Source organism: Trachypithecus francoisi, unplaced genomic scaffold (assembly GCF_009764315.1).
Source record: "Trachypithecus francoisi isolate TF-2019V2 unplaced genomic scaffold, Tfra_2.0 Contig01451, whole genome shotgun sequence".
Classification (NCBI taxonomy): Eukaryota; Metazoa; Chordata; class Mammalia; order Primates; family Cercopithecidae; genus Trachypithecus; species Trachypithecus francoisi.
Window position 1 is genome coordinate 980,631 of NW_022681432.1, and position 1,005,886 is coordinate 1,986,516.

The 1,005,886-nt window shown below is 36.6% G+C and overlaps 1 protein-coding gene and 5 pseudogenes across 2 annotated transcripts; 5 read left to right on the forward strand and 1 right to left on the reverse strand.

Moving 5' to 3' along the window:
* Positions 1 to 80,048: 80,048 nt before the first annotated feature.
* Positions 80,049 to 891,766, reverse strand: DACH2 (dachshund family transcription factor 2). The gene is given in 14 exon segments (XM_033233153.1): positions 80,049 to 80,257; positions 188,762 to 188,827; positions 190,033 to 190,179; positions 193,789 to 193,936; positions 194,062 to 194,210; positions 267,818 to 267,901; positions 270,600 to 270,738; positions 296,929 to 297,101; positions 309,258 to 309,416; positions 359,068 to 359,151; positions 359,154 to 359,198; positions 505,222 to 505,334; positions 636,742 to 636,780; positions 891,103 to 891,766. Coding segments are annotated over 14 exon segments (2,064 nt in total). The 5' UTR covers positions 891,612 to 891,766.
* On the forward strand, positions 209,155 to 209,777 carry LOC117096210 (annotated as a pseudogene).
* On the forward strand, positions 719,722 to 720,681 carry LOC117096202 (annotated as a pseudogene).
* Positions 878,861 to 880,009, forward strand: LOC117096215 (annotated as a pseudogene).
* A 25,627-nt stretch (positions 891,767 to 917,393) lies between the features above and the next one.
* Positions 917,394 to 918,082, forward strand: LOC117096106 (annotated as a pseudogene).
* Positions 918,083 to 933,223: 15,141 nt separating this feature from the next.
* Positions 933,224 to 943,199, forward strand: LOC117096159 (annotated as a pseudogene). The gene is made up of 2 exons (XR_004442366.1): positions 933,224 to 933,315; positions 941,442 to 943,199. The product of XR_004442366.1 is annotated as a stress-induced-phosphoprotein 1-like (transcript).
* Positions 943,200 to 1,005,886: the final 62,687 nt, after the last annotated feature.

Genomic DNA, 1,005,886 nt, shown 5'->3' on the forward strand with positions numbered 1-1,005,886 from the left:
TAGGCCTGAGATCAAATATTCTCACAACCACCTAAAAAGAGTATGCAAAGCAATTGCATGAAATATCAGTACCCACCTCACAAACCCCAATCACTCAATGACAGAATACATTGACTTTTCAATATTGTATTAATCCATTTTCATGCTGCTACGAATAAATACCCAAGACTCAGTAATTTATAAAGAAAAAGAGGTTTAATGGACTCACAGATCCACATGACTGGGGAGGCCTCATAATCATAGTGGAAGATGAAGGAGAAGCAAAGGCAAGTCTTACATGGCAGCAGGCAAGAGAGCACGTGCAGGGGAACTGCCCTTTATAACACCAGCAGATCTCATGAGACTTACTCACTATCATGAGAACAGCATGGGAAAAACCCAACCCCACAATTCAATTACCCCCCACCAGGTGCCTCCCATGACACATGGGATTATGGGAGCTGCAATAGAAGATGAGATTCGGGTGGAGACACAGTCAAACCATATCATTTGCCCCTTGTCCCTCCCAAATCTCACGTCCTAACATTTTAAAATACAATCATGCCTTCCCAACAGTCCCCCAAAGTCTTAATTCATTTCATCATTAACTCAAAGTCCATAGTCCAAAGTCTCATCTGAGACAAGGCAAGTTCCTTCAGCCTACGAGCCTGTAAAATCAACAGCAAGTTATTTACTTCCTAGATACAATGGGGGTTAAATTACAGACATTGGGTAAATATACCAGGTTGAAATGAAAGAAATTGGCCAAAACAAAGGGGCCACAGGCTCCAAGGAAGTCCAAAATCCAATGGGGCATTCATTAAACCTTAAAGTTCCAAAATGATATCATTTGACTCCATGTCTCATATCCAGGTCATGCTGATGCGACAGGTGGGCTCCTATGGCCTTGGGCAGCTCTGCCCCTGTGGCTTTGCAGGGTATACCCCCCATACCAGCTGCTTTCACTGTCTGACGTTGAGTAGCTGCAGCTTTTCCAGGTGCATGGTGCAAGCTGCCAGTGGATATACCGTTCTGAGGTCTGGAGGACAGTGGCTCTCTTTTCACAGTTCCATTAAGAGGTGCCCCAGTGAGGACTCTATGTGGGGTCTTCAACCCCACATTTCCCTTCTGCACTGCCCTAGCAGAAGTTCTCCATGAGAGCCTCACCCATGCAGCAGATTTTTGCCTGGACATCCAGGCATTTCCATACATCCTCTGAAATCTAGTCAGAGGTTCCCAAACCTCAATTCTTGATTTTTGTGCAAGTAGAGGCTCAACACCACATGGAAGATGCCAAAGCTTGGGCTTGCATTCTCTGAAGCCACTGCCTGAGGTGTACCTTGGCCCCTTTTAGCCATGGCTGTAGCAGCTAGGATTCAGGGCAATAAGTCCCTAGGCTGCATACAGCAGGGGTCCCTGGATCTGGCTTAGGAAACCATTTTTCCCTCCTAGGCCTGTGGGACTGTAATGGGAGGGGCTGTTGCTAAGGTCTCTGGCATGCCCTAGAGACATTTTCCCCATTGTCTTGGTAATTAACATTCCGTTACTGGTTACTGATGCAAATTTCTGTAGCAGGCTTCAATTTCTCCCCAGAAAATGAGTTTTTATTTTCTATCGCATGGTCAGGTTGCAAATCTTCCAAACTTTTATGCTCTGATTCCTCTTGAATGCTTTGCCACTTAGAAATTTCTGCCCTAAACCTTCTCTCTCAAAGTTTCACAGATCTCTAGGGCAGGAACAAAATGCCACCAGTCTTTCTACTAAAGCATAGCAAGAGTCACTTTTGCTCTAGTTCCCAACAAGTTCCTCATCTCCATCTGAACCACCTCAGACTGGACTTTATTGTCCACATCACTATCAGCATTTTGATCAAAGCCATTCAACAACTGTCTAGGAAGTACCAAACTCTCCCATATCTTCCTGTCTTCTGAGCCCTTCAAGTCACTAGGAAATTCCAAACTTTCCCACATTTTTCTATATTGTCCTGTGCCCTCCAGAGTTTTCCAGCCTCTGCTTGTTACCCAGTTCCAAAATTGTTTCCACATTTTTAGGTATCTTAATAGCAGTACCCTACTCTATCAGTACCAATTTATTGTATTAGTCCATTTTCTTATTGCTATGAATAAATACCCGAGAGTGGGTAATTTATTTTAAAAAAAGGGAGAGATTAATGGACTCACAGTTTCACATGGCTAGAAAGCCTCACAATTACATCGCCCGACTATTTTTTCTATTTTTAGTAGAGACGGGGTTTCACCATGTTAGCTGGGATGGTCTCGAACTCCTGACCTTGTGATCCGCCCACTTTGGCCTCCCAAAGTGCTGGGATTACAGGCGTGAGTCACCGTTCCTGACCTTTTTTTTTTCTTTTTATAGAATGGAAACATTGAAATTGAACACATTGAAACTTAAGTGATTAATTTAGGTATAATTTCCCTCTCTATTCCAAGTTAAATACAACATTTTTTCCACTTTCTGTTGGGACATGATAGTACTGGTAGGCAACTGGCATTTTCCAGATTCTAAATATGTAAGTTTCTGCCAAGATTGAAAGGAGACTGTTTCACTCTCACATTCTGCTTGCCAGCTGTTTGGATCTGGAGACTTTTAAAATGCCAAATACATGTCTGTATGCCAAAGATATTTTCCTTTGTAGAATTGAGAGGAAAGTGCCATGAACTACATATCAAAGTAAAAATAAATAAAGAAACATAAATAAAAAGAGTTAGTGTATTTCTGCATGTGTGTTGGGGTGGGAAGTGTAATGGTAGAAAGTATTCAGGAAGCCATGCTAAAATTCGAATTCAGTGGCTTTGTTTTCTAAAATAATAAATCTGTTGCTGAATTTCCTGTTTCTGACTGATAATTATGAGAAAAAAATTTGTGTGGGATTATTTTCCAATTTAACTATCTTGGCATCATTCCTTCATAGGGAAAGCATCCTCGAGATAAGCATACACACCTGTGATAAAACAATAGCTGTTAATTAATAACTTAAATAAATAGATAAAATGGACATTGGTTCCAGGAAGGCAATTGTCCATCAACTACTTGGTTCCAGCAAAAGCTCTTTGGAATTATCCTGCAATTCTTTGCAGTGAAGGAGAGAGAAAGAATCCCTCTTGCTTGAAATGAAATATTGTATGTGTGTGTGGTGTGAATGTTTGCTATAAAATAATATTAAATAAAACTTCTTTAAAATAGAATTGTAAAGACAGTGACTTCAGGAAACAATTAAACTGCACTAGAAAGTATGAATATCGAAAGCAGATACAGGAATGTTTCGTGAACTAAAACATTTCCTGGCAGCCTAAAAAAATTTTTTTGCTTCAACTTTGTCACTGACCCAGTAATATTAATGTTCTTTTCTGACTGTTCCACATAGTGGACATAATTTATTCTTATCCACCTTACATTGTCCCCTCTTTTGTTAACAGCAGGCTAATGTTTCCATGGCCTTTCATCTATCTCTTTTGCGTAGTGTATTAGTTAAGTGTTAATTTTGTTTCGACACTGCCTGGGTTCAAATCCTTGCTTTACTACTTCACAACTATGTAACTGTAGACAAGTTACTTAATTACTCTGTTTATCGGTTTTCTCCTCCATAAAATAATAATATTTTCTCAACTTCCGTAGGGTTGTAGTAAGGATTAAATTGTTAATATCTGTAAAGCATGTAGAAACGTGTTTCACACATAGTGCCAATTTAACATTAGGTATATTGTTGAATTCATTTTTGTGGTTTGGTGGGGCTAGTCTTACCACTCTAGATCGAAATGTATCACAAGAAATAGATCCAGGCAATACACGTATTTCATCTTTCTGGCACAATGATTGGAACAGGGATAAGCATATGAGTTCACGTTCATGCAATCAGAACAAATTATGTAATGTCTACTTGAATTACTGGGAAGAGAAAATTATCTTTTCGTGGGGTCTCCTGAGCTAGTACAATTTAAGTTTGGAGATTCGGGAGCCACGTTATTCTGTGGAAATAGTATGCTTGAGAGTGAAGCTAGCATAGAGAACAGGACAGACTTGAGCTGGAGCAATAAATTCTTCGTTACATTGTTTGAGAACTTGAGTCTAGTATTTTCTGAAGTCAGATATTACTGACCTTTACCATTGCACAACCAGCTCTATCACTTAGAAGCGAAAAAGTTCTGATTACTATGGATTTTTCAACCTTCACTTATCCAGGATTTTCACTATGTCTGTGGGCAGCAAAAGCCTTAGCTGTCAAGCTCCAATGGCTATGGAAGTATGTGGTGGTCCAGTTCAAAAAACTGAGGACATAAATAGGATTTATGATATTTTCAAGAAATCAATTGGTCAAAATCTGAGCCTGAACTAAATTTTGCTAAGATTCTGAAGTGGATAATATGCATCTTAATATTCATGTATATTTCCATATTTAATTGTAATATGTCAATGAAAAGTTACCCCAGAAGAATTACTCCTGAGTAGAAAAGTATACACAGGGTGGTGGACTTTATTTATTGGGTTGGAATGTTTAAAATGCCAACAATCTTGAGGTAAAGTGATTGCCTACATTTGATATGAGTTTACTCAATCTTTTCTGCTCTTAATAATTTTCTTTATCTATAGGATAAGGAAATGTCCTCCAAGCAGAAAGATATGCCCAGGGAAGGTCTTAGAACAGTCATCCTTAACTCTGACTGTATATTAGAATCATCTGTGTTGCTCTTAGAAATGTGTGTTCCTGAAACCCACTCCTTTAATTTCAATATAACTAAAGTGGCGCCCAAGCAACTACCCTTTAGCAATATTCCCAAGAGATGCTGCTGAAAATTTTTGCTATAAAAAAATGATAAGTCTGAGGGTGGAGCGAGTTATAAGCTCTACTGTTAGGAATAGAAGAGGAAAATAGGAATGTAGTGGTGCATTCTCTGCACTCTAACCACATTTCCTTCATTAACTTCAATTGCATTTGTGCTTTTCTTAGCCAGTTGTTAATTAAAAAGGAGATAGCATACTAATGCTAAACTGTAACTTTGATTAAAAACAAAGTTCTTCTCAGGGTATTTGTCTATTAACACAGAATAGTCCTTTAAAAGTAATGATGCTGATATCAAGCTTTGAGTATATAGTATGAATAAGTGAACTTTCAGGCAGACAGACCTTTTTTGAGCCCTTCAAAATTCTTATATGAGGCTAAGCTTTTCCTCTATATTTTCTCATTCTGTAATTAAATATGTATTTTTTTCCATCTTAAGTGAGACACTTGAAAGATTTTTTTTAATTATAAAAGAAGCTATAGTAATTTAGAAAAGATTCAAGTGTCAAGAACAGAGATAGTTGGCTTTTCTAAATATAGATTTTGGGAAATTTTCCAGATGTTCTTTAACTTTGGTTTTCATTGCATTGATTCAAGTTAAACAACATCTGTTATGGTGCAGTGTATTTCTTAGTCGATGTGTTTCCTGTCCTTTACTTTGAATTCAATTCATTTTCACAGTGGTTTATCTGGTAATATTTTACATGCCTTTATTTAAAACAACCCTAAAAATATCAGATACATTTTTTAGCATAAAATGAAAATTTATAAGTTATAATATCATGATTTTGTTTTATTTGTTTAGTAGGTGAACTATTAAGGAAAAACTCATTTTCAAACATCTAAAACTTTCTAAAATTACATAGTATTCTTACATAAAGGAATACTTCTGAAAAAATATTTGGCATAATCTTATCCTCAGTTTTAACATTAGGCTATATGCTCTATGCCAGGGGTCATTAAAGTAACAGCTATTGCCCTAATCTGGCCTACCACCTATTTTGGTATTTTAATTTTGCATGGACTGCTATCACACCTATCCTATACATATTGTCCATGGCTGGCTTCACCCTCCAACAGCAGAGTTGAGTAATTGTGAGAGAGACTTTACTGCCTGCAATGCCTAAGATATTTACTTTCTGGCTTTTTGCAGGCAAAGTTTACAATGACCCCTGCTCCAAGTAAAGTAACAGAGAATTATGAGGGAAGATTACTCAGGAAAAGTTGAATCAGAATACTGAGTGAATAGTGGTATATTGACTTTATCATCCAAATAATTAATTAACATTCTATTACATTTGTCTCAGTAAACATGGTGTTAAATGTAGTCTTCCTTGTTAAAAAACTGCATTAAAAAAGTATGATTATTGTTTCCTGGTATTATGGAAAAAAACATAGAGATCAAGAGCTCAATCTTCAAGTCACTTAACCATTAAGTAGGAGAATTGGAATTTGACTACAGTCCAATTCATTCAACCACTACAATACACTACATTTAAAGTTCCTTAACTTTATAAGAAGCCCTTTAACTGCAGGCTCAGAGTTTATATAGTTTATCCCTCTCACCAAAGGGCTTCCAAGCCTGAGGTATAACACCAGGAATTTTTCACTATAATATACCAGGGTTAAAGTTCTCACTAATTTTTTGTGATAAGTGGAAGTCAGGTCAAACACTGGAAAAATAGCAGAGAAAAATTAGGCGATATATTTTCTCTAATATAGCTGGTACTTTAGAGAGAATGTACAAACAATAAATTTAAAAATGAATAGAATTTGTAGTAATAAGATGTTAAGGAAGAAATAAATGAAGGAAGAGATAATGTGTGTGTATGAGTGTGTGTGTTTGTAGGGGGTGAAATTATATATAAGGTGGCATAACACTTTCCATTACACGTTTTCGAGTCTTACAATTTCAATACACTCTAGCCTGACTTCCAACTAATAGCATCTGCATCTCTGCGAAATGAATTATCCCTTCCACATAAACACAAAGCAGCTCCTCTCTTGAGTGAGTGAGATAAACTCTGAGGGACATGTTCTATACTGGTGCTAAGAGTTCTCCAGGGGAATTAAGCTTCAATTACCTGTAGTAATAAGTTGCTTAATAAAGAACATGTTTTATTTACTGCTGTCTCCTCTCTGTCTCAGTTCTCTTTTCTACATAAGTTTCCTGAGATCGGCATCCACATAAATTACTTACATTATTTATCTTGTTTCTAAGTCTGCTTCTGGGGAATGTAAGCTAAAAATACTGTACAGAAAAGAGGATGACTTTCCTCTAGAGAGTACTTGTTTAAAATGTGTATAACTTTTATACTTTTTTTTTTTGTTTTCAGCTTTATTGAGATATAATTTACAAATAGGAATTTTACATATTTAACATGTACAACTTGATGTTTTGATATAAGTAATCACAATCAGACCGATTAACATATCTGTAACCTCAAATAGTTACCATTTTCTTTTTTTTTTTTTCATTATGAGGACATTCACCATATACCCGTATACCGTCTTAGCAAATTTCAAGTATATAATATATTATTGTTAACTGTAGTCACCGTGCTGTATATTTGATTTTCAGAACTTATCTTGCCTAACTGAAACTTTGTACCCTTTGACCAATATTTCCCCATTTTTCCCTTTTCCTTCCCCAGCCCTGTTCCTGGCAAATGCTATTCAAGTCTCTGTGTCTGTCAGTTTTATTTTAGATTTCACATATATGTAAGATGCAGTCTTTTCCTTTCTGTGTCTGGCTTATTTTACTTAGCATACCATCTTCTAGATTTATCCATGTGATGTCAAATATTAGCATATATCTACTTTTAAAAATTAATAACAGCGTATTCCGTTCATGGAAATACTCTATATATTTTATCCACTCATCCACTGATGGACATTTGTTTCAGTATCTTGGCTATAGTCAATAATGCTGTAATTAACATGAGATCTGATAAGGGATTGCTACCCAAAATATATAAGGAACTCATACAACTTAATAGCAAGAAACAAAAGCTCAATTTTAAAATGTGCCAAGAACTTGAATACATATTTTTCCAAATGAGACACAAATGACCAAGGTGCTCAACGTCATTAATCACCAGGGAAATACAAATCAAAACCACTATGAAATGTCACCTTACACCTGTTAGAATGGATGTTAGTTTTTAAAAAAAAAAAAAAAACAGAAAAAGTGTGTTAGCAAAGATGTGGAGAAATAGGAATGCTTATACATTGTTGATAGAAATGTAAATTAGTACAGCCATTACTGAAAATAGCATGAAAGTTTCTCAAAAAATTAAACATACAATTGCTATATAATCCAGCAATCCAATTCTAGGTATATATTTTAAAAAATGAAATCAGTATGTCAAAGAGATATCTGTACTCTCATGTTCATTGTAGCATTATTTAAAAATGTATGTAGCTTTTAATTCCCCATATCTAGTTCCAGAAATTTTTTATTTATTTATTTATTTATTTATATTTTGAGACGGAGTCTCGCTCTGTCGCCCAGGCTGGAGTGCAGTGGCCGGATCTCAGCTCACTGCAAGCTCCACCTCCCGGGTTGACGCCATTCTCCTGCCTCAGCCTCCCGAGTAGCTGGGACTACAGGCGCCCGCCACCTTGCCCGGCTAGTTTTTTGTATTTTTTAGCAGAGACAGGGTTTCACCGTGTTAGGCAGGATGGTCTCGATCTCCTGACCTCGTGATCTGCCCGTCTCGGCCTCCCAAAGTGCTGGGATTATAGGCTTGAGCCACTGCGCCCCGCCCCAGAAATTTATTATTTTTTGTACATGCCCAAATATTTTACAGTGTCATCAGTAATGTGTAGAGATAACAAAACTCTCATTTTGACACTGAGTATAAAAAATTTTTAAATATTTTTAAATTTTAGAGAATAAACTTATTTTATAAATTTGTTATAATTTGCATTTATCATATTACCATCAGGACTGAAATTTTTTGTTCTTTTAGCCCCTTGTTTGTCTTTTCTTGTTTCCTCAATCATGTATTTTCTACCTTTTTCTATTGCAGTGATAAAATTTTAGTTTTTAAATTAATTAGTAAAAACTATATGTATACTAAAAGTATTAGGTCTTTGTTATACATGCCACAGATGTTAGAATCACTCTAAATCACCTTTTGTATTTGCGCAACTACTGACTACCTTTGTTGATATCATATCTATCAATCTCTTACTTTGTTTTGACTTGAGCATTAAATTCAAAATGTTCTGCACTAACTAGGATTATGCAAAGTGACATGTCTGTGAGTGTATATATGTTTCCAGTAACTTTTCTATTTTGTCTTTTATACATCTAAAATATAAAGCAGAGATATGACTTGTTTTTTTCCTGAAATATTTGCCAATATACCCAGCATAACATATTCAATAATGTATGGCCTGCATTTGATATCAATTCATTTGAATAATGTTAGAAAGAGTGCTAGTAAGGCCAAACTCAGATTCTGATAATTTATTATCAGGTAACTTCATACCAATTCTTCAGGAATATAGATTAGAGTCTCCAACAGATGTTCACAAATGTTCGCTGTTGAATATGTGGGGGATTGAATATGAGTAGAAGAGAGAATATGGATGAACTTAAATTCATTACCATTATTCTGTCCTACTAGTAACAGAAAAGTAGTCTTATCTGTTTCCTGATAGATTATTTTTCTGTTATTTGCGACATATTCTATCTTTACATTAATAAAGCAAGGATCATGTTAAACATATTTCTTGTGCAAACTAGAAGACAATATTTATTAAATTATCAACAATTTAATCAATTATAATTTTTATTAGGAAAAACTGAGTAATGCCAATTGTCCTAAAATTAATTTTCTTGGGCAATGAATAGCTCAGTGTTCTAATTCCAGCTAAACAAGTTTTTGGTTAGTAAAATTCTGCAATATATTAAGTCAGTAAATATTTCAAGTAGATAACAGCTATTCTGACATTGTTGTACTTTGAAATTATTCTCAACTTTTCTCTTATCCAAATTAAAATAACTTTAATTAGTATGATTTATTATCTAATTTGCTAAGTTAGGATAATCTGCTTTCTCAGTTACTGAGGCACGAAGTCAGTTGGACACAACAGGAGAAATGGCTTTTTAAACAGTTTAAATATTACAGAATTTTGATTGGTATTTCAATATCATTAACAAATTCAGCTATGTCTCAGATAAAATGGTATAATCTTTTGTTTATACTACTTACTAATATTAGAGCATTACAGGTACTATCAAAAGGAGCATAGTGAGAGTTTAAAAATCTGATTTTTAAAATTGTTTCTGTAATTTCTAATTAAGAACTAGAAGGTAAAATTTTTAAATCTGCATTCTATTTCTCTACATATTACAATATATCCGGACAAAAACCAGGATCAATGAGCCTCTTATCTTCATAAGATAGGTTATTTGGCTTTCAAATTCTAATTAAAAAGAAAAATACATTTGGAAACCCAAATGTGTTCATACGTGAAATGATTACAGTTGTCCTCTAATTATTGACAATGTAGTGAATACAAAATCCAAACAATTTTCAATAGTTGAGAGGCGGAGGAGAGGAGACTGGAGATAATTATATATATGTGTATATATATATACATATCTATCTATCTATCTATCTATCTATCTATCTAATCTCTCTCTTTCTCTAAACTCTAGTCCAGTTTAGAAGAAGTACGGCTTTTAACGAAGTTAAATCTGAATTAAGCCATGCCTGCAACTGTTTGCCTGTGGTACAAGGTGAAATTGGTTGCAGACTCTCAAGCTGTGGAGGCTGATTGCTTATTTCACATGTTAGGAAGTCAGACAACAAACAGAGGACAGAAAACAAAAATAGGAAACAGAAGTTCTTCATAATAACTATTAATAATAATAATAATAAACACTGGAGGCTTTCCCAACTACCATACTGATCTTCTTTTGATTTAAAGTGCTTATAAGCAAAGAAGGATGTTGTTTAAATGCAATTTGCAAGTTATCTTTCCTATAATGAAAGGTTTCTTTAATCTTTATTTCACAAATATGACTTTTCTACCTTTATTAGTTTTTTAATTAAATGTTTTTAACAATATCAGAACTGTATCTCTTCAATATTGAAACAGAAAGTAATCAAATACCTGAACAAATCAACAACAATTTCCAATTAAATCAGTAATTAAAAACCTACTAAGCAAAAAAAAAAGCCCTGGACCAGATACATTCAGAGAAAAATTCTAGAAGACATATGAAGAAGACCTGGTAGCAATCCTATCAAAACTCTTCAAAAAAATTGAAGAGTAAAGACTCTTCTCTAATGTATTCTAGGAGGCCAGTATCATTCTGATACCAAAACCTGAGGGAGATACACACACACACACACACACACACACACACACACAAACACTTCAGACTAATACCCCTGTTGAACATAGATGCAAAGATTGTGAGCAAAATACTAGCAAATCAGCCGGGCATGGTGGTCACACCTGTAATCCCAGCACTTTGGGAGGCCGAGATGGGTGGATCCCTTGAGGTCAAGAGTTCAAGACCAGCCTGGCCAACATGGCAAAAAACAACCTCTACAAAAAACACAAAAATTAACCAGATGTAGTTACAGGTTCCTGTAATCCTGGCTACTTGAGAGGCTGAGGCAAGAGAATAGCTTGAACTCAGGAGGTGAAGGTTGCAGTGAGCCGAGATCATGCCATTGCACTCCAGCCTGGGCAATACAGAAAGCCTCTATCTAAACAAAACAAAACAACACAAAACAAAACAAAACTAGCAAATGAAACCCAGCAGCACATCAAAAAGCTTATAATCAAATCAATAAATATGATTCAGCACATAAACAGAACTAAAACAAACAAACAAAAAAAACACATGATGAACTCAACAGATGCCGAAAAGGCTTTCAATAAAATTCAACATCGCTTCATGTTAAAACCCTCAACAGACCAGGCATCATAGGGACATACTGTAAAATAGTAAGAGGTATCTATAAAAACCTCATAGCCAACATCATACTGAAAGGGCAAAAGATGGAAGCATCCCCCTTGAGAATAGGAAGAAGACAAGAATGCCCACTTTCATCACTCCTATTCAACATGGCATTGGAATTCCAAGCCAGAGCAATCAGGCAAGAGAAAGAAGTAAAAGGCAGCCAAATAGGAAGAGAGAAAGTCAACTAATTCTCTTCACAGATGATATGATTCTATACTTAGAAAACCCCTTAGTCTCTGCCCAAAGACTCCTACAACTGATAAACAACTTTGGTAAAATTTCAGGATACAAAATCAAAGTGCAAAATCATTTGCAATTCTGTATAACAACAATGTCCAGGTAGAGTGGGAAATTAAGGACACAATTCCACTCACAGTAGCACCAAAAAGAATAAAATACCTAGGAATACAGCTAACCATGTAGGTGAAGATCTTCACAATAAGAATTACAAAACACCAAAACACTGCTGAAAGAATTAGAGATGATACAATCAAATGGAAAACCATCCCATGCTCATGGATAGGAGAATCAATGTTGTTAAATGGACATATTGTCCAAAGAAATTTACAGATTCAACGGTATTTATAGCAAACTATGAACATCATTCTCTACAGAATTTGAAAAAAAAATCGATTTGAAAATTCATATATAGCCAAAAAGAGCCCACGGGGCCAAAGCAGTCTTAAGTAAAAAGAACAAAGCTAGAAGCATCACATTATCTGACTTGAACTATACTACAATTATGCCATAAACAAAACAGCATGCTACTGGTACAAAAGTAGACATATAGATCAATGGAACAGATGAGAGCTCAGAAATAAAGCTGCATAACTACAACTATCAAATCTCCAACAAAGTTGAAAATAACAAGCATTTGGAAAAGGACTACCTATTTAACAAATGCTGCTGGATAGCCTTATGCAGAAAATTGATACTGCACTTCCTTCCTTTCACCACATACAAAATCAAGAAAGACTTAAGTTTAAAACCTGAAACTATCATATAGAAACCCTAGAGGAAAACCTAGGAAATATCGTTCTGGACATAGGCCTTGGCAAATATATTTTTACAAAGACCAAAAATAAATCAAAAAGTGGGACCTAATTAAACTATACAGCTTCTGCACAGCAAAATAAATTATCAACTCAACAGAGACAAAATAAATTATCAACTTAACAGACAACCTACAGAATGGGGAAAAAATACTTGCAATCTATGCATCCAACAAAGGTCTAATATCCAGAATCTATAAGGAATTTATATAAATCAACAAGAAACAAACAACCAACCCCAGTAAAATGGGCAAAGGATATTAACAGAAACTTCTGAAAAGAAGAAACTCACTTGGCCAGCAAGCATATGAAAAAATACTCAACATCACTAATCTTTAGAGAAATGCAAATCAAAACCACAATGCGATGCCATCTCCTACCCGTCAGAATGGCTATTATTAAAAAGTCAAAAAAAAAACAAAAACATAACAGATGTTGAAAAGATTACAGATAACAGGAAATACTTATACATTGCTGGTGAGGATGTAAATTAGTTTAGCCACCGTGGAAAGCAATTGGAGATTTCTCAAAAACTTAAAACAAAACTGTTTGACTCAGCGATCCAGTTACTGGCCATTTATCTAAAAGAGTATAAATTTTTCTACCATAGAGACACTTGCACACATATGTTAATCTCAGCATTTTTCAGAATAGCAAAGACATGGACTCAACCCAGGTGCCCACAAACAGTAGACTATATAAGGAAAACGTGATACACATATTCTATGGAACACTATGCAGACATAAAAATGAAATTATACCCTTTGCAATGACATGGTTCAATTGGAGGCCATTACCCTAAGTGAATTAATAAAGGAGCAGGAACCCAAATATTTCATGTTCTCACTTATTCGTGGGTGCTAAATATTGAGTACACGTAGATAGAAAGAGGTATACAATAGACACCAGGACTCACCTGATGGTGAAGTAGGGGAGAAAGGTGAGGTTCAAAAAACTGCCTATTGGCTACTATGCTTGTAATTGGGTGATGAAATCATTTGTACACCAAACCCCAATGACATGCAATTTACTCATGTAACAAACTTACACTTGTACCCTCTGAACCTAAAATTAAAGTTTGAATTTAAAATTTTACAACTAACATCATACTCGATGAGAAATTACAGAATTTCCAGCCAGGTGCGGTGGTTCACACCTGTAATCCCAGCAATTTGGGAGGCTGAGGTGGGAGGATCACTTGAAGTCAGAAGTTTGAGACCAGCATGACCAACATGGTGAAACCTCATCACTACTGAAAACAGACACACACAGGCAAAACAGCTGGGTGTGGTGGTGTGCACTTGTAATCCCAGTTACTCAGGAGGCTGAGATAGGAAAATCGCTTGAACCCAGGAGGCGGAGCTTGCAGTGAGCTGAGATCGTGCCACTGCACTCCAGCCTGGACGACAGAGTATGACTCCATCTCAAAAAAAAAAAAGAAAAAATTACATAATTTCCTGCCAAGATTACAAGCAAAACAAAGATATTCCCTTTCACCACCCTTTCTCAACATCATACTGGAATTTCTAGCTAATACAACAAGACAAGGAAATAACATCTATACAGACAAAAAAGAAGAACTGAAACTGTCTTTCTTCACATATACCATAATTATATATGTGGAAATCAGGAAGTATTGCCTAAAAAATTTTTGTAAACTTATGTTTTTTAATTTATGTGTTTTGTATAATTTTCCTCTTAGTCTTTCTTCATAGTTATTTTCTCTAGTAGTATATTCTGATGTCTTGCTTCATATCATTAGAGTATCTATTATAGGTTTTTGCCTTGTGGTTATCCGGAAGCTTGAAAAAAACACTTAATAGTTATAACAAGTTGTTTTCTGTCTGATCACAATGTATCTTTAATTGAAAAAAAACTCTATACTTTAACTCCACTCTCCTTCCATATTTTGAATATGACATGTCATAATTTACTACTTTTTATGTTGCATATTCCTTAGCAATTTATAATGTTATTATTTTAATAGTTTTTATTTTAGCTTTTATAGTAAAGATTTAAGTGATTTACATACCAATATTAAAGTATTAGAATATTCCAAATTTTACTAAATACTCACTTTCAACAGTGAGTTGTATACTTACAAATGTTTTCCTCTTACTTACTAGTGTCCTTTCCTTTCAGCTTGAAGAAATCCTTCTAGTATTTCTTGTGAGACAAGTCAGGTGGTGATAAATTCTCCCAGGTTTTGTTTGCTTGGGAATATCTCGATCCATCCTTCATTTCTGCAGGACTGTTTTGTGGTCAAAATATTTTTGGTTGCAAAGTTCTTTTTTTTTCTCCTTCAGTGATGAAATCATTTGTACACCAAACCGCAATGACATGCAATTTACTCATGTAACAATTGTTACATGAGCAACATGTTCTCTGAATTGTTCTCTGTATTCATTTGAGTTTCTCTGCACTTCCTGAAGTAATTATTTTGAATTCTTTCTCAGACTGTTCATACATGTTTATCTATTTATTGGCAGTTACTGGTACCTTATTTTGTCCATTTGGTGGTGTCATGTTTTTGTTCTCTATCCTTGTGCTCCTGCAGCCATGTGTGTGCATTGAAGAAGTAAGGATTTACTTTAGTCTTTGCAGTCTGGCTTTGTTTGGGAAAGTTCTTCAACACTAAGCCTTTCTAGATATTGTGGGAAAATCATCTGGTGTGATCTCCAAAGCCATAATCACTGTAGCTATTGCAAGCCCAGATCTTAAAAACTTCAGGTCAACACAGCTAGTTTATCTCAGGTTATAATTGTCAGCTAGTTTCTTTAGTTTCTTTAGTGTGTTGCCTTCATTGGCAGAAATGTAGAGCAGCAAGCAAAACCTGAGGTGTAGTTTATGTAAGCTATACTACATTTTTTTGCTTTTAACTAACCCAAGGTGGTCCAACCCTGGTGGCACTCCCACTGTTTCCCATAAGATGAGAAAGGAGTAAGTCTCTAGTGTAGAATCCCAGAATCATGGGGAAGTTAAATGCCTGCCTTCGATTTACTTATAACACTGTAGAAGGGATAGGTAAAGGTGAATTCTCTATGCATGGCCCTGTGCTAGCTTGGGGATGGGGTTTACGGTCAAAGAGAACCATTTGTCTTACCATTTGATCATAGATTTTCTTGGTTCTGTAGTCCAAGGGAGTGTATCAGCCTCAACCCCAAGTTCTGGGATATTCAGGTTAGTATTCTTACCTGTAGACAGTTGCTAGTTGGGTTTCTGTGTAGGTGGGGAGTGAAAGCTATACAATTCCTAATGTGCCATTTTGCTGATGTCACTCTGCATTCTTCTGTAGATTATATTTGCCTAGAATCATGTTGCACATCTTATTTTTCAGCTGTTATCATGTTTTAAATTTTGTTTATTATAATCTACATATTTCCTCTTATGCAAATACAGTATTATTTTCTTTCAATTAAAATCTTTAGTCTGTTTATATTTAATTTTGATAATAAGAAGTTTCCATAATCCATTATATATATATATATATATATCTTTCTAGATCTTACAGCAATATAATTCTATTTACCCTTACCATGTTTTGTGGTATTGTCATAGATTCTGCTTTTGCATATTTTCTAAATCCCATAATACATCAAAGTATTTGTTTAAACAGTAAAATGTTTGTCATTTGCACTTTTGTCAGATTTATAGAGGCATAATTGCACACAGTAAAATTCATCATTTTATGGTGTACTCCTTGATGCTCTGACAAACCTATACAATAATGTAATCACCATAATAATCAGAAAGTACTATTATGTCCATGTTCATTCAGTTCCTCCCACCATTCCCATGCCCCTGAAAACAACTGATCTAATTTTTGTTCCTAGAGTATTACCTTTCCAAGAATATCCAATAAATGCAGCTGCTATGGTCTGAATGTGTTCCCTATAATGTATATGTTGAAATTCCCCTAGTGCAACTGTAATAGAACATTTTAGGTTTCCATTGACAGTTGATTAGGTCATGAGAGCAGAGCCTTATGATTACAATTAGTGCCCTTATAAAAGAGGTCCTGGAGAACTACCCTGGCTTTTTCATCATGTGAAGACACAGGAAGAAGGTGCCATCTCTGATGCAGATGAGGTCTCATCAGACATCAAATCTGTCAGTGCCTTGACCTTGAAATCTCAGCCACCAAAACTGTGATAATAAATTTCTGTTATTTATAAGCCACCTGGCCTGTGGTATCTTGTCATAGAAGCTCAAGTGAACTAAGTTAGCAGCCATACTGTATTAGTCCATTTTCACACTGCTGTAAAGAACTACCTGAGACTGGGTAATTTACAAAGAAAAGAGATTTAGTTGACTCACTGTTCCACATGGCTGGGGAAGTTTCTGGAAACTTACAATCATAGTAGCAGGCAAAGGGGAAGCAAAAAATGCGTTACAAGGTGGCAGATCAAAAGCAAGTTAGTTAGGAAGTAATTAACTCATAAGCATCAGAGACTTGCCTTGTCTCAGATGAGATTTTGGACATGGAGTTTTGGGTTAATGTTGAAATGAGTTAAGACTTTCGGGGTCCTTTGGAAAGGCATGATTGTGTTTTGAAATGTGAGCACATGAGATTTGAGAGGGGCCAGGAACAGAATGATATGGTTTGGCTGTGTGCTGCACCCAAAATCTCATCTTGGATTGTAATCCCCATAATGCTTATATATCAAGGGAGGAATCAGATGGAGGTAATTGAATCATGGGTATGATTTACCTCATACTGTTCTCATGATAGTGAGTGATTTCTCATGAGATCTGATCTTTTTATAAGTGCTTGGTAGTCCCTCCCACATTCATTCTTCTTCTTGCCACCTTGTAAAGAAGGTGCCTTGCTTCCCCTTCACCTTCCACCATGATTGCAAATTTCTTGAGGCCTCCCCAGCCATGTGGAGCTGTGAGTCAATTAAATCTCTTTCTTTATAATTACCCAGTCTTTGACAGTTCTTTAGAGCAGTGTGAAAACAGACTAATACACTAACAAATATTTGCAACTCAGGATATTAAGAGTCCTTCCTGTTTTTACTATAAAATGTTTCATAGCTTTGGGTTTTATATTTATCCTATAATCTGTTTTAGTTAATTATTAATGGTTCCACATAAAAATTAAGGTATTTAAAAACTATGAATAATTATTCCATCACAATTGTTTTATTTAATATTTTTGACACTTTTAAATTTTTTTATTTTATTGGCACATTTCAACTGTTCATATTCATAGGGTAAAATTTCATTATTATAAACACACACACATATAGTATATCAATCTAGTCAGATTACATAGAGTATACCTCATCTTATGCATGTATCATTTCTTTGTGATGAGAATATTCAAAGCCAATTTTCTACCTATGTCAATGTTGACTGTCATTATCCTTTTGTACAGAACAACAGAATTATTTCTACTATTTAATTGTTATTTTGTACGTGTTGACAACTTCTTCCTATTCTCTATCCGTCTCCCCTTTCCTCTCCTGTTTGTGGAAATTAATATTCTACTCTCTGCTTCTATGATAGCTACATTTTTTTAGATTACAGATATGAGTGAAACCACATGGTACTTGTATTTCTGTGTCTGGCTTATTTTACTTAACATGATGTCCTCCAGGTCCATACATGTGGTGACAAATGGCAAAATTTTATTATTTTTCAATGGATGACTATAATTCCATTGTGTATATCTGCCACATTTTCTTTATCTATTAGTACCTTTTTGGAGAAATTCGTTGATTTCACATTTTGGCTATCAGAAATAGTACTGCAATGAATACAGGAGTACAGGTATCTCTTCAAAATACCAATTTTATTTCTTTTGGGTATATACTCAATAGTGGAATTACTTGATCATACAGAAGTTGCACTTACATTTTTTTGAAAAAGATTCATATTTTTTCCTATAGTCACTGTAATAATTTATAATCCTACCAAAAATCTGTAGGCTTTTTTTCCCACATCCTCACCAGCACTTGTTTTCTATTTTCTTTTTAATAATAGCAATTCTAACTAGCCTCCAAAATGGAGAAAATATTTCCAACCTATCAGTCTATCAAAAGATTAATAACCAGAATCTATAAGAAACTCAAATTACTCAAAAGCAAATAATAATATTATTATTAAAAAATTGACATAAGACCTTCAAATGAAGAAGACATACAAATAGCCAGCAATAACAGAAAATAAAAATGCTCAATATCACTAGTTATCAGAGAAATGCAAATTAAAACCACAATGATGTACCATCTTATACCACTCAGAATGGCTATTATTAAAAAGTCCACTTTGGGAGGCCGAGACGGGCGGATCACGAGGTCAGGAGATCGAGACCATCCTGGCTAATACGGTGAAACCCCGTCTCTACTAAAAATACAAAAAAACTAGCCGGGCGAGGTGGCGGGCGCCTGTAGTCCCAGCTACTCCGGAGGCTGAGGCAGGAGAATGGCGGAAACCCGGAGGCGGAGCTTGCAGTGAGCTGAGATCTGGCCACTGCACTCCAGTCCGGGCGACAGAGCGAGACTCCGCCTCAAAAAAAAAAAAAAAAAAAAGTCAAAACAAAAGATATTGTTGAGAATGCAGAGAAAAGGGGTCACTTGCTTAATGTTGCTGACATATAAATTACTCTATAGAAAACAGATTTCTCATAAAACTAAATTTAGAACTGCCTTTTTTTCCCAGAAGTTCCATTGCTGAGTATCTACTCCCCAAAAAGGAGTTATTTTATCAAAATGACACCTGCATTCTAATGTTTATTGCAACACTATTCTCAATAGCAAAGTCATACACTCAACCTAACTGTCCATTAGTGGATGATTGAATGACAAAAGTGTGGGGTGTGTGTGTGTGTGTGTGTGTATATATATATATATATATAGAGAGAGAGAGAGAGAGAGAGAGAGAGAGAGAGAGGGCTAGACAGAGAGAAATATATATATAAATATATACATATATTTATATATATTCCACACATAATGGATTACTACTCAGCCATAACAAGAATACAATCATGTTTTTTGCAACAACATGGATGGAACTATTGGCTATTATCCTAAATAAAATGACTCAGAAGCAGGAAGTCACAAACTTCACATTCTCACTTATACGTGGGAGGTAAACAATGTGTACATGTAGACACACTGAGTAGAATAACAGACATTGGAGACTCCAAAAGTGGGATGGTGGAAGGGAATAAAACACTACCTATTTGGTATTTGGTACAACATACATTCTTTGGTTGATGGGTACACCAAAAGCCCACACTTCATCACTATGCAACATACCAATGTAGCATAACTGCACTTGTATCTCTAAATCTATAAAAAATACAAATAAAAAATATTGGTTAGCCCAGTGCCATAAAGTGTCCCTTAAGTTTTCTTCTACTAGTTTTATAGTGTCAGTTTTGTGTTTAAGTGTTTAAACCATTTTGAGTAGATTTTTATATATGGCGAGATGCCGGAGTATGCTCACATTCTTCTGCATGAGGCTTTTCCATTTTCCCAGCCCCATTTCTTGAAGAGACTGGCTTTTTCCCAATATATGTCCTTAAAACATTTGTCAAATATCAGTTGGCTGTAGGTGTGAATTTATTTATTCACTGTCTATTCTGTTCCATTTGCCTGTGTGTCAATGTTTTGGTTCGAGATTGCTTTGGGTATTTCAGAGTCTTTTAAGGTTCCATGGGAATTTAAGGATTTTTTTCTATTTTTGTTAAGAATGTTACTGGTATTTTGATAGATATTCTATTAAATCTGTAGAATGCTTTGGACAGTATGGCCATTTCTATAATACTAATTCTTTCAATCCATGAGCATAGGAAACCTTAACATTTGTTTATGTCTTCAATTTCTTTCATCAATATTTTAAAGTTTTCAATGTAGAGATCTTTTACCTCCTTGGTTACATTTATTTGGGTGTATCATGTATTTTATATCTACTGGTAATTGAATTGTTCAATTGATTTTTTCATATAGTTTGCCATTAATGTATAGAAATGATACTAATTTTTGTATGTTGGTTTTGTAACCTGCAACTTTACTGAGTTTGTCTATTATTTCAAACAGCTTTTTGGTGCATTCTTTATGATTTTCTATATTATGTATAAGATCTGGTTACCTATGAATAGAGACAACTTAACTTAGACTTTTCTAATTAGGATGTCTTTCGTTTTTTCTCTTGCCTACTCGTTATGGCTAGAACTTTCAATACTCTGTTGAAAAAGAATGATGAAAGGTGGCATCCCTGTCTTGTTCCTGATCTTAGAGAAAAAGTTTTCAGTTGTTCCTAATTCAGTATGTCAGCTTTGGGGCTGTTAAATATGCCCTTTATTATGTTGAGGTACATACCTTCTATACCTACTTTGTTCAGAGTTTTTACTATAAAAAGATTTTGAAAATGTTGTCAGATAATTTCTTCATGTCTGTTGAATTGATCACATGGTTTTTACCTTTCTTTTTGCTAATGTGGTGTATAGCATTTATTTATTTTCATATGTTGAATCATCCTTGCATTCCAAAGATGATGCCCACTTAATTATAGTGGATAATATTTTTAATATGCTATTTAATTCTGCTTGCTAGTATTTAGTTGGGGATTTTACATGTATGTACATCAAAGATATTGGCCTATTTGTTACACTACTGAATGGTTTTGGAATGAGGGTAATGTTGGCCAAATGAATGAGTCTGGAAGTAATTGTTCCTCTTCTGGAATAGTTTGTCTAGAATTGGTATTATATCTTCTCTACATGTTTGCTAAAATTTAGCAGTTAAGCCATGTTGATGTGGGCTATTGTTTAATTAAAGACTTATTATTACTGATTCAATTTTCTCACTCTTCCTCACTCTTCATTTTTAATTTCCATTTTTGTCATAGATACAAGTGGTACATGTATAGCTTTATTACATGAGAATATTGCATGGTGCTTAGATAGGAGTACAGATCTCATCACACAGGTAGTGAACATAGCACTCAATAGGTAGCTTTTCAACTCATTCCCCTCCTTCCCTCTGCTCTCTCCCATACCCTCATAGTGTCTATTGTTCCCATATTATATCCATGTCTGCTCAATATTTAGCTTTCATTTATGAGTGAGAGCATGCAATGTTTGTTTTTCTGTTCCTGTATTAATTAGCTAAGGATTATGTTTCCCACTTCACCAGTGTTGCTGAAAAGAACATGATTTTACTCTTTTTTATGACTCTGCAATATTCCATGCTGTATACTACTTCTTTTTTTTTTTAATCCAATTTACCGTTAATGGGCACCTGGGTGGATTTCATTTATTTGCTATTGTAAATAGTGCAGCAATAAACATATAAGTAAATGTGTCTTTTTGGTAGAAAAATTTATTTTCCTTAGGGTATATACACCCAGTAATTGTCTTGCTGGGTTGGATGGTAGTTCTGCTTTAAGTTCCTTGATAAATCTCCAGACAGCTTTCCATAGTGGCTGAACTAATGTACATTTCCACCAACAGTATATAAGTGTTCCTTTTTCTCTATAGACTCACCAGCATCTGTTGTTGTTTGACTTTTTAATAATAGCTATTCTGTCTGTGAGGTGGTAACTCATTGTGGTTTTGATTCGCATTTTCCTTATGATTAAGGATGCTGAGCATTTTTTCATGGTTGTTGACTACTTGCATGTCTTCTTTTGAGAAGTGTCTGTTCATGTCCTTTGTCCATTCTTAAAGGAGTTATTTGTTTTTCCTTGTTGATTTAAGTTACCTGTAGATTTTGGATATTAGGCTTTTTTTGGATACATGGTTTGCAAATACTTTCTCCCATTCTGTAGTTGCCTGTTTACTCTGTTGATAGTTTAATTTGCTGTGCAGAAGGTCTTTAGCTTAGTTTCTACTTCACTATTTTTGCTTGCATTGCAACAAGCAATGAATGGAAAGTCCCAACTACAACAAATTATGGTGTCTGGGCACCATGGCTGGGCATTAATGATGCTCAATAAACAGAAAATTATTATTATAATTTCAAGCCCTATACAAAGATGACAGGCTTCTATTTTTCTGAGAACTTTTCATTTTTGTATCCTGAAACTTTGCTAAAGTCATTTATCAGTTCTCAGAGCTTTTTGGCACTGACTCTAAGATTTTCTAAGTATAGAGTCATATTATCAACAAAGAGAGGTAGTTTGATTTCTCTTTTTCTTCTATTTGGATGCCCTTCGTTTCTTTATCTTGCCTGATTGCTTTGGTTAGGATTGCCAGTAGTATATTGAAAAGGAATGGTGAGAGTGGTCATCCTTGTCTTGTTCTGGTTCTCAAGGGGAATAGTTTGAACTTTAGCCCATTCACAATGATGTTGGGTGTGACTTTGTCATGAAAGGTTCTTCGTATTTTGCGGTATGATCCTTGGATGCCTAGTTTGCTGATGACTTTTATAATGAATAATTGGTGGATTTTATCAAAACCTTTTACTTTTTCTGCATCCACTGAGATGATCATATAGTTTTTGCATTTAATTATTTTATGGGGCAAATCACATGTATTGATTTGTTTATGTTGAACCAACCTCACATCCTGGGAATAAAATCTCATTAATTATGAATTATTAACTTTTTGACTGTCTCTGGATTTGGTTATCTACTATTTTGTTGAGGAATTTTGCATTTATTTTCAGCAACTATATTGGCCTGAAGTTTTCTTTTTTCATTGTGTCTCTGCCAGATTATTGTATCGGGCAGATGCTGGCTTCACAGAACGAATTAGGAAGGAGCCCCTCTTCCTCAATTTTTCAGAATAGTTTCAGTAGAATTGATATCAGTTATACTTTGTACACCTGATATAATGTGGCTTAAATTCATCTGATTCTGTGCTTTGTTTTGTGTTTGTTTTTGTTTTTTGGGTCATTTCTTTATTACTGATTCAATTTCAGAAGTTGATATTGGCCTATTCAGCGTTTCAAACTCTTTCTAATTCAATCTTGAGAGATTATATCCTTCCAGAAATTTATCCATTTACTCTAAATTTTCTAGTTTGTGAGCATAGAGTTGTTCATAGTAGTTTCTGAGGATCTTTTGTATTTCTATGGGATCAGTTGTAATATTCCCTTTGTCATTTCTGATCATGCTTCTATGAATCTTCTCTTTCTTTTCTTTGTAAATCCAGTTAACATTCTGTCAATCTTATTTTTATAGAAAAGAAATAACTCGGTTTCACTGATCTTTTGTATAATTTTTTGCATCTCAATTTCATTAAGTTATTCTCTAACTTTAGTTATTTATTTTTCTCTATTTTGGTTTTTTAAAATTTCTATTGTTTAGGTGCAAAATTAGAGTGTTAATTTGAGACCTTTCTAACTTTTTGATGAAGGCATTTAGAGCAATAAACTTTTCTGTTAAATTAACACTGCTTTGTCTGCATCCCAGAGATTTTGTTAAGTTGTTTCCCATTTTCACTAATTTCAATGAGTTTTTAAAATTCTGCCTTAATTTTGATGTTCACCAAGTAGTTATGCAGGAGTAAATTATCTACTTTCCAAATAGGTGTACAGTTTTGAGCGATCTCCTTGATATTGCTTTCAGTGTCTCTTGCACAGTGGTCCAAGAATGTGCTTGTTATGATTTCAGATTTTTTAAAATTTATTAAAACTTGCTTTATGACTGAGCATGTAGTCAATATTAGAATATATTATGTGTGCAGATGGAAAAATGTATATTATGTGGTTGTTGGATGGAATGTTCTGTAGATGGCTATTAGGTCCTATGTGTTGAGTTTTGACTTTAGAGTTTTTGGTTAGTTTTCTGCCTTGTTCATCTATCTAGTGCTGCCAGCGGAGTGTTGAAGTGTTCCACCATTTTGTCTGATTGTCTAAGTCTTTTCGTAGGCCTAGAATAACTTGTATTATGAATATGGGTGCTCCAATGTGGAATGCATATGTATTTAGAATAGTTAAGGCTTCTTGTTACATTGTGCCCTGTACCATTATGTACCTCCCTTCATTGTCCTTCTTAATTTTTATTGTTTTAAAGTCGTTTTATCTAAGATAAGAATAGCAGTTCCTTCCCATTTGTGTTTTCCATTTGCATGGTAAATTTTACTCTGCCATTTTACCATGATGCTGTAAGTGTTATTGCATGTGAGGTGGATCTCTTGAAGACAACAGGTGCTTGGGTCTTATCCTTTTGTCCAGTTGGCCACTCTGTGTCTTTTAAGTTGGGTATTTATCCCACTCACATTCAAGGTTAGTATTGCTATGGGTGATTTTGATCCTATCCTCCTATTGTTACCTGTTTGTTAGGTAGATTTGATTGCATACTTGCTTTATAGTGGCTGTGCTTAAGTGCTTAAGTGTGTTATTGCGGTAGCAGGTGGAATTCTTTTGGTTCCTTAAGGACCTCTTATAATGCTGGTCTAGTTGAAATATATTCCCTCAGCATTTGATTCTCTGAGAAAGATTTTATTTATCCTTAAGTTATGAAGTTTATTTCTGTGAGATATAAAATTCTTGGTTACAATTTCTTTTCTTTAAGGATGCTGAAATTAGGCTCTCAATTTCTTCTGACTTTTAAGGTTTCTACTGAGAGTTCTGCTGCTAGCCTGATGGGATTCCCTCTGTAAGTGACCTTCCACTTCTCTCTAGCTGCCTATAAGACTTTTTTTTTTTTTTTGCATTTATCTCTGTGAATGTGATGAGTATGTACCCTGGGGGTAGTCATTTTGTATAGTAGCTGGCTGGGGTTCTCTGTGTTTCTTGTATTTGTGTGTCAACATCTCCAACCATATTAAGAACATTTGGTAAACTATATCCTCAAATATACTTTGCAAGTGGCTTATTGTCTCTCTTTCTCTCTGAGGAATGCCAATCAGTCATGTATTTGGTCTCTATATAATCTCATATTACTTGGAGGTTTTGTTCATTTTTTCTTCATTTTTAAAAAAATTTTTGTCTGACTAAGTTGATTAAAAGAACTGGTGTTTGAGCTCTGAGATTATTTTGTTAGCTTGGTCTATTTTGCTGTTAATACTTCCAATTGTATTATGAAATTCTTATAGTGATTTTTTTTTTATTTCAAGAAGTTCAGTTTGGGTATTTCTTAAAATGACTATTTCATCTGTCAGTTCTTAAATCAGTTCACTGGACTGCTTGGCTTCCTTTGATTGAGTTTCAAGTTTCTCCTGTATCTCAATCACCTTGCTTGTCATCCAGTTCTGATTTACATGTCTGTCATTTCAGACATTTCAGACTGGTTAATCACCATTGCATGGAAGCTGATGGGCTTTTTGGGGGGTAAGGAAACACTGGCTTTTTGAATTGTCAGAGTTCTTGCACTTATTCTCTTTCATATGGGAGGATTTTCTTTATACCTGTGGTGTAAATTGAGTATATTTAGCTGGGTTCATTTCTGGAAGTTTTCAGTGGGTTAAGGCTCTGTACAAGGATTTGTTGTTAAGTTACTGCCCTTGATTTCACAGAGGGAAAGTATTAGCAGTGATTTTTGGTGTTATAGTTTAGGCTGTAATCCACTAGACAACAGTTGATAGCAATGGATGGCCAATAGGCCTTACTCAGCCTTGTAGCTCCTTTGTGTATTCTTTCATTTGCAGCTGTGCTCTGTGGTGCAAGGTGGAGAGATAATCCCCTACACCAGTTTCACTCTTGGGCCTTGGGGGAGCGATCTTCAATCACTGGCACTGTGCTCTCAATTCATTTCTTCATTTTTGGGTAGATGTTTTGGGCCATAGGGCTCCCTCAGGCAAAGGTACAGTAGGGAAATAGGCCACATCCTTACTTACTCTACCAGTCCTGTAGAGGGAGGCATACCTAGATCCCACACCAGCCCACAAACCTGTGTGACTCACCTCTCTCAGTTTTCTGAGAGTGTGGGCTCCTCCCTTTCTTAAGAGGGAGGCACAGATTTTGGCTTAGCACTCTTAAGCCATGGGCCACAGCCCATGGGAGCCAGGACCTGTTCCTCCTTCCCTCCTCTGGACACCTGGGGTGGGGTTCCATGTGTGCTGTGGGATCTGAAGGTCTCTCAGGCTGCTGAAACACACCCAAGTTTAGCAAAACACCCAGGCGGGGCAGTGTGGCTGCACTTTGTACATGCTCCGGTGGAGCAGCCAGGGAGGAGCCCTGGGAGGGAATGGTAGGCCGGCAGGCTCGCAGGGCAGATGTGCCTCAGTCCTGTGGGGAAGCCAGCTCTGCTTTCCTCTTGGTGGTTAGCTGGGGCCAGAGCCTCTCAGAGGGAGGTGAGGAATCCTGGGAAACGAGTACTAACAGCTGGACTCTGCTGGAGTTGTCCCACACATAAAGCCCTCTGGCTGCATGCCTGTTACAACTCCACTTCCATCTAACCTCCAGTGGGATGTACTCACCAGCTCAAATGTCTGTGAGGAGTGCGTGATCCCTTAAAGCTAGGATCACAGAGGTCTATGGTGACAGTCCATAGTCTTCCAGTCTCTACTCACCCTTTCCCCAGGAACTCTTCTGGGCCAGGCACCAGCCCTAGCGTTCAGTCATCACATGCAGGGTTCCCAGCTTCCTCCCTCTTCAGCCTCAGCATCTGCATAGTTTATTCATCCATACTTAGCATGTTTTCTCCAGAGATTTGTTCAAATTATCTTGGTTTAGTGGAAACACTGGTCTCTATGGGAGTAGCACTTCCTAGCTGCATCTAGTTGGTCATCTTGAGCATTGCTCATTATTGGTGTGTTCATATTTTCTATTTATTTATTTATTTACTTTGATCTTGATAGGTTGTAAGTGCCCAGAAATTTATCTATTCTTCTATATTCCTGAATGTCTTCTCATATAGTTGTTCATAGTAGTTTCTTACAATTCTTTGTATTTCTGTGATGTTTGTTGATATGTTTTCTTTTTCATCTCTAGTTTTCTTTGGAATATTTCTCTTTTCTTCCTAGTCTGGCTAAAGCTTTGTTTATTCTATTTATATTTTCAAAAAAGTAACTTTTAGTTTTGTTGATCTTTTTAATTGCTATTTTAGTTCTTATATTGTTCATTTCTGCCCTGAACTTAGCTGCTTCTTTTTCTAGTTCCTTGAGGTTTATGTTTTGGTTATTTATTAGCAATCTTTCTTCTTTTTGTCTTAAGATTTTATTGATATATAGTAGTTGTATGTATTTTCTGTGATACATGTGATATTTTTGACACATGCCTATCATGTGTATTAATAAATCGGGGTAATTGAGCTATCCATCACCTCAAACATTCATCTTTCTTTGGAATTGAAAACATTGAAATTCTTCTCTTTTAGCTATTTTAATATACATAGTAAATTATATTAAGTGTAATTTCTCTACAGTACTGTCAAATACTAGGACTTATTCCTTCTAACTGACTGTATTTTTGTACCCCTTAACCAACAACTTATCTTCATTCCCTCCTCTTTCCTTCTCTTCCCAGCCTCTGGTAAGCACCATTTTATTCTGTATGTCTGTAAGACACACTTTTTAAGCTCTGATATACCACTTAAAACATGGTATTTGCCTTTCTGTGCCTGGTTTATTTCACTCACAATAATGACCTGAAGTCCATTCATGTTGCTGTAAGTGACAGAATTTCATTCTGTTTTATGGTTGAATAAAATTTAATTGTGTAAGTACACCAAATTTTCTTTATTCATTCATCCATTGATGGACACTTAGGTTGATTCCACATCTTGACTATTGTGAGCAAAGATTTATAATAAATATGAAAGCTTGGATATCTCCTTGATATGCTGATTTTTTTTTTCTTTTGGATATACACCTAGCAGTGAGATTACTGGTTCATATGGTTGTTCTATTTTTGTTTTTTTGAGGATCCTTTATATCGTTCTCCATAATGGCTGTACTAATTTATATTCCCTCCAACAATGTATACACATTCTTATTTATCCACATCCTTGCAAGCATTTTATTTATTTTTTATCTTCTTGATAGGAATCATTCCAACTTGGGTGAGATGATATTTCACTGTGGTTTTGATTTGCGTTTTGCTGATGATTAGCGATGTTGAACATTTTTTTCATACAGCTGTTGGCTGTTTATATATTGTCTTTTAGGAAATATCTATTAAAGGATTTTGCCTATTTATTAATGGGATTATTTGTTCTTGTTATTGAGTTATTTGAGTTTCATATATATTCTGGGTATTAATCCCTTGTGAGATAGATAGTTTGCAAATATTTTCTCCTATTCTGTAGGTTGTCTCTTTATTGATTTTTTTTGTTGCTGGATTTCTTCGATCGATGTAATTCTATTTGTCTGGGTTTGCTTTTATTGTCTGTGACTTTGAATTCTTTTTTTTAAATTATTTTATTATTATTATACTTTAAGTTCTAGGGCACTTGTGCATAACGTGCAAGTTTGTTACATATGTATACTTGTGCCATGTTGGTGTGCTGCACCCATCAACTCGTCAGCACCCATCAACTCATCAGCACCCATCAACCCGTCATTTACATCAAGTATAACTCCCAGTGCAATCCCTCCCCCGTCCCCCCTCCCCATGATAGGCCCCAGTGTACGAATTCTTATCCAAAAAAAAAAATCTTTGCTCAGACCAATGTCCTATAACATTTTCCCCAAGATTTCTTTTAGTGGATTTAAAGTTTTACGTCTTACATTTAAGTATGTAATGCTTTTTGAATATATATATACATATGTATATATATATGTATAAAAATGGGGATGTAGTTTCATTTTTCTGCATATGAACAGCTAGTTATCTCAGCACCATTTATTAAAGAGATTGTTCTTTCCTCAATGGAAGTTCTTGGCATTTTTATAGAAAGTGAGGTGGCTGTGAGTGAATTTAATTCTGTTCCATTGGTGAATCTGTTTTTTTCTATACCATGGACATGCTGTTTGGGGTTCTATAGCCCAGTAGTATAATTTGAAATCAGGAGATGTGATGCCTCCAGCTTTGTTGCTGCTGCTTAAGATTGCTGTTTTTATGTGGGATAATTTCTGGTTCTATAGTAAATTGGCCATCTTTCTATTTTTTCTTGTGTCCTCTTAGTTTTTTTCACCAGTAATTTATAGTTTTCCGTATATAAATTTTTAGCTTATGTGGTTAAATGCATTCTTAAGAATTTTTTGGTAACTACTCTAAATAGGATTGCTTTACTGATTTCTTTTTCAGATTTATTGCTACTAGTATATAGGAATGCTACTAATTTTATAAATTGATTTTGTATCCTGCAACTTTAATGAATTTGTTAGTTATTTGTGAGAGTTTTGTAGGGTCTTCAGGTTTTTCTAAAAATAAGATTATGTTGTCTCCAAATAAAAATGATTTGCTTCTTCCTTTTTAATTTGGGTGCCCTTATTACTTTGTCTTGCCTAATTACTCTGGCTAGGACTTTAGTCTTTTTTTTTTTTTTTTTTTTTTTTGAGACGGAGTCTTGCTCTGTCACCCAGGCTGAAGTGCAGTGGCCGGATCTCGGCTCACTGCAAGCTCCGCCTCCCGGGTTCACGCCATTCTCCTGCCTCAGCCTCCTGAGTAGCTGGGACTACAGGCGCCCGCCACCTCGCCCGGCTAGTTTTTTGTACTTTTTAGTAGAGACGGGGTTTCACCGTGTTAGCCAGGATGGTCTCGATCTCCTGACCTTGTGATCCGCCCGCCTCGGCCTCCCAAAGTGCTGGGATTACAGGCTTGAGCCACCGCGCCCGGCCGACTTTAGTCTTTAGTACTGTGTTGAATAGAAGTGAAGAAGGTGGCATTCCTGTCTTGTTCCAGATTCTAATAGAAAGGCTTTTCATTGTTCTCCAGTGTGATATTAGCTGTGCATTTTCATATATGGTTTTTGTAGTGTTTAGGTATTTTCCCTACGTGCCTAACTTGTTCGGAGTTTTTATCATGAAAGAATGTTGAATTTTCTCAAATACTTTTTCCACATCTATTGAAATTGTTATATAATTTTTGTCCTTGATTTTGTTAATATGATGTAACCAGTTTATTAATTTGCATATATTGGACAATCATTGAATCCCTGGGATAAATTCCACTCCATCATGGGGAATAACTTCTAATGAGCTGTTGCATTTGCTTTGCTAGTATTGTTTTGAAGATTTTATATGTACATTCATTAGGGATATTGACCTGTACCTTACCTTTTTTTTTTTTTTTTTTTGTCTTATCTTTCTCTGGTTTTTGTTTCAGAGTAATCCTGGCCTTGCTCAATGAGTTTGGAAGTATTTCCTATATTCAATTTTTAAGGTAGTTTGAGTATACATGGGATTAGTTTTTCTTTACAAGTCTAATAGAATTCAGCAGTGAAACCCCTGTGTCCTGTGCTTTCTTTTTATGAAAAATAATTATTACTGCTTCAATCTCATTACTCTTTGTTTGTTTGCTTAAGTTTTCTATTTTTTTCATGCTTCTATCTTAGTAGGTTACCTGAGTCCAGAAATTTATCAGTTTCTTCCAGCTTTTTCACGTTCATAGTAGTCTCTAATAATCCTTTTATTTTCTGTGGTATTGAAAGGTGAAACCAGCTGGACTTCCCGGGTTGAGTGGGGACTTGGAGAACTTTTCTGCCCAGCTAAAGGACTGTAAACTCACCAATCAGTGCTCTGTGTTTGGCTAAAGGATTGTAAATGCACCCATCAGCACTCTGTAAAAAAGCACCTCTCAGCATTCTGTGCCTAGCTAAAGGATTGTAAATGCACCAATCAACACTCTGTTTTTAGCTAAAGGATTGTAAATGCACCAATCAGCACTCTGTAAAATGGACCAATCAGCACTCTGTAAAATTGACCAATCAGCAGGATGGGGGCGGGGCCAAATGAGGGACTAAAAACTGGCCACCCAGGCCAGCAGGGACAATCCACTGGGGTCCCCTTCCATGCTGTGGAAGTTTGTTCTTTTGCTCTTCACAATAAATCTTGCTGCTGCTCACTCTTTGGGTCCGCACTACTTTTATGAGCTGTAACACTCACTGCAAGAGTCTGCCACTTCATTCCTGAAGTCAGCGAGACCACGAACCCACCAGGAGGAACAAACAACTCTGGACACGCCACCTCTAAAAGCTGTAACACTCACTGTGAAGGTCTGCGGCTTCAGTCCTGAAGTCAGCAAGACCACAAACAAACCAGAAGAAAGAAACCCTGGACACACCTTAATATCTGAAGGAACAAACTCCGGATACACCATCTTTAAGAACTGTAACACTCACTGCGAGGGTCCATGGCTTCATTCTTGAAGTCAGCGAGACCAAGAACCCACTAGAAGGAACCAATTCTGGACACACTATCAGTTGTAATGTTTCCTTTTTATTATCTGATTTTATTTACTTGTGTTTCTCTTTTTTCTTAGCCTAACTGAAGTTTTGTAAGATTTAGCTTATCTGAAATAGACTCTTCATTTTGTTGATATTTTGCATTTTGATTTTATCTCAATTTCATTTATTTTTACTCTGATCTTTATTTTTTATTAATTTATATTTTGGTTTCCTCTTGCTTTGCAAGTTCTTAAGGTGCATCATTAGGTGGTTTATTACAAATCCTTTTATATTTTTGATGTAAGTATTTATTGCTGTGATCTTCCCTCTTAGAACTGCTTTTGCTGTATCACATAGGTTCTGTTATGTTGTGCTTCTTCTTTCGTTTGTTCAATTTTTTTTAAATTTTCATTCTAATTTCTTTATTTACCCATTGGTCATTTGGGAGCATGCTATTCAATTTTTATGTATTTGTACAGTTTATAAAATTCCTCTTATTATTGATTTCTAGTTATATTCCTTCCCACTGAGAAAAGTTATGTGATATAATTTTGACTGTTTTAAAATTGCCAATAGATATTTTTTGACCTTACACATTAGCTATTCTTGAGAATGTTACATGTAGTGATGAGAATAATGTGTATTCTGCAGCAGTTCAATAAAATGTTCTGTAAATGTCTATTAGGACTATTTGTTTGAAAATATAGTTTAACTCTGATGTTTCTTTGTTGATTTTCTGCGTTAATGATCCGTCCAGTTTCCAACTGTTACTGTATTGCAGTCTGTCTATCCCTTTAGAGCTCTTCATCTTTGCTTTATATATTTGGTTGCTCCGGTGTTGGATATATATATATATATATTTACAGTTGTTATATCTTCTTTAATTATCCCTTTATTGTTGTATAATAAACTTTTTGTGGGGTTTGTTTTTGATAGTTTTTGAATTAACATCTATTCTATCTAACATTAGTATTGCTTCTCCTGATCATTTTTGGTTTTTGTTTGTTTGCATGTAGTATCTTTCTCCATTCCTTCACTTTCACTCTGTTTGTCTTTAATAGTGAGGTACATCTCTTGTAGGCAAAATATGGTTGGAGTTTTTGATTCATTCAGCCATTTTATATCCTTTAATTGTAGAATTTAATTTAATTACATTTAAGTTTATTATCGATAGGTAGGATCTTACTCCTGTCATTTGTTTTCTGGTTGTTTGGTAAATCTTTTTTCCCTTCTTGGTCTCTTGTTTATCTGTGGTTTGTAGTTATCTAATGCTAAGTTTTTTTCCCTTCCTGTTTCTCATCTATGTATTTTTGTGGTTACAGTGCTGCTAACATAGAGTCTAGTTATTAGACTATTTTAAGCTGATAGCAACTTAACTTTGGTCACATAAAAATACTTTTGGCCTTTTGCCCTCGCTCCCACAATTTCTATTCTGATCGCTTTAATTTATATCATTATTGTTTGTATATTTCTTCATCATTAATTTTAGCTTTTAATGTTTTTGACGTTTTTTACTTTGAATCTTCATACTACATGATTGAAGGATTTACATAGCAACATTACATCACTAGGGTATCCTGATTATTGTATGGATTTACCTATACTGATAAATTTTGTACTTTCATGTACCTTTACATCAATTATTTTTCTTTTATTTCCCACTGTAGCACTCCTTTAAGCATTTCTTCTAAGTTTACCCCACTGGTGATGAATGTCCACAGTTTTTGCTTGTCTGGGAAGGTCTTTATTTCTCCTTTATTTCTAAATGATAGCTTTGTTCAATGTAGCATTCTTGGATGACTTTTTTTTTTTTTTTAGTTCTTTTGATATGTCATCCCACTGTCTCCTGGCCTGTAAGGTTTTTGCTGAGATATCTGCTGTTGTCAAATAGAAACTATTTTTTTTTTTATGATTTGACATTTATCTCTTGCAGCTATTAGCATTCTCCTTAAGTCTGAATTTTCTCAGTTTGATTATAATGTGTCTCAGAGAAAATATTTATCATTTAAATCTCATTGGAAGCCTTTAAGTTTGCTGAGTCTTTATGTCCCTATATCTCCCAAGACTTTGAACTTTTCAACTACTATTTTATTGTATAAATTTTCTATGCCTTCTGCTATTTCTTCTTTCTCAGGCACCTTTATAATACAAATATTTGTCCACTTAATTGTGTCTCATAAGTCTTCTTGGCTTTTATATTCTTCCTTCTGATGGATCTAGTCTGTTGTTGAAGCTCTCAATTGTTTTTTTTTTGTCATTGAATTCTTTAGCTCCTAGTTTTTTGTTTGGTTCTTTTTATGATCCATTTCTTTGTTGAATTTCTAATTTAGGCTATGAATTGTTTTTTCTAATTTCACTGTATTGTTTGTATTCTCTTATATCTTGCTGAGTTTTCTCAGGATTTTTATTTTGAATTATTTTTCAAGCATTTTACAAACATCATTTTCTTGGAATCCGTTACTAGGGCCTTATATTGTTTCTTTGCATAAGTTACATTTACTTGCTTTTTAAATATTTTTTGTGTCCCTGTGTTGATATCTGTTTATATAGGAAAACAGTGGGGATTTTTTGGTTATTTTTTTCCCAATTTTATGGAGCAACTTTTGTAGCAAGAGATTTTTCCTGTAGAATGGTCCTAGGGTGTTGGTTGGGAATGTTATGTCAGTTTTAGTTCTGAGTAAACTCAGCAACATAGTCTCCATACAAATTCTTTGCTGTAATTCTTCCCTGAGGTGGCTGCAATTTTCTCAATATTCTAGACTACAGTAGTTTGTTACCATGGTTATGTAGTTTTGTTGTTAGTGGGGCACTGGACTGGTTGTCTGTCAGTCATATGTGATTGTGGCATGCAAGCGGGTTGTGTGTAGGTCTCTCCTGAATAGTAAGGCCACTGTTGAGCTGGCTGTTGGGCTGAGGGCATGTATACATGAATTGGGTAGCTGAGAAAGATTTCTATCTTGTTCGGTAAGAAGACTTCCAGATCTTCTTTAAAGCTGGGACACGGAATGCTCAGGCACAGAGGCTATGTGTGATACTCTGGTGGGCTGGGGTTGTCTCTGGTTGGATGTAAAGACAGGAGTAGATGCACACTGACTCAGTGGACGCAAAAGGCATTTCTGTTGTTCAGGTTTGCCTGTTTCTCTGGATGATCAGGTTCCTTGTGAGTTTGGGCATTGACAATCCCGTCATTCATTTGGGCCTAGGCTTTAGGCAGTTGGAGTATTGGTGCTGTAGTCACCTATGTAAACGTAGTGAAACGAAAGTGGTGCCTTAGATAGGGTGGTTTGGTGGCTACTGCCCACCCCCGCATCTCCCTCCCCGCCATGGTAGAATGCACACTAGATATGGGTTCAGTTTCAAGATGATGTCATGTCATAGTCACTTAGGTTTTAAGTGTGGGGGTGTTAAGGAGGTTCCCGGTTTTAAGGAATGCAGCTGCATGGAGTCCCAGCAACTGTTCACACTGGACTTGGGGACTGTGAGGATTGAAGGCCCTTCCTGTAGAAGTGACTACTGGCATCTGTGTTAGTGATAAAGAATGCTGAGGGTCCCCAGCTTACCTTTTTTTCTATAAAAAAGAGGTCCCTACAGCTCGAATACGATCCTATTGGGGAAGACAACGTGGCAAAGGCAGGATGACTTGCTCCCATGCCTATGAAGCTATCCTGAGCTTATGTGCTCCACAAGCATTTTGCTGTTCTCCTGGTGTTCTCTGGCACAATTCTTCTGTCACTCCAGTCAAAATGTACATTGATTACTTACTTTTTGTGGGGGTGGGGGGGACTAGAAACAGAAAACTCTAGTCAGCCATCTTTGCTGATATCATTCCCAACACAAACTATTTGAAAGACTAGTCATTTCCCTTTGAAGAACCTTGCTAACTTTGTTATAAATTAATTCACGGTATATGGAAAAGGTCTACTTCTAGATGTTGTATGTTTATCAATTATCTATATGTCTATACTTATGCTAATGTTATACTTCCTTTATTGTCATACTTTTATATCTTGAAATTATATAGCTTGAGCTACTTTTCACATCTTATTCAAATGATCATGACTATTTAAGATAATTTGTTTTTTACATATGAATTTTTAGAACAATTTTGTCAATTTCTTAAAAAAAATCTCATAATGTTTTTATTGGAGTAGACTTAAATCTATAGATCTACTTAGGGAAGATGTACTTGCTAACATTATTGAGTCTTCTATTACATGAAAGAGCATTTTTCTCCATTTATTTAGTTTTCTTTTAGTTTCTCTCATCAATGTTTAATGGTTTCCATCACACAAATATTGAACTTGTATTGACAGATTTTTTCCTATGTATTCCATGGCATTTCAATATTATTGTGTATTGCAATTTAAAAAGTTTTCATTTCCAGTTATTATTTTCTACTCTATAAAAATCCAATTGATATTCATATATTGATCTTATATTTTTGACCTTGCTAAACTTACTTCTTTGATCTAATAGGAATCAAAGAATTAGTGAAAAGAAGGGAAACAGTCTTATATTTACCGATGTACTTATCATTTCAAGTAATCTTTATTCATACATGTAGATCTTAATTTCAAACAGCTACCTTTGTCTCTTATGTCAGAAGAAGTAGCTTAGAGATTTATTTTAGTACAGGTGTACTAAGGATACATTTTATAAAGATTTCTTTTTCTAAAAATATATATAAACTGTCTTCCTACTTGAAAGGCATTTTCTTTAGATATAGAATTCTAAGTTGACACCTTTTTTTTTAGCATTTGAAATATGGCATTACATTGACTTTTGGTTGTCATTATCTCCACTAAAATTATTAAGAATTATTTATGTAAGAATTACTAAGTCATATTAATTTATATTATTACTTCTTTTTATATACATGATCCCCACTGATATGGTTGGCTATGTCCCGCCCAATTCTCACCTTGAATTTTATTGCTTCTTTCAATATAAATGATCCCCACTGATATGGTTTGGCTGTGTCCTCACCCAACTCTCATCTTGAATTGTTATCCCCATAGCCCTCATGTGTCGTGGGAGGGACCTGGTGGGAGATAATTGAATCATGGGGGCAGTTTCCCTCATGCTGTTCCTGTGATAGTGAGTGAGTTCCCATGAGATCTGATGGTTTTATAAAGGGCTTTTTCTCCTTTGCTCAGCACTTCTCTCTTCTGCCTCCACAGGAAGAAGAATGTGTTTGGTGCCCCTTCTTCCATGATTGTAAGTTTCCTGAGGCCTCCCTAGCCATGTGGAGCTGTGAGTCAATTACCCAGTCTCAGGTATTTCTTCATAGCACTATGAAAATATATTAATAAGGTAAATTGGTACCACAGAGCTTGGGGTGCTTCTACAAAGATACCCCAAAATGTGGAAACAACTTTGGAAATCGGTAACAGGCAGAGGTTGGAACAGTTTGGAGGGCTCAGAAGAAGACAGGAAAATGTGAGAAAGTTTGGAACCTCCTAGAGAGGTCTTCAGGAGAAGACAGAAAGATATGAGAAAGTTTGAAATTTCCTAGAGTCTTGTTGAATGGCTTTGACCAAAATGCTGATAGTGATATGAACAATGAAGTCCAGGCTGAGGTGGTCTCAGATGGAGATGAGGAACTTGTTGGGAACTGGAGTAAAGGTCACTCTTGCTATGCAAAGAGACTGGTAGCATTTTGCCACTGCCCCGAGATCTGTGGAACTTTGCACTTGAGAGAGATGATTTAGGATAACTGTTGGAAGAAATTTCTAAGTAGCAAAGCATTCAAGAAGAAGCAGAGCATCAAAGTTTGGAAAATTTGCAGCCTGACCATGCCATAGAAAAGAAAAGCTCATTTTCTGGGGAGAAATTCAGGCCTGCTGCAGAAATTCGCTTAAGTAACCAGAAGTCTAAGGTTAATCCCCAAGACAATGGGGAAAATGTCTCCATGGCATGTTAGAGACCTTCATGGCTGCCCCTCCCATCACAGGCTCAGAGACCTAGAAAGTACACCTGGTTTCCTGGGGTGGGTCAAGGGCCCCCCTGCTGTGTGCAGCCTAGGGACTTGGTGCCCTGCCTCCCAGCCATTTCAGCCATGGCTGAAAGTGGTCAAGGTACATCTCAGGTCATTGCTTCAGAGGGTATAAGTCCCAAGCCCTGGAAGCTTCTACTTGATGATGGGCCTGTGGGTGTGAAGAAGACAAGAATTAAGGTTTGTGAACCTCTGCCTGGATTTCAGAGGATGTTTGGAAATACCTGGATGTTCAGCCAATTGTCTGCCGCAGGGGTGGGGCCTGCTTGGAGAACCTCTGCTAGGGCAGTGTGGAAGGGAAACATGGGGTTGGAGTCCCCACATACAGTCCCCACTGGGGCACCGCCTAGTGGATCTGTGAGAAGAGGGCCGCCATTCTCCAGATTCCAGAATAGTTGATCCACCAACAGCTTGCACTGTGTGCCTGGAAAAGACACAGACACTCAACGCCATCTATAAAAGCAGCTGAGAAGGGACTGTACCCTGAAAAGCGACAAGGGCAGAGCTGCCCAAGGCTATGAGAGCCCACCTACGGCATCAGCATGACCTGGTTGTGAGACACGGAGTCAAGGAAGATCATTTTGGAACTTTAAGGTTTAATGATTACCCTATTGTATTTTGGACTTGCATGGGGCCTGTAGCCCTTTTGTTTTGGCCAATTTCTCCCATTTGGAACAGGTGTATTTACCCAATGCCTGTGACCCCATTGTATCTGGGAAGTAGCTAACTTGCTTTCAGTTTTACAGGCTCATAGGCAGAAAGGACTCACCTTGCCTGAGATAACACTTTGGACATGGACTTTTAGGTTAATGCTGGAATGAGCAAAGACTTTGGGGAACTGTTGGAAAGGCGTGATTGTGTTTTGAATTGTGAGAACATGAGATTTGGGAAGGGTCAGGGGTGGAATGATATGGTTTGACTGTGTCCTCACCCAAATCTCATCTTGATTTATAGTTCCTATAATCCTCACGTTGTGGGAGGGACTCAGCAGGAGGTAATTAAATCAGGGAGACAGTTTTCCCCATGCTATTCTCATGATAGTGAGTTCTCACAAAATCTGATGGTTTAAAAGAGTGGCATTTCCTCTTCTCTCTCTCTCTCTCATCTGCCACCATGTAATATGTGCCTTTCTTCCCCTTCACCTTCTGCCATGATTGCAAGTTTCCTGAGGCCTTCCCAGCCATATGGAACTGTGAATCAATTAAATCTCTTTTATTTATAAATTATTCAGTCTGAAGTATTTCTTCATAGCAGCAAGATAACAGACTAATACAACTAATACACCCACCATTCCATTAGCAGATTTGAAGATTTCCTTTTATATTTGATTTTCAGAAGTTTCACTAGTACATGTCAAGTTTCACTTTTGGTTCTGCATAGGTGATCTTTTCAGTTTTGAATATATTTTTAAATGTTTTGCAAATATTTACTCAAACGTGTTCTTCTCCATTGTTCTCTTTTCTGTTTTTGGCATTCCAGTAACACACATTTTAGACCACTTGATGACTGGAATCTAGATAACTTTGTTCCACAGGTTACCTAGTTTCATTTATACTTTCTAAGTCTATTTTTAATTGTCCTTCAGCTACATTAGTTTCTATTAGTCACTCTTCATGTTCCTGATTATTTATTATATGGCATCCAATCTTCCTTTAAGTTTATCTAATATATATATATATTTTATTTCGGATGTTGCATCTTTTATTTCTAAGGTTTTCATTTTAAGGTTTATTTTCTTTCCTCAAATTCCCCATGTCTACTCAGTTATATTCACATTGTCCTAGAAATCCCTAAACATAAGTATATCACCTGTTTTAAAGTCTTTGTGTGATAACTCAACATCTGGCTTACATTCAGGTCTGCTCCTATTGTCAATTTATATTAATTATAAGGCACATATTCATGCAGATTAAAATTTTTGGTAAATTATATAATGGACATTATAGATGAATGACTGTAGAGATTTCCAAAAAAGAAAAAAAAGAAAAAAAAAACTACTACCATTTTCCACTAATATGTAGTTTTATAAATCAAATTCATGCATTTTCTATCTAATTCTCCCTCCACTCTAAGGTGAAGGATCCTGTGGGTCACTCATTCCATTTTATAAAACAGCTTACACTTCATGGTTTTACATAATAAGTTCCTATGCAAGATGTTTTCAAGATATTCAATTTCTGAAAAAAAGGCTGAAAGTCAACAGTTTAATCTATTGTGTTCCTTTGTAAATGCAGAAACAGGTTCAGGATAATAAAATTATTGTATATATTTATATGATAGAGAAGTCCTAGAACCTAAGTCTTCTGACTTTCTTACCCTGTAACATATTTCTTTTAGTAAAGAATATTGCCTTCCATTAAAGTAACATATACTCGTGTGAGATATGAGGAAGTGCAGGTCAGTGAAAATCCAAACACTACCATTTCAGCATCCTAGTGTTCAAGTGTTCATTTGTAACTGGCAACAGTTGCTAACAATTAACTACTCCTTCTCCCTTTCTGCCTTCTGAATCATCGCTTTTTAAAATAAGCATCTAAAATGCAGTTACACTGCATTTGAATTATAGCAGCTGTTGGATCATCCACACTGTCTTCTATGAGTATTTGGGAGTCAGTGCCAATTGCAAAGCATATTTGATAAAACAATAACAAACGTTTCCAAGCTCAATTATATACATTTACCTTTCAGAGATATGTGGGTAAAGAAGAACTCTTTAGCACAAGTAAAGAGCAGTTATTTATGTAAAAATTAAAAAGCAGTTGCTTTAATTTAGTAGTTAAGTAGTTGCTTCAATTTAGTGGTTGAAAACTATTTAGATATCTATCAAACTCCTTAAATAATGTGTTTAAAATATTTTTACTTAAATGCTAACTTTACAAATGTAAATTTCCTGCCTATCTGCCTTTCTTTCTCTTGTCTCTTTTTATATGTATATCCACAGTTTCCCAGTAGGTTAAAGCACAGATGGCTGCCTTATTGTAACAGAAGAAAAATGCTACATTAATGTATAACAGGATTAAAAATTATTTCAGCAGCAGTGGCATATGTTACTAGCTAATCCCTGTAGTGGATGCTTCCCTGCTGTTTAAAATCATGAACATATTTTACAGGCTTCCTGCAGAGCAGTATGAAATGTCAGATTTGTTGACATAGTTTTAAATATAGTTTGACAAAAATTAGTCATGAAGACAATTCTTCCACACTATCTGTTTGTGGGCTTAAGTAAAAGTAGATTGCAATATCATTGCTGGTTAAAAAGGAGCTTGTAATTCCTTTGTATTCAGAAAGACTCACGTGAAAATAACAGGGTGCTTCAAAGATGATCAATAATTTTAGCATCTTCTCTACATGATATTACATGACTGACACTTAGACTACAATAGCCAGCTGTGTATTGGAAGAATTTTCAGAATGCAAGACAGAATTATCTAAACCTTACTCTTCTTAACTAATGCTGCAAAAGGCGTCTTTATCATATTCCCAGCAGTAACAATGTAAAATATTGACTGAGGCCATTCTACAATCAAGTCAAGTAATTAACATTGCACTGAGTAGCATTATCTTTCAAAAATTTCTATTCTACTGTTAAATTTTCCTAATGATTGCTAGCTTACAAGTGAGATTTTTTCAACTCAGTAAGATACTACACATGAATAAAACTCAGGGAAAGTTGTAAAAGCTGAAAGTATGCTTTTAATCACTGTGCTTCAATAGTCTGGCTCTTTATTTTTTATTGTTTCACTAACTTCATATTAAATATTTTTAGTTCACATGTTCTTTACCTGAGGTATCCCCTATTCCTTTATTATTGATTATCTTTTTATTACTTTTAATTTTTGGAGGTATATAGTAGCTGTATATATTTATGGCACACATGAGATGTTTTAATATAGGCACGCAATATGTAATAATCACATCCTGGAAAATGGGGTATATATCTGCTCAAGGGTTTATCCTTTGTGTAACAATCAATTAGACTTTTAAAGTTATTTTGAAATGTATAATTAAATTATGTTGACTATAGTGATCCTGTTTTGCTATCAAGTACTATGTATTCATAATCACATCATGGAGAAGGGGGTATCCGTTCCCTCAACCACTTCAATTTTTGAGTTAAAAACAATCCAGTTATATACTTTATGTCATTTTGAAATGTATATTATTATTGACAGTAGTCACACTATTGTGCTGTCAAATAGTAGGTCTCATTCATTCTTCTATTTGTGTACCCATTAACTTCCCCTCCTTCCTCCACCAACACCCCTACACTTCCCAGCATCAGGTAACTATTCCTCTATTCTCTAGATGTTCAATTTTTTTACTTTTAGATCCCACAAGTAAGTATCATCAGTGATAACTTAATTGTGTGTTTTTAAATAACTTAAAGAGTGTAATAGGATTGTTTGTAACTCAAAAGATAAATGTTTGAGAGAATGGATAACTCATTCTCCATGATGTGCTTACTTCATATTGTATGAAAAAATGAACATGCAATGTTTGTCTCTCTGTGTCTGGCTTATTCCACTTAATGATCTCCACTTACATCCATGTTGTTTCAAATAACAGGATATCATTCTTTTGTATGTATAAATAGTACTCCATTGTGTGTATGTGCCACATTTTCTTTATCCATTAATATGCTGATGGACACAAATTGCTTCCAAATCTTGACTATTGTGAACAGATCTGCAACAAACTTGAGAGTGCAGATATGGCTTTGATATACTGATTTCATTTCTTATAGGTATACATCCAACAATGGGCTTGCTGCATCATATGTAGCTCTATTTTTAGTTTCTTGAGGAACCTCCAAACTATTCTCCATAGTAGATATTCTAATTCATATTCCCATCAAGAGTATACCAGGGAGTTTTATGAGCCTCTTGCATATTCTGGTTATTAATCCCTTGTCAGGTGGATAGTTTTCAAATATTTTCTCCCATTTTGTAGGCTTTCTCTTCATTTTGTTGATTATATCTTTTGCTGTGCAGAAGCTTTTAAATTTGATATGACCCAATTTGTCCATTTTTGTTTTGGGTGCCTGTGCTTGTGGTGATATTGCTCAAGAAGTTTTGCCCAGATCAATGTTCTGGAGATTTTACTCAATGTTTTCTTGTATTAGTTTCATAGTTTAAGGTATAAGATTTCAGTCTTTAATCCATGTTGTTTTGATTTTTCTATATGCCGAGATTTGGGGATCTAGTTTTATTCTGCATATGAATATCCAGATTTCCCAGCACCATTTGTTTAAAAGATGGTGTTTTCCCCAGTGGATGTTCATAGGATCTTTGTCAAAAACAGATTCACTGTAAGTGTGTGAATTTGTTACTGGGTTCTCTGTTTTATTTCATTGGTCTGTGTGTCTGTTTTTATGCCAGTAGCATGCTGTTTTTGTTACAATAGCTATGCGGTATAATTTGATGTCAGGTAATTTAATTCATCCAGTTTTGTTAGTTTCGCTTAGTATAGCTTTGGGTTTTTTGGGTCTTTTGGGATTCCATATAAATTTTAGACTTGTTTTTATATTTCAGTGAAGAATGTCATAGGTATTTTGAGAAGGACTGCATTGAATCCATAGATGCTTTGGGTAGAATGGACATTTTAACATTATTGATGCTTCCCATTCATGAACATGGAGGTTTTTTTTCTATTTTTTGGTGTCCTCTTTAATTTCTTTCATCAGTATTTTATAATTGTTATTATGGAGGTCATTTATTTTTTGGTTAATTCCTAGGTATTTAATTTTATGTAGCTACTGTAAATAGGTTTTTTTGAATATCTAATTCACATTGCTCACTGTTGTCATATGTAAATACTACTTATTTTTGTAAGTTGAATCTGTATTCTACAACTTCACTGAATTTGTTTATGAGTTCTAATAAATTTCATGTGGAGTCTTTAGGTCTTTATAAATATAACATCATATTATGTGAAAACAAGAATAGTTGGACTTCTTTCTTTCCAATTTGGATGCCTTTTATGTCCCTCTCTTGTCTGACTACTCTAGTTAGGACTTCCAATACTATATTGAATAACAATGGTGACAGTGAACATCTTTGTCATGTTCCAGATGTTAGAGGAAAGGCTTTTAGATTATACCCATTCAGTAAGATATTAGCTATAGGCCTACTGTATAATTATGTTGAGATATGTTTCTTCTCTTCTCAGTTTTATGAGTTTATTTTGTTTTTTGTTTTGTTTTCCGGGAGGGACTTTTAGTTGCATCAAACCCTTTTCAACATCAATCACCTTCTGTTGATATGATGTATTACGCTGATAGATTTGTTTATGTTGAACCATACTTACACCCCTGGGATAAAGCCCACTTGGTCATGATGAATGATATTTCTAGTGTATTAATGAGTACAGTTTGCTAGTATTTTGTTGAGCATTTTTACATCAATATTTATCAGAAATACTAGCCTATAGTCTTTCATTGATGTGTCATTGTCTGGTTTTGGTATCAGGGTAATATCAGCCTCATAAAATGAGTTTGGATGTATTCCTTCCTCCTCTATCTTTTGGCATAGTTTGAGGAGGATTGCTATTAATTCTTCTTTAAGTGTTTGGTAGAATTTGACAGTGATGCCATCAGGTCCCAGGCTTTTTTTCACTGAGAGACTCTTTACTACAGCTTCTATCTTGTTACTTATTATTGGTCTGTTCAGGTTTTGGATTTCTTCCTGGTTCAATCTTAGTAGGTTGAATATATATAGGAATTTTTTCCATTGCTTGTAGATTTTCCAATTTTGGAGGCGTATAGTTATTCATAGTAGCCACTAATGATCCTTTGAATTTCTGCAGTATCAGCTATAATGTCTCCTTTTGCACTTCTGATTTTATTTATTTGGATCTCTTTTTTTTTTCCTTATTTAGTCTGGGTAGAGATTTGTCATTTTTGTTGAAATTTGCAATAAACCAATTTTAGTTCCATTGTTCTTTGGTATTGTTTTTTATTTCAATTTTATTTATTTCTACTCAGATCTTTATTATTTCTTCTACTAATTTTGAGTTTGGTTTGCTCTTGCTTTTCTAGTTCTTTAATATTCATCATTAGATTGTTTATTTGATTTTTTTCTTTTTTGATGTAGGCATTTATAGATACAAACCTCCCCCTTCATACATCTTTTGCTGTATCCCATAGGTTTTGGTATTGATGTGGTTTAGATTTGTTTCCCCACCTGAATCTCATGTTCAATTGTAATCTTCAGTAATGAAGGGGTCCCATGGGGGTGGATTTTTTTATAAATAGCTGAGAACAGTCTCTTTCGTGATGTTCTCATAATAGAGTACTCATAAGATTTGGTCACTTAAAAGTGTGTGATACCTCCCCACGCTCTCTTTCTTCTGCACCAGCCATGTTAGATGTGCCTGCTTTCCGTATGCCTTCTTCTATTGTAAGTTTACTGACTGTAAGTTTTTTGAAGGCTCCCTGGAATGAAAAGCCATTATGCTTTCTCTACATCCTGAAGAGCCATGAGCCAATTTAACCTCTTTTTTATATAAATTACATAGTCTCAGGTATTTAATTATAGTTACACAAGAACAGATTAATAAAAGTATGTTGTTTTCCATTATCATTTGATACATGACATTTTTAAATTTTCTTCTTAATTTCTTCATTGATCCACTGGTCATTCAGGAGCATATTGTTTAATTTTCATTTACTCGTATAGATTCTAAAATTCCTTTGTTATTAATGTGTAGTTTTATTCCATCATAGTAAAAGAAAATACTTGATGTTATTTCAGTTTTTTGAATGTTTTAAAACTTGTTTGTGATCTAACATATAGTCTATACTTGAGAATAATCAATGTGGTAAGAAATGTATATCCTGTAGATTTTGATAGAAATATTCTATAAATATCAATTAGATCCATTTGGTCTGTATTGAAGATTAAGTCAGACATTTCTCTTGATTTTCTCTGGAAGAGCTACACAATAATAAAAGTGGGGTGTTAAAGTCTTCAGCTATTATTATATTGGGGTTTATCTCTCTCTTTAGCACTAATATTTGCTTTATATATCTTGGTACTTCAGTTTTGGGTGAATATGTATTTGAAATTGTTATTCCTCTTGCTGAATTGACTGCTTTATCATACTGGCACATCAGCTGGGGCAGAGAAGGGAGTGCTGGCATCACCCCTCACCTAACACCAGTTTTCATAGATCCTGTCTCTTAAAAAGGCTCAATTTTTTTTTTTTTTTTTTTTTTTTTTTGCTTAAGGAGAGGAGAGTGAAGACTTCAGCTTGCATCTTGAATACCAGTTCAGCCACAGCATGATAGGGCACCAGTCAGAGTCCTGAGGACCCTGTTTCAGTTTCAAGTATCAATATGACATTTCTAGACATACCCTGGACACAGGAAAAACTCCTGCTTAAAAAAAAAAAAAAAAAAAAAAAAAACGGTCATGGCAGCATTCATAGTCTACTAACTGAAGAGGTCTTGGGCCCTGAATAACCAGCAGTGATACCCAGATACTACATCATAGGCCTTAGTGGGCCTTTGTGACTTGCTGGCTTCAGGTGAGACTCAGCACTTTACCACCTGCGTGGCTTTGGGGCAAAACTGCTTGAAAAAAGCAGGTATCAACACCACCACAGGGGCACAGAGCACCAAGCAGGCTCTTGGGGTCCCTGATTCCAGGGCTTGACCCTTACATGACACTTTTGGACCTGCCTTGGGCCAGGGAGAGGCCAACTGTTCTGAAGGGTGAGTACCAGGCCAGGCAGCATTCACCACAAGCTGACTTAAGAGACCTTGGGCCTAAAGGCAACATAGTTAGTCTGGCCAGTACTCCTCTTGACCAGGGGTGGAAAGAGTCAAGCAGAAGTTCTGGAGCTGAAGAATGCCATTGGTGTACTGAGGAATGCATTGGAGTTCTTCAATAGCAGATTGGATAAAACAGAAGAAATAATTAGTGAGCTTGAGGAAAGGATATTTAAAAATACGCAGTCAGGGGATATCAAAAAGAATTTTAAAAAACCTAAGAATCATGCCTGCATGATCTAGAAAATATTCTGAAAAGGTCAAATCTAAGGGCTATTGACCTTAAAGAAGAGTCAAAGAGATAGGAGTTGAAAGTATATTAAATGGGTTAATAACAGAGAATGTTCCAAACCTAAGGATATCAATATCCAAATAAAAGTAGGTAGCAGAACACCAAGCATATTTAACCCAAAGAAGACTACTTCAAGGCATTTAAAAATCAAACTCCCAAAGGTCAACAATAAAGAAAGGGTTCTAAAAGCAGCAGGAGTAAAGAAACAACAACAACAACAACAACAGCAACAACAAAAACCCAACAACATACAATGGAGTTCCAATACAAATGGCTGCAGAATTTTTTATGAAAAACTTACAGAACAGGAGATAATGACATGACATATTTAAAATGCTGAAGGAAAAAAAAAAGCCTTTCATCCTAGAATAACATATGAGGTGAAAATATCCTTCAAATATGAAGGCGAAATAAAGATTTTCCCAGACAAACAAAAGTTGAGCGATTTCATCAATACCAAACCCATCCTACGAGAAATGCTAAAGGGTGCACACTTCAATCAAAAAGAAGAAAACATTAATGAGCACTAAATAATCACCTGAAGGTAGAAAGTTTACTGGTAATCATAAGTACACAGAAAAACACAGAATACTATGACACTGTAACTGTGCCATGTAAACAACTCTTAAGTACAAAGACCGAATGAAAGAAAATCAAAAATAATACTTTGGGAGGCTGAGGTGAGCGGATCTTGAGGTCAGGGGATCGCAACCATCCTGGCTAACACGGTGAAACCCCGTCTCTACTAAAAATACAAAAAATTAGCCAGGCATGGTGGCGGTGCCTGTAGTCCCAGCTACTCAGGAGGCTAAGGCTGGAGAATGGGGTGAACCCGGAAGGCGGAGCTTGCAGTGAGCCGAGGTTGTGCCTCTTGGCAACAAAGCGAAACTCTGTCTCAAAATAAATAAATAAATAATAGTTACAACTTTTTAAGACATAGTCAGTACAAGAAAATATAAATATAAACAAGAAAAAGGTAAAAAGAGAGGAGACAAAGTTAAGGCAAGTTTATTAGTTTTCTTTTTGAGTGTTTGTTTGTTTGTGTGAATAGTGTTAAGTTGTTATCAGCTTTTGTTTCTCTGGGAGTTTTTATTTCCCCTTCATGTTTGAAGGATATTTTCCCTGGATATACTATTACAGAGTAATATTTTGTTTGTTTGTTTCTTTTTTTTTTTTCCTTCAGCTCTTTAAATACTTCATGCCATTCTCTCCTTCTCTCCTGAACTGTAAGGCTTCCACTAAAAAGTCTGCTGCCAGATGTATTGGAGCTCCATTGTATGTTATTTATTTCTTTTCTCTTGCTGCTTTTAGGACCCTTTCTTTATCTTTGACCTTTGAGAGTTTGATTATTAAATGCTTCAAGGAAGTCTTCTTTGGGTTAAATCTGCTTGGTGTTCTAAAACATTCTTGTACTTGGATATTGATATCATTCTCTAGGTTTGGGAAGTTCTCAGTTATTATTCCTTTGAATAAAATTTCTACCACTATGATTTTTCTACCTACTCTTTAAGGCCAGTAACTCTTAAATTTGCCCTTTGAGGCTATCTTAAATTGTAGGCATGTTTTGTTGGTTTAAGTATTCTTTTTCCTTTTTTCTCCTCTGACTGTATATTTACAAATAGACTCTCTTCAAGTTATTCATTCTACTATTCGATAAATTCTGCTATTGAAAGAGGATGTGGGAGGCTGAGGAGGTTGCAGTGAGCAGAGATTGTGCCATTGCATTCCAGCCTATCTAAAAAAAAAAAAAAAAAAAAAAGAAAAGAAAAGAAAAAAACAAGACGAATGCATTTTTCAGTATGCCAATTGCATTTTAGCTCCAGAATTTCTGCTAATTTATTTTTAATTATTTCAATCTCTTTGTTAAGTTTATCTGATAGCATTCTGAAGTACTTGTGTGGAGGAAATTTCTTTGAGTTTCCTCCACACAAGTACTTTGATTTTTTTTTTTTATTATTATACTTTAAGTTCTAGGGTACATGTGCATAACGTGCAGGTTTGTTACATATGTATACTTGTGCCATGTTGGTGTGCTGCACCATCAACTCGTCAGCACCCACCAACTCGTCATTTACATCAGGTATAACTCCCAATGCAATCCCTCCCCCCTCCACCCTCCCCGTGATAGGCCCCGGTGTGTGATGTTCCCCTTCCCGAGTCCAGGTGATCTCATTGTTCAGTTCCTACCTATGAGTGAGAACATGCGGTGCTTGGTTTTCTGTTCTGCGACAGTTTGCTGAGAATGATGGTTTCCAGTTGCATCCATGTCCCTACAAAGGACACAAACTCATCCTTTTTTATGGCTGCATAGTATTCCATGGTGTATATGTGCCACATTTTCTTTGACTTATCTGTCTGAAAGGTCGCATGACTCTGTTTATCCAGGGTCAGTTCCTGGTGTCTTATTTAGGTCATTTGGTAAGGTGTGTTTTCCTGCAATGTCTGGATATGTGTAGATGTTCTTTGATGCCTGAGCATTTAAGAGTTAGGTATTGCAGTCTTCACTGTCTGAGCTTGTTTGTACCCATCCTCTCTGGGAAAGATTTCCAGATATTCAGAAGTACTTGGATGTTGTGATCTAAGCTTTATCTGCTTTAGGGGGCACCTCAAGCCCAGTAATGTTGTGGCTCTTGCAGACTCCTAGAGGTTTCAACTTAATATTCTAGTATAAGATCTGGGATAATTCTCTAGATTGCCAGGGAAAGACTCTTGTTCTCTTCCCTTACTTTCTCCCAAAGAAAGAGTCTCTCTCTCTCTCTCTCTCTCTCTTTCTATATATATATCTTTCTCTCCTGAGCCACCTAAATCTGGGGGTGGAATGACACAAGCACCCCTGTGGCCATCACTACAATGACTGTGCTGGGTCAGACCTAAGCCAGCATAGCACTGGACCTCATTCAAGGCCTGCTATAACCACTACTTGGCTACTACCTAAGTTTTCTCAAGGCTCTGAGGCTCTACAGTAAGCAGGTTGTAAAGTCAGTCAGGCCTGTGTTCTTTCCTTCAGGACAGGGGTTCCCACGGTCCCAAGGTGGTTCCAGAGGTGCCAAGAACTAGAGTCAAAAACATTGGAAATCTACCTGGTGTTCTATTGTACTATTCCTGAGCTGGCACTCAGTCCAGATGATGCAGTCCTTCTCACTCTTCCCTCTCCTTTCCAAAGAAAGAGGAGTCTTATCCCATAGCCACTGCCACGGTAGGTCCCCAAGGAGTACTGCCAGACTACTACCATGTTTCCTTAAGGCCCAAGTGCTCTGCAGTCAGCTTGTGGTGAATACTGGCTGGCCTATGACTCACCCTTCTGGGCAGTGGACTCCCTTCTGGTCCTAAGCAGGTCCTAAAATGTCCAAGGGCCATGTTCTGGAATCAGAAAACCCACGTGATCACTTGGTGTTCTACCTCTTTGTGGCCAAGTTAGTACCTAAGGTGCAAGACAAAGTCACCTTTACTTTTCCTTCTGCTTTGTCAAGCAGAAGAAGTATCTTGCCACAGTCACCACAGCTGGAAATGTGCTGAGTCTCACCTGAAGCCAGCAAGTCTCAAAGCCTCACACAACGTCCTCAATGTATTAGTATCACTTCTGGTTATTCTGGGCCCAAGGGGTCTTAAGTCAGCCATGATGAATTCTAGCAGACCTAGGTTCTTCCTCTCAAGGCAGCAGAGTGTGTTGTTCCATTTTTACTGCCCAGGGTATCTCTGGAAATGTCATCTGGTTGCTAGGGCCTGGAAAGAGGACCTCATGACTCTCACCATTGCCCTATCCTGCTTTTGATGAACTAGTATCCAAGATGTAAGACAACGTTTCCCCCATTCTTCCCTCTCCTTTTCTCAAGCAGAAGAAAGGAGTCTCTTTGGAGCTGCAAGCTGTGCAACCTGTGTCTCTCCCATTCTTCCCTCTCCTTTTCTCAAGCAGAAGAAAGGAGTCTCTTTTGGAGAGCCAAGCTGTGCAACCTAGGATTTTGGAAATGCCAGCACTCCCTTAGTTGCTCCATCTAGTGTTTCAGTAGGTCATGTTCCCCTGTCTACTGGTTCTTGGCTCAGTTCAGCACTAAGACTCACCTAAACATTGCAGTCCTCTGGCCTCGACTGTCTTTCAAATTTTTTTAGAGTCTAGAGCAGTTTATCCTATGGTGCTAAGGTCTGTGAGAGGCCTGGTTTCCACCTCTGAGATAAGCAATTCCCCTCAGGCTAGGACTGGTTTAAATGCTCCCTCCATTGGTGGGTGGCAGCTGAGTTTGGTCCAGTTTTTATTTCTGGTATAACAGGAAAGCATTGAGCTCAATGTTTCAAATTGCTGCACTTCCCCTCTCCCAGCACACAGAATCATTTTCTGCACCGCACCAAGGATGCCGGTTGGTAGGGGAGGGATGGCATTGGTGATTCAGTACTGGTATTTCTACCTCTTCAGTGTCTCTTTCAGTGATACGAAGTTAAGACCAGGTACTATAAGTGCTCCTCTGATTATTGGTTCTCATGAAGGTGTTTTCTTGTGTATATATTTGTTAAATGGTTGCCCTTGCAGTGGAGATGGTTAATGGAACCTTGTAGTTTGCCGTCTGGCAATGTTTCCATCCCACAAATAAGTTATTTATTATCTTGATAAAGCAGAAGACAGTTTATTAAAATGTGTAGGTCTTCTGCCTCATGTTAAAATGAAGTAACAGGGTAGTTCCACCAATAAGCACTGAAAAACCAGACAAAATAACGGTATGAATGTATGAGATTACTGAATGAAAAAGGTTTTAGTCCATTGCTCTGTACAGGGTGGCAAAGTCAGGCCAAGACTGGTAGTCCATCTGAAATAAAAATAGGAAGATAGGATACTGCCTAAGCCAAGTGGCTAGAGTTCATTGAGTAGATTATTAAGAAGAGAAATATGTCTGAGAGAGAAATCCAAAAATCTTCCAACATTCCCTGTCAAATATCAGGTGAATACAGACCAGTGTATATATGTGAGAAAAATATCCAATCCCAAGAAATAAACTAATTGAAAAGAGTAGAGGAAGCTCTGATTGGAGCTAACTTAGGTCTTAAAATAGTGCCTGTTTCCAAAACTCTGAATGGAACACATAATAATTCAGAAGACAAAAGATAATGTACCTGGGAAGGTTTTTCCCCAGTAGTGGGGAAGATTTAACTCTAGATTAAATGAAACTCTGATTCTGCCTAACCTAGCTTAAAATGTAACAAACCTGCACGTTATGCACATGTACCCTAAAACTTAAAGTATAATAATAAAAATAAAAAAATAAAAAAAATAAAAAAATTATATAAAAAAGCAAGATCTAAAAGAGTAAAACTGTTTCCAAACGATTTAACCATGTCCCACAAAATTATGTATCTATGCACATCACCCAATATATAAAATTAACAATGTGTAAAATTATAAATTGAACTTTTAAAAATAAAAACTATAGTGTGTAAGATTAAAACTAGACTTCCGTTAATAACAGATAAAGCATTGTAAAAAAAATTGTGAAATTCAAAACAGCAAAATAATCTATCCAAAGTGAAACACACGGGTGAAAAAAAAGCGTGGGAAAAAATAAACAGTATATCATGAAACTCTGGAAAAATTTTAAGCGACCAACCATACATGTAATTAGAGCCTTTGAAAGAGAGGAAAGAACGAAATGGATAAGAAAAACAATTTAAAAAAAAAGAGCTGAACATTTTCCAAATAAGATGAACACTATAAACCAACAAATTCAAGATAATAACTGAACCCCAAGAAAAAAGAAACATGAGTAATACTATGCCAAGCTACATCATAATCAACTTGCTAACAACCAGTAAGAAAGGGAAAAATCTTGGAAACAGCTATAGGGAAATGAACTGTTGTGTACAAAGAAATAAAGATAAGATGGCACCAGATTGTTTATCACAAAGAGTGCAAACTAAAAGATATTGGAGAAACATATTTTAAGTTCTGAAATGAAAAAAAAGTCAGTCAGCAATTCTTTGTCCAGTAAAAATGTATTTCAAAAATAATGATAGGATTAAAACTTTTTCAGATATATAATATCTGGAAAAAATGTTTACCAATAAACCTACATTATGAGAAATTTAAAGAAAGTCCCTTAGGCAGAAGAAAATGATGACAGAGAGAATATGGATCTACACAAATGGAGAAAGAGCACTGGAAATAAGAAATACATAATTAAATATATAAAGTTTTTATTATTTATATTTATAGTTTTACAAAGCAATTAACTGTATCAGCAAATTAAAACAGATTATTCCTAGATTTACCATAGGTAGAATTAAAAAGGCAAAAAGCTAAGGGAGAAGTAGAAGTATAATTTTGTAACGTTGTAATGCTAGAAGTGAAGTAGTATAATATCAGTACACAGTAGGTTGTACAGTAAACTCAATGTGAGTAGAAAGGACATGAAGAAAATAAAAGAATAAATCAATAAAACAAACAAGTATTAATAATGAGTATCAATACAGTCAAAATCTAGTTCTTTAAAATTTTAGCCAGACTTATCAGGAAAAAAAGACACAAATTTTCATATCAGAAAGGAAAAAGATGATATCACTACATATTCTACAGATATTAAATATGGTAAAAAGGATAAGAGAAGAATATCAACAAATTCATGCTAATTTGATAATTAAATATAAGAAACATTTTCTTAAAAGACATCAAGTACAAAGCTTACTCAAGAATAAATAGATTACTGGGTGTGTTGGCTCACGCCTGTAATCCCAACTCTTCGGGAAGTGGAGGCAGGCAAATCACTAGAGGTCAGGAATTCGAGACTAGCCTGGCCAACATGTCGAAACCCTGTCTCTGCTGAAAATACAAAGAATTAGCCGGGTGTGGTGGCGGGTGCCTGTAATTCCAGCTACTGAGGAGGCTGAGGCAAGAGAATCACTTGAACCTGGGAGGCGGAGGTTGCAGTGAGCCGAGATCATGCCACTGCACTGCAGTCTCTGTGACAGACAAGACTCCATTTCAAAAAAAAAAAAAAAAGAGGAATAATAGATAACCTGACTAAACTTTTATATATTAAAGAAATTGAATTTTCAGTTACAAAAGTTCCCACAAAGAAAATCACAAGCACAGATGGCTTTACTCATAAATTCTATCAAACACTTAAGAAATAAGTCATGCAAATATATGTGAATTATTCAATAGAGTGAAAGATGATATAATATATTCCAATTCATTCTAGGAGGCCAGCATTCTAAGAGGCGAGTGATACCAAAACTATACAAAGATACTACCAGAAAATTACAGAAAACTACCACTCATAAATAGTTATGCAAAATGTATTAACCGTTAGGAAACCTAATCACTCCATATTAAAAAATAATACAGCATGGCAAAGTTGATTTATCCCAGGATTGCAAGGATTATTTAACAGTCAAAAATAAGTCAATGAAATTAAACATATTAACAGCCTAATGCAGAACATCCATATGATCATCCAAATAGGTGCATAAAGATTCAACATCCATTCCTGATTAAAAGTTGCAACAAACCTACAGATATCACATACTTATAGTTGAAAAACTGTATGCTATTTACAAAAAGTGTAAACCAGAATAATGTGTGCACTTTCACCACTTCTGCTCAACATTGTCCTAGAAGTTTTACCCAAAGCAATATTGCAAGAAATGGGGTGGAAAGGGCTTCCAGATTGTAAAGAAGCATGTAAAGCTTTCTTTATTCACAGATGACATGATCATGTACATAAAAAATTCTATACAATCTACAAAAAGATTGCTAAATCTTCTTAGTGAGTTTAGTACAGTTATAAGATTCAAGATCAATATACAAAATACAAATTGTATTTCTTTATAATATCAATAAACTATTGAAAAAATGAATGAAAATATTATTCATAATAGAATAAAAACATAAGATGACACATCTCACAAAAAATGTGTACACTGAAATCTACAGGTCACTGAAAATTAAAGACACTTCCTTCTTTTATAAGGCTTATTTTATAAACACACACACATCAAATTATCATTATCCATTCCATCTATAGGCAGATACTTAGGTTGTTTTCGCATTTTGGCTATTGTGAATAATGCTGCAACGGACATAGGACTGAATATATCTCTTCAATATAGTGATTTTATTTCCTTTGTATATATACCTAGAGATAGGATTGCTGGATCATATGATAGTTCTATTTTTAATTGTTTGAGCAACCTCCATACAGTTTTCCATAATGGATGTACCAATATACCTTTCTACCAACAGTATATAGAAGTTCTTTTTTCCTTACATTCTAACCAACACTTATTATCTATGAACTTTTAAAATTATAGCCACTCTAACAGGTGTGAGCTGATGTATCATAGTGTTTTTGATTTGCATTTCTCTGATGGGTAGTAATGCTGAATGTATTTTTATATACCTATTAGTCATTTGTATGTCTTAAGAAATATCTATTCATGTCTTTTTCCCTTTTTTAATTATTTGGGATTTTTTGCTTTTGAGTTGTAATTTTATATTTTTGGACATTAACTTCTTATTGAGTAGGTTGTTTACAAACATCTCTGCTTCCATAGGTTGCTTTTCCATTTTGTTGATTGCTTCCTTTGATGTGGAACAACTTTTTAGTTATATGTAGTTCCACTTATTTTTTATTTTCTTGCCTTTAGTTTTGTTACTGGAAAGGGGTCCTGATCCAGACCCCAAGAGAAGGTACTTGGATCTTGTATCTCAGGAGAAAGGAAATACAAACATCTCTGCTTCCATAGGTTGCTTTTCCATTTTGTTGATTGCTTCCTTTGATGTGGAACAACTTTTTAGTTGTAAAAACAACTTTTTACTTCCATCCAGTAAACAAATTAAACATAAATATCTCTCTGTAGTATAGACTATAAATTCATTTGGTTTAATGCATGAAAAACTATAACAAAACACTACTTAAAAAATAGGTACTGAAAAGATACCAACCCCTGAATGTTTATGTACCTAATAAATATATATATATATACCTACACCCTACCCACAAAATTAAAAATTAAAAATATAAATAAATGCATACATACAGCTCCTAAGTTTTTAATGATATTTTTACCTATTATTTAGGGTTCAGAAGTATACGTGCTTGTTTGTTATATAGGTACATTGCATATCATGGAGGTTTGCTGTACAGATTATTTCAACACCGAGTTAGAAAATACAGTACCCAATAGACAGCTTTCTAATCTTCACCCTCTTTCTATCCTCAACTTTCAAGTAGGTCCTATTTGTTATTGTTCCCTTTTTTGTGTCCACGTTCACTCAAGGTTTAGCTCCCGCCTACAAGTGAGAAAATGTGGTATTTGTTTTTTTTGTTCCTGCATTAATTTACTTAGGATAATAGCCTCTGGGTCCATTCATGTTGCTGCAAAAGGCATTATTATGCTGTTTTTTATGGCTGCATATTATTCTATGGTGTATATGTACCACAATCACTTTATTCAGTCTATGGTTGATGAGCATTTAGGTTGATTCCAGGTCTTTGCTATAGTGAAGAGTGCTGCAAGAAACACATGCACATGTTTTCATGGAAGAGTGACTTAAATTCCTATGGGTATATATCAATAATAGGATTTCTGAGTTCAAAGGTAGTTCTAAGTTCATTAAGAAATCACAAAAATGTTTTTCCAGAGTGATTAACCTAATTTTCATTCCTGCCAACAGTGCATAAGCATATTCTTTTCTATGCAACTTCACCAGTATCAGCTATTTTTTGACTTTTTAAGAATAACCATTCTGACTGCTGAGAAAAGATATCTCATTGTAATTTTGATTTGCATTTCTCTAATAATTAGTGATATTGAACTTTTTTCATGTGGATGTTGGTCACATGTATGTCTTCTTTTGAGAAGTGTCAGTTCATGGCCTTTGCCCACTTTTTAATGCAGTTGTTTTTTACTTGTTAATTTGTTTAAGTTATTTATGTATTCTGAACATTAGACCTTTGTCAGATGCATAGTTTGCTAATATGTTCTCCCATTCCGTAAGCTGTTTATTTACTCTATTGATAGTTTTGTCTGCAGCTCAGAAGTTCTTTAGTTTAATTCGGTCCTATTTGTTAATTTCTGCTTTTGTTGCAAATGCTTTTGGTGCCTTTCATAAAATCTTTGCCAGGGCCTATGTCCAGAATGCTATTGCCTATGTTTTCTTATAGTGATGTTATTGTTTTAGGTTTTACATTTAAGTATTTAATCCCCCTAAGCAGATTTTTGTATCTGGTGAAATGAAGGAGGTCCAGTTACAATCTTCTGCATATGACTAGCCAGTTATCCCAGCACCATTTATTTAATGCCATTTTACCATTGTCTTTTGGTTGATTTTGGTGATGATCAGAGGGTTGGAGGTGTGTAGCATTACATCAAGGCTCTCTATTCTGCTCCAAGGATCTATATGTCTGTTTTTGTACCAGTACCATGCTGTTCTAGTCTTGTAGCACAGTTTAAAGTTGGGTAATGTGATACCTTTCACTTTGTTGTTTTGGGTTGTTGTTTGTTGTTTAGGATTACTTTGGCTGTTTAGGTTTTTTTTTTTTTTTTGGTTCCATATGAATTTTAGAAGGTTTTTTTTTTTTCCAATTCAGTAAAAAATGTCATTGGTAGTTTTGATAGATATACGATTGAATATGTAAATTGCTTTAAGCAGTATGGCCATGTTAATATTAATATGTTGATTATTTCTATCCATGAGCATAAAATATTTTCACTTTTGTTTGTGTCATCTCTGATTTCTCTCAGTGATGTTTTATAATTCTCATTGTAAAGATCTTTCACCTCTCTGGTTAGCCATATTTCTAGGTATTTTAGTATTTGTGTGGTTATTGCGGGTGTGATTTCATTAGTCATTTAACTCATAGGTTGGAAATTGACATTGCTAATGATACTTGTACAATAATTTGTATTCTCAGACTTAGATGAAGTTGTTAATCAGATAATGAAAGCTGAGCAGAGACTATGGTGTTTTCTAGGTACAAAATCATGTGATTTGTAAACAGAGATAGTTGGACTTTCTGTCTTACTATTTGGCTGCATTTTCTTTTCTTCTCTTCCTAATTACTTTGGCTAGAATTTCCAATTATTATGATGAATAGGAATGGTGAAAGTAAGCATTCTTGTGTTATTCTGGTGCTCCTGAATTCACTTCAGTAGTATTCACTTGAGGATATTTGCAGCTATGCTCATGAAAAATATTGGCCTGAAGTTTTCTACTTGCTGTTGTGTCTCTGACAGATTTTGGTGTCAGAGTGAAACTGGCCTCAAAAAATGAGTTATGGGGGAGTCTCTCCCGAATTTTTTTGGAATATTTTCTGTAGAAATGTAACCAACACTGCCTTATATATCTGGTAGAATTTGGCTGTGACTCCGTCTATTCTTAGACTTTCTTCAGCTGGTGAACGTTTTATTGTTGATTCAAGTTTGGAACTAGTCATTGCTCTCTGTTCAGGATTTCAATTTCTTTCTGGTTCAATAATGGGAGGTTGTGTTTCTAGGAACTTACCCATTTCTTGTAGGTTTTCTAGTTTGTGTGCATAGAGGTATTTATAATACTATCTGAGAACTTTTTAAATATTTCTGCAAAGTTGATGGTAATGTCCTCTTGGTCATTTCTGATTGTGTTTATTTGGATATTCTCTTCTTTTTCTTTATTAAAGTAATGAGTGATTTATCAATCTTATTTATTCTTTCAAACAACAAACTTTAGTTGTTGATCTTTTTATCATTTTGTTCATCTCAATTTTATTCAATTCAGTTCTGATTTTGGATATTTCTTATCTTCTGCTAGCTTTGGCATTGCTTGGCTCTTGTTTTTTTAATTCCACTAGGTGTGCTTTTGGTTGTTAATTTGAGATATTTTTAACTACTTCATGTGAGCATTTAGTGCTATAAACTTTCCACTGAATACTGCTTTAGCTGTATTCCAGAGATTCTGATATGCTGTATCTTTGCTTTCCTTACTTGCAAAAAATTTCTTGATTTCTGCCTTAATTTTATTGTTCACCCAAAAGTCATTCAGCAGCAGATTGTTTTGTTTCCATGTGATTGTATGGTTTTGAGTAATCTTCTTACTATTGATTTCTATTTTTATTGAACCATAATGTGAGAGTGTAGTTGGTATTATTTTGCCCTTTTAAAATTTTCTGAGACATGTTTTATGGCTGATTATGTGGTTGATTTTGGAGTGTGCACCATGTGCAGATGAGAAGAATATATATTCAATTCTTGTAGGGTGGAGAGTTCTCTAGATGTGTGTTAGGTCCATTTGGTAAGGGTCAAGTTTATGTCCCAAATTTTTTTTTAGTTTTCTGTCCCAATGTTTCATTTAGTACTGTCAGAGTGCTGTTGAAGTCTGTCACTATTATAGTGAAGTTATCTAAGTCTCTTTATAGTTCTCTCAGAACTTGTTTTGTGAATCTGGGTGCTCCTGTGTTTCATGCATATATATTTAAGATAGTTACGGATTTTTTTTAATTGAAGCATTTATGGTTATGTAATGCCCTTCTTTGTCTTTTATAATCATTGTTCATTCAAAGTTTGTTTTGTGTGAAATGAGAATATCACCCCCTATTTTTATTTTGCTTTGTTTTCTATTAGCTTGGTAGATTTGTCTCCAACTCTTTACTTTGAGCTTATGAGCGTCATTCATGTGAGATAGTTCTCTTGAAGACAATACACAGTTGGGTCTTGCTTCTTATCCAACTTCCCACTCTGCGTGTTTTTTTTTTTTTTTTTTTTTTTGAGACGGAGTTGCCCAGGCTGGAGCGCAGTGGCCGGATCTCAGCTCACTGCAAGCTCCACCCCCTGGAGCTTCTCCTGCCTCAGCCTCCTGAGTAGCTGGGACTACAGGCGCCTGCCACCTTGCCCGGCTAGTTTTTTGTATTTTTTAATAGAGACGGGGTTTCACCGTGTTAGCCAGGATGGTCTCGATCTCCTGACCTCGTGATCCGCCCTTCTCGGCCTCCCAAAGTGCTGGGATTACAGGCTTGAGCCACTGCGCCTGGCCTCTGTGTTTTTTAAGTGGGGAACTTAGCTCAATAATGATCAAAGTTAATATTGGTATGTGTGTATTTGATTCTGTCATCATGTTGTTAGCAGTTATTATGAAGACTTAGTTGTGTAGTTGCTTTATAGTGTCATTAGTCCATTAGGTATGTTTTTGTGGTGGTCAGTAATGGTATTTTATTTTCATATCTAGCACTCTCTTAAGGAACTCCTTTTTTCTTTTTTGAGACAGAGTTTTGCTCTTGTTACCCAGGGTGGAGTGCAGTGGTGCAATCTTGGCTCAATGCAACCTCTGCCTCCCAGGTGGTTGGAGCAATTCTCCCACCTCAGCTTCCTGAGTAGCTGGAATTACAGGCACACTCCACCACACTCAGTTAATTTTTGTATTTTTGGTAGAGACAGGGCTTCAGGCTTCACCATGTTGTCCAGACTGGTCTTGAACTGCTGACCTAAGGTTATCTGCCCACCTCGGCCTCCCAAAGTGCTGGGATTATGGATGTGAGCCACCATGCCTGGCCTTAAGGAACTCTTATAAGACACATCAATTGGTAGCAAATTTTCTTAGCATTTGCTTGAAAGAATGGAAAGGAATCTTCTTTCTGTTTTGCTTATAAAGCTTAGTTTGGATGAATGTTAAATTCTTGGCTGGAATTTCTTGTCTTTAGAAATGCTAAATATAGGCCCCCAATCTTTTGTGACTTGTAGGGTTTCTGGCTGCAAGTCCACTGTTACCCTCATGGGGCTCCCTTTGTAGGTGATCTACCCATTCTCTCTAACTACCTTTAATATGTTTCCCTTTCTATTGACCTTGGAGAATCTAATAACTGTGTGTCTTATGTATGATCACCTTTTATAGTATCTTGCAGGTATTCTTTGCTTTTCCTGAATTTGAATGTTGGTCTCTATGACAGGGTTGGTGTAATTTTTATAAAAAAAAATCTCAAACTTGTTTTCCAAGTTTCTTGTTTTCTCTACATCTGTGTCAAGGATGCCAATGAGTCACATATTCAATTGCTTCATATAATCCCATATTTCTCACATGTTTTGTTTGTTATTTTTTATTTATTTTTTCTGCCTGAGTTGATTTGAAGAACAAGTACTTAAACTTTGAGAATCATTCCTCAACTTGGTCTATTCTACTGTTAATAATTGTGATTGTATTATGAGATTGTTATAGTGAGATATTTAGCTCTATCCCATCAGTTTGGTTCTTTCTTAAAATGGCTGTTTCTTTTTTACATATATACTTTAAGTTCTGGGATACATATGCAGAATGTGCAAGTTTGTTACATAGGTATACATATGCCATGGTGGATTGCTGCACCCATCAATCTATCATCTACATTAGGTATTTCTCCTAATACTATCCCTCCCCTAGCCCCCCACCCCCTGACTAGCCCCAGTGTGTGATGTTCCCCTCCCTGTGTCCATGTGTTCTCCTTGTTCATCTCCCACTTATGAGTGAGAATATTCAGTGTTCGTTTTTCTGTCTCTGGGTTAGTTTGCTGAGAGTGATGGTTTATAGCTTCATCCATATCCCTGCAAAGGACATGAACTCATCCTTTTTATGGCTGCATAGTATTCCATGGTGTGTATGTGCCATATTTATCCAGTCTATCATTGATGGGCATTTGGCTTGGTCCTTGTATCTTTCTATTGGATTACTTAGGTTCCTTGGATTGTGTTTCAACTTTCTCGTGAATCTTGATCTTCATTTCTATACAGATTCTGAATTCTATGTCATTTCAGTCTGGTTAATAACCACATCTGGGGAACTAGTGCAGTCATTTGGCAGTAAGAAGACATTCTGGCTTTTTTGAGTTTCCAGAGTTCTTACACTCTGGCTATTTTTTGTATGTGTGAGTTGATGTTTCTTTAATTTTTGCTTTCCTTTCAGTTGGGTTTTTGCTTTTATATTCCTTGATGCCTTAGAAGTTTTCGTTGTGTTATAAGGTGGGTTCAGTTGATTGGCTTCATTTCCAGGAATTTAAGGGAGCAAGACAACTCATTACTCCTGAGATGGGTTGTTTGCTATATTCCTGGAATATTCATGCTGGAGCCCCAGCTTTGTCCTATGGCCCCTTAAGCTTAGGAAGTTGCTGCATTGGAAGGCTCAAATTTTTTCCAGTTTGCAAGTCATACTAGTCCAGTGAAAGTGTCAGTTAAAGTACTTCATGAGGGCAGTGGCAGCAGTGTCTCATCTTCAGGCATGTGCCAGAAGCAGCAGTGCAGTGAGGTGCACAGTTTTCAGTGTGGTAGAGTGCCTAGTTAAGGAGCCAGCAAGGGTGGGGCAGCAGCCTCTGGTCATGTTCCAGTGCCAGAAACTGTATGTTAGTGGAGTGTACCTGTGAGGGAGGGGAGGCAAAGTCTGCTTACACACACGTGCCAGCACTGCAGTGGGGTGGGGCATGTACAGGTGTATGTTGGGAAAGCAGTGGATATAGGCTGTGATGGTGGATGCTGTGGGTGGTTGGGTGTGTATCAGTGGTGTTTGGTGTTCTGGAATTTTCTGATGGTTAGCTATGGTCTGCTGGGGGAGGAACTATGAGGACAGCCCCCAGGAAGCGTGCTGGTTGAGCATCTGAGGCTGCATTGCAAGCAGGTGTGGCCAACCTGGGTCCCAAAAATATTCTGACAGACAGGGAGATGCTGATATTGAAGTTGTCTCAGTCCACATGTAAGACTTCCTTGCTCTGTCCAAGTCCAATAGAGACCAGAGTCCAATGCCACCTAAAACAGCATGGAGAGCCTTGGGGATAGATGTACCTCTCATACTTCTCTGCCACTATTCCCATGTCAAATCCTCTGAGTTTCACACAGGTTGTAGTCCTGCCTTTGGCACCTCTCCAGAAAGCAATCTCTGACATCTCAATTGTCTGGGGGCGGGGGTCGTTGTGTCTCCTAGAGCTAGAATTCCAGAGTGCTGTTGCAAGACTGGGCCATGTCTCATCTTTTTAACTTATCCCTTCCCCAGGAGACACTGGGGGCGAGAAATGAGTCCTGGTGCTTAGTAGCCTTGTGAAGGATTCTAAAGTTTTTCTCCCTTCAGCCCACTGTCTGTGTCCTCCTTCCATGTACTCTCAATGCTTTCCAACTGAACGTAGTCTGTTTTTAGTGAGCCATTCATCCCAATGGCCTGGTCTCTTGGGGAGAGATGTTTTTTCTTACTGCATCAAATTGACCATCTTAACTTTCACTAATTTTTTTCTAAAAAATGAAAACCATATGATCTAAATTACTATATGATCTCTTTTATCTTGTTATTGTCACCCCCAGGGGTGCCCAGATCATTTTATTCTAAGCTATAACAATTAACTAATTTTGAAAATGACAGATTCTCTGTCAGATTATTTTTCAATTAGCCCTCAGTTAAATCATCTAACTGAGTCATGCTGGCAAAATTAGTGCATGCAAATAAAGAGTAACCGTGTATGAAAGCAACAATAAATTAACAGCAAATTTGACAGTTTGAAAAATACACAACAAATTGAAAGTAGATGAAATCTGTAAAGAAACAAGGAAGTACCATCTAAATTCCAAACAGTATAAATAGGAACAGATTTTAAGGAAGCTAGTTCTTCAGAGTCAATATGTGAAATAAATAGAAAAGAGTCCATCAGGAAAATTAAATGGGGAACAGCATTTGGAACAGCAATGTCAGTAACTCTCTGCGTCCTTCCATGTTTACTCTGAAAATACATTATAGCGTATGTGTGTTGTGAAGTGAATTGTGACCCCTCCAAAGCTCATATATTGAAGTGCTCACTGCAGGTGACTGTATTTGGAATTTGGGCTTTGTGGAGGTAATTAATGTTCAATGAGTTTATAAAAATGGGATCTTAATTTAATAGGATTTATGGTCTATAGGATTTATGGTCTTATAAGAAGAGAACATTTCTCTTTCTCCTTCTCTGTCTGTCTCTCTCTCTCCAAGTATATAAACCAGGAAAATACCATGTAAGAACAATGAGAAGACAGCCATTAACAATCCAGTAAGAGAGCACTTATCAGAACTTGCTGGCACTCTAATCTCATATTTTCAGCTTCTAAAATTGTGAGAAAATAAATTTTTATATTTCAGTAACTCCATATATGGTACATTTTATGGCAGACTGAGCTACAACTGTGTGTGTAAGTTTGTGTGTGTGTGCATATGTGTGTTTTCATAGCCAAAAAATAAGTGCATACTTGGAACAGAAATACACAACAATATTCCATAAAACTACTGACTGGAAAGCAGGATCTGTGTCTATATAAACACTGAAGGTAAACTGCAGTTTAAAATAACAGAAAACATAATTAATATACAAGCAAAAAGGAATTGTCAAATACAAATATTTGCACAGAATTAATAACCTCCAATTATTTCTGAAAAACAAACATTATGAGAAAGAGAGATCTTATATTGAATGAGTAAAAAAATTAAGCATCGGAGAGAAAGTAAGTTAATAGACATTTTACAAATAATTATTTTGAACATTCTTAGAGAATCTTGGATTACAAATACATACAAATAATATCTTGAAAGCAAAGGAAATATTCAAAATTATAAGCTTATTGGATGGGGTTAATAGAAGAGACAGCTAAAAAGTGAATTAGTTTGTTCACAATAATATTTTAAATATTCCACGGTAAACTGAGCAAGAAACTGTAAGATGTAATATGTAAGACAAGTTAAGACATGTGTAAGATAAATACAAAAGTTCCAACTGTCATTTGAAGGGAGTTTCTGAAAGTGAAGTTTCTAGAATGAGGGCAATTATTCGTGTTGGGCAGGGTAAAATAAAGGAAACTATTCTAAAAAGTGAACCATTTGAAATCTACAATGATAAACTGAAGATCTTAGCACTTCCAGAGAAAGATACTTTTTTTAAAAATTACCTACAATAAAAATAAACTAGGATTGATGGCCAACTGGATGCATCTATGTGTAACAACAGCTGGCCCTGAGAGATCGTGATGACTGGTGCACTCCTAGCAGATCTTCACAAGGAAAGCACTGAGGTTAGACAGAGGGAAGACACAGAAGCTGGGCTGAAGTGAGAGAAAGCTGGGAATTCTGCACAGGGCTACCAAACACCAGGATTTTTTTCTGACTGCCAATGAATCCAGGGAAATAGGTGAGTTGAACAGACAAAGAGCAAGCCACTCTCACCATAGGCATCTGGAATCCTGGCAAGAGGAAACCCCTCGACCATCAAGGACATGTGAATTGGAAAGGACAGCTGCTTAGAGAAGTGGTAGGGGCAGCATGCCAGCAGATGTGGAACCCAGATAATTTGGCATAGTAGTGTCTGTAGTGAAGCATGGCCAGAGACATCTATCCCGGCTCCCATAATTTAGCCTTAGGAAAACTGTCAGACCTGAACTCTGCAAAGCAGTCTTACCCACCAGACAAGATTAGTCTGACCAGAACACCCAGTGGTCTTCTGGTCTCTTCCAAAAACCCAGCCTGGCTGTGCTCGCTTGAAGTGTCACCTTGGGTGACCTGGGGACCCACATCATAGCTCCTATGCTGGCTTACCGCATGACCAAAAGAGAGCTCCAGGAGGGAAGCCCTCATGGCTACCCACTAGCACCCCCACTCTTTCCCTCTCATTGCAGCTTTCCTGGAGCCCACGGCCACCCCCTATATGGCTTTGCGTGTGTGTGTGTGTGTGTGTGTGTATTTTGCCTTCCCTGCCCAGCCAGGGTATGTGTGTATGTTCATCCTCTCCTGACTTTACTGCTGGCAGGAGCACATTCCACCACCCCTACTTTACTGTACCTCCGCAGAAGCCAGAGCATTGGCTGGTACCAAGCCCACTAGCCCTCCTCCTTCTGGTGAACCGCCCCAGCACCAACAGTGCCCCTAGACTGAAAGCAGGCATGGAGAAAACTGGACTCTTCCCCACCCAGGGCAGCCATGCAGGGCACACACGAACCTGCACCCATCAGCACCCTGTCCCCATGCTAACACCACCACAAGCACAACCACGTACAAAGTTGCCAGTGGGGGGGTCCCCAAGTCTTGCTGTCTCTGTAACTGCTGTGAGTACACACATAAAGGCAAGCACCCCAGCACCTGCTAGTACCTTGCCACAATGAATAAACATGCATCCTACAACACTGCCACTGCTGCTGCTGCTAGTACATGTGAGGAAGAATTGATCTTGCTGCCATCACCCTACAAAATGGTTTGTCTGGCCCTACCCTTCAGAGTGTAGTGACCAGCAATCAGAGAGCACCTTACCTCCCCAACCCCTGCTATCAGTGTAGTAAATTTCTAACATCAAAGAAAAAGAGAACAAAGTTGGGACCTGATGTGAGTCTGCCAGAGTTAGAGTATGTGGTCCAGGAGTTGTGAACTGAGACTTGCCCCCCCACACCAATATCTTCCAGAAATAAAACCAGTCAACTGCAACTGATCTCACCTTATACCACAATCAAACCATCAAGGTCATCAAATAGAATAGAATAAAAAAATAGCAACACCAAAGATTGAAGGAACATGAGCCCAAAAGATGAGAAATAACAAGCATAGGAACTCTAATAACTTAAAAAGCCAGAGTGCCATATGTCCTCCAAATGACTGCACTGCCTCTCCAACAAAGGTTTTGAACTGGGCAGAGATGGCTAAAATGACAGAAATAAAATTCAGAATGTGGTCAAGAATGAAGATCATTGAGATGCAGAAGTACATTGAAACCCAATCTAAGGAAGGTAAGAATCAGGATAAAACAATATAGGAGCTGACAAAGAAAATACTCAGTATTGAGAAGAACATAACCAACATGATAGAGCTGAAAAACACACTAAAAAATCCATAATGAAATCACAAGTATTAATAGCAGAATAGATATAGCTGAAGAAAGAATCTCAGAGCTTGAAGAATTGTTTTCTGAAATAGGATAGTCAGACAAGAATAGAGAAAAAAGAGTGAAAATGAATGAATAAAACCTCTGCAAAATATGGCATTATGTAAAGATCCAAATAAATGATGGTTTGGAGTCCCTGAAAAAGACAAGGAGAATGGAAGCAACTTGGAAAACACATTTAAGAGTATCACCCATGAGAATTTCACCAACCTAGCTAGAGAGGCCAACATTCAAACTCAGGAAATGCAGAGAACCCTAGTAAGATGCTCCACAAGAAGATTACCCCAAAGACCCATAATCATCAGATTCTTCAAGGTTGAAATAAAAAAAAAAAAATTAAAGGCAGCTAGAAAGAAAGGTCAGGTTACGTACAAAAGGAAGTCTATCAGGATAACAGCAGACCTCTCAGCAGAAACCCTATAAGCCAGAAAAGATTGAGGCCTAATATTCAACATTATTTTTTTTAAAATTCCAATCAAGAGTTTTATATCTGGCCCAACTAATATTCATAAACAAAGAAGCCATACAATCCTCTTTAGACAAGCAAATGCTGACGGAATTCATTACCACCAGACCAGTCTTTCAAGAGTTCTTGAAGGAATCACTAAACATGGAAAAGAAAGATCATTCCAGCCACTACAAAGCACACTTAAGTACACAGACCAATGACACTAAAACAGCCACACAAATACATCTGTGCAACATCCCACTAACATAATGATGACAAGATCAAATCCACACATATCAATACTAACCTTGAATGTAAACAGACTAAATGCCCTAATTAAAAGGCATAGAGTGGCAAGATGGATAAAGAACCAAGACCCAATGTTATGCTGTATTCAAAAAACTCATCTCAAATACAATGACACCTACAAGCTCAAAATAAAGGGATAGAGAAAAACCTACCAAGCCAACAGAAAACAGAAAAAAGCAGGGTTTGCAATCTTAATATCAGATGAAACAGACTTTAAACCAACAAGGTTCAAAAAAGACAACAAATGACATTACATAATGGTGAAAGTTTCAATTCAACAAGAAGACCTAACTATCCTAAATATATATGCACCAAACACAAGAGTATGCAGATTTGTAAAGCAAATTCTTAGTGACCTCACAGAAACTTAGGCTACCACACAATAATAGTGGGATACTTCAAAATCCCACTGACAGTATATGACAGATCATCAAGTTAGAAAATAGAAAATTAACAAAAATATTCAGGACCTAAACGCAGTACTGGATCAAATGGATCGGATAGATATCTGCAAAATGTTCCACCAAAACGCAACATAATACTTGCATTTTTCTTATCATTGCATGGCACATACTCTAAATTCAACAACATAATTAAACAAGAAACACTCTTCAGTAAATACAAAATAACTGAAATCATAATAACCACTCTCTAGGACCAATGCTCAATAAATTAGAAATTAAAACTAAGAAATTCACTCAAAATCATATATCATATGGAAGTTGGATAAGCTGCTTTTGAATGGCTCCCAAGTAAATAATGTAACGTAAACAGAAATCAAGAAACTATTTGAACCTAATGTGAAAAAAAATACAATATACCAGAATCTCTGTGACACATCTAAGACAATGTTAAGAGGGAAATTTATAGCACTAAAAGCCCAAATTAAAATGTTACGGCAATTTTAATTTAACAACCTAACATCAATGGTATTCCTATCAAACTGCCAATGACATTCTCCACAGAAGTAAGAAAAATTATTTCAAAATTTATATGGAAACAAAAATGTGCACAAATAGTGAAAGTAATCATAAGCAAAAAAAATAAATAACCTCAGCCGGAGGCATTATGCTACTCAACCTCAAACTGTACTACAGGGCTACAGTAACCAAAACAGCATGGACTGGTACAATAATAGGTACATAGACCAATGGAACAGAGTAGAGAGCACAGAAATAAGGTCATATTCTCATAACCCTCAGATATTTGACAAAGCTCTGACAAAAATAAGCAATGGAGAAAAGACTCCTTATTCAATAAATTGTGCTGGAATAAATGGCTAGCCATAGGCAGAAGATTGAAACTGGATACCTTCCTCATATAATATAAAAAAATCAACTCAAGATGGAGTAAAGACTTAATGTAAAACCTAAAACTATAAAGACCCTGGAAAACAACCTAGAAAACATCATTCTGGACATAAACGCTAGTAAAGATTTCATGATGAAGATGCCAAAAGCAATTGCAACTAAAGCAAAAATTTGCAAATAAGACCTAATTAAACTAAAGAGCTTCTGCACAGCAAAAGAAACTATCAGGCCAGGCACAGTGACTCACGCTTGTAATCCCAGCACTTTGGGAGGCCGAGGTTGGAGGATCATGAGATCAGGAGATTGAGACCATCCTGATCAATATGGTGAATTCCCATCTCTACTAAAAATACAAAAATTAGTTGGGCATGATGGTACCTGCCTGTAATCCCAGCTACTCAGGAGGCTGAGGCAAGAGAATTACTTGATCCTGGGAGTCGGAGGTTGCAGTGAGCCGAGATCGTGCCACTGCACTGTAGCCTGGTGACAGAGTGAGACTTCATCTCAAAAAAAAAAAAAAAAGAAAAGAAAAGGAAAAAAGAAACTACCAGTAGATTAAACAGACAAACTACAAAATGGGAGGAAAGTTTTGCAAATTGCATCTGACAATGGTAGAATATGAAGCATCTATAAGGAACTTAAACAAAATTAAAAAACAAAAATAACCCCATTAAAAAGTGGGCAAAGCATGAACAGACACTTTTCAAAAGAAGGCATAGATTTGGCCAACAAGCATATGAAAAAAGGTCAGCATTTCTGATTTTTAGAGAAATGTATCTCAAGACCACAATGAGATACCATCTAATACCAGTCAGAATGACTGTTATTAAGAAGTCAAAAAATAACAGGTGCTAGTAAGGATAAACAAAAAGGAATGCTTACAGACTGTTGTTGCAAGTGTCAATTAGTTCAACCATTGTGGAAAACAGTGTGGCAATTCCTCAAATACCAAAAAACAGAACTACCATTTGACCCAGCAATTCCATTAATAGGTATTTGCCCACAGGAATATAAATTGTTGTGTCATAAACATGCATATGTAAGTTTATTACAGCATTATTCACAATAACAAAGAGAGGGAATCAACATTAATTCCCACCAATGGTTAGACTAGATAAAGAAAATTTGGTCAGTATATACCATGGAATATAACGCTACCAAAAAAATGAGATATTGTCATTTGCAGGAACATGAATAAAGCTGGATGACATTATCTTTAACAAACTAACACAGGAACAGAAAACCAAATACTGCATGCTCTCACTTACAAGTGGGAGCTAAGTGATGAGAACATGTGGACACATAGTGGGGGACAATGGACACAGAGTTCTGCTGGAGGGTGGAAGGCAGAAGGAGGAAAAGGTTAAGGAAAATAACTAATGGATTCTAGACATAATTCCCGGGTAAAGAAATTATCTGTACAACAAACACCCATTAAAATATTTACCTATATAACAAACCTGCACATGTTCCTCTGAACTTAAAATAAAAGTTGAAAATAAGAAAATGGCCTAGATGAACACGACAAAATTAATTTACATTATTGTATAGTTTCCAAATCTCTATCTACCTGGAATTTTCTTAAAACATATACAATCTATTTTAATATCTGCAATAAATGATCTACTTGGCAAATATTTGAGTGTATAAACAAAGACGTATTAAGAAAAAAACTAAGACAGTTTATAAGAAGTTAGTCAACAAATTCACAAAATCAAACCCAAAGTGAGTAGAAAATAATGAAAATACAAAATCAAAAATTTGGAGATGTTCAATAAAAAACATATTTTTCTGGAAAGTTCAATATGAGACAAAACATGGGCAAATTTGGTCAATATGAAAAATAAACAAAAATAATCTGAAAATAAGATGCCACACAAGAAATATGGCAGAATTACAAATAATATTCTGTACAACTCTATAGCAATAAATTTCAGAATCTGTGCAAAAGTTAGAAGTTTTGTGGAAAATGTAAAGTATGATAATGGTTCAAGAATAGGTAATACATCCAAACATATTAAAAATCATAAAATAAATTGAAAGGTAAGTAAAAGTATGTTTCAAAAATTAGGGAGCACTGCCGGATACAAAGTCAATATACAAAATGACCAATTATGGTTTTGTATAGTATAAGTTAGCAATGATAAAATAAAATTTTAAAAATATTTATCATTTACAATAGCATCAAAAATCTTTAAATATTCAGGGATAATTATAATAAAAATGTGAAAAATATATACTAAACAATACATAATAATTGTGAGAGAAACAGAAAACTAAGTAAATGGAGAGATATATCTTGCTTATATATTGGAAAACTTAATATTTTAAATATGCAAGTTCTCTTTAAGTGAATGTAAACATTCAGTGCAAACCCAACCAATATCCCAGAGTTATTTTGGCCTTTTTTTTCTAGGAAAATAATAAAAACCAAGAAATGCAAAAACAAACCTGAAGAAGAACAAAGCTAGAGGATTTAAACTACTAGATGTCAGGAGAACCATAGTCATTAAGACTGTGTGTCAGTTCAATAATAGAAGCATAAAACTAAGAAAACTTCTGTGAAAAGTCCCACATGAGTATGTTGATGTGATTTACTAAGAATGTGACACTGCACAGTTGTGGAAAAATGGTGTGCTTTTCAATAAATGGTGATGGGTCAATTTGATATTTATGTTGGAAAAAATGAACCGTGACTCCTACCTCATACTGTACACAAAAATCAGTTGCAGAAGAATTGTAACTCTAAATGTGAATGGTAAACTAGTAAAACTTTTATAAGCAATTTTAAGAAAATATCTTTATGACCTGAGGTAAGCAGATGTTTCTTAATCAGGACACAAAACACTTGTATTATAAAGGGAAAATAATAACATAGACAACATGAAAGTTAGAACTCACTAAAATGAAAAAAGGTGAAAAACAGCAAGTATTGAGAAGTATGTTTTGCAACCAAAACTCTGATACACTGCTAGAAGTGTAAACTCGTATCAACATAACTTTGAAAAACTGATAATATATGTTACTGACTCCAAGACTCATAATTTCTATGTCTAAGTATTCACATACTAGAATTGCAGTATCGTACACTCCAGGTAGTAAGTTACCCAGCAAAGCAGGAAGGCCACCTCAAAGACTCAGGTAGAATACATGTGCACTATCCAGTGTCTAGAACTGGCTGCCCAGAACTTGCTGCAGGAAACAACCCTGAACCCTCCAACTGTGGAGCTGCAATACATGGTGCACACCCCTGTGGATTGAGGACCAGTTGCCCAGGAACTGCTGCTTAAGGATCTTCAATGAGTTTCAATTCAAAAAGATTCTCACTGACGTACATTATTTTTTTTTTTTTTTTTTTTTTTGAGACGGAGTCTCGCTCTGTCGCCCAGGCTAGAGTGCTGTGGCCGGATCTCAGCTCACTGCAAGCTCCGCCTCCCGGTTCACGCCATTCTCCTGCCTCAGCCTCCCGAGTAGCTGGGACTACAGGCGCCCGCCACCTCGCCCGGCTAATTTTTTATATTTTTTAGTAGAGACGGGGTTTCACCGTGTTAGCCAGGATGGTCTCGATCTCCTGACCTCGTGATCCGCCCGTCTCGGCCTCCCAAGTGCTGGGATTACAGGCTTGAGCCACCGCGCCCGGCCACTGACGTACATTATAATCAAACTGTCAAAGGTCAAAGACTAAGAGATGATTCTAAAAACAACAACAAAAAAGCATCAATTTGCATATAAGGCAAACACTATTAGGAAATTCACACTTCTCAGCAGAAGCTTTGCAGACCAGGAGAAAATGGGATGACATATTTAAACAGCTCAAAGAAAAGCAAATTGACTGCCAAGAGTATTATGCCCAACAAAGTTGTCCTTTAGAAATGAAGGACAAATAAAGTTTCCTAGAAAAGTAAAGCCTAGGATAATTCATCACCACTAGACTGGCCTTAAAATAAATGCTTGAATCCTACTCCTTGAAGTAAAAAGACAATATTGACCATCATTAAAACATCAGAAAAAAACAGAAGCTATAAAACTGACTGGTAGGACAGAAACATAAACGAGAAAGGAAAAGAAATGAAATATTATTGCTACAGACAACCTCCAAACTGCAAAAATAAACAAGAGAAAGAAATTAACAAGTTATGCAAAATAATTAAAAAAATAAAATGACAGGAGTAAGTCCCAACCTATCAATAATGAAATTGAATGTTAACAAATTACATTTCCAATTAAAATATATAAACTGAGGCTGTGCACAGTGGTTCATGCCTGTAATTCCAGCACTTTGGGAGGCTGCGGCAGGTTGATCACTTGAGGCCAGGAGTTCAACACCAGCCGGGCCAACATGGTGAAATCCCATTTCCACTAAAAATACAAAAATTAGCCAGGCATGGTGGTACATGCCTGTGTTTCCAGCTACTTGGGAGGCTGAGGCAGGAGAATCTCTTGAACCTGGGAGGCAGAGGTTGCAGTGAGCTGAGATCATGCCACTGCACTCCAGCCTGGGCCACAGGGCAACAATCCCTCTCAAAAAAAACGTGTGTGTGTGTGTGTGTGTGTGTGTGTATGTGTGTGTGTATATACTTATATATATATTTATATATATACTTTATGTATATATACATATATATACTTTTATACATATAACTTAACCGTCCATCAACTATATATATATATATATATATATATATATACTATGTGAATAAAAAAGACACCACTGTATTCGGCCTACATGAAACTCAGTAAACCTGTAACAACATACATACACTAAAACCAAAAGGTGTAGAAAAGTTATTTCCCACAAACAGAAACCAAAAATGAATAAGATCAGCCATACATGTATCAGACCAAATAGATTTTAAGCCAAAAGCTGTTCAAATAGACAAAGAAGATGGTTATGTAATAATAAAAACATGAATTCAACAAGAGGATGCAACAACTGTAAATATATATTTACCTAACACTGGACCTCCAAGATATATAAAACAAATATTATTACATCTAAAGAGAGACATTAGACTCCAGTACAATAATAGTTGGAGACATTAACACCTCACTCCCAAGATTGGAGAGATTAACTAGACAGAAAACCAACAAATATTCACTTGAAACTGCAGTATAGACAATATGAAACTAACAGACATTTAGAGAACATTTTATTTACCAGGTGCAGAATATGCATTCTTCTCATTAGCACTTGAAACATTCTCTGGGATAGACCGTAAAATCAGTTAGGACATAAAACAAGTATCACAAGTTTTTAAAATTAAAATAATATCAAGTATCTTTTCTAATAGTAATTGAACAAAACTAGAAATAAATGACAGTAAGTACTTTGGACTGTATAAAACATGTAAATTAAGAAACAAGCTCCTGAATTACCAATGGATCAATGAAAAAATTAAGAAGAAAATTTAAAAGTATTTTGAAACAAAGGACAGTACAAACATGAAAAAGTATAGGACACAGCCCTAGCAGTAGTATTATAAAAGTTTATAGCAATAGACTCCTACATCACAAAAGTATGAAGACTTTTAAATAAGCCATCTAATCCTGCATCTGAAGAAACGAGAAAAGGAATAATTAACCAAACTAAAAATTAGTAAAACGGAAAAAAGTTAAGAAAAGAAATAATAGAGAACAAAGCAGAAATAAAATAAAAACTAAAAATTTTCCAAAAAATGAAAAAAAATTTAAAAGACAAAAGAGACAACAAAGCACTACCTAGACTAACAAAGCAAAAAGAATCAAATAAATAAAATCAGAAACAATAAAAGAGATATTACAAGTGATATCACAGAAATACAAGGGATCATTGAAGACTATTATGAAAAAATTTGAAAACCTAGAAAAAATGGAGAAATTTCTGTTCACAAAAACTTATTAATTTTGAGCAAGAAATAAATAGAAAACTTGAACAGACAAATAACAAGATTGAATCAGTAACATAAAGTTTCCGATATTTCCAAGACCAGATGGCTTCCCAGCTGAATTATAACAAACAATTAAAGATAACCTAACATCAACTCTCAAACTGTTCAAAAAAACTTGAATGGAGGGAATTTTTTGAACTAATTCTACAAGACCAGAGTTACTCTGATACCAAAACCAGACAAGGATACACAAATAATAAAACTAAAGGCCAATATACCTGATAAATATAGATGCAAAAGTCCTCAGCAAAATACTAGCACACAAAATCCAACAGTACATCAAAAACATTATATACCATGATCAAGTGGGATGTATCCTAGGGATAGAAGGATAGGTCAACATATACAACACAATATATGTGATACATCATATCAACAGAATGAAGGACAATAACCATATTATCATCTCAATAGATGCAGAGAAAGTATTTGATGAAATTCAACATCCCTTCTTCATAAAAAATTTAACAAATTTGGTATATAAGAAACATATCTCAACACAATAAAGGCCATGTATAACAAGCCTACAGCTAACATTGTACTAAACAGAAAAAAGCTGTAAACCTTTCTTCTCAGGACTGTAACAAGACAAGGATGCTTACTTTCACCATTCATATTCAACATAGTGATAGAAGTCCTAGCCAAAGCAATTAGACCAGATACAAAAATAAAGAGCATCTTAATAGGAAAGGAAGAAATAAAGTTATCATGATTTGAAGACACTATCATTTCTAAATGTCTGCTCTTGTCACCTTTGTAAAAAATGAAGAAATATTCTATGTTCATAGTTGAGTTGACTGTCACTGTGTATAGTTATTTCTTCGTCCTGTGTTCTCTTACACTGGTCTATGTGTTTGTTTCTATAGCAAGATTTTGCTGTTCTGGTTGCTACAGCATTGTGGGTTGTGTTGAAATCAAATAATGTGATGCGTTGAGCTTTGATTTTTTTGCTCAAGATTGCTTTGGCTATTCTGAGTCTCTTGGGGTTCCATATAAATTTCAGATTTTTTTTTTTATTTCCGTGAAGAATACCATTTGTATCACATAAAATCTGTAGATTATTTAGGTGGTATGACCATTGAAAAAATATTGATACCTGCAATCAATAAACATAGACTATTTTCCCATTTCGCATGTTTTCTTCAACTGCTTTTGTCAATGTTTTATAGTTTCCATTGTAGAGATCTTTCTTTCGTAAAGTGTATTCTGATATATTTTAATTTTACTTATAGATATAATAAATGAGATAAAATATTTTTCTATTGTTTCCTGTTAGCATGTGGAAATTCTACTGACTTTTTATATTGATTTTTATCCTGCAATTTTACGAATTTATTAGTTTTAATTGTTTTTTAATAGTCTTTAAGTTTTTCTAAATATAAAATAGTATAATCTGCAAACAGAATAATTTCACTTCTTTCTTTTCAATTTGTATGTCTTTTATTTATTTCTTTGGTCTAATTGTTCTGGTGAGGACTTCTGGTACTATATTAAATAAAAGTGATAAAAGTGGGGTGTTTCTATATGGAAAAATGTAGCTAGTCATCTATCTCTTGCCATATACACATCAAATCAAAATGGATTATAGGCTTAAATCAAAAATGAAAAACTATGTAACTACTAGAAGAAAACATTGAGGAAACTCTCCAAGACATTGGGATGAGAAAAATTTTTGAGTAATACCTCAAAAAGTACAGGCCACCTAAACAAAAGTGGACAAATGCAGCAACATCAAGCTAAAAGGCATCTACACAACAAAGGAAACAATCAACAAAGTAAAAAGAAAACATACCAAATGAGAGAAAATATTTGCGAGCTACCCATCTGACAGGAAGTTAATAACCAGAATACATAAAGAGCTCAAGCAACTCAATGAGAAAAAAAATTCATTTTTAAAATGAAATTTTAAAAATCCAATTTTAAAATTGGCAAAATATACAAATATTCATTTCTCAAAAGAAGACATATGAATGACCAACAGCATATAAAATATTCTCAACATCACTAATCATCAGATAAATGAAAATTGCAAGTACAATTAGATATCATCTCACTCTAGTTAAATGACTTTTTCCAAAAGACAAAAAGCAAAACAACCATATGCTTCAGAAAATACAGAGAAAGAAGAAACCTCACATATTGTTAGTGAGAATATAAATTAGTAAAGTCACAATAGAGAAGAATATGGAGGTACCTCAAATAACTGAAAATAGAGCTACTATATGATCCAACAGTTCCACCACTGGGTATATATTAAAAAAAAAAGAAAATCAGTGTATTAAAGAGATATATGTACTCTCATGTTTATTATAGCACTATTCACAATAGCCAAGATATGTAATCAACCTAACTGTCCATCAACAAATGAATGGATAAGGAAAATGTGGCATATATACACAATGGAATATTATTCAGCCCTAGAAATGAATAAAATTCTGTCATTTGCAACAACATGAATGAAATTGGAGGACATTATGTGACACGAGGTAAGCCAGGCACAGAAATACAAATATTGCATGTTCTCTTTCATATGTGGGAACTAAAAAATGTTGAGATAGAGAGTAGAATGATGGTTTCCAGAGACTGGTAAGGGTAGTGGGGAGGGGGGATAAGAAGAGAATTGTTAATTGATACAGAAATACAGTTAGATAGTGGGAATAAGATCTAGTGTTTGGTAGCACGATAGGGTGACTATACTAAAAGGTAAATTATGTATTTCAAAATAACTTAAAGAGTGGAATTGGAATGTTTGTAGCACAAAGAAATGCTTGAGGTGATGGTTATTCCAATTACTGTGATTTGATCATTATGCATTGCATGCTTGTATCATAATTTCCCATGTACTCCATAAATATGTACAACTATGATGTATGCACAATTAATAATATAAACAAATAAATGCATATATACATAAGTGTAATAACTTTAAAAAGTCCTTATTTGCAGATGACATGATCTTATAAAAGAAAGTCCTAAAGACTCCACCAAAACACTCTTAGAACTGATAAACAGAATCAGTAAAGTTGCTGGACACAAAATCAACATACAAAAATTGATAAAATTTTTATACACACATAAAGAAGTAGCTGAAAAAGAAATGTCAAGAAAATAATTCCATTTAAAATGGCCAACTGAAAATAATAACATATCTAGGAATAAATTTAACCAATGATATAAAAGATCTACTCAATGAAAATTATACAATTCTCATGAAATAAATTGAAGAGAAAAAATAAATGAAAAAGCATCCCATATTTATGGATTGGATGAATTAATATTGTTAAAATGACTATAATACCCAAAATGACCTACAAATTCAGTGCAATAGCAAAGACTTGGAATCAACCCAAATGTCCATCTGTGACAGACTGGATTAAGAAAATGTGGCACATATACACCATGGAATACTATGCAGCCATCAAAAGGATGAGTTTGCGTCCTTTGTAGGGACATGGATGCAGCTGGAAACCATCATTCTTAGCAAACTATCACAAGAAGAGAAAACCAAACACCGCATGTTCTCACTCATAGGTGGGAACTGAACAATGAGATCACTTGGACTCGGGAAGGGGAACATCACACACTGGGGCCTATCATGGGGAGGGGGGAGGAGGGAGGGATTGCATTGGGGAGTTATACATGATATAAACGTTATGCACATGTACCCTAGAACTTAAAGTATAATAAAAAATAAAAATAAAATAAAATAAAATAAAATAAAAAAAATAAAAAAAAAAAAATACCAATGACATCTTCACAAGTAAAAGCAACCATAAAATTTCCGTGGAACCACAAAAACCCTAAAGCCAATGCCTTCCTGAGCAAATAGAACAAAGCTAGAGGCAATACATTACCTAATTTCAAAATATTCTACAAAGCCATAGTAACCAAACAACATGGTACTGTCATTAAAAATAGACACATACACCAATGGAAGATAATAGAAAACCCAGAAATAAATCCACATATTTGCAACCATCTGATTTTCAACAAGGACACCAAGAACATACACTGAGAAAAGGGCACTGTCTTTCATTAAAACTGCTAGAAAAACTAGATAGCCATAAGCAAAAGATTGAAACTGCGCCCCTTTCTCTTAACATATACAAAAATGAACTCAAAATGGATTAAAAACCTGAATGTAAGGCCCAAGTCTATGAGAGTACTAGAAGAAAACATAGAGGAAATGCTTCAAGACATTGGTCTAGGCAAAGATTTTACAGATAAGACTTCAAAACCATAGGCAACAAATGTAGAAATAGACAAATAGGATTATGTGAGACTAAAAACCTTTTGCACAGCAAAGGAAACAACAGAGTGAAGAGACAACACAAAGAATGGGAGAAAATGTTTACAAACTCTTCATCTGAAATAAAATTAATATCCAGAATACCAAAGAATCTGAAACAACAGTAAAATAATAAAAATCTTATTCTACAATGGGTAAATGATCTAAATAGACATTTATTAAAGGAAGATCTGAAAATGACAAAGGAATAGTTGAAAAATGCTCAGTATCACTAATCACCAGGGAAATGCAAATCAAAACCACAGTGAGATATGATCTCATCCTAGTTGGAATGGTTATTTTCAAAAAGACAAAAAAAAAAAAAAAAATGATGCTGCTGAGGATGTGGGGTAAAGGGAACCCTTATACACTGTTGGTAGAAATGTAAATTAGTACATCCATTACAGGAAACAATATGCAGATTTCTCAAAAACTAAAAAATAGAACTACCATATTATCCATCAATCCCACTGTTGAATATATATCCAAAGAGCGGAAATCAGTATGTCCAAGAGATGTCTACATTGTCATGTTTATTGCAGCACTATTCCCAATAGCCATGTAATCAAACTAAGTGTTCATCAACAGATTAACAAAGTAAAGAAAATATGGAATATATACACAGTGGAATACTATTCAGCCATAAAAATGAAAACCTGCAATTTTTGGCAAAATAGATGTGCCTGGAGGATAATGTTAAGTGAAGTAAGCCAGGCACAGAAAGATAAATACCACGTTTTCACTCATATGTGGAAGCTAAATAAGTTGATCTCACAGAAGTAGAGAACAGAACAGTGGTGACTAGAAGCTGGGAAGAGTAGGGAATGAGGGTGATAGAGATAGGTTGTTTAACAAATAGGAAGTTACAATTAGGTAAAAGGAATAAACGGCGAGGTACGTATCAAGACGATGCCAGCCGCCACATACCGCCTCCTTACAGGCCAGGAGCAGCCCGTGTACCTGTGACCACCATGTCCCTCGCCTGCCACTGTGCCTTCGCCTCCATGGCCCCGGAGCCCCCTCCTGGGCCTGCCTTGGCTGGCCAGGACCCCAGCGGGTCTTGGTCCTGTATGATTCCCTAATATAAAAACAGTAAAAGCTTATGCAAGCGGCAAAGTCTCGGATCAGGGTCTACGAGACCGAGGAAGGTGAGCCCGGGGCTTGGCCCTCTCACCACCTTGTCCTTCCCGGAAGCCACTAGAAGCCGGTGCTGTGAAAATACTCTGTTTATTAAAGACCAGGCGGAGGAAAAAAAAAAAAAAAAAGGAATAAATTCTAGTTATCTAGAGCACTGTATGGTGACTATTTTTTTTTTTTCATTTTTAACGTTTATTTTAGGTTTGGAGGTACATGTGAAGGTTTGTTACATAGGTAAACACAAGTTACAGGAGTTTGTTGTACATATTATTTAATTGCCTAGGTATTAAACTCAGTACCATATAGTTATTTTTTCTGTTCCTCTCCCTCCTCCCACCCTTCCCCTTCAAGTAGACCCCATTGTCTGTTGTTTTCTTATTTGCGTTCATAAGTTCTTATTATTTAGCTCCCATTTATAAGTGAGAATATACAGTATTTGATTTTCTGTTCCTGTGTTAGTCTGCAAAGGATAATAGCCTCCAGCCCCATTCATGTTCCCACAAAAAGGCATAATCTTGTTCTCTTTTATGACTGCATAGCATTCCGTGGTGTATATGTGCCTTGTTTTCTTTATCTAATCTGTCACTGATAGGCATTTAAGTTGATTCCACTATTGTGAATAGTGCTGCAATGAACATTCGTGTGCATGTGTTTATGGTAGAATAATTTATATTTCTCTGGGTGTATACCCAGCAGTGGGATTGCTAGGTCAAATAGTAGTTTTGGTTTTAGCTCTTTGAGGAATTGTCATACTGCTTCCACAGTGGTTGAACTAATTTACACTCCCACCAAGATTGTATAAGTGATCTTTTTTCTCCAAAACCTCACCAGAATCTATCATTATTTGGCTTTTAATAGTAGCCATTCTGACTGGTGTTAGATGGTATCTCATTGTGGTTTTGATTTGCATTTCTGTAATAATCAGTGATATTGGGCATTTTTCATATGCTTGTTTGCTGCATGTATGTCTTCTTTTAAAAAGTGTCTGTTTACATCCTTTGCCCACTTTTTAATGGGGTTGTTTGCTTTTCTCTTATAAATTTAAGCTCCTTATAGATGCTGGATATTAGACCTTTGTCAGATGCACAGTTGGCAAATAATTTCTCCCATTCTGTAGATTGTCTGCTTATTCTGTTGATGGTTATTTTGCTGTGCCAAAGCTGGTAAGTTTAATCAGATCTCCAAAACAGCAATGGTGAAAAGATTCCCTATTCAATAAATGGTGCTGGAATAAATGACTAGACATATGCAGAATACTGAAGCTAGACCCCTTCCTTAAACCAAATACAAAATCAACTCAAAATGAATCAAAGACTTAAATGTAAAACCCAAAGCTATAAAAACCCTGGAAGACAACTAGGCAATACCATCCTGGACATAGGAAGGGCAAAGATTTCATGACAAAGACACAAGTAGCAATTGTAACAAAAGGAAAAGTTGACAAGTGGAGTGACTATGATTAACAATAATTTATTCTATATTTTCTAATAGCTAGAAAAGAGGATTTTGAATGTTCCCAACACAAATAAGTAATAAATGTTTGAGGCGATGTATATGCCAATTACCAGAATTTGATCATGACACATTGTATACAGCTATCAATAAATCACGCTTTATCTTATGGAAAATTATTATGTACCAAATAAAAGTAACTTAAAAACACAAGAATGACCAAAAATACATGAGAACAGTAATCCAGTACTCTTTCATTTTTAATTTTAATCATTATGATAATTTTGTAGTGGTATCTAGTTGTGACATACTCCTGATAACCATTGAAATCATATTCTTCTAATGTTTATTATCCATTTGGCTGTCTACTTTTGTGGAGTGCTTGCTGATACTTTTTGATTATTATTTTTTAAATTTGGATTGTTTGTCTATTTCTTATTGAGTTACGGGCATGGTTTGTGTGTTCTTGATTTTTTTTTTTTTTGCATTACATTGTTTACAACTATCTCCTCTCACTCTGTAATTTAGTTTAGATTTTTTTTTTAAACTCTTGTTGAACAATGCATTTTTACTAGTGGAGTCTAAACTATCTGTTTCTTTTATAGTTATCATTATTTTATCTTGTTTATAAAGTATTTATTTATTTCAAGATAATAAAGATATTCTCCTGTGATACTACGAGAATTTTTCATTGTTTTAACATTGCTGTGTATATATAGTAAACCTAAGATTGCTTTATTGTGTATTGTGTGATAGTCCAATATTCATGTTTTTAAACTACTTTATTTAAATAATATTGACATATATAAGGCTGTAGATATTTAACATATTCAACTTGATGTATTTAGAGATAACTATACACCTTTAAAACCACAACCACAATCAATGCAATAAATTCAACTACCACTTCCAAAAGTTTCCCCCATTTAATTTGTTTTTTTAAAATTTTTCCCCCTTTTGTGATAAGAGCACTCAATATAAGATCTACACTCTCAGCAATTTTTTATGAATACAATATATTTTTATTAATCATAGGCCCTATGTTGCATACTTGATCTTCAGAATTTTTTATTTTGTATAACTGTAACTTCGTCCCCTTTGACCAACTTTTCCTCATTTTCCTTCCCTGCTAGCCCCTGGAAACGACCATTCTACTCTCTGCTTCTCTGGGTTTCACGGTTTCATACACCACACATAGGTGAGATCATGCAGTACTTGTCTTTCTGTGTCTGACATATTTCATTTAGCAAAATGCTCTGCAGTTTCATCCATATTGTCACAAATGTCAATATTTCCTCCTTTTTTAAGGCCAAATTATACTCTGCTTTATATATCAACCACAGTTTCATTATCTATTCATCCATTAATGAATATCTAGGTGTTTTAATTATCTGGGCTATTGCAAATAATGGTGCAATGAACATGGGATTGCAGACATCTTTTTGTGATCCAGGTTTCAAATTTTTTTTTGGCATATATATGCCAAAGAGGAATTACAGCATCAAATGGCAACTCTATTTTTAATTTTTTATGTAATCACCCATATTGTTTTCCACAGAAGCTACATCAGTTTACATTCCCACCAACAGTGTAGATGGGTTCACTTTTCTCCACAGAGTTGTCAACATATTTATTTAAAATATGGTCCTCTATGCACCCTCTTTAGAGCCATCTTTAACATATATCAACTGTCCATATATGTGCTGTCTATTTCACAACTCCAGACTGTTCAAATGATTTATTTAACTGTCTTCACCTCAATCCCACACTCTCATCTTTACTGTAGCTATATAATGAGTCTTGATATCTGTTGGTTCATCCTTCACTTATATTATTTCTGGTTATCTATTTATGTGAATAGATTTGAAAATTATCTTGTTAATTTTCACAAAAACCTAATAGAATTTTGATGGGGATTGGATGAATATGACAGAGAAGTTTAGAAGAACTGACATCTTTAAAATATGTAGTCTTCTAATCTATGAATAGGCTATACTCCTCCATTTATTTTATTTTTAAAACTGTTGCTAGGGTATAAAATGCAATTGATTTTTGTATATTGACCCTGTGGCTAGCAGTCTCACTTAATACATCTGTTAATTCTAATAATCTTTTATGCAGATTTTTGAATACTTTAACATACTCAGCCATGTTGTCTGTGAATAATAACTGTATTATTTCTTTCTGTAATCCTTCTGTTCCAGATACCACCTTTTGTCGGAACTCAAGAGTCATGGCTGGCCCTCATTATACTGATGTTTTCTGACTGAGCTTCTCTACCCTAAATACAAGAGACCCTAATAGTTAGGGAGGAATATCATTGCCCCTATTCCACCTGAAGAAGTTACAGAAGATGGATCTTTGCCCCTCTGCAACCCTTAAGATTAAGGGTTCTTCTATAAAAGGGAGGAGGGAAATGTCAGAGGCATGTGAACCAGAGCAACTCCATCTTAAATAGGTGCTGGGTAAAATGGGGCTGAGACCTACTGGACTGCATTCCCAGGCAGTTGAGGCATTCCAAGTCACAGGATGAGATAGGAGGTCAGCACAAGATACAGGTCGTAAAGACCATGCTGATAAAAGCCAGCCAAAACCCACCTAAACCAAGATGGCCATGAGAGTGACCTCTAGTTGTCCTCACTGCTACACTCCCACCAGTGCCACAGTAGTTTGCAAATGCTATGGCAACACCAGGAAGTTTCTCTATATGGTCTAGAAAGGGAAGGCAGGAAAAATCTACCCCTTGTTTAGCATATCATCAAGAAATAACCATACAAATGGGCAAACAGCAGCCCTCGGGGCTGCTCTGTCTATGGAGTAGCCAGTCTTCTAGTCCTTTACTTTCCACATAAATTTGCTTTCATTTTTTACTCTATGGACTCACCCTAAATTCTTTCTTGTGTGAGCCAAAAGAACCCTCTCTTGGGGTCTGGCTCTGGACTCCTTTCCTGTAACTGTCTTCCAATCTATGAATAGGCTATACTCCTCCATTTGTTTCATCGTTTTAAACTGTTGCCAGTATATAAAATGCAATTGATTTTTGTATATTGACCTTGTGGCCAGCAGTCTCAATTCATCTATTAATTCTAATGATCTTTTATGCAGATTTATTCAGATTTTACATACTCAACCATGTCATCTGTGAATAATAACTATATTATTTATTTTGTCAATCCTTACTTTTCATTTCTCCTTCTCATATTATTACAAAGGTTAAAACATGAAGTACAATGTTTAATAGAAGAGTTTACAGTTTGCCTCTTTGCCTCATGCAAATGCCACAAAAAAATCAATATTTTATCATTAAAAATATTTAAGTTTATGGAGAAACTCTTTTAAACATTAATAAATTGCCATTGAAATTCTAGTTGCTAAGTATTTGGTTCATGAATGAGTGTTGAATTGCATCCCATAAATTTTCTGCATCTATTGAGATTCTCACATTTTTTCCTTACTCTTAACATAATGATTTACATTAATTCTCTGTTAAATCAACTTTTCATTTCCATTATAAACTTAACTTGATTATGATATATTGACCTTTTCATATATCATTTAATATGACTTGCTAATATATTTTGGATTTTGCTTCTGTGTTCCTAAAGGTTATTTGCATGTTCTTTTCTTTTCTTGTAATGTTTTTGTCAGATTTTGGCATCATACTTTAATTAGAAAGTAAGTCCTTCATTTTTTTCTATTCTCATAAAATGTTTAGGTTAATATTGGTGTCATTTTCTTTCCTCAGTGGTCTGTAATAATTCACTGGTGAAGTCTTCTAAGCCTGGAGTTTTGGTGGTAGAAAACTTCAAATTACAGAATTGATTTTTAATAGATATAAAACTATTCAGACATTCTGTGTGCTTGTGTCAGTCATGTACAGTATAATTTTCTAGATATTTATCCATTTTTGTGTGAATGTTTAAATGTATTCCCAATGTTGTTAATATTATCCTCTCATATTTTTAATGTCTGCATGATCAGTCATATTCCTAAAATTGTCATTTTTGTCTTTTTTATTTTGATAATTACTTTATTAATAAAGGTAATTATCAATTATTTTAAAGAAAAAACTTCTGCATTTTTAAACCCCTTAGTGTATGTTTTGTAGTTCAGTAGCTTCTGATCTTAATTTTTATTGTTAATAAAAAGTATAAAATCAAAATAACTCTTATTTTACTGGATTTTGGCTTAATTAACTGTTCTATTTTCCAAATTATTGAGATGACTATTTAGATTATTAAATTCCAATCTTTTTTCTTCTCTAATATATAAATTTAAGGCTATAGGTTTACTTCCAATCATGACTTTAGCTATAGCTCATCATTTTATATATTAAATTTTTATTAATTTCAAAATATTTTCTAATTTTGTTATGATATTTTGAAGCTATTTAAAATAATGCCTGCATATATATCTGGGTATAAGTCCTAAACAATGCAAAGAACTTAGAACACTTAATGCAATTTATACCCTCTTACTATTGATCTTTTTTTATTCATGTGTTTACTTCCCCTATTTCAAAATTCCTTTGTGTATGAGATTTTATTCATTTTATTCATTTCTGAAAGAAGTGACAGTATTTCATGGAGAGACATAGCAAGGTTCCAGACTGAAAACAATAGATGTTAAACAGTGATTAAGCATTTACTTTCAGAACAATGTATGGCCATTTTCCTATTACACTTCCACTCTCATTATCCCATATGCAAAAAATGTTAATGGCAGCATTGTTATTTGTGTCCAGAAAAAACTTGAGATGCCATCTCTAAAGAAAGAAAGTGCCTAATATTTTTGATTTCGTTGTGATACATCAGAAAATAAAAATACACACAGGAACAAAAAGGCAGATGTAAATCTCTTTCTCCACAACAGAAATAGAGAGGAGAAACAGATAGTAACTTTACCCAGGAAGGAAATAAGCCAAAAACTATCAACACTCAAAATCTCTCTGTCTCGCTCCCCATTTTTTTTTTCTTTTTTTCTTTTTTTTTTTTTTTTGCTATTCGAGGATGTTTACACCTATCCAACTGCCACCACATAACCACACATCCTAATGTAAAGCCTGCCTCTGAGAAAAAATATATAAAATATGATGCATATTGCATTTAAATATATATTAATGTATGAAGATTTCTTGAGATACAACTGATTATATAAATGACTTCAATAATATATCCCAAACTATTAGCACTGGTTTATTCTGTAAAGAAAAGTAGGAATTACTGAGAAGTAACACAAAACTTTTTTATTCTACTCTATTTCTTTGTTGCCCAAAACTTTTACAACTAAAATGAACTTAGTAGATCCATATTTTATTTGTGTAGATTAAAAACATAATAGCATGAGAACTTTTAAAAAATTCAGCAACTAGTATTTTGTAGCCATTGTGCTCAGTTCTGGATTAAATATCAGTGTCATATTTTTAGTTGATTGAAATAAAAAGAAAATCTGCCGTATTTTTTCCAACCGATTGAAGCTGATCATTCTTAAGCACAAATGAGGTGTTTCGTGTAATATACATGCTATGTTAACTCTTTCCCTTCAAGATGTTTGAGCAAAATTTTATGTGATCAGTCAGAAGGCTCCATTTGTTAAGGATTCCTTTGATTGCTCTAACAGAAACCCAACTTAAAGTAACTTAAACAAGTTGTGATTAGGTCACTGGAAGATCTTGTCTTAAGGATAACTAGAATTAGCACCTTAAACGGTTTTAGGAATCTCTCTTGCCTGAATGGAAGGGAGAATAATCTTAGGTAGCTTCTAGGCTAACCCCACGACTTTGTAAACACAGAGAAAAACAGTTTAAAAAATTCAGTAAATAAACATTCTCAAACTATTTGGGACTACAGATCCACTTCTGTTGGAGTAAGGGTAATTATTATCAGAACTAGAATTGATACTGGATGTAAAATAACATATACCCACTACATACTTCAGAATGAGTCAAAAAAGCTAGCAACAGAAATCTAGCCCAAACTTTAAAAAAATAAAGTGGAGTTATTAGCTAGAAACCAGTATAATTCACATAATCCAAAAAATGTATTAAAGCCACATGTCCAAAATTTGAACCTGATTCAAACCAGGGAATATAAGGCTTTCAGGATACATTCTCTCTCTTTTGTCTCTAATACTTTTCTACAATGCTTTACCTTTTTTTTTTTTTTTTTTTTTTTACAATGCTTTATATTTTTCCCACAGAGCAGCAGACATATCTGCTGCCAAGTCCAGGCTCTTGTTTTTGAAGCTTTGTGGCCAGACAAAAAAGAGGCCCTTTCTTTTCTTTTTATTTATAAGCTTTTTAATCAATCAGTTTATTTATTTTTCTATTAAATTTTGACATTTTAGCTGCATTGTCAAAACATTTCAGTAAATTACTGATATGATTTGGCTCTGTGTTCCCATGCAAATCTCACATTGAATTGAAATCCTCAGTGTTGGGGGAGGGAGCTGGTGGGAGGTGATCAGATAGTAGGGGTGAATTTTTCCCTTACTGTTCTCATGATAGTGACTGAGATTTTATAAGATCTGGTTGTTTAAAAGTGTGTAGCACTTCCCTCTTTGCTCTCTGTTCCTCTTGCTCCAGCCATATAGGACTTGCTGGCTTCCCTTTTGCCTTCCACCATGATTGTAAGTTTCCTGAGGCCTCCCCAGTCATGCTTCCTATACAGCCTGTAGAACTATGAACAATTAAGCTTCTTTTCTTTATAAATTATCTAGTCTCAGGCAGTTCTTTATAGCAACGTGAGAAGGGACTAATACAATTACACTTAACATTCTGACTTCTTTCATACCTTCATATTTTGAGTCAACCACTTTGGCTAATGTTTTTAGAAGGTCCTATAATTTCTATATTGAGTATCATGACTTCCTGGTGATTAGACAGGGTGAATTGGGTATGTGTAAACAAAAATCAGTAGATGTACACCACAGATATACCAGTAAGCTTTAAGTCTTAAAGTGTGCAATAAATCAATGTAAATATTTTATATATAAAAATAGTGTTAAGGAGATATGAAATAAGTTAAAGACTCTGGCAAAAAAAAAAAAAATTTAGCTATCTTTATTTCATAGATTATTGCCTGCATGTTGGAAATAAATATTTTGAGGTCAAAATTACAATTACATTTTGCATGTTCACTTCACTGTTATAATTTTGTGACTTTTGAGTAGAAGATGTTTATTTTGTTGCTTTAAGACTTATTTCCCTTTGTAAATACTTAAATTATATTTCATGCTTAATTATTGTTTTATGTCCACTTGCCAAAGCACTTTCCATGAGACTATATTTTTGGTTTTATAACTCAAACACTGGTAAAATACTGTCCTCTTGATCTAACTTTGTTTTATGGAACACTGCTACAATTGACCTATTCTCTGAAGTAAGAGCTACCAGTAATTCATTAATAGACTAGTTTTGGATTCATATTCACTCAACTAAGTTTCACATGGCTACCACTAAGTGGCAGTGTAGCAACATTCTTCTGTGTAGTATTGCTCTCACTTATTCCACTTGACATTTTGTTTCCTTTAAGAATGTCAACGTGTTTTATTCATTCTATTTTTTAAATGGATGGGACAATGGTACTTGTATTCTTAATTTCTGTTTTTAACTTTCAATTTTAGTTAAAATTTCTGTAATCATGCAACCTATGTAATATATCAAAGAGAAAGAAACTAGTAAATCTGGTTTGCCAACCTTTTTCCTCTAGCTGAGCATGACAATGGGATAGTTCATTTTAAACTGGCTTTGGTACTGTCTTAGAATCAAAGCCTAAGCTATTGCTCCCGTTAGTAGAACCCATATGTGTGGTAGCCAGAAGAAAATTTGCCTTCACTATTTTAGCCATCACACAATATTACCTCTGGAAAAGCTTGGTGGTACATTTCACTAAGTTGAATTTTCTGTATTAATAATTACCAGATATTATTTCTGATACACTCAGAGTGCCAGAAGACACCCTAAAGATTATCTTGTAGTCTAATCCTCTCATTTTAGGTAAGAGATTTGCTCCAAAAAATGTTCAGATTATTAGCTGTGTTCGCATTTCCAGTTTATGGCAAAATCAAGACTAGGGCTGAGATGCTTTCATTCTCAATCCAGATGTTTTTATGATTGTTATCTCCTTGAAACTTGGGTCATGATATATGATCCCAAATAACTTAAAACTAATAAATGTAGTCCACTATCTGAATTTGCACACATGGTCATGTATTGGTCATATAAACAAAAACTTCAGATTAACTTTCTTCCCACTGGGGTAATCAGTGTTGAGAAGGAATAGACAGAAATATCTAATTTGCCAAATTGAGTGTAATTTTTCTTAAGAGTCTATCATTATGTTCAAGCTTATCATTAGACTTCACAAAGACATATTTGTAAAGTGTTTAAATCTTCCAATTAATATAGATTAACCACAAATAAAGAGTACATATAGAATTGGTTTAAAATTGTATTCCTATTATAATAAAAACAATGTGCTCTCTTCAACACACAGTGGTTGGATACTCTCACTCTTACATGGTAGGGTAAGAGTGTTTGCATTAATTGTGTCACACTGCTGCAGCTCTCCTCTTGTCACAATTTAATCCCAGCAAACCATCTGTGGGTTTAGTTTTCAGTTTTGAGGTTTTAAACTCAGGAAAACAGCAATAGTTTTTTATTAACTAACAGTAAATCATAATAAAACCTAGATTGTTCCCCCGACCTGCATAAGTTGGTGGTGTGACTATAAGTTTAGTTTCTGGAACTCTATGGGAAAAAATTCAAAAAAGGGCTCTTTGCCCTTTGTTAATTGCAAGATAGAACTTCCAACAAAGTGATGAGGAATATGACTGTTTTTATGAATCACTGCAGAGTAGCAATAACAAAATGCCAAGAAGTAAAAAGTACTGCCTCAAAAAATTACAATTGTGTGTTTACTAAATAATAATTCTCACTGAAATTAATGTAGTCTACCAAAATTTGTCATATTGTTATTCATAATATTGAAAGATTTTGGCATGTTACCTAAAGATTTGCATTTAAAAAATTTTAAGAGCATACATAGCTGTCTGTACTCCACCACTGTTTATTTACCTTGAATACAATTTCTGTACTTTTTGAGATTCTTGTTGTCTTACTCAGACCCAAATTGTCAATATATAAAAGTTAAATTGCTTCCAAAAACTGATTGCAAACAGGTTCGGACCAAAAACAAATCAATCAAATAGAAATGAGTCTTAGATTACTAACAGTATATTATTCACTGAACATGATTCAAATTTTAAAAATGTTTCCTGCATTATATTTGCTAATGATTATGTTGTGATTAGTTGTGAACTAAGCAGTGTATGCTATGTCCAAAATGAACAAAGTGGAAAGCAGATGGGTGAAAAGGTTTGCAGATAAATAAGTCACTTTAGTCTGAGGTGGTCAAAGGTATCCTTCAAATGATTTAATCACCTACCCATCTCTTAGCAGTTTGACATCCTCCAAGTTCTAATACAACCCTATCTCCCCCTACTCTACCTGCCCTGTCCAGTACAGTAGTGGCTAGTCACAAGTGTCTATCCCAATTTAAACTGTATTAACTAAAATAAATATAATTACATATTAAATTCCTTAGTCACATTGGCCATATTTTAAGTGCTTAATACCAACATATGACTAATGACTCCTGTATAGCACAAGGCAGATTATAGAATATTTTTACTATTGAAGAAACTGCTACTCGATGGTGCTGTGAGTTTACCAGTTAGCTTAAACAATCTCACCTACATCATGTCTCATCTACCACTGATGATTACTCTCAAATCTCTCTCTATACCTCGATTTCCTCACATGCTAAATGAGAACAATAATAACTACCACATAGCCTCATTGTGAAGATAAAACAAAACAATACATTTCAATATTTTTTAAAGTACTGGACTCACAGTAGACCCCAATTATTTTTAATGAATGAGAAATGTCTTCATTGTTGTTAATAACAACACTCTTGAACTCCAGAACTGTATATTTAACAATCTACTAAATATCTACATTTGAATTTCATACAGGAACCTCAAACTCAATATAGCCAAAGCCTAACTATACAGAACAAGACTGTCTTATGCATAATCACCATTTGAATATCAGAAGACAACCATTATTTCTACCCTTGAATTACTCTATGTTACAATTACTTAGTCCCTTTAATATTTTTGCTGGTGTTTTCTAAACCCCTATCATTTTTAAATGCTCAGCTTAAATGTCACTTCTTTTGTGAAGTTATTCCTGTTTTTTTATGACATCTAGTAATTTGTTAATAACCAACAATTGCGTTCCACATTCTACTTAAAAAGTTTTGCCTTTTTGTTCATTTCCACTATTAGAACACAAGTTACCTGACCAAAAGTGCTGTTTCTTAGCATGACATTCTTAAATGATAGCACAGATACTATCACAGAGTAAGGACTAGCCAAACTTTCTTTGAATGAATATTTCACATATAAGAGGAGCTTTGAAGTGTGGGCTAAAAGATTAGTAGAGTTTAGATGGTGGAATAAAGGGCAAAAATGCCATTAGTGAAGCCATCAGGGTGAGCAAGTGTAAAGTGCTTTGCGGGGGAGGGAGTGAATAGGCCAATTTCATTGGAGAAGATGATTAATTTTGGAGTAAATTGTAAAATGAGTAAGAAAACATTTTCTGAGTTTGAAAGAGAGGTCTACATTATCCTATAAGCAGTGGGGAGTCACTGGTGAATTGGAACGGGGAAAGTAACATTATCAAAGCAAACTTTCAGCAAGATTAATCTGGAGATAATGGGATAGAATGGGTTGGGGGAGACACTACAGATGGTGAGATCAGTTAGAAGACTATTGCAGTGACCCATGCATGAGGTCATAACGTATTGGAATAAGATGAGTGTGATGAGAAAGGTGGGATGAGGGAGAAGTTGATGGAAAAATAAAAAAAAAAATCCAATATAATGAAAATTGAGATATCTAATGGGGAATATGGCTGTAAAATGAAAAAAAAATTTGATTTTAGAAATACTTTGATTGAAGTATCTGATGGTCAGAGCTATGAAGGAAATATCCCACATATTGTGCATATCCCAGACTAAAGCTTAAAAAAAATTTAGCCTGGAGAGATGGATTTGGGAATAGAAAACTTTGTATTACACATTATTAAAACCGTAAGAATATAGGAGATATTTAAAGGTTAGAGAACATAGGAAAATATGATCCTAGTACTGAATCTTGGGAAATGCCCGTATTTAGAATTTGGGCAATGGAAGATGAGGCAATGGAAACTGGGAAGCAACATCAGAGAGATAAGCACCGCTTTGTGCTATGCCTACTGCAGATGTTCCGTTCTCTTAAGGCAATGATTCTCATTCTAACGAAATTGGTGAAAATCTGATATTGTTGGTTTAATTTTTTTTTTTTTTTTTTTTTTTTTACGGATTCTCTGTTGCCCATGCTGGAGTGCAGTGGCACGATCTTGGCTCACTGCAAGCTCCGTCTCCTGGGTTCAGGACATTCTCCTGCCTCAGCCTCCCGAGTAGCTGGGACTACAGGTGTCTGCCATTGCTCCCGGCTACTTTTTGTATTTTTTAGTAGAAACGGGGTTTCACCATGGTCTGGATCTCTTGACCTCATGGTCCGCCCGTCTTGGCCTCCCAAAGTGCTGGGATTACAGGCGTGAGCCACCGCGCCCGGCCAGCTTAATTTTGTAACAATGCCACAACTCTCCACAAAACTAGTTATATTTTCTCTAGTAGGCAGATCAACTATATCTGCTCTGTATTCATTCTTATTTCCACTTCCCTATACTATTATCCATGCTATTATTATTTCTCCTGAAAATTTTTCTACGTTATTATGTTATTTTCTCTCAATACTTCAAATATATCACTCCACTTTCTTCTTGCTTGCATAGCTTCTGAGAAGTTAGGTGTAATTCTTCTCGTTTCCCTTTTTTTCCCCTCTGATTTCTTTCAATATTTTATTCTTTAGCTTTTACTTCTTGAAGTTTGAATATGATATGCCTAGGTAGAGCTCCCCATACCCCCATTCATTCTATTTAATGTTTCCTGAACTTTCTAGATCTGTGGTTGGATATCTAACATTAATTTTGGGAAATTCTCAGTTATTATTGCTTCAAATGTTGCTTCTCTTCCTTTCTTTCTTTTTCTTCTGATTTCTCACTTCACGAATAGTTCACCTTTTGTAGCTGTCCCACAGTTCTTGGATATTTTATTCTGTTTCTTTCATTCTGTTTTCTTTTTGCTTTTCAGTTTTGGAAGTTTCTATTAACATATTCTCAAGTTCACTGATTCTTTCCTCAGGTGTGTCTACTCTACTAATTAGCCCATCAAAGGCGTTCTTCATTTCTGTTACAGTGTTTTGATTTTTGGCATTTCTTTTTTATTTTTTCTTAGAATTTATGTTTCTGTGCTTACATTATCAGTTCTTTCATATTGTCTACTTTTTCACTGGAGCCCTTGGCATGTCAATTATAGTTTTTAAATTTTTAAAACAGAAAAGCATAGAGATTTACTAAAAGGTTACCTGATTCTATCACCCAGAGCAAAATGTTTTCTAAACCCCTACCATTTAAAATTGCTCAGCTTAAGTGTTACTTATTTTGTGAAGTTACTTCTGTTCCTTGTGACATTGTGATTTTTTTCGTAAATCAACAATTGTATTCCTCATGCTACTTAAGAAGTTTGCCTTTTTGTTAATTTCTATCATTAGAACATTAATGTTTTAGTGTATATGGTTATTTTCTTTTAATGCATTTAAAATATAAGTGATATCATAATTTTATACATTTAAAAATATAGGTGTCTAAGTTTTAAACATAAAGATTTTTCTAAGTCTAAAATCAGTATATATTATTTGTAGATGATGTATTATCTACTTAAGCAAAATGATAAAATATAAATCAGCATATCCTTTTTAACCAGGAAAAATATGTGATCCATATTGATGGGTATATGTATCTTTCCAGGTTTGCCTATATCTAAGGTTCTGTGTGTTTACATATTTTGATGTAAATGTATTGCCTATGTTATATAACACACCTTTCCTCATACCATTGTCCTTAATTAATTTTGTAGTACAAGCAATAGAAAAATAGTTCAAAGTGCTGTGGGAGATAACATGAAGAGGGGGTTGGTTATCTATGATCCTGTAAAAGTCAGGATAAAGTTTTAAGATGCCAGAAATAATTATTAATTTGCTTGTCGATAAAATTGATTATCACTTCTTGAGGATAGTGGAATTTATTTTTACTTTTAGAAATTCCACACATGATGTATCTCAAGAATGAAAAAGTTAGCCACTATAAAGCAATTGACAGCCATGTATCAAATTCATTCTCTGAGAACTTCCATTACCCACTTAGAAGAAACAAGCCTTATGGGCATTAAAGCCAAAGCTCAGGGATTTCTCCAATTCAAGAAATTTTTGAAACTAAATTCACCATATCTTTTTTTTTTATCAATGACTAAAGAAAACAATGACACCTCATATTCTTCACATCTCTAATGTCTACTGTGTATTTTCTTATCTCTGCTAATATGCCTCCCCTATCTCTCACCTTCAAAGTATCTGAAATGCTTGCTATGTTCCTGTCTCCATCTTTTCTCAAAAAACATTGTTTATTTGAAGTTCTTTTTAGTGGTGACTGTTTAATGTTTCTCCTGGCATCCTCCTTGGTCATGATTATAGTTTATTCTCTATCTTATTAGAACAAAATTATTTGTGCTTTAAGGCCCATGCAATTTACTCAGACTATTTTCTTCCTCTCACTGTCACTATGTAAACCACCTTGGACAATCAACCTCATTTAGCTTAAGACTCATTCACTTATTCAACAAAAAATTTAACACTATTTTCTAAGTCAATAACCATTCTAGGCACTAGGCATTCTGCAGAAAACAAAACAAATTAAGTTTTATTTTCTGTTTCTTTCCATAACAACACTTTCTCCTGTTTCCTCTCCCTCTCCCCAAATGACATTTTAAAAAATCTGGTTCTAGGCCATCTTTCTCTGCTCAATTTTAACTCTTGTTCTCTGTATGTCCTATAACTCAAGTGCCATGTATGTGCTGATTACTTCCAAATTAAAATAGTTGACTAAAAATTAAGTATACTCAATAAATTTGTGGGCTTAGGTTATGAGTTTGGTGCTTTTCCAAAAACTAATAATGATCGCCTCATTTTAATGTTCATGTCCGTCTTTTTCATAAACAGCATCCATAGGTAATTAGTTTTCCTGGTAAACATCATTCAATATGCTCCCACACACTTCCCTTGTATATATAAGACTACATTGTAGTTCTATGTACCTGATAGAACTAAAATTAACCTGAATGAATACATTTTGTTATATTATTAGCATATTTTAATAATTAATGCTATTGTGTATGCATAAACATTGCTTGTTCCTTAGAACAATTAAAAACACTTAATTTAAGTCAATATTTTCTGGACATTAAAAACATGGTTTGTCTCAGCAGGTGAAACCACCTTGGTAACCACCATTATAAATTGACATAACATTTTACTTACTACTCAATAATTAAATTACCTTTTTAATTTTTTAACAAATTTATGACTTCAGAAGAAAGATTATCATTTCTTATTGTTTTCAATAAAAAGTTACAACTTAAATATCTTAGCCCTAACATAAACCAGTTCATAGAATGAGTGTTTAAGTTCTTACTGTGTGCATAATATTGTATTAAGCATGATCAGGTAATGGTACCCCAACAATACAAGAAGTATCTTCATGAGTTCAATGAGGTGAAGAGTTTGAATTTATCAATATCATTATTTATTTAAATTGTGGATTATTATTTAAGCTACTGAAAACTATGACACAGGATTAATCTTGTGCCAACACTGGAAGTTGGAAATGATATAAATCAAATGTAAATCTCAAAGAATCATTTGAATAACTGATTTTGTGAAAATTCTCAACAGTTTTCTGTCTCTTTTTTTAACTGTACCATAGCTACCAAGATAATACACCTCCTTAATGATTTGGGAGTATGTCCAATGCCTAATAAATTTTATACATGTTTAATGATATTTAATATTTTGAACAGGCTTTATGTTTAGAACTCTTTTTGGCCTACTCGATTAGTCTACTTGTGACAGTTCAGACTCAAGATTTTGCCATTTTTTAATTGTAGATAGGTCAATCAACACATTCATCCTTTGATTAGAGGATAAGATTATTTTATTTTCTGTTCTCTCATCAGTTTTGAGTAAACAAAATTTATGTGAACCTAACAAAATACTCTCAAGCATCCTCAGTGACCCTTCCAATTGCACAATTTTTTTCCTCCAAGGTGTCATCGAACAAGTAACTCATTTTAAGTTGTTTGTTTTTGTTTTTCTACTTAAGAAGGTTACATTTTTGTATTTAAAATGAATAGGATTGTCACATGTGTTTTCATGAATTCAATTGCCATTAATGTTTGCCTTTAACCAAAGAGGATTTTATGGTATAAAAAGAAATTGTTATAAGATTTTGCTAAGTTTTTTAGAATGCCCATAAATTAAAATACATTTGTTGTTTGCACATTTGTTTATTTGAGGCCTTCACTTTTTAAAAAAAAAAATTATTCCCCATAAATATTGTTTTATATCTAATAAATTAACAGATTAAACTGGCAGACTGTGCATATGGGTTGATTAATTAAATATTCACACTTGAATAACTTCCTTAGCCCAATTTAAAACCCAGAACAAAATATAAAAACATTAGTTTAGACATACATCAATATGAAGTTTTAATAAAGTTTAATATTCAAGCAAATCTATTTAAATGGTGACTTTGAATGTTTAATGTTGTGCTGCAAACATGACTCACTCTAGGATGAACAAATATTGTGCACTGACCTCATGCCTTAGCAGGAAATGTTTTAAATGAATTGTCTGTTGATTAAGAAAATCTTTGTTTTCAGATAGTAGAATGGTATTTACTAGGGGCTGAGAATGAGACAGGGCATGTGAATGGAAAGTGTTGGTCAAAGGGTACAAAGTTTCCGTTAGATAGGACAAATAAGGTCTGGAAATCGATTGTACATGTTGACTATAGTTAATAGTAATGTATTGTGCATTTAATAGTGGCTAAGAAAGTATATTTTAAATGTTCTCACTATGAAAAGTGTTAAGTATGTGGGGTGATGTGTATGTTAATTAGCTTGACTTAATCATTCCACAATGTATACATATATCAAAACATCATGTTGTACACATTGTACAACATAGACATATGTTGTACATACATATCAACAAACATATGTTTGTCAATTTAAAAATTTAATTAATTAAAGAAATAACAAATAACTACTGCAAAATAGGAAAGTTTTTCAGAAAAATTAATTTGGGAAGAAGAAGAAACAGAAATGTAAGAAGAAAAGAAGAGGAAAGGCTTAAAAGGAAGAAACTAGAGGAAAGCAGAGAAAAAGCTTCAATCCCCATATTTCCCAGGTGAGAAAATTAAAGCCTGGATGCAGGACACAAAGTAAGATAGTGGCGTTGTTGGAACTAAAACCCACAACAAGATAACGAAATAATATCCCACATGCAGGTGCTCGGAGTGGACCAAGTACCAATCTCTTAGAAGGTAGGAACAATGGGTCCATGAGACAGAGAGACACTGGCCACTGAACGCTGGGTGGAGGTACTTGTCATGGAGACCTATATGAGGCACCAGATCATTTAGCTCTACCTTGTACATCACAGACAACGGATTCAATCGTTTTTTCCTTTAACTGCTTCTCAATTTTTTATTCAAGGTGATCCACTTCCCTGCATAAGCCAGTAACAACGCTGATGGGGGGGTGATGGAAAAAAAACATTTCATTGTGCCGGTGGCTATGGGGTCTGCACTGACGTGTGCAAATCAGCAGTGGCCAAGTGGCAGTGTGGCATAACCTGTTTGCCTATGTGCACCAGCAGCAGTGGAGTTGCAAGGGGGCAGTACTGCACTATGCAACTGGAGATATTCAGCAGTTTGTGAATTATCCCACAGATCAGGACACATGGACACGGTCAAATATAGCCAGAACTACTCCAGAAGGAGCATTTTAAAAACAATGCATTTATATCAGCAATATGAAAACACACTTTTATTTTATAAAAATCAAATCAGAAGAAAGAGCCAAGATGGCCAACCGGATGCAACCAAGAAATCTTTTTCCATAAAGAGACCAGACCATCAAGAAGACCAGCTCACTTCAAGCAGTTCTTTGCAAGGAAGACATTCAGAGTGGATGGAGGGAGGATCCTGTCCCCTGGGCTGAAGGAAGAGGAATCTCGAAACTCAGCACAAGGATGCTGAGCACCAATACTCATTCCTGGTCCCAAGCACCTCCTGGGGAAAGGATGAGTTAAATAGGCATGAAGTAGCACAATCTTGCTGTGTACCTTGGAATTCCAGCTGTGAAAGAGTCTATGACCCCCACAGACATTTGAGCTGGCAGGAAATGAGACCTCAGCCCATGCAGGGACCAGAGGGTTAGAATAGGAATCGCTGCAATGGAGCACAGCAAAGGATGCTTATCCTATAACACTCACCACACCTTTGGACTTTGTTAATTTTGGAATCTATACAGAACCTGATTATCTTGCCCATGGACAGAGCCAGTCTGACCTGACTATTCCTCTGTCTGTTGCCCTTCCCAAGGTCCCTGTATGGTTACACCCACTTGCAGTGCACCCTCACATGCCCAACCAGGGCACTTTAGCCCTGGAAGTGGTGACTACCATTTCCACAGCTCCTTTACAGGGAGGTTTCACCTAATCATCAGAGACCTTCCACAGAAGGGCCCCCACGGGCACTCACCCCCAACATACCCCCACTGCTTTGCTGGTGCAAGCACACACACAGACCTTGCTGCCTAGCTGCCATCAGTGTGCACACACACATGAAACTTGCCACCACACCCACTGGTGTGTGCATGCACATGAACACCAGCCCCATGCCACCACTGATGCACACACGAAAGCAGACCCAGGCAAAGCTGCTGCCACACTGCACCACTGACACTCCACTGCTGCCAGTGTACATGTGCACATGGACTATGCCATGCTGCCACTTAACCACTGCTGACATGCACATGTGAGTACAGACCTCACAGCCACTGACCCAGTGAAATTGTTTTCCTATCACCCCCACATCAGGGTGTTGTTACTGATAGACTGGAAGCACCTTCATCCCTCCTGAACATTAGATACTTAACTTCAAGGAGACAGAGAACAAAGCCATGGGCCTGGTCCCAGCCACCCAAGTGTTAGAGCATGCAGCCCAGGAGTGCTAAGTTTAGCCTTGGCTTCCTGAAATCCTGCAGAATCAAATCCAGTCAACTGAACCCAATTTATACCACAGTGGAACCCTGATGGGGCTGTTTGCTTTTATATCAAACAATATATTAGAGAACAATATATTATTTGCTTATATATTGATATAACAATAATTGTTAAACAATATAAAAGCAAAAAGCCCTATCCAAAGGAGAGCAACTTCAGAGTTTAAAGGAACATCAGCCCACATATATGAGAAACAACCAGCGCAAAAACTCTGGTAACTCAGAAAGCCACCATGACTTTTGACCAAATGATGACACTAGCTCTTCTGAAACGGTTCTTAACCAGGCTGAAATGGCTGACATAGAATTCAGAATCTGAATGGCATCATGGATCATCAAGATTCAGGAGAAAGTTGAAAGACAATCCAAGAAATTAAGGAGCCAAGTAATATAGAAAAGATGAAAGGTGAAATAGCCATTCTAAAAAACAACTAAACTGACCTGACAGAGCTGAAAATTTTCCTGCAAGAATTAATAATTCAATTGGAAGTATTAACATAAAAATAATCAAAGTTGGTTAAAGAATCTCAGAGTTTTCAGATCAGTTCTTCATGTTAACTCAGTCAGACAAAAATTTTAAAAATAATAAAATACAAACAAAACTTTCAAGAAATATGGGTCTATATAGACAGACAAAACCTAAGACTCAAAGGCGTCTCTAAGAGGAAAGACTGCAAGCAACTTGGAAAACATATTTGAGGATATTGTCCACAAAAATTTGACCTACTTTGCTAGAGAGGTCAGCATTAAAATTCAGGAAATGCAGAGAATCCTTGTGAGGTACTAAACAAGGTGTCTATCTGCAAGGCACATAATCATCAGATTCTCCAAGATAAATGCAAAAAAAATGAAAGGCAACTAGAGATAAAGGGAATGTCACCTAAAAAAGCAACCCCGTCAGGATAACAGTGAACCTCTCAGCAGAAAACTTGCAAGGCAGAAGAGATTAGGGGTCTACATTCACCAATTTTTAAAAAAAGAATTTCCAACCAAAAAACATATCCAGACAAACTAAGCTTCATAAGTAAAGTAAGACAAACAAATGCTAAGGGAGTTTATTATCACCAGACCTACCTTAGAAGATGTCCTTAAGGGAGTGAAAAACTTGGAAACAAAAAACCATTACCAGCCGACAAACACCCATACACACACACACACACACACACACACACAAAGGACATAGACTGTTAACACTATAAAGGAACAACACAATCAAATCCACATAACAAACAGTTCACAACATGGTGATAAGGTCAAATCTGCACATAATAACATTAACCTTCAATATAAGGGACTAAATGCCCCCACTTAAAAGGCACAGAGCAGTAAGTTGGATAAAGAGACACGACTCAAATTTATGTTGCCTTCAAGAAAACTACCTCACATGCAATGACACTGATAGACCTAATGTAGATGGATGGAGAAAAATCTATCAAGCAAATAGAAAACAACAAAAAGCAGGAGTTTCTATTCTTATTTCAGATAAAACAGACATTAAACCAACATCAATCAGAAAGAAAACTGAAGGGAATTACATAATAACAAAGTGTTCAATTCAAGAAGAAGACTTAACTATCCTAAATATATATACAATCAACACTGGAACACCTAGATTTATAAAACAGTTTCTTAGAGACCCATGAAGAGACTTAAACAGCCATATAATAATATTGGGAGATGTTAATATGCCACTGACAGTATTAGACAGATCAAGGCAGAAAACTAACAAAGCTATTTGGGACCTAGACCAAATGGACCTAACAGACATCCACAGAGTACTCCATGCAGTAACAACAGAATATACATTTTTCTCATATGCACATAGTACATACTAAAAAATCGACCATGCACTAAGCCAAAAAGTAATTCTTAACAATTTCAAAAGAACCAGAATCATACCAACTGCACTTACATAGAAAGTAACTAATCTGCACCCAAATGACTTTTGGGTAAACAATGAAATTAAGGTAGGAATCAAAAAATTATTTGAAATTAATAAAAATAAAGTTACATCATAGCAGAATCTACAGGAGATTCAGTGTTAAAAGGAAAGTTTACAGCATTAAACACCGAACAGCAAAGTTGGAAATATCTCAAGTTAAAAACCTCACATCATGCCTAGAGGAACTAGAAATACAGAAGAAAACAAACCTGAAAGCTGCAGAAGAAAAGAGATAACCAAAATAAGAACAGAACTTAATTAAATTGAGATGTGAAAAACCATACAAAAGATCAACCAAACAAAAAGCTGATTATTTGAAAGAATAAATAAGATTGATAGACCACCAGTTAGAATAATATGGAAAAATAAGTGAGAATATTCAGATAAACACAATCAGAAATGACCACCAACACCATAGAAATACAAACGACCCTCAGAAATTATCACAAATACTTCTATACATATAAACTAGAAAACACAGCAGAAATGGATACATTCCTGAAAGCATACAATTTCCGAAGATTGAAACAGGCTTAAATTGAAATACTTAACAGACAAATAACAAGTTCCAAAATAGAGTAAGTAATTTTAAAAATCTATCAACTATGAAAAACCTGGAACAGGCAGACTCACAGTCTAATTCTACCACATATATGAAAAAGAGCCAGTTACCAACCTTGCTAAAACTATTCCAAAAAATCAAGGAAGATTCCTCATAAACTTATTATAGGAGGCCAGGAACAGTCTGACACCCAAACCTAGAAGTTTCATACCAAAACTGAGACACAGTTTGATACTAAAACGGACAAAAGAAAACCTTAGGCCAATATTCTAGATGAACATAGATGAAAAAATATTAAAAAATCCTAGGAAACTAAACCAAAAAGTTAATCCACCACAATCAAGTAGGCTTTATCCCTGGGATGCAAGGTTGCTCCAAATCAATGAATATGATTCATTGTATAAATGGAACTAAAACCAATAAGCACATAATCATCTCAATAGATGCAGAGAAGGATTTCAATAAAATAAAATTCAGCATTACTTCATATTAAAAACCCTCAAAAGATTAGGCATCGAAGGAACATGCCTCAAAATAATGAGTTGTCTATGACATACTGACTGCCAATATCATACTGAATTGGCAGAAGATGGAAGTATTCATCTGGAGAACTACAACAAGACAAGGAAGTCCTCTATCGCCACTCCCATTAAATATAGTACTTGAAATCCTAGACAAAGTAGTCAAGCAAGAGAAGAAAACAAAAATCATTCAAATATGAAAATAAGTCAAACTATCTCTCTCCACTGAAGATCTGATTCTACACTTAAAAAGGGCTAAGAACTCAGCCCAAAGGCTTTTAGAACCAATATACAATTCTAGCATGATTTCAGGATATTAAATCTATGTACAAAAATCACTAGCATTTCTATACATCAATGACATTCAAGCTGAGAGCCACATTAAGAATGTAATTTCATTAACAATAGCCACAAAAGAGCAAAATACCTAGGAATACAGCTAATCAGGGAAGCCATCTGCGTGGATAGGAAGAATCAATATTGTTAAAAGGGCCATATTGCCCAAAGGAATTTACCAACCTACAGAATGGGAGAAAATATTTGCTAACTATGCTTCTGACAAATGTCTGATATCCAGAATCTATAAGGAACTTAAGTAAATCAATAAGCAACAAATAAACAATCTCATTATGAATTGGGCAAAGGACATGAACAGACAATTCTAAAAGAAGACATAGACACAGCAAACAAACATATGAAAAAGTGTACTAAATCAATAAGCATCAGGGAATTGCAAATCAAAACCACAGTGAGATACCATCTCACACCAGTCAGAATGGCTATCATTAAAAAGTCAAAAAAAGAAACAAAACAGATTTTGGGGAGGTTGAAGAGAAAAGGGAATGGTTATACACTGCTGGGGAAAATGTAAATTAGTTCAGCCCCTTTGGAAAGTAGTTTGGGGATTTCTCAAAGAACTTAACACAGAAGTACCATTTGACCATTTGACTCAGCAAGAATAGAAAGCCAAACACTGCACATTTTCACTTCTAATTATGAACTAAACATTGAGTAGATGTGAACACAAAGAGGGGAACAATGGACACTGGGGATCTACTAAGGATGGCGGGTGGTAGGAGGGTGAGGATTGAAGCACTACCTGTAGTTTACTATGCTTATTACCTGGGTGATGAAATAATCTGTACCTCAAATCCCCAAGACGTGCGATGTACCACGGTAGCAAATCTGCACACATACTCTCTGAACCTACAATAAAAGTTGGAATTAAAAAAACAATTCCAATCGATACTGTTCATCCTGAAAAGGAAATAATTCTGACATGGCACAACATGAATGAACCTTTGAGAACATTATGCTAGTGGAATAAACTAGACAGAAAAAGGCAAATAATGTGTGATTTTATTTATACCAGTTGAACTCATAGAGTCAGTAAACAGCATGGTGGCTGGAAGAGGTGGGAATGGGGTGATTGTGTTTAATGGGTATAGAGTTTCAACTTGAGAAGATGCAATTTTCCAGAGATGGATTGCTGTGTTGTGATGGTTGCACAAAAATGTGAACATGCTTAATACCACTGAACTGTACACTTAAAACTAGTTAAGACGGGCCAGGTGTGGTGACTCACACTTGTAATCCCAGCACTCTGAGAGGCCGAGGCGAGTGGATCAGGAGGTCAGGAGATCGAGAGCATGGTGAAACCCTGTCTTCACTGAAAAATACAAAAAATTAGCCAGGTGTGGTGGCGGGCACCTGTGTAGTCCCAGCTACTCCAGAGGCTGAGGCAGGAGAATGGCGTGAACCTGGGAGGCGGAGCTTGCAGTGAGCCGAAATTGCACCACTGCACTCCAGCCTGGGCAACAGAGTGAGACTCTGTCTCAAAAAAAAAAAAAAAAGTTAAGATGGTATTTAATGCTAAACAAATTTTACCATGATAAAATAATTCAAATTAAAAAGAATACCTTTATTCCAATGCTACTTGGTCCTTATTCATTTTAACAAGCAAGTCTTCTTTATTTAATGCCTAAATTTATTTTTCCCATGTGTTTAATCGTTACCTCTGATCTGTTTCTCCAACTAGTCCATAACTGTTGGGAGAAAACACTAATTCCATCTATAAAAACAAATCCATAAGTGTTTAGGCGGTTGCAGTATGCATATATTTTTTATTTCTCCAATTAAATTAATTGTTTCCAAAAGATCACTTCCAAAAATGTGTGTGTTCTTTTTATTTTCCTTTTATTACCTTTTTTAGTATTGTAGGCAAACTCCTGCATGTAATAGGCTGGTTTTGACAATCTTGGACTAACTATATACCATTAGTATCTCCTCTTTTTGTTCAAGCTAATCCAACAAACAGCAACCTCAGTCCAGGCAGATATGTAGGAAGGTACTGAGAGCCCCAGAAGCCCTCAGAAGCTTCTGTTTGGTATGAATAGACAAGTTGGTTATGCTTGAGAGACAATTGCAACTGTTTTACTGACACCCTGTAGTTTAAATAAGTATGACTGTGAAGTGTATCTGTGTATCTGAAGTATGTGTCTTCCTGTGTGTATACATTTATCTGAAAAATCCAGAGAATGCTAGGCACTTCCTTTGAAAAGTTGCTCAATTGGTCTTGTTTACAAAAGAATGGCAGAGGAACTGGTCTTTTCACAATGGTTTTCCCTGGCTTCTTTCAAATAAAATAATTGGTGGGGGGTGGAGACCAAAATGGAAACAGGTAAGTATTTTGTACCTAGGTCCTTTTGAAGAGAAATTCAAGAAGGAGAGGAAATGGATTGGTATATTTCTCAAGAATACATTAACCATCTGTCAAATACAAGCTAATGGAGGCATTAGAAAGTATATTTTCTTAGCAAGTGAAAGATAACTGAATTTTTCACCAACTGTAAATTGGAGCGAGAAAAGATGAGTAAATAATTTTGTGTTTTTAATGAAGTCTCTTTTTTAATGAGTTATTTTGAGTAAGCTGGACAATTAGAGAGCCTTATTTGTTTATTTTTTCTTCTCAATTGACAAATAATAATTTTATATGTTATATTTTTATGAGGTACAATGCGATCTTTACATTGTTATAATGTGATGTGTACATTAGGTTTATATTATGGAAATATTAAGTCAAGCTAATTAATAAATCCAGGACCTCAAATACCATGGTAGTTCATTCTCACACTGCTAGAAAGAAATACCCAAGACTGGGTAATTTATAAAGGACAGAGGTTTCATTTATTTACAGTTCTGCATTGCTGGGGAGGCCTCAGGAAACATACAATATAGCAGAAGGCAAAGGGGAAGCAAGCACCTTCTTCATAAGTTGGCAGGATGAAGTGAGTACAAGCAGCGGGAATGCCAGATGCTTATGAAACCGTCAGATCTCGTGAGACTCACTCACTATCATGAGAAAAGCATGGGAGAAACCACCTCATGACCCAATTACCCCTGCCCAGTCCCGCCGTTGACACTTGGGGATTATGGAGATTGCAATTCAAGGTGAGATTTGGGTGGGGACATGGAGCCAAACCATGCAACATACTTATCACATTTTGTGGTGAAAACATTTAAATCTACTCTTCTAGTAATTTTGAAATACACAGTACGTTATTATTATAGTCACCATTCTGTGCAATAGATCACTAAAGCTTATTCCATCTGTCTAACTAAAATTCTGTACCTTTGATCAACATCTTTTCTTTCTCTAACCACTCCCCTCCCTCAGCCTCTGGTAACTACCATCATACTCCCTACTTATATGAGTTCAACTTTTTTGATCCCATTATAAAGGAGATTATGCAGTATTTACATTTTTGGTCCTAGCTTAATTCACTTAATATCATGTCCTCCAGGTTCACTTATGCTGTCACAAAGTTTCAGCATAAAGAAGGACTGTTAGTACAAGAGTCAGTAAACATTTTCTGTAATTGGTTAGATAGCAAATATTTTTAGCATTGTGGGCCACGCAGTCTTGGCTACAATATGACGCTGCCATTGTAGTGCAAAATCACCATAAACAATATAAATACATGGTTATGTTTCAACAAAACTTTATTTACAAATACAGTCAACAGACTGGATTTGGCCCATAGGATATAGTTTGCATAAAAATAATGATGTTTTAATAGGCTGTAAGTACGCTTCTAACTTGAGAAAATATTGTTATAGTTTAATATGATGAGCAAACTAATTTTGCTATTGGTTTCCAGCATTGTCTCTTTGAAATGTTACCTAAGATGTTTCATAAAATATATACCATCACTTGTAAGGGTGTTGTAACATTTCCTTTTCAATGTTGATTAAACCAATCTGATGTGTAATAAAATGTTTTAATTTTATGAACCAAATTAAGTATATGTGTCAAAAGGCAAGTAGATTGCATTAACTTCAGTCCAAAGAAGTGGATTCAACTCTAAACTTCAATGTTAAACTAAAAGATTGATTTACATACAAGAGCTCTACCTTGAGAAAAAATTATCAAGCATAGAGATATCCTTCTTTAAAATATGTTAGATAATAAGAATTCAACATTACGTGAAAATCACAGTTCTCTTTCAAGTTTAATAGGGTGCAATAAGTCTAGGAGCAAGGAAGGAAAAACAAAATCTGTCCTTATCATTATTGTAAGGAATTTGTAAAAATACTGTATATATGTGTTTGGAATTGAGAATCTGCTAAAGGGAGAGGACCGCTATCAGGGACAGACAACTTTGTCATACAAAGATCTCTAGTGTGTTGCTGAAGAGTCGACTCTTGTATAATAGTATGCTATTAGGTTGGTGCTAAAGTAATTGCACTTTTCAACCATTACTTTTAATGGCAAAAACTGCATTACTTTTGCACCAATCTGATAGAAGACCATTCTTCCTGGAGACGCTGCAGAAAAACGGAGAAAGAACCAAGAAAATGTATCGCAGTTATCAATAATGCTTAAGCAGGGAAATGGAGCAGATCAGACAATAGAACTTTTTCTACACGAATGTATTTACCATTATCTCTGTATTTTTTAATTTCAAGATACAATAGAGCCAATTAATTTCTTTTTCATTATAAAAGAAGACATGGACCATGTATATAAAGGCGCAAAAACACAATATGGACGTTTCTGAGTAGTGAGAATATACATAAGACCAGTAACAGTCTCCACATGATATAGAAGCAAATGTTTCTTGAATGTCTTTATACGGAAAGAACTAGGATGGTCCTCTTTTAGGGCACATGGGGAATATTAATGACAGAGAAGAGTAAAGTTGGCACTTTGGACTTTAAATTTTTTGTCAAATGAGCTCACTGGCTTTCTCCACCTGTCAGTCTGCTTTTAGAGTAATTATAGTGATTCTATAGTCCTCAGGAGAAACTCTATATAAATCATAATTATTTTTAGAAAATTTTAATGATGTAAATTGCACCTACTCCCCTTTGTTTCTTATCTGCGTAACACTAGTATTTGTTGAATTTTAACTTTTGAAAGACTTCATAATGTATGTGGGTAATTCTTTAAAATAAACTTGTGTAATAAAATTTGCTATTCTCTCTAGGGACCTTATAAATTCATTTTGAAATTGTCTATTATTTGACCAAGCCCTAAGTTCATACTTCATGCTTTTACTACAGGTGCTCTTCACTGACAGAATTCAGAGAATGGTCCTTTTTCCTTTCTTTTTGTGTGTCACTTATTAAATAATGTTGAGATGAAAAAAAGATTTTGTGGTATATAGCCTCAGGTGTAAAATAAAAAGAGATAAAGAGCTTTGCAAATAAGTCTACATTCTACCAGATGTGCACAATATGCAATAATATAATACTAAAGGAGTTTTTCAAATTTGGGGTTTCTTTTCATCCTTTTATAAAAGAACAAAAAAGAGAGATATCTCTGGCATACATTCATGCAGGCCACAATCTACATGTCAGGTGGTTTGTCTAATATGCAACCATATTGTAGATGGAAGATTAACTGCTACAGTCTACCAACATCTATTTTGATATGTAAGAATCTTAACTAAAAGATTATAATTGCATTATTTGTAACACAAGGGATACATGCTTGAGGAGATGCCTACCCCATTATACATATGATTCTTATACCATGCATACCTGTATCAAAACATTTTCTGTACCCTGTAAAATATATACCTACTATGTACCCACAAATATTAAAAATAAAAAATTGAAAAGAGTCTACTAAAGCACTGTATGTATAGTTCTATTAATTCACATATTAATAACTATGCAATCTTTACTCAAAGAGCAAAGTGTTGGAAATTCTCCTGTTTGCCGTTTTAATTTTTTTTAGCCACTATGAGTATATATACACCATAAACTTCACTTGGAACAATAATATTTATACTTCAGACACCTACAACTCAAGTGGAAAGATATATGATATAAAAGACGGTACAGAAAATGTTGACTGTAGCTTTAAATAAATTTCTGCAAATATTTTTTTCTTTATGAAAGCAACAAGAGCTTAAGCATCTCCCGCTGTCTTGTTCGACACCCACTATTGCCCATCTGCCTATTGATTGGTAGGAAACCCCAAATGGGAATTTTATCTCATTAATCATGTCATATCACAGGGATTAGGACAAAAAAACCATTTATGCTTCACAGCAGACATCTACTGCCAGTAAGAGAAGTGAATAAATAAAAATAGATAGAATATCTTTACACTAATTAAAGGTCATCTGCTATAAAATTTTGCAGAAGAATTGCTTAGATTATGCTCTAATCAGTTCCCAGTCTCTGTACAATGAATAATTTGAAAACACTCTAGCATTTCAATTTTCTTTATTTTCTCATAGCCCGAAATATGATTATTAAAAACCATGCAAAAATTTGTCTATATATACAAATAATATAACATGATCATATTTAATTATACATACAACATAATGAATGAAATAAAATTATGAAATTACATGATACTTTCTTTTGGTATTTGGCTTTACATGAATTTTCATACAAGAAGACATTTATTTATAACCTCTGAAGATGAAAATCAAATTAGAGTGTACCAAAATGAAACTAATGATTATATATATATAATTCTATCAGTGGCACTTAGAATCATATTCATATAAGTTTCATTAATATATAGACTGCAGTTCAAATTCAAGCTATATGAAGAACACTTGTCAACTCATTTTTAATTATCTTGACTATTCAAGGCCAGCAAGACTATGTACAGAGCTCCTATAGTTCTTCCACTGGTGTCCCACAGACATTGTATGTATAAGATATAATTAATGATTTTAGTACTGCTTCATAACTACTTCACAACTACATTCATTTCCTCATACATTCTCAATGTACTATTCAACCAGACTGTGGCCAGAAATCATTGAATATTCTCCCCTTAATCCACTGCTTAACTTTACCAACGAAGTTCAAAGATGAGAAATATTAAGTAGAAAGAGTTATAAAAAAACTTCTAACTATAATGCAAGCCTTATCCTTTAACACCTTCTGGCCTCTAGTGTACCATTAAGTATGCTAAAATGTTTTGGTTATGTGTTCCATTAAGCTGTATATGTGCCAATCAAAAAGGATTCTGTGAGGAAAAATGACAAGTGAAGTGAGAACTACACTGACCATTAAAAACCTCAAAAAAAAAAAAAAATAGGTGCTGTTGCTCACGCCTGTAATCCCAACACTTTGCAAGACCTAGGTGGGCAGATCACTTGAGGCCAGGAGTTTAAGACCAGCCTAGCCAACATGGCAAAACTCGTCTCTATTAAAAATACAAAAATTAGCTGGACTTGGCAGTGCACATCTGTTGTCCCAGCTACTTAGGAGGCCGAGGCATGAGAATCACTTGAAACCTTGAGGCAGAGGTTGCAGTGAGCCAAGAACCCACCACTGCACTCCTGCCTGGGTGACAGAGCAAGACTGTCAGAAAAAACAAACAAATAAACAAACAAAAGAAACACCTCACAATCTGACAAAAACCTGGAATGTTTGCAAAAACGATACAAATATACCCTATAGTTTTACCATTTTCCAAAACCAATTGCCTGTGCATGAGTATGATTGTGCATGCTTGGACACACACACACAAAGAACACACATAGAACACACACACACTGTGGTATGCAGAATTCTAAGATGATCCTCAAGATTCCTTTCCCCAGTGGTACACACACTATGTAGTCACCTTCTTTTAAATGTTGGTGGAAACTATGAACGTAATGGAGTATCACTCCTATGATTGTGTTACTCTGCATGGAAAAGGGGTTTTGAAGATGTTATTAAGCTGTCTAATCAGTTGACTTTCATTAATCAAAAGGGAAATTACACTGGGTGAGCCTTGTGTTACCAAGTGAGCCAGTCAAAGACAGAAGAAGGAGCAGACATTCTTTTGTTGTTCTTGAAGAATAAAACTGCCACGTTGTTGGGAGAGTCACACGGAAGGGAACAATAGGAAGCCCCGAGAAGATAAGAGCCTCAGTCCTACAACCATAAAGAAGTGAATTCTGCAATCAACTAGTGGAAGAGGACACTAAGACTCAGATGAGATCGCAGCCTCAGCTAACATGCTGAATGCACTGTAGTGAGACCCTTAGTAGAGGGACCAGGGAACTCATACTCAGGCATCTAACCCACAGAAGATAATACATTTGTGTTGTATTAAGCTGCTAAGGTTATAGCCATTTGTGATGCAGCAATAGAAGACTAATATACACATTCACATATACACTTTTAATGTAAGGTTTCCATGATTAATTACTAATACACTACTGGGCATATGTGGTTGACAGGTGTTTTAAACCTTAAATAGCTATTTCTGAAGGGGATGATGTATTGTAAATGTTTTGTGTTCTTGTATATCTATAAAATGCTTGCCTTGGCCTGTACAATTTGCTTTGAATCCAAGAAAGGAAGGATCAAAGAGGGAAGCCAATAAACTAACAATTTTATTGTGTTTGTCTGTAAAGGGGAATCTTTCATTTTCTCCAAATATTTAAAATTTGACCTGGAAACCTAAGTTGAACTATTCTGTCAATCACGTATGTGAGAAACTGCGGAACTGCCCTTAAGACAATCTCTGATTTATAGTAAGGTCTCATGGGATTCACCTACTAATGCCTCTGAAAAGATTTTATTCAAATAGCCTCATGATTCCAAATGGCTTCACCAATTATGTTTAGGCAATATTGACAGAGATAACAAACACTGGCAATTGTTTCTTTTCTGCATTTATACTTTTATTTCCCCCTCAAATTAAAATCTCCTGAGACACCTATTTCCCATCGTCCTGTTTACTGGGCATCTCTACGTACATATAGGCCTACGTACCTCCCACCTACATATTCAAAACCTAACTCAGTCAGCTTTTCTCTAAATATTCCAAATTTTGCTGTCCATTTTTTTCTCATTGTTAACGGTATTATCATGCTTGTATGTACATAAGTTCAAAATCACATTGTCATAATTTTATATAGAGTATATCAGAAGTTTTATTCTTTTAAAAAATTTGAATAGCTAATAAATACCCTTGGTTCAAATAAAAAAATGCAAGATACACAATAGAACTCTCCTTGCCACCTTCATCTCATATCTACTCAGTTTCACTCTACCTCCCATTACACACAAATGACAATTTTTATTAATTTATTTTGTATTCTGCCATAAGGTAATTGTACATACAAAAAAATTTAATATATTCTCATTTTTACACAAAAGAGTTTATCCACACATTGATTTGTACATTGTTTTTTCTCTTAATATCTTTTAGTATTATTTTCTAAACAGTATATTTAGAGTGTGTTCATTCTTTTATTACAGATAAATAATATCCATTGTACACACATGCTGTAACATAAAGAGTTCTCTTTGGTGGAAGTGTATATTATTTCTGATATGTTGCTCTTACAAACAAAGCCGCGATGAATCATTCTGCATACATTTCATTTTGCGTGTGTGCTACTGAAATGTGCAAAAATATTCCTGAAGTAGAAAAGCTCTATCAAAGGATACATGAATTGGTACTTTCGATAATTATTGCCAAGTCTTATACGGTTTACATTCCAATCAGCGATATTCAAGCGTCAGTTTCCCCACAGTCTAAGCAACAGAGTGTGTTATCAAACTTTTAGAATATTTTAGTGTCTTATAAGGAAAAACATACTACTTCAATATTGTTTTATTTCTATTTATTTTACCATAAGTTTGGTTGAACAACTATTCTTAAATTTAAGAGTTACCTGTATTTATTTTTTCAGGAATTGTTTTTTCTTGTTCTTTGCCTATTTTCCACTAGGTAATTGTTCTTTTTTATTTTTGATTTTGGAGCTATTGATATATTAGAGAAATTAGTTCTTTATTCTATGAATTGCAAATATTTTTCCTGCCAGGTACCTGTATTTGAAGTCTGGTTAATGGGTTTTTTTAGTCATTACTACATACTTATTTATTTTTAAATTTTAAATTCAATGGGTGTATGTACAGATTTGTTACATGAGTATATTCCAGGATGCTAGGCTTTGGGCTTCTATTGATCTCACATAACTACATTTTAAAAGGACATAAAATGGAATTATGTCATAATAAACCCATTGTAAATGTAAAATAGAGTAAGTAAAAAAATACCTGGCTGAGAGCCACTACTCACTGCCACTACCCAGCATTGCAATAGAGGCAACAGTTTCGACTGAACACATATCACTTTTGCACCAAAATAAGCTCAAAAATTAAGTCAACATCTTAAGTCTGTGATTGTCTGCAGTTTAATTATCAATCTATCATAGCTCTTGGATTTCAAGTCATAACTTGGAAGGTTTTCTCCATTCCGAGGTTTTAGACAAATTATTCCAAGGCTTTCTCTAATAGTATATAATTGTCATTTATTTTATTTTATATTTCAGTTAACAAATAATATCTGTACATATTCATGGGATGCATAGTGATGTTTTGATACCTACAATGTATAGTGAGCAAATCAGGGTAGTTAGCATATGCTTCATCTCAAATATTCATCATTTATTTGTGTGGGAACATTCAATACATTCCTTCTAGCTACTTAATTACACAGTATATTATTGTTAACTATAGTCATGCTACAGTCTTACAGAACACTAGAACTTATTCATTCTACTAGCTGTAATTTTACATCCTTTAACAAATCTCTCTCTATTCCTCCATCCGCTACCCTTTTCTACTATCCTCAGTTCTACTTTTAACTTCTATGAGATGAACACTTTTTAGCTTCCATGTATGTGTGAGAACATGCAGTGTTTATGTTTCTGCTTACTTCATGTAACATAATGTCCATGGATAGGCTTGTATGTGTATTTCCAGTTTTACATTCCCAAACTCCAACCATGCATCCCCCTTCATTGAAACGCTATTTCTGTCATATTGGTCATCTTGCCATTTTAAAAAAATGTTGCTTCTTTTCTGTTTAAATACCTCTGATTTAAAAAGAAAAATCCTTTTTAAGGATATACTATCTTTTTCCCCCTGAACCCATAGCTGTTGTTGAGCATATAAGGTCCGTCTAAACCCCTAAAGCTTCTACAAATCCTCTCAGATAGCCTACTTTCTCCCTTTCCCATTCTCGCTGAATTATTTGCACCTCAATGGTGATACTTACAAAGTCTACCTTTCAGAATATGTTTCGTATTGGTGTCTTTCACTAGAACAAAAGCACTTTATAAGGCAGGGACAGTTACTTTTACATCTTTTAATTATCTATACAGGTGACATAGTGTTTTCCGAATAGTAGTTTCTTAATACATTAAATTGAATTTCATTTTATCGTTACTCCTCCTTTTCTTATTTATGTATGTATTTATTTATTTATTTTTCAATTTATTTTTTGAGACGGAGTCTCGCTGTGTCACCTGGGCTGGAGTGCGGGAGTCCCATCTTGGCTCACTGCAACCTCCGCCTCCCAGGTTCAAGAAATTCTCCTGCCTCAGCCTCCCATGTAGCTGGGATTAAAGGCATGTGCCACCGTGCCCAGCTAATTTTGTATTTTTAGTAGAAATGGGGTTTCACCGTGTTAGCCAGGCTGGTCTCGAGCTCCTGATCTTAAGTCATCCTCCCACCACGACCTCCCAAAGTGCTGCAATTATACATGTGAGCTACCAGACCAGGCGCCTTCTTTTTTATTATACTTTTAATATCTCTTCTTTTTCCTTCTTTTCACTATTCCATTTTCCATTATTCTGTTTAATTCTTCATCTAACAGATATAGGTCTCAAAATCAATGTTCTTATAACAACATTTCCACTAGCAAATATAACACCCTTCAACTTTCCACTATAATTGTTTTCTGTAAATCACTCCTCACTTCCCTGACCTCCTCCCACAAATCAACCATTGGACTCATAGTCTGAAAGTTTTTGCCTATACCCAGTTAATGGGAGAAATTTTAAACTATATTTAGTTTGTAGAATAAGTCACCCATATTTCCCACGTTCTTGTTTGGTTCTATATTTTTACATTTTTATTTCCAAACCACTTAGAGATTTTTTTTTCTTGGGTATAGTGTAAAACATAACATGTTATATCTTAATAAATATTGCCCTTAGTAAACAATGCATAGTTGCAATGCAGATAATATTATGGAGTCTTGGCTGCCTTATGGCTCCCTGTAGCCAGTATTTCCCAAAATACATTTGGGATTTTAATATGTGCATCAGTTAGAATGATTTAGGCTGTAAGCATCAACTAACACAAGTAATTATGACTTAAACAAAAAGCAATTTATCATATGTAACAAGAAGTCGTGAGGTAGGCAACTCCTAAAATGGTTAATTAAGAAGTCAATGACACGAAGGACTCAAATTCTTTCCAATTCTGGTTTCCTGTCTCTCACACATTAATTATGTTTTTCTTCATAAGCACAAAATAATTGCAGAAAGTCCAAATGTCACAGGTAGACAAAAGCATAATCAGTGGAAGGGGGTGTATTTTCTATTATGTGTCAGTATTTGTTAGAGAGAAAATTTCCTTTCCTGAAGCCAACTGCATACTTATCTTCAAACCCTATTTGTCAAAATCAGGCCACGCCCACTGGCCCATGCCGTGCCTTAGTAGAAAAAAAAAAAAAGCTGGAAAGGTAGTAATTAGCATTTTCTACCTTGTTAATGGAAGGTAGCCTTTATTAGCATAGAATAAAGAGGAGGGGAGCACGTATGTTGAGTATGTCCCCATCAATGTTAGCCACAATACATTTTCTGTTAAAAAGTGTTCTATGGAGAGGAATTTGGGGACATGATTGTTCAAAGATAAACAGGTTTCTTTGCTGCAAGATGTCTAAGAAGTCCTATTATCATAATTTATTATAGTAAATTGTGATTCTCAAAAAGGGAGATAATTTGTGTAGCAAGTAACATTTATTTGACCATGAAATTATTTTTCTCTTGGAGATACTATTGATATTTCATCATAATCAAAGACACAAACATAACAAAACACTAGTGCTCTGAAAAAAAAGGAATTTGGGCAATGCTTCTCTAGGCATACTCTGCACATACCATATGTATTTTTGTATAGTAGTCTTCAACTTCCATGAATCCACCATTCAAATATTCTACATGTTCATGTGTAATAAATGATGTCTTTAAGCTGCCTTTCACATATAAGATTCAGACTTTTTTATATCAGTTGTCAGTCAAATATTGTCCCCAGTTTGGGAAGCCTTACTATCTTAGTTGACAATGGGAAATCATTTGAATATTTTATTATGTTTTGAGCTTTTTAGATAAAAATGGGTGGGAAGTGGAAAAACTTAAACTGTTTATACTAATGGAAAAATTTGTAAGTCTCAAAAGTTCCACAGAGTTGGCATAAATATGGAAATATTATATGGCAAAGGATGTGACTCTTTAGTCAGTTGATTAATTGAATAAAAGGGAGAAATACTGTGAAAATACTGTTACAATGTTATTGAACATTGTATATGAAAACTAGGTATAAGTGGATATTTTATCATTGCTTAGCTCTGGGAAATTTGTCCACCCTGTGGTATTAAGTCCTGTCTGTTCTCAGCCCATCCTCAACTAACAATACAGCATGATAATCCAACTCCATATCTCTTCTGTTAACCATTGAATCCCATTCAGGCAGGATATTCATTCTCCTCTGACAGCTCAGTGCATTTGGAGTCATAGTATTATCAGGAATTAGCTTTCTCTCTCTTCCTTGCTTATGAAGAGGTAAATATGCCGAATTGGCTGTTTAAATTTTTGTTCTCTTTCATATTTGGGCTTTTTCTATCTCCTCACAACTCTTGTGCCTGGGAGGAGTCTAGCTATATATTAGGAATATGTTTCTCTCTTTATTTCTGTGAACTCCTTCCCTTGACTTATCTCTGATTCTTATTTCCCTCACTTTGCATCAAACTGCTGCAACTGCTACAGTTGCCTAGCAGCCTAACCTGAACTGAAACTGCTTACCCCTAATCTTGATTACTATTGCTTGCCACACATCCGAAGCCACAAGGTCTAATCCCACACCCAAGCTCAAATATACTGCTCTTTGTTTCCTTTTATTTATTCCTTTCTTCTTTGGATTGAGTATTTATTTAAATTATAATATCACCTACTCTGATTTATTTAAAATGTTCAGCTTAATATAATAGAAATTTAAAATAATGTGATTGCCTCTTACCTTATGTTTATATTTGGAAAAACAAGCAAATGGGCGTAGCAGTGATTCCAAAATTGGTATAGAGAGGTGAAGATACAGAGAAACATATCAGACTCACTTGAGAAGAATGGGGTTTTTCTATTTCCCCCCAAAATCTCGTGCACCTATAGAGGCCCCTGTACTACCATGTCCTCATTCTTTCCCCTTCATGCATGCAAATCACTGCCTACTGAGCGTCTATATTAGTCCATTATCATGCTTTTATGAAGAAATAGCAGATACTGGGTAATTTACCAAAGAGGTTTAATCAATTCACAGTTCTGCATGGCTGGGGAGGCCTCAGGAAACTTACAATTATGGTGACAAGTGAAGCAAACAAGTCCTTTAACTTTCTCATATCATAAGCAAGCTTAGTCACGCTTGGTATAGTTTCTAGTTCTCTGCTTCTTCCCAGGTTTTTAATGTGGTTGATCCAGATATCTGCCTTATGCAAGTGCCTCCTGGTAACCATCTCCCTCTGAAACAGGTACAACCTCATCGACTCATGCCACTGATGCTCCAATCCTACATGAACTGTGTAGATATGCCACAATGACCACTTGTCAGTCACAGTGTGAATACATGGAACTTGTGTCAGCTTGCTCTAAATCCACCAGTTAGAACTTTTCATGGGAACCCTGCCTGGGTAACAGCCTGAACCAACAAAGGCTTTGATCCATATGTTCCTTGCAATTTCTTTCTTGTTCTTCACTCATGGTTGAACATACATGTCCTGAACAGCTCTCCCTTTTCTATTGGCTTTGTGAGGCATGCTACCCTCTTCTTTCTGGGATTTGTAAGTAATACAATGCTTCTGTTGCTTCGTGCATTTTGTTAAGTTGTGTCCTCTATGTTTCACTTTCCCAGCATATCCGAATCTAACTTATTTTCCAGTCAATGCTCTCCTAGAGAGTGGCTATCTTGACAGGAATACATCAAACACAAGTCAGACAACAGACGCAAGTCCGTTTTCCAGTATAAACAAGTTTCCAGTGAAAGGGACATACCCAGTAATTGGCCAGACACTTTAGGCATTAGGCCATGAGCCAGGATGAAGAAGTATCCAGGAACAGCAATGCTGTAACCATCCATGACTAAATCCCCCAGCATCTAGTCAAGACAGAGCTAGAGTTTGTAGCCACTCTCCTGAAAAAGATCTCAAGATCAAATTAGAAGAAAATATAGCAAGAACCATTGGCCAGTAACTTGTAAAAAATTCAGAATGAGTATAGACTTTACAATATATTGAAATTTATATTACTCATTGATATACTGTGAACAATATATGGTAGGTTATTAAAATAAGTAGAATACACCAATTCTTATTTATAATTCACAGTCTAGTTGGAAAGATGAGATAATACAAAGCTTTAAATACTAACTTTTTACCTAAAGAATGTGGAGTTATGCCTTTTTTATCTTTTTTATTTGTAATTAACAATAAAATACAATAAACAATTTATTTAAAGTTCTAATTTTACCTAAACCAGTTTCATGCTAATAATGAGCAAGAAGAAATCAATTAGAAATGTGCTATGATTAAGCAGGTGAGGTGAGGTTTTCTTACAGTGAGGACACCATGGAAGATGAGAAGAGACACACATATCCCTGGAAGAAGGCAAGCTTAGTAATGGAATTTGACCATGCAAAACTTGTTGAAATAAATTCCAATAGGACATCAAATGCCACATTATAATATCTTTACTGAAACCTCTGCCATCTCATTGCTGGATTAACTTTTCCTTCCTTCCTTCCTTTCTTCCTTCTTTCCTTCTCTCATTTCTTCCTTCATTCTTGTCTTGTTTTCTTTTTCTTCCTCCAAATTCCCATCTTAATAAGGACTTGTTTATTTTGAGAAAAAAAGTCTCAAATATTAGGCTGTTTACAAAAATAACCCACGGTATCAACTTTAAAAAGCAAATCTTAAGACTATTACATTAATCATTCGTCTATAGGATGCGTTTGACATGCTAAAACTTATTTACAAAAACACGTTGCTTCATTTGTGTTGAACAACCCCACACAGCACTCTTATGTAGGGTATGACACAAATACCTCTAATTCAGTGATGCTTTCCAGGACTAAACCATACTGAATGCATAACAAGAGATCATTCTGGAGACTGTTGATTAAAATTTAAACTTTACATCCTTTTTATTAAGTTATAAAGAGGTACCAAAAATAAAAGCAAAAATTGCATGTTAAGACAGCATAATTATTAGGAGAATCAAAGGAAGTGAGAATGGGACTAGGCACAAGGAAATATGAACTAATGAACATGGAAAGGATGAGGGTAGGAAGAACAGGTAGCATGTGCTGAAGACACTAGGAGAAAAGATCTGATGGAAAGTTTGATCTTAGACAAGTACCTAGGTAAAGAAATAATGGGATTAGATTTCTAAGTCGTACTATGTGCTTGAGAGTCATCTTCACTATTGATGCTTTCTCTGTCATCCTCTCCTTCCTCAGGCTCTTTTTCATCATATTTGATCAACTCCAGCTGATCATCACCCATCTTCATTATTGTCATCATCCAGTAGTTTCTTCTCTCAGCTCAGTCATCTGCACACCCCTTGTAGTGTAGTTGTTTTACAACAGCCTTTGGTAATGTTAATTCTCTAGCACTTCCAATCCTCACTGAGAGTGGACTGAGCATGAAAGTTTAAGGGAGTCAGAAGGAACAAACTCCAGACACACCATCTTTAAGAACGGTAACACTCACCGCGAATATCCGCGGCTTCATTCTTGAAGTCAGCGAGACCAAGAACCCACCAATTCTGGTCACACAAACACCTCCTACCAGACCCCAACTCCAATATTGAGGATTGCAATTTAACATGAGATTTCGATGGAGACGAATATCCAAACTATTTCATCAACTTTTCAGTGGAGTTGTTTGATTTTTGCTTGTTAATTTACTAAAGTTTTCTATAGATTCTGGATATTAGATTTTTGTTGTATGCACAGTTTGCCAATATTGCCCCCCATTCAGTAAGTTGCCTATTTACTCAGTTGATATATCATTTTGCTGTGCAGAAGCTCTTTGATTTAATTAGTTCACAGCTGTCAAGTTTTGTTTTTGTTATTGCTTTTGGTGTCTTCGTCAATAAATTTTTCCCAGGGTCTATATTCGGAATGATACTTCCTAAGTTATTGTAATGGTTAATACTGTGTCAACTTGATTGGATTTAAGAGTGCAAAGTATTGATCATAGGTGTGTCTGTGAGAGTGTTTCCAAAGGAGATTATCATTTGAGTCGGTGGGCTGGGAGAGGCAGACCTACCCTTAATCTGGGTGGGCACAAATGAATCAGCTGCCAGCACAGCTAGAATATAAAGCAAGCATAAAAACCTGAAAAGAGGAGACTGGCCAGGCCTCCTCTCAGCCTACATCTTTCTCCCATGCTAGATGCTTCCTGCCCTCGAACATTAGACTCCAAGTTCTTCAGATTTGGGACTCGGACTGGCTTTCCTTGTTCCTCAGTTTGGGACCTTGGAATTGTGTGAGTTAGTACTTAACAAACTCATATATATATATATATATATATATATATACACACACACACACACACATCTATCTATCTAGATAGATATATAAAATCTATCTATAGATAGATATATGTGTATGTGTGCCTATATATGTATATATACATATATATGTATATATATACATACACACACACACACCACACACACATATATATATATATATCCTATTAGGTCTGTGCCTCTAGAGAACCCTAATACTGATTTTGGTACCAAGAGCAGTTCTAGAGGAACAGAATATTAAGGATTGAGTTCTTTCATTGGTTTTGAGGTTTCTGGAGTTAGCTGCTTAATATGTAGACCCTCAAATGCTAAGGACTCTACTTCTAATAGTATGGAGAACACAGATAATCCTTGGCATGAACTATTTAGAGTGTTATGAAAAATAGATGCATCTGACACTCCTAATGCACTACTTGGGAGAGGCAAGGAGTTTAGTGACTCTAAACATAATAACTTTGACCATATATGGAGAACCAAGGAATATAATGAATCTGGTTGGTTGCTCCTAAGTTCAGTAGACAAAGTGATAAAAGAAAATGATGAAACCAGGGATGCTATCTCCGAACTTCAGAAGCAGATACTGAGCCTCAAATCTGCTAAGATTGCCCTGAGTGAGAATAGAGAAGGAGCTGAAAGACACAAGCTATTATCAAGCAAGTGGCTGACCTGCAACGAAAGGTACATGAAAGGAATCACCAAGTGTCTACGGTTAAAGTGAAGGTATTGATTGGAAAAGAATGGGACCCTGCATCTTGGAATGGAGACATGTGGGAGGACCCTGATGAAGCTGGAGACACTGAGTTTGTAAGCTCTGCTGAACCTTTGTTGGCAGAAGAAACAGCTTCTCCATCCCCAGTAGTGGCAGCATCCTTTCTCAGACCCATGCTGCAATCAGCCTTTCCACCTTTGTCTGAGGAGATAAACCCTGCACTGCCTGAGGCAACAGTGATGACCTCCTCTTAGGCAGTTGCCAGGCAAGATAATGTTGATTCTCCTCAGCAGCCACCCCCAACAACCCTGTTGCTTCTAGACCTATAACTGGACAAAAGTCCCGGAGAGCCCCTAGATGTGAGATAGAGAGTGTAACACTTGATTCATAAAGCAAGTTTTTAGAGACCTACGAAGAGACTACAACTCCCACACAATAATAGAGGGAGTCTTTAACACCCCACTGTCAATATTAGACAGATCACTGAGACAGAAAATTAACAAGGATATTCAGGATTTGAACTCAGCTCTGGAGCAAGTGGACCTAATAGACATCTACAGAACTCTCCACCCCAAATCAACAGAACACACATTCTTCTCAGAACCTCATCACTCTTATTCTAAAATTGACCACATAATTGAAAGTAAAAGACTCCTCAGCAAATGCAAAAGAATGGAAATCATAACAAAAGTCTTTCAGATCACAGTGCAATCAAATTAGAACTCAGGATTAAGAAACTCACCCAAAACCGCACAACTACATGGAAACTGAACAACTTGCTCCTGAATGACTACTGGTTAAGTAATGAAATGAAGGCAGAAATAAAGATGTTCTTTGAAACCAATGAGAATGAAGACACAACATACCAGAATCTCTGGGACACATTTAAAACAGTGTTTAGAGGAAAATTTATAGCACTAAATACCCACAAGAGAAAGCAGGAAAGACCTAAAATTGACACCCTAACATCAAAATTAAAAAAATAAAATAACTAGAGAAGCAACAGGAAACAAATTCAAAAGCTAGCAGGAGATAAGAAATAACTAAGATGAGAGCAAAAGTGAAGAAGATAGAGACACGAAAAACCCTTCAAAAATCCATGAATCCAGGAGGTGGCTTTTGAAAAGATTAACAAAATAGATAGACTGTCATCTAGACTAATAAACGAGGAAAGAGAAAAGAATCAAGAGACACAATAAAAAATGATATAGGGGATATCACCACTGATTCCACAGAAATACAAACTACAGTCAGAGAATACTATAAACACCTCTACGCAAATAAACTAGAAAACCTAGAAGAAATGGGATAATTTCCTGGACACACATACCCTCCCAAGACAAAACTAGGAAGAAGTCAAATCCTTGAATAGGCCAGTAACAAGTTCTGAAATTGAGGCCATAATTAATAGTCTACCAATCAAAAAAAGTACAGGAACAGATGAATTCACAGCCGTTTTCTACCAGAGGTACAAAGAGGAGCTGGTACCATACCTTCTGAAACTATTCCAAACAATAGAAAAAGGGAATCCTCCCTAACTCATTTTATGAGGCCAGCATCATCCTGATACCCAAACCTGGCAGAGACACAACAAAAAATGAAAATTTCAGGCCAATATCCCTGATGGACATCGATGCAAAAATCCTCGATAAAATACTGGCAAACCAAATCCAGCAGCACATCAAAAAGCTTATCCATCACAATCAAGTTGGTTTCATCCCTGGGATACAAGGCAGGTTCAACATATGCAAATTAATAAATATAATCTATCACATAAACAGAACCAATGACAAAAACAACATGATTATCTCAATAGATACAGAAAAGGCCTTAAACAAAATTCAACACCCCTTCATGTTAAAAACTCTCAATAAACTAGGTATCAATGGAACATATTTCAAAATAATAAGAGCTATTTATGACAAACCCAAAGCCAATATCATACTGAATGGGCAACAACTGGAAGCAGATCCCTTTGATAACTGGCACAAGACAAGGATGTCCTCTCTCACCATGCCTATTCAATGTAGTATTGGAAGTTCTGGCCAGGGCAATCAGGCAAGATAAAGAAACAAAGAGTATTCAAATAGGAAGAGAGGAGGTCAAATTGTCTCTGTATGCAGATGACATGATTGTATATTTAGAAAATCCCACCATCTCAGCCCAAAATCTCCTTAAACTGATAAGAAACATTAGCAAAGTCTCAGCATACAAAATCAATGTGCAAAAATCACAAGCATTCCTATACACCAATAACAGACAAACAGAGAGCCAATCATGAGTGAACTCACATCCACTATTGCTAAAAAGAGAATAAAATACCTAGGAATACAACTTACAAGGGAAGGACCTCTTAAAGGACAACTACAAACCACTGCACAAGGAAATAATAGAGGACAAAACAAGTGGAAAAAGATTCCATGCTCATGAATAGGAAGAATCAATATTGTGAAAATGGCCATACTGTCCAAAGTAATTTACCAATTCAATGCTATCTAAATCAAGCTACCACTGACTTTCTTCACAGAATTGGAAAAAAACTAAAGTTCATATGGACCCAAAAAAGAGTTCGCATAGCCAAGACAATCCTAAGCAAAATGTCAAATTGTCTCTGTTTGCAGATGACATGATTGATATTTAGAAAACCCCAGGGTCTCATCTCAAAATCTCCTTAGGCTGATAAGAAACTTCACCAAAGTCTCAGGATACAAAATCAATGTGCAAAAATCACAAGCATTCCTCTACACCAATAATAAACAGAGAGCCAAATCATGAGTGAACTCCCATTCACAATTGCTACAAAGAGAATAAAATACCTATGAATACAGCTTACAAGACATGTGAAGGACCTCTTCAAGGAGAACTACAAACCACTGCTCAAGGAAATAGGAGAGGACAAAAACAAATGGAAAAGCATTCCAGGCTCATGGATAGAAAGAATCAATATCGTGAAAATGGCTATACTGCCCAAGGTAATTTATAGATTCAATGCTATCCCTTCAAGCTACCACTGAATTTCTTCACAGAATTAGGAAAAAACTACCAGGGCAGTTCTCCTGGATAATATCCTGAAGAGTGCTTTCCAACTTGGTTCCATTCTCCCTCATCACTTTCAGGTACACCAATCAAATGTAGGTTCGGTCTTTTCACATAGTCCCATATTTGTTGGAGGCTTTGTTCATTCCTTTTCATTCTTATTTCTCTAATCTTGTCTTCACACTTTATTTCATTAAGTTGATATTCAATCTCTGATATCCTTTCTTCCACATGATCGATTCGGCTATTGATACTTGTGTATGCTTCACGAAATTCTCATGCTGCATTTTCAGCTCCATCAGGTAATTTATGTTCTTCTCTAAACTGGTTATTCTAGTCAGAAATTTCTCTAACCTTTTTGCAAGGTTCTTAGCTTCTTTGCACTCTAACCTTTTTGCAAGGTTCTTAACTTCCTTGCATTCTGTTAGAACATGCTCCTTTAGCTTGGAGGAGTGTGTTATTACCCACCTTCTGAAACCTACTGTCAATTCATCAAACTCATTCTCCATCCAGTTTTGTTCCCTTGCTGGTGAGGAGTTGTGATCCTTTAGAGGAGAAGAGGCATTCTGGTTTTCTGAATTGTCAGCCTTTTTGTGCTGGTTTTTCCTCATCTTTGTGGATTTATCTACTTTTGGTCTTTAATGTTGGTGACCTTCGGATGGGGTTTCTGTGACAATGTCTTTTTGTTGATGTTGATGCTATTTCTGTTTATTAGTTTTCCTACTAACAGTCAGACCCCTCTGGTGCAGGTCTGCTGGAGTTTGCTGGAGGTTCACTCCAGATCCTGTTTGCCTGGGTATCACCAGTGGAGGCTGACTGCAGAACAACAAAGATTGCTGCCTGTTTCTTCCTCTGGAAGCTTTGTCCCAGCGGGGTACCCACCAGATGCCAGCTGGAACTCTCTTTTACGAGGTGTCAGTTGACCCCTGCTGGGATGCGTCTCCCAATCAGGAGGCATGTGGGTCAGGGACACACTTGAGGAGGCAGTCTGTCCATTAGAAGAGCTCAAGTGCTGCGCTGGGAGATCCACTGCTCTCTTCAGAGCCAGCAGGCAGGAATGTTTAAGTCTGCTGAAGGTGCAACCACAGCCACCCCTTTCCCCAGATCCTCTGTCCCAGGGAGATGGGAGTTTTATCTATAAACGCCTGACTGGGGCTGATGCCTTTCTTTCAGAGATGCCCTGCCCAGAGAGGAGGAATCTAGAGAGGCAGTCTGGCTACAGTGGTTTTGCAGAGCTGTGGTGGGCTCTGCCCAGTTCAAACTTCCTAGTGGCTTTGTTTACACTGTGGGGGTAAGACGGCCTACTCAAGTCTCAGTAATGGCAGACGTCCCTCCACTCACCAATCTCAAGCATTCCAGGTCAACTTCAGACTACTGGGCTGGAAGTGAGAATTTCAAGCCAGTGGATCTTAGCTTGCTGGGCTCCATGGAGATGGATCCACTGAGCTAGACCTCTTGGCTCCCTGGCTTGAGCTCCCTTCCCAGGGAAGTGGACATTTCTGTCTTGCTGGTATTCTAGGCACTGCTGGGGTATGACAAAAACTCCTGCAGCTAGCTCGATGTCTGCCCAAATGGCCACCCATTTTTGTGCTTGAAACCCAGATCCCTGGTGGTGTCAGCGTATTCGGGAATCTCCTGGTCTGGAGGTTGTGAAGACCATGGGAAAAGTGTAGTGTCTGGGTTGAAGTGCATCATTCCTCAAGGCACAGTCCCTCACAGTTCCTCTTGACTAGGGGAGGGTGTTCCCTGACCCCTTGCATTTCCTGGGTGAGGCAACATCCCACCCTGCTTCAGCTCACCCTCCATGGGCTGCACCCACTGTCTAACCAGTCCCAATGTGATAAGCCAGGTACCTCAGTTGGAAATGCAGACATCACCACATTCTGCATTGATCTTACTGGGATCTGCAGACTGGAGCTGTTCCTATTCGGCCATCTCGCCAACCAACACAACACTATAAATTTAATATGTAACTAAAAAAGAGCTCATATAGCCAAGACAATCTTAAGCAAAAAGAACTAATCTGGAGGCATCACACTACCTGACTTCAAATTATACTACAAGGCTATAGTAACCAAAGCAGCATGATACTGTTACCAAGACAGATATATAGACTAATGGAACAGAACAGAGGCCTCAGAAATAATACCAGACATCTACAACCATCTGATATTTGACAAACCTGACAAAAAAAGCAATGGAAAAAGGATTCTCTATTTAATAAATGATGTTGGGAAAACTGGCTAGCCATATGCAGAAAACTGAAACTGGACACCTTCCTTACACCTTATACAAAAATTAACTCAAGACAAGTTATAAACTTAAGCATAAGACCTAAAACCGTAAAAACCCTAGAAGAAAACCTAAGCAATACCATTCAGGACATAGACATGTGCAAAGATTTCATGACTAAAACACAGAAAGCAATTGCAACAAAATCCCAAATTGACAAATGGATCTAATTAAACTAAAGAGTTTCTGCACAGCAAAATAAACTGTCATCAGAGTGGACAGGGAACCTACAGAATGGGAGGAAATTTTGGCAATCTATCCATCAGACAAGCTGAATCTACAAGGAACTTAAACAAATTTACAAGAAAAAAAAAAAAAAAACAACCCCATCAAATGTGGTCGAAGGATATAAACAGACACTTTTCAAAAGAAGACATTTACGCAGCCAACAAACATATGACAAAAAGCTCACCATCACTGGTCATTAGAGAAATGCAAATCAAAACCACAATGAGATACCATCTCATGCCAGTTAGAATGGTGATCATTAAAAAGTCAGGAAACAACAGAAGCTGGAGAGGATGTGGAGAAATAGGAATGCTTTTACACTGTTGGTGGCAGTGTAAACCAGTTGAACCATTGAGGAAGGCAGTGTGGGAATTCCTCAAGGATCTAGAATGAGAAATGCCATTTGACCCAGCAATCCCATTACTGGGTATATACCCAAAGGATTATAAATCATTCTACTATAAAGACACATACACACATATGTTTACTGCAGCTGTATTCACAATAGCAAAAACTTGGAACCAACTCAAAGGCCCATCAATGATAGACTGGATAAAGAAAATGTGGCACATATACACCATGGAATACTCTGCAGCCGTAAAAAAGGATGAGTTCACGCCCTTTGCAGGAACATATTTGAAGCTGGAAACTAACACAAGAACAGAAAAACAAACACCACATGTTCTCAGTCATAACTAGGAGTTGAACAATGAGAACACATGGACACAGGGAGGGGAACATCACACACAGTGGCCTGTCGGGGGTTGAGGGGCAGGGGAGGGATAGCATTAGAAGAAATATCTAATGTAGATGACTGGTTGATAGGTGCAGCAAACCACCAAGGCATGTGTATAACTATGTAAAAACCCTGCATGTTCTGTGCATGTATCCCAGAACTTAAAGTATAATAATAATTTAAAAAATAACAGGCCATCGGGAAATGATGTCCTGTTCAACAAATAATGCTAGGATAACTGGCTAGAAATATGCAGAAGATAGATACTGGACCCTTGCCTTACACCACATACAAAAATCAACTAAGGATGGATTAAAAACTTAAGAAGCCTAAAACTATATAAACCTTGGAAGATAACCTAGGATCCCTGGCAAAGATTTCATGACTAAGAGGCCAAAAACAATTGCAACAACAACAAAAATTGACAAATCGTACCTAATTAAGTTAAAGAACATCTGCACAGCAAAAGAAACTATCAACTGATTAAACAGACAAAGTAGAGAATGGAAGAAAATATTTTCAAACTATGCATCTGACAAAAGCCTAATATCCAGAATCTATAAGGAACTTAAACAACTTTACAAGCAAAACACAAACAACCCCATTAAAAAGTGGGCAAATATCATGAACAGATATTTTTCAAAAGAAGACATACATGTGGTCAAGAAGCACGTGAAAAAGAAAATGATCAACATCACTAATAATTAGATAAATGCCAATTAAAAACTGCTGGAGGAAACTTTAATTAATTCATTCATTGTGGAAAGCCATTTGGGGATTTCTCAAGTAACTTAGAACTGCTATTTGACGCAGCAATCCCATTATTGGTTATATACTCTAAGGAACATAAATTATTCTACCATAAAGACACATGCATGCTTGCTGATGTTCACAATAATGAATCCATGGAACCGAGCTTAATGCCCATCAACATCACACTGGATAAAGAAAATGTGGTACATATACACCATGGATTACTACACAGCCCCCAAAAAGAATGAGATCATCTCCTTTGCTGCAACATCAATGGAGCTGGTGTTCATTATCCTAAGGAAACCAACACAGAAAGAGAAAACCAAATATGGCATGTTCTCATTTGTGAGTGGTATCTAAACATTAAGTGTACATGACGTTTGTAAACATTAAGTATACATGACAAATGACATACTAAACATTAAGTATACATAAACTCAAATAAGATATATATATATATATATATATATATATATATATGGCATATATATACCTTTTGGTATATATCCAAAGGAAATGATAACAGTATGTGGAAGAGACATCTGCACTCACATATTTATCATAGAACTATTCACAGCAGAAAAGATACAGAATCAATGTATGTGTCCACCATAAGGAGAAGATGGCCATATAAAAGCCAAGGAAAGAGGCCTCAGGAAAAAAAAAAAAAAAAAAAGTCTTATTTACATCCTGATCTTGAGCTTACAGTCTTCAGATTTATGGAAAAAAAAGTCTCTGTTGTTTAAGCCAAAAAGGAAAAAACAGTTTCAAAAAATGTAAAGTTATCCTGAAACGGAAAAGGAAGCCTTGTGACAAATTGAGTTATTGGTCATTAAAGATGTTAACACAGATGCTGGATGACAATCTGCAGGTTGCTTAAAACTTTCAAACATCAGTTATGATTCCTCTCAAAGTATTAGGTAAGTATCTATTACCCAATATTGCTGCCAAAAATAAAAGTACCAGATATTAAGGCCTGGAAGATTATGATTTATTTAAATAATGGAACTGCTGCATCATACTTTATCAAATTGGGTTAATTTTGTGATAAAATTAGTGAATTTTTTTTACAATGAAATGCTACATATTATATATAATTTGGGCAATTAAGAAAATGCATAGTAAGGCCAAGCGCGGGGGCTCAAGCCTGTAATCCCAGCACTTTGGGAGGCCGAGGAGGGCGGATCACAAGGTCAGGAGATCGAGACCATCCTGGCTAACATGGTGAAACCCGTCTCTACTAAAAAATACAAAAAACTAGCCGGGCGAGGTGGCGGGCGCCTGTAGTCCCAGCTACTCGGAGGCTGAGGCAGGAGAATGGCGTGAACCCGGGAGGCGGAGCTTGCAGTGAGCTGAGATCTGGCCACTGCACTCCTGCTTGGGCGACAGAGTGAGACTCCGTCTCAAAAAAAAAAAAAAAAGAAAAGAAAATGCATAGTAAAATGCAAAAACTACATTCTATATTGTACCACCACAAATGTTTATACCAGCTGAATATCATTTCAATCAACTAATTACAAGGGTAGGAAGATAGATCGGTCAAAGGACAGATGGATGAATAGATGGATGGATAGATAGATATAGATATGACATATAGATAGATAAATTGACAATAAAAAATGTTTTATAAATATTGGGTCCTAACACATGCCTTATTTTAAAAAATAAGTATTCAATGTAAGTTTACGTGAATTAATAGAACAGGAAACTGTAATGAAACTGAATTAAATATTGTTTCACCTTAATAAATTATTTCCTTTAATTTATTTCTAAATATAAAAATTTTTTAAATATAGATTTTTAAATTATGCACCTTTAACTCCTCTTTTAAACTTTACACACATCAATTGACCCTCTGCTATAAAAGATAAAGACATTAGCAGTCTTTCATGTTGTCCTACCTCCCTTCCTTCCTCTTTCTGATTTGTGATTTATGTTATTAATTTTATTTCACCAAAATTTATTACAGTCTGTTCTGTTACTACAATTTTTATACGTTTATATTTGTATGTATAAGCTTGTTTATTATTTTATGTTTTCACATATTCATTATTTTTGCTTATTTCTTTATTCAGTTTCATCATTAAGTAGTTTTTATTTCCAACAAAGTTTCCAAAATGTTTCTTTTACAATTTTTCTGGGTTTAGGATTCCTAACTCTTTCAAGTTTCAACATTTTCTTTTGGATGAATAATCCTTGCATCACATTTTATTTCTTTCAGGAAAAAAACAAAGCAACTTTGTTTTCAAATTTAATTACTTACACATGGGATATATCTTAACCATTCAGTGTAAATGTTTCCTGGAATCTTTTTTGGCTCTTTCTTCATTTCATGGAAACTTATTTTATTAAATATTTAATAATTCTCCCAATCCATATGTTGAGTTCTTCAGGGAAACCAATAATTCATATAGGAGATTGTCTTTGTCTTGCATATCTATTTTTTTCTGATTACTTGATCTTTCACAGCTGTGTTCTCTGTAATTATTTCAAGCCTTTCCTCTATGTTATCATGTAATTAATTCGCATTTTTGCATATATGCTTTGTTCATTGCACCTTTCAGTTTATTAATTACATTAATATATTTTGACCCTTTATTTTATATTGTAAGTTAATCACCTCAGTTTTTCTCATGTTTTTGCTCTTTATTTTATTTAATCTGAGTCCTTCTGGAATACAAAGCATCATTGGCAAATTTCCTTTTGTTCCTTGGGTTATGTTTTCTTCCATTATCTTTTCTTTCTCTGTTCTTTTTATTGAAAGTATCTCACTTTTTTTTTTTTTTTCTGGTGTTGTGCATAGGCTTAATTTCCATGCCAAACTTTTTCAGCTTGTTCGCACTTTGGAATCTCCTCGGCTCTGTCCAGACTATATTTTAAATCTCTATAATGTAGGTGAAATTAACTTCCTTTCCAATTCTTTTGTGACTTACTTTTCCCAAAAAGCAGTTATTTTCAGCTGCCTTTAAAATATTCAATTCAGTTTTTCTGTCGCCTGCAGTTATGGAAAGAAGAAAGAACAACACTGAACTCACTTTTTCTTTCCCAGATTTCGTTATACCTACTGTATCAAGATGTACCGCACCTCACTGTTAAGTGTATTCAATTCATCTGGGGTATCATTTAACTTAAAATTTACTCCACTAATTATTCTTTATACTTAGAACCTTTATTTTTCTCCGATAAATTCAATCTCATTGTTAATTTTTTCAGTTTTACAGCATCCGTTTCCCCTATTACCTCTTCAGAAGAGAGTCAACACAAAGATATTCAATTAGCTTGCTTTTTCACATTTGGTAATATTAGTTAAAACTCTCAGGCTTTTGTGGAATCACTATTATGGTATCTAAAGGACATGAGTTGGGTGGGTCTTGTCGTGTTACTTTTTAATATCTGCTCTGTCACATTAATAACCGTTTCTATTCTTGGTTGTCCTTTTGGAAGTTAATGATTTTGGGCTCCACCTCTTGCGTTATTTAGTCATTGCTACCTTTTTTTTGATTTTTTAAAATTTTTGCTGTTTTCTAAATTGTTTTGCTGCTGTATCTTATTAATTTTTGCATTGTTAAAAACCATTATTTTTTCACTGGTAGCTATAGGAGAATTGGAGGAGAAATATGCTGTCAGGTACCATTTTTCTCTTCCACTTAAAACTGAAAATTTGAAGATATGCTTTTATGTGTCCCAAGTCTAAAATTATTAGAAAATGATAAAACAAATTTATGTTCCCATGTCTGAGTAATTTTAAGATAGTTTCAATGTAAATAATACCTTACAAACTTTTAAATTACAAAGGTGCATAAGCTAGGAAAGCATGAAAATTTGACTCTCATAGAAATAGTAGAAATCTTGATCAAACAAAATTATATAAAAAGGATAAAATTTTCCCAGTGAATATGTTTTACACATGCAAATAATGACAGAGGTCTTATTTAAAGGCACAGACAAAAAGAACTGAAATATTTTCCTTGGGAATCATTTCTATTTATTTTTCATTGTTATTGTATTTTGGCCTCATCCACTAGATTACCAATAGGAAAGTATTAAAATGTATTCATGTGATATTATTTTTGATCTTTTGACATAGCCTATTATACAATTAATGTGAACAAATGGAAAAGATCGGCCATCTAATTCCATAAATTAGAAATTTAAAGGACATATTAGTCATATTGTTCAGCCTCCATTTTTTCTAAATATGCATTTTATTTTACTAAGAGTCATGGTTTCACTGTAAAAACAGAATACACATTGATTTGGTTTTATGGTGCAGGTTTAATTAAAATTCCACCCCAATGGAATAGTACAAAGTCCTATTTTAAGTTTATGATCTTCAGCTGATTTCATGCATTATTTAAGAACCATTATTTTGGTTTATTAACAGTCATGTGTGCATTTGATCACTTTCTTCAGTGGGAAAGTGCTGTGTATAAGTTACTAGTTATTTCAATATCATCTAAAGCCCAAGTCAGTAACATTTTTATTTCAATTTGAAAGCAAGCACTGTTTATAAACTGAACAGACTAGAAAAATAATTATGATAAACACATTAGTTCATCCTTCTAGTAAGTCTGTTATTCTGGTCTTCCCTGTTGCCAGCATCTTCACCTTCTGCAAAAGGGGTGGTCTTTTTCTTTTATTATTCCACCTCATGGAGAGGATAATTTGAATGGCCACAGGAAATTTTTTGCTTCTTTGAAGCATCTTTCCACCAGTAGAGATCTTATGAATCAGACCCTCCATGCAGACGATGCTATATTTACCAAGCGATGAGCAATCAACGTGTTATCTGTCAAGCCAATGTTCTTCTTGATGATTTTGCCATAATCATGCTTGTAGATTAGTTCAGTTACCAAGTTCAGTATGTGGTTCATACTCCATGCAGTATGTGGTTCTACAATCCACAACATATTAAGTGAAGCGTTTTTGAGCTTAATGAAGGTTCCATTGAAGATCTGACAAAGGCAAAGAAGCTGCAACACCTTTTGGACTTTTGGGCCCACACCATTGATACCTCCGTTCCTGATGACAAATGTCAATTTGGGTTCTGCAGGTGTAATACATAGAAATTGCTAGCTTTTCTTAGCATCTTAGCCATTCGAATTTCAGATCTGTGCATCTGCCTATATTCCTTGTGATAGTACTTTGCTTTTTCACAGATAAGCTTCCTACTTACCTTTTGAAGCATCTTTTGGGCAAAAACTTCTTTCTCAGGCACTTGATTTTCAGCTCTGCTAAATCCTTCACTTTTTCTTAAGCATTACTGGCACAGCAGGAATCTTCTTCTTCTCTTGGACAGCCTCCATGTTTCCAGCCAGAAAGGAGCTTAGTAAAACTCTGATAGGAAGAAAGAGAAACTTAATTGCATTTGGCATGACTCTTTTGCCTAATAACAAATTGGATGTTTGTGTCTTTATCTCTAGAGTACCTATTCCTAGGCAGGATGTTAACAATTAAAAATGTATCATTTTAAAATTTCTCTCCCACATTTTTATTAACTACTATTTTATTTGCACATACCCAGGAAACCAAGAGTGAGTTAACATTGAAGTTTCACTTGGGTAAACTATGAATATATATACGTATATACATAAATATATATTTTCATTACATTTATATATGTATGTCAGAATTAGGAACTTAGATGTTCAAAGTTATATGTGTGTATATTAAATGTAAAAGGAAAAAGAGTCCAGAAATAATTGGTGATGTATAATATCATCTAAGTAGTTAAAATTCAGCAAAAAAATACTCACCAAAGAAGAAATGAATGGAGAACTAGAACAAATGATGTTAAAAAAAAGGGCTGGGCTCTCCTAGAGGTAAAGAAATAGTGGTTATAATAAAAAGTATTACCCTATAGAACTAGATAAAATCTGATGGAAAATTGGTATTCTAAGACTTTTATCTTGAAATGATCTGTGTTTTAGTATAATGATAAAAGGACTATGTTTTAGTTTTATTGAGTAAATTTTTATTCTTCATACATAACAGATGCACAAAGAGCAATGTTTTCTGAACTGGCTTCCTAAATAATAAATAAATTGCTTAGTTTCTTTGTTAAACAAGCCTTAATGTTTCTGTATGCTGTGCACTGAAGAAGTATGGAAACATTTTTATTTGATGGCAAATTCCAATTTTTCTTTAAAAGTTGGCAATATTTTGAGTCAAAAACATGACAAAACATCAAAGTCTATTTCGAAATGCTTTACATCTTAATATAGTTGAAGTTAAAGCAGTAATTTCAGAGATTTTCCCATGAGCTGCATAGTTCTTTTCATATATAATTATGCTCTGAGTGCATTAGATAATGCTATGGTTCCCACAGCTGTATACACATCCATAAATCATTAATGAGGCAGTTAACTGAAACAAAACTGTAAAAGATTTGCATTACCCAGCAGAATCTGGCTTTAATGACATCTAGTTATTTACAATTAATTTTGCCTTTTGGAATAATAATTGAAAGTAATTTAAGATTTTCTTGCACAGAAATTAGATGTTGTCTATTCATCAAAAGTTTTCTCTCTCTCTCTCTTTTTTTACCATGTAACAGAGACTCTGTCAGTGACCAATATGCAGCCTGTGCTAACAATCTTAACTAGATCAAGCCCTCTCCTACTCTCCATCCTAACCTTTCTGTTTTCCTTCCTCCCACCTAAAAAGGAAGGATAATTGAAAAAATTCAGAAAAAAAAGGAAAATGTACTTTATCTAAAATCGAATAGGAAGAATGAGTCCAGTGAAACATATTTTTGGGGTATATTTATCGATTCTTTATGGTTTTGAAGGAATATCTTTTTCATTGTTTCTTAAAAAATGAATGTTAAAAGTGAAAAGCAAATGAAAGTTTTATGAATGTATATGTTGTAAGTATAAATGCATCATAATACTATTTAGTAACTAGGACTCTGTAGAAATACTTTTGAAATATAGTAAACATGCTTTGGCATTTATCAACTCATTTTATATTGCTCTACCTACATGTCATATTTTAATGATATTATTCATTTGCCACAATTTTCTATTATTATTTATTTGCAAGTCATCATCCCTCAAACCACTAATATGCAATAAGCAGTCTAATGATGCCACAATGATTGTTCTTCCCCTATTTAACACCCACCAATGATGGAAACATCATAGAGAATGAGGGTGGGGATTGGCGAGAGACTTTATTATTGCTAAGAAACACCTAAGGAAGTTATCCAAATAATCAAAACTCTTATTGCAGCTTTAATATAAATTATAAGACAAATTATTTCCCCTTTTAAAGTTTGTTTTTTAATGACTATCACTATAAATGAAATCTGGCCCAACAACACCAGATCGCTCCACTGCACTCCAGCCTGGCAACAGAGTGAGACTCCATCTCAAAACAAACAAACAAAAAAGAGTAGAAAGTGCAGAGACTTTCCATATACTCCCTGTCTCTACACATGCATAATCTCCCTAGTATTAACATCTCCTACTCCATGGGTTTAGAGAAATGTGTAAGGGCATATATCCAACACTATGGCATCACGTAGAGTAGTTTTACTGCTCTAAAATTCCTCTGTGCTCTGCCTATTCATTCCTCCCTCCCCTCCAACCTTTGGAAACCACTGATCTTTTTGCCATCTTTATAGTTTTGCCTCTTCCAAAATGTCATATAGTTGAAATAATACAGTATGTAGACTTTTGATATTATCTTCTTTTCACTGGTCAGCGTGTATTTAAATTTCCTTGCTAGTTCATTTCTTTTTAGTGCTGAATAACATTCCATTCTCTGGAAGTACTGCAACATGTACTTTTGCTCCAGGCTCTACTTCATGAAGGACACAAGCTAAGGCAAAAAGTCTAATGATATTAAGATATATTTAAAATACCAACACTTTTAATTTGTTCTTTTACACAATTTAAAATACAAAAAAGTAAAAAAATGGACTCTTTCTTAAAGTTAACCGGAATGGAAACTAAAGTGTACTACCTCAGAATGTTGTATTAATATATATACAAGATATCCAAATACATATTAGATCATCCATAAATGAATAATTATTAACAATTTAGATTTCCAGTTGTTCATCTGTCTGTGATTCATTCATTCACTCTAAAAAATGTTTGAGCCTTTAATATTGCCAGGCACTTTTCCAAGTGATGCTGATTTGGCAGGTTACAAAAACATGCAAAGTTCCTGCCCTTGTGAAGTTAACATTTTTGAAGGGCAGATAGAAAATTTTTTAGATCTTTTTGTTTTTAGTTTTTGTGGGTACATACTATGTGTATACATTTATGGGGTACATCAGATGTATTGATACAGGCATGCAATGTGAAATAATCACATCCTTGAAAATGTGGTATTTATCATCTTAAGCATTTATCCTTTGTGTTACAAAGAATCCTATTCTACTCTTTTATTTTTAAATGTAGAACTAACATTACTGGCTATAGCTACCCTTTTTGCTCTCAAATACTAGGTCTTATTAATTTATTCTATTATTTTTGTATCCATTAACCATCCCCAACTGCCCCCTACCCTTCCACTACATTTCCAGGCTTCTGATAACCATCCTTTTATCTCCATCCCCATGAATTCAGTAGTTTTAATTTTCAGATCCCACAAATATGTAAGAACATGCAATGTTTGTTTTTCTGTGCCTGGCTTATTTCACTTAACATAATAATCTCCATCCAGTTTCAGCCATTTTGTTGCAAATACTTGGATCTAATTTTTTGCGGATGAAAAGTACTCCTGGCCGGGCGCGGTGGCTCAAGCCTATAATCCCAGCACTTTGGGAGGCCGAGACGGGCGGATCACGAGGTCAGGAGATCGAGACCATCCTGGCTAACACGGTGAAACCCCGTCTCTACTAAAAAAAATACAAAAACTAGCCGGGCGAGGTGGCGGGCGCCTGTAGTCCCAGCTACTCGGGAGGCTGAGGCAGGAGAATGGCGTGAACCCGGGAGGCGGAGCTTGCAGTGAGCTGAGATCCGGCCACAGCACTCCAGCCTGGGTGACAGAGCAAGACTCCGTCTCAAAAAAAAAAAAAGGCTCAAGCCTGTAATCCCAGCACTTTGGGAGGCCGAGACGGGCGGATCACGAGGTCAGGAGATCAAGACCATCCTGGCTAACATGGTGAAACCCCGTCTCTACTAAAAATACAAAAACTAGCCGGGCGAGGTGGCGGGCGCCTGTAGTCCCAGCTACTCGGGAGGCTGAGGCAGGAGAATGGCGTAAACCCGGGAGGCGGAGCTTGCAGTGAGCTGAGATCCGGCCACTGCACTCCAGCCTGGGCGGCAGAGCGAGACTCCGTCTCAAAAAAAAAAAAAAAAAAAAAAAGAAAAGTACTCCTGTGTGTATAACTACCACATTTTTTGTATCCCGTCATCTGTTGATGAAGACTTATGTTACTTCCAGATTTTGGCTATTGTGAACAGTGCCGCAAGAAACATGGGAGTGCAGATATCTCTGTAATATACTGATTTACTTTCTTTTGAGTATAGAACCAGTAGTAGGACTGTAGGATCATATGGTAGCTCTATTTTTAGATTTTGAGGAACTTCCAAACTGTTCTCCATAGTTGTTGTACTAATTTACATTCCCAATCAGAACGTACAAGGATTCCCTTTTTTCCACATCATCATCAACATTTGTTATTGCCTGTCATTTAGATGCAAGCCATTTTAACTAGGGTGAAATATCACATTGTAGTTTTGATTTGACTTGACTCTGTGATGGCATTACTTGACCTGCTCTGGGCCAGAGGGGAGCCTACTACCCTGAAGGGTGAGTCCCAGGCCATGCAGCATTCACCACAAACTAACTTACAAGCCCTTAGGTCTTATGAAAACATCACTAGTAGTCTGGCAGTACTCCACATGGACATGTAGTGCTGGCCAGAGGGTAAGGCTCCTCTGCTTTTGCAAAGAGAAGGGAAGAATGAGAAGGGCTGCACTTTGTGGTTTGAGTGCCAGCTCAGCTTCAGTACAGAGAGCAGAAGGTAGTTTACTCTTCTCTATGAATCCTGGCTGTCATCTCTGGGCTCACCTGGGGAATGGGGCATCTTGCTGCCCTGAAGGGAAGGACACAGGACTGGTGGGCTTTACAATCTGCTGATTGTAGAGCCTTAGACCCTTGAATGAACAAAGGCAGTATCCAGGTAGTGGTTACAGAAGACCTTGGGTGAGATCTAGTGCTGTGCTGACCTCAGGTCTGACTCAGCACAGTCATCATAGTGGTGGCCACAGGAGTATATGTGTAACTCGAAGCGCCAGCTTTAGGTGGCTCAGAACAGAAAGAGGACTTCATTTGTCTGCAAGAAAGTAGGGCAAGAACAAGAGTTATCTGCCTCATCCTCCAGAGAATTTGTCTGGATCTTGTCCAAAACCATCAAGGCAGTACTTCTATGAGTCTGCAGGAACCACAAATATATGGGGTATGGTTGCCCCCTAAAGCAAATACAGTTTAGATCCCAATGCCCAAGATTTTTCGAATATCTAGAAAAACTTCACAAAAAGGATAAGTTAAATAAAAAGGCCAGACAATGAAGACTACAATAAATACTCAACTCCTCAGTGTCCAGACATTGAAGAACATTTCTAGCATCAATAACATCCACGAAAACATAACCGCACCAAATGTAGTCAACAAGGCACCAGGGACCAGTCCTGCAGAAACACAGATATGTGACCTTTGAGACAGACAATTATAAATAAGTGTTTTGAGAAAACTTTAAGATAGCATCAAGAAGTAATTTAGAATGGTGTCAGATAAATTTAACAAAGAGATTGAAGTAATTTACAAAAAAACAAACAGAAATTATGCTGCTAAAAAATGCAAGTGATATACTGAAGAAAACATCAGAATTTGAATAGTAGAATTGACCAAGGAGAAGAAAGACTTAGGGACCATGAAGATAAGCTACTTGAAAATACCTAGTTAAGGATTGAATATACATATATATATTATATATATATAATATATACATATCACTAAAGCATACTTACAGGATCTAGAAAATATCTTCAAAAAGGAAGAATCTAACAGTCAGTGATCTTAAAGAACAAATAGAGAAAACAGATATTGGTAGAAAACTTATTCAAAGGGATAATAACAGGGAACTGCTAAAACATAGAGAAAGAAAGCAATATCTAAGTACAAGAAAGTTACAGAATGACAAGCAGTTTTAACAGAAAGAAGACTAGCTCAAGGCATTTAATAATCAAACTCCCAAATATTAAGGATTAAGAAAGGAATCTAAAACCAGCAAGAGAAAAGAAACAAATAATATACTACTGAGCTCCAACATGTCTGAAAGCAGACTTCTCATTGGTAATATTACAAGAAAAAGAAAGTGAAATAACATAAAGTGCTGGAGAAAAAAAATTACCCTAGAATAGTATATCCAGTGAAATATCCTTCAAATGTGAAGTATAAATAATGACTTTCCTAGACAAAAAGCTGAGGGATTTCATCAACACCAGACCTGTCACACAAGAAATGCTAAAGGGAGTATTTCAATCAGAAAGAAAAAGACTTTAGTGAGCAATAAGAATCATCTTAAGGTACAAAACTCACTGGTAATAATAAGTACACAGAAAAACACAGAATATTATAACACTATAACTTTGGTGTGTAATCTACTCTCATCTTAAGTAAAAAAAGACTAAATGATGAACCAAACATAAACAATAAGTACAACTATCTTTTCAAGACATAGCCAATAAAATATGATCTCAGTAGTAACAACAAACAGTTACAAAGTGTGAGAACAAAGTTAAGAAGTAGTATTTATTAGTTTCTTTATGTTCATTTGTTTGTTTATGCAAAGATGGGTAACATGTTATCAGCCAAAAATAATGGGTTATAAGACAGTATTTGCAAGTCTCATGGTAAGCTAAAACAAACAAACAAACAAACAAAAAACATACACTGGGTTAAAAAGCAACAACAACAAGGAAATAAATTATATAACCAGAGAAAATCACCTTGACAAAAAAAGGAGAGAAAAAGGAAGAGAAGACCACCGCACAACAAGAAAATACATAACAAAATGAGAAGAGTATATTATTACTTGTCAATAATAACATTGAATAAAAATGGACTAAACTCTTTGAGCAAAACATGTAAAGTGGCTAAGTAGATTAAATAAAATAAAAAAGAAGACCCTATGATCTGTAACCTACAATAGAGACAATTCATCTATAAAGGCACATATGGACTAAAAATAAATGGTTGGAAAGAGATATTCCATGCCAATGGAAACGAAAAAAGAACAAGAGTAGCTATATTTATATCAGACAAATTAGGATTTCCAGAGAAAAACTGTAAGAAGTGACAAAGATGGTCCAATATAATCATAAAGGGTCAATTCAGCAATAGGATATAACAATTTTAAATTTCTATGCACCCAACACTGGGCCACCCAGAAATATGAAGTAAATATCATTAGAGGTAAAGAGAGTTAGTTCCCAATACAATAACAACTGGAGATTTCAGCACCTTACTTTCAGCACTGGACACATATTCCTGACACAATATCAACAAAGAAACATCAGATTTAATCTACACTGTAGACAAAATGGATCTAAGTGATATTTACAGAACATTTCATCCAATGGTTGCAGAACACACATTCTTTTCCTCAGCAAATGGATTGTTCTCAAGGACAGACCATATGTTAAGTCACAAAACAAACCTTAAAATCTTGAAAAACGGAAATAATATCATGCACCTTCTCTCATCACAATAAAATAAAACTAGAAATCAATAACAAGAGGAATTTTGGAAGCTATTTAAGCATATGGAAATTAAGCAATATGCTCTTGAATTTCCACTGTGTTAGTGAAGAAATTAAGAAGGAAATTAAAAAATTTCTAGAAACAAGTGACAATGGAAACACAATATACACAAAGCTACGGAATACAGCAAAAGCAGAACTACAAAGGAAGTTTATAACAAGTGCCTACATTATAAAAGAAGAAAAAATTCAAATAAATAACCTAATAATGTATCATAAAGATCTAGAGAAAACAAACAAATTAAATAAAAATTAGTAGAATGAAAAAGGTAATAAAGGTTATAGTAGAAATAAATGAATCTAAAATGAAAAAATACAAAAATCAATGAAACAAAAAGTTATTTTCTTGAAAATTTAGAATTGACAAATTTTTAGTAAGGATTATTAGGAACAAAAGGAGAGAAGATCCAAATATAATCAGAGATGAAAAAGGACTCATTAGAACTAATACTGCAGAAATTCAAAAAGTTATTAATGGCTACTGTGAGCAATTATATAACAATAAATTGGAAAGTCTAGAAGAATTGGACAAATTTGTAGACACATATGACATACCAAGATTATCGAGATGGGGACTGTAAATTGTCTATCAGTTAAAAAAAAAAAAAAAGCACAGGGTTCAATGACTTTATTGCTGAATTCTACCAAACATTTAAAGAAGAATACCAATCTTACTCAAACTATTCTAAAAAGTAGAGGATGAGGAAATACTTCCAATCTCATTCTATGAAGATAATACTACCATGACATCATAACCAGACAAGGATACATCAATAGAAAGAAAAGTATAGGGAAATATCTCTGGTGAGTGGTGATACGAAAATTCTCAAGAAAATACTAAGAAACTAAATTCAACAATACATTAAAAGTGGTGTTTGGTTTTCTGAGAATGATGGTTTCCAGCTGCATCCATGTCTCTACAAAGGACACGAACTCATCCTTTTTCATGGCTGCATAGTATTCCATGGTGTATATGTGCCACATTTTCTTAATCCAGTCTGTCACTGATGGACATTTGGGTTGATTCCAAGTCTTTGCTATTGTGAATAGTGCCACAATAAACATACATGTGCATGTGTCTTTATAGCAGCATGATTTATAATCCTTTGGGTATACACCCAGTAATGGGATGGCTCACCTGTATCAAAATATCTATGTATCCCATAAATATATAATCTACTATGTATCCATACAAATTAAAAATTTATAATTTAAAAAAAAAAGAAGAAGATGCACTGAATTGCTAATGCAAGGCCCCAGAGCACACTCTTCCTCCTGCACAGTGATTGTGAATGCACGGAGATGAAGCCTTCTTCAGCCTGGTGCCCCAGGACAATGCAGATCAGAGCCCCTACCAATCCATGAGAGATGTGTAGCATGAGAAGAAATAAACCTTTGTTGTTTTAAGCAAAAAAAAAAAAAAAAAGTGGGATTCATCATGACTAAGTAGGATTTATCTATTTATCTCAACAATGCAAAAATGGTTCAACATATGCAAATCAATCAATGTGACACATCATATTGACAGAATGTATAATTCAAACCATATGATCATTTCAATTGATGCTGAAAAGGCATTTGATAAAATTCAACATTTTTCCATGATAAAAACCCTAAAATAACAGGATAGAAAGAATATGTCTCAGTATAATAAAAGCCATACAAGACAGACCCGCAGCTGGTATCACACTGAATGAGGAGAACCTGTAAGCCTGACCTCTCAGATCTGGCAGATGACAATGCCCACTTCCAAAACTGTTTTTCCACATGGTATGAAATTCCTAGCTAGAGCAATCAGAAAAGAGAAAGAAATGAAGGGCATCCAAATTAGAGTGGAAGAAATTAAATTGCCCTTGTTTGCACATGATATGATCTAATATTTGGAAAAATTTAAAGACTCCATGAAAAAAACTTTAGAAATGGCAAACAAATTCAGTAAAATTGCAGGATAAAAAAATCAACACAAAAAATCAGTGACATCTCTATATGTCAACAGTGAACAATGAGAAAAAGAAATAAAAAGTAATCCCATTTACAGTAACCACATATACATTAAATACCTAGAAAGTAACTTCTACACACCAACAGCAGTCATGTGGACAATTGAATCGGTAACTCACCCTTTTAACAATACCTGCAAAAAATAAAAGTTCTAGTAATATACCTAACCAAGGAGGTGAAAGATCTCTATGAGGAAAACTATAAAACACTGCGAAAGAAATCATAGATGACACAAACAAATGGAAACACACCTCATGCTCATGGATGACTAGAATTAATATTGTGAAGATAACCATACTGTCAAAAGCAATCTACAAATTCAACACAATTCCCATCAAAATACCACAATCATTCTACACAGAATTAGAAAAAACAATTCCAAAATTCATATGGAACCAAAAAGAGCCCGCATAGCCAAAGGAAAACTAAGCAAAAAGAACAAATCTGGAGGCATCACACTACCCAATTTCAAACTATTCTATAAGGCCATAGTCACCAAAACAGCATGGTACTGCTATAAATGAAACAGAATAGAGAGCGCAGAAATAAATCCAAATGCTTGCAGCCAACTAATCTTCTACAAAGCAAGCAAAAACATAAAGTAGGGTAAGGACACCCTATTCAACAAATGGTGCTGGGATAATTGGCTAGTAACATGTATGATAATGAAATTGGATCCTCATCTCATAACTTATACAAAAATCAACACAAGATGGATTAAGGACTTAAATCTAAGACCTGAAACTTTAAAAGCCATGGAAGATAACATTGGAAAAACCCTTCTAGACATTGACTTAGGCAAAGATTTCATGACCAAGAACCTAAAAGCAAATGCAAGAGAAACAAAGATAAATAGTTGGGACTTAATTAAACTAAAGAACTTTTGCATGGCAAAAGGAACAGTCAACAGAGTAAACAAACAACCCACAGAGTGAGAGAAAATCACCACAATCTAAACATCTGACAAAAAACTAATATCCAGAATCTACAATAAGTCAAGAGAGAAAAAACAGTGCCATCAAAAAGAGCGCTAAGGATATGAATAGACAATTCCCAAAAGATATACAAATAGCCAATAAACATATACAAAATCTTCAACATCACTAATGATTGGGGAAATGTAAATCAAAACCACAATGTGATACCACCTTTCTCCTGCAAGTATGGCCATCATCAAAAAATAAAAAAAACACTAGATGTTGGCCAGGATGCAGTGATCAGGAACATGTCTACACTGCTGATGGGAATGTAAACTAGTACAACCACTACGGAAAACAGTGTGGAGATTCCTTAAAGAACTAAAAGTACAACAACGATTTGATCCAGCAATCGCACTACTGGGTATCTATCCAGAGGAAAATAAGTCATTATATGAAAAAGATACTTGCACACACATGTTTATATCAGTACAGTTTGCAATTGCAAAAGTGTGGAACCAACCCAAGTGCTCATCAATCAATGAGTGGATAAAGAAACTGTGGTATCTATATACAATGGAATACCACTTAGCCATTAAAAGGAATGAATTAATGGCATTCACAGTGACCTGGATGAGATTGGAGACTATTATTCTAAGTGAAGTAACTCAGGATTGGAAGACCAAACATTGTATGTTCTCACTGATATGTGGGGGCTAAGCTATGAGACTGCAAAGGCATAAGAATGATGCAATGAACTTTTGGACTTGAAATGAAGGGTGGGAGGGGGATGAGGGATAATAGACCACAAATAGGGTTCAGTGTTTACTGCTCGGTGTATGGGTACACCAAAAGCTCACAGATCACCCCTAAAATATTGACTCATGTAACCAGACATCACCTGCACCCCCAATAACCTATGTAAAAATAAAGAAAAAAATAGGATAGACAGTGTCAAAATAAAAACAAAAATGAAGCAATATCCAATGGTATGTTGTCTACAAGAGATTCCTCTCACATGCAATGACACCTGTAGCTTCAAAGTAAAGAAATGGGGAAAAATCCACCAAGTAACCAGAAACAGAAAAAAAGCAGGGATTGCTATTTTAACTCAGATAAAACAGACTTAAAAGCAAGAGACAAAAAAGGACAAAGAAGGACATTACATAATGGTGAAGGGTTCAATTTAACAAGTAGACCTAAGTATCCTAAATATATAGGCACCCAAAACAGGAGCAGCCGGATTTACTGAGCATGTTCTTGGTGACCTACGAAGAGACTGAGATAACCATAAAATAATAGTGGGTGACTTCAACACTCTACAGACAGTATCAGAGAGATCATTGAGGCAGAAAAATAACAAAGATATTTGGAACCTGAACTTGACACTTGAACAAATGGACCTAATAGGCACATGCTTGAAAATCAACCATATAATTGCACATAAGACAATCCTTTGCAAAATCAAAAAACCCTAAATCATACCAACCCCACTCTTGAGTTACAGTGCAGTAAAAATAGACATCAGTTCTAAGACAATTACTCAAAATCATATGATTACATTGAAATTTAACCACCTGCTCCTGAATGACTTTTGGGAAAATAATGAAATTAAGGCAGAAATCAAAAAAATTCTTTGAAACTAATGAGAACCACGATGCAACATGCCAGAATCTCTGGGACCCAGCTAAGGCAATATTAATAGTGAAGTTAATAGCACTAAATGACCACATCAAAAAGTTAGAAGATGTCGAATTAACAACCTAACATCACAACTAGAGAAACTAGAGAAGCAAGAGCAAACCAACATCAAAGCTAGCAGAAGTCAAGAAATAATCAAAATCAAACCTGAACTGAAAAAGAATTGAGATGCAAACAAAGATTAATGAATTAAGGAGTTTTTTTTAAATAATAAGATAAATGGCTAGACTAATAAAGAAAAAAAAAGAGAGAAAATTCAAATAAACACAATGAGAAATGACAAAGGGACATTACAATTGACCCTAAAGTAGTTAAATAAAACTCTCTCCCCGCCAGGTGTGGGATATAATCTCCTGGTGTGCCGTTTGCTAATACCCTTGGTAAAGCACAGTATTAGGGTGGGCGTTACCTGATTTTCCAGGTGTCGTGTGTCTCGGTTCCCCGACTAAGAACACTTTTACACTGTTGGTGGGATTGTAAACTAGTTCAACCATTGTGGAAAACAGTATGGCGATTCCTCAAGGATCTAGAACTAAAAGTACCATATGACCCAGCCATCCCATTAATGGGTATATACCCAAAGGATTATAAATCATGCTGCTATAAAGACACATGCACACATATGTTTATTGCGGCACTATTCACAATAGCAAAGACTTGGAATCAACCCAAATGTCCATCTGTGACAGACTGGATTAAGAAAATGTGGCACATATACACCATGGAATACTATGCAGCCATAAAAAAGGATGAGCTCGTATCCTTTGTAGGGACATGGATGAAGCTGGAAACCATCATTCTCAGCAAACTATCACAAGAACAGATAACCAAACACTGCATGTTCTCACTCATAGGTGGTAACTGAACAATAAGATCACTTGGACTTGGGAAGGGGAACATCACACACTGGGGCCTATTATGGAGAGGGGGGAGGGGGGAGGGATTGCATTGGTAGTTATACTGGATGTAAATGACGAGTTGATGGGTGCTGACGAGTTGATGGGTGCAGCACACCAACATGGCACAAGTATACATATGTAACAAACCTGCACGTTGTGCACATGTACACTAGAACTTAAAGTATAATAATAATAAAAAAAGATTAGTCACTGCAAAATAAAACTTAAAAAATAAAAATAAAAATAAAACTCTCTGAGACTATTACAGTTACATCTATGCACACAAGGTAGAAAATACAGAAGAAATTGATAAATTCCTGGTCACATGCAACCTCCCAAGACTGACCAGGAATAAAATGAATCCCTTAACAGACCAATAATGAACTCTGAAACTGAAGCATTAGTAAAAACCTGACAAACAAAAACAGCTCAGGACTAGATGGGTTCACTGTTGAATTCTACCTCACATATAAAGAAGAGCTGGTACTATCCCTACTGAAAATATTCCAGAAAACTTAAGAGAGACTCATTTTTAACTCATTGTACGAGGCCAGCAAGATCCTAATACAAACACCTGGCAAGCACATAATCAAAAAAGAAAACTTCAGGCCGATATCCTTGTTAAACATAGATCCAAAAATTCTCCATAAAATACTAGCAAACTGAATCTCACAGAACATCAAAAAGTTAACCCACCATGATGAAGTAAGCTTTATCTATGGGATCTAAGGTTGGTTCAACATACAAAAATTAATAAAAGTGATTGATCACATAAACAGGAATAAAAATAAAAACCACATGGTTATCTCAACAGATGCAGAAAAGGCTGTTGATAAAATTTGCATTCCTGTATGTTAAAAGCCCTCAACAAAGTAGGCAAATTGGCAATCAGAATACTCTGACTCATGCAGAGCTCTGGCACTGGCTAATGAATTACAGTGTTCCTAGAAGTGAAATTGATAGGAAGCCTACTGCATTTCTATGTAAGTTATATAAGCAAATCACTTCTTGGTCGAAAGGACAAAAGAATAATTTGAGTTATAAAAACAGAGAATCATAGCCCCTCAATTGATTTCCAAACTTGAGCCAGTTTACAGACCGAGGATGCCTTGAATGAAGGGGAGGCTGGGTCCCCTTGAGGAAGGACCCCACTACACTACCAACAATTTATGCAGTGAACATTCTCTCATCCTTTCCCAAGGATACCTCCAGCCTTTTACTAGGGTAACTGTGCATTGGGGAAAGGGAAATGATCAGACATTTTGGGGACTACTGAAAACTGGCACTGAGCTGATGTTGATTCCAGGGGACCCAAAATATCATTTTGGTCCTTCAGGTAAAGTAGGGGCTTATGGAGGTCAGGAAATTAATGGAGTTTTAGCTCAGATCTGACTTACAGTGAGTCCGGTGGTTCCCTGGACTCATCCTGTGGTCATTTCCCCAGTGCCAGAATGCATAATTAGCATAGACATACTTAGAAGCTGGAAGAACCCTCACATTGGCTCCCTGACTGGTAGGGTGAGGGCTATTATGGTGCAAAAAGACAAATGGAAGCCATTAGAGCTGCCTCTACCTAAAAAAATAGTAAATTAAGAGCAATATTGCATTCCTGGAGAGATCATGGACATTAGTGCCACCATCAAGGACTTGAAAGACACAGGGATGATTATTCCCACCACATCCTCACTCAACTCTCCCATTTGTCCTGTGCAGGAGGCAAATGAATCTTGGAGAATGACAGTGGATTACTGTAAGCTTAACCAAGTGGTGACTCCAATTGCAGCTGCTGTACCAGATGTGGTTTGATTGCTTGAGCAAAAAAACACATCTCCTGGTACCTGATACACAGCTAGTGAAATGGCAAATGCCTTTTTTCTCCATTTCTGCCCATAAGACCCCCCAGAAACAATTTGTACTTGACTCTTGGACTGAATTTCTTGACCTGCCCTGGGCTAGTGGAAAGCCTATTAGCCTGAAAGGTGAGTTCCGGGTTAGACAACATTCACCACAAGCTGACTTAAGTGACCTTGGGCCTTAAGGGAACATCATTGATAGTCTGGCAGTACTCTTCCTGCCCAAGGGTGGTGGTGGCTTCAGAGTGAGGCTCCTCTGCTTTAGAAAGGGTAAGGGAGAGTGAGCAGGACTGCATCTTGTGGTTTGAGTGCCAGCTCAGCCACAATACAATAGAATACTAGGTAGACTTCTAAGGTTTTTTATTTCAGTCCCTGACTCCAGGAGAGCACTTCTGCACCCACCTGGAACATGGGGGAACCTCTCTACCCTGAAGCGAAGGCCATGAGCCTGGTGACTTTGCCACCTGCTGATTATAGGGCCTCAGAGTCTTGAGCAAACATAGATAGTAGCCAAAAGTGATTAGAACAGGCCTTGGGCGAGACCCAGAGCTGTGCTTGCTTCATTTCACCCATGCATTCATTGTGGTGGTGGCCACAGGGGTGCTTGTTTCACTCCACTTCAACTTTAGATGGCTCAGAACAGAGAGACACATGCTGTATGTTTGGGATAAAGTAAGGAAAGAGAACAAGAATCACTACCTGTTAATCCAGAGAATTCTCTCAAATCTTGTCCACGACCATCAAGGTTGTACCTCTGGGTCTATGATTTCGGTGCCCCCAAATCATAAACAGCTTAGGTTACGACACTCAAGTCCTTTTAAATATCTAGAAGTTCTTCCCAAAGAAGACAGCTGCAAATAATCCCAGAGACTAAAGACTACAATAAATACTTAACTCTTCAGTGCCCAGACACCAAACAACATCTCTTAGCATGAATACCATCCAGGAAAAATATGACATTACTAAATAAACAAAATATGGCACCAGGGACCAAGCCTGGAGAAACAGAAGAAATATGTGACCTTTCAGAGAGAGAATTCAAAATAGTTGTTGAGAAAAGTCAAAGAGATTAAAGATAACATTGAGAAGGAATTCAGAATTCTATCAGATAAATTTAGCAGTGAGATAGAAAGACTCTACATTGATTATATCCCTAGGCTTACAAATCAAAGAACCAATAAAATTGGAAAAATCTTTCAGAATATTCAAATTGTGAGAGAATGCAGAAACCAAATGTATATGGGTATAAGAGAATTGAAAAGTATAATAACAGTAAGCCCTGTGAAGCTCCAAAAATAATATTTTTTCTTGAGAAGATAAATCAACTCTAATCAAAACTGTTTTGCACATGGATAGAACACTGGGAGTAAGAGAAATAAAGTTTATAATATTGGGTAGGTGAAGGATCCCAAAAGAAATACATCACATTAAAGACTTATATTAGTCAAGGTCCTCTAGAGAAGCAAAACCAATAGAAGATGTCTATCTATAGTTTATATAGAGTATTAGCTAACATTATTCTGGAGGCTTACAAGTCCCACAATCTGCTGTATGCAAGCTGAAGACCTTGATGGTGTAGTTCACAGGTCTGATACTGAAGAGCCAATTACAGATTCCAATCTGAGTATGAAGCCAGAGAAACAGGAAGTACCAGGAGAATGAGAAAATTGATGTCTCAGCTCCAACATCCAGGCACAGAGTGAGAGAATTCTCCTTTATTAGTCCATTTTCATACTGCTATGAAGAAATCCCTGAGACTGGGTAATTTATGAAGGAAAAAAAAGGTTTAATGGACTCACAGTTCCACATAGCTGGGGAGGACTCACCATCATGGCAGAAGGTGAAGAAGGAGCAAAGGATCATCTTACATGACAGTAGACAAGAGAGCGTGTGCAGGGGAATTTCCCTTTATAAAACAATTAATTTTTGTGAGACTTACTCACTATCACAAGAACAGCACAAGAAAAACCCACCCTCATGATTCAGTTACTTCCCACCAGGTCCTTCCCATGACATGTGGGGATTATGGGAGCTGCAATTCAAGATGAGATTTGATGGGGACACAGCCAAACCTTATCACCTCCCTTCCTCCACCTTTTCTTAGGATTTAGGTCCTCAATGGACTGGATAAGACCCACTCACGTTGGAAAGGCAATAGGTTTTACATAGTCTAATGATTCCAATGCTCATGTCTTTTGAAAATAACCTCATAAACTGTTTTGTATTGTTTTGTTTGATGGTCAGTCAGGTGCGGCCACAAAAGAAGACACAAGAGAGGCTGAAGAAAACAAAGTTTATTACACTCACAGGTCCTAGAGACAGGAGGCATAGCACACCACATAAAACCACACTGTAAAGACATTAGGGTGGTCAGGAGGCAGAAGACAGGAATGTTAGCCAGAGCCTTTATTGGAGTTTCTGTGGGAAATACAAGGCAGTGGAGGATGAACAGTTTAAGATTGGCTAGTTTGAACAATTTTTGCAGGCATTATCCTATAGACATGATCCCTAGTTGTCTGGTATCTGGTCCTAGGATGCTTAAGGCTGAAGAATATTGCCTCCTGAGGTGTGCAGACCAGATAGAAAAGTTATGGCTCTGGTTAATTTGCATGTCAAAGGGATGCCCCTAGCTGTGACCTTTGCTGTCTCTGAGGATTGTCTATCCCTGAAATAGTCTCTCCCCAGCCAGAAAGGATTTTTATGATGCCAAAACTTCATGATATACAGAAAATAAAAATATACAACACATAGAAACACCCAGAATTAATTTGTTTTACCAGATATCTGGGCACTTCATGATCCAATAAAGTTGACGTATAAAACTAACTATCACAAGTCCACCCCTTTTCATCTTGACAATAATATGCATGTCTATAAAACGTACTTAATTTCCAAATAAAGACAATACTGGATCAAAATATCACCTAACATGATACAGCAATACTGCGTATAACCGAAAACACACTAACCCCTTTCCTAAAGGAAAAGTAATTTTGTCCCAAAGTTCTTAAGTTATTTTTATTCATTTTCTTCATATCCTGTAACTTAAATACTATAAAGTAAAATAATACTTAGATAGTGTGATATGAAGCGAATACATCTTATGTTATGCAATATAGAAATGAGAGGAAAGAAAATAAAGTTATTTGATATATTTTATACACACACACACACAAACATGTTCATAACCAAATAAGGAGGAATACTCATGACAATTATAGTTCTCAGTTTAGTAACTAGTCACCTGATCATGGCTGATAATTTTAATTATTCTCTTCTCTTACCCATTCTATATTTTCTTTGCCTTTATCGAGCACCACAGATGGTCATTATTCTTTACCTGGTGTTGTAATCCAGACCTTCATTACTGAATGTTTTGTGCTAATATGCCTGAATTAGGTTGTTTTAGTTTTCCATTGACTCTAATCACAGGGCATGGTAATAGTAAGAGATGCCCTAAGTAATATCCTGTGTTCCAGACATACTTTTCTTTATCTCCATTGTGGAGTAAGAGTCCAATCTTTTTTTGCTAGTCAAGATCAATCACCACAGCCAGCATAGTACCCTCTTTCTTTGCCTGTTAATTCAGAGACAAAAGAGGAGTTCAAAGTGACTGGATGGCAATCTTAACTTCCAGTACAATGAAATTATTATTGTGTCTCCTGGTGGAAATATTTCTCCTTTTGGAGCTAAGAGCTCTAGGAAAGCAGGGCATAAAGTTGCAGTAACAGAAAGCAAATATTTGCTAATGGATCACTAGGGGTAATGGGGAGTTCTACCACTTTTATTTCTACCTCTTGATTCCTGTACCAATGATCCTGCTATAGAAAAAACAGTACCATATATTGGACACTGATTCAGAGTATATGCAGCCTTTTGGAGAGTATTGTGCCAGACCTGCAAGACATTGCCACCCAACTGGTGCTGTAATTGATCCTTCAGTCGTTCCACTGGTCTATCAAGTCAGCTGCTTCAGAACGGTGAGAAACATGGTAACTAATGGATTCTATAAACATTGGTCCACTGTATATATATATATATATATATATTATATATATATAGCTGTGAAATGTTTTTTATTAGAAGCAATATTGTATGGAATACCATGACAGTGGAAAAGCCATTCTGTGATTTCAAGGATGGTAGTTTTGGCAGAAACATCACATGCAAGGAAAGCAAGTTATATCTAAAATAAGTATCTGTTCTAGTAAGGACAAAATGCTTTCCCCTCCTAATAGAAGCAGTTTATTGCATTTAATATGCCACCAGGTAGCTGGCTGGTCACCCTGAGAAACAGTGCCACATCAGGGCCATATATGGAACTCAATGTTGCTCTCTGCTGTTGGCAAATTGGGCACTCAGCGGTGGCTGTAACTAGGTCAGTCAAGATGAGTGAAGTCCATATTGCTGAGCCCATGCATAATCTTCATCTCTGTTACCCTGGAGATTTAGTTCATGAGTCCATTGGGCAATAACAGAAGTGGCTGGGGAAAGAGTCTGACTAGTATCAACTTGTAACCACTGAATGGTTCTGGTTCATCGTTTTCACTTGATTATTAAAATCGTCCTTTGCTGAGGTCACATTTTGGTGATCATTCGCATATGACACAAATATCTTTACATTTTTGCCCATTCAGAGAAGTCTATCCACTAACCTCTTCCTCAAATTTCTTTGCTATCAATTTTCTAATCATCTCTCTAAGTTCCTGACCATCCGGCCAAACCATTGGCTTTTGTGCATGAATAGGTATATAATCACGTATCTGGCCATTTCTTCTTCCACACAAAGTTCACAGCAGATATGCTGTCCAAAATTCTGCCCACTGAGAGGATTTTCCTTCACCACTGTCCAACAAGTATGTCCCAGGGAGTAGCTATAGTGAAGTTGTCCACTTTTGGGTGGTGCCTACATATCATGTCAAAGCATCTATAAACCAGCCTAAGTATTTTCTTCCCCTGTCACTTGAAGAGGCACTTCCTCTGCCTCCTCATTCCTCATGAGGTTATAGGTGCAGGCCAGGGGAAAAAAGGTAATGTAACAAGAGTGCGGATCATGGGCATTTGGACTGCTTCTTTGCATAATTTACATATGTTGTCAGGGCCTGCTAGGACTGGATCATGTATATATCTCTTCCATTTGATGATGGAATTTTGCTATGTGTGCCCTACTTTATGACATCGCAGGTCAAATTACTACCAATTCAAGAGGGACAACTCATGTTTCATGGTAACTTAGTGACTTCTGGTCAAGCATTCAGTTTCTACTAAGGCTCAGTAGCAGGCCAAAAGCCGTTTCTCAAAACAAGAGTAGTTATCTGTGGAGGATGGCAGAACTTTGCTCCAAAATCCTGCGTCTGTACTATAATCTACCTATAGGGACTTGTCAAACGCTCCAATGAACATCGCTACTTGCCATTGACACTTCTAAAATTACTGGATCAGGTGAACCATACGATGAAAATGTCAGAGTAGCTCTCACAGCAGCCTGGACTTGTGACAGAGCCTTCTCTTTTTCTTAGACCTATTCAAAACTAGCAGCATTTAGGTCACTCTGTAAATGGACCAGAGTAACATACCCAAATGAAGAAATATGTTGCTTCCAAAATCCAGAGGTGTCCTGGTCATAGTGCATTCCTTATGGTTGTAGGAGGGGTCAGATACAACAACTTATTCTTCACCTTAAAAGGAATATCTTAACAGATCCCACACCACTGGACCCCTAGTAATTTCACTGAAGTAGAAGAACCCTGAAGTTTTGTTGGATTTATTTATCTCCGTCTGGAACAATGCCTTACCATAAGTCTGGAGTAGCTACTTCTTACTAAATCCAATCAGAACAATGCCATCAATATAATGGACCAGTGTGATCAGTGTGATATGGAAAGGAAAGGAGATCAAGATTCTTGCAAACTAAATTATGACACAGGGCTGGAGAGTTGATGTACTCTTAAGGTAGTACAGTGAAGCTGTGTTTCTGGCCTTGCCCACTGAAAACAAATTGCTTTTAGTGGGCTTAATAGACAGGAGTGAAGAAAAAGTCCTTTGCCAGAGCAATAGCTGCATACCAGGTGCCAGGGGCTGTGTTACTTTGCACAAACAATGAAATAACATCTGTTATAGTAGATGCAATTGGAGTCACACCTGGTTAGGGTTATAAAAATTCACTGCGATTCTCAAGATTCAACTTTCTTCTGCACAGGGTAAATAAGTGAGTTGAATGAAAATATGGTGATAACCACCATCCCTACATCTTTCAAGTCCTTGATGGTGGCATAATCTCTGCAATAACTCTAGGAATGCAGTATTACTTTTAGTTTACTATTTTCCTAATTAAAGGCAGTTTAAGTGGCTGTCACTTGGCCTTTCCCACCATAATAGCCCTCACTCTATATAAGTCAGGAAACCAAGATGAGTATTCCTCCTGCTGCTGAGTATATCTATTCCAACTATGAATTCTGGAACTGGGAAAATAACCACAGGATGGCTTCTGGAAAACAATGGGCCCACTGTGAGACTGATCTGAGTTAAAACTCCATTGATAACCTGACCTCTATAAATCCCTACTCTTTCTGGCAGGCCACAGTGACTTTTTAGGTCTCTCAAAATTAATGACAATTCATAACTAGTGACCAGTAGTCCCTGAGAGATCTGAATATCTTCTTTCCTCCAGGGCAGTTACCCTAAAAAAGGCTGTAGGCCCTATTGAGTTTGTCTGAGAGAAAAAACAGCAAAAATTTGTGGTTAGATACTTGGGTCCTTCCTCACAGTGACCTGACCTCTCCTTTATTCAAGAGCTTTGGGTCTGTAAACTGGCTCAAGTCTAAGAATTGATTGAGGGATGATAAGTTTCCATTTTTATGATTTAGGTTAGTCTTCTTTTTTAATTTACTTAGAACTTTTCTGTTTATATGGATCAAGTAAGAATTTAGTAGCCTTCATATCTATTTCACTTCTATAAATCCCATAATCAATGAGCCAATGCCAGAGTTCTGGATGAGTCTACTCATAATTGTTGTTTTGACTCTGCTGTCTTTTATAGTAACCATGCCCACCTATTTTTGGCAGTTGAGTGCTGCCACTCCAAAATCCAATTAATCCCATTGCATTTAGAGTTTCCAATTAAGTGGCAGCAGTTTCCATTTTTCTAACAATGGAAACTGCTGTCTACAGAGAAAAGCAATCATGCAGCTCTTTAAAGATACTGGGTCCCCCTTATCGACTTATTTCTTGGAGTATTGGTGAAAGTTATGTATTCTGGACCCTCCTATGGTGGATGAGTAGGTCTTAATGACAAATACACTGTAACATTTCAATCTCCATAAGCCTTTGATTTCCTTTCATTAAAGGAAGTCAGGTCTAGCATTTCCTAATTACTCATTGTGGACACCTTTGGGTCCATGTTTCACCCAACCGAGCAAACTCTTAGAACACTTTCTAACTCTCCTAGCTACAACATTAAATCCAGAATCTCAGCTTAGATATCCCATACCAATACATTAAGCCTGATTCAACTTAGTGTTCCTTTAATTATTTCATACCCTTAGAATTTACTCCCACACATATTCCCCAGATTTCTGCATGTATAAATTAGAAAAATTCAAGTAGCTATTTCGGAGTGTGGCACACCTCTTCACGGGTCATACTATATACCTCACCTTTAGGGACCTGCTGGAACTTGAGTCTAGTTATAGATCTAGAAGCGAAAGACGTAGTGGGGTGGATCCTGAAAGGAAGCAGCATTGTCTTGCATGAAAGTTGCCTCAGCGGAGCCCATTACAGCTTTCTCAGTCAATGCAGAGTTAATTTCCTCAAACCGAGATGGGTGTAAAATCTTATACCACTGGGAATGGAGAGATTTGGGGATATTGCTGCCACTGAGTGGGGAGTCTGCTTCCATTGGAGTCTGAGAGATCTCTTCCACTATCAAAGAAGATGCATCCGTTTTGTAGGAACTCAATGTCTGTTTTCACTCTATGGATTTGCCTATTCTGGACATTTTGTATAAACGGGATCATACTAAATGTGACCACTAGTGTTTGTCTTATTTTACTTGGCATAATGTTTCCAAGGTTTATTCATGTTGCAGCTTGCATCAGTGCTTCATTATTTTTAATGGTCAAATAATTTTTATTTGCATGAATATACTGTATGTTGTTCATCTATTTATTTGTTGATGAACATTTTGGTTTTTTCCATATTTTGGGTACTGTGAATAAAGCGGCGATGAATATTGTCAAACAAGTATCTGTTTGAGTCTCTAGTTTCATTTCTTTTGAGTATATAGATAGGAGTAGAATTGGTAGGTCGTATTGTAAGTCTATGTTTAACCTTCTGAAGAAACTCCAAACCACTTTCCAGTGTGACTGCACCATTTTACATTCCAGTAAGCAACATACAAGGGTAATACTTTCTATACATCCTTGCCAACATTTGTTATTTTCTGTTGTTTATAATTATAGCTATCCTACTGATGTGAAGTGGTATGTCACTGTGGTTTTGACTTGCACTTTCTAAGAAGTGATAATGTTGAACATCATTTCATCTTCCTATCAGTCATTTGTATATGTTTTTGGGATAAATGTCCATCTATGTATTTTGCCCATTTTGTAACTGAAACATTTGTCTTTTGTTGTTGAATTGCAGGAGATCCCTGTATATTCAGGATATTAAACCATAATCAGCTATATGATTTGCAAATATTTTCTCCCATTCTGTAAACAGTCTTTTTACCTTCTTGATAATGTCCCTTGACACACAAAAGTGTTTAATTTTGATAAAGTCACATTTCTATTTTCTCCTGTTTATATGCTTTTGTTGTCTGTTATTGGTTAAAATTCCACATCTCTTCTACCAAATCATATGTTGCAGTCCCAACACCTATTACCTCAGAATATGACTCTTTTTGAAGATAGGTTCTTTAAGAAGGTAATTAAGGTAAAATGAGGTCATTAGTTTGGGCCCTAATCCAATGTAATTGGTGTCCTTATAAGAAGAGGAGATTATGATCTGGACACACACAGTAAAAATACCATGTGAATACACAGGGAGAAGACACTCATTTACATGCCAAGAAGAGAGGCCTCAAAAGAAACCAATCCTGATGGCACTTTGATTTCAGACTTCTATTCTGAAGAATTGTGAAAAATAAATTTATATTATTTAAGCCACCCAATCTGTGGTACTGTTTACAGTTGCACTAGCAACCAATACATTGTCATGCTGAAAAATCCATTGCCAAATCTCAGGTCATAAATATTTTACTCCTAAGTATTCTTATAGGAATTTTATGATTTTAGCTCCTATATTTATGCCTTTATTATACATTTTGAGATAATTTTTGCATATGGTGTGAGGTTGGGGTCAAACTTCATTCCTTTGCATATAGAAATCCTAGCTACTCAGAAGGCTGAGATAGGTGGATCAATTGAGCTCAGGAGTTTGAGACTTCAGTGAGCTATGATTGTATCACTGCACCAGAGCCAAGGCCACAGGATGAGACCCTATATATACAAAAAAAAAAAAAAAAAAAAATCCTCAATTGGGCATAGATTCATGGGTTTATTACATGATTTTCAATTATATTCTGTCGGCTATATGCCTTTTATTTTACCAGGTCTACAATGTTTTATTAATACAGCTTTGTAGTAAGTTTTGAAATTTAAATGAGGAATCATGAAACATGTTCTTCTTTATTGTTTTGGTTATTTGTGGCTCCTTGTAATTACACATAAATTAGAGAATTAGATTTTCTATATTTGCAAAAAAAAAAAAAACTATTGATAAAACTTCAGGGATTGTGTTGAATCTAGAAATTGAGTAGTATTAACATCTCAACAAAATCAAGTATTTCTACTATGAATTTGTGTTTTTCTCCCCATATATTTAGGTCTTACTGAATTTAGTTTAGCGATGTTTTCTAGTGTTCATTGTACTATCTTTCACCTTCTTGCTTAAATGTGTATCTAGGTATTTTTATGTTTTAGAGGTTATTATAAATGAATTGCTTTTTTTTTTTTTACTATTATACTTTAAGTTCTAGGGTACATGTGCATAACGTGCAGGTTTGTTACATATGTAACTTGTGCCATGTTGGTGTGCTGCACCCATCAACTCGTCAGCACCCATCAACTCGTCATTACATCAGGTATAACTCCCAATGCAATCCTTCCCCCCTCCCCCCCCCCCTTCCCCCTCCCCATGATAGGCCCTGGTGTGTGATGTTCCCCTTCCCGAGTCCAAGTGATCTCATTGTTCAGTTCCCACCTATCAGTGAGAGCATGCGGTGTTTGGTTTTCTGTTCTTGAGATAGTTAGCTAAGAATGATGGTTTCCAGCTTCATCCATGTCCCTACAAAGGACACAAACTCATCCTTTTTTATGACTGCATAGTATTCCATGGTGTATATGTGCCACATTTTCTTAATCCAGTCTGTCACAGATGGACATTTGGGTTGATTCCAAGTCTTTGCTATTGTGAATAGTGCCGCAATAAACATATGTGTGCATGTGTCTTTATAGCAGCATGATTTATGATCCTTTGGGTATATACCCAGTAATGGGATGGCTGGGTCATATGGTACTTCTAGTTGTAGATCTTTGAGGAATCGCCATACTGTTTTCCATAATGGTTGAACTAGTTTACAATCCCACAAATAGTGTAAAAGTGTTCCTATTTCTCCACATCCTCTCCAGCACTTGTTGGTTCCTGACTTTTTAATGATTGCCATTCTAACTGGTGTGAGATGGTATCTCATTGTGGTTTTGATTTGCATTTCTCTGATGGCCAGTGATGTTGAGCATTTTTTCATGTGTCTGTTGGCTGTATGTATGTCTTCTTTTGAGAAATGTCTGTTCATATCCTTTGCCCACTTTTTGATGGGGTTGTGTTTTTTTCTTGTAAATTTGTTTGAGTTCTTTGTAGATTCTGGATATTAGCCCTTTGTCAGATGAGTAGGTTGCAAAAATTTTCTCCCATTCTGTAGGTTGCCTGTTCACTCTGATGGTAGTTTCTTTTGCTGTGCAGAAGCTCTTTAGTTTAATGAGATCCCATTTGTCAATTTTGGCTTTTGTTGCCGTTGCTTTTGGTGTTTTAGACATGAAGTCCTTGCCCATGCCTATGTCCTGAATGGTACTACCTAGGTTTTCTTCTAGGTTTTTATGGTATTAGGTCTAACATTTAAGTCTCTAATCCATCTTGAATTAATTTTCATATAAGGAGTAAGGAAAGGATCCAGTTTCAGCTTTCTACTTATGGCTAGTCAATTTTCCCAGCACCATTTATTAAATAGGGAATCCTTTCCCCATTTCTTGTTTCTCTCAGCTTTGTCAAAGATCAGATGGCTGTAGATGTGTGATATTATTTCTGAGGACTCTGTTCTGTTCCATTGTTCTATATCTCTGTTTTGGTACCAGTACCATGCTGTTTTGGTTACTGTAGCCTTGTAGTATAGTTTGAAGTCAGGTAGCGTGATGCCTCCAGCTTTGTTCTTTTGACTTAGGATTGTCTTGGCAATGCGGGCTCTTTTTTGGTTCCATATGAACTTTAAAGCAGTTTTTTCCAATTCTGTGAAGAAACTCATTGGTAGCTTGATGGGGATGACATTGAATCTATAAATAACCTGGGCAGTATGGCCATTTTCACGATATTGATTCTTCCTATCCATGAGCATGGTATGTTCTTCCATTTGTTTGTGTCATCTTTGATTTCACTGAGCAGTGGTTTGTAGTTCTCCTTGAAGAAGTCCTTTCCATCCCTTGTAAGTTGGATTCCTAGGTATTTTATTCTCTTTGAAGCAATTGTGAACGGAAGTTCATTCCTGATTAGTCTCTCTTTTTGTCTGTTACTGGTGTATAAGAATGCTTGTGATTGTTGCACATTAATTTTGTATCCTGAGACTTTGCTGAAGTTGCTTATCAGCTTAAGGAGATTTTGGGCTGAGACCATGGGGTTTTCTAAATATACAGTCATGTCATCTGCAAACAGGGACAATTTGACTTGTTCTTTTCCTAACTGAATACCCTTGATTTCTTTCTCTTGCCTGATTGCCCTAGCCAGAACTTCCAACACTATGTTGAATAGGAGTGGTGAGAGAGGGCATCCCTGTCTTGTGCCAGTTTTCAAAGGGAATTTTTTCAGTTTTTGACCATTCAGTATGATATTGGCTGTGGGTTTGTCATAAATAGCTCTTACTATTTTGAGGTACGTTCCATCAATACCGAATTTATTGAGCGTTTTTAGCATGAAAGGCTGTTGAATTTTGTCAAAAGCCTTTTCTGCATCTATTGAGATAATCATGTGGTTCTTGTCTTTGGTTCTGTTTATATGCTGGATTACGTTTATTGATTTGCGAATGTTGAACCAGCCTTACATCCCGGGGATGAAGCCCACTTGATCATGGTGGATAAGCTTTTTGATGTGCTGTTGGATCCGGTTTGCCAGTATTTTATTGAGGATTTTTGCATCGATGTTCATCAGGTAATAAATGCCCATTTTCATTTGACAGTATCTTATTGGTTAGCAATAACTCTTTATATATTACAATTATTAACTCTTCATCTGTTTATATTGCAAATGGTTTATCTGTTGTTGTCTTTCAATTTTTTTAATAGTGTGTTTTACATACAGATGTGGTTGACTGCTAAGAGCCAAATCCATCAGTCTTTATTTACCTTTATGGCTTCTGCCTCAAAAGTTATGCTTCCAAAGGTCTTTCTCTTTATAACATGATATAGATATTAATCTGTTTTAGTTTAATGACTTTTATGGGTAAGTCTAATATTATCACTACTACAATTTGAAATATCTAATATTATTATTACTATTAGATTTGAAAAATCTAATATTTGAAAGATTTGTCAATTTGAACAATTTATCAGTCATTAAGTTTGCAAATTCCATGTAGACACATTTAAAATATCTTCTAATGAGGAAAATTATTGTCATTCTTAAATAAAATGTTTCATTATTATTTTTTGTAATACTCTACAACCACAAACATAAAATTATGCAGATAGAGGTATGTATGTACATTTATGTATTTAAACCAATCTACTCTTTTTTCTCTCCTTCAGAAGCATATGTTATTGTCTTTGTAGGTATATGTGCATATGCATGTTAACAATGTATGGGTTCATCAAATAATTGATGTTTTAGCCATAAGTTTTCACTGTCATCATGGCTATATATAAAACATTATACAGTGACTGTGTTTCAAAACATTCCTGTATTTGCCCATATAGTATGGCATTATATGCATTTGAAGGCCGATAATATATTATAGTAACATTTTTATGTCTATAGTTATACTGCATAGCAGCCAAAATACATCATGTTATTAGAGAGTGTACTACTTAAATGCCATACATCTTCCATACCAATTATCAACGAAATTTTCCTTTAGTAACTACTTTGGATAATTCATAGTTCAAATATGCTTGTTCTGATGATGATAGTGATGCTCATGACTGCCTTTTAGTTAGAGAAACCTAATATTCAGTATATATATATATTTTGACGGAGTCTTGCTGTGTCACCCAGGCTGGAATGCAGTGGCACGATCTCGGCTCACTGCAAGCTCCTCCTCCTAGGTTCATGCCATTCTCCTGCATCAGCCTCCCGACTAGCTGGGACTACAGGCGCCTGCCACCATACCCGGCTAATTTTTTGTATTTTTAGTAGAGACGGGTTTTCACTGTGTTAACCAGGATGGTCTCTATCTCCTGACCTCATGATCTGCTGGCCTTGGTCTCCCAGAGTGCTGGAATTACAGGTGTGAGCCATCGTGCCCGGCCTGTATTCAGTATACTTTTGTGTTTTAATCAGTACACAGTAACTAGAGCTATTTTAATTTTCAAGGTAGACTAACTTAGTACTGGATAACAGTAATGTGCTTTGTCCTCAGTTTTTTTCACTGAAGATTGTTGTCTGATAAGAAAATTTTCCTTTATAAAAAATAAATCGAAATGCCTTCGGTAGCACTCCATTGCTGCAATTTGTCGTCAGGCACTGTGAGACAGAGATCGTGTTACAAATAAGTATTTTAAATATTTAATTGCATAATAGGTAATGCTGTGGAGATGGCCATCCCTTGGAGTTATAGTTTTATGGCGTGAAAGTTGCTGTGGTGCCTTACAACTTCTGCAAGTGATCTTTCTAGATTGCAATCACACATATATGCTTTACTCTTTTCTATATTCATCACTGGGGGCTCCTTCATATAGCGAGATATTCACCTTGAAAGAAAATCCCATTGAGAGGCATTACTATTCCAGAGCACTTTGGCATTGCTGAAATATAAATATTCATGGTGCAGAGATATTTTCTGGCAGCATGTTTCATGGGAGTTGCAAAGAGACAATGGTTGGATTCATACTAATTAATTTGAATGTCATATTTAGGAATCAATCATTGCCCACAGATAATCCTAATTTGCTCTTATTGAGAGTATGAGAAAATTCAGCAAAAGAAAATATTAGTTACAACTATTTGGTTAAGTAAAGTTGAAATATTTGCGCTTCATACCCTGGCCTATCAATATATATGAGCAGCAAGCTAATAAGAATTTAGCAACAGGTTCTTCTGTGAAACTTATCAATTCCCTAAACCTCATTTGCCAATAGTTTGACATTTTAAATTATTTTTAGAAGGGCAAATTAGAAATCAAGGACATATCAAGCTAATATCAGTGTAGTTTACAAAAATGTAAAGCAGGTTTTGAGGGGAAGTACTATGATTACAATACTTTCCTTCTAAACCTGTTTTACATCCTTCAGAGATGTTAAAGAAAATACAGACACTTAGTTCTCAAAGTTCTCGGTGAAACATTTTCCATTAAACTTTACTTTTATTCCCTAAATTACGCCAGTGTAAATGCACTGGGAGATTAGTCATAAGAGGAAATAGTAGTGTTAATTCTAGCAATCAGCAATAACCGTGAGAACTGATTGACAGACTTGTGCCCCGAGGTTTCATACTAAGAGTTCACAGAAGGATATTAACACAGATGGCCCTGGGCTGATATTCTAGGTGTGTTGAAAAACTGGCTGCTCAGTGACAGAACATCAGATGTAATCCTAGCAGCATTTTCTTTTACTATTCCAGTATAATAGGAACATCGAAAACCTGGAATTTAGAACAGTGCTTTATCCTATCTTTTTATTTTACTATGGAAGTCTGAGAGCTAGTCTTAAAACAATTACAAAACACACACAAAGCCTTCCACAGGCAACTGGCTCTAATATATATATATATATATATTTATATAGATATATATATATATATAATATATATATATATATCATAGCCTAATTCAGAAATCCTTTTAAAAAAAAAAAACAACGCCCTCAAAATGTAAAGTAGAAATCACTGGAAACATTTTATAGAGACTCTCCTCACCTCAATGCTCCCCCCACCTTTTTTTTTAATTGAGACAGAGTCTCGCTCTGTCGCCCAGGATGGAGTGCAGTGGCGCAATCTCAGCTCACTGCAGCCTTCACCTCCTGGGTTCAGGTGTTTCTCTTGCCTCAGTCTCCCAAGTAGCTGGGACTACAGGCGCCTGCCACCATGCCTGGCTAATTTTTTGTATTTTTAGTAGACACGGGGTTTCACCATGTTAGCCAGGATGGTCTGGATCTCCTGACCTCATGATTCACCCACCTTGGCCTCCCAAATCTCATGCTAGGGTTACAGGCATAATCCACCACGCCTGGCCAATGCTTTCCTTTTAAAAATTAGAGAGTGAAGGAATACTTCTGTCTTTTGTTTCTCCCAACTCATCCCTTGCTTCCTAATTTTGGATGCCTTTGAGAATTCTGATTTTAGCAAAATACAGGAGGTAAGTGAATAACCGTTTGTATGAGTTCTAGAAAATTATTTGTTTTGAGCAGAAGGAGACACAATTGGAAGTTGCTGTGCATCTGTAGCAGTCAATATCAACTTCAAGTGAAATGTAAGTCAAGGTGGTGGAAACATTAAACCATCCCTTCATACATAATACAACAAACACTAAAAGAATGAGTACTATGTACCAGATTCTGCCCTAAGTGCTCGATAAAAGCATTAGTTCATTAGTTCATTTTGTATTGGGGGTGCTGCGTGCTATGGTAGATATTAGGAGAGTTGCAGAGTAATAAAGACAATCTTGAGTCCAGTGGGGAGACAAATACAATTGAAAATAATTCTAGTATAATATCACAGGCCAGTAATAAATTAAAAGCTACCATTTAGTAGTTGCTTCCTTTGTACTAGACATTGTTCAAATTATTTAAGTACCTCAACTCCTTTAACCCTATATAAATCCTGTGGGTAGTATTCTCTACATTTCAGACAAGGAAATTAAGGCTCAGGGTGGGTATATATATATTTTTATGTCAGAGACAGAATTGAGATTCAAACCTAAGTTTCCCTGTTTCAAAAGCCTGTGTTCTTTGACAGGGAAAAGTGTATAGGTTACTAAGCAGATTAAAAATAAATGGACCTTTCTTCCACAGAAGGCAAGTGAATGTACTCGGTCTCAAAGGAGTACACAAGATGGGAAAGAAATACTGACAGGGCTGGCTTTGGCATTTAAAACTGGCTTCACACAAAAATAAAATTGAATGACAAATTTGTGGTAAAAATTTATATTTTTCATAGAATGACATTAAATTGCAATTTAAAAAATGTTAGCAAGAAAAAGAGAACATGGCAGAAAGGGAAAACCTTTATACATAAATTTAATGACACTTATTTCTTGCTTTTTAAACAAGGGATTGCACATTTTCCTTTTGCACTCACCCCCAGGAATTATGTAACTCGTCCTGGGTCCTGATCATTTTAGGCAAAGAGAGCACGAGATTTAAGGAAATGGAAGCATTAAATATATGCATTGCATAGGTTGTGGGTGTATGTTTAGCATACAAGGGGATGTAGCAGGAATTGAGATTTAAAAAGTAAGACTGCCTTGTATGCCATCCCCAATTAGGGAGGGGCATTAATGTTTTAGACTAATAATAACATGACCCTAATAAAATCCTAGGAAGAGCCCTCTAGTAGTTTGATTATGATAGCATGCAGTTGAAAAGACTACTACCTAAAAGACAAGTTGGACTGAAATTCTTCAGGTAGGAGATAATAGAGGTTTAAATTAAGATAATAGCAATTTGGAAGGGAAATGATTTTGAAATATATTTCTGAGGTAGGTGTGATAGGATTCGATGACTGGATGTTGGTTATAAGTCAAAGGAAAAATTCAGAATGTCTCTGAGGTTTCTAGCTTGAGAGATTCAGTGATGGTTACGCATTAACTAAGAAAAGGATTATTCCAAAAGGGGCATGTTTGAAAGAGAAGATCAAAAATGTTATTTTGAATATATTTCATGCCCTTCATTATTATATCTGAATGAATATATCCAGCAGACATTTGGAAGTGTAAGGCCAGAAGTGTTCGTGTACCAGTAAGACAATATTTTGTTACTTTGGTAGCAATTTTGAATTGTCTGACTTTCTGATTTCTGGTCATATATATTCAGAACTAGCTTCTAAGTTCAGAAATAAGTAAATCAGCCTGGGAGCCTGAAAGATTGTTCACAAAGTCTCTGGTCTAAAAACGTAGTATGTATGCCTTTTGGCTCTGACATAAAGGCATAAATTTTATACCTATTAAAATTTAATGAGCTTGAGTATCTATCCCTGAGACCTGTGTCACTCATGCCATACTTCGTGGAGAAGAGCTCTTACAAGAATCAAGGTGGTACAATAGGGAAATATATGAAAATAAAGGAAAGTACATTCCCTTAGAAACATGTTGAATAACTGATGTCGAATGAAGTGATTTGTGTGAAGACAATTTATCAAATGCAAATTGCTACAAATGTGTGCTATGGTTTTAGTCACTCTAGGTCAAACTAGTCATTCACAAATACCAAGAGAATAAGACATTTTTTACCTTCACATAGTTGCAGATATTATAAGAACTAAGAATGAGTGGTTAACCTGGGAGAAATATATGGGCAGTTAAAGCACTGCAAGCTTTTAGGGGCTTTAAAATCTAACAAGCCCAATGGGCTATAGAGTGAGAACTTAGTATGTGGAGCCACCTTTATTTTTTTAATTTTATGTTCCTTTAAATGCAAAATAGTAATTGTACATCTTATAGGAAAATGTGATCTTTTCATATATGTATACATAGTGGAATAATTAAATCCAGCTAGTTAACATATCCATCACCTCACTTACTTAATTTTTGCAGTGAGGACATTTAAAATCTACCATTTTAGCAATTTTGAGATAAACAATACATTATTAACTATGGTTACAATGCTGTGAAATTGAACACTAAAACTTATTTCTAATGTACAACTGAAATTTTATATTATTTGACCAACATTTCCCCTTTCCCCATTCACACTCCCAACCCCCAGCATCTGGTAACCACCATTCTACTCTCTACTTCTGTGTGTTCAAACTATTGGATACAGAGGAGAGAAAATTTAAGGGGAAAAAGAAATAAGAGGAGACTTTAGGTTTATTTCTTCCTGGAGCACCAAGATATTAAAGATGAAAGAACTTTAGGGGAATAAAGATGGCATTTTTCTGGAAGTAAATTGTATATTTGCTTGAAGGTGGCCTGACCTCTCTTCCTCTAGTGAACTGTGTTTGTCCTTCAAGTTGCAAGTGAGATGTCTTTTTCTCCAGGAAACATAGAACCATCTGTGCTTCAAACCCCCAACTATCTGTCAAAGCTAATCATTTGTCCATGGGGAAAAAAAAAATCTGCCTCATTCTGAGTTCTGTAATAAACCCCAAAGATAGAGCAACCGGTGCATTCTTAGTAGCAGGACATATAATTATTCTTCCTCATTTCAGTATGCTGGCTGATTGGAGCAAGGACTTTAATGGGACTGTAAATATTGTAGGAGCTCTGACTTTGGGGTTAGCTTGGTCAGGGAAGTACAGGTGGTAAGAAGATTTCAGTGGGACTTTGTCTTCTTAAGGTGGCAAAAAACCTATGTCTAAAAGTAGTAAAAGGAGTGAGACTTTAGAGGGTAGAAATGGAGATGAGGCCTAGCTGATGTCATGGTTCACGTATAAAAGATGTTCGGTTGTAATGACACTTAGAATTCAGGGATGATCTACATTAGTAAAGTTGAAAATATTAGATTGATTGAGACTTCAGATGAAATGTTTTATTTCAAATAAAACTCCATTTCTGGCTTATGATTTTATAGATATCGTGGAAGCTTAAATGCAAATGTTAAACCTTGCCAAGAACATTTTTTTGTTGATTGACCCGTGGAACACCTCACATTCTCATAGTTAGCTAGGATTGTTAAGCATCTGTGAAAATTGATAGCATGTGTACCATCCTTGATTATGCTGAATTCTCCTTTTAAATAAAAACATGTAGAGAAAAACATAAAAGTGCTGTTTTATGCCATGTAATTGTCTCTCTTCCTGAAACTTCTCCAGTCGCTTTATCCCACACTGCTCTCAGATTGATGTTCCAAATGAGTTGCTGTTATATGTTCATTACTACCTACTCACAGTGTTCTATAATATAGCCCCATTTTAACTATCAAATCTTATCTCCCACTAAAGCTGGATAAGAAGTCTGTGCTTTCTTAGAGTGGCTTTCTTTCTGTTCCACAAATAGTACATACCATTTTACTTTCTTACCCTGGGGCTTAGCTGGTACTGAACTCTTACCATTGTCTTCTTCCCACAAATCCTTCTTGTTATTTAGGGCTGTAATCAAGTTTCACAAAACCTACCCATTATTCTTGCCCATAGCATGTGTTTCCTTCTTTATCTCTGTACCATACATACTGGCATTTAATTATCTAACATTTGTAGTGACTTTTAATCGTTTATAATGTGAACTGTTTTCTCATTTCTATTAGAATTTTCTTGCTATATAAAGTATCCTTTTCTATGTCAGACACAAAATTATACCTAAACACTTAATTTTAATGCTCCTGTTTGACTAATTAAGATAGATTTTGAGGTGTGTTAGTGTTGCTCTGGAACTTCTAAGATCTTTACATACTGCTAATCTCATAAATGGCATGACAACCCAAGAGGCATACTCTACCTAATTTTAGCACCAATGTTACACAAAAGATTATGGGTTTCATGTATTTAAAAAAGCACCCAAAAGTGAAGAAATATTCTCCCCATGAGAGCATAATGAGTTATTGTGTAATGCCCTAAAATGTTTATTCGTTGAGTTCAAATGCATTTGTGGTTATTGTAGCTCTCTTGTTTGAATAAGTGAGAGAAGTTGTCCATGAGGCATAGATAATTCCGAAGATGTTAATAAATATGTCTGATAATCAAGGAGCTTTAAAATTAGTGCAATTGCCTATCTGGAGCTTCTGCCTCCCATACTTTGAATGTATTAGAACATAAAACAGGGTTCCAGGGTTGTGTTCTCAGTTGGACTATCGTTCAGTTTAAACCTAGAAACTTTAGGGAAGGATTGCAGGGTAATTGACAGAGGTTTAAAAATGAACTCTTACATGGCCAGTTGGGGTCAGGAGAGAGGACTTTTTGTTCAGAAAACCAAAGAGCTGAGCTTCAGAATTATTATTATAATCTGGGCACTTTATATTCAAAATGACTACTTCCCCTCCCAATGATTGCCTACTATCTTCACATCTCACATTTGCTTTACATCTCATAATTTAGCTACTCATATGCTTTAAGAGAAAGTTGAATCAGGTGAAACTGGACAAATGCCCAGGTTTGATTTCAGTAATTCATTGACAAAGGAAAGCAGGAGTGTTTTGTGCATGTATCCTCTGTGTGTGCACACATGCATGCATACAAATACAAATAGGAATAAAAACTATGCTGATTTCTTTTACTTTACCTGTAATATCTGACAGATTTCTATAATTTTAAAGGAGGGAGTCATTTAGCTATGTTTGTGATTGGGGGTAGTTTTCCTCCAAGTTCAAGCTGAAGTGGTAAATTTTAATTCAATATCACTTTTGATCTTTATAATGCTGACAGCTGTCTAACAAAAGCAGCAGCTCCTTGACATTGTAATTCTTCAAATAGTAATTGTTTGCCTCCTTTTGATATATCAGACATTTGATGGTCTTTATAGGTGCTCCCACTCACTCCCTAATCTCATATTCTATTTTAAATTATTTTTAGAACACCATCCACATCAACATCTATCCCTAAGTAAGAGGGCACAAAGCTAGTGTTTGCTGGGTGAGAGAGGCCTTTATAACCAAATACATAGGGGTTCAGTGATATATAAATAGCAGTATATGTGAATGGCATACGTTGGGAAGAACAAAAACAGCTGTATCTGGCAAAAAGGTTAGATGACTTGTAAGGTATGGGAAGACACTCAGACTAGGATTGTAATTATAGATGGCAGTGTTATGAGTATGTCTGGTGGTGGGAGCAGCTGTAATCCCTCACCCCTACTCCATGATTAGGGAATTTAAGGAAGTCAGAGACCATAGAATTTGCATGAGGCTGATCCAACTCCTACAGCCATATTCCCAGGATGAACATAAACTGTATTTTCTCCAAAGAGAGTGCAAAGGAAAATAACGTAATGTGGATCCTCCCAACCCTAGGAGAAAAGCGTTTACTGAGAAAGAATGATAAACAGTGAAACCACCATCCAGCAATGACGGAATTCTTAGCCTTGACCCAGTTCTTTTTCTTAAGGCTAAGGTTCCTGTGCTTTTGGAGGAGGGAGGTGGTTGTGAAGAGGAGGATGTGGAAGAGTTGTCAAGGGGTAGCAGTGAAATGACAAGCAATCCTATCCCAGTAAACTTGAAGGTACATGGTGGGCCTCACTCCCAATATTTTTCTGTCTCAGTTTCTTCTGATGGGTCAATTAAGTGGGATTTCAAATAACCAGAAGAGTCCTATAACTGCTTTCACTTCCTTAGAAGTCCTAACCATCCATGAGACCCAAAATCAAATTATGCCCATTGATGTTAAGCCGGTGCAAATAATTGCTACCAGGTGAGATAAACCCACAGGCACCATTAGGCACCAGAACACCTGAGAGTAGGGCAGCTACTAGCACATGCTTTCTTTGATTGTTAGATTGACTTTTAAATAGTGCAAGCCTGAATATCATATGTCTGCCTATTGAGGACTTGCTTTGTGTGTTATGGCAGGGGCTATAGTATGCAACCAGAGCAGGCCTGCTTAGCAAACACAAATCTTAGAGATCTTTGTCCTTTACAACACAGAAAGAGCTTGTAGTCCTGTCAGAACTCTCAAGATTGCCATAAACAAGGATGGTGTGGACATGATAGTGAGAAGAAACATCTGTGGATTTACCAACATGGTTCCAAAGTAGAAGACCTAGTCATTGGGTGACCAGCTAGAATACTGTGAGATACAATACATTTCAAAAGACAGGCAAGGAGTGGGAGTGTCGCTGCCACTTCATAGGAAAACCTGAGAGGTTTTATAATCAGCCAGAATTTGAGTGAGCTCCAGTGTTTCACCATAAGTGAACCAAGAGAAAGTAAGAGCATAGATTAAATAAACTGTAGGGCAGGGCTATAACTGTCCTTGGTTTTTCACTGCACTGTGATGGGCACTTGGATATACAAAGAGACTTGATATTTTGGGGGGCCAGAGAAGATATATACCCCTTCGTTTTTGTTTGCTTTTTAGTGTAGGTGGCTCTAGAATAAACTTTTGATGATGACAGATGCTTGGAAAATATTTTCCAGTTCTTGGTGCACCCATTTTTCCTGCTTCCCAGTGTAACCCTTCCTCCTGGAAGCAGGCTCACTAAGCACACATAGCTAGGAAAAGGCAATCCAGTGTGAATCAATATAACAATCGAGGACAGGAATATCAGCCTGCTTAAACAGATGAACTGAAATAAGGACTCTGTTCATATCTGCTTGAAAATAACAAAACTAGAGGAAGATTTGCAAACATCTTGCTAGTTGCTGTATTTTGATTTGCATTGACTCTACTATATGTTTCAATGGCTGCAGTTGGCAGTTTGAAAATAAATACTCAGTGACAATTGACAAAGTCAAAATGTTTTTATTTATGCTGAAGTTTAGCAAGTACATTTTTAACAAAGAAGGTGTACTTTAAGGTTATGTATAGTAGGACAGGGAAACCATACATATAAGTTTCTAGTCTCTAACACACTACTGCATTTTTTTTAATTTAAAAGACAAAAAGCCAAGTTGAAATGAGCATAGAAAAGCATCAGATATGGTCAAGTTACTTTAGCCATTAGGATTTAGCTCATATTTTTAAACTGGTCAATCTAATGCAAGGACAAAGTTTACATCATTGCTTTTAAAATGTACACGTGTTTCTTTCTTTTTTAATGTAACATAGATTAAATAGCTCCTTCAGTAAACAAAGCTTTGCTGATAAACAAAATTGAAATAACTCCATGTTGAATAGTTTCAGAGATAAACTGGAATCACAAGCATCTTCATTTATGTAAAGCCAGCGAGGACCTTTCAGGCTGAATAAAACTGTTGTGCCATTTCTAAACAGTAATAGTTACCTCCTTTAAAAAAAAGAAAACAAGTTAGTTCTTATGAAGAATAATTCTGATACGTGCTTAAAAATACTAAAACTTCTATCTTCAGGAACCTAAAATGATCTGATGTAACAGGCTCAATTTAGTGTTGGTAAAATTTAACATTTCTTAACATTTCTATATTTTCATCTGTCAGTTTTCAAAGATCCTTCAAATTTCATGCTATAGCTTCTGTTCTTCTTTCCACAGCACTGGAGACATTGAAGACTGATAAAGACTCTTCATGAACCATATTATAATATCTGTAATAACCTATATTACTTTTTCTTTTTGTATATAATGGTGCATCTGAAATATAATCCCTATAGTTTATCAAAACAGGGGAAAAGAGTATCTGGTTATGATCTAAGATAATGACAGCTTTGTACATTTAGAATTTCCTCTCCCGGGTTGACCCTGAGACTGTGTATACAGCATGAAGGGAGACTAGTTCCGAATTATCATTTTAGCTACAGTGTTTAGTCAAACCGGTATCCCTCTAAATGATAGTAATTAAAAGAGCCCATGCCATCCTAGAGTTAGATAATATTTAATTTGGGTGGGTAAAAGTTATTATTGGAATTTTTAAAAAAAATTTTATTCTACCTCTTTTTGTCAAACCTTGTGATTTTCCACAGCAATGGCTTACAACCCGAGTCTCTACTTAGATGCGTTACAAAGATTGGCTTTTGGTTACAAACGAAGTCGGAAAAGAAATGTGGATGAATCAGTACAAATCCATTACTTGTGCTTGAGAAATACTTAAAGATAATGTTTCTGAGTCAAGTGCTTTATTTTAACATATAATGGAGAGGACATTATCATTGTTGGACTAATATGTCTAATCTAAAATATTAAGTCAATCTGGTCAAAGCTTATTAGGAGGAAAGTATACCCTTTTTAAACCTTGGGTTTAATATCTTTAAAATCTTTATTCTTTCTGTGTATAAGGTATCATGGTGAGTAGCAGAATTTTCTAGATAATACCTCAGAACCAAAAATAAAGATGTAGTAAGGTAACAGACGAATAAAAGATTTGGGGTTTGGGTTAGTCAGACTCATGGAGGGTTGGACTTCATCAGAGGGCAACCAGACATTTTCCCAAGAAGCCCATGGAATTCACTAAAAGTTTTCCAGGGACCAGAAGAAAACAGAGCTTGAATTTTTGGACACTGGTAATTGTTCCAACTCCTTTGTGGAGTCTGAGAATATTTACTCTGATGAATTGACCAAATATTTTCTTAGTCCTCCAGTCTACCTCATCCTTTGTATACACAGCCTAAATGTCAAAGGAAAGCTCTTCGACATGAAATGACAGTCATTTTACCAGGATTGAAATTTATACAATATAGCTAAAGCTTAAATCATGCAACACAAATTGTGAACATTACAAACTGGATAGCAATGGCATACACTACATCCCCTTAAAAAGGGTACATGAACTCAGCAATGAATAGCTAAAGACAATCATCATCTGTCCTTTAGAAAAATGCAGTTTCTGAAAAATTTCTACTTTTGTTATGATTATTTCTTGCCTTTATTTAGAGACAGAAATATTTGCCCACATCCTTTATGTGTCTGCTTACAAGGCCTATTAGGAATAGTTCCCACAGCTGCTCAAAAATGGAAAGAAAAACTAGGCTAGCAAGAAGAAAACAATATTAAGTGAATCCACTTTTCTACCGGAATACAATAAATTGAGATTTCATGATAGTGAAACTTTTTCTCCCAATTTTGAGGACAGTAGCAAAATAGACCCCATGTGTAGCATGCTGTATAATGTTGACACATATTTGGTTACTGTTTTACATGTGCCATGCTGAATGATCATAAGGAAGATGCCAGTAAGGAACTGCTAACTGACACCGATCCTTGGAGCAATCTCAAAGTTTGCCACATTTCAATTTCAAAATGCATTTCAGCTATAATATGAGTGATTTATCACTTAGTAGTAGCTGTCAAAGTAATCTCCTAGATAAACCAAAAACATCTGGAACCATAAACAGAAAGGAGTAGTAGCTGAATTTTAATCCAGACCCAGTGTGCTCACTTCATTAGGAACAGGAAACAGCTAATTAGCAATGGAATGTTTCGTATTCTTAAAAGGGTTTGTTCTTGAGCTCCAAACAGAGATGATCTGATATGAACTCTGGATGTCAATAAGATTAAAGATTAGGAAGAGAAACTAACAAAGTCTCTCCAAGGGAATGTTATGGAGCTTGGGAACTTAAAAAGAGGGACACACACTGATATTTGAGGGGAGCTGACAGAGTTTATTGCTTTGGGATTTATCAGATAGGTAAAAAGGGGAATTTGATACATACAAATGTGACCATTTTTAAAGTAAAAACAAAGGTCCATGCAGTCCTTCCCTTAGCACAGCACTGCCTGACGTGGGCATAGGCCATGGCACGGAAGGTCAGTGTGGACACTCCATATAGGAGATGAACCTCTCCTAATCAATTGAGTTATCTTTACTGGGCCATAAATAGCTGCTCCAAACTCAAGTAAATGTGAGACTTGCCCTCTGTGGTATATATCCTAAACTTATGAGCCAGGATAGCTAAAATCATGCATCATAAACAAGGCAGATACATGGGAAAAGGCCAGAAAAAATACACATGAGGAGTCCTCATAGTTCAAACAAGGTAAGTTAACACATCTACTTATTTTTTAAAAAGACACTAGTTTATTTTGAAGTGACTTAGTTCATTTGCAAATTCTATTTAATGATGAAACTTTCTTGGATGTTATATTTTTAGTCACCTGTCATTGTTATTTATTTCAGATATTTGATATTAATAAACGTTTTTATTTGACTTGCTTCAATCCTTCTCTGTGACTTATTTCTAATTTGGCATTATTTCACTGAATTGGGCTAAAACAGTACACCTACTCGATATAAGCAGACCTTCTACAGCCCATGAAGAATACCAGAATCCAAATGCTTATGCTTAGAAAACATTCCTTCAGAGCATGGAATTACTGAAATGTCACATTGATATGAATTAATGTAATATTTTTAAGTGTTTAGAGTGGGTGGCCATTCCAGCAGAAATTGCATATACTGCCATGGGGAACCTCTTATTAGAAAATGGATAAAAACTCAGTTGGCCTTTTGCATAAGAAGCTCGGTGCTTCTGTCACACCAGAACTTAATGCTAGGGCAGACGTGAAAACAACACAGTGGATTAGATTTTGTTTAATGTAAGGAGGGCACTTTAGGAGGGGCATTAAATCTTCTTGGTCATTAGAGTACCATATAATACATTGGAATGCTGCTCTATTAGATTTTTAGTAGGCATCAAAATGATGATAACAGGTATCTGCCCCCAGCCAATGGCCAGATCTCCTCTAAGTAAACAGTTAAAAACATCTGAGGCCATTTCCTGGGCAATTCAAACCAAACGACCCATTTGATCCTAATCATTTGAACATATTAGGAATCTGGCTATGTCTAGACCAGAGAGTGAACAGTATAAAATATCCATAATCTCACTGACCCATCTGTCTTTCTCTTTTCTTTTGCCTGTAGATTTTTCATCCTGTTTGCTTATTAATAGCTTAATAAAGAGGAAGCAAGATTGGGGACGGGAAGAGAGAAGAAACCAGTAAAGGAGTATTTTTAGCAGCTTGGGTATCTGTTTTTATCATTGCATTCTTTACAAATCAGGAATGTGCTAGTAGAAAGGGGTTAAAGGACTTGCTCAACCATCAGCAGTTCAAAGGAAAAACTGGGTGCGGTAAAATCTAAAAACTAGAACTCCTTATATTTTCTTAGAGAACACTACAGGCCAAGTGCTTCTTTTAGAAATGAGAGCTCCAAAGCAGTGATAACAAATATCGATCATTTGCACAAATGATTTACCACCTGATCTAATTCCTGTTAAATACCAGGTCAGACAAGAAGTTATTTCACAGTAATTGCAGCTTAAAGTAGGTGTGTCTGCATTTTAATTTGTCTCACACCATTTAGAAATAGCATTTTCTCTGTCTTAAAAATTCTTCCACCTACTTACCCCACTAGGATTCTGTGTGAATTAATGTGATAATGTCTTTGAAGCACTATGAGCTCCTTGAGAGAAAGCGGTTAAAGAAGTGTAAAATGTGTTCAGTCATTATTACGACTATCCCCTAAAAACCTGTGAAGCCCATTCTCTAGGACATTTGTCCTGTGTGTGTAAGGTTCTATTTATCAGTAATGAACAAACAGTAACTAAAGGTTCCATATTTTAAGGATTTGAGTATGAATTCTAAAGAATTTACAACACTAGATAAGCAGGTAACTGCTACAGCACCCTATTCGTGCCTATGATCAGTTGGAGTTCCGGCATCAGTGTTCAGGCTGCACAGAAAAAACAATAAGACCTGGTCAAAATTTCATTCGAACAAAGAAAATTCAAAATCTACTCAATGCACTTCACTGAAAACCACAAACTCACTTTATAGTATTTCGCTGTGCTATGTATTTTCAAGATTTGAATAAATCTCTCTGAAATTAATGTATTATTTTATTAGGTTGATCTCTTAATCAAATATTCATTTATAGGAGTCTCATTTTATCAAAAATGAAATTATACAAAGGTGAGCAAAAGCGTAGATTTACAGAAGTTTAAAGCTTAATCTTATTCTCTAGGGGTGATATTGACAATATAAATATGGTGTAAATGATATTCCTTAACTCTAAAATATGCTTATGAGCCCTTTGTGCATGTTCTTCTTCTTTACAACCTGCAGCAAAATGCATAACTAGCTTAATAAGCAAGGCATTTAGGAATTGTTTTTTTCTCCACCGTCTAAAACATGAGTAAAGGCCGATACTGGTTTTTGTGAGTCAAAATCTTTGCTAATGACTGCAATATTCCCTCAGTATGACATTTCCTTCCCTGACAGGATGGTTATTTGAAAGTAATTGCTCACTTTTTATTTTTCAAGAAACTACCAAGAACTGTATCTATAATGTGTTTAGAGGATTATATTTACAATAAAATGCATTGGTGATTTTTCTTACCCAAAATTCGTGTTTGCTTCCAAATGTCTCCTCACCGCTTGTTTACCTCTATAAACAATGGGACTGCAGCACAAACTAATAGAATTCACACAAGTATACTTTAGGCTATCAAACCTTTCTTTCGAGGTAGCTAAGCTATTCTTGAACTATTGGCAATATTTTGTAATGAGTTCTCCAGCTAAGAAGTAAGTTCTATGTTTTCTTTGTGTTGGTTAATCAGTGCTGTGCTTCTGATTTACAAATGGGCACTATATTATTTAGGAGCAAGTAAGATCATCTCTTGAAGGTCATGATTTCCTGACCTGAATAAGAGAGAAATAAAATAATGTGCTAGTTAATGCTCCACTTGTTTTCCACTTCAGTCTTAGATTCAGTCCTAATTAAATGTAGAATTAATTGTAGAAACTCAACTTTAGTTGTGGAAATATGTTCAGAATATGATATTCTCAAATCAAAGAAGTGACAGTAGTGAGGTTAGTTTGGGGTCCAGTCGGTTATTATTGGAGTAGTATAAATATGAGTTACTAATTTGAAAGTAGGAAAAGCAGACAATTGCAAGCAAGGGGAAGATATAGTGTTTGATTACTCTTTGTCTAGAGAAGAGCACTATTTTGGAGTCATTTTTTCAGAAGGTTCTGTTGCTTATGTTTAGAACATGACATGTTTTTTAAAAACAGAGGTTTCTTGAAAAGAATAACCATTTGGGCTCATCAGCCTTACAAATATCTGACTTACAAGTTAATCAAAATGAAGACCAGGATAGGTCAATAGGTCATCTTTTTTTTTGTGCAAATGGTATCATAAAGGAGTATCAAACTATCTTACTCACTTGTAACACACCCTAGTTTTGTGAAATATTATTAATACATCTCTTTCTCCTTTTTTGAATCTCTAGTTCTTAGAAAACAGTCCCTTAAAATGGAAGCATGAATGCCCTTCTGCTCACACATGGGGATAAAATGCAAAGATATCGCTAACCATAACTATCCATGGGAGAGCACATTCTTTAGTGGAAGCTTTACACGTCACTTATAGGCCAAATAGTTCACTCTTACTGAAATCAATATTTTAGAAAACACAAAATCAAATATGTGTGTATTTTATAGGGCACCATAATAATGATATCTTGTACTTGTCATACTTATCAGATAGTATGTATCTAACTTATTGATGAGGAAGAATAGGCAAATATTATGATACCTATTTTACTAAAGTTAAGGCAGAGAGAAGGTAAATGACTTCTCAAGGTTAGTAACTGAGTTAGCGAGTTAGTAACTGAGAAATTCTGACTACTAGATCAGAGCTCCTTCTGCCACTTCATTGTGCCTCTCACATACTGGTTATAAAACAGCAATAGAAGTACACGTGTCAGTACAGAGATCTCCAACTGTTGAGTCACATTAAGAGCTTTAGAAATACTGAAATTCTATTTTTCATCTTAGAAGAGAGAGGAAGGGAGAGGAGAATAAATGAAAGCTAATGTGTATGGAACACTATGTCAGGAGCCACTCCACACATACATATGGCATACATGGAATGCATCTTCCTTCATTATTTTCTTGTTGTGGATAATGCTACAGTGAAAAGTGTGAATTATGTTTCTATGCCATTTCTCTAAATAATCTGAGACCAAGTCCCCCACTTTCCATAAGCATATAAGTTACAAAATGTTTTTTCTTCTTCTTTTTTCTTTCTTTTTCTGAGACAGAGTCTTGCTGTGGTGCCCAGGCTGGAGTGCAGTGGCAGGATCTCAGCTCACTGCAACCTCCGTCTCCCGGGTTCAAGTGATTCTCCTGCCTCAGCCTCCCAGGTAGCTGGGACTACAGTTGTGTACCATCACACCTGGCCATGTTTTGTGTTTTTAGTAGAGATGGGGTTTCTCCATGTTAGCCAGGCTGGTCTCTAACTCTGGACCTCAGGCAATCTGCCTGCCTTGGTCTCCCAAAGTGCTGGAATTATAGACGTGGCCACCACGCCTGGCCACAAAACGTTTCTTAAGGTTCTAATTGATTTGAGTTTTGTACAGGATGCAGATTGGAATATTTTAGGCAATATTTTAAAGTATAGTTAAGTTCTATTTTAAAATGATTTTAACTATTACTTTTGTCTGCAAAACTTATAGAAGAACACTATAATACTCGATTTTAAACAAATCAAAATATGGAGGAAAGTGAAAAATGAAAGTAATGGATAAACAAATGTTAACTTGTACAATGTTAAAAATGATGACATCCAACATTTCCCATAGAAGGTTGAAATGCGGTTACCAGGAAATTGTAAGATCTGAGGGTTTATTAGTCCTATTGAGAGTTTTTCCTCACACGTTATTAAATGGTTGCTCACAGATGCTGAGATCAACATTACGTTTATTCATTTTTATTATTTTAATGAAAACGAGAGCACTTAGACATTTGTGAAATGTTGCAGGAAGTCAGGGATCCCGAATGGAGGGACCGGCTGGAGCCGTGGCAGAGGAACATAAATTGTGAAGATTTCATGGACATTTACCAGTTCCCAAATAATACTTTCATAATTTCTTATGCCTGTCTTACTTTAATCTCTTAACCCTGTTATCTTCATAAGCTGAGGATGTACATCACCTCAGGATCACTGTGATAATTGTGTTAACTGTATAAATTGATCGCAAAACATGTGTGTTTGAAAAATATGAAATCAGAGTACCTTGGAAAAGGAACAGAATAACAGCAGTTTTCGGGGAACAAGGGAAGACAATCATAAGGTCTGACTGCCTGCAGGGTCGGGCAAAATAAAGCCATATTTTTCTTCTTGCAGAGAGCCTATAAATGGACATGCAAGTTTGGAAGATATCGCTACATTCTTTTCCTAGCAAGGAATATTAACAACTAATACCCTGGGGAAGGAATGCATTCCTGTGGGGAGGTCTATAAATGGCTGCTCTGGGAGTGTCTGTCTTATGCAGTTGAGATAAGGACTGAAATATGCCCTGGTCTCCTGCAGTACCCTCAGGCTTACTAGGGTGGGGAAAACTCACCCTGGTAAATTTGAGGTCAGACTGATTCTTTGCTCTTGAGCCCTGTTTTCTGTTGTTTAAGGTGTTTATCAAGCCAATATGTGCACTGCTGAACATAGACCCTTATCAGTAATTCTGCTTTTGCCCTTTGCCTTATGATCTTTGGTTTTGCCCTTTGCCTAGTGATCTTTGTTGGACCCTTATCAGGAGTTTCTGATTTTACCCTTGTCCTGTTTCCTCAGAAGCATGTGATCTTTGTTCTCCTTTTTGTCCTTTGAAGCATGTGATCTTGTGACCTACTCCCTGTTCTTGCACTCCCTCCCCTTTTGAAATCCTTAATAATAGATGTTTCTGGCTTTAAGGCTCAGGTGGGCATCACAGTCCTACTGATATGTGATGTCACCACTGGTGACCCAGCTATAAAATTCGTCTTTGTACTCTTTCTCCTTATTTCTCAGCTGGCCGACACTTACGGAAAATAGAAAGAACCAACTTTGAAATATTGGGGGCAGGTTCCCCCGATAGTGAAAAAACAGGAAGATGGGAAAGAAATGTTTGTAAAATAATGATGCTGTCTTGAAAGCTAATAAAGTAATTGTTGGAAATGTTGCTCCAAAAATCGTTTGCATTACTGACAAAAAGTAGATTCCAGCTGAAGTATGTGGATCATTACCATTGTTAATTTTCAAATATTAAAAAAGTAAAATGTAAACTTGAAAGGGTCAAGAGGTTAGGGGCCTTAAAGGAGTTGTGTATAAAATCCAAAAGAAGGTTTTTCTTTAAATTCATTTTAATTCCCAAAAGGTAATGTTACATGTCTATTATAAATGAAAAGTAAGTTCCCTAGAGTAAATAAATGAAACTTTATGCTAATGCTGCATACGGAATTCCAGTCTAAAATTGGTTAAGTGGTTGAGAGTAGGGGCTCATGTCTGTAATCTCAGCATTTTGAAAGGCCAAGGCAGGTGGATCACCTGAGGTCAGGAGCCTGAGACCAGCCTGAACAACTTGGTGAAAATTCAAAGTTAGCCAAGTGTGGTGGCCCACGCCTGTAATCCCAGCTACTTGTGAGGCTGAGGCAGTAGAATTGCTTGAACTCGAGAGGCAGAGGTTACAGTGAGCCAAGATCATGCCACTGCACTCCAGCCTGGGTAACAAGTATGAAACTCCATCTCAACAAATATAAAATAAAATAAAATAAAATATAATATAATAAAATAAAAATGTAAAATTAGACAGCAAGGCTCTGTTGAAATCTAGTTCTGACAGACAGAGTGAAGTGAGTGTAGTCAAGAATAAAAAGGTTATTTCTGTTACTATTTCAGCTGCTCCACACAGTTTTAAATAGAAAAGAGAGTTGTATGGTATTTGTCTAAATTTTATGAAGATTACCCCAATCTTTACAAACTTTTAAAAGCAGAGGTGATTATTACATTACACCTAGTTTTAGACTATTTTAATTAATGAACTATGAAGCAGAGAAGCCTCTGCCCTTTCCCTGAACCCTATGCACTGTTTTGCATTGGATAATACTATAGTCTTGTTACGTACCCTAACTAGCTAACTAACTATGTGAGATTTTTACAAGAACGGATTGATAGTGATGTACAGTGAGATAAATGAATGAGAGTTAAGACTGTGTTTTAGTTCCCACTGTCAATGGCAAGCAAATTAACTTAGGTTATTTTCATACTTACAAAACAGAGGTTAATCACATCTTTCCAAACTACCTCCCAGAAATAATCCTCCTAGAGGATATGATGTAAAGGATGACACAAAGTACACCATGCTATACACATAATAGGTCCTGCCTTTCTTTTTTCACTATTCCAATTTTAGGCTATGAATTCCTCATTCTCAGAATGATAAGTATCTTGGAACAGAACCTCCACAGATTCATGTGGTAGCAATATCATAATTTTAATTTTTAAAGTACTTCGAAAATAATGGCATATGATTACAGTCTTCTATGAAAATGCTGTTTGTTTTATTTATTAAAACACAAATGTGGAAGTAAAAAAGTGAAACTTGACTTAATCTTTTAATCAGGAAAATGTTTTTCCTTTTGCATGTCCTTCAGGTATACCTGGGTTGGGGTTGGCGTATGGTGAATCCCAAGCTTAAAAAATTGTATTGTATATGTAAAGAGGATGGGGCATAAAGTAACTGGTCAAACAGTTATCAGAGTTAAGTTAAACAGCCCTTCCTAGATTATAGTAAAAAACACCTGTTAATTAGTGACTTACTCCTGTAGACTCAACATGCTGAATAGCAGAACAACTTATCATGGCCTGCAAGTCTCACTATTTGCTATAACTGCAATTTGATCTGTTATATAATTAAGATATAGCTAGAACTGCAAGTCTTTGATCTGTACATGAGATTGTATGTTACCATCATAATTACCATGACAGTCTTGTGGTCACTGAAAATAATTTTGTTAACAATGCATGTGTGTGGTGCAAGCCACTCCATGACAACCAGGCCCTAAATGATTAAATAATTAATGCAGGCTCTTCCCATCCTCCTAAGAAAAAAACTAGAAGTATAAATTGTACTATGGTCTGCCAGGTATTTCACAGCAGAGAGGTACCACCAGTCAGGATAAAAATCCTGTGGAGGATGAAGAAAATTAGGGGAAATACTTTCCGAGGAAGAAAATAAAAAGATTCAGGCCATTTAATAAACTGTACAGAAAAACATTTTTGCTGCTTTAGAGAAAGATGCTGGGATCCTCTCTGTGGGGTGTGTGCTAGAGTCTTTTCCCATTGTATGATGGTCACTGAAATAAAGTCTTTCTAGGAAATAAAAGGATCCTACTCTTCAAGGAAGCATTTAAAAGAAAAATTGTAAGACCTACTTCCCACAATTCCTCTGGTCTCTGACTTGCTATATACCTCCACTTTATAAGAAAATATTTTCACTTTACAATGGGAACATCAGAGTACCTGTGTATATCTTCCAACACAGTACAAGGCATCAATGGGAGGGAAATCAATAATTAATGGTTGATGAGTTTAGGTAGGAAGCAGTCAGTGGAAACCCTAGCGATAGAGAAGATGGAGAACACACTGTGATGGAGGAAATTAGAAAAGCATATAATAAAATTCCATCTGTTTTCCTTTATTTTTTCTTGTCATATCACATACATGCCAATAAATCATACGTGATTTATTTTTTCTGACTCCCTTTCACGCTCTTACTATCACTTTTCTTACTATTCTTCCTAATTCTACAGTGATAATCCTATCCCAAGGGTAGTTGTTTTTAGGAAATATTGGCATGGCATCTTAAGTTCTTTAGAGGAATGTTGTTTTAGGTTAGTAAGCAAGAACCAAAGAGAAAAGATAATAAGGAGGTCTAAGGGGTCAAGGAAGGATATACACTGTTCAAATTGATTTTGAGAGAATTGATAAAAATAGATATATTCACATATATTTCATATTATGAATATATATTAAATGTTCTAGGCCATAAGCTATGCATATTAAATTATTCCCTAAACTATAATTTTTAATATAATAGATGTTAAAATGATATTTGCTGCTTTTGCAGTCAAATGACACTTTTTTTGCTTTTAATTCTTCAGTGGCACCTTCGCCAGGTACTGCATAGATGAGATCATGACTTTTGTATCTTTGAATGGCCAGTCTGTACTCTTTATAAGATCCCTTTTTTTCTGAGCAAAAATGGTTCAGAAAAAAAAATGGTCTAGTAGTTTTACTTTTACATCAAATTTTGGTTTCCTTTCACATGTAGATTTGACTTAATATCTACTTCTAGTGTGTCAGTAGCAAAAGGAATAAAAAATTTATTTAGGATGCTACTACATTATGGAAAAAATATCAGAGAAAAATATATTCCAGTGCTAAATTATCTTGTGTCTTTGTCAAACATGTATACATAAAAGAAACTGTAAAAATTATTCACAGAGATTGACATTCTATGGGCAAAACACAGTTAAACATTTTGTGGTTTATTTCTTTTTCCTCAAGCAAATGCAGTGGCAGATACAGGGTCAGTATGTCACTGTGCCCTTGTACTTTATGATGTTATCTCCCCTGAAATTTATTATTTTATTTTATTACTATAAAGTCAGTTCATGGTGACAGTTGTCTATTTTCTAAAATGTAGGAGCTTCATATTCTGTTTTCGTTTTACCTATTGTTATTAAGATGTTAACTTCAATTTTTTTAAATTTAGGAAACATGCACTGTCAACTATACCACTAGCCACTAACAATGAAATATAGTCATACAAAAGTTAACTAAGGTATAAACATGCAAAAGGAGAAGTCTCCCTGAGATCATAAAATGATGTTATTTTCTGTTCAGCAGTTCATGTTACTGCTGTTCATGCTAATTAATTAAAGGAGCTGTTGCAGTAATGTGCAAACAGGGAATCTGAGAAACTGAGAGGGCTTTTAGGTCTCCAAGTGAAGTTAAGTCAATCTGGGCGCAGGCAATCAAATGTAATGAAATCACTTGTCAGTGCTAAGCTTGCAAAAACTGTGAAGTTTGACTAGGGAGTAAAAGGATTATAATTAGATTTCCAATAGGATAATAACTAAATGGCAGAACGCAGTAAAAGAAATATTACTTTGTTAGCTAATGGTACTGCTGTTCAGTTTTAGTTTTTATCAGCACACTTGTAGTTGTGCTAATTTAATTTGCTTTTATCAGCAAAAATGCACTACGCAAATGGCACTTGAATGTCATTTGCAAAAAAATCATTGATCTGAAGGTGCACTTAATGACACCCGGTATGTTTATTTTATGTGAAACAGGGATTGGTTGATAAGATGGTTGATGTTCTATCTTGCAGGCCCTCAACTGAGTTATAGGAATTTGGATGGAATGACATTAGCACAAGTTCTCCACCAAATACTTCATCTCTAGAGATAGCAGACATAACCACTGGAGTAGTGTATAAACATTGTGTGATCACCAGAAAACATTCTGCAGGAGTTGCTATGGTAGACCCCCAAAATATAAAAGATACAGATATCCTTTCATGGAAACTTGGTCTATGCATATTGTCTTCTCTGTCAAACAACATTCAAAGCATAAAAGACATGAAATAACTAAGCTGAAGAGATGTATTATATACATATAATGTATTCCATGGAATACATTATATATAATACATAATATATATACACTATATATAGTATATATATAAAATCTTATATATGTAAGATTTCTGGTACACGTGCAGTTTGTTTGCACTAAAACTCACGTGGAAATTACCATAAAACTGGATATGACTTTTTTGCTTCCGGGGTGGTCATGTAACGTTTTTCTAAGTGCCTTTTAAATTCTTAAGAAGATGTCACAGTGGAATCAATTGAATTTCAAAGGGAGAGTACTAGGTGAATGACAGATGTCTATCTAGCAGAGCTATTGACAATGGGAAGAGAAAGAACTTTCCTGATGCTGGAATTTTTCCTGTGATGGAGATGAATTTTGGAAATGGTATTGTATTGGCATACATGAACTGACCCTCACAAACAATGATAGGAAATGATCTTTCAAGTTAAAAAATAGGTTTCAAGGGAGATGGAAAAGATTGAAACAGTATCAAAATAAGTCACAAAAAAGAACTGTGACTCACAAAACCAAAATTAATAGGAAGAACAGAAAAATAATGGCTAAGCTTGCTTTTCACGTTTTCTGAGCATTATACATTTTCTAAATTTCATAGATACATTCAAAAGTAATGTTTTTATTACTTTTTATTATTTTACAAATAATAGGCAAAATGTTTGGGATTTTTAGGTGATTATTTGACCTGATTGATTTGGTAAACTCTATTTAAAATTATTTCTGATAATATTTTTAGGCACCTATTTTCCTGGCTAAAAGAATAAAATTTGCTATTTTTTAAAATTAAATTGTGATTCTACTGTCATATTAACATAAGACATTAACTCTAATTTTTCACAAAGGGACGATAGGGGTTTTATCATTTACAGTGCTTAAATGTTGTGCTAAGAGAAGAGATAATGTGTATTTTTCCATTTGTATCACTTTTATATAGAATCTTATTTAATATAATGTAAAAGACAGACAGCCAATAAAGAATTATTAACCTACCATATTTTACCATATATAGACAATATTAAACATAAATACTAGACAATGTAATTTTTAATTTGGAAAAAAATACAAATCAGCTTCTTTGCTTTAAAATAAATTCCATCTCAATCCTTTTAAGATGAATTTGTCTCATATTTAGCAAGTAAAAACTTGTAGAACTTATTAAAAGTATGCACAGTGAAAACAAGTATTAAATCTGTCCTTCCCTAAGTACAACTAAATATGCAAAAGCGATTCTTAGTAGATTTCATAAAAAAATTGGAAACGAAGAGTGGATCCACCTTTTGCTTATATCTCCTAATTGCCCACGAATAAAATATCACTATTTGCTACATGAAAATGAAATAATTTTAGGAAAGTTCAAAAGCTTGCATTTCTCTCAGAGTTAAGAAAGATGTTACTACTATGAACTAAAAGTATAATATAAATTAAATGAACCGCAATAAATCAGAGGTACAGGTTAAAAGATAATAAAGATAAAACTCACTAGTGGTGTATTCGGATTACCCTCTCCAGTTTCAAAGCTGACCTTAAACCCACTCAAAGCAGGGCACAATCAAGTTCAACGTTCCTTAAGACTATGTCTATATTTTCGTGTCACTGATTCAGAAGGGATCAATTGCTTCAGGCTATTCATCTCTACCATGGAGCTGGTATGTGATGGTAACCTCAAAAACCCGGCCCACAACTAGTGGGGCACTTCTTAATGAATTTTGCTGTGATGAATTGGTTAGACAATTGAATTCCATTTGAATTGGTTTTGCTCATGTAGACACAGCCTTTAAGCTGAGGGAATAAGCAGGCAAGCAAAAAAGGGATAAGAAACAGCAAAAGCTTCATTGAATGAGGTAAGCATGCATGCTTTTACACCTAACATAGTTAATGCATTAGTTAGGTCTACCCAGCTGCAACAGAGTCATGCATCACTAGAGTATCCATGAGAGCTAACGTTTCTGGTTTTATAAAGATGACTCATAAAACTACATGTAAAACAACTTATGAAGCTACCACGTAAAATGGTGACCCTCAGATGAACCAAAATGGATATTTTGGTCACACCCAGTTCTGTTGCCTTTATGTAGATCCACTCATCACACAGTAGAAAGGCACTGATTAATTCCAGCAAGCAACATATTCATAGTTGTCTTCATTTTTCAAAGTTAGGAAATAGTTTTCTCATTAAAATGTTCTTTATTTTTTATTAGAGTGAGGCATTTTATCACAATAAATGTGAAAATAAATGTAATCTGCATGCAAAGGTCTAGAAGTGCATTAGAATCAACCGGGAACATTTTCAGTGGTCACATTTAACTCATATTTTTATGTGCTTTTGCACTCCAGTGAGACTCTATATTGATTTGTGTCATGTTTTCTTACTACTAAATATTGTCAAATATTTTTAAAGATGTAAGCATTTGTGATAATCATGGAAATCACGAATTATAAGTCATGTCCTGATTTTCATACTTAAGTGGTCTCTAAGATTAACATCAAAATTTAAAGGATGAAAAAATGTTGTCTGGAACACCTTTAAATCTTTGATAAGTTATACTTATTGTACCTGTGGCTTTTACAAAGGGTAAAGTGGTGAAATTACAAAAATACCTTATGGTATTGTACACTTTGAAAAGGTAAATTACATTCACATTTATGCATTTTTAGAATACGCCTGACATACAAATGTGTATTCTTTTAGAGCTAAACGTATTTGCTCACATTGTATATGTAAAATTATTAGTCCCTATATAACCATAGTTATTGGGTTTTCAAAGCCATGTTAAGTATTTTTTTCCTCAAAAAAACTGCAAATTGTTTCCTGTGTCATAAAGTAAGAAGGGTTAAAACTTATTTATTTTATTTATAAGAAGAGTATCATCATAGGAGCTCATCCCCACCTCATCCCCAGGGGTCACATAATAAGCAGTCTAGAAACAAGTTTGCAGTTGACTGTACCTTGCATAGCAGCACTGTCATGAGGAGTCCCATTGTTTTCTATTTCAATATCTGGAACTCCAGTATCTGAAATAAGTGACATGCAAGATTAAGGTACAATTAGGTGGTTCCTGATTTCATTTAAAGGGAAAACTCCGGTAAGCCAGTACTTTGGTCCTATAGATAACATAAGACCTTGGGTGGCATTTTCGTTTTTGCATGTCTGTTTTTAATGGTAAGAGGGAGGATTATAAACTGCAGCTGAATTTTACAATTGAGCATATATTTCTAGGTATATTGTAAATACCTCTATTTTTTTCATTATCTAAAAATAAATCTTAGAAAAATAGTCTGTCCATTAAAACCGCCTAAGACTGTCAGGTTAACTCGCCCCCATCCTCATGCTATATTTTCCCTTTGTAAGATGTGAGTCATGATATTATTTATGATAATATATATATATATATACACACACACACACATTGTGGGTATATATATATATGTGTAATATATATATATCCACATATATGTGTGTGTGTGTGTGTATATATATAGTAATACAAGTGAATACCAAAATATTCATTACAGTTTGTGGTCTTCATGTATTACTGGCTCTAGAGGCAAATGTTTTATGATTGTGCTGTTCAGGTAAAAGCTAGTAATTTTGATGTAAAAAGGTTCTGTTTGTGTGTGTACATATTTATTTGAACATTTACTTGAAATTGGGTCTCAGTGAGATGAAACAATGTTATGAGGCCTCAGAATTAAAAATAGAATCAAAAAAGTTTGGAATTAAGATCTTTCATAATACAAGCATCTCCGTTTACAGGATCTGCAGGGATTTACTCAGAACACGTTTTTTCAACCCGGTACTCCTTAGCATGGCAACACTGATGGAATCTGCATTAAAGGAACAAGCATTGCATAGCTAATCAAAATACAGTTCACCAAACATCAGCATATTCTAACATGAGTAGACCTAATGCACCTACATTTTAGGTGCAGGGTGGTTATCAGTGTTATTGCTTCTACTGCAGAAGTCAGTAGGATTTCCTATTATTCCAAGGCTATTTGTATCTCCTGAACAGTGGTTATTTTGACTGGGTTTAATTCATGCTCTAAAATACTTGGTCTCAAATTGATTTTTTAATCATTCCTGGACAAAATATATCCGTTTCCCTCTCTCCCTTCCTTTCTTCCTGCTTTCCTCTCTTTTTTTTTCCTTCTTCTATTTTTCTTAAGTCAGTTTTGCTTTGTTTACCTTGAGAGTGAAAGTCCAAATCAGACATTACCTTTTAACATCCTCAGGCCACTGTCACTAGTGGTGGCTTGCTTAAGTGCCTGCTCCACTTGCTCTCGGCGCTTTGATTCAAATTCCAAGGCTTCCTGCAATTTTCTCTTGGTTTTTTTCTCCTTTTTCAGGCGCTTTTGCATGGTAGCTGAAATGTAAAAATGTAGCTTGCAAAGACTTGAGCAATGAAGTAGGGATGCCAGTTTTGATGAATTATAAGCCACAGATATAGACACAGAGAGATATAGAAATGTTTCAGTTGACATATGGTTAGCGTTCTTTTGGTACAATTCTCATTAGGGTCATCTAAAGAATGCTTTATATACTGTATTTCAATCACACAACTGACTTCTTTCTATTTTCACATTTCCAGAGTGTATGTTCTGTAATACACATGCATTTGTATGATGGTGGCAGTGGTGGTGGAGAATTGTCTTCTACTTTGACTCTCTATATGCATTTAATGATTCATTAAACATTTTATAATTCTCTCAAGAAAAATATTCTTTTTATTCATCAGGTTACTGATTACTATTCATATTTCAAAATGCAAAAAAATCCTGAAAATATCTATTAGCTTGCAAATATAGTCCTTAAAATTGAAAATGGTAAGTGTCCATTCCTCTGAAATTTTACCAGTTGTAAAGGCAAATACTGCCTGTTTAATGTATATATCATCAATCTCTCTCTCTCTGCCTCTCTCTCGCTCTTTCTCTGTATGTGTATATACAGTCATAGGCTGCATAATGAGATTTCAGTCAATGATGGACCGCATATACAATAGTGGTTCCATAAGATTACAATGGAGCTAGAAATCCCTATCACCTAGTGACATTGTAGTCATCCTAATGTCCTAGTGCAATGCATTACTAGTGGGTATGTGGTGATGATGGTGCAAATAAATCTACTGTACTGCCAGTCATAAAAATAAGAAACTTTCAAGTAAGAAAAACACTTTTATCTCAGTTTTACAGATGAAGAACCTGAGTCCTTGACAGGTCAAGAAATTTACCCAGAAAACATAGTTAATAGTTTTCAAAGCCTGAAGACCAAAGATCACATAGGTAGTTGTTCAAAGCCTAAAGACCATATAATTGGCCAGGGGACCAAGGTGGGTGACCTCCAAGGTTTCATGTAGCTATATTATTCTATGGATTTAAGTGTTTAATCTGCAAAGAATATTTATATAAGTGTTTTTAATCCAAGTAACACACTATGACTAGTAACCAAAAGAGAATTAGGTAGAAATTGTTTCTGAGTGTGGAACATTGCTTTCTTCAATTAGAAAAAAAAAGTTTTGTAAACTATTTTAATACACACATAGTTTTATATATAGTTATCTATATTTTTATGTATGTAGTACATACATTCTTCATACATTATATATACACACATACATATCACACGCACACAGACAGACATAGTATGTTTACTATATCTTTGGAGAGATGTTACTTTATGATCATAATATCAATTTCCCTCTGTCTTTCCCATCACGTGACTTTAGGTAAAGAGTAATTCTTTGTCATTAAAAGTGGGGTATACTGGGTGTGGGATCTTTAACAAAGTAAAAGAAATTTTAATGATTATCTAGAACAACTATTGTAATAGGTGAGGATACTGGGATTCAGAGAGATGAAGTATATATATAGTTTCTATAAATCAACCAAGATGACAAAGCAGTTTCCTATAATTATGGTAGTCATTACATACAAATGCTAAAAAAAGTGCTTAGCTACGTATGAGACACTTGATAAACATTAACCCTAGTAATATTAGTAGTCATGATAATGGCAGTAGTAGTAAATGAAAGCAATAGTATTAGTGGTATTATTATTATTATATTGTGATAAATGCTAATTTATTAAATACAATACTTCACAGAAATTTGATAATAGATACAATATTATACCTACCATGTCTAAGGACTTTTTCAAAAACAGTAGATATGAATTATAAATACAGACCTGATGAGTCTATAAAAAGTCAGTGAACAGAATCAAAATAAATAGATCCCTAAAAGTTAGAAGCCAATTTACCATATGTAGTGGATTTTCATAAGCCAATTTAAGAGTCTTATTATTTAACATACAATTTTTTGGATGTTTGGTATTAAGGAACTCTCTACTAAAGAAATGTGAGTTATGATTGTTAATCATAATATTATATTTTGTATACCAAATATCAGAAATATATCAATTTCTCCAAACTTTAAAAGATGGTTTAGTCTTTGATTTTTAGTATTTCATGAATTTGACAAGATAAGCAAAACGGGCTTAATTCTTTTTAAGTGCAAAGACTAAATTTCTATTTTGAATGAAATCAATGATTCCTAGGCCCTAAGGAAAAATATAGTATGTCTTCTATTTTATAAAATAAATTTCAGAGTATAATATGCTACTTTCCATCAGTATAAAGTTAGGAGATTTCATGCAACTGTAGTCATCTTTCTTTGTTCAGGTAGTTATATTTGGATTATAGATTTTCACACCTTTTCTTTGCCTGTCTTTTCCACTCTCTTTGCTAATTTTAGGCTTTGTGACCCCCTACACAGAAGAGTAAACAGGGAAGGGAAAGAAGTTGAAATTCATAAATGTCATGTTTATGGCTGTTTAGTATTTTATGATAAATACAGGGAAGATGTGGAAATTATTGACTAAAGTGAAGTTTTTAATTCTCTGTGGTTTTGATATGAACTATTCTCGTTTATTCATTAGTCAAGTGGCTACTCACAGTTGGAAAGTTAATCCTATTTGTGAACAATTCTAAATATCTCCATTCCTTCCCTTTTGTCTCCATCCCTATTTCCGCTACTCTAATTCAGTCCTCCTTACCACTGCCTGGATGACAGCAATCTCCTTTTGCATAGTTTTCTTTTTTTCTAGTTTTATATGCACTCCCCCAATCTATTCCCAACATGGTGGTGATTGATCCAATTGAAATCAAATCAGATCATTCCACTGCATATCTTTTAATATTTCACATCACCTACAGGATAAAGTCCAAGCTTTCACATGATTAAAATTGTCCTTCATAATGCAGCTTCTACTCCCAACTTTCTCCATCATCTCCCACTATTCACTTCAAAAACCTCAACGACATTATAATAAATTGTATTTAGTTATCCATGTATGAAGTTTCTTGTCTCCAAGCCTTTGCTAACTGATACCTCTGTCTAGATTGCCCAAATCACTTAAGTTTTCTTTCTTTCTTTTTTTTTTTCCTCCTGATCTTTCAAGATTCAGATTCAGGTGTCAGCATCAGGAAGTGTTCCTTAACCACTGTCAACAAACTAAGCTAACTACTCACTCTCTGTAAAATCATATTGACTAGACATGGCTGCTTTTGCCACTTTGTGTTAAAAGTAAACGATTGCACTAGCTCTCTAAAACAAAAATCCTTCCAAAACAGAGACTGCTTTTATTCGTGTTATAATCCCATAATCTAACACTGTGCCTGGCAAAGGGTATGCATTTCATATATAAGGAATTGTTAGATTATTTATATTCAGGTGAACTTTATGAAATTGTGAGATAACAATAAATATTCACGTTTCCAAATCTGCAGCTGGCCCAAAGTGCAGACATAATTCATTTTCTTTTAGTATAAAGAGCAATGTTTTAGTATAAAGAGTGATGTGTTGGTTTATACACAGTACTTAATTCTTAGCTTATCATTTTATCTCGGACAATATTCTATTAGTATTGAAAATACCTCCAACATAATATTCCTCTGTAATTGAACTTATAAAACTTACTTCTGCTTTGAAGCTCAACTGCAAGTTGTCTTTCAAGGTTTTCTCTAATTTCTCTCTCTCTATAAAGCTCCAGTCGTAGTTCCTTCTTTTCTTGTTGAATCTGCTTCTCCTGGATGCGAGCATTATCCAAAGCCACTTTCAGTAGACCCTGTCAAGGTACAGGAAATGACATGCAGTTCATCTTATCCGTTTTAATTTATCAAATATAAAATAATATATGTAGGTGCTAATGTCTTGTATTACATTTATTTTGTTTATAGAAATATTGTTGACCTGAATGTTGGTCAACAGAGTCTCCACGGAGGACAGACTATCAGCAAAAATGAATGGTCCAGGGAATCCAGCGGGCAATGCCTGCCCAGGAGTCAGCTGTATCTTGTCCAAGGGTGACTTCATTATTGGAATTTGTACTGGTACCTCTTCTGCAAAAACAAAATTAATATCAGAAGGTTCACAGATTAAGAGCTCAAAAGTCACACTATGCCACCTCTACCAAGCATCTATAAAGATTTTATTTCTAAAACTAAATGACTGACACTCTCATAATTAGAAGTCGTATTTATTCTCCAGCTGCCTCTAATTTCAAAAAATAAATATTTCAGTAAAGAACTTGTGAAACTGAAACAATGCTTATGGCTAAAGAGGTATAAAATCTGCAGAAAAAAAATTTAAGATACATACAATTGACATATGTGTTTATGATATCTATAAGTTAAATACTCAGATCACTTCCTGGAAAAACATAAGCAACATTTTATTTTTTCTTCTCTAAATCTATTAATCTATCAATCAATTTTATCTTGATTATCTTAACAGCTTTATTGAAGCATAATTTACATAAAAAAATTCACCTACTTTAAGTATACACTTCATTTTTAGTAAATTTCTAGAGTTGTCTAATCATTACCACAAATCTATTTTAGAACATCTTAATTTCCCCTATAAAGACTCCTCATGTCCATTTACAATTAATCTTCCTTCCCACCTCAGCCCCTAGAAACCATTAATCTGCTTTATCTCCAAAGGTTTGCCTTTTCTGAATGTTTCATGTAAATAGAATCCTACAATACATGTTTTTTCGTGTCTGACTTCTTTCTCTTAGCATGTTTTTTAAGCTTATCCATGTTGTGGCAGGTATCGGTGGTTTATTTTTATTGCTGAATAATATTTCACTTCATGAACGTACTAGCTTGCGTTTAAACATTTTCTAGTTGATGATTATTTGGACTGTTTCCAGTGTTACTTTTTTATATATATATACTTTAAGTTCTAGGGTACACGTGCATAACATACAGGTTTGTTACATATGTATACATGTGCCATGTTGGTGTGCTGCACCCATTAACTCGTCATTTACATTAGGTATGTCTCCTAATGCTATCCCTCCCCACTCCCCCTTCCCCACAATAGCCCCGATGTTGATGTTCCCCTTCCTGTGTCCAAGTGATCTCATTGTTCGGTTCCCACCTATGAGTGAGAACATGTGGTGTTTGGTTTTCTGAGAATGATGGTTTCCAGCTGCATCCACGTCCCAACAAAGGACACAAACTCACCCTTTTTCATGGCTGCATAGTATTCCATGGTGTATATGTGCCACATTTTCTTAATCCAGTCTGTCACAGATGGACATTTGGGTTGATTCCAAGTCTTTGCTATTGCGAATAGTGCCACAATAAACATACGTGTGCATATGTCTTTATAGCAGCATGATTTATAATCCTTTGGGTATATACCCAGTAATGGGATGGCTGGGTCAAATGGTATTCCTAGTTCTAGATCCTTGAGGAATCGCCACACTGTTTTCCACAATGGTTGAACTAGTTTACAGTCCCACCAATAGTGTAAGAGTGTTCCTCTCCAGCACCTGTTGTCCAGTGTTACTTTTTATTTCATGGAATATCCCTTATCAGAAAATAACACGTATGACATAAAATCACAAGTTACACCTATATTCCTCTTTTATTTTTATGTTGTATTCTTCAATATTCTCATTACTCAATAAAGAGCTAGGAATATAATTTTTGTTTATAAATATGTTTTATATTTGCTTCAAACAGATATACCTAATTATAAAGGGAATCCCCTCCTACTTTGAGAACCCTGAGTACTTGGTTATTCTGGCTGACATCTTTCATATGACCTGTATGAATTAGATAAATTTTCTTCTGTAAATGCATATGTAAAAAGAAACTGCCACTGAAAGGTAATCTTGGGATGTTAATGAAACAAATTCAGTTACTCTTTTTATTTTTATTTTTATTTTATTATACTTTAAGTTCTAGGGTACATGTGCATAACGTGCAGGTTTGTTACATATGTATACTTGTGCCATGTTGGTGTGCTGCACCCACCAACTCGTCAGCACCCATCAAGTCACAAATTCAGTTACTCTTAATTGGGTTCATCAGCAGTGCACGACGGGGTGAATCATAGCACCTCACACAGTTACGCTGCTCACTGGAGTATCTTAATTTCATCAAGAGAGCACAGGCAAAGTTTAAAAATACGCATCTCTCTGGTCAGAAAAAAAATTCAGTGACTCCATATATTCTAATGAGACTCGCTCAACAAAAAAGACTTGGCTTAAATCTAGACATAACCAATTTCACACAATTTGGAAACAACAACAAAAAAAGGTCTCTTGGTTCTGGTTCCTGTAGGTTTGGAATATGGATTTGTCATATATTAAGACTCCATTTTGCAATTGCAAGCAGCCTACGTATGCAGTGTGCAGAGTCTTGAGCCCCATTAATTTAACAGTTACCGTTTGCTGTGGAATTTCTTGTGTGGGAAGTTGTGCCATTCATTTGTGGGAAACTTCAGTGAGATTACTTAGTACTATCTCTGAATAAAAGGCTCTTAGTATATATCACCTTTACATTTTTTATTTTTCCAAAGCAACAGCAATTTAAAAAATGCTATATGATTATATTAGGGTCAACAGTTTCACACTGTTTGAATCCAAATATTAAAAAGAGCATTTATTTATTGACCTTAAATAATTCAATAAAATGCATGAACTATATCATTAATTTTCTTTTTTTTTAAATTTATAAAGAACATCAATTTATTCTCTCACAATTCTTGAGGCTTGGAAGTCAAATATCAAGGCACTAGAGTATGATGAGGACCTTCTCACTGCATTCTCATGTGGCACAAGTCAGACACACAAGAGAGAGTGAACTCACTCTTGCGAGCTCTTTTTATAGCTTATTAATCCCTTCGTGAAGATGGAGCTCTCCTGACCTAAACACCTTTCATGAAGTCACAACTCTCAACATTGTTGCATTGGAGATAGTTTCCAATACCATACCTGGTACAGTGGCTCACGCCTATAATCCCAGCACTTTGGGAGGCCAAGGCAGGCAGATCACCTGAGGTCAGGAGTTCGAGACCAAGCTGGCCAACATGGAGAAACCCCATCTCTATTAATTTTCTTTAGCACAGAAAGCTATGAGAATAAGTTCCCAGAATTGTTTTTTAGTAAAGCTTTAAAAACAGTATTTTGTTCACAGATGCAAATGTTTTCTACAATTCACTTGTAGTTTATTTTCATACTCTAGTTACGTAACTCTGACTATTTAAAATTAACCTTAAACTCTTACAAGACATTTGCCTCTCTACTTTTCTTTTGGTAAGTCAGTGGTAGGTTTAGAAAAGTTAAACTATTCCAGAGAGAATCAGCACATTATGACAAATTCTGTGACCTTATTCAGCTACATGGTTTCATTTGAAGTATCATCTCATAAAAACACTATTAAAACATGTCTTAGGCAGCAGCTCTAAGGTTTCTAAGGTACACTTCTCAACAACCACAGTGTTATGCTTCAATTGCATTATTTGATGTCTATATTTAAGTATTATTTTTTTCCTTCTCCACATGAATGCATTAAGTGGATGGAATTACTTTATCATGACGATATATCAATATTTATAACAGCTGGAAAGGTTCTGTACTTTTATACTGATGTTTATAAATCTTCGAGTATTATTTATGTATCCTGGAAAAGCTACTATTACAAAATGAAGTGCTACAAGTTATAACATTAACTTCCTGCTGATTCAGAGACAACATAATCATTTCCCTGAATAAATATTTTGTGTCAAGGACAGAGTTCTTAAAATAATGGATTCATTGTTACATATCACCTACACATATGTATAACCTCAGTGGTGAGACTCCGAGGGTTACTTTACAAACAAGATAGCTGAAAAGGAAAGCAATGCATTTAGTATGCACAAAACAAAATTATAACTACATTAAATTTGTTAGAAGTCTTCTATTTGAAGATGAAAAAATGCCATTAAATTGGCTGAAAGGAAAATTACTATTGACGATGAACACAGGTTGCATGGTCTATGGTTTATAATGTTGCTGTACAATAAATTGGAGTTTCAAAATAGTATTACTCTTCTTTAAAGAGATAGACACAGCTGAATTAGGTGTTGCTTGCTGCAGTGAGGATCAAACACAGAAAGAATCATATTTCATCAGACCTAGTCAACACCAGGAAAATAAATAGAAATATAAGAGTATGCAGGCAATGATTCATTTTGATAATCTGGCCCAAGAGAGACACATAGAGACAGCACACGGATCTAAGCTTCTATCAAAAGACAAATAGGACACAGAGGGTGGGAACGGGGATGACAGTGTAGCAGAGGTCACATCGATTTTCAGCAGCAGTTTTAACATGGATGAGATAACCCTGGACTCTATTTGGCCCATTGTTCATATCCTACCTGTCCCACAAGCAATAAATTTCCTAGTCCTAGAAAAAGGGTCATAAAGAAGAAGGATTCTACTTATGACTTCTTATGATTAAGTTTCTGTGCTAACCAAACATGCTTTTCAGACCAAGGTCACATTGCATGTTAAGGTCCATAATAGCCCAAAAGTAGTGGAAGTGTATTATGTTTTAGTGTATGCAAGAGGAAACTGTCAAACGATTCATCAGATTTTTTTTTCCTATTTAACTCATTTGCTACAAAAATGAATGGTAAATGAATTGGAAATCAATTTCAATCTTGTAATATATTTTTACATCTGAACAGCATCTGAATTCTGCTCAGAATTTAAATAGGTGCACTGTCATGCAGGAATTTAGTAGATGGGGTTGAAAAATCCTAATTGGCAATTAAATTTTAAATGGGCAAGTACTAGAAGCATAGGCTATTGGTTAAATAAGAGCATCTCTTACTAAACACAGGAAAAAGGATTTTGAATTTTTTGATTTAAAAAGCTGGTATTCAAAATGTAAATAGTAAAAGCTTTATCAGTACATAGAACATAATAGTATAAACTACAAAGTAAAGATAGGAGAACTGCTATTAGTCAAGGACATGAGCGACCTCTCCAGTTATTAAGCAAGGTGGAAACCACTTTTATTAAGCCTGTTTGTTAAACCTGCCATACTTTGTAATAGCGATTGGGCATCCACTTAGAGAATAAGTTCTTCATTTTAATGTATTTCTTAGAGTCCAGATGAATGGATAAAAAGTTGATGAGAACTTTTGTAGGAAAAAAAGATAAACGTATAGTGATACTCAAAATAGAAAAATCACCCAGAAAATTAAGTCCAGGCTGCTAGAGGCTCTCTACATGACTCTAGTGCTTATTTTCCCATTTTTCATGGAGTCTCTCTCCTCTGAGCTTTAAGGATTGTGATACAGGAATATAAACTTAACACAGCTGACTATGCCAGCCATAGAAAAATGTAGCTCCCTACCAGGTCATCAGTTTTATTCGTTATCAAGTAAATTATACTTTATTTTTTTTTTGAGAACTTTTCCCTAAATACAGCTGTCCCAAGTGACTCTTTTTTTTTTTTTTTTTTGTCAATGTCATTATTATTACACTCAGGACAAGTGAGACACCTGTTTCCCTCTCACAAACTGAGGAACAATTACAATAAAATGGCCAACTGCTGTATAATGTGACCTGCATGAATATAAGGAAGTGTACATAGCTTCAATGACTCCTCAAGTATTGCCATCATCAAATGTGGAAAAGAAAAGCTTGATCCCCAAATTGTTGTATTTCTTAAGGAGATGAAATAAAAATAATACAGATAATGAAAACAGAAAGCTAATAGCAAGGAATGAAGATGTATCAGCCTGAGAAAGTGACACAGATACTCTACAACTAATTATGCCCATTTGCTGTGGATCCTTAGATTAGCAATTTCACATAACACTCCTTTATAAATCGTGTATTAGAATTCAATCATCTTTCAGACAAAATACTATTCCATAACAAATATTATGTTCAGTGAAAGGTTTGGAAGAAGTATGATACCCAGTTCTTGTCATTAAAGAGTGGATATGTTAGTTAGGAAAACAGTGGACCCTTAAGCTTGAATCATGTTCATGTGGCATAGATTGTTATTTGTCTCTAGGAGTTCAAAGGAGAGATCACTGTAGTTTGGAATGAACACTTAATAATCTATTCACTCTCTAGCTGAAAGGCATTCCCACTGTCCTTAGACTAAAGCCCCACAGAACTTCCACGTGATATTAGTTGTTCTAACAAGAAAAGCTTCCTTACTCAAATTAGTGTTGAGAAAACTGGCCTAAACAATATTTAACAATTTTCCTTAAAGCTAGGATTGCTAGATCCATTACAGGGTGCACAGTGGAATTTGAATTTCAGATAAACAGCAAATCATTCTTTAATATAAATATGTCCAAAATATTCCATGGGATATCTTTAGACTAAAAATTGATTTCTCATTTATCTGAAACTCATATTCCACAGGGCACAGTTTTCCTTTATTTTTAACTTGCTAAATATTTTAAAGCAGAACATCTCAGACTCCATTTCACAAATCACCGCTAAAGAATATACTCTTGTAACCAAATACCGTGTCCCAAAATCCTATGAAAATAATTTTTTTAATAAATAAAATGCTAATACTAAATATTAACAAATGTTATATGTCAAGATAGGAAGCAGGAGCATAATGAAGAGCAAAATACACTGGAGCCTGATTGCTTGGGTTTGAATCCCTGCTATATGATTTGTAGGACCCTGGGAAAGTTGCTTACCTTTCAATGCCTCAGTTTCTTTATCTGTAAAGTTAGGATAATACACCTACCTCTTAGGGCTGTTATAAATATTAATGAACTACTATTAGCAAAATTGATAGAATAATTTCTGACCTAAAGTAAATCCAATATAATGTTTATTAAATAACTTAAATGGTAGTTGAAAATTTACAGAAGTGGAAGGGGGAATATAGTCATATATTTGACAAACTAAGCATCTATTAACACCTCATGAAACACAATGTTTGGAAATATCCTTCTCTAGGTAAAATTGGATGAGCCCAGCTTCACCTTAAATTAGCCCACTTTTACTTTCCAAGTCATTGAAGGCCTGAAGACACAGGTCAGTGGTTTTCAACCAGGAGCAATTTTGTTGCCCAGAGCACATATGGCAATATCTAGAGAAATGTTTGATTGCCAAGACTACGTACTGCTGACATCTAGTGGTAGAGGACGGTGATGCTGCAAAACGCCCCATAAAGCCTAGGAAAGGCCTTCACCCCCGACTTCCGCTGGATTCCCAACAAAGAATTATCTGGCCAAATGTCAATACTGGTTGGGAAGCACTGTTCTTTCCTATTTTTCATATAGGAAAATCTCAAAGGACAGCTAACTAGATTTCCCCTTCTACAGGTTGAGGATCCCTTATTGGAAAATCTAAAGTCTGAAATGCTTCAAATTCAACAATTTTTGAGCTCAGACATTAAGCCACAAGTGGAGTAATACACACCTGACATAATGTGACAGATCACAGTCAAAATACAATAAAAACTTTGTTTCATGCACAAAGTTATTAAAAACATTTTATAAAACTACCCTCAGGCTAAGTTTATAAGGTGTATATGAAAAGTAAATTAAGTTCATCTTTAGACCTGAGTCCCATCCCCAACGTATTTAATTATGTATATGCAAATATTGCAAAATCTGAAATACCCAAAATTAAAAATGATATGACTTGGACCTGTGTTAACACACAAATCTCATGTCAAAAATCCTCAGTGTTGGAGATGAGGGCTGGTGTGAGGTGATTGGATCGTGGGAGTGGAGTTCTCATGAATGAGAACTATGGTGCTGTTCTCAAGGTAGTGAGTGAGTGACGTCTCATGAGATCTGGTTATTTAAAAGTGTACGACACCTCCCCATCTATCTCTTCCTCCTGCTCTGGTCATATAAGACATGCTTACTTCCCCTTTGCCTTCTACCATGATTGAAAGTTCCCTGAGGCCTCCCCAGAAGTCAAGAAGATAGCAGCATCCTGATTCCTGTACAGCCTGTGAAACTGTGAGCCAATTAAACCTGTTTTCTTCATAAGTTACCCAGTCTCAAGTATTTCTTCACAGCAGTGCAAGAACAGACTAATACAGAAAATTGGTACCAGAAGTGGGATATTGCTATAAAGATACCTAAAAATGTGGAAGCAGCTTTGGAACTGGATAACAGGAAGAGATTGGAGGAATGCAGAGGGTCAGAAGAAGACAGGAAGATGAGGGAAGGTTTGGAACTTCCTAGAGACTTTTTAAGTTGTTGTGACGAAAATGCTTATAGATACACAGACAAGGAAGCCCAGACTGAGGAGGTCTCAGATGGAAATGACGAATTTATGGGAAACTGGAGTAAAGGTCACTTGTGCTATGCTTTAGCAAAGAGCCTTGCTATATTGTGCCCCTGCTCTAGGGATCTGTGGAACTTTGAACTTGAGACTGATGATTTAGGGTATTTGCCAGAAGAAATTTCTAAGAAGCAAAGTGTTCAAGATGTAGCCTGGCTGCTTCTAACAGTGTATGCTTTTATGTGTGAGCAAACAAATGACTGATACTGGAACTTATGTTTAAAAGGGAAGCAGGGCATAAAAGTTTGGAAAATTTGCAGCCTGGTCATGTGGTAGGAAAAAGAAGCCCATTTTCTGGTGAGGAATTCAAGTGGGCTGAAGAAATTTGCATAAGTAAAGAGGAGCTAAATGTTAATAGCCAAGACAATAGGGAAAATGACTCAAAGGCATTTCAGGGACCTTCCTGGCAACCCCTTCCATCACAGGCCTTGAGGCCTAGGAGGGAAAAAATGATTTCATGGGCCAGGCCCAGGGCCACACAGCCCTGTGTAGTCTCAGAACCCTGCTCCCTGCATCCCAGCCATTCCAGCTTCAGCCATGGCTAAAAGTGAACCAGGTACAGCTTGGACTGATACTTCAGAGGAAGAAGGCATAAGCCTTGGCTGCTTTCATGTGGTGTTAAGCCTGCAGGAGCACAGAGTGCAAGAGGTGAGGCTTGGGAGCCTGTGCCTAAATTTTAGAGAATGTATGGAAAAGCCTGGTTCCCCAGGCAGAAGCCTATGGCAGGGGTGGAGCCCTCATGGAGAACCTCTATGAGTGCAGAATAGAGGGGAATATGGAGTTGTAGCCCCCACGTAGAGTTCCATTGGGGCACTGCCTAGTAGTGTATCTGTGAGAGAGGGCCACCATCCTCCAGACCCCAGAATTATGGATCTACCAACAGCCTGCACTGTGAACCCAGAAAAGCCAAGACAATCAACACTAGCCCTTGAGAGCAACTGTGGGGGTTGAACCCTGCAAAGCCACAGGGGCAGATCTGCCCAAGGCCTTGGGAACCTATCTGTTGTATCAGTATGCCCTTGATCTGAGACATGAAGTCAAAGGATACTCTTTTGGAGCTTTAAGATTTAATGACTGCACTGCTAGGCTTCAGACTTGCATGGGGCCTGTAGCCCATTTCTTCTGGACAATTTCTCCCTTTTGGAATGGGAGTATTTACCCAATGCCTATACCCTCATTGTTTTTTGGAAGTAACTAACTTGTTTTTGTTTTGTAGGGTCATAGGCAGAAGGGACTACCTTGTCTCAGATGAGACTTTGGACTGCAGACTTTTAGGTTACTGATGGAATTAGTTAAAACTTTGTGGTACTGTTGGGAAGGCATGATTTCATTTTGAAATGTGAGAAGGGCATGTGATTTGGCAGGGGTCAGGGCAGAATGATATGGTTTGGATCTGTGTCCTTACTTACATCTCATGTCAAATTGTCATCCCCAATGTTGGAGATGCAGCCTGGTGGGAGGTGATTGGATCATTGAGATAAAGTTCTCATGAATGGTCTAGCACCATCTCCTGATGCTGTTCTCATGATAGTGAGTGAGTCAGTTCTCATGAGATGTGGTTATTTAAACGTGTGCCAAGACAGGCTTGCTTCTCCTTTGCTTTCTTCCATGATTGAAAGTTTCCTGAGGCTACCTCAGAAGCTGAGCAGATACCAGTATCATATTTCCTGTACAGCCTGAAGAACCATTATCCAATTAAACCTCTTTGCTTTATAAATTATCCAGTTTCTGGTGTTTCATTATAGCAATGTAAGAATGGACCAATAATGGAAACCTGTCTGGTCTGAAGCATTCCAGATAAGGAATATTCAAACTATAGAGAATGTAAGAAGCTTAATAAGAAAAAAAAAGTCAAATAAAAATTTAGAACTAACAAAATGCTTTACAAGGTGTGTTTTAGAGTTTTTATGGATTTCATTTGAGATTGCTACCTGCATGATTTGCTCAAATAGTATCTTCTTTGTGAAATCTATACGGACCATCCTATTTAACACTGCAACTTGCACCCCTATTTCAACCCCCATTGAGATGATTTCTTTTGTTCTGTAAAATTTAGCACCATTTAATATACAGCATAATATAATTATTTATTATTTTATTAAATATTTATTCCAGTACAATTTAATCTTTTTGAGGGCAGGGACTTTTGTCTGATTTTTATTTGCTCACTGCTATCTCCTCAGTATCTAGAATAGTCACTATTATGTGTCTATCTATAACCTATGCAATGAATTGGATATATAGACTGGTAATCTTAAAGCCCTGTAAGATTCTAATCATCAAATTAATTCCACTATTTTTTTATTCAAAAAGACAAGATTGTACATGAATATATTACTTATTTATTTATTTATTTATTTATTTATTTATGTGTGTATTTATTTACAAATATGTAGTAGAATGAAGGAAGAATGGGGATAGAGGTAAAGAGTTTCTGGTCAACTCTTAGTCTTTCCAATAAAATAAATGATTACTATAATCTACAAGTATTGTGACAAATTGAAATTTTACAATTTTGAAAAATAGCTTGTATAGTTGTCACAGAATGTCTAGTGTAAATTTATTGAAATTGTCTACAGAGCATAGTCAGCATAGTCCTCTGAGCAAAAATATTTAAAACATAAAGCTTTCTGTCCCACACACATAGTTTCCCATCATCTCTGAGATGATCTATTAATATATCAGAGATAAAGCATAGCTGACTGGTTTTTTGGAGTAACTATATATTTTATAGAACCTAGAAATACAAAACTGCTGAGGGTCCAGAAAGAGACTAGAATTTGATCTAAAATCTGCAAAGAAAAACAACAACTTCTGATATAAACAACTGAAAAGCACCAAAGTCATGTATGTACAAGTCCCTTCTCCAGGAAACCAGCCTGGCTACCTCCGTGTAAAAGGCTGCACACAAAAAAATAACATTTTATCAGTGCCGAGTAATATTGTAACATTCTGCATCATAAACTGGCAAACAAGAGGCAGGATTGGGAATGAGTATGGTAGAAAGAAAGTTGCTGTTTTTTTTTTTTTTTTTTTTTTTTAGTAGAGACAGGGTTTCACCGTGTTAGCCAGGATGGTCTCGATCTCCTGACCTCGTGATCCGCCCGCCTCGGCCTCCCAAAATGCTGAAAGTTGCTGTTTTAAAGAGATGTGTTTGGGATAGATGGAGGAGGAGGGTACCCATTTCCATAAATTAGATGACCCTTCCAGGTGATAATGTTTTGTCACGCTGGCTCATTTGTAAAATGAGTTTGTACCTTCCCTCTGAAATCTGAGTATGCCAGCCATCGTGGTCCCTCAGTGGCAGCTTTCAACCTGACTGTGTCAAGTCAGACATGTTGCCCATATTCCCCAGGATTCTAACATAGGTTTGCTTTTAGTCTTACTGGGGGCTCAGGCATCTGGCTGGCTGAAGAGGCTGCCAAGCAGATTTCTCACTTTGCTTCCCTGCCTGGAGACATCCAGTCTTTTTTTTTCAACCAAGAAAGAAACTTCTTTTCTTAACCTGGCACAGATCAGGAAGAGAAATTTACTGTTCTGATCTGGCAATTCAGGTGTCAAATTAAAAATCATTGTTTCATATTTGGTTAGTTAACTTATCTGAGTAGAGAGAGTCAATGAAAGGTAGAAGAGAGCAGGTTATTCCTCCAGCACTTTAGAGCATAGTTCTCAAACTTTATCGTGAATAAGAATGCACTGAAAGTCTTTTAAATACACATTCCTTGCTTCCAGAGTTTCTTACTCAGTAGGTATAGAGTAAAACTTGGCAATTTGAATTTTTAATAAGTGCCCGATTAATGCTAAAGTTGCTGATGTGGGAATCACAATTCAAAAAACCACTGGGCTACATAAAGGTTAATTTTTGCTACATTTACAAGATTATAATATGATTTCCTATCACAATATATTTTTTAACTAGTTATTTTTCACATTTCAAAAAAGATACCTAATTTTAAGTACGTATCGCCAAAGCTTCAAGAAACTGAATAAAAGTAAAGACATATATCAACCAGTCGGTTTTATAGATATAGAGGTTCTGAAATCATTTACACTACAGAAAAATATGCATGAGGGGTCATTTGTAGCATAGATTCAGGAAACAAATAGTAAAAAACATGAGCCTATATAAATAAAAGGAAAATATTTTTCCAAGAATGAATTCTATGGATTATAATTAAATTGTATCCAAGAAAGGTATAAAGACTATATTTTAGAGGATTAACATTAAAAATTAAAGATAATTCAAAATCAGAATGACACTACCACGTAAAACTTGGGAAAACAGCCTATATAACAAAGAATTCAGTTTGTCACCTCCTGTAAACTCTTTCATGAGGAACGTGCCCTTAATTACACAGATTTGACATTTTTATCAATATGCTCACTCATAACTGTGCAATTATACCTGTTTGTAATCTATGCATATTCATATTTTCATGTTACCACAGTACTAATGATAGAAAATTCTGTTTTCATTAGCCATTTCCTTCCCTTGCTCATGCATACACACATGTATGTGCACATACCACCACAATCACTGAGAATATATACTGAGATTTCAGTCTTAGCTAAAATATGGAGGCACTGGGTTTGGTACAGTGGCACGAATCTGTAGTTCCAGCTACTCAGGATGCTGAGGTAGGAGGATCACTTGAGCCCAGGAGTTCAAGGCTGCAATGCACTATGAGCATGCCTGCGAATAGCCACTGCACTCCAGCTTTGGCAATGTAGTGAGACTCCACCTCTTAAAAAACTTTAAAAAAAAATTGAGGCACTGAGACATCACATGTTTTATACAAAAAATAAGGTTTTCCTAATAGATGAGTTTGATACCACAACTGCAACACTGCTATAAACCTAGCTAACTCAAAATGTCCCTAATTTTTATTTTAGAAAGTTGAATTTAATTTAAAATATATATTTAATTAATAAGGCAAAGCACTGCAATTTTCACATTTTTTTTTTCTTATCCTGTATACATAGACATTAAGATAATAAAACTGTTGCGGCCAGGCACCGTGGCTCAAGCCTGTAATCCCAGCACTTTGGGAGACTGAGGTAGGCAGATCACTTGAGGTCAGGAGTTCAAGACCAGCCTGGCCAACATGGTGAAGCCTCATTTCTAATAAAAATACAAAAATTATTCAGGCATGGTGGCAGGTGCCTGTAACCCCAGCTACTCCGGAGGCTGAGGCAGGAGAATCGCTTGAACCCAGACTGTGAAGTTTGCAGTGTGCCAATATCACACCACAGCACTCCAGGATGGGAAACAGAGTGAGACTCCATCTCAAAAAACAAATAAACAAAGCTGTTGCTTCTCGCCTGAAAATTTCTTAAGTTTTATCAAAGAAGTTGGTATCTATTCGTAATGCTTAATTTAACAACCTTTACGAAAAGCACAATCCTAGTTTTAGATGCTGTCTATTGCTATGAAAAATTCATACCATCTTATGGACATTCTTTTTTTGATATAAATAATAATAAAATAATTCATAATCTATATCCAAAGAGGCAAGGATAGGTAAATGCCAGCACTAGAACACATGAATGTGCCATTTTGTTTTGTGTTTTAATGCTGCCTCTTCTTCATCTTCATTTCTAGTTTGTGGAGACTGATTCAACTTTACTTTCTTCTATTTCAATAGTCTCACCTCAATGACTTTTATCAGAAACACTTTTGAGTACCTAGTTGTGCATTGTATTGTGGTATACATTAAAGTGGTATAAATTGAAGAGTGTGGTAGTGATTTTCTCTAATAACTACTAGACAAAGAGTAAATTTTCAAAAAAATTTCAATTAATTAGAACCTTTCAAAATGTGTCATGCAGTTGAATGTAAATGATTATACAATGGGTAATCATCTGATACGTCCCTTTCTGATTTTAACTTATTTCCTATGAGTCTGCCTTCTTCTTATAGCATGGTAAACATTACTGAATATCTCTGTGTGTTGGAATGCTACACAATGACTCTATTTGTAGAATATAAAGATCTACCTCAGTGTGTGTGGGAAGTTTAAAGGAAAAAGCTAAAATGCAAAACACTTAGCATGGTACTGAGCACACAGTTGGCCCTGAAAAAGATGAACTACATCTGAAGCTATGCTAGCCTTCGAGATCTGGAATGTTCAAGAAAAAGAAGTGCACTGAATATACATTGATTCCAGGATTCACCCAATAAATTATTCAAAAAAATTTACTCTGGCATTGAGTGAAGAATTCATGTAGTGTATCAAGAATGAATTAAGGTATTATAGCATTGTATTTTGTCTTCCTAATAACTAGACAAAAGAATAAACTTGTAATTCTGTAAGTGAACTCTCTCAGATTATTTCTAAGGTAGTTTGAGCCTGAAGTCTTCAAACTACCTGAGTAGTCTGAATTGACGCCCCACCCTGCTTCGGCTCTCCCTCCATGGGCAGCACCCACTGTCTAACCAGTCCCAATGATTTTAGCTGGGTACCTCAGTTGGAAATGCAGAAATCACCTGCCTTCTGCATTGATCTCCCTTGGAGCTGCAGACAGGAGCTGTTCCTATTCGACCATCTTGTCAGCCACCGAGTCGCATTTCCCCTCAATTTAAGTTGTAAATTTATTCCCATGGAGGCATGCAAGTTTAAGATAAGTGTACTTTCTACTAAGAATAGGAAAAGGGGGACAGTTTGGGGTCTGGCTGTTGGGAAGGTGTGGCCGCAAGACAGGCTGGGAAGATGCCAGTGGCAACGATGAAGGAAAGTGATTTCAGTTTCAGAAAGTTGTTGGATCAGAGCCAAGAGTTCCAGGCTTTTGGAGGAACTGCTGCACCCCCAGTGTATGGTCAGCTTCTAGCTTTTTATTTGCTCCATAACGACATGAATAGCCCAAGATATCTTTGGTAAAGAATACCACCTGCTATAAAACCTGCAAATTCTGAACTTGGGAGAATTTGCTCAGTAGGAAAAAATTCTGGCATAGAGATTTCCTTGGGATGTATACAACCCTCAGTGCTTACCAGTAGCCTAAGATGTTCCAGTCAATTATGGAAGCACTTAGAGATACAACAAGGAGATGAGCCTTTGCCCTGCCCTCTCAAGTGTATGCCTCAATAATGCCTGATGATTTTGCAGCCTTTGTTGGATGTCCTGTAGAAGAGGCTGTGAAAAGTATATTAAAAGAAGAATGGCAAGCTGACCCCACCATAAGAATGGTTATGCCCAGAAAGCCAATTGCAAGGGCCCTAGATGTTTCTTTTAACAAGTTTATTCCCTTGCCAGAGCCAATTCCAGTTCACCCAATCCCCAGTGAACAGCAGTTATCCAGACGGACGGGTTATGTGGCTTTCCTTGATAACTGATTTATCACCCTGAGTTTAAGATCCACCTTCAGAATCCTGTATATTGACAAATATAGAAATGTAAAGTTTTAATTTTCAATTTGTTGCATAGATGAAGCACCTCAGCATTCCTTACCATGTGATAAAATACACATATAAAGTACAATGTTGTATGTACATTTTGTTCTTAAACATTATGCTGAATAGTTGTTGAAACAGTTCTCATTTCGAAATACTTAACAGTCTGGATGGAGCCTCTCATTGCTACAGCAGTTAGTTTGTTTTTTAGTGACTTGTGCAATAAGATTTCCTGTTTCTTGTGGAACAGTTGTTGTCAACTGTCTCTTGTATGTGCAGAGGCCCCAGCACACACCGCACTCTCATCTGTACCGTTGTTGGATAGTTGTAATGATTCATTTGGAGTTTGAGGGCAGTACCTGTATTGCTAGGGATTATGATTTACCCTCTTGGAGACCATGCCCTCTTTTCTCCCCAAATTCTGAGAGCCACTAATGTAAAATACAGAAATATGTCTGAGAAACAAATAAATCATTTTTATACTAAACCAGTTTGCTAACTTTAGATGTTTTCCAACACTGTACTCACAGTGGTGAGTGGAGGGCTTGCACGGAAATGTGACTCATTTAAGATGTTCATGAGAAGTATTAAGTTGTATTATCTTCTTTTATAAGATGGGAAAAGTTAAGTGTGGAATGCATCATGTGGAGAAAGAAGCAATTAATATATGCGATACACTTTGTACAACTATCCAATGGCCTACTGATTGCTTGTATTTATCCTCTGGGTCAAGTTCTGCCCTTTGCAGAAATACTAAATGAGTCTTTCATTCTCTGTGTGACACCCCTCTGAATATTTGAAGTTGTTGTTTTATATCTACAGGTTAAAACAGCCTTTAGTTCATTTATTCTGCTTTAGTTCAATAAACATTTAAATGAAAAAAAAGACAATATGAAAAATCTATCTTAATTTTTCCTGGCAAATTCAACCTTATTTTACTAATATTAAGATTTCTTTTTATTACTATTATTATTATAATTTAAGTTCTAGAGTACATGCGCACAACATGCAAGTTTGTTACATATGTATACATGTGCCATGAAAACTTCTTTAGTTACTGTTGTTACAAATATTTACGGATCCATATAGAATGGCAAATGTTGAAGCAAAGACACTACAGATATATTTCACTTTTGCTAATAGCCCTAGTACTTGAGATTTTTTTCTCATTTTTCTATCATAAGAACTTTAGTTTGAAAGAAGAATCTTAAGTGTTCACTGAATATAAAATTATGTCTATGCTGAGGCTGAGTTTATGCAGACAGTAAGAGTTTGATGGTTTTATTAGCCTGCAAATATAAATATATATTATATATATACTTATGCATGTAAAATAAATATTTATTAAACATCTTAAAATCTGTCAAAACTTGAAATGTAAAGAGAAACATAGTCAGTTCTCAATTTCCAGTGACATTTTAGATCACTATGATTTTCTCCTCTTTTCTTTCCCAATTGGATTCTATCCTTATACACGCAATAGTCGCCCCTTATCTGTGATTTCATTTTCCAAAGATTTCTGTTACTCCTAGTAAATGGCAATCAGACAACAGGGGAGTACAGTACAATAAAATGTTTTGAGAGCAAGAGAGATCACATTCACATAACGTTTACACAGTATATTGGTATAGTTGTTCTATGTTTCTATCAGTTATTGTTGTCAATTTTTTACTATGCCTTATTTATAAATTAAACTTTAACACAGGTATGCATGTATAGAAAAAAAACAATATGTATAGGGTTCAGTACTCTTCACTGTTATAGGCATCTACCGGGGTAATGGAACGTATCCCCCACAAATAAGATGGGACTACTGTACACAGAGGCAATGATACTTCTTTAGGAGGAAAATATTTTAAGATTTACTTCACATGAAGCCCTACAAAATTCATTGATTAGTATTAAATGCAGTTGTTTAACATTTTCTGTTTTTATCAATGTGTAATATTATGAACTCAATAACCAGAGAAATTCTGGAACATGAAGAAAGGAAAATAAAGATAAAATTAATATGTAAGATCTTTCATTACCAATATGTTGTAATCAGACTTAACAAAGCACCCAAAATTTCTGCCCTAAATTCCAATTCTATGAAATTGGCATGTTTTTGTGAGTCACTTATTTGGATAAAGTGCTTTAAAAATCAACTTTATAACATTTGAGTCCCATGAAATTATTTTCAGTTTGGTATTGAGAGGTGAAGCCAGCTAAACGTCCTGGGTCGAGTGGGGGCTTGGAGAACTTTTCTGTCCAGCTAAAGGATTGCAAACACACCAACCAGCACTCTGTGTCTAGCTAAAGGTTTGTAAATGCACCAATCAGCACTCTGTAAAAATGCATCAATCAGCTCTCTGTGTCTAGTTAAAGGTTTGCAAACACACCAATCAGCATGCTGTAAAAACGGACCAATCAGCAGGATGTAGGCGGAGCCAAATAAGGGAATAAAAGCTGGCCACGGAGCCAGCAGTGACAACCTGCTCAGGTCCTCTTCCATGCTGTGGAAGCTTTGTTCTTTCACTCTTCACAATAAATCTTGCTGATGCTCACTCTTTGGGTCCACACTCCCTTTATGAGCTGTAACACTCACTGCAAAAGTCTGCAGCTTCACTCCTGAAGTCAGCGAGACCACGAACCCACCAGGAGGAACAAACAACTCCAGAGGTGCCACCTTTATCAGCTGTAACACTCACTGCGAAGGGCTGCGGCTTTACCCCTGAAGTCAGCGAGACCACGAACCCACCAGAAGGAAGAAACTCCAGACACATATGAACATCTGAAGGAACAAACTCCAGACACATCATCTTTAAGAACTGTAACACTCACTGTGAGTGTGGCTTCATTCTTGAAGTCAGCGCGACCAAGAATCCACCAGAAGTAATAAATTCTGGACACAGTATCATATGTTAGTCATTTCTGCATTTGTCCTGAATCTACCTTCATGTTTGCTTTGGATAACCTTAAGGAACATGCGGCCAAGTGTGGTGGCTCATGCCTGTAATCTCAGCACTTTGGGAGGCCAAAGCAGGTGAATCACGAGATCAGGAGATTGACACCATCCTGGCTAACATGGTGAAACCCCGTCTCTACTGAAAATACAAAAAATTAGCCGGGCGTGGTGGTGGTGTGCGCCTCTAGTCCTAGTTACTGGGGAGGCTAAGGCAGGAGAATGGCGTGAACCCGGGAGGCGGAGCTTCCATGAGCGGAGATTGTGCCACTGTACTCCAGCCTGGGCGACAGAGCGAAGATTCCATCTCAAAACAAATGAACAAAAACAAACAAACAAACAAAACCAACCAACCAAACAAATAAACAAAAAAAGAACATGCTTCTATCACCTGAACAGCTATATCTATTCACATCACTTTGAGATTTTAACTTTCTTGATTCTATTTGATCACTAGGGAAGATCACTTTGCTCACTGCCTCTGTGTACATTGTCACCTCCCCTCCCTTATTCATTTCCCATTAGGCATTTTTCCAGTGTGAATGGCTAAATACTGTATTTTTAACACGGCATTGAAATTACTTCCTATTCTTGGCTAATGACAAGATATTCTATCTTATCTCTAGTTAAAATACCTATATTAACAGATGGTGAAGTGCGCCATAGACAGCCTGTGATTCTCAATCACCATCAATAGCACAATTTCTCAGCAGAATTTACTAATAATCCATGTAACCATCTAACCTTACTTACCACTGTCTCTGACAGTTGGCGCATTTAAAAAAATTATGAGGGTGAAAAGCAATACAATATGCTATTCAAGTTTGAACACTGATGTGTATTGCTTTATTGCCACTGCTACAAGTTTCCAGAAGATACTTTCTCATCTGGATACTTACAACATGAGTTATCTTCCCCCATTTGCCTAGAAAATTGACTCACTGGTTAGCAAAATTCTATTATTGATACCTTGTAGCTTTTTAAACCTTGTTAACCCAAACTTTTGAAGTATATAGGGGTTGCATTTTCAGGTACCAGGTAATTATTTCTTACTTGCTTTTCAATAGAATAATACAGGTTGTAAAGGAAAATTTTACCATTATGTTTTTCTGTGCTTAGACTTCACAAATGATATATCCCATATCAGCACCAAGGACAAAAACTGTAACACAATACTGGTAGTATCTCCACAGATATAAAATACTCCTACTAAAATTAAGATATAAAATAAGAACAATTACTTAGGTCTACCATAATAAAAGAATGGTCTTAAAACTGTGTTATTCATAATAATACTGACATTCCCATTAGTAGTGTGGCGTACGGTTTCAAAGCTGTATACCCTGTTCAAATGGCATGGTGTCTTTTTGCAATACTGTTTGTGTCCAAGCAGATACAAGGTTTATAGAGAATACATCTAGGGAGCCATAAAACTGGTGGTAAACATATTTCTCCATGGTATTTTAGTACTTGGAAAAATTCAATCACAGGGAAATGTTTTGTTGTAAATATCTTAAAAGGCTTATAAAGGCAATGGCTTCCCATAGCACCTGTTTCAATAATTTTAAGAGTGAGAATAGGTCTTATATACCAAAGCTTAAATTTCTTTTATTTTTACATGTCTTGCTTTTGAAATTTAAAAAAAAAGATTTAAGTACAATGCACTTTGTGTGCTAGGATGACAATGAATAATCAGGCTTCCAACTTGCAGTGTTACCATGTTTTCCAAAATGAATCCAGGAAATACATTTTCGCTTTGGCGTAGTTTTACTCTTTCTGTACAAGGTATCATTCGATGACTATAATTTGGCAAATAAAAATGACATGTTACATGCTCAATGTGCTATATGTGTTTGTGTAAGTTTTGAATGAGCCAGAGTAGAAAAAAAAAAGCCCTCAAAGTAGAGAACATTAGAGTTTAAATTAGAAGCAAAAACAGTTTAATGATAAATTCCAAATTTTTGGAATTGAAATTTGGAAATATTTGTTTTTGTTTTTATGATCTTTCTTGCTATTACACTTTGCCTTGTAGTCAGTCCTCAGAAATTTTATTTATGTTTTTGAATGGGAACCGTGTGTGATGTATGTGTATTCTCTCCCTACCCTTCAAGATAGAGTAAAATGGCACTTCCTACATCCTTCCTTCATCCCAAATAGTGTATTCTCTTATATGTATCTCAATAATCAATTTTATTAACCAGTACCTTTCTTCAGAATGTACTAGCAAACAATCCACAGAGCAAAGACACACTACACCCATTGAATGGGAGAAAATATTTGAAAACTATTCATCCCACAAGGGTCTAACGTTCAGAATATACAAGGAACTCAAACAACTCAATAGCAAAAAAAAAAAAAAGAAAAAAAAAAGAAAAAACCCAAAACCAAAAACCTAATAATCCCATTATAAAGTGGGCAAAGGACATGAATAGACACGTCTCAAAAGAAGACATACAAATGGCCAACAGGTAGATAAAAAAGACTCCACATCACTAATTATCAGGAAAATGCAAATTAAATCCCCAATGAGATCTCATCTTAGAATTGTTATTGTTAAAAAGAAAAAAAACTAACAGATGCTGGAGAAGATCTAGAGAAAAGGGAACTGATACAAAGTTGGTAGGAAAGTAAATTAGTACAGTCACTATGAAAAACAGAATGGATATTTCTTGAAAAACTAAAAATAGAACTACCATATGATCCAAGAGTCCTACTACTGGATATTTTTCTAAAGGAAAAGAAATCAGTATATCAAAGGATATCAGAACTTGCATGGTTTTACAGCATTTTTCACAAAAGCAAAGGTATGGAGTAACCTAAGTGTCCATCAAGGGATGAATGGATAAAGAAAATGTGGTATATATATATATACAATAGAATACTACTTGACCATAAAATAGAATGAAATCCTGTCATTTGCAGCAACATAGATGGAGCAGGAGGTCCTTAAGTTAAGTGAAATAAGCTAGGTACTGAAAGACAAATATTATTTGCTGTCACCCATATGTGGGAGCTAAAAATCGTCTCACGGTGGTAGAGAGTAGAATGATAGTTATCAGAGGCTGGGACAGATACGTGTGTTGGGGGAAGGAGATGAAGAGGTTGGTTAATGGGTGCAATCATATAATTAAGTGGAAAGAATAAGTTCTGTTTGATAGAAGAATAGGATGACTATAGTTAACAACAATATATTATGTATTTCAAAATAGCTAGAAGAGAGCATTTGAAATGTTCCCAACACATAGAAATGGCAAATGCTAGAGGCAATGGATACCCTAAATACACTGACATGATCATTTCACATTCTATGCTTGTGACAAAATGTCACATATCTTACATAAAATATACAATTATTACATATCAATAAATTTCACTGGCAGTTTCCAATTGTTTTGCAAAAAGAATAAAGTTATAATAATGAAATATAAAACCTCCACCTGTTATCTAGCTGCCTCTTTTTAAAATTATGTAACATGCCTGCCAAAATATTGAAGCCTAAACATGAATCATTCCTCCCTGCCTCTCAAAAATGTCCACACTTTTGAAGAAAGCAAAGGTATAGTACAAAAACCTTTCACTTTGAAATCCTACACAGTGTAAATTTTCTGACCACACATATGGAATCTCATACTATCTACTAAAATATGTTCTTCAAATGTTATTTATATGCTGAATCAGTAATTAAATAATCTGTAAAAAAAATCCCCATAATACAAGTTTATCTATGTAACAAACTTTTACTTGTACCCCTGAACTTAATATAAAAGTAAAAAAGTTCACATGTTAATGTCTTAAATCTCTAGTTAGACTTAAACTATTTGAGAGTGAGGACTATGACCTACTTATTCTTTTTCCTCTGCAGAAGCTATCATTTTGCTATATATGGAGTGGACATTCAATAAGTACCTGTTTTCTAAATTACATATGACAGAAAATCATATGAACATTTGTAATAAGTTAGAGCTGCCTAGGAGCACATATTAACACTTAGAACACAAAAGCCTAAAGGTAAATAGATTCCTAGACTGAATTCCTAGAAACTTCCCATGATCCTTAATTTAAGGAAAGAGGACTCAACAGGTTAACACTCATTCTGTTGAATGTGATTGAAGTGGGATTGTTCAGTATTGTAAACATGTCTAGTGGTCAGAAAGTCAGTAATTAGGAGAGGATTTGAGGCATTGATTCACTGCTTATCAAATCCATATTCCCTAAGTTCAAAATGAATGGGTTTCTATAAGTGGAAAAGAAGCGTATGATTCTTCTAGCATCACTGGAGATGATTTCTTTAAGTAGTGTTCCATGCTTAGTGTGAACTAGGTTCTTACTCTCTGAGAGTTAATTACCAATTGTTTTATGTCCTTAGTAACAACATACTACAGCTGACCCTTGAACAATATGGGTTTGAACTGTGCGGGTCCACTTACACAAATTTTCTTTCACCACTGCCACCCCTGAGACAAGACTAACCAGTCCTCTTCCTCCTTCTCAGCCTACTCAGCATGGAGACAGTAAGGTGGAAGACCTTTATGATGATATACTTCCATTTAATAAATAGAAAATATATCCTCTGTTCCTTATAATTTGCTTAATAAGATTTTCTTTTTTCTAGCTTACTGTATTGTAAGAATACAGTATATAATACATGTAACATACAATATATATAAATTGACAATTTACATTATCAATAAAGTTTCCAGTCAACAGCAGGCTATTAGTTTTAAGTTTTTGGAGAGTCAAAAGTTATACATGTGGCCAGGCATAGTGGCTCATGTCTGTAATCCAAGCACCTTGGGAGGCTGAGGCAGGAGGATCACTTTTGGCCATGAGTTCTAGACCAGGCTCGGTAACATAGCAAGACCCTGTCTCTATATTTTTTAAATTATCCAGCCATAGTGGTACACATCTGTAGTCCCAGCTACTTGGGGGGCTAAGGTGGAAGATTCCTTGAGCCCAGAAGGTTGAGGTGGCAGTGAGATATGATTGCATCACTGTACTGCAGCCTGGGCAATAGAGCAAGACACTGTCACTTAAAAAACAAACAAACAAACAAACAAACAGAAGAGTTATATGTGAATTTTTGACTGGAGGCAGGTGGTGGTTTGTGCCCCAACCTCTGCATTGTTCAAGAGTCAATGGTATTTACAATGTAAAGTGGATTTATTCTATTCAAGTTATAATATTTAGAAAAAAAAATTAAATTTGTGGATTCTAATCTCTTGTGTACTTGTTCTTTATTACATACAACAAATATGATTTAATACTGAATGCTGTACTTTCAAAAAAGACTAGCCATAGCGGTATACAACTTGAGTTGTGTTTATGCATACAACTATATTGACCCTTATTGTTGAATCATTTGGGTGTAAAACATTTAGTAAATTCAAACAAAAAGAAACCAAATCAATTATCTTGCAGAGCTGACATCTTTTCAGATTGAATTGATTGTCCAATTCAATTTTAATGACAATCTCTCTGTGTGTGCATACATGTGTATGATAGCCAAGGGCATATAAAACTTAAAGCTACTCTCTCCATTTCTACCAAGAAACACAGTACACATGTGAAATATTTTTCTAGGCAAAATAAAATAATTTCCATAGCACTGAAGTATTATCCAAAATTGAATTACAACCGAGAAATTCAATTATTCATTGTAATTTTCCTTGGTTAATTCCATTCCTCCACCTTTGTCAAAATGTGTATCATTTGGGAAATAGGTGACATCTATTTCTATTGCCTTGACAAAAAGGTGGATTTATAAGTCCTTCTGGAATCATCTTTTATTTGCAAAAATGTTACCTCTATGCTGTAGCATCTCCAAACACAGAAAATGCATTTACACACAATGTATAGTATTTAACTATATTTTGTCTTCTTATCTCCCTTCGGTGTTATTCATATGGCCATATCTTATACTTTGTTCAAATTCATTTAGAAGAACCAAGATAGAGCTACATCCTGTTACCTAGGGCTTAAAAGATGTCAGACTCCTTTTCACATCTTATGAATAAACACAATGATTTAGAACATTTTCACTGAAAATACTTAAAAGACAGGGATATGTTTTATAAATTGTATAGAGCATTTGAAATAGACTCCATCTATTGTTTTTGGAATTTTCTTTTAAAACTATTGATACCAGATGTAACCTTTTGGGTTTTAATGGTTTCAAGAGGTTGTTGCAACCTAAAAGTTAGGGTAAATGTATTTGTCTTAGCCATGCAAACTAAACACTATCCAAATATTCAATCCTCTTTTAATGATCTAACCTACGATTGAATACCTGATGCTGGAAAGATACAAAAAAATTCCATCAGAGACAAGGGCGATTTCCTTCTTTCACAGGAAGATAAAATTACCTCATGGGAGCTGCTGTCCTTTTCCATTACTGAAACCACAGAGAAGGCCTCTACAATTTAACCATTTGTAATAACAAATAACAACTTTGTTCTTATTTCATGAATCAGTAATCATGGTTACACAATTTTTACATTCAAAGTAAAATGATCTAGAGTAATATAAATTGAGGATAAAGATTTGTCCGAGGGGGAAAAAATCTCATAAAATGTAGACATATGGATTTTAAGAATACCTCTTGAAATTCTCAAAAACTGGAAAGCTAACCCTATAATTAAGGATAAATCAGGAGAAAGTGTACTTAGATATACCTTAGGAGTAGAGTCAGCCTATTTAAAACAAATAACTCCTAAATATTCTTAGAGCCCCAATCAACTTTAAATTTAAGTTGGTGTTTTATCAAGGAGGTTAAAAAGAAGAAACTTAAAGTGAGTTTCCAGTGACTTAAATGTGTCTTCTATGTAATGTGAATATAAATAAGGTTTCGTTTCCTGACCGATAGTTTCTGAGCAGTTATTTTCCTCTCTACTCTGCAATTCAGCCACTGGTGTGAGAAAAATCTCAATTCAGTAACAATAAGGGAAAGGGGAAATCCTCATTAGATTGAAGTGTGGATATTATCAGTCAAAATAAAAGAAATCATCATGGAGAAGAAAAAGTGGGAAAGTGATATGATTACAAATAATGTTTTGCATATCATTGCAGTCCAGTGATTGTGAAAAGACATGCAACATGTGGAAGAAAATTCAATTGCATGCACTGGGGTCTCAAATTGGAGTAGTTAGGTGGAAATGAACAGACAAGAGACCCACACCCCACCAAGAATGTCAGGAAACCATAAGGTGGTGGTCAGGTGGTTGTTAAGCTGTCTCTCTAAAATAATAATTGGTTGCAGCTAGCACCAAGGAAAGTCAGTCTCCCAGTAGATAGAAAACGCGTAAAGCTGGTGATCAGCCGCTTCCCAATGAGATCTCAGGGGCTGTGCGAGTAGGCTTAAGCATGTACACTAAGAGGCAAGGAAAATGGCAGAGTTTAACTGGTATATAATCTTCCTATAAGAATACTCGACTGATAAGGAAAAAAACGTCTCAAGTGAGCATGCTCACAACTTCAGTAAACTGCGCAGGCAGCCTCTCCCAAGTGCTAGCAGGCCACTACCTATGTACACAGCCCACCCCAAGGGAACAATAAGACACAGAACCTGGAAGCATGCCAACATATAAAACTCCAAGTCAATAGGTCAAGTAGTGCACTCGAATCTCTCAAGTTGCCCACTTGGCCCTCTTCCAAGTGCACTTTACTTCCTTTCGCTTCTGCTCTAACACTTTTTAATAAATTTTAACTTCTTCTCTAAAACCTGCTTTGATATCTCCTCACTCTCTGCCTTATGCCCCTCAGTACAATTATTTATTTGGGGGAGGAAAGAATTGAGGTTGCTCAGACACATATGGATTTTCTGCAGCTAACAAAATAACATGTTGCATTACAGTGTTGTGCTTTGGAGTAAAAAACCCTATTTATGTTTCACATTCTGGCCAGTGCATTAACCTTTATTTCACACTGTAAAATAAGTGCTGACTCATTTTTTTTTCTTTTTCTTTTTCTTTTTCTTTTTTTTTTTTTTTTTTTTTTTTTGAGACTGAGTTTCACTCTTGTTGCCCAGGCTGGAGTGCAATGGCATGATCTCAGCTCACTGCAACCTTCACCTCCCGGGTTCAAGTGACTCTTTTGCCTCAGCCTTCTGAGTAGCTAGGATTACAGGTGCACGCCACCATGCCTGGCTATTTTTTTTTTTTTTTCTATTTTTTTAGTAGAGATAGCGTTCCGCCATGTTAGCCAGGCTGGTCTCAAACTCCTGACCTCAGGTGATCCACCCTCCTTGGTCTCCCAAAGTGCTGGGATTACAGGCCTGAGCCACCACCCCTGGATGTGCTGTTTCATTTTCTAGCCCTGAGAGAGTAACTAGATCTTTTAATTTTCACTCAAAAGTGTCAGCACAAAATTATTATTTTCCATTTAAAACTCTAGAAACATGTTTCTATGTCATCACTAAATGTTGGTGCTATTTTTTTAAAGATTTATTTTTCACCCCTCGTTAAAGGCAATTGTATTAGTCTGTTTTCATGCTACTGATAAGGACATATCCAAGACTGAGCAATTTACCAAAAAAAGAGGTTTAATGGACTTACAGTTCCACATGACTGGTGAGGCCCCACCATTCTGACAGAAGGCAAGGAGGAGCAAGCCACATCTTACGTGGATGGCAGGAGGCAAAGAGAGAACTTGTGCAGAGAGACTCCCCTTACAAAACCATCAGATCTCATGAGACTTATGCTCTATCATGAGAAAAGCACTAGAAAGACCTGCCCTGATGACTCAATTACCTCCCACCAGGTCACTCCCACAATACATGGGGATTGAAGATGAGATTTGGTGGGGACAGCCAAACCATATCAGCAATGAGGATGAACAAAATTATTTTTGGAGGAAAATGTTTTTTACGGCAGTAATCTTAAATTTGTTCATGGCTCCTGTTCATTAAATTAGAAATATTTTCCCATCCAGCAGCCAAAATATCATGCTGGAATTGGCACATAAAATCTTAACAGAAAAATGTTATGTAGAATTATTTATAAGTACTTTGTAAATAATTAAACCAACACTACTGTGAATGTTTGAGAAGCTACCATTTTCTTATCTTTTATGACAATATCAGTAAGAATTTTCATCAGACCAATTTGGACATGCTGTTTCTCTCCACTTTCTTATTCATCACTTAGAGTAATAGTTTGGCTGTCTCCTTACTGTGATGATAACCATGACACAAAGGCATATGGCTCGTGGCTTGGACTCTGCAGGTTGCAGGTATCAACTGTGATATAATCATTAACAAGCACTGATAATCTAATGGGCAGCAGGTTGCTCTTTAGGTCATAAGTGCATGTGCATCTCCACTCTACTACTTAATATTGCAAGAACTTCTGGTACTGCTCTCAGTGCTCCAGTTTGAAGGGAGAGGAAATAGTGCCAAGATGCATATATTGTTTATTTCAATTCTGTCACACCACTGCAAAATAGTTATCTATCTGTCTTCCACCCTGCCTTCTGTCTCCAACCTTTCTTCAGAGTATATATAGTGGGGGTGGTGTTAGGGGGTCACTATGGTCTATATTTAGTATTATAGAAGAAAGGAGCAGTATTCCAATTTCTTGTCTTCATGGCTTCTCACGTATAATGTTATAGATTCCTGTATATTCCTATTGAGAGTTTCTTCTTGTGATAGGATTGTTGAATTCTGAGATAGGAATCATTGAATCTTGTTTCTGGCCGTGTTTGAGAGCTAGTTTTCTTAGCTTGTCTTTTTGTTGAAACTTATGAGAAGAATATTATTTGAATTGTAATTTGGGGAAGCACAAATGAAGCATACATGGCATATATGTAGCATATAGGAAGTAATGCCTTTAGAATTCTCCATTTTTCAAACTTCATCTCTACAATTCTACCTGTGGTCCTGTTGACTTGATGAATTATGGTCCTAAGATTTTCACATATTAAAAATGGTTTTTCTTGACCATATGCTGCCCGACTACCACACCACTCCTTTTCTTACATTTTGTAGCAAAACTCCCAGAAAGAGTTGCCTATACTTACTTGACTGTCTTGTGAACTTACTTCAATTAAGCTTTTGTCCCATCTGTCCAAAGATCCCATTCTTATTAAGGTGGCCAATTATATATTTGTAAGTCCAACGGTCAACTCTCAGTCCCAATCTTACTTGACTTCTCAATAGCTTTTGACATAGTTGATCATATCCTCCTTAAAATATTTCCTTAATTTGAATTCCAGGGCATCATTTTCTCTTAGTTTTCTTCCTACATCATTTACTCCTCCTCCACAGTTTCCTTTAGAAGTTTCTCTTCATTTGTCAAGCCTACACTGGAATGTCAGAGGGCTAAATCCTTGGGTTTCTTTTCTTTTTTAATCACTCCTTTGGTGATTCTGTCCAATTTCATGACTTTAAACACAATCTATAGGCTTATTATTCCAAATTTTATACCTCCAGCATGTACCTGTCTCCTAGATTTCAGACTGTATATTTCACTGCTTACTCAACATCTTCAGTAGATGTCTTACAAGTACCTCAAAATTTACATGATCATTTCCCCTACCTAAATTCTCCTTCTAGAGACTTTATTTATTTTTGAAAACCTTTTATTTTAGGTTCAGGGGTACAGGTGCAGGTTTGGTATACAGGTAAATTGCATGTCATGGGGGTTTGAAGTGCAGATTATTTCACCCCCAGTTGATAAGGTTAGTACCAGATATACAGTTTTTGTATCATCTCTCTCCTCCCAACCTCCACCTCCACCCTCTAGTAGGCACTGGTGTCTGCTGTTCCCTTCTTTGTGTCCTTGTGTACTCAATGTTTAGCTCCAACTTATTAGTGAAAACATGCAGCATTTGGTTTTACGTTCCTGAATTAGTTTGCTTAGGATAATGGCCTCCAGCTCCATCCATGTTGCTATAAAGAATATGATCTCATTACTTTTGTGGCTGCGAAGTATTCCCTGCTATGTATTTACTACATATTCCTTATCCAGGCTAGCACTGATGAGCATTTCAGTCGATTCTATGCCTTTGCTATTGTGAAAGTGCTGCAAGGAACATATGTACTTATGTGTCTTTATGATAGACTGATTTATAGTCCTTTGGGCATATACCCGATAATGAGATTGTTGGGTTGAATCGTAATTCTGTTTTAGGTTCTTTGAGAAATCACCAAACTGCTTTCCACAATGGCTGAACTAGTTTAAATTCCTACCAGCAGTGTATAAGTGTTCCCTTTTCTCTGCAGCTTCACCAGCATCTGTTATTTTTTATTTTTTATTAATTGCCATTTTGACTGGTATGAGATGGTGTCTCATGATTTTGACTTGCATTTCTCTAATAATTGATGGTGTTGAGCATTTTTTCATATGTATGTTGTCTGTGGGTATGCCTCCTTTTGAAAGATGTCTGTTCAGGTCCTTTGACTACTTTTTATGGGGATGTTTGTTTTTGGTTTCTTAATCTGTTTACATTCCTTATAGATTCTAGATATTAAACCTTTGTCACATGCATACGTTGCAAATATTTTCTCCCATTATGTAGGCCATCTGCTTACTTTGTAGATTGTTTCCTTCTTTGTTTCTTTTTTTATTTTTATTTTTTGTCAGTACATTGTAAGTGTATATATTTGTGCGGTACATTGGATGATTTCATATAAGTATGCAATGTGAAATAAGCACAGCATGGAGAATGAGGTATGCATCCGCTCAAGCACTTATCCTTCAAGTTACAAACCAGTTACTCTCTTTTAGTTACTTCAAAATCTACAATTAAGTTGTTATTGACTATAGTCAACCTGTTGTGCTATCAAATAGTAGGTCTTATTCATTCTTTCTATCTGTACTTTGTACCCACTAACCATCACCAACACCCTCTCCCGACCCTCCCACTACATTTATCACTCTCTGGTAACCTTCTTTCTATTCTATATGTCTATGAGTTCAATTGTTTTGATTTTTAGATCCCCAAAATAAGTGACACTATGCAATGTTTGACTTTCTGTGACTGGTTAATTTCACTTAAGGTAATAATCTCCAATTCGATCCATATTGTTGGAAAGTTTTTTGTTCTGTGCCTGATTTATTTCACTTAAAATAATAAACTCCAGTTCCATCTATGCTGTTGCAAATGACAAGATCTCCTTCCTTAATATAGCTGAATAGTACTTCATTGTGTATATGCCCACATTTTCTTTATCCATTCTTCTGTTGATGGATACTTAGGTTACACACAAATCTTCGCCACTGTAAACAGTGCTGCAACAAACATAGGAGTGAAGCTGTCTCTTCGATTTACTGGTTTCACTTCTTTTGGGTGTATACCCAGCAGTAGGACTGCTGAATGATATGGTAACTCAATTTAGATTTTGAGAAATCTCCAAATTGTTCTCCATAGTGTTTGTACTAATTTACATTCCCACCAACAGTTTATGAGGGGTTCCTTTTCTTCACAGCCGTGCCAGCATTTGTTATTGCCTGCCTTTTGGATATAAGCCCTTTTAATTGGGGTGAAAAGATATCTCATTGTAGTTTTGATTTGCATTTCTCTGATGATCAATGATATTGAGAAGCTTTTCATATGTCTGTTTGCTATTGGTACGTCTTCTTTTGAGAAATGTCTCTTCAAATCTTTTGCCCATTCTTTGATGAGATTATAAGATTATTTCCTATACAGTTGTTGAGTTTATCATATATTCTGGTTATTAATCCCTTGTCAGATAGGTAGTTTGCAGATATTTTCTCCCATTCTGTGGGATGTCTCTTCACTTTTTTGATTGTATCCTTTGCCATGCAGCAGCTTTTTAACTTGATATAATCCCATTTGTCCATCATTTTTCCTCTGATTGCCTGTGGTTGTGGGGTACTGCTCAAGAAATTTTTGCCAAGAACAATGTCCTAAAGATTTTCTCCAAAGCTCCCCTGTAGTAGTTTCAGTTTGAGGTGTTAGATTTCTGTCTTTCAATCCATTTTGATCTGATTTTTGTATATGGTGAGAGACATTGGTCTGATATTTCATTCTTCTGCATATGGATATTCAGTTTTCTCAACACCATTTATTGAAAAGAATGTCTTTTACCCAGTGTATGCTCTTGGTAACTTTGTCAAAAATAAGTTGGCTGTAGGTGTGTGGATTTGTTTCTGAGTTTTCTATTCAGTTCCATTGGTCTATGTGTCTATTTTTATGCCAGTATCATTCTGTTTTGGACACTATAGCTCTGTGGTATTATTGAAAGTCAGGCAGTGTGATTCCACCAGTTCTGTTCTTTTTGCTTAGGATAGCTTTGGCCATTCTGGGTCTTTTGTGTTTCTACATAAATTTGAGGATTGTGTTTTCTAATTCTGTGAAGAACATCATTGGTATTTTAATACAAATTGCACTGAATTTATAGATTGCTTTGGGTAGTATGGATATTTTAACAATATTGATTCTTTCAATCCATGAACATAGAACATTTTCCCACTTTTTAGTGTCCTCTTAAATTTTCTTCATCAGCATTTAATACTTTTCATTATATAAATCTTTCATTTTTATGGTTAATTACTAGGCATTGAATTTTGTGTCACTGTTGTGATATTGATAATGAGATATCTTTTTTGATTTCTTTTTCACATTGTTCACTGTTAGCCTATAGAAATGCTACTGTTTTTTGTTTGTTTATTTTGTATACTGCAACTTTACTGTATTTGTTTATTAGTTCTAATAGTTTTCTTGTGGAGTCTTTAAAATTTTCCAAATATGAGACCATATCATTTGCAAACAAAGATACTTTGACTTATTTATTTCCAATATGGATGCCCTTTATATCTTTCTCTTGTCTGATTTTTCTAGCTAGGACTTCCAGTACCATGTTGAGTAACAATACTGATGTGGGCATCCTTGTCATGTTCCAGATCTTAGAAGAAAAGTTTTCATTTTTTTCCCTTTCAATATGATACTAGCTGTAGGAGGAACAGAACATTAAGGATGGAGTTCTTTCATTGGTTTTGGGGTTTCTGGAGTTGACTGATTAATATGATTAGACCCCCAAACGCTAAAGATTTTACTTCTAATAGTATGGAGAACACTGATAGTTCTTAGGGTGAACTGTTTAGCGAGTTATGCAAAATAAATGCATTTGACACTCCTGATCCACCACTTGTGAGAAGCAAGGAGTTTAGTGACTCTATACATAACACTTTGACCATATGTGGAGAACCAAGGAACATAATGAAGCTGGTTAGTTGCTCCTAAGTGGACAAAGTGATCAAAGAAAATGATGAACTAAGGGATTCTATCTCTTGGCTTCAGAAGGAGATACTGAGTCTCAAATATGCTAAGATCGCCCTTAGTGGGAGTCTTGGCTCCTGTAGAGAGAGTTGAAATTGTGGAAGAACAAACACAAGCTCTTATCATGCAAGTGGCTGATCTGCAATGAAAAGTACATGCACAGCCTTGCCAGGTGTCTACTGATAAAATGAGGCCATTGATTGGAAAATAATAGGACCCTGCAACTTGGAACGGGAATGCGTGGGAGAACCGTGAAGAAGCTGAAACACTGAGTTTTGTAAACTCTGATGAACCTTTCTTGCCAAAAGAAACAGCTTCCCAATCCCCAGTAGAGGCAACATTCCCTCGCGGACCCATACTGCCGTCAGCCTTTCCATCTTTGAGGAGATAAACCCTGCACTGCCTGAGGCAACATTATGGCCTCCCCTGAGGCAGGTGCAAGGTAAGATAAGGTTGATTATCCTCAGGAGCCATCCCCAACAACCCTGCTTGCTTCTAAACCTATAACTAGACTAAAGTCCTGGTGGACACCTAGGGATGAGGTTGAGAGTGTGACCCATAACGAGGTGTGCTACACTCGAAAAGAACTGTCTGGGTTTTCTAATTTATATAAGCAGAAATATGGAGAACAGGCAAGGTAATGAATATTAAGGGTGTGGGATAGTGGGAAGGAATATAGTATTGAATCAGGCTGAATTTATTGATTTGGGCCCAAGAAGTAGGTACTCTACATTTAATGTTGTTAAATGTAACAATGCTATTAAATATTGTTGTAAATTTTTCAGCTCTATTAGATCTGTTTGGTTCCTTCTTAAAATGGCTGTTTTGCACTTCATCTCTTGTATATTTTTATTGTATTCCTTATATTCTTTGGATTGGGTTTTGACTTTCTCCTGAATCTTGATCCCCATCCATATTCTGAATACTATGTCGGTCATTTCGGCCATTTCGGCCTGGTCAGAAACCATTTCTGGGGAACTAGTGTGGTTGTTTTGAGGTAAGCAGACACTCTGGGTTTTTGAGTTACCAGAATTCTTGTGTTGTTTCTTTCTCGTTTGTGTGGTCTGATGTTCCTTCAATATTTGTAGTTGCTGTCCTTTGAATGGGTTTTTTTGTGTGTGCTTATATTCTTTGATGCCCTTGAGAGTTTCATTGTAGCATAAGTGGGGTTCAGCCCACTGGTATCATTTCTGGAAGATTTCAGGGGGTGAGGGCTTGGCTTAATCACTCCTGGGTTGCGTGCTCTAACCCTGCGGGATGGGTATCAGACTCCCAGCTTTGTTTTCTGGCCTCTCAATGTTAGAAAACTGCTGCATTTGGGAGGATGAGATGTTCCCAGTCCATGAGCAGCAACAATCCAAAGGCTGGTGCCAGCCAAAGCGCTTCACTGGGGCAGTGGCAGTGGGATGCATGCTTGCATATACATGCCAGCAGCAGCAGTGGCACAGCCAAAACTTTCCATATTGGTACTAGCAATGAAATGCTGAGAACGAAATAACTTTGGAACCAACCTTGTCTTCTGTTTTCTTCTCACATGAACTAACAAATCCCTCAGTGAACCGTTTTGTCTCTACATTCAAAATACATCCAGAGTCAGGTCACTTTTTACTACTTCCATTGCTGCTACCCCGGTCCAAGGCACTGTAACTCTCACATCACATTACTGCAGTTGTAATTTGACTATTCTTTCTGCCTCAGTTTCTGCTCCCCTCCAGTGTATTATTTACCAATATCCAAAGTGATACTTTGAGACCTAAATCAGGTTATATCTCTTTTCTGTTCAGAATCCTTCAATGGCTTTCCATCTCCAGAGGCTTCCTATCTTCTCAGAAGCTTCAATTTTAAATCCTTAAAATAGCCTATAAAGTCTTACATGATCTGGATCCCTTTAATTCTCTGATTGTGTCTGCTACCGCATTCCCTTTCATTCCCTTTGCCTCAGCCACACTCAATCAAGGTCTTTACATTTACTGTTGTCTCTGGCTATAATAATCTTTCCTCAGATACCAGCATGGTTAGCTCCCTCATCTACTATACAAATATTGCCTTCTATGGTGCTTTTTATGGTCACCTTATTTTAAATAGAATGCCTTTAGTCTCTACTAACACAGACCATCCTCTTGTCTGGTCTATTATTTCCATAACACTTATTATCATGTAACATTAAACAAATAGGTAATAGAAAGACATTAATATGCAAATATAACGTTATATTTGTGTATATACATATTTATTAACCTCATTACCTATTTCTTCCAACTAATATACTCTTCACAAGAGTAGGCAATTTTGTCTCTTTTATTTACTGGTGTATGTTTAGCATCTAGAATACGCCCGGCACATAGTAAGATGTCAATAAATGTTTGTGAAATGGTTGAAATAAAAATGAAAATATTGGCCAGGCACGGTGGCTCACACCTGTAACACTAGCACTTCGGGAGACCAAGGCAGGTGGATCACAAGGTCAGGAGTTCAAGACCAGCCTGGCCAAGATGGTGAAACCCCGTCTCTACTAAAAATACAAAAATTAGTCGGGCATGGTGGCAGAAGCCTGTAAACCCAGCTACTTGGCAGCCTGAGGCAGGAGAATCGCTTGAACCCAGACAGCAGAGGTTGCAGTGAGCTGAGATCATGCCACTTCACTCTCACCTGGGCGACAGAGTGAGACTTTGTCTCAAAAAAAAAAAAAAAAAAGAAAGAAAGAAAGAAAATATTACTAAGGTTCTAGTTTTTCGGGGCATAATGAATGTCTGTGGCATTTACAGAGAATAGTATTCATTTAATAATTCATATATTGGGCTGTGACTTTCTTTTCTATACTCCTAAACTAGTAGTTAGTTGTTTTATTACTACCTAACATTGCATGTGTTTGACTTATTTCTAAACTTACTGAAGAAACCATTCTTCCATTTTTGGCTCAATATCACTAATAATGAGAGAAATGCAGATAAAAACTACAGTGAGATATTACCTCACCCCAGTTAGACTGGCTATTATCAAAAAGACAAAATATTAATAATAAATGCTGGCAAGGATGTGGAGAAAGGGAAACTCTAATACTCTGTTGATGGGAATGTAAATTAGTACAGTCATGGAAAACACTATGGAGGGATCTCAAAAAAATAAATAAATAAAACTACCATATGATCCAGTTATACCATTACTGGGTATATATCCAAAGAAGATGAAGTCAGTATATCAAAGAGACATCTGCACACCCAGTTTTACTGTAGCACTGTTCACAACAGCAAATATATGGAATCAACCGAATTGTCATCTAGAAATGATGAATTATACTTTTGATGTCTTTGTACACCATGCTTAATGACTATTTGATGATGCATGTAAGTTAAAGATTACTCAAATCCATATTTTTCTTATTTTAATTGAAACTTTAAATGAAATCTATATATGTTACCTGGGGCATCTTGATAGACATTGCCTATTTTTATTTATGCCAAAATAGATATTATTGCCATTAAAGTTGCAGATCACAGTTTATCCACTCAAAGGAATGTGGCAAGGGGTGCCAGCAGAAAGTGTCACAAACTATTTCAGAAAGGAAAACTGAAAATTTTCTTAGTAACCTATTTAAATATAACATTTTTATTTAGAGAGAGACAAAAAAAATCTACTAGGCGATTTATTTCAGCTATTTAAATTACATGAATGTTATAAATGCAGAATAAATAATTATAGAAAAATCTATATTTATTTGTATAGTTATTTGTATTTTCATCAAAATAGTGACGTTTAAGGATATAGGACATAATGTGAAACAGAGCCAGAAACTAGAGAATCACTTAATATCAGGAGGTGTGTCTTTCAATAAATTTTCAAAATTTGGTAAGCTTCCTTTCTCCCTGAAACCAATGATAACCGTCTTCTCTAGGGATTTTTTGATGTGCAGGGACAAGTGTGAAGGTATACTCAAGAACTTTCGTCCCAGATATTCTCCTTCACCAATGGGTAAACTCTTAAAGTCTAAAAAATATGCTTGTTCAAGGAAAACCAGAGCTTTCCCATTTGTACACCATTCTCAATTGACTTAAAATATATGTGGTACTATGGAGTAAATATTTGTATTCTCTCAAAATTTATATGTTGAAGCCTTAATCTCTAATGTGATGATATTTGGAGGTGGGGCCTTTGGGAAGTAATTAGGTTCAGATGAGATTGCTGCACTTACAAGTGAGATTTAATCTCTCTCTCTCTCTCCACCAAATGAGCAAACCTGGAAACAGGCTCTCACCAGACATAGAATCTGCCGGCACCTTAATCTTGGACTCTTGAGCCATTAGAACTCTAAGAATTAAAAAGTTTGCTGCTTAAGTCACTCAATTTATGGTATTTTTGTTATAGCAGTCTGAACTGATTCAGACATGCTCTTTTGGAGTTTTTATGAAAGTAGTATATGATTTCCTTTACCTCCTATAGCTAGTGCCTGTGCCAGATAGTCTGGAAAAAAGCATGTTATAGTTATTAAGCAGGCAGGCTCTCAAGTCAGATGGCCTAGGTTCAAATTAAGTTTCCACCACTTACTGAGTGACCTTGGACAAATTCCTTCTCTCTATGCCACAATTTTACCATCTTTAAAATGGGCTTAACAATTGCATCTACCTCATAATGTGGATTTGAAGTTTAAATGAGTTAATAATTGTAAAATCCTTAGAGCCATACCTGGCCTGAGATAACATCTTAATAGATTTTTATTTTTATCATATTTTTAAAAAAATATTTTTGATGTGAGAGAGTACATAAGAACAAAACATAAATGCAAATGCAACGCTTCCCTGGTAGAAACACGGTACTTAAGAAGTTTTATATTTCTATTAAATTTCTATTGTTTTGTTCTGCTTAATAACAATATGAACTGAGCACATTATTATCCTCTGGACATTTATTCATGTCACCTAAAACAGCAGTCCCCAACCTTTTTGGCAAAAGGGACTGGTTTCATGGAAGACAATTTTCCCACTGACAGTGAGGGAAAATAGTTTTGGGATGAAACTATTCCACGTCAGATCATCAGGCATTACTTAGATTCTCATAAGGAACCCACAACCTAGATCCCTTGCATGCTCAGTTTACAACAGGGCTCACACTCCTATGAGAATCTAATGTCACTTCTGATCTGACAGGAGGCGGGGCTTAGGGAGTAATGCTCCTTTGCCGGTAGCTCACCTCCTGTTGTGTAGCCTGGATCCTAACAGGCCACAGACCTGCACTGGTTCAAGGCCCAGAGGTTGGGGACCCATGAAATAAAACATCTCATATCTTCACTCTACTTAAACACAACATATTCTTCCTCCAACACTTAACTCAGGTCCCACCTCTTCCACAAAGCCCTTCGAGACTACACTGTCCATTGGATCTACATTTAAAGCAGCAATTGCCTGTACTAGTCATTTGCAAAGTAATCTTTTTATGCTTTGTGACGTTCACTTTTCTGATGTCTTTATTATTCCTAAATACACTATAAAGTCCCTATAGAGAGGGCCCTGTCTTTAACCTCTTTACTTTCCTGTAGCACCTAGAACACTGCATACATGTAAGATTCACCATAATTATTTGTTGATTATGTTTTACCCTATTCTATTTTGTACATGGTAATAATATAATAAGATTGATTTCTAAAAGGTCCATATACAATAAAAGCCCTGTTGCCTAAGTTGATATTCATCACTGATACATAAGTGTATGGTCAGTTGTGTATATATAAACATGCAGGCACACACAATTATAAATCCTGTCATGAATATAATTGCTTTTCTCAATGAACTTCTGTGAAATAAAACACAGCTAATGCCTCCCACTTACCATTTCCACTGAAATTATAGTTTGCAGCTTGTAGTGGGAAAGCACTATGTAAAGGATCTGAACCATTGTGTTCAGAAATGCCATTGATTGTCTTTATTACTAGAATAACAAACCCTCCAAAATATGATAGCAAGTAATATGATCATTTCCCTTGGCAGCACCATTAAACTTGGCAGTGAACTACTTCAAACAGCTGTGAGTGTTAAACATTAGTTCAGCCTTAAGTAGATTTGGCTATTAAATAGCCAAATGTGCACTGCAGTCTATCTGAACGTTAAAAGTACCTTTCAAACTTAATTTTACAGAAATCTTAATGACCAGAACAAACTATTGAAGGCAAAAAGAAAAGTAATTATTTCAACAGATGAAGGAAACAATAAATGAATGTTAATGTTTTAAAAGGGGGCTGTGACTTCTTTTTTAAAGGAAATGTTCTGAGCTCAAAATATGATGATGATACTTAAGCTACTGTTTACATAGGAATTATTCCTATTTGCATATATAATTATTGGAGGGGAGGGAATTAACAGCTTTTCTAAACTTGAGTTATTAAGTGAAACACCAGAAGAATATTTGTTTTCAAAAGGGAATTTCATTAGTTTCCTTTTTAATCTTTGATTTTTAATTTTTGTGGGTACATAGTCTTTGTATACTGTTGGTGAGAATGTAAATTAGTACAACCACCGTGGAGAAGAGTTTGGAGGTTCCTTAAGAAACAAAAATTAAAGCTACCATACTATTCAGCAATCCCACTACTGGGTACATACCCAAAAGAAGGGAAATCATTAGTTTGTAAATGCTTAATTTAGACATTTTCTACAATGATTAGAACTAGGAATGAATCACAAAGGTAAATGGGCATGACCAGAAATGGAAAAGGAAATGACAAAAGCAGATGCAAAAAGACTTTGATATGTGGTGGTGGTGGTGTGGTGGTAAAGAACGATTGCGAATTTGAAGTCCAACGTATTTCATTGTATTTTCCCAGTGCCGCCAATGGGTAACTCTGAGAATGTGTTGAAATTCTAAACTGATAGACAAAGAACATAACTAGTGAAAAAAGTAATGGTCTTGGAATTGTTCTCATTATTACCTTGTAGATATTTATAAGTTAAAGGTATATATTTAAATTATAAAATTGGCAAAATCATCACATCAGCATAGTAAAAAATACTTTGAAAGAAAATGAACAATTATTTACTAATAAAATATACTTAGCCAAAATCAGATTTGCATGAAACCAAGTTTGAAGTATATGCATTATGTATAAAGTAGTCTTCAACACCATTCTGTCAGAATTTTTTCCTTAAGGAACAATGTAATTTTGCTGCACTAAAACCAGTGACTAAATTTTACTCTCAAAATTCCGTATAGAAATACAAGCAATGAAAACTAAGCTAATACCTAAGTATTCTCCCCCAAGCATTTGTGTCTTTAGCCAAGATTTACAATTTCTTCTTAAACAGGATGAAGAACTCTTTCAGATTCTACTACGTTGCCAGTAACAACAGGAACCTTCTTTTCAGAGCATTAAATAGGTTCTATTGGTGTAAAAAATTAAAATGAGGTGAGCTGACCACAATTTAATCAGGTTCCTTAGGTTAGGAAAATCATCGGTTTAGTTACAAATAATTTAAGGTTGGATTTGTGGAGGAAATTTTAGTTTTCTCAGTCAGATTTTAAGCCCTTGGCAAGCAGGAAATAGATCTGTGTGGTTCATGTACTTCCACGGAAGCACCTGATTGAATGCTCCATTTCTGTGGGCTTACAGGATGTTTTCCTTAAAACAATAATAGCACAACTATGACTGTCTTATATAGTAGGAAAAAACTGTCCTCAAGGGGCTGAGGAATTCTTTAAATGTCTTTTACTGATGATGATGTGACTCCCTTGAGGCAATTCAGCCTCAGATTTCATTTCACACTGTGGGTCTAGTGAAGACATTTTTGAACACTAGTTCTATGCAATGGAAGTAGAAATATAGCCTGTCATATTTCTGGCAATTAAAAAGGGAATAATAACTCTGACAATGTATTTTACCTTTATGTTTCCCACCTTTCCCAAACACAGTATTATTTGTTTTCATTCTTTTTTTTTTTTTTTTGATTTTTACTCTACTTACAAGCTGAATAAATATAGTATTCTATCTCCACTATTCTTAGATAGGAAAAACACTCAAGCATTGCTTTTAATGATTTCACAGTCTCTAAGTTTTCATGGTTTTATCAGTTATATATAATGAAGATGAATGAGTACCTTGCACTTTGTACAGTATAAATACTTCTATAAGGTAAAATTGGGGACAATAAAAAATAAACTAGGTTTGTAAACCCAACAGGAGTAATTGGAACTGGAACTACTTCAAGCTTCTTGCTATTGGGACTGTTAAATGTTCTAAGACAAATAGTTATTTGTTCTGCTAATTCAGTCTCCAAGTATTTTTTGTTGGTTTTGGTGAGCATAATATTATACTAAGCGCAATAATAATAGTAATATTATAAAGGTGCCAAGTCCTGTGCTAAGCACTTTACATCAATTATCTCATTTATTCCTCAAACCAACATCAGAAAATAGGTACTATCATTCCTGCATTTTCTAGCTGAGGAAACTGGCATTGAAAGTTAAAAGATGTTTGCCCAAATTCAGAGCAAAGCTCAGAACTGAATCCAGTTCTGTCTCACTCTAGATTCTGCACTGTTAACAGCTTAACTACACAGCATAATCCCTAGCTTGTAGTACACTGAACTAATATACTAACATTTCACAAACAGAGTTATCTTCTGAAAAAGAACAGATACTAGAATGATGAGGCTTTGGTTTTTGAGTTTTTCTTGAAGTAAAAACTCTCAATAATGTTTGCTAATAGGGACATACCTAAGCTATGTGTGTAAGGAGGTGAATGGAATTCAGGACACCAAGAGATAAAAACAAAAACAAAACAAAACAAAACATGACATTTACTTGTATTCTAGAAGGGTACACACGTATTTAAAAACAATGTAAAATGCAGCCTTCCACAAAAGAAGCAGCGTCATGAGAAAACTTGGGTTTCAAGTTTTGTAAACGCTGCATTTTCAATATTACGGTGTCAGTCTTCATTCACTCTTTGACAAGGTTGTCAATCAAATAGCAATCTAGTTTTGTGAGACATTAAACAAAGATCAAAGCAATGATACTGCTGAGTTAACATTACCTCCCACTTAAACACTTTCATACTTTAGCATCAGTATTAACTTCAAACTCATCTTTCGAAGCAAACAAAATGGTAGAAACTTTAGTATCACTCTTCCCCATGGAAACCATAATTGCTAGCTCTTATTCAAATATTTTTGAAACATTTCTTTCAATTTATATTTTAAGGAAATGCAGAAAGCCTTTTTTAGTGTCTATTTATATATTTGTACATATTTTGTTTTAGCAGTAAAAAGTAATGCAGTTAAACGTGGAATATCATTTTCATTGTCACTTTAGAACAATGGCAAATGAAAGGCATCAATAATCAATTTAATAAGCAAGGAAACTCAGAAAATAAATGCAGTGGAAAAATAACTTCTGTATCCTCCTCAGCAAACTGACTTATAAGCAGAGCTAAACCTAATTCCTGGATATTATGTCAGCACAAGCCTCGCTTTTAAGCAAACCATATGAGATTTCTATGATGCTCATATGAAAAGGTTATGAATATTTTTGTTTACATTTTCAAAACTATGCCCTGGTAAACATCACCAAAAACCTCCAATCTACCACAAAAATAAAGTAGACAAAATATGGGACGTAAACACACATTGATGTGATATATTATCTTTTTCCTGGGAAGTAGGCACTGAATGCTTCACTAAATTCTCTTTCTTACTAGCATTTTGTGAGTACCATTGGGGCATATGGCACTGTATTAGATGTTACCACATTGGCTGAAAATAAGGACATAGTCCTCAAGGAATGTTCTGTATCTTAACTGTGCTTGTTATATACAAAGTCCTCAGAACATGTTAGAATTAAATAATGTTGAATTAATTATTTGGTTATAGATAAAATTTGCCCAAAGTGTGATATTTTCCCCGGAAAAATAAGGAATGTAAATATATTTGGAAGCTCAACCTTGTCACTTTACCAAATAATGATAGAAACTGTCAGGTGAGAAACATACTCTGGCTATCTCTGACTAAAGGAATTGATAGATTTATAAATGCATCTTTTATACACAATTTGGAGGTGAGAGTTGGGCAAGGAGGAAAGGCAGTATTTTGTTTTAGGTTTTCAATTGACTAGGAAAGATGAGCTAATCTGACATGGAGAAACCAGAAGCAAGTCAAGTAAATTGCTGACAACTACCTCAAGTCAAAATCAGCCAAGAGCGCTCCATGATTCCTCAAAGTATGTTCTGAACTAAGGTGCCTAGCACTTGAGTATCCTTTAACAAACTGAAATTAGGATGCTTTCTTGGACTCCACAGGTTTTTTTTAGAGCCAAGTGTAACTCATCACAATAATTTTGCTGTAGAAATATAGCCCATCTACATGAATATGTGGTATATTAGTGCTTGAATGAAAAAAAATGAGTGGCTCTTATTAAGTCATTGATGAATGTCTTTGTGTGCTTTAAAATTTCTGGTGACTTCACTCTGTATTCTCCATATAAAATGAGGACAGTCTAAAGGACCATTGTAATTGCACTTTTCTTTTTGCTGCTTTTTTCTTGTCTTTTCTCTTTTGTATTTTATTTTTTATAGAGATAGGGTTTTGCCATGTTGCCCAGTCTGGTTGTGAACTCTTGGGCTCAGACAATCCTCCTGCCTCAGCCTCCCAAAGTGCTGGGATTACAGGTGTGAGCCACCATGCCTGGCCTATAATTGCACTTTTCTACCATTGATACACCAGAGAAATCTCACAAAACTTCTGTCATCATTTAAGGTTTCAAAATCAGTAACAGCATTTTGTCATTAAAATAAAAAATGTGACTTTTAAGGTGAAATAACTGTATCCCAACGTACTCTGACATTGTGAAGAATATAAAAATGTTTATGTCTTTGATTCCTAGATGATTATATGACTATATGTCTATATGACTACAGATACATGCTCCTAGAATTTAAAAAAATTATAAAGTAATATTATGATGTTCTAAGTCATCTCAAATGAACTAGTCCTATACATACCCCAGCACTTTTCTAAAAATTAGTTCTAGTACAGTTTGAAAAATGGTAATGTGATACCTCCACTTTATTTTTGTTTAAAAGCGCTTTGGTTACTTGGACTCTCTTTTGGTTCTATATGAATTTTAAAATAGCTTTTTCTAATTCTGCATAAAATGACATTGGTAGTTTCACAGAGATTGCAGGGATGTGTAGATTGCTTTAGGCAGTATGGGCATTTTAACCATATTTGTTCAATCCACGAGCATGGAATGCTTTTCTGTTTACTTGTGTCATCCACATTTTCTTTCAGCAGTGTTTTGTAGTTTTCCTTGTAGAGATCCTCTACCTTGTTGGTTAATGTATTACCAGGTATCTATTTTGTTGGTGAATTTGTCATAGATGGCTCTTATTTTTTGAGGTATGTTCCTTTGACGCTTAATTTGTTGAGTATTTTTTATCATGAAAGGATATTGGATTTTATCTAATTCTTCTACTGAGATGATCATCTTTTATGTTTTAAATTCTGTTCATGTAGTGAATCAAATTATTGATTTGCATATGTTGAATCAACCTTGCATCCCAGGAATAAAGCCCACTTTATCATGGCAAATTAACTTTTTGATGTGTTGGTGAATTAAGTGAATTAACACCGAAACAGAAAACCAAATATTGTGTGTTCTCACTTACAAGTGAGAGTTTAGTGAGTTAAACTTTGAATACATACAAACATAAAGATGAAAACCACAGATACTATGGACTCCAAAACAGAGAACGTATAGAGGCGGCGAGGACCAAAAAACTTCCTATTGGGTTCTATGTTCACTATTTGGGTAACGGAATCAATAAAGGCCAAACCACAGGAACATGCAACATACCCTTTTAAGAAACCTGCACGTTTCCCGAATCTAAAATAAAAACTAATAAATAAATAAATATAATTATTTTGGGACACCGACATTACTAATAATGAAATTCTGCTGAACACCCAATCTTTCTCTTTACCATTACAATTATAATAACTGTAAGTGGCCCTACAAGAAATCCATGAATCGCTTTCGAATTATTAAACATGATGAGAAAATTCATAGTTAGGTTTGGTTCGAATCTGCATATGATCTGTAACTTAGAAATACAATTGCATCTACTAACCTACAGGGAAAATATTCATTATGATATATTATAAAGTTGATTCTTAAATATCCACACAAAGGCAAGATACCAAGGAAAAGAAAATCCAATACAGGTAATAATCCACAACAGTAAATTCTTTTGATTGTGAATTATATGATTTTATTTATTTATTTATTTATTTATTTATTTATTTATTTATTCTGAGACTGAGTCTCGCTCTGTTGCCCGGGTTGGAGTGCAGTGGTGCGATCTTGGCTCACTGCAAGCTCCGCCTCCTGGGTTCACGCCATTCTCCTGCCTCAGTCTCCCAAGTAGCTGGGACTACAGGCACCTGCCACCATGCCCGGCTAATTTTCCTTTTGTATTTTTGGTAGAGACGGGGTTCACTGTGTTAGCCAGGATGGTCTCGATCTCCTGACCTCGTGATCTGCCCACCTCAGCCTCCCAAAGTGCTGGGATACAGGCGTGAGTCACCGCGCCCGGCCTATATGATTTGATTTTTAAGAGAATTTTCAATTGTAATTACTTTACTTAAACATGAACTTGCCCCAAATCCCAATTTTCACAGCAAACACAGCTTTAGTTTTTTTCCTCTTCTAATCTATCCTGCAAATGACCAACAGATATACCTTCCAAAAATAGTGTTTTGAGCATAGTACTCTAAGACCTGTGAGATACATTATTAAACCTTACCCTGAACTTGCTAAAACTCAAGTTAGAATCTTGCTAACTCTCTACAGCTGTATCTCCTGGCTTTTCCTGGCATTTCATCTATAAGTCACCAGTGAATGAACCATTTTTTAAGTTAAAAAAAGAAAAAAAAAAAGGCTGATTTATTGTCCATAACATACTTTATGAAGATGGTCAGGCAGTGTGGTAGAGGGGAAAGAACTTGGAACACCCAGGTTCAAATTCTGGTGTTGTGCCTATTAGCTGTGCCAAAGTGGTCAAATTCCATAACCTTTCTCTTCTCCAATTTTCTCATCTAGTTCTTTGAATGGAATTCACCTATGAAGCATTTTACGTGTATTTATTTATTGCCTAATTCGTCCAATATAGTGAAGGGTAGCCTAGGCCAACTGAGATATACTGAAATACAAATTTGCCAAAGAGAATATACGCAGTGGCAAATAACAGAAAATGTCTAAATTAAGTGTTAACATCAGCGTGTCACTCTATAATTCAGTTAATAGTACCTGGAGGAGAAATGTCTAAAAGCATACACACTAATTAATTATGCAAGTATATTCTCAGACCACCTACCAATCCGCATTTCTGGTAGGTACCCTCCTTCCTTGATACTTTATGGGGAAAATGCAAATATCATTTGATATTGAGGACATTTCTTTCTCTGTGACATTATGCTCAAACTAGGAAGGAAAGAGAGGAACATATGTTTAAATAATGTCACAAGTAAAATACAAATTAACAGTAGTATAGGAAACAAATACTGCTTCAGAGGTTCTAGCCAACGAGTTAATCCCCTGTTTACATCTTATGAAGCCTATGAGTAAATAAAGCACAAAGGTTCAAGCCTCAGTGATATTGACTTCCCCATAATAGCAAAATTCTATGGTCAATTAAATCCCTAATATTAAATTATTAAAGACCACTCTTCACTGCCATGAATCACTGGATATAGGTCGGGTATACAAAAGATTAGGCAACTGATTATTTAGGACATGAGTGACAATTTCATAAAAACTTGTTTCTGCTACTTTACAAAATGGGGCAGAAGAAAATGTAAATGCATCACTAGGGTACATCAAACCATGTCGAACAGCTGCAAGTGAGAGGCTAATTTGCTCACCAGCTATCAATTTCTTTCAACTGTGGGTATTAAGGATGTAAGTAAGACTCTGTGAATGCCACTAGGAAAAAGAAAAAAAAAATCCCTGGACTCAAGATGTTTAGAATCTTGTTGGTGGGAAAAACTAGGGAAGTTTGAAATTAATAAGAACAACTCACAGAAGAATATAACATGGAGAAAATATGAATACTAGCAAAACAGTCCAGTAATTGGGCCTTGAAAGCCTGATTGGGATTTCAATAAATAAGGGTTGAATGTAAGACGTTTTCAAGCTTAGTCAATAGCAAGAACAAAATAGCAATGTATAAAACATAAATGTGGTGCACATTCAGCAAACAATTTTTAATCTCGTTTGGTGCAGGAAGAAAAGAAAAGGCTAGAGAGAGAATTTGAAGATGTGGTTAAAGCAGCAATGTGTTGGAACTGGTTCACACCACCTCACAAGAGCTTACTATTAGCATCTCTTGCTATGTCTGCATTCACTGACATCACGCTGTTACCTTGAATTTGGCCATGGTGGGAAAACTTACACCATATAATTCAGCACATGCTGCAAATCAGGGTTTTGTATTTATTTGGGTTGGGAGAGAGTCAGTTAACAAACACTTTTTAGCACACTTCTATTTTAAGAATTTGAATGCAGGGTCAGAAAAATATTTATTTCACAGTACAATTAGGAACTATTTAAGAACTTTTAACAGAGGGATGATTTGATTTAGGAGTCATCTACTGAAATCAGAAAGTTAAAGCCATAGGCATGGACAGAGTTTCCAAGAAAGAAAGTACTTACAAGAGTTCTGAGGAAAGAGTTCTGGGAACATCCAGGCTTGGAGAAGAAAGGAGAGAAGCTTACTGGTGAAATACATAAAAAGAATAGTCAGAACATAAGGGGGAAAATTAGGATTGGTTCAAGTCATAGAGGAAAGAAATAAGTGTCAAGAATGGTGTACTTTAAACAAGGAGGTAAAATATCACTACAAGGAGAATAATGAAACACTGCTGAAAGAAATCAAAGACAACCCAAATAGTAGAAAAATATTCATGCTCACGGTTTGGAAGAATCCATATAGTTAAAATGACCATACTGCTCAAAGCAATTTATGGATTGAACACTGTGATATTTAAAAAAATGCCATTTTTAACAGAATAAGAGAAATGTATTCATTTGGAACCAAAACAAACAAACAAAAAAAGCCCAAATAGACAAAGCATTCCTAAGCAAAAGAATAAAACCAGATGCATCACGTTACCTGACTTTAAACTATAAGGCTACACTAAGCAAAACAGCATGGTATTGGCACAAAATAAACATATAGACCAATGAACAGAATAGATAACCCAGAAATAATGCTTCACATCTCCAAATATCTGATCTTCAACAAAATTGACAAAAGCAAGCAATAGGAAAAATACTCCCTATTCAATAAATGGTGCTGGGGTAACTGGCTAGCCATATGTGGAAGAATGAAATTGGACGCCTACTTTTCACCATATATAAAAGTTAACTCAATAGGGATTAAAAATGTAAGTGTTAAATCCTCAAAATATGAAAATCCTACAAGAAAACCCAGGAAGTACTCTTCCTAAACTAGTCTCTGTTTGGCAAAAAATGTATGGCTAAGTTCCCCCAGAGCAATTGCAACATAAACAAAAATGGACAAGTGGGATCTAATTAAATTGAAGACTTTATGTCCAGTAAAATAAATTACCAATAGAGTAAACAGACAACCTACAAAATGGGAAAAAAATATTCACAAACCATGTATCTGACGAAGGTCCACAATCTACAAGGAACTTAAATCAACAAGCCAAAAACAAGCAAACAAAAAATGCACTTAAAAATGCGGAAAGGACATGAACAGACACTTCTCAAAAGAAGACATACAAGTATCCAACAAATATGAAAAAAGTGCTCAACGTCACTTATTACGAGAAAAAAATGCAAATCAAACCCACAATGGATATCATCTTGCCAGCAAGAATAGTGATTACTAAAAAGTAGAAAAACAGGCCGGGCGCTGTGGCTCACGCCTGTAATCCCAGCACTTTGGGAGCCCGAGGCAGGTGGATCACAAGGTCAGGAGATCGAGACCATCCTGGCTAACATGGTGAAACCCCGTCTCTAATAAAAATACAAAAAAAATTAGCTGGGCATGGTGGTGGGCGCCTGTAGTCCCAGCTACTCGGGAGGCTGAGGCAGGAGAATGGCGTGAACCTGTGAGGCGGAGCTTGCAGTGCACCAAGATCGCTCCAGCCTGGGCGACAGAGCAAGACTCCGTCTCAAAAAAAATAAAAATAAAAATAAAATAAATAAAAATAAAAATAAAAAAATAAAAAGTAGAAAAACAGCATGTTTGTGAGGCTGTAGATAAAAGGAAAAGCTTATATATACTGTTGGTGGGAATGCAAATTAGTTCAGCCACTGTGGAAAGCAGTTCGGAGATTTCACAAAGAACTAAAAATAGAACTATCATTTGAACCAGTAATCTCACTGCTGGGTATATACCCAGAGAAAAATAATCCATTCTATCAAAAAGGCACATGCACCCATTTGTTCACTGCCGCACTATTCACAAGAGCAAAGACATGTAATCAATCTATGTGCCCATCAGCAGTCGACTGGATAAAGAAAATGTGGTACACATACAATATGGAATACCATCTGGCCATAAAAAAGAATAAAATTATGTCCTTTGCAGCAACATGGATAGAGCTGGGAGCAATTATCCTAAGTGATCTAAAGCAAGAACTAAAAAACCAATACTGGATGTTGACACTTGTAAGTTGGAGCCAAACACTGCATGCACATGAATATAAATATGGGAACAATAGACACTGGGGACTACTAGATGGGAGAGGAAGGGAGGAAGGGATGGGCTGAAGGATCACTTGTTGGATATTGTATTTACTGCCTAGGTGATGGGATCATTGGGAGCCCAGGTCTCAGCATCACGCAATTTACCCAAGTAACAAACCTGCACACGTACCCTTTAATCTATAATAAATGTTGAAATGTAAAAACAGGAAAAGAAATTTCAAATATATAATCTCATTCTTGGATGATGTATGGATATAACATTGTGGTAGTTATATCCAAATTTGTTATGATATTTATTCCTCTATATCTAAAATTAGAATGATCATTTATATGCAATTCATTTTTAAGTAGTAATATTTTATTCAGATTTAAATAACAAGACCTGAACATTATTATTAGATTGGAATATATAAGAACAGGTCAAAAAAGTTTCTGAATATCCATGGTCACAGCAACCAGAGATATTTACTCTTAGCATTTTAGTGTATGTCTTTCTAATTTATTTTCTATACCTTTATTGAAACATATTATTTATATTAAAAAGTGCATAAATTATAAGTATATAAGCCAACGAATTTTCACAAATTGGACATATTTGTTGTGTAACGAGCAATAAGTCAACAAACAGAATATTACCAAAAACCAAAAATTCCCCTTACACCTCTTTCCTGTCATTAGAACATCATCTGTCCTAAGAGTAACCATCCACTTTGGGAGGCTGAGGGGGGGCGGATCACGAGGCCAGGAGATCGAGACCATCCTGGCTAACAGGTGAAACTCTGACTCTACTAAAAATACGAAAAACAGCTGGGTGTGGTAGCGGGTGCCTGTAGTCCCTGCTACTCGGGAGGCTGAGGCAGGAGAATGGCCTGAACCTGGGAGGCGAAGCTTGCAGTGAGCCACGATCGCACCACCGCACTCTAGCCTGGGCGACAAAGCGAGACTCTGTCTCAAAAAAAAAAGAGTAAACGTCATCTTAAATTTTAACACAATAAATTAATTTTGCCTAATTTTGAACTCTGTATGATTGGAATCAAAGTATAATTATTTTCATGTCTAGCTTCTTTCAGTCAGTATTACATTTGTGGGATTCAAACACATTATTGTTTGTGGCTGTAAATCATTCCATTTCCTTGCTGAACAGCATTCTATTTTTTGAACATATCTGAATTTTTTTACTCATTCTACAGCTCATGGGCATTTGGGTAATTTCCAGGTTTTGGAAAAACTAGTGCTGTTATGAATATTCTTTTATAAAGCATGATATGCTAGTGGTGAAATACATTAGCTTTCAGGTGCCATTAAGATTTGGAGATCATTATGTTAAGTGAAATAAGCCAGGCACAGAAAGACAAACATCACATATTTTCACTTATTTATGGAATCTGAAAATCAAAACAATTGCACTCATGTACATAGAGAGTCGAAGAATGGTTACCAGAAACTGGGAATGATAGGGAGCTTTGGGGTTGAGGTGGGGATGGTTAATGTGTACGAAAAAATAGAAGGAATATGACCTACTATTTGATAGCACAACAGGATGACTATAGTCGATAATAACTTAATTGTACATTTTAAAATGAAGAGTTTAATTGGATTGTTTGTAATGCAAAGGATAAATGATTGAGGGGATGGATGTCCCATTTTCCATCATGTGCTTATTTCACATTGCATGCCTGTATCAAAACCTCTCATGTACTCATAAATATATATGCCTACTATGTACCCATAAAAATTACAAATAGAAAATTAAATTAAGAAAATTAAAAAGTGGAGTGTTGACATCTTAACAAAGATTGTGCCTCTGTTACTCTGAATTAGCAACATGCAGATGGATCTCTAATCTTTCTACTCATTATCAAGAAAAATACTCAATACCTAATTTTCCCAATTATCTAGGAGCTGGATGCCTAATTCCGGAGACTAGTAAAGTATCTTCCAAATGGAAAGCTCTCAAAGACAGAATATGGAGGGGTGGGGAATAAAATTGCCTTTCTCTCTTCATTTCCATGACCATTAATGAGCAGAAGATTATAAGAATTTATACAAAAAGCCCTAATTATTTGAAAATAACTGCTTGTGGATACCAGTTTAGAGATAATAAGGTCTTTCAGATTTTTTTTTCCACTGGTCTAAGTAATGATTTTTTAGGGAATAACTTGAGAGAGCTTTTGCAGGAAGTTAATGAACTGACCTAGTCACTTCTCCCTTTTGATATATTTACCATTAAATGTCTATGATTGTTTGAATCTTTTTTTTTTATTTGTGTGCTCATCTCTTTTGACCTTTAGCAAGTGTGAGTCCACATAGAAAATCCTTTAAAAGTAATTTATTGAAAGGCTTCAAGATGGCTGACTGGACGCATCTGTTACTTGTCTCTTTCATGGAGAGGAACCAAAATAGTGGGTAGATAATCATCCCTCGAATAGATCATCTAATAGAGAACAATGGTATTTAACAGACAAGTTATAGGAAGCACTGAAATCAAGGAAGTAGAGGGAAGCAAGGCTGTCCACTTGTCCAGGATCAGCTGGGAGCCTGAAGAGGCTCCTCAAGCAGGGAAAGAGTGAGTGAGAGACCTTCAATGGTCCACATTTTTGCCACAGGCTCCTACAATCCTAGCCATGAGAAATCTGCTCAACACTTGCAGGTCCTGATCCTAACGTAGGGATCTACCTGGAGACTACGCAATGTCATTTATCTAGAGAGGGATATCATGCTGAGTCCCACATACCGACCAAGTCCTAAGCAGCTGCAGCATGGCAGCATTTTGAGAGCCCAGCCACAATCATACTGCATCCTGCTATAGGATGCTGTAGCATCTAGACATATCTGGAGCCCCATTGACATTACCTTCCCACAGCTACCACTGCTGGGGACAAAGTGTGAGACACTAGCAGTGAACCTCCTGCCTTATAGGAAGGGCAGTCACACAGTTTCACATGCCCCAAGTGCAAATTACACTTTCTGCAACCTCTGCCTCTTCTGGCATCTGCAGGGCTAAGGCATGAGTGAATCACATGTTCTCCAGCCACCTGCTTATGGATGCTCCCACTGAGAGCATCTTCACTTCCCCTAATAACAGGGCTATGGCACAGCCAGTTCTACTCACACCTGAGCATCCTGCCTACCACATCCAGCAACTGCAGACACCACCAGGGGACCTGAGAGCTGGTCAGCCTTGCCTTTGCCGACCCCATGTCTGCACACTTTCCAGGGGTCTGGGAATCTCCCAGCCCATTTCAACCAGTGTTAGTACCTGTGCACTCCTTCCAGAGTGGAATATAAAACCCACTCAATAGGCCGGGCGCGGTGGCTCACGCCTGTAATCCCAGCTCTCAGGGAGGCAGAGGCGGGAGGATAGCTTGAGCCCAGGAGTTCGAGACCTGCCTGGGTAATACAGTGAGACCCCGTTCTCCACAAAAAAGAAAAAAAAAAAAAAAAAAGACTAAAACCCACTCAATCCGCTACTACCACCACAATTGGTATCCACACATATGCACAATCTGCTGTCTAGAAGACTGGCCTCCAGCCCACCACAGGTGCCACTAACACCAAAATGAACTGCTTGGATCTCAGAGGGTTGTTCCACCATGGCTACTGCCATTGCCCATACAATGCCCACTGCCTAAGGACTAAACAACTGAATTACCCACCCACTGAGCCAACTGGTTCTATTCCTAGCATCTAAGCAAGCCACGTGGAGGCCTAAGAATCAGCCTTTTTAGACCCACTATCATGGTGCCAGTGTATGCCACACTGGAGCCCCAAACAGGCATTCTTGAACCACTCCTGCCAACACTGGGGCTCAGACTTGCTCATTTGGTATCCTACTCTTTAGAAAAATTTTGCCACAGCCCCCACTAACAACCACACTCCAAGCCACCAATGAAATAATAGGTGTTTACATGTCAGATTTTCTTTATCCAGTCTATAATTGATGGGCATTTGGGTTGATTCCAAGTCTTTGCTATTGTACATAGTGTTGTAACAAACATACATGTGCATGTGATTGTATAGTAGAATGGTTTATAATCCTTTGGGTATATAACCACTAATGGGATTGCTGGGTTAAATTGTATCTCTGGTTCTAGATCCTTGAGGAATGGCCACACTGACTTCCACAATGGTTGAACTAATTTACACTCCCACCAAAAGGGTAAAAGCATTCCTATTTCTCTGAATCCTTGCCAGCATCTGTTGTTTCCAGACTTAAAAGAATGAGTTCATGTCTTTTGTAGGGACATGGATGAAGCTGAAAATCATTGTCCTCGGTAAACTAACACAGGAACAAAAAACCAAACATTGCATGATCTTACTCATAAGTAGGAGTTGAACAATGAGAACACATGGGCACAGGGAGGGGGAACATCACACACTGGGGCCTGTCGAGGTGGGGGGAAAAGGGAGGGAGAGCATTAGGACAAATACCTAATGCATGCAGGGTTTAAAACCTAGATGATGGGTTGACAGATGCAGCAAACCACCATAGCACATGTATATCTATGTAACAAACCTGCACATTGAGCACATGTATCCCAGAACTTAAAGTAAAATAAAAACTTAAAAAAAAATAAAAAGAAATAATAGATATTGCTAATGCCATTTAGAGTTGAAAAAAAAAATCACACAAAAACTACACTACTGCATGCATCCAAAATCAGAGCCAAAGTATGCTATCAAACAATCACTAAAAAACATCTTTAGGAAAAAGTCCTCCTTTAAGAAAGCAAATTTAAAGCAAAAAAAAAAAAAAAAAAAAAATGGAAGAAGCAACTTTCACACCAGATGTGCAGATATCAACCTAAGGACACAGGAAACATTAAAAAGCAAAGAAACATGACACCTCCAAAGAAACAAAATAATTCTCAAGCAACAGATACAAATAAAAAAGAAATTTATGAAATCCTGGAAAAATATTTTAAAATATCGATATTAAAGAAGCTCAGTGAGGCCGGGCGCGGTGGCTCAAGCCTGTAATCCCAGCACTTTGGGAGGCCGAGACGGGGGGATCACGAGGTCAGGAGATCGAGACCATCCTGGCTAACATGGTGAAACCCCGTCTCTACTAAAAAATACAAAAAAAAAAAAAAAAAAAAAACTAGCCGGGCGAGGTGGCGGGCGCCTGTAGTCCCAGCTACTCCAGAGGCTGAGGCAGGAGAATAGCGTGAACCCAGGAGGCGGAGCTTGCAGTGAGCTAAGACCGGCCACTGCACTCCAGCCTGGGCGACAGAGCAAGACTCCGTCTCAAAAAAAAAAAAAAAAAAAAAAAAAAAGAAGCTCAGTGAGATACAAGAGAATACTGGAAAAAATACAAAGAAATCAGAAAAGCAATTCAGAATATGAGAGAGAAACTTGCCAAAAATATAGACATGATAAAAAAGAATCTAACGGAAATTTTGGAACTGAATAATTCATTGAATGAAATAGAAAACACATCTGAAAGCTTCAACAATGAACTGACTACAGTAGATAGAACAAAGAATCTCAGCACTTGAAGACAGCATTTTGAAATAACACAGTCAAACAAAAGTCTAGAAAAAAGAATTGAAAAAGTATGAGCAAAGCACATATGGCATATGGGAAATGATAAAATGATCAAATATTCAAATGTTCAATGTCCCAGAAGTCAAAGAGAAAAGCAAAGGTTTAGAAAACCTGTTTTATTAAATAATAGATGAAAACTTCCCAAGTGTAGCAAGAGACTTAGGCACATAGATATAGGAAGCTCAAAGACCTCCAAATATATGCAAGACATAAATGTGTTCTCCATGGCACATTACATCAAACTGTCAAAAGTAATAAACAATTATAAAATTCTAAAAACAGAAGGAGAATAGTGTCTAGTCACTTATAATGGAACCCCAGTGACTTCTTATGAAAAAGCTTACAAGGCAGGATTAAATGAAATGATATATTCAAAGTGCTAAAAGAAAAATAATGCCATTCAAGGACACTATACTCAGCAAAGTTATCATTCATAAATTAAGAAGAAATATTTTCTTCCCAGCTAAACAAGAGTTGAGGGAATTAACTGGCACTATACTGTCCCGACAATAAATACTCAAGGGAGACCTCCACCTACAAGTGAATGAAGACTATCTACCCTCATGAAAACACACAAAAGTACAAAATACACTGGTAGAGCTAGCACAAAAACAAGGAAAACACTCAAATGTTACCACTACAGAAATTCACCAAACCACAATGGTATCTGTAAGAGAAAAATAAAGGAACAAAAAGTATACCATCAACCAGAAATCAATAAATGAAAGACAAGGAATAAGCGTTCACACATCAATAATAACCTTGAATGTAAATGAATTCAACTTTCCACTTAAAAGATACAGACTGGCTGAATGGATTTAAACAACAACAACAACAACAACAACTATATGCTGCCTATGAGAAACTCATCTCACCTGTAAAGACATATACACACTAAAAGTAAAGTGATGGAAAAGATATTCTATGCAGATGAAAACCAAAAGTAAGTAAGAGTAGCTATACTTAGATAAAACAGACTTTAAGTCAAAAGTAACAGAGAACAGAGACAAATAAAGTAAATATATAATGATAAAGTGATAAGTTCAGCAAACACGTCTAAAAATTCTAAGCATATATGTAACCAATACCAGAGAACCAGATATGTAAAGCAAATATTATATCTGAAGACAGAGATAGTCTTCAACACAATAATAGTAGGGGATTTCAGCACCCCACCATCAGCCTTAGACAGATCATCTAGACAGAAAATGAACAAATAAATATTGTATTTAAACAGCACAGTATATTTGTGGTAGGTAAAAATTAAAATAACTGAACTCATGGATACAGAGAGGAAAAAGATATCTACCAGAGTCTGGGCATGGGAATGGGGGAAGTGGGCATGTTTAATAGGTACAATAAAATAGAAAGAATAAGGCCTAGCTTTTGATAGCAGAAAAGGGTGACCATAGTCAATCATAAATTAATTGTACATTTAAAAATAACTAAAAGAGTATGATTGGATTGTTTGTAACACAAAGGATAAATGCTTGAGGTTATGGGTACCCCATACACTACCATGTGATTATTATGAATTTCATGCCTGTATCACATATCTCATGTACCTCATAAATATACTTACCTACTATGTACTCACAAAAATTATAAATTATAAGATAAGCTGCAGGTTAGACCAAATGGACCTAACAGACATTTACAGAACATTTTATTTAACAATTACAGAATACATATTCTTCTCATCAGCACATTAAACATTTCAAAGGACAGATTATATATTGGAAGACAAAATAAGTCTCAACAAATTTTTAAAAATCAAATCTTATAAAGTATCTTCTCAAACCACAATGGATTCAAACTGAAAATAAATAATAAAATGAAATTTTTGGAAACTGAATAAACACAGGGAAATGAAACAACATGCTCCTGAATGTCCATTAGGTCAAGAAAGAAATTAAGGAGGAAATTTTAAAATATATTGAAACAAATGAAAATTGAAACACAACATACAGAAACCTGTGTGATACAGCAAATGTAGTGCTAAGAGAGAAGTTATAGCAATAAACGTATTTATCAAAAGCAGAAAGATTTCGAATAAACAACCGATGCACCTCAAGGAACTACAGAAGGAAGAACAAACCAAACCCCAAATTACCAGAAAAAAATAACAAATATCAGAGGAAAACTAAACCAAATCAACAAAACATAAAGTTGGTTTTCTGAAATGATAAAATTGATAAACCACTTGCTACATTAACTGAGAACAAAAGAGAGAAGACTCAAAGAAACAAAAGTGAGAAATGACATATTAACATTAAGAATGCAGAAATACAAAATATTATCAGAGATGCTTAAGAACAACTACACACTAACAAACTGAAAAACCTAGAGGAAATAGAAAAATTTATAGACACATACAGCCTGCCAAAATTGAATCAGAAAGAAATAGAAAATCTGAACAGATCCATAATGAATAATGAGATTGAATTAGAGTATTAGTCAATTCTCACACTGCCATAAAGAACTACCTGAGACTGGATAACTTATAAAGAAAAGAGATTAAATTGGCTTATGGTTTTGCAGACTGTACAGGAAACATGGCTTGGGCAGGGCTCAGGAAACTTGCTTACTCATGGTGGAAGGCTAAGAGGAAGCAGCACGTCCTACATGGCTGGAGCAGGAGGAGGAGAAAGTGAAGGGGGAAATGCTACACACTTTTCAACAACTAGATCTTGTGAGAACTCATACACTATTATGAGAACAGCAAGGGAGAAGTCCACCCCTATAATTCATTCACCTCCCACCAGGCATCTGCTCCAACACATGGGAATTACAATTCGACATGAGATTTGGGTGGGGACACAGAGCCAAACCATATCAATTAGTAATGAAAAGTATAGCAAGAAAAAAAAGTCCAGGACCAGATGGCTTCATAGCTGAATTCTATTAAACTTTCCAAAGATTAACACCGATTCTTTTCAAATTATTTCAAGACATTAAATTAGAAGAAATTCTCCCTAACTCATTTGACAAAGCCAGCATTAGCCTGATATGAAAACCAGTCAAGTATGCAACGAAAAAAGAAAACTACAGGCCAGTATCCCAGATGAATATAGGCACAAAACTTCTCAATATCATAAGGTGGATTCCATATCTTGGCTCTTATGAATAGTGCTGCAATCAACATAGGGGTGCAGAATGTTTGTGTCAAAACATCATATTTACCTCATATATATGTACAACTATTATATATCCATAACACTTAACAATTAAAAAAATAAAATTCTAAACAAAACACTAGCAAACAGAATCAAACAGAAAATCAAAAAACACATGATCAAGTCAGATTTATTGCAGGTATGTAAGGATAGTTCAACATACACAAATCAGTAAACACAATACATCACATCAATAGAATGAGGATAAAAAAATACGATCATCTCAATAGCAGAAAAAGTATTTGATAAAATTCAGTATCTTTTCATAATAAAAACCTTTAAAATAGGTAGAAAAGTAGCGTAACTCAACATAATAAATGTCATATATGACAAACCCACAACCAACATCATACTGATTGCAAAAGTTGAAAGTCTTTTCTCTATGAGCTGGAATAAGATGAGGATGCCCACTTTCAGCATGTCTATTCAACATGGTACTGGTAGTCCTAGCCAGAGCAATTATATGAAAGAAAGAAATAAAAGTCATCCAAATTAAAAAGGAAGGAGTTAAATTATCCTGTTTGCAGATGACATAATCTTATATCCAGAAAACCTAAAGATTTCACCAAAAAATCTTACATCTAATACATAAAATCAGTAAATTTGCAGGATAAAAAGTAGCATGCAAAAAATAAGTAGCGTTTCTATACAATAAAGAAGTAACTGAGAAAGAAACCAACAAGGCAATCCCATTTGCAATAGCTACAAAAATTAAAAAACAACAACAACAACAACAACAACAACAACAACAAAAAAAAACCTAGGAGTAAATTTAACCTAAGGGGTGAAAGATCTCTAGAAGAAAAACTACAAGACTCTGATGAGAGAAATTGAAGAGGACACAAACAAATGAAAAGACGTCATGTTTTCATGGATCAGAAGAGTTAATATTAAAATTACCATAATGCCCAAAGCAATCTACAGATTCAATGCAATCTCTACTGAAATACCAATATCATTTTTCATGGAAATAGAATAATAATTCTAAAATTCATGTGGAATCAAAAACAGCCCAAATAGCCAAAGGATTCCTGAGCAAAAAGAACGAACCTGGAGGTATCACACTGTCTGTCTTCAAAATATATTGCAAGGCTATAGTAGCCAAAACAGCAAAACAGTATGGTATTTGGTATAAAAATTAGACACAAAGATAACTGGAACAGAATAGAGAGTCCAAAAATAAATCCATCTATTTATAGCCAACTGATTTTTCACAAAGGCACCAAGAATATACATTGGGGTAAGGACATCCTCTGCAATAAATGGTGCTGGGAAAATAGGATGTCCTTATGAAGGAGAATGGAACCAGACCCCAGTCTCTCACCATATAAAAAAGTCAGGCCAAGATGGATTAAAGCCTTTGATGTAAGACCTGAAACTATAAAACTACTAGAAGAAAACATAGGGGAAATGTTTCAGGTATGCTTGATCTAGGCAAAGATTTTATGGCTAAAACCTCAAAAGCACACAAGATAAAAAACAAAACTAGACAAATAGGACTATACTAAACTAAAAGGCTTTTGCACAGCAAAGGAAACTAAACAAAGTAAAGAGACATCCTGTTGAATGAGGGAAAACGCTTGCAAACTCTTCATCCAACAAGAGATTAATATCCAGAATATACAAGGAACTCAAATAAGTCCACAATAAATAATAATAAATATTATGTTAAAAGTGGGCAAAGTGCATGAGTAGACACTTCGCAAAGGAAGACATAAAAATAGCCCACAGATATGTGAAAAAAAGTTCAACATCATTAAGTATGCAAATCAAAACCAAAATGGGATACCTTCTTACCCCAGTTGGAATGGCTATTATTAAATAGATAACAAATAACAGATGCTGGCAAGGATGCAGAGAAAAGGGAACTCATACACTGTTGGTGGGAATATAAATTAGTACAGCTACTATGGAAAACAGTATGGAGATTTCTCACAAAACTAAAAATAGAACTATCATATTATCCAGGAATGCCACTACTAAGTATTTATACAAAAGAAAAAATCAGTATACCAAATGAATACCTACAACTCACATGTTTTTTGCAGCACTATTCAGAATAGCAAAGACTGGGAATCAACCTAAGTGTCCTTCACCAGATAAATGGATACAGAAAATGTGGTATAATACACAATTGAATACTATTTGGCCACAAAGAAAGAATAAAATTATCTTATTTACCACAACATGGATAGAATTGGAGGTAACTATGTTTAGTGAAATTAGCCCAGCAAAGGAAGACAAATATCACATATTCTCACACATATGTGGGAGATATAAAAGTTGATCTCACGGAGGTGGAGAGAAAAATGATGGATACCAGAAGCTGAGAAGGGTGTTAAGGTGGGAGGGGGGTATGAAGAGAGGTTGGTTACAATGAGTACAACCATATATTTAGATAGAAAAATTTAATTCAAATGTTAGATAGCAGAGTAGCAAATATGTAATAAAAACAGTGTATTTATATATTTCAAAACAGCTAAAAGAAAAGACTTGAAATGTTCCCAACACATAGACATGATAACTCAATGTAATGTACACCCCAAATACTCTGACTTTAGAATTTCATACTCTATGCATGTAACAAAACATCACACATACCTCATAAGCATGTAAAATATTATGTATTAATACAAATGTAAAAAAGAAAATAATATTTTTAAATATTTATTTTCCATTTAAGTCCCTTTTAATCTGTAATGCCTGAGGCATGACAAGTAAGTCAAAAAATGATTAGTAGCTTGCATTTATCTTTTAATATGTATGTTTTCATTTATTTTGTTTTGAGGGCAATATATTAGACATGTACATATACACATGGATAGAAATATGTAAGACAACACAGATTTATTATATGTATCTATGAAAATGCACCTATATGAACGTTCTTTTATCATAACATCCTATGTTTTCAAATAGAGTACCTGGTTGAAGCCAATGTTTGAAGCTGTTTATGTGTCTATTAATCTTTTATTTATTAAATTACCAAGTGTTTTCTATGAGAGAAAATGAACTATGTCAAATGAAAATTGATGCTAAAATCTGTATAGACTAAAACAGCAAGATAATAAACAAATACATCGTGTTTTCAAAGCAACATACCTATTACGAATTTGCTCAATGGAGCGCATTAGACATTAAAGTAGTTAAAATAGTAATTGGCACTTTAGCTTCTCTCTTCAGTGGATCTGAATTTCTACATCTCTTTCAGAATAATAAAGATTTTTTTGTCTACTTCCCATTTTGCATCATTCTCTGTATTTGCCTGTTTTGTTACAGTTTCAACAAATAAATAATAAAGAAAAAGAGGTTGTTTAACAACATGTGTTCATAGAAGTAAACCATTGGTCATATCAATGTTAATGAATCCACCCAAGATAAAAATTCTGCATGTAAAGGAGAGTTAACACACTGATGTAAAAACATTGAATTCTTCTTTATTGACCTAATCCAGATAGTCTATTAGGAAATTGTGGGATTACAAGTCTACTTAGGATTTGGAGGCAAATATTTTCTGGGCACAAGTACATTAGCTAGATGCTTTGATAGATACTATTTCTTTACAATGACTTCTAACCCTCAATCAAAAAAATATTGTTTCTCCATTTAAAAAGATGAAAGGTATTCTCTGAAGTTTATTAGTCCCTCCTGACACCTAGATAAATGTTATAACTTATTGCTGTATCCTCATTTATATTTTTTCCTATCCTCATTTATCTTAAAATAGCATTTTTTCTGTCACCTTGTCTGTCTGTACTACATTCTAGATGATTTTTTATATCTATTTTTCAGTTCAGTACTTCTTTCTTTAGTTTTATTCTGTTGATTGACTCATTCGTCTAGTTTTTAATTTCAATGTTTATGTTAATTTATTTCTAACAATTATATTTGGTACTTTAAAAATCTGTTTGGAAATGTTAGTAATATCTAGTTTTTTTTTTTTTGTTGTTGAGACGGAGTCTCGCTGTGTCGCCCAGGCTGGAGTGCAGTGGCCGGATCTCAGCTCACTGCAAGCTCCGCCTCCCGGGTTTACGCCATTCTCTCGCCTCAGCCTCCCGAGTAGCTGGGACTACAGGCGCCCGCCATCTCGCCCGGCTAATTTTTTGTATTTTTTTTAGTAGAGACGGGGTTTCACCGTGTTAGCCAGGATGGTCTCGATCTCCTGACCTCGTGATCCGCCCGTCTCGGCCTCCCAAAGTGCTGGGATTACAGGCTTGAGCCACCGCGCCCGGCCTAGTTTCTTGCTTATTAATTTAATTCCATGTTTTAATTCCCAAGGCAGTTCAGATAAAGTGTAAAATAAATATATGTCTGAATACTTACGGATCTAAATCTATGCTTCACTGTTTCTGTGATGGTATCATGGTGGTTGGATTCCTTGTGTGTTTGAACATTTGTTTTCTTTTTTTATTGTGAGCTCATATTTGGTTCAGTTTAAGGGCCTCAAATACAGGTAGTGAGATCAAAAGATAAACCCTGAGCCCACAGTAAGGTGTGGATGCTGTTAATATAGACAGGACCTTGAGGTCAGTAGTACTCTCTTATCATAAACAAACACAACTTTACTCTGAAGAAAAGCACCTGTATTTTAGATGCATTTTACAATTATTGCTTTCTCTGTGAGCTCCTTGGGGACAGGCATAATATCTCTCATCATTACATTCTCAGTGCCTGAAATAATGTAGGGCACAGAAGACATTATTTATAAAAATAATTAATGGAAATCATAGTAAGAACTGGAATTATGATCCGGATAAAACTGTGCATGTGACAGCTCTTTTTGTTATCCTAACACTGACACATGAAATGCTAATTAGATTTTTTTAACATTTACTCTCATAATGAAATAACAAGATCAGGTCTGATCTATTGTTATCATTGAAACCATCTAAATTCTCTGTTTATGATAATGTAAACAGTAAATACATTTATCTAACTGTAATGCATCATAAGGAATTTTTAATACTTTTTAATTCTTTTTCCCAATGACTTATATAATGCAGTTATCTAAACAAATGCATCCAGAATGAATGAATGAATGTATTTATTCCTGTTTTGGAGAAATTCCTATTTGCACCTGATGTTGAGATTTATTATAGTTCTCAAACATCCTTATTTAGACAGACAGCATGAAAATCAGTAATAACACATACAACAGACTGGAAGTAACTGAAATGTATTTCTCTTCCTTTAACCAAGAGCCATTTTAAAACAATAAATGAACCATGATGTGTGTGTGTCGGAGTGTGTGTGTGTATGAGTGTGTATTTTTAATAAGGCTAAATTCTACAGGCAGCATTGGAGATTATATTGAATTAGAAGATATGAAATATGAGAGCTTAAATAATATAAACATATTGCTAATTCTATATTAATAATCTCTTAGTCATATTTATACAACTGCTCTAATAACTTCATATGATGATATTAGTGTAGTGATAATGTGGTTTATATTCAGGATTAAGCTAATTGAAAATATAGTAATTGAATACAAATGTACAAATATCAGTTTACTTGATTCTTCTCTATCATAAAATAGAATATTTTTACATTACATTTTACTTCTTCTTTTTCCAAGACTTCCATAGTCACCCATCATTCTAGCAGGATTTGTTATGCACGGATATAATCTGCAATTACTATTAAGAAAAAATGCTATGTTCTGATCCAAAACAATCAAATCTATGATTCCTGCAACAAATCAAATAGCCTTAGTTGTATTATTTGTAACATCAGTAATCACAAGGAAATGCAAATAATAACTACAGTGAAATACCACCTTTCACCTGCTAGTATGGTTTCATCAAAAAACAAAAGATAACAAGTATTAGAAAGGATGTTGAGAAATTAGAAATTTGTACAGTATTTTTCTATCGTTTGAAATTTTATTATAGGTTAAAGGGTACATGTATAGGTGTGTTACATGAGTAAATCATGTGATTCTGAGGCTAGACGTCCCAGAGTATTGACACCCAGGCAGTAAGCATAGAACCCAACAGGTAACCACCCCCTGTCCCTCGGTTCCCATCTTTACATTAATATGTATTCAATGCTTAGCTCCAACTTACAAGTGAAAATATGTGGTATTTGGTTTTGTGTTCTTGCATTTGATTGTTTAGGATAATTGGCCTCCAGCTCCATCCATGTTACTGAAAAGGACATGATATTGTTCTTTTTATTTCTATAATATTCCATGGTGTATATGTAGCACCTTTTCTTTATCCAATCCACTGTTGATGGGCAGCTAGGTTGATTCTGTATTTTTGCTTTTGTGAATAGCACTGAAATAAACATATGAGTGCACATGTATTTCTGATAGTTGGCTTTCAATCTTCTGTGTATACTTTCTTTTTTTCCTATTTCCTTCCTTGCTGCCTGCCTGCCTTTACTTCTGTCTTCTTGTTTTTTTGTGTGCTTCACCAATATTTACATATTGTGAGTCCAACAATGCACAAAACACATGTTAGTTTAGCTAGAATTTAATTATATTGTAGCATGAGGTCCCTTCATTGTATCTAATTTGATAGATTAGATAGAATAAAAGCCACCTAAAGCATAGGTGGCTCTTATTATTTGCAGGTATGTTCCCTCAATACCTAGTTTATTGAGAGTTTTTAACATGAAGGGGTGTTGAATTTTATTGAAAGACTTTTCTGCCTCTGTTGAGATAATCATGCGTTGTTGATGTTTTCTTTTCACACTAGCGTCTCACTTAGCAAATCATGTGCTTTTTTGTCTTTAGTTCTGTTTATGTGATGAAACATATTTATTGATTTTCATACGATGAACCAACCTTGTATCCATGGATGATGCCTACTCGATCATGACGGAGTAGGTTTTTGATATACTGCTTGATTCAGTTTGCCAGTATTTTGTTAAGAATGTTTGCATTGTTGTTTATCAAGGATATCGGCTTAAGGTTTTCTCTTTTTGAAAACTCTGCCAGGTTTTGGTATCAGGTTTTGGTGCCAAGTTTTGGTATCATAGAATGAGTTGGGAAATAAGGATTTGGAGAAACTAGAACCTTGTACACTTTTAGTTGCAATATAAAATTGTGCAGTCACTCAATGTGGAAAACAGTATGGTAGTTCCTCAAAATATATTTTTAAAACATAAAATAGCCATATGATCCAGCTTTCCACTTCCATGTATAAAACCAAAAGTATTAAAAGCAGGAACCTGGACTGATATTTGTACACCAACATTGATACCAGTATTATGCACAATAACAAATACATGGAAATAACACAAATGCCAATTTATGGATGAAATGGATAAATAAAATGTGGTACATAATACAATAAAATATTATTCAGCCTTATAAAAGATAGAAATCTTTCCATATGTGACAAGATGGATGAACCTGGTGGACATTTGGCTAAATGAAAAAAGCCAGTCACACAAGGACAAACACTGCATGATTCCACATATATTAGTTATGTAAAATAGTCAAACTCATAGAAACAGAGAGTGAATAGTGGTTGCCAGGGACTGTGGAGAGAGAGAAATGGAGAGTTGCTGTTCAACTGGTATAAAGTTTCAGTTATGCAAAATGAATAAGTTCAAGAGATCTGCTGTACAGCATTGTACCTACAGTGAACAATAGTCTATTGAGCACTTAAAAGTGCATAAGATGGTAGGTCTCATATTAAGCATATTAAGTTTTTACAATGAAGAATAATAATAGAAATAGAATTTACTTAGAAAAAGCAATCTAATAAATTGTACTAATAAAGTACAAAAACCACAGCGTCATCTTGATAGATACAGAAAAAGAATGTGACAAAATACAACGTGTTTTCAAAGTAAATACACAAAACGAACTAAGCATAGATGAAAACTTCCTCAATCTGATAGGAGACATCTATGAAAAGCTCACTAATCACATCATATTTAATGGTAAAAATTGAAAGCTTTCCTCTTAAGATCAGATATAAGACAAGGATATTCACTCTCATCATGTCTACTCAACATTGTTATCATAGTCTCTAGCCACAGAATTAGGCAAGAAATGGAAATAAAAGGCATATAGATTGGAAAAGATAAACTATCTCAATTTGTAGATGGTATGATCTTATGTAGAGAAAATTCTTAAAGAAACTACAGAAAAAAATTGTAAACAATCTATATAAAAACCATTAAAGCTAAAAAATTAATACATTTGAAGAATATAAGAATATAGAAAAAATAATTATATTTCTATACACAGCAGTGAACAATCTGAAATTAAAATGAACAAAACAATTTCACTTATAAATAAATTTGAAAACATTTAAAAACAAAATATAGGCATACCCTGTTCTTTGCACTTTACAAATACTATATTTTTTATCAACAAAAAGTTTGTGGCAACCTTATATTGAACAAGTCTATTGGTGTCATTTTTCCAATAGCACTTGTTCATTTTTTGTCTCTGTGTCACGTATTGGCAATTCCCATGAAATTTCAAACTTTTAATTATTATTATAACTGTTACGGTGGTCTATTATCAGTGATGTTTGATGTTACGATTATAATTGTTTTGGGACTCCATGCACTGTTCCTATACACAATGGCAAACGTAACTGATAAATGCTTTGTATGTTCTGACTGCTTCACTGACCTGTTGTCCCCCCATTTCTCTTCCTCTGCTCAGGTCTTCTATTCCCTGAGATACAACAATATTGAAATTATGTCAACTACGAATCCTCCAATAGCCTCTAAGTGTTCAAGTAAGAGGAATAGTCACCTGTATCTCACTTTAAATCAAATCTAGAAATGATTAAGCTTGGTAAGGAAGGTATGTCAAAAGCCAAGATAGGCTGAAAGCTAGGCCTCTTGCACCAGTTAGCCAAGTTGTGAATGCAAAGGAAAATTTCTTGAAATACATTAAGAGTGCTACTCCAGTGAAAACACAAATGACAAGAAAGTTAGCTAGCCTTATTCTTGATATGGAGAAAGTTGTAGTTATCTGGATGGAAGATCAAACAAGTCACAACATTTCTTTAATCCAAATCCTAATCCAGAGCAAGGCCCTACCTCTCTTTAATTCCTTGTAGAATGAGAAAGGTGAAGAAGCTGCAGAAGAAAAGTTAGAATCTGACAAATGTGAGTTTATGAGGTTTAAGTAAAAGAACAATCTCCTTAACATAAAAGTGCAAGGTGAAGCAGCAAGTGTGGATGTAGAAGCTGCAGCAAGTTATCCAGAAAATCTAGCTAAGATCATTGAGGAAGGTGGCTACACTAAATAATAGGTTTTCAATGTAGACAAAACAGCCTTGTATTGGAAGAAGATGCCATCTAGGACTATCATAGCTAGAGAGAGAAGTCATATCTGGCTTCAAAGCTTCAAAGGACAGGCTAACTCTCCTGTTAGGGGATAATGCAGTTGGTGACTTTAAGTTCAAGCCAATGTACATTTTCCATTACAAAAAAAAAAAAAAAAAAAAAACCAAAAACCTGTAGTTCTTAAGAGTTATGCCAAATTCTACTCTGTCTCTGCTTTATAGATGGAACCATGAAGCCTGGATAATGGCACATCTATTTACAGCATGCTTTGCCGAACATTTTAAGCCCACTATTGAGACCTATGGCTCAAAAAGAAAAGATTCCTTGCAAAATATTACTGCTCACTGCAAATGAATCTAGTTACCTGAGAGCTCTGTAAAAATAAATTCAGTTTTCATGCCTGCTAACACAACATACATTCTGCAGACTATGTAACGTGGAGTCATTGTTTGACTTTCGGGTTTCATTATTTAAGAAAGGCATTTGGCAAAGCTAAAGCCTCCATATATAAAGATTACTCTAATGGATCTAAGCAACATAAATTGAAAACTTTCAGAAAAGGATCCATCGTACTAAATGTTATTACAAACATTTGATTTATGGAAGGAGGTCAAAATGCCAACATCAACAACAGTTTGGAAGAAGTTTATTTCAACCCTTGTGGATGACTTTGAGGGACTCAAGATTTCAGTGGAGGAAATCACTGCACATGTGAAAATAGCAAAAGCACTAGAATTAGAAGTAAAATCTGAATATATGACTGAATTGCTGCAATCTAAAACCTGAATGGATGAAGAGTTTTTTGTTTTTTTATGGATGAACAAAGAACATGATTTATTGAGATGGAATATACTCCTGAAAAAAATGTTGTGAACACTGTTGAAATGACAACAAAGTATTTAGAATATTACATAAACTTAGTTGGTAAAGAAGTGGTAGAGTTTAAGAGAATTGTCTCAAATTTTGAAAAAAAATTACTGTAGGTAAGATGCCTTCAAACAGCATCGCATGCTACAGAGAAATCTTTCATGAAAGGAAAAGTCAGTTGATGTGGCAAACTTCATTGTTGTCTTACATTAAGGGATTTCCACAGCAACCCCAGCCTTCAGTGACCACCACCCTGATCTGTCAGTAGCCTTCAACATCAAGGGAAGGCCCTCCACAGTAAAAAGATTACGACCCGGTGAAGACTTGGATGATCATTACCATTATTTTAGCAATGAAGTATTTTCAAAGTAAGGTACGTATACTGTTTTTTAGAGTTAATGGCATCACACACTTAATAGACTACAGTATTGTGTAAATGTAACTTTTACATGCACTGAGATATCAAACAATTGTGTGACTTGCTTTATTGCAATATATGCTTTATTGTGGTGGTCAGGAACCAAACACGTGATATCTCTGGGGTATGACTGTGCTGAGGAGTAAACTCTAAAGAAGTGCAAAATGTATAGTTTGAAAACGACAAAACATTGCTGGAAGAAATTAAAGAGAACCCAAATAATAGAAAAATATCTTGTTTTCACAGATCAAAATAATTAATACTGCTTATATGGCAATACTAGCCAAATGTATCTACAGTTTCAATATAATCCTTGCAGTAATTCCAGTTGATATTTTATCAGAAACTGATCTAAAAATTCTCATAGAAACACAAAGGATCAAGAAGACCCAAAGCAATTCTGAATAAAATAATAAAAAGACTCATACGTCTTTATTTTAAAACTTATTATAAATCTATAGTAATCAAGATAGTATGGTACTGGCAAAAGAATAGACATGTAGATAATTGAACAGAATTGAGAGTCTAGAAATCAATGCTTAGTTTTACAGAGAAGTGATTTTTGATGAGGGTGCCTACTTAATTCAATGCGGAAATGTTTAAAACAAACAGTGCCAGGATAATCGAATATTCAAATGCAAAATAATGAAGTTGGTCCCCTATCTAACACAACAAAAATTAACTCAAAGAGGAGTACAGATCTAAGTGTAAGAGCAAAGCGTTCTTAGATACAACACCAAAAGCACATGTGTCAAAAAAAAGATAAATTGATCTTTATGAAAATTAATAACCTGTCTGTCAAAGGATACTATGAAAACAGTAAAAAGATAACCCACAAAATGGGATAAAATATTTATAAGTCATATGTCTGATAAAGATATTGTATCCATAATATAAAATGAACTCCTACAACTTAAAAACAAATGAGAAATTAAATTAAGGAATTAAAATGCCCAATTAAAAAATGGACAAAGGACTTAAATAGATATTTGTCCAAAGAAGATATATAAATAGCCAATAAACACAGGAATAGATGCTCAAAATGATTATTCATCAGCGAATACAAATCAAAGCCAAAATGAGATAATACATTGCAAACATTAGTCCAGCTATAATCAAAATCACAGAAAATAGTAAGTGTTGGAGAGAGTGGGGAGAAATTAAAACCTTCATATATTGCTGGTAGGAAATGTAAACGGCTGCATACACTTCAGCAAACAGTGTGGTAGTTCCTCAAGTGGTTATACACAAAATTACCATAAGACACATCAATTTCACTCCTAAGTATGTATACAAGTGAAATGAAAACACAAGTCAACCCAAAACTGTATGCAAATGTTCACAGCAGCATTATTTGTAACAGCCCCAAAGTGGAAGTGTCCCAAATATCCTTCAACTGATGAATGGATAAATAAAATGTGATGTATACATGCAATGAAATAATATTCCACCATAAAAATAAAAGCAAATAACTTCATTAAAAAGTGGACGGAGGACACGAACAGACTTTTCAAAAGAAGGCATACATACAGCCAGCAGCATATAAAAAATATTCAATATAATTGATCATTAGAGAAATGCAAACCAAAACCACTATGAGATACCATCTCACGCCAATCAGAATGGGTATCATTAAAAAGTCAATAAACAACAGATAGTGGCAAGGTTGTGGAGAAAAAGGAATGCTTATACACTGGTGGTGGAAATGTAAACTAGTTCAGCCACTGGGGGAAGGAGTTTGGCGATTTCTCAAAGACTTAAAATAGAACCACCATTTGAGCCAGCAATTCCATTATTGGATATATACCCAAAGGAATACAAATCATTCTAAATAATGCATGCATATGTTCATTGTGGCACTGTTCACAAGACCAAAGACGTTAAATAAACCTAAATGCCCATTAAAAACGTGGTACATATACACCATGGAATATTATGCAGTCATAAAAAAGGACAGGATGATGTCCTTTGCAGCAACATGGATGGGGCTGGAGGCTAAGAGAGAGAACTAATGTAGGAACAGAAAACAAAATACTGCATGCTTTCACTTATAAGTGGAAGATAAATATTGAGAATACATAGAAACAAAGAAGAGAACCAAAGACAATGGGTCCTACTTGAGGGTGGAGGTTGGGAAGAGGGAGAGGATTGAAAAACTACATGTCAGATACGATGCTTATTACCTGGGTGACAAAATAATCTGTACACCAAACCCAAGCGACACACAATTTATGTATACAACAAAACTGCACATGTACCTCTGAACCTAAAAGTTAAAAAAGAAATATGACAATGCTTTTATTCCAAGTGAAATATAATATATATTATTGTGACAAAAGGACGTTAAAACTATTAGCTGTTCATCTGTAGGCTCTGCGTTAACTTAACATGTAACATTTCAATGGGCTAAATTCTTGGGCTGGGTGGTGAAATTATTGTTCAACTATTTCTGAAGCATATCAGACTTGATTAATCAGAGTGTTTGGGGCATTTTACACATAGAGAGTTTTCTATTGAAAACATTTACTTCCCAGCGCAAAATATCACAAAAACCCTATTCCCAATAGTAGTTTGAGAGATAAGTGGCTGCCAGAGGAAGGGGATTTTACTCTGTGCCTTTGTTTCCATGCAGGTAAACTAGAGTGAATAGTCATAATTGCTGTACTCTAAAGAATCCCAGGACTGTTAAAGACCACATAACACAATGTCATAACGTGACTAATTTGATCAATTTATTTGACAAAGTCTGTGAAAAAATAAAATCAAAAGCTTTATTTGACTGATCAGTCAGTTTATTCAAAATGCTTGACTCAAAACTAAAATCACAATAGTGGGCACAGTCAAAATGGATATCAATGCTGTGAAAGCTCAGGTCATACAGACTTTGAGACATGTATTATAATGTCATCCAGTTTTACCAGATACAGTAAGGGTGGGCTACATGAATAGTCTAAACGTAAGTCTTTATGTTCTGAAAATTCCTTCATAATAGCAAAGCTGGCATTTTATGATTTTCAGAGCTATAAATCATTTTTAAAATCATGATGATACTCAAAGCAGATGTGAAAACATATGTTTGCCACAGTTGTATAAACTGCTTACTTGTCACAGTTAATAAATGTTGACACTTCTACTTTAACTCATTCCCTTTTAATAACTAAACTCTATTTCAGGAAAATATATTTTTTTCTTACCATCACAAATATAACTGGAAGGACTTGACTTAGAGAATCCCATTTTTAAAAAAAACCTTTCCACTATAACTGGGGTGCAGTTTAATATGCCACTCTTGCTTATTAACGTCCACATCAGGATATGTGACCAACTTATTTGATTTAAACAAGTAAAATTTTACCATTCCACAGCAAGAAATTCAGAAATACCAGTGCATACTACTATATATTTTATGAAAATCAGTTACTGTGAACCTGTAATAATGCTCCAGCTCATTTTTCATAGGCCACAATAGTGTACACTTACGTGCTGCAGTCCACAGGACAGTCCCAAATGCCGTTTTGACTGATGGGGTTTGCAACTCTGATTGTATCATACGCATCGTGTACATCTTGGGACTTTTCTAGCAAAGTTGCTTTACTACCAAGATGTCCTTTAAATAGTCATGAGATGGTGGGAAAAAAAGTCTCAGGAACAAATTGCTGCTGGTTATAAATGAAGTTTCATCTATAACTAGACTTTCATTACCTGTGCAAGAGTTTGGGTAGTTTAATATCATGAACCTGACTTTCATTCTGACAACTATTCCAAAATCAGTCATTTGCATTTTGGAGCCCCAGAGGGTATAGCCTTACACTGTCAGGCTAAGAAAAGACAAAACATGTGGCTAGGAAATCAACCATAGATCAATGACATTAAAATCATACATTATTTCAAATTCCAACTAAAATGCTCATCTAGGTAATTATGAAGCACATTCAGTTTACAGAAAAGAGAAAATATTCTTCATTAACTCTCCAGTTCATGAAGTATTTTTTTCTATACATTACGGGCACTTTTAGTAGATAGAAAAATTACCCTGTGGTGAAGTACAAATAAACTATCTGATGACCTGAGAAATTATGTTAGCTACTGTCTAACTCATGGTGACAGCAACAATGTATCATCTATGCCATATGATTATATATTTCCCTTTGGTCTTACCCTTTCAGCCTTATAAACAAAGTTGTACTCAGCTTTCATATTAGGAGAGCATCACTTTAAAATTCTTTATCTTCCTTGAACAGCTCTCCTAAGACAAAACTGGATACTATGCCGAGGTGATAAATGTACCTCAGCTGATCAAAAGGCAGGTTGAGATAATATGTACCAGTATTCCAGGTAAATACCTGATGGGCTAACTTGCTAAGCTTTCATCTGAAATGTCCAAATTAGTATATATTTTAAAAATCACTTTCAAGGGTTCACAGAAGCAGCTCCCCTGTGTGACAGCAACTCAGTTTTGTCAAATATAACCGTCAACTATAACCAGCAAATGGCGAATCATTTAAACATAGTTAAAAAAGTAAACATATAATACAAAGGGAGTCAGGTGTCTCTGAGCTGGCATAGTAAGAGGGCTTAAGATAAAGTTTCCAACCACATGCACAGATAAATTTCAGGTGGATATGTAATTTATAACCTTCCAAATAAACAAGCTTCAGATAAACATCATGTTTTCTACTATTAAAATAACTTATCCAAAGTTAGTATGAATCTATTCTTACTAAGGGAATTGTGGATGCAGTATAGAGCACACGGCTGTTAACTGAGCTAGTATCTGATTATTATATGTGTATCAAATAAGCAAAAATCATTTTACCTTTATTATGTTTTTGAAATTTTTTGATGGTTAGTCCATTATCCTGAACAACAGTAAGTTCCTCTCTATTGCTGGGCATCATAACTATAAATAAGAGATGTAACTGAGTAGTTTTCTATGTAAATACCCAGAAAAAAGGCAGAAAACATCACACAAATGACTAATATAATCTAATAACAACTAACATAAGTTTTATATACTTCTATTTCTAAAACAGTAAAAGACTTTTTGTTGGTCTGAAGATCATATAATGAAAAAATCAGTAAGCTGCTTGATCGTGTGAGTTCTCAAGTATAATTAGTATATACTTAATATATACTATATATATTATATAATATATATAAACATATATACATGAGAACTTGTTAAACATAGCAATTAATAGATAACATAACTTTCTGGAAATTATTATGATTCTCTGTAAAACATATTGAAAGAGAAAAAATGTTAATTTTCAGAGTTTATAATTTAATTCTCTTTACTCATATTTTATTCAAACATTATACAGCCCTATTAATAAAATATGGTAACTGTAAATGCAATATGTAAAAATTCTCAAGCCTTTTTATTTATTTATAGACAATCTTGGTATCATTGTTAGACAACTGTGGAATGTGCATATAGAGCCTAATTACTGCCAGTGTAATTAGAAGTAAACTATACTGTCAACATTTTTTTCTAGGATATTACATTGCTTCGGATATGTTTGATTTTACTTCTAAGTATAAGTTGCCCATTCTTTTATGATGTATCTATTACCAAGTATATTTCCCTATGTGCTCTGCTTTTTAGCCAGCACTCAATAAATAATTATCTCTATATATCCCTTTCCCCTTTTTGTCTCCTTCTTCCCACCCTCATCAGTATGAATGGTATCCCAACAGAAGAATGTGTCCTTTTGCTTCTTGATTCATTAGTGGTCACTCATTTGTAGACTCTTATTGTTTCTAAGACTTTCTTGAATCAGTTGTACACAATGTTGTAACAACCAGGTAGTCTATGTCACAGAAAAGAGTAAAGCTAGAAGACGTCTATCAGGTCTTCCAGGAATTAAACTTACTCTCTGAGAGACATTAGCCTCAAGCTCTAATCTATTGGTTCTTAACCATGGCTGAACGTAAGAATCTACGGAAGAAATGCTGAAAAGCAAAACAAAATACTGCTGCCCAGGCTCTATTCCAGACCAAGTGAATCAAACTCTGAGCATGTGGCCTCAGCATCCACATTAATAAAAACTCCATAGGTGATTATATTTGGGAGCCAGATGTGAGAAACACTATGCTCACTATGAAGCTAAAGAGCTCCAAAAAACATGTAATACTGACAAGCTAAGTGAGATTTGGATTAATTTCCCCAAGGGATAGTCTTCATCCTTCTGAAATCTAAAACCTTCCCTAATCTCCCAAATTTCTCTTCCGCAAGAAAATACATTGTTTTGGAAAGGCTGAAAGCAATAGCTATTATGAGCTGTAAACATTCACAGTTGACTTAAAGAACTTCCCCCCTTTGGCCGGCGCGGTGGCTCAAGCCTGTAATCCCAGCACTTTGGGAGGCCGAGACGGGCGGATCACGAGGTCAGGAGATCGAGACCATCCTGGCTAATACGGTGAACCCCGTCTCTACTAAAAATACAAAAACTAGCCGGGCGAGGTGGCGGGCGCCTGTAGTCCCAGCTACTTGGGAGGCTGAGGCAGGAGAATGGCGGAAACCCAGGAGGCGGAGCTTGCAGTGAGCTGAGATCTGGCCACTGCACTCCAGTCCGGGCGACAGAGCGAGACTCCGCCTCAAAAAAAAAAAAAAAAAAAAAAAAAAAAAAAAAAAGAACTTCCCCCCTTAATACTAAACGAATAGCAAAAATCATTTTGCCAAAAGGAAATGGGTACATAGGAGATTGGACTGTGTAGGTACAGAAGATTAACGAAGATTTTACCTAACTCAATTGATCGGTAATTACTATACACTAAATGAGAATTTGTTACAGCTGAATGTACCTGTCGACTTCTATATACCTGAGTAGAATTAGATAGCAGAAAATGATAAGTAATCAAAGTCAAGTCACACAGAGGAGAGTAATTTTTATCACCCACACTTCCTTGGCATTTTTTTCACATAATGTTTCATTTCACCTCTCAATAATCCAGCACATTAGACAGGGTGATAAGTTTTTTTTCCATATAATAAGTAAAGAAACTCATGGTTGTTAAGTGGCATACACAAGATGTTATAGCTAGTTAGTGCCAGACCCATAGCTAGACTAAAGTTTCCAATATGCCACATCACAACCAATTTCTGGAAGAGTGTCTATGGTGTAAGGCTTCTGAAACAACAAAATATATATAAACATAGGGGAAATCATGTTAAATATTTATGATCTAAGTTGTTGAGATTGTGGCAAATCTTATATTGATTCACTTTTTATTCACTCTTAAAAGGGGAACTGCCTAAAGGATATTTTAACTTCCCTTATTCAAAAAGATGTTGTGACTGTTTCAGGTGTATTATATCACCTATAGAACTCACATATACTCTACAAACATTTCATCATATTACTTCCATGAGATTGAATGATACAGCAAAGGAAGATCTTTGCAGAGAATAAATTCTAATAATGTAAGTTTCATTTTGTTGGTCATATTGTTTCAGCAATTACAAATGACCAACTTTCAAAAAGCTATTTATATTAAAGAGGTGGCAGCTTCCCCAGCTTTTCCCTCTCCTCTATTTTTCCTAACAACTAATTTCCTGAAACAATATTTTCAATTACCTGTTTCAGAAAAGTTACTCACCATTCTTTCCAAGTGATGATCCATCTGAGAGGGAGAACTGGACACACTGCTGCTGGAGTGGGAAGAGGTCTGGCTCCCAGGACGATGATTCTCTTCCAGACAAGGAGCAGGAGAAGGACTCTCTGGGATCCGCTCCTGACACAAAAGGAAACACAAAAGGAATGTCATCTATGCGCCAAGTTTTTATGTTGGTTGGATCTATACATTTGAAATGTTGACCCCTCACTTATTGTGAAAGTGTACTCATCTACAATAATTCGTCTTACAAACATATCTCTTTTTTTTTATTATTATTATACTTTAAGTTCTAGGGTACATGTGCACAACGTGTAGGTTTGTTACATATGTATACATGAGCCATGTTGGTGTGATGCACCCATTAACTCGTCATTTACATTAGGTATATATCCTAATGCTATCCCTCCCCCCTCCCCACAATAGGACCCGATGTGTGATGTTCCCCTTCACTTCTCAAAAACCATATCTTTAAACAAAAATATATTTTTGATTCTTGTGAAATTAATAAAATATCATGAGGGCTAAATTATAGAAAAAGACAAAAAAGCACATGGTAAAGGGTCAAGAAAATTTAATTTCCATGTGCTCTCCTAAAAACTTCATAAATGATTACTAGTGTAGGTGTGTTTTGAAGGTTATTGTTATTGTAGCTTCTAGATTGATGTAAAGTTCATAGGAAGGCCTGAAGGGTGATACTCCTATCGCATCAAGAAGGAGAACTCCCATATGTAAAGACTTGAGAGCCCTGGAATAAAACTCACAAATCGTGGCACCGGGTACAAGTTGAGCTTTTCTGTGTGGACAAAATGTATGCAAATAATATACTTGTATATTAGATACCCGTAACCTCTCAGACCTTAATAACTTATGTTGAATTCTGCCAACAAAATATTTTAATAGCCTGGGCACGGTGGCTCATGCATGTAATCTCAGCACTTTGGGAGGCCGAAGCGGGTGGATCACCTGAGGTCAGGAGTTCAAGACCAGTCTGAGCAAAATGGTGAAACCCCGTCTCTACTGAAAATACAAAAATCAGCCAGGCATGGTGGCAGGCACCTGTCATCCCAGATATTCAGGAGGCTGAAGCAGAAGACTCCCTTGAACCCAGGAGGCAGACATTGCAGTGAGCTGAAGTCGCACCACTGCACTCCAGTCTGGGCAAAAAGAGCAAAACTCCATCTCAAAAAAGTATATATATTTTAACAGTCACAGTACACGATTATTGTTTTTTCCAAACTTAACACTACTATCTATCAAGGTCACTTCTTCTAGTATTCCACAGATTTTTGTAGTTTTCAGTAATGAATTTTTTTTTTTTTTTTTTGAGACGGAATCTTGCTCTGCGCCCAGGCGGGAGTGCAGTGGCCGGATCTCAGCTCACTGCAAGCTCCGCCTCCCGGGTTTACGCCATTCTCCTGCCTCAGCCTCCCGAGTAGCTGGGACTACAGGCGCCCGCCACCTCCCCCGGCTCGTTTTTTGTATTTTTTAGTAGAGACGGGGTTTCACCGTGTTAGCCAGGATGGTCTCGATCTCCTGACCTCGTGACCCACCCGTCTCGGCCTCCCAAAGTGCTGGGATTACAGGCTTGAGCCACCGCACCCGGCCAGTAATGAATTTTAATAAAATATTTTTCATACTTTTGCAGTAATTATTATGGCTCTCAAGACTTCTGATTATTAAAATTGCTATAAAACACTGAAGCTATTCACCATGTTTATGCATCACAAATTGATGAATAAATCCAAATCATTAAGTTAATTTGATCAATAAAAGAACCAAATTGCAGTGCTTATGCACATATGCAATAAATGTGACTGGGTGATAGACATGCTGGGACAGAGAATGTTCTATAAAATATTTAATTCATCCATAATAAATTTCTTCAATTAAATGTTGTGTCTAATTATCTGTAATCACATCATTATTCTAATCACCATAACATTAAGAAATAATTTGTCAAATATGTGCTTGTACATTTCGACATTGATTTTGCATGAGAAGCCCAAATAACCCCCCTAAAAACTGTTTGTTTAATGCAAAAGTAATAGCATGAGTTAAAATGTATTATTTCATTAGTAGTAGTTAACATTATCCAATGTCTGGCATTGCAGCAGGCACAATGATGCCACCTCCCCAACTTAAAATCTCCAACCCCCATCTTAATCCCAAGAACCTGTGAATTTGTTACTTCACATGGCCGAAGGGACTTTGCAGATGCAATTGAGAATTGTGGAATAGGGAGATTATACTGGATTATCTTAGTGGACCCAATCTAATCACCAGGATTCTAAACTGTGGAAGACACAGGCAGAAAAGAAGAGTCAGAAGGAGAAATGACTGCAGAGGAATTGTCACAGAGATGCAACATTGCTGGCTTTGAAGATGGAAGAAGGGAGCCATGAGCAAAGAAATGTGAGTGGCCTTTAACAATAAACACTGGGCACTTCTAGAAGGGGTAGAGAGGGAAAGGGGAAGGGCTGAAAAACTACCTATTAGACACTATAGACACTACCTAGGTGATGGGACCATTAGTACCCTAAACCTCACCATCACATAATATATCCGTGTAAAAAACCTGCACATGTATCCCGTATATCAAAATAGAAGTTGAAATTCTTTTAAAAGAAGAAAAGAAAACAGATAACAGATTCTTCTCTGGAGCCTGTAGAAAGAAATGCAGCACACCTTGACCACACCTCGCTTTTAGCCTAGTGAAACTCATGTCCAACTTCTGACCTACAGAACCCCAAGATAATAAATTTGCACTGTGCTAAACCACTAAATTTGTGGCAATTTGTTATAGCAACAATAGAACACTAATACGGTCATCAATGTAGTATGCATATTTTTAAATTTTGCTTTACATTATTGCTTAGCATTTCATTAACATCCAATAACTTTAGTGAAATGAATAGACTTTGAGTATATTAGCTGTAGTATATGCTAATTAAATACCAATAATTCTAAATGTATATTACATGTTAAGGACTTTATAGCTGTTGTCATGCCTCCAAAACAATGTTTCCAAACAGAGTAGAATACTGATATATTTCTCTTATATTTAGTATACAGGAAAATATCTGCTTCTCACATAATGTCTACCAGGAAAAATAAAAAGAAATATAGAAGCAAAGCAGAGGCAAAGAATCAAGTTTTTTCCCCTAATAATTCTATTCACATTTTGGAGGGATGGTACGGGTACTGAAAGCAATATCCATACAGCCCTTCTATCATACGCTTTCAATTTTGAAAAATAAACATGTAGTTTATCAGTTGTGAAATTCAACTTAAACTATAATGCTTTAAAATATATTATTCAAATAGTATGTGTATGCGTGTGTGTACACACCACACACACGCACACACACACACACACCAGTGAAAGGAATTTAATATATGTGGCCTTTTTTTTTGTCTTTCATCATTGTGTCTCACTGATTCCACGCCAAAATATGTGCGAAAACTGCAGAACATTTGCTATTTGTGTTTGAATTCCAACACTGAAAATGTCCTTTAAATATGTGTAATTCAGTGAACTATATTTATCTCTAATGGACCTCTGAATGAATGGAGAGGGACAAAGTGCAGCAGTTATTGTGAAAAAATAAAACTGACAAAAGGAAAATCACTGTGTAATAACAAACTGGCATCACATATACAGCAATGTATGCTGCTGTAATAAAAATAAACAATTTTTGAGTGATCCATGCAGTTTCATGGTTTAATAAACAAGAGAATCCAACTGACAGTGATACTTGGCCTTGTTCACCCTCCCTAATAAAAGCTGAATGCTCATCATGAATACATAAAAATCATAAGAGCACCTATACAAATAGAAATATCACGAATGTTAACAAAAAATGAATTGATATTAACTCATATTAAGGAAAAATAGTGGATTCCTCTAACATATTTAAAATTAGCATAGGATCAAACAATATAAACTCCAATAATTTACACTGAAACTCCTTCTTTGCATTTTCAGTAGCATCTTATGTGAAACAATGAACTAACTTTGAGAACGTAATTTAGAAGGTGACTATTAAGAGTGACAGTAACATTTTGCATGAAGCAAATTTTCTCCTTTAAGATTTTGTAGCCTGTACTTACCAAATTTGATCAAGGTTCAGTCCATTGTTATTTTTCTAAGACAGCACAGAAGTCAGACTTTTTATACCACGCAAACCATGTTATGTGAATGCAGTGTCTCATATTGATTAAGAATTAGGTGTTGTGTTTTTTTCTAATCTCTGTGGAAGTGGAATGTTTAAATTCTCCTAAAATAATGAATAATTTTATGAACAATTTCTTCTTTGCAAGTAAACAGATCCATTTCTTAGCCCTGTAATAAGTATGCATCTATTTAGCTACTTAACTGCAATATGCTTTGGTTCATTAGGTGGCTACTGTTGTGTCTCAGCCTAGTTAAAATTTCACAGCAAGTTAATCTGTTTTACTACAAATGAGAACACAAGTGATAATGTTTTCACCATTTGCCAAATCCAGGGTTAACAGTATTTGCAACAAATCAATAAGTACATTTAAAAAGGAAACTTGCAAATCTAAAACCCCAATCATTTTTACTCATTGATAAGTTCATTTACATGGCATTTATGACTTTTACGACCCTGTTACTTTTCGCGTATTTAATTTATGCTCCATCGAAAACAACTGTAGCTCCTATGAACCACAGAAGTCTTCTCCAAATCCAAAGTAGCAAAGGACAGAGATTTCCAAAATGTATACATTCTCACAATTCCTATTTTTCCCTGTAATTAGTAATACTGTCTTCAATAATAACTCAGATTCTGACGTGTACTTACATAGTTCAAGGACTTTGCTTAAAAAGAATAAGTTTTATAGAAAATGTTATTAATTAGTACATACAATCCCTTCTTCTACTATACCAGTTCCTTTTCTTTAGAGGTATATCACAAATGGTTAAAAATGATGCCCATTATATCAAATTATTTGAAAGTACATTTGAACCTTCATAAAGGATGGGACAATGTTTAGAAAACTGAGTTTTTTATCACAGTCAATTTGGCTTAGGATTCAGTTTATTGGCACTAAAGTATCAACTCTGACCATGTTCATAGAGGCCATTTATTTCATTTCAATATATTGTTTTGCATTCTTGGAAATTTGGAAGTATACACAGAATTTACGAAGTACTAACACATTCGTGTTAAGTATCTCTACCATATGGTAATATGTATGTGCACATGTTCCATTGCCTTTTAAAAACAACTGTGTCGACGTTGAATTGCCTCTGATATTTTATTATATTGATTTCTTTCAAGAATTCAGTAGAATTATGTAATATATGTCTTATTTTTATTTAGTTTGACTTCAACTCTCATTGTAATTACTCTTCCAAATGTTAATCTATTAATGAGTTCCTCAAGGATTTAATGACATTTTGCTGCTGAAGAGTGGCTTTTGGAAGTTTATTTGAATGCTGGATATTTTATTCATGTATTTGTCTTGATATTTCATATTTAATTGATATGCTTCTTCTGTGTTGTCACCAGAGTTCTGCAGAAACAGAACAGATTGTAACTTGAAAGACTTTAATAATAAAACCAGAGACAGTAAAATAAAAATTTGCTCTTTGTTATTACCAACTTGGCTTACCACTAAATAGGGGGAGTAATTTGATGCCCAAAGTTGGTTTATTTAAAAACCTTTGGAAGCATGACACTTTATGGATGTTTATGAAACAATTCAAGAATTGGTCTGTGTTCTACAATCAGCAATTTACCATTGAATTTAAATTAACAATGATAAATATAGCAAAGTTTTCATAAACTTAAAAATGGAAAAGGGCTCTTGAGGTTAAAAAGGAAAAATTATGCAATTTAGTAATTGTTAAACTCCCTATTCCAGGGTAGAAGCTATCACAACATCTGTATTTCATTAGTCTATGAAACAGTGAGTCCACAATACTCTTATCTTGTTTCTCAAGGAGTGTTTAAGAAACTCACCACTCAGAAAAAATATTCTAGATATGGGAGCTTTCACTCTTCAGTGGTTTTGAAGGCATAATTGCAATCCTGAATTAGAAGAGGCAACATAATATTATGCATAAAAAATAATGCCAGATTGGGGGTGCAGCTGGAATACGCAAGCATGAGAGTGGAAAATAATACACACAACCTATGGGTGACCGATGTGGTGTTTGAACAAAGAATCCTCTCCTCTCTTTAATGTGATGAACTTGTCCTGGAAAAGGCTCACAGATTAAGGGAATCAGCCATAATATCTGACCATAGCCTAAAATACCTTCAAGTGGGAGAATGGATAGTTCAGTGGGAAAAATGCATGGTTTCCAAGTTATGTTGTGGACTTGTAACTCTGCCACCCAACTACCTACCCACCCACCCAAACAAACAAACAAACACAAACAAGCCTTAATGCCCACTCAATGCATCTTCATCTCATGCTCTGAGATAGTAATAGCTTTCTCTTTCCACAGAGCACTTAGACTGAGACCCAAGTAGTGATTTTTGTCAGTGAATTTGAATTATCACACAAAAACCTCTCTGTGTTGACTAATTTTAATACCAGATGTTCACATGCTAATGCCACTGCCGTGTGACCATTTCCTATCAATTCATTAATCGCCAGCTGCTCAGCCAAACAAGAAACAGAGCTAATCAGATGGTGTTGGTAAACTGCCAAATAACAGCTTCCAACTTAAATTTCTTAAATGTGTTATCAGAAAAAAGCCATGGCACACTGACATTACACAGTTTCCACAAATAGAGAAAAATGTATTGTAAGACACTTAAATGTCAAACAGGGAATAGAATTCCATACCAGTAAGGTATCTGACCTATTTTTGTCTTCATGATTTTGCCACATTCAATAATATAATTTAAGGATTAATAGTCTTGCAAGCCTAATGATCATAATGCAATTCCAATTCATGTTATAGCTATATTATTTATTAGCAACACATGCTAATAGTTGAGCCAACACCAAAGGGATCTGAGCCAGAACTAAAATTTACCATGTGCCTTGTGTAGCAATATTCCCAAACTATCTACTGACAAAAAACAACAAGAAACATTTATTTGCAACTTGTAACGTCTTTTTCACTTTTGGATTTAAAGTCTGTATTAGTAATAATAATTTATGTTGGAAACACTCCCCAAAGTCTAATATCCAGTGACTCCTTTAGCTTTCATTCACTCATGCAACAAATATTTATTGATTGCCTGATGTACCCCACTGGGGATGAAAGGCAGGCATATGTGTGTTTTCATATGCATTGTAGGTGCCCATGGTGCAAACTATACTAAATAATTCACATGTAAACATTCAAATATTATTCAAAATTAAACACCAACCAGATCAAATTTGATATTTAATGGGGCACCCTTCTCCAGCCCCCATCAGGCTCATAATCTTTATTCTGGGGTATCAAATCAAGGCAACTATCACAGGTAAATCAATGCTGTAGGCCAATAACTGTAGGTGAATTTAAAGGTGGAGGCTCCCTTTGTCCCATTACTGATGAGAGAATATACAGAAGAACCTACATAGAGGAAGCTACCTCTATCTCATGCTAGTTTTTGGCCACAATATGGTTTTCTACTTACTACTATTTCTGCATGGATTCTTGAATATAAAATATTGGTTAATACGTGCTGTGCACTTAGTAGGTGCCAAACATTACTCTAAATGTGTTAACATGCTTTATCTCACTTAGGCTCGTGTTAACACTATAAAGTAGGTACAATTATCATCCCCATTTCATTGGGACCATGAGGCAATCTGAGATACAGGTGGGTTAATAATTTGCCTAAGGTCACATAACAAGGAATGGTAAAACCAGGATTCAAATCCAGGCAGATAGCAACTATACCTTACTACCTCTAATGAAATCTGCTTCTGAATGCATCTTATTTAACTAACAAATTATGACGGCTCTAGCCAGAAGTGGTCCTTTTGGGGGTGGAGCCTATCTGTGTCTGTTTCTTTTCTGTGTTTTGTACAAAGCAATATGACAGAGTCTTTTGCATACATTCAACATTTGCTAAATCAGTGAATTCTGTTTTCTAACAGAAAGTGATGAAGATAATAGTACAATAAACCAAAAGTCAACAGTAGCTGTCCTTTCTGGGTAACCGAAAGTATAATTTCAAGACGCTTGCTGATTTTTAAATCTTTATTATCCTTTTTCGTTCTCAAAATGATGGATGGTTCTAGACCTTCCATTCACCCTATTTAATGGAGTTCTGTTCAATGGAACTTTCTCCAATGATGAAAACATTCTATAAGTGTGCTGTCTAATACAATAGCCACAAATAACATGTGGCTATTGAGCACTTGAAATGTGACTAATTCAGTAACTGAAGTTTGAATTTTATATTTTTATTTAAGTTAAAATACCCACACATGCCTAATGGCTACCATTATGGGCAGTGTTGCTATAGTAGATATATCCTATGCATCTAAGATGCACTGTTAATTATTTAAATCCATGGAGGCAAGGAAATCTACCAGAGTATGTAAGAAATACATATTTTCTTTGGAATATAAGCTTCTAAAAGTTATATCACTTCTGAGACCTAAAATGAAAAAGACTTAGCCAGGTGTATTTTCCATTGTGATAGCTTTCACCATTTGAGGACATGTGCAGGCATCCACACTTCTAATCACCAAACATTTTTTTTTTAACTAATATTTACATGCTGATAAAAAATGATCCAAATGCAATTAAGCTAAACTCCCTTCCAATTTAATACCATTCTCTGTTAAAGTGGTATAAATTAAACTGGTGAACAAACTTTATTCATTCACTTTTATAGAGAATTCTCAAACATCTAGTTAATGTGTTATGCTTTGTTGAAGGTATTGAAAAGTAAACTGGTTGGAAAAGATTTTTTTGCTTGCTTTGCTTAATAGATATAAGAAAAGGTTGCCATGGAGAGTCTGAAGTGATACCCATTTCATATTTAGTATAATATTTTCAAAGGAGGCTGCTGCCTTGGACCTGCTCAAACTGGAGCCAATTGTCAAATATTCATTAATTTTGTGAACCGGTTGTTAAGCTGTTGGTGACCTGAAATTGCCATGATAGAAATATTTACACCAAAAAAATTGGCAAATGTTATAAATAACAGTTATCTTCTTATTTTGATTTGTTTTGTTTTTGGAGAGCTGGTTTTTAGGCATATCAGTGGATGCTGGCCCAAAAATTATAAAATCTGAAACACTGAATGTATAAGTCTATTATAGAAATTAGAAGTTTTTCTTTCATCCTAACATTCAACATTACCTGATTAAGCAAATTTTAAGTTCATGAATAAGTACACAAGTTCTGTGTTCATTGAGCCTCTGAGCATTCAAACAAACAAAACTAGACTTGTAACATTCTGAAAATAAATGTATTTTGTGAGTATGCACTCAATCACAGTTGCATATATCCCATAGCTTTCTTTTAAGGAATGTGAAAAATAAGAGACAAAAATAGCATACTAAGAAATCACCCAGTATTAAAATTTTAAGCAATGTGAAGGTAGATAAGTAGAAATAATTATAGGTAGTTTCACTTCTTTTTATAACTCAAAAACCCTGGTCTCATAGGGCATAAAAGCAAACTCTATCATGTTTTCAAAAGAGAAAATACGGGTTCATTTGTCTATCTAAATACTTAATAGAGAATTATATAATTATTTATTTTTTCATTATTTGTCTCTCCCATTTAAATCATAAACCTTGAGCACTACCTGATACACAATAGTGACTCAATGAATAGAAAACAAAAAATATGAATGAACCAACAAATTTTTTAAACCAGATACCAGTGGCTTCATCTGATTCAATTAATTGTTAACAAATAAGTCTGCCAGCAAATGACAAATTGACTTACTTGAATTAAAATGAAAAGTTAACACAGCTTACAGATTAGCCTAATCAATTTTTAGATGTAAACTATAATTTAAATAAAAACTTTATATGTAAATATAGAAGTAAAGTATAAAGAAAGCAAGATCCATTTTGCAGAAAGGAAAATGAAGTGCAGAAATATTTTAAAGTTGCTCCTAGGACCTTTGTCTAGAAATACTAAATGTTAGAAATAAGTGTGATTTGTATAGCAGTCATTTATTAACTTGATATATTCTATGCAGCATATAACCCTATTATTCAAAGAATATACTAGAAGACTAGCTTCCAGTGGAATTAGTGATCTAAGTGTTATGATCATCAATGACAAGCATTAGCACAGGCATCAGCTTAACATAAACCAAGCTAAAGAAGAGTGGCATGTGTTAGAAGGACACTGAAAACATGTTTCAATATCACAGCTTGCTTTTTTTTTATCCCAGCGATTTTAAAAAATGATATGGCAAAAGGATGTCTTATGCAGTTCTTGCATTCCTACAAATAAATACCTGATACTGGGTAATTTATAAAAAAGAGATGTAATTGGCTCATGGTTCTGCAGGATGCACAGGAAGAATAGCACTTGTATCTGCTTCTCAAGAGGCCTCAGGAAGTATTTACTCATGGCAGTTGAAGCAGGAGCAGGCATATCACATGGCTAGAGCAGGAACAAGGGTGGGGAGGTAGGCGCAACACATTTTTAAATAACCAGATCTCATGTGAACTCAGAGTGAGAGCTCACGTAGCACCAGGGGGATGGCCTGAGATATTCACAAGGGATTTGCCCCCATAATCCAAACACCTCTCATCAGATCCCACCTCCAACATTGGGGATTACATTTCAATAGGAGATTTGAGCAGAAACAAATATCCAAACTATATCATTCCACCCCTAGAATCCCCCAAATCTCTTGTCCTTTTCACATTGCAAAGTACAATCATGCCTTTCCAACAGTCCCCAAAAGTCTTGGTTTGTTTCAGCATTAACTCAAAAGTCCAAAGTCCAAAGTCTCATGTGAGACAAAGCACGTCCTTTCCACCTATGAGCCTATAAAACTAATTGCTTACTTAAAATCAATTAATTCAAATTATTTACTTCCAAGATACAACAGGGGTATAGGCATTGGGTAAACGTTCATGTTCTAAAAGAGAGAAATCAGCCGAAAGAAAGGCCCTGCACAAGTTCAAAACCCTGCAGGGCAGTCATTAAATCTTAAAGCTCCAGAATAATCTCCCTTGACTTCATGTCCCACATCCCACAAAATAACCTCCCTTGACTCCATGTACCAACTGCCCTTAACTCCAGGGAACACTAATGCAAGTGGTGGGCTCCTGAGGCCTTGGGCAGCTCTGTCCCTGTGGCTTTACAGAGTTCAGACCCTGTGCTGCTCTCACAGGTTGTTGTGCATCTGTGGCTTTTCCATACTGAAGTTGTAAACTGCCAGTGGATCTACCATTCTAGGGTCTTGGAACCAGTGGCCCCTTTCTCATCGCTGCACTAGGCAGTGCCCCAGTGGGGACTCTGTGTCAAGGCTCCAATCCCATATTTTCCCTCTGCACTGCCCTAGTAGAGGTTCTCTGTGAGGGCTCTGCCCCTGCAGCAGGCTTCTGCCTGGACACCTAGGCCTTCTCATACGTTTTCTGAAACCCAACAAAGGCTACTAAGTCTCATCCACTCAAGCATTCTGTGTCTGTAGTATTAACACCACACAGAAGCTGCCAAGGGATACGGTGGCTTGTGTCCTCTGGAGTAGTGGCAAGAGCATTATCTGGGGTCCTTTGAGCTGAGGCTGGAGCTAGAGCAGCTGAGATGCAGGCAGCTGTGTCCCAAGGCTGTGCAGGGCAGCAGAGCCCTGGGCCTGGCCCAAGAAATAATTCTTCCCTCCTAGGCCTCTAGGCCTGTGATGAAGGGCTGCATGAAGTTCTATAAAATACCTTTGAGGTCTTTTTCTCATTGTCTTGGATATTAGCACTTAGCTTTCTTTTAGATATGCAAATATGTCTAGCAAATGGTTGCTCCATAGCCTGCTTTTATTTCTCTCCCATAAAAGCTTTTTCCTTTTTTTGCCACACAGCTAAGCTGCACATTTTCCAAACTTTAATGCTCTGTTTCCTGTTTAAATACAAGTTCCAACTTTTCATTATTTCTTTGCTTCCACATAAGAGCATATGTTGTTAGAAGCAGCCAGGCCACATCTTGAACACTTTGATGCTTAGAAGTTTCTTATGCCAGATACCCTAGGTCATCACTCTCAAGTTCAAACTTCCACAGATCCCTAGGGCATGAACAGGATGCAACCAGGATCTTTGTTAAGGTATAACACATGTGAAATTTGCTCCAGTTCCAAATAAATTCTTCATTTCTATCTGAGACCTCAGCAACCTAGACTTTACTGTCCATATCCTAATCAGCATTTTGGTCACCACCATTTAATCAGTCTCTAATAAGTACCAAACTTTTCCTCATTTTTCTGTCTTATTTTGAGCCCTCCAAATTCTTCCAACCTCTGCCCATTACCCAGTTCTAAAGTTGGCTTCACATTTCAAGGTATCTTTACAACAATGTTTTATCCCTCAGTACCAGTTTTCTGTATTAGGCATTTCTTGCATTGCCATAAACAAACACCTGACAAAGGGGAACCTATAAGGAAAAAGGTTTAATTGGCTCATGGTTCTGCAGGTTGTGCAGGAAGCATATCACTGGCACCTGCTTTGGGGAGGCCTCAGGAAACTTTTACTTATGGTGGATGGTGAAGTGGGGGCAGACATATCACATGACCAGAGCAGGAGCAAGAGAATGTGATGGGGCATATGCCACAGCCTTTTAAACAACTAGATCTTGTGTGAACTCAGAGTGAGAGCTCACTTTTCACCACAGAGATGCCCCAAGCCATTCATGGGGGATCCACCCTCATGATCCAAACACCTTCCACCAAGCCCAGGCTCCAACATTGTGGATTACATTTCAACATGAGATTTGGGTGAGGACAAATATCCAAACTATATCAAAAGGTAATTTTGATCTGAAAGAAAAAAATGACAATATGAGTAATGTAAACGTTTCAAAATAATTTGATAGCGCTTTCTGTAAATTTTCACAAGTTTTATATAACTAAACACAAATTTTGGACCCTTTTTATAATGTGCCCTAGTCTCATACTGCATCTTTCAAATTTTGAGTATTGTTTTTCTGTAGGTGTGTTTTAAATCGATTATAGTATACACAGCAAAGAGGTTTTGGGAAAGGCCACTGTGACTTTTCTTAATTCATAGTGGATTTGTCAGAAGGAAATCAAATTTCATAGTGAAGACATTTACTTCTAATAATTAAATGTTAAATATTCTGATAATGCATATTTGGAAAGACAGTTTACCTACATGGTAAAAATGATATAAAAGACCTGGTGAATTCAACTAAGATATTTTGTAAAGTAATGAGTTATACAAATTTAAATATTTGTTTTATTATGTAAAACTGCTAGATTATAAATTTTAAAGACAGTGAGTAGATACTCACATTTCAAACAGACTGTCTAAAAGAGAACAGTAAAATTCAACAGAGACTCATGAGAAACCCCAAGCAAGTAATGAGAGGGTTTGAAGCAGCTTACCAGGATGGGGGCTTGCCGGGGACCAAGAAAAGCTCCTGGACATGGGGAAAAGGTAAGGGAGAAACTCCCCAGGACTCCACACTCCTGCAACAGACTTTAGCAATCTTGGCTTATAGAAGAACCCATCAACCAACACAGGCCTTGAGCCTAACATAGGGAGTTGCCTAGTGATTGCACAGAGGTGTTGCTCCAGAAAGGGAATCCACCCAAAATCCCACAGGCTTCCAATCTCAGAGCAGCTTCAACCTTGAGCCATCTGAGAGACTAGATACCAAGGCTCTAGATCCTGCTCCGAGGCAGCACTGACAAGGCTGTTGCCATTGCCAACACTGGACTGAGGAAGGATCTGGGAAACTGAGTGCTCCCACACACCGTTAGGACAATCTCCACCACCCTACTTGAGGCTGCTGTAAGACTGAGGCATAAGCAGACTTCACTTTCTGCAGCTTCTTATCCATGCTGCTGCTGCAAGGTTGAGGCATAAGCAGACTTCACTTTCCACAGCTTCTTATCCATGCTGCTCACCTGAGAGGTGCACCACTCTGTCTGGTTATGGACCCACACCTGGTGCAATTTTGAGAGTGTAACACTGGGCTGTGCCCCACCACTGGGCAGAGTTTGAGCTGACTCTGCTGCATCTGCCACCTGGCAGACACTCCTGAAACAATTCCCTCTCCCCTGCTACAGCTGCTGTGAGATCAAGATGTGGACAGGCTGTACTTCCCAGAGTTACCTGCCCCTCCAGCTATAAGGAGCCCCACCCTCCCTGATGGCAGGTCTACAGCACAGCCATGACAGTCCATTCCTGAGAATTCCACTAGTGGCATGAGGACAACCCCACTTTTGCTTATCACAGACAGCACCTGAAGTCACTACTTTCAAGGAAATGTCTCCTTGCCTAAACCCATATCCCCAGCACTCAAGCACGCCATGCAGGACCCAGGAAGTTTCCCAGCCTAGTTTATTATTGCTGGCACTTGATTGCTGCTTCCAGAGTCTGAAGTCATACTGACCCAATCTACCAATACCACAACAGATGACACCCACCCACGTGTGCTACCAGCTGGCCAGGGGAACGAGCCTCCACAACCAATTGCAGGCACCAGCAACACGAGCACGAACCACTTGATTTCAAGTGGGTTGCTCCATCTTCACTACTGCATTTAGTCACATCACACCAGCAGTCCAGGGGTCCTGGGAACCTGCCCAAATGCATGGCCCACCACTGTCATTACCGGCATCCAAACAAGCTACCCAGAGGCCGACAAACTGGCCCTTCAGGACTCATGAACACTAGTGCCTGTGTAAGCTGCTCTGGGGACTAAGAACAGGCAGATTCAGCCTATTGATGCCATCATTACTGCCTGAAGAATGATCTGTCTCGCATCCCATTCCTACAGCAAAATTTCAGCACAGCCTTAACACATAACTGTATCGTAACCCATGGAGGAAATCACAGATACCAATGACCCTGTATATTACAGAAAATATTGTATGGATTACACTACCGTGGGCACCCAAAGTCAAAGCCAAAGTATCCGACTCAACCAATAACATATATACACTTTCAGCAAAAATTTTCCTGTATAAAAGCAGTTTCAAAAACTTGGAAAAAGCTACTGTTACACCAGAAAGCATGATAAGCAAGGAAATATGACACAATAAAAGCATAAAAAATTGATCAGGAAAAGAAATGAATCACAAAGAAATTATTGAATGACAGATAAAATATTCAAAATGTTAATTTTAGAGAAGCTCAATGACAGGCAAGAGAAATCTGAAACAATGCAATAATTGGAAAATGAATTCAGGACATAAATGAGAAATTTTCCAAGGAGACAGATACCGTTTTTTTTTTTTTTAAACAAAAACAAACAAACAAAAAACAGAAATTCTAGAATCCAAAAGTTCATTGAAGGAAATATAAAGTACATCTGAATATTTCAGTAATAGACAAGACCAAGCAGAAGGAAAAGTCTCATAACATGAAGACCATCTTTTGAAATAATCCAGTCAGTCAAAAAAAAAAATTAATGAATAAAGACTATAACATATTTTGAAGTACATAAAGCAACCAAACTTAAGAATTATCTGTGTTTCTGAGAAAGAAGAAAGAACCAAAAGTCTAGAAAACCTATATGAGGAAGTAATTTATGGAGATTTTGCATTTCTAGCAAGAGTGTCAGACATCTAAAGGAGACTTAGCAATCTCCAAGAGTATACATTGCAAAAAGGACTTCACCACACCATATTATAGTCAAAATATCTAAAATCAATGGGAAATAAATAATTTTAAAATCAGAAAGAGAAAAACATCTAGTCATCTGTAAAGGAACCCCCATCAGAGAATGGAATTCTCACCTGAAATGTTACAGGCCAAAAGAGAATGGTATGACATTTTCAAAGTGCTAAAGAAGAAAAAACTGCCAGACAAGCATTTTTTATCCACAAGAAGAAGCTTCATAAGTTAGGGAAAAATAAAATATTTCCCAGACAAGCAAACACAGAGAATTCCTCCCCACCATATTGATCATACATTAAATGTTCAAAAGAGTTTTAAACATGGAAACAAAACTTTGTTATTCATCATCATGAAAACACATGGAAGTAGAAAACTCACAAGACTTACAAAACAGTCATACAAATAAGAAAGAGAAATAATCAAATGACAACATGACAGAATTCTATCAAACAATAAAGAAACATAGAGAATAAGGAAAAAGCAAATAATCTGTAATACCAATTAAAAGGAATAAAAAACATGACAGGCACAAAATTTCACATGTCAACACTAACCTGGAATGTAAATGGATTAAATGCTACACTTAAGACATAGATGGGTGAAATAAATTAAAAAACATGATCCAACTATATGCTGATAACAAGAAGCTTTCCTGTAAAAACAAATACAGAATCAAAGAGGTGAAAAACAGATATTTCATGCAAATGAAAATCAAAAGTCAGCAGGAGTAGCTATATTTATATCAGTTACAACAGACTTTAAATCAAAAATAGTAAAAAAAAGACAACCCAATCACTATTGATAAAATGATCAATTCAGCAAGAGGGTATCATGATTCTAAAAATACAAGCACCCAACATGGGAGAACCATTTATAGAATATTCTGTCTGACAACTACAGAATATTCCTTCTCCTCATCAGCACATGGAACAGTCTCCAAGATAGACCATATAGTTGGCCACAGAACAAGTCTCAACAAATTTTTAAAATTCAAATTCATATCCAGCATCTTCTCAGATCACAATGGAATAAAACTAAAAATCATTGAAAAGAAAAACTAAGGAAACTTCAATATACGGAAATTAAACAACATGCTCCTGAGCAATCACTGGCTTAAGGAAGAAATTAAGAAGGAAATCTAGAAATTTCTTAAAACAAATGCAAATGGACCCACTACATATCAAAACCTACGAGAAAGACAAAAATTGTGCTGACAGGCAAGTTTATACCATTAACCGCCTACATCAAACATTTAGAAAGCTTACAAATTATCAGCCTAACATCACACCTCAAGGAGAAAGAAAAGCAACCCCCCCAAAAAAAATTAGCAGAAGAAATAAATATCAGAGCAGAACTAAATGAAATAAAGAATAAAAAAGTATGAAAAATCAACATGAGAAAATAGCTCTTTGAAAACATAAACAAAATTGATAACCCATTAGCTAGACTAACAAAATATACAAATAAAAATCAGAAATTAAAAAAAGAGACATTACAAATGATTCCACAGAAAAATGAAAGATCATCAGAGACTACTATGCAGAAGTAAAAGCTTGCATACTTGAAAACCTAGAGGAAATGGATAAATTCCTAGAAACTCACATTCTCTCAAAATTGAACCAGGAAAAAGATGTAAAACCTGAGCAGAACAATAATGAGTAGCGAGATTGAATCATTAACAAAAATAATCATCAACCAAAATAAAGCCCATGATCAGGTGTATTCACAGCCAAATTCTACTAACACCAATCATCCTGAAATTGTTACAAAAAGTTGAGGAGGAGGAAGGTATCCCTAAATAATTCTGAGGCCAGTAACATCTTGATAACAAAACCAGAGGACAACACAACAATAAAAGGAAACTACAGGCCGGGCGCGGTGGCTCAAGCCTGTAATCCCAGCACTTTGGGAGGCCGAGACGGGCGGATCACGAGGTCAGGAGATCGAGACCTCCTGGCTAACACGGTGAAACCCCGTCTCTACTAAAATACAAAAAAAAAAAAAAAAACTAGCCGGGCGAGATGGCGGGCGCCTGTAGTCCCAGCTACTCCGGGGCTGAGGCAGGAGAATGGCGTAAACCGGGAGGCGGAGCTTGCAGTGAGCTGAGATCCGGCCACTGCATTCCAGCCTGGGCAACAGAGCGAGACTCCGTCTCAACAAAAAAAAAAAAAGGAAACTACAAGCCAATATCCTTGAAAAGCATAGATGCAAATATCCTCAACAAAATATTAATAAATTAAGTCATGATACATCAAAAGGATAATATATAATGGTCAAGTGTGTTTTATGCTAGGAATGTAAGGATGAATCTACATATACAAATGAATAAATGTCATAATCTCAGGATTATGTGGGAAACTACCCCCATGATTCAATTACCTCTACCTGGTCTTGCCCTTGACACTGGGGGATTATTACTATTCATGGTGAGATTTGGGTGGGGACACAGAACCAAACCTTATTACTGGAACTCCACTTTGGGATGCCAAATTGAAATAAGGGCTTGAGGTCAGGAATTCAAGGCCAGCCTAGGCAACATAGTAAGACCCCACCTCTACAAAAATAAAAATACAAAACAAAGAAACACATCAGCCAGGCATGGTGGAAAATGCCAGTAGACCCAGCTACTCCAGAGACTGAGGTAGGAGAATCACTTGAGCCCAGGAGCTTGCAGCTGCAGTGAGCTATAATTGTACCACTGCTCTCTAACTTGAGTGAGAAAGCAAAATGCTGTCTTTAAATAAAGAAATACACAAATAGATAAATAAATACATAAATAAGATATATTACACAATCCAAATTAAAAACAAAAATCATATAATCATCTCAACACATGCAGAAAATGCGTTTAATAAAAATCCAACTTCCCTTCATGATAAAAGACCTCAATGAACTAAGGAGCCATAAAAGGAAAATACTTCAAAACAATAAGAACCATTATGACAAACCCACACCCAATATTATCATCAACCAAAATAAAGCCCATGATCAGGTGTATTCACAGCCAAATTCTACTAACATGGAGAAAAGTTGAAAGTATTCTAAGAACTGGAAAAAGACAAAGATGCCTGTTCTTACCAGTCTGATTCAACATAATACTGGAGTCCCAGTAATAAGGTTTGGCTCTGTTTCCCCACCCAAATCTCACCTTGAATAGTAATAATCTCCAAGTGTCAAGGGTAGGACCAGGTGGAGGTAATTGAATCATGGGGGTAGTTTCCCTCATGCTGTTCTCGTGATAGTGAGTGAGTCTCAGATATCCGAAAGTTTTATAAGCGTTGGATATTCATTTCCACTGCTGGCAGTCTTTCTCTCTCCTCCTGCCTTGTGAAGAGGTGCTTTCTGCCATGACTGTAAGTTTCCTGAGGCCTCCTCAGTCAGGCAGAACTGTGAGTCAATTAAACCTCTTTTCTTTATAAATTACTCAGTCTCATAGCATCATGAGAATGAACTAATACAGTAAATTGTACTGAGATAGTAGGGCACCGCTGTAAACATACCCAAACATGTGGAAGCAACTTTGGAACTAGCTGGGTAACAGACAGAGGTTGGAACAGCTTGGAGGGCTTAGAAGAAGACAGAAAGATGTAATAACGTTTGGAACTTTCTAGAGACTCATTGAATGGGTTTGACCAAAATGCTGACAGTTACATGCACAATGAAGTCCAGGCTGAGGTGGTCTTAGATGGAGATAAAAAACGTGTTGGGAACTGGAATAAAGGTGGCTCTTGCTATGCTTTAGCAAAGAGATTGGCAGCATTTTGCCCCTACCCTAGAGATCTGCGGAACTTTGAACTTGAGAGAGATGATTTAGGGTATCTGGCAGAAGAAATTTCTAAGTAGCAAAGCATTCAAGAGGAAGCAGAGCACACAACTTTGGAAAATTTGAAGGCTGATGATGCAATAGAAAACTCCCATTTTCTGGAGAGGAATTGAAGCCAGCTGCATAAATTTGCATAAGTAATTAGGAGCCAAGTGCTAATCACCAAGACAAAGGGGAAAATGCCTCCAGGCCATGTAAGAGAGCTTCCCATCACAGGCTTGGATGCCTACCAGGGGGAATCGGTTTCCTGGGCAGGGTTCAGGGCCCCCCTGCTGTGTGCAGCCTAGGGACTTGGTGCCCTTTGTCCCAGCTGCTCCAGCTGTGGCTAAAAGGGGCAATATACAGCTCAGGTAATTGTTTCAGGGGGTGCAAACCCCAAGCCCTGGTGGTTTCCGTGTGGTGTTAGGCCTGCAGGTGTGCAGAAGACAAGAATTGAGGTTCAGGGACCTCTGCCTAGATTTCAGAGGATGTATGGAAACCCTTGGATATCCAGCAGAAGTTTGCTGCGGAGACACAGTCCACAAGGAGAACCTCTGCTAGGGCAGTACAGAAGGAAAATGTGGCATGTGAGCCCCCACACAGAGTCCCCACTGGGACACTGCCTAGTGGAACATGAGAAGAGGGCCACTGTCTTCCAGACCATGGAATGTTAGATCCACCAACAGCTTTCATCATGTGCCTGGAAAGGCCACAGACACTCAACTGTGAAGGCAGTCGGGAGGGGGCGGTACCCTGTGAAGCCACAGGGGCAGAGCTGCCCAAGGCCATGGGAGGCCACCTTTTGCATCAGCATGACCTGGATGTGAGACATGGAGTCAAAGAATATTATTAGGGAACTTTAAGGTTTAACGACTGCCCTATTGGACTGCAGACTTGCATAGGGTCTGTGTCTCCTTTGTTTTGGCAGAATTTCTCCCATTTGGAATGGGTGTATTTACCCAATGCCTGTCCCTCATTGTATTTAGGAAGTAACTAACTTGCTTTTGATTTTAGAGACTCATAGGCAAAAGGAAATTGCCTTGAGTCCCTTCTCAGATGAAACTTTGGACTTTGACTTTTGGGTTAATGCTGGGATGCATTAAGATTTGGGGAGACTAGGCCAAGCGCAGTGGCTCACGACTGTAACCCCAGCACTTTGGGAGGCCAAGGCAGGCGGATCACGAGATCAGGAGATCAAGACCATCCTGGATAACAAGGTGAAACCCCGTCTCTACTAAAAATACAAAAAATTAGCTGGGCATGGTGGCGGGCGCCTGTAGTCCTAGCTACTCGGGAGGCTGAGGCAGGAGAATGGCGTGAACTGGGAGGCGGAGCTTGCAGTGAGGCGAGATTGTGCCACTGCACTCCAGTCTGGGCCACAGAGCGAGACTCCATCTCAAAAAAAAAAAAAAAAAAAAAAGATTGTGGGAACTACTGAAAGGGTATGATTGTGTTTGGAAATGTGAGGACATGAGATTTTGGAGGCGGCATAGGTGGAATGATATGATTTGCCTTTGTGTCCCCACCAAAATCTCACCTCGAATTGTTATAATTCCCACATCTTAAGAGCAGAACCAGGTAGAGGTAACTGAATCATGAGGGGTGGTTTCCTCCATGCTGTTATTGTGAAAGAGTGAGTCTCATGAAATCTGATGATTTTATAAATGTCTGGCATTTTCCCTGTTGGCAGTCATTCTTTCTCCTGCTGCCATGTGAAGAGTTGCCTCCTGCCATGGTTGTAAGTTTTCCTGAGGCATCCCCAGCCATGTGGAGCTGTGAGTCAATTAAACATCTTTTTTAAAATAAATTACTCAGTCTCAGGTATTTCTTCATAGCAGCTTGAGAACGAACCAATATACCCCAGCCAGAGCAATCAGGCAAAAGAAACAAATAAAAGGCATCCAAACAGAAAAGGGGAAGTCAAATTTTCCCAGTTCACTGATGACATGACCTACATCTAGAAAGCCTCAGTCTCCACCAAATATCTTTTGAATTTGAGAAATTAATTTAGTACAGTGTGAAGATCCCTTTACAAAAATTGGTAGCATTTCCACTTGCCAATAATGATCCAGCAGATAATCAAATAAAGATGGTAATCCCATTTACAACAGCTAGTAAAAAATAAACTAAGAATAATTTTAGCCAAAGAGGTAAAAGATATCTACAAGGAAAACTACAAAACACTGGTGAAAGTAATTGTAGATGCCAAAAACAAATGGAAAAATATCCCTTGCTCTTGGATTAGAAAACTAACATTATTAAAATGACCATACTGCTCAAAGCAATCTACAGATTTAATGCAATCCCTTAAAAAAATTCATTTTTCACAGAAATAGAAAATACTATCCTCAAAATCATATGGAACTAAAAAAGAGCCCGAATAGCCAAATAAATACGAAGCAAAAAGAATAAGGCTGGAGGCATCTCATTACTGACTTCAAATTATACTATAAGGCTACAGTAACCAAAGCAGCATGGTACTGATATAAAAATAGACACATATATCAAGGGAACAAAATAGGGAACACAGAAATAAAGCCAGGTACTCAGAGCCAACTCTTTTGTGACAAAATCAACAAGAATATACACCGGGGAAATGACATCCTTTTCAACAAATGGTGCTGGGAAAATCTGACTGTCATACACAGAAGAATGAAATTGGACCCTTATCTTTCAGCACATTCAAAAATCAACTCAAGATGGATTAAACCCTTAAATGCAAGACATGAAATTATAAAAGTACTGTAAAAATACCTAAGGAAAATTCTCCTGGACATTGGTCTAGGCAAAATATTTATGAATAAGATGTAAAAAGCACAGGCAATAAAAACAAAAATAGACAAATGGGACTTAATTAAACTAAAAATCTTCTACACAGCAAAAGAAATAATCAAGATTGAACAGGCAACCTACAGAATGGGAGATAATATTTGCAAATAATGCATGTGACAGGGGATTAGTAAACAGAATTTAGAAGGGACTTAAACAACTCAAAATGAAAACTCCAAATAATCCCAGTACAAAGTGGGCAAAGGACATGAATAAACATACAAATGACTAACGGGCATATGAAAATGCTCAACATCACTAGTCATCAGAGAAATGCAAATTAAAACCACAATGGGATATCATTTTACATGAGTCAGAATGGCTATTTTTCAAAAGACAAGAAATAACCAATGTTTGTGAGGATTTTTAAAAAGCTAAAAAATAACAAATGTTTGTGAGGAGAAAACGTAATGCTTATACACTGTTGGTAGAAATGTAAATTAGTACATTCACTATGACAGTAGGGAGATTTCTCAAAGAACTATAAATAAAACTCCCATTCAATCCAACAATCTCACTATTGGGTATCTACCCAAAGGAAAATAACTCACTATATCAAAAAGATATCTGCACTCATATGTTTATTGTAGTACTATTCACAACAGCAATGATATGGGATCAACCTAAGTGTCTGTCAACAGATGATATGATAAAGAAAAACTGCAAGATATATATATATATATATATGCACATATATATCTTGCATATATATATATGAATATGTATCTTGCACTTTTTTAGGATCATAGTATTCCATTATATATATATATATTCTAAATAGTATTCATATATATATAATATATATTATATATAAAATAAGGCACACATCACCGCCACTGCTTCCAGGTTTGCTTTTTAATATAATTTCGCCATTGTTTTTTGTTGTCATATTTTCTTAATAGCCATACAGTTTCAAAATCATGGGAAATTTATCCTAACAGGCATATTTGCCTAACAGGCAAATTTATCCTACATTTCATGGGTAATTTTCTTCTCAAAGACAACTCTAAGTCTAAGTTTACAGTCCGGTCAAATATTTTAATAACAGAGCTCTCATTAGTTGGGATAGACTAACCCATTATCAATTCCTATCTATCCATCAACATAGATAGATAGATAGATAGATAGATAGAGGAATACTATATATATATATATATATATAGATAGATAGATATAGATATAGATATATGGAATACTATTTAGCCATAAGAAAGAATGAAATTTATCTTTTGCAGCAATATGGATGAAAATGGAGGCCATTATCTTAAGCATAACAAGTCAGACACAGAAAGACAAATACCATATGTTCTCACTTATAAGTGGGAACTAAATAATGTGTACACAGGAGTGTAAAGTATGGAATGATAGACAATGGAAAAGTGAGTGCATGATGAGAGATTACTCACTGGGTACAATGTACATTATTTGGGCAATGGATACCCCAAAAGCCCTTCTTCCACCACCATGCAATCTATGCATATGACAAAATATATTTCTCATAGATTTGTACAGAAATAGAAATTTTTATCAGTGCTTTAATTAAATATATCTGTCTTAACTTACTTTAGTCAAAATAACGACATGAAAGTAGATACATTTCTCTTTAGCATAAAATGGTTTCTATGTATTTGTGCATTTGGCAGGACATAAATAAGCATATGATCTAATTTCATCTGTTAAAAAGTTGTATAAAATTGTTTGTGACAATGCCAACTTTCTTTTTTAAAAGGTTGCATATGAAATAGACTAATAAGCCCTAAACAAAATGTCAGTTATATGCTGTAATAGGTAAAAAAAAAAAAAAAAAAAAAAAAAAAAAAAAAAAAAAAACTTGGATTAAGAAGATAATTATCTTTCCCATTTCCAGGACCATAATTATGAACCACATTTCCATGTGCCTCTTGACGCAAATTACTCACAAAGCTAACTGAACATTCAAATGAAATGAACACAAACATTCAAATGAAATACAGCTAATTAAATGTGGTACTTATGAAAACCAACCAATGTACTTTTGAAGAGTCATAAGCATGCCTCTATTAAGAGTACTCTTCCATCATTCCAAAGCCAGTATGATGATACAATTACTTTGAAGTGCTTTTGTTTGTTTGTTTTAGAGAAGGAGCCTCACAATGTTGCCCAGGCTGATCTTGAACCCCTGGTTTCAAGTGATCTTCCTCTCTTTAGGCTCCTAAGTAGCTGGGACTACAGGCACATGTCACTGCCACTGCTCCCAGGTTTGCTTTTTAATATAATTTCACAATTTGTTTGTGTTGTCATATTTTCTTAATAGCCATCCAGTTTCAAAATCATGGGAAATTTATCCCACATTTCATGGGTAATTTTCTTCTCAAAGACAACCCTAAGTCCAAGTTTCCACTCCCGTCAAATATTTTAATAACAGAGCTCCCATTAGTTAGGATAGACTAATCATTATCAACCACAAGCTTTATTTTTACCTTAATTTTTTTTATGATTCAGGGATACAAGTGCAGTTTTGTTGCCAGGGTATTTGTGTAGTGGTGAAGTCTGCCACCAGTCTCTCCAGGAAGCATACTTCCAGTTGGTGTTATAAATATATAGATGAAGCTTTATAAAATAATCAATTTTTCTGTTCCTTTCTTACAAAGGTTATGCTTCAAATTTTCTTCAGTGCTTTAGAAGGCTCCCAAATTACAAGCTAATTTTAAAATGAAACAAGTATGTTCAAAATGTCACATTTCCTCTGCCTTCATTTCTTTCACCTCCATACCTATCTATTACAATCATATCAATATTGCAAGGCTTAGTTGAAATCATTAACTATAATACCTTCCCAGATCCTTGCTCCTCTCTTCTAAAAGGTAGGTATAATCACTCCTTCCTCTAAATTCCTGTAATACTTGGTGGTTCTCTTATGTTATCTATCGTAGTCTGTCTTGTTGGTATAAGTTAAGTGGGTACTTGTTTGTCTCACATTTATGTTTGGGAGCTCCTGAAAGTCAAGGTGTATATTGTACTTATAAATTTCCCATATTGCTCAATACCCTGACATGTAATTATTAAAGGTGTAATATTTGTTGAGTAAGTGGAGGAATAAAGGAGGGAATCAATGGGTTTTTGTGATTAACTAAAATCTTGGGATACTATGTACCCATATATCACCTCTTCACAAGAAGAAAAAGCATTCAAAAGCCTAGTTCATATGATAATTGAAAAGAGAGCAGAAAAGCCATATGCCAAACTAAGAGGAAAAAGAAGCAGTAGCTACAAAATATTCTTTGTGTTTCATTATCCCATGCCCATAAACTTGAAATAAAAGTATTCTAACATCATAATGTTAATGCAATAAGTTATCATACATATTGTTAATATTTTGCAGGTTTTTACATATATTTTACTCATATTATCTCCAGACAGCCCATGAAATAAGCAGCATAGATTATTAACTATGACCTTCATTTTACAGTTGAGGAAACATGTTCAGGAGGGGCTGTCATGCCCAAGTTCATTCAGCTAAGTTGCAAATCAGAATTGGAACCCAAATCTGTCTGACTCTAAGTCCTGTATGGTATATCCTACCTCATAACTGTCCCTCAAACTCCAAAAAGATGCATAGTGTTTACTTTGTTTCACCCCAGCAATGGGAATGGTTTTTGCACACTCTTCTACTCTGTCATTAGTCTGCCCACGCCTCCCACACACTGTGCACATGACTGCAAGACAGGAAATAGAATTAAAAGTGAGATCTGTGACCATGGAATGAAAACAAACAAACAGCAACCAACCTGGCAGGCCTAGTCACAAACTAAGCCCATCAATACTGTATGCTAACTCACTGAGTCAATGAACTGAGTGACTACTGAAGATCCAGTGGTATTGTTAATATTTTATCTAAATTTGCATGTAATTGACACCTTTGTCCTTTTCTAAATCATGATTCTTACCTTTATAACAGAGGTACCAGCTCTGGAGAGTGGACTGTGAATCTGTGCTGCAGCAGCCATGTTGGCAATAGTATTGAGATGGTTCATCTGATTCATTGCCATGGCAACTGATGCAGGAGGTAAGCTGACTGGAAGTAGGGGATGAGGCATCATCATAAATGGCAGATCCAGTCCTAAAAGAGACAGTGCATATTAAATTTGTTACATTATGATTATCTGAAATAGTTTGTCAAAAAGTATCTGAATTCATTCTTAGTTTTCTTATAAAAAACAATTTTTATTATATCCTAGTGTCTCCTTGTGCCATTAATAGCACCTGTGGTATTTTATATTGTTTAATCATTTTAAAAATCTTCCTGTATCCACGTTTAATTATAAATATGCTTTGTTCTTGCTTTCATTCCCCAAATATTGATAAGATGCAAAATTTTTACCCATAAAACAAACACAAATCTTTAAGCCAAGCATCATTGCATTTCAAAAAATAAGAACTTTCTTCTTAATCATTATAACTGTTTTGTAACATCATAACAATAATGCATTGATGTGTTGATAGTTGACAGCTTTATAATTTCTTTAAGAGACTTAACAGAGGTGCTGGTAAGGCAGGATGTAGATTCTCTAAGCTTCAGAACTATAGAAGAAAACAGACTTGGAGTATGTTATACCCTTTTAGATATAAATCTCTAAAATGAATGCTTATATTAATAGCTTTAATTTAAAGTCTTTGTCAATAAATAATAACTCCCTTATCAAAATATCAACCTATTTTCCAGTTTAATAAGAAATACTTAATGACAAATATTGTTGAGTCATTTCAGGAATTTCATTTTTTTTTCTTATGCAACTCGAAATAATTTTCACACATTTGAAATATCTGAAAGAATATATCTCAATTATTATCCACATTCAACTTCTGGTAGCCACCGGTATGCCATCATGTAAAAGGTAACGTTGAAATCATTGTCTACTTATCCCTTAATAGGCTGAAATTTGTAGGAGGAAAGGAGTTTGAGCAGAGTCTACTAAAATTTAGTCTAGCTTTATGGATGTGAACGTGACTGTGAGCAAATCATAGCACTTATTATAAACAATTACCTCTAGAGTAATCTTGCCTGATTTTGGACAGAAGCCCAGAAATCAGTAGTCTTTAACAGATGTTCTAAAACATCCCTGCCTATAATTTTTCTAAATTATCGCAGACTACAGAAACTCTATGGTGGACAGCATTTACGTTGATTCTGCGCACAAGTATTAAGTATTAATAATGTCCTTTTTTTTCTCTTGGTAATTGCTTCACATTTCCTTGCTTCCCTTATCACAACAGAAAAAGAACATCAGCGAATCTATAGAAAGTATATTAAAAAGCTCCCTAAATCTCATTCCTCAAACCAAAGTGGCAGTAATAAAAACACTCAAAACACATCTATTTTTAGGACAAAGATTTTCTTGCATTCTATGGCTTCATTTTCTTAACAGTGTGTTTCACAGAGTAGTTTTTAATTTTAATAAAGTCCAATTTCAATGGGAGCTAGAAGGAAGAAGCAGTGTTAAATTATTTGAGGTCCATCTCCTGATTTCACTTATAATGGTTGATCTAAAACTGTTAACAAGAAAGTACAAAGGCAGCACAAGCAGTGGAATACCTTTCCAGGTAGGTAAGGTCTCATATAACACTCAAGTGATCATAACAATGAAAGCAATTCCTTAATAAAGAAAACATTAGCCACCAGTGTTTCTGATAAAGACAGTCACAAAATGCACTGTTACCAGAATTACACAAGGATAAAACCTAACCTAGAAACTTAAATTCTGTGTGGAACTCGGGAAAGGAAACATTCTCTGTACTCCCTATCTGACTCCATATCCCAGAGTCAGAAACTATTTTAAACTTTTCTCCTATCCGTGTTCACTTATGGCTCACTATCTCTAAATCCTTTTTAGGAACAACCTTCTAAACCAAACTTTCAAGCTCTGACATATTTTTGTTGCCATTATTATTTATCAATGAAGCCTCAAAACAACTCTTACAATATTGAATTCAAAGTGGCCTTTTCCACTCACTTGTGATTATTTTTACTTTTTAATAGTTAAAACTTTTATTATAAATTGACAAATTACAATTGTATATACTTATGGAATACAAAGTGATCCTATTATATATTATATTGTGTACACACACATATATACACATATATATACACACACACAATGTGGGATAACTAAATAAAGCTAATTAATATATCCATCGCCTCAAACACTTGTCATTCTGGAGAACATTATGCTAAGCAAAATAAGCCAGGCACAGAAAGACAAATGCTTTGTAATCTCATTTGTATGTGCAACTCACTCCCTTTAAAACTAGAAGCATATTTTCAGTTAGCCTTCTAAAATTACTTAGGTACATACGCATTTTTATCATATAGTTTATGCTATAATGATATTTTATAATATATATTAACTAATCACTGTTTATCTTTCTCCTGAAACCTTCACATTATGTTCAACATAATAACGACAATCAATGACCTAAGTAGGTTTCTATATAAGGCTATCATTTACCGCAAGCCCAAGGTAATTATACACTTCAGTCCTTCTTTGTGTACACTGCTTCAGTCACAAATTGATCAAACTTAGATGAAAAGTAGCCATCAGTGCTCCTATTTACTATTCAAATGCTCAGATAAGCTTTTGTTCAACTTACAGTTCCCTTAACAGTGTAATAATCTTTCCTCATTCTCCAGAGATTTTCAGTATCACCTAGGCACCATCTGGCGATAATAAGAAATATACCTACTTAAAGTCCAATTGAAATGCAAACTACAAAAAGAATTTAACAGCCCATTGGCAGTTTTAAAATCTAATTCATCAAACACTTCAAATGACCATGAAAGGCTTAAAACTCATATTTTGAAATCATGACCTGCAATAACTGTCAATTGACTGTAATGCCCTAGACTTTACCCCAAGCTAGTACTTACATTACAGGCCAATTTAACAGTGACCACACATGAGTTCTCCATGCAAAGCATATGCAAATACTGAATTATGAAAGTCAAACTTCTTCTGAAACTGAACACATATAATTAAAAACCATCAGTAGTACAGATTGCCACACCTGCAATCTGGCTCACTTAGTCACATGCTAGATATACAGGTAGCCTTTTAATAGCGTGATAATAAAGACAAATCTTTTTTAAAAATCTCCAAAATGGGTTATTTCTTTTCCTATTGACTTCACAGACATTATGCAAGTTACTATAAGAATAATTCTTTTTTTAATTTAAATTATTTATTATTTATTAATTATCTTTTTTAAATATGACAGATTCTCGCTCTGTTATCCAGGCTGGAGTACAGTGGCATGATCTTGGCTCACTGCAACCTCTGCCTCCCGGGCTCAAGCGATTCTCCTGCCTCAGCCTCCCAAGTAGCTGGCATTACAGGCATGTGCCATCACGCCCAGCTAATTTTTATATTTTTAGTACAGATGGAGTTTCACCATGTTGGCCAAGCTGGTCTCGAACTCCTGACCTCAAGTGATCTGCCCACCTCGGTCTCACAAAGTGCTGGGATTACAGCAGTGAGCCACCGAGCCGGGCCTGTAAGAATAATTTCTAATGCATCTTGGTATTTCAGCAACTCCTACAATTCTTATATAAGTGCATAGCACCACCTCCTTCTAGCTATGAAATGTACAAAGTTTAGTAATCCTCTGTCTATCTAAATCTCACATTGATTTGATTTCTAAGTCACGCTGACTTCTGTAATATTTTGTCATTTCTACGGTGACTACCAGGCATTAATCCCTTGATAGAAGTACCCTATCTTCCCAATCTGTCTTCCTGTGGTTTTTCATTTGCCTATCCACTCCCTTTTTAAGACTTCCAGTGACCACTTACTGCTACCAGAATAAAATACAAGCATTTTTATTTAATCCAAAATTACCTTTCTGGTTGTAATGTTTCATTATATTCCTCTCTGTATGCTGTACTCTAGCCCCACTGGACTATCTACATCTACAGTTTGAATTCATGTTAGCCTTCACTCATGTTAATGCTTCTCTCTGGAATCTGCCTTCCTAACCCATTGATTTGCCTATGTAAATACTCCTTCCCTTTAAAAAATAAATAGACTAGTTTTAGAGCAGTCTTAGATTAATAAAACACATTAGCAGAAGTTACAGAGAATTTCCTTATACCTCCACTCTGCCATCACACAGTTGGTCCTCATATTAATATCGTGTAAGAATCTGTTGTATCTCTACATTTGAAAAATCAATATTGATGTATTAACCACAGTCCATAGTTTATAGCAGAGGTCACTTGTTTTATCCCTCCCCCCAACCTCTGGCAATCACTGATCTTTTAGGCTCTATAGATTTGCCTTTACCCGAATGCTATCTAGTTAGAATCACACACTATTTAGCCTTTTCAGACTGATTTGTTTCATTTAGCAATTTGCACTTAAGATTCACCCAAGTCTTTTCAAGGTTTGATAGCTCATTTGTATTTATTGCTAAATATGTTTCCATAGTACATATATACCACAGTTGGTTTATGCATTCACCTATTAAGGCATATCTTGGTTGTTTCTAATTTTTAGCAATTATGAATAAAGTTACTCTAAACTTTGGTGTATAGGTTTTTGTGTGAACTTAAGTTCTTCATTGATTTGTGTAAATATAGGACTATGTTTACTTTAGTTTAAAAATGCCCAAAATGTCTTCCAAAGTCATTATAGTATTTTGCATTTCCAGGAACAACAAACGGAAAGTTCCTGTTGCTCCAAATATTTGTGAGCAATTGAAGTTGACAATTTTGGATGTTAACTATTTCCACAGGTGTTTATGGGTATCTCCTAGTCGTTTTAATTTGCAATTCCCTAGTGACATATTATATTCAACTTGTTTTCATCTGCTTATTATCCATCTGTGTCTTAATTAATGAGATGTGTGTTTAGGTCTTTTGTCCACTTTTTAATTTGGTTGCTTATTTCTTATTGTTGAGATTAAAATTTCTTTGTATATCTATCAGTCCTTTATCATATGAGTTGTTCAAAGACTTTTCCTATTCTTTTGTTTGTCTTTTCATTCTCTTAACAGTGGGCTTCATGGAACGGTTTTTAAGTTTAATGAAATCCAACTTATTAGTTTATTTTAAGGTTTATGGTCTTGATATTGTATCTAAAACCTCATTGCCAAACCCAAGATTACCCAGCTTTTCTCTGATGTTATCTTCTAATAGATTCAGAGTTTTGCAATTGCAATTTACATTTAGGCCTATGATGCTCTTGAGTTAATTTTTGTAAAGAACGATGGCCTGTGTCTAGGTTCATTCTTTGCATGTGATATCCCAGTTGTTCCACTGTAATCTGTAGAAAAATGCTATGATCTTTCTATTGAATTGCCTTTGCTCCTCCATGAAATACCAATTGACTATATTTGTATGGATCTATTTCTAGGCTCTCTATTCTATTCTATTAACATTAATCTATTTGTCAGTTCTTTTGCCAAAATCACACTATCACGATTACTGTAACTTTATAGTAAATAATGAAGTATGGTAGTGTAAGTCCACTATATTTTTTTGTTGTTGTTCAATACTTTCCTGGCTATTTTGGTTCTTTTAATTTCCATATAAATGTTGGAATCACTATGTGAGTATACACAAAACAACTTCCTTGGATTTTTATTGGAATATATTAAATCTATAGATCAAGTTGGAAAGAACTGCTGTTCTAACGATATCAAGTCTTCCTATCCATGAACATAGGATACCTCTCCATTTATTTATATATTCCTGGATTTTTCATCAGAGTTCTGTAGTAGTCATTCTAATAATCACACACACACACCACACATATATATATATGGCTATGTTTATACTTAAGTACTTCAATTATTGCTGCTAATTTAAACAATTTTGTGTTTTTATTTGTATAAATTTAAGAGGTACAAGTGCAGTTTTGTTACATGGATACATTGTATAGTGGTGAAGTCTAGGCTTCCACTTATAAGTTTTTGACTTTCTGTTTCAGAGTTATTTCACTTAAGATGTGTTTTTAACTTCAAATTGCAACTGTTCATTGTTGGTATACAAGAAAGCAGTTGATTTTTCACATTAATTTTGCATCCTGCAACCTTACTGTAATCTCTTATTAGTTCTATGAGACTTTTTTGTAAAATCTTTTTAAATTTTACACAGATAATCATGTCATCTTTGAACCAATACAATTTTTTCTTCCCTAAATTTGTATAAATTTTGTTTCATTTTCTTGTCATTTTTCACTATCTAAGGCCTCCAGTACAATGATGAATAGAAGTGATAAGAGGGAACATCCTTCCCTTATTTTCAATCTTAGGGGAAAAGCTCCTAGTGTCTCACCATTGAGTAAGATGTCAGCAGTAGGTTTTTATAGATGTTCTTTAACAAGTTGAGGAAGTTCCCCCCAATTCCTATTTTTTTCCTAAGAGTTTTTATTATGAATGTGTATTGTATTTTCTCAAAAACTTTTTCCGCATCTACTTTTCGTATCATATTATTTTTATTCTCTAGCCTATTGATGTTACAGATTACATCAATTGATTTTCCAATGTTGAGCTACCTTTACATAGGTGGAATAAATTCCACTTGGTAGTGGTGTGTAATTTTTTGTTTTGTTTTGTTTTGTTTTTTTGAGACGGAGTCTCACTCTGTCACCAGGCTGGAGTGCAGTGGTGCAATCTCAGCTCATTGCAACCTCCATCTCCCTGGTTCAAGCGATTCTCCTGCTTCAACCTCCCTAGTAGCTGAGACTACAGGCACACACCACTGCACATAGCTAATTTTTGTACTTTTAGTAGAGACGGGCTTTCACCATGTTGGCCAGGATGGTCTTGATCTTTTGAACTCGTGATTCGCCCGCCTCAGCCTCCCAAAGTGCTGGGATTACAGGCATTGGCCAACGCGCCTGGCCAGTGTGTAATTTTTCCTACACATCGTTAACTTTAATGTACTATTCTGTTTTCAGGATTTTTGCATTATGTTCATCAGAGACACTGGTCTGTAGTTTCCCTTTCCTACATTGTCTTTCTCTGATATTTTGGTATTTGGTTAATTTTGATCTCATAGAATGAGGTAGAAAGTATTCCCTCTGCTTTTATCTTCTGGAAGGGATTGCAGATAATTGGTATATTTTCTTCTTTAAATGTTTGGTAGACTTTACCTTTGAACCCATTTGAACATGGTGCTTTCTGTTGTGGAAGGGTTTTAATTATAGATTCTATTTCTGTAATAAGTATAGGCCTTTTCAGATTATCTGTTACTTCTTGTGTGAGTATTGGTAGATTGTAGCTTACAAAAACTTGGCTAATTTCTTCCACATTATCAAATTTGTGGGTATAGAGTTGTTGAGTATTGCTATATTATCATTTTAATGTCATAGTATAAATAGTGATGGCCTCTATTTTCTGATAATAGTAATTTGCATCTTCTCTCTTTTTGTTAGTTAGTCTGCCTAGGGGTTATGAATTTCATTTGTCTTGTCAATGAACCAGCTTTTGGTTTCATTGATTTTCTCTGTTGATATTCTGTTTTCAATTTCATTCATTTCTATACTAATAATTATTATTATTTATTTTCTTCTGCTTTAGATTTTTTATCTTTTTATTTGCCTAAAGTGGTAGCTTTGATTACTGATTTTATTTCTTTATCCTTTTTAATACATTAATTAATTCAATGCTATTTATTTTCCTCTAAGCACTGCTTTTGCTACATCCTATGAATTTTGATAAATTATATTTTCATTGTCATTTGCTTTAAAATACTTTTGAATTTTTCTTGGGGGTTCTTTTTTTGACTTGTGTGGTATTTATAACTGTACATGTACAGTTTCTTTCAGTTCAGTTCAGATTTTGATTATTTTTTGTCTTCTGATATGTTTGGGGTTGGTTTGCTCATCTTGAATTGTATTCCCATAATTCCCATGTGTTTTGGGAGGGACCCAGTGGGAGATAACGGAATCATGGGAGTGGTTTCTCCCATACTGTTCTCATGGTAGTGAATAAGTCTCACGAGATCTGATAGTTTCATAAGGGGAAACCCCTTTACTTGGTTCTCATTCTCTCTCTTGCCACTGCCATGTAAGAAGTGCCTTTCACCTTCCACCATGATTGTGAAGCCTCCCTTACCACGTGGAAGTGTAAGTCCATTAAATCTCCTTCTTTTGTAAATTGCCCAGCCTTGGGTATGTCTTTATCAGCAGCGTGAAAATGGACTAATCCATGGTCTATCTTAGAGAATGTGCCACGTGCTGATGAGAAGAATGTAAATTCTGCATTTATTGGATAAAGTGTTCTGTAAATACTTTTAGGTCGGTTTGTTCTAGCATTCAGTTTAAGTCCTTGTTGGCTTTCTGCTTTGATGCTATGTCTAGTTCTGTCAGTGGAGTGTGGAAGACACTCACTATGGTTGTGCTACTGTGTACCTCTTTTCCTAGGTCTAGTAGTAACTGTTTTATTAATCTGGGAGTTTCAGAGTTAGGTGCAGGTATATTTAGGAATGTAATATCTTCTTGTTGGATGTATCCTTTTATCAATATATTAATATAATGACCTTCTTTGTCTTTTCTTCACTGCTTTTGCTTTACAGTCTGTTTTACCTGATATAAGAATTGCTCCTCCTGCTCATGTGGCTTTTATTATTTGAACAGACCATTATGTGTTAGATTAACTAAGAATTTTTATAAATTGGTCTGCCACGGTGGCTCACGCCTGTATTCCCAGCACTCTGGGAGGCCAAGACAGGCAGGTCTCTTGAGCCCAGAAATTCAAGACCAGCCTAGGCAGCGTGGCAAAACCCTGTTTCTACTAAAAAATACAAAGGTTAGTTGGGAGTGGTGGCACATGCCTGTAGTCCCAGCTACTGGGGGGTGGAGGGGGTTAGGAGAGAGGATCTCCTGAGCCTGGGAGGTCAAGGCTGCAGTGAGCCGTAATCGCACCACTGCACTCCAGCCTGGGTGACAGAGTGAGACCCTGTAAAAAAAAAACAAACTAATAAAACAAAAAGAAGAAATTAAAAAAATTAATTTATCTTTCTTTCTTCGTGAAGAGTTTTCAATGTTTCTTGAGATGCAGTTCTACTGGTATGGTAACAAATTACCTCAATTTTTGTTTGAGAAAGTTTTTATTTTTCCTTCACTTTTAAAGGGAAATTTTCCTGGACACAGAACTCTAGGTTTGTGGGGTTTTAAATATATATTTTTAAATTCTTGTGGGTGGATAGTAAGGGTATACATTTATGGTGTTTTCTTTTTCAACACTCTAAATATTTCATTCCACTCTCTTGCTATTTGCCTGGTTTCTAAAGAGAAGTCCAGTGTAATTACCATCTTTGTTTCTGTGTGAAAATAAAGTTTTTTGCTCTGTCTTCTTTCAAGATTTTCTTTTTGTCACTGGCTTTCTGCAGTTGGAATATGATATGGGTGTTTGTAGACTTTGGTATTTATCCTACTTAGTGTTTGCTGAACGATTTGTGATTTGGTGTTTCTCATTAATTTTGGAAAACTCTCAGTCGTTGTTATTTCAAATATGTCCTCTGTTCTTTTATCTTTTTCTTCTCTTTGTCACACAGTTCTTAGATAGTCCATTCTGGTATTTTATTTCTGTCATCATTTCTCTTTTTTCAGCTTGGGAAGTATGTGTTGAAATATCTTCAAGCTTACTGATTCTTTCCTTGACTCTGTGTATTCTATCGATGATTTCATATAAGATATTCTTCATTTTATTGGAGTTCTTTCTTGTATTCCTAGCATTTTCTTTTGATTTTTTCTCAGGGTTTCTGCCTCACTGATTAACTATCCCATGTGTTCTGTATGATGTTCGTGTTTTCCATTCACTTAGTATATTAGTTTTTTTTTTTTTTTAATTCTCAGTCTAATGATTCTAAAATATCAGCTATGTCTGAAGTTAGTTCTGTTGTTTGCTCTGTCTCTTCAGATTGTGTTTTTTGATTTTGTTTATGTTTGCATTTTCTTTTTCGTTTAAAGCCAGAAATGATGTAGTAGGAGAGACTGAAGTAAATGGGCCTTTGGTGATAGGTTTTATGCTGATCTGGCTGGGAGTTAGGCTACCGTAAATTCTTGCTTTACCTGTGACATTAGTGTCTAAATTTTCCTGTAGTCCTGTTTCTGTCCTTCTTAGTTTTGCTTCTCCCTAGAGAACCTGTCATAACTAGGGTCTGAAAATTGCAGTTCTTTAAGCTGTAATCCCCCTTTGTTATACAGGAGCACTACTGTGGGGATACTTAAATGTGAGAAAAGAAACATTCGATAATCTTATGATTAGGTCTTAGTCCCTTAGTGAGGCTGTATCCTTGGGCTGTGACTTTCACAAGTAATTTTTAACTCCCATAAGTCCTTAGGTGAGACAGAAGGCTTAAGACTGCTGGAACTGTACTGTTCTTTTCCCCTCACATAAAAGTTAGAGAGGGTTGGAGGTTAGTATATCCCTTTCCCCAGGTCAGTTAGGCTCTAGCAAAACCAGTAGTTTAAGCTCTGGTAAAATAGTTTTCTTTGAGGACGGGCCTTCAGGAGAACAGAGTACTATGAGCATATTTCAAAGTTGTACTTTTCCTTTCCCCCTGCTAGAAACATGAGGGGAATGTTCTCATATCTTCACCCTGAGAATCTGGTAGGGCTCCTAGAATAAAACTCATGAAAGTGTAGGGGCCTCATAAACCAGGGCCCCCACGAGTTTTTGTCTCTTGAGCTAGATCTACAGCAAGTCTCCTGCAATTACTCAATTATCTTTTAAATGCTTCTACCAGGATCTAGCTGTGGCTTCTTCTCCTTATGAGCTGTGCTGCCTTTCTCTCTAGTTTCCAGCATGGTGGGGCTCTGTGACCTCAATCTCTGATGGCTTTAATAAGAGTTGGTGATTCTCAGATTATTTATCTTTTTTCTAGTTGCAAAGATGGGAATAATGACTTCCAAGCTCTTTATACGTCAGACTAGAGGCCAAAGTCTTCTAAATTACCCTCATTATAACCTGAATCTACCTTAATCAGTCCTTTTTTAACTTTTCATATCATAATATTTATAACTTTTCTGGCATTCATTTCATTTGCTTTTGCTTAACATTTCATTTTGTATGGGACATTTTATGCTTGAGATTATAACCACTTTAAAGTAACACACCATAACCTATTTTTGTATGCTTAATAGCTGACCAATTTCACTAAGATTTGGAACATTATATTAAAATGTCTCAGAATTCCTCTGTTGCCTTAATCCCAAGGTAGAATGGGAGAATAAAAGTGTCAGGGAAGAGAGTAATGAAACCCTATCCTGGATTATCCATTCATAAGAAAAGTAAGATATATACAAAAGTAATATACACAAGATTTGCTTTGCTGCAGAAAGACTTGTGAATCTTTGAAGTCCCTAAAACATCATCTAAACCTGTATTTGTATACATTAGCTATAGTGCGATTGCTAAGTAATAATACTACTTGTGAAATATATAGTACTTACTATATGCAATTCACTGTTAACATATCTTACTTTATTATTCTGAGACCTCACAGCAACCTTAAGTGGGTGTATTTTTATCCACAGTCTATATAGTTGTGGATATTAAGACTTGGAAAGGTTAGGTGACTTCTCCAACATCTAACAATAATGTAGAATTCAAAACATGTGGCCGGGTGTAGGGGCTCAAACCTGTAATCCCAGCACTTTGGGAGGCCAAGGCGGGCGGATCACCTGAGGTCAGGAGTTCAAGACCAGCCTGGCCAGCATGGTGAAACCCCATCTTTACTAAAAATACAAAAAAAAAAAAAAAAAATTAGCTGGCTGTGGTGGCAGGTGCCTGTAATCCCAGCTACTGGGAGGCTGAGGCAGGATAATTGTTTGAACCCAGGAGGCGGAGGTTGCAATGAGCCAAGATCACTCCATTGCACTCCAGCCTGGGCAACAAGAGCAAAACTCCATTATAAAAAAGAAAAAAAAAAAAGAATTCAAAACATGTGGGATTCAAACACAAGTTTATGTGACTTTAGCCAACATTCTTAATGACTATACTACATAGCCTCCCATGTACCTCTACTCTATGTACCTCTACCTTCCACGTACCTCCCATGTGCCTTATATGTACTTAAGATTTAACCATTTAATATCAGAAGGGGAAGTAAAGAGGGAAAATGAGTCTCTCTTTACCTCCCCTTCTGATACTAAATCAGTAAACCTTATTGAAGAAAAATAAGACTAAGCCCTGCCAGCCAAAGTTTTCTAGTAGGTCTTGGATAGTATTTTGCTCAACACACCCAGTTTTGGGAGGACGGTATACATACTATTGGTTAGCAGGTGGTTCTGCTGCAGTGGATTGAGGGTTGGAGCACCCCCAACGCCTGGCTGGCCAGCTAGGGCTGCATGAGCAATTCCATGTTGGGGTCCAGGTGCCGCAAATGGAGACTGCAGCTTATCCTTATCCCAGGAGGATTCACTTCCACCTGAAAAATATTCATATAAACAGATTTCAATTTGACAACTTTCCATAAGAAGGCTTTTTAAAATTCCATTTTAGAGCTGCAATCATGAATACCACCTCTTAGAAAATTGTTATTGAACACAGTTAACTCATTTTTATGACAGTTTCTAAAACTTTCAATAGTCTAGAGATGTAAGCTGCCTTTGGGAAGGCTAAATCATTCTCAATAATAGTATAGGCACTCTTGACTTGCTGGTATTCTCAACAAATCTGGAATCATAATGAATAGCTTTTAGAAGCACTTACATGTTGGGGAACATTAATTGACCACCACTGCCTTGTATTCTAAACCTTTAACATACATATACTATATTTTAAAGGACTGTACTGATCACTGAAAAAGAACGCACTCATTTGTAAGAGCATGATAACATGCAAAAATACATGGTAAGAAACAGAATGATCTTTCCTTCTCAGGTCACTCAAGAGAAGCAAATCTATTCATACACACTAGAGTTTCATATCAAATAAGCTGGACAAAGATAGGAAAAAATTGTTTTGAATTTGAAATTATACTTACCTTGATCCTTCAAGACAGAACGTGAGGTAAAGTGTGTATAAATGTAGATAAATCATGATCTACATTGACATAGCTATTTCATCTGGTATCTAACATACTATGGGGGATAGAATCATTGCTTAAAACCATATGGAAAACAAACACAGAATAATTTCCAGGACATTCTTTCAGGATAATACTTTAAACAGGGGAGTAAAGAGTGGGATTCCAATCACTGCAGAAGCAGATAGTCTGGCTTTAGAAAACAAAATGGTTGTGCAGGCAGCTCCATCTATTTGCTTGATGTGCTTCATTCATTCAGGGGTCAGTGGTTCCTCCTCCATTCCCATGCTGGGACTGCAACATTAGCACTCTACCTGGCTGACACCATCCCACTTACTGCCTAAAACTCTGACCCTGTTTGTGTGGGGTTTGGTCTTGGGACTCTTGGGAGCTCTGTAAAATATGTATATTTAATGATTTTTTTTAAAGGTAGAAAAATCAACATACTCATATCCACAACATTTAATATTGTGATTATTTTCACATCTTTGACTTCCCTCCCACACTTTGTTCATATGGATACCCATTTTTACATTATAAGCAGTCTGTCATGTTGCTTCGGGTATCATATCTACAAAGTGCAATAACTATTAAACATTAGACTTTGTTTCCAATTGTCACTATTATAGTCTACATTATAACAAAAACATTCATTTAAATTATTTCCTCAGAATCAGTTAATTCCCTGAGTGGAATTTGAGTCAAAGGGGACAAAATTTTTATACTTTTATTTCAAACACCACATTTGCAAAAGCAGTTTTGAGAGTTGTAAACTTTTCAGGGAAATGTCTTCAGGCCCAATTGGTATTCCTCCTCAAGATTTAAAATTTATCAAGCAAATTGCCTGCTAGAATCTCTGAAAAGATTGTTTAACCTTCCTCTCCAGTCACCCAGTCTTACCTCAGTTCTGAAGAGGAAGAACCTTATTCTAGTCCTCCTCTTCAGTACTCTTTCAGGCTCTTTTGTGGCCAAAGTTAACCTCTAATCCAAAAGTGAGAGTCTTGACTAGCCTCCAACTAGATGAGCTGAGATAAGGAAACACCAGATTCTAGAGCAGTATATGTAAAGATTGAAGGGTATCTGGCCCTGCTGATGTGGATGCAGATTTTCCAATCAAATGTGGGAAGAAATAAGCAGTTACTTGTTGGGGTCCTGCTATAAGCCATTCAGATAAGATGCATGAAACCTTCGTAGGTAGGAAATTTGGTTGAATTAATAGACTGGTTTAATGGACCAAAAATCATTCCCTTGATCATGTTGAGGTGTGCTATGTTCATTGAAAACATGCAATACTTCTATGATTACCGCTTTTTCTCTCTTTTCATCCAGATGTTGGCTGTTGTACAGCATGTGCTTAAGAGCAGGGAGGTAATTTATGGTTTGGTGCATTGACATATTTTAGTGTTGACAAATTTGAAATTTCAATTAAAATCAATAAGACATCGTTATGCTGTAATGAGAGATGGTGGGGGAAGGGAGTATTTTAATAAGCTATGAAAGTAACCACTGCAACACTGAGAATTCTTTATAGAAACATTAGGCCAATAAACATGATTAACACCAGAAAATGCAAAAATTTGAAAGATCAATTGCTGAACAAAAACAGAAGCACTACATCATTTTAGCACTATGTTCAAGATAGGAATTAGCTTACCATTGCAGAACTGTAATTTATAAAATGAGTAAAATATTGACAAAGGAAGATATATTTAGAAGAAATTAAATTATACCATATGATAATAATATAGTACTGCAGTATCACGGCAGCAACAGCAACACAGCAATATTGGAGTTGAGATTATATCAATATTTATTTTATAAATGTAAAACTGTTTAGTCTACATTTAATATTAAATGGTACATTAGGTAGTATTCTCATGGTTTGTGTATCACATTTTCCAAATAAGCTTGAATAGAAATGTTTTAAAAATCTTATCAAAGGATTTCAATGTGGTTTTATGTATGCTTTGATGAGAACTTTGGATACACTTTGTCCAACAGCTCACACCTTTGTTAACTACTGTGTTAATGACAGAAAAGGTAGTTTCCATCTCTTCCCACCTCCACCAAATTTGGATGTAAGTATTATCCTGCAATGTAATGGCAACTGTATATGAATCAAATGGCTGAGGAGTGTGGAACATTCTAGATATTTGGATTAGGAGGTATTAACTCTCTGAATACATGTTTTGTCTTTTGACCTAAATCTCTTATCGTTTTTAAGTGTAAACATTAATTATGACTTGATCTGGAATGTTCAGTGGCCCCAATATTTGCATTTTTATGCCTCTTTGTCAAGATGCAGTAATACCCATTGCCCTTTAAACTAACAAAGTATTTTGACCAATCTAAGCTACAGTCAGCCTTGTATTAACCATCATTTTGAAGGCTTGGGTATCCACCTTCCTTGTCCTATCTATCTGTCTGTCTGTCTACCTCCAAATGCAGTAGTTAGCTAAGGCTGCCATAACAAATACCACAGACAGGATGGCTTAAACCACAACAATTTAGTTTCTCACGGTTCTGGAGGTCAGAAGTCCAAGATCATGGTTTTGGCAGGTTTAGTAGTTTCTCCTGAGACCTTCCTCTATGGTTTGTAGATGACTATGTTTTCCCTGTGTCCTCACATGCTCTTTCCTCCGTGCAAGTTCATCCTTGGTAACTCTTTTATGCCCAAATTTCCTCTTCTTATAAGAACTCCAAGCAAACTGGATTAGAATCCATTCTAGGCCGGATTTATTTATTTATTTATTTAAATTGTTATTATTTTTTAATTTTTGTGAGTACAGAGTAGGTGTATATATTTATGGAGTACCTGATATGTTTTGCTACAGGCATGCAATGTGAAATAAGTACATCATGGAGAATGAGGTATTCATCCCCTGAAGCATTTATCCTTTGAGTTACAAGCAATACGGTTAGATTCTTTGTTTTAAAATATACTTAATCACCTCCTTAAAGGCCTTAGCTGCAAATACAGTCACATTTCAAAGTAACTGGGGGTTAGGGCTTCAATATCTGAATTTTAGGGGTACATAATTCAGCCCATAACACTAAAGCATGCGCATTTGTTGGAACCAGACCATACTAGCTTTGTGAGGGAATTCCTCCAGTAAAGAGGAGATAAACTGGACAGCATTTTTAACAAGGCATGACTAAGAGGCTGGCAGAGTAGGCAGTGGGTTTGGGAAAATAAAATAACCTCTTTAAGTCTTCATGAAATTTTGTATTAAGTATAAACGTAACCCAACACAGTCCTAAGTATGTAAAGATAATGTAGAAAATGCAGCAAATCCTCATTAACTGAATAATTTATTTGAGCTTTTCCATATCAACTACTTATCACTGTTTTACCACAATATTTAGTAAAACTAAATTGATGACAATAAACAGTGTATCACAATCAACAGTATTACAAGCAACTATTGCTACATTAGTACTAACTAATTTAATCCTAACGTTACCAATAAGAAAGCTAGAGAGAACTACATTTTTATAAGCCCTTACTTCATAGAAACATATATTCTTAGTTAGAATCAGTGTAAGAACAATAAAGTGACTCACTGTGGGGAAACATTAATTTAACAAAGTGTCTGACAAACTTATATTGCTTTAATCAGAAACTCTTTAGTTTGCAATTTAGACCTTTTTAAAAAAATGCCATTTTAAAATGTTAGGGTTCCCAGAAGGTTATTTGTTTTTGTGGCATTTTCTTTGTAGGGTAAGTGGGTAGAGAACAGAGACCTATGAATCACAGAGATCCTACAACAGAAACATGGAATTTAACACATAAAAAGGACCTTTTTATCCATTAGTTAAAAATAATAACTTGAAAAAGGATTGGCTGGGTGCGGTGGCTCAAGCCTGTAATCCCAGCACTTTGGGAGGCCGAGGCGGGTGGATCACAAGGTCAGGAGATCGAGATCATCTTGGCTAACATGGTGAAACCCCGTCTCTACTAAAAATACAAAAAATTAGCCGGATGTGGTGGCAGGCACCGTAAAAGCAGTATTTTAATGTTTTTATTTGCTAAAATTTTGAATTAGCACTTCCGCATTTCCCATTCTAATAACACAATGCTTACTATGGTCAGGTTGTGAAAAGCAATAACAAAGATCATTATGATGTGTTCCAAACAAGTTAGCATAAGCCTACAAGCCAAAACACCAAAACACCAACATGTTTCAAATGGATATAAAGGAAACCCAGCAGTAAGGCTCTAAATAAAAATTCCAAACAATCATTCTTCACCTTAGCACCATGTTGTTAAGAATGAGTAAAGGAAGCTAATAAAATATTCGCTGAAGAGAATCAAGACAATTTAGTAACCAGTCTTCCTCATCCACCCATAGGGGTCAGTGATCCTCTTTATAAATGAATAAGCTATAATTTCTGTAGGTTTGAGTTTCTAAGACTACTAGAATTGTGTGAGTCATAGGCAAGTGTTTCATAATTTAAAGGTGATCTGTCTTATGAATTCAAATTGAGTGCAACTTTTAAAATTTTAGAGGAATACTGTAATAGCAGTTGCTAGTATATTTTGCAAAGTACACATTTAAAAGCCACCTACTAGAAAAAATATATAAGGTAATTATATAAATTCAAAATTATGGCCTTGAATGTGAAAAATGGAAGTGTTTATAACAAGCTGTCCTTACATTGAAACTTTTGTAGCTACAACAAAACATATAAGTCAGATTATTTGAAAATATGTGTCTAAATTGATCATGTTTCCAGTAATCTTATGTACATAGGCAAAGAAAAAGCAGTCAAATAGGACGAGGTCTATGTAGCATATGGCCTAAATCAAGCTTGTTCTCTCAACTATAGAATATTTGTTTAGCTAGAATCTTAGATAAACGCACCTTGTTGGATGAATCTACACAGCATGAAGCATTTTGTAGTAGAAAAATATTTTGAATCATAATTAAACCGTTAAAGACTTCATTTTTTTTCTAAATAATAATATAGTATGTGTTAAGTGTGTGTAGCGGAGAGGTGTACACACACACATATAGACACAAATTCAGGGTTTAGGATATTGTAAAGTGCTAATACATGAATGGAAAACAAGGTGTGTATGTGTAGAGGTGCTATACTCTACAATCTTATCATATTATTCTTTTATTTGCTTTTCCTGTATGCATTCAAAAAACAGAATATTCAGCAGTTTTCCAGATTGGTGACATCAGTAGCACAATCATGCAGTATATCTGAAATTTGAACCAATATGGATAGAAAATAGACAGCAATTATTCATTTTAAAATATTGAGAAGATCTCAACTAGTTTATCTCCTCTTTTACTTTAAAACATTACCTAGGAACAGCCACACTGCCGGGTGATGGTCTAGGAATTTCAAGTTTAATCAGAGGTATAATAGCAGCTAATTGACGAGCCTCTAGGGCTGTACTTGCCAATACTATAACCACTAGTCACCTGTGGCTACTTAAATATAACTTTTAATTAATTAAAATAAAGTAAAAAGAATGAAAATATTCAGCTCCTCAGTTGCACTAATCACATTACCAATGCTCAAAGGTCACATGCAGCTAGGGACTATCATATCGAGAAGTACAGATACTGATAATTTACTTCCTTGCAGAAAGTTATACTAGAAAGCTCTATCCTAGAGTATAAGCAGTTTGTGTAAAACAGTTTAAAACACAGGTATCTACAGCATCTTCATTTCAACATATCTGAAACTAAATTGACCATTATTCAATGAAAGAGATCTTGCTCCTTTATTTCCTATATCTGTTAGTGGCATGATGCAATTGTTTCAATGGGAAATGTTTGAGTTCTTAACATGTGTCAGGTGCTATTTGCAGGTATTGGGAATAGAGAAATAAAAGGCAAATCCCTTGACCTCAAAAATCTCTCAGTGCAATAAGTATCATTGCCATCTCTTAACCATTCACTCTGCGCTTAAGTGACCAAATTATCTGGAATTGACTTTACACTGAGTTACCTTCCATTCCCACTGACACTGCCTTTGTCTGGACCCTCATTCCTCTCTCACATTACAATCATCTCAAGAGACTCTTAACTGACTTTCTTACTACTAGCCTCATCTCCTCCAATTGGCCCTTGACATAGCGACTGAAATAAACATGAAAAACAAAAATAAAGAAGGTGGAGTATTAGAAAGGACAATTTAAAAAGAGGAGAATACAACTGAGCAGAGCAGTATCCAGGAAGAAAGAAAAGAATGCCTTGGTTACATGACCAGAATGTTTATATACAAACCTTCAAAGGGTTCCAAGAAATGTGCTAAGATTCTGTGAGAGAGTGTGATGGGTGGACCAACATGCACTACAACTGTTGTATTAACACATAAGCATTATCTTCTTTCTTTATTATACTTTAGGTTCTGGGTTACATGTGCAGAAAGTGCAGTTTTGCTACATAAATATACACTTGCCCTGGTGGTTTGCTGCACCTATCAACCTGTCACCTACGTTAGGTATTTCTCCTAATGTTATCCCTCCCCTAGCCCTCTAGCCCCTGACAGGCCCCAGTGTGTGATGTTCCTCTCCCTGTGCCCATATGTCCTCATTGTTCAACTCCTACTTCTGAGTGAGAATACAAGGTGTTTGGTTTTCTGATCTTGTGATAGTTTGCTGAGAATGACGGTTTCCAACTTCACCCACATCCCTGCAAAGGACATGAACTCATCCTTTTTTTATGGCTGCATAGTATTCCATGGTGTATATGTACCACATTTTCTTAATCCAGTCTATCATTGATGGACATTTGGACTGGTTCTAAGTCTTTGCTATTGTGAATAGTGCTGCAGTAAACATACGTTTGCATGTGTCTTTATCACAGAATGATTTATAATCCTTTGGGTATATGCCAAGTAATGGGATGGCTGGGTCAAATGGTATTTCCGGTTCTAGATCCTTGAGGAATCGCCACACTGTCTTCTACAATGGTCAAACCAATTTACACTCCCACCAACAGTGTAAAAGTGTTTCTATTTTTCCACAACCTCTCCAGCACCTGTTGTTTACTGACTTTTTAATGATCACCATTCTAACTGGCATGAGATGGTACTCATTGTGGTTTTTATTTGCATTTCTCTAATGACCAGTGATGATGAGCTTTTTTTCATATGTCTGTGGGCTGCATTATCTTTACAGGCAAAACCACCAACCACACAAACAAATGAAAAAAATCAAACAAATGACCCTATACTTTTATCATCACTGTCATTCAAAAAGATTAGGAGTCAAGTTCAAAAGTTTCCAAATTAATAGTGAATAAATTTGTTTCTGGATTTAAAAGGAACTCACGCTTCAAAGTAGACTTGATAATTAAAATATAAGTACTCACTACAGGCTTACTGAAGTCAATTGCACCTAACTCATACATATTTCTAAAAATAAGGTTAATATGTTTCACAAAGTAAATGTAAAATTCAAACAAAGTCCCAATGTATTTGTTTCTAAATTAAAATGTTGCAAGATGTAAGTATTCCCTCAGTGCCACGTTAAAGCACAGTGGCTAAAACTTGAACATCACTTTATCGAGTTTCAAAGATTAGTTTAGTTGTAGAAGGAATTATATCACAGATAATGAAGGCACAGCGCTCTTCCATATGACCTGCCGAGTGTGATGATATGGTTGGAGAAACTCTTGCAAACTATTAGTTTGCATAACTCAAAATATACTCTGGTTCAAAGGTATTTTATCGTAGACATGAAGAAAATGGGGTTTTGCCAGATATTATTTTGCAATTCCAAATGATAATCTTATCTTATTCACTCTCCTATGAACCTCCCACATTTTTAAATTGTCATATTTATCTTGGTATCATGTTATATTGCCTGGAGTAGAAGTTTTTTTAAAAAATACCTTTCAATGGCTGGGTATGGTGGCTCACACCTGTGATCCCAGCACTTTGGGAGGCCGAGGCAGGCAGGTCACAAGGTCAGGAGATCAAGACCATCTTGGCCAACATGGCAAAACCCTATCTCTACTAAAAATACAAAAATTGGTTGGGCATGGCGGTGCGCAACTGTAGTCCCAGCTACTCGGGAGGCTGAGACAGGAGAATTACTTGAACCAAGGAGGCAGAGGTTACAGTGAACCAAGATCACACCACTGAACTCCAGCCTGGTGACAGAGTGAGACTCTGTCTCAAAAAATAAATGAATAAATAATTAAATAAATATAAATAAATAAATAAAATAAAAATACCCTTCAATTCTATATAAGCTGTCTGCTGTGGCAAGTATAGAAAAATGCGTTTGTGTGTGACAAGACACTTTGGAAATTTGATTTCATTTCTTGCTACTGTAAGTATTGCAAGTTAAAACACTCAAAAAATCTAAGTTCAAGACAGTGATAGCATTTTCTCATTTGAATTTGAGCTCCTTCTTTCATTCTTAATAACATGTGGTCTGTCTAAATGACGAACATATTATCAAGTCATTTCACAGTAAATAATCATATAATACCACCAATATAGCTTGGATATTTGTCCCCACCCAAATCTCATGTTGAATTTTAATTTCGAATGCTGGAGGTGGGGCCTGGTAGAAGGTGTTAGGATTGGGGGACGGAACCTTTATGGCTTGGTGCTGTCTTCATGACAGTGAGTGAATTCTTGCAAGATTTAATCATTTAAAAGTGTGTGGAACCTTACCCTCACCCTCTCTCCATTGCTACTACTTTCACCATGTGACATGATTATTCCCCCTTTGAGTTCCGCCGTGAAAAAAGCTCCTTGAGGCTTCACCAGAAACCAAGCAGAACCACCATCTCTCATTTCCCTCTTTCGTCATATTTCTGAAACATTGAACAATTACTGAGAATACAGGCAAATTATTTATTTTAAAGAGCTAGCTCCTAGAATTTATAAGTTGTGATATGTGCTCTTGTAAAATATACCTTAAATTGGAGGTCCTTAAAATGAGGTTATGCATACCGTAGAAAATATAAAAGCTGACCTACAAAGATAGAGCAAGATATTTGAGTTTTAACATTTATTTGATATGTTAACCAAAAAGTAACTACAATATTATATGTCCCTAATATTTAAGATATGAATCATCACTGATGCCTTCACCGCTCAAGTATTAGAGGAACCCAGAGGGGTTGGGGGAAGGAGGAGTTTTCAGCAGGGCACGTGGTTGGCCATTGGCAGCCCTAGACTTTTATTTACTCTGACCTCATTGTGATATGTTCTACATGCCCTCAACTGAGTAGATTCAATAAACTAGCCGTTACAAAGTGAACAACACAGTACAACCTCAGATTGAAGACAAAAATGCAAGCATAGGAGAAGAAATATAAAATAGCAGAGCTGATACTTCTCCTACTCAATGTAGGAACTCTGTCACTTTCATTAAGAAGTAAAATATTGTAAGGTCATCAGATTTGATGTATTAATCACATTGTCCTCACTGATACTAAGAATATATGTTTTAAAGGTTTTATGTAATTAATAAACTTTATTAGTTAAAATCTTGTTTAATCTTGTTCTCATTAATTTCTACTTTGTGTACATGTTAGTACATGTATACAGCTTGAAATGTACTTTATGTATACTAGAAGAGCATACTTTATTATTATTATTATTATTATTATTATTATTTTGTTTTTTTGAGACAGAGTCTCCCTCTGTCTCCCAGGCTGGAATTCTGTGGCACCAGCTCGGCTCACTGCAAGCTCCACCTCCCAGGTTCACGCCATTGTCCTGTCTTAGCCTCCCAAGTAGCTGGGACTACAGGCACCGGACACCATGCCCGACTAATTTTTTGTATTTTGTTTAGTAGAGATGGGGTTTCTCCGTGTTAGCCAGGATGGTGTCGATATCCTGACCTCGTGATCCGCCCGCCTCAGCCTCCCGAAGTGCTGGGATTACAGGCATGAGCTGCCACGCCCTGCCTAAAAGAGCGTACTTATTATTTACCTGATGGAGTGTATGAACATAAGGTTTCAATGACTGCTTTGAATTTATAAAAAAATTAAATGGCACAAATTTACAGTTTTTTTCATAATCAGAAATTTAAGAAAATATGTGTGTAATATTATATTTTTACAACACTCATTTTTCATAGATCAACTAAGAAGATGAAAAATGAATGTTGTAAAAGTGTAATATTATGGATGTATATTTACCTACCCATACATAATTTAAGTATATTTACCTATTTGTAACATAATTTAATATATATACCTACCCATAACATAATTTAAGTATAGATACCTACATAAGTTAAGTATATTTTCCTACCCATAACATAATTTAAGTATATATACTTACACAAAACATAATTAAAGTACTTTTTCTGTTACACTGTTAATTTAACCAAATAAACCATGCTTTAGAAGAGCTAATGAAGTAAACCAAAAAGCAGAGGATAAGACTGGCCACATAGAAGGAGATAGAAAAATTCATCTCTTCTTTTTATCCCTGCACATAAACTAATATCATTTCTGTAAGTATAAATATCTTCCTGTCAGTGCATTTCTTACAGCTATCAAAAAATTGTTTAGGGAAACCATATCGCAGTCTCTAGACAATAGAATTCATTTTGACCAATAAATCGAGACGAAAGCATTATGATCTTTTGCAGCCAATGGTGAGAGTTTATTACTCACACAGCAAGTTTTCTCGTTGAGATTTCAGCCTGTCTGTATGCTTTGCAGTGGTGAGGTTGAAGAGATCTTGCTTGACTAGTAGTGGTCAACTGGCAAAGTTCTATGAAAGTGGCAGATAGGGACCGACACAAAATAGAGAGGGAAGAACTGTATCCTTCAAAAAATCCTAATAGCATAGTGGAAGGAGCATCAGACAGACCTGAGGTTGAATTCTGGTCGCTCTATTTACTATCTATGGGCTTTGCAAATGACATTAAGATTCTTTGAGTCCGAGTTTCCTAATATCTGATAGGGAAATATAATCTACCTGCTCTAGAGTTGTTTTAAGGATTAAATGAGATAGAATATGTAAAACAACACAATAGCTAGACATATCAAACACTAAATGAGTGTAAGCTATTATCATTTAAGTTATTTTAGAATATAAAACCCCATCTCTACTAAAAATACAAAAATTTAGCCAGGCATGGTGACGGGCACCTGTATTCCCAGCTACTCGGGAGGCTGAGGCAGGAGAATGGCATGAAGCCAGGAGGTAGAGCTTGCAGTGAGCCAAGATCACTCCACTGCACTCCAGCCTGGGTGACAGAGCAAGACTCTTGTCTCAAAAAAAAAAAAAAAAAATATATATATATATATATATGACAAAATAGGGTATTAACTTCATTAACCTGTCTATAGAGTGACTACCTTTTCAACTATACTACCAACAAAAGATGATGAAGACCACTAGTGACCCCAAGAATTAAAGAAATAATTTGCAAAGGTAAAACTCTATTATTTTTGCAGTTAACCACATTAATTTTCATGGCCATGTGCATTTTAACTTATTGCTCTTAAAGCAGATTGCATAATAGAATACAGTAAAACATTGAAAATGAGAAGTCCAGAGAAGACTTTACTAGGCTACTTCTAATAATCTATCAAGTGGTTCACCAGTGAGACTAAACAACTATATATAGCCTGTTCTCCTCTTGAGAAAGCAGAAGCAGAAGGCTCTTTGTTTTTTTCTCTCTCTGTACAGAAAAGACTGGGCTTGGCTGGTAAACATTGATTATTAATCCTAGGACTTCTTAAAGAAGAACAATAAGAAAGAAACAAAAAATATTTAATATGAAGAAAGAGGAGAAAGTTGGTAGAAATAATGGAGAATAACTTTTGCCAATAATTTTCATAGTGCTCTAAACTGAACACAAAATAAAACAAAAAACAAGAGGAAAGAGGCAAGCATACAACATGAACATGAAAGACACAAAAAATAAAGAATTTCAGCAAGAAAAAAGTAATCCTTTTGCCCACATAAAGACAAAACCTGCAGACCCAAATTCACAGAAATCTATAAAACTGGGGAAAATATGACAAATTGAAATACATGACAGAACCTGAAATAACAATACAAAGAGAAAGAAACATATTTGTTAAGCTGAGGCATTAGACTGAATAGACCAACAATTCTTCTATACGGAAAAAAGAAAGGATAAGGAATACAGTTTTTTTAATGAAAAATAAAAGAAGAAGAAAATGCAGTAGATGCAAAATAAATCAATAGATAGAATCAATATATAGCAAGTATAGATTTGACAGGGACCATTCACTGGCTCTCAGATCTTAATGCCTGTGTGTGGAATGGATCTTTCACTTGTATTACACTGGGGCTTATGAATTACTGCTGATGATATCAAAGAGATTCATAAATGGATTTTATCACTACATTGAGTAATTATAACTACAATTATCAGTTAAGAGCTGCTAGTTACAAAACAATTACAGCATATATGTCTAATACCTGTGAAAATCACATTCACTGAACACACACTATGTGCCTGAAAAACGTTGAAAGCACACTGGGCACTTGACATGTGCCAGAAAGTATTCACCTAATCCTCAGAACACCATGTCATAGATACTGTAATCAGCCACATTTTATAGAAAAAACTGAAACTCAAAAGATTGATTTTCCCACGCTTGTACCACCAGTAAAGAATCAAACCAGGAAAGGCTCCAGAACACACACACTAAATCAGTATCCTCAACTGTTACTGATACAAGGTATCTTTTAACTGAGACTTTGATTGTGAATGTGCACAGTCTAGAATCTGAGGAACAAAATGAGGCACTTTGGTGAAGAGAACTAAGAAATTGGTAGTTTCAAAGATAGACTTAATAGACTAGGCTGAGACCTGTAGTGGGCAGACCTGGGAATCATGAAGTATTGAAGGCCTTCAGAGAAAATCCCTCAATTCCAAGTGGCATAGGAAAGCTACTTTCTTATTCACGTCCCTCTTTTAAAACGAAGTCTTTTAAATATAAATGATATGAGTCAATTATGGGTAGTGTTTTCTCTGTCTTGAAAACGAAGATAAGGCTACAAAGCATCTGAAGGAAAAGGGCCAAGTTGATGCCTGAAAAGAGTGGAAAAATAATGGTATTTCTTGGAAGCCAATCACTAAAAGAAGGACAGAACATACAAGGTCTAATTCCACAACTGAAAACAATAATTTAAGTGGAAAAGGCATTATTACTACATCCAATGTGATTATTAACACTTCTTTAATGATCAGAAAAAAAATACTAAAAGCCATGGGCTTAAAGTAATGAAAATATATCTAACTCAGAATACAATAAAAATGCCACAAGTAGAGTAAATCTTTTTTTTTTTTTAAGACAGAATCTCACTCTGCCACCCAGGCTGGAGTGCAGTGATGCAATCATGGCTCACTAGAGCTTTGAACTCCTGGGCTCAAGTGATCCTTTCAGCTCAGCCTCCCAAATAGCTGGCAATACAGGTGCACAACACCATGTCTGGCTAATTTTTTATATTTTCTGTAGAGATGGGGTCTCACTGTTTCCCAGGCTGATCTTGAACTCCTGGGCTCAAATGATCCTCATAAAGTGCTGGGATTACAGGCATGAACCACTGCAACTGGCCAAGAAAACTTTTTATACACTGTTTTTCTTAACCTCAATTCCTGAACTTCTCTTTGAGCAGCTAAAATTATTTTTCAAGTAGTGTGCTAGACAAGGATTAGGAATAAGATTGTCTGCTTTTCTTGACCAAAACAAGAGAACACATCCTTTTCAAGTTGCAGGTTTTTTATATGAAATGCTTACCATATCATAAAGAAACAAATTCAAGAAAATTCTATCAAGCAAGATAGAATGGAGTCAGACATAGATATAGATAGATAGGTAGATAGATAGATAGATAGATACATACATACATACATAGATACATAGATACATGGATACATACATACATACATACATACATAGATACATAGATGAATGTGGAAGGCATGGTATGCACTCCCTGTCTACTGATGTTAGAAATGTTCAAGGGCAGCTGGATGCAAGGACTGACACCAGTAATCCTAGCAATGTGGGAGGCTGAGGCAGTAGGATTGCTTAAGCCAGGAGGTCAAGACCAGGCTGGGCAACATAGCATGACCCCATGTTTACACAAAATAAAAATCAGTTTTAAAAATGTAGCCAGGCATGGTGGTGTGCATCCGTAGTCCCAGGTACTTGGAAGTCTGAGGCAGGAGGACAGCTCGAGTCGAGGAGGTCAAGGCTGCAGTGAGCTATGATCTCACCACTGCACTCGAGCCTGGATGACAGAGTGAGACCTTGTCTCAAAAAAAAAAAAAAAAAAGAAAAAGAAAAAAGAAAAGAAATGAGTCATTATGAATTCAATAATTAAAATACATTTACTGGTTGAAAAAAGCCATTAGTTTCTTTTAAAGAAAATAATGATGAGTATAGTTAAAATATGCACAAAATTTGCAAATGATTAAGGAGAAGCACTGACTTCCTTTCCAAATGGTCATTCAACACATGATAAGCAACAGAGCAGTAAAAAATAGTGTCTGGTAATTTGTTTTCATTCCAGATTGTTCATTTGAACACATTTTTCAAAGAAAACTATCAAACATTGGATTAACTTACGCAATTTAATACATTAATAGTTTAGCTGCAGTTTTTACTACCTGCACACAAAAGACGGATGTTTACAAAATATGATTATATATTCTGTGTTAATGGCTGGATGATAATTATCTTTAAGAACTTTTAGTTTCTCCAAAGCAGCTACAATAGTTGGAAAAGTTTTAAAGCATGCAGTTATGTTTCAACATTCCATTTAAAAATTCAGTAAGATTTTGAAGAGAGAGGAGAGAGACTGATCTTAACAACAGTACAATTTGAGATGTCTGGATCTTTTTCAAAAATGGAATATTTTGCCATCATTAAATTATTTGAATTGGCCTCTTCACACTATGTATAGTATGCTCACAAGAGAGGGAGTAGAATATAAACAAATGAGTCTATTTTGCATAAATATAAAAATCTTGTGAATCACTGATAGACTAGATATTCTTTCAAATACAAGCCCAAATTCAGTTGCATGATATAATTTAGTATGAGATTCTCTATTGGCCACAGCCTACCAAATTTCAATACATAACAACCATTAAGCTCAGACCCATTCCTGTAAGGAGGAAAGGTTAAATATGCACCAACACACCACACAGGCTTGGCTTATTAGGGTTGGCAGTGCAGCAAAAGTAGCAGAGACTCATAGCAAAATAATGTGTGATGCTTTTGGCCAATTTACAGACTTGTTTCCAAGGCCGACAACCTGGCATGATAAATGTATTTGGGAATACACACACACACACACACACACACACAGAGAGAGAGAGAGAGAGAGAGAGAGAGAGAGAGAGAGAGAGACATATAAAACCTATGCCTGGCACTGAAAGCAAAGTCTGTATGCTACAGTTTAACTTTTTGGAGTTTTATAAAATAATAGTAACTTCAAAGTTAACAACATTGCAAAATCATAGGCATTTTAAAGTTTGCATGTGTTGAAAATATTTATGCATTGTCAACAGTAGTAATATGTATGTTTTAGAACTCTGTAGAACAGAAAAGAGCACAGATCCAAGTTCAAAGTAAAAAGAAATAGCTCTTCATAGATATGTGTGGGAGTAATTCATACGTACGCATTCACACAAATTTCCTAAGCTCTGCCATCCTAACAATGCACAATATACAGAGTAGCCTAAGAAATTGGATTGCAAATCAAAAGGCCTTAAAAGCAAATTTGGAAAACTGGCTAGAAATTATTACCTTCCAAACTTGATTAATGACTCAATTCATACAGGCTTACCTCAAGCAGTCTAGATAGTTCAGACATATTTTATAAAGTAAGTATAAAAAATTTAAATTATTGTAGAAATGGAGGTGGGAAAGAACATTTGTGGGATGTAACTGGGTACGATTGCGTAGGACAGGAAGGATGGTGGAAGATACAGTTGCCTAGGTGTAGCCAAAGAAGGGGAGGATAAAGGGACATGGAGATCTGGAACCTAAGATACCAAGGGAACAGGCAGGTCCATAGTTTTGTCTACTTTTCACCTTCTCTGTTTCTGACCAAGAAGTTTAATTTGTGGTCATGCAATTGAATTCAGCACCAATATGTAAATGACAAAGATGAAAGGGATACCACTACTTAATGCAATGCTGCCTATTCTAGAAAACGTCAAAGTTAAATCAGCCAACTCTTTTAAAAAGATCTATAACTTGATAATAAAATATCTGAAAGCGGCCTATTTTTTATTTTATGTTTCCTTTTAATGATTGCTCTTATTTATTTATTTATTACTCATTCCATCTATGTGATAACATCTATAGTTCATATGTTTCTGAAAGTCAAATTCATAAAAGCATACATATGTGATTATTTCTGCAAAGTACCAAATCTGTTATTGAATGAAAATAAATTATTTATATTTCTATTACAGTATTGATATTTTTGTAAATGACACAAAACATGAATTCTTATTGTCTTATTTTCACCAAGTGAAAAATAGAATAATTGTAAATGTTTTCAAACATTTTTTTCTCACTAATATGTTTTCTTTTGGCTGTTCAGTTCGTTATCCAATTTGAAACATATTTCCAATTTGGCAATGGACACAATAAATATTGCACAGTCTGTTATTTGGAAGAAAAATAAATAATATTTTCTCTTTGAATACAGAACACGTGTACCCTGCTTGAAATGGAAATAGGCCACTGATTATCATAAAATACAATGGCCTGAAAAAATTTCATGGTTACAGTGCTCAGTGGGAATATACTATCTAAAAATGTATTATTTTAAGTTGATGTGAACACCTGCACCTTTGTATTTTTCTTTAAAATATGGGTTGCATTTTTACCATGTACCACCTTGATTATCTTTAAAAAAATATTAACAGCTTGCAGCCTCATACCAATGCCCAGTTACAAATTCCAAATGTTTTGTCACATTTCTTGTGAGCAATGCCATCTGCCAGAGGTGGCATTCATGGCTGTTTACCCTGACTCCCTCCAAGAATTCATCTGCCACTATCTAATGCTGCCTGAATAAAGAGGATTAAGACTCTGATGCAACAGAGACTATTGATAATTTGGTATAATTGGGAAGAAATGAAGATAAATGAGGTTGAGGATGGAGAGGCAATTAGTTGAGCCGCCTGTACAGCTGTGTTCTCGGCCTAGCTCCCCTGGCCTTTTCTTCAGTGAGGTATGCGCAAATTAACCATAACGACAAACACACACTTCCCAAAGCTCTTGTACTTTGTAAAACCTGAGAATTCACTTTTCACTTCTGATAACTCAGTTAGTTGTTTGGTAAAGTTGTTTCTCACACAGTCTCTTAATGTCCTAATTACTGAGGGCTACCACACCTGTTATACTTCAGGACTAATATCCACCTCCAAATACCCAAATTCCTCGCTTTCGGTTGTTGTCAGGCAAGTGTTTACAAGCTGAGTACAGTGAGAATCCGAAGCCTATTTTACCTTAATTGTGGTCCAGTGTTTAGGACATATTGGCAGTTCTTTCATTTTTACATGATTAGAAGCCAAGAGAACTCTTCGGAGTGAATGAAAAGCAGCTTATCTTTTAATTTTAGGAGAAGAGTGTGCAAATTGCATTCTTTTTGATAGTTTGTGATGAAAAGGCAGGGCCAGCTTTACAAACAAGCTCTAAGGCATCTTTAGAGATTGGCAAAACCAGTATTTATTTTCTAAGGTAAAATTTACATATTCATATTAAGCCTGTTATTTTCATTATTATGCTTCCTAAATGAAAATGGCAACTCTGTCAAAAGTTCACCACAAACATGTGTAGGCAGTGACTAACTCAAAATGTGAGATCTCTTTTTCTAACCACAGAAATGGCTATGTTGGGCATTTAGTTGAGGATGCTATCATAGAAAGTAAATATTTTGAGGTGCAGTATCTCCATTGATATTTTTTCTCTATTTTGCCATATAAAAATTATTCTTATTATCTCATTTGTAAATACCTCTGTGTGCCTTTGAATTGTTACTTCTTGTGAGAAAACAGTAAAACTAAATTAATACATTTAGAATATGTAACTGTACTAATATAGTGTGGGGTGATGGATGCCTTTGCCCACTCTATGGAAAGGAATGTGGCAAGATAAATACTTTTTCAATTTGTAATTTGTTTTGCTCACAAAACCAATAACCTAAAAGTATTTATTTCAAAACAAACGGTATGCTAATTACAAATGTTGATCAATTCAGGCATATACATGCAGTGTGAGGACTGTTTATGGTTACATTCTTATTTCTTGAAAACACAAATTAAATTATTCGTTTTTTATCTGAGCTGTGCAATATAGTAGCCACTGGACACATATGTCTATTTAAAGTTAAATTAATTAAATAAATGAAAAATTCAGTTCCTCAATCACACCAACCCTACTGTGATGGACAGCATGGAAGAACATTTCCATCATCACAGAAAGTTCTATTGGTCAGTGCTAGTCTATATTTCAGAATTACTGCTACCCCATTCATACAAACTAGTGAGGTTGAACTGTAGGCAGACCAGGGATGTAAGAACAGATAAATGAAAGACAGGAGTCTTCAGTTTACAAAGGGATTCAGAATTCCCTCAGTTTTCTCAGGTGGAGTGCTAGAAGCTTCAGTTTCAACAGGCTTAGTTGATAAATATTAGAAAAAACATTATTGGTGTGTTTACAGAGCACTGATCTTTTTAAGACTTTAAGAAACTTTAGCAAAGGTTATTCTTCAGCTAAATCTCTGCTATTTTACCCACAATTTCCCTTACACAGCCAAGGTATGTAGTGTGACAATGGCAAGCCATCAGAAATAAATCTTAGGTTATTACTTATTTAAGGTGATGAACTGTAAAATCAAAGAAATAATATGTTATGATTTCTGGGGAATATTTTGGAAATTAATACTATGCTCAGCTAGTCTGAAAATATTACATACACATATGTATGTGCACACACATGTTCAGCAATACAATTCTAAACAAAATCAGAGCAGATTAATATTTTTATCGGAAATTATTTTTCACTGAAATTATTTTAAAAAGACTACTGCATGTTTTAAATTTTACTACTTTTCAATAGGACTGAGGTTCTTGGTTTATAATATAATTCAGAGACTGATAAATGTAATACATACAAGTTTGATAAGCAGTTTATCTGTAAATATGTTCTCTTACAAATTGTATAGTTTTAAGTAAAAAAAAAAAATCAAAAACAAACAAACAAACAAAAAACTCTAATTTGACACTCATAGCACCAAGTTTTAATGTTAAGCATTTTAATATCAATTTTTTTCAAGACAGTGTTTCACTCTGTCACCCAGGCTGGAGTGCAGGGACACAGTCACCACTCACTGCAGCCTCAACCACCCTGGGCTCAGATGATCCTTCTACCTCAGCCTCCTGTGTAGCTGGGACTATAGGCATGTGCCACCATGTCCAGCAAACTTTTGTGTTTTTCTAGGGACGATCTCTCGCCATGTTGCCCAAGCTGGTCTTGAACTCCTGGGTTCAAGTGATCCACCTGCCTTGACTTCTTAAAGTGCTAGGATTACAGATGCGAGCCACTGCGCCTTGCTGTAATATCAATTTTTATGTTGTAATTATAAATAAATGGATAAACTCATAGAATATTAGTAATTTCCAACCTCTAAACTGATGATTAACTTCCCACTAAAAGGCTAGACATCCTCAGTTTGCCTCCTATAGGTTTCAGTTTCCTTTCTTATACAATTATTAAGTTGAGCTGGATGATTTGAAAGCGGCCTTCTGGCTCTGGCATTCCATGATTCTATAGGTTTTTTCTATAAATAAATATTTATTTAAATATAAGCACCATAAAAATGTGGTGAAATGTTAAATGCAAAATTCTGGAGGGTGCTTATCTTTGGTCGGGAGGCAGAGGGATGGGAAAAGGGATGTGCATATATGTAAATTCAAGTTTTTAATAATCTTTTAGTTCTTGTGTAGTGAGTTCACTAATAATTTATATATATTACTGTTGGGAACAGGTCCCCCAAAATCTGGCCACAAACTGGCCTCAAAACTGGCCATAAATAAAATCTCTGCAGCACTGTGACATGTTCATGATGGCCACAACACCCACGCTGGAAGGTTGTGGGTTTACCGGAATGAGGGCAAGGAACACCTGGCCCACCCAGGGCGGAAAACCACTTAAAGGCATTCTTAAGTCACAAACAATAGCATGAGCGATCTGTGCCTTAAGGACATACTCCTGCTGCAGATAACTAGCCAAACCCATCCCTTTATTTCGGCCCAACCCTTCGTTTCCCATAAGGGATACTTTTATTTTATCTAATATCTATAGAAACAATGCTAATGACTGGCTTGCTGTTAATAAATATGTGGGTAAATCTCTCTTCAAGGCTCTCAGCTCTGAAGGCTATGAGACCCCTGATTTTCCACTTCACACCTCTATATTTCTGTGTGTGTGTCTTTCATTCCTCTAGCGCCACTGGGTTAGGGTCTCCCAGACGGAGCCGGTCTCATCATATTACATATTGTCTTTTTCAATTCCAATGTTTTTAAAAGGTAGCATAAGGAAATTACTGAATGGCTACTCCATTGGTTCTAAGAATCAAGTTATCTGATGTTAGGCTGTGCTACGTAAAAGCACAGGGCAAGACTTCTTTAAAGCAAGTACAGGTACAAGAGGAGTGGATGATGAGCCCAGATTGCTCAGAGATTGTAAAACTGGCTTGAAATACTTGTCACTTTCTTTCTTTTAAAGCAGAAATCCTGTATTTTCATCAGTTTTTGGATATGACAAAGAAAAATGCAGAAGGGTAACAGACTTGCTATTTGTGCAATAAGAGATTCTGGAGCTAGAAAAGATCAACACTAGATACTCAAGATATTTCTATTCACATTGACATTGCTTATTTTAAATAAGTTCAAGATCTTAATGAGTGGGTCCTGAGCTAAAATTTCCATTGAACATGATTCTATTCTGCTCTTTTGGCCATTCAACTGTAAAATATCAAAACCAACTGTATGTACACACTCATAAAAATCACTTCAAGATAGAACAAGCTTGACAATGGAGGCTTAACAGCCTACTTTGCTGGTAGAGCATTAGAATATTTGTAGTTCAAGTTCTAATCACTGCTTATTTCCTGAGTCCAGTGGCTAGTAAAGTCCAATGAATTGTGACTTCTAAAGTTGTCAAATTAAGAGACGGTAGCTACTTGGTGGCAAGTTATTTCTCTTTTGAGAGTCTATTAAAGGCTTACTTCAGACAAGAGTAATAAACAATGTCCTCTGAGTACACATGCAAAAATGTACCAATAATAAATTTTGACACTAACCAAAGAGAATAGAGAAAATCAAAGAGAAGAGCTGAGGGTTACAACAAACTTTTAGGGTTCTGGGGAATTATGTAGGAAACAGAATTATCCAAAGGTTCTGCCTTGTACAAAGGTTCTGTCCATTCATGAATTGCTATGAAGAATTACCTGAGACTAGGTAATTTACAAAGAAAAGAGGTTTAATTAGCTCACACTTTTACAGGCTGTACAGGCTCCCCTAGCTGGGGAGGCCTAAGGAAACTTACAATCGTGATGGAAGCATGAAGGGGAAGCAGGCATGTCCTAAATGGCTGGAGAAGGAGGAAGAGAGTGAAGGGGGAGGTGCTACACACTTTTAAAACACCAGATCTCTTTATAACTCACTCATTGTCATAAGAATAGCAAGGAGGAAATCCTCCCATTATCCAATCACCTCCCAATAGGCCCCACCTCCAACACTGGGAATGACAATTCGACATGAGATTTGGACAGGGCCACAAATCCAAACCATATCATTCTGGCCCCTCCCAAATCTCATGTCCTCACACGACAAAATACAATCACCCCTTCTCAACAGTCCTCCAAGTCTCAACTCATTTCAGCATTAATTCAAAATTCCACAGTCAAAAGTCTCATCTGAGATAAGGCAAGTCTCTTCTGCCCATCAACCTGTAAAATCAAAAACAAGTTAGTTACTCCCAAGATACAATGGGGGTACAGGCATTGGATAAATACTCCTGTTGCAAAAGGAAGAAATAAGCCCAAACAAAGGGGCAACAGGTACCATGCAAGCCTGAAACCCAGCAGGGAAGTCATTAAACCTTAAAGCTCCAAAATATTCTTTGACTCCATGTCTCACATCCAGATCACACTGATGCAAGGAGGCGAGCTCCCAAGACCTTGGGAAGCTCTACCTCTGTGATTCCGCAGGTACAGCCCCCTTGGTTACTTGCACAGGCTGGCATTAAATGTCTGCGGCTTTTCTAGGTGCACAATGCAAGCTGTCAGTGGATCTACTATTCTGGGGTCTGGAGGATGGTGGCCCTCTTCTCACAGCTCCACTAAGCAGTGCCCCAGTGGTGACTCTGTATGGGGGCTTCAATCCTACATTTTCCCCTCACACTGCCCCAGTAGAGGTTCTCCATGAGGGCTCTGCCCCTGTAGCGGGCTTCTGTCTGCATATCTGAGCATTTCCATACACCCTCTGAAATCTAAGCAGAGGCCCCCAAGCCTCAACTCTTGCCCTCTGCACACCTGTAAGCTTAAAACAATGTGGAAGCTGTGAAGGCCAACAGCTTCCACCTTCTGGAGCAGCAGCCTGAGACATATCTGGGGCCCTTTTAGCCATGGCTGGAGCTAGAGCAGCTGGGACTCAGGAAGCAGTGTCCTGAGGTTGAGCAGGGCATTGGGGTCCTGGGTCCAGCCTGCAATACCATTCTTCCCTCCTCAGCCCACAGGCCTATGATATGAGGGGCTGCTGCCATGAATGTCTCTGAAATCCCTTTGAGGCATTTTCCCGCATTGCCTTGGCTATTAACATTTGGCACCTCTTACGCAGATTTCTTCAGCCAGCTTAAATTCCTCCCCAGAAAATCTGTTTTTCTTTTCTACCACATAGCCAGACTGTAAATTTTCTAAAAGTTTATGCTCTGCTTCCCTCTTAAATATAAGTTACAGTTTCATATCATGTTTTTGCTCACACATATGAACATAGACTTATAGAAGCAGCTAGGCTAATTCTTGAATGCTTTACTGCTTAGATATTTCTTCTGCCAGATACTCTAAATCATCTCAAGTTCGAAGTTCCACAGATACCTAGAGCATGGGCACAATGCTGCCAGTCTCTTTACTAAAGCATAGCAAGAGTGACCTTTACCCCAGTTCCCAAAAAGTTCCTCATCTCCATCTAACACCTCATCAGCCTGGCCATATCTGATCATATTACTATCAGCATTTTGGTCAAAACCACTCAACAATGCTCTAGGAAGTTCCAAACTTCCCTCATCTTCCTGTTTTCTTCTGAGCCCTTGCAACTGTTCTAACCTCTGCCCGTTACCCAGTTCCAAAGTTGCTTCCACATTTTCAGGTATCTTTAGAGCAATGCCCCACTCCTCAGTACTAATATTCTGTATTATTCCATTTTCACATTGCTATAAAGAAATACCTGAGACTGGGTAACTTATAAAGAAAAGAACTTTAATTAGCTCACACTTCCACAGGCTGTATAGTAAGTCTGGCTGTGGAGGTCTCAGGAAACTTACAATCATGGAGGAAGGCAAAGGGGAAGGAAGCAGGCATGTTTTACATGGCTGGAACAGGAGGAACAGAGTAAAGGAGGAGATACTGCATGCTTTTCAACAACCGGCTCTCTTGAGAACTCACTCACTATCATGAGAATAGCAAGGGGGAAATCTTCCCATCATTCAATCACCTCTACCATGATGCTCTCCAACACTGGGGATTACAATTCAATATGAGATTCAGACAGGGACACAAATACAAACCATACCAGCTTCTATAACACTTTTGGTATCAAGTCCATGAGCAAAAACTAGTTAAAATGGTATTACCAAATTAATGCCTTTTGTTGCAATATCCTTTATGGATTTTATCATTCAACCTAATGTGGAATATAACTGATCTTAATTGCGTTAGAAGGTATCATGTATATACAATGAAGATCACTGAGAACTATAGTGCTAAAACATAATTGTATTTATTTCTAGCTTTACCAGTCCATTTTATACACATATGGCAGATAAGACATACAGACACATTTGTCACTCAAATGTGATTCAATTGTTATGTTACTAAAACAAAAGAAACAATTCAATGCAAGGAAATACACACAATGAATTTGAATTGTCAATATATCTTATTGAAAACACCCTGTACTGTTTATATGTGTCACTAGCGATTCTATGTGCACCAAACGGCTATGTAGCACCGACTCCTCAGAAAAGACAATAGAGCCTCACTAAGGGGTAAATTAAAATATGCTGGTCAATTTAGTCACTATAACAATGTCCATATACTGTTTCTTCATGCTATAGATTTTAAAAAGAGTCACATACTCTAACTTGTCCTTATGATAACAGAGCATATTTCAGATGAAAGAAACCTTTAAAATGATCATTTTACAGATAGGGAAACCTGAGATTGACACAAATGAAGGCCAAGGTCAACTGCTAATTAGTGGATGAACCATTAGTTTACTGTTAAAAGCTGTTTCTGTTCATCAGTCAAAAAGATAGGCAGAGAGATATAAGTCATCCCTAAGATGCAGGGCCATTATAGGGATGAAGCTTAGGTTGGGAAGAGGGTTAGAATCCACAGGGTTCTACTGAAGGAGGCACCTCTTTTCTGGCCATATGAGAAAAACAATCTCCATTCTAAAAATATGTAAATAATCACCCCACACATATATATGACTGTTAGAATTTAAAAAGTATTTTTCACATCCATAACCTCATTTTATTTTCACAACAAAAATAATGAGACAATGAAAGTAAAATAGCTTTGATAAAAAATTTCTGTATAGCTTATATAACTTAATATATTATTATTTCAATTATAGTGAAAAGCTTGCTAACCACTTCCCCTCTCAAATATATTCTCAGAAAGAGTAAGAAAAAAGATAATTGCATGGTCTAATTCACTCAAATAAACAGTCTGTATATACTATCCAAGTTTATTAAATTATCAAATACATAAATGGACTTTGTAATAAAGATTCCCAGCATTTGTAAGCATTTTAACTTTTGAAAGCACTTTTAAATCCATTATTGCATTTTATTTTCACAACAGTTCTATGAGTACCTCCACGAAAAGGAGTGTGTCTTATTCTTCTTAACATCAATGCCACAGATTAGGCAATAAATAAGGGCTTATTGAGTGAATATATAAATTAAAAGGTAGTGGAATAAGGGGATTGGGCAAATGGGTAAATGAATAGGGAAAAAAGAACAAAGTAGCTCGGTATTTATTTTTTAGAGTATTTTTAGCAATGTGTCTGTAATAATCTGTCTCTACAATTCTGTATTTGTAAAGATATTTTAAATCCCTAAGTGCACAACCTTGCCGTAATTCTTCTTTAGTATTATAGCTTCATGGCAATGTCCTAACTTATATTGCAGTCCTATATTTAGGACTGTTGTAGTTTAGTATAATTTGTATAATTGAATTCAACTCAGATGTGATGAGACTCTCTAAGTAGGTCCACAAATGGGTGAAGAATGTAGGTATGCTTATGCTTGCTGTTGTGCATTTTTTTCCTTGTTTATTTTATTGACCATTGTAATCTAGCCTTTCTGGATTTTATGTTATTTGAACCTCTTTTATATTCAATATTGTGACTTTCAACAGGTTTCCAATTACCCCATTGCAACTATTAGTTGACTTTTGCTTTTGGGATATCAAGGCCCTATTGGTTTAATATAGGTTGTTTCTGTTCCTTCTAGCTTTATATCTACTGACCAAACACCCATCACTGCCCTCTTCCATCTACCCCAACACATGCTATCAGCAACACAACAAAATATCTTTTTTTTTTATTATTATACTTTAAGTTCTAGGGTACATGTGCATAATGTACAGGTTTGTTACATATGTATACTTGTGCCATGTTGGTGTGCTGCATCCATCAACTCGTCAGCACCCATCAATTTACCATTTATATCAGGTATAACTCCCAATGCAATCCCTCCCCCCTCCCCCCCCCCCCTCCCCATGATAGGCCCCGGTGTGTGATGTTCCCTTCCCGAGTCCAAGTGATCTCATTGTTCAGTTCCCACCTATGAGTGAGAACATGCGGTGTTTGGTTCTCTGTTCTTGTGATAGTTTGCTAAGAATGATGGTTCCCAGCTGCATCCATGTCCCTACAAAGGACACAAACTCATCCTTCTTTATGGCTGCATAGTATTCCATGGTGTATATGTGCCACATTTTCTTAATCCAGTCTGTCACAGATGGACATTTGGGTTGAAAAGAAGACATTCATACAGCCAACAGACACATGAAAAAATGCTCATCATCACTCGCCATCAGAGAAATGCAAATCTAAACCACAATGAGATACCATCTCACTCCAGTTAGAATGGCAATCATTAAAAAGTCAGGAAGCAACAGGTGTTGGAGAGGATGTGGAGAAATAGGAACACTTTTACACTGTTGGTGGGATTGTAAACTAGTTCAACCATTATGGAAAACAGTATGGTAATTCCTCAAGGATCTAGAACTAGATGTACCATATGACCCAGCCATCCCACTACTGGGTATATACCCAAAGGATTATAAATCATGCTGCTATAAAGACACATGCACACGTATGTTTATTGCGGCACTATTCACAATAGCAAAGACTTGGAATCAAACCAAAATATCTTATACTCTAGTGCTCTCAGTTGTTTGAACTTGATTCCAAATTCTGTATGATCACCTGTGTATGTTAACTGCCATGCCCAATACCTGAATTCCTCTGTACTAGTGCTTCCTTCACTGAGACAAAGTGTATTGTTCAACTTGGAAGCGACCCAAAATAATGCATTGATAAGAACCGCTGTTACTGACTTTGCAGTAGCAAATCAAATCACAGAAACAAATTTAATGTTTTCCTTCAGAGTTTCTAAGTTGAAACTTATCACAGATTTGTTCATTATAATTATTTCACCTCTGAGTACACTTTCCAGTAGCCTGATTAGAAGAAAAAAATGCTTATTATAAAATTTCTATTTATTATTTATTTATTTATTTTGGACATTGCAGAGAAAGGCAACTCTTGTTTCTATTGACAAAAAGAAAATCTTAGTCTATAATGAAGACAGAGCTAGAAACAGTATGTCCTACAATAGTGTAATCCACAGGACTCTCAGCATAATGTACTGAATACAATGGCACACTACGCAATCAGCATTCATCAAATATTATTACTGAGTGCCTAGTCTCGGCCAGAAACTTGTGTTAAAGGTGAGATAATTGATCTATTCTTGATATATTTATCATCCCAACTTTATGTAAGACACTATTCTAGATTAATGAACATAAAAATGAAGACCAGATAAGTATTACATTGTTGAATAAAGAGTTTTCATAATGAAGCAGCTAGACTCTCTTACAGTTGATTTGTACATTTGGGCTCAAACAGGTTATTTTTATTAGCGTTCATCACTAGCAGATTACATGTACAAAGAACAAATAGATTGATTGTAATAGCTGTCTTCTCCTTTGCAAAAGAAAGAAAAAGATAGAATCCCCTGTGACAGTGTTACATATCATTTAAAACAAAAACACCTAATGCTAGTTATCATAGCAAATAAAAGATGCTGTTCACCATCATCAAACTGAAATCTCCTCTACTGCTTTTCAGTGTGAGCAGTCATGAACCCAGGGTTTAGGAAAATTTCCATTCTAATCACACTGTGTTCTTACCATTATGATGTCACCAAAATCTATTAACCTGTACATTGATGGAACCATATGTGTTCTCAATTTAATTTATTTACAATAAGTTATTTTGCCATGAAAATAATGTAAGCTTTGGAGTTAAAATTCATATATTTGACCATATAATGTCTATTTGAACTTTACTAAATCACTGAGCCTCTTTGGGCCTTGGTTTCTTCTAATACCAAAGAGAAATCATGACACTACTCGCTCTACTTGCCTTATAGAATTTTCATGATAATCAAAGGAAATATGTTGATGTGAAATCACTTTGTGAACTAAATTGCTAAACAAATGTGAGCTTTCAAGTAAATGACCAATATATATATATATTTTTTTGCCAATTCTTGTATCTACTAAGAAGGGTCTAAAACAAGATTGGAAAGCAAACAAATGCAGTAAGACTGAATTTGATAACCATATGCTATTAGATATGTATTATCAGAAACGCCACCAGTAATGTGTTAGTACATCTGATCATTCTTACAATTATCAATGGGCAATAATACATGTGTTTTGAAGGGAAGATGAAACCTATTCATAAAGCATAAATTTCTTTTTAGGCTACTTTCTTTGGCCCTTGGAACCCATCAACATTAAATGAGAAAAAAAAAAAATCTAAGACCTCCAATATTAGTAAGTCTTTAGTGACCAGAATGATTTGTGACTCTAGCATTTACTGACAATGAAGTACATAACATATGGAATAGCTGTTACATTCAGTCTGTCAACTCATTAAATTCTTTGTTTGAATATAAAATTTTTATTTAAAAGATGACATTATTTTGTATAACCATACTAAAATATAATACATGCTTCAATTATATGATATATGTCACTTAATTAAACTTCTCTACCTAGTCTTTGCAATAATATTCAGAGATCATTATCAGGAACAAAGCAACAAATCCAAAACCCTCGTTTCCTAAAATTAAAAACAAGGTGAATGCTCTTTCATTCCCCACCGCAACATATTGAAAATAACACTAAAATATTTGGATTGGAAGTTTTTATTAGATCTTATTTTCTTCCCTTTTAAAATCAATTTCTTTGTTTCTTGTACACATCTCTTGTCAATAAAATGAAAATGATATAGATTTAGGAGGATAGTGGTCTCAGTGTAGCATCTCTCATATTATTATTCCAGTATCATCTGTTACAAAGTAAGACCAATTCCCACATCTAATTACAAACAGGATTTCAGAGTCATTAAACAAAATACATTTCCATTAATGCTGCTGTAAGAAGATAGGGGAAAAATGAAGATTAGTTCATGCTGCACCTCTGCTTTTCAAGCTTTGAAGATTTAGACCTCTGTAGTTAGAGACTATAAATTTGTCAAAGATCAGCAAAGTTATAGACATGTGAAAATGCTTTACTCTACATAGCTTAGGCTGCACTACTTGTATTTTGTCATTAGTTTTTATTGTGTTGCATTTAGTACATGAGGAAATTAACAAGAAACTGAAAAATTCCTTCCCTGTTGCTTGGTAGGTGCCTGGAGGTATCTTCTTGTGCTCTACAAAGACATGTTCCTCATACTTCAAAGTAAATTTACTACAACAAAGCTTACATAAGAAAATAGATTACTTTCAAGTAGGTAATTTTGATTCGATAAGATAAAGTTTTTTTTTACCCTATTAAAACACAGTGCCAATTCTTCAAATACAAGGTGGGTAACAGAATAAATAAACCAAGTAAAGTGGTTCATACAATATCCCTAAATGGATGAAATATAAACTAAGAGGTATATATTTTCCTTCAATGAAGCATGCAGTTCTCGTTAACGTTAATGATCCAGGAAGACATTGCTGAATGTCTGAAGGACATGTTTTTTGCACTTTATTTATTTACAATTTTCTTATGGAAGTTTTTTTTCAAGTAGTCCAAACAGAGCTTTAAAGTGTCCCTGTTCATAGTATTTTAAGCCATATAGCTCATGGAGATCCAAATAATTCTAAACTGAAGAAAGATAAATATGATGACTCTGGTCCTACAGGCAAAGGAGAGAGAAGGCTTCTCATTTGAATTTTAACTCTTTCAAGAATAATGACAAATCTAGTATATTACATTAATCCTTTTACCCTTTTATTGTGGATAGAAAGCGGTTAAGACCAGGGCCTCTCTCTCTCTTTCTCTTTCTCTTTCTTTCTTTCTTTCTTTCTTTCTTTCTTTCTTTCTTTCTTTCTTTCTTTCTTTCTTTCTTCTTTCTTTTTTCTTCTTCCTTCTTTCTTTCTTCTCTTTCTCTCTTTCTTTCTCTCTCTCTTTCTTCTTTCTTTCTCCCTCTCTCTTTCTTCTTTCTTTCCCCTCCCTCCCTCCTTCCTTCCGCCTTCCTGCCTTCCTGCCTTCCTCCTCTCTCTCTTTCTTTCTCTCTCTTTCTTTCTTCTTTTTTTTTTTTCCCGACAGTCTTGCTCTGTCATCCAGAGTGGAGTGCACTGCCGCAATCTCAGCTCACTGTAACCTCTGCCTCCCAGTTCAAGTGATTCTCATGCCTCAGCCTCCCGAGTAGCTGGGACTACAGGTGTGCACCACCATACCAGGCTAATTTTTTTTCCTTTTTTTCTTTTTTTTTTTTTTTTTTTTTTGTAGAAACAGCATTTCTCCATGTTGGCTAGGTTGGTCTAGAACTCCTGGCCTCAAGTGATCCACCCTCCTCAGCCTCCCAAAGTGTTGGGATTACAGGCGAGAGCCACCACATCTGGCCCAGGGCCACATTCTTTACTATACACTGTTGAGATGCATCACATAGCCACTCAGTGTTTTCTAATGTGTATGACGGAAATGTAGTTACTCTAGAATTCTAGAAGAAAATGAAGAATTGGCAGTAAAACAGTATCTGGATTATTAATTTTCTAAAGTTTATTTACAGACAGTTCCTGAACTAAATGGGCATTTTACCTATGTATTGCCACACTTCTCTTTCTCCCTTCTGCAATTAGAGTGACAGCAATAACTCACTACCCTATGTACAAAGAGAGAATTGCCACAGCTAGAATTGTCTTTAACTGTAATCTAATCCCACTTACTATTTTACAAATCAGAAAACTGAGGCTCGGGTACAGAAAGAGACTTGCCTGGATTCACAGCTACTTCTTGGCAGAGGTGGTTCTAGACTCCAGGTCTTTTAACACCTAATGTTAGGTTGCTTCCTCTGCAATTTCCCCACTTAATGTCAAATGCACTCTCTTATTTCATCCTCTTATTTTTCCTCATTCCCAAACCATCATGATAGTTCTTGTTTCTTGCTTGAGAGCAGGGCCATCTTTCCTGGACTATGACTGTGGCGATAGTGATGTTGATGAAGGTGCTTCAGCACTTCAGCATGCATGTGCTCATTCTCTCTCTCTCTCTCATGCACACACACACACACACACACACACACCACACTACTCCAAAAACATTGCTGAAGTATATGAATGCCTTTATTAACTTAATATATCTGGTAGACATAGTAGAGGAGTAAACAGAGGTTGGTGGAGACGAAAAAGAGAGGATAGAGTTGGAAAATATCATCCAGAAGCAAAGGAACCAGGCAAAATGAGAATTCGGACCTCAGACCATTCTACAAGTTGATTCAAAATATTAATTGGCTTCCTGATTTTTCACTTATTGTGATTTTGTCAGTAGAAATAGCATATAATAATAATGATGATGAGTTCTCTGAAAATAAAAAGTGTAAATTAATGCTCCTCCCGAAGAAGTCCTGTACACAATACCAAATCCACAAGAACTTATGAAAAGAAAGTTTAACCATTTATATGTCGAAGTATGCACATCTGTTTCCATAGAAATACTAGTGACACAGAAATCAGGGAATAACATATGTTTTATAAATTTTTGTTATTCATTATTTCCAGTGGAAATTCCATCAAAAGATTTGTAGGGTTTTTTTTTTTTTTTTTAACAAAGTAATACATAATTTAAATTGAACCCTCATCGGCAATTAACTTCCTGAAATCTATTTGGACAGACTTTTCCAAAACATAGATGATACAAAAAATAATACTTTCCAATTCTATGCCATTAATCTGATTGGCCGGTTGTGATTTTTCCTTAATTGGCTATAAATTAGCAGCTAATATGGAATAGAAGATTTTCATTAAGTATTTTCTGGCTTAGAGACAATTAAACACTTATAAATGCAGAGAGACTTACAGAGAAAAGGTGGGATGCAGCAGTAGAGTAGAAAACACATTAGGCTCACTAGACTGAAAACACAAAATCGTGGCTTTGTTACCACTAATTTTCTCTTAGTGTCAAAATATGTCACCTTAAGAGAGGCACTTCATTCTTTTGTGCCTCTCTTTGTCTCTTCTATGATAACAGCCAGAATACTGGCTTCTTACTTGCCTCATAGGAGTAATACAAAGGCATAAGGGTGTCAATAACTATATTTTGGCAAGATGTTACTAGACAATCCTACCCTTGTGTATTCAATAAAATTATATTAAATGCTTACATGTATAGTATCTATAAATTCATTTTTATATTAGTACACTATAGAACTTTCCATGTTTATAAATGGCATGCTCATGTGCTTAAATCACTAAAATAAAGTGTTTCCTTATGTTTATTGAAGGCAAAATGGTTAAGAAAATACTTTGTTCATGAGATAAATGTGTAAAAATATTACCTACTTTAACAACTTCAAAACACTCCTGGGAACCTTGCACAACACTCAAAAACACGAAAAACAATCTTTGGTCTTGTCATCTTTACTCTAACACTAAATAACAGCCCAGGCATGTTGCTTTTTTAGACTAAAAGATGTACCTCTTTTGCCTTTTGAAGCACTTGAAAATTTAAAAAAGAAAAACTCAAAAACGCTGACTGCATAATAGCTGAGTATTCATGGTGGGTGTAGAACATGAAAGGTTACAGTATGGATCTGTGCCTACACATTTCTTTTCAACTCGAGCAGAATCCTCCTGCATCTGCTAACTCGGCAATCATGTGGCTGACAGATTTCTGGGTTTTCTAAATAATGCATGGGCTTTTCTTTTAACATGTCAGTGCAAAGGTATCAATTCTGCCCCAGTGTCTTTCATGATGTTCATTTGCCTTGACAGCATTCCATTAAACCAATGAGTTTCTCCCCTCCTGATGGTTCCTTAAATATTCATCTGAGTGATGTATTTGTTGTTTTTAAACGTATTATGAAGGATGTTTGCATTTATGAGAAAACTCCATGGCAGGTATAGTTGGAAAAAGAGGTAGAACAACAATCAAACTTTACAGCATGATGCTTTTCCTCATTCTTTGATTCCTCCAACTCCCTCCCTCCCCGCAAACACCACCACCCTCTACCCTCCCAAAAGAAGGTCTACACTCAAAACATTTGAACTTCCTAAAGAAATAACAATGAAATATTACTACTACTTGATATATCTCTTGAGAAAGCAAAAATATATTTATTAAACAATGCAGGTTAACTTCAGCATCTACACTAGGAAAACAAATGCTTTGTTTTCTGTTCAGTGTTTTATGGGAGCAGGTACTGTCTCCAGTACAATGCATTGATGTTCCATTGATTATGTCCCAGTAGGAGGAACAAGCCTAAAAGCCAGAAAGTTAAAAGGGAATAGCATTTGTGCTCTATTTTTATAATGAGGTATGTAGTGTTCATAGATGCTGCTGCCCATAAAATACAAACCTTGAGCATCTGCAGAAAATAACTTTTGCCTCCTGGTTAAAAATGATTAGAAGCTTATCAGTCCTAATGGTTTATAGAGGTTTCTTTGCAAATTTCTGCAAGCCATTTAAGATAAACATTAGGATTTTAGGATGATCACCTAGAGGAGGCACTTGTAACCAACCATTTATGATGCAGCTAGAGAGACTTGACAATTTAATTCATATAGAAAAAAGAGAGACCTGGACTGAGAATGCATTAGGTTAAGTGGACATGGTGTCAATTTACACATGGAGAATAATCCTTGTGAAGGAACAACTTTCTCTTTTTGCCAGGAAGAGAAGACAGGCATCTTCAATAAGATTTGGAAATATGTTCATTAGGAAATATTAAAGGTCAGAAAAGAATGAAGTAAACTTTGAAACAGGAAGCGTTTGTGTCTGGGACCCTAACTTTTAGTTATTTTTTCTCTCCTGTTGTTTAAAATCTCTGTCCAGAGAATTACCACCTCTCATCAGCATTAGCTCTCAAACTTGGATTCATACTAACATGCAAACAACTAATAACTGTCAAAAATAGAATACCCTGGGTAGCTTTACAATTAACTTTATGCTTTGCATTAAACACGTCCTAAGAGAGTTGGCAACGGCAGAAACACGACAATTTCTCAGAGTCCATAAAATTACCTTACTTAAAGATAAAGGTAGCTCTGAGGAAGTGTCTTTTGTTACTTCATTAATTATATCTAATTCTGAAAGGAAACATAACTCTTTAGAATCTGTGCCCATCAACTTCCCAATGAATTGATGGGTGCTGACGAGTTGATGGGTGCAGCACACCAACATGGCACAAGTATACATATGTAACAAACCTGCACGTTATGCACATGTACCCTAGAACTTAAAGTATAAAAAAAAAAAACTAAAACTCTCATACATGAGTGAAATGAATATTTCTTACAGCGAGTGCCTACATTGTTTCCATATTGAAGTTTTACTCCGAGAGTCAACGATCTTAATAGTGGTTTCTTGAAAGTTTCTCCAACTATATTCTTCTTTTATTATTAAAAAGCTACTAATTTTCACTGTCTGTAATTGTTTTTTTATTTCACTTTATATTTTACTGTTTTATTATTTATAGTACAATTTTTGATAAATGTTTATCTTATGTGTAATCATTATTCATTTATCATTATCATGACATATTTTTATACCAATAAAGAATATATATATGTGTATGGTGCATAATATAAATCTGTATGTATATAATATTTAGGGTGTTAATCCCTTTGAAAGGGGTCTTATTTAACTGTTGTAAGGTTTAAGATTTAGGCATAATTCTCCATAGTAAGCCAGAAGAGAAGAGAAAAAAATCTAGGAAGATATCACTCCCTTAAGGACTTACCAAAACCTATGAGAGTGTACCTTAAGACAGTTCACCCAGTGGCAACTTCCCCAGAACCTGTTTTTTCTTTTCTCTTTGTACTACTGTTCATGTTATTTCAGTAGAAGAAAACTTACATAACCCCCATCTCCCACCTTTGTTTGTTTGTTTGTTTGTTTTTGCTTTAGTTTGAGACAGAATCTCGCTCTGTCACCCAGGCTGGAGGGCAATGGCGTGATCTCGGCTCACTGCAACCTCTGCCTTCCAGGTTCAAGCTATTCTCCTGCCTCCCGAGTAGCTGGGACTACAGGAGCGTGCCACGAGGCCCAGCTAATTTTTTGTATTTTTAGTATTAGTAGAGTCAGGGTTTCACCATGTTAGCCAGGATGATCTCGATCTCCTGACCTCATGATCTGCCTGCCTCGGCCTCCCAAAGTGCTGGGATTACAGGCGTGAGCCACCTCCCACCTTTTGAAGTAAAATAGACATACCTTTATCCCAACTAGTGATACCTTCCTACTTTACTCTGCATACATTTCCTCCTTCTGAATCTGAACTGTCTTACCCCATATGTGACCAGAAGCCAAGGGTTAGAATACCAGGCTAATTCTAGTAGAGCTGAGTCTATGAGAGCATTGGTCTTGATGACAATACTGCTATGATGACCCCTATGTGGCATATATTATTTTCCTGCTCTATATTGTTTATACTACAAACTTCAGAAAAGTCAGAGGTCAATTCCTCTCTCCATATATCAACCAAACAATCATTTTCGCTTCTTAAACTTTCTTTGAAGTCACAACCTTTGCTTTTATTGTTGAAGGCAATAAACTTTACTTTTTTTGTAAAAAGTAAAGTTTTTTGTAAAAAAAAAAAGAAACTCTAATGCTGCTACTTGGCAGGATCAGCTTGCCTCTAAAAAGGGGAATTACAATGTTGGAATATCAAGAAATTTACATAAGAAAGACCATAGAGTGCGGAGCATCCAGGAACTGCATGGTGTATGAAAATCTATTTTTTGAAACCAATCTGTGAATATGTAATGTACAAAATTCACTTTGGAAATGTAAAATGTTTGGCATTTCTTCAAAGTTAAAAACAGAGTTATCATTGTACCCAGCAATTCTACCCCTTGGTATATATCCTGGAGAAATAAAACCATATGTCTACACATATCTTGCACACAGATGTTTATAGTAATATTATTTATAGTAGCCAGAAAGTAGAAGCAACCCAAATGGCCATGAACAGATAAATGGATAAAGAAAATGTAGTATTTTCATAAAATGGAATCTCATTTAGGCATTAAAATAAATGAATTTCTGATACATGCTACAATATGGAAGAATCTTAAAAACATTATTCCAAGTAAAATAAATCAGACACAAGAGGTCACATATTGTATGATTCCATTTATATGAAATATCCAGAATAGGTAAATCCATACAGAGAGTACAATGTAATAGTAAATTAGTGGTTTCCAGGTTCTTGTGGATGCAGAGAATTGGGCATCCTAATGGGTACAGGATTTCTTCATGGAGTGATAAAATATTTCTGGAATTTGATAATAAGTTATTAAGACTAGAATAGATATGATAGTAGTTGTATAAGTCTGTAAATATACTAAAACTACTGAACTGTACACTTCAAAAGAGTGAATTTTATGGTATGTGAATTTTCCCTCAATAAAACTCATAAAATTTTCACTTTGGATACTACAGAACTTCCAAACCTTTCCATAAGGCACAAGTATTTATTACTTGAGTTCAGTGCATGAACTAGGTTCACTGTATATACTGATCATATCCATGACTGTGATGTTAATATCCAAGTATCATAGAAAAGTAGGATTTAGAAAAAAAATAGTGATTATATCTGAGTCCCTTACACTAATATGTCCAGTGTAAAGTAGAATCCATTAAATGTGGGAGATATTTAATGAGCTTAACTCTATGTGAAACTATATGCTTATTAAACTGCCTTTTAAAAAGTAAATAGAAACAAAATAATAAGAGTATATATGTATATGATGACAGTGCAGAATTACTATTATTTTAATTTTTAGATACATATATACTCTAAAGAGTATCTCAAAATCAATATATGCTGTAAATTAACCTTTGAAATCTGGCATTGTATTAAGCAAATTACTATTGACTATTTTGTCATGCTCCATTTAATTCATGAGGGAATACTTCTTAAATGATAGCATATACCAATAATTACTTATTGTAAACTCCATTTATGAACACAATCTCTCAAGGTAGATATAACAATAATTTGTCAAAGGTTTTAGAAAATAAAATAAAATTATATTACTTTTTGGCCCAGTTTAAGAACCATTGCCTATATTTTCCCATTCTGTTATTTTTCACCTGTTTGTACTTAACCTGTAAGGATAACATGTGTGTCTTGGAAGATACTGCAAATCAACTTGCAAATACCTTGAAGGGAACAGTATGCTGAATAACACCCTGCATGGCTTTCTAGCGATTGAGTCTTGTCAGGCGAATCTAATCGCCTGTGACAGAATGACAGCATGGGAGATAGACGGGAAGCAATAGATATAATTTATTTTGACTTTACTAAGGTTTTGGAGACCATTCTAAACAATTGGCTCATCAATATATTGTGAAAATCCAGTCAGAGCACACACCTGAAGAGAGTTCCCAGCAAGGGCACGAAGAGTGATCACCCATGAATAAATGTTAAGTTGAGGCAATGATACAAAAAAGTATTTTCCAAATCCCAAAAGCAGGAAAAACATTTCTGTGAGTGTACTGAACATGGACAGAGGCACATTCTGATCACATGACACTAACCTCAAACTTCTAAGGAAGGGTTCAGAACCTGAAGTGACACCACTAAGTGAAAGATTCTGTAAGGAATAAATAGTATGGACTATGAGAGCAACAGATTCAGGAGAGTACCCATTAAGTAAAAAAAATACAAACAGAAGATGGGACTAGACTAATGATGCTCAAGAATTATAATAATGAATTCTAAGGCAATATGACTATCCCAGACTCATTCATTATAAGCAAAGCACCAAGAGAGAATACTTGCTTGAAATCACTTGTTTTGAACCACACAAAACTGTAGCAGAGCTAGATATTTAGCATTAATGTACAAAAAACCAGAAACACTAAATGAGAATAACATGTAGGAACCAAGACAATATATTCAACACTGATTACATCTTCTCAAAAGTGAAGTTCTGCCCTTTGATTTGATAATAGCATAGTTGGGGACAGGAGGAAGGTGGAGGACTAGGAAGATCAGAATGATTATGCGTTGGCTAATAGGATTTATAAGGATAGATCACATCATTTCAAATTATTAATTGTGAGGAAGAGATAACACTAGGCCAAACTCTGAGGTGGCTTCATACAAACTGACCTTAATATTACTGACAAAACAAGAAATGCAATTCACTAGATGAGGTATTAGGAAGAGACATAATAAACAAGTCCCCAGAAGTGAGAGCTGCTTACTCCTGGAATGAGTTATAGAAGGGTATTGAAAAAACAATAGGTTCTTCTGGCTTACTTTTTAAGGGGTCATAAGCACAGAAGAAAGATGGGTCATGGGGAGGGGGGAGGAGGGAGGGATTGCATTGGGGAGTTATACATGATATAAACGTCATGCACATGTACCCTAGAACTTAAAGTATAATAAAAAAAAAAAAAAAAAAGAAGATGGGTAAAGTAGTAAAAGTTGAAAATTCTATCAGAAAAACCCTCTGAAAACAGTTCTTGGTATCAGGAGCTAATAAAAACAGCATGCCTCGCTTGATTCCCTAGAAATATCTTGCTCCATATCTAATGAGGTGTTTGGATAACATAAAGAAAGAAGGCAATCTTGGGATTTTCTAATTCAACTTTGCAAGTTAATCAACCATATACACTTTGATTCTCTCCACTAAAACTATATTTTCCAAAAGGTAAAGTACTCAACATCTGCTCCATGGAAGCAAAACTGACACAAAAGTCAGAACAAACAGGGACTTGGAGGATAAAGATTTACATGGTTATAATCGTGGGTTCTCCAGAGAACATCACTGAGCATAGTTCTTCCTGAAATAAGCAATGCAGTTAAAAATACTCCATTTATTTCTACAAGTAAATGGGCAACCCTGGAAGTCTTTGTTATAGTTTAAAAATAGATTCTGCAACTGTATAACTGTATTTCTAATTTGACAGCTACAATTATAATCATTCAAGCATCTATTTCCCACAAACTCTCTACAGCCATAACCTTAGTGATTAATTATAAAGCTCCATGAGAAATAGTACACAGACTAATTTCCTAACAATAAAAAACAGAATTTCTCATTGGAGCTAAATGGAACATGAACAAGTTGTTGTTCATGCTGAAATCTTGATGCAGAGTCATGGTGCAGCCATTATGGAAACTATTAAACCTCAAATCAAAGAAACTATAGGTCTGCCTTCAAAGAGAAAATTCTGGTCTTGCATAAGAATATTCTAACTCCTATATTTGCTTTTTCTTTTAAAGCCTAATGGTATGCACTCTATTTTCATACTCTCCTGCCTCTGCTCTTGTCGAATCACCCAAAAATATCAACTTAAGCAAAATAGAAGATGTAAGAACTCCCAGCAGGAAAACTCTTTTTTTCACACACATTCAAACATCTCAACTAAATACGGCCTTCCAGTATTTTTAGGTCAGTGTGCTGCTTATTTCAGGATGTGTCAATAAATTTGGAAATTTCCTTAGGTCAAGAAATATGTGCTCTCTGACCTTCATGGTTGGTTTTTTTGTGAAGAGCAAAATGCACAATGGTTGATCTCATACCCTCTAGGAAGTTGGTACATTGCTGTACATTTCTCTGTTTAGTTCAATTGTGAAAACATGATCTTTTAGTCTGTATTTTGATAAAGGCTTTCACAAATAAAAGCCAATACCTCCACAATTAAATGGCAAGAATCAAGGGGTAATGGGGGCTAGAATAAAAAGTTACAAGGAATATGCAGATAAAACAAATTTGATCTTTTTTAAAATGACAAGATAGATAAACATATTAACACCAGCAGAAAAATTTAATTGAATACTTGGCATGTTTTTATACCTGTGATATTATGCCTTCAGGGGATTTAGCCACTAATAACAATGATGAAATTAAATAGCAATTCTGCCACAATAAGGGATTTAAAACAGAGCGTGCTCACTCTTAAACTGAAAAACAAACTCATTTTTAAAGTTTTCTGGTTACACAAACCATTGTGAAAATGGCTTATAAGAACCAAAAATTGGCCTCTCAAGAAAAATGTTCATATGACCACAAATACATTCAACAAAGAGAGACCATTCATTTATATTTATAATTGTGTCTTATAAAAACAAATGCCACTCATAAGGGAGAAAACAGGAAAGGTAATATGCACTTAGCTTGATTTCAGAGCAAGGATATAACTCGTTGAGTTTATACTTAAAACAGTATAAAATTCTAAATCATATTAATAATTTATAATATTTGTGGCTCTAACTAGATTTTTTAATTTCAATTTTTAATTTTTGTGGGTACATGGTAAGTATATTTATGGATTACAGGAAATATTTTGATACAGGTATACAAAACATAATAATCACATTAGGGTAAACAGGGTATCTATCACCTCAAGTATTTATCCTTTGTGTTATCCACAAAAAATACAATCCAATTACACTCTTTTAGTTATATTTAAACGTGCAATTAAATTATTTTTGACTATAGTAACCCTGTTGTGCTAGCAAATACTAGGTTTTATTCATTCTTTCTATTTTTGTACCCATTAACCCTCCCCACATCACCTCCTCACCTCACCCCCCACTACCCTCTGAGTCACCTTCTACTCTCTATCTCCATGTATTCACTCATTTTAATTTTTAGCTCCCACAAATAAGTGAGAATATGCAGAGATTGTCTTTCCATGCCTGGCTTACTTCACTTAACATATTAACCTCCAGTTCTATCAATGTTGTTGCAAATGTCAGGATCTTGTGATATTTTTATGGTTGAATACTACTTCTAATATATATATATATAATATATATATATATGTATGTATTACTACATATTAAAATACATGATAAAATACATATATATGTATTTTATGGCTTGATTAATTGGACAGTTTCAGAACTTCAAGTGAAACATTTGTTTTCTATACCTTACTTAATTGAAGAGAAAAAAAGATACTATCAAGAAAGAAAATCTATCAGAGATGTAGTCAAAATAGTAATTCCCAGAGTAGATCTTGAGGTCAGGTCAGGTCTCATCTGAAGTCTGGTAACTATTTTGTAAACAAAATATTATTCAAGCCAAATTAAGGAAAATCTCCTTTATCAGCTACATCTCAATCTCTAGGCTTACTGATTGAGATTCATTATAAAAGAAAGAGATTAGATTATGTAGCTTAAACTATACTAGAAAATTGATTCAAACATTAGAAACATAATGTTATGATGGAAAGATCAAGGAACTATGAATCAGTGTGAGATCTCTCACTACCTAGCTGTGTGATTACTGGCCAATTTCTCATGCTTCATACATCATCTGTAGTATGAGGGGTTGGGATTTAATTATCTGAAGTCACTTAGGACTCTAAATTTTAATTTTAGAGATCTTGGTCAATAAGATTGTAAACAACAGGTGCTTTATAGTTAACCTAAAATGTAATTGATCAAAACTTTATAGTAATCAAACATAAAATTTCCTCAAGCCATGTCCTCAACTCTTACCCAACTCCTAGAAATGTCCTGGCGTCTCTGAGAACCACTATTTGAAAATGATTGTCTAGGGGAATAGTACAGTGTGTTTATTTTTTGAAGGCTTATTTTATTTTAATGATTGATCTATGCAATACCGAGGCCATTATGTACAGATAAGTGAGGGGAGCTTTATTTCTTGGTCTTTTCTGTACTGGACAAAGTCTTGATGATATACTCATTGGTCTGGAGGCACTCAACACAATGAGACAATCTGTTTAATACTTCATTCAAAGCTATGCAATTTTTTTTCTGATGTTCAATTTCACCTTCTTCAAAGAACAGTTCAAATTCTACATCCTACAATTGAATCTCTTTCTGATTATCTTAGAAGTAATTTTTTTTCTCTATATTGTCACAGTTCTTATTGTTGCTTTTATCACATTCCATGTCAGAGTATAGTCATTTATATATTGATTCATTTTTTTTTTTTTTTTTTTTTTTTTTTTTTTTTTTTTTTTTTTTTTTTTGAGACAGAGTCTCGCTCTGTCGCCCAGGCTGGAGTGCAGTGGCCGGATCTCAGCTCACTGCAAGCTCCGCCTCCCGGGTTTATGCCATTCTCCTGCCTCAGCCTCCCGAGTAGCTGGGACTACAGGCGCCCGCCGCTTCGCCCGGCTATTTTGTATTTTTTTAGTAGAGACGGGGTTTCACCATATTAGCCAGGATGGTCTTGATCTCCTGACCTCGTGATCCGCCCGTCTCGGCCTCCCAAAGTGCTGGGATTACAGGCTTGAGCCACCGCGCCCGGCCTATATATTGATTCATTTTTATCTCCTCTCCTACCTAGATCATAAGCATTTGAAATACAGTGATTTGTTTTGTCTTCTCTCCTCAGACTACCAACATATTGCCTTTATAACTGTTGGAATATTGTACATTGTAGAGCCTAATAAATATGAAAATTGAATTTTGTTGAGAATCCTATTCAAGAATTACTCTAATCCCTCATGGAGTGGTTTAGAAATAGTCACTAGCCACACTCCTTATTTCGTTTATGTACTTGCCCTTCATGGAATGTCTATTATTTGCTAGTCACTTCAAATATACAACTGGAATTATTTACAACAAAATTGAAAATAACTGCATTTTATCATAATCTAACACTCACTTCTATGTCACCACATAAATGATGGAAACATTCAATGTTTATCCCTCTGGATACCTCACAACCCACTCAATTTAATATTTACCAAATTGACTGCTTTTCTTTGGCCTGATTAGATCTAGTACTTATCCTGTGAACAAAGTTTGAATGTTTCTCCAAGATCTAGCTTTCCTTTGGATTAAATAGCCAATTTCCCAGTCCTACTTGAAACATAAGCATTCAGAAAGAACATTTCCATAACTAGTAATCAGACCATAAATGCTATGACATTTATGATCTCCTGATCTCCCTTGTTGGAATTAGCTATTTATGTCACTTCTTGGAAGGCACCAAAGTAGATAAAAGTTGGAAACAAAGAGAAATCAAGCCTAGTCTTTGATCTCAGTTTAAATGGTGAGATAGGTGACCCAAAGGGCAACAAGACACACTACGCCCAGATTACCAAAAATTTTCGGTTCTAAAATGCTTGAAATAAATTTTCATTTACAAATGATCATTTAGGAAACTGTAGTAGTTTCACTTTCCAGTAGAGCAGGGATTTCATTTATTCAGACTTTGAAATGCTTCAGAAACTTCATTTAAACCTATACAATAATAATTATTATTATACTTCAAGTCAGCTTCATTACATCAAGATAAGGATAATTAGATTGTAATCTCTGCATGGCCAAGGACAATCACTTCTGTCACTCAAGTTCTATTGCACCAGTATAACATCGTACACAGATGGAAATCTATACTTTATTTTATCACAATGATAGATATTCAGAATTAGGCCAGATTATATCTGGACAGGAAAATTATTAACTATTTAGCAAGTTTAAAATTAGGCACCAGTATAGCTCTCATATATGATAGCTCATTACAAAGGAGACACATTAAAAACATTGTAGAAAATCTTTTTCCAGAAAATGGTATTCCTGAGACAAACATGAAAGAAATTACTGTGTGAACTCTCACTAATTTTTATTGGTAGAAAACACTGCTTTATAACAACATTGGATTATAAGAGGCTTCCTTTAGAATATTGGTTACTTCTGAGTTACTTTAAGTTTTGAAAGCCAGTATGAGTTAACTGGTATTAGGATTAGGAAACTGATCATCAGTTTTCTCACTGTATATTCATTTTAATATTTTTTTAATTCCAGGGTTTTGATAAAGTCAAATTCTCATTACAAACCAAGATTGAAGAGGAAGCATAACGTGGGAAAAGCAAACACTTTGGATTTAACTAGATCCAAGACTCAAACTTAGGTCTGCAATTTACTAGCTTTGTGATTATGGGCAAGGCTGAACCTTTGTGCTTCTGTTTCCTGATCTATAAGATGGGAGTATTGAAAGTACCTTTTTCTCAAGATTTAGGTAAAAATTAAATGAGTTATTATGTGAGATACTTAGTACATAATAACTAGTAACTATTCTTACTGTTGCTATTATTATTGTTTAGTGTTGTTTATTCTTATCTATGGGTTGTTTTCAGTTTCCAAGAACCCAATAAAATACACATTTCCCATTGATTCCCCAGTAAATCGCATCCAGGCTGTGTAGAAAAAAGTCACTGTTAGCACTGGTTGAAGTGCAGTTCTCATCTTGTATTTCACCATGAAAATTGTAATTTTACATGAGTCAATCTACACTGTCTTAAAGTCAGAGGAGTTTCTCATACTGGTTTCATTCAATAATTTTCCTCTTTAATTGCTCTTACCACTTCCCTGAAAAATAAAGCCCCACCATGCTTGAATTTCCAGGAGTCTAGAAAAAGAGATGTAAAGCTGCTGCCAATTTACCTATCACATTATATTGAATTAAATTGCAGAATTAGTTTGGAAATCTTTGGATCCTAAAACCATCTTTAATTGCTTTTTTTTTTTTTCTAAAAATGTTTGGGGGACAGGGCAAAGATGTTGAACTAGAAGCAGTTCATGTGCACTGCTCTTATGGAGAAGAAAGCAAAGGGCTAGAGAACACTGCTGTGCAGGCCAATCAACAGAGAAATCATGTAGGGATCCATCAAGGCAGCAGGCAGAAACAGAGAACAGAAAGGAACAAAGCTGGCCACTAACCTGTTAGATATCAGCATCTTAAAAAATATCGGCCGGGTGTGGTGGCTCACACCTGTAACCCCAGCACTTTGGGAGGCCGAGGCACATGGATCACCTGAGGTCAGGAGTTCGAGACTAGCCTGGCTAACATGGTGAAAACCCTTCTCTACTAAAAGTACAAAAATTAGCCGGGTGTGGTGGTGGGCACCTGTAATCTCAGCTACTTGGGAGGCTGAGGCAGGGAGAATTGCTTGAACCCAGGAGGCAGAGGTTGTAGTGAGCCAAAATTATGCCACTGCACTCCAGCCTGGGTGATAGAATGAGACTCTGTCTCAAAAAAAAAAAAAAAAAAAAAAAAAAAATAGGATTTCATATCCAGCCAAACTAAGCTTCGTAAGCGAAGGAGGAATAAAATCCTTTTCAGACAAGCAAATGCTGAGGGAATTCATTACCAAATGGAAAAACATTTCATGTTCTTCAATAGGAAGAATCAATATTGTTAAAATGGCTAGGAGAACCTCTCAAACATGGAAAGGCTGAGTGAGTGAGAGGCCCCAGGGAGATTCCTGCTCCCCACAGGGACCTGTGCAAGACTGGGAATGGGTGATCACTCTGCTCCCCCACACCCTTCCACCACACTTTTAGACTGAGGCAAAGAGTCACCTGAAGGTTTTGTGGGAGCAACTCCCAAGTCCAAGAGGACCTCCACAAGTCTTGGACCCTGGGACAAACCAGCACAGGTGTCACAGCACCAATAGAGGCCACAGTTGCAATGCCAGGGAGCATTAACATTGTTCCACCACTGCTTTTCAGCCAGGGCTCAGCTCCAGCTTCTGGCCCAGCAGTCCTGCTTTGACCCAAACTTGGCCACCACCACCCAACTCTGCCACTGGTAGCCAATCGGGCAACAATTGCTAGAATCTCCATATGTTCCTCTACTAATAGCATTTTTATCTAACAAAATTTCAGTCTTTTGATCATTTTTTAAAAAGAAAAAAGAATGAAAAGGAACAAAGTATCTGAGAAATGTGGAATTTTGTAAACTCCCACAAGCACTTCACATGAAGATTTTCCCCAAGACACATAATCATCAGATTCTACAAGGCTGACATGTAAGAAAAAATGGTAAAGGCAGCTAGAGAAAAAGGACAGGTCACCTACATAAGGAAGCCCATCAGAATAACAGCAAATCTCTCAGCAGAAACCCCACAAGCCAGAAGAGTTGGGGGCCTATAGTCAACAGTGATACAGAAAGGAAATTCCAACCAAGAATTTCATATACGTGACTGGGCGTGGTATCTCACACCTATAATCCCAGCACTTTGGGACGCCGAGGCAGGTGGATCACCTGAGATCAGGAGTTTGAGACTAGTCTGGCCAATAAGGTGAAACCCCTTCTCTACTAAAAAATACAAAAAATTAGCCATGCGTGGTGGCAGGCCCCTGTAATCTTAGCTACTTGTGAGGCTGAGACAGGGAGAATTGCTTGAACCCAGGAAGCAGAGGTTGTATTGAGCTGAGATCGTGCTACTGCACTCCAACCTGAGTGATAGAGTGAGATTCTGTCTCAAAAAAAAAAAAAAAAAATTCATATTCGGCCAAACTAAGCTTCATAAGTGAAGGAGACATAAGATCCTTCCAGACAAACAAATGCTGAGTCAATTCATTACCAAATGGAAAAAACATTTCATGTTCTTGGATAGGAAAAAATAATATTGCTAAAATGGCCATACTGCCCAAAGCAATTTCCTGATTTAATGCTATTACTATCAAACTATCAATAATATTCTTCACATATTCTAAAATTCATATGGAACCAAAAAAGATCCCAAATACCCAAAGCAATCCTAAGCAAAAAGAACAAAGCTGAAGGCATCACATTACTTGCCTTCAAATTATATTACACGGCTACAGTAAACAAAACTGCATACTACAGGTACAAAACAAACACATAGACCAATGTTACAGAATAGCTAACCCAGAAATAAAGTCACAGACCTGAAACCATCTGATCTTTAATAAAGTTGACAAAACAAGCAATGGAAAAGAACACCCTGTTCAATAAATGGTGCTGGTGTAACAGGCTAGCTGTATGCAGAAGACTGAAATTGGACTCCTTCTTTACAGCATATACAAAAAATCAACTCAAAGTGGATTAAATTCCTAAATATAAAACCTCAAACTGTAAAAACCTTGGGAGATAACCTAGGAAATACCATTTTGGACATAAGAACTAGCAAAGATTTCATGAAGAAGATGCCAAAAGCAATTGCAACAAAAGTAAAATGTGAGAAATGGGACCTAATTAAAGTCAAGAGCTTCTGAATAGCAAAAGAAACTATCAACAGAACAAGAAGGCAACCTAGAGAATGGGAGAAAATATTTTCAGTCTATACATCTGACAAAGGTCTAATATCAAGAATCTTCATGGAACTTAAACAAATGTTTAAGCAAAAAACAACCCTGGGCCGGGCGCGGTGGCTCAAGCCTGTAATCCCAGCACTTTGGGAGGCCGAGACGGGCGGATCACGAGGTCAGGAGATCGAGACCATCCTGGCTAACACGGTGAAACCCCGTCTCTACTAAAAAATACAAAAAAAAACTAGCCGGGCGAGGTGGTGGGCGCCTGTAGTCCCAGCTACTCGGGAGGCTGAGGCAGGAGAATGGCGTAAACCTGGGAGGCGGAGGTTGCAATGAGCTGAGATCCGGCCACTGCACTCCAGCCTGGGCAACGGAGCGAGACTCTGTCTCAAAAAAAAAAAAAAAAAAAAAAAAAACAACCCTGTTCAAATGTGGGCAAAGTACATGAACAGACACTTTTCTAAAGAAGACATACATGTGACCAAGAAGCATATGAAAAAAGCTCAACACCATTGATTATTAGAGAAATGCAAATCAAAACCACAAGGAGACAACATCTCATACCAGTCAGAATGGCTATTACTATAAAGTCAAAAAATAAGAGATGCTGACAAGGTTGTAGAGAAAGGGGAATGTTTATACACTGCTGATGGAAGGGTAAATTAGTTCAACCATTAGGGAAAGCAATGTGGTGATTCCTCAAAGAACTAAAAACAGAAGTACTATTTGATCCAACCATCCCACTACTGGTTATACACCCAAAGGAATATAAATTGTTCTACCATTAAGATACATGCACACATATGTTCATTGCAGCGCTTTTCACAATAGCAAAGACATGGAATCAACCTGAATGTCCATCAATGAGTGGATAAAGAAAATGTGGTAAATGTGCACTATGGAATACTATGCAGCAATAAAAAACAATGAGACCATTTCCTTTGCAGGAACATGGATGGAGTGAGGCCATTATCAATAGCAAACTGATGTAGGAACATAAAATCAAATACTGCATGTTCTCACTCACAAGTGGGAGCTAAATGATGAGAACATATGAACAGAAAAAAAGGGAACAACAGGCACTGGGGCCTATTTGAGGGAGGAGGGGGTAGCAGGGAGAAGTTCAGAAAAGAAATAAAACTGTCAGGGACTATCTTTAGTACCTAAGTGACAAAATAATCACTATGTACACCAAAACCCCAAATCAAATATTTACCTATTTAACAAACCTGCACATGTACTCCTAAATCTAAAATAAAATTGGATACTTCTTAAATCTTTCCTTTATTTATGTGTCCATCCTTCCACTTATCCATCCATCCATCTTTCCATCCGTCCATCCATTCATTCATGTGTGTTGATAGTTATAATCCCACCTACCTTCAAAAGAGATCTGAGGGGTCTTATGATCAAGGCCAAGGTAAAATGATCACAGGTAAAAGAAAGAAACAAGTAACATAAGAGGAGAGGACTTTCCACTCTACAAGTCACCTCTGTTTTCTTTTCCTTTCATCCATCTTTTCTTCTTTGCCTGCTCCCTGTTCTACCTCTTTTCATTAGTCCCTGTTGATAATGCCTGGAATCACCCAGCACTTTCCTTTAGCTAAGGAGGTGGTACTCCAGCTGAAAAGACTTCAGCCCAGCCAACCTGGACTGTCAGCATTGCCTTTCAGTGGTAAATTATTTAGAATAGGATGGAGTAAGAAACCTGGGGTGATGCTGGAGTGCAGCAGTCTTTGTCAGGCAGAGAGCACAATGGCTAGCACTATAGGAATTATAATTCAATTCCACCACAGCAAAACAGTGAAGATAACTAAATGTTTCCAAAACGAGATTAAGACTTGTAACTGTTTTCTAATTTCAGTGTACAAATGTTAGCAATAGGGCTAAGCATCCCTCTTGAGTATCTTCATAACCAAAGTAGACATATTATTCTCTCCTCCATCCTCATCCTGCCTCTCTCCTGCCCCACAATAAAACAGTAAGAGTCACCTGTCTGGAATTCTGGAAGACACTCACCTGTGTTAGAATTAAGATCATCAGGCTCTGATTCAGTCCCATTTTGGCTTCCATTTCCCTGAAGAGTGTTCATAGCCATAAGCTCATCTTCTGCAGTTTCATCGCCTCAGCCATTGCTGCAGCTGTTATACCTAAAATCAGAATTATTCCATTCCATTTACTTATTTATTTATATTAACAATTTCAACTTTTATTTTAGATTTGGGGGTACAAGTGCAGATTTTTCACGTGAAAATATTGCGTGATACTGAGGTTTGGGCTATGGATGTTCCTTTGAAAAATGGGGATGATTTCTTAATGTAATTGAAAGCTGGATAAGTTTATTTTACAGAGCTATGATGCATAGCACAAACCAAAATTAACTTGAATTTGTTAATATTTTTAACAATGTATCTTTCAACTCTTATAATTCCTTCATGCTACAATGAATAGTTTATAAATTTAAAAAATATATATTCAACATATATCTGATCCCCAATTTGAAACACAAATAAAACAAAGATAGTAAAATGCAAATTGTTTAAAACATTCCAAGACTCTTGCTAATGTATTCCTTTGTCTGCTAAGAGTTTTGGATGGTTATTTTGGACAGAACTCACTATGTAGTAAATTCCATCTAAACCACATTGTCAGTGGGAGCACTCTGAAATTCTAAAAGAAACACCTTTTAGTGTATATCCCCATTAGTGCATATCTAAAGGAACACTTTTCTAGTGTATATCCTTGCTAGCACTTTTATAAAGGATAGGGTGCCTCGCCTATGAGGATCAGCTTAGTGGGGGGTGGGAAGAAGAAGGAAAAGACTTCAGATATTCTTTCTACGTTTTTGTCTGCCTCATACTTACACACTGAGGAACCAAATGAATGAAAACATGGCATGCCACCTATATAGACAGCATCTGTAGTATAGTTATAATCTTTTGCATTAATAAAAGTCAGACATTAGAATAAAGCTCTCAGCATAATGGTATAAATAGGTGGGGTGTGGGGGAATGACCATAGATTAAAAAGTGAATATGTAAGTTTGAAATTATTTCTCCTAGGAAGTCTATATCAGACAGAAACACAACCATATATAAGGAAACAAGTACTAAAAGTACCAGAACAATACATACTCAACGATGTCCTCCAAAAAGTCTAGGGAATTCAACTTAATTCTATTTAGATAATGTCCCTAATCATCTACTGGTACACTGCTATCATGGGCCAAAAAAAAAAAAAAAAAATCATCATCATCATCTACTGGTACACTGCTACCATGGGCCAAAAAGGAAAAAGAAAAATCTGGTAGATTTTGAAGCATTATTTCAGAATTGAGTAAAATTCATCCTACCATAAAAATGTGATTCAAGGAAAAGAAGGCAAACATTGGTTGTTCAAAAAACAACAACAAACAACAATAACAACAAAAAACCATAACTGTCATTAGAAGATTCTTATTCTAAGAGGTAAAGTGAATCCTTATCAAACATGTGAGGGGAGGTAAATACAGGCTAAACCATCTGTGTGTTTGGTAGAATAACTAAGGTTCTGTTTTGCCATTCTGTATTCCTATGATGCGTAGAAAACTCGCATTGAAGCAAACTTTTCATTACATTAGATTGTCTCTAAATCATGGCAAAGAAAAAATCTGAAGGGAAATTTCCTTAGTATCTAAACTGATGATATACATTTGTACATTATCTTGACGGTCCAAGAGATTTTCTTGCCACATCTGATTTAGCTTTATAACATTCCAATCCCCCAAATAACCCATTCAGCTCCCAAAGGGTATGTCTAGACAGAAAATATGATGGCAATGATTTAAACAAATGGACCCTGCTTAGGACTACCATGACTGAGTGCCTCATAATCAAAACTGTATCAGTAAGTTTCCAGAATTTACATTGGCTCCTCAGAACTGAATCTGGCTATGGTAATTACTGAATTAACAGGTAATTTATTATTTGTAGGGTAAATAATGGATTTTGGTGAACAATATATGCTTCCTAACTCTGAAAACTAAAGGTATACAAATATCTAAACCCTCTCACAGGTAAAGAAAATTCATGGTAAAATGTTTGTCTCATATGATGATATTAAGATAATTAATTAGTAAGACTCCCCACATATTTTTAATTCATACAAAAAATTAGGAGCTAGTTTAATTCTTCAGTTTGCAGATGAGGAAACTGGGTCGCAGATTGAACTATTATAGGTCAGTTATTTAGGTGAAGATAGGGAGAAGTCCAAGTTCCCTGATGGAACCTAGATGTATTTGTTAAAGTCCTAAAGTAGTTCACACATGATTAAAAAAAAAAAATAAAGTCTCTAAAGGATGAGATCCCCTTACTACATACGGTCATGAATTTTTGTTTTGTCTTATATATAGCTCCTTATACTTGATTCAAAATTTAGAGGTATAGCCTATAATAACATATATTTTGTATTGCCTCATGGTCCAGAAAAAAAATTATTATATGACTTTTTATTTTATTTTTTGAAAATTACTTAGTAGAGGTACGATTGAGATACAAAAATCTGTACATATATATGTATACAACTTGATGAGCTTGGAGCTAAGCATGTACCCACGAGACCATCACCATAATTTATACCATATTTGCAGTGACTTTAAGCTTATGAAACTCTTAAATCCTATTTGTTTAGTCTTCAGTGCAGCACCTGAATATCTGTGTCTTCAGATAATACCACAGTTAAGGATAGGAAAGCAGTGGAAAAGATGTTTTGGTTCATATGAATTTTTCATAGCAATTTGGCCTTTTATTCAACTGTTCAATTAAATTCTTATCCTCAGGAAGCTTCTCAGTGTAACACTGATAGATTTAAAATAGCACTTTATCGCCTGGCCACAAGTTCTCAAAATGCAGGTCTGGAATAATTCGTAAAAAGGGCAATACACAAAGCTGATTCGGGAGTTACTTAGTCACATTTTACTTGGGAATCGAAATTCCAACTTGCACCAGACAACTAGAAAATAGTAAGTTAAATGAAAATGAAAAGATGCCTTTAAAAGTGAAAGTGTTACAATATAGGTAAAAACCCACACATATACCTAGAAGATACCTAGAAGTATAAAAGTTGTCCTTTTCAGTCACTGAATCTGAAAATAACACATTTATATTATGTTCAAATTACATATATTTAAATTATTGAAATTGGTTTGGAAAGGCAGAGATTCAATTTTACTGAGAAAACATTCACATTTTGCACTTACTGATAACTGAGCATTTACTTCTGTAAACTCAATGCCTTCTATTCTTGTTCACTTAATTTTATTATTGCCTCAATGTCTAGTCACTGTAATTATTGACCAAGTCATAATGTATAGCCCTTATGATACTCTATATATTTTATAATTTAAACATATTTATTAAGTTATTTGATTTGGTATTTTCTTTTTTAAAAATACTTTACTGAGGTATGATTCAGATACAAAAAGCTGTAAATATATAATGCATAAACTTGATGAGATTGGACATATATATATCCATGAGACCATCACCATAGTCTATACCATAAACCCACATAAGTTTCTGCCTGTCTACTTTATTATTGTTGTTGTTTGTGTGATAAAAACACATAAAATAAGACCTACCCTCTTAGCAAAGTTTCAAGTATACAATACAGTATTGTTAACTACAGACACTATGCTGTACAGTAGATCTCTAGGACTTATTCATCTTGTACATTCGAAACTTTGCTCATCTCAACTAATAGCACCCTGTTTCCTCCTCTCCCCAGTGCATGGCAACCACCATTCTAATCTCTGCTTCCATGAGATTGACTATTTTAGATTAATCATATAAGTGGTGTCATAGTGTATGTCCGTCTTTCTGGCTTATTTCATTTAGCGTATCATTCTCCAGGTTATTCATGTTGTCACAAATTGCAAGATTTCATTCTTTTTAAAAGCTGAATAATATTCCATTGTATATAATATATAAATACCAGGTTTTTTGAATCCATTCATCCATTGTTGGTCATTTAGGATTTTTCATATATTGGCTATTGTAATAAAGCAGCAATGAACATAAGAGTGCAGGTATTTCTTTGAGATTCTGATTTTACCTCTTATATATATTCAGAAGTGGGATCGTTTGATGGTATGGTAGTTCTATTTTTAATTATTTAAGAAACCAAAATACTGTTTTCCATACTGGCTAAACTGTTTACATTCTCACCAATATTGTGCAAATGTCCTCTTAATCCACATTTTCACTAACATTTCTATATTTTAAAAAAATGATAGTCCTATTAACAAGTGTGAGGTGACACCTCATTATGATTTTGATTTGCATTTCCCTGATGATTAGTGATATTGACATGTTTTTTCAAAAACCTGTTGGTGATTTGTATGTCTTCTTTCAATAAAAAAATGTATTTTCAGCTCCGTTGCCTATTTATTTATTTATTTATTTATTTATTTAAAGATATTTAGGATATACAAGTGTCAGTTTCATACATCCATATATTGCATAGAGATAAGGTCTGGACTTTTAGTGTTTATTTTTTGTTATTGAGTTGCAGGATATCCTTATATATTTTGCATACTAATCCTTTGTTATATATATGATTTGAAAATATATTCTCCCATTCCGTAGGTTGCCCTTTCACTCTGTTGGTTGCTTTCTTTGCTGTGTAGAAGCTTTTTAGTTTGATATAGTACCACTTCATATTTGCTTGTGTTACCCACGCTTTTGGTGTCATATCCAAGAAATCATTGCCAAGACCAATGTCAAGAAATTTTATCCCTGTGTTTTCTTCTATCAGTGTTGTCATGTCAAGTCTTATATTTAACTCCATTTTTTAAATAAAAGTATACATTTAAGGGGTACCAGTGCAGTTTTATGGATATATTATATATTGGTAAACTCTGAATTTTTAGTGTAACAATCATCCGAACAGTTTGTATTGTACCCATTAAGTAATTTCTCAACCCTCACCCCCTACCTGCCCTCCCACCCTTCTGAATCTCCAATGACTATTACTTTACACTCTGTGATCATGTATCCATGTTATTTAGCTCCCACTTATAAGTGAGAATATTCAGTGTTTGAATTTTCATTTCTGAGTTGTTGCACTTAATGGCCTCCAGTTCTACCCATGTTGCTGCAAAAGACAAGTCATTCTTTGTTACAGCTAAATAGTCTCCCGTGGTGTATGTGTATACCACATTTTCTTCGTTTTTTAAATTTTTTATTTCAGGTTTAGGGGTACATGAGAAGGTCTGTTGCATAGATAAACATATGTCACGGGGCTTTGTTGTACATATTATTACATCACCCAGGTATTAATCACAGTACTCAATAGTTTTTTTTGTTTTGTTTTGTTTTGTTTTTTTGCTAATATCCTCCACCATCCTCTCCCCTAAAGTAGACCCCAGTGTCTGTTGTTCCCTTCTTTGTATTCATAAGTTCCTATCATTTAGTTCTCACTTATAAGTGAAAACATGCAGTATTTGGTTTTCTGTTCCTGCCTTAGTTTGTTAAGGATGATAGCCTCCAGTTTCATCCATGTTCTCCAAAAAGGCATGATCTTGTTCTTTTTTATGGCTGCATAATATCCCATAGGGTATATGCACCACATTTTCTTTATCCAGTCCATCATTGATGAACATTTAGGTTGATTCCATGTCTTTAGTATTGTGGACAGTGCTGCAATGAACATTTACATGCATGTGCCTTTCTGATAGAATGCTTTATATTCTTCTAGGTGTATACCCAGTAATAGCATTGCTGGGTCAAATGGTGGTTTTGCTTTTAGCTCTTTGAGGAATCCCCATACTGCTTTCTATAAAGATTGAACTAATTCACACTCCCACCAACAGTGTATAAGTGTTCCCTTTTCTTTGTAACCTTGCCAGCATATGTTAATTTTTTTTCTTTTTCATGATACCCATTTTGATGGAGGTGAGATGGTAGCACCTTGTAATTTTGATTTGCATTTCTATAATCATCAGTGATATAGGGGTTTTTTTCATATGCCTGTTGGATGCATGTATGTCTTCTTTTGAAAAGTGTCTGTTCATGTCCTTTGCCACTTTTTAGAGAAATTGTTTTTATCTTGTAAATTTCTTTAAGTCTCTTATAGATGCTGGATATTAGAATTTTGTCAGATGCATAGTTTGCAAATATTTTCTCCTATTCTGTAGGTTGTCTGTTTACTCTGTTAATAGGTTATTTTGCTGTACAGAGCTTTGAAGTTTAACTAGATCTCATTTGTCAATGTTTGTTTTTGTTGTTCTTGCTTTTGGTGTCCTTCTCATGAAATCTTTGCCCATTCCTAGGTCCAGGATGGTATTGCCTAGGTTGTCTTCCAGGGTTTGTATAGTTTTTGGTTATACGTTTAAGTCATTAATCCATATTGAGTTAATTTTTGTATATGCTTTAAGGAAGGTGTCCAGATTCAATCTGCTCCATATGGCTAGCCAGTTATCCCAGCGCCATTTATTAAATAGGGAGTCTTTTCCCCAATTCTTGTTTTTGTCAGCTATGTCAAAGATCAGAGGGTCATAGATATTCACCATTATTTCTGCACTCTCCATTTTGTTCCATTGGTGTATGTGCCCGTTTTTGTACCAGTGCCACACTGTTTTGGTCACTGTAGCCTTGTAGTATAGTTTGAAGTCAGGTAATGTGATTCCTCCAGCTTTGTTCTTTTTGCTTAGAATTTCCTTGGCTATTCCAGCTCTTTTTTAGTTCCATATAAATTTAATTTTTTCTAGTTCCGTGAAGAATGTTTTTGGTAGTTTGATAGGAATAGCGTTAAATTTGTACCTTGCTTTGGGCAGTCTAGCCATTTTAATTATGTTGATTCTTCCTATCCATGAGCAAGGAATGTTTTTCCAACCATTTGTGTCTTCTTTGGTTTATTTGAGCAGTGTTTTCTAATTATCATTGCAGAGATCTTTCACCTCCCTGGTTAGCTGTATTCCTAGATATTTTAATTTCTTGTGACAATTATGAGTGGGATTGTCTTTCTGATTTGGCTCTCAGTTTGGCTGTTGTTGGTGTATAGGAATGCTAGTAATTTTTGTACCTAGATTTTGCATTCTGCAACTTTGCTGAAGTTACGTGTCAGTTGAAGAGGCTTTGGCGCCAAAACTATGGGGTTTTCTAGATATAGAATCACGTCGGCCACAAACAGAGATAGTTTTACTTCCTCTCTTCCTATTCAGATGCCCTTTGTTCTTTCCTTTGCCTAATTGCTCTGGCTAGGACTTCCCATACTATGTTGAATAGATGTGATGAAAGAGGGCATCCTTGTCTTGTTGCAGTTTGCTTGTTTCAGAATGCTTGTTCCAAGCATTCTCCTTGAGGAGAATGCTTCCAGCTTTTGCACGTTCAGTATAATGTTTACTGTGGGTTTGTCATAGAAGGTTCTTATTATTTCGAGGTATGTTCCTTCAAAACCTATTTCATTGAGAGTTCTTAACATGCAGAGTTGTTGAATTTTATCAAAAGCCTTTTCCGCGTCTACAGAGATAATCATTTGGTTTTTGTCTTTAGTTCTGTTTAGTTCTGTTTATGTGACGAATCACATTTATTGATGTTGATATGTTGAACCAACTGCATCCCAGGGATGAAGCCTACTTGATTATGGTGGATTAGCTTTTTGATGCATTGCAAGATTTGGTTTGCAAATATTTTTTATGGAGGTTTTTTGCATCAATATTCATCAAGGATATTCACCTGAAGTTTTCTTTTTTTGTTGTGTGTCTGCCAGGTTTTGGTTTCAGGGTGATGATGGTCTCTTAGAATAAGTTGGGGAGGAGTCCCTCCTCTTCAATTGTTTGAAATAATTTCTGTAGCAATTGTATGAGCTCTTCTTTGTACATCTGGTAGAATGTGACTGTGATTCCATCAGGTACTGGGCTTTTTTGGTTAGTAGGCTATTCATTACTGATTCAATTTTGGAGCTCGTTATTGGTCTGTTCTGGAATCAGTTTCTTCCAGGCTCAGTCTTGGGAGGATGTATGTGTCCAGGAATTTATCCGTCTCTTCTAGGTTTTCTAGTTTGTGTGTGTAAAAGTGTTTGTAGTAGCTTTTGACGGTTGTTTTGATTTCTGTGGGGTCAGTAGTATCATTCCCTTCATCATTTCTAATTGTGTTTATTTGGATCTTCTCCTTTTCTTTCTTAAGTAGTCTAACTAGTGACCTATTTTATTTTATTAAAAAAAAAAATTCCTGGATTTACTGATCTTTTGAATGGTTTTTATGGGTCTCAGTTTCCTTCAGTTCAGCTCTGATTTTTGTAATTTCTCATTTTCTGTGAGGTTTGGGGTTGATCTGTTCTTGCTTCTCTAATTCATTCAGCTGTGAAATTAGCTTGTTAATTTGAAATCTTCCTAACTTTTTTATGTGGGCATTTAGTGCTATGAATTTCCCTGTTAACGCTGCCTTCCATGTGTCCCAGAGATTCTGGTACATTGCATCTTTGTTCTCATTATTTTTAAAGAACTTACTGATTTCTGCCTTAATTTCATTATTTACCCCAAATCATTCAGGAACATTTTGTCTAATTTTCATATAATTGTATATTTTTTTACATATTTTCATTGTGTTGATTTCTATTTTTATTGAGCTGTGATCTGAAAATGTGTTTGGAATGATTTTGGTTCTTTTCCATTTGTTCAGGATTGTTTTATGTCCAATTATTTAGTTGATTTTAGAGTATCTGCCATGTGGCAGTGAGAAGAATGAATATTCTGTTGTTTTAGGGTGAAGACTTCTTTGAAGGTCTATCAGATCCATTTGGTCCAATGCTGAGTTTATGTCCTCAATATCTTTGTTCATTTTCTTATTCAATGATCTATCTAATACTGTCAGTGGAGTGTTGAAGTCTCTCATTCTTATTTTGTGGGAGTCTATGTCTCTTTGTATGTCTCTAAGAGCTTACTTTCTGAATCTGGATGTTCCTGTGTTGGGTATATTTATGATAGTTAGCTCTTCTTGTTGAATTGAACACTTTACCATTATGTAATGCTCGTCCTTGTCTTTTTTATCTTTATTGGTTGGAAATCTGTTTTTCTGAAATTAGAGTTGCAACTCCTGTTTTTGTTTTCTGTTTTCAATTTGCTTGATAGATTTTTCTACATCCCTTTATTTTGAGTCTATAAGTGTCATGACATGTGAGGTGGATCCCTTGAAGACAGAATACTATGGGTTCTTGCTTTTTTTATCCAGCTTGCCACTATGTACCTTTTAAGTGGGGCATGTAGCCCATTTACATTCAAGGTTCATATTGATATGTGTGGATTTGATATTGTCATTATGCTGTTAGCTGGTAACTGTGTTGGCTTGTTTGTGTGATTGCTTTACAGTGACACTGGTTTATGTGTTTAAGTGTGTTTTTGTATTAGCTGATAGTAATCTTTCCTTTCTATTTTAGTGCTCCTTTCAAGACCCCTTGTAAGACACTTCTAGTGGTAATAAAGTCCCTCAAAATTTGCTTATCTAAGAGGATCTTATTTCTCCTTCACTTAAGAAGCTATGTTTGGCTGGATATGAATTATTGGTTGAAGATATTTTTCTTTAAGAAGATTTATTATTATTAAATAAATATAGGCCCCCAATCTCTTAAGGCTTGTAGGATTTCAGTTGAGAGGTCTGCTGTTAGCCTCATGGGAATCCCTTTGTAGGTGACCCGCCCTTTCTCTCTAGGTGCGTTGAACATTCTTTCCTTTATTTCAATCTTGGAAAATCAGATGGTTATTGTGTCCTCGGGATGATCTTCTTGTGTAGAATCTTGTAGGAGTTCTCTGTATTTGCTGAATTTGACTGTTGGCCTCTCTAGCAAGGTTGGGAAGTTTTCATGGACAATCTTCTAAAATATATTTTCCAAGTTGTTTGCTTCTCCCCTTCCCTTTCAGGGGTGCCAGTGATTTGTAGATTTTGCCTCTTTACATAATCCCATATTTCCTGGAGATTTTGGTCATTCGTTTTTATTTTTTTTTCTTTATTTTTGTCTGACTGTCTCATTTCAGAGACCCAGTCTTCAACTTCCAAGATTCTTTTATCAACTTGGTTTATTCTACTGCTAACACTTGTGACTGCATTGTGAAATTCTTCTGTTGTGTTATTCAGCTCTGCCAGACACGTTAGGTTCTTCTTTACACTGACTGTTTTGTCCTTCAGCTCCTGTATCACTTTATTGTGATTCATATTTTCCTGGGATTGGGTTTTGCCAACCTCCTAAATCTCAGTGATCTTTGTTCCTATCCATATTCTGAATTCTATTTCTGTCATTCCAGGCAGTTTTGTCTGGTTAAGAACTCTTGTTGGAGGACTGGTGTGATCATTTGGAGAATGTATGACACTCTGGCCATTTTAGTTATCAGAGTTCTTACGCTGGTTCTTTCTCATCTCTGTGTGTGGTTATTCCTTTAATTGTAGTGTAAATTAAATACTGTCAATAGAGTTCTTTTTTGGATGTTTTCACCGGGCCAAAGCTTTGTGTAGTGTCTCTATTTGAAGCTGACTTTTTGTCTGTGGTTTCACAGAGGGAAATGTTAGTAAAGTATTGTTGGGGTTGAAGCTTTGGGATGTGATACTTAGCCTTATTGGTCAGTTGGTAGACTCTTGCTTGGTTGTGTGGCTCCCCTATGTTTCCTCACAGTTGCAGCTGTGTTCCCCCTCCTGCTCTGAAAGGGTGGCTTCCTCTCCCCCTTGAGTGCTGGCTGTAGTTCATGACTTGGCCCTCCTTAGCTGCCTACTGCAGTTCCTAGGCGATCTCAGTGTTTATGTTCCTTCCCCAGCTCAGAGGCACTAGATGAAGAGATCTTAGTGGTTGTGGCCAAGGATTATTTTGCTTGACTCTTGGGAGATCTGCCACAGAGAGAGATGCAGGTGTAAGCAATCACTCCATCCAGTCATCCCAAGAGGGAAGGTTTGTGCTTTGGCCCAAGCCAGGGGTTTACTCTCTGGTTATGAACCGTGAGAGGTGTGTGAGGCATGTGGGAGACGAACTGGCCTCCTCTCCTTGTGTCAACTGCAGCTTGTTGGAGATGTGGATAAAGCACTTAGGGTCTTCGCTTCTTCATTAGTCTGGGAGTGGCAAGGACAGTTCCACAGCAGAGGCAGCGGCAGAGAGGCTTTCAGTTGCCCTTGGAGGCTCTGTCCAGGGAGTTGCTGAGTTTGTACTGGCTCAATAGCTCTGGCAGGGGGTGGCTGGAAGCACAGACTGGAGGGCCTGTCCAGTGAGGAGATACGGGAACAGGCACCCGTGTAACAATCTGGCCAGTTTTCCATAGGGTTGCTGCAGTATGCTTGGGGCCCGCTCCAGTCCATGGTCACCTGGGATTTTCCAGAACCCAGAGGTGTCATCAGTGAAGGATGCAAAACAGCAAAGATGGTAGTCTGTCCCTCCCTCTAGGAGCTTTATCCCAGGGAGGTACAAACCTGTTGCTGTTCCAAAAGCACCTGTAGGAAGTTGGTGGAGACTCCAGTTGGGAGGTACCTCTCAGTGAGGAGAAATAGGATCAGGCATCCACTTAAAGCAGCAGTCCGATCATGTTTTGGTAGATCAGCTGTGCTATGCAGGGGAATCCCTTCTGCCCTGGGTCAGCTCAGAATCTTCAAAGCCTGATAGCTGGAACTACTAAGGTGCCCCAGTAGCAAAGATGGTGGCCTGCCCCTCCACCAAGGAGCTCCTTCTTAGGGAGGTGCAATGCCACTACTTGTAGCTGGCTGGAATTCTAAACCAGTGGGTCTTATATTGTGATGTGCATTGGAAGTGGGGCCTGCAGGCTGTTACTGTTCAGCCCCCTGGATTCAGCCTCTTTCCTAGGGATATGTACCATAGTCTAACCTACCACTTTGCAGGAGCTGCAGCTAATTTTGCCAGTAAGCCCAAGTATCTAAGGCTCCAGGGCCTCCAACGCATGCCTGAGCAACTGCTCTGCCATAATTCCATATAGCTCTGTCTGTCAGACTGAAGACTGAAGGCCTTGGTGGACTGGGTTCACAAGGACATCTCCTGACCTGAGGGTTGCAAAGATCTGTGGGAGAAGTGTGGTTTCCCAGAGTCGCTCATTCATTCACCACTTCCCTGGGCAAAGCTCCATGTTGCTCCCAGGTGGGCTGTTTTCCGGTCTTGCTTTTCTTCATTCTCTGTGGGTCAAGTTGTTTCCTGGATCAATTCCAATGTGAGTACCTGGATGTTACAGTTGAAGATGTTGCGTTTACTCTCTCAATTTCTGTTCCTCTCTGTGAGAACCACACACACTAGCTGCTTCTAGTTGGCCATCTTGGTCACTCACCGCTACCATATTTTCTTTATCCAGTCATTCACTGATGGACATTTAGGTTGATTCCATATCTTTGCTATTGTGACTAGTGCTGCAATAAACATATAAGTGCAGGTATATTTCGGATATAATGATTCCTTTTCCTTTTGGTAGATACCCCGTTGTGGGGCTGCTGGATCGAATGGTAGTCCTACTTTTAGTTCATTGAGAAATTTCCATCCTGTTTCCATAGAGGTTGTACTAATTTACATTCCCACTAACAGTGTATAAGCATTTCCTTTCTCCATATCCTCACCAACAGTTGTTATTTTTTTTTTCCTTTTTAAAAATAGCCAGTCTGACTGTTATAAGATAATATCTCATTATGGTATTAATTTGAATTTATCTGATGAATAGTGACATTAAGTATTTTTTCACATGCTTGTTTGTCATCTGTATGTCTTCTTTTCAAAAATATCTATTCATATCCTTTGCCCACTTGTTAATGCAGTCTTTTTTTTAAATTTGTTGTTGAGTTGTTTAAGTTTCTTATAAATTATGACTATCAATCCCCTGTTGGATGCAGAGTTTGCAAATATTTTCTCCCACTCTGTCAGTGGTCTGTTCACTCTGTAGATTATTTCTTTTTCTGTGCCAAAAGTTTTTAGTTTAATTCCCATTTGTCTATTTCTGTTTTTATTGTTTGTGCTTTTGAGGACTTAGTCATGAATTCATTGCTTAGACAATTGTCCAGATGAATTTTTCCTGGGTTTTCCTTGATATTTTTATAATTTCAGGTGTTACATTTAACTCATTAGCTCTGGAGCTAGTTTTTTCATATGGTGAGAGACAGGGATCCAGTTTCATTCTTCTGCATATAGTAATACAATGTTCCCAGCACCATTGAAGAGGGTGGGTGTCCGTTCCCCAGTGTATGTATTGTCAACTTTGTTAAACATCAGTTGGCTGTATGTATATGGCTTTATTTCTGGGATCTCTATTCTGTTCCACTGATCTATGTGTCTGTTTTAACACCAGTTTCTTGTTGTTTTCATGTATTATTTGGGATCAGGTACTGTGTTGTATAATTTGGGATCAGGTACTGTGATGCCTCTGCCCTTGTTCTTTTTGCTTAAGATTGCGTTGGCTATTCAGGCTCTTTTTTGGTTCCATATGAATTTTAGGATTTTTAAAAAAATATTGTGAAAAATGACATTGGTATTTTTTTAAATTTAACTTGTACTTTAGCTTTTGGGGTACAAGTACAGGTTTAGTATGTAGGTAAACTTGTGTCACGAGGGTTTGTTATGCAGATTCTTTCATCACTCAGGTACTATGTCTAGTACCCATTAGTCTGCTCCCTCCTCCCAACCTCCACTCTCTGGTAGGCCCCAGTATATGTAGTTCCCTTCTATGTGTCCATGTGTTCTCATCATTTAGCTCCCACTTAAAAGTGAGGATATGTGGTATTTGCTTTTCTGCTCCTGCATTAGTTTGCTAAGGATAATATTCTGCAATTCCATCCACGTTCATGCAAAGAACATCATTTTGTTCTTTTTTATGGCTGTATAGTATTCCATGGTGTATATATACCACATTTTCTTTAATCAATCTACCACTGGTGGAAATTTAGGTTGATGCCATGTCTCTACCATTGTGAATAGTGCTGCAAATGTCTCTGGGTATAATAATACCATTCAACACAGCAATCCTGTAATGGGAATTGCCGAGTTGAATAGTATTTTTTTAGGACTTTGAGGAATAGCCACACTGTTTTCCATGATGGTTGAATTATCTTACACATCAACCAACAATATATAAGTGTTCCTTTTTCTCTGAAAACTAACAAGCATCCGTTATTTTTTTGGCTTTTTACTAATAGCCATTCTGACTCGTGCTAGATGGTATGTCATTGTGGTTTTGATTTGCATTTCTCTAATAATCAGTGATGTTGAGCTTTTTTTTCATAGACTTCTTGGTCACATGTGTGTCTTCCTTTGAAAAGTGTCTGTTCATGTCCTTTGCCCACTTTTTAGTGGGGTTATTCAGTTTTTTTCTTGTAAGTTTGTTTAAGTTTATTATAGATGCTGTATATTTAAACTTTGTCACAGGAATACATTGAAAAAAATTTCTCCCATTCTGTAGGTTACATGTTTACTCTGTTGATACTCTCTTTTGCTGTATAGAAGCTCTTTAGTTTAATTAAATCTCATTTGTCAATTTTTGTTTTTGCTGCAATTGCTTTCGGTATCTTTGTCATGAAATCTTTGCCCATTCCTATGTCCAGAATGGTATTGCATAGATTATATTCTAGGGTTTTTATAGTTTGGGGTGTTACATTTAAAACTTTAATCCATATTGAGTTAACTTTTGTGTGTGATGTAAGAATGGGGTATTGTGTCAGTCTTCTGCATATGGCTAGCCAGTTATCCCAGTATCATTGATTGAATAGGGAGTTCTTTCCCCATTGCTTGTTTTTGTCAGTGTTGTCCAAGATCAGGTAGTTGTAGTCGTGTGGCCTTATTTCTGGGCTCTCTATTCTGTTTCATTGGTCTACGTGTCTGTTTCTGTACCAGTAGCATGCTGGGTATTTTGTTGTTGTTGTTGTTGTTTGTTTGTTTGTTTGTTTTTGTTAATTTGTTTGTTTTGAGATGGAGTTTCACTCTTGTTGCCCAGGCTGCAATGCAATGGTGCGATCTCAGCTCACTTCAACCTCTGCCTCCTGGGTTCAAGTGATTCTGCTGTCTCAGCCTCTTGAGTAGCTGTGACTGCAGGCTCCTGCCACTACGCCCAGCTCATTTTTGGTATTTTTAGTAGAGATGGAGTTTTACCATGTTGACCAGGCTGGTCTTGAACTCCTGACCTCAGGTGATCTGCCTGTCTTGGCCTCCCAAAGTGTTGAGATTACAGACGTGAGCTACCGCACCCAGCCTAGCATGCTGTTTTTGTGAATGTAGCCATGTAATACAGTTTAAAGTCAGGTAGCATGATCCCTCAAGCTTTGTTCCTTTTACTTAAAATTGCCTTGGGTATTTGGGCTCATTTTGGCTCCATATGAATTTTAAAATAGTTATTTCTGGGTTAGTGAAAAATGTCATTGATAGTTTAATAGCAATAGCACAGAATCTATCAATTGTTTTGGGAAGCATGACCATTTTAAAAATATTAATTATTTCTATCCATGAGTATGGGATATTTTTCTATTTGTTTGTGTCATCTCTGATTTCTTTGGGCAGTGTTCAGTAGTTCTTCTTGAAGGGATCTTGCACTTCCCTGGTTAGCTGTATTCCTAGGTATTTTATACTTTTTGTAGCAATTGTGAATGAGATTGTGTTCATGATTTGATTCTCAATTTGACTGTTGTTGGTGTATAGGAATGCTAGTAATTTTTTTGCATTGATTTTATATTTTGAGATTTCATTGAAGTTGTTTATTAGCTTAAGCAGATTTTGGGCCAATACTATGGGGTTTTCTAGATATAGGATCATGTCATCTGCAAACAGAAATTGCTTGACTTCCTCTCTTTCTATTGACATGCAGTTTATTTCTTTCTCTTGATTGATTGCTCTACCCGGCACTTTCAATATTATGTTGAATAGGAGTGGTGGGAGAAGGCATTCTTGTCTGATGCCAGTTTTCAAGAGGAATGCTTCTGGCTTTTAACCATTAAGTATGATGTTGGTTGTCGGTTTGTCCTAGATGTCTCTTATTATTTTTCTTATTATTTTGAGGTATGCTCCTTCAATACCTAGTTTGAGAGTTTTTTTTTTTTCTTTTTTTTTTACCACCATGAAGCGTTACATTTTATCCAAAACCTTTTCTGCATCTATTGAGATAATCATCTCGTTTTGTCATCGGATCTGTTTATATGACGAGTCACATTTACTGCTTTGTGTATGTTGAAGCAACCTTGCATTCCAGGGACAAAGCTTACTTGATTGTGGTATATAAGCTTTTTGATGTGCTGCAGAATTTATTTTGCCAGTATTTTGTTGAGGATTTTTGCATCTGTTGTTCATGAAGGATATTAGCCTGAAGTTTTCTTCTTTCATTATGTCTCTACCAGGTTTTGGTGTCAGGATAATGCTGGCCTTATAGAATGAGTTAGGGAGGAGTCCCTCCTTCTCAACTTTTTGGGGAATATTTTCAGCAGGCATGGTACCAGCTCTTCTTTTTATATCTAGTATAATTCAGCTGTGAGACTTTGATATTTTGAAAAAGATTGCAGGGAATCTGTAGATTGCTTTGGGCAGTACGGTCATTTTAATTATATTAATTCTTCTAATTCATGAGCATGGTATGTATTTCCATTTGTTTTTGTCCTCTATAATTTCTTTCATTCTTGTTTTGTAGTTTTCTTTTACAGATCTTTCACTTTCTTGGTTAAATATATTCCTAGGTATTTCAATTTTCATAGCTATTACAAATGGGATTAATTTTGTTCTCAGCTTGTTGTTGTTGGCATATACAAATGCCACTGATTTTCGTACCTTGATTTTGTGTCCTGAAAATTACTAAATTCATTTATCAAATCTAAGTATTTTGGTGGAGGCTTTTGGTATTCTAAATATAAGATCATGTCATCTTCAAAGTGGACCAATTTGACTTCCCTGTTTCCACTTTGAATGTCTTTTATTTCTTTCTCTTGTCTAATGGCTCTGGCTAGAATTTTCAGTAATATGTTGAGTAGAAGTGGTGAAAGTGGGCAACCTTGTCTCATTCTAGTTCTTAGGAGGATTGCTTTCATCTTTTCCTCATTCAATATGTTGTTGGCTGTAAGTTTGTTATGTATGGCTTTTATTATTTTGATGTATGTTCTATGTTGATATGCTTCAGATTTGTCTCCTGCCCAAATCTCATGTCAAATTGGAGGAAGCAGTGGTGGGAGGTGATTGGATAATGGGAGTGGATTTTCCACTTGCTGTTCTCCTGATAATGAGTGAGTTCTCATGACATCAGATGGTTTAAAGGTGTGTGGCACTTCCCCCTTCACTTGCTCGCTCTCTCTCATGCTCAGCTATGGTAAGAAATGGTTGTTTCTCCTTCAACTTCCACCATGATTGTAAGTTTCCTATGGCCTCCTAGTAATGCTTCCTGTATGGCCTGTGTAACTGTGAGTCAATTATACCTCTTCTCTTCATAAATTACCCACTCTCAGTTGTTGAAGGTTTTTATTATGAAAGGATGCTGAATTTCATCAAATGCGTTTTTCTGCTTCTGTTGAAATGGTCATGTTGTTTTTGTTTTTAATTCTGTTAATATGGTGAATCACATTTGTTGATTCAGGTGTGTTGAAACATGCTTCCATCCTGTGTAAAAACCACTTGATCATGGAGTATTATCATTTAGTTCTGCTTCTTTTAGCTGTGCTGTTGGATTTGGTTTGCTAGTATTTTATTGAGGGTTTTTGTATCTATATTCATTGGGGATATTGGCCTGTAGTTTTCCTTTTATAGTTGTGTGCTTGTCTGGCTTTGGAATCCAGGAAATATTGGCCTTGTAGAAGGAGTTAGGAAGTATTCCTTCCTTTTAGATACTTTGAAAGAGTTTTAAGAGGATTGGTACCAGTTCTTCTATGCATGTCTGGAAGAATTCATCCGTGAATTTATCTAGTCCTAGGATTTTTGTGTGTGTCCCGAGATTGTTTTTAATTATTACTGATTAAATCTTACAGCTTATTGTTGGTCTGTTCAACATTTCTTCCTTGTTCAATATTGGGAGGTTGTATATTTACAAGAATTTATCCAATTTCTCTGTTTTTTAATTTGTGAGTGTATAGTCCGTCATAGTAGTCTCTAAAGATCTTTTGTATTTCTGTGGTACCATTAGTAATGTCTCTTTTTTCATTTTTAATTATGTTTATTTGCATCTCCTCTCTTCTTAGTTTGTCCAACTAGAGTTTTATCCATTTTGTTTCTCTTTCAAAGAACCAACATTTCATTTCCTTTATCCTTTGTATTTTTTGGTCTTTATTTCATTTAGTTCACTCTAATCTCTGTTTTTGTTTGTTTTTGTTTGTTTATTTGTTTTTTGGCTAGCTTTGGGTCGGGAGTTTCTTTTTCTAGTTTCTTGAGGTGCAACATTTGGTTATTAATTTGTGGTCTATTTTTTCTTGATGTAGGAATTTCACTCTATAAATTTCTCTCAGCACTGCCTTTGCTGTATCCCATAGGTTTTATTATATTGTATCTTCATTTTTGTTTTAGAAAAGTTTTTAATTTCCATCATAATTTTGTCATTGACCCAAAGAACTCTCAGGAGCATTTTGTTTAATTTCCAGGTATATGTATAGCTTCTAGAATTCCTCTTGGTGTTGATTTCTAGTTTTATTTCTCTGAGGTCTGAGAAAATACTTGATATGGTTTTAATTTTAAACAATTTATTGAGAGTATCTTTAATTCATTGTGAGTTGATTTTTGTGCTTGCTGAAGGGTCCAACTTCATCCTCTGAAGTGAATACTAAGTTTTCCCAGCACCATGTATTGGAGGGACTACCTTGTCCCCATTGTGTATTCTTTCTACATCCTCTTCTTAACTTAAAATTCAACATAATATTTTGAAAAATAACCCATATTATGAATGTGTGTGTGTGCACATGTGTATGACTATTATAATTGTTAGCATGTATATTAGGTCCAAATTGAGGCTTAGAATGTTGAGAGAAGTTCTTAAGTGTTACAATAACTTTAATAAACATCTAAACCAAATCCTCCATTTTATAAATGCAAAACTCTAAGTCTAGAGTGGAAAAGTGAAGCAGGGGCTAAAGATAACACAGTCAGTCAGTGGTAGAGCCGTTAAGTCCACACAAAATGGAAAACTTCAAATAATTGGATGGCGTTCCATGTCAAACGGAGGTAATGAAACCTTTTTGCCCTAGTGCTTTATTTACTAATCCCAAAATTCATAATCTTGACTTGAACTTATTTAAAACTCTCTAAAATGGATCCGCAGAGATACCTTATATGTCACTGACCAGAATAAAGGAGAAATTGCGTCATATAACTTTTCTGGACTTCAGTTTATTCATGTGCAAAATGGAGTTCAGCCAGATTGTCCTTGAGATCCTTTATGAGTCTATGATTCCGTCTAGATTTGCTTTGTACTAGAGAGTTTTCTGAAATTCCAGTTTTTAAATCATTCATGCATGCTCTAAAACAAAGTTTTTCTTGTACTCCTTTCTCACTAGTAAACAAGGATTTGATTTACAACTTTATGTCATTTACAGTCCTTAAACTAGCAGTGTGTGAAGAAAAAATGATGGCTTGCAATACAATTTACAAGGAAAAGAAACAAAAATGTTTGGTGACTTTGGGTTCCTCTACTGATGTAAACTATGTCCTTCCAATCATATTAGTTTGAAATATTTTCTGTCAATACTGTGAGCAAGTAAATTAACCAAGGGAGAGCTATGAGTAATCAAACCTTGAGGTTTACAATGAATTAAATATAATGGTGAGTCAGTTCACTGCAATATGGTTTTATATTTTAAAAATAACACAATTAAATTAACAGTCAAGGCATTGCAATTGATAATATTCCTCCAAAAATGAAAAGTAGTTTAGATCTGCCATATTATTTCCATCTATCTGTCAAGTACCATGTGTTAGCTTGTTTGTTGTTGCAATCAAAGCTACTATGGGTCAAATATGATGTATCAAAATATGAATAATAAAACATCTGTTGGTATGAAATGTTAATGTTATATATCACATTGAATGTACTGGAAGCACTTTTGAAATTCTCTACAAATCAACTGGGAAGATGTAAATCTTTCCAAACAGAGGTAGTATCTGGGTTTATTTTCAGTTGATGCCTAGGCTCTGAATTCTCAGAAAAATACTAGAGTCTGAAAAAGCAAAGAAACCACATGAAAGTATTTACAGGCTAATGAAATGAGGAACAAAAATTCCGGTGGTTTTTAAGTGTCACCATTCATGGATAGACACAAGATTAAAATTTAGTTCAATTCTATGACTGTAAGGGAAAAGTTGACAAAATACAGCTTTGGAAGGATCTCAAAACATTCAACAGGAGCTGCATTTTGCTACACATCAGCGAAGTCTTCAAATGATGTGAACACTAGAAGTTGACTATATTTTGCAAATATCTGTTGAGTTACAGATAGATATTAAGAGAGAATACACTCAGTCTGTGCTAAAGTTCCACTTGCTTCACCAAAACAACAGTTGGAGGATGTACAATCAGGCAGTGAATCTGCAGTTACCTTTCTGCAAATGCATAATAGGCACTTCAGTTGCCTGTAATCCAAGCTACTCTGGAGTCTGAGGCAGGAGAATCACTTAAATCCAGGAGGCGGAAGTTGCAGTGAGCTGAGATAGTGCCACTGCACTCCAGCCTGGGCAACAGAGCAAGACTCAGTTTAAAAAAATGTTTAATAAGCTCTTCAGACACCCCTGTTACATCTACTGTTAAAATATTAAAAGCAAAAGAGAAGCACCATACAGAACCTGTCTTATATCAACTTTTTCCAAACTACTTTTCATTTGACTACTTGTTCCACAAAATGTTAAAAGAGCATCTATTTAAAATGGAGAAATTGGGCAAGAAATTTCCCAGGCCAAATTAGTTAACAATGAGTTAATAAAAACCTTACCTAGCACTTGTCATATGCCACAAGCTCTCTCTCGTTCATATATATATATATATATATATACACACACACACATACATATATACATGTATATACAGACACACACACACACACACACACACACAATTCAAAGCAACCTTAAGAGGGTAATAACATTACTATTTCCATTTCTCAGATGAGTAAACCAAGACAGAAACTGAATAATTTGTCTAATTTCATGCAGCTAATAAATCTTGAAATTGGGGTTTAAACCCAGTTACTCCAGGTTTTTTTAATGGCAGTTTTTTTTTAAAGCTTTACACATGTAATATTTTAATGAATTTCCAAAAGAGACATAAAATGGAATACCTATTATTTGATCTAAAGATACAAAAACTCTGTAGAACACAGTTTGAGAAATGCTGCACTAAATCTATTTCTTTTAGCAAAGGATATAAACTCAACTTCATCTGCTTGGATACTATTATTCTCCGAATTGAATTTAAGCTGTATATTGATATCAGGATTTCTTAAAATTTATATAAAGTTCATCTGTTCTCTCATTGAGTAATCATGAGTTATACTTGTCTGTTGGTAGTTTATTTTATTATTTACTTATTTATTTATTTTTGAGACAGGGTCTTGCTCTGTTGCTCAGACTGGAGTGCAGTGGCACAATCCCAGTTCACTGCAGCCTCAACTACCCCAGACTCAATGGATACTCCCACCTCAGCCTCCTGAGACTACGGGCATGTGCCACTAAGCCTGGCTAATTTTTTTTTTTTTTTTATTCTGCAGAGACAGGGTTTCACTATATTGCTCAGGCTGGTCTTGAACTTCTGAGCTCAAGTGATCCAACCACCTGTTTCCCAAAGTGCTAAGATTAGAGGCATGGGCCACCGCACCCAGCCCACTGGTGATATTTTAAATTGTAAATGTTTCCTCTTTTTCTACCTTATAATTAAGAGAATTATTAATTGTCTTTCTTGTACCACTGAATAGATAATCTTCTTGTTAAGAAAATTTGAGCCATAATAACTCTAATATTACATACAAATTCCAGTAAGTTGCACTCTGCCCTAAGGTGACTTATTTGAGCATTTTTATAGAGTATTACTGGATATTTCAAGATCATTTTAAGGAATTTCCAGCCCTGACTTGCCATAGGACTATGATATCTAAATCAGAATATCAGAAGTGGTATGATCAGCAAATGCCATTGTGATTCAAGGAGAGAGTGTACATTAGACATAGACTAGAGGTGACAAAACACTCCTAATTTCTGACACTGGACCAAGAGTGACTCTTTCCATGCCTAGTTAGCCCAGAAATTCAGGAAGACTACCTGAAACGCTGGGAACCCAAGGAAATTAGCAGCAACATATACTCCTGTTTTTTAGAAAGGCAGTTCTGTCTGTAGAAAAGCAGCAATACTTTGCAAAATACAGTACAATAAATTTCCCTTTATAAATAGAATAAATGGGAAAATAACCTCAAATTCAATAATATATTTTAGTCTAAAATTGAATTGTAGTGCTAACTTCTGCATAGCAGCTAATGAAAATTCAAATGTGTTCTGTACTTGTTAAAAGGTATCAAACTGCCAGTAGGAGAATATTAAATTTCAATAATGAACCACCTTCCAGAAAGGTAATTGGCTTCCTAAAGATCACTTCTCTTGTGGCTTTTCAGTAGCCATTCTTCCCTCGGATATACCACATAAATGCCAGAGAATCAACCGTGCAATCAATTCTCCACTCTTCAGAATAGTGATTCTCAACCAGTGTCATGCTCTGTTGCTGCAGAGAGCAACTACTATGATTCTTAGTTGTTTTTATTCAACATTGTGATAGCTTGTGTTTTAAATATGTGTATACTACTTAAATGAAGGACAAAGAATCCAGCAATACATCTAGAAATGTTCATTGATCTAAAAAGCTGCATTTTTAATGTTGCTTGCAACATATTTATGATAGTTAAATATGTAATTCATAACATCAAGAAAACAGCGAGGATAGTGCTTGTCTAGCCCGAATTATGATGTATGTATGTACATCATACATACATATGATGTAAAGAATACTGAATGAGGAATCATAAAGTCTGGACATTAAAATTGGATTTATCTATAGCTACCTGTATGCCTAGCTGAATCACTTTATCTTAAGAATCATGTTCATGTCTTTAAAATGAAGTTCAATCCACTGTTAAAGAGAGTCTAAGCAGAATGAAATACTTCCAAAATAACCATAATGAACTAGTCATTTATTAATTTTATATGTTAACAATATCTCCCTTACCAAGGCTGCAAGTTGCTTACTACCATAAACCAGAAATGTATTATTCTTATCGTTTGTATTCCCTGGTGCCTGACACAGTAGTGAGTCCATGGTGATGCCCAGGAAATGACTGCAGAATAACAAAATGCACCTTCAGAAGGGACAACAGCAGGAGGAAGAAAAAGGACTATTAGCTCAATGCTAGTAGTTAAGGATGCTTCTCTAGAAACAGGTCTATTTTATGTTCTCTTCACAATCGCATTTTCCCTGACTATTCTGTTAAGACATAACAACAAAAGTGAGAAGTGCCCAGGGATGAAGATGGTTCACTCAAACACTGAAAGTGTTTGCTTTTGTTTTACTCTTTGTCTGATGGTTCATTCTTTATCATCAGTTTATGCTTATATTTACTGAAGCCAAATACATCCAGCATCTGTTTTAGAAAGCAAAGCAATATGACATAGTGAATACAATTATGTGAAAACTTTGTGACAGAACTTGTCATTCTCAATTTAATGAGTACATAAAATTAAATATAGATGCATTGATATAAATGTATGAATAGACTTGTAATCACATTTCAGAGGTTTGCATTTGAATAATATGTAAAGAAATGTTCATCCTAATTGTTTTTAATCTACCACTTTGAAGAGACTGATTCTCATCCTCCAGAAAACAAGAGATTTAGATAGTACCTAAATTAAGCTTACTGTAACAATAATATTTAATTACATATCCACATGCTTTAAGATACAAATGTTGAAAACTATGTTTCTATTAACTATCGGAATGTATAATTATTGTACTAGAAGCTACTTGAAACAACCAACAACAACATGAACAATTGTTATGTGACAAGAAATGATAGATATCATATAAATAGATACAATAAAACCTAGGCTAAGGCAGTCACAGAGGGAGATGGGAAACTTGTTAAAAACTAGAATATAGGTGACTCTTGCTATGTTTTAGCAAAGAGACTGGCAGTATTTTGCCACTGCCTTACAGATCTGTGGAACATTGAACTTGAAAGAGATGATTTAGGGTATCTGGAAGAAGAAATTTCCAAGCAGCAAAGTATTCAGGATGTGACTTGGGTGCTCTTAAAGGCATTCAGTTTTATGTATTCACAAAGATGTGTTTTGGAATTGGAACTTATGTTCAAAAGGGAAGCAGAGCATAAAAGTTTAAAAAATTTGCAGCCCAATGATGTGATAGAAAGAAAAAAACACTTTTTGAGAGAAATTCAAGCCAGCTGCAGAAATTTGCATAAATAAGAAGGAGGCAAATGTAAGTCACCAAGACAATGGGAAAAAATGTCTCCAGGACATGTCAGAGGTCTTCCTGGAAGCCCCTCCCATCACAAGCCAGAAGGCCTAGTAGGTTAAAATGGTTTCCTGGGCAGGGCCCAGGGCCTTGCTTCTTTTTGCACTCTTGGGACTTGGTGTCCTGCGTCTCAACTATGACTAAAAGAGACCAATGTACAGCTCAGGCTGTTGCTCCAGAAGGTGCAAACCTCAGGTTTTTGTGGCTTCTACATGATGTTAAGGCTCTGGGTGCCCAGAAGTCAAGAACTGAAATTTGGGAACCTCCACCTAGATTTCAGAGGATGTACAGAAGCTCCTGGATGTCCAGACATAAGCTTGCTGCAAGGGCAGGGCTCTCATGGAGAACCTGTACTACTAGGGCAGTGCAGAAGGGAAATGGGGGGTTGGATCCCCCACACAGAGTCCCCACTGGTGCACTGCCCAGTGGAGCTGTGAGCAGAGAGCCACTGTCTTCCAGTCTCCAGCATAGCAGTTCCACTGACAGCTTGCACCATGTGCCTGGAAAAGTCACAGACACTCAACACCAGCCCATGAAAGTAGCCATGAGGGGGGCTATACCCTGCAAGCCACAAGGGTGCAGCTGCCCAAGACCATGGGAACCCATCTCTTGCATTGGCATGACCTGGATATGAAACATTAAGTCAAAGGAAATCATTTAAGAACTTTAAGATTTGATTGTCCTGCTGGATTTCAGACTTGCAAAAGACTTGTAGCCTCTTTGATTTGACCAATTTCTCCCATTTGGAATGTGTGTTTTACCCAATTCCTGTACCCCCATTGTATGTAGCAAGTAACTAACTTGCTTTTGATTTTACAGGTTCATAGGTGGAAGGGACTGGCCTTGCCTCAGATGAGACCTTGGACTGTGGATTTTTGAGTTAATGTAGAAATGAGTTAAGACTTTGGGGGACTGTTGGTCAGGCATAATTGGCATTGAAATGTGAGGACATGAGATTTGGGAGGGGCTGGGGTGGAATAATATGGTTTGGCTGTGTCCCCACTGAAATCCCATCTTGAATTGTAGCTCCCATAATCCCCACATGTCCGTGGGGAAGACCTGGTGGGAGGTAATTGAATCAATGGGGCAGGGTTTTCCCATGCTGTTCTCGTGACAGTGAATGAGTCTTATGAGATCTGATGGTTTTATAAAGGGGAGCTCCCCTACACAAACTCTCTCTTGCTTGCTGCCATGTAAGAGGTGACTTTGCTCCTAATTTGCCTTCTGCCATAATGGTGAGGCCTCCCTAGCCATGTGGAACTATGAGTCAATTAAACCTCTTTCCTTTACAAATTAACCAGTCTGGGGTATGTCTTCATTAACAGCATCAGGAGAGACTAATACAGTGGACTTAGGGGATTACCTCTAACACTAAGAAAATATATAATGGGAATAATTTTCTCCTAAAATTTCTGTGGAGCATATTACTGTCAGTAAGGACACTCAAATGACATGTTTGAATTGCACACATACAGTATTTCATAATGGCTCAGTAGAAAAATAAGTGCAAAGGAAAATTCTGATACCAACCCATCCTTCTCAAAAGTGTCATTATCTGATATACACAAGGTAGCTCTTGGTTAATAGAAAAATACTTCTCTTTCAGGGTCTCTTGGAAGCCCTAAACATGGATAGGAACAACCGGTACCAGCCATTGCAAAAACATGCCAAAATGTAAAGACCATCGAGGCTAGGAAGAAACTGCATCAACTAATGAGCAAAATAACCAGTTAATATCATAATGACAGGATCAAGTTCACACATAACAATATTAACCTTAAATGTCAATGGACTAAATGCTCCAATTAAAAGACACAGACTGGCAAACTGGATAAAGAGTCAAGACCCATCAGTCTGCTGTATTCAGGAGACCCATCTCACATGCAGAGACATACATAGGCTCAAAATAAAGGGATGGAGAAAGATCTACCAAGCAAATGGAGAACAAAAAAAGCAGGGGTTGCAATCCTAGTCTCTGATAAAACAGACTTTAAACCATCAAAGATCAAAAGAGACAAAGAAGGCCATTACATAATGGTAAAGGGATCAATTCAACAGGAAGACCTAACTCTCCTAAATATATATGCACCCAATACAGGAGCACCCAGATTCATAAAGCAAGTCCTTAGAGACCTACAAAGAGACTTAGACTCCCATACAATAATAATGGGAGATTTCAACACTCCACTGTCAACATTAGACAGATCAACGAGACAGAAAGTAACAAGGATATCCAGGAATTGAACTCATCTCTGCACCAAGCGGACCTAATAGACATCTATAGAACTCTCCACCCCAAATCAACAGAATATACATTCTTCTCAGCACCACATCGCACTTATTCCAAAATTGACCACATAATTGGAAGTAAAGCACTCCTCAGCAAATGTACAAGAACAGAAATTATAACAAACTGTCTCTCAGACCACAGTGCAATCAAACTAGAACTCAGGACTAAGAAACTCAATCAAAACCGCTCAACTACATGGAAACTGAATAACCTGCTCCTGAATGACTACTGGGTACATAACGAAATGAAAGCAGAAATAAAGATGTTCTTTGAAACCAATGAGAACAAAGATACAACATACCAGAATCTCTGGGACACATTTAAAGCAGTGTGTAGAGGGAAATTTATAGCACTAAATGCCCACAAGAGAAAGCAGGAAAGATCTAAAATTGACACTTTAACATCACAATTAAAAGAACTAGAGAGGCAAGAGCAAACACATTCAAAAGCTAGCAGAAGGCAAGAAATAACTAAGATCAGAGCAGAACTGAAGGAGATAGAGTCACAAAAAACCCTCCAAAAAATCAATGAATCCAGGAGTTGGTTTTTTGAAAAGATCAACAAAATTGACAGACCGCTAGCAAGACTAATAAAGAAGAAAAGAGAGAGGAATCAAATAGACGCAATAAAAAATGATAAAGGGGATATCACCACCGACCCCACAGAAATACAAACAACATCAGAGAATACTATAAATGCCTCTACGCAAATCGACTAGAAAATCTAGAAGAAATGGATAATTTCCTGGACACTTACACTCTCCCAAGACTGAACCAGGAAGAAGTTGAATCCCTGAATAGACCAATAACAGGCTCTGAAATTGAGGCAACAATTAATAGCCTACCCACAAAAAAAGTCCAGGACCAGATGGATTCACAGCTGAATTCTACCAGAGGTACAAGGAGGAGCTGGTACCATTCCTTCTGAAACTATTCCAATCAATAGAAAAAGAGGGAATCCTCCCTAACTCATTTTATGAGGCCAACATCATCCTGATACCAAAGCCTGGCAGAGACACAACAAAAAAAGAGAATTTTAGACCAATATCCCTGATGAACATCGATGCAAAAATTCTCAATAAAATACTGGCAAACCGGATTCAGCAGCACATCAAAAAGCTTATCCACCATGATCAAGTGGGCTTCATCCCTGGGATGCAAGGCTGGTTCAACATTCGCAAATCAATAAATGTAATCCAGCATATAAACAGAACCAAAGACAAGAACCACATGATTATCTCAATAGATGCAGAAAAGGCTTTTGACAAAATTCAACAGCCCTTTATGCTAAAAACGCTCAATAAATTCGGTATTGATGGAACGTACCTCAAAATAATAAGAGCTATTTACGACAAACCCACAGCTAATATCATACTGAATGGGCAAAAACTGGAAAAATTCCCTTTGAAAACTGGCACAAGACAGGGATGCCCTCTCTCACCACTCCTATTCAACATAGTGTTGGAAGTTCTGGCTAGGGCAATCAGGCAAGAGAAAGAAATCAAGGGTATCAGTTAGGAAAAGAAGAAGTCAAATTGTCCCTGTTTGCAGATGACATGATTGTATATTTAGAAAAACCCATCGTCTCAGCCCAAAATCTCCTTAAGCTGATAAGCAACTTCAGCAAAGTCTCAGGATACAAAATTAATGTGCAAAAATCACAAGCATTCTTATACACCAGTAACAGACAAGCAGAGAGCCAAGTCAGGAATGAACTTCCATTCACAATTGCTTCAAAGAGAATAAAATACCTAGGAATCCAGCTTACAAGGGATGTAAAGGACCTCTTCAAGGAGAACTACAAACCACTGCTCAGTGAAATCAAAGAGGACACAAACAAATGGAAGAACATACCATGCTCATGGATAGGAAGAATCAATATCGTGAAAATGGCCATACTGCCCAAGGTTATTTATAGATTCAATGCCATCCCCATCAAGCTACCAATGAGTTCTTCACAGAATTGGAAAAAACTGCTTTAAAGTTCATATGGAACCAAAAAAGAGCCCGCATTGCCAAGACAATCCTAGGTCAAAAGGACAAAGCTGGAGGCGTCACGCTACCTGACTTCAAACTATACTACAAGGCTACAGTAACCAAAACAGCATGGTACTGGTACCACAACAGAGAATAGACCAGTGGAACAGAACAGAGTCCTCAGAAATAATACCACACATCTACAGCCATCTGATCTTTGACAAACCTGACAAAAACAAGAAATGGGGAAAGGATTCCCTATTTAATAAATGGTGCTGGGAAAATTGGCTAGCCATAAGTAGAAAGCTGAAACTGGATCCTTTCCTTACCCCTTATACGAAAATTAATTCAAGATGGATTAGAGACTTAAATGTTAGACCTAATACCATAAAAACCCTAGAAGAAAATCTAGGTAGTACCATTCAGGACATAGGCATGGGCAAGGACTTCATGTCTAAAACACCAAAAGCAACGGCAGCAAAAGCCAAAATTGACAAATGGGATCTCATTAAACTAAAGAGCTTTTGCACAGCAAAAGAAACTACCATCAGAGTGAACAGGCTACCTACAGAATGGGAGAAAATTTTTGCAACCTACTCATCTGACAAAGGGCTAATATCCAGAATCTACCAAGAACTCAAACAAATATACAAGAAAAAAGCAAACAACCCCATCAAAAAGTGGGGAAAGGATATGAACAGACATTTCTCAAAAGAAGACATCCATACAGCCAACAGACACATGAAAAAATGCTCATCATCACTCGCCATCAGAGAAATGCAAATCAAAACCACAATGAGATACCATCTCACACCAGTTAGAATGGCAATCATTAAGAAGTCAGGAAACAATAGATGTTGGAGAGGATGTGGAGAAATAGGAACACTTTTACACTGTTGGTGGGATTGTAAACTAGTTCAACCATTATGGAAAACAGTATGGCGATTCCTCAAGGATCTAGAACTAGATGTACCATATGACCAGCCATCCCACTACTGGGTATATACCCAAAGGATTATAAATTACTCTACTACAAAGACACATGCACACGTATGTTTATTGCGGCACTATTCACAATAGCAAAGACTTGGAATCAACCCAAATGTCCATCTGTGACAGACTGGATTAAGAAAATGTGGCACATATACACCATGGAATACTATGCAGCCATCAAAAAGGATGAGTTTGCGTCCTTTGTAGGGACATGGATGCAGCTGGAAACCATCATTCTTAGCAAACTATCACAAGAAGAGAAAACCAAACACCGCATGTTCTCACTCATAGGTGGGAACTGAACAATGAGATCACTTGGACTTGGGAAGGGGAACATCACACACTGGGGCCTATCATGGGGAGGGGGGAGGAGGGAGGGATTGCATTGGGGAGTTATACATGATATAAACGTTATGCACATGTACCCTAGAACTAAAGTATAATAAAAAATAAAAAATAAATAAAAAATAAAAAATAAAAAAAAAAAAAAAAAAAAAAAAAAAAAAAAAAAAAAGAAAAATACTTCTCCATTAAATAATTATGCCAGGTTATTAATGGAGGAAAGAGAAACCCACCCCTAACACACACACACACAAACACACACACGCACGCAAACACACACACACTAAGACGGCTTTTCTACAGAGATATGCGATAGTTGAATGATTTGTAAGTGGAATATTCTTTCTGGTTTCCGGATTCTGTCACAGTCCTATTAACAATAATTCCAAAAGAGATACAAACCATTTTTCTGCTTGGAACCAATATCTTGAGGTTGCTAACGGGCATACTAACTCAAATGGGTCAAATTAAACAGAAGTCATAAAGAAATTTGTCTTTATCCTACCTTTTTTTTCAGTCAGAATTTGAAACATTTTGGCAATAATATGTCTGACCTTAAAACTGCTATGCTAGAGATAAGCAAATATACACAGCTGGGAGGTAGATGAGGATGGGTTGACCCAGCACAATGCTAATAACACTACACCATCTTGGTGATGAGAAAAGGCACTCCATCTTTGGTAGATTTGAGAATTTCCATAGGTATTTTTGCCATGAATATGACTTTGTATGTTCGCAACCAATAAAATGAGAACAGAAACCTCTCCCTAGATAATAGTTTACTAAACTATGTTCTGTTTACTCCCTTTCATTTCAATGATTTCTTCCTTTTTCCATTTTGTCCTCGTAGATCTTGGATATTGTTGGAAAACTGTGTTTCCTGAAAGACTATGGTAACCTGTTAACTTGTTCAAACAAATTGGCATAAATCATGAGCTTTCCAAAGTCAAAGGTGTAATTTCCAGGTGATCTATACCATCATTCCTTCTGTTTGTGATCCTGATAATAAACCCCTTTCAACTTTTTGTCAAATTATACTTTCTCTTAACCAGTTATTACTCTTTTCTTTTTGCTTTTAAGAAACACAGAATCTTAGTATAGTTTATGTGCCATTTTTTTAAAAATTGCCATGTATCTCATGCAAGATAAACACATTTAAAAAAAAAAAACAAAAAGCAATACGATCTGCTTGGTTGCAATTGAATCGGAAGCGTAGGGATGTTAGAAATTTCTACATGAACTAATAGGAATGTATAGATAAAGTACACTTTATTTTTTAGTTTGAAATCCTGCTACTAGTAATTTCAAACATATTTATTTTCCAAAGCAGGTTTAAATAGCATTACTTCAAAGTTATACATTGTAAGTCTAAAGATTTATTGACTATAAAAGAAATATGAACGGCACAGCCACTTTTTAATAGGTCTGTATTCTTTCTCAGCTAGACTACTTGAATAACTTCCTGAGTGATTGCTCTGCCTCTAACTCTTTGCCTTTCCAGTTTTTGTTATATTCTCATATTAGTGACATTCTTGTAAAGAGGAGTATCTTCACATTGCTCATCTACAATAAAGTGTTTTGTGGTTTGATACTTGCTGTAGAATAAAGTTCAAAACTTTTAATATGGGAGTTAACAATCTCCAACAATCTATCCCCACCCATCTTGAGACAGAGCTCCTTTTTTTTTTTTCCATCACAAATCCACTATTCTAGCTAGACTGAACCCTTTGTTACCCAAAAAAATTGGTATTAATATTTGCTTGTGTTCCAAACATTGCCAGTTTCCCCTGAAATGCTTTTATCCCTGTTTTGCCAACTGCAACTTAACCAACCTTTAAGGGACAAATTAAATGCCATCAACACCAATATTTTCTTTAATTTCCACAACTGTTAATAATTATTCTCATCTTTCAATGTCCCTATATCACATAGACATATTTACACAAACATATATATGCTTATAAATACAGGATTTTGCCTTTTATTATAATTATGCCTACAAGTAGGTCTCATTTTCTCAACTCGAACAAAGGTTGTGAAATCTGTTATAGGTCATTGACTATGTCTTACTCATCTTTGTACTCACAGTATGATCTAGAGTGGTGTTTCACAGGTAGGCAGTACTTGATAAATAGCTGCCTAATGAATTTACCATTTAATAAAATAGATTTAGTAAAGGTGATATAAAGATCTTCAATAGTTAGAATGTAGTCATACACATGGGTTAATAGTACTCACAAACATACCTTCACTACCATCAAACACCAGTTTTTTTTTTTCTTTTTAATTCAACTGTAATCATCATGTGTTGTCATGTCTCTTGTGTCTTTAATATATCATGAAAATTTCCCTATAGTTCGATTAATCTATGACAAGAAGAATGAAAAATGCATGATCCTTTTTAAAGCTATTAGACATTTTTAAGCAAAATTTTAAATATTTTAAAAATATCTAGGTTAAAAGAAATATTTTCTCCTATTAATCATAGAGCAACTATGAATGGTAAGGAGAAAATTATATTACTAATGAGCAACTATCTGTTATCAGATTACATGGCATTTTCATCAAAAGACCTACAAAGGCAGAAGACTGACCACTTAACATATTTCCACTGACCAGGGGGATTTTTTTTTTAGCTAATAGCTTGTGAAGAATGCTTCCTTTTGATACTTGTCTCTGACACAAAAATGATTGTCCCATTTAACCAATTTTCTATCACATATATCAGAGAATCTTATTTACTCACACACTATTGGAACATGAAAACACAATAGAGTGATTGTCTCTAAAAGAAAAAAATTCAAGATTGACTTCCTTTTTACTCCAAAAGAAGATTGAGATCAAAAGCTAACTCTAGTAGGTGTTTGACTAAGGTCATATTCCTAGGAAAAGAAATACTGAAAATGAAATAAAGTAAATAAATAGGTTTGACTTTTGATCTCAGCAAAATCCACTTGACATTGTTTAGCTTTTATGATACTTTAGTTTTAGGTGATATTGTGACTGAAATGAATTGTCTTTTTTTTTTTTTTTTCTTGAGGTTTTAATAGCTCTGGATTACTTTGGCATTTAGCAAAGTTCAGTAAAGCAGATCCCTGTTTTCTAAACTGGTATTGCAGTATTAGTTGTAAACAAGTTTTATTCATTCATAAATACCACTATTATATGATATATACACTAGATTTTCCAAAAATATGAAAGGGAGCTGAAAAACTAATTCCTATGAAATGTTCTTGAAAGAAAATCAGCACTGAAGTCACTAAAATTTGTAAATGGCAAAGAGCCTTCTTAAATTAAACTACATTGTTTTGAATGTACATTTTCCATGAACTAGAACAGTTTGTTACTTTAGCTCATCACTGGACAGAGTCAATGCAAGAGAAAAAATGAGACTATTATTGAACACCCACTGCTGTATGTCAAGCACTATTTCAAAACTTCACATACATTATCTTATTTAATCTTCAAAACAACTCTATGAAAATGCAAGAAATATTATGCCAATCATACAGACGAGGAACGCAAAAGCAAGAGAGACTGACTAGCATGGGCAAGATCACATGGTGAATAAGTAATAAGGCAGAGATTTGGACAAAGCTTTAATCTAACTCGAAAGCTCTATTCTTCTTATGATTTTTTTATTATTAAAATTCTGGAACCAAAAAAAGTTCTTTTCATAGTTCCATGAATTAAATCTTTGTCAAAACTGGAGCAATAAATAGTCTTATATAATCCAGTATGGAGGATTGAGATATAGCAGAAGAGTTATACCACTTAATTTATCAAACACTTGTCTAGGTAATTCATGCCTCCCCAAATTATGTTTTGTCTAATGTTTACAAATTACCACTGTGAAAGTTTAGAGTATTGTGTCTTATTTCTTCAATGATCTCAATAACTGTCTCACTGTGCCACTTCTCTTTGCAGTGCAAGCTGTCTCTAAGTATCTACATCTTGTAACGATTTGAAAAAAACTAGAACTAGAGCTCTCTAGAAGACACCTTCCCATACATTATCAAAAGACTTTACTCAATGTATTTTTAAATAAAAATTATCACCACAAAGCTCAGTGATTCTAATGAGAAACTGGAGTTTCCAAATTAATAGATTAACAAATGTTTTTAGAAGAAAATAGAAAAAGCCCAAAGGAATCATTATAAGTAGTAGCCTCTTCTTAACATATTTTAAACTTTTCAACTGTATTAAAAGACAGACCCATAGTTCTTATGTCACACAAGCCTCTAAAAAGAGGGATGTCAATCACAAAGATTAAGGACTCTCTGTACTGAAAAGGGAGAACTTCCCAGAATCAGAGATCCTCTCGAATCTACTTGTCTTTGAAAAACATGGGGTACATTAATACATCCTCTTTCTCTCCTTTCTTTTATTTTACTTGCTTGTCAAAAGATTATTTAGTGGCATTTATTCTCCTCCTGCACTGCTCCACTACTCAGTCTCCAGCCCTCAGCCCTTCCACAGTCTCTCAATCACAAACAAAAGACACAATGGAGAAACTAATAAAAGAACTATGTTACTGTTCTCTGGAATAAATCAAAATTTATATGTCCTAAGGATAGAAGGCTCAGATTAAAATATGTTTGAAACTCAGAGGGTTTACAATATGTTTGGCATTCCAGTTTCAGAGAGAAAACAGATCAATATGTTAAGGGAATACTGAGGATGTTTTAGTAGTTATCGTCTCTTATACTTTTCTTCATGAGTGTCAGTGTGAGAAAGCCAGGGAAAGCTGCTGTCCATGCTACTCACAGAAAAGGAAAAAATATTCCCCATGTTTCAAAACCAATTCCCTGACTCTCGTCCTGAAGTGATGAGGAACTAAGCACAACTGAGAGCCTCAGCTGTTTATTACCTCATATGAAGAGAAGATACCATCCTAGTTCACGGCCTTTTTCTATGTACAACTTAAAGGCAACTAATTTTTCCACTTTAAAAGTTATGACCTAATGCTATACCTAATGTAAATGACGAGTTAATGGCTGCAGCACACCAACATGGCACATGTATACATATGTAACAAACCTGCACGTTGTGCACATGTACCTTAGAACTTAAAGTATAATAATAAAAAAAAAAAGTTATGACCATAAATGACTAGTTAACAGTTCACTGGAACCACCTTGCCTTTACTGCCAAAAGTAACAAAGTATTTCAGTAACTTAAGGACTAAATAGAATGAAAGCCACTTTAAGTAATTCTGTGGATATTTCTAATAGAATAAGTTTGAAGAGGCCTCCTTCAAACAGTCATAGCTGTGTTTCCCTCTCAATCAGGTGTTAAAGTTTGCAATCTAGGTAGAGAAGCCACTGAATTAAAAAGAAATATATTTTAAGTTTGCTGTAATTTTTCCCAGGAAAAATTGGCATCTACCTAACAACTGCATTGTAGTATCTGTGTGTATAATGGTTTTGTAGTGTAAGCATTTAATGTTTGCCTATATAGCATAACTCTAAGCATTTTCATTTCTTAAATGTAATTAAATTATCAGAGTGATTGTAATGCAACATTTCATGGTACAGTAACTAAGATGAAGTGCCATATTACCTTCCCCAAGAACAACTGAGAGTGCCCCTTCCTGTTCATTCAGCAATTCACTTGCGCACTTTGTGTGGGAAAAAGATGATAGGTCAGTATTACGCAGTATCTGTAATTTTAAGGACCATGGTTTAATAGCACTGTCAGTCAAGATCTGTGGCTTGAAGAAATCTCAAGAGTTCATTGTTAATGCCACAGAGTACATAGGAAAATTTTCGGAATAGTTACGTCCTTATGTGGCACATATACACCATGGAATACTATGCAGCCATCAAAAAGAAGAGTTTGCGTCCTTTGTAGGGACATGGATGCAGCTGGAAACCATCATTCTTAGCAAACTATCACAAGAAGAGAAAACCAAACACCGCATGTTCTCACTCATAGGTGGGAACTGAACAATGAGATCACTTGGACTCGGGAAGGGGAACATCACACACTGGGGCCTATCAGGGGGAGGGGGGAGGAGGGAGGGATTGCATTGGGGAGTTATACATGATATAAACGTTATGCACATGTACCCTAGAACTTAAAGTATAATAAAATAAATAAATAAATAAATAAAATAAAAAATAAATAAAAAAAGAAAATTCAAAATATTATAACTATAAAAAAAAAAGAAAAATCTTGGGGTCAATACATTGGTATTTTTACACTATGTTAAAATCATTTCTGCTATATCCTCTCTTGTCCCTACTTATGTCATTAAAAAATTCACACAGAATATTAGCCTTGATTTGCTTTTTCTGGCTTCAGGAATACTGGGTTAAAGGTTTTTTTAGTTGCAAGAAAGAAGAAAATAAAGAAGATAAAATATTACATAGGGCAGCTGCCCAGGACTAAATCATAGATATTCAACTACAATAGACATGGCCTTTTCAAAGGTAATTTTTACATAGAGTTATTCTGTGCCTTTATGCGGTAGGGTTCTCGGAAGACCTACTCAAACAGGCATTTGAATATGTCATCTTCTCTCTTATTTACACAAATAATTATAAGATCCCGTTATAATTGATGATTAAATTTCTGTGCCAGTATTGCTAAAAAATTCCAGTTGAAGGAAATTAATTTTAGACTAACAAGTGTATTTTCACAGAAAATTACAAATTTGATATGAATAACTGGACTATATGGGAGAAAACACATGAGAGAATGTATGGTGTTTAAAAAGCAAGAACTGAACCTAAGTCATGGTAAGAGCCAATTCTAGTGTCGTAGTCAATGTAGTTTATATAAATAAGCAAGTATAAGCTCTTCTTCCTTCCCCAAATTCTCAAAACTTTCTATTTTAAAACTGCATGCATTTTTAGTAACCACAGTGTAATTGAGAATTAGAAAAAATATAAGGCAATTGTAAGAAATCTAATGTAAAGTATGAAAAGATAAACTACTCATGAAAAGTCTGTAACTCAAAACACTGTCTTTTAACGTTGCATATTATCATATATATATATTTGGTTATTTAAAACAATATTATGATAATTAAACTACTAATAATAAATCTATTATGATAATTAAACTACTAATAATAGTTTACATTTATGCATAGATTCACAGTTTATGTAAAACATATTTGTACATGTATCATTTACTTATCAAAAAAATTCTACAAAGTAATACACTCCAGGCTTAGACTATGTCAATAATTCATATTATGAACACCTACTATGTATGATACATTTATCCATTTTATGTTGTTATGATAGCAAAGATTATAAATAAACAACAAACGTAGAAAGCTTTTTATAAAATTGTGACTCTTTCTATTCTTTTCTTTTATTCATGGTGAACAAAAACATTACAGTATATTTTGCACTGAATCACCAAAATAATGTTCGTTGAGCTCATAAAATATATTTGGCAATATGATACTTTGGTTTTTGAAAACTAATTGAGATGTGATCTTGACCCAGGCTGGAGTGCAGTGGCACAATCGTAACTCACTGCAGCCTCGAGCTCTTGGGTTCAAGTAATCTTCTCACTTCAGTGTCTTAAATAGCTGAGACCACAGATGCACAGCACCAGGTCTGACTAAATATATGTGTGTGTGTGTGTAAATATAGTAAATATATATATGTGTGTGCGTATATATATATATATATATAGAGAGAGAGAGAGAGAGAGAGAGAGAGAGAGAGTGTTTATCTCTGTAGCCCAGGCTGATCCCAAACTCCTTGGCTCAAGCAATGCCCCCACCTCAGCCTCCCAATGACCTGGGATTACAGGCACAAGTCAGTAGGCTCAGCTGATACTTTCTTTAATATAAATTATTTCAGTCAATTCTCATCATAATCTTAAAGCAACTAAAAGTTGCTATCTCATTTTACAGATAAAGAAAGTGAAACAAAGAAACATTAAATAGCGTATTCAGTTTGCTACATGCTGGTAAAAACAAAATTGAATGCAAAGGCTTTCATTATAAACCAATGTTTTAATAAACCAGACTACTTCAGGTTACATTGCTCAAAATTGGATTTAAAAGTCAGAAAAACCCTTATTCTGCATTGTTAATTCACATTTTATAGTACTTGCACTTGAAATTTTATTTCACGGTAAAAGGACACTTTTTTTTCTAATAATGTTTGGTCAACATATGCATGCTTAACATGTACCACATGAAGGTTGATACAAATGTTACCATATTTGTAGAAAAAAGAGTGCTACCAATATTTGCAGAAAATAAACTCTAGAAACAGTAAACAGTTACATAAAAAGAATTAAATATCTAGGAATACAGCTGAACAGAAAGGAGAAAGAGTTTAAAGATCAGAATTACAAAACACTGCTAAAATAAATCAGAGAAGACACAAACAAATGGAAAAACAGCCCGTGCTTGTAGCACGAAAGAATCAACATCATTAAAATGGCCATACTGCTCAAGAAATTTAGAGACTCAATGCTATTCCTATCAAACTACCAATGATACTATTCAGGGAAGTTAAAAAAAAAAAAAAAAAAAAAAAACTATTTTAAAATTCATATGGAACCAAAAAAAAAAAAAAAAAAAAAGGAGCCTAAATAGCCAAGGCAATCCTAAGCAAAAGAACAAAGCTGTAGGTGTCACATTACTCAACTTCAGACTATACTACGTGGCTACAGTAACCAAAACAGCATGGTACTGGTACAAAAAATAGACACATGGACCAATGGAATAGAATAAAGAGGCCAAAAATAATGACATACACCTTCAACCACCTGATCCTCAACAAAGCAGTTGAAAACAAACAATGGGGAAAGAACTCCTATTCAATAATTGGTGCTGTGATAGCTGGTTAGCAATATGTGGAAGATCAAAATTGGACACCTTTCTTACACCATATACAGAAATCAACTCCAAAGGGGATTAAAGAATTAAATGTAAAACCAAAAACTATTAAAACCCTGGAGGACAACCTAGGCAATACCATTGTGGACATACAAATAGGCAAAGACTACATGACAAAGACGACAAAAGCGATTGCCACAAAAGCAAAACTTGACAAATGAAATGTAATAAACTTAATAGTTTCTACACAGCTAAAGACTACCAACAGAGTAAACAGGTATCCTATAGAATGAGAAAAAAAAATACAATTATACATCTGACAAAGTTTTAATATCTAGCATCTATAAGGAACTTAAAGAAATGTATAAGTAAAAAGCAAGCAACCACATTAAAAAGTGGGCAAAAGGACATGAGCAGACACTTCAAAAGAAGACACACATGCAGTCAACAAGCATATGAAAAAATGTTTAATATCACTGATCATTAAAGAAATGCGAATCAAAATCTCAATGAGATACAACCTCACACCAGTCAGAATGATTATTATCAACAAGCCAAAAAATAACAGATGTTGGTGAGCTTGTGAAGAAAAGGGAAAGCTTATACACTGTAGATGTGAGTGTGAATTAGTTAAACTTTTGTGGAAAACAGTGTGGTGATTCCTCAAAGATCTGAAAACAGAACTGCTGCTTGACCCAGCAATGCCAGTACTGGCTACATGCCAAAAGGAATATAAATCATTCTACCATGAAGACACATGCACGTGAATGTTCATTACAGCACTATTCACAATAACAAAGACATGAAATAAACTTAAATGCCCATCAATGACAGATTTAATTTAAAAAATATGGTACAGATACACCATGGAATATTATGCAGCTATAAACAAGAATGAGATCATGTGTTTTGGGGAACATGGATGGAGCTGGAGGCCATTATCCTTAGCAAACTAATGTAGAAACAGAACAAATACCACATGTTCTCACTTATAAGTGGGAGCTAAATGATGAGAATTCATGGACACAATGAGGGAGACAACAGACACTGTGGCCTAGTTGAGGGTAGAGTGTGGGAGGAGGGAGAGGATCAGAAAAAAAAGAAAAAAAAAAAAACGATTGAATACTATGCTTAGTACGTGGGTGATAAAATAATCTGTACAACTAACCCCCATGACACAAGTTTACCTATATAACAAAACTACACATGTACCCCGAACCTGAAATAAAATTAAAAAAAAAATAGGCAGTTAAATGGCTGCTATCACTCTATAAGGTCTATGTGGTATATAATATAGATTATAGGCTAAGGGGAGAAAATATTTACATTAAAATGTGCTTTAGTTACTCCTTTATGTATAATCTTGTGAAAATCTTCAGTGTTCTCATGTATAAAACAAAGTCAATTACTACACTTTACAAATTGTGGGGTTACTGTGCTGAGTAAGACAGCTCAGGAAAATAAAAATACACTGAGCAGTCAAAATATGACAGAGTATTACTAGTATTATTAGTCTTGAACTATGAAGTCCAGTTCTGCAACCAGATCAAGGTGATCTGGAGACATATAAATCTGATTTCAAGTTTCAGATCTATCATCTACTTTGACAAAGTCACTTTATCTGTCAGAACTTTAGTTCTCGCCTATGTAAAATGGGGGCAACAATATTCATTCCCAATGTTGTCATAATAATTAAATAATATGAAGACAAGGTAGTTGGACCCATAATAGGTTTGCATCTGCTAATTTCATCCCAGAAATACTTGAAATGTCATTTCAAAGGGGAAAAGTTGAATTCCTTCATGAAACTCAAATCAAATCCACATTCTGATAGCAACAGAGCTTCTCTTTCTTCAGACGAAGAGATTCTCTTAGTCTGATTTGCCTTAAGATCTTTTCCAGAAAAGACTAATAAGAGTGGGTGACAACAGGCACTGATAGAGTGCTTTAGGAGATTTCAAGGTGATCTAATACTTTATGGACCTATTCACTTTGTTTCTCTCACAAAGAAGGCTTTGTATAGAGAAAAAGATACAGAGTTGTAAGGCGTAGACAAATTCAAGAAACTTTGCTATTCTTTGCCAAATGTTGGGTGAGAATTTGTACCAAAACATAGAAAATCTCTAATTTTTCCTTATTTACATTCAACTGTCCCAAAATGCCTTTTGAGATTACCTTGCTAGGTACAGCTCACCTTAATGAGAGTACGAATTAACTCATTTTGCTGATGAGCACTGCTATCTTGAGCTGTATCCCCCTCAAAATTTTATGGAAAGCAGAATTTGTAGGATTTTCAACAACCTACCTGATCCCTCTGCTGTGATATAAATAGCAGTGGCCAGCTCTCCATTGTCAAATTTGATAAAATTAAATTGTCATGAAACTAAAAAGTCCATTGTGAAGGTGGTGAAAAAGATACTGAACAGAATATCAAGGGACCAACGGTAAACTCTAAACTTTGATTTCCTCACCTGCAAAATGGGATAACATCTTCTCTGCAGATTTATTATGAGGTGAGAGTGTAATAAGAGATATGAAGAATACTTTCACAACTTAGACATATCCAAGAGAGTTATTTGTCTCAAGACCTTTTGAATGGTCACAATATTATATTTTTCTTAATTTTTTCTATTTTTTCAATATCATTTTAATAATCAATCCTCTACAAATCTAAGTATATTATTACAAATAAATTCTACTCCCCATTAACAAGCTTGCTTTTTGGAGGCAGAGTATAAGATTTCCTAAACACTATCAAGTTCCACCTAAGATAACTAATCTTGACATAATTATAGTTCAATAGTAATGAATACTCACTTATCCATCTAGATAATATAATCATTTGGTCAAAGTGCCTGTATAAAAATCAATAAACAAAATATTTTCTTCAGTAGATCAGGTATCTCACTTGAAAAAACAGATTTATTTTAAGAAAATGATGACGTTACTGTGATATAGTTTACCTTTGAGTAAAATGCTGCACACATTTTACTCAGTTAGTTCACCTTTTATATTTGAATATGTGCTTGGTAATAAGTTTGTCAAAAACACTCTACATTAATTTATACAAAAGAGTATATTCTATACTTTTCCTTTATGAAGTACATGAGAGTTACATAGAAATATGTTGAATAATATTTTATAAATTAGGTCTTAAGCATGAAAGTAGAAGGAGCTACTCCATCTTCTAGAACAGACCATGTGACTGACTTATGCCATAGATCCTGAATTATTGACATATATGCTTATATATTATGTTTAATAAGAAATATCAAGAGATCATACTATCTGACAGAAGACTTCAATGATACAATGATAGTACCTTATTCTCAGAAAACACCAGAACCTAGATAAACTCAAAACTAAACAATTTTTTTTTTTTTTTTTTTTTGAGACGGAGTCTCGCTCTGTCACCGGGGCTGGAGTGCTCACTGCAAGCTCCGCCTCCCGGGTTCACGCCATTCTCCTGCCTCAGCCTCCAGAGTAGCTGGGACTACAGGCACCTGCCACCTCGCCCGGCTAGTTTTTTGTATTTTTTAGTAGAGACGGGGTTTCACAGTGTTAGCCAGGATAGTCTCGATCTCCTGACCTCGTGATCCGCCCATCTCGGCCTCCCAAAGTGCTGGGATTACAGGCTTGAGCCACCGCACCCGGCCAACAAATTTTTTAATTATGAGGTTCTACCAAGGTAGACAAAACAGAAAGCTGAAGATGATTTATTTTCCCAAAATCAAGAAGTTAACCACTGAGCAGCTTATAGTATACACCACTGGGAAGTCATTGACCATGGATTAGTCAATCAAGATAATATTTTTATCATTAACTGAAAAATTTTATAATTAGTTTTATAGTCTATACTAACAGTAGTAATTTAAAGAGGAATGTTATAAAGAATAAAGTTTTTAGTATAAGCATTGAAACAGAAAGGTTCCAGGAGCACTGGTCAGCACAGAATAAAGGTAAACATAAGAGATATACAGATGGAAAGGAAAAAGAAAGGTAAGAGTTAGAGAAACACAATCACTGACAGGAGTTAGAAAGTTGAAAAAACTCTGAAGGCATTCCACCTAAGAGACACAGACATATTTTTTAACCAAATATAAATTATATATTATTTTAAACAGAGAACTACTGAAAGTACAAAGCTGATAATTAAAGGTGGGAGATTTGCACAAAATATCTATATTAAGGATTAAAGAGCTTGCAAAGCAGAAATGTTTTTTATTATACTTTGTGTTCCAAAGTACTGGATTAAGAAAATGTGGCACATATACACCATGGACTACTATGCAACCATAAACAAGAATGAGTCATGTCCTTTGTAGGGACACAGATGTAGCTGGAAACCATCATTCTCAGCAAACTATTGCAAGAACAGAAAACCAACACCACATGTTCTCACTCATAGGTGGGAATTGAACAATGAGAAATATTTTATATAATAAACTATATGCTACTATTTATTCATGTTAACATGCATTTGACTTTGGATAGGAAAACCTTGATATTTAGCCAGGAAAACAATACTGCAAAACAAATTTCAATCAGTTTAAAAGATGAATTTCCTCATAGTAAATATTCTGTAACTTTAAAAGTCTATTTCAAGTCCTAGAACAATAGATTAAGTATGATCTGCCTTTTAAAACTAGGTCATGAGGTAGGGCAAGATGACTCAATGGAAGTATCCAGTGATTGTCTTCCCAGTAGGAACACCAAATTTGACAACTATCTACACAAAAAGTACACTCATAAGAATCAAAAATCAAGTGAGCAATCACAAGACCTGGTTTTAACTTAATATGTTGAAAGAGACACTGTAGAGGGTAGGAAAGACAGTCTTGAATTGTCAACCCCACCTCTGTCCTATCCCCTGGCAGCAGCCATCTGGTGTGGAGAGAGAATCTATGTCCTGGCAGGAGGGAAAGCACAGCTATTATGGGAGCTTAGTGCTGACAACACCAACACCCACACCCACAGAGAGAGCATTTAGATCAGCCCTAGCCAGAAGGGAATTTCCCATTTGAACATTCAAAAATTGATATTGGTAAGCCTTGACCCTGTGGGCTAAAGTGCTCTGGGTTCTAAATGAATTCAAAAGGCAGTTTAGGCCAGAAGGCCTGAAATTCTTATGCAATTCCTAATGCTGTGCTGAGCTTAGAGCCAGTGGACTAAGGAGGCAAACAACCTGTCTGGGCCAGCTGAGGACGTGCTTGCATGACCCTTCCCCCAATACCAGGCAGTGGAGCTTGCAGCTCCAAAAGAGTGCCATCCTTCTGCTTGAAGAGAGGAGAGAGAAGAGTAAAAAGGAATTTGTCTTGTAACATGTGTATCAGCTCAGTCACAGTAGGATAGAGTCCCAGACAGAGTGATGAGGACCCGCATTCCAGGCCCTAATTCCTGGATGACATTTCTAGACACAACCTGGGCAAGAAGGGAACCACCAACTTGAAGGGAAGGACTCCGTCCTGGCAGTATTCATCACCTGCTGACTAAAAAAGAAAAACCTTTTAGAGAGGAGTCAGGGCAAGAGGCTAAATATAAGGATCCACCTATCATTCCCCTCACCCCACACACACAAAGGAACAACAATTTCAACAACTGTCTTCACAAAAGAAGCACATTAATAAGAAACAAAAACAGGTGAGAATTCAGAGTACCTGGTTTTAATGTCACATCACTGAAAGAGGCACTGAAGAGGGTAAGAAAGACAGTTTTTAATCACTGACACCACCCTTGTCCCATCCTGTGACAGGAGCACTGTGGTGTGGAGAGAGGGTCTGTGGGTTTGGGAGAGAAAGAGGATGGAGATTGCGAGACTTGGCATTGAATTTAGTGCTGCCCTGTCACAGTGGTAAGGAAAACCAGTCTGAACGCAACTGATGCCTGCCTACAGAGGGAGAATTTAGACCAACCCTAGCCAGAGGGAAATCTCCCTTACCATCAGTCAGATCTTTAATTATGGCAAGCTTCATGATCATGGACTAAAATTATCTGGGGCCCTAAACAAACTTGAAAGGAAGCCTAGGCCACAGGAACTGCAATCCCTAAGGAAGTCCTATTGCAGAGCTGGGCTCAAAGCCAGTGGACTTGAGGGGCATGCAACCCACTGAGACAACAGCGCAGGCAGATAAGGGAGGGATTGTGCCACCTCTCTCCCAACCCCAGGTGGCACAGTTTGCAGCTCCAAAAGAGACCCCTTGCTACTGCTTGAGAGAGGAAGAAGAGTAAAAAGGACTTTGTCTTGCATCTTGGATACATGCTCAGCCACTGTAGAACAGAACATGGGTCAGGGTTGTGAGGCACCCATTCCATGCCCTAGCTCCCAAAAAACATTTCTAGACATATCCTGAGCCAAAAGGAAACCCAATTCCTTAAAGGCAAGAGTTCAAACCTAACAGAACCCATCACCTGCTGAATAAAGAGACCTTGTCCCCTGAGTAACCAGCAGTGATACCAAAGTAGTACACTGAGGGCCTGGGTGAGACTCTGTAGTGTGTTGGCTTCAGGTGAGACCCAACACATTGCGAGCTGTGGTGACTACACTGAGAGACTCCTTCAGCTTGAGAAAAGCAGAGGGAAAAGTAAAGGAAATTTTGTTTTGAACCATAGACACCAGCTTAGCTACAGCGTGGTGGAGCACCAATCGGGCTCTTAGGGTTCCTAGTTTGAGGACTTGGACCTTGGACTGCATTTCTGGACCTGCCCTGGGCCAGAAGGGAGTCAACTTCCCTGAAGAATGAGTCCCAGGCCAAGTATTATTCACCAAAACTAACTTAAGAACCCTTGGCACCTAGGCATGGTGGCTCACACACGTAATCCCAGCAATTGTGAGACTGAGGTGGGCAGACTGCTTGAGCGCAGGAATTCAAGACCAGCCTGGGTAACATGATGAAACTCCGTTTCTACAAAAAACACAAAAATTAACTGACTTTGGGCTGCACTTGGTGGCACACACCTGTCGTCCCAGCTACACAGGAGGCTGAGGTGGAAGGATGATTTGAGCCTGGGAAGTGGAGGTTGCAGTGAGCCAAGATTGAGCCATTGCACTCCTGCCCGGGTGACAGAGTGAGACCCCGTCTGAAAGGAAGGAAGGAAGGAAGGAAGGAAGGAAGGAAGGAAGGAAGGAAGGAAGGAAGAAAGGAAAGAAAGAAAGAAGAAAGAAAGAAAGAAAGAAAGAAAGAAAGAAAGAAAGAAAGAAAGAAAGAAAGAAAGAAAGAAAGAAGAAAGAAAGAAAGAAGGGAGGGAGGGAGGGAGGGAGGAAGGGAGGAAGGGAGGGAGGGAAAGAAAGAAAAAGAAAGAAAGAAGGAAGGAAGGAAGGAAGAAAGGAAGGAAGGAAGGAAGGAAGGAGAAGGGAAGGGAAGGGAAGGGAAAAGAAAAGAAAAGAAAAGAAAAGAAAAAAGAAAAGAAAAGAAAAGAAGAACCCTTGGGTCTTAACAGTACATCGTCATTACTCTGGCAGTACTATATACATGGGGCTGAGATAGCAGTGGCCACAGGAAAAGGCAGTTTTGCCTTTGGAAATGGGAGGGAAGAATGGAAGAATGGGAAGGTCTGCTGCAGTATAGAACAGAGCATCAGATAGACTTCTAAGGTTTTAAATTCTAGTCCCTAGCTAGTCCCTAGCTCCTGGATGGCACCTAGAACCTCCCCAAGGCCTAGGGGATCTCATTGCCCTGAAGGAAAGACACAGACTTGACTGACTTTGCCAACTGCTGATTGTAAATTCCCAGGTCATTAAGTAAATATGGGTGGAAGCCAGGAAGTGGTTACACCAGGTCTTGGGTGAGACACAATGCTACTCTGGCTTCAGTTATCATTCAGCACAGTCTTAAGGGTGTGGACATAGGGCTGCTTTTGTCACTCCACCCCCAGTAATAGGTGGCTCAGAACAGAGAAAGAGACTCTATTTTGCGGGGGAGAAGGTAAGGGAAAAGAACAAGAGTCTCACTATGGTAATCCATATAACTCTCCCATATCTTGTCCAAGACCATCAGAAAGGTACCTCCATGAGTCTGTAATAACCACAGCACTACTGGACTTGAGGTTTCCATTAAAGCATATAGAGCTTAAATCACAAAGCCCAAGTCCTTTAGAATATCTAAAAACCTTCCAAAAAAGAAAGAAGGTATAAACAAGACCAAACTGTGAAGACAACAATAAATACTAAACTCTTCAGTGACCAGACACAGACAAACACCAGTAAGTATAAAGATAATTCAGGAAAACACTATCTCACAAATTGAATTAAATAAGGCACAAGAGACCAATCCAGGAGAAACCAAGATATGTGAACTTTCAGACAGAGTATTCAAAATAGTTGTATTGAGGAAACACAAAGAAATTCAAGATAACTCAAAGAAGGAATTCAGAATTCTATCAGATAATTTAACACATGCATTGAAATAATTAAGCAAAAATTCTGGAGCAGAAAAATGCAACTGGCATAATGAAGAATAGATCAGAGTCTTTGAATAGCAGAATTATCAAGAAGAAAAAACAATTTGTATGTTTTACATCATGCTACTTGGAAATACAGTCAGAAAAACAAAATAAAACATAGTTTGAAAAATGAAGCATGCTTACAGAATCTATAAAATAGCCTCAAAAGGGCAAATCTAAGAGTTATTGGCATTAAAGTGGAGGTAGAGAAAGAGACACAAGTAGAAAGTTCATTCAAAGAGACATTAACAGAGACCTTCCCAAACCAAGAGAAAGTTATCAATATCCAAGTACAAGGATATTATAGAAAACCAAACAGTTTTAGCCCAAAAAAAGACTACCACAAGGCATTTAATAATCAAACTTTCAAAGAACAAGGCAAAAAAAGGATCCTAAAAGCATCAGAAGAAAATAAACCAACAACATACAATGGAGCTCCAATATGTCTGACAGCAAATTTGTAGTGGAAACCTTACAGAACAGGAGAGAATAGTATGGCATATTTAAAATGCTGAAGGATAAAACCAAACCAGAACAAAACACAAAACAATAAAAAAAAAAAAAAAAACTTTTTCCCTAGAGTAGTATATCTGGTGAAAATATTCTTTAAACATGAAGGAGAAATAATGACTATCTCAGACCAACAAAACCTGAGGGATTTCATCCACACCAGACACGTTCTACAAGAAATGCTAAAGGGAGTACTTCAAACAGAAAGAAAATAGATATTAATGAGCAATAAGTAATCACCTGAAGGTACAACAACTAACTGCTAATAATAAGTACACAGAAAAACACAGACTGTAATAACACTGTAACTGTGGTATGTCAACTACTCTTATCCTAAGTAGAAAGACTCAATAATGAACCAATCAAAAACAATAACTAAAACAACGTTTCAAGATAATCAGACAGTAAAAAAGATAATCAGACAGTACAAAAGATATAAATAGAAACAGCAAAAAGATAAAAACTGGGGAAACAAAGTTAAGGTGTGGAGTTTTATTAGTTTATTAAATTTTTTTGGTTGTTTGTTTCTTTATTAATGCAAATGGTGTTAAGCTGTTATCACCTCATAATAATGGGTTATAAGATAGCATATGTGTACCTCATGGTAACCTCAAACCAAAAACTATACAACAAACACACAAAAATAAAAAGCAAGAAACTAAACCATGTTGCCAGAGAGAATTAACTTCCATGACAAAACACAGGAAAAAGAGAAAGAAGCATGAAAAGACAACAAAATGCTCAGAAAACAAATAACAAAATGAAAGAAATAAGTCCTCACTTATCAATAATCATGTTGGATGAAAATGGACTGAATGGTATAACCAAAAGACCTAGAGTGACTGAAATAATAATAGAAAAGAACCACTGACCTGTTGCCTATAAGAAACACAATTCGTCTATAAAGACACACACACAGACTAAACATAAACAGATATCCCATGCTAATGGAAACCATGAAAAGCAAACGTTGCTAAACTTATATCAGACTAAATAGATTTCAAGACCATAACTATAAAAATAGACAAACAAGGTCACCATATAATGATAAATCGCTGAATTCAGCAAGAGAATATAACAATTTTAAACATATTTGCCAACAACAGAACACATAGGTGTGAAAAGTAAATACTATTGGAGCTAAAGAGAGAGATAAACCCCAATAGAATAGTATCTCGAGACTTTAACACCCCACTTTCATCACTGAACAGATCTTTCAGACAGAAAACCAACAAAGAAACATCAGTTTTAATCTGCACTATACAACAAATAGGTCTAATCTATATTTAGAGAATATTTTAGCCAACAGCAGCAGAATACACATTCTTTTCCTCAGCACATGGATCGCTCTCAGCGAACGACCAGACAACATGTTAGGTCACAAAACAAGCCTTGAAACAGCCATCAAAAAGGATGAGTTTGCGTCCTTTGTAGGGACATGGATGCAGCTGGAAACCATCATTCTTAGCAAACTATCACAAGAAGAGAAAACCAAACACCGCATGTTCTCACTCATAGGTGGGAACTGAACAATGAGATCACTTGGACTCGGGAAGGGGAACATCACACACTGGGGCCTATCATGGGGAGGGGGGAGGAGGGAGGGATTGCATTGGGGAGTTATACATGATATAAACGTCATGCACATGTACCCTAGAACTTAAAGTATAATAAAAAAAAAAAAAAAAAAAAACTAATGGTTATTTCTTCCAGGTGCCAATGACAAGATAAATCAGCTCCAACATTTCTGGCTCTGACCCAGCAATTCCATTACTGGGTATATAAAAAAAAAAAAAAAAAAAAAAAAAAGAAACATTCAGAAAACTATGTAATAATATCAAGTATCTTCTCTGGACACAATAAAAGAAAACTAGAAATCAATAATGAGAAATTTTGGAAACTATACAAATACATGGAAAGTAAACAATATGCTCCTGAATGACCAGTGGGTCAATGAAAAAATTAATTGAAAAATCAAAAAAAATTCTTGAAACTAATGATAATGGAAACACAGCATACCAAAACCTATGGAATACAGAAAAGGCAGTACTAAGAGCGAAGTTTACAGCTATAAGTGCTTACATCAAAAAAAAAAAAAAAAAAAAACTTCAAATAAAAAATCTAACAATGTCTCATAAAAAAATTAGAAAATCAAGAGTAAGTAAAACCCAAAATTAGTAGAAAAAAAGATATAATAAAGATTAGAGCAGAAGAAGTATGCCCATTTTAAGACACAAATATAGTCCCCTTAAGTTTCTTCTATTCTACAACACATGATTACCATTCAATAAAAGATTATAAGATACACAGTAAAGCAAGGAAAACAACCCATTGTCAAGAAACAAAACAATAGAACCAGATTCAGAGGTAATGTCACAATCAAAAGTATCACATGGGGACCTTAGTTAATATACTATAGATTCTATTGGAAAAGGTAAAAAAAAAAAGGCATGAACAAAGGAGAATTTAAGCAGAGAGATGTAAACTAAAAGAAAGTATAAAATTAAAACAATAGTTTTTTAAAAAAGAGAAAGAAAAAATGAATGCCTGTGACATCAACAGACTCAATACAAACAAGAAATAAAACCGTGAACTTGAAGTAGATTAATAAAAACATCCAGTTGAGTAAAAAAGACAAAAAAAATTGAAAAAAGCATCCAAGAACTGTGAGAAAAAGCATCCAAGAACTGTGAGAAAATATCAAAGGGCTTAACATATGCATAATTGGAATAAGAAAAACAAGAGAGAGCAAAAAGGGCTGAAAAAAATATTTTAAAAGAAAATGGCCAAAACTGCTTACAAAATGGAGATTAAAAACAAAATATTGAAGAAAACAAGAGGCTAAAAGTTATGCTACCTATAAAAGAACAAAGACTTTTTAAAATCAGGCTTTTTATAAGAAACTATGCAAATGAAAAGAAATGGGTGACATCTTTATAGAAGTTAAAGAAAAAAAAAAAATGTCAACTCAGAATTCCATACCCATAAACATATGCATTTCAGAAGAAAAGGCAAAATAAATAATTGTTAAACACGTACAAAAGCTAAGAGAACAAAGTACCAGTAGACCAGCACTAAAAGAAATGTTTTTTAAAAGGAGGGTTTCAGATAGAAAGAATATACCAGACAGGAGTTTGCATGTAAACAAAGAAATGAAAAGAAATAAAAATAACTAAAATGAAAGTTCAATAATTTGATATTGCTGATGTAACAAACTGGAACAGACTAAACTGCTTGAATCAACTCAAATTTACTGTCTCACAGTTTCTGTAGGCCAGAAGTCTAACATAGGACTCACTAGAATCATTGCATCAGAAGAGCGTTTCTCAAGGTTCAGGGGAAGAATCCATTTACAAGGTCATTCAAGTTATTATATGAATTAGGTTTTTATCACCTATAGGACTGAGATTCCATTCTTTTGTCTCATTGTGAGCCCGTGATAGGCCTTAGCTCTTAAAGGCCTTTTTTGAGTCCTCACAGATGGGCTCCTACATCTCAAAACCAACAACATATCTTCACATCTTTCTCATACTTGTAATAGCTCTGACTTCCCCTTCTGAGCCACCACTTTCACCTTCCTCTTTCAGTACATCCCTCTGACTGACACTTCTGCCTTCCTCATATGCTTTTAAGGACTCATGTGATTACATTGGGCTGCCTAGATGATCCAAGATAATCTTCTATTTTAAGGTCAGCTGATAAGTCATTTTAATTACATCATTAAATCCCTTCAACAGAGGAAATAGATTAGTGTTTAAATAATTGGGAGATGAGAAGCACGGGGAAAATCTTTAGAATTTTGCCTACTATACAAGGCAAATATAAGATATATGTCTTGTAATATGCAAACACTCAAAATAATTACGATCTAAATCAAAATACTAACAATTTATTCAGATTTATAGAATATTCAAAAACATAACGTAATAAAGGTAATAAGTAATACAGCAAAATATCAAAGAGAGAAATTAAAAATATATTCTTGTAAGATTCTTACATTATATATGAAGGAGTACAACATTATTTAGACAGCTTAAAAGTAAGATGTATATATAAACCCTAGGGCGAACTCTAAAATAATTTGGAAGAGATTATTATGTATATCTCTACCTAGTACAGATAAAACATGATGATTACCTATACTCAATCCATATACAAGAGAAAAGTAAACATAACATCAGTAATGATACAAAATTACTAAACAACATTATTTTAAAATTGACTTAAATCCTATTTTTTTTTTTAATTATTATACTTTAAGTTCTAGGGTACATGTGCATGACGTTTATATCATGTATAACTCCCCAATGCAATCCCTCCCTCCTCCCCTCTCCCCATGATAGGCCCAGTGTGTGATGTTCCCCTTCCCGAGTCCAAGTGATCTCATTGTTCAGTTCCCACCTATGAGTGAGAACATGCGGTGTTTGGTTTTCTCTTCTTGTGATAGTTTGCTAAGAATGATGGTTTCCAGCTGCATCCATGTCCCTACAAAGGACGCAAACTCATCCTTTTGATGGCTGCATAGTATTCCATGGTGTATATGTGCCACATTTTCTTAATCCAGTCTGTCACAGATGGACATTTGGGTTGATTCCAAGTCTTTGCTATTGTGAATAGTGCCGCAATAAACATACGTGTGCATGTGTCTTTGTAGTAGAGTAATTTATAATCCTTTGGGTATATACCCAGTAGTGGGATGGCTGGGTCATATGGTACATCTAGTTCTAGATCCTTGAGGAATCGCCATACTGTTTTCCATAATGGTTGAACTAGTTTACAATCCCACCAACAGTGTAAAAGTGTTCCTATTTCTCCACATCCTCTCCAACACCTGTTGTTTCCTGACTTCTTAATGATTGCCATTCTAACTGGTGTGAGATGGTATCTCATTGTGGTTTTGATTTGCATTTCTCTGATGGCGAGTGATGATGAGCATTTTTTCATGTGTCTGTTGGCTGTATGGATGTCTTCTTTTGAGAAATGTCTGTTCATATCCTTTCCCCACTTTTTGATGGGGTTGTTTGTTTTTTTCTTGTATATTGTTTGAGTTCTTTGTAGATTCTGGATATTAGCCCTTTGTCAGATGAGTAGGTTGCAAAAATTTTCTCCCATTCTGTAGGTTGCCTGTTCACTCTGATGGTAGTTTCTTTAGCTGTGCAAAAGCTCTTTAGTTTAATTAGATCCCATGTGTCAATTTTTGCTTTTGCTGCCGTTGCTTTTGGTGTTTTAGACATGAAGTCCTTGCCCATGCCTATGTCCTGAATGGTACTACCTAGATTTTCTTCTAGGGTTTTTATGGTATTAGGTCTAACATTTAAGTCTCTAATCCATCTTGAATTAATTTTCGTATAGGGGTAAGGAAAGGATCCAGTTTCAGCTTTCTACTTATGGCTAGCCAATTTTCCCAGCACCATTTATTAAATAGGGAATCCTTTCCCCATTTCTTGTTTTTGTCAGGTTTGTCAAAGATCAGATGGCTGTAGATGTGTGGTATTATTTCTGAGGACTCTGTTCTGTTCCATTGGTCTATATCTCTGTTGTACCAGTACCATGCTGTTTTGGTTACTGTAGCCTTGTAGTATAGTTTCAAGTCAGGTAGCGTGACGCCTCCAGCTTTGTCCTTTTGACTTAGGATTGTCTTGGCAATGCGGGCTCTTTTTTGGTTCCATATGAACTTTAAAGCCGTTTTTTCCAATTCTGTGAAGAAAGTCATTGGTAGCTTGATGGGGATGGCATTGAATCTATAAATCACCTTGGGCAGTATGGCCATTTTCACGATATTGATTCTTCCTATCCATGAGCATGGTATGTTCTTCCATTTGTTTGTGTCCTCTTTGATTTCACTGAGCAGTGGTTTGTAGTTCTCCTTGAAGAGGTCCTTTACATCCCTTGTAAGCTGGATTCCTAGGTATTTGATTCTCTTTGAAGCAATTGTGAATGGAAGTTCATTCCTGATTTGGCTCTCTGCTTGTCTGTTATTGGTGTATAAGAATGCTTGTGATTTTTGCACATTATTTTGTATCCTGAGACTTTGCTGAAGTTGCTTATCAGCTTAAGGAGATTTTGGGCTGAGACAATGGGGTTTTCTAAATATACAATCATGTCATCTGCAAACAGGGACAATTTGACTTCTTCTTTTCCTAACTGGATACCCTTGATTTCTTTCTCTTGCCTGATTGCCCTAGCCAGAACTTCCAACACTATGTTGAATAGGAGTGGTGAGAGAGGGCATCCCTGTCTTGTGCCAGTTTTCAAAGGGAATTTTTCCAGTTTTTGCCCATTCAGTATGATATTAGCTGTGGGTTTGTCATAAATAGCTCTTATTATTTTGAGGTACGTTCCATCAATACCAAATTTATTGAGCGTTTTTAGCATAAAGGGCTGTTGAATTTTGTCAAAAGCCTTTTCTGCATCTATTGAGATAATCATGTGGTTCTTGTCTTTGGTTCTGTTTATATGCTGGATTACGTTTATTGATTTGCGAATGTTGAACCAGCCTTGCATCCCAGGGATGAAGCCCACTTGATCATGGTGGATAAGCTTTTTGATGTGCTGCTGAATCCGGTTTGCCAGTATTTTATTGAGGATTTTTGCATCGATGTTCATCAGGGATATTGGTCTAAAATTCTCTTTTTTTGTTGTGTCTCTGCCAGGCTTTGGTATCAGGATGATGTTGGCCTCATAAAAAGAGTTAGGGAGGATTCCCTCTTTTTCTATTGATTGAAATAGTTTCAGAAGGAATGGTACCAGCTCCTCCTTGTACCTCTGGTAGAATTCAGCTGTGAATCCATCTGGTCCTGGACTTTTTTTGGTGGGTAGGCTATTAATGTTGCCTCAATTTCAGAGCCTGCTATTGGTCTATTCAGGGATTCAATTCTTCCTGGTTTAGTCTTGGGAGAGTGTAAGTGTCCAGGAAATTATCCATTTCTTCTAGATTTTCTAGTTGATTTGCGTAGAGGCATTTATAGTATTCTCTGATGGTTGTTTGTATTTCTGTGGGGTCGGTGGTGATATCCCCTTTATCATTTTTTATTGCGTCTATTTGATTCCTCTCTCTTTTCTTCTTTATTAGTCTAGCTAGCGGTCTGTCATTTTGTTGATCTTTTCAAAAAACCAACTCCTGGATTCATTGATTTTTTGGAGGGTTTTTTGTGTCTCTATCTCCTTCAGTTCTGCTCTGATCTTAGTTATTTCTTGCCTTCTGCTAGCTTTTGAATGTGTTTGCTCTTGCCTCTCTAGTTCTTTTAATTGTGATGTTAGAGTGTCAATTTTAGATCTCTCCTGCTTTCTCTTGTGGGCATTTAGTGCTATAAATTTCCCTCTACACACTGCTTTAAATGTGTCCCAGAGATTCTGGTATGTTGTATCTTTGTTCTCATTGGTTTCAAAGAACATCTTTATTTCTGCTTTCATTTCGTTATGTACCCAGTAGTCATTCAGGAGCAGGTTGTTCAGTTTCCATGTAGTTGAGCGGTTTTGATTGAGTTTCTTAGTCCTGAGTTCTAGTTTGATTGCACTGTGGTCTGAGAGACAGTTTGTTATAATTTCTGTTCTTGTACATTTGCTGAGGAGTGCTTTACTTCCAATTATGTGGTCAATTTTGGAATAAGTGCGATGTGGTGCTGAGAAGAATGTATATTCTGTTGATTTGGGGTGGAGAGTTCTATAGATGTCTATTAGGTCCGCTTGGTGCAGAGATGAGTTCAATTCCTGGATATCCTTGTTAACTTTCTGTCTCGTTGATCTGTCTAATGTTGACAGTGGAGTGTTGAAGTCTCCCATTATTATTGTATGGGAGTCTAAGTCTCTTTGTAGGTCTCTAAGGACTTGCTTTATGAATCTGGGTGCTCCTGTATTGGGTGCATATATATTTAGGAGAGTTAGCTCTTCCTGTTGAATTGATCCCTTTACCATTATGTAATGGCCTTCTTTGTCTCTTTTGATCTTTGATGGTTTAAAGTCTGTTTTATCAGAGACTAGGATTGCAACCCCTGCTTTTTTTGTTCTCCATTTGCTTGGTAGATCTTCCTCCATCCCTTTATTTTGAGCCTATGTATGTCTCTGCATGTGAGATGGGTCTCCTGAATACAGCACTGATGGGTCTTGACTCTTGATCCAGTTTGCCAGTCTGTGTCTTTTAATTGGAGCATTTAGTCCATTGACATTTAAGGTTAATATTGTTATGTGTGAACTTGATCCTGTCATTATGATATTAACTGGTTATTTTGCTCGTTAGTTGATGCAGTTTCTTCCTAGCCTCGATGGTCTTTACATTTTGGCATGTTTTTGCAATGGCTGGTACCGGTTGTTCCTTTCCATGTTTAGGGCTTCCTTCAGGGTCTCTTGTAAGGCAGGCCTGGTGGTGACAAAATCTCTAAGCATTTGCTTATCTGTAAAGGATTTTATTTCTCCTTCACTGATGAAGCTTAGTTTGGCTGGATATGAAATTCTGGGTTGAAAATTCTTTTCTTTAAGAACGTTGAATATTGGCCCCCACTCTCTTCTGGCTTGTAGAGTTTCTGCCGAGAGGTCTGCTGTTATTCTGATGGGCTTCCCTTTGTGGGTAACCCGACCTTTCTCTCTGGCTGCCCTTAAGATTTTTTCCTTCATTTCAACTTTGGTGAATCTGGCAATTATGTGTCTTGGAGTTGCTCTTCTGGAGGAGTATCTTTGTGGCGTTCTCTGTATTTCCTGAATTTGAATGTTGGCCTGCCCTACTAGGTTGGGGAAGTTCTCCTGGATGATATCCTGAAGAGTGTTTTCCAACTTGGTTCCATTTTCCCCCTCACTTTCAGGCACCCCAATCAGACGTAGATTTGGTCTTTTTACATAATCCCATACTTCTTGCAGGCTTTGTTCATTTCTTTTTCTTCTTTTTTCTTTTGGTTTCTCTTCTCGCTTCATTTCATTCATTTGATCCTCAATCGCTGATACTCTTTCTTCCAGTTGATCGAGTCGGTTACTGAAGCTTGTGCATTTGTCACGTATTTCTCGTGTCATGGTTTTCATCTCTGTCATTTCGTTTATGATCTTCTCTGCATTAATTAGTCTAGCTGTCAATTCTTCCACTTTTTTTTCAAGATTTTTAGTTTCTTTGCGCTGGGTACGTAATTCCTCCTTTAGCTCTGAGAGGTTTGATGGACTGAAGCCTTCTTCTCTCATCTCGTCAAAGTCATTCTCTGACCAGCTTTGATCCGTTGCTGGCGATGGGCTGCGCTCCTTTGCAGGGGGAGATGCGCTCTTATTTTTTGAATTTCCAGCTTTTCTGCCCTGCTTCTCCCCATCTTTGTGGTTTTATCTGTCTCTGGACTTTGATGATGGTGACGTACTGATGGGGTTTTGGTATAGGTGTCCTTCCTGTTTGATAGTTTTCCGTCTGACAGTCAGAAGGACTGTCTGTTGGTCTGTTGGAGATTGCTTGAGGTCCACTCCAGACCCTGTTTGCCTGGGTATCAGCAGCAGAGGTTGCCGAAGATAGAATATTGCTGAACAGCGAGTGTACCTGTCTGATTCTTTCTTTGGAAGTTCCTCTCAGGGGTGACTCCACCCTGTGAGGTGTGGGGTCAGACTGCCCCTAGTGGGGATGTCTCCCAGCTAGGCTACTCAGGGGTCAGGGACCCACCTGAGCAGGCAGTCTGTCCGTTCTCAGATCTCAACCTCCGCGTTAGGAGATCCACGGCTCTCCCCAAAGCTGTCAGACAGAGTCGTTCGCGTCTGCACACGCCCCGCTCTTTCCCTAATGGACTGCAGCTGTGCGCTGTCCGCAGAGGTAGAGTCTACAGAGACAGGCAGGCTTCCTTGAGCTGCTGTGAGCTCCACCCAGTTCGAGCTTCCCAGCGGCTTTGTTTACCTACTTAAGCCTCAGCAATGGCGGGCGCCCCTCCCCCAGCCTCGCTGCTGCCTTGCGGATAGATCGCGGCAGACGGCTGTGTTAGCAGTGAGGGAGGCTCCGTGGGCGTGGGACCCTCCCGCCAGGTGTGGGATATATTCTCCTGGTGTGCCTGTTTCCTTAAAGCGCAGTATTGGGGTGGGAGTTACCCGATTTTCCAGGTGTTGTGTGTCTCAGTTCCCCTGGCTAGGAAAAGGGATTCCCTTCCCCCTTGCGCTTCCAGGTGAGGCGATGCCTCGCCCTGCTTCAGCTCACGCTGGTCAGGCTGCAGCAGCTGACCAGCACGGATTGTCCGGCACTCCCTAGAGAGATGACCCCAGTACCTCAGTTGAAAATGCAGAAATCACCGGTCTTCTGTGTTGCTCGCGCTGGGAGTTGGAGACTGGAGCTGTTCCTATTCGGCCATCTTGCTCCCTGACTTAAATCCTATTAATAGAAAATCCATGCAGTAGCACAGAATAATACCTCCACTTTATTTTCAAGACACATTGTCATTCTTTAAAACTGGCCATATTCCGAGCCATTAAAGAAATCTCAGTTTTAAAAGAAATGAAATCACCGATAAAAGACTGTAACTGAAGGAAACTAGAAACTGATAAGAGAAAAATATCTAGATAATCCCCAAACACTTTAAAAATAAACACCACTTCTAAATAACCCACGGCACAGAAGAAGTCAAATAGAAAATTAGTTTTGAAATCATTGTAAATGAAAAGGGAACAAAGTGAAACAATGATTAGAGGAAAATGTCTGGTATTAATGAGCATACTTAAGAGAAGAAGAAAGAGTTCAAATCACTTATTTCACTTTAAGCTCAAGAGAAAGAATAGCATATCAAGCCAAGTGCAAGAAGAATGGAAGCTACAGAGATGAAGAGAATTCAGTGAAAATGGAAGTATAAAATTTATAGTAAAAACAATGAAATCAGGCCGGGCGCGGTGGCTCAAGCCTGTAATCCCAGCACTTTGGAGGCCGAGACGGGCGGATCACGAGGTCAGGAGATTGAGACCATCCTGGCTAACACGGTGAAACCCTGCCTCTACTAAAAAAATACAAAAAAACCCAGCCGGGCGAGGTGGCGGGTGCCTGTAGTTCCAGCTAGTCGGGAGGCTGAGGCAGGAGAATGGCATGAACCCGAGAGGCGGAGCTTGCAGTGAGCTGAGATCCGGCCACTGCACCTCCAGCCTGGGCCACAGAGCGAGACTCCGTCTCAAAAAAAAAAAAAAAAAAAAAAAAAAAAACAAAAGTTGGATAGTTGAAAATAAAAATAATTATAAAGCAGTCAGATAACTTGTCTGGCTTCACAGGTTCACAGCTAGATGAGAATTTTGCCTGGACATGAATCATAACCATAGTCTCATCCATAGCTGATTAAGATGAGATTTTTATGAGATTTTGGAAATAGAGTTGATACTAAAATAGATGAACACTTTTGGGGATGTTGGAATGGGGGTGAATGTATTTTGCATGTGAGAAGGACATGAACTGGGGGAGGGCAAAGGACAGACTGTTATAGGTTCAGTTGTGTCCTCCCCAGAATTCAAATGTGAAATCCTAACCCTCAAGACCTCAAAATATGACCTGGTTTAGAGATGGGATCTTTATAGAGGTAAACAAGTTAAGATTAAGTAATTAGGGTGAGGTCGAATCCAGTATCACTGCTGCCCTGAAAGAATGGAACATATGACACAGGCACACATAGAGGAAAAAACCATATGAAAGAGAAAAGGTCACTTACAAACCAAGGAAACAGACATAGAGTAGACCGTTCACTCACAGCCTTCAGAAGGAACCAACTCAGCTGACACCTTGAATTTTGACTTCCAGGATCCAGAACTGTGAGAAAATAAATTTCTGTTGTTTACGCCAACAAGTTTGTGGTATTTAGTAATGACTGCCTTAGCAAATTAATACAATAGACCTATAGTAAAACCTAAAATTATAAATATTTTAGGTAAAACTTAGAAGAAAATCTTGTGACCTTGGATTAGGCAAAGATTTCTTAAATAATATGAAAAAACATCATCTTTAAAACTTGTTATTTTGAGCTTCACCTAAATTTAAAGCTTTGTTTCTTAGAATGGCATTGTTATGAAATAAAAAGACAACCCAAAAATGGGGGAAACATATTTGAAAAGGTTATATCTGATTAATAAATTGTATGTGAAATAAACTCAATAATGAGAAAAATTAATCCAATAAGATATGACAAAAGATCTCGACAGACATGTACCAAAGAAGGAATGCACAAAAGCACACATAAAGATATCACTGGCATTATTAGTTATTCAGTAAATGCAAATGACTACCACAATTAGATAGCACAACATCCCTGTTAAAATGTCTAAAATCCAACAAAACTGACATTACCAATTTCTTACAAGGATGTGAATCATTCATTGGAAAATCATTCATGGAAACTCATTCATTGCCAATGGAAATGCAAAATTATACAGCCACTCAGGAAAACAGTTTGGCATTTTCTTATGAAGTTAAACATAAACTTACCACATAGCCCAATAGTCCTACTGAAGGTATTTATCCACAACTTACAAGGGTATTCACACAAACATCTGTACACAGATGTTTATAGAAGGTATATTTGTAATTGGTAGAAACCATAAGCAACAAAAACATCTTCTTATTTGTGAGTAAACAAATGGTGCTATATCCACACAATGGAATATTACACAGAAATAAAAAGAAACAACTACTAACAAAGGCTACAACACTGATGATTATAAAGAATCCAGACTCAAAGAAGCTATTTATAACGTAAGTCTCTGTTAATATGGCATTCTTGAATGGGCAAAATTATAGAGATAGCAAAACAGATCAGTAGTTGCTGGTCATGAATGTAAGGATTTACAAAGGGGCAGGAATTAACTTTTTTGATAAATGGAAATATTCTTTATGTTTATTTTGGTGGTGATGATTACACAGCTGAATTCATTTATCAATAGCTATAGAATGGTATACTCTAAATAGTGAATTTTTGTGTATGTAAATTGTACTGCAGTATCCCTGTCAATAAATAGTGCAGGTTCCAACAAAAGACCCTCAAATAATACATACATGCTATGAAGTCAAATTTTGGTGTTTCATAACTTTATGACTTTGAAAAAGTACTTTACCTCTGTGGACCACAGTTTCTTCTGCTATAAACATATAATGATCAAATGGTTATAATGAATGAGATAAACATAAAATATCAATACAATGTGCAATAGATAATAACTACTATCTCACTAGCAGTTATATTTGTGTTTTCAAAAATGCCTAGAACTGTACAATATCATAGTCTCTAGCTAGTTTATCATTTGCACTTGCCACATTCAAGTCCTTAATAACCACATGTGTGGCTAGTGGTTACTATACTAGCCACTACATCGGCCATCGTTTCCATCAACAAAAGCTATTTCAGTTTACAATGCTGGACTGGAACAATATTTTTACAATTATTAGTATGCAATAAATGCTTATTGAATGGATAAAAGTTGAAATCAGGACAGCATTTTTCTTTACTGTAACTAAGTATACTTTTTACTTAACAGCTTGCTACAGTATTCTGAAAATTTCCATATTTGTTTTATTAATATTTGAATGTTTTAAAAACCAGTATCTGCCTCAATAGAAACTTGGGAAACATTTCTGTAACATCTAAAAATTTCCTCAATTTTCAGGAATAAAAAGCATGTTTGGGGTATATGAATTTCCATTGATATGACTTTCAAAAGTGCACTCGGAATACCATGAATGGGTACTGGGGTACAGAGAGGAATATAGGAGACCCCCTTTAATTTTGGTTCAAGGAGCAGAAAAGTGAATGCCTACTGTACAAAGAGTGTTTGCTTGTCTGTTTGTTTTCCTTCTCTATTGCCTGTGTCCTCGATTCCATATGATCTGTAGAGTAGAAACAGGAGCACAGGAATCTCCCTCTCTGACCACAGGAGCTATGGCATAAAGAAAGTGGGGCCAAGCACATTGATTTTTTTGTTTTGCTTTGTTTTTGCTTTCTGACTTCCTACCACTTGAATTTGAACACGCACACAGGAGTAGAAGTGCACGATATAGTGGGAGTAACTAAATCTCAAGCATCTGGCCAAAAGACTGAAAAGAAGACACCCAGAGAACTGGAAGGCACAGGAGAGCTTAGGAAAAAAGGAGGCAGTGAGGACAATGAGCCAATAAAAGTGGCTATGAAATCCTGAAATCAATCTTGGGCTGTGCATACACAGGGATCTGATGTTAATGTGCCTACCAAAGACTTTAATATCTAAATTCACAGATATAACACTGACCAAGTGCCAAAATGGCCTAGGTAGTGTACACAAATGATAGATCCAAAAATCACTGCACAGACTTTAAAAACAGCAATTACCTTGAAAGCACAATACACACAGCATATATGAAAATTGTTGCCTAAACATAAATAGTCCAATTCACTAAGAAAGAAAAACTATCAGCATTCTGCACAGGGGACATTCTGCCTAGACTTTAAATAATACTGGTATAATACTCAAATATACAGCATATAGGTAAGAATTATTAGACCCAGAGTAAACCCAAAAGCTTTCATGGAAAAAAGCTCCCCATGGGGGAAAAAATCATAATTGGTGAGAATTATTTTAGAACAAAAACTTAAAGCCTCTGTAAATAGTCCAAATTGCATATAGTAAAAGAAAAAATATTTATTTAAAAAATATGCTAAATCCCAATGAGAATAGCAAGTGTCTACAACAAAGACATGAAATGCTCTCTACCTCCACTCAGCTACATGGGTGCTCCACTCTGAATTGATGTGACAAAAATGCAGGGCTCTCTCTTTTCCCCAGTTTACAACTGAATGTTACAATATCCCCTAAAAGACACAAGCCATTTCTCATTTCTCATCACCCCCAGTTCCATGTTGCAAAACTCTCTTCCAGAGTGGCTGAGAGCTTTGGAACTCACTCACTCGACAAAGCCACACGTCACATGGTAGTAGCTCTAATACAGGTGAAGTAGGACAGAACAATGGGGCCCATATCATCCTTGCCCCATGTCATTCAAAGGGTGAAGGTTTCATTCTGGGATAGGCAAGCTAATAATGAAGAGGCAACTTCTGGCTGGGCGTGGTGGCTCACATCTCTAATCCCAGCATTTTAGGAGGCTGAGCAGGTGGATCACTTGAGGTCAGGAGTTCAAGACCAGCCTGGGTGACATGGCAAAACCCATCTCTACCAAAAATACAAATATTAGCTGGGTGTGGTGGCGTGCGCTTGTAGTCCTAGCTGCTCAGGAGGCTGAGGTGGGAGAATTGCTTGAACTTTGGAGGTGAAGGTTGCAGTGAGCCAAGATTGTGCCACTGCACTCCAGCTGGTTGACAGAAAGAGACTCTGAGAAAGAGAGAAAAGAAAGAAAGAAAGAAAGAAAGAAAGAAAGAAAGAAAGAAAGAAGAAAGAAAGAAAGAAAGAAAGAAAAGGAAGGAAAGAAGAAAGAAAGAAGAAAGAAGAAAGAAAGAAAGAAAGAAAGAAAGAAAGAAAGAAAAGACGCAATTTCTTTTTTTATTCTGAGATAAATGAGCCAGCTTCCTTGCCCCCAATTACAGAGTAGTAATGCAGTTTTTTTCCCTAGAAAGGAAGGAATATGCCACAATAATAGAAAACTAAGAAGCTCTCCCTAAAGGGGCTAACGATTTTTTTGGAATAGTGTGGGAAAGTGAAACTTAAGGGTACTCTTAAATACAATGAAGATTGCAGATGTAAGCAGTGAAGAGCAGAGATAAAAAGGGGCTACAACTTAGCTCCATGAGAGAAAAAAGCTAAGCCACTGACCAGCTTGTTAACCAGCAAGGATCCCAGAAAAAAGAGTAATTTCTCTCCTGTGGTAGAAAAAATTGCAAAGACTACCCTATAAAACTACCCTTGCAAAGACACTGGAATATAACTGGATCAGACTTTGTAGCATTTATTTCCCATGCACTGTCAGAATGATAGAATAATAAACTGTAACTCAGAGCTAACAGCTGGGTGTGATACCAACAGATAAATGGCTTAACACAGATACCAGTGAAAGTGACAGTCAAAGAGAACCACGCTAAAACCTTGTAATTTCATGATGACTATACTTAGGCCTAAGGATGCACTCTCTAAGGACAGACAAAATAAACATTTAAAAAATGTTACCAGCAATAAAGAGGGATATTTTATAATTATAATGGCCACTATATCAGAAAGATGTAATAATTACAAACATACATGATATGGTTTGGCTGTGTCCCCACCCAAATCTCATCTTGAATTCCCACATTGTGGGAGGGACCCAGTGGGAGGTAATTGAATTTGGGGGCAGATTTTTCCCATGCTGTTCTTGTGATAGTGAATAAGTCTCATGACATCTGATGGTTTTTTAAAAAGAGAGTTTCCCTACACAGGCTCTCTTCTCTTGTCTGCCACCATGTAAAATGTGCCTTTCACCTTCCACCATGATTGAGAGGCCTCCCGAGTCGCATGGTGGTAACTGCTTGCTTGAGTTATTTATTATCTGTGAATTTTTTAAAAATAGAATGAGGTAATATTTTCCAGCACAAGAAAAAACTAACTCTAAATCTAGCAGAAGAAAGAAATAACTAAAATCAGAGCAGAACTGAATAAAATCGAGACACAAAAATTCATACAAAGTTGTATTCAAAAAAACAAAAGTTGGGCCGGGCGTGGTGGCTCGCGCCTATAATCCCAACACTTTGGGAGGCCGAGGAGGTTGGATCACAAGGTAAGGAGATCGAGACCATCCTGGCTAACATGGTGAAACCCCGTCTCTACTAAAAAAAAAAAAATACAAAAAATTAGCCAGGCATAGCAGTGGGTGCCTGTAGTCCCAGCTACTAAGGAGGCTGAGGCAGGAGAATGGTGTGAACCTGGGAGGCAGAGCTTGCAGTGAGCCAAGATAGCACCACTTCACTCCAGCCTGGGCGACAGAATGAGACTCCATCTAAAAAAAAAAAAAGTTGGTTCCTTGAAACAATAAATAAAATCAATAGACCAATAGTTAGATTACAAAAGAATGAGGAGAGAAAATCAAAATCCAAAGGAACACAATCAGAATTAGAGACAAAAAACATACGATCACTTCAATAGGAAGACAAAAACTTTCAATAAAATCCAACATCTCTTCATGATAAATACTCTCAACAAACAAGGCACTGAAGAATCATATCTTATTTTAAGGTATGAAGAATCATACCTTAAAATAATAAAAAGCATCTATGACAAATCCACAGCCAGCATCATACTGAATGAGTAAAAGCTGTAAACATTTCCTCTAAAAAGAGGAACAACATGAGGATGCAAGCTCTCACCACTCCTACTCAACATAGTACTGAAAGTCATAGCCACAGCAATCAAGCGAGAGAAAGAAACATAAAAGCATCCAAATAGGAAGAGAGGAAGTCAAAATAACTGTATTTGCTGACAAATTTCAATACCTATGAAACCTAAAGACTCCACCAAAAGGCTCCTAGATCTGATAAATGATCGCAGTAAAGGTTTAGGATTCAAAATCATTCAAAATCCATTTAGAAGCCATTTAGAAAACCAAATGTAGCTGAGAGCCAAATCAAGAAACAATCTCATTCACAGCCACAACAAAAATACCTAGGAATACAGCTAACCAAGGAGGTGAAATTTCTCTATGAGAGAAAATGTTTAAAAACTGATGAAATAAATCAGTGATGACAGAAACAAATGGAAAAATATTCCATGCTCATGGAATGGAATAATTAATATCATTAAAATGGCCATACTGCCAAAAGCAATCTACAGATTTAATGTTCTTCCTATAAAGCTACCAATGTCACTTTTCACAGAATTAGAAAAATCTATTCTAAAATTCATACTGAACCAAATAGGAGCCTGAATATACAAAGCAGTCCTAAGGGGGGAAAAAAGCCAAAGGCATCATTTTATCAGACTCAATCTATACTATAAGGCTATGATAACTGAAACATCATGGTACTGGCTTAAAAACAGCACAGAGACCAATGGAAAGAATAGACTGCCTAGAACAAAGGCTGCACACCTACAGTGATCTGATCTTCAGCAAAGTCAATAAAAATAAACAACAGGAAAATGACTACCTATTTAATAAATGGTGCTGTGATAACTGTCTATCAACATGCAGAAGAATGAAACTAGATCCCTACCTTTTACTATATACAAAACTTAACTCATGATTAAAGATTTAAATTTAAGACCTCAAACTATAAAAATCCCAGAAGAAAACCTAGGAAATACCATTCCACATATCAGCATTGGCAAATAATTTATGACTAAATCCTCAAAAGCAATTTCAGGAAAAACAAAAATTGACAAGTAGGACCTAATTAAATGAAAGCTTTTGCACAACAAAACAAACTATAAAGAGAATAAACAGACAATGCACAGAATAGAAGCAAATATTTGCAAACTATGCATTCAACAAAGGTTTAATATCCACGATCTGAAACTTAAATCAATGAGAATAAACAACCACATGTAAAATGGGCAAAGGACATAAATAGACACTTTTCAAAGGAAGACATACAAGCAGCCAAAAAACATTTGAACAAATGCTTATCATCACTAAACATTAGAGGTTCATGTTAAAAACTCTCAGTAAACTACCCATCGAAGAAAATACATCAAGATAAAAACCATCGATGCCACATCCACAGGCAGCATCATACTGAATAGGCAAAAGTTGGAAGCAGTTCCCATGAAGACCTACACAAGACAAGGATGACCACTCTAACCATCCATGTTCAACATAGTACTGGAATTCCTAGCCAAAGCAATCAGGCAGAAGAAAGAAATAAAAGTCATCCAAATAACAAGAGAAGAAGTCAAACTATCTCTATTTGGAGATGACATTTGGAGAAGACCCCATAGTATTTTCGCCAAAGCTTCTTGCTCTGAAAAAACAACTTCAACAAAGTTTCAGGATACAAATTTGATGTAGAAAAATCAGTACTATCCCAACACACCAATAACATCCAAACAGAGCCAAATCAAAAACACAATCCCATTTATAACTGACATGAAATAATAAAATGCTTTGGAAAATAGCTAAGCACAGAGGTGAGAGATCTCTACAATGAGAATTACAAAACACTGCTCAAAGAAATCAGAGATGACACAAACTATTGGGGGAACCAGCCCCCGATATTTCAAAGTAAGTTATTTTCTATTTTCCCTAAGTGTCAGTCTGTCTGAGAAATAAAGAGTACAAAAGAGCGAAATTTTAAAGCTGGGTGTCTGGGGGAGACATCACATGTCAGCAGGTTCCTTGATGCTCCCTGAGCCGCAAAACCAGCAAGTTTTTATTATGGATTTCAAAAGGGAAGGGTGTACAAATAGGGTGTGGGTCACAGAGATCACATGCTTCAAGGGCAATAAAATATCACAAGGCAAATGGGGGCAGAGCAAGATCACAGGACCAGGGTGAAATTAGAATTGCTGATGAAGTTTCATGTCCCACTGGGCGTGCATCATCATTTATAACATCTTATCAGGAGACAAGTTTTGAGAGCAGAAAACCAGTCTGACTAAAATTTACCAGACAGGAATTTCCTCATCCAAATAGACCTGGGGGTGCTATGGGAGACCACAGCTTATTTCATCCCTTATCTAAACTGGTATAAGACAGACATTCCCAGAGTGGTCATTTTAGAGACCCTCCCCTAGGAATGCATTCTCTTTCTCAGGGCTGTTCCTTCTTGAGAAGAAGAATTCAGTGATATTTCTCCTATTAGCTTTTGTAAGAAGAGAAATATGACTCTGTTCTGCACGGCTCCCAGGCAGTCAGACCTAATGGTTATCTCCCTTGTTCCCTGAACATCGTTGTTATCCTGTTCTTTTTTCAAGGTGCCCAGATTTCATATTGCTTAAACACACATGCTTTATGAACAATTTGTGCAGTTAACACAATCATCACAGTGTCCTGAGGCAACATACATTCTCAGCTTACGAAGATGACAGTATTAAGAGATTAAAGACAGCCACAGGAATCACAAGAGTATTGATTGGAAGTGACAAATGTCCATGAAATTTTCACAATTTATGTTCAGAGGCTGCAGTAAAGACAGGCATAAGAAATTATAAAAGTATTAATTTGGGGAACTAATAAATGTCCATGAAATCTTCACAATTTATGTTTTTCTGTCATGGCTTCAGCAGGTCCCTCCGTTCAGGGTCCCTGACTTCCCACAACAATGAACAAATACAAAAGCATTCCATGCTCATGAATAGGAAAATCCTAGTCAGAAACATGTTCCCTTTGAGGGATGCTTTATAATGCAAACACATTGGGGCCTATCATGGGGAGGGGGGAGGGGGGAGGGATTGCATTGGGAGTTAAACCTGATATAAATGATGAATTGATGGGTGCTGACGAGTTGATGGGTGCAGCACACCAACACGGCACACGTATACATATGTAACAAACCTGCACGTTATGCACATGTACCCTAGAACTTAAAGTATAATAATAAAAAAAAAAGAATCTAGAACAAGAAGAGAAAAATGAACCTAAGTAAAGTAGAATGAAGGATCATGTTAAGAGAATAAACAGAACATACAAAAACGACAGAGAAAAATCAATGAATGCAAAAACTGTTTATTAAATGATTAATAAAATAGGAAAATATCAAACCATGAAAAAGTGAAAAATGGCACAGGTATCAGAAATGAAAGAGGGAATATCTTAAACATCCGGAATAATTCAAGACAATAATAATAGAATAAAACTAATAAATCTGTGCCCATAAATTGGAAAATTCAAATAAAAAAGAACAATTCCTTAAAAACTGCAAACCACCAGAAGTCACCCAAACTGATATAGATTGCACAGAGACAGCCTATTTCTAAAATCTTCAAAGAAGTTCAAATTAAATAAAGGAAATTAAGTAAAAATTTGAAAATAAAGAAATTGAATTCATAGTTGAAAACTTTTCAAAAAACAAATCTCCAGGCCCACGTGATTCCAATGGTGAATTCTATTAATATTAAACATTTAAATAGAAATAGCACCAATTCTACATAATGTCTTTTAGGAAATAGAAGAAAACACTTCCAGTTTTGTTTTATGAGGTAGGCTTTACCCTCATAACAAAACCAGAAAATCATTGTGTAAAAAAGGACAAAACTCCATATGAATCTCTCTCAACAATATAGAAACATAAACTCTTTTTTTTTTTTTTTGAGAGTGAGTCTCGCTCCATCACCCAGGCTGTAGTGCAGTGGCGTGATCTCGGCTCACTGCCAGCTCTGCCTCCCAGGTTCACGCCATTCTCCTGCCTCAGCCTCCCGAATGGCTGGGACTACAGGCACCTGCCACCACGCCTGGCTAATTTTTTATATTTTTAGTAGAGACGGGGTTTCACCATGTTAGCCAGGATGGTCTTGATCTCCTGACCTCGTGATCCACCCGCGTCGGCCTCCCAAAGTGCTGGGATTACAGGCGTGAGCCATTGCATCCGGCCTAGAAACATAAACTCTTAAGAAATATTAACAAAATTCAGTTCTACAAATATATACATACACAGACACACATACACACACACACACACACACACACACACACTATGACCAAGTGGGGTTTATTCCTGAGATGCAAGGCTGGCTATTTATTTGAAAATAAATAAATGTAATTCACCACACTAACAGTCTAAAAATGAAAGACCACATGGTCTTATCAGTTGATGAAAAAAGCATTGGATAAAATCCAATAATAAAGTATGATTTTAAAGAAAACAGCAAATAGAAATAGAAGATAACTCCTCTGAAGTAGTTTATCAAATCAAGGAGCTTTTGGACAAAGACAACGGGATTTTCTAGATATAGAATCATATCATCTGCAAACAGAGATAGTTTGACTTCTGCTCCACCTCTTTCCATGCCTTTCAATTTTTTCTCTTGCCTGATTGCTCTAGATAGGAATTCCAGTACTATGTTGAATAAGAGTGATGAGGGTTGGCATCCTTGTCCTATTCCAGTTTTCAAAGGAAATGCTTCCAGTTTTTTCATGTTCAGTATAATTTGCAGTGTGGGTTTGTCACAGATGGCTATTATTTTGAGATATGTTCCATCAATGTCTAGTTTGTTGAGGGTTTTTTAACATGAGGGAATGTTGAATTTTAATGAAAGCCTTTTCTGCATCTATTGAGATGATGATTTACTTTTTGTTTTTAGTTCTGCTTATGTGAAAAATCCCATTTATTAATTTGCGTATGTTGAACCAATCTTGCATCACAGGGATAAACTCTGATTGATCATGGTGGATTAGTTTTTCGATGTGCTACTGAATTTGGTTTGTTAGTATTTTGTTGAGAAATTTTGCATCTATTTTCATAAAAAATATTGGCCTAAAATTTTCCTTTTTGTTGTTGTTTCTGCCAGGTTTTGGCATCAGCGTGATGCTGCCATCATAAAATGAGTTAGGTAGGAGTTTCTCCTCCTCATTTTTAAATATAGTTTCAGTAGGAATGGTACCAGCTCTTCTTTACACATCTGGTAGACTTTAGCAGTGAATCCATCTGGTCCTGGGATACTTCTGGTTGGTAGGCTTTTTATTATTGACTCAATTTCAGATCTCATTATTGGTCAGTTAGGAGATGCAATTTCTTCCTGATCAATCTTTGGATGTTGTGTGTTTCCAGGAATATATTCATTTAATTCTAGGTTTTTTTTTTTTTTTTTTTCTCATAATGCAATGACTTTTAATCACCCTTTCAGTCCTTAGATTTGAAATGTTAGGTTTAGTTTCCGTTTGGGGTAATTTTTGCTTTTCTCAATTATTCATGGTGAGAGAGTAATCATCTGGTGATTAACACATATTTATTGAGCATGCTTTCTATAAGTAATTTCTTTTACTTTTTAAATATGCTCCTAGCCTTCTAGGGCCACATAATCTGGGCTTTGGGAGGGTAGTGATTAGCCCATGAATCATGCTGAAGGAAGCCTAGGTAAAAAGTGCTGTGAAACTAAAAGGTCAGGATTCACTGGTTCTGAGAGGGCTTCTTGGAGGAACATACCTGTTGAGGGCTTTATGTTCAAAGTAGCTCATTTGCATACACACATTGGCTTTAGCCTTGACTCTACTGAGAACTGGAGTTGTGGCTGCAGAATTCCCTATTCTAGAACCTCTGTGCTTTTCATTTTCTAGGTAGTTGGGATCATTGCTTCTTTGTTCATCAGTACATCCTTAAAATATTTGCGTTTGGTAACTAATTGCTAAATAATTTAACATATAACTTTTATATTAAAACAAATACAATTCTATAACAGAATATAAGAGTCAAGTGGATTTTTCAAGATAAAATAAGACTTAATGGAGTTTTGCACTTGTAGCAAGAAGCTGCTGGAAGTACACATTTACTTTTTTCTGTCATTTGGGGTATTCCAGGGAGATTTCAGGAGATTCTGTTAGTGGTGACTGCAATAGGATTAAAAAGGGCCCTAATCCTCTCAACTAAGTACCATAAACCATTCTTTAGATTGATTATTTGTCTATACGTTTTACCTATGAATGCAGAATTTTTTTCTTAAGCTTGAACAGCATTTCCTGGAACAGTTTTAAGTATGTTAAAAATATTAGCCGGGCGCTGTGGCTCAAGCCTGTAATCCCAGCACTTTGGGAGGCCGAGGCGGGCGGATCACGAGGTCAGGAGATCGAGACCATCCTGGCTAACATGGTGAAACCCCGTCTATACTAAAAAAATACAAAAAACTAGCCGGGCAAGGTGGCGGGCGCCTGTAGTCCCAGCTACTCCGGAGGCTGAGGCACGAGAATGGCGTAAACCCGGGAGGCGGAGCTTGCAGTGAGCTGAGATCTGGCCACTGCACTCCAGCCTGGGCGACAGAGTGAGACTCCGTCTCAAAAAAAAAAAAAATATATATATATATATATATACGTATATATATACACATATATATACACATGTATATATGTATATATACGTATGTATACGTGTATATACGTATATATACGTATATATACGTATATACGTATATTACGTATATATATACGTATATACGTATATATAGTATATATATACGTATATATACGTATGTATACGTATATACGTATGTATACGTATGTATACGTGTGTATATATACGTATGTATACGTGTGTATATATACGTATGTATACGTATATATACGTATACATACGTATATATACGTATATATACGTAGATATATATACATATATATATATATATTATTTAATTCTCACAGTGATTCTTCAAGTAGGCATTGTAATATTTACTTTAGAGGTGAGTTACCCGAACCTCAGGAGATCGACTTGCTTAGAGTTTTAGTCTGTAAGTGGTGGATCTGAGCTTTGAATCCGATTTTTTCTAGTTGTGTGCATAGAGATGCTCATAGTAGTATCTGACGGTTTTTCTGTGTGTGTACATTTCTGTAAGGTCAATGGAAATACACCTTTATCATTTCTGATTGTGTTTATTTGGATTTTTTTATGTATTCATCTATCTACCAGTCTATTAATCTTATTTATTCTTTCAAAAAATAAACTCCTGAATTATATTACTCTTTTTTATTTTTTATTTTTGCATTTTAATTTTGATCATTTCAGCTCTGATTTTGGTTATTTCCTCTCTTCTGCTACCTATATTGCTGGTTTTCTTGTGTTTCTCTAGTTCCTTTAGGTGTGATGTTAGGTTGTTAACTTCAGATCTTTTTAACTTTTTGATGTGGGCATTTAGTGCTATGTATTTTCCTCTATAATACTCCTGTAGCTAATTCCTCAGAGATTCTCGTTTGTTGTATTTTTTTTCTCATTGGTTTCAAATAATTTCTGTCTTAATTTCATTGTTTACCCAAAAGTCATTCTGGAGAAGGTTGTTTTTTTTTTTTTTGAGACGGAGTCTCGCTCTGTCGCCCAGGCTAGAGTGCTGTGGCCGGATCTCAGCTCACTGCAAGCTCCGCCTCCCGGGTTCACGCCATTCTCCTGCCTCAGCCTCCCGAGTAGCTGGGACTACAGGCGCCGCCACCTCGCCCAGCTAATTTTTATATTTTTTAGTAGAGACGGGGTTTCACCGTGTAGCCAGGATGGTCTTGATCTCCTGACCTCGTGATCCGCCCGTCTCGGCCTCCCAAAGTGCTGGGATTACAGGCTTGAGCCACCGCGCCCGGCCAGGTTGTTTTTTTTTTTTTTTCTTTTTTAACATTTTCTTTTTTTTTTTTTTTTTTTTTTAATTATTATACTTTAAGTTCTAGGGTACATGTGCATGACGTTTATATCATGTATAACTCCCAATGCAATCCCTCCCCCTCCCCCCTCCCCATGATAGGCCCCAGAGTGTGATGTTCCCCTTCCCGAGTCCAAGTGATCTCATTGTTCAGTTCCCACCTATGAGTGAGAACATGCGGTGTTTGGTTTTCTCTTCTTGTGATAGTTTGCTAAGAATGATGGTTTCCAGCTGCATCCATGTCCCTACAAAGGACGCAAACTCATCCTTTTTGATGGCTGCATAGTATTCCATGGTGTATATGTGCCACATTTTCTTAATCCAGTCTGTCACAGATGGACATTTGGGTTGATTCCAAGTCTTTGCTATTGTGAATAGTGCCGCAATAAACATACGTGTGCATGTGTCTTTGTAGTAGAGTAATTTATAATCCTTTGGGTGTATACCCAGTAGTGGGATGGCTGGGTCATATGGTACATCTAGTTCTAGATCCTTGAGGAATCGCCATACTGTTTTCCATAATGGTTGAACTAGTTTACAATCCCACCAACAGTGTAAAAGTGTTCCTATTTCTCCACATCCTCTCCAACACCTGTTGTTCCTGACTTCTTAATGATTGCCATTCTAACTGGTGTGAGATGGTATCTCATTGTGGTTTTGATTTGCATTTCTCTGATGGCGAGTGATGATGAGCATTTTTCATGTGTCTGTTGGCTGTATGGATGTCTTCTTTTGAGAAATGTCTGTTCATATCCTTTCCCCACTTTGTGATGGGGTTGTTTGTTTTTTTCTTGTATATTTGTTTGAGTTCTTTGTAGATTCTGGATATTAGCCCTTTGTCAGATGAGTAGGTTGCAAAAATTTTTCCCATTCTATAGGTTGCCTGTTCACTCTGATGGTAGTTTCTTTAGCTGTGCAAAAGCTCTTTAGTTTAATTAGATCCCATGTGTCAATTTTTGCTTTTGCTGCCGTTGCTTTTGGTGTTTTAGACATGAAGTCCTTGCCCATGCCTATGTCCTGAATGGTACTACCTAGATTTTCTTCTAGGGTTTTTATGGTATTAGGTCTAACATTTAAGTCTCTAATCCATCTTGAATTAATTTTCGTATAAGGGGTAAGGAAAGGATCCAGTTTCAGCTTTCTACTTATGGCTAGCCAATTTCCCAGCACCATTTATTAAATAGGGAATCCTTTCCCATTTCTTGTTTCTCTCAGGTTGTCAAAGATCAGATGGCTGTAGATGTGTGGTATTATTTCTGAGGACTCTGTTCTGTTCCATTGGTCTATATCTCTGTTGTGGTATCAGTACCATGCTGTTTTGGTTACTGTAGCCTTGTAGTATAGTTTGAAGTCAGGTAGCGTGACGCCTCCAGCTTTGTCCTTTTGACTTAGGATTGTCTTGGCAATGCGGGCTCTTTTTTGGTTCCATATGAACTTTAAAGCCGTTTTTTTCCAATTCTGTGAAGAAAGTCATGGTAGCTTGATGGGGATGGCATTGAATCTATAAATAACCTTGGGCAGTATGGCCATTTTCACGTTGTTTAATTTCAATGTAAAGTAATATGTTTTTAAGAGATTTCCTTAGTATTGATTTCCATTCTTATTGTACTGTTGTCTGTGAGTGTGGTTGGTATATTTCTGTTTTGAATTTTATAAGAATTATTTTGTATGACAGATTTTATGGTAAAGTTTACAGTCTGTGCCATCTGTAAATGAAAAGAATGTATATTCTGTTGTTTTAGGGTAGGCTTATTGGTCAAGTGCTGAGTTCAGGTCTTAAATATCTCTGTTAGCTTTCTGCCTCAATAATCTGTCTAACACTTTCAGTGAGGGTGTTAAAGTCTCCCACTGAAAATTATTGTGTGGTTATATAAGTCTCTTCATAGGTCTCTAAGAACTTGCATTATGAATCTGAGTGCTCCTGTGTTGGGTGTATCTATATTAGGATAGTTACTACTTCTTGTTGAATTGAACTAATTACCATTATGTAATGCCATTTTTTTATTTTTTATTTTTAATTTTTTTTACATTTTGTTGTACTGAAATCTGCTTTATGTGAAATTACAACAGCAACCCCTAATTTTTTGTTTTGTTTCGTTTTTTGTTTGCTTGGTAGAATTTTCTCCAAGCTCCATTTACTTTGAGCCTACAGGTGTCATTGCATGTGAGATGCATCTCTCAAACACTGCATACCATTGAGTCTTACTTATTTCTCCCACTTTCCACTTTGTGCCTTTTAGCTGGGGCATTTAGCCCATATACATTCAAGGTTAATATTGGCATGTGTGGATTCGCTGTCATTGTGATATTAGCTGGTTATTATGCAGACTTGTTTGTGTGATTGCTGTATAGTGTCAATGATCTATGTACTTAGGTGTGTTTTTGAGGTGGTTGGTAGTGGTCTTTCCATATTTAGCATCCCTTCAGGATCTCTTAGAAGGCAGATATGGCGATAGAATTTCCCTTAGCATTTGCTTGTCTGAGAAGGATCTTACTTCTCCTTTACTTATGAAGCTTAGTTTGGCCAGAAAGGAAATCCGTTGTTGGAATTCTTTTCCTTGTGAATGTTGAATATAAGCCCCCATTCGCTTCTGCTTATAGGGTTTCTGATGAAAGGTGTACTGTTAGCCTGATGGGATTCCCTTTGTAGGTGACCTGCCCCTTCCTTCTAGCTGCCTTTAATTTTTAAAAATTTCATGTTGACCTTGAAGAATTTCATAACTATGTGTCCTGGGGATTGTCATCTTGTACAGCATTCAACAGGGTTCTCTGCATTTTCAGAGTTTGAATGTTGGGATCTGTAGCAATACTGGGGATATTTTTATAGATGATATACTCAAATATGTTTTCCACGTTGCTTATTTTCTCTCCCTACTTCAGGGGCACTAATGAGTGCTAGATTTGTGCTCTTCACATAATCCCTTATTTCTCAAAAGCTTTGTTAATTTTTCTTTATTCTTTAGTTTTATCTGACCGACTTATTTGGAGAAGCAGTCTTCGTGCTCTTAATTTCCTTCCTCAGCTTGGTTGATTCTGCTGTTATTACCTGTGATTGTATTATGAAATTCTTGATGTGAGTTTCTCAGTTCTATCAGATTAGTTTGGTTATTTCTTAAAATGGCCATGTCATCTTTCATCTCCTAATTTTTTTTTATTCTTTAGAATCCTTGAATTGGGTTTCAATAATCTTCATTTGTGTCCATATTCTGAATTCTATTTCTGTCATTTACACCATTTCAGCATGGTAAAGAGCCATTACTCAGGAACTAGTGCAGTCATTTAGAGGTGAGAAGATGCTGTGGCTTTTCAAGTTGCCAGATTTCTTGCACTGGTTCTCTCTCATTTCTGTGTGTTAATGTTCTTTTAGTGTTTGAAGTTGCTATCATTTGAATGGGATTTTTAAAATTTTATCTTCTTTGATGCCGTTGGGGGTTTGATAGCAGTATGAGGTGGGGTTTAGTCAACAGGCTTCATTTCTGGAAGATTTTAGTGGGCTAAGACTTAAGTAAGAGCTCCTGGTCTGCATGCTCTAACTCTCATGAGCTGGTACTGGGCTCCCAGCTTCACTCACTGGCTCCTCAAGGTTAGGAACCTACTGCACTGCAGGGGCCGAGGTGTTCCTGGTGTGCTGGCCACCAAACTCCTCTGGGTGGTGCATGCCAAGGCATTTCATCAAAGTCATTGCAGTATAATCTGTGCTCACTTGCATGTGCCAGCAGCCATGGCAGCACGGCAGGCTGCACGCGTGTCATCTGTGGTGGTATAGCAGTGTAAGCAAAGTGCTAACTAATTTTTGAATGGAAAACAATCATCTTCAACAAATGATATGTAAAAATTGCAAGCTATATGCCAACAGGAACATCTACCTAAACCTTACACTTTATGCAAAATATAAATTATATCAAATTGTAAAACAATAACAAGATCCATGCTGAAAAGAATAATAAATTGGATTTCATCAAAATTAATAGCGTTCGCTCTGTGGAAGGCACTTTTAAGAGAATAAAAAAGCACAAGCTACAGAATAGGTGGAAATATTTTCAAATCACAAATTCAAATCATTGCATTGATTAGTAGGTAGTTCATTTGTATTTATCTCTAAATACTATTTCATTGCATGGATGTACCACAGTATTTTTTTTTTGTCCATTCACCTATTGAGAGACATATATTATATACAGAATGCATAAAGAACTTTTAAAACTCCAGTTTAAAAACACTAAAAAGTGGTGGCCAGGTGCAGTAGCTCACATCTGTAATCCTAGCACTTTGGAAGGCCGAGGTGGGTGGATCACTTGAGGTCAGGAGTTAGAGACCAGCCTGGCCATCATAGTGAAACCTCATGTCTACTAAAACTACAAAAATTAGCCAGGCATTGTGGTGGGTCCCTGTAATTCCAGCTACCAAGGAGGCTGAGGCAGGAGAATTACTTGAACCTGGAAAGCGGAGGTTGCAGTGAGCTGAGATTTGTGCCATTGCACTCCAGACTGGGCAACAAGAGCGAAACTCTGTCAAAAAAAAAAAAAAAAAACTAAAAAATGAACAATAGACTTGAACACATACTGTACTAAATAATATATGCAGGTGAAAAATAAGCACATAGAAAATAATCAGCATCATTAGCAATTAGGGAAATGCAAAGTAAATTCATGTCACAATACCACGATATCTGTTAGAATGGCTAAAATTTAGAAATATATATATTGATTTTAAAAACTTGTCAAAGATGAAGGTCAACTAGAACAAACATTACTGGTGGGAATGCAAAATGCTACATCCACTTTGAAAGAGAATGTAGCAATTATATACTACACAACCCAGTAATAACATTCCTCTATACATACTCAAGTGAAGTGAAAACTTACCTATACAAGAAAACCCCCACTATAATTTTTACAGCAATTTTGTTCATAATCACCAAAAATATGGTGATTGCCAAGATGTCCTTCAATAGGTAAAAGGCTTAACTATAGTACATCCATACAACGTTGGGAAATACAAAAGGAATGACCTACCAGTCCACATAACAATATGGATGAATCTTAAGTGCATATTACTAAGTAAAGAAGCCAGTCTGAAAAAGCTAGATATTCTATGATTCCAATATTATAACATTCTTGAAATGGCAAAACCAAATAAATATGAATTAATAACCAAGGAAATCTGAGTAGATAATGGATTTTAGTGACAAAAACCTATCAATATGGTTCAAAAGTGACAAATATACCATAGTAATGTTGAGATGCTAATAGTAAAAATCGAATGTCTGAGGTTAAAAAAATATATATATATTTTTTTTTTCCTGCTCGCACACCACACAACAATGAACACAGAGAGTTTTGAGATCAAATGTGTGGGGATTTATCTCCAACAAGAAGAAAGTTATCAATTCTGCAGTGACACCAGTTGAATTTCCTCCAATTAATGCTGATGTTACCTGGAGATGGCATTAGATCCCACAGATTGAGGGCTCAGTCCTACAAGACTGACCTCTCCACCAGACACCAATCAAGTCTGGCCCTCTAAAGGTTCTGGCCCATAGGTTTCAAGTTTGGGTTCTCATACTCTCCATTTGCGGTTTCATTAATTTCTTAGTGCCACTCATAGAACTCATGTAAATTCTTACATTTCCCAGTTTACTATAAAGGATATTACAAAGGATACTAAAATCAGATCAAATATTTGCATAGAGCAAGGTATATGGTAAGAAGTGTGAAGCTTCCAGGCCTTCCCTGGACATGTTATCTTCCAGGACCCTCCACGTGTTCAGCAATCCGAAAGCTCTACATAGCCAGCTCTCTTGGGTTCTTACGAAGACATTATTAGGTGGGCGTGATTGATTAAACCATAGGTCAATGATGATCAACTTAATCTTCAGCCTTTGTGCAGTCTCTGGAAGTTTTACCCTCCAATCATAGCTTGGTCTTTCTGGTGACTAGACTCCCAGGGGCTGCCAGCCATAAGTCAACTCATTAGAATACAGAAAGGCATCACTTTGGAGAGTCTGAGGATTTTAGTAGTTGTATGCCAGGAAATCATCAAAGACCAAATACATATTTTACAATATCACAAGAGTATAGAGGAAAATTCTGTACTATCTTTGCAACATTTCTGTAAATCTAAAAATAACTTTAGATCTTTTGTTTGAAATATTCATAAAATCCTGTAATAAATAAGCCTCTTTTACCATATTATTAAAATAAAAATTTAAATGTTAAAATTTAATGGAGGATCACAGTAGATTAAGATTCCAAATAATAGAGAATTTTGCTATAAAGGTTATAATATTAATTATAATAGCCTATTAAAAACAACCTGAAAGATATCTACTTCTTATTTTCTCCCATTTTGACTAACTCCTCCCGTTTTGCTCCAAAACAAAACACACAAGCACTCAGAAACAAAGAAATGCACATCCCCAAAATCTTTAGAGAATGAAATTAATAGTAACTTCCATTGGTTTGGTATCTAAATTAGATATTTTACCCATTGTAATACCTGACATACAGTATAAAGTAAATATTTCTTGAATATAGTTATTACAATGGCTTAGTTCATTTTGTGTTACTATAAATGAATACCTGAGATCAGGTAATTAATAAAGAAAAGTAGTTTTTTGGCCACTGTTCTACAGACTATACAAGAAGCATGTTGCCAGCATCTGCTTTTGGTGAGGGCCTCTGGTAGCTTCCACTTAGAGCAGAAGGCAAAGGGCAGCTGGTGTGTGCAGAGATTACATGTCAAGGGAGGAAGTGAGAGAGGGAGATGAGGAAGGTGTCATGTTCTTTTCAACAGTCAGTTCTCAGGGCAACTAACAGAAAGAAAACTCACCCCCAAGGGAGGGCATTGATCTCTTCATGAGGAAGCAGACTCTATGACCAAAACACCTCCTAGTAGGCCCCGTCTTCAAAATTGGGATCAAGTTTCCACATGATATTTGGAAGAACAAGCATCCAAACTATGGCATACAATAATGATTGAAGTGAATGGTATATAATATTTGGCATAAGTCTTAGATTTTGAAAAGAAAATTTTTAAATGTTGCTTTGAAATATACCCCTTATGCAGATGATGGAACAGAATGGCTAGATTGGAAATAATCGTTTGCAGTAAAACTTTCCTAACCCCAAGAACATTCCACATATTTTATGTTGTACATATTTCATGTTGAAGTCTATGTTGAATTCAAGGAAAAATTACACATTTTAACAAACACCAATAAAAATGTATGCTTTTTAAAAGGATGCCCTTATAAAGTTAGAGTAAAATATGTTAATGCATATTAGGCAAAATCAGGTACCATTTTCTTGTATCTAGCATTCACATATCTCCTTTATAATGCATATCCTGATTGCCCCACAAAAATGTAATGTAACTTCTTTTTGCCTCTCTCTTACAGTATTTGTATTCAGCATTGACTATTTGTGAATGATTTTAGACTGCTACAGATTTTAAGCTCTTTAAGACAAATGTCATCTTTATCTATTCATGCTCCATATTTATCATAGTGCTTGGACAAAAAAAGGCATTACGTATTTGTTGAATAAATTAATAGATGGATGAAGAAAGGAATAATCATAAATACATTGTGTTTCTCTTGAAAATGAGACTCAAAATGTAATATCTTGTGGGTTCATTGTGCATCTGCACATGCATATATGTAACCAGTAGGTAGTTTTCATAACTAGTAAAGATATTATTGTTCCATCTACAGTTTATACAGTCCATTTTTCTGTGACTAGTATCGCATATTAATACAAGTGTTGGTTGAGGGGAGGCTACCATCTATGACCATGGGACTAAGTTCTTCTAAAATTCTACAACATGTACTTTACATATATGATGTGAACCTAGCTGAACTGACCATGACACACTGTAACATCAAAGTGTGATTGACCTTCAGTACTTATTGTGCACTTGTGTGTATGCAAGAAGCCTTGTATTTTCAATGTGTTTTAATGTGCTTTTTCTTCTATTATGTTAATAACTATATCCCCTTTCAGGCATAAAATTAATTCATGTTTTATAAAATTCTGACCTGTGAAGAATTATGCTACAGTGGAGTTCCAGAGAATTTTAAAAAAAGGTGAGGAGCACCACATAAAATTCATTTGCAAATTACATAGAGTTTATTTCAATGTTAAATCACCTTCTTAAGCCCCTTCTTTTAAATGGCATATACAATGCAACTAAAACTGAATAATCACTTTCCAACTTTTATTGAAATCATGGTCATTTTTTGGGGATTTTTAAGCTCCCCCATCATTGCAGCTGAACATAATGAACAATTTGTTTTTATTCACTGTAACTCATAGGAAAGCCAGATTGATTTTTTGGTCATTAAAATTTATAAAGAAAAGATTGCTCTCAAGTGTCAAATCTATTATAGAAAGAGTTTAAAGTTGGCATCAGTCTTCATAGATTATTTTTTTAACTCACTGAAATGATGTTTATAATGGAAACACTGTTCTTTACGAGCTAGTGCCCAACCTGACACACCAGCAAACCAATGATCCACATTCACATAAAGAATAGTTTTCTTCCTTCCATTAAGATATTTTTCACCCATCTCTCATATTGATATGGGAACAACTGTAAAATATTTATCGTAAATTAGTAAGAAATATTTATATGCTATTTTTGTTTTACCATGATAAATATTTTTTAACTTGAGATTTCACATATGCCCATGAGCTACTAACAAATACATTTTATATAAAGAGAGAATAACTAATGTACACATCTCAGCTTATCAATACTTGATGTATTCCTGATAAGAAAGAGTTCAGGTTTAGGAGACTGAACCTAAAATAGTTTGACTTTCTTCACTGAAACATTGCTGCAGCATAAGGGCATATTAAAATAGATTTCCCAACCTGCTTTGAAACTCATATTTAATAAACAATGCAAAAATGTCACATGTAACAATACATTCCTTTATTTTAATATTTAAAATATCTATTTAAAGTTTTAAATGTCCAGAATGTATGTGCATAGCTCTCCATACCTGTCCAGGCACAGATAAATGGCTATACATATAAGTGTGAAAAAGAAAAGAAAGCCACATACTGAAAATCTCAAAAATGGCCACATGTATATCTCTATGCCGAGGTACATGCATTTCTTAATATGAAGGATTCATAGGTGAACTTTTGGGTTTGTAATTTTAAAGATCGATGGGTCAGAGCAATAATAATGGAGGGTCAGGCAGGCTTCACCAATTAAATACCATCACAGTAAGCATTAGTGATACACAGTTTTAATTGGCTGGTAAAAATTAGGTCAACTGAAAGAGATTGTTTGTATAGCTACTAAAGAAGACCTGCTTTGAACAGAGCTGCCTAAAAGTTGTTGCCACAGGTTTAGATTACCAGAGGTCTCTTGGAGTAATCACAATTTTGTGTATATTTTGAGAACAAATTCCACCCAATTTGAGGAATAGTTCTACTCCACTCTTTGGGATAACTTCAATCCCATCATGGCAGAATAAAATATTATGCCCTAACTGAATAAGTGACATCAGAATAGGTACCAGGTCATACTTCCTAAACACCTGGGTCACACAGATATATTCAGCACATAAGCAAACATAAAATAAGATTTTTCAATAATGCTCTGCTTTTCACTTTGGTTAGAATATGCTGATTTTTTTTTTTTCTTTAATGACGAGGAGAAGAAGAGTAATGACTAAAACCACCTTTAAGGGGAGCATGGTGTTTAAAACATGCACATATTGTATGGCTGTATTGAGAAGACATAAAAGTATTTGCAGCCTGAGTAGGGATAACATGGTATTAAAACCAGTCGCGTGAGGACATACAATTGGACAGAAGTAGTTTGAATAGTATTGTGGAATTAGGTACATAGCAGGCTGTAGGGAGAACCCCTGAAACTATTGCTATGGAATAAAAGATGAAATGCTCTTGATTATTGTAAATACAAGATTGCATGCAGGACTGTGTAAAGACAATGCCAGGTTGGACTGCAGAATGAGCCAACAGCGTGTGATGTGCTTCCCCTTGAGAGGGTCTATGAATGGACGTGCAGTCAGAAAGGTTTCACATTACCAAGATTCCTATGCCAGAAAAGCAGATGTTCATAGCTCTGGGAATGGAATGAGGCCCTTGTGAGAGCCTATAAACGGACGCATGGGGGTGCCTGTTTGTATGCATAAGATAAGGCTATAAATGCCCTCATCTTGCCACAGCTCTTCTAGGCCTCTTTAGGGTTAAGGCATACTCCCTTCTGAGAATTTCTGGTCTAACCAGTGGTCTAGCTTCACGTCCTCTTTCTATTGATTGTTTGTAACCAGTTTTTGCTGCCACTGTTACTGCTGATTAATATCTTGGTAATCATAGGTTATGGAATGACTGTGTTTTTGTTTTAAGGCTCTGTTAGAAATTACTGATGTACACAATATACTGTAAATTCTTATCTCTGTATATTGTACTTCTGCATACAGATGTAATGTTAAAGAATAACTTCATCCCCATGTGACCATCTTGCCTCATAATCAAATGACCCTAAATCCCTCACTAACCTATCCCCAACCTCACTAAACTTAATAATAAATGCTGGTATATCCACTGCATTGGCAGCATCATAGGACCAGAAGGTGGTGACCCCCCTGGTCCCAGCTTTCACTATCTTGTTTGTGTCTATTATTTCTCAACCTACTGATCCACCTGGGAACAAAGAAGGAGCCCCGTTGCATTGCAAGCTGCTGGCCAGATCCTGCAATAGTAGGCACACAATATTTGCTCTATATTTGTAAGTGCATTACATTTTTCCTTTGGCAGCATGGCTATTCTTGAGAGCAATAAAACCTATGGCGGAAAGAATTTCAGTCCAATTATTTAACTATAATCACACAGGTGGATGTTGGTCAATTTATAGAGTCTATCATTTTAGGAGATGCCAATACAAGCCTGGACTGAGTGTCAGTAGCATGGGTCTAGGCCAAGCAATGAACTAACTCTATGGCTTCTAGGGGATATACCACTGCTATCCAACAAGCAATCTCTTTGAATTTCTTCACATCATTTATTTTTGTAAATCTTCCTAATGCATGGGAGAGCCCCAGAGGATTAATGACAGATGTTTTTAAAGATAATGTTCCCAGATTCTAATATGAATGACAGAAGCGAGTCAGATTCAGGTCTCTTCTAGGAGCATACACTCTTCAGTTCTCTTGTCTACAATTAAAACTACTAGTGGTGATATTTACTGAAAAGTTCTTTACCTCCCCACTCCCTTATCTTTTCCTTCTACTCTTCCCTTATTTCTTTCCTTCTTTTCTCCCTCTGTCCCTTTCCCCCTTTCTTCTTTCCTCATTCCCTCTCTTTCCTCCTCTCTTCCTTTGATATTTCCTTTGCTTCTTTCATTCTAGTAATTGTTGAGCATTTTCTGTGTACTGGGCACTGACTGAAAATACAGAGATAATTGTTCAAAGCCCTAGACCTCAGTAACCTAAGTTAATAAGAGCAAAAAGAAAACAAATTTAGCAAACATAAGGAAGGCTACACTTGCCTGGTACTTTTCAAAGACAAAGGAAGAACACATGACACAGTTGGTAATGGGACACAGAGTGGTGGGTGGGAGGAGGGAGCATCAGGTGACATCACTAAAGCTTTTGCTGAAAAAAAAAAAAGAGCTTCCTGAGACTAGTAATAAAAGTGTAAAATTAGCTAGGTGAAGCTTAGGCCCAACATTTGAATCAAATGGAGAAATGAGGTTATGTAAAGTAACAGAGGTTTGAAGCAGTATGGCATGTTTAGGAGAACTACAGTCTGATATATATGATGAATCTGAAAATGGGCATCTACAAAATCCCTATAGCCAACATCATACTCAGTACCTAAATAGTAAATGCTTTCCAGGAACAATACAAGAATGTGCACTCTCACAACTTCTATTTCAGTGTTGTACTGGAGGTCCTATCCAGTTAAATAAGGCAATAAGTAAAGCATACACAGAACGAAAAAAAAAAAATGAAACTGGTGCTATTTGTAAATAATATGAACATGGATGTAGAAAAGATTAAGAATTCTACACAAAGCTACTAAAATGAATAGCTGAATCTAGTGAGTATTCATCAATAAACAAAAAATTACACTTCACAAACTGGCAATAAACATTTGAACACTGAAATTGTTTTTTAAAAATCTGTATTTGCAAAGCATCAAAAAGATACAGGAGTGAATTTAATGAAATATGTGCACTAAAAATCATAAAGCATTCCTTTATGAAGGAAATAAAATAATACTTAAAGGGAGAGCTATGTATATTCATGCATTGGAAGATTCAATATTGTTAGGATGGTAGCTTTCCCTAAATGATGTATTTTATCTGATATATTTCTTTTTTTTGAGTTTTTTATTATTTTATTACACTTTAAGTTCAAGAGTACATGGATAACGTGCAGGTTTTACATATGTATACTTGTGCCATGTTGGTGTACTGCACACCATCAACTGTCATTACATCAGGTATAACTCCCCAATGCAATCCCTCCCCCTCCCCGTCTCCCGTGATAGGCCCGGTGTGTGATGTTCCCCTTCCCGAGTCAAGTGATCACACTGTTCAGTTCCCACCTATGAGTGAGATATGCGGTGTTTGGTTTTCTGTTTTGTGATAGTTGCTAATAATGATGTTTCCAGCTGCATCCATGTCCTACAAAGGACACAAACTCATCTTTTTTTTTTTTTTTTTTTTTTTTTATTATTAGACTTTAAGTTCTAGGGACATGTGCATGACGTTTATATTCATGTATAACTCCCCAATGCAATTCCATCCCTCCTCCCCCCTCCCCATGATAGGCCCCAGTGTGTGATGTTCCCCTTCCCGAGTCCAAGTGATCTCATTGTCAGTTCCCACCATGAGTGAGACATGCGGTGTTGGTTTTCTCTTCTTGTGATAGTTTGCTGAGAATGAGGATTCCAGCTGATACCATGTCCCTACAAAGGATGCAATCATCCTTTTAGGCTGCATAGTATTCCATGATGTATATTGCCCATTTCTTTTTTTTTTTTTTTTTTTTTATTATACTTTAAGTTCTAGGGTACATGTGCATGACGTTTATATCATGTATAACTCCCCATGCAATCCCTCCCTCCTCCCCCCTCCCCATGATAGGCCCCAGTGTGTGATGTTCCCCTTCCCGAGTCCAGTGATCTCATTGTTCAGTCCCACCTATGAGTGAGAACATGCGGTGTTTGGTTTTCTGTTCTTGTGATAGTTTGCTAAGAATGATGGTTTCCAGCTGCATCCATGTCCCTACAAAGGATGCAAACTCATCCTTTTTTATGGCTGCATAGTATTCCATGGTGTATATGTGCCACATTTTCTTAATCCAGTCTGTCACAGATGGACATTTGGGTTGATTCCAAGTCTTTGCTATTGTGAATAGTGCCGCAATAAACATACGTGTGCATGTGTCTTTGTAGTAGAGTAATTTATAATCCTTGGGTATATACCCAGTAGTGGATGGCTGGGTCATATGGTACATCTAGTTCTAGATCCTTGAGGAATCGCCATACTGTTTTCCATAATGGTTGAACTAGTTTACAATCCCACCAACAGTGTAAAAGTGTTCCTATTTCTCCACATCCTCTCCAACACCTGTTGTTCCTGACTTCTTAATGATTGCCATTCTAACTGGTGTGAGATGGTATCTCATTGTGGTTTTGATTTGCATTTCTCTGATGGCGAGTGATGATGAGCATTTTTTCATGTGTCTGTTGGCTGTATGGATGTCTTCTTTTGAGAAATGTCTGTTCATCCTTTCCCCACTTTTGATGGGGTTGTTTGTTTTTTTCTTGTATATTTGTTTGAGTTCTTTGTAGATTCTGGATATTAGCCCTTTGTCAGATGAGTAGGTTGCAAAAATTTCTCCCATTCTGTAGGTTGCCTGTTCACTCTGATGGTAGTTTCTTTTGCTGTGCAAAAGCTCTTTAGTTTAATTAGATCCATGTGTCAATTTTTGCTTTTGCTGCCGTTGCTTTTGGTGTTTTAGACATGAAGTCCTTGCCCATGCCTATGTCCTGAATGGTACTACCTAGATTTTCTTCTAGGTTTTTATGGTATTAGGTCTAACATTTAAGTCTCTAATCCATCTTGAATTAATTTTCGTATAAGGGGTAAGGAAAGGATCCAGTTTCAGCTTTCTACTTATGGCTAGCCAATTTTCCCAGCACCATTTATTAATAGGGAATCCTTTCCCCATTTCTTGTTTCTCTCAGGTTTGTCAAAGATCAGATGGCTGTAGATGTGTGGTATTATTTCTGAGGACTCTGTTCTGTTCCATTGGTCTATATCTCTGTTGTGATACCAGTACCATGCTGTTTTGGTTACTGTAGCCTTGTAGTATAGTTTGAAGTCAGGTAGCGTGACGCCTCCAGCTTTGTCCTTTGACTTAGGATTGTCTTGGCAATGCGGGCTTTTTTGGTTCCATATGAACTTTAAAGCCATTTTTCCAATTCTGTGAAGAAAGTCATTGGTAGCTTGATGGGGATGGCATTGAATCTATAAATAACCTTGGGCAGTATGGCCATTTTCACGATATTGATTCTTCCTATCCATGAGCATGGTATGTTCTTCCATTTGTTTGTGTCCTCTTTGATTTCACTGAGCAGTGGTTTGTAGTTCTCCTTGAAGAGGTCCTTTACATCCCTTGTAAGCTGGATTCCTAGGTATTTGATTCTCTTTGAAGCAATTGTGAATGGAAGTTCATTCCTGATTTGGCTCTCTGCTTGTCTGTTACTGGTGTATAAGAATGCTTGTGATTTTTGCACATTAATTTTTGTATCCTGAGACTTTGCTGAAGTTGCTTATCAGCTTAAGGAGATTTTGGGCTGAGACGATGGGGTTTTCTAAATATACAATCATGTCATCTGCAAACAGGGACAATTTGACTTCTTCTTTTCCTAACTGGATACCCTTGATTTCTTTCTCTTGCCTGATTGCCCTAGCCAGAACTTCCAACACGATGTTGAATAGGAGTGGTGAGAGAGGGCATCCCTGTCTTGTGCCAGTTTTCAAAGGGAATTTTTCCAGTTTTTGCCCATTCAGTATATTAGCTGTGGGTTTGTCATAAATAGCTCTTATTATTTGAGGTACGTTCCATCAATACCGAATTTATTGAGCGTTTTTAGCATAAAGGCTGTTGAATTTTGTCAAAGCCTTTTCTGCATCTATTGAGATAATCATGTGGTTCTTGTCTTTGGTTCTGTTTATATGCTGGATTACGTTTATTGATTTGCGAATGTTGAACCAGCCTTGCATCCCAGGATGAAGCCCACTTGATCATGGTGGATAAGCTTTTTGATGTGCTGCTGAATCCGGTTTGCCAGTATTTTATTGAGGATTTTTGCATCGATGTTCATCAGGGATATTGGTCAAAAATTCTCTTTTTTTGTTGTGTCTCTGCCAGGCTTTGGTATCAGGATGATGTTGGCCTCATAAAAAGAGTTAGGGAGGATTCTCTTTTTCTATTGATTGAAATAGTTTCAGAAGGAATGGTACCAGCTCCTCCTTGTACCTCTGGTAGAATTCAGCTGTGAATCCATCTGGTCCTGGACTTTTTTGGTGGGTAGGCTATTAATTATTGCCTCAATTTCAGAGCCTGCTATTGGTCTATTCAGGGATTCAACTTCTTCCTGGTTTAGTCTTGGAAGAGTGTAAGTGTCCAGGAAATTATCCATTTCTTCTAGATTTTCTAGTTGATTTGCGTAGAGGCATTTATAGTATTCTCTGATGGTTGTTTGTATTTCTGTGGGGTCGGTGGTGATATCCCCTTTATCATTTTTTATTGCGTCTATTTGATTCCTCTCTCTTTCTTCTTTATTAGTCTTGCTAGCGGTCTGTCAATTTTGTTGATCTTTTCAAAAAACCAACCTGGATTCATTGATTTTTGGAGGGTTTTTGTGTCTCTATCTCCTTCAGTTCTGCTCTGATCTTAGTTATTTCTTGCCTTCTGCTAGCTTTTGAATGTGTTTGCTCTTGCCTCTCTAGTTCTTTTAATTGTGATGTTAGAGTGTCATTTTAGATCTCTCCTGCTTTCTCTTGTGGGCATTTAGTGCTATAAATTTCCCTCTACACACTGCTTTAAATGTGTCCCAGAGATTCTGGTATGTTGTATCTTTGTTCTCATTGGTTTCAAAGAACATCTTTATTTCTGCTTTCATTTCGTTATGTACCCAGTAGTCATTCAGGAGCAGGTGTTCAGTTTCCATGTAGTTGAGCGTTTTGATTGAGTTTCTTAGTCCTGAGTTCTAGTTTGATTGCACTGTGGTCTGAGAGACAGTTTGTTATAATTTCTGTTCTTGTACATTTGCTGAGGAGTGCTTTACTTCCAATTATGTGGTCAATTTTGGAATAAGTGCGATGTGGTGCTGAGAAGAATGTATATTCTGTTGATTTGGGGTGGAGAGTTCTATAGATGTCTATTAGGTCCGCTTGGTGCAGAGATGAGTTCAATTCCTGGATATCCTTGTTAACTTTCTGTCTCGTTGATCTGTCTAATGTTGACAGTGGAGTGTTGAAGTCTCCCATTATTATTGTATGGGAGTCTAAGTCTCTTTGTAGGTCTCTAAGGACTTGCTTTATGAATCTGGGTGCTCCTGTATTGGGTGCATATATATTTAGGAGAGTTAGCTCTTCTGTTGAATTGATCCCTTTACCATTATGTAATGGCCTTCTTTGTCTCTTTTGATCTTTGATGGTTTAAAGTCTGTTTTATCAGAGACTAGGATTGCAACCCCTGCTTTTTTTTGTTCTCCATTTGCTTGGTAGATCTTCCTCCATCCCTTTATTTTGAGCCTATGTATGTCTCTGCATGTGAGATGGGTCTCCTGAATACAGCAGACTGATGGGTCTTGACTCTTTATCCAGTTTGCCAGTCTGTGCTTGTTTTAATTGGAGCATTTAGTCCATTGACATTTAAGGTTAATATTGTTATGTGTGAACTTGATCCTGTCATTATGATATTAACTGGTTATTTTGCTCGTTAGTTGATGCAATTCTTCCTAGCCTCGATGTTCTTTACATTTTGGCATGTTTTTGCAATGGCTGGTACCGGTTGTTCCTTTCCATGTTTAGGGCTTCCTTCAGGGTCTCTTGTAAGGCAGGCCTGGTGGTGACAAAATCTCTAAGCATTTGCTTATCTGTAAAGGATTTTATTTCTCCTTCACTTATGAAGCTTAGTTTGGCTGGATATGAAATTCTGGGTTGAAAATTCTTTTCTTTAAGAACGTTGAATATTGGCCCCCACTCTCTTCTGGCTTGTAGAGTTTCTGCCGAGAGGTCTGCTGTTATTCTGATGGGCTTCCCTTTGTGGGTAACCCGACCTTTCTCTCTGGCTGCCCTTAAGATTTTTTCCTTCATTTCAACTTTGGTGAATCTGGCAATTATGTGTCTTGGAGTTGCTCTTCTGGAGGAGTATCTTTGTGGCGTTCTCTGTATTTCCTGAATTTGAATGTTGGCCTGCCCTACTAGGTTGGGGAAGTTCTCCTGGATGATATCCTGAAGAGTGTTTTCCAACTTGGTTCCATTTTCCCCCTCACTTTCAGGCACCCCAATCAGACGTAGATTTGGTCTTTTTACATAATCCCATACTTCTTGCAGGCTTTGTTCATTTCTTTTTCTTCTTTTTTCTTTTGGTTCTCTTCTCGCTTCATTTCATTCATTTGATCCTCAATCGCTGGTACTCTTTCTTCCAGTTGATCGAGTCGGTTACTGAAGCTTGTGCATTTGTCACGTATTCTCGTGTCATGGTTTTCATCTCTGTCATTTCGTTTATGATCTTCTCTGCATTAATTAGTCTAGCTGTCAATTCTTCCACTTTTTTTCAAGATTTTTAGTTTCTTTGCGCTGGGTACGTAATTCCTCCTTTAGCTCTGAGAGGTTTGATGGACTGAAGCCTCTTCTCTCATCTCGTCAAAGTCATTCTCTGACCAGCTTTGATCCGTTGCTGGCGATGGGCTGCGCTCCTTTGCAGGGGGAGATGTGCTCTTATTTTTTGAATTTCCAGCTTTTCTGCCCTGCTTCTTCCCCATCTTTGTGGTTTTATCTGTCTCTGGTCTTTGATGATGGTGACGTACTGATGGGGTTTTGGTATAGGTGTCTTCCTGTTTGATAGTTTTCCGTCTGACCGTCAGAAGGACTGTCTGTTGGTCTGTTGGAGATTGCTTGAGGTCCACTCCAGACCCTGTTGCCTGGGTGTCAGCAGCAGAGGTTGCCGAAGATAGAATATTGCTGAACAGCGAGTGTACCTGTCTGATTCTTTCTTTGGAAGTTTCCTCTCAGGGGTGACGCCACCCTGTGAGGTGTGGGGTGTCAGACTGCCCCTAGTGGGGGATGTCTCCCAGCTAGGCTACTCGGGGTCAGGGACCCACCTGAGCAGGCAGTCTGTCCGTTCTCAGATCTCAACCTCCGCGTTAGGAGATCCACGGCTCTCCCCAAAGCTGTCAGACAGAATTTGCGTCTGCAACGGCCCCGCTCTTTCCCCTAATGGACTGCATCTGTGCGCTGTCCGCAGAGGTAGAGTCTACAGAGACAGGCAGGCTTCCTTGAGCTGCTGTGAGCTCCACCCAGTTCGAGCTTCCCAGCGGCTTTGTTTACCTACTTAAGCCTCAGCAATGGCGGGCGCCCCTCCCCCAGCCTCGCTGCTGCCTTGCGTATAGATCGCCGCAGACGGCTGTGTAGCAGTGAGGGAGGCTCCGTGGGCGTGGGACCCTCCCGGCCAGGTATGGGATATATTCTCCTGGTGTGCCTGTTTCCTTAAAGCGCAGTATTGGGGTGGGAGTTACCCGATTTTCCAGGTGTTGTGTGTCTCAGTTCCCCTGGCTAGGAAAAGGGATTCCCTTCCCCCTTGCGCCCAGGTGAGGCGATGCCTCGCCCTGCTTCAGCTCACGCTGGTCAGGCTGCAGCAGCTGACCAGCACGGATTGTCCGGCACTCCCTAGAGAGATGCCCCAGTACCTCAGTTGAAAATGCAGAAATCACGGTCTTCTGTGTCACTCACTCTGGGAGTTGGAGACTAGAGCTGTTCCTATTCGCCATCTTGCTCCGCCCCCCTTAAATCATCCTTTTTTTATGGCTGCATAGTATCCAGGTGTTATGTGCCACATTTTCTTAATCCAGTATGTCACAGTGGACATGGGTTGATTCCAAGTCTTTGCTATTGTGAATAGTGCCGCAATAAACATATGTGTGCATGTGTCTTTGTAGTAGAATAATTTATAATCCTTGGAGTATATACCCAGTAGTGGGATGGCTGGGTCATATGGTACTTCTAGTTCTAGATCCTTGAGGAATTGCCATACTCTTCCAAATGGTTGAATAGTTTACAATCCCACCAACAGTGTAAAAGTGTTCCTATTTCTCCCATCCTCTCCAACACCTGTTGTTTCCTGACTTCTTAATGATTGCCATTCTAACTGGTGTGAGATGGTATCTCATTGGTTTTGATTTGCATTTCTCTGATGGCGAGTGATGTAGCATTTTTTCATGGTCTGTTGGCTGTATGGATGTCTCTTTTGAGAAATGTCTGTTCATATCCTTGCCACTTTTTGATGGGGTTGTTGTTTTTTTCTTGTAAATTTGTTTGAGTTCTTTGTAGGTTCTGGATATCAGCCTTTGTCAGATGAGTAGATTGTAAAAATGTTCTCCCATTCTGTAGGTTGCCTGTTCACTCTGATGGTAGTTTCTTTTGCTGTGCAGAAGCTCTTTAGTTTAATTAGATCCATTGGTCAATTTTGGATTTTGTTGCCGTGCTTTGGTGTTTTAGACATGAAGTCCTTGCCCATGCCTGTCCTGAATGGTACTACCTAGGTTTTCTTCTAGGGTTTTTATGGTATTAGATCCAACATTTAAGTCTCTAATCCATCTTGAATTAATTTTCGTATAAGGAGTAAGGAAAGGATCCAGTATCAGCTTTCTACTTATGGCTAGCCAATTTTCCCAGCACCATTTATTAAATAGGGAATCCTTTCCCCATTTCTTGTTTTTGTCAGGTTTGTCAAAGATCAGATGGCTGTAGATGTGTGGTATTATTTCTGAGGACTCTGTCTGTTCCATTGGTCTATATCTCTGTTTTGATACCAGTACCATGCTGTTTGGTTACTGTAGCCTTGTAGTATAGTTTCAAGTCAGGTAGCATGATGCCTCCAGCTTTGTTCTTTTGACTTAGGATTGTCTTGGTAATGCGGGCTCTTTTTGGTTCCATATGAACTTTAAAGCAGTTTTTTCCAATTCTGTGAAGAAACTCATTGGTAGCTTGATGGGGATGCATTGAATCTATAAATAACCTTGGGCAGTATGGCCATTTTCAAATATTGATTCTTCCTATTCATGAGCATGGTATGTTCTTCCATTGTTTGTGTCCTCTTTGATTTCACTGAGCAGTGGTTTGTAGTTCTCCTTGAAGAGGTCCTTTACATCCTTGTAAGTTGAATTCCTAGGTATTTTATTCTCTTTGAAGCAATTGTGAATGGAAGTTCATTCATGATTGGCTCTCTGTTTGTCTGTTACTGGTGTATGAGAATGCTTGTGATTTTTGCACATTAATTTTGTATCCTGAGACTTTGCTGAAGTTGCTTATCAGCTTAAGGAGATTTTGGGCTGAGACAATGGGGTTTTCTAAATATACAATCATGTCATCTGCAAACAGGGACAATTTGACTTCTTCTTTTCTAACTGAATACCCTTGATTTCTTTCTCTTGCCTGATGCCCTAGCCAGAACTTCCAACACTATGTTGAATAGCAGGGGTGAGAGAGGGCATCCCTGTCTTGTGCCAGTTTTCAAAGGGAAATTTTTTTTTTTTGCCCATTCAGTATGATATTAGCTGTGGGTTTGTCATAAATAGCTCTTATTATTTTGAGGTACGTTCCATCAATACCGAATTTATTGAGCGTTTTTAGCATGAAGGGCTGTTGAATTTTGTCGAAGGGCTGTTGAATTTTGTCAAAGGCCTTTTCTGCATCTATTGAGATAATCATGTGGTTCTTGTCTTTGGTTCTGTTTATATGCTGGATTATGTTATTGATTTGCAAATGTTGAACCAGCCTTGCATCCCAGGGATGAAGCCCACTTGATCATGGTGCATAAGCTTTTTGATGTGCTGCTGAATCGGTTTGCCAGTATTTTATTGAGGATTTTTGCATCGATGTTCATCTGGGATATTGGTCAAAAATTCCCTTTTTGGTTGTGTCTCTGCCAGGCTTTGGTATCAGGATGATGTTGGCCTCATAAAATGGGTTAGGCAGGATACCCTCTTTTTCTATAGATTGGAATAGTTTCAGAAGGAATGATACCAGCTCCTCCTTGTACCTCTGGTAGAATTCAGCTGTGAATCCATCTGGTCCTGGACTTTTTTTGCTTGGTAGGCTATTAATTATTGCCTCAATTTCAGAGCCTGCTATTGGTCTATTCAGGGATTCAACTTCTTCCTGGTTTAGTCTTGGAAGAATGTAATTGTCCAGGAAATTATCCATTTCTTCTATTTTCTAGTTTATTTGTGTAGAGGTGTTTATAGTATTCTCTGATGGTAGTTTGTATTTCTGTGGGTCGGTGGTGATATCCCCTTTATCATTTTATTGCATCTATTTGATTCTTCTCTCTTTTCTTCTTTATTATTCTTGCTAGCGGTCTGTCAATTTTGTTGATCTTTTCAAAAAACAACTCCTGGATTCATTGATTTTTTGGAGGGTTTTTTGTGTCTCTATCTCTTTCAGTTCTACTCTGATCTTAGTTATTTCTTGCCTTCTGCTAGCTTTGGAATGTGCTTGCTCTTGCTTCTCTAGTTCTTTTAATTGTGATGTTAGAGTGTCCATTTTAGATCTTTCCTGCTTTCTTTTGTGGGTATTGGGTGCTATAAATTTCCCTCTACACACTGCTTTAAATGTGTCCCAGAGATTCTGGTATGTTTTATCTTTGTTCTCATTGGTTTCAAAGAACATCTTTATTTCTGCCTTCATTTCGTTATGTACCCAGTAGTCATTCAGGAGCAGGTTGTTCAGTTTCCATGTAGTTGAGTGGTTTTGATTGAGTTTCTTAGTCCTGAGTTCTAGTTTGATTGCACTGTGGTCTGAGAGACAGTTTGTTATAATTTCTGTTCTTGTACATTTGCTGAGGAGTGCTTTACTTCCAATTATGTGGCCATTTTTGGAATAAGTGTGATGTGATGCTGAGAAGAATGTACCTCTTAGTAAGTTTTGTTAGAAGAAATTAATTAGTTTAATGTATTATATAGAAAGCCAAAGACCTAGGATTTCCAATTAAAAAAAAAAATCTTTCATTACCCAATTTCAAGACTTACAAGCTACGTTAATCATCACAGTGGGGTCCTGATGTGAGATCAAGAATAAATACCCATGGAACCTAATAGAGGGTCCAGAAATAGACTCACACTTATATGGTCATTGAACTTCCAACAAAGTTGCCAAGGTAATTCACTGTGGAAAAGATTTTCAACAAACGATTCTGGGAAACTTGAATATTCATATAGAAAACAAAACCTCAAATTTTACCTCATAACACACAAAATAATTAACTCAAAGTGGATCATACATTAACATATAAAAGCAAAAATGATAAAACTTCTATAAGAAAACACAGTAGAAAATCTCTATGTGATTGTGTTAGGCAAAAATGTATTATACAAAACACAAAATCACAAACTATAAAATAAAAATTTGGTATAATGTCATTCATTGTAATTGGAAATACAGCTCTTTGAAAAACACAGAAAAAGGAAAAGACAAATGACTAACTGGGACAAAATCTTTGTAAAATATGTATTTGACAAAGAGCTTCCATCCAAACTATATAAAGAAATCTTGCAAAACAATAATATAAAACCAACAACCCAATTTCTAAAATGAGCAAAAGCTTTTTGAGCATTTTAAACAGAATTTTTTTTTTAAAGTTTCTGGGTATATGTGCAGGATGTGAGGTCTGTTACATAGGTAAACATGTGCCATGGCGGTTTGCTGAACCTGTCAACCCATCAACTAGGAATTAAGCCCAGCGAGCATTTGCTCTTTTTCCCAATGCTCTCCCCCTTTACCCTCCCCCAAAAAGCCCCAGTGTGTGTTGTTCCCCTCCCTGTGTCCATGTGTCCTCATTGTTCAGCTCCCACTTATAAGTGAGAACAGGTGGCATTTCGTTTGTTCCTGCGTTAGTTTGCTGAAGATAATGGCCTTCCAGCTTCATCCATGTCCCTGCAAAGGACATAATCTCATTCCCTTTTATGGCTGCATAGTATTCCATGGTGTATATGTACCACATTTTCTTTACCTAGTCTATCATTAATGGGCATTTGGGTTGATTCCATGTCTTTGCTGTTTTGAATAGTGCTGCAATGAACATACACGCACATGTATCTTTGTAATAGAATGATTTATATTCCTTTGGGTATATACCCAATAATGAGACTGCTGGGTCAAATGGTATTTCTAGTTCTAAATCTTTGAGGAACCACCACACTGTCTTCCACAATGGTTGAATAAATTTACTTTCCCACCAACAGTGTAAAATTGTCCCTATTTCTCCACACCTTGCAGCATCTGTTGTTTCTTGACTTTTTATAATCGCCATTCTGACTGGCATGAAATGGTATCTCATTGTGGTTTTCATTTTCATTTCTTTAATCATCAATGATATTCAGCTTTTTCCATATGTTTGTTGGTCACATAAAGTTCTTCTTTTGAGAAATGTCTGTACATTTCCTTTGCCCACTTTTTATTTTTATTTTTTTGTAAATATGTTTAAGTTCCTTGTAAGTTCTTGATATTGGACCTTTGTCAGATGGATATATTGCAAAAATTTTCTCCCATTCTGTAGATTGTCTGTTTGCTCTGATGATAGTTTATTTTGCTATGCAGAAATTCTTTCATTTAATTAGATCTCATTTATCAATGTTTGCTTTTGTAGCAACTGCTTTTGGAGATTTCTTCATAAAATCTTTGTCCATGCCTATGTCCTGAAGGGTATTGCCTAGATTTTCTTCTAGGATTTTTATAGCTTTGGAAGAAGGATAAATTGTTGAGGGTGAAGATGAGCTTGACTTTCAAAATGCCGAATTTAAGTCACATTTTGGACATGTAGGCACCCAGTAGATGGGTGAACCTATAATCTGGAGCTTAGGTGAGAGATCTGGGTTGGTATTTGATCATTCCCTCCTTTATTATTAGAAAATATATATTTTCATTTCAATTTGGTTTGGTTTGTTTTTGATAATGCAAATGGTTGAGAACTTAAAGGTTAAGCATGGTGAAAGTGCTTCTAATTACACCTTTGTCACAAGTCATGAATGGATTAATAATTTCAAAAGCTATTAGATCTGTACAGCATTAAAGTGGGCTGCTAAGAAGTTCCCTGGGGCAATTGTGAAGCTCATCAACGATGAGCATTATCTGACTTAACACGTTATTATCACAAAACAAATCTAACTTACTTTGAGAAAAGATGCATGGTGAAATGAATATTAGCAAGGAAGAGAACAGTTTGCCTGATTTCCAAGCCCTGAAGGACCAACTCACAGTACCATTTGGTAAAAATGCATGTAAAAACTGTGGGCTAAATCTTGTCTGTCACATCAGACTTAAAAACAAATGTGTTTATGTAAAACCTTGTGAGCTTTAGATCTGCTCAGATACAGAGGAGCTTCTGTACAGAAGACAGGAGATAAATAGAACCACAGCAGAAGAAAATATACAGAAGGTGAAATCGGAAGTGATCAAGACAGACTTAACTAATTTCTTCCCAAGTCAAGGTCTCCTTAACTTTGGATATTTGATATTCCCTTTATTATTTTACTACCCACATATCAATCTTTTTAAATAACAAAATAACAAAAAGGAATGGTCATGTTTATTAAGTAGTAGTGTCTAGCATATAGCTCTACACAGCCCCATTGGTGCATCAGGAATCTAACACAAAGGCGGCAAACATGAATGAAAAAAGAACTTCCTTCACACCTTGCCATTCACACCTCACTTTTTCATCCATATAATCTATAGAAAAGTTAGGAAGGTTTGATATTACCTTTCTAAAAACAGGTAACTCACTCGCTCACTGTAACTTTCCACCTTAATCTTCCTCTCTCGACTCATATGTTAATTAACACCAACTACTGAAAGTTTTAATAGCAAATTGACTTCATTTGTTTTGATTTTCAATAGACTTTATTTTAGAGAAGTTTCTCTTCACAGAAAAATGGAGAAAAAAGTATAGATCCATACACCACCTGACTCCATATATCACAACACCCCTCTTGGCTCCCAGTCACTCACACCAGAGTGGTACGTATGTTACAATTGATGAATCCATATTGACACATCTTAGTCACCCAAAACCCTGAGTTTATATTACAGTTCACTGCCAGTGCTGTATATGCTATGTGATTTGGCAGTGTATAATGACATTTTCCACAATTAGAATATTATACAGAATAGTTTGATGCCCTAAAAATCCTCTGTGATCCTCTTATTAATCCCTCATTCCCCCCAAACTCTTTTTCACTATCTCCATAGTTCTGCCTTTTACAGAATGTCAGACCATTGTAATAATACTGTATGGGGTCTTTTTAAATAGGCTTCTTTCACTTAGTAATATTCATTTAAGCTACTCCCATGTCTTTTCATTGCTTGATATTGCATTTCTTTTAGCACTGAATAATATTCAATTGTCTTGATGTGCCACAATTTATTTACCCATTCACCTACTGCAGAATATCTTGGTTGATTTTGAGAGGTGACAACGTGCTAGCAGCCCTGGCTCGCTCTGGGCGCCTCCTCCACCTCGGAGTCCGCTCTGGCCATGCTGGAGGAGCCCTTCAGCCCGCAGCTGCGCTGTGGGGGGGCCCTCTGTGGGGCTGGCCGAGGCCAGAACCAGCTTCCTCTGCTCATGAGGAGGTGTGTAGGGAGAGGCGCCAGCGGCAGCCAGGGCTACCCATGGCTGGCAGGGTTCCAGTAGGCATGGGGTTGGCCTGCCCACACTCCACGTGGCTAGCTGGTGCCTGCTGGGCTTGATCCGCGACTGGGTCCCGTGCACAGAGTGCTGTTCCCACTTCGCGGGGTCATGGGCCCCGATGGCAGGTCTCCATCTCTTTCTCGCTTCCCCTCTTTTCCTCTTGGTTGTCTGGCACGAGCTCTGTCTGGGCTGCTGGAGTGCCCAGAGTAGGTGCCCACAAAGTCCCTCAGCAAGTGCCAGTGAGAGGTGAAGCCAGCTGGGCTTCTGGGATGGGTAGGGACTTGGAGAACTTTTCTGTTTAACTAAAGGATTATAAAGGCACCAATCAGCACTCTGTGTCTAGCTAAAGGTTTGTAAACACACCAATCCGCACTCTGTGTCTAGCTAAAGGTTTGTAAACACACCAATCAAATCTCTGTGTCTAGGTAATCTGGCAGGGACTTGGAGAACTTTTGTGTCTAGCTAAAGTATTGTAAACACACCAATCAGCACTCTGTGTCTAGTTAAAGGTTTGTAAACGCACCAATCAGAACTCTGTCAAAACGGACCAATCAGCTCTCTGTAAAATGGACCAATCAGCTCTCTGTAAAATTGACCAAGCAGCAGGATGTGGGTGGGGCCAGATAAGGGAATAAAAGCAGGCCACCCAAGCCACCAGCAGCAACCCACTTGTGGAAGCTTTGTTCTTTCAGTCTTTCCAATAAATCTTGCTGTGGCTCACTCTTTGGGTCTGTGCCAGCTGTAACACTCACCACGGAAGGTCTGCAGCTTCACTCTTGAAGCCAGCGAGACCACGAACCCACCAGGAGGAAGGAACAACTCTGGACGTGCCGAACAACTCTGGATGGGCCGCATTTATGAACTGTAACACTCACTGCGAAGACCTGCAGCTTAATCCCTGAAGTCAGAGAGACCGCGAACCCACCTGGAGGAAGAAACTCTGGACACGTCTGAACATCAGAAGGAACAAACTCCAGACATACCATCTTTAAGAACTGTAACACTCACCACGGCTTCATTCTTGAAGTCAGCCAGACCAAGAACCCACCAATTCTGGACACAGGTTCATGTTTTGGAAACTATGAAAAAAAAAGCTACTATACACATCACTACACTGATTTTGTTTTGATGTAAGTTTTCAGCTCATTTCTGAAAATACAAAGAAGTGTAGACTTTTAAAAAACTCAGCCACAATGGCCAATCCAGAAGTTTAACAATAAATGCAACTACAGCCTCATCTACTATAAATACCGTGAACATTTCAAACAGCTGGCCAGTTAACAATATTTATTGGACACCTAAAATAAGCACAGCACTGTTCTTGCCAAGCTCTGTGGGGGATATGTAGAAATTTTTAAAACTGTACATAGTAACTAGGAAAAATCTTATAAACAAGGGAGAAAGTCAGCACATTCCATACATGTACAAAGGAGGAACACACGTGTTACTCTTTTCTATGGCCACTGCTGATATTCTAGCTCAGGCCTTATCTCCTCAAGATAGGATTATTGCAGCTTCTAATTAGAGCCCAGCTCCAGGCACACTTCAAACCTACCACTCTGCTCCAACATAACCACCTAGAGCTGCCAGATAAATCTGGTTAAAATTCCCCTTCCAGTATCCTCTGTTCAGAAGAGTTTCATTGGCTTCCTATTGACTATGGAATAAATTTAGAACTCCAGTTTGGAAAAAGATAATCATGACAATCAATCAAAACCTGTCTTACAACCTCATATTCTACTCCCCTCTAAAGTGAATCATTTATTCATTACCCGTTTTCAATATGCCTCGTCTTAAATCACATCTGTTTTGATTATGCCCTCATTCCACCCTAAGCTTGTTTCCGTTTTACTTACCAAATATCCAAATACTACCCATCCTTCAAGACATACACTGAAATGCACCACACCCAAATATACCCAAGCATATTTCCTGACATATAGTAGTCACTCTGTACATGTTTGGTCAATGGAATTAAGTTCATACACATGTAAGAGAAGTGTAAGACAGTGGAAGGAGCACTTAACTAGAATTCAGGGAACCTGGGCTCTAATTCCAGCTTTGTCTTTCATTTAAATTTATCTGACTTTGGTTTCTTCATCTGCAAAATAAGGATAATATCTGCTTTGGGTATTTTATAGGATATTTGGGAGGATAAAATAAATAGCAAATTGAATGTGAAATTATTTGGAAACCGAAAGATGTTATTAGGTCATTATGATGATGATGATGATGATGATGATGATGATGTACAATTGCAGGTACAGAACTGTTTGCTTTTAAAATAGCCATCATTAAAGGTCACAATAAAGGTAACCACGTAGTATGGACACACACATAATTCATATCTCACAAATATCTGTTTTTGCATATATCTACATGAGCAGTATAATGTATGATGCTCCTACACAATAGCTAACAGTTTTTAATGGACTAAGGCTTATTTTCTGTTCCTGAAAATCATATACATTTTCTAGATAGAATAATAGAAAGGTTACATTACAACATCACTTGAATTTGTTTGGTTTTTCTATCTGATAGAGCTCCCCTCAAAAGTCATTACTGTTCTGAAGAATACATTAAAAACCCAGAAAGAGGATGCTCAAATGGACTCATGTTATAAACAAATGTTATGGGCAATAATGGGGAATAAAAAAACACTTAATGCTTGCTAACATCTAATGTTGTGGGATAATAACATACATTACTTTATTTCTGTAATTGGGATTCGTATACTATAAGAAACACAAACGTACTTTTAAATGACTTCATTGTAGTTTGAGAAAGTCTATTATTTTATGATCTAATTTATCTACATATTACTTATCTATATTAAATAATTCAGTTATTAGCAAACAAATTTTTTTAGTTTAGTGTCCACAGCCAAAATAATATGTACATACAACATATGCTATTGCATTTAACACACAGTGTTAGCTAAAAGTTATGAGTTTTTTAAAAAAGAGTAATAATTATAACATTTAAAAGAATTAGACCACACTGGCTGCCTAACATAGTCTAACTGTTTTTTACCCAAACCATAACTTCCAAAGATAAAAGAAACTAGATTAACCTGTTGAGAATATCAGTAATCATACAAACATACTTCTGTGTGATTTTTCTTTTTTGCACAGAAGGACTTGAAATACTGATAACAATTTAGATTCTTGACTTTTCCTATTTAAATAACCTACTCTCTCAGAGAAACACAGACTTTTCATTTTAGTTGGATAAAGGAGCAACTTGGAAGTCACTGGCATTTCCATACCTTCTCTAGATTTGCTATTTTTGCTATCACTTATTCCATCATAACTCATTTATTCAAAAAATATTTTTGAGTACCTTCTATGTGCTATAAATGGTCAGATGAAAAAAATAAAAAGAGAATAAGCCACTGCATATATCCTCAACATACTCACAGTCGAGACTGGTTCTCAAAGTTTACTATCCATTAGAATTACCCAGAGGGCTTGTTGAGACAGATTGTTGGGCCCGGCTGCCAATATTTTTGATTGAGTAGGTCTGGGGTGAAGCCTGAGAATTTGCTTCAAAATTTGTACCCAAGTAATGATAATGTTGATGGTCCAGGGACCACACTTTGAGAACCACTAGTCTAGTAGGTTGATACAGACATGTTAATAGAAATAAATGGCAATTTGAAAAGTGAAATAATAGGTGAATATAAAGTGTTGTAAAAGAATAGAAAAAGTAATGAGTAAATTTTTGTGGGAAGTGTCTAAGAAAACTTCACAGAGGAAATAGGAGATAAGCGAGGAAAGGGTACTGCAGGCAGATGAATTTATCTTCTTTATTTTTTAAGTTGATCAATAAGGTTTGAATGGTAGATTGAGGGCAGAATATGGAACCACTTTGACGTCATGCAGAGAATTTCAATTTCATCTTGTGAACAATAAATGAGTGTTAATGAAGGTTTATATCCATGAAGGTTACACGATGAAATTTGTGTGTCTGAGTACATAGAGGATGGGTTAGAGTGAGAAGCGGGTGGAGAAACTACATAGATTTGTGCAGTAGTCTAAGTAAAAAGAGATGATAGCAGTATTGAGACAGTGGTAGTAGGGATGGAAACAATGTGATGAACTCATTACTAACATTCCCCGTGCTTCCTTATATGAAGCCGATAAAATGCTTACTTTTCACATGCCACACCTGCTTTCTAGAACTAGGTGGAACAATTAAATGCAGTATAAATCTACTGCAACCCTGCTTGTATGGCAATACACATGGTTGCTGCTGTTAGAAGATTTCATATTACATCTTTAATTGTGGGCGTTTAGCAGACAGTCTCTTATTATTAAGATACTGCTGACTTTCATTGTCAGTGTGGCCACAGGACAAAGCTAATAATTACCAGCACCAGAGTCAGCTTGTGGTTTTATATTACATTGAGGTAAATTACACTGGAATTAAAGTGGATTACTTTTATCAAATGGGGAATAAGCTGTTAATTAACTCCCCACTGTCGCAATCTTTTTCTGCGCTTGCAACTGTTATTAGGTCTAGATTAAACTGTTGAATTAATTTCCCACTTACTTACTATTTCCAGAGTTTTTAATTTACCTGGCAGCAGTTTTAATGGAAAATTGTATTAGTGAACATAAATTGTTTTGGGGAAGGGTAAACAGTTTGCAATAATGTTTATTAAGTCGTTTTGTTTGAGCAAAAATATAATTGCAGTTTTAATTAGTGCATGATAGTTGCAGTATTAGGTTTGAGATTACATTATGGTTTTCTGAGAAAACAATTACTCAGGTAATCCCAGAATTTATGAATGATAGCAAATAGAAAAGATGTGTCAATACAGCACTGACTCCGATTTTGTACCATATTTGAGGAAGAAAAATAGGAAATAGATATCTAAGTGTTCTTCCTTCAGTTATCTTAAGGTTTATTGGCTGCTCCTGAATGTCACTACCTTCGGTGAGAGGTATATATTGAGGTAATACATATGAAGGGTTAAGTGAGAAAATTTTTAAAAATTAAGAGGTACAGATTTCTGTAAGGTAACATAAAAATGTGGAAATAAGGGAATATTGTGGTTTTTATAGCTATTTGTTAGAATGCCGGTGATATTCTTTGTCTTATAATAAAACCAATAATCGCACATTATGTTTCTATGGTGTTTTACAGAGGTGGGCCAATAGATATTGAACTTAGGAGGGACATGGGAGATAATAGTGCATACTAAAAACTGAAGTCCTGAGAAAATAAAAGACTTTCCTAAGGACACAGAACTAGTGAGTGACTGGAGTAAGACAAAACATGGGACTGTTTACATGACTACATGTGTTCTCTTGGTCAGACATCCATTTATCTCTTAATTATACAATGTTGGGTCTCTTGGTTAATAATAAGCATTGTATCATATTTGGATTGTTATAACACAAAATAGTCTGAAATCTTTCCCTGTGATAATTTTAATATTACATTTTAAAATTAATTTCAAATTATTTTTAATATTACAACTACTGGATCTATATACAACTGTTGTTTTATAGCTAAACCCTGTATTACAACTAGTGGAACTATCAAGGTGGCAATATCCATGTAAGTGGTCAAGACCATAAAATTAATATGTTATTCTTCTTTAATATTTACTTGAAATCCAAAAATACTTGTGATATTACATAACTGGTACTATAACTGTACACAAAATAATAAAATTTCCTTAAAATTAGGTCAATGGCATTGACTCCATTAAAACTCCCTACTATTTTGTAGAAATCCAATGATCAGTCTCTACTTAGTACCCATACCATACATATAAAGTGTTGTCTATTTCAGGAAAAAAAAAAGATAATTATCCTAAAGAAGGTGAATATGAGACAAAGCTAGATTTCCCTCACTCCTTTCTTAAGAAACCTAGACCAATCTAAAGTCTAGTGCAGCAAAATATAGTCATGAAGTTCAACTATTCTGTATATGCCTTTCAAGTTATCATTTGGCCATTTACAATTTCTACCTTCTAATATAAAGATAAATGTATATAGAATCATATTTATGCTGCTATCTTTTCACCTACCTGTTTCCAAATAAATGTTGGATTTCGAATAAGGAAATTAAGTATTAGAAACATGCATTCATGATGCAATACAGTTATGGTATCATCATATCATGTAGTCATTAGAAATAATAACATGCAAAACCAGAGTTCTAGAAGATCATGTGCCCTTTTGTAAACTGCATATTCATATACTTTATTCAAACAAAACCTTCCTAAACTTGGATTAAAACTCTTTTGGATTAAAAACTAGAAAACCAAAGTTTTACACATACACACAAAATATCTGTATGCACACACAGACAGAGAGAAAACCTTAATTTGGTGAATTTATGTATGTATTATATGTGTATACAATTTTAAGCAACATTAAATAGGTAGCTCAAATGTGAAATGCATACAATTTAGGTTAAGAGGTTTTGAAAAGATTGTTACGATGAGATATACTGTCTGGTTATAATGAGAAAAGCTCTTCACTCCTCCCAACTTTCCTAATCCTTCTTTTCAAGCATATACCATTCATAAGTCACATAATTAGGAAGGCATCCCACGTTCTTTCAAATGAAGTGAAATTGTGCTATCTTTTCTCAATGAAACAGACAATCTCACCGCCACAGATAAATTGAGGGGGGGAAAAAAGGAAGAAGAAAAAAGCAAAACAAATCTTACTGGCAAAACAAAAACAAAAACAAAAGCAAACAAACAACAACAACAACAACAACAAAAACACATGTCGCCTTCTTGAAAACTCAACCATCCCGACAGGCCACAGTACAATAGTTACTATTACCACCTGGCCATCCATCCCCATGAAAAGAAAAATGAGAAAATACCACCTTGCTGCCAAATATCAAAAAATGAATAAAAACAAAAAAGAAGTGTGTGTTGGTGAGAAGCTTTACCTTTGGAACATAAATTCATTTTTGAAACGCCTTCAAAATATTTTTTGAAAGCCCACTCACATCTTGTGATGGTGAATTTATGAGTCCACTTGACTGTGTTAAGGAATACACAGATAGCTGATAAAACATTATTTCTGGATGTGTCTGTGAGGGTGTTTCAGGAAAACTTTAGCATTTGAATCAGTGAGCTTAGTAAAGGAGATCCACTCTCACCAATGTGGGTAGATATCCAATCCTCTGAGGGACAAGATAGAACCAAAAGGAAGAGGAAAAATGAATTTGCTTTTGATTCAGTTGCACCATCCATCCTTTCCTGCCCTCAGGTACCTGAGCTCTTTGTACTCAGACGTTCAGACTCCTGGACTTACACCAGCAGCCCCCTTCAGTTCTCAGACCTTGATGTAGACCTTAGAGTTATGCCATAGGCTCGCTGGTTCTCAGGCCTTCACACTTGGACTCAATTACACCACTGGCTTTCCTAGTTCTCCAGCTTGCAGACAGCATATCGCAAGACTTCTCAGCCTCCATAACTGTGTGAGCAAATTCTCATAGTACATTTCTTCTTTTATATGTCTCTCTGTGTATATATATCCTATTGGTTCTGTTTCTCTGTAGAACTCTGACTAATACACATCTCTCACACCTAATTTTATTATCCCAATGACCCATATGCAGAGACTATCATTCCCATTTGATAGATGATACAACAATAAATTTAAGTGATTTACCTCAGTTCAAAATCTGGCTAAAAGTGCATCAAGGACTAGAAATAGCCCATTATCTTTCTGTGATTCTTATATTCTACACTAACTAGCAGATACCATAACAGGGCCTTTCTTTTGGCCAATATTTACAACTTGAGAAAAGTAATGTGGCCTAGTATTTAAGAACACAATCTTGGAAAAGCTGGATAGATCTGGCATTGATTCACTAGCAGTGTGATGTCTAGGAGCTTCTCTGTTTCCTCATCTACACAACAAAGATAATGAACACTTACCTCATAGATCTTACCAGAGTTAAATGAGATAAGACATGTAAAGCACCTAGCACTCTTATTCTAGAACAGGCAACAATTTGCTTTCTAGGTCAATAAATGAGAGTTAGCCCCTCCCCACCATTGTATGGCCCTATTGAGAGGCTTCCTTGTATGAAAAACAGGAGAGCTTCCCCTATTGTGGGCTTTAGAGTACTTCTAGGAGTCTATGAGTTCTGTTATTAAAATGAGTAAAGGCATCTGAAGCATATAGAAAACATGTCATTCAATTGCCAAATGCCACTCTTTCACTCATGATCACATAAGGTATTTTGGGAGTCTGTGGGATGAAATAACTATGGCAAAAATCATAGTTTCTGTATTGGCTGGGAAATCTTGCTATTAAAATCTAATTTAGATATTTTAGATGCTGGCATTAAATTATATATTAACTGAGTAACCATGATAGGCTTAAAAACTGAAAATAAATTGTGCTTCACATGATATTAGCATTATTTTTCCTGGTACTGCATTAATATCCAGAGGGATGGACATGTTACCCACCATCACAACCTCTAAAATGTTTATGATACACTTTTTAAAATGTATATAAAAATATCCTATTGGAGTTTACCTACTTAATTTTAGTTTCTAATTCATAAAGTTTTTCACTATTTAAGCAAAGGAGAATGAGAATTAAAATGCATTTGAAGACATAACATACTGATATCGAACATAATTTTACAACCTATTTAATATTCAAGTGATTTTTAAAATATTTGGCTTAAAAAATAGTAAAATACCCAAAACTAAGAGTTTTGCTAAATTACATTTTTATGACATAATTTCAATTAGCATTTTTCTTCTCCAAGATATAACTTATGCTTTAATTTGTACTAAACTGTAGGATGATAGAAATTAGAAGACTTTTTCCAAATGGTGGTTGCCTGCCCATCTGATAGCATTCATAGAACTAGGACCACCAGAACAATTTACCATTGTAAATATTGAAAACACAAACCCCTGAGAGCATATGTGAGCTTCAAGACATATTGATCACATGTGGAAAGACAACTTTCTACAAAACTCATTACTTTTACATTTAATATAGACAAACCCAAGAATTACAAATAATAAAATGTTTTCAGCGTGCATGTGATTCTGGATAGCTTTGAAGTCATTATAAGTATCCTGTGGCATTACTTAAGATATTATGCTATAGCATGAGGAACCTGTTACACTGCAGGTGTGTAGATTTATTCTATATGTTATAAACCATCTGGGTATAAACAGTGGATGAATAATACATTTTGGTGGTAATGAAATATATTTTATAGGTCAAGAAAAAAATTATTGAGCTCATCATGAGCTAGACTATAATACCCATAAAATCAAAATGGTTTTCTTCATTTTCCAACAAAATATACTTTCTCATTCCAAAATGTAGCCTACAGTAATAGCAAAGCATTAATTGAGAAAAAGCAAAGAAATCCAAAGCAGTATTTTTTTAAAAACGTACCAAATACAGTATTTTGCATCATTCAAAATGCTTTCACATATGATTTATGTATTCATACGCACTTCATAATAAGGTAAGAAATAAGCAGGGCAAGCATGACTATCTACATGTTACAGAGAAGAAAAAATATTCCTTGGAAAAGATAAATGACTTATCAGAAACAATACTTAATGGTCCTCAGGTAGGACTCAATCCAATCTCATTCTGTGGCATCATATTGCCATAAGAGAATCAGAAGATAAGAAACATTTTGGTACTCTCCAAGTTATAATTGAAGTTAGCATAAATACTTCCTATTGTCCAGCTGCATCCTAATCCATCAATTATAATTAGAATAATATATGACATGACTCATTTCATAAAAGACATATTACTATACGCCATATATGCCCCTGTGTAAAAACTCTGTAGAACTTTCTATCTGATATATTGTTTTCAGCTTCAGTATATGCATGACAAACAATTTAATAATAAAATGAGTTGACCATTTAAAATCTTGAGACTAAAACACAAAATACATTTCCAAAAAGATGATAGAAACACTTACTTTGTATAATATGTTGTCGTTGTTTTTGTTATATACAGATTGTTACTATTAATATTATCATTATAATTATGGGCAGACTGCCTCTGGGTGATATTATTACATCATTCTACTTGATACTTACAAAAGCTACACAAAATCCAACTAAAGCATCAAAACGCTTGTATTAACTTCTCATTTGTGTTCAAATAACATTTACGTAACACAAAATATATGAGTTATCAAATGTTTCTAAATTAGCTGCATTATAGAAACACATATGCCACACATACACACATGCAAGCATACACACAAACACACACACACACACACACACAAGAAACTTGCTTTAAAGCACAATGTCAAGCAAAAAAAAAAAAAAAAAATTATCCTGAGCAGTCACTGGATAAGATGCTCTGACCTCAGTACTCAGACATGCATTGTGGGGTGTTTTTCCCTATAGTTACCCATGAATCATTTGTATTTGGCAAATATGGTTAAAGAGTGTTTCTAAACTCATGACTAAGAAAGGCTGTTTGCCATGGGGGTGATTCAAGCAACCTGGAAATAAGTAAGAATCAATACTTTACCACATCTGACCTTCATAGTTGATCGTTTGAAATGAGCCCTATCGAATTCATTTGATTTCTAAACTTATCTACATACATACAAAACTTCCCTACCTACCTACAAAATGTCTAAACACATCTACTTACCATTGCTATGAACATTTGTGGTTTTTTTCTCTCTCTGTATGATGGTTAATATTGAGTGTCAACTTCAGGATTATGTGTATGGGTTCAAGTTGACAAGAGGTGGACTTGTGATAATAATGTGTGTCAAATTGATTGAAGGATGCAAAGTATTGTTTCTGGGTGTGTCTGTGATGATGTTGCCAAAGGAGATTAACATTTGAGTCAGTGGACTGATAGAGGCAGACCCACCCTCAATCTGAGTGGGCACCATCTAATCAACTGCCAGCATGACTAGAAGAAAGCAGGCGGAAGAAGGTGGAAAAAGCAGACTTACCGAGTCTTCCGGCCTTCATCTTTCTCCCGTGCTGGTTGCTTCCTGCTCTTCAACATCAGACTCCAAGTTCTTCAACTTTTGGACTCTTGGACATACACCAGTGATTTGCCAGGGGCTCTAGGGACTTTGGCCACAGACTGAAGGCTGCACCGTTGGCTTCCCTACTTTTGAAGTTTTGGGATATGGACTGGTTTCCTTGCTCCTCAGCTTGCAGATGGCCTTTTGTGGGACTTCACCTTGTGATTGCGTGAGTCAATACTCCTTAATAAATTCCCCTTCATATATACATCTATCCTGTTAGTTCTGCCCCTTAAGGGAACCCTGACTAATACACTTTGAAATAAGCTCCTATCCCTCAATGTGTCTGTTGCTTGGTCCCTGATTATATACTATGCTGTGTAACATCTGATGCATATTTAGTCATTAAAATGTACTACATAAATAACAATAAACACCACTATATTGGGAACATTTTTTGTTTCCCTATGGGTCTTTCAATGCTGTCAAACTGTTACCATATACTTAACATAGAAACCAGGAAAGTCAATTATTTAAAAAAAAATAACCATTGTATTAAATTAGATTCACATTGGCTCTAGGTTCTATGTATAACAAATCTTGCTATGCAATTAATGAAGGCATTTCTCAATCAAATTATAGTACACTTGACTACACGTGCACCTATAGTCAAGCATACCATGCATTTTCATAGCATGCACTGCATTGTTACTTACAAATTTTTTAAATGCTCAAAATTTCTCATTAAAGGAATTCCAAGTTGTTTTGCATTTTAATCTTCCCTAAGAAGAGGCCCATCCTTAACTCCCTCATTAGTTATGCTGCCTGAGGTGCTTTGCAGTAATGCCCATGCCTAATGCAGTGAATAGAAACATATAAGTAAGTATGTCTTTAGTGCTTCACATCGTGATGATAGGGAAAAAAACCTGAGGTACATGATGTGTTACTTTATGGTTGTTTTAGCATGGAAAGGATGAAGATCAATATTTGGTGCAACAATGCTTCAAACTTTTTCGACTCAACTTAGTATTACCATTGTCTCCATATAAGATCTGAAATGAGGTGGCCTACTATGTATTATATGTCTCTTTATATTCATATCAAGAAATGTTGAATTAAAGGTATTGGCTAAACAAGAGAAAGAGTCAGTAATAAGGTTACAGTTCCTTTCCACACATGTGAAACTCCAAGACACCCATAGATCAATTTACTCATATAAAGATTAGCTGATTTAATAAGAAAGATAACGGTATGGTTTATTTTTCAAACAAAAACACTTTAGATAGTGATAAAACACTAAACTAGATAGGGCATCAGAACAGACATAAACCAAAAATATCTCAGGAAAATAAATCACCCTAGGTATAAAACATGAGATTCTCCTAAAATTAAATTGACAGAGAACCAAGAAACACTTAGAACCACACTTGTATACATTGAAAGGTTCAAAGTTCCACAACCTGGGGAAAGCACACTCAGATCAAATTTTCTACTAACTGCTTATCTAAGCCAGTTTTACAAGATTAAGAAATGATAAACAGACTGGATTTAAGTCATCAGAAAGGAAGTTGCATAGTGAGGTGAAAAGAAAATATCAACACAGAATACAAGTTACTGATTCTGATACAGAAAGAATATATTTAGAATTGCCTGTTTAAAAGGCTTGGAATCTAATATCATAACTTTATAATGTAACTCATAACAAGGAAAAGAAGTTTTAACGTAGTTAGATGCAAAATATCAATGGAAACTCTCTCTGGTGACATTTAGTAATGCTAGGAACCCTCAAGAGAGGGAGATGCCACTCTTGTATCTTGTTGTAAAATTGTTTATTAACTCAATTGAGAATTTTTAAACAATTTCTTAAGTTAGTCACAGAGTGACAGTCAAGACCATGGGACAAAAAGCTGTAAACATAACTCAGAGTCAGCAGTATTCTGTATGAGTCAGGTATGCTGTAACATTCAAGGATGCCTTCAAATTCTAATGGTTTCAAGCTGCTCTGAACTCCAGCAGCAATCAAAAATAATCTGTCATGGGACCAAGGGCTATGAACATCATGTCATAGGCACTCTGCTATTAGATTTATTGGAGGATAAAGCATACCATTTATGCATCAACTCACAGGAGAAAAAAGCAATTCCTATGAAGTTAATCTAATAATAGACTGGAAAGCAATGATTACCGTTTCATGTACACTAGATATTTGTAGCAGTGGTTGGCCTAATTTTGCAGGCCTCGCTTGTCAGGGCTTTGAGATTAACAAGTGTTCAGCTCAAAATCTATTGGGAAACATCAATAAATGATTTAATGAGGAACAAACCTTTCATTTCTTGCCACTGAAAGGAGACTGAAACCATATTCCCCCTTTGCACCCTTCACTTTTTAAATGCTTGTTGAAACAGTCATATATTCCATGTAAAACAACCTTTAGGAATTACGTTTATCAGGTACACAACAATTAGGCCATTTATTTCCACATGGTGCTCAACAGTTTCCACAGCAATGGTTTAATTTTTAGTCAGTCTTCAAGCTGTAGAACCCAAACAGTTGATGAAAGTATTCACCATGGAACTTCGCATAGGGCACTTTCTTTTTGTAACTGGTAAAGAGAAAGCAAACAGCATTACCCAGAGACTGTCTTTTACCTATAAAAATCTCTGGGTGCAGAATGTTTTCCTCTAGGAAGGCCAAAGACATCAGACTGTAACAACCTGAGAATAGCACAGGGACCTCACAACATGGCCCTAGTATGAAGAAAAGTAAAGGACTTTTGTGTCCTTGTGATTCAATAGAGTTTTCACTGCTAAGTTAAACTGTGAAAATTGACCAATTATGCAACAGAATACTTTATTACATCTATCTGATAGTTTACTCCTAGAAGCTGTTATTCTACACTTAAAATATTCAAACATTTCTGCCACCTTGCCATGAAATAAAAACCCAAACATACTAACTTCAAATAAATTTTTTCATAAATAAAATTCAATTATCTCCTATAAGATACTGCAAAATTCCAAAAATGTAAAACAAAGTTATTCAAAATTATCCTCTCTATTCTTTCTTTATTGGCTTGAATACTTTTCATATGCTTCACTTTAAGTTCAAAAATATCAAAATACATCTTTCATTACGATTTTCTTCATCTCACCAAGAATTATGCAACACTCAAATTCTATCTCACTGGTATGTAACATTTTGCATTCATAAGTGACATCCATTAGATTCCAAGGGCTACAATTATCAATACAAAGATTACTACAATTATCTTTACAGATATACACATTTATGAGCCAAGAAAATAAGCTTCATCTTTTATTGATAAATAACAGTTTTCAAAGAAACTGATGATTGAGGACTATTTACATTATGAGTGTAAATCTAGCCATTTATTAAATCTAAGTATTGATTGACTAATAATACTTTTTAGTTAATGTATTCTTTGGCTGCAAAAAAAAACTGTTTATAGAAATTACATTGAGAAGTGAAAACTAAAATGAATCAAACACAATTGATTTTTTCTAAATACATTTTACTATCTAAATATTCTTAAAAATTCACCACTAAGGTCAGATGCGGACTTAATAAAATGTGTTAATTTTGACTACATTTTCACTATACTTTCAATGATTTTGTAGGTTCAAAAAGTCTTCAGAACCTCAAAACTGTTATAAAGAAAAACATCATTTATTCAGAGAAAGGCAAAAATAAAAATTTAATTAAAAAAAGATAAACAGTATTTGTAACTTATACCTGAAAGAATATAAAAGAAAAAAAGGCTTTCTCTCCTGATTCTTGTTATCAGAAATAATTATACATTTAAAATAAGATTTAAATAGTCCATGTTTCTCTTACATGTTACTAGAATTCTATGTATCTATAATTAAAAATTGTGCCAAACTGTATTAAACATGCCAAAGACTATTTCTTGATAACAGCCTTATAGATCTAAACTGTGCTACCTCAAGGGATAATACCATCATTATTATTTTTTAAACATGTATCATATTATTTGAATACCAAGAGTTCATACATGTATATCTCAAAATACACAAATATGTCTTATCGAACAAAATATGTAGAACATGAGATTTTTCCCCAATCATCAACCTAAAGAAATGCATGTGTGTGACATCTAACATGTAACCTATAATATCTGACATTATAGCTCATCCACTTCTGCAAATACAATCTAGTTTTGTTAAATGAATATTTGTAGGCAGAAAACCCTCAACAATTCAACCGCCATTTCCCTCCCCCAAGATTTAAAGGGCATTCTCTAATAGGAGAACAAATCTTCACAGAATCTGTTAGGTCACTTAAAAAAATGCTCCCTGTCATGGAAATATAAGCAAATATTTGCTATTCTTTAAAACATTGGTCTCAAGTTCAGGTTTTTGATGGCTCCAAAATAGTATGCTTTCCTCTTATATATACGGAATAAGCAGAAGTGAACAGAAAACTACATGTTATACAAATTATTTGTTAAATATTTTGAGATGGTTGGTATAAATGCTTTATCTCATTCAAATGGCAAATAAAGAAGTTGATAGACATATAAAAACTCTAATTCACACCTTAAGTTTCCACACACATGCACACAAGATGCTGTCTTTTGGTATTCTCTAACTTAAGGAAAATGGGTTTCATGTGTCAGTAGTATTCATGAATAAATACTCACCAGCTTGTTAATGACAATGATAACAATGACTGTTACTAAGCATAAAATTTGATCTAGAAATTCAAAAGTATATAAGGAACTGCATGGAGATTTGTTTCAGAGACGGATAAGAGGAACTATGTGACTAAGCAACAGTAAATTATTTCTCACTTAGAAATCTGCATTTAACTAATTTCCCATTTTCTGAAGCTTAAATGTCTGCAATTCTATTAAGAAAAATTTAGTAGAAGTAAAATTTCATTACATCTCATCTTATTTAATCTTTTATTTCCTATTGTACCTCATTTTAAAATCACAAGCATTGCCTTGCATCTCACAGCAATATGGATCATAAAAAATTTTGAATGTTTCCTAAATGAATTGGAAATCTACAATATTTTAACACTACTAGATCAGAAAGTTGCATATCTAAACCTGCCCAAGCACATGAGCTAATTCACATCCACTAAGTGGATTAGCTGAAATAAGCATAATAAATGAAAGAGAATAAAATAAAAAACAATTTCACACTAAGTGAAGGTTTGACTTATAGGAAGTGGCAGTTCTGATGGCCCAAGGCATAGAATTAGTTTTGCCACTCAATAATTTGACTGATTCACTCGAGTGGCCAGAAGAGGACATTTTCTGCCTGATTTCAGTGTAATCAAGTCACCTGCTCAGCAATTGCTGGGGCCAAGACAATTGCACTCCACTGAGCACAGAGTGTGTGCAGGGAGTAACAAGAACAGCAGCTTTCTGCATATATGTGCTGAACTACTGAGCATTAACGACAGTCAGAATTAACTCTTCCTAATGCAGTATTATGCTTTCCTTTCCATATTAAATGTAATGTGAAATGGAGCTAGCCATCTTACATCCTCAAGTTACCGCCCTTCCCAATCAGTGCTAATGGTATGTTCTCTTCCTTTCCTAGTAGATTTTAAAATACATGTTGAAAATCAACCACAAATGAACAAAAGAAAACACTTTAAGTGACACTCTGAATCACAATTGAATCATTTCTATAATGTGTTTCACTATAGGCAGCTGTGGGGTGTGTGTGTGTGTGTGTGTGTGTGTGTTCTGCAGCACGTTAGGTTTCATTTTCTCTAAAAGGTGACTGAAATGGCGTCATATCAACATAATGCAAAATAACAAATCCAGTGACAAAGTCAAAATGATCTTCAGTAGGAAAATAACAAAGAATTATAAATCCAAACCTTTACTAATAAAAAGTGATCTTTGCAAAATTTATTTCTCTCTGTTACAAATACATAATAGATAGTCCCACTGGCCAATAAATTTTTTTATTTTTATCTAAGGAAGCTCCCTTGGTTTCATTTAATTGCCATGCACATTGGAGGTATTCAATGAAGTTTTACTGAACCCATCTATTGTGTTTCCACAAGTTGACCTATTTCTTTTATATAATGGGGATTCTCTCTGACATGTCAAAGGGGCTTCAGACAAAACAACTGGATTGGGGTATTGGAGGATTTCGTGTTGTTCTCAGTCTTATACTAAAAACAGGGATATCTAATGCACAGGTGCATGGCCTGAATTTGTCTACACGTTACTGGTGTAGTAGGTCCAGATAAAAGGGATTAGAAAGTGAAGATGACACAACCAGGGCAAGGGAGGACAGGATCAAGTCTTGTAGTGCTAGTCATTTAAAAAAGTGAAAATGGGCGCAGTTCAGAAGGCTTATAACCTGCAAAAATGTAGGTAAGTAGACATTTTCCAACAGTGGTTCAGAGTCATCTGCCCCATGATCCAGTTTGAAAGGGAAGTGTTGGCTGGGCACAGTGGTTCACACCTGAAATTCCAGCACTTTGGGAGGCCAAGGCCAGCAGATCACAAGGTTAGGCAATCGAGACCATCCTGGCCAACATGGTGAAACCCCCCCTTCTCTACTAAAAATATAAAAAATTAGCCGGGTTGGTGGCATGCACCTGTAATACCAGCTACTTGGGAGACTGAGGTAGGAGAATCACTTGAACCCTGGAGGCTGAGGTTGCAGTGAGCTGAGATCGCACCACTGCACTCCAGCCTGGGCGACAGTGGGTGACAGAGCGAGACTCTGTCTAAAAAATCAAACAAACAAAAAGAAATCAAAAGAAGAAGAAGAAAGGGAGGTGTTGGGGAGTTCTCAAATACAAGATCAGCTCATGAAGCTAAGCACTGAACATCCACTACCTTAGGTTAAATCCATCTGCTGCTGGAATTTTGAAAACAGTTTATTTCAAAAGCACAGCCAATCAATCTGCACATGAATTATTGCCACATTAATTGACCATTCAAGGAAAAAAACCTGCTGCAAAAACAGGAAAATAAAATATATTATTAGATTCCATCTAAATTGCCATTACTTCAGCCAATGTTTTATTTCATATTCTGTGAAACAATTCACCAGTATTTTTCATAGGAATAATTAGGTCAACAACCTTGTAAACCATCTATAGTAATAAAAAACATGTGATCTTGCCTAATTTAATAACAAAGTATAAGGTTTCAGCTGAAAGACATGCTTTTAGTATGATGGAGTTCCCTTTGTAGGTAACAAGCCCCTTCTCTCTAGCTGATTTTAACATGTTTTCTTTCATGTTTACTTTGGATAATCTGATGACTATGTATCTTAGGGATTGTTGTCTGGTACAGTATTTTGCAGGGGTTCTCTCAATTTCCTGAATTTGAATGTTGGCCTCTGTAATGAGATTGGGGAGATTTTCATACATAATATCCTGAATTATGTTTCCCAGTTGCTTTCTCTCCCTGTCTTGGAATGCCAATGAGTCATACATTTGGTCTCTTTACATCATCTCATATTTCCTGGAGATTTTGTTCATTCTTCCTTAAAGCTGTTTCTTTATTGTTGTCTGAATGAGCTATTTCAGAGAACCATTCTTTGAGCTCTGAGAGTATTTCCTTAGTTTGGTCAATTCTGTTAAAACTTGCCATTGTATTCTGACATTCTTGAAGAATTTTTCAGCTCTGTCAAATCAGTTTGGTTCTTTGAATGGCCATTTCATCTTTCATTTCCTGTATCATTTTATTGTATTTCTTAGAATCCTTGTATGGGTTTCAAGTTTCTCCTGTATCTCTATGATTTTCATTGCTATCCATATTCTGAATTCTATGTTGAGCATTTCAGCCATTTCAGCACGGTTTAGAACCGTTGCTGGGGAACTAGTGCAGTCATCTGGAGGTGAGAAGACATTCTGTCTTTTTGACCTGTGACAGTTCTTGTGCTGTTTCTTTCTCATCTATGAGGGCTAATGTTCCTCCAATCCTTGAAGTTGCTATCCTTTGGATGGCTTTTATATTTTTGCATTTATCTTCTTTGATGCCCTTGGGGGTTTGATTCTGGTATAATGTGGGTTCAATCGACTAGTATCATTTCCCTTCCCTAGGAGTCAGTGGGGGACAGGAACAAGTCCATGTGTGCAGTAGTCCCATGCTGGGTTCCCATCTCCCTCTCTCTTCAGCCCTGCCTCTGTGTCCTCACTCTTTCCACTCTCAATGCCTTCTGTCTGAAGATCTACTCTGAGTGCACCAGTCTTAAAGTCTCTGTATCTCCATGACAGATGTTTCTCTTGGCTTCATCTAGTCAACCTTCTTCTAGGCTTTCAGATCTCTGTTCAAATGTCCTTTCCTTAGAGAAGGATCCTCTTGACCCTCCAAACTAGGTCAGGTGCACATCAGATGGACTCAGTACCAAAGAGTATGATGATTTTCAGTCAGCTTCAGAGTACTGTAGTCTCTGGCCAAGTCTTTGAGGGCCACAGACACTAGTGTAGGAGATGTCCATAGCCTGGCACTGCATCACGAATCTTGTAATGTCTGAGAAGCTGGGTTTCTGCTCCATCTCAGTGATCACTAGGCCCATATGCACAGACAGCTTGTCCAGGGAATGTGAATTCTGTATTATCTGTGTTATTGAGTGGAAGGGTAATTTTAATGTTAAGATAAATCTGATACCTTGTGTCTTAATCTTTTTTGTGTTGCTATAACAGAATATTTGAGTTGGGATAATTTATAAAGAAAACAGGTTTATTTAGCTTATGGCTCTGCAGGCCAGGACGTTCAAGGGGCATGACACAGGCATCTACTCTGCTTCTAAAAAAGGTTTTTGTGCTGCATTTCAACATGGCAGGAGATCAAAGGTGAAACAGACTCATGCAAAAAGGGCACCCCAGAGGTTGCCCTGCCATTACAACAACCATTGTTGCAAAAACTAATCTATTCCCGCAAGAACTAATTTGGTTTCATAAGAGCTAAAATTATTTCATTCATTACCATGGGAAGGGCACCAATTCATTCTTAAGAGATCACCCTCGGCCGGGCGTGGTGGCTCAAGCCTGTAATCCCAGCACTTTGGGAGGCCGAGACGGGCGGATCACGAGGTCAGGAAATCGAGACCATCCTGGCTAACACGGTGAAACCCCGTCTCTACTAAAAAAATACAGCCGGGCGAGGTGGCGGGCGCCTGTAGTCCCAGCTACTCGGGAGGCTGAGGCAGGAGAATGGCGTGAACCCGGGAGGCGGAGCTTGCAGTGAGCTGAGATCTGGCCACAGCACTCCAGCCTGGGCGGCAGAGCGAGACTCCGTCTCAAACAAACAAACAAACAAACAAACAAACAAACAAAAACTAGCCGGGCGAGGTGGCGGGCTCCTGTAGTCCCAGCTACTCGGAGGGCTGAGGCAGGAGAATGGCGTGAACCCGGGAGGCGGAGCTTGCAGTGAGCTGAGATCCGGCCACTGCACTCCAGCCCGGGCGACAGAGCAAGACTCCGTCTCAAAAAAAAAAAAAAAAAAAAAGAGATCACCCTCATGGCCCAAACACCTCCCAGTAATCCCCACCTACCAACACCACCACACTGGGAATAAAATTTTAACATGAGTTATGGTGGGGACAAACCATATTCCAACCATAGCACTTTATTCATGTTCCAGGGAATTCTCTTTCTTTTTCTATCCCTAACTGTCTGGTGGAGAAGCAAATATGCAGAGAGATGGATAAAGAACAGACCATACAAGGGAAGAGAAAGTGATAGAATATCCTACATCTTTACATTACTGTCTCTGTAAGAAAAAAATAAATAGTTTAAAATGAAACAATGGGGCAGGTATTCGATGGAGATAGGGATGTTGTTCTAAGTGTAATACTTCAAAATTCTTCAGATATCAATTATCTACTAATCCTCAAAAATGTCTCTTTTTTAACCACTCAGGGGTTAAGAGTACAAGCTCTGGAGTTAGACCTCCTTGGATGAAATCTCATGACCAACATGTATGGCAGATACCTTCCTCCTCACACACACACACACACACACAAACACTCCTGTGACATGATTTCTTCATCTATAAAATCAGAGTAATATGAGTACCTGTCTTATATAGTTGTTGTTAAGATCAAATAAGATAATGTATACTATCTAGAATATAGTCTTTTTACTAAATGTTATCTGCTTTTTCCTCCTAAATATAATCTCAAATGAATTTAATATTATTGACTTGTTTGTGCTAATTTTTTATAATAATTATTACACTAAAATCTGGTATGTTTTTCTTCCATTTATCAAACTAAGGTGTTAACCCAGTGAGACCTGGGTTATCTTTTCATATAGAAAAACTATTTAATAGGAATCAAATTTTACCTTTTTTGAGTCTGCCCTATATAATAACTTATATTTATATAAATATGTATATATTCCAGTTTAACAAAAGCATATTCAGTGCCTATTAAAGGAAATATACTGTGATAGATAAGGGGGAAGGGGTAAGAGAAAATAAAATACTGACATGGATCACAATGAGCCTATAAATTGGAATTAAGGGGAAAGCAATTATTATTTTCTGGAGATGTAAAGAAGCATTTATTACAGAGGCCAAAACTGTGTGCTAAGGAGCACATATTCTCAAACCATTAAGTAACAATTCTATATTATCCCGTATCTTAAAATATATATAATATATATTATATCCTAAAATATATATAATATATTATATCAATATAATAGAAATGAGAACCTGATATATCTTTAGTGTAACATTGATTTCAAAGCAAGAAAGGAAACCTGCTTTGCACACCAATGTGTTCCTGATTTATATGTTTAACATAACACCATAATCATTATATTAGCACCCACATTTTTGTAATACATAGGTTTTTCACAGGTAAGCATTTGGTAACGAATATTTCTGTCCCTCAACTCATAAGAACTAAAGAGTGAGAAATGATATTCGTTATTAGATGGAAACTCTGTTTAGTTATAACATTTCTGAATGCCAACCAAGCATACCATTAGCATTCATAAACATATGGACTATTACTTTTCTAGCATGGTAGTTTATGTTAATTTATTATATTTTTTATGTAGTGAAGGCTCACATCCTTTTCACAACCTGTCTGAGTAGCAACAAATTATGGCAATCATAGCACTAAAATTTACAACATAAAACAAATATTTATGTAATTTGAAGTTTGTAATTTTGACACTAAGTGTACCAGCTGCACTCTACAAAAAACAAACAGATAAATAAATAACTCTTCCTGTCCTCCAACTGAAGAACAGCTCTAAGTTCAGCAATTTAATGTCCAGATCAGCAATCACAATTTGGGTATTCACCAGACAATATAACTCTAGCGAATGTACCAGCAGAAGAGATCAAAACATACATTGTCTTTCTTCATATTTGACAATAACTCTGCTGATTGGGCTACTTTCCTTTGTACACAAACGTGGTTGAAAAGATGGATCTGAATGTGAGATGTGTTGTATATTTTTTTTGGCATGATGGTTGTAGTGCCTGTCTGCAGATTCACATTTAATGTCTTGTTTCTATGTTTGTGATATTCCTGGTATTTCATTTCAAATAATAGTCCCACTGTAGACTGAAGAATATCCACATGACTGCCTGCTCCTGATTTTCCTCAAATACAGAAAAAGGTTAATTGGGAGTTATTAAGCACTATCTGATAATCAGCAGACAGAAACCACTCAGTAGCAGAAAAATGATGAATCAAACGCATTCTCTATAATTCTCAGAGAAAAATCAAATAATATTACATTCAAACATAGATGTTCAAAGATGTATTGAGTTTATCGTAGCTAAACACAACATTATTTTGAATTTTTAGTTGGAGAAAATTAGGCTGCTTTATAACCATTATTTTGCAATCATTCACATTTTAATTAATTATTCACACTGATTTTTAAACCTCCTAAGTCAAGTTGTAGACAGAGACCCCCTTTCTAATGGATCAATTGTAACAGAGAATCTTCATGCCATGACTACATAATTTTAAGTCAGATTTCTCTAATAATAATAGTAATAGTGGACCATTATTGAATACTTACTATGCCAGACACCATGCTAAGTTGTTTACATTCATAATCTCATTTAATGTTTATAACAAATTTATGAGGCTGACACTTATTACCTTCATTTTACAGATGAAAAAATTCAGTCACAGAAAGGAGAAAGTAATGGACTCAGAGTCATATAGATTGTTGCATAACATTCATTTTGTGCCTCATATTTAAATGTGTTCACTCATTTCTCAATACAGCAGTCTTTCATCACCACTTTTTTAAGATCTCAAAAGTGCTTTGCATACTTCAAAGAGAAATTATCATAAGCAACAACAAAATAAACAACTTTAAGTTATTATGAAATGAAAATGGGAAGGTAATACCCTACGATGTTCTTTCTGGACCTGTACTCATAATAAAACACACTGCAATTAAGGCCCACAAATTTCTTCTGCAAGGTATCTGTATTAGTCTATTTTTATACTGCTATAAAGATACTACATGAGATTGGATAATTTAAAAAGAAAAGAGGTTTAATTGACTCACAATTCCACATGGATGAGGAGGCCTCAGGAAACTTACAATCACGGCAGAAAGTGAAGGGGAACCAAGGCATGTCTTCACAAGGCGGCAGGAGAGAGGGAGTGAAGGGGAAACTGCCAACCACTTTAAAACCATCAGATCCCATGAGAACTCATTCACTATTACAAGAAGAGCAAGGGAGAAACCACCCCCACGATCTATTCACCTTCAACAGGGTCCCTCCTCAAAACATAGGGATTACAATTTGAGATGAGATTTGGGTGGGGACACGGAGCCAAACAATATTAGTATCTTATCAGTTTTTTCATTTTGCACTCAATATACTCTCAGAGATGTGTGCCACATCTTTCTATGGTAAACTCATTTGGCTCCCTACACCTATAGATATTTCTACCTCATGATTATTTCTTTGGTTTGAAGCTTTCAAAGTTTCTCATGGAGTCCTCTTTTTCATATCCAGAGATACTTAAATAAAATTATCTCATAACTCTTTACTTATTGGGACACTCTCCGCAACAGTTTGAATATGTCCCTCAAAAAGCATGTGATCAAAATGTAATCCCCAAAGCAACAGTGTTTGGAAGTCAGGCCTAAGGGGAGGTGTTTGGGTCATGAGAGCTCCACCCACATGAATCAAAAAATACTGATTATAAAAAGAACTTGAGGCTACCTGTTTGCTCTCTTGCCCTCTCTTGCTATCTTGCCTTTTGCCACCTGATGATTCTGCAAGAAGCCCTTCACAGTTGCCAGCCCCTTGATCTTGGACTTCCAAGCCTCCAGAACTCTGAGCTAATGAATTTCTGTTCATCATAAATTACCACGTCTGTGATATGCTGATATAGAAGTAAAAACGAACTAAGATAGAAAATTATTGCTGAGAAGTGGGGTTATTGTTAATAACAAGTACCTGAAAATGTAAAAGAAGATTTGGAACTGGGTAATTAGTAGACACTGGAATAATTTGGAGGAGAAGGGAAGAAAAAGCCTAGATTGCCATAAATAGAGTGCTAAGGAAAATTTTGGTGAGGGCTCAAAAGAAAAGGATTGTAGAAAATTATGAAACTTCTAGAGATTATTTAAGTGGTGATTATCAGGTGGTGATTATCAGGATGTTGAGAGAAATATGGATGGTAAAGAACATTCTGATGAGATCTCAGAAGGAAATGAGGAACAAGATATTAGAAAATAGAGTAAACACCATGTCACATGCATCCGTGTGAAGAGACCACCAAACAGGCTTTGTGTGAGCAATAAAGCTTTTTAATCACCTGGGTGCAGATGGGCTGAGTCCAAAAAGAGAGTCAGCTAAGGGAGATAGGGGTAGGGCCGTTTTATAGGATTTGGGTAGGTCGTGGAAAATTACAGTCAAAGGGAGTTGTTCTTTGGCGGGCAGGGGCGGGGTTCACAAGGTGCTCAGTGGGAGAGCTTCTGAGCCAGGAGAAGGAATTTCACAAGGTAATGTCATCAGTTAAGGCAGGAACCGGACATTTTCACTTCTTTTGTGATTCTTCAGTTGTTTCAGGGCATCTGGATGTATACCTGCAGACTTGGGCTCAGAGGCCTGACAGACCATCCTTGTTATAAAATGGCAAAGAATGTGGCCGAATTGTATCCATGCCAAAAGACTTTGTGGAAGGTAAAATTTAAGAGCAATGAACTAGAATATCTGGTGAAAAAAATAACTAAGAAGCAAAGCATTCAGGTTGCTGTGTGGCTTCTTTTAACAGATGATAGTAAATTTGAGAAGGAAGAAGTGATTTAAAGATGGAATTTATAATTAAAAGGAAACAATTTATGGATTAGAAGGATTTTTAGTCTGGCCCTGTGTTAGATAATGAAAGCATTTTCAGGGGAGGAAAACAAAGGTGTGGCCCAGAAAATGTTTGCGAATATTAGTATAAATGGAAAAAAGTCAGAGGTTATTCATCAGCACAATGGGAGAATGACCCCAAAAGCACTTTAGAAATTACTGGTGCTGTCCTACCCATCACAGGCCCAGAGGAAGAAGACCTGGAGGAAGGAAATATGTCAAGAGAGTCCTGGGGCATGCTTGGGACTTTGGGAATTCCTGCTTAGGGTCACCTCAAGTCTCTGCTAATCACATTCTAATGCAACACGCTTAAGCCAGGCAGCCATAGTCCAAGTGGGTCCGAGGGTGGCTTGATTTGCCACTCTGGACAGTACAAACTATCAACATTGGCAGCCTACATATGGTGGCAATTCTGCAATTATACAGAATGCAAGGAATGTGGGGCATAGCTTTCTCTATCCAGATTTCAAAGGATGTCTCCAACATCTTGAGAACTCAGGCAGGGACTTGTCACAGTGGTAGAACCATGACAGAGAGCTTCCACTAAAGCAATGCCCAGCAGAACTGTGCAAGTGAGGCCATCCACAAGACCCTAGAATTGTGAGTCAATACATTTCTGTTCATTATATAAACCAAAAGGTATCTGAGACAAGTCTAAATTTGTTTAGAGGTTTCTTTTGCCAAGATTAAGGACAATGTCCTCTGTCACAGTCTCAGGTGGTCCTGAGGACATGTACCCAAGGTAGTTGGGTTACAGCATTGTTTTTTACATTTTAGGGAGAGAGATGTTACAGGAAATACATAAATTAATACATATAAGGTTTACATTGGTTTGGTTCAGAAAGGTGGAACATCTGGAAGTGGGGGAATTCCAGGTCATTGGTGGAATCAAAGATTTCCTGATTGACAGTTCATTGAAAGAGTTGAGCTCCACCTGAAGAGCTGAACTCAGCTTGATTCAAGATAAAGGGGGTTGTAGAAGCCAAGGTTTTTATCATGTAGATGAAGCCTCCAGGTATCAGGCTCCAGAGAAAATAGATGGTGGATATCCTCTTGTCAGACTCTCTTGAAAAGACATAGTAACAGAAGGAGATTCTCTACAGAGAGCAAATTTCCCCCATAAGAGGCAGCTTTTCAGGGCCATTTCAAAATATGCCAAACAAATATATTTTGAGATAAAATACTTTGATTTCCTTCAGGGAATGTTACATGTCATGTTGAGAGGAGGTGCCAGCTGAGCTTCCTGGGTCCAGTAGGGGCTCAGAAAGTTGTGAAACTCACTCATTTCCTCCATCAGTACTTACTTTGGTCCTGCATGAATAATACTGAAGATATATGCTTAAAATATTCCTAACATCAGAATTTGTGCATGTGTTTTCTTCCCCAAGAAAGCTATAAACAGCAAAAATTTTGCTGTAAGCCTCCCTGTGTCCTCTCTCCCTCTCTCCCTTCCCCTTGCCCTGAAACTAAAAGGAATGTTAAAAGCCCATTTTTCTGTGACCAGCAGACCTTATCTATGCTCCCAGTTCCAATTTCTTATAAACATAATTTATAAAATCCTGTGAGATCCTGTCTCCTTTGCCACGCTGCTGCAAGGTCATAAAGTAGATAAAACTTAAGTTGCAATTCCAGTTTTCCTCAAGATCTGAGCCATGTTAATTGTCTTTGTTTCTCACTCTGGTAACATCTTCCTGCCACAGGTATTTCCCTCCTTAAAGAGTTTAAAAGGTGATCGAAAAATCTAACACTGGTTACCCGCTTGAGACCCCTTCCATGCTGTGGAAGCTTTGTACTGTCACTCTGCTCAATAAAACCTACAGCTTTTTTTCTCTCAGTCTGATCTGTGTCTCTCTCTCACCACAGGCTGCCACCACACCAATTCTTTGGCGTGGCTAAGAAACTTTGGCTTTACAATGTGATGCTATACTGGAGTCAGGTTGGAAGTTGGTGTCTTATTGCTACAGTCTGTTTTGTCAGTCTTAAGATCTCTGTTTTAATGTTAATGTGGGTTCAATGTGTCTAAACTGCAAAGGGAAGAAAGTATAATGAGGCACATCCTGACCCTTGCTTCCCATCATGGCCTGAAATAGTTTTTCAGATTCTCTTGGGATACCCATGGCCAAGAGAGAAGTCTATTCAGTTGGCTGGGGGGCTTAGAATTTTACTTTTGGTTTATAATTATATATTACCCAGTCTCACGTATTCGATTACAGCAGCACAAAACGAACTAAGACATTCTCTCAATATGGAGGACCAGTTCTTTGAAGGCAAGGATCATATCACATACAATTTTGAACTCTCATTTTCAGGCACATAACAGACAGTGACTAAATACTAAATGGATGGGTTGAATGAACAAGACATTGTACAAATGAAATTATGACTTTCACCCCATCTGCCTAAAAAAACATAAAATTAAACAATGCTTTCAAATAGTTATTCATAACTTTTAATTAAGAAACATCAATATATTGGCTGTCCTTTCTGTCTCCTCACTTATTCTAAAATAATGTGCATGATATAAAAATTATAAATTTGCTCATTGTAAGCAGATATCTAGATAACTGTGTTTTAAATTAAGTTGATGATCAATGTAAATTTGGTAAGATAAATTAAAATTCAAAGACTATTATGAAAAAATATAAATTTAATTTAATCTATCATGTGATTATTAAATTCCTTGAAAGTCCACTTAAAAGGGATAAATTGAAGTGAACAGCAAATGGGACACAGGAGAAAACTGAGAGAGTATAAAATCCTAAAGTAAAAAGACATACAATAATAAAACCAAAAGCATACAAGCATGAAATCCATAAAGGAAAATAAACAATTAAAAAAGGGAAAGCATTTTAGTAAAGTTACAGAGCTAAATGAAAGATAATATTAGGTCATTCAGCAATAGAAAGGGAGAAGGGTATATCTGAGTCTAGAAAGAAAGCCAAGTACAATCTAATGCATGATTTAGCTCAAGCTAAGTATGATTTGATCAGTAGTGCTAAATTTCAAACTACTGAGTTTTCTGTGCATTGAAGTTTTTATTTCAGCAATATTACAGATATTAACAGAAGAAAATACATAACGACCCTTTCAAATAATTTGCCAATTTCTTACCTATGTGTCTGTCATTAGATCACCCAACAGAAATGATACAATTCAGGAATAATTTTTCAGCTTTCTAGTCTGTGAATAGAAATAGTTCATACAACCTACCTTTCATTCTGTGTAGACAAATACAAATGGCCAATTAACTTCTTCTGTCCCTTCCTATAACTCCATAACACTGTCACCATACTATGATAAGGCTTCAACTTGGGGCACTTTACCTCCCACCGTCTTTGGTTTTGATTTGCCTTATAGCTGCTCTCCCTAACTTCGTCATGGAATACTGCAAAGACAATTGACTGAGGTTTCAAATTAACAAATTAAAATAGGAAGCAATCAGGCTATAGGGAATTTGCTAGTAAATTAATAAACATTCCAGAGCACTTTTAGCACCTTCAAGTTATCAGTCCAATTTTCTGAGTAGCAGAGTATGTGTAGTAACTCCTAGGAGTCTAAGAAGGTTAGCAGTGCCTTTTTCAGATAAACAAATTAAAGGAGATGACTTCATAGAAATTCTTGTTTTTGCATACATTTGACAAGCCACAAATATCACATGAGAGATCACTGGCTTTATCTGGCCTCCTTGATCCTACCATTCTGAAATGAAAAAAAAAAAAAAAAAAAAAAACAGGCATAGAAGTAGTGGCACCAAAGAACTTGTAAGAGTAGAAAATGGAGCTGCTGGTCAATAATCATTGGTTAAATTATTTTGTAGAAAGAAGTTGGTACTCCTAATATATTGGGGGAAATTGTCTCACTATTCAAGTATTTTATTTTTCTTTAATGAGAATAAAAATGATTGTATGAAATTAATGCTCTGCTGTACTAACTCAGAAGTTCTCATGTCAAAAGATAATATGATTTGATAATAAGTTGTTGTTTACCTTCATAAATCATACAAAACAGAGGGAAGAACATCCAAAAAGCCACGGAAGTGTGAAAGAGTATGAGATACATGAAGAACAGGGAGAAGTTTATTTAGGCTATAGAGTATGCTGTATTTAAAGAAGTTGTCGGAGATGATAATAGAAAGCTACAATAAAGATCAGAAAAAAACTTTTTCTAGGTTAATGAATATTAACTTTACTTTCAATGAAAGGGCATAGAAGAGTTTCAAGCAAGGGACAGATAATTAATAAAAATAAATGTAAAATAATTTGAGGAGTCAGAGACCAGTCTTGACAACACAGTGAGACTAAACTTCTACAAACCAACACAAAAAAATTTAGCCATGCATGATGTCATATTCCCATAATCCTAGCTAATTTGGAAGCTGAGGCAGGAAAATCACTTGAGTCTAGTAGTTCAAGGCTTCAGTGAGCTATGACTATGCGATTGCCCTGCAACCTGAGCAACAGAGTGAGACTCTGTCTTTGAAATAAATAAATAAATAAATAAATAAATAAAACAATGTAAGTTATTAAAAAATTGTCCATTGCTAGTCAAATGAACTAAAAGGTAAGCAAATTATGGTTTTCGTTAGCATTTCCAAAGAAACAAACAGAAGCAGAGAACTTTATTTTACTTATTTCTTTTAAAAAATGTTATGCATTTCTAAAACATTGTTTTAGAAATGAACAATGTATGGTTCTATCTCAAATAGGATACTCAAGAAGGATATTTGGGAAACTGAGATCATAAACTTCAACAGATGTCACCTTCAGCAAGAAATGAGCTTATTATGAATATACCTAAGGTTATGTAAATCACTCTGCATAAATTGATTATCTCAATAAGTATCTCTAACAGAACTTGAACTAGAATGTTAGTTCATTTTCACACTGCTATAAATAACTACTTGAGACTGGATAATTTTAAAGAAAAGGGATTTAATTGACTTACAGCTCTGCATGGCTGAGGAGGCCTCAGGAAACACAGTCATGGCAGAAGGTGAAGGAGAAGCAAGGCACATATTACATGGTGGCAAAAGAGAGAGCGCAAGAGAGAGAGAGAGAGGTATACTTTAAAACCATCAGTTCCTGTGAAAACTCACTTGCTGTCACAAGAACAGCAAGGAAGAAATCTGTCCCCATGATCCAATCATCTTCCACCAGGCCCCTTCTCTGGCACATGGGGATTACAATTCAAGACGGCACTTTGCTGGAGACACAGAGCCAAACTATATAATTCTGCCCCAGGCCCCTCCCAAATCTCATGCCATTTTCACATTGTAAAACCAATCATGCTTTCCCAACAGTACCCCCAAAATCTTAACTCATTCCAGCATTAATTCTAAAGTCCAAGTCCAAAGTCTCATCTCAGACAAGGCAAGTCTCTTTCACCTATAAGCCTATAAAATCAAAACAATTTAGTTACTTCCAAGAGACAATGGGGGAACAGGCATGGCTTAAATGTTCCCACTCCAAATTGGAGAAATTGCCTGAAACAAAGGGGCCACAGGCCCCATGCCAGTCCAAAACTCAGCAGGGCAGTCATTATATTCTAAAGTTCTAAATATTCTCCTTTGACTCCATGTCTTACATCCAGGGCATGCTGATGGGGTGGGCTCTCAAGAACTTGGGTAGCTCTGCCAGTGGCTCAGCAGGGTACAGCCTGATTAGTTGTTTTCAAGGGCTGGCATTGAGTGTCTGCAGCTTTTACAGGTTCATGGTGCAAGCCGTTGGTGGATCTACTATTCCAGGTTCTGGAGGGTGGTGGCCCTCTTCTCTCAGCTCCACTAGGCAGTGCCTGAGTGGGGATTCTGTGTGGGGGCCCAAATCCCACATTTTCCCTCTGCACTGCCCTAATAGAGATTCTCCATGAGGGCTCTGCCCCTGCCGCAGACTTCTGCCTGGACATCTAGGCATTTCCATACATCCTCTGAAATCTAGGCAGAAGTTTCCAAACCTTAACTCTTGTCTTCTGCACACCTGTAGACCCAACACCATGTGGAAGCTGCCAATGCTTGGGGCTAGCACTCTCTGAAGCAACAACCCAAGCAGTGCCTTGGTTCCTTTTAGCCACGGTTGGAACTAGAGCAGCAGAGACACAGGGCACGAAATCCTGAGGCTGCACAGAGCAGCAGCAGGATCCTAGGCCCACCCCACAGAATAATTTTTCCCTCCTATGCCTCCAGGTCTGTGATGAGAAGGGCTGAGGCAAAGATCTCTGAAATGCCCTGGAGATGTTTTCCCCATTGTCTTGGCTATTAACACTGAGCTCCTTTTTACTTATGCAAATTTCTGCAGCCAATTTGAATTTCTCCACAGAAAGTGGGTGTTTCTTTTCTACCTCATGGTCAGGCTGCAAATTTTACAAATTTTATGCTCTATTTCCATTTTAGTCACAAATTACAATTTCAAATCATCTCTTTTTTCATGCATATGAGTGCACACTTTTAGAAAAAGTCATGTCACATCTTGAATGCTTTGCTGCTTAGAAATTTCTTACACCAGATACCCTAAATAATCTCTTTTAAGTTCAAAGGTCCACAAGTTTCTAGGGCAGAGGCACATTGCTGTCAGTCTCTTTGCTAAAGCATAGCAAGAGTGACCTTTGCTCCAGTTCCCGAGAAGTTCCTCATCTCCATCTGAGACCACCTTGGCCTGGACTTCATGTCCTTATAACTATCAGCAATTTGATCACAACCATTCAACAAGTCTCTAGGAAGCTCCAAATTTTACCTCATCTTACTGTCTTCTTCTGAGCCCTCCAAATTCTTCCAACCTCTGACCCTTATCCAGTTCCATTGCTGTGTCCACATTTTCAGTTATCTTTATACCAATGCTCCACCTCACTCAGTTCCAATTTTCTGTATTAGTCTGTTTTCACACTGCTATAAAGAACTTCCTGAGACCGAGTAATTTATAAAGAAAAGAGGCTTAATTGATTCACAGTTCCACATAGATGGAGAGGCTTCAGGAAACTTACTATCATGGCAGAAGGCAAAGGAGAAGCAAGGCACATCTTATATGGCGGCGGGGGGGTTGGGGGGGGGAGAGAGAGAGAGAGAGAGAGAGAAAAGAAGTGCCACACTTTAAAACCATCAGGTCTCATGAAAACTCACTCACTATCACCAGAACATCAAGGGAGAAATGCATCCCATGATCCAATCATCTCCTAACAGGTTCCTTCTCCAATACATGAGGATTACAGTTTGAGATGAGATTTGGGTGGGGACACAGAGCCGAACCACATGAACTATGATTGGGACAAACTTTTAAATCAGAAAATCTATCTTTTCCTCTCCCTTTAAGCCTATAAAATTTTCAAGTATTACTCCTATTTCCTTCTATGATCTTTGAGATATTATTTCATATTTTGTAAATTAGTACATAATTTTTAATCACTTTAATCACTCAGTGCATGCCTTGAATGGGCTACTATGCTTCATATGCAAGCTTCTCTATGCCCTTGTTCACTTTAGTTATCTTTTACAAAAAAGTCAATAGATATTATGGTCCTAAAAAATCTCAATAGAAGAATGGATAAAGAAAATGTGATTTATATATATATATATATATATATTTGTGTGTGTGTGTGTGTGTGTACAATGGAATCCTATTTGACCATACAGAAAAATGAAATAATGTCATTTGAAGCAACATGTATGGAAATGGAGGTCATTATGTTAAGGGAAATAAGCTAGGCACAGAAAGACAAACATCACATGTTCTCACTCATAGGAGGTAGCTAAAAAAGTTGATCACATGGGGGTAAGAGTGGAATGATAGATACCAAAGACTGGGAATGAGGTATGAGTATAGGAGTGGGTAAAGAGTGGTTGGTTAGCAGGTAGAATCATACAGTTTGGTAGAAAGAATAAGTTCTAAGGCCAGGTGCAGTGGCTCACATCTATAATCCCAGCACTTTGGGAGGCTGAGGCAGGAGGATCATTTGAGGCCAGGAGTTCAAGACTAGCATGAACAGCTGGTCTTGAACACTGAGACCAAGTCTTTACAAAAAATTTAAAAATTAAGACTTGGAATCAACCCAAAGGTCCATCAGTGACAGACTGGATTAAGAAAATGTGGCACATATACACCATGGAATATTATGCAGCCATAAAAAAGGATGAGTTTGCGTCCTTTGTAGGGACATGGATGCAGCTGGAAACCATCATTCTTAGCAAACTATCACAAGAAGAGAAAACCAAACACCGCATGTTCTCACTCATAGGTGGGAACTGAACAATGAGATCACTTGGACTCGGGAAGGGGAACATCACACATCGGGGCCTATCATGGGGAGGGGGGAGGGGGGAGGGATTGCATTGGGAGTTATACCTGATATAAATGATGAATTGATGGGTGCTGACGAGTTGATGGGTGCAGCACACCAACATGGCACAAGTATACATATGTAACAAACCTGCACGTTATGCACATGTACCCTAGAACTTAAAGTATAATAAAAAAAAAAATTAAAAATTTAGCCAAGTGTAGTGGTGTGTGCCTGTAGTCCTAGCTACTGCAGTGTCAAGGTGAGAATATCACTTGAGTCCAGATATTTGAGCTTGCAGTGAGCTATGATCATGCCACTGCACTGCAGCCTGTGTGACAGAGCAACATTTTTTCTCTAAAAACAAAAACAGAAGGAATAAGTTCTAATGTTCAATAGCAGAATAGGGTGACTATGGGACTACAGTTAAGACCAATGTATCGCATTTTTCAAAATAGCTACAAGACAGGACCTGAAATGTACCCAACACGTAGAAATCATAAATACTCAGGTGATAGATATCCTGAGTAGCCTGACTTGGTCATTACACATTCTACACATGTAATAACATTTCATATGTACTTCATAAATATGCACAAGTATAATATATTTTAAAAATTAAAAAAATTATCTATAGAAACCAAATATCAGCCTGGGTCCCAATTTTTTAAAATATGATGCATAGTGGTTACACTCTGAAAATAAAAGAATTTACTTCTATAAATCATATATTTTTCATTAAAATACATATCAGACACTGTTTGACATCAAACTTCAATTTTAGTTTAATACTGTGGCAAAATACCATACATTTCAGACAGTTTAAGGGTAAGACCTCTTCCCATTTATTTATCCTTTTACCCAATTACTTTAATTAAGCTTAGAATTCAACTCATACTTTTACAGTGAGGTGTGATATCCTAGGAGTTTTTCCTTTGAAACTAAACATCTTTTATCTCTTGTGGCCGTAGTACCCTAAGCCTAAAAAGTATGCTTTTTTCATAATGCCCTTGCCACAAATACAAGGAAAATCATTTTTCTCCTTTAGCCTTGCAGGAAGTTGCTTTTTCCTTCCAAAGTATATCTTTTTCAGCTTTAAGTGTGATCCAGATCAAAAAGCCAACTGTGTGAAAATAACAAAATCATAAATAGTATGATTCCAACTTTCAGTTTGCAAATACTTGTTTTCTACACTAGACTGACCCTAAGCAAAACTGAGAAGTAGGAAGAATTTGTTTGGGTCACCTTTCCACTTTCTCTATGCTCCTCTCTCCTGCTCTTTTAGTTCCTCTTCACAATGTCAAGGTCCATGATGCTGTAGAGAGCCAAACCACTGATCATCCTCAAATAATATGCCTTTCACCCTGGTCCTCAGTTTCCATTACTCCTAGACTATAAACCTATACTTACACAGAAATAGATACTAATTTATACTAAGTCATGATCAAAGAAAGTATGACTTACTTTAAATCAAAAATCCACTTCTAGACAGGAGACAGTATGTTGGTGAAATGTTTGAATTCAGGTGGGATATATTGTTGAAAAATATCTCTAAGACTGGACACAGTAAGTGTTGGCAATGATACGAACAACCATGCATAGCTGATGGGAGTGCAAAATGACACGACTTTGGAAAACAGTTTTAAAGTTTCCTATAAACATAGACATACACTCATCATACAACCCAGTAATTCCATTTCTATTTTTAACCAAGGTAAATGAAAACATCTCCACACAAAATGTGCACATAAAGCCTTAAAGCAGTGTCATTCACAATAGCTAAAAACTGGGAAAAGAACTCGAATGTCTGAAAGAGTGAAATGTATAAACAAATTACCTTATACTCTTCCATGGAATACTTACTGCTAAGCAATAAAAATAATGAAGTATTGACGTACACAACAAATTGCACTCTCAATAAAATTATGCTAAGGGAAAGAAGTCAGAGAAAAAATAGTGCATTCTCTACATAATCTCTTTATATAAAACGTTAGAAAATACAAACTAACACATATTGACAGAACACGGATCAGTGGTTACCTGGGAGGCAGACAGGGAAGAAGGGTATAGTCATAGAAAAGTTGAGAAAATGAGTACCCTCACTATGTTGATTGTGGTGATGGTTTCATAGGTGAGCAACAGTCCAAAATTCTCAAATTGTACTTTCTATGTACAGTTTATTCCGTGTCAATTATACCTCCATAAAAACTTTTTAAAGAATGTAGTTGTTGACAAGGACCTTACTCAGTCTCCTCAAATAACTATAGATAGGCAGACATCTATCAACTGATTATTAAGTTTTCACCTATTATCGGTGCTATATGAGAATATCACCTGCCTTTCTTACCCTCAGTTCAATTTAATATTCATTGCTATCTACTATGACCCACTTCAGTTACTCTTTTCACAATTGTTTATGTAACTTCACATATCGTCAAATAAGGTTTAAGGAAGAAAACGTCTTCTATATTATTAACAGTGTAATTCTTCTCTTTTGGTCCCTGGATTATGCAAGTAACATTACTGAGAAAGGAAACATCATTACTATGAGAATTCAGAAAAAAATAAAATAAAATTAAGTCAGAGTGTAACTGCCCCTTTTTATGTTGTAATTGAGTCTGGGAATTCGAATTTTCATTTCTACTAATCATGTAGAAAGCATGATTTACCAACTTAGTTTGATCTAACACAGTGCTTCAAAAAGCATTTTCACCTGACACTTTCAGGTATGTATCAAAAGAGTTAAATAATAGCCCTCTGGGAAAAACAAAAATGGGTATCAATAACATTTTTAAGCTCTACGTTTGGGCATTGTCTACCTTGACTCAGGAATGTGTATGAATGTGTTACTAAAAATTACCATTTTGAGAGCTCTCAGAATTTTTCCTACATTGAACATAAACTGAAAATTAGTTCAAAACATGACGTAGAGTTTACACATTGCCAGAAAGGGAACAAAGAAGTCACAGAAAACATTTTCACCACTATAATCACAGTACTCAATTCCTATTTCCCAACCTTTGGTTGATTAAAATGGCAGAATAACTTACTGTCTATCAATTTTTAAAAGGTGAGTTCTAGATGCCAAGGATACATTTTGTTACTCCTTTTTGGTCACAATATGTAGGTGATATTTGTATATGCTAAATTTTCTTACTCTTTAATTCTTCAATAGGAAATGATAGACACTGTATTTTGCTCTGCAGGATCCCTTGGATGATTGATAAAATGTATTTTGCTTAAGAAGGATACAAAATATCTTTTGATAAACTACATGCTTTAGTGTAATGGGTTATTTTAGTACAGCCATCCACTCCATCCAATAAAATAAAGAAATAACAAGGCAGCTTATCATTTGTCAGGCATATTATACAATGGAAAGCTTTATTGTGCTATGTAAATGTTCTCTTTCTGCCCTGGAAAACAAAAGCTTGCCAGAATAAAGAGCAGACACTGAAAGAGTAACACAAGTAGTAGGTGAAAAGTTGTATATTTTATTTCATGTAATTTGTGTATTACGGGGAAAATGTGGTTGAAGGATGGGCCCTAGAGATGGAAATGTCTTTTTATAATCCAATAGACTTGGCTTGTGACTATGTAATTTTTGTAAGAGATCTCTCATTTGGGGATGGTTTGAGGATGGACCAGATGGAAAGCAGGGCACTGTGGGATACATCATTTATCACAATGACAGTGTGTAGGCATCAGTGATCCTCTCAACACAGGGGGAAGCTAAAACTGCAAATGTGGAGCAGCATTACTGCCAGAGTAGTGGAGTTTGGCAACACTTGCATTTCTCATTAACTTAATCATATTAATTCATTAGCCATATATATCAAAGTAATTCACTCTGGAATTGTCACAAGGAACAATTTATAACTGTTACCTTTCTCTACACAAAAAGTAGGTTGTAGTCATTCAGAAGATTTTGCATACTTCTTAGAAGGAAAAATTATAGCCACAATAAATAATAACAATAATCATCAACTGTTTTTATACTAGCTGTCCCACACATAAACTAATATAAGGACCAAAAAAGAAAAGTAAAGTGTTTGATTTTATTGAAGTTATATGATCAACAACAGATAAATAGATGGATTATTCCAAAGATTTCCTATTTCTGAAACACCAAACATCTGATCTCTTACATTTAACTTAAGCAGTTCCAATATGAGCCTGAAGATTTATAACCTCAATTTTCAATATACAGGGTTTTTTTTGTTTGTTTTTGTCAGAGATAGTTCAGTGTATTTGGGAAAGTATGGTGCTTATGAAAAATAAAAATCTGGCCTTATAAATTCTGGCTCAAATCTTTATTGTCTCTGAGATTTAGGGTAAGTCACTGAGCTTCTTAAAAACTCATTTTCGTCATTTGTTAATCAGAAACACTAAAAATGCTAACCTCACCAGATTGCTGAGAGGATCAAATGAGAAACAATTGAAAATAGTTATTTATAACATAGAGCTACATGTGTATACATATACACACATTAAAGATGTGAGGATGTTTTGTAAAGCACTATATAGATTATTATCACATGCCGTCATCGTCATTACCATCATCATCACCATCACCATCACCAACATCCTAAAGGTTGGCTTAAATTTCTCCCCTCCACCTACAGAAATAAGCAATGGCTTCTGTCTTATGAGCCAGCCATGCAGGACAAATATTATTGGCAGAAGCCTAAAAAATTGAAGAAAGACATTTTTAAGTTAAAATAAATATACTACATATAGAATAAAGAGCACTGACAGACATATTAAAACAAAAATTTGTGTTTGGGAAACTCAGATTCAGCTAATATAATACATGTAGTCCTAATTATTAAGCTGATATATTTAAGCTTTTTCTTTAGTAGAGAATCTGCAAATGCATGTTAGTCTAAACTCTACATTAGAAATATTAGTAATTCAAATTCTGGCTCCTATTACACCAATGGTTCTTTGTGAGCACACAATAAACAAAAAAACCACAATGACATAAAAAACACCATGTACTATTTATATGATATGAAGCATACTTTACAGCACGTTTTTAGACACTGAAAAATAGCTTCACTGCTTTCACTCCTCTCATCCAAGGAGCAATCCTGACTCCAACTCCACCCTTTGTCAGCAGGAAGCAGTTACAGCAGTCATCAGCTGTTTCCCATCTCCTTAGTTCACAACTCAGGATAGAGGTGTGCTGAAACTGAAAGAGGGGGATTGAAAGTGCCTTTGCAAAATTATGATAGTAAAAGAAATCTGACGTAGTTGACTCCATCTTGCTTCTAATCTCCAAGCTGTCCTTGGTCGTTCCTGGGCATAGGCCAAGCTAAATTTTGGAGAAATTTAGCTTAAAATTTAACTTTGAAGCCAGAATGATAATAGTCCCTCCGTCAAACTAGTCCACTCCCTGTTCTGGGGATAAAACTTCCTTGGTAAAACTAATGTAAAGCAACAAGATTGGGATTATGGGAGGGTCCTGAGTTCTGATAAAATACAGGTGTAGTTATTCTAACCCAATACTGCTCAGGAGACATGTGGCCTGAAGTCTTAAGATTTGGGACTTCCTCAGTTGCTCCTGTAGATAACATCACTATAGTAGAATCTAAGGTTGGTTTTTGGAGATTTTTTCAGCCTGACTCCACCCAGATTCATGACTTGGGATTCAACTTGTCCTGCAATTCCATCCAGAGACAGGATCAGCATATGAAAACTGTTTTCCATGCCCCTATGATTTCATTCCTTAACCCATCAACAGCACGCATTTTTTAGTCCCGTGCCCACCAAATTGTCCAAAAAAAAAACCCCTAATCTACAAGCCTTTAGAGACTGATTTGAGTAATAACTTCATCTCCTAGGTGGTTGTCTGTATACCAATTAAACTATTTTTTACTGCAAAAAAGGAAAAAAGTATTTGATTTAAGGAAAATATCAAAAAGGTTAGTTTGTTTTCTAGAATGAGGGCTTGATCTTTTTTTTTTTTTTTTAAACTGGGAATGTCCTAAGACATCTCTTCATGACCACTTCTTGGCATCCAATCTAAGTGAGTGAAAATTTGAAATGCATCATGAAAACAGAGGGATACTGATACCGATGATGTAATGAAGTTAATTGGCCTTATACTATGAGATTGAATTCCACTGTCAACACTACATGTAATTCTACTTTTGGTTTTGCTAATCCTGAGTTGAGTTTTGTAGGTACTATCACTGAATTGAATCTTCATGGGCTCCGTTACCCAAAGATGTGAATGGCATCTGACATTCTTAAACAAAAATATTCGCCATGATATAGCTAGAATAAACAAACCAATTTAAGAATCTTTTAAGGAATGAACACTACAGAATTTTCATCTGAAGCGCTTTATTACTTCCTTGTAAGCTGTCAGTTTAAATCTCTCTCAGGCCAAATTTCACATCTGTCTATTAAAAATGCTTCATAAGCTGAGGAAAGGGAAGCCATCATCTTTTGGGAAATTCAAAGGCACAAACAACAAATCCATCCCATCAGTGTGATCTGGCGATATTAGCACTTCTGCAGAGATATAGAGAAGGATGTATATAACATTCCCTCTTCTTTTCTCCCTATGTATCCCTAAATATTTTACAGAAAATACTAGAAAATGAGATACTTATATAAAAATGAGTTATCAGGGAATTAAGCTATTGATTATATGATGGAAACAGAGACAAAAATATATAAGATGAGAATATCAGTAGTTCAAATATATAAAGGCAACAAGTAGTCTAACTTCATTATTTTGGGACAGCTAGGGAAAGATTAGGTGGAATCTGGGAAAACTCTAACTCACAAAATAAATTTTATTTTAGTGTTATAAAGTATTCTTATATGGTTTGGTGCAGAGCAGATGTTCAATAAAGAAATGTTAAATGAAAGAGTGAATGCATATATAGCTCTAAAGCTATTTCAATAGTATGTGTCTATAGCTACATAAATACAATATCTAAATGAATATCTGACAATACTATCAAGAATAGATCCTAAGGGACTTACCTTAGTGAATAAAGATGAATTAGTATTAATTAGTATGTTGATTACTTCTATAACAGATCTTACAAAACTGATCTCAGGCACCTAAATAACCCCAAAATATTTTAACGACCCTACGTTTGTGCACATATTCACATACACACACACTTATTGTTAATACATTTAATTTGCTAAATAAGATATTCTTACTAATACCAGAGACTTTGGCATATACACTGTCTGAACTCTCACAAATTCTGAACTAGTGGAGTTTAAATAAATCAGGTTTCCTTATGTAGGAAAAATAAAACCAAGAGTCAAATAAATGTCTTTTAAGATAAAACAAAAATACAAATTACAGAAGAAAATAAAATCAGATAAAAATAGAAGACTTTATAGTATGTAAATAAAGTAATATGCCACACCTAACATTATACTGCATCCTGGATGATTTACATGTCAAATTATATAAATTAAAGGACTATTCTACAATAAATCTAAGAATGATGCCTGAACCTTTTCTAACCCTTTTCACTGGCATTTTTTGCATGCAACTGCTGAGGAAAAAACACAAACAATTTAACTTTTCCTCCACACATTTGAATGAAGGTGAATAAGATATTGTTGGGCATCTAAAATAAATTCATCTAAATTAAGGAAGGAATTTCTATAAAGCTTTGCAGATTCCTCCACCTTCCCTTGATTATTTTTAAACTGTCTGCATCTTTGACAAATGTGCTCATGCCTTTCCTCACTCAACGTTTTGTCTAGCTCTATAATCCCATTCTAGGCACAAGCAAAGGACTAAAAATTGAGTTTTGTCTCAATGGCTCACTTGATGGTAAAGTCAAGTCACAGGAAGTAAAACAAAGCTTGAACCCAAGGAGTATGACAGTATGAGTAACTTGAAAAACATATTTCAGAATGTCATCCATGGAGACTTCCCCAAACCTGCTAGAGAGGTCAACAGTCAAATTCAGGAAATACAGAGAACTGCTACAAGATTCTACACAAGATCATCCCCAAGACACATACTCATCAGATTTTCCAAGGTCAAAATGAAAGTAAGAATGGTAAATGTAGTTCGACAGAAAGGGAAGGTCATCTACAAAAGTAACCCTATCAGGCTAACAGCAGACCTCTTAGCTGAAACCCTATAAGCCAGAAGAAATTGGGAGCCTATATTCAACATTCTTAAAGAAAAAAATCTTCAATGAAGAATTTTATATCAGCCAAACATAGCTTCCTAAGTGAAGGAGAAATAAGATCCTTTTTCAGATTAGCAAATGTTGAATGAATTCCTTATCACCAGACCTGTCTTACAAAAGATCTTGAAAGGAGCACTAAACAAAGAGAGGGAAGACTGCTGCCAGCTAACATAAAAATATACTTAAACACACAGACCAGTGTCACTGCTAAAGCAACCACACAAACAAGCCAACATAATAGCAAGCTAATAGCACAATGACAGGATAAAATCCACACATATCAATACTAACCTTGAATGTAAATGGGCTAAATGCCCCACTTAAAAGGCACATAGTGGCAAGATGGATAAAAAGGCAAGACCTAAAGGCATGCTGTCTTCAAGAGACCCATCTCACAACTAATGACACTCATAGGTGCAAAAATAAAGGCATGGAGAAAAGTCTGCCATGCAAATGGAAAAGAGAAAAAAAGCAGGAGTTGCAACCCTAATTTCAGAAAAAAAGCAGATTTGCAACCAATGAAATATTTTTAAGAAGGGGCATTACATAGTGGTAAAGTGTTCAATTCAACAAGAAGACCTGGCTATCCTAAATATATACGCATTCAACCCAGAAGCACCCAGATTCATAAAGCAAGTTCTTGATGACCTACAAAGAGACATAGACTCCCACATACTAATAGTGAGAGACTTCAACCCTCCAATGAAAGTAATAGGCAAATCATTGAGGCGGAAAATGAACAAATATATTCAAGACCTTAATTCAACATTGGACCAACTGGGTCTGATAGAATTTTACATAACTCTCCACCCAAAAAACAACAGAATATACATTCTTCTCACTACCACATGGCACATACTTTAAAATCAACCACATAATTGGACATAAAACAGTCCTCAACAAATTTTTAAAGAAACAAAATCATACAAAACACACTCTTGGACCACAGCACAATAAAAACAGAAGTGAAGACTATGAAAATGGTTCAAAACCATACAATTACATGGGAATTAATCAACATGCACCTGAATGACTTCTGGGTAAATAATGAAATTAAGGCAGAAATCAAAAAGTACTTTGAAAATAATGAGAACAAAGCCTCAACATACCAGAATCTCTGGGACAAAGCTAAGGCAGTATTAAGAGGAAAATTCATACCGTTAAATGTAAACATAAAAATGTTAGAAAGATCTCAAATTAAGGACCTAACTTCACAACTGATATAATTAGAGAAGCAGGAACAAATCAAGCCCAAGGCTAGCAGAAGAGAGGAAATAACAAAAATCAGAGCTGAACTCAAGGTAATTGAGAAACAACAACAACAGCAGCAGCAACAAAATTCGAAAGATAAACAAATCCAGGAGGTTTTCCTGGAAAAATTTAGTAAAATATATAGGCCACTAGCTAGACTAATAAGGAAAAATCAGAGAAGATCCAAATAAACACAATTAGAGATGATGAAGGGAATGTTATTACGGACACCACAGAAATCAAACAACCATCAGAAACTACTATGAACACCTCTACACACAACATTAAAAAACCTACAAGAGATGGATAAATTCCTGGACATACACACCCTACAAAGACTGAGCCAGGAAGAAAATGACTCTCTGAACAGACCAATAACACACTCCAAAATTGAATCCATAATAAATAGCCTCCCAACTAAAACAAACCTGAGACCTGTTGGATTCATAGCTAAATTTTACCACATGTATAAAGAAGAGCTGGTATTATTCCTACTGAAGCTATTCCAAAAAATTAAAGAGGAGGGACTCCTCCCTAACTCATTCTGTGAGGCCGTGATCACCTTGATACTAAAGCCTGGAAGAGTCACAACAAAAAAGAAAACTTCGGGCCAATACCCTTCATGAACATTGATGAAAAAATCCAGAACAAAACACTTGCAAGTTGAATTCAGAAGCACATTAAAAAGATAAACTACCAAGATCAAGTAGGCTTCATCCCTGGGATGTGAGGTTGGTTCAACATATTCAAATCAATAGATGTGATTAATCACATAAACAGAACTAAAGACAGCAAAAGAAAACTATCAACAGAGTGAACAGACAACCTACACAATAGAAAAAAAAAAAAAAAAATTTGCAAACTATGCACCTGACAAAGGTCTAGTATCCAGCATCTATAAGAAACTTGAACAAATTTACCAGAGAAAAACAAAAAAACCCATTAAAAAGTGGGCAAAGGGCAGGCACGGTGGCTCACAACCGTAATCCCAGCATTTCAGGAGGCTGAGGCGGGCAGATTACGAGGTCAGGAGATTGAGACAATCTTGGCTAACACACTGAAACCCCGTCTACACTAAAAGTACAAAAAATTAGCTAGGCATGGTGGCAGGCGCCTGTAGTCCCAGCTACTCAGGAAGCTGAGGCAGGAGAATGGCGTGAGCCCAGGAGGTGGAGGTTGCAGTGAGCCGAGATCGCACCACTGCACTCCAGCCTGGGCAACAGAGCAAGACTCCATCTAAAAGAAATAAAAAGCAAAGCACACGAGCAGACACTTTATAAAAGGAGACATACCTGCAGCCAACAAGCATATGAAGAAAAGCTAAATATCACTGATCATTACATTTTGTGGTATCATTAGATTTTGTGATCATTTGATTTGTGGTAAATCAAAATCACAATGAAATACCATCTCTCACCAATCAGAATGGCTATTACTGAAAAGTCAAAAACATGCTGATGAATTTGCAGAGAAAAGGGAACACTTATACATTGTTGGTGGGAGTGTAAATTAGTTCAACCATTATCAAAAGCAGTATGGCAATTCCTCAAAGAGTTAAAAGCAGAACTACTACCCAGCAATTCTATCACTGGGTATATATATCCTGAGGAAAACATCATTATATGATAAGAAACATGCACGTGAATGTTCATTGCAGCACCATTCATGATAGCAAAGACACAGAATCAACCTAAATGCCCATCAATAACAGATTAAAAAAAGGAAATGTGGTATATATACACCTTGGAATACTATGCAGCCATAAAAAGAGATCATGTCTTTTGTAGGAACATGGATGGAGCTGAAGACTATTATCCTTAGCAAACTAATACAGGAATAGAAAACCAAATACCACATGTTCTCACTTATAAGTGGGAGCTAAATGATAAGAATTTATGAACACAAAGAAAGAAACAACAGATTCTGGGGTCTTCTTGAGAAGGGACAGGAGGAGGGAGAGGAGCAGAAAACATTGCTATTGGGTAATGAGCTTAATACCTGAGTGATGAAACAATATGTACAAGCAAAAATAAATTAAACTAAATAAAATTTAAAAACAGAAACTCAGTTCTGCCACTCACTTGCTTTGTGACCTTAAGCAAATATTTAAACTCGCTGAGCCATAGATTGTTTACTTTAAAAATGAAGTCATTGTCCATAAGGCTACTATGAAGATTAAATGAAGTGTATATAAAACACTTGGCACCCATGGCTAGTACATAAAAAGAACTTAATATATTATTAGAGCTTTTCCTCAACAAATACCCTACTAATGTTTACTCAAAATGATTTAGCTTCAAGGCAATTTTAAAATCCTTTTCTTCTTTCATCTGTACATTCCCACAAAACCAGGACACAGATTTGATTATTCACATGGTACTCTTTCTAGGCTCTAGGAATGTGTTTCAGGAGGCAAGAAATAGATGGTCATTCATTGAATATCAAGATATATTTCAGATGTTTTATCCCTTCTATCTTCATTTATATGCACAGGGCTACTCTCTTATATCAGATTTGTTTATAATATTAAAGTCGAAAATTCATTATCTTCCCCCTCAAAGCCTGAATGTCTTCCCAAGTTCTCGATCTGAGTTAATTATACCATCATCCAGCCTGTCATCCAAGCTAGACACCAATCATCCTAGACCACAACCTTAGCCTCTACATTTAATCAATTATCAAGTGTGATTAACTCTAATTACTGAAGCACTCAGAACCTTTTCTCCATTCTATGGAATTTGCCTTCAAGCCCTCAGTATTTCTCCTTTGAACAGTAGCAACTGATATTCCTTCATTTCATTACCTTCACTGCTGTCTACCCTCCAGGCAACTGTTTTCAGATCATTTACTCAGTTCCTTAGCAAGGGCTCCTTTTACCTATAGAAGTTTCTTTAAGAATAAAACAAAACAAAATCATATGTGAAGGAGAACATATAAAATTCTAACTGAGGTAGAAGTGTGGAGCATGGGAGTATTTCCTGACTTCTATGTCAGCCAGTAAGGAAAGTCCTGAAAGATACTCTGGAACCCACTGGTTTAAAGGGAAAAACTTAAATTGCTTAACATAGTAAATCAAAAACTGGTTTCACAAAGCTGGCTTTTCCCTCCCTTTCTATTCCAACCACATCACCTATAAGCCTTCTACCTTAAAGCTCTGCTCCAGTCTCTTCAACTTAACTGCTACTCCCCATAACACACTAGGCTTTTTCTCATCCATCTGTACTTTTCTATCTGCTTGGAATGTTCTTCCACTGATTCTCCATCCGTCCAATGCTCAGCCTACAAAATACAGCTCCAAAGTTTCCATCTTATTGAGTATTACCCAACTTACCAAATTGATTTAACTGTTTCCACTTATGCGATATTATAGAACCTTGTATGTGCTTGTATTTTGGCCTCTATCACACTTTAATGCAATTATTAATTTACATTCCTTTCTCCCCAATTCTAGTGTGGCAAGGACCACTACTCATATATTTTTACAATGCCTAGAAATGAGTACCCAGAACAAAACAGATGCTTTATAAATGTTCAAATCTTTATATATAAAGATATCATTGCTATTAAACTCATTTTCTATGTTATAATAGCTTTTATGATTTTAAAGATTCAATTATAGAAATGTTAAGCTTATTTTTAAATGTTTTTGTGTACCCTTATGTACTTTTTTAGAGACTCAACAAAGTTAAATGCTAATTTTTGACACTGGAATTTTACCAGTTTTTCACATTGTTCAATGAAAGACACTAAGACATCGTGCAGGACAATGGCCACCTGCACCTTCTTCTTCTCTAATCATAAGGCTCCTATACCAAGGGTGCATTTTAGGTCCACTTTTTAACCTAGAGTAATAACTTGGACAACATGCATGGATGCCCAGAACCCCTGGAAACTAAAAGAATATTACTGAGACCTAAGTATGCAGGAGTGCTGCCCCCATGGGAGGTTTCAAGATGATGCTGTTTCGGCCAGTGCCTCCATTCCTGTCCCTAGCACAGAAACACATACACACATACAAACAACAAGGCCTTGAAAGGGATTTTCTGCAAGGATATGACAATTTTTAAAATCACATCCATTTGATATGTCGCTCAAGTAACAAAACTTGTTTTCATGAACACTTAAAAAATTCAATAATGTAACCTCTAATAGAGCTTGAAAAGCTCTGAAGGACAAGGCAGTTAGATCAATATTGGTTTATTTCAAATGCTGGGCAGTACGAAGAGACATGGCTGATCATCAGATGGATTTTATTACCTGTCGGAGTGATAAGTCCTGGCGATAAGAGCCCTGGGACTGCATGGGGTAGAAGGCGGGCATTTTCCTGCAACACTCCCAAAGAACGCTTAGGGGGCCTGCCAGGTCTTGAACTGTTGAAAAACAGACAAATATAGATAAGGTTAAAAAATGTACTCTTTCTGAGAATACCATCACTTGCAGCATTTACCTTTTAAATCTTGTTTAATTGCCAAAAGTGATAGAATTTTACATTAAAGACTATTTTCATGGATTACTAAGAGACCTATTTACTTTCCACTAAATTCCCCACTATTGTTATGGCAAACATCAGTGCCATAAGGCATCAATTTTAGTTTAGATTCCATTTACAGGCCAGTACTTTGCAATATAGCTTACCTGTTGTGTGAGAAACCCTGAGTTACCCCTGCTTTTAAAGCTACACTTGATCTGAAGTATTAATAAATGCTTCTCAGATCTGAGATAGTGACTCACAGAATTAAGATTATATAGAATGTGAAGTGATTAAGTCTCTGCCCAGCATGCCAGAGGTGAATGGTAAAGAGCTGAGAGATGTAGAATAGAAGCTGATGTTTATTAGCATTTCCACAGCTGCTGGGAGCCCATGAGGAAAAAAGGGTTACCACCCTCAGTAGCTTTTGTCTTCCTATGTAGTTTTTAAACCAAGCTGTATAACAAGCAGTTCTCTCTCTCTTGGAGTGGCTACACGAACAAAACCTGCCACCTTTGCAACCTAGGCTGTCTTTTCTTTTGGATTGATTGGTGTTTTTAACGAATGAGTTGATGATAAACTTATAACATTAACCTAATCCATTGCATTTGTACATTTTTCACCCACGAGCAGTTCAGAAACTGTAATTGCAAATGTTAAGTCATAACATGATGAAATAAAAAGTCAGTATCTGTTGCCTCCATCTTGTACCATAATAGAGTTAGGGTACTGAAAATATCATTTTAAAGCTGTCACTACATGAAGAGACTTGTAAGTCATAGAACATTAGGATCAAGTTATTCTCGAGTCACCCAATACATTTCAAATATTACTTTCTAATGTTGCCTAAGATATTGCTGTTGCCTTTTAGTAGAAATGCAGTTTACAAAGCTGAATGATACAAATTTTGACAAAATACTACAAAATACTATATTAAATAACTTCAGCAGCAAAAATGTATGAGGTTCAGATAGAGAACATACCCCAAAATGACTTTTGGTTTACAAAGAAATTTAAGTTAAACCTTGCTCTACCAACTTTGCAATAGCAAAATGCTCCATCAATGTAAGACAAACTCTGCTTTTAAATGAAAAACAACTTCTAGCAACCTTATACGGAGGTATCATTACCCAGTTCATTTTTCATACACTGTGCTAGTGCTATTTTCTTCCATTGTACATCAATATTATATATCAATCTAGCACAAAAGATTCTGTTTTTCTCATTTAATGTTTCAATTTTATAAATGGACTCTCCTCTGCTTCTTTCTACTTGATTCTGGGCTATAATTTATTTTCTTTAATTCAGTTTTTTAACGTGTTTGCCTTTACCCTATTTTATGGCTTTCTGACTCTTTTAAGGAATGCTGAAAGCAGAAATATCCTATGTACTTCAAATGTCCTAGAGGATCCCAATATCACTGAAAAATATTCATCGGAGTATATCCAGGCATCAGAGAAAGGCACATTATGTTATTGAATAAACTTCATCAAATCTATACTTTCTAAATGCTTTTTTGTTTCCTTCTATTTGTCAGAACTCAAGCCTACTAACTTTATTTAAACACACCTGATTACTCTTTGTATTTTTCCGCTGTAAACATCTCAGTGCTATCTCATTCTCATGAACAGTTTCAGACAGGCTGCCTCCAGAACTAAGCAGCCTGATGCTCCCTCTACTTCCACATCGTGAGTCATATGACTGCCAGCAGTTAACAGTACACTTTGAAAGCCATAAGTTTTAACTAGTTCTGTTCCAAATTTCTTGGTCAGTTCTCTCTATCTGAAGCAACTCTTTTCCAATAATCTGACCCAGGCTTGGGAAGCATTAGAGGCCTCTTAGTCTAGTAGTTCTACCTTAAATGTGAAGATTTGAAAAACAAATGATTTCACAGTTTATTTCACAAATGGCTTGGTACTATCTATTCCATATGTTATAAACTCCAGGAGGACCATATTCTCCATCCTAACTTTCATCTCAGTTCATAATTTTATGCTGTTGGTCTGATTAATTGTGAGTCTCCCCAACTAGAATCTAAGCTGCATGAAGGCAGCATACATGTCTGATTTTGTTACTGTATCCTAACAATTCTTATGGTTTCTAGCAGGAAGTAAGGTCCGCAAAAAGTTAATTAAACCAATTAATTAATATACACAGGAAACAATCTTTCACTGTTTGTACAGTTTCCAAATATTCCTTCAATTACTCTGGTCTCTTTGACCACAAGAACAGAGTGCCGATTTCATATATATATTTTTTTAAATCTTGAGCTTCACATTAACTATAGCAGCTTCAAAACAACATCACCTCAAATCTGTGTACAAGGGTAAAGAAGGCTATGGATAGATCCCATTGTCTTATTCACTTAGAAGCCCTACAGGTTTCAAGATCTGCTTAAGGAATAAAGGCCCCTGCAGTCACACATATGCAGTAACGATATCACTTATTCAGTCGTCTACTAAATAAACATGCACTAGGTACCTATTAAGCGTGTGTGTGGTATGATGCTAGGTATCAGTGACACAGAGAGTAAAATGTAACCTCAACGAGGGCAAAGATTTTGGTTTTATTTTTTTCATTGATATATTGTGAGAACCTAGAACAGGTTTTGCCTTTCAGGAGCTTGTGGTCTAGTTAAAGAGATGTGTGTTTGCCCTGTTATTTAAAATTTCTGATTGACCCTTTAGTGAATACGGTTGTGAGATACCTGCTTCCAAACTTGTTTACATTTATCAGTCATCAAATATCTCATTCAGATTTCTTTGTTTTTAATTTTAGAACAAAGACTTGGGCTCAGAGAGTAAATTAATTGGAATGAAGTTTGTGAAAGTGCTTTATAGTCAATATACCTACATACAAATATAAGATAGCTTTATTCTGACTATTACACCTACTGATTCTCCATAGTAAGACATTCATAGACATTCCTGCATTTCATTTTAAAGAACACGAGCCTGACAACATGATGAAAGATTGTGGAGGACTCTGTAAAAAGTTGGGAAGGATCTTTCTTGATATATGATCTTGCCATACTTCTTATCTTTAAGAGCTGTGTTAGCATCAGGCAGATATTCACATATTAATCAAGGCAAATAGACATGTAGTGGTTTAACTAGGTAACTGTTATTTGGATGACAATTTAATCAGCATAGGTTGAAAGGTCCATCATTGTAGCATCCTGCTTCTACTAAAATGTTGATTGTATTACTGATCTTAGTAATGCTTTATTTTACAGGGCACGAATAACCATGTAATTACTCTTTAATTAAATGATAATTGTTTCTTGGCAATTATTTGTTTGCAGTTTAATTACAAGGTTATTTGAAGTCTGTAAAATAAAACAGGCCTTTTTACAAGTTCCCATCCAAGGGCTCTGTCAATATATCACTCATGTGCACTGTAAAGGAAAGTTGTTATGGTACAAGGCAAACAACCCCATAAAATAGTCAAACTTATTAAATAGCTCAGCTAAAACTTGGAGAGATTCAACTTTATAGAATTCACATTAAGTGTAATATTTATAGGTTATTTAAAGGGAAATTACACCAAATAATCATAATTTCTGTGGGCCCAGGTCATCCTTTAACATAATTTATCTTCAAATGATTTCCCCTTCATTCTGTAAACTTCTTTAGAAGACATGAAATACTCACCCAGATTCCTGAGATTGAAGAATAAACCAACTTAAAATATATATTAACAATACTTCATATTTCTGCAGTTGAAGTGAATTACCATCAGAGGATCACCTTGAAGTTTACAAACTTTGTAGAGTTGGCAATTCCCTAAGAGAGAATTTCAGCAGGTCTTCTAGTGTCAATAAGATAAGATACATTCTGTGATATATCTATTCCAAGTTGAGCAATAGACAAAGTAGCTCATACATCATTCATTAAGATTATTAAATTTGACTGTTGAATTTATTTTTATTTCATGTCATCAGCTATTTGTGAATCAAGGAGTGAGCAACTGAGTAAGATGAGTGATTTTTGTTGTTCCAAAGAAAAAATCCAGTTAATTAATTAACGATGTCATAAGCCTTAAAGATATTTAATATAAATCATATGAGCAGTCCTTGATTTAATAAGGAATCACAGGTTATGTCATCCTTTCAATGAAAGCTTGTCTTCCTACTTCTTAAAGAAACATTTATAACATCCCAGGACAGTCTGTGAAAATTGCTGGGAATATAGTGGTAGTTAAGGGTGGTATTAGCAGCACCTTGTAAAAACCACTGCAATTGAATTCCTGAAGTGAAAGCCATTACCAATGACCTGGGATTTACTTTTCAGAGTTATCACTGATATTTAAAATCCCTTGAGATGGTCCCTGAATGTGTCACTGTTTAGTGTACATTAGAAGCCAGAAAACTAAAAATGACATTAGCTTTGAAGGCGTTGTTTACCTGACTGTGAGAGTGCTGCTCTGAGTTTCGATGCTCATGTTATATTAAATAAGAATCTCTTTATTTTGCCAGAACAGTAAGACTTACAATTGCCGTGTGGATTAATAATAATCTCTTAGGTCTGACATTTATTACAACATTTCAAGGATGCCAATGGTAGCTAAACTCTACCTGACCTTCCAGTGTTTATGAAGAGAAACAAACTCTGACCTCACAGCAACCTGAATCTATCTTTTCTGTGCTGGCAAACAGATCACTTGCCTAACTATTGCACTGGATTGAATTTCCAACTAGATCAAAGGCAGCAGCAACCAATTCAGCAACCAGGAAGAAGTCATCCATGCAAAATGGGCAATTAACATTAATCATATATTAAATTGTTTAAGCTGATAACTGGAACCTGATCACTATGGTAACTCTCATAAAATGGTGCTTATGTTAAACTGGGCATCAATCAGCTCTTGGTTCATGGGAACTTAAAGTATGGCTCATCATGTCTTTAGGAGTGATCAATACAAAGAATTAAAAAAAAACACCAGAGGGAAGATCATTTAGATTCTATTAGCATTTTCTACCCTTTTCAGATCTTATACGCATATCCCAAACTTAAGCGTAGATATATTAAGAGCATCAACACCAGCATTTCATTAGTATCAGGCAAGTTATGGAAATTAACATAAGATTGTTGAGGGGGATGAAGGAAAACCTCCACTTGTCAATGGGTTATGCGTTAAAATGTTAAGGCTCATGTAGAACGACCCACGTTTATGTATTAATCTTATAATTATAATAAATGAATTATTTATAGCTGTGTTTTAAAGTAGTGATGCCTCTTTCTCTCACTAATACTGAATTTCTGTTTCTTTTCCTTCAAAAACAAAAGAAATCTGATGGTATAGACAATTTATAGGTTGACTACACACTTGATAGGAAGTATAACTATGAAGATATTTTATACTTCATTTACTTGACTCTGTACCCTATTTAAATGAAATGTGCTCTAAATCTGGTGTTAGCACCTTTACACAAGTTTACTTTTTGTCCTAAATTCACTGAATTCTGATAAAGACCTTCATATAATTAACAACGATTTTATAACATAAATGCTAGCGCATAACTTGAATCATTAGCAACCTCCTTTTCTCTTTCTGCTTGTGTAAGTCCTGTTAACATCAGTAGGATCAATGCACCTTAGTAAATCTTTTTTTTTTTTTTTTTTTTTTTTTTGAGATAGAGTCTCACCCAGGCTGGAGTGCAGTGGTGCAATCTCAGTCCACTGCAACCTCTGCCTCCCTGGTTCAAGCGATTCTTGTGTCTCAGCCTCCCAAGTAACTGGGACTATAGGCATGCCCCACCGCGCCCGACTAATTTTTTGTATTTTTAGTAGAGATGAGGTTTTGTCATGTTGGCCAGGCTGGACTCAAACGCCTGGCCTCAAGTGATCTGCCCGCCCTGGCCTCCCAAAATGCTGGGATTACAGGTGAGAGTCACTTCGCCCAGCCGCACCTTAGTAAATCTTAGAGTGAATCAAATTAAATAAATATTTCCCCTTCTATTGTGTATCATATCACCGTCAGACACAATATTTGTAAAACAAAGTTATTCTTGAGTTTACAAAGTATCACTGTGGAAAACTTCTGACTAATGGATAAGAAATTAACATTCACATTTGGACACATTTTCACTGGCGCCTTACATTCTGCATATTCTTCCCTCAAATCCCACTTTCCAATCTTCTTCTGTTCTGTCAGAAATATAGGAATGCTCTCAGTTGCCAAAACTATAAACTTCTCTCCTTGTCCTCTCCTTTCATTTAGAGTCTTCAGTATTTTTCTTCCATCATAATATGTGTTGCAATATTTCACCTCTCTCCATTTTTTACTTCTGACACTCTCATTCAAGCCTTTATCCCTTCATGTCCCAGTTATTTGTAACAGGTTGCTTCACTGTGTTCCAATCCATTCTAAATAAACTGCAATGAATTTTGATGAAATATCCCTTTCATTATGTCATATTTTGCTCCAGAACCTTCAATATTTCCGACTGCATACAAAATAAAGTCAGAATGCTGTAGTCTGGTAACCTGCTCCAATATTTCTTTCTTGCCTTTTCTCCAATTACTACTTAAATGAGTCCGCCACTCCAGCGAGACTAGTGAATTTACTACATGCTAACCATAGTATTTGACCACAGAAGAAACATCTCAAGGTATTAGGTTTCCTGGGGCCATGTTTTGTTAAGCTCCACTGCCTTGGGAAGGCTTCTGTGTAATTTGCTGTAACTGCCGCTGTTTTTTTTTGTTTTTTTTTTTAAGGTCACTGACTTTTCCTTTGTGTCATCAAACAGACTTTCTTTAATGGTTATTGCAAAGGACATGCTAATACCAGCAAGAAGGATACTATTGCAACTAGCCAAAATAATGTTTTCCATGCCTGACAAATGAAGTCTCATCAGTAACCATCAGCCTGTAGCCTGTAATATTGTCAGTCTATAATTCCATGATAACCTCAACAGTTAGCATTTCAAGTTTGAATGGCAATCAGAAAATGCAGCAGCATGGTGTTAATATTACAATTTAGTATATCTTAGGAACTTGAGCAAGGCCATCAGAAGCTGATCACTATTAACCTGCCTGCATTAGTCTCTATGGATAGTGATACAGTCTGGAAGCACACATTCAGTCAATAAACTCAGAAGCTAGTTTCATTGCTGACTTAAACTCCTTTTAAACTTTTGCTCTTCATGGATAAATATTAGCAAGTAATCTTAAAATAAAAGTACCTTGAACAATCGTAGATATTCAAGGTAGTGCAGTGGAAAGCACTTAAAGTGAAATCTGAGTTCTAATCCCAGTTGCAGTAGGTAGAATTCCAAAATTGTCTCCATGACAAGATTTCCAGCCCTACTTAATAGAATTGTGACTATCATGAGCTATCATGCCCAAGATTATGTTACATTATACAGCAAAAGAAATTCTGCCAATGTGATTAAAATAATGAATCAGTTGACTCTGAGTAAATAAAAAATGAGATTATCCAGGTGAGCCAATCTAATTATGTGAGCCCTTTGAAAGTGGAGAGGAGAGCCAGGTCTGGTGGTTCATGCCTGTAATCCCAGCACTTTGGGAGGCTGAAGCAGGAGGATCACTTGAGGCCAGGAGTTTGAGACCAGCCTGCGCAACGTAGCAAGACAGCCATCTCTACAAAAAATTAAAACATTAGCTGAGCATCATGGCACACACCTGTAGTCCTTGCTACTCAGGAGACTGAGGCAGAAGGATCACTTGAGCCTAGGAGTTTGAGGTGGCAATGAGCTATGATCATGCCACTGCACTCCAGCCTGGGTGAGAGAGCAAAATACTATCTCAAAAATAATAAATAAATAAAGTGGAAAGAAAAACAAAGAACATACCACTACTGGTCTGAAGATGGAAGGGGCCACAACAAGGAATACAAATGACTTCAGTAAGCCAAACTTAGCCCTGTACTGACAGCCAGTAAGGAAACAGCAACATAAGCCCTACAATCATAATGAATTAAATTCTGCCAAAAATGTAAATGAGCTTTTGAGCCAGTTATTGCCTCCAGAGCTTCCAATATGAGCCCAGCCTCGCTAACATGTTGATTTCAGCCTTGTAAGACTCTAGAAGAAAACACAGTCAAGCCCATCCAGACTTCTAACATAAAGAACTGCAAGGTAATAAATGGGTGCTATTTTCAGTTGCTGTCCGTCACAATTGGTTGTATAGCAAGAGAAATCTAATATACTAGTTTTGCCATACTGAGCTGTGTGACCTCAGGCAAATCACATCACTATTATAGAAGTTTTTCCACATTAGGATTAGAGATGTAAACTTAATAACTATGAATTCAATCATTATTACCATGCTATAGTTCAGGTCAAATGCAGACAATTCATTAACTTCAAAATATACTTCATAGTTTCACTTTCTATCTGTCTGTTTTAATTTCTATTTTAAGTTATATTAAGTTGCAGGATTGGTCCTATGGAAAATTGAAAAATAAATAAATAAAACACACAGTTTGTGCATAATGCCATAGCATTTTCTCCAACTGATACATGTGTGTAATTAGTCAATATATCTGAATACTAGTTTCAAGGTTAAAAGGGCTAAACGACTTCAAAAGGAAGGGAATCCTGATGCATGCTATAGGATAGACGAAACTTTTGGACATCATGCTAAGTGAAATAGTGAAGTCACAACAACACAAATACCGTATGATTTCACTTACATGAAGTATCTAAAGTAGTCAAATTCATGGAAACAAAAAGTAAGAATGTAGTTGCCAAGAGCTGAAAAGAAGGGAAGATAGGGAGCTGTTGTTCAATGAGTATAGAATTTCACTTTTGCAAGATGAAAAAGTTCCCGTGGTCTGTTGCACAACAATGTGAATATAGTTAACACTACCGAGCTGCACAATTAAAATAGTTAAGAAGATACATTTTATGTTATACGTATTTTACCACAGTTCTTTAAAAGTTATATACAATTATAAGACAGTATTATTGCTATGTTTGCAGTTATTAATAGATTTACATTTTCCACTGAAATCATTTTGAATGCCAAAGGAAAAAAAATGTAGAGGGATACATCATGAAGTTTACGTATTGCAAAACTTCCCTCACCTGAATACTAGAACTACCAACTCTCCCAACTATCTCCTACATCTATAACACACACTTAATTTACACCCTGAGACGTCCTTGCTTCTAAGGCAGGATTAAGGAGCTCAAGCTTTGCATTTTAATTTCACAACTGTAATTTTTCTTAATATAACTGCAATGTATTTTCATGTTTATATGCAGATTTGTTTCTCATTGTTTTCCCTTCCCCATTCCTTACTTTGACAGGAAAACATTTGTAAGGCATTTCTCCCCCCAAAATCTTTGCCCCACATCTCTTTCCTTTTTCAAACTAATAAAGACGATTTTCATCAAGGACAGAATAGATAGTAGCAGTTGACTGGGAAATAGAGAAGTAAATCATAATTTTCTTTGTCGTTCTTTACGGTATTATTATGGATAAATTGCTAGACTTTAATAAACACTCATGAAGATCTTCAAAGTTGCCATGGCAGTGGAAATGCTCCTGAGCAATTAGATATCATAAGAAGAAAATTTCCAGGTGAATATTGTTGACACAAATGAACTATACACTTAAAAAGTTAAGATGTTACATTTTATGTTTTGTGTATTTTATGGAAATTTTAAAATAAATAAATAAATAAGATCTATTTTTTCCCTCCCTCACTTCAAACTTGAAGTCAGGTAAATTTGGGTAGATTCAAATATCACAAGTATCTCTTAAGACAATTCATTCCAGGAAACTGGATACAGACTAATATACCTAAAAAGTCATTTTTTCTTTCTAAATTATAGTTTCCAGGAGGTAGCACAATACAACAAACCAGAAATAAACTGTGGACTCAAAACAGTGCTTGAATTTACCTATGCCATTGATTCAGTTTGTGACCCTGAGAAACTCTACCTCTCTATGCTTTAGTTTCATCTGCTATTTGGTACCAAAATGATTTGACTCAAATAATTCTGAGGAATTGACAGCTCCTCTCTCTAAAATTCTTCGTAATGTAATAATGTACAAAAGGAGAAAAAGAAACAACGAACTTTTTTTTTTTTTTTTGCTCAACATCTTTGAGCAAAATTTTCCAATTTAAATGAATAGTCATCTGATACAGTAGTGCTAGCACTCTACAATTACTTTGATAATGTTTTTATAGGGATGTCTCTGAAGTTATATTTTCCCCTTTTTTAACTTTTCCTAGTCAACAGCAGTATCACTTTCAGTTACCCAAATTGTTAAAATCTCCTTTTCTCTCACTATTTTAAGTAAATAAACCTACCAAGATCCAACAGCTGACAAAGATTATTTTCCTATTTCCTTCTAGCTTCCAGTGACTCAATATAAATAAACCCTTTCTATAAAAGAGAACCTTTTCCTAAAAGTATATTTCCCCCAGACTTATAACATATCTTTTGTTTAAACATAGAAAGAATAAAACAATATCATTTGCTTATTTAAGATTCTGCTTTTTTACATCCCATTATGAGTACTTTGGACTCACCACGGAATGTTTTGCAATTTTCTGAAGCTAAATGAAATCAACAGTGGCCATGACCATTGTGGATCTCCATGTAATGCGAGAGTCCCTTTGATGCTATTAATGATAATTTGAATATATAGTTCCTACCTAGCAACAAGACAATGTTGCAAAAAGGGCAATGTATTCCAAGTAACTAAAAGCTGACTTCTAATACAAAAATATGCATGAAATCAAATTCCACTAGTTTATACATTAGTTAACTTTAGATTCAAATCTTGTTCAGATGTACAGGCCTATAAGGATAGGATGGGTATTTTCCTGATGACTAAACCCACAGTTTAGTGATCCGTTCCATTCAGGGTTAGAAAAATGCCCTGACACAGCTCAAATTGTAAAACCATATTGTTACTGTCAGTAAATGTGTTCACTGTGTAGAACACACTGATATTCACAGTTTAATGCCTAAAACCACAACATTTATCCTCAAATATGGGTAAGGAAAGAGAATAGAAAACATATTAAAAACCTCTTTGAAATTTACACGAGGGAATTGTATTTATAAATGAGAAATGAGATTATGTATATATTGTGTGTTTTTGCTTTTATTTTTTATCATGATTTTAGACCATTGCTCTTATTAGTGTTGCTATAATTCCTGTTTTAATAAATAACTTCTGTGACAGAATCCCCTAGTGTATGTCAGGGGTGTCCAATCTTTTGGTTTCCCTCAGCCACTTGGAAGAATTGACTTGGGCTACACATAAAATACACTAACACTAACGATTGCTGATGAGCTAAAATAAATAAATAAATAAATAAATAAATAATTTTAAAAATCTCATAATGTTTTAAGACAGTGTACAAATTTGTGTTGGATCACATTCAAAGCTGTCCTGGCCACATGTGGCCCCCAGGCTGTGGGTTGGACAAGCTCAGTGTATGTATTTGTCGTCTTTGGACTTTCTCCTTCTGGGAATTATCTATTTTCTGCTTTGAGAGTATGCTATTTTTTGGCACAACAGGCTAGAAGATCACAAATACGCTATTAAATAACATGCCCTGAAGGCAAGAGGAGATAAAAATACACCTTTATATCCTGAAATGAAAAGTAGTCATCAGTGAAGACTTTTTCTAAGACAAATTCAATGAACATGTTCCTATTAAGTAGAATTTAAAAGCCAGTCTTCAGTAGAAAAAAAAAACCTGTTGATTGTTTCTCTTTTTGCAGAATAAATAATATTTCTCAAGGTGAAAACCTCTGAAGATTTAAAATTCTAAAATATTTTTGTCCATTGAAGTTCATCAATGGGGTAGATAGACTAAACAATGAAACCTCCACTTCATGAGAGAACTTGTGATAACCTTCACCCTAATACCCTTTCCAGCTCCAGGCATTTCCTGCAGGTGCACAGCACTTTCATCCTTTTAGGCATTTTATCAATTTAAATTATTTAATGTCAGCACCATGGTAAAGTGAGCAGTTTGTCCTACTCTGCTTGTTGTAAAAAATTAAATTAAATTAAATATAGCTACTTGTCTGGACTCTTAAGTTTATTGTTAGTAGGGTTTGTATCTTACCGTGTAAGTATTCCTTGATTGTGCCTAACATAGTTCTTGGTACAAAGGAAGGAAGGAAAGAAGGAAGGAAGGAAAGAAGGAAGGAAGGAAGGAAGGAAGGAAGGAAGGAAGGAAGGAAGGAAGGAAGGAAGAAAGGAAGGAAGGATACTTTGTACTGCGCTATTGTAAGCACTTTTGTGAGTTTTCTCTGGAGTTTTGGAGGTAGAAATAAGATCCAAATATACTGATTTTTTTTCATCAACTCCACTTTACCTGGCTTAAAATACCAAAATTAACAGGTGGCAGGGTTACCAATTAGTACAACAGGAGACAAGCACACTGAATATTTTTACAATCTAAATTTAGAAGGGGAGATTTTTTGAAAATTGGCAGGATATAAAAACTAAAAAATGTTTAACTTTAGTTTTCTATTTAGGTGAAATGATTGTATTTGCTTCAAATGCATTTGGTCAGAAAAGCCATACACAAGTTCAGTTGGAAAAGTGGGGAAGCAAGGTCAGTTGTTAGCAAGGTCAGCCAGGTAACACAGTTTCTCCTTAATTCTCAATTCTTTAATTATCTTAATTTTCACAGGAAAATTAATCATTTCAAATACGCTTCAAAGTAACTGAGGAAAGGAAGGGGTTTTGAATTTTCCTAAACTCTTGCTGAGAGGCTATTGTAATCCTTTATCTTCCTGTCTTCCAGAAAGTTAATGGCTATGTTTAACTTAAACTATCCATTTACCCTTCAGATATAACATATTATGAGATGTTTTTCAATTAATATTAGCTACAAAGGAGTGTAAACTCTTTGACAGCTTCCTTTAATTTTAGCAGTTTCATGAGCATTTCACCAAAACCCTTCTTCAAACTGCACACATTATAATTTACACATTAAATACAACAGGATTTCACCTTGGGCCTCCTGCCAAGAATAATCATTTTAAATCTTTTTATACTTTTGAAAAAGGATAATTATGAATATAAAAGTGGCAGCAAAGGAAAGGTGTTAAGCAAGCATTTAGAATAATCTTTTCCATTTGAATACAAGAAGACTGATGAAGAAGAGAATTAGGTGGGGGAAGACAAATTAATTTATTTTGGTGAGAAACAACATGTCAAGTGCAAAGCATGACACATCAAACTGATGGTGTCATAGATCTGTCTCATCATTCCAAGCACAATCTGCCTGCTTTTGTGTTGGAAGGATAGGAAAGCTCACAAATATGCCTCATTGGTATTTATTGGTAAAACGTCGGCAATGAAATAAGCATGCAAAAGGTTACTCCTAAGGATAAATAGCATAGTCATTAAATTTGTCTTTTGTTATAACCTGAAAGCATATAGTCTAATCTTAGAGTCGCTTCCTCCACACTCCAGGTGCTTCCCTTTTGCTAATTAAACATTAATATTGTGCAATTGTTGGCGCTCTAAAATTGGTGATTAATCACCTTCAAGAGGATCACAGAAAGTCTTAAGTAAATTGTGGTCCAGATAAATTGCAATGAATACAATCTCTCTCTGTCCTCTGAAACATTACATTGGAAGCTTACTGTTTATTTTTCAAGATTCTACTTTAAACGACATTGTTTTTTACAGTTTTACTTCTTGAAGGAGTGAGTAGGAGTGTGGGATATAGACAAAAGATGTTCCTTAGGGAGTATGTCATATTATTTAGAACCTAAAGTCAAAGGCAAAGGCATGGAGATTTTTCTCAAATCTCACTATGTATGAATTGTTAGGAAATTCCTCCTCTTTCGTTTTGTTTTTGTTCCCTGAAATGCACTGATTAAGGTTAGGGTTTACATCCTCCTATGAACTAGATGTTATAATTCAAATGCCTTTAATACGTGAAGAAATAGTGATCGATTACCAAAGCAGTGTATATTGATTTAAAAGAGAATGTAGACAAAAACATAAAATTCAGGGGTCAAATGTATGAGTGCACATATATGTATATAAACTGAAAATCAAGATTCAACTGAGATTTAAAAAAAGATCCCAAATTGGACCTCAAGTTTGTTGTTTGTGCTCTGAAAACAGTGATGTGATTAAACCAGCTTGTGCCCACTTGCAAGCACCAACTGTGTGCATCAATTCCCAACTTCACATTGAGGACCTCATGTTGGTCGCTTGAAATTGGCCATGGTGGGCAGTATTCACACCACAGAAATCAGCAAATCCTATCATGGCTCCATCCCACCCCTTCCCACTCTACCCCAGCCAGTTGTTAAACATTTACCAGCACATGATTGTCTGAAAGGAAAGCATTGTGGTAATATTTTCTAAATCAAATAATTATTTTTAAGTTTGTCATTTTCATTTTTTTATGTAATTGAAGATAAAACCATTACATTTTAAATGAAAAATCATGAAGGAAGATATGATAATGTATCTGGTTTTGGCAAAATTTAACTACGAAAAACATGTCTATGTACCAAAACACGTAGAAAGCCATTTTTCTTAACATTTAGCAGTTGTGAAAATGAGCATAGATGCATGAGAGTGTTACAACAGATTTGGGAGTCACATTATTATATCTGTGATCTTGGGAAAATTATCTAACCCCTCTGAATACCATCCCTCTGTAATTATAAGCTGGAGATATTAGGCTAAAAGACCTCCTCTATGCCTTATGGATTAATATTACAGGATTTTTGTGATAATACCATGGAATCTTTCACTTGCCTCCATACTGATCAGTTTTTCCTGTCTTTCTGTTGTGGGTGGGAATACCAATTGGAATGATTGGAATGGCTTATGGGAACTCAATAGCAACTCTCATCCCTTAGGAGTCTCAGTTCTGCCATTTACCTTCCTACATTATCAGGAATTCTCTTTCTGTATGTTACCTGTCCAGAAATGTCAATGAATAGCATGCTAAACCAGCTGCACTTCAAGCAACAATTTTCTTATTTCCATTTAAGGTAGACAGCTTCAAATCCAAAGGTGTTTTTATACAACATGAGCAGGAAATATCCAAATAAGTAAAGTACCCATGCATATGTCGGTAGCTAATGCACGATGTTGCCAGATATAACTTTTGATATGATGAAAATATTTAAAATGCTGATTAATTTTATATGTCTCTAAGTACATGGGTAAAAGAAACACAAAGCAGCTAAGTAATCAGCTTCTATAACCAGAAACAATATTTTAAAGTAATATATAAATCAAAACATTCTAGATTAAGAGCAACAAAGACAAAACTTATTTTACTTAAATCAGAATAGAAGATCATACACTTTTGAGAGACATGCTATTCAACAGGCAGGCAAAAATTAAATATTCAAGTACTGAAGGGAAAATATTGGCATATGAGTAAGATGGTTTAGGTCATCTTTACATAATTTGATATTTCATTAAAATTTATGGCAATTCATAACTATAAGCCAAGTAGTATCCTTTGAAAGATTTACTTGAATTTAAAAATCCCAAGTAAAAACATAAAGTCAAAGATGACTCCTCAGTAACTGCTGGTTTCCTAAGCAAGAACAGTTCTGAGGAATGATTCACAGCAAGTATGTTTTCACATTGAAAGGTACAGACAACATGATGTGCAGAAACAGAATGCCTTTCCAAAACATTAACATGCTAATAATGCATCTCTGCCAGGAACATAACTGTCAATGTTCTTATAAAGCATCTACCTGTGACGTCAAATATTTGCAAATATTACTCTTCAGCCATATGCTAAATCTATGGTCACTTAATTTTATTTGCTTGTTTAGTGAGGATGGATTTATGTATTAAAGAATTAGTTTATTGTATTTCTGAGGATGGGTTTATGTATAAAGAATTAGTTTATTACATTTCTAATTTAGAGAAATGATTCACTTCTTTCATTCAAATTGTTTTCCATTTTAAAAATCAACGATAATAATAGTTAAAAACAAAATAGAGGAATTTACCTATATATCAAAATATGCCTTGTTTTATATTACATAGTGTAAAGTAAAGATAATAAGCACTTCACACTTATTATGTGCCAAACACTGTTCTGAGCCTTTATACATAATCACTTAATTTAATCCTCAATCATTCCATTTTCTAAAAAAGGGAACAATAATAGTACTTACATCCTAGGTACTATTATTGTATCTATTGTAACATCTTAGGTACTATTGTTCCATTTTTTAGAAAAGAAACATGAAGCAAAGGTAGGTTAAATAGCTTGCACAAGGTCACAGCTTGAACTTGAATTTCTTTCTTTTTTTTTTTTTTTTTTTTTTTTTACCAAGCTGCAGTGCTGTGGTATGATCAATCATAGCTCAATGCAGCCTCAAACTCTTGGGCTGACTCGAGGGATTCATCTTTCTTCCTTAGTCTCCCAAGTAGCTAAGATTACAGTCATGGACCACCACACCAGGCTAATTTTTGTATTTTCTTTTTTAGAGATGGGATCTCACTATGTTGCCTAGGCTGGTCTTGAACTATTGGCCCCGAGTGATCTTCCTGCCTTGGCCTCTCAAAGTGTTGGTATTACAGACTTGAGCCACTGTGCCAGGTCACATAGCTTGAATTCATATTTGCCTGTTTGAGTCCACAGCTTTGCTGCCCAATAAGGTAACCATTAGCCTCATGTGGCTATTGAGCACTGGAAATGTGGTGAATCTAAATTGTGATGTGTAATTGTAAAATACACACTGGATTTTGAAGTCTTAGGGGGAAAAAAAAAAAGGCTGGGAGCAGTGGCTCATGCCTGTAATCCCAGCACAGCACTTTGGCAGGTCGAGGCGGGTGAATCAGAAGGTCAGGAGATCGAGACCAACCTGGTCAATATGGTGAAACACCGTCTGTACTTAAAAAAGAAAAAAAAAAAAAAATTAACCAGGCATGGTGGCGGGCGCCTGTAGTCCTAGCTACTCAGGAGGCTGAGGCAGGAGAATCACTTGAACCCGGTAGGCAGAGGGTGCAGAGAGCCGAGATTGCACCACTGCACTCCTGCCTGGGTGACAGCGAGACTCGGTCTCCAAAATAAATAAATAAATAAATAAATAAATAAAATGCAAACTATCTCAGTAATATCTTATTATGTTTTGCAATGATATTTTGGCTATACTGGGTTAAACAAAACTTGTTAAAATTAATTTCACCTGTTTCTTTTTACTTTTTAAATGCGGCCACTATAGAAATATTGAAATTACGTGTAACATTTGTGACCCACATTATATTTCTATTGGGCAATGCCCATTTTGAATATTTATATGGTACTCATATCTGTAAATACTGGTGCATTATTACAATGGATAATTTTGGTTATTAAGTTTCATGTCATTGACATAAAACAAGAGTCTCTGAAAAGGACAAGATGACATGAAAGAAGACTAAGGTACCACTTGTTGACTCAGAGGTGGAAAAGAATTATACATAATGGTTTATACCAAAAAAAATACAAGACTAAACATATTGATGAGATTTCAAGGTTAGGAGTTAGGTGTCCAATCATAGCTCTGAAGTTAGACATTTTATTTGCTCATTGCACTCATTCACGTTGTGACATTTCTTACACCCTTATTGAATATTCTCATGTAACTCCCATATTTAAAAATTTAATTAATCTTTCTTTTTCCTAACTGTATTTCAATTCTTTGAGTAAGCCCCTATCTTTACACTTACTTACATCCACTTTTGATGCTGAGAAAAAAGAGTGCCGGGCTGGGCTTATAGTAGGCACTCATTATCTATTAGTGAGTTCTAAACGTTGACCCAGAAAGGAAAATGTCTCATTTAGAAGCAATTCTAAATCAACAGCAGTCCTTAAAAACAAGTAAGTTTTTAAAAGCCACTCCCTGCAACCTTCCTTCATTTGCTAAAGGGTTGTTCCATATACATAAAATGTCACAGCTACATCTTCCTGTAACTTTGTTAAATTATTTTCTGTCTTGCAATCACAGGGGTTTAAATGCCACTCAGAACTAGGCAGAGATCAACAATGGCCAGGCCAGAACAGGCCCAGCACTCTCTCCATTTAGGACACACTAATGGGCTGAGAGCACCTTGTGGCCTTCTGAGTCATAAGGCACCAAATAGATCTCCAAGAATTATGACCAGAGTTTGACTTTGGAGCCTAGCTCAGGACAGATCATTTTTCAGGGCAATCGAGATTGCTTCTATCCTACTCTCATTCTAGCGTCCAAGTGAAAAGGTCTCTAGGAATTGATGAAACTGTCTGGCTCACACCCTTCACCCATCTATTGTACTATTATTATTATTATTATTATTATTATTATTATTATAAAGTTGTTATCTGCCGCTGTTTTGTGACAAACACATAAGTAGTTTAAATTATTTTACTATCAGGCAGACCACATTTTGAAACTATTATCTATCAGCTATACCAGCTCACATATACCATCTGTCTTTTAATGTCTATAGGAATCATATTCCTAATCTGTGAATTGGAAGTATGCAGAGCTGTAATAAAGATATACATACACTCATGTATACATGCACACATGCATGTACACAAACATATACATGAGAGAGAGAAAATATGCCTTCAGAGTAGTGCCTGGTACTTAGTCTTTAACAATCCTGCCTAATAATTTGGCAATTAATGGTAGTAGTATTATGATTAAGAATCTTAGAACTATTAAACTGCTATGGTTTACTTAATTGTAACATTTTGCTTTCACCGGTATAGTACATAATGGGCATGGCATTTTGCTTTTCTTAAACCTCTTATGAGTACTGTTTGAGTTAAACTCAAAACTCCAAAGGGAACCTAATAGTATTGAACTACAAATGGTGGTATAGTGAAAAAGTACCGTTAATGATTCATTTAAGGTTTATATTCACTTTTTTCTTATTTGTCAAATTTAACTTGAAAATGCAAATCAAAACCACAATGAGATGCCATCTTATTCCAGTCAGAATGGCTATTATTAAAAAGTCAAAAAAAAAAAAATTGCTGGCAAGGCTACAGAGAAAAGGGAGCACTTATAAACTGTTGGTGGGAATGTAAGTTAGCTCAGCCACTGAGGAAAGCAGTTTGGCGATTTCTCAAAGAAATTAAAACAGAGCTACCATCTGACCCAGAAATCCTATTACTTGGTATATATCCAAAGACAATAAATCATTCTACCAAAAAGACATGTACACTCATATGTTCATCACAGCACTATTCACAATAGCTAAGACATGAAATCAACTTAGGTGATCATCAACAGTGGATTGAATAAAGAAAATGTGGTACATATACACCATGAAATACTATGTAGCCATAAAAAGGAAAGTAATAATCTCCTTTGCAGCAACATGGATGCAGCCAGAGGCCATTGTCCTAAGTGAATTAACACAGGCACAGAAAATCAAAATACTGCAAGTTCTCACTTATAAGTGGGAGCTAAATATCAGGTACTCACAGACATGAAGATGGCAACAATAGACACTGGGAACTACTAGAGGGGAGAGGGAGGAAAGAGCCAAGGTTGGAAAAACTAACTTGGATACTATGTTTACTACCTGGGTGACAGGATCATTTGTATCTCAAACCTCAGCATCACGCAGTATAACTTTGTAACAAAATTGCACATGCACCTCCTAAGTCTACAAAAAAGTTTAAATAAAAAATGAACTCAAAATAGATTCAAGTATTTTTACTTGTTCTATCTGGGAAGCTGAGGCAAGGAAGGAAATATTTTGGACTGGTTTTAGAGGTAATTGTGTTGTAGTGGAAAAAGGTTGAATTCATCTAGAGCAGCTAGGAGATCAGTACACACAGCTGGCAAGACTTTATCCAGGTTTTAGAATACTATGTGTATTTTATTAGTTTGATTCTATTCCTAAAACAAAGCACAGATGTAGAGGAATTTGCCATTAGAAAAACTAAAACTATGATATGGGTTGTTTTTGATCTGTAATATGTGACAACAGGAATGAACTGTGAGGATATGCTAAATGAAATAAAACAGTCACAGATGGACAAATACTGCAGGATTCCACATACATGAGTTATCTAAAATAGTCAAACTCATATAATCAAAAATTATTAAGAGGATAAGTCTCATGTTAAGTGTTTTTACTACAATAAAATTTACAAAAATATAGATAGGGTATGTTAATGTTAAAAGGCACATGTATGAATTATATGACTATCATTTTATGAAAAGAAAATGCAAAAGTGTTGATTGGGTAACATTTAATGGAACTCCCTCATCTTGCTAATTAATACTGAAAGCCAAAAAGGTGAGTTGTCAGTTAATGGTCACCCAGCAGGTAAGTATCAGAGTAAAAGCTAGAACTCAGTTTTGCTGCTTTTAGTATTCTTTCAATTGTCGCATCCTGACTGTCATCTTGTTTTCTTTCTCTTAAACATTGAGAACATCCTTTTAACTCTTATAAAGACAACACATGCAAAATGTTTTCGTTGTTTTCATGGTCAAAATACGTTCTGAAAATATTTCCATAGGGTGATGGGTGGGAAGGAGAGAGACTCTGTGAAAATAAAGGGTGGAAACATTCTGAAAATGCTATGAAAATATTTGTCTGCCTTAACTGCCTAAAAGAAAACATTTATGTTGGCCACAGTCACTAAAACATTTGCTTCCTTTGGAAACATTTGCTGCCAAAATAAAGGTTTGTTTCTCTTTTCATATAGAAGCAAACATTTTGTTGAATAAAATTAGAGGTCCTTGTATTTCAAAACTCCCCTTCCTGCACAGGTTTAACGTTGTGAGGTGGCAACTGTGTTGCAACAAAATACCTATATGAGTAATGAAAACTTCAACCATTCTGTTAAGAAGTGTGTCCTGTGCAATGTATGTCCATGAGACTGAAACATCTGGAGTAAAAGCATTGTGTACAGCAGGTAGCAAGAAGACAGACTGACTGAATTTTTCATATTTAGGCTATAGTTTTACTTTCTTGTAGAACTATTCTCAGGATTTCTCTTTACTGAGTACATAACATATGTTATAAAACTCAATTTCTTCTACTTGGAAATTATTTCTGACAATTAGGCTGATTTTATGTATTTTATGTTGTCATTTGGCTAATGATTCCAAACTCTAATTCTCCAAATCTATACTCAAACTCATGCCTCCACTGAAAGGAACTGCCTACTTGTACAAGAAATGGGCTATAACTCTCTACCCAAAAAGTCCACCAATGTAAATATTCTAATGTTTACAGCATGACATTGTTTAATAAATTAGTAGCCTCTCGATGGGAAAGCAGTTTCATCCTGATTCAAATGGAAAATTGAGACAATTTTTATCACAGAGAAGGTTAACCTGATAATTCTCAATCTGTACATCAGAGTTACCCGTAGAGCTTTTGAAAATTATAACCACCTAGGTCTTACCCCAGACTTATCGAATAAAGAAAGGTGAATTTTAAGCCACAGAAAAACATCATATGATATAACCAACACATAGCCATCTCAAACCCAGATAACTCAAAGTGAAGCACGTCTCTGGATTAAGATAGATTTTTCTAGAATTGAACAAATGTGGCCAAAGGCAGTTGCTATATTCCATCATTACATATCTTGGCATTATTATTTAGATACAGTCAGACTGACTGTCCATTTCTATTTCTTAGAGCCATCTCCTCTTTTGCTTCCAGATTATGATACCAGTGATAACACATAGCTCTAAGATCTACAACTGTCTCCAGCACAAGGATCAGTAGTGGAAGTTTACCCTCTTTCTTTTCTATGATATTCTGCAAAATTAACCTGAGCTCAGTTTGTTTTCACAATGAGACATGCAAAACTTTGCTTACAATGAGTTGTATGTTCACACAAAAAGGCAAAAAGGATATATCTATATTTGCTATTTTGTCTGATTAGGAGAAAAAATAAAGAATAGCTTGTCTCCATTTTATAACCTATATGATGTGGGTGGTACATAATGTGGGTGCTCTAATTACAACATATGGACATAAAATAAATTAAAAAGTAAATAAAAAAGCACATGGATGCAACTATGTCCAAATAGTGGCAGACAAAAAGAGTTTAACATCCCTTCCAAAGTATACTGTGACTTCCTGGCTTTGATTACATAGCTTTTTCTTAAGTAAACATTAATGACAGAGTAAATTTCCTTGTCCAAAGACGCTATTTTCTAGTAATTTTCTTGTCTATTTATTTTAAGTCCTCATGTAAATCATACTAGGTAGACATTCTAAATAATTACAAACAATAAATTCCAAATTTTATCCAGAGTAATTTTCTTCTACCAACAAGACACTATTTTTCCAATTTTAGTGCACAATAATGAGAACTATACAACTAGGAAGATAATATACGAGGACATATGACTTAAAAAAAATTCAGTTAGAAAAGTAACAGTGAATGCAGTTTAGACTAAAATGTAATTTATGAAGTGAGATCATTTATAATCTTTTTATTTATTTAATTGACAAGTAAAACATTATATATATTTATGGTGTACAACATGATATTTTGATGTATGTTTACATTGTGAAATGGCTAAGTCAAGCTAATTAACATATGCATTATCTCACGTACATTTTTTGAGGCAAGAACATGTAAAATCTCTCTTAGCAATTTTCAGGTATACAGTATATTATTATAGTTATGTTGTACAATAGAGAAAATATATAATTTACATTATTCCATATTATGTGATATTGTTATTTGCTTATCATAATTCAGGCAACATTCTTCCATAAATACATGCCTGAGGTTTTATTAAACTTAAAAATGAGAACTTTGGGGATTTTTTTAAATGCATCTATCTAGGGAAGAATTAAAATCTATGTCATCAATCAATTATTTATGAGTATCTACTAGATACAAAGTCCTATCTCAGGTGATCTGAATGAGGTGTAATAGGAAATATGAGATATGAAACTTATCTTCAAATACTTTGGAAATAAAGATATAAATCTATGAACATACCTAAAATTACAGGAAAACATAACATTAGTGTAAATTAAGACCTTTCAATTCTATGCAGGTTCAAAATAAGATCTCAGTATGGGAATAGATGAATAAAGTATCATGCTAGATTATTGGCTATAGCCACTGACTGACTGCCTTATAGATATGTGCTTGCATCATCAGGAGTTGAAATAAGAGGGTCATATTTTGTTAGTCACACTTCTGTACCTTTAGGTAATAATTATATGTAGTGGTTACTGAATACTTACTATGTACCAAGCATTTTTCTAAATTTTTTATATATATTGACTCATTTAATACTTTCAACAACACTATAAAGTATGTATTGTTATTACCATGCTAATTTCTTAATGATTTCAATCCTTGTTAAATACTTTTAAAGTTTTATTGTATTTTTAATTGACAAATAACAATTGTATATATTTATGGGGCACAAGGTGATGCTTCAATACATGCATGCATTGTGGAATGATCAAATCAGGCTAATGAGTAATCCATTACTTCAAATATTTATCATTTCATTGTGGTAAGAATATTTAAAATCCTCAATTTTAGCTATTTTTGCCAAACTCATTTTAAAGATAATGAAACTGTGGTTCAAGGGGTGTAAATGACTTGCCCAAGTCATAACGTTATTATTCTGAGGAACTGAGATTAGAGCCCAGTAAATCTTTTTTTTTTTTTTTTTTTTTTTTTTTTTTTTTATTTTATTTTTTATTATACTTTAAGTTCTAGGGTACATGTGCATAACGTTTATATCATGTATAACTCCCCAATGCAATCCCTCCCTCCTCCCCCTCCCCATGATAGGCCCCAGTGTGTGATGTTCCCCTTCCCGAGTCCAAGTGATCTCATTGTTCAGTTCCCACCTATGAGTGAGAACATGCGGTGTTTGGTTTTCTCTTCTTGTGATAGTTTGCTAAGAATGATGGTTTCCAGCTGCATCCATGTCCCTACAAAGGACGCAAACTCATCCTTTTTGATGGCTGCATAGTATTCCATGGTGTATATGTGCCACATTTTCTTAATCCAGTCTGTCACAGATGGACATTTGGGTTGATTCCAAGTCTTTGCTATTGTGAATAGTGCCGCAATAAACATACGTGTGCATGTGTCTTTGTAGTAGAGTAATTTATAATCCTTTGGGTATATACCCAGTAGTGGGATGGCTGGGTCATATGGTACATCTAGTTCTAGATCCTTGAGGAATCGCCATACTGTTTTCCATAATGGTTGAACTAGTTTACAATCCCACCAACAGTGTAAAAGTGTTCCTATTTCTCCACATCCTCTCCAACATCTATGTTTCCTGACTTCTTAATGATTGCCATTCTAACTGGTGTGAGATGGTATCTCATTGTGGTTTTGATTTGCATTTCTCTGATGGCGAGTGATGATGAGCATTTTTTCATGTGTCTGTTGGCTGTATGGATGTCTTCTTTTGAGAAATGTCTGTTCATATCCTTTCCCCACTTTTTGATGGGGTTGTTTGTTTTTTTCTTGTATATTTGTTTGAGTTCTTTGTAGATTCTGGATATTAGCCTTTGTCAGATGAGTAGGTTGCAAAAATTTTCTCCCATTCTGTAGGTTGCCTGTTCACTCTGATGGTAGTTTCTTTTGCTGTGCAAAAGCTCTTTAGTTTAATGAGATCCCATTTGTCAATTTTGGCTTTTGCTGCCGTTGCTTTTGGTGTTTTAGACATGAAGTCCTTGCCCATGCCTATGTCCTGAATGGTACTACCTAGATTTTCTTCTAGGTTTTATGGTATTAGGTCTAACATTTAAGTCTCTAATCCATCTTGAATTAATTTTCGTATAAGGGGTAAGGAAAGGATCCAGTTTCAGCTTTCTACTTGTGGCTAGCCAATTTTCCCAGCACCATTTATTAAATAGGGAATCCTTTCCCCATTTCTTGTTTTTGTCAGGTTTGTCAAAGATCAGATGGCTGTAGATGTGTGGTATTATTTCTGAGGACTCTGTTCTGTTCCACTGGTCTATTTCTCTGTTGTGGTACCAGTACCATGCTGTTTTGGTTACTGTAGCCTTGTAGTATAGTTTGAAGTCAGGTAGCGTGACGCCTCCAGCTTTGTCCTTTTGACCTAGGATTGTCTTGGCAATGCGGGCTCTTTTTTGGTTCCATATGAACTTTAAAGCAGTTTTTTCCAATTCTGTGAAGAAACTCATTGGTAGCTTGATGGGGATGGCATTGAATCTATAAATAACCTTGGGCAGTATGGCCATTTTCACGATATTGATTCTTCCTATCCATGAGCATGGTATGTTCTTCCATTTGTTTGTGTCTAGAGCCCAGTAAATCTAAATCTAGATCCAGCACACTGACTCACTATGCTATGTTATCTCAAGAGCCAAAGAATATAAATAATCCAAGAATGTTAAAGCTGAATGAAACCATAGAGAGGTGTTAGTGAAAATTCTTCTTTGTATAGATAGGGAAGCAAAAGCTCAATGGCGTGAAATGACTTGCCTATATCTGCGATCACACAGTTTGCTAGGGAAAAGCCATGATTGCAACCCACATTTACTGATTTCCAATCCATGGTTCTTTCCGTAACAATGACTATAATCCTTTTAAATATTTCTTCTTATATTTCATTTATCCCATCTTAACTATCAAAAAAGATGCATATATAAAATTATCTGAGCTGAATTTGATTGTGTAGAAGCAACAGTAAATGGAAGCATTGAAATATAAAGTGTGATCTAGAAATTGTGATAGATGAATGATAGAGATATAGATATAATCAGTAAAATACCTACCAAAACTTTGCAAGTAGACATTATTGTCCCCAATTACAGATTAGAAAACTAAGGCTCACAGAGATTAGACAACACAGCTAATATCACAGAGCTAGTATAAGAACTCAAAAGCACATCTGCTAGACTCTAAACTCCTGTGTTATTTGTACTGAGAAGTGGTTATAATTTGAAAATATTTTGCCACTTTTACTTTGTGGAAAAATATTTTTGGACTTTTCTAATAAGTTCAAAATTTATTTTTCCAATTTATATGCTGATGGCAAGAATGGTTGCAATTAAAAGACTATTTACTAATTAAACACTGTATTATTTTTATAAAGTATTTGTCACTAAGATGTATCTAATGAAGTAAAAGAAAAGTTGTTTAAACTAAAATCTCATCAAGTATTTTGCAATATGAGAAAATAATTTATGAAAGGATTATCTTGAAAAGTGAGTATAAGTAACAGTCTTACGTGTTGACATACACTGCAAAGAAGCTCTATCCACTAATAATTGAATTGTTAAGTTAAATAAATATTTTCTGACCACATAGCTGGTGCAAAGTGCTCTGGAAGATCTCCTTACCACATTAGGTACACATGGCCAGGGCTATGTGGGGCTTACCAATTTCATCTTTAAGCCTACCACCGTTCCTGGAATAGCACCTTATAAACAAATGTAAGTTGACTTAGATTACAGAAAATGTTCACAAAATTGAACAGGAAAGAATATATAATAGACTTTTGCTAGAGTTGAAATGACTACAACCAAAGTGATTACATTTAAAGTGAGTACAATTCCAATGTGCCCATAGTTGAATAATTTGGCTTCCTCTGTGAAAGTTGGAGCAACATAAGTGTCTATGTTTAGCTAGCTTCTGTGTTCTGATTTTAAAAGTATAGAACAGATGCATACTGATCTCTACTTTAAAAAATAATAGTATATGTTAAAATTGGTGTCTATATATTCTGGTCCCTTTAGAGAAGAAATAGGAAAACTTAGTCTCACACTGCTCCTGGACAGACTCTTCACTGGCATTGTGTTTAACATTTCGGTTAAGAAATAGCTTTGATCCCATAACATAGCCCATTATTATAAGTCTTGTGACTGTTGCTAGATGATTAATGGGAAGAAAAATACTAATAAATTAACCCATAGTATATGTCTAGCACTACGCTAAGGTTCACATCAACTTAATTCTCTAAATAGTTCCATGAAATTGGTACTACTATCCCTATTTTAAGGTGAGAAGTTAAGCCTCAGAGAGGCTAACTAGCTGAAAGCCAGACAGCAGGGCCAGAACTGTAGCCCTTATTTGTCTGACTATATATATTATATTGTATGAGTTATTTTTCACCATGAGATAAATGACTTTTCAATCTTTAATTTCTAATAAACAAAAAAGCCCCTCCTCAGAGTGGATAAAAACAGTCTCAAACGTAAGAGAACCAGAATAGCAGGAGCCTGAAGAGGAGAACTGTGCATAGCCATCTCTCTTGGAGATTGAAACATCCTGTATCTCTGTGATATACCAAAACTAGATAAAGGCAAATTAGGTAAAGGAAGCTGGAACTTCACACTAGATGTAATTTTCAAGTCAACATACTTGACAGAAACTAAGTAAGTGGATTACAATTTCACAGTTGCAAGCTTGGTATAAACAAAAATAAATATGTAAATGATCAAACAACAAATGCTGTGATAGAAGAAAACAAACCAAAAATAGAGCTAGTTGAGAGGAAGGAGTCAATGATGACTTCATAGAAAAAAAGAAACCCTTAGGTCTCAAAATTGAATAGAACCTGCACAGGGAGAGTATACATGGAAGACACATTCCAGACAAAATCATGAAAATGGTAATTAAATTGTCTTGGGGCCAGTCAACAAGGAACAGGCCTGCCAGGTAAGAATGAGGGCATGGTGGAAACAGTGGAAAGAAATAATAACAATAAATTGCATAGGGCTCACCAGGTGCAAGGCACTCTTCTAAGTGCTTTGTATTAAGTCATGTAATTCTAACAACAATCCAGAAACTCAGACACAGTTAATTGCTCTGCCCAAGGTCACATACCAGGTAGTATCAGAGCTGGCATTTAAGAGCTATAAAGCATAATTTCAAAGTTTGTGCAATTAACCACTACAGTGATACGTCAGAGGAGAAACACATTCAAGTAAAAAAGTATAACTTAATTTTTGCTGTAGCCAAAAATTAAACTCTTAAATATAAATTAAGAGAAAATAAATATGTGGGAAAAACAGTTAAAAGGTAGGCATAATTCGTTACTGATAAAGAGTTTTTTATATATTTATCACTTATAGGCAATGTGATTTACTATAAATTATAAATCAGTTGAAATATTTTTAGATTTATAATTGACATAGTAATTGTACGTATTTATGGGATACAATATGATGTTTCAATACATGTATACATGGTGTAATGATCATATAACAGTAATTAGCATATTTATCACCTTAAACATTTATAATTTCTTTGTGATGAGACTATCTAGGTATTTTGAAACATATAATGCATTACTGTTAACTCTGGTCATCCTACTATGCAATAGAACACCAGAACTTATCCTTCCTATCTAACTGTAGGTTTGTACCCATTGACTAATCTCTCTCCAGTCCCCTTTCGCCTGCCCTTCCCATTCTCCGGCAATCACTATTCTACTTTCTACTTCTATGAGTTCAACTTTTTAGACTCCATATATCCGTGAGATCATTCAGTGTTTCTCTTGGAATATATTTGTCAAGAATTAGCAGCATGTATAGCAAACTTTAAGTGGATCTATTAAATTCATATTCTTTTAATTAATTACTTGATTGCATAGAAAGATTAAAGAGGAAAAAGTGTTACAAATTTTATAATTTTTAATTAACATCTTTTTTCCTAATCTGTATATTATATAAAGTTTGAAATGCTATTATTAAATACAGGTTAAAACTACACACACACAGAAATACACATGCAGAGCTGCATGTATACATACTTCCTATCTAAGAATAAAGTGGCCAGAGACAGCTGTATATCTACCAACTCTTTTAGTTACTTTTAAGATAATTACACTTTGAAAGTCACATGCTGTATTAACATCCCAACAATATGTGCTAAGAAATTTCATCTGCAATTGTCATTATTTAATTTGGCATAGCAAAATATATGGTAGTATCTGAAATATGCTCAAAGATTACATTTGAAGTTTAAGACATTAATTTTCAGATCACTTATACTTTCCTGTATCTATCATATAAGATGAACTGTAACCACTGTAATATAAAAGCAGTGTTTATAAAATTAAGGACAAACGCCTTTCTACTTTAAATTATCTTGGTTTTTCTATGAAAAAATGACCTTTTAGTACAAAAATGTGAATAATGTGTGTAAAATTATGATTTAAACCTTCACTCACTTCTTTCTAAAGACAGCAGCCAAAAACCTGAATAAGTCAGAGTGCTTTTGAAGACACTTAATTAAAATCTAATACCACATTCTTAAAAGCTCACATAAATTAAACTGTCATTCAGGAGATTTATGCATTCATATTTGCATATTACATACAATTCATCAATTAGTCATGTTGGAAAGCAATGCCTTTCCCAGGGTGCTGAATTGCCAACAATGCCAACAGACACACCACAACACACAAAACCATACCACTAGTGCCATGGAGAAAGCCACTTCCATATGGTATTTCTTTGCACATCTGCAGAACCCCAAGCACTCTTAGGAAATTATGACTATACTTTGATAGATTCTATTCAGCTAAATCAGTTTGACAGAGATTAACATTTTACTTAATCTCGATGCAAATGTATAGAGGTGAGATTTCAACAGCCCTTCTCCCACTCACAGTAATGTTTTAAAGTTACAGTAAAGATACAGAATAATTGCTGAGCTTCAGCAAAGCCAGACAAAGTAGTTAAACTACAAATCATCTCTCCAAGCAAATATAAGGCAATTATATGTTTAGCATGGCATATATGAGTAAATAAAAATATACATATAACTGTGTTTTTGGTGCATACATGCATATATGACATTCGTGTATACATACATGCACACGAATAGAAAAAGTGGTGAAAATATCAGAGTTTAGAGTGGCTCATTCAGAACACTTTGAAAGCTTTAGATGTGACAAAAACAAGATACTCATAGCTTTTCCTGACTGTATTTTTTTTTTTTTTTTTTTGAGACAAAGTCTCACTATGTTTTCCAGGCTGGCGTACAGTGACACATTATGGCTCACTGAAGCCTCCACCTCCCAGGCTCAAGCAATCCTTCCACCTCACCTCCCAAGTAGCTGGGACCACAGGCACATGCCATTATGCCCAGCTAGTTTTTGCATTTTTTTGTAGAGACAGGGTTTCATCATGTTGCCCAGGCTTGTCTCGAACTCCTGGGCTCAAGTGGATCACTTGAGCCTCAGCTTCCCAAAGTGCTGGGATAGCAAGCATGAGCCACCATGCACAGCCTGGCAAGTCTTTCTTAGCACCATTTCTACAAGCAAAGAGAAGCAACGCTACATTTTCTTTATGGGATATAAGCTGTTACAAGACACCTTTATCCATTATACATACTGAGAACAAAAGCCATTCCAGTAGTCCCAAAGGAAAAACAATTTGCTTATAAGATACCACATATAATAAAAAGAAAGAGGGAATTCAAATGATATAATGAGGTAAGCTATTTCCAGCATAGATCAATGATTATCACAATATTTTGCATGAATTTATTTCTTAACATCAGGTATATATTTATTTTAGAATTCCAAGCCAACCATTGGCTGGTAAAGATGTTGCTTGTTCTAAGGACAGTTGTTCTGCCCCACACAATCACTTCCTCTCTTTTTCTAAAATACACCACTACTTCCTGTATCATCTGAGCATATAGAAAGCTTCTAAAGTTTACGGAAACTGGAGAGTTTATTTTTATGTATTTTTATTTTTATAAGAAGATGCAACAATTTTAACTGTAAATTGAAAATTTATAATTGCATAAATTTATGGGTTACAAGGTGATGTTATAATTTATTAATACAATGTGGAATAATTAAATCAAGCTAGTTAACACATCCTTAACTGAAAACACTTTACATTTTTGTGGTGAGAACATTTTAAATTTACTCTCAGCAATTTTAAAAGGTAAAATATTCTGTTCTTAAATGTATTCACCACAATGTGCATCAGAGCTCAAAAAAAGAATGAGACATATTCTTTCTGTCTGAAATCTTTACCATTTGACCAAGATTTCAAATTTTTAAATGACACAAAAATATCAGTTACAAAATAGCATCAACAATTGAGTGTATTTAACAATAAAATAGCTTATAATAGAGCAAATGGATGAATAAAATAATAATTCATGTTATTGCATGTTTCACAAACTGGCAACAGAAAAAGTTGATCAAAAAAGTCAAAGGAACTTTGCCTTATAAGAATTAGACCCAAAGAGTTCCATAATTATCTGTCATCCATTCAACGTTGTATCTGTAGTTAGAAATGTACATGATATGACCTTCCAGATTCATTTCAGGTCCTGATCAACTGTGAGCATAATGTAAACTTCTGCTGAATTACTCTCTGTACTAAGCGGTCATCTGCATAAGTGATTTAGTGTGTGCATGCTAATTATTCAAATCTGCTACACTGGTGATCCTTAGAGATACCAGCTATTTCTGCCTAAATTTTTCAGTTTCAGCCATTACAAAGTCATTTATACAGGAATACACTTGGTATACAGATAACAACTAGTGAATTTAAATGTTCTTCTCTTATTTATTTTATATAGGATATTTACTTATGGAGAAGATGGAATTTATATAAGCCTATGTGTTGTGTGAGTGTATCTGATGCTAATATTCAGCAAATGACTCACAAAACTCAACTCCATAAAAATATTTTGACTGCTCACTATTTACAAGTCAACGGATTAGTTGCTGTGGGGAATATAAAGTTGTATCACACAAGATCAGAGTTAATAATCTAATGAGAAAGATATACATGTTTACAAATGGCAATAGAACTGATATAAACAATGCATTACAGAGCATAAAAGAAAGAAATATTTGACCTGAGGAGACCAAAGGAGGTGGCAATTTGTCTAGTTTTTAAACATGAGTAGGATCAAAATGTAGACTTTCATGAATGTGCACACCTTGTAGAGAAGACACAATAATCTTTCTCTGTACCACTGCAATTTTCATATATGTGCTCCTAAACAATCCCATTATAAAAACTAACTTGAAAATTTGGCTAATGATCAAAGCAGAAAAACACAGAAACAATAAGAATAACTCTCATGTTTATGTGAAATAAATATTGCATCTCTTAATTTTATACTATTTTCTATGGTTTATCCAACTGATTTACTATAAACTGTGTTTTCACATACATCAAATATTGACCATTAGACAATCTTATATTCTACTGCCATATGGTAGTAGCCTGAGTTAACCATTAGCTGGAATACAAACATAGTAACATTAGTGGAATTACTTTATTGGAAAACATTATCTGGTTTTTATTTCTAACATCTTCTTTAACTTGCAAAATTGTGATTTCCTTAAAACTGATAATAGGCCTATATTTGTCATGTAAATTAAATCCAAAATTATTACAAGAGGCAGTACTTCTTATTTTTTTGGAATGGGGTTTCTGTACTTGATACTGTACTCTGGAACAACCCAGGACCTGAGGGAACTTGCCACTCTGAAGGGAAACACACAGGCCCAGCTGGCTTCACCACTTACTGATTGTAGAGCTTCAGGTTCTTGAGGGCACATAGGTGATAGCAAGGTAGAGTTACAGTAGACCTTTGGTAAGACCCAGTGTTGTGTTGGCTTCAGTTCTAACCCAGCACAATCCCAGTGGTGGTGGCCAAAGGGGTGCTTGTGTCATTTCAAACCCACCTCCAGTAAGCTCAGAACAGACAGAGAATCTATTTGTTTGGCAGAAAGTAAGGGAGGAGAACAAGAGTCTCTGCCTGGTAAATGAGAAAATTCTCCTGGATCTTGTCCAACACCACCAAGGTGGTACCTATACAAGCCTGCAAGAACCACAGCATTACTGGGCTTAGGGTGCCCCTTAATGTAGATATGGCTTTAATCACAATGCCCAGGTTCTTTTCAATACATGAAAAACTTTCCCTGAAACGATGGGTACAAACAAGCCCAGACTATGAAGACCGCAATAAAAAACTAACTCTTCAATGACCAGACACAGATGAATGTCAACAGGCATCAAGACCATCCAGGAAAACATAATCTCACAATATGAAGTAAATAAGCCACCAGGAATACATTTTGTAGAAACAGAGATATGTGGCCTTTCAGAATAAGAATGCAAAATAGTCGTTTGAGGTAACTTATAGAAATTTAAGATAACACAGAGAAGGAATTCACAATTTTATCAGATAAATTTAACAAAGATATTGAAGTATTTAAAAAGAATCAAGCAGGAAATCTGGAGTTGAATAATACATTTGATATACTGAAGAATGCATCAGAATCTTTAAATAGCAGGATTGGTAAAGAAGAAAGAATTAGTGAGCTTGAAGACAGGTCAATTGAAAACACATAGTCAAAGGAGACAAAAGAAAAAAGGATTTTAAAACTTGAAGCATGCCCAGGGGACCTAGAAAGTTGCCTGAAAAGGACAAATCTGAGTTATTGGCTTAAAAAGAAGGTAGAGAAAAACATAAGGGAAAAAGCTTTATACAAAGGGATAAAGAGAACTTCCCAACCAAGAGAAAGATATCAACATTCAAGTATAAGATGATTATAGAACACCAAGCAGACTTAACCCCCAAAAAGACTACCTCAAGGAACTTAATATCAAACTGATATGGAACAGGGGGCAGGAAAGTGCTGGGTAGAAAAGGGTGGGGTCCCTGTTGAGGGCTCCATCCTCAGGCTTGTGCCCACAGACCTAGGTGAGGACAGGCACTCCTGTTTTCATGTCCATATGTTGCATTTTCCAAGACCACACTGGCCTGCCATGCCCCCCACCCATCCTATACCCATAAACACTCAAGACCCTAGTGGGCACACACACAAATGGCTGGATGTCGAGAGGAACACACAGGCAGAAGAACACACAGGCAGATGCCGACAGGCCATCGACCGAGAAACGACGTGGACTATGAGGGGAATTCAGTCGGAGGAGAGTCCACCTTCCCACCCCATCCCCCTTCTAGCTCCCCATCCATCTGCTGAGAGCGACTTCCACCACTCAGTAAAACCTTGCACTCATTCTCCAAGCCCACGTGTGATCTAATTTTTCTGGTAAATCAGGGCCAAAAACTCGATACATAGAAAGCCCTCTGTCCTTGTAATAAGGCAGAGGATCTAATTGAGCTGATTAACACAAGCTGCCTGCAGATGGCTAAGTTGAAAGAACACACTGTAACACATGCCCATTGGGGCTTTGGGAGCTGTAAATACTCAACCCTAGATGCTGCCACGGGGTCAAAGCCCAAAAACGCTCCTCACGACCTGCCTGTCTGTCTGCTCTCCCTAGGAGTTGGAGCAGCAGGGCATCAAAGAAGCAAGCCAAACCCCTGTCACATGCCCTGTGAGGGGGATAAGAGAATCCCTCCAGTTTCAAAACAACCAAAAGATCAATGATAAAGAACAGATCCTAAAAGCAGCAAGATGTGTGAATGGGAGAGAGTGACATTAAAAAAAAGAAAAAAAAAAAAAAAAAGAAAAAACTAAAAGCAGCAAGAGAAACAAATAATATACAATGGAGCTCCAGTGCATCTGGCAACCCACTTTTGAGTGGATATCTTACAGGCCAGGAGAGAGTGGCATGACATAGTTAAAGTACTGAAGGAAAAACCTTTTACCCTAGAATAGTATGTCTGGTAAAAATATCCTTCACACATGAAGGAGAAATAAGGACTTTCCTAAACAAACAAAAGCTGAAGGATTTAATCAACACCAGACTTGTCCTGCAAGAAATGCAAAAGAGAGTACTTCAATCAGAAAGAAAAGCACATTAATGAGCAATAAGAAATCATCTGAAGGTACAAAACTTACTGGTAATGGTAACCACACAGAAAAATATAGAATATTATATAAAACTGTAATTATGGTATGTTAACTACTCTTAAGTAGAAAGACTAAATAATGAACCGATCAAAAATAATAACTACAAAAACTTTTCAAGACATAGAAAGTACAAGAAGATACAAATAGAAAAAACAATAAGTTAAAATCAGGGGGACAGAGTTAAACTGTAGAGTTTTCATTAGTTTTGTTTTTGCCTCTTTGTTCCTTTGTTTAAGCAAACGGTGTTAAGTTGTTATCAGCTTAAAATAATGGGCTACAAAATAGTATCTACAATCCTAATGGTAACCTGAAATTAAAATATATAAATATAAAATAGATACACAAAACATAAAGAGCAAGAAATCAATCATACTACCAGAGAAAATTACCTCCACTAAAAGCAAAACAGAAATAAAAGAAAGAAGGAGGAGAGGATTATAAAACCATCAAAAAACAAATAACAAAAAGGTAGGAGCAAGTCCTTATTTATAGTAATAACATTGTATGTAAACAAAATAAACTGCAGTCGAAAGATATAGTTATGCACATGTACCCTAGAACTTAAAGTATAATTTAAAAAAATAAAATAAAATAAAATAAAATAAAATTTATTTCAATTATTAAAAAAAAAGATATAGTGGATGAATAGATTTTTTTAAAACTGAACCCAATGATCTGCTGCCTGGAAGAAACATACTTCACCTATATAGAAACACATAGGCTGAAAATACCAAGAAAATAATATAATCTATGCCAATAAAAAACAAAAAAGAGCAGGTATCACTATAAATACGTCAGACTAAATAGATTTCAAGACAAAACTATAAGAAGAGACAAAGAAGGTCACTATATCATGATTAAGGAGTCAATTAAACAAGAGGATAAACAATTGTGTATATATTTTATATATATATATATATATATATATATGCACTCAACACTGGAGAACTCAGATACATAAAGGAAATATTAATAGAGCTACAGAGAGAGAGAGAGAGAGAGAGAGAGAGAGAAAGAGAGAGAGAGAGAGAGAGAGAGAGAGAGAGACCCTAATGCAATAATAGTCAGATAAATAAACATTCCACTTTCAGCATTGGACATCTTTCAGAAAGAAAATCAACAAAGTAACATTAGAATTAATCTGCACTATAGATCAAATAGACCTAATCTATCTTTATAGAACATTTTATATAATAGCTACAGAATACATTCTTCTCATCAACACGTGGATCACTCTCAAGGATAGACCACATGTTAAGTCACAAAAAAAGTCTTAACATATTCAAAAACTGCAAATACTTTCAAGCATCTTCTCTGGCCACAATGAAACAAAACTAGAAATCACAAAAAGAGGAATTTTGGAAATTATAGAAACACATAGAACTTAAACATTATGCTGTTGAATGACCAGTGGGTCAATGAATAAATTAAGAAGAAAATTGAAAACCTGCTTGAAACAAATTATAATGAAAACACAATACACAAAAGCCTATGGGATACAGCAAAAGCAATGCTAAGAGAGAAGTGTACAGCTATAAAAGCCTACAACAAAAAAAGAAAAAAAAAAACTTCAAATACACAACCTAATGATGCATCTTAAAGAACTAGTAAGCTAGAGCAAACTGAACACAAAATTAGTAGGAAAAAATAAATAATAAAGGTCAGAGCAGAAATAATGACACTGAAATGAAGCAAACAATACAAAAGATCAAGGAAACAAAACGCTGGATTTTGAAAAGTTAACCAAAACTGACAAACCTTTAACCAAACTAAGTAAGAAAAAAAAGAGACAAGATTCAAATAAATAAAATAAGAGGTGAAAAAGGAGACATTACAACTGGTGCTGCAGAAATTCAAAGGATTAACATTTAAGTCTCTAATCCATCTTGAATTAATTTTTGTATAAGGAGTAAGGAAAGGATCCAGTTTCAGCTTTCTACTTATGGCTAGCCAATTTTCCCAGCACCATTTATTAAATAGGGAATCCTTTCCCCTTTCTTGTTTTTCTCAAGTTTGTTAAAGATCAGATGGTTGTAGATGTGTGGTATTATTTCTGAGTACTCTGTTCTGTTCCATTGGTCTATATCTCTGTTTTGGTACCAGTACCATGCTGTTTTGGTTACTGTAGCCTTGTAGTATAGTTTGAAGTCAAGTACCTAAAACCATAAAAAACCTAGAAGAAAACCTAGGTAATACCATTCAGGACATAGGCATGGGCAAGAACTTCATGTCTAAAACACCAAAAGCAATGGCAGCAAAAGCCAAAATTGACAAATGGGATCTAATTAAACTGAAGAGCTTCTGCACAGCAAAAGAAACTACCATCAGAATGAACAGGCAACCTACAGAATGGGAGAATATTTTTGCAATCTACTCTCTGACAAAGGGCTAATATCCAGAACCTACAAATAACTCAAATAATTTACAAGAAAAAAACAAACAATCCCATTAAAAAGTGGGCAAAAGATATGAACAGACATATCTCAAAAGAGACATTCATACAGCCAACAGACACATGAAAAAGTGCTCATCGTCACTGGCCATCAGAGAAATGCAAATCAAAACCACAATGAGATACCATCTCACACCAGTTAGAATGGCAATCATTCAAAAGTCAGGAAACAACAGGTGCTGGAGAGGATGTGGAGAAATAGGAACACTTTTACACTGTTGGTGGAATTGTAAACTAGTTCAACCATTATGGAAAACAGTATGGCGATTCCTCAAGGATCTAGAACTAGATGTACCATATGACCCAGCCATCCCATTACTGGGTATATGCCCAAAGGAATATAAATCATGCTGCTATAAAGACACATGCACACGTATGTTCATTGTGGCACTATTCACAATAGCAAAGACTTGGAATCAACCCAAATATCCATCAGTGACAGACTGGATTAAGAAAATGTGGCACATATACACCATGGAATACTATGCAGCCATAAAAAAGGATGAGTTTGCATCCTTTGTAGGGACATGGATGCAGCTGGAAACCATCATTCTTAGCAAACTATCACAAGAACAGAAAACCAAACACCGCATGTTCTCACTCATAGGTGGGAACTGAACAATGAGATCACTTGGACTCGGGAAGGGGAACATCACACACCAGGGCCTATTATGGGGAAGGGAGAGGGGGGAGGGACTGCGTTGGGGGTTATACCTGATGTAAATGACGAGTTGATGGGTGCTGACAAGTTGATGGGTGCAGCACACCAACATGGCACAAGTATACATATGTAACAAACCTGCACGTTATGCACATGTACCCTAGAACTTAAAGTATAATAATAATAATAATAATAATAATAATAAATTTTTTAAAAAAGAAATTCAAAGGATTAGTGACTACTATGAGCAACTATTTGCCAATAAACCAGAAAATCTAGTAGAAATAAAATTTGTATACACATACAACCTACCAAGATTAAACCAGGAAGAAATTAAAAACTAGACCATAACAGCTGTAATAAAAATTGTCTGAGTTAAGAAAAAGACAGGGACCTGATGGCTTCACTGCTGAATTCTACCAAATATTCAACGATCTAATAACCAGCCTACTCAAACTATTCCAGAAAAAAGAGAAGAAGGGAACACTTCCAAACTCATTCTACAAGGCCAATTTACCTTGATACCAAAACCAGACAAAAACACATCAAAAAATGAAAACTACAGGCTATATCTATGATGAAAAGTGATGCAAAAATCCTCAACAAAATATGAGCAGCCCTAATTCAACAATAAATTTAAAAGATCATTCATCATGACAAAGTGGGATTTATACCAGGGACACAACAATGGTTCCACATACACAAATCAGTTGATGTGATACATCATGCCAACAGAAAGAAAGACAACAGTCGTATGATCATTTTTATTGATGTTGAAAAAGCATTGGACAAAATTCAACATCCTTTCATGATAAAAACACTCAAAAAACTGAGGAGCATACCTCAACATAATAAAAGCTGTATACGATAGAACCACAGCTAATATCATACTGAATGGGAAAAAAATATAAAGCCTTTCTTCTAAGATCTGAAACACAACAAGGTTGCCCACTGTCACCACTGTTTCTCAACATCATACCAGAAGTCCTTACTAGAGCAAAGAGACAAGAGAAAGAAATAAAGATCATTCACTTTGGAAAGGAAGAAGTCAAATTGTCATTGTTTGTAGATGATACGATATTATATTTGGAAAAACCTAGAGTCCACCAAAAAATTATTAGAACTTACAGACAAATTAAGTAGTTGCAGGATAAAAAATCAATGTGCCAAAATCAGTAGCATTTCTATATGCCAACAGTGAACAATCTGAAAAATAAATCAAAAAGTAAGCCTGTTTACAATAGCCATGAGTGAAATTAAATACCTAGAAATTACTCAAAGAAGTGAAGGATCTCTATAATGAAAATTATAAAACACAGATGAAAGAAACTGAAGAGAAAACATACACAAAAAAAGATATTCCTTTTCATGGATTGAAATAATCAATATTGTTCAAATGTTGTCCATACTACCCTAAGCAATCTATGGATTCAGTGTATCCCTATCAAAATACCAATGGCATTCCTTAGAGAAATAGAATAAATATTTCTGAAACTTATATGGTACCACAAAAGACCCAGAATAACCAAACTATCCCAAGCAAAAAACAAAATTGGAGGAATTACATACCTGACTGCAAATTATACTACAGAGCTGTAGGAATCAAAACAGCATGGTACTGGTATAAGAATATTACATAGGCCAGGAGCAGTGGCTCATACCTGTAATCCCAGCACTTTGGGAGGCCAAGGTGGGTGGATCACCTGTGGTCAGGAATTGGAGACCAGCCTGGCCAAAATGGTAAAAACCCATCTCTATTAAAAATACAAAAAGTAGCTGGGCATGGTGGTGGGCACCTGTAATCCCAGCTACTCAGGAGACTGAGGCAGGAAATCACTTGAACCCAGGAGGCAGAGGTTTTTGGTGAGCCGAGATCATGCCATTGCACTCCAGGCTGGGCAACAAGAGCAAAACTCCATCTCAAAAAAAAAAAAAAAAAAAAAAAAAAAAAAGTTCATAGACCAATAGAACAGAATGAATAACCCAGAAACAAATCCACACACACAGTGAACTCATTTTCAACAAAAATGGCAAGAACATATACTGGGAAAAGGTAATTCAATTGATAGTGCTGGAAAAACTGGATATCCATATGCAGAAAAATGAAACTAGACCCCTATCTCTTGCCATATAGAAAAATCAAATCAAAATAGATTAAATACTTAAATCTAAGACCTCAAACTATAAGTCTACTACAAGGAAACATTGGGGAAACACTTCAGGACATTGATCTGGGCAAAATTTTCTTGAGTAATACTCCACAAACACAGCCAACCAAAGTAAAAATTGATAAATGGGATCACATAAAGTTAAAATGCTTATGCACAGCAAAGAAAGCAATCAACAAAGACACAACTCACAGAATAGGAGAAAATATTTACAAACTGCTCATCTGACAAGGGGTTAAGAAACAGAATATATAAGGAGCTCAAACAACTCTGTACAAGAAAATCTAATAATCAGATTTTCAAATGGGACAAATTTGCATAGACATTTCTCAAAAGCAGACATACAAATGGCAAACAGGCATATGAAAAGGTGGTCAGCATTATTCATCATCAGAGAAATGAAAATCAAAACTACAATGAATATCATCTCACCCCAGTTAAAATGGCTTATATCCAAAGACAGGCAAAAACAAATGCTGGCAAGTATGTGAAGAAAACAAAACCCTCATTCACTGTTGGTGAAAATTTAAATTACAACCTCTATGGAAGACAGTTTGGAGGTTCCTCAAAAAATGAAGTATAGAGCTACTGTATTGCATACTCTTGCTGCTGAGTATTACCTGAGTGAAAGAAAATCAGTAAACCAAGAGATATCTGCACTCTTGTGTTTGGTGTAATACTGTTCACAAAGCTAAGATTTGGAAGCCACGTAAGAGTCCATCAAGATGAATGGATATAGAAAACATAGTACTTATACACAGTGGAGTACTATTCAGCCATAAAACAAGAAAGAGATCTGTCATTTGCAACAACATAGATGGAACTGGAGATAATTATGCTAAGTGAAATAAGCCAGACACAGAAAGACAAACATGACATGTTCTCACTTATTTGTGGGATCTAAAATTCAAAAAGATTGAACTCATGGAAATAGGAGTAGAATGGTAGTCTTCAGAGACTCGGAAGGGTAGTGGGTGATGGGGGAGGAGGGTAGGTAGGGATAGTTAATGGGTATGAAAATATAGTAAGATGAATAATATCTAGTATTTGATAGTACAACAGAATGCCTATAGTCAGTAATAATTTAATTGTACATTTAAAATAACCAAAAGGGTTCAGTTGGACTGTCTGTAACATAAAGGATAAATGCTTGAGGAGATGGATGCCCCGTTTTACATGATGTGCTTATTTCACATTGTATGCCTGTATCAACACATCTCATGTACCACATAACTATATATACTTACTATGCACCCATAAAAATTAATATAAATGTGTTTTTAAATAATTTAATTGTACATATTAAAACAACTTAAATAATATAATTGGCTTGTTTTAACACAAATGATAAATGCTTGTGGTGATGGATACCCCATTTAACTGTTGTGATTATTACGCATTGCATGCCTATGTAAAAACATCTCATGTAACCCATAAATATATATACATACTATGTACTCACGGAAGTTAAATATTTTTTTAAAACTTGGTACTGTGGAACAAAATATTAAATATGTATGAGAGGGAGAGTTTTAATGTCACTTCCTTGGCTATAATTTAACTCTGAGAAAACAATTTTAGTTTGCTTCTGAACAAAAGAATCTCTCATGGGTTATTAAGGTTCGATTAACAATGCTAAGGCTAATCTTTCCATATTTAATGTGTCAAATGCTCCAGCATTCAGAGTTCCTTTTCCACCCTTTCTTCAAATCTTCCACTTATAAATCCTATTAAATCTACATGGATTTTAACTATGATCAAGAAACTAACCGTAATTGTATTACAGTCAGAAAAACAATCCTTAGGGACAGGTTTTTAGAATAATAACTATTGGTACTCATCAACTAATTAATAATGTCTGGAATATTTTATTTTAAGAAATGCAGTGTAGTGGGGATATGTCCCACAGAAGCGTCCCTATAGCTAAACATTGATCTTTTATTACCATAACATTTTTGTCTTAGAGGACTTGGGTCTTTTATTTTTTAGTATACTACAACAACACAAATTTATTGTCTTATAGTTCTGGGGTCAGAAGTCTGAAATGTGCTTTACTAACTAAATTCAAGGTGTCAACAGGATTCACTTCCTTCCAGAGGCTCTTGGGGATAATCCATTTCCTTACCTTTTCTACTTTCTAGAGGTTGCTTGTATTCCTTGCTTCATGGTCCTTCTTCCATGCTCAAAGCCAGCAATCTCATCACATTGCCACATATTTTTCTTTGACTCTCCTGCCTCCCTCTTTCTTCTAAAACGATCTTTGCGATTACAAAGCACCAACCCAGATAATGTTGTAGTAAGAGCTGTTATTCCTGTTTTATAAGTAGGAAAGTGCCACTCAGAGAGCCCTTGCTATTTCCAGTGTCCCATTTATTACTCTTAAGAAGAGTGAATAACGTAATAATCCGCATTCATTCTAGATTTCATTTTTGTTCTTTTTAAATTAACCAATTATTCATTTTTAACTGACAAATAAAAATCGAATAGGTTTATCATGTGCAACATGATGTTTTCAAATATGCATAAATTGCAGAATTGTTCAATTGAGCTAATTAGCATATGTGTTACATCACATGTTTATATCATCTTTTGGAATGAGAACACTTAGAATCTACTCCCTTAGCAATTTTCAAGAATATAATACGCTGTTATTAAGTACAGTCACCATGCTATATAATAGATATTTGAACTTATTTCACCTATCCAACCAGAATTTTCAGGGCATAAGTCTTTACTTAAAGTAGAACTCCTGTTTACTAAAGGTTATCTTATTATAATATCTCTCCCTAAATGAAGAGTAATATGTGATGACTGTAAACTGTCTCTCTTCAAGAAAGACACATTTATTCTCTATTTCAGGAAAAACACTGCGCCCCCATATCTTTTGGGGTGGTTATGTATCTTTTGGAGACACACAGATCTAATATTAAATATTGTCTTACTGAATTATTAGAAAACAGGTCTTCATAGCTTATGCTTACTGCAGTAAATTCCTAATTGCATAAAGGGAGGAAACTATTTCCTAGGTGAAAAAGCACAGCATAATTTAAACCAAAGAGATTCCAAGTTCTGTTAGCAAATAAAGCTCCCAGAAATCCAAATAATAAGACTGATGTTTCACAAGCTATATATCAATATAGTCTATGTTACTCAGTAATCTAAACATTAATTACAACTAACTAAGAACTATGGTAAGCTTAAGTAAAGAAAAGGTCTCTCAAAAAATGACTACAATAAAATATTCTGGTTGTAAAACTCACAGCATTGTCAGGGGTCTAACTTTGCTTTAAAACATATTTTAAGGATAATATAAAATATTTTATGCTAGGAATGTATGAACTGAATGAGACACCTGCTTAGATTAGAAAATATTTTGATATACTCGTTTTGTTCTAGTTTAATTGTTAATTGTTTATTTGTTAATTGTTATAGAAAATATATATGTTCAATTCCAGTTCTAACTGCATCACTGAATTAAAATCACAGAATTGGAAAAAACTGCTTTAAAGTTCATATGGAACCAAAAAGAGCCCGCATTGCCAAGACAATCCTAGGTCAAAAAGACAAAGCTGGAGGCGTCACGCTACCTGACTTCAAACTATACTACAAGGCTACAGTAACCAAAACAGCATGGTACTGGTACCACAACAGAGAAATAGACCAGTGGAACAGAACAGAGTCCTCAGAAATAATACCACACATCTACAGCCATCTGATCTTTGACAACCTGACAAAAACAAGAAATGGGGAAAGGGTTCCCTATTTAATAAATGGTGCTGGGAAAATTGGCTAGCCACAAGTAGAAAGCTGAAACTGGATCCTTTCCTTACCCCTTATACGAAAATTAATTCAAGATGGATTAGAGACTTAAATGTTAGACCTAATACCATAAAAACCCTAGAAGAAAATCTAGGTAGTACCATTCAGGACATAGGCATGGGCAAGGACTTCATGTCCAAAACACCAAAAGCAACGGCAGCAAAAGCCAAAATTGGCAAATGGGATCTCATTAAACTAAAGAGCTTTTGCACAGCAAAAGAAACTACCATCAGAGTGAACAGGCAACCTACAGAATGGGAGAAAATTTTTGCAACCTACTCATCTGACAAAGGGCTAATATCCAGAATCTACAAAGAACTCAAACAAATATACAAGAAAAAAACAAACAACCCCATCAAAAAGTGGGGAAAGGATATGAACAGACATTTCTCAAAAGAAGACATCCATACAGCCAACAGACACATGAAAAAATGCTCGTCATCACTCGCCATCAGAGAAATGCAAATCAAAACCACAATGAGATACCATCTCACACCAGTTAGAATGGCAATCATTAAGAAGTCAGGAAACAATAGATGTTGGAGAGGATGTGGAGAAATAGGAACACTTTTACACTGTTGGTGGGATTGTAACTAGTTCAACCATTATGGAAAACAGTATGGCGATTCCTCAAGGATCTAGAACTAGATGTACCATATGACCCAGCCATCCCACTACTGGGTATATACCCAAAGGATTATAATTACTCTACTACAAAGACACATGCACACGTATGTTTATTGCAGCACTATTCACAATAGCAAAGACTTGGAATCAACCCAAATGTCCATCTGTGACAGACTGGATTAAGAAAATGTGGCACATATACACCATGGAATACTATGCAGCCATCAAAAAGGATGAGTTTGCGTCCTTTGTAGGGACATGGATGCAGCTGGAAACCATCATTCTTAGCAAACTATCACAAGAAGAGAAAACCAAACACCGCATGTTCTCACTCATAGGTGGGAACTGAACAATGAGATCACTTGGACTCGGGAAGGGGAACATCACACACTGGGGCCTATCATGGGGAGGGGGGAGGAGGGAGGGATTGCTTTGGGAGTTATACATGATATAAACGTTATGCACATGTACCCTAGAACTTAAAGTATAATAAAAAATAAAAAATAAAAAAAATAAAAAAAAATAAAAAAAAATAAAAAAAATAAAAACAACAACAACAACACAACAACAACAACAAAACACCTGTAATTCAGTTTGTAGTTCAATAAAAATAATAATGATGTTTTGGGGGGTTGAGCCTTGCAAATTAATAATGTTTACTGAGTTTTTAGTTCATTATTTGGTTTAGTTCAAATCCTTATGTTAGCTATTAGCAAAAGGCTAATGACTAAATTATAGCACTGCAAAAAAAACCTTTTATTTTTTACATATAATGTGTATCTTTTATTTTTACAGATTTGGGGAGTACAAGTGAAGTTCTGATACATAGATATATTGCAGAGTAGTGAAGTATGGGCTTTTAGTGTAACCATCACACAAATACTATACATTATACGCAATAGGTAATTTCTCATCCCTCGCCCACCTCCCAGTCATTTTTCTACCTTTTGGAGTCTCCAATATCTATTATTCCACTCTGTCCATGTGTACTAATGTGTGTGTTAGATTAAGCATACCATCTTTCCATATTGTGTTAATTTTCAATTTATTTCCTTCTTATATTCCATATCTAATGAAACTGCCCTAAAATTAACATATACAATAAATATACTACATATGATTTATCCTCAAGGATCTGATGATATTATTATATGACATGACTAGCTATTCAACTTCACTGTTAGAAAAGACATCATCTAAAAATAAAGATAAATGCCCTGTCCATTGTGAAACTATCATATGTTGCCTAGGCAAGAAAATCATTGAAAATGACAAGAAACATGTCAATCAAAATATAGCCATTAAAAGTACTTAAATGGATTGATAATCCATACAGTGCTAAAAGAATGACAATAAGCAGAGTATTTTCTAAATTACAAGTTTAAGGAAGGTCATAATTCTTGCCCCACGCGGACCTACATGTGAAGACTCTTTATCACTTTTTTGCAATACTGTGCCCATAAGCACCCATCAATTTTGCTGTCCAGAACTCTGTTTCAATCCAAATAAGATTAACAGTGCCGCAGCAGAATATCAATGAAATATCTAACTGACAGCATGTGTCAGGACAGAAACAAACAGTTTAGGTAAGAAACAGATTGCTAAGTTTTCATTCTGATGGTTGGATATGGCAAATATTCATTGAATTAAAAAATATTTGCTGTTCATTAGCACTTATTACAGATCTAGTAGAATTCAGAAAATACACACACACACACACACACACAGACACACACACACACACACGTGTATACATATATTTCCACATTAGCGAAGTCTAGTAGAATGCAGGGGACATGGCAAATCCTTAATCAGTAATTACTGAATGAAGTAATAACGTATTCCCCTTTCATTTTCCACAACTAACTTGATATAAATTTATTGTCATATCTCCTCTACCAACAGTGTTATATTGGGGACTGGGGGTTAGAATGAAAGACACTAAAATATGTCTTCATGTAACTACTAATACTTATCACTTTATACCTACCTTTCCTTTCCTGTGAACCAGGCAGGCTAGATAGAGAAGCAAGTCCTTAATTGCCAATATAGTAGACAATATCAAATTATAAGTGTCTTTTAGGCTTTGTTGGACTCTTCTAGAATTTGATAAGTAAAATTTTATATATATTTATGGTATACAATGTAATATTTTAAATATACATTGGGGACTGACTAAATCAATCTATTTAGCATATATATCACTCACATCCTTTTTTGTGATGAGAACACTTAAAATCTTCCTAAGAAATGTTCATATCTACAATATATTGTTAATAACTGTAGTCACCATGATGTTCAATAGAAAACTTGAATGTATTCCATTGTCTAACTAATGTTTTGTGTCCTTTTTCCGACATCTCCTCAATCCCCTCATCATCCAGCCCTGGTAACCACTGTTTTACTCCTTGATTTTATGAATTTGACTTTTTCGCACTCCGTATATTAGTGAGATCATATAATATTTGCTTATCTGTGCCTGGCTTATTTCATTTTATATAATGTCCTCCATAATGTCATCTATGTTACTAAAAATTACAAGATTTCATTCTTTTTATGGTCAAAGATTATCACATTGTGTATATATACTACATTTTCTTTATATATTAATCCACTTATAGACACTTAAGTTGATTCCACATTTGGCTATTGTGAATAATGCTACAATGAACTTGAGAGTGCAGTGTCCTTCTGACATATCAATTAATATCCTTTGGAGATATATACAACAGTGGGATTGTTGGATCATATGGCAGTTCTATTTTTAATTTTCTGAGGAACCTCCATACTGTTTTGCATAATGGCCACACTAATTTACATTCCCACAATAGGCTTTGTTGAACTTTGAATACAAGTCTTTAATATGCTGAAAAGATTCACTGATGGCAAATCTGACTTTGTTTTGTAGGCCTATAAATTTCTGGGAATAACATACTTGGAATCAGCATATAGAACGGTATTCTACTGACATCTTCACTGGAAATTCAGTGAGTTTATCTCTTTAGCGTAAACTCAAGAAGAAATTGGAAGTACTCTCAGTATGCTTTTAATTGACACTACAATGAACAGAGCTTTTAACACCTTAAAAGAAGTTGCTGGAGTTAAATAAGAGGGATACAGTCTGTTAAAATGGAATAAGAACCAATGATAGATGGTATACCAAGAAATGAATAAGATGAATAAAATGGAGATACCTTTCTAAGCCACACACATATATATTCAAAGAGAGGAGCGCTCCCCAGTGATAGTTGTCTACTTAAAACATTACACAGCATGCAATATTGTAAAACCAAATTTAAATCAATGACTTTATATATTTCATAATATTTTCTTTTTGCTCTATTCTGTTTTATTGCCCAAGCATTAATAAACTTAATCCAAAGTCATTCAATATTTACTATGTATTTCTAGATTAAAATATTGTCCAAATAGAATGTAAGATTGCTGTAGTAATTCTTTCAAATCATTCATTTTCAGAAACAATTGGAATTTTCTTCTCACTTCTGGCAGCTGATAACATGAAACATCGGTAAGTTAGTGATAATGGTTTGGCTACATCCCCCACTCAAACCTCATCTTGCATTGTAGTTCCTATAATTCCCCATGTATCATGGGAGGGACCCAGGGGAGAAAATTGAATTATGGGGGCATTTACCTCCATACTGTTCTCATGGCAGTGAGTGAGTTCCATGAGATCTGATAACTTTACAAGGAGCTTTTTCCCCTTTGCTCTGCACTTCTCCTTGCTGACACCATGGGAAGAAGAATGTATTTCCTTCCCCTTCCACCATGATTGTATGTTTCCTGAGGCCTCTCCAGCCCTGTGGAACTGTGAGTCAATTAAACCTCTTTCCTTTATAAATTACTCAATCTCGGGTATGTCTTTATTAGCAGTGTGAGAAAGAACTAATACAGTAAATTGGTACCCAGAGACTGGGGTGCTGCTATAAGGCCACCTGGAAATGTGGAAGCAACATTGGAACCAGGTAACAGGAAGAGGTTGTAAAAGTTTGGAGGGTTCAGAAGAATACAGAAAAATGTGGGAAAGTTTGGAACTTTCTAAAGACTTGGAGGGCTCAGAAGACAGGAAGATGGGGAAAGGTTTCGAACTTCCTAGAGACTTGTTGAATGGCTTTGACCAAAATGCTGATAGTGGTATGAACAATGAAGTCCAGGCTGAGTTGATCTCAGATAGAGATGAGAAACTTGTTAGGAAATGAAGCAAAGGTGACTCTTGTATGTTTTAGGAAAGAGACTGGCAGCATGTTGCCCCTGCCCTAGATATCTGTGGAACTGTGAACTTGAGAGAGATTATTTGGGGTATCTGATGGAAGAAATTTCTAAGCAGCAAAGCAGTCAAGAGGTGACTTGGGTGCTGTTAAAGGCATTCCATTTTATAAGGGAAGCAGGGCATAAAAGTTCAAAAAATTTGCAGCCTGACAATGTGATAGAAAAGAAAAACTCATTTTCTGAGAAGAGAGTCAATCTGGCTGCAGAAATTTGTATAACTAATGAGAAGCTGAATTTTAATCACCAAAACATTGGGGAAAATGTCTCCATAGCATGTCAGAGGCCTTCTCGGCAGCCACTCCCATCTCAGGCTTGGAGACCTAGGAGGAAAAAGTGGTTTTGTTGCCCAGGTCCAGGGTCCCTGTGCTGTGCGCAGCCTGGGGATTTGGTGTGCTCTATTTCAGCCACTCCAGCCATGGCTGAAAAGAGCCAACTTAGAGCTGGGGCCATGGCTTCAGAGGGTGCAAGCCTCAAAGCTTGGCAGCTTCCATGTGGTGTTGAGCCTATGAGTGCACAGAAGTTAAGAATTGAGATTTGGGAACCTCCTCCTAGATTTCAGAGGGTGTATGGAAATGCCTAGATACCCAGGCAGAAGTTTACTGCAGGAGCAGGGCTGTCATGGACAACCTCTGCTAGAGCAGTGCAGAAGGGAAATGTGGAGTCAGAGCCCCCGCAGAGAGTCCCTACTGGGGCACTGCTTCGTGGAGCTGTGAAAAGAGGGCCACCATCCTCCAGACCCCAGAATGGTAGATCCACTGGCAGCTTGTACTGTTCACCTGGAAAAGCCACAAACACTCAATGCCAGCCCATGAAAGCAGCTGGGAAGGAGGCTGTGACCTGCAAAACCACAGGGGTGGAGCTGCTCAAGACCATAGTAACCCACCTTTTGCATCAGCATGACCTGGATGTGAGACATGGAGTCAAAGAAGATCACTTTGAAGCTTTAAAATTTCACTGCCCCACTGGATTTCGGACTTACATGGGTCCTGTAACCCCTTTGTTTTGGTCAATTTCTCCCATTTGGAATGGCTGTGTTTACCCGATACCTATACCCCCCTTGTATCTAAGAAGTAACTAGCTTGCTTTTTATTTTACAGGCTCATAGGTGGAAGGGACTTGCTTTGTCACAGATGAGACTTTGGACTGTGGATGTCTAGGGTAATGCTGAAATGAGTTAAGACTTTGGGGGACTATTGGGAAGGGTGATTGGTTCTGAAGTGGGAGGACCTGAGATTCAGAGGGGCCAGGGGCAGAATGATATGGTTTGGCTCTCTGTCCCCACCCAAATCTCATTTTGTATTGTACTCCCACAATTCCTGCATGTTGTGGGAGGGACCCAATGGGTTTGACTCTGTGTCCCCAACCAAATCTCATCTTGTATTGTACTCCCACAATTCCTGCATGTTATGGGAGGGAACCAATGGGAAATAACTTGAATCATGGGGGCTGTTTACCCCATACTGTTCTCATAGTAGTGAATTGAATAAGTCTTACAAAGTCTGATGGTTTTATTGGGAGTTTCCGCTTTTGCATCTCTCTCATTTTCTCTTGCTGCCACCATGTAAGAAGTACCTTTTACCTCCCACCATGATTCTGAGGCCTCCCTAGTCACATTGAACTGTAAGTCTAATTAAACCTGTTTTTCCTCAGTCTCAGGTATGTCTTTATCAGCAGCACGAAAATGAACTAATACAGTACCTTTCCCACTTTTGTTATCCAAACATTCATACATGTAGCCTGCTACTCATCTCACCCATAATGTTAGGTTTGCATGTAGATTGTACAGCTATGAAAAATCACATAGCATATTCTTGAACCCCTGCAATCTTCTTGCAAAAAGTAGCAAAATAAAGTGAGTCTCTCAGAGTTTTCATGATTACATTGAAGAGCATGATATAGAAAATCAATAGCATACAGGCAAAACAAACATGTTATCCATATTTTTAAACTACTATACAGAGAACTCCAACTGCGAGACTCTTCAGGTCATCCATTTTGAAAAGCACAAAAAACAAATATATTAATGCAAACCTTCTACTATGATTAAAAAGAGGGATCCCTTCTGATGTAATAAATACTCTGAACCATCTTTTGAAAGCCATTAAGGCTCAAGGTAGGACATAGAAGACCTGAGTCATCAACTTGATATTCCACAACACTATATATACATCTTTTCCAGATTGTCAAAATTCCACTCAATTTCATTGTATGTGGTGCCCCTTACTCCAAAGAGCCTCTAAGTAGCTGCCATAGGCTATGGTATCTGGATGTGACCTCCACTACTTAGGAATGTCAAAAGTTCAAAGCTCTAGTCTTGGCTACTTCAAGTATCTAAACATGATATGGTGAGCACGTCAGGCTCCTTTCAAAGATACGCTGCTGGAAACATGAAAATATTCCAGACCGTATCAAGACAAAGGGTTTGCAAAAGAATTAAAAGTAGCTCGTCTGTTTTTTTGGACATGAGCATTCATATAAATATCTGTCCCTACTTCTTTTTTTGTTTGTTTTGAAAGGATAGAAGAGTGCCAAGTTTAACAAAAATTCCCATTTGTGAATTAAAATTTAGGATAATTTTATGACATTATCAGACACTTTGCTATTTTTGTATTTGTCTCTGAATTTTAAGATTCACTGTATTTTAAGTTTAATTCGATATTTTAACTACTGTTAAAAATACTGTCATGGAAAAGCAGAAAGAAAAGTCACTAATATTCTTTCTTACAGAGAGAAAAAGAAAACTAAATTTTAACATTATTTAGTTTTGAATTATGAGTTGTAGAAAATTGGTACTTAGGAAAAATGTATAATACTGAGTTCATTTCTGTTCTTTTCTTAGTAGTATATATTTGTGTTTTTTTTACTGAGCGACTGACTTTCAGTCATTTTTCTTCTGTGTAAGTCTTCCTGTTTTTAGCAGCTGAAAGTTACTCATTCTTTTATGATATCTATACCTATTACCTCAGATATTTTTCTACACCTATCTTTTTTGAATATTTATTTTTTATTTATTTATTTTTTTTTTTAATTTTACTTTAAGTTCTGGGATACATGTGCAGAACATGCAGGTTTGTTACATAGGTATACATGCACCATGGTGGTTTGCTGCACCTATCAACCCGTCATCTAGGTTTTAAGCCCCACATGCATTAGGTATTTGTCCTAATGCTCTTCCTCCCCTTGCCCCACATCCCCTGACGGGCCCTAGTATGTGTTGCTCCCCTCCCTGTGTCCATGTGTTTTCATCGTTCACTCCCACTTATGAGTGAGAACATGCAGTGTTTAGTTTTCTGTTCCCTTGTCAGTTTGCTGAGAACAATGGCTTCCAGCTTCATCCATGTCCCTACAAAGGATATGAACTCATTCTTTTTCATGTCTGCATAGTATTCCATGGTGTATATGTGCCACGCTTTCTTTATCTAGTCTATGATTGATGAGCATTTGGGTTGGTTCCAAGTCTTTGCTATTGTGAATAGTGCCACAATAAACATATGTGTTTGTGTGTCTTTATAGTAGAATGATTTATAATCCTTTGGGTATATACCCAGTAATGGGATTACTGGGTCAAATTTCTCATTCTAGATCCTTGAGGAGTTGCCACACTGTCTTCTACAATGGTTGAACTACTTCAAACTTCCACTAACAGTGTAAACACATTCATATTTCTTCACATCCTCTCCAGCATCTGCTGTTTCCTGACTTTTTAATGATCGCCATTCTAACAGGCATGAGATGGTATCTCACTGTGGTTTTGATTTGCATTTTTCTAACAACCAGTGTTGATAAGGTTTTTTTCATGTTTGTTGGCCGCATAATTGTCTTCTTTTGAGAAGTGTATGTTCATACCCTTCATCCACTTTTTGATGGAGTTATTTTTTTCTTGTAAATTTAAGTTCCTCGTAGATTCTGAATGTTAAACATTTGTCACATGGAAAGAATGCAAAAATTTTCTCCCCTTCTTTAGGTTGCCTGTTCATTCTAATGATAGTCTCTTTTGCTGTGCAGAAGCTCTTTAGTTTGTCCAGATCCCATTTGTCAATTTTGGCTTTTGTTGTGATTGATTTTGGTGTTTTAGTCATGACGTCTTTGCCCATGCCTCTGTCCTGAATGGTATTGCCCAGGTTTTCTTCTAGGGTTTTTATGATTTGGGCTTTTTCATTTAAATCTTTAACCCATCTTGAGTTAATTTTTGTATAAGGTGTAAGGAAGGGGTCCAGTTTCAGTTTTCTGCATATGGCTAGCCAGTTTTACCAGCATCATTTATTAAATAGAGAATCCTTTCCCCATTGCTTGTTTTTGTCAGATTTGTCAAAAATCAGGTGGTTGTAGATGTTCCACACCTATCTTAAGGCATTTACATTTCTTACTTTTTATTTGAATAATCAATATATAAGCTTATGAATGATTTCTCCTACTAGATTAATCAATGGACAAGCAGAAACTAAATCTGTGCCTACATATATTCTCATGATTTTTAGTACAGTTTTTTCAATATCATCTTATACAAGAAAATATAATAATACATAATAGGTTGAAAGATAGTTAACTTCTTTCTCAAAGTACAATAATTAACAGGAATGTTCAGGGAATTGGATATTATGGTTAGTTTCTATCGTAGTGCTTTGCAATCAGAATCTGTTCCAAAATGTCAATTTATATTATGCTCAAAGCCCTGCAGTTTACTATCTTCACAAAATATGTTAGAACAATTTCCTACTTTTATAAATTTAAATTTAAAAATAAAATAGGATCTTTATCACATGACCAGAGACTTTGCTATAACTTAGTGTCATAACTGTGAATATAACTAACCATTGTGCCATTCTAGAGATGCAGACGGAAAAGGAAATGGAAAGAAATGTGCACTGATCCCAAGATGCTTCTTGTATTGCTTTATCTTGCCATGTCTTCCTCAAAGGTAGGTGTAACTCCTGAGAGAAATTTGTATACTCTAGGATCTAAAATAGTTGTTTTCCAATTAGTCATGGTTTTGTTGTACCATTACCAACAATTCCTACCTGCTCTGAAGAATGAGCAAGGCATTCAAACACCAAATATATATTATGCAAAGATATATATAACCATTGTGATAGGAAACAGCTTGTACTGATGATTAGGTATTCTGCAATTCTCCATGATAATTGTGGATTCCTGCAATTATTTGCAAAAAGGAATGAAAAACATGTAATTAGGTGAACAATACATGTACAAGACCTCTTGCCCCTGCCAACTGTAAAATTTTACTCATTCCAATAGGAAAATTTTACTGGTACCTACTGATTTTCAATTTTAGTTTTTTATTATCTACTATTCATTTTCCATCATCATTTGCATTTATTTCACTGCATGCATTCTGCTTTGTACAATGTAATGCAAAAACAACCAAAACATAATTCCCAAGGAAGGAATATCTAGCCTAACAATAATATTTGTTTCATACAAAATGCATCAAAGAGAATATAAAGAAACTCTTCAGTTCAGAGTGAGCAATAAGGTGCTGTCCTTATATGATATTTATAGTTTAATCTGTTATATCATCCTTCTCTTTTATTCTGTATCTTGTAGCACTTTTTTATCATTAAGATTTTCAAGTAAATAAAAAATCAACAATGGTTTTCTGTATCCAAGTGTAGATGGTAACCCTTCAGTGACATTTCTCTGTTGATAGCTTCCTTTAATTTGTGCAGAAAGTTTCAGGTCAAGGTTCTGCTGATACATTCCAAAACAATTATCTTTTTGCTAAGAAGCTGTGAACCTATAATATTTTTTCCACAGGTAACAGAGAAAATATACCCAATGAATAAGACACCAAAGCTTTGAAAAAGTAGACGTCAAAAGCAAATTAGGCCTGTGATGATATGAACTTCAAAAAAAATCAAATACAATAATTCTATTCTATGAATTTGTAATAGCATATCAGAAAGCAAAGAATAAGATAAACATTTTTCTGCTTGTTTTTTGCCTTCACAGAACCTCCATTTTTATATGCTTTTAGATGGTCACATTTTGCTGACATTTACAAACATTTCATGTTGATTTTACATGGGTCACATCAATCATCTATACAGTTTCAATGACACTTTGTTAATAAACTGTCATGAAAGATTTATAGAGAATTTGATAAAAGTAAAGAAGATGTAGTTTAGCTTTTAAAGATGCATTATCCCTTTTCTGAGGTGTAATATCACTTCTAAAACATCATTAAGCTTTTCTACCAATAAGTAATAAAGAAAAAAATCCCTTTCTGCCACACTTTTATTTACATAACATTCTCTTCTTCCAAACATTGGTGGTAGAGTCCGAATGAAAATCCAACCCCCAATTCAATAGTCTTTGGATGTAAGGCTTGTATATTGATCCTATTTTGTTGAACATTACACATAAGTTAACAGCATTCAGAATGTATTCACTAAAGAATAATTAAATAATTATGATTGCTTAATCAATATATGCTAATAAGTGCTTATCTCAAACACTCAAATTCTTATATCCTGAATTGGGTGATATATAATGATGAACATACACAAATTATTCCTCACACATGATCAAGTCATTCAAGGAAAGGGAGGTTACTAAAAGACTACACTGGAATTCATGGGTTTTTAAAACATAAATAGGTACAGTGTGAGGCCATTTAATTCAGTGTTAAGATACCAGCAGCTTTAAGCATTTCAGTGGGTTTATTGTTTGTTATTTCATGAAGTTAAAAATAGGTTTTACTTTGAGCTACACTTTTAAAGAGTCAGTCTCTATCAATTTGTGCAAGGCAAGCAATAATAAGGCCATGTTGCAATTATGTTAGCAATTATACACATCATTGTATTGGGAATAGGCAGTAAGGGTTTGTTAACATCATGGATCTCAGTTTTTTAAATGTTACATATGAATTTCTTGAAAATTACTAATTTGAATACAGTTTTTCAGATTGTGACACTATTCTAGTCCCACTTGTAAGTTTCCTTGCTTAATGCACTACCTACTGCTAATATAGGCTATTTCCCTTGCTGTAATTTCTTGAAAAAATTTAGTCTTTTAGATCACTGAGTTTTGTTGGTCATAAAAGGAGAATACACTCTAGTAATGAATAATTCATACTCTAAAAATTATAGACCTTTATATTTAAAATAGCTAATTTTATATGCTATATATGTTAGAATCAAAGAGTATAAGTTCTCACTACAGGATCTTGCATATAATTGCATATTTATTCACGTTAAAGTATATATTGTTTATATTTCTAAAAATGAAATTTGACCTGTAGTATAATCAAATATATGTTTTAAAAGTAATCTCTATTACAATAGAATTTAATTCTACAAATAATAAGAGTATATGAAACATTTTTTGTGAACGAATGTTCAAAGAAAACATATTCTAAACATAACATGCATAATTCATTTACACATAACATTTTGAAATTTAGTATTCTTATGTAGATAAAAGAGGGTTCTATACTGAAATAACTTATAGAAATCTTTTTCTATTTCAGAGGCCACATTTTTTTCCAAAATATTTGCTAAAATTATTGTTACACCTTCTAATCTAATAATTATGTTTCTCTGAAACTTTTTATTAAGAAATCACAGTAATTTCTACCATGTTCTATTCAAGTAAAAGCAGGCTAAGGTTTTCAGTTTTGATTCTCTTCCATTTTTAAGTAACTAATATCATTTGTTATAAAACTAGGAGAAACAATTCTTTGTTGTTAATATAAACGGGGGAGCAAACTAGATGTTCAAATTAAGTCTTTATTAGCAATTTACTTGTGGAAACGCATTTTGAAGATCACTGACTGGACAATTTCATAGTAGTTTAGCAGTAAGCAATTAATAATATAATAAAAAGCATAATAATCCTATAAAAAGTTAAGAGCCCATTAATGGCATTTCTTTTATTTTATCAAAGAGAATTTGAGCAAAGAAGCTTCATTTTGGGAATAGAAATGCTAAACAGTCTACTTAACAGCAACAGTCTGCACACATACTAACGTTTTAGCGCTGTTTGCATTACAAAATTATTGCCATGCTAACCATTAGATTTGGTAAACTGAAAACTTACAGGCCTCATCCCCTAAGTAAAAATAAACATTATCTAAGAAAATAGAGGTGACAAAGAAGACATAAGACAATTCTAATTACCTTTAATATTTACAAGTTGTTTACCAAGTTAAAGGTCATTTACTACATTAGTTTGTCATACAAACTTAGAAGTTAGTAAAATACATTTGAATCCCCATGCATCCAAATGAGCAAACAGATAAAGCCTAAAACATGGTTCCAGGTACATACTGGGTGCCCAAAGGTTGTGTTTAAATAACTGAAAGGATTCTGTCTGATAACATTTTAAAGCAACAAAGTTCTTGCAAAAGTATAATTAACCCTTTTGTAAATTGCTTTCGAGAAGGATCCAAGAGCCTTCTAATGGTCTTCAACTGCTCATGCAGCTTCTATAAATATCTGTCCCAATGCACAACTTAGGCTTAACATGGAAATGAGTTTATCAAAGGTTTACAAAATGTGATATAAAACAATAGAAGAGCAAAATAGAATGCTATTTTTTCATGTCTGAGGTGAAAAGAAAATGTTTATACTAAGAATGTTTACATAGCTTGAAACCAATTATTTATTATTAAAAACATTTCTCTTGTTTTTAGTTTAAAATAGTTTAAGCTCTACTTTTTTCTTTAAAATTTAATAATTATTTTATTATACTTTAAGTTCTGGGGTACATGTGCAGAGCGTGCAGCTTTGTTACATAGGTATACACGTGTCCTGGTGGGTTGCTGCACCCATCAACCCGTCACCTACATTAGGTATTTCTCCTAATGCTATCCCTCCCCTAGCCCCCTACCCCTTGACAGGCCCTGGTGTGTGATGTTTCCCTCCCTGTGTCCATGTGTTCTCATTGTTCATCTTAAGCTCTTAAATCATAAGTAATGCCTCTGTATGACCAATTCTTCCCCAAATTGATTTAACCCTTATCCTCAAAGAATCTTTATAAATTTTTCCCTTTATTCTATATCTGGCACTTTTCATTATAAATTATTTGGTACATATTTGAACATAAAACCAATTTTCATAGCTCATTATGATAATGTCTTATTTACACAAACTGAGTGTTTAATGAGAACAAAGATGCTGTGTTATTTCATGACCATATCATCACTATTTGAAGTCAAGTAATGACTTAGTATTAAGTCCCATTATGGATAATATTGTATCCTTTAGCATGCATCAAAAAACAGGCCTCATCCAAGACAAGTGTTCTCTTTTGTTATATTTTTTAAGTCCATTATCCCCTTCATTAATCACATTTTATCAGCCCCTGACACCGGGGAAGCAGCTTTAATTTCCAGATAGCATGTTACCTTTTCACATTACTAACAGGGTCTTCATCTAGGACACAATTCCTATCATGAATGTCAAATTGAAGAATCACTTTTGACTTGAGGTTTTTGCCAACATTTACCTTTTTATTAGAAACTTTTACCATGAAAAATATGATGCAAAGAGTATGAACCATGAAATTTTCCTATAAGTAAAAGAGATCGGATGATTCAATTCTAAGTTTAGACTCAAAGAAGATAAAAAGAGCAATGAGAAAGAAAGTTGGTCTAAAAGCAAAATTTGCCTTCATGTTTCTTCTCAATCAAATTTCCCAAAACAATCTAGAATTGACTAAAATATAGTCACTAAATGAAGTGCACTATTGTATTTAAACTTGACCACTGTATTGTTTCATATTTCATTCATGTATCGTAAATATTTCCAGGGACTATCTTCTTTAGAGATCTGTCAACCCCCAAGCAAATACACACGGGTAAAAAACTTTCAATATTCCCTTGCCAGACTAAGCCTTAAAAAGTCAGTTTCAGAACCTTTGTACTTGCTGTTCCCTCTACCTAAAGCACTCATTATTATTGTTTTTTGTTTGTTTATTTGTTTGGTTTTTTTGTTTTTTATTTTTTGAGACGGAGTCTCTGTTGCCCAGGCTGGAGTGCAGTGGCACGATCTCGGCTCACTGTAAGCTTCGACTCCCGGGTTTGCACCATTCTCCTACCTCAGCCTCCTAAGTAGCTGGGACTACAGGTGCCCGCCACCAGGCCTGGTTAATTTTTTGGATTTTTAGTAGAGACAGGGTTTCACCGTGTTAGCCAGTATGGTCTCGACCTCCTGACCTCGTGATCCACCCAAAGTGCTGGGATTACAGGCATGAGCTACCTCGCCGGGCCCTGAAGCACTCATTATTTAGATTACTTGCCCATGCATCTACTCAGGCTCAAGTACCACTTATTAGAAAGGACTGACCACCAAATTTGAAAGAACATACCAAATCATTCTCATTCCTCCCTCAACTTTATTTTTCTTCATAGTGCTTATTTCGTAAAGATTTATTTCATTTGCTTGTTCATTGTCTGTCATTTGCAACTATAATGTGTATTTTGCTTTATTCATTATTGCATTCCTCAGGCCTAAAACAAAACCTAGGATGTAAGTTTTCAATAAATATTTTGTGAATTAGCAAATTAATAAAGTTCAACATAGTAAGTTGTATTTAGTGGCACGTACACACACTGCATTTAAATTGACACAATAATAGAATTTAAATTGTGAGATTCATGTGGGTGACTTTGCCCCTAAAGCCTAGCTACTCTAAATCAGTCATAACTAGGCAGAGTTAGTCTTATAAAAGGTAACAGCTCATTTTACTTTCTCTTGGTCTGCCTGAGGTAACAGGCTATGTAATACTCTTCTCCCTACTATGTAATACTCTGGTCCCTACAATAGCTGTTACTTAAAGAACTGTTATCCATCCTTCTTACACAGAATTCCTTGAGTCTTACAGGCTGCTGTGATGACTCATTCTTACTGCTTCTTCTTTTTTTTTCATAAGCCTTGGGCTTCCTCTTCATCAAATCAGTGAGACAACTCCTTAGCCCCACCCTCATATCTTATTCCATAGGTGTAGAAGACAATGACATTAGAACTACACTTGACTACACCTAGGCATGTCACAGTCAACTGTAGAATATTAAAGATAAAGAAAAATGTTGATAGAGGTCAGATTAAAAAGAGAAACATCAGATATAAAAGAAAACAAAGATGCAAATTACATCAAACTCCTCCTAAGAAACAATGCAAGCAAGAAGAGAGTGGAGTGGAATATTTGACGTATTGAGAAAACAAAAACATCAACCTAGAATTATGTATCCTATCAATTTCTCCTTCAAAAGTAAATTTTAAAGTGAAGGAGAAATACTTTCTCAGACAAAAAAAAAAAAAAAAAAATGAGGGAAATTGTTGCCAGTAGATCTTCCTTACAAAAACAAACAAACAAAAAAAGAGAAGTTTATCATAAAGAAAGAAAATGATATAGGTCAAAAATTCAGATCTACATAAAGAAAAAAAGAAAAGAACCTTACGGAAAGGATAAATGAAAGTAATTTTTAAAAATTTTCTCTACTTTTATTTGATCTAATGAATAACAGTTTTTGCAAAATAATAATAACATACTTGATTATTAAAACATATATATTATAAGTGAAATTAATGACAGCAATGATAAAAGGGAGAGAAAGAAGGAATTAGGAATATTTTGTTATTGCAAGAGAATTACACTACCTGTGACATGATATAGTGTTATTTCAAAAGTGGACTTGGATTAGTTTTAAATATATATGTCTAACTCTACTATAATCACTAAAGAATAATAAAAAAGTATAATTGATATGTTAAGAAAACAGGAAAGAGAATGATAAAAAATGTTCAGTTAAAACAACAGAAGGCCTGGGGCCAAGATGGCTGATTAGAAGCAGCTGCGGTCCACAGCACTCACAGAGAAAAGTGAAAGGGGCAAGTGAATTCAGCATCTTCAACTGAAATATCCAGGTTCTCACATTGAAACTCACTAGGCAAACAACTTCACCCACAGAGAACAAAGAAAAGCAGGGTGGGGCGAAGGCCCACCCAGTAGTGGCATGGAGCAAAGGAACTTCCAGCCCCAGTCAAGGAAGTGGTGAGTGATTGTACCAGGGAAACCAGGCTTCTCCCATGGATCTTTGCAACCCGCAGATCAGGAGATTCCCTCATGAGCCCATGCCATCAGGGCCTTTGGTCTGACACACAGAGCTGTGTGGAGTCTCAGCAAAGCAGCCGCTAAGACACCCAGGAGTTTAATATACTCTGGCCCTGGGATCCCCATCTGTTGATATCCCTAGAAAGGAGGCTGAATCCAGGGAGTCAAGCAGCATTGTTCTGTGGGCCCCACTTCCACAGCACCTCAAGAGTTAAGTTCCACTGGCTTGGAAATTCAGCCACTCAGTGGCAACAGGCTGGAGTCTGCCTGAGACGGAACCAAGTTCCCAGGGAAAGGGGTGGCCACCATCTCTGTGGTTCAGTAAACTCATCCATTCCAGCCTGCTGGCTTTACAGAATCCAAACAGTCTGGAGGAGGAAGGGTCCCCCACAATGCAGCACAGCTGCTTTGCCAGATTGTGGCCAGACTGCTTCTTTAAGTGGGACCCCAATCTATTCCTCTTCACTGGGCTGGGATCCTCTGAGGGGGCTTCAACCACTCCAGCAAGGATTATATGAACAGAGCTCTGATCTCACCCTGGACAGAGTTCCAGGGAGAGGGGCGGCCACCATCGCTGCAGTTCTGTGAACTCAACTGTTCTACTTTGCGAGCTTTGGAGAGTTCAAGTGGTCCAGAAGAGAAAGAATCCCCCCAACACAACATAGCACACCTGCTCTACCAGAAAACTACCAGACTGCTTCTTTAAGCAGGTCCCTGATCCCATTTCGGCTGACTGGGCGAGACCTCCAACAATGGGTTGCCAGGCACCTCCTACAAGTGCATTCAGGCTGGCAACAGGTCAGTACTGCCCTGGGACAAAGCTTCACAGAGGAAGGAACAGGCTTCCATCTTTGCTCGTTCACAGCCTTCACTGGTGAACACCTCCAGGTACAGGAAAAAAATGAGGCAACTGAGGTCTCGAGTGGACCCCCAGCAAACCACAGCAGCCATGGGGAAGAGTGGTCTGACAGTCAAAAGAAAAACAAACAAAGAGAAAACAGCAACAAAGAAGTCCCCACAAAAACCCCATTCAAAGTTCAGAAAACTAAAAGATTGAAGGTAGATAAGCCCACAAAGATGTGAAATGATCAACACAAAAATGCTGAAAATTCAAAAAACCAGAGTGCCTCTTCTCCTTCAAATGACAGTAACACCTGTCCAACAAGGGCACAGAAATGGGCTGAGGCTGAGATGGCTGAATACACAGAATTAGGCTTTAGAAGGTGGATAATAACAAACTTCACTGAGCTAAAGGAGCATGTTGTAACCCAATGCAAAAAAGCTAAGAATCATGACAAATAATACAGGAGCTGATAGCCAGAATAGCCAGTTTAGAGAAGAATATAACCAACCCTGATAGAGCTAAAAAGCAGACAAGAACTTCACAATGCAATCACAAGTACCAATAGCAAAAGAGACGGAGGAAAAAATCTCAGAACTTGAAGACTATCTTTCTGAAATAAGATAGACAAGAATACAAATAAAGAATGACAAGAAATGACAAAACCTTTGAGAAACATAGGATTGTGTAATGAAACCAAACCCATGACTGATTGGGGTACCTGAAAGAGATGGGGAGAAAGGAAGCAAATTGGAAAACATACTCCAGAAAATCATCCAGAAGAACTTCCCCAACATAGCAAGACAGGCTAACAATAAAATTCAGGAACTGTGGAAACCCAGGAAGATACTCCATGAGAAGGTCCACCCCAAGAAACATAATCATCAGATTCTCTGAGGTCAAAATGAAAGAAAAAATGTTAATGACAGCCAGGGAGAAAGTTCAGGTCACCTAAAATTAGAAGCCCATCAGAATGTCAGCAGACCTCTCAGCAGATATCCTACAAGCCAGAAGAGATTGGGGGCCACTCTTCAAATTTTTTAAAGAAAAAAGTTTCTAACCTGGAATTTCGTATCTAGACAAACTAAGTTTCACAAGCAAAGGTGAAAAAAGATCCTTTTCAGATAAGCAAATTCTGAAAGAATTCATCACCACCAGACCTGCTTTGCAAGAGATCCTGAAGGAAGCACTAAATATGGGAAAGAAAATACATTATCAGCCATTACAGAAACACACTGCTGTACACAGACAAGTGACACTATGAAGCAATTACATAAACAAGTCTGCAAAATAACCAGCTAGCATCATGATAACAAAATCAAATTCACACATAACAATACTAACTGTAAAAGTACATGAGCTAATTGTCCCAATTAAATAACACAGAGCAGCAATGTGGATAAAGAACCAAGACCCATTGGTATGCTATCTTCAAGATACCCATCTCACCTGCAAAGACACACATAGGCTCAAAATAAAGAAATAAAGGAAAATTTACCAAGCAAATGGAAAACAGAAAAAAACAGAGGTTACCATCATAGTTTCTTACGAAACAGACTTTAAACCAACAAAGATAAAAAAAAAAAAAAAAAAAAGACAAACAGGGACATTATCTAATGGTAAAAGATTCAATTCAACAAGTAGAGCTAACTACCCTAAATATATATGCACCCAATACATGAGTACACAGATTCCAAAAGCAAGTTTTTAGAGACCTACAAAAAGACTTATACTCCCTCACAATAATAGTGGAAGATGTTAAAATCCCACTGATACAGATATACCAATGAGACAGAAATATAAGATAGACCAATGAGACAGAAAATTAACAAAGATATTCAGGGCCTAAATTCAGCTCTGGATGAAGTGGACCTGATATCGACAGAACTCTCCACCCAAAACCAGCAAAATATACAGTATTCTTCTAATTGCCTCATGGCACTTAATCTAAATATGATTACATAATCTAAAGTAAAATAGTCCTGAGCAAATGGAAATAAACTGAGATCAGAGCGAACAGTCTTTCAGACCACAGCACAATCAAATTAGAACTCAAGATTAAAGAATTCACTCAAAACCACACAACTACATGGAAATCGAACAACCTGCTCCTGAATGACTCTGGGGTAAATAATGAAATTAAGGCAGAAACCAAGAAGCTCCTTGAAACTAATGAGAACAAACAGGTAACATACCAGAATCTCTGGGATGCAGCTAAAAAAGTGTTAAGAGGAAAATTTATAGCACTGAATGCCCACATCAAAAAGCTAGAAAGATCTCAAGTTAACAACCTAACATCACAACTAAAAGAACTAGAGAACTAGAGCAAACAAACCCAAAAGCTAGCAGAAGGCAAGAAATAACCAAGATCAGAGCTGAACTGAAGGATATAGAGACACAAAAAACCCTTCAAAAAAATCAATGAATCTAGAAGCTGATTTTTTGAAAAAATTAATAAAACAGATATACCACTAGCTAGACTAATAAAGAAAAAAGAGAGAAGAAGCAAACACAATCAGAAATGATAAAGGGGATCACCACTGACTCCACAGAAATGAAAACAACCATCACAGAATACTATAAACATCTCTATGCCAATAAACTAGAAAATGTAGAAGAAATGAATAAATTTCTGAACACATACACCCTCCCAAAAATGTACTAGGAAGAAAATGAATCACTGAATAGACAAATAGCGAGTTCTGAAATTGAGGCAGTAATAACTAGCCTACCAACCAAAAAAGGTCCAGAATCAGACAGATTCACAGCTGAACTCTATCAGAGGTACAAAGAAGAGCTGGTACCATTTCTACTGAAACTATTCCAAAAAATTGAAAGAGAAGGATTCCTCCCTAACTCATTCTATCTGGCCAGAACCATCGTGATACCAAAACTTGGCAGAAATACAACAAAATACAATACTCAGGTCAATATACTTGATGAATATTGATGCAAAAATTCTTAATAAAATACTGGCAGACCAAATGCAGCTGCACATCAAAAAGCTCATCCACCATAATCAAGCAAGCTTTATCTCTGGGACACAAAGCTAGTTTCACATATGCAAATCAATAAATGTGATTCGTGACATAAAGAGAGCTAAAGACAAAAACTACATAATATCTCAATAGTTGCAGAAAACATCTTTGATAAAATTCAACATCCCTTTATGTTAAAAACTCCAAATAAACTAGATAATGAAGGAACATACTTCAAAATAGTAAGAGCCATCTGTAGCATATATATATATAAGCAAAAGCCGGAGGCATTCCCCTTAAAACCGGTACAAGACAAAGATGTCCTCTCTCACCACTTTTATTGAACATAGTATTGGAAGTTCTGGACAGAGCAAACAGACAAGAGAAAGAAATAAAGAGCATCCCAATAGGAAGAGGGGAATTAAATTATCTTTGTATGCAGATGACATGATCCTAGTAAATAACCTCTTAAAAAGAACTACAAACCACTGCTCAAAAAAATCAGAGATGACACAAATAAATGGAAATACATTCCATGTTCATGGATAGGAAGAATCAATATTGTGAAAATGCCCAAACTGCCCAAAGTTACTTATAGATTCATATATATTTTCATTAAACTATCATTGACATTCTTCACAGAATTAGAAAAAAACTTTTAAAACTCATATGGGACCAAAAAAGAGCCCAAAAAGCCCAGACAATCCTAAACAAAAAGAACTAATCTGGAGGCATCATGCTACCTGACCTCAAACTATGCTACAAGTCTACAGTATCCAAAACAGCCTGGCACTAGTACAAGAAATTACACATAGACCAATGGAACAGAATAGAGAACTCAAAAGTAAGACGGCACACCTACAACCATCTGATCTTCAACAAACCTGACAAAAAAAGCAATGAGGAAAGAATTCCCTATTTAATAAATGGTGCTGGAAAAACTCGCTAGCCATATGCAGAAAATTAAAACCAGGCCCCTTCCTTACACCTTACACAAAAATTAATTCAAGATGGACTAAAGACTCAAATGTAAAACCTAAATCCCTGGAAGAAAATCTAGGCAATAATATTCACAACATAGGCACAGGTAAATATTTCATTAAAAAAACACCAAAAGCAATTGCAATGAAAGAAAAATTTACTAATTGGATCTAAATAAACTAAAGAGCTTCTGCATAGTGAAAGAAACTATCATGAGAGTGAACAATCTACAGAATGAGAGAAAATGTTTGCAATCTATCCATTTGACAAAGGTCTAATACCTAGAGTCTACAAAAACCTTAAACAAATTATTTACAAGAAAAAAACAACCCCATGAAAAAGTTGGCAAAGGACATGAAAAGACACTTATCAAAGAAGACATACATATGGTCAGCAAACATATTTTTAAAAGCTCAACATCTCTGATCAATAGAGAAATGCAAGTCAAAACCACAGTGAGATACCATCTCATGCCAGTCAGAATGGCAATTATTAAAAAGTCAAAAAATAACAGGTTCCGGTGAGCTTGTGGAGGAAAAGGAACTCTTTTATACTGTTGTTGGGAGTGTAAATTATTTCAACCATGTGGAAGACAGTGTGGCAATTCCCCAAAGACCTAGAACCTGGAATACCATTTGACCCAGCAATCCCATGACTGAGTACATACCCAAAGGAATATAAATCCTTCTATCATAAAGATACATGCACACGTATGTTCATTACAGCACTATTCACAATAGCAAAGACATGGAATCAACCTAAATCCCCATCAGTGATAGACTGGATAAAGAAAATATGGTACATATACACCATGGAATACTATGTAGCCACAAAACAAAACGAGATCATGTCCTTTGCAGGGACATGGATGGAGTTGGAAGCCATTGTCCTCCACAGACTAATGCAGGAAGAGAAAACCAGACACTGCATGTTCTCACTTATAAGTGGGAGCTGAATGATAAGAACTCATGGACATATGGTGGGAACAACATACATTGGGGCCTGTTGTTGAGGGGCGTGAGGGATGGAAAGCATCAGAAAGAATAGCTAATGAATATCAGGCTTAATACCTAAGTGATGTAATGATCTGTGCAGCAAAACACCATAGCACACGTTTTCCTGTGTACCAAACCTACACATCCTGCACATGTACCCCAGAACTTAAATAAAAGTTGAAGAAAAAAAAAAAAACTAAACTAAAAGGCAGATACTAAAGGAAGTTCTTCAAACTGAAGGAAAAATACATTAATGAGTAACCTGAAATCATTTGAAAGTATAAAATTCACTGGTAAAAGAATATATACATAGACAAGTTAAGAATACTCTAACACGGAAACAATGGTGAGTGAAGCACATATCATAAGTATGGGTAAAAAGACAAAACTGTTAAAAATAATAATTACAATAAGTTATACGCAATATAAACAGATATAAATTATGATGTCAAAGATTCAAGCTGGGTGAAGTAGTAGGGTTAAAATATAGAAACTTTTTATTAATGTGATCAAAGTAAAATTGTTCCCAGCTTAAAATGCCCTGGTATATCTATAAGATGTTTTTTATAAGCCTCGTGGTAACAACGAAGAAAAATCTTGTAATACATATGCTAAAATAAAAAGCAATAAATCAAAATATACTACCAGAGAAAATCACTTAACTACAAAGGAAGACAATAAGAGATGAAGAAAGGAAGAAATTATCTCTAAGAAAACTAGAAAACAATTTTTAAAATAGCAGCAATATGTCCTTACCGTTCAATAATGTCCTTGAACATAAATGGATTAAATTATCCACTTAAAAGATATAGAGTGGCTGAATAAATAGTGAAACAAGACTCAATTATATGTTTCTTATAAGAAACTGACTTAATAGGTAAGGACAAACATAGCCTGAAAGTGAAGGAATAAAAAAAGACATCCCACGTAAACAGAAACCAAAAGAGAGGAGGAGCTATACTTATAGCAGGTAACTTAGACTTTAAAATGAAAACCATACCGAGACAAAAAAAGTAATCACATAATGATAAAGGTATTAATTCAGCAAGAGAATATAATAATCATAAATATATACACACCCAACATTGGGGCACATAAATATATAAAACAAATATTCATAGTTCTTAAGGGAGAAATTGACTGCAATACAATTCTAGTAGGGGACATCAACGTCTCACTTACAGAAACTGACTGATCGTCCACACAGAAAACCAACAAAGAAACATTGTATTTAATCAGCATTCAAATCCAAATGGACCTAAGTGAAATTTATACAATAAACAGCTGCAGAATACACAACCTTCTCAATTGCGTATGTAACATTCCCTAGGGTAGATCATATATTATGCCACAAATCAAGTCTTAACGTATTAAGGGATTGAAATTATATCAAATTATTCTTACCACAATGATATAACACTAGAAATCAGTGATAGAAGAAACTTTGAAACTTCTACAAATACATGAAAATTTGTTAAAATGCTCATTAAAAACCAAAAGTTTAATTAAGAAATTTGATGAAATTTTATTTTATTTTATTTTATTTTATTTTTTCTTTTTTCTTTTTTCTTTTTTATTTTACTTTAAGTTCTAGGGTACATGTGCCTAACGTGTAGGTTTGTTACATATGTATACTTGTGCCCTGTTGGTGTGCTGCACCCATCAACTCGTCAGCACCCATCAATTCATTATTTATATCAGATATAACTCCCAATGCAATCCCTCTCCCCTCCCCCCTCCCCATGATAGGCCCCGATGTGTGATGTTCCCCTCCCGAGTCCAAGTGATCTCATTGTTCAATTCCCACCTATGAGTGAGAACATGCGGTGTTTGGTTTTCTGTTCTTGTGATAGTTTGCTAAGAATGATGGTTTCCAGCTGCATCCATGTCCCTACAAAGGACGCAAACTCATCCTTTTTTACGGCTGCATAGTATTCCATGGTGTATACGTGCCACATTTTCTTAATCCAGTCTGTCACAGATGGACATTTGGGTTGATTCCAAGTCTTTGTTATTGTGAATAGTGCCGCAATAAACATACGTGTGCATGTGTCTTTGTAGTAGAATAATTTATAATCCTTTGGGTATATACCCAGTAGTGGGATGGCTGGGTCATATGGTACATCTCGTTCTAGATCCTTGAGGAATCGCCATACTGTTTTCCATAATGGTTGAACTAGTTTACAATCCCACCAACTGTGTAAAAGTGTTCCTATTTCTCCACATCCTCTCCAGCACCTGTTGTTTCCTGACTTTTTAATGATTGCCGTTCTAACTGGTGTGAGATGGTATCTCATTGTGGTTTTGATTTGCATTTCTCTGATGGCGAGTGATGATGAGCATTTTTTCATGTGTCTGTTGGATGTATGAATGAATTTATTGAGAAAAGTGAAATTTGAAACACAGTATACCAAATCCTTTGGGATACATCAAAAGCAATTCTAAGAATAAAGTTTATAGTAATAAACCATTGCTTCAAAAAATGGAAATATCTCAAATAAGCAATGTATCTTTGCACCTTAAAAAACTATAAAAGCAAGAATGAATTAAACCCAAAATAATAGAATAAAAAATCATAGAAGAAATAAATGAAATAAAAAATAAAAGAACACAAAAGATCAACAAAATGCAGAGTTGGTATTATGAAAAGGTAAACAAAATCAACAAACCATTATCCACACTAAGGGAAAAAGAGAGAAAACTCAAATAAACAAAACCAGAGATGAAAAAGGAGATATTACAACTAATATCACAGAAGTATAAAAGAACTATTGTGAACAATTATACACCAACAAATTGGATAAATTCCTGTACTCATACAACCTACCAAGGTTGAATCATAAAGAAACAGAAAATTTCAATAAACCAATAATAAGTTTGAGATTGAATCAGTAATAAAAAGTTTACAATCAGAAAAAAGCCCAGGACCTCACGACTTAACTGTTGAATTCTACCAAACATATAAGGAAGAACTGGCCACATATGATTGCTGAAGCCTGTAGTCCTAGCCTATTGGGAGGCCAAGGCAGGAGAAGTGCTTGAGACCAGGAGTTTGAGATCAGCCTGGGCCACATAGCAAGACCCTGTCTCTACAAAAAAACAATTTATTTGCCAGTTATGGTGGTGTGTGCCTACAAAACTACAGGCAAATATCCCTAATATGCATAAATGCAAAAATCCCCAACAAAATACTAGCAAAGTGAATTTAACAGCATTTTAAAAGTATTAGTCACCACAATCAAGTTGGATTCATCCTAGGCATGCAAGTATGTTTCAATATATGCAAATTGATAAACATGATAAATCTCATTAACACAATGTAGGACAAAGATCATATGATATTTCAGTTGGTGCAGAAAAAACATTTGAAAAAATTCAGATAACTCCGAACACACTAGGATTACAAGGAACACACCTGAAGATAATAAAGACCATATGTGACAAACCTGTAGTTAACATCATACTCAATGACGAAAAGTTGAAGGCTTTCCCTATAAGACCTGGAAAAAGACAAGGATCCCCACTTTCATCACTTCTTTTTCCACACAGTACTATCCCTAACCAGGGAAACTAGACCAGAAAAAAAAAAAAAAAAAAAAATTCATTCAAATTGGATAAGAAGAAGTTAAACTGTCCATGTTTACAGAAAGTATAATCTTTTATGTAGGAAACCCAAGAGACTCCACTGAAAAACTATTCAAACTAATAAATGATTTCAGCAAAGTTGCAGAATACAAAATTAAAGTACATAAACCATAGTATTTCTATACACAGTGAAATATCAATAGGTACAAAAAATAAAATATTTAAGAAAAAATTTAATCAATGGGTACAAAGATCTCTACATTGAAAATGATAAAAAATTGATGAACGATATTGAAGAAGGCACAAATAAATGGAAGAACATTCTGTGATTATGAATTGAACTAATTAATATTGTAAAAATGTCAATATTATAGATTCAATGCAATCTCTGTCAAAATACCAATGACATTTCTTATGGAAATAGAAAAAAATTCTCAAAATTGTATGGAACTACAAAAGACCCCAAATAGCCAAAGCAAGCTTAAGCAAAAAGAAAAAAGCTGGAGTCATCACACTATCTGACTTCCAAATATATTACAAAGTTATAGTAACCAAAACAGCATGGTACTGGCATAAAAACAGACGCATAGACCAATGGGACAAAAAAGAGAGCCCAAAAATAAATCCATGCATGCCCAGACATAAATCCATGTGTTTACAACCTACTGATTCTTCACAAAGGTGGCAAGGACACACGATGGAGAAATGACCATCTCTTCCACAAATACTGCTGAGAAAGCTGGATATCCTCTTGCAGAGGAATGAAGTTAGAAGTCCCTTATCTCTTGGCATATAGAAAATAATCAACTGAAAATGGATGAAAGACATAAATATAAAACCTGAAATAAAAAAAAAAAAAAAAAAAACTCCCAGAGAAAACATAGGGGAGATGCTTCGTGACATCGATCTGGGCAAAATTTTTGGATAAAACTCCAAAAGAATAAGCTACAAAAGCAAAAAGAAACAAATGGGATTTCAACAAACTTAAAAGTTTCCGCACAGCAAAAGAAACAACCACAATAAAAAGACAACCTACAAAATGAAAGATACAATATTTGCAAACTACGCATCTGACAAGAGGTTAATACCCAGATTGTATAAGAAACTCAAAAAAGACAATAGCAAAAAAAAAAAAAAAAAAGCTACACACACACACACACACACACACACACATACAAATATGACTTAAAAATGCACAAAACACCTGAAAAGACATTTCTCAAAAGAAGACACAAGAATGGTCAAAAGGCAGGGGAAAAAAAAAAAAAAAAGTTCTGCATCATTCACCATGATGGAAATGGAAATCAAAGCCATGATGAGCTATCACCTCACCCAAATTAGAGTGGCCATTATCAAAAAGACAAAAATAAGCTGGATGCAGTGACTCATGCCTGTAATACCAGGACTTTGGGAAGCTGAAGCAGAAGGATCCCTTAAGGCCAAAAGTTTGAGACCAGCCTGTGTGACACAGCAAATTCCCATCTCCACAAAAAAATTTAAAAAACATACTGGGCATGGTGGCATATGCCTATAATACCAGTCACTCAAGAGGCTGAGGCAGGATAATCACTTGAGCCCTGGAGTTTGATCACACCACTGAACTCTAGCCTGAACAACATAGCAAGACCCGGTCACTAATAAATAAATAAATAAATAAATAAATATATATATATAATATATATATATAAAATGTATAATACATATATATATATAATGTATAATACATATATATATATAATTTTTAAATGAGGAGTAGCAAATGCTGGTGTAGATGTGACAAAGAGGAACTCATGCACTGTTGGTGGAAATGAAAATTAATACAGTCATTATGAAAAATAATATGGAGTTTCCTCAAATAATTTAAAATGAAATTATCATATGATCCAGCAATCTCACTACTAGGTGTATACCCAAAGGAAGTAAAATCAGTATATTAAAGAGGTATCTTCATTCCATGTTTATTACAGCAAAATTCACAATAGCCAAGATATGGAATCAACTTGTGTTCATGAACAGATTAATGGATAAAGAAAATGTGGTGTATACACACACACACATACACCAACACACACACACACACACACACACAATGGAATACTTTTTAGTCATAAAAAAAGAACAAAATCTTGTCATTTGCAACAACATGGATGAACCTGGAGGGCATTATGTTAAGTTAAACCAGACATAGAAAGACAATCTTCACCTGTTCTCACTCATTTATGGCACCTAAAAATCAAAACCATTGAACCAATGTAGATAGAGAGGGGAATGATGGTTACCAGAAGCTGGGAAGGGCACTGGGGAGGAGGGAGAAAAGTGGAGATGTTTAATGAATATAACAATATAGTTAGATAGAATGAATAGATCTAATATTTGATAGCACCACGATGTAATTAGAGTCAACAGTAATCTACTGTACATTTTTAAATAACTAAAATGGTATAATCAGAATGGTTGTAACACAAATAAATGATAAATTATTGAGGGGAAGGATTCCCCATTTTACCCTGATGTGATTACTATACACCATATGCCTGTATCAGAATATCTCATGCACCCTACAAATATATACAACTACTATTTACTCATACAAAATAAAAAGTAAAGAGGTTGGTCTCATAGAAGCAGAGAGTAGAATAGTGGTTCCCATCATCTAGGAAATGATGTGAGGGAGAGGTTGATCAACAGGTACAATATTACAACATTACAGTTACGTAAGAGGGATAATCTCTGGTGTTCTATTGCACAGGGGAGTAATTACACAGGGTTCTATTACACAGGGTTCTATTGCACAGGGAAGTAATTACATAAGGAGACTACAATTAGCAATATTGTATTACAAATTTCAAAATAGCTGGAAGAGAAGATTTTTAATGTTCTTGCCACAAAGAAATGATAAATACATGAGGCAATATATAAGTAAATATCCTGCATTGATTTTTACAGAAAACTCTAAAAATGAATAGCTGCACCAAAATAAAAGAAACACACACAAATACACACAAAGCAGAAAAAGGAGGGAAGGCAAAAATAAGAACAAAGAACAAGGGCAATGAATTTAAAATAGTAACAAATATGGTAGATGTGTATCCAATTTCAGTGGTCTAGACACATCAATTAAAGAAGAAAAATTGTCAGAATGGATCAAAATACAAGGTCCAACTATACCTTGCCAACAAATTCCATTTTAAATATAAATATGCATACAAATTAAAAGTAAAGGAATGGATAAGTTACACCATGCTAGCACAAATCAAAAGAAAGCTTGAGTTGCCATATTAATTTTATTCCAGGGAGACTTTAGTGTAAGGAAATTTATCAGAAATAAAGAGGGCCATTACAAAATAAGAGAGGAGTCAATTTTCCAAAAAGACACAAACAACCTTAAAATATATGCCACAGAGCATCAAAATGTGAGGCAAAACTGACAGAAATTCAAGAATAAATAGGAGAATCAACTATTAGAGCAGGAGACTTTAACACCCATCTATCAGATATGGACAGATCTAGCAGGCAGAAAGTCAGTAAGGACACAGTTGAATTCAATGAAATCATCAATCAACTGGATATAATCTACTTCTGTAGATTACTTAATCCAGCAACAGCAAATTATACATTCTTCTCAAGTTCACTGGGAACATTCCCTAAGATAGACCACATTTTGGGTCATAAAAAAACACTTGAACAATTTTAAAAGAATAGAAATTATACAAGGTCTGTTCTCAGACCACAATGGAATTAAACAGAAATCAGTAACAGAAAGATTGCTAGAAATCCCCAAAATACTTGGAGATTAAACACACTTCTAAATAGCACAAGAAGTTTCCATGGAAATTTAAAAATATTTTGTACTAAATAAAAATAAAAATACAACTATTGAAAATGTATGGGATGCAGAAAAAACTGTGCTTAGAAGGAAATTTACAGCATTGAAGGCATAAATTAGAAATGAAGAAAAATATAAAATTAATAGTCTAATCTTCTACCTTAGGAAACTAAAAAAAGGAAAAGCAAATTAAATCCAAAGTGAGCAGAAGAAAAGAAAAATTAGAGTGGAATGTTGGATATCCACATACAGAAGAACGAAACTGAGCCCTTATCTCACATGGTATACAAAAATCAACTCAAGCTAGATTAAAGACTCAAATGTGAGACCAAAAGCTATAAAGCTACTAGAAAACGTGGAGAAAACACTTCAGAATCCTGATGTAGGCAAATACTTTATGGCTAAAACCTCAAAAGCACAGACAACAAAAACAAAAATAGACAAATGGGATGATCTTAAACTAAAAAACTTATTCACAGCCAAGGAAACAAGAAACAACCAACACAATGGAGAAATACCCTATTGAACAGGAGAAAATATTTGCAAACTATTCATTCAACAAGGGACTGAAATCCAGAATATACGAGGAACTCAAACAACTCAATAGTAAAAAGTAATAATAAAGATTTCATTAAAAAGTGGGCAAAGAACATGAATAGACATTTCTCAAAAGAAGATATACAAATGGCCAATGGGTATATGAAAAAATGTCCAACATCATTAATCATCAGGGAAGTCCAATTCAAAACCACAATGAGATATCATCTTACCCTGGTTAGAATAGCCATTATTAAAAAGTCAAAAAATAACAGATGCTGGCAAGGATGTGAAGAGAAGTATATTCTTACTCAATGTTGGTGGGAATGTAAATTTGTACAGCCACCATGGAAAACATTATGGAAACTTCTAAAACAAACTAAAAATAAAAAAAATGCAAATCAAAATCACAATGAGACACCGTCTCACACAGTCAGAATGGCTATTACTAAAAAGTCAAAAAATAACAGGTGCTGGCAAGGTTGCAGAGAAAAGAGAAGGCTTATCCACTATTGGTGGGAGTGTGGATTGCTTCAACCATTGTGGAAGACAGTGTGGGAATTCCTCAAAAACCTAGCGACAGAAATACAATTTGATCCAGCAATTCCGTTACTGAGTATATACCCAAAGGAAGATAAATAGTTGTATCATAAAGACACATGCATGCCTATGTTCATTGCAACACTATTCACAATAGCAAATACATGGAATCAACCTAAATGCCCATCACTGATAGACAGGGTAAAGAAAATGTGGCACCCATACACCGTAGAATACTATTCAACCATAAAAAACAATGAGATCGGGCCAAGTGAGGTATGTCACATCTGTAATTCCAGCACTTTGGGAGGCGGAGGTGGGCGGATCCAGCACTTTGGGAGGCCGAGGTGGGCGGATCACCTGAGGTCGGCCAACACAGCAAAACCCCATCTCTACTAAAACCCCATCCTACTAAAAATACAAAAAAAAAAAAAAAAATTAGCCGGGCGTGATGGCGGGGGCCTATAATCCCAGCTCCTTGGGAGGCTGAGGCAGGAGATCAGGTGAACCCCGGAGGCGGAGGTTGCAGTGAGGCAAGATCACGCCATTGCACTCCAGCTTGGACAACATGAGTGAAACTCTGTCTCAAAAAAAAAAAAAATACGAGATCGTGTCCTTTGCAGAAACATGGATGGAGCTAGAGGCCATTATCCTAAGCAAACTAATGCAGGAACAGAAAACCAAATACCACATGTTCTCACCTGTAAATGGGAGCTAAATGATAAGAACTTGTGGACACAAAGAGGGGAACAACACACCCTGGAGCCTTTTGGAGGGTACAGTGTAGGAGGAGGGAGAGACTCAGGAAAAAAAAAAAAAAAAAAAACTATTGGGTACTAGGCTTTGTACCTGGGTGATGAAATAATCTGTACAACAAACCCCCAGGACATGAGTTTACATATATAACAAATCTGCACATTTACCCTTGAACCTAAAATAAAAGTAAAAAGAAAAAAACACAAATAAAATAAAAATAAAATTGAATATATCAAAGCTTCAAAAAAAATAAAAATAAAATACCAGTAATCCCACAACTGGTTATTTATCCAAAAGAAAAGAAACTGGTGTAGCAAAGCAATATCTGCACTCACAGGTTAATTGCAGCACTACTCAAAATAGTAAAGATATGGAATTGACCTGTCTATCAATAAATGCATGGATAAAGAAAGTATGGTATATATACACAATGGAATATTATTGGCCATTAAAAATGAAATCATGCCATTAGTAGCAACAGAGAAAGAACTGGAGGTCATTATGTTAAGTAAAATAAGCCAGACACAAAAAAATAAATATCTCATATTTTTCCTCATAGTGTGGGAAGTTAAAAAGTAGATCTCATGAAAGTAGAGAATAGAATGGTAAAAAATACAGAGGCTAGGAAGGTTGAGTAGGTGGGCAGGAGGAATGGATAGAGATTGGTCAATGGAACAAGCACATAGTTAGATAGAATGTATACGTTTTAATAAAAAGTAAGGTGACCGTAGTTAGCAACAATGTATTGCGTATTTCTAAGTAGCTGGAAGAGAGATCTTGAAATGTACCGACACATAGAAATAATAAATATCAATGCAGTGGATACCTAAATAGCCCAACTTGATCATTACAACTTCTATGCATATAACAATATGTACCCCATAAGTATGTAAAATATGTTGTATCAATAAAAAAAAAATTAGTGTGGAAATCAATGAAGTTGAAAACAAGTCAATAGAGAAAAACAAGGGATGGAAAAGCTGGTTCTGGAATAGAGTAACAAAATCAATAAGCCTCTAGCCAGGATACCTAAGAATAAAAGAGAGAAGACACCAATCACTAATGTCAGAAATAAAAGAGGGGACAGCACTACAGATCGCATGGACAATATAAGGATAATATTAAATATATATGAATATTATGAACAACTCTATGCTCACAATTTGATAATTTAAATGAAATGGACCAGTTCCTTGAAAGACACATCTACCAAATTTCATAGAAGTAGACACTTTGAAAAGGCCTATATCTATTTTTAAAAATTAATCAATAAACAATAACCTTCCAAAATAAAAAGCATGACACCCAGATTTGTACACTGGTTAATTCTACCAAACATTTAAGAAAGAAATTGTACCAATTCTCTATAATATTTTCTTAAAGGTAGACTCAAAAGAAAATATTTCTTAACTCACACTATGAGACTAGCATTAACCGGATACCAAAACTAAAGACATCGCAAGAAAAAAACCACAGTCCAAATCTGTCAACAAAATATCGTCAAAGTAAATGAAACAATGTATAAAATAATTACACAACATAACCAAGTGGAATTTATTCCGGTTATGCAAATCTCATTCAACTTGTGAAAACCAATTAGCACAGTCCCTCACCTCAACAGGCTAAAAAAAAACTATGTTAGTTCTATTCATACCTGTGTTTGATATATATCACCACCTTAGGTAGAAAAAAAATGTGCCTGATTTCAGTTCCACTTTTGCCACAGGAGTTTGATCTTGAACAAGATGAAAACAAATGTGGAACACTATTGCAGAGTCTCAGTTATGCCTTGAATTAAAATGGTAGTTGATCAAAGTTTCCTTATAACTTCAAATTTTTAATAGAGATTTCCAGATTTACGGTATAGTCCTGGGAGGTCTATAATTAAACGAACTGCTCGTATTTCATAATACATTATAAACTAATAAAGTGTAATTAATGAATTATAGATCTCCCTCGGATAAATTGCAGAAGATATTTGTACTAAAATATCGTGGGATATATTACTAGTACATCAAACTCAGTTAGAAATCAGTCAGTTCTTCTACAAATTATTATGAAATAAGATATTCACAATGCCACAAGTGTAGGGGAAACAGATTTCACTTATTTGGATCACTAATCCCTTGCTAAATCATAGGCATAACGTACTTAATGCTATTTTGTACATGCTAACTGCCATTTATTTGTAAAAAGGGGAGACGGACTGCCTTACCAATGAATGCACATTCTCCCCCTGACATTTGTACCCAGCTTTCTATGAGTAGAATATATGCATTAACACTCTACTAAATGCAGGCTCATTTATGTGCAATGCTACAAGATGGTAGGCTTTGGAAAGAATAGAAATTCAACCTTTAACCTAAATTGCAACTCCATCTTCACTTAAAAATTTTTCCAAAATAGTCTCGATGTGGAGATTCCAAAGCAAAAAAATAAGCAGTTGTGAAATTTTTTTGAAATCAAACTTCATATGATTTTGAAAGCCCAATAATATTGAATGGATAATAATATCTTAAGTCACATTTGCTTTGACTCAAATTTAAGTTTTAATATCTTATTATGTGATTTAAGTTTCTGCTAATGAACAAACAGAACTATTCAATTCAAATGAATATAAATTTGGAAATGCCCAGGTTTTCAGTATAAGCTGCTGATCATTACTGAAAGAATTTATTTTTAACCTAACTTGAAAACCTCGATGCTAAAAGTTCTTGATAAATATGGAAAGTAATTGCCACAACAGAAGCTAGGATCAAGAAGTTAGGTGTTTTTCCAAGATAAATAAAAATCATCAGATAATGAGTCCCAACTCATTTACCCACTGGCACTCCTTTTGTCTAGCCCTCTTTGAAAAATAAAATTTTCTCACCAAATTCTGTGACACTGTTTGAATATCTGCCCAAATTTCATGTTGAATTGTAATCCCCAGTGCTGGAGATGGGGCCTAGTGGGCAGTGTTAGGGTCATGGGAGTAGATCCCTCATGGCTTGGTGCAGTGATGAGTGAGTTCTTACAAGATCTGGTCATCTAAAAGTAAGTGGCACTTCCCCCTCCCAACCCCAATCTCTCTCACTTTCTCCTGCTTTTGCTATGTGATGCGCCTGCTCTCTTTACCTTCCACCATGATTATAAGCTTCCTGAGGCCTCCCCAAAAAGCTGAGCAGATGTCAGCACCATGATTCCTGTATGGCCTTCACAACCGTGAGCCAATTAAACTTATTTTCTCTAAAAATTACCCAGTCTCTGGTATTTCTTTATAGCAATGCAAGAATGGACTAATACAGTCTGTTTGAACAGAATTCAAGAAAAACAAAAACAGTGGTGGATAAAAGAGTCTTCTATGGATGTACACAAAAAGAGACAAAATTGGACTTGGTAATACATAATGAAGGTAGTTTAGGAGTTTTACAACTGTACCTTACTCTTGTCACATTACAAAATGAGTTTAAATAATGAAATGTTTCTATAATTTTACTTACATCACAAAAATAAGTGAATATACCATGAAAAGAGAAATGAACCATCAAGAGAAGTGAAATATTTTATTCTGAGATAGACTGAGAAAATATATAGCAACCAATCAACATGCCATAAGTGAAGAAATTAGCTTACATTTTAAAAAGATACACTTTTAAATGTAGGGATAAGTATAATTAGATTGTTTGTAACACAAAGGATTGAGAGGATGGATACTCCATTCTCCATGCACTACATGCCCATATCAAAATATCTCATGTACCCCATAAATATATATAACAATGTACCAATAAAAAATTTTTTTAAAAAGTCAGCATAAAATAAAAATCGCTGTCTTTCATATATTTTTTAAAGCATTAATGTCTAATGAATGAAATCCTCCTTGTTAAAAAGTATGGTTTTTTTCTCTCATACAGTTAAGATATTGATCAAAACATCAAAGACATTAAGGAATATCCAACTGCCTAGTACAGTCACAAATAATTAATGCCTTCATGTCTGTCATATTACTTGATGCTGTAGATTACCTTCTGTGAACACTGCATACCATTCACACAACAGTTCTCACAAAGATTTGGCCCAGGGATATGCCCGATAATGTTTGGCATTGCTTGGGCCTTCTCTGTTAAATACAATAAACTCCTGCTAATTTTTCTTCAACACTTGGGCCTTTTTTCTTACTACAATAAACACCTGATAATCTGCCAACATGAAGAAATTAAGTAGAAGTTTAACTTCCTAGCCTAATTTTACATAACAGTGTAACTACATAGCTACATAATTCCAAAATAAAGACATAATATGTGAAATTCGACCATGTATTTCTTATCACAATTACAGTCTGGATGGTTCCTCCTGTCAAACTATCTGTAAAAGCTACCAATAATTTAAAAAACAAAGCTCCAGCTACTTTTCTTTTCCTAACTATGCTCTAATTAAAGTTCTAGCTACCTAGCATACTGCCTTGTATACAGAAGAATGAAGAAAAGAAGGAAGAAAAGAAATGTTACAAACATCCCCTAAATTACTGAGGATTACCTTTCTTTTTCTTGCGACTGGACATTATTTTGTTTGGACATATCCTAAGACGTACCCTGGATAAATCTGAAGCACCCATTACATTTATCAAAGAAGCCACAATAATATGTGTTAGCTTTACATATTTAACCATGTGGAACTAATCAGGCAAGGTTGCTTAGATCTTACTACAGGAAATAACAGCCTGTAATTTCATTGATGAGGACTGACGTTATTTCTTCTCCCAGTTTTATTTTTATACTTAACAGATACCTTTTGTATCATCTTTGTAGCATTTTACACATGCTCATTCAACATGTCAGAGATTGTTCCAAAAATTTTTTAAAAATAAGCTATTTAATTCTTAAAATAGCACTAGAGGTAGATACTATTGTTATCACATCCCCATTTTACAGATTAGGGAAGTGAAACACAGTTTAATCAAATTATCCAAGACGACATGGCTAGCAAGTGGTAAATCTAGGGTTAGATGCTGAACAGTCTGGGTCCATAGTCCATGTATTTAATCAGCATGCAATGCTTCTTCTGCATATGATTTTACTGATTGTCTCCAATTCTTCAATGGCCTAATTATGTCCTGTAGTCTTAACAGTTTCATTTTCACAATGTGATTCACATCCACAAGCACAGCTTTGAACTAATATACAACTCATCTGCCTATGCAAGTGTAAAATTCTGTAAACCTAAACCTAAAACTCCAGATCCATGGAATTTCATAGATGCAGTTCTTTAGATAGATACAGTAATAAATCCACAGGCTGGAGTCAAGACAATCCCGCCTTATACCAAATTCTTGTCTATAAAGGAGATGCATCATTTTGAGTCTCCAATGCATAGTGTCACATGTAAGCCTGGCCCAACAACCAAAATTTCTGTTAATCAAGATATCTGCCTAAGACATTTGAAACACCTCAGTGTTCTTCCAAGCTTCAAGATGAACGGTATCTCTTCACATTTCTGGTCCTTCTTATTATTATCAGTGTGCATTACAGACTATAGAGAGAACTACATAACAGCATTTACTAATGGCAGTAACTCTCTTATGTCAGGATTACTGTCACTCAGTACCAGGGTAAAGAGAACCCTGAGCTCATTTTGGTGGTGTTTATTTGAAATTCTACTCTACAATTTGTGTAAAACAGTAGCAATTCACAATGTCACGGGAAAATGTAAGTACTCACTGGATTCTGTTTTGTACCTACAAACAAATCAAAGACAAAACAAAAAAATCAGCTTATTTTCTGTTGCTCAAACCATTCCAAGATTCTGATCTAAGTTATTCAACATTTAAGCTGACTTTGGGGACTTCGGAGATTTCTCTGTTGAAACGTGTTTCAGTGGCAGTCAGCAGTGTATGCTGAGCATGCTTGTCGATCCAAATAAAACCAGCAGATAGACTTCTTTGTTATTAAAAAGAGTTTTCTCTGTAATCCCAGCACTTTGGGAGGCCGAGACGGGCGGATCACGAGGTCAGGAGATCGAGACCATCCTGGCTAACACGGTGAAACCCCGTCTCCACTAAAAAAAATACAAAAAAAAAATTAGCCGGGCGAGATGGCGGGCGCCTGTAGTCCCAGCTACTCGGGAGGCTGAGGCGAGAGAATGGCGTAAACCCGGGAGGCGGAGCTTGCAGTGAGCTGAGATCCGGCCACTGCACTCCAGCCTGGGCGACAGAGCGAGACTCCGTCTCAAAAAAAAAAAAAAAAAAAAAAAAAAAAAAAAAAAAAAAAAAAAAAAGAGTTTTCTCTGGACCTTAAAACTTCCTCTTTACTATAAAGTTGTCCATCCAGAAACAACAAATACATTTTTTTTTTTTTACTGAGACTACAAAAACTCAAACTAAATATCGAAAGCTCTTCATTAATTCTAATTATCTTGCCCCAGTGTTATCCTAGAATATATACCATAAGTAGAATAATTAGTGCTACCTTTACAAATTTGACATTATGATTTGTTTAAAGAATGATATAAAATCAAATGGATGACTAGTAAAAATTCAAAATAGCCACTGTCTACTTGTGGTACAAATTAGACAACTAGTATTAAGCAAGTAATCTAATTATTCAGAACCTTAAATTTAAGAGACTGTACAAATGGCCACTGTTATTATTCTAATTACACTGTTATTATATTGCTTTATTATTATTGTTACAATGCTACGGTGATGTAACATACGATATGGAGGAGCGGAGTCATTCTATGTATGCCATTTGGACACATGCATTTAAATAATTCTATTTCTAGCACTGCACTTCTTATGCCAATCATCACATTCACATCCTATGTCTGATCTTTCATGCTTTCCGTCATATATAAGTCCTCAAAAGCTCACATTATTCTTCTCTATAACTGCTGACTACATATTATGACAAATTTTGCGGTAATTAAATCCATTTGGACACAGCCTTCTAAATAAGATACCATTTGTTTCATTTTGCTTTTTTCCCTCTTTAAAAAATTATCTCAAGCATTACACCACCTATTACTTCACCCTTAAATAATTCAATAAAACCAATTTGACTAAATAATAATAATCCCAATTTTCCCAGGCTCACAAAATTTATGTGAGGCTTGCTATGCACTTTTAAGTCATATAAGCCATCAAGAGAGAGATGCAAGTTTGCTTTCTGCAGCTCCTGTTCTCTCTTTGGAAAAACTATAAACCCGTAAAAAATCACTCCACATGATTACCATACCTAGATTATTCACTCTCAAGCCTAAAGAGATGAAATTTACTTAATAAAATCAAGAAATACAATATAAAAACTTCAAGTCAGCAAACTATAGCATTTAGTCACTCACAACAGAATGAATGCTTAGACAGAAGGGGACATGCACAGTGGTTACAACTTTGAATAGGACCATAAGCTAAGGTTTTTAGGTAACAAAAAACATGTCATCTTCTCATTAATTTTATAATACTTCAGCTTCTTACAAAATGACTCTGTATGCCTCTTATTACTATTGGTTGAAACAGGGGGATAGCTTTGAGTTACGTGAGCACACTGCATCTTTTGCATAGCAGGGAGAGAAGAATGCTTTTTGGGGTTCTTAATTATTCTTCCATGCTTCATTGTCAGAGAAAGTGAATTAAGAAAAGATAATCACTCAACCAGAAATGACCAGTACAATAATAGGCATTTTCAACTGGCTCTAGGAAAAGGCCTTATGGCTAAGACCTTCATGGTCCGTTTCTTCTATAAAGCCAGTGCCTACCTTGTACCCACAGGAGAACTGCCAGATTTAGATATAATTCAGTTAAGACAATTTGGAAACACATTGCCAAGTAGAAAGAAATACCATGTCAGTAACATATGTAATTTTAAATTTTCTAGTAGCTAACGTTTTTTAAAGTACAATTAATCAGTTAAGATAATTTTAATAGTTTAACCCCATATATCCAACATATTATAATTTCAATATATAATCAACATTAAAATGTATTAATGAGTTATTTAACATTTTCCATATTATCTTTGAAACTTAGTGTGTATTTTACACTCACAGCACAGTTCAATTTGGTCTCGTCATATTGCAAAATCTCAATAGCTACATATAGGTAGTGCCTATCATGTTAAATACCGCAGGTTTAAAGCTTCACAGTACAAGACTGTAATACAAGTTATAAAGTATATTATAAAGTACAAAATAATAGAAACTATAAAAAGAAGTTTAGAATGCCAGATAAGTTTGCCTAAACTTGTTCAAATCATGCCACAATATTACATCAATTGTACAGAATTTGTCACTGGAGTTCCCCAAAATCAGATGGATTCCATAAAAGTCTGTGTGAAAATATTCCACATTTTGTTCCAGTACTGAAACAGAAAATTCACATTTTCCACTCCAAAAGTTATTTCACTTTGTATGATTTATCTCTATAAAATTCTAAAAGTTCTATGTTTCAGAAAAGAAATGGAATCAATATAATGCACTTTAGGCCAGGCACAGTGGCTTACGCCTGTAATCCTAGCACTTTGGGAGGCTAAGGTGGGCAGATTGCTTGAGGCCAGGACTTTGAGACCAGCCTGGCCAACATGGCAAAATCTCATCTCTACTAAAAATACAAAAACTAGCCGGATGTCCTGGTGCACGCACCTGTAATCCCAGCTACTCAGGAGGCTAAGGCAACAGAATGACTTGAACCTGGGAGGTGGAGGTTGCAGTGAGTCGAGATCTCTCCACTGCACTCCAGCCTGGGTGACAGACCGAGACTGTCTCAAGAAAAAAAGAAAGAAAGAGAGAGAGAGAGATAGAGAGAGAGAGAAGGAAGGAAGGAAGGAAGGAAGGAAGGAAGGAAGAAGGAAGGAGGAAGGAAGGAAGGAAAATGCACTTTAGGAAAGTCATTTTATTAATAACAATATGTTTTATTTGAAGTGTACTACTAACAGTGGCAACTTCGTCATCCTCCCAAACACCTGTGGGTTACATTTGGAATCAGTGTTTATTTCAATGCTCCAAGTGCTTTTCTTTTCCCAAATGAAAATCAGATATGTTTATTTCAATCTTGATAAACACAATTTATAGAAAGTATGGGGTAAAATGCAACTGGGAGAAGAAAAAAATAATAGGACCCAGTGAAAGTGAATTCCCAGAAAGGGATTCTTCACTCTATATAACTTTGTTAAGGTCCCATTTTTGTTTTTCTCAGAAGAGAATACAAATGTCTCCTCTGCATTTTCCGAAGCCCACAGACTCTATAATTTTATAAAGGATAAATTCAGAGAATACTACAGCTACCCTTTATACACTCAACAACCTGTACAGTATATGCCAAACCATGCACCATTTTAGATGCTGAGGATACAATGAAGAGCAAGGTAGATCTGGTCATGAATTAATGGAGCCTGCATCTACATGCTTGGCTTTTAAGTCTCCAACTTACCCTTTATTTGCCTAAAAGGGGAGAATTAAATCTTGTATATACAATTTTATTGCAGTTAAGTCCTTTGTTACTGAACTTTACTGCTTCATATTATCTTCAAGTTATAAAATACCCTAATAAAAATCACAAGCTTAAGGATGAGCTCCCATAATACTAAGTAAAGTTGCAGACAAATCCAGTCTATTAAAGATTTTGAAATTTTTTTTCAAAAAAACCTAGTGAATCGTAACTTAAGAATTAGAATTTAAATAACATATTGTATAGTCTTGTCTGGCATTAAAATTTTATATCAACTAACATGCTAAGATGTTTAAAAAAATTCTAAGTAACTAAAGAGGAAAATGGTAAGATAGGCTTTCACCTCTAAGGCCACTCATTTGAATGTTTTCCAGTTCTAATAATAGACATTTTCAGTTGTCTGTCTATTTGTAGAGTTAGATCAGCACTTAAACCCAAAACATCATAATAGTAATTAGTCGTCCATCTGAAGCAGATGACAAAGAGGCATTAGCATGGTGGCTTTTGTAAAAATAAAAACCAAACAAAGCAGCACTTTAACACCTGAATTCAGTGACTTTTGGGAATATATCTCAGTATAAATTATTATACATTAATAATCTGTATTTATGCTCATCACTTTATTTGAATTTTTACTGACATTTTTGAATGAATACATACAATATCCGTTTCAAAGGCTACTATTTAATCTTAACTTCTTTAACATTATTTGGTATATCATACAGTATGTTCACATTATATTTAAGTTATTACCTTATTAATTTGTAACTTTTGTAATATAGGATTTAACTGATCTATTTAATCTATTTTCCTAATTTTGTGTATCCTCTAAATTCAGCAATCTATTATAGTTAGTATAAATTTCATTAGAATTTTTAAATAGGACAGGTAGTCTAACTTTTAAGTAATGGACACACTTCCGTTTAAGTGAGCTGACATTTGAATAACAATCCATGCTTTTTCATTACTCAACCAAAAAAGTGTTCAAGGTCAGTTTCTGAAATTAAAGAAATACTTACACTACCTCAATCTTTTGCTTTCTAAAATAATCCTTCAGCCATCAACCTTTCTGGGAGCACAGCTAAGAGACTAAAGTCAAAATGTAAACATAAACATTTCCTTTTACTGTCAACTAGGTCATTTGATTCATATTTCTTTGACTTTGGTTGTTTTATTTCCATTTTCTGAACCAAGTTGACAAATACTTAATGGTAGCTGCTTTTTACAGATTATATATTTAAGGATTTTCATTTATATTTAATTTACCATTATTTCATGAAAACTGTGGTTAAAATAATTCTTCTTTTTCTAAAAAAAATGTTCTTAGGGATGTAGAATCAGCTCTACTTTCAGCAAAGAATACCTAAAGTTTAGAGCATTTCCAAGTAATAAGGAGCCATAGTCTCTTAACCAGTGGAAGTACTTCCGAGATTGAGGAACAACTTTCATTTCTAACATTTATAGCCCCAGAATGGACTTCTTTTTTTCCACAGACAATTCACCACATGCTCAGAACAATTTATTTCACATAAATAAATCGCTGATAAGAAATAGTGGTGAAAATCTTTCCCTTGAGTGGGGGAACTAATCCTCAACAATTTTCTATTCATCAGATCCTCAAATTCTGAATTTATAAAACACTTTCCACAATTTCCAGCATTACTTATGGAAACAATCTAAAATCCACATCTCTCAAACATACAACAGTACTTTGTGACCCAATTAAGAGGTATGATCCATGTCCAACGTACCACCAATCCTAGACTCCAACCTACAGCACAGCCTGTCTTTATAGATAAAGGGCAATCTGGTTCAGGTAGGAGTAAATTGTTCTTGTAAGTTATTAAATGTAACAAAGAGCTCCTATCATCCGGATTGACTTCTTTTGAATGATATAAGTGGAGTCATCAGGCAAGAGAAATAACAAAAAGAAAACTGACAAAAAGGGATGTATTCTAAATACTTTAATGGTGTTTCTGCATTTTGCCTGATAGGCACTTTCTAAATGAAATATATTAAAAAGCAAATACACCAGCTTTTGTAGAGGGTTTTAATTGGATTTAATGTGTTCTTATGAAATGCTTTTACTAGTCTCTTATTAACATATTTCTGGTTATTGTTCATTTTTAAATTCCACTTGGTGAATAAAGGCAAATGGAAATACTCCAAATGCAGAATATATTCGGAAATTCTGTACCTTGTCTCTTAGGAGTTAGACTGAGGAATGAGTGTAGAACTGAGAGTACAATTCCAGTAAGCATAATAAATTGAAATATTGGAACTATGATGACAGGAAATTATCCTCTCTCAGGAAAGAAAAGTTGGAAGCAGACCGGGAAATAAAGGTACAATTTATTTTTATTCTGCACATAAGCATCTAGAAATGGGAAAAAGTATATCACTTGTATAAGTTTAGTAAAATTGTTCAGGGTTAGGAACACATTACATTAGAAAGTTACCTAATGAATCTTCTACAATAGCTTTCTTGGTAATTGTAGCTTTTAAAAAATTTTTTTTGAAGATTAAAAAATGTTTTTAGAGTAACATCATGGATGGCACAGCCAAATCAAGTCTCAGAAATAGTATGTTCTTAAGTAGAGAAAGGAAGAAAATCAGAGGTGAAGGAAACAGCTATGGCTACAAAAGAAGACAGAGGACACACATGGAGTGGAAAAAAGATTTGATAGGTGTGCACGTATGTAGCACACACACACATAATGTTACCCCATCAACAGAAGGAAATTGCAGCAGTGACAGCTTTAATACTGTGATAAATATTCTTTTGCCTAGCTAACTTTATGCATACACAAAGTCCATATAGGGAAGAGGAAAGAGCAGCTCCATGCTCACCATTCAATTTGTGGCTAAAATATTTATCATTTAAAAACTGGAGAATCTTTACATAATTGTTCCAATATATGAGTCTTCTAAGCATGTGGTTTCAGTAATGCAAACATTCCTTTCTTTCAAGTTAATTTTTCATCCTAAAGCAGTCCACTACCTGCTCATTGCAGGTCTCATAATTTCCAACTTATTTTTCTACTACTGGGAACACTTGTTCTTCTGCTACTTATCACTACTAAAGATAGTTATTTGATGTTGCCAAGGGAGCTGTCCTCCTAGCCCACCTGAGTAATATTGTACTTCAAATCTCACCTAACCCTAGTTTATCATTTCACTTAATAATCTGTGCTTCATAGGATTTCACTATAACTCAGAGTAAGTAGAGTTTATCCTTTAACCCTACACCCTTAAATATACTAAGGGTTAGAGCAGAAATAAGTGAAATTGAAATGAAGAAAACAATACAAAAAATCCATGAAACAAAAAGCTGTTTTTTTTGAAGTTAAACAAAATTGACAAAGCTTTATCCAGACTAATTTAAAAAAAGAGAAGATCAAAATAAATAAAATCAGAAATCAAAAAGGAGACATAACAAATGATACCACAGAAACTCAAAGGATCCTTAGTGGCTGTTATGAGCAAATATGTCAATAAATTAGAAAATCTAGAAGAAATAGACAAATTCCCTAGGCACATGCAACTTACCAAGATCGAACCAGGAAGAAATCCAAAACCTGAACAGACCAATAATAAGTAATGAGACTGAAGTCGTAATAAAAAGTCGTCTAGTAAAGAAAATACAGGGACCTGATGTCTTCACTGCTGAATTCTACCAAACATTTATAGAAGAAATAATACCAATACTATTCAAGCTTTTCCAAAATACAGAGGAGGAAGGAATAATTCCAAACTCATTCTATGAGACTAGCATCACCCTAATACTAAAACCAGATAAAGACACACACACAAAGAAAGAGAAATATAGGCCAATATCTCTGGTGAATCATGATGCAAAAATCCTAAACAAGATACTAGCAAATCAAATTAAACTATACATTAGAAATATCATTCATCATGTCCAAGTGGGCTCTATCCCTGGGGCTCAAGGACAATTCAACATATGCAAATCAATCAATGTGATATATGGTATTAACAGAATGAAAGATAAAACCATATGATCATTTCCACAGATCCTGAAAAAGCATTTAATAAAATTCAACATTCTTTCCTGATAAAAACCCTGAAAAACTTTTTTTTAGAAGGCACATGCCTCAATGTAATGAAAGCCATATACAACAGACCCCACAGCACGTGTCATACTAACTGAGGAAAAACTGAAAGCCTTTTCTCTAAGATCTGGAACAAAACAAGGATGTTCACTGTCATCACTGTTATTCAACATAGTACTGGAAGTCCTGGCTAGAGCAATCATACAAGAGAAAGATATAAAGGGCATCAAGATTGAAAAGCAAGAAGTTAAAATATTCTTGTTTGCAAAGGATGTGATATTATATTTGGAAAAACCCGAAGACTACAAAAGAAAACTATTAGAACAGTTTTTAAAAATTCAGTAAGTTGACAGGATACAGCATCAACTTCAAAAATCAGTAGCATTTTTATATGCCAACAGTGAACAATGTGAAAAAAATAAAAAAAGTAATCTCATTTACAATACCCACACATACATTTAAATAACTAGAAATTAACTGAAGAAGTAAATGATCTCTATAACGAAAACTGCAAAACACTGATAAAAAATTGAAAAGGACACCAAAAATAGAAAAATATTTCATTTTCATGGATTGGAAGAATCAATATTGTTAAAATGTTCATGGTACACAAAGCAATCTACAGGTTCACTGAACTCCCTATCAAAATACCAATGACATTCTTCACAGAAATAGAAAAACAAACCTGAAACTTATATAGAATGACAAAAGATCCAGAATAGTCAAAGTTTTCCTAAGTAAAAAGAAAAAAAAAAAAAATTGAGGAATCACATTACCTGACTGCAAACTATACTACAGAACTATAGGAACCAAAACAAGATGGTACTGACATAAATACTGACATATATAGTAATGGAACAGAACTGAGAACCCAGAAACAAATCCACACCTACAGTGAACTCATTTTTGACAAAGATGTCAAGAGTATACACTGGGGAAAAGACGGTTTCTTCAATAAATAGTGCTAGGAAAACTGGACAACCATATGCAGAAGAATGAAACTAGACCCCTATCTATGGCCATATACAAAAATCAAAACAAAATGGATTGAAGACCTAAACCTAAGACCTCAAGCTATGAAACTACTACAAGAAACATTGGGAAAAATCTCCAGGACTTTGGTTGGGCAAAACTTTCTTGAGCAAAATCTCACAAGTGCAAGCAGCCAGAGCAAAGATAGACACACGGAATCACATCAAGTTAAAAAGCTTCTGCACAGTAAAGGAAATAATCAACAAAGACATAACTCACAGAATGGGAGAAAATATTTGCAAATTACCCATCTGAAAAGGGTAGAATATAAAAGGAACTCAACAAGTCTATAGAAAAAATAATAATAATCCAATTTAAAAAGGGTCAAAGGTTTGAAAAGACACTTCTCAAAATAAGACATACAAAGGGCAAACAGGCATAGGAAAAGGCGAAAAACATCACTGACCATCAGAGAAATGCAAATTAAAAACTACAATGAGATATCATCTCACCCCATTAAAATGGCTTAATCCAAAAGACAGGCAATAAAAAATGGTGGTCAGGATGTGCAGTAAAGGAAAGCCTCATAGACTATTAGTGGGAATGTAAATTAGTACAACCACTGTGGAGAACAGTTTGGAGGTTCCTCAAAACTAAAAATTGAGCTACCACATTATTCTGCAATCTCTCTGCTGGCTATATACCCCAAAGAAATGAAATCAGTATATTGAAGAGATATTTGCACTCCTATGTTTGTTGCAGCACTGTTTACAGTAGCTAAGATACTGAAGAGATATTTGCACTCTTATGTTTGTTGCAGCACTGTTTACAGTAGCTAAGATTTGGATACAATCTGAGTATCCAAAAACAGATGATGAATGTATAAAGAAAATGTGGTGCATATGCCCAATGGAGTACTTTTCAGCCATGAAAAGAATGGGATATAGTCATTTGCAACAACTTGGATGGAACTGGAGAATATTATGTTAAATGAAATAAGCCAGGCACAGAAAGACAAACATCGCATATTCTCACTTATTTGTGGGATCTTAAAATCAAAACAATTGAACTCATGGAGATGGAGAGCGGAAGGATGATTACCAGAGGCTGGAAAAGATAGTGGTGGACTTTGGAGGAGGTGGGGATGGTTAATGGATGCCAAAAATAGAATAAATGAATAAGACCTAGTATTTGATAGCACAACAGGGAGACTAGAGTCAATCATAACTTATTGTACATTTTTAAATAACTCAAAGAGTGTAATTGGATTGTAACTCAAATGGTAAACGCTTGAGAGGATAGATAACCCATTATCCACGATGTGCTTATTTCACATTGTGTGCCACAGATTATCAAAATATTCCATGTTCTGCATAAATATGTATACCTACTATGAACCCACAAAATTTTTTTTAAAAACACTTGAAAAACCATTAATACTAAGACTCAAAATTGTGATTTTCATGTATGAGAGACAGTCAATTATAGGGTAAACTTTCTTCACAAGTATCACAAAAGGTTCCAAAATTGGCAATGCTATTATCAACTGTCAACTTCCTCTAGAAAAGGAAGGAAAACTATAGACAAAGTAGGTAAATAATGGAATCAGAATATAAAACAAACCAAAGACAAAATAGTCTTTTGAAACTATCCTGTCCATTGATTCAGAGAAAAAGATCAAATAGAAACTTGGATCTGCACCTTTTTTTCCCTGTAGAATATTTATTCAACTCATTTCATCATGCACACTATATATGTCAGCTCCCTTCTGTTCTGCACTAACTTAAAAAAATGGCTCTTACTTGTAAGGATGTCACATCCTTAAATATCAACAAACAATGAACTAGTTAAAGACTTTAACTATTATAAATGTTATCCTATACATCTAAGCAGGTCTTGTTGCCAATACAAATGGTTGGAAAAAACACAATATGCATAATTCTTCCATATATCTAAGAAGTTTCTTCCTCCAGCTAACAGATAAGTAGCATTCCAACAATAGAATCATTTTTATAATAGATGTAGATTTAACAAAAGAAGCCAACACCAATATATTCATACTACAAAAGGTTTTTAAAATTAATGTAGAAATTAGTTATATAAATCAATATTCTATGAAAACATTCCCACTAGCTAAACCTCACTTTAAAATAATACCTTTAGTTTTTGGGAATTTGGATTATCTTTAAGGAGATGAAAAAGGCAAAGAAAATTTTTCTACCAAAAGTCCTCATCCGAAAACCTTGTTTACTCTTGTTTTTGCCATTCCCAATCTACACCTAGTCACATCAATCACCCTTCAACGTACCACTCAAATGAGTTGACTTAAATCTTCTGCCAGTCATTGATAATACTGGCATCACTGATCTGTCACTCTTAAAGACCTCTACTTAACACCACCAAACTCCTAGGGCTGCTTTAAAAATCCAGTGAGATAACATGAGTTAAACCACTCATTAAATTATGAAACACTATATGATTGTGAACTATTGATGTAAGCACTCAAAAATGCTTGCTGGATATATGAATGAAAGCATCTGCCATGAAATATTTTCTTAATTTTCAAGCTCTATAAGGAGGTGCCATAAAGTTTACATTCATAATTTATAATTTACTTATTCTGAAAATCTGTGTACATGTGTATAATATAAAGTATTGTGTGCTTTTGTGCACGACAAATGGGGAGAAAAGGAGAAGTCTTGAAGAGAAACATCTATTTTCCACTTGCATAAGTGGATGAAAATTAGCCTTCTACCATCAGTTCCTGAAAACTCCTACCTAATATATATTTATATTTTTCTTTGGGCTTGATTTATTATGTTGAAAGTCATTTAAAAACCATTTAAGGGTACAATCTACCAAGCTTCTTTAAAACTGTTCAAAATGTTCTAAAAGTGAAAAAGTAAAATATGACCAAAAGTATTGACATCTTAGAGACAAAATTCATAGACTCAAAACCTTTATTAATTCATGTCTTAGTGAAGCAAATAACTTTAAACGTTTACAATTTCTTGTGTTCTTTAAATTTTACATAAAGGTAAATGAAGAATATTATTAGCTTCTGACATTAAGCAATACACTTCAGATGCATGTGAATATAATTAAGGGTTACACAGAGGGTCAATTTTCTGTAATGCAATTATACCATAAAAATAAGCTGCTGGAAAAATATGACAGGTTCGGTTTTTATTCATATAAATATGTTCTGTTACAAAAAGAAAACCATTTGGCCACAAGTACATGTACAGTACCTATGATATTATTAGACAAGGCATAAACTCCATGGAATATTTTAACAAAGCCCTCTCTAAAGATGCAAATTCATAATTATGTAAGGAAAAGAAAGTGTGCATGTTCATCTCTGTCATGAAAATGTATTAATAGTCTGCCTCCTCATTTATGCATCATAAGACAATAAAGTCATCAGTGATTATTTCTGCCAAAAAAAAAATATCTTATTCGGGAACTTAGAGCATAATAAAATACAGAACACACAAAGTGCAGTTACTTATTTATCTGGCATTATGGCACCGGCACTGTGCCTTTACTAGCATGCCTTCCCATAATTGAGGTATATATGATTGACTAGCCACTTTGCTTTATTCCTTAACTATTTTTGTTCTCTATGAGGATCCGAAGCCAATAGCAAAACTGCATGAGTAGGGATGTTCACTGCAGGTGAGAATTCCATTTATTAAGCAGTGATTTGTGTCAGGTCTCATCTAATCTTCACAATAATGCTTCAATGTGCATACTAGTTTAATTTTTTTATCTGAGAATACTGAGCTCACAGAGTTTGAGAAACTTTCCCCAGGTCACAATAGCTAGAAGAAATAGTGCATGGATTTGAACCAAGATTTCTCTGATGCCAACAACTCTGCCCTTTCCATTGGACCATGCTACCTCCTGAAGCTAGGCATCATCTGTATGGTCTTATGGCATCCTCACCTCAATTCAAGAATCAGGACATTACCTACAAAAGTGACTACTTTGTGATGTTATCATTCCACATAATTTTCTGAGATAATCCCCTCACAACAGCAACATTCTCATGAAATTCACGTTCTACATCACAAAAGCTAACCATGAGAAAGCAGCCGTTTGATATGGTTTGTCTGTGTCCACACCCAAATCTCATCTTGAATTGTAACTCCCACAATTCCCACATGTCATGGAAGGAATTCAGTGGGAGGTGACTGAATTACGGGGGTGAGTCCTTACTGCACTCTTCTCATAATAGTGAATGAGTCTCATGAGATCTGATGGTTTTTAAAATGGGAGTTTCCCTGAGCAAGCTCTCTTGCTTTTTGCCTGTGGCCACACATGTAAAGTGTGACTTGCTCTGCCTTGCCTTCTGCTATGATTGTGAGGTCTCCCAGCCATGTGGAACTGTAAGTCCAATAAACCTCTTTCTTTTGCAAGTATCCCAGTCTCGGTATGTCTTTAACAGCAGCATGAAAATGGACTAACACAGTAAATTCGTACCAGTAGAGTTGGGCATTGCTGAAAAAATACTCAAAAATGTGGAAAAGACTTTGGAACTGGGTAATAGGCAGAGGTGGGGACAGTTTGGAGGGCTCAGAAGAAGACAGGAAAATGTGGGAAAGTTTGGAACTTCCTAGAGACTTCTTGAATGACTTTGACCAAAATGCTGACAATGATATGAACAAGGAAATCCAGGCTGAGGTGGTCTCAGATGAAGATTAAAACTTTATTGGGAACTGGAGCAAAGGCGACTCTTGTTATGTTTTAGCAAAGAGAATGGAGGCATTTGGGTGCCGCCCTAGAGACTTGCGGAACTTTGAACTTGAGGGTATCTGGCAGAAGAAATCTCTAAGCAGCAAAGCATTCAAGGTGTGACTTGGGTGCTGTTAATGACATTCAGTTTTATAAGGGAAGCAGAGCATAAAAGTTTGGAAAACATGCAGCCTGTCAATGTGATAGAACAGAAAATCCCAATTTGTAAGGAGAAATTCAAGCACGAGTAATGAGGAGCCAAATGTTAATCCCCAAGACAATGGGGAAGACATCTCCAGGGCATGTCAGAGGTTTTCACAGCAGTGCCTCCCATTACAGGCCAAGAGGCCTCGGAAAATAAGTGGTTTTGTGGGCCAGGCCCAGGGTCCACGTGCTGTGTGCAACCTACGGACTTGGTGCCCTGCATCTCAGCTGCCCCGACTATGGCTGAAAGGGGCCAACATAGAGCTGGGGCCATGGATTCAGAGGGTGCAAGCCTCAAGCCTTGGCAGCTTCCATGTGATGTTGAGCCTGTAAGTGTACAGAAGTCAAAAATTAAGGTTTGCAAACCTCTGCCTAGATTTCAGAGGATGTATGGAAACACCTGGATTTCCAGGCAGAAGTTTGCTGCAGGGATAGGGATCTCATGGAAAACTTCTGCTAGGGCAGTGAAAAAGGGAACTGTGGGGTCAGAGCCCCCACACAGAGTCCCTGCTGGGGCACCCCCTAGTGGAGCTGTGAGAAGAGGCCCACTGTCCTCCAGACCCCAGAATGGTAGATCCACTGACAGCTTACATCGTGCACCCGGAAAATCCCCAGACACTCAATGCTAGCCTGTGAAAGCAGCTGGGAGAAGGCTGTACCCTGCAAAGCCACATGGGTGGAGCTGTCAAAGACCATGGGAACCCACCTCTTGCATCAGTGTGATCTGGATGTGAGACATGGAGTCAAAGGAGATCATTTTGAAGTTTTAAGATTTGACTGCCCTGCTAGATGTTGGACTTGCATGGGGCCTACAGTCCCTTTTGTTTTGGCCAATTTCTCCCATTTGGAATGGCTGTATTTACCAATGCCTGTACCCCCATTGTATCTAGGAAGTAACTAACTTGCTTTTGATTTTTACGGGCTCATAGGCAGAAGATACTTGCCTTGTCTCAGATGAGACATTAAACTGTGGACATTTGAGTTAATTCTGAAATGAGTTAAGACTTTGGGTGACTGTTGGGAAGACATGATTGATATTGAAATGTGAGGACATGATATTTGGGAGGGACCAGGTGTGGAATGATATGGTTTGGCTGTGTCCCTACCCAAATCTCACCTTGAATTTTAACTCCCACAATTCCCACATGGCATGGGAGGAACCTGGTGGGACGTGATTGAATTATAGGGGCCGGTCTTTCCTGCACTGTTCTCATTATAGTGAATGAATCTCACGAGATCTGATGGTTTTTAAAATAGGAGTTTCCTGGCACAAGTTCTCTCTCTTTTTGCCTGCTGCCATCCATGTAAGATGTGATGTGCTCCTCCTTGCCTTCTGCCATTATTGTGAGGCCTCCTCAGCCCTGTGGCCCTGTAAGTCCAATAAATTTCTTTCTTTTGTAAATTGCCCCGTCTCAGGTATGTCTTTATTGGCAGCGTGAAAATGGACTAATGCACTTTAAAACAATTTAGTAAATCTAGAGCTCTTTAATATAGTTTGGATATTTGTCTCTTCCAAATCTCACATTGAAATTTGATCCCCAATATTGGAAGTTGAGTCAGGTGGGAGATGTTTGAGTCATGGGGTCAGATTCCTTGTGAAAGGCTTGACACTTTCCTCACAGTAACGGGGTGTCTTCTTGATCTATTCGTGTATGGGAGATCTGATTGTGGTTTCTTTTTCTTTTTTCTTTCCTTTTTTTTTTTTTTTTTTTTTTGAGATGGAGTCTCTGTTGATCAGGCTGGAGTGCAGTGGCATATCTCCACTCACTGGAATCTCCACCTCCCAGGTTCAGGGGATTCTCCTGCCTCAGACTCCTGAATAGCTGGGACTACAGGTGCCCATGACTACACTTGGCTAATTTTTGTATTTTTAGTAGAGACAGGGTTTTGCTATATTGGCCAGGCTCGAAATTCTGACCTCAGGTGATCCACCCACCTTGGCCTCTCAAAGTTCTGGGATTACAGAAGTGAGCCACCGTGCCTCACCAAGACCTGATTGATTGTTAAAAAGTCCCTGGCAGTTCCCTCCCCTCTCTCTCTCCCTCGCTCCCTCTCTTGCCATGTGATGTCTGCTCCCCTTTGCCTTCTGCCATGAATGAAAGCTTTCCGAAGCCTTCAACAGAAGCCGATGCTGACACCATGCTTCTTATACAGCTTTCAGAACTGTGAGCCAAATAAACACCTTTTCTCAAGTATTTCTTTCTAGTAATGCAAAATGGACTAAGACACTCTTCACTCTCATCTTGCTGATGAACAGATATTTCTGTATCTTTTGCGACTATCATAAACAGAAAAGCAGTTTAAAGGTACTCAAGTGTCTGTTAAGTAATAGCAAGATCATTTATAATAAATGTATGTGCCCACACACATCTTGAACATTTTTTAAAATAACATGTATTGACTGCAATGAGAAATACACAGAATATAGACATCTCTGCAATAAATCCCACTTAAGATAGTAAAACTAGAGGATAAGTGACTTAAATCCATTCACTGTAAGAGTTCATTGTATAAGCTGTATTCTTCCCACCCAAGCCAGTCAAACTCTCTGGAATTTACACTGACCACTAATTTCTTCAAACAAATACACAATCACATTTCTGTTCATCACTCTGTGGCTTTAATTTCAGATACAAAAGAACAATTTTCTGCATATACAATTGTGTAAAATTCCTAAACCTATATTTTTCAGTTTTCCACATTTTTCTTGATTTTTCTCCAATTCCCAGTTATAATTCTCATTTTGGTCCCCTACCTCTTTGTCAAGATAAATGAGCAATATGTTGCTTGACTTCAAACCAGAAATCTTATCAGAAGGAGCTTTGGGGTCTTTAGTATAAAAAGATAATAAAACCAACGAGTACCTTTTCTTCCTTCCTCTCAGAAACCTAGCGGGTTATAAAGACAGTACTATTTTCTTAAATATAAACAACATTTTATTAGTTTCTCAAAACATGACTCTCCCAGACATCTTCTGACTAACAATTATTTTCTGGTTAAAGAAAATATTGTAATTTCCCTCTTGCTGGAAATGCTGGACAAGAGCTAAAGCACAGCGAGAGCCATGTATTTTCTCCAGAAGAAATTTTATGATGAGTACAAATCACTCTTATGACTTTTTTTTTGATAATTTGGGGGAAAATCTTCTTTAACGTATTTCCATATCATTCAGCAAATTGAATTGCAGTACCAAGAGTGAAGGGGAGGAAAGATAATGAATAAGGGAGGACTTAAAGGAAAAGCTACACCAAAGCAAGATAATCTCCTGAATTAAAATAAAAAATTCATTGTGATGGCCTGTTGTTGAAAACTGAGATGTAGAAATAGAATAGAGATATAGAGGGAAATCACAATTCTTTTATTTTTCTTGTCAAAGGAAAAACCAAGGTAAAAGATGATTTGGAATTAGGCAAAATGAAGACAAATGTAACTGGTTTGCTTTCAATAGAGCTATAGTCTCCAGTGACTGATGCACACCACAAAAACAATGAAGGAACCATGTAACTTTGACCAAGTGCTTCTAAAAGTTTCTACAGAAATGAGCTCTATGTTGAAAAGTAAGAAAGAAAAGATCCCAGCTACTAGACTCTCGGTCCAATTTGCTTTAAGTCTTAGTTTTTTCATCAATTCTGGTCTATTTAATAAGACACAGTTGCTCAGGACATATTAGTAGTAAATCTAAACAAGAAGCATATCATCTTCTTACAGTCTAACACTTGATATGGTTGTCAAAGCGATATAGCTGCATGAAAACATTCACATGTACTGTGATGTTTAATACTGAGTGTCAACTTGATTGGATTGAAGAATACAAAGTATTGATCCTGGATGTGTCTATGAGGGTGCTGCCAAAGAAGGATTAACATTTGAGTCCTATAAGTCCTGTCCTTATAGAGAACCCTGACTAATAAAGATTTTGGTACCAGGACTTCTTCGAGAGGAGCAGAATTTATAGAATTGGGCCCACTAAGTAGGGACTCTGTTTTTAATGTTTGCAGTTGAGGGAGTTAAACAGAAAAGGGTTCTAATAGTTGATTTGCTTAGTTAGCTGAAATATGGATTAGAATATGGCCCACTGTGAGTGAGCTGGAAATGCCTGATCTCCCTTGGTTTAATGTAGAGGAAGGGATCCCAAGGCTTAGGTTGATTGGGATGGTGAAGTAGATTAGTCACTTTAGACCTACTCATTCCAGCTGGGAGGGTCCAGAAGATATACCCTTGACCAATGCCTTGTGAAGTAGATTTGTGAGGGCAGCATCTGAATCTTTGAAGAGCCCTATAATTGCTCTTCTCTGTATGTCAGATCTAATGGTAGGAACCTCAGTCACTCAACTACAAAATTTAAATACAGTGGGCATAATAGGATCCCAAGGTAGCAAGGGCCGACTGGCGACACTCAAATGTCAAAGGGAAGGTAAGCATAGCAACAATAATGGACAGCAGAGGCAAAGTGGCAATCAGAACGGTGTGACTCGTGTAGAGCTCTGGCACTGACTAATTAATCACAGTATTCCTAGAAGTGAAATCTATAGGAAGCCTACAACATTCCTACTTAATTTTTACAAAGAGAAAACTTCTAGGTCGAATGGACAAAAGAATGATTTGAATTATAAAAACAGAATCACGGCCCCTCAAACAATTTCCAGACTTGAGCCAGTTTATAGACCCAAAACCCCTTGAATGAAGGGGAGGCTGGGTCCCCTTAAGGGAAAATCCCACTACATTACTGACAATTTATGCAGTGAACCTTTCTCCCATCTTTCTCTAAGGAGACTTCCAACCTTTTACCAGGGTAAGTGTGCATTGGGAAAAGGGAAGTGATCAGGTATTTTGGACACTGGCTTTGAGCTGACATTGATTCCAGGGGACCCAAAATATCATTGTGGTCCTCCAGTTAAAATAGGTGCTAATGGAGGTCAGATAATTAATGAAGTTTTAGCTCAGGTCCAACTTACACTGGGTCCGGTGGGTCCCTGGACTCATCCTGTGGTCATTTCCCCAGTGCCAGAATACATAATTGGCATAGACATACTTTGCAGCTGAAGGAACCCCCACATTGACTCCCTGACTGGTAGGGTGAGGGTTATGATGGTGGGAAATACCCAGTGGAAGCCATTAGAGCTGCCTCTACCTAGAAAAACAGTAAATCAAAAAACAATATAGCATCCCAGGAGGGATTGTGGAGATTAGTGTCAGCATCAAGGACTTGAAAGATACAGTGGTGGTGACTCCCACCACATCCCCATTCAACTTTCCCATTTGGCCTGTGCAGAAGACAGATGGATCTTGGAGAATGACAGTGAATTATCATAAGCTTAACCAAGTTGTGACTCCAATTGTAGCTGCTGTACCAGATGTGGTTTCATTGCTTGAATAAATTAACACATTTCCTGGCACCTGGTTTGCAGTCACTGACTTGGTAAATTCCTTTTTCTCCATTCCTGTCCATAAGGCCCACCAGAAGCAATTTGCCTTCAGCTGGCAAGACTAGCAATATACCTTTACTGTCCTACCTCAAGGGTATATCAACTCTTCGAAAAGACTTTGATTGTTTTTTCCTTCTGCAGAATATCACACTGGTCCATTATATTGATGACATTATGCTGATTGGATCCAGTGAGCAAGAAGTAGCAGACACACTGGACTTATTGGTGAGACATTTGCATGCCAGAGGATGGGAAATAAATCTGACTAAAATTTAGGGAACTTCTATCTCAGTAAAATTTCTAGGGGTCCTGTGTTATGGGGCCTGTTGAGATATTTCTTCTAAGGCGAAGGGTAAGTGATGCATTTGGCCTCTCCTACAACCAAGAAAAGGCACAACACCTAGTGGGCTTATTTAAAATTTGGAGACAACACATTTCTCGTTTAGGTGTATTACTCGAGCCCATTTATTGAGTGACCCGAAAGGCTGTCAGTTTTGAGTGGGGACCAAAATAGGAGAAGGCACTGCAATAGGTCTAGGCTGCTGTCGAAGCTACTCTGCCACTGGGCCATATGACCCAGCAGACCCAGTGGTGCTTGAGGTGTCAGTGGCAGATAGGCATGCTGTCTGGAGCCTTTGGCAGGCCCCCAAAAATGGATCACAGCAAAGGCCTCTAAGATTTTGAAGCAAGGCCCTGCCGTCTTCTGCCAAGACTACTATACTTCGACTCATGGAATGCCTTATCCACCATCATGGTATTACACATAGCATTGCCTCTGACCAAGGCACTCACTTTACAGCTAAAGAATTGTGAGAGTGGGCTCATGCTCATGGAATTCACTGGTCTTACCATATTCCCCATCATCCTGAAGCAGATGGATTGACAGAATGGCAGAATGACCTTTTGAAGTCACAATTACAATGCCAACTAGGTGACAATGCTTTGCAAGGCTGGGGCAAAGTTCTCCAGAAGGCCATGTATGCTCTGAATCAGCGTCCAGTATATCGTACTGTTTTTCCCATTGCCAGGATTCATGAGTCCTGGAATCAAGGCATGGAAGTGGAAGTGGCATCACTCACCATCACCCCTAGTGATCCACTAGGAAAATTTTTGCTTTCCGTTACTGCAACATTACATTCTCCTGGTCTAGACTCTTAATTCCAGAAGGAGGAATGCTGCCACCAGGAGACACAACAATTCCATTGAACTGGAAGTTAATATTGCCACCTGGACACTTTGAGCTCCTCCTACCTTTAAGTCAACAGGCTAAGAAGGCAGTTACAGTGTTGGCTGGGGTGACTGACCCAGACTATCAGCATGAAATCAGTGTACTACTCCACAACCGAGGTAAGGAAGAGTGTGCATGGAATTCAGGAAATCCATTAGGGTGTCTCTTGGTATTACCATGCTCTGTGATTAAGGTCAATGGGAACTACAACAGTGCAATCCAGGCAGGACTACAAATGGCCCAGACACCTCTAGAATGAAGATTTGGGTCACTCCACCAGGGAAAAAAAACACAACCTGCTGAAGTGCTTGCTGAAGGCTAGGGGAATATAGAATGGGTAGTAGAAGAAGGTAGTCATCAATACCAGCTATGGCCACGTGACCAGCTGCAGAAATGGGGACTGTAATTTTCATGAGTACTTCCTCCTCCTTTTGCTAAAAACATGTTTGTGCATGTATATGCTTATACTAAGAAAATGTCTTTATTTTATTTCATTTTCCTTTATCATGTGACATAAGATTTATTGACTTCATATCAGCATTTAAGTATTGTTAACTTTATATAATTGTATTTGGGTTGGGGACCAGTGCGTTTCCAGTTGTACGAAAGATAGTAGTATTATGTTAGGTGTAATTATGACCTTATTATTGTCTTTATTTGAAGATTATATATAATCTCAGGAGATGTGCATGGGTTCAAGTTGAGAAGGGGTGGACTTGTGGTGGTTAATACTGAGTGTCAAGGTGACTGGATAGAAGGATAAAGTATCGACCCTGGGTGTGTCTGTTAAAATGTTAAAAAGAGGCCGGGCGCGGTGGCTCAAGCCTGTAATCCCAGCACTTTGGGAGGCCTAGGTGGGTGGATCACGAGGTCCTGAGATCGAGACCATCCTGGCTAACAAGGTGAAACCCTGTCTCTACTAAAAATACAAAAAATTAGCTGGGCATGGTGGCGGGTACCTATAGTCCCAGCTACTCTGGTGGCTGAGGCAGGAGAATGGCATGAACCCGGGAGGCGGAGCTTGCAGTGAGCGGAGATCGCACCACTGCACTCCAGCCTGGGTGACAGAGCGAGACCCCATCTCAGAAAAAATAAAAATAAAATGTTGAAAAGCTTAACATTTGAGTCAGTGGGCTGGGGAAGGCAGATCCACCCTTAATCTGGTGGGCTAATCTGGTGGGCACAATCTCGTCAGCTGCCGACAAATATAAAGTAGGCAGAAAACATAAACATGAGAGACTGGCCTAGCCTCCCAGTCTACATCTTTCTTCCGTGCTGCGCTGCATGCTTCCTGCCCTTGAACATCGGACTTTAAGTCCTTCAGTTTTGGGACTCGGACTGGTTCTCCTTGCTCAGCAGCTTGAAGACAGCCTATTGTGGGACCTTGTGGTTGTGTAAGTTAATACTAAATAAACTCCCCTTTATATATATATATATATATATATATACACACACACTCCCCTTTATATATATATATATAAATAACTCCCCTTTATATATATATATACACATACACACACACACATCCTATTAGTTCTGTCCCTCTAGAGAACCCTGACTAATACATGTACTAAGCACAACTTTGACAATATACTTTATGATTAACATAGATGTACAGACAAAGCAAGTGTGGCAAAAAGATAGGTTGAACTGTTAAAGATTTGAAGAAATAGAACACAAGGACACCATGGAGGTCAGGACAGTGAACATGAAATCGAGAATATTTGGACATCTCTTGGGAAAGGAAAAGGTCAAAAAAATAAGTAATTTGCATCCTAGCTCCAAACACATTTTAGTTGGTATTTCAGACAACAAATTTCAAATTGACATCAAAAATTAATCTAATATCAGGTGACTGATATCAAGGTAATGACAGAAAATCTATCAAGCAAAAATATTAAATTGTCTGAAAAGATGTCACCAGAGCATTCGTTTTTTAATTCCCATGCATAATAGGATGAGACTGATTTACTTTCCATGATTTTGGGAAGGCTTGTGAAATTCCCCTGTACCCACGGAGTGGAAAGATGACTATTAGAAAATCACGTAGTTAGTTCCAACAAGGAACAGCTGTTAGTTTCCAATTAAAATTCACAAGACCAAAATATTAATATATTAGGCAACAATGTTTAATTTAGATATCCAGAGTAACATTTTCTAGCAAAGCGTTATTTTTTAAAGAAAGCTGTCATGATTATTTAGCATAAATAATTCATGGCAAAACAGTTTAGTGTCTGCTGTTGATGTGCAAACAACTTTATCTCATACCGAGAAAAAGCTACTTAATATGAATCCAAGTGTAAAGGATTGTTCCTTGGTAAAAACTGAACTTCATTCATTGTTTCTCAAATATTTCACTTAGTAAAGTATTGCTGTTTTGAACAATGGCAAGACTGTCTTTTGCTATTAATGGTGCAAGTTAATGAAGTGACAATAATGAAGTGATGTAGCTAACAAAGTTTATAGATAAGGATGTCATGCTCTAGGTTATCAGCCTACAGTATTGACACTGCTCATATGTCATACCTCTCCAACATATCCCATCAGCATTGTTTATTTTAAGACAGGGGTTAAATAAAGAGCAGGTATTAAGAATGCCTTTGGGGAACTGCTTTGTTGATCCTTTGTATATCTGCATTAGGCTATTCTTGCATTGCTATAAAGAAATATCTGAGACTGGGTAATTTATAAACAAAAAAGGTTGGATTGGTTCACGCACGGTTCTATCGGGTATACAGGAAGTGTAGTGGCATCTACTTCTGGGGAGGTCTCAGGAAGCTTTCAATCATGATGGATGGCAAAGGGGGAGCAGGTATGTCACATGGTGAAAGCATGAGCGAGAGAGAGAAGGGGAAGGTGCCACACACTTTTAAATAACCAGATCTCCCAAGAACTCACTTGCTATCACAAGGACAGCACCAAGGAATGGTGCTAAACCATTCATGGGAAATCCACCCCCATGATCCAATCACTTCCTACAAGGCCCCACCTTCAATGGTGGAGATTACATTTCAACATGAAATTTGGCAGAGGGTGGGGGCACACATCCAAACTACATCAATATCAATATGAAGTGCCACTATGCCAAATTACTACTTCATGTGCTTTACTTATGGATGGTCACTTAATTATGGGTAGTCTTTTAAAGAGTCACCTCACACACTATACCTTTGCAAACTGAGAAGAATGTTGGGATGTGTGATCGTCTGTAAAAATAACTACAAATTATTCAGCCTTGTATAAATAACTTAACAAATCACCAGAAAAGTTTCAGAGTACAGGTGTCAATAAATTTGTTTTGTTACCCTGGAGGGTCCAATATTGTGCACGTTAGTAGATGCTCAATGAGTAACTGTAAAGTAAATGAATGAATTGATGAATAATATGAATAGAGTAAAAGAAATGGATAAACTACTCCAGAAAGTGAAAGTATATTTAATGTTTCCCCAGGTCCTTCAAGACCCTACCTTCTTATAACTCTCTAGGATAGTCCAGGGGAGTAGGTTAGTTTTTGAGATTATTAAAGGGAGAAAAATATCTGGATGATTATCTATTGAGTAGGGAGAATTAATCATCACTCTTTTTTTTCTGGTGACACAAATCATATATGGTGTATGTGACTAATGACCCAAGGGGTGTCCTGTGTTCAGATCCTAACAGGAATAATTAGAAAGTGCACAATCGATAAAGAGAGCTTCTCCCAGATATTTTTTCTACTCCAACTTTATTCTTACTTCTCAAGTCGCAAGAGCCTCATACAAATGTAGCTGAATTACTTGTGAGGTTAGCATAAAAAATTTCCAGTTGAAGCAACTATCCTAATTTTAGTAAAATAATCCAAGATGCTATATTTGGTGTAAAAGACATTATTTATGTCATAATAATACTCATAAGAGAAACAACAGTGTTATTTACTTTATCTATATTAGAATTTATTTTTAAGTTAAAGTGAGAGGAAGAATCTTTTCACATGATCCCATAGCCCTTGAATCATGCCACTGGCATAAAATCTTCCACAACTTTTCACTCACTTCCCTCTATCAGATCTCAGTATCCACAACACTCCCAAGTATCTCTACTTGGGAGTAGAGATGAAGGCACATGCATCTTTGTGTCTCTGATGTCTAATACAATCTCTGACATGTAATACATGTTTATTCAATATTTCTTGTCACACATTAGCAAATCTGGTTATACTGCATTCAAATGGTACCACAGGCAAGATCACACATTTTCTAATGGGTGCAACTGAGAATCCCTTACCATTTAATAGTATGTAGTCACAACGATATAATTTTGCTTTGAACCTGGGACATTGTGACGTTGCCCAGCACTTAGCCAGGCAGTGTGGTGAAAGGGGCACTGTACATTCAGTCAAATGGCATGTGTTTAAGTCCTGAATCTGCCATTTACTAATTATAAAACCCATGATATTTGTTTCCTCATCTGAAAAAAAAGAGAAAAATAATATCTAGTATTGCCCTCTTCACATAGATGACCTGATAAATAAATGAGTTGTGATACCAGAAAGCTTTGTAGAATAGAAATTGTAAATCAAATAATTATTTTCAAATGCTCGATTATCACAGATTCTACTGAAGAACTACTTCAGTCTACTACAAAATTATACTCTATTCATGGGATTCAAGGCTCTGCCTATCCTGCTCACATGTAACCCCCATGCTTTTAAATTTTGGGGCCTCTGGGCCTTAAAAAAAACTGCATCACTGTCTTATCAAAACTCATCAGCCTTTCTATCTCTGTATGGTTGGTTATGGATTATCTCCATTTAGGAGCTCTTCCTCATTCTTTAGCAACTGAATACAACTCAAAATTCAATAAAAGCAAAATGCCATTTCTTTGTTGATGGAGTCCCAAAGTACGCTGGTCCACAGTGATCTCACTCTCTCCTCAAAACCTTTGTCTGTACTAATCATCCCTGGCTTGTAATCAGACAGCTGCTTAAAATTTAAAGATTCTGAGTGATAAGAAAAGCCACCCTTTATTGACTGAGTATTGAGGGATAGGTAGTTTACATGCATTATATCTTCTCACAAAAAAGTAACAGTGTAGGGAATATTAGTATCCTTTTCTATAAATAAGAAAACAAAGACTCAAGAAGATCATATAACTGGCAAAAGGTCACAGAGAAACTGGCAGTTGTGGGGATATAAATCCAAGTTTATCATGTTCATTCAATTAGATTTCCAAACTTCAAGGCTTTATTCCTTGAAATTATAATAGGTTCTCAATATTCTTCATGAGTTCACTGTTTTATTTGATTATTGCATTCTTATGTTAATTAAAACTTTTCAGAACAAATCATGTTAGTTCAAGTCTCTGTGTTTATGCGGCTTTACTTTAGTTTCCCAGAAAAGCAAAAAATAAAATGAAATAATTTGGTCTGACACTAATTCCTACATGAGTGCTTCATTAGTTGATTTGCATGCATTTTCCCTCTCCATTTACATTTTAGGTTTTAAAATTCTTTGGATTTAAAACAAACTGAAATAATTAACTTGTAATATGTATTTTTAAATTTAGATCTAAGAGTATTCTTCAGATCATGGACCAGAAGACGTATATGAGGAGATGCATTCCCAGCAGAAATTTAGAAAATAAGCATGCATATTCTGTTTCTGCTGTTAGAAAGTGAAACTGTGGAATACGTTCTTTTTTTCCAGCACTCAGTTTAAAGTTTGCTGTAGGGATCAGTCATTCTCCCATATATTCTGGACATATCTTAGCATTTCTGAACTAACATCCAATTATGTCCATGTCTTAAGCATGCCAATATAAACTAAAACCATGCCAGTTTCACTAGCAACACCTCTAACAAACTTCTTTCTCTTTTCTAATTTCAACTTTCATTTTAGATTCAGGGTGAACATGTGCAGGTTTGTTAAATGGCTATAATTCATGATGCTGAGGCTTGGGGAACAGATAACATCACCCAGGTAGTGGACATAGTACTCAAGAGGTAGTTTTTCAACCTCCCTAATTCCCCACTCTAGCAGTCCCCAGTGTCTATTGATGCCATCTTTATGTCAAGGACTACTGAATATTTACCTCCCATTTATAAGTGAAAACATGTGGTATTTAGTTTTCTGTTCCTCTCTTAGTTTGCATAGGATAATGGCCTCCAGACCCATCCATGTTGCTGCAAAGGACATGATCTCAATCTTTTTTATGATGACATAATATTGCATTGTGCATATGTACTACTATTTTTTAATCAAGTATACCATTGATAGGCATGTAGGTTAATTCCATATGACATGATTTGGCTGTGTGCCAAACCAAATCTCATCTTGAATTGTAATTCACACAATTCCCATGTGTCATGGGAGGGGCCCAGTGGGAGGTAATTGAATCATTGGGGTGGTTTCCTCCATGCTCTTTTCATGATAGTAAGTGAGTTATCACGAGACCTGATGGTTTCATAAGGGGGTTCCTCACCCATCGCTCCTCACTTCTCCTTGCCACCACCATGTGAAGTAAGACGTGTTTGTTTTCCCTTCCATCATGATTGTATGTTTCCTGAGGGCTCCCCAGACATTTGGAACTGTGAATCAATTAAATCTCCTTCCTTTATAAATTACCCAGTCTTGGGCATGTCCTTACAGCAGTGTGAGGACAAACTAATACAGTAAATTGGTACCAGGTAGTGGGGTGCTACTGTAAAGATACCCAAAAATGTGGAAGTGATTTTGGAACTGGGTAACAGGCAGAGGTTGGAACAGTTTTGAGGGCTCAGAAGAAGACAGGAAACTGTAGGTAAGTTTGGAACTTCCTAGAGAATTGGAGAGCTCAGAAAACAGGAAGATGTGAGAAAGTTTGGAACTTCCTAGAGACTTGTTGAATGGCTTTGACCAAAATGCTGATAGTGATGTGGACAATAAGGTTTAGGATGAGTTGGTCTCAGACGGAGATGAAAAACTTGTTGGGAACTAGAGTAAGGGTCATTCTTCTTATGAATAGGGACTGGCCATATTTTACCCCTACCCCAAAGATCTGTGGAACTTTGGACTTGAGAGGGATAATTTAGGGTATCTGCAGGAAGACATTTCTAAGCGACAAAGCATTCAAGAAGAAGCAGAGTGTAAAAGTTTGGAAAATTTGCAGCCTGATGATGTGCTAGAAAATAAAAACCCATTTTCTGAGGAGAAATTCAAGCCCATTGCATAAGTAGCCAGAAGGCAAATGTTAATCACCAAGACAATGGGGAAAATATCTCCAGGGGATGTCAGAGACATTCATAGCAGCCCTTCCAATCACAGGCCCCAAGACCTAGGCAGGAAAAATGGTTACCTGGGCCAGATCCAGGGAACCCTTGCCATGTGCAGCCTTGGGAATTGGCACCCTGCATCACAACTGCTCCAGCCCTGGCTGCAGCTAAAAGGGGCCAACGTAGAGCTCAGGCTACTTCTTCAGAGTGTGCAAGTCCCAAGCCTTGGTGGCTTCCACATGGTGTTGAGTCTATGGATGCACAGAAGTCAAAAATTGAGATTTGGAAACCTCCAAATAGATTTTGGAGGATGTAAGGAAATGCCTGGATATCCAGGCAGAAGTCTACTGCAGGGGTGGAGCCCTCATGGAGACCCTCTGCAAGGGCAGTGCAGAAAGGAAATGTGGGGTTGGAGCCCCCACACAGAGTTTCCAAAGGGGCACTGACTAGTGGAGCTGTGAGAAGAGGGACACCATTCTCCAGACCCCAGAATGTTAGATCCACAACAGCTTGCATTGTGCACCTGGAAAACCCACAGACACTCAATGCCAGCAGTGTAAGTAGCCAGAAACAGGGCTTTACCCTGTAAAGCCACAGAGGCACAGCTGCCTGAGACCATGGGACCCCATCTTTTGCATCAGCATGACCTGGATTTGAGACATGGAGTCAAAGGCGATAATTTTGGAACTTTAAGTTTAAATGACTGCCCTATTGGAGTTTTGACTTGCATGGGGCCTGTAGGCTCTTTGCTTTGGCCAATTCCTCCCATTTGGAATGGGTGTATTTACCCAATGCCTGTATTCTCACTGTATCTAGGAAGTAAATAACTTGCTTTTCATTAAACAGGCTCATAGGTGGAGGGGACTTGCCTTGTCTCAGATGAAATTTTGGACTTGGACTTTTGAGTTAATGCTGGAGAGAGTTAAGACTCTGGGGGACTGCTGGAAGGGCATGATTGTGTTTTGAATTGTGAGAACATGAGATTTGGGAGGGGCTATGGGTGGGATGATATAGTTTGGCTGTGTTCCCACCAAAATCTCATCTCGAATGGTAGTTCCCATAATCCCAACGTGTTGTGAAAGTGACCCAGTGGGAGGTTATTGAATCATGGGGGTAGTTAACTCCATGCTGTTCTCATGATAGTGAGTGAGTTCTCACAAGATCTGATGCTTTTAAAAAGACTTTGCCCTCACTTCGCTCTGCACTTCTCCTTGCTGCTACCATGTGAAGAAGGATGTTTACCTTCCTCTTCCACCATGCATATAAGTCTCCTGAGTCTTCCCAAGCCCTGCAGAACTGTGAGTCAATTAAACCTCTTTCCTTCATAAATTACCAAGTCTTGGGTATGTCCTTATAGCAGAGTAAAAACAGACTAATGCACCATGGTTTTGCTATTGTGAATAGTGTTACTATGAACATGTGTGTGCATGTGTCTTTTTGGTAGAATGATTTATTTTCTTTTGAGTATATACACAGTAATAGAATTGCTGGGTCAAATTGTAGTTCTGATTTAAATTCTTTGAGAAATCTCCAAATTGTTTTTCCCAATGGATGAACTGATTTACATTCTCGCAGTGCATAAATGTTCTTCCCTCCTCTCCACAACCTGGTCAGCATCTGTTATTACTTTGCTTTGCTTTGTTTTATTTTTGACACTTTAGTAATAGCCATTCTGACTGGTGTGAAATGGTATCTTATTGTGGTTTTGATTTGCACTTTTCTGATGATTAGTGATGTTGAATTTTTTTTCATATTTTCATTTGCCAATTTTATGACTCTTCTTGAGAAGTGTCTCTGCTCATGTCCTTTGTCCTTTTTTAATGAAGTTTTTTTTGTTTGTTTTTTGTGTGTTGACTTAAGATCCCTATAGATTCTGTATATTAGACCTTTGACGGATGCATAGTTTGTGAATACTTTCTCCCATGCTGTAGTTTGTCTGTTTACTCTGAAGAAAATTTCTTTTGCTGTGCAGAAGCTCTTTAGTTTAATTAGGTCCAATTTGTCAATTTTTGTTTGTGTTGCAATTGCTTTTGAGGACTTAGTCACTTTTTTTTTTTTCTTTTTGCCAAGACCAATGTTAAGAAATATATTTCCTAGGACTTCTTCTAGAATTTTTATAGTTTGAGATATTTACCTTTAAAGCTTTGATTTGTCTTCAGTTAATTTTTGTATATGGTAAAGTTTAGGCCTCTAGTTTCATCCTTCTACATATGGCTAGCCAGCTATCCCAGTGCCATTTATTGGACAGGAAGTCCTTTCCCCATTGTTTATTTTTGTCAACCTTAAAAAGATCAGATGGTTGTAGGTGTGTGTATTTATTTCTCAGTTTTCTATTCCATACCATTTTTCAATGTGGCTGTTTTTGTACCAGTACATTGCTTTTTTGGTTACTGTAGCCTTAAAGAACAGTTTAAAGTCAGCTTGTATGATATCTCTAGCTTTGTTCTTTTTGCTCAGAATTGCTTTGTCTATTTGGGCTCTTTTTTCTGGTTCTATATGAATCGTAGACTAAATCTTTCTAATTGTGTGAAAAATGATATTGGTAGCTTGATAGGAATGGCATGGAATCTATATATTTCTTTGGGCAGTGTGACCCTTTTAATGATACTGATACTTCCAATCCATGAGTATGGAATATTTTTCATTTATTTGTGTCATTTCTAATTTATTTCAGTAGTGTTTTGTAGTTCACCTTGTAGAGGTATTACACTTCCTTGGTTACCTGTATTTCTAGGTATTTCATTTTATTTATGACTATTGAAAATGGGATTACGTTCCTGATTTGACTCTCAGTCTGGAAGTTATTGATGTGTAGAAATCCTACTGATTTTAGTAAACTGAATTTGAATCCTGACACTTAAATTGTTCTTCAGTTCTAGGAGCCTTTTAGCAGACTCTTTAGAGTTTTCAGTGTATAAAATTATATCATAAGTGAAGGGGGAGAGTTTGATTTCTTCTTTTCCTATTTGGATAGATTCTGTTCCTTTCTCTTGTCTGATTGTTCTGATTAAAAGTTCCTCCACTATGTTGAATAGAAGTGATGAGAGTGGACATCCTTGTTTTATTCTGGTTCTCAAGGGGAATGCTTATAGCTTTTCCTTATTCAGTATGATACTGCCTGTGGGTTTGTCATAGATGGCTCTTTTATTTTTAGATATGCTCCTTCAATGCCTAGACTGTTGAGAGTTTTCATCATAAAGTAATGTTGGATTTTATCTAAAGCTTTTTGTGCATCTATTGAGATGATCATGTAGTTTTTGTGTTTAATTCTGTTGATGTGGTGAATCACATTTCTTGATGTGTATACGTTGAACTAACCTTGCATCCCAGGAATAAAGACTACTTTATTGTGGTAAATTAACTTTCTGATGTGCTGCCAAATTCAATTTATTAGTATTTTGTGGAGGATTTTTTCATCTATGTTCATCAGGGGCATTAGTCTGAAGTTGTTTGCTTTTTGTTTGTTTGTTTTTGTAATTGCCTCACTAGTTTAACTACCTTTCACTTACCTGTCAGCCAGTTAAATGTAACTGCTTGTTGATACACGTTCATGAATAATGTAATAAATATTCTTGTGCCACTTTTATCTATTTATGCAACATCCAGGAAACTCCATTCTTTCTGTTTTTTAAAGCAACCATTAATTTCATTTGAAATATAATCTATATATATGCCAAATAGTTTGTTGCATCACATAAATTATCCCAAATGTCTAAAATAAATTCATTAATTATGTACAATTTTACTAAAGCTACTGAATACTTGGAAAGAATCTACTTTTATGAGAGAGTATGAGAAATTGCTTAGAAGAAAATACTGTAATATATTAGAAAATTATTTCATCCAAATGGGGTTATGTTAGAGATCATCATTATAAATCACAGAGGATGTTCATGTAACCTTTCAGTTACGATTCATTTGTGATACTGCCGTTTTTACATATCTCAACCAAAAGCAAAATATATTCCTAAAATGTGCATTTAGAGTCTCAGTTGCTTCCAATGGCAGTTCCAAACACACCAATAGTAAAAGAAGGTTGGCCCAAGTAGAGATGATGGCCATGTAAATAAATAAATTGCAAATATGAAACACTTTCCTAAGCACAGAGCACTTTGAGTCGATGAATCGAAGTAAATTGTGTGCAAAAGACAAGCAAGAATGTCTCATATAGAAGTTCTTACATTATTTATTGTGACTACAAAACTCTTCAGACACCCCTGGGCTGTATTTCCTAAACTTGGTTCTGAACACTTTATCAACATGATGTTTTATATATTATATCTTAAAGGAAGTCAGAAAGGATATACAGTCTTATAAATGAATGATATTGCTTATTTCATTTTTAAAAATCTTTATCATTTTCATAAGATTGCTTAATATCCTAGTTTTTTCAAAGGTTTGGCATTAAAAGCAAAAAATATTCTTTCATAGCTTATAAGCAAAAGACCTTTCACTATTAGTTAGCAGCTTGAAAATATCAAATTTTTCAAAAGAAATACTCTTTTATCAGGAAGGTTTTTCTATAATAATGAAACTTGACTAGCATCAATTAAATACATTTAAAATTTTTCAGATTACTTAGCACTTAATTTAAAATGATATTTTGTTCTATTTCATAAAACATAATTGATGTTCTTTGAAAACACTAGGAGCATTAATACTGAATATAAATTGGAAGGCATATTAATTCTGAGTCAACTATAATACCTCTGTTGATGACTTTCCAATGACAATAATAAAATTATAACTAATTATCATAACCTAATATTTATTTAGCACTTACTATATGTCAGGAAAAGATGAGTAAGTCAGAGTCTTATCCTCAAAGAACTTACAATATAATAGGGATCATAATGTAAACACGTACGCAATCATGGGACTGGGCAGTACATGAGAAGTGCAAAAAAAAGTAGTTAATGTAGGATGCTATACGGTTGCAGGGGAGGAAGGTGATCATTGATACCCTGAAACATCATAAAAGATTCCATGGGAAAGCAGTAGCTGTACTGAAAGGTATAATTTCAAAATGCAGAGACAAAGGAAAAAAAAAAGACATTTATAATGATGAGAATAATAATAATAATAAAATAGCTACCATTAATTAAGTGTTAATTCTATGTCCAACACTGGGATAAAGATAAGTATTTTATATGTGTTAACTCATTTAATCCCATCCAGTAAGGTAGGTACTCATTCTTTCTCCATTTTATGGATGAAGAGACTGAAGTTAAATTACTTTCCCACAGTTACAGAAATATCAAGTTCACCCAAATTAAACTCTGTTTCTAGCTGCTTATAGGCATCACCAAGTAAATAAAAACAGATTACCATTATCTGACACCTCAAAATAAAGATTCCTTCCCAATTCTACAATTTCTGTCCCCATTCCCTCAGTTTACCTGGTATGTAGAAATCATCTTTAACTCTTCTGTCACAATCCACATCAAATCTGTGACCAAGCCATGGGAGTTCTGCCTTTGCAGTTTCTCTCAAATTTACTTTATTCTCTTTATTACCACAGCCATTATACATAATCACCCAAACCCTTAACCACCTTTGTTTATCTTAGCATCCAAACTCTCCAGTAATCTATGTATTGGTTTAGCATGCATTTATTATGTCTCAAACAACATGCTGAGCAATGGGAATACAAAGATGGATAAAGCATGACTCATATACTCAAAGAATCTAGTTGATAGGCATATATAGAATGATGAGTAGATTTAGCAAGATGCAGGGCTGAGGTATGGGGAGAAGGGGACAGAAGTGTTTCAGATAGAGAGACAGTATATGTGAAATTCTGAATCTGAGAGAGAAAATGGAATGTTCAAGGACACCAAGGTAATTGAATTGATAATGAGTAGGGAGAAAATAGCTTAAGATTTAAAAGATTAACCAGGTGGGCAGGGGTTAGATAAAATGCTACAGGGTAGCATTTCTTATTTTTCTCAACCTCAGCACTATTGATACCTTAGGCTGGATCATTCTTCACTTTATTGGAACTGTCCTGTGCATTATAGGATGTTTATTAGCATTCCTGGCTGCTACCCACTAGATGCCATAGCACCACCACCACCCATTGTGACAACCAAAAAGGCCTCCAAACATTGCCAAATATCTCATAGGAGCAAAAATCACCTCTGGTTGAGAAGACCTGGCATAGGACCTTGTAAGCCATGTTAAGATATTTTAATTTTATTCTAAGAGCAAGAGGGGCAGTGGTGTGTAGCACTATTAAGGAAGGACTAATTCTCAAGATTAGTCAAGAATGGAGACAGAGAAGCAAATCAGGTGAGTAAGCAAGATCTAAGTGTTATTTTTCTTGTTCTGCAGTGCTACCATTTCAATATTAAGCGGGAAAGTGTTCTTTAGTATTCCCATCATATGCCATAATTATTTCTAGCTCTCTGCCTTTGGCCATGTGGGCTCTTAAAATCTAGAGTAACAGTTTTCTGATTATTCAAATCTCCCAAATTGACTTAAGTTCTGGTTTGGATAATCTTATGTCCTGACTTATTATCCTCTACAAAACCATTTCAGCTTACTTTTTCTCTTACCACAAGTAATTTTAATTCTTATGTCTGTGGTCTATATATCATACAATATCACACTTTCTTTATTTAGTACTTTGGGATTATTTTATGGTTTATTCACGGTCACAGTTGGTATCTTTGTGGACTAAATTATAAACTCCTAGAAAACAGAAACAATGTGTTCTACATGTTATACATTTTATACATCACAGAGTAAAATGTTTGCCAAGAACAGGTATCATTTTAATTAAATTCAGAATCAAGCATTATGTATCAAAATGTATAATGCTTGTACCCTTCGACTGAGCAATTATTCTAATAGAACTCCATTATGGAAGTGGAGAGGAAAACAAATATAAAATTAATAATTGAAACAGCCATTATAGCAAAATGTTGGAGAAAACATGTTTTCTTTAATAAAGAAAATGAAAAACATGTATACTTATGTTAACAAACCTGCCCGTTCTGCACATGTATCTCAGAACGTAATGTATAATAAAAAAAAATACAATTACAAACTATTTTAAAAATGAAAAAAAGAAAATGAAAAATAAAGTATTAGTGTCTAGTACAAAAAAAGAATCATGTTCTATTGTGTGTTTACCCACTATCTAGAGTAAGATTCAGAATTAAACTTAACTTATTTTCTTATATGAGTAAAGGTAAATCATTCTTACATTTAATGGTAAACCCCATTTTCTTAACTGTTAACTAGGAACAAATTTTGCTGATTCTTTGCATAGTTGGGGCTCCTAAATTAAGGATTTTATATCCGTTACACCACTTTGTAGGGAATGTATCAATAAAAAGTATGAGCAGAAATCCTACTTTATATAATTGGTTATGTGATGTTCTTAAGGAAATGAGTACTATGGATTGTTATCCTTACAAAAGCTTAAATTATGTAAGAAATAAGTATTTAGAAAAATCCTCAAAGACATATTTTTAAAACCTCATCTATAAAGACGAGGTGAACTTTGATGTACATGGTTATATTCCACTTATGTCATTTAAACGTGGTAGTTTCAGTATTTCATATTTAATATTTCAAATACTTGATGTTTCTACAACCCCTTATACATTACAGTACAATTCCACTGGAAAGAACCTCAAAACATATTGTCTAGACTTTTAGTTCAATCAAATAAGTGACTGAATAATCCAGAAATCATTTTTTTTTTAATTTTTTTATTTTTTAGACAGAGTCTCACTCTGTCACCCAGGCTGGAGTGCAGTGGTTCACTGGCACGATCTCAGCTCACTGCAACCTCTGCCTGTGGGGTTTAAGTGATTCTCATGCCTCAACCTGACAGTAGCTGGGATTACAAGCTTGTACCACCACACCTGGCTAACTTTTTGTATTTTTAGTAGAGATGGGGTTTCACCATGTTGGCCAGGCTGGTCTCCAACTCCTGACCGTAGGTGATCCACCCGTCTTGGCCTCCCAAAGTGCTGGAATTACAGGCATGAGCCTCCGCATCGGCCAAGGAATCTTTCAAAAGCTCCAAATATTAAAGGATTCTATTTTTTGATAAATTGACAAGAAAACAAGAGAGGAGGTTTACTATATTTCCAATATTTTAAATAACCTCTAATCGAGCATGGTGGCTCACATCTGTAATCCCAGCACTTGGGGAGGCCAAGGCGGGCAGATTACTTGAGGTTGGGAGTTTGAGACCAGCCTGGTCTGGTCAACATGGTGAAACCCCGTCTTAACTAAAAATACAAAAACTTAGCCAGGTGTGGTGGTGCATGCCTGTAATCCCGACTATTCCAGAGACTGAGGCAGCAGAATCACTTGAACCTGTGAGGCGGAGGTTGCAGTGAGCCGAAATCGCATCACTATACTCCAGCCTGGGTGACAGAGTGAGACTGTCTATCAAAAAAGAAAATAATAATAATAATAATAATAATCTATAATCGAAAAACTGATTAGATTATTGCTTCTAAGAAATTGCAACATATTACTCCTCAGCCTACAGAATACATTAAAGCCATTCTAGAATATCTAACCACAAATTTATTCCACTTATAAAGTCCTCAACACTAAAATCATATTTTTTAAATCATCTTTTAAGGAGTTAAAAGCAAGGTCAAGGTTTCCTGCACTCACTCTCTCCCTCTCCCACCTCCTATATAAGGATATTATTATTCACCATAATTTTAAACAACCTAACAGCTTACACTCAAACTTTAGAGGCATTACAGAATTTCTTTGAAGGGTTAGGTGACCAAAACAAATCTGTCCAATTTCAGCTACTGAATGTGCTTACTAGTTTAGCAGAGGCTTTTTTTTTTTTTAAACAGAGACATTGCAAGCTTTTATTTTGTCAAGTGATTCCAAAATCTCGACAATGCTTCCCCCCTGTTTTAAACGAGAGCTAATGTATTAAGATAAGAGTAGATCGTCTTGTATGTCATGTTGGAAACTTTTCACAGGCATCCTCAAGCTTCTAATATAAAAGTAACCAAGGGGTGCCAGTGATGAAAGACTCTGTTGCCATGGTGTCATCTTATAAATCATCAATTATTGTCTGTTATTATGAACGTGACAACCACATACTGTCATAAAAGGATTTGCATTTTAGTCTAGTTTTAAGATTGTTTTCCAGCATCATTTGCTTTGTAAAAGAAATGTCATGACAACCGCAGAACACTTAAGCTCGTTATCGAGTAATTCGGTATTCATTTGGACTTTGTCAGTTTGGCATTTGGGCATCTCAACCTCTTTTACATTATTGAGTAGTTTATCTTTACGGTTCATAAATATATTTCTAAGCATGAGTATATAGCATAATAAGCTAAACCTAACAGAAGCAATGGGACTTTTTGGTTGCTATGACGACCTAAACTGATCAATTTTCTGTCACTGTTTTTAAAGAGGCACTCTCCTGTGGCCATAAATACTAATTACAAACGCAAGCCATTTGCTAACATGTTCAGTTTACAGATTAAAGCAGTTCATGCCTAATTTATCATTTAACTTGTCCTCCCACATTTGTAGTGTGGTACAGAATGAATAATAACTTCACTTGTTTACAACATTTTCAACTTAATGTCACTAATTATTTTTGCAGTTGCTGGAATTTAGCTGTGCTGCTACAAGTTCAGTAAACTCAATAAATTTGCAAAATGCAAGGAAAGATTCCTAAATGTAATTTATGGATTAAGGTTGAAATATTAGCTTAAAACTCCTTCCCATAATTGGTCATTTAAAAGAGGATGGTTATATTTTACTTAATAAAGTTGCAAAATTGTCAAGAACATACTTGCAAGAGTGTCCATCTATTCATTTCAATCAAATAAAGAACTAACATATTTGGTTGAAAGCTGTAGTGAATAATTAAATGAAAGTACCAGTTAATACTATGAATGAGCAGTCTAGCTTTTGAAAGAAAGCAGTAGTTTCAGGTGTGGGGTCAGAGAATAATAATAAATCCATCAGGCAGTAAAGTCATAGTACTGTGTAGTCTAATATTAGCACTCCCTTTCTCACTGAAACACATATTTTATATAAGCCTTAAAGTCTGTATTTTTTTGAGCAAGAGAGATAAAGACGGGGAGAAAATTGCTATTTCGGAGTGTGAATAAGAGCAATGCCACAAAATTAACTATCATTAGAGAATTTCTGACTCTGACCAACACCTGTGGAAAATGTTAGGACACCATTATCCCATAAAGAGTTTTTTTCTAACTAAAACATTTCTGTTTTCTAGTATTCATGAATTACATAATGGACAAAGGTATGCTAGTATATATAATTATGATTTAAATATTAAGAAAGGAAAGACCCCTACAGTGATCTTGACCATTGTCTCACTAATCCCAAAGCCTAGAATTTGATTGAAATATTTTTGCAATTTCCAAAGCTAAATGGGTTCTTCCTGGACTTCAAATATTAACCTAGCATTTCCAGGGAGGCTGACAACTTCTCACACTCAAATACAATAATCATGCTCCAGTTGATTCTCTGTAAAGAGAAGCTAGAAACTGAAAAGTTTACCTCTGGGAATACGTAGAGAATACATTGTTTTGTGGGCAACTGGGCAAAATGGGGACACGACGGCCCTATTACTATCTGTAAACTATTCTCACCAAAATATATTGCTTAACAGGGCCTAACTTGCCACCCCTATCAAAGCTTCACTCTGTCTTCAATGTTATAAAAGAGATCCTTTTCATAACTCCTGATAACACAAATTATATATCCAAAGAAAGTAAAAATCCTTTAGTGGATCTCCTGTGGTTGCACAAGAAGGAGTGACAAAGCGCTTCCAACTGCTTCTCAACCCAGCAGCTGTAGCCTCAACACTCTAGGGCTCCAAGGGCCTCCTGACAGCCTGTGCTCACAGGTGCTCCTCTTCTTCTAGCACCAGCTCAGTGACTCTGCAGCAGGAATTTTACATCACCACAGAATTGAGGTGAAAGCTTCAGTGCCCTTATTTCAAAGGAAAATCTGGTCAGCTTGAAGCAATGAAAACTAATCAGAATGCAGCCAGCCATTCGCTGGGAGCACATGCTCAGCAAAACAAAGGCTAGAATCAAAAGTTTGGGGGCTTTTTTTTGCATGTATATAGCCATTTCAGCTGTATGTTTCCACGTGCATTTTGTTATATGGACTTCTAATATCAAAAAGTAATTTATAAAATGTCATAAACTGCTATACCATACTTGGTGAGAAATAGAAAATAACGTATTAGTAATATAATTGAATTGCTCAATAAATATTTATTGAATATTGAAACCTAAATGCCAGGAAAATATGCTAGATACCAAAGAGACAATGGTTAGCAAAACAAAGACATGGTCCCAACCTTTACAGTGCTTGGGAAATTTGCATTGCATTGTGCATTTTCAAAGAATTCTTATAAGTTTTGGTTTTATTCGTTTTTGCTCTTCATAACAACCCTGGAAAAGAAATCCCTAGGTTCATTTTATGGATTAAAAAAGAGAGACTTCTAGATGTTAAGTGATTTGGTTGTGATCATAGAGCTAGGAGATGTTCTAGTGAGGGACTGAACACAAGACTTCCAATGACAAATTTCAGCCTCTTACCACTCGAACAGCATTTCCTAAAGTGCATTTTATGGAATACTAGTTTGCAGAACAAAAAGCTACTTTAATCAAAAAGATTGGAACACCTTCTATATAATATCTTTTCTTATAGAATCACAAAGCAAATTAACAGACTATAGGCTCCAAGAAGGCCTGCAGTAAACAAGTTTATTTACCTTTATTTAATCCCATATTTCCCGAATTTATTTGACCTCAAAACCCTCCCTGAGTAAAATAAAATGAGCCCACATTGACTCCGAAACTGAAGATTAAGTAGCATATTGCGATGTGGGATAAGGGGACAGGTTTCAGTTAGGACATGTATCTCGGAGTTACATAGCACATTTCTAAATCTATGCACGAAAATTAAGGTGTGTGACTGTGGAAAACTATGAGGCTTTTCGTTCTTTTCTTGCTGCTGAATGTTATGAGAGTAATGGACAAATTCATATGGTGAGAGAATAAGACTTATGTGCATTACCAGGATGATGGAAAATTAGGAGACAAACAAGAAAATGAAATCAAGAGAGACTCTCTGACCCTCTTTTTTTGGCCACCTCTAGCACTTTCTTAGGATTCAGCAGATCAAGAATTCTCCTAACCACTACTTGAAGAAATGGCTTCTGACTCTAGGACTGGAGCAGAAAATATACAAGATGAGTCTGGAACATCTAGTGCAAGAAAGTAAGGAAGTGTGTGAAAAAATCCACAATGTTGGGGGCATGTCATAGGTACACAGGAGCCTACTGAAAGAGCTCCCAATGGCCAAAGCTGGAACAATTTAAGCAATAAAATAAATATTGTAGTACTGGATTATAACCCAAAGCATAAAATAAACACCTAGAAGTCTATGCTGATATAAATAAATAATTGAATAAATACATAAATGTGAGAGAAAAGGCATATCTCCCATTTAGAAGAATTCCAAATAATTTTGCACAGTGACTGCTTTCCAAAGACTTCCAAAGAGTATAATATAGAAAGAAAGAAAAAAAAGAGAAGGTAACCTTTACAGTAGAAAACCTGACAGATACTTCCTGAGCCTCGTGATCAAGGTCAACCTCAACAGTAATAAGTCAAAAGAATAGTATATACCCTTGACATGATGTGATGAAAATGGCATTTTGCCTCTGTGGTATTTCTCCCAAAAACACATAACCCAAATTTAATCATGAAAAAAGCATCAAGTGAACCCCAATTGAGGGACATCCTACAAATACAAATACCACTACTCCTCAAAACTATCAAGGTCATTGAAAACAAGGAGAGAAACTGCTACAGCTGAGAGGAGTTTTAGGCAACCTGAGGATTAAATAAAGTGTAGTGGCCTACATTTTGGGACAGAAAAGAAATATTACAGAAAAACTGAACAAATATGAGTAAAGTATAAATTTAGTCAACAGTGTATCAGTACTAGTTCATTAGTTGGGACAAATTGATTCAGTAATTGTAAGATGTTAACAACAGATGAAACTGGCTATGGGGTGAACGGGAACTCTCAGTGTAGTATTTGCTTTCTTTCTGTATTTTATTTTTAAAACTGTCCTAAAAATAAAAGTGTATTTAAAAACACACACATTGCCTTTAACCACTTCTGTGCTGAATCCAAGGTTATTAAAAAGTGCTTTACCCTATATTAATTGTATCTAATTTAGTTCCAAAATCCAGAGAGTGATGTTTGAAGACAAAGAGCTGGACAGTCATAAACTGTCATAAACATTGTAAAGCACAATGTTATTTTAATGCCACTGAAAAGTAAAATATAGTCATCACTCCATATCCCAGAGGAATTGGTTCCAGGTCCCCCAAAGATACAAAAATCTATGGATGCTCAAGTCCCTTATGTAAAGTGACATAGTATTTGCATATAACCTGTGCCCATCCTTCTATGTGCTCCAAATCATCTCTAAACTACTTATAATACCTAAAACAATGTAAATTCTATGTAATTTGTTGTATACTGAATCTTTATTTGTATTTGTTTTTATTGCTCTTACTATTTTTATTGTTTGTTTATTTTTTTGAAATACGTTCAATACAAGGATGCAGAACCATAGATACTGCCTCTATGTATACACTATCTTTAAATGGGATGTGTCAGTCAGATGTTCCAAATCCCCTCACTTAATGTTCTGAATATAGTGGGTGCTATAATGCCAAATATAATTGACGATAAAAAATAAAAAACACTACCTTCTTTATACTTAATATGTCAGAAACCTTAATATGTGATTTAGTGGGTATTTGTAAAACTTGCAGCATAAAGCATATAACATCACCATTTTTGTAATTTAGACTAGTTTCATTTTAAAGCAACAAAACAATACAGAGATGTTGATAAACTATGTTACGCTAATATACTGTTTGGCTAGGACTAGCCAGCTAAAAGGAAAATGTCCAAATTGAAATAAAAATGTTCAAATGAAAACCAAAGAAAATTTACTTATATATTTCAGAAAAAGTATTCTCTATTGGAAGAGTATTTTATAATGATGAATCAGTTCACAATCCTTTTAAACTCTCCTAATTGTAAAGCATGGCTACTGTTATTAACAGGCTTCAATGTTTTATATGTTTTAATAGCTTTTGCGCGTTCTTAAAAACATCTGGAATAGAGTCTCAGATGATAGAGTATTTTGTATCATAAATCGTGAATATCATTTACATAAATCTATTGATTGAGTTACACATTTTTTACATCTCACCTTTCTAATGGATTTACTTTAAAACAATTTCACATTGTATTGCTGATTCATTTTATACTTGACCTCTTTTGAACATTAACATTAGTTTAAAAACAAAAATTCCAACGATAGCCTAAAATAACAAAAGATCTTTAGAGTCCTCATATGCTGGGAGACGAACCCATTGAGCAATTGAATTCTTTGTATTGAAAACTCAGTGTTATCAAAAACAGAAAGCAGGACATGTCTTTAGGGCACGTTGCCATGGAACATAATTCCTTCAAGGACTACAAACCATAATAGTCCTATTTCTTAACATTATTTTTGTAGCATTCATCAAGATGTATTACAAACCCTACCAATTTAAGGACAATGCCTTGCCTTTTCAAATGCATTCATACTGAGTCTTAGAATCAACTCCATTTTAGAAACTAATTAGTTACACTGACAAACTTTTAAGAATAGGGCTATACAATTTTAGAAAATGTCACCACTCTTTTGTAAATTAATGATATGTTCCCCATTGCACAATAATAGGTGGTTATGAGCCTTTCCTCTTTATCCTGTCTCAGTCATTTAGTTACATCTACCCTGTGCCCTCCAGAGAAATTCATGGTCTGTCACCCTACTCATTGGTGTATAGATTTATGGATATTTTAGCAGTCCCTTCATTTTCACATCACTAGGCAACTCTTTGGAGTTTAAAAGAAAGGACAGGCTTCACCTGAACATTCAGATAAGTATCCTCCAATTTCAAAAGTCTATTTTCTTTCTGTAATCCCACTTTGCTTTCACTTTTAAAGAAACACACAGCCTGATACACCTTTGCATTATTAAATGTACATGCAAAACATTACATTATTATGCTACACGTGGCTAAGAAATTTTAGTATTCACAGGATTATGGTAATTAAGTCTTCCTTCACACTGGGTGATGTGACACTTGCTTGACTATAATGTCACTCCACTTAAAGTCTGTGTAAACAACATTATCTTAGTCACTCTGCATTACATTTCCAACTGTGAGAAATATTACAAGGTCAGAGTGGACAAGAATGTAGGTAATCCCAAAGAAACAGCATGTAAATGACTTGCTCAAGATTCAAACTGGGTTTTCAATAATAAAAGAAAATATTTTATAGTAATATTATAGTATTATTATCTAGATGCCGTCCTTGGCAAAGCACATGGGCATTCTTGAAGTCGGTGGTCAAGACAAATGTGTCCATGGTTTTGATGTTTTTTTTGGATAAAAGATAACAAGTTTTGTTCGCCAAGGCTTCGTTCAGACTAACAAAAGTGGGGATACTCAATAAGGAGTAGTTCATGGAATTACTGCAATTGGTTTTGTGAATAGAAATCTATCAATGTCTCAAATACATATAGCATTTCTGAATAATGCAGGTGATAAAGGCCATATGACAATGTTCATATTTCCTCCTTTCTTGTTTTTTAATAAATACTGAGCAACTGCAATATATTTTTTAAGGAGAGTACTAATTTCCCAATAGTCTTGTCAGTTACTTGGTGAACTATGTCCAAGAAGTGTTGTCTTGAAAATGTTCTGACCTACATCTTTGAAACTGGATTAAAGATTTTGAAATAGCTTGTGTTTTAAGTGATTTATTTCATGTTTATGTTTTTAAAAAGTTAGACAACCCTGTTGAATCTCCACATAGGATAAGTAGGATGTGGGCAGAAATACTATAGATTATCTCGGCAGAGATTTTGATTCTCTTAAGTAGTGGCAGCAACACAATGAAATAGTGGTTTCCAGAGTATGCTTAAACTAAAAACAGGATGCCAATTAGCAGAAATAGCAATGAAAGGTCTTAAATATGGACCCCACAGTCCGTTAACAAACAGGCCCAAAGCAACTTATGTTGGATTCTCTAGGCTTATTGTTACACTTGGACAATTAGGTATATGTATGCAAATTGTATTAATCTGAAGATAATTTGAACAAAGTGTGTGAACCACAATTTTCTTGTAATACCTGGTGTTGAAACTCTGTAGGAGGTCAATTCACTTTCTAGGAATGCTATAGTCAAAACATTTTCCCAGGACTACTTATAGAAAGAAAGGTCTCTAAGAATGTCTTCATCACAAGAGATTAACTGATTTATATTTTGTTTGCCAGAACTGCCACCTTCCATAAGTAGAAGCTTTGCTCATAACCAGTGTTCAATATCCTCGCACGTTAAGTTTTCTTTTCAAAAGTCATTGAAAATAACAGATCTTCTGTGCTAACAAGAGGATGTGTGTGTGTGTATGTGGTTGTGTGTGTGTGTGTGTGTAGCATATTTGCAACTCCAAGAGTTTAAATAAAATCAGTTTCTACTGATTCCCTTTTCTACTTCAATCTACTATAATATTAGACAGTTTGGTTTCTAACTCAGTGGTCTTTCCCATACACATAGAATCTAAGAAAAACTGAAAGTTCTGTGTTAAACCTCAGGATAAAGATCCAGATCTTTCAAATAAAAAGCATCTCTCCAAATACAAAATCTAATTACTTACCCCCTTATTCAAAAAGAAATAAGGGGGCACGTGTCTCAGGACCTCCTGAGGCTGTTTCATGGGCTTGTGTCCTTAAAAAAGAAAAGAGAAGAAAGAAAGAATATACAGAGTAGTCAACCTGAGTCCTCTCTCTAAGTAGTTATGTGTAGCACCATAAAAATACTGCTGGAATCAAATATTAAGTGAGCTGAAAATCTTGAATATTTTCTTCTAAATCAGAGACGTGCATAAAAAGAGCTTGAAAGTAAATACAAAGTCATAACAAATAGTTGTTGAGCTTTCATTGTTTTTTATTTCAGCATTTAGAATGTGATGCTTTGAAACGGGAAAAACTGAACATGAATTCAAAATCATGTGTCCTATCTTCTCTTCCACCATCCACCCCTAACTGTCCTTGAATTAGAGGAAATGTAAATATAATGAAGGTAAAGTTATGATCTTATTAACTGAGCCAGAGAGTGTGTTACAACAATTTTCACAAATTGACCAAATTCAATTTTCTCTTTATGCTTTATGCACAATAAGTAAATTACAACTTCAAGGAAAAGGGAAGATATGTATCATAGATCAAAGCATATACTATTTATCTAAGAGATTATTTAGTCTAATACTGTAACTTAAAAGATGCAGCAACTGAGGTCCAAAACCACAGATTTATGTGCAGAGTTGAGTCCATGGACTTATGAATCTTTTTTTTCCCCAGAGTTCTTCCTGCTGTACCATACTGTCTCATCAAATGGAAGTTTATGGGAAAGTGCTTGTAACCTAGAAAATGCTTTACAAATTTAAAATAGTATCTTTAATCCTTATCTTAATTACATATGTTTTAAGATGAAGAATAATGACAAAAATAGTATCTGTAAACATTGTTATCTGTGCTAAGTGATCAGAATCAATATTTAATATGTATGTGTGTAATCATAAGAGAATAAAAATAATTATTTTTTCTTCAAACAGATCGTTCATAAAAATATCTACTATGCTGACAATAATGTGAGGAAATGGGACCTCTTGTATATTGTTGGCAGGAGGGTAAATCAAAACAGCTTTGGAGAACAATTTGGCAATAACCATTAAAGTGGAAGACATACATAGTTCACAACCTAAAACTTGCACTTCTAGGCTTATATCCTAGAGAAATACTCCCATATGGTTGCAAGACATGTCCATTGCAGCATGGTTTCCAACAAAAAATTGGAAACAACCTAATTATCGACTTATGGATATAGGAAAGAATTATCAAATTGTGTTATACAAGGTAGTATAATGGACAATTAAAAAAAGAGTGAACTATATTTGAATGTATCAATATGGATGAATCTCAAAAACATAATGTAAAAATACTTAAAAAGAGTAGTACGATATCATACCGGTTCAATACATCTTAAAACACAAAAATTTAAAAAAACACAAAATCGACACTGCATGTTGTTTGTGTATAAATACACACATAATTTTAAAAAGACACAGTAATGATACACACTGGTTTTAGGATTAGTGGTCATCTTTCATTTGTGAAATAAAAAGGATATTACTGTTAGTCATAATATTAATGTTTCACAGATACAAATGTTTTTCAGATACAATTTTTTAAAACTGTGGATGAAGTGTAGCAAAATGTAGACCTAAATATTGATCCACAAGTTTTTCTCAGTATTTCCTGCTGTTCCCTTTTATTTCTTCCTGCTCTATCTGAACTATTTTATAATTAATCTTGCTAATTTATTACACTATCAAAATGATGCTACCAAACTTTATTTCTGAATAGAAATGTCATTTTTCAATAAGTAATTTTATATATAATAGTAAATGAGATGTTTTTCTAATTAGTCTGATTCCATTTGGCTGGTTATAAAATATATTGGTCCAAAGCATATGCGCTTTGAAACTAGACTGCTTTGATTCAATTGCTGTCTCTGGTATTTATAGGCTGTATGACCTTGGGTAAATCATTTAACCTTCTCTGTGACTCAGTATCATCAACTATAAGACAACGATTATAGTTGTAGCACCTATCTTACAGAGTTGTTATGATGATCAAAAAAACTAATATATGAAAAATCACCTGAACTCATATTTGATAAATGTTAGATATTATTATGTCCTGGCAAAAAAAGAGGACTAATTGTTCATCAATATTTTATCCTGAATTATCTTATTTATATGTCTATGCTGGTCAAATGCATCAAATAATCACTCATTTCTTAAATTCTCTGAGTTTGAGGACTAACCACTTAACTAAAGATCTTTAATTATTAGAGTTTTAGTAAATAAGTTTCATTAATTAGTATATTTAAACATATTGAGCCCCAATCATGTAACAGATCACTTGTGGTCAAAACTAGCTGATGATCTGGAAAGGGCAGCACTGTCTACCCAAATTTTATTTAAGTAAACATCAGCTATTTTGCACATTGTCATATGTGTTGACCAGTTACCCAACAATTTCTCATCTTTCATATGTGTTTGTGTTAAATCTGCAACTAGAATGATTTGTCAAGGAATGAGGTTTTTTCTAGTTTATTTAGGATTTGAGATTATGTCTTCAATTCTTTCTCTTTCTTTTTTTACTTTTCTTTTTAAAGTTCTCGACTTTCTCATGAGAAATGAAAATGTTAAATTTACCATCCTCACTAAGGATGTATGGTACAGATCATTGTGACCATTAAAGCAGGTTTAACAGTGAGGTGTTTTTCTTTCTCTTTTTCTTTCTTTCTTTTTTTTTTTTTTTTTTTCTAGAGAGATTGGAATTTAATTGTTTCCTTTTTAGACAAATATGCTTTTGGATTGTCAGTGATGAAAGGGGCATACAGATGTCAAAAGCATTGTAGCACAGTGGGATTATGTGCTAAGGTCCATGGCGGGACAGACAAACAAGCAAAGTCTCAGATCAGTCAAACAGTTACCTTTTAATAAAATCTCAGATGACCAACTTTGTTTTATCTTTGCCAATGCCTATCAAAAGTTCAAATGAAGTTTTGTTGTGTTAACTGCTTACATTTCTTTTATTTCTTATTTTAACCATTTGTAAAAATAAAGGAATTTCGCTAGATGGAATTGGGAATTTGTTTAAAGGCAAGCCAATTTAAAATAAAACAACACATGTTATACACATGGCTTTCTTCTTATTAAAACAAAATAAATTGGACTTTAAATAGAAACCTTAATTATGTTATGTGATGAGAACTATAAAGTATTATTTTCTGGACATGGCAGTAATAATCTGTTTCATACTGCATTTCACTGATAACATGAAAGCAAAACATAATAACTGAATTTTAATTTTCAAATCACTTGAAGGAAAAATTAGATTGCCTATTTTGAAGTAGTAAAAAATAAAACTCACAAAGTGCATAACCACCATTTTGAGTACCAGAATAATTATTCGTAAGCACTCCACTGGTTATTTATTCACCTTACATGAACTTTCCTTGATCAAAGGCTTTAGGTGCATTTATAACAAACTGTGATTCTTTCTGTAATGCAATACCTTGAGGACTCACAATTTAGAGCAGAGGTCGCAAACTGACAGCCCATGGGCTAGATCCTGACCCCAGACGGATTTTGTTTGGCCTGCGCAGTGTTGCTTTTTTTTTTCTGTTTTGCTTTTTATTGAGTTAGTTGCCAACATTTAAGAATTGGAGAATTTCGTGTAAAAATCTTAATTCCCAGCTTCTTTTAAAAAGTCGGATCTTAACAACACTGAGCCTGCATTCACACATGATAATAATCAGCCAAACAGTAATAGCCACCACTTTGGAAAAGAATATATGCTCCCTAGTTCACCATAGTCCCCACCACTCTATATCGCTTATAGTCTTTCATTTGTGTTACCAGCCTTGCCTCAGTAGGCATTAGAGTTTGCGACTCTCCTGGTTTCTCTATAGTTTATGTGAATGACTTGGTACACATACTTTCAAAAACACTTCATGGTTTTTCTCTGATTGCAATAAGTGTAAAAATAGTATTATATATGTACATATGAAATGTATATTTTGATAATCCAGAAGTAAATCCATATAGTTATAAACTACTGTTATATTTAATGAACAAAAAACTTGACTTAATTTGCTTGTTATTTTACTAGAAAATCAAAAATAAAGTGAAAGCCATTTTCAATGCCTAAATTCAATTGCATTCATATCAAATCGGAAACACTTTCCATATCCAAGCCTAACTCAAAACGTAATGCATTTACTATTTTACAGTTAAACTCAGTCATTAATAAAATCTAGTGGGTTTTAGTCTTCCCAGCATTGATATCATTGTCTAATAGAAAGTTTGGCACTTAAGGAGGCACATCCACTGCTTCAGGTCACTTGGGTATTATTTAGTGTGCATGACATGCAAAACTAACTTTTAATATAGAAAATGTCACAGATACTAGAAACACCACCATAGTGATGTTTTATTTTGTATGTTGAAAACCCAGGATAAATCCATGGCGTAGTCCTCATCTCCCCTACAGCTCTATGACATTTTTCTTGTAGAAAATATGGATTAATCCTGCATCAAGGGCAGCCCTAAAGAAAGGGGCAAAAAATATCACCAAAAGGTAATGTAACCTGAGAAAGAAGTGTGGAAGAGAAGAGGGACACTACTAACAGGAACTATCAAAATATATTTTAGGAACATGAGTTCCCCTACTTCGCCCTCGTCTCTGAGTCACTGTGTGTTCTTTTCACCACTACAACCTAAAATGTCTGAGGCCTGGAACAATATGTTATCTCTGATTGCCCTTTTACTAAGATTTTCATAGATATTTTAAGAGGTTTCACATATAAATCTTCTTAGACTTCCAAATATTTATTTAAAATACATTATTAGAAGAAAACTATTTTAAAGGTTTTAGAACTTCTAACATGCCTACAACACATATCTGTGCCTAATGCTTAGAATGACCTGAAAGATTAGAAAGCCAGATTCTTTTCCATTATCATTGTAGCACACTTAATAGCCTGTGCTGCCCTGCAAAAGTGAATGTACCTTCCTAAGCATTCCAGAACAAAGGGGCGGGTGGACATCTGAATAATTTTCCCATTATTTTACATAGGTATCCTAGTTTTTGTGTCAGTGATGTTCACTTAACCCCAACCAATTTTGCAGCCTTTCTCTAACTTCTGCTTTAGAACCTCCAACTGGATGGACGGGTTGTAATTCACTCTTTGGATTTCATTTTTTCTTATGAACTGAGGATTAAGCAAGATTCAGCATTTGCTGCTGAAAATTTTAAATGGCTCTACTTTCCTACCTTAGTGAGTGTAGTACAGAGAACAAGATTATGAAAGTGTGGCTGAATCTGTACAGGCTCCAGGACATTCTCAGGAATTTGATTTTTAAAAAATAAATACATAAATACCTGTTAACAGCTTGTTTTCTTGTCATTTGCCTCTTCCTTCTAAAAGGAGAGTGTAGCAGAAAATAAATAAATAAAACTGGTTAATTGAGAGTTCTGGTTAGTTAGCTTCCAATTAATCAAGGCTTTATTATATTTCACAAAACATCTTCCTAAATTCTGCAGAAATTTTAGATAGGTTACACACAATGAAACACCAGCAGGGAAGAGCACATAGAAGGTAAGGAAGCCTGAATTGCTATTAGTGTTTTAAATATATGAATAATGTTAGCACACTTCTAGTATAATCCCCATTGACTAAAGAATAAGGTGAAATGTCATGTGGTTTAGGGCTTTTCCATATATGAAGGCAAGGAAATAGGTTATAGATTTCTGTTGAAGAAAGTGGCCTTGGGTCGTAACAATTCCCAAAAAATTCAGCAATATTGTATCTCTTCCCTCTCTCTCAAGAGCCTTCCTTCCCATCCCATTAGGTATTCCAACATTTTGGAGGGAAAAATCCCGTTCTAATTTTTTCTCATCTTTTATTTGGCCAACAGGATGATGAAAGTAAGCCAATATCAATGTTGTGCTTATTTCCTAAACATGGAGCCATTGATCTCCGACAGATCACTATATACATTTTTCTGGAGCATACAGAATTATCTTACATCTTCCTCACAAGGGTTACACATGCGCATTCACACACACAGACACACACACACACACACACAGTCATACATACATCCACACAAAAGAAATTAAACACATACAAAAGAGATCCATTTTAAAAAACACATAATTAGCCTTGTTAACAAAATAATTATTCTTTCCAGCAGTGCAGTAACCCCCAGTGTTCTCCAATCCTTTAATAAAGAACAATGAAACCTGAAATGACATGCAAAAAAAACTATGAGGACTATAATATGGTTCTTTTAATCCTTAATGTACTTCTTAGTAATACAGAAATGAGAACCTTCCCACAATGCCCACTACAAATATATGTGGTTAGTTCATCATCTTTTTGTTGAACAAAAACAAAAATATTATCTTTTTGTTTCTGTTTTTTTTTTTTTTTTTTTTTTTTTTGCTTTTGAAAAGCGACTGCTTCTCTGCTCAAAGTCTGCAGAGAGATTTCTTTTAAAAAAATGAAAATATATCTGGGGTTGCTGGGGAGAGGAGGTAAGAGTGAAGCTGAGTCTTTTTTCACCTACTCTTATATTCTGTCACTTCACTGTCAGAACTATTTGATTTTGCTTTATAACTCACTCACCCAAACTCTTCTGAGGTGACACTTTTCTTAAATAAAATATAATCATACACACCAAGTCAGTGATAATGCATCCTTCCTTATTTTAATGGCCTATATATGACTGAATTTGAGGGCATTATTTCAGTTTTACCAAAGATCTCTCACTTTTTTAACAATAAAGCTTTCTAAGCTCAACAAACTTTTTTTGACCCTCACTATACATGTAAATATAATTATACTAATCCTCACCAAAATCAAAATCATTTACATCTCCCATGGCATGAGGTTCATAGGTTAGTTAAATTTAGACTCTGAAATCATTGACTACAGAAACATTGTTAGAATTATTCAATGAATATATAAACATGCATGAGTTAACTGTCCTTTTATTAACAACTTAAAAATTACTTAGAAAACTAGGAGTTTACCTTGATATTTGAAAATTTCTCATTTATCTTTTCCAATGTAAGGAAGGTACTTTACAACAGTGCTTAACAAACTAGCTATAACTCTAGGGCTTTAAGGCCTACAAGTTAAACATATGTATTTCATTTTTGACATTCTAAGTAAAATATGACTTTTATAGTTCTGAATTAGTTATTTTAGTAATGTTAATTAATTCATTTTAGTTTTCCTTATACCATTTTGGAAAACTTTATTGAAGAAGCAGATGATGATACTAATATTATCAGCTCAGTATAGAATAGGTTATAATGTGAAAAAAAAATCATCTGGGTTCCCTGGAGTTGGCCCAAAATGTTTTGTATTCCTTCTGTTTCCTCTTTGTCTACTAAAGTCTTCTTTTTGCTGCCCCTCCCCACTTCTGATTTTGGCTATGAAATAAAAGTCATGATGAAAAGGCCTGAAATTTACTAAAATGTGTCCTTGTGGCTGATATATACATATGTTCACATTCTTATAAAGTCAGTAACAAAACAGGGGTTACACACAGTCAAGAATGTTGTGGCAGATACAATACACAATATACAACTACCACCAACAGAACTATTAGCAGCTGAGGTTTTGCAACATATGATGGTAAGTAGTGACGGTTCTCTACAAAACTCACTAGTTCCGATCATCATCATGATTTTACTACATTAGGACATTGATTAACCTTACTGTAGAGAGAGCCTTCCCCTATGCACAAGTTATGACTAGAAGGTGATTCTACTCTGGCTGAGACCCAAGAAGTTAATAATGGAGAGCTAGCTTTATTTAGAATTAGTCAAGGTCATTTTTACCCTGTACCACTGATAAATAAATTTTCATACTTTGATTCTTCCAACTTTGGGCATGTGAATGTGAAGCTCAACAAACTTAACTACAGTGATTGCTACCGAGTGTGCTCATCTTTGACTGGAGTCAGTTTAATATAAGAATCAGAGATATGATATTCTCACTTTTGAAACCTAAATTTAGCCCACAGAATCTCATTTAATAATATAGAGAAACAGCATGCAAGACACATGACAAGAGGCAATAAAATACCACATAATAAAGAGTCCAGTTAAAATGTCAGGCTCATTTAATTTAAGTATTTAGGTCCTTTTTATGATAAATTTAAAAATCACTACCTAATATCGCATATTATGTTCAGCCTCTGGTGTGAAGTAAACTAAAGAGATTGTTCCTTTCACTGATTCTTCAAACGAAGGAAAGTACTTCAAACAGAACATTTTAAAGATAGAGTCAACTTTTGGAAGTACCTACTGCAATGGATTTCAAACTGGATTCTAAAGAATTTCAGCGAAACTACTCATGTATAGTAGAAGGAAAAATAAAGGGAGCAATTCTCTTATATCCTTTCATTAGTGCAGCTCTTCCTTTTCCTATGTGATATAACAGGGGTGCCTGAACTGCTTTGGTTAACTACCTACCACCACCACCATTTAACAGCTTAGGAAATTCTCCCCTGAGATGTTCAATTATTTGGCCAAAGTCGCAGAGAAAGTTAGTGTCAGATCTCCCAATATACTAACCTGAATGACAGCTACTGCACCTACATTTTTAATCCTGCTTCCTCTACTGTATGTTAGAGAACCACTTTTTTAATATCCTCCCAAAGACTGTCATATCTGTTTTATCCTTATGGGAACATAATAAGGTTGATAAACATTACATACATCTTTAGATAGTAGAAGAGACAAGATTTGTGGCTCCCTTGATCTCCAAGCCAGTGATCTTTCTGTACAGAACTTCAAAAATCAAAACATTTTACGTAAAATCGTAACTTCAATGTGCTTATACACTCTTGGTGGGAATGTAAATTAGTTCAGCCACTATGGAAAGCACTTTGGGAATTTCTCAAAGAACTTTAAAAAGTACTACCATTTGACCCAGCAATCTCATTACTGGGCACATACCAAAGGAAAATAAATTTTTCTACCAAAAATACAGATGAACTCGTATGTTCATCACAGCACTACTCATAATAGCAAAGACATGGAATCAACCTAAGTGCCTATCAACAGGGAATTGGATAAAGAAAATGTGGTACATGTATTCATGGAATATTACACAGCCATAAAAAAGAACAAAATCATGTCCTTTGCAGCAACACGGAAGCAGCTGGAGGCCATTATCCTAAGAGAATTAACACAGGGACAGAAAACCAAAAAAAAAAAAAAAAAAAAAAAGAAAACCAAATACTGCATCTTCTCACTTACAAGTGGGAGCTAAACACTGGGTACACATGGACATAAAGATAGCAACAATAGACACTGGGGACTACTAGAAGTAGGGGACAGGAAAGAGGAGCAAGGGCTGAAAAATTTCCTATTAGGTACTATGCTCTCTACCTGAGTGACAGGATCATTCATACCTCAAACCTCAGCAACACGCAATATGCCCACGTAACAAACCTGCACATGTACCTCCCAAATCTAAAATAATGTACCCCCGAATCTAAAATAAAAGTTGAAATTGTTATTAAAAAGAGAGATCTGGCAATACTGGTTCCACAATCTTACTGGTTTGGCATAACTAGATGAAGTAGATTAGCAATGGCTCCCCCATAGAAAAAGTATGCACTCTACTGTTCCCCACAGTTCCCACAATTTTGTATGACCTTATACCTGGCCCTCTTAATGAATCTATGTTATTTCCAAGGTCTCAGGCAGAATATGAATTTTATGGCTGCTATTTTAAGGGTTATAAGTGTAATTCATCCAAATATTAATCAATTTCCCTAAAGAAAGTATGGGATTTCTGAAAACTTCCATGTGTGTGTAAAGTATTGACTGAAGGTGCACTAAGAGTGTTAAATCATCTGTCTACCTAAAAAAAGTCATATACTTTTATTAATGAAGAAAGACAAGCTTTTGACCTTGAAGTTGACATCCATATATATAGAAGAGCACCTAAAGCAAATAGCATCAGATAAAAATAGATTAAATAAGAAACAAACTCTGATTACACTCACAGATACAGTATCATTCAGAGCAGAAGCTATATATTTAAAACTCCAAAAGATCAATAAAACTGTTCCCTATGCTTTGAAATGGAAGTCAGCTGTTGACATATACTGCCATATTTGGGGGACTACTAAGTTAGGTTTCGGCTGCCCCTTACACAGGTAACATCTTTTTGTCATGCAATTTATTTTTCTGGTCCAATACAATAAATAAAATGTTTATTTGCTAAGAAAATGTAATAAATAAATAAAGTATAAGTCAAGCAATGCCTCCCCACCTCCCATCAGACATCATCAGTAGGCAGTAAATTGCCAATAAATATGTGCGGGTAAAACTTTTAAAAGTTATATTTGGAGACATAACCAAATCATGTTAACTGTTGCATTTCCACTGTTGGAACTTTTAAAGGTCTTTCCTCACTCTTAGATGATAACCTTATGCATCGTACATAATAACTCTTGCTCCACAGAAGCTGATTTAAAGCCATTTAATCCACTTTAGGAATCCTGAAAAATGTTTGGCAAACATATATACTAACAGAAAAAAAACTGAAGATATCCTTATTTTAAAGGTATAAATTTAATAGCTTGTATATTTCAGGCCTATAAGTTTGTAGAAGGCATCCAAACAAACGCTTTGTCTGTTAAATCTCCAAATACATGATTTTGTGAACCAAGGCCCAGACAATTAAAACTGACCATTTGCTTCCTCTCAGAACTTTTTTTCCTGTAATTATTTGGGAATAACACAAACTTTGCTTATATTAAATATTTGCTGCTTCTGATAAATGTTGATGCACACATTTGTGTCTTTTAAAAATCAGTGAGATTTAAAGTCAGAGTCAAGCGGAAAAAGAAAATGAAATTGAATATGGGATGGGGTGGTAGTGAAGATAAATGGGCCTATGGAATTTTTTTACTTGTTTGTTTGTAGGAGATAGGGTTTTTGGTTGTATATATAAACTCTTGTATTAACATAGAGTACCAGTATAACTCAAAGAATGCAAGACCCTATGTCAATTGTCTCTGACAGATGATCCTTTATACAAACAACATTTTGTTGGTCCTGTCCGAGGAGCCTCAGCAGTTTCAATGATATTTCTCATATGCCCTACAAGAACAAAGAATGTCAAAAATAGGATTACTGTTCACAGCATCAAATGTCTTTTTCAAGGCAATGTTCATTTAAAAAATAGAATAACTTGCTCTTCTCATGGTACAGCAATAAGTATTTCAATATGTGTGAAATATGAATATATGTACCATCAAGGATGATGCCCATTAAATATCTTTAGTGGTACTATGAATGTATCCCAAATAGTATTTTCAGTGATATTCTTCCACATATTCAAATTGAGTAAATATCGGTCACATACATAAACTTTGATTATTAGCTAATTTGCCTGAAATAATTTCTATCGTGTAAAGCTTTAAACATTAAAATTCCTCAAATCCTTCATAAATTTTAGATCACTTAATGCTATGTCATCTTTGTCTACAATGCTTCTGTTGGAAATTTTTTATCTTTCAGTCTTGCTATTCATGTGTGTAGGTTTGGCTAGACATCATGGGTGACCTTTGAATTGCGTGCTTTGATCTGCATAGGGGTTCTAGCTAGCCTCTGGTAAGAGATTTTTCAGCACTGTTACACTATTTATATTTCATGTCTTCCAGTCGATGATCATGTCCTGCTATTGTGTGTTCAGAATGACTCACAGAAAACACTAAAGAAATGCTTCAAAAGCCAAACAAAACATTTATGGTAGATATACTTTGCAGCCCTTAAAACACTGGACACAGTTATTGCTTTATCAGCATTTAGCTAACTTTGTGTTTGATGGTTTGATATCACACTGAGACAATAGTAAACTGGCTTACTTCTTAGTTTACTGCCTATGTGGAGAACTGGGTGTCAACTTCCAACTCTGAATTGCTCATTAAAATAATGTTTCCTTCCTAGTACTTATCACGATGTATAATTATTTTACCTATTTACTTGTTTTAGGCCTACTTTTCCAATGACAATGAAATCTCCATGAGATAATAGGTTAGGTTTTATATTTGCTGTTTCATTCCATCAGCCCACACAATGCTGGCATGCAGTAGTTATCAGTAAATATTTGTCAACTGAGATGAATGTTGACCTTATGAAGGGACACTTTAACCTCATTCAAAATCATCACTGTAGAATCTTTAAGCTTATTTGTATAAAACATATTTTAAGAATGTACTTCTACTTTGCAATGCTGATTTACAAAATTAATTATGATACATGATTTGTATAAGAACACTCATGGTGTTCTAGAATCTGAGTAAACTTTCTCTGAGTAGCCACAGTTATCAGAAACTTTATAAGTCCAAACTTATTGATGGCAGCAAATATACTGAATTATTGATGGGTAAAAATATAGATTCATTATAAAGCTATTCATGAAAACAATAATGCTATAAAATTTATTTTAATTATACCTTAACTTTTTTTAACATTTGGTAAATAGGTCTAATTAAGCTTAAATTAGATGTGAAAAGCAGTTCTGTAAGCAGAACTCAGCTAAGCTGTTTCTAAGAAAATGAGTTCATTTGCCAATTGATCATTCTGGTAATCCTATCTGGTTTAGTCTAGCTGCAGATGAAGACAATCAAGCAGGGTCAGAGCAAAGGAATCTTGGCCTGGACATGCTCTTAATGTATTACTGGGAGTCGAGAATGGGAATGAAGAGGATTACGGATTTGAAATTCAGTTAAATCCCTTATATTCATCTCCTGACTTAATCCCTGACAAGGATTTTAAAATAAAATAAAATACAGTAAAATAAAATATTTTAAAATAGTCTAAAATAAAATAAATAAATCTATTTTGAGATCTATTTAAAATCTATTTTAAAATAAAATAAAATCCATATTCCTTACCAATTAAGAGATCAGACGCAGATATTTAAAATTATAAATGATTATTTTTCAAAGCACTATATATATATAGTTGCTTACAGGTTCAAAATCTCATGTTTAAATAGTAATACCACTTGTTGTATAGTTTTACAGTTAGCAGAGCATTTTCTCTTCATTGCCTAATAGAATAAAATTATTTTGTGTGCAAAAGTAGGTTTGAATCTTCATATATTTTCATATGTAATATATACATTAAATTATATATGTAGAAAGTGAGACTGAAGAGTTTTTAATCTGGTTCAGTATTCTACCACTTCTTGTTGACAATATTTATCTATGTGAATATGACTGAATTGCTATTTTATCTTGATACTTTTTTCCTTAATAAGCTATGTGACTTTTATGCACTGCAAAGAATTAACTTAAGAATCAAAAAGGCTGAGAATGGTGGCTGACATCCACAATCCCTTGAGGCCAGGAGTTCATGACCAGCCTTGGCAACATAGCGCAGCCCTTTCTCTGCAAAAATTTTTTGTAATTAGCTGAGCATGGTGGCACATGCACGTAGCCTTAACTACTCAGAAGGCTGAGGTGAGAGGATCACTTGAGCCCAGGTATTTCAACCTGCAGTGAGCTATGATCACACCACTGCACTCCAGTCTGGGTGACAGAGTGAAATCCTGTCTCAAAAAAAAAAAGAAGAATTTAAAAAGAAGAAGAATAAATAAAGTAAAAATATTGATGAAAGCTCTTCAAACATGCTTATAATTGATATCTAACAGTTTGCATACTGATCCTATAGGGGCCATATTTATCTTTACACCTTATCATAGCAGATTCTTAGTTCAATATTTATTCTACAAATGTTTAGTAATCATCAACTATGTACAAAAGGCTCTGTGCTATGAAGGATACAAAGAGAATACAAAGATCTTCAACTATAGTATCTTACATCAAGAATATTACGATCTAAAAAGAGAGAAATTATGACCACAAATGTAATGCTGAATATCTGTGAGTGATAAGCGCCACTTGATTTCCTGGTATATAGTAAATACTCAAATACATCTGATTAATGAATGTTGGATCCATGGGTGAAATTAAATTAAGTACCATAAGATTTATAAGATGTAAGTATCCCTTTTACCTGAAGTGGTCCGTGCAGTCACTATGGGGGAGGAAAATTGACTTGGGTCTTGAAATAGGTTTTAAAGAACAAAGACTGAAAGAGGATAACAATGCTTTAGGAAATTCAAACTGACAAGATGCACAGAATGGATTGTTATAATAGAGTGTGTACGTGAGGAGATCAAGTAGGAGGTTACTTCAGGGTGGTGGAGATGAAAATCAAAAGGAAAGGACATGTGCAACAGAAACTCTAAAGCCAACATTAATATGACTTAAAGCCTGACTATCATGGAAACTAAGTATAGAATTGAACAAAGGAGAACTCTGAGCTTATGACTTTGCTTCCATGAAAAATTACTTTCCAACTTTTTAACAACAACTAATTTTGAAAGTAACAGGGTTCGGGAAGGGGAACATCACACACTGGGGCCTATCATGGGGAGGCGGGAGGAGGGAGGGATTGCATTGGGGAGTTATACATGATATAAACGTTATGCACATGTACCCTAGAACTTAAAGTATAATAAAAAAAAAAAAGAAAGTAACAGGGTTAACAGAAAAACACTGAACAAGGCATAAGGAAACTTGGGTATTGGTCCCAACTAGGCCATTAACTGTGTCACCATTATGTGTCACCATGAGCAAATTACTTCTCCTCTCGAGATCCCAGTATACTTCTTTGTAAACCTGAGGTTGAATAAGTTGATCTCTCCAGCACATCATAGCTCAAAAACTCTGTAGTTCTCTAATTCCTAAATTCTTGGCTACCTGCCTACAATATAGGTAAATTACATTGAAATTCTTCTGAGAGGTCAGTGACGGTTGCAGTTTAGTTGCCACTCCTGAGACATACCCTTTTTCCTCTGATTTATAGTTATTGCATGCCTATTAGAGGTATTCAGCTAAGGGGCATTCTCTTCTATGTTTCAGAAAAGCACTGTCTGAGAAAATCCTTTAGACATTTTCCTTCAAAGAATAAATCAGTAGTGCATTATTCTGTTTGCATGCTGCAGAAAGATGATCTTCAAGAGCTGAGAAGCTCCGATGTTTGTTTCAGCAAGTTTTTCTTCTACTAAAACTTATGCATCTCTTTTACAATAATCTATACTATAATAAAAAGACATTGTCTGTCTATATGTAATTGATATGTTTATATTGTTTTCAATTAAATCTTCAGATTTGCTCTTTAAAAGTCACAGAAACTCAGGATTCTATCGTGTCTTCACAGCTCATATCCTAAGGTCAATCGAATTCTCTCTTTCAAATGCTGTACCTTTTAAAAAAATATGGTGCATTAGTCCATTTTGCTGTGGTATAAAGGAACACGGGAGACTGGGTAACTTACAAAGAAAAGAGGTTTCTTTGGCTCACATTTCTATAGGCCATACAAGAAACATAGTGCCATCATCTGCTTCTGGTGAGGCCTCCAGAAGCTTATAATCATGGTGGAAGGCAAAGGGGAAATAGGCATGTCACATGGCAAGAGGGGAAGCAAAAATGGGAGTGGGGTTGCAAACTCTTTTCAACAACCAAATCTCATGTGAACTCATTACCATAAGGAGGGCACCACGCCGTTCATGAGGGATCTACCCCCACAGCCCAACACCTCCCAACAGGCCCCATCTCCAACGTTGAGAATCACATTTTGACATGAGATTTGGAGGGGACAAACATCCAAACTATATCATATGGTAGCCAGAAATAAACGTAATATTCTAAGTGGCATTTTTAGGAATGTTACAATCTCATTGTAAGTCATGTAGCTATTTAGGTCTTTGCTATGACCATGCATTCAGGTAAAATCAGGGCTGTCATTTATCAAGAAAGTCTCCATTTAATTTTCATTTATCCTCCAGACAGTTAGTTTTATCTTGAACTTTCTGATTGGATAATTCTTATAAACACAGTGAATGAATTAGATGATTCACCTAACAATTCCACAGAGAAAAGCATGCCACTCCTACTGACTGCCAATTACTATCCCACTTCATCTTCCTTAGATAAAAGTGAATGGACATTAACAATATGTACATTTTCATCTATTAATATGTTCAACTATTACCTAACCCCATGAGCATGCATTGATTTTCATCATTTAAAATGCCAACCATGAAAAGGAAGACCCAGAACTAATGGATATCTCCTTGTAGTGTCTAGCAAAAGACAATGTATACAAAAGTACCTAATTATAGTGATGTGAAAAGGTTGTTATAATCAACAGTTAAAAGAGCTGTGAAACTTTCTGGCTTCTACCTCTGCTGTGAATAAGTTACTATATTCTTTTCTAATAATAAAATCGGGTAAAATAACTTGCTAATCTTAATACTAACACTGGTCACTTCATTTTTTAGACATACAAGCTGAATTATGACTCCTTCCTTTCTGCTCTCCTGGCAATTTGTGTGTGGCTCTGTTATAGAACTCAGTTACATACCTGTCTCCCTCACTAGGCTTCAATTATTGAAAAGAAACCAAACCTAACAACTAAACACTGCCTGGATAACAAGAAAATTGCAAACATTGTAAAACAGTAGTAAAGCCTTTAGAAGACATGTGTTTGTTTAAAAGTCTTCGGGGCGATAGTATTGACTTCAAATATAACTATCAAGATAAAACCTCATTTTTTCCAGGTCCTATATTAAGTTTTCAATGCAATGAAAAAAATGTTTTTTAATGGAAATTTAAGATTAATCTGCATTTTATTATGCTCATTATTTCCAAACATCGATGGATACTGTTAAAGTCTTCATGAACAGAGTTTGAATTTTTTATATTCTTTGATTGTAATACTTTTTATCTTGTTGCAATTCCATAAATTTTAAATTACAGGAAATTGCTTCCAACTGAAATGTCCTTCCCTAAAGATGATTGTATTCCTTTCACTCTTCTTTATTTAGTTTTCTGTTGTCTCAAAAGTGTACCACATTATCTTTTTTTTACATGCAAATTTTTTACCTTTATCTCTTGATCTCAATCAAATTAAATAATAATTTCCCTTTGTGGAAGTCAATATACTGACACTGTCTTCTATATTAAGTGTCAACTTTAATGTTTTAGCAAATTTGAATAAGTCATCCGATATATCTCCAAATAAAATATACAATATATGGGTATCCAGGGAGTTTATTGAAGTATAAATTTCTTAGCTAAATCCATGTCAAGGGTTATGAGTAGAATTAAACAAGTACCTATGAAGATTGTTAGCCATTTCACTATCTAATATTTCCTGTTAGTCATTCTGGTTTTATGTTGCTAGTGGGTTTTATTCTACCTTTTCAAAAGCTGTCTGTATTATTCCTTTTGTATAGTTACCCTTTTTATCTTATCAATTACTAGAGGGTACTCCCATAACTCTCTCCTAAAATAACACATAAGCATCTTCTTTATTCAAATATATCTTCCAATATATGCTCCCTTAAGTCTAAAACTTCAACAAGCATGTATTTTTTTCCCTAAAGTTTCATCAGTACTTATGCCAAAGGTTTTAAAGAAAACCGTTACTATCCACTTATCTCTTAATTCAAACAAATTTTTAAAAGAAAGAAAAAATGAAAGAACAATGCAAGAACAGAAGAAAGAAAAGTCTTCCTCTTTCTTTTTGTGTGAATATTAATTATTGCTAATGGAGATGACTGAATATCCCCTATCATGGGTTGTGTGTTCTACCTTCCCATCACATCATGCTTCTCCTCATGTCTCTAAAGTCATCCCCTTTTTAGGATTCCTTAGCTTTACCTTCTTTCTCATCCACACTGTGTAAAGTGTAACAGTCTTCACACTGAAATCAAGGAATTTCAGTTTGCTTCCTTATCTCTCCAGGGCAAATAGGCCTTCCTTTATTTCCCCCTACGCATTGTAGCAATACCATATGAGATTCTTAGTCTTTTACTCTGCTTATTTGTGAGACTCTTGGTAGTATAGTGATCACATTTTGAAGAATGTCTTTGTATCTGTGAATGCCTTCCCTTAAAAATCACATCAAGTGGCAGTGAAAGACCACCCACTTATTTCTGAAGATGCATTCGTAGTATGAAACAATACATTTTTGCCATGCTCACAAATAGCATGTCCTTATTACCTCACACTCACCATTTACCCATTAGAATTGCGGCAAACAAAAATAAAAAAAAATTAAATAGCAATGTCGTGCAAAATAGGCAGACAGTTCTTACATTCTTTACATACAAATTACAGAGCATTTAGGAGATGGAGAAAATGCTCAAAAGTGTTTAGTGTCTTGGCTTTCTTTTAAGGCATCATTTTCTTTAAAGGCTTTTAATAGGAAAGAAACTCATTTCCTATTTTAATAATCCTTAAGTGATAAATCCAAAAATAAAAGAAACCCCAGGAGCAGCAGCAGAGGATAATTTTTTAACTATAGGAAGCAAAATGTTTTTAAATTAGAAAAGCATGTTAATCAAATAGCTTTTAAAATTTTCTTTACATACTATTGTGGTTCATCCATTTCATCTGCTCAACATAATATGTACATAGAATGTAAACCTACATACAAATATATATATACACACATATGTTCCAATTAGAGAAATAATATCTTAATACCAGATCCCATGACATTTCTAAACTATTTTTCAGAAGAAAATATAATTTTATATTAATTGTCATCATTAAAATTTCAATTTTGTTCTCTTACTAAAAGAAACTGATGAAAGCAATCTTGTATATTTACAATTGAGTACAGATATAAACAAGCTGTCTTTATAGCTAACTTTTGAAAATCAGTTATAACATACTTTGACAACTATTAAATTGTTATAATTATGAAACTTATCTCACCATGTTGTCATATGACAGTATCAATAGGATTACATACATGATCAAATTATTTTAATGGTAATCCTATATTTCAGTAAAAACTTTTGCAAGATATGGAGTTGTAAGAAGGATGATTAAAATACAAAAAATTTTCTTTGCAATTTGAAATACCAAGAACACCTGAAAAGTAACAATGAAGCATAAAGTCAATTTATCTTTCTGTAATTGCTATCTTTTAAAGAAAAACTTTACAAAAATCTCACTCCAAATAAAGCACCTAAATTTGCCACTGAAACCCTAACTTATTTGGTATACTTTAAATATAATCTAAACATATATTACATGTGTAACTGGAAATTTTTACTAAGGAAAAATACTACTAAATAGGAGTAAATTCTAAACAACATGAATTATTGTCACATAATTTTTCTCTAAAATCAGCTTTTCTTTTGATTGAAAATTGGTCAATATTATGAATTAGATTCTGGCATATGTTCCTATACTTAGAGTACTCAAAGTGCTTTGAAGCACTGAGTTTCAAGCCTATGCCACTTTACTAAAGGATTTTTGCTACTGATGAACTGCTCCTCTCAAAGCTATTTTTATGATATCTAGACTACAAGTATTATTACAATTAAAAGTAAGCCCAACTGTTAAACCTAGAATATGGTACTGAAAAATCTCCTGTTTAGCAACTTGCACATCTACAATATTTTAGAGCCACTATCTTTTCAAAGTTCAGTAGCTTGGTGACATGTTAGAGTAATTAGCAGCTCTGTTTGACCGGCTCTGGAAAAGGGAGAGATTAGTGTCTAAGAAAACATTAAGTGTATGTTTTCCTTTCACTTAAGAAAATTATAATAATGTTGTGGGGGTAATGGCATGGAATTAGGAATCTGCTGTCATTTCCAAACCAATTCCAAGTTAATTGTGGAATTGTGTTTTAATTGTGGATCTCCTGTGAACATTTTTCAAAACAATGCACCTTTTTAAAGTTTTCTATTTTATTTAGTTTACCACCTTAAATTTGTTTTGATTTCTTTCAGTGGTTTTGGATAAAGCTAATCACCTCTATATTTTAGCCAATTTTTTAAAGTTTATTTTTTGGTTACATGCTTTTTCTGTCAGATCAGTTTTGTGTGCATGCATATGCAGTTTAATAATTTCTAAAATTAATGCCACTAAGAGGCTCTCATTTTCTCTCTGAATTTATACATTAGAGTAGAACTAAAATCCTGGACTCAAAGTTCCTCATTCATCTTTGTCGTGGTCCATAATAACTGTCCCACTTCTGACTGACTTTTTATTTGAATATTTAGGTTGAAACAGTATCTAGCATTGTTCTAAATCCTAACATTTGCTAAACATTCAGTAAATACGGAGTGAAAAGGGACAGTAATCTAAGGATTTTTGTGATCTAATCTCAGTATCTTTTTCTATAGGCATAATCATTTATAGGTATTAAAGAGATTTACTAATATAGATGAAATTTTACTGTTTAATAATTATTGCAATTGTAACTGTCAAGATAACAACTGGTAAGTTAATTTTCTTATTTCTGAATTTTAAATGAGTGTGGAGGTCTCCAATATATTATTTTTAAAGGTTGCAAGATAAATAACTTTGCATCTGCCATATTTAACTTGATATCTAGAGGAGAAAAATAGATATATTTTATTCCATTTCCTCCTGTTCAACTGAATTTTCATTTCAAAATATTTGTAATTCTGTCAAATGATGTAAGTTTAACACAAACTGCACACCACATTAAGATATTTTACAAAAGAAGACAATTTATTAAGTTTATATCTTTATGTAATAGTACAAATATGCTTATACCTTTTGAATAAAAATTTATTGTAAAGTCTTAATAGCATCAATTAAATTCACTGTATCTTGTCAACTTGCAGACAAAGCCCCTAAACACTGTACTTAAATATAAACGACTTTATTTTATGGAGAAATAAATTATTAACAGAATGAATGATAACCTTGCTATGATTAGACACACTGAAACACCACTGGATTGCTCGAAAGGTAGATCCTGTCATGAAATATCAAGATAATTGTTGGAGTTCTCTTTTTGAAATTGGTGTAAAATAATGAAATCAAACTTATTCAACTGCATCTTTTATTTTGATCATATGTAAACTGAAAAATGTATCACTATTCCAATAACCATCATCTTCAGCTATAAATCGTATTTTTAAAACCTATGATATTGAGAAATATTCAGTTTGCCTTTGGCAACCTTAAACACTCCATTCAAAACAAAGATAAGCAGTAGGTCTACACACAAAATAGTAAAATTACATGCATTTATACAAGTTACATATTGTTTGCTGAAAAAATGCTAAAAAAGCAGGTACATTTTAGAGAGTTTTTCAAATTTTAGCAGATTGCCAGATGCGGTAGAAAAAAAGACAAGCTGTTCTTTCACTTCTGAAAGTTTATTGCAGGTTTTATATGTGTTTCAATTCAATAATGTTTGTGTTAATGGTAGGGCTTTTTTAGGGTTCTTCAGAATAACAGAACAGCAATCAAAGCATATAAGCATACACCATAATTCAAAATATGCTCAACAACAAAAAAAGGCACTTTCTGGATTATCACTCAAAAATAAATATTAAAGTACCATTAAATAGTATTTAATTTGTAAGTTTCATTTCCCTTAATGCCATTAGGGTAAAGAAATTTTTTAAAAAAATACATTGGTTATTTATCTGAGTTCAAAATTTTTGTCTGGGAAGTCATTTAGTTTTGTTTTATGAAAACTTTTTACTACCAAAGAGATAGATAGATTCAGTCTCTTCTCAGGAAAGGATAGGAGATGGATTTAAATCAAAAAGGAATGTACATTAGCTACAGGACTTTGGAAGAATCAGATACAATTACGTAAATGTGTCAATAGGGTGAAAGCATGTATTGGGTTGATATGATAAAATGTAAAACTGTGTTTTTTTCTTAAATATTTATAAGCTTCTCGAACACTAAAAAATTCGATGACCTTATTTTCTTGTGGAAAAACAAAAGAAAAAGATGTTAATGAGAATTGTCCATTTTAATAAATGTGCTTGAGTATATGTATATATGTATATGTTACCCTCAGTTCCATATATCACTCCCACAGTGTTTTATAGAAAAATGTCCAACAGAATGAAAGTGTGGGGCGTAAGGGGAAAATCCTTGGGAAAGAGATCATTCTGTAGGGTGGCAATGATGATGATATATAAACATCTGATTCTATGTTACTGTCATACAAAGGATTACAGTGCTTAAAAGAGAAAAACATACAGATATATAACACACTGTTCTGGATGCCATATAAATGAGGAACATTTAATTAGAGGGAAACAATCTTTGAGAAACCAAAAATTTAAAATAGACAGAGTAGTCTAGGCCACCTAGGGAGACCCCATCTCTATAAAGATAAAAATAAAAATTATCCAGTCATGGTGACACACACGTATGGTCCAAGCCACTCAGGAGGCTGAGGTGGGGTTAACTGGAGCCCAAGAGGTCGAGGCTGCAGCAAGCGGTGATCTGGTTGCATGCACCACTGTACTCCAGCCTGAGCGTCAGAGCAAAACCCTGTCTCAAAATAAAAATAAAAAGTAAAAAATAAAATGAACAGAAGAATCAAATGTACTCGCTGGGCAGGCAGAAGGAATTTTGGTCAGCTAAAATCTGAACTTAACATTTTCTTAGCTTTCTCTTAGTCCTCTTTTTTATTTTGTTTTTTTTTTTTTTTTCACTGAGACAGGGTCTTGCATTGTCACCAGGCTGGAGTATAGTGGCACAATCATGGTTCACTGTAGTTTTGACCAGCTAGGCTCAAGCAATTCTCTCACCTTAGCCTCCCGAGTAGCTGGGACTACAGACATGCACCATGGTAAGCAGTTAACTTTAAAAATTGTTGGTATAGATTGGGTCTCAGTATGTTGACCAGGCTGGTCTCCAGTTCCTGGCCTCCAGCAATCCTTTGGCCTTAGCCTCCCAAAGTGCTGGGATTACAGGCTTGAGCCACTACACCTGGCCTCTCTTGGGCTTCTATGTGACTATACAAGCTTAGGCTTTCTTTCCGTGATCTAATGTTATTAGAAAATCATGCACTCTAGGATAATACAAAATGTCACAGATTATGGAAGGTGGCTATTTTTAATGTATAGTATCAAAATATAGTTCAGTTCACAGGTGACATTTCATATGAAACTAGTACTGCAATATATTTTCATCTAAATTTTTCATTTGACTGTATATTTTATTTTGAATTTGATAATAGCATTTATACTTCTCACAAAAATCAATATAAATTTATTTTAATTGTAATAAAATTACCTGTAAGAAATTAAAGGCACTCTTTAATTAAATACACACATGCACACACAAACACACACACATACACACACACACAGACACACAGAGAAGAAAAAATATAATGGTTCTATTTCTCTCTTTCTCTGATGCCACATTCTTTTTTTTTTTTTTTTTTTTTTTTTTGAGACGGAGTCTCGCTCTGTTGCCCAGGCTGGAGTGCAGTGGCCGGATCTCAGCTCACTGCAAGCTCTGCCTCCTGGGTTTATGCCATTCTCCTGCCTCAGCCTCCCGAGTAGCTGGACTACAGGTGCCCATCACCTCGCCCGGCTAGGTTTTTTTTTGTATTTTTTAGTAGAGACGGGGTTTCACCATGTTAGACAGGATGGTCTCGATCTCCTGACCTTGTGATCCGCCTGTCTCGGCCTCCCAAAGTGCTGGGATTACAGGCTTGAGCCACCGCGCCCGGCCTTGATGCCACATTCTTGACCAATATATAACATCAACTAAGGTGTCACATTCCACTGACGATACAACCTGGCTCTGTGATAGTAGCTCATCATTTTCAAATCTGATCTGAAAGTTTTTTAAACTTCAATGATATTCTGCAGGCCTAGCTTCTTTTCCAAGGAGCTCAAGTTTCCCTCCAAATTCAGTTACTAGCATGTGTCAGATATAGGCCAGTGAAAACTGGCCTTCTATGGAAAGTGCGTCAGATTTCGGTCTTAAACAACATGTTTATAGCACCCTTTCACCAGTCACTTGCAAAACTGAGACCATATATTTTTTTTTTCTTTTACCAATCAAGAATAACCAAAGATGAGCTGGGAGAAAGAAATAGCTTCTAACAGGAGTTTTTCCACTACCTAACCTTGCCATCTTGCCAGGGGCTATTGCTTCTGGCCAAGATTCTCCTGCTGAGTTTGCTCCCCAGCAATTGTAGATAGCCTAATGATAAGAGGGTAGAAAGAAGAGGATTATCAGCAGGGCATGTAGGAGCATTGCCATCACTCCATAATTGCTGCCCAGCTCTCTCTGGGGTCTGTGTGTGTGTGTGTGTGTGTGTGTGTGTGTGTGACAGGGTTGGGAGGGCATAATTTGGAAAATACATTTCTATCTCAGTTAAATCTACTCTAACTAAATAAGAACAAGCCCATTTAAGCAAAGGAGAAAGTGACTGGAAGAAACATTTACATATACTCAGAGAACTCTAGATAGAATACAGATCTAAACTGATTTTTTTCTATCTCTTACCACTTGGCTGAAAGACAGAATTATTTCTAAGGAGATACTTTATATAGAAATATTGCTGTATAGCAAATATTAAATAGTGGACTACTCTTGAGTTTGCTCAAATTATAATATTTAACACAATCCTGCAGGAAAATACAAGGGGATGAAGTGGGAGAGGACATGACAGGGAGGATGAAGAAAGATAAAATAGGGTGGGTGAGGAGGAGAGCAATCCAAAAATGTAGTGTTCCCGTTACCTGTACACACCCACACACATTCCTTGTCTGACCAACAAACTTCTAGTTGTCCTTAAAAACTCAGCTCAAGCACTGCCTTCTCTGTCCATACAAGATTGACCTAAGCCCTTGATTGAAGAATGAATGGGAGAAGATAGTCACAAATACTTTTGCTTGATGGATATGCTGAATAAAACATGGAAATACACAAACAAGATATCTAGTAATATCCTTTCATCAGTTCACTCCATTTGATCAAGCATACATGTGTATAAGAGAATTTTATCCTTTGATTTTCAGGTTAAAGAAAGAATGAGTTGGAAAGCATATATGTAATACTAAAACATTACCTTATTAAGGCTGTGCATATATGTAATACTAAAACATTACCTTATTAAGGCTGTGTGTTTGAAAAAGCCCAGAAAAATGCTAATACAAATGATATTACTCTGTTCTAACTTAATAAAATACACGAAGAATGTCATATAATAGAATTTTGCTCAAAGGATTAAAAATATTACCTTTGTCATATGACCCTAAAAGTTACATTAGCTTATGTAAGGAATACATTTATCTTTACGTTTCTTATGTTTCCTTGTAGAGAGCCCAGTTTTCTTCACATGTGAAAAACACTGTGTGCCCAACCAGTTTAAAGCTCTATAATGTAGAAAACATGTTCTTTGTCTAGTTCCTAAAACCAAAACACAGAACTAAGTGTCAACATATTTGTAATCCTATGTATTATGCATAATAAAAATAATAAATGCAGGAGTTTGATAAATACAAGTTTATTTATTAAAAAGCAAATACAGAATATAACTTTTAAAAGGCAGAGAGGAAATCCACTCGGAGGACCATTTCAGCTAAGCTTGCATAGTTGGTTATGTTTATAAAAAATGATTTTGGTTTTTTTTGACTTTTTAGTAATGGCCATTCTTGCAGGAATAACCAACTTGGATGGAGCTGGAGGCCATTGTTGTAAGTGAAGTAACTCAGAAATGGAAAATTCAATACAGTATATTCTCACTTACAAGTGGGAGCTAAGCTATGGGTATACAAAGGTATACAGAGTGATGCAATGGACTATGGAGACTCAGAAGAGAGGGGGGAGAAAGGGATAAAAACCGGGGATAAAAACCTACATACTAGCTACAGTGTAGGCTACTCCAGCAATAGGTGCACTAAAATCTCAGGCTTCACCACTATACATTTCATCCAAGCAACCAAAAACCTCTTCTTATACCCTAAAGCTAATGAAAGTAACAAAATTCAAGAAAAGAAAGTAAAAAGACAGCTTGAAAAATATTTTCAACTCATATATCTGATAAGATCTAGCATTTTTTTTATTTTTTTAAATAAGTTACAAAACAACATGAAAAAATAAAAATGATTTTGTGATTCTACGCTCATGGATAGGAAGAGTCAATATTGTTTAAATGGCCATATTGTCGAAAGCAATTTACAGATTCAATGTTATTCCTATCAAACTACCAAGGATATTTTTTCATACAATTAGAAACAATTCTTCTAAAATTCACATGGAATCTAAAACGAGCCCGAATAGCCAAAGCAATCTTAAGCAAAAAGAGCAAAGCTGGAGGCATCACATTACCCAACTTAAAACTATGCTACAAGGCTACAGTAATGAAAACAACATGGTACTGCTAAAAAAAAAAAAAAAAAAAAAAAACCAGACACATAGACCGACCAATAGAACAGAATAGAGAACTCAGAATTAAGGCCACACATCTACAACCATCTGAACTTCAACAAACCTGACAAAAACAAACAATGGGGAAAGGACTCCCTATTCAGTAAATGGTGCTGGGATAACTGGCTAGCCATATGCAGAAGATTGAAACTGGAACCCTTTCTTTCACCATATACAAAAATCAACTCAAGATGGATTAAAAATTTAAATGTAAAACCTAAAATTTTAAAAATCCTTGAAGACAACCTAAGAAATACTATTTTAGACATAGGCTCTGGCAAATATTTCGTAATGAACACACTGAAAGCAATGGGAACAAAAGCAAATATTGACAAGTGGGACCTAACATTAAACTAAAGAGTTTTTGCAAAGCAATATAAACTATCAACAGAGTAAACAGACAACCTATAGAATTACAGAATGAGAAAAAAAAATTTGCAAACTAGGCATCTAACAGAGATCTAGTATTTAGAATCCATAAGGAACTTAAACAATTAAATAATCAAAAAACAAACAACCGCATTAAAACATGGACAAAGGACATGAACAGATCCTTCTCAAAAGAAGACCTTTACATATGACCAACAAGCATATGAAAAAATGCTTAACATCACTAATCATTAGAGAAATGCAAATCAAAACCACAATGAGATACCATCTCACGCCAGTCAGAAAGGCTATTATTTAAAAGTCAAAAAACAGGCTGGGCATGGTGGCCCATACCTGTAGTCCCAGCTACTTTAGGGGCTGAGGTAGGAGGATTGTTTGAGCCCAGGATGCCTGTAGTCACAGCTACTTTAGGGGCTGAGGAGGGAGGATCACTTGAACCCAGGAGGTGGAGGCAACAGTGAGCTGAAATTGTGCCACTGCACTTCAACCTGGGTGAAAAGTGAGATCTCGTCTCTAAATAAATACATAAGTGAAAAAATAGCAATGCTGTCAAAGTTGCAGAGAAAAGGGAATGCTTATACACTATTGGTCAGAATGTAATTAGTTCAGCCACTGTGGAAAGCAGTTTGGAGTTTTCTCAAAGATCATAAAACAGAACTACCATGCAACCCAGCAATCCTATTACTGGGTGTACACCCAAAGGAATATAAATCATTCTACCATAAAGGCATATACACACATATGTTCATTGCCACACTATTCACAATAGCAAAGATGTGTATATGTATGTACACCATGAAATACTATGCAGCCATAAGAATAACGAGAGCATATCCTCTGTAGCAACATGAATGGAGCTGGAGGCCATTATCTTATGCAAATAAATGCAGGAACAAAAAACCAAGTACCACATATGTTCACATATAAGTGGGAGCTAAACATAGTGAACACATGGACAGAAAAAAGAGAACAATAGACACTGAAGCCTACTTGAGGGTGGAGGGTGAGGATCGGAAAGCTACCTATGAGGTACCATGCTTATTACGTTGGAGACAACTGTACACCAAATACCCAAAACACACAATTTACCCATGGAACAAACTTGCATATATGCCCTCTGAACCTAAAATAAAAGATAGAAAAAAAGAGAATATTTAAAATATAGTGAAATGACTGTGGTGTTTTGTTTTGTTTTGTTTTGTTTTGTTTTGTTTCTGAGACAGCGTCTCTCTCTGTCGCCCAGGCTGGAGTGCAGTGGTGTGATCTCGGCTCACTGCAACCTCCACCTCCCGGGTTCGAGCAATTTTCCTGCCTCGGCCTCTTGAGTAGCTGGGACTACAGGCATGGGCCACCAGGCACGGCTAATTTTTGTATTTTTAGTCGAGATGGGATTTCACCATGCTGGTCAGGCAGGTCTCAAACTCGTGACTTCAAGTGATCTGCCTGCCTCAGCCTCCCAAAGGGCTGGGATTACAGGCGTGAGTCACCATGCCCAGCCTGAACTAACTATAGTGTAGATAAATCTAATATTTCAGTTAAAAAATAAAAATGACTGTGAGGCATTAGATGCATTAGAACCATGATGAAAAGAATCACAGAAAAAAAAAAAAGATAACTATAAAATGCAGCTTCCCATTCAAATTTACCACCTTAATCAGAATGAGATCAATTTGATGTGTAAGAGTATTTAACCAGATATCTTGGAAAGCTCAACTTGTTCTTGACCATTTTAAGAATTAACAGGAACCAAAGTTAATAACTGACTAAATTTGAGCTGTGTTTATGAATGGGAAGGGTTCAGGGAAGTGCTGGCAGGAGAAGAGCGGGGTCCCTCGCGAGGGCTCCATTCCTGGGCCTGTGCCCAAGGACCTACGTGAGGACAGGCACTCCTGTTTTCACACCCAAAGGTTGCATTTTCCAAGACACCTGTGTGCCACGCCCCCATCTTGTGCCTATAAAAACCCTGAGACCCCAGCGGGCAGAGATACAAGTGGCTGGATGTAGAGAGGAACACACACGGGTGGAAGAGCACACCAATAGGTACCGGCCAACACCAGCAGGCCATCAACCGGCGAAATGACGAGGAGTTTGGCCCCGGTGGTCTGTGAGAGCCTGGCAGCTGGGTGGCCTGACTCCAGGGGAAAATCACCTTCCCACTCCATCCCCCTTCTGGCCTCCCCATCCACCTCCTCGCAGAGAACTACCACTCAACAAAAAACCTTGCACTCATTCTCCAAGTCCACGAGTGATCCAATTCTTCCGGTACACCAAGGAAAGAATCCTGGGATACAGAAAGCCCTCTGTTCTTGTGATAAGGCAGAGGGTCTAATTGAGCTGATTAACACAAGCTGCCTGCAGATGGCAAACTAAAAGAGCACACTGTAGCATGCCCAGTGGGGCTTCCGGAGCTGTAAACATTCACCCCTAGATGCTGCCTAGGGGTCGGAGCCCATGCTCCCCACCACCTGCCCGTCTGCCTGCTCCCCCTAGGGGTTATGAGCAGCGGGGCACCAAAGAAGAGAGCCACACCCCCATCACAAGCCCTGTGAGGGGAACAAGGGAACTTTTCCTGTTTCACTTCAAGTGCCAAAAACATTAAAGAGGGGAATACTTTTTGTTGTTGTTGTTGTTGTTGTTGTTGTTGTTGTTTGAAAGGGAGCCTTGCTCTGTCACCCAGGCTGGAGTGCTGTGGCCCGATCTCAGCTCACTGCAAGCTCCGCCTCCCGGGTTTACGCCATTCTCCTGCCTCAGCCTCTCGAGTAGCTGGGACTACAGGCGCCCGCCACCTCGCCCGGCTAGTTTTTTGTATTTTTTTTAGTAGAGACGGGGTTCACCGTGTTAGCCAGGATGGTCTCGATCTCCTGACCTCGTGATCCGCCCGTCTCAGCCTCCCAAAGTGTTGGGATTACAGGCTTGAGCCACAGCACCCGGCCAAGAGGGGAATACTTTTTAAAACGAAGTGCAAATGCTCAGGTTCACAGAATATAACATAAGTTATGTCCACCTTACCAAGGAAATGTTCCTTTTGTTCCGTTTTGAAGAAAATGGTTTTATTAGATTTCAAAAAAAACGAAAATATTAACTTTACCTCGAAAATCCAAAATGTACTCCAATTTCCCTCAACAAATTTAGCAAATATGAATTTTGCAGATGATGTGTATGGCTGACTGAATGATTCTGTAACAAAATGCATCAGTAATAGTATAGAAATGGCATACAAAATGAAATAAACTTTCTCGCCCCATATGACTATACATTTATGGTTCAGTTTCAAGGTACCCTGGAAACAAAGGGCAAATTGTTTTATAAACAAGAGTTGTCCAAAGAACATGTTAAGTACTACAAAATTATTGGAATGTTTAAGTCTAATCAGAGCTTTAAAGAAGAGTTCAAACGGAAGTTGCATCCATATTTACATCTTAATTAACTCTGGTGATACCATGCACAATAATGGTTTCAGGTTTTCTGCTTAGTACCCAATAAATTCACTTCTATTACTCAAGGTCAAAAATCTACACATCTTGAGTCAATATCACTAAGTGTAGATCTGTCATCCTAAATAAAGAAAAATAAAACATCACATCACTCATAAACCTAATGGCAAAACAGTAGATTTTTTGCAACAGTCCAAGATGATAAGGGTTTGTGTGGGAGGTTCTCTGATTCTGTCTGTACATGAGCCAGCCTTCTACTAAAAAAAAGATAGATGGTGGGATGGTGACTTGGAAACAATGTGGCACGGTGGATGCCATGAGCTTGATTCTCTCTACAAATATATCTGCATTCATTATAATGGGTGGTCTCATGAGTGCATCCGGCTGATGTGCCTTACGGAATGTATATTCAACAACTACTTGTGTATTATAAAAACAAGATGTCAACAGGCTTTAATATCAATACTTAAGAACTGGAAGCAAAAGTTGAGAGGGAAAATAAGATCTGCAACAGAAAGTTTATAAATTATAAGGAACTTTTCCTCTTAGCATAAACCGAGGGAAGAAAAAAGCATGAAGTACTAGTGTCTCAAAGTGTACGAGACTGATTAATGGAATGAAACCTGTTTCTGTATTTGAATCCAAAATGTTGATATCTCAGCTGCAATAGCAACATTTATGTTTCTTTTAAATGGAACGGTGAGTCTTTAATTATTAAACCAATTGTATTTAGCAGATGGTCAAAGAAATGTACTTTTTAAAAGTTGCCCAGAGGGTTATATAAACGAACAAGCAAAAACAGCTGGCAGCTGGTGCATGAAATCAATAATGAGAAAATGAGCTCTACTGTATCTTTGTTTTCATTGTCTGGTTGAAGACAGTGAAGACAAGAGAAAGAGTGAGAATCAACTTGTAAACTTTACAAATGAGCTGAATGGATTATGTGTATCTAATTAGAAAGAGACAAACCTCCTGGAGTGAGACTGTAACTATAGAAATGGTATGTGTGTGTGCGCTTTTGCTTATGTGTGCAAGTGCACCCATGTGCTGAGGAGAGAGGAATACAGAGACCAGATTCTCTTTGCTGGCTACTTCAACTATTCTGTTGTGGGCAATTCATTGCTTATTTTATGGCTTGGGGAAATCCAAACTGCACTTAATCAGAGCAAATACTTTGAGAGACAGAATAAGCGAGGCTAATGAAATCATGATGATTTGAATACTAATGGTTTTTCCTCGCTTGTTATTGTTTTAAACAATTTCAACAGTTAGAATTTCTTGAATAAAAAAATTATCTCTGGGCATCACAGAATTTTTTTAAGACTGCCTAGTAACTAATTCTACCAGAAGAATCACTATCCAAAATTTTCTATTAATTTTTTCACACCGACTATTATGTATGGCCAACTGCAAATATAACTGTATTTAACATTACAAAACAGTTCTCCATGAAAACGTTGTGTCTAGAGAGCACTAAACCTTTAGGGCATAAAATTAAAATATATAATAAAACAAATAAAAATATACTCACTTCCCTAACCTTATAATCAAAAACTACTATAACAATTTATAAAGGCACAGAGAGTATACTCAACTCTAAAATGAAATAGTCTATGCTCCCAGTGATTGTATGTGGTCACATTTCTTCATAAGGTTTCAGTGCATACAATCGCCACACAAAAGTATAGGGAATCCATATTTTAATTCATCTTTAACAGAAAAATATGTAATTCGGATGGGGAAAGGGAGAAACACTATTAAAACTTTATGAACTTATACTTTGAATATATAGCTAGAAAATATGAAATAGATTTGTAGTATAGAGATAGCATGCATGCACTATTTCAGCTCAAGTCAGCTGTTTCAGCTGTTTTGTTTTTTGGGGTTTTATCTTAAGATGAAAAGGGTACATGCTGGTCCGACCCATGCTATTTTAGTTTATAGGATTTTATCTTCAGAAGAAAATGATACTCTCAGCTCGAACTTACATCAGTTATTTTTAATGACACTGAATGGATAGATAGCTATAAAATCTGAAGCTCTAAGTTTGTCCTGAGATGAGAAGGCGATATCTGCTGTGGGTATCAGTAGTACAATGCAATTAACACTAAATTATTTGGTTTTTGCTAAAAAATGTTTCCCATAGCAAAGAAAACTCTGCCTTTCAGCCTGCAGAGTCAGAGAAATGGTAACAAGATGAATTTATGCCCTGACTAGGGGCTGGGCAAATTATTGTGAACTGTGTACTAGTACTTAAGTAAATATGTTTTACCATCACAGCAATTTTGGCAAATATTAGATTAGAAGAAAGAGGAATGTCTTCTTTGATGTTGCCAGTACTTCAGTTTCCAGGTCATCACAATCTGGCCTATATTTAAAAAATGTAAGCAAGGCTTTTTCATCAGCCCAATTTACCTTCTGTTAGTCAAACAGATTCTACATAAATAAATCACAATCATCATTTTAAATTATTTTTCTGTTGTCAGCAATACTTGCTTTTAATCATGTAATATAAAAAATGTAGATTGTTAGCAATAAGCATTATTTTTCCCTGTTATTTAGGGATCTTGAAATAAACATCTAAATGTTGCTCACAGCAAAACTCTAAACTAAAATGCCCTAGAATAATAAAGATAAGGCTGTCTCATTTTGCAAGGGAAATGTCTGCATTCTTGGGTAAACAGGAGACATGCATAAATCCAGCCTTGCCTTCTCAGGCAGTCTGTGTGACTTGAGGCTGCATGGTCCATTATATTTACTAAAAAAATTTGATAAATTTATTGAATAATACTAAATAAAACTTCAATAATACTGAATTGCTTTTGCCTCTAGAAAAGGACATTTTGAATCAAAATATGTTTCATTTCTTTTTCTGTACTTCACTGACCTTTTCTTTCATTATTCCTTCTTTCCTTTATTCCTTCCTTATAACTTTCTCCCTTTCTCCCTCCATCTTTTCCTTACAATCTTTCCTTTCTTTTCTCTTCCTTCTATTTTTTTTCCTGCAAGGAATTTAAAAACACAATTTAATTCATGTCAGGAAATCTATTGATGGAGAGGTCTTGCATTCTTACTTTTAATCATTTAATGTGTGAAATATTAAACTCATAGAGCTATTATAATAGGGTTTATTGGCCATGAAAAAGAAGGCATGACAAAACCTAAATACTTCCATTTCCTGAGTCCATAAGGATAAAGAAACCACAGCTGACATATCAACTTCATCTGGATAAGGACATTTTTTCCTAGTAACCCTGCTCAGTTAATTAAAGATATATTAAGCCTTTGAATTACCACTTTTTGTGGGGAAAAAGAGAAATCTTATAGGAAAACAGGAAACAACTTGAAAGGCTTAATGATTTAAGATGAAAGGAAAAGTAATATAATTGTAATACTGCTCATTCAAGTAAGACTATGGAATTTCTAACCATAACTACTTTAGAGTTTCCAAAGCAGGTTATCAGTAACATGAAATCCAGAATACAAGAAAACATAAGTATTTATAATTTAATACTCATTGAAGGTGGTTGAACATTAATAGGCTTAGAAAGATAAGCCTGTAAAAAGAAGTTAACCAGAGAGAAAGTTGTGAAATGTGTGTTTGTTCCCTAGGAGCAATGAGACAAAGGGAATGGAGACTGTGAGAAAGCCCTGAAGATCATGCAGAAGTATTCAAACGAGTCACCACAAGTACTTAAGAACAGAAAAAAAATATATAATAAAAGTGGTGTTTAGGCAAAAGCATCTATCTGCAGGATTAGAAAGGAAATTGACTGTGGACAGAAGCAAAGGGGAGTAGAAGTTGGTGAAAGAACTTCCCAATATGAAGTGAAGAGAGCCTAAGTCAGAATGAAAAGTAAGAATATAAAACTAAAAGGTATGATTTCTCTCAAACACATTGCAGAATAAGCTTGTTAGTTGTTGTTGATATATTGGCTAAGAGAAAAAACAAAAAAGTAAACATAAGATTTCAAGCCTAGAGACCTAGAAAAATTAATAATGTAGAGGAAATGAACAAGAGGACTGAAAACAATATCAATTTTCAGCATAATGCATATTTCAATGTGTGTGTGCGTATGTGTATAGATATATGTACTTCCAAGTAACTTTTAATTTAGCCTACATCATTAATACCTTGCTGTTTGCTGCTTCTTTCCAGTGTTCTTCCAGTGACAGAATGTATTCATTTATTTAATTTTAATTTTAATTTATGTGGGTACATAGTAATGGTATATATTTATGGTATAGATGAGAGGTTTTGATACAGGCATGAAATGTAAAATAAGCACATCATGGAGAGTGAGGTGGCCATCCCCTCAAGCATTTATTCTTTGAGTTACAAACAATCCAATTACACCTTTGAGTTATTTAAAAATGTACAGTAAGTCATTATTGACTTTAGTTACCCTGTTGTGTATCAAGTAGTAGGTCTTATTCATTATTTCTCATGATATTTTTGTATCCATTAACCTTCCCTACTTCCTCCTTACCCCCCCACTACCCTTCCCAGCCTCTGGCAACCATTCTTCACTCTCCAATGATAAAATGTTTAAACATACGGATCCAAGTTTCCACTATATGTCCTCTATGAAATAGATGGCAAATGCTTTTAAATTATATCTTCTAAGGACATCAGTATGATAAATATAGGTTTACAGATAATTTTATTTACATTTTTAATTGCTAATCCTTGGGATACACCCTCAATCTACAGCCCAATCCTTAATAAAGACCTTATCCTTAAAGTCTCTAAGTTCAAACCTTAATGGGTAAAATGCTAAGGATTTTATCACTTTAGCTGTTATTCTTGACCTTTACTACTTGGGCTACATTCTCTCTTTTCCTCTAGACAATAGATGACTGCAGAAGAAAGGTACCTTTAAAAAGTAAATATTTCTTCCATTGAAAATAATTAGAAGAATCTATGCATGTAATTTCTGAAACTCTAAGTCACAGTTCTGGGCAGATGATGCAAATTGGTATTGATGTCATAAACATTCTCAGACCAGTGGCTGATAGGACCAAGTCTCTAATTTCCTGGTCAAGAACTGTTATTGTAAGCTTAATATCTGAAGTACAAGAAAAGACATCAAACAGCTCTGCCCGAAACCACTTTCAGTAACTTGTAAATTAAACTCTCAACCATAAAGAAGCAGGCTCTTTTCCCACTCAGTAATGGATTCTTGATTGATATATACTTTTGTTGATAAAGAATAAGCCCTTACCCAAATTCAACAGTACTACAGGCATACCTTAGAGATATTATAGATTAAATTCAAGAGCATCCCAATAAAGCTAATATCACAAGAAAACGAGTCACACAAATTTATGGGTTACCCAGTGCATACAAAAGTTATGTTTACACTGTACTGCAGTCTACTCAAGTGTGAGACTGTATGGTGTCTAAAAAGCCAATGTACATACCTTATTTTAAATGATTATTGTGCTTTAAAATGCTAAGAATCATCTGAGCCTTTGGCAAGTCCTAATCCTTTTGCTGGTGGAGGGTCTTGCTCACATGTTGATGGTTGCTGACTGGTCAGGGTGGTGGCTGCTGAGGGTTGGAATGGCGGTGTCAATCTCGTTTATTTTATTTATATGTTTATTTACTTATTTATTTATTTACCTTTATTTCTCGAGACAGAGTCTCACTCCATCACCCAGACTGGAGTGCAGTGGGGTGATCTCGTCTCATTGCAACCTCCGCCTCCCAGGTTCAAAAGTTTCTCATGCCTCAGCCTCCCGAGTACCTGAGATTACAGGTATGTACCACCATGCCTGGCTAATTTTTGTATTTTTAGTAGAAACGGGGTTTTGTCATGTTGGCCAAGCTGGTCTCAAATTCTTTACATCAAGAGATCTGTCTGCCTCAGCCTCCCAAGTAGTGGGATTACAGGAGTGAGCCACCATACCTGGTCAAATTTAGTTTTATTTTCTTGAGACAGGGTCTCACTCTATTAACACCCAGACTGGAGTGAAGTGGCATAATCATGGCTCATTGCATCATGAACCTCCCAGGCTCAAACAGTCTGTCTTGCACTTTAGCTTCCTGGGTATCTGGGACTATAGGTGTGCCACACATAACTCAGCTAATTTATTTTATTTTATTTTATTTTTTGAGAGACGGGGTCTCCCTATGTTACACCATCTGGTCTTGAAGTCCTGGGCTCAAGAGATCCTCCTACATTGGAATTACAAAGGGCTTGGAATACAGACATGAGCCATCATGACTGACTGCAAACAATCTTAAAATAAGACAACAGCGAGTTTGCCACATCAATTGACTTCTTTCACAAAAGATTTCCCTGTAGTATGTGATGCTGTTTGACAGCATTTTACCCACAGTAGTACTTCTTTCAAAATTGGATCCAATACTCTTAAACGCTACCACTGCTTTATCAACTACATTTATGTAATATTCTAAATACTTTGTTGTCATTTCGGCAATGTTCACAGCATCTTTACCAGGGATAGATTCCATCTCAAGAAACCACTGTCTTCGCTCACCCATAGGAAGCAACTCCTCAGCCATTCAAGTTTTAGCATGAGATTACAGCAATTCAGTCACATCTTCAGACTCCACTTTTAATTCTAGTTCTCTTGCTCTTTCTACCACATCTGCTGTTACATCCTCCACTGACATCTTGAATACCTCAGTCATCCCTGAGGGCTGGAATCAATGTTTTCCAAACTCTTATTGATGTTGATATATTGACCTCCTCTTATGAATCACAAATGTTCTTAAAGGCAACTAGAATGGTGAAACTTTTCCAGAAGGTGTTCAATTGACTTTTTCCAGATCCATCAGATGAATCACTATCTGTGGCTGCTGTAGCCTTACAAAATGTATTCCTTAGAAAAAGAGACTTGAATATTGAAATTTTTCCTTGATCCATGGGCTGCAGAATGGATGCTGGGTTAGCAGGCATGAAAACAACATGACTCCCCTTGGGTAGTCATCGTGGCTCTTGGGTAACCAAATGCTTTGTCAATGAACAGTAATATATTGAAAGAAATCTTTTTTTTTCTCTCTGAACAGTAGATTTCAATATGGAGCTTAAAATATTTATTAAACCACGCTGTAAACAAATGTGCTGTCATCTAAGTTTTGTTGTGCCATTTGTAGAGTACAGGCAGAGTAGATTCAGCATACTTTTTAAGGGCTTTAGGATTTTCAGAATGGTAAATGAGCATTGGTTTCAACTAAAGTCACCAACTGCATTAGACTCTAACAAGAGAGTCAGCCTGTCTTTTGATGTTTTGAAGCCTGGCATTGACTTCTCTCCAGCTACAAAAGTTCTAGACAGTATGTTTTCCCACTATGAGACTGTTTCATCTACACTGAAAATCTGTTTTTTAATGTAGCCAAACAACTTCCTCAATTATCTTAGCTGGATCTTCTGGATAACTTGCTGCAGATTCTAAATCAGCACTTACTGCTTCACCTCACACTTTGATATTGTGGAGACAGCTTCCTTCCTTAAATCTCATGAACCAACTTCAGCTAGCTTCCAACTTTTCTTCTGAAGCCTCTTAACCTCTCTCAGCATTCACAGAATTGAAGACGGGTAAGGCCTTGCTCTGGATTAGGCTTCGGCTTAAGGGAATGCTGTGGCTGATTTGATCTTCTAGCCAGACCACTCAAATATTCTTCTCATCAGCAAATGGCTGTTTCACTTTATTATGCACGTGTTCACTGGCATAGCACTTTTTAATTTCCCTCAAGAACCTTTCCTTTCCATTCATGACCTGGCTGTTTTTTGTAAGAGGCCTGGCTTTTGGCCTGTCTCAGAGGGTTGTGACATGTCTTCCTTGCTAAGCTTAATCATTTCTAGCTTTTGGTTTAAAGTGAGAGATGTATGACTCTTCCTTTCACTTAAAGACTTAGAGGGCATTGTTGGGTGTTTACTTGGCCTAGTTTTAATACTGCTGTATCTCAGGGAACAGGGAGTCCAAAGGAGAGAGGGAGAGATGGTGGAATGACCAATCAGTGGAGCAGTGAGAACACACACACATTAACGATTAAGTTTGCCATTTACATGGGTGTGGTTTGCGGTGTCCCAAAATAATTACAGTGATAACGTCAAAGATCACTGACCATAGATCACCATAACAGATATAACAATAATGAAAATGTTTGCTTATTTGTGAGAATTACCAAAATGCCACACAGAAACACATAGTGAACACAAGATGTTGGAAAATGGCGCTGATAGACTTGTTTGATCCAGGGTTGCCACAAACCTTTAATTTGTAAAAAACACAATATCAAATAAGTGCAATAAACTAAAGCACAGTAAAACAAGGTATGCTTGTATAAAGTATCCTAGAAAAATCAGCCACGCCAAAGGTAAAAAGTAAAGATAGTGTTTTTATTGATATTTATTAATTGTGCACAAGTGATGAGGAGATATAAAGATTTCAAAATCCTTTAAAAATATTTCATAAAGGTTAGCAATTATCTAAAGATAATGTACAAAGTATATCAAGGCACTTTATGTATTCAAGAAGTTCTCGGTCTAACATAAAGAAATCTCTGTGACAAAGTTTTAATATTATGGTACCTGGCTATTTTATGTATTATTTTCTAGAATTTCACTTAGCCTCGTGGAGGGTTGAATTTATAGTGGATATGCATCATATTAGCATTTTGAAGAATCTTTTAGCATGAAGTTTTAAAAACTATTGCAGATCTTCAGATTTTTTCCTTCCATTTTTCTGATTTCCTGGCAAACAGGCACCAAACCTAAGAGGCAGTGTGGTGCAGGGATTAAGGGTAAAGACTTTGAAGCCAGAGTTGGGAAATACATACAGAATCTGAGCTCCACTACTTATTAGCTATGTGACCTTAAGCAAGTCATTTGACCTTCTTGTGTCTCAGGTTTCTCATCTGTAAAACAGGAATAACAATAGTACTTATTTCTTAGTAGAGACGGGGTTTCACCGTGTTAGCCAGGATAGTCTCGATCTCCTGACCTCGTGATCCGCCCGTCTCGGCCTCCCAAAGTGCTGGGATTACAGGCTTGAGCCACCGCGCCCGGCCCAAAAAACTAGCCGGGCGAGGTGGCGGGCGCCTGTAGTCCCAGCTACTCGGGAGGCTGAGGCAGGAGAATGGCGTAAACCCGGGAGGCGGAGCTTGCAGTGAGCTGAGATCAGGCCACTGCACTCCAGCCCAGGCGACAGAGCGAGACTCCATCTCAAAAAAAAAAAAAAAAAAAACAATAGTACTTATTTCATAGGGGTGCTGTCTATATTCAGTGTGTTCAAACTATATTAAAGTGCTCAAGTTTGTGCCTGCCAGATAGTAAGGGATGTAAGTGTTTGTTTGGTTTCTTTTGGTTTTTTTTTTTTTTTTTTTTGAGGCGGAGTCTCGCTCTGTCGCCCGGACTGGAGTGTAGTGGCCGGATCTCAGCTCACTGCAAGCTCCGCCTCCCGGGTTTACGCCATTCTCCTGCCTCAGCCTCCCGAGTAGCTGGGACTACAGGCGCCCACCACCTCGCCCGCCTAGTTTTTTTTTTTTGTATTTTTAGTAGAGACGGGGTTTCACCGTGTTAGCCAGGATGGTCTCCATCTCCTGACCTCGTGATCCGCCTGTCTCGGCCTCCCAAAAGTGCTGGGATTACAGGCTTGAGCCACCGCGCCCGGCCAAGTGTTTGTAAAATCATTATTCTGATAAATCAAGTATCATAAGATTATAAGATTTAATCATAAGATTTGTCTTAGTCTGTAAGATCTACTTTACTTACTAAATGAATCTTCAAGATTTAAAAATACAGACTGGTAAAGTCCCTCACTCTGATTTATTGAGAAACAATGCTATAAGGAATAAGTTCTTGATCGCTAGGTATTGTCATTTCTCTTTAAGAGATAGTACCAGATTTAATGATATTCCCTGTTTTACATTGTGGCAGGTATAAATTCATATGTATATGGTCTGGAATAGTTTCAGAAGGAGTGGTACCAACTCCTCTTTTTACCTCCGGTAGAATTCAGCTCTGAATCCGTCTGGTCCTGGACTTTTTTTGGTTGATAGACCATTAATTATTGCCTCAATTTCAGACCTTGTTATCGGTCTATTCAGAGATTTGACTTCTTCCTGGTTTAGACTTGGGAGGGTGTATATGTCCAGAAACTTATCCATTTCTTCTAGATTTTCTAGTTTATTGGCGTAGAGATGTTTACAATATTATCTGACGGTATTTTGTATTTCTGTGGGGTTGATGGTGATATCCCCTTTATCACTTTTTATTGCATCTATTTGATTCTTCTCTCTTTTCTTCTTCATTAGTCTGGCTAATGGTCTATCTATTATGTTGATCTTTTCAAAAAACCAGCTCCTGGATTCACTGATTTTTTGAAGGGTTCTTTGTGTCTCTATCTCCTTCAGTTCCGCTCTGATCTTAGTTATTTCTTGTCTTCTCTTAGCTTTTGAATTTGTTTGTTCTTGTTTGGCTAGTTCTTTTAATTTTGATGTTAGGGTGTCGATTTCAGATCTTTCCTGATTTCAATTGTGGGCATTTAATGCTACAAATTTCCCTCTAAACACTGCCTTAAATGTGTCCCAGATATTCTGGTATGTTGTGTCTTTGTTCTCACTGGTTTTAAAGAACATCTTTATTTATGCCTTAATTTTGTTATTTACCCAGTAGTCTTTCAGGAGCAGGTTGTTCAGTCAGTTTCCATGTAGTTGTGTGGTTTTGGGTAAGTTTCTGAATCCTGAGTCCTAATTTGATTGCACTGTGGTCTGAGAGACAGTTTGTTGTGATTTATTTTACATTTGCTGAAGAGTGCTTTACTTCCAATTATGTGGTGAATTTCAGAATAAGTGGGATGTGGTGCTGAGAAGAATGTATATTCTGTTGATTTGGGGTGGAGAGTTCTGTAGATGTCTATTAGGTCCACTTGGTCCAGAGCAGAGTTCAAGTCCTGAATATTCTTGATAATTTTTGTCTTGTTGATCCGTCTAATACTTACAGTGGGGTGTTAAAGTCTCTGACTATTATTGTGTGGGAGTCTAAGTCTCTTTGTAGATCTCCAAGAACTTGCTTTATGAATCTGGGTGCTCCTGTATTGGGTACATATATATGTAGGGTAGATAGTTTTTCTTGTTGCATTAATCCCTTTACCATTATGTAATGCCCTTCTTTGTCTCTTTTATCTTTGTTGGCTTAAAGTCTGTTTTATCAGAGACTGGGTTTGTGACCCCTGATTCTTTTTGCTTTCCATATACTTGGTAAATAATCCTACATCCCTTTATTTTGAACCTGTGTGTGTCTCTGCATGTGAGATACGTCTCCTGAATACAGCACACCGATGGGTCTTGACTCTTTATCCAATTTGCCAGTCTGTGACTTTTAATTGGGGTATTTAGACCATTTACATTTAAGGTTAATATTGTTATGTGTGAATTTGGTCCAGTCATTATGATGTTAGCTGGTTATTTTGCCTGTGAATGCAGTTTTTTCATAGTGTCAATGGTCTTTACAATTTGGTATGTTTTTGCACTGGCTGGTACCAGTTGTTCCTTTCCATGTTTAGTGCTTCTTTCAGGAGCTGTTGTAAGGCAGACCTGGTGGTGACAAAATCTCTCAGTGTTTGCTTGTCTGTGAAGAATTTTATTTCTACTTCACTTATGAAGCTTAGTTTGGGTGGATATGAAATTCTGGGTTGAAAAGTCTTTTCTTTAAGAATGTTGAATACTGGCCCCCACTCTCTTCTGGCTTGTAGGGTTTCTGCAGAGAGATCTGCTGTTAGTCTAATGGGCTTCCCTTTGTAGGTAACCTGACCTTTCTCTCTGGCTACCCTTAACATTTTTTCCTTCATTTCAACCTTGGTGAAACTGAGAATTACATGTCTTGGGGTTGCTCATCTCAAGGAGTATCTTTGTGGTGTTCTCTGTATTTCCTGAATTTGAATGTTAGCCTGTCTTGATAGGTTGGGGAAGTTCTCCTGGGTAATATCTTGAAGAGTGTTTTCCAACTTGGTTCCATTCTCCCCATCATTTTCAGATACACCAATCAAATGTAGATTTGATCTTTTCACATAGTCCCATATTTCTTGAAGGCTTTGTTCATTCTTTTTCATTCTTTTTTCTCTAATCTTGTCTTCTCACTTTATTTCATTAAGTTGATCTTCAATCTCTGATATCCTTTCTTCTGCTTGATTGATTCGGCTATTGATACTTGTGTATGCGTCACAAAATTCTCATGCTGTGTTTTTCAGCTCCATCAGGTCATTTATGTTCTTCTCTAAACTGGTTATTCTAGTTAGCAATTCGTCTAACCTTTTTTCAAGGTTCTTAGCTTTCTTGCATTGGGTTAGAACATTCTCCTTTAGCTCAGAGGAATTTGTTATTACTCACCTTCTGAAGCCTATTTCTGTCTATTTGTGAAACTCATTATCAATCCAGTTTTGTTCCCTTGCTGGCTAGAAGTTGTGATCCTTTGGAAGATAAGAGGTATTCTGGTTTTTAGAATTTTAAGCCTTTTTGTACTGGTTCTCCCCATCTTCATGGATTCATCTACCTTTGGTCTTTGATGTGAGTGACCTTCTATGGGATCTCTGAGTGGACGTGCTCTTCCTTTCTGATTGTTAGTTTTTTCCCTCTAACAGTCAGGCCCCTCTGTTGCAGGTCTGCTGGAATTTGCTGGAGGTCCACTCCAGACCCTGTTTTCCTGGGTATCACCAGCAGAGGCTGCAGAGCAGCAAAGATTGCTGCCTGTTCCTTCCTCTGGAAGTCCGGGACCAGAGGGATTCACAGTTGAATTCTACCAGAGGTACAAAGAGAAGCTGGTACCATTCTTTCTGAAACTATTCCAAACATCAGAAAAAGAGGAAATCCTCCCTAACTCATTTTGTGAGGCCAGCATCATGCTGATAACAAAACTTGGCAGAGACATGATACTAAACCTTGGCAGAGATACACAAAAAAAGAAAATTTCAGGCCAATACCCCTGATTAACAGAGATGCAAAAATCCTCAATAAAATACTGGCAAACCGAATCCAATAGCACATCAAAAGGGTTATCCACCATGATCAAGTTGGCTTCATACGTGGGATGCAAGTCTGGTTCAAAATATGCAAATCAATAAATGTAATCCATCACATAAACAGGACCAATTAAAAAATTACATGATTATCTCAAGAGATGCAGAAAAAGCCTTCAGCAAAATTCTACAGCCCTTCATGCTAAAAACTCTCAATAAACTAGGTATTGATGGAATGTATCTCAAAATAATAAAAGCTGTTTATGACAAACCCACAGCCAATATCATACTGACTAGGCAAAAGCTGGAAGCATGCCCTATGACAACCAGCACAAGACATGGATGCCCTCTCTCACCACTCCTATTCAACATAGTATTGGAAGTTCTGGTCAGTGCAATCAGGTAAGGGAAAGCGATAAAAAGTATTCAAATAGGAAGAGAGGAAGTCAAATTGTCTCTGTTTGCAGATGACATGATTGTATATTTAGAAAACCCCATCATCTCAAACTCAAATCTCCTTAACCTGATAAGCAATTTCAGCAAAGTCTCAGGATACAAAATCAGTGTGCAAAAATCACAAGCATTCCTATACACCAAGAACAGACAAACAGAGAGCCAAATCACGAGTGAAATTCCATTCACAATTTCTACAAAGAGAATAAAATACCTAGGAATCCAACTTACAGGGGATGTAAAGGACCTACTCAAGGAGAACTACAAACCACTGCTCAAGGAAATAGAGAGGACACAAATAAATGGGAAAACATTCCATGTTATGGATAGGAAAAATCAATATTGTGAAAATGGCCATACTGCCTGAAGTAATTTATAGATTCAATGTTTCCCCCATCAAGCTACCATTGAGTTTTTTCATAGAATTAGAAAAAAAAAATACTTTAAATTTTATATGGAACCAAAAAAGAGCATGTGTAGCCAAGATAAACTGAAGCAAAAAGAACAAAGCTGGAGGCATCATGCTACCTGACTTCAAACTATACTACAAGGCTACAGTAACCAAAACAGCATGGTATTGGTACCAAAACAAATATGTAGACCAATGGAACAGAACACAGGCCTCAGAAATAATGCCACACATCTACAACCATCTGGTCTTTGACGAACCTGACAAAAACAAGCAATGGGGAAAGGATTCTCTATTTAATAAATGGTGTTGGGAAAACTGGCTAGTCATATGCTGAAAAAGGAAACTGGTCCCCTTCCTTACACCTGATACATAAATTAACTCAAGATGGATTAAAGATTTAAATCTATGAATCAACCTAAAAGTACGATTTTAAAATTCCTTATCTATTTGGTTCTTTTTAATAATGTGCATTTCTCTGCTGAGATTTCACATGTATTTATTCATTATAAGAATGTTTTTTCTTCACCCCATGAGTATAGTTTTAATGGCTGCTCTCAAATACTTGACTGCTGATAACAACATTTTGGACATTTTGGGGATAGCTTCTTATGCCTATGTTTTATCTTGTGCATGAATTACATTTCTGTGTTTCTTCTCATGTCTCTTAAATTTTAAAATTGTATTTTGAAAATTATAAACAATACTTACAGAGAAAAAAAGAATTATGCTAAATCTACCCGGCCTGTGCTCTATAAATGAAACAATAAAGCCTGGATAGCAATAGCAAAAAACAAACAAACAAACAAACAAAACTTAAAGGTAAGACCTAAAACCATAAAACCCTAGAAGCAACCCTAGGCAATATCATTCAGGACATAGGCATGGGCAAAGACTTCATGACTAAAACATCAAAAGCATGGCAACAAAAGCCAAAATTGACAAATGGGATCTAACTAAACTAAAGAGCTTCTGCACAGCAAAATAAACTATCATCAGAGTAAATAGGCAACCTACAGAATGGAAGAAGATGTTTGCAATAAATCCGTCTGACAAAGGGCTAATATTCAGAATCTACAAAGAACTTAAACAAATTTACCAGAAAAAAACAAACAACCCCATCAAAAGTGAGTGAAGAATATAAACAGACACTTCTCATAAGAAGATACTTATACAGCCAGCAAGCATATGAGAAAAAAGTTCATCATCTGTGGTCATTAGAGAAATGCAGATGAAACCACAATGAGATACCATCTCACGCCAATTAGAATGGTGATCATTAAAAAGTCAGGAAACAGCAGATGCTGGAGAGGATGTGGAGAAATAGGAATGCTTTTACATTGTTGGTGGGAGTGTAAATTAGTTCAACCATTGTGGAAAACAATGTGGCGATTCCTCAAGGATCTAGAACTAGAAATACCTTTTGTCCCAGAAAGCCATTACTGGGTATATACCCAAAGGATTATAAATTATTCTACTATAAAGACACATGCATGCGTATGTTTACTGTGGCACCGTTCACAATAGCAAAGACTTGTAACCAACCCAAATGTCCATCAGTGATAGACTGGATAAAGCAAATGTGGCACATATACACCATGGAATACGATGCAGCCATAAAAAAAAGGATGAATTCATGTCTTTTGAAAGGACATGGATGAAGCTCGAAACCATCATTCTCAGCAAACTAACACAAGAACAGAAAACCAAACACTGTATGTTCTCATTCATAAATGGGAGTTGAACAATGAGAACACATGGACACAGGGAGGGGAACCTCACACACTGTGGCCTGTTGGGTGATGGGGGACTAGGAGAGGGATAGCATTATGAGAAATAACTAATGTAGATGACAGGTTGATGGTTGCCGCAAACCACCATAGCGGGTGTATATCTATGTAACAAACCTGCACGTTCTGCACATGTATCCCAGAACTTAAAGTATAATAAAAAAAATTAATAAGTATAATCATTTAAGTTTAATTCTAAAATAATTATGAAAGATCAAACATTTTGATCAAATTAATCTTACAAAATCTCCTATCTCATTACTTCCCCTCAAATATCTATTGTTCTTTAATCAGTATGGAGAAAAGAGTAGCACATGAAGGATTATCAGGCTTATTTGATTTAAGTCTTCAAGGGCACTTTTTGCCTATGTTTGGACTTGTCCACTGGTTACTAATTCTTGTTGTTAGCTTTCTAGCTGTCTTCCTGAACCCCTTGTTTCCAGTTCAGACTAAATGATCACACTTGCTACTGTTAAGAGTGTGAGAAGGTCAGCAAGGTCACTCCTTCCCATAGACTCACTGGAGAATTCACACAGAGATAAGCAGCAAGCCTCTCTTGCATTTTCTTGCAGTAAAATGGAGACTTTGATGACAGCCTTGTGAAATTAACCAACAGGCTCATCTTTTTCATAAGTGTGCATAATTTTTAAATATGTAATTACTTCATCTTTTAAGTTTTATTTCATTTGAAGGTTCAAAAATAGATTAAATGGTCATTGCTAAGTCTAAAAATTTTAAAAATTGGAAATCAACAGAATTAAAAGAGGAAAAATAGAAAATATAAAAAGTCTACAACCAGCAGCATTAAATCATACAATCATTTATCCCTAGATTTTGAATATACTAAATCACAAGGTACTTTCTCTATATTATTGTTTTATTTTCCTTGCAGAAGAGTTAATATATTATCCATTTATAAAGTGTTAGTCACAGCAACAAATCAGTGAAAAACTAATAAGCATAAATTCCTGAAAGCTTGATTTAAATGGTAGCATTAAGCAGACTATAACACATGCACAAATACACACATATTTTTATTACCCTCAATGTACTTTATTCCTCTAATATAATCTTATGAATTGAGTGAGATGAAACAAACTTGTTTTAATATATAGAACTGGAATTCTCTAACTTGAATTATAGAATTTTGGCCTTCTACTCCTAAGCAAACACAAAAGACAAAGAAATATTCAGAATTTAATCTGTCTTTTTAAAAAAGTATTCAATTTGGTATAATTTTTACTATCATAACTAATTCTCTGATGATATCAGTACATTTTTAGGTCCCTGTGCTTTAGAGATGTTAGTGTTAGATGTTTATAATATTTCTCTGAAGAACTCAAAAAGATTTTAATATGTTATCCGAATAGACACATACAAAAATAAGAATTGAATAAATACTATAATCATTAATTTGCAGATTGACTAACTTTCATTAAGAAGTTCAGTTCAGTGGTAAAGATAGGACTGCAATCAGAATCTGCCTCCTTTTACTCTTTAGGGATTAAAGTACTTTTTGATATGCACTGCTAAATATTAGACTAATCATACAAAAACAGAACCAATAGCTGGTAGTCAGAAAGGTCACAATTGTGATTCTTAGACACGATTTAGTATCCTGGAAAGTAGTATTTATTAACCGGGCAACACTGATATTGAAGAATCAAGGCATTTTTAAAATTAAAGTATTTTATTTGTTACAAATTAAAGTGAGAAATACATAGCTCCAAGCACTAAGGGATGAATATCAACATGCCATAAAAATTTAACCTACCACATACAATGTTTTCTTGATTCCAAGCTTAGTGACTACAGAACCTTGAATTTAAAGCACTATCAACAATACGTAATGAAGCCTCAGTCACCATACTGTTCAGGCAAATGTGAGCTTTTGCTTAGCTTAATTTTCAGGTTAACCAAGTATTAAAGAGAAAACTCAGAAAACTCCATGTCGGTGAAAAATCTTTTCAAACTGAGTCTTATAAACTCAGGGAATATAATTCCACTTTTATTTTTTTCTAATGGCTCAGAACCTCCTAGGGTCTTGAGATACTCACTCTGTACATGTATCATCAGTAGCATGAGCACTTGCAGGTTGCTGAAGGGTAACATCCTGGAATTGGGTCATGTCTCTAATCTTCCTCCCCCATATCAAACCCAACACATACACTGCAAGTTGTAATAGTTGACACTTGTATAGTGTATTTTAATATTAATCTATTATTTTTAAAATTATGTGTAAAAGTAGATATCTGACAGTAAAATATCAATCAATAGAAGTGTTGACAATTTCTATAATAATTCCCTGATACGTACATTTTTCTGCCATTTTCCCCTTTTGTAAAAGCCTTCGTATAAAAAGCCCTATCTGATAGCAACGCCAGTCTGGAGGACAGACACCTGTAAGTGACAATTAGACTTCAGACAGACTTACTTCTGTTTTTTTTTTTTTTTTTTTTTTTTTTTTATCTTCCAGGATTGCATTCTAATTTAGTGTATTTGAGGTAGCTAAAACTCGAGGTAGTAGCAAGGTTTCAGAAATGAGTCCTTGTCTGAAATGTTATCCATGTGGCCCCGCTGTTATTTTAAAGCCCAGGTGTCATGAAGCAGTATAGCTAACCACATTGGGTTACTTTGTGTCAATGGGAACCTGCATTTACTGACACCGACAGCCTCAACTCTTGTAAATATCTCAATAGGAGTAACTTGATAAACCTTTCATCCAATGATGTATTATAGTAAAAACTGTTTGCTTTAACATGTGCAAACTCCATGGTGAGTGGGAAGGCTTTGAAAGTTACTTTCCAAGTTCAAATACAAGGCTGGTGTTTTATTATTTACAGTCCAACTGGTTTGAATCATAATTCTGTAGTGAAAATATACTCCTTTCCCATTTTCCCAAAATAACAATGAAACTGTGGGTTTTTAAAGTAAAATTTCATGTGTAAATAGTATACTTAGTTCAAAAGAACTCTGTATATTTGAAATCATGTTCTTTGTAGTTATTCAAATTGCGAACTTGGGACAAAATCCACATGGCCATGGTCAGAACAGTCTAAATTATCCACTTCTTGGGAAAATACTTTCCATGTTGGTATTTCTTAAGCTCCTATATGTTATTGTCTAAAAGTATTGTAAGAACTATGCTTACTTTACAAAAACATGCAAACATATCTTCAATCAACTGCAATCCAAAGAAGATCCAAATTATATACCTTGATTATCCAGAATTTAATTGTATAATGCAGTCAATTAACACCATTTAATTATATACTATCATTAAGAAAAAGTATTTTAAAGTTACTTAGAGATGTTGTTTTTAAAATTATTATTAGTTTGAACACATCACTGACTTCCAAGTACATTCTAAGACAGTAAAACCAAGCTCTTGCGTCTTCTATAATTTTATCCATCTTGCTGGATAATTAAAATTGATGAATAGAAATCTGATTCTGAGGCAGTAAGATTTCAATCATCCAACTAAAGTTGAATTTATATTTACTGTACTATGCTAAGGCAGGCAATAAAATGGGATAATCTTTATTAAAATCATTTTCAACAAGGATTAACAACACAAACATGATTAATTTCAATTAGCTGGAAACTCCTTGCCTTATGATTCTAAGTTAATCAAGATTTTTGATGTAAGCTATTCACTTTCTCATACAAAAGCATTCTTATTTGGAACAAATAAGATTTTGATGATCTAAAATAGGTTGCATGCTCTTCTATGTCAATTCGTATGAAGGAAACAACCATTTAATTGTATTAAAATTGTCCTCTTTTTTAAAACAAGAATTAATGACAACAAGTCTGTCATTCAGAAAAAATATTCTCTTTAATACAGTGGCACTTGCCTGCTCAGAAAAGTTCCAATTTTATTGCTCTTATTGAAGTCACCAGTGACCACTATTCTAGTTATCTCAACAAACAGTTTTCTCCATTTTCAAAGAAAAATCACTTCCAAGCTGCTTTCAAACACTAGCTCCAAATAAAATTATCCTAAGAGAGTTCCTGAGCACAGGAACCCCACACCAACTACAACACTATAAATACCTTCCAAACACTCAGATCAATGTCAGCAATGGTTTGCAATAAATGAGTCCTAGTGAATTCTAATGGAACTCCAAATCCCACTGGCTGTTGGTAGGCTATCGTCAAATGAAAGTCCCACAACATGATCTAAAATAAATCTATAGGTTTCTGCAGTCCCAGAAGACTGCCTCTTCTTCAGTTACTTTTCTGTAAACAGAATGCTCACACAGACTTACACATCCCCTACTGAACCACCACTAAATCCAAAGCTCACTGGTACTCATATACAACAAGATGAGATTTTTCTTAAGAAAAAAAAAAAAATTTGATTGATGCTGAGAGCTGCACCATGTTTAGACAGGGTCATGACCCCAGGCATCCATTTAATCAAATTTCTCTGCTGCCTCTCCCACTGGAGCCATCACAACAAGAAACTCTCTCAATGAAAAGGGAGGGGAGCGGGGAGGCATACTTCACATCTCACTTTGTTTACATGCTGTTAAGTAATTATTTCACTCTTCCACCCCCACTGGCCATCAACAGACAAGTCACCTCCTTGGAGACTGAAAAGCCTGTTCAGCTGTATATAGCTCATTTTGCTTTTTCCCTTCATAGTGAAGCTAACTGCCTAGCTTAAAGACTTCTTTGTGGATACCAAAGTATACTCTGTCTGTGCTAATGATCTCACTAATTATAAGTGTATTTATCATATAGATGTCCAGCTTCTCTTTATGTTTCTCCAGCAATCCTTAATGTATAATTTTTCCACTTTCATCACACCACTTCAATCCTTCAGGATGAATACCCCTCCCCATCCATGCATACACAGTAAAATCTGGTTTTCCAAGGAATTGTGTCACTGTTTGAGTGATCAATCTAGTTATTATTTTTCAGGAGTTTTCAACAATACTCTGTTCTTTAATGCAGCTCTTCTCCAGGGCAAAGAGCATAAATGAGGCATGTAGATAATAAAGAATTACAGTTTGCCTTTATTTAATAGCTTTATCAGTCAGACTACCAGAGATGCAGAAAATGGTAACCTATTCATTCAGTCTTTTCAGATTGCTGTCCTAAAAAGCAAGAAGGGAAAGTAGGAGCAAGAAAAAAGGCTTATATTCTATCTAATTGCAGTTCAGGAATTGTAGGTGAATGACTTGAAAGCTAGGTATAGGCAGAATCCTCTCAAACACAAATGGAAGCAGATTAGGAAACATACTATCTTTAGAGACTCAAAGCTGAAACGATGTCCCAGGTCTCAAAATCAAAGGTCATTTTTCTTTGGAACTTTCTTTTTTTGATGTTTTTTCAACTTCTGCTGAAGTGAACATATTCAGATCATTTTGTTCATCTTGGGAAATGAGAGATAAGTTCAAAAATATTAATGGTTAAAAACAAAACTGCAAGGGGATTAACTTAATAGATTTCTTAGAATTGTTAGTTGAAAAATCAATTTTGAGTACTTTTCCTTATTTTACCTTCACTTTTACTTTCAGGTTAATGGTCATCTGTGAAAATGAAATTGTTTAAGTGAATGACTTCCCCAATGAGATACTCCTATTATCATATTACATTATTAATAATATGCTCACAAGTACAATATATTCTTCTCTCCCAAGAAGTTTAATGCACGGCAGATATCTAGACTAAGATTTTCATTTTCTCAGTCCTTGTACAATATCCATTATCAAAAGGAATATGGTACCCTGCTTGATGCACAGAGACAGATTAAAACCAAAGTTAATATGCTTTGTGTATATGTAATTATTTTCATGTTTCAGTATGTAGTCATAGGAAATGACATTTCCAATGAGAAATGAAAAAACAAAGAAATCTGCTGAGAAATAAAGTAACAAATGAGAAAGAAAAAAACAAGTATTGCAATAATGGGAAAAGGTGGTAATTATAAGGAAGATTGAGAAATACACAAATACAGAAATGAAAGTTAAAAATACCAACATAATAATGTAATGTGATTTGCAAAGAAAGACTTGTTCCAGATATCCCTTAAAGTCATGCAGATAAATAAAATAATTAACAAGAGAAAATCGAGAATAAACTTGATATGACACAAAGATCACTGGGCTGTTTCTCAAGAACTAAGTTCCAATGGCTATTTGAGCTACCAAAGACAAGTAATTTCATTTTCTTAGATTCTTTCCTCATCTATAAAATAAGAGCACCAACTAAATGATTTCTAATGTTTCTTATGTATCTTAAACTGAATGACAATTCTGAGATAACTGAAACCACAGAAAATCTTTAATGTTTACAACACTAACTTTTTGTCCTGCCTTTTTTCTTGTACTCATGATAGCTTCATTGTGTAACAGGGGCAGGGGGGAAATAATCCACACTTGATAACTTTACCACTATTTAATTTTGTCTCTTATTCAAAAACATTGATTTACCTGGAATTGCCAATCAGTGAAAAATAATAGAAATCTCAATCTAACATTTCTTTTTCTCCACAAATTTCTTAAAACTTAAGGAGAAAGACTGGCCTGAGAATGATGTATGTGTGACTTGGTGAAAAACAAAGCCAGAGGCAGGTAAAGCACCAGAATCTGCAAGTAATGATAAAAGGAGTATTTATAATTAACGGCTCCTTTCCATTTATGTTTTACCATTCATTTTTTAAAATGCCCAATATTTCATAGTGACAACTGAAAGAATATTGGGCAGATGTCCTGAGTGAAGAGGAAGTATATCTTGTTTAGTTTATATCTACTACCAGAGAACGCTTATTTTTTAAAAAGTAATTGTATAATTTTATCCCTCAGGGTGGGTGTTATTACTCAAGTTCAAATCTGTATTTCATTTTCATCCACTCATACAGATTTAAGTGTCTATGATGGTGCCTGGCACACAGTCAACTCTTGAAAAATATCTGCTAAATGAATGAATAGATGAGTAGATGGGTGGATGGATGCATGAACTGATTGATGGTTGTTTCCTTCACTTGACTTCTTCATTACACACAAAAGGTAGTGCCATTTGGAATTGTTTTGAACACATCCAACCTGAAATTTACCTCTTTATTATCTAGAAAGTAAAAATTCCTCTCACTTATAAGTGGGAGGGAGACATTGGTTACACATGGACATAAGGATGAGGAAAACAAATACTGGGGAACACAGGAGGGAGAAGGAGGGAGAAGGGCAAAAGATGAAAAACTACCTATTGAGTATTATGCTCACTACCTGAGTGATAGATTCATTCATACTCCAAACCTCAGCATCACCTGATATACCTTGGTAACAAACCTGCATATATACCCTGCTGAATCCAAAATAAAAGTTAAAAAATTATATATATACATATACATATACGTGTGTGTGTGTGTTGTGTGTGTGTGTGTGTGTGTGTGTGGTTGGGGGGGGTGGGTGTATAACTTTTTAACTTTTACAGAGTCCATCGCCCAAACTGGAGTGCAGTGGCACAATCTTGGCTCACTACAACCTCCGCCTCCTGGGTTCAAGCGATTCTCCTGCCTCAGCCTCCCGAGTAGCTGAAATTACAGGCGCCTGCCACTATGTCCAGCAAATTTTTGTAGAGACGGGGTTTCACCATGTTGGCCAGGCTGTCCTCGAACTCCTGACCTCATGATTCGCCCACCTCAGCCTCCCAAAGTGCTGGGATTACAGGCGTGAGCCACCATGCCCGGCCAGATATAGATATTTGTAAATGCAAACAAGGGTTACAGATTGCATAATTCTAGGATGTGCAATTTACATTGTATTATGTATAAATGGTGGCCAGTGGAGAAGTTCAAGGGAGTAGCCTGACAAAGTGAAAAGTTCAAATTTTTCAAAAATAGTTACTTGCATGCAAACACTTGATAGAGGTTTTACATACAATATTTAGTGAAGTCTTCCAACAACTCATTTAGAGATATATTACTAATCCAAATGAAAAACAAACAAACAAAAAATCCTGAGGCTCAGAAAAACTGATTTAACTGATTCACCCAAAATCACAACTAGTAGCTGAGCAAGGATCAAACCCACATCTATCTACTCCAAAGCTCCCACTTTTTCTGCTATACTGTAATAGTCTATCTATAAGGCAAAACTCTGTTCACCTTGTTACAATTATAGAATTTACCTAAATGTAACAACACTCCACAATAATGGCACTTCTAAAGTTGGAAATTTGTGAAAATCTTTACTTCCAGTTCACATTTACAAATTATGCAACAGTGATGAGTAGTAACTGATCTCTTTAAAATGGCATCAAGTTGATTGCATAAACCTTATAATACTAAATGGTGACAATGAAAATTAAATTAAAATATTAAAAATTGACCATTGAAGAAAATGTCATTAAAATATATTCAAAATTGTTGTTTATATGACCAAAACTTAATTCAATCCTCAATAAAAGCTGAGCTCCCAATATGAATCCCATTTCTGCAAGAGCATTTCCAAGGACAATCAGAGTCATCTAACTTAATATTAAAATGATATTAAAAGATCATAAAACTTTTTCCTCTCTCTCTCTCATTCCATCTCTCTCTCACTTCACTCATTTCTCTTGAACTTCTGGTGGAACCTGTGGGGTATTCAATTAAACATGAACTCGCTGGCAAGTGTATACTAACATAAAAGTCATATGCTTTAGATAACAGAGATTCACATAGCAACATTAACATTATATGAGCCTGAAATACAGGTTTGGAGATATTGTGGGTTGGGTTTCAGGCCACCACAATAAAGTAAATATCACAATAAACCAAGTGACAATTTTTTTTTCTTTCCCAGTGCATAGAAAGTTATGTTTACACTATACTGTAGCCTACTCAGTTTGCAATCACATGATGCCTAAAAAACCATGTACATATATTAATCTAAAAATATATTATTGTTAAAAATTGCTAATAATCAACTGAGCCTTTGGCAAGTCCTAATACGTTTGCTGGTGGAGGCACTTCCCTATATGTTGATGGCTTCTGACTGATCAGGGTGGGATCTGCTGAAGGCTTGAGTGGCTGTGGCAATTTCTTAAAATAAGACAACAGTGAGTTTGCCACATCAATTGACTTCTTTCACAAAATATTTCTCTTTAGTAAGTGATGCTGTTTGATAGCATTTTACCCACAGTAGAACTTTCAAAATTGGAGTCAATCCTCTCAAACTCTACCATTGCTTTATCAACTAAGTTTATATAATATTCTAAATACTTTATTGTCATTTTGGCAATGTTCACAGCATCTTCACCAGGGATAGACTCCATCTCAAGAAACCACTGTCTTTGGTCATCCATAGGAAGGAACTCCCTAGCCATTCAAGTTTTAAAATGAGATTGCAGCAATTCAGTCACATATTCAGGTTCCACTTCTAATTCTAGTTCTCCTGCTCTTTCTACTGTTATAGGAGATAGAAGAAATTATTTGGTAGACAGCATAAAAAGATTCCCCAGCAGAAAACTTTCCATCTAACAAAAAGAAGCTCAGAAATCCCTTTCTAACCTCACGCAGTTCAAAGAAATGGCTTCTCTTCTAAGCAAGAGCAGCCTGGAAGATTTACCCCAGACAATAAAGCTGCTTCATTTTGGGGGCTCGCCTGGGATTAGAAGGTGAATTTATCGGAAAAGTGAGCAAAGGAGCAGACTCTCTACTTTCATTTCCGAGGCTTCCTGTACTCAGTTTTTATTCTCTCAAAGAACTATTTAAAAAACCGAGAATGTGTCGGCTGATTCATGAGCCATGAGGGCTAGTCGCCGGTCTTGAAGACTCAGATGTGAGGCTTGCTGGGGAACACTTAGTCAATCCCCCAGTACCCTCGGGTGCTAGGAATGTGGGCCCTGTCCAAACGAGTTTCCTTTCATGGAGAATTTTGCCGTTGTGCGGGGCTGGAATAGGTCCTGGAGCACCTGAGGATTTCTGACCAGAGCTACACTCTGGTGTTATCCAAAGGCTCCTAGACTGACCCTAGCCCCCAACTGCCTGACTGGTTGTCAGACATAGGATCTCCAAGCTTTCCTATTACAAATCTTATTTTCCTCCTTTCCTTTCCGTGGTCACCATGTCTCCCAACCCCTCTCTGTATGCAATGCTGCAGGAGATTTTACAATTAGGCAGGCTTAGCAACCAGGCATGCAGGTCAAGGGATTGCTGTTTTTGTGACTTTCTACAGACAGGGGGATTTCATGTGCCGGATCTCAAACACTATTTAATTCCTAATGATAACTCTTCCTGGGGTCGAGTAGGAGGTTACTCCCTACCCCAGTGAATGTCCCTCTCTCCACCTAGGCTATTTCTTTTTACATGTAAGGAGCCAGTACTGCCCAGTCAAACTGGATAGTCCCTCTATGAGGCGAATTAACTTTCTCCTGCTAGGAGGTATGCTATGGGACAGTTTGCCAAATGTCAGACTTCCCTCTCCATCCTTTGTTTAGAGAGCATATGGAGGCAAAGTTACTGCCTGGTATTTCAAGGCTTACACGCCACCTAGTGGAGCACGAATCCTCCCCCGGGGAACCTTGTCTGTCCTTTGCCAAAAGCCTCTAACTTTCCAATTCTTCTCCTTTTCACGTCCCTCTGCTAGAGAACAACCTTATGCCCCCTCTGCAAGCAGGAGAACTCTGCTTTCAGCAGTGAGGAGAAAAATGTCCTCTAAAACCAAATTTTAGTCTCGATACTCTCAATAATCTCGATACTCTCTCCATTAGCAGGAAGGCCACCATTTGACCTTTATGTTTTCTTAAGACACCTATTGTGCCTACAACTACAATGGTATCTAAATAGAAAGGGGATTTTATGTCTGAAAGTTAACTGGAACCATCACATAAGAATAAATTCTCTAGTCCAGTCTATAATAGCAGAGTATAAAGCTCAGTCCAGTACACTCCCTCAATTAAGGGGCCTTGCTCAAATGCAACTGTTACATAATCTCTCCTGAGATCCATCCATCAAGGAGCCATGCAGTTCATACAAGTATTGGAGGTCAAAGGGCAATTATCAGGCAGAGGAATAAGGTTACATAGGCAAGAGTGACTAGCCCCATTGATTTCTTCCTCTGGTACCATGTTTGAGGGTCACACCTGCAACCATGGGGTGGCAATTATTGTGCTGGGACCCAGGGACCAAGGAGGGAGAACAGTCAGTGGGGGCATCCCCACTGTCTTCCCCTCCACCCTGGGTCACACTAGAAAGAACAAGGAGACTGAGGGATGCCTCTTCTCTTGTCTCTTTTCTAGGATGGGTAGCAAGCCATCTTTGGCCTGCACTCCTCCAGAGTACATTTTGAACTCCATTGACCCCAAAACTCTAAAGAAAAAGCTGCTCATTTTCTTTTGCACAAGGAGATACCTTCGTACCATGGACTTCTTACCATCTTGGGAATGAACAAACCTGGCCTGTGGAAAGGATCCCTAATTTTAATATTATCCAACTATTAGACCAAGCATTGCACAATTGACTCAGCCCTCTTAGCAACCAAATCAGGCAGGTCTTTGGAGAGTAGTTCCCCTAAGTCAGAAGAACAAGTTTTGGAGAAACCATTGGAGGTGACTCCTAAGTGCCCCAATCTTTCCAGTTTCCCTCATCTGGGTCCCCTTTCAACTGCACCATCAGCTTCTCCAGCTCCACCATCTTCAAAGCTCCCCATTGCCCCAGTTTCAATACTCTTCCTACAAGAAATGCCAAATGGAAGGGGCACCACTAGTGTATCAGTTCCCTGCTTATTGCAGGACCTTAGACAAATAAAGGGGGATATGCAGGTTCTCTGATGACCCTAATAATATACACAGGCTTTCCAAAATGTAACCCAAGTGTTTAATCTTACATGGAGAGATGTTATGTTGCTTCTAGGCCAAACCCTCACTGCAGCTGAAAAGCAGCCAGCTCTTCATGCAGCAGAAATGTTTAGAGATGAACAATATGTCCCCATAGTAGAACAAAAAGGAAAAGGGGAGATAAGGAAGATGAGGAAATAACAGAAAAACAATTCCCAATAGCTACAGAGGCTATACTTCTTGACAATCTTGACTGGATGACCTGTGACCCCATAGATGAATGGAAAAGGAAACACTTTTAAATGTGCATATTAGAGGGCCAAAGGACGAGGACCAAACCCCTTAATTACTCTAAACTGTCCTTGTTGAACCAGAAACCAGATGAAAATCTCCCTGCCTTTTTAGAAAGGCTGAGAGAGGTTTTAATAAAACATACCTCCTTGTCTCCCAATTCAATAAAGAAAAGGTTCATTAGTCAGAAAGCCCCTGATATTGGGAGGAAGTTGCTTAAACAGGCCCTGTTTAAAATTCTTTCTAGTTTTTCTCACTCTCAAGTTGAAACTTTGCAGTGTGTAAATGACAGTCTCTTCTGTGCCTAATAATAACAATATTATGTTTTGGTTGGGACCAAGGAGGTCTCAGGAAGGCACTAAGACCCTCTTCAATTTCTTAGCTGAAAGGGGATATAAGGTCTCAAAGTCTAAAGCTCAGCTCTGTTAGACTTCAGTAAAGAACCTCGGTCTAGTCTTATTAGAAGGAACTAGAGCACCAGGTAAGGAGAAGATTAAGCCCATTTCCTTTAACAGTTAAAGGGATTATTGGGCATTGCTAAATTCTGCAGACTGTACCTGGGTACAGGGAAATGGCTCACCCTTTATACCACCTCATAAGAAAAACTCAAAAGGTTAAAACTCACCCCCTCCCCCACTTGGGAATCTGAGGCTCAAAAAGCCTTAACCAGCTAAAGCAAGCCTTACTTAAAACACCAGCCCTCATTCTTCCCATAGGGAAAGTATTCAGTCTCTATGTATCAAAAAGGAAGGAATGGCCCTGGATGTTTTAACTATGGCTTGAGGTCTGGCTCAACAGCCAATGGCTACTTAACCAAGGAACTTAACTTAGTGGCTAAAGTATGGTCAGCCTGCCTCCTGCAAACCGCAGTTGCAGTACTGGTTTTGCTGGTGCCAGAGGCCACTGGGTTAACCATGAGAAATAACTTAACTGTTTACACCCCCACAATATAGCGGGACTGCTGTCCTTTAAGGAAAGGCTTTAGCTAACAGACAATTACCTCCTCAATTATCAAGTTTTGCTGCTAAAGGGATCGGCAATCCAGTTGAAAACCTGCCCTTGCCTGAGCCCAGCCACTTTCCCCTCGAGAAAACTGGAGAATCTAAACATGATTGTGAACAGGTGCAAACTGGGGGAAAAAATGGTAAGAATCACTGTTTATAGTCTCTGTAATGTTTTAATTAATGAAAAATGATTTTCTTAAAGAGTACTCAGCTTAATTGAAAGTTGATATCCAAGCTATGGGTATATTTTAAAGGCCTTTATGTTTTTCTCTTCATAGATCTAGTTTTCCTGGAAAAGGTTTTTTTCTCCGTTGACTGTATTACTTTTTTTCCTGTGTCTTGACACTCTTGGTGCATGCATGAAAGATCTTAAAATAACTTCTGGTGTCCTTGGACTCCTTGGGAAAACAGAAAAGCTACCACAAATCCCATTTTGGAAAAAAATCTCTGTTTTCCTCATGGAACTCCTGGAATTAGAGGTGAATAAGTATCTCTCAAAATCTGTCTTTGTCTTCTGGTTGTGCTTGGTTATTAGGCCCTGGAAACTGTCTTCCTAGCCCTGTTCTTAAAGGATCTCACCAGCAGGCCAATAATCCAATTGGGAAATTAGCAAATGAAAAATCTTGTAACTACTGGATCTTCTTCTGTTTGTCTGTGTGGTTACCTATGTGTTATGCATGTAATGCCTACTTAAAAAGAGCTCTAATTAATTTTCCTAAGAAAAATAATCACTTAAATCAAATATTTTTAAGAGAAAAGTAAAAGCTGTGGTACCTTTCAGTTCACACAACTTTAATCTTTAAAAAGAAAAACAGTGCTAGGAGTTATTGGTAAAATACAAATGTCTTCAAGGTGTAAAAATATGATCTAAATTACACAACTCAGATACTAGGTTTGCTAAATGTTTTAAGGTTATAACTGCTTCTTTGGCCTTTAAAAACTGTCACCTTACCTGCTTCACAATTGGTAAGGCCTAGGAACATAATGGAATTAACCATGACCCTAACTATGCTGAAAGGAGTCAAACTTTATCTGCATCTAGCACATAATTAAAACAGTCTATCAGGTTTTACATTGAAGTTAAAAATTGCTAAGAGCTATGACATGTAATTGAGACTACTGAACATGGATTTGCATACAAGGTGTGTAAAAAAACAGTAAAATATATTTTTAGTTAAAGATTATAAGAATGTACGTGGACATGTACATTCTGCCTGGAAATAAAGAAGTGTCTTAAATTAAAGTGGAAGGTTTAAGCAAATTGTGAAAAGATTATTAAAAAAAATCTTGCAAAGGAAACTCTGTGTGAACCTATTACTAAATTCAGAAGGGTATTATGTGTTTTTTTTCTGTAATTAAACTCTGAAATAAAAGCACAACAAGGTTTTCTTAAAATGCCAATCCTGTCTTTAGCAAAACTTGTCAAGGTTTATAACGGGAATGTAAAAATCTCACCTCATGGTCAAACTGGTTAAGATTGAATAGAATTGTCTATAAGATTTCATTTAAAAATTAGGGTTAACATTAATAGCAAATTAATGCAAGGGTAAAATTTAACTTTCTCTCTTGAACATGATTTTCATGTAATAGAAAAGACTGATGAATGGTTTTTGCTTTTTCAAATTTTCGACTCATCATTTTGGAAAAATAAGTAACTTACGGTAATCTAAAATTCTATTTCATAATATCAAGTGTTTTAATTTTGAACGTATTTAACAGGCTTCCCAAAATCAAACTTTAGTCTCAAGGTTGTCTTTCCTGAGCCCTAGCTTTTAGGTGCTACAGAGGGCCCCTGGAGTATCTGGAAGAGAGGTAAACAGGATTATTTAACATGTCTAGGCACATGGAATTGCCAAAATGATGTCTAATGCACTTCAGGTTATATCTTAGAGAATAATATATGTTCCAAAACTGTATGGGATGTCTAAGGTTTTAGTGGCGAAATATATGCTATAAATCACAATAAAGATTGTTATGTTGGGTTATTGTAAGCCAATGGTAATAATCAAATTTGTCAATCATGCTCTTAACTGTAGCCATCCTGGATATTTTGTCATTTACAGACAATTTTTATCTTGTTTTCATCTTGTTCAAAATAAAAAATAGTTACTAATCATCCGTGGAATTTTAATAGGTTCTCTTAACTGCAGGTTTCTGATAGAAAAATGTACAGGACTCATAAAAAGCTGAAATGTTTACAAATATCAAGCAGAATGAGAGTTAACAGAATGGACTGAACTAATAGAAAACTAAAGCATTTTTCTTTTCTTCTTTTTTTTTTTTTTTTTTTTTTAAAGACATACCACACTTTATTGATCTATTCATCCATCAGTGGACACTTTACGGCGTTTGTGAATACTGTCACTGGTGTGCAAGCATCTGTCCCAGTCTCTAATTTTAATTATTTTGCAAATATTCCTAGGAATGGAATTTTGGGGTCATATGGTAATTCTATGTTTAATCTTTTATGAAATTGATAAATTGTTTTCCACAGGGGTTGGACCATTTTACATCCCCACTAGCAATAAAGAAAGATTCTAATTTCTCTACATCTTTGCCAATATTTGTTATTTCCCCCCCATCCCCCACCTTTATTTTCTTTTTTTTTTTTTTTTTTAAATTATACTTTAAGTTCTAGGGTACATGTGCATAACGTGCAGGTTTGTTACATATGTATACTTATGCCATGTTGGTGTGCTGCACCCATCAACTCGTCAGCACCCATCAATTCATCATTTATATCATGTATAACTCCCCAATGCAATCCCTCCCTCCTCCCCCCTCCCCATGATAGGCCCCAGTGTGTGATGTTCCCCTTCCCGAGTCCAAGTGATCTCATTTTGTTCAGTTCCCACCTATGAGTGAGAACATGCAGTGTTTGGTTTTCTGTTCTTGTGATAGTTTGCTAAGAATGATGGTTTCCAGCTGCATCCATGTCCCTACAAAGGACGCAAACTCATCCTTTTTTATGGCTGCATAGTATACCATGGTGTATATGTGCCACATTTTCTTAATCCAGTCTGTCACAGATGGACATTTGGGTTGATTCCAAGTCTTTGCTATTGTGAATAGTGCCACAATAAACATACGTGTGCATGCGTCTTTGTAGTAGAATGATTTATAATCCTTTGAGTATATACCAGTAGTGGGATGGCTGGGTCATATGGTACATTTAGTTCTAGATCCTTGAGGAATTGCCATACTCTTTCCATAATGGTTGAACTACTTTACAATCCCACCAACAGTGTAAAAGTGTTCCTATTTCTCCACATCCTCTCCAGCACCTGTTGTTTCCTGACTTCTTAATGATTGCCATTCTAACTGGTGTGAGATGGTATCTCATTGTGGTTTTGATTTGCATTTCTCTGATGGCCAGTGATGATGAGCATTTTTTCATGTGTCTGTTGGCTGTATGAATGTCTTCTTTTGAGAAATGTCTGTTCATATCCTTTCCCCACTTTTTGATGGGGTTGTTTGTTTTTTTCTTGTATATTTGTTTGAGTTCTTTGTAGATTCTGGATATCAGCCCTTTGTGAGATGAGTAGGTTGCAAAAATTTTCTCCCATTCTGTAGGCTGCCTGTTCACTCTGATGGTAGTTTCTTTTGCTGTGCAGAAGCTCTTTAGTTTAATTAGATCCATTTGTCAATTTTGGCTTTTGCTGCCGTTGCTTTTGGTGTTAGACATGAAGTCCTTGCCCATGCCTATGTCCTGAATGGTACTACCTAGATTTTCTTCTAGGGTTTTTATGGTATTAGGTCTAACATTTAAGTCTCTAATCCATCTCGAATTAATCTTCGTATAAGGAGTAAGGAAAGGATCCAGTTTCAGCTTTCTACTTATGGCTAGCCAATTTTCCCAGCACCATTTATTGAATAGGGAATCCTTTCCTCATTTCTTGTTTCTCTCAGGTTTGTCAAAGATCAGATGGCTGTAGATGTGTGGTATTATTTCTGAGGACTCTGTTCTGTTCCATTGGTCTATATCTCTGTTTTGGTACCAGTACCATGCTGTTTTGGTTACTGTAGCCTTGTAGTATAGTTTGAAGTCAGGTAGCGTGATGCCTCCAGCTTTGTCCTTTGACTTAGGATTGTCTTGGCAATGTGGGCTCTTTTTTGGTTCCATATGAACTTTAAAGCCGTTTTTTCCAATTCTGTGAAGAAACTCATTGGTAGCTTGATGGGGATGGCATTGAATCTATAAATAACCTTGGGCAGTATGGCCATTTTCACGATATTGATTCTTCCTATCCATGACCATGGTATGTTCTTCCATTTGTTTGTGTCCTCTTTGATTTCACTGAGCAGTGCTTGTAGTTCTCCTTGAAGAGGTCCTTTCCATCCCTTGTAAGTTGGATTCCTAGGTATTTTATTCTCTTTGAAGCAATTGTGATGGAAGTTCATTCCTGATTTGGCTCTCTGTTTGACTGTTACTGGTGTATAAGAATGCTTGTGATTTTTGCACATTAATTTTGTATCCTGAGACTTTGCTGAAGTTGCTTATCAGCTTAAGGAGATTTGGGGCTGAGACGATGGGGTTTTCTAAATATACAATCATGTCATCTGCAAACAGGGGCAATTTTACTTCTTCTTTTCCTAACTGAATACCCTTTATTTCTTTCTCTTGCCTGATTGCCCTAGCCAGAACTTCCAACACTATATTGAACAGGAGTGGTGAGAGAGGGCATCCCTGTCTTGTGCCAATTTTCAAAGGGAATTTTGGAGTTTTTGCCCATTCAGTATGATATTAGCTGTGGGTTTGTCATAATGCTTGGAACATTGCTGACCTTCAAGGAAACTTGTCTTGAGCTAGCTACAGCCTTTAACAACTAAGTAAGCTATACTCCTGTAAACAAGGTTTGAAAAATTTTTGTTTGCACTGCCTGGTTCCTCTAGAATTCAGAAACTGGTTGTAAATATTCTTGACTTATAACAATATAGTTGTTTGCATCAGTGCAATAAGAATCCATTTTATTTTGCAACATAATACAATTGGAAAAACTGGTTGTTTTACCAAGACTTTGACTGAAAGGACGTATTTCCCTTTAAGGAGTCAAGCTTGACTTGCAAAGCCAATAAAAGCTCCTTGGGAAACTGGCCTCACACCTTGTCTACACAGCCCCTGTGCAGACAGGGTTCCTAACCTACAGTGAGTAAAGAATGTCACTTTCTAACAGGCCTAGGAACCCCATGCTCTTGGAACCTCAAGAAAAAAGAAGTTTACCCAATTCAGAGTTATTTGAAAGTACAAACCCATGACTGCGTTTGGTTTAAAAAGCCCTATCTGAGATTCCTTATGGAACAGAGTTCCATAAAAGCCAATCAAAAAGGCCTATGTAAAGGTGCTGTGCTTTGTGCAAATAATCAGGCCAAGTATAAGACAAGTTTATTTTGCAAACAGCTCAGTCCTATCATAAGTTGTTTTTAACAAAATTGAGGACTAGAGAGAGAAAATTATGTCTTAAAACTTTTCATAAATCTTCTATTAACTTCTAGTCTCATTAGTTGTTTACAAGTTTTTGCCTACATTTTCTAATTCCTGTGAGCCAACCACAAATCTCCAGCTGTGTCTCAAAGAAAACAAAAAGGGATGGGTAATGTAGAAAATCTTGAACAATGTTCTAGTTCTGGGCAATTATCTTACAAATCCTGCCAGATAACCTATAACCCAGAGGTTTCCTTTTTTGGAGAAAGTAAGACCAAGGAAGCTGAGCAAAGCCAAGCCCCATATACCCACTTACAACAGCATTAACCATCTAAATGGTTCACAGGTATCAAACAAACTCTATTGTCATGGTTGTGGCCTACAGTGTCCCCGCTAATAATGATAGTCTTAATACTCATAGTTGGACCTTATATTCTTTTTTTTTTGAGATGGAGTCTCACTCTGTTGCCCAGGCTAGAGTGCAGTCGTGCAATCTCAGCTCACTGCAACCTCTGCCTCCCAGGTTTAAGCAGTTCTCTGCCTCAGCCTCCCAAGTAGATGGGATTACAGGCACCCGCCACAACACTCTGCTAATTTTTGTATTTTTAGTAGAGATGGGGTTTCACCATCTTGGCCAGGCTGGTCTTGAACTTCTGACCTCACGATCCACCTGCCTCAGCCTCCCAAAGTGCTGGAATTACAGGCATGAGCCACTGTGCCCGGTCTTAGACCCTATATTCTAAACCTCCTTGTAAAGTTTATCTCTTCTCGCATACAAGCCATCAAGTTTCAGATGGTGCTGCAAATGGAGCCGAAAATGAAAATGCCATTTACGTCTACCAGGGACACTTAGATGGACCTCAGGAGGAGCCCTAGCTGCTGTTCCCCACACAACACCCCCCTCCAGCAGGAAGTAGCCAGAATTCATCACCCAACTCCCCCTAACAGCAATTAGGTATTCCATTCCTGAGAGGGGAAATAAGTTGTAGAAGATAGAAAGAAATTATTTGGGTGGACAGTTCAAGTAAAAAGAGTCCCCTGCAGAAAACTTTCCTTCTAACAAAAAGCACAAATAGCTCCCTTTCTAACTTCATGCAGTTCAAAGAAATCACTTCTCTTCTAACAAAAGGCAGCCTGGAAGATCAGCCTGTAAAACACAGATAATCAACTCGGGCACAGAAGGAGCGGGGAGTCTCCTGGGTGAGTACCAAACTTCACACTCATACAATGAGCCCCAGTGAAAACAGTGGGCCTTAATAAGCACATTCCTTTCCCCTTAGGCCCACTAAGATAGGAATCTAGAAGCAGACACAGGCACACTAAGATAGGGAATCTAGAAGCAGACACAGGCACACTAAGATAGGGAATCGAGAAGCAGACACAGGCACACTAAGATAGGGAATCGAGAAGCAGACACAGGGGGGATGCCTGTAGCTGTAAGAAGATGTCTGGGAACCGACACAGAAACTCTCCCTCCCAGATAAGAAAACAAAAAAAAAAAAGGAGCACAGAGCAGGACAGACTGAGTCTGCCTACATGATCAAGGAATGGGGTGAGAGCTGATAGAAAACTCTGCTCTAAAAAGATAGCACACCTTGTCCCAACTAAATCTTTGGACCTTAGGATGATAAGACATCCCATCCTCACTAGCCCACTTATAAAATCCCTGACATTTTTATTACAACTTGGTAACCCACTTCGGAGCCCTCTCTATGACAGAGAGCTGTTCTTTTCTTTTGCCTATTAAACTCCTGCTCCAAACTCACTCTGTGTTTGTGTCTATGTGTGTGTCCATGTGTGTGTCCACGACCTCGATTTCCTTGGCCGTGAGAGCAAGAACTTCGGTATTTACTCTAGACTACTAGGCAGCTTCACTACAACATCTGCAGTGACATCTTCCAGTGAAGTCTTTTGAATACCTCAGTCATCCCTGAGGGCTGGAATCAAGTTTTTACAAACTCCTATTGATGTCGACCTCCTCCTGTAAGTCACAAATATTCTTAATGGTAACTAGAATGGTGAATCTTTTCCAGAAGGTGTTCAACTGACTTTTTCCAGATACATCACAGGAATCACTATCTGTGGCCACTGTAGCCTTACAAAATGTATTCTTGGAAAAAGAGATTTGAACATCAAAATTACTCCTTGATCCATGGGCTGCAGAATGGATGCTGTGTTAGCAGGCATGAAAACAACATGAATCTCCTGTACATCTCCATCACGGCTCTTAGGTAACCAGATGCTTTCTCTATGAACAGTAATATATTGAAAGAAATCTTCTTTTTTTCTGAACAGTAGGTTTCAATAGTGGGCTTAAAATATTCAGTAAACTGTGCTGTAAAAAAAACGAGCAGTCTGTCACCCAAGTTTTGTTGAGCCATTTGCATAGCACAGGCAGAGTAGATTTAGCATATTTTTAAGGTCCTTAAGATTTTCAGAATGGTAAATGAGCATGGTTTCAACTAAAGTCACCAACTGCATTAGACTCTAACAAGAGAGTCAGCCCGTGTTTTGACGTTTTGGAGCCTGGCATTGACTTCTCTCCAGCTACAAAAGTTCTAGACAGCATGTTTTCCCACTATGAGACTGTTTCATCTACACTGAAAATCTGTTGTCTAATGTAGCCAAACAACTTCCTCAGTTATCTTAGCTGGATTCTAAATCAGCACTTGCTGCTTCACCTCGCTCTTTTATATTGTGGAGACAGCTTCTTTCCTTAAATCCTCATGAACTGACTTTGGTTAGCTTCCATCTTTTCTTCTGCAGCTTCTTACCTCTCTCAGCATTCACAGAATTGAAGAGAGATAGGGCTTTGCTCTGGATTAGGCTTTGGCCTAAGGGAATGTTGTGGCTGATTTGATCTTCTAGCCAGATTACACAAATTTTCTTCATATCAGCAAAAGTCTATTTTGCTTTCTTATCATCTGTGTGTTCACAGATATGGCACTTTTAACTTTCCTCAAAAACTTTTCCTTTGCATTCAGATCTGGATAGTTGTTTGGCATAAGAGGCCTAGACTTTTGCCTATCTTAGAGGTTTTCCACAAGCTTCACTAAGCTTAATCACTTCTTGCTTCTTTTTTATCACACGGAGTCTTGATGTATAACCCAGGCTGGAGAGTAGTGGCACATTCATGGATCACTGCAGCCTCTACCCCCTGGGTCCAAGTGATCCTCCTATTTCAGCCTCCCTATCAGCTGGGACTACAGGCATGAACCCATATGCCAAGCTAATTTTTTTAAGTTTTTTGTAGAGATGAGGTTTTGCTGTATTGCCCAGGCTGGTCTCAAACTCCTGGGCTCAAGTGATCCTCTAGTCTAGGCCTCCCAAAGTGCTGTAATTAAATGTGTGATCTAAGGCACCTGGCCCATTTCTAGCTTTTGATTTAAGGCTAGAGACATGTGATTTTTCCTTTCATTTAAACACTTACAGGCCCTTGTTGGGTCATTAATTGGACTAGTATTAATACTGTTATGACTCAGGGAATAGGGGGACCCAAGGAGAGGGAGAGAGACTAAGAAATAACCAAGCAGTAGAGCAGTGAGAACACACACGTTTATTAACTTACCATTTTACATGGGCATGGTTTCTGGTGCTCCAAATCAATTACAGTGAGAATATCAAAGATCACTGATCACAGATCACCATAACAGATATAATAATAATGAAACCATTTGCAGTATTGCAAGAATTACCAAAATGTGACACAGAGGCACAAAGTGAGCAAATGCTATCAAAAATACACTGTTGAAACACTTGCTTAATGTGGGGTTGCCACAATTTGTTAAAAAGGAAATATCTGAGAAGCACGATAAAGTAAAGTTCAATAAAATGAGGTATGTTTTCACACCATCAATCTTCTACTATAAGTTTTGAAGTTAATAATGGATCATATGTTAAAAAAAGAACCAAAAGAACATAGATATAAATAACAGTGTAAAGACCCATGTATGAAATCATTTAATTCTAATAATAACCCTAGGATACAGGTCTGCTATTGCCCCTAGTTTACAAATGAGGAAAGTAATATTTGAAATGGTTAAATTACTTTCCAAGTTTCACAGGTAGTAATGGTAGGGCCTCCATTCAAGTTGAGTTACTGTTTTCTTCAGAGCTCATACCTATGGCCACTCAGTTGTTTTGAATTGAGAAATGAAGAAGTGTCAAGTGGAGTATAATTCATTAAAGGCGCCATTCTTTGTACAGTTTCATTTACTTTGAATATGCTCCATCCCAAAACTTCTACTGACTATGTATCTGAAATCTCCCGTGCAATGTCATATTAAGGTACAGATCTACTTTTATCCTAAACAAAAACATTGTAACCATTTGTCTTTTAAAAATAAGCAACATTATTTTGAGGTACGTTCCATCAATACCGAATTTATTGAGCGTTTTTAGTATGAAGGGCTGTTGAATTTTGTCAAAAGCCTTTTCTGCATCTATTGAGATAATCATGTGGTTCTTGTCTTTGGTTCTGTTTATATGCTGGATTATGTTTATTGATTTGCGAATGTTGAACCAGCCTTGCATCCCAGGGATGAGCCCACTTGATCATGGTGGATAAGCTTTTTGATGTGCGGCTGAATCTGGTTTGCCAGTATTTTATTGAGAATTTTTGCATCGATGTTCATCAGGGATATTGGTCTAAAATTCTCTTTTTTGTTGTGTCTCTGCCAGGCTTTGGTATCAGGATGATGTTGGCCTCATAAAATGAGTTAGGGAGGATTCCCTCTTTTTCTATTGATTGGAATAGTTTCAGAAAGATGGTACCAGCTCCTCCTTGTAACTCTGGTAGAATTCAGCTGTGAATCCATCTGGTCCTGGACTTTTTTTGGTGGGTAGGCTATTAATTATTGCCTCAATTTCAGAGCTTGCTATTGGTCTATTTAGGGATTCAACTTCTTCCTGGTTTAGTCTTGGAAGAGTGTAAGTGTCCAGGAAATATCCATTTCTTCTAGATTTTCTAGTTGATTGCATAGAGGTGTTTATAGTATCCTCTGATGGTAGTTTGTATTTCTGTGGGGTCGGTGGTGATATCCCCTTTATCATTTTTTATTGCATCTATTTGATTCTTCTCTCTTTTCTTCTTTATTAGTCTTGCTAGTGGTCTGTCAATTTTGTTGATCTTTTCAAAAAACCAACTCCTGGATTCATTGATTTTTTGGAGGTTTTTTGTGTCTCTATCTCCTTCAGTTCTGCTCTGATCTCAGTTATTTCTTGCCTTCTGCTAGCTTTTGAATGTGTTTGCTCTTGCCTCTCTAGTTCTTTTAATTGTGATGTTAGAGTGTCAATTTTAGATCTTTCCTGCTTTCTCTTGTGGGCATTTAGTGCTATAAATTTCCCTCTACACACTGCTTTAAATGTGTCCCAGAGGTTCTGGTATGTTGTATCTTTGTTCTCATTGGTTTCAAAGAACATCTTTATTTCTGCCTTCATTTCGTTATGTACCCAGTAGTCATTCAGGAGCAGGTTGTTCAGTTTCCATGTAGTTGAGCGGTTTTGATTGAGTTTCTTAGTCCTGAGTTCTAGTTTGATTGCACTGTGGTCTGAGACACAGTTTGTTATAATTTCGGTTTTTTTACATTTGCTGAGGAGTGCTTTACTTCCAATTATCTGGTCAATTTTGGAATAAGTGCGATGTGGTGCTGAGAAGAATGTATATTCTGTTGATTTGGGGTGGAGAGTTCTATAGATGTCTATTAGGTCTGTTTGGCTATTTATGACAAACCCACAGCCAATATCATACTGAATGGGCAAAACCTGGAAAAATTCCCTTTGAAAACTGGCACAAGACAGGGATGCCCTCTCTCACCACTCCTATTCAACATAGTGTTAGAAGTTCTGGCTAGGGCAATCAGGTAAGAGAAAGAAATAAAGGGTATTCAGTTAGGAAAAGAAGAAGTAAAATTGTCCCTGTTTGCAGATGACATGATTGTATATTTAGAAAACCCCATCGTCTCAGCCCCAAATCTCCTTAAGCTGATAAGCAACTTCAGCAAAGTCTCAGGATACAAAATTAATGTGCAAAAATCACAAGCATTCTTATACACCAGTAACAGTTAAACAGAGAGCCAAATCAGGAAGAACTTCCATTCACAATTGCTTCAAAGAGAATAAAATACCTAGGAATCCAACTTACAAGGGATGGAAAGGACCTCTTCAAGGAGAACTACAAAGCACTGCTCAGTGAAATCAAAGAGGACACAAACAAATGGAAGAACATACCATGCTCATGGATAGGAAGAATCAATATCGTGAAAATGGCCATACTGCCCAAGGTTATTTATAGATTCAATGCCATCTCCATCAAGCTACCAATGAGTTTCTTCACAGAATTGGAAAAAACGGCTTTAAAGTTCATATGGAACCAAAAAAGAGCCCACATTGCCAAGACAATCCTAAGTCAAAAGAACAAAGCTGGAGGCATCACGCTACCTGACTTCAAACTATACTACAAGGCTACAGTAACCAAAACAGCATGATACTGGTACCAAAACAGAGATATAGACCAATGGAACAGAACAGAGTCCTCAGAAATAATACCACACAACTGCAGCCATCTGATCTTCGACAAACCTGAGAGAAACAAGAAATGGGGAAATGATTCCCTATTTAATAAATAGTGCTGGGAAAATTGGCTAGCCATAAGTAGAAAGCTGAAACTGGATCCTTTCCTTACTCCTTATAAGAAAATTAATTCAAGATGGATTAGAGACTTAAATGTTAGACCTAATACCATAAAAACCCTAGAAGAAAACCTAGGTAGTACCATTCAGGACATAGGCATGGGCAAGGACTTCATGTCTAAAACACCAAAAGCAACGGCAACAAAAGCCAAAATTGACAAATGGGATCTAATTAAACTAAAGAGCTTCTGCACAGCAAAAGAAACTACCATCAGAGTGAACAGGCAGCCTACAGAATGGGAGAAAATTTTGGCAATCTACCCATCTGACAAAGGGCTGATATCCAGAACCTACAAAGAACTCAAACAAATATACAAAAAAAAACAAACAACCCCATTAAAAAGTGGGGAAAGGATATGAACAGACATTCTCAAAAGAAGACATTCATACAGCCAACAGACACATGAAAAAATGCTCATCATCACTCACCATCAGAGAAATGCAAATCAAAACCACAATGAGATACCATCTCACACCAGTTACAATGGCAATCATTAAAAAGTCAGGAAACAACAGGTGCTGGAGAGGATGTGGAGAAATAAGAACACTTTTACATTGTTTGTGGGATTGTAAACTAGTTCAACCATTATGGAAAACAGTATGGCGATTCCTCAAGGATCGAGAACTAGAAGTACCATATGACAGCCATCCCATTAATGGGTATATACCCAAAGGATTATAAATCTTGCTGCTATAAAGACACATGCACACGTATGTTTTTGCGGCACTATTCACAATGGCAAAGACTTGGAATCAACCCAAATGTCCATCAGTGACAGACTGGATTAAGAAAATGTGGCACATACACCATGGTATACTATGCAGCCATAAAAAAGGATGAGTTTGCGTCCTTTGTAGGGACATGGATGCAGCTGGAAACATCATTCTTAGTAAACTATCACAAGAACAGAAAACCAAACACCACATGTTCTCACTCATAGGTGGGAACTGAACAATGAGATCACTTGGACTCGGGAAGGGGAACATCACACACTGGGGCCTATCATGGGGAGGAGGGAGGGGGGAGGGGGGAGGGATTGCATTGGAGTTATACCTGATATAAATGACGAATTGATGGGTGCTGACGAGTTGATGGGTGCAGCACATCAACATGGCACAAGTATACATATGTAACAAACTGCACGTTATGCACATGTACCTAGAACTTAAGTATATAATAAAAAAAAAAGCAACATTGCATATTACATTTCAGCTTTTTTAGAACTAGATCTACAAGCTTTTTAACGTGAGTTTTTAAATTATTATAACTGATATAATAATAGTACAAGTTTATAGGGTGCAGTGTGATGTTTCATTACATGTATATATTGTATAATAATCATATCATGGTGATTAGCTTATTTCAATGTTGTGATAACATTTTAAGATTCTCTCTTCCAGCTACTTTGAAATATATAATACATTATTATTAACTATAGTCACCCTACTGCACAATATAACACCAGAATTATTCTCTTATCTAGCAGTACCTTTGTACCAGTTGAACAATTTCTCTCCATTCCCACTCCTCTCCCGCTTCACCAGTCTCTAGTAATCACTATTCTACTCTGTACTTCTAGGAGTTATCTTAGAGGGACAGAACTAATAGGAGAGTTTATTGAGTATTAACTTACACAATCACAAGGTCCCACAATAGGCTGTCTGCAAGCTGAGGAGCAAGGAGAGCCAGTCCAAGTCCCCAAACTGAAGAACTTGGAGTCCAATACTCAAGAGCAGGGAGCATCCAGCAAGGGAGAAAAATGCAGGCTGGGAGTCTTGCTTTTCACGTTTTTCTGCCTGGTTTATATTCACTGGCAGATGATTAGATTCTGCGCACCAGATCTGCCTTCCTCAGCCCACTGACTCAAATTTTAATCTCTTTTGGCAACACCCACACAGACACACCCAGAATTAATACTCTATATTCCTCAATCCAATCAAGTTGACACTCAGTATTAACCATCATAAGTCCACCCCTTGTCAACTTGAACCCATAGACATGTCCTGAGATCATACATAATCTTCAAATAAAGAAAATAGTGAGGTCATAATTACGCCTAACATAATACAACTATCCTTCATACAACTGAAATGGCACCAACCCAAATACTATTACATAAAGTTAACAATACTTAAATGCTGACATGGAGTCAATAAATCTCATGTTACATGATAAAGGAAAAGGAAATAAAATCAAGATGTTTTCTTAGTACAAGTGTATACATGCATAAACATGTTTTTAACAAAAGGAGGAAATACTCATGACACAGTCCTCGTTTCTGCAGCTGGTACATAATTGTAGCTGGTAATGATGACTACCTTCTTCTACTACACATTCTGTATTCCTGTTGCCTTCAGCAAGCACCTCAGCAGGTTGTGTTCTTTTTTCCTGGTAGAGTGACCTAAACCTTCATTCCTGAAGGGTCTGGGTCATTTGTAGTCCTGCCTGGATTCAGCTGTCGTAGTTTCCCATTGACCTTAATCACAGAGCATGGTAATACTAAGAGACACCCTAATGGATCTCCTGTATTCCATGCATACTCTTCCTTACCTCTGTTGTGGAATAATAGACTGATTTCATCTTGATAGTCTGTGTCAATCACCCCTGCCAACACTGTAACTCCCTTCTTAACCTGCTAAATTAAAGATAGGAGGAGCCCAAAGTGTCCAGGTGCCGAACTTAACTTCTAGTTCAATGGAATTGTTGTTGTGTCTCCTGGTGGCAGCGTTCCTCCCTCTGGAACTAAGACCTCTAGACCAGCAGAACGTAATGTCGCAGGAACAGGAAGCAAACATTTCGCTAGTAGATCACTGGCAGTGATGGTGACTGGTCCCACTTCCACTTCCACCCCTTCATTCCTGGACCCATGAATCCTGGCTATGAGAGAAACAGTACCATATATTGAACGCTGATTCAGAGCATACATAGCCTTCTGGAGAACTTATTCCCAGCCTGGCAGAGCATTGTCACCTAATTGGTGTTGTAATTGTGACTTCAAACAATCATTCCACTGTTCTATCAATTCAGCTGCTTCAGGATGATCGGGAACATGGTAAGACCAGTGAATTCCATAAGCCTGAGCCCACTGCTGCACTTCTTTAGCCATAAAGTGAGTGCCTTTGTCAGAGGCAATGCTGTGTGGAATACCGTGATGGTGGATAACGCATTCCATGAGTCCACGGATGGTAGTTTTGGCAGAAGCATTGCATGCAGGAAAGGAAAACTCATATCTGGAGTAAGTGTCTATTCCTGTGAGGACAAACCTCTGTCCTTTCCATGATGGAAGAAGTCCAATATAATCAACCTGCCACCACGTAGCTAGCTGATTACCCAAAGGAATGGTGCCATATCGAGGGCTTGGTGTTGATCTCGGCTGCTGGAAAATGGAGCACTCAGCAGTGGCCATAGCAAGATCAGCCTTGGTGAGTGGAAGTTCATGTTGCTGAGCCCATGCATAACCTCCATCCCTGCCACCATGGCCTCTTTGTTCATGGGCTCATTGGGCAATGACAGGGGTGGCTGGGGAAAGAGGTTGAGTGGTGTCCAGAGAATGGGTCATCCTATCCACTTGATTATTAAACTCCTCCTCCACTGATGTCACTCATTTGTGAGCACTCACATGGGATACTAATATCTTCACAGTTTCTGACGACTCAGAGAGTTCCACACACATACCTCTTCCCTAAATTTCTTTGTCACCAATTTTCCAATCATGCTTTTCCCAAGTCCCCGACCATCCAACCAAACTATTGGCTACACCTCATGAATCAGTATATAATCGCACATCTGGTCATTTCTCCTTCCATGCAAAGTGCACAACCAGATGCACTGCTTGAAGTTCTGCCCACTGGGAATATTTCTCTTCATCGCTGTCCTTCAAGGATGTCCTCGAAACAGGCTGTGGTGCTGCAGCTGTCCACTTTTGGGTGGTGCCTGCATATCGTGCAGAACCATCTGAACCAGGCCCTAGTCTTCTCTTCCTCGGTCAACTGATCATAGGGAACTCCACATGAGGCCATTGGTGCAGGCTGGGGGAGAGAAGGCAGGGTGGCTGGAGTGGAGAACATGGGCATTTAAGCTACCTCCTCATGTAACTTACTTGTGCTTCCAGGACCTGCCCGAGCAAGCCCAATCACGTATATACAACTTCCATTTGATGATGGAATGCTGCTGTGCACGACCCACTTTACGGCTAGCTGGGTCAGAAAGCACCCAGTTCATGATAGGCAGTGCAGGTCACATGGTGACTTGATGACCCATAGTCAAACGTTCAGTTTCCACCAAAGCCCAGTACTAGGTCAAGAGTTGTCTCTTAAAAGGAGAGTAGTTATCTGCAGAAGATGACAGGGTCTTGCTCCAAAATCCTAGAGGCCTTTGCTGTGGTTCCCCTATGGGAGCCCGCCAAAGGCTCCAAACAGCATCGCTATTTGATACTGAAACCTCAAGCACGGTTGAATCTGCTGGGTCATATGTGCCAAGTGGCAGACAGCTTGCACAGCAGCCTAGACCTGTTGCAGAACCTTCTTCTGTTCTGGACTCCACCCAAAACTGGCAGCCTTTGGGGGTCACTGGGTAAATGGGCTGGAGTAACACACCCAAATGAGGAATGTATTGCCTCCAAAATCCAAATAAGCCTACTAGGCATTGTGCCTCTTTCTTGGTGGTAGGAGGGTCAAACACAGTAATTTATTTTCTACTTTAGAATATCTCAACAGGCCCCAAATCACTAAACCCCTAGAAATTTTAGTGAGGTAGATTGTCTCTAAATTTTAGTCAGATTTATTTCCCATTCTCTGGCATGCGAATGTCTCCAATGTGTTTACTACTTCTTGTGCACTGGATCCAATCAGCATAATGTCATCAATGTATGGACCAGTGTGATACCTTGTGGAAGCAAACAGGGTCTAAGGGCTCTCCAAATAAGATAACAACAGAAAGACGGAGAGTAGATATACCCCTGCAGTAGGAGAGTAAAGGTATATTGCTGTCCTTGCCTTCTGAAGGCAAATTGCTTCTAATGGGGCTTATAAACAGGAATGGAGAAAAAGGCGTTTGTACAGTCAATGGTTGTGTACCAGGTACCAGGAGATGTGTTATTTTGCTCAAGCAATCAAACCATATCTGGTACAGCAGCTGCAATTGGAGTGACCACTTGGTTAAGATTACAGTAATCCACTGTCATTCTCTAAGACCCATCTGTCTTCTGCACAGGCCAAATAGGAGAATTTAACAGAGATGTAGTGGGAATCACCACCTCTGTGTCTTTCAAGTCCTTGATGGTGGCACTAATCTCCGCAATCCCTTCAGGGATGTGATATTGTTTTTAATTTACAATTTTCTAGGTAGAGGCAGCTCTAGCGGCTTTCATTTGGCCTTTCTCACCATAATAGCCCTCACCCTACCAGTCAGGGAGCCAATGTGGGGGTTCTGCCAGCTGCTAAATATGTCTATGCCAATTATGCATTCTGGCACTGGGTAAATGACCACAGGATGAGTCCAGTAACTCACTGGACCCACTGTAAGTCAGACCTGAGATAAAACTCTATTAATTACCTGACCTCCATAAGCCTGTACTTTAACTGAAGGACCACATTGACATTATGAGTTGCCTGGAATCAACATCAGCTCAGTGCCAGTATCCTGTAGTCCCCGAATGTCTGATCATTTCCCTTTCCCCAGTGCACAGTTACCCTGGTAAAAGGCCAGTGGTCTCCTTGGGGAAGGATGGGAGAAAGATTCACAACATAAATTGTTGATAGTGTAGTGTGGTCCTTCCTCAAGGGGACCCGGCCTCCCCGTCATTAAAGAGGTTCTGGTTCTGTAAACTGGCTCAAGTCTGGAAATTCATTAAGGGGGCACGATTTTCTGATTTTATAATTCAATTTAGTATTTTGTCCATTCTACCTACAGTTTTCTGTTTGTATAATTTAAGCAGGAATGCAGTAGACTTCCTATCAATTTCACTTCTAGGAATACTGTGATTAATTAGCCAATGCCAGAACTCTATGCGATTGCTGATTTGCCTCTTTTATCCATTATGGTAGCTATGCCCACCTTGCCTTTGACAGCTGAGTGCTGCCACTTGGCCTCTGCCACCTAAGGGTCCAAGATCCAATTATTCCCATTGTATTTAAATTTTGTGGTTGAGTATTTGTGGTTCCCACCATTACAGAACCTAATATGTGGAAAAGAACAACTATAGGCTCTTCAAAGATACAGGTACTGCCCTCACAAATCTATTTCACAAGGCATGGGTCAAGGGTATATCTTCTGAACTCTCCCAGCTGGGATGAGTAGGTCTAAAGTGACTAATCCCATCCACATTCCCAATCTTCCTAAGCCTTTGGATCCCTTCCTCTACATTAAACCAAGGGAGATCAGGCATTTCCAACTCACTCACAGTGGGCCATCTTTTAATCCATATTTCAGCTAACCAAGCAAGTAAACTATTAAAACCTTTTTTTAACTCCCTGAGCTGCAACATTAAAGGCAGAGTCCCTACTTAGTGGGCCCAAATCAATAAATTCCGCCTGAACCAACTCTATGTTGCTTCCACCATTATCACATGCCCTTTGTATCCATTCCCATTCCTGTTCTCCAGATTGCTGTTTATATAATTTAGAGAACTCAGACAGTTGTTTTGAAGTGTAGCACACCTCCTCAGGGGTCACACTCTCAACCTCACCTTTAGGGACTCACCACGACTTTAGTCCAGTTATAGGTCTAGAAGCAAACAGAGGTGTTGGGAGTGGCTTCTGAGGAGAATCAACATTATCCTACCTGGCAACTGCCTCAGTGGAGGCCATCACTGTTGCCTCAGGCAGTGCAGGGTTTATCTCCTCAGACAAAGGTGGAAAGGCTGATGGCAGCCTGGGTCAGGGAGGGGATGTTGCCACTACTGGGGATGGGAAAGCTGTTCCTTCTGTCAAAAAAGTTTCCTCAGAATTTGCAAACACAGTTTCCCCAGCTTCATCAGGGTCTTCTCACACATCCCCATTCCAAGTTGCAGGGTCCCATTCTTTTCCAATAAATGCCCTCACTTCAACAGTAGACACGTGGCAAAGAAGTCTATGCATCTTTCATTGCAGATTAGCCACTTTCATGATAAGAGCTTGTGTCTGTTTTTCTACAATGTCAGCTCTTTCTCTATAGGAGATAAGATTCTCACTCAGGGCAATCTTAGCAGATTTGAGGCTCAGTAGCTTCTTCTGAAGTCAGGAGACAGAATCCTTGAGTTCATCTTTTCTTTCATCACTTTGTCCACTGAACTTCAGAGCAACCAACCAGATTCATTTTGTTCCTTGGTTCTCCATATATGGCCAACAGTATTATGCATAGGGCCACTAAACTCCTTGCCTCTCATGAGCAGTGAATCAGGAGTATCAAATGCATTTATTTTGCATAACTCTCCAAATAGTTCATGCCAAGGACTATCGGTGTTCTCCATACTATTAGAAGTAGAGTCCTTAGCATTTTTGGGTCTACTCATATTAAGCAGCCAACTTCAGAAAACACAAAATCAAGGAAATAAACTCCATCATTTATATTCTGTTCCTCTAGTATCACCCCACTTCTGGTACCAAAATCTTTATTAGTCAAGGTTCTCTGGGAGGGACAGAAGTAATAGGATATATATATGAGTTTATTGAGTATTAACTTACAAAATCACAAAGTCCCACAATAGGCTGTCTGCAAGTTGAGGAGAAAGGAGAGCCAGTCCAAGTTGCAAAACTGAAGAACTTGGAGTCCAATGTTTGAGAGAAGGAAGTATCCAGCACAGGAGACACATGTAGGCTAGGAGGCTAGGGTCATCTTGCCTTTTCATGTTTTTCTGCCTGCTTTGCATTTGCTGGAAGCTGATTAGATTTTGCCCACCAGATTAAGGCTGGATTTGCATTCCCCAGTCCACTGACTCATATGTTCATCTCTTTTGGGCAACATCCACCCAGACACACCCAGAATTATTACTCTGTATCTCTCAATCCAATCAAGTTGACACTCAGTACTAACCATCACAGACATCAACTTATTTAGGTTTCACATATGAGTAAGATGATGTGATATTTGTCCTTTGGTGCCTGGCTCATTTTACCTAACATAACATCCTCCAGGTTTATCCATGCTGCTGCAAATAACAGGATTTCATTCCTTTTTGTAGCTGAGTAACATTCCATTGTTTATAAATACTACATTTTCTTTAGCTATTCATCCTTTGATGGACATTTAGGTTGATTTTATATCTTGGCTAATACAAAGAGTGCTGGAATAGAGATGGGAGTATAGGTATCTCTTTGACAAATTAATTTCAGTTTCTTTGGATATATATTCAGCTGTAGGATTGTTGAATTACATGTAGTTCTACTTTTCATTTATTTGAGAAACCTCCATAGTATTTTCCATATGACTATATTAATTTACATTCCCACCAACAGTGTATAAGAGTTCTCTTTTAACTGTATCATTGTCAACATTTGTTAGTTTTTTGTCTTTTTGACAACAGCCATTCTAACTGGTGTGAGATGATATCTCATTGTGGTTTTGATTTGCATTTTCCGGATGATGAGTGATGTTAAAAATTTTGTCATATACCCACTGGTTATTCGTAATTTGTATATCTTCTTTTGAGAAATGTCTATTCAGGTCTTTGCCCATATTTAAATCAGATTATTTAGGTTTCTTTTCCTGCTATTGAGTTATCTGATTTTGTTATATATATTCCTGATATCAACCCCTTGTCAGATGCATTATTTATAAATATTTTCTCCCATTCTATACGTTATCTCTTCACTCTGCTAATTATTTCCTTTGCTATGCAGAAGCATTTCAGCTTGATGAAATCCCATTTGTCTATTTTTGCTTTTGTAGTCTGTAATTTGGGGTCTTATCCAAAAAATCCTTGCCCTGACGAATATCACGAAGCATTTCTCCTGTGCTTTTTCTTTTAGTAGTGCTACAGTTTCGAGACTTACATTTGAGTCTTTAATCCTTTTCGATTTGATTTTTTTTCTAGGCAAGAACTTTAATGAATTGAACTGTTATTGACAACATCAAAAAAGAGTGTAATATATACAAAATTATCATTTTATGTCAGGAGAAAATTTCACATGTTGTCAACAGTACACACCTGGCTGACCTCTAAGGGGCTGGCATAGTACATACACCCATGACAGGTCAACTGGGACATTGGTGAACATGCTTGTGCCTCACTACAAATTCCCCTTTCCATGAAAAATGTACAGAAGGAGAGATATAGAGTGTGTACCCCCAAAAAAGGGCGAGGCTGGGGACTCTGTTAGAAAGCACTCTCAGAGGTCCCTGTGCCCAGTGTTCAGAACTTCAGGGTGATGACCAGCTAATACTTGGGCAGCTTTTCTGTCACAGTGCTTGTCAAAGCTCAGCTGCACTGCAGCCTCCATGGCCTGGATCTTCGTGGCACTCTCCCAAACAAATGCTTTATTCTCAGTCTGTTGCTGCTCACTGGGCCTCTTAGTCAGGGGCTCCACTGACCAGTAGATGTTGTAGTACAGGTCATGGTCAGCATTCATGTAGTCATCCAGGTATTCTGCATCCAGCTGCTGCTGCCACCATTGGTCTTCTCTGTGCCTCTGGGTCTCTGCAAAGTACTGGCAGAGGTCCTGGGTGACTTCCATACTGCTTAGGTCGCATTCTACCTCTCCATCTGACTTGGTCTCCATCTCCTCCTCTTTAGACTAAGCTTGTTCTTCTCTTATGGATGCCTGGATCCTACTGTTGTCATGTGGATGCCGCTGAGACCTTCCAAAATCTGTAGAACTGAGGTAGGAGTTCTGCCAAGTCACGTGATGGTCAGAGAAGGACATAGGATATCTGGCCTGGTTATTGTAAGCTCTTCAGGGAAGAACTGCAGGAGGAAATTACCATGGAAGACTGAAATAGGATTCCACAGCCTTCCTACAGGCATTCTGGTGGCTTTGCATCCAAGCCATGACATGATGATAATGTTGCCAATAACGTAAATACACCTGATGAGAGTACCAAAACTCAGTAGCTCTCAATGTTGATGCCTTTACTGCCATCACTGATTACGAAAGTCTAAATGGGATCCAAAATTCATGAGAACATAGTTTGCAGCTTCCAAGCAGTGGGCAAGCAGGGGCCCATTTTTCACTGGAGAGACAGAGAAGTAGTCGGGAGAAGGCTGTTGCCAGGGCAACTCTGAGGTGATTTTTGTATAGAGTAAGAGAGAAGGGTCTAGTTCCATTCTTCCACATGTGGATATCCAGTTTTCCTAGCACCATTTATTGAAGCAACTGTTCTTTCCCCCATTGTGTGTACTTGGCACAAAAATCTGTTGGCTGTAAATGCATGGATTTATCTGGGCTCTCTATTTTGTTTCAGTAGTTTATGTGTCTGATTTTATGTCAATGCCATGCTTGTTTTGGTTATTATAACCATAGTATATTTTGAAGTCAGGTAGTGTGATACCTCCAGCTTTGTTCTACTCAATATTGCTTTGACTATTCGGAGTCTTTTGTGGTTCAACATGAATTTTCAGATTGTGTTTTTGATTTCTGTGAAGAATGTCATTGTTAGGTATTGCACTGAATCTGTAGATCACTTTGAATAGTATGCATTATTTTAATAGATGAAATCCATGCAAGATTCACTCTATAAGTCAGGTTATAGGTACAGAAAGATATATATAGTATGCTCACATAGTTATACATATGTGCTTAGATATCATTACAGGTAGATTGCTTTTGTTAAATGAATGAATGAAATATTGATGAGATTTGCAGAAGCATAAAATCCCAAGACAGAAAGAAATATTAAAAGTCTTCTGATCTACCCCAGTTCCCAACTGATACTTAAGTCCTCTCTTCAGTACCCCACTAACTGGTCATCCATCCTCTGATTGAATATTGCCAGTTGATGGTAAGTGCACCGTTTGTTTAAATAAGTCTATTCTGTCTTTGGACAGCTCAGACCAATATGTTCTATTTCACATTTGGACCCATATTGCTTTTTGTTTAACCTCATCCTCTATAGCCAACATAATAAATGATACATATTAAAATGGAAAGCTCTAAGATCAAAGAGTGAATGCAAAAACAATGTCTGCTTTCAAAGTTCTCATAAAACCAGATTACAGACCCATGAACTTGTCCATTTTTGGGAGTGAGGAAACTTGGGACCAGAGAGTAACCTTGTGCAAGACCATAAGGACTATTTAGTAGCAGTAAAACTAGAATTCACGTCTCCTGATTCCTGGTAAGTGTTATTTACAGTATGTTTTCCTCCAGTATCCTTAGTGGCCTAAGAACATGGACTATGGGGCCACAACGTCTGGGTTTGAATCCCACCTCCACAGCACAATAGATGTATAATTTGAGGCAAGCTACTTACTCACCCTGTGCTTCAGTTTCTCATCTGCAATATGAAGATAATAATAGTACCTCTTCATACATTTTGGGAAGATTGTGTTAGCATTGCCATATTCTTAATAAAGGCTGAGAACACAGTAAAATTTACTCAATATATATTGGTTATTATCATTTATAGTCTTTTCAAACTTGCAAAAACACTGCCAATTCACAGCCATATTACCAATGAGTTCCTAAGAATCTTTAGGCTCCCCTAAAACATATTTGATTCTGGAGCATTCCTTCTCTCCTTTGGGGAAAAAAATAACATAAGCTTCCTAATTATTATATATAAAATATATACGCTATATAAAATATATAAGTAATACATAATCTAAAAGCTATTGTATACTACTTTCAAACTTCTCTCAAAGAAATCAAGTCCATTTTAACAGTTTTTTAAATCTAGGGTCCTGGCAGAGACTTGGGTAAACTTTCTGACTTGGGTACCAAAGAGCAAACCTTTTCTTCCCAGCACACCCAGAAGTTTCTAAGTGCACTCAGGAGAAGATATAAATAAAGAATTGCAAGCAAATATAAAAAGAACGGGCAAATCACCATTTTAAAAGGTCTTCTATTATCCCACGGAAAAGCTTGAAAAGGAATACACCTAATTCTCTATAATTCAGGTCAATGAAAACAGTAGCCAACTCATCATTTTTTCCACAAATTCTCTTTATAAATAAATGTCAACTGTCAAGTGCCGACTCATGGCTAGATCACTAGACACATAAACCTATTATTAGCCAGCTCCTAGTTACATTAAGTGGAAGATTTCAAGGCAGAAGGAAGTTAGATACTAAGGAGATCTACTTTCTATATTTATGCAAAGTTAGGAAGTCAAAGATTGCATCTACAGCTATTTAAAATAAAATAATAAAATAAAATAAATATATATAAAACCCTGTCCTTCTCCTTTCATTTTCTTCTGAATGCATTAAGTACAAGATATTTAAGCCAAAGTTTTCTTCAGACAGAAGTCAAAGCTTTCTGAGATAAAAAGGACATTAAGTACACATTAACACTAGGTCTGGTGGTAATTGCAAATTCTCCTTATTTATTTTAAAGCTTTGTAAAATAGCAGAAGAGAAAGAGGTGGGAAGAAGATAAGTAGAATCAAAGTATGGATACACTGGATTCCCATAAGTATAGGCCATGGCATTTGAAAAATTTTAGAAATCCTTCTGTGTCTGTGCCATATTCGGAACAATTAATATACTGCAAATATACTGATAAAATAAAAATTCCAACCATGTAAAAAAAATGCAGTTGACAACTTGTACATTATGCAATTATGACTGTCATTTTATTACTGTTATTAATTCATTAGTGTAACTGCACTTTTTCAATGTCAAAATGTGATAATAAAGGATTTGTCATTACTAAGTTAATCTCCAAACATCTCTGACCTCAGGGGAGGTAGTTGCACACTTTCAGTCCAAAATGAGCTGTCAGTTACCACAATGACATTTTGATGACTACATTACCTTGTAATTAAATGTCTCAACAAACTTCTGCTTTTGACTGACAAGTAGTTAAGACTATCCTTGACCACAAGGCAGTTTCTTTATATTTCAAGAATAATGTTCCTTGTATTTCAAAAATAATTTTTTATCACTGAAGTAGAAGGGCAAGGCTTTCAAAATTAAAATGTCTTCAGTAATATATTTATGAACCTATATTTGGCACTGGTAAAACAAAGAAAATTCTGCTACATCAGATGTATCTGTCACACAATCCATTGTCCTGCTGGAAAACTTTGATTATGAAATTTTTATGATGTTCTTTATTAGTATTATAGAAGATACAGATAATTCTATCACTTTTCTCTCCCATGCCAAATTTTTCCATGACTGATGTAAGAGAAAGCTGCAAATAATGGATTTTTGTATATGCTTTATAATCTTTATTTCTCCTACAATTCTTAAGTTCAATGTGTTACTTCAGTATTTGAAGGGCAATATAGGTCACAAATAACATAAACATTGTGTTCTTTCTCCCTTTTTCCAGTTATATTGTTAATAAGTGAACAACTAAAGGAATCCACTTCATACTACATTGTTCAAAATATGGCCATTAACCTTTGTACTGCTTCACTTTGAAATAAAACTTTTCTTATCTGGTGCTGAATATTTATACCATTTTAATAATTTTTAAATCAAAGGAAACTGAATGAGCACAGGAAATGACAAAATAGAATTTCCATGTGCCATAGCCTAACTAATATTACTGTAAATTTTATAGTCAAGTAGTCAAGTATAAAGCCACTGAGCATTTAAATGAAGAGGAACTGCCTGAATTTTATTTTGGTTATTTTTATTACGCTGAACATTTTTTAAATTAAGAACTGGTATACTAATAAAATAAACTTTTTAAAAACTAGGCTCTCTCCTGGTTAAAATAAAAGTAATACAAAATGAGAAAATCCATTAGTACAGTGAAATACCATTAAGACCCAACATTATCAGTATGAAATTAAATATACACATTTTTCTTAAGCACTATTATGCAATTTTCTTTCGCAAAGAAGTAAAGTTCAGTTCCTTAAAGGTTCTCCATTAAGTGTTCTATTTGGGATGCCTATATAATTAATGGTTAACGGGTACAAACATACAGTTAGAATAAGTCCTAATGTTCTATACAGGCTAGGGTGTGACTATAGTTAACAACAATGTATTGTGTATTTCAAAACAGCTGAAACAGAGACTTGAAATGTTCCCAACACATAGAAATGCTAAATACTCAACATGCTGGATACCCCTCTGGTTAACCATTACACATTCTATGCATGTAACAAAAGTTAACATGTATCCCATAAATATGTACAAATATCATGTACCAATAAAAAATTTAAAAATATACAATGATAATCTCTAAAATAAGTTTTATGTTATTACTGTCAGCCAACTGAATTTTATGGAAACATATACACCCTTCTCAAAAAGCTGACAGATGGAGGAGGCCAAAGGGGGAGAAATGCCACAAATATCCCTGATTGTAAGCCGAGCTCTATGTGGATGCATACTATTTGAAATTTTTTGCTTCTTCATTTGAATAAACACTGACATTTTTTTCAAGTTATGAAACAAATCTGACTTCTCAGAATATAAAACGAATTTTGGGTGGTAGTCACTCTTTTCTCCGTTGTAGGTAAAACAAACCCAGCCCAAAGCAACCCACAGCTCCCCATTTTCCTGAATATTCCTTAAGTAATCATATCTCAACACATGTATCTTTATGAGATGCAAAAAGAAGTTTGATACCTAACTTAGATCCAGCAAAGAAGTACTGAGCATCTACTTTGTGCTGAGCACTGTCAGAATCACTGCTAAGCTCAACATGATCTTTTATGCACTTGTCACTGGATATAAGGGAGTTGAAGTAGAATGAAAACCCCCTTATGGGGGCATGGAAAAGTAGAGAGAACTGCATCACAGTGTAACATAAGACTCATAACAAAATTGTCTGTTATTTGTCATAAAAGGTTGATCCACAGTAGCTTAATTATAAAAGGCAACCAACATTATGTATTCTCCTTCAAAAAAGATACTACGATATCATATAAGATATATAGTAACATTTGTATAGCTTACAAAAGTAAAGCTTGAAGAGACTAAAATATTTGGGTACAAATGAGAAATTGTTTTAAAAGACAGATGCTGACAGAGTAAAAATGAACTTTCTAAACTCAACATATCCCAGAATCTAAAGACACAAATTAAGAAACAATGCAAATTGACTATGGACTGAACAAAGGGAATACTTTGATTATATTTCCCCTTAGCCAATGAACAGGGTGGGGTGTCCTTATCCTTCAACAGCAAAGTTTCACAGTCACAACAAATTTTAACCTTAACTGTGGTTTTCTTCAAACTATTATGAAAATTATGGAAATCTAGTAATATACCAAAGGTGCAGAAAGACAAAAAGAAATATGAATAAGCCAAGCAACTCACAGCTAAAATAATTTTTGCCATCATTTTACAAGTTGGACCTGAACTCTGAAACATTTTTTTGTAAAAATAATTTAGACACCTGGAATGATTGATCTAATTAGGTCCTTTTCAAAAGTATAAAGATCATCTCTACAATGACATTTTTAACAGAGAATTAAAGAATTGTGGATGAAAAGGACTTAGTTTGGGGTTCTATTGAAATAGTACTACTACTCGTGGCTATATTGTCTTTAAACTACAAACCTAACTAAGTAAGCCCCATAAAATGCACTTTACCCAGTTTATTCTATTACAAAACTTAATAAAGACGTCAACAAAACCAATTGGTCATTTATATAAGAGGCCACAGTGAGATATCATCAGAGTAAACAAGAGAATTAAGAGTGTTTCTTGTAAGCCTCTATTAACTACAATATTCATACTAGTCAGTTGTACAGAAAAATATACTTAAAAGAGGAAAAAAATAAAATATAACATGTTTTCTTAAATTGGAAATCAGCTTCCCACAAAAATTCTAAGAAGGAAACAGAAACTGGAGGTAGACTAAGAGGGTCAAAACACTACTGGGGAAGATGGTTGAATAGGAACAGCTCCAGTCTCCAGCTCCCACCACAAGTGACACAGAAGACAGGTGATTTCTGCATTTTCAACTGAGGTACTGGGTTCATCTCACTAGGGAGTTCCGGACAATCAGTGCTGGTCAGCTGCTGCAGCCCAATCAGCAAGAGCTGAAGCAGGGTGAGGCATCGCCTCACCTGGGAAGCGCAAGGGGGAAAGGAATCCCTTTTCCTAGCCAGGGGAACTGAGACACACAACACCTGGAAAATCAGGTAACTCCCACCCCAATACTGCGCTTTACCAAGAGTCTTAGCAAAGGGGCACACCAGGAGATTATATCCCACACCTAGCTGGGAGGGTCTGACGCCCACAGAGCCTCCCTCACTGCTAGCACAGCAGTCTGCAATCTAACGGCAAGGCAGCAGCAAGGCTGGGGGAGGGGCGCCCACCATTGCTGAGGTTTAAGTAGGTAAACAAAGCCACTGGGAAGTTCGAACTGGGTGGAGCTCACAGCAGCTCAAGGAGGCCTGCCTGTCTCTGTAGACTGAACCTCTGGGGACAGGGCACACCTAAACAACAACACCACCACCACCAACAACAAAAAAGCAGCAGAAACCTCTGCAGACGCAAATGACTCTGTCTGACAGCTTTGAAGAGAGCAGTGGATCTCCCAACATGGAGGTTGAGATCTGAGAACGGACAGACTGCCTGCTCAAGTGGGTTCCTGACCCCTGAGTAGCCTAACTGGGAGACATCCCCCACTAGGGGCAGTCTGACACCCTACACCTCACACGGCAGAGTACACCCCTGAGAGGAAGCTTCCAAAGCAAGAATCAGACAGGTTCATTCGCTGTTTAGCAATATTCTATCTTCTGCAGCCTCTGCTGCTGATACCCAGGCAAACAGGGTCTGGAGTGGACCTCAAGCAATCTCCAACAGACCTACAGCTGAGGGTCCTGACTGTTAGAAGGAAAACTAACAAACAGGAAGGACACCCACACCAAAACCCGATCAGTACTTCACCATCATCAAAGACCAGAGGCAGATAAAATCACAAAGATGGGGAAAAAGCAGGGCAGAAAAGCTGGAAATTCAAAAAATAAGAGCGCATCTCCCCCTCCAAAGGAACGCAGCTCATCGCCAGCAACGGATCAAAGCTGGATGGAGAATGATTTGACGAGATGAGAAAAGAAGGCTTCAGTCCATCAAACTTCTCAGAGCTAAAGGAGGAATTACATACCAGCACAAAGAAACTAAAAATCTTGAAAAAAGAGTGGAAGAATTGATAACTAGAACAATTAATGCAGAGAAGGCCATAAATGAACTGACAGAAATGAAAACCATGACACGAGAAATACGTGACAAATGCAGAAGCTTCAGTAACCGACTGGATCAACTGGAAGAAAGAATATCAGCGATTGAGGATCAAATGAATGAAATGAAGCGAGAAGAGAAATCTAAAGAAAAAAGAACTTCTTCTCTGAGAAAACACCAAATGGCGGATGACACCAGTGCAGCCGGGGGGGGTGGGAGGCGGAGGCCCTGGTGGCCCTGGGATGGGGAACTGCGGTGGCTTCCGCGGAGGTTTTGGCAGTGGCATCCGGGGCCGGGGTCACGGCCATGGACGGGGTCGGGGCCGAGGCCGCGGAGCTCGCGGAGGCAAGGCTGAGGATAAGGAGTGGATGCCCGTCACCAACCTGGGCCGCTTGGTCAAGGACATGAAGATCAAGTCCCTGCAGGAGATCTACCTCTTCTCTCTGCCCATTAAGGAATCTGAGATCATTGACTTTTTCTTGGGGGCCTCTCTCAAAGACGAGGTTTTGAAGATTATGCTGGTGCAGAAGCAGACACGTGCTGGCCAGTGCACCAGGTTCAAGGCGTTTGTTCCTATCAGGGACTACAATGGCCACGTCAGCCTGGGTGTTAAGTGCTCCAAGGAGGTGGCCACCGCCATCCGTGGGGCCATCATCCTGGCCAAACTCTCCATTGTCCCAGTGCGCAGAGGCTACTGGGGGAACAAGATCGGCAAGCCCCACACCGTCCCTTGCAAGGTGACAGGCCGCTGCAGCTCTGTGCTGGTGCACCTCATCCCTGCACCCAGGGGCACTGGCATCGTCTCAGCGCCTGTGCCCAAGAAGCTGCTCATGATGGCTGGTATTCATGACTGCTACACCTCAGCCCGAGGCTGCACTGCCACCCTGGGCAACTTCACCAAGGCCACCTTTGATGCCATCTCTAATACCTACAGCTACCTGACCCCTGACCTCGGGAAGGAGACTGTGTTTACCAAGTCTCCCTATCAGGAATTCACTGACCACCTTGTCAAGACCCACACCAGAGTCTCGGTGAAGCGGACCCAGGCTGCAGCTGTGGCTACAACATAGGCTTTTTATACAAGAAAAATAAAGTGAATTAAGCCTGTTACTAAAAGAAAAAGAAAAAAAAAAAAAAGAAAGAAAAAAGAAGAAAAAGAAATGAACAAAGCCTGCAAGAAGTATGGGATTATGTAAAAAGGCCAAATCTACGTCTGATTGGGGTACCTGAAAGTGAGGGGGAAAATGGAATCAAGTTGGAAAACACTCTTTAGGATATCATCCAGGAGAACTTCCCCAACCTAGTAGGGCAGGCCAACATTCAAATTCAGGAAATACAGAGAACGCCACAAAGATACTCCTCCAGAAGAGCAACTCCAAGACACATAATTGCCAGATTCACCAAAGTTGAAATGAAGAAAAAAATCTTAAGGGCAGCCAGAGAGAAAGTTTGGGTTACCCACAAAGGGAAGCCCATCAGATTAACAGCAGATCTCTCAGCAGAAACTCTACAACTCAGAAGAGAGTGAGGGCCATATTCAACAATCTTAAAGAAAAGAATTTTAAACTCAGAATTGCATATCCAGCCAAACTAAGTTTCATAAGTGAAGGAGAAATAAAATCCTTTACACATAAGCAAATGCTTAGAGATTTTGTCACCACCAGGCCTGCCTTACAAGAGACCCTGAAGGAAGCCCTAAACATGGAAAGGAACAACCCGGTACCAGCCATTGCAAAAACATGCCAAAATGTAAAGACCATCGAGGCTAGGAAGAAACTGCATCAACTAACGAGCAAAATAACCAGTTAATATCATAATGGCAGGATCAAGTTCACACATAACAATATTAACCTTAAATGTAAATGGACTAAATGGTCCAATTAAAAGACACAGACTGGCAAACTGGATAAAGAATCAAGACCCATCAGTTTGCTGTATTCACGAGACCCATCTCACATGCAGAGACATACATAGGCTCAAAATAAAGGGATGGAGGAAGATCTACCAAGCAAATGGAGAACAAAAAAAGCAGGGGTTGCAATACTAGTCTCTGATAAAACAAACTTTAAACCATCAAAGACCAAAAGAGACAAAGAAGGTCATTACATAATGGTAAAGGGATCAATTCAACAGGAAGAGCTAACTCTCCTAAATATATATGCACCCAATACAGGAGCACCCAGATTCATAAAGCAAGTCCTTAGAGACTTACAAAGGGACCTAGACTCCCATACAATAATAATGGGAGACTTCAACACTCCACTGTCAACATTAGACAGTTCAACAAGACAGAAAGTTAACAAGGATATCCAGGAATTGAACTCATCTCTGCAGCAAGCAGACCTAATAGACATCTACAGAACTCTCGAATCCAAATCAACACAATATGCATTCTTCTCAGCACCACATCACACTTATTCCAAAATTGACCACATAATTGGAGGTAAAGCACTCCTCAGCAAATGTACAAGAACAGAAATTATAACAAACTGTCTCTCAGACCACAGTGCAATCAAACTAGAACTCAGGACTAAGAAACTCAATCAAAACCGCTCAAATACATGGAAACTGAACAACCTGCTCCTGAATGACTACTGGGTACATAACGAAATGAAGGCAGAAATAAAGATGTTCTTTGAAACCAATGAGAACAAAGATACAACATACCAGAATTCTGGGACACATTTAAAGCAGTGTGTAGAGGGAAATTTATAGCACTAAATGCCCACAAGAGAAAGCAGGAAAGATCTAAAATGGACACTCTAACATCACAATTAAAAGAACTAGAGAGGCAAGAGCAAACACATTCGAAAGCTAGCAGAAGGGAAGAAATAACTAAGATCAGAGCAGAACTGAAGGAGATAGAGACACAAAAAACCCTCCAAAAAATCAATGAATCCAGGAGTCGGTTTTTTGAAAAGATCAACAAAATTGACAGACTGCTAGCAAGACTAATAAAGAAGAAAAGAGAGAAGAATCAAATAGACGCATCAAAAAATGATAAAGGGGATATCACCACCAACCCCACAGAAATACAAACTACCATCAGAGAATACTATAAACACCTCTATGCCAATCAACTAGAAAATCTAGAAGAAATGGATAATTTCCTGGACACTTACACTGTCCCAAGACTAAACCGGGAAGAAGTTGAATCCCTGAATAGACCAATAGCAGGCTCTGAAATTGAGGCAATAATTAATAGCTTACCAACCAAAAAAAGTCCAGGACCAGATGGATTCACAGCTGAATTCTACCAGAGGTACAAGGAGGAGCTGGTACCATTCCTTCTGAAACTATTCCAATCAATAGAAAAAGAGGCAATCCTCCCTAACTCATTTTATGAGGCCAGCATCATCCTGATACCAAAGCCTGGCAGAGACACAACAAAAAAAGAGAATTTTAGACCAATATCCCTGATGAACATCGATGCAAAAATCCTCAATAAAATACTGGTAAACCGGATCCAGCAGTACATCAAAAAGCTTATCCACCATGATCAAGTGGGCTTCATCCCTGGGATGCAAGGCTGGTTCAATATATGCAAATCAATAAACGTAATCCAGCATATAAACAGAACCAAAGACAAAAAACACATGATTATCTCAATAGATGCAGAAAAGGCCTTTGACAAAATTCAACAGCCCTTCATGCTAAAAACGCTCAATAAATTCGGTATTGATGGGACATATCTCAAAATAATAAGAGCTATTTATGACAAACCCACATCCAATACCATACTGAATGGGCAAAAACTGGAAGCATTCCCTTTGAAAACTGGCACAAGACAGGGATGCCCTCTCTCACCACTCCTATTCAACATAGTGTTGGAAGTTCTGTCTAGGGCAATCAGGCAAGAAAAAGAAATAAAGGGTATCCAGTTAGGAAAAGAAGAAGTCAAATTGTCCCTGTTTGCAGATGACATGATTGTATATTTAGAAAACCCCGTTGTCTTAGTCCAAAATCTCCTTAAGCTGATAAGCAACTTCAGCAAAGTCTCAAGATACAAAATTAATGTGCAAAAATCACAAGCATTCTTATACACCAGTAACAGACAAACAGAGAGCCAAATCAAGAATGAACTTCCATTCACAATTGCTTCAAAGAGAATCAAATACCTAGGAATCCAACTTACAAGGGATGGAAGGACCTCTTCAAGGAGAACTACAAAGCACTGCTCAGTGAAATCAAAGAGGACACAAACAAATGGAAGAACATACCATGCTCATGGATAGGAAGAATCAATATTGTGAAAATGGCCATACTGCCCAAGGTTATTTATAGATTCAATGCCATCCCCATCAAGCTACCAAGGAGTTTCTTCACAGAATTGGAAAAAAACTGCTTTAAAGTTCATATGGAACCAAAAAAAGAGTCCGCATTGCCAAGACAATCCTAAAACAAAAGGAAAAAGCTGGAGGCATCATGCTACCAGATTTCAAACTATACTACAAGGCTACAGTAACCAAAACAGCATGGTACTGGTACCAAAACAGAGCTATAGACCAATGGAACATAACAGAGTCCTCAGAAATATTACCACACATCTACAGCCATCTGATCTTTGACAAACCTGAGAGAAACAAGAAATGGAGAAAGGATTCCCTATTTAATAAATGGTGCTGGGAAAATTGGCTAGCCATAAGTAGAAAGCTGAAACTGGATCTTTTCCTTACTCCTCATACGAAAATTAATTCAAGATGGATTAGAGACTTAAATGTTAGACCTAATACCATAAAAACCCTAGAAGAAAACCTAGGTAGTACCATTCAGGACATAGGCATGGGCAAGGACTTCATGTCTAAAACACCAAAAGCAATGGCAGCAAAAGCCAAAATTGACAAATGGGATCTAATTAAACTAAAGAGCTTCTGCACAGCAAAAGAAACTACCATCAGAGTGAACAGGCAACCTACAGAATAGGAGAAAATTTTGGCAATCTACTCATCTGACAAAGGGCTGATATCCAGAACCTACAAAGAACTCAAACAAATTTACAAGAAAAATACAAACAACCCCATCAGAAAGTGGGCAAAGGATATGAACAGACATTTCTCAAAGTAGACATTCATACAGCCAACAGACACATGAAAAAATGCTCATCATCACTCGCCATCAGAGAAATGCAAATCAAAACCACAATGAGATACCATCTCACACCAGTTAGAATGGCAATCATTAAAAAGTCAGGAAACAACAGGTGCTGGAGAGGATGTGGAGAAATAGGAACACTTTTACACTGTTGGTGGGATTGTAAACTAGTTCAACCATTATGGAAAACAGTATGGCGATTCCTCAAGGATCGAGAACTAGAAGTACCATATGACCCAGCCATCCCATTAATGGGTATATACCCAAAGGATTATAAATCATGCTGCTATAAAGACACATGCACACGTATGTTTATTGCGGCACTATTCACAATAGCAAAGACTTGGAATCAACCCAAATGTCCATCAGTGACAGACTGGATTAAGAAAATGTGGCACTTATGCACCATGGAATACAATGCAGCCATAAAAAAGGATGAGTTTGTGTCCTTTGTAGGGACATGGATGCAGCTGGATACCATCATTCTCAGCAAACTATCACAAGAACAGAAAACCAAACACCGCATGTTCTCACTCATAGGTGGCAACTGAACAATGAGATCACCTGGACTCAGGAAGGGGAACATCACACACAGGGGCCTATCATGGGAGGGGGGAAGGGGGTGGGATGGCACTGGGAATTATACCTGATGTAAATGACGAGTTGATGGGTGCTGACGAGTTGATGGGTGCAGCACACCAACATGGCACAAGTATACATATGTAACAAACCTGCACGTTATGCACATGTACCCTAGAGCTTAAAGAATAATAATAATAATAACAATAATAATAATAATAATAAACACTACTGGGAATTATGGAAATATAACATTTTGGATAACACCCATTGTACCAGCCATCTCCATTTAATGATGCTGCAACACACTACCACATTCAAACATTTCTAGGGCTCTAAATCAAAACCAATACAAACAATGTGCTCAGGAACCATATTATATCCTCCTATTATAAATGAATACCTACAACATGGAAACCAATTCATTTATACAAATGTCACTTCAGTAGAAGGCAGAAGGCAAGGCAGTTCACTGCTGCCCAGGCCTGAGTCACCTGTGGAACTATCTTGTCAAATTGTATATCTCATTCTTAGAGTAACTATACATACCAATTTCTCTGAAGCTGCTTCCTTGTTTATGCCTGTTGTTGTGATGTAATACTAATAGGGGTCACTTTCACTTTCAAAAGTGTTCCAGTTTGGAAAATAAAGTATATGATTTTCCTATTAACATCCATTGACTATATATAAATGTCTATAATTATCTACTAGAGGAAATATTTTTACTTTCTCCTTTATATAGAGATTGTACTTCTGATAACAATATGAATAGAGCATGAAACATGTTCTAAGCAAACATAATATGGTACGACCATTGAACGTTATCAGTCACAATTCAGCTACCACCAACTTAACACACTTAGCTCCTGATTCACCTGTAGTCGAGTAATTTAACAGCCTTATACAATCTGACTGCTTTCCAATAAATTATACTTTTGTCATTACTCTTGTCAGGAAGAGATTTTCATTTAGAAGGATTCTAAAATGATCTACATAAAAATCATATAATTACAGGACCACCTATTCTTATTACAGCTAACCTCCTGTGATGGGGGTGCTATATGCTTCGGTGTTCAGACAGCTGCTCACAGACCACTGCAACTGACAAATTTTTTTTACAGCAGAAAACAGAAAAGTACTCGCTATCACTGTGTAGTGATGGAGGTTGTATCAGATTAGAGTGAGAGCCAGATGTGACGCATGGACTGAGAATTTGGTCTTGTTTGTCCCCTGGCCTTTGGAAAGAATGTCCAAAAGTATGCCCTAAGAAGGTCAAAGCTATTCTTTCTCCAACCCCATAATATTCTGAAAATCGAGCTACTTACCCTATTATACAGTAGCCAGACCAATGGTTTCTATGTGTACAATTGTAATGTTTTTCATTGCCTTAAGTGCTCTAATAACTATATATATACACATACACACACATATATATATAAAATTCTATTTCTTTATAGGACTGTATATGTTTCTATACATGACTCTGAAGGCAGAAAAAGTATGTTTGCATATATGTGCATGCATGTGTATGTTATGACGTGTGTCTAAATATATGTGCTACATCCCTGTTTCCTAGTTCACTATCTACCACCAAGATACTACCAGTCATATCTATTATTTTATCTTTTGTGCACAATCTATATATGCCCCCCACAACCTGGATTCTCACAAATGATCTACCATAATAAAATGAATAAGCCTAGTAAAATGTTGTAAAGTCTCCAGCACGTATGTAATACATTTTACCAAATATTTTTGTGAATGATTTTTAATCAAAGTGATATGTATTTATACATCTCAAAATACATTTGAAATCAAAAGGATTCTATTGGTACTCATCTTAGAGACAAACCAAAAGAAAGCACAATAACAAAGAGGGTCTAATAATGAAAAAATAACATTATCCTCTTATATAAATTTGTAAAACACACTGCCACTAATTCTTGCATTTATAGGCAAACTTGAACATGGGATCTCTAATAATAAAGATTAAAGTTGACTTATATAATTGGGGTGATATATTTGTCACAAATTATATCAAATATGTCATGAAACAAGATATTTCATATATAACTTTCACAAATATTTTTGGTAAAAAAGTTAAATTATTATTGCATCCAAAATTTTAATTAGGTCTTCAAGGCAAGATGGCAGAATAAGTTTCACCAATCGTCTTCCCCACCAAAGGATATCAATTTAACAACTATCTACACACACACACACACACACACACACACACAAACACACACACACCCCTTCATAAGAACCAAAAATCAGGTGAGCACTCATAGTACCTAATTATAACTTCAAAATCACTGAAAGAGGCACTGGAGAAGTACAAAAAAAAAAAAAAAGAAAAAGAAAAAAAAAGTCTTGTTCTCTGATGCCACCCCTCCTAAAACCCCTGGCTCCTCTATCTTTTGAAATTTCTTATGGAGACCATTTCTGTGTCTGAGGAGATTTCTGTGACCAAATCATAGCAATTGGGAGGCATCAAACTCAGCGTTGCCCTCTTATAACAAAAAGCAAAACCCAACAAAACTCAGCTGATGCCCGACCAAGAAGAGAGTATTTAAAGCAGTCCTAGTCAGAGAGGAATTGTCAATCCTAGTGGTCCAAACTTGAGTTCCCACAATCCTCACCACCATGGGCTAAAGTGTTCTGGGGCTGCAAATAAACTTGAAAAACAGTCAACACCAAGAGGATTGCAACTCCTAAGCAAGCTGAAGTGTTAAACTGGGCCCAGAGAGAGTGAACTGGTTGGGTATGAAACCTACTTAGACACCAAATGAGGCAGCTAAGGGAATGCTTACATCAACCCTCCCCTAACCCCAGGATGCACAGCTCGTGGTTCCAAAAGAGACCCCCTCCTTCCGCTTAAGGAGAGGAGAGATAAGAGTGCAGAGGACTTTGTCTTGCATCTTGAATACCAGCTCAGCCACGGCAGAACAGGGCACTGGTCAGTCATTAGGCACCCTTTCCAGGACCTTCCTCCTGAGCAACATTTCTGGACACATCCTGGTCCATAAGGGAACATTCTGCCTTGAAGGGAATGACCAAGACCTGGAAGAAGTCATCACCTGCTAACTGAAGGGCCCTTAGCCCCTGAATAACCAGCAGTGATACCCAGATACTACATCAAGGGCTGTGAGACACTGAGACTTGCTGGCTTCAGGTGAGACTCAACACACTCCCAGCTATGGTGGCTACAGGGCAAGACTCTTCCATATGAGAAAAGTAGAGAGAAAAGTAAATGGGACTTTGTCTCACTACCTTAGGTACCAGCTCTGTCAAAGGATAATAGAGCACCAATCCAGCCTTTGAGGGGACTTATTCCAGGACTTGGCTCTAGTACAGCATTTCTGTACCTGCCTTGGGCAAGAGGGGAGCCCACTGCCCCGAAGTCAGGCAGTATTCAACACAAGCTGAGTGAACAGCCCTGGGTCTTAAGGAAATATCAGTGGTAGTCTGGTAGTACTCCCTGTGGGTCTATGGTACTTGTAGCCACTGGGTGAGGCTCCTCTGCATTTAAGAAAGGGAGGGAAGAGTGAAAAGGACTCTGTCTTGTGATTTGAGTGCCAGGGCAGTCACAGTACAATAGAATACACAATTACACTTCTAAGCTATGTGACTCTAGGGCCTGGCTCCCAGACAGCACCTCTGGATATGCCAGGGGTCTGGGGGAGCTTACCACTCTGAAAGGAAGGTCACAGGTCTGGAAGCTTTTCTACCTGCTGATTGTAGAGCCCCAGGTTCTTAAGCGAACACAGGTGGTAACCAGGGAAGGGTTACATCAGGCCTTGGGTGAGACTCAGTGCTGTGGTGGCATCAGATCTGACCCAGTGCAGTCATAGAAGTGGTGGCCATAGCGGTGCTTGTGTCACTCTACCTCTCGCTTTAGGTGACTCAGAACAGAGAGAGACTCCTTTTCTTGGGAAATAGTAAGGAGAAGAACAAAAATCTCTGTCCTAAAAATCTGGAGAATTCTCTGCAATCTTGTCCAAGACCATCAAGGTGGTACCTCTAGGAGTCTGCAAGAGTCACAGAGCTAACTGGGTTTAGGGTGCTCCCTAAGAGACATACAGCTTAGATTGTATCACCCAAGTCCTTTCAAATATCTGGAAAGCTGTCACAAGAAGGATAGGTACAAACAAACACAGACTGAGATGAGTACAAAAAAATACCTAACACTTCAATTCCCAGACACTGAGGAATATATACAAGCATCAAGACCCTCTAGAAAACATGACCTCACCAAATGAACTAAATAAGACACCAGGTACAAAATCTGGAGAAACAGAGATATGTGACCTTTTAGATAGAGAATTCAAAATAGTTGTTTTGAGAAAACTCAAAGAAATTCAACATAACACAGGAAGGAATTCAGAATTCTATCAGATAAATTTAATTAAAATGTAGAAATAATCAAAAACAAGCAGAAATTCTGGAGATAAAAATGTAATTGGCATACTGAAGAATGCATTAGAGTCTTAAAAGTAGAATCAGTCATGTAGAAGAATAAATTCATGAGCTTGAAAACAGGCTATTTAAATATACACAGTCAGAGGAGATAAAAGAAAAAGACAAAAATGATGAAGCACACCCACAAGATCTAGAATATAGACTCAAAAGGGCAAATCTAAGTTTTGGGCCTCAAAGAGCAGGCAGAGAAAGATGTAGTGGTAGAAAGCTTATTCAAAGGGATAATAACAGAGAACTCAAACCTGGAGAAAGATATCAATAGCAACATACAGGAAGGTTATAGAATACCAAGTATATTTAACCCAAAGAAGACTAACTCAAAGCATTTCATAATCAAACTCCCAAAGGCCTAAGATAAAAAAAGATAGTAAAAGCAGCAAAAGAAAAGACACAAATAACATACAATGGATCTCCATTATATCTGGAAGCAGACTTTTAATGAAAACCTCACAGGCCAGTAAATAGTGGCATGATATATTTAAAATGCTGAAGGAAAAAAATATATTTACCCTAGAATAGCGTATCTGGAAAAAACATCCTTGAAACATGAAGGAGAAATAAAGACTTTCCCAGACAAACCAAAGCTGAGAGATATCATCAACACCAGACCTAGACCTATTCTAAGTGACATGCTAAATGAGGTGCTTCAATGAGAAACAAAAGAACATTAATGAGAAATGAGAAATTATCTGATGGTACAAACCTCACTGGTAATATCAATAGTAATTACAGAAAAAAAAACAGAATATTACAACACAGTAACTGTGGTGTGTAAATACTCTTACTTTATATAGAAACACTAAACAATGAATGAATAAAAAATAGTAACTACAACTACATTTTCAGACATAGTAAAATGAGATTTAAATAGAAACAACTAAAAGTTTAAAAGTTGGAGAATGAAGCTAAGGCATAAAGTTATTGTTATGCTTCCTTTTTGCTTATTTTTTTGTTTGCAAGTTTATGCAAATAGTGTAAGTTGTCATGAGATTAAAACAATGGTTTATAAAATAAAATTTGCAATCCCTATGTTAACCTTTAAGCAAAAAAATACAAGGGGTCCAATATATATATATATATATAATATATATAATGCAAGAAACTAAACAGTATTACCAGAGAAAACCACCTTCTCTAAAAGGAACACAGGAAGGGAAAAAAAGAAGAAGGAGAATACCACAAACTACCAAAGCTCGAACAATGAAATGGCAGGAGTAAGTCCCTACTTACCAATAATAACAATGAATGTAAATAGACTAAACTCTCCAATCAAAACAGACTGGCTGAATGGATGGAAGAACAAGAACCATTGATTTGTTGCTTACAAGAAACACACTTCACCTATATGGACACATATAGACTGAAAATAAAGGAAAGGAATAAGATATGCCGTGCCAAGGCAAACCAAAAAGAGCATGAGTAGCTACACTTATTTCAGAAAAACTAGATTTCAAGAAAAAAAACTATGAGAGACAAAGAATATCATTATATAATGATGAAGGAGTCAATTCAGCAAGAAAATACAACAATTAAATATATAACACCCAACACTGGAGCACCCAAAAATATAAAGAAAATATTATTAAAGCTAAAGAGAGAATAGGCCCCAATACAATAACTGGAGATTTCAACACCCCACTTTCAGCACTGGACAGATCTTTCAGACAGAATATCAACAAAGAAGTATTGAATGGACTTAATCTGTATTTATAGGCCAAATTAACATAATAGATATTTACAGAACATTTCATCCTTCTGCTGTAGAATGCACATTGCTCTGCTCAGTACATGGATCATTGTAAAAAAGACCATATCTTAGGTCATAAAACAAGTCTTAAAACATTCACTAAAATTGAAATAATACCATGAATCTTTTTGAACACAATGAAATAAAATAAGAAAACAATAACAAGAGGAATTTTGGTAACTATATAAATACACAAATTAAACTGTATGATTCTGAATCACCAGTGGGTCAATCAATTAATTAAGATGGAAAATATTTCTTAAAACAAATGATAATAAAAACACAACATACAAAAATTTATGGGATACAGTAATAGCAGTACTAAGAGAAAAGTTTATAGCTATGAGTGTGTACATCAAAAAAGAGGTAAAACTTCAAATAAGCAATCTGATGAGATATCTTAAACAACTGGAAAAGCAAGAGCAAACCAAACCCCAAATCACTAGAAAAAAATAAATAAACGTGAGAACAAAATCAACGAAATTGAAACAAAAATCATGCAAAAAATCAATGAAACAAAAGGCTGATATTTTTAAAAGTTAAGTAAAATTGACAAACCATAAGCCAGACAAGCTGATCAAAAAGAGAAGATTCAAATAAATAAAAAGATTAAATAAATAAGAGACAAAATCCAAATAAATACAAATAAGTAAATAAATATAAAAGGAGACATTACAACTAATACTGAGAAATTCAAAGGATCATTAGTGGCTACTGTGGTCAACTACATGCCAATAAATTGGAAAATCTAGAAGAAACAGACAACTTCCTAGACACAAATAACCCACCAAGATTGAACCATGAAGAAGTACAAACCCTGAGCAGACCAGTAACAAGTAATGAGATGAAGCTGAAATGAGATCAAAGTAACAAGATCGAAGAAATTAGATCAAGTCATGAGATAGAAGCTGAAGTGTCTCCCAGTAAAGAAAAGCCTGCAACCCAACAATTTCCTGTTGAATTCTACAAAATATTTAAAGAAGAACTAATACCAATCCTACTCAAACAGTTCTGAAAAATAGGGGAGGAAGACCGCTTCCAAACTCATTCTATGAAACCAGTACTACTCTGATTCCAAAACCAGACAAAGACACATTTAAAAAAAAGAAAGAAAGAAAAGAAAACTACAGGCCAGTATCTCTGATGAATATTGCTGTGAAAATTCTCAACAAAATACGAGCAAACAAAATTCAACACTAAATGTAAAAGATCATTTATCATGACCAAGTGGATTTGTCCTTGGGAGACAAGGATGGTTCAACATAAACAAATCAATTGTTGTGATAAGTCATATCAATGGAATGAAGAACAATAACCATATGATCATTTCAATTGATGCTGAAAAGGCATTTGATAAAATTCAACACCCCTTCATGATAAACACCCTAAAAAAACTGGGGATAGAAAGAATAATATAAGCCATGTATGACAGACTAAAAGCTAGTATCATACTGACTGGGGAAAAACTGAAAGCCTTTCCTTTAAGATCTGGAACATGGTAAGAAAGCCCACTTTCATCACTTTTATTTAACATAGTACTGGACGTTTTAGCTAGAGCAATCAGACAAGAGAAAGATATAAAGGGCATCCAAACTAGAAAGGAAAAAGTCAAATTATCCTTGTTTGCAGAAGGTGTAATATTATATTTGGAAAAACCTAAAGAATACACCAAAAAAATTTAAAACTAATAAATTCAGTAAAGTTGCAGGATACAAAATGCACAAAAGTCAGCAGGGTTTATATATATATATGGTGTGTGTGTGTGTATATATGTGTATATATATACACACATACACATATATACATATGTGTGTGTGTGTGTGTGTGTGTGTATGGACTTTAAGTTCTGGGATACATGTGCAGAACATGCAGGTTTGTTACATAGGTACACGCCTGCCATGGTGGTTTGCTCCACCCATCAACCTGTCATCTATATTAGGTATTTCTCCTAATGTTATCCCTCCCCTAGTCCCCCACTGCCTGACAGGCCCCATTGTGTGATGTTCCCCTCCCTGTGTCCATGTGTTCTCATTGTTCAAATCCCATTTATGAGTGAGAACATGCAGTGTTTGGTTTTCTGTTCCTGTGTTAGCTTGCTGAGAATGATAGTTTCCAGCTTCATCCATCCCTCTGCAAAGGACATGAACTCATCCTTTTTACAGCTGCATAGTATTCAGTAGTGTATATGTGCCACATTTTCTGTATCCATTCTATTATAGATGGGCATTTGGGTTTGTTCCAAGTCTTTGCTATTGTGAACAGTGCTGTAATAAACATACATGTGCATGTGTCTTTATGTGGAATGATTATAATCCTTTGGGTATATAACCAGTAATGGGATTGCTGGGTCAAATGGTATTTCTAGTTCTAGATCCTTGAGGAATTGCCACACTGTCTTCCATAATGGTTGAATTAATTTAAACTCCAACCAAAAGTGTAAAAGTGTTCCTATTTCTCCACATCCTCTCCAGCATCAGCAGTTTCCTGACTTTTTAATGATCGCTATTCTAAATGGCGTGAGATGATAGTTCATTGTGGTTTTGATTTGCATTTATCTAATGACCAGCGATGAAGAGCTTTTATTCATATGTTTGTTAGCTACATAAATGTCTTCTTTTGAGAAATGTCTGTTCATATCATTTGCCCATGTTTTCATGCAGTGTTTGTTTCTTGTAAATTTGTTTAAGTTCTTTGTAGATTCTGGATATTAGCCCTTTGTCAGATGAATAGATTGAAAAAATTTTCTCTCATTCTGTAGGTTGCCTGCTCATTCTGATGATAGTTTCTTTTTCTGTGCAGAAGCTCCTTAGTTTAATTAGATACCATTTGTTAATTTTGGCTTTTGTTGCCATTGCTTTTGGTGTTTTAGTCATGAAGTCTTTGCCCATAACTATGTCCTGAATCATATAGCCTGGGTTTTCTTCTAAAGCTTTTATGGTTTTAGGTCTTTAATCCATTTTAAGTTAATTTTTGTATAAGGTGTAAGGAAGGCAACTAGTTTCCTTTTTCTGCATATGGCTAGCCAGTTTTCCCAACACTATTTATCAAATAGAGAATCCTTTCCCTATTGCTTTTTTTTGTCAGGTTTGTCAAAGACAAGATGGTTGTAGATGTGTGGTATTAATTCTGAGGCCTGTGTTCTGTTCCGTTGGTCTGCATATCTGTTTTGGTGCAATACCATGCTGTTTTGGTTACTGTAGCCTTGTAGTATAGTTTGAAGTCAGGTAGTGTGGTGACTCCAGCTTTGTTCTTTTTGCTTAGTACTGTCTTGGTTATATGGGCTCTTTTTTGGTTCCATACAAAATTTAAAGTAATTTTTTCTAATTCTATGAAGAAAGTCAGTGGTAGCTTGATGGGGATAGCATTGAATCTATAAATTACTTTGGCCAGGAAGGCTATGTTCAAGATATTCATTCTTCCTATCCCTGAGCATGGAATGTGTTTCCATTTGTTTGTGTCCTCTCTTATTTCCTTGAGAAGTGGTTTGTAGTTCTCTTTGAAAAAGTCCTTCACATCCCTTGTTAATTTTATTCCTAGGAATTTTATGATCTATGTACCAACTGTGAATGGGAGTTCACTCATGATTTAGTTCTCTTTTTCTCTATTATTGGTATATAGGAAAGTTTGTGATTTTTGCACATTGGTTTTGTATCCTGAGACTTTGCTGAAGTTGCTTATCAGCTTAAAGAGACTTGGGGCTGAGACGATGGGGTTTTCTAAATATACAATCATGCCATCTGCAAACAGAGACAATTTGACTTCCTCTCTTCTATTTGAATACCCTTTATTTCCTTCTCTTGCCTGACTGCCCTGGCTGGAACTTTCAATATTATGTTGAATAGGAGTGGTGAGAGAGGGTATCCTTGTCTTGTGCAGGTTTTCAAAGGGAAGGCTTCCAGTTGTTGACCATTCAGTATGATACTGGCTATGGGCTTGTCAAAAATAGCTCTTATTATTTTGAGATATGTTCCATCAATACCTAGTTGATTGAGAGTGTTTAGCATGATGGGGTGTTGAATTTTATCAAAGGCCTTTTCTGCATCTATTGAGATAATCACGTGGTTTTTGTCACTGGTTCTGTTCATGTGATGGATTACATTTATAATTTGTGTATGTTTAATCAGCTTGCATCCCAAGGACGAAGCCAACTTGATCGTGGTGGATAAGCTTTTTGATGTGCTGCTGGATTTGATTTGCCAGTATTTTATTGAGAATTTTCACACTGATGTTCATCAGGGATATTGACCTGAAATTGTGTGTGTGTGTGTGTGTGTGTGTGTGTATGTGGTCAATTTTAGAATAAGTGCAATGTGGTGCTGAGAAGAAAGTATGTTCTGCTGATTTGGGGTAGAGAGTCCTGTAGATGTCTATTAGGTCTGCTTGGTCCAGAGCTGAGTTCAAGTCCTGAATATCCTTGACAATTTTCTGTCTCCTTGATCTGTCTAATATTGACAGTAGGGTTTTAAAGTATTCCACTATTATTGTTTGGGAGTATAAGTCTCTTTGTAGGTCTCTAAGAACTTGCTTTATGAATCTGGGTGCTCCTATATTTGGTGCATATATATTTAGGAGAGTTAGCTCTTCTTGTTGCATTGATCCCTTTACCATATGTAATGCCCTTCTTTGTCTCTTTTGATCTCTCTGGTTTAAAGTCTGTTTTATCAGAGACTAGGATTGTAATCCTTGCTTTTTTTTTTTTTTTTTTTTGGCAAATATTCCTCCATCCCTTTATTTTGAGGTTATGTGTGTCTTCGCATGTATGATGGGTCTTCTGAATACAGCACCTCAATGAGTCATGACTCTTATCTAATTTGCCAGTCTGTGTCTTTTAACTGGGGCATTTAGCCCATTTACATTTAAGGTTAATATTGTAATGTGTGAATTTGATCCTGTCGTTATGATGCTACCTGGTTTTTTGCCCACTAGTTGATGCGATTTCTTCATAGTGTCGACAGTCTTTACCATTTAGTACATTTTTGCAGTGGCTGATACCAGTTTTTCCCTTCCATGTTTAGTGCTTCCTTCAGGAGCTCTTGTAAGGCAGACCTGGTGGTGATAAAATCTCTCAGCATTTGCTTGTCTGGAAAGGATTTTATTTCTCCTTTGCTTACGAAGCTTAGTTAAGGTGGATATGAAATTCTGGGTTGAAAATTCTTTTCTTAAAGAATGTTGAGGCCGGGCGCGGTGGCTCAAGCCTGTAATCCCAGCACTTTGGGAGGCCGAGACGGGTGGATCACGAGGTCAGATCGAGACCATCCTGGCTAACACGGTGAAAACCCCGTCTCTACTAAAATACAAAAAAAACTAGCCGGGCGAGGTGGCGGGCGCCTGTAGTCCCAGCTACTCAGGAGGCTGAGGCAGGAGAATGGCGTAAACCCGGGAGGCGGAGCTTGCAGTGAGCTGAGATCTGGCCACTGCACTCCAGTCCGGGCGACAGAGCGAGACTCCGCCTCAAAAAAAAAAAAAAGAATGTTGAATATTGGTCCTCGCTGTCTTCTGACTTATAGGGTTTCTGCAGAGAGATCTGCTGTTAGTCTGATGGGCTTCCCCTTGTGGGTAACCTGACCTTTCTCTCGGGCTGTCCTTAGCATTTTTTCCTTCATTTCAACCTTGGTGAATCTAACAATTACGTGTCTTGGATTTGGTCTTCTCGAGGAGTATCTTCGTGGTGTTCTATTTCCTGAATTTGAATGTTGGCCTATCTTGCTGGATTGGGGAAGTTTTCCTGGATAGTATCCTGAAGAGTGTTTTCCAACTTGTTTTCATTCTCCCCATCACTTTCAGGTACACCAGTAAAATGTAGGTTTGGTCTTTTCAAATACTTCCATATTCCAAGTTGATCTTCAATCTCTGATATCCTTTCTTCTGCTTGATTGATTCAGCTATTGATACTTGTGTATGCTTCATGAAGTTCTCATGCTGTGTTTTTCAGCTCCATCACGTCATTTATGTTATTCTCTAAACTGGTTATTCTAGTTAGAAATTTGTCTAACCTTTTTTAAAGGTTCTTATCTTCCTTGCATTTGGTTAGAACATGCTCCTTTAGCTCAGAGGAGTTTGTTATTACCTATCTTCTGAAGCCTACTTCTGTCAATTCGTAAAACTCATTCTCTGTCCAGTTTTGTTCCCTTGCTGGCAAGGAGTTGTGATCCTTTGTAGGAGAAAGGCGTTCTGGTTTTTGGAATTTTCAGCCTTTTTGTGCTGGTTTATCATCATCTTCATGGATTTATCTACCTTTGATCTTTGATGCTGGGTTTCTACATGGACGTCCTTTTTATTGATGTTAATGCTATTCCTTTCTGTTTGTTAGTTTTCCTTCTAACAGGCCTCCCTGCTGCAGGTCTGCTGGAGTTCACTGGAGGTCCACTCCAGACCCTCTTTGCCTGGGTATTGCCAGCAGAGGCTGCAGAACAGCAAAGATTGCTGCCTGTTCCTTTCTCTGGAAGCTTCATCCCAGAGGGGCATCCGGCAGATGCCAGCCAGAGCTCTCCTGTATGAGGTGTCTGTTCCTCCTGCTGGGAGGTGTCTCCCAGTCAGGAGGCACAGGGGTCAGGGACCCACTTGAGGAAGCAGTCTGTCCTTTAGCAGAGCTCAAGAACTGTGTTGGGACATCTGCTGCTCTTTTCAGAGCCAGCAAGCAGGAATGCTTAAGTCTGCTGAAGCTATACCCACAGCCACCCCTTCCCCCAGGTGCTCTGTCCCAGGGAGATGGGAGTTTTATCTATAAGCCCTGACTGGGGCTGATGCCTTTATTTCAAAGATGCCCTGCCCGTAGAAGAGGAATCTAGAGAGGCAGTCTGGCTACAGCAGTTTTGCAGAACTGTGGCTCACTCCGCCTACTTCAAGCGTTCTGGTTCTGGTGGCTTTGTTTACGCTGTGAGAGGAAAACCGCCTACTCAAGCCTCAGTAATGGTGGATGCCCCTTCCCCCACCAAGCTCGAGCATCCCAGGTGGATTTCAGACTGCTGTGCTGGCAGCGAGAATTTCAAGCGAATGGATCTTAGCTTGCTGGGCTCCATGGGGGTGGGATCCACTGAGCTAGACCACTTGGCTCCCTGGCTTCAGCCCGCTTTCCAGGGGAATGAACAGTTCTGTCTCGCTGGCGTTCCAAGTGCCACTGGGGTATAAAAGAAACTCCAAAAGTCGGTAGCATTTCTATTAGGTTGGTATGAAAGCAATTGTGGTTTTGGACGTGAATTTTTAAATCATTTTAGCTAGGCTCAAACACATCTTTATTAATCAAAATAGGAACCATTACAATCAACACATTTTTGCCAATGAGAGGCTTGTTTATTCCTGTAACATAAAAACCATGCTTCAGGATTCGACAAACACATGGAGAGCATTTTCTGCATCCTGCTGGTTGTGGATGCATTTGCCCTGCAAAAAGTGGTCAAGATGCTTGAAGAAGTGGTAATCAGTTGGTGAGAGGTCACATAAACACGGCAGATGAGGCAAAACTTCGTAGCCCAATTGGTTCAACTTTTGAAGCATTGGTTGTGCGATGTGCACTCAGGAGTTGTCATGGAGAAGAGTTGGGCCCCTCTGTTAACTAATGACGGCTGCAGGCACTGAAGTTTCCAGTTCATCTCATCGATTTGCTGAGCATACTTCTCAGATATAATGGTTTCGCCGGTATTCAGAAAGTTGTAGTGAATCAGACTGGCAGCAGACCACCAAATGGTAACCATACGACCTTTTTTTGGGTGCAAGTTTGGCTTCGGGAAGTGCTTTGGAGCATCTTCTTGGTTCAACCGCTGAGCTGGTTATCTCCAGTTGTCTAAAATCCACTTTTTGTCACAAGTCACAATCCGATTGAGAAATATTTCATTGTCGTTGCATAGAATAGGAGAAAACAACACTTCAAAATGACAATTATTTTTATTTTTGCTCAGCTCATGAGGCACTCACTTATCGAGCTTTTTCACCTTTCCAATTTGCTTCAAATTCCTATAGAATGGTGGACATTGAGTTATTCCACAGCTTCTCGTGTAGTTGTAAAAGGACTGGCTTCAATGATGCGCTCAATTGTTTGGTGTCAACTTCCAATGACGCCACTATGCTCCTCATCTTCAAGACTCCCCTTTCCTTTGCAAAACTTCTTGAACCACCACTGCACTGTACGTTTGTTAGCAGTTCCTAGGCCAAATGCGTTGCTGACGTTGCGAGTTGTCTCTGCTGCCTTACAACCCATTTTTAACTCGAATAAGAAAATCACTTGAATTTGTTTTTTTGTCTAACATCATTTCCATAATCTAAAATAAATTTAAATAAACAGCAAGTAATGTCATTATCAAAAAGACATAAAGCAAGAAATGCCCATTAAAATGATGTATAACACAACACATTCAAGATTGTATTCCAATATCAAATGGCAAATTCCAACAATGCAAAAACCATAATTACATTTGCACCAACCAAGTATATGCCAACAGTGAACAATCAGAAAAAAGAAATAAAAAAAGTCATCTGTTTACAATAGCCACAAATAAAATTAAATACCTAGAATTAACTTAACCAAAAAAGTAAAAGACCTCTATAATAAACACTATAAAAGACCGATAAAAGAAATTGAAGAGGACATCAAAAGATGAAGATATTCCACGTATATAAATTGGAAGACTCAATATTGTTAAAATATCCCTACTACCCAAAGCAATCTACAGAATCAATGCTATCCCTATCAATATACCAATGACATTATTTGCAGAAATAGAAAAAAAAAAATCGTAAAGTTTATTTGGAACTACAGAAGACCCAGAAAAGCCCAATCTATGCTAATCAAAACGAACAAAACTCAAGGAATCGCATTACCCAACTATAAATTTTACACTACGAAGCTATAGGAACCAAAACAGCATGGTACTGGCATAAAAACAGACACATAGGCCAATGAAACAGAATAGAGAAGCCAGAAAGAAATCCACACATCTATAATTAACTCATTTTTGACAAAGTTACCAAGAACATACACTGGGGAAAAGGCAGTCTCTTCAATTAAGAGTGCTGGAGAAACTGGAAATCCACATGCAGAAGAAATGAAACCAGATCTCTATCTCTTGCCATATATAAAAGTGAAAACAAAATGATTAAAGACAAACCTATGTCCTCAAAATATGAAAATAATGCAAGTAAACATGGGGAAAATCTCAGGACATGATCTGGGCAAAAACTTCTTGTGCAATACCCCACAAGCACAGGCAACCAAAGCAAAATGAACAATAGAATCACAGCTTGTTAAAAAGCTTCTACACAGCAAAGAATACAATCAACAAAGTGAAAACACAACTCACCGAATGGTAGAAAATATTTGTAAGCCACCATCTGACAAGGGATTAATAAGAATAATATATAAGGAGCTCTAACAACTCTATAGAAAAAAATTTTAATAATCTGATCAAAAGTGGGCAAAGTATTTGAATAGACATGTCTTAAAGAAGACATCTAAGTGGCAAACAGGCACATGAAAAGGTGATCAGCATCACTGATCATTAGAGAAATGCAAATCAAAACTGCAATGATATATCATGTCACCCCAGTTCAAATGGCTTATATTCAAAAGACAGGCAATAACAAATGCTAGTGAGGATATGGAAAAAAGGGAACCCTTGCACACTGTTGGTGGGAATGTAAATTAGTACAACCACTATGGAGAACAGTTTAAGCTACCATATGATCCAGCAATCTAACTGCTGGGTATGTACCCAAAAGGAAGGAAATCAATATATCAAAGAGATATATGCACTCCTGTGTTTGTTACAGCACTGTTTACAACAGCTAATATTTGGAATCAACCTAAGTGTCCATCAAGAGATGAATGAATAAAGAAAATGTGGTACATATATACAACGGAATAGTATTCAGCAATAAAAATGAATAAGAGAGCCTGTCATTTGCAATAACATGGATGGAACTGCAGATCATTATGTTAAGTGAAATAAGCCAGGCACAGAAGGACAAACATCGCATGTTCTCACTTATTTGTGGGATCTAAAAAGAAAAACAATTGAACTCATGAATACAGAGAGTAGAAGGACGGTTTCTGGATGCCAGGAAGGGTAGGGGGAGAGTAAGGGGGACGTGGGGACAGTTAATGGGTACAGAAAATATAGAAAGAATGAATAAGACCTTCTATTTGATAGCATAACAGGGTGACTAGAGTCAATAATAAATTAACTGTACATATTTAAATAACTTAAAGACAGTGATTCAATTATTTAAAACTGAAAGATTAAGTGCTTGAGGGGATGGACACCTCATTCTCCATGATGTGCTATTTCACATTGTATGCCTGGATCAAAACATCTAATGTAGCTCATAAATATATACACCTACTATGTACCCACAAAAATTAAAATTAAAAACTCTAAAGGTTAAAAAAAAACAAAATTTCAATTTAAATGATTCTAAATTAGTATCAAACAATAATCAAAATGTAATTCCCTGTACATGAATTCATTTTTGAAAGAAAAATAGCTGAACATAGTTATGGAATTAACTTTCTGTAATTTAAATTTTACTGAATTAAAAGGAAGTTTTAAATTTTATAATAAAGTTTGTGGTATAAATCGCTTGTAGCATATTGCTTCATTATATGTAAAACAGGAGAAAAAAGAATTAAGCAGCTGTGCAATACATTCCCCTTCATTCTGCCTATTTAGTTCATTTAGTTCTCTTAACCCGGCTTGCAGGGATCATATTCTCTAAAATATGCCAGTGGAATGTGCAAAAGTCAAGTGTCTCATTACTTTCACTATGTTTTGCTGTGCTGCTTTCAATACTCTGGGCCATATGATTTCCTCAAGCTTCAAATCGTTTTGCATTCATTGACGATAACTTTATAGTGATCTTTTTTATTGTTATTTACTGTTTTCATTAATTCTTCCTCCAACACTCCCAACTGTATCAAACATGCCTTCAGTACCTAAATAATTTAATTGTTAACATACTTTAGAATTAACGTTATTAGCTCATTCTAAATAAATCCTATGACAAAGTTACAACTTAAATCTGCCAAAGAATAATGCCCCTAAATCTTTTGGGCTAGTAATATTCAGCCTGAGTGGTCAGTTTTGCAATCATTTCATAAAGTTTTGTAACCAGGCCTGGATTGAAATTGCTTCTATCTTGTTCAAAATTACACCAGTCAAAACACACAATACATAGGTCTGCTTCCCAGTACAATGTCGGTTTCCTCCATTTAGAAGAGTGCAGTGATTCATCAGTAATTTAACCTATAGATATTTGAAGGTTGGAGAGTATCTCGAAGGGACTGTTGACCTTCAGCAACTGATAGAACTAGAACTCCAGTCTCAGTCAATATATATTTATCTTTCTGTTGGGACTATTACAACAGTGCAAGAAATGCTGACCTTGAAACTTCTAGCACCGAATGCATGCAAATAATGCTCCCTAAAGGAAAAATATAAAAATACCTAAATAGGATATCTACATTTAAAAGCACATTCGGTAAAGATCAAAAGAAAGTACTCTGAACGTTTAAATAAATTCTAAAGGAATAAGCATATTATTTCTGTGATCCACTGGTTTGCTCTTAAATGTGAATTGGGGTGTAATCCCATTAGACCAGAATGATAAAATTGGAAAAGCAAAGTATTTTTATTTTCTGAAAAGTTACTAATATCAACAGGCTGGCTTGTTTTCTGATGAATGATTTTATTCCCCACAAAACCGTAATACTATAGATCTCTCAAAAATCATCATATCCCATATTGACTACATTATATCAAAACACACTTTTGTTTATCTGGAGAAAATATAGGTGGTAATATGCTGAAACTCTTTTTAATAATTCTTTCATTTTGTCTGATGGAATATTTGCTTGAAAGGAAACTTTTTTACCCCAATTAGTCATAGTCTGCATTCTTGTTAGGAACCAGGGGAATAGATGTACTCTTTCAGAAGACTAAGCATTACTAAATATGTAACAATGCAAGTGTGCTAAACGTAGGTCAGAAAGATTCAATTAAAATATAATTAACAACCAGCAAGTCATGCAAATCCTAAGAAAACTGGCTGGACATCCTATTCAAAGAAAGTGTGAGATTTCATAGGAAAAAGGCTCAGTTTTAAATAAACAAATAATAAATTAATGTATAGAGTAAATTGAACATTAAAGATAAATAGGGACTTCTGGGAACAAACATCTAATCATTCATGGTAAAAAAAATACATAATTTTTATTTCTACAATTTTGTTCTTGTGAAATGTACATATAGAAAACCGGGATACTACAAAGAGGTCTATGAATGGAAACAGAAATAGAATGCATTTAAAAAAACTATTATCATATAATTGATTTGTCTATTGAGTAGCATGGGGTCATTTGCATGTCTCCCATTTGGTTGTCATCTTTCTTACAAAGGAAGGAAACAACTTGGGAAGAAGGGAAATCTCTTTGGTGGTCCTATCAGCATTAAAAATCTTTAGATTTCCTTCCTCCCAAAAATATAACTACAATGCAGTCAACAGATACAACATAAACCAAGAGGGCCACCGATTTGCTGGTATATTGATTAAAAGCTACATTTCCCATTGAGAGATCTGATAGTATTTAAAATATTAGAGAAATATTTTCTTCATTAAAAAACAATTTTCAACTAATCTTATTATATGGAATCATCAAGTAAACCTTTATAGGGACTTGTTTTCTCTGACGTAGACCACCTCAACTGATCTGACTTCTAAACTGATCCATACAATTCAAATCAACAGGAATGTAACCTTAGTCCCTCCTCAATGTGACTAGTTTAGAAATTTTTACTTTTCCTCAGAAAGAACTAGAGACCTCTCTATTCCTTTCATCAGGTGTCCAATCTACTCCAATCTAAAATTATCTTAGTAATGCTCACACAAAGATCTTTTCTTCATGGTTGTTTTTTATACAAAGCTATTTTTCTCATTGTTGTTGCTGCTGCTGTTGCTGCTGTTGTCTTACCTGTATACTCTAGCTACTTGCAGGGAGTATGAGGCACTGCTACCCTTTAGTTCTCTCTGAATCCAAGTTAAATTTTGTTATCTTGACATTTTTCTAATTTTTCTCAAAATTCCTCTGTTAAAATAGTATATTTACAGCACTATTCACAATAGCAAAGATATGAAATCAACCAAAGCATCCATCGACAAGTAATTAGATAACGAAAATGTTATACACACACACGCACACACACACACACACTCAAAGGAATACTATTCAGCCATTAAAAAGAATGAAATCATGTGTTTTGCAGCAACATGGATGGAACTGGAGGCCATTATCCTAAGTGAAACAACTCAAAAATAGAAAGTCAAATACCACATGTTCTCACATAAGTGAGAGCTACATAATATGTAAACATGGCCACAAAGTATGGAATAATAAACACTGAAGACTAGGAAGCATGGGAGCTGGGCAGGGGGTGAGGGATGAGAAATTACTTAATGGGTACAATGTACATTATTAAGGTGATGGATACCCTAAATGCCCTGACTTCACCACTACACAATCTATGCCTATAACAAAATTGCACTTGTACCCCACAAATTTGTACAAATCAAAAAGTATATTTAGTGTAGTAGGCATTATTTGAGGAAGAAAAGTTGGAAATACACTGATCCTTATAAAACTATTTTAACAAGGGCATCATAAAAGTTAAGGTAACATATTTTAGCTCTGGCATTAAAATTTCTTGATTCTGGGAGTAGAATGGAAAGTTTAAAAATGCTTTTATTAGACCCAAATCAAAATGTACATTTTGGAATGTAGTGTTCCTTACTGCTTCTACCATCACCAAATTCATTTGCACCCCCATGGCTGTGTTCCTTACTTCTCCCTGCTCAACCAATTCCTACTCATCTTTCATGGCTCAGCTTCTTTACAATTCTCATCTTTAATAGTTCCATCGAATATAACATTTATTGAAATTCTGCTATGAGCAAAGTATTGTGATAGAAACTAAAGGTAAATATATTGTAGAAAAAATTGTATTATAATATTCTGTGTACAGAAAAGAAAAAATCAAATCTGACTATGTGGATTCATGGAAAAGATGGAATTTGAATTTGCCTTGAAATATTTCAAATAGAAATTTAAGCAGGGAACACTGAGGGGCTGCCCTATAAGGCTGAAACAACAGCATTAACATTGTCAGAGAGTCAAACAAGCTAATTCTTGAAGAGCCTTGATGGTCCTCTCTTTTATCAATCTTTTCTCTGACTTCCTGTAGCACTTGTTCTCTATAGTACATTATTTGGCACTTATTTGTTATAGAGTTTCTGTGTACTCTAATTTTTTTGTACATCTTGACTCTTACAAAAGACTATGAGTTCTGTGAGTGCCAAAATGCCTTATATTTCTTAGAAATTTCCCATACAATATCTTTTATAGGGTGGCACATAGTCAACAACCAAGATACAGTTAATTAACTGATGGATTCAAATGAAAGATATTACAGATGTCTATCTAAATATTAATTTATTTTTATTTCTTTTAAAAAGAAGTGATTTCTCCCTCTACTGGGGACCCACCAGCAGCCAGAAAAAAATATCTGCATTCACTCACATAATAAAGTGAAACACAGATGCAATCTGTACACTCTGAAACCAGATGGAGACACAATATTTTAGATACAGTTAAGTCTACACCCTGTCTTTCCATTATCCAGATATAACAATGCATTTGGCAAGAGCAATTGTAAGTAAATTAAAAGAAAAATTTCTAAGATCTGTAGAAAATATAAAGGGTGGAAGGTTTTGATAACCTGCTTGTGACTTTGAAGCATCCAAATCAATGACTATTGAGGAATTAACCTCATAAAGCTTATAAAAAATCTGGCATGAAACGAATTCCACCTCTATCTAACCATATCTTTTAATTCAAGTGACGTCTAAAGGTGCTGAAATACCACACTTGACTCATAAGTCTTTTGTAGAGTGTGAGCTATTCTCAAGTGTGTGTATGGAGAAATGTACTTGATGGTCATTGCCTTATTTTCCCTTGCACTTGTTCCATTCTCAGAAGTCCCCTGCTATAGTCTCAAAAAAGCAATCTATGTGTTGTCTCTTTTCTATATTCAATATCAGTGTAGAAACAAAGGCATTACCATTCAAAGCCATATTTTGTGTCAAAGTCCAAAGAACAGAGTATTTAGGAATCAGGAGAACTAGGTTCCATTGTCTGCCTTCAAAGTTCAGCAAGTCACTCAACTTTACTCTGACCAAAACACAACCATCTGGAAGCGTAGATTTCTACAATCTGTATGTATCCCCACCCCCAAGCCAAGTCAACCCAATTGAAGAATCATCTGAATGACAAAATACATGTAAAAGGTGGTTAACTCTTTAGGAAAAAAAATACATAATTAAAATATGAATCTTATCTTAGTTTGTTTCCTGTTTTGAGGAGTGGGTGAAGAATTGTTTTCTATTCACTTTTCTGAAAGCCTTATACTTTGACCAGTCATCTTATTAGCTTAAAAATGTTATCCTTATTGACAATAATAGTGATATATAAAAACAACAGCAACGCCCTAAAAGCCTCAGAGTACTTTTTAACACAAAATGACAAATCTCAAAGAACCTCATTAGAGACCAAAAGTAGGTTCTAACATGTCATTTCTATGTAATATTCGTTTCATTGTAATATACTTCTAAGTTTCCAGCCCTGCCTTTGGTAAAAGGACATGCCAGATCCCAAGAATGGAGGTTAAAATAATAATAATGATATACCTAGTCAATTGTTGAGTTCTTTATATGACTTCTTCAGAAAATTTCCTCCCTGCCCTTGAAGAACAGCATATTCTCTTAAGTGTGAAATTGATTACCTGTATTATCAGATCTTACACTTAAAAATTGTTATACTTCTGTCCGAGTCACTAAAATATATGCCAGTGGACTGTCCCTTTATGTGATGTGTAGAATTTAGCTGTGAAAAGCTCAAGCCCAATATGTTAGGAGGCTAAAGCGCTTTCAGCAACACTTATAGAGTAAGTCCTCAAAGTTGTCATCAACAGGTTCTTAGAAAGTTGGAAAATGTGGTACATATACATAAAGGAGTTCTATCCAGCTACAAAAAACAAAGAGATTCTGTCATTTGCAACAACACGGGATAATACTGGAGTTCATTGTGCTAAATGAAATAAGCCAGGCACAGAAAGACAAACATTGCGAACATCACATGTTCTCACATATTTGTGGGATTTAAAAATCAAAACAACTGATCTCATGAACATAGAGAGTAGGCTGGTTACCAGAGGCTGAGAAGGGTAGTTGGGGAGCAGGGAGGGGTAGATAGGGATGGTTCATAGGTATAAAAAAATAGTTAGAAAGAATGAATACACCTAGTATTTGATAGCACAACAGGGTGACTATAGTCAACAGTAACTTAATTGTACATTTTAAAATAACTAAAGAGGGTACTGGACTGTTTTAACACAAAGGATAAATTCTTGAGGGGATGGATACTCCATTTTATAAGATGTGATTATTATAGATCGCATGCCTGTATCAAACATCTCATGCACACCATAAATATATACACTACTATGTACCCACAAAAATTAAAATAATTGTCCAGACTTGGTGGGTCACACTTGTAATCCCACACTCTGGGAGGTCGAGGCAAGCAGATCGCTTGAGGTCAGGAGTTCGAGACCAGCCTGGCCAACATGGTGAAACCCTGTCTCGACTGAAAATACAAAAATCAGCTGGGCGTGGTGGTGCCTCCTGTAATCCCAGCTACTCGGGAGAGTGAGGCACGAGAATCGCTTGCACCCGGGAGGCAGAGATTGCTGTGAGCTGAGATCTCACCACCACACTCCAGCCTAGGTAACATAGCGAGACTCCATCTCAAAATAAAATAAAATAAAATAAAATAAAATATGTTTTAAGTGAATGAAAAAGAAATTTTTAAAGATTCACTTTTGATCTCCCATGTGGCATCGGTTAAGTTGCTTTGCGTTTTTGTGCTTCATCTGAAAAATGGAGATGATTTTGAGACCTAGCTCAAAATTTGTTGGGAGGCTTAAATGAGTTAATAGGTACAAAGCACTTAGAAGAATTTCTGGCACATAGTAAGCACTCAATGAATGTTAACTATTATTTACTATGATTACTTTTTCTCAAAGAACACAAGGAATTTGAGACTGTTATTTTTTCACTACATGAATTAAACAATTAAGGAAGCCTGTTATATTATGGCACTTTGCCACATAATAAAATTAATTTAACCCAGCTCTTTTCACACACAAAGTTGAAATCACTAAACTCCTTTAAAGAAATTTTTTTCTTCGGTTTTCTAGTGATCTTTTTTCTTTCCTGACAATTTTTCTCATCTGCGGCTTTTCTCTCAATTACAAACACATAGACATAAAACAATTAGCACATAGTGACAGAATTTTTGGTGTCAGAATTTTTTGATGTCAGAATTTAGCTAGGCAGACTGATATTTATGCCGTTTATGTAATGAGAAGTTCTTTTATCTACATGACCCATGCAGCCAACGTATAGTGAGATTTAGGTCTATAATGAACAGAAGTATAACATTTAATATCAGAAAATGGGGTGGGGGGACACTAAGCCTAAGCCAGGATGATTTTAAAACATGCAGACAATGAAGCATGAATAATTTCTATTTGTCACATTACTGTGATTACTTTCTTACAGTATTAATAGTGTAAGAATCATAGAATATATGACTAGAGGACCTTAAAACCATTGATGCTGACCACATCGTTTCACAAATGAGGGAACTGAGGGCTCTAAAAGATTAAATGAACTGACCAAAGACACACAGCCTGCTGGCCCATGCAAAGACCTACAAATCCATCTTTGAGAGACATTTAAATCATTAGTCTTTTATTAGGTACTGATTTTCAAGAAACTAAAGATAACATGAATGAAAAGCACAGGACAAATCAATAGCTTTTGAAATTTCCAGAATTCGAATTTTCAGATTTTGTGTGTAAAATCTCCCAAACATAAAATTCCATAAACACAAAATGAATATTTAAAGAATCAAGACCATCCTCAGATGCTTATTCATATTTATATAGATTGTTATATTCACAGATTTCTATACGAACATTTGTCTCATCACTATAGTAGCTTCCAAAAAATAAGGCTATGCTCACGGATCTCTATTTTCTAGCACTTAAGGAATATTTTTTAACATTCAGATGTTAAATATTCAGATAATTGCATACGTGTACATCTGTACACAGAAGACTTCATCCACCATAATGAATGACGTATTCATTTCAGCCATTACAAATCAACAGCACAGCTAGTCATTGGTGTAAACTCATGATCATTTGTCAATTTAAAGATAATCAAATAATTTGATTAAATGGATTTAAATCTGGCTTCAAACATTGAGCAAATATAATTTCAAAAGTATTCTGACATGAATCAGTATGACGATTTCAGACCATCTGAATTATTTTTTAGCCATAAAATATATTAACTATCAAAGACTATAGTTCAATATTCTATAAAACATTTCAAAAAGATAAATGTACATAATAACAAATAGTATTAGTAACTGATAGTTACATGGCACTACTATGGAACAGGAACATGTTTTATACACTTCCAATGTGTAGTATAACTTATTTTTCATAACTCCACAAGGAAGGGACCATATAACATGTTAAAACGGAGGCCCAGAGAAGTTAAGTAAATGCCCAAAGTCACACTGACAGTTATCTGCAAAGGTACACTCAAAACCGGGCAGTCTGATTCAAGAACTACAAACTATTAGATTATGCTGCCTCCAAATCAAGCTACAAATTTTCATGCAATATGTTGCATGAAACTTTGCATGAAGACACGGAATAGATAAAACTATATAGTTTGACAGTATCAATTGCCACTATCTTATAATGTTTTTAGAATGTCAGTTTTGCAGTGGCCTTCAAAACTATGCAAGTCTAATTTCTTCATTCTACAGATAAGGAAACTAAAGCTCAGGAACTTATTGTTTTAAATCATATTGTTAACTACAGTTGTATAACACCCATGTTTCCAGCACAGTTCAGGTAAACTGAATATGAAAGTGAAATATAATAGATTGATTCTAAAACAGTGTTTCTCTGTGTGGTCTCTGGATAAGCAGCATGGACATCGCCTGGGAACTTGTTAGAAATCCAGTCTCACTGCTATCCCACACCTAGCAAATCAGAAACTTTGGGGGTGGGGTCAAGCAATCTGTGTTGTAACAAACCCTTGAGGGGATTCTGAGGCATGATAAAGGTTGAAAACCACTGTTTTTTCTCTAAATTCAAGTAGTTATGAACAAGCTCATTTTGTTGGTTGAAATCCCTTCAGTTTTACATGCAGAGTAAAAATGTAGCCTCTTCACCTACTCCTAAAGGCACAAATCATATATACACATACACACACACATACACACATGCACACACATATTATCTACATTACACACATAAATAACATGATCGTACCTATAACTAATAATACTATCTGCATAATACACAGAAACAGATGTGATGTTATTTATGTGTATTTTATAGATAGCTCTGCCATATCCCAGGCATGTGTCCATTCCAATCTCCACCCTTGCCTCCCTTTTTGCAGAAATCTCTCCTCCGCAGAAGTTTCACCTTAAGAGAATAAAATGCATCTCTTTTTTCCTGTGATCTTAGCATCTATGGAATACACTTTAACAGGCACCAACTCTTTCACAAGATGCAAGAAGAAATAGGCACAATTAATACTCTCTGATTTTATAGTATGTGCAAATATTCAAAATGTTTATTCAAAGATAATGTATGCCCACCAGGTTTCCTTTATTCAAATAGTACTTCTTGAAAAACTAAAATATAAAGTCACTGGGATTATGATTCAAGGACAAATGAAAAAGAAAAACCAATCACTAAAGAATAAAAATAAACAATGTTTTCTGTTTTTTAAAACTTTCACCCTTTACCTGTGCTCTATAGGAAATGGTCAGCACTGAAAGGGAAAAAAAGGTGGTCACAAGTCTTTTAGAATACAAAGGGTGATGCTAGTCTTTTAGGAATATAATATAATATATATAATATTTAACTATTGGAGTTAAATACATATGCTTCCTTAAGAGAAGGTCACTTACACTCTAGGAAGACTGGGAGAATCTTGTTTCGCCGCTCATCTGTCCCACAATAATATCAACTATATGTATTCATTTATAAAAAGAGCGCTTCTATTAAACCTTGGAAGTACAAGGAACTGCCATATCCACTCTTCATAGTATGTGCTGATTTTCTGTATATTTCAATGCTGAGCTTATGGTGAGAACTTGTAAGATGGCTTGAATCTAATGGCCACGGAGATCACGAACCCCTCCCAACTGCCCATGCATCTTTAGGGCTGAAGATGTTAATTATAGTCCTCTTGTTATCCTACCCCTAGGTTTGTACTTCAGCAAAAAATGATAAAGGATATTTTCCATAGAGACTTGAGAACTTGGGAATTATTTTTCTTCAATCCAAAAGAAATCAATTGATTGGCCTTCACAGTGAGGGACAAGTCTATATAGCACAGTGCCATGAGCTGTGAAAAAGGAGCCTAAGCCCATCAGTTCTTTCATAACACGACCATGCCTCTCTTTCAATAATACTATTTAAAATACAAAAATAGAAGTATTGGGAAAGATTTTTGCCTTTTCACACAAACAGACACATGTAGTAAGTAACAGAGTTGGTTGAATTACAAGACAATAGTTTTGTAACATCTTTAGGTTTTTAAAAAGTCATGAGATTGAACTACCCATTTAACCTGTATTGGGCAGAACTAGTAAAGATATCAGGCTTTTAGTATAAAGGATACAACCCTACAGTTTCACAGATACTAATTTTGAATATCTTTATACTATCTATTAAAAATGAGTTTGCAAACATTATTAAACGTGTAAATAAACTGGTGACTGAGCTGGCTTAACTTATCTGAGAGAAAAGGCTACTTAAAAACTTTCCCACAATAAGTGTATGCATATATGTGTTCATTAAAATAGTCTCTGACAGCTGCCAGAAAAGAGCAATTCAAGTTACTAAATGTACATGAAAAATTATAACTTTAAAAAATATCCTGTCAAACTTTTCATTAATTCAGAATGTTCTCTCCCAAGTGCAAGTTAGTAATTTGATTTTACCTTTTGTTTTTTTCCTACAAATTTGCTAGTTTTGCTCAAACCTAGACACAACCCTCTAGATAAATCCAGTTTTTCAAGTTGCTTGCAATAACTAATTCAGAGAAATATTTTAAGCATGCATTATACATAAATTATATACAGAAAATCATGTGACTAAAAAGGAAAGTAGAAGAAGATTCCTCAGGTTTTTAAAAATATTATTCAACTACCTGTGACTTCTTCATAAAATTATACTACAATTGGCATGTAACTAACAATCAATTGCCTCTTGAATTTTATATCCAAAAGATCTAAAGGAGATGGAAGTTTTAGGGAAATGAGGGAAGAAAATAAAGCTCCCTTTATCCAGACTTAAAGAGGTATACCTAATTGTTTTCTGCATGCCTTAAAAAAGGTCCCAGTCTACGTTTCTACCTGATGTAAACCCATTTGATTTGTACTTAGTGAATAGTCATGGGTGCTCATGGGTGAGAGAAGTAAACTCTTAGATTCACACAGAGAAGAACAGCACAGACAATGGCATCCTGCTGGTAGCCTGGAAGGAAGTTAAACATTCTTATTCAATGACATCCCCAAAGTCAAGACACCATTTTTTTTTTTTTTTTTTTTTTGAGACGGAGTCTCGCTCTGTCGCCCAGTCTGGAGTGCAGTGGCCAGATCTCAGCTCACTGCAAGCTCTGCCTCCCGGTTTACGCCATTCTCCTGCCTCAGCCTCCCGAGTAGCTGGGACTACAGGCGCCCGCCACCTCGCCCGGCTAGTTTTTTGTATTTTTTAGTAGAGACGGGGTTTCACCATGTTAGTCAGGATGGTCTCGATCTCCTGACCTCGTGATCCGCCCGTCTCGGCCTCCCAAAGTGCTGGGATTACAGGCAAGACACCATTTTTAAAAGCAGCTTGAACAATCACAGAAAGAGTTTCTCTCTTACACATTTTATTTCTGACCTTTTTATTTAAAAAGAAAAACCTTAATATTCAATTCAATAAAATTCAAGAAAAAACACATCCACTCCCACTCATGTTGTTGCTCTACTTCATGTTTCCAACCTGAACTCACACATATGGTGCATTTAAATAAATGCAAAATTAAATAATTAATATAAAATACTCCTGCAATGCTGTTCTTCTAATACCATTTGTTAAAGCTATGTTACATAAGTTAGATAAAGCCCATTTTAAACGCATTGGTTACTTACGTGATAAACATAAGCAGTAAATTCACTTTTCTAAATTGCCCCGTATATTATATTTAATCCTCCTTCTGCAATCACCAGCACTGAAGTACACATTCATAGCTGCTTTCTTTTGACATGATTCTTTTATTACTGTCTCTTTTCCTTACATAATGTCCTGAAGCAGCTGCTCTATTATGATGATGCTTTTTTCTCCTTTTTCTTTAGCGGTTTTGCTAGCACAAAGAATTAAAATGTACTTACCTTTCACTGCTTTGGCTGCAGCTAAGAATGCTTTGGGTGCCTATGTCTGGGGATGGGATGGGGGGAGCTTTAATGTGGAGGGAGACTGAGATTGTTTCTTTTTATTTCTGAACAGTGACATATTGATATTTCAGATAATGAATCACTCCAATTTGTTCATCCCTGCAACCAATGGTTTTAATTTTCATGTGCAAGTTGCAAAGTCCATTTTGTTAGAAGCATTGATAAAATACTCAATTACCATTTTTTTACACTGTAGTTCAACTGCTTTGCTGATAAAAGGCTCCAGCTCAGAAGATAAACTGTAAGTAATTCCTGAAGAACAAATGTCAGAGGCAGTATACAATGAATGGCATTTTTTTTTTTTTTTTGGATCAGATTATTCTATCACCAATGTGACAGGGTGGTTCAAATATTTATTTTGTTGAAAATGTCATTTAAATATTGTTTGACACCTGCTCCCTGTAGTCATCTGTTCATCACATTTCAAATTCAAGGGATTTAAAAGTGAGATTTAACTTTATGTCCAGTAAGAAAAGAGAAATTCATCTACAAACCAAGATAAGAATACACTGCTGATATATGCAAATTATTTAAATAAATGGAAATGCAACTGATTCAGTTTTGTGGATCTATATGGGAGAAGAATATGTAAGCTTCAGCACCCTCTCCTGTCCTTAGCTTTCAAGTGTTTATTTTTCTGTTTGTTTATTTTGTTTTGTTTTGAGACGGGGGTCTCCCTCTATCACCCAGGCTGGAGTGCAGTGGCAGGATCATGGCTCATGGAAGCCTCAGATTCCTGGGATCAAGCAATCCTCTGTCTCAGCCTCCCAAGGAGCTGGAACTACAGAGGCATGCCACCAGGCCCAGCTAGTATATGTTTTTTCTTTTATAGAGATGGGGTCTTGCCATGTTGAACAGGCCTGTTTCAAACTCCTGGCCTCATGCGATCCTCCCACCTCAGCATCCCAAAGTCCTGGGATTACTGGTGTGAGCCACTGTGCCTGGCCTCAAGTGTTTATTTTTGAGACCATATTTGAAATCTGGCCAAAAATGAACCTACCTGTTCATTCATTAAATTGTCTTTTTCTAGGTAATCCACTGTTGAAAATAATCACTTCACTCACCCTACTTCAATTTTCATCCATACGCAAGCTCTAGGTGGCATTAATCATTGGCTGAAAAGACAGCTCACAGTGCAGAAGGCTATAATAAACTAACTTTTATTAATGGGAAGGAGCTTATTTTATTGACCTCTATTTGCTCAACTTGGAAAGTTCCTATTAGGTGCTCAGCAAGTGGGGACGGTTATAATTTCAAGTATGGGCCACAGAATGAAATGTACTCCACTAAGCATTTTTCCTCCTAGAAATTCCTCTTCATCTTTCACTCCTAGTCAATCATTTTTGGCAGTTTTAAGTCCATTACATTTTTACTGTGAATTTTAAATGGTTAGAAGATGTCTCCAGATAAAATCAAGCCTTAATCCCTGCCTCACTCTTTGGAAAGTAGCAAGGCAGTAGAAAATGGAGTCAAAAAGGAAGAGGATAAGAGCCATCAGGGAAGAGGAACCAGAGAAGTGACTTTTGACATTTTCTGTTAGCTTTACTACCAACTGTTTTGGTGCTACAACTTTATTTTTCACTAAATCTCCCTGCATTATATCATTAGATTACCTCAGGGATCCAACGCATGTCGTGTATTTGCATACTACCTTCACTGGAAACATGTTTTAATATTTCTAGTAAAATTATAAGAAACTGCTGCATTCAAGAAAAATGCTGAGACACCACTGAGTAAAGAAGTGTGAAAAAGTGTGAAGATTTACTCACCAGTCATTTAACTCTTTAGTTCCTAGAACTTTTCTGAAGCACTTGGGAGCTCTGAACATGTGAAATAGCTGGATTTGAACCACTGAAAAAAAGGCAATGCAGGCAATGGAAGTAATCAACTCTGTTGACTTAATTAAAGTTGCTAAAATTACTGGAAGCATCATTTAGACTGGGCAACGTTAAGTAAGAGTTGAACCAACGTTGCCAAGGTTTAAGATGGAACATCCTGGATTAGACCCTCCAATTTTACTTTTTGGGATACTTTACGTGCCTCTGCAAACACATTAACTCCATCCCTTAACAGGAGACACCGTGATGTGAAAGAAAAGGTAACTCTTTGGAGCCAGACCCATTTGAGTTCCAATCCTTACAAAATTGTCTCCAGAGCAAATCATGTAGCCTCCCAGAGGCTCAGATTTTGCATTTGCAAAATAGATTTAATCATGCCCTATTGATGGGGTATACAAGGATTAAATGAGATCTTTGGATTTTGTAAAAAGGACTTGGCAAGTATGTAAGAGGACTTGTAATAAAGTAGGGATTAAACAAACGCATATTGTACAGATTTATTAAATTAAACTTACAGTTCCTGGGTTTTGGTATGATTTCCAGCCACTAGAATTTAAGTTAAAAAATTCTGGTTCTTGCACTAATTGCTAACTCTAGTGGCTTGAAAAAGTACACAGGTAATACAAAGATGTCCCCAAAGTACTTTACCTATTCAGAGAACCTAGCTCAGGGGCCTGTGAAAGTAATCCACAGTCCTTGCTGAACTGTCAAAAGAAGGTACATTCGTACCTTTACATAGAGGAGGTTATTAAGAGTATCAAATTTGTAGGGCATGATCTTCTCAAGAAGAAAACAAGGTCAATCTCCCAGCACTAAGTTAAGTATTCTCCACAATAACTGCTGTTGTCATTTACAGGCGCAACATGAAGTCAGCTTGAGGACCACAAGTTGCTTCAGGAATATTACTGTATCTAGTAAGTTTTATCTGGTTTAAACTTATGGATTAAATCCATAAGTTAATTAGTCGTAAGTTCGATATTGCAAAAAAGGAGTATAGACAGTGTTTACCTATCTTAAATAGAATTTTTTGAAATATCTTGAAAGCAGACCTATGTCCACTACAAACTTGACAGATTTTCATTTCGTTACATAACATAGCCTATTTTCATCATTCAGACATATCGATATTTCTAAAAAAAAAAAAATAAGCAGGCCGGGCGCGGTGGCTCAAGCCTGTAATCCCAGCACTTTGGGAGGCTGAGACGGGCGGATCACGAGGTCAGGAGATCGAGACCATCCTGGCTAACACGGTGAAACCCCGTCTCTACTAAAAAAAATACGAAAAACTAGCCGGGCGAGGTGGCGGCGCCTGTAGTCCCAGCTACTTGGGAGGCTGAGGCAGGAGAATGGCGTGAACCCGGGAGGCGGAGCTTGCAGTGAGCTGAGATCCGGCCACTGCACTCCAGCCTGGGTGACAGAGCGAGACTCTGTCTCAAAAACAACAACAACAACAAAAAAAAGCAGTAAGAAAATCTCCTTATTGCAACTTATGTTTGACATTGCATCAATATGGCCAAGAATATCTAATAAATCTACATAGATAATGGATAAGAAGAGGATTTTAAAAATATGAGGGTACCTGTCATGAGGAAACAAGGCCAATTAATAGAAGTCAGCTAAAAATGATTTGTTTAAAGATTCTCAAAGTTTAACTTAAGTTTTATCCAGTCTTAAAAATGTATTATGATCCTCAACTTCAACTCACTTCAATTTAACAAACATTTTAGTTCCTACTATGTGCAAGACACTATGGTAGCTGGTTAATTTATCTCCTCCCCTACTTTTAGAATTATCAGATGCAATCTTCTTAATAATCAATTATTACTTTTCACTTGCCTCTCGGAGAGTATTAAAGGTAATGAATCATTGTGTTTCTAAACCTTTCTTATTTTCCCCTCAACACGCTGTAGTTCAATATAGATACCATCACTTCTCTGCTACTATAGTGATTCCTTTTGCCATGCCTGAAACAGCTACAGGACAGACATTAAAAACAATCTATATCCCCATAAATAACTGAATAAATGAATCATGAAATTAATATGTAAATTGTGTGTTTAACCTCTATTTATACAGCACTGTCTGTCACCATGTTGTAAATCTAAAACTAATTGCAAATTCACAACTCTGCAAAAAGAACACTAAGGAAAAAGCTTGACATATTTATTAACTAAATGTTGAACTACATTGAGTAAGTAATTAACAGTCATGCCAGAACAGGGAGAGAAAATATATTTAAGCACAGATGTCACCTGCATGAAATGGCTAAAACTATTTTAGATTAGATTTTGATATTAATCAAAGAATATTGCTATTTATTTTTGACAGGCAAATCTGTTTCCATTTATTCATGTTTCCATTAAGCATTTCATTTTTAAATGTTCATTTTACAATCGTCCATTTGTCTCCTTAAAGAAAAGAATCCCAAAAGGTTACATGACAATAAAAACCTACTCAAAAGTTAACCAAAGTCTCCTCAACTCAGCACATTAGTAACATTTTATATTTGACATATGGCTAAATACCTTAAAATAGACAAATTCTACATGTATTTTTATGGTGTACCTAATAACACTATTTAAATATTTAATGGGTCTTGCCACCACTAACATGGGTACCTTCTGAAAAATTATTTCATTCCTAAAGAACAAGTTGTTCAAAGAATACAACTTTGAAGTTAAAGATGGCACGTAAATATATACACTGGAAAATGTATTAAACTAAGTATTCTTATTCCTACATGCATCTAGATCATTAGTTTTAAGAACACAGTCTCACAGCTAGCTTCTATATTTCTAACGTGAGTTTCCACTAAGATACTAGATTTAAAAAAGCATAATGCGTAACTTAACCATAGGAAATGGTATTAAAATACTTACAATAGATAATATCTTGATTGCAATGAAAAATAATCACTTATTTCAATTGATATTGTACATGCAGATGAGAGGCAAAATGACCCCTAGCCTCTGACTTCCCTAACTAATTTAATCTGACTCACTGGTCACATTTACAAAGGGTAAAAGAGAACAGATTTTAAATTTAACTAATGAAAGCTGTTTCCCAGAGTTTTACACTTCAGTAAACATTGTGTGCTTTCAATTTCCTCACATCTGGGAAGTTTAAAATGTGCCTGAATACTTTCAAAAAACCTAACCTGCAAAGTCAAGCTTAAAAAATAAACAACTTTCTGATTTAAAAAATTAAAAAGAATTGTATGATGGTGAGGAAATCAATACACAATTCTTTATTCAATATTTTTGTCCAATATGCCAAAATGTCATTATACTCAACCATCCCTATGGATGGTTTATAGTGAGCTATCCACATTCTTTTGCCGATTGTCCTAATAACCAATGACATGTATTCTTAAAGGAGCAGACTGGAATTAGTATATTGCATATCTGTGAGGCAGAATTTGTCTGAGTTTAAGGCTCTCTAGCCTCTATCCAATCTGTATCCATATCTGTGGTGATTCTAACCAAACTAACTAGAGCAAATTCCACCATCCCAAGAATCCTGAATAGAAAAGAGAAAGCATCTTAGCTGACCATATCAAACAAAAGCAGAAAAAATAAAACCATAACGACAATATTCTTATATAGTTATTGTCATTAGAATGAATTAGACTGCAATAATTAGGCATTTTTTTTCCTTTGCTTCTTATATATCAAGAGCAAGAGTTGGAGGCCGGGTGTGGTGGCTCACGCCTATAATACTAGCACTTTAGCAAGCCTAGGTGGGAGGATCTCTTGACCCCAGGAGTTGGAGACCAGTCTGGGAAATATAGTAAAACCTCATCTTTACACAAATACAAAAAATTAGACTAGCATGGTGGCATGGGCCTGTGGCCCCAGCTACTCAGGAGGTTGAGGCAGGAGGATGGCTTGAGCCCAGGAGCTGGAGGTTGCAGTGAACCAAGATCACACCTGTCTCAAAAAAATTTTTTTAAATAAAAAAAAATAAAGACTTGGTTCAAAATATCTCACTCCCTTTTCCATATGGTCTGTCAGCTAGATCCAATGACAGAAATAATTGAAGGGATGTAAGAGTAAGAAAGAGGAAGACCATTTCTTAGAGGAAATAGCAAGATACCCCAAAAGTAGGTTACATGCAATAAGGCACATAATGAGTTTAGCACATTCCCTAGAGCATAGTAAGAGCTTAACAAATGTTTAAATATGATGACAAAAGTGATGATGTTTAAGATGATACTAACAACACCTAAAAATACAATTTATATGCCCATTAACAGAGTGCTTAAGGATTTTATATAAAGGATCATTACACAGTCATTAAATAGCATATTTCTGAAGATTATTAAAAAATCACAAAAGTATTCATCACACAATGTTAAGTGAAAAAAAGATGCAGAGATGTATAAAACATATGATCCTAATGTTGTTTAAATAAATAATGTAGATATGTGCATAGAAGAAATGAAGAAAGATAATGCAATACCTTTGGATTATGTGAATATAGGGGATTAATATTTGACTTTACACAAATTCCCAAATGTTTTCTGACTTATAAGCAGAATATACACACACATATATACACACACACAAAATGAGATGGAGATCTAATCTCTAAACACAAAAAGTCTCATACCTTAAATAGGCAGTTCTCAAATGTTTTGGTCTTAGGACTGTTTTCCATCTTATTTATCAATTTATTAAAAATAAAATAATAAAACCATTATCTATTAATATAAATAATACATTTTAAGACAAGTAACTATTTTTGAAAACAAACAAATAAGCAAAAACAATATTCAGTGACAACAATGGCACTGTTTTACATATTTTGTAAATTCAAAAGACAACTGAATTCTACGTTCAGTCGGATGCAGTATGATGTTTTGGTTAAAGTACAGGGAGAAAATTCAGTCTCACACACATGTGTACTTGAAAAGGAAAAAGGAGGAACTTATGGAACTATTGAAAGCATCTTAGGGGCCTCCGGGAGTACCCAAGATGGTAGTTTGAGAACTGCTTCCTTAATTCAATGCATTATTTTGTGAGAATATTTTTCTTTTATTATAATTCTCATCTTGGACATCAGTGGCATGTCTGTCTTCAGAAGAAAGTTATGTTTTGCTATTTTGGTCAAAATAGAGTATGTAGAGAAATACCATGCTGTCCAGAAGATAAAATTTGTTATTTTATTTCTGATTAGTATGATGATTACTTAATATATAGATCAATTAGTATCTTCACTGATGTTCTATATGTTTCCCTAAAAGAGGTACCTCACTTCACATCATGTGCTTTCTTTTCCACTAGCTTTGTTTTTTATTATATTCCTTTTTAAGAAAATAAAAATCCCCATGCTAACTTAGTTTGCCCAGTGACACATTTTATGATCCTAAAGCTGAAGTGCTGTACGGAAAGAAAGAAAAATGCGGTACTCATTTCCACCTTTGCCAATAATCTTCATGTGGGGGTTTGGGCAGTTTCTTCAATCAACCTGTGGCTAAAGTGATAACAAATTTGTAACCCTCCCCATATTATTAATTTACTCTATATATTTTATTGGAAATTTTTTGTGTGAATTATGTGTTTCCTTTAGTTTTGTTTATTAAAATGCAATCAGTTTTACAAACTTCGTGATTTATATAGGACTTCACTAATATCATCTTAATGCAATAAAATATTTTTTAAATAATCAGAGAAAGGTTATTTTGTTCCCATTTACTTATTTCCAGTAAAAGACAAATATTGGCCACGTAGGTTAACATAGACTGCTCGGAAGGAAAAGAGACTAACATTTTTCAACTACTTACTACACACACGGTCCTGTGCTAGGTTCTTTTTACATGTCATCTCCCAGTTCACTGATCAGGAGACCTACACTCAAAGAGGGAAAGTATCTTGTCTAATATTGCCTAGTGAGTTATATGTAAGAGCAAGTTGGCCAGAATTCAAAACCTGCGTTGTACAGCTTTTACTCCACACTCCACCTTCTTCTAACTGAATCTCATCCCAGCTCAATATATCTTTCATTCCAAACCAAAAGTGTAAATCTATTAGTAGTTCCAATTTAAAAAACAATAAGAACCAAGTTATATCAAGAGACATATAGAACTATTACCATAATTTACATATTCTGTATGCTAAGATTAGAAGAAATTGCCAAAAGGGAGCATTTTCTTCGCCTCCTGTTTAAAATGGAGATTGGCACTACACTGTCTGTTCTCCTGGAAGATTTATGTTAAAGAGAAAAAACTTTTTCCTACTTTTTTGTTTTCATCTTTTCCTTGTCTCTGTCCAACATTTCATTCTGGAAAGGCGAAAGAGCTGCTCATCTCAGTGGCAGGAAAGAACAATCTTCGATTTATAACATGCTAGGATCCCATCACTGTGATAGAGCAATCTTTCCTTTGGACATCTCTCCATTACTAAAGCTGATACCTTCCTGCCCTGATGCCATTTCAGTACTGATCTGTCAGTCCCAACAGCAGGGCTAATGGCACCACCTGCCCCTATGTGCATTTTTCAACTTTATCTCAGAAAACGTCTCTTATGGGTTATTCTTTAAACAAATAGTAAAAATATACTTTCTGCAATTTTCGTTTTACAAACCTTCTCTCTCGCATGTATATATTTGAATATACTTAAGCATGATATCCTAGGTCCATTTGCTTTCCCTCTTTCCCTTTCTTATGAGTGCTTCTTCAGTTCTTATGAAACACAACAAAAAAAGTAAGTAGAGAAGCTTCATTTTCAGAACACTGCAGAAATAGTGAACCAAGAGATGGTTGAATTACTATCAGGAAGTCATTTCAATAGATGCAAGGATCCTTTAATTAAAGCCTCCTTGCTAGAGCTAAATTTCATTCTTAGCTGTCATTTTTGAATTTGGTACATGATATAAACTAGTTACTGAAATTACTGTTTTAATTGCTTTACACAAAATACTTTAAGGGCATACAAAAAAGAGAAAGAGAGCATCACATGAAAATCTCAAGTTTCTAGAAAGGTAACAGATAAGAAAAAAGAAAATATTAATAAACAGTAACTCATGTTTAGGCAGCCAGCAACAATTCTGAAGACTTTATTTGCCTTACTATGAAGTAGGCATAAGAATATTAATGTGACACTGTTACATCTCTGTAGGATGATCTTTAATACATGGTCAAATTTATCTAAACAAAACGTATTAGAAATTATTAGCCAATTGTCAGAACTCCAATTTCTTTATGATCTAAAATGTAAATGCCATAGGCAAAGAATATATTTTGATCAAAGCTGATCACCTAACAAGAAGTTTGATGTTCCCCTTATGTCCAAAGATTGTTTCTGGAGCTGATTCTTTTTAACTTAATATTCCCTGATTGATAATATCCATAGAAAACTTTTAGAAACCCAATACATCTTACAAAAATATTTGTGAAGATTTAATAGATTTTTCTATAAATATTAGAAGCTTATCAACCAATGTGTCAAAAAGTACAAATAATATAATTGGAAAATATCTGGGTCACTTCCTTTCTGGCATCATCTCCCTGATACAGTAAGCATAAAGAATCCAATCAGATGTCTAGATAACTTACAGGGACTTGTAGATGTTGCCTTTCTTTATCCTTCTCTTACATCCCAGAGTTTCCTGGCTTTCAAAATCCGTCTAGTTCTTAAACCAATGATGAATGCAAACACAGGGTAAAGCAAAAATAATTTTCCAGACACAAATAACACATTCTTCTGGGAGTCACATGTTATACCAAGCTCCCCTAGAATTTCTGACCTGAAGACATAAAAATCTATTATTTAGGCCTTTGGTAAAAAATGGTTTAGAACTTTGTATGCTGGAGCTATTTAGATGATAAATCTGAATCTCACTGGTCTTGTTGAAGATTTTAAAAAATTGTTAAATTTGCACATCAACATGCAAAAAGGCAATACATATTGATCACTTGAGCAATAGCAAGATAATAGAAGGGAATTTTGGAAGCAGCTTTTAAGAGGTGATAAGATTGTCAACGGGAATTGCGTTGAATCTGTAGATTGCTTTTGACAGTATGGTCATTTTCACAATATTGATTCTACCCATCCATGAGCATTGAATGAGTTTCCATTTCTTTGTGTCCTCTATGATTTCTTTCAGCACTGTTTTGTAGTTTTCCTTGTAGAGGGCTTTCCCCTCCTTGGTTAGGTATATTCCTACATGTTTTATTTATTTATTTATTTATTTATTTATTTATTTATTTATTGCAGCTGTTGTAAAAGGTGTTGAGTTATTGATTTGATTCTCTGCTTGGTCACTGTTGGTGTATAGCAGAACTACTGATTTGCTTACATTAATTTTGTATCCTGAAACTTTGCTGAATTTATTTATCTGTTCTAGGGGCTTTTTGGAGGAGTCTTTAAAGTTTTCTAGGTATATAATCATATCATCTGCAAACAGCGGCAGTTGCACTTTCTCTTTATCGATTTGGATGCCCTTTATTTCTTTCTCTTGTCTGATTGCTCTGGCTAGGACTTACAATACTATGTTGAATAGAAGTAACAAAGGAACTAGAAAAAACAGTCCTAAAATTTGTACAGAACCAAAAAAAAGAGCCCACATAGCAAAACCAAGACTAAGCAAAAAGAACAAAGCTGGAGGCATCACATTACCTGACTTCAAACTATACTATAAGGGCATATTCACCAAAACGGCATAGTACTGGTAGAAAAATAGACACATAGACCAATGGAACAACATAGAGAACCCAGAAATAAACCCAAATACTTATAGCCAACTGATCTTCGACAAAGCAAACAAAAACATAAAGTGGGGAAAGGACACCCTATTCAACAAATATTGCTGAGATAATTGGCAAGCCACATGTAAGAGAATGAACCTGGATCCTCATCTCTCACCTTATACAAAAATCAACTCAAGATCGATCAAGAACTTAAATTTAAGACATGAGCCTATAAAAATTATAGAAGATAAAATCAGAAAAACCATTTTAGACACTGATTTAGGCAAAGACTTCATGACCAAGAAACCAAAAGCAAATGCAACAAATACAAAGATAAATATATGAGACTTAATTAAACTAAAGAGCTTCTGCATAGCCAAAGAAACAGCAGAATAAAAAGACAACTCACAGAGTGGGAGAAAATCTTCACAATCTATTCGTCTAGCAAAGGACTAATATCCAGAATTTACAAGGAACTCAAACAAATTAGCAAGAAAAACAAAACAATCCCATCAAAGAAGACTAAGGACATGAATAGACAACTGTCAAAAGAAGATATACAAATGGCCAACAAACATGTGAAAAAAAATGGTCAACATTACTAATTATCAGGGAAATGTACATCAAAATCACAGTGTGATACCACTTTACTCCTGTAAGAATGGCCACAAAAAAAAAAAAAAAAATTAAAAAATACTAGATACCGGCATGGACGCAGTGAAAAGGAAACACTTCTATGCTGCTGACGGGAATGTAAACTAGTAAAACCATTATGGAGAACAGTGTTCTTTAAGATTCCTTAAAGAACTAAAAGTAGAACTACCATTTGACCCAGCAATCCCACTACTGAGTATCTATCCAGAGGAAAAGAAGTCATTATATGAAAAAGATACTTGCGCACGCATGTTTATAGCAGCGCAATTCACAACTGCAAAAATATGGAAGCAGCCCAAATGCCCATCAATCAACGAGTGGATAAAGACAATGTGGTATACACATATATGATGGAATATTACTCAGTCATAAATAGTAACAAATTAATGGCATTTGCAGCAACCTGCATGGAACTGGAGACTATTATTCTAAGTGGAGTAACTCAGGAATGGAAAAATCAAACATCGTATGTTCTCACTCATAATTAGAAGCTAACCTATGAAGACGCGAAGGCATATGAATGATACAATGGACTTTGGGGACTCGGGGGAAAGGGTGAGAGAGTGGTAAGGGATAAAACACTACAGATTGAGTTCAGTGCATACTGCTTGGGTGATGGGTGCACCAAAATCTCAGAAATCACCATTAAAGAACTTACTCATGTAACCAAATACCACCTGTTCCCCAAAAACCTATGGAAATAAAAATTTAAAAAGATTGTCAATGAAATAACAGAGAAGATTCCAAACAGGCTAAAGTATTTCTTCATTTAATGAAACTTAGATGAAATTTGCTGCTTTTACAACTTTGATATTGCCATGAAACCATGGAGATTTCTTAGACCATCTCCAAGTCTTATTGAATGTATATGTCTGTTTTTAATGGACAACTATGCTTTACATAAATACTTTTAATAACATGTTTTATGCTCAGGGAAGGTGTGGACAAATTGTACTACTGGAAAGACAATGCAAGTAAGCATCTGATGCCTAGAACATCTATAAAAGTTAGGGATTAGGATACCTACAGGGACACATACCTTTTTGAAACTGGAAATCTCAATTGCAGCTCCAGTAAGTTAATCGCCTGATTGAAAGGTAGACTGAACTTTATTTTATTTTAGAATTAAAACAACAGCAGTGAGACTTTTACAATAACAATGTTATGATCAATGCTGTAGCCTCAGGTGTTAATGCTCCACTTACCTTTAAAAGCAGATGTAATAACCCAGAAAGAACAATATTATAAATTCTTTATCTGGTGTTAAATTACTGTGGATTCATTGAATTATTATATTGCAGAGTCTTATCAGCAACATTAACTTAAAAACCAAATAAATGTTATTTGAAATGATATGCCTAAATTTCCCCACTCTTAGAACTTTGTAGTTACCTTTAAACACTGTTTATAATAAGAATGTACAGAACTCAGAAAACATTTTCAAAATGTGTAATGACTTCAAATGAAGAAAATAGGAAAATATGTAAAATCACTTTAAAATAGTACAAAGTGGCATAAAATATGCAGTATTATTAACAATTGTTTTTATAACTCCAGTTGATTTTTTGTGTATCCATATAACAATATTGATTTATTGGCCAAGAATGAAGCAATACTCTGAGCTAGAAATACCTGTGATAGGCACATGCTAAAATTCCTCCTATTATAGCAAAACAATAGACTCTCAGTTCTCAAATATACCCTGCCAGTGCATATAAAATGATCACATTGACAACATTTTAATGGTTTTCCTTTGATAATCTCAAATCTTCCCAATTACGTAAATTCCTTGGCCAAGGATGGGAAGAATAGATGACAGAGTATTTACAACGAGTTTTTCTTTTCTTTCCAACTTTTATTTTAGGTTCACGAAGTACATGTGCAAGTTTGTTACATGGGTAAATTGTGCATCACAGGGGTTTGGTGTGCAGATTATTTCATCACACAGGTAATAAGCATACTACCTGATAGGTAATGTTTTATTCCTCACTCTCCTCCCTCCCTTCACCGTCACGTAGGCCCTGGTGTCTGTTGTTTCCTTCTTTGTGTCCATATGTACTCAATGTTTAGCTTCCACTTATAAGTGAGAACATGTAGTATTTGCTTCTCTGTTCCTGTATTAATTTGCTTAGGATGATAACCTCCAGCTCCATTGAAGTTGCTGAAAAGGACATGATCTCATTCTTTACTATGGTTGTGTAGTAATCCATGGTGTATATGTATCACATTTTCTTATGTAATCCATTATTGGTGGGCATATAGATTGATTCCAGGTCTTTGATATTGTGAATAGTGCTGGGACGAACATAGATGTGTATGTGTCTTAATGGTAGAATAATTTATATTCCCTTGGGTATGTACCCAGTAATAGGATTGCTGTGCCAAATGGTAGTTACGTTTTAAGGTCTTCAGGAAATCTCCAAAGTGCTTTTCGCAGTGGCTGAGCTAATTTATATTCACACTGGCAGTGTATAAGTGTTCTATTTTCTCTACAGCATCACCTGTCATTTTTTAACTTTTTTATAATAACCATTCTGACTAATGTGAGGTGATATCTCATTGTGGTTTTAATTTACATTTCTCTAATAAATAGTGATATTGAGCATTTTTTCATATGCTTATTGGCCAAGTGTATGTCTTCTATAGAGAAGTATCTGTTCATGTCCTTTGCTCATTTTTTAATAGGGTGTTTTTTTTTTCTTTTAATTTGCTTAATTTCCATATAGATTCTGGAATAATCCAGGCTCTGGATATGAGACATTTGTTGCATGCATAAGATACAAATATTTTCTCTCATTTGTAGGCTGTTTACTCTGTTAACATGTTTTGCAAAGGCTCCTTAGTTAAATTAGGCCCCACTTACCAGTTTTTGATTGTTTCAGCTATTTGAGCTCTTTTTTGGTTTCATATGAATTCTGGAACAACTTTTTCTAATTCTGTGAAAAGTGGTATCAGTAGATTGATAGGAATAGCATTGAATCTATACACTGCTTTGGGAAGTAAGGCCATTTCAACAATATTGATTCTACCTATCCATGAGCATAGAGTATTTCTCCATTTGTGTGTGTCATCTCTGATTACTTTCAGCAGTGTTTTGTAATTCCCATTGTAGAGATATTTAACCTCCCTTATTTGCTGTATTCCTAGGTATATTTTTCTTTCTTTGTGGCTATTGTAAATGGAATTGTATTCTTGATAAGGCTCTCAGTTTGGAAGTTGTTGGTGTATAGAAATGCTGGTGATTTTTGTGTATTGATTTTGTATCCTGAGACACTGATGAAGTCATTTATCAGATCTAGGAGCTTTGGAGCAGAAACTATGGGGCTTTCTAGGTACAAAATCATATTGTCTGTGAAGAGAGTTATTTTGACATCCTCTCTTCCCATGTGGGTGCCTTTTCTTTCTTTCTCTTGTCTGATTGCTCTGGCTAGAAATTCCAGTACTATGTTGAACAGAAGTGGTGAGAGTGGATATACTTGTCTTGTTGCAGTTCTCAAGAGGAATACTTGCAACTTTTGCTTATTCAGTATAATGTTGGCTGTGGGTTTGTAATAGAGGGCCCTTATTATTTTGAGGTATTTTTTTTAATGCCTAGTTTGTTGAGAGTTTTATCATGAAGGAATGATGACCTTTATTGACAACCTTTTCTGCATCTATTGAGATGATCATGTAGTTTTTGTTTTTAGTTCTGTCTATGTGATGAATCAGCTTTATTGATTTGCATAGGTTAAGCCAAACTTGCATCCCAGGAATAAAGTCTACTTGATCATGATGGATTTGCTTTTTGATGTGCAGCTAGATTTAGTTTGCTAGTATTTTGTTGAGGATTTTTGTGTCCATGTTAATCAGGGATATTGGCCTAAAGTTCTTTTTTGTTGGGTCTCTGCTGGTTTTTTGTATCAGAATGATGTTGGCCTCATATAATGAGTTAGGGAGGAAGCCCTCCTCCTCAATTTTTTTAATACTTTCGGTAGGAATGGTACCAGATCTTCTTTACATCTGGTAGAATTTGACTGTGAATTCATTTGGTCCAGGGCCTTCTGTGGTTGGTAGGCTTTTTATTATTGATTCAATTTTGGAACTCATAAATTGTAAGTCTGTTCAGAGAGTCAATTTCTTCCTGGTTCAATCTTGAGAAGTTGTATGTTTCCCAGAATTTATCTATTATTTTCTAGTTTGTGTGCATAAAGGTATTTGTAATAATCTCTGGATGTTTTTTGAATTTCTGTGGAGTTGGTGGTAATATCTCCTTTGTCATTTCTGATTATTTTTATATGGATCTTCCCTTTTTTTCTTCTTCTTCATTAGTCTAGCTGATGTTCTATTAATCTGTTTATTCTTTAAAAGGACCAACTTTGGTTTCATTGATCTTTTGTGTGGTTTTTCATGTCTCAATTTCATTCAGTTCAGTTCTGATTTGGGTTACTTCTTTTCTTGCTAGTTTTAGGGTTGGTTCACAATTGTTTTTCTAGTTCCTCTATATGTGATGTTAGGAACTTCACACAACTTGATTTATTAATCTGGCTGCTACAGTGTTGGATGCATAAAAACATAGAATAGTTAAGTCTTCTCATTGAATTGAACCTTACCATTATATAATGCCTGTCTTTGTCTTTTTCATCTTTGTTGGTTTAAAATTTGTTTTGTCTGAAATTAAAATGCAACCCATGCTTTTATTTTGTTTTTCATTTGCTTAGTGGATTTTTCTCTATCCCTTTTCTTTGAGCCTATCCATGTCATTGCATGTGAAATGGGTCTCTTAAAGACAGCGAATGGTTCAGTCTTGCCTCTTTATCCAACTTACCACTCTAAGCCTTTTAAGTAGGGTATTTAGCCTGTTTACATTCAAGGCTAATATTGATATGTGTGGACTTGATACTATCACACTGTTATCTGGTTGCTATTCAGACTTGATCCTATAATTGCTTTGTACTGTCAACGGTCAAAGAATGTTTTGGCAACATATTTAAGTGTGTTTTTGTGGTGGCTGGTAACAGTATTTCATTTCCATGTTTAGCACTGGCTTAAGGACCTCTAGTAAAACAGGTCTGGTGGCAACAAATTACTTTATCATTTACTTGTCTGAAAAGGAACTTATTTCACCTTTAACTTATGAAACTTAGATTGGCCAGATAAGAAATTCTTGTTTGGAATTCCTTTTCTTTCACAATGCTCAATATATGCCCCCAATCTCTTCTGGATTATAGGGTCTCTGCTGAAAGGTTCACTGTTAGCCTGATAGGGTTCCCTTTGTAGGTAACCTGGCCCTTCTCTCTATCTGTCTTTAATGTTTTTTTCTTTCATGTTGACTTTGGAGAATCCGATGACTATATGTCTTGGGGATGATCTTCTTGTATAGTATCTCACATGGGTTCTCTGAATTTCCTGAATTTGAATGTTGACCTCTCTAGCTAGTTTGGGAAATTTTTCATGGACAATGTCTTCAAATATGTTTCCAATTTGCTTGTTTTCTCTCCCTCACTTTCAGGGATGCCAGTGTTTCATATGAGCAGTCCCTGTACATAATCCTATATTTCTTGGAGACTTTCTTCATTCCATTTTATTCTTTTTTCTTTATTTTTATTTGATTGAGGTGGTTCAAAGAACCAGTCTTCAAGCACTGAGATCCTTTCCTCAGCTTGGTGTATTCTGTTGCTAATACTTGTGATTGTATTGTGAAATTCTTGTAGTGTATTTTTCAGCTCTATCAGATCAGTTTGTTTCTTTCTTAAAATGGCTACTTCATCTTGCAGCTCTTGTATCATTTTATTAGATTCCTAAGATTCTTTGGATTGGGTTTCAGCTTTCACCTGAATTCTGATTATCTTTGTTGCTATCCAGATTCTGAACTCCATATGTCATTTCTGCCATTTCAGCCTGGTTAAAAATCATGGCTGGAGAGTTAGTGTGGTTGCTTGGAGGCAAGATATTCTGTCTTATAGAATTGCCAGAGTTCATGTGCTGGTTCTTTCTCCTGTGTGGGCTGATATTCATTTAATCTTTGATCATGCTGTTTCTTGGATGGGATTTTTTGCTTTTATATTCTTTTATGCCTTTGAAGATTTGACTGTAGTATAACTTTGGTTCAGTCAGCTGCTTTCGTTTCTGGCTGGTTTCAGGGGACCAAAGATCAGCTCAGCATTCCTGGGCTACGTGCTATAACCTTGCCGGGCTAGTACCAGGCCCATGACTTTGTTCTCTGGCCCCTCAAGGTTAAACACCTTCTGCTCTAAAGGGGGCAAGATGTTCCTGGTACACTGGCAACAACATTCTGATGGGGAGTTACTAGCAAAAGCATCTCATCAGGTGGTGACAGCAGGGTCCATGCTCGTGCACATGTGCCAGCAGTAGTGGAGCAGCAGAGTCCATAAGCATGCATAGGTGGTGTCAGGGTCGTGGGGAATGCAAGCATGCACTTGCACCAGTTGTGGCTCTGTGGCAGTACCTGCTCATGCACATGTCCTGACAGTGGCAGGGTGGGATATGTTAGTGCCAGCAGGAACACTGAGTATTTTTTCAATGTTTCTTCAAAGTAAGAGAGCTATAACAGTTAGAAAACAATAACAGCTTTTATAATAGCTATAAAAACAATTTGTTGTACTGGTTTTATCACATTATATATTATATTATTTTCTGTAATACCTTAATTTTGTTGTTCTTATAGTCCTGCCTTAAGTCCTTTACCAGACTATATCTTACTGACAGTGCAAACCTTATTAAATAATAAAGACTGCATATCTACATATAATACAAGGTGGTAGATGTATTTTTCTAGTTTGTTTTTACATATTTCACCAGTTTCATATAACGTGTATTTATTGGGAAGCAAGTATTTTCTCTGTTTCTATAATAATTTTTAGTGGCAATCTCTTTATCCCAGATCATGAAATTCTAATTATAATGTGTTGTCTATAGAGTATTATAAATTTGAAAAACTTTTTAATGCTCGTGATAAATATTTAAGGTAGTAACAGTGAATATTTCTCTTCACTTTACAGATCAAGAGAAGTTAAGTGACTTGCATATCACACAGACATCAACAGTTTCAGCCAACCCAAAACTAGAATTATTTTTAGAGATGGCATCTCACTCTATTGCCCAGGCTGGAGTGCAGTGGTACAGTCGTGGCTCACTGCATTGTCAAACTCAAGGGCTTAAGCGATCCTCCTACCTCAGCCTCCTGAGTAGCTGGGACTAGAGGTGTATGCCAACATACCCAGCTACTTTTGGAGAAAATTTGATATTTTCTGTCTTCTATTCTTCTTTCTGCCGCAACTCACTGCTTACACCCCCATCTAATCAAATAATTTTCCTTGCTCCATCCATAAGTTAGCTATGATTGTATCTTCTCCTGACTTTTATTCAGCATTAGAAGAAGTATTAATAGTATTGGGATAATCAATTGACTCAGGGGATGATTATAGAACAGAAAGGCTTTTGTCCCTTGTTCAAATTCAGTGTAGAACTGCAATAAACCCAGATTGATGTACCCAATCTTTTTGATTGGCTTTGCAATGTGACTTCACTTAGGACCTACTAACAAACAAAACCCCTTTAAGAATAATTTCCACATCTTAATGCAAAATAATCAGTTATTAAAATGTATTACAGTAGGCCTAACATACAAATGTTGCTTTGTGAATATAAAAGATTCATTGAATTTCCCAGATAATCAGATATTGACATAAAAGAAAATAAAAATAGATTATTCTAGATTATCAACACAAAATTTTTATTAAATATTTAATATAATGCTATAAAATACTGCCAGTTTCCTAATGTAAAGGTGATGGAGTACAGATGCTTCATATGGAAAGATCTAAATGATTTCCAGGACTCTGAAGAAAATTATACCCCAGAATTAATTTGTGGCCTGATTGAATAGTCTATAATAAATTAAACTTCACAAACATTGATCTGATTTCTTTCTATGCTTTCCTGACAGTATGTTCTTTCTATGCTTTACTTACATATGTTCTTTCTATGCTTTACTTACAGTCTTATTCTGATTAACTAAAGAAATAACCAGAGACTGTGGAGAGCACACTTTTCTTGGAGAGAACCCTGAGGAGTGACAACATCAAAGATAGTCTCTGCTTCTGTATAAATCCACTGTCTCTGAATAGTGGGCAATTTATCAAATCAAGATACTCCATTAAAGTAGAAAAAAACAATCTCTCTTACACAGGTAATGAACAGAAAATGATAATTGACACAGCAACTATCTCTTCACTATGATCTAGTTCTTTTGTAAAAAAACATGAATTTTAGTGTGACTGAGTTTTACAAAATTATGTTATGGCATGGAAATAGATAGTAAAATCCTTACTATAGTGAAACAAATTAATGCATATATCATCTCACATCGTTACTTTCTTTAGAAAAGTAACTAAAACCTACACAATTTGACACATATTCACAATCCAAAAAAATTTTATTAACTGTAGTCTTCAAGTGGTAGATTAGATCTCTCAACTTTTTTTCCCTATGTATCTGCTCCTTTGTATCTTTTGATCCATATCTGCCCATTTTCTACCAACTTCAGCTCCCACAACTCCTGGGAACCACTGTGTCATCTAATTCTAAAAGCAATTTGGGAAAGAAAGAAGTACAAGAAATAAAATAATACTACTCTGTTGGAGACCAGCCTGGTCAATATAGTGAGACCCCCATCTATATTAGCCTATTCTCACTCTGTAATAAAGAACTACCTGAGACTGGGTAATTGATAAAGACAAGAGGTTTAATTGACTCACAGTTGCATAGGCTATACAGGAAGCATGGCTATGAGGCCTCAGAAAACTTACAATCGTGGTGGAAGGTGAAGGGGAAGCAAGCACCTCTTACCAAAATGAAGCAGGAGAAAGAAGGGGGAAGTGCCACACACTTTTAAACCATCAGATCTCATGAGAACACACTCACTATCACAAGAGCAACAAGGGAAAAACCCGCCTCCCATGATCCAATCACCTCCCACCAGGTCCCTCTCCTGACACGTGGGGATTACAATTTGACATGAGATTTGGGAGGTGACACAGACCCAAATCATATCACTCAGCCCCTGGCTTCTCTCAAATCTCATGTCCTTCTCACAATTCAAAACCAGTCATGACTTCCCAACAGTCCCCCAAAGTCTTAACTCATTCCAGCATTAACTCAAAAGTCCAAATAAGTCCAGAGTCTCATCTGAGACAAGGCAAGTCCTTTCTGCCTATGAACTGGTAAAATCAAAACAATTTAGTTACCTTCAAGATAAAATGGGGGTACAGGCATTGGGTAAATGCTACCATTCCAAAAGGAAGAAATTGGCCAAAACAAAGGGGCTGTAGGTTTCATGCAGGTCTGAATGCAGCAGGGCACTCATTAAATCTTAAAGCTCCAAAATAATCTCCTTTGACTCCCTGACTCACATCCAGGATACAGTGATGGGCTGTAAGGTGGGCTTACAGGGTGGGCTCTTAAGGTCTTGGGAAGCCCCACCCCTGTAGTTTTGCAGAGTACAGCACCTTTGGCTGCTTTCATAGTCTGGCAATGAATACCTGCAGCTTTACCAGATGTATGGTGCAAGCTGTCAGTGGACCTACCATTCTGGGGTCTGGAGGATAGTAGCCCTCTTTATAATACAGAGTAGTATTATTTTATTTCTTGTTCTTCATTCTTTCCCAAATTGCTTTTAGAATTAGATGACACAGTGATTCCCAGGAGTTGTGGGAGCTGAAGAAGCCCTCTTCTCACAGCTCCACTAGGCAGTGACCCAGTGGGGACTCTGTGTGAGGGCTCCAAGCCCACATTTCCCTTCTGTATTGCCTTAGTAGAGGTCTCCATGAGGGCTCTGCCCCTGCAAAAGACTTCTGCCTAGACATCCAGATGTTTCCATGTATCCTCTGAAATCTAGGCAGAGGTTCCCAAACCTCAACTCTTGCCTTCTGTGCACCTGCAGGCCCAACACCATGTGGAAGCTGCCAAGGCTTGGGACTTGTATCCTCTGAGGCCATGGCCTGAGCTGTGCCTTGGTCCCTTTTAGTCACAGGTGGACCTGAAGCAGTGCAGGACATCATGTTCCAAGGCTGCAAGAGTAGCTGGGCCCTGGGCCTGGCTCACAAAACCATTTTATCCCCCTAGGCCTTAGGGCCTGTGATGGGAGGGGCTGCTGTGATGGTCTCTGACATGCCCTTGAGACTGTTCCCATTGCCTTGGCTATTACCACTTGGCTTCTTTTACTTACACAAATTTCTGCAGTCAGCTTGAATTTCTCCCTAGGAAATGGGCTTTTCTTCTACCTCATGATCAGGTTGCAAATTTTGCCAATTTTCATGCTCTGCTTCCCTTTTAAATGTAAGTTCCAATTTCAGACCATCTCTTTGCAAATGCATATCAGCATATGCTGTTAGAAGCAGCCAAGCCACATCTTGAACACTCTGCTGTTTAGAAATTTCTTCCCCCATAAACCCTGATTCATCTCTCTCAGGTTCAAAGTTCCACACATCTCTAGGGCAGGGGCAAAATGGCACCAGTCTCTTTGCTAAAGCATAGCAAGAGTGACCTTTACTCCAGTTTTCAATAGGTTCCTCATCTCTATCTGAGACCACTGAACTTCATTGTCCATATCACTATTGGCATTTTGGTTAAAACCATACAAGAAGTCTCTAGGAAGCTCAAAACTTTCCCACATCTCCCTGTCTTCTTCTGAGACTTCCAAACTGTTCCAACCTCTGCCTGTTACCCAGTTCCAAAGTTGACTCCACATTTTCAGGCATCTTTGTAGCATTGCCCCACTACAAAAAATTGGTAAATAAAAAAATTTACCAATTTTTTTATTAGTCCATTCTCACACTGCTATAAAGAACTACCTGACACTAAGTAATTTACAAGAAAATAAGCTAATTAACTCACAGTTCCTCACAGGCTGTAGAGGAAGCATGGCTAGGAGGCCTCAGGAAACTTACAATTATGGTGGAAGGCAAAGGGGAAGCATGCACATCTTACCATGGCATAGCAGGAGAGAGAGAAAGAGAAGGGGTAGGTGCCACACACTTTTAAACCATCAGATACTGTGAGAACACACTTATTATCAGGAGAACAGCAAGGAGGAAATCCACCCCCATGATCCAATCACTTTCCACTTGGTCCCTCCCCTAACATGTAGGAATTAAAATTTGACATTAGATTTGGATGGGGACATAGAGCCAAACCATATCACCATCTCTATAAAAATATATATAAAAATAAACATTAGCCAGGCCTGGCAGCATGTGCTTGTAGTCCCAGCTACTAGGGAGGCTAAGGCAGAGAATCACTATAGCCCACAAGGTCAGGGCTGCAGTGAGCCATGGTTGCATCACTGCACTCCAGACTGGGTGACAGAGTAAGACTATGTCTCAAAAGGTATTAATAATAATAATTATCTGATACAACCTCCATGGTGATGAATATATTTTCTTATTGCATTCAATTGCAAAATATCTTTAGCTCAAATAATTTAAGTTTGAGAATAGCCAACTTTAACATTCCAAAACGTTTCTTAGGCTTTCAAAATCCAGATTCTACTTGTTGATCCACCCAAAACAACAAACCTCTCTTGTGTGATGAGTGTATGTTTACAATTTTAAATTGAGCTTAACCAGGTTAATCTTTCAAAACTACTATAAAGATTTCTGTTCCAGGACTCACTCTACCTTCCAAGACTGGCTTCAAATGACAGTTTAGAATCAGCCTTGGTAGTTTCTTGCTTTTGGTTATAATTGGTGAGATAAAAATATTGAGATGAAGTGAATGACATTAAGCCACAGAGAAATTGTAACACAAGAAGGACACTTGTTCTTCCAAGCCAGAGGCCTCTATACTCACTATTGGGCTATCACTTACACATGTTCACTGAACAGAATTTTCAGTATTTAAAATCCTCCATGCAGACACATATTTTCCTCATCTACCAATTTTAACAAACTTCATTACACACTCAGGGAAATGGCTAAAATGAAAAAGATAGATAATGCCAAGTGCTAATGACAATGTGGAGAAACTGGAACTCTCATACTCTGCTTGCTGATGGAAGTCTAAAGCTATATGGCATCATCTACTAAGGCTTAAAACAAAACTAAGTATATGATAGAGTAATGCTATAGTCAACAAGAATTAGTGCATATGTCTACTAGAAGATACAAAGGCATACACATGACTGCTCACAGAGGCATCATTTAAAATAACTCAAATTAGAGACAACCCAAAAGTCCATCAACAGCAGAAAGAGTAAGTAAATTTTGTTATATTCATACAATGGCATATTGTGCAGCCATAAAAAGAATGAACTACTGCTACATGTAAAAATGAGGATGAATCTTGCAGACATACGGGTGAATAAAATAAGCCAGATACAAAAGACTACATGCTCTGTGATTCTATTTAGATATAGGTCAGTAATAGGCAAACAAATACATAAATGTTAGAATACATATTGACCCTTGGCAGGTGGTAGTATCTAAAATGGGGTAAACAGGGGGGCTTCTGCATGCTAACAATGTTCCAATTCTTGACCTAGTTGCTGGCTACATGGGCACAGGTGTATTTCCCTTGCAAAAAAAAAAAAAAATCAGTGAAGTTGTATACTTATAATTTCTGCATTCATATTTATAGTTCAATAAAAAAATAACAATCTAAATCAGTTACTTCAAAGCTCAAACCAAAAACTATGATTGATTTATCCCATCAAAGCAAATAATACTAAAATAATACTACATCAACTAATATAAGCCATAATGAATAAAATTTGGGATTGTAACCTTACTGCTTTCTCTATTAGCAGCATAGAAGTGGTTTGCTGGCTACAGAAATGCAAATTCTTTACTTTTTAAAATTTCTAGTACTTCTCACTTTTAGCAGTCACCCCATTAATCCTCATAAATATACAACACACTAACGCCATCCTGTTGTAGCTGAAATATCCTATCATGATTTACATTTGCTTGTTTAAGAACAAAATTGATATTTTTAAATAAAAAGCACTTTATTGAATTTTAATAAAAAATTTAGTTATCCCACTAATCAACTGAACTCAAAAAGAAAGCATACAACTGGTATCAAAAAATAAAGCTTTTATTTGTATTAATTTCATGTTCTTGCATTATGTACTGGTAGGGACACACATTCATTATACGATGCAAGCTACTATTATATCTGAATTGCTCTTTCATCCAAGATACAAGAGAGAGGCAGAGAGCAATTTTATTAAACACCATTCGAATGCTGAGTTTTCATTATTTGAATGCAGTACTGTTGTAGCAGTTTCATAAATGGGCAGGGACTTATGCTGGAACATTACAAATATTTTTACTGACATATATATCACTTTCAAAGTTTAAGAGTAGGTTTGATAACTATAAAAAACTACTAGCTTGGCATTTTATTCATTGCTACAAAGGACTTGATTAGCTCCTTGTAAGAATGTATCACATGTGTCTAGTGCTATGAAAATATTTGAAGGCCTTCCAAAAAAGACAAAGCTATATATAAAAGTTGATTAGCACAAAAAAACTCAAGAACAATGTCACTTTTTAAAATATCACCCTGGATTGCCAGAAACATATTCTGAATGTTTCCCATATCATTAGGAAAAATCTGATGGCATTTAGAAAAGGGACCCTGCCAAATGGCATCTAAAAGATACACAAAAATGAGTTCAATGAGGTAAAAGGAGTGATTAGGGACAAATCATTAGAACTGTGAAATATTTATTATTGTGAATAAGACCCTGCTAAAATCTGTCAAATAAAATACAATAAATTCTTGATTAACCAGAATGATCAGAGCGTTGGTTACTCTGATTCAAGAATATTTGATTGGCTAAAGATTAAGCTGAAAATCGCTTTAGTTTCAAAATATAAGATGACTAAGGATCTGACAAAACCGCAAGGTCATAATTCTGCATGCCGATGACTATGAAAAATGTAGGAAAACAAGAAAACACAATATCTACTGCCAAAGGATACTCCATCGAAGATATTTACTCTTACTTTTCAACAAATATCTGACTTTTCCCTTTTCAATAGGCCTCACTCTTTTATTGTTTGTTTGTTTGTTTGTTTTTTGAGACAGTCTCATTCTGTTGCACAGGTTTGAGTGCAGTGGCATGATCTCAACTCACTGCAACCTCCGCCTCCCAGGTTCAACCAATTCTCATGCCTCACCTTCCCAAATAGCTGGGACTACAGGCATGTGCTGACACACCCAGCTAATGTTTTCTTTTTTAGTAGAGACAGGGTTTCACCAGGTTGGCCAGGCTAGTCTAGAACTCCTGGGCTCAAGTGATCTGCCCACCTTGGCCTCCCAAAGTGCTGGGATTGCAATGGGAGAAAATAATTACAGTCATTCACCAAATTATGACATTTCTGTCAACAATAGACTCCATATAATAACATTGGTCCCATATAATATTATAATGGAGCTGAAAAATTGCTATTGCCTAGTGATGCTGGTGACAGCAGTAGCCCATCAAGAGTGGCTGCTACCATGACGCTGGCTGTAGTAAAGGAGATGCAGCCAGGGCTGCATCCATGGGACCAGTGGGAGCCAAAAATAGGTGGGAGCCTGTCCCCTTCTGAGTTGGCAGGGTGGGAGCTTTGTGCTCCCTGGGCACAGCTGTGGCCACCCAGCCACAGCTAAAAACCTGGGCATCCTTGTGCTCTTGAGAGCGGAGACCAGGCAGGAGCCCTGACCTCCGGGATGCAGCTGGAGCTGTCAAATCCATGGCTGCAGACCCAGGCATCCTTGTGCTCTTGGGGGCCAGGAGCAGGCAGAAGCCCTGCCTGCCCTCCCTGGCACAGCCGCAGCCACCCAAGCCATGACTGTGGACCCAGGCATCTCTGCACTCTCAGGGACCCAGGAAGGCCCCCTGCCCACACAGGCTCAGAAATGTCTGCTCCTGCTGCCTTGCCTCTCCCCATGCCTGGCATCCACTCCCATCTCGGAGCAAACTTGAGTTTGAGCCCAGGTGCTGTTGCAACCGAGTCAGGTGTGTGAATCCTCAGGTCAGTGCTGACATGCCAGCCCCCTGTTACCTCAGCCCCCTTCAGACTTTAGGCATCAACAAGCATGAGAGGGAGGCTGAGGGGGAGCTGAGGGCAGGTTGGCACTGGCCTGCAGAAGCCCCTCAGCACAAACAGCCTGGGCACAATGAACAATGGCAGGAAGCAGATAGGCTCCAGGGCAGAAATCAGGGGGAGGTCACTGGTAAAGCCTTACCTTCAAGTAGAGGTAGGGCTTAAGCCTTGGGTTCAGGCTGCCAGTCCTGTGGACCAGAGTGAGAAATTATGGTGTTTTTCCCAGGCCCACCCATGGCCACCCATGGACAAATCAGCACACATTTCTCCTCTGAAGGCTCATAAAAACCCCATACTCAGCCAGACTTGGGAAGATGATAGGAGACCAGCTACAGAGAGGAGCTACCCACCCTAGGGTCTCCTCTCTGCTGAGAGCTGAAGAGATTGTAGTACAACCAGCTGCAGAGTGGAGTTACCCACCCCAGCGTCTCTACTGAAAGCTGAAGAGGTGTGAAGATGACCAGCTGTGGAAAGGAGTTACTCACTCCAGAGTCTCTTCTCTGCTGAGAACTGAAATGTCATTGGGACACCCTGGCTGTGGTGAGGAACTACCCACTGCAATTCTCCTCTGAGCTGTTCTATCACTTAATAAAGCTCCTCTTCACCTTGCTCACCCTCCTCTTGTCCACATACCTCATTTTTACTGGGTATGGGACAAGAACTCGAGACCTGCTGAATGGCAGGGCTGAAAGAGCTTTAACACAAACAGGCCTGAAACATGCCCCTTGCTCACCACATTGAGTGAGATAAGAAGGAGAGAAGAGCTGTGGCACTTTGGGGAGCCCAGACCTAGGAGCTCCTTAAGCCATGGCTGTGACAGTCTCTTTGGGGCTCTGCTGTTCCTGACATCTCCAAGCTTGCAGTCACCACTGCATTCCTCAGTGTCAGCCATGAAAGTTGCTTGTGGTTAGGCCTGGTCCAGCCACAGCCTCACAGGGAGCCAGTACCCGTGCCGGTGCCTAGAACTACCCATCCCACTGCAGCCGTCATGCCCAGCCATGTGCAGTGGCCAGACCCCATGCTCATTCACTCATACACCCCTTGCCGCTCCACACCTGGCTCTCCCTTGCCAGGTGTGAGATTCAGGCCAGTAGCACAAGCCGAGCACAGCCTGCCAGGCCAAATGGGTGGAATGACACAGTGGGCTCAAGTAAAAACTCAGGCAGAGGCAGCACCAGTCACAGAGGTTTCTGGATGGTGAAGCATACCCCAAGGATCCCATAACAATGTCATAGCTGTCGATGTGTCATGATTTAATACATTACTCACGTATTTGTGGTGATGCTGGTGGTATATAAAAAAAAACCTACCGTGCCGACAGTCCTATAAAAAGTACAACACAGGCCGGGCGCGGTGGCTCAAGCCTGTAATCCCAGCACTTTGGGAGGCCGAGACGGGCGGATCACGAGGTCAGGAGATCGAGACCATCCTGGCTAACATGGTGAAACCCCGTCTCTACTAAAAAATACAAAAAACTAGCCGGGCGACATGGCGGGCGCCTGTAGTCCCAGCTGCTTGGGAGGCTGAGGCAGGAGAATGGCGTAAACCCAGGAGGCGAGCTTGCAGTGAGCTGAGACCCGCCACTGCACTCCAGCCTGGGCGGCAGAGCGAGACTCCGTCTCAAAAAAAAAAAAAAAAGTACAACACATACAATTATTTATAGTACATGGTACTTGATATGATAAAGGACTATGTTACTGGTTCGTGTATGTATTACGCTGTACTTTTTAACATTATTTTAGATTGTACTCCTTCTACTTATATTAAAAAAAAAGTTAATGTAAAACAGCCCCAGGCAGAGCTTTCAAGAGGTATTACAGAAGAAGGCATTGTTATTGCAGGAGACAACAGCTGTATGTGTGTTGTTGCCCCAGAAGAACTTTCAGTGCAAGGCAGTGACATTGATGATCCCAACCCTGTGTAGGCCTAGGCTCATGTGTGTTTTTGTGTCTTAACTTTTAACAAGAAAGTTTAAAAAGCTTAAAAAAATTAATAGGAAAAAGCTTACAGAATAAATATATAAAGAAAGAAAATATGTTCACACAGTTGTACAATGTGGTTGTGTATTAAGGTGTGTTACTACAAAAGGGTAAAAAAGTTTTTTAAGAATATAGAAGTTTGTAAAGTAAACAAAGTTACAATAAGCTAAGGTTAATTTATTATTGAAGAAATAAGCTCTAAAGTAAATTGGGTGTAGTCTAAGTGTACAGTGTTTGTAAAGTCGACAGTAATGTCTTAGGACTTCACATTCACTCACCACTCCTTCACCAACTCACCCAGTGTAACCTCCAGTCCACAAATTGTTCATGGTGCCCTAGATAGATGTGCCATTTTCTATCTTTTATGCCATATTTTTACTGTACCTTTTCTATGTTTAGGTATGTTCAGATTCCCAAACACCATAGTGTTGCAATTGCCTACAATATTCAGTACAGTAACATGCCATACAGGTTTATAGCTTAAAAGCAATAGGCTGTATCATATAGCCTAGGTGTGTCATAGGCTATTTCATCTAAATTTGTGTACATGCACTATATAACCCTAGCACAATGACAAAATTGCCGAATTATGCATTTCTTAGAATGTATCCCCATTGATAAATGATGCATGACTGTATATTAAATATATAACATATGGCCTTGTGTTAACAATTTTGTTTTAAGCTTCAGAGTTATTTTATTCACTTCTTTATTCATTTATTCATTCAATAAACTCTTATTATGTGTCCACAATGTACAAGATGCTGCTGTTTGAGGATACAAACACAAATAAGACATAGTTCTCGTCCTGGTGCTTAAATTCAGTGGGAAAGTCAAACAAGCAAAACCATTATCAAACAGCTTAATAGGTGCTATACAGAAACATGGACAGTGTTGTGCAGATTTAGTATCCCTTATCTGTATTTTTTTTTGAGATGGAGCCTTGCTGTGTCACCCAGGCTGGAGTGCAGTGACACGATTTTGCCTCACTGCAACCTCCACTTCTCAGGTTCAAGCGATTCTCCTGCCTCAATCTCCCAAGTAACTGGGATTACAGGCACCCACCACCATGCCCAGCTAGTTTTGTATTTTTAGTAGAGATGGGTTTTGCCATGTTGGCCAGGCTGGTCTCAAACTCCTGACCTCAGGTGATCCACCCACCTTGGCCTCCCAAAGTGCTAGGATTACAGGTGTGAGCCACCGTGCCCGGCCTAGTATCCCTTATCTAAAATGCTTGGGAACAGAACCGTTTTGAATTTCAGATTATTTTGGATTTTGGAAGATTTTCAGATACATAATGAGATATCTTGGGGAGGGGTCCCAAGTCTAAACATGGAATAATGTTTCATATTCACCTAATACACATAGCCTTAAGGTCATTTTCTACAGATTTTAAATAATTTTGTGCATGAAACAAAGTTTTTGTACATTGAACCATCAGAAAGCAAAGGCGTTACTATCTCTGCTACCCACGTGGCATCATGTTGGTGCTCAAAATTTCAGCCAATGGAACATTCTGTATTAGCTCCAAAGTTAGCAGAGAAGGAGGTCATCTAATTATGACTGAGCAGCAACATCCCAGCAAAGCTGCTATTTCTGAAAAATATGAATGCACAACATAGGTAGAGATGGAAGGTAAGCAGGGGAAACACATGTCTAAAGAGGTGAAATAGCAAGAAGTACTGTATAGCTGTACCTGGAGGTCAGTATAGCTTCAGTGTGGGCTGATGACAGAAAATGGTGGAATACTAGGCAAGACATCAAGCTAAACCAAAGATTTAAAACTTTATTTTGAAAGGCCAGCCTCTACAGTTATAAATCATGCTGATAGTATGTACCCTTGACATGATGTGATGAAAATGGTCTTTCTCCCAGTAACCTATAAACCCAGGCTTATCATCAGAAAAACATCAGACAAATTCTATTGAGGAATATTCCAAAAAATACCTGAACAGTACTCAAAACTGTAAAGGTCACCAAAAACAAGGCAAATCTGAGAAACTGTACAGACAAGAGCAGCCTAGAAACATGACAATTAAATGGAATGTGGTATCCTGGATGCGATCACAGAACAGGGGGACATTAGGTAAAAACTACGGAATTCTGAATAAAGTGAAAACTTTAGTTAATACTAAAGTACAAATATTGGGCTGGGTGCAGTGACTCATGGCTGTAACTCCAGCACCTTGGGAGGTTCAGGCGGGCAGATAGCTTGAGCCCAGGAGTTCCAGACCAGTCTGGGCAACTTGGTAAAACTCCAACTCTACAAAACATACAAAAGTTAGCAAGCATGGTGATGCACACACGTAGTCCCAGCTATTCAGGAGACTGAGGTGGGAGGATCACTGGAGTCGGGAAGAAGAAGTTGCAGTGTGCCAAGATCACACCACTGCACTCCAGCCTGGGTGGTAGAGCAAGACTCTGTCTCAAAAAAAAAAAAAAAAAAATTAAATTAAATTAAAATATAAATAAAGTACAAATATTGGATCATTAATTATAAGAAATTTACCCATACTAATTTAAGATGGTAATAATAGCAGAAACTAGGTACAGGATATATGAGAATTCTCTGTACTTTTAAATTTTTCTGAAAATCTATAACTGTCCTACAAAATAAAGTCTATAAAAATGGGGTTGGGGGTGACCAATGTAATATTTTGGTAGAGAGTAGTATGTGTTTAGAGAATATTGAATATTTCAGATTAATTTGTATGCAGAGTTCATATTATAAAGTAATGTTAGCTGAAATTATACAAAGAATACCAATTATTGTAGACCAGCTTGAAGCGTCTCAAAATACATCAAATTATATTTAGTCTTCTTCATGAGGTCACCACTCATTCCATTTGCACATGTCACTGTCCATGGTTTTCAAAGGGGACAATGTGTCCCATGTTTTTAAATCCTCTTCATTCAAAGTTTAATGTCTCTTTAGTTTATCTCTGTGAAAAGTACATTACAAAGTGAGAGATAAATGCAGAGAGATGTTTAACTACTATCTCGAACCATAAATACCTACAATGAAGAACTGCTCATCCTCCATTTTCCAATAAAGCATTTCCTCTACAAAGTCTCTGATATGGTTTGGCTGTATGTTCCCTCCAAAATCTCATCTTGAATTGTACTCCTATAATTCCCACGTGTTTTGGGAGGGACATGGTAGGAGATTATTTGAATTACAGCAGCAGTTTCCCCCACACTGTTCTCATTGTAGTGAATAAGTCTCATGAGATCTGATGGTTTTATCAGGGATTTCTGCTTTTGCATCATCCTCATTTTCTCTTGCTGTCACCATGTAAGAAGTGCCTTTTGCCTCCTGCCATGATTCTGAGGCCTCCCCAACCGTGTGAAACTGTAAGTCCAACTAAACCTTTTTCTTCCCAGTCTCGGGTATGTCTTTATCAGCAGCATGAAAATGGACTAATACAGTCTCCCTCTAGTTTACCTGAAACTCTCCCAGACACAACTTTCTTTATTTCTCTAGGTTTATCCTCATTACTATCTTTCACCCTAGAGCAGATGAGATTAACTCTTGCCATAAGTTGAGATTTCAAGTCCCAACCTGGAAACCAGTTTAAATGGATGGTCCAAAAGAGTTGCATTCTTGGTAACTCTGAAAATAGTTCAAAATTCCAACTCACCACATCAACTGGTTGGTGTTAATGACTAGGCAAATGGATTGAAGTATGCTTGTCTTTGATATCTTTCTTTCTTTTTTAACTTCTATTTTAGGTTCAGGTGTACATGTGCAGGTTTATTATATAGGTAAACTTGTGTCATGGGGTTTGTTGTACAGATTTTTTCATGACTCAGGTACTAAGCCTAGTATCTATTAGTTATTTTTCCTGATCCTCCCCCTCCTTCCACACTTCACCCTCCTATAGACCCAGTGTGTATTGTTCCTATGTGTCCACATGTTCTCATCATTTAGCTCCCACTTATAAGTGAGAACAAGCAGTATTTGCTTTTCTGTTTCTGCATAGTTTGCTAAGGATAATGACCTCCAGCTCCACTCATGTTCCTGGAAAGGACATGATCTCATTCTTTTTTTATGTCTGCATAGTATTCCATGGTGTATATGTACATTTTCTTTTTCAGTCTACCGCTGATGGGCATTTAGGTTGATTCCACATCCTTGCTATTGTAAAAAGTTCTGCAATGAACATACATATGTGTGTGTCTTTATGATAGAATAATTTATAAATCTTTGGGCTTATACCCAGTAATGAGATTGCTGGGTCGAATGGTAGTTCTACTTTTAGCTCTCTTAGGAATTACCACACTGCTTTCCACAATACTTAAACTAATTTAGATTCCCACCAACAGTGTATAAGCAATCCCTTTTCTCCTCATCCTTGCCAGTATCTGTTTGTTTGTTTGTTCATTTGTTTACTTTTTAAGTAGTCATTCTGACTGGTTGAGATGATATGTTGTTGTTTTGCATTTCTCTAATAATTATTGATATTTAGCTTTTTTCATATGCTTGTTGGCTGATGTATATCTTCTTTGGTAAAGTGTCCGTTCATGTCCTTTGCCCTCTTTTTAATGCAGTTGTTTGTTTTTCTCTTGTAAATTTAAGTTTCTTATAGATGCTGGATATCAGACCTTTGTCAGATGCATAGTACACGAATATTTTCTCCCATTTTATGAGTTGTCTGTTCACTTTGTTGATGGTTTCTTTTGCTGTGCAGAAGTTTTTTAATTAAATTCCATTTGTCAGTTGTTGCTTTTGTTGCGATTGCTTTTGGTGTCTTTGTCATGAAATCTTTCCCAGTTTCTATATCCAGAATGGTATTTCTTAGGTTGTCTTCCAGGTTTTTACAGTTTTGGGTTTTGCATTTAAGTCTTTATTCCATCTCCAGTTGATTTGTGTATATGTTTTCTTTTCAAGATCTTCAACTTGATTTTTCCCAATTGGCCTGCTCTCTACTGGTCAACTAGAGTCAACATGCCCAGGGTTGCTTGTGTACGATGGCACACCATCTAGGCCTACCCTCAAGAATCTATCAGCATTCTGCTCCTTTCCCAAACACACACCCCCACTGGAGAAGCTGAAAGTCTGTTTGCAGGAGATGTTCCAACTTTACCTGGAGCTAAGTCAAGTTAGAGAGCCAAGCTGAGTTAAATACAGGGGTGGAGAAGGCAGCAGGGCAGCCCTGGGAACTCACCGAAACCCCAGGCAACCAATTCCTGCCTGGCACCACAGGGATCCATCAGGAGGGAGGTCAGAGGAGAAGGGGTAAAACCACACAGGGGAGAAGGACTTCCCTGGCTGAACTTTGTAACAATTTGAGCGGGGTGAGAAGCCTCTTGGTCAGAACTCAGGGAAGGGTGTGAATCCAGCTTTCAGATTTTACAGGCAGGGGAAGAACTAAAGCCCTTTTCTCTCACAGCTGGGTGGCAGAAAGCCTCAGGCAACTTTTCAAGCCTGCCCGCCACCTGGAAACAGATTTGGGGCTGTTGCAGGTGGCACGGTGGGAGTGAGACCAGCCCTTCCATTTGCATAGGAACTGGGTGAGGCCTGTGACTGCTGGATTTTCCCGACTTCCCTGACAACCTGTATGACTCAGCAGAGGCAGCCATAACCGTCTTAGGTACACCCCATCCCCCACAGCAGCCACAGCAAGACCTGCCCAAGGAGAGTCTGAGCTCAGACACATCTAACCTCGCCCCTACCTAATAGTCCTTCCCTACCCACTCGGGTAGCTGAAGACAAAGGACATATAATGTTGGGAACTCTAGGACTCTGCCCACTGCCAGTCCCTCTCCACATTACTACAGCTGATGCTTTCTGGAAAGTGCCACCTCCTGGCAGGTGGTAAACCAGCACAAAAATAGAGCATTAAACCACCAAAGCTAAGAACCCTCAGTTTGCATGACAATAATGACACAACCTATCAAAACCTCTGGGATACAGCTAAGGCAGTGCTAAGAGGAAAGTTCATAGCCCTAATGCCTACATCAAAAAGTCTAAAACAACAAAAACAGACAATCTAAGGTCATACCCCAAGGAACTAGAGAAACAAGAACAAACCAAACCCAAACCCAGCAGAAGAAAGGAAATAACCAAGATCAGAGCATAACTAAACAAAATTGAAATTTTTAAAAGTACAAAAGATAAATGAAACAAGAAGCTGATTCTTTGAAAACATAAATAAGATTGATAGACCATTTGCAAGATTAACCTAAGAAAAGAAGAGAGAAAATCCAAATAACCTCACTGAGAAATGAAATAGGAGATATTACAACTGACAACATTGAAAGACAAAAGATCATCCAAGGCTACTATGAACACCTTTATGCACATAAACTAGAAAACCTAGAAGAGGTGGATAAATTCCTGGAAAAAACAACCTACCTAGCTTAAATCAGGAAGAATTACATACCCTGAACAGATCAATAAGAAGCAGTGAGACTGAAATGGTAATTTTAAAATTACCAACAAAAAAATATCCAGGACCAGAGAGATTCACAGTAGAATTCTACCAGACATTCAAAGAAAAATTGATACTAATCCTTTTGACACTATTCCACAAGATAGAGAAAGAAGGAACTCTCCCTAATTCATTCTATGAAGCCAGCATCACCCTAATACCAAAAGCAGGAAAGGACACAACCAAAGAAGAAAACTACAGACCGATATCCTGGATGAACATAGATGCTAAAATCCTTAACAAAATACTAGCTAATTGAACCCAACAACGTATCAAAAAGATAATTCACCATGATCAAGTGCGTTTCATCCCAGGGATGCAGGGATGGTTTAACATATGCAAGCCAATAAATGTGATTCACCACATAAACAGAATTTAAAACAAAAATCACATGATCATCTCAAAGGATGCAGAAAAAGCATTTAACAAAATCCAGCATCACTTTCTGAACAAAACCCTCAGCAGAATCAGCATACAAGGGACATACCTTAATTTAATTAAAAGCTATCTATGACAAACCCACAGCCAACATAATACTGAATCGGAAAAAGTTGAACGCATTCCCCCTGAGAACGGAAACATGAAATGGATGCCATTCTCACCACTCCAATATAGTACTGGAAATCTTACCCAGATAAATCAGACAAGAGAAAAAGACAAAGGGCATCCAAATCAGTAAAAAGGAAGTCAAACTGACCCTCTTTGCTGACGATATGATTGTTTACCTTGAAAATCCTAAGGACTCCTCCAGAAAGCTTCTAGAACTGATAAAAGAAATCAGCAAAGTTTCTGGATACAAGATTAATGAACACAAATAAGTAGCTCTTCTGTACACCAACAGTGACCAAGCAGAGAATCAAATCAAGAACTCAACCCCTTTCACAATAGCTGCCAAAAATAAATAAATAAATAAATAACTTAGGAATATATCTAACAAAGGAGTCGAAAGACTTCTACAGGGAAAACTACAAAACACTGCTAAAAGAAATCATAGATGACACAAACAAATGGAAACACATCCATGCTTATGGATGGGTAGAATCAATATTGTGAAAATGACCATACTGTTAAAAGCAATCTGCAAATTCCATGCAATCCCCATCAAAATACCACCATCATTCTTCAGAGTTAGAAAAAGCAATTGCAAAATTCATATGGAGTCAAAAAAGAACCTGCATAGCCAAAGCAAGACTAAGCAAAAAGATCAATCCTGGAGGCATCACACTACCTGATTTCAAACTAACTATAAGGCCACAGTCACCAAAATGGCATGGTACTGGTAGAAAAATAGGCACATAGACCAATGGAACAGAATAGAGAATCCAGAAAGAAACCCAAATACAGACAACTGATCTTCGACAAAGCAAACAAAAACATAAAGTAAGGAAAGGATACCCTTTTCAACAAATGGTGCTGGGATAACTGGCTAGCCATATATAGGAGAATGAAACTGGATCCTCATCTCTCATCTTATACAAAAATCAACTCAAGATGGATTAAGGACTTAAACCTAAGACCCAAAAATAAGCATTCTAGAAGATAAAATCAGAAAAAAACCCTCTAGACATCAGCATAGGCAAGGAATTCATGACCAAAAACCCAAAAGCAATTGCAATAAAAACAAGGATAAAGAGCTAGGACCTAATTAACCAAAAGAGCTTTTGCACAGCAAAAGGAACAGTCAACAGAGTGAACAGACAATCCACAGAATAGGAGAAAACCTTCATAATCTTTGCATTTGACAAAGGACTAATATCCAGAATCTACAATTAACTCAAACAATCAGTAAGAAAAAAAAAAAAAAATCAATCACATCAAAAAGTAGGCTGAGGACGTGAATAGACAATTCTCAAAAGAAGATACACAAATGGCCAACAAACATATGAAAAAATGCTCAACATCACTAATGATCAGGGAAGTGCAAATCAAAATACAATACCACCTTACTCCTGTAAGAATGGCCATAATCAAAGAATCAAAAAAACAGTAGATGTTGGCATGGATGAGATGATCGGGGAACACTTCTATGCTGCCAGTGAGGATGTAAACTAGTACAGCCACTATAGAAAACAGTGTGGAGGCGGAGCAAGATGGCCGAATAGGAACAGCTCCAGTCTCCAACTCCCAGCCCGAGCGACACAGAAGACTGGGATTTCCGCATTTAAAACTGAGGTACTGGGGCCATCTCACTGGGGAGTGCGGGACAATTGTTACTGGTCAGCTGCTGCAGCCTGACCAGCGAGAGCTGAAGCAGGGCGAGGCATTGCCTCACCCGGGAAGCGCAAGGGGGAAGGGAATCCCTTTTCCTAGCCAGGGGAACTGAGACACACAACACCTGAAAATCGGATAATTCCCACCCCAATACTGCGCTTTAAGCAAATGGGCACAACAGGAGATTATACCCACACCTGGCCGGGAGGGTCCTACAGCCACGGAGCCTCCCTCATTCCTAGCACAGTAGTCTGTAATCAAACGAAAACAGCAGCAGCAAGACTGAGGGAGGGGCGCCCACCATTACAGAGGCTTAAGTAGGTAACAAAGCCGCTGGGAAGCTCGAACTGGGTGGAGCTCACAGCAGCTCAAGGAAACCTGCCTGTCTCTGGAGACTCCACCTCTGGGGACAGGGCACAGATAAGCAACAAAAGGGGAAGCAGCAAAGGCCTGTGCAGATGCGAACAACTCTGTCTGACAGCTTTGAAGAGAGCACTGGATCTCCAACACGGAGGTTGAGATCTGAGAACGGACAAACTGCCTGCTCAAGTGGGTCCCTGACCCCTGAGTAGCCTAACTGGGAGATATCTCCCACTAGGGGCAGTCTGAAACCCCACACCTCAAAGGGTGGAGTACACCCCTGAGAGGAACCTTCCAAAGGAAGAATCAGACAGGTACACTCACTGATCAGCAATATTCTATCTTCTGCAACCTCTGCTGCTGATACCCAAGCAAACAGGGTCTGGAGTGGACCGCAAGCAATCTCCAACAGACCTAGAGCTGAGGGTCCTGAATACTAGAAGGAAAACTATCAAACAGGAAGAACACCTATACCAAAACCCCATCAGTACGTCACCATCATCAAAGACCAGAGGCAGATAAAACCACGAAGATGGGGAAGAAGGAGGGCAGAAAAGCTGGAAATTCAAGAAATAAGAGTGCATCTCCCCCTGCAAAGGAGCACAGCTCATCACCACCAACGGATCAAAGCTGGTCAGAGAATGACTTTGATGAGATGAGAGAAGAAGGCTTCAGTCCATCAAACTTCTCAGAGATAAAGGAGGAATTACGTACCCAGCGCAAAGAAACTAAAAATCTTGAAAAAAGAGTGGAATAATTGATAGCTAGAATAATTAATGCAGAGAGAGGTCATAAACGAAATGACAGAGATGAAAACCATGACACGAGAAATACGTGACAAATGCACAAGCTTCAGTAACTGACTCGATCAATGGGAAGAAAGAGTATCAGCGATTGAGGATCAAATGAATGAAATGAAGTAAGAAGAGAAACCAAAAGAAAAAAGAAGAAAAAGAAATGAACAAAGCCTGCAAGAAGTATGGGATTATGTAAAAAGACCAAATCTACGTCTGATTGGGGTGCCGGAAAGTGAGGGGGAAAATGGAACCAAGTTGGAAAACACTCTTCAAGATATCATCCAGGAGAACTTCCCCAACCTAGTAGGGCAGGCCAACATTCAAATTCAGGAAATACAGAGAACGCCACAAAGATACTCCTCCAGAAGAGCAACTCCAAGACACATAATTGCCAGATTCACCAAAGTTGAAATGAAGGAAAAAATCTAAGGGCAGCCAGAGAGAAAGGTCGGGTTACCCACAAAGGGAAGCCCATCAGACTAACAGCAGACCTCTCGGCAGAAACTCTACAAGCCAGAAGAGAGTGGGGGCCAATATTCAACGTTCTTAAAGAAAAGAATTTTCAACCCAGAATTTCATATCCAGCCAAACTAAGTTTCATCAGTGAAGGAGAAATAAAATTCCTTACAGAGAAGCAAATGCTTAGACATTTTGTCACCACCAGGCCTGCCTTACAAGAGACCCTGAAGGAAGCCCTAAACAGGGAAAGGAACAACCAGTACCAGCCATTGCAAAAACATGCCAAAATGTAAAGACCATCGAGGCTAGGAAGAAACTGCATCAACTAATGAGCAAAATAACCAGTTAATATCATACTGGCAGGATCAAGTTCACACATTAAGAATATTAACCTTAAATGTTAATAGACTAAAAGCTCCAATTAAAAGACACAGACTGGCAAACTGGATAAAGAGTCAAGACGCATCAGTCTGCTGTATTCAGGAGACCCATCTCACATGCAGAGACATACATAGGCTCAAAATAAAGGGATGGAGGAAGATCTACCAAGCAAATGGAGAACAAAAAAAAGCAGGGGTTGCAATCCTAGTGCCTGATAAAATAGACTTAAACCATCAAAGATCAAAAGAGACAAAGAAGGCCATTACATAATGGTAAAGGATCAATTCAACAGGAAGAGCTAACTCTCCTAAATATATATGCACCCAATACAGGAGCACCCAAATTCATAAGCAAGTCCTTAGAGACTTACAAAGAGACTTAGACTCCCATACAATAATAATAGGAGACTTCAACACCCCACTGTCAACATTAGACAGATCAACGAGACAGAAAGTTAACAAGGATATCCAGGAATTGAACTCATCTCTGCACCAAGCAGACCTAATAGACATCTATAGAACTCTCCACCCCAAATCAAGAGAATATACATTTTTCTCAGCACCACTTCGCACTTATTCCAAAATTGACCAAATTATTGGAAGTAAAGCACTCCTTAGCAAATGTAAAAGAACAGAAATTATAACAAACTGTCTCTCAGACCACAGTGCAATCAAACTAGAACTCAGGACTACGAAACTCAATCAAAACTGCTCACCTACATGGAAACTGAACAACCTGCTCCTCAATGACTACTGGGTACATAACGAAATGAAGGCAGAAATAAAGATGTTCTTTGAAACCAATGAGAACAAGATACAACATACCAGAATCTCTGGGACACATTTAAAGCAGTGTGTAGAGGGAAATTATAGCACTAAATGCCCACAAGAGAAAGCTGGAAAGATCTAAAATTGACACTCTAACATCACAATTAAAAGAACTGGAGAGGCAAGAGCAAACACATTCAAAAGCTAGCAGAAGGCAAGAAATAACTAAGATCAGAGCAGAACTGAAGGAGATAGAGACACAAAAAACCCTCCTAAAAATCAATGAATCCAGGAGTTGGTTTTTTGAAAAGATCAACAAAATTGACAGACCGCTAGCAAAACTAATAAAGAAGAAAAGAGAGAAGAATCAAAGAGATGCAATAAAAAATGATAAAGGGGATATCACCACGGACCCCACAGAAATACAAACTGCCATCAGAGAATATTATAAACACCTCTATGAAAATCAACTAGAAAATCAAAAGAAATGGATAATTTCCGGACACTTACACTCTCCCAAGACTAAACCAGGAAGAAGTTGAATCCCTAAAAGACAATAGCAAGCTCTGAAATTGAGGCAATAATTAATAGCCTACCAACCAAAAAAGTCCAGGACCAGATGGATTCACAGCTGAATTCTACCAGAGGTACAAGGAGGAGCTGGTACCATTCCTTCTAAAACTATTCCAATCAATGGAAAAAGAGGGAATCCTCCCTAACTCTTTTTATGAGGCCAACATCATCCTGATACCAAAGCCTGGCAGAGACACAAAACAAAAAATGAAAATTTAGACCAATATCCCTGATGAACATCGATGCAAAAATCCTCAATAAAATACTGGCAAACCGGATTCAGCAGCACATCAAAAAACTTATCCACCATGATCAAGTGGGGTCCATCCCTGGGATGCAAGGCTGGTTCAACATTTGCAAATCAATAAACGTCATCCAGCATATAAACAGAACCAAAGACAAGAACCACATGATTATCTCAATAGATGCAGAAAAGGCTTTTGACAAAATTCAACAGCCCTTCATGCTAAAAACGCTCAATAAATTCGGTATTGATGGAACGTACCTCAAAATAATAAGAGGTATTTATGACAAACACACAGCCAATATCATACTGAATGGGCAAAAACTGAAAAAAATCCCTTTGAAAACTGGCACAAGACAGGGATGCCTTCTCTCACCACTCCTATTCAACAAAGTGTTGGAAGTTCTGGCTAGGGCAATCAGGCAAGAGAAAGAAATCAAGGGTATCCAGTTAGGAAAAGAAGAAGTCAAATTGTCCCTGTTTGCAGATGACATGATTGTATATTTAGAAAACCTCATCGTCTCAGCCCAAAATCTCCTTAAGCTGATAAGCAACTACAGCAGGTCTCAGGATACAAAATTAATGTGCAAAAATCAAAAGCATTCTTATACACCAGTAACAGACAAACAGAGAGCCAAATCAGGAATGAACTTCCATTCACAATTGCTTCAAAGAGAATAAAATACCTAGGAATCCAACTTACAAGGGATGTAAAGGACCTCTTCAAGGAGAACTACAAACCACTGCTCAGTGAAATCAAAGAGGACACAAACAAATGGAAGAACATACCATGCTCATGGATAGGAAGAATCAATATTGTGAAAATGGCCATACTGCCCAGGTTATTTATAGATTCAATGCCATCCCCATCAAGCTACCAATGATTTTCTTCACAGAATTGGAAAAAACTGCTTTAAAGTTCATATGGAACCAAAAAGAGCCCGCATTGCCAAGACAATCCTAAGTCAAAAGAACAAAACTGGAGGCATCACGCTACCTGGCTTCAAACTATACTACAAGGCTACAATAACCAAAACAGCATGGTACTGGTACCAAAATAGAGATACAGACCAATGGAACAGAACAGAGTCCTCAGAAATAATACCACACATCTACAGCCATCTGATCTTTGACAAACCTGAGAGAAACAAGAAATGGGGAAAGGATTCCCTATTTATAAATGGTGCTGGGAAAATTGGCTAGCCATAAGTAGAAAGCTGAAACTGGATCCCTTCCTTACTCCTTATACGAAAATTAATTCAGATGGATTAGAGACTTAAATGTTAGACCTAATACCATAAAAACCCTAGAAGAAAATCTAGGTAGTACCATTCAGGACATAGGCATGGGCAAGGACTTCATGTCTAAAACACCAAAAGCAACGGTAGCAAAAGCCAAAACTGACAAATGGGATCTAATTAACTAAAGAGCTTCTGCACAGCAAAAGAAACTACCATCAGAGTGAACAGGCAACCTACAGAATGGGAGAAAATTTTTGCAATCTACTCATCTGAAAAAGGGCTAATATCCAGAATCTACAAAGAACTCAAACAAATTTACAGAAAAAAAACAAACAACCCCATCAAAAAGTGGGAAAGGATATGAACAGGCATTTCTCAAAAGAAGACATTCATACAGCCAACAGACACATGAAAAAATGCTCATCATCACTGGCCATCAGAGAGATGCAAATCGAAACCACAATGAGATCCCATCTCACACCAGTTAGAATGGCAATCATTAAAAAGTCAGGAAACAACAGGTGCTGGAGAGGATGTGGAGAAATAGGAACACTTTTACATTGCTGGTGGGATTGTAAACTAGTTCAACCATTATGGAAAACAGTATGGCGATTCCTCAAGGATCTAGAACTAGATGTACCATATGACCCAGCCATCCCACTACTGGGTATATACCCAAAGGATTATAAATCATGCTGCTATAAAGACACATGCACACGTATGTTTATTGCGGCACTATTCACAATAGCAAAGACTGGAATCAACCCAAATGTCCATCAGTGATAGACTGGATTAAGAAAAGTGGCACATATACACCATGGAATATTATGCAGCCATAAAAAAGGATGAGTTTGCTTCCTTTGTAGGGACATGGATGCAGCTGGAAACCATCATTCTTAGCAAACTATCACAAGAACAGAAAACGAAACACCCCATGTTCTCACTCATAGGTTCCATTTTCCCCCTCACTTTCAGGCACCCCAATCAGATGTAGATTTGGTCTTTTTACATAATCCCATACTTCTTGCAGGCTTTGTTCATTTCTTTTTCTTCTTTTTTCGTTGGGTTTCTCTTCTCGCTTCATTCATTCATTTGATCCTCAATCGCTGATACTCTTTCTTCCAGTTGATCGAGTCGGTTACTGAAGCTTGTGGATTTGTCACGTATTTCTCGTGCCATGGTTTTCATCTCTGTCATTTTGTTTATGACCTTCTCTGCATTAATTAGTCTAGCTGTCAATTCTTCCACTCTTTTTTCAAGATTTTTAGTTTCTTTGCGCTGGGTACGTAATTCCTCCTTTAGCTCTGAGAAGTTTGATGGACTGAAGCCTTCTTCTCTCATCTCATCAAAGTCATTCTCTGACCAGCTTTGATCCGTTGCTGGTGATGAGCTGCGCTCCTTTGCAGGGGGAGATGCACTCTTACTTCTTGAATTTCCAGCTTTTCTGCCCTCCTTCTTCCCCATCTTCGTGGTTTTATCTGCCTCTGGTCTTTGATGATGGTGACGTACTGATGGGGTTTTGGTATAGGTGTCCTTCCTGTTTGATAGTTTTCCTTCTACCAGTTGGGACCCTCAGCTGTAGCTCTGTTGGAGATTGCTTGATGTCCACTCCAGACCCTGTTTGCCTGGGTATCAGCAGCAGAGGTTGCAGAAGATAGAATATTGCTGAACAACGAGTGTACCTGTCTGATTCTTCATTTGGAAGCTTCCTCTCAGGGGTGTACTCCACCCTGTGAGGTGTGGGGTGTCAGACTGCCCCTAGTGGGGGATGTCTCCCAGTTAGGCTACTCAGGGGTCAGGGACCCACTTGAGCAGGCAGTCTGTCCGTTCTCAGATCTCAACCACCGTGTTGGGAGATCCACTGCTCTCTTCAAAGCTGTCAGACAGAGTCGTTCGCGTCTGCACAGGCCTCTGCTGCTTCCCCTGTTGTTGTTTAGCTGTGCCCTGTCCCCAGAGGTGGAGTCTCCAGAGACAGGCAGGTTTCCTTGAGCTGCTGTGAGCTCCACCCAGTTCGAGCTTCCCAGCGGCTTTGTTTACCTATTTAAGCCTCAGCAATGGCGGGCGCCCCCCCCCCCCCAGCCTCGCTGCTGCCTTGCGCTTAGATCGCCACAGACTGCTGTGTTAGCAATGAGGGAGTCTCCGTGGGTGTGGCACCCTCCCGCCAGGTGTGGGATATATTCTCCTGGTGTGCCCGTTTGCTTAAAGCGCAGTATTGGGGTGGGAGTTACCCTATTTTCCAGGTGTTGTGTGTCTCAGTTCCCCTGGCTAGGAAAAGGAATTCCCTTCCCCCTTGCGCTTCCCAGGTGAGGCGATGCCTCGCCCTGCTTCAGCTCTCGCTGGTCAGGCTGCAGCAGCTGACCAGCACCGATTGTCCAGCACTCCCTAGTGAGATGACCCCAGTATCTCACTTGAAAATGCAGAAATCCCCAGTCTTCTGTGTCGCTCGTGCTGGGAGTTGGAGACTGGAGCTGTTCCTATTCAGCCATCTTGCTCCACTCCCCAGATGGAGACTTTAATCTCTAGTTACTTCCATAAGAGAAGGATAGATCAGAGAGTATAATTTCCCTGTATCACACAGCTCATCTCCTGTGTTGACAAAGGAAATACTCATGTTATTTTTTCTTAGACAAATGCGATCCCAACCTGATATGACACCATTTTTTTCAGCTGTGTAACAACACTGTAAAACCAGGTACTTTTTCCACTTCACTATACGAATTCATGAAACTTTTGAATTGATAGCTGCAAGCTTCCAGACATTTAAAAGTCCTTTTTTGTTCACTGAAAGAAGATACAATCACATAGACGAATACTTTTTAAAACTGAATTATAAATAGCCTATCATTTGACTTTTTTCTACGTTCAAAACTGCCTTCATTTTTATAGCATTCTCAGGAAAACTTCTGAACTGTCCTGAAAGAAATATCAACTTTGACTTTCATACTGCTTTTTCTTCTTATGTCTGTGTCAATAAGTGTACTTTTTAGTAGAACATTAATTATTTCACTTCTAGCATGATGTTTCTCAGAGAGGGGTAAGAACTGTACTGGCTCCTTTCTTCAACTGTGAATATTCATTATTTAAAACAATTTGAGAATCCAAATCTTCGGCATCCTGTTCTAGTGCCTGCTAGCTATAGAATTTTGCACCAAAGCTCTGAATTTATAGCCTTCATTTAGCCATCATGGCATTCAAAACCCTGGCTTTATCTACCACATAGATATGAAAAACAAAAAGAGACAGAGTATGGCTATTGTGCCTTCAAAGAAAAGCAATAACCCATTCTGTTTGCTTTACTTCATGTTTTTTAACTCATTTCATTTCATTTTAACCACCCAGAACAATTTCACCAGCCATTAGCCTGGAATGAAACCTTTCAAAAGATGACTCTTGTTATCAAGATGGGTCCCAACACTCCCTCCCTCTCCCTTTCATATGTTTTGGGACAAATAAGCTACTTTTTAGCTGTAGATTCTTTTTTTAAAGGAGAAACCTTGTGAAGCAAAAGATAATCACATTTCAAATCGATTTTAAACAACTTCAAAATAATATCCACTGAGAAGAATTTTGTGTCACATTTTGAGACACTTTATGCAAAAAAAGAATTAACAGGGGAAAATCTCGCTGGTAAATTCTAAAACTAGGTAATTCCCAGGCTAAATCTGAAATACAAACATCCCAAGCCACTAATTACCAGAGTCATGAAAATAAAGCTGGATTAAGAATTTAAAAAATATAAACTCCTGGTTTCCAATGTGGTAATGGTAGAGAATGAGTACCTTATGAATTTGAATTGAAACAAAATCTCAACAAAATTATGTATTGGAACATGAATCTGTAATGATATATCTAAGTTCACTTAACTGCTCAACACAAGTAATCAGCATATTTAGATATACAAACTAGCTCTCATTTTAGAGTGTTCGTGAATTTTTAATTGAGTACATGCAAAATAATTTTAATAAAAAAATTAATGCCAGGTCTCGCAAAGAAATGAAGAGCAAGTTATCTCTGACTTTCTTAACAAGGAACATTTCCATTTCCTGTCAACGTTGCAGCTCTAACCAATCATTTAGAAGCTCACTAAAGACTACTGCTAAAGCTAAGAATGGACTCTCCAAGTATTGTGGGGAAAAAATTGAGCAGGGGTTGTATTTGAAACCACAAAGCAGTTCTGTTGAGTAAACACATTATTTGTGATACCAATAATGGGGAAACTTTATAGGCTTTCTTGATGATCATGCATTTTTCTATTCTTTAGCTGTGTAAAATGGTTGCATATTAAATCATTTCAGGAATAGGATTAAAATAATCATGAACTAGCTTTAAAAAATCCCACATTCTCAGCATTTCACAAAAGTCCTTCCTCTTTATAAATGTTTTGTGAATCATACACAAATTTTACATCCCAGTAAAATATAAGAACAATCCTGATTTAAAAAAAAAACTGTCATGTGCCACTCACTAAGTTATTAGCAGCCATTCCAATAAAAGAATAAGGATGGCTATTAATCTTATTCTGAAATTTCTAAGTGCTTTGGGTAATTTACTGATATTGTTACAATTCAGTGTGGAAGGTGCGGACTTGTGATTAATAAGTGACGATATGCACATGCATCAGTGTTTACCATCAGATAATGTGGAACATGCTTTTTGGCTGAGAGGTAGTGGACACACTAGCCAACACAGGCACAAGAGTCAAATAAATTCCCATGATACTCCTGAATATATTTGTTTTTAAAAACATATGACCAAAGTTTCACAAAAACACATTTTCTTAAATAACATCGTCAAGTTGCACTCAGTTCTAGATAAATATGCATATCTCTTCTCATTTTCAGTTTCCAGGTTAAAAAAAAAAAGCTGACATGAATAACCTAAAAATTCACATCATTTTTTAATGACAGCTTTCCTTTCTGCAGGAAAGGGCAAAGACCAGATCAATAGTCCCAGAGGCAAAACAGAAAAGACATTCGAAAAATGGAGAAGAGACCGATGGAGAAAGTTATGAAACTAGAATTTCAAAGAGAATCCTCTTTGATAAATGAGAATCACCTTTCCATGTCACTAAGACATACAAACTATACACCAAGATTCTGCTTCTCAAGAGATGGTCAGTGCCTAAAAAGGAGAACATCAGTAGAATATTCAATGCTTTAGAATGTGTACACAACAGAAGATAACCACAACCCCAACAACGGTCAAATGAACAGCAAAGGGCTATTTCTCCTTAAAGCTCAGATCTATCTCTGTTTGTCAGGGAGACCAACTGTGATGCCCCTTTCGGTTTGGACCTTCTCTTGAAAACGGAAGTTGTCAGGATGATCTATGAGCTAATGATAAGCTTGTCATCATAAAGACATCTTCCAATTCCATTTTCTGGTATAAGAGGGTTTTGTTTAATCTGGCAGCAAATAATGAAAAGAAAAAAGGATGCTCATCGCTATACATACATATAAAATGCTATATATTTACTTACATAATACGTAATTATGTGAGATACTTATAGGCATAAAAATGCAGAGTATCCCTATGTTCAAGTAGTGGAATATATTGCTGGAATATCATGCAAGTGTAGGAGATTTAACAAAAAGGGCATAATGCTAAAATTTAAAGACACTAAGAAAAAAAAATCTGTATGTATAAAAGAAAACCTACCTTTTTGAGGTTTGATGTAAAAGAAAGGAGCATTCTCTAATAAAGACATTATATTACATATGAAACATACAAAGCTTGCAATGTGATTATACTTCAATTTCTTATCATGGACAGGATAAGTAGTAGTAATGCAGAGGCCTATAATTGAATAGCAGTTAAGTACTAATGAGCTTTTACTGTTTACAAACCAATGAATTACTAACTCATCCATGACTTACATTATTGCCATTTAATAGCATGCATATTGGAAATACCCTTCACTTTGTAAACAGAAGCTGTAGGTATTTGGATTTTTTGGTTTTTGAGGCAAGTTTACATTGCATCGTAACCCAATGTTCATACCTTCTTCCCTAGATACTAAACTTTTCTCCCTGCTTTCACACATACTACTTTTCATTGTACATTTTGAAGTATTTTCTTCCTCTGTTTGTCATTTTCAACTTCGGCCCTTACTAATTGTACTCCCTTTATACGAGGTTGAGGTAATTTCCCTTCTTTCTTTCATGCCACTTTCTCATACTTTTCTCTTCCTTTCCAACCTCTCCTGATTGGAGACTGTTTTCCTTGATTCAGATCTCTCAGTTAAGTAGCCTGCTTTGTGTCTCATTTCCTAGTGCTGCATTTTTTTCATTAAGTTTCCTTTTAGCACCCTGGTGTAAATTGTGAAATTAAGTCTGCCTTTTGAGGGTCCCCAACCATCATTTTACTGCCAGATACTCTCTCCCAGTACTAGTTCTAGTCTTACTGTTGTCCCTGAATGCCTAAGTCCTCCCACCCAATAACTGACCCCATGCCCCAGAACTCTCAATATCTAGTACCAAAATATTTGTTTTGTACCCAATTCCTAAAGGAAGCTACTTGCTCCTACATAATACCTACCTTGAGCCCTGCCTTGTATTCTTGGCTCTTAGGTTATTTGCTCATGTGCTGCTGTTAAGCTAGATCTTGCCAATTCTGTATTTCTAAAATGGTTTCTTGAATATATGTGCAGATCCTTACTTTTATGCAACACAGGTCATCTTCTAGAACTGACCATTACTCCAGTCTGTCAAAATCTAAGGCAACACTTTCCAGAGAAAACCATCCTGCTAATATTTGAGTGGGTTGAGAGATTCCTCTTCACATATTTTAATCCAATTTAATGCATTTCTATTATTTTCATGTACAGTAATTGTATCTTAAATAAGTATTTACAGGGCATTATGGACTAAATTGTGTTTCCCAAAAATTAATACGTTGAAACCTTAACCCCCAATGTGAATGTATTTGGAAACAGAGTCTTCAAAGAGATAACTAAGGTTAAGCCAAATCGTAAGAATGGTGGCTCTAGGCCAAAATGACTGTTGTCCTTATTAAGAGGAAGAGACACGAGAGGTCTCTCTTTCTCTCCCAGCATGTACACACAGAGGAAAAGCCATGTGAGGATACAGCAAGAAGGCAGCCATCTGCAAGCTAAGCAGAAAGGCCTCAATAAAAATTAAACCTGCCCAACATCTTGACCTTGGACTTCCAGCCTCCAGAACTGTGAGAAAATTAATTTCTATTTGTTTATGACACCCAATCTGTAGTGCTTTGTTAAGGCAGCCCTAGCAGACTAATGTGCCTGGCTTTATAGTTCTACTATTGCTCCAGTTTGCTATTTATGTTACTAAACATGAATATAAACACACTAATTGTTGGATGACCGAGATCATAAATTCAGTTTCTGAGAGATTTAATGTTATACCCATCAAAATCCAAATGGCATTTTTACAGAGATAAAAAAATTCTAAAATTCATGTGGAATCACAAAAGTCAACTGTTTAGCCAAAGCAGTCTTGAGAAAAAAGGAACAAAGCTGATGGCCTCACATTTCCTGATTTCAAAATATTACAAAGCTATAATAATTAAAACAGGATGGCACTGGAATAAAGACAGAGATATAGATAAATAAAACAGAATAGAAAGCTCAGAATTAAACCCATGCATATATGATTAGATGATCTTCAATAAGAGTTTTAAGAATACACAATAGGGAAAAGATAGTCTCTTCAACAAATAATGTTGAATTATGTTCAACATTATGTTGAATAATGTTCAACAAATAATGTTGAAAACTGAATAACCACATGCAAAAGAATGAAATTGGATCCTTATCTTACATCATACACAAAAATCAAACCAAAATGGATTAAAGACTTAAACAGAAGATTTAAAGTGGTAAAACTCATAGAGGAAAACATAAAGGAAAAGCTTCATGGAATTTGTCTTGGCAATGATCTCCTGGAAATAACACTAAAAGCACAGACAACAAAAGCAAAAACAGACAAGCAGAACTACATCAAACTAAAAAGCTTTGCCACAGCAAAAGAAACAATCAACAGAGTGGAAAGTTAACCTACAGAAAGGGAAAAAATATAAAAAGGTATTCAACATCACTAATCATCAGGGAAATGCAAATCAAAACCACAGTTAGATATCACCTCACACCTGTTAGGATGGCTATTAATTTTTATAAAAGATAATAAGCATTAGCAAGGATGTGAAGAAACTGTAATCCTTATACACTATGATGGATATGTAAAATTGTACATTTATTGTGGAAAACAGTATGGAGGTTCCTCAAAAAATGAAAAATAGTACTATCACATGATTCAATAATCACTTCTGTGTATATATTCAAAAAATTACAATCAGCATCTTGAAAATATATCCGCGCTCCCAGGTGCATAGCAGTACTATTCACAACAGCCAAAACACGAAGACAACCCAAATATTCTTTAATGTATAAATGGATAAAGAAAATGTGGTATACACATACAACAGAAGAGTATTCAGCCTTAGGGAAGAAGCAAATTCAGCTGTTTGTTACAACACAGATGAACCTAGAAGATATTATGCTAAGTAAAACAAACCAACCATAGGAAAACTCCTGCATAATTTCACTTATATGAGACACCTAAACAGAAAAGTTCACAGAAGCAGAGAGTAGAATGGTGGTTGCCAAGGTCTGAGGTAAGTGGGAAATGGGGAATTGTTCCAAAGCCATCAATTTCAGTTATACATGCTGAATATATTCTAGCAACCTGTTGCACCACATAGTGCCTATAGTAAACAATAATGCATTATATACTTAAAAATGTAACACGGTAAATATCATGTGAAGTGTTCTAAACACACATGCACAACAAAGGGGCAGGGAAATTTTTTGTTTGTTTGTTTGTTTGTTTTTTGAGACAGAGTCTCGTTCTGTCACCCAGGCTGGAGTGCAATGGCACAATCTTGGCTCACTGCGACCTCCTCCTCCCAGGCTCAAGCAATTCTCCTGCCTCAACCTCTTGAGTAGCTGGAACTACAGACATGCACCACCCCACCTGGCTATTTTTTTTTTTTTTTTTGTATTTTTAGTAGAGATGGGGTTTCTCCATGTTTGTCAGGCTGGTCTCGAACTCCTGACCTCAAATGATCCTCTCCACCTCGGACTCCCAAAGTGCTGGAATTACAGGTGTGAGCCACCGCTCCTGGCCAGGAGAAAACTTTTGGAGGTGATGGATAAATGTATTACCTTGATTGTAGTGATGTTTTCATGGGTGCATGTGTTCAAATCCATCAAATTGTACATATTAGATATGTGCAGTTTTTGTATAACAATTATACTTCAGTAAAGCTGTTTATATACGTATATGCATATATACAAATTAAAAAGCTTTTACACATTAAAGGAAACAATGAACAGAGTGAAAAGACAACCTATGTAATGGGAGAAAATATTTTAAATGTACATATACACTGCTTTATTACGTTATATATAATATAATGTTGTATTAAATAATTATTTCCATAATTCATGTTTCAATTTATCAATCATTGTTATTTAGAAGCATTGTTCATACAAAGAAGGGCAAGAGACACTGGGGTCTACTTGAGGGTGGAGGGTGGGAGGAGGGAGAGGAGCAGAAAAGATAACTATTGGATACTGGGCTTAATACCTAGGTGATGAAATAATCTGTACGACAAACCCCCGTGACACGTTTACCTACATAACAAACTTTCACATGTACCCCTGAAGCTAAAATAAAAGTTTTTAAAAAGTGGTTTAGTCACAATCTTTTTGCACTAAACCAACATAATAATAAAAAAAAAAATTCCATGGAAAGTTCCCTAGAGACCATAAACCCTCTTCTGGGAAATTGATACCAGGTGAATCTATTTCCTATGAAGTGTTCGCACTTAAAGGTAACACATAAATACAGACTTAATATTCTAAATGCATCCATTCACGTTCTGAGTTTGTATACATGGTTCATTAGAAAATTAACATTTAGTAGTCATAGTACCAATTATTACTAAAACTATGTATTAAAAGAAAAGCTATAAAAATGGGTCGGACATCTTCTATCCATTGTGTATTTGGTGGACATTCAAACTATTTCCTAGGCTTTATCAGGATATCAAAGAAGAAATGAGAGAAGATAAACCTTGTATGTATCTCGTTGAATATTCTCCTATCACATTTCAACCCAAGGATAAGGATTCAGGATTGGTGGAGCTGTGGAAGTAGTCCCTTTAAGCATAAACATTGATTATTATTAATAAAATTTGATTTTAAGCTACATATTGTAGAATACGAACAATGTAAAAATCAATTGTCCTTTTTAAAATCTCAACTTATATAATGTGCAACTCTCAATGAGAAATCACAAAAAGAAAAAAAGAAAGTGGGGTTTGAGAACTTCAAAATTTCACAAACTGCAATTTGTAATCCATAGAATTGTGCTTTATGGTTCTGTAAAATTCATGTAATTATACACGAGTTTTACCAATAACCATTGCACTTTGATACGCAGAATAACCAGAAAGCATTATACCATACAATAAATGTGATAGTGCTGATAACAGTTACTTAAAAGTCAGTCAATACAATAGAATTTCACTGATTGTCAGTAATGAGAAGACCTGCTTCTGATGACCAATTTTAGATAAAAATTTTACAACTATTGAGAAGAAATTAATAGATAATTTAATAGCTATTTTTGAGGCGACTATTTAAATAATAATCACTAAGGATAATACAAAACACTTGTATAACATGGAAAATATTTATTAATAAGCCTTTTAAATAAAATTATCAAAGAAAACTTAAGTAACTTTTCAAATTTAAATAAGATTGAGGTACAATAAATTCATATAACCCTCTTGATTTCTTTGCTTTATACACTAACATAGCTGTAATATACAGTATGATGTTCAGGCCTATTCCTTATACTAACTATGAGACCTTGGGCAATCACTAGCCTTCTCTCTTGCATTTTGCTCATCTGTAAAATGAGGGAATTGGACTAAAGCAAATAGATAGAATGAGTGATAGAGTAAGATAGAGCAAGGCAGGAGAGGAGACATTTAAGCAACCCTACCTGTAAGCCCAACATGTAATACAGCTGCTCCACTTGAAGCCCTTTTATAACCATCAGACCCCATTCTGTAGATATGTAACCTCAAAGTTTTCATTACATTTGTTATACATATTCACTCTCCTTACAATTTCTAATCACTTGGTTTCTTATGCTTCCTACATGATATTTCTGTCATCCTCTACCTGATTTCTTCTATGATGTTATTATGATAAAATATTTGTTTCTTTTTCTTAAGTACTACTATTTCTTTTTTGTCAGTTATACATGTACTGATTATCTCAATCTTTCTATTTTTATAGTTTTAATTCTTTCTCTGTCCCTCTCAAATCCAGACCCATATTTCTCTGCCAGATTTGATTATTGACTTAACTAACATTGTATGCATTGTATATGTGTATTACTATGTTCCCTGAAATTCTAGTATACTATTCAAATAAATGAACGTTTCATTTTCTACTTATCACTGTCTGAAGTTACCATTGCAAACATTTAGATAAGTGACATTTTCTATAGTTTTATTATTAGTAATTAATTTAGAGCATGCTCATTATTTCCCTAACAGGTCATTGTTTTATTTAATGAATAGATGTCCTGATGCATAATCATTTTCCTATTAGGTTAAGAATAGAAAAGTAGAATGGAGCACAGCGATTTGCAAGTCAACCTATTTTTCTTCAAATAAGATGTTTATAACAGATGACACAGCATTTTACTTGCTATATTTATTTCATTTTTACCTTTTTATGTACTTTCTGTTCTTTTCTATGCCTTTTAATATGCATTATTGAAAGGTAAACTTTTGTATTTCAATGCCATATTGAAAAAAAAATGAGTCCCTATATAGTTATTACACTCCTGTTTCTTTAATGCTTCCTTTTTTTTTAAATTTTGAGATGGAGTCTCGCTCTTTCACCCAGGCTGGAGGCAGTGGCACTATCTCAGCTTCCTGCAACCTCCACCTTCCAGGTTCAAGTGATTCTCCTGCCTCAACCTCCCGAGTAGTTGGGGTTATAGGTGCGTGTCACCATGCCTATCTAATATTTGTATCTGTAGAGGCAGGTTTCGCTACGTTGGCCACTCTGATCTCGAATTCTTGGCCTTGAGTGATCCACCTGCCTTAGCTTCCCAAAGTGCTGGGATTACAGGCATGAGCCACGGTGCCCAGCCTCCTGTTTCTTTTCAATGTTTATAACTCTTGCTATATAATTGTGGGGTCTTCCTCTTTATCCAACAATATAAATTTTTCCCAAATCCCTCCTAAAAAGTCTCTGTGGCAGAATTTATTAAATTCAGCATTCAATTAGTAACTCTCGTCACAAATACAAACTATCAAACAGGTATCCAGAAAAACATTTATCTCTCAAATATGAAACGTTTATTTATATTGATATTTCCTAAAAAACATATCTCCATGCTATACTATGCAGCCATAAAAAAGGATGAGTTCATGTCTTTTGCAGGGACATGAATGAAGCCGGAAACCATCATTCTAAGCAAAGTATCACAAGGACAGAAAATCAAACACCACATGTTCTCACTCACAAGTGGGAGCTGAACAATGAGAACACGTGGGCACGGAGGGGGAACATCACACACCGGGGCCTGTTGGGGGGTGGGGACTGGGGGAGGGATAGCATTAGGAGAAATACCTAACGTAAATGATGTGTTGATGGGTGCAGCAAACCAATGTGGCACATGTATAACTATGTAACAAACCTGCACGTTGTGCACATGTACCCTAGAACTTAAAGTGTAATTTTAAAAAAAGTATCTCCGTGCTAATATTTGGCAGTCACAATCTGTCCATACATAATTAAATATTGTATCAAATTTGAGATCAATGATATATTTAAAGGTGGTTGCCATCATGCACAAAAATCATCTTATTACTGGACTAGTTATAATATATTTAATTTAGAGTTTGATAGGAATATATAGATTTGCTCATTTGGGAATGTAGGAAATACTCACTGGATATAGTGAAAGATTTTTATGTATAGAATGTAGATCCATATAGTCATATCTGAGAACCGCTAACAAAGTTGCTAAGGATTGCTTTAATAATCAACTGTAGCTCATTTACAATTGTCATAATAAAAGGTTTTGAGTCTATCTAACATAGGTCAACCTTCTTTTTTGCAGTAATTTGGGTAATGCTCTATCCTTGCCCTTATCTTGTTACTGCAAACAGCAGAATTTCCCTCACCTCTATCAGGAAGACAAGACCCTAGCATTTGTGATTGTACTCTAACCAATCTCTTTTCAGGCCAGTCAGTTAATTAGCAAAAGACGGGTGCTCAGAATTGAAGTGACACAAACTCAAATGCATGTAACTTCAATCAAAGGAAACTAGGTAACTGGTAGACAGGGGTCAATGTAAGAAAAGGTTTCCTTTTTATGTCATGCCCCTTTGTAATGTTTCTTAACACGTGCATACATTACCTATTCAAAAAGAACCTCAATTTTATAGTCTATGTATATTATGCAGTATAGGATAGTAAACTCATTGCTTATATATGACGAGCTACAGTTGAAACACTGGAAAATGAACTATCTCTTGCGTAGCTCTTTAAAAATATTGCCCATTCAATCTTACTACCTTTGTTTCACTTAGCAAATTCTTCCCAAGGAGGATACCAAAGAAACTTCAGCCATTCTAGGTAATATACTAAGAATTCTTACATGGTCAAAAATTCCCAAGATTCAACTCTACTTTTTCCTTAGGTCTAAGTATTCTGTAGCTGTTCATCAAATTTGTCAACTACATGCCTTCCAAATAGGTAGCTTATTTCCAAAAAAATGTGGAGAAAGAGAGGGAAGAAAAGAAATATCTCCAATTAGAAAAAAAAAACAGTTAATGTGATTATAGGTATACTGGGAAGGACTGTAAGCAAGATAAGAATAAGACAGAGAAAGGGGAGAGAGAAAGGAAACTATCTCGCCCTCTGTACCTTATACCAATCCTGACATCACAAATGCTTCCTCCATTATTTAATATCAACCTTGTTTTTTTATAATGCTAATGGCTTGAATAAAATATACTCCATATTTGATACAATAGGTTTAGGTTTTTCTCCCTTTATCTTGTACATGATACAAGTTCCAAATGACTATGTATTTCTTCTTCTTTAAACAACTAAACAGATGCATGAACATTCAGCTCAACCACCAGGTTTTTCATTGTGAACCCAAATGGTTACAGCTATAAAAGATGCTAAATTTTCTTTATTTTGAATCTTACACAGACAATAAAAGGGTATCTAGAACTAACACCGAAAAATTGTCTGGATACGCTATACCTGTGATATCATTGTTCATCTAGGAAAATAAAGACAGCTACTCTTAAATGGTGATATAGTGATAGAGCACTGTTTAAGCAGTATTTTAATTCTAGCAATATTTAAGTGTAATCTGCAAGCACTGTAGAGATCTCTGACTCACCCACACTTAATTGGATAGAAGCCAAGCCAAGCAACTTGATTTACCAGTTTCATTCTTCTTCTACCACATCCAACTGAAAATATAATTTGTGAGTCACCTGGGTGACAACTGAAGATGTGCAAATTAAAACTCTGAAGGTCAGATAAAGTTTCATAGACAGAAGATAACCAATCAAATGAAAAGACTGAATACTTGGCTCAAGTGTTCAAATTTCATACTAATGGCAACTAAAGAGTCTCTTAAGGATTTACTAAAGATTCTTAAGGAGAATAACATCATGCCATACAACTTTAAAAGAAAATGAATGTCCTAGAAGTAATGTGAAGGATAAACCAGAAGAAGAAGAAACTGAAACACTTAGAAGACTGTTAAAGAATTATAGTTGTGGTATGTTTGAGTTGACAAGAAATAGAAAATAAGGAAAGGGAATAAAAAGAGGAAAATTTGGAAAAAAATGTTGAAAAGGAAAGTTTGGGTTACATTGGGTAAATAATTGAAAATGGGGTCAAAATCAGGAAGTATGAATGACAACCCTGAGATTCTTAAATTGGAAACATAGAGATGCTATACACAATTCTTAAGAATATATATACTTATTATATGAGCAGTTAATATTAATATGAACAATGATGAAGGCTGATTTAGAGATGGGAATTCTGAGTTCAGTTTGGGATACATGAAGTAGACCATACTGAAGGCAGCTGGAATTTTAAGACAGGAAAGAAAAGAAGCTATTGTTTCTGAAGTTTGTGGATCATTTCTGATGAGGTGGTAGTTTAAGTCATGAACTCTTCATGGCAGTGAACAAAGAAGTAGAAGAACAGAGAGCCAAGAACAGAATTTTATTATTCCTTAGACATGGGAGTAAATTGGGCCCAACAAATTAAAATAAAGAGGAAAAAATATTATTTTGTCACAGAAAGCAAGGAAGGAAAGAATGTCAATCTTTTCAAAGGCTGCAGAAAGGTCAAGGAAAATGAGACTTAAAACTAGATAATTTAAGTTTGCCAGCTTTTCACTAATATCTAAATTTTATGATGTTATAATGAAAAATAATCCAGCCTAAAGGATAAGGACTGCCACCACTGACTATATTTAGAAAGATGAACGAAATAATTAGAAAATAATTCCAAAAACGGATGACTCAAAATTGTTATGAGCAGAAGCAGTATTACTGTGAAATATTTGTAGCTAAATAACGAGTTTGGATAAATAAATTCTGATATGTTCATTAAATATCACATTGTCTACACAATTCACAGGCGAGGGCCTATGCTACCTTTTTTCCTTTGTCTAGCCTTGGCCCCTTGATTATGCTCATTCCCTTCCTAGGTCAACTTTTTAAAAGTATTTAATTTTAAGTCCTCAGTCTCATCACAGTAAAGGGAATTTATGCCGTTTATTTACATTTTCACTGGAGACTAATAAATACTAACAAAATACTGTTAGGAGAGTTTAAATACTGCTATTTGCTTTGGAGACTAATAGAATGCTAATAGAATACTGCACTAAAGAGTTTAAAGAGTATATGTAAAGGCAGATAAATACAATTTATTCTATGGCGGAAGTAAGTCACATGCTTGAGGAAGGCACTGACTTTTGTGCCTCCTGAGTAAAAGTTGCAGTAAAAAAGAAACTGTAATTTTAACCATTTGATCCTTTAACAAATTTGCTTGAGGTTCAGAGCATTTAGAACACATTGTCTTAAAACACACAGTTGATATTTGTTTAGTGGAACTTAACCGATTCAAAATTAGCAAGATGAGAAGTGAATCTCCTAGTTAATGAGATAATATAAAAATTTACATGTAGTTTATAGTGGCAATTCCACAATAGAAAAATGAAAGAAGGAAAAACAATGTCTCCCCAATAAAAATATAAAACCACAATACAGACAAAAAGGCAGGCAAATTCTTCTGTAATTATTATTTTATCTCTACTAAACTTCAATTTTAAAGATATTCCAATCAGCCTGGCTTGATAAAAAAAAAAGGGCATAGTTTCATGAACACATACATTAGGTACATGTTATAATACAATTTAGAGTGCTTGTTACGTCATACATTCTAAAGTAGTCACATTTGTTATGATTCATAAAAATGTCTCAGTCAAAAACATTCAGAATGTTAGTTAATAAAATAACACTATACGTAAAATAGTTTAATTAGTTTTTACATGCATACAAATCCAGACAAAGCAATCTCATGTCTATTTATATACACAAAGATTTTCAACATTCTGGGCTGTATAATAATTTTGCACAAAACACTGCAATCCTCACAAAAACTGCAGTGCCACTGCCTGTTAGCGCTTCAAAAATTAGAGCAAAATAAAGAAATGCAGTAAGATACAAAGACTGCAAAAGAGAATTAGTTGACTACCTCCCAATTGACTGGATTCTTGACTCCCCAAATGAACAACAGTAGTTTATACACATAAATACCATTGAATGCAATTCAGGTCTTCCCTAGGAACATTTGAAGTCCAGATTTTTTTTTCTTTTGTGACTTTTTAAATAGCTAGTAAACAATAAACCATCTATAAAAGGAACTGGTTCAACGTTTTGTACAAACAACTCTAACAGAGTGCACATACAGAAATTACTATGTTTGTCACAAAAGCCTGAATCACTTCTGTAAACTGCTAGTTGAAATAAAATAAAATAGACAAGTGACGCTTTGGAACTCACACTTGAATTTATACTTTAGATGAAAGCCTCAAAGTACCAAATTTAAATTTAAAAGAAAATACATAGGATTGCCAGATCAACCATATTTTGCCAAGATAAAGGGTGTACAAATAGCACTACAAATATCCAAAATTTGTCATTTGTCAAATTCCTGAACTTGAAGGGGAGTTAAAACTATGAATACAAATGACTGCTCTTCTTTTGACCTTCCTTTCTTTAATTTAGAGTTTCTGTATCATTTGTAAGAATGAGAAACTGCTGGTCACCAACAGAACTATATCAGAGTCATATTCTCCCTTCTGACTCCCAATTCATAGTACACAAATTAGCTATTATTTAATGAGCCAGCTATGCTTGACATCCCAAGGTTTCCTCCAATTCTGCTTCAACAGTTTACATTAATGACAGAAGCATACAAATAGATACCAATATCTAGTCACAGAAATAAGTCTTGCTTAAAAGGAAAATATATAAATATACTTAAGAGTAGAAATCAGCAGTAATTTTTAAGCAAAAACCCAGAGTGGCAAACTTTTTGTGTGAGCAAGAACATAGCTTCCACCCCAACAATGTGTCTCAAATGACTTCATTGTATTCTAAGTACAGATAAAATAGTTTCTGTTTGATTATTTCTTTTAAAAGCTCCTTTTCTGTGGCTCATCAGAAAAGAAAAGCCCCAAGGTCACCTGTCAATAACAGAACAGACCCTCAGTAAATCACAGTGCTTCACAAATAAATTTCTCATCAGTAATTAAAACCGGGCCTCTCTGGCCCTGTGTTATCAGCTCATCAAATTCATTGCTCATCTAGAATAACAGATCCACATCTGCAGTCATTACAGCGCGCCAGATAAATCAATCCTCTCAATGATGCTTTGAACCATCTCTGCTCCCTTTTAACCAGCCCAATATTTCTTTCCCCCTGACACTTCTGACATTCTATTTACTGTAGGCAAATGGAACTCATACGGCACCTTGTAATGGCTTTACCAAATCCCATTGTGGGGCATATCTTAGAAGACTGATGGTTGTCATAAACAAGGTTTTATGGTGTAAGTGTGGGCTTCCAACTTTTTTTCTCCTAGAATTTGACTTCTTCACTGAAGGTTTATTACACTGGATTGCAGGTGGAAGACTAGTAGCCATTGAGAGCTTTCTTAACGAAAAATCAGCAAAAAACTTTTGAGCTGATGCCAGTGTTTCTTGTCTTTCTTTTATTTTCTTTTAATTCACTATCAAAGAAATGTTAAACATAAATTTGCAGAACCAAAGTCCATAGACTAACAACAATAAAGTTACTACTAATTAATTCCTTTGCTTTTTGAGACTTTTTAAAAATTAAACTCTCGCATGGTTAAATGAGGGGGGTTTTTAAATTAGTATTCTTAAAAGAATGTAATCACACTCAGAAAAATTATACACATCCTAAATGCAAAAGTACATGCATTTTAATACAAAATCGCTTTTGTGATCATGATATAATATGTAATTCCAAAAAACAGAGATAGTAATCATGCTTTTGAACAAAGTGGGCATTTTTAATGGTAACAAATGAACCAATACTGTGAAGAAAAGTAAACTAGAAAATTTAACAGTTGTGTTATGCCAGTCAGTCAAATTTTGGGTGCCTATGCACAAACCATTCTTCACAGCACTGCACTACCTATCATGGCAGCAATTACGCAAGGCTCAAAAGGGACTCACATCAAATTATCATCACAGTGTTAGTGGAGCTCACTCTTGGCATATATTAAACTTATTTCGTTACACCACGGTAATATTTGAAAGAAGCACAGTCACCTTCTTTTCTAATCATTTTTTCTTCATAAGCACAAAGGTAAAGCCCATAGTAGGTGGTGAATGTTGAGAACATCTTCTAAGCATTGATTCAAAATGACAGGATATAGTCTTTTCCTTGATGAAATTTCTATATTTATCACCCTATTGTCCCTGTGTACTGATATTATTGCTCTCAAAGGCCAAAGTTTGAATATATTGGATTTTGAAATAATAGCCTAAAACATGGAGTTGCTGGGCCATGATACACAAATGGTAGGAGACCAGCTCCTCCCTCCAAGCCTCCTTCCACTCATGTGAAAGAGGAAAAGAAAAACACAGATTCTAAGTTGAAACTTTTAGGGAGCCTGTGTTATCTGCACTGGGATGGAAATTATGCGTTGAGTTTTCAAAGGACTCTGAGGAGTACAAACAATGAGGATATCCTGAGCAAGATAAATCAGCCTACTACAAAGGTACAGTAAATCACATAAAGCCCCTTATTTGAAAAATAAAAAGTATCATTTCTGGCCTCACTTAACACTACACATAACAATAACCTCAAAGTAAAATACCATTTGATTCATTGCTCTAATTTAAGGAAATGCAATTCAAGCAGACAACAAACTTGGTTTAAGAGTTTGTGTTTACGGTAGGTTAGATAGAATCACCAAGCTCACCATTTCCCTTTAACATACCATGGAATATGTTATTTACTCAAGGGTTGTTAGGAGACCTTGCATCCCCGACACTCTTTGCCAGTCGTGATTGTCTAATGAAGCTAATCAAAAGAAACAAACTTCCTTGCCTTTACAAACCAGTGTCACATCCATAACTGGAAGAGAGAAACCACAGAAACTGAGAACTAATGAGGTCTTAGAGATCACAGGTGAGAAAACTGTGATGCAAAGGAGCATAGCTGATGTGCCCAAGGTCTCACAGTTAGATAATGGATGAATGATGGAAACTAAGAGTGAGTGCCTTAAATGCATATGAAATAGCAGACATGATCATGAATAGTAGGCATGATCAACTGACATGCTTTGTTTGGTCCTATCAGCATCCTGCGTTCCTGCACTGTACCTAAAGCAATAGCAGAAGGACTCAGATGAAGAAACTTGAGATCTATACTTTTGAGCCTCCAACAGGAACAATACACTTTTTGAACTTCCAGGACAAAATGCAATTGCTGGCATGTAGGTGTCCAATAAATGCTTGCTCAATTAATAAAATAAATAATTTTTCAACTTAAGTCAAGGGATGTGCAAGATGCTTCCTTCAAGTCCTTGAGTTCCTCTGAGCGCATGAGAAATATAAGGGAAAGATACATGCAAACTTCTTGAACTACATAGTAGAAAAAAGGAGACTATACCTTCTCAATTTATTTATACATACTGTGCTAAAACTGGTCACAAAAATGGCAGTCAGAATAATAGTGCTAATATTTTTTATGGTCCTTTATATTTGGGAATCTTGAAAAGGAAAGTTAAGCTTCATAACATCCTGTATAACACAGTAAAACATTATTACCATATTTTACAGAAGGTAAATCAAGAACAAAAGGTGTGAAGTTAGATGTTCATAGTTAAATAGGAAGTTTATGACAAAATTGACAATGTAATCCATGAACCCTGATCTTCAATTCTTAACACAACCAGTTTTACAGTTATAATGGCCATGTGATGATAATAAAAGCTACATTTTTATGTTTTTCCTAGTAAGATTTCAAAATCCTCTAAAACACACTGTCTGCCCAGGAGTTAAATTTCAAAAAAAAATTATTATTGTTTGTGATCAGGAAACATTTATGATATATTCATACCTTATATTAGAAACTGTAGTATTTTCTGATTGTAATTATATTAATATTGAGTAACAAAATATCACTACCACGCTTAAAAAGTACTATGGAAGGCAGACTGAAATGCTTATCCTGCTGGGATGTGTTGCATTTCTGCTTTTATTTTCTTTAACCTAAAGCAAATATACTGTTACAGGGCCTTTATGAAGTGATGGAAATGAAAAATATTAAAAACTAAAATAGAATAAAATAAAGCTGAAATAAACATTATAGTATAGAAAATGGTTAAGTCCAAATTTTTACCTCAAAGCTACTTATCTTGTAACATGAATAAGTATTTTCTTCCTTTTTAGGATTTGTAAGCAGATCATCACAAGCACAATTCTCAATTATAAATGTTTTATGTCAAAACTTTAGCCCCAATACCCATTAACTGTCTTTTCACATTAGCAAAACCAAATTATACTCTTTCTCAGTCTGTTTATAGATGCACAAAAATAGTTTTATTTTAAAATACACAAGTTTGTTGTTGACAGTTTCTAGATTCATTACTGTCTTCTGTCAGAATCGTAATGGGTAACAAAATCCTAAAAATCTGTTTTTTATTTTTATTTTATAGTAGGTTGTATATATTTATGGGGTACACAACATATTTTGATACGGGCACACAATGTGTAATAATCACACCAAGATAAATGAAGCTAAAAATCTATTTTTAGTACACATATATTTTAGAATACCCCAGTCAATTCTGCAATCACAAGAGATTTATTAATAAAAAATTGACAACTGTGGATGCAATACATCCACTAAAATGATCCTGCACCAGTGTCAAAGCAATATGATGCATAGATTTGCACAGAGACTGATTGGATTGTAGAGTTCATGAAACCAGATTACAATGGATTTGTGTTCTGAGACATACGAGAACATCACCCAATCTATATCTCCCCTTCTTGGCAACAGAGACGGAAGTGTGGCCTGAAACACAAAATAATGGACCCAGAACAGGGAACTTGTATCTGTGCCTGACTAATCTTTATAAGTCATTTTATTTTGCATATCTGTTCATGGGATTCTTCATGATTGAAACAGGGTTTCTAACAGTGACTCTCCCACCCAAAACCATGGAACCTTTGGGTAAAACTTGAAAATGTATACTATTTAACAAGCTCCCTCCAGTCTATAATGTTCTCCTAAGTTTGAGAATCACTGCTTTATAATGTTAAGAAAAAACATTATCAATTTAAAAATGTATTACAAAAAAAGATTTAAGGTGCTTACCCAATAATGCAACTTACTTTCCCTCCAAAATTATGGGAACAAAAATCCCATGTTATGAAAGTGCATTAGCCTCTTCAGGCTACTGACATCAATTTCATGTGTGGGCAACCCTCTAGGTTTGAAAATTATGGTGGGGTAGGATCCAAAGATGGGCTTCCAGATTGTAAAACTCTGAAGAAAATAAGATAGTTTATACCCAATGAAGCAAAATGGGCTATTATTTTTCCCATTTCCAAATGAAGAAAGAGATTTAGCAAGGCTAAATGACTTTGCCATAGCTACATATTTGTAAATTTGGGAGCCATGACTTGAACTAGGGTCTTCTGACTCTAGTCTGGCTTCTGGTATCTTTCTACTGTATCATGATGCTTTCCTCATAAGTCAATGAATACATTGTATTTTATTCTATCAGCAGATAAGTGTACAAATCATTGTACATTTTACAAATGCAGTACGTATTTTATCAACAGTGTTCATTTAGACAGGCAATGCAAGGCGCAAGGTACTAAACAGATTCAGACACAACCATCATCAAGTGTCAGAGATTCTCAGGGAAGTACATTCTTCACCATGTGCCAACAGAACACTAACTAAGAGAGGATTTGAAACACAAGTAAGCCTAGTTTCTCTCTTTTTTTTTTTTTTTCCCCCTTTTGGACCATGCCCCAGTGAAAATGACCTAAAACCAGGCTACATGTATATACCAAAGAGTGCAAATTCATATGTAATACTGACTGAACAGAATGATAACATGAGTGTAGTTCATCAGGGACAGCTTCCTAGCAAGGGATTAATCAGGGTTTGGTTGTCTGCACATATAGTGAAGATTGCACTAGTTCTGCTATTCATTTATCAGTGGTAGACCTCCAAGTAAGTCATTTCCCTTCCCTATAAAATGAGAGAAAAGTCTGCTCTACTTAACTCTCGAGTTTTATGAAAAGTCAGTGAGAGAATATATATCAAAGTACTTTGCAAAGCATGAAAGCTATTGATTTGGAGTAGGCAGTAGGTCATAGGTTATAACTCAGTTACAAACATTTGAACATAGAAAACCACATCTTAGGCTGGGACGGGTGGCTCACGCTTGTCATCTCAGCACTTTTGGGAGACTCAGGCAGAAGGATCACCTGAGCTCAGGAGTTCGAGGTCAACCTGGGCACATAGCAAACCTCGTCTCTACTAAAATGTACAAAAGAAAAAATAGCCAGGCATGGTGGTGCATGCATGTAGTTCCAGCTACTGGGGAGGCTGAGGAGGGAGGATGGGTTGAGCCCAGGAGGTTGAGGTTGCAGTGAGCTATGATCATGTCACTGCACTCCAGCCTGGGTGACAGCAAGACATTGTCTTAAAATAAAAGACGAAGAAAGGAAGGAAGGAAGGAAGGAAGGAAGGAAGGAAGGAAGGAAGGAAGGAAGGAAGGAAGGAACTCGACTCTGTTTCTTAGGCATATTTGAAAATAAAACTTCTTATTCTGGAGGGGATGGGAGAAACCTTTCAAAATCTTCAAAACTCATTTTCTATTGGGCACACTTGGAGAAATATATTTTATAGAAGTGGAACAACTCTTTCCAGTTATATAGCCCTGGGTAAGTCATTTGTTTCCTATGAAAGTCAGTTTCCTTACCCTTATAAAATAGACATTATTTCAAGAATTCAGTGAAATAAGATATGTGAACATGTTTGGAAATTATATTCTTCACTTTTAATTATTTTTAATTATTATCTTCTATTACATTGTTGGACTTGTGCTAAGCAGCAAATTATTCTAACTGTACTCTTATCATTTATTGCTTTAACTACAATTTGAAAAGTGTTTCTGAATTCATATTTTTACTTTAAATTTTCAAAGTAATTAAATGATGTGAACCCAGCCCTGTGACTTTACCTCATCCACAGGGAGACAAAACTATAACCAACAAAACTAGACTAAATATCAAAGCAATTTGATGTGCCTGCTTTAGCTCCTTAAGTCTCAAATATCATCTACAAAATAGGAATAATATCTCCCATATGATTGAGCTGCTGCTGTGAATACCAATATAAATCAGATCATGGATAAAAGGCTCTTGGAATAAATACACAAGGATCATAATTAGTATCATCAAAAAAATAGTAAAAATTAAATCTCATCAAGGTGCAAACATCTTTCAGATAATTTCATAATAATCCCCTGAACATCGATTTACCACTTTTCCTAAATTGCAAGTAAATTGACGCAACTCATTCTAAATGTAATATCCCTAGGCCAGCTCAAAAAGGTCTATTTAGTGTATAATGTACTTGGAGTAATAGTTCTATTCAAAAAGACCCAACAGTCACTAAGATCATGCCTTTCCAAACAATACTCAGCCCAGTCTTGGGGAGTACTTATGGAAGTTCAATGAACAGCAATGCAACCAAACACCTACTGCTTTTATGTTATGTTCTGGTATCTTAGCCTTTTGAGACTTCAATTACATCATTTCTTAGCAACAAGAACAAAGGGTACATTAAAACACGTCTTTCCCCCAGAAATTTGATTCCACAAATATTTTGTAGTACATGGTCTGTAGCAGACATGGTTCTAGGCTCTGAGGAGAGAACAATGAAGAAAGCAGGCAAAGATCTTGCCCTCTTGGAACTTATATTTTGCTGCAAGATATGCATTTTGACTTTCACCAGGGAAGTTATGAACATATTTTCACCATTAGGTCCAAGTAAGGGAGGACAGATAGTTTTTATACTTAAATTTGCTCCACTTCTGCTTAATTTGATGTTGGCTTAAATACACAAATAATAACAAAAAAGACAGCAGTACTACCACCACAACCACTGCTCCATGTTTCTGAACTCAGGAATTGGGTTAAGGGCTTAGAAGTTTAACTCTTCTCCATGTTTCCCAGACTCTACCCTACAGTCCTCTACAATCCCATTACAATCCCATAGACACCTACTTCTATTTTAGATAACTCTTCTCCCAAACTCTATTCTTGTCTTTTACTCCCCAGTTTAGTTGACAAATGTAATGATCCTCAAGTGCTATCTGTTGAAGAGTAACCTGAGGAGCCTGGTAGAAAATCATATTTCTAAGTCTCGAACAAAAATTGAAATCAAAAGATGGGGGCATGTCCTCCAGATTCACCCATGTTGTTACAAACAGAAAATGTTATTTTTATAGCTGAATTTTATACCATTGTTGATATACACCAGATTTTTAAAATCTATTCATCTGTTGATAAACAATTTGGTTATTTCCATATCTTAGCTATTATCTACATTGTATACATACTTCAAAACATTGTGTTGTACATGATAAATACATACACTTTTATACGTCAATGTAAAAAATAAATAAGTCAATTTGAGAAAAAAAGATGAAGGCAATTCCTGACACTGGAATTTACCAGCTGTCATACTTAGACAAGTGATTTCACTCTTTTAAGCATCAGCGTTCTCAGCTACCATTTGGGTATGATAACATATTTTCAGTCAACTTCAGAGGCCTTTGTTGAGAATTACCTAAGGTAATCAAATTTTTTTACAAACGCAATCTTCTAATTAAAGTTACTATAACTCTGTATAGTAAGCCCTTTTACTAAGTATACTGAAAACATAAACTTCAACCCAATTTTGTTGAAATGATAGCAATTAGCAAGCTTTTGAATATCTATATTTCTCTGTCTTCAAGAACAAGAAAGCCAATCTATAAATTCTTTATACTTTCACTTGAAAAACAGAATTGTTTTCTTGCCCTTAGAAACCTTAAAAATCATTTAATAGTGAATTTAATGCTCCCAAATGTTACTGGAATGGTAGCCTAGAAAAGAAATTAAAGCCTTAACTTTATGATAATATTATTAATATGTGCTACTAGCAAAGAGCTTTAATCAATCCGATTAGACAATTTAATAGCTTCTTCCTATGTACAAGGCAACGTGCATGGTTCTGAGTCACAAGAGCTGAAAATGTTCATTTTTGCTATCTTAGATTATTCTTTCAATCACCAAATCTCGTCAATGTTATTTCAGCGATAGTTCTCAAACAAATCCCTTCTTCATTCCCATTGCCACTGTCAAATCCTCAAAATCTCTTTGATGATTACGGAGAACTACAGCAGCCTTCTAGATAATCCCCGCCTCTGGTCTCCTTTTCCTCTAACCAATCTTTCTTCTGAGAATATTTTCTCCAAGCTTCTAAAAACGTAAGCGTAGCCAGCTTCTCTGGGACCTTCTCAAGCCAGTTCCCCAGGCATTTACCCTTCACCTCAATAATACCAAATTACTCAGTCTTTCCAGAAAATGCAAAGTACTTCTACACATCTGTGCTTTCTCCAGGTTCTTCTCTCTGCTTAGAATCCCCTCTGTTTCCGACTTTGCCTGAAAAAATATCCTACCTATGCTTCAGGTACAGCTTCTAAAGTCATCTCCTCTGAGAAACAATATGATTCCACAAGTCAGAATCAATAACTTTCCCATCTCTGTTTCAATGGCCTTTCTTGTATTTTTATATTCCTCTGTTACATAGGTCTATAGCATTATAATTGGTTGAACATTTGTCTGCCATTCCCACTTAATTCCTTCTCCATCCTCCCATATAATAAAGTGTATGCTCTTCCAGAATTGATACCATTATTAATCTTTTTGTTACCAGTATTGAATAAATGAAAATTAGGATAAGACAATAAAATGCGGTTTCTGTCTTAAAGTAGCTCATAATCTAGTGAAGGCAGGAATAAAACAAAAAAATATACATTGATACTTTGCAAACAAATTTTCACATTTTTTACTCAATTTTTCCATCTACTTAGGGAAGCAAGTAAGGTGGTTATAATTCCTCTTTTATATACAATAGGGCTGAGAAAGGATAAGTGACTTGCCTTAATGTCACGCAGGAAGTTAAAAGGAGAGGGTCAAACTAGAACCTTCATCATTTGACTCTTACTAGAAGGAAGTACACTTTTAGTCTGAAGAAGGTAAAATCATAGCAAGCACTTGCCAAGTTGTATAAGTTTAGACTGAATTAATAGAGATAATGGTAGGATTACTCTTAGCCTACCCAAATAAAATATACGTTAATCTAGTAAAGCTGAGTTCTACTGAATAAGTTTTATATCTTACTTACCAGTCTATATTTTTATTTTCATTCTATAAACTTTTTCTTGTTAAACATTTAACATTAACAGCCATTAAATATTTGATGGCTACTCTGTTTAAAAGTGACTCAAGAGACTGCAATAAACAGATTAGGTATTTTACAACGAACAACAACAACTGAGAAAATAAGTTTTAACTAAATGCATAAAATGACGTTTGTCACTTTTTTCTTTTTTAATGTTTAAGTTCAGGGGTACATGTGCATGATTGTCATATAGCTAAACTTGTGTCATGGGGGTGTGCTGTACAGATTATTTAATCACCCAGGTATTAATCCTAGTACCCATTAGTTATTTTTCCTGATCCTCTCCCTCCTCCCACCTACCCCCCTCAAGAAGACCCTGGTGTCTGTTGTTTCCTTCTTTGTGTTCATAAGCTCTTATCATTTAGCTCCCACTTATAAGTGAGAACATGTGGTATTTAGTTTTCTCTTCCCATGTTAGTTTGCTAAGAATAATGGCCTCCAGCTCCAGCCATGTTCATGGAAAGGACATAATCTCATTCTTTTTTATGACTGCATAGTATCCATGGTATTTATTTACCACATCTTCTTTATCCAATCAAATCATTGATGGGCATTTAGGTTGATGCCACATCTTTTCTATTGTGAAAAGTGCTGCAATAAACAGATGCATGTATGTGTTTTTATTATAGAATGATTTGTATACTTTTGGGTATATACCAAGTAATGGAATTGCTGGGTCAAAGGGTATTTCTGTTTTTAGGTCTTTGAGGAATTGCCACAATACTTTCCACAATGGTTGACCTAATTTACACTCCTACAAACATTGTGTAACGTATAACCGTTTCTCTTTCTCTGCAACCTTGCCAGCATGTTATTTTTTGACTCTTTAGTAATAGCCATTCTAACAGGTATGAGATGGTATCTCATTTGGGTTTTGATTTGCATTTCTCTAATGATCACTGATTTTGAGCTTTTTTCATATGCTTGTTAGCCTCATATATGTCTTTTTTTTTTTTTTTGAAAAGTTCATGTCTTTTGCCCAGTTTTCAATGGATTGTTTTCTTTTATCTTGTAAATTTCTTTAAGTTCCTTGTATATTAGACAACTGTTGGACACATTGTTTGCAAAAATTTTCTCCCATTCTGTATGTTCTCTGTTTACTCTGTTGATAGTTTTTTTGTTGTTGTTGTGCTCTTGAGCTTAATTACGTTAGCTATTTGTAGCTATTTGTAAATTTTTGCTTCTGTTGCAATTGCTTTTGGCGTCTTTGGCATAAAATCTTTGCCTGATCCTATGTCCAGAATGGTATTGACTAGGTTTTCTTCCAGAGTTTTTATAGTTTTGGGTTTACATTTAAGTCTTTAATCCATCTTGAGTTGATTTTAGTATGTGGTGTAAGGAAGGGGTCTAGCTTCAGTCTTCTGCATATGGCTAGCCAGTTATCCCAGCATCATTAATGAATAGGGAGTCCTTTCCCTATTGCTTGTTTTGTCAGCTTTGTCAAGAATCAGATCATTGTAAGTGTGCAGCCATAATTCTGGGCTCTTTATCCTGTTCCATTGTTCCATGTGTCTGTTCTTGTACCAGTACCATGCTGTTTTGGTTACTGTTGCCCTGTAGCATAGTTTGAAGTCAAGTATCATGATGCCTCCAGCTTTGTTCACTTGCTTAGGATTGCCTTATTTATTTGGGCTCTTTTTGGTTGCATATGAATTTTAAAATAGTTTTTTCTAGTTTTGTGAAAAATGTCATTGGTAGATTAAGAGAAATAGGACTGAATCTATACATTGCTTTGAGCAGTATGGCCATTGTAATGATATTAATTCTTCCTATTCACGAGCATGAAATGTTTTTCCATTTGATTGTGTCATCGCTGATTTCATTAAGCAGGTTTTTGTAGTTCTCCTTGTAGAGATCATTCACCTTTCTGATTAGCTGTATTTACTCCTATTTACTATTATTTACAATACCTATTCCCTAAGTATTTTATTCATTTTCTGGCAATTGTGAAGGGGATTGCATTCCTGATTTGACTCTCAGCTTGACTATTGTTGTTCTGTAGGAATGCTAGTGATGTTTCTATGTTGACTTTGTAGCCTGACACTTTGCTAAAGTTGTTTATCAGTTTACAGAGCTTTTGGGCTGAGACGTGGGTTTTCAAGATATAAGATCATGTGTCTGCAAATAGGGATAGTTTGACTTCCTCTCTTCCTATTTGGATGCCTTTTATTCTTTCTCTTGCCTGATTGCTCTGGCCAGGACTTCCAATACTATGTTGAATAGGAAGGGTGAGAGAGGCATCCTCATCTTGTGCCACTTTTCAAGGAGAATGCTTCCAGCTGTTGCCCATTCAGTGTGATGTTGTAGGCTGTGGGTTTCTCAAAGATGGCTCTTATTATTTTGAGGTATGTTCCTTCAATGTTTAGTTTTTTGAGAGTCTTTAACATGAAGGGCTATTGAAATTCATAAAAAGCCTTTTCTGCTTCTATTGAAATAATCATGTTGGTTTTTTTTCTTTACTTCTGTTTGATATGATGAATCACATTTATTGATTTGTGTATATTGAACTAATGTTGCATCCCAGGCGTAAAGCATACTTGATCATGGTGGGTAAGCTTTTTGTTGTGCTGCTGGATTCAGTTTGCCAGTATTTTGTCGAGAATTTTTGCATCGATGTTCATCAAGGATATTGGACTGAAGTTTTCTTTTTGTTGTGTCTCTGCCATGTTTTGATATCAGGATGATGCTGGAATCATAGAATGAGTTAAGGAGGAGTCCCTCCTCCTCAGCTTTTTGGATCATGTCTGTAGGAATGGTACTAGCTCTTCTTTGTACATCTAGTAGAATTCATCTGTGACTCTGTCTGATCCTGGGCTTTTATTGGTTGATAGGTTATTTATTACTGCCTCAATTTCAGAGCTCATTATTGGTCTATTGAGGATTCAATTTCTTCCTGGTTCAGTCTCGAGAGAGTGTATTTTTCCAGAAATTTATCCATTTCTTTTAGATTTTCTAGTTATGTGCATAGAGGTATTCATAATATTATCTGATGGCTATTTGTAATTCTGTGGGGTCAGTGGTAACACCCCTTTTTTGTTTCTAATTGTGGATCTTCTTTTTTTTTCTTTATTAGTCTAGCTAGCAATCTATGTTTTATTAATTATAAAAACTAACACCTGGATATGTTGATCTTTTGAATGATTTTAATTGTCTCAGTCTCCTTCCATTCAGCTCTGATTTGGGTTATTACTTGTCTTCTGCTACATTGGGGCTTGGTTTTCTCTTGGTCCTCTAGTTCTTTTAGTTGTTATGTTAGGTTGTGACATTGAGATCTTTCTGACTTTTTGATGTGGGTGTTTAGTGCTATAAATTTCCCTCTTAACAATGCCTAAGCTGTGCCCCAGAGATTCTGGTATGTTGTATCTTTGCTCTCATTAGTTTCAAAGAACTTCTTGGTTTCTGCCTTAATTTCATTGTTTACCCAGAAGTAACTCAGGAACAGGTTATTCAATTTCCATGTAACTGTATGGTTTTGAGTGAATTCTTAGTCTTGATTTCTAATTTGATTGTGCTGTGGTCTGAGAGATTGGCTGTTGTGATTTCAGTTCTTTCAGCATTTGTGAGAAGTGTTTTATGTCTAATCATGTGATCAAATTTAGAGTACCTACCATGCAGCAATGAGAAGAATGTATACTCTGTTGTCTTTGGGTGGTGAGTTCTGCAGATATCTACCAGATCCACTTAATTCAGAGCTGAGTTCAGGTCCTGAATATCTTTGTTAATTTTCTGTCTTGATGATCTGTCTGACATTTTCATTGGGGAGTTAAAGTCTCTATTATTCCATGGGAGTCTCTTTGAAGGTCTCTAAGAACTTGCTTTATGAATCTGGGTGCTCTTGTGTTGAGTGCGTATATATTTAGGATACTTAGGTCTTCTTGTTGAATTGAACTCTTTGCCATTATGTAATGCTCTCTTTTTTTTTATTTTGTCTTTTTTTGATGTTTTTTGGTTGAAAGTCTGCTTTGTCTGAAATTAGGATTAGAACCCTTGCTTTTTTTTTCTGTTTTCTATTTGCCTGGTAGATTTGTCTCCATCCCTTTATTTTGAACCTAAGAGTGTCATTGCGTGCGAGATGGGTTTCTTGAAGACAGCATACCATTGGGTCTTCATTCTTTATCCAACTTGCCATTCTTCACCTTTTAATTGAGATATTTATCCTGTTACATTCAGGTTGGTATTCATATGTGTGGATTTGATCCTGTCATTATGATATTAGCTGATCATTATGTAGACTTTTTATGTGGTTGCTTTATAGTGTCACTGGTCTGTGTACTCCAGTGTGTTTTTCCAAGGGCTGGTAACAGTCTTTCTTTTCTATATTTAGTGCTTCCTTCAGGAGGTTTTGTAAGGCAGTCTGCTGGTATCAAATTTCTCACATCATTTGTTTGTCTGAAAAGGATCTTATTTCTCCTTTGCTTGTGAAGCTTAGTTTGGCTAGATAAGAAATTCTGGGTTGGAATTTCTTTTATTTAAGAATGTTGAATATTGGCCCCCAATCTCTTCTGGCTTGTCGGTTTTCAGCTGAGAGGTCTGCTGTTAGTTTGACAGGCTTCCCTTTGTAGGTGGCCTGGCCTTACTCTCTAGTTGCCTTTAACATTTTTTCTTTCATTTCAACCTTGGATAATCTGATTATTATGTGTCTTCAGGATGATCTTCTTGTGAAGCATCTTACTTGGGTTCTCTGCATTTCCTGAATTTGAATGTCTGTTTCTCTAGCTAGGTTGGCTAAGTTCTCGTGGATGATATCCTGAAATATGTTTTCAAAGTTGGTTGTACTCTCCCCATCTCTTTCAGAGACACAAACGAGTCATAGATTTAGTTTCTTTACATAATTCCATATTTCTAGGAGGTTTTGTTTGTTCCTTCTCATTCTTATTTCTGTATTCTTGTCTGCCTGTCTTATTTTAGACAGCCAATCTTATACCTCTGAGATTCTTTCCTCTGCTTGGTCTATTCTGCTATTAATACTTATGATTGCATTGATAAATTTTGGTAGTGTGTTTTTCAGCTCTATCAGTTAATGTTCTTTTCTATACTGCCTATTTTGTCTGTCAGCTCCTGCATCATTTTATTGTGACTCTTAGCTTCCTTAGATTGGGTGTCAATGTACTCTTGCATCTCAATGATCTTAATTCCTATCCATATTCTTAATTCTGTTTATATCCTTTCAGCCATCTCAGCCCGTTCAGAACCCTTACTGGAGAGGTGGTATGGTCATTTGGAGGAAAGAAGGCACTCTGGTGTTTTGAGTTGTCAGGGTTCTAGCACGGGTTCTTTCTCATCTTTGTGGCTTATGTTCCTTCAGTCTTTGAAGTTGCTGACCTTTGGATGGGTTTTTTCTTTTATCCTATTTGATTGCCTTGAGGGTTTGATTATGGTATAAGGTGGATTCAGTTTACTGATTTCCTTTCTGGAAGATTTTAGGGAGCCAACACCCAGCTCCCAACTCCTGGACTGGGAGGCACCTCTAATGCAGGTGGACTTGTATTGGGCCCCAACTTTGGCTCCTTGATGTTAGGAATCCACTGCACTGGGGCGGGGGGAGGGGTGGGCAGTGATGCACTCCTGGACCACTGTGCACTACACTCCAAAGGGTGGTGTTAGCCAAAGCATTTCATAGTGTTGTGGCAAAGGGATCTGTCCTCATTTGCACATGCCAGCAGCAGCAGTAGCATGGCAGGGTGCATGCTCATTGGCTGTGGCAGGATGCTAGTGGGTACCACAGTCCCTGTCTCTGTGCAGACATTCACTACAATGGTGGAGGCAATGTGGCTGGTGGGGGTTCAGGGGGCCTCTGCTGGCAACTGTGTGTGAGGTCATGCTGGTGGTGGTGTTGGAACAGGGACTGGGTGCTGGTGGGCATAGGTCTGTGTGCTTTCTCTGTGCGCCACAGGAATAGTCACTCAGGGTGGGGGAGGGTATGTTGTTCTCTGTGCCTACTTCCTCTCCCAAACCAGTGTTGGCACAAGGGCAAGGCACTGGCAGAGGAAGGGCAGGCTGGCTCTGTGACCATCAAGGCTCCAACTGCAATGGCAGTTGGTGAGGGAAAGGGAAGTGGACTGCACACCTGCTATGGCAGTGGCAAGACAGAGTGCATGCACACACTGTTCTGACTGGCAGGCAAGGAAACCAAAACCTGCCTATACATGCAAATGCTGGCAAAAAGATGCACAGGCTTGCTCTGGGCCCAGGGGAAGCTGCAGTGTGGGGAAGGAGTTGGGGGACTGGTGCATGGCCGTGGAGGCCGCAGTGCTGGAGCTCTCCACCACTTAGTCATGGTCTGCCAACACAGAAGGTATAATGTGGGCCCCCAGAGCACCAAAGTCTGCCTCGCAAGCAGGCACGGCCAGGATGGGGCCCTAGGAGAGGCCAGCAGACCAAGGGATGCTCAAGTCAGACTGGCCCCATCTGACAGGCAAGACTGTCTTGCAGCATCCAAGTCCAAGAGTTCCTCTAAGGCTAATGTTTCCTGTGGGAGCAAGTCAAGCTTAGGAGGTGGCCATCCCTGACCATGCTTTATTAAAGACACTCCCGTTCCAAACCCTCTGGGCTCCACTTCAGCTGGCATGCTGTCCCTACCACTTCTCTAAGCAGCTCTCCCTGCCAACTCAAGTGTCCATGGTGGTCAAGGGGTTGGTCTCCTTCTGCCAGGATTCCAGAGGTCCATGGCAAGAGCAGGTCACTCCTTGTCAGTTCAATTCATTCATTTCCCTGGATTTGCTGGAGGCCAGAAATGAGTCCTAGTGTGCAGCAGCCTGGTGCAGGGCTTCCAGGTTCTTTCCCCCTCAGCCCAGCTTCCATGTCTTCCCTCTGTCCATTCTCAGTGCCTTCCTTCTGAAGATCTGTTAGTGTGCCAGTTGTCTCATTCCCTCAGTGGCAGCTGTTTCAACTGACTGCATCTAGTCGGCCATCTTGCCCCCAATATCCAGTTCAAATTTATCCACTTAGCTATATCTTGAGGGAGAATACATTTTAGTGAGTATATAAGTTTCTTCGTGAAGAATATGAAGAATTTTATCCAAGATGTACTAAATTCTCCAAACTTAGGAGCATTATTTTTGACCAAGTTCCCCATGGCTTTGATATTTTTGCAACAGACATGTCAATGTTAATTAGTCTTCAATAGTCAAATTAGCTGAACTGGGCTAGCCTGGTTTCTTTCTTTGTCACAGGGAATTATAAATATTTCCATCAATCTGTCAGTTCAGAAGGGAGTTTTGAGTGATGTATATAGAGGTTACTAGTGGGAAAGGAAGATCATATCAACACGAGTTGACATTAATAATTAGCAGAATTCAAAATATATCCCTTCAACTTATGTCTACTTAAAAATAAGTAAATATAAATATTATATATATTTATATGTTAATGTCTTTATAAGTGCTGTAATCAGGTCTCTAAAAGAAACAACAGAGTCATTCACAAATAGCAGATTAAACCTGCAGTTAGTTGTCTTGTTACTATCTGAAAGAGTTCTTAGTACCTAGAATTTAAAAATTGGTAAGGGAAATTACTGTTCTTTTAAGATATTCACCTTTTTGTTTTGGTGAAGTTTAGTTTACTTCTTGAGAAAAGTCAAGAATTGGACTGAAGTCATAGTCTATATTCAGAATCTTAAAATATATCTAACTAAAACAGCTATTTGCCCTGACTCATTATACTGTTACAAACCATTTTAAACACAAGCTAGCTTTCAGTTATGTCCAGAAAACGTAGATTCTATCTCATTAAGTAAGCATGCTGTTAATAAAGGGTTAAGAGATAATTCACGATTTAAATAAGGGGAAAAATTGATGCAGCCCAGTTTGACCTAGGATATTTGAGCCTACAGGTCAAATGGTTTCCCCTGTAGAATAATGCCCTTGACTTTGTTGTATTTCATTGAGGCATCGTTTTTTTTTTTTTTTTTTTTTGAGACGGAGTCTTGCTCTGCCGCCCAGGCGGGAGTGCAGTGGCCGGCTCTCAGCTCACTGCAAGCTCTGCCTCCCGGTTCACGCCATTCTCCTGTCTCAGCCTCCCGAGTAGCTGGGACTACAGGCGCCCGCCTCGTCGCCCGGCTAGTTTTTTGTGTTTTTTAGTAGAGACGGGGTTTCACCGTATTAGCCAGGATGGTCTCGATCTCCTGACCTCGTGATCCGCCCGTCTCGGCCTCCCAAAGTGCTGGGATTACAGGCTTGAGCCACCGCGCCCGGCCGAGGCATCGGTTTAACTAAAACTTGTTTGTCTGTAAGAAATGAAAAAATAGCAACTGACAACACTATTAATAAACACAGAGAGTTTAATCTACTTCTCACAAAGGAAAGTAACTGCAGAAAGAAGGCAGGCAGATTTTCCTTACACCTACTAAAAGAAATCTACATGGGCTTAAGTCACAGTCATTTAAAATTTTTAATTATAAACTAGAATATTGTCTTTCTCTTATTCAACATGTCACTATTTTCCACAAACTGATAGACAAATAGAATTTGTTTTCTAGTTATGTTTCATACAATAACTAATTTTACAAAATAAATAAGTGAAATAGAATTCTTATGCAGGAATGAACATTCACCAGAGGGCACTATACTGCATAAAAAACGAAAAGCAAAATTCTTGCAAATAGTATATGCAGTTTAAATGTGTAAGGATAAGGAGGCTGTGATTCTCCAAATCATTCCAAAATAAATAAAAAGCAAACTTACTTTAAACAAAAAACCTAAAAACACTGACATGCCTTCCTTTTTCAAACTTCTACAGAACTTAAGAGTTTGTGTCACATGTTGTGGAACAAGTAATTATGTTATTTTGTTATTTCATGTGTGCACACTTTGATTACCCTACAATATTCCTTGAAGATAGGAAACAGGAGTAGATCATTTACTTACTGGCAATTGACTATCACTGTTCTAATTCTAAATACATTAGTGAACACTACTTGTTAAATTTATTTTAGACAGTTACATAGAGTTAACCAAGTTACCAATTTATAGCAACAATGCACCAAATCTCTATGGCACATGTGTAAAGGAAGACTGAATCTTTTTCAAATATTACTGTTGTTAATTGCCATCAACTAAACATCCACTATGTAGCTGGTCCTGTGTTAGGCTACACATATACACATACACTAAAGTCATGCTGATTGCAAACAGACTGAATAGTCAAAATTAAAAGCAGCTATTTGCATGATTTAATATTTAATAAAAAAATAATTATAATGTTTCAATCAAGCTCAATACTTATTGAACATCTACTATTTGTAAGGCACTGTTTTGCAGAAGAATCAAAACAAACAAGGTGCCGGGCGTGGTGGCTCAAGCCGGTAATCCCAGCACTTTGGGAGGCCGAGGCGGGGGGATCACGAGGTCAGGAGATCGAGACCACCCTGGCTAACACGGTGGAAACCCCGTCTCTACTAAAAATACAAAAAATTAGCCGGGGGTAGTGGTGCGCGCCTGTAGTCCCAGCTATTCGGAGGCTGAGGCGGGAGAATGGCGTGAACCCTGGAGGCGGAGCTTGCAGTGAGCCGAGATCGCACCACTGCATTCCAGCCTAGGTGACACAGCGAGAGTCCGTCTCAAAAAATAAATAAATAAATAAGGCTTGTTTCTGATTTCAAGGAGGTAAAAACTTAGAAAACAGCAATCACATGCACAAAGTACCATTTTCTTTAGCTATGGCTTTTGATCTTTGTTCTGTGAAACTTGCCTGTGTGTAAAGCTGAATCTGCATTGAAGAACACCGAACGGATACTATACACATCTGGGACATCAACAGAGATGAGGCCAGCACCTAACAAGAGTGAGAGTGCATATGAACCAACATTGCCTCACCTACCAAGCACAAGTCAAGCAGTCAGAAGTTGCAGGGAAACACAGTAAGAATAAAGAGGAACTAAAGTTGAAAAAGACTAATCAGTAAAGATTTTTTAAAGGTTTATTTGTTTGTTTGTTTGTTTTTTAAGATGGAGTCTCTCTCTGTCACTCAGTCTGGAGTGCAGTGGCGCAATCTTGGCTCACTGAAACCCCCGCCTCTTGGGTTCAAGCAATTCTCCTGCCTCAGCCTCCAAAGTGGCTGGGATTACAGGTGCCCACTACCATGTCCGGCTAATTTTTGTATTTTTAGTAGAGACAGGGTGTCACCATGTTGGCCATACTGGTCTCAAACTCCTGACTTCAAGTGATCCACCCGTCTTGGCCTCCCAAAGAGGTGGGATTACAACTGGGAGCCACCGCACCCAGCCTACAAAAAGTTCTGAATTAGTTTTGTTCTTAACTTTTATTTTAGGTTCAGTGGTACACATGCACATTTGTTATATAGGCAAATTGCACGTCACAGGGGTTTGGTGTACAGATTTTGCCACCCACATAATAAGCATAGTACCTTATAGGCAGTTTTTCAGTCCTCACTCTCCTTCCACCCACTACCCTACAGTGGACCCCAATATCTCTTGCTCCCTTCTTTGTGTCTATATGTACTCGAGGCTTAGCTCCCACTTACAATTGAGAACATACAGTATTTGGTTTTCTGTTCTTGTGTTAGTTCAGATAGATTAATGGCCTCTAGCTTCATCATGTTGCTGCAAAGGGCATGGTCTTGTTCATTTTAATGGCTGTGTAGTATTACATGGTGTATATATACCACATTTTCTTTATCCAGTCTACCATTGATTGGCATTTAGGTTGATTCTATATCTTTGTCATTATGAATGGTGCTGGAATGAACATACATGTGCATGTGTCTTTAGGGCAAAATGACCTATATTCCTTTGGGTATATACCCAATAATGGGATTTCTGGGTCAAATGGCGGTTCTGTTTTAAGTTATTTGAGAAATCACCAAACTGCTTTCCACTATGGCTGAACTAATTTACATTCCCATGAACAGTGTATAAGTGTTCTCTTTTCTCCACAACCTTGCTAGCATCGGCTTTTCATTTTATTTTATTTATTTATTTATTTTGAGATGAAGTTTTGCTCTTGTTGCCTGGGCTGGAGTGCAACAGCGCAATCTCAGCTCATTGCAACCTCTGCCTCCCAGGTTCAAGCGATTCTCCTGCCTCAGCCTCCCGAGTAGCTGGGATTACAGGCATGAGCCACCACGCCAAGCTAATTTTGTATTTTTAGTAGAGATGGGGTTTCTCCATGTTGGTCAGGCTGGTCTTGAACTCCCGACCTCAGGTGATCCACCTACCTTGGCCTCCCTAAGTGCTGGGATTACAGGCATGAGCCACTGTGCCTGGCCTTTTACTTTTTAATATTAGCAATTTTGACAGATATGAGATGGCATCTCATTGAGATTTGGATTTGCATTTCTCTAATGATTAGTAACATTGAGCATTTTTTTCATATGCTTATTGGCCACGCGTATGTCTTCTTTTGAAAACTGTCTGTTCATGTTGAAGGAGTAAGAGATATGCATTAGTGGAAATGAATGAAGAGGGCTTTCCAAGAAAGAACGCACCTTGATTCAGGAAAATTGAAGCAGATTAAAACGTCTACTGAAAAGCATCCATGATAGAAATGAGTAATGAAATAGGAATATGCAGCAGACAAAAAGCAGGAGGAGTTAGAACAGAAGTTTCTGTAACCATGAAAAGAACAAAACTGTAGAGAATTGGATGAGAGTGCAGAAAGGGGAGTCTCAGAGACATTAACAAGTAAGAATTAGCAGGATTTGGTATTATAGTTTAAATATAAAAGAAAAAAGAAATGAAGTTTTTATTTTACTTTTTATTATTATTATTATTATTATTATTATTATTATTATTATTATTTTGAGATGAAGTCTCACTCTGTCGCCCAGGCTGGAGTGCAGTGGCATGATCTTGGCTTACTGCAACCTCTGCCTCCCAGGTTCAAGCGATTTTCATGCCTCAACGTCCCAAGTAGCTGGGATTACAGGCTCATGCCACCACACCTGGTTAAATTTGTATTTTCTGTAGAGACAGGGTTTCACCATGTTGGCCAGGCTGGTCCTAAACTCATGACCTCAAGTGATCTGCCCGCCTCAGCCTCCCAAAGTGCTGGGATTACAGACATGAGCCACCATGCCCAGCCAAGAAGTGAAGTTGTAAAAAAAAAATGTAAGATTACGTGACACTATTAAAAAGTTCAAAAAAGGAGAAAGAGTGGTCATCTGGTAGTAACAAGATGATAAATTTCATTTTTAAGATGTTTCAATACCAGAAAGACATTAAAATGAGTATTTTCTATTTTAATATCTTGTTTATTCCTAATCAGTTACAACTTATATAATATTTTTACAGTCAATTTTTGTACCATAGCCTAAGAAAAAGTCTTATTTATATTATTTTGGTTTAGCTACTCACTTAGTAACAAATATGCCCTAACTTCACGGCCTTCAACCTAAACTAACAAACATGCTACTTTATATAATTCATTCTGAGGCTATTATAGCTCCATGTTGCCTATTATTTTAAACATGCCTATCTGCATATGCTGTTGTCCATTGTTTGAGCCTATCAATATGATGGAGTCTTAAGCAATTAAATTAATTACATTTGTTCATTGACATGGTTGATTGAAGTTGAATGTAACCAAACACCCCCAAACACCCCAAACTATCTTCTTCCTACTTACTATAATTAGATTTGAATTCCAGTGATATAAACAGTAATGTGGATGGCCTAATGCACTCAGATACTTCTGCTAGAGCTGAAAAATAACATACAATGTCAAATTTTCTAAGGACTACTAACTACCCACACTTTCTAAATATGGAGACCTATAGTGCTTTGCATACATTTAGCTACTTTGGTCCTTAATCTGCTCGAGACAAATTCAAGCATTTTACAGAAATTTTAAAGCATTTCCAAATCTTTTCCAACAACTGTCCATTGATTATATAGATATTCTCTATATAAATACTGAGTCACTTTGAACTAATCTTTTACTAGCTTTTCTGTAAGATCTTCAATGAGTAAATGTTGACTGTCTACCATGTGTTCGGTCATGTGCTAGATGCTGTGGAAAGAAAATGGGACTTAAAGCATGTGTTGTTTTCCTATTGCTGGTAAAATAAATTACCACAAACTTAGTGTCTTAAAATACCACAAACTTACTCTCTTACAGTTCTGCAGGGCAGAAATCTAAACTCAAGTGTAAACTCAAGGTGTCAACAAGGATGGTTCCTTTTGGGGATAATCTGTTCCCTTACATTTTTCAGTTTGTAGAGTCCTTCTTTGCATTCCTTGGCTCATGGCCCCTTCCTTGCATCACTCCAACCTCTTGTTTCCATTGTCACATCTCCTGCTACCGACTCTGTCCCTCCTAGTTTGGTCTTAAAAGGCCCCTTTTGATCATATTGGGTCAACATGGAAAATCCGAGATAATCTTTCATATTAAAGTCCTTAACCTTAATCACATCAGCAAAATCCTTTTTATCACATAGGTAATATTCACAGGTTCCAGGGATTAGTACAACTTTGAGGAGCCAACCACAGGGCACATCATTTTTTAAAGATAATAACTAATATCAGACACTCTATTTGATAAGATCAGTGGTCTAGCCACAGATAAATACTTTATCCTAAGCCCCAACAGAGAACACTTCCTCGCCTGTAATGAGACCAAAGGTTAGGAGTAGAGAGCAACACAACTTTTCCCAGCTGATAATTCACCCTGAGTTTCAACTACTATTGTCTCTATTTTTCCCTTAGTTTTTAATTTATAGCAATTAGATTGGGGACCGGTGAAAAGAGAATGGTCTTAGTGACTCATGCCTTAGTGACTCATGCCAGTTACATCATTGGCAGAAATTGGCTGTCCTGGAACTGTTATTTGGCAATTGCTACTTGGTGTTCCTTTCATCAATTGTACAGATGTGTCAGACTACATGAAAATTTTAAAGCTCACTTTCTTAGGGATTAAAGAGGCTATCCAATCAATAAAATAACATCCTTCATTACTGCTGTACCATTTCCATATCAGTAGATGCTGGAAGATAGGACCAGTAGTTCTCTACAAACTACTAGGATTTCATTATTATTTCCTTTATCCTATGTATTTTTATATCTCTCTTCTAACCTTATCACTATCCTTCTGACATTCTATGTCCTAGAGGTTCCTCCTTTCTTATAGTGGAATCTCAGACTTAGATACATTCTGGTACTTTCATAGTCTCAAATTGAAGAAAAGTTTTGTAGAAGTGTTTAAAAAAAAAATCTAAGTCGGGGCTGGGCTTGGTGGCTCATGCCTGTAATCCCAGTGCTTTGGGAGGCCAAGGCAGGCAGATCACTTGAGGCCTGGAATTTAAGACCAGCCTGGCCAACATGGCAAAACTCTGTCTCTACTAAAAATTCAAAAATACAAAAATTAGCCAGGCATGGTGGCACACACCTGTATTCCCAGCTACTCATGAGGCTTAGGCATGAGGATCACTTGAACCTGGGAGGCAGAGGTTGCAGTGAACTGAGATCCCACTACTGCCCTCTAGCCTGGGTGACAGAGTGAGACTCCATCCCCCCCCCCCAAAAAAAAAAATCTAAGTGAGATAGCAAGCTACCTTATTTGTAATTAGTGAATAGATATTATAGCTCAACTAAAATATATTACAGTTTCTACATTATAAAATAAGTTATTGAAGTAGTGATTATATCTAAACCTTTCTCTGTGCACTCTACTAGTGGTTTGGCCATGCTAACAATTTCCTCTGGTGGCATTCAATTATAATCTTCAAGTAGGTGACACCTCTAACCATATTTTCCCAATATCTGTCCGGAGCCATGAGGCCTGGAATTAGCCGACCTCTGTTGCTTGATCTCCACAAAGCGGAGACAAGATGGCACATTTCCGGGTTCTTCATTACAAACCTTTCCCACGCGTGCCTAAACCTTTCCCGCGCGCGTCTAAACCTTTCCCGCGCGTGCCTAAACTTTTCCAGCGCGTGCGCAAACTTTTTCGCGCCCAGGAAGATATGCAGCCTACGGCGCATATGCGATTGTAATTTGAGTAAACCCAGCCCCCCGTCACCGCCCTGGCCCAACCTCTTCCTCTGCCAGCCTATATAAGGCATTGCACCACCACCATTAAACGAGACTTGATCAGGCTATTTGTCTTGTCTCCATTTCTCATGTTTTCTTGTCTCCTCCATTCCCACTCCCCCTTCCAGGGTCCGTGTTGACTGTCCTGCAGGTCGGGACACCTGGCGCCCGAACAGGGACCTGGACATGGGGGAAAAAGTGAGGAAGAAGGCACTAGAGTCGGCCAAAAGTGAAAGTGGAAGAAATTCCTCCGGACGTCGCAGGAACCTGCCGCGTTGGAACCAGAGGTAAGTAACAGTGTTTGATCATGGGACAAGAATTGAGCCAACATCAGATTTATGTAGGGCAGTTAAAAGAGGCCCTAAAAACACGAGGAGTAAAGGTTAAAAGTAATGATTTGTTTAAATATTTTGATTTTGTAAAAGATACCTGCCCTTGGTTTCCACAAGAGGGAACCATTGACATAAAGAGGTGGTGTAGGGTGGGAGATTGTTTTCAAGATTACTATAGTACTTTTGGACCAGAAAAGGTTCCGATAACAGCCTTTTCTTATTGGAATCTGATCAAAGATATAATAGATAAAAAGGAAAAAGAAAAAGATCCTGAGGTAATGGCGGTAGTTACTCAGACTGAGGAAATATTAAGAGGCAGCTCCCAAACTACCTCAAAAAATCCACACCTAACAAAGAAATACACCTTATATCGCTACAAAGTGATGAGGAAGAGGCTGGGGTCCCCTCAATAACAAATGTAGAAACATCAAATAAGGAGAAGGCCAAGAAATACTCAGTTTTACCTACAACCAATGAAAACAAAAGTAAAAATAACCTTAACCCTTCAGAAGTAGACTGGGATAATTTAGAGGAAGAGGCAGCAAAATATCATAGTTCTGACTGGCCACAAACTCTACTTATCCCCCTCCCTATAATAAGGCTTCTGCCCCCGCAGTTATGGCAGTAATAGACCCAAAAGAGGAGCTTAGAGAAAAAATTGCACAACTGGAAGAGCAAATAAAGCTCGAAGAACTACATCAGTCTTTAATCACTAGATTGCAGAAATTAAGGACAGGAAGTGAGAGCGTTCAATACCCTAAAGGAATAGAGAAACACTCTCACCCTCAGAGACCCAGACAGCATGTCCCAAAAGGAAGGTCGCTTGGTAGTAGGGATAGGGAGGATTCCTCTCCTCGAGACGTTTTTCCAGTAACTGAAACTACAGATGCACAGGGCCGAGCCTGGAGACACCACAGTGGGTTTGAATTTACTGTAATAAAAGAACTAAAAACCGCTGTCTCGCAATACGGAGCTACCGCCCCGTACACCCTGGCCATAGTCAAATCTGTGGCCAAAATTGGCTCACTCCCATAGATTGGAATACTTAGTTAGAGCAGTTCTTTCCGGAGGCGACCATCTGATTTGGAAGTCAGAATTTTATGAAAATTGTAGAGAGATACGGCCAAGAGAAACCAACAAGCTGGAAATGGTTGGGATTTTGATATGCTAACTGGCTCGGGTAACTACACAGAAACCGATGCTCAGATGCAGTACGATCCCGGACTGTTTTCTCAAATCCAAGCAGCGGCTACCAAAGCCTGGAGAAAACTCCCTGTTAAGGGGGATCCAGTAGCCTTGCTCACGGGGGTCAAACAGGGGCCTGAGGAGCCCTTTGCAGACTTTGTACATAGATTTTTAACCACGGCCAGCAGAATATTTGGAAATGCCGAGGCAGGAGTGGATTATGTAAAACAGCTAGCTTACGAAAACGCTAACCCGGCTTGTCAGGCAGCAATCAGACCTTATAGAAAGAAAACAGACTTAACAGGTTACATCCGCCTCTGTTCAGACATAGGGCCCTCATATCAACAGGGCTTGGCTATGGCTGCTGCCTTTAGTGGACAAACCGTAAAAGACTTCCTCGCTAGTAAAAATAAGAATAGCAAGGTGTGCTTCAAGTGTGGAAAAATGGGACACTTCACTAGGGATTGTAAGGGAGAGCTAGCTAAGACCTTACAGGCAAAAGCTCCAGGCCTCTGCCCTAGGTGTAAAAGAGGAAAACATTGGGCCAATGAATGTAAATCTAAAACTGACAATCAAGGAAATCCCCTAACACCTCAACAGGGAAACGGATTGAGGGGCCGGCCCCAGGCCCCGAAACAAGCTTATGGGGCGGTCAGTTTTGTACCAACCAACAACAATCCGTTTCACAACTTAGTAGAGCAACCCCAGGAAGTGCAAGATTGGACCTCTGTTCCACCTCCCACACAGTATTAACCCCTGAAATGCGACCTCAAGCCTTAGGTACTGGGCTATATGGACCCCTACCCTCAAACATGTTTGGATTAATCCTAGGGAGAAGCAGCGTCACCATGAAAGGCCTACAGGTCTTTCCGGGAATAGTTGATAGTGATTATATAGGAGAAATCAAAATCATGGCCAAGGCTATTGACAACATCATTATCATTCCTCAAGGAGATAGAATAGTGCAGTTACTCCTGTTACCGTTGTTAAAAACAGCTAATAAAGTCCAATCGCCCCTAAGGGGAAAGGGAGGATTTGGATCCTCAGACATCTACTGGGTACAGCCCGTTACTAATCAAAAACCCTCTCTCACCTTGTGGCTAGACGGAAAGTTATTTACAGGACTGATAGACACAGGGGCCGACGTAACAATTATTAAACAACAAGATTGGCCCGCCAGTTGGCCCACTTCAGAGACCTTAGCAAATTTATGAGGAATCGGGCAAAGTAATAGCCCTAGACAAAGTTCCAAATATCTCACCTGGAGAGATCAAGAAAGTAGTTCTGGTCTCATTAAGCCATTTGTTATCCCTGATTTGCCTGTTAACCTTTGGGGTAGAGATCTTCTCTCCCAAATGAGGGTCATGATGGGTAGCCCAAATGATATAGTTACTGCACAAATGTTGGCTCAGGGCTACCACCCTGGGAAAGGGTTAGGAAAAAGAGAAGATGGCATTTTACAGCCAATCCCAGTCATAGGAAAATTGGATAAACGGGGGCTTGGAAATTTTTGACTATGGCCATTGACATGCCTGCACCTCAAAAAAGTGCTGACCCAATCACTTGGAAGTCAGATGAACCCGTTTGGGTTGATCAATGGCCACTAACCAATGAGAAGCTTGCCACTGCCCAACAGTTAGTGCAGGAACAATTAGAGGCAGGACACATTACAGAAAGCAACTCTCCTTGGAACACCCCCAATATTGTCATAAAAAAGAAATCCGGAAAGTGGAGACTCTTACAAGATTTAAGAGCAGTAAATGCTACTATGGTCCTTATGGGCGCCTTACAGCCAGGGCTACCTTCTCCAGTTGCAATCCCTCAAGGATATTTTAAAATTATCATAGTCCTTAGGATTGCTTTTTTACAATTCCCCTTCATCCTACTGACCAAAAACGATTCACCTTTAGCTTACCATCTATAATTTTAAAGAACCAGTGAAGTGATACCAATGGAAAGTGTTACCTCAAGGTATGGCCAACAGTCCCACCTTGTGTCAAGAATATGTGGCTACAGCCATACACTCAGTTAGAGAGACATGGAAACAAATGTATATTATACACTATATGGATGACATTCTTATAGCAGGACAAGTAGGATAACAAGTTTTACAGTGTTTTGCTCAACTCAAACAAGAACTGACCACAGTGGGGCTACAAATAGCTCCAGAAAAAATACAACTACAAGACCCTTATACATATTTAGGTTTTTCAAATAAATTGATCTAAAATTACTAATCAAAAGGCAGTTATCCGTAAAGATAAGTTACAAACCCTCAATGATTTCCAAAAGCTCCTTGGAGACATAAATTGGCTCCGGCCATACTTAAAACTCACCACGGGAGACTTAAAACCTTTATTCAACATCCTGAGAGGTGACCCCAACCCTAAGTCCCTTAGATCATTATCAAAAGAAGCTCTTTTATCACTTAATAAAGTAGAGGTGGTCATTGCTGAGCAATTTGTTACCAGCATAGACTATTCACAGGCATTAATTTTTTAAATCTTTAACACAACACTGACACCTACTGGTTTATTCTGGCAAAATAACCCTATTATGTGGGTCCATTTGCCTTCATCTCCCAAAAGATATTACTCCCCTATTATGATGCCATAGCGGATTTATCATCTTAGGTAGAGGACAATAGCAAAAAATATTTTGGAATTGAACCTCTATGATCATACAACCTTATTCTAAGCCACAAATCCATTGGCTAATGCAAAACACTGAAACGTGGCCGATTGCTTGTGCCTCTTATGCCGGAACTTAGATAACCATTACCCGCCAAACAAGCTTATCCAATTTTGTAAGCTACATGCTTTTGTCTTCCCTCATGTCATCAGTAAAACACCTTTAGACAATGCCTTACTAGTATTCACTGATGGGTCATCCACAGGAACTGCTGCATATACCTTTGCTGACATCACTGTTAAATTCAAACCAGCCATACCTCGGCTCAGTTAGTAGAATTACAGGCCCTAATCGCGGTGCTGTCAGCCTTCCCTAATCAGGCTCTTAATATTTATACCGACAGTGCATACTTAGCTCACTCTGTACCCCTCTTAGAGACAGTAGCACAAATTAAGCATGTGTCACATACAGCCAAGTTATTTTTATAATGCCAACAATTAATACATAATAGAACAACACCCTTCTTTCTTGGACACATTAGAGCTCATTCAGGATTACCAGGACCTCTATCCCAGGGCAACCAACTGGCTGATATGGCAACCAAGACGGTAGCCATAGCTACAAATACAAACCTAGCCCAAGCACAGGCTACTCATGCCTTACACCATCTTAATGCTCAAACTTTGAGACTGATGTTTAAAATAACTAGAGAACAAGCAGACAAATATTAAACAATGTCAGACCTGTATAACTACCTGCCAGTCCCTCACTTAGGAATTAACCCAAGAGGACTAGTTCCCAACATGATCTGGCAAATGGATGTCACTCATTATTCAGAATTCACTAACTTAAAATACATCCATGTATGTATAGATACATTTAGTGGATTTATACTAGCCACCTTACAAACAGGAGAAGCTACCAAACATGTCATAGCTCATTTACTACACTGTTTTTCCATAGTTGGAAAGCCTAAACTAAAAACAGACAATGGTCCTGGCTATACATCCAAAGCCTTTCAAGACTTCTGTCTTAAATTACAAATAAAACACATTACTGGAATTCCATGTAACCCTCAAGGACAAGGAATAGTTGAAAGAGCACACCTATCCTTAAAAACCACCATTGACAAAATAAAAAAGGGAGAATGGTACCCTACTAAGGGCACCCCTAGTAATATCCTTAATCACACACTTTTTTTATTTATTTTTTTAAATTTGGATAACCTGAACAGATCAGCAGCCGATCGATTTTGGCATTCCAAGTCCAAAAAACAATTTGCCATGGTTAAGTGGAAAGACCCCTTAGACAACACATGGCATGGTCCAGACCCAGTGTTAATATGGGGAAGAGGCTCAGTTTGTGCTTTTTCTCAAACTCATGATGCAGTCAGATGGCTACCAGAGTGACTGGTAAGACAGGTACCTAACAATAGCCAATCCAGGAAGTAATTTTCTCCCTGAGAGTACTCTTTTCCTCTATTGCAGAGATGAACTCCAACTACAAGCCCCTCTGGACCATGGTGCTGATTTGCCAAGCATTCCAGGTTTATGCCGGCTTCAGTAATCCCCATGAGGCCCTTACATATATACAACAATGACACGGTAAGCCCTGTGATTGTTTGGGGGGATATGTGACCTCCCCTCCAAATACATACATCTCAACCGTGTCCTGCTCCGCTTACACAGCATACCTGCCTAGTGACTCCCTTAAGTAGAGGTGTGTGTCAACCCCAAGAATATCTAGTGGAGGGGGTACCACAACCTGCCCTTGTGACACATTTAAGGCTGCTATGCATAGTTCCTGCTACACTACTTATCTAGAATGTACCTCTGGCAGTAAAACATATTATACTGCTATGTTAACAAGAACTAGAAACCCCACTATAGGGGCCAGTAATGTCCCTACAGTTTTAGGAAATACCAATAACCTTGTATCAGCTGGCTGTACTGGAATTGTAGGACAGCCTGTCTGCTGGAATACTCACCCCTCTCTTCATATCTCTGACGGAGGAGGACCACAAGACAAGGTCTGAGAAATTATGGTATACAAAAAACTTGAAGAGTTGCAAAGGTCCCTGTACCCGGAAATTCACTACCACCCCTTGGCCTTGCCCAAAGCCCGAGGAAAGAGAAAATTGATGCCCAGACCTTTGACCTCCTCACTGCTACTCATAACTGCTTAACAATTCCAACTCTAGTCTAGCTAATGACTGCTGGCTGTGTCTGCAATCAGGAGATCCCGTTCCTCTTGCCATACCCAGCAATGACTTAAATTATACATCCAATACCCTTGCACCATAATTCCTCCCCTTAAAGTACAGCCTTTAGAATTTCCTAGTTCTCTTTGCATCTACTCCCCTCCCCTTAATAACACGTACGACCTCGATGTAGGATTCAATGAATTCAATAATTGTTCCACCATAGCAAATATTTCCCAATCATTGTGTGCCCCAAACAGCTCAGTTTTTATAGGTGGCAATAATAGGGCTTATACCTATTTACCTACTAACTGGACTGGACGCTGTGTCTTAGCCACACTTTTGCCAGACATAGACATTATCCCTGGAGATGAACCTGTACCTATCCCAGCTATAGATCACTTTTTAGGAAGAAACAAAAGGGCAATACAATGTATCCCCTTACTTGCAGGATTAGGCATAACTACTGCCGTAACAACTGGGGCTACAAGCCTAGGGGTTTCTGTTACTCAATACACCAAATTGTCTCGCCAATTGATCTCAGATATGCAGGCCATCTCAAGTACTATACAAGATTTACAAGATCAGGTAGATTCTCTGGCAGAAGTAGTGCTCCAAAATAGAAGAGGCCTAGATTTACTAACTGCAGAACAGGGAGGCATCTGCTTGGCTTTACAGGAGAAGTGCTGTTTCTATGCCAACAAATCCGGGATCGTCAGAGACAAATCAGGTGTCTACAAGAAACCTAGAAACGACGAAAAGAAATAACCGATAACCCGTTTTGGACTGGGTTCCATGGACTCCTTCCCTATCTTATGCCATTCCTGGGCCCCCTGCTTTGCCTATTGCTCTTACTCTATGTAGGACCTTTGGTCTTCAATAAGCTCATGACATTCATTAAGCAACAAGTCGAGGCTATCCAAGCGAAACCTATACAGGTCCATTATCATCGCCTAGAACAAGAAGATAGCAGTGGTTCATACTCACACCCATTATGACCACCTTCCCTATGCGCTGAACTGGACAGCCAATGATGGGTAAGAGAGTATCATCTCTCACTAACCTAAGACAGGAGGGCCGTCATAAGCTACTGCCTAATCCCATGATGGGTACCAGTGATGAGATGCATTACTCCAACCTAAGACAGGCGCAGTTCCCAAGGGATAATCTTCTAGCCACAATTATATATAAAAAAGGGGGACCTGTCCGGAGCCATGAGGCCCAGAATTAGCCGACCTCTGTTGCTTGATCTCCACAAAGCGGAGACAAGATGGCACATTTCTGGGTTCTTCATTACAAACCTTTCCCACGCGCGCCTAAACCTTTCCCGCGTGCGCCTAAACCTTTCCCGCGCACGCGCAAACTTTTTCGCGCCCAGGAAGATATGCAGCCTACGGCGCATGCACGATTGTAATTTGAGTAAACCCAGCCCCCCGTCACCGCCCTGGCCCAACCTCTTCCTCTGCCAGCCTATATAAGGCATTGCACCGCCACCATTAAACGAGACTTGATCAGGCTATTTGTCTTGTTTCCATTTCTCGTGTTTTCTTGTCTACTTCATTCCCACTCCCCCTTCCAGGGTCCGTGTCAACTGTCCTGCAGGTCGGGACAAATATCCAGTTAAATATCTATCTCACTCCATTCATATAATATCTCTCATTAAATTTTGTCATCCTATATATCTGTAATACTTCATTAACTACTGTTAATAAGCTATTTCAAGATCACAAAGAAAACCGAGTTATACGACAATGAAATAATATTATAGGAAACATTATCCAATGACTAGAAGACTCAAAGTAAATATATTCCCGTTTCTTTTCTACCATTGCCAATTTGACTTTAATAAGACAATTAGTTCTTATTAGACTAGGTTTCTCCATCTGCAAAATGAAATAGTACCAACCTGACAAAGATGTCATGAAAATATATATATAAAGAAGAAAGTCCACATATAACCTGAAATTTAGATCACCACTATTATTAGAAAAATGTTAATTGATTGACATATTCTATACCTTTGTCTAGGGTCTGGACCCCAGCTTGTATGGATTCTCATTACTCCTTTCTTTACCCAATGTACTTCCCTTGCAATATTATGTGAAATCTGGTCTCTCATTCTCCTTGAATTCACAACATTTTGCATAATTAAATCCTGTCCAGCCAAGATGTAAGACTTTTTCCACTTTATAGCTCTTTAAAAACGTCCTACTTAAATTCAACAGCCTGAATTATTTTTTAGAGGATGTTACTACCTGTCTTCAAACTCCATTTTATCATTTAAAGGCATTAGACAAGGGAAACAGAACAATGGTAGGCTAAATGATTCTATTTCAATATTCTTCATTTTTGGAACGTTTATTGATAAGTTCAATAAATAAGTGACCTGTCAAAATAAACTGATATTCATTATACAGTATAACAATCACTATTTCATTTTATAGTCAGAGTTTGATGAAAGCAGATCTGAAGAAAACCGCATTTGCCAATACTATCATCCTATCATCTCCCTGAAATGCAAAAGTTTATACCCATATTCAAGATGTGTACTATATTCTTCCCTAAAGTACATAATTTTAATTTTATGCTGTTATCTCAAATATCCTTTCCTAAAGCCCAATCCAATGATGGCCTTATGTATAGATTTTTAGTAAACATATCAGTTTGGTTAGTATAGAATTTTATAGTAGAAAGAGCATCAATTTGGTGTCAGGGAATTCCTGGCTCTGCATTAACTGTTACTTTGGGCAATTTACCTAATTTCCCTGAAGTTCAGTTTTCTCAACTGTAAAAAGATACTAGCAATAGATAACTTCTAAGGTTTTGTGAGGACTAAATTGAGCAATGAATGGAAAGTCCCAGCTACAGTGTCTGGGCATTAATGATGCTCAATAAATAGAAATTATTATTATAACTTCAAACCCTATACAGAGATGGCAGGCTTCCATTTTTCTGATAATTTTATAGATTTTCATTCAGTATAAAAGTCATGTCTATGTTTAGGCATAGACACAGTAAAGAATACAATGCAATAAATCAGATTTTTAAACTAAATAACATTAGAAAATTATGTAACATTTATTTGGTAACCACTATATATGAATCATGTATGAAAGGCTACATAATGCCTATATTTAATAAATGTCACTCTAGATAATTTATTAGAACTAAGTAAATGAGTGAACTTCAAAAGCATCTACAAAAAAGACAGAAATTAATCACTACCAGCAAACTGATATTAACTAAGAGCAAGATTCCAGAGAACTGAGTATGCCAGAAAGTAAAGCATGTATAGGGTAAGGAATCAGGCCCTTTAGCAAACTAAAAGGTATATTCTTCTCCTGCCTCAACCTCTTAAACTAATTACCTAGAAATTACAGCCTGAAGTTAGACCCTGTCCCGTCTCATTAAGATTCCCTACCCCTACATGGAATAAAGGACTGGAGAAAAGCAAAAGTAACAGGAATAAGAGAACTGAGCAAAGCTATTTCTTTGCTGCCCTACATTCTGAAGAAACTGATAACCTTGCTTACAGGTAGGCATGTATTGTTGCCACTGGATCATTTACAAGATATGACGTATAGCAAGTTACCATATATGCATGATAACCTTGGGTTTCTCAAAAGATCAGTCACCATTCCCTATTATTAAAGAGAAAGAGAAAACAGGTGCAGGTTAATCTTCCATACTTCCTGTTCCTCTAAGTCCTTTGGAGGTATATTAAAGTTCAACAGTAAAAATTTAGAATTTTAAGAAAGCGATGCCATAATTCTACCTATGATGCAACAACAGATGATATATTTCTCTGAGTTTTTTTCAATTCTCGGAGAAGATAAGCCTCTTGCATAGAGGGTACCTAACCCCTTATTTGATGGATAATCAGATTGTTTTATGTATCCTTTATTCTAGCCCTTGAATAAAGAAAAAAATGATTCAAATTATTGTCCAACTTTCTTGATAATACTTATAAAGCACTTAATTGTTCCATGTTGTGTTTAAAAATCTGTCTCTGGTAGCCCTCGGATTCTATAGAGGTGCTTTAAGAGCTCAAGTAGTGTTGGTAGCATTTGACGATGTAACTGAATCAGAGATCTGGGGAATATCTCAACCAATTAACACAGATATTTTAAAATATCTTGTGCAAATAATAAATAATAAAAAATATTCATTTTGTTATTATAAAATAACAAAAATGAATTGTATATCAAGTTCTATCGCCAGTACAAATGACATGTTGTGGAAAACATATTAAAAGCCAGAGTTTATAAAGTTGATTACTACTATTCCCAAATATTCAAACTCTTCTTTGGCTCCTTTAAAAACAAAAGGATGTCTCCTATAATCCTAACACTTTGTGAGGCCGAGGTGGGCAGATCACTTGAGGCCAACAGTACAAGACCAGCCCGGCCAACATGGTGAAACCCCGTCTCTACCGAAAACTACAAAAATCACCCAGGCATGGTGGCACGCACCTGTAATTCAGCTACTCGAGAGGCTGAGGCACAAGAATTCCTTGAACCTGGGAGGCGGAAGTTGCAGTGAGCCAAGATCACGACAATGCACTCCAGCCTGGGCAACAGAGCAAAGCTCTATCAAGAAAAAAAAAAAAAAAAAAAATCATAAGACAAGAAATAACTAAGATAAAAGCTGAACTGAAGGAGATAGAAACACGAAAACCCCTTCAAAAATCAATGAATCCAGGAGCTGACTTTTTGAAAACATTAACAAAATAGATAGACTGCTAGCCAGACTAATAAAGAAGAAAATGGAGAAAAATCAAATAGACACAATAAAAAATGATAAAGGGGATATCACCACTGATCCCACAGAAATACAAACTATCATCAGAGAATACTATAAACACCTCTACGTAAATAAACTAGAAAATCTAGAAGAAATTGATAAATTTCTGGACACATACACCCGCCAAAGACTAAACAAGGAAGAAGTTGAATCCCTGAACAGACCAATAACAAGTTCTGAAATTGAGGCAGTAATTAATAGCCTACCAACCACAAAATGCACAGCACCAGACAGATTCACACCCGAATTATACCAGAGGTACGAAGAGGAGCTGGTACCATTCCTTCTGAAACTATTCCAAACAATAGAAAAAGTGGGACTTTTCCCTAACTCATTTTATGAGGCCAGCATCATACTGATACCAAAACCCAGCAGAGACACAACAAAAAAAGAAAATTTCAGTCCAATATCCCTGACGAACATCAATGCAAAAATCCTCAGTAAAATACTGGCAAACTGAATCCAGTAGCACATCAAAAAGCTTATCCACCATGATCAAGTCGGCTTCATCCCTGGGATGCAAGGCTGGTTCAACATATGCAAATCAATAAACATAATCCATCACATAAACAGAACCAATGACAAAAACCACATGATTATCTCAGTAGATGCAGAAAAGGCCTTCAATAAAATTCAACTCACCTTCATGCAAACATTCTCAATAAACTAGGTATTCATAACATATCTAAAATTAATAAGAGCTATTTATGACAAACCCACAGCCAATATCATACTGAATGGGCAAAAACTGGAAGCATTCCCTTTGAAAACCAGTACAAGATAAGGATGCCCTCTCTCACCACCCCTATCAACATAGTATTGGAAGTTCTGGCTAGGGCAATCAGGCAAGAGAAAGAAATAAAGGGTATTCAAGTAGGAAGAGAGGAAGTCAAATTGTCTCTATTTGCAGATGACATGATTGTATATTTAGAAAACCCCATCATCTCAGCCCCAAATCTCCTTAAGCTGATAAGCAACTTCAGCACAATCTCAGGATTCAAAATCAATGTGCAAAAATCACAGGCATTCCTATAGACCAATAATAGAGAAACAGAGAACCAAATCATGAGCAAACTCCCATTAACAATTGTTTCAAAAAGAATAAAATACCTAGGAATACAATTTACAAGGGATGTGAAGGACCTCTTCAAGGAAAACTACAAACCACTGCTGAAGGAAATAAAAGAGGACACAAACAAATGGAAAAACATTCCATGCTCATGGAAAGAAAGTATCAATATAGTGAAAATGGCCATAAGGCCCAAAGTAATTTATAGATTCAATGCTATCCCCATCAGGCTACCATTGACTTTCTTCACAGAATTAGGAAAAACTACTTTAAATTTCATATGGAACCAAAAAAGAGCCCGTATAGCCAAGAAAATCTGAAGCAAAAAGAACAAAGCTGGAGGCATCATGCTACCTGACTTCAAACTACACTACAAGGTCAAGACAACATGGTACTGGTACCAAAACAGATATGTAGACCAACAGAACAGAACAGAGGCCTCAGAAATAATGCCACACATCTACAACCATCTGATCTTTGACAAACCTGAGAAAAACAAGCAATGAGGAAAGGATTCCCTATTTAATAAATGGTGTTGGGAAAACTGGCTAGCCATATGCAGAAAACTGAAACCGGACACCTTCCTTACACTTTATACAAAAATTAACTCAAGATGGATTAAAGACTTAAATGTGAGACCTAAAACCATAAAAATCCTAGAGGAAAACCTAGGCAATACCATTCAGGATATAAGCATGGGCAAAGACTTCATCACTAAAACACCAAAAACAATGGTGACAAAGGCCAAAATTGACAAATTGGGTCTAATTAAACTAAAGAGCTTCTGCACAGTAAAAGAAACTATCATTAGAGTGAACAGGCAACCTACAGAATGGGAGAAAATTTTTGCAATCTATCCATCTGACAAAGGGCTAATATCCAGAATCTGTAAGGAACTTAAATTTGCAAGAAAAAAACAAACAACCCCATCAAAAAGTGGGCAAAGGACATGAACAGATACTTCTCAAAAGAAGACATTTATGAGACCAACAAACATATGAAAAAAAGCTCATCATCACTGGTCATTAGGGAAATGCAAATCAAAACCACAATGAGATATCATCTCACGCAAGTTAGAATGGCAATCATTAAAATGTCAGAAAACAACAGATGCTGGAGAGGATGTGGAGAAATAGGAATGCTTTTATACTGTTGGTGGGAGTGTAAATTAATTCAACCATTATGGAAGACAGTGTGGTGATTCCTCAAGGATCTAGAACCAGAAATACCATTTGACCTAGCATAGCAATCCCATTACTGGGTATAAACCCAAAGGATTACAAATCATTATACTATAAAAACACATGCACACATATGTTATTGTGGCACTATTCCCAATAGCAAAGACTTGGAAACAACCCAAACGCCCATCAATGGTAGACTAGATAAAGAAAATGTGGCACATATACACCATGGAATACTATGCAGCCATAAAAAAGGATGTGTTCATGTCCTTTGCAGGGACATGGATGAAGCTGGAAACCATCATTCTCAGCAAACTAACACAGGAACAGAAAACCAAACACTGCATGTTCTCACTCATAAGTGGGAGTTGAACAATGAGAGTCACAGGGAGGAGAACATCACACACCAGGGCCTGTCAGGGGGTGGGGGTCTAGAGGAGAGATAGCATTAGGAGAAATACCTAATGTAGATGACAGGTTGATGGGTGTAGCAAACCACCATGGCATGTATACCTACGTAACAAACCTTCACATTCTGCACATGTATCCCAGAACTGAAAGTGTAATTTAGAAAATAGATGATAGATAGATACATACATATATGATGTCTAACAGGGGCATAGCCAGTTCTTTAGGGTTTTTGTTAATCACATGACATGGTAATACACCACCTATGTTTGGGGAAATGTAATAATCATGTTAGTTTGAGAAATGTGAGATAAAGCTTCATGAAATAGCAATGGAATAAGTTCTAAAGGACTCACCCTTCACTTCTACAGGCTAACTTGGCCCTTCTGAATTTGGTGCAACCATGGAAGCAATGTTGTCTTCACTGAAGAAATCTATAAAAGACTATCCTCCACAGAAATGCATGTGCCAAAAATTCTCCAGAACAATGTTCAAAAAGTCAACCTTGGAAAGTTCAATACGTTAGACTCACTGGCTTTGACTATGAAAATAAATAGATTAAGCATTTTTCCCTGTAAACACAGATAGACTGTAGTTTGATGCCTGCCCTTAAAAAAGAAAAGATGTAGAACAAATGCCTGTAACCAGCTGGCATCAATATAGTAAGCATCTGCTACACTTCAATAGAATAGCAACTGGTGGTGATCAGTGGGTTTTCTTAGTAGCCTGAACCAGCACACATAAGAGAATTGCTAAACTAGCAATACTAGGAGAATGATAGCACTGGTCTCAAGAACTTGAGAAAATTTATCTGGTCCAATAGACAAATTTTTGTTTTTGTTCTATTTTGGATACATTTCTTGAAATTTTGTTCTTAAATGCCTCGGGAGATGGTTTGCATTATATTTTTTAAAATACCCCAGAGTTGACTGTAAAAATGTTAAAGCACTGAATTCAGATCAATAAGACTATATTAAAAGGACCTGAACGTTATGATTGCTGACTCTCACAAATGTACCCATAAGAAAAAATTGTAAGAGGTTCTAAAATATCCACAGTAAACTTATGTTATTTCTATGGCCTGATTATCTGATTTATCATGATTATTTTACATTACTATGAGAACCACATATATGTGTGTATGTGTGTGTGTGTATATATATATAAAGTTTGGCATGGTTGCTAGGGGACATTAAGAGGATTGTTTATCATTATTATGGTTACTAATTATTAGTATAATAGTTATGTTGGATAAAGACATAATATATGTATTAAATGGAATAATTATGTCCACAACTATATAGGACTAATGTGCTAAAAACTCTTCACAATCAGTGTCTGGAGGCAGAAGCACAAAATCAAGGCAAGATATTGCAAATACATATTTGGAATGATGCTTTGGAATTGAATCCTGAATCCCTCAGTAAGGGGACTATATTTATTCTGGGTTTCCATGTCCTGACTTTGATTAGTTTCTCAGGAAAAAAGGACTGCTTTTCATTAAGCAATCCTTTCTTTAAAGGAGTAGTCTGAACAACCTAGTGTATGCTCACAATCAAGGTGCAGTCTCATTGCTTTGCCGTATATTATCCTGCATGGATTAAAAGAGTAAGCCAGCTCCTTCACTGGGTGAGATAATAAATATCCTACTTTCCTTGAGTGTTCAAAAATGCAGGAAATTTAACATTTGCCTTACTAAAAATGTGAAGTTAATATCAAAAAACTTGTCATCAGAGATAAGGAATTATATTTCCTGCCAATAGATGACATGTGTCAGGTATATGGATACTACGTATTAGCCTTCCCACCTCTTTTTGTATCAAATACATAGATTCACCCACTATGCATTACTGTACCTTCAGTGGTTTCATCGTCAGCTCCCATTTTCTGCTTCCTGCATTCTTCTCTCTCCCGATTCAAAATCATCACTTTAACACATCATTCCTAATTAGATGATTAGTGCTTAGAAGGGCAGGAGATAAGTTATTTGCATAATTAATCATAAAAAGAAGGTAAAGATACAGATTTTGCTGTTCGTTTGTACAATTATCTTCTTCAGCCTCGGGGGCTGAGATATTAATGTGATTAAACAGTATTTCTGCAAACAGGCAACTGCGTGTCCCCTATTAAAGTAAGGCTGGAGGCAAATGAAAAATTAATTTTAGAAGACAATCAATTTTATTCTATATGACTGTAATAATAACAGTCCATCTGCAGACAACTCATTAAGCCTTGGGAGGGTACATGTGTCACAAACTCTAAATGACACACAAGACTGAATTTTCCACAACAGAACTAGTAATAAATGGCCTAGCAGCTGCCATATCAGCCTAGAAAGTCAACATACAAGAATTTCTTAGAAAATGAAGTGCACACAGTGTCATTCAGTCAACCAGTTAATTTAGTCCTGGTTGCAAAAATCTCTGAAAACTGTTTCATTTTATTCTGCAATTTGCTCTTTTCCCTGTGTTATGAATGTACATATATGTGTGTGTTCACATTTATTGGTGTGAGCACTAATTTCAGAAATAAGAGCTAATGTTTTATGATCTTATTATGTGTTAAGCACTTTATGTACCTGAGGCTTATTAATCTTAAAAACCTCATGATTTACGTAGCTAATATTATTCCCATTTTTAGATGAAAAAACTGTGGCTTAGATGGTCATACTTCTAGAAACTAGAAAGCAGTAATATCAGAACAACTGTACCTATCTGAGACAAAACAGTAATTTTTTAGACTTCTATTTAGGGTTATGTTATTCTGACATACCCTTAAAGTATAGCAATAGATTTTCTTAAAATATTAACACTTCCCAGAATAAATATATTTAATTATAATAAATCATAGTTACACTGTCAAACCAACAAACTGAAAGCATTTTCAGTACCTATATCCATAGAGTATGTTTGGCACTGTGAGTGATAACATGACACATCAAACTGTTCCTGAAGTTGAAGAATTTACAAGCTAGTTTTGGGAGAGAGAAAACATAAACACTTTAAATCCTAACAATTTATACAAAAAAAAGAGATAGGCTGTCTGCAGATAAAAGTTCACAGAAGTAAGGGATCAACCATGCACTATGAGAGAAGCCCTCATAGAGAAGATAAGACTTCAGCTAGACTTGTAAAGATGGTTGTTCTCCGCAAAAGCTTGAGTAGGGCAATTACTCCTAGAAAGCAATCACAACTTCACATTTTCTGATAACAGTTTCGTCAGGCAATTACATCAGTGCACTTCCATTCAGTTTTAACAAACCTGCCAATGATTCTTCCTTGATAAAATATTCATTTGAAGTTCTAATGTCATCGGATTTGAAATATCAGGAAGGATGAGTACTTGTTTTTTGTTGTTGTTGTTGTTGTTGTTGTTTGTTTTTCTGTTTTGTTTTGCTTTGCTTTTACTTTGCTTTTGCATAGTAGAGGTTAGGGTCATAGTGCTTTAAATGGTCTTTCTACAACACTTTGGACAACCTATCCTTATTGAGATAACCCACTGTTTAGCGCATACATATATCTCTTTTCAATGCTAGATAAATAAGAGAAATAAGATTTCTTAAATCAACCCCACAAAACTAAAATTTTAACAATAAAATGTCTTCTTTCTCCCTAAACAAGAGTCTTAATAGCAGATGTTACTACATATGGCTTCCCTTGCTATTCTCCAGCTGCAGAAATTAAAATTCACTCAGAATCAGTGACAGGATCTAATGGGAGTCTGCAAATGCTGACCAAAGCCTCCTTTCCAAATAATCTATTAAGCTGCCAGGTGAATGACGGGACAAGCCCCATCAGAGAAAATTTGTTTCCTAGGTAATCAGTAAGGAGTCAAGATTGAGATAGCCAACTTCTCAGCTTTGCTCTGCAATGATTTCACATGAGAACCTGATTTAAAGCTTAACTATTTCTTCATTGCCAAACCTCCAAGGTCACAGAAATCCCAAGAGTAGTCAAAGACTAGCTGTGAGAAGTGGTGACTATAGTAAGAGCTGTTTAAGTAGCTTCTATGTGAGGTTAATAATGAATGACTCAGAAAACAGCAGGTGTTAAAAATATATACTGATTTGGTTTCTGCCACTTTGACTGCATTATGAAGCATCTATAGGTAAAGGATCATGACTGTTTCTAAGTTCTTCACTGTATCAGAGTACTACAGATTTGTAGTACTCTTTATAAGATAGCTATGTGCTGCAACAGGGTGACTACAGTCAACAATAATTTATTGTACATTTCAAATTAACTTAGAAAGTATAATCGGATTATTTGTAACACAAAGAAGGGACATATGCTTGAGGTGATGGATACGCCATTTACTCTGATTATTATCCATTGTATGCCTGTATCAAAATATCTCATGTACCCCATTGCACACCTAATACGTAGCCACAAAAATAAAAAACAAAAATTTTGAAATAGTAATGTGCCAAAACGAGAGTGAGAACTTAATTTACTCTTCCTGAATACATGACGTACTGATAAGATCAACAAACACACCAATAACGTTCCCAGTATGAAATCGGTTTATAATAAAATAAAGTACAATCTTCCATTGGAAAATAATGTTAACACTAAATGGTGTAAAGCAAATATATTCAATTATTTGGAAAATGTTATTTTCACAATATTCTCCAGACAGCTTCACTGAAGCACAGCATGTCCATGACAAATCAGAGATTATTAGCGTAAATAGTCAAACCTTCATATTATGGTGAATGTGGATTAGTTTTAAAACAATACCTTCAGGGCCGGGCGCGGTGGCTCAAGCCTGTAATCCCAGCACTTTGGGAGGCCGAGACGGGCGGATCACGAGGTCAGGAGATCGAGACCATCCTGGCTAACACGGTGAAACCCCTGTCTCTACTAAAAAAATACAAAAAATTAGCCGGGCGAGATGGCGGGCGCCTGTAGTTCCAGCTACTCGGGAGGCTGAGGCGAGAGAATGGCGTAAACCCGGGAGGCGGAGCTTGCAGTGAGCTGAGATCCGGCCACTGCACTCCAGCCTGGGCGACAGAGCGAGACTCCGTCTCAGAAAAAAAAAAAAAAAAAAAAAAAAAAAAAAAAAAAAAACAATACCTTCAGTCAAGTTCTCAGAGTTCTTAATTCCAACAACTTTCATTTTTAAATTTTAGAAATTAAGGATCATTGTTTAACAGCACAAAATCTGATAGTATTATTATATGTAGTACAACATTTTAGATACATTGACCCTCTCTTAATCCTTAGCAATTTAATAAACAATGCACACGCGGAGGATACTACCAACACTCTAGTCTTTCAGTTTCTTGACCTCCTCTCCTCCAAAGGTCTTGTCCTCTGCACTTCAGCCACTCAAGCCCATATCCTAACCTTGGTAATTACCAATAACAGCAACTCTTCCATATTCTTAATTTGGTGCACCCTACTCTCTGACCGCCACCATCTCTTTTATTCATTCCTTCTAGTACTCTGACTCCAACAATCCTTTGGCCCCATCTTGGAATTCCAATTCATTGAAAATACCATCACTGCCTCTCACCTCCTTGATATCTTCTTTCTACCTAAATGTTTTAAAATGTATTTTCATTCACTACATCACCTTTGCCTAAGCCCTCAATTCTTTTGCCCCTCTTGCTTTGTTATACTCATACTGCTTAGCAAAACCACAATTCTCATTAAATTCTATATTATTTGCCTATTTTGCACCAGTACTGACACAGCTTTATGTGGTGAAATTAAAACACACAATCGCATTGACCATTTTGAATTTATGACCACGACCTTAATGGGCACTTAATGTTGTCTGGCAAGCATACTAAACCTCTTTTATAGTTTACTCTAATACTTACCCACATAGCTATTTCACAGCAATACTTCCTTTCCAATCCTCATTTTGAAATGATGATCTTGTTGCCCACTTCATTGAGAAAATTGAAACAATTAGAAGAGGACTTCCATGGCGACCCAATACTGTATCAACTAGAATCTCCATCTACATACTCTGCCTACCCACCTGTTAATGTTGATGCACTAATCTTGCTTCTGTCTAAAGGAAGACACTTCTACTTGTACATTGGATCCCATCTACTCTTTCCTATTCAGGAATATCACTTCAGGCGGGGCGCGGTGGCTCAAGCCTGTAATCCCAGCACTTTGGGAAGCCAAGACAGGTGGATCACGAGGTCAGGAGATCGAGACCATCCTGACTAACACGGTGAAACCCCGTCTCTACTAAAAATACAAAAAAAAAAAAAAAAAGCCGGGCGAGGTGGCGGGCGCCTGTAGTTCCAGCTACTTGGGAGGCTGAGGCAGGAGAATGGCGTAAACCTGGGAGGCGGAGCTTGCGGGCAGTGAGCCGAGATAGCGCCACTGCACTCCAAGCCTGGGTGACAGAGCGAGACTCCGTCTCAAAAAAAAAAAAAAAAAAAAAAAAAGGAATATCACTTCAGCAATACTCTTCTTTCATACAACATTAATTTCATTTTTACTTGATTATTCCTAATAGCATATGCTGTTATGTCTTTCATCATCATAAAAAAATAACCTCATGACCCACTCCCCTCACATCCACTGTTTTCGCGCTACTTCCTGCCAACCCTAAGTTATTTGATATCTTTGCAGCAAATCCCTGGAAAGAGTTGTTGATACTCCACTTCCTCTCCTCTTATTCTTTCTTAAACACATGCCACTCAAACTTTTCATTCCCACTTCTCTATCAAAACTTTTCTCATCAAGATTACCAGTGACTTTCATTGCCACAGCCAATTGCCAATTCTCATGTGACTTATTAGCAGCATTTGACACAGCTGATTATTCCCTCACTGTTGATGGGCTGTTTTCAATTAGCTTTCAGAACGTAGTTCTCTCTTAGTTTTCCTCTTATCTCACGGGATGTTCTTTGTCAGGCTCTTTGCTGATTCCTCTTCTTCTCTCTGATCTCTTTAGGCCAGTGTGACCCAGGACTCAGTCCTTGAAACTCTACTCTTTTCTATTTACGGTCATTCCTCTCCTAAGAATATATCTCCTGTCCAGACATCTATCCCAAACACTGAACTTGTATATCTAATGCCTGCTCTACATCTCTGTTTAAAGAAGTAAAAGACACTAGGCATGGTGGTTTACACCTGTAATCCCAGTGCTTTTGGAGGCTGAAGTGGGAGAATCACTTGAGCCCAGGAGTTCAAGACCAGCTTGGGCAACATAGGAAGATCCCTTTCTCTATACAAAAAAATTAAAAATGATTAACTGGGGATGGTGGCATGTACCTGTAGTCCTAGCTGCTCAGGGGGCTGAGGCAGGAGTATAACAAGCCCAGGAGTTCGAGGCTGCAAGGAGCTATGATCGATCATGCCACTGCACTCCAGCCTGGGCAACACAGCAAGACCCTGTCTCTAAAAAGAAAAAGAAACGAATTGAAGAAAGCTCTTCAAACATGCTTGTAATTTATATCTAATATTTGTACACTGATCCCATAAAGACCTCATTTATCTTCACATCTCATCACAGAAGTTTCTTAGTTCAATATTTATTCTACAAATGTTTGCTGATCATCAACTATAGGCAAAAGGCTCTGTCCTAAGGAAAATACAAAGATCACCAACCATAGTATCTGACATCAAGAATATTACAATCTAAAAAGGGAGATTTTTAAAAACAGATTGGGCATGGTGGCTAACACTTATGATCCCACCACTTTGGGAGGTGAAGGCAGGAGGATCGCTTGAGGACAGAAGTTCAAGAACAGCCTGGGCAACATAGTGAGACTCAGGTCTCTAAAAATAAATGATTTAAATTACCTGGCCATGGTGATGTTTGCCTGTAGTGCCACCTACTCAGGAGGCTGAGGCAAGATGATCGCTTGAGCTCAGGAATTCAAGGCTACAGTGAGGGATGATCATGCCACTATACTCCAGCCTGGATGCAGAGCAAGACCCTGTCTCTAAAAAATAAAAACTGTATTCTTGATCTCTGCCCCCTACCTGCTCTACCTCCAGTTTCCCCCTCCCCCAAATGAAGGAAACTTCAGCCTCCCAGTTGCATATGCCAAATTCCTGGAGTTGTTCATGACTCTTCTTTCTCTCACACCCAGTATCTAATCCATCATGAAGTACTGTTGGTTCTACCTTCAAAACCTATCCAGTTTCTGACCAATTGTCATCACCTCTACTCTACCACTATGGTCTAAGCCATCGCCATCTCTCTCATGGTTCACTGCAATAGCATCCTGCTTCTACCTTTGCCTTATACGAGCCTATTCTCAACCTAGCCAGAGCGGTCCTTTAAAAATCTAAGTCAGATCCTCTTATACTCCTGCTTAAAACACTGCAATAATCCATTCCATTCAGAAAAAAAACAAAGTTTTCAAAATGGCCTAAAAGCTCCCATGTGGTCGATTCCCCAACATTACCATTATGATCTCTTTCTACTCCATTATGAACACTCTCCCCTCATTGACTCTTACAGCCTTCTTAACGTTCCTCAAAACTTCCAGGTATGCTCCTGGCTTCTGGTCCAACTGTTCTCTCAGTCTGAGACACTTTCCCCAGATTCTACTTTCCTAAATCCCCTCCCTTTCAAGACTGTGAGCAAATCTCACATACTTAATGAAGCCTACAATGCCCATCCTATTTAAAACTGCAACTTACTCCAGTCCTCCCATACCCTTACTTTACTCTACTTGCTTTATTTTTCCACTTTCTAACATGTAATATAATTTCCTACTTTGGTATAAATATTGTTTATTGTCTTCCCACATCCACAATACCATACATTAGAATATAATCTCTTTTTCAAGGGAAGAGATCTTTGCCTGTTTCTTTTTAATAGACATATCCCAAGCACCTAGAAGAGTGACTGACACAGAGTACACCCAATAACTATTTGATGAGTAAATGAATGCATGAATGGTAATCTTTTTTATATGCGTATGTGTTTTCTCTACAGTAAGATTTAAATCTTTCTGAAAGCATCCACAGATCCTAGAATAGTATTTTGGACACAAGGGACAATTCATATTTTCTTAGTAACTAGATCCCAGTTTCATACTTAAATTTTATGCTTCATTATTATGCTGTTGTCTCTAAACATTTTCTTGAATTATAAGTCCTTTTACTTTTCTTTCAAACTATTAAGTTTTTTGTTGATTCCCAAAACCTTTCTGTAAATGTGTATGGAATTGAGTCTCCATTCAAGGGATCTTTTTAGTATATTTCTGAAGATGCTATCATTAAAAGGCAGTATTTCCTATGAGGGCATGCACCTTGAAGAAATTACAGTGAAATTCCTTTGTAGTGCTTCTCTCTTCTTCTACTTTGTTTATCCCTAATTGCCACCACTAGATTTTCCATAATTCCCTGACTATATAGAACAATCCACCACCTAATTAAACTTGTTTGCTCAAGCCCATCATTCAAGAGTCAGCATAGAGAGGATAATGTACCAGAGGAGGCACAACAGAAGACTTAGATTCAAGAATTGGCTCTGCCTGTAATAGACTATGAGGCCTCAGGTAATTCATTGTACTTGCCCACATTTCCATTTTCTCACTTAAATTTCAGATGGGATTACCTGCCTCATAAGATTGTTGTGGGAATAACCTCAGATAGTGTGTGAATACACCTTGCAGATAGTGTGTGAATACACCTTGCAGATAGTGTGTGAATACACCTTGCAGCCTGGGAACTGCTACAGACCCTGAGATACCATTACTTCCTAGAAGCATTGTCGGCTTCATTATCACAATGGATGTTGCTGATTTGACACTGAGCAAAAAAAGTGTAAATGAGATTAAGTGATCTCAAAACATGCCTTGTTGTAATCAGCCATTTGTTTATAAAAATTTCAAAATTTCGCAACAAAATTATAAAAACAGACACTTCTAAGGATCAAATTTAATGAGCCAGTATATGTGAAAGCACTATATAAACTATAAACCTTGATGGTAATTTAAACTTTCAGATATAGTTTTAGACAAAAGGGTTGTAGTAAATGCTTAAACTACTTAATTACAAAAGTGACAAAAATGTCATGCTAGTGTTCTTGAATTTAAATTGTAGTGTTCATTAAATAACCTCGAATGCAGTTGTTCAAATTACTCCCTGAAATGCAAACTTAGTTAGCAGTGAATACAATAAAAACTTCACACGTGTACCCAAAGGCAAATTTTAATTCTTTTCTTAAAAAAAATTCATTCTCAAGGCAAAGCAAGGTAGCTGAATAGAAAGCTCCACAAGTTAACAACTATCTACACAGAAAAAACACCTTCATAAGAACCAAACATCAAGTGAGCACTCATAGTATCTAGTTTTAACTTCATATCGCTGAAAGAGACACTGAAGAGATAGAAAAAAGTCCTGAATTGCTAATGCTACCCTTCTCCAACCCCCCAGCAGCAATAGCAGCATGTGGGTCAGAGAGCATCTCTGGGTGCTGGGAGAGGGAGAACACATCAATTGTGAGACACTGAACTCAGCGCTGTCATGTTAGAGCAGAAAAATCCCAGATCAAACTCCTCTTACTGCTGCCCATGGAGGGTGCATTTAAACCAGACCTAGTAAGAGGGGAATCCCCAATCCCAGCTGTCCAAACTTGAGCACCAGCAAACCTCACCACTGAGGGCCAAAGTGCTCTCAGTCTCTAAGTAACCTTGAAAGGCAGTCTAGGCCATAAAAACTGCAACACTTAGGCAAGTCCTAGTGCTGAACTAGGCCCAGAGACACGGACTGGAGGTGGTTGTGGGGGAGGGCATGACATACTGAGGAACCAGCTGGGACAGCCAAAGGAGTGCTGGCATTGCCCCTCCCATAACCCCAGGCTGCATGGCTCCTGGCTCCAAGAGACACCCCTTTCCTTCCACTTGAGAGAAGAAGGAAGAGTGGAAAGGATTTTGTCTTGCATTTAGGATACCAGCTCAGCTACAGCAGGATAGGGCACCATTCACCACGTGAAAAGAAAATAATCTTGGGGCCCCAAAATCATTAAGCTAAAAGGAAAAGTCAAGTTGGGAGCTGCATAGGGCCAACCACCTCCCATTCTATTCAAAGTCATCTCTCTGCTCACTTAGATAAACGCATATCTGATTACCTCCTTTGAACAGGCTAATCAGAAATTCAAAAGAATGCAACCCTTTGTCTCTTACCTAGCTATGACCTGGAAGACCCTCCCTACTTCAAGTTGTCCTGCCTTTCCGGACTGAACCGATGTACCTCTTAAATATATTGGTTGATGTCTCATGTCTCCCTAAAATGTGTAAAACCAAGCTCTGTCCTGATCACCTTAGGTACATGTCATCAGGACCTCCTGAGGCTGTGGTACAGGCACGTGCTTAACTTTGGCAAAATAAACTTTCTAAATTGACTGAGGCCTGTCTCAGATATTTTGGGTTAACAACAACAAGCTGACTAAAGTGTCCTTGGGACTTAAGAGAACATCCACAGTAGTCTGGCAGTCCTCCTTGTGGCCTAGGGTGGCAGCAGCTATGGAGTGAGGCTCCTTTGCATTGGCAAAGGGGCAAAAAGAATGGGAAAGACTAAGTCTTGTGATTTGAGGGCCATCTCAGCCACAATACAATAGAACTACTTAGAAGTAGACTTCTAAGGTTTTTGACTGTAGTACCTGCATCCCTGACAGCACCTCTTGACCCGCACTAGGCCTGGAGGACGTTGCCGCCCTGAAGGGAAGAACACAGGCCATGCTGCCTTTGTCACCTGTTGATTGTAGAACCCTAGGACCTTGAGAGAACATAAGCAGTAGCCAGGGAGTTGTTACAGCCAAAACTGGGTAAGAGCCAGTGCTGTGATGACTTCAGATCTGACCCAGTGCAGTCATAGTGGTGGTGGCAACAAGGGTGCTTGTGTCACTCCACCCCCAGCTTTAGGTGGCTCAGAACAGAGAGAGAGAGAGAGAGAGAGAGAGGAGAGAGAGAGAGAGAGAGAGAGAGAGAGAGAGAGAGATGCTTTTTGTTTGGGAAAAAATAAGAGAAAAGAATGAGACTTTGTGCCTGGTAATCCAGAAAATTCTCCCAGATCTTGTCCGAGACCATCAAGGCAGTACATCTACGAGTCTGAAAGAACCACAGCAGTACTAGACTTGGGGTGCCCTTGAAGCAGATACAGCTTAGATCATCACACCCAAGTCTTTTCAAGTGTCTGGAAAGCCATCCTTCTTGGGATGGACAAATAAGCTCAGTGAAGACTACAACAAATACCTAACTCTTCAATACCCACACATCAAAGAACATCTATTAGCATCAACATCATCCAGGAAAACATGACTTTACCAAATGAACTAAATAAGGTGCCAGGGACCAATCGTGGAGAAACAGAGATATGTGACCATTAAGATAGAGAATTCAAAACAGCCGTGTTGAGGAAACTCAAAGAAATTCAAGAAATGCAAAGAAGGAATTCAGAATTATATCAGATAAATTTAACAAAGAAATTAAAATAATTGAAAATAATCAAGCACGAATTTTTGAGCTGAAAAATGTAAGACTACTTTAGCATACTGAAGAATGCAGGAGAATCTTTTAATAGTAGAATTGATCAAGCAGAAGACTTAGTGAGTTTGAGGACAGGCTATTTGAAAATACACAGAGGAGACAAAAAAAAAAAGAATACAAAACAATGAAGTACACCTACAGGATCTAGAAAATAGCCTTAAAAGGCCAAGTCTAATAGTTACTGGCCTTAAAGAGAAGACAAGGGTAGAGACAAGGGTAGAAAGTTTATTCAAAAAGATAATGGAGAATGTCTCAAACCTAGAGAAAGATATCAAAACCAAGTACACGAAGGTTATAGAACACCAAGAAGATGTAATACAAAGAAGACTACCTCAATGCATTTAATAATCAAACTCCCAAAGGAAAAAGAAAGGATCCTAAAAGCAGTAAGAGAAAGAAAAAAAAATGACAAAAAATGGAGCTACAATATGTCAGGCAGCAGACTATTCAGTAGAAATCTTACAGGCCAGGAGAGAGTGGCAGAACATATTTAAAGGGCTGAAGGAAAAACACTTTTGCCATAGAATAGTATATCCAGTAAAATATCCTTCAAACACAAAGGATAGTTAAAGACTTCCCCAGACAAACACAAGCTGAGGGATTCCATCAACATCAGACCTATCTTACAAGCAATGCTAAAGGGAATACTTCAATCAGAAAGAAAATGACATTAAAGAACAATAAGTAAGGGTTTGGAAGGTACAGAATGCACTGGTAATAATAAGCACACAGAAAACCACAGAATATTGTAACACTCTAAATGTGGTGTGTAAACTACTCTTATACTAAGTAGAAAAACTAAACAATGAACCAATGAAAAACAATAACTACAACATATCAAGACATAGTACCATACAATATGAATAGAAACAACAAAAGGTTAAAAAGCAAGGGGACAAAGTTATGGCATAAGGTTTTTATTAGTTGTCTTTTGGTTTTTTTTTTTTTTTTTAATGCAAAGTGTGAAGTTTTTTCAGCTTAAAATAATGGGTTATAAGATAGTATTTGCAAAACTCATGGTAAACTCAAACCAAAAGACGTGCAAAAGAGACACAAAAAATAAAAAGGAAAAAACTGAATTATATCACTGAGAAAGTCACCTTCCTAGATGAAGAAAGGAAGGAAAAAAAAAGACAAGAAAACAAATAACAAAATGGCAGAAGTCCTTATCATAACACTGAATGTAAATAGACTAAACTCTCTAATCAAAACACATAGAGTGTTTGAATGGATGAAAAAAAAAAAAGACCCATTGATCTGTTGCCCACAAGAAACACACTTCACCTATAAAGACACACAAAGACTGAAACGAAAGGGATAGGAAAAAATATTCCATGCCAATGGAAACCAAAGAAGCATGGGAGTCACTATGTTTATATCAGACAAAATAAATCTCAAGACAAAAACTATAAAAAGAGACAAGGAAGGTCACTACATAATGATAAAGGGATCAATTCAGCAAGAAAATATAACAATTGTAAATATCTATGCACCCAATAATGGAGCATCCAGCCATATAAAGAAAATATGATTAGAGCTAAAGAGAGATAAACCCAAATTCAACAACAGCTGGAGATTTCAACACCTTACTTTCAACACTGGACAGATCCACCAGACAGAAAAACCAAAAAGAAACATCAGACTTAATCTGCACTGTAGACCAAATGGATCTAATAGACAATTGCAGAATATTTCATCCAAGAGCTGCAGGATACACATTATTTTCCTCAGCACATGGATCATTCTCAAGGACATACCATATGTTAAATGATAAAACAAGTCTCAAAACATTCAAAAAACTTGAAATAATATCAAACATCTTCTCTGACTACAATGAAATAAAACTATAAATGAATATCAAGAGGAATTTTGGAAACTATACAAAGACATAGAAATTAAGCACTATGCTCCTGAATGACCAGTGGGTCCATAAAGAAATTAAGAAGCAAACTGAAAATTGTACTGAAACAAATCATAATAGAAACACAAAATACCAAACCTATGGGATTCAGCAAAAGCAATAATAAGAGGGAAGTTTATAGCTGTAAGTGCCTACATCAAAAAGAAGAAAAACTTCAAATAAACTATCTAACATTACACCTAAAAGAATTAAAAAAGCAAGAGCAAAGCAAACTCAAAATTAATAGAAGAAAATAAATAATAAAAATTAGGAAAGAAATACAATTGAAATTATACAAAACAAAAGATTTATAAAACAAAAAAAAATTGATTTGTTAAACAAAATTTACAAACCTTTAACCAGACTAAGAAAAAAAAAGAGAGAAAATCCCAATAAATAAAATTAGAATTGAAAAAAGGAAACATTACAATGGATACTGCAGAAATTCAAAGGATCATTAGTGGCTACTATGAGCAACTACATGCCAATAAATTAGAAAATCTAGAAGAAATGAACAAATTCCTAAATACATACATACCAAAATTGAAACAGAAAGAAATTCAAAACCTGAACAGTTCAGTAACAAGTAATGACATTGAAGCAGTAACAAAATTCTCCCAGTAAAGAAAAGCCTGGGGTCCCAGAGCAAGATGGCCGAATAGGAACAGCTCCAGTCTCTAGCTCCCAGCGCAAGTGACACAGAAAACGGGTGATTTCCACATTTTCAACTGAGGTACCAAGTTAATCTCACTGGGGAGTACCAGACAATCAGTGCTGGTCAGCTGGTGCAGCCTGACCAGCAAGAACTGAAGCAGGGTGAGGCATTGCCTTACCTGGGAAGCACAAGGGGGAAGGGAATCCCTTTTCCTAGCCAGGGAAACTGAGACACACAATACCTGGAAAATCGGGTAACTCTCATCCTAACACTACAGTTTACCAAGGGTCTTCGTAAAGGGCACACCAGGAGATTATATCCCACACCTGGCTGGGAGGGCCCCACACCTGCAGAGCCTCCCTCAATGCTAGCACAGCAGTCTCCAATATAACTGCGAGGCAGCAGCGAGGCTGGGGGAGGGGGACCCACCATTGCTGAGGCTGAAGTAGGTAAAAAAGCCTTCTGGAAGCTCGAACTGGGTGGAGCCCACAGCAGCTCAAGGAGGCCTGCCTGTCTCTGTAGACTTCACCTCTGGGGACAGGGCAAAGCTAAACAAAAAGCAGCAGAAACCTCTTCAGATGCAAATGGCCCGGTCTGACAGCTTTGAAGAGAGCAGTGGATCTCTCAACACGGAGGTTGAGATCTGAGAACAGACAGACTGCCTGCTCAAGTGGGTCCCTGACCCCTGAGTAGCCTAACTGGGAGACATCCCCCACTAGGTGCAGACCGACACCCCACACCTCACACGGTGGGGTACACCCCTGAGACGAAGATTCCAGAGCAAGAATCAGACAGGAACACTCGCTGTTCAGCAATATTCTATCTTCCACAGCCTCTGCTGCTGATACCCAGGCAAACAAGGTCTGGAGTGGACCTCAAACAATCTCCAACAGACCTAGAGCTGAGGGTCCTGACTGTTAAAAGGAAAACTAACAAACAGAAAGGACACCCACACCAAAACTCCATCAGTACATCACCATCATCAAAGACCACGGGCAGATAAAACCACAAAGATGGGGAAAAAGCAGGGCAGAAAAGCTGGAAATTCAAAAAATAAGAGCGCATCTCCCCCTCCAAAGGAACGCAGCTCAGCGCCAGCAACGGATCAAAGTTGGACGGAGAATGACTTTGACGAGTTGAGAGAAGACGGCTTCAGTCCATCAAACTCCTCAGAGTTAAAGGAGGAATTACATACCCAGCACAAAGAAATTAAAAATCTTGAAAAAAGAATGGAAGAATGGATAACTAGAATAATCAATGCAGAGAAGGTCATAAATGGGACAGAGATAAAAACCATGACACGAGAAATACGTGACAAATGCACAAGCTTCAGTAACCGACTCGATCAACTGGAAGAAAGAGTATCAGTGATTGAGGATCAAATGAATGAAATGAAGCGAGAAGAGAAGTCTAAACAAAAAAAGAAGAAAAGAAAATGAACAAAGCCTTCAAGAAGTATGGGATTATGTGAAAAGACCAAATCTACGTCTGATTGGGGTGCCTGAAAGTGAGGGGGAAAATGGAACCAAGTTGGAAAACACTCTTCAGGATATCATCCAGGAGAACTTCCCCAACCTAGTAAGGGAGGCGAACATCCAAATTCAGGAAATACAGAGAACGCCACAAAGATACTCCTCGAGAAGTGCAACTCCAAGACACATAATTGTCAGATTCACCGAAGTTGAAATGAAGGAAAAACTGTTAAGGGCAGCCAGAGAGAAAGGTCGGGTTACCCACAAAGGGAAGCCCATCAGACTAACAGCAGATCTCTCAGCAGAAACTCTATAAGCCAGAAGAGACTGGGAACCAATATTCAACATTCTTAAAGAAAAGAATTTTCAACCCAGAATTTCATATCCAGCCAAACTAACTTTCATCAGTGAAGGAGAAATAAAATCCTTTACAGACAAGCAAATGCTTAGAGGTTTTGTCACCACCAGGCCTGCCCTACAAGAAACCCTGAAGGAAGCCCTAAACATGGAAAGGAACAACCGTTACCAGCCATTGCAAAAACATGCCAAAATGTGAAGACCATCAATGCTAGGAAGAAATTGCATCAACTAACGAGCAAAATAACCAGCTAATATCACAATGACAGGATGAAGTTCACACATAACAATATTAACCTTAAATGTAAATGGACTAAATGGTTCAATTAAAAGACACAGACTGGCAAACTGGATAAAGAGTCAAGACCCATCAGTTTAATGTATTCAGGAGAACCATCTCACATGCAGAGACACACATAGGCTCAAAATAAAGGGATGGAGGAACATCTACCAAGCAAATGGAGAACAAAAAAAAGCAGGGGTTGCAATCCTAGTCTCTGATAAAACAGACTTTAAACCATCAAAGATCAAAAGAGACAAAGAAGGCCATTACATAATGGTAAAGGGATCAATTCAACAGGAAGAGCTAACTATCCTAAATATATATGCAACCAATACAGGAATACCCAGATTCATAAAGCAAGTCCTTAGAGACTTACAAAGAGACTTAGATTTCCACACAATAATTATGGCAGACTTCAACACCCCACTGTCAACATTAGACAGATCAACAAGACAGAATGTTAACAATGATCTCCAGGAATTGAACTCAACTCTGCACCAAGCGGACATAATAGACATCTACAGAACTCTCACCCGAAATCAACAGAATATACATTCTTCTCAGCACCACATCACACTTATTCCAAATTGACCACATAGTTGGAAGTAAAGCACTCCTCAGCAAATGTACAAGAACAGAAATTATAACAAACTGTCTCTCAGACCACAGTGCAATCAAACTAGGAATCAGGACTAAGAAACTCAATCAAAACCTCTCAACTACATGGAAACTGAACAACCTGCTCCTGAATGACTACTGAGTACATAATGAAATGAAGGCAGAAATGAGATGTCTTTGAAACCAATGAGAACAAAGATACAATATACCAGAATCTCTGGGACACATTTAAAGCAGTGTGTAGAGATAAATTATAGCACTAATGCCCACAAGAGAAAGCTGGAAAGGTCTAAAATTGACACTCTAACATCACAATTAAAAGAAGTAGAGAAGCAAGAGCAAACATATTCAAAAGCTAGCAGAAGGCAAGAAATAACTAAGATCAGAGCAGAACTGAAGGAGATAGAGACACAAAAAACCCTCCAAAAGATCAGTGAATCCAAGAGCTGGTTTTTGAAAAGATTAACAAAATTGATAGACCACTAGCTAGACTAATAAAGAAGAAAAGAGAGAAGAATCAAATAGACACAATAAAAAAAGATAAAGGGGATATCACCACCGACCCCACAGAAATACAAACTACCATCAGAGAATACTATAAACTCCTCTACGCAAATAAACTAGAAAATCTAGAAGAAATGGATAATTTCCTGGACACTTACACTCTCCCAAGACTAAACCAGGAAGAAGTTGAATCCCTGAATAGACCAATAGCAGGCTCTGAAATTGAGGCAATAATTAATAGCCTACCAACCAAAAAAGTCCAGGACCAGATGGATTCACAGCTGAATTCTACCAGAGGTATAAGGAGGAGCTGGTACCATTCCTTCTTCTGAAACTACTCCAATCAATAGAAAAAGAGGGAATCCTCCCTAACTCATTTTATGAGGCCAACATCATCCTGATACCAAAGCCTGGCAGAGACACAACAAAAAAAAGAGAATTTTAGACCAATATCCCTGATGAACATTGATGCAAAAATCCTCAATAAAATACTGGCAAACCTCATCCAGCAGCACATCAAAAAGCTTATCCACCATGATCAAGTGGGCTTCATCCCTGGGATGCAAGGCTGGTTCAACATATGCAAATCAGTAAACGTAATCCAGCATATAAACAGAACCAAAGACAAGAACCACATGATTATTTCAATAGATGCAGAAAAGGCCTTTGACAAAATTCAACAGCCCTTCATGCTAAAAACTCTCAATAAATTCAGCATTGATGGAATGTATCTCAAAATAATAAGAGCTATTTATGACAAACACACAGACAATATCATACTGAATGGGCAAAAACTGGACAAATTCCCTTTGAAAACTGGCACAAGACAGGGATGCCCTCTCTCACCACTCCTATTCAACATAGTGTTGGAAGTTCTGGCTAGGGCAATCAGGCAAGAGAAAGAAATCAAGGGTATTCAGTTAGGAAAAGAAGAAGTAAAATTATACCTGTTTGCAGATGACATGATTGTATATTTAGAAAACCCCATGATCTCAGCCCAAAATCTCCTTAAGCTGATAAACAACTTCAGCAAAGTCTCAGGATACAAAATTCATGTGCAAAAATCACAAGCATTCTTATACACCAGTAACAGACAAACAGAGAGCCAAATCAGGAATGAACTTCCATTCACAATTGCTTCAAAGAGAATAAAATACCTAGGAATCCAACTTACAAGGGATATAAAGTACCTCTTCAAGGAGAACTACAAAGCACTGCTCAGTGAAATAAAAGAGGACACAAACAAATGGAAGAACATACCATGCTCATGGATAGGAAGAATCAATATCATGAAAATGGCCATACTGCCCAAGGTAATTTATAGATTCAATGCCATCCCCATCAAGCTACTGATGACTTTCTTCACATAATTGGAAAAAACGGCTTTAAAGTTCATATGAAACCAAAAAAGAGCCCGTATTGCCAAGACAATCCTAAGTCAAAAGAACAAAGCTGGAGGCATCACGCTACCTGACTTCAAACTATACTACAAGGCTACAGTAACCAAAACAGCATGGTACTGGTATAGTACAAAACAGAGATATAGACCAATGGAACACAACAGAGTCCTCAGAAATAATACCACACATCTACAGCCATCTGATCTTTGACAAACATGAGAAAAACAAGAAATGGGAAAAGGATTCCCTATTTAATAAATGGTGCTGGGAACATTGGCTAGCCATAAGTAGAAAGCTGAAACTGGATCCTTTCCTTACTCCTTCTACGAAAATTAATTCAAGATGGATTAGAGACTTAAATTTTAGACTTAATACCATGAAAACCCTAGAAGAAAACCTAGGTAATATCATTCAGGACATAGGCATGGGCAAGGACTTCACGTCTAAAACACCAAAAGCAACGGCAGCAAAAGCCAAAATGACAAATGGGATCTAATTAAACTAAAGAGCTTCTGCACAGCAAAGGAAACTACCATCAGAATGAATAGGCAACCTACACAATGGGAGAAAATTTTTGCAATCTACTCATCTGACAAAGGGCTAATATCCAGAACCAATAAAGAACTCAAGCAAATTTACAAGAAAAAAACAAACAACCCCATCAAAACGTGGGCAAAGGATATGAACAGACATTTCTCAAAAGAAGACATGCATGTAGCCAACAGACACATGAAAATATGCTCGTCATCACTGGCCATCAAAGAAATGCAAATCAAACCACAACGAAATACTATCTCACACCAGTTAGAATGGCAATCATTAAAAAGTCAGGAAACAACAGGTGCTGGAGAGGATGTGGAGAAATAGGAACACTTTTACACTGTTGGTGGGATTGTAAACTAGTTAACCATTGTGGAAAACAGTATGGCGATTCCTCAAGGATCTAGAACTAGAAATACCGTATGACCCAGCCATCCCATTGCTGTGTATATACCCAAAGGATTATAAATCATGCTGCTATAAAGACACATGCACACATATGTTTATTGCGGCACTATTCACAATAGCAAAGACTTGGAATCAACCCAAATGTCCATCAGTGACAGACTGGATTAGAAAATGTGGCACATATACACCATGGAATACTATGCAGCCATAAAAAAGGATGAGTTTGTGTCCTTTGTAGGGACATGGATGCAGCTGGAAACCATCATTCTCAGCAAAGTATCGCAAGAACAGAAAACCAAACACCGCATGTTCTCACTCATAGGTGGGAACTGAACAGTGAGATCACTTGGACTCTGGAAGGGGAACATCACACACTGGGGACTATTATGGGGAGGGGGGAGGGGGGAGGGATGGTATTGAGAGTTATACCTGATGTAAATGACGAGTTGATGGGTGCTGACGAGTTGATGGGTGCAGCACACAAACATGGCACAGGTCTACATATGTAACAAACCTGCACGTTGTGCACATGTACCTAGGACTTAAAGTATAATAATAAAAATAAGATAAATTTTAAAAAAAGAAAAGCCTGGGACCTGAAGGCTTTACTGATAAATTCTACCAAACATTTAAAAAAGAATGAAACCCAATACTACTCAAACTATTCCAAAAAAATAGAGGAGGAGGGAATACTTCCACACTGAATCTATGAGGCCAGTATTAACCCGACACCCAAACCAGACAAAAACACATCAAAAAATGAAAACTACAGTCCAATACCTCCTATGAATTTGATGTAAAAATCCTCAGCAAAATATTAGCAAGCCAAATTCAGGAATACATTGGAAAGATCATTCAACATGACCAAGTGGGTTTTATCGCTGGGATGCAAGGCTGGTTCAGCATATACAAATCAATTGCTTTGACACATCACATCAACAGAATAAAGAATAAAAACTATGTAATCATTTCAAATGATGCTAGAAAAGCATTTGGTGAAGTCCAACATCCTTCACGTCAAAAAGCCTCAAAAAACTGGGGATAGAAGGAATATAGCTCAACATAATAAGAGCCATATATGACAGACCCACAGCTAGTATCATACTAAATGAGGAAAAACTGAAAGCCTTTCCTTTAAGATTTGGAGCACGACAAGGATGCCCACTGTCATCACTGTTATTCAACATAGTACTGGAAGGACTAGCTAGAGCAATCAGACAAGAAAAAAATATAAAGGGCAGCCAAATTAAAAAGGAAGAAGTCAAACTATGCTTGTTTGCAGATGATATGATCTTATATTTGGAAAAACATAAAGACTCCACAAGAAAGTTGTTAGAACTGATAAACAAATTAAGTAAAATTACAGAATACAAAATCAACGTATAAATATCAGTAGCATTTCTATATGCCAGCAGTGAACAATCTGAAAAAGAAAAAATTCTAAAACTTACATGGAACCACAAAAGACCCAGAATAACTAAACCTACCCTAACCAGAAAAGCAAAACTAGAAGAGTCTTATTACCTTACTTCAAATTATACTACAGAGCTATAAGGAACCAAAACAGCATGTTACTGGCATAAAAACAGATATATACACCGATGGAACAGAATAGAGAACCCAGAAGTAAATCCACAAACCTACAGTGAACTCATTTTCAACAAAAGTGCCCAAAATATACCCTAGGAAAAGAAAATCTCTTCAATAAAGAGTGCTGGGAAAAGTGGAAATGTATACAGAGAGGAATGAAGTTAGATCCCTATCTCTCACCATATGCAAAAATCAAATCAAAATGGATTAAAGACTTAAACCTAACACCTCAAACTGTGAAACTGCTACAAGAAAACTTGGGGAAGATCTCCAGGGTATTGGTCTGGGCAAAGATTTCTTGAGCAACACCCCACAAGTATAGGCAACCAAAGCAAAAATTAACAAATGGGATCAATCCAGTTACAAAACTTCTGAACAGCAAAGGATACATTTAATAAAGTGAAGAGACAACCCACAAAATAGAAGAAAATATTTGCAAACTACCCATGTGACAAGGGATTATAACCAGAATATATAAGGAGCTCAAACAACTATATATGAAAAAAACCTAATAATCCAATAAAAAAAAAGAGTGAAAGATTTGAGAAGACATTTCTCAAAAGAAGACATACAAATGGCAAACAGGTATAAGAACAGGTGCCCAACATCATTTGTCATCAGAGAAATGCAAATCAAAACTACAATGAGATACCCTCTCACTCCAATTTAAATTGCTTATATCCAAAGGACAGGCAATAATAAATACTGGTGAGGATGTAGAGAAAAGGGAAGCTTCATACATTGTTGGTGGAAACGTAAGTTAGTACAACAACTGTGGAGAACATTTTGGAGCATCCTCAAAAAACTAAAATTTGAGCTACCATTTGATCCAGCAATACCACTGCAGAGTATATACACAAAAGAAATGAAATCAGTATATCAAAGAGATACCTGCACTCCATTGTTCATTGCAGCACTCTTTACGATAGCTAAGATTTGGAAGCAATGTAAGTTCCATTAACAGATGAATGGATAAAGAAAATGTGGTATACAATTGCCCCAAAAAGAATAAAATATCTCTGAATACAGGAACCAGGGAGGTGAAAGATCTCTACAATGAGAATTACAAAACACTGATTTAAAAAAAAAAAAATCAGAGACAATACGAATGGAAAAACATTCCATGCTTATGGGTAGAAAGAATCAGTATCATTAAAATGGTCACACTGTCCAAAGCAATTTACAGATCCGATGCTATTCCTATCAAACTACCAATGACATTCTTCACAAAACTAGAAAAAAAAAAAAAACTATTTTAAAATTCATATAGAACCAAAAAAGAGCCTGAATAGCCAAGGCATTCCTAAGCAAAAAGAACAAAGCTGGAGGCATCATGTTACCCAACTTCATACTATATTACAGGACTACAGTAACCAAAAAAGCATGGTACTGATAAAAAAACAGACACACAGACCAATGGAACAGAATACATAACCCAGAAACAAGGCTGCACACCTACAACCACCTGATCTTCGACAAACCTGACAAAGACAAACAATGAGGAAAAGACTCCCTATTCAATAAATGGTGCTGGGATAACTGTCTAGACATATGCAGAAGATTGAAGCTGGACGCCTTCCTTACACCATATACTAAACTCAACTCAAGATGGATTAAAGACTTAAATGTAAAACTCAAAACTATTAAAATCCTGGAAGGCAACCTAGTCAATACCATCCTGGACAGAGGAATGGGCAAAGACTTCATGACAAAGACACCAACGGCAATCATGACAAAAGCAAAAATGACAAATGGAATCTAATTAAATTAAGAGCTTCTGTACAGCAAAAGAAACTATCAACAGAGTGAACAGACAACCTACAGAAGGGGAGAAAATATTTGCAACTATGCATTTGAGAAAGGTACTATCAAATATCTGCAAGGAACTTAAAAAATTTTACAAGAAAAAAACAAACCACCCCATTAAAAAGTGAGCAAACACTTTTCAAAAGAAGACAGACATGTGACCAACAAGCATATGAAAAAAGCTCAATATCATTGATCATTAGAGAAACCAAATCAAAACCACAAAGAGATACTATGTCACACCAGTCAGAATGGCTATTACTAGAAAGCAAAAATAAAAAAATAAATAACATGCTGGTGTTGCAGAGAAAAGGGAACACTTATACACTGCTGGGCAGAGTGTAAATTAGTTCAACCATTGTGTAAAACAGTTTGGTGATCCCTCAAAGAGCTGAAAGCAGAACTACCATTCTACCCAGCAATCCCAGTAGTGGGTATATAACCAAAGGAATATAATTTGTTTTATTATAAAGACAAACGTGTGTGTCTGTTCATTACAGCGCTATTCACAATAGCAGACATAGAATCAACATAAATGCCCATCAATGACAGAACGGATAAAAACATGTGATACATATACACCATGAAATATTATGCAGCCATAAAAAAGAATGAGATTGTGTCTTCTGCGGGAGGCTGGAGGCTATTATCCTCAGCAAACTAATGCAAGAACAGAAAACCAAATACTACATATTCTCACTTGTAAGCAGGAGCTAAATGATGAGAACTTATGAACACAAAGAAGTAAACAACAGACACTGGGATATACTTAAGTGGGGAGGGTGGGAGGAGAGAGAGGAGCAGAAAAGAATATTATTGGTTACTGGGCTTAATTCCTGGGTGATGAAATAATCTGTATAACAAAACCCAGTCACGTGAGTCTACCTATGTAACAAAACTTCACAGGTATTCCTGAATCTAAAATAAACATTAAAAAAAGAAAATGTGGTACATACACACAATGGAGTCCTATCAGCCATAAAAAAGAATGAGACCCAGTCATTGGAAACAACATGTATGGAACTGGAGATCATTATGCTAAGTGAAATAATCCAGGCACAGGAAGACACACATCACATGTTCTCACTTATTTGTGGGATCTTAAAATTAAAAAAAAAAAAAAAAAAAAATGAGCTAATGGACACAGAAAGTAGAAGGATGGTTACCAGAGGCTTGGAAGAATAGTGAGGGGCTGGAGGGAAGGTGGGGATGGTTAATGGGTAAAAAAAAAATAGAGGGAATGAATAAGACCTACTATTTGATAGTACAATAGGGTGACTAGAGTCAATATAACTTAATTGTACATTTTAAAATAACTTAGAGTGTAATTAAATTGTTTGTAACTCAAAGAATAAATGCTTGAGTGGATGGATACCCCACTCTCCATGATGTGGTTATTCACATTGCATGCCTATATCAAAATATCTCATGTACCCCATAAATACATACATCTACTATGTAACCACAAAAATTTTAAAAAATAACTTAAAAATAAACTTTTACCTAAAAAATGTATACACAAAAATATAAATAATCTATTCTCAAGATGTTTCAAAAATGTGCTATGGCAAGCTAGAATCAATCAAACAGAACAGGAATAGTAAGAACATTTACCAAGGATATGTAAATGGACATTTTATAATTTTTTAATTAAAGTAACATTTACAAGAATACTAAATGAATATTACTTTAATATAACATGTATACAAATGTTTTATTAAGATTTGCAATGCCACCTCAAATGGAATAACATTTCTACATTTTACCTTTAGTGTTTTTTCTTTTTATTCACAGCTAATATTTGTATGTCTTTTGTTCCTGTTCATTATTAATCTGATTAATCTTACCACTAAAATGAAGACAATTAAAAGGGATAATTCATTCAAGAATTCTGTGCATATGCCTTTATCAGTACACTCTATACTGCCTACTTCCCACCTATCAGTTAGTTCCTGGTCTATTCTCTATTTACATTAGAAACATTTTCTCAACAAGTTTTCTCCACCCTTTTTTAGCTTCATTCCTTTGTTCATTCCCAAATAGAACTCTATCAATGCTAACATGACTGAAATATAGTCCTCCCGTCTGTAAAATCAAGAGGCTTTCCAACTAAACGGAAAATTAAATTATTGAGCTTCACTGCCCCTTCTTTGAAGGAACATGAATCCATATGGGACAAAGGCTTTTACATATTTCCCACTAATGTAGAGAAAGACCTCAAAAAAAGGAATTCTCAGATTTTTTACATTTATAAACTGAGAACCGTCTTGGAAGCAAAAAACAAAAAATAAAAAATAAAAAAACTAAACAAAACACCAAACTGAATACACAGCATATCTGTCATTCAATTCAATAAGACTAAACTGTAAATAATGAAAGCTTTAGGCTGCTCTGCCTATGGAGTAGTCATTCCTTTGTTCCTTTATTTTCTTGATAAACTTACTTTCACTTGAAAACAAGGAAGAATAATAAAAGCTTAGATTGTGGTAGAATAGGGATTATGTAAACATCATATGACTTCATAAAAAAGAACATGCTCCTAAAATAACAAAAACCTGTCAGTCCTCACGGAACAACCCAAAAGAACTGCAAATGTAAGAATGTGGCTCTGTCAAATGTACGTATACCAATTAAACATTGGAGCAGTTACTACTCTCATTAGAGGTCACAATGTTCTATATGTGCCCATCATCAAAATGACTGCTCTTGAAAGGATATAATCAGCATCAAGACTGTATAATGTTCCTTTTCTTAACTGCAAGCTGAAAATCAATTATTCTCTTCACAGAGTAGAAATGCTTCACAAAAATCTGATTTAGAGTTATACTCATCAATGCATTCCAACCCAAAGTTATAATTCCTCTGGTGCCAAGAAATTTTTATTTAACTGAAGGAAGATGGTTATTTAGGGGTTCTAAACACAGGAAGGTGTGTTAAAGTAAACAACTGGCCTCATGTAACTTGCTAGGTTTTGATCTGCTAACACCTGTAATGACTACTGTATTCATTAAGAACGTGATTACAGGGACATCTCAGGTTGACTGTGCTGTCCTGATTAGTGCTGCTGGTGTTGGTGAATTTGAAGTTGGTACCTCCAAGAATGGGCAGACCAGTAAGCATGCCCTCCTGGCTTACACACTGGGTGTGAAACAGCTAATTGTTGGTGTTAAAAAAATGGATTCCACTGAGCCACCCTACAGCCAGAAGAGATAGGAAGAAATCATTAAGGAAGTCAGCACTTACATTAAGAGAATTGGCTACAACCCCGACACAGTAGCATTTATGCCAATTTCTGGTCGGAATGATGACAACATGCTGGAGCCAAGTGCTAACCTGCCTTGGTTCAAGGGATGGAAAGTCACCTGTAAAGATGGCAATGCCAGTGGAACCACACTGCCTGAGGCTCTGGACTACATCCTACCACCATCTCGTCCAACTGATAAGCCCTTGCGCCTGCCTCTCCAGGATGTCCACAAAATTGGTGGTATTGGTACTGTACCTGTTGGTCAAGTGAAGACTGGTGTTCTCAAACCCGGTATGGTAGTCACCTTTGTTGCAGTCGATGTTACAACTGAAATAAAGTCTGTTGAAAGGCACCAGGAAGCTTTGAGTGAAATAAAGCTTTGAGTGAAATGAAATAAAGCTTTATTCCTGGGAACAATGTGGGCTTCAATGTCAAGAATGTGTCTGTCAAGGATGTTCGTTCTGGCAACATTGCTGGTGACAGCAAAAACGGCCCACCAATGAAAGCAGCCGGCATTACTGCTCAGGTGATTATCCTGAACCATCCAGGGCAAATCAGTCCCGGCTATGCCCCTGTACTGGATTGCCACATGGCTCACATTGCATGCAAGTTTGCTGAGCTGAAGGAAAAGACTGATCACCTTTCTGGTAAGCAGCTGGAAGATGGCTCTAAATTCTTGAAGTCTGGTGATGCTGCCATCATTGATATGGTTCCTGGCAACCTCGTGTGTATTAAGAGCTTCTCAGACTATCCTCCTCTGGGTCACTTTGCTGTTTGTGATGTGAGACAGACAGTTGGTGTGGGTGTTATCAAAGCAGTGAACCAGAAGGCTGCTGGAGCTGGCAAGGTCACCAAGTCTGCCCAGAAAGCTCAGAAGGCTAAATGAATATTATCCCTAATACCTGCCACCCCAGTCTTAATCAGTGGTGGAAGAAGAGTCTCTGAACTCTTTGTTTCAATTGGCCATTTAAGTTTAATATAAAAGACTGGTTAATGATAACAATGCATTGTAAAACCTTCAGAAGGAAATAAAAATGTTTTGTGGACCACTTTGTTTTTTTGTTTTTTTTGTGGGGTTTTTTTTTTTCTTTTTGCATGTGGCAGTTTTAAGTTATTAGTTTTTAAAATCAGTACTTTTTAATGGAAACAACTTGACCAAAATCTGTCATAATTTTGAGACCCATTAAAGGAGAGTTTAATGAGAAAAAAAGTAAATAAAATTGAATATTAGAATAAGTAAATTTTATTTAGACAGGTTAATATGCCGAGAACAGTTTATAATGCACTGCAAAGCCAATCAATGTTATTTTAATTTTCCACATTTCTGAATTATATGTATTATTTATTCTTCCTTCCACTAATGTAGGTTAGCTGAGAGTTAACCATGAAACAATAAAACTCAACCTAGATAATTTAGAGATGAAACAATAAGAATGTGGTGAGTTCTTAGTATTACCACTTCCCCGATAAGGAGACTTGCACATAGTAGGTGCTTACTAAATATTTGTCAAAATGAATTGAATTGGAAAATATCACACTTATATGTTTAAAATTAATATGCTAATTGGCTTATAAAATGAGACCTGAAGATTGTATGCTATGCATAAAATGTACTATGGAGTAATGTTTTTTCTATGAACAAATTCCCCTTTTGCATACCTCAGATAAAAACCTAGGGGGAACTCACAGATTTTTCTACAAAATAAATTTAGAAGTTTAACAGGTTACAGGATATTTTCAAAGCAGCAAGCTTAACAGTAACATTAAACATTTAATTATACATGTTTGCAAATAATCTGGTTTTCTAAAGTTATTTACATTTAAATATAACATATTTAAGGGTCAATGTACTCTAGATGAATAAAAACAAATCACTCATCTCTGTTTTAATTTTTGGTATAATACTGTATAGGACCACATGCAAAGCAAATGATGCTCTAAGACTGAGGATCTTACTAATTTAAAACTCTTAACACAAATCAAAGCAAGCTTTTTAACATAAATTTTTTAAAAATCCACAGTTGCACATTTTATAACAAAAACATGTGTCTCATGGATCGATTAACTTTATGAATTTTAAGAATTCATATCCCTTTTAACAAATATATAAAAAGTTACTAAGGTCAATTAACTATGGTCATTCTGAAGTGGAAATACATGTCTTATTTCATGCTCCTTTTTATGTATACTTTATAAGCACACTTTCTGCTCTCATAAAACTAAAATGCCTTGTTTTGTATCTTAATAACTGACTATTTTTAGTTGGACTTTTCTAGTATAATTCTAAAGACTGAAAAAGGGTCTAATGTTTACTGATATAATGCATGAGGCAGATATGGGAAAGGAAATTTAAGGATTATTCAATAATAGATGTGGCAAAATTTTGTAAACTCAAATATTTCATAATTTAGTAAATATAATAGGAGGGATAATACAGCTTATACACCTTAAGCTAATGATAGCATAATGGTAGTCTGTACGGTCCATGAAAGAACAGACTGTTTTGTTCATTTCATTCACAGCACCTAGCACCTAGACCACTGCCTGGCACCACAAAGAATACTCTTAATAAATGCTCGACAGACACACACACACACACACACACACACATGCACACACGCACAGGCTATCATAACAAATCTAATCATGAGCTATCAAAATGGTTGTGAAGAAGTTTTTAAAATTTCATTTAAATGCCACTAATTAAGTAGATAGACATGAATTTTCCAAATGTCTACAGCTTAAAGACAATACAGCAAAAGACATATTCACTGGTTGCCACTGAACTCCTGCCTGGGTGACAGAGCCAGACTTTGTCCCAAACAAAAACGAAAACAAAACACACACCAAAAAAAAACTGATACTCACTGGGATCTAACTTATGTTCTCTGGGGAGGTCAACTTGAGGTTTGGTAATTAAAATTCCTTGGATTGAACCCAAAAGGGGAACCATATCATAAGGCATCCCATCTTATCATCAGTAGTGTTATATAGAGCAAGTCTTGGGTGTGTGCACATTTACTAACATTTTAGAATGATCAAGGCTTTGACTACATATATAATACTTTATGGATGATCATATTTAAGTTTTTACGTAGTTTCTGTGAATTAGTATGCTTTAATATGGCACTAAACTCAAGATTCTTAAAATAGGTACTCTGTAATTGCACCTATATACCCTACTACCAAAGACCATTAAGAGACAGTATAGTCTTATATGATAATTACATATGTTTTCAAAACGTTTTTACTTCAGTATAGCAGGATATCTCATAATGCACACATAACATACATAATGCATTAACAGTATGATAATAAAAATAAATTTTTATAAATATTGTTTATAAAAATACATAATTAATATTATTTTTGATGATAGTACTATATTTTTAGACAAACATGAGAGATAGACTTCTCACAAAATAACTGAAAGCTCAGAAACTAACATATTGCTGTAAGCTATAATGGTTATAACTGTTAATCCAATACACCTTTTATACAAACCCATAAACACATGAGTGGAAAAATAGCACAGATGTTCATCTCTAATGCAATTTCCATTCAATTTCCTAAGTGCGGTCCCTGTGTGCAAACTAGCTTAACGTTATGTTTAGCTTGCAAATTCTTTTAATAAATAATGAATGCAATAAAACTAGATCAATGGCAAGCTGAGAAATCATAAAAAAAAAAAAAGCCTTTTGTGTTCAGGCTGTTGCCCATTTCAAACTTTAATCCGGCGACAGATCAATATTACTTTTTCTTTTAACCTATCACATAAATAGCAGATAGACTAAATGTAGCCCAAATGCTGTTACCAGCTAGTAGTTGCTAGCAACCTGATAAGATCACTGTACACAATTGCAATCGAATGCTATATACCTTTGTATACACACTACATTACGCACCATTAAACAGTCAATTTGTTTAAAAATAAAAAGATTATACAGCAATAAAAATACTGTGGTTTATTATTTTTTAAACTTTCCTGTACTATGTATTTTTCCAGTAGTATGATTACAAAGTTTCCACCACAATTTGCTCTAATAAAGTATTGTAATGGATCAAAATAGTACACAGATACAAGTAGTTTCAACTTCAGGGTTCCTAGATTAAAGGAAATTTTACTCTTCAAAATTAATTACACCTGAAAGAACTAAGTTAATTCTTTTAAATGGGTGGTGAGGAGGATAGTTCATGCAAATTTGAGTTTCCATTGGACTGGGTCTTAAGATTATTCAGGAAAAAAATCAAATCATTATTTTTAACATGTATTTGTATTTCTAGTCACAGACTAGAAAGAAGGGAGGAGAACCCTCTTTTTACCAACTCATTTTGAATACACATGTATTTAAAATGTGTATTCAAACAGGATTTTGAATACACAGGATTGAAAACAGGATCACAAGTCAACTGCCACAAGGGTTAGTGCTCATATCAAGTAGTATAAATCTAAATCACCAATAATCATTTTATGGTCTTAGGCTCACTTTACTTATTAATTCTTGCCTTTTCATAATATTTGAGCATCTCTACTGGGTTTTCACCTAAGGGAAATATCAAGAAGTCATACTTGCTTTGAAGATGTACTTCATTTCAAATATTCTAAGTTCATATATTAGATTTTGATACCTTTACATGTGTGTTTGTGAAAGGTCTATGGCATGATTACAAATTGTTTTATATTGGATTTAAAATTTCAGGATTAGTATCTCTTCAATAACTGCATACTTTAACTATTTCTTACCTTTTGTTAAGGAACATCATAATCTGCAAAGAATTCTGATAAGAGGAATAAATGTGTGTATATGTGTATGCATAGTTGTATTCATTCAACAAATGTGAATTAAGTGTCTAATGTACACACAATATTAGGCTTAATGAACCTTTTCAAAGAACATTACTGGAGTTAAAAACGACTCCTCAGAAATTGTTATTATAAACCCAAGATTTTGTTTTATGCAACAAATTCAGTTCTCTTTTAAGGATACCATGATAGGTATTGATAAAGATACCTTTTTCTTAAAATATATTCAATTTTGCATAAAACAACTTGTGTTACTTCTTAAACTCACAGTCTCAGTATAATATTTTCACCAATTTTAACATATAATTTAGTGTTGAAGAAGGATGTGGTGAGATACCACCATGAAGGCATTTACACATTTTAAAGAAAATTTGAAAAAAAGTTAACTATTGTCCCATAATTTACTGAAGTTCATTTTAAGCTTCTCTTTAAACTCTACCATAGATAATAGTATATGTATCATAAACATCCAACATTAGCCTAACTGATGGAGATACAATTTTTCCTGAATTTGAGATCTAAACAGTATCATAGAACAGTGTTAACTGTTTTCCTATTCTAATAAAGGTAGGAATAAAATTATGATTAAGGAATACTGTATAGGCTTTCAAAGAGGATCTACTTCTAAAAACTGATTTTTAAAATACATATTCTTCAGAAAGCTGAATAAGAGAAAATTTGAACCTCCTTTTTAAAATTTGCATTTTCAAATATCAGACTAACTGAAAAGTTATATCACCTACAATATTAAATTCAAAATATTTCACATCAATTGACAGCATTATTTCTCTCTCAGAATCAAGGAAACAAAGCCATGGGTTAAATGAAATGAAATATGATAGTTATGATATATAATGGAGGTAAGTAATAAATTTCACTAGAGTTATATCAAAGTTCCTTTTGGTGACCATATGCTTTTCTATAGCTTAAGCAATTAAACTATAAAAGTAGCATTTATTGCTACTGGATAATTTATGATTTATAAATAATTACCCAGAATATAAATATATTAACATGAAATAAACTTTTCTGGGATTTTCAGCATTACAAAGTGAATAAATGATGAATACACAATGGACAGGCTGTCTCCTTCCTACTAAAAAAATACTAAATCCTGAAGGAGTTCTAAATCCCTTCATAAGAGTATATTGCGGCTGCATTAAGCCAACGAAAAGCTTATTAGTAAGGATTTAAAAACTAACACCCTTCTGTAATCAATTTGGATACAGTATTATTCTATTTATAGTGACACTTTCAATGTGTCCCAATCATATATTACTAATTCTCATTTTTCCTGCTATGATTAATATTAATGTAGAGGCACTATTAAGCAGCTACACTATATTTAGGTTTTAATATGTTGATTTCCACCATTTTGGAATAGTTCACAATATAGCATGAGTATTGAGACTCTTTCCCATGAAAAATCTTAAGATTGATTTGGTATTTTTCTCCGATTCTCAAATAAAATAAATTTAGTTGTTCTAGCAGAAAATGGAAAAAGGGATGCCGCCACTTTAAAAGCTTCAATCTCTTTGACATTGCTGGCAGTGTATGGGAACATTAATGCATCTGTCATGATAACAAGCTAAGAATAACATCTAGACATCAAACCGAGCAGAGAATCCATCTGAAGTGATTCATTCAGATCTGTCTCATTGATTTATTAAACACAGGGCAACATCTGCAGCCTCACAGAGCCGCTTGGTGAAATGAATGCAAGATCAATTCAAATGGAAAAAAGTGTAAAAGAGATAAATCAAAACACAATTTGCATGCAGTTCCACAATCAGGCTTATTGGGTGCAAATGCTCAATTTCCCTTCCAAAGCAAATGTGTTTAAATGTTATTTTATCTTTTTAGAATTGTGTGATATGAAGTGACAGTGAAGAGTTTTGCAGGTTGAGATGGTGAAAGAGAAGAAAAGGAGGAAATAAATGCAACCAAAGGCTTTTTGAATATGCAACAAGAATATCATTAATACCTAATTGTTTTGCTTTGAGGGAAAGGTTTGATGTCTTTTTCGCAAAAACATAATATTTTCAGTTTTAGATCAATTAGGATGGTTTTAATACATACTTAAAATATATAGAGTAGATGACCCCAAATCATTTGTATCTCTAAATGCATAAGATAAAGTGCCACTGGAGAGCGAGATTACCAACTGAAATATAACATGTTGTGATTAGGCTTTTCATAATTATATTTGTCTGCTAGAAGCATGTTAAAGACATCTATGAATTTCATTAAGACAAAATAAGGTTACCTAAGAAAGCATCAAATACTTCAGACTTGATATCTTCTATAGGTATTAGGTATTTCCTGTGTAAAACCATATAAAACATTAATGTCTGAAGACCATCATGTACTAATTATTTATTGACATTCATGTGCTATACATTGAGGATAATATGATACATAAAAATCCAAAGATATACTGCATCATGTCATGGATCATTTCTTTAATGCAGTATCCATCACCTAATAAATGAATGAGGCGCATATGAATACCAGCTAAAGTAGTTAAATACAAAACTGTTGGTTATTCAGAAGCGTATATTTAAAATGAATGTAAACATGGAAGGTCTATGCATTGGCATATAATTATAATTGCTTTAATTATAATCTTGACATCATTCTTCTCATAAAGGACAGAGCATTGTTGACCATGTGGCTGCTTTTAACAGACAATATGACTGTCTTTTCATTATCCTATAGAATAGAATGTGCATTTACTACACAGATTCTTTTCTAAAATGTTTTTATCATTACTGAAAATGTAAGCAATACAAAATATTAGCTCAGGAAAGTGATTCAAGTTCTGCAAAAATTTGATGTTGCCTAACTGTAAATGTAAAACATAAATTTTCAAAGTAAATTATGCTACTCTATATAGATCATGAACTATAAAGTACTCATCAAGTTTGAATACAAAGCTAAACTCATTGAGTGCTCATAATAACCATATTTCTAGTATTTGAAAATAGTTTTAAAATGTTGTAAAATGTGCTTTGATATTAAAAATCTCTTTAATATGAAACCATATTCGTGTTCTGTTTATATACTATCAAAATAACAAGAAACTACAATTGGAAATTTTAAATTTAAAAACTGAATTCTATTTGGTTTGAATATATGTTGAATCATGTCTCCAAATGCATTACTAAAATGTTTTCTTAATCATACTTTCTTGTTTCATCAAGCACCCATTTAACTCTAAATGACCGAATAACATTTAATCAGTTGGCCCTCAAACAAAATTAAATGCTGGTCATGAAATCTGACAATATTTTACTTTTATATTGACAGGTAGGTAAAAAGAGAAACACTAAAATCTATTGATTGTTTAGTCATTTTCATATTTAGGGAAAACAATTTTAATTTAATATTTTACTGCTGCATTAAACTTAGGAGAATTTAGTAAGAAAAATTTATTGCACAAGAGTGAAAATTGTCTACATTCGCTTTCTAAACCTGCCTGTCCTCTCTGGTATTAAAAACTACAAGTTTTCTTGTACAAAATATTAAACAGAAATCACAGTGCTTTATCGGCAAAAACAAAATCCAAAACAGTATAGTGTTTTTTCCCATTTAATGTTGATTATTTTTATCATCCTTTAAAAAATAATCTTCAAAATAATATCCTTATAATTATTTTGGAAGTTAACAGTCATGAAGGAAAAACTTTGTACAGTTCTTTGAAATTACAGAGATGTAAACCTTGACTTGTCAAACAGAACAATGAATGGTCAGGAGTTTTAATCTTACTATCTCTCCAGTAGTTGAAGCAGATACTATTTCTTAACTTCTTTTCTAGGAAGACAACTGAATATTTCAATAATTGGCTAACAACAAAATAGTTAATATAGGCACTGGTAGTTCTTGCTGTGACTTTCAGTACTATCAAAGAAACAATTATGTATATATTTTACTCATTCATTTTTCTTCAGTGTACACAATGGGCACTGAAGCAAATCAAAATGTCACTTAGTAGTAATACCTTAAGGTCCTTGAAAATGACCAATTTGAAAACAGTCCATTTTGTGTGTTCTGAGATGGCATAGAAAGCATTCCAAATGCTCTAAGTCAAGACTTGTACTCTTTCCCACATACTTGACAGAGAGGGGAATAAATGTTTATTATACAGGAAGAGAAAATTGCCAATGACACCATTACAAATAGGCCTTCCATTCAACAACATATAATGAACATTTATCCATCAAGCGATGAAGATGAATCTTCTTTGAAATAAGAATGGTGTTTAAGAGTTTCCATTCGCTAAACACTTAGTTTTTTCTTGCACTTCCCTCCCTGCTCTTAGCTAGAAGCACTAAGAAGTCATGAGTCCTGAAGGACAATCCTCTTTAGCCAGATCTCCACTGGTACATCACTCATCTTGGAGCATCTCTATAAGCTCTTCTGTTCCATCTTCCACTCCATCTCAAGGCATCACTGTGCTCTTTTCCTGCATTTCTACTCTCTTCCTGGCCTCGAGTCTCATCTACCTTACTTTGTCTCTCTTGGACCACTTTCCTATTTACTTCCCTTAGGTTTCTTTTCACTGAATAGAAAAGTCACAGAAATAATGTGGATCTAAAAATTTCACAATTTTTCTTTAAAAATTCAGATTTGGGGAGTAACTTAAGTATACATTTCTGTAAATAATCTCACCTAAAGTCATACAGCATTTATTAAATGCATTATTACATTTTGTAATTTTAATAATGTGGTTAGGAGGGCACTTTGAATCAGTAAAATTTGTTGATATCATTTTATCATTAATTAGATTTTTCCCAGAAATTGTGGTTTTCTTCTATCTAAAATTGTAATTTAGGTGTGTTTCTAGTAGTTTTCCTCATCTCCACTGATGGATTGCATTCATAGAATATACTTCATAAAGTTTTACAATTAAGAAAATTGCAATACTTGTAACACAGTTTTAAAATAGGAATATAACAAACAAAATACCCATAGAGAAAAGAAAATGCAATAGAAGGCACATGAATCACGTCACAGATATATTTCTTCCTACATATTTAATATTTCTCTATCACCTTTATACACACACATACACAAAAGCAATTCACACACACGAAAAGTTACTATTGCTCTGATAAGGAGTAAATAAAGTTAATTAGATAAAAATAATAACCTAAACATACGTAGTATAAAAGGGTCCAAAAATATTATAAGATCACCGGCCTCTAAATTTTTTTTAATAAGTAGCTCTAATAAAAATTAGGAAAAGTTTCCATTTATAGAGAAAAGTATCAAAATCATATTAAAATACTAATCTATTTATTTGAAAATTATAGTCATAGGTTTTTCTCAAGAATATGCAAATTAATTGAGGAAGGAAGAATTTCCTAAGTGTAATAACTGTTCCACTTTAAGAATGGGCATTTGTAAGAGAGGGGAGAAGGAGAAGAGAGAAAGAAATGGGATGGGGAGATGAGAGACTGATAAAGAGAGAGTTAATAAGAGAATAGGTTTTCATGTCTGCAATTGTTTAAATGTTTGAGTGTTTTGGATGGCAACAAATGAATTAGATGGTCACTGTCTGAAGTCCCTTGTAATCTTTTTAGTTTGTGTACTAATAAAAATGCTTTGTAGTCAAAATAAAATTGTCTTTTTACTCTTACAATCCATAATTGCCTGTTTTATTGAGGGAGCCGTTATCCTTTGTGTTTTAAGGCCATCTATCTTCCTTAAGAAAAGCTGATATAATAAACCGGTTTTGTAAACCCTAAATATGAATCAGGTAGGAGTTCTCACATAAACAGTTTTCTGTTTAATTGCTTCAACACAGAAAAACACTGCTCAATGGAAGAAAAAAAAAAAGAAGGAAAAGGGTTCCCTTGTAAGTTCTGTAGCATTATCTTATTGTAGCAGTAAGCAACAGTTTGCCTACAAGTTGTCAGTATCATTCAACTATACGGCTTTTACAACAGATGTGGTAAACTGTTGCAGTTTTAGTTCATAGACCCAGAGATGTTATCATTTAAAGTTCATTTTGAGAAAGTTTTTTTTCTTTTTTTTTTTTTTTTTTTTTTTTTTTGCAAAATAATAAGCAGCAGTGCTGTTTTACAATAAAACCCTTTGCTCCTTTTAACCACGTGATGGTGATTTTTGTGCCAAATCTGTGCTTTCCTGCGATGTTACCAAACTGGAGATGGAATAAACACTAGAAGACTAATTCACAGGTGTTTAAAAAGTCAGATAATCTTGAGTATTCTTTTTTTCTTTTCAAACTCAGAAACACTGAACACAATTTGCTTCTCATATGCAAATGGACATTTATTCACTAGTGTACTTCTAAATTGTGATATGAAGGAGGTACACTTACAACCAGGGAAGCTGACCATCATCATTTAAGGAATCCTGTCTTTAAGGGAATAGGATCTTCCCAACTGTTCACCTGGAAGAGCTGAAAGCATCCTCTCTAGAAAATCTGCCAACTTGTACACCAACCTCCAATCCAGTCCCAGCCACAGTGATTCATGCCCCACATTGCCCTCTGCAGATAACCCAAAACGGACGATCCCAGGAAAGTGATATTCGTCGTCGTCCTTTTGTAAAAATAATATCCATCGACTTTCCTGTATCGTGTACTGGGGAGCTTTGCGCAGCAAGCATGGGCATATGTTCTCACGCGCACTTGCACACACACACACCAACACCACCACAAACAACAACACCGCACACCCCACACGTTCTCACAACACACAGGATGGGGATCGAATCACCCTCTGGGATGGATTCTAGACTTCTCACCCCCTGCATGCCCCAAATGCTGTGTTCTGGCTTGCTAGCTTAGGAGCCCAGTTTACAGCTCAGCCAGCCCCCGGAGAAAGCCCTTGGTATCCGTATTCAGAAGAAAACCTATCCGACCCGTGCGGCCACAAAAGAGAAGGAAAGAAAACCAAATAGAGGAATTAACAAATAACCACAAGCAGCCAAAAGCCATGCAAGATATGGGCAAAAGGCTGGAAAGTTTCAATAGAGGACTGCAAACTCAAGTTTGTGCGGGACTTTTTTAAACCCAAGCCCTTGCACTGAGCGCGGACTAGAAGGCACCGGCATTAATGAAACCTTCTAGTCCTCTTTCCCCACCGACTTACAGCGTGAAGAATAGAGGCAAACTAGTTAAGACTCACTCTACAAACAAAGTTGGGTGAGGGTGGTGAGGCATGCAGAAGAGGCCACAGGGGTAAGAGAAGCGGGAGAGCCAAGAAACGAGTGTCTCACCTGGCATTGGTGCAATCGGTGAACAAAGTTTCGAAGTCTTTCCTGGTGATGAGTTTGCAGCGGTTTACCCCGGGCTGGATGGCCCCCAGCCCGCGGAGGATCCGGACCTGCTCGACAGTACACACCACGGGGGATATATCCAGTCTCTTCAGCTTGGTGTACACAGTGTGCAAGCCTCCCACCAGGTGCTTGAGAAAAAGATCAAAGACTTGCGGCAGGCAGATCAGTTCCTGGCCGTCCATCAGGAACGAAGCCACCTTCATCCCGTGCATGTCGACCATGCGGCACTCGTTGGTGTTGGTGTTGCCGCTGCCGCCGCCGCCACTACCGACCCCGCCACCTCCGGCACTGCTGCTATGGTTATTAACCATGAAACTATTGATCATATTAGGAGTGAGACGAGGGGGCTCCCCGGGAGTCGAGTACAGGGGTTCGGCCCGGAATAAGCCCCCCGGGACGCCGGAGCCGCTGGAAGTTGCAGAGATCACTGGAGATGCGGAGACAGCCATGGTCACTCTGTCTCAATCGTGGGTCCTCGGGCCCTCGCTTTCTCGCCCTGGCTCCTCTAGATCCCCTCGCACTCACTCCCTCACTCTCGCTCTCTCTGGCGCGCTCTCGCTGACTCGGAACTGCTGGCAAGTCTTCAGCAGCCGGCTCACGCTCAAGCTCACCCACCACCCAGCAAACAGTGAGCAGCCCCGACCCTTTGCGGCCCCAGACCCCACCCCCACCACACCCCCTCCGAGACTGGCAGCGCCCCACAGCCAATGGGCCCCACCCCCTCTGCGCCGAAGCGCTCCGAATGGCTGCCGCTGGCGAGGAGGTGGAGACTCCCTGGCCGGCGTCCGACTACCTGAGTGGGTTCAGGCTGGACGGTGAAGAGAGATCCAGTCAGAGAAGGGGGCGGTGTGGTACCTCTGCTTCTTGCCTCTCAGCCAGACAAGAGAACTCCCAAATGTCACGCAGAGTTCTCAAAGTGGCCTACGCTGTGAACCCATCCGCTCCGCGCTTCGCTGGTGTCTGGGTGGGAACGCAAAGTGCGACTCCTGAACGTGCCTACCCATTCCCCTTCCGCCACCTTACACCGGGTTCGATCGTGGAAAGTGAGGTGGCAGCTCCAATTCCACTTGCGTGTCGCTCCCAAACTCTGCGGGGGCCAATAGGCGGCTTCGCCTAGCTCCCAGGAGAAAGACACTAGCGAGTTCAGAAGTAAACAGATCAGCCCTTTAGCCCACCTAAGCGCGCTTGGTGTAAATTTTCCGCTACCCAGCGCGCAGAGGAACAAGCGTCCGAGATCCCACTCAGATCAGAGTTCTGGTTGCTAACTCGCACTGACATTCAGGAAGCGTGGTGAGCCTGTGAACACTTTGGGAAACAGACAGAGAGACTTGCTTTGTGGGTGGCAGATGGACGCCTCATTTTATGGCACTTCCGCCACTGTCCTGGAACAGACTTGTCTGTGTCCCCGTCCCTTAGTGTCGAGATTGCCCTGGCCCTACTCCCCGCTAAAATTGATAGGAAATGTTTGTTTAGGACTCAAAACAGTCATTACGGAATATGAGGAAAGGGGGAGGGTTTGCACTCTTGAACGTGCATTTTCCTTCCTCTTCCATTGGCTTTGAAGGTCCAGTGATTAGAACTCCAGTCCTAAACAAGATTCCACTTCCCCCACTCATCAAGTGTCCCAAAGAGCTTATAGAACAAAATATCTAAGCAGGGTACATTCCAGGGAAAAGGGATGGTCTTTTCCACACAGCATATGGTGGTTAGATCGCCTTAGCAAAGTTGTTTTTGTTTTGAGACAGATTCTCACGCTGTCGCCCAGACTGGAGTGCAGTGGAACAATCTCAGCTCTCTGCAGCCTCCGCCTCCCGGGTTCAAGCGATTCTCCTGCCTTGGCCGAGTAACTGGGACAACAGGTGCGCGCCACCGCGCCTGGCTAATTCATATATATATACACACACACATACATTATATATACATAATATATATAGTGTGTGTGTAGAGACAGGGTTTCACCATATTGGCCAGGCTCAGTCTCGAACTCATGACCTCGTAATACGGCCTCCCAAACTACTGGGATTACAGAGGTGAGCCACGGCTCCTGGCCTAGCAAAGTTGTTTTAAGACTCCTTGTTAAGCTATTCATTCTCTAAAACCAAGATATTTCCTTTCCTGTGCTCCTCTTCTCTAGAGGCTGTTATTCAGAAAGTGAAATCCAGGCTTCGTTTCTTCACAAAACATTACCAACTACATGGCTTATGGTGACTTCTCTGATATTCTTCTAAAATATAAATAATGTTGGAAACTTACTGAATTTTATTCAGCCCTAGTTGTACTTAGAAGGATCAATGAGAAATGTGTGAGTTCTTTTTGCTCCCTTATTTAGTCACAAATAGCCCAAATGGATTTTTCTGCCTCTTTTTACAACATATTTTCTTCTTTTCTCATTTCATCAACCAGGTTTAAGGACTGCCCTTTGAATCTCTTCATACTGTTTCAATTTCAAATTGTACGGGGTTAAAATGCTAAGAAGTTGTGATGATCATTGCTTTCAAAATGCAGTGATGTGACTCTAACATAATAGATTGGGATGTAGGCAGCTGCAAATCATTTTTAAAAAGCATCAAAATGTTTTTGCTACGTCGGTACTGTTGTGGGAAGAAAGTAATAAGGGGTATAAAAGGACAATTGAGAAGAAATAGCAGAGGCAGTAAAACACCTCAACCAAAAGTAGAAGTATCAAAAAAGAATAAAACAGCCCTGACAGAAATGTTTGTATTTACCAGTTTTTAAAAAGAGAAATCCCAAATTGGACTCAACAGGTGTTTTGACAGAAATGGGTGTTAAACTATCTGTTGAAATAACTTGCCTCTGGTAACTTATTGTGATTGAAATTTCCAGGTGAATAAGTTTGGCTGTCAAGAATGTTTTATTTTCAAATGGCTCTAATTACATTAAAAATCCTAAGGCCAAGCTACCCCTTATATGTAGCTGTGCCCACATTATCAAGGCCTTTTTATTTGCAGAGCAATTTGGGGTTTTCAGCAATAAAACATAGCACAGATATTTTGATGTTTCAAATTTAAGAAATCTGAAATATAAAAAAGAAAGGCAGATTACTCATTCATGCTGTAATCATTAATTGTGAAATTGAAGAACAGACATACTTTGACAACTTTGGAAAAGGCACAAATTAGAAGTCATGTGTTTAATGAGATGTACCAGGTTTACAGTAATATTTTAATTATTACTAGAGATTACGGTTCTATTTCTAGCAGAAATACTAGAGACTCAAATTGGCCATTGATCATTGAAAGATTAAAGTTCTCTGGAAGCTTTCAATACGCAAAAGACCCTCAATTTCATTATTTGAATTCCGTCTCATGGCAGTCTTCTAGATAAACGTGGTAACGTTCTTAAGTAACACATGCAATTTAAACAGTCTTTTAGATCTAAGAGAGCAAGTTTTGCCTCCTTGGTTTTTTCTTGACTTTTTTATTATTCTATTTTTTATCACTACTCTTTCTATTATTACTATCAGTGCTTTGGGATTGAGACAATCAATTTTACACACAGGGTTTGTTTTTGTGCCTTTCTGATTTTAATGTCTTCCATAAGTCAAACATACTTCTAAATTGGGCTAGGTTTCTACAAGACCAGAGGAAGCCTTTCGCATCAACACCCTGTACTTTTCGAATTGCTTGATGCAATATAAAATCATAAAAAGGTTGCCGTAAACAGAGTACCCTTGGGAGATGACTCTGTATAGATAGAGAGGCACTGCATTAAAACGAAGAAAATACTCAAGGTTTATGAATTAATACGAGACAGGAGCCAACCACCACAACAAATAAGGACAAAATTAGTATGAGCAGGTACCATATCTCATCGGAAGAAGTTCTAATTCCAGTGGAATGCTTTGGGGCCTAAGTGTAGTTTCCCATACACTGAAATGCTGTAAACTTCCATGGCTTAATTAACAATTTACGTTTTATCTTAGTCCATACTCAGTTTGGAGGGGAGGGTGCTCATCTGTGACTTTAGGCAAAATATTTTACTTTGACACTGTCAGTAAAATGCAGGTACCATTTTAATTAAAAATTAAAAATACGTATATTGGCAAGCTTATGCAGCACTGCAGAATATCCAGAACTATTTGAAGGGACCGGTTTTCAGATCAGGCATTCAAGCAAATCCCAAGGTAATAAATGGAATTATTTGAAATCCTCAGCCAACTGAAGTTACAACCTCTAATGTGGCCGCTAATCACAACCTCCCAGGAGACCTCTAAGGTTCACTTTTAGGTAAACAATAAAAGGAAATTGAGCAAGACAATAAATGTAAAATGAAAGCATTCGTATAACGGAGAATTTAAGCGATGAAAGCCTATAGGTATGTATGTATGTATACCCCATTTAGGACACTGGTTATAAAATGATCTATAACATCATTTTTTTTTCATTCAGTTACAATGTTAAATTGAAGATAAATTCCAAGGGAGGCAAAGGTGGAGAAAGGGGACCAGCAGAGCATCAAGAGAATTGGTCAAAACCCAAAGAGTAACAGTTAAAATCCGATGCTTAAAGGAAAATGAACATTTTCTAACTGAAATATAAAAAATAAACTTTCAAAATACCTTATAAAGTATAAGTGCTTACCAACTTTTAACATACGCTATTTCATACTATACTCTCCTAAAGGAGAAGGAAACATGTCGTCTTAAATTCCACCAGTGTCTCTCAATGTATTGTTCCCTTTTAAATCTTGGGCTTTTAACTGTTCAAATTCAAGCTATTTTAACTTCAGCTGGTCTCCCACTGCTACTTAGTGTCCTTTTATTCATTTTGTTGACTCCCTATTGAATTCCCTGTAGCAACTACTCCAAACCTTTTCTACTCTTTGCAAGTCACCCTTCCCCTCACTCTTATCAGCTACTGCCTCCCACTTCTTTATGATTTTACCACAAAGCTATTTGACAGGCATTCCCTCTGCCTCCCTTCTCCCCTCCTAAAAGGATTTTTGCATCTTCTCTCTTAAAAAATAAAAAGCCCCCTCCACTGCCTTCATTGATGTTTTTCGTTCCTTTCTTTCACATCGTCCAAGTGACAAATTTATTTTATTCCCACCTCTTTCTTTTGCATCTCCAGTCTCTCCCTCTCTACTTGCTCTTTTCACCTTTTACTACATAAAATGTTCAAGGTTATGAATCCTTAACACAAATCAAAACTTTCTGCTCTAAAAATAGTTCTCAGAGTGTGGTCCCTAGATCACCGGCATCAGCATTTCCTGGGTGCTTGATACACATGCAAACAGTTTGGCCCTACCCAAGACCTGCTGAATTAGAACCTTGGGGTGAGGCTCAGCAACCTGCATTTAACAAAGCCCCTAAGTGATTCTGTTGTAGGTGGAAATTTGAGATCCACCTGAGGGTACGATCTTTTCACAAACTTTTTGAAATCTACAATTGTTTCTCTTGTGTCTTAACCTTTAGCAATTTTATTTCTGCTTGCCACTTGGCTGAAGCTAATCTACGGGAGGTGATTACTGACCTCCTAAATGCCAAATACAAAGTTGTTTTCTAAATCTTCATCCTTTGATATTCTGCAGCTTTTTACACTACTAACATCGTTTTTTGAACCTCTATCTTTTGTTTTAACAACTTTCTAACAATCTGTTTCTCCTCCTCCTTACACAGCTTTTCTTTTTCATGTCCTTGATCTTGACCCTGAAATGTCAAAATTCCTAGTGTCTACACTCTTACTTGTGGCAATTTTATGAACTCTCTAGTCTACAGCATCACCAACAACTATTTTACAGATTACCTCAAATATTATTTCTAGTTTTCTTGAAACCCTCCTGTAGAATTGGACGTCTCCACTTTGATGTCCTATGATCACCTCAAACTCAACATGTCCAAAACTGAATTAATTCAGTTTTGAATTAATCCTTATCTTCTTCAAAAAGGTCTTTGTTTTTCATTTCTGATATTTCTAAATGCTTTTTCCATGCAGCAAGTCATCTGAAATGGAAACTGGGGAGACCTCTTTGATTTCTCTCTATCCATTATACTCCCATCCAATTAATCACTAAGTTTTGCAATTCCTCTCTCAGCAATATCTCTCCTTTCCATTCCTTTCCATTCTCAATGCCACTACCTTGGGTTTGTTCATTATGTGTTCTTTGGATACCATTACAATAATTGCCTCTTAATCTCCCCACTTTCTGGCGTTTCCCCTTCCATTCTATATACCAGTGCATATGGATTATTTTTTCTAACGTTTCACTCTATTTACTAGAAATACTCATTACTACCCCACTAGCTACCAGATAAATTCCAAACTCTTTAGACTGACCTTTAATTCTTCTTTGATTTACTTTTTTGATTTTATTTTATTTATTTATTTATTTATTTGACAGTGTCTCACTCTGTTGCTCAGGCTGGAGTAAAGTGGCATGATCTCGGCTCACCACAGCCTCCACCTCCCAGGTTCCAGTGATTCTCCTGCCCCAGCCTCCCGACTAGCTAGGACTACAGGTGCGAGCCACCATGCCCAGCTAATTTTTGTATTTTTAGTAGAGACGGGGTTTCACTATGTTGGCCAGGCTGGTCTCGAACTCCTGACCTCGTGATCTGCCCACCTTGGCCTTCCAAAGTGCTGGGATTACAGGCGTGAGCCACCACGCCCGACCAGTGATTTACCTTTTGATCCCTTCCGCCAGTGCTCTTTGACATGTTGCCTGTGCACCAGTAAATGAGTATTACTTTCTACTATTCTTAAACTTCTTATACCTTCCCGTTTGAGTGCTAATGCTCATGACATTCTTTTACCATAAAATATGTTGGTGCACACCTCCTCACCTCCACCCACCCAAATCCTAACCACACTTGAAAAAGGAAGTCTAATTCAGCTCCAGGAAGACCTCCCTCATTCCCTTTTTCCAGCCAGAAATGGGCTTTCACTCTTTTGAACTCTTATTGCACATTGTGCCTCTCTTAAGGTGGTTAAAACATGCTTCCTTGTAGTGCAAGTTGTTTGCAACTTAGTCGTAGGCTCTCTCCTAGAACAAGGTTTAGTCAGGTAAGGGATTATGCATATCTCAATCAATATGATACTTCAAGTGCCAACTACTGTTACTGACTCATAGTAAGTGCTCATACATGTTTATCTAATGAATAAATATGTGACTATGATCTATAACCTGTTGTTCTACATAAATGTTTGTTATCATTCTGAGTCAGGTCCTAAGAGGTTGATGAGCATAAAATATTTATTTTTTGTTAAAACAATGATGATTTGTGCTTACTGGTAGTTTCTGGATCTTTTTAGTGATGACTGGCTTCTCAGATTAATAATTATTTTAATTTTTGTTTAAGCATTAATTTCCTTACAAAACTTAAGTGTGATATGTTTATATTACATTATGTTTGCTTCCCGTGAACCCTAAGGAATTTACTTGTTACCAATCTGCAATGAATATATTACAAAATTATAATGAAACATATTTACATCTCTGTTTGAAATCTCATTAAATTTTTTTGTTCTACATGTTTTGTTTTAGGTAAGGGTAGCTCAATAGAGGAAGTATGTTATTGAGATAGTTATTTCAAATCATTGCTGGGAGCTGATAAAACTGCATAGAGCTAATGTGTACATTTACTATTGTTTGCAGAATAACCAGCTCTGACTTGAGAAAATGGAGAGAAATTATAACCCTTCTGATTATGGATAGGAGAAAAATAGGTACTTTTCTCTGATTGGGAAAATACACTCTCAGTGCGATCAGAATACTAGGCAGTTTTTGCTTTTTGTTGTTGTTGTTGCTTTTCCCCTACAAAACTTGGGTAAAGAAAACAACAAAGGTAATGATTGTGTAGTTGAAAATATAGGTAAGGACTTCTCTGAGTTTTGCTGGAATAATCCAGATAAAATAACTGAACCATTTGGCTAAATTCATATAGATAAACAACACTTCATCACCAAGCCAACTAAAAGTTGACAATAAACTTCCAGTAATATTTATACAGGCCACCTGAGGGTTGAGTGAGTTGTGTAAAATGTTAAATATTTATAATAAAGTTACTGTAATAATATTTATATAACTGACATCTGTTGAATGCTTACTTTGTGTAGGCATTATGCTAAAGACTTTCTAAACACCCTCTTATTTAATTTTCATGATAATTCTGTGAAGTAAATTCCATTGTTATCTCCATTTCTGAGACAAAGAAATTAAGGCTTAAAATAATTAATATGTCCAAGGTCATACAGATATAAAATAGCTGAGCTGGAAATACATTCAAATATGAATTTAGAAGCCAAATCTTAACCACTACACTATACGTATACTTTCTTATACAAAAACTGCTCTACACTAAATTTCTAAGGTTTTTTGTTTCTTTATTTGTTTGTTTTTTTGAGACGGAGTCTCACTCTGTCACCCAGGCTGGAGTGCAGTGGCACAATCTCTGCTCACTGCAAGCTCCGCCTCCTGGGTTCACGCCATTCTCCTGCCTCAGCCTCCCGAGTAGCTGGGACTACAGGTGCCCGCCACCACACCCAGCTAATGTTTTGTATTTTTGGTAGAGAGAGGGTTTCACCATGTTAGTCATGATGGTCTCTATCTCCTGGCCTGGTGATCCACTCGCCTCGGTCTCCCAAAGTGCTGGGATTGCAGGCATGCGCCACCGCGCCTGGCCTAAAGTATTTTTTATAAAAATTTGATGTTTTAAATATAAAGTTGTATCTTTAATAAAGAAGACAGGAAAATTACTTAATAAATTGGGGAAGGGTTGTATCGTTAGAAAAAAAAACCTGTTTGTCTGCATCTTAGACAAAACAATTATCTTGGCTTTAGAGCCATATGATTGACTCAGTCTCCATATGGTGGCACAAATCATAAATTGCAGGTTTAAGGTTTTTGAAAATGTTAATAAAACAACTTTCAATGTTTACATTTATAGTATCAAAGTTCTGAGTTGAGAGAAAATGACACAAAAACATATCTGTACATTCCAAACTATTGAGAAACTTGTGACATGTCCAAAACGTGCCTTACATTCAACTAATAAAGAGGAGTACTTGATGAAAATGAACATAAACTGAAGACATCCCTTTGCAGTATGAACAGTACTTTTACTTTTTGTTTCTTTACAGTTCAATGTTTTATTCATTGATCGCTGCCCAATTAGAACTCACACACTACAGTAATCTCTTCACAACCACAAGATCCCTTTGGGCCAACATTTAGTTATTCCTCTCTGAGAAAGCAGTCTAGCAGACTGGTTAAGGAAGTGGAAACTGGCCAGACCGCCTGTGTCCAAAGTCTGGCTCCCTAGTTTATCAACTAGGTGATCTTGGACAAAATATTTAACCTCTTCATGCCTCTGTTTTCTGATCTATAAAATTGGAATAAATAATAATAGTATCTTCCTCATAGGTTGTGTGAGATTCCAAGAGTAAATGTATACAGCATAACATATGTAAATTTCTTTTTTTTTTTTTTTCTTTTTTTTTTTTTTTTTATTATACTTTAAGTTCTAGGGTACATGTGCATGACGTTTATATCATGTATAACTCCCCAATGCAATCCCTCCCTCCTCCCCCCTCCCCATGATAGGCCCCAGTGTGTGATGTTCCCCTTCCCGAGTCCAAGTGATCTCATTGTTCAGTTCCCACCTATGAGTGAGAACATGCGGTGTTTGGTTTCTCTTCTTGTGATAGTTTGCTAAGAATGATGGTTTCCAGCTGCATCCATGTCCCTACAAAGGACGCAAACTCATCCTTTTTGATGGCTGCATAGTATTCCACGGTGTATATGTGCCACATTTTCTTAATCCAGTCTGTCACAGATGGACATTTGGGTTGATTCCAAGTCTTTGCTATTGTGAATAGTGCCGCAATAAACATACGTGTGCATGTGTCTTTGTAGTAGAGTAATTTATAATCCTTTGGGTATATACCCAGTAGTGGGATGGCTGGGTCATATGGTACATCTAGTTCTAGATCCTTGAGGAATCGCCATACTGTTTTCCATAATGGTTGAACTAGTTTACAATCCCACCAACAGTGTAAAAGTGTTCCTATTTCTCCACATCCTCTCCAACACCTGTTGTTTCCTGACTTCTTAATGATTGCCATTCTAACTGGTGTGAGATGGTATCTCATTGTGGTTTTGATTTGCATTTCTCTGATGGCCAGTGATGATGAGCATTTTTTCATGTGTCTGTTGGCTGTATGGATGTCTTCTTTTGAGAAATGTCTGTTCATATCCTTTCCCCACTTTTTGATGGGGTTGTTTGTTTTTTTCTTGTATATTTGTTTGAGTTCTTGGTAGATTCTGGATATTAGCCCTTTGTCAGATGAGTAGGTTGCAAAAATTTTTTCCCATTCTGTAGGTTGCCTGTTCACTCTGATGGTAGTTTCTTTAGCTGTGCAAAAGCTCTTTAGTTTAATTAGATCCCATGTGTCATTTTTGCTTTTGCTGCCGTTGCTTTTGGTGTTTTAGACATGAAGTCCTTGCCCATGCCTAGGTCCTGAATGGTACTACCTAGATTTTCTTCTAGGGTTTTTATGGTATTAGGTCTAACATTTAAGTCTCTAATCCATCTTGAATTAATCTTTGTATAAGGGGTAAGGAAAGGATCCAGTTTCAGCTTTCTACTTATGGCTAGCCAATTTTCCCAGCACCATTTATTAAATAGGGAATCCTTTCCCCATTTCTTGTTTCTCTCAGGTTTGTCAAAGATCAGATGGCTGTAGATGTGTGGTATTATTTCTGAGGACTCTGTTCTGTTCCATTGGTCTATATCTCTGTTGTGGTACCAGTACCATGCTGTTTTGGTTACTGTAGCCTTGTAGTATAGTTTGAAGTCAGGTAGCATGACGCCTCCAGCTTTGTCCTTTTGACTTAGGATTGTCTTGGCAATGCGGGCTCTTTTTTGGTTCCATATGAACTTTAAAGCCGTTTTTTCCAATTCTGTGAAGAAAGTCATTGGTAGCTTGATGGGGATGGCATTGAATCTATAAATCACCTTGGGCAGTATGGCCATTTTCACGATATTGATTCTTCCTATCCATGAGCATGGTATGTTCTTCCATTTGTTTGTGTCCTCTTTGATTTCACTGAGCAGTGGTTTGTAGTTCTCCTTGAAGAGGTCCTTGACATCCCTTGTAAGCTGGGTTCCTAGGTATTTGATTCTCTTTGAAGCAATTGTGAATGGAAGTTGATTCCTGATTTGGCTCTCTGCTTGTCTGTTACTGGTGTATAAGAATGCTTGTAATTTTTGCACATTAATTTTGTATCCTGAGACTTTGCTGAAGTTGCTTATCAGCTTAAGCAGATTTTGGGCTGAGACAATGGGGTTTTCTAAATATACAATCATGTCATCTGCAAACAGGGACAATTTGACTTCTTCTTTTCCTAACTGGATACCCTTGATTTCTTTATCTTGCCTGATTGCCCTAGCCAGAACTTCCAACACTATGTTGAATAGGAGTGGTGAGAGAGGGCATCCCTGTCTTGTGCCAGTTTTCAAAGGGAATTTTTCCAGTTTTTGCCCATTCAGTATGATATTAGCTGTGGGTTTGTCATAAATAGCTCTTATTATTTTGAGGTACGTTCCATCAATACCAAATTTATTGAGCGTTTTTAGCATAAAGGCTGTTGAATTTTGTCAAAAGCCTTTTCTGCATCTATTGAGATAATCATGTGGTTCTTGTCTTTGGTTCTGTTTATATGCTGGATTACGTTTATTGATTTGCGAATGTTGAACCAGCCTTGCATCCCAGGGATGAAGCCCACTTGATCATGGTGGATAAGTTTTTTGATGTGCTGCTGAATCCGGTTTGCCAGTATTTTATTGAGGATTTTTGCATCGGTGTTCATCAGGGATATTGGTCTAAAATTCTCTCTTTTTGTTGTGTCTCTGCCAGGCTTTGGTATCAGGATGATGTTGGCCTCATAAAAAGAGTTAGGGAGGATTCCCTCTTTTTCTATTGATTGGAATAGTTTCAGAAGGAATGGTACCAGCTCCTCCTTGTACCTCTGGTAGAATTCAGCTGTGAATCCATCTGGTCCTGGACTTTTTTTCGTGGGTAGGCTATTAATTGTTGCCTCAATTTCAGAGCCTGCTATTGGTCTATTCAGGGATTCAACTTCTTCCTGGTTTAGTCTTGGGAGAGTGTAAGTGTCCAGGAAATTATCCATTTCTTCTAGATTTTCTAGTTGATTTGCGTAGAGGCATTTATAGTATTCTCTGATGGTTGTTTGTATTTCTGTGGGGTCGGTGGTGATATCCCCTTTATCATTTTTTATTGCGTCTATTTGATTCCTCTCTCTTTTCTTCTTTATTAGTCTAGCTAGCGGTCTGTCAATTTTGTTGATCTTTTCAAAAAACCAACTCCTGGATTCATTGATTTTTTGGAGGGTTTTTTGTGTCTCTATCTCCTTCAGTTCTGCTCTGATCTTAGTTATTTCTTGCCTTCTGCTAGCTTTTGAATGTGTTTGCTCTTGCCTCTCTAGTTCTTTTAATTGTGATGTTAGAGTGTCAATTTTAGATCTCTCCTGCTTTCTCTTGTGGGCATTTAGTGCTATAATTTCCCTCTACACACTGCTTTAAATGTGTCCCAGAGATTCTGGTATGTTGTATCTTTGTTCTCATTGGTTTCAAAGAACATCTTTATTTCTGCTTTCATTTCGTTATGTACCCAGTAGTCATTCAGGAGCAGGTTGTTCAGTTTCCATGTAGTTGAGCGGTTTGGATTGAGTTTCTTAGTCCTGAGTTCTAGTTTGATTGCACTGTGGTCTGAGAGACAGTTTGTTATAATTTCTGTTCTTGTACATTTGCTGAGGAGTGCTTTACTTCCAATGATGTGGTCAATTTTGGAATAAGTGCGATGTGGTGCTGAGAAGAATGTATATTCTGTTGATTTGGGGTGGAGAGTTCTATAGATGTCTATTAGGTCCGCTTGGTGCAGAGATGAGTTCAATTCCTGGATATCCTTGTTAACTTTCTGTCTCGTTGATCTGTCTAATGTTGACAGTGGAGTGTTGAAGTCTCCCATTATTATTGTATGGGAGTCTAAGTCTCTTTGTAGGTCTCTAAGGACTTGCTTTCTGAATCTGGGTGCTCCTGTATTGGGTGCATATATATTTAGGAGAGTTAGCTCTTCCTGTTGAATTGATCCCTTTACCATGATGTAATGGCCTTCTTTGTCTCTTTTGATCTTTGATGGTTTAAAGTCTGTTTTCTCAGAGACTAGGATTGCAACCCCTGCTTTTTTTTGTTCTCCATTTGCTTGGTAGATCTTCCTCCATCCCTTTATTTTGAGCCTATGTATGTCTCTGCATGTGAGATGGGTCTCCTGAATACAGCAGACTGATGGGTCTTGACTCTTGATCCAGTTTGCCAGTCTGTGTCTTTTAATTGGAGCATTTAGTCCATTGACATTTAAGGTTAATATTGTTATGTGTGAACTTGATCCTGTCATTATGATATTTACTGGTTATTTTGCTCGTTAGTTGATGCAGTTTCTTCCTAGCCTCGATGGTCTTTACATATTGGCATGTTTTTGCAATGGCTGGTACCGCTTGTTCCTTTCCATGTTTAGGGCTTCCTTCAGGGTCTCTTGTAAGGCAGGCCTGGTGGTGACAAAATCTCTAAGCATTTGCTTATCTGTAAAGGATTTTATTTCTCCTTCACTGATGAAGCTTAGTTTGGCTGGATATGAAATTCTGGGTTGAAAATTCTTTTCTTTAAGAACGTTGAATATTGGCCCCCACTCTCTTCTGGCTTGTAGAGTTTCTGCCGAGAGGTCTGCTGTTATTCTGATGGGCTTCCCTTTGTGGGTAACCCGACCTTTCTCTCTGGCTGCCCTTAAGATTTTTTCCTTCATTTCAACTTTGGTGAATCTGGCAATTATGTGTCTTGGAGTTGCTCTTCTGGAGGAGTATCTTTGTGGCGTTCTCTGTATTTCCTGAATTTGAATGTTGGCCTGCCCTACTAGGTTGGGGAAGTTCTCCTGGATGATATCCTGAAGAGTGTTTTCCAACTTGGTTCCATTTTCCCCCTCACTTTCAGGCACCCCAATCAGACGTAGATTTGGTCTTTTTACATAATCCCATACTTCTTGCAGGCTTTGTTCATTTCTTTTTCTTCTTTTTTCTTTTGGTTTCTCTTCTCGCTTCATTTCATTCATTTGATCCTCAATCGCTGATACTCTTTCTTCCAGTTGATCGAGTCGGTTACTGAAGCTTGTGCATTTGTCACGTATTTCTCGTGTCATGGTTTTCATCTCTGTCATTTCGTTTATGATCTTCTCTGCATTAATTAATCTAGCTGTCAATTCTTCCACTTTTTTTTCAAGATTTTTAGTTTCTTTGCACTGGGTACGTAATTCCTCCTTTAGCTCTGAGAGGTTTGATGGACTGAAGCCTTCTTCTCTCATCTCGTCAAAGTCATTCTCTGACCAGCTTTGATCCGTTGCTGGCGATGGGCTGCGCTCCTTTGCAGGGGGAGATGCGCTCTTATTTTTTGAATTTCCAGCTTTTCTGCCCTGCTTCTTCCCCATCTTTGTGGTTTTATCTGTCTCTGGACTTTGATGATGGTGACGTACGGATGGGGTTTTGGTATAGGTGTCCTTCCTGTTTGATAGTTTTCCGTCTGACAGTCAGAAGGACTGTCTGTTGGTCTGTTGGAGATTGCTTGAGGTCCACTCCAGACCCTGTTTGCCTGGGTATCAGCAGCAGAGGTTGCCGAAGATAGAATATTGCTGAACAGCGAGTGTACCTGTCTGATTCTTTCTTTGGAAGTTTCCTCTCAGGGGTGACGCCACCCTGTGAGGTGTGGGGTGTCAGACTGCCCCTAGTGGGGGATGTCTCCCAGCTGGGCTACTCAGGGGTCAGGGACTCACCTGAGCAGGCAGTCTGTCCGTTCTCAGATCTCAACCTCCGCGTTAGGAGATCCACGGCTCTCCCCAAAGCTGTCAGACAGAGTCGTTCGCGACTGCACCGCCCCCGCTCTTTCCCCTAATGGACTGCAGCTGTGCGCTGTCCGCAGAGGTAGAGTCTACAGCGACAGGCAGGCTTCCTTGAGCTGCTGTGAGCTCCACCCAGTTCGAGCTTCCCAGCGGTTTTGTTTACCTACTTAAGCCTCAGCAATGGCGGGCGCCCCTCCCCCAGCCTCGCTGCTGCCTTGCGGATAGATCGCTGCAGACGGCTGTGTTAGCAGTGAGGGAGGCTCCGTGGGCGTGGGACCCTCCCGGCCAGGTGTGGGATATATTCTCCTGGTGTGCCTGTTTCCTTAAAGCGCAGTATTGGGGTGGGAGTTACCCGATTTTCCAGGTGTTGTGTGTCTCAGTTCCCCTGGCTAGGAAAAAGGGATTCCTTTCCCCCTTGCACTTCCAGGTGAGGCGATGCCTCGCCCTGCTTCAGCTCACGCTGGTCAGGCTGCAGCAGCTGACCAGCACCGATTGTCCGGCACTCCCTAGAGAGATGACCCCAGTACCTCAGTTGAAAACGCAGAAATCACCGGTCTTCTGTGTCGCTCGCGCTGGGAGTTGGAGACTGGAACTGCTCCTATTCGGCCATCTTGCTCCGCCTCCAACATATGTAAATTTCTTAAAATAGTACCTGTCACAGGATAAGGGCTATTCCTGTTAACTAGCATCACTTACCTTTTAATGGAGTTTTCAAATTTTAGTTTCAGTATATGCAAACTGTAACTCTCTCAACTGGAAATAATTATAAAAGGCACAGGAAGGGGGTTGCTGACAAGTAGTAGTAGAAAAGGGAAGTGAGTAGGAGGGAAAAGCCAGCGCACACATTTCTGCAATGCAGGTTTTGGGAAATACGAGAAGTAGAGGGAAAGTAGCCCAGGCCTGAGAATCATATTCAGATATCTGGGAGTAGAGAGAGGACCAAAATGCTGGCAAGAATATCTGACAAACATGTTTCATAATTCAGCTAAATAGGATCACTTTTAAAAGATTAGCACAATACTCTTTCATCTTTAACTTCAGCGATCTATGCCTCTCTGGGATCTTTGGCTTGAGAAAACAACTCTGAGTCATAACACATGAAAAGTCTTGAGTATTTGAATGGTGGACTAGACACAGAGGAGCACTGCCACCACCTACCAATTTGCATGCAACCATCATCAAAGTGAAACAAGGTTATAAGTTTCTTGAAAAGGAGAGGGGAGAAAGAAGGAGATCCTGAGAAGTTTCTTATGACAAAGTATGACAAATAAAAAAACACTGATTGTACAGTTCTCCGTATTGTTCATTTAAAATGGGGGAAAAAAGCCATGTTAAGTCTGACTGTTAATGTGCCAGAGTCATTGTCTTGGTTTAGTGCATTTAAAAAAGATAATGGCTTCGTAGGTACACTCATGGGCTCAATCCTTCTAAATCTGGATCCTTAAAACTGTAAGTTTCTCACAAATGACTTCTATTAAAAAGTTTGAGGAGCTTTACCTTCCTGATTGAAGAAGGACCTACTTACTTCACTTCTTGCCTACTTGATTACATATCGACGATTTCCAGTGATGTCAGAAGACATGATGGTATCACTGCATATATATTCAGGATAAAATAAACATATAGCTTGGCTTTTAATTTATGATAAAGAATTTTTAAAAATATCTTCTCCAGGAACACATTATATCAAAAAGGAGGCCTACATAGATCCATCACCTGAGCACTTGCTTGTCTCATCTTGTTCATCTATCTTTCAACTACTTGGTTTTAATTGTTCCTATGCATGAAAATAAACAGGTAGCCTTAGTTTGTGCTGTACTCCTCCACACTGTCTGTATTCCAGAATAGTACTGATTTTATAGACATAACAGAATGATCAATTTTGTCTGTGAAATTCCACCCACACATTAGTTTTCACCAGCTCCTATCCACTATTTGTTCTCACAAACAAATTTAACCCAACAGTATCCTAGAGACCCCTAGAGAAACAGGCAATAGAGATAGGAGAAATATTTGTCAGAGAGAGCTTTTCCCTAAAATTGTGCTTCTCCTCTACCCAGTTCCAATATTCCAGTCATCTCCATCAAGTGTATAAATCTATTTGAAGAAGCAAACAAGCAATACATATGCCTGGTTCATAAAAGAATCCAATATTCAATAAATTTCAAAGTTAAATGTAGTACATGGAATATTGTTTAATGTCTTAACTTGTCCAGGTGCTTAAGAAGTAGAACAGATAATACTGAGAGTGGATTAGAAAGCCAGGGGAGCCCGGCATATATAAATTACATAAATTATAGTATATTCTTCACTAGAATTTTCTGTAAATTATATATAGCACATGTTTCTGGGTATAGTAATTTACAACAGATTATAAGAGAAGTAGGACAATTAACAGGAAATAGGACTCCAGAAACAAGGTGGTTTAAATAATGGAAAGCTGATCTATGCACCTTTACAATTAGGTGAATTTTATACTCCCAAAAACAAGTGGAGAAAAAGATAAGAAAGTGAGCCCCCTCCTTTTGCCAACTAGAATGTGAATTTCTTCTTTGCTTACACTTAGCCCATTCATTTTCCCTTTCTAAAAGTGATTATGAAGATAACTTCCTCTCAGAACTAAAAACAAGACCATGGGCTATGCTGTGGAGTTTGGGTGATGGTATTAAAAGCAATTTGACTGTAGCTTTGGCTTTCCTAATATTATTGAAATCAAATCCAATTTAGTGGAAGCCTTCAAGGTAGGAGAAATAGTGTCTTAACATTTTAAGAAATATGTCCCTTGTCACCTGCACTGACCTACACTGAATAGAATGATTTGTGTTTAAAAATTGATTCATCTATAGAATACTAAGTTGAGCCAGATACCAAGTCAGGGCACTACTTGGGGCCTATGGGAAGGCTATCATCACTATCTATAGTAGTGATGCTAAGTTAAGAAATTTGTTTTCTTTCTGAGGCATCCTGCTTCTAGACCAACATCCTGCTTCTAGACCAACATCCTGCTTACTCCAGCCTACTCCCAGGCCTGACCCCAATGAATCATCATATTTTCTTCTCACTACTGCTAAATCACCTCCACTCCAGTCAAACTATTATAGTCTATGTCCGCTAATCCTGCATTTCCAAGCCTTTGTGTGTGCTGTTTCTCTCCCTAGAATCCCCTCTGCCTAAAATTCTCTCTCTCTCAGCTTATAAAATACTATCTTCGGCCGGGCGCGGTGGCTCACGCCAGTAATCCCAGCACTTTGGGAGGCCGAGGTGGGTGGATCATGAGGTCAGGAGATGGAGACCATCCTGGCTAACATGGTAAAACCCCATCTCTACTAAAAACACAAAAAATTAGCCGGGCATGGTGGCACGCACCTGTAATCCCAGCTACTTGGGAGGATGAAACAGGAGAATCACTTGAACCCAGGAGGCGGAAGTTGCAGTGAGCCGAGATCATACCACTGCACTCCAGTCTGGCAACAGAGTGAGACTCTGTCTCAAAAAAAAAAAAAAAAAAAAAAAAAAAAAAAAAAAAAAAAAATTTAGTCTGCCTCAAAGTTTCACTGACTGCTATAAGCAGAGGTGACCCCACCTTTCCCAGAAACCCAGAGAATACATTTCCATCATAAAAATGTCATATGTTTTTCAGGATCAACAATTAGACAGCAAATATTTGTTGCATTCCTACTACAACTACATATGAGACATTCATCAGCATTGTGCAGAGTATGTGATTAAGTGCTGAAAGCTGTGCAGTTCTAGGAAGTAAAAGACGACTGGCCACCTCAGAAATATATAATTAAACAGCATATTTAAATTAATGCAATTTTGCTCAAAAGCTCATATTTCTTAGGCAGTCTTTTAAAGAAAACTTCAAATCAATGTGATATTAATATCCCAAGAGGATTATATTTCAGTGTGGGTCAACACTTTTTACTCAAACTTAATTTTTTTGTTTTTAAATAAAACTGATGAATTCAAATGTCTACATATCAATATGAAAATGATCCCATCTTCTGCGTAACTAAGAGTATTGTATTAATGTGTACATAATGTAAAATCAAAAATAATTAATTGCTACTGATTGTAATTGAATGTTTTCTTAACTTTATTGTCAGTCATGATAAAAAATCTGAACATCTATACTGCACTAAATTAATTAGTGTGTTATTTCTATTACATACATCAGCAGTCAAATAATGCAGTAACATCTGTTTTTAATGTTTTAAAGATAGGCTATCCATTATTAAGTAAAATAGGGAGTTACTAGAAATGTTTTCAGTGATTGGTGATTATGGCAGTATCTTCAAAAAGATCTAATAAAGTCATTTATATTTCTTCCAATTACTGCATTTTAATCCACTGTCAATTATAGTGACAATACTTAGACATAAACTCTTCCTTTCTGTGGGAATAAATTATGAATCTCTTTTGTTACATTGCTTTATAACAATGAATACTTATCAATTAGCAATGATAGACTATTCCTCGACCACACTTCTGCAGAGAGTAAACATGTAAATAAATACAGCGTCATTGGGTCAAAAAAAGTCAAACACTGGAGAATTTCATGTTGAAAGCCAATTTGTATTAATTTAATGATATTTTGTAATCAGTCCTTTCACAAAAGTCATATTCATTTATTTTGTAAGTATACAAAGCAAACAATGATGCAGACATTCTCACATGAAATTATTTGCTATGGTCAGTGAAACACTGCATTTTGGAAGTGACTAAAAAGTTCTTAACTAAGGTAAGGTGCCACATTTAGCAAATAAAAATACAAGATGCAATATTTAGAATATACTTATATAAAAGATTGTTCATTGCTGATCTGAAATTCAAATTTAACTGGGCTTCCTGTATCCTAATTTGCTAAATCTGACCACCCTAACAGGGGGAATCAGGGAAAACTTCTCAAGATAGGTGACACTTGAGCCATCAAGGATCAGTTGAAATTATCCAGGTGAAAGGAGTAGAAAGTTGGGGCAAGGATGGCCTTTGACGCTGAGACATGGAGATAACAGTAAATATGGCTGGAGAGTAGGAGTGTGAGAGTGTGATGAGAAGTAGGAGTGAGCCCTTCAGTTCATCTAGAAAATTAACTTCTAACTTCACAATAACAAATGACAAAAAAAAAAAAAAAACACAACTTCAATCTCCATCCCTTCTCTCCAAGTTCATAGCAAAGTCTGACAGGCATAAACACAGCAGCATTTGAGTAAAACAGTTGCTTAAAAGAATACAAAGCTCTGCTCTGTCCAAAATTGTACTTCTTTTTTCAAACCTTCAACAGGTTTCACCTTGCTCTGTGAGGGCTAATCAGTCTTTGATTTTCTCCAGTAAGGAATCGGATCACTTCTCTTTTCTTTGAACATGTCACATTCTTCATGCAATGCAACTGTTTCTACCTGTCAGGATGTCAGTTCTCAACGTAATTTTACAGCTAGAGAAAGAAATCTGAGTGCTTCAACAGGAAATTTTTAACTGATAATTGATGGTTGATGAAAGAACCAAATACCTTTCATGTAAACTGATGTTTGTATCCTGTTCGGATACTAACTTCTGAAAAGTTTTGTTCTAAGAATGAACTGTGGCTCACCGTGCTATTCACTAAAGCCTCTCAATATGAGGCTTTTACTTTGGCCAACCACGCTTGTCTCTATTGTCTTGGGAAGGCTTTTCACACAAAGTATAAATTTCCATTGATACCAGTCATCATCACCCAGTGTCTCAAAAATTCATTTCGAACTCAGTAAGATGTACATTTTCAAATAATTTATCAAATCTCTCAACTTAAAACAGAGTTAAGTGGTGCATTTTGAGTCAAAAATGTCTGGAAAGGAAGAAAATATCATGTGGAAGATGTGACCTGTTCTCATGTTAAAATTATGTGTCATGGCTCTGTAGCAACAAAAGCTGCTATAATCACCATTAACAAGGACTCATACATCATTCTGTTTGAACTATAAATAGTAAATGTCTGTATATAATGGCAATATGTGAAAATGAAAATGTTCTGTGTTTTGTCATATAACATGTTTACCTTTTTCTCATTCCTCATTTGGTTTAAATTTTATTTCAATTCTCTTGTAAGCAATGGACCATGTCCTCAACACAAAAAAGTCAGACATGCACAGCTCTCTGTCCTCTCCTCCTCACAAATATGCTCATTCTGCCACCTCCACCGAAATTTCAGTCAAGGTTACTACATATCTTTATCTTTGGTGCAAACAAGCAAAAATTTCCATTTTACTGCTTTGCCTCCTGAGAGCCATCCTGGAGTTACCGCCATCTAGTGACAAGTAAGAGTATTTAATCCTTTTATTTTTGAAATCTAAATTGCTTAAAATTTAGCAAAGTAAAATAAGTGGACATAATAAAACAAATATAGAATTCTGAAAGAATATTTTAGTCCACAATATAGCTGCCACACCATTGTTTGACTATAAATGAACAAAATTATTTTTGTGTTTTCAAGTAAATCAGACTTCTTTCAGTTTTCCAGCATGTTAATGTTTTACTTTGGGATGAAAATGTAAACTATACAGATTATGTATTCCTCTGCATCTTAAACTTGCTGAAATCCTATGCTAAAATAAAATTTTGTATGAGCTTGCCAATAGTTTTCAACAACAATTTGCTATTTTATAGAATATGCTTATATCTGTAGCTCTTGGCTTGAGAAGTTTCTGTGTGTACACGTTCCTGAGATGTTGTTACAAATTATTTTCCTACATTCATGACTACATACATATTGCTTTAAAAGAAAAAAATGTTAACATTTGGTCAAAATATTTTAGAATTCTTTCAGATATATGGTATTAAATAAAGTATGCTAAATATATCTGTGCAATTCAGCTGTGTAGAAGTTAGAAATTTGGTTTTCTTTAAACAGTGCCCTGTTGTCATCTTTCAGGGTCACACACATAGTAACTTTAGTCTGTAAAGTGACCTACTGTTTACAGTAAGAAACATAGAATACTGCATAATTTTAGTTGAATTGTCTTTTTTTTTTTTTTTTTTTTTTTTTTTTGAGACGGAGTCTGGCTCTGTCGCCCGGGCTGGAGTGCAGTGGCCGGATCTCAGCTCACTGCAAGCTCCGCCTCCCGGGTTCCCGCCATTCTCCTGCCTCAGCCTCCCGAGTAGCTGGGACTACAGGCGCCCTCCTCGTCGCCCGGCTAGTTTTTTGTATTCTTTAGTAGAGACGGGGTTTCACCGTATTAGCCAGGGTGGTCTCGATCTCCTGACCTTGTGATCCGCCCGTCTCGGCCTCCCAAAGTGCTGGGATTACAGGCTTGAGCCACCGCGCCCGGCTGAATTGTCTTAAGAATCAAACGCAACCCTACTGACCGCAAATGGGAACCTCCATGTAAATGTCCAAATTTTATGAAGAACTACCATTTAGGGTCAACTAGGATTTATTTAAAAATCATCTCTTCTGACTTTTATTTTATTTTTTTTTTTGAGGCGGAGTCTCGCTCTGTCGCCCGGACTTGAGTGCTGTGGCCAGATCTCAGCTCACTGCAAGCTCCGCCTCCCGGGTTTACGCCATTCTCCTGCCTCAGCCTCCCGAGTAGCCGGGACTACAGGCGCCCGCCACCTCACCCGGCTAGTTTTTTGTATTTTTAGTAGAGACGGGGTTTCACCATGTTAGCCAGGATGGTCTCGATCTCCTGACCTCGTGATCCGCCCGTCTCGGCCTCCCAAAGTGCTGGGATTACAGGCTTGAGCCACCGCGCCCGGCCTGACTTTTAAAGTACAGAGAATTATGTATAATGTTTTGAATTGGTTCACTTTTTCCTCAGAAGCAGGATGAAAATTTACACCATGGATACTGAACACTCCAAATGGACAAGGTAATCAGTTCGTCCAGTTGAAGAATTGCTGGGGGCTTAAGCTAGTTCTTTGGTGTTGATAGTACGGAAAACCCTCAAATATGAATGGGTAGGTTCTGGGTCTCCAGGTTAGCAACCACTTTTAATTTCCCACAGTCACTGGAACCGAATCTCACTAATCTATGTCTTCTAAAAAGTTATAGAGTTCACATTAAAATGTGTTTGATGTAACAGTTTCTCTATCTGGGCTTGAAAAGAAAACAAATTTCTGAGGCTTAGATCTTGCATAATTTAATATCAGACTTGAATTCAACAGATGTCACAGTAATGTTACTGTGTCGTAATTAGAGGAATGTAAAGATTCAATTCAGCTGATGCTTTAGCTACATATTATATAATATTGGTTTAATGCTTACAAATAATGTGATAGAATTATGCAGTTGTTTCAATATAAGGAAAACAAAAAATGTGGCCTTGTGAGGTGGCTCACTCCTGTAATCTTAATTGATTACAGGAGGCTGAGGCAGGTGGATCACCTGAGGTCAGGAGTTCGAGGCCAGCCTGGCCAACATGGAGAAACCTCATCTCTACTAAAAATACAGAAATTAGCCTGGTGTGGTAACGGCCACCTATAGTCCTGGCTACTCGGGAGGCTGAGGCAGGAGAATCACTTGAACCCGTTGGGTGGAGGTTGCAGTGAGTCGCGATTGCGCCACTTCACTCCATCCTGGTGATAGAGTAAAAGACTGCCAAAAAAAAAAAAAAAAAACTTTATGTTTAACATGATTTGGTATTAAAAGATGGTCACATTGATTAAACTAAAACAAAAATACCTCAAATATTAGAAGCACATTTTCTCAGCTTGATTTCATGTGTGCCCATTGCTTTATCTGTATTACAGGAATCTTGAATTTATGAAAATAATAAAATATACTAACCAAATAAAATATTAAAAATATTAATATAGCAACAGGAATCACCAGAAGTAATATTTTTCTTTAGTCAGATAGACATGAAATATTTCTTTTTGTGTGTCCAACAATCATGAGTGAGAATTTCATAGTAGAAATTTAAAGAATATTCATTAAGTAAAAGATTCATATTTTTCCAAATATTCAGGTAAATTCCTTTAATTCTGAGCTAGATATTTTGCTTCCAATTTAAAATGAATGTTTTAGATTGATTTAGCATTTGTTGTTTGACATCAGCATGGAGGTCACGAGTTAGGCTACAGTAATCTGTCAGAGGGCACTCTCCTTTGTCAGAACTTTAAAGTTGTAACACCCTGGAGAATTAGTAAAACACTATATTATTGTGTCCTGTGGCATGATAAGGCAAGAATTAGACGGAGAGGCATCTCCTAAATTTAGGACAAACACAACAAATTTAAAATCAAGCAACCCTTGACGCCTAAGTAATCTGAGGCAATTAAGTTCAGAGAAAATGTTGTTATGAACCTGTGGACTGAGACCCTAGAAGAGAAGCTTGTATTAAGAAGTGGGAAGTTCTCAAAAATAAAATTTTCACTATACAACAAAAAATAATCCCCAAGTAAAATAGAAGGAGAATGAATCTAAAGATGATGTGACCTTATAAGGAGTTCTCAAATGAGCTTATGTTATAAGGGAGGCACACAAAAGATGGAAAAATAGACACACTCAAGGACAAATGTTTTTAAATTGCACATATATACCTCTTTATACATTATCAAGAAACTTGAAGCCAAGGAAGAAATGAGAACAGTAAAATTAGAAGAAAAATTTTAAACCTCCAAGTGTCTTTGAAAAAATTATATTTAGAATAAGCACAGAAAAGGGCTACATTGATTTGTTTCTCAAATTTGGGATGTTCATTTAAAATGCAGATTCTTCCCCTGCTAAATAAGTACAAATCTCCAGGGATGGGCCCATGAATCTGCATTTTAATTTCAGGTAAATTTATTTTTTTAAGTAGAAAGTGTATATAGTTTAGAAAGTCAAATAATGGTCTAGGCACAGTGGCTCACGCCTGTAATCCTAGCACTTTGGGAGGCCAAGGAGGGCAGATCACCTAAGGTCAGGGGTTCGAGACCAGCCTGGCCAACATGATGAAATCCCCAACTCTACTAAAAATACAAAAAAATTAGCTGGGCATGGTGGTGAGCACCTGTAATTTCAGTTACTCGGGAGGCTGAGGCAGGAGAATCACTTGATCCCAAGAGGCAGAGGTTGCAGTGAGTTGAGATCTAGTCACTGCACTCCAGCCTGGGAAACAGAGTGAGACTCCTTCTCAAAAAAAAAAGAGAAAGAAAGAAAAGAAAAGAATGCTAAGAAGACAACTAGTAAATAATAGTTCTCTTGGCCAATTTATTCCCAAACTTCCAAACTTGCTCCTCAAAGGAGACAACTTTCAAATGTTTTGGTTATCTCTACTGGTACTTATCTCCACTTCTCTAAACAATATGCTTATATTGCTATTTCTTGATTAATCACACTTAAATTCTACCTTTTGACTTCCTATGATAGTAGATAAGGATTTAGACCTCTTACACTTAAACTCCTAAACTTCCCCTCCCCATGCTTTCAATACAGTTATATCATAATTTAGGGAAAATTGGCACTCAGCATTTACATTGGTATGACCATACACATTTTGTTTGTAGTTGAACTGACTAATATACTGTTATTACTTTTATTTTCTCTTATAATTTCTTCTTTTTCCAGGCATTAATAATTGACCTTTTTCTTTATATTCTTAGATTTTTATGAACCTACTACTAATTGTACCCAAACATTCCATCATTGTTTCCACACTATTTTCCACATGAGCAAACACATCAGGTAATTCCTCAATTCCCATTTTCCCAGAAGTATTCCCTCTTGGAGCCTTTTACCTCTTTGCTTGGCTTTGGGCTAGTTTCTTTCCAGGTCTATTGCATATCTACCATCCTGGATATTCCCTTTGCCATCATCCTGTGTTGGATTCCCTATTCCTTTAATCTTCCTTTTTCTCTATTTGCTCCCTTGTTTTGGTAGACCATATCCTCCAGTCACTTTCCCAGTGCTGCATAGAAGGCTCTTTTTGAGTCCTAATATGTTTGAAAACATCTTTAGAGGTACTAATACACTTTGCAGTGCCTCATTTTTTAATATGAATGGGAAGCCAAATATTATCATATATTTGAAGAAGGCCTCTGATATATTAAAAAAAGGCCAAAATAAACAGAGAAGACTTGGAGAGGAAAAACACAGAGCCAAAGCTAACAATAAAAAGTTCAAAATACGTAAATAATATGCTTCCACAGATGAGAGATGCTGCATCTGTGAATCAAGAACAAGATACTATATGAATTCGCTGATGCTGAACACATGGAGCTTCCTGGAATGTGGCATGCCCACGTAGCCGTACACGTCTCTTTAACTGTATTCTTCGTGATATCTTTTATAGTAAACCAATAAATGCATTGAAAACATATGCTTGAGAGACAGGTGCCACTGAAACTATGAATAGTACATGAATTTCACTTGGTATTGAAGAGTATTCCAATACTGAGGTACAGAAACACCAAGTAGTAAGTCTGGAAGCACGGCAAGACAAGCTTATAAAAGCATTTGGATACTTTTCTTAAAGGTGAGAGTGGATTGAGGATGTTTTTTCCTCTATATGGAAAAGCATTAGTAGTTGAGATGAAATGGTTTGCAGACCAGGGACACAGAGCAGTTGGTGTGAAAACCAGTGAATTTGAGATACAAGAATTTTTTACAAAGCAAATCTTTCTTACTCAGAAGAACCAATCACTGAAACTCCTGAAACCAAATATGTAAGAGTCCTTTAGGGAACATTTCATTGTACTGTTGCAACATTTTTTACCTTCCCAGAACAAATATTGGCAAACTTGACAGGATTTGGAATAGAGGAGCATTAGTTACCATTAATCCAGGTGGATTGTGAATGCTCTGCAACTATAATGTCGTTCCTCCTGAGAAAAGGGTTTCAGTACCTCGTGTGTGTTCTTTCTTATGATTCAAGTAAAAATACCATTTTTATGTTCCACATGCTTAAATTGAAAGATTGTTTGGTACAATATGCAGTATTTATTGTCTTGGAAATGCTGATGCTTTTGAGTAACAATATAAAAGTTGGGGAATTGACTGCATTTTTGAAAAGATATATCTACTTACAGAAAAGTAAATGAGACATAATAAAATCAAGTAACATTACCATGATTTTGAGCAATTGAAAATTATGCTAAGGCTGGGCACAGTGGCTCTTGCTTGTAATCCAGCACTTTGGGAAGCCAAGGAGGGAGGACAGCTTGAGATCAAGAGTTAGAGGCCAGTCTGGAATATACTGAGACCTCATGTCTACAAAACATAAAAATAAAAAATTAGCCTGGCATGGTGGCCTGTGCCTGTAGTTACAGCTACTCGCGAGGCTGACGTTGGAGGATCACTTGAGCCTTGGACGTTGAGGTTGCTGTGAGCCTGTCTGCGCCACTGCACTCCAGCCTGGGTGACAGATCAAGATGTTGTGTCAAAAAAAAAAAAAAAAAAAAGAAAGAAAAAAAAGAAAAAAAAGAAAACAAAGAAAGAAAAGAAAATTATTTTAAGACCTGAAAATGTAATAGATGAATTTTTAAAACTTGTTTATAAATCATAACAGATCTTTGCTCAAAAATGCATACAACTTTTTAGAAAGAAAAACACATGCTAAAAAAGTTAAAATAGTGTCTTTGGAGGAGAGTATAGTGGGTAAAAGGTGAAAGATTAAACCTGTGTGTCTTACTGACAGATTGCAAGATTTTTTATCAATCAGCATGTATTACTTGTATATTAAAAAATAAAATGTAATGCATATTACTTATCTATAACAGACATAGAAAAACTGACATTCTTTATAAAATCAGAATGATTGAAGAAATATAACATTTCAATAAGGTTCAAAGTGGTCCCAAAACTTAAGTAAAAGATTTGCTTTTATTATAAATCTTTATCTTTTACTCAAATCCTGGCATCCCTTTTCATGTTTTCTCCGTATATAATTATACATGTAACATAATCAAGAAATGAATTTTAATTGAACAAACTAACCTATATGGATCAAAATATTATTCCCAAACTGTAAGAATAATTTTTAACAGTTTTTTAAAAAATATACTATAAAAATAACTATCAGTGCATAAGACATAGATCCTGGAAATTTAAATAAGACATAAAAAAAGAATCAGTCTCGTATTCCTCTTGTTGGTTAATATCACATTGGTGGATATAGCCTAGTGTTCTCAAGGTTTAGTCTACCCCCAAATCACCTGAAGACTGTAGGTTGAGCATGGAAGAATACACACAAACATTTATTCACACTCTTTCCTGAAATCCCCTTAAAATAATAGTAAGGGATTTTTTTTTTTTAAGCCTTTATTGTGATAGAGACCCAAGCAAATAAAGAAAAGGACATGGGAGAAAATAAACACAAGGCTATGAACAGAAAAAAAACTCACAAAAATTAGAATTGTTAGCCTTAGAAAAATAAGAGAAGACAGAAAGTGGATAGAGATGTGGCCAACTGACTTAGCTCATGTCAGAGAAAGATGCACATAGGTTCACTTCTCATTGGAATATTCCTACACAGTCATTTTAGCCTTCAACAAATGATTGCTGACATCTTTTATCTGTTCCATGTTCATCTATTCGTGTTCATTTGTTCTGTGTTCATCTGTTAAGGGTCTTAAGGCTTGTAGACTCATAAGCTTCAAAATCAGCTGATTGGGCAGTAAGGCAAGCAGGTCCCTAAATGTTAGCATTTAGAGTTCTTGAATAGCAGACATCTTAACATTGATGGTCTAGTTTATTAATTTTTTTCCTTTATGATTAGTGCCTTTTGTTTTCTGCTTAAGAAATGTATGCTGGAGGCTGGCCAAGATTGTCGACTAGAAGCAACTAATGTGTGCTGCACTCACGGAGAGAAATAGAAGGGCTAAGTAAATGCAGCACCTTCAACTGAAACATCCAGGTACACGCATTGGAATTCATGAAGGAAACAAAGAAAAGTAAGGCAGGATGACCACCCATCTGGGAGAGACATGGAGTCAGGCGGCTTCCCCTACCCAGGGAAGTGCTCAGAGGGTAAGGAACCTCGAATAACCCACATTTCCCCTACGGATATTTGGAACCCTCAGGTCAGGAGATCTCCTCATGTACCCACTCCACCAGGGCCTGCAATCTGACATGCAGAGAGCTACATGGAGTCTTGGCAGAACAGCTGCTCAGGCACACATAGAGCCCAAGGAATCTTAGATACCCATGCTCACCAGCAAAGCAGCTGCAACTCTAGCAAAGCAGGAGATTAGACTCCCATACGTAACCCAGGAAAAGGGCTGAATCCCGGGGACTGAGCAGTGACTAGCTGCAGGCCCTGCTCCTATGGTACCTTGCAGGATACCACAAGGTGACTTGGAACCACAGCCAGCCACCAGTAGCAGCATTACACCTCCCTGAAACATGACCCCCAGAGGGAGGGGTGGCCACCATCTTTGCTATTTTGCAACCTTAGCCATTGTTGGCTTCAGACCTTAGAAAGTCCGAGCCAGCTAAGGGCTGGAACTGGCACAGTGCAGCTACCCTATGAAAAAGTGACTAGACTGCTTTTTTACGTGAGTCCCGGATCCTGTTTCTCCTCAATGGGATAGGTCTTCCCACCGGGGTCTTCAGCCTCCCCCACTGATATTTCCTGGCTAGCAGTAGCTCTAGGCCTCCCTGAAATGGAACTCCCAGAGGGAGGGGTGGCCCACCATCTTCACTATTTCACAGCCTTTGTCATTGTTGCCTTCAGGCTTTGGAGAGTCTGAGGCAACTGGGGACTGGAGTGGACCCCCAGCATAGCACAGCACAACTGCTCTACAGAAAAGGTGCCAGACTACTTTTTACACAGGCCCCTAATGCCATTCCTCCTCACTGGGAGGGACTTCCCAACCAGGACTTCCTGCTTGTGTGTTTGGGCTGGCAACAGATAATGGAAATTCCAAGATGATTAGGGTCTGGAGCAGACCTCCAGCATACTGCAGCAGCCCTATGAAAAAGTGGCCAGACTGTTTGTTACATGGATCTCCAATCCTGTATCTTCTCACTGGGCGGGTCCTCCTGACATGGATCTCCAGCAGTCTCCCACCAGGGCCGAGCCAGTGGCAGCTCTGCAAGTCCTTGGGTCAGAGGTCCCAGTGGAAGGTGAGGGTTGCCATATTTGCTGTCCTGCATTCCTTGCCCTTGCTGTTTCCAGGCTCTGGAGAGTCTGCAGGGACGAGGGGCTGGTCTGGACTCCCAGCATCAAGCACCAACCTCAAGGAAAAGTGGGTGGCCTGTTCTCCATGCAGGTCCCAGTCCTCACTTTTCCTCACTGGACAGAGCTGCCCAACCTGGGACTCCAGCACAACCACCCTACCCCCACCTGACTACTTCAATCAGAGGCAGCGCAGTATTTCTCCAAGGAGAAAATCCAAGAGTTAATCCACAACCCTACTGCAACTGCACTTGCAGGGGTACCACCTAACATCCCTCAGACTGGGAAAGTAACAAAGGACCTAGTCACTATGCTGGCACCTCCAGCACACAGCAACCACCAAAGATGAGTCTAACCTGTCTTCCCTGGGAATCCCGAACCCCCACTCATCACCAGGAAGCACAATAAAAGAATACAGGAACTGAGAGGCAAAATAGGCAGTATAAAAAAGAATCTAACTGACCTAATAGAGCTGAAAAACACACTACAGGAATTTCACAATGCTATCACAAGCATTAACAGCAGAATATACGAGACTGAGGAAAGAATCTCAGAACCTGAAGAATGGCTCTCTGAAATAAGACAGCCAGACAAAAATAAAGACAAAGACATGAAAAGAATAAATAAAACCTCAATAAATGTGAGATTATGTAAAGAGGCCAAATTTATGAATCATTGGCATCCCTGAAAGGAACAGAAAGAAAACAAACAACTTGGAAAGCATATTTTAGGATATTATTCATTAACACGTCCACAAACTTGCTAAAGAAGCCAACGGTCAAATTCAGGAAATACAGAGAACCCTTTCAAGATTCTACATAAGGAGATCATCCTCACTTGTGCTTTTCAGCTCTGCCATCCCCACTTAGGGATAATCTTCTTGGATAGAAGCGTAGCATGTATTTCAGTGCTATCATCCCCATTTGGGATGATCTCTTCGTATACAATTTTGCAGAAGTTCTCTGTATTGAAATGAAAGAAAAAAATGTTAAAGGCAGTCAGAGAGACAGATCACATTATCTACAAAAGGAAGCACATCAGACTAACAGCACGCCTTTCAGAAGAAACCCTACAAGCTAGAAGAGATTGGGGGCTTATATACAACATTCTTAAAAAAAAAAGAAGTTCCAACCAAGAATTTCATATCTGGTCAAACTAAACTTCATAAGTGAAGCAAAAATAAGATCATTTTCATACAAGCAAATCCTAAGGAAATTTATTATCACCAGACCTGCCTTTCAAGACGTCCTGAAAGAAGCACTAAATATAAAAAGGAAACACCATTACCAGCCAATACAAAACCATACTTAAGTACACAGACCAGTAACACTATAAAGCAATCACACAAACAAGTTTTCATAATAACTAACTAACATCATGATGGCAGGATCAAACCCACATATATCAATATTAACCTTGAATGTAAATGAGCCAAATGCCCTAATTAACAGGCACAGAGTGGAAAGCTGGATAAAGAACCAAGAACCAATGGTATATTGTCTTCAGGAGACCCATCTCACGTGAGATAATGCCCATAGGCTCAAACTAAGATGACAGAAAAGTCTGCCAAGTAAATGGAAAACAGAAAAAAGCAACAGTTGCAGTTCTCATTTCAGACAAAATAGACTTTAAAGCAATGAAGATCAAAAAAGACAAAAAAGAGCATTACATAATGGTAAAGGGTCAAACTCAACAAGAACACCTAACTATCCTAAATATATATGCAACCAACACAGGATCACCTAGATTCATAAAGCAATTGCTCAGAGCCATTCAAAGTGACAGACTCACACACAATAATAGTGGGAGACTTTAACTTCTCACTGGCAGTGTTAGAAAGATCATCAAGGCAGAAAATTAACAGAGATGTTTAGGTTCTGAATGCAGCACTGGATCAAATGGACCTGATAGACACCTACATAACTCTCCACTAAAAATCAACAGAATTTCATCACCAAATGGCACATATTCTAAAATCTACCACATAATCAGACATAAAACAATCCTCAGCAAATACAAAAGAACTGAAATCATACCAAATACTCTCTTGGACCACAGGGCCATGAAATTGAAAATCAAGACCAAGAAAATTACTCAAAACCATACAATTTTATTAAAATTAAATAACCTGCTCCTGAATGACTTTTGGGTAAATAATTAAATAAATAATTTAAATAATAATTAAACATTAACCAAGAAATTATTTGAAACTAGTGAAAACAAAGATACAACATACCAGAATCTTGGGACACAGTTAATGCAGTGTTAAGAGGCAAATTTATAGCACTCAACACCCACATCAAAAAGTCAGAAATATCCCAATGTAACAACCTAACATCCCAACTAAAAGAACTAGATAACCAAGAGGAAACCAAGCCCAAAAGAAGCAGAAGACAAGAAATAGCCAAAATCAGAGCTGAACTGAAGGAGATTGAAATATGCAAAGCCGCTCAAAATAGTAACATATCTAGGAGTTTGTTTTCTGAAACAAATAAATAAATAAAATAGACCACTAGCTATAATAATAAAAAAGAAAACAGATAAAATTCAAATAAACAATTTGAAACAACAAAGAAGATATTAATACTGAACCCACAGAACTATAAATAACCATCAGAGACCATTATGAACACTTCTGTGCACACAAACTAGAAAATCTAGAAGAAATGGATAAACTCCTGGACACATACACCCTCCCAAGACTGAACCAGGAAGAAATTGAATCGCTGCACAGACCAACAACAAGCTTTGACATTGAATCAGTAATAAACAGCTTATCAACCAAAAAAAAAGATCAGAGAGATTCACAGCTGAATTATACCAGATGTATAAAGAAGAGCTGGTACCATTCCTACAGAAACTATTCCAAAAAATTGAGAAGGAGGGACTCTCCCTCAACTTATGACTGTGAGGTCAACATCATCCTTATACCAAAACATGGCAGAGACATGGCAGAGACAAAACAAAAATACAGACAAACAAATGCGGAGAGAATTAATTCACCACAACTAAGCCAGCACTACAAGAATTGCTAAAAGGAGCTCTAAATCTTGAAACAAATCCTCAAAATACACCAAAATAGAAGCTCCTTAAAGCATGAATTTCATAGGATCTATATAACAATAACACAGTGAAAAAGAAACCAAGGTATTCAGGTAACAACTAGCACAATGAATAGATGAGTACCTCATATCTCAATATTAACATTGAATGTAAATGCCTAAATGCTCTGCTTAAAGGATACAGAATGACAGAATGGACAAGAATTCGCCAACCAAGTTTCTGCTGTCCTCAGGAGACTCACCTAACACTTAGGGACTCACACAAACTTAAGGTAAAGGGTGGAAAAAGATATTCCATGGAAATGGACACCAAAAATGAGCAGGAGTAGCTATTTTTATATCAGGCAAAACTAACTTTAAAGCAACAGCAGTTTAAAAAGACAAAGAAGGGCATTATACAATGATAAAACAACTAGTTCAACAGGAAAATGTCTTCATTTTAAATATACATGCACCCAACACTGGAGCTCGCAAATTTATAAAACACTTACTAGTAGACCTAAGACATGAGATAGATGACAACACAGCAAAAGCGTAGGACTTTAATACTCCACTGACAGCACTAGACAGGTATCAAGACAGAAAGTCAACAAAGAAACAATAGACTTAAACCATGCCCTACAACAAATGGACTTAACAGATATTTACAGAACATTCTACCAAACAACTACAGAATATACATTCTATTCATCAGCACACAGAACATTCTCCAAGTTAGACTATATGATAGGGCACAAAACAAGTCTCAATAAATTTCAGAAAATCGAAATTATATCAAGAACCCTCTTAGACCACAGTGGGATAAAATTGAAAATCAATTCCAAAAGGAACCCTCTAAGCCATGCATATACATGGAAATTAAATAACCTGCTCCTGAATGATCCTTGGATCAACAATGAAATCAGGATAAAAATTAAAACATTCTTTGAACTAAATGATAATCGTGACACAACCTTTCAAAGCCTCTGGGATATAGCAAAAGCAGTGTTAAAATGAAAGCTCATAGCATTAAATGCCTATATCTAAATGTCTGAAAGAGCACAAATAGATGATCTCAGGTCACACCTTATGTAGCTGGAGAAACAAGAACAATCCAAACTCAAACCCAGCAGAATAAAAGGAATAATGAAGATCAGAGCAGAACTAAATGAAATTAAAACAACAAAAAATACCAAACAGAAATGAAACAAAAAACTGTCCTTGTTGAAAAGATAAATAAAATTGATAGACCATTAGTGAGACTAACCAAGAAAAGAATAGAGAAGATCCAAATAAGCTCAACTAGAAAAGAAACAAAAGATATTACAACTGATACTACATAAATATAAAAGACTATTCAAGGCTACGATGAACACCTTTACATGCAAAAATAGAAAACCTAGAGGAGATGGATATATTCCTGGAAATATACAACCCTACTAGGTTAAACCAGGAAGGTATAGAATCTCTGAAAAGACCAATAATAAGCAGCGGGATTGAAATGGTAATTTTGGTAATTTGAAATTGTCAAAAAAAGAAAGTCCAGGACCAGAAAGGTTGACAGCTGAATTCTATCAAACATTCAAAGAAGAATTGGTACCAATCCCATCCTATTGACACTATTCCAAAAGATAGAGAAAGGGGGAATCCTTTCTAAATCATTCTATGAAGCCAGTATCACCCTAATACCAAAACCAGGGAAGGACATAACAAGAAAAGAAAACTACAGACCACTATCCCTGATGAATATAGATGCAAAAATCCTCAACAGAATACTAGCAAACCAAATCCAACAACACAGCAAGAAGATAATCCATCATAATCAAGTGGGTTTCATACCAGGGATGCAGGGATGGTTTAACATACATAAGTCAATAAACATGATACACCACATAAATATAATTTGAAACAAAAGTCACACGATCATCTCAATAGGCACAGAAGAAGATTTGACAAAAATCCAGCATCCCTTTATGACTAAAACCCTCAGCAAAATTGGCATAGAAGGGACATACCTTAAGTTAATAATAGCCATTTAATACAAACCCACAGCCAATGTTATACGGAATGGAGAAAAGTTGAAACATTCTTCCTGAGAACTGGAACAAGATAAGGATGGGCATTTTCACCACTTCTATTCAACATAGTACTGGAAGTTCTAGCCAGAATAATCAGACAAGAGAAAGAAATAAAGGGCATCCAAACTGGTAAAGAGGAAGTCAAACTGTCACTGTTCGCTGTTGATATGATTGTATACCCAGAAAACCCTGAAGACTCATCCAAAAAAGCTCTTGGAACTGGGAAATGAATTCAGTAAAGTTTCAGTACACAAAATTAATGTTCACAAATCTGTAGCTCTGCTATACACCATCAGTGACCAAGCTGAGAATTAAATCAAGACCTCAAACCCCTTCACAATGGCTGCAAAAATAAAATAAAATACTTAGGAATATGCCTAACCAAGGAGGTGAAAGACCACTACAAGGAAAACTACAAAACAATATTGAAAGAAATCACCAGTGACACAAACAAATGGAAACACATCCCATGCTCATAAATGGGTAGAATCAATATTGTGAAAATGATCATACTGCCAAAAGCAGTCTACAAATTCAATGCATTTCCCCTCAAAACGGCACCATCATTCTTCACATAACTAGAAAAAAAAATACTAAAATAAATATGGGACCAATAAAGAGCCCACATAGCCAAAGCAAGACTAAGAAAAACCAAACAAAACAACAACAACAAAAAAAAACAACAACAAAAAACCACACATATCTGGAGGCATCACATTACCAGACTTCAATTTATACTTTATGACCATAGTCACCAAAACAGCATAGTACTGGTATAAAAATAAGCACATAGATCAATGGAACAGAATACAGAACCCAGAAATAAACCCAAATAGTTACAGCCAACTGATACTCGATAAAGCTAATAAAAACACAAAGTGGGGAAAGTACACCTTATTGAACAAATGGTGCTGGGATAATTGGCAAACCACATGTAGAAGAATGAAACTGAATCCTCATGTCTCATCTTATACAAAAGTTAACTCAAGATAGATCAAAGAATTAAATCTAAGACCCAAAACCGTAAAGATGCTAGAAGATAACATCAGATAAACCCTTCTAGACATGGGCTTAGGCAAAGAGTTCATTACCAAGAACCCAAAAGCAAATGCAAAAAAATTGAAGATAAACAGATGGGACTTAATTAAACTAAATAGCCTGTACACATCAAAAGAAATTATCAGCAGAGTTAAGGGACAACCCACAGAGTGGGAGAAGATCTTCACAATCTTTACATTTGAAAAAGGACTAATATACAGAATCCAGTTCTTCAAAGAACTCAAACAAATCAGCAAGAAGAAAACAAACAATCCCATCAAAAAGTGGGCTAAGGACATGAATAGACAATTCTCAAAAGAAGATATGCAAATGGCCAACAAACATATGAAAAATGCTCAACATCATTAATTTTCAGAAAAATGCAAATCAAAACCACAATGTGATATCATCTTACTCCTGCAAGAATTGACATAATCAAAATATTTAAAAACTAATAGATGTTGGAATGAATGTGGTGAAAAGGGAACACTTTTACACTGCTGGTGAGAATGTAAACTAGTACAACCACTACAGAAAACAGTATGGAGATTCCTTAAAGAACAAAAAGTAGATCTACCATTTGATCCAGCAATTCCACTACTAGGTAACTACCCAGAGGAAAAGAAGCCATTATATTAAAAAGATACTTGCACACGCATGTTTATAGCAGCACAATTTGCAATTGCAAAAATATGGAAACAGCCCAAATGCCCATCAATCAATGAATGGATAAAGAAAATGTTATATATATATATATACACACACACACACACACACACACACCATGGAATACTACTCAGCCATAAAAATAAATGAGATAATGACATCCACAGCAACCTGAATGGAATTGGAGACTATTATTCTAAATGAAGTAACTCAGAAATGGAAAACCAAACATCTTATGTTCTCACTCATATGTGAGAGCTAAGCTATGAGGATGTAAAAGCATAAGAATGATACATTGGACTTTGGAGACTCTGGAGAAAGGGTCAGGGATGGTGAGGGATAAAAGACTACACATTGAGTACAGTGTACACTGCTCAGGTGCACCAAAATCTCAGAAATCACCAATAAAGAACTAATGTAACCAAACATCACCAGTTCCCCAAAACCTATAGAAATAAAAAAATAATTTTTGTAAAAGGAAAAGAAATCCACATGATTATCTCAATAGAGACATAATAGGCTTTCATAAAATTCAAAACCCCTTCATGTTAAAAACTCTCAATAAACTAGTTATTAAAGGAATACACCTCAAAATAACAAGAGCCATTTAAGACAAACCCACAGCCAACATCACACTGAATAGGCAAAAGCTGGAAGCATTCCCCTTGAAAAGCAGCACAAGTCAAGGATGTCCCCTCTCACCACCCCTATTCAACATAGTATGGGAAGTCCTGGTCAGAACAGTCAGTCAAGAGAAAGAAATGAAAGTCATCAAATAGAAAGAGAGGAAGTTGAACTATCCCTTTTGGCAGACGACATGATCTTATATCTAGAAAACCCGATAGTCTCAGACCAAAAGCTTCTTAAGCTTCAGCAAAGTCTTGGCATACAAAATCAATGTAGAAACATCACCAGCATCCGTATAAAACAAGAGTCAAACCAAGAGCCAAATCAGGAATGCAATCCCATTCACAATCGCCACAAAAAGAATAAAATACCTAGGAACACAACTAACCAGAAAAGTGAAAGATCTCTACAAGGAGAGCTACAAAAAAGCTACAAGGAGCTGCTCAAGAAAAATCAACAATGACACAAACAATTGGAAAAACATTCTATGCTCATGGATAGGAAGAATCAATATAGTTAAAATGGCCATACTGCCCAAAGCAATTTATAGATTCAATGCTATTCATATCAAACTAGTAAGGACATTCTTTACAGATCTAGAAAAAACTACTTAAAATTTCATATGGAACCAAAAAATAGCCTAAATAGCCAGGGCAATCCTAAGCGAAAAGAAGAAAGCTGGAGGCATCATGTTACCAGACTTCAAACAGTATTACAGGGCTACAATAACAAAACAACATGATACTGGTACAAAAACAGACACATAGACCAACGTAACAGAATAGAGAGCCGAGAAATAAGGTTGCACACCTACAACCATCTGATCTTTGACAAAGCTGACAAAAACAAGCAATGGGGAAAAGACTCCCTATTCAACAAATGGCACTGGGATAACTGACTAGCCACGCAGAAGATTGAAACTGGACCCCTTCCTTACACCATATACAAAAATCAGCTCATGATGGTTTAGACTTAAGTGTAAAACCCAAAACTATAAAAACACTGGAAGACAACCTAGGAACTACCATTCTGGAAACTGGAACGGGCAAAGATTTCATGGCAAAAATGCCAAAAGCAATTGCAACAAAAGCAAAAATTGGCAAATGAGACCTAATTAAACTTAAAAGCTTCTGCACAGCAAAATAAACATACATCAATATAGTAAACAGACAACCTATAGAATGGGAGAAAATATTTGCAAACTGTGCATGTGACAAAAGTCTAATATTCAGCATCTATAAGGAACTTAAACAAGTTTAACACACACAAAAAAAACTCCATTACAAAGTGGGCAAAGGACATGAACACACTTTTCAAAAGAAGACATACATGCAGCCAACAAGCATATGAAGAAAAGCTCAACATCACTGATCATTAGAGCAATACAAATCAAAACACAATGAGATGCCATCTCATACCAGTCAGAATGGCTATTACTAACAAGTCAAAAGGTAACAGATGCTGGCAAACTTGTGGAGAAAATGAAATGCTTATTCACTGTTGAGTTCATTAGTTCAACCATTGTGAAAAACAGTGTGGCAATTCCTCAAAGAGCTAAATCCAGAGATACCACTCAACCCAGCAATCCCATTACTGGGTATATGCCCAAAGGAATATAAATCATTCTATCATAAATACACATGCACATATATATTCATTGCAACACTATTCACAATAACAAAGACATGGAATCAATTAAATACTCATCAATGGTCAACTAGATAAAGAAAATATGGTACATATACACTGTGGAATACTATGCAGCCATAAAAAAGAAAAAGATCATGTTCTTCACAGGAACTCATATAGTGCTGGAGACCATTATTCTTAGCAAACTAACACAGAAACAGAAAACCAATTACCGCATGTTCTCACTTATAAGTGGGAGCTAAATGATGAAAATACAAGGAGGCATGGAGGGAAACAACAGACTCTGGCACCTACCTGACGGTGAGGAGTGGCAAGAGGGAGAGGATCAGGAAGCATAACTAATGAATAATAGGCTTAACACCTGGGTAGCAAAATAATCTGTACAACAAACCCCCGTGACACGAGTTTACCTATATAAAAAAGGTGCACATATACCCCTAAACATAAAATAAAAGTTAAAAAATGATTTGGTCATTCTAATTGTGACTGTGTAGTAAATAATGCTACTCCAAATTGAAATCAATAAATATTATCTAAGAGATGCAATCACTCAAGAAAGATTGTCTAATTTGTTGTTACTCTTGATTAAACACAATTTATGTGAAAATGTTGACTATAAAAAAATACTTAGTGACTTCTGAAATTAAGGGAAGGCAAATTATGTAAAACAAATCCATAATAATTTGCAAAAAAAATAAATCTACGTTTATTCTATTGGTCATGAAGCTATTTCCCCATGTTAGATTCTAAAAGTTTCATACATGTTTAGATTTTCAATCCATTGAGAAATCCATTTTTGTGGTGTGAAGTAAGGGTCTTTCCTTCATAGGAATATAAAAATGACCCGTTTATCTAAGCAAAACATTTCTTCTCCATTGCATTTAAACTATGTTATAAATCTTGTGAACACACATGTGTTGATCTGTTTCTGGATTCTCGATTCCATTATTCTATTTACAGATGCACCAATAATACCATCCTGAACTAGTCCACATATATTAATGATAGGCTTTCATATCTGGTGGTTTTGTTTTATTCTTCCTCACTGTGATTGCTCTGAATATTCTTATGCTTTTACAGTCCCATATAATTTTTAGAATTGACTTGTCAGGCCAGGCACAGTAGCTCATGCCTGTAATCTCAGCACTTTGGGAAAATTTAAAGGCCAATCTCCCTAATGAACATAAACAAAAATTTTTATTATATATTATAAAATGAATCCAGTGATAAAAAACATTGTTATGATCAAGTTTAGTTTACTCTGAATTCAAAGGTGATATGATATTTTTCAAAATCATTTAATTATTATATCAAAGTTTTGATAGCTTTAGTTTCATGAGTACTCTCATAGCCAAGACATGAAAGCTACCTAAGTGTTCATCAATGGATGAATAAAGAAATCATGATATATATCTACCTATACCTATACACATAGGTATACCTATATGTATATACCTACATCTATATAAACCTATATACATTACACACACACACACACACACACACCCCACAGCTGTATATATAATGGAATATTATTCAGTCATGAAAAAGAAATCCTGCCATTGGCAACAACATGAATGAACCTGGAGGAAAATATACTAAATGAAATAAGCCGGACACAGAATGCCTAATACAGTATGATCTCACTTAGATATGGAATGTAAACATATTGAACTTATAGAGGACTGAATGGTGGTTGCCGAGGGGTGAGGGAAATAGGAAGATGTTGATCAAAGGGTACAAACTTTCAGTTATAAGATGAATAAGTTCTTAGTATCTAATGTTCAGTATACGTATCAATAGACATGTCAATTAATTGTATTGCAAAAATCATTATACAATATTTACATATATCAATCATCACATTGTACACGAAGCTTGTCCAACCCATGGCCCATGGGCCACACGCGACCCAGGATGGCTTGAATGCAGCCCGATACAAATTCATAAACTTTCTTAAAACATTATGCGATTTTTTTGCAATTTTTTTAGCTCATCAGCTATGGTTAGTGTATTTTATGTGTGGCCCGAGACAGCTGTTCTTCTTCCAATGTGGCCCACAGAGGCCAAAAGATTGGACACCCCTGTCATACACTTCAAATATATATAATCCTTATTTGTCAATTAAATATTTTTAAATTAAAAAAGAAAGAAGACAACAAGAAACAATTACATGAGTAAAATTTCTTAGAAAAGCATAGTGAAAACTCAATTTGCGGCTAAATTTAGCTGAGATCTCAGTTGAGAACTTGTATATTTTCTAGAAACCAGGCACGTCTAGAGGGATGATGGAGGTGGATTAGCTCTGCATCTATTACATGTAAGTCCTGTGGGGAGGGGAAAATTTAACCAAAAGAAGAGGGAGTTAAAACACACAAGGGCAGTACTAGGGATGGATAAAATGGCATAATTCTGAATAGAGCCTGTGACTTGCCGTTCAACTTGGTACCCCAAATCAATTCCTGTGGGCCCATGGTTGAGGTTTCATACATGGAGAATGCAATAAAATAATAAAAAGTAGAAGAACTGCTTCAATAAAGTTTTTGTAGATCCTTAAGAGTAACACTACTCAGGCCCGATGCGGAGGTTCATGCCTGTAATCCCAGAACTTTGGGAGGCTGAGGAGGGTGGATCACTTGAGGCCAGGAGTATGAGACTAGCCTGGCCAACATGGTGAAACACCGTCTCTACTAAAACTACTGAAAAATAAGCCAGGGTGATGGCGGGCACCTGTAATCCCAGTTATTCGGGATGCTGAGGCAGAAGAATCACTTGAACCTGGGAGACGGAGGTTGCACTGAGCTGAAATCTCACCACTGCACTCCAGCCTGGGCGACAGACTGAGATCCCATGTGAAAAAAAAAAAAAAGTAGCACTACTTAGCACCCCACTTAGTAGGTGCTATACCAGTGGAAGTAAAGAGAAATTTCCTCCATTGCAATTAACTACTGAGCCACAGGATGGATGACAAAATATTGGCACTTCGATGGGTTCATAAGTGCAGGAGCCTGCGGCAGACATCAGGACAACCTTACGTGTCAGAGATGCGCAAGTAAAATACTTAACAGTGTTTCTGACACAAAGCTAACACTGTTTCTAACACTGTTTTTGAGCATAAAATATGTGCTCAAAAATGGTTGCTTACTAATATGTTTATTACTAAGAGCAGCACCCTTAGGAGTTATGAGCTGGATTATGTCTTCTCCCAAATTTATATGTCAAACTCCTAACTCTTTGTATCTCAGAATGTGACTGTATTTGAAGATAGACTCTTTAAAGAGGAAATCAAGTAAAATTGGGTTCACTAGGGTGGGCCCCAATCCAATATAGCTGATGTCACTGCAAGAAGAGGAAATTTGGATATAGACATGTCCAAAGGGAAGATGATGACACAGGGAGAAGACAGACTTCTACAAAACAAGGAAAGAGGTCTGAAACAGATTCTTTCTACACAGCCTTCAGAAGGAACCAACACTGCCAACACCTTCATCTCAGATTTCTAGTTTCCAGAGCAGTGAGAAAATAAATTTCTATTTATTTTTTAAAAACAACCAGTCTGTTGTACTTTGTTATGCAGCCTATCAAACTAACACAGTTATCATTAGCTGCAACAGAGTATATTATGCTATCAATCTAGAGGAAAAGACAAAAAATGGTCATAGCTGATATGACTAGTTCCTAAGCACTCATTCACTTATATGTGTTAATTCAATAAATATTGGTTGGTCATTACTATGTACCAGACATTGTGCTAAGTGCTAGAAATTCAAAGCCCAATAAAGCATAGTCTTTGTTCATGAGGAACTCATGGTCTTGTGTACGGGTGTGAGATTGGGAGTGAGAAAAAAGGAAGAGAGGAGGAAATAGAGGAGCAAAATGATAGAAAGATCATAGGACAGCTAATGAGTAACCCAACAGTTATAATTCCATAATCAGTACTGTGAAAAGCAGGAAACAGGCATAGGGTTTTGTGAATGTGTAGAGATGGGCTATCTAAATAGAATGTGGGTTAAGAAAGGCTTTCCGAAGAAACTATGTCTTGAGCTAGGCATTGATACATGAATAGGAGTTAGCTAGACAAAAATAGAAATAAAAGGCATTTCTACTTAAGATACACCATCTCTTTCCTTTCTTTCTGAACTTCTTGAATTAAATAGAGAGGTCCTGTAGTATTGATACAAGAAGGGTCAGAAAAATTTAGGTTTTTTGCTCTTCTGTTGATATGACTTCTTTCCTCAGGTTGAATGACCTAAAAAATGTAGAGTTTTTATACATATGCAGCAAAGTTCAGTTTAGTATTCAAATTAAAAATTGAAAGCTACACACACACACACACACACACACATTTGTGAACACTAAGAAGCCCCAGTTCATGAAGTGTTATCCTTGCTTTATAATTAGCATATCAAACCTTGAGAATAAGAGACTAAAAATATATTTCTACTCATATTCCAGTAATGTAAATTATTATGGTGCTTTTGCAAATCTCTAATATATCATTTATTCTCTTGTTTTCACCAACTGATTTGTATCTAGCTTGAATGACTGTTCAAGATATTCTTTCATAAGTTTAGTGATGAAGTCTGAAGTTACACAGAACAGTACATGCATTAACATTTCCTAATATTTCATTTTGTGTACAAATAGCACTCCTATGTGCTATGGAATGAACTAATACCTCTGTATATCAGTTCCCTGTCTATAAGAAAGTTGATAATCTTTTCTCCCATTAAAAATGGTGAAATATACTTCAGCACAAATAGCTGTTCTAGTGTTATATTATATTTGAACAGTAAGTAATATAGGCCTATGAACTGAAAAGAACGATAATAGCATATTTGAATAGTTCAGAGGCTAAAGAAATCAAATTTTAAAAGGAAAGCATGACAATAAAGGATTAAGATGACATGTAAAATATACTAACATTATCTTCCAAATAAGTCATTTATGCTTAAAAAGACCGTGGTGATGATGATGACGATAATTACATTCAGTGAAAATATCAATACAGTCACATTTTAATTTACCCATTTCTTTTACAAGTAAATAAGTAGAAAAAAATCATATTTCTTCTCTTCCTAAAGGAAATCTATCTATTCAAAAATAGGTCTTCTTGCCAGGCTTTTTTATTTTTTATGTATTTATTTTTTTGAGACAGGGTCTCACTCTGTCACCCAGGTTGGAGTGTGGTGGCCTGATCATGGTTCACTACAGTCTTGAACTGCTGGGCTCAGTTGATCCTCCCACCTCAGCTTCCCAGCCGCCTGGGGCTACAGGTGTATACCACGGTGCCTGGCTAGTTTTGTATGTTTTGTAGAGACGGCGTTTTGCCATGTTGCCTAGACTGGTCTTGAACTCCTGGACTCTAACAATCCGCCCACCTCAGCCTCCCAAAGTGCTGGGATTACAGGTGTGAGCCACCATGCCCAGCAAACCTCCTTCTTATAACCTGCTTCACAATGAAGAATTCAACAGAAATTCTTTCAGTGTCAGAATTTTCACTGGATGCTTTGACTTCTATTGAAGACTGGGAATACAGGCTGCATGACATGCTGTCCTTGCAACTACTGGAATTAGACTTATGGTTCATTTGAATACATATTCTAGTTGTAATCTTGCAAGATTTTTTCCTAATGCTATTAAGATTCTAACCTGTTATAATAACTTGGCCTTTTTGGGGGGGTTGGCAGATGCTATTCATTATGACAGGATAGAGAATGAAAACTGCTGAACTCGAAAGGCTTTCAGACAAAACTTTGGCAGCTTGGAACCTTCTAGACTCTGTCAAAAACCTAAAAACAAAATAAAAGCTGCTCCCAAATCTGATTATGAAGACCAGATTTAGCATCTCAAACAAAAATACATATTAAAAAAAGAACTATAGTAAAATGCTAAATCATGTAAGGTTAAAAAGAAAAAAGACTACTTATGAAAATATCTCCCTTACCAACTCAAGTGATGAGAGGATAGACTTTGTGATGTCCAAAGAAATACAAACAAAATTCAAATCAAAGAATATAAAATGAATTTTGAGGAAAAAATCCTGTGTTCTCTCAAAGAGTTACTTTTAAAGTGCACTTCTCCAAACCATGAAATAAAAATCTTGTTTTCATAGCTAAATTGGAAATATTGGGAGAGAGTCCAAAATGGTGAGCTTTGTCTTACTGTTTGTTATAAAAAGCAAACATACAAATGCCTGGCATGAAAGAAAAACTTGTTTCTGTCAAATACATTCTGTTCAGGAAGAGTGCATCCGTGTGAAAATATGACCCCTATAATGGTGCCAAGTTTAGCAAAATCTAAGGTGATCTGTTGAGGAAGTGCTAAAAGCAGCTTTAACTACACACCCACTGTTTAAAAGCTTTCAAAAACAATCTGAAGGAGAACACTGATAACATGCTTTTTTGGTAATTCACCTCTCCTTTTTACTTCCTTTGTCTCAATTTAGAAACTAGATAAATATATTGTTCCTGAAAGAACTGGAAGCATGATGTTTAATATGGAACCTATGTTTATCATCATTCTGGTTTGCATGTCCTGGGTACTAAAGTTTTATATTTATTTATATCCCTTATGAGTTTAAAATAAGTATCTTCTTCAACAATCCACATTTGCAAGAGCTCAGTTCATATGATGTCTTTATGGCTTTTTAAAAAATTGTTTCTCTTTAAAAAGTCAAAGTTAAAATATTGCATATGGGAGACACTAATGCTTTAGCTTAAGAAACATTGTGTTAAAATGTATGGTAAAATTCCTAAAGGAGTTTTGCTTATTTTAAAACTTTGGGAATTGTCAATACTTTTTGTTAATTTTAATTTTAATTTTCAAGATTACATGAAGGTTGTATTTTTAAACAAATTTCTTCTAATTTTTTCATTTCTTAAAAAACAGCCAACACAACTTCTGCTGACATGCACAAGCAAGGATGGAACTCTCTGCCATTACCCCATCAGAGTGTTGTTGCCAGTGGACCAGGAACACCACTGAGGCCCTTCCAGCACAGCAGGTTCCTAATCTTGAGGGACCAGAGAACAAAGCCAGGGGCCCAGCTGTAACCTGCCCAGGGTTACAGCATGCAGGCCAGGACTGCTGAGCTGCACCTTGGACCCCTGAAATCTTCAAAACAATAAAGTCAGTTGACTGAGTCCACTTTATACCACAATGAAACTCTCAAGGGCAGCAAAGAAGATAAAACCAAAAAACACCATCCAAAGGAGAGCACCTTCAAAGAATAAAGGAACATTACCCACATGGCTGACAATGATCCAGCACAAGACTTCTGGCAACTCAAAAATCCCGAGTGTCTTCTTACCTCCAAATGACTACACTGGTCCCCAACAGTAGTTCTTCACCAGGCTGAAATGGCTGAAATAAAAGACATAGAACTTAGAATCTGCATAGGAAAAAAGATCATCGAGAGATAGGAGAAAGTCGAAACCCAATACAAGGATTCTGAGGAATCCAGTAAAATGATACAGGAGCTGAAAGATGAAATAGCAATTTTACGAATGAGCCAAACTGATCTGATAGAGCTGAAAAACTCACTACAAGAACTTCATAATGCAATCACAAGTTTATTCAATTATTTATTATTATTATTATTATTATTATTTAAGACAGAGTTTCACTCTCGTCACCCAAGCTGGAGTGCAATAGCGCAATCTCAGTTCACTGCAACCTCCACCTCCTGGGTTCAAGTGATTCTCCTGCCTCAGCCTCCCAAGTAGCTGGATTACAGGTGCCCAGCACCATGCCCAGCTAATTTTTGTATTCCTGGTAGACACAGGGTTTTACCATGTTGGCCAGGCTAGTCTCAAAATCCTGACTTCAGGTGATCCTCCCACCTCAGCCTCCCAAAGTTCTGGGGTTACAGGCATGAGCCACCATACCCGGCCTATTTAATTTTTAAAAATTATTATTTCTATCATTTTTGGAGAATAGGTGGGGTTTGATTACATAGATAATTCTTTAGTGGTGATTTCTGAGACTTTGGTGTACCCATCACCCAAGCAGTATACCCAATGTGTAGCCTTTTATCCCTCACGCCCCTTGATATGTCTTGGATCTGTGTCCCCACCCAAATCTCATTTCAAATTGTAATCCCCAGATGTTGAGCAAGGAACCTGTAATCCCCAAGTGTCGAGGAAGGGGATTGATTGGATCATAAGGGCAGTTTCCCCAATGCTGTTCTCATGATAGCAAATAAGTTCTCATGAGATCTGATGGTTTATAAGGCAGTTTTCCCAGCTCTCTCTCTCTCTCTCTCTCTCTCTCTCTCTCTCTCTCTCTCTCTCTCTCTCTCTCTCTCGTCTCTCTCTTTCTCTCTCTGTGTGTGTGTGGTTCCAATTTGCATGTTCCTGATCATTAGTAATGTTAAGCATTTTTTCATATCTTTGTTGGCCATTTGTATATCCTCTTTTGAGAATTATCTATTCATGTCCTCAGCCCACTTTGATGCAATTATTATTTTTTCTTGCTCATTTGACTTCCTTGTAGATTCTGGATATTAGTCCTTTGTCAGATGCATACGTTGTGAATAATTATTTCCACTCTGTGGGTTGTCTGTTTACTCTGTTGATTATTTCTTTTGCTGTGAAGAGCTTTTTAATTTAATAAGGTCTTATCTACTTATCTGTGTTTTGGTTGCATTTGCTTTTGGGTTCTCGGTCATGAACTCTCTGCCTAAATGAATGTCTAGAAGAGTTTTTTTGATGTTATATTCTAGAATTTAGATGGTTTCAGGTCGCAGATTTGAGTCTTTAATACATCTTGAGTTGGTTTTTGTATAAGGTGAGAGATGACCCTGCAGTTTCATTGTCCTACATGTGGCTTGCCAATTATCCCAGCATCACTTGTTGAATAGAGTAGTCCTTTTCCCACTTTATGCTTTGGTTTGCTTAGTCAAAGATCAGTTGGCTGTAAGTATTGGCTTTATTTCTGGATTATCTGTTCTGTTCCATTGGTCTATGTGCCTATTTTTATACCAATACCATGTTGTTTTGGTGCCTATAGCCTTGTAGTACAGTTTGAAGTCAGGTAGTGTGATGCCTCCAGATTTATTCTTTGTGCTTAGCCTTGCTTTGGCTATGCAGGCTCTTTTCTTGGTTCCATATGTATTTTAGGATTTTTTTCCAGTTCTGTGAAGAATGATGATGGTATTTTGATGGAAATTGCATTAAATTTGTAGATTGCTTTTGGCAGTATGGTTATTTTCACAATGTTGATTCTACCCATTCATGAGCATGGGATGTGTTTGCATTTGTTTGTGTCATCTATGATTTCTTTCAGCAATATTTTGCAATTTTATTTGCAGAAATCTTTTACCTCCTTGCTTAGGTGTATTCCTAAGTATTTCATATATTTTTTGCAGCTATTGTAAAAGGCAGTTAGTTCTTGATTTGATTCTCGGCTTGGTTGCTATTGGTGTATAGCAGTGCTACTAATTTGTGTACATTGATTTTGTATCCTGAAACTTTACTGAATTCATTTATCACGACTAGAAGCTTTTTAGATAAGTCTTTAGGGTTTTTCAAGTATATGATCATATCATCAACAAACAGCGACAGTTTATCTCTTTACCAATTGGATGCCCTTTACTTCTTTCTTTTGTCTGATTGCTCTCTCTAGGACTCCCAGTACTATGTTAAATGTAAGTGGTGGAAGTGGGCATCCTTGTCTTGTTCCAGTTCTCACAGGGAAAGCTTTCAACTTTTCCCCATTCAGTATAATGTTGGCTGTGGGTTTATCATAGTTGGTTTTTATTACTTTAAGGTATGTCCCTTCAATGCCAATTTTGCTGAGGGTTTTAATCATAAAGCAATGATGGATTTTGTCAGATGCATTTTCTGCATATATTGAGATGATTATATGATATTTGTTTTAATTATGTTTATGTGATTTATCACATTTATTGACTTTTGTATTTTAAACCATTCTTGCATCCCTAGTATAAAACCCACTTGATTATGGTGGAATATATTTTGGATATGCTGTTGCAATCAGTTAGCTAGTATTTTATTGAGGATTTCTGCATCGATGTTCATCGGAGATATTGGTCTATAGTTTTCTTTCTTTGTTATGTCTTTCCTGGTTTGAGTATTAGAGTGATACTGGCTTCATAGAATGATTTGGAGAGAACTCCCTAAATCTGTATCTTTTGAAATGGTTTCAGTACTATTGGTACCAATCTTTATTTGAATGTCTGATAGACTGCAGCTGGGAATGCATCTGGTCCTGAATTTTTTTTCTGGCAATTTTTTAAAATTACAATTTCAATCTCACTGCTTGTTATTGGTCTGTTCAGAGTTTCTATTTCTTCTTGGTTTACCTATTTCCAGGAATTTTTTATTATTAAATTATTATTATCATTATTATTATTATTAAGACAGAGTCTTGCTCTGTCACCCAGACTGGAATGCAGTAGCATGATCTTGGCTCACTGCAGCCTCCAACTCCCAGGTTCAAGCCATTCTCCCGCCTCAGCCTCCCGAGTAGCTGTGACTACAGGTGCAAACCAACATGCCCGGCTAATGTTTGTATTTTTAGTAAAGACAGCATTTCACCATTTTGGCTAGGATGGTCTTTATCTCCTGACCTCGTGATCCGCATGGGTTTTTCTTTTCTGTTGCATCGCCAGGCTGCAAATTTTTCAAACTTACATGTTCTTCTCCTCTTGAATGCTTTTTATATGTTCTTCTCCTCTTGAATGCTTTACCACTTAGACATTTCTTTTACCAGTACCCTAAATCATCTCTTTCAAGTTAAAAGTTCCACAGATCTCTAGGGCAGGGGCAAAATGCCACCAGTGTCTTTGCTAAAGCATAGCAACAGTGACCTTTACTCCAGTTTCCCGTAAGTTCCTCATCTCCATCTGAGACCCACTCAGCCTGGACTTAATTGTCCATACCACTATCAGCATTTTGGTCAAAGCCATTCAACAAATCTCTGGGAAGTTCCAAATTTTCCCACATCTTCCTGTCTTCGGAGCCCTCCAAGTCTCTAGGAAGTTCCAAACTTTCCCACATTTTCCTGTCTTCTTCTGAGCCCTCCAAACTGTTCCAACGTCTGCCTGTTACCTGCTTGCAAAGCTGCTTCCACATTCTCGGGTATCCTTATAGCAGCACCTCACTACTTCAGAACCAATTTACTGTATTAGTTCCTTCTCACACTGCTATGAAGAAATACCAGAGACTGGGTTGGGAACGCGGAGTGGACAGATTCGGTTCAACGGGATTCCGGACCGCACTGTGCTATAAAGCAAGTCAATGAGCTGAAAGAGAAGGGCAACAAGGCCCTGAGCACAGCAACATAGATGATGCCTTACAGTGCTACTCGGAAGCCATTAAGCTGGATCCCCACAACCACATGCTCTACAGCAACTGTTCTTCCCCCTATGCCAAGAAAGGACACTACCAGAAGGCTTACAAGGATGGCTGTAAGACCATCGACCTAAAAGCCTGACTGGGGCAAGGGCTATTCACAAAAAGCAGCAGCTCTAGAGTTCTTAAACCAATTTGAAGAAGCCAAGTGAACCTACGAGGAGCACTTAAAACAGAGGCAAATAACCCTCAACTGAAAGAGGGTTTACAGAATATGGAGGCCAAGTTGGCAGAGAGAAAATTCATGAATGCTTTCAACATGCCCAATCTGTATCAGAAGTTGGAGAGTGATCCCAGGACAAGAACACTGCTCAGTGATACTACCTATCAGGAGCTGATAGAGCAGCTACGAAACAAGCCTTCTGATCTGGGCAGCAAACTACAAGATCCCCGGATCATGACCACTCTCAGTGTCCTCCTTGAGGTTGATCTCGGCAATATGGATGAGGAGGAACAGGTTGCAACACCTCCACCACCACCCCCTCCCAAAAAGGAGACCAAGCCAAAGCTAAAGGAAGAAGATCTTCCATAGAAGAAGAAGCAGACACTGAAGAAAAAGAGCTGAGGAACAATGCCTACTAGAAGAAATACTGACCCAGCCTTGAAGCATTAGGACAAAGCCAAGGAGCTGGACCCCAGCAACATGACTTACATTACCAATTAAGCAGCGGTATACTTTGAAAAGGGTGACTACAGTAAGTGCGGGGAGCCTTGTGGGAAGTCCATTTAGATAGGAGAGAAAACTATCTACGGATTGCCAAAGCGTATACTCGAATTGGCAATTCCTACTTCAAAGAAGAAAGGTACAAGGATGCCATCCATTTCTATTACAAGTCTCTTGCAGAGCACCAAACTCCAGATGTGCTCAAGAAACGCCAGCAGGCAGAGAAAATCCTGAAGGAGCAAGAACGGCTGGCCTGCATAAACCCGGACCAGGCTTTGGAGGAGAAGAACAAAAGCAGAAAGGGGACTATCCCCAGGACGTGACGCGTTATACAGAAGCCATCAAAAGGAATCCGAAAGATGCCAGATTATACAGCAATCGAGCTGCCTGGAGTTCCGCCAAACTCCTGGAGTTCCAGCTGGCACTCAAGGACTGTGAGGAATGTATCCAGCTGGAGCCAACCTTCATCAAGGGTTATACACGGAAAGCCGCTGCCCTGGAAGCCATGAAGGACTACACCAAAGCGATGGATGTGTACCGGAAGGCGCTAGACCTGGACTCCAGCTGTAAGGAGGCGGCAGACGGCTATCAGCGTCGTATGATGGTGCAGTACAACCGGCACCACAGCCCCGAAGATGTGAAGTGAGGAGCCTTGGCCGACCCCAAGGTGCAGCAGATCATGAGTGACATAGCCATGCGCCTTATCCTGGAACAGATGCAGAAGGACCCCCAGGCACTCAGCCAACACTTAAAGAATCTTGTAATCCCACAGAAGATCCAGAAGCTGATGGATGTGGATCTGATTGCAATTCGGTGATGACTTGTTCATCCTCGCTTCCCTTCGCCCTCTTGTGGAAAGAGGAGCGGGGACCGCAGCAAGCAGCACGGAGGGGAAGGGAGAGCAGGAGGAGAGAAGGCCTCATCTCTCTGTATTTATACATAAGCCCAGGGACGACACAGAGACTTGTACCTGGGCTGTTCGTGCCGCTGCTGCCTCTGAGCCCTCCCAGCACATGCGTCGTGTCTTCACCATTGCCCTCGAGTTTCGTGTCTCCTTCCCCTGCCCCCAGTGGCTGTCTCGGCTGCTCTCCCATAGTTGATTATTTTTTATTTGGGGCAGTGGGCATGTATAGGGAGGAGAGGAGATTCTTCCCAGCCTCGGGTCCCAGCTGTCTCATGTTGTTTATTCCGAGTGCCCTTCTCCAATAAAACAAGCCAGTTGGGCTAGGTTATTTTACAAAAGGAAAAAGAAAAGAAAAGAAAAGAAAAGAAAGGAAAGGAAAGGAAAGGAAAGGAAAGGAAAGGAAGGAAAGGAAGGAAAGGAAAGGAAAGGAAAGGAAAGGAAAGAAAGGAAAGGAAAGGAAAGGAAAGGAAAGGAAAAAGAAAAGAGACCAGAGACTAGGTAACTTATAAAGAAAAGAACTTTAATTGGCTCACAATTCTGCATTGCTGGGAAGGCCTCAGGAAACTAACAACCATGGCAGAAGGCAAAGCAGAAGCAGGAACATTCTTTACAAGGCAGCAGGACAGAGTGAGTGCAAGCAGGGGAAATACTAGATGCTTATAAAGCCATCAGATCTCATAAGATTCACTCATTATTCAAGAGAACGGCATGGAAGAAACTGCTCTCTAAACCCAATTACCTCTACTAGGTCCTGCCCTTTTGGGGATTATGGGAATTATAATTCAAGATGAGATTTTGACTGGGGACACAGTCAAATCATATCAGGGTACCCTGCTTACTACCTGGTGATGTAATAATGTGTACTCCTGAGACCCTGTAACACTGAATTTACCTATATAACAAACTTGCACGTGTACTTCTGAACATAAAAGTTATTTAGAAAAAAAAAAAAAGACAAAAACACTGGGCATGGTGGCTCACGCCTGTAATCTGAGCACTTTGGGAGGCTGAGGTGGGTGGATCACAAGGTCAAGAGATTGCGAACATCCTGGCCAATGTGGTGAAACCCTATCTCTATTAAAAATACAAAAATTAGCTGGATGTGGTGGCACGTGCTTGTAGTCCCAGCTACTTGGGAGGCTGAGGCAAGAGAATCACTTCAGCCTGGGAGGCAGAGGATGCAGTGAGCTGAGATGGCACCACTGCACTCCAGCCTGCCAACAGAGTAAGACTCCGAAAAAAATTAATAATAATAATAAATAATAAATAAAATTTTAAAAAAGACAAAAACAACTACAGACTACAGACAATGTAAGCTTTACACTGGAGCTTGGCTATGCACTGACACAAAGTTTTCAACACGTCAAAAATAATTGCATGTTGATTGGGTAAATGGGAATTGACTACCAAGGGTGGGTTTAACACTAGTGATCAGATTTCTGGTATACCTGCTATGATAGGTTGAAGAATATATATATATATATATATATATATATATACACACACACACACACACACACACACACCACATATATATATACAGCAGAAGTCACAAGTTCATGTTCTCACAGGTACCTGGCAGGTAATATAAATGAGTGAAGCTGTCTGATGTAGGAAGAAATATCTTGACACAGGAAACAGTAGTTGATATGGTTTGGCTCTGTGCCCCCACCCAAATCTCATCTTGAATTGTATTCCCATAATTTCCACATGTTGTGGGAGGGATCTGGTGGGAGATTATTTGAATCATGGTGATGGTTTCCCCCATACTGTTCTCATGGTAGTGAATAAGTCTCACGAGTTCTGATGGTTTTTCAGGGGGTTCTGCTTGTGAATTCCTCTCGTTTTCTCTTGCCACCACCAGGTAAGAGGTGCCTTTCACCTTCTGCCATGATTCTGAGGCCTCTCCAGTCATGTGGAACTGTAAGTCCAATTAAACCTCTTTTTCTTCCCAGTCTTGGGTATGTCTTTATCGGCAGTGTGAAAATGGACTAAGAGAGTAAATTTTTATCAGCAGTGTGGGGTGCTGCTGAAAAGATACCCAAAAATGTGGAAGTGACTTTGGAACAGGGTAACAAGCAGAGATTGAAACAGTTTGGAGGGCTCAGAAGAAGACAGGAAAATGTGGGAAAGTTTGGAACTTCTGTAGAGAATTGTTAAATAGGTTTGCCCAAAATGCTATAGCAATATGGGCAATAAGGTCGAAGTTGAGTTGGTCTCAGATGGAGATGAGGAACTTGTTGGGAACTGCAACAAAGGTGACTCTCGTTATGTTTTAGCAAGGAGACTGGTGGCATTTTGCCTCTGCCCTAGAGATTTGTGGAACTTTGAACTTGAGAGAGATGATTTAGGGTGTCTGGTGGCACAAATTTCTAGGCAGCAATGCATTCAAGAGATGACTTGGGTGCTGTTAAAGCTATTCGGTTTTAAAAGGGAAGCAGAACATAAAAGTTCAGAAAATTTGTAGCCTGACAATATGATAGAAAATGAAAACCCATTTTCTGAAAAGAAATTCAAGCTGGCTGCAGAAATTTGCATAAGTCAAGAGGAGCCAAATGTTAATCCCCAAGTCAATGGGGAAAATGTCTCTAGGGCACGTCAGAGGTCTTCATGGCAGCCCCTCCCATCACAGGCCTGGAGACCTAGGAGAAAATGGTTTCATGGCCGGGTCCAGGGTCCCCATGCTGTGTGCAGTCTAGCAACTTGGTGCCCTGTGTCCCAGTCACTCCAGCCATGACTAAAAGGAGCCAAGGTACAGCTAGGGCTGTTGCTTCAGAGGGTGGAAGCCCCAAGCCTTAGCAGCAATCATGTGGTGTTGAGTTTGTGGGTGCACAGAAGTCAAGAATTCAGGTTTGGGAATCTCTGCCTAGAATTCAGAAGATGTATGGAAACACCTGGATGCCCAGGCAAAAGTTTGCTGCAGGGATGGAGCCCTCATGGAGAACCTCTGCTCGGGCAGTGCAGAAGGGAAAGGTGGAATCAGAGCCCCGACATAGAGTCCCTATTGGAGCATCACTTAGCGAAGCTGTGAGAAGAGGGCCACCATCCTCCAGACCCAGAATTGGGTAGATCCATCATTGACAGCTTGCCTTGTGCACCTGAAAAAGCCTCAGACAATCAACAGCAGCCCATGAAAGCAGCCAGGAGGGGGGATATACCCTGCAAAGCCACAGGAGCGGAGCTGCCCAAGACCATGGAAACCCACTTCTTGCATCAGCGTGACCTGGACGTGAGACCTGGTGTCAAAGGAGATCATTTTGGAACTTTAAAATTTGACTGCCCCACTGGATTTTGGACTTGCATGAGCCCTGTAAACCAATTGTTTTGGCCAATTTCTCCCCTTTGGAATGGCTTTATTTACCTAATGCTTGTACCCCCTTTGTATCTACGAGATAACTAACTTTTGATTTTACAGGCTCATAGGTGGAAGGGACTTGCCTTGTCTCAGATAAGACTTTGGACTATGCACTTTTGGGTTAATGCTGAAATAAGACTTTGGGGCACTGTTGGGAAAGCATGATTGCTTTTGAAATGTGAGGACATGAGATTTGGAGGGGCCAGGGTTGGAATGATATGGTTTGGCTCTGTGTCCCCACTCAAATCTCATCTCAAATTGTACTCCCATAATTGTCATGTGTTATGGGAGGGACCCAGCAGGAGATAATTTGAATCAGGGGGGCAATTTCTCCCATACTGTTCTCATGGTAGTGAATAAGTCTCATGAAATCTGATGGTTTTATCAGGGGTTTGTGCATTTGCATTCCTCTCATTTTCTCTTGCTGCTACCATGTAAGAAGTGCCTTTCGCCTCTCACCATGATTCTGAGGCTTCCCCAGCCATGTGGAACTGTAAGTCCAATTAGACCTCTTTTTCTTCCCAGTCTCGGGTATGTCTTTATCAGCAGCATGAAAATTGACTACTATGAAAGTGATCTTCCATTTCCCTGCTTTTGACTGAGATACACCTACAGAAAGTTATCATTTTTTATTTTCCTTTCAATTACTATAGGAAAAACAACTGTACAAGAAAAACAAGAATTAACAACTGACACTTAAATTCAAATGTGTTTATGTGAAAGATGTGGCTATGTGTTGTCAGTTTGTAACTTCTGATTTAGAGTGAAATGTAAAATTGTTAGGTTATCCAGCCATTGTGACGTCAGGCACACAGCACCCTCTGTGAAGTACTGTTCCCAGGAAGTTGAATCTAAGTGTAACTAAGTCCCCAGAGTTAATTTGCATTTGTAAAAATAAGGAGGACAGAGAAACTAAGAAGGACATAGACAAATCCAGAAAGTGGCATATCCATAAGAATAACTGTTGTGGTTTCTCTAACTAGTCAATGGCAGGGAAAATAAAGGTGAGAGAAGATACTGTTCTAGATTCACAAAGACCAAAGGCTTATCAATTAAGTGGAATTTATAAATCTTCTTTCTATCCTAATTCGAGCACACATTTTTAAATAACCAGGAATATTTACCTGTGGACAAGATATTAGATTATACAAAATAATAATACATACTTGTGAGATAAATGTGATATTTTGATACATGCATACAATATGTAATGATCAAATCAGGGTATTTATGCTATCCATCACCTCAAACATTTGTCATTTTTTTGTGTTGGGAACACTTAAATCTTCTCTTCTAGCTATTTTGAAATATACAATAAATTGTTATTAATGATAGTAATCCTGCTGTGGTGTTAAAGGTTAGAACTTATTCCTTTTATCTAACTGTATGTTTGTACCATTAACCAATCTTTTTTCATCTACCCTACCCTTCCCAGCCTCTGACAACTATCATTCTACATTCTTACTCCCTGAGATCCACTTTTCTAGCTCCCACATATGAGTGAAAATATGTGATATTTGTCTTTTTATTCCTGGCTTATTTTACTTAACATAACGACCTCTAGTTCCATCAATATTGCTGCAAATGACAGGATTTCATAGTTTTCTAATGGCTGAATCGATTCCTGTGTATGTATACAAAATTTTCTTTATCCATTCATATATTGATGGACACTTAAGTTAATTCCATATCTTGGCCATGGGAATACTGCTGCAACAAATGTGGGTGAAGCACTATATTGTATGGTAGTTCTATTTTTAATTTTAGAGAGCCTTCCATACTGTTTTCCATAATGACTGTACTCATTTACATTCTCACTAACCATAAATAAGAGTTATGGAACAGAGTATACATGATTGTTAGGCATGCATAAAAAGTATGTAGAGGTGAAATTATGTGATGTCTGAGACTTGTCTTAAATACTTATGAAAAATGAGAAAGAACAAAAAGAAATAGATGTGGCAAGTGAGGGAAATATTGATGAAGACTGAGTCTGGAGATTGGTATATGTGGGTCCATTATACAATTTTCTATTTTTGTTTATGTTTGGAAGTATTCATTTAAAAAATTTAAACTACAGAGAATTTCATTTCTAGGTATGATATATTATCACCCTACCCGACAACTCTCTCCTCCATCCCACTGAAGAAAACAAGTATAAAACCCAGGCATAAAACAGTAAGTGAATACTTGAATGTAGTGGAGAGTGGTCAGGAGTGTTGTTGGATGGAAAGTGCATGTTTACTTGGTGGAAGGGAGATAAGTACATTTCCATCTCAGCAATTTTTAGCCAGCAGCTAAGTGCACTCCACACTTAGATTTTTCTGACTAGACTACCAACCTTTTTTCTAAAAATTGATGTACAAAAAACACAGTTTTTTCTCAATAAACTTTATTTCAGGGAACACAAATAGTTGACTGGAGAAATTCCTTCTTTGTAGACAAATACAAGCTTTTTAAAGTAGAAGAATGATAGAATTAAGAAATCATTTTGTTTTGTTTTATTATGTTTCATTTTGCAATATCTAGTAAAATAATGGATCTTGGTAACAATCATCAGCGGATGCTAAAACCATTAGGAGAAAGGCTATGGGGATTATACAATGGATGAATTGGACTGATAACACAGGAACTCACTCATCAATCTTAATGACCATCATTAACAGAAGACAACGAGATATCATAGCACAACACAGAGGAAATACACAGCACTCTGAAGCATCATGCCCCAGGAATTCAAGCTGAATTTAAGCAAGCCTCTGGATCTGACTTTCAGTTTAATAGGAAATATGGCAGATAGAGAAACAAGTTAGATGACACCAAGTCAACAATGTAGGACATTCTACAAGTCAATTGATCTAATTTCTCCAATAACTTAATGAAATGACATGAAAACTAGGTGAGGGAAGGTGGCAATTTTAGAAATAAGATACTTTTGTGATAGAATCTCTGAAAATCAGAGGTGGAGTTTGTTAGGATCCTGAAACAAACACAACAACAAATAAAAGCTGTTTTTGATGTAGTGTAGGAAACTTAGAATATAGAACAGATATTAAATCATGACAGGAAATAATTATTAATTTATTTGTTTGTAATAATGGATAAATAGTAAGATAAACAAGAAAATATGTTTATTGGTTATAGACACATATAGGAATCTGAAGTATTTAGGATAAAGTGATACATAGCTTAGATTTCTCTAGAAATATTCCAGTAAAAAAAAAGAAAAATGGAACATAATTGGTAAGTTATGGTAATTTTTTATGCTGAATAGAGGGACTCATGAGTTCATTATACATTTTTTTTTCTTTCAGACATAGAGTCTTGCTCTGTCACCAAGGCTGGAGTGCAATGGCATGATCATAGCTCTTGGGCTCAAGCAATCATCCCACCTCAGCCTCTCAAGTAGCTAGGACTACAGGTGTGCACACCATGCTTGGCTCATTGTTTGTTTCGTTTTGGTTTTTATTATGAGGTTCTTTAAAGAACAAATTTCTATTTGGTTTTCACTACATAATTTGACACATCTTGGGTTTATAATTTACAGGAACAGAAAGACCAGTAGTTTGTCTGCAATGGAAGAATTTTATGATGTAACTCTGATGGAACATAATTTATGGACCAAATGTCAGGAGAAAGCCTCACATTTCATATGTATTTAAAATTTCTTTTACATATTTCAGTTAAATTTTCAAGTTTTCAGAGGAATCAACAAAAGGTTTTTTTGTTTGTTTGTTTTTTGTTTTTTTATCTTTCAGCGTAGTAGGCTGGAAAATGTAACATCTCTTCAGATGTTGGAAACATTCTTCTTAGTGTTCAGGAATGCCACTGCTGCTCCTTTTAGCACAATCCCCATATCCCTGGGCTTTTCTGATCCATTTGAGTTAGTTCCTGGTGCACAAGGATTGCTATCTGTGCCATGCTATGGTTCTATTCCATAATCGAGATTAGCAGTGGGTAAACGTGTGAAGTACAGATCATAGACCAGAACAGGAGAAGACAGTCAGATCTCCCCAACTTGACTCCCTCTATGCTCTCTTCTCATATGCAGTTGGGTTGATGTCTGCTTCACAAGAGAGAAAGAGACTTTCATGCCTCTGCCTGGAAAAGACTGATTCAGTCCAACCTTCCTCTCCTGAGCCAACCATATAGGTAAGTTCTGTAATCAATGTATGCAAAGTTTCACAGGGAAAACATAAGTTGATGCATGACAAATGTGATCACTTTCCTTCTTGCGTGTGTTCTGATTGTTTTATTTTATTTTGGTCATTTGTTCCCTACTTTTTTTCACTACCTTTATTTTAAGTTCAGGAAGTCCATGTGCAGGTTTGTTACATGGGTAAATTCTGTGTGGCTCAGGCTTGGTGTATGAATTGGCTTGGGTTTGTCTTCTGACTTGTGAAACTAAAACATTGAATCCAATAAACTAAATGCTGAAGCCAAGGGGGAGAATCCTACCTGAGAAAGAACCAGAGAACGCATATCCAATTCTGTCTACTCACATTTTTTAGTGATCTCTGAATCAGGCGTTTGTAGAACAGACTAAAGGCATCTCAATTAAAGATCATAACATTCTAATATAGAGGTTGCAAACTGACAACTCATGGGTAATTCCTGCACACAGACATATTTAAATTCAATCTGAACAGATAAGGGAGATGGTGCCCAAAAAATAACATCTGAAGCTCAAGCCCAACCCCACCTCCCACCAAAAAAATCACCTGCTAAAACAAAAGAAACAACACTCGAGTTACCCTCTTTGGGTCCCAAGTAGCAAAGAAAAAACAGCATGCCCTATTCCTTTAAAAGCCAGGGTAAATTTAAAACCTATAATTGATAATTGAAGGTCTTCTCCATGACCCTATAACACTCCAATGCTACCTTGTTGTCAGTGTAAACAAGGGTGTAGCCTGAGAACACTGAGACCACTGACAACCCGTAGCTTCCTATCAAAAATCCTTAACCCAGTAACCTGCGAATGCATTCAATCATCGAGGAGTGTCAACTGCTTTGCTAACAGAAGAAAGTAGAAAAGTAACTTTTAGAGAAAACCTCACTGTGAGCACACCTCACCAATTCAGAATTATTCTAAGTCAAAAAAGCAAAAAGATAGTTTACTAATTCAAAAATCTTAAAGCATGGGGCTATTCTGTTAGAAAAAGGTAATTTAACACTAACCACTGATAATTCCCTTAACCCAGCAGATTTCCTAACAGGGGATTTAAATCTTAATTACCATACAAAGGTCTGACCAGAACCAGGAGGAACTCCCTTCATGACAGGATGATAGCTGGTTCCTCCCAGGTGATTGAGGAAAAAACCACAATGGGTATTCAGTAATAGATATGGAGACTCTTGTGGAAGCAGAGTTAGAAAAATTGCCTAACAATTGGTCTCCTCAAATGTGGGAGCTGTTTGCACTCAGCCAAGCTTAAAGTACCTACAGAATCGCAAGACTATCTCAATCCTGACACAAAAGGTTACCTACACAAGGAAACGAATTAGCATAAGAACTGTTTATGGGAATGCATCTTGATGGGGCAGCTGGGTTGTTATGAAATACTCAGGAACCCAGCCCAGCTCTAGGACTCACCCCTGAGCACAGAGACAATGTTGGGCACGCTGGTAAAGGACCACTAGAAACCAGCAGCCTGGACTGCTTTCTTTGTGGTCAAGAAAGACGAGAAAATGGGTGCAGTACTGCTACATCTGTGAGTGTAACTAATCCGATAAGCAGAGGTCCATGGGTGGTTATGCACCCTGGAAAGGAATAAACATAGAGACCACAGAGGATGCTCTATGACTAATGCTCATCGGAAAATGACTAGGGGTGCTGGCATCCCTATGTTCATTTTTCAGATGGGAAATGTTCCCCCCTAGGCAAAAATGTCCCTAAGATGCATTTTGGAGAATTAGGACCAATTTGACCCTCAGAGGCTAAGAAAGAAACGACTTATATTCTTCTGCAGTACTGCCTGGCCACAATATCCTCTTCAAGGGGGAGAAACCTGGCCTCCTGAGGCAAGTATAAATTATAACACCATCCTACAGCTAGACTTCTTTTGTTGAAAAGAAGGCAAATGGAGTGAAGTGCCGTATGTACAAACTTTCTTTTCATTAAGAGACAACTCGCAATTATGTAAAAAGTGTGATTTATGCCCTACAGAAAGCCCTCAGAGTCTACCTCCCTACCCCAACTTCCCCCCACCCAACTCCTTCCCCAACTAATAAGGACCCCCCTTAACCCAAACAGTCCAAAAGGAGATAGACAAAGAGGTAAACAATGAACCATAGAGTGCCAGTATTCCCCGATTATGCCCCCTCCAAGCGGTGGGAGGAGGAGAATTCAGCCCAGCCGTAGTGCATGTACCTTTTTCACTCTCAGACTTAAAGCAAATTAAAATAGACCTAGGTAAATTCTAAAATAACCCTGATCACTATACTGATGTTTTACAAGGGTAAGGACAATCCTTTGATCTGACATGGAGAGATATACTGTTACTGCTAAATCAGACACTAACCCTAAATGAGAGAAGTGCCGCCATAACTGCAGCCCGAGAGCTTGGCAATCTCTGGTATCTCAGTCAGGTCAACGATAGGATGATAACAGAGGAAAGAGAATGATTCCCCACAGGCCAGCAGGCATTTCCCAGTGTAGACCCTCATTGGGACACAGAATCAGAGCATGGAGATTGGTCCCGCAGACATTTGCTAACTTGTGTGCTAGAAGGACTAAGGAAAACTAGGAAGAAGCCTATGAATTATTTAATGACGTCCACTATAACACAGGGAAAGGAAGAAAATCCTACTGCCTTTCTGGAGAGACTAAGGAAGCATACAGGGAGCATACCTCCCTGTCACCTAATTCTATTGAAGGCCAACTAATCTTAAAGGATAAGTTAAAGGATAAGTCAGCTGCAGACATTAGGAAAAAAACTTCAAAAGTCCGCCTTAGGCCCAGAGCAAAACTTAGAAACCCTATTGAACTTGGCAACCTCGTTTTTTTATTATAGAGATGAGGAGGAGCAGGCGGAACGGGACAAACAGGATTAAAAAAAAGGCCACCACTTTAGTCATGGCCCTCAGGCAAGTGGACTTTGGAGGCTCTGGAAAAGGGAAAAGCTGGGCAAATCGAATATCTAATAGGGCTTCCTTCCAGTGAGCTCTACAAGGACACTTTAAAAAAGATTGTCCAAGTAGAAGTAAGCCACCCTCTCGTCCATGCCCCTTGTGTCAAGGGAATCACTAGAAGACCCAATGCCCCAGGGGACGAAGGTCCTCTGAGTCGGAAGCCACTAACCAGATGATCCAGCGGCAGGACTGAGGGTGCCTGGGGCAAGCGCCAGCCCATACCATCACCCTCACAGAGCCCTGGGTATGCTTGACCATTGAGGACCAGGAGGTTAGCTGTCTTCTGGACACTGACGCAGCCTTCTCTGTCGTACTCTCCTGTCCCAGACAACTGTCCTCAGATCCGTCACTACCCAAAGGGTCCTAGGACAGCCAGTCACTAGGTACTTCTATCAGCCACTAAGTTGTGACTGGGAAACTTTACTCTCTTCACATGCTTTTCTAATTATGGCTGAAAACCCCACTCCTTTGTTAGGGAGAGAGAGTCTAGCAAAAGCAGGGGCCATTATACACCTGAACATAGGAAAAGGAACACCCGTTTGTTGTCCCCTGCTTGAGGAAAGAATTAATCCTGAAGTCTAGGCAACAGAAGGACAAGATGGATGAGCAAAGAATGCCTGTCCTGTTCAAGTTAAACTAAAGGATTCCGCCTCCTTTCCCTACCGAAGGCAGTACTCCCTTAGACCTGAGACCCAACAAGGACTCCAAAAGATTACTAAGGACCTAAATCCCAAGGTCTAGTAAAACTATGCAGTGGCTCCTGCAATACTCCAACTTTAGGAGTACAGAAACCCAACGGACAGTGGAAGTTAGTGCAAGATCTCAGGATTATCAATGAGGCCATCGTCCCTCTATACCCAGCTATACCTAACCCTTATACTCTGCTTTCCCAAATACCAGAGGAAGCAGAGTGGTTTACAGTCCTGAACCTTAAGGATGCCTTTTTCTGCATCCCTGTATATCTTGACTCTCAATTCTTGTTTGCTTTTGAAGATGCTTCAAACCCAACGTCTCAACTCACCTGGGTTGTTTTGCCCCAAGGGTTCAGGGATAGCCCCCATCTATTTGGCCAGGCATTAGTCCAAGACTTGAGCCAATTCTCATACCTGGACACTCTTGTCCTTTGGTACATGGATGATTTACTTTTAGCCGACCATTCAGACACCTTGTGCCATCAAGCCACCCAAGAGCTCTTAAATTTCCTCACTACCTGTGGCTACAAGGTTTCCAAACCAAAGGCTCAGCTCTGCTCACAGCAGGCTAAATACTTAGGGCTAAAATTATCCAAAAGCAACAGGGCCCTCAGTGAGGAATGTATCCAGCCTACACTGGCTTATCCTCATCCCAAAACCTTAAAGCAACTAAGAAAGTTCCTTGGCATAACAGGTTTCTGCCGAATATGGATTTCCAGGTACAGCGAAATAGCCAGACCATTATATACACTAATTAAGGAAACTCAGAAAGCCAATACGCATTTAGTAAGACGGACACCTGAAGCAGAAGCGGCTTTCCAGGCCCCAAAGAAGGCCCTAACCCAAGCCCCAGTGTTAAGCTTGCCAGCAGGACAAGACTTTTCTTTATATATCACAGATAAAACAGGAATAGCTCTAGGAGCCCTTACATAAGTCCAAGGGAGGAGCTTGCAACCCGTGGCATACCTGAGTAAGGAAATTGATGTAGTGGCAAAGGGTTGGCCTCATTGTTTACGGGTAGTGGCAGCAGTAGCAGTCTTAGTATCTGAGGCAGTTAAAATAATACAGGGAAGAGATCTTACTGTGTGGACATCTCATGATGTGAATGGCATACTCACTGCTAAAGGAGATTTGTGGCTGTCAGACAACTGTGAGGAAAGTAACTAAAATTGTAAATCCCCATGGCCCTCCCTTATCATATTTTTTCTCTTTACTGTTCTCTTAACCCCTTTCACTCTCACTGCACCCCCTCCATGCCGCTGTACGACCAGTAGCTCCCCTTACCAAGAGTTTCTATGGAGAACGTGGTGTCCTGGAAATATTGATGGCCCATCATATAGGAGGTTATCTAAGGGAACCCCCACCTTCACTGCCCACATCCATATGCCCTGCAACTGCTATAACTCTGCCACTCTTTGCAAATGTTCATTATTGGACAAGGAAAATGATTAATCCTAGTTGTCCTGGAGGACTTGGAGCCACTGTCGTTAGACTTACTTCACCCATACCAGTATGTCTCATGGGGGTGGAGTTCAAGATCAGGCAAGAGAAAAACATGCAAAGGAAGTAATCTACCAACTGACCCGGGTACATATCACCCCTAGCCCCTACAAAGGACTAGATCTCCTAAAACTACATGAAACCCTTCATACCCATACTCGCTATAATATTGCTACTCCTCTTTGAACCCTGTATCTTTAGCTTCCTTGTTAAGTTTGTCTCTTCCAGAATTGAAGATAGTTCTTTAAATGGAGCCCCAGATGCAGTCCATGACTAAGATCTACCGTGGACCCCTGGACCGGCCTGCTAGCCCATGCTCTGATGTTAACGATATCAAAGGCACCCCTCCCAAGGAAATCTCAGCTGCACAACCTCTACTCTGCCCCAGTTCAGCAGGAAGCAGTAAGAGTGGTTGTCAGCCAACCTCCCGAACAGCACTTGGGTTTTCCTGTTGAGAGGAGGGACTGAGAGACAGGACTAACTGGATTTCCTAGGTCGACTAAAAATCCCTAAGCCTAGCTGGGAAGGTGAGCACTTCCACCTTTAAACATGGGGCTTGCAACTTAGCTCACACCCAACCAATCAGATAGTAAAGAGAGCTCACTAAAATGCTAATTAGTAAATTACAGGAGGTAAAGAAATAGCCAACCATCTATTGCCTGAGAGCACAGCGGGAGGGATAATGATAGGGATATAAATCCAGGCATTCAAGCCAGCAATGGCTACCATCTTTGGGTCCCCTCCCTTTGTATGGAGCTCTGTTTTGACTCCATTTCACTCTATTAAATCTTGCAACTGAAAAAAAAAAAAAAAAAAAAAAACTCATGAGAGAAAAGTAAGAGAAACACAAATATTCATAATTTAACATTCAGTGTATCCAGGATATAGCAGAAAATTGCTAGGCATATAAAGAACGAAGAACATAGAACACAGCCTAAAGAGAAAAATAATCAGTTGAGCCTGACCCTGAGATAAACAGTTGTTGGAATTATTAACAAATACTTTAAAGTGGCTATAACAATGAAATAAACAAAATATGGTTTTAATAACTAAAACTCTCAGCAAAAATGTAAGAAACCTCAATAGAGAAGGAGAAACAATAAAACCAAACTAAATGGAAATTCTAAAATGAAAAGATATATTTTCTGGAATTAAAAGTTCACAATAGACTAAGCCAAATGAAATGACAAAGGAACAAGTAAATATATTTGAAGATAGATCAATCAAAATTACCTTATGTGAGGCTGGACTCAGTGGCTCCTGCCTGTATTCCCAGAACTTTGGGAGGCCGAGGCAAACGGATCACCTGAGATCAGGAGTTTGAGACCGGCCAGACCAACAGGGAGAAACACCGTCTCTACTAAAAATACACAATTAGCGCAGTGGCATGTGCCTAAAATTCCAGCTACTCGGGAGGCTGAGGTAGGAGAATTGCTTGAACCTGGGAAGCAGAGGTTGCAGTGAGCCAAGATTGCATCATTGCACTCTAGTCTGGGCAACAAGAGCAAAACTCAGCATGCAGAGAGAAAAACAATAAACTGAGATTCAGATAACTCTTAGGTGTTATCAACTGATTTGACATATGTGTAAATGGAATATCAAAAGATCATGAGAAAGAATGGGGCAGAAAAAATTTTTCAGAAATAGTAGCTCAAAGTTTTCCAAATCTGATGAAAAACAGAAATGGGAAGATTTGAGATACTCGGTGAATGCCACGCAGAGTAAACATAAAAGAAGTTCATGCCAAGGAGCATCACAGTCAAACTATTGGAAGTCAAAGATGTTTCTAGGAATATTATGTAACCATAAAAAAAGAATGAGATTATGTTTTTTGCAGCAATAGGAATGAGGTAGAGTCCATTGTCTTAAGAGAACTAACACAGGAACAAAAAACAAATACTGCGTGTTCTCACATATAAGTGGGAGCTAAGCAATGAGAATACATGGACACAAAGGTGGGAACAACAGACACTGGGGCCTACTTGATGGTGGAGGTGAGAAAGGGTGAGAATAAAAAATCTACCTGTCAGGTACTATGCTTATTACCTGGGTGGCAAAGTAATCTGTACACCAAGCCTTTACAACACCCAATTTACCCATATGATAATCCTGCATATGTACCCCCTGCACCTAAAATATGAGTTGGAAGGAAACAAAGAAATTCAAAGATAAAGAGCAAATCTTGAAAGGAGAAAGAGCAAGATGCAATGTGAAGAAACAGGGGTGGGGGCTGCTGGGGATGGGAGACAGTGGGGATGGGGGACAGAGACAATCGGAGACAGATCCACTTAATACCCAATTTCATCAGAAACAAGGGAGTCCACAAGATAATGAAGCAGAAATATTTAAGTGTTAAAATAAAACTATAAACCTATAGTTCTATATTCAGCAAAACAACTCTTTAAAAATGAAAGAAAAATAAAGACATTTTCAGGTAAAAGAAAACTAAAATAATTCCAGGTCTGCATTACAAGAAATGCTGAAGGTAGTTCTTCAGGCTAAAGGGAAATAATTCCAGATAGAAAGTTAGATCATTAGAAAAGTATAAACGGCATCAGAACAGTAACTATCTGCCTAAATGCAAGGACTATTTTTTTAAAAAATTTTGCTCTTTTCTGCTTAATGGCTTTATAAACCACATAACGGTTCAGTACAAAATGATAACATTGTCTTACATTGTAACGTATATAGATATAATACCTATGACAATGATAGCATAGAATACATTATTAACTATAAACAGACTGTAGAATTAGGGATTAATAACATAAGCTCTAGGGAAATCATTAAGAAATAAAATTCAGGCAGGTCATAGTGGCTCACACCAGTAATCCCAACACTTCTGGGAGACCAAGGTGAGAACTTAAGGGACTGCCAGACTAGCATGTGCAACAAAGTGAGACCCCCATCTCTACAAAAAAAAAAAATTAGCAGTGTATGGTGGCATGCACCTTTAGTCCCAGCTACTTGGGAGCTGAGGTGGGAGGATCATGTGAACCCAGGAAGTAGAGGCTGCAGTGAGCTATTATTTCACCCCTGCATTCCAGCCCGGCCTGGGTAACAGAGTGAGACCTCATCCTTATAAATAAACAAACAAACAACACAAATAAATGAAAAAGTAAATAAAATGCAAAGAATTTTAAGTAAACATTTATCAGGAAATAATAATGTATTTCTAAAAAAATCAAGTTGAAAAAAGGCAAGAAAGGAAGAAAAGAGGAACAAAAAGCAGAGGGCACAAACTAAAAACACAAAAATTGGTGGACTCAAACATATGTCAATAATGTTACCTTAAAAATTTCTTACCTAAATATTCCAAATAAATTGTCAAAATGGGTAAAAAGAAAACAAGACTCAACAATATATAGTCTAAAAGAGATGCATTTTATAAAAGGTATAGGTTGAAAGTAAATGGATCTAAAAATATACAAATAGTAAGCATAAGAAGATGAGAATGGTCATATTGATCAGATGAAAGAGATTTCAAGATAAAATATATTACAAGAGATAAAGAAGAACATTTCACAATGATAAAAATTCATCAGGAAGATGTAACAATCATAAACGTATGTCCCACGAGAGAGCTTCAAAATACATGAGGCAGTAGTTGACAAAATTTAATAGCAAAATAGATAATTCCACAAGCATAGTTGGAGAATTTAATAGTCTGTATTAGTTATCTATTTTATGTAACAAATTACCTCACAATAATTGACTTAAAACCACAAACATTTATTTCAGTTTTTAGGCACAGCTTAACTAGGTCCTCTGGCTCTGGGTCTCTCATAAGGCTGCACTCAAGGTATTGCTTGGGGCTGTAGCCATCACAATGTTTCACCGGAAGAAGATCCATTTCTAAGTTCACTCATGTGGCTGTTGACAGGCATTAGAAGTTCCAGGTCAAAGTTCATTCATGTGGCTATTGGCAGACCTTAGGTCTCTTCAATGGCTGTAGGCCACTAAAAACATTTGCTTCTTGCTACATGTGCCTCTCTATAGGCTATTCACATATGTTAGCTTGCTTTCTCAAGTGCAAAGGGGAGACAGAGAAAGAGAGAAGTACTTAATGAGCACTTCTCCATATCCTGCCCCATGAATGAATTATTTCCTTTGAATGTATTCTGACTTTCCAAATTTTTGTCTTTCCATATTGTAAATTCTTCAGTAGAAGAAATCATGGCCTTTTCTTTATTACATCCATTTCCCTGTTTTACCCTCCAGTGTTAACTTCATGGTTCTACAATGTCACAAAATTTATAGCAGTTAACATGTTTAGTGTTACTCATGGCCTCAGGAAGGGCATACTGGCATGTGCAAAGCCATCCAAATAGAATACCAATGCGGAATTTTAAAAACATGTAAACTACACATAGCTAACCATTGTATAGCCAGTTCATGAAGTTTAGAATTTGTAGAGTGATAGCTTAAATATTTTAGGATATATTTCTAAGAACAATACAGGAAGTGGTATTTGAATTAACAGCTCCAGGATTTTTGACTTTTTGTCTTTGTACATTTGTGTTATGGAAGGGAACTAAGGGCATCTAGCAATTTTTAAAAAGGTAGTAAATTCTTATCCAGCTCTACTTATTGGAAGTTGCAGAATGGCAATATAAAGCTACTTGAGTCTCGATTGCTACGGAAAAATAGAAATACAATTTCAGGAGCTAACCCCTCCATTATATTAATGGTTTCTCTCTAACAGAATTTCTTTTTTTTTAAATTTCCAACTTTTATTTCAAGTTCAGGAGGACCTGTGCAGGATGTGCAGATTTGTTACATAGGTAAATATGTACCATGGTGGTTTGCTGTACAGATCATCCCATCACCTAGGTATTAAGCCCAGTATCCATTACTATTCTTCTTGATGCTCTCCCTCCTCTCAGCCCCACCCTCCAACAGGCCTCCGTGTGTGTTGTTCCCCACAATGTGTCCATGTGTTCTCAACATTCAGCTCTCACTTATAAGTGAGAACATGTGGTATTCAGTTTTCTGTTTCTTCATTAGTTTGCTGAGGATAATGGCTTCCAGCTCTATCCATGTCCCTAGAAAGGACATGATCTTATCCTTTTTGATGGCTACATAGTATTCCATGTTGTATATGTACCATATTTTCTTTATCCAGTCTATCATTGATGGACATTTAGGTTGATTCCATGTCTTTGCTATTGGGAATAGTCCTGCAGTGAACACATGGGTCCATATATCTTTATAATAGAATAATTCCTATTCCTTTGAGTATATACTCAATAATGGGATTGCTGGATCAAATGGTATTTCTGCCTCTATGTCTTTGAGGAATCGTCACACTGTCTTTGACAATGGTTGAACTAATTTACACTCCCACCAGCAGTGTAAAAGCTTTCCTTTTTCTCCACAACCTTGCCAGCATCTGTTGTTCATTTACTTTTTAATAATTGCCATTCTGACTGGTGTGAGATGGTATCTCATTGTGGTTTTGATTTGCATTTCTCTAATGACCAGTGATGTTGAGATTTTTTTCACATGCTTGTTGGCTGCATGTACATCTTCTTTTGAGAAGTGTCTATTCATGTCCTTTGCCTACTTTTTAACGGAGTTGTTTGTTTTTTTCCTTGTAAATTTGTTTAAGTTCCTTGTAGATCCTGGATATTATCCCTTTGTCAGATGGATAGATTGCAAAAATTTTCTCCCATTCTGAAGTTGTCTGTTCACTATGATGATAGTTTCTTTTGCTATGCTCTTTAGTTTAATTAGATCCCATTTGTTAATTTTTGCTTTTCTTACAATTGCTTTTGGCATCTTCATTATGAAATCTTTGCCCATGTCTATGTCCTGAATGGCATTACCTAGATTTTCTTCTGGGTTTTTTATAGTTTGGGGTTTTGCATTTGTTTGAAATACTTGTTTCCCGGTGCTATAAAGAAATAGTACTTGAACATAAATTTAATTTCCTCAGCAAGGCCATTTTTATACTTTCTGCAGAAAGGGTACACTTGCCGCAGTTTTGCCACGAGAGTACACCGAACAAAGGAGACAGGGTCATTTGTAACCTGACGTGTCCATCCTACTGCTGTGTCCGTTTCCATTGGCTGGAACAGGACCTCATATTCTGTATTTGCCCCGATTGGCTAGCAATTTAGAACGTTTTAAAAGAGGCATAGGCAGAGGAGAACAAAGGAAGGAGGAAGTAACTTGTGGAATGCTGAGAAAGGTAAAAACACCTTCAAATAAGGAAGAGGAACAGGCTATGACCTAATGCTTGCTTCTACCAGGATAAGCATGCGAGGGCAAATATTTAGGCTAAATTGTGGGGGCAAAGAACATAAAGTACGTTGATTTCTTTATTACAGCTAGCAGATATTTAAGAATGCTAGCCCAGGTTGCCGGGTGTGGTGGCTCATGCCTGTAATCCCAGCACTTTGGGAGGCCGAGGTGGGCAGATCACGAGGTCAGGAGATCATTCTGGCTGACACGGTGAAACCCCGTCTCTACTAAAAACACAAAAAAATTGGCCGGGCATGTTGACGGGTGCCTGTAGTCCCAGCTACTCGGAGGCTGAGGCAGGAGAATGGTGTGAACCCAGGAGGCAGAGCTTGCAGTGAGCAGAGATCGGGCCACTGCACTCCAGTCTGGGTGACAGAGCGAGACTCCGTCTCAAAAAAAAAAAAAAAAAAAGGGAAAAATATAAAAGGATGTTAGCACAGGTCTTGAATAAATTTTGCTTCTAAGAGAAGTTACTATTTATTCCTAGACAGGGAGGAAAGTCTTTGAAGAGGAACCTCTACTTTACTTTTTACACATTTAAGTCTTTAATCCATCTTGAGTTAATTTTTCCATATGGTGTAAGGAAGGGGTCCAGTTTCAATTTTCTGCATATAGCTAGCCAGTTGTCCCAGCACCATTTATTATACAAGGAATCCTTTCCCCATGGCTTGTTTTATCGTGTTTGTCAAAGGTCAGATGGTTGTAAGTGTGCAGTCTTATTTCTGAGTTCTGTATTCTGTTCTATTGGTCTATGTGCCTGTTCTTATACCAGTACCATGCTGTTTGGTTCCGTGGCCATGTATATAGTTTGAAGTCAGGTAGCGTAATGCCTCCAGCTTTGTTCTTTTGCTTAGGATTGTCTTGGCTATTCAGGCTTGTTTTTGTTGTTCCATATGAATTTTAAAATAGTTTTGTTTTTCTGGTTATGTGAAGAATGTCAACGGTAGTTTAATGGGAATAGCATTGAATCTATAAATTGCTTTGGGCAGTATGGCCATTTTCATAATATTTATTCTTTGTATCCATGACCATGGAATGTTTTTTCCATTTGTTTGGTTCATCTCTGATTTGATTGAACAGTGATTTATAGTTCTCCTTGAAGAGGTCCTCCTTCACTTCCCTTGCTAGCTGTATTCCTAGGCATTTTATTCTTTTTGTGACAATTGTGAAAAGGAGATCATTCTGATTTGGCTCTCAGCTTGCGTGTTGTTGGTGTATAGGAATGCTAGCAATTTCTGCACATTGATTTTGTATCCTGAGACTTTGCTGAAGTTGCTTATCAGCTTAAGAAGCTTTTGGGATCAGGGCTGAGCAAGATGGCCAAATAGGAACAGTTCCAGTCTCCAACTCCCAGCACTAGCGAAACAGAAGACCGGTGATTTCTGCATTTTCAACTGAGGTACTGGGTTCATCTCACTAGGGAATGCCAGACAATCGGTGCTGGTCAGCCGTTGCAGCCCGAACAGCCAGAGCTGAAGCAGGGCAAGGCATTGCCTCACCTGGGAAGCACAAGGGGGAAGGAAATCCCTTTTCCTAGCCAGGGGAACTGAGACACACAACACCTGGAAAATCGGGTAACTCCCACCCCAATACTGTGCTTTAAGCAAACAGGCATACCAGGAGATTATATCCCACATGTGGCCGGGAGGGTCCTAGGCCCATGGAGGCTCCCTCATTGCTAGCACAGCAGTCTGAGATCTAACCACAAGGCAGCAGCCAGGCTGGGGGAGGGGTGCCCGCCATTGCTGAGGCTTAAGTAGGTAAACAAAGCTGCTGGGAAGTTCGAACTAGGTGGAGCTCACAGCAGCTCAAGGAAGCCTGCCTGTCTCTGTAGACTCTACCACTGGGGACAGGGCACAGCTAAACAACAACAACAACAACAACAAAAAGCAGCAGAAATCTCTGCAGACGCAAACGACTCTGTCTGACAGCTTTGAAGAGAGCAGTGGATCTCCCACCACAGAGGTTGAGATCTGAGAAGGGACAGACTGCCTGCTCAGGTGGGTCCCTGACCCCTGAGTAGCCTAACTGGGAGACATCCCCCACTAGGGGCAGACTGACATCCCACAATTCACACAGTGGAGTACACCCCTGAGAGGAACCTTCCAAAGTAAGAATCAGACAGGTACACTCGCTGTTCAGCAATATTTTATCTTCTGCAGCCTCTGCTGCTGATACCCAGGCAAACAGGGTCTGGAGTGGACCTCGAGCAATCTCCAACACACCTACAGCTGAGGGTCCTGACTAGTAGAAGGAAAACTATCAAACAGGAAGAACACCTATACCAAAACCCCATCAGTACGTCACCATCATCAAAGACCAGAGACAGATAATACCACAAGATGGGGAAAAAGCAGGGCAGAAAAGCTGGAAATTCAAAAATAAGAGTGCATCTCCCCCTGCAAAGGAGCGCAGCCCATCGCCAGCAACAGATCAAAGCTGGTCAGAGAATGACTTTGATGAGATGAGAGAAGAAGGCTTCAGTCCATCCAACTTCTCAGAGCTAAGGAGGGAATTACGTACCCAGCGCAAAGAAACTAAAAATCTTGAAAAAAGAGTGGAAGAACTGACAGCTAGATTAATTAATGCAGAGAAGGTCATAAACGAAATGACAGAGATGAAAACCATGACACGAGAAATACGTGACAAATGCACAAGCTTCAGTAACCGACTCGATCAACTGGAAGAAAGAGTATCAGTGATTGAGGATCAAATGAATGAAATGAAGTGAGAAGAGAAACCAAAAGAAAAAAGAAGAAAAAGAAATGAACAAAGCCTGCAAGAAGTATGGGATTATGTAAAAAGACCAATCTACATCTGATTGGGGTGCCTGAAAGTGAGGGGGAAAATGGAACAACTTGGAAACATTCATCAGGATATCATCCAGGAGAACTCCCCCAACCTAGTAGGGAAGGCCAACATTCAATTCAGGAAATACAGAGAACGCCACAAAGATACTCCTCCAGAAGAGCAACTCCAAGGCACATATTGTCAGATTCACCAAAGTTGAAATAAAGGAAAAAAATCTTAAGGGCAGCCAGACAGAAACGTCAGGTTACCCACAAAGGGAAGCCCATCACACTAACAGCAGATCTCTCGGCAGAAACTCTACAAGCCAGAAGAGAGTGGGGGCCAATATTCAACATTCTTAAAGAAAAGAATTTTAAACCCAGGATTTCATATCTAGTCAAACTAAGTTTCATAAGTGAAGGAGAAGTAAAATTCTTTACAGATAAGCAAATGCTTAGAGATTTTGTCACCACCAGGCCTGCCTTACAAGAAACCCCGAAGGAAGCACTATACATGAAAGAAACACCGGTACCAGCCATTGCAAAAACATGCCAAAATGTAAGACCATCAAGGCTAGGAAGAAACTGCATCAACTAATGAGCAAAATAACCAGTTAATATCATTGGCAGGATCAAGTTCACACATAACAATATTAATCTTAATGTAAATAGACTAAATGCTCCAATTAAAAGATACAGACTGGCAAACTGGATAAAGAGTCAAGACCCATCAGTCTGCTGTATTCAGGAGACCCATCTCACATGCAGAGACATACATAGGCTCAAAATAAAGGGATGGAGAAGATCTACCAAGCAAATGGAGAACAAAAAAAAGCAGGGGTTGCAATCCTAGTCTCTGATAAAACAGACTTAAACCATCAAAGATCAAAAGAGACAAGAAGGCCATCACATAATGGTAAAGGGATCCTTCAACAGGAAGAGCTAACTATCCTAAATATATATGCACCCAATACAGGAGCACCCAGATTCATAAAGCAAGTCCTTAGACACTTACAAAGAGACTTAGACTCCCATACAATATAATGGAGACTTCAACACCCCACTGTCAAAATTAGACAGATCAACAAGACAGAAAGTTAACAAGATATCCAGGAATTGAACTCATCTCTGCAGCAAGCAGATCTGATAGACATGTATAGAACTCTCCACCCCAATCAACAGAATATACATTCTTCTCAGCACCACATCGCACTTATTCCAAAATTAACCACATAATTGGAAGTAAAGCACTCCTCAGCAAATGTACAAGAACAGAAATTATAACAAACTGTCTCTCAGACCACAGTGCAATCAAACTAGAACTCAGGACTAAGAACTCAATCAAAACCGCTCAACTACATGGAAACTGAACAACCTGCTCCTCAATGACTACTGGGTACATAACGAAATGAAGCAGAAAAAAGATGTTCTTTGAAACCAATGAAAACAAAGATACCCATACCAGAATCTCTGGGACACATTTAAAGCAGTGCGTAGAGGGAAATTTATAGCACTAAATGCCCACAAGAGAAAGCTGGAAAGGTCTAAAATTGACACTCTAACATCACAATTAAAAAACTGGAGAAGCAAGAGCAAACATTCAAAAGCTAGCAGAAGGCAAGAAATAACTAAGATCAGAGCAGAACTGAAGGAGATAGAGACACAAAAAACCCTCCTAAAAATCAATGAATCCAGGAGTTGGTTTTTTGAAAAGATCAACAAAATTGACAGACCGCTAGCAAGACTAATAAGAAGAAAAGAGAGAAGAATCAAGTAGACGCAATAAACAATGATAAGGGATATCACCACCACCCCACAGAAATACAAACTACCATCAGAGAATACTATAAACACCTCTACGCAAATCAACTAGAAAATCTAGAAGAAATGGATAATTTCCTGGACACTTACACTCTTCCAACACTAAACCAGGAAGAAGTTGAATCCCTGAATAGACCAATAGCAGGCTCTGAAATTGAGGCAATAATTAAGAGCCTACCAACCAAAAAAGTCCAGGACCAGATGGATTCACAGCTGAATTCTACCGAGTTACAAAGAGGAGCTGGTACCATTCCTTCTAAAACTATTCCATCAATAGAAAAAGAGGGAATCCTCCCTAACTCATTTTATGAGGCCAACATCATCCTGATACCAAAGCCTGGCAGAGACACAACAAAAAAGAGAATTTTAGACCATATCCCTGATGAACATCGATGCAAAAATCCTCTATAAAATACTGGCAAACCGGATCCGGCAGCACATCAAAAAGCTTATCCACCATGATTATGGGCTTCATCCCTGGGATGCAAGGCTGGTTCAACATTCGCAAATCAATAGACGTAATCCAGCATATAAACAGAACCAAAGACAAGAACCACATGATTATCTCAATAGATGCAGAAAAGGCTTTTGACAAAATTCAACAGCCCTTCATGCTAAAAACGCTCAATAAGTTCAGTATTGATGTAACGTACCTCAAAATAATAAGAGCTTTTATGACAACCCCACAGCCAATATCATACTGAATGGGCAAAAACTGGAAATATCCCTTTGAAAACTGGCACAAGACAGGATGCCCTCTCTCACCACTCCTATTCAACATAGTGTTGGAAGTTCTGGCTAGGGCAATCAGGCAAGAAAAGAAATCAGGGTATCCAGTTAGGAAAGAGAAGTCAAATTGTCCCTGTTTGCAGATGACATGATGGTATATTTAGAAAACCCCATTGTCTCAGCCCCAAATCTCCTTAAGCTGATAAGCAACTTCAGCAAAGTCTCAGGATACAAAATCAATGTGCAAAAATCACAAGCATTCTTATACACCAGTAACAGACAAACAGAGCCAAATCAGAATGAACTTCCATTCACAATTGCTTCAAAGAGAATAAAATACCTAGGAATCCAACTTACAAGGGATGTAAAGGACCTCTTCAAGGAGAACTACAAACCACTGCTCAGTGAAATAAAGAGGACACTAACAAATGGAAGAACATACCATGCTCATGGATAGGAAGAATCAATATTGTGAAATGGCCATACTGCCAAGGTTATTTATAGATTCAATGCCATCCCCATCAAGCTACCAATGACTTTCTTCACAGAATTGGAAAAAACTGCTTTAAAGTTCATATGGAACCAAAAAAGAGCCCTCATTGCCAAGACAATCCTAAGTCAAAGAACAAAGCTGGAGGCATCACGCTACCTGACTTCAAACTATACTACAAGGCTACAGTAACCAAAACAGCATGGTACTGGTACCAAAACAGAGATATAGACCAATGGAACAGAACAGAGTCCTCAGAAATAATACCACACATCTACAGCCATCTGATCTTTGACAACCCTGAGAGAAACAAGAAATGGGAAAGGATCCCTATTTAATAAATGGTGCTGGGAAATTGGCTAGCCATAAGTAGAAAGCTGAAACTGGATCCTTTCCTTACTCCTTCTACGAAAATTAATTCAAGATGGATTAGAGACTTAAATGTTAGACCTAATACCATAAAACCCTAGAAGAAAACCTAGGTAGTACCATTCAGGACATAGGCATGGGCAAGGACTTCATGTCTAAAACACCAAAAGCAACGGCAACAGAAGCAAAAGCCAAAATTGACCATGGGATCTCATTAAACTAAAGAGCTTCTGCACAGCAAAAGAAACTACCATCAGAGTGAACAGGCAACCTACAGAATGGGAGAAAATTTTTGCAATCTACTCATCTGACAAGGGCTGATATCCAGAATCTACAAAGAACTCAAACAAATTACAAGAAAAAACAAACAACCCCATCAAAAAGTGGGGAAAGGATATGAACAGACATTTCTCAAAAGAAGATTTCATACAGCCAACAGACACATGAAAAAATGCTCATCATCACTGGCCATCAGAGAGATGCAAATCAAAACCACAATGAGATACCATCTCACACCAGTTAGATGGCAATCATTAAAAAGTCAGGAAACACAGGTGCTGGAGAGGATGTGGAGAAATAGGAACACTTTTACACTGTTGGTGGGATTGTAAACTAGTTCAACCATTATGGAAAACAGTATGGCAATTCCTCAAGGATCTAGAACTAGATGTACCATATGACCCAGCCATCCCACTACTGGGTATATACCCAAGGGATTATAAATCATGCTGCTAAAAAGACACATGCACACGTATGTTTATTGTGGCACTATTCACAGTAGCAAAGACTTGGAATCAACCCAATGTCCATCTGTGACAGACTGGATTAAGAAAATGTGGCACATATACACCATGGAATATTATGCAGCCATAAAAAAGGATGAGTTTGCGTCCTTTGTAGGGACATGGATGCAGCTGGAAACCATCATTCTTAGCAAACTATCACAAGAACAGAAACCAAACACCGCATGTTCTCACTCATAGGTGGGAACTGAACAATGACATCACTTGGACTCGGGAAGGGGAACATCACACATCGGGCCTATCATGGGAGGGGGACGGGGGGGGATTGCATTGGGAGTTATACCTGATATAAATGACAAATTGATGGGTGCTGACGAGTTGATGGGTGCAGCACACCAACATGGCACAAGTATACATATGTAACAAACCTGCACGTTATGCACATGTACCCTAGAACTTAAAGTATAATAATAATAAAAAAAGTAAAATAAAATAAAATAATAAAGTAAAAAGAAGCTTTTGGGCCGAGATGATGGGTTTTCTGGATATAGATCATGTCATCTGCAAAGACAGTTTGATGTCTTCTCTTGCTATTTGAATACGCTTTATTTCTTTCTCTTGCCTGATTTCCCTTGCCAGAACATCCAATACTATGGTGACTAGGACAGACTTTCTTATTCTGGGACTGTTGATAACTGGGTCTGGATAATATTTTGTTGTTGGGGGGTGGAGGAGACATGGACTGACTTGTGCTTTGAGGTTTAATAGCATCCACGGCCTCTGCCACTAGATGCCAGTAGCTCTCCGCCCTCCCCCACCCCATCCCCACCATTAGTGAGAACCAGAAATGCTTCATATATTGCCAAATGTCCACTGGGGGCAAATCACCTCTTTTTTAGAACCACTTTTGTGGACAGTATTTTTCAAACGGAAGGTCACACCGGTTACTGGGGTATTGGGTAGTGCAGTAAGTTCAGTGGTACAGCATATTTAAATGAAATTGAATTCAATAGAAAGTATCAGAGCACTTAGACTGTAATTAGAGTAAGCGAGTTTCTTGAAATGTAGACATAATACATCATGTGTGTACTGTGTTGCTATGTAAATCCATTTCTTACTGTGTATTGCTGCCAAAAAAGTCTGAAAGCAACTGTGCCTAGAGCCCAGCTGAGCGCATTCAACCAGAATGGCTGCTCTAAGGTCATAAACTTTCTCGTAGCTAATCTAACAGTCCATGATTGCCAGTATTAACCTTCCTCTAAGGTGGAACAGGCACCACTGTTCCCTCCGTTAATAGGCTCATGCCTTCCTCTCTTGATGCCTTTTCTCCTGCAGCTCTTCCTGAACTCTCATACTTTTCAATGTTACCTATCGTTCAAGGTCTCCCCAAGTCTTTTATAATGTATTATCTGTCATTCTAGCATGAATGGTCTCTCCCTTCTCTGAACACCTTTTGTGCTTTTTGTCTATACTGTAGAAGCTGTCTTTTAAAATGTGATTAGAAACCATACTTGAGAGTTTACTTTTAAAAATTAGTAAAAGAATGATTGGCTGTATGTGAGAGTTCACAAGAGAGGTTAAGAATATCGTACACAAAGATTTTTGATGTTCCTGAGAAAATGCCTAAAAATGCCACATATAGAAGACCAATATTTGATGACTTCAGGGTGGCCAAATAGAAGAGGTGATTTTTTCAGTCTGAAGATGAACTAAGTCTGTTGAGAAAATTATGCAAAAGTAACCATGGGCACTGTTAGTGGAAGAGCCTCCTGACAATTAGTGTAAATAGACAAAATCATCATCATTAAATGACCATGGTGGGTTAATGGGAAACTGATGTAATTAAATGTTTTGTTATATTAAAAATATTTTGGACCTGGCATAGTGGCTCATGCCTATAATCCCAGCACTTTGGGAGGCTGAAGTGGGTAGATCATCTGAGGTCAGGAGTTTGAGACCAGTCTGGCCAACATGGGGAAACCCCATCTCTACTAAAAATACAAAAAAAAAAAAAATAAATAAAATTAGCTGGGCGTGGTGGCATGTGCCTGTAATCCCAGCTACTCGGGAGCCTGGTCAGGAGAATCACTTGAACCTGGGAGGCGGAGGTTGCTCTGAGCCCAGATCATGCCACTGCACTCCAGCCTGGATGACAAGAGTGAAACTGGAAACAAATATAACTGACTTCTGGTAAATACAGAACTTCTGGAGCAGGGGTATGTAGGTGGCCTGGAGTATTCTAGCTGTCAGCATTCAGTGTGCCATGGGCATAAATCATTATGTGGGGAAAATGAATGGCATGAGAAGGACAAGCATTTGTAGCAATCAACATCCTTTTCTTTGCTGGCCTCTTACTCTCCCACAATTGCCCCAAAGTATAAGCATGGCTAGAGAGAAAGCAGGTAAGTGGTGCTTTTGCTTGAGCTTCATCCTCCAAAGTAGCACCTTATCAACACTTTTAAAGGTGGTCTAAATATCGCTTAGACCAGTGATTCTCAAGCCATCTGTTATGAAATAACTTTTTAAAAATTTTGGAATCAATTGCAGACTGACACTTTGTAAAGTGTAATAACAATGATTACTAGAAAAATGAAGTGAAAAAAGACATAAAATACAAGCTCAAGCTTTTTTGCTTTTGTTTATTTTAGCTTTATTAAGGTATAACTGACAAATAGAATTGTATATATTTAATATATACAAGTTCATTTTTTGATACATGTATACATTGTGAATGATCACTACCATCAAGCTAATTAACATATCCATCAACTAACTCACACAGTTACCATTTGGGTTTTGCCTTTGGTTTTTGGTAAGAACGCAGGATCAACTCTCTTAGCAAATTGCAAGTATACAATACTGTATTGTTAACTGTAGCTACTACATCATATATTAGATCTTCCACATGTATTTGTCTTATATAACTGAAAGTAGGAAATGAAATCAGTACCTCAAAGAGATTTGTGCTCTCACATTCCTTGCAGCATTATTTATAATAGGCAAGATACGAAAATATCTTAAATTTCCATTGACAGATGAATGGATAAAGAAAATGTTATATATGTATATACGCCATTATCTTCTAAGACTACTCAAAACTTAGAATATTCCATTATATATATAATGGAATGTAATTCAACCTTAAAAAAGAAGGAAATCCTGCCATTTGCCACAACATGGATGAAAATGAAGGACATTATACCAAGTGAAATAAGTCAGACAAAGAAAGACAAATACTGTATGATTTCACTTGAATATGGAATCTAAAATAGAACCCACGGAAGCACAGAGAAGAATAGTGGTTGCCAAGAGTTAGGGAGTGGGGGAAATGGGAAGACGTTGGTCAAGTTCCAGCTTTTATTATTATGTTCAACATACATAAAATTACTCTATTAAATTGCTATAAAAGTTTCTAAATGTTTACAGTCAATTTCTGTACTTAGACCAGGAACAGTTTGAGGGCCTTACTGTGAGTAGTCCTAGAATATAATGGCAAGAACTTAGAGGAAGTAATGTAAATTATGCAGTTTAAAAATTATTGTAAGACCCTGAGAAGAGTGTAAAATTGTTACAGTAGGCATCTAGTCAGTCATGAGTAGGGCAGGAGAGGGCTCCCCACCACATCCCACCAGGAAAGTCAGGAGATCATCAGGTGATGATCAGGCAGTTGTCACACTGCCTCTCTAAAATAATCCTTGGTTGCAGCCAGCACCAGGAAAAGGCAGTATCCCTGTAGATAGAAAACACCTGAAATTGGTGATCGATAGCTTCTCAATAAGACCTCAGGAATTGGGAGAGTGGGCTCGAGCATGGGGCACTCCACCAGAAAAGGGAAGAACGCCTCAGGTGAGCATGCATATGACTCCAGTAAACCCACTGCGCATGCTTATCTCCCAAGTGCTAGAAAGCCACAGTACATGCAGGCAGGTCATCCTAAGGGAAGAATCAAGGAAAAGGGATGCAGGACCCTGGAAGCATGCCAACATATAAAACTGTAAGTCAAAGGTCAAACACCGCACATGACCTCCAAGATTCCCACTTGGGTCTCATCCAAGTGTACTTACCTTTCTTTCCTGTTCTAAAGATTTTTAATAAACTTCCACTTCTGCTCTGAAACTTGCCTCAATCTGTTTTTCTGCCTTAAGCTCCTCAGTTGAATTTGTTCTTCTGAGGAGGCAAGAATTGAGGTTGCTACAGACCCATATGGATTCGCCACTGTAACCTGGATACCTCCACCACTAACAAAAAGATATTACTTTTACATGTCCTCACCCACCCGCCAACCAAAACGCACAGACTCTTGCCCATTTCCACATCCCTGTTGGAACCTGGCTAGTGCTGGCAGACAAGGGACTGGAGACAGAGAGGTGCCTTGGTTACAGCCCAGAGGCAACATTGATGTTCATGTCAAGCTTCCTTAAAATTCCACTCATCCTCATCTCCATTGCCTACTTCCGAAATACCTGCTACACCTAAGGCTGATTGCTGATTAAATAGTTGCTTCTTTAAAATGTGTCACTCTGTATAAAAGAAATCAGGATAATTGACTAAACTAAGCTATGTTAAAAAGTTTTCTTCTTGACATTAACATGTATTTACTCTTTCTGCTAAAATGTAAATAGTTTAAGCACCTTTCGACCTCTTTCCTTGAAATCTGCTTTCTCCCAGATGGCACAAGTTTTTCTTCTTTAAAAACACACACAAGTGAAGCCAATGAACCCTGTATCCAGAAATGAGGAGACATTAACCCAAGGAGCAGTACGTGCCCACACTATTTCTAAATTTGAAGACATATGGTATAGGAGAGAGCCAGATAAACAGTAATTATAACTACACTAAATACTTGCAGTAAACATATTAAATATATAGTAAATGTCAACAGATATAAATAATTTTGATAATTACAATATTCCACTATGCTCCAGGGCTTATAAAGATGATTATTAGGATTTTTTTCATTATTTTGAGTTTTTAAAACAATTATGATATTTGCTGCTAATATGTTTACAGAATCACTTAAGTTAAATTATTCACATTACAGTTACTTTTTCTATTAAAATTGTGTAAGCTCCAAGAAGGCAAGGAACGTGTTTTTCTGGTTCACTGCTGCATCCCCCACATCTGTCACAGTTCTTGACATATAGCAAGTACTTAAAAAATAGTTATTGAGTGAATAACACCACATAATTTTCCTGGGATGACTACAATTGTATTTGGAAAGTACATTCTTAAAAGATGGGGTCTGTGGGTTTTAGGGTATGTAGAGTATCTTATATTATGCACATATCAGCACTCAATATCACTTGTAGGCAGTGGTGTAAATAAGTGTGGTGTAAATCTCCACCAAGGCCGAATTCAAGTTACCAACTTGTATCACTGAACTTGGAGCTGGGAAGAGATGTGGACATTGGCTCATGGGAGCTAGCATGCGCAGGCTCCAGCACACCACTGCTCAGATGTCAGTTCCCACTTACTCTGCCCTATCAAGTTTTAGATATTGTGACCTTCAAAATGTAGATTTAATCTCTCCCCCTCCTAAAACAGGAGGGAGAGACCAAGCCTGGCATTTTACTGGGGGCTCTATTTCTACCAGAAGATGGGAGTTTGTAACTAGTCTTGTTGCCATAATCTATTAGTTCTCAAAATGAAGGCCCAAGAACAGCTGCATCAACGTTACTTGGGAATTTTGTAGAAAAAATCTTAGGCAAATTATTAGCCCCGACCCCAGATTTGCCAACTGAGGAATATTTATGTATTTTTTAATTTAATAATTTTTAAATTCACATGTATTAATTGCACATATTTATGGAGTACAGAGTGATATTTCAACACGTGTATACAATACATAATGATCAAATCAGAGTAATTAGCATACCCATCACCTGAAACATTTATCATTTCTTTGTATCGTGAATGTTCAAAATCCTCCCTTCTAGCTATTTGAAATATACAATGAATTATTGTAATTTTGTATACATTAATCAACTTCTTCCTATCCTCTCTTCCCCTTTGCCCTTCCCAGCCTCTAGTAACCAGAATTCTACTCTACTCTCTACTTCTATGAGCTCAACTTTTTGAGCTCCCAGATATGAGTGAGAGCATGCACTATTTATACCTTTCTGTTCCTCACTTATTTCATTTAACATAATATCCTTTACATCCCTTGTAAGCTGGATTCCTAGGTATTTTATTCTCTTTGAAGCAATTGTGAATGGAAGTTCATTCCTGACTTGGCTCTCTGCTTGTCTGTTGCTGGTGTATAAGAATGCTTGTGATTTTTGCACATTAATTTTGTATCCTGAGACTTTGCTGAAGTTGCTTATCAGCTTAAGGAGATTTTGGGCTGAGACGATGGGTTTTTCTAAATATACAATCATGTCATCTGCAAACAGGGACAATTTGACTTCTTCTTTTCCTAACTGGATACCCTTGATTTCTTTCTCTTGCCTGATTGCCCTAGCCAGAACTTCCAACACTATGTTGAATAGGAGTGGTGAGAGAGGGCATCCCTGTCTTGTGCCAGTTTTCTCTTCAAGGAGAACTACAAACCACTGCTCAGTGAAATCAAAGAGGACACAAACAAATGGAAGAACATACCATGCTCATGGATAGGAAGAATCAATATCGTGAAAATGGCCATACTGCCCAAGGTTATTTATAGATTCAATGCCATCCCCATCAAGCTACCAATGAGTTTCTTCACAGAATTGGAAAAAACTGCTTTAAAGTTCATATGGAACCAAAAAGAGCCCGCATTGCCAGACAATCCTAGGTCAAAAGGACAAAGCTGGAGGCGTCACGCTACCTGACTTCAAACTATACTACAAGGCTACAGTAACCAAAACAGCATGGTACTGGTACCACAACAGAGAAATAGACCAGTGGAACAGAACAAGTCCTCAGAAATAATACCACACATCTACAGCCATCTGATCTTTGACAAACCTGACAAAAACAAGAAATGGGGAAAGGATTCCCTATTTAATAATGGTGCTGGGAAAATTGGCTAGCCACAAGTAGAAAGCTAAAACTGGATCCTTTCCTTACCCCTTATACGAAAATTAATTCAAGATGGATTAGAGACTTAAATGTTAGACCTAATACCATAAAAACCTAGAAGAAAATCTAGGTAGTACCATTCAGGACATAGGCATGGGCAAGGACTTCATGTCTAAAACACCAAAAGCAACGGCAGCAAAAGCCAAAATTGACACATGGGATCTCATTAAACTAAAGAGCTTTTGCACAGCAAAAGAAACTACCATCAGAGTGAACAGGCAACCTACAGAATGGGAGAAAATTTTTGCAACCTACTCATCTGACAAAGGGCTAATATCCAGAATCTACAAAGAACTCAAACAAATATACAAGAAAAAAACAAACAACCCCATCAAAAAGTGGGCAAAGGATATGAACAGACATTTCTCAAAAGAAGACATCCATACAGCCAACAGACACATGAAAAATGCTCGTCATCACTCGCCATCAGAGAAATGCAAATCAAAACCACAATGAGATACCATCTCACACCAGTTAGAATGGCAATCATTAAGAAGTCAGGAAACAATAGATGTTGGAGAGGATGTGGAGAAATAGGAACACTTTTACACTGTTGGTGGGATTGTAAACTAGTTCAACCATTATGGAAAACAGTATGGCGATTCCTCAAGGATCTAGAACTAGATGTACCATATGACCCAGCCATCCCACTACTGGGTATATACCCAAAGGATTATAAATTACTCTACTACAAAGACACATGCACACGTATGTTTATTGCGGCACTATTCACAATAGCAAAGACTTGGAATCAACCCAAATGTCCATCTGTGACAGACTGGATTAAGAAAATGTGGCACATATACACCATGGAATACTATGCAGCCATCAAAAAGGATGAGTTTGCGTCCTTTGTAGGGACATGGATGCAGCTGGAAACCATCATTCTTAGCAAACTATCACAAGAAGAGAAAACCAAACACCGCATGTTCTCACTCATAGGTGGGAACTGAACAATGAGATCACTTGGACTCGGGAAGGGGAACATCACACACTGGGGCCTATCATGGGGAGGGGGGAGGAGGGAGGGATTGCACTGGGGAGTTATACATGATATAAACGTTATGCACATGTACCCTAGAACTTAAAAGTATAATAAAAAATAAAAAAAGAAAAAAAAAAAAAAAAAAAAAAAACATAATATCCTTCAAACTCTTCCATGTTGCCACAAATGACAGAATCTCATCCTTTTTCATGGCTGAATAGTATTCTACCATGTATACACACCACATTTTCTTTATATAAGGAATCTTTATTTTAACAAGTTCTCCAGATGGTTATGATGTGTGCTTAAGCTTGAGCACTTTTACGCTAAAACCAGAGTTCAGTAGGCCTAAAGCAAGATTCACAGGTACCTGCATTTTTATTTTATCGGCTGCATTCTGTTTCTCTTATATCCACATGTAATTTCAGTTTGACTTGGTTTCTGCCTCCTTTTCTGAATCTCATTCCACTTTTCTGAAGAAACTGGTATCCTGGCCTACAACCACAAATAGAACCCTTGAGAATTAGATACAGATTCCAGCTGAGTTGGAACCAGTTACGCATACCCAGGAGAGCAATGTTAGTCATCCTAGCTCAGTTGTAACTCTTTTCCCAGTAGCCCTCCAGTAAACTTTCTGCCTAAACCCCACAGATTTGGGTTTTAGGCTCAATGATATGGAAAATTCAAATGATAAGCATGATAGATTCTTTTTTTCCTCTTCTCTACTTTTTCTCACAAACACCATAAAAATGTGATTTAGGTACAATTTTAGTTTTGAGAACTTCTAAAACAAAATGTAGGCTTTAAAAGTGTGCCCTAAGGCAGCTGTAGAAAGAGTAAAATATAGAAGCCAATCTCCAGTTATGACTTTATTTGTCATGTTGTTTAAGCACTAAATCCTAGGCCTTCTTCCTAGGAAAGGGCCTTCCCAGGGACTCCTTCCTTTATCCTATTCAGGTCTACCACAAGAGTATAGAAAATACGTCACAGAAAGTATGAGTATAAAGCACTGAGAAAAAAGAAAACAAGGTTCTATTTTAAATCATCAGAAACCACAAAAATAATGTAAATTAATAAAGACCTTGAATTTTGAGATGTGAAAGAAGTTACATGTAACTTTAAAGTAATGATAAAAATGTAACCCAACGTATTTTCCTACTATCAAAATGTTTTAGTGGATATCTATTACTTACATTGCTGAAGAATCATTCAACCCTTGGTTTGTGACAAAATGTACAATAATTTCTCTTGGGGAAACTATCCTTTATTCTACTCTCAGCTTATGTGCTTAGGGTGGAGTTGAGCCTATACCAAACTCCAGGGGAAGAGACTTATGCCACTTGATCCTTGCCATCCAGACCTTTACATTTCCACAGTGATCAGTTCAGAGATGGGCACATGACCCAATTAAAGCTAGTAAGATTCACTGCGTTGATTGGAAGACAAGCAAGTGATCCACCCTGTTGGAAGTTTGTTTGTCTGAGAGCATCAGGTTGCTCCAATCATCTCACCAGTAGAAGGGGAGAGCCTAGAATTTCTGGGGGCCACCACAGACTGAAAAGGAGTGGACACAGCAGAAGGTAAAGGTGAAAAATAGAGTGAAGTGGACTTCTAATGACGTTGTTTGTGGACTTCTAATGACGATGACATTGATTCGATTATACAAGTCGATACATTCTCCTTTAGACTTCAAGGAGTCTGAGTTTGATTTTCTGTCTGATTGAAATGCGTCACCATAAAGTCTGTGAGGAACAGCAAGTTGTGAGCTCCACTCACCATAATGTTCTTTTTCTTTTACATCATAATATTCTGAAGGAAGAGTCCTAGAAAACTACAAGGGCACTAAGTAAAGTGTGCAGAACAAAATAAGATGTCTCCACAGAACATGCTGAATAAATAAGCTGACAGATTTAAGAGCTGAAAGAAATTAGGGGCAAGTCAAAAATGACTCTTCTGAGGAATATTTTCAGGGGAGGTAAGTGGACATAATGTTTTCCTCTTTCTTGAAGATTTAGGAAAGCAACCCTTTGGGAAGGATTCAAACAATTAGGAAGTCCTATTGGTAAATAATAGAGAATATTTTTGTGGATTTTGTAAACCTATTTGAGAAGCTTATTTTTACTTTTTGGAGACAAGTTTTGTACTTCCAAATTTCAAAAATAATAAATCATGAGATAGATAAAATGTACATTTCTTGATGAGGTATTTGTATCATTCTGTCAAAGAATAGCTATCTCAACATAAAGTTTGCACGTATGTGTGAGTGTGTGTGTGTGTGTGCGTGTGTGTGTGTGTGTGTGAAGAAGAAATTATAAACTCAAATACTACAGAGGTCTGTCAGGTAATGTAAATGAAGCAAGTGGGCTATTTGGGACAAAGGACCGGTGGGGACTGTGATGAACTGGAAAGCAAATATGCTATTCAATTCAGATGTCACATGGGAATATAGATCCAGTGTTGCCATATCTGCCCAGTTTTCAATAAGGCATCAAAATCTATATTTTTACATGAAATATCCAAATTTAAAATTATTGGCAAGTACTCTTTTGTCCTTGGTAGTGGTAGTGTTGCTATTGTTGTCTAAACTGTGTAGGGCAAACAAAATATAATCCAGGTTATTAGCTATCAATTTAAATTCCAGTATTAATGCATGCAACAAATATTTATTGACTTCTTACTATTTCCAGATCCTATTCTAATCAACAAGGATTAAAAACAGTGAAAAAAACAGACAAAATCTTTGCCCTCATGGAGCTTACATTCTGGGAGCATAGAATAGGCAACACAATTTATACTAATGTTTTTCAAGGCCTTGTTCATAAAAATGGACAAATATAGAGAGTTTCAATGGAACACATGTGGAAATCTACATGCATTTCCACACATGTAATTTTTCTTTGTTTTCTCCAGTAAATAAATATCACTTCAAGTTATGTCTTAATATTATTATTATATTATTGTGTCAACAGGAATGATGATTATTTTTTCTAATTTTCCACTCCTTTCCAGAGAGGATGAATACTGAATTTAGGGATCTTTATTTGTTGAGCTCCTGAGTGTGTGCATGTAAAATATTGTGAGTTAATATTTTGAGATGTTTCATCTTCACTGCCCCTCTTTCTTTATCCATTGCTCTTTCCCAATAACCGGGCAACAGAAATAGCTTTCTATATGTCTACATGCCCTGCCTTTGCTTGCAGGATGGCCTTATTTTAGAACAAAGAAGTCAATTGAGTTGCTGAATGGGTTTTAAAACATAACAGACAAGATAATCTCAGGGTCTATGCATTTCAACTTATAACAGCCAAGTATGATTGATGAAGGTAAGTTTTCTTGGAATTCTAAAATTTCTACATGAAGCCAAAGCTGAGAACATAAGTTTGTATCTTCAGCCATTAAGTAAGGGATGTTTTTTGGAGGGTAGGACCCAGAGCACAGGAGACCACTGTCTAGCTTCCCAGATGTGCTATCCTGAAAACTAAGTCTCATAGGGATGTACCTTGGCAGATTAGCAATGGCAGTGGGAGATATTTAGGAAGGCAGACCTCAAGGTAGTCTGAATATGTCATGCATACCTCAACATGGTGCATGGAAAGCAGCTAAGTGCTCCAGAACCCCCAAGAAGGTGTCAAGGCAATGCTAATGGAATCAGTTTTGAAGATAAAAGGGGAAGGAGAAAATGATAAGTTCAAATCTTACACTGATCACATTACAAACTAGTGGTGATTGAGTTACATTGAATTGACTTGTTTCTGCTTTTTTTGCCAGGTGAAAAAATGTGATTCATGAGCTAATTTGAATTATAGTAAAATAAAAGTTTTGAAGTTTCATACCTGACTTTTGAGACAATACAGCTTATATCTGTGGCAAAAGTTTGGAAGAACTGGGGCTGACTTGAGACGAATTGCTTAAGAAAGGAGTGGGATTTAAAGGTCCAAGGCAAAAGACCTTGGATCAAAGGAGATCCAAGTCAGTAAGACTGGACACTAAGAAGAAAGACTGAAAGTGAGATGGAAAGAGGGAATATGAGAGCCCTCCCCCACCCCCTGCTCCCCTCCCCACATGCACACACATTGATGGTGCAATCAGGGAAACTTGAAAGGAGACACATGCCCACTGGGGATTTTTGTCACTAAATGTTATGCAACGTGTAATGTGAACCTTCCCGTGTTTCCATAAATGGACAGTAAAACTCTAAACCGAAAAAGTAAACAAAGACAAACAACAATGATATGTGTGGTATGATTTCAATTCTGTGAAAGCCAGTGCAAGAGTTGAGTTTTGCATCAAATGTTTTGGGAGGCCAAAATACATTCAAACTGTACAGATAAGGTATGTAGTCAATAAACGACCTTTTAAAAGTTAGTTATATATGATGGAATTCAATACAGAAAACATATTTCAAATGTCTTTGGACCTCTCTGAACCTCAACTTCCTAATCTGTAAGATGAAGATATTTTCCTTGCAAAGTTGTTTAAAGGATTAGCGATAATATATTAAAATATCTAACATAGTGTTTAACACAATAACTCCCTAAGAAATGGTGTCAATTATAATATTATTAATATGCTTCCTTGCATTTAGTTTTAAAAATTAATGTACATTCAAAATTAGACATTATTCTACCATGCATTTAGCCTATGTGTTACAGCTCAAATGCCACTATCTCCTAGATGCCTTCTCCTATCCTTTCTGGCAGAATAAATCCCTTTTTATTCTGTAGACTCATACTATTTTATTTATATTTTTATCATACTCATTTTATTTCTGGTATTCTAAAACATCTCTGTGTGTCCATCTTTTCCATTGTCACTTCTCATCTCTATTATTCATCTTTGTATATAATAGGGCCTCAAAAAATGTTCAGGGAATGGGAGGAAAAAGAAATGTACCATGAGACTGGGGAAAGATAAAATAAGAAACAGAAGAAAAGGAAGAGCTGAATAAAGACATTATAAAATATTTTAGGAAGTTGCAGGTCAAATATAATTAATACAAACAAAACAAAACATTATAAGATAAAATTTACTGAAGAAGCCGAAGGCCTACTGTAAGTTGGACCCGTTAAACAACAACTTAGAAAACCTATGAGTTTGCATCATAGGAAAAATAAGAGTGATGATTCACGGTTCACATTAAAAAAATTTTTGTAGAAGCTGTTTGATGGTTTCTGTGTTAGTCAGTATTCTCAAAGAAACAGAAACAACAGGAGGCACATGTAGGTAAGTAAGTATATTGACAGATAGATCAAGATGTTTATCCTAAGTTGGTATTGGTTCATGCCATTATGGAAGCTAAAAAGTTTCACTATCTGGAAACCCAGGAAAGCTGATGGTGTCCTGCGAAGGCTGGAGAGCTGTAGAGCTTACAGTGTAGATTCCAGTTAGAGTATGAAGGCCTGAGAACCAGGAGTTCTGAGGGCAGTATAAGACTGACATTTCAGCTCAAGTAATCAAGCAGAGGGAGGGTGAATCCAACCTTCCTCTACCTTTCTGTTCTATTCAGACCCTCAATGGAATGGATGATGGCTACACCCATTGAGGAGGGCCATCTGCTTTACATAGTCCTCCAATTCAAATGCTAGTCTCATCTAAAAACACATTGACAGGCCCACCTAGAAATAATGGTAAATCAGATATCTGGGCATCCCTCAACCTAGTCATGTTGATACATATAATTAACCATCACAGTTTCTCAAATAGAAAACAAAAAAAGGCTTACAATAGAAAATATAATAGAGGAGTATGTGCATGTATGAAATCAGGATATATAAAGAATAACTTTGAGAGCATTTCTAAACTGAAGTGTGTTTTTTTCTTTTCCTTTTAGTGGTGGCATATTCAATGTTAGGCTCACTTTATATCTGCGCTTGCGCACTTTCTCACAATTATAATTTGCACAATTGCTGTTACAAACATTTCCCATATTATTCATACCTCAACTACCATGGCACTATTTCTTATTCTATTAATAGATCTAATGGAGTCAAACAGCTTACAAATGAAAGGCAATGACCAACTTACAATTTTACTTACAAAAATTGATGTCATCTTTTGGTGATATTGAACTAATATTTATTAGATTATATACAAAATTCTGTCAGCATAACATTTCAGCAAGTCAAACCATGCCATTAACATAAAACTTGTACTGATCTGTTACATTATTATAATAAAAGTATACTTCCAGTATAATTAAGGAAATTAATTATTTACCAATAAACTAATACTTTTTTCTACATAAGTTTGTGTAATTTAAACATTTCAAGATTCTATTAGGAGAAATGTCACTTGGTATGTGGTATATTTCATCTCTCTCAACTTCATTACTATTTAACACCTACGGCAAGGGTCAAACCAACTTTCCAGTAGGCCTAAATGCTTAAAAACAGGAGGCCATAAATACACGGAGCTAAGCTTCCATATATATGCAGGAAATGTACCTTTTAGGGGCAGGCCTTCTAGCTGAGAAAACTTGACATTGTTAATCCTAACCTCAAGTGACTCTAAGAAAAGGGCATCTGTTTCTAAGAGGCAAGTTCTGGTATAACTTATTGTAAGAGGAGAAACCAAGCAACCAACTATCATTTCTGTGGATTTTAAAAAGACATCTCTGAGCCAACTTGGAGCACATAAAACTTTTAAAAATAGAATGAAAATAAGAGTTTTACTTTATATATCCATTAACTGTACTCAAAATACATAAAAAATACATTTCAACTGAATATTCATTAACTTTATTGAAGAATCATCATGCTCCTAGTATTGTGATAGATGCTGCAGGGGACTCAAAGATGAGAAAGCATAAGATGTATTCTCTAGAAGCTTTCAATCTGGCAAGTGAGATAAATGAAGTCAGAAGTAACTATAATTTAAGACAGAATTCATTAAGTGTTCCCCAAGAAAGGTCTAAATCAGCATTGGGCTTGCACTGAACATACTCTTTTATACAGCATCACTTCTCTTAGTGTACTACTCGTGTGTCAATCTATAGTTCTGAAAGTTTGTTAATTATTGTGTCATCTTGTCCTACCTCTGCCCCTACCCCTTGAGTGACCACGTGATGCAAACTGGCCAATCAGACTAGCCTGTCCTGTACCACAATGATTAGCTTATAGGTAGGCACATGACCCAAGGAGAGTGTCCTGGAAATTTTTCCTTGTTCTTCCAGATCTATTACCTGCTCTTTTCCACTCTGATCTCTGGGAGGCCGACCTTCAGAAAATACATCAGTGGGTTCCTTTTCTCTGCTTTCTTGTTGGGTTTGGCCAATGGGGAGCCTTGGAGAGAGAATAAAAGAAGGGAGGAAAATAAGGCCAGGTAATTCATTCCTGCAGTTATTTTCTTGCACAGCTGCTGTAAATTGGTTACGCCCTTTTACTGAAGTCACAACACCTATCAGGTAGCCTCCTCCACAAAGCCACCCTCTCTGGGCTCAGATAAGTGTTTCTACCCCTTCCCCTTCTGTCCTAGGGGTGATAACAGTTCTCTTTTGTTGTTACTGATGCACAACTCTCTGTTGGATTCCCCAAACTCTGCCAACAAATTACTCAGGTTGAGTGTACCCTCAATTCCTGCTGGGACCCTGATAGGACCAATTAGTGTTCCCTAACATATGGACCTGGAAAGAGAGGCTCTCTAGTTATTGAACAACAAACCGTAGTGTATGTTGCTAGCAGCTATTCTCTCTGACAATTAGAGAGACTGCCTATGGAATAAAGCCTATAGAATGAAGCTTATGGGATGAAGACAATGTTTGACGATCAGAATCCAGTCATGCTTAAGCCATCTCCACACTTGGATATCCCAGTTATGTGATCCAATAAAATAAATTCCCTTTTTGTTTGAGCTAGTTTGAGTTGGGATTGCCACTTGCAGTGAAAATAGTCCCAGCAAACAAAGGGCTTAAAACAAAGAAAAAATATACAGTTTGGGAGATCAGTAAAGCTCACATGAAACAAGTGGCAGCTAAGGGGATTTGAAGGAAGTATATGATTTTTACACGGAAAAGAATACTTTTCAGTCAGAAGAAACAATTTGAACAAAGACATGGAGACATACAAATAATCAGGGAATTGTGAATAGCTCAGTTTTGCTAAACCCTAGAGTATAGGTAGGGGGGTAGTAGTGGTAAATAAAGCTGGAAAGGTGAGATTAAGCCTTGACTTAATTAAAACAGTTGAGATGATGTAGAGATATAGATTTCTTGGATATGCCAGTGGCTATTCTCTACATGAGACAACATGATTGGAATGTCTGCTCCAGATGGATTATAATGGTTTTATTTTTCTACAGGCTATCTATTGCTGAATAAGAAATCATTCTAAAACTTAGTGTCTTAAAATAATAAACATTTATTATCTCACAGTTTATGTGGGTCAGAAATTTAGGAGCAACTCAGCTGAATGGTTCTGTCTTAGGGTTCTCATGAGTTTATAGTCAAGATGTCGGCTAAAGCTGCAATCATCTGAAGGCTTAACTGTGGCTGGATGATCTGCTTCCAAGATGGCCCACATGTCTGGCTGTTGGCAGAAAGCCTTGGTTCTTTGCTGCATGTAGATAGAAGGTCTTACCACACAAACCTCTCTGAAGAGTTACTTCAGTGTCCTCATGAACTGGCAGCTGGCTTTATCCAGGGTAAATGGTCCCAGAATGAGCAAGGTGGAAACTGCAATGTCTTAAGTTACATGCCCTCTGAAGGCTCACTCCATCATTTTCATGAAATTCTATTTGTACACAGGTCAGCTGGTTTGATATGGGAAGGGACTATATAAAGGCATTAATGCCAGGATGTGTGGACCATGGACACTGGCTGTCACAGTTTCTATTTTTCTATCTTAATGAGAATTTCTAATTCATATACTACTATAGGGTAATTAAGACTACAGCTGAGGTTTTACTATTAATGTGTTTTGTTTTCACGTGTTTTGATACTCCTATAACATTTCTCACATTGACATTTTCTTTTCTTCTCTGCAAAGCCAAGGGAGCCCATGATTTCTCCTTAGTTGGCTCCTTATGATAGCATGTATGAACCCAAATAAGGATTTCACCCTTATTTGAACCCTTATGTGTGTGTGTGTGTGTGTGTGTGTGTGTACCATTGTTTGGAGGGTTTTGAATGCTAGGCTGATATGGCTTTAGTTGTTTTATTTTTAATTTCATGATGCAATATTAATATAATACTAATGTATCACTTAGAGCTCTACATTTAATATTAAAAATTATAGAAACCAATATCTCAGTGGTACAGTTTCCTAACAGTGAAGAAATGGTCAAAGAAGAATAAAATATACTTCTCCAGAGGTCTTCAAAATAAGATAGATTTTTCTAACTGCCTGGAATAATTTGGCAATGAAATGGACTGAAGGCAAGGTATAGACAGATCACTTCTTAAGATCTGTCCTTGAGGAGGTTCCAAGGTGCCTGAATAGGAACAACTCCAGTCTACAGCTCCCAGCATGAGCAACACAGAAGATGGGTGATTTCTGCATTTCCAGCTGAGGTACCATGTTCATCTTACTGGGGCTTGTTGGACAGTGGGTGCAGCCCACGGAGCATGAACTGAAGCAGGGCAGGGCATCACCCACCAGGGAAGCACAAGGGGTCAGGGAATTCCCTTTCCTAGTCAAGGGAAGTCATGACAGATGGTACCTGGAAAATCGGGACACTCCTACCCTAATACTGCATTTTTCCAATGGTCTTAGCAAATGGCACATGAGGAGATTATCTCCCACGCTTGGCTCAGAGGGTTCCATGCCCACAGAGCCTCGCTCACTGTTAACACAGCAGTCTGAGATCGAACTGAAAGGTGGCAGTGAGGCTTGGGAAGGGGCATCTGCCATTGCTGAGGCTTGAGTAGGTAAACAAAGCAGCCTGGAAGCTCAAACTGAGTGGAACCCACCGCAGCTCAAGGAGGCCTGCTTGTCACTGTAGACTCCACCTCTGGGGGCAGGGCATAGCTGAACAAAAGGCAGCAGAAACATCTGCAGACTTAAAAGTCCCTGTCTGACAGCTTTGAATAGAGTAGTGGTTCTTCCAGCACGGAGTTTGAGATCTGAGAACAGACAGACTGCCTCCTCAAGTGGGTCCCTGACCCCTGAGCAGCCTAACTGGGAGGCACCTCCCAGTAGGGGTTGACTGACACCTCATATGGCCAGGTGTCCCTCTGAGATGAAGCTTCCAGAGGAAGGATTAGGCAGCAACACTTCCGTTCTGCAGTATTTGCTGTTCTGCAGTCTCTGCAGGTGATACCCAGGCAAACCAGGTCTGGAGTGGACCTCCAGCAAACTCCAACAGACCTGCAGCTGAGGGTCCTGACTGTTAGAAGGAAAATTAACAAACAGAAAGGACATCTACACCAAAACCCCATCTATACATTGCCACCATCAAAGACCAAAGGTAGATAAAACCACAAAGATGGGGAGAAACCATAGCAGAAAACCTGGAAATTCTAAAAATCAGAGAGCCACTTCTCCTCCAAAAGAACACAGCTCCTCACCAGCAATGGAACAAACCTGGACAGTGAATGACTTTGACGAGTTGAGAGACGAAGGCTTCAGATGATCGGTAATAACAAACTTCTCCGAGGTAAAGGAGGATGTTTGAACTCATCGCAAAGAAGCTAAAAACCTTGAAAAAAGATTAGACAAATAGCTACCTAGAATAAACAGCATAGAGAAGAACTTAAATAGCCCAATGAAGCTGAAAACAATGGCACGAGAACTATGTGACGCTTGCACAAGCTTCACTATCTGATTCAATCAAGTGGAAGAAAGGGTATCAGTGATTGAAGCTCAAATGAATGAAATGAAACAAGAAGAGAAGTTAAGAGAAAAAAGAGTAAAAAGAAATGTACAAAGCCTCCAAGAAATATGGGACTATGTGAAAAGACCAAATCTACATCTGATTGGTGTACCTGAAAGTGACAGGGTGAATGGAACCAAGTTAGAAAACACTCTTCAGGACATTATCCAGGAGAACTTCCCCAACCTAGCAGGGCAGGCCAACATTCAAATTCAGGAAACACAGAGAATGCCACAAAGATATTCCTCAAGAAGAACAACTCCAAGACACATAATTGTCAGATTCACCAAAGTTGAAATGAGAGAAAAAATGTTAAGGGCAGCCAGAGAGAAAAGTCAAGCTACCTACAAAGGGAAGCCCATCAGACTAACAGTGGATCTCTTGGGAGAAACTCTACAAACCAGAAGAGAGTGGGGGCCAATATTCAACATTCTAAAAGAAAAGAATTTTCAACCCAGAATTTCATATCCACCCAAACTAAGCTTCATAAGTGAAGAAGAAATAAAATCCTTTACAGGCAAGCAAATACTGAGAGATTTTGTTACCACCAGGCCTGCGTTACAAGAGCTCCTGAAGGAAGCACTAAACATGGAAAGGAATAATCGGTACCAGCCGCTGCAAAAACATACCAAATTGTAAAGACTATCAATGCTAGCAAGAAACTGCATCAACTCACGAGCAAAATAACCAGCTAACATCATAATGACAGAATCAAATTCACATATAACAATATTAACCTTAAATGTAAATGGGCTAAATAGTCCAATTAAGACACAGACTGACAAATTGGATAAAGAGTCAAGACCCATCAGTCTGCTGTATTCAGGAGACCCATCTCACACGCAGAGACATACATAGGCTCAAAAAAAGGAATGCAGGAAGATCTACTAAGCAAATGGAAAACAAACAAACAAACAAAAAGCAGGGGTTGCAAACTTAGTCTCTGATAAAATAGACTTTAAACCAACAAACATCAAAAGAGACAAGGCCATTACATAATGGTAAAGGGATCAATTCAACAAGAAGAGCTAACTATCCTAAATATATGTGCACCCAATGCAGGAGCACCCAGATTCATAAAGCAAGTCCTTAGAGACCTACAAAGAGACTTAGACTCCCACACAATAATAATGGGTGAGTTTAACACCCTACTGTCAACATTAGACAGATCAATAAGACAGAAAATTAAAAAGGATATCCAGGAATTGAACTCAGCTATGCACCAAGTGGACATAATAGACATCTACAGTACTCTCCACCCAAAATCAACAGAATGTACATTCTTCTCAGCACCACATTGCACTTATTCCAAAATTGACCACATAGTTGGAAGTAAAGCACTCCTCAGCAAATGTAAAAAGCAGAAATCACAACAAACTGTCTCTCAGACCACAGTGCAATCAAACTAGAACTCAGGATTAAGAAACTCAGTCAAAACTGCTCAACTACAAGGAAACTGAACAACCTGTTCCTGAATGACTACCGGGTACATAATGAAATGAAGGCAGAAACAACAATGTTCTTTGAAACCAATGAGAATGAAGACACCACCTACCAGAATCCTTGGGACACATTTAAAGCAGTGTGTAGAGGGAAATTTATAGCACCCAATACCCACAAGAGAAAGGTGGAAAGATCTAAAATTGACACCCTAACATCACAATTAAAAGAACTAGAGAAGCAAGAGCAAACACATTCAAAAGCTAGCAGAAGGCAAGAAATAACTAAGATCAGAGCAGAACTGAAGGAGATAGAGACACAAAAAAAACCCTCAAAAAAATCAATGCATCCAGAAGCTGGTTTTCTGAAAAGATCAACAAAATTGATAGACAGCTAGCAAGACTAATAAAGAAGAAAAGAGAGAAGAATCAAATAGACATAATAAAAAATGATACAAGGGATATCACCACTGATCCCACAGAAATACAAACTACCATTAGAGAATACTATAAACTCCTCTATGCAAATAAACTAGAACATCTAGAAGAAATGGATAAATTCCTGGACACATACACCCTCCCAAGACTAAACTAGGAAGAAGTTGAATCCCTGAATAGACCCATAACAGGCTCTGAAATTGAGGCAATAATTAATACCCTACCAACCAAAATAGTCCAGGACCAGACAGATTCACAGCTGAATTCTACCAGAGATACAAGTAGGAGGTGGTACCATCCTTCTGCAACTATTCCAATCAATAGAAAAGAGGGAATCCTCCCTAACTCATTTTATGAGACCAAGATTATCCTGATATCAGAGCCTGGCAGAAACACAACAAAAAAGAGAATTTTAGACCAATATCCCTGATGAACATTGATGCGAAAATCCTCAGTAAAATACTGGCAAACCGAATTCAGTAGCACATCAAAAAGCTTATCCATTGTGATCAAGTTGGCTTCATCCCTGGGATGCAAGGCTGGTTCAACATATGCAAATCAATAAATGTAATGCATCATATAAACAGAACCAAAGACAAAAACCCCATGATTTTCTCAATAGATGGAGAAAAAGGCTTTTACAAAATTCAACAGCCTTCATGCTAAAAACTCTCAATAAACCAGGTATTGATGGAACATATCTCAAAATAATATGAGCTATTTGTGACAAACCCACAACAAATATCGTACTGAATGGGCACAAACTGGAAGCATTCCCTTTGAAAACTGACACAAGACAGGGATGCCCTCTCTCACCACTCCTATTCAACATAGTGTTGGAAGTTCTGGCCAGGGCAATCAGGCAGGAGAAAGAAATAAAGGGTATTCAATTAGGAAAAGAAGAAGTCAAATTGTCCCTGTTTGCAGATGACATGATTGTATATTTAGAAAACCCCATTGTCTCAGCCCAAAATCTCCTTAACCTAATAAGCAACTTCAGGAAAGTCTCAGGATACAAAATCAATGTGCAAAACTAGCAAGCATTCCTATACACCAAGAACAGACAAACAGAGAGCCAAATCAAGAGCAAACTCCCATTCACAATTGCTTCAAATAGAATAAAATACCTAGGAATCCAACTTACAAGGGATATGAAGGACCCCTTCAAGGAGAACTACAAATCACTTCTTAATGAAATAAAAGAGGACACAAACAAATGAAAGAACATTCCATGAACATGGATAGGAAGAATCCGTTGTGAAAATGGCCTTACTGTCCAAGGTAATTTATAGATTCAATGCCATCCCCATCAAGCTACCAATGACTTTCTTCACAGAATTGGAAAAAACTACTTCAAAGTTCATATGGAACCAAAAAGGAGACCACATTGCCAAGACAATCCTAAGCCAAAAGAACAAAGCTGGAGGCATCACACTACCTGACTTAAAACTATACTACAAGGTACAGTAACCAAAACAGCATGGTACTGGTTCCAAAACAGAGATATACACCAGTGGAACAAACAGAGCCCTCAGAAATAATACCACACATCTACAACCATCTGATCTTTGACAAACCTGACAAAAACAAGAAATGGGGAAAGCATTCCCTATTTAATAAATGGTGCTGGGAAAACTGGCTAGCCATATGTAGAGAGCTGAAACTGGATCCCTTCCGTACACCTTATAAAAAAATTAATTCAAGATGGATTGAAGACTTAAACGTCAGATGTAAAACCATAAAACCTGGGAGAAAACCTAGGCAATACCATTCAGGACATAGGCATGGGCAAGGACTTCATGTCTAAAACACCAAAAGCAATGGCAACAAAAGCCAAAATTGACAAATGGGATCTAATTAAACTAAGGAGCTTCTGCACAACAAAAGAAACTACCATCAGCGTGAACAGGCATCCTACAGAATGGGAGAAAATTTTTTGCAATCTATGCATCTGACAAAGGCTAATATCCAGAATCTACAAAGAACTTAAACAAATTTACAGGAAAAAAATCAAACAACCCCATCAAAAGGTGGACAAAAGTTATGAAGAGATATTTCTCAAAAGAAGACATTTATGCAGCCAACAGACACATGAAAAAATTCTCATCATCACTGGTCATCAGAGAAATGTAAATCAAAACCACAATGAGATAACATCTCATACCAGTTAGGATGTGTGATCATTAAAAATCAGGAAACAACAGGTACTGGAGAGGATGTGGAGAAATAGGAATACTTTTACACTGTTGATAGGACTGTAAACTAGTTCAGCCATTGTGAAAGAAAGTGTGGCGATTCCTCAAGGATCTAGAACTAGAAATACCATTTGGCCCAGTCATCCATTACTTGGTGTATACTGAAAGGATTATAATCATGCTGCTATAAAGACACATGCACACGTATGTTTATTGCGGCACTATTCACAATAGCAAAGACTTGGAACCAACCCAAATGTCCATTAATGATAGACTGGATTAAGAAAATGTGGCACATATACCACCATGGAATACTATGCAGCCCTAGAAAAGGATGAATTCATGTCCTTCCATAGGGAAATGGATGAAGCTGGAAACTCTCATTCTCAGCAAACTAACACAGGAATAGAAAACGAAACACTGAATGTTCTCACTCATAGGTGGGAATTGAACAATGAGAACACTTGGACACAGGATGGGGAATATCACACACTGGGGACTGTCGTCGTGTTGGGGGGAGGGGGGAGGGATAGTATTAGGAGGTATATCTAATGTAAATGACAAGTTAATGGGTGCAGCAAACCAACATGGCACATGAATACATATGTGACAAACCTGCACCTTGTGCACATGTACCCTAGAACTTAAAGTGTAATTAAAAAAAAAGATCTGTCCTTTGATTTCCAGATAAATATTTAGATTTGAATTAATATTTCTAGTAGTTGAATAACAATTTGTTAAAACCTTTTACATTTTTAATTTTTAGGTAGAGAAACAGTTTGTACAGAATCATCTGTGTGCCCAGCTATATGCATGTTTTAAAACCTTTTAATCAAAACTCCTTTGCTTGAAATACTCACTCTGGTTAGCTAAGAAAAGGAGGTGTTGTTATAAGGACACTCAGAGTTTGCATGAATAGAAAGCACAGAAAATAAAACACAAACGGATTTCATGAACTGAGACCACAGCTCTTTTTTCACAAGTATGAACTTGTTTTTGCACTCATGACAAATATACATGTCTCTGCAGGTCTACTGTATTATCCCTTCTCTCTACCAGTTGACTTTCTCTGTAGTCATCTTGACTGTGGCCCATACACAAGATGGATGCTGCATATAATGGCTGCTCTACTCCACCTTACATCAAGATACATCTCAATTCATTTCTTTCAGCTTCTGTTATACTGCATCTTTTATCTATGTCATTTTAAAAGAATTTCCTGGAAAGGAAATCTGATTGACCCAGGTTATCTTTTTAAAACAGGTCACAGGTCTAGGCATAAATTTGGACAAGCCATGGACTCCCTTGGATCAGCTTTCTTTTTTGCTCTCCTTTTGGCAGGGCTGTAAGAAGGTATTGTATCAATGGTAGACATTGATATTACAGAAATACAGAGACAATCCCTGTTTTTAGTAGGCATGTCATCTATTTCTTTCCAAATTCCTATTCAGTACCTATGTAGAATAAAAAATACAGTTGAAGTGACCTTATTATATTCAAAGTTATCACAAAGTTAGTCCAAATATGAAGTGGTTCTTCCTATTTTTAATGCTTTGAATCATGTATAAAGTTAATAGAACATTATTTTTGATGATTAGAGAGAATAGAAAGCCCTGAATCTTGGGTTATTCAGCCATTTCTTGATAAAGATAAATGTAAAAATGCTTTTGCATTGAAATAAAGCATTACAGTAAAAACAAACTGAAATAATAAGACATAAATAATAGGAGAAGCTACTTGTACAAGAATAGTAAACTATTTTAAATTTGACTATGAATAGCCATGTAATAAATTCTGGGGTGAATTTTGTCAGCAAATTTAGTGGAAAATCCCGTTGAGATTAAAATCTATCTTTAAATAAGATTCTTATATCAAAAATGAAAAATAAATACAGTTAAATGCAAAGCAACACAATATTGCCAATTTCAATGTGTTTGAACTTTTCATTTGTGCAACCATACTGAAAATTTACTGTATTCAAACTTTGGGGATAAAAAAATAGAAGAAAACAAATTACCCTATTGAATTACAAATGCAAATGAATAGTATCTATACTTAATCTTTTCTATGTGTGTGCTTGAATATGTATAGGCAATTCTAATTAACTGGGTGTTAGTTTGATAAAATATTGGGAAACTTTGCAATCAGGCCACTGAATATTCAGTTTTATTTTGTTGGTATGCACTTCTATTTGCTTCTAATGCTAAGGATCCATTGGTAAAATGAATGCCATTTTGTGGTCTGTTATGCAGAAAATGTTTAATCCACTGTTTGATTTACTCTGTTAAATCTTCCTTATTGAATGTGTCTATTCATCCGTGCAAAATTGGGTATGCTGCTTTCTGTTACTATGACATTACAATTAAACAGCCAAAAGAAGAATAGTAAGACTTTCTATAAAGGTTCATGAAATTCCCACAAAATTATTCAGCCTCTTTGTTTTGTTTTGTTTTGCAGGAACTATGAAAAATGCAAATGTGTTCTGAATATTTCTGTATTGAAGAAACTGACAAATACAATAGTAGTACAAATAATCATTTTGTTACTAAAACTAACACTTAAAATATATTCTAATATATGAAATAATTGCTGCCATGACATGATTATCTTTTAAAGATGGAAGTGAACATGAACTCAAAGACCTCAATTTTATAAACAAAAACGTTATGATAGAATAGTATTTATACACATTTGAAATGGAAAACTTTAATCTAACTTCATCTGGATATATTATAAAACTCCTCAAGGGGGTTGTATACTCACAACAACACTACTTCATGTAATTTGAGGTTATTCTCCAGTAGACTGGACTTTCTCCATTTTTAGCTATGTTTTATTGTCCAGTATTTCCATTTGTACTGATGAATGTTTACCACCACTACAACTACAGACTTGGAGACAAAAATTTAATTCAAAATAAGCTTTAATACTAGCTCTGAATTTAAAAAATTCTTTATAAGTCTAGAACTTATAATAATGTGTAATAATCTACTTCCTGAATTATTATTGCTTATTTTTCATGGTGTTAAGAGATACACATTCATATAAACACAACTGTTTTCTAAGAATCTCTTTTAAATTGAAATGTGTGATATGAGACAAAGAATTCAGAAACTGGATGTCAAGGATGCTCAATGAGACCCAAGAGAAAGTTGAAATTCAATCCAAGGAAGCCAGAAAAATGATCCAAGACTTGAAAGATGAAGTAGTCATATTAATAAATAACTGAACTGAACTTCTGAAATTGGAAACTTCACTACAGGAATTTCAAAATACAGTTGAATGCCTTAACAACAGATAGACAAAGCAGTGGAAAGAATTTTGATGCTTGAAGACTGGTTATTGTAATCAACCTACACATACAAAGAAAAAAGAGTTCGAAAAAATGAATGAAGTGTCGGAGAGATATGGGATTATGTAAAGTGACCAACCCTACCACTCATTGGCATCCTGAGAGAAAAGAAGTGACAGTAAGCAACTTGGAAAACATATTTCAGGATACAATATGTGAAAAATTCCCCAATCTTGCAAGAGAGGTCGACATGCAAATTCAAGAAATTCAGATAATCTCTGAGAGATATTACAAGATGACTATCTCCAATGTATATAGCCATCAGACTTTCTAGTGCAGGAAAAAATCTTAAGGCAGCTAACAAAAAGAGGTATATCACCTTTAAAGGGAACCTCTTCAGGCTAACAGCAGACTTCTCAGCAGAAATCTTACAAGCCAGGAAAGATTAGGGGCCTATTTTTAGCATTCTTAAAGAAAAAAAATTCCAGTTGAGTATTTCATATCCTGCTAAACAAAACTTCATAAGCAAAGGAGAAATAAAATGTTTCCCAGAGCTGAAAGAATTTGTTGCGACTAGACTTACAAGAGATACTTAAGGAGCTCTAAACTTGGAAACAAAATAAACATACCTGCTATCACAAAAACACACTTAAATGCATAACCCACAGACCTCATAAAGCGACTAAACTATCAAGACTACAAAGAAACCAACTAACATCATCACAACAGAAACAACCTCACTTATCAATATTAATCTTGAATGTAAATGGTGTAAACACACACTTAAAAGACACAGGGTGTCAAGTTTGGATTAAAAAAAACAAGAGCCAACATTCTGCTGTCTTTAAGAGACTCATCTCAAGTGTAACGACACCCATAGGCTCAAAGTAAAGAGAGAAGGATCTATCATGCAGATGAAAAAAAAAAAAAAAAAAAGAGCAGGGCTTGATGTTCTTGTATTAGATAAAACAGACTTAGGGGGGCGGAGCAAGATGGCCGAATAGGAGCAGCTCCAGTCTCCAACCCCAGCGCGAGCGACACAGAAGACCGGTGATTTCTGCGTTTTCAACTGAGGTACTGGGGTCATCTCGCTAGGGGTGCCGGACAATCGGTGCTGGTCAGCTGCTGCAGCCTGACCAGCGTGAGCTGAAGCAGGGCGAGGCATCGCCTCACCTGGAAGCGCAAGGGGAAGGAATCCCTTTTTCCTAGCCAGGGAACTGAGACACACAACACCTGGAAAATCGGGTAACTCCCACCCCAATACTGCGCTTTAAGGAAACAGGCACACCAGGAGAATATATCCCACACCTGGCCGGGAGGGTCCCACGCCCCCGGAGCCTCCCTCACTGCTAACACAGCCGTCTGCGGCGATCTATCCGCAAGGCAGCAGCGAGGCTGGGGGAGGGGCGCCCGCCATTGCTGAGGCTTAAGTAGGTAAACAAAGCCGCTGGGAAGCTCGAACTGGGTGGAGCTCACAGCAGCTCAAGGAAGCCTGCCTGTCTCTGTAGACTCTACCGCTGCGGACAGCGCACAGCTGCAGCCCATTAGGGAAAGAGCGGGGGCGGTGCAGACGCGAACGACTGTGTCTGACAGCTTTGGGAGAGCCGTGGATCTCCTAACGCGGAGGTTGAGATCCGAGAACGGACAGACTGCCTGCTCAGTGGTCCCTGACCCCTGAGTAGCCTAGCTGGGAGACATCCCCCACTAGGGCAGTCTGACACCCCACACCTCACAGGGTGGCGTCACCCCTGAGAGGAAACTTCCAAAGAAGAATCAGACAGGTACACTCGCTGTTCAGCAATATTCTATCTTCGGCAACCTCTGCTGCTGATACCCAGGCAAACATGGTCTGGAGTGGACCTCAAGCAATCTCCAACAGACCAACAGACAGTCCTTCTGACTGTCAGACTGGAAAACTATCAAACAGGAAGGACACCTATACCAAAACCCCATCCGTACGTCACCACCATCCAAGACCAGAGACAGATAAAACCACAAAGATGGGGAGAAGCAGGGCAGAAAGCTGGAAATTCAAAAAATAAGAGCGCATCTCCCCCTGCAAAGAGCGCAGCCCATCGCCAGCAACGGATCAAAGCTGGTCAGAGAATGACTTTGACGAGATGAAGAAGAAGGCTTCACTCCATCAACCTCTCAGAGCTAAAGGAGGAATTACGTACCCAGCGCAAAGAAACTAAAAATCTTGAAAAAAAAGTAGAAGAATTGACAGCTAGATTAATTAATGCAGAGAAGATCATAAACGAAATGACAGAGATGAAAACCATGACACGAGAAATACGTGACAAATGCACAAGCTTCAGTAACCGACTCGATCAACTGGAAGAAAGAGTATCAGCGATTGAGGATCAAATGAATGAAATGAAGCGAGAAGAGAACCAAAGAAAAAAGAAGAAAAAGAAATGAACAAAGCCTGCAAGAAGTATGGGATTATGTAAAAAGACCAATCTACGTCTGATTGGGGTGCCTGAAAGTGAGGGGGAAAATGGAACCAAGTTGGAAAACACTCTTCAGGATATCATCCAGGAGAACTTCCCCAACCTAGTAGGGCAGGCCAACATTCAAATTCAGGAAATACAGAGAACGCCACAAAGATACTCCTCCAGAAGAGCAACTCCAAGACACATAATTGCCAGATTCACCAAAGTTGAAATGAAGGAAAAAATCTTAAGGGCAGCCAGAGAGAAAGGTCGGGTTACCCACAAAGGAAGCCCATCAGAATAACAGCAGACCTCTCGGCAGAAACTCTACAAGCCAGAAGAGAGTGGGGCCAATATTCAACGTTCTTAAAGAAAAGAATTTTCAACCCAGAATTTCATATCCAGCCAAACTAAGCTTCATCAGTGAAGGAGAAATAAAATCCTTTACAGATAAGCAAATGCTTAGAGATTTTGTCACCACCAGGCCTGCCTTACAAGAGACCCTGAAGGAAGCCCTAAACATGGAAAGGAACAAGCGGTACCAGCCATTGCAAAAACATGCCAAAATGTAAAGACCATCGAGGCTAGGAAGAAACTGCATCAACTAACGAGCAAATAACCAGTTAATATCATAATGACAGGATCAAGTTCACACATAACAATATTAACCTTAAATGTCAATGGACTAAATGCTCCAATTAAACGACACAGACTGGCAAACTGGATCAAGAGTCAAGACCCATCAGTCTGCTGTATTCAGGAGACCCATCTCACATGCAGAGACATACATAGGCTCAAATAAAGGGATGGAGGAGATCTACCAAGCAAATGGAGAACAAAAAAGCAGGGGTTGCAATCCTAGTCTCTGATAAAACAGACTTTAAACCATCAAAGATCAAAGAGAGACAAGAAGGCCATTACATCATGGTAAAGGGATCAATTCAACAGGAAGAGCTAACTCTCCTAAAATATATGCACCCAATACAGGAGCACCCAGATTCATAAAGCAAGTCCTTAGAGACCTACAAAGAGACTTAGACTCCCATACAATAATAATGGGAGACTTCAACACTGCACTGTCACATTAGACAGATCAACGAGACAGAAAGTTAACAAGGATATCCAGGAATTGAACTCATCTCTGCACCAAGCGGACCTAATAGACATCTATAGAACTCTCCACCCCAAATCAACAGAATATACATTCTTCTCAGCACCACATCGCACTTATTCCAAAATGACCACATAATTGGAAGTAAAGCACTCCTCAGCAAATGTACAAGAACAGAAATTATAACAAACTGTCTCTCAGACCACAGTGCAATCAAACTAGAACTCAGGACTAAGAAACTCAATCAAAACCGCTCAACTACATGGAAACTGAACAACCTGCTCCTGAAAGACTACTGGGTACATAACGAAATGAAAGCAGAAATAAAGATGTTCTTTGAAACCAATGAGAACAAAGATACAACATACCAGAATCTCTGGGACACATTTAAAGCAGTGTGTAGAGGGAAATTTATAGCACTAAATGCCCACAAGAGAAAGCAGGAGAGATCTAAAATTGACACTCTAACATCACAATTAAAAGAACTAGAGAGGCAAGAGCAAACACATTCAAAAGCTAGCAGAAGGCAAGAAATAACTAAGATCAGAGCAGAACTGAAGGAGATAGAGACACAAAAAACCCTCCAAAAATCAATGAATCCAGGAGTTGGTTTTTTGAAAAGATCAACAAAATTGACAGACCGCTAGCTAGACTAATAAAGAAGAAAAGAGAGAGGAATCAAATAGACGCAATAAAAAATGATAAAGGGGATATCACCACCGACCCCACAGAAATACAAACTACCATCAGAGAATACTATAAACACCTCTACGCAAATCAACTAGAAAATCTAGAAGAAATGGATAATTTCCTGGACACTTACACTCTCCCAAGACTAAACCAGGAAGAAGTTGAATCCCTGAATAGACCAATAACAGGCTCTGAAATTGAGGCAACAATTAATAGCCTACCCACCAAAAAAGTCCAGGACCAGATGGATTCACAGCTGAATTCTACCAGAGGTACAAGGTGGAGCTGGTACCATTCCTTCTGAAACTATTTCAATCAATAGAAAAAGAGGAATCCTCCCTAACTCTTTTTATGAGGCCAACATCATCCTGATACCAAAGCCTGGCAGAGACACAACAAAAGAGAAATTTTAGACCAATATCCCTGATGAACATCGATGCAAAAATCCTCAATAAAATACTGGCAAACCGGATTCAGCAGCACATCAAAAAACTTATCCACCATGATCAAGTGGGCTTCATCCCTGGGATGCAAGGCTGGTTCAACATTCGCAAATCAATAAACGTAATCCAGCATATAAACAGAACCAAAGACGAACCACATGATTATCTCAATAGATGCAGAAAAGGCTTTTGACAAAATTCAACAGCCCTTTATGCTAAAAACACTCATAAATTTGGTATTGATGGAACATACCTCAAAATAATAAGAGCTATTTATGACAAACCCACAGCTAATATCATACTGAATGGGCACAAACTGGAAAAATCCCTTTGAAAACTGGCACAAGACAGGGATGCCCTCTCTCACCACTCCTATTCAACATAGTGTTGGAAGTTCTGGCTAGGGCAATCAGGCAAGAGAAAGAAATCAAGGGTATCCAGTTAGGAAAAGAAGAAGTCAAATTGTCCCTGTTTGCAGATGACATGATTGTATATTTAGAAAACCCCATTGTCTCAGCCCAAAATCTGCTTAAGCTGATAAGCAACTTCAGCAAGTCTCAGGATACAAAATTAATGTGCAAAAATCACAAGCATTCTTATACACCAGTAACAGACAACAAAGAGCCAAATCAGGAATGAACTTCCATTCACAATTGCTTCAAAGAGAATCAATACCTAGGAATCCAGCTTACAGGGATGTAAAGGACCTCTTCAAGGAGAACTACAAACCACTGCTCAGTGAAATCAAAGAGGACACAAACAAATGGAAGAACATACCATGCTCATGGATAGGAAGAATCAATATCGTGAAAATGGCCATACTGCCCAAGGTGATTTATAGATTCAATGCCATCCCCATCAAGCTACCAATGAGTTTCTTCACAGAATTGGAAAAAACGGCTTTAAAGTTCATATGGAACCAAAAAAGAGCCCGCATTGCCAAGACAATCCTAAGTCAAAAGGACAAAGCTGGAGGCGTCACGCTACCTGACTTCAAACTATACTACAAGGCTACAGTAACCAAACAGCATGGTACTGGTACCACAACAGAGATATAGACCAATGGAACAGAACAGAGTCCTCAGAAATAATACCACACATCTACAGCCATCTGATCTTTGACAAACCTGAGAGAAACAAGAAATGGGGAAAGGATTCCCTATTTAATAAATGGTGCTGGGAAAATTGGCTAGCCATAAGTAGAAAGCTGAAACTGGATCCTTTCCTTACCCCTTATACGAAAATTAATTCAAGATGGATTAGAGACTTAAATGTTAGACCTATACCATAAAAACCCTAGAAGAAAATCTAGGTAGTACCATTCAGGACATAGGCATGGGCAAGGACTTCATGTCTAAAACACCAAAGCAACGGCAGCAAAAGCAAAAATTGACCATGGGATCTATTTAAACTAAAGAGCTTTTGCACAGCCAAAGAAACTACCATCAGAGTGAACAGGCAACCTACAGAATGGGAAAAAATTTTTGCAACCTACTCATCTGACAAAGGGCTAATATCCAGAATCTACCAAGAACTCAAACAAATATACAAGAAAAAAGCAAACAACCCCATCAAAAAGTGGGGAAAGGATATGAACAGACATTTCTCAAAAGAAGACATCCATACAGCCAACAGACACATGAAAAAATGCTCATCATCACTGGCCATCAGAGAAATGCAAATCAAAACCACAATGAGATACCATCTCACACCAGTTAGAATGGCAATCATTAAGAAGTCAGGAAACAACAGGTGTTGGAGAGGATGTGGAGAAATAGGAACACTTTTACACTGTTGGTGGGATTGTAAACTAGTTCAACCATTATGGAAAACAGTATGGCGATTCCTCAAGGATCTAGAACTAGATGTACCATATGACCCAGCCATCCCACTACTGGGTATATACCCAAGGATTATAAATTACTCTACTACAAAGACACATGCACACGTTTGTTTATTGCGGCACTATTCACAATAGCAAAGACTTGGAATCAACCCAAATGTCCATCTGTGACAGACTGGATTAAGAAAATGTGGCACATATACACCATGGAATACTATGCAGCCATCAAAAGGATGAGTTTGCGTCCTTTGTAGGGACATGGATGCAGCTGGAAACCATCATTCTTAGCAAACTATCACAAGAACAGAAAACCAAACACCGCATGTTCTCACTCATAGGTGGGAACTGAACAATGAGATCACTTGGACTCGGGAAGGGGAACATCACACACTGGGGCCTATCATGGGGAGGGGGGAGGAGGGAGGGATTGCATTGGGAGTTATACATGATATAAACGTCATGCACATGTACCCTAGAACTTAAAGTATAATAAAAAAAAAAAAAAAAAGAGAAAGTACTAGAAAAAAAAAAAAAATAAAAAAAAAAAAAATAAAACAGACTTTAATCCGAGAACAGTAAAAAAGCACAAAGTGGGCCATTATATAATAACAAATGGTTCAATTAAGCACAAAGACTTAACTCTCCTAAATATACATGCACCCAGATTCATAAAATGAGTACTTTCAGACCCATGAAAAGACTTAGATAGCCACACGATAATAGTGGAAGACTTCAATACTCCACTGATAGCATTAGATAGAACATCAAGGCAAAACACTAGTAAAGAAATTCTGGATGTGGATTTGACACTTGACCAATTCGACCCAATAAACACCTACAGAATACTCCACTGAACAACCACAGAATATATGTACTTCTCATCTGCACATGATACATACTCTAAGAATGACCACATGCTCTGCTATAAGACAAGTCTCAATACATTTAAAAAAAAGTGGAAATCATACCAAGCATATTCTTGGACCACAGTGGAATAAAAACAGAAATGAATACCAAGAGAGACTCTCAGCAGACATTTTTGAGTGACTATTTGTACCAGGTATTGGACCTGGTTCTGGGAATATAATGATGACCAACATGGGCATAGTCCTTGCCTTGAGGATCTTACCTTCTAACAAGATGAAACAAGTAATTCCATAAGTAATCGGATATTTCCAATCATAAGTTCAACAAAGAGGGAATATAGGATGATAGGGGACCTAAGCTAGACTGATGACTCAAGAAAGACTTGCCAGATTATGTGACGTTTCAAATTAACTGTAAAGGATGAGAAGCTACAATAAAGAGGGGCAGAAGGATAAAGGTGCAATGCAGGCACATGGAAGGGCATCAGTGAAGGCCCTGAAGTGGGGAGAAGCATGAGCACTCGAGGAAATGAAGGAGAGCTAATATGGCTGGATCCTAGAGAGAGAAGGTTAAGAGGTATGAGATGAGACTGAAGAGTTAGGGAGGGCCTTTTAGGCTATGTTTATAATTTTGGAGTGTATTTTAAAAACAATGAGAAGTCATAAAGTATTGTAGGTAGAGAAAGGCATAATCAGATTTGAGTTTTAAAATGTTTGGTCTGCCTTCAGTGGGGAGAATGGACTGGAGAGAAGCAAGCATTAATGAGGGGTCCAACTACAACCAATTGTAGTAGTCTAGGGAAGAGATTATGTGGGCATTCCATATTGAGATTAATCGATATAGTTACAATATATTTTTGAGGTAAATATGGCAAGTGTTGCTGATGAATTGGTTTAAGGGTGAAAGACAGTGATGTGTCAAGGATGATTCTTGGGTTTTTGACTTGAATAGCAGAGTAGAAGGTGGTACTATTTCTAAGACAGGGAATGCTGGATGAAGAGAAGATTTGGGAGCGGGATTCAAATGTTCAGTAGTTCAGCATTGGACATGTTTGGAAGAGATGTTGAGTAAGAGGTTGGATATATGGGTCTGGAACACAAAGGAAAGGCCCCAGGGATAGAGACCATTAAATTATGGTTTATATAAAGATAACAGTCAGATTTCATAGTTGAGTAAATGTCTGAATACCAGGTAAGTGTTCAAGGAATCATGCTTTTTCAATTCAGGAAATAATTAAGTACAAAATTAGTGCCACAATGATTTTAATAGACTGGTCAATTTTTAGGTATCTGTTATCTCATTGTACTGTGACTTATCCCAATAAAATACTTAAGCTCTCAATAATAGATGTCCTTAGAATAACAAAATAGATACAATTCAGCTGTTTTGCTTTATGCTTTTTTACTGTAATTATTGACTCCTATATTCATCTTTACTTTGCATAAAGTCTACAAAAATATATTTGAAAGAAAAGGTATTTGAAGCATTTTCTCCATGCACAAGATTGAAATTTTCCTAATGTAATAATATTTTCTATGCCCAGAAAAGGGCATGAATGAGTCCCTTAATGACTTTAGAGAAAGGACAGCAAAATATAAGTTGGTAATATTATCCTTCTGAGGATCATGCTTTCTATCCTTAGGGGAAAAAAGAAGGTTTCAAATTCAGGGCAGCACAGATCGGAAAATCTATGCTACAGAGTAATTACTTGTTTATTTTGTTTTACCCTACTAAATGTAAACTTCATGAAGACAGGGGTTCTTGTCTATTTTGTTCATTGCTCTAATCTCAGCATCCAAAATAGTGTCTTGCACATAGTAGGTATTCAATGAATATTTGAGGAATAAACAAATTAATGAATTACATCTTCATGGTGTGATGGTCAGAAAATTTCTGAATTCCTAGAAAGAGATACTCATATTGAAAAGTATATGTATGTGGTTTATATATCTTGTATACATGAACAAATGTATAGAAATATATATCCAAAGTATGGTAGAAATACTTTTATTTATCAGATTTTTAACCATCCATCCGTGGCTTCTATTAGAGAAGATTTTGGAAAGTTTCCTGTGTTTACTCTGAGAAATTCACTTGTTTCCATTTTCTACTGTCATATCAAGAGTCTCACAAATAATATCTATTTCACTTCTGATAATACTAAAAACTTTCTTTACATACCAAGCCAAATGACAGAGTGGTTTACTGAACAGTGCATTATACTTCTCAGGGGAATCTCTTTTACAGGAAATACTAATCAAAGACCATATCATAAGAGAATTGTGTAATACAACTGGATGATCTATAAAAGAAATTAATGAAACATGTACAGTGTTGCTAATGATTATGGTAAAATGCAAGAGAAATGCAGTAAAAACCCATCAAAATATATTTTAAAGCATTTTCATGGAAATATTTACAGTTAATGAACACTGAACATCTTCTAAATATAAGGCACATGATAGTGGTGGGCAGATATAAAGGCGAAGAAGGTAAGCACTATGAGGACAGGGACTCATCTCATCCATCCATTAGGGGAGTCAGAATCAAGTTTGGTTTAGCAAACATTTATTAAATTCCTACTCTGCACGAGGCTTAGGTTAGGTGCGAGAGTGAAAAAGATAAACGAGACTTGGTGCCTGTCATACTGTACAGGGGTTTCTAATTATGGTATTGCATGTCTAGGTGTGTATTTTTGTGTGGATATATGGGGATATGTGTACTCTATAGGAATCGACATAAATGCAAACTGTCAAAGCAGTACGGCAGGTTAAGACAAAGTCTAGCACCGTGTAGGAAAAGAGCCCACACACGGAGATGAAAGGAGGAGGAGGTGGAAGCCCAACGACATCCTGGAAATAACTGTTAAAGAATGGGAAGATCATTCCACGCTGAGCATGAGCGTGCTCACAGATACTGGAAAGAAAACAATGTCTGGGGAACCACAAGCATCTTAGAGGATAGGTGGTATCGGGGAAGGCCCACTCCTGCACACTATCTTTGATTTATTTTGAAACTCTTGTAAAATAACTACACAAGAAATTTCTGTGATCAAAAAAGTATCCTCCTTCATTCCCAGCATCCTTCCCCTTTTGCTTTGGTTTTGTCAGACAGCGGAGTATTTTAAATAATAGGGGTCGGGGTAGGGGGCGGATGAAGGGAAGCGGTGGGAGGCGACAGACCTTGAAGATACTTATGAGAACTATGTT